Source organism: Ambystoma mexicanum, chromosome 8 (genome assembly GCF_040938575.1).
Source record: "Ambystoma mexicanum isolate Mex_15411 chromosome 8, UKY_AmexF1_1, whole genome shotgun sequence".
NCBI classification, from domain to species: Eukaryota; Metazoa; Chordata; class Amphibia; order Caudata; family Ambystomatidae; genus Ambystoma; species Ambystoma mexicanum.
Genome location: NC_090929.1, coordinates 834,556,805 through 835,710,237, shown reverse-complemented (window position 1 = coordinate 835,710,237; position 1,153,433 = coordinate 834,556,805). Strand labels below are relative to the sequence as shown.

Here is a 1,153,433-nt window from a genome sequence, read left to right as displayed (position 1 = left end):
GGCCTGTATGTGAAGGAGGAAGGAAAGAGAGGAGTCGGCGATGACTCCAAGGTTTCTGGCTTCAGATGAAGCAGAAGGGGGAGAGTCCATAGAGGTGGCCAGAGTGAAGGGAATAAAGAGGGAGGAGCAGGAGTACCAATGGAAAGATCTCAGTCTTGCTTGTGTTGAGGCAGAGATCATTGGAGGCACACCAGGGCTGTGTGGCAGATAGGCAGTCAGGAAGGATGGAGGAAGTAGTGAGAGGATCAGCGGGACATTGAAGAAGAGTTTTTTGTCATATGCATAACAATGGAAGTAAGGGGAGAAGGTGGAAATGGGGTGTACAGGCGAAGCAAGCCAGATGATAAAGAGTCAGTGAGACAGGTTGGAGCCCTGCGGAATGCCACAGGTGGAGATAAAAGTGGGAGAGGAGAAAGAGCCCAGGATAACGTGGGAGGGACAGTCAGTAAGGAAGGAGGTCAGCCAGTCCAGTGTCTGCTCTGAGATACTAAGGGTATCGTGCAGCCATTGTATGAGGATGAAGTGGTTGATCGTCTCAAATGCATAGGAGAGAGAACAGCTGGAGAGTTAGAGTCAAGAGATGTGAGCATCTCTTCACAGCTTTTCAGGAGAGCAGCTCCTGTGCTTCTGTATGCTCGGAATCCAGATTGATGGTTGTGTAAGCAACCAACAAGCTCAGTATGCTGTGACAGTTGGGGGAAGACAAGCTTTGCCAAGAGCATCCCAAGGAAAGGGATAATAGAGATGCGGCGGTAGTTATCCAGGCACAAAGGGTCAGTAGAAGGTTTTTTCAGGAGGGGTGCACAAGAGAGTGCTTGAGGGAAGAGGGGAAATAGCCAGTAGCAAGAGAGTGATTGCAGAAATCAGCAAGTGCAGGGGAACCAATATTGCCCTTAATAGTTCTGGAAGAACAGGGGGAGACCTGTTTGTAGGAGACCTGCATAGAGCAGACAACCCTAGTGACCTCATTGGATGTGATAGGAGAGAATGAGGAGAAACAGGCAGAGGGAGGATAGCAGGTCATAGGTGGCAGGAGTATAGGAGGAAGGCAGGTTGAAAAGGATGAGAGTGCTCAGGCTGTCCTGAGTCTTTGCAGTGACATGTGTGCCCAATGCCTTGCAGAGGGCCAGAGAGCCAGTTCAGCTTGAATGATGGAAGAAAAACAGAGAGAATGGAGGAGGTGAGACTGAGAAGTTGTTGATAAACGGAGGTGGTAGGGTAGTGGGGATGTCACATACTTTAGTAGATATTTTATTAGAAAAGGGATGAAGTTGGTGTAGTAACATGACCTGGCAGTGTCCAAGGCAGAGGAGAGTATGTGGAGGGCTTGCCTAAAGGAAGAAAGGATAGAAGGGGATTGAGTGAGATCAAAAGTTGAATATGAGTGTGAGAGAGAATGAAAGAGTGATGTGGGTAGCAGTGCTTAAGGGAGCTTCAGGTTATAGGCTGAAGTCTTGAAAAGTCTTTTTCAATGGAGTCAGCTAGAGGTGGGGAGACCAAGTGAATGGGGGACCTGGCATAAAATCCCTTGTGTGATTCGAAAATAGGATACCATGGAATTAGGCAATATAGACTCTTTGATCAAGAAAGGGGGTGGGCAGCAGTGTGAAATATCAGATAGTGGATTGTAGTAATTTCAGGGAATTTGAGGTCTTCCATTATTATGGCTTGGACATCAGAGGGTGAGATTCAAGTGTGAGGTCTAAGTCTTCAAAAACTAATTTGGGAGTGCCAGGGGTGCCAGGAGGGTGATGGATGAGAATTATTGTAAGAGATGTAGAAACAAGAGGTTGAACACCAATGTAGAAGGGAGGGTGTCAAGGGGGAATATAGGGAGGCTGGGGTATCTTTAGTTATCAAGAGACCAACTCCGCTGCCCCTCCTTTTTGGATAAGTGAGGGGAGTGGGAAAAGGTAGCAACATCACAGGATGTTATATTAGCTTTGTCTTTGGGGTGATCCAGGTTTTGCTAATGGCCATCCCTGCGAGGTGGGGAAATGAGATTTGAAGTGTTTGATTATGACTACGGTGGTATTGCAAAAGCATTCAGCATTCCAGAGCCCTAAAAGGGCGTATGGGAGCAGGGAAGGGTGCCTCTGACAGTGACAAAAGGGATAGATGAGGTTAGAGTAGGTATGAGCAGAGTGACTGTGATTAATCAGAGGTGATCATCCCAAAGTGCCTTGCCTGGAACCCTTCTCATGTGGCCAGGGAAAGGCAGACACTTCCTGATCCTGACCCTGACCCTGGGGGGATTGTGTTCTGCTGAAAGATCACATTGGAGGGGACTCAGGTCAGCAAAATTGGAAGAACCCTCTAAACAACATCCCTACAGTCTTAATGGCCTATTGCAAAGTCAAAATATTGGATAAAATGAAGAAAAAGAACGTTTGAGACTTCAAGTCCCATAACGCTGGGGAGTGAGATGAGGAAGAGGGGCTCAGAGGCACAGAACTGCAGTATGCAGTCTAGTGTTCCTAACAATCTACACCTGAGTGGGAATTTTGACTATTTAAATCCCCCTCAGGTGCAGATGCAAGAGAGCAGCAGTGGTTGTAGCAGAGGAGATTTTCGGTGGCCGTATGTATGCAGCAGGGGCAGAAAAAAGACGCCGGGATCACAGCTGTGTCTGGGGCAGTTAGTGGTCCTGATAGAGTCGTGAGCAGGAGAAGCATGAACTGCAGAGGCCACACAGCATAAAGTGCTGCTGTTGCAGGTTGCCCCATAGGAGAGAGGTGCTCCCCGCACTTTGTTCCTTTCTCGGGTGGCTGGCGAGCACCGAGAATTAACGGAACAATGTGAGCTCCTGTCTGGAAAGATGCAAGTGACAGGACCGCAACCGGAGCTGTCTGAAGCTCCGATTCTGGGCAAGAAAGAAGAAGTAGCAGCAGCAGCATGATACACGGACACGCAGGGAAAGACCAGTGATTTGGCCTTGGACAGGTGACCCTGGGGCACTCCGTAGTAATCTGCTAGCTGCAAATAGATATTTTGAATACTGAATTAATGAAAGAGAATGTTTTAGGCCAATACACATGCAAAGAGAGAACAAAAGAAGGATGTTTATAATTATCACTATCCAAGTAAAAAAGAACAATATTTAAAGAAGACTGTTAATGTTAATGCTAATGCCCATGGAAATAGCGGGTTGTATTGAACACACAGAATGACCACCATTGGCAAAGTAAAGAGGGGGCAGTAATAAATTAAGACTGTAATCAGTATTGCCATAGCAAAGAGGAGGCAATATATAAGCTAGATAACAACCAACAATGCCTAAGCCAAGGAAAGGTCATTGGAAATAAAAGGGAAAATAGCTTGGATAAGAGACATTACCAAGAGTTACCTGGTGTGAAAGTGGAAACTCAGAGGTGGCAGGAAAGTTGCCCTCTTTGGGAAGAGTGTCAAGGGGGGGGAGTAACATAACCTGTATTTCATTTGGCCAATCAATGATTGGAACAAACAGCATCAATGAGTGTTGTATCCTTATGGATGAAGTTGTGAATTGTACTGTTATTGACAGTCAAAAAACGTTACTGATGTTTGAAGTAAACCAAATTGCAGAGTACTTGTAGTAGTGGTAGAAGATTTATCCTGGCAGGTGAGTACACCAGGAAAGGGATTGTTAGTGGTAGTCCTGGCAGGTTAGAAAACCAGGAAGAAGACACTGAAGTACTGCATTGTGGTGAAAGGTTGTGGTGGAGAGAAAGTGGCAAGGCTACTAATGTGTTGTAATGAACTGTGGAAAAACCATCCTGACAGAGATATTGGTGAGTATAAAGAAGGAGTGTGTAGTTGTCTCTCTCAAGAGAGAAGTCATACACACTGGATGATTAAAAAGAAAGACTTTTTGCTTGACAAACAAAAGCCTGTGGAATGTTATGCTGAAGAGTGTTGAACTTAGTGTAATTATAGGAAACCCCCAACGCCAAGTGAAACCCTCCAGGAGTGAAGGAACTTTGAGTGGCAAACAAAACTTGGCTATTTTAACAAATCTTTATGTGCTTTCTTAGTTGTATCTGATTATTGGTACAAACTTTATTGATTGGAACTTTTATTTGAAAACTCTACTTTAATCCTGGGGTGGCGGCTCTGACCCTAGTTACAAGCGTATTTGATTCTTATAATTATTTTGTTGAATTTGAACAGCCATCGAAATACCTGTATGATTTTGTTGTATGTATACATGTGAGGGACAGATACCTTTTGATGTTAGAGTGCTTTCCTCTAACCTTAGTTTCTTATGTAGGGAAATCCATATTAGGTAAGGGAAAGTGAGGTTTTGTGACACCCTTTTAAGTTAATAATATGGCTTCCTTTGAAAACCCTATCTCAAGCTATCTGCCTCGCATTTCTGACCCCTGGCCTGACCCATTGGTCATTGAGAGAGAGAGTGGCAAGTATAAGGATAGGTAAGGATTTTAGAGAGACAAGAGAAGGTCAAAGAGCTTTTTAGGTGGAGCACCCGGGTAAGAAGTGGCAATAGAGTCAGAAGGAGGTGGAGGTGGATGGGCAGGATCATGGTGGTGGGTAGTTTCTAGTATCAGGAGTGAGGGTTAGGTGCAAGTTTGCAACCAGTGATAAAGGTGTTAGACAAAGCCCTAGTGACCTAAATGCAGTGCAACAGGCCAATAGCAACCAAAAGGCAACTTCACAAGCCACTATCAACCAAAATCCTACTATGTTTGACAGTTCAAGTCCTTATCTGGGGCCTTAAGGTGCCTGTATAGGGATGTCAATTGACCATTTGGACTTTCCCCATCGTCTGGCCACACATCAGGCATCATGGTCCAACTTTACCTTCTTATCACAAGCGCTCCCACTAAAATTGGTGAGTTACTTGCAATAAGTAAACATCACATTTCTCAGCCCAATGCCCAGCCAATGTCATAAGGCACAGCTTCAAGGTCCTTGGCCCAATATGGCTAATTGTCATAAATGCCAAATTATTGCTACCTTCCACCACTGCTTTCACATGCAAACAATTCACAAAGCTCGTCAAGTTCCTATCCTAATCAGAGAATAAATCAACACTTACCATCCTGAGGTGACTCCTAGAGGCAGAATCCTCCAAGAGTGAAAGCTGGACTTCAATGCGCAGGAGTCAAGTCAACTTCTAGTATTCACCCCATTTTAGAACCATGCACATTTACAATCCAGGCACATCAGGACAAAGGTAGTCATTGTAGGTCAACCACTTTGATTTTCTAGAAATTACTGCACAAAAAACAAAAAATAGGACCACACCATATGCCTTCTCTTCGCTAGAAAATCCACCTCACCCATGTTCTGATCTGCAGAGGAGAGGGAAATCAGACTGAGTTTAGTGGGCTCCAGGGCATTCCTGCAGAAAAGTCAGGTATACATTACACCTCCTCCTAACTCATGTGTAATGTTAAAATAGGTGCAATGTAAACAGTTTAAAACCCCTTCTGGCCCCTTCTTAAATTATATTAACATTTTACCTATCTCAGGAGCAATGAAGCGCTGTACAGTTCATAGAGAAAACATTGGTAATGAGAATTTAACAAGTCATCAAATAAACAGTAGTAATGTAAAGTAGTACAATACAATGGATGGCATGTGCACAAAACAGCTGGAATCTAGGTTGCACCTAGGTGTTGTCGGAAGTGTCAGGTCTTCAATTCTTTTCAAAACGGAAGGGGAGAGGATTCCAAGATGGCCGCCTGATCAGGAGGACGCACCGCCTGGCGCTCCCGTCCTGCACACATTGTCATAGCCCCCCTGCCTACGTAGCTGCCCTCCCCGGCGCTTCAAACGGACTGGTGTAGGCCCCCAGTCGGGACTCTCATGGCTGCTGTGGGCACGATCTGGGGTGAGCGGGCCTGCGAGCTGTGGAGGCAGCCCTCTGTGCAGCGGACGCCTGAGGACCCGGGCCTGCAGTGGCGCTCACCAAGCGGCGCCGGAGCAGAGAGAGGTGAGAGCTTGGGCACCGAGGGACGGTCTGGAGTGCCCCTGCCGGTGCCCCAACGGAGTCCACATTCTTTCTTCTCGTGCCCCCCGCCCGGGTGAAACTTGAGCCTCCGAGTCACGGGGTGGAGAGCGAGTGGCATTAGGACCCGATTCCCCACAGGAGACGCGGCAGGAGCTGAGGCAGCGGTGGCTTGTGATCCCCGCGAAGCGCCCTGGACCTGGCAGGTGCAGCGCCCCCCCCCTCTGGAGCTACAGGAGAGGAGCCGAGGATACAGCGGTTTAAGGGCCAGGTACCAAGTGGGCATATGGCGGCACCCGACGCGCGCTTTGGTAATTGAGCGGCGACTACCTGGTGCTCCGGCGTGATACTGGTTCTGCGCCAAGCCCGCCCATTGGGGCCGAGTGGAGAGGGCGCGAGCCTGGAGGCTTGGCGCTGGGAGCCCTGGGGGTGGGTGACGGTCCCTTCCCGGACTGGGCCCACCGAACTTGAGGGGCTGCTGGAGCCTGCCGGAAGATCCCCCAGCTGATTTCCCCCGTGTGCAGGTGAAGAATCATCAGAATCTTCGGGAGGAGATCTTGCACAGTAGAAGGGTGTAAGTGCCTTTACGGCACATTGAAGATCAGGCGACACCCCGAGCTGCTGTAGCAATTTAAGAGGGCCCCCAACGCCACAGGGAAAGAGCTGGCCCCACTGTTGCTCCGTTGACACAGAGAGTTATAGCTGAGGACGAGTCTCCCCTGGCTGGGGTGGGCCGGGGAGGAGCTGGTGGTCCCTGAATCAATCCCCCCCGGCGGAACATGCAGGTCTTGTGTGGCCCTCCTGCCTGCCTCCACGCCCCCCTCCTTGAGGGGACACTTGTGGACGTACGATCGTTGGAACGCCTCCCAGTCCCGCGCCAGTGGCCCTGGCCATGTCCAGAAGCAAGGCAAAAGACAACTCTGCCCAGGGAAAATCGTTCAGAAAGACTACAGAGGGCCCCCTCTTGAAGCTCTGGCCCAATGACATGGGGATCACGGAGGCCCGAGACTCGGTCCAGGGGTCGGCTGGATCCATCCCCGGGCCTTCCCAAGGAGGTCAGGACCAACCCATAACTCAAGAGACACTCTCGCGTTTCATGGGCGAATTGGTAGAGAAGATCACGGCGGCAGGGCAACAACAAATGGACAAGCTGCGGGAGGATCTAGCTGAAAGCCTAAGAGACCTCAGAAGGGACGTGAATAAGGCAGAGGAAATACTGGACACCAACGCGCGGGCCATTCAGAAACTGACAGAGGACGCGAGAAAAGTGGATACCCTCCTGGAGACCCTAGCGGTGGCAACACAGAATCTGGAGTTGCAAGCAGAGGACCTGTAGAACAGGTCCAGAAAGGCCAACATTCGAGTTAAATTGTTGTCGGAGGACATACAGGATCGGGAGCTACCGTCAGTGTTGAAAGGAATATTTACTAGCCTGTTGGATGATACCTCAGAAATTGACATGCAATTTGACAGGGTCCACAGGGTGGGCCCGAGATGACTGGAACTGGGATCTAGACCGCGTGATGTGTTGGTTGCCTTCCATAGCTGCGCGGCAAAGGAGAGAGTTATGGACAGAGCAAGAAAGGTGCCCCGGATCACTCACAATGGTCAGGAAATTGCTCTCTATCACGACCTGGTGAGGATTACGCTCATCAAAAGGCGACAAATGGGCCCTGTTTTGTCCTTCCTCAGATCACATCAGATCAGCTATAGATGGGCCCACCCGTTTGGCTTGTCCTTCACCTGGCAGGGCTCTCACCACAAGATTACAATTTGCGACCAGGGCTTGGCCTTGCTGGGCTTGGAGGACCAGGCCCCTTTACCCAAGCGGGGAGAAAGCGAGCAACACCTTTCACGCAAGCCCTGGGTGTGGTCCACGACTAAGCGAAGGAGGCGACGGAGGAGGAGGTCTCCGGGCCCGGTTCCCGGCCGTCCGGCTGGCGAAGATTTTCAAGGAGAACTGTCGGGACGGAGTAGCCCCTGGGCAGCGCCATAACAGGGCCAAGGTTATGTCACACTTGCGTAGAAGCCGGGGAGGGCTCTAATGAGAACTGCTCAAGAGCTTGGGTGGGACTGTTTGTCTATGTTGCACTGAGCTGCAGGTTGGGGAAGGGCGGGGTTGACTATCTTGGAATGGGATTGGGATTTCCCGCGTGGGTTTGTTCTGGGTCTGGTATTGGGGTCGGCTCTTGTTTTCATTGTACGAGGGGGGCCGAGAGCCAGCCGATCCCACCTAGAAGGGAGGGGGGGACTGGGAGGGGTTCATGATTCACGGTTCGATTTTGACTGTTCACATTTGGGACTCATGGCGGGGACACTTGAACCATCTAAAGTCGGGATTAGGGCTTGGAAGGGCCACGGGTGAATGGCTAACCCTAACGCCTTGAAGTTTCTCTCACTAAACGTGAATGGGCTTAATTCCCCTACTAAGAGGAGAAAAGTTGAGCGCTTTCTTAGGCGGGAACAGCCCCATGTAGTGGCTCTGCAGGAGACCCACGTGCAGACAAAAGATTCATACAGGATTACATTTTGGGGCTACTCCCTAATGGTTCAAGCTACACAGTCAAGCCAGAAGGCGGGGTACTGCTAGTTATATTAAAGCCATCCAGAAGGATAATCAGGGCCGATGAATTGCAGCGTTGATAGAGGGTAAGGACGAGTCCTTTACGGTAGCGAGCCTGTACGCTCCCAATCAAGGTCAAGATCCCTTCATACAGAAATCCCTTATTAGTTTGGTGAAATTTGCTGGTGGGAACATCCCCCTACTGGGTGATTTTAATTTAGCTTGGGATCCTGCCAAGGACAGGAGCTCCTGGACGTGGGATAAACAGGGGGGGGGGCCCTCTGGGGATTTGTTGAGGAAGATGAGCGATCTGGCCCTTGTTGACACATGGCGCGAACTATATGGTTCGGCCGAGGGGTACACCTTTTATTCACATGCGCACAGGTCACACTCGCAAATAGATTATGTTTGGATTTTGAAACCTCTGCTAGGAAGGGCCTTGGCTCTAGAGGTGGGCACGATCGTCTTGGAAATCCATGCCCCGCTCACCCTGAGGTTGCAGGTGCCCAGGGGACCTCCGACCATTTGGAAGTGGAGATACCCGGTTTCCTTGTTTCGAGACCCTCTCCTGGTTAGCGAGTTAGAGCATGTGGTGGGGGAGTTTTCTTCTCACAATAAATGGGAGGATTCCACTCCTCAAGTTTGGTGGGACGCCTTTAAGGCTACAATTAGGGGCAGGATCATCGCTATCAAAGCCAGAAGAGAAAGGGAGCTATGGCTCGAGGAACATCAGCTGGAAGCTTGGCTCAAGGAGGTTATGGCTCGTATGGGCCTTAGCATGTCAGCGGCCACCAAAAAAGAGTATAGGGCGCTCCGGGGCCAGCTGAACCTCCCACAGACCAGAGTCGTCGAAAGAAACCTTTACCGCCAGCGACAGAGGTTCTATGTTAAAGGCAACAAAGCGGACCACTTGCTAGCTAGAAAGCTCCGAAAGGAGGCCGGGGATAAGACTGTACTGAAAATAAAGGCCGAGGGGGGAGATTCCTCACGTCGCATTCAGACATTGAAGGTGCATTCATTAAATTTTACGCTGCCCTTTATAGTTCAAGCAACCCTCTGCTTGCAGAGCAGGAGGCTTATCTCCGAGATATAGATGTCAGACAGCTATCGCCAGACGATAGAGATGCACTTGAAGTCGAGATCACGCCAGACGAGGTGAGGCGGGTCATCAGCAACCTTCCACTGGGCAAAGCTCCAGGCCCGGATGGTTATCTCTCAGAATTTTATAAGACCGACAAAGAGTTGTTGATTCCCATTCTCACTAAACTATTCAATAGCAGGATCCTTGGGGCGACTTCCCGGAACCATGAACAAGGCCAAAGTGATCTTAATACACAAATGGGGTAAGGATCCCACTGACTGTGCGTCCTATCTCCCTATAGCATTGATGAATGTCGATGCCAAAATTCACGCTAAAATCTTGGCCAATCGTCTAGAATCCCTCCTCCCCAAGCTGATTCAAGGTGACCCGTCGGGGATTATAAAGGGTAGACAAACCTCTGATAATGTTAGGCGTCTGACGCACCTGATCGAAAAAAGGCCCAGAAGAAGAATATTCCGGCCCTTCTTTTGGCTATCGACACCGAGAAGGCCTTCGATCGCGTGGAGTGGGGTTTTTTGTTTTCGGTCTTGGATTGAATGGGATTCGGATCAGGCTTTATAATGAAGGTGAACGCAAGTTATCAAAATCCGGTTATACGGCTAGCGCTAAACGGTCGGGTTTCTGCTCCGATTAATGTGTGTAGGGGCACCAAGCAGGTTTGCCCGATGTCACAGCTCCTTTACGCCCTCCACTTGGAGCCATTCTTAGAAGCGGTCCGAGCGGCCGACGACATCAAAGGAATCCCATTCGGGAGTGAGACCCACAAGATTGCGGCATTCGCGGATGATATGATTTTCTCCTTAACCTCCCCGATCATATCCCTGCAGGCGGTGTCAAGAGAGATATACAGATTTGGTCAAGTGGCAGGCTTAAGGGTCAATGCCCACAAATCTGAGGCTCTCCCCCTGACCCTAACGCCCTCCGAAATTCAGGACCTCAGGAAGGTGTACAAATATAGATGGGTGGAATCCTCGCTGAAGTACTTGGGGGTATACCTGACCAAGAACGTGGACCGTTTGTACATAGCAAACTACCCGCCGCTCCTTCAGAAGGTAAAATCCAAGCTAGTGGACTGGGGCCCCCTTGAGATCTCGTGGCTGGGTAGGGTTAACGCACTAAAGATGTCCATTCCGCCCCTGCTCTGATATCATTTTGTAGCTCTCCCGATACATGTTCCTCCATCCTTTTTCAGAGCTCTCCAAAAAATAACCAACAGATTTGTTTGGAATGGAAGGCGCCCAAGGGTGGCGGCTTCCATAATGAAAGCTTTGCCTGAGAGGGGGGGTGTGGGGCACCCTGATTTCCAAGACACATAAAAAACACATATAATGCTTGCTCAATGCAGAAACGCAACAGTGAAAAGCAGACATTTTGGATAAAATGGACGCGCTGCCATGCTCAAATGAATGGGAGAGCTTGAAGGAGCATCAAAGCTGCAGGAAAAACAAACATTCTGAATTAGCCAGATGAACGAATTGGACAGTAGCTGCACAGCGCGCCAAGGTTATTGAAGAAAAGGGAGTTTTGGGCTGGCACCAAGGAGTTCATGAGAAAAACAGTTCCCAAGCGCAAGACAAATTTACCTTAGATTAAATAAAGAAACAACAACCTCCAAGGACTAGATGCTCATTAAGACTAATACTGAGCTAGAAGTAGCCTGAACAAGTCTCAGTGGACAGAGATTGTAAAGGCACCTAGGGTAAAATAGGTAAAAATCCTGTTAAACATAATAATTCAAAACGTGGTCTCCTCACACGTGAACTAGAGTTGGAGAATAAGAGCTTTTCATTAGCTCCAGACATAGAGAAACCAAGGCTTTCACTCCCTCCGAATTGTCAAAATAAAAGATACAAGATAGAACCGAGTTCACAGCAGAAGCCCTGGCTCATAGCCTAGGAAATCAGAGATGGTGGGGTATAATTGGGAAAGGCAGCGCCTGGATGTCACCCCCTTGCCATAAAATATTGCTCATGTGCTGATGACCTGCCAAGGAATCAAGGTTGACAAAGTCCATGGCAACCAATCATTGCTCTAAAATGGTGCTGTTTTGCAACAGTTGCACTAACCAATCAATTAGTGTAGAGATGACATGTATTCACCATTATCAATTTAGAGGTGGTCCCGGGGGAGCCATCAGATAGATTCCAACCAATTAAAATATAAACTCCAATAGATTATATACTTATATGATACCACTAACCCAATCCCACTTCATGTAGGTTATACTAACCCAGATAACATTGTGACATCGAAAGTGACGTATTTTAGCCTTTTAAACCATTGTTCTGCACTATGAAACTAGAGAGCTTTGAGACATATGCGCTTAACTGCTTCCTCTGCTTTACAATTGTTGCATAAAAAAGGCCTTTGTCATTTACTCTGACTCTTCTGTTATTGGGCTTGGTATTTCCTGGCCTACCTGGTCTGCGTGGGGCTGGGAATCCCAGCCGCTCCATTACAAAGGTATTGACTATCCTAAGAGGAGCAGTAAGGGCAGGACTGATGTCTTTTAATGATGGTGGCTGAGAGGATGTCATCAGTTCAAAATATTGGTTTTAAGGGTGCAAGTCTGTCCAGGGCTAAATGATCTGTGGGCTGGGATATAGGCAGACTATCTGACTCAGATAATCCCACACTGCCAGTGTGGCATGAGTTTTGCGTTTAAAAAAAAAAAAAGAGTGGACTAACCACATTTTCCCCAGCTCTTTTATGTTGTGATTGGTTGAAACATTCGCACTCCAGACATTTGATTGTGTGTGCAAGTGTGACAGGCACATGATGGGGGCTGGAATTTCCTGTGCAGTTTTGAAAGCATATCTTTGGAAAAAAACATTGTATAGTTTCAAAAACAAATACTTTTACAAAGCAAGGGAAAATAAAGCAAAGAATCGTCCATTACAAATTCATGCAGGGTAAAAGTGAAGAGGGGCTGAATGGATCAATTAAACAAACATTGGTATAGCCACATTTTTGGGCTTTTGTGTAGGCATTTGAAGGGACTATTCCAGGTACTGCCATAAAGGCACTTCCTAGTCCTAAAATGATTACAGCTAGCAAATGGTATTAGTACCTTAGCATATTATGGCAGTGCCTACCTAATGCCTATTCAAGAACCAAGACTGTTGGATTTGCCAAGATTTTTAACAGGAATTTGGTGCAACACACAGATTCAAGGACATACATATTTCTTATAATTCAAGTGGCTGAAGGCACACAAGTAACAAATGTATTACACCAGGAACTGGTTTACAGCTGCAGTTAAGGTATTACTTTTCAGATGATTAATAGAAATAACACTGGGATCCTATAAAAGCACAGAGCTAGCTCAAAGGTATCCTGCTGGCATGTTGTATGTGGGGATGGGCAGGTATGATATGATAGGTTATTTATAACGCGCTTAATACCCCGAGGTTTCTAAGCGCGGACCCGAGGATCGAACCTGTGTTGCTTGGTGTCGTCTTGCTTCCAAGGCGAGCACGTTGCTGCTAAACTATCCTCCCGAGACTGGTAATGGTAATTACAGCAAGCATGGCTATGGGCTATCAACAGGTGAGAAAAAAGCCATAACAACATGTTACGCTCACCAGGTCTCTGCGGGGGCGTTGGGGCACGGTTGTAGCCCTCCCGGGGGTGAGGTCGCTCGGGTCAGACTTTGCCCTCTGTGCTTATGTGGTGACTGGTGTTAATAGGTGATGCTGCACGGGACTGCTCCTGCATGGAGAACAGGGGGCGTGAGTATGCCAGCTTGTGCGCCTGATCCCCTGCCAGACCCCTTCTCCCAAACAGTGGTACCCATGGGATTCGCTGTCCCTGGAAAGCTCACCTGTTGATTAATTTTGGCGAGCACTCCGTCCTGCTGCTTCTGGCAGGGGCGCTTGTATGATCTGGACCGAGTTCCTCCACTGGTCCCTTGCACGTGGTAGTCCAGACCTGCTGTGACTAAGCCACTATACTTCAGGTATATATTCCTGTTTGCCTTTGTCTTTCCTCATCTGTTTTTATTGTATTGTAAAGTTTGTTGTCTTGTATTGCTGTCCCTTCCATATTTGTGATGTCATCTTTGATGTCCTGTGTGTTAGTCTTAGCAGTGCACGGTGGTAGCGCGAGTTATGGTTGCTTAGCTTACCATAACTGGTGAATTTCAGGGATTTTTCGATTTTACTTGTAACCATAACGTCCTTTTAACAACGTTTTTTTACTGAATTTCATAGGTTTTTATGGTTTATAGTGATAATGTCGAAAAACATTTTGGCGAAAGTCAAAATGTCGAAAACATAATGTCGAAGAAAAAAAATTCGAATTTCTTTTCTCTTTATTTTTTGTTCGAAATGAGGGGGTTCCCCCCCCAACCCTCCCTTTTTTCTGTTTTAACTTTTTTTTACTTGCGGAACCCAAAAAAAAACATGTAAATAAAAAAATAAAGCATTCGAAAAAAAAAATTTCGACATTATTTTTTCCACATTTTTGTAATTCGACTAAATGTTTTTGACATTATAACTGCACACCGTTTTTTATTAGTGCAACTTAACCATAACGTCCCTTTAACAAAGTTTATACATTGAATTTCATAGGTTTTTATGAGTCCAACTTAACCATTCCGGACAGTGCCACATGACCATACGCTGGCGCACGGCATGATGACGTGTCCGAGAACCCGTCCGCACTTCACGATAAGATCCGTGCTTCGCGGACAGCTCGGAACTGCATTTTCTACTGATCTAGAAACTTTCAACTTCAAAATTTCTATTGCAGAGCTCCAGCACCTATTCCTACTCATTATCCATTAACAATCTAGTACACAGTACATACTTTTAGCAAAACTGCTATTTATCTTAAAATGGCATCAGCTATTGCCATCCCTCCTCCCCAAGAACCACCACCACTGCTGTAATCAAGGAGCATAAGAAACACTGCCCCTACCTTAGAAATAACACACGCGCAATGTTTTCCCCTGTTCACCTGCCCCTCCATATTAGTGTTTGGTGCCTCTTCCCTCATTTCCCTCCCCACCTTTTGTTCTTAGCTTTCCTGCCAAAAAAAAATACATTGAAAAACAACAAAAGAAATGTTCCTTTAGGAACCACTGTTCACAGTTAAAAAATAGAACTAAAAGAAACATATAGATTCTATCTACTTTACATTTTTCAGTAAAGTACATAGGGCCTCATTACGACCCAGGCGGTAAGTTACCGCCTGGGCCGTGACTTTACCACCATGGCGTAAACTACGTTTACGCCATGGTGGTTGGCGGACTTACCGCCCCATTCCGACCTTGGCGGGGCGGTAAGTCCCCAATCCCCATTTACCCTTCCCCATTCCCATTTTTGCCCCATAGGGCATAATGGGAGTGGGGAAGGCGTTAATTACGCCACCGTAAATTACGGTGGCGTAATTAACTCCATAATCCCTTAGCGCCATGGATTTTAACACCTGCTAAAAGCAGGTGTTAAAAGCGCCATGGCGCTAAGGGACCTCGTACTCAGGCGGTAAGGGTCGGCGCTGTTAACGCTGCCGTAAACCCCTTACCGCCTGGGTCGTAATGAGGCCCATAGACTCAATAAGATTTTCCAACATTTCCATTTGCATTTTGTCTTATGGTAATGGGAATATTGTGGCGTTCATCCCCTGTTCCTGGGACTGGAACGGTGGATACCGGCCCAGCAGCCCAAGTTATCAGCCCAAGCGAAGCGAGGGTGGATAACGAAGTCTCCGGACCATTATCCCTCCATTACAGCTCCTGTAATGAGGGATGAAGGCCGTTAGCACCCTAGGTTCCCAAAGGAGGAACCCGGGGTGCCAAAAAAGGATTTTCCAAGATGCCCACCATGGAAAGGTAAGGTGGGGTTCCATACAGGGCCCCTCTTCGCTTTCCATGGCAGCCTGCAGAAGGTGAAGAGAAAACCCTATGACCATATTAGTACCAGCACATTTTTCTTCCCTTTCAAACCTATCCCAATTTCGGGCAACTTTTCCCAGGTGAACATGGCCACTTTAACCCCATGTGTTGTCCCTCGTGGTCATGGCCAGTCGCCAGATTGTCTGGATCATGACCTTATTCCATGACCCGGACAATCCGCCACTGCCCATGGCTACCGGCTATACCTCAGTCACCAAAAAGTTATATCACATAATTATACATTATGACACTTGTTCAAAAATAAAACACGGGCACATTTGCAAAACCATGCTTTCTGATCCTTGCCAATGCTCCTTCCAAAAGTTTGCTGGAAATCCACACATGTTTTATTTTTCTAAAGTGTCAAATGTATGCACATACAATAGTCATATAACCTAGCCCCCACTTGAGAAAATCCATATAGACTTTATGAAAACATTTATATCTAGATCTAAAATCTTTTTGCAAACTTTTGTGTAGATATGTCAAATTGCAACACATTTATAAGCCTTTACAATATTTTGGGACACCCCCTCTAATTTTTCCCCCTCCTGACAAAATCCCACCAAACTTTGCAAAAACATTTAAATCTAGATCTGTAATATATTTACAAACCTTTGTGTAGATTCGTCAAATGGCACCCCATTTATAAGCCTTTACAATAATTTGGGACCCCCCTCTAATTTTGCCCCCTCTTGACAGAATCCCACCAAACCTTTCAAAAACATTTAAATCTAGATCAATAATCTATTTACAAACCTTTGTGTAGATTCGTCAAATGGCACCACATTTATAAGCCTTTAAATTAATTTGTGAACCCCCCTCTAATTTTGCCCCCTCTTTACAAAATCCCACTAAACTTTGCAAAAGCATCTACTATTATCAGATCCCCAACTTAAGTTTAGATTCGTCAAATGGCACCTCATTTATAAGCCTTTATATTATTTTGGGACCCCCTCTCTAATTTCACCCCCTCTTGACAGAATCCCACCAATCTTTGCAGACTCATTCGGAATCAGGTCAAGAATATAAGTGCAACATTTCATGCAGTTTAATTAAGTGGCGCCAAAGTTTTAAGCCATCCAAGAACTGCTTTCACCAACCCTGTAATGCAGAGGTGTCCGCGAACCTCACAGGACTGTTCGCGAACATCTGAACTGTTCGCGGACTTTCGCGCCAAAAAAAACACCCGTTTTTTTTTTTGCCTCTTGCAGCCATATCCTATCCCATCCTCATCACCCCTCACCTCCCCAGAGATTATTTGATAAGTTTGACAAGTGCAAAGTTTTTTTTTAATATGTTTTTACCGTGATGTCTGCAAATCCAAGATGGCGGGCGCATCAAGAAAATGTGACGTACCTCATGCGTCACTCCAACCAATCAGCGAGCATGTCGCATGTCCGCGGACATGACATAAGCCAATTGGCCAATCGGTGTCCTGTCCGCGGAGCGAACAGGAAAGTGTGTCCACAGAGCGGACATAGATATCACTAATTTTTGTAGACCTACTTTTTGGTCGTTTAAAAAAAAACGACTGGACGGTTTTTCACCAAATTTACAAAAGCATGCTTTCGGGACCAATCCGCTGCTCCTACTGCAAATTTGGTGAAAATCCATCCAGCGATTTGGGCTGTAGGTGCGACAGACATTTTTTCTCCATTCAGTCTAGGGCAAAAAAAGAAATTTTGGGACCCCCCTATAACTTTGCCCCCCCCCGGACCAAACCTCACCAAACCTTGCAAAAAAAATTCTGAGTGGGCCATATAGTTTTTTTTGCAAAGTCTGCTGAGGATTCATCCAGGGGGAGCAAAGTTATAAGCCGCTCAAAAAGTGCTCTTCCTATGGGTTTAGCAACTTAACCATAACTACATGGCTGCTACCGCAGGCCATATAATTATGGAATGTATTGGTAAATTACAACATTTTGCCATGTAGGGACTTTTTGAGTGAAAAGCTGACATTTAAAAAAATATATAAATGACAGAAGGTGTACCTTTTTACATCACTTTCATCATAGAACTCCAAGGGGCAATCGGCATAGAGCGGTTGGCTCTTGGAAGGAGGAAAAGAGAATAATCCTCCAATGAAAATGTTACCGCCAATAAACTGGCACCTCCGAATTGTAATGATTGGAGGTGTGGCTTATACATTACAGACAACGAGACAGAAACATCCTGCCTAAAAAACATCTTGGAGGGGGAGTTGCCCCAAACATCTTACAGGGAAAGGGCTCCCAAAACATCTGGAGACTTGCCATAACCTTTCTGTGTGAATCCAGATACAACTGCCTGAATGTACCTGTGTGGAGAGGTCCCAAGTTGATGGATCCTTAACCTTGCATGGGAGAGAGAAACTGGGAAAGCCAAAAGCTGTCTGGGCCCTGTTATTAAGGGCAAGTCATATGAGGGATGAAAGCGGGTGACGATCTATGACTGAAGTGGTCAGACCCTGTGCTGTCCCAAAGAGGAGCCTTGCGGTCTTTCCCGAGTGCCTGAGAAACTGAGATTTTCAATGTAAGTAGATTGATCCAAATGACAACAAATGTGTGGGGGGCCTGCCTGCCTTAATATCTTCCCTTAATCGTGGGTGGGGCAAATGGTGTAGACACTTAGTACATTTGACTGAATATTAATTTAATTGACTCCCAAACAGATTGATGCAGGGGGAGCTCAGAGGAGTTCAAAACATCTGCCCTCTTTCCCAGCAGAAAGTTAAGTTATTGTTATTAAAGTAATTTGGTGCATTTATTTTTCCTGTCAACCCTAGACTTCCCAAACCTTGCCTTTAAACAAAAGTAGTTTAGTCCTAAATCGAAATTCCCAACTGTCCCTGCTCCATAGACCTGGCCTTTAAACAGATAGGTGCTGCATATAACTGATGCCTGGGTTTTTGGGTTCGGGGGAGAAGTGCTTTGCAAAGTGAAACCCAGTGTACTTCTCCATTCAAAAATATAAACTCTTTCCTGGGAGTAAGTGACACTGATAGCAGAACGATTTTATATTGCTTTCAGGGTGAAGAAAGAAAGATAGTATCCATCAAAAGGTATCATCAAAAGTATGTGTGTTTTCAAAACTGCTAGCATTTTCAAGTATGCAGGAAATGGACACATATAAAGGCTTGCATGTTTAATGTGTAACTTGCTTTAAAAACAAAACTGTGCTTTGTTTCAAATCTAAACCTTATCATGTGATATTAACTTGCTTATTACAAAAAGGAAAAAATGTGAGCTTTACATTGAAGCTTTGTTTTGTGCCACAGAGAAGGTGGCGTGGGGAACCAATAAAGAAAATGAATTGAACATATTCTTTAAATAAATATATATTCTCTCTCAATACCCCGGCCTGGTTCTTGGCTCATTGTTGGCACGGGGCGGGGGGGATCTATGTGGCACTGTATGATTCTTAGATAGGGCTTGCTGAATCCAAAAAATCAATGGTATATTGTTGGCCCTCTTAACTTAGGGGGAGGAACTCCCTATTTTGGGCATGGTCTCCCAATGTATCGTTACAGGTGCATCTGTTCAGAAGCACAGAAATAGTTTTAATCAATGTATCTGATGAAGGACATTCATGTATGCTGATGCTACTTAACCTGTCTGCAACATTCAACACCTTGGATCATGCCATTTTACTGAGATGATTATAGGAGAATGTTCTATAGTAGTACCTGTCATCACTGAAATTGAAATTGAAATTGACTGCCTCCCTCATCACAATACTCACATATAAGGCTTCTGCTGATCTGCAGAAAGTTTTTTTCCAGGTATATTTCTTTTACCTACCCTTGCGGAGCACCCTAGACCTTGACGTTCCCCAGGTCCAATACTCTGGTCACACAACACCCCTCTGGGAGGTTGGGAGGTTTGTGAGTATTGTGATGATGGAGGAAGTCCAGCTTAATTGGAATTACCAAATCTATCTAGACATTTTCCTTACATTTGGATTTACATACAACAAGTGACCAGTTCAAGGAAAGGCCTACACAGGGTACACATGCAAAACCTGTTACAAAAGCTTTCTCTTTTTGCAACCTTCCCTCCATAGTTCCCCATTCTGTTTGCTCTATTTTTTAAACTGTTCTAACTTTTTGAATAGAAGTAAAGCCTTCAGATTCACTTCCCTTTCATTTTGCTCATTGTTATAGGGAAATGAATCAGTCCTTTGAAATCTTGTACTTTTTAACATTTCACACAGCACCTTACATTGTATCACCTTAGCTTTTTAAACTTGGAATTTTCTGGTTGCTTATATATGTGTCTAAAGACAAGCTGGTGACCACAGATCCAATGTTACCATGTTTGCATTATTTTTACTGTGCAAAATCGTGTTTACTGCATTTTGCTACTAAACATGGCTAGTGCCCTAAAATGAATGTGTTACATTTTTAACTTTTTTTCCTTTAGCCATATTGTTGTTTGGCTTTTCTTGCTATGTTGGTCAGGAAATCTCTTATACAGTCATGCACTTGCCCGGGAAAGCTGCTGCTTTCTTGGTGCCAGAATGTCTAGGGGTGGGGTAAATCTGAAACCAGTAGTTGCCCTGATTGAAGAACTACTGGCTGTTTGAATGGTGCAGATCCTTACCATTGGTGGACTTTGGATTAGAGGAGGATCTCTGCAGCCATTTCTTCAGATCATTATTGGAGCCACAAATCCCTCGAAGAGGACCAGCGTGCTGAAGATCCGAAGGCAACTCCTAGAGTGGCTCAGCATCCCTTCCTGTGTCTGGCCCAGTGATGCCCTGTGTAACAACCTGATCTCTGAAGACCCTGAGCAGTGCTTCAGCACTTGGACTGGTCGACCAACTAGTCTCCACACCTTCTTGTGGATCCTGCCCTTTGGAGCCTTCGGAAATGTCTCTGGACTGACCGGTGGACTTACCAGCTCTCTCATGGGCTACCTCGACAGAAGCATTTCCGTTCTGCATTTAAGGCTGAAACTTTGGTGGTTGCCAGCTTGTGCTACTAGTCACTTTTTTTTCTCCAAATTTCAACTTACCACCATCAAGGGATCTGTCCTGGAGCAGCTTCTGTGACCACGACTGGAAGGACACCTGTCGTCGCCTGTGTGCAGAGACCGTCACTGGAACTCACCTTTCTCCAACCTGAAGTGTTGTGAGGAGGTCTGCATTGTTATTTCATGCATTTCTTCATCGCCAGAGGTTGCATCTTGCAGCTGCACCCAACCAGAAGTTTCCTCTAACCCGCAACTCCTGGGCATCACTCACTGGAACAGTACGAGCCCCCATTCACCCCTAGATGATCCACAATGATATCAGGGAAAAATGCAGTCATGGGATAAGTAAACACAGTATATCTGTCCACCCCTGTCCTCTATAGGATAACATTGGGAACAAGTCCCTTTGTGTCCTGCATTCCATTCCACTCACCTTTTCATCGTCGAACCTGGATAGAATAAAATGAAATTTAAGAAAGGATTTACTTACCTTTAGTAAAATTGTTGAAGAACCTTTTGAACTATCACAAACACAAGTGAACTGTAAATGACCTGCAGAGACTCCCTTCAGGGGAAATATTGTGACTACTGTGACTTTTGGGCACAAGGTCCCATTTGTCTCAGGGTTTGGACTGAATAAGAAAGGGAATTAACTGTTAAGACATGTCTCCATCATGTATTGCTTTTAAACAACTTACCTACTAGCTGAATAAGTGTTCCTTAACATTTATGAACCTAGGGTGCACGTATATATTTATATCATAGGATAATATGCGAAAATATTACCTGTTAGATTGATTTTTAAGTATTTTCAGAAGGCCTATAATAAATTACTGTGTTTTTTACACTTACTGTCTAAATTGAATTATTGTTTGGCATACTATATGACTCATTAACAGACCCTACCCCACTCACACTCTCCTGGGAATAAGCCTTGATTGCTCATCCACGTACCTTGATTGCGCTTTGGAAAATCTCCCAGAGTTCACTATTCACTAGAACTACGGTGGCCTCCTAAAATGTGTCCACCAGGCCACATTCTAGAAATCCATCTAAACAAAATCCATGACCTTTATTACAAACCAGCTATTCTCAGCTGCTCTTCAAGCTTTTGCAGATTGCAACACTGAGGTACCACTTGCAACTTCCCTATGGGCATCTACTCCAACCTGACAATGCCCCAGGAATGTGTGCTGAGAGCTCCAAGTCACAGCTCTGCAAATTTCCATCTGGGGCACATCAAGTGCCTCCACCCGATCAGCGGACACCCACCTCGTTAAACCACCATGAATAATGGTAGGCAGCACAAACCCTGCTAGCCATAAGCCATCACAATCACAGTTCTCACCCATCTACTAAAACCATCCTGACAGTTATGGGAGGAGCGATCTGGACACTGAACAGGAAGGTATATCTCCTGCCCCCAAATTAAAAGAAGAACAGATTTTTGGCAAGTGACCCAAGCCTGTACTCAAGACCATGTGTTCTGGAAGACACCTCTGATAAGGAGGTATTTGCCCCATTGCCACAGTATCTCTTAACTTAGAATGGAAGGAAGGGACACCGAAAACACAGTTTTAATCAACCACAGGTGCAAAGAACTCTCTGACATAGGTTGAAACAGAGGGCCTTCAAAAACCTTAAAACCAGAGGAAAGCTTGCATGGAGGATACAACAGCAGGAAATACACAAGTAACCTGATACCCAATTTGACCAATACTGCAGAACCTCCTAAATAAGCCTCCTATCATGTCTCTGATGCTAGGAGAAGCCTTCCTTGCTTACCGATAGAAATAAGAATAGAATTTCATCTTTTAACCATTACATTTAAGTGTCTAGCTAGACAATACTCTACCTATATGTCTGATGGACTGACCAAAAAGAGAATTACTAGGACTCTGAGATCTAATGACCACACATTCTTAGAAGTTCCTAGATCCAACTTAGCTATTGTCCAAAGAAGTGCATTTTGGGTAGCTGCACCTCAGAGGTGGAATGCTCTGATCTTGGACCTTAGAAGTTGTGAGTCACTCGAAAGCTTCAAGAAAAAAATGAAAAACTCACTTATTCAGGTTTGAGCGCCACTTAGCCCAGGGAGATACTTGTAGATCTGTTTGTCTTGTCCATTACCATCTTCTTTGGGACTCTACTTCCAGGTGCCCGTATGCCTCCAGGCCTTTTTGGTTGTGCTTGAACAAATTAATTAAAGTAAAGTAAAGTAAAACCTGAAAGACTTAATAGATGCCCAGTGGACCTTAAGGTTGCTACTGCCATGTTTTTCTGGAGCCTACCTGGTAAAAAACACTAAAACCAAAGGAGGGTGACAGGTAGCAACAATGATATACATGGCTATACATTCTTTCTCAAATGATCCACAATTGGATTTCTCCAGCTGCCCTCTCTCATAGACCAAACACTACTGTTTTTTCCACAGGTAGACTGAGTTGAGCTTTTGTCTGCAGTGACAGCAAAGGAAACATCATGTGAGAAAACACCTCCTCTCTCCAGGTTGCTCCCAAATCCATGTTACTGGCGGCTGTTGGATAAAAAGGTTAACATAAATATACTTTGCCCATACTTAAATCTAATACATTACTAATAGAGCCATCTTAGTGTGGGAAATATATCTGTATATTAACAAGAGAAAGAGCTAACTCTGTATTGCAGTGATCATATTTAATCATATTGATGTTTGATATCATTAAAGATGAATAAGTCAATAAAGTGTAAGTGCACAACAACATTACATTGATTCAAAAATGAAGATTTAAAACATACAAAGATACAGCAAGAACCAAGGGCTATATCATAGCAAATTCAAACATTAAAAAAGTGGTCGAAGTGGGTGGGAGTGATGGTCCTCTACTTTTTTTAACTTAAGTTCTACTGTTCCTATACTTTTATTTTCAAAAGAAAATGTTCAGAAATTGTTTCGTTTAAAATAAAAGTGTAGGAAGAAGTTGAAACTTACATTTTCAGTGCACCGAACGTCCCCTTAAAGATCAGGTGCATGTGTTGGGGGTTTGTAATGTGCTTCAAGGGGGAGTGGCAATGGGGTTTGAGGGCGGTGGGGGCAGGCCCCTAGGGAACATAGTTCCACTAATTCTTTTTGTACACTTCGACCACTGAAAAACACAGACAACTCATGTAAAAACCAAAGTGCTTTAACAGTGTCAATTAGCATACAATTATATTGCTTTTTCATATAATTAACACTCATAATATATGGAAACCAGAGTGTAGAGGAGGTCCCAAATATGACCTGCACTCCAGCCACCCATTTTGAAATACCAGGAACGTACACGCCAAGATATGTGATGTATGATGAACAAATGAACCAGCAGAGAGCCACATAGGGCTCTGCCCAGTGCCAATCAGGAGAGCAATAGCCTATTGAAGTGCCAATAAGCAGACATCCATGGGCAGTAAGATATCCATTTAGACAACCTTACCAGCAAATGACACGAAAAGAAGACTGCTTAAGCACGGTCCCAGAAGAAATGCAAAAAGCCCTAATTGAAGGTGAATGGTGATGACACGAGGACCTGAACAGACGTACAGATGAACGAAACGACAACCAAAAGCTGACACACAAAGACGAAATGTTATGAATAAGGATGTAATTAACTTAGAAGAAGAGACAATGGTGAAATATAAAGAAACGTGAACCATAAAGCAAGATAAAGTTATGCAACCAGCTAATGCCTGTACATATGCTTGTAACGCAAGAAGCTAAAGAAAAACAGTGTGGCTTGCTATGCTTAGTAGAAGAACAGAGTGGCATGCGCCATTATAATCTACCTCAAAATGAAGCACATTATACAAGTGCGAGTCCACTTTATACAAACGCATAGCAAACCCAGGTTGCTAAGGGCCAGGATTCGTGTTGTAGCAAAAGGCAAAAGGAGAGCCCTGAACCGAAACTCAGCAAAAAGTAGCTCATGCCTGGGAATTCGAGGTCAACCCAAGAAAGGCAGGCGGGCAGTGACTTTGGAGAATCGAAACTTAAGAACAGAACAGCCTGCCCCGTGAAGGTCGAGATAAGGAGGCCCACGGTGTACAAACACGTGACCAGCCAGGCACGAAGAGGTGCCAATGTCTGATGTCACCCAAAACCAGAAGATGCCATAACTTTTCCTGATAAGAAGCTACAGTTTTGAAGCCGAACACAGCCAACTAATTGACACATATCAATAAAACACTGATTGATGGAAGGGAGGCAGAGTGAATCTTGGAGCATACTGCATCTGGGTGAACATTCGGCATGCTGCTAATTAAAGTGGAGATTTATGCTTAGGAATGTAGCCAACCCAATCACAATGGACCAAATAATCTAAGGTCCTATAGCTAGTAGAACCAATGAGACGTTGTACTTTTAGTGACGTCTTGCATGAGTAAAGTAGAGGGAAGGGCATGGACGCCCACCCGATAAGAGTTATCCAATCCTTACACTCCGTTACCATATACAGATATAGCACCCATACTTAAGTTACCTTTTCCAACCAATAGAATTGTATGACAAACTTTTGAGTGTTACACGTCAATGATGACTAATTTTTACTATAACTATTGCTGTTTGAATGAAGATTGTGGAAGTTGAAGAGAGACGGGCGATCGCATCACTGTTGATTTCCATGTTTCCCCATTTCTTGTACTTGTCATTAAACGGACCTCCCTTTGCCAAACCATTGAGTTGTCCTTATTGATTGGTGTTGGAGTAAGAGAATCCCGCACCCCATCCTCCTCAAGGTGCAGCTATCTCGTCTTAAAGTACTAGAGGGTGAGCTCTGATCCTATGGGCCCATCAGAGGTCACTCCCCCTCTTCAGTACACTTGATAGCAGAGGATTGTTAAAACCATTGATTATTGATATTGATGATTGATTATTGATAAGACACCTATTGACGGTCGACACGAAGTAACTCTAGGTCTTCGGCAATATCACTGAGTACTTCGCCATTCGGCCGAGTAGACTATGAAGCTTCCTGTGGACAATGATAGTATAAATTGATCCAAAACTGCAGTGGGCCTGAAGGGACCCGTTTTAAAAACATAACCCTTCCATTCCTACAGGCAGCGGATCAGGCGAAAAACTGAAGGAGGCGGTAACAGAGGCAGTGACCCCGAGGGTCCAGAGAGGAACGATGCAAACGGTGAGTGAAACAAAATATTGAATGCTTTGGCAAATGTCATACACATTAGAACAAGTAAGGGAAAAGGTAACGGAGGGAGGTGGGAAAATAAAATAATCAGAAGTAGAGAAGACTGTATATATATATATATATATATATATATATATATATATATATATATAAGGGGATAATGACTAGAGAATAATTGAATAGTTAGAGGTTACCGGGGTAGAAACCCGAGAAGAGATAGGATACCAGGGCGGGCAGGCACCTGATAAGAGAGAGGATACCAGAGCAGACACCTGAAGAAGTGAGAGGATTCGCCTTATTCTTGCGCTTTAATATAGCGGTCAGAAGTAACGTGAACTCAGAGCCCGACATAATAAGGGACGACTAAGCTACCACCACGTTTAAAGATGTCGTGAACGGGGTTCGTTTAAACTCCATGTCGGGGTATGAAATTAGAGGCAGAGATATTCGTGTCCAGCTGGTGTCTGTACTCTGTTTATTATCTGTCGTACATGTTCTGCTGTGAGTCACATGTAAGGAATTTTGATATTTGTCGATTATAACTGTTTTGGATTTTACGCGATTAGATAGTTGAGACGGAATCGCATATAAAGTGATGTTTTTGAGTAAACTGGTGAGATAAAAGATTTTGGCGGGAAAACATTGGATTAGAGCTTGCGATATTTGGTGCTCGCTCATATTGTTGGAAGTGCTGAAGTTGCATGAAAGTATTGAAAAGTATTGTATAAAAGGAACAGAAACAGATTTAAGCATGGAAGACATTACTCCATTAGCACACTTATGTAAACAGTTGCCGAAACACGCACCTAAGCTAAAGAAATATATAGCACTGAGTGGGTTAAGGGTACCTCCCACAAGATGTTTATGCCGTGGCCACAAAATGAGTCCTTATCTAAATCTGTCTTACAGCACATGACGACTTATTTGCATGCCACATACACAGGCAAGAAGCTAGAGAAACGCCTTGCTGTTCTAGAACTTTGGAAAATGTTCGAACAGTCAAAGGAGGAAGAGCCACCTGCAGACTGGATATTAAATGTATGCACGGTGGGGGGTGAGACGCCTACCACGCCACCTGCCCCGCCTGAAACAGAAACCGAGGGAAGTAAGCCCAAGGGACTCTACCCTTTAAGAGAGCTTAAAGCAGCAACACGGTATAGCAACCCGCATATGAGTCACCTACACACAGTGGTGACGAAAATCAAGGGAAGGATCAGGACAAGAATCTTACCTCCGCAGTCCCGAGGGACAAGGGGAGACGCGATGATGAAAGAAAGGATCATGCACAGACAAGTGCATCTCTCTATAAGGAGAGAGAGGGAAAGAAGTGGAAAGGAAGTGAAGGCAGAACTGATGAGATAGCATTCGCAAAAGACGAATGGATGGGAGGACAGATATTATTGAAACTCAATGGAAAAGGAAGTGATGATGTGAGACCTAAAGAGAGGTTAGATGAGGCACAGAGAAGGGAGAAAGAGAAAGAGTTAAGGGACGAAAGGATAAGTAGAAAAGATAGGCTGAGGCGAGAACAGCTATATCGCGAAGAGCAAGAAAAGCAGCTCGATCGCAAACAGAGAGCAGCCTATGAACAAGACAGACAGAAACAGCAAAGGTTGGAAGAAGGGCAAAGGGAACGTGAGAAAAGGATAAGGAGACGAAGAGATGAGGAAGTTTGAAGGGCAGATGAACGTAGAAATGAAAAGAGGAGGGAAGAAGATAAGGTCAGAGAAGAGGCGAGGCGTATCATCCAGAAGGTAATGGCATGCTCTTCAGAACCAACCAGGCTCCGACCATCATCTTATGCCACATGAGTCACAGGAAGGAGAATGAACACTCCCCTAACCCCTCGAGATGGAGCTAGATGTGATACCCAGTCATCCCAAGAGGTCCTAGGGTCCGAAATGCAAAAGTATTTGAACTGCATGACATCCAGCCTTACTGTAATTCAGACCAACTGCAAAGACGACGAAAGGGGTGCAGCGCAGCACAAAACACAGCAGGAGACACTGCAGCAGACTCATCTCAAGGTCTACGTGTTCCACCCGTCTTATCTGGAGATGCTGTGTTTGTGAAGAACCACATGAGGAAAAGGTGGGGCGAGCCAAGATTCATTGGTCCTTTCATCGTGGAGGACTGCACGCTATCAGCTGTGAAGCTGCAGGGCAGGAGAGCATGGATTTTTCTCAATGACATTAAGCCATATATCGGAGAAAGCCCCCTAGCTGCACCCCACCACGAAGAAATCACAGACAACGGGGAAGAACCGCAGCACGTGCAGACGAGATCCATGACGAGGAAGAAGGACGCATGAGCAGCAAAACTAAGAAAAAAAGAACCCTTTTGCAAGTGTGGCTTAACTTGGACATTTCCTCTAAGAAAGAAGAGGATAAGGACATAAAAAACTGACACTCTGTGCATCCTAGTTGCAGGGTGAAGAAGATAATTGCGCATATAAACCACAACATGTTTTGTTGACACAAACCTTTGAACCAAGTCACACTTAAGCCTGGTTGAGGAAAAGACTATAACGAACCGTGATCAAGAACTCTTTCATCAAAAGCAAACACAGTATCCTGAGTCATCCAGTACCAAGACTTTGTTTGGCAGCACTTATGGTGTCCCCCAGTAGAGACATCACAAGGGACGTGCTCACTTACTTTCACTTAGTGTTAGTCTGATATCCGTCACTGGTAAGGAGGGTCACCAGTGTCACAGACTTTATTCAAGATCCTGCCAACAAGAAAGTAATTTGGCACCTGCTTACTGTCATAGCGGAAGCCTTCATTGTACTACCAGAGTACAGTGATAAGGAGACAAATGCTTCCACCACAGACGATACTAGATGAACTCATCAATACACTTTTCTTTCGCATAATCGAAGGCTGTCCATCTATTGTCGGGAGTACAACAGACACTCTGACGTACATTCGAGATCCAGCAAACGCTGAACATTTTAGCAAGCTTTTGAACAAAATGAGTTTCTTGGTCGCACTCCACGCGTCCGGACAGTGCAAGCATTGTTCAAGTCAAGAGAAGAGCCTATAACCCTGAAACAAGCCAGATTGAAAAAAATGTCCCTATCACCAGAAGACAGTACATTTGCATACCATCTCTTCTTTCACCTCATTGAGAACTTTCCAGAGCTAGTGGGAAGACCAACCAACGTCTACGTACTTAAATTCCTCGGAGATCCGGTGAAGAATGCTCAGCTAAACATGCTCTTGCGTGCCATCGTAGCTCAAATTAAAAACACTAATGTACATCGACTTCTTAGAAGATCCTGAAGAAACTTTCCCCTGAGGGACAGATCGAGGAAGCAGAGTCAAAACCTTTGTTGTGTATTTATTGACCTTTTTCCATTCCTTCCCATTGACCAGTGTCCAACATGTACTCTCAGGACTGAAGCAGGTTCGGGGGTGGACTGGAAACTCACCTACTTTGAACATGCACAGTAAAAGTGACTCACCGAAGTGTTAGTCTAATCTATTTTTCCATAGTCTAGCTAGGGAACTGTATCCTGTATCAAGAGATAATTGCCTTCTGCAAGAGGGGGGACACTTGTGAAGCACTTGACACTTTATGACACAAAACTGTTCAAGAACAATATTGAGTGGGGGAGAACGATAACATTGACATTTGGTAAATGATCGAGATGGGGACCCAGAACAGTAACCTGGTCCTCCCACAAGCAAAGGGGCATCCTCGCTCCTCTGGAAGAAAATGCTGACGCCTTACTTACTGAACTATAATGTACGTATGCATTGTGTTTATTACTATTTTGCTGTCATTGACGCATTTTTTATTGGTGCACAAAGCGTTCCAATTTCAGTGCACCCACCTGATGATGTACTCATAAAACCCACAAAAGCACCCAGACCTTATTCCAGTCCCAAGAAAATCTGATGATAAGGTAAATTAACTGAAAATGAATGTAATTAGCAGTGAAACATACACATTTGAGGTAACGAACCAGCAGGAAGGCCGGACACAGGGTCGGCACGAAATGCATGAAGTAGAATCACTGACACCCACACGTGGCAACACACTGAATGCACATGAACCAGGCAAAGTGTCAGTGGCCACAGAAATGCAAACGAAAGCAGCAGAGAGTACAAGACTGCCTACCATAACAACCTTCATAGAGGATAGTGAGAGAAAACAAGAAGAATCAAGGGAAAGACCAAAAGAAGCAGTCATATCAGAAACCCTTAAGAAAACAGAAGCAGCTGCAGAAAAACTCTCCGGAAGGACACAAATGTTAGTGGACTTATTATTCCTGTACATAGCTAGAGCAAGGAAACTGCATGAGGAACTGAAAAATAGAAACACAGAGACTGTATTGACAAGCACACATGTTCCAAAATGAGGGACAAGTACCAGGCCCACGATACACCGTACACTGAGCAAGCGACAGGCTGGTGGTTGATAAAGGCACTTATAGATGGCAGGAAAAGAATGCAAGAAGAGAAAGAGAGAACTGCAAAACCTTCATCTACCCCATCGATGCAGATAGAGACCTGCACCGTGGACAAGAATACCCGAGAGTCATCCAGCGAGAAAGAGCCATATAGACGCATTTAGGGATGTAGTTATAGCAAACTACAGGAAGACCCTGAGAATCAAGAGAAGCCTACATGAATATAATAATGAACTGAATGACTACCTGGACAGCACAGCACATCTAGGGAAAAACATTTGGTACCTACACATGAAAGAAGTTGGAAGGCTAACTTCAGAAGGAGAATGCTTCATGTGTGCACTTCTACCGTACATCATGGGGAAATCCAAGATCTTTGTGGCTGTCGAAATAGATGTCCCGACAGCACACTGTCTGTCACACGTAGCAATGTGCAACACCAGTGGCCAGTTCATGGGAAGGGATGCCTCATTGTTATGGGCAACTGCAACAGATTACCCCGATGAAGACGATTATGTTCAGGACATCAAGACGAGAAATAGAGCCCATAGTAGGAATCACGTGATCAGGTATGAGAAGCCTGAAGTTAAAGGAGCAGGAATAAGATGGGAAATAAACCCGAAACTGAACGTCCAAGGAAAAACTCTAGAATAGGCACAAATTTGGAAGAACAGAGGCCAAATGCAGATTTGGGGAACAGTGCTTTCACCAGACGGATGGGAAGAAGAAGTGGTGATCTGCCGAGCATGGATGGTCCTTGGAGCCTGCAAGGAAGCAATAGAAAACTCACAAAGGTTGTGCAAACCTCTATAGCCAAAACTCACAAAATAACTGACATGGGTCGAAGACATAGGAGGACCCCTGCAGATAGTGCCACTGGAAAGCCCAAAATTGTGCTTCAGGAACAATGGCATGAGGAAGATGGGAGAGAATCAGAACTATGGAAGAATTTTTGAAGCTCCAGGAATGACCCACAGGACTTCAGTAATTATGGATCATTATTGGACTTGTGGATCCAAAGCATACATAAGAATGCCGAAAAACTGGGGAGGCATATGCACAATAGTGAACGTCCATGTTCCAGCACTAGTGATCCCGAAAAGTTACCTGAATATTGACAGTTTCCCGAAAGCAGATGCTCATATGAGGAAAAGGAGATCTGTAGAATTGGTATGCCGAATGAATAGAGAGAATTACGTCTCTGCCAAATCAGAAGAAGCATTCCACGCAATCCCATATGAACACAGGCTGTTTAGCCACGCCTCATCAGTGTTCACAACAATCATCATGCCAAGATTCCAGGTTGGAGCAAATATCAAATGGTTGCAAATAACCAGATGGGAATTGTTGCAGACCATCAACTCAACAATAAAGGGATTCAACGCAATCAAGGAAGAGTTAAGTGCAATCCGACTGATGACTCTCCAGAACAGATATGTACTTGACATGATCACAGCGATGGATGGAGGTGTTTGTGCAAAAATCAGAGAATCATGTTGCACATTTATACCTTCGCATGACGACGAAAATGGAACTTTAACAGAAGCCATAGGTATGCTGACAAAGCTGCAGAACCAGATGATCGATGAAACTGACGAAGTAGATGATGACAGCTGGTTTGGAACACTATTCTCATGGGTCCTGCAATGGATGGCAGATATATTCAAGTTTCTGGGAGCCCTGCTATTTATGATACTACTAGGGTTTTGTGTTATAAAGATAATAATCTCACAATGCCAAAAAACTGCAAAGAAAGCCATAGGGATGAAGGTCATGATCAATGTCGAACAGGATGGAAGCCCAGAGACCTAACTGATGATGAAATAAGAGACTTTATGAAGGCCATCGAATATGCACCAGAAGGTACAAAGTTCCTGTATCCCAGGAAACGCAGAAATTATGACGGAAAATGGATCTATTGCAGCCCAATATGGACAATGTCAACCGATGACATGGAACAAAGATGAAAATGTGAAAACATCAGGAAACTTGAAAGGAGTGATAAAAATATGTGCTCCAAAGAGATATTCCCTCAAGCCATCATGCACAAACCAAGAAGATGAAGAAGGAATGGATACCAAAGAACTAAGCAAGACGAATCTAAAGAAGGAAGCAGAAGTGGTCGATAAACCGTCTGGGCTATCCCTCTGGGTCAGCACTGCGCCAATTACTAGGTCACTAGCATCCACCGTTATAATTGATTTCCTCTTGGTATCAAAGTGACCCAATGCTTGAGCCAATCTATCTGCTCATTGATTGCTTTGAACTTACCATCACAAACACTGTTCCACACAAATTCTTCTCCTTTTTTAGTAACCTCCTCATTCCCCCCACCTTGTTGGCAACATTTTTGATACATTTGTGATAGATCTCTAGCATTCCAAGAAACAATTTTAGTTCCCCATTTGTTTGGGGTACCTTCACACTATTTATACTGTTATGTTATGTTATGTTATTTTCCATTCATATAGCGCTCTATATATCATTGGTATGACCTCAAATCGCTGTCGGTTGAACGCCCTCAGGGAGCGCAGTCCAGGTCAGTAGAGACGGTAGAGAGGGTTAGTGTTGTAGGGTGCGTGGATGCACCAGTTATGTGTGCAGCTGATGTAAGAGCATTATGGTAGCTGCATCCTAGCCTTAGGTGTAGTGGTGGAGATGTCAGTTGAATGTGTGCAGTCTGGTGGGTGGACACCCAGACTGGGTTCTGGCTGTGTTAGTCCTGTAGGATGCTTATGTGAGCAGCTCGGCTGGTTTGTCATGGGATATAGCTGCGTATTACTAGAGTGATCAGCTGTTTATGGGGTAGTGTTCGTATGTGAGCAGCTAGGCAGAACTTATCGAGGGGTATGGCTGTACTCTGATTGAGTGGCGGTGGAGTAGAGAGTAAGCATAGTGATATGATATGGTGTGATATGATAGTTCATCCACAAAGCTCATATGCTTTGTGGATGGGCACAAAGGGGGACAGAGAGACAGAGGGTTGGGCTTACAGTCCCAGGATGGGGGTAGAGGGATACATAGCGACATCATGGGAAACAGGAAGGCAGGGTTACACAGTGACACATGGGCACAAGGGACACAGGGAGACAGAGGACTGGGTTTACAGTTACAGGACAGGTTAGAGGGATACATAGCGACATCATGTGGAACAGGGAGGCAGGGTACACAGCGAGACACAAGCACAGTGGGGCATACAGCGACATCACGGGGACTAGAGGGGATGGCAATACAGAGGGATACATAGCGACAATACGGGACCAGGGTACACAGCGACACACGAGGGGCACAGTGACATCACAGGACGTGACGAGTTGTTGAACAGGGAATTGGGGGGAGTTTTGATCCAAGGAGGTCATTATTCTGGATTCAGGGATACAGTGGTCAATAGCTGAATTGACGGTCGTATTCACTGGTGACATGGTCGGGAGTGCCAATGTGTGTTTAGTCATTGGTTGTTGGAAATTCAATCACTTCTAAGGATGTTGGTGTTATGGAAACAGACATGTTTTTAGTACTTTGCGGAATGTCATATATTCTTGGGTGTGTCGAATATGTGGGGGAAGCAAGTTCCACAGAGTCGGGGCCAAGATTGAGAAAGCGGATCTTCCGATCCTGACAGTGTTGGTGGGAGCGATCAATAAAAGGACGGCAGTGCTTGATCTTAGGGTGCGGGTTGGGAGGTAAGGGTTTAATTTTTCTTGCAGGTATAGTTGGCTGGTCTTGTGCACTGCACGCTGAGTGATGCAGAGGGTCTTGAAGGAGGCCCTTTGTCCGACTGTGAGCCAGTGGAGGGTTCGGAGAGCCAGAGAGGTGTGGTCTCTTGGACCCAGGGCGAGGAGCAATTTAGCAGCAGTGTTTTGCGCTCTTTGGAGTTTATTAAGGTGGTATGCCGGTGCTCCTAGATATAGGGAGTTGGCATAGTCCAGTCTCGACATTACAATGGACATAACAGTGGCAAGTCTGTTCGTGAAGGAGAGGTAGGAAAGATGCATCTGAGAAGTTTGAGATGGTAGTGACAACATTTAGACACATTGTTGATCTGTCGGGAGAGGGTTAGGCCAGAGTCCATAGTGAAGCCTAAGTTTTTTACTGTGTTGGAGGGGGGGGGACTGTTCAAGGGAAGGGGGCCAATGAAGAGGATGAGGTAGGAGAGATGTGTTGCCGCACACCATGATTTAGGTTTTAGTGGGGTTCAAGAGGAGGTGGTTTATTGTCATCCATCTGTCAATATCAAGGAGACAGGCTTTGAGGTCGGGCTGGTGGTTGGTGTCTGAGTTGTGGAATGCCTTAATAAGGGCATGGCTGCCTCCAAAATCGTGTCCGGGTCCGGGTTCCCTGAATGGGGAAATACCGGGCCATTCCGAGTATGGAGGGCCCGGTATTTTCTCCTTCAGGGAACATGGGCCCGGTCCTTCCCCATTCCCATTCGAGCCCCCATAGAGCTCAATGGGAATGGGGAGGGAGCTAACAACGGCCCATTACAAACAGGCCCGTTGTTAGTTCCCTGGTCCCCTCGTGGGACCCACTATGGATGTCTGGATGAACCAGATGTCCAGAGCAGGTCCCGCGGGAGGACCTTTTAATAGTGCGGAGTGGGTTTAATGACACTGGCACAATTACTGGCGCCGTTAAACCCATTCCGCACTTGTTGTAATGAGGCCCTAGGTCAGGTTTGTCAGAGGAGAGGAGGTCGAAGATGCTGTGTCTGTTTTTCGCTACAGAACGGGCATTCAAAAGGATGCATTTGACTTTGGTGTGGGATGTGGTAATGGGGGGGTCATCTGGAAGTGGAGAGGAGGAGTTTGGGGGGGTTGGAGGTGGCAGGGAGGTTCCAGGTCATTGAGACTGGGAGAGGAGGGTGGGTAGTGATGGGGGAGGGTGCCATCGGGTTCTGAGTGGTGGGGGATGGGGTTACATCGGTGGAGGATGGGAAGAGTAGGCGGGTGGAGGTAGATATCAGGAGGGTGTGAGTAGGGTCGGGGATGGTCGGTACGAGTTCACAGATGGTCAGTGGGTGAGAGGGGGTTAGAGATTGGAGTGGGTCTCAAAAGGATCAGGGGTTCTGGTGTGCAGGCTGAGAAGTCGAGAGAGTGGGGCTAGAAGCAGCGGGAGGGTAGGGAGGATTCTGATGGGGTGGCAGAGGGAAAAATTGTGAGGAAGGTTGAGGTAGAAGTGAGGAGGAATGGGCAGGCATGGAGGGGGGGCAGGCTTGTTTTCTACTTTTTATGGGTTTTGGTGCAATGGGGGTGTGAGAGAGGGTAGGGGGTCGGAAGGTGATGAAGATTAAGCTACTGTTCTTGCGAGGGTGAGATCTGCAGTTTTTAGGGAGGGGAATGGATATGAAGGGGGGGTTCAGGGGTCTTGGGGGGATAGGGAAGGGAGGTAGGGTGGTAGTGAGAAGGTGGGCGGTTCTGAGGTTGGTTAGGAGAGAGGGGCTTGAGGGTGAGGGGGGACAAAGTGACGGGGGATGTTGGAAGGGGGGAGCAAGGAAGGGGTGGAAGAAGATGTGTGTTTGAGCTGTTTGGAGCACCAAAGGGCTCCTCTGGCTTGGGTGTTTGATAGGGGGCGAGGTGTCATGGCGTGTGTATTAGGGAGTTCTCAATAGCTGTCAGAGGGAGGATGGAGGGCGGAGGGTTAGGATGGGATTGGTGGTCGGGAATAGGCTTCTGTGGGGGGAGGTGGTTGGCGCGCTAGAGTGCACATCTGATATTAGAGTTGGAAGTAGGGTGATGGTAGGAGAGTGGGCGAGTGGCGTTAGGCTGCAGTGAAGTGCGGGGGTGGGTTTCAATGGTTGTGTTCAGGGGGAATAGTGGGTGGGTTGAGAAGGTGGGTGCTAGAGAGTGGGACATGTGCTGTGGGTGATGATGAGGAGCAGAGGGCGGGAGCAAGGGATTCTCGGAAACGGGGCGGATTCGAGGGGAGGATTCTTTTGAGCTGGTGTCTCCATCTGGTGATTTGAAGCTGGGAATGGAGGGCAAGTGGTGGTAAGTGCACCCTAGATCTACAAATCAGATCAGGGGGTAGGCTAATTTGATCAATTTTAAGCGTTTTAGACTGGCGGAATACAGTACATTAATCTCATGGGCACACTGACTAGGTGTAAGAGATGGTAACAGCGAAGTAATCTCGAGGGCACACTAACAAGATGCAAGAGATGCTCACAGGAACAGTTGCTAAGCATTTTGGTTTGGCAGGATATAGTACTGTGGTGTCTAAGGCGCAATAGGCAGAATACAACACAGTAGTAACTAAGATGCAACAAACGTAGGTGAGTGAGACAGGCAGAACCAATCACAGTAACCCTTTGAACGCACTAGATGCGAGACAGTCATAAGAGGCCAGAATACAACACAGTAGTGGCTAAGGTGCAATAAGCAGAAATATTACACAGAATACAATACAGCAATCTTTGAGTGCACCATCTAGATTTGAGGCAGGATAAGAGGGTGGAATACAACACAATGGGCCTCATTTCGAGTCCGGCGGCAACCAGCCGGTTTTTCCGCTCGGTTACCACCGTACTCGTATTACCATTCCGCCTCCGTGACTCCCGGAATTGCCAGGGCATTACGACCCTGGTGTCCCGGGAATTCCGGAGGCGGAATTCGGTAAATCCCCATTCCCATTGAGTCCCATAGGACCCAATGGGAATTGGGAAGTGGAAACACCGGCACCATCTTGTGATGGTGCCGGTGTTTCCACGTCCGGCTGCAGGTGGGCGTTGTTAAACCCGCCAGGTCAGACCTGGCGGGAATGCCACCTCCTGCCTGCAGGACTCGAGATCGGGCGGTCCGGAATTAACAGTGGCGGTGGGTTTACCACCACTGTTATTTCCGGACCGCCCGACCCGTAATGAGGCCCAATATCTCTTGGGCACAATATCTAGATGCGAGACAGTAGTAATTTAGAAGCAACAGTCTAAAGTGAGTGAGGCAGGCAGAACCAATCTCAGTAGTTTCTTGGGCACACTATCAAGATGTGGGATAGCAACGCAGTAATTAAAGCAGTCTTAAGAAGGCAAAATACAACACAGTAATCTTTTGAGCGCACTATCTAGAAGCGAGGCAGTCTTAAGAGGGAAGAATACAACACAGTAATGTTTTGAGTGTGCTATCTAGATGCGAGACAGTCTTAAGAGGGCAGAATACAACACAGTAGTGACTAAGGTGCAATAGGCAGAATATTAGACAGAATACAACACAGTAATCTTTTGTGCGCACTATCTAGATGCGAGACAGTCTTAAGAGGGCAGAATACAACACAATAGTGACTATGTGCAATAGGCAGAATATTACACAGAATACAATACAGTAATCTTTGAGCACACTATCTAGATACGAGATAGGATAAGAGGGTGGAATAACACCCAATATCTCTTGGGCACACTAACTAGATGCGAGAGGTCCACAATCTCCTTCTTTGGGCTAATTCCCTTTGCACTAATTCCATGTCCTATATATTGAACAGACTCCTAAAAACACATTTCTCCTTTCTCACAGTCATTCTTTTCTTCAATATATCCAAATCTTTCTTAAGAATGTTCTCATTCTCATTTAATAACTCCCCACAAATTAGTACATCATCCTGAAATCACAGTACTCCTTTCATTCCCTCAAAGAGCCTATCCATCACTTTTTGAAACACTGACGATGTGTAAACTAAGCCAAATGGCATTCGCCGGAATAGAAATATTCCTTCATGGTTACCATCTCTACCATATTAGAGAGAAGATGCCTCTCTCTTGCAATACATGTATTAAATTCCGTAAAATCAATGCATAAACAAAGAGCTCCACTTGGTTTTTTAACCACAACTAACGCAGATACGCATTCTCCTGTACGTGTCCTCTCAATGATTCCTAAGGAGCACAATATATCGAGGTCCTATTTGACCTCTTCTTACAAAATACGGGGCACTTGTCACAACTTTGAAACAACAGGAGTGCTCCCCTCATTCAACACAATTTGGTGTCTCATGCCTTTGATTTTCCCAACACCATCTACAAACACTGGGAGGTACTTATTCACATCACCCTCACCTCCTTCTAATTCAACATGCAAAGCCTGGCCAGTAGTATAGGGATCTAACCTTATACACAGTTTTTTTTTTATCACACCACTCCAAAATAGTAGCTCCCTTCTTATCAACTAACACTTTTCCTTCTGCACAACTCCCTTTGAATTCTAATTTGGCAACAAAATAACCCATTCTGTCCAGATTTTATCCACCCTGTCTTATGTCCGAAGTTTTGCACCTTTCCCTGCACAACCTCTTGTTATGTTATGTTATTTTGCATTTATATAGCGCCTTATATACCATTGGTATGGTCTGAAGGCGCTGGTAGGTTAAACGCCCTTGGGAACCGAAGTTCAGATCAGTAGAGAGAGTAGAGAGAGTCAAAAGGTGCGTGTGAGCACTGGGTATGTGTGCAGCTCGTGAAGTATTTGTGTAACAGCTGCTTCTTAGCAGTAGGTGTGGTGGTTGAGAGATCAGGAGTATGTGTTCGTTCTGGCAGGATTTATCCAGACCGGATGTGGCTGCGTTGGGCCTGAGGAGAATGCCTGGCTGGGGGGTGTGTAACCAGCAGTGTTTACTTAGAATGATGTGGAGTGAGCGGCGGATGTTAGTATGAGAACAGTTATACCGAATGGTGTCATAGTATTGCAGTGTTCTAGTTGAGTGGTGATGTAAAGGAGAGAGTAAGCGTGGTGGTGTGATATGATGGGTTATATGTTCTTTCAAACGTTCTCTGTTTTCCAAAACATACTATTTACGTCACGCAATTCTATGCGCTCCAGTCTGTTCCATGCACTCCTATCCACTCCATGCACCCCAGTCTGCTCAATACACTCCGGTCCGCTCCACGCACTCATGCATTCGAGTCCCCCCCGCGTGCTCGAGTCTGCCCCGCGCACTCAAGTCTTCCCAACGCAAGCACTCTTGTCTGCTCCACGCATGCACTCTTGTCTGCCCCATGCATGCACTCTTGTCTGCCCCACGCATGCACTCTTGTCTGCCCCACGCATGCCCTCCTGTCTGCCCCACGCATGCACTCCTGTCTGCCCATGCTATACGCATTCAGCAGCTCTACGTACTCCTCCATTCTACGCACTCATCAGTACTGGAAGCAATCTGTGCTTGTTTGTTCTACGTACTTGTCCGTTCTACCCAACACATCCGTTCACTCTGGGCACTGGTTCGCTCCAGGCACTCGTTCGCTGCAAGCACTCATCCGCTTTATGCGCTCACACGTACTATGCATTCACCAGTTTTATGCACTCAACACCTCTACGCACTCACCCCCTCTATGCATTCACCCTCTCTACACACTCATCTCTTCTACGTACTCATCCCTTCTACGCACTCATCCCCTCTACGCACTCATCCCCGCTACGCACTCATCCCTCTACGCACTCGTCACCTCTATGCACTCGTCCCCTCTACGCACTCGGCCCCTCTAGGCACTCGTCCCCTCTACGCACTCGTCCCCTCTACGCACTCGTCTCCTCTACGCACTGAGCCATGCAAGTGCTGGGGTGTTTTGCTTCGCCCGCATTGCATAGCTCATTGGAAATGCTGGCTGGGGCACTGCATGTCTGTATCTCCGAGGGAGAGGTCCTGCGCCTCCTCGCACATACGGACAGAGCAGCCTGGAGCAGGGCATTTCAGAACCCACACACAGGCCAATGCAGAAGGTACGTTTATGTTAATTGTTTTTATTTAAACATGTGTATGGATGCGTGTATGCTTATGTTATGAGTGAGTGTATGGTGATGGATGCTCCTGTGAATGTTAGAGTGATTGCTGTATGAATGTGCAGCGCCTTGCATACACACATAATCATGTTGATTGTGTTAGGCCCAGTGGGGCCCAGGAGACAGGGATGGTATCTTTTTACTGGACATCTATCATAGATGTCCAGTAAAAAATGTCATGCCTGCCCCCTGGGCCCCCCAGCACCAATTGCAAACTGTTTGGCTATTTACCCATTATTTTGTTAAAAGTATGCTCTACAATGCAACATTTTAACCCATTATTTAACAAAAATTCACAGGGGGAAACCCCCCTGAACCACCCTTTATTGGTTCGGGCTCCCTCACTATGCTTGGTCGCTATGGCATTTTTGGGGGAAATAGTTATGCCCCTCCACTTAAAAAAATCACCAGCCGCCACTGGCCCTCAGACTGTGTTGGGAAAAGGATGAGGGAACCCAGGGACTATGGTGGGAGCACAATGGGCAGGAACCATAGGATAGTGGCGGGAGCAGAGTGGGGAGAGCCCAGGATGTGTGATGGGGTGGGGAGAGACCAGGGACTGGGTAGGAGTGGGATGAGGGAGCCCAGCGACTGTGATGGGAGCAGGTGACGGTGCGCAATACATACTGTCCATTTGGCATTTCTGGGGGGTCCCGACCTGCCCAAAATTTGCTCAGGGGGGCCCCAGCCAAAAAAGTTTGAAGACCACTGCTGTAGACACTCGTCCTCTCTAGGCACTCGTTGTCTCTATGTGCTGATTTCCTCTACGCGCTCATCCCCTCTACACACTCATCCCCTCTACGCGCTCATCCCCTCTACGCGCTCATCCCCTCTACACGCTGATCCCCTCTACGCGCTCATCCCCTCCACGCGTTCATCGCCTCCACGCGCTCATCCCCTCCATGCGCTCATCCCCTCCACGCGCTCATCCCCTCCACGCACTCATCCCCTCCACGCACTCATCCCCTCTACGCACTCATTGCCTCTATGCACTCATCTCCTCAAATGCACTCATCCCCTCTACGCACTCATCCCCTCTGCGCACTCATCCGCTCCCCGCACTCATACGCTTTAAGCACTCGTGCTCTTCACGCATTCAACTGCAACATCCTGTTCTATATATTCTTTTCTCTAATAGAATGAAACTTCTAGCAATTCAAGCGAAAGCTCTACAAAGAAAGTATGGTGGTTCTCTTTAATACCTGCTTGTATGTTTTATTTACAGAAAGCAGTACCCATAATAACATATGGAAGTCATACCAAAATTATGAACAAACAAGTAAATTGGCACTATGTTGAAAGTTTATACTGGAAAGCAATATTGCCGGTCCCTCCAAGTTACCCAATAGCCATAATTCGATATGAACTTGGGCTGTCTTCCCTAGCTGTGGTAGTTTCTTGGGCAATGTTAGCATTATATCGAAAAGCTCTTCTCACTCCAGATAATGCTAAAAATGTATTTCCGGCGGTAAGAGACATGATGAAATCCTCAGGTAATAACTCAACCTCCTCTTGGGCTGATGAGTGTAAAAAGACTCTCGCGAGAGCTGACATTTCTTTCAACGACCTTGCTATCTTTCCAGACAAAGCGAAAATTAAGCTACTTAGATACGATTGGATTCTCACAAGGGAAAAATGTCTTCAATATTCAGCCTTCAAAGCAGGTCCCTTTATTGTAAAAGCATTGAACGACATCCCGAAATAAATCTCAGCATTTCCAGATAGATCATGGGCAGATATTTCTTTAGGATTTAGACAATCTACTTCCAACCAAGATCAAATTGGCTCAATACTCCAAAGACCCAATGTTAAGCACTCTCTGTAGATTCTGCAAAAACTCTATGAATGAAGAATCTATCTTTCACCTAATCTCGGAATGTGCCTTTTTACTTGACTTAAGGATAAAACATTTTTTTAAGTTTTTTAAACATAAAGTATTACTTACCAAAGAAGAATTATGGTATGAGATATTCAACACATCAAATGTCTCGCTTATTATAGCAAAGGTACAATATCTGAATGAGTTGAATCTATCGGAAAACTAATGCAACTATTACTATATTTTAACTAAATGTGATAATTTTGTACAATATTATATTATATTATATGAAATTTTAACTCTTCTGTATCAAAATAGTAATGATTTGTGTGGTTTTAAAACGTAAATTGTATTATAACAGAAATGTACGATCTAATGCATATGACTATGTAAAAAAAGGAAAAAAAAGAAATGTAACCTTGATATGAAATGTTGAAAAAGTTGATTTTTCAACTAAACCAATTTCGAAAAAAAAAAATTATTCTTTTCTACACTCATCTGTTCTATACCTTCATCTGCTCTGTACACTCATCCACTCCATATACTCATCCCCTCTATACACGCATTCGCTCTATACACTCATCCGCTCTATACGCTCATCCGCTCTATATACTCATACGCTCTATCCATTCATCCGCTCTATCTCCTCATCCGCTCTATATACTCATCCGCTCTAGACACTCATCTGCTCTATACACTCATCCGCTCTATACACTCATCCGCTCTATACACTTGTCTGCTCTAACCACTCATCCGCTCTATACACTCATCCACTCTATAAACTCATCCGTTCTATACACTCATCCGCTGTATACATTCGCCAAGTCTGTACATTCATCTGCTCCAGCGATCTACACATTCCCCGCACTTCCATATTCATCCGCTATCCACACTCATGCGCTCTACATACTCATCTGCTCCACATACTCATCTGTTCTACACACTCGTCTGGTTTACGCTAATCCGTTCTGCACATTCATCTATTTTACGCACTCCTGCATTGTACTCGCTTCTCTTTATTTACCCACTCATCCGCGCTACACGCTTGTCCGCTCCACACACCCAGCCGCTCTACACACTCATCTCCTCAACATGTTCATCCATTCTATACATTAATTAGATCTACATATTCATTCGATTTCCACACTCATTCGAACTATATAGTTATCCGTTCTTCCACTCATGCATTCTTCCACTTAGCGCATTCATCTGTTCCACCTGCTTCATCCATTCTAACTATTTCATCCACGCCATTCGCTTCGTTCACTTCTTATGCATTCTGTCCATTTCAGGAGTTTAAATCTCTTTACTGTTTCCGTTTGACTTACTCTTATTCACCATTTCACTGTTTTAATCTCTTTTATTCGTGTAATTCTGTTTATCCTTCTATTTTATATTAGGGGTTATTAGCTGTCAATTTCTCACATCAGGTAGTTTGTTGGATTGGTGTCATTGAGTTGCAGTTAGTCTGTTTGGGTTAGTTTGGTACGGGTTGGTTTTAGGAGAAGAGCCAGGTTTTCAGCAGTTTGCGGAAAGACGTTAAATCCTCAGTTAGGCGGATGTGGGGTGGGAGTGAGTTCCATAGCGTGGAGGCCAAGGCTGAGAATGATGATCCGCCTAACCTGACTGAGTTTGTCTCCGGTATGACTAGGAAGCCGGCTGAGCTTGATCTTAGGGTGCGTGGGGGGTGATAGGGTTTTAGCTTGTCTTGAAGATATTGAGGTCCGGTTTTATGCAGTGCTCGATGGGAGATGCATAAGGTTTTGAAAGTCACCCTTCGGGCTACTGGAAGCCAGTGCAGCATCTTAAGGGCTGGGGAGATGTGGTCTTTTGGGCCAAGGGCAAGTAGCAATTTGGCTGCCGCGTTTTGTGCCCTTTGGAGTTTGTTCAGTTGGTACGCGTGGACTCTGAGGTATAGGGGGTTTGCATAGTCCAATCTTGATATAACGATTGATTGGACGGCGGAGAGTCTGTTTGGAAAGGAGAGCTATGGAAAGATGCGCCTAAGGGTTTTAAGGTGGTAGGGGCAGGACTTTGAGACATTGTTGACTTGGCGCGAGAGTGTTAGGTCAGGGTCAAGGGTGCATCCAAGATTTTTCACTGAGTTGGAGGGGGTCAGTGAGTTGCCCATGGCGGATGGCCAGGGTAGTGGGTGCGGAAGAAGTTCAGAGTTGCCACATACCATGATTTCTGTTTTGGAGGGGTTTAACAAGAGGTGGCTTTGGGTCATCCAGAGGTCTATGTCAAGGAGGCAGGAGGCCAGGCCAGGTCGGGTGTTGGGTTTTCTTCATAAACCTTTCGTGGCATAAGGGACACCTTCACCCCAGAATCCACCATCATCTTCACTTTCTTCACATTTAACTTTATCTCTGCTTCCGGGCTCTCACACTTGTCTTCATTGTTTCCATTGTTGATAACATTTACGATTATCCCATCAACATGCTCATCACCATTGTCCCCAATGATTCATACCCCTCACCACTCACACACATAGCACTCTTCTTCACATAAGTCCCTTCACATTGTCGCAAGAATTTGCAAAAAGTCCCCATCTTTTACATTTGGTACAGTTCCCTTTTCATCCCGGACATATGGACGTACCAGCCAAATGACTCTTTCTTCCACAATGGAAGCATAACCCCTACTCACTCATTTCCCCTTTGCCTCCCTTCTGCACATGTTTTGTTTCTCCTTTGGCCTTTCCTTTATTTTGTCCACTTTTATGCCTCTTCTTATTCCTATCCTCTACTCCTACTTTGAGTATTTCAGATTTCTCCTCCACCTTCTTGTCTTTTTTATTGATCTTCACTACACATACCATGTAGTGTTTAACTCTTTTTGGATTGTCTTTTAGCCACAATTCCTTCCAACAATAGATCATAAACTGGTCCCTGATGTGTTCATCTAGGGACTTACCGAAATGGTATGTTAAAGCCAGATGACGTAAAGATAACATACTCTTCCACGGTTTCACCAGATTCTTAATAGCATACCCCAAAGTTTTATCTTTCTGGAATTGGTAGTTTTAGGATTGAAGTGAGCATCCAACTTCAATAACGCTATATCAAACTCATTTAAACCATCTGTTATCATAGGGTTTGTCAATTCAGATAGGGTTTCAAATAGTCTTTGCCTCTCAGAACCTAAAAAGTGTATTAGGAGTGATATTTTCCAGTCAATGGCAAACCCATTCCCACACACTGCCCTCACTCACGTAGTGTAGGAATCCCTTTTTCCATTGTGACCATTTTATATTGGTGGGTCCAGGTGACGCCTGAGAAATGAGCGGTCTGGGTATACCCTGCATAGCCATTTTGCACTTTCCTAGTCGCTGCTTACAACTGTGTCTCTATTCCTCTGCGTTGAGGCAGATATGTAGTTTCCTTATTGCCTAGCTTCACATAGCTTTAAAACCATTTGTGTGTATATGCCACGCAAAGTCTTTTTAATGAATCTCATTTCGCGCACAGTACACTTCTCCTATGCCCACTCTTTATGTGCTAATGTCTTGTCTTTACGCTGCATAACATTATAAACTTTACTTGGGTGCTTTGGAGTGCTCTGTTCCTCACGCTTTGCCCCATAGCATGGTGCTCTTCTCCTCTATGCGATGTGTGACTTCCCTTGCCCCACAGAGCCGTGGCAGTGGTGGAGTTTATATTCCGTATGTACAGTGTCGATGTTGACATGTTGCTAACCGCATTCCCAGCAACTAGCTCCAGGCTGACTTGTATGGAGAGAGCAACCTTAGTAACATCTATATGGAGGCAACATCCTTAGCAACAGTGGCAACTAGGTAAAGGACCTTCTCTATGTGCGCAAGCCGTTCCCCACACACCACCATCTGTGGGTTTTGGCCAATTACCTGTAACTATTGGCAATGTTGCAATCTTGAATACCCTTGACCTGATGGAGTAATCCTTCTCACATCCAATATGGGCAACTTGGACAATAAGGGCTGCTCCAGACAATCTTGATCAATAGTCGTGCATTTGCTGGGAGTGGTCTGATCACTTATAGCTCATCACCAATGAAATAAAGTCACCAGGACACAGAGAGGCTTTTTGAATCAACCTGATTTATTAAGTTTAAGACAGGTTGTCAGAGCCCCCAGCACATCAGCCCTCCACCGCCTTTCTCAGCCAACTGTTATCTTCTGGTACCTCCTGCATCATCAGCATAATTCTTTCTCACTCTACATTCCACTTCCAAATATATATCTCCTCTGAGATATAACTACTAAATTGATTTAATCGCATGTAGTTGTGTGGTATAAATATATACTTTTCCCATTATGTGGATGATTCATAGAATTACCCCTAATTATGTTACCACAATGTTGACAATTACCGCAAGGTACTGTTCCCAAATGTACATTAGATTTCAACTACTGGGGTATGACAACCAATCTCACTAGATAATTCTTCAATGCATGGCTCTTCCGATAGGGAAAGGTAGGAAGATCTGGAAACAAGCGACTCGATCTCTGGTCCAATTTCAGAATGTCCCAATGCTGTTTAATGATGTTTTTAGTCTTAGGGCTCTGTGAGGAAAATGTAGTTACATACACTAACTCCAGCTCAGCACTTTTAGTTTTAGTTACCAACATTAACTCACGAAAAATTTGGTGTACTTTGCCCAGCTTTGTCAATAACCTGAACCTCATATTTCCTGTCCAAACATTTCTGTTTCAATTCATTTGATTTCCTCTGATATTCAGAATCACAAGAAATATTCCTTTCGAATCTAAGGACTAAATGGAATACTTCCAAGGGCCCTTCGTGGATGAAAGCTTGCTGCTAACAACAGGCTGTTCCGGTCTGTAAGGTTAGAATCTACCACCATGTTGAGGATCCCCTCAATACAATATCTCTCCACATCCAGAAATTGAATTGTAGGATTTAGTCGTAGATTTAATTCACAGATATAAGTTGTTCATATATTCATAGATGTTTTGGAGGTCTACCATTTTACCACCCCAAATTCCAAAAATATCATTAATGAAGCAAAATAATACTTCAAGTACTGCATCCAACTCATATAGTTCAAGACATTCTCTATTTCCAAATACAAAATAAATGCATTGTCATAGCTAGGAGCTATCAATGATCGCATTGATGTTCCTAATGTCTGGACAAAATACATTTTCTCAAGTTAAAATAAATGATTCTTTAAAATAACCTTAAAAAGAAACAGTACAAACATTGTATCTGCTAGCCAATTTTCAGTGTTCAGGAGTAACCATTCTACTGCCTCAAGGCCAGCTTCATGAGGTATATTTGTGTAAAGGCTGGTTGCATTAATTGTAAAAAAAATAACTAAGTATTCCATACAGGAACAGCAACCTTCCTTGAAAGATGTATTCTTTTTCTCTCTTCTCGTTTTTTTAAGTCTAAAAAATACACCTGCCAGTTTCCTGTAGATGTACTCTCCTCAACAGGGCTAATTTCTTCGCTCCCTTCAACTTACTTGACTGGGGAATCCTTATCATCTATCTCTACACTTGGAACATTTGATGACGTCTTGTCAGATATAGTGGGCCTCATTACGAGTCCGGCGGTAACCTGGTGGTTTTTCCGGCTCGGTTACCGCTGGACTCGTATTACCATTCCGCCTCCGTGATTCCCGGAATTACGGGGGCAATACGACCCCAGTGTCCCGGGAATTCCGGAGGCGGAATTCGGTAAATCCCCATTCCCATTGAGTCTTATAGAGTCTTATAGACTCAATGGGAATGGGGACCATGGAAAAACCGGCACCATCTCGTGATGGTGCCGGTGTTTCCACGTCCGCCTGCAGGCGGGCGGTGTTAAACCCGTCAGGTCAGACCTGGCGGGAATGACACCTCCGCCTGCAGGACTCCAGATCACCCGGTATGGAAACAACAGTGGCGGCGGGAAACAACGGTGGCAGCGGGTTTACCGCCACTGTTGTTTCCATACCGGGTGACTCATAATGAGGCCCATTGCCTCTTTTTTGCTTAGGCAGAAATGTATGAAACCCTTGGTTACACCCGACTAATAATATTCTTGCCAGTTATGTACAATGTCCAGATTGTTATCCAAAGTATCCCTACAAAATGTTCTTAATTTTTTAGATTCAAGTTCCTTTCGATAAGAGTCTAATTTTCCATTAGGCATGAAACAAACTCTGATAAACAAGACTGGAGGTGGTTGGCTCTCCTTAAGGGAATTGATTAACACTTTGAAACAGCTAGGGAAACCTGACTAGCACTCAGGAATAAACTGAGTTTAGTAAGTTGGAATTCAAGGAGTTGTTATCACTTACGGAATAATGAAAGACTTATGGAGGAGCTCTCTTCATTTGATTTTGTTTAAATACAGGAAACATGGGCTTGAGAAAAGCTTTGTTGGGACGGTTATTCAATGGATGAAATTTGTGCAACAGGAGGGGCAAAGGGCTGGTGAAAGGAGGCCTCATTCTTGCTTTTAAGGACTCTATGCACATTACTAAAACAAGGGGCTGGTGTCATCAGCAGTCGATTCTAGTGGTAACATTTGTAGTTGGGATTGGAAGAGGTAGTTTCCCTTTACTAATTGCTAATATCTATTGGAACTGAAATGTGCTTACCGATTTACAGCTGGAGACTGAGCTAACCGTATTGGGGAAAAGATTGATCTTTGGCTCTATGACAATTTAGGGGGTCAAATTATAGTAGCGGGAGATCTGAATACTGACTGTTTGGTTTATATGGTTCTTGAGGACATCTTATACACCAATAAGGACTTATCCTCCCCAATGGGTAGGAACCCTAAACTTAGAGGTATCCTCTGGCTATATTTTGTGCATCCATGTGGATTGGAATTGGTTTATAATGAACACTATAAATGGAAGGCAAGGGGCTACTCATCAATAATTGACTATATTTTTCTTTAGGTGGTACTGAATAATAGTTTTTCCAAGTTTGAGGTTAAAGAAGCTCCTATTAGTGATAGCTGTATGTTAACTCTGGCAATTGCGATCATGATCCTTCAAGAAAGTTCCAGTTTCCACACCAAAGGTGTTTCAGTATCACCCTACAGGCAACAGAATTAAATGGTCATTTAACAAAACACAGAGGTTTACATCCACTATGATCAAGGAATACGACTCGTCCCCTTTGAGTCAATCATTACGACCCTGGCGGAAATCGTGGCGCCAAATGCACCATGGAGCACGGCGGAAAGCTGCCGATAGCGCCATGGGGGTTGGCGGATTTACCGCCCCATTCCGACCTTGGCGGGGCGGTAAATCCCCATTCCCCATTTTACCCTTCCCCATTCCCATTTTTGCCCCATAGGGTATAATGGGAGTGGGGAAGGCGTTAATTACGCCACCGTTAAATACGGTGGCGTAATTAACAACAAGGTCCCGTAGCGCCATGGATTTCTCCGCCCGGAAAAACCAGGCGGAAAACGCTCCATGGCGCTACGGGAACTCGTAGTAGGGCGGACGGGTCCGCCGCGAATAACGCTGGCGTAAACCCACTCCGCCAGGGTCGTAATGAGGCCCAATGTATTTGCAGATTTTCAGGAAATAACTTCTTATCATACATCAGTACAATCATCCATGCCATGGCGGAGCACACAAATGTTAGGTGCTTGTCAAATAAAACTAATAGACACTGCATGGACATTGAGGTACACGAACAGAAAACAAGTTTGCAAAAAGAGATACAGAGATTACAAAAACAGGGGAGGTATGAACAGGAGACTCTAAATAAGATCAAAAAATGTAAACAACATTACAAAAATTGGTTGATTAATCATCAGGGAAGAAGAGCCCAATTAGATGGAGAAGCGATGTTGAAATCGTTGAAGGGCGTTGATTCAGCCAATTTTTGGTCTATTACTAACAGTACTGAGCATACACAGAAAGATATGTGTTGAATCCGATCTCTGAGGAAGTATGGTTGGGCCATTTTTCTAGCATATATAAAGGTGGGAAGGTAATTGATAAGTTAGCTTTGAATGTCAACTCGCAACTCGCAATGGTCAATCAGTAACTCTGTAGATAAAGTGAGGAGACTCATTGTGAAATCAAAAAACTCAGGAGCACCTGGCCCTAACAACCTCTCTAACCAGATTTTGAAATCCAATCCTATATATTGGGCCAGAATTTTGTGTATTCTGTTTGAAGATGTACTGTTGACAAAGACCATTCCACAATCATGGAGGGTTTCTATTTTTCTACCAATCTTTAAAAAAGGATCACGTATGTGCCCCACAAGCTATAGACCTATAGCCATCGCTGACCCGGAATCTAATAATGTTGACTCCATGGTATTGGCTGATATTCAGGAGTGGATTCATGTAAATCATATTTTGGATGTTAAACTATAGGTTTTTAAAAAAACTGTTGGACGGATTGTGGGGGTCTTTTGTTGCGATGCTTACTAAGTCAATCAATGATAATGGGAGCAATGGCAACTTTCATTGCATCAATGGACCTTAGTATGGCTTTCGACCTGGTGGACAGGCCAAAACTATGGAGAAAGTTGACAGCACTGGGTATGCCGAAATATTTGTTAGAAATTGTGATAGTCCTACATACAGACACAAGGCTAATGGTACGTTTAAACTCTGATGGGTTGTTATCTTCTGAGATGGTGAATACCAACGGCCTATGTCAAGGCTGCATGCTAGCCCCTACAATCTTTTGTATGTTAGTGGTAAAGAAGATGCACTGGCTAATAAAGGTCTAGTATCTCCCAAATTGGGAAATGTCTCCATACCTTGGCTTGCATATGCGGATGATTTTTTGCTGTTGGATAACATAAAGGTTGAGTTACAACGTTTGATTAGGGAATTTGAAAAATGAATCTCACAATTACATCTAAAGATGAATGCAACTAAGACCAGTCACCCGTATGGGTAAAGCTAACAAGGTTCAAGGTTCCTGTACGTGGATCTGTGAGGGCAAACACATAAAATGCCAGAGTGCACTTAAATACCTTGGCTACTGTTTTTCTGGCACAGGCTCGACCTCTTCAATTAAAAACCAGTTGAAGGTAAAAATTGAAGTAGCCCTACGGCAAATGCGCTTAATTGAAAAAAAAATTGGAAAGTTCTCAATGAAACCATTGAAGGAATATTACATTATGAAAGTGCTGCCTAGGCTTACATACGGTTTGGAATGTTTTGCCTCTGATTTTTTGGATTATTTGAAGGTTCTGGACGGAAGATTATGGAGAGGTATTCTGTTTTTCCTTCCCAAATGTTTACCCATTGAACTAATAAGATACAAATTTGGTTTACAATCAGTACATTCACTTGTACTGTGGAAAAGACTGCTACTTTGGAGAACATGCCCATTGTCGAGGAAGAATGATCTGTATGTAAGTGTTGGAAGAGAGTCAACATGTGTGTTCTTGTCCAAATTGAAAACAGAGGCTGAAACCACATTAAGATCCCTGGGGATGGCTGTTTGCACACTAATCCATAAACCAAATAAGATCAAACAAATTATAAGGGGGAATGATTGGTTTAATACATTGAGTACAGTCTCGAACTCAAAATTGTACAATCAGGCCTACTCCTTTTGGAAAACATTTTGAAATACCCAAGTAGGAGCATTCACAACGAATTCATGCGTTTTAGGATGAATGTCATGGAGACTAACCAAATAATTAACATCAGAAACAAAACAGCTGAAAGCTGGAAATGGTGCAGATTCTGTAAAACCGAGGGTTTAGAAGAAACACTCCAACATATTTTGGTCATTTGTCCTGTGCTCCTGTGCCACCAAATTAACTACTTTGCTCAGTTTGTTGTCTCAACTGCCTCTGTTGATAGAGATTTAATTTGGTATAGAATGATGCATGAAAGCTCTTCAATTTTTATTATAAGAGTAACATCCTTTCTGAAAAATATCTGTGAACTCTCTTAAAGAGTTGGGTGAGTTCGGGCTAGTTATGTGTCTGTATTTTATATACATATGGAAATCAAATGTCTCATTGATGTCAATGGGCCTCATTACGAGTTTGGAGGTAGCCATGCCCTTATTAAGGGCATGGCTACCCCCACACCCGGGTCCTTGTCCGGGTCCAGGTCCGAGTCCCGTAAAAGGGGACTTACCGGGCCATTCCGACCTTGGAGGGCCCAGTAAATCCCTTTCGCGGGACCCGGACCCAGTACGTCCCCATTCCTATTTGAGCCCCCATAGGGCTCAATGGGAATGGGGAGGATGCTAACAATGGGCCCGTTAATGATGGGCCCGTTGTTAGCATCCTGGTCTGCTAGCGGGTCCCGCTAAGGACACCTGGTCCTTAGCGGGACCCGCTAGCAGGCCTCGTAACGAGGCGGTAGAGTGTTAACGGCGCCGGCAGCTCTACCGGTACCGTTATCACTCTACCGCCCGGGTCGTGATGAGGCCCAATGTCTTGGTATGTACGAAAGTCTAACAAATCTAATCATATGAGCAACATCTCTCTTGAAATCTTCTGTGATTCTTTCTTTTAAATTTAGGTGGATAGTAGTAAGTGTATAGGCTAGTTATGTTCTTGTATTTCTATCAATATGTAAATTGACTGTTAATGACTATACTGTCGATATGAATTTCGTAAATTTTGTATATTATGGCTAAACATGGTAATTAGATGCTGATACACCTTAAGGAAATGGTTAATGTGTTGTTTTGTATTTTAGTGAGAATTGTGTAAAGGTTTATAACAAACCAAAAAAAAATAACCAAACAATAATTTTCCATTAATGTCATTCAAAATCCCTTGTATTTCATCTTGAGTCATCAAAGAGGTAATGTGTGATTTCATCTTTAATCACCTCATCTAAAGTGTATAAGGATTGTGCTAACTCTTCAATGGTAAGGATAATTAAGTACAAAGAACACTTATTCAGAATCTATTACCACCTTTTCACTGGATTATCCTTACACAACATTCGTTCAAGGGAAGCACGTAGGCCCCTCGGAATATGGTGTAGGATCTGCAAAACTTTTCTGCCTCCAACAGACTCCTACAGCCAGCTGACCCAAGTAGTGGTTTTAAGAACTAAGCCTGGATTTTGCCAGAGACAGGACAGATAAACAAAACGTTTTGGAATCTTTCTATCATTACAGAACAGGCAACACCAATTCCTTCTTGGATCGCAGCTGTTCAGGACACTGCCTATGGGCCGGATCCCAAATCTAAATTTCATATATGTCGCTCATATGGGTTCTATCATCAGGGTACCTGTAATACCACAATACCACAGGTACTCCAGGTAAGTAGTACATAATATCACACAATGGACCTTGGTAGATGAGATTGGAGAAACAACTTACATAACAACGTGACTTCAATGATTTAAAAAAAAATGTATTCAAAAGAAATTATATATTAGTAGTTATTAACACTGTTTGCTCATAGAGCACATAAAGTCCATAGAATACTTGAATTCGTTATAAATTGCACATCTTCCTATTCATACCACAATGCATTCAAACTTTCATTCATACACATCCAATGCACACTTCTATATACAACATGGGTTATTCAAAACCCTAAAGGAACTATCAATAAATCATTGCCTAACACATATGTCAACTGTAAGTATGTGTTTGAGTGAAATAGCACTAAGCTTGTTTGAAAAACATCTACATATGTATCGGTCATAATACAGTTGCTGTTTTATTTATACCAATCTTTTTCGACCTTCTCCAGGATGGGGATATAGCTTGAATATAGCCTAGCCCGAAGGTATCGTCAGGTGGAAGATGTCTTCCAATGCAAACCGATGAGAAAAATTGTGGGCGGAACCCTCTTTTTTGTGAGGGGGCCTGATGCTAGAGGGTTAAAACAGGATAATAGAGGAGAGGTAGAGTCAAAGGCTACCCTATTCATGGACGTCAATTGGGGAGGTCACCTATGTCATAGTAGTGGAGCTAAATGTTTACTAGGAGGAGCTCAGGAGCAAAAAGAATATAATTCAATTTGTCAAAAAGTAAAGAGTTTAATTCAACATAACACGAGAAACATAATTACATAAAAATAGGTGTGAGCCTTAGGTAGCACATTCGGTATGCATAGGACAAGACTTTGTGGTATGCATTAAAGTGGGTTAGTAGCATAAGTGACAATTATTTACTCTATTCCTATAAGCAAATCAGGCTAACATTGTCACTATGGAGGTAGTTTCAACAGTGGGTAAAGTCCTCAATGCTCCTGGGATACGCTTTACAGGAAGCCTTATGCTTAGTAGAGTCACTTGCTGTTCCGGAACGGTGGGTGTCACAAGTCACCTCCTGGCATGGTTATCAATTGGGCGTCCAAAGTAGAATCACGTGGTGCCACTTGTCCTCATCAAAACTGGTGGGGACCGGTGGTGTATCAAGCTGGGTAGCTGTCCCGAAAGGAAAACCTCTGTGTTGTGAGTATATAATGGTTTCCGTGGCAGTTAATGAGACTCTGCAGGATAAGTCTGTGCTACCACGGGGCACCTTGTCATTTGCCCTTCCTCAGTTGTGAAAGCCAGAGAGTTTTCTGGTAGCGCAGACCTATCCTGCAGGGCTGAATTATCTGCCACGGAAACCATTATATACTCACACCACAGAGGTTTTCCCTTCAGGATAGCTACCCAGCTTGATACAAATACGAATAACATTTTTTTTATTAAATCATTGAAGTTACTTTGTTATGTAAATTGTTTCTCCAATCTCATCTACCAAGGTCTATTGTGTGATTTTATATATGTCGCTCATACTTCAGCTGAGTAGACCCAGTTTTACAGCAACTGTTTTAACTTGTTTGGCCCAACAGAATTTGGCTATGTTCCATTTTCCTAGTACATCTTAAAGCTCCTCTTAAAATGCCTGTAATGCCGGAGTGATCCATAGCCATATCCAATATATTAGGGGACTAGCGCTGATCATTTTACCTATGTCTGTGTGACCTAATTCTAGGTACACAAGAACAGTGGATGTGTTGCTGGTGATATGTAGAAGTCTTTTGAGAAATCCGTACTAATTTCTTATCAGTTTTCCATTGAATCATCCCTCCAGAGCTTAGACCCATGCATAGTACCTTTAGCTTAGCTGACTGCTTGTTGTACACCTCCCAAATTCCTGTAATAGACCTTATAGCCCATACTTACCCCAAACGTAGACACCATGTTGGTAGGTCTTGCCAATAAAGTGTTGCTTTTATTCTTTTGAGCCCTCGAACACACATAACAATCTAACCTAAGTCCCAGATAGTCAAATGCTGACACTACACTGATGTTGACACCACCTAGTACAAGACTCAGAGGTTTTATTTTCTTTCTCTTGGCCCAGCAGATCATCACTTCCGTTTTTACTACATTTACAACTAACCCTTGCTAACAGTTTTTTTAAGTCTGACCGCGTTTTTGAAATTAAAAGGGCGTGATTTCCATATAGTAGTATTCCTATCTTTATCCCAACTAAGCAGGGGCATCCATCTCAATTTTGTTTAATTCTATTACTATATCCTCTGTGTACAGGCAGAAAGGTGTAGGCACAAGGATGCAACCTTGACGAACACCCTTCTCATGGGTAAGGACTCTGAAACTGCACCCCTTGCTGCAAATCTCACATGGGCTTTGCCATTACCATACAGCTCTCTGATGTTACTTAAGAGATCTACTGGGAGTCCAAGTGCTTCCAGGCATTTCCAGAGCTCATACCTTTTAACATATTTATGGAAGACCAACATGATTTTGAAAATATGGTCCATTATCATTATCATTATTATTTTACCCATTGAGTCTGACAAAGAAATGGCATGATAATTGTCTGATTGTGACTTCCTATCCTTCTTGTATAATGGAATTATTTCTGCATTACTCCAGGACTCTGGAGCATGTCTAGAGCTGCTCACCGCATTAAAAAAGAGTGGTATTATATAGAGCGCAGAGGTGATGATGTTCTTTATAGAATTCAACTGCAATTCTATTTGGGCCTGCAGTCCATCCACTATTTTGAAGTTCAATTGCTGTAGCTATTTCTTCGACTCTGAATGGCTCAATAGTGATAGATGTATTGTAGTCAGGTTCTGTCATTTCAGCAGCTGTCACCCTGATCTTCTATGAGTCCTACACTCTCTCTGTTGTCCCTGAAAACCGGAGTTGTACATCTAGGTTGGAGTTCCACATGCCCACTCCCCCGTTATCAACATGGTACCATCCACTTTCTAAAAAAGACTTGGTGTTACTACTGTCACTATAGGTATTAAAGTTAAATTATTTTGTTCTACATCTGAGTTTGGTGAGGATGTGTGTGGAAATGGCAGTCTCTACATGTGGACCCCTCACAGCCTTCACTTGTGTTTCACATATATGCCACTTGTTTACTGTGGGCTTTCTGAATTTTTCATTTTACCAATGTATTGCGTGACTGCATTTTCCCAAATGTATTTTTTAACTTGCACTGTATGTGACTGCATTGTATGTGACTGTATATTGTGTGGGTTGTGGAACTTCAGCCATGCTCCTGCCCAGACAGAGGGACTCCATTCTCTCCTAAACCCAGCCAACCCCCCACCATCTTAACCTGTCCCTCGCCCAGGCAACAGCTTCTAGTTTTACAACCAGGGCAATCTGCAGTCCAGGGCAGGCCCTTTCATCTGTTCCTGATAACTCCCCTCCCACCCCCCAGTAACAACAATCTAACAATCCCTGCCTGTGTTTGCCCACTTGCCCTATACCGTGTAATGTCCCCGCCCCTTCCCTTCCTGCACCAATCCTCCTTGGACCCTGGGAACAGCTGTCTTCATCCTGGGGTGGGGTGGGCAGGCTCTGGAGGGGGAAGTGACAGCTGTGGAGAGAGGCCCTGTCCCTGCCTATGTGTCCCTCCCCTTCCTATCACCACACTCTGGAGCAGAGGAGATAGGATCTGTGCCTCTTTTCTGGATTACCTGCAGTGGTGTGCTGAACGTGTGGGTGGGGGCAGAGAAGCTGAGTAGTAGGTACCCTTTTTCCCTGTCTGCCCTCACTCTCTCCCCCTTGTCCTCCTCTTGCTCCTCTTTCTCCCCCTTCCTGCTACATTTTCCACCAGTCGCACTCCGGACGTTTCTTCCCCTGCTCTTTTCTCTCTTCTCTCCCTCTCTCTCTCACTCTCTCTTGCTCTCTCTTTCTTTTTCTCCCTTCCCCGCTCTCTTGCTGTCTTTCGCTTACTTTCCCTTTCTCCCTCTCTCTCTCTCTCTCTCTCTCTGTCTCTCTCTTTCTCCCTTTCTCTCTCTTTCTCTCTTCCTTACTTTTTCTGTCTCCCCTTTCTCTCTCTCCTTCACACCCGCTCTTTGCTCTCTCTGTCTCTCTCTTTCCCTCTTCCGCTCTCTCTCACTCTCTCTCTTTCTCTTCCCCCTTCCTCTCTTTCTTCCTCTTGTTCCCTTTCTTTCTCTCCCTCTCCCTCTCTTTCTCTCTCTCTCTCTCTTGTGCCCTCTTTCTCTCTCTTTTTCTCTCCCTTTCCCTCTGTCGCCCTGGCTCTTCCCTCTGTTTCTTTCGCTATCTCTTTCCCTCTTCCCCCTCTCTCTCCCCCTCATCCTCTCTCTCTCGCTCTCTCTTTCCCCTTCCTCTCTTGTTCCCTCTTCCCCTCTCTCTTTCCCACTTCCTCTCTCTTTCCCCTTCCTCTCTTGTTCCCTCTTCCCCTCTCTCTCACTCTCTCTTTCCCCTTTCTCTCTCTCTTCCACCTCTATCTCTCTCCCTTTCCCCTTTCTCTCTCTCTTTTCCTCTCTCCCTTTGTCTTTCTCTCTCCCTTTCTAGCTCTCCCTCCTTCACTCCTCTAATCTCTCGCTCTTTCTCTTGGTCTCTCTTTCTCTCTCCCTTTCTTTTTCTCTCACTTGTCACTCTCCCTTTGTCTCTCTATTCCTCTCTTTCTTCCCCCTTTTCTCATCCCTCACACCCTCTACCAGCCCCTTGTCTCCCTTTTCCCACTACCTCCCCTCCAGCAATTTTTTCTCCTTGCTCCCCACTCTCTCTCATCACTCCCCAGCTGCCCATTCTTTCTTCGACCTCTCCTCTCTTGACTCTCTATCTCGCCCTCGCTCTTCCTTCCCGAATGCCTCTGCACTATGCTTTTCCCTCTCCAACCCTTCCCTTCTTCCCTTTGTGCTCCACCCGCATCCAAGGGTACTCCACAGGCCCCGGGTCCCATGAACATGGGTGTGCCTAACTTGTATGTCTGCTGTTGATTCCCCCGCCTCGTGCCTTCGGCATTGTGCCTAATATACTCTGCTGGCAATAAGTTTGTTTCTCTGCCAGTAATAAATCTGTTCCTGATTTCTGACCTGAACAAAACTTTGGTGCAGTCATTTGGTGTTTGCACTCTTCGATGCAGCCTGTCTGTTATTGCCAGAGGGGGGACCCGGTGTGTCTGCATACACAACGCACCCTCACTGGTCTGTTAATTCCTGGCCCAAAACTATGGCTCTGCCTAAGGTCTCCAACACGACCGTCCCCATTTTGGCCTTCCTCCCAAGTCCACATATGTCAGAGAAGAAAACCCACTTCTTATTCAATTGTGGTCCTCGATTTGGGACAAAGTCTTCAGCCAAATATGGATATACTATTTCTTTTCTTAGCTTTTCTATCTTTTTTGCATTAGTAAAAGACTTACATTCTTCAAATCGTTTATTAACCGTGTCTAATGTATCTTTAAGATATGTGTCATTCTTGAAAGCTTGTTCTGACTATTCTATTTTAAGTTATACAAATTGTACTTTCTTTTTGGCAGTGGTAATTGTTAGGACTAAAAGATCCTGACTGCATTTTGTTGCAATTTTATTCAATGATACCGAATATTCTGCACTGTCCACAAATAGACATGGCACATTTTTAATTGTGTAGGCCTAACGCAAAAATATTACCGTGTAGGTAGTCTTTCAGTAAGTGTCCATGCATTTCTATGCAAAAATAAATCTTTTTAAGGGGTAATAAACAGTCACTTCCCACCTTGCTTTGAACTTCCCCATCATTTTGTAAGTTCTGGAAATATGACGGATCACCCACTGTTTCTGCTATTGGCTCTTCTGTTCTGTATAAGATAAACCTTCATTACTTATATTATACCACACAAAATGTCTCATTTATTAAGGAAAACACACTTAACCAGCTTACAAGCTGTGCCAATGCATGAACAACTCATCAGGAATCGTGTGTTCTCAAAAAGAGCAGGGACATGTCACATGATTCGCTCCATGCAAAAAGGTTTACATACACATACTTCATCCGAGGGACATCATTTCACCAAAATGCCAGGGGTAGCGGAAGTGACATCACATGACCCTTGACCTCTGATGACATCACAGCAAGTGATGTCATTCAATCCCACCTCCCAGGTAACATCACAGGAAGTGATGGACCGCGACCTTTCACCCCTTGACAAAACAGGAAGTAGCATCACATAGCATCATTTCAAAGTACACTACGAAAAATATGGTTATGATATCACAGTAAAGTGATATACATTTCATACATGAATGGATCAACATATGTATCGTTAATATCAGTGCGTATAGGACCATATTACCAAATTACTGTGAATGCAAACAGAAGTCCAAGGCTAAACGATAAAGATGTGTTATTATATAGCACTTATGCTTAAACGCTTCATATAAAACAAATATACATATAATAACACCCAACCTGTGTTGGTACTCATTTATCAACCTTAGCAGGAAGAAAGGCTGAGTTGACCTTGCCAGGAGTCGAACCTGCAACCTGCAGATCACACACACATTGCAGCAGCGAGAGCTCAACCCACTGAGCTATCTTGCCGACTATAGCTATCATAAAACCAGTCACTCCAGAAACATGGCCACAGCCCAGGAGCCTCAATTTAAAATAAAAAAGATTTTGCAAAAAAAAAAAGGAAAATACAATTTTAGGGGTAGCAAGGGAGACCACAAGGGTAGTGAGGGAGACCTCAAGGGTTGTAGATGCGATCCCTGGTCACCCTTAAATGGCGTCCCTGATTCATCCATACTTAAATCTAATACATTCTTTAAATAGCCTTCTTGGTCCTGGAAATTGTAAGTGATTTCAATCCAGCACTCCAACTAAGTCAATGCCTAGTATGGGATGCCCAATGGAAACCCTTATTTATATATTTTATGTCAAAGTTTGTTTAATTCTGGATGATGTACCCTATATAATGCCCCTCTCTTTGAATTCCCCCGGTCTCACTGAACCAAGAAATAGGTTTGTTTTGCAAATAAAAAGATTTATTTGAAGAATTGAACAATATATATATATCACACTTTTATGAATATTAACAATATCTGAATATCACACTTATGAATATGAACAATGATCAGCAATGGGTAATATTACAATATCAACAATATCTTTAATCAATTAGGAGTAGGAATAGGAAGAATAATTTAGCAGAGAATATGTTGTATGGGTTCAAGAGATTGCAATGGTACGAAGAAATGAAACACAGAAATAAAACTTGATATTACTTCAATCAAAAGACAATATGATCACTCTTTCCCCTGTTACTACTCACTCCCGCCAGTATGCAATATGAAGAGGTGGAATGAGGGCACACAGGTTTCAGGAATTCAATCAATAATGCAGTTCAATCCCAATTCCCCCAGCAAGCTTAGAGAGAACAGGTATGATTTTAAAACAGCTCAATCGCCTTTAAATGTGGTTTGAATTGAATGGGAAAAATACTAAAAATGACTTTAATTCGCTAAAGGAGATTCAGCACTAGTGAGAGTGGCTTTGGCTTGGTTCAGGTCAACACTAGCAATGTTAATAGAATGATTAGCAGATTGAAAACGAAATTCAGAAGTTGAAATCAAGAAATAGCTATTTTACATGTGGTGAAATTGAGCCAAATGTGAAATCGCTGCAACATTTCCGCGTGCGGGAAACGCGATTATAGAAAAACTACAAGGAATTGGAATGTCGTTTCTAGGACGTAGGGTTCAAAAGCTACAGAGGTTTTAATCAAGATAGATTTTTCTCAAAAAGTCAAGATTTCAAATTGAAAGATGCCCTGTTGACGATTTGGAACAAGATTTCTTAACACTAAAGAGTCTATGGAGCTGCAAACTACACAACAGCCAAGCCACCAATCCAGACGTGCTGCCGGATGGTTTCTGTCTGCATGAGACAATTGCCTTTCTCCAGAATTTCTCCAAACTACAATTATCAAGGATTATGTGGCGGAGAAAAGAATTTAGGATAGACAAAAGAGATTCAATAATGCAGTTCTGGATAGGTTGAAATGGATTGAATAGGATTACTTTAAACTGAGAGATGACTATGGACAGTTCTAGACTAAATACTCACTCCTATGGCTTTGAAATGGAATGGACCCATCAAAGATCTGGTCAAGGGTTTGGCTGGGATTCTCTCGCCACCGGACAGGATTCAGGGCACCTGGACTCTGCTCTCAGCAAGGCACTCTGGTCTGTGCGGCCTCTTGGACTGGATCTGACAGGTTCTGGGTTACAGCTCTGCTCTACGAGTCTGGATCTTAGTTCTAGCACTGGGTTCTCAGCTAGAACAGCAAAACAGCTCATCCAGGCTGTTGGATTTTGTGGTGTCCCTTGGAAGTTTAGGGGTTGGATCAGGTTTGCAAGATTTTTAAAGGCCTGATAAAAAAGGGTTCAGCTTTTTGGATTAGGCCTCTGCTTCAGGGTTCTAGAGTCTGGTTCTAGAGTCTGGAGTCTGGATCTATGTCTGGAGCCTGGATCTTCCCCCAGGGTGCTTCGCCAAGGAATCAGTTGATGAGTGGAAAGTGTGTGTCTTGCTGGGTCCTCAACAGTCCCTAGTTATCAATTTTCAAAGTGGGTGGGGAGGCTGAGTGTCTATGCCCAATCCTCTAAGGATCTGATAGGTCAGAGAATTTCCCCTCTCCTGATTTGAGACAGGAGCAGGGTGTCATATGTGTCAGAGTGACACTGTGTTTATGGTCCAAAGGAAATCCCTCCCCTTTGCTTTTACTTAGGAAATCTATTTTCCCCAAAAAACATATGTCCAAGATGCACAACTTGTTAATAATGCATAATTACATGACAGATTGCTTAAGGTACATTTTTGTTCAACTCTCAATTTCCTGCGAGCTTTAGTTCATAAATGACAACTTTTTCGCACTTTTGGTGGGTTTCTCAATGTTAGTTCTGCACCAATTTTTATACATGCATACACATCCCATCTGGGTATATTCCTGTAATGTTTCATGTTCCTAACATAAACACAATAGGGGTCATTACGACCCTGGCACTAAGGGGTTAACGATGCCGTAAAAGGCTGAGGTGCCGTTAACCCCTTAGCGCCTAATTACGAGGTCCCTTTGCTGCTCCTGACCTTAACGGCTGGTCTGGACCAGCCGTTAAAGTAGGGACCCGCAAAGGGACCTTGAAGGTAATTACGGTACCACAATTTGCAGTACCGTAATTACCACCTTCCTCATTCCCATTGGGCCCAATGGGGCAAAAATGGAAATGGGGAAGGGCCAATGGTGCAATGGGGAATTACAGTCCCGCCAACCTTGGAATGGGGTGGTAATTCCCCATTGCACCATGGCGGACTCGTCACAATACCGGCAGCAACCATGGTGCTAATAGCGCCATTGGTTACCGCCGGTGTTGTAATGAGGGCCAATGGCTGGAATATGAATAATTTCCGGGGTTCAGTCTCAGAACATCACACAGATTCCAGATTAGTTTTAAACTGTGGGCGATTTTTTCATTTTAACAACCTATAAGTTTCATATTTATGTCAGTTCAGTACAATTTGCTATAAGCATTTTTCTAAAACATACATTTACTTCCACTTCAATCCACATTTCCAGTCTGGCCCGCCTCCAAAGCTGGGCTGAGTCAGACTGTCACATGGCTTGTCTTCCTGCCAGAATAGTTGTTGTCAGTCACACCCGAATTAGCATTCCTATTCAGTTCAAGGAACCCATTGTTTCTTGCTCAGGGCAGCAGAGGAAATCTCCTCCCCTTCTGACTAGCATACCAATGCAAAATCCTCTCCTTCTGGTGGGAATGAACAAGGTGGGAGGTTCTCAGGGGAAGAAAGCCTCTTGGAAGTTTTAGCTGAATTAGGTTGCCTTATGGTGCTTTGTAACATAGTTCCTTGTGAAAACATTACATTTATACATTTAAAATAATCAAACGTATCTTTAATTCCAGTCTTTTTCAACATGAAATCAATGTGTGGCTCTCTATATGGCATTTTGATGGAAATCCCTTCTTTGGCATATTTAGCTTCTGAAGACACAAATTTTCCTGTCAGAAATGGAGATGGCCAGCGCCTGTCGGAGGCAAGTAACGGTACTGCACCCATTTTTGACAGATTTCTTTCCATCAAGTATCTTTAAAAGTGGATTTTGTTCTGATGACATATGATTCTTGCTGACATTGTATTTATGTGGATTCTTGCAGTAGAATAATGTGGAACACCCAACAAGGAGGTTGGATCTTTTTGTGTGGTTTGTGAGGCATGATTTTTCCAATTTTGACAGCCAGGGAAAAAACAGATTTTTAAAACAGCTCTGTTTTTCTTTTGCAATGATTTTGCTCTGTTGGCAGCCAAATGATGGGTTTTGGCAGTGGTCTCCGGTGTTACCACTGACATAGGCAAAAGTGGATGGCGGCCTATTTTTCAGATTTTTACTGCGCACTTTCTGGTGATTTTTAGCGAGCAGCATGCTTTCCGGCGGCTATTCTGATGTTTCTGCTGCAAGCAATGCACAGTAATGTTGCAGGGCTTGGACTAGTGGGTTGAAACATCCCACAAAATAAATCTGTACGTTAACAACAGAAAGGGCTAAGTCTATAACGCAGTGATCAGATTTAATCTTATTGGCCTTTGATCACATTAAAGGCCTTGATTTATGGAAAAAGACACATATATCCTGCAAAGCTTGCACGCAGAGAATGACTCTGTGTGGCCTGATGCACAGAATAAATCTGCGTGCTACATGTATTCATGGAATTGTTCCTGCAAAATAACCCTATGCGCAAGTCGCGGCCGATACGCCCATGACACACCCAAACGCAGAGCCTTATCAGCCATGGTTACAGTCCTTTGGGCACACCTTGCATGCATTGCAATGGACCCTGCCAAACCTGCCTGTGAACCCCCACAACCAGACCAGCACCTCCGCAAGGGTGTGTGGGGACCTCCATAACTATTCCCAGCACCAGTGTTCCCTCTAAGCGGTGCGCATGTGCGCTTGCCCAGCTTCCTTCTGGGTACTGCTCAGAAGATTTTTAGCAGCACACACAGACAATTCTCACCTATTCAAAAATATTTAATAAGGCACAAGCCACAGCAATTAATTGAAATTTGCTTTCTCTTAAAATAAGCAACTAGTCTTGATATTCTGCTAATTTGCATTAAACTACTATGCAAGGGTGACCGTAAACACCTAAAATCCCTAACAGCAAAATACACACATAAGAGGTTAAAAACTAATATGAAAAACTGGCTCCATGAACAGAAGAATCTAACCAAGATATGCCTGCACACATTAACCAAATATTGTTCCCTCACCACCCATGACTCCTAAGCTTGATTCTACCACACTTTTACCTTATGACTAACTTCTGCCCCAGAACACATTAAGATAGTACCGGACAACGATGACTCTTCCTCTCTTGGCTCTGCGTAAGGTTAGAAGACGTGTACCCACATCCACTTGTTTTATGTTTGTTGTAATATGAATAATATGAATAACATTAACGTACCAGAATTTCTGTTACTCATTGCGCCGTACCGAAAGCGTCACCCACACAGTACAATCGAACTACCTGCTAAAATATTGGATACGGACTGTAAGTAATCAGGCTGCATGGATGTGTAACCTTATCCCATACTTCCTCTTCTTTGTACATATGTCACACAAGTGCATTGAAGCTGCCCCCTTGCAAGTTAACGCATTATAAAACTCAAATATTAATTTGCTGTGTAAGGATTTTAAGACAAATGTGATGTTCAGTATCTCCTACTTTAGCATTACTAACATTACCCTATGAGTGGAGACCAACATTGCAATATCATTTACTTTGAATACAAGGGATAATGGGTATGGTCTATGTCTGGGATTACTCGTCCATAGTATCAGGACACCGGATATTAAGACAGGAGAATGCTTTTCACACAATTTGCCTCGTTTCCAAGTGTTCAGAGTTCCTTTGGGCATGGACTTTCACACATTATATGTTAACTCGCTGCAATGCAAAAACGGTTTCACTGAGCACTGTGTAATCCTACACAATGATATAATGGTGGGGTATGTTGCAAACAATCTTGTATGCACTGCAAAAGAATTGCGTACATGCAGAGTCATGAAATTCTTAAAATGCACACATGTTGAGGCATTAAATATGCCTTGCTTGCAAAGTATTGTGGATCTGCAAATATCCCAGTGAATGTTTACTGCTTCAATCCCTCACTTTTTAACAGTGCTGTATCTACTAGTATTGGAGGCTAGCACAGTGGCTGGGGAAGGGTATGGGTGAAAGTGCACAGGTCACTCCTTGCGGGTGATGAACAAAGCAGCACATTTCAAAAACCAAGTCAGACGTTTCGGCAGTACACTGAAGCAAATGTGTTGCTTGTTTGCTAAAGGATAGGAAATTCTAGTACCCGTCTAGACAACAGCACCTTCTTTTTCTTTCTATGCTCAGCTGCTGGGGGCTTTTCAATATAACCATGTTTTCTGTATGTATTGTCTCTTGCATCCCCCTGCATCTTATTGAATTGATAACAAAGAATTATAGAAGAGGAATTCATAGTTACAGAGGAAGGCACTCAATCAGTTGTATCTCTGATGAATTGAGGATATTAACTTAAAAGGCATATATATATATATGGTATGGCCGCTCATAGCAAGATGAAAAATAAATCCAAATTCAATCCCTCGAATATTTGTTGCCCCACAATCGATTTGTTTGAAGATCTCGTCGTGGATTACCTCAAAAAATGGGTGGCCGGTCCCGGAACAGTTAAACCTAAATTCAATTTAACCAGACTACAATATACAGCCATGGAAAATGTACAAGCAGATAGATCCATCACAATAAGATCTTCAGATAAAGGTGGTAATGTTGTAGTCCTAAATACTAAGGATTACCAAAGGGAGGCAGAAAGACAACTGAGAGATACCAGTAGCTATGTCAAATTACCTGGCAATCCACATCCTGAATATAAAGTGGAGTATGATATCATGCTAAACAAATAGCATAATTTGGGTCTTATTAACACCAAAGAGAAGCAATTTTTGACCAAAGATCATCCTAGGATTCCAATTATACACTTATACCTAAAATTCACAAGTCAATGTCCCGACCCCCAGGAAGATCGATAGTAGCATCGATTGATTCCTTATTAGAAAACACTTCGAAATATGCAGATACTTTTCTGTTCCCCTTTGTAGAAACTTTGCCTTCATATACCAAAGACACAACAGCCTTTCTGAACCAGATAGCGCATATTCCCTGGCAACCGGAATTTCTATTGGTTACACTGGATGTCATCTCCTCATATACCTATATTTCACATTCAAAGGGTATAGATGCGGTAAAAAGATTTTTGTCCACAAGATCTCTTAGTTATCAAGAACACTCAAGTTTGCTTTTGGATATGTTGTCTTTTGTTTTGACCCACAACTCTTTTATGTTCAACCAAATACACTATAATCAAATTTGTGGAACAGCAATGGGCACAGCAGTAGCCCCAACCTTTGCGAATTTATATATGGGTGCGTGTGAGGAAGTACTTTTCTCTAATGACAACCAGAAGCGATACACAGACAAAGTAATTATGTGGCAAAGGTACATAGATGACCTATTCATTATCTGGAATGGAACGGCAAATAAATGGATGAGTTTCTTTCATGATTTAAATCAAAATCAACAAAATCTGAAATTCACAGAGCAACATCATCAATTAGAAATAGTTTATTCAGACATCAAGGTGAAAGTTATTGGGAATACCATAACTACAGAACTGCATAAAAAAGACAAATACACTTTTACATGCAACCAGTGCTCATCCTCAATGCCTTAAAAACAGTATCCCTTATGGTGAGTTTCTATGGATCAAAAGGAACTGCAGTGTGAATGAAATATGGGAGACCAATGCCAAAAAGACTGAAGTGAGATTTTTAACGAGAGGATACAAGAAAGGAATTATAGGTAAAGCATATGATTGCAGCTGCATTAAAACTTGTGAAATGATTCTGGCTAAAGAAAGCTCTTGTAAAGAACAGATACAAGAAAAAGAGAATGAAGATCAGACAATCAGATTCATTACTACCTTCAACTCTGGAGCCAAGGAAACAAAACAGATTTTGAATAAGTACTGGCACCTGCTTAGACGAGATCATGACATCAGTCTCAGTCCACACCTATCATCTCATGCTACAATAACTTACAGGAAGCCTTCATCAATACAAACAAAACTGTCGCTGAGTATGTTTTGGTCGTTCAAGACACATACCACTAGCAATTGGCTAACAAAAAGCCCATCAGGTTTTTTCACATGCGGCAAGTGCAAAGCATGTCGCTATGGGATCAATACCAAAACATTTCTACATCCACGAACTAAAAAGGAAGTCGTGATTAAACAAGAGCTCAGATGTTTCACACAATTTGTTATTTATGTAATCACATGTGCATGTAATCTGTGGTATATTGGCAGCACGAAACTGGAAGCCAGGTTACGAATTTTACAGCACTTACGTGCAATTAAAAATCGCGACATGTCGTATCCCCTTGCAAAACATTTCGAGGATATCCATCAAAGTGACATTGGATCATTTAAATATCTTATTATTGATTCAGTGGAAGTACATACAATGGGTGGGGACAGATTATGAAAACTGAGATGACTGGAATCACGATACATAGTAAATTTTAATACCAAGTTCCCTGGTGGTCACAACCGTGATGAAGAGTTATATGCATTTTTGGGAACCCAAAATACAAATATTTGCATAATAGTTTAAACATGTTCCCAAAACAGATTCTTAGGATAAGTAGAATAACTTGGAAATAAGTGTTAAGCAATAAGCGAAGTACGAGAATATGGTGCTCTGAAAGAAAAAAATTATGCTTCATCCTTTTCTTTCTTTCTTTCTTTCTTTCTTTCTTTCTTTCTTTCTTTCTTTCTTTCTTTCTTTCTTTCTTTCTTTCTTTCTTTCTTTTTCATTCTTTCTTTCTTTCTTTTCCTTTATCTCCTGTTTCCCTTTCAGTATATATTTTGATTTTCTCTTTTTCAGTTTTTGTTAATTTTCTGTTCACCTTCTGTTGTTCATCCTTCGTGCACTTTCCTAATCTCTCTTTTTTAGTATATATTTCTGTTAGATTTTGGACAGTGGGTTTTTTATACATTTCCTTGTAGTTTTTCACATATGTCTTTGTAGTTTGTTAAGGTTTCATGTGTACATATACACTTTGTATAACACAAGCAATTCTGCATTATTTTACACCATTTCTTTTTGAACTTATTGTTTATCATTTGTAAAAAAAATGTTTAACTTGAAAGAATAACATGCATCAATAGACAAATCAGGTTGCATCTGCAGGGTGACAATGTGCCATAATTTATCAATCATGAGGTTTATACAAACACCTAGCAATGTGAATAGATTTCATGTAATTTTAAAGCTGTGATTAGTTTACAAACCACCATGCACTTTAAAAGTGTGGCAATCCTAACTTTGGCCCTTTAAGGATCTTCATATTAATATGTATAACCTTTTTAAATGTGTGATTAGTTTACAAAGCACCATGCACTTTAAAAGTGTGGCAATTCCAATTTTGGCACTTTAAGGATCTCCATGTTAGTATGTATAACCTCTTTAAATGTGTGACAATTCTAACTATGGCACTCTATAGATTTTTATCTCGGTATGTATAACTTCTTTCATATCACAGGGTAACTTTTATCAATACCATGAAGCAAATAATTTACATTGTAGTATATATAAAATATTACAGTGCTTGGAATTTGTTGACGTGCGCAAGGGTAATTATTAGGAAAATGTCGGTCAACTAGTATATAGAGGCGCCCGCAAGGATGACACACAGTCTCTGACATTATTGGCCACATGTTCAATATTCCATAATTGACCAAGTACCGGCAACCCAATCCAGTGTGGTAGATTTTATCATTCATTTTAAGCATTCTGATTGAAAGCACATAGCACTTTTCTATTAAGTAAGAACCCACTTGGGAAAATAATGCACTGCGCACTTTATATGAGTCATGTATATATATATATTGCTCTTTGCACATATTGGTAATGAATCCATTTAGATTCAATTAATTATTTCAATAAGTCCTCAATGAGATGAACGTAGCACCTTATTAACAACATAGGCAGCTATATAATTATATGTATGATATGTCAATATTCAGTTTTACCCACTTAGGATAATTCAGCACAACGCACTTTATACAATTTATACATAATATTTAAAACAACAACAAGAAGGTACCTGGAAAATGAAATTAGATTTCAGGAATTGCCATATCAAATAACAGGGTAACCATTTAACGATTTGGATTATAAACATTTGGTTAAAGCAATGCATGGATTGTCAACAACTTACAAAATGGCTGCATATTTCCACCTGGGAGTATTCAAGCTTTATATTGGCAAGCAGGAGTCCTAGACAGTGAAGATGGACTTGTAAACAAGTAATCTGTCTATAAAAATGCAGTCCTCTCTCTATCACGTATACCAGACGAAGACCGTGTATGGTGAAACGCGTCGTTCTTTTCTTTGTATGTAACGTTGCTGCTGCCTTCCATGTCTAATACTTTAAAATAATAAAGGACTTCCTATTTGCAGACCAACAATGCCTCATGTGTGGAGTTGATAAGGATTGATGACGTTTTTCCATACAACCAATGCCGGAGTGCCGCTACGCCACAGACTGTGATACAGTCCTTTTTGTTTCTAATATTTATATATATATATGTTGTTGTGAACAAGTGGTGAGGTAACTGCGAAACGCGTCAATTGGGGCCGTACACTGCGGAGCACCACGATTTATGTGGTTTTTATTGACAGTCATGTGTTGTGCATGGTCTGCTAAATAAAGAGGACTTTTTTCTACAGATACTGGTTTCCTGGTGATTCTTCAGAGAACGGGGGAGTGCCTCTCACCTTGACTGTAAGGAAAACAGTCTCAACATATATATAGTTAATTTTATCTAGGCTGTTGTGCGGAAGAGTGGGCAAAACTATAGACTTTATTATGTGCCGTAATTTAACTGCCTCTGTCAGGGGTATAAGCAGGGCGCTAATCAGATTTTGCTCCCTACTTGGAGTCAAATGATTTTTCAGGGAGTAAAAAAGTAATTAGCTTTGCCAATAGGGATACCTTCTGCTTATTAAAAGATGTTCTTCCCCGTAAAATTACCGTTGAGATCAGGCATTAATATTATTAGAGTTCCTTCCTATGCCACTGCTCTACTGGTCACCAATTATATTATATCATATCAGTGGAGCTGTTTTTCGTTTTTGTTCGGCACATTTTCATTTTTTAGAGAGTAAAAATGGATGGTGCATATGTCTCTTAGCTGTAAGGATGGTGTTATTACTACCCAAAGGACAATGTAACGTGGATAGTAAGCAGAGGCACATGAATATTTGATCACATTCTGAGGTGCAGTTTTTCTGATGCAATTATCATCCTTACACAAATTATTAGATGCATGGGGCCTCATTACGACCCTGGCGCTAAGGGATTACCGGTACTGGTAAGGGTACCCGTACCGGTAATCCCTTAGCGCCTGATTACAAGGTCCCTTTGTGTGTTCCCACCTTAACGGCTGGTTTTACCAGCCGTTAAGGAATGGACCCGCAAAGGGACCTTGGTGCTAATTACGGTACCGCAATTTGCGGTACCGTAATTACTGTCTTCCCCATTCCCATTATGCCCTATGGGGCATAAATGGGAATGGGGAAGGGCTATGGAGGAAGGGGGAATTACCGCCCCGCCAACCTTGTAATGGGGTGGTAATTCCCCCTTTCTCCATGGCGGAGTCGGTAAGTTACCGGCATGGACCATGGTGCTAATAGCACCATGGTCCTCCGCCTGGGTCGTAATGAGGCCCATGGTCTCCTGGCACTTGAACGACTTCATTAATGTGGCACTTGAACTCCTATCAGCATGTTTTTTGACACATTGCTTTTTAATCCATCGGCAAATGTTATATTCTGTATGAATTTCTTGACAGCCACATCAGTTTATGACAAGCAATATTTGTGTTTTGTTTTACACATGAGTAATTTTCCAATGGCATAAAATGTTTTCAAGGTATTGCGGCAGATGCTGAAGTCTTGGACTGGTTGATGAGTTTTCTGTTTAATCACATATGACATATTCTATTTTAGCCTATGTGTTTGGAAAAAAAGTGTTGCAAGATTTGTCAAGAATTGATGTGGCTGGGAAGAGGAAATTCCTTTCCAAACTCTTCTGCGACGGTAGTTCACTAAATACGCATGCTCACAAAGTGGCTTACCTCATTAGTCAGTTGTGCACATGGAAAATAATGTGCGCACAACAGCAAACCAGTTCCGCACATAGAGAAAAATAATTAGAGGGAACATTGCCCAGCACCCCCTCAACATGCGTACCACATATTGTAAAGTCGTCATATCCCGGTACACATGCGTTTGAACCTCCGTAAACCGTTCCTGCACCAGGCTACACTGCTTACACGCACCCCAAGTCCGATCGGAATCCTGACAGCGTGCATGCACCCCTGATCCAACATCTGATGATTTTATCTCTGTGCAGTGATTCCTATGTGCAAGTGTCGTAAGCCTGCCTTTGGGTGTCGGATAGATCGAGTGCTTTGTGTGGCCGTTTCCTTGATGGGAGGTTACGTGGACAGATCCATGAATACGCTTGGTTATGCGCATTTGTGGGCATGTGATGGACTGCCAGCGGCCTGGCCCTCACACCGCCCACATTTCCCTTGTTCTTCCCTATTTTTTGAGAGTTACGCCCCTACTCCAGTCTCGCAACGTGTCACCCTCCTTGGGCCCTCTTCCTGCACCTTCCTGTGAGGCAAAACACTTGGTGCCATCTTCGACTCCACTCTCTCCTTTTCTGCTCACATCATGGATCTCGCTAAGAAGTCCCACTACCAGCTGCACCTCCTCAGAGGTATTCTTCCTTTTCTGACTTTCCCACAGAAGCTCACTGTCTCCATAGCCCTGGTTCTCTATAGGCTGGTCCACTGCAATAGCCTCTTTCTCAATCTGCCTTCCTCTACTCTCCGCCCTATGCAACTAATCCAGAACAATACTGCAAGACTTGTCCTTGGCCTCAAGCCCAGGGATCGTATCTCTCCAGCCCTGAAATCTCTCCACTGGCTCTGGGTGGCTGCAAGGATCAAGGTCAAGACCCTCTGCATTGTCCACAAGGCCTTCTGGGGCTGGGGCCCACCCTACATCCAACTCTCTCTTCTTAAACACCTTCCTTTTTAAGCCCTTCGTTCTGCCACCTCCAACTCTCTGAGGGTCAGACGCTTCTCCAGAAAGAGAGAGGAGGTAGATCTCTCTCCTCTGCAGGTGCCTCCCTCTGGAATGGCCTCCCTGCCTCTCTCAAACTTGATCCAGAGCACCTGAGGTTCCGGAAGCAGCTCAAGACCTTCTTTTTCGCCTCTGCTTTCTCTCTCTCTCTCCCCTGCTGACCTACCTGCCTGCTGTGCTGACCAGTTGCCTGGCTACCCTCAGAATCTCAATGGACACCAGGCTCCTCCACAACCAGAAGCCCCTGCCCGGCGTCCAGGCCTACCACGCACTTGGGGCTGTATCTGTAGCCCTGCAGTACCCTGCCTCCTTGCACTTACCCAGAGCCGCGCTGCCCGTACTGCACTTACTTAGAGCATTGCTGCCCTGATTGCACTTCCCCCTTCCCTCCCCCTGGCACTTCTCCTTTCCCTCTTCCCCCTGCACTTGCACCATCTGAATGACCCAAGGCCCAGTAAGATTGTGTGTTTGTCCTCCCTCTGTCTTCCCTACCTTCTCTTCTTGTGCCTAGAAACACTTGTGTATATGCACAGTATAAATGACTCATTTTATCATATCATATCATATGATAAGATGAGTCATTTCTAAATCCCAATCTCATGTGTCTCTCAAGAGCACCCGCACACAGTGGCCCATCAGAAGCTGCATGCCCCGTAAATGCTGCTTAGCACTTTCTTTCTTCAAGGAGAGTTTTGAAATTAGGAGCGGTTTATGTGGGTGGACAGCGTCACTTTTGTTCAGAGGGCGGACGCAATCCATTTTTTTTTTTTTGAGGTTGGCAAGCTTGCTCAAGTACTTGGCTACCAGGATTTTACCCAGATTGTCATGTTGCCTGTGCAGACACATACACACAAGAAAAAAAGCACTTGTCTCGTATTGGAATTTTGTTTTCCAGGGAACATTTCACTGCAGATTGTTAGGTTTAAAAGGTAAGCACCTTTTATACTTTGCCAGCTTATTTATTGGAACATTTCCTCTCTCAGGTTGTTTTTCTGGTCTTCATTACTATTTTTTAACATCCAATGCTCTTTTGTCTTGCCCATTTTCTTCTAAGTGGAAGGTCAATTGAACTATATTTGCATAATTCACTTTAAGATATGTTCACTTACTGTGCGTATATTCATGGGTGCCAGCTTTTTATTTTCGCTATGGGGACAAAGGTACCTACAAAGAGTGAAGCAAGAGAGCCATGCTCATCCCGAGTCAAAACAACACATTTTACAGCACATGTTCAACAGGAACAGGAAAATGGCCATGTGAATTACAGGAAGTTATAAACACATAACATTTTAGCAACAATCATCTAACCTGATGAGTTTCCTTTGCAACATTCTGCTATAGGATCTCCTGATATTTCCACACCGGGCAAACATTTTAGACCTGCTCACCCCCTCCTCAGGGGTTACATTAATGAGACTCCCTTCTCATTTTGTATTGAGGAGCACTTGATAAACAGTTATTATCTGCTTGGAGTTTATTTCGTTGACAGTCAAAATTAGCTCTATCCCCACAAAAGTGAGTGATCTTGGCCAAATCCCTTTATCAACTATGCATTATCTACTCAAATTAGAAGTTGCTACAATGCCAAGAGGTTATTTTCACAAATCAAAGACTTCATGGGATGAAAAGAAAGTGCAAATATGGGCAAAGAGTCCCTGAAAATGAATTGTATGATTTACTACAATAATTTTGGCTTGTAGAAATGTTAGATATTACTGGACTAACCCATTCATCTTTATTCTCCTGAAAGTGTTCATAATATCGTGCTCTGAGAGACATTACCCTACTCATGCACACAATGAAACAATAAAAGAATATTTGTATGTTTACACTGGAAAAAACAGCTATCAGTAATTTTTTGAAGGGGGCAAACGGGAAAACACTGATAAACACAGGCTCTGAAAGTGTTTGAAAACACTGGAAAAACACCACCGGACGTCAAATAAAATAAACCCCTAAAACAGGAAACCCTAACATACAATTGTTTCAAACATGAACATTTTAAAACATATACAGATCACATCAGATACCAAGTGCAACATCATATAAAATTCAAACATAGACAACTCCTGTAAAAAAGCAAAGTACTTAAACAGTGCCAACTAACATACACTTCTCTCCTCCATTCTAGTTATAGATGTTCTTTACCTCACTATCAGATCTGCCATTTGGTGTGCTTCTTCTACTTAGCGCTACACTTTTTTGCCACATGGATCTTTATCCTTGCAGCTCCCTGCTTTGTTAACCACTGCTGTCACCTCTCCAGAGTGTTGGATACAGGTTTCCTGACCCTCCCATCACCGCATCTTTGCCTTGTTTCTTTTTCTTAGCGGTCACCCAATCTTTGGATGCATTTTTGCACCACAGATGGTCCTCCTGACCAGGTTCATGATCCCTGTTAGCACACTCATCAACCTGCAATGGTAGGTGGATTCAAACTGGCAGCCTCCTTTAGAGTTGGGCAGTGCTATAAAAAAAAGGGGTGCCAATGAAACTACTGCATCTTTTACTAAACCGCCAAATTCATATGAGCCCCACGTTCATTGATTTTACTCAATTTGCAGAGCTGAGTGCAAAAGGGAAGGCAACAGGTGGTGTACACGCTTGTATGCCGCCTTTTGCCCTCACCTTTTATTCTCCAATGTACATATGATGAAAATTCGGCGGTGGGGACCCGCCTACGTGTAAGCCTAGATGCAACGCGTCCGTGCTGCCGAATTACAGGCTCATATAAAATTGGCTCTTTAGTGTCAAAATTGAAGCTCCCCAAAAGCTCCTGGTGTTTGTGTGGAGGACATTTTCTCAACACAAAACCCTCATAGCATGCAATAGTATTGCATGCTTTAAAAAAAACATCTGAAAACATACCAGAACACTTCAGGTAATTCTTCAAGTTCTGCTATGGTTTGACTCCTGTATGACTGGCCTTTTCCTTTCTCGTGTCGCATTCATGGTGAAGTTTTATATGTGAAAGCTCTTTGACGGCAGTGGGTTTAAGTACTCTGGGAAGAAATAAATAAATAACATGGCAATCCCAAAAGGAATTTAATGGTACTCCAAAATGGTGACTATTCTAAGGGGCCGCATGACTCTAAATGATGCATACTGTTCAGATCACCACGTGCCTACCACATACATTACTGATATTTGAGTTTGGCCGTATTTCCACGGCCAATCTCTTAATGAGGCCCAGAGTCTTTATTTCATTATGTCTAATAGGGTGTTTTTTAAAAGATGTACAGCCTTGAAGGCCCATAATATGGATGATTGTCCCCTCATGCACGAGCCTACTCTTGTGTAATGTGTTTAATGGGCTGGTATGTGATTATCCTCAGCACTCTTTTGTCTAGTCCCTCTTTGAGATAGATTTTTAGACTGTGATGCTTAGGGATTCTGAGCATTTCTGTGTTTATGTTGTGGCTTTGCTACATATCTTCGTTGTTGTATTCTCCCTGCTCGTGGTTTACCTTTAATTCTGATGTGATATACGGTGCATACCACATTTCTCTTAATTGATGCCTATTTAGTATTCCAATTCAGCTTCTCGCTGTTGATAATTTTGGTTATTAGTTGGAACATACCTTGTGGGTGTTGTCTCGTTATTTAGCCCCCTCGTGACTGCCCATGGCCATACTAACCTCTATGGCCATTCCCACCCACTACTTCCCCCTCCCTGCACAAAATACATTCTCCAGGGATCTCATTGAACTATCAAGCAGTAACATCCAACTTTGGCTTGCCAGTGTTATTTCTAAGCAGTCTTTCTGGAAGTTAGTGGTGCTATAGTAGTTGCAAATGCTGCTACTGGTGTAGTAAAATGTATTAACCAAACGTGCCTTCTGCCTCTTGAGTTATATATGTTCCTTGCACAGAAGACCTGTGAAAACAAGCCCTGACAAAGCCAACAATGTTGGTTTGTGTATAGATATTACACTGCTATCTTATGCCCATGTAATACCACCATTGTCCAGCTGATTCTATCTAGTGGCCAGGTAATAACCTTATGGCAGTGCCGGACAACTGCCTATGCCATGCCTACCCAAAAGCCAAAACCGTTGGCTTTGTCAATGAAATTCTTTTTCTTTTCTCCTTTTCATTTGATCTGGCTCTGGTGCGGCTGCTGATTTGAGCATGAGCCCCGGCTCTCATTCCCTTGTGCTCCTGATATTTCCATTGCTCTTTGTGTCCACCGCCACCTCCCCCATTGGCCTATTGCCTATTGCTATCTCCCTTCTATTCTAGGCACGTTCTCCTGCCAGAGCCTCTCGCCTGAAATCACAGGGTTGCCACTCATATCTCCACAGACCGTCAGGTGCTGCCTCGCACGAGAGCCACCTCACTGCTACGTCAACTCTGGGCGGCCTCCCTCAACCCTGACCCAGCGATCAGACCCCACTGCAGTTGCTGGGTTGATCCATGACACTGCCACACCAGCAGGGGAGTTGCTAGGTCTGGAAAAGACCCGGGGCTACGCTGATGTCGGAACTGTTGGGACTGGGGGCTAGCTAGTCTTTTGGCTGTAGCTCCTGAGATTCTATCCGGGGCTACAACCAAAAGATCAGGGGCTATAGCCCTCTTAGCCCCCCCCCCCCTAGCAACGCCCCTGCACACCAGAATGGCACTCCTCTACCACTCTCCGTCTCTGATGGTAATCGGGACTGCCAGGAGTACATATTCCCCAGCAGCCTGCAGAGGTCGCTGGGTAATTTGAGTTGAGGATGAGAGTGGACTTCTTTACAGGAATGTTGAGGGCTTTAAACCAGCATCATTTATGTTGACTTCTTTGTTCCCATGCAGGAGTTCTCTTGCTTCATTCCAGGAAATTAGTTGACAAGAAATCGGAAGGTGAAAGAAATGTTTCGTAAATCAAGAACAGCATATCCATTGGTTGTCTCGTATGCCATGCAGACATGTGTAACTTCTGAAGCTGGTGCACACAGCACCTCCTCAATATGAGCCAGTCCTTGCTCTGGCATCACCATACGCTGAAGAAACATATAAAAACGCAAATAGAATGTTGCAGACACTTTTATTTGCATGAAAATATTTTCTCATATATTCTGACGATATATTGATACCAACTATTATATTGAAAAGTTGTGAAATGCACATTCACTTCCCCCTTAGCGATAAAGGGATAACTGAACTGCTGTTGCAATGTCTTGCAATGGGTTGTGCTTTATTTCATGGAAAGATGCACGCCGCCAAGCGTTTCGGATAAAGAAAGCAGATGGCCAGGCCAGTTTGCTGCCAACAACAGAGGTTATTAGCACTAATACACACGGCAGTGGGCTGTGGAGGATTGTAGCTGAGACGCCAACCTCCCAGATGAGCAGCATTTCACTCTGGCCTGTAACTGGAACTGGCGGGCCATTATCATCTGTTGCAGCCCATAGCCAAAGGTATTATTGCTAAATTGTACAACAACCTACTGAATCGCGCTTAGATCATGAATTCGTCCATACATGTCATTGTAAACTATATTATTTATGCCAAGACAATTTATAATTTCACTGCTCACCCCTTCCCTCCCTTTCCTTAACCTCCTCCTCCCATAACCTTCTTTCGGACCACCCAACATTTCTTCGCTTAGAGTCAAACATTTTGTTATGTCTGAGAACTATGCATTTTTTTTCACGCAAAAATCAACTGAATCGAATCTATATCAAATCCACGCCAGGTGCTGTAACCCACTGAGATGTTTTATGGCTTGTGAGTTTAGATTTGTTTTAAGTATTTGTTTTGAGTTCGGGTGTGTTGGTGCTATTCCGATTCATACTTAGGCTTTAGTTAAGGGAAGAGCGAGCCTAACCATCCAGTGGGGAGGATTTTATTAACTTGGACAACATCTATTGGACGCCCTCCAGTGGCGATGCTCCATGGCGTTGGATCCACTGTGATGAGGAATAAGGCGAGCCGGCATCTGTGGGTCAGCTGTCAGGGCGCGTCTGGCCGGATGATCCTAACCAGATGACATTTACAGAAATACAATCTGATATAGGAGTAATCACAGATTAGATCATCAGTCATTGCTCTGGAGCGCACATTTTGAGGCATGTGTAAGCTAGCATGCCCTTGGGTCACATAAATGACTGTTCTGACTCAGCGCTCACTTCTTCCCCCTTGATGTTATTTCTTACAATGTTACTGCGCTTATCCCATGCACCCCCTCCCCCCAACCCCAAGCGCGATCCTTCCAGGACTATTATAAGTAAACGACATTTCTTTGCAAGCTACCATACATGCTACATTAAAACAGTATGTTCCACTTTGAGTCGTGTACTATTTCATCGTGCACGCTCTTTTCGCTGTGAAGCCTTGCCTCGTGCTCGACTGCAAACACGTGTACGAGAAGTTACAAAATGTAAACTTTTCCAATGATTGTTTTGCGTGTTTACAAAGTGAAACTTTACTTCTTAAAGCACACCGAGTAAGCTGCCAGCACTTTCATGAGAAATAAACAGAAAACAAGTGTACTAACACCGAACTGTTTTACCGCTTAAGTGTGCAGGAATCTTGATAATGTTTATGCTGCGCGCTCCCAAAGGGCCCTCAATTCCCTTCTCTTGATTATTTACATACACACAATAAAAAAAATGTGAAAGGTCGAAAGTTGGAAGGTAATGCGTTTCACTTCATAATTATCCAAATATGGAAATAACATGCCAGTTTCACGAAAACAAAAACTGGAACATTGTGTAGGCTTGCACCCAATTGAAACAGTGCCACTTCGTGTAGCATTCAAGGTATGCTATCCCAGCAGTATGACAATATTGAGAAGATCCCACCCACAAGACTCTACAAAACGCGCAAGTCTATGGGCTTCTTTGCATTGGGTAAACGTCAGATATTTCTGAATACCAAAGAAACTCTTGAAAATTTCCTGCTTTGTGTATTTCAAATTACGGCCACATAAATGTTTTACCACATGTGGTGGTGTCCCTGCGTTATTGCCGCATGCATGAATAATGGAAGGGTTTCCGTGACTAAATCATGCATACCCGTTACCCAACCTGTAATGAGGCACTGTCTTTTATGATAATCGTGTAAGAACAAATTCAGGGCCTAATTCACTGAAGCATTTAATAATGGAAAAATGCCATAGGAAAACCATCTGTGAATTAGGCCCTCAATTGTGAATGACTGGAGCTGCTTTGATGACATTTAATTCTTGGCAACATTTACTTTTGAGTACTACTTAACATAGTATTGTAGAACATTTTATGGCTAGTAAAAATGAGGCCTAGAATAAATAAAATGAGTATGTCATTCTTGGTAGAGCTAGGGGAATGATATGTACTGACTTTGGCATTTATTGGGGATGTCTGCCTCCTGCTAACGGGTACGTTTGAAAGGAAGCCAAACTTCATAATACAAATGTACAGTCACAGATATCCCTTCACCCATTGTAAGAAATGCAAAGGATGAAGCTGGGAGTTCAGCAAGATCGTTATCACATTTTATTTAGAGTACATTCATTTCCCATGGAATACAATTATCCACAGAAAGTGTATCAGGAATGTATTTCCATCAATGCCATCTTTAATATGTGTTGTGGAGTACACAGATCAATGTTGGCAAAGCACATCCCTCTCATGTGTGAATTTCCGAGCCCAAACTATCTAGCACAGGATATTATATATTATCTGTATCTTTATTTGAGTAAAACACAAGTTTATAAGAATACGAAAGACCTATTATTGTTTAATTACACCAAACAAAGTTATATAGATTTAATTATAACATTGAGGGCCTGAAATGAAAGAACAGAAAGCTTCAATTCTCACTGAAAGGCATGTTGAGGAACCCACATAGACCCCAGTTGTAATTGCAACCTGTTAAAAAATTATTACATGCAATGATCCGGTCAGGCCAGATCACCTTTAGACCACACCAAAATGCTCTTCCATTGTTTGCAATCAGATGTTTAAACAAGATAAACACAATACATTCACTTCAAGCACTCACCAATGCACGCAAGGCTTCAATTTCAAAAGGGACTTTGTAACCCAGTTCATCATCCATTAATGTCAAAGATGCATTAGCTATGAAAGGTTAACAGAAGAGGGGAATGACATTCAGACTCACTGCAAAATGCTCTGCTTTGGATGAATACAGTTGAAAGGTAAATTGGAATATGCATACCAGGTCAATTAATCTGCTTCGGATAGTTGTGACATGAAAGGGAATAGGTAGGTAATGTGTTGTCACTGCCCTGCAGTGGAGAACAGTTTCAATTGCATGACAGAAGAAAACAAACGAGAAAATCCAAAATTAAAACATATAATCCTGAAATTGATTGGTGCATCACCTTCTAACTTCCAAATGATTTGAAATTTAGACAGTTTGTACGTGAGAGTAGTACCTATCAGATTATGTAAAATAAAGTGGGGCTCCTCCTTTTTGAAACTGTCAAAAATTGTGAAATTGTGTAGTCATCCAAAATTGTCAGAAGTAAGCCAACATCTTTGCCTGGAATCGCGGAATCTAAAGATATACATTTTATCAAGGAAGCACAGATGAATCAGGAATTAATGTATAAAAACAAAATTAATATTTCTCCAGAACTAGTACACCATCCCTCCCACATTTTAGCTCGGTTGTTGGAAACCCACACCTCTGACGAACAGGGGTGGGATTAGAGGGGAATACGCCTTTTTGTTTGCACCAAGTGTGACTGCAGCATACATCCTGGCAAGCCTTGTGGTCTGGAGGCACCCCCATTGAAGAATGCAGCAACGCTGCACAGCAAGTAAGCCCAGATAGGCTTGGGGTGAATTGCAGAGGCTGTTTCAGCTACCGTCAGGTTTGTCTGTTTTTGTGCTTTGAAAATTCCACAGTGGGGCCTATGGGCTCTGCGTGCTGGGCAGTGCACCCATAGTCAATTTGTGACACTGCGATCTGAAATTCCAACACAGTAGCCCTGCTGGGATGCTGAATATCTTGTGAGGCCTGCAATCCCATCATTGCTGACACAATCTTTGGTGTACTAGTGCCTCGCCAGCCCGCCCTGCATGCCCTGTGATTTGCCAGCCTGAGCCTCAAGAGACCAATCAGGGAGCCAGGAGGGTGAATCAGCCCCCTGACAAAGGCCTACCACTAAGGCCCCTGTCTGGCCATGTCCATGCTGGAGGAAGCCCCTCCATGCCGCCGGCCTGCAACCCTTCCAGCCCTCGTTGCTCACAGAACAATCAACTGCATCCCTACATTCAAAACCACGGACAATGTGCCACCACTCTGCACCGGTAAGCACACCGGATCACCTGCCTTGGGCCAAATCTCGCCACCTTGGTATCCTGCTGACTCTTGCCACCTTTGTCTCACAGCCTTACTTATGGTTACTTACTCTACTTACTGTACATGTTATTCTTAGCCTGTTTCTGCTGCCTAACCCTTAGTTTAGATGTGCTTTTTAAAATTGTTGCTTCCTCCATTTTGTGCTATTTTAGTGCTCTTTGGCAAAGTCAAATCTAGGTGTGGTTTTTTTAAATTGTTGCATCCTCCATTTTGTGCTATTTTAGTGCTGTTTGGCAAAGTTAAATCTAGATGTGCCTTTAAATTATCCACTACTTCCGACTGCTAGGCTGCCTGGTGAGTTGTCTTGTGCCTGTTAGTATCTACTTGTATCTCTTTACTACACTCTCTCTACCTTCATCTATGGCTCTCTTCAACTCTCCTATCTACTCTATTCTATCACCTATTCTCCCCCTCTCACTAAGTCTGGAAGGAAAATGTTAAAAAAGATCAGCTTTTGTGTAATCTTGGCTTACCTGTCACAGACACCTATGTCAGTGCCACTTCCAGACAGATTGTCACTGATATTCTGTTTTCTGCCCCTTCTCCAGACCTATGGACTCTGCATCTGGTCTCCACTCTCTCCCCTTCCTCTTCCTCACCCATTAATGGTGGCACTAGATGGGACGTTCTCTTGGATGGCTGTATCATTAATGTCTGTCACAATGGCACTATCATGGCCCAGGGTCCTCAACCCAATCTCCTCCTCTTTGACTGGCACCTGCCATCTCTCATTAACTTTCTTCCTGCTATCTCTCCTTCCTCTCTCTCAGTACCTTCTTCACCACACCCGATGGGTGTACCACCTCCCTGTACCCCACCTCGGAAAACCTTCAAGGGTGGTGACCGGCTTCACTTAGCCACACTTAATGCTTGTTCAGATATCAAACATTCTTCTGACATCTGCCTCTTCCTTGACGACGATTATCTCAATGTCGTTGCTCTAACTGAGAGGTGGTGCTATGCCAGCTCAGTCACTGCTTTTGACTCCTTTCTCCCTGATGGCTACAAGATCATCTCAAAGCCTCGTCCCAACCGTGCTTCCGGTGGAGTAGCCTTGATCTTCCCTGAGTGGGTCCCTTCCTCCCTCAAACCCACCTAGCTCTACTTCTCCTTTGAAAGCCTGGTCTGCAAGCTTGGTATCTCTCATACTTCCTCTTTGACCATTGCCACTATTTACAGACCCCCAGGACCTATGTCCTCTTTCCTTTCATAATGGGCCAATTTCTACTCCTCTCTCCTGTCCTTCTCCTCTAAACTCCTTATTCTGGGTGACTTCAACATCCACCTGGATTCATCAATCATGGCCTCCACTGTCGTCCGTGACCCTTGCACCCCTGTCTCCCTCTCCATTCTCCCCTATGGTCCTACCGACTCGGCTGGACACACTCTTGCTGCCTTCATCCATACTGATCTATTGCTCTCTGCCCCTCTCTCCACCCTGATCTCCTGGTCTGACCACTCCCTCCTCTCCTCCCACCTGGGACCTCTCGACCCTCTGACCAAACCTCTCCCTTCCCTGCCAGGCTCATTTGCAGACATCCATCAGATGAAATGAGTGCCAGCTGATACATTTGCTTCCACCTTCATCCCCCTCCTCCCACTGCTGACTCAACTATTGACTCTGCTCGCAACAATCTCCATCTCGCAATCACTAACACTCTCAATATCCTTGACCCTGTCATAATGCTCTGCCTGAAACCTGCCACCAAACGTAACACTTGGTACGATTCTGATCTGGCAGCCCTGAAACGCAAGTGCAGAGCTGCTGAACGGAAGTGGCAGACCTCGAGCGCATCCTCTATAAACTGGCCTGTGACCTTCTCTAATGGCAATATCGTTTCTGCATTCTCTCCAAGAAGAGGGCTCACATCCAGGCCTGTGTCTCTGGATCTTCTAACAACATGGCTGAACTCTTTAAAATCTGCCAGGAACTAGCCAATCCATCTGCAGTATCTACCTTGCCTCTTTCCTCCCAGGCCCTCTGAACTGCACTGGCCACCCACTTCACTGCTAAAACTCAGGACATCCTCAAGACTTTCTTCTTCTCCTCCTCATTCCCTCTCTCCCCCATGCTAAACCCCACAGTCGCTGTGTTTGGTGGCCTGGGCCCTTGTATGTCCTTCTGGGTCCTGGCCTTCTGTCCAATCGCCCTCAGCATCCATCCTCCCCCTGCACTTGCCTTCCGGCACCACTGGCCTGTGATGGCTCACAGGCCTGCACTTATTTTATTGGCTGATGACCCCTCTTCCACCAACTGGTCACTGCCTGGCACTTACCGGTTACCTATGCAACTGGCTCTCTGGTATTTACCTATTGCCTTTGCAACTAGCTCTCTGGCTCTTTGGCACTTCCCCCCCTCTGTGGAACCGCTAGCACTTCCCCACTTCCCCTGTCCCTTCACTCTCTCTGCACTTGCACGCTCTGAATTTTCACAATGCCTAGTAGGACGGTTTTGTATTTTGCTCATCATTGTTATCATATACCATTGTCCTGCTGTTCCATGGTTCCCTTCACTTTGCCCTGTGGGTGCTTTTAAACACAATTTCTTGATGTATAAGCGCCTTACAAATGCACAATAAAATAAAATAAATAAATAACGGAATGCCCATAGATGGAAGAGCAGGCAATGATGGAATATGGATTTGGGTGGTGTATACTAAGGAGGGGAACAAACTGGAGATTGAAGAACAAAGGACAGATTTACCCAGAGGGAAGACTTGTCCATGGACACATACAGAGGAGTACATTTCATAGAAGGATGACCAGTCTGTGCAGGGTAATTGACTTCCAAGCAAGGCACCTGAATTAAGGGGTTGCTTACCAAATGACGCCAGCCTGACCCTTGCTGGTCCTCCCAAAATCAGAAGGTGCATTTTAAGAGGTAAATTAAAAGAAACCTCTACCAATTTCCTAAATTGTCCAACTTGATCATGGGACTGTGAGATGCAATTTGAAAATAGGTCACAGTGGGGGCGTGGCCAACAGCCAAACGATGGAGACGTAAACTTCCATCGCTCCCGAGCCGCCGGCCAGATCCTGCATCCATCCTGCGTAATTAGCAACTGTGTACTGTCCAAAAACACCTCGTGGACGCATGAATATATGCCACATCGATCTGTGCAGTAGCGGAGCAAAATCGGAGTGAGACCCCGAGGTAACGGCGCTCGAAAGGCACGGACTCCAGGCTGCGTACCACTTCCAAGATGGCCGCCATGTGCCTGCTGTAGGCGGAGAGCGGAGTGCGCGACGCATCTCCAAAGGGCCGGCCGAGAAGAGAGCGAGGTCGGATGACATCTATTGGATCGAGGTTCCCCCGTTGATCGCAGGACCCTTGATCGACTGCCAGCAGAGACTCCGCATGACCGCCTGGGATACTCACCACCCACTCTCCCGCCTAGTCCCAGACCGGGCGCACATCGCAGTGACAGCGTTCCTCCCCTGTTGTTGTCATCTGGCGGAGAGGTGCGAGACGAGCCCGCGAGGAAGCGTTGCGGAGCCGAGTCCCTGGAGTTGGGAAGGCACGGATGGCTCCCGCTGACACGCTCCCAATGGCGCCGCATACAAAGTGAGAGACACCGTGACCTGCTCTACGTGGCCCTGAGGCAACGTGCCGCTGGGGCCAATACAGACCACCAAGACCACCAGCGAGATCGCAGGCGCTCCGCACTGCGTAGAGCGCCTGCGAAAATCCATGCGACCTGGAGTCACGGATCCTGCCTTATTGCACTGAAGCCCAGACACAGCGGTAAGGAGTGGGGTGTTGCTGAGTTCCGGGGCCAATGACATGAGATGCCACCTGCCCCCCCTGCCAGATCCGCACACTGAAGTGAACCTGATAATCCTACACTGGCCTCTGACACAAGTGGGCGGACACACCATTGCAGATCCGGGAGCCTTTCAAATTGAGCAGGCCACTGGTGGTGGGCCGCAGGAAGTGAACACTCCCCGAGCCCTCATCCACACGGCTCCGTCCACCAAGGCCGATCAATACCGGAGGCAACCCAACTCATGTGCCCTGCAACCAGATTGGGTAACTACACCTTTGAACAAACTACCTAACTGCGATGGTCAGGACAGTTGTGACTGCACACACACTCACGCTGTCGCAATCCTGAGCAGAGCCCCATGACTGGTGGTCACCCTACACACCTGACGGATACAGAGTATAGGTGTTTTGCATAATCTTGATCCACAAGACTAATAGCTACACTGCAACAAGACCCTGGGGTAACTACCCTCATCGCCACGGAAGCGGCTGCTTATCCGAGCTATCACTACCTCTCCCCTCCCCCAGACAAAGTTTCCAACTCCAGCATCACCTTGCCAAACGAGCAAAATGGGGAAGGATAAACCGAGAAAAACCTCGACACAAAGCAGGATCGAGCAATATGCAATGACACCCTTGTCTCACTCCCCGGAAAGGCTGTCATCAACGGAAGTGGATTGTGTGGAAGATGATATCTCCCTCAGAGACATAATGAGTGCCATTGCCAGCTCCAGAACATCGATGGAAAAGAAGATAGACAGTATTGATGCGGACGTGTCCCTGCTAAGGCACGATCTACAAAAACTAACTTCACGCACAGGTGAAGCAGAGGCACAGATCTCGGAGACTGAGGACAACATGCGAGGGGTAAACCGTCAAATGTCCAGCATGTTAGCCCGGATCAAAACCCTGGAAGCAAGAGCAGATGACAGTGAGGGCAGATCCCAGCGAAACAACATTCGCATTCTCAGTCTTCCTGAGAAAGCAGAAGGGGCCTGCATGGAACTGTTTCTTGAAGAATGGCTTACGAGCACATATGACGCAGAATCCTTCTCTAGGTTTTTTTCCATCGAACGGGCACACCGCATACCAACCGGCAAAGTCACACCTGGCACACCACCGCGCACAGTTATTGCAAGATTCCTAAACTACAGGGATAGAGACACTGTGCTACAGCTAGCAAGATCGAAGGGGACAATCATGTACAACAGATCAAAAATCGCTTTCTTCCCTGACTTAACCAGAGAGGTGCAGAAAGCGTGCCAGTCCTTTGACCCGCTCAAAAGACACCTACACTCAATGGGAGTCAAATATGGGCTAGTCTTCCCGGCCCAGCTTAAAATCTTTCATAAAGGCACGACAGTGCACTTCACTGACCCGAAGGAAGCGTGGAGCAGGCCTGAGCCACACATAGTTGGTGATTGGAGTGCCGAGGGGAGGAAGAGGAGAGAACACAACAGACCATACCCTGAGCGACCACCAGACCTGGAACCCCAGCAGCACCCACAGGCTGAGATCCCGCAACAAGGAAACGAATAATGAGACCCGATACCACCCAAGACAATGTTAATGCTGTAAATGTAAACCAAAAGTGCCCACGCTCCACACTGTAATCCAATCACGAAGCACACGAAGGCTGGCGGCCACCCAGCAGACACCAGCCACCCCCCTAGATGAAGTAACAAACTCATAGCACCGACCAGAGGCGCTATACTGCCCAGTTCCAAGCTGTTCCCAGACTGGAAATCCCAGCCAAGGCAGAGCGGGCACATGCAAGCTAAAGTTTAACTGTTTATGAGTTTATGTTGGACCGACAGATGCTTCAGTTGTGGGCGAAGTATGGGGAGGGGGGGAGTTGGAAGTAATATTTTTATTCAATGTTTAGCATACGATGACACCATGAGCACATTAAATGAGGCAAATGCTGCGACAAAACTTGCCTTGTTAACTCTGACGCAAATAAACCTACAGAATGCACCCGAGAACCTAACAACCAAACACCTGATGGCACCTACGACAACTACAAATAACAAACGCCTGACGCTCCTGACATGGAATGTGAATGGGCTGGGCTCCAGCATCAAAAGAAGACTCGTTCTACAACACATAAGTAGGCACTCCCCAGATATAGCCCTCCTAACAGAAACGCACCTGGCGGGAACCACATGTAAATTATTCCACAGATCCAATTACCGCACAGCGATACATGCAGGTTTCTCCATGGGAGCGAGCGGAGTACTAATACTGATCCATAAAAGACTACCACTTGAGATCAAACATGTAAAGCAAGACAGTGGTGGGCGATATGTACAAATTCAGGCTACGCTATGGAACCAAACTCTGGCGATTATGGCAATATATTCTCCACAAGCCCTCCTCAATACTCTGCTAGCTGACATCACCCCCATCCTGGCGACAAGCACGGCAGACACATGCATGATAGGAGGGCTCTTTAATGAAGTAATGAACAATGCCTTGGATCGCACGCATCTGAGGGCCAGGAACCCCACCCCTGTCACCAAACTTGACGCCTTTGCGTCCGCATTGGGGCTCCGAGACATGTGGCAAGACCTACATGGGGAGAAACGTGAATATTCCTTCCACTCAGGAGCGCATGCCTCAATGTCCAGAATAGACTATTTCTTCCTTGCATCTCAGAATATCCACAAAGCCTGCAACGCATCCTTCCTCCCACAAGGCGTATCTGATCACTCTCCACTATTAGTAGAGCTGGAAATGGAAAGGCCACGCCCCCCGCCTACCTGGCGACTTAACTCCTACTACCTAGGGTTCCCAGACCTACAAGAGAAAATAGAGGCGGCCACCTCCAACTATTTCAAGCTAAATACAGGCTCGGTAGATAACCCCACTATTCTATGGGAAGCATACGAGCCAGTCCTGAGAGGCGAGATCATATCGTGGACTTCCGCCAAGAAAAAGACGCAACGTGAACTGATCATTGAAGCCGAAAAAGAAGTTGTGATCAAAGAAACAGAGCACATCACCAGCGACACCCCCCAGACAAATGGAGCCTTAATGCTAGCACAGAAAAAGTTACGTAATCTGTCATTAGACTGTGCCAAGAAAGCGCACAGCGCCATGAAAGCACGCCTATATGAAACAGTGGAAAAAGCGGGCAAGATGCTCGCATGGTTGGAAAAACGTGATGAAGGACAGTATAAAGTAAAGAACATCAGGACAAGAAATGCAGGAATAGTCTCCACCGATGCAGAAATAGCAGAACACTTTGCTGACTTCTACGAAGAACTCTATGCGCCTCCCAATGGCACAGCAGACAGCTCCATGCTGGATAACACCGATCTCCCAACACTCACTACGGAGCAAGCCAATGTGCTAGATAGCAAAATAACAGAAGAAGAGATCTCAACAGCCATTGCACAGCTTCAAGCAGGCAAGACCCCAGGACCCAATGTTTTCCCAATCGACATTTGGAAAAAATTAAACCATCTAGACATATCCACCCACCTACTCAACCTGTTCAAAGACTCCCTAATAGAGGGCGAGCTCCCGCCAGACCTCCGCAAAGCCACAATAATAGTGATTCCCAAAAAAGGCAAACCCCCAGATGAGTGCAGCTCCTATAGGCCCATATCACTAATTAGCAGTGAATGAAAATACTGGCCAAATTATTAGCAAACGGTCATCACAGCACTGATCTATCCGGACCAATGCGGCTTTATGCCTCAAAGATCAACAAGAATGAATATCCGCAGGCTGCACCTGGCACTGGAGAGAGCGCCCGCCCTACAGCAATCAGTGGCGCTGTTAGCCATAGATTTCGAAAAAGCCTTTGATTCGGTGTATTGGGAGGCTCTATGGGCAATCATGAGATGAATTTCGGTGAACCATTCATAAAATGGGTCCAGCTTCTATACAACAACCCGCTGGCAGAGGTGAGAGTGAACGGGTGGCCCTCGCGCATCTTTCAACTGGGAAAAGGCACCAGGCAAGGTTGTCCCCTTTCGGCAATGCTGTTTGCATTAATAATTGAGCCACTGGCAGTCATTCTGTGAGACGCAACCACAAGGACAGGTTTCCATTGGAACTCAGACTGGGAAGACAGGATATCCCTATACGCAGATGATCCCCTGATATACCTAGGTGACCCGGCGATCTTAGGCCTCATAGTCACTGAAATATTAATAAAATACGGAGCCTTTAGCGGCCTCAGGGTGAACTGGCCCAAATCCATGCTCTTCCCAGTGAAGGGAGTAGACTGTATACCACCACACGGCCCCCCATACCAAATCGAACTCACACAGTTCCGTTATCTAGGCATCATAATCGCCAATACACTGGATACATACATTTCCCAAAATCTACACCCACTAGTCAAGAAATTTGCCCCAAATGTGGTCCACTGGGTAGCATTACCGTTAACACTATTAGGCAGAGCAGCGCTCTTCAAGATGCTGGTTCTACCCCGGTTCTTGTACATCCTCCAAAACGCCCCAAAACGCCCCTCTCCACATCCCCACAGAGGAATTCCGCAAAATAGATAAAATGACACGTAAACTGTTATGGGGAGAGAAACACCCCGGAATAGCTCTCAAAACCCTCCAACGCTCAGTCTGGGAGGGGGGAATAGGACTCCCCAACATCCAAGTTTACCACTGGGCGATCCAAATGACGACGGTAAATGATATACTTCATGGCAATCTGAAACTTCCCCATATACAAGCGGAAATAGCGGCACGTCACGACATGTCCCCGATCGAAAGCCTTTACGGCAAGAAGTACCACCCTCCCGAGTGCTCGATAATGGCGCAGACAGCCCAAATATGGAAAGAAACACACAAACATATCGGCTGAGCTAACAGAATCACTCCAGTCCAGGCCATAAGGAACAACGTCCACCTCACAGGACTCAGTAAACTCCCCAAATGGCCTAACTAGGCAGCAGCCGTTATACAAACCCTACAGCAAATATATGTGAACAACCAACTCATGCCGTTTGCCGAGATTTCCGTCACATACGGTCTTCCAGCCACTGAGTGCTACCACTATGGACAGCTGCAACATGCACTCTCTGAACAAAGGGACCAACTGACAGACATGCCGGAATACACACCAATAGAAAGAAACATAGTCGTCGACAGTGTGAAAAACAAAGTCACATCCACCATGTATAACGCCATCTCCTCATTTGCCACAACAGAATTATCGGGTCTGAAATTGAAATGGGAAAGAGATGTAGGCCCAATAATACCCGAAGAATGGATTTCGACCCTAATGTACCCCTGTAGAGGAGGTCCCAGATATGACCCACACCCCTGCCCCCCATTGCGAGTTGCCAGTAAGGTACTCGCCGTGGTACGTGACGTATGAGGTGCAAATGAACCAACGGAGAGCCGCACTGGGACTCTGCCCCTTGTAAGTAAGGAGATCAATACCGGTTGAAGCAGCCATAACGCGACAACCCTGGGCAGCACGATACCCTATCAGACAGCCATACCAGCCACTGATACGAAATGAGGAATACCTGCACACAGTCCACGAGGAGACCCCTGAAGCCTTAATGGAAGGCCAATGAAAATAAACCAAGGGCCCGAGCAGCCCCAAGAACAAACAGACTTGGCTTCTGAAAGCACAAATGCCAGTACTAGTAACTGAAACGATAATGATAATGGATGCAGGGGAGAGACACTGTTAAAACGTAATATAATGGTGCCATAAAACAAGATGGAAGCAACCGCCCTGCTGAATGTGTGTAAATAAGCTTGAAATGCAAGAGGCTAAGAAATCGATACTGCTTGCAATGCCTAGTAGAAGAGTAAAGCGGCAAGCGCCAACCATATATCTACCTCAATACTGCACAATGTACACGTGCGACTCCATTTTGTGAAAGCAGAAATGTACCCAGGTGGCCAAAGGCCTGACAGGCCGTGTTTAGAAACCCAGCAAAGACCAGAGAAGGAGCGAAATCGAAACTCAACAAAGAGAGGCTTATGCCGGGGAGATTGAGGTCAACCAGAGAAGGGGAGGTGAGCATGAGCTCACGAGACTCCAACTACAGAGATACCAGCCCGCCCATAAAGGTCAAGATAAGAGAGGCCCATGCAGGTGGCCGAGCGCACAAAGAATGAAATGCACAAAAGGTTGGAAACTGAAGCAGATTCACGGTGAACCAACACGTGACCAGACAGGCGCGAATATGTACCACCGCCTGATGTCATCCAGAACCAGGGGGTGCCATAACTTTTCCTGATAAGAGACTGCAGATCCGAGGCCATACCCAGCCAACTAATTGACGCACAGCCCTAAAACACTGATTGATGGAAGGGAGGAAGGGTGAATCTTGGGACACTAGACACTTGGGGGTCTACTCTAACGCTGCTAATTAAAATGGAGATTTATGTTTAGGGGTGTAACTTGCCCAATCACAAGGGACCATGTAATCTAGGGTCATATAGACACTGTAACCAATGAGACGTCGTACTTGTAGTGACGTCAATCACGTGTGGTGTAGAGGAAAGGGCGTAGACGCCCACCCGATAAGAGTTATCCAATCCACTTGCATTATTTCCATATACAGATATAGCACCTATACTTAAGTTACCTTTCCCAACCAATTGCATTGCATGAAGATTTTTTGTAGAATTAGACGTCAATGATGACGGATTTGCCCATAAAAGAGGCTGTTTGACTAATGTTCGAGGAAGTCGGGGTGAGGCAGGTGTTCGTGATGCTGCTGATTTCCATAAGCTGATGTATGTATCATTAAACGGACTTCCCTTTGCCAATTCACTGAGTCCTGATTATTGAACCTTGCCGGAGTATGTGAATCCTGCACTCTGTCCTCGCATGGTGCATCTATCTTGTATTACTAGTTTTCGAGGGTGAGTACTGACCAATGGTACCGTCAGTAATTTCCTCTCCTTGTCAACACTTGGTAGCGTGAGGATGGTTTCGGCCATCGATTAGTGATAATCGATTAATATAGTTATAAGACACCGTTAAACCAACGGCACGAAGTAACTCTGGGCCTTCGTTTACATCACAAGTCCTTTCGCCATTCCGGCTGAGTAAGCTGAGAAGCTCCCCGTGGACAATGATAGTGTAAAACTCAAAAAAATCTGCAGTGGGTCTGAAGGAACCCGCCTTTCCAAGCACAACCCTTCTCATTCCCACGGGCAGCGGATCTGATGAAAACCCTAAAAGCAGGAAGAGAAAGGGGCTGTGATCCTGAAGCTCCAGAGAGGAAAAGAGGCGATCGGTGAGTGAAACAACGAAAACTCGTTATCCTGGCAAAGGTCTTATAGGCCTTAGAGTAAGAAGGGGAAAGGTAACGGAGGGTAGTGGAGAAAAAATAAAGCAGCTAGAAGCAGAGAAAAACTGTAAACCAGGGGGGCACCTGAAAGTAAAACGTAAAGGATACCGGGGGGCACCCGAGAGAAAAACTGTAAATCAGGGGGGCACCTGAGATTAAAACTGTAAGGGATACCGGGGGGGGCACCGAGAGAAAAACTGTAAATCAGGGAGGCACCTGAGATTAAAACTGTAAGGAATACCGGGGGGGCACCCGAGAGAAAACTGTAAAAGTTGCCTTGTTCCTGCGCTTTAATGAGTGGTCAGAAGGAACTTGAACCCAGAGACCACAGAGGGGGGACTTTAGGCTACGATGATGTTTAAAGACGTCATAAAGGGGTTAGTTCAAATCCCATGACGGGGTAACAATTAGAAGGCAGGTATACATATGACCAGCTGGTGTCTGTCTAGTCTGTCAAGCGTCTGTCCTATATGTCCTGTGTATGCTGAATGTGGAATTATTGTGTTATTAATTGATGGCAATGTATTTTTGCTTTACGCGATTCTGTAAATGAGAGGGAATCGCCACTGAATGTATGTGTTTTGAGTAAAACTGTTGGTATACAATTTTGCGGGAAAATTGGATTGGAGCTCGCGTATGTGGTGCTTGCTCATAATAGCGTAAAGTTGAAAAACTGTATGAACATTGTTGATGAAAAAATGAAGGATGGAGGAAGTTACCCCGCTTGCACACTTATGCAAGCCGTTGCCAAAGCACGCAACACAATTGAAGAAATATAGCCAGGACTGGGTTAAGGGCACTGCAAATAAAATGTTTATGCCGTGGCTCCAAAATGGGTCATTGTCAAAGGCTGTTTTACAGCACATGACCACCTTCCTACATGCCACATATAGCGGGAAGAAGCTCGAAAAACGCCTTGCTGTTCTCGAGCTTTGCAAAATGTTTGAACAAACAAAAGAAGAACCCCCCGCAGACTGGATATTAGATGTATGTACGGAGGGGGGTGAGACGCCTACCGCGCCACCTGCCCCGCTGGAACCAGTTGTTGAGGGAAGTAAGTCGGAGGGTCTTTACCCACTAAGAGAGCTTAAGGCAGCCACTGGTTATAGCAACCCTGCATATGAGTCACCTGCGTGTAGCAGTGACGAGACGAAAGAGAAGGAACAGGAAATTGACTCGGCCTCCACAGTCCCATGGGGAAAATAGAGGCGAGGTGAGGAAAGGAAGGACCAGGCACAAACGAGTGCACCTCTAGATAGGGAAAGAGAGGGAAAGAAGCTGAAAGGAACCGATGAGTTAACATGTACAAAGGACGAATGGATGGGAGGGCAGATACTGTTGAAGTTAGATGGAAAAGGAAGTGATGGTGCAAGGCCGAGTGAATGGTCTGATGAGGCGCAAAGAAAGGAAAGGGAAAAAGAAGTGGACATAAGAAACGAAAGGGCAAGAAAGAAGAATAAGTTGCGGCAAGAACAACTATATTGCGAAGAGCAAGGTATACCGCTCAGTCGCCCGCAATATGCAGCCTATGAAAAGTACAGGCAGAACATGCTTAGGTTAGAGGAAGAGAAGAGAGTGCACGAAAGAAAGGTAAAAAAGCGAGAAGACGAGGAAAATAGAAGGACAAAGGAACATAGAGATGAATGGATGAAGGAAGTTGATAAGGCTAGAAAGGAAGCAAAGAAGCAAAGAGAAATGGATGAGGAAGCAGAACCTAAATGCAGGCAAGGGGCGCAAGATTTAGAATATTTGCAACAGGAAGTGATAAAACCCAATCCTGTTGTAGACTGGGAAGACATAGAAGAGTTCTTCCCTGCAAGCGATGCGGTAACAGGTACAAGCGGGACAATTATTGATGATGACTTTGACACCAGAAGCATCGGGGAAGCGATTGATAAAATATATGATGAGATGTGACTAGAACGAATCTCCCAAGAGCGAAGGGAAGATGAGCGCTTAGAGAGCACTCAGCTATATGACACTGAGGATGTCACCCAAAGTAGTGGGAGTAGGGGACGTTCCCTAGATAGACTAGAAGTTGGGCAGAATGAAGTTGATGCAAGAAGATGTGTAAAATGGGAGTATTCAGAATCAGACTCCGATGGAGAAGCGGAGGAAGTGGTGTATGACGAAGGGAGGCGGTGCGAAAAGCAGCACCCAGGGAACCGAGAGATACGATGGTCAGATGCAAGCGGGTCCATAGATAGGACACCGAAGTCCGCTGGACAGTCCAGCCGACATGAAGAGACACCCCACGGTCGGAGGGGGGCGTCGTTACCTGCCTATACAGATAGAATAAGGGCATTGCCAGGAAGAAGGCAAGGCGGGAACGCCGCCCAGGCAAGAGACCAAGGAGGGATAGGGAAGGAAAAGGAGAATTGCGCATTCCAATTCCCACTGTTAGAAAAGGGGAGAGCAAGACCGCAGTATATTCCATGGCCACACATGGACCAAGAGAATCTTAAAAATAAGCTTCCAATGCTGACCTCGGGAGCTGGAAAGTGGATACATGAGCTAGAGAAAATGACGGGAGGCGTCACTCTAGCCATAGGGGACATTAAGGGTCTTCTAATTGATATACTTGGTGAAAGAGCAGACGACGTGTGGAAAAGGGCAGGATACCCCAGGGTAACCATAACTAACACCTCCCATGACGGAGCGCCATTTAACAACTGTAGAGCAGCAGTGTGTAAAGCGCTGCGTACGCTATATACAGACACATCTGATATGGGAGCTATAATGACTCGAAAAATGAAGGAGTCAGAGGATCCTTTGCTTTATATCCAGAATTTTCAAGACGCGTGGGTGCTCGAAACGCATGAGTCTTGGACAAAATCTATCCCTGTATTCTACCATATATTGTGCCAAGGGTTGCCTGAACCAGTGCAGAAACAGCTAAAAAAATTGGTAGGAGTAGAAGCTAAACCATGGGCCGAAATCCAGTTGACAATTGCACATTATTGTAGATTGTTGCAAGAAAAGAATCAGAAGAAAGAGGCAACACGTAAGGGAGAGGAGGCAAAACTAGTGCAAAGGAAGCTCTCAAGGTATGCTCTCGAGGGAGCCATGCTAACAAGCCCAGCCGAATCAAGTGCACAACGTGCAACTAACCTGCTGCAGACCAATCAGGGTAACGCGGGATATTACCCGAGAGGAAGGGGATTTGGAGGAAGAGGATTGCAGAGCAATCAGGGAGGCTTTAGAGGTAACCAAGGAGGTTTTCAAAATGTTCAAGGTGGTATCCAGAACGCACCAATGGGCAGTCCAACTATATCAGATGGACAGATGGCCTGACCGCCGCCAGTGTGCTGGCTATGTGGAGTGGCAGGACATGTGGCGCACATGTGCAGAAGCCAAGGCATGTGGCAAAACAACCAAGGGATGGGGACAGGCATGGTGAATCAACCTGCTACCCCACAACAGGGCAATGCACAAAACTATACCGTGCAGCAGCAGGCAGCTGGCTTGCAGCAAGGTGCACAGCAAGTGGTCCAACCACTGAACATGGGGAATGTACCACAAGGGCAACCCCAGCAGACCCCTCCACAAGTGTCTCAGGGCACTAATTCAGGTGGGGGAAACCCACAGGTATACAATGGACCGAACCTGTATATGAAATAGGACGGCTCACAGGGAACTCTGATGTGTTCTATCCTATCAGTGACACCAGACCCTAACAGGGAAGCTAGGGTAAATGTCACCATAGGGGGGAAAGAATATTCCTTCTTAGTTGACACGGGTGCAACGCGCTTGTGCATACGAGAAGGCAGGTTCTCCTTGTCCAGCAAGGCAATAGATACCCAGAGTTTTACTGGAGCTCATAGCAGAGTTCACCTTTATTGATGCACTCCCAGTCCCGTGGGAGAGTGCGACATGAATGTACCTTTATTGTATTCTCCTCAGTCCCCAGTAAATATCATGGTTCGAGACTTGATGACAAAGTTGAATATGACCATCTCATTCACTGAGGATGGCATGGTGTGCTCCACGCCAGGAATGCATTATTCAAATGTGTGCGAAATGATTAGAGCATACTCCGGACGTGCAGCCATGAGAGCCATACAACTGGAACCAGAAGTGTTCTCATATGGCGTACGAGTGCTTATGGCAGGGTTGCCAAGCCTCGCAGACAAAACTATGAGAACTCCAGATGAGTTTCTATTCAGGCCAAGAATACCCATGCACGAAGAGGAGGGACAAGTGTTTCCCTTAATGATACACTCTGCCGCTTTGCGAGGAAAAGTGGTATTAGTTGAGGGATGTGACGATGAGGGCAGACCTTGGTGTGCGATTGTCGCCATCGAAGAAGGGTAGCGAGTGACTGACATCACCGATGCCGATCTGTTCGAAGAACACCACGACCTAGAAGAGACGCGGTAGAAGTGAGTATAATATTTTGGGTCAAAATGATCAGGCGGGAGGTACCGCAGAGGATGATGTTAGCTTTAGTACGTCCAGAATACTTTAATAACTACATGGCCCTGGTGCCGGCCAAAGTATGAACTACAGGGCCCTATGATGTAGGTCTCCTGAAGGGGGTCGGCGAAGTAAAAATTAAATTGAAACCAGGAGCAATTCTGCCAGGGGCACCACAGTATCCCATGTCCAGAGAAGCGGATTAAGGGATCGCAAAGACAATCTCTGCCATGATCGACCGGGGCATCCTTGTGACGTCAGAATCGCCGTGCAACACAGTGATTTATCCTGTCAAGAAATCAAAGGGAGGGTCTTGGCATTTAATCCAGGATTTACGAGCATTGAACGACATAATCGAAGCCGAATTCCCTCTAGTCCCTAATCCATCCACAATTTTGTGCAACATACCCATTGAGTCAAAATACTTCACGGTGATCGATTTGAAAAAAGCATTTTTCTCGATTCCATTGCACCGTGACTCACAAGACCTGACGTCATTTACTTTCAGACAAATGCGCCTGAAAAGTACGAGGCTGCCACAGGGGTATTGCGAATCTCCATCCATTTTCAGCAGAGTCCTGCAAATGGACCTAAGCAATATTGCGGTGGACAGTGTTGTTTTGCAGTATGTAGATGACATTCTAATCTGCAGCATCACTGAAGAGCAATGCCGACAGGACTCTGTCCAGCTATTGACTATACTGGCTGAGAAAGGATACAAAGTAGACAAGGACAAGCTGCAGTACTGCCAACAGGAGGTGTTGTACATAGGGCAACTAATCTCACATGAGGGGAAAAAGGTAACCCCAGAAAGGGCCGAGGCTATCATGCACACAGCCAAGCTGCACACAATAAGGCAAATGCAAAGCTTCTTAGGCTTGTGCAATTATGTCAGAGCATGGGTCTTTGACTACAGCTCATATACCAAGCCCTTGTTACAGGCCCTTAAAAAGGCCCAGGCAACAAGAGAAGAAATTGAATGGAATGAAGAAATGGAGAAGGGGTTTACAGAACTCAAGGGGGCAATTTGTAAGGCCCCAGTTCTCGGGATTCCTAATGATGCAGAGGAATTCTATCTGTTCTCTCATACCGATGGCAGTTTTATGACAGCAGTGCTCGCGCAGCGAACCTCATTGGGATGTAAACCCCTAGCATATTACAGCGGGAGTCTGGACCAGGTCATGAAGGGCCACTTCCCATGCGAGCAATCCCAGCTGCTGCTGCGTTCGCCATTGAGAAGGCGTCATCCATATGTTGAGCACTCGTTATTCGCCATACTAGAAAAGCCAAAGGGCACGCTGACTTCGCAAAGAGCATCCACCTACGAGGTGATTATTTCTAATCAATCGATCAAAATAGTGCAATGCAAAACTGTGAACCCTGCTATGTTTATAGCCGAGCCAGTCACAGAGGGAGAACCTGTGCATGTCTGTGCAAATTATGAGGAATTCTATGACGAGATCCCCCGGGTAAAGGAAAATGCCCTGGTAGGTGGAGAGATCGTCTTTATTGATGGGTCTTCTAGAATCGACCAAGAAGACGGGCAAAGGTATACAGGCGTGGCCGTGATCAAACACATGGCGAATGGAGAGTTCCGAGTACTTGTCAGTGCGCGAATACCATCTCACTATTCGGCACAGGCTGCAGAACTAGTGGCACTGATACTCGCCATTGAGAACCATGCAGACCAGGAAGTAACAGTGTACAGCGACTCCACCTATGTGACGTCAACAGTGCACGCAGGATTAGCGCGCTGGAAGAGGAGGGGTACCTCCGAGCAGACAGCACGCCAGTGCAACATGCAGCCTTGTTGGACAGGCTGATAAAAGCACTACAGCTCCCAGTGGGCATAGCGGTCGTAAAATGCGCCGCTCATACCAAAGGGACAGATTTTGTGTCACGTAGAAATCATGAAGCGGACACAGAAGCCAAACGTATGGCATCCAAAACTGAAACAATCATTAACGTGGAGGTGGCATGTACCCATGAACGAATGATGGTAGCACGAGCCACTCCAGAAGCCTATAGCAATATGGGGCAGTCTCAATTGATGTAGCTCCAGGGGGAGGCACCTCAGGAGGAGAAAAGTGTATGGAAGCATCGAGGGTGTTCTTTAAACCCCTCTGACGGATTGTGGAGGCAAGACAGTACTGGTAAGCCAGTGATGCCTGTCGCCCGTCTAAAAGTAGCGCTAGAACAGCTTCACTACCCCATTCCTATGTCAAAAGAAAATCTTGCTGCAACGCTCGTGGAAGAGTGGTTTATACCGAATTTAGCCGAGCATGTTGCATTCTTTATAGTAAACTGCATTGTCTGCCAGCAATTCACTTCTGGGCACACATTAAAAGTAGTGAGAGGAGTCATCCCCAGACCAAATGGACCTTTCCAGCACCTACATATTGATTATGTCGATATGATTCAGGTGTGTAATGGGTACAGGTATCTACTTGTGATGGTGTGTCCCTTCTCCAGATGGGTAGAAGCAGGCCCATGTACACACCATGATGCTGCCTGTGCTGCTAAATTGCAGGTGAGGGAGGTTTTCCCTAGATGGGGGGTGTGCGAGGTAATGAGATCTGATAATGGGGCACATTTTGTAATTGCTATAAAGCACAGCGTATCACCCAGAGGGAAACGGGATATGTGAACGGATCAACGGCTTGCTTAAGGAAAGGATAGCCAAGTTGAAGCTCACATTAAGAAAGGAATGGATGCACTGCCTACCACTGGCATTGTATGCTCTTCGGAACCAGCCAGGCTCCGACCATCATCTAACGCCGCACCAAATAGTCACAGGGAGAAGGATGGGGACCCTTCTTACCCCCCGAGACAGAGCTAGATGTGATGCCCAGTCAACTAGGGAGGTTCTGGGAGAGGAGATGAAGGCCTATCTGGATTGTCTCACATCCAGTTCCACTGTCATTTCTGGCCAGCTGCAGCGATGGCAGAAAAGAAACGACACAGCACAAACCACAACAGAGAGTGCTGATGCCGATGCAGCTCATAGCCTATGCACGCCTCTTGTCTTCCCTGGAGATCGCGTCCTCGTGAAGAATTTCACAAGAAAAATATGGGACGAGCCGAGGTTTAATGGCCCGTTCATCATAGAGGACTGCACCCCGTCAGCTGTCAAGCTCAAAGGCAGAAGAGCCTGGATCTTCATGAACGATATAAAACTCTTTATAGGAGAGGACTCCTACCACATCTACTGCCGAGGAATCCACAGACAACGGGGAAGGACCGCAGCACGTGAAGACAAGATCTAGGGCAAGGAAGAAGGTCGCATGAGCAGACAAGTTACAAGAACGAGGAAAAAAAAAATATATAAGTGAGACTTTCAAAACAAGACAGTTCTTCAAACCAAGTGAAAGGTGACAAAAGGACAACATTCAATGTAGCCAACAAAAGAACTTCTGTGAAAATCTCGTCCACGCTGAACCTTTATATTAGGCATAAAAAAAAAAAGACAATAAGAAGCACGCAAACACCCTGTGCAGCCAAAGGTGCAGGGTAAAAGAAGAAAATTGCGTACTCATATCAACAGAAGCGCTAATCTCATGAACATTGAAAGCCACACAAAGCATTTAAAACCTAAGACTCTGAAAAGAAGTAAAAGTTAGATCAAGACTTTGTTCATGGACATATGGTTCATCCCAGCAGAAGTCTCAAGTGGGATGTGCTCACATATTTTCAGCTGGTAGTACTGTCCTATCCTTCACTTATGGGCAGAGAAGCCAGCGTTACTGAATTCATTCAAGACCCTGCAAACAAGAAAATAATCCGACAACTACTGACTGTCATAACAGAAACTTTCATTACACTACCCGAACACAGCGGAAAAGACACAGATGCTTCCACCACAAGTAATCATTGATGAGATCACATATACTTTGTTCTTCCGCATCATCGAATAAAGTCCAGGACTTATCGGGAGAACTACAGATAAATTGACATTCATTAGAGATCCAAAAAAAAATTACTTTCTCAACCAAGTGTGATACAAGCTGAACCACGTGGTTGCAACTCATGCAGCAGGAAAGTGCAAAACTTGTTTGCATCAAAAGAAGGGACTGTGATTAGGACCCAGCAAGCGAGGCAAATGTCCCTATCACCTGAGGATACACGGCTGGCACACAACGTTTTATTTCGATTAGTCACAGACTATCCGGAAATGGTGGGGAGACCTGCAGATGTTGACGTCATCACCTTTCTTAGGAATCCGGCCAACACCCCACACATGGGCGCACTCCTCCAAGGCATCATGCTCCAGGTGGAGCTGTCCAATTTCCAGCGAGAATTCCTGAGGAGATTTCAGTGAGACTAGTCGACGAGGGACAGATCGAAAAAAAAAAACAAAAAAAAACAACTGATCACACTGCAAGAAAAGGCCTGTGACTTTAGAGCCAAAGAACCAGAACAAATGTCATTAACACCTGAAGACAGTCGTTATGCTTTTCGTGTTTTCTTTCACCTCATTGAAAACTTTCCAGAACTAGTGGGCAGACCCCGCAACATTGATGTGCCTGCCTTTCTTAATGATCCAGCAAAGAATGCCCAATTGAACAGGCTCCTAAGAGCCATTGCATCACAACTCAGAAGCAACTATGGACATCCACATCTAAGAAGAGCCTTAGAAGGGGGCGTTCCAAAATAAACTTTTTCATCATCCCCAGCCAGGGACAAGGCAAGAAAACAAAAGACACAGTTCTTCATGCTTCCAACATAGGACAGATCGAAAAGAGCAGAAACAAGGATAACTACATCCGTTCTTATTTTTCTTGTTTTGTGTTTTCTATTTGTTCATCATTATCGCGCAGGAGAATAAATGGGTGAGAGAGAGACTGTTCATCAACTCGACCCCGAACGACCAAGTGAAAGGAACAGAGACATGAACTTCACTGCCGTGTTTACCTTTTTTAACCTTTTTCCTTTTTTCCCTACCTTTTCATATGTTCACGTTTATTTTTATTTTTATTTTTTCAATATTTTATTTTTGCGTGATTGGTAGCGAATCCATCTTTTCATGGTGTCACTGCAAACATTTCCTCAGGGCCATGACGAGTTGAAAGAGTGCCCTGGAAATGCGGTTCCCACAACAAATGCAGGATGAATGTGATGTGCTGAAAACGGTAGGCTAACCTTTTCCATAGTCTAGCAAAGGAACTGTACTCCATACTCAGAGACGATCATCATCACTCGCAAGAGGGGGGACATTGGACAGCACATGTCACTTTAGTATTTGCTGAACTTTGAACAACGAGATCAGAACGAAGAAAGAAATAAATAGTGGACTATGGACTTGATTGAAATGGGGGCCCAAAACAGTAACCTAGTCGTGCCACCAGCGGAAGGGCACCCCCGGTTTCCCAGAAGGAGATGCTGTAAACTGTCCTTCAAGGCCATTATATGTATATGCATAATGATTATTGTAGTATTTTTGTCTCTAACTATCAGAACTGCATTTTTTATTGGTGCACGAAGCGTCCCAATGTCTGTGCATCCACCAGGTAATGAACATCTGGGGCCCACAAAAGCACCCAGACCTTATATTGTCATCCCTGTTCCAAGAAAAACTGATGATAAAGCAAACGATTTACTGTTGAATGTAATTAGCAGTAACACGCATACACTTGAAGTAATGAATGGTGAGAAAGGCTGGAGACAGGGTCATCACGGAATGAATGATAGCATAGCACTGTCCACGGCACGCACCCGTACACTGCGTGCACACGAACAAGGGCAAGTGTCAATGGCTACGAAACCGCAGGCCAAACCAACTGAAAGAGAGAAATCACCTGTGGAACAAGCAGCTCCAGAAAGCAGGGAGCAACATGAGAAACCGAATCGAAGTGAAATAGCAAAATCACTCAATAGAACAGAGGAAGCAACGAAAGAACTCACTGAGAAAACACATGCGGTAGTTGAGTATGTGTTTCCACTCGTACTTAGAGCGAAGTAGCTACAGGAGGAGCTGAGCAATACAGCCACCACAACTGTGATAGTGAGCACGCCAGCTCCAACGCCAGAAGTAAATACCGAGCCTACGACACAGCCACGTGTTGGAAGGATGATAAATCACATGCGGTGGGAGGAGGTCTACAAATGAATGCAGGAGGGAAGGAAAAGAAGTGCAAAACCTACCCCTACTAATGCAGGGCAGGAAATGAAACCTGCCCCTCCAAGGATAACGCCCGAGAGTCTGCCTGAACGAAAGAGCAGTACAGACGTATTCAGAGACATAGTGATAGCCAACCACAGAAAAACGCTAAGGATCAAGAGAAGTCCATATGAAACCGATAACGAGTTAAACGATTACTTGGACAGCACGGCCCATCTTGGAAACAACATATGGTACCAGCACATGAAGGAAGTTGGACGAAGGCAATCAGAAGGAGAATGTTTCGTTTGTGCACTCCTGCCGTACAGCATGGGCAAGTCCAAAATCTTTGTGGCTGTAGAAATAGAGGTCCCCATAGCACACTGCATGTCACATGTGGCAATGTGTAACACCAGAGGACAATTCATGGGGAGAGACGCCTCGTTGATATGGGCCAATGAAAAGGACTACCCTGATGAAGACGGATATGTCCAGGACATCAAAACAAGAAACAGGGCGCACACCAAGAATCATGTGATTAGATATGAAAACCCTGACGTCAAGGGATCAGGAATAAGGTGGGAAATAAACTCAAGACTGAACGTCCAAGGGAAAAAGGCAGAAGAAGCTCAAATATGGAAGAACCGAGGACAAATGCAGATCTGGGGATCAGTAGTCTCCCCAGACGGATGGGAAGAAGGAGTAGTAATCTGCCGAGCTTGGATGGTCCTTAGAGCCTGCAAAGAAGCAATAGAGAACTCATAGAGACTATGCAGACCATTGTGGCCAAAATTGGTAAAGCTGTTGACATGGGTCGAAGACAGAGGAGGACCCTTGCATATAGTACCACTTGAAAACCCGAAACTATGCTTTAGAAGCAATGACACAAGGAAAATGGATAAAAATCAGAACTGTGAACGAATATATGAAGCCCCAGGGAACCACAGTCTTAATGGACCATTACTGGGCATGTGGATCCAAGGCATACATAAGGCTACCGAGGAACTGGGGAGGCATATGCACACTGGTGAACGTTCACGTTCCAGCACTAGTGATTCCAAAAAATGAACTGAATTTGGTCAGTTTCCCAAAAGCAGACGCTCACCTGAGGAAAAGGAGGTCTGTGGAACTAGTGTCAAGGATGAAGAGAGAGAATTACTTCTCCGCCAAATCAGAAGCCGCATTTTATGCCATTCCCTACAAACACGGGCTGTTCAGCCTAACTTCATCAGTATTTACAACAATACTCTTGCCGCATATCCAAGTTGGTGCAAACACCAAGTGGTTGCAGATAACGAGATGGGAGTTACTGCAGACCATCAATACCACAATAAAAGGATTCAATGCAATCAAAGAAGAGCTGAAAGCAGTCAGACTAATGACCCTCCAGAACAGATATGTGCTTGACATGATCACCGCAATGGATGGAGGTGTTTGTGCAAAAATTGGAGAATCATGTTGCACATTTATACCATCACAAGACAAAGAAAATGGAACCCTCACAGAGGCCATAGACATGTTAACAACCCTGAAAAACCAGATGACCGATGAGACAGATGAAGTGGATGATGATAGCTGGTTTGGGAACCTATTCTCATGGGTCCCGCAATGGATGGCAGATATATTCAAGTTCCTGGGAGCTTTGCTAGCATTGGTGCTGCTAGGAGTCTGTGTTATCAAGATAATCATCACACAGTGCCAGAAAACCGCAAAGAAGGCCATTGGGATGAAAATTATGGTCGTTGTCGAGCCAGGCTGGAAGCACAGAGACCTGACAGATGAGGAAATAAAGGACTTTGTGAAGGCCAGTGAATTTGCACCAGAAAGAACAAAATTCACTTATCCCAAGAAACGAAGAAGGTACGAAGGTAAATGGATTTACTGCAGTTCAAATGGACAATGCCAGTTGATGACCTGGAGCAAAGATGAGCATGTGAGAACAGCAGGAAGCTTGAAGGGGGTGATAAAGATATGGACACCAAAATTGCATACTTTCATGCCTTCTTGTGTAAACCCAGGAAACGATGAGCAAGAAGCTGAGGAATCAAAGAAACTGAATATAAAGGAGGAAGCTGGAGTGGTCGATGAACCGGCCAGAGGGGGGAGTGTAGAGGAGGTCCCAGATATGATCCGCACCCCTGCCCCCCATTGCGATTTGCCAGTTAGGTACTCGGCGTGGTACGTGACGTATGAGGAGCAAATGAACCAACGGAGAGCTGCACTGGGACTCTGCCCCTTGTACATAAGGAGATCAATACCGCGCAGCCATAACGCGACAACCCTGGGTAGCACGATACCCTTTCAGACAGCCATACCAGCCACTGATACCAAATGAGGAATACCTGCACACGGTCCACGAGGAGACCCCTGAAGCCTTAATGGAAGGCCAATGAAAATAAACCAAGGGCCCGAGCAGCCCCGAGAACAAACAGACTTGGCTTCTGAAAGCACAAATGCCAGTACTAGTAACTGAAACGATAATGATAATGGATGCAGGGGAGAGACACTGTTAAAACGTAATATAATGGTGCCATAAGACAAGATGGAAGCAACCGCCCTGCTGAATGTGTGTAAATAAGCTTGAAATGCAAGAGGCGAAGAAATCGATACTGCTTGAAATGTCTAGTAGAAGAGTAGAGCGGCAAGCGCCAACCATATATCTACCTCAATACTGCACAATGTACACGTGCAACTCCATTTTGTGAAAGCAGAAATGTACCCAGGCGACCAAAGGCCTGACAGGCCGAGTTTAGAAACCCAGCAAAGACCAGAGAAGGAACGGAATCGAAACTCAACAAAGAGAGACATATGCCGGGGAGATCGAGGTCAACCAGAGAAGGGGAGGTGAGCATGAGCTCACAAGACTCCAACTACAGAGAATACCAGTCCGCCCGTGAAGGTCAAGATAAGAGAGGCCCATGCAGGTGGCCGAGCGCACAGAGAATTAAATGCACAAAAGGTTGGAAACTGAAGCAGATTCACGGTGAACCAACACGTGACCAGACAGGCGCGAAGATGTACCACCGTCTGATGTCATCCAGAACCAGGGGGTGCCATAACTTTTCCTGATAAGAGACTACAGATGCGAGGCCATACCCAGCCAACTAATTGACACACAGCCCTAAAACACTGATTGATGGAAGGGAGGAAGGGTGAATCTTGGGACACTAGACACCTGGGTGTCTACTCTAAAGCTGCTAATTAAACTGGAGATTTATGTTTAGGGGTGTAACTTGCCCAATCACAAGGGACCATGTAATCTAGGGTCCTATAGACACTGTAAACAATGAGACGTCTAACTTCTAGTGACGTCAATCACGTGTGGTGTAGAGGGAAGGGCGTAGACGCCCACCCGATAAGAGTTATCCAATCCACTTGCATTATTTCCATATACAGAAATAGCACCTATACTTAAGTTACCTTTCCCAACCAATTGCATTGCATGATGATTTTTTTGTAGAACTAGACGTCAATGATGACGGATTTTGCCCATAAAAGAGGCTGTTTGACTAATGTTCGAGGAAGTCGGGGTGAGGCAGGTGTTTGTGATGCTGCTGATTTCCATAAGCTGATGTATGTATCATTAAACGGACTTCCCTTTGCCAATTTACTGAGTCTTTGATTATTTAACCTTGCCGGAGTATGGGAATCCTGCACTCTGTCCTTGCATGGTGCAGCTATCTTGTATTACTAGTTTTCGAGGGTGAGTACTGACCAATGGGCCCGTCAGTAATTTCCTCTCCTCGTCAACACCCCAGAGACACTGCAATCTCGGCCAGAATTAGGCTCATTCAACTGAAGATACTTCACAGAATATACTACCCGCGACTAGCTCTGTACAGTTGGGGAAAAGCGACCGACCCCAAATGCTTACGCTGTAAACGAGAAGAAGGAACCTTCTACCACATCCTATGACAATGCACGCGAATACAGCACTTTTGGCGACACTGCAGTGAAAGGCTCTCGAGAGTCATGGGCCACCCAATATCAACCGACCCCAAACTCCTCCTCCTGGGGATTGTGGAGGAAGGGGAATTGTCTCGCTTCGAAAAGCTGCTACTCTCAACATCCACAGGAATTGCCAAAAGAAACATCGCACAACTGTGGGGATCAGAAACAACCCCACACTATGACCAATGGACCACAGATGTAGATGCTATCGTACTAATGGAACGCCGAATATACCAAGCACGTGGCTGTCCAGGCAAGGTGGATAAAATATGGGGAAAATGGGAACAAACGTCATAAGAATGCAGAGTACGAACTAACGAGCTCCAGCGTTCAACTTTGTCATCACTCCAAAATGCAACACAACTACCTGTTAACACCCGGTTGTGATGACCAAGAATGTGCCAAAGTTGACTTTGTATATGTATAATCCTTCTTTATATATATATATTTGTATGTGTGGCTCATAAACGTTATTTTATAATTAAGAATCATTTAAAAGATATTATATGGCCATACGCATGATCATTGTATCTCAAAGGAGAGAAGGTATATTGCCACTTTTACCAATTGTTAAACATGGGTTTAAATATGTTTCTGATAGTTGTCCTTTCGTGATAACTCAATTGAATCACAGCTACATCGTCTATTTCTATTTCCAATTTATGTCCTTATTTTAAAAATGTTTTTTTAATGTTTTTTTAAATTATGAAGTTTGAACTTTGACAATAGCAGAAAAATTATGTAAAAATGCATGTTTTTTACGCAGTCTCGAATTATATATTTAAAGTGTGTCTCAAAAGAACATAACTATTAAATGGATTAACAATATAAATAACCAGCAAAATTAACAAATAATGATTCACAAATATTCATTTGAAAAGAAAGGGTCAATAATGATAGACTTCGGTTGTTTTTAGTGTGTTTCAATGAACTGTTTAGAAATAATGATTCAGGTATGTAATGGATACAATGGACAGCATGTTTTTATAATGTGTATGTATATATTATTGCTGTGTAATGTATATTATATCACTGCTCTTGTGCCTTTCTTATAGATTTTATGGCTTTGAATCGAGAAATAAATTATTGTGATGAAGATGATGATTAAAAGGCAGTCAAATCAAAAGTAAACCAAAATAAAGAGTTTTACTTAAACTTAAAGAATTCAACTATAAAATGCAGTAAGGTTTTTTTTTAACTAGATGGGGGTTTGATTAAGGATGGCTTCGGAATGAAGGACACAGGGGGCCTCATTATACGGATGGCGGTAAGGATTTACCGGTACCGGTAAAATACCGGTACCGGTAAATCCTTACCGCCTTACTACGAGGTCCCTTTGCGGGTTGGGGGATTTAACGACTACTTTTTGCAGGCGTTAAAAACCAACCCGCAAAGGGACCCAGGGAGCTAATTACGGTACCGCAATTTGCGGTACCATAATTAGCGCCTTCCCCATTCCCATTATGCCCTATGGGGCAACAATGGGAATGGGGAAGGGCAATGGTGGAAGGGGGAATTACCGCCCCGCCAACCTTGGAATGGGGCGGTAATTCCCCTTTCCGCCAAGGCGGTGCCGGTATTTTACCGGCATGAACCATGGCGCTAATAGCGCCATGGTTCTCCGCCATCCGTGTAATGAGGCCCAGGGTCTGGAGGTGTGTCTATTTTCTCGTCCTGCAACAGAATGGCACGGGGTAAGAAATATTGTCCCTAATGCATAATTTCTTAAGTTATTAATATCCCAGAATTCAGTATTCCCATACAGTTTAATTCAGACTGAGTCGAGCCATCAAATACTCTTATATATGCAATCAGCTTCAATGTCGGTTCAAAGGTTACAAGCCATTTCGAGATTCAGATCTCAATTGTTAGAATCTACTGTGAGGTACTCATGGAATCAAAAGTAAGAACCCAACACAAAGAGCAAGATCAGAGGTGTTTATTGAACAGTTTTCAAGGGGTTTGGGGAAACTCCTAACTTGCCCTAATGCTAGAGTGTGAGTAATCTCGACTATTGAATAAAAGAAAAGAAACAGTCCTAGTCATTCTACTCCAAACTATAACAATTAAACTAATACACGTATTACCCCCCTAAGCTTATACAATAAATGTGAAGAGGGATGATCAATTAAACAATATAAAGGGTGCATCAAACTTGAAGTCAGGATGGAAAAATTGCTTCTTTATCTTGATTCAGCAAGCTCCCCCTGGGTTTCCTTCACCCAAGTCCGGGTTTCCTTTCAAGGTATGGTTTGCTTGGTCTTAGCAAGGGGTAGGCTCTCAGGTGTTGCATATCAGCCCCTCTCAGCTCTTCAGTTCCTAATCAATAATATAATACCACAATAGTTCATTGTAGGTGTCCCAGCTCTCTCTTACCCAAGTTATAGTGTTCACAAAGTTCCGAAAACAAAATAGTTCTCTTTGATAAGTCTTTAGACTGTACGGGGTTCCCTTCCCCAAAGTCAGATTTATGTCCAAATAAATTCAAAAGAAATATCTAAACCGCAATTTCAAATTACTTAGGGGTTCCCTTCCCCAAGTCTTCAACTTCTCTGAATCCAATTCATTTAGGGTCTCTGTAGCCCTCCTGGGTCTGACTGCCAACTGGAGACCACCCCTGTGCAACCCTTAACTCTCCTTGCTGCTCTGGAGCTATAATTCATAGTTCACCAGCCTACCTTATAGTTCACATCACACAAATCACAGTTCACTGTAGGCTCCCATCAGTCGGGCTCAAGTCTTCTTCCTTGCTCTGGTTTCACTGTCAAAGACTTTTGAATGTGCAAGAATGTATAGGTACCTCAGCATCACTTCGACGTATTTTTAACCATCATGTTTTGTCTCCTACTCCAAAGCCTCTTGGCACAAGTAGTTTTGAGCACAAAAAAAGTTTAAAGAAATCCTTTCACATAGGTCTCCCTGTCGGGGTCGGACCTCTCAAGGTATCAACATTCAATGCATGTCTCCCTTAGTCGATCTTGGATCTCTCACTCACAGTACTTGCAAGGTTTTAAGATTTTGCTAAAAAAACAGCTACCAGTCCCATAATGAACTTGGACTCAGTTAATTAATTTACGTTATGCTTCAGCCACACATATGCCCCTTGGATCCTATCTCTCTTTGGCTCACCCAGGTGGCACAGCGCTGACAGCCACAGTCAGGTGCTTTCTTGGGCTGAGGTCAGGGTCTCACCAAATGCCTCTCCTTCTTTCTAGTTCTTTCCTCCCCAACTCTGTCGTTCACCCGGGAGGCAGTGCACTTCTTTTTCCAGAATGCTCTTCTGCCTCTGTTTGTCAATGCCCCAGAGGAATGGGCACTGGCCTGGACATGTCCTGCTATGAGCAGCTCTCTCTGTCCTCTCTCCTTTGGTTTCCAGGATCCGTCCATCATCGCCAGCTTGCTCTCTGAGTGCTTGGTACTTAGGTAGGGATCCTCTGCTGGACTCAGCCTGGCAGCCTCCCTCCTGGCTTCCCAAGAGCAACTCCCTTCTTTTCCCCTGCAGGCTCCTTTTTATGCACCTTTGAGATATTAATTGTCTGCAGGTGTTTGGTCAGGGTTGGGATTGCCTGAACTTTCCTGTCCTCATTAACAGGACACCCTGCTGTCAGAATGGAAGAGTCTGTCCTCTGTTTCTTAGCATGTTTTCCTTTTGTAATCTTCATACTCTTAGTCCCTCTCTTCCTCGTCTCAGTCTTTTGGTATTCTATTAGAGGAATGGGATTATGCAAGTTGTAGTGTCCTTCGAAAGGGAAAGAAAAATAGGTTAGATTTTTGTCAGAAAAGGGGGTTTGGATGTAAGTTTGGTGAGAAATGGATTTCATAAATAGAGAGGTAAAATTCACATTGGGGTTTAGGGATGGTCTTGGTTTCACCTGATGGTGTCACCTTCTTTTCCGTCAGGAAAAGGGTCGGGGTAGGACGGGACTCTGATGGCAATATCCCAAATAGACAGAGGGGATGTCGGGTAGTGGTGTATTTGAAAAAAAGAGGATACCACTTCTTGCACAAGGGGGCCCCTCCCGCAATCCCCAAGGACCCCCTTCCCAGGTGATCCACCCTCGCTTGTCCACCCCCAGGTTTGGGATCAAGAGTGATCTGCCTCCCCTGGCCACCTGAGTCACGAATCCCCGGGAACAGCTTGGGAGAAATGCCTCAGGTTTCTGACACTGCCAAGCCGTTTCAAACTCCATTAAATCTTATTTGAGCTGGAATTTCCATTCCTAATTTGCAGTTCAGGGAGCAGAGCACAATTAAAATAGTATTGTGTGGAGGAATGCTTGGCTGCCAACAAGATGGATGACTAACCTTCGAGATCTACGCAAGGAGACTGTCACATTACGAAATAACTACCAATATGCATCCCTGAGTTTGCAGAAAACTCAGGTTTAGAAGGGAAACAAGATCATGATTGATCCTTCCAGGACAAAACTTTGAATATGGGTGCTGTCAGAATACTTGACAACATGAGAAAGAATACATGAACATGATGGCGACATAAATATTCTCTGCACTACAGATTGAGGCAAAGATGAAAGCAAGAATGAGATCAAAGTTAGAACTTACACCACCATCAGACATGCTTACCAGTGATGGAGATTTTTTTTTTGTCTGCGTTTGATCAAACGCCGCCGGGAAGCTCTCGTGGGCAGAGTGCATGCACCTGCCGAAGAGGACACCTCCGAGTGTGGGGAGTCGAGCAGAGAGCAGCGAGAGCAACGCTTCCCTACTGTTGTTGTGCACCCCCCATAATATTTCTTTAGCAATTTTAATCTTGATGTAAATTTACTGTGAGGCAAATAGACACTCGATAAATCATAGCTTAGCTGACTACCGGCAAGTAGACTGCTCACACAGAACATAGCTGGAAATCTGTTGAATTACCACATAGCTATGATATGCATTGGTGTTGTTATTGGGCATTGTAGGAAATACATAGCTATATGAAATATTATTCATGAGCACCACATAATTGAAATACCTTAGTGTATTTCCCATATATGGCTTGTTATGGTCCAACTACTCGACCAAACCTGAAGAGGTGATCATACCTAGAATACTAACAGCATCCCAGAGTAACCGAAGTGCGTTGAAGTGTGGTGTTGTGTTGGAGCTCCTGCACACTCGTTACCCAGTTGATGTTCCTTTTAGACTTCTATCAACTTGTCAAGGCTGTAAGGTCCAGCACTCCAATTTTTATATTTATATTTTTAATGTTTTCAAACATTCCGTGGAAAGAATACACACGTGAAAAAGTCTTGTCTCTCAACTTATCACCTCACAGCCGAGATACATTTTTAACAAGTTGCAATCCATGAATCTGAAGTGAAATGGATGGAGACATGCATCCCAGAGTTACTACAACTCACATTTACACCATCGCTTGAACTTCCGCGAATCAGTAGAATTAAATCCAGAGAAGATATCAAGCATACAAGTCTGAGACCAATGAAAATATGTACCCTCAGGCATCCGCATTGCAAGACTTATCTAAGCAAAAGCAAAGAAGAAGTCTACTCTCTCATACCAAGGCCTCTATGTATACGTATCGGCTGACTTTTCAAAGATACACTGTCGAAGAAGAAGCACTTCCTAGAGCACATGCCTGATTTTTAGAAGAGGAAACACCAATGCGGGTTACTAGATCCTGCTAAAATGATCATAACAGGTCCCGACAGAGCCCAGTGAATATGCCGATCTAGAAGATTTAGGGGGTCATTACGAGGTAGGAGGTAACCATGCCGCCGGGTACCGGGTCCGGGTTCCTTGAATAAGGAATTACTGGGCCCTTCCGACCTTGGAGGGCCCGGTAATTCCTCATTCAAGGATCCCATCCCCATTCCCATTGAGCCCCTAAAGGGGAGGGTGCTAACAACAGGCCCGTTAATAACAGGCCCGTTGTTAGCACCCTGGTCTGCTCGCGGGACCCGCTAAGGACGCCTGGTTTTACCAGGTTTTTTACCAGGTTTTACCTGGTTTTACCAGGCGTCCTTAGCGGGTCCCGCGAGCAGGACTCGCAATGAGGCAGTAAGGGGTTGACGGCTCCGGCACCTTTACCGGCACCATTAACCCCTTACCGCCAGAGTCAGAATGACCCCCATAATCTGATACTTAACTAATTTACAAGCAAAAGAGATGGACACTACAGAAGAAGCTAATACAAATAAAATGGCTGTGTGAAGGAAATATATTTCACATCTGAAAAAGGCAGATGGAGTAGGTTTCGGTATCACAAAACAGCTTTAAATAAATCAAGGAATATGGATTTGCCAACACATTTGCAAAAGACCCCCAAGTCATCCAAGAATGCTGATACATTATTCCGACATCAAATCAAACCCTCACTTGGATACCATTATTTCAAAAATGATATGCTCACTGATACTGCAACAATAGATATTCTTATGGTAACAGTTAAAACAGCCCCCTGAACAATGCATAACTGAACAAATTATAAATTGAGCCTTCTCCAAGATCCACAGTTATCTATAACGACTAGCAATAATGAAGTGTAATGACAAAAGAATTAAGGTTGATATTAAAATGAACTGTTAGTTAATCTCAGAGGACAATTGCTCGGCCACAGAGGTAATGTGAATGATGTAAGATGTTACTATACAATAAATGTAAGACTACAGAAGGTCTCACAGGAAGTATACACAGGTTAAATTGTGTACCGTTGGTAAATACCTGCCTTGGTTGAGCAATTATGTTATAGTGTATTTTTTACCATTCTACAATTTTGTATTGGAGGCATTGATATGGGTTTACTTCAAATATACCCCTTCCGAAATATACTATGCTTCGGGTGGGAGATTTGCATGGTACATATTAAATTTGAGACATCTCTTCTCAGACAGTGATAAAGGACCGTTGCTTTTTAAGATAATCATACAACTGTTAAATAATATTGGTTGCTTTAAAAACTCTCATTAAATGTTAATGGTCTTAATCAGTTCCTGAAAATAGTGGAAGGTCCTACAATATTTTCAGATGCAGTGTCTAGATGTGGCCCTTTTTCAGGAAATGCATCCCCCTACCTGAAGCAGAGAAACTCATCCTAAAATGGGTTGGATCGTTAAATCATAGTTCCCTACTGAATATTAGAAATGCAGGGTAGCTATCTTGCTTTCATAAGCATTTGCACTATAGAATTTTGTAGAAATTGACATATGGGAATGTGAGAAGAATTATGGTAAGACTTCATATAGGGAAACACACAATCCTCATTATTTCCGCTTATGCTCCTAATGTTGATCAATTTGCATTCTGCTCTTATGCGAATAGAAAATCATCAGAAACTTCCAACTGAGGAACAGTAATTGGAGGAGGCTGAAATCTGATGATGGATCCTGTTAAGAATAGTTGTGGTGACCAGATCACTCTGAAAATTGGAAAAGACAAGTATCTCAAGAAGTTGTCAGAGACAAATGGCTGATAGAACTGTGGCATATTTTGCATCGAACAAACCAAAAATATACTGATCAATCTTGTGTACATAATATTCTTCCCAGAAAAGACTATTGTGTAACATCACAATCAGTCCTTCCTGGGATAAAAACACATGTGAAATAGTACCGCCCGGAATTTCTGATCACTCACCCATTTTGATCATTATTGACTTACTAATGCAAACCCCCTCGCTAATTAGCAAATGAACATTGGATTGTATCAAGAACCTGAAGAAAATGTGAACCTTCAAGAAACTTTTCAAAAGTACTAAATGACAGGCAGTACTTCAAATTGACATTTTGTGGGCTGCTGGCAAAACATATGTCGGAGGACTCATGATGGTTGAAGCATCCACACATTTGATATAACACCATCAATTAGAACAAGAGATTAAAATACTAAAGAAAGAATATACCAAACCATTTGCTAAAGTACGTCTGGAAAAGCTTACTAAAGCTAAATGTGAATTGAATTAACTTTATACTAAAAAAGCAGAAAGGATGCTTTTTAAATAAAACAAGTTATGTCAATACAAACAGGGAGAAAAGGCTGGCCAGTTACAAGCCTCACTACGAAGGCAAAATGAATGCATAATGGCATTCCGGTAATTACATTTAAAAAATGAACGCACAGAGAGTTCTGGTATTTTTATAAACTGATATACATGTCAGAAGACACTCATGACTCTCCTAACAAACAAGCCTTATTTTAGAACATACAGTAATCAATGAAACACGGAGGGATAAACGGGGAGGATCGATTACCTATGAAGAAATCAAAGAGGCCAACAAAACTCTACCAACAAATAAATCACCAGGTGTTGCAGCTCATCCAAGTGAATTTTATGAAATCTGGATTGTAATAATTTACTCCAGTATTGAAACACTTTTACCAGGATGGAGAAGTGCACGGAGACCTTAGATCAGATTTTAATCAATACTGTTAAAAGTCTTAGCTGTGTTAGACAAAGTTAGGTTTGGCAATGAGTTCACCTTAAAAGTTAAACTATTATCCAACAACCCCTCAAATAGTTTTACAAGTGGAGGATATATATTACCCCCATTTCAAATAAAACGACATCATAGATGCCATTTTCCCATTTGTTATTTCTATTGGCATTATATTCATACAGCTGGCACCATTACTGCCATCTTTTTGGAGGTAATAGCGCCATTCACATGTAGATTGATTTTTAGGTGGATCCATAAAACAAGTGATAACAGTTTTAATGCCTCTTTTCACGATTAACCACAGACGTGGAGCGGATGCCGTAGATGGAGCAGATGCCGTGGGTGGTGCGGATACTGTGGATGGTGCGGATGCTGTGGATGACGCCGATGCTGTGGTTGGCGCTGATGCTGTGGATGGCACGGATGTTACGGATGGTGCGGATGTTAGGGATGGTGCGGATGGTGCAGAGGCTACGGTCCGGGGTGGAGCTCCAGTGTTGGATTTTGCAGCTATGGATCAATGGGATCACGTATATATCCTATGCACCTGTATCCCCATATATATATATGTATCCCTTTCATACCTCTATCCATCCTGTCGCTTTATATTTGTATGTCGCCTTGTACGTCCCCACTGTCCTGCTCACGTGCATGGCCTCAGGCGCTTATACTGATGACCACCATATCTCACCACCACGCTTACTCTCTTCTATACACCATCCTTCAACTAGAACACAGCTATACCCCTGATAATTCGGCCTAGCTGTTCACATACGAACACGACCCACGAACACCTCACCACCCTAATAAAACACAGCTAGCTGAAGCACATTCCGGCTAGCATAGGTGTTTCTCAGGCCTAACGCAGCCAGAACTCAGTCTGGGCGTCAACCCACCAGACTGAACACATCCAACTGACTTCCTCAGCATCACAGCTATCGCTAAGAAGCAGCTATCATCCAACAACTACACCAGCTGCACACATATCCAGTGCACCCACGCACCATAACCTGAACTACGGTGCCCGAGGGCATTCAACCTACCAGCGCTTTGAGGTCATACCAATGATACATAAGGCACTATATAAATGCCAAGTAGCATAACATAACTTATTTAAATACACGTGCTTTCGCGTATCTAGAAGCTGCATTTTTTAACATGATTCAGATGGTGGCTTTACGTGTCCATGACCCATTTGCGAGGAACTGAAATGAATGATTGTTGTGCACTGCTCAGTTTCACGAGGAATTGTTTTGTCGAGAATAGTTTAAATGGATGATTGTGTTTCCTCCAGCATTTGAAGAGCAGGAAGCGCTTCTGTATACAAACGCAGCGGCAATGGAGCATGAAGTCATGCTTATTATAATTGGAAACATTTTTGGAACTAGTGTCCTAAAACTATATAGGATTGGGCACATGGTATGCACTGAGTCATGTATAGTCCAGATGTTAGGATTTACAGACACCATAGCAATGTGTAAAACTAGACGCGTTGATAGTGCTCTGTGTTATCTCGGTTAAACCATTTGAGACATTGTTGAACACGCGTGGGGTTCTGATTTGGGCCTACAGTACATTCAGTGCTCTGCTTTAGATATATAATCCGCAATAACGCTTAGAATCCTCTCATGCCCTTAATTGTGGCACATGTAGTACTATATGGGCAACCAATCATCGTGTGTAGGGTTTGGATGATCCTGGAGATTACCGAACACATGCAGCATATCTCAGCCACTTGCTTTACTCTCGCAGTTCATTGGTTATGTTGTCATTATGATATCATTCGAACAATTTCCCATCCCACAAATGCCAATGGTTCTACATTACAATCGCTGATGCTTTCATAATGAATGCCCCATTTGGGATGGCTCTGCTAAGAATTCAGCAAACAGCTATAAAGGATTCATCTAAGAATTGAGGTACAAGGTTTCCTTACTAGTGGGTTGCACGCACTCCGGGTGGAGATGCTTTTTCCAAAATGAGAATTTGTTTTAATGTTATAACTTTGACAGTTTTTGTATTCCTTCATCAGGTAACCACAGAGCATTCCTATAGCTGACGGCCCAGTATACACAGTGGTCAACAAATACATTTTGCAGCGTCTTAACAGAAGACTCAACCTATTTTTGGAGATGCTACCCCTTTGAAGAATTTCGGAGGATACCATTAGATACACATTAATATATGAGTCCTGCTACGATCTACGCGCGCCTCCTTGAAAAAGTGCCGGTTGTTGAAAGGTGTCCGCTCATTTGGTCGAAAAAGAAAGATCGTATGACCATTTGGTCGAAACCAAATGGTCAAAAAAAAATGGTCGAAATTTTTTTTTTATTTATTTATATATATTTTTTTGTTTTGTTTGGTTAAAAAAAAAAATAATTTTTCAAAAGGGGGTTGTGGTGGGGGAACCCCCCCCCAAAAAGAAAATGTAAAAAAAAAAAAAATTCGACCATTTGGATTTCGACCATTTGGTGTCGATGGTCATTCGACCATTTGGTTGTCGACCAAATGACTGGTAGCCTGTGTGAAAACGTTCTCTGTGGTTTTATCAACCACAGTTACCTTGTTACCATTTACTTCGACTGCTGTTAGTCTTGCGACCAATATATGAAAGTGTGTGTGTGTGTGTGTATGCGTGTCCGTGTGGGTGGCGTGTGGTGTGTGCCTGTGTGGATAGGGTGTGGTGTGTGTGCCTGTGTGGATGGGGTGTGGTGACTGTGTGTGTGTGTATGCGTGCGTGCACGTGTGCGCGCAGGGGCGGTAGTGTGTGTGTCAGTCATACCACCAACAAGAGTCCAAGTAAAGGTCAGAGAGGTAAGTGTGGTCGATGATACCACATATGATATGATTGAGTGACATGCGTCAGCATGGCTTGCTTACTATTAGTGAAATACAAAATAGGAAACGTTAAAACACCAGAGCTAATTCAATCTCAATTTTGAAAGAACACCTTTACATGGACGATGTGGGGACCACTAGTAAGTGGTACCTCCGAGCGTTACCTCTAAATACAGCTGAAGTGTCAAATCCTTATGGGATACACGCTACACCCAAATACAATATTGCACAATTAAGAACATCGAAGAAAGCCATCTCCCGCCACTCTCTACAGAGACATATTTCGCTATTTAATATTGACTTATGTTTTACAATGTTAAACATATTTCAATATATACGCAGATGTAAGCCTCACACACCACAAACACCACTGCCCCCTTTCTCAGTATCATTTCCCTTGATGTTTGTCTGTCCCACATTTCATAATGATTACCTGTTATCAGTGGCGTCCCTTTCCCTCAAGCGGATATCATTCTTTGAAGAAGAACCCTTAGCCTCATGGGTGATTGCTCATTCACCTACTGCATAGGCTCCTAATTTGGGTCAAACGGGTGAAGACCCCTTAAACTTGAGGTATCTGCTTCCTTGCTCAAGGAATGCCACTCTGTGCTTCAGTATCTTGGTTGTTATTTAGCCCATCTCTTAACCTCAGTTCCCAGTTAATAATTCTAAAAGGGCAAATTGTACAGACCATGACTAATTATACCTTATTTACTGTATTATCCTACTTTAAATAGCTTTTTGCATTTCTAAATGCTATATGTTCCCTCTTAAATATGGGATTTTCTTTCTTCTGCCTCATCAAAATCAGTTATTGTTGTGTTTTACTGATACACCTTCATTTGTAAAAGACTGTGGGCTTAATTACAAGTTTGGCAGTAAATTGGCAGTAAATCTGCTGCTTTACCACCAAGATCATTTACCATTACCACAGGAGTATAATTTTGGGATTCTTAGCAATCAAAAGAGGTGTAGGGTGGCTTTACCATGAGCCGTAATTATGTGCGGTGAATCTGACAATTAATGGAGGATTTAAATCCAGCGCAGAATTCTGTGGTGTGGTAAATGGGTAGTAATTTGGTTACTGCCAAAAAACGTTGGTAATGGAATTACTGCCAATTTTCTACCACACTAATGAACTCATAATGAGGCTCAAAATAGCAGTTCTTCTGGTATTATACAGTTCACCTGGAAGCAAATTTGAGTGGGCACCACAGGAGTATCGAATCCTTCTGGCGTTATCAAAAGTTTCTAGTGTGATAAGTCTTTGTTAGGAAGTTAGATCCTCTATGCAGGAGCTGGCTGAAAAAGGCCTGGAGACACCCAAACCCAAAAAATACAGCAAGAAACAAAGATTAGGTGAAAACCCAATCATACAGCCGCTCTCTGGAATCCCATACTGGGTTTTATATTAGTTGTAATTTCACTATGTATAGTTCCTTCGATCCAATTCTTGAAAAAATACAAAAGTCAAATATATAGTGATTTTTCAATGTTGAAAATTATTTTATAGAAAGAAGTGACTAGTAGCCACCAAAATTGTTCTTCGTGAGGAAGAGATTGACATAAATCACTCTATCTGAAGACTTATTTTTGTGCCAATGCATTTCGGAATATAACAAATTCCTTCATCAGGGCAAGTCTGATGTAGGTGAGTAATGGCGAAATCTATGTTTCAGAGGTCAGGCTGCTCCACCGTGTACGGCGAGTAGGTGATTTCTGAGCCCTTTTCAATTTTGGAGACATTGTTCATTGATCAACAGGGCTCTTGGCCGCGTTACTTTGTTGCTACTGGGACTTCAGATTTGAACTTTTTCTTCACGAAGAGGCGTGTTTACAGGCGTGTTTCAACCTCTTTGCCATGCACGCGTTAACACGCCTCTTCGTGAAGAAAAAGTTCAAATCTGAAGTCCCAGTAGCAACAAAGTAACGCGGCCAAGAGCCCTGTTGATCAATGAACAATGTCTCCAAAATTTAAAAGGGCTCAGAAATCACCTACTCGCCGTACACGGTGGAGCAGCCTGACCTCTGAAACATAGATTTCGCCATTACTCACCTACATCAGACTTGCCCTGATGAAGGAATTTGTTATATTCCGAAATGCATTGGCACAAAAATAAGTCTTCAGATAGAGTGATTTATGGCAATCTCTTCCTCACGAAGAACAATTTTGGTGGCTACTAGTCACTTCTTTCTATAAAATAATTTTCAACATTGAAAAATCACTATATATTTGACTTTTGTATTTTTTCAAGAATTGGATCGAAGGAACTATACATAGTGAAATTACAACTAATATAAAACCCAGTATGGGATTCCAGAGAGCGGCTGTATGATTGGGTTTTCACCTAATCTTTGTTTCTTGCTGCATTATACAGTTCATCTATCTAATTAATGGTTTTCTCAGTGTCAAATTTCGAATATCCCGAAGCCTTTAGTTCGTAGGAGAAAATCCATCTGCACATAATTTTCTCTAGAAGATCTCAAATGACAGGCGCAAATGACACCATCCAGACTTAGGGCCTGATCACAGAGCGTTTTCCAATGGAATTGCGCCATTATAAAACACTTCTGTGAATCTGGCTCAAAGTGTGTTTCTTTCCAGATAAAGTCTTACAAAATGCACTTAACTGACGTCCCGCAGTCTTGACAGCATATGCATAATAACAGATTGAAGTAATCATTTACTGGGGAGAGCTAATGACAGATTTCTATAATTTTTCGGACAACTGTATTTGTATTCCGTTTTTTTTGGTGTAGTGTATTTCTGCCACAACAGATACCTCACACATCTGTTTGAGGCATCCAGAGAGATGTTTATTTTTGATCTTAGGTGTGTCTGGTAAGATTAACAGACTTCCTAGGTAAATAACATTGTTTGGGACTTGTCCACCATTTTATGGGAAAAAAAATAGAATTCAGCATTTTAAACGGGGCTCACCTCGGTGGTTGTGAGTTTAAACATCACAATTTTATAATGATGTTTTCACTTCATTTTGTAAATCAAATAGGTAGATGGGGGGTGGGTTAAGGCATATATAAAGGGGTGTATGGTAGGTGAGGTGGAGTGCAGGGGGTCTTCTATCACATTTTGCAGTAAAACTAATTGGTAATAAAACATTTGATGTTTGTACCTTAGATCAAACTACCATAGAGCCCCAAGGCTTAAAACATTCGCATGTTAACCTTGTTCAGGGCATTTCCGTTGGAAAGCACCTTATGCATTCACCATGTAAATGTATATAATAAACAATACTCATCAAACTACCTTTTTTCATTTTTGTGGATGTTTAATAGTAAACCTACAGTCTGCGATTTTATTTTCCAGGTCTTTCTTTCCTTTTAGCACTGGTTTACTTTTCAGTGCAACACTGTAATCCTGATACGCTTTTAATGTTCACTTGTATTTATATAAAAGATCACAACCACATTACACCCCAGTACTTACGTTCTCAGAGATGAAAACTAAAGGAACAAGGGAATTCCCTGCGATCCCAGTTTGTGTAACATCCCCATTAGGTCTCGGTTCTTGTGCAGGGCTCCAGTTTTTCAGAAGCTATGTTTTAGTTCATGTCTCACCGTGCCCTAAAACTTTCCACATCAAGACCTAAAAAACAGAAGTTTCTTCTGCCAGGCTGTAGATAACGTCTTAATCTCACTCAGCTTCGCCATGGCTTACAGTGTCACAAGAAAAAGGAAGCAGTGTCGTCCTTTTGCATCGTCTTATATTCTACATTGTTCCTCTTCCGTGTTGGCAAATCGTGGATCCTCCTTTGTTGATTGGCTCCATTTGCCTGGTAATCTCTGGGATGGATGTCGTCAAGTGGTCCAAATGTATACGAAGCAGGTTAATTTATGATTTAGAGAACAATAAAAAAGGCTGATTTAGTATGCATAAGTAAAACAGAGGTTTGGTTCAACAACCACTATGTTCTACCCATTTTACAGTGCAATTCAAACACTAATCCTTTCATGTGAGTATTCTCACTAGTTTTCTGAAAATATTTCTCATACAGTATTTCCATCCTGACTTTATTCAGAGCTCATCTCAACATTAGGATCAGATGGCACCTTAATCTGTCCTAGGTTTGATATGGGATGACAGATTTTCATCTGGTTTATTTGGACCCAGCTTTCCTCTGTATCCATTTTCAGGGTTCAAATACTAAAGGCTACCAAAGAAATGGTATATATAACTTCAAAGGGGATTACCCAAGAAAGTAAACACATCCTCTCCTTAGGTTGGTACCTATTGAAGCTATAGAGGTAGACCCCATCACAAAGCTCATACTCCATTGTTGCCATCCTTGGTTCATAGTAAATCTTCATATTTACTGCAGACTTCACAAGATTTCTCTAGGAAGATGCGATTCACAACACTCATGGGTAGTCAACACATTGATTTACATTTGTTCTCAGTTAAGTATAGCAGATTATGTAGCAACACCATTTTTATTCCATTCATTAATTCAAATGGATACATCCAGGAAGCTGAAAAAGACGGGTAGGATTTGACAGTCATGGGACCCAAGGGTCATTGAAAAACCCAATTGGGCCAGAGAAACCACAAACCGCTTAGAGAGTGTCACAACTGTCTACACGCATCTCCTCCCCTCTGCTAAAGGGTGATATACAAAGTGGAGTTTCCTTTTCACGCCTAAGATTTTCCACATCCTAATCATTCCCTCGCTGACAAAATGACAACCATGGTCTGACTCAATTTCTTTAGTAAAACTGAAACAAGTAACAAAGTGGTTCATCACCAAAATGTCAGCTGTCTCCTACTTCAGAGCAAGGTCACATTCAATCCATTTTGTAAATAGGCAGGTATGAGTCATATTGTAAAAACATCCTCTTGCAAAATGAATTACCAGTCTAATTAAACTAATCTATAGATCAGACCAGGGTAATATCACCCATCATTTGTGTTAGGGAGCCCAGTGTGTGGCATAACTCAATTGGAATTGTGCACACACCAAATGCCCTTTAATTTAGTATGAACATCTTGATCCATGTCTGGGCATTAAGCTACCTCATGTAATATCTCCATCATCCTTTGGAATCTCCTATGACAACATGTTGCTGCATCATGGGCATGGTTCAGCATAAGACTTATGAAAGATACTACCTGCTGGTTTTAAGCAAAAAGGGGGTGCCTAGCCAATAATCTTAAATTTGACTGACTCACCACTCTGACTTTGATCTCTCCTAGGAGGTACTCAATGTCAATGAACAGCAGCACAGCAAACAGTAAACTGGTCTGCTGTATTGTTTCCACTTTTTTCAGGACCCACTCTCTTGGAGTGATATTATTTTTATTGCCGCTATATTGTCAAATTGTTTGATGTAACTGAATCATCAATGGTTTGGATCAGTTTCCCATGTTTTAAGATTTTCTTGTTGGCATAAGGTATGCCTCTGGTGTTCCAATTAACCAAATGTTATTCAAATCCATTTTTGGTTATAATCAAAGTTGGCAATAATAAGTTCCTGAAGCTGGTCATTTACAGTAGTAAGGGTGGCACCTGATAATGATAAATGGCCATCAGCTCTGCCACCCGACTACTCCAGGATCCAGTTTTGGAGATGATATAAGGTTCAGGGGTGTCATACACCCAAGCATTTCCAATGCCAGCTACTATTACATGGTAAAACACACATATCCACATAAGTTGCAGGTATTCCTTGGCATCTGTTTTCTTCATACAGCTTATGTGGGGAAGCTTCATATATATGCCCTATAATATCAGTTGTTCTTCCATTCTACTCTTGTAGACAGTGATCGTCAGCACAAGTCTTTCAGCACATGGCAGAGGCGTAGCCAGGAATGTCTAACGCGTGGGGCCTGTAGATGGGCCCACCGTAGTGACATTGACATCTGTAAATGCCCACACAACACTGCTGGGAGGGCATTTACAGATTTTTGGTGGGTCTTGCCCATCAGGCTCTACCCTATCTACGCCTCTGGCACATGGGGATAGCATTGAAATCCCTGCCGACTATATATAGTGGGGCCATGTCCTCCCCATACCGCAGATCATTGTTACTACCTTGTGTAATGAGATTATAGAAATCGTGCTCAGTTCCTTGGAGGAATGAAATACACAATCCATCTGCAGTGATGTTTGCTTCCCTAACAAGGTGCTTCCCAGGCTTTGCCTGCAAAGAAAGGCAACTCATATTGTTGTTGTAGTCAAACTAGAGTGTACGGATATGTCTTTCCACATATATGTTATGTTACGTTGACATTTACCGTGCACCGCTATCACCCAGGGGCAGTCTCCAGGTGCTCTTATGTCTCATAGAGCCCTGCCATTTCCCTGAGTCAGGTTTTTAAAAAATATATATTAATTCAGTTGCTAGCTGTTAGAATTATGACATAATCATATCAGACGTCTTCCAATTGCTTAGCCAATTTACAATTAGTGAGAACATTTTAGGCATTTCCTTTTAAATCTAGGGAAAGGAAGGGTAAGGACCGCGATGAAAAAATGTCAATGCAAAACCGGCAGCAGATACGACAAGCACGTGATGCCCGAGCAAGGATAGAACTAGAAACGAGAGACAAGGGGAACATAGGAAAGGCATAAAAAAGAACTAGAAGTGAAGATACCACAGATCGAAGCAAAATAAGATGAAATGATAAATGTAATGCATAAGAAACGCAGGCAGAGTGTGAAAATATTGAGCAAAAGGGAGATAGGTCTACATATCGAAAAAGGAGGCAAAACTGCTGACATGGATGAAAGGAATAAGAGGTTTGTTGAAAGAGATGGATAAAACAAGATAAAGTGGCAAAAATAGTACTGTGTTAGAAAATGGCACCTAGAGAATGAGAAAAAACACAAATGAAATAAGTGGTGGCATAAATAAAATTATAATAGGTGGCTTATATCAAAGGGATTACAATACTGCCAACCTTACGAAAATTGATTCTGCTGTGATTTTGTAGTTTGATAACGTTTGCGGCCTTGTCTCCAAATAATATAAAAGGAATTATCGCTGCCTTGCGATATTCCTAAAACGTGCACTTTTGGCGATACTTTAACGTTCATATAACACATACCTCTCTATATGCATAGGACCATTTATACACAGATGCAGAGAGGTTTCCATTCGTTCTCAAAGCACAGGGTACCAAGATGATCACGTGAACTGACCCCTGCACCGCCTCCCCCAACTCCCTCCCTGTCCCACCTCTGCGCCATACAAAAACACTGCAGCAAAGCGCACGTGCTGCCGCTGCTGCTCCGAAGGGGCGTTTCCTGAAAGGGGACTCTGTGCAGGCCTGTCAGCAGCACGCGGAAGTCCCGGGCTCCGGCTGCAGGGAACAGAGGCCTTATGTTCTGAAGCAACGTTGCACCTTCTTGCTTTCTCCTCTTCCCCAAGAGGGAGAAGAGCAAGAGGGCCCTGCTTGTCCTTTGTGAAAACTATGCACGGACAAGAAACAGATCATAAAAATGCTCCGAAAAATGAATATTAAAAGAGCGTAGTGTTCTGTACACAGACGCGGTGTGGCAGCAGCAGGTCTGCACATCAGCCGATGCTTGAACACGGCCTTCTTTCAAAAGCCGTCCCATGGCAGAGAGCTGAATGGGCTGTACTGTAGCCCTCACTTTGCACCTCTGACTGCTATGAATTCCCATCACATCTTTATAGATGTGAAAATCTCCTCATATGCCAAGACTCTGACATACTTGTCAGCAAAAGGTGGAGATTTCGACATTAAAAGAGGAAGCTGCGTGGATCGCCCACAGAGCGTGGGGCTCGGCCATTTTAATCTGGAGAAAGCGTACACAAGTAAAGATGTGTGACAAAAAAGGCTCAGTACAGAATGCATGGAATAGTAAGACAATAAACAAGAATTGATATTGATATTTGTTGGTACTCTCCGGCCCCTGCCAGAGATCCCGTGAGCCCCTCCCGTCCACAGACACACACGCACAGAGCTGCTTCAGGTTCCGGCTCCCTGGTCGCACTGACGCGGCCGGGAACACTCCGTTTAAACCGCACGTGGCAGAGTGGAACGTCACTCTGCAGCATGCGCGCCCCCTTAAAGGGTGAGCGCCTCAGTCCTTTTTCATAACAACTAAACACAGGAACAAAACAATTACTAACTACCACACATCCCGGCACACTGCACCAACATGTCCCCGGAGACCCCTTTAATGGCATCCACCCTGGTTCCCCGGTGAACGTCAGCCCCCGGGCATCCATAACACAACAACAGTTTACTTAGTCCATCACATAGTCAGTGAGACCGCAGGTTTCTCTCGCCCTGTCCTCAGGGGGAACCTCCTGCTAGTCTCTCGGATCGGAGTTCCTTCACCGAGCCTTTCCTGGGTCGGAGACCCCGACAGGAGAGCGGGGCCGCCGCCCTCATCCGGCACCTCTGCCATGTCCACTCCTGCTGTCGGCCCTACACCCTGGACTCGCCCAGTTTTTTAAAGAAGCTGGCTTTGCGGGTGACAGATGCCATTCCATCTGAGGCAGTGACCATCGACCCCTTCACTGCCACCACATCCAAAGGCGCCGGCTCATACGTAAGAGTTTTCCCTGCGGGTACCGGTTCCTCACCAGCACCTCATCCCTTGGCCCAGTCTCTGGGGCCTCAGACCCCTTTGGGTGTTCTCCAGTTCTGTCCGTACTCTTCGCTCCCCTTCCACCTGCTCATTATCAATGACGGTGGGCTCACACTCCCCCACCTCCGGCAGAACGTCCCTCAGGCACTGCTGGAACATTGCAACCCCTGTGGATGCGTGTGGGGTGGTCCGGTATCCCCACAGAAAGAAATACAGCACCCTCTGTAGACATTCACCTTGGCCTTGGGCAATGCTGAACACCATGTTTAAGGTTCTGATCATACACTCTGCCTCGCCATTTGCTCTGGGTCACAGCGGGGTGACCTCGCGGTGGTGTATCCCGTACCCTGTTATCAGGTCTGCAAAGCTCTCACCCTGGAAGGGTGCACCATTGTCCATGCACATCACCTTGGGCAGTCCGTGGGTAGCAAAGACTTTCTCCAGTGCCACCACTACCTTCTCAAACGCCACGGACTCTACGAATTCCACCTCAGGGTACCAGGACCATTCCTCCACCACTACCAGGTAATGCGTGTCCCTGGTCGTGGATCCGAAGTCTGCATGAACCACCTCCCACGGTCTTGTCCCTCGGGGCATGGTTTCTATTACTGCCTCCTTCACTGCTGGCAATGCCACCTGGCACTATATGCATGATGCCACAAATACACCACCCGCCTTTCCAGCGCTGGAAACCAGACTTTCTGATGGAGGCAGGCCTTTATCTTCAGTGCGCCCTGATGTCCTTGATGTGCTAGCTCAATAATCTGCTGCAATTTTGCCTGTGGCACCACTATGCGTTCCCCTCTGAGTAGTAGGCCAGCCTTGGAGAACGCCAGCTCTTTGCGCACCCTCCACAGCTGTTGCAGGGTGACTTTGACCTCTAGCGTTCTCCAGGCCAGTGAGTCCATCACTACTCTCCATGCTCCATGGCAGTCTTTAGAATGATGAAGCACTAGTCTGCCGCTGATGCCTGTTCTAGTACCTCCAACGGCACAGAGTTGGGCGTCGCTGCCTCCACCACCAGCCGGATATGTTTGTCTGCTTCATCCGCACACCTGGACTGCAGGTCTTCCCCTCCATCTCTGTGATACCTAGAGAGGTAGTCTGCAGCATTGTTGCTGCCCGGCCGGTACACCAGCGACACGCCGTACTCAAGGAGGGTCAGCATCCAGCGTTCTATCCTCATGGGTGATTTAGAGGACGCACCTGCCAGGATGGGCAGCAGGGGCATGTAGTCCGTGACCACCGTCACCGACCGCCCCAATACGTACAGTCTGAAATGTCGGCAGCCCCATATGACCGTCAGCGCCTCCCGCTCAATCTCTGAGTACCGTTGTTCAGTGTTTGATAGTGCTTTGCTGGCATAGGCTGTCAGCCGGATCTCCAGATTAGCGTCCACCTGGGTAAGCACCACGCCCAGACCATAAGGGATTGCATCAACCACAATCTCCGTCTGTGGGGCCGGATCAAAGAAGGCCATGGTGTCCTCGGCGGGGAGAGCCCCCTTGATGTCATCAAATGCTGCTTGTTCCAACGGCCCCCACTGCCAGGTGAAGTCTTTTTTTGTGAGGGCCCGCAGCGGCTCAGACCAAGAGGCCAAATCCCGGATGAAGCGGCCACAATACGTGACCATACCCAGAAAACTCTGCACCTCAGACACATTTTCTGGCGGCCGGGCTTCCTGGTTATCCCTCACCTTCTAGGGATTGGGTGACACCCGCCTTCCTTAAAGACGAACACGAAGAACTTAATAGCAGTCTTAAGGAACTCGCACTTGTCACGATGCAGGTTGAGATCCAGGGATCAAAGGCGCTCAAATGTTTTTGCCAGCCTGGACAGATGCTCTGCTTCGGTTTTCGCAAACACCAAAATATCGTCATTGATGTTGAGCACAAGGGCTCATCAGATGATATTTTGGAAAACCTCTGCAGCAGTTGACACCCCGAAGCTGAGCCTCTTGTACCAGTACATATCACGGTGGGTGGTAAAGATGGTAATGTATCTGGACTCAGGATGGAGCACCACCTAGTGGTATCCAGCTCGCAGCTCAGGTTTTGAGAAGAAGCGTGCATCCTGTAGCTCAGTGATGATGTCATCAATAGTGGGCGTCAAGTGCCTTTCCCGCTTGATCGTTTTATTGGGGAGACGCATGTCCACACATATCCTGACCAAGTCAGGCTGCTTTGACTTTCGTGCAATTCCAATAGGGGAGACCCACGGAGTAGGGCCCTCCACCTTCTCAATGATGTCAAGTCCCTCAGGTGGAATGCCACCCACCGATGTTTCAATGCCACAGCTTGGATGGAGTCATCTATGTGCAATCTGACGGGATCGCCAGTCATCCACCCAATTTCTTTGAACAGACCTGAGTGTTTGTCCAGCAACATCTGGATGTCCTCCACATACACAGAGTATGCAAAGGTGACGATACCCAGGAACTCCACCGCCGCTCAGCTGAGTAGAGTGTTGCTGCTGATGGGTGTGACATAGAATCTTGCTCGAATCTTTGATCCCTGATGCTTCACACATGCGACGAAGGCACCATCGTGCTAGATTGGTTGTGCCCCACCAAAGGTAAATATGAGAGCCTTGGGCGTAGAGAGGCGGGGCGGAGACTCAATGGCATCATAATTTCTCTGGCAATGACATTGACAGAAGTGCCAGTGTCCACAAGCACCTGAACTGATGCTTCATTGACCTGCATGTGGCATCTGGGTTGTCGCCTGGACTTCGAGTGCAAAACACCCACGCTAGATACAAAGAACACTTTTTCTTCTTCTTCCTCCTCATCTTCACCTTACAGACCTGCGCCTTCGTCCCCTTGGTCGACCTGTGGCACGTTCGGTGGGCGTTGCTGTTGGAAGAGCCCAGCACGAACAGGACCCCTTGGGACAACCAGCGGACTTGGGGCCTTACACATGCAGGCATAGTTGCACCTCTGACTGCTATGAATTCCCAACACATCTTTATAGATGTGAAAATCTCCTCATATGACAAGACCCTGACATACTTGTCAGCAAAAGGTGGAGATTTCGACAGTAAAAGAGGAAGCTGCGCGGATCGCCCACAGAGGTGCGTGGCACTCAGGAGATCCCACTACCAGAGATCCCGTGAGCCCCTCCCATCCACAGACACACACGCACACAGCAGCTTCGGGTTCGGGCTCCCGGTTGCACTGACGCAGCCGGGAACACCCCGTTTATTTATACCGCACGCGGTGGAGTGGAACGTCACTCCGCCGCGTGCGCACGCCCTTAAAGGGGCAGCGCCACAATATTGATGTTTTATTTATATCGCGCTCGTACACAAGTCACGCTTGTACACAAGTGTTTCAGAGCACGACCAGACAAGGGAGGGGAAACGGGAGAAACAAAAACAGCGATCTTACTAGGCCCAGTGACATTGAAAATGCGCAAGTGCAAGAGAGAGGGAGAGGGGGAAAGTGCATGGGAGTGGGAGTGTAAAGTGCAGAGCAAAGGAGAAAACAGGTAAGTAATGATAAATAAATAAATAAATAAATAAATAAAGACAAAAGACAGTGGTAGTGCAGCCAGCAAGTGCCAAATGCTGGGTCTAAGGCAGCAGACAGGTTATGTCTGATAAGTGCAGGAAGGAAAAGGGGGTGGGCTGTATGGGTACAGATACAGACCCCAGTGCATGGGGTGGCCCAGAGGCAGTGCGGGAGGGTGGCAGCGTGAGCAGGTACCAGGGCCCGGAAGACAAAGGGTAGGCCTGGGGCTGAGAAAGAACAGATCAGCAGAGGGGAGGGGGCGAAGGCAGAAGCAAAGAGGAAGGTCTTGAGGTGCTTCCGGAACCGGAGATGGTTTTCCTCAAGTTTCAGAGTGGCAGGGAGGCTGTTCCAGAGGGAGGCCCCAGCCAAAGAAAGAGATCTACCCCCAGCTCGTTTCTTTGAGAAACGACTGACCCTGAGGGACTTAGAGGTAGAGGAGTGAAGAGCTCGAGAGGAGAGTTATTTGGAGAGGGATAGCTGAAGGTATTTTGGACCCAGGCCCCAGAAAGTCTTGTGGACAATGCAGAGGGTTTTGAATTTAATCCTAAACTGGGAGCCAATGGAGAGATTTCAGAGCTGGAGACATATGATCCCAGGGCTTGAGGCCAAGGACAAGTCTCGCAGTCCTGTTCTGGATCAGTTGCAGAGGGCAGAGAGTAGAGGCAGGTAGATTTAGAAAGAGGCTGTTACAATAGTTCAACCTAGAGAGAACCAGAGCTTGAGAGACAGTGAGCTTCTGGCGGAAGGAGAGTAAAGGCAGACTCCCTCTGAGGAGGTGCAGAAGGAAGTTTGATTTTTTTTTAGACAACAGAGATGTGGGCATAGAAGGAAAGTGTGGAGTCAAAGATAACCCCAAGGTTCTTAGCCTCGCAGGTGACATACTTATACAAGAATTACATACTTATAATCAAATCAGTTGTTATAGTGCTTTATGGTGCTGTTCGCCTTCTTCTAAGCACTCCAATAATAACTGGTATTGTTACCCTGCTTAATGCTACTCAATTGATGAACCTTGGAGGGAAGAAATGCTGATGCAAACTAGCTGGCTGTACAAATATACAGAACAAACGTCTGGCCTAAAACGCAAAATGCAACCTAAGGTTAAAAGTCTCAATATGAGGAACTATGGAGGGTTATAGAAAATTCAGTTTGTGCCAGTAACGCATTTTAGAATGGGATTCTGATGTTCCTGCTGACAGGATCTGTATCTCTGTAATAGTTACCCTTTCATCCTTTTGCTGCGGGAGGTCTAATGCCCACCTAATGTTGACCAGCTTCTACGCGTTTATCCTATTTGTGGGCTCAAGTGTTTACCTCTTTTATATCAAGCAAGTTCAAAGTTGGCATATATTCCAAATATATAGAAGGGTGCAATTATTATAGTTGTATGCAATCTTGCCCCAAATTGCGCACTATTCCAAATGTATAGAAGGGTGCAATTATTATAGTTGTATGCAATCTCGCCCCAAATTGCACACTGTTGTGTATAGATTGTTCTTTCTCCTCAACTCTCTGCAAGTCCACTTTTGATTAAATGGATCAAACTCATCTATCGGAGAAACTAAACGTTTGATTGCTCCTAGTATTTATGACAGAGTCAGGAGTCTACTAATGGCACAGAGGCGAGTATTATGCATCATTCCTTTCCTTGCATTTTTAATAGCAGTAAGAAAAAACCTTTGACAAGAAACAAAACTACCACTCGCAAAAAACCATCCGGTGAGTTCATACCTCCAGTGTCCTGTCCCCTTTCAGTAAGTCCTTTATCAGTGTATTCTACCGGTCGGTGTCTCCTCTTTTCTTGCTGAGATACCACCTTCCTGCACCAGTGCAGTTTCAGAAAGGAGAGGAAAGTCAGCAATGATCATCTGGGCCGCAAGGCGAAGTCTGCAGAACAACAGAGAAATAATGTAAACCGTGGGTAGAGAAATGGGGGTGATAATACTCAATTCCCTGCTGCTGATATGATACTGACTTTACATAATAAATACCAGGGCCATCAAAATTCTATGGTGTGGCATGGAAGCTTCCTATTATACTTGCTCAAAGCCCATCAGTCACAAATGAACAGCGTGCACAGCAGGCTTACAATGAAACACAGGGACGTCATTTAGGGGTTCCCAGGGGTTGCTACTACGACCCCCTAGGTCTCCCCTGCTACCCTTAAAAGAAATTACAAAAATAGAAATAAAATAATATATATTTTTCTTTTTTTTAATGGAAGCTCCTGGGCTGTGGCCAGCGCTCTTTGTTTCTGGAGTGGCTGGATTTCTTGTTCAGGCCTCTGAAAACAACGGGCTCCACAAGTGTAGCAATTTGAACAGTGACCCTAAATAAGAAAGAATAGGAAAAACAAATCATTTTTCTTTCTGGAATTCTATACCATAACTGTTATACTCTTTAAAGGTTTAGTCTGTTCTTAAAAACCTCAATTTCACAATGCAGACAAAAAAGTCCAAAAAGCATTTAGAGTAGGATAAGCATCCATTTTGACATATGTATTTTGCTTTTCACAAGTTGCAGCTTTACCATATTATTTTTCTGCAGTTGTCTCTGTTACGATCATCACAGTATATTCCATTGCGTTATCCTCAGTAGCTTGACAAATTCCTTGTGCCTAAAAGCGTGTGTACAGTGTAGAAATGTTTGACCATAGCACATAAAATGGCCCTTGATTTCATTGTGCCCCAGCTAATGCTTTGTTGTAATGTGTATATCTTTCCTATCTCCCTGGCATGCTGTTCAGGATGTTTGTTTGCATGTATGAGGTAACAAGTGCCCAGAGTATGAGATGATGTGTTAGTGCGCTGCTTGCCCTGTGCTACTCTAAATTCTTTAATAAACAGTTATGAACCCTCCCAATGGTATGTATTTTGCCTTCCTCTGAAGCCTGAAAAGTAGATCCATGCAGGCTTGACATGTAGCAAACTTTGCACCAGACCTGCAGATGAACATGTCTGCTGTTACCAGTTTAATGGTATCAACTACAGGGTGTAATTTGCTTTCTGAATTTGAGAACATTCAGGCATGCAATTGCTCATTTTACTAAACCTGGTAAGATAGCTACAGCTGGTAAGCTAGCTCAGTCGGTTGAGTGCTTGCTGCTGCCATGTATGTGTGATCTGCAGGTTGCAGGATCGAATCCCGGCAACGCCAACTCAGCCTTTCATCCTTCTGTGGTCGATAAATGAGTATCAAACACAGGTTGGGTGATATTGTATGTACATTTGTTCTATATAAAGCACGTAAGTGCTATATAATACTACATCATTATCATTTGCCCATGGACATCTGCTTGCATTCACAGTAATTTGGTAATATGAGTCTGTACACACTGATATTATAGATATCAGTGTCTCGGGAGGATAGCTCGGTAGGTTCAATCCCCGGGTTGGCGCTTAGAAACCTCTGGGTATTAAGCGCATTAATAATAACCTATCATATCATACATATGGTGATCCATTCTTGTATGAAATGTATATCACATTACAGTGATATCGTAACAATATTTTTCTTAGTGTACTTAAGAACAATGCTGTGTGATGCCACTAGGGGTGAAACGTAGTGTTCCATCGCTTCCTATGATATCACTTTGGGTGGGGTCAAATTACATCAATTCCTGGGATGTCATCAAAGGTCAAGGGTCACGTGATGTCACTTCCGCTACCCCTGGCATTTTGGTGAAATGACATCCCTGATGAAAAGTATACATAGTCTGCTCATTAGACAAGCCAGATGCCCTGAGAATGTCCTCCAGACGAGCCCACACCTAAAATGCATATCCACCCTTGCATAGTGAGCCCCAATTAAGGATAGATCAGTACAGATCTGATTCATCACCCACCTGACCCACCTAGCCAAGGTTGGGGTGGATGCTGGCCTAAACAGTTTGCAAAAGGCGATAAACAGCTGATCTGAAAGTGTGTGCATTGAAGATGTGTGAGCCTCAAATCCCCAAATCAAAAACCTCACACACTATTAAGGGGCAGAATGGAAATAAGGAAAAGCAATGAGGTGGGAAACTGACTTATTCACGCAAGACACTCTAAATGACAGCCTATTTTGTGGGAAAGACCTAATGTCCTAGTCCTCCTGAAACACACCAGGCACATGAGAATGCCCAGCAAGGCCACTGTTATCCAGCCAATCCCTGAAAAGTGTAAAAACTCAATTTTTATCCCACAATATAGAATATCTAGGCCTGGATGGGTACCAATCTTAACAACCCTAATTATTCTGCACACAAAAGGACGTTCCCGAACAAAGACCATTGGCCTCATTCCGAGATTGGTGGTAGTCATGGTGCTATTTGCGCCATGACTGCCACCAATAACGGGACCGAGTCCGGTGTGGTGCAATGGGGACTTACCGGTCTAGTCCGACCCTGGCGGGACCGGTAAATCCCCATTGCACCAACCATTCCCCATTCCCATTTGAGTCCCCATAGGGCTCAATGGGAATGGAAGGCGCTATTTAGCGGCCTCGTCCCCTAACGGGACCCGTAAGGGACATGTGGTCCGACCACACGTCCCTAGCGGTTCCTGTTAGAGGACCTCGGAATTGGGCAGTAGGGGATTACCACACCGGTCTCCTTACCGGTGTCCGGTATCCCCTACCGCCTGACTCGCAATGAGGCCCATTGTCAGTCCTGGTGCAGAGAGAGGCCTATGTGAAATTGATGTATGAATTAAGCAAAAATGTGAGTGCAAAAATGAACGTACACAATAATTACAACACCCAAGTACACATTGGCAGTGCTAACAAATTATACTATTGTATTGATTTGGAGATAATTTGTATATAACTAGATTTGCAAAATCTATCAAATGCAATCAAGTACAAATAGCAAAAATTATTATTTGCTTTTTGACAAGAATCTTAAGAGAGCATTCATCACCAGCTGAATTCAGAAGTATACAGTGTATGTAACAATTCCTAAGATCACTAAATGCTAATATATATATTCTCTGAAGGTAAGTGGCAAGAAGACCACACATTTAACAATCAATATTACAAATAATACAACTTGTTTAAAAGGAACGAGACAATGTGATGTGTACGTATTAACTGTAATTTATGAAATAATCATGCATTACATGTTTCAATCCTTCGGGTTGCTGTAAGATCTTCCTCAGGGGCTAAATAACTGATTAGTGGTGTATAATAGCCAATTACCAACAGCATGGAAAATTAGGGGTGTACACAAACCAGTGACCTGTGTTGTAACAAATAATGAGAGGAAAGTATATACTATGTGAAGTATGATATGATATGATATGGCATTTGTAATGCGCCTATACACAAGTGTTTCAAGGCGCGACGAGGCAAGGAAGGGGAACAGAGGGAGGACAGAGACAACGATCTTACTAGGCCAAGTGACAATGAGATTGTGCAAGTGCAGGGGAGGGGAGGGGAAAAGTGCCAAGGAAAAGGGGAGGGGGATGTGGTGTACATTGGATCAAAACAATAACCAGAAGTGCGGCCAGCAGGTGGCAGTTGCAAGGGTAAGTGCAGACAGCAGGTGTCCAAAAGTGCAGGTAGGGGGACTGTAGGGTTACAGATACACACCCAACTGCAAGGCATGAACCTGGGCCCGAAATCTGAGAGTAGCCAGATGACCAGTGCAGTATCAGACATGAAAACAGTAGGAGAGAGGAAGAGAGAAGGCAGAAGCAAAGAGGAAGGTCTTGAGGTGTTTCCGGAACTGGAGATGGTTCTCCTCAAGTTTCAGAGAGGCAGGGAGGCTGTTCCAGAGGGAGGCCTCAGCCGAAGAAAGAGATCTACCACCAATTCGTTGCTTGGAGAAGCGACTGACCCTGAGCGAGTTTGAGGTGGAGAGCAAAGAGCTCAAATAGGAAGGTATTTGCAAAGAGAGAGTTGGAGGTATTGAGGCCCCAGAAGGCCTTGTGGACAATGCATAGGGTCTTGAACTTAATCCATGCAGCCACTTGGAGCCAATCTAGAGATTTCAGTGCTGGAGCGATACCATCTCTGGGCTTGAGACCAAGGACAAATCTCACAGTCCTGTTCTGGATGAGTTGCAGAGGGGGCGGAGAGTAGAAGCAGGCAGACTTAGAAAGAGGCTGTTGCAGAAGTCCAGTCTAGAAAGAACCAAAACTCTAGAGACAGTAGGCTTTTAAGGGAAGAAGAGGAAAGGAAGAATACCTCTGAGGAGGTGCAGTTGGTAGCTTGACTTCTTAGAGACGTCTGAGATGTGAGGATAAAAGGAGAGTGTGGAGTCAAATATGAAACCAGAGTTTCTTAGCCTCACAGGTTGGAGCAGGAAGAGGGCCAAGGGAGGCCGACCAGAGAGTGACAGGAAAGGAAGGTGCAGGTGTGTGATGAGGAGAATCTCCGTTTTACTGGCATTAAGGAAGAGATCGTTGGAGGCACACCACTCCTGGATAGCAGACAGACAGTCAGAGATGGGAGAAGGAGAGGAGGTGGCAGAGGGGAGCCAGAAAATGAGCTGAATGTCATTTGCATAGCACTGAAAGTTGGAGCAGAGAGCGGCAATGCAGTGGGTGAGAGGTGTCAGGTATTGGTTGAACAGCCAGGGAGAGAAGTTAGACCCCTGGGGAACACAACAGGTAGAGAGTGGGATAGAGGAAAAGAAGGGCCCAAGTTGGACGTAGGAGAGTCGATCAGAGAGGAAAGAGGTCAGCCAGGCCAGGGCCTGATCGGTGATACCCAGGATATCACAGAGACGATTGAGCAGGATAGCCTGGTTAACCATGTCAAAGGCAGAAGAGAGATTGTGTAAGATGAGGACAGAGGGAAGATTAGAATCAAGGTTAGAGAGCAGGTCTACACAGAGGTTCAGAAGATGAGTTTCGGGGCTTCAGGCTGCTCTGAAGACAGACTGATGGTCATGGAGACAACCAACAGATTCAGGAGATGGCCAGCTTTTCCAGGAGTTTGCCCAGGAAAGGAGTGATGGATATCGGGGGATAGTTAGCCGGGCAGGAGGGGTCGGCTGAGGGTTTCTTGAGAAGAGGGTGCACAAGAGAGTGCTTCAAGGGGGGAAGGGGAGGCTCCAGTGGCAAAGGAGTGGTTGCAGAAGTCAGCCAGGGCAGGAGCAAGGGTGTCAATGTGGTCATTGATGATTTTGGAAGAACAGGGAAGAACCTGTTTTGATGAGACTTTCATAGATCGGACTTGTCTAGAAACCTCGTCAGAGGAGAACAGAGGAAAGGAAGAGAAGGATGGAGGAGAGGTGGCCACAGGGTGGCCAGATGTAGAGGAGAGAGCAGAAGGAGAAGGAGGAGAGGACGAGAGGGTGGACAGGATGTCCTGGATTTATGAGATGAAATGAGAAGTCAGGGCCGTACAGAGGGCCTGGGAGGGGACAGGAGAGGTAGAGACTGCAGCATGATTGGCCAGCTCCTTGAACATTTTAAAGAGTTTAGCCAAGTTGTTAGATGCCGCAGAGATGCGGGCTTGGATGTGAGCTCTCTTCTTAGTGTGGACAGAGAGCTGGTATTGCCTTTGGAGAGGCAGCAGGGCAGTTTGTCAGAGGATGCACAAGGAGCTTGCCATTTCCTCTCAACCACCCTGCACTTGCGTTTAAGGCTGACAAGGTCAGAGTCATACCATACTTTGGGCTTCAAGCGGATCCTCATGACAGGGACAAGAACATCAAGAGTATCAGAGATAGAAGAGTGGGGCATGAAAGGGATTTGTCAGGATGTAAGTCAGTCTGAGGAGGAGGAGGGGGGAGAGAAAGTGGTGGCAAAAGCCTCAACTGACACATGCTTCATGGGTCAGATGAACGAGAAGGTAGGTGACATTGCTGGAGTTGGCTTGGACTGAGGGGTAGAGAGGGAGAGATGGGAGGAAAGGAGAAAGTGATCACTCCATGAGAGAGGTGCGGTGAGGGGGATAGAGAGGGGAAGGTCTGAGGAGATCAGAGGAGATTAGAACATCCAGTGTGCCCTGCAAAGTTAGTTGGGCCAGAGGGGAGAATAGAAAGAGAGAGAGGGTCGCAGAGGTCACGAAAGAGTCGAGAGGACAGACCGGAAGCATCCAGGTGGATGTTGTAAGAGGATTCAATTCAACACTAGAGCTAAGTCAACGCCTAGTCTATAATACTGAATGAAAACCCTTATTGATATATCTTTATGTCCAGTTCATGCGTTCTGGATGACTACCCCTATATAACACCCCTCTCTCAGAATCCCCCTGACCCCACTGAGCCAAGAAGTAGTTCTGTTTTGCAAGTTAAAAGGTTTATTTGAGAAGTAAAGCAATATATATCTATCACACTTTTTAATAATTAATAATTGAATATCACACTTAATCTGATTAGATAAAGATTAACAACGGAGAATCTGGCACTAGCACACTTCTTTATAATCACTAAGGAGTTGACATGAAATGGATAAAGTAGCAACAATACTTTTATGGTTTCAAATGGATGCAATGTGGAATGAAATGCAGTACAGAAAATAACTTGATAGGATTTCAGCAAAAGACAATGTAATCACTTTCTTGGACAATTCACCCCCCCCTTTTATGCAATGCAAGGAAAGGGAAGGAAGGCACAAAATTCTCAGAAATGCAATTCAAACGTAATTCAGTTCACCCAGCAACTTAGACTACAGAAGTTGAAAACACAGGCCCAAATGCTTTTAAATGTGCTGGCAATGAAGAAAAACATATGCTAAAATGCTTTTAATTCCCTCTAGAGGTTCAGGGTGAGTGGTATCAAGTTAATATTAGCTCAGGCTCACTCTAGCAGTGATGCAGGGACAGTTTTTATGAGGCAAACGATTTTTTTCAGAGGAAAGCAAAAGCAGCTATCTTTTTGCAAGTGGAGAAATTTTCAAATCGCGGCAAAATTCGCGAATGCGTCTGGCGCGAGTACAGAGGAACTACAAGGACTAGTAAATGAAAGTTACTGCAAGTCTCTAGCACAAACGGTCGCGGAGATATGAGCGATTGAATAAAGGTCATTTTTCAGATTGAAATTTTAAAGTTCACAAAGACAAGTGCAGTTTGCAACTAGCAAATCACAGGTGACAGCTTTACAAATGACAGGTGACAGTTAGGAGGCAGTTCTACTTAGATTAAAATAGAATTGAATTATATTATTTTAACTAAGAGATTGGTTCTGCACAGTTTTCTAGGTACTCACACTATATTCTTGAGTTAATTGGGCCTCGCCACGGATCTGGTCAGGTTTTGGACTGGACTCTGGTTCAGCTCTTTGGTTCTGCTAACATTGGCCTGGGTCAGCTCTTTCTCTGGATTCTGAAGATTGAGGGATTTAAAGTCTGGATCTTTCTGCACAGCTTTCTCTAGAGATTGATGGAGGTAAAGTATGGATTTTCCAGCAGAGCGTCCCGCAGCAAATGGATTTGAAGGTCCCTATCTGTCCTGTCTGTCTGCTTTTATGTGTTTTCAAAATGGGTGTGTGTGCAGCATCACTAGACCCTACCCCTCTCCACTTATCATTGGCCAAGCTTTCATTTCTCCCCTGATTGGGGGAGCTAAGTTGTGTCAGAGTGATGTCATTTTACAGCCTGCAGAAAGTCCACTCCTCCTGTCAACTTACACACAAATCTAGATTTGAACCAAATACATATTTGCAGAGGTACATATTGTTTTAAAATCATATGCACCCCTCACATATCACAGGAGGTATCCCCTGTTCAAACTCTGCTCTTCCTGGGAGCTTGCATTCAGAAATGGCAATATTTTGCACTTTTTAACTGGTTTGCAATACCGGACATTACCCCAAATTTACACACGCAAGGAGTATGGACATTAGTTGATGAAGTGTCAGATTTTCCACATGCACACATTTTGAGTAATATCCTCTTTTCCGCTAAAACTCCCCTGAACATGCCACCGGTTCTAAAAACCTCTTAAAATGTGGGCAGAAAAATCACAAGAATTATGGTGTCATTTAAATAATTTTCACAAGTCCGTACTATGAGTTATTCATCTTTTTAGAGTTATGTTCTGGCCCCAAAGGGGTGTGGTTTTCCTCCAGCACAAGGTTGAATTTCTGGTTTTTCCAGTTCTGCCAAGCCAGCTTGCTCTCACAGGCAGTGCCCCTCCCCTTTGCTTCAGGAGGAAGCTACTTTTACGACATCTGCAATAAACCATCTGCCTGGGTCAGGACAGGGCTTTGTTCAGAGCTCCTGTATTCTGTGGGGGCTCCCCTTAATTCAATTATCAGAGAGATGGCATATCCTTAGTGTGGCCAGCAAAAGGCAGATAGGCCTGGGAACACAGCTGTGACTCAAGTTTCACTCCTGATGGGAGTAGTTGTCAGGCAGAATTCAGTTTCTCAAGCCAGGTTTCAGATAAAATGTCACTTTTTGTTCCCCAGTTTAAGTCAATACAATTTTCTTACATATGCAGCTAGAATGCTGATTCTAAGTTCAAAACTATGACATTTAAACAATTGAAACCTATGTGACACTCAAAGTAGGTCACTCATTTCTTTTAAACATTTAGATTTTTAGTGTCTTTCCGTCCAAATTTACTTAAACTGCTGAAATCCACAGCTCAACCAGTCTTGTTATAAACCTTCAAGTCACTTCAGAATATAACTTTACATTGGATCCACCTCTCAGTAAGTCTTTCTTTGGCATGTTTTGGGTTCATTTATTCAGTTTTACACAAAATCTGGTGGTTTTAAAACGCCGGCTTTTGGATAGTGGTGAGTACTGGTACTGCACCCCTTTTTGGGATTTAAGAAAATGAATTCCCAACAGTTATGGGTTTGCTTTTGGCAATCAGCATTGCCATTCCCAATGGTTTCAGACTACTGTGTGGGTAGTCCAATGGTGGTTTTAGGCAGTGTCCTTCTGTGCCCATAACATTGGCAAAAATGAGTGGCAGCCTATTCTTCATGCATTTCCCTGTGCATTTTCTGGGAAGCTCTGGCCATCATGATGTTTTCATGTCAGTACTGCACAGTTTTGAGGTAGGGCTCGGATACATGGGTAAATACATCCCACAAGCCCCCCTTCTTGCGGTGGCCATCTGATCCTTCACTGGTGGGACCCGCAAGATCTGGGATGTTTCCTCATCTTCTTCCAATAGATGGCACAGTTCAGCCTCTTTTCCTCCATCCGGTCGGATCGATCGGTTCTCCTCGCCGGTCCTGATGGGAATATTGGGCGGTACACTGGGCCCCCTGCGTCTCTGCTCCCGGTCTCCGGACCGTCCTCCTTGTCCCGTCTCCAGGTTTTCTTTCTCCTAGGACGACAAAGGAAGAGCGGCAATACCTATTCATGGACATTTTTCCACCACTGTTGAGATAGTGGGGCAGCATATGCATTTCATCATAACGAAACATTACATTCTTATTTTGAAAAAAAAAACAGTATAACTAAGAGACAGTTTCATGCAAATCACAATATTTTAGAGACTAGATGTGGTATGTTTTATGGTTGGAACTGAATTAGTCTGAGACAGTACCCGCTAGGATTCCAGAGGATTCCTCCAGTTGTTGCAGAGTGTGCCTGGGATGGCAACATTTCAACTGGTTTATGTGGACCCACTTGTCTTCCCCCGCTGCCAAAGGACCTTTGGGGATGTGGATTTTGTAGGCCACAGGGGAGATTTTGTCTATGATCTCAAAGGGTCCCTTCCATGTAGGCAAAAATTTGCGCTGCTTGGCCTGGTTCCTTTGGAAGTTGTATAGATAGACCCGTTCTCCCACCTGATATTCCTTCCTGGAAGTTTTCAGGTCATAATGGGTCTTCATGCTATCAGCCGATCTTTCTAGATTCCGCTGAGCGTAAGCAAAAGCATGTTGGAGGTGTTTCCTTAAATTCTCCACATACTCATGAGTAGTGGAGGCATTTATCAGTGTCTGCTCTTGGGTCCTGTAGAGCAAATGCTGCGGAAGCACCATCTTGCGTCCAGTCATCAACTCAAATGGTGACATTTTGGTTGCAGATGAAGGGGTAGATCTGATGGCCATTAGGACCAGAGGTAATCGGATATCCCAACTTGGCCCAGAATCTGCCACAAACTTTTTTAAGATGCTCACAATTGTCCGGTTATATCTCTCTACTGCCCCAGAAGAAGCTGGCCTGTAAGCAATATGCAACTTCCTTTTGACCCCCAGTATCTCCCACATCTTTGTCATTACTTCACTGGTGAAGTGGCTACCTCTGTCTGACTCAATCCTTTGAGGTAGACCAAAAAAACGGGAAAAGATGTGGTTAATCATCAGGGCAGCTGCGGTTTCTGCCTTGCAATTTGGGGCTGGGAGACATTCCACCCACTTGGTAAACAAGCATGTCACAGTCAACATGTACTTATTCCCCCTAGCAGAGCGAATCACGGGGCCTACAAAGTCGATTTGTAAATCTGACCATGGCAGTGTTATCCCCCGCTTTTGGAGAGGCGCGCGGTGCGTGAGGGATGATGGCTGAAATTGTGCACACACAAGACACCCCTTCAAGTATTGGTCGAGGTCCTGCCCCATGTGTGGCCAGTATGCAACCTCTCTTAAGATTTCCAATGTTGTGTGAAACCCCCTATGACCGGCGGTGGCCGCATCATGGGCGTGACTTAACATCAGGCTTCGGAATGAGGTAGGAACCACCCACTGATCGTGGCCAGCTTTGGATTTCCTTACCAGCAAACCGTCTTGGATTCGGAACATTTTTGGACATTTCATCAACACTCTTAGGTCCTCTTTCCCAATGTAATCGGTATCCGTCAGGGGAAAGTTCTCAGGGTCCTCAAGGTGCTGGTAAAATTTACCAATAATTGGATCCCCCTTCTGAGCGATAATCAAATCAGCATCAGGGGTCTCCTTACTCCATTGTGCAATTGAAAGGTCGTTGTGAGCATTTGTCTGGGACCTAGTGATAGCAGTGACCTGGATTTCCCCCAACAGGGACTCAATCTCAATTAGATCCCCTTGGATTGCCCCGGTTTTGGCCAGCTGATCAGCTAAGTCGTTTCCAGTTTTGTCTGGTCCCTCTACTTTGGAATGACCCTTGATCTTTTTCCAATAGATGGTCATCTCATTCGAGGTGACCAGATCATCAATGTTTTGGATCAACTTCCCATGTTTCAAGGGTTTGTTGTTAGCACATAACATGCCTCTGGTTTTCCAATTAACCAGGTGCTCCACGAACCCGTTCCGTACATAATCCGAATCTGTGATTATGACCAGTTCGTGGAGTTGATGCTGGACAGCAGTGAGGATGGCCTGATGCACAGCCATCAATTCTGCCACCTGACTACTTCGGGGACCAATTTTGTAACCAGCGGAGGGTTCTGGGAACTCATTCACCCATGCATTCCCTACGCCGGCCACCAGTTCTTTCTCCCCGTTGTTGTCAACATGGTAAGAGCATCCATCCACATAGACAGTGGGCATTCCCTCACACTTGTCCTCTTCAAAGACTTTGTGTGGGGAATTAAGGTATGCCTCCATGTTGTCCTTGATTTTTAGACTTTCGTCCTCGAGACAGTTTTCTCTGGCACAATCATGCAAGTCAGCCAGACCTTGCGCGAAGGGACTCTTCTTGTTTTGGCCATATCTGACCTCCACAGGAAAGCCTTGCATTGACAGAATCCAGGAAGTAATTCGGGAATTACTCACATTTCCGGCCCGGATTCTATCACTTTGGAGATATTGCAGAGGCTGGTGTGGAGTCTCCACTATGATGTGTTCCCCCTGGATAAACGGGCGGTAATTCTTCAATGCCCACACCGTTGCCAGGAGTGCCTTCTCACAATCGTTGAATTTTTCCTCCACAGAGGATAAAGTTTTGCTCGCATAGGATATTACTTTATTGACCTTGTCATGCTTTTGGTATAATACTGCCGTCAAGCACGTATTAGAGAACCCCGTCTCCAGGAAAAACTCCTTGTTTCTGACAGGGTAAGCTAGGCAAGGCGCTTGTGAGAGGCTTCTTTTGAGTTGTCTTACTGCCTCGGATTGTTCTGGACCCCATTCCCACTTGACCCCCCCCTTCAGGAGATGAATCAGGGGTCTGGTGATCTCTGCGTAGCCCTCAATGAACTTTCTGCTGTAATTAGTCAGTCCAAGGAGGCTCCTTAGTTCCCGCAGAGTTGTGGGGTCTTTCAGTTTCTGAAGTGCTTCCACTTTCTTTTCCTGGGGACAGAGGCCCTGAGCAGTAATCTCATGCCCCAAGAAATTAACACAGGTTCTACACCACTGTGCTTTCTGAAAGGAAAGTTTTACTCCGGCGGCCCTCAACTGGGTCAGAACATAACGGATCTCCGCTATGTGTTCCTCCACAGATGAACTTTTGATGAGGACATCATCTACATAAGCCAGGTTACCCCTCGCACCCAGGTCGGGCATGGCCTTATGTAGGAAAATATTGAACTCATTACCGGAGTTAAGGTATCCGAAGGGAGTCCGGGTCCATGTGTACTGCTGGCCCCCAAAGGTAAAAGCCAGCTTGTATTGGTCCTCCCTACTGACAGGCACGGTCCAGTATCCATTGGTCAGGTCTATTGCAGTGAATACCTGTGACCCCTGAATCTGGGCCAGCCCTTGGTCAATGTAGGGCAGAGGCCATCGGGAAGTATGGACCCGTTTGTTGAGCTCCCTGAGGTCGGCGCAGAGTCTCCACTGGCCATTTGGCTTTAATATTCCCAGCACCGGGTTATTGAAGGTGCTGTGGACTGGACGGATTATTCCCCTGGACTCAAGGTTCTTAATTATTTCAGTAAGGGACTCCATTGATGCGAGAGGCAAGCGATATTGCTTCACAAACACAGGAGTCATGCCAGGGTCCGTGGGGATTGTGGTTGTGTGGATGTCGGTGCGACCACAGTCATATGAGTCTACCGCAAAGAGATCTTGGAAATCCAAGAAAACTTGTTTCAACTTTTGCTTTTGTTCCAGAGTCACACAGGCATCAGCTAGGTTGACTCTCTCTTCCACCATCTGCCTGAAGCCTGGAGAGACTTCTGGTTTGGCTATCTCAGCGGCCTCCTCCAGCTGGGTGGAGAAGTCCCTGGTAAGAGTGCTGATTTGGACTGGAGGCTTCAGGTGGGAAAGGCAGCCCTCATGGACCTGGAAAATCACCTCATCCCTCCTGAAGTCACAAGTCACATCTTCCTTACCATAAGGGCAAGAAGTGTACACCAGGAAGTTCTCCCCATGCCGGGTAAAAATCCTGTCTGGTGTTGTATTGTCATCACTGTCACTGTCAAAACAGTCCTTGGGGATTAGTCCTAACAGTTCATTTACTAAGTCGATGGAAAAATGTCGGTCATCAACCGCCATTCCAATAATGGTGCCTGCGGCTAGAGTAATACTCTTTAAGTCGCTGTTATCCACCTCTATTGGAATGGTGCCATGTTCTATGTTGACTAATGGAGTTGGGTTTACCCCCAACCCTTGCTGTTGGAGAGAAGCATTTAGGTGTATGTAAGCATCAGGGTTTTTCAACTCTTGTCCCCTTTTAACTTTCACTTCCAGGGAGAATTGTCGGGTCCTTTCTGGGATGGTGACTTCCTCTTTAACCTGAATTTCAACCGCATAAGGTAGCAATTGAGCTGACCTAAATGCTTTTTCTGGATCATCAAAGCCCATGGGATTATCCGCTAATCGGGACCAAGCTTTGAAGTTTATTAGGTCCAAACTAATGGCAAAGCGATTGAGAATGTCACTGCCTAAGTAAAAGGCGGCAGTGACGTCTCGCACGACCCAACAATTATGGACTATGCTCTTGTTGCCAATGGAGATTTTGAGCATACACCTGCTTGGCAGGAGATGTTTGGAATTAGGTGCTTCCAGGTCCATTTCCCATTTGTCTATCAGTTTGAAGGTGGGAATGGCTGGGTCTTTTGGGAGTTGGCGGAACATGGCTTCGCTGATGAAGCTCTTACCGTTGTTCACACACACTCGAGCGAGAACAGAGTCCTTCCCATCATTTAATTGGACAGGGATGAACAACTGCTCTCCAATTTGCTGTATATCAGCCAGGCTCTGAGCTGATTTCACATCTTTCTGGACTATAGGAGTGGGAGTTTCTGATTGTGGATTAGTATAGAATCTCAGAGTGTTTCCTTCCAGCGTGGAGTACCACTTTAGACTGGAAGGAAGGTTGATTTTCAGAAATAGAGAAAACCCCCCATCACCAGCCTGTTGTCCTACCGCTATTACTGTCACGTCTGGAATTTGGCTATTCTGGAAGTGAAATTCTACTTGGTCAGGTTTTTGTTCAACCATGTGGCAGGTGCCGTTTAAACTAACATGGTTGACACTCTGTTTTAATTTTATTGGTCGGCTAGTCTGGGTCCAGAGGACCTTGTTTACGCAATCTATTAGGGGTGACAACCTTCTCAGGAGGTCATTCCCTAGTAAACAAGGGGTGCCCTCTGGAGTCACAACTATGACTGGGTGTTTCAACTTGTGTCGCCCAATTTTAATGTCCAAGTCTGCCGTCCCCTCGACGGGAATTTCCTTCCCGTCAAAGTTCTGGAGTTGTCCAGGAAGTGAGGTGAGAGGAATTTGGTAATTCTCTCCCCTTCCTGCATTCAGTTCATCAAAGGCCCTTCTGGACAGAAGGGTAGCTTGAGATCCCGTGTCCACCAGTGCCAAAATTGTACCCTGCCCCTGTACTTGTACCGGGGCATAGTATCTTCCCTCCTTCTCCTAAAGGGGGCACAGATAATGCACATTTTTGGACAACTGGTGGGCTATCTTTCTGGTTTTGGACATTGCAAGAGAAGAAATTTGGGCAGAATTCTGTGGAGAGCCTTGGGAATCTGAATGAAAAAATTGGCAACTGGAGATCAGAGCCATTGTGGGTTCCCCTGGCTCCGGTTCCGGGCCGCCCCCCCTTTTTGGAGGCAGTCACCAGGATGGGTTTGAACCAGGGGATTTTCTTGCTGTTGGTTCTGGGATGAGATGGTGGGCGGCGGTAGCTCAGTCTCCACATCTCCCCAGTCTGGATTTGCATCCCTAGGGACCCATTTTTCTTTGGGAGGAGTTCCCCCCTCTCTGAAGGAGAAGATCCTTTTCCCAGGATCCTCTGAGGATCCCTCTCCCTCAAATTGGAAGATCTGTACCTCCTCCTCAAACTGTGTCTGTTTGGGTCTTTTGTTTCTCCTACCACCCCTCTGCTCCTTAGGAGGCAGACTTTCAGGGGCAGGAGATTTTGTTTCTGGTTCCTGGGTTTCCAGGGGCTGTTTACAAGTGAGGAAGGAAGCTTCCTCCAAGGCTTTACACCCCCCTTCCCCTTGTGCCTCCTCCCTGGGAACCGGTGAGTTATCGGGGTGCTGCCCCCGTCATTGTTCTGGGGCACCAGGTCCAGAGTTGGGTGCGTGCTGCGCCGGCATGCCGATCTGAGGGTTCTGCTGAGCCCTCAGTATGTGACCCAGATCCCGCGCCATGTTTTGAACCTGGCGCTCTAACTGGGAAACCCGCTCAGGCTGATACGGGGCCCTGTTTTCTCCCCTGGGCTGATCCCGGGAAGGGTAGCTGTCCCTCCTCTGGTAATACCCCGGGTTGGGAAGATTTGGGTACCCCTCCACCCTTGGCCTCCCCTCTCCCGGATTAGGTTGTCTGGGCTCAGGGAATTGGGGAAAGAAGGATGGATGATTTTGGGGTTGGAAATTGGGTGGATACCTGGGGAAAAGGTTCTGCCCAGGATTTGGAGAATTTCTGCCCTCCTGTGGGAAGTTGGGAGGGAAGTTCCCTGGGTTAGGTGCTTGGCTGGATCCCCCCCCTTGGGCTGGAGGAGTCCACACATAACCCAGGATGGGTCGATTTCCCTTGTAACAGGGACTTACATAATCAGGAGAGCGAGGGACCCCATTTGTGGGGCTGCCTCCCTGGCTCCCTGTCTGTGACTGACCCGAGGACCTCCTGGGCCTAGCATTATTAGGTGCAGGTAGGTTTTTAGGCCCCCCCATCTCCAAATCCAAAACGGGGGTGACCTTTACCTCTGCCACCTGGCAGCAGCAGGGGTGCTGTTGGCTTTGGGGTTTTTCTGGGCATTACTTTTGCTATCTACCGGTTTCTGCACCTCATAGATCCGGGTAGCCTGTTCAATGACCCAGTCTAAAGATCTTTTCTCGTGAAAATCCCTCACGAGCTGGGTCATTATGTATTTGGGCAAGGCATGAAAAAATGTATTAATGAATTCTCTACTGTCTGTGCGCACCCTTCTGGTGGTCTGCGCAAAAGCACATTTCAGTTCTTGCACAAATTCCTGTGGGGCCTGATCCTCCCCACATTGCAAATTGTAGGCTGCCTTGCGAGCCTCTTGAGGATTTCTATGAATGGAAAAATGTTTCAAGATGGCCGCCTTATAGGTGAACCATCTTAAATGATTTTGGTCCTCCAGCCCCGCAAAGAAACTGGAGTATTCCGGGGAGAAGGTCCACTTTACATATTGAATACAGCTTTGGCTGTCCTTCAAATGGAAAGTCTCCATCATTTGCTCAAACAACTCTAAGTGCTCCCAAACAGAATACTTAGCGTTCTTATGGTAAGGCGTGATGATGCTCCTGATCGCCTTAATCTGCTTTAAGGGGTCCTTAAGCAAGGCCCTTTTTACCTTATTGGCCTTTTTGGTTCGGGTAACCCTTGTCCATTCATCCTCTGACTCAGAGGCACTGCTCCCAGAGGTTCCCGTCAGATCCTCCAGGTTTTCCCGGATTCTGCGAGCCTGGGAATGGCTGGCAGAATGTGGGGACCTGGTCTCCTGTTTCCTGTGGTGCTCAGAGGAGTCCTCAGATCCCTCCTTGCTGCCAGGATTTGCTGGGTACCCCCCCCCCACTGACCTAACTGGGCAGAGGTTTTCAGGATGCCCTTAAGGGGCCTACTCTCCTGGGGTTCCCCACTGAACTGTACTGTACTTGGGTGCCCATACCCGGATGCCCACCCCTCCATTCCTGAGTGGTACTGGCCTATGAGCCCCATACTATTATCTGGATAGTAATCTGCCATCCCTGTGGCCCGGTGCTCATGTGCGCCAGGGGACATGGAGGTGGCAGAGTCCAGGGACTGAGAGAAATAAAGGCCTCTGGTACTAGGGCTCCTGGGGTTATGCCCAGGAGTTTCTCTTTCCCAGCGAACCTCATCTCTATCCGCCCCTGCTCCCTGTTGCAATGCAAGAGCCTGCGCCTTCAGTTCCTCAGTTAAGGCCTTACTAGACTCTATCAGTCTCTCCTGCATCGCTACCTGTTGTTGGAGCCTATCATTGTGCTGGCAGAGAGCCTCATTCTCTCTCTGCGTTTCCTGATTGGTCCTGGAGAACTGGGCCAGTCTTTGCTGCAGGAGGTTTACCTCCTGAGTCCCATCCCTACTGGCCTGCTCCTTTCTTGCCAGAGCATCTTCCACCCTTCTGGTGTGCTCTACCAAGTTCTGGTTTTCTTTTTGGAGGTCACCCAGCCCCTGGAGGGCCAGGTGATTTTCTTCCATTTCCTTTTTTAAGTGGCAGACTTCCTGGCCTAAAGTGTCTCTTTCCTGACTGAGAGCCTGCATCTGTGCTGCCAGGTCGTCCCTCTGTCGTTGAAAGGCACCAGCTTTTTGGCGCTCCTCATCAAACTCTGCCTGGGTATCCAGGTCTTTCAGAATCAGTTTATTGCTCTCCTCTTTCTCTCTATCTAGCTGGCTTTGCAGGGTGACTACCTGCTCCGCGCATGCCCTGTTGAAATTGATCTGTTGCTCCAACTTTTTCTGGTTCTGCAGTAAGGAGTCCAAACTGTCTTGGTGCTCCTTCTGCAGGGCCAGAAATCTGGTATCCTGGTCTGTCTTTTCCTGTTGTAGGATGCCCATGTCCTCTTTTATTTTAATGATATACTGCCTACTGTCATTTTCTGACTCCTGGCTCCTGGGCAGCCTCTGCTCAGAAGAGTCCAGCTCAGATTGGGCCTTCTGTAATGCCAGCAGTTGCCTACTCGCCAGATCTTGGCCTTCAGCACATTTGTCCTGCATGGCTCCCATATGTAAATATAAATATGCCGCTACCCTGGCAATCTTGTTGTGCTCATCCTTGGCCTTAGAGGACATATATAGTTCACTCAGGGCCACATGTAAGGGACCCTGGTCTCTCCATATATCTGACCCTGTTTCCGTGATTTGGGGTGTGATGGCCTGCAACCAGACTGTTTGGTCCTGGTGAGTCCACTCACCTCTCACAAATAACTTATGTAAGAAGTGCTCTCTGGCTATTTTCATTTCTACTAAGGTCGTCATTCTAGAGATTGGTCTCTGTCCTGACTTACAGAAGTTTGTATTTTATTTTTGCAAAACAGACCTTTTTCTTAGAGCGTTCCTTTGAGAAGTGCTTTACAGCGTAACACAGCGTGTGCTCCGACCGGATATGTGTATCTGGTCAGCTGGCACGCTGTATTAATCTGCACAAGTGATAGATCTAATCCAAACGTCCGGCACGAGCCCCCAATTTGTAAGAGGATTCAATTCAACACTACAGCTAAGTCAACGCCTAGTCTATAATACTGAATGAAAACCCTTATTGATATATCTTTATGTCCAGTTCATGCGTTCTGGATGACTACCCCTATATAACACCCCTCTCTCAGAATCCCCCTGACCCCACTGAGCCAAGAAGTAGTTCTGTTTTGCAAGTTAAAAGGTTTATTTGAGAAGTAAAGCAATATATATCTATCACACTTTTTAATAATTAATAATTGAATATCACACTTAATCTGATTAGATAAAGATTAACAACGGAGAATCTGGCACTAGCACACTTCTTTATAATCACTAAGGAGTTGACATGAAATGGATAAGGTAGCAACAATACTTTTATGGTTTCAAATGGATAATTCCCTCTAGAGGTTCAGGGTGAGTGGTATCAAGTTAATATTAGCTCAGGCTCACTCTAGCAGTGATGCAGGGACAGTTTTTATGAGGCAAACAATTTTTTTCAGAGGAAAGCAAAAGCAGCTATCTTTTTGCAAGTGGAGAAATTTTCAAATCGCGGCAAAATTCGCGAATGCGTCTGGCGCGATTACAGAGGAAATACAAGGACTATCACTATCGTTTTGGGGTCCTAGGAAAGCCTAGGATCTCAGCTTCCAGATGAAAGTTACTGCAAGTCTCTAGCACAAACGGTCGCGGAGATATGAGCGATTGAATAAAGGTCGTTTTTCAGATTGAAATTTTAAAGTTCACAAAGACAAGTGCAGCTTGCAACTAGCAAATCACAGGTGACAGCTTTACAAATGACAGGTGACAGTTAGGAGGCAGTTCTACTTAGATTAAAATAGAATAGAATTATATTATTTTAACAGTTTTCTAGGTACTCACACTATATTCTTGAGTTAATTGGGCCTCACCACGGATCTGGTCAGGTTTTGGACTGGACTCCGGTTCAGCTCTTTGGTTCTGCTAACATTGGCCTGGGTCAGCTCTCTCTCTGGATTCTGAAGATTGAGGGATTTAAAGTCTGGATCTTTCTGCACAGCTTTCTCTAGAGATTGATGGAGGTAAAGTATGGATTTTCCAGCAGAGCGTCCCGCAGCAAATGGATTTGAAGGTCCCTATCTGTCCTGTCTGTCTGCTTTTATGTGTTTTCAAAATGGGTGTGTGTGCAGCATCACTAGACCCTACCCCTCTCCACTTATCATTGGCCAAGCTTTCATTTCTCCCCTGATTGAGGGAGCTAAGTTGTGTCAGAGTGATGTCATTTTACAGCCTGCAGAAAGTCCACTCCTCCTGTCAATTTACACACAAATCTAGATTTGAACCAAATACTTATTTGCAGAGGTACATATTGTTTTAAAATCATATGCACCCCTCACATATCACAGGAGGTATCCCCTGTTCAAACTCTGCTCTTCCTGGGAGCTTGCATTCAGAAATGGCAATATTTTGCACTTTTTAACTGGTTTGCAATACCGGACATTACCCCAAATTTACACACATGTGCGCAAGGAGTATGGACATTAGTTGATGAAGTGTCAGATTTTTCACATGCACACATTTTGAGTAATATCCTCTTTTCCGCTAAAACTCCCCTGAACATGCCACCGGTTCTAAAAACCTCTTAAAATGTGGGCAGAAAAATCACAAGAATTATGGTGTCATTTAAATAATTTTCACAAGTCCGTACTATGAGTTATTCATCTTTTTAGAGTTATGTTCTGGCCCCAAAGGGGTGTGGATTTCCTCCAGCACAAGGTTGAATTTCTGGTTTTTCCAGTTCTGCCAAGCCAGCTTGCTCTCACAGGCAGTGCCCCTCCCCTTTGCTTCAGGAGGAAGCTACTTTTACGACATCTGCAATAAACCATCTGCCTGGGTCAGGACAGGGCTTTGTTCAGAGCTCCTGTATTCTGTGGGGGCTCCCCTTAATTCAATTATCAGAGAGATGGCATATCCTTAGTGTGGCCAGCAAAAGGCAGATAGGCCTGGGAACACAGCTGTGACTCAAGTTTCACTCCTGATGGGGGTAGTTGTCAGGCAGAATTCAGTTTCTCAAGCCAGGTTTCAGATAAAATGTCACTTTTTGTTCCCCAGTTTAAGTCAATACAATTTTCTTACATATGCAGCTAGAATGCTGATTCTAAGTTCAAAACTATGACATTTAAACAATTGAAACCTATGTGACACTCAAAGTAGGTCACTCATTTCTTTTAAACATTTAGATTTTTAGTGTCTTTCCGTCCAAATTTACTTAAACTGCTGAAATCCACAACTCAACCAGTCTTGTTATAAACCTTCAAGTCACTTCAGAATATAACTTTACATTGGATCCACCTCTCAGTAAGTCTTTCTTTGGCATGTTTTGGGTTCATTTATTCAGTTTTACACAAAATCTGGTGGTTTTAAAACGCCGGCTTTTGGATAGTGGTGAGTACTGGTACTGCACCCCTTTTTGGGATTTAAGAAAATGAATTCCCAACAGTTATGGGTTTGCTTTTGGCAATCAGCATTGCCATTCCCAATGGTTTCAGACTACTGTGTGGGTAGTCCAATGGTGGTTTTAGGCAGTGTCCTTCTGTGCCCATAACATCGGCAAAAATGAGTGGCAGCCTATTCTTCATGCATTTCCCTGTGCATTTTCTGGGAATCTCTGGCCATCATGATGTTTTCATGTCAGTACTGCACAGTTTTGAGGTAGGGCTCGGATGCATGGATAAATACATCCCATAATGTTAAAGTCTCCAAGAAGGAGGAGTTGAGTGGTCGAGGCCAGGAGGGAGGAGGAGAGGTCCGCCCACTCAGAGAGGAAGGAGGTGATCTGACCAGGTGGCCAATAGATAGTAGCCATGCTAAGAGAGTGGCCAGAAGAGAGAGAGCCTGCAGACAAGGCATTCGAAAGAGGAGTAGGCCTACATAGGAATGACAGAGGCAGGAATCCACTCTGGGAAGATTAAGGATACACCCCCTGTGGAACGGTTGGATCGGGGCATGGAGAGGATCTTGCAGCCATCAGGGGGGAGAGTGTCAAAGCTTGTGACAGAGCTAGCCGTGAAACATATTTCGGTGAGACCAAGGACATGGAGATTAAGTTCTTCCAGGAGATGACAGATGTCAGAGGAGTGTTTGACAGCTGAGCGAGAGAGTGGCAAGATGGAGAAGGTTGCCAACCTTGAAAGACTTTCGGGAGGAGTACAAATCAGAGGTACTCCCTATGGAGGTGTAGAAGGTGCCTCGGGGGGCAGAAGAGGAAAGAGGAGAGGGCAATGTAGCCAAGGAGGAGGCGGAGGGGGGAGACAATGAAGCCGAAGAAGGGACAGCAGGAGAAGAAAGGAAATCGATGAGGCACAGGAAGCGTCTATCAAAGAGGAAAAGGATGGCCTTGGACCAAGACAGTGCCATTTTGGTATACATTAATGATGACCTTAGAGGAGTGGAAGGGTGGCAGGGGGTCTTCCCACCAGGTGCCACCAATAATGGGAGTAGAAGAGAAAGGAGAGAGCACAGAGACCATATGAAGAGTCCATAGGACTGGCGAGGGAACGACAAAGAGGATGTCGGTGAGGGTCTGTCTGGAGGAAGAACTGGTATAGGTGTCAGCGATAGGGAGGCCTGGGTTGGAGACCAGGATATCCTTTTGGAACGTCTTCCTACCAGTCTTAATGAGGAGAGCAGGATAGTTGATAGGGAAGCAGCTTGAAAATATTGGAGAAACAGAGAGCACCATAGAGTAGGTGGGGGAAGAGGAGAGAGGAAGAGGATTAGAGGGGAAAGGTGGGGGAGACACTAGTGGAGGACACAATGAGGGGTGCAAGCAAACGAGACAGAAAGGTACAAGACAATAATGGATGATTGACTAAGTAGACAAGAGCTCAAATGGAAAGGCAGGCAGATAAAAAGGTAGTCCGGTAAGCAAATCAGGTTACCAGGGCATCAGGAACAGAGCAGTCATTAAAAAGAGAACCAAGGGGAGGGTGAGGCACAGGAGAACACAGAACAATATACAAAAGAACAAAGCAGTCAACAATGTAATCCTAGAAGAAGGTAGAATGCTGCAGAACACAAAGCAATATAATGCAAAACAGGGCAGTCAATGAGGAAGAGCAAAGGGGGGTGTGGGTGATGGAGGCTGGAGAAAGGGGGTGCGAGGCACACACAATAGGTAGTTGCGAGGGACCACATGGTCATGGACGCGTGATGTGATGAACCAATGATGGAAAATGTGAGGAACGCGTGGTCGGGAGTTGCAAGGAATAGGCGGTCAGGGATTGCGAGGGACCACTCAGGCAAAGGCCCTGAGGCACGAGCGTGGTCGAGAATGGAGAGTGCACTAGAGCACAGGTGATGGCATGATTGCGAGGGACCACGCAAGTCAGGAGATGCGGAGTGCACGCGGAGGCAACGCAATGGAAGATTTCAGGGGCCACGCAGGCAAGGAAGGCGAAGTGGTGAGGGTGCATGCGTACCAAGCAGGGATAGAGGGGCGTGGATGGGTACGAGATTAAGGAATGCAAGGGGCAACACAGGGAAAGGAAAGCCTCTGGTACTTAGCCGAGCAGGCTATCAGGGCAGGGGGGGGACTTGATTGGCTGATTTAAAGGGTCTTCCAACCAATAGGAGCACAGTGGGATGGAGGGAGGGGGGAGCGGGCACACACACATGCTGCGGCGCGGGAATAAACCTTTTAGAAATGCACAACTTACTGTGCCACAAAGCACCTGTCCTCACCCCAGCACTGGAGAAGTTGGCGTTGCCTGATGATGGTGGGGATGGCCTGTGGGGACAGAGGGAGTAAACACATGTTAGTGCATGATTACCTGCTGTCTGGGAAGGGGTTGGGATCCTGGGTCCTCCTGGTCTGAACAGGTCCAAACAGGAATTACCCTTTTATTCATTCGCTGTTCACTTCGGACACCCGGGTGATAGACACCCTTGATCTAAGAGTTAAGAGCAAGAAGGAAGAGGCAGGGCTAAGAAGGTGGGTGGTGCTTAGGCCAGGTGACAAAGATCTACTTGCACCTGCTCCCAGCTGCTAAGCAAAAGAGGCTGGAGGGCTGCTTAAGTAGGGAAAAAGAGCGGCAACCAAGAAGGCACCATGTGGGAGGGGCTTATACCAGGTGACCTAGATCCACTTGCACCTGCTCCCCATCTGCAAAGGAAAAGAGGATGGAGGGCTGCTTAAGTAGGGAAAAAGAGCAGCAACCAGGAGGGCCCCAGGTGGGCAGGGCTTAGGCCAGGTGACCTAGATCCGCTTGCACCTGCTCCCCATCTGCAATGGAAGAGTGACTGGAGGGCTGCTTAAGTAGGGAAAAAGAGCGTCAACCAGGAAGGCAAAAGGTGTGCGGGGCTTTGGCCAGGTGACCTAGATCCACTTGCACTTCCTCCCCATCTGAAAAGGAAAAGAGGCTGGAGGGCTGCTTAAGTAGGGAAAAAGAGCGGCAACCAGGAAGGCACCGGGTGGGCGGGGCTTAGGCCAGGTAACATCGATCCACTTGCACCTGCTCCCCATCTGCAAAAGAAAATAGGCTGGACGGCTGCTTAAGTAGGGAAAAAGAGCGGCAACCAGGAAGGCACCACATGGGCGGGGCTTAGCCCAGGTGACCTAGTCTACTTGCACCTGCTCCCCATCTGCAAAAGAAAAGAGGCTGGATGGCTGCTTAAGTAGGTAAAAAGAGCAGCAAACAGGAAGGCACCACATGGGCGGGGCTTAGCCCAGGTGACCTAGTCTACTTGCACCTGCTCCCCATCTGCTACATTTGTGCCTTTCAATACAATTTTCATTGTTTAAAAAGTAAAAGAAAAATCATTGATTTTTCATTAAGCTCTCATCTACGAACAAGAGTGATTAAATAATAGAGAAAGATATTGTTAAGTGAGTTATGTCCTCTGTTATTTTATAGTGAAGACAAGGACCTAGAGGGGGAAAGAGAAGATATACAAATGTATGCCTTGTTTCTAATTGTACCTATCGTAATTCCATGTGTCACGGAGGTGCTGAGGATCCAACAATCAATCAGGAAAAATACTCAATGATGGAGAACTCAGGTGCATATCAAACCCCAGCTTTATTCAACCAACAAATCTAAGCCAGGACAACATACAAGCATTTCCTCTTGTAGCTCTTGTATTCCGAACGATTACACACTGGTTTTGATACAAAACAACATCAGAAATGATGTCACGTTATATTACCAATTTACATCCATCATATCATATTTTATCACTATGTTTGCTAGGATGCAGCTACCATTGGGCAATTACATCAGCTGCACACTTAACGGGTGCACCCAAGCACCCTTTGACACCCTACTCTTTCAACCGACCTGGACTATGGTCCCTGAGGGCGTTCAACCTACCAGCGCTTTGAGGTCATACCAATGATATATAGAGTGCTATATAAATGCCAAATAACATAACATAACCTATGGCAAATTGGGATTGGTTAGTAGGTCAAGCTACATATAGAATGTTTAGGGGTTAGTCACTTAATTGGTGGATGCCTATCTGATGGCTCCACCTGGGCCCAAGCTACCTGCACATATTATTTCTAATACATCACTAACGGCTGATTGATTGGTTGGCCCTATCCATCATGGGTTGTGTGGTAAGAATATTTCTTATTGGTTGGCATCTAGCTTACCAACATTGGACACTTGACAGGCCGTCAAGCGATGAGCCAGGCGTGGAGTAGGGGCAAAAGGTCCATGGACTGCTCTTTTTCCAATTAAAAGTTAACATCCCTCATCCACAGGCCATGAGACCATGCAATCCCTTGTATTTGGCCTTTTTTGGCAATTAGTGTCTATGTGTAATTGTAAGGAGTATTCGCAGGTACCCTATCTGTGTTTGCTTCTAATGAATGTCCAGTGTTTTTCATATCCGAGTCACATGTTGGGATATCGTGTTTGAGAGTGGATTTCCTTCTATTTATTAAGGTTGTAGCTAATATTAATATGGGTATTGTGTTTTCCCTTGCCACTGGGGACACTCTTGGGTCATTCTTCATGGAGTCGTTTGGCTTACTGTTCTACTGCACCTGACTATAAAAGGCTGTTTGTGCCTTTCTGAAACCTTAATTAATCTGAGAGTATGCGGCTTGCATCTTGGGAAGCGCTATCTCGTGCCTTGCTTCTGCTGTTGCAATCCTCACTTATTTCTCTCTAACCTTGGCACTTGTTTTCAGCTACTGTCTGAGCTCTGCATGAATATGTGTGTCTGTATATTCAGCTTTTTGTGTTTTCCAGGCACTTTGGGGCCTCTGGTTATTCTGAGACATGCTGCAGTTTCCATCTTTGAAATGATGGCTGCCAAATTGCACTCACTTTCATGCAAGCGAGCTATATTGGCGTGTCATTCACATCTGCAACGTGACTTGCATACAGTTCACTTAAGTGGTGTTTATTTCATGTCACCACCTTGCTTTCACACTGTGCAATAGAGCTTATCATTTGCTTTTCACTTGCTTCTTATCATTTGCTTTTCACTTTCTTCACAAGCCCTCATTACTGGATTTTCACTGTGTTCATATATGCACGTTACTTTTTCAATTGTGCAGTATTTTTCATGTATTTTGCATATCTTTTCCTTAGTTCAGTATTCAATAACCCACAGTACTCTGCAGCTTGTTCGGTATTCAATAATCTTCTATTTGGTCTCCAGACCCATTCATTACATGTTTTCACTCAAGCAGCATCTTCCTCTGCCGAAATGCAGCCGCTGAAGCACCCCAGCATAAGTGTGCCCTCTCTGTCACTCACTGGTCTGCGGCCGCTCCGACGGGTGCCTTCAGTTCTTCGCAGGCTTTCTCTCAGTCCCCCTTCACTGGTCGGGAGCTCTTGACGAGCAGCGCTCACCTCTTTCAAAACCTGTTGCTGCGGTCTGTGACGTCCTGGAGTTTTCTGTGTCCCACAGCTCCGGCTGTGGACACAAGGTGCAGAAATCTGCAGGGTTCTCGACACTCTCGTGGCCTCTTCTGGCCGGGGCACCCTGTTTTCTTTTCTGCAGTGCTCAGCGTCCTTTTCACTGGCCCCTCTCAAGCCTGCTCCACGTCGGCTTGCTGCGTTCTCGTTCTCAGGCCGGTTTTTCCTTTTCTCTTGCCTCCCTCTCCTTTTATACACCTATAGCCTATCAATTGGCTGCAGGTACAATCCTTTGCCTGCCCATAGTTAGCCCCATTGTTCTCCTTCTTGCCCTATATACTGATGGCGTGCAAGAGGACCTTATTTTGGAACTGTGTTGAGCTCAGGGAAAGGAACCCTGAGGCCTTATTTTAGAAATTTGTTGAACTTGGGGAAAGGAACCATGATGCCTTATTTTGGAACTGTGTTGAACTTGGGGAAGGGAACCTGAAGGTCTTTTTGTGTAACTGTTTCGAACTTGGGGAAGGAGAGCTGAGATGCAATCCAAGAGCTGGCAGAAGCTCAGAACTTCATTTTGAACACTGCTTCTTTGATTGCTGATATCCCTACACATTGCATATATTTAGTTGTGAGGGCAAGTATAGGTTTTGGGCACAGAGAGACATTTGAGTTGAACTTAATGACACATACTATCCTTAGTTTCTTTAGGTAGGAAAATCCTACCTTAGCATAGGACAAGCTAGGCCTTACTCCATCCTGACATTTAAGAAATAAATAATTTTATTTTAGAAAAGTGAATCTGTTGTCTGTGTCTTCCTTATGATGACTCCACAAATGGTGTCAGGGTGGGATGCACTCAATTGATACAAATTGAGGGACCCCTATGTGGCTGGCAGTTCAGCAAACCTCAGGGAAGGACACAATTGTAAAGGTTCAAGACCACAACCGAGTTTTGGAACTCAAAAAGTCAATTTCCAGTCATTTGCAAATCCCTGCTAGTCGTCAAGATCTGTTCTATAGGTCAGAGCACCTCCTTGATCCCCTTCCCTTGACCATCTATTATTTGAAACACAGAGACAACATTTTTCTAACTGTTACAAAACCCCAGACTTTCATTTGACCCAGAGAAATACTGTACGTCAGGAACAAGGGTCCTCCTCTAGCCCATTCTATTCTACTTCCCCATAGTTAGTGAAAGAAAAGAACCCAAATCCCAGTACAGACATTGAAATTGAGGTAAATTCTGACACCACCGAAGACCTGGAATTTATTTCTATGACCTACTCTGAAGGGAGTTCAGGTGAGACCATATCTTCTCTAGGATCAATGGCGTCTCTAGACGTAGTGCTAACCCAGCTGGCTGTGCATCAAATACACACAGAAGAAAGATTCCAAACATGTTTGAAATGGCTGATTGCCGCTCAAGAAAAAACAAACATCCCACAGGGAATTCTTCAATCCTACAAAGAGGGGGACGATCTGGGGAATTTATTCCTGAATTTTGAAAGATTAGAAGCCCAGTTCCGATGGGTGGATGAGTTACAATTGTGTTACCTGGGACCCTTGTTGAAAGGAGAATTACAAACATTGTGCCAATTATTAAATCTCCCAGGAACAGCCTCCTTTGCTGACATTAAGGAAGGGCTCTTACAAAGGGTAGGTCAAACCAGCAACTTTTACAGACAGAAATGTAGGAGCCTTAAGTTAGGTCCCAGAGAAACACCAATTGAATTAGGCAAACGGGTTACGAATGCTCTGTCATTATGATTAGGAAAGAGACCCTTGCCTGAAGTTTTAGAAGCTTTAATCCTGGAACAATTTGTTAATCCCTTGCTTCCCTCACTTAAACTAGCAGTTTTGCAATTGAATACGTCCACCCTCTCCCTAGCAATTGAAACAGCCCCACTTTCTTTGGATTCAAGTAAACACTTCCATTTGCTACATCGACCCGAAGAAAGAAAAGAGCACACAGGACCTTTTCAACCACATTTTTCCCCAAAAGAAAGTCAATTTCTCCAAAGGAATTAGGGATCCTAATAGTGGGAAAAGGGAAAGAGAGAGATAGGACCAAAACCCAAGCCTAGGGAGGAAATGAAGAGGGAAGAGAGTAGAGCAATGAAACCCATAATTCCACATAGTTTTTGTTTAAAGAACCTAGACGCTGGCTAGGAATTTCCCGCAAAATAAAAGAGAGGACCCATGGAAATTGGGTGTCTGGTAGGGGAGGAGTTGGACATCCTGAGTCTTAGGAAAAGGTGCAAACTCAGAGTATTTGTTTTGTTCAACATCTTCTAAGTCATCTTATGAATCAATCCTAGTAAACAGGATCCCAGTTCAGGCACTAGTAGAATCTGGTAGTAAGCAAACAGCAAAAAGAGCTGACCTTATACCAACCAACAAATTAAGAGGGGCTTCCTTAGTCAATATAATATGTGTCCATGGAGACTCCACGCTGGCTATACCCATCCGAGTGAAAGGGACAACTACCAATTTTCCTTCGGCCATCATCCCAGAGGAAACCATATTTGGGACAGACTTTCCCAACTTTCCATCATTACTAGCAGAGATCCACAACCCCACACCACAATTCTTACCATTCAAAACTTGGCAAGAAGAACCTTTTTTGAACCCTGCTTCTGCTTGGAATTGGTCATCAACTCCAGCAGAAGCATCGGCTGGATCCCCCCGAGAAGCTGTCAGCACCTGTCCCTTGTGCGGCAGGCCTTATTAATAGGGGAAGGGTATGTGAGAAACCTGAGGGTGTCCTCACCTCCTTATCCCCAACATCTTCTGCTCAGGTGACCAGGGAAAGGTCATCGCTTTTGGATCCCGACCCTCGGGGTCGATATGCGAGCGAGAATTGCCTTGTTGGAGGAAACTTGGGGATTGGAGAGAGGGTGTCCCTAGGGTAGGCATGGTATTCCCCATTCCCTTTTCACAACAAACCTTCTGTCCCAGATGTCTTTGTAGGGTAATGTCAAACCCCATCCCTTTCATCCGTTAGAAATGACGCTCGGACATGCCATCAGCATAGAGGGGCAAGAAGAATATCAATGGGCCAACTATGGGCAGGCAAACAACTTGCAACTGTAGCTAATTGATGGGCTACAGGTGCATAAAAGGAGAGGGAGGTGAGAGGAACTGAAAAATCTGCCTAGGAATGAGGACGTGGCAAGCCGACGTGGAGCAGGCTGGAGAGGGGCCAGTGAAAAGGACGCTGAGGACTCCAGAAGACCAAGAAGGGCGCTGAGGTCAGAACGTCCCATAAGAGGGTAGAGAGCCCTGCAGATCCCTGCGACTTGTGTCCACAGCCAGAGCTTTGGGACACAGAAAACTCCAGGATGTCGCAAACCACAGCAGCAGGTTTCAGAAGAGGCAAGTGCTGCTTGACGGAGCTCCCGACCAGTGAAGAGGGAGTGAGAGAAAGACAGCAGAGAAACTGGAGGCACTTGGGGGAGCGGCTGCAGACCGGTGAGTGACAGAGAGGGCACACTCATGCCAGGGTGCTCCAGGGGCTACATTTTGGCAGAGGAAGATGCTGCTCAAGTGAAAACATGTAATGAATGGGTCTGGAGACCAAATAGAAGATTATGGTATACCAAACAAGCTGCAAAGTTCTGTATGAGTTATACAATACCAAACTAAGGGAAAGATATGCAAAGTACATGTAAAATACTGCACGATTGAAAAGAAAGGAACATGCATGTATGAACAAAGTGAAAATTCTTAATACGCATTGATGACCAATATGAAAGTATTGGCCAAGTGAAAGCCAGTAATGAGGGCTTGTGAAGCAAGCAAAAGGCAAATGATAAGCACTATTGCACAGTGTGTGTTAGGCAGAAACCTGTGCAGTTCCCTCTGGGACCACTGCAAAAGATTTAAGTCTACAGGTGTTGGCAGTAAACCCACTTGGTAGCAGTCCGCACCACACAGATTCACTGTGGTAGCTGTGGCTGAGCAGTCAGACTCCCCTCAAGAAGAGTTAGGCAGTATACAGAGGATACATAATAGGTACAGAGGTACAGTAGCACAAGCAAACACTGACCAGAGCTAGGTGTAAAAGTATAGACTTATTTATTAAAGGTACACTCATAAATTACACTAGCACAATAGAAAAGATAAGAAAGTCAAACACAGTTACTATTACTCATATGTACATCCCTAATCATTTGTTGGACAATTCTAAGTTAACCCCACTTATTTCCAAACAGAGGTGAGCGCTTAACGTTAGATGACACTCCAACAAATATTACCAAAAGGGAGGGAAAAGGCAGAAATAAAGAGAGCAGTAAGGTAAAACACTTTTCCCATAAGGTTAGCAAAGAGAGTCAATGGTGGAACAAGGAGAATTAGTTCGGGGCCCGCTTTAGAGGGAGCCAGGCGAAAAAGGTGCCCAAGATCACACAATGTCATCAGTCTTTGCAGGTGAGAGAAAAAGGTTTTACTACGGTTCTGAAAAGTTTAGTTAGGGTGTCCCAGACCTACCCAGGTTCGAGAGCCGAGGGCTAAATCTACCCCGTACAATCGGTGGCAAGGGAGGCCGGGCGGAACACAGTACCTTAAAAAGTGGAAAGGATCCTCCAGCGGTGGTAGTCGTTCCTGGTAGTGGGTGCAAGTCGCGGCGTCGCCCAGAGGAAGAGGTGATCTCGACGTTGAGGAAAGCTGAAGGTCGTTGCACTACCAGGGATGAGGCCAGCCGTGGAGTTTTCCGCACACTAAGGATTTTACCCCTCTTTCGCGGTGGAGGTAAAAAGTGGTATCCCGGTTGCCAGGGTGCTTGGCACAGGCAAGGCGGCCACGAGATGCTTCGGGACGGCGAAAAGAAGGCAGCAACTGGTTGTCCCCACCAGTTAAGGGAAGAAGACTCTCCGGCGGGAGATCTCCTCTGTCGTCGAGAAAAGTGGTGAGACGGTTCCGCAGGGCTCCACCGGTGGTGACGTCTTGGCAGGTCAGCTCGGCTTCTCTCTCTTCGGCTTCTTAGGTCCTGTGGCGACTTCTGAAGTTCCAGTCCCCAAAGCCCTGCTTTTATGCAGCAAACCCCCGTTCACCCAGCCTAGCTGTCACTCAAACATGCTAAGTGGTGAGCCGGCCGGCTCACCACTTGGGCCAATCAGGACGGAGTGCGACGTGAGTTACCAAGGTAACTCAGTCCAGGGTGCCTAAATCCCCCTCCGCCCCTCCTAAGTACCCCAGACAGAGTGGCACCACTTTGGAGGGCTTCTGTGGAGAAGCCCGCCAAAAGTGGAACAAAGGGCTCCACTTTGGGTCAGAGTTACAGAGGTGAACACCAACGCCATTTTAGAATCAAGTTTTGGCAAAAAATACCAACCGGAGTTATAATAATAAAGAAATAACCTGGCGGTATGTTCAAGGCTACCGTAAATAAATAAATAAAGGTATTAGCCTAAAACAATGGGAAATCCCATAGGAAAATATTCGCGGTTGAATATAAAAAGTAGTTTCCACTGCCACCAGCCACAACTCGATGAGGGGGGACGGAGACGTGCCCCCTCGACTAACAGACCCCGGGGCAATGGAATTGCCCCGGCCAGTACGTCCACAATATGATGGTTTGTACTGGTTCTGTTCAGGATTTGAGACTAGTAAAGTCAATGGTGACTTTACAGACCCTGGGAGACAGTAGTCAGTCCCAGGGTATGGAGTCTATGATGGGGGATCCCTAGGATACCCCTGGGTTACGGCACTGAGAGTGCTGTGTAACCCATCTCACAAAAACACAAGAGGCCCTATGGAGTAAAAGACCCCATAGCCCATTCAACACAAGGCAAACCAAAGAAACACACTCCAAACATGTCCAAGAGTGAGGGTAAAAGAGTCTCACTCTTGGCAGGAGAAAAAAAAATAAACCCAGAAAATCCAGCAAAGCTGCTGGGGGACTCAATAGGTTAGGAAATTCAGCCTAAACAGAGAATTCTCCCTAACACTCGCCCCCCCCAGACTAAGGGACAGGAGGATTTAATCCACTCCTGGATGAACCTCATACCTCTAGTCGATGACATACATCCTAGAGAGTCCATCAGCATTTTGATGGTGACACCCTGACCTGTGCTCAATGGTGAAATCAAACCCTTGGAGGCAGATTGACCATCTCAATAGTTTTGGATTTTCCCCTTTCATTTGCATTAACCATCTCAAGGGTTGGTGGTCAGTCTGAATGACAAAAGTAGAACCATACAAGTATGGCCTAAACTTCTTCAGTGCCCACACAATAGCAAAGCATTCTCTTTCGATTGTTGCCCACCTTGTTTCAGGTTCCTTCAGTTTTCTACTGATGAAGCAAATGGGGTGTTCCCTACCCTTCTCATCCAGTTGGCTAAGAACTGCACCTATACCTACATTGGAAGCATCAGTTTGTACAATGAAAGTTTGGTGGTAGTCAGGAGCTCTGAGTACTGGAGCTTGGCAGAGAGCTTTCTTCAGGTTTTCAAAGGCCTGATTGCATTCCTCATTCCATTTGACCTTCTTAGGGAATTTTGGAGAGGAGATCACATTCAGGGGCGAAGCTATGGTCCCATAGTTCTCAATGAAATTCCTGTAGTACCCAGTGAGGCCAAAGAAGGCTCTCACTTGGGTCTGAGTAGTAGGTGTTGTCCAATTTTGCACAGCTTCAATCTTGCTGAGCAAAGGCCTTATTTCTCCACCTCCTACCTCATGTCCAAGGTAGACCACTTTACTCTGACCAATTTGGCACTTGCTTGCCTTTATGGTCAGATTGGCCTGCTCAAGAGCCTGCAAAACATGTCCTAGGTGGGTCACATGTTCCTCCCAGGAGTGGCTGAAGACTGCAATGTCATCCAAGTATGCCATGCAGAAGTCCTCCATCCCAGCTAGAACCTGGTTCACCATCCTCTGGAATGTTGCAGGTGCATTTTTCAGTCCAAAAGGCATAACCTTGAATTGGTATAGGCCAACTGGGGTAGAAAATGCAGTTTTCTCCTTGGCATGGTCTGTCAGGGCTATTTGCCAGTAGCCTGACGTAAGGTCCAGTGTGCTGAGGTACTTGGCTGCACCAAGTTTATCCACCAACTCATCTGTCCTTGGCAAAGGGTGGGCATCAGTCTTGGTGACTGCCTTAAGAGCTCTATAGTCCACACAGAATCTCAACTCTTTGGATCCTGCCTTTGGTACTAACACTACTGGGCTAGACCATGGACTAGTAGAGGGCTCTATTACCCCGAGATCAAGCATCTTCTTGACCTCCCCTTTGATGTGGGTTCTGACATGTTCTGACATTCTATATCCCCTGCTTTTGACTGGCAGGCAGTCACCAGTGAGTATCTCATGCTGTCCCCAAGGGGTCAAGCCTGGTGAAAGTGAGAACAGGGAGCAAACTGGTTTAACATAGCTTTGCACTCTTCCTGTTGCTCAGGGGTCAGATCTGAAGAGAGATTAACTCCTTCAACCTTTTCATCCAAAGGTAAGCCTCTCAGGAGGTCAGGTAGAGCTTCACTCTCCTCCTCCTCTTCTGATGACGCTAGAAGCAATGCTCCTACTTCTGGTCTAGAAACATAGGCTTTGAGGCGGTTGGTGTGGAAGACTCTGGGAGCTTCCCTGGGTTTGCCCAGATCCACCAGATAGTTGACCTCCCCAAGTTTTCCCACAACCTTGAAGGGTCCCATCCATTTGTCTTGCAAGGCCCTCTGCCTTGTTGGAAGCATAACTAGAACTAGCTGGTCTTGAGTAAACTCAACCATGTTAGCCTTCTGATCATGCCAATGTTTGATCAGAGCTTGGCCAGCTTTCAAGTTGTCACTTGCTTCTGCCATCATGTGTGACATTCTCCTTCGGAGACCTATCACATAGTCAGTCACTCTGACTGGCTTGGGGGAAGGAGCACTCTCCAACCCCTCCTTAATCAGGGCCAAGGGGCCTCTGACGGGATGGCCATAGAGAAGTTCAAAGGGAGAATAACCCACTCCCTCCTGAGGGACTTCCCTATAAGCAAATAGAAGGCATGGCAGTAGAAGGTCCCACTTCTTCTTAAGGGGTTTTTCTAAGGCACCTATCATGCTCTTCATGGTTCTGTTAAATCTTTCTACCAACCCGTTTGTCTGAGGGTGGTAGGCGGTTGAGAACTTGTAGGTGACTCCGCAGGTTTTCCACATGGCCTTCATGTAGTTGGACATAAAATTTGTCCCCCTGTCATAGATCACCTCCTTAGGAAACCCAACCCTGGTAAAGATACCAAGGAGGGCCTTAGCCACAGCCTGAGCTGTAACAGTCCTCATAGGAATTGCCTCAGGGTACCTAGTAGCATGGTCTACTACAACAAGGATAAACCTGTTGCCTGAGGAGGTTGGGGGATCAAGGGGACCAACAATGTCAATCCCTACCCTCTCAAATGGGACTCCCACAACTGGGAGAGGCACCAATGGTGCCACATTCATGGAACCAACCTTACCAGAAGTCTGGCAGGTATGGCAGCTCCTGCAATATCTATCTACTTCAGCCCCCATCGTTGGCCAATAAAAGTAGAGAGAGAGCCTTTCCTTGGTCTTCTTGAAACTCAAGTGACCAGCCAAAGGAATCTCATGGGCTAGTTGCAAGAACTGTTGTCTGTTCTCTTGGGGCACTACCAGGCGTTGGTAGGCTCCAGATTCAGATTCAGTTGGTTCACTGTAGAAGAGGCCATCTTCCCAGTGTAACCTATACTTCCCAGGCTCTTGCCCATCAGCCTGAGAAGCTGCCTGTTGGCGAAGGCCCTCCAGAGTTGGACATTCTCTTTGTCCCTTACGAAAAGCTGTCCTGCTGGGTCCACCTTCTGCCAGTAAAGACTGCAGCTCAGGATGGTCAGCCGGGTCCAGGTCTCCAATAAGTTCTGGGCCTCCTACTAGCTCTTCTTCAGAGTCTAGTTCAACCAAACAGGGTTGTACCTCCCTCTCAGCCTCAGCTGGAGGTGGAGTTACAGGTGTAACTTTGGACAACCTCGGGGAAGTCCTTGTTGGAAGCACTGCAGTGCTTGCTGTAGGCTTTTTCCTAGGAGTCTTGGGTGGCCCCTTTGCTCCTGATCTGGTAGTTACTGCAGTAAGTTGTTCCAGTGGGAGAGGAATGATTTCTGTCATCATCTCCTGAGATAAACCTCGCAGGGTTTTCTCTCTTGCAGATTTGGTGAGCTCCTGTAACCTTTTACTAGGAGGTCTGGGGGTATGTGACACAACTCCCAGAGCTTTCAGGTCATTTCCTAGCAGAACTCTTCCTGGCACTTCACATTGTATACTGACAGGTATCTTCACAGCCATATCATTACACTGGATGAGAACTGGTAACTGGGGACACATCTGCACAGGCCCTCCAGCTAACTTGGTGAGGCATTTGGGTGCTTTAGCAACATCGTTTGCCTTGAAAAATGATTCATCCACCACAGTTATGCTGGCCCCAGTGTCCCTGATGGCAGGGGTCTCCTGACCATTCACGTGGACACTGTCCTTATAATACTCTTTAGTATTATCTGGGATAGAATTATACACATCTAAATTTTGTTGTTCCCACAACCCCAGAGAGACTAAAGAAACACTGGCTGAGACTCCAGTGGGTTCATCAGCCAGTAGTAGAAAGTTTCCACTTGCCATAGTGACTTCCTCCTCTGGAGCGAAGGCTAAGGAGACATGTTGGACCCCTGAAGGTTTACCCTTACATCTGGGATCTCCTTTCACATGGTCAGTAGCCTTACAAACATAACAGGCCCCAAAGGTCCTTTGGAATGGAGGCTTGTTCTGACCTCCTTCTGGTTTAGCACCAGAAGGTATACTACTCTGCTGTGGTTTCCCAGGTGGCTTACCCTTAGGGTTTTGTTTGGGGCCTTCTTTGGAATTAGGATTATTAGAATTCTCTTTGGAGTCTTTCTTAGGCTGTCTTCCCTCATCCTTCTTCTGAGTTACCCCAGAATCCTTGTGAGTAGCCCTGTTGGCAACCCACAAGTCAGCAGCCTTAGCTAGTTTCCTAGGGTCTAATTCCCGTGAATCAGCTAAGTGCTGTCTGAGCTCAGGAGAGCAGGCATCATAAATTGACTCCATCATTACAAGATTTCTCATTCCTTCATAAGTGGTCACCTTGTAACCCTTAATCCATCCCTCTAAGTTTTTCAGCCCTTCACACACCCAGGTAGCCCAAGGGGTACCATCATGCTTTTTGAGGCTCCTAAACCTCTTAAGATACTGGGAAGGGGTCTTCCCAAACCTAGCTATCAAAGCTAGTTTCACACATTCATACTCTTTCCTATCCTCCTCCCCCAACTCCATTACCACATCAGTTGCAACAGGGGGAAGCCTAGAGAACAACCAGGTGAGTAACTCATTACCTGTGATGTTCTGGAGCCCATGATTATACTCAAACATAGACAACCAATCCAACACATCCAACTTAGGCTCATACATACCAATCAATTCCTTAGGCATCCGGGGTCTTTTAGGACTGGAACTTCTAGAGGAGCCAGAGAGAGAAGCATTCTCAACAGACAATTTCTTCATTTCTAGCTCATACTTGAGCTCCATTTCCCTTAGCCTTAGTTCCTTGTCAGTTTGAGCATTAAGTTTCTTGTACTCTAATTCAAGTTTCATTCTCTCTAGTTCAAAGTATTGAGGGCTAAATGTGGGACCTGGCAAAGGTCCAGTAGGTACAGCTGGTAGAGCAGACAGAGGCCTAGAGGGACTATCTACAACAGTTTCATCCTCCTCTTCTGGTTCTGACCCAAGATCATCAATACTTTGTGCCATATCAAGATCATTGCTGCTTTCTACATTTGCTGGAGTGATAGGTTCCTCTGGACCATCCTCCAGACTTTGGTTTTCTAACAACCTTTCTATTAGCTCTATTTTCTTTCCTTTAGTCATGAGATTCTTATGCTTACAGAGAAGTCTTAGACAATCAGCAGTTTTTGTAGCAAGGGACTCTTGACTATAACTTTCCATAGTAGACAGGTTAAAAATGACTTTTTCTTTCTTGTGCTTAAGCTTTGTGGTTAGTTGCACTAAGGTATCTCAAAAGTACTCTAAAGTGTATACTCAATACAGATCCCACCGCTGTACACCAGTGTTAGGCAGAAACCTGTGCAGTTCCCTCTGGGACCACTGCAAAAGATTTAAGTCTACAGGTGTTGGCAGTAAACCCACTTGGTAGCAGTCCGCACCACACAGATTCACTGTGGTAGCTGTGGCTGAGCAGTCAGACTCCCCTCAAGAAGAGTTAGGCAGTATACAGAGGATACATAATAGGTACAGAGGTACAGTAGCACAAGCAAACACTGACCAGAGCTAGGTGTAAAAGTATAGACTTATTTATTAAAGGTACACTCATAAATTACACTAGCACAATAGAAAAGATAAGAAAGTCAAACACAGTTACTATTACTCATATGTACATCCCTAATCATTTGTTGGACAATTCTAAGTTAACCCCACTTATTTCCAAACAGAGGTGAGCGCTTAACGTTAGATGACACTCCAACAAATATTACCAAAAGGGAGGGAAAAGGCAGAAATAAAGAGAGCAGTAAGGTAAAACACTTTTCCCATAAGGTTAGCAAAGAGAGTCAATGGTGGAACAAGGAGAATTAGTTCGGGGCCCACTTTAGAGGGAGCCAGGCGAAAAAGGTGCCCAAGATCACACAATGTCATCAGTCTTTGCAGGTGAGAGAAAAAGGTTTTACTACGGTTCTGAAAAGTTTAGTTAGGGTGTCCCAGACCTACCCAGGTTCGAGAGCCGAGGGCTAAATCTACCCCGTACAATCGGTGGCAAGGGAGGCCGGGCGGAACACAGTACCTTAAAAAGTGGAAAGGATCCTCCAGCGGTGGTAGTCGTTCCTGGTAGTGGGTGCAAGTCACGGCGTCGTCCAGAGGAAGAGGTGATCTCGACGTGGAGGAAAGCTGAAGGTCGTTGCACTACCAGGGATGAGGCCAGCCGTGGAGTATTCCGCACAATAAGGATTTTACCCCTCTTTCGCGGTGGAGGTAAAAAGTGGTATCCCGGTTGCCAGGGTGCTTGGCACAGGCAAGGCGGCCACGAGATGCTTCGGGACGGCGAAAAGAAGGCAGCAACTGGTTGTCCCCACCAGTTAAGGGAAGAAGACTCTCCGGCGGGAGATCTCCTCTGTCGTCGTGAAAAGTGGTGAGACGGTTCCGCAGGGCTCCACCGGTGGTGACGTCTTGGCAGGTCGGCTCGGCTTCTCTCTCTTCGGCTTCTTAGGTCCTGTGGCGACTTCTGAAGTTCCAGTCCCCAAAGCCCTGCTTTTATGCAGCAAACCCCCATTCACCCAGCCTAGCTGTCACTGAAACATGCTAAGTGGTGAGCCGGCCGGTTCACCACTTGGGCCAATCAGGACGGAGTGCGACGTGAGTTACCAAGGTAACTCAGTCCAGGGTGCCTAAATCCCCCTCCACCCCTCCTAAGTACCCCAGACAGAGTGGCACCACTTTGGAGGGCTTCTGTGGAGAAGCCCGCCAAAAGTGGAACAAAGGGCTCCACTTTGGGTCAGAGTTACAGAGGTGAACACCAACGCCATTTTAGAATCAAGTTTTGGCAAAAAATACCAACCAGAGTTATAATAATAAAGAAATAACCCGGCAGTATGTTCAAGGCTACCGTAAATAAATAAATAAAGGTATTAGCCTAAAACAATGGGAAATCCCATAGGAAAATATTCGCGGTTGAATATAAAAAGTAGTTTCCACTGCCACCAGCCAAATCTCGATGAGGGGGGACGGAGACGTGCCCCCTCGACTAACAGACCCCGGGGCAATGGAATTGCCCCGGCCAGTACGTCCACAATATGATGGTTTGTACTGGTTCTGTTCAGGATTTGAGACTAGTAAAGTCAATGGTGACTTTACAGACCCTGGGAGACAGTAGTCAGTCCCAGGGTATGGAATCTATGATGGGGGGTCCCTAGGACACCCCTGGGTTACGGCACTGAGGGTGCTGTGTAACCCATCTCACAAAAACACAAGAGGCCCTATGGAGTAAAAGACCCCATAGCCCATTCAACACAAGGCAAACCAAAGAAACACACTCCAAACATGTCCAAGAGTGAGGGTAAAAGAGTCTCACTCTTGGCAGGAGAAAAAAAATAAACCCAGAAAATCCAGCAAAGCTGCTGGGGGACTCAATAGGTTAGGAAATTCAGCCTAAACAGAGAATTCTCCCTAACAGTGTGAAAGCAAGGTTCTGGCATGGAATAAACACCATGAAAGTGAAGTGTGCATGTCACATTGTGGCAGAGTCAAGAGACTGCCAAGGAGAGCTATAAGCTAAAAGTGGACTAATGACACAGGTTCAGAGAGGAAGCCTGTGTTGGCAAGGAATCCCGCTGAGAAACGCTGAACATAAAAAAGTGCCAAGGGTTATCGATTGCGTGACCTGTAATGGGTGGACCGTGTGGTCAGACAACTGCACCTAAACCGAGTGTCCCTTACTTGGAAAAAACTAAGGAAAGTCAAGATACTAAAGCTTTTGTGCCTAACACGTGTTAAAGTGATTACAGAAAGGTACAAGTTGTGTAAACTGTTGGAAAGCATAAAAGGTTACAACGTTGTTTTTGGAATACTTATGGGAAGTCAAGAGAATTAAACGGACTCGGTTTTTGAAGCTAGAAGAGCTGCCTTCCTATGGAAGGGAACCCTGATACTTTGTGATTTGGGTTTAACTTGGGGAAAGGAATCCTGAGGCCTTATTTTGGAACTGTTTTGAACTTGGGGAAAGGAATCCTGCGGCCTTATTTTGGAACTGTGTTGAACTTGGGGAAAGGAACCCTGAGGCCTTATTTTGGAACTGTGTTAAACTTGGGTAAGGGAACCCCAAGGTCTTTTTGTGCAACTGTATAAAAATTGGGGAAGGGGAGAAAACATGAAAGTGAAGCGCTGTAACAAGCTCTGAACTTTATTTGAACACTGCTTCTATGGTTGCTAACATCCCTACACATTGTATATCTTTAGTTGTAAGGGCAAATATAGGTTTTGGACACAGGCAGACTTTTGAGTTGAACTTAATGAAACATACTATCCTTAGTTTCTTCAGGTAGGGATATCATACCATAGCATAGGGAAAGTTAGGCCTTACTCCACCCTGACATTTTAAGAAATAAATCATTTTATTTTAGAAAAGTTAATCTGTTGTCAGTGTCTTACTCCAAGATGCCTTTACAATGTGTATTTGTAAATAAACCTTCTGCTACTCTAAATGTATCAGTACAGCATCTTCATGTTTACCATTTCACAGCAATGACGTATATTATACAGACCTAAAAAGAGTATTTAAAATATTTATGTTCATTGAGTTTCTGCTACTTTTAATGTGGTTTATTTACAGCAGCAAATGTACATACGTGTGTGTATTTTATGAAGAACATTAAAGGGGAATTTCGCACAGAAACTTTATCGGCCCAATCGATCGGGCATGTATTTTTGAGCATACATCGATCGATCATAAATAAAATTCCAATGCATCTTACCTTAGTTTTTTTCACATTTACAAATGCGAAAATGACGGATCGGGTACTGCCAACTTGTTCTAATCCTATCTGTTGATCAATCGCCCTAAGTTCAAGTGCGCTCGCAGAAGTAATTCAGATCACCCGCCCCTAAAGCTGACATCACCAGATGCTTACGCCCCTTTTCACAATGCCAATTCACACCTCATGTCAGCGTCCTCTGTGTGCAATCGATTGATGTGTGTCCATAGAAATGCCAAGACGCCTCTTGCCTCATCAAGCATAAACAAACCCTTCCTGATCACACAATATTGGAGTTTCTTTATCCTTCGTGACAGTGTATTTAATTTCAAACCTCCCTGACTTGTTTCTGCTCTGTTCAGCTATCTTCCAAGTGCTGCGCACTGAGAATAGGTACATACACTGCTGTGAGAAACCAGAAGGTGTCTCACCCGGTAGTCCCTGCAGATATCTCTCAGGTGGCCAGGGCACGGCCATCACCTTTGGATCTGGACCCTGGGGGTGGACAAGTGCGGGAGGATCACCTGCGTGAGGGATCTTCGGGGAGTGGGAGTGGGATGCCGGATGGCGAGATGCAGTATCCCTCCCCCTGCAACACCTCTATCCCATCCTACCAGGTAGGATATGTGGAAACCTCCCCCCTTTCCCTTTTTCAGCACTTTCACACAGACAGCCCGCTCAGGGAGTAAACAGACTCACACCCAAGCAGTTTATCTGACATGTCCCGCTACTGTGGTCAGGCGGGTCAGGCAATTACTGACAATCAGTCTCACCTAACTCCTATTAAACTTCCACACATGGATTAAAGGTGAAGCACAAAAGCACACTCTGAACAAGGCAAAGCACACAAAGGTACAGCAGTTTCGAATCGGCAGCTGAATGAGGGGTGATATACAGCAAACCAAGAAGGGTTTGTAAGAAGAGAATTACCCATGACCTTTTCGGCAAGACACCGTTACTTCCAAGAAACCTTTGAGGCAGAAAGCGTAAGACATGGAAACTAGGCTAAAGAATCCTGCAAAGTGTTTCAGAGATACGGAAGGCGCTCCTGTGTAGCTGACCAAGGCGGGGAAGAGCAGCAATAGCCGCTGTGGTATCATCCTTTACTCCAAGAACAAAGAAGCCCGGAAAGATCAACAAAGCCGGTGAGTTGGGGAGACCGATTCAAGATCGGTCTATGTTGAATTCAAGGTTGCAAGTGGCAACATTGTATAACGAGCACTGGAACGAACATTGTTAAACACGTGTGATGAAACTGCTGATGAATGTTTGAACTTGAGAAGGAAAGATATGATACAGTTAACAGAGTGGTCCAGCATCGTGAATGTGCTCAATCTGAGGTCTGTGTGAGCTATCCCGCCAAGAGAAACAAAAGTAGAAGATTGATGAGTACAATTGTGTGAAGTGAATTGAAGTGGTCCTGCTACGGTTTAAGCAAAACCAATTGCATATTCGAAAGTCTTTGATTTAATATCAAGGGGATCCGAGCCCGAGCCCGAAAGAGGGAGATTCATATCAAGAGGATCTGAGTCAAAAGGAGGGGGATCTGTGGTCTGAGTCCGAATGAGGGAGACCAATCATGAACATTTTGTTAAAGGGATCTGAGTCCGAAGGAGTGGGTCCGCCGTCCGAGCCCGAACGAGGGAGGGTATCAGGTAATAATGTCCCCAAACATAATTTCCCCATTTATAATGTCACGGGGAAAAACAATTGGTGACATTATATATATATATACTCTACTATGCGAGGGCTGCACTTTTTGGGAGAGCCACGATGTTAGTGGATTTTTAAATAGCCATGCATTGTGCGCATATATATTGAATAAAGGACTTTTGTGATATCGGTTTCCTGAGGACATTTTCATTGAATGGGTAAGTGCTTTTCAAAAGACTGGGGAAGCAACAGTCCTATGAACATATTGTCACGACTGGTTTGAGGGCTAACCTGTTTAGGCTTGGTAGGCTTCTTTCTTGTTGGATCTGGCTGCCCGCGTTTCCTTGAGGTGCTGGTCTTGTGGAGGTAAGGACGGGCTTCTTCAGACGCCACACTGTCTATGGCAGGTAACCAAGAGTTCAGCGTTTTACTATGGCGGTCCGAAGGCAACTGAAGAAGTCCTGGATGGAGATCCGTGGATGGCGGTGAGTAGCAGCCGCAGTTGAGGTCCGGAAGCTCTGGGAATTCCTGATAGAGGCAAGGCGGTGCCAGGGGAACCGCGAAGCAGTCCTGGATGGAGAGCCGCAGAACATGGTGAGTCGAATGCAGTCCAAGGGCAACCGCGAAGCAGTCCTGGATGGAGAGCTGCAGACGCAGACGCTGACAACCTGGAAGGCACAATGGGATGAAGGAATTTCCTAAGATCGAGCGCGAGGAACTACATTCGAGCAAGGAATTGTGAGCGCACTGGCACGCGCAGAACCGCAGAGGTGTGGCGCTTATCTAGGTGCACGTGAAACTATACCGCTCATCAAGGAGCTGCACCCGCCATGTTGAGAGGGTGTTGGGAACATATGGGCACGTTGTCGAAGGGACCAGGAGGTCCAAAGGGTGCGGTAGTGAGAATTCATGACAGTATGCCCCCTCTGAATCCTCGTACCCCCTTGTTTGCCAGGATGTAATCAATGGAATCGTTGCACCAGTCTGGGGGCATTGAGGTTGGAGACTGGTTCCCAGGTACGATCACTGGGTGGATAACCCTTCCATTCCACCAAGTATAGTAATCTTCCCCTTCTGTACCTGGATTTGCAAATTCGGGAGACTTCATACTCAATCTGACCCTGGACTAGTAGGGGAGGAGGACGGGGAGCATTCCTGGTAGAGTGGCGTTAAGGATTTAGCAGGGAAGACGGAAAACAGGATGGATTCTGTTCCAAGTTGTGGGCAATCGTAATTGGTAGGCCACTGGATTGATTTTCTTAGACACAACGAATGGGCCGAAGTAGCGGGGTTCCAGCTTGTTTGGTCTTAAGTGTCTGGGTAAATACTGGGAAGATAACCAGACATTGTCCCCAACATTATATTCTGGAGCAGGGCGTCTCTTGGAGTCTGTGAATCTTCCTATGTTTTCCCTAGCCTATGATAGATGGTTCAATGCTTCTTGATGGACTGAAACCAATTGAGTGGTCCAGGAATCAACAGAAGGAACCGGACTAGGAGAAGGCACTACTGAAGGAAGCACGGAAGGATGAAAACCTAGGTTGCAAAAGAATGGACTGGTCTTTATCGAAGAGTGTTCAGAATTATTGTAAGCGAATTCTGCAACTGGTATAAGCACAGACCAGTCGCCCTGAACCTTGGTGGAAAAACAGCGTAGGTACTGTTCAAGAGAGTGGTTTACTCTTTCAGTAATGCAGTTTGTCTGGGGATGGTATCCGGATGAAAGTGCTCTTTGAATTCCTAACACCTTGCAGAGGTTTTTCCAAAATGTGGAGATGTACTTTGGTCCACGATCAGAGATGATTTTGGATGGTATTCCATGAAGACGAAATATGTGTTTTACAAAGAGTCCGGCCATTTCTGGAGACAAAGGCAATTTTGATAATGGGGTAAAATGAGCCATGTGAGAAAAGAGATCAATGGTTACCATTATAACTGTATGTCCCCTGGAGGGGGGAAGGTCTACGATGAAATCTGTAGCTATGGTTTCCCAGGGTCGGGAAGGAGGAACTGGCTGGAGAAGTAGTCCTGCAGGTTTTTTGTTATCGGTCTTGTTCTGATTGCAGACAGCACATGCCCGGACATACATCTGAACGTCTTTCAGCATCTTGGGCCACCAGAAGTGCCATTGAATGGAAAGAAGGGTACCGCTGACCCCACGATGTCCAGAGTAATAGGTGTCATGGCATAAGTGCAAAATGCGCTTTTGTAGCGATTGGGTAGGTATAACTAGTTGGGTTTTCCGAAAAAGGAATCCATTCTTGAACTTAAGACCCCAGGGGTTGTGTCTGTGGAAGTCCTTCCAAAGGTCCAAACCTGTGGTCTTGTTTTTTTAATGGACTCCAAGATGTCGGATGCTTGAGCGATGAACACAGTGCTGGGAAACATTTTAGGCAGGGTGGGCCTTTCCTGAAGAGGGCAGTGAGGACGTCTGTACAAGGAATCCGCAACAATATTCGAGCTCCCTGGGATGTGAGATATCTGGAACTGGTATTGAGCAAAGAAAAAGACCCATCGTGCTTGTCGGCTGTACCGGCACTCCATGGATTGAAGGACTTGTAGGTTCCTGTGATCTGTTCGCACTTGTACAGGATGGGCAGCGCCCAGGAGGAGATGACGCCAGTCTTTAAAGGCTTGGCGAATGACAAGCAGTTCTTTTTCTAGAACTGAATAGTGGGTTTTGCATGGAAGTAAGATCCGAGATAGGTAAGCCACAGGATGTTCCAACCTGTCTTGGGCTTGTTGTTTCAAGACTGCGGCGATTGCGAATTCAGAGGCGCCTGTCTCCACTAGAAAGGGTCTTGTAATGTCAGGCTGTATCAAGATGGGTTCATGGGTGAACATTTCCTTCAATTTAACAAAGGCGGCTTCTTGAGAAGAGGTCCATAGAAAGGGGGTATTCTTCTTAAGTAGACTCACGATTGGTTGAACGATGGCTGAAAAGGAAGGTATGAACTTCCTGTAAAAGTTTGCAAGGCTTAAGAAGGATTGGACTTGTTTTAAGGAGCAGGGGACTGGCCAGGATGTGATGGCTTCGATTTTGGCAGGACCCATAGCCACCCCTTGGGCGTTCAAAACAAATCCAAGATAACGCACCGTAGGAACATGGAAGTTTCATTTTTCTGGTTTGGCTAGTAAATGATGTTCTCTGAGTCGTTGCAGCATGGCAGAAACATGTTCTTGATGTTGTGTGGGGTTCTTGGAATACACCAAAATGTCATCCAAGTACACAATAACAGAGAAGAAAAGCATATCTGAAAAAAACCTGATCCATAAATCGTTGGAAGACGGCCGGGGCATTGGCAAGTCCAAAAGGCATGACCAGATACTCAAAATGTCCGAATGGTGTTCTAAAGGCGGTTTTCCATTCATCGCCTTCCCTTATTCGAACCAGATGGTAGGCTCCTCCCAAGTCTAACTTGGTAACAATTACAGCGCCCCTGAGTGCTTCCAAGATGTCAGATATCAGTGGTAAGGGGTATCTGTCCTTCCGGGTACATCGGTTTAGACACCTATAATCGAGACAGGGTCGTAGCTCCTTTGTGTCTTTCTTGGGTACAAAAAATAAGGATGCCCTGTGGGAGACTTGGAAGGACGGATGGTGCCGTTAGCAAGATTGGTATCCAAAAATTCTCTTAGGGCCTTCTTCTCAGGTTCAGATAGGATAAACATCCTACCAAAAGGAATTACTGCATTTTCCTTGGTATTGATGGCGCAGTCTTCTGGCCGATGTGGAGGCAGGGTTTGAACAATGGCAGAGGAAAAGACGTCAGAGAATTGCTGATAGATCTCAGGTACATGATTGACATTTGAGATGGAGAGAGAAGAATTGGTAGGCCTTTGGTCAACCTTGGGAGCATCTGGATAGGTGACTGAAGACAAACAGTGTGATAGGCAGTACTCAGAGCCCAAAAATAAAGAGACAGCAGACCAGTTGATATACAGGTTATGCTTCTTTAACCAGGGCATGCCTAGGACCACCGGATAGTGTGCTGCTCTGATTATGTCGAATTGTATGTTTTCTTGGTGGTTGTGGATTGAAAGCATGATCTTCTTGGTTTGTTGGGTGATAGGTCCAGATGACAGAGGGGAGCCGTCAATTCCCTCTATTGTCTGAATGATATACTTTTGTTCTCTGGGAATAACATGCCTGGAAGCCCATTGGTCATCCATAAATATACCCATAGCGCCACAGTCAACCAAGGCCAGAACAGTCTGTAGTGTTCCGTTGGAAAGGACTAGAGTGTCTTCAAGGACTACCAAGTTGAATCTTGATGAAGGATCCAGGATCGGAGGGAAGGAGCGGTCCTTGGTCTCCTGAAGCTGGGCTCCATTCAGGATTGGGAGCTGGCATTTCTCGAATGCCTGGGTGGTGCTATGGGACAATTCCTAACCAGATGTTTGTCTGAGGCACAGTACCTGCACAAACCACTGTCAAATCTGCGGCTTCTTTCCAGGCTTGAGATAGGGCCTCTCATTGCTTCCAATTGCATGGGTTCAGGATCAGCAGGAGGGTGTTCCTTTGTTGTAGGAGCAAAGGGGGAGATCTTGGGAGGAGAATTTCATGTTCTCTTTCTTTCTGCCTTTCTTTCTTGAATTCTGAAGTCAATTTGTAGGGATAAATCCATAAGGGCCTGGAAGGAACTTGGACGGACAATCCTGGCCAGCTCGTCCTTTACCTCATCATTGAGGCCACGACAAAACAGGGTAAAGCAAGCCTCGTAAGACCACTCAGTTTCCTTGGCAAGTTGTTTAAACCTGGTAATATAGGACAGAATATCCTGAGATCTTTGGCGGAACTCCAGTAGCTTTTCCTGTGCAGTATACACCTGGTCAGGACGATCAAACATCTCCTTAAAGGCCTTGTAATCCAAGTAACAAGTAAGTTTACTCGATATATGTTCTATGGTTGACAACCGAGATGGCTACCATTGTATGTTATTCTCCTACATCATTATAACTTTGATGGATCACTGACGAAAGATTTTTTCAGTAAATTCAATACATTTCTCTTTCTACTCTCTAACCAAAGTATAGATCATTAGATTTAACATCCTAACAATTACTTTTCTTTCACTTGTAAGTTAAAAACAATATATCCCTATGTCCTAAACTGTTTTTGCTGGAATGCGTGTTCACATTTGTAATTTATCCCCATTTGAAATCACACTGTCAATACTTTTTTCATAAAGGTCCTTTTAAAGCATAACAATGCTTTACATTTTAGAAGGTAGTGCAAACAAAATAAATGCAAATATTAGGTTTATTCATGTGAACTATTTATGTATCGCTTACAAAGATGGTACAGGCTTGTGGCCTATCATGCATTTACGTGGTGGATTCATGGAAGACTGGGATTCCACGTTCGGCGAGTAATACCTTGCTATGCAGTTCGAGACATTTGTGAGAAATTCCCTGGAGACTATGGACAATACCAGGGATTTTTACAGACAGTACCTCAAACGCAGCAGTACAATTTGTAGTTTGTCATTGTCAACCAGCTTAACAAAATAAATAAAATGTAAAAAAAAAGAGAACTGAGTTCATCTTGAAAGTTGTTAGAAATATTTTGTAAGTCCACAACACGTCCAAACATCTAATAGGATCATGAAAGATCGGTGTGCTTTAACAAGTTTACTTGCACTACCCTAATCCACATCCATCCCCCTCTGGTATCAATGGCAGTTCGCACCTATGGATGTGCGCTCATGAGGGGGCTAGGTGGACAGAAACGCTGAAGGTGCTGAATAAAATGTAGACCTCAAAGGGTTCTTACGCACAGGGACCATGGGCCGCATGGCCGCATGGACACCCCAGACTCAGTGTCTCCAGACTCCTCTTTGAGGACCCCTTCCCTGCAATCAACATCAGGGAAGGGGTTCACTGTCCAAGAATATTTTTCCAGGCCCATTGCGCTCGCCTCATCCACATCCACATCCATCCCCCCTCCTGTATCGATGACTGTCTCCACCTGTGACCGTCTGCTCGCGAAGAGGCTGAGAAGATGGGAACAAGCATGTCAAACAGTCAGATAGAGGCTGGGTGGGTGGGCATGAACATGTCAGACATTCATATACACACCCACTTTCCTAAGCCTTTATAAACACCTTGCTTATTCGGCTCATGTGTTCTTCCAAGTAGCTGTTAGTCAGCTATTGGTTTCTGTGGTCCCATCGTTTTCAGCTCAGCAACTTTCTATTGCTTTATACTCATAGTTCACTGCATTCTCATTTAAATTTATCTTACAGACTCCACCATTATGAACCTTTCTTTTTTGTGTAAATCTCTTTATTAACATTTTCAATGTGAAACAAACAAATACAATAAAATACAGAGCAAGCAAGCAATTAAACTAATATTAACAATGACATAATTTCAATGTTCTTTTTGGCCGATATCTATAAGTAGAAGCATTGCAGAAAGGAAAAAAAGAATCAATAGAGAGGGAGAAATGAGAGGAAGAAGAAGGGGGAAAAGAGAAAAAAAGGTGAGAGGGAGCTCCTCATGTTTATAAATAATTGAAAACAACCCATATTGCAAAATATGTATTTACTTTTCTCAATCTCTGATAGGTAACCTTCTCCCTACTTGAAAGAATTGAAAGGTCATGCAACAAGTCATCAATGGAAGGTCTAGCTTCACTTTTCCAACATTTTAAATTCTGCTTCTTTGCTCCCATCAACGCTCTGCATGTCCAAAAGAGTAAATCAACGGACACCCGGAGGTCCATAGGAAACAAACCCAGCACGCATATTAATTGAGTACGAGGGAGCCAATAATCCAGCACAAGGTCTATGCACTGAACGATAGCCTCCCAATAACAGGTAATTTTCCAACACGACCAAAAAATATGGTTCCATGTGTTAAAATCGCTGCAAAAATGGCAGTGAACACAAAATATTGCGGCAAAAATGCTGTGGTTTTGACGCCGCAATCCATGTAAAGGATGCAGGGAACACCCCCGCAACCCCTGGACCCAGTATACCATTTAAGGGGAGCGGGGGACACCCCCGCAACACCCGCACCCCTTAAATGGTGTAATGGGGTACACATTTAACGGGTCAAACCACAGCATTTTTGCCGTGATTTTTTTTACAGGCGATATTTTTGCTGTGATTTTATCACTGCATACCAAACATATGCAATCCCGTACCAACATCTGACTTACAATTCAAGCAAATATCATCTTGCATACGTTTACAACATTTAATCTTTGAAGGGGACCAATAAATATAATACACGACTCGCTGTTCAGTAAACATTAAATCTAGATCAATTTTGTATCTAAAAGGGCCTGCACATATGCGATTCCACTCACCATCCGAAAGAGCAAAACCTAAATCTGAACACCATATCTCCCTACCATGTCCAGAAGCAGCATTCACATCCACTGGTGCAAGAATCTTATACAGTGTAGAAGCTGAAAGAGGCTCACTCCTAGACAAATGTAGTATAGAGGGGGCACTATGCATAGAAGTGTTCAATGGCACAAATAATAATTCAATAGCCTTGCAAAGCACACGGTAACGGCAGACTTCTGATCGGCGCAGCTTATATTTGAACTTTAAGAAATAGAAACTGAGCATTGGCGTTCCAACAAAAATCTGCCAAATGTTCTAGACACCTAAAGACTGACAAGAAGGCCATGATAGGGAGTGATTATGAAATTGAATCGCTGAGTTCCCCCAGATGGAAGATTCCAAGCTCAGAAGGTATTTTATCCCTGAGCTCTCACAGCACTTCCAGTCTTTTGAGACAGGCCTAACAAATGGAGGGGTCTTATTGACAGTCAATTTTTTAAGAAGGTAATCTAGAGGGATTAGATGAATAGAGGATTTCTCTATATGAACCCAATTTGGGCAACTAGCAGCATCTTCTCTCAGCTAAAAGTGAAGTGTGTGCAGGGTGAACGCTCTGTGTTGTGAGGCAATATTCGGAAATCCAAATCCACTCAAGTGCACCGGCTTCATAAGTACATCGGTAGGGATCCTGGATCTACCCCCCTCTCCCTATAGAAAGTTCCAAAAAAACTAATGAATAACGCAAAGTCATTTCCCGTTAAAGGAAGAGAGAGCAAACTGAAGACATAAAGCAGTTTAGGAAGCAGAGTCATCTTAATTACATTAATTTTGCCCCATAATATCAGATTCAGTCTACTCCACTTCAAACATAATACAGCTATTTATGCAAGTTTAATTCAGATATTATAAGCCAACAGGGTACTTACTTGTCTAGAAATATGTATACCTGGGTATTAAAATCCATTTTCCACCCAAACATCCCACTCAACACCAAGGAGTCCTCTGTGACGTGCAGATGAGATTGGGAAGATCATGACTTAGAAACATTTATTTTGTAATTGGACACACGGCCAAATGCCCGCAGAGTTGACACCAACTCCCTAAACATACTTTCGGGATCTGAAAGTAAAACTAAAAGCTCATCCGCATACAGCAGAACCTTGGAAACGCAGTTGCCCATCGAGATACGTTTAATATCATAATTTCCTCTGATGGTGATAGCTAAGTGTTCAATAAAACGATCCAAAGAAAAGAGGGGATAAAGGACAACCCTATTGAGTACCACAATGTACATGAAAACACTCAGATAAGCAACCATTCTCAAAGACCCTAGCTTCAGCATATTTATATAATGCATTAAAGAGTTCCAAAATACAAGGTCCACAATTCACTCTTGTCAGTACTTGTCGGAGAAAAGCCCAACTGAGCCTAGAAAATGCTTTTTCTGCATCGATACAAACTGCAGCATAAGGGTCCGGAGAGTTACCCATTAAATGCACAAAAGTTCTCTTAAATTATCAAAACTATTTCCTGCAAAGACAAATCCCGTCTGGTGTTGGTAAATCAGCTTCGGCAATAGTGGGTTAAGTCGTACTGCATAAATCCTTGCCAAGAGCTTGACGTCCATGTCCAACAGAGATATGGGTCTATAGTTGCCACAGATTGAGTGATCTTTCCCTGGCTTTAGGGATCATAGAGATCACTGCAGTTTTCATGGAGTTAGCTACCTGTTTAGAATTAATGATCTCCGTAACCTGTTCAACCATGAAGGGTGCCAGAGAGGAGCTAAATGCAGCACAGAATTCAATCGGAAAACCATCAGGTCCTGGGCACTTACCAGGTGACATCAACCCCATGGAATCTATAATTTCCTGCATCTATATTTTTCTGTCTAAACAAACTCTGTTACTATCACTTAACTTCAGTACAACAATACAGTCAACTTCATTTACAAGTCCATCCTCACAATACAATGACACATACAACTTTCTAAAGGCCTCACAAATGCAATTGTTCTCAAAAGTGTGCCATTATCTTCCGAAATAAAAAGTACCTGCCCCCCCTCTTCCTTCCCCTCAATCGCAATGTTCCTGATCTTTCCCCATGCTCCCAATACGCTTGCTTTGTTTAAAACCAATCTCTCTCAGCTTTAGAGTGTATAATTTTATCTAATGAACATTTTGCACTCAGCATAGCCGATAGGGACTTAATCAAAGTGTTGGTTGTATGTTCATCTCTACATTGTTTATTAATGCTTCCAAGTGCTTATAATCCACCTCGCCCACTTTCTTTTTGTATGAGGCGTAGCTAATTATCTTACCATGTAGGATAGCCTTCAATGCTTCCCAAGTAATAGTCAAAGGGCTTCATTACAACCCAGGCGGTAAGTTCCCTACTTTACCACCATGGTGTAAACCCTGTTTACACCATGGTGGATGGCGGATTTACCGCCCCATTCCAAGGTGAGTGGGGCGGTAAATCGCCATTCCCCATTTACCCTTCCCCATTCCCATTTTTGCCCCATAGGGCATAATGGGAGTGGGGAAGGCGCTAATTATGGCACCGTAAATTACGGTGCCGTAATTAGCACCAAGGCGGGTTAGCGCCTTGCATTTTAACGCCTGCTAAAAGCAGGCGTTAAAATGGTAATCAGGCGTTAAGGGTTAACGGCGCCGACGGCGCCGTTAAACCCTTAACGCCTGGGTTGTAATGAGGCCCAATATATCAACAGACTCAGCATTATCCATAAGGAAAAATGAGATCTCAGTTTCAATTTGTTGAATGAAATCCTGATCCAACAGTAAGCGAGTATTGAATCTCCATTGCTTACCACTTTTTTCACCTTGCAGTGAATGATCTACACACATGCATGGTCATAAATCACAATATCACCCATATCTGACACATTCACATCACCAAAGAGGTCCCTGATGACCAAAAATAAATCAATCCGAGAAGAAGTATCATGCGATACTGAGCAATAACTATATTGCTTTTTCTCTGGAATTAGTCAGTGCCAAATATCAGATAAATCCAATGATTGCATAAGTGTGAAAGACCTTTCCTGGCCACCTCATCCGCGTAAGAATATGATACTTCAGATGTATCTAAAACCTTATCTACGATAGTGTTGAAGTGCCCAACTGTTAATAGTGACCCATTACCCATATCCTCTAGGACATCATCTAGTTTCCCAAAAAATTAAAATTGGGCTACAATAGGGGCATATACATTCAAAATTATAAGACGTCTTTTTTACACTATAAGCATAACCGCCACAAATGTCCCCTCTGTGTCAATATTTACTTTCTCCACTGAGAATCGCAAGTCTTTCTTAAATAAGATAGCCACCCAATTACTTGCAAAGGAACTGGAGTATTCTTTCACATACTCATTTAAAATATATTCTATCTTTTCACGTTGTGGATGGGTTTCTTGGAGTAGAACGATGTTGGCTTTCTTTTTGTTCAGAAAAGCAAGCACCTTCTTTCTCTTAACCGGGTTGTTTACCCCGTTTCCATTCCAACTGAAGACATGTAGTGAGTCTGCCACCCTATAGTTAATCAACACAAAATATTCATGGTCACACCCTAAATAGAGTTTGAATCGCCTAACGCAGATCCACACCATTCAGGATACACACTTCAAACATATGAGATGATGCCACAGAAGACTAAACTCCCGGTAAAACAAACATTCAGTAAAGCACAGAGAACTTACACTGTAGGGTCCAAATGACAAACTAAATGATAAAGAATAAAAGAAAACATAAAAACAATAAACAAAATGAGCAGAAACAAAATGAGGCCAGAACATGATGAAAGACTGGCTAATAGAGAAGTAACAGCTGCCCAATACTATATCACAATACGTTCAATTGAAGATGGAGAAAGTTCAAACAGCAGAAGATTTGACACGGAATCTGACAAAGAATTCAGGAATATAAAATACCTACATATTTTTCATGAAGAGCCAATGGAAAAAGTTTATATTAGAGTGTCTAACATTTCAGCAGCTAAGAAATCCATGCGCAAAATGTATCCACAAAAAAATCACGCTTCTCATACCTCCTATTGTCATAGTCTCTCTACAATAGAGTAGGATACAATACACCTCATTGCTGAAGTACTGAATATTAACACAAAACCAGATTTAGCAACTTTGTAAAGACATAACACATCCTATCTGCAATAAACAAAAACGAATAATATTTAAAAAAAATATATATAAAAAAGAAGAAGTGGTATACTCATCCCACTTCACTTCACCCAGAACAAGGCAGTGCATTGAACATTAAACTAAACCGACCTCTACGGTCACCCAATCCCAACCTAGACCTGCATATCCACTAATGAATCCTAAACATGCGATCTAACAGTCATCTGTGTACATCAGATACCAACGGTTTTGGCATTTGCAAAGTTGACTGGGGCATGCCACTACCCTCATGTATGTTTTATTAAATTAGGCCCGTCAGCATTAGTTATTTCGAACCAAAATCCGTTTACCTCAAAATCGAGGATCTCTAAACCTTTTGTCTGATTCAATGGACATACACCCCACAATATTTAAAACAAATTAAGGCCTTAACTAATAATTGCATGAAATGACATGGCAATCATCTATCATAATCTTGCAGCATCGTCTCCATGTTGCAAATGACAGCGTGCCATTGAACCTGGAGAACAATACAATGCCAAAATGTCATTCACCCTTCTTATATTTCTAACAATTACAATAATATAAGTATTCTACCATATGAAATGGATAAAATTAGTGAGGCGGACGAATATATGTATAGCAAGCCCCATTGATCTAGCAATTGATTCAATACATGAGAGTCATGGGCATAACACCCTCGCATCAAGCCTTTCAACAAAGGCATATCTCACACCATCACACTTTAAAGGTTGTTGATGAACATAACCATTTATCAACAGGTCTTCACATTAAGGCGCAGCGTTATTAATTCACCAGCAAGTCACATCTGTAGTATCATGCTGGAACAGGCCGGCGCTTGTTTGATTTTAAAAGCGCAAATAGAGAAACCCTCAGGACTTTGCTGAATTAAGGTGATATCATATATAATATCAACCAGTTTGCAAATCATGGCAAATGAATCATTTTGCTGGTTGTAAGCACAGCAATAAACACTATAACACCTTTTAAATAGTACCCAATACAAACCTGTGATTGAGGCCATGACTATTTAGGATTTATAGGTGTATTAATCCATTAGATACAAAATCTCAGTATGGTTCATTGCCGGAATACAAGCCTAACTGTATTCCAATACGTATTAAAAAGTAGATGCATTTACTGAGTCTGTCTCATTGCATCATACAAATTGAGTCTCATATTTCACCATAGTAGATCCAAGACACACACGCTATGTATTCTTTGCACCGCATCATTTACCTCCATGTTTAATTTTTTTTCCAGCGCGTTGTATCCACACCTTTCGTGATCCACACCAGGAAATGAAATACATTTGCAAATGCTCTAGCGCTTCATACGCGCACGGATAGTACTTCAACTCTGAGGTGTATGCGTCTCGAATCAGCACGGAAAGGTTTCCGCTGAGGCAATGGCAGACATGACAATATCAGAAACTACATCCAGGTATTATGGATGACAACGAAACATTAGAGAAAGGGACCTAGGGGATTACATGAGATATTTCAGCATAGGCCGCAAAACTTTGAATTAACCGAAATTTTCCAACAATCATGAAGGATCAAATAAAATACTTTTTTAACATTACTTAAGGTTGGAAAAACATTATTAACAAGTTTAAGTAAAACACATCAATGTTTAGGTTTTCTATGAGTTGGTCTTCCATCTCTCCCCGGGTGAAAGGCATTTATAAAATCCATGGTCTTATTGTGATCAGAGAAGGTATGAGTAGTGCCATTCACAGCAACCTTGAAGATCGCAGGATAAACCATATAATAAGAAAGGTGTTTTTCTCGTGCCAGTCACTTTGGCTCCATAAAAAGTTTCCTTTGAATTGTTATTTCCATACTGTAATCATTGAAGAGCAGATTTCTGTGTTTTTCACTCCATCTCAGATCTCCAAGCTCTCTAGCTTTCTTTAAAAGCATCTCCTTAACAGGAAATCTTAGTAGTTTCACCAGGAAGGCTCTGGGAGGTTGACCAAGAGCTGGTTTAGTTAAAGAGCAGTGTGCTCTCTCAATCTCCAATAGATCTCCTGGGGGGACTTTCAATAGCTTTGGTAAGGTTTTTTGTAGAAAATCCACAGGGCGACCATTCTCAACACCTTCAGGAAAGCTAGTTATTCTTATGTTAGAGCGTCTTGAGCAATTTTCTTGCTCAGAAATCCTCTTCTGAGCATCATCCAAATGCAAAGACAGGGGTGAAATCTTGTCCTCCAACGCACAGAGATGATCTTCAGAATCAGAGACCCTGGAGTCCAGGATCTCAGTACACTTCAAAACTAAAGCTTGGCCATTTTTCATTTCTAGAATCATCTGTTTGATTTTTCCAATACACAGAACAACACTATAGAGGTGTAGCTGCATGCTGCTGCAGGAAATCCTGCCCACTACCTCCCATATGTAGGAAGCCTGAGATCGTGCCGTCTTTGACACCAGCAGTTGTGCCAATACCGCAATGTATGTTAGAAAGAAGATACCCATTGAGACAACCCTTTCGAATGTATCCCCGAAGGGATGACAATTTGAGAGAGGCACTTCCTGTACAAATATGAGAAGGAGCAAAGAAAAGATGCCTGTGACATCAAAAAAGAGTATGCACGATGTCTCAGGATACTGGCTGAAAATGATGTATTGATCCTGAAAGAGACTAATGACGAAGAATCAAGTGAATTTTTAAAAACAAAAAAGAAGGTTACACATGCACAAAGCGCTGCAGAGAATCAACAGTTCAATAATTGTACAGACGCTGAAACGCAAGTAGACTAAATCATCATAGAGGCTGGCTATATGTAGTGAATAGAATGCAGGCAAAGCCGCCATTGTATAGAAGCAGGACACCGGTATCATGATTTAGTAAGCCAGGACCCATGAAGAGGGAAGGGAAAACTATGTTGCAGCAAGAATAAGCTGAATTGTGGAGCTGCATGGCTAGGCTGTCTGGCCTGGAGTCAAGACTGAAGGAGCCAAGGTCAGCTATCTATTCTGAAAAGGAGCAAAAGTACAAAGGATAAATCATCCATTGTTAAGGTGCAAAGAAGGTACAACAAGAGTGCCAAGTTTAATTCATATAAGACATATTTAAGCTGCAAAATGGACCAAATCACGGTCTCTTGTAACATGAGACAAGGATGAAAATACAGTCCAAACTTGGAGTCCTAGAACATGATAGCGAGTGCCTTCACTCCTGTGTATTCTCAAGAGACAGGGATACTTTGCAAGGCCAAGTTCAAAGGCAATCTTCATGGTAGAAGGCATGGGTGATGAGAGATGTTGGGCTAATTGGGTGGGGAGGTAAAGTCAGGCCCCATCTGTTTGCACCTGGGTCTGGGCGTACGTGTTGCTAAACCTACAGAATGTTCCAGACATCGCACAATCATGCCAACCAATTTTAGTGGTCCATATAGTGAAGGACCTTATAGTTTGAGAACCAATGAGAAACTGTGTATCTAATGTTTTTTGAAGATTACATGTTTTAGAGACAGCCATATTCAGTCCACCTGACAGTGGGCTGCCAATTACAATCATAGTTCCTATAGATAATGTACTTAGTTGTTCCCCTTAAGCCTATCCCGATCAGCAGTATGTTTTTCATTATTTGCCATGTAGTATGACGTCACCTCTGGCATATTTTGGATATATAACCTTTGTTTTGGGAACAATTCGCTGATAGAAATCGAGCGTCTGTCCGTTGATGTTTGTTGTAACTCCCTGTGTTAGATAATTGTTAATAAAACAGTACTTTGCCATCTTCCTAGGTTGGTTTGGTTATTTGGTGTCAGAGTTTGTCTGTGTGATACCATCCATTAAATGCACGTTCCTAAAGGGCCCTAATGTCAACACTGTCCGTGATCTGGGTCAGGTAGTCCTCAGCAGATTGACCTTCAGGTCGGCAGGCAATCCGTCCATTCTCTTTGACTCTTTAAGAAGGTTGAATGTCACTTTCACAAAAATCATATGATTCACATCCTTGCCTGGACCTTCCGGAGGAGGGGGATCTATCATTTCAATCGAGGGTAGATCAGCCATCTTCAATATAGGACAGGATCTCAGAGCAGGAGCAGAGCAGCCATCTCCTTCAGCTGTCAGTTTCTATGTATTTTTATATCTGGAATTAGCACATCATATTTCAGTGTATTGTTTCCAAATGTAATGTTGCGCAATCCATGTTTTCAATGTATTTTTTGTTTAGGTGGCTTATAGTTTGTTAAATGTACGATTAATATGTTTCTGCTTATTGTAGACCAATGCTTTTTGACTAACTTGATCACTGTGATGGTTAGACCTGGTTACCGTTTTTTTTTTTTTTTTGTTATATCTAACAAAAGGTTTACGATCAAAACTATGTGACGGTTGATTTAGTCACTGTGATACTTTATTAACTGTAATATTTATTTTTATTTATTTTACAGATGTTAATGTTAATGTTAAAGGACATTTGTACAGCACGCTATCACCACCGAAGTGGTCCCCTGGCGCTCTGGCGGCTCTGAAAAAGGGGAGGAGAGGGGGTTTGTTAGTGGGAATAAGCTGAAAAAGTGCAAGAGAGCACTGATGTGCTGTTGACAGCCTCAGCCCGGTGGGTCCGTTGGCTGGGCTTGGGGTGTTTTATGGTCCGTAGTAGTCGTGTGCTGTTGTGCAAGTCTATGTGTGGTTTGTTTTGTTGTTGCATTGTTATGAAGTTTGTGCGGATTGCTGCATTTTAGGCTTGTGGTTGTGTTTGGTTATAGTTTGAGAGGTGTATGCAGAGGGATGGAATTGTTATTTGGTTGGTTAGTTGGCATTGCTGTCCTTGCAATTGTGGGATTCCATCTAGGTGCGGTACATGCTAACACTCACATTTCTATCTAGATGCCGTGCAAGCTAAAGTTCAGAATTCCATACTAGTGTGGCACATGCTAACATTCACATTTCTGTCTAGATGCGACGCAAGCTAGGGTTCAGAATCCTGAGTGTGGTGCATGCTAACAGTCACATTTCTATCTAGATTCGACGCAAGCTAGGTTCATAATTCTAAGTGTGGTGCATGTTTCAAAAAAGGTAGCAGGCGCGCCTCTCCAGAAAGAACATGGCATGATAATCTGTTCTGAGATGAGAGTTTGCAGCACACGCTTTTTGCTCACTGTACCTTTCACAGATGGGAAATATCCATTTGCATATCAGTATTTGTCCTGCCCACATGGGCAGTCCAGCACCGAAATGCTATGGCAATTCCTCTCTGAACTAGAGTACCAACAGCAACCCCATACACGTGTTTCAGCCTTGTTGGGCCTCATCAGTGAGGTGAAGCTGTGTCTCTCTGAGCACAGTGAGCAGGGAGTCCACGTCCGGTTGCCCCCAGGTAACTCAGGGTGACCAATCCCAAGTTCCTTGCAAATATTTCAAAAAAGGTAGCAGGCGCTCCTCTCCAGAAAGAACATGGCATGATAACCTGTTCTGAGATGAGAGTTTGCAGTACATGCTTTTTGCTCACTGTACCTTTCACAGATGGGAAATATCCATTTGCATATCAGTCTTTGTTCCGCCCACATGGGCAGTCCAGCACTGAAATGCTATGGCAATTCCTCTCTGAACAAGAGTACCAACAGCAACCCCATACACGTGTTTCAGCCTTGGTGGGCCTCATCAGTGAGGTGAAGCTGTGTCTCTCTGAGCACAGTGAGCAGGGAGTCCAGGTCTTGTTGCCCCCAGGTAACTCAGGGTGACCAACCCCAAGTTGCTTGCAAATATTAAAAAAAAGGTAGTGGGCGCTCCTCTCCAGAAAGAACATGGCATGATAACCCGTTCTGAGATGAGAGTTTGCAGCACACGCTTTTTGCTCACTGTACCTTTCACAGATGGACAATAGCCATTTGCATATCAGTCTTTGTCCCGCCCACATGGGCAGTCCAGCACCGAAATGCTATGGCAAAGCGTGGTGCATGCTAAGAATCACATTTCTATCTAGATGTGACGCCAGCTAAAGTTCAGAATTCCATACTAGTGTGGCATATGCTAACAGTCACATTTCTATCTAGATGCAACGTGAGATCTTCTGTACAATCAGACAATGCCTTCATGTATCATTTTTGGTTGCCCGAATATCAGCCCTGTCAAAACTCATGGCACGGTTATGCGTGTCTTTCCAAAGGGTTTGAATTTTATGAAAAGATGGCTGTTGAACTACGGATTTTCAGCGTACGAGATTTAAAGCAGAGCCAAGGATATCTTGGATGACGGGAGGTGCAATCGATTCCGGGTCTGCAGCATTTACTTCTCAGAAGATATGTACTAACCATCAAAGTACACTAAAAAGCATTGCCCCAGACTCCTTCGCAAATTACTTCCTGATGCAGTTCCAACTGAATTTCAGCGCACTCTGACTATGGTGAGTAGTGGACGTATAAATATTTATGTCTGTTCCTATGCAATTGGTCTGTAAACATATGTCTTATAAATAATCAAACAATCAATTGAAACAGTATGTCAAAAGGTAACAGGTTTTTGGGAATATTTCCATCGATATTTTATTACACAAGTTTCATTCGCGACACAATGTACATTAGTTTATACATTGTTCACTTTAGACTATTTTGTGTAGCCCTACTTATGGATTCACGATAAATTGAGCGCAATGAGGCCTTCTAAAAACTTAAATAGAGTACTCTAAAAAATAGGTTATTTTGGTAAATGTGTTAATTACCATGCATCTTTTTACATAGACCACACTAATGGAAGTACCGACCGTTACCACGGAGGAAACCACAGACACATCAAATCTCCAAATGGTGCGGCCATGCCACATGCATGCAAACTTAATTTTGAGCGTTTAATGTGGTATAAGTTATAACACCAATGTACATTTTATATTGAACACTGCTTGGAAATATACATCGAATAAAGGACTGAGATTTTACATCGACCACTATTCAGGAGTCAACATCATCCTCAATCAACTTTCAAGTAATTTTTGTTTAAATACTCCTTCAGATGCAATTACATAATATATTTATATGTTTAACTTCAACTTTAAACATGTTGATCATTGTTATGTATTGCATTAATTATTGATGCAAAGTGGCATGGAGGATTTTATGTCAAAATTGACCATCTTATGCATGTAATAGTATTTTTATTTTGCTTTTACATCTTTATTATAACAATTACTTTGTTATGGGTATGCTGGAACCTCTACCACATATCATGTGTCTATTGCTACAGGTATGCAGGATGTAGTGTGAGAATTGAGAATGTGTATTAATAGTTGTTGAGCAACCATATTTTGTTTAAAATTAAGATAAGTTATACATGTTTTAAATTGTAAAATTCTGTCAGCAAATTGCTAAACATTAGATAAATAACCTTGTATTTATTGTCCAAACATATGCAATACCAAAATAAACCATTACAAAAACGTACCATGAAACTTAATAACATGGAACCTTTCACTACATAAATGGTTTATGTTTTTGTTCATAAACTTTAGCTGCCTACCCAAATCTGAGTAGGTTAAAAAAAGGCATTACAATGCACCATTGCTTATGCGGCAGCAATGAACTCACTATGTTTTGCAGGATGATCTCACACCAACTCTCTGTGACATTTCGGAAGGTTATCAGGTACAATTTCAAATTTGTCTTTTTAAAATGTTACACGTATACAATTTCTGACTTTATCTTAATAAGAATGTAAAAATTGTATTACAACGATGTATTTACTGTAGCCTTTCTAAATGTTTACCTGATATTGTAAGGTTGACAATCATTAAATCAGCTTTCTCAAGATGTACTTTGTTAGATGCAAGATTCTAAATTTAAATTGTGTAACAATTGTGCTTTTTTTGTTGAATTTGTTATGTACAAGGTATCTACTACTGAAGCAGTAGAAATTGAAGAGACACATGGACCAGAGGTATACATAAGATATTGTAAAATATCAGTTAACACCCAATTTTTCCTTGTGTGTAATTGTTAATCTGTTTGAATGGTTTCCAGTTATTGTATTGATATTACATTTTGAGATTGTAATTCAAATGTTCTGTATGTGTGCTATAAATTAAACATGTTTAATAAAAATCAATTGGAGGCATAGGATGAAGAGGAGCATAAAGATTCAGACAACAACACAAACTAATGATGTTGCTTGCCAAACCGATATCACTTTGGAGCAACTACCTTTTCGAGTCTCAGCATGGACCTCTCAAGATTCAAAGTCTTGATGCAGATGTGCAGTGCCCGGAATTTGAATGGAATGTCACCAGTATCCCATGGAAAGTAAACATGGATCATTGTTACAGCATACAACATCGCCCTGAAGAGACAGACAACGCAGAAGATGTTTCTGAATGGCTTGCAAACCCATTCACACAATTCACACCCTCTAAAAAATGTAATTTGATGAAAGAGACAATATTCCCTGTTTCCCCAATACATGTGGAAAATCTGGAAATATCACACCCTGAAATAATTGAAGAAACTTCACAATTGATAGAAGATTGTGCTTAAGATCTGGACTTCACTTGGCCCAGTGGAGGACTTGTTCACCACCATCGAACTCCAAAGCTCTATACTGCAGGATGATTGGCTATTAAGGCAGCCAAAACACATTGTATTCGACTGCAGCCTGGAAGAGATTATGAAAATGATTAAATGTGATCACGTACAGAGATTTGTGGGGAGCCATTGGTGAGGTTTACTCATGTAGTCAAAGCCACATACCTGAAGATCAAGGGTAGCTGTGTCCACAATAATAAAACATGTTCATGCCTGCTGGAAATTTACTTTGTTCATCTGCTTTGTTGTTTAGTAAAATGTCAAGTTTCTGTAAATTTGTGGTACTTCAGTTCCTTGCTAAAACACAATAATGCAAATATCAGACAAATATCTTGTTCCCAGCTTTTAACCAGGCCTGGAATCTAGAACAGATATGAATGGGCAATGCACTCATGGGCAAAAGGCTCAGCCTTGCTGGTGATAGACAATGTTTCAGGCCTGGGTTTTCTGCTAAATACTGCACTTACCACTTCCAAGACATGGAAAGCAATTAAATAGTGAGTTCAGTCATTGTGCAAGTGTCTGAATGTACATCTTCTGTTGCCATGGAGAAATATGGTTTCATTAAAGCCTTTGAACGTCTGCAATCCAGAGGAATGCAAATAGAACTGATAGCCACTGACAGGCACGTTGGAATAGGAAAGGCCATGCAAGAGCAGTTTCCACACATACAGCATCAATATGATATATGGCACCTAGCAAAATCAATTTCTAAATATATTACAGCCAGTGGTAAAAGAAAAGGGTACAGGAAACATTTTAAATTGGTCACAATATATCAGTTCCAAAACTTGTGATGGTTCTGTAGATATTCTGCTTAAATAATGGCATTCAATGCTGCACCAATGAGCAAACATACATTCTTGGGAAGAAAACAAAAATGTCCACAAATGTGTACATGGACCTTTGAGTAAGGAGCAGGAGCATAAGAAAAAATGGTTGGTGACAGGCTTCCCATCTCAAGCAGCACTCGAGAAGATTGTGTGTGACAAAATGCTTTCAAGAAACATGAAGGGACTCAATGAATTCTGCCACACTGGAGATTTGGAGGTGTTTCACAATATGTGCCTAAAGTACAGGCTAAAAAGGTTGCAATTCAACATAGACAGTATGGAGGCCAGAACAAGACTGGCTGTACTTGCACACAATGAGAACGTTGATAGGGAACAAGCAAAAACTGCAGGTACTTTCAGGATTTGTTGCTAGATATGCATTAATTGTTCTATTTTTCTTGGCCTTTCTTATTATTTATTTCCCTCAATATAATTGATTTATATTAAAACAATAAAAGTGAATGTGTTTTTTTAAAGTGATTTCCTTTATTTCCAAATCATCAAAAAGTTTTTTTTAATTACATTTCTAAATACATATGCTTTTTTATTCCTGAACAATTTGTAAAAAGTCTCAGTAAAAGTACGAGTTATAGAATATCAACTGAAGGTACTGGAATCACATATTCGAATATTTAAAATACAATAAATGCAAGATGTACTATTACAATTGGTAGACTGTATCTTGCACACAGTGCATGGATTAAAGGAACATTAACTATTAATTGTGTGACTGATAGTAATCAAGCATTATGACAGGGCTGAAGTCAAAGGGACACGAGTTTGGACGGAATAGTCTCAATTTTTCCACTAGTCCACCAACTTTTATCAAAGTTTACCACCTTATGCTAATGTCATGCAAAACAATGTTCCATTGATTTGTCATTAAGTTGACGCCATTTTTTTGGCACTTGAACACTGTTTTAAGGTCTCACTGTGCACAACGCTGCACAAGTAGGCTGACAATGTATGGATTTTAGCATCCAACAAAGATGCATTTCATTTTAAACTCTGCCGAACATTACCTCTCTGTCGCATAGCACTAATATTAGTGATTATTAGTACTCGTAATTTAAACATTTGTTCTGAATGCAACTATGCATCACCTTATTAGAACAAATAAGGAGTAAAGCCAGTTCCACAAGTAGTTGCTTTGGCTTGCAAGTCAAGGATAACTATTTTGTAACAGCCACTCAATCTAATGACCCAGTTATACCTCTGTCTAATTTACTTGTATTTTACATGCACCACACCATATGTCGTTCTTCCCTTGAACGATATCATTGATGCACCTTCATTCTACATTTACTTATAATAAAATGTCAAACCTCATTTACCATTTTGCGCCATCCCTTCATTCTTTACTGACTTCTCTTTCCCCTACCTAACACGCCACCCCTTTCATTTAGCCATATTGCCAATCATGTAATTGTTTGTAAATCACCCCTTCCCACTGCCCTGGTTCACATGTACATGTCAGATCACATTTATTTGCAATTTGTGTTTTGGTGGGGCATTTGATGGTAATTGTAGCTATGGCGACTGTCCATGGTCAACACAGTGAAAAACACTGCATGGACATGACATTTATTTTTCAGACATATTGTACTTTCTTGTAATATTCGCTGCATATTTAAATTCAGGGAAGCAGGGGTGTCATCTGTGGATATGAGTGGAACGCACTGCCACCTCACATAAGAATGATTGAATCCCACCAAGCCTTCCGCAAAGCTGTTAAAACCAAGCTCTTTGTATGAAACATACCTGACTGCATTCTGTTACTGTATTACGAATATCATGCCTCACCTGCAACTATGCTTGTAATTGTGTATCCATAAGACCTCGGGTCTCATGCATATTTGCTGAATTAAGAATCCAACACTTACTTGTAACAGCGCCTCGATGTCCATGGGCTGCTTCATCCCGATGTGGTTGTTAGGATAGTGAACAGGGCCAGAGGCCCTAATAGACATGCTTCCACCTTGGTCTACTCATCCGGCTCCTTTTCCATTAACGGTGCATAGTATCTGGCCATAAATGCCAGATTATATGCATAAAATTGTGGAACCCCTAATCCACCTCTCTCCTGAGGCAATTGCAATTTCCATAATTTAAACCTTGGAGGCTTGTAGTGCCCCAAAATATTCTGTATAAGAGCATCCAATTATTTCCAAAATGTCCTCCCAACATCCAACGGTAGCTTGCTCAGTACATAAATTATCCTTGGAGTCGAGATCATTTTAAGTGTGTTGACTTTACCCCATAAAGATAGATTCAGCTGTTTCCACCTCTCCAAATCCTGCTTAAGTCCTGCACTCAGAACCTACATGTTCTCCTGTACCATTCCTTCCCATTTATTGGTCATCCAGATGCCCAAGTATTTAAGTTTCTCCGGGCACCATTTGAATCCTAGAGAAGTGATCACTAGCTTATTATAACTCCTTGTTAGTCGCATTGCCTCTGACTTAGCCCAGTTGATCTTGTAGCCTGAGCATACATTAAAATCTGATATAAGCCCCATAAGAGTTGGCAGGGAATTTCTCAGGTTACTCAACACCAGTAATAGGTCGTCCACATAGAGCCACAATTTCTGAACCACTCCTCCGTAACCTATTCCCTGTATCCTTTCTTCTTGTCAAATTGCAGCTGCTCGAGGTTTAATTGCAATTACAAATAGAAGCGGGGGCAAAGAACACCCCTGTCTAAGTACCCAGTTCTAGTTCACAGCATTCAGATCTCATGCCATTGGTTCCAACGTCTGCTGTCAGGCCAGAGTATAATAGCTTTACCCAATTTATAAAGCATTCATCAGGACCCATTTCCTCTAGCACATCATACAAGTAATTCTAATTCACCGGGTCAAAGGCATTCTCAGCATCCAATGAGAAGACTGTTGTGTTGTCACACTTGTCTGTTGTCTGTAATATGGTTTGTAAGAGTCTTCTCATATTATTAGCAGCATATCTACCTTTAACAAATCCTGATTGCTTTTCATGAATCAGCTTCAGGAGCAAAACTTCTAATATTCTTGTCAAAGATTTCGACAATATTTTATTGTCTGTATTTAATAGGTTGATTGGGCGATAATTCAAAGGCAATGTCAGGTCCTTCTCTGTCTTTTTGATCAGAGAAATAGTTGCATGGTGGGTTGTTTGGGGTAACATCCCATCAGAAAGAGAAGTCACACACATGTCACATAAGAGTTTAAGCACGGAATCTGGCATAATCTTATAGAAATTAACAATGGGGGTACTGGGAGTCCCTCTGCCAGACATTAGTCCTGGTTACGAGATCCTTACCCAGATTCTTTAGCTCACTATCTTTCATAGAGGAGAAATATCCAAAACATACCAGTCTTTGGGCCTCATTACACGGAAGGCGGTAATGGTTAACGGCCACCGTTAATGGTAACGGTGACCGTTAACCATTACCGCCTTACTACGAGGTCCCTTAGCGGGTTGGTGCTTTAACGCCTGCTTTTTAGGGGCCTAAAATCCAGGATGTGTGAGTAGAGCATGATAACAATACAAAAATATGAAAAGGGATGTTGGGTAAGCACTTAGAAGCTCCTTCTGATTACAAAGAAAGTCAGCAAGCTCCTTACCAACAATTGCTGTGACAGGTACAGACAGCGCTAAGCCCGCATACAGGGCAAGCAACAACAGGATCTGTAAGATAATACCCTTGTTGATATTGTATAAGGTAACTTAAAGACAATACTCACAAGGATGAGAATTACCACCTGAAATGTCAGCGAAGCCTACTAACCCTGTTGATTAAACAGGGTCCCAGAAAGGCTATAACAGCAATGGGAGGATAATGTAATAAATAGGACTCATGACAAGCGGAAAGTGGCACTAGTGATTACAGAATAGTGAGGAAAACATAGAAATTCAACTAGGAGCTAGCTACAGCAGCACACCACACCTAATAATCAATAGGAAACAATTGAAGAAGTGCAAGGGAAAACCTGGAATGGATTCCAAGAGAAAGTAAAGGAACAGGAGCAGGAAAAATGAAATTACAAAGGCAAAACCTCCCCCTCCCCATCCACGGAAAAAAGGCAAAATGCTGAATCTATGAACGAGGAGAGACTAAATGATTAAGTTTTCGCAGCAAAAAAGGGCAAAGTAAAAGACATATAGAAACAAGGCAAACTGGGCTGCACAGAAAAAGGAAAGCATTGAGTAGTGATGCCTGCAAAACAGAGGAAGACAGGTAAGGAAACCAGGAAGCAGAAATCACTGATGAGCACATTAAATTCGAAATCCAGGGGAAAATATCAAGAAAATAGAAACTAGGAACAAGACATTAAGCTAAGAACCAGGAACAAGGCACTAGTCACAAACAGAAACACTGCATCAATGACCAGTGCTGGACTGAAGCAAACTGAGGATTTTAAAGCTGCTCAACGAGCACACACCTCAGGTGTGCTGCTTGCTGCACCTGCCAGCCACAGGTGTTGCTTATCCTCCACCCAACCTTGTCCTGCAAGGGTGGAGTGGGCCAGGCATTCTGGGAAGCATAGTCTTTTGATTAAAGCAGCATGCTGGCTGCCAAAAACCTGAAATGGATCCAGAAGGGAAGTAGCACAGAAAAGAAGGATTTAGCGTTCCCAATTCACCACAGCACTGTAGCATAATGTTCAGAAGGAACGTCCAGTAGGGAATAAACCGCAAATCATGCCCCCAAGTGGTGGGAACAGGAGCAAAGGGAGGGAATCATGACATATACCGTGCAGACATAGATGTACGTTCGGAGGTCCATTATTCAATCACGGAAGAGCATTCAGCGTTGTAGAAATGAATCCTCGAGGATGCTGGTAATGTCTCCAGTCAATATTCCATTAAATGTCTTGTTGAACAGCCGCCATTTTGTTAATATTAAAGTCAATGTGAATTGATCACTTGTAATTAAGCATATGCTTGGTGAAGGCAGCCATAATAAGGAGAGCACCAAAAGGGGTGGGAAGGAGCACATACCGTAGTGTGTAGTATTGTCATTGTATGACTGTCACACCTCTGGGAACCTGGTGGCTTTGGGCTAGATGGAAACTGCGCCCTCCATTGCTGGTTCCATCACGTACGGCAAAGCGGAGAGTACGGGTCTAGCCTTTTGTGTAACGTGTTCCGACGCCGGTAGTTAATCCCTCTCACTTCCGATGTCGGACGCGTTGCAACGACCAGTATCCCTGTTCGCCTGCGCTGCCCGTACTCTTCGTGAATCTTTCCTTTAGGCTTTTGGCTGTTATCCACTCCCTGATTTCTATTTCTTTTCCTTTTCGTTTCTGCTGCCTGCCCTCGCTGCAGCTTGCCTTCTTCCCTCCTCCCTTGGCTGTACCGTTCCCTGCTTGACTTCCTACCTTCCCTCCCGCCTTGTGTTTGTTTCTTTCTACTCTTGTGCCTTTCCTCTTCCTACTCTGCCTCGCATTGCTGCCCTTGTCTACCTGTGTATCGACCTCGGCCCGTTCAGTGGATTTGCTCCGCCTCATCCTTTGTCTAGTTTATTGTTCAACTGGTATTCGACCCTGCCTATCCTGGTACTGCCTGCTTCTCCTTGGTGCCCGAGTCCCAGCTTACCCTGGTACTTACTCTTCCATATTGAGCACGTATTGTTCTCTTCCTGGACTCTGTTGTTACCAGCCACCCCTCCATTGCTGCTGCCCCTGGAGTTTACTGAATTCTACAGAAGAAGACCACGCTTCAGCAGAGAAGAACTATCCTGGGGTTTTTTGTGCCACAGGCTTTTTCCCCACTGTCTGGCGGCCGCGGAGGATAGCCACAGTTCACCCATTGGGTGTCACTGTGGCGTCCTTCCACAGTGGCCCTTATCTTCACAAAAAAAAAGAGAAGACTCGAACCAAAGACAACCAGAAGCTGACGCAACGCCGGAAACTCAGAGGTGAGGTGGAAAGGGAGGCAAGGGGAACAGACTCTTCCCAGGAGGAAGAGGACATAACAGATCTTTCTGACAGTTTGCAATGCCAACAATCCAACATGGCCACTTCGCAACAGGTTCAGGAGTTAGTAGCAGCTGTCCAAAACCTGAACCTAGAAGTCCAGAACCTTAAGAGCGCTAATGCCGCGTTACAGCAGAGAATGTCTGAGCGGGACTCACCGACGACGGATTTACCTCCGCTCCCACTGGTCTCAGGAAAGTTTGATGGGACGCCCAAGAGACTAAAGGAGTTTTTGGATGCCTGTAACCTACATTTTCCTTTCATACCCAAGCATTCTCTTCGGGACAGGCCAAGGTTGGTTTCATGATCACTCACATGTCAGGCAATGCCCTGGCTTGGGCTACCCCGTTGGTCAACAGATCTGATCCAGTGCTCCAGGATTATGACGCATTCAAGACATTGATGAAACAGACGTTCCTACGTACCGAGAGCACCTATTTGGCTTCCGAGGATCTGTTGGACATCAAACAAGGGAACTCGGACTTAATGTCCTATATCACATTATTCAAAGAGATTGCAGTTGAGGCAGGTTGGCAAGAACAGGCCCAGTATGCCATTTTTCGCAGGGGACTACGAGAGGATTTGAAGGATGAACTTGCACGTATAGAACGACCTCTCACTTTCGCTGACCTGATCACGGCCACACTTCGGATCGACTTCCGGCTAACCCAACGGCGAGCTGAGCGTCGAAAGACAAAGAGTGGTATTCCTGTACCTCCAGATCCTGTTCCTCTTGCTCCACCTCCCCCCACACGTTCCGCTCGAGAAGATCCCATGCAAATTGGTTCCACCCGCGCTCCCCTCACAGCTGAAGAACGCAGAAGGAGGTGGGAAGGAAGCTTGTGTATGAACTGTGGATCTTCCACCCACTTACTTTGAGACTGTCCAGATGTACCTCCTAGGCGCTCGGGAAACGGGCAACCTCGTTAAGTTTGGGGACTCACTACCGAGGGAGTAATTCCAGTCCCTATGTTACCCTCTCAATTACATCCTTGGAAGGTTCAGAAGATGCCCGTCTCATGGTGGTGGCTGTTATCCTCGTGGTTGGCAAGACCTCGATCCAGACTCAGGCTCTCCTGGATTGTGGGGCCGCAGGAAACTTCATTGATACCCAATGGGCAGAATGCAAAGGACTGACTCGTGTAGCCAAGACAGAGGATCAGAAGGTGGAGGGGGTAGACGGCGAGCCATCGAGCTCTGGCCTTATCACTCATTCTACGGAAGAACTCACCATGCGTATCATGCAACATTCAGAAAGTCTTCCCTTTGATATCATCAGGGCAGCTCACTTCCCTCTGATTCTGGGCATCGGTTGGCTTCGCAGGCATAACCCCACCATAGACTGGTCCAGAAATCTATTAAGCTTTCACTCCACCTACTGCAAAACAAACTGTTTGCCTAAACCGACTTTTGCAGCGGTGCGGACCTCCTGCGGAGTTGAATCCAGGACCATACATTGTTTACCATCCTATCTTAACAAATACACAGAAGTAGTGACGGAGAAGATCCCTCTAGAACTTCCACCACACAGACCCGAAGATTGTAGTATCGATCTACTTCCCGGTGCCTTGGTCCCCTTTTGCCGGATGTATCCTTTAACTCTACGAGAAAGGCAGTATTTGAGGATTATCTAGACAAGTATCTTGCCAATGAATTAATTAGACCTTCTAAATCTCCGGCTGGGGCCTCTTTGTTTTTCATTCCAAAGAAAGACACTCAGGAGTTACCCCCTTGCATAGATTACAGAGGACTAAACAAGGTAACCATAAAAGACAGATATCCCATGCCACTGATATCCGAAATCATTCACGCCGTTCAGTGTGCCACGGTGTTTACTAAACTGGATTTACGTAACGCTTACCATCTGCTTCGTATACAATCTGGGGATGAGTGGAAGACAGCGTTCAGGAACCCCTTTGGGCTTTATGAGTATCAAGTGATGCCCTTTGGCCTAGTCAATGCACCGTCCATATTCCAACGCTTCATGGACAGGCTCTTTTCTGATCTCTTAGGACACTTTATCATCATCTATCTTGATGATATTCTAGTCTTCTCACACACCCAAGAAGAGCATAACACTCATGTCAAGGAAGTTTTTCACAGACTAAAAGACAATCATCTCTCGGTCAAACTGGAGAAGTGTGTATTTTCGGTTGCATCCATATCCTATTTAGGCTACATCCTTTCTCCAGAGGGCATTGCCATGGACCCACAAAAGGTCAATTCCATACTAGAATGGCCTTCCCCTAAATCTGTTAAGGACGTTCAGAGATTTCTTGGCTTATAGAATTTCTACCGGAAATGTATCCCTAATTTCTCTCAACTGGTACTCCTGATGACTTCTCTTCTCAAGAAGTCTTCCTCCCCATTCCAATGGTCTCCCCAGGCAGAAGAGAGTTTTCAACAACTTAAACGAACATTCTGTTCGGCTCCCATTCTAAGACAGCCAGACCAACATCGTCCTTTTATAGTGGAAGCACATGCCTCTTTAGCCGCCGTAGGAGCTGTCTTATTGCAAGAGTATCATGGTAAAGAACACCCTGGGCCTCATTACGACCCTGGCGGAGTGGGTTTACGCCAGCGTTATTCGCGGCGGACCCGTCCGCCCTACTACGAGATTCCGTAGCGCCATGGAGCGTTTTCCGCCTGGTTTTTCCGGGCGGAGAAATCCATGGCGCTACGGGACCTTGTCGTTAATTACGCCACCGTATTTTGAGGTGGCGTAATTAACGCCTTCCCCACTCCCATTATACCCTATGGGGCAAAAATGGGAATGGGGAAGGGTAAAATGGGGGATGGGGATTTACCGCCCCGCCAAGGTCGGAATGGGGCGGAAAATCCGCCAACCCCCATGGTGCTATCGGCAGCTTTCCGCCGTGCTCCAAGGTGCATTTTGCACCGCGATTTCCGCCAGGGTCGTAATGAGGGCCCCTGTGTCTTATTATTCCAAGACTCTGAACACCAGTCAAAGAAATTACTCAGTGATTGAGCGGCAGTTACTGGCCATGAAATTAGCTTGTACAGAATGGCGTCACCTTCTCCAGGGTGGTGAACACCCTTTTACTTTTCAGACTGATCATAAAAATGTGCAGGTGTTACGTCAATTTGACTGCTACAACACTAGACAGGCAAGGTGGGCTCATTTTTTCGCCCAGTTTGACTTTAATATTACATACACCCCGGGCGAACAGAACTTAGTAGCAGATGCTCTGTCCCGACGTAGCGACTATTTGTCTGAACCTGAACCCACTACAGAATTGATGTTTCCAAGGTCTCAGAGAATAGGGGTTATATCTACTTTTCTGCAACAAGTCAAGGACAGTTCAGGAGGAAGATTTGAAGTTGAAAAGCATGACAATAAGGCAGATTATGTCATCAAAGACGGTCTGTATCTGGTGAACGACAAGTTGTATCTGCCTACTCCATCATTAAGGAAGACCGCACTTTCCTGGTGTCATGATTCCAAGGTTGCTGGCCATCGTGGCATTCGTTGCACACAAGAATACCTGCTACGATACTTTTATTGGCCCAACATGAGGGAAGATTCCAGACAATACGTCCAGTCCTGTGCTACCTGTCTTCGTAGTAAATCCACCACTCAAAGACCTCTGGGACTATTGGAACCCTGTGCCATTCCTACAGGCCCATGGACCACAGTATCGACCGACTTTATCGTGGAGCTGCCAGAGTCTCAAGGCTGTACCTGCATAATGGTGGTAATAGATTCTTTCACCAAGTTGGCAAATTTTTCACCTTTACCCGGAGTACCTTCAACCTCCCAAATGGCGGAGATCTTCTTGAGAGATATCTTCAAGCTACACGGTCTACCGACCAAAATAATCTCAGACTGTGGTAGCCAGTACACCTCCCATTTCTGGTCTGCATTCTGTAAAAGGTTGGGCATAGAAAGAGCTCTGACCTCTGGGTTCCATCCTCAATCCAATGCACAAACAGAGCGTCTAAATGCCACCTTAGAGCAATATCTCCGGTGTTTTGTAAACCAACCACAAGACGATTGGGTCCGGTTACTCCCAACAGCAGATTTTTCATACAACAACTCTTGCCACTCTGCCCTAGGTACAAGCCCCTTTTATTGCACATACGATTATCATCCCCGCACCCTTCTTCCCTTGACCAGCATTGAGTCCTCCGTACCCTCTGTGGATGCTTCATTGGCGATGATCCGGGAGGCTCATAACAAGGCCAAGCTAGGACTGTTAGAGGCCCAAGAGAGGAATAAATCCCAAGCTAATAAACACTGAAGACCAGTTCCCGATTGGGGTGGTGGTTCTAAAGTACTCCTGTCCACAAAATTCCTACCACGGTGATTACATCCATCCAAGCTGTCTCCTAAATACATTGGGCCATAGAAGATAACACAAGTCATCATCCCAGTAGCCTTTCGCCTACAGCTACCTGCGTGCTTACGTCGAGTACATCCGGTGTTTCACACCTCTCAATTGAAGACCTTTGTGGCAGATAGATGGACCCGGGGAACGGGCAACACTTCAATCCCTATAGATCCCTCTAAAGACATCTATGAGGTAGCCCAAATATGTGACTTCCGATATCGCAGAGGGCGCTTGGAGTACCTAGTCCACTGGAAAGGATACCCCTGGTCTGAAAACACCTGGGAACCTAGGTGCCATTTGAATGCTCCCCTACTATTGCGTAGGTTCCACCGAAAACACCCGGAAAAACCAGGAGGGGTGGATCTTAGGAGGGGGCATACTGTCACACCTTGGGGAACCTGGCGGCTTTGGGCTAGATGGAAACTGCGCCCTCCATTGCTGGTTCCATCAGGTACGGCGAAGCACAGAGTACGGGTCTAGCCTTTTGTGTAACACGTTCCGACGCCGATAGTTAATCCCTCTTAACTTCCGATGTCGGACGCATTGCAACGACCAGTATCCCTGTTCGCCTGCGCTGCCAGTACTCTTTGTGAATCTTTCCTTTAGCCTTTTGGCTGTTATCCACTCCCGGATTTCTATTTCTTTTCCTTTTCGTTTCCGCTGCCTGCCCTCGCTGCAGCTTCCCTTCTTTCCTCCTCCCTTGGCTGTACCATTCCCTGCTTGACTTCCTACCTTCCCTCCTGCCTTGTGTTTGTTTCTTTCTACTCTTGTGCCTTTCCTCTTCCTACTCTGCCTCGCATTGCTGCCCTTGTCTACCTGTGTATCGACCTCGGCCCATCCAGTGGATTTGCTGCGCCTCATCCTTTGTCTAGTTTATTGTTTAACTGGTATTCAACCCTGCCTGTGCAGGTACTGCCTGCTTCTCCTTGGTGCCCGAGTCGCTGCTTACTCTGGTACTTACTCTTCCATATTGAGCACGTATTGTCCTCTTCCTGGACTCTGTTGTTACCAGCCACTCCTCCATTGCAGCTGCCCCTGGAGTTTACTGAATTCTACAGAAGAAGACCACGCTTCAGCAGAGAAGAACTATTCTGGGTTTTTTTGTGCCACAGGCTCTTTCCCCACTTTCCGGCAGCCGCGGAGGATAGCCACAGCTCACCCATTGGGTGTCACTGTGGCGTCCTTCCACGGTCGCCCCTATCTTTACAAAAAAAAAGAGAAGACTCGAACCAAAAACAACCCAAAGCTGACGCAACGCCGGAAACTCAGAGGTGAGGTGAAAGCGGATGCAACGGGAACAGACTCTTCCCAGGAGGAAGAGGACATAACGGATCTTTCTGACAGTGACCAGGAGGTGGTTTTGAAACCCACATTTTCAAGCCATAGAAGAGCCTCAGTCGCTTCAGAGGTGGATTTTTCTCCATCAGGAAGAGATAATGTCATGGTATGGTATGGTATGGTATTGTTTATTTATATAGCACCTACACACAGGCAAGGGTTTCAAAGCGCTCCAGGAGGGTGGGAAAATGTGAAAAAACAATCAGTCGCTCAGAGCCCTGGAATTTCTGAGACGATAATAGTCTGCACAGGCAGAGTAAGTGCGTAACAAATACATTTAACAGGTTGGGAGACAGCAAATAGGCCTGACAGGAATTCTGCAGTTTTAACAGTGCAATTTAGGGGTGAAGATAAGGGAGACAGACGATCTTTGGGCGTGGTGCATACAGATCATGCAAGTACACAGAGGGTCACGGGGGGATCAAGTGCACCTGGTCAGTTGAAAGTGGGGTAAGTGCAGAGTGAGACACTCTCTTGGATTAGTTTGTCAAGTGTATTGAGTGTGGGTGGGTGTAGGGCCCTAGGGCAAGTGCGATAAAGGACTGGCAGGGGTGCCGGGGATCAGTGAGACTCTGAGGCACATCCAGCGGCCAGTCAGCATGCTGTAAGGAAGAGGAGGGAGAGAGGGAAAAAACTGAGAACTGGGTTAGCAGGGTAGAGGTAGAGAGAAGGAAGAGGAGAAAAGGAAAGTCTTGAGGCGTTTTTTCGGAATTTAAGGAGATCTGGCTCACGGTGGAGGGCGGTAGGAATGCTACTCCAGAGGTAGGCACCTGCTGAGGATAAGGATCTTCCTCCTCCAAATCTCTGCTTGGAGAACCGGCTCACTCACAGAAGGTTGGAGGTAGATGAGCAGAGGGCTCGTGAGGGACAGTATTTAGGTAGACAGTGTTGCAAGTAGGTAGGTCCCAGGCCCCAGAAAGCCTTGGAAACAATGCAAAGGGTCTTGAATTTGATCCTTGCCGTCACAGGGAGCCGGTGAAGGGATTTCAGCGCCAGAGAGATGCAGTCCCAGGGCATGAGGCCAAGGATAAGTCTTGCGATTATGTTCTGGATGAGTTGCAGAGGGCGCAGGGCAGAAGAAGGGAGGTTGAAGAAGAGGATGTTGCAATAGTCCAGCCTGGAGAGAACCAGGGCTCTGCAGACAGTGAGCCTCTGGGGGAAAGTTAGAAAAGGTAGAGTACCTCTTAGGAGGTGAAAGTGAAATGTGAGAGGAGAAGGAGACAGGGACGTCATTTAGGGGTCGCCAGGGGTCGCCATTGCGAATCCTGACGTCTCCCTTGTTACCCTTGTAGTCTCTCTTTCTAACCCTAAAAAAAGGTTTTTCATTTTTTTACAAATTGAAGATCCTGATGTGTGGCCAATGCAATGTAGCTCTTTGTTTCTAGAGTGGCTGGCTTTCTTGTTCCGGCTTCTTAAAAAAACAGGGGGTTCCACACGTGTAACACTTTGAACAGTGAGCCTAAATAAGATAGAATAGGAATAACAAATAATTTGTCTTTCTGGAATTCTATACAATAATTGCTAGACTCATTAAAGGTTCATTTCTGGTACACTTCAGGGGGTGAGTCACTGATTTAGTCTGTTCTCAAACACCTCAAATTCACAATGCAGACAAAATACTGCAAAAAAGTATTTAGAGCAGAATACTCATCAATTTTGGACTATGTTTGAATAAGCATTCATTTCGGATTATGTATTTTGTTTTTCCAAGTTGCAGTTAAAGCATGTTTTTTTATGCCGATACATATGGTGATTCATTCTTTTATGAAATGTTTATCACGTTACAGCGATATTGTAACCATATTTTTCATAGTGTACTTAGGAACAATACTATGTGATGCCACTTCCTGTTTTGACAAGGGGTAAAAGGTTGTGTTCCATTGCTTCCCTGATGTCACTTTGAAGTGGGTTTAAATATCATCACTTCCTGTGATGTCATCAAAGTTCAAAGGTCATGCAATGTCACTTCTGCTACCACTGGCATTTCGATGAAATGACGTCCCTGACGGAGCTATCCCTCAAATTATGGCATTCTTTGACTGAATTCATGATTCACAGTTATTTGCCTTGATTATGGGATTGCAAACACAAACCTTTAAAGCACTGCGTTATAGTAAGGGGATTAAGCCACTTTATGCAATGCAGTGAACCATAAAGCGCAAGATCCATGCTTGCAAAAGATGTAGAGTACCTCTGATTGTCGTAAACACACCATTGTTGACCAGATCAGTACATACCCTCACAAGAAAAGCCTGCCAACCCGTTAAAGAAATGTATCAAATAGCCCCATACTTCCGGCTAGCATACTATTGTAACTTGTGAGCATATTCATCAGAATCTGAACTTTCAGTCGTGTACTGCCAGAACCTGGATCGCCAGCGTCAAAGGTACAACCAGTGGTCAATGTGTTAAAAAAAAAAGTTGTGGAACTATGTTCCTTCTGTCCCACTACTGCACCCCCCTCATTCAAACCCCATACCTGGGCCCTTCCTTTCCTCCACCCCACTCCACCCTGCAACATTGTGTTTTACAATAGTTCTAGTAAGATTGAAGAAAACACGAAAGAAAGGGCATTTAAATCACCCCATTATTGTGTCCTTGTCACACTCAGCATGCACCTTTACCAGCATCCCCTTCACTAGCCACCATTCGTACCTCTTAAAGGAATGGTTCGCCCAAAAAATGTTATTGGCCAAAAAGATGGCCAATAATAAAAAATATATACTGCCATTTTTTTTTAAGTCCCTATGTAAAATTTTGAGCAATTGAAGCTCAAAATTTACAAAAGCAAGCACATGGGGGCATCCATTTTGTGAAATGGATGCCCGCCTGTGCTCGCTTTTGCTTTTGCAGCACTAATGAAGGAAAAGCCAGCCAGCTATAGTAAACAAAAGCTACCACTGGGTAGCTTTTCCTTCATTGGTGCTGGGACTCACAGGACGGAGACCGGAGACTACAGGCAGAAAAGCTGCAGCTGCATCTCGGTAAGTGCTATTTTTTAAATAAAAAAAGAACTAGCTGTGTTTTTTTTCCTAAGCCCGGAAAACTTAGAAATAAAACCTCAGCTTTAAAAACATTGTATTTATGTTTGCGGTACCTTTTGAAGCTACCGCAAACATAAAAACAACGTGATTGTGTTTGAAAATGCTGCAGTTTTTCTTTCTAAGTTTCTCAGGCTCCTCCGAGCCGGAGGAGCCTGAGAAACTTAGAAAGAAAAACAGCAGCGTTATTGAAACACAACCACGTTGTGTTTCTGCCTGCCGTGGCTATCACTTTGGGTCTCCGGTGCTCCCCCAGGGGAGCACCGGAGACCCAAAGTGAAAGCCAAGGCAGGCAGAAACACAACGCTGTCGTGTTTCCATGCCGCAAAGTTTCTGCTTACAGCAGCTTTGCCATTTGGGGATCTCTGGCTCCCCGTGGGGAGCCCGAGAGCCCCAAATGGGAAAGCGGCTGCAGGCAGAAACACAGCGCGGTTGTTTTCAGAAATGCTGCAGTGTTTCTGCCTGCCTTGGCTTTCCCATTTGACTCCCCACCCGAGAGCCCCAAATGGGAAAGCCAAGGCAGGCAGAAACACAACGTGGTCGTGTTTCCATGCCGCAATGTTTCTGCTTACAGCAGCTTTCCCATTTGGGGCTATCGGGCTCCCAGTGGGGAGCCCGAGAGCCCCAAATGGGAAAGCGGCTGCAGACAGAAACACAGAGCTGCTGTTTTCAGAAATGATCCAGTGTTTCTGCCTGCCTTGGGGGGGAGCCCGAGAGCCCCAAATGGGAAAGCCAAGGCAGGCAGAAACACAACACGGTCATGTTTCCATGCCACAGTGTTTCTGCTTACAGCAGCTTTCCCATTTAGGGCTTTCGGGCTCCCCACTGAGAGCCCGAGAGCCCCAAATCGGAAAGCAGCTGCGGGCAGAAACACAACGCGGTTGTGTTTCGAAAACACTGCAGTTTTTCTTTCTAAGTTTCTCAGGCTCCTCTGGCTCGGAGGAGCCTGAGAAACGTAGAAAGAAAAAACAATGAAGGAAAAGCAACCCAGTGGTAGCTTTTTTTACTACAGCTGGCTGGCTTTACCTTCATTAGTGCCGCAAAAGCAAAAGCGAGCACAGGCGGGCATCCATTTCACAAAATGGATGCCCCCATGTGCTTGCTTTTGTAAATTTTGAGCTTCAATTATATATATATCAGTATATTTATTTTATTATTGACCATCTTTTTGGCCAATAACATTTTTTGGGCGAACCATTCCTTTAATGAACATGCCAATCTACACACACACACCACTCTCATTGCCTGCAAACAAGGCTGAGCCTACAGCCATTCATACACAGATTGCTGTAATTGCTGTAACGCTGTGCTTTTTGGCTGCCTGGAAATGGGCTCTATATCTCAAGCAGTCTATTTGCATAAATAACGCCATCCTCAACACCTGGAGATAGCTCAGTGCAATGTTATAGTGGCTTTATATCCACAGCGGTCTGGTTTGAAACCCCTGTAGGGGAAAATTTTAAAACAAAAAGTATTTTTATTAAAGTTGCCGTCCAGGAACGGTATTCTCGGTCACATAAAGTAAGGGAACGTCGTACCCTTTAGTTCAATAAATAATGCGTGTTGTGAACTCTTGTTGAATACTGTGTTGTGCAGCCTGAGCAGACTGCTTTGAGGTGACCCAGCGCACAACCTTGGGCCTTCTGATAATGGTCTCCTCGATGAAGCACAGGATCTGCGCTCCAGCAAGGCCTTTCTTTGCCTGAGCGCCCTTCTGGCCCATTCCTTGCATGGTGATGGCTAAGAAACAAAAGAAGAGTTGGGCAGCACTGGTGCTCAACCCATTATGCAAGAGCGTTCACAACACAGTACTGGAGCCTGCAGACAGAAACTGCTGAAGCCTCACACACAGTTGTGAAGTGGTTTAAACTGGTATGTATGTCCTGCATTTTACAGACATCTCTTTATTAGGGTAAATATTGTGACCATTCAAAACAGAAGAGTGCTTTATTCACTTAAAATGTTTTCTTAATGAATCACTATAAGACATGTTTAACATTTAAAATTGTGTGTCTAGCTGAGTGGAAATTAATCTGACTGTATAGAGAGATTTTAAACCCTAGTCCAAATTCACTGTATGAGGATATCAAAATGCATCTCATTGACTCGAAATCCAGAATTTTGGGGGGGTTAGAAGAGAAAGTTAAAACTATTCTAGCCAAAACGGCATCAGATCTAGAGACCTTAATTAGCAATCCCCTAAAGGTAAAGTGAGAACTAGAACTGTTGGATTGGATTGAAACAATAGCGGAAGTGCAGAACTCTATTCCATGTGACACACTGCTGGCAGCGTAAAAAAAATTAGGTCATCTCCCTCGTTATTTGGTCAAATATCCTGACCATAGGATCAGGAATAGTTTCCTAAGGATAAGATTGAACCTATTGAACTTATTGCCCATGGGCGAGATCTTATAGCCACGTCACCAAGGCGAGAAAGCAGTTAAGCTCTATAATATCTGTGCTACTCCGTCGAACCACTCCCTCTGTCATCTACTAATGGAGTGCGAAGGGACTTGGACTCTGAGAGGGGACGAATTAAGAAGATTCGTCTCAAGGGAGGAAAGAATTGCATCGGATCACATCTGGCACAGAATGATATCAGGGCATGAAACGCTCCTTACATCACCAGTGGTAGAAATACTAGGGGCCCTGAATTTTCTTAATTAGATCAACGGAGCAGGGGCCATCGGTTTGGCTGAGAGCAGAACGAATAAGTAAGAAAAAGGTAACATATTTAACGCCGAGAGAATCCGGTAGTTTGTTGGACGTTAGTGGTGGAAAAGGGATAAGAATAAAAGTATATAGGAATGAACTAGAACTAATATTGATTTTGATAATTGTTTATGAATTTGTTTTAAGCTTTTCTTTCGTTTTTAAAGAACTGAATTGTGAAATTTTAAAGGTTTTGTAAAGGTTTAAATTCTTGCTTGATTAAACCAAATACATTTTTTTTTAAAGTTAAAATTGTGGACATTATGTTGTTCCCATAATGCTCTTTGCTTTTATGCAAATCCCCAGGATCTGGTTCTATATGTGTTGAGCGACCTGGCCTGGTGACGTGTACCTTGGCCCCACCCCCTCCTTAGCAAAGCCCTGCCCCTCCTAAGAAGTGATGCTTCCCCCAATAAATGTTTTCCATTTCCAGCACTTGTCATCACCCAGCATGAAGCAAAGCGGCTCCATGCTGGGTGATGACTATTTACTCGGAAACAAAAGGAGAGGAGGCCAGTCCAGCCCTCCTCCTGTTTGAGTAGGTAGACATCAGGCTGCCTGCACTGCACGGTTACACCTGCTACTTGCAGGTGTCAGTACTTCAGTTACACCTAGTCAGGGGTGGGCCCAGGTAAGGCCCCGCATCAGGAGCCCTTTCTTGAGACTGCCGGGGCTCAGCCCCAGGTAGCCTGGGCCCACTTAAAGCCCTGGTCTTGAGCCACGACTTTAAACTACCGCTTTAATCCCAAACTCTGTGTCCCGAAACAGCATAATATTTGTTTCTGACAATCAGCTCAAAGTACAGAAATCTGCCACTTTACAGCAAAGAAAAACTAAATTTCAGGAAACATTATTTGCTTCCCCACAACCTCAGAACAGAGCCACAGGAAGCCTCTACTGCTGGCCATGCAGGTTACCTCGCATCGCTTGTTGGAAACGGCACCCCAGAAAAGCCTTGCCCTGATTCCAAAATCGCAAAGAAACAACTCCGAACATCATAGGCTGATGGGCAGGCCTGTAGAACTTTACACCTCCCTAGTAGTACACAGCTGCTTTACTGCGGGACCACACAAAATGGAAGCCCTGATAAATTTAAAAATAAAATAAAACACACACACACACACACACACACCGCCCCCCCCCAACCCGTGAGTTCCCACCTACTTCGACCTCTGTGTTTAACCCAATCTAATTAGGTTTAGCTTTAAATCGCATTACACAATTCACCCAACATTGTCGAATTAACTCCAACAAATTAATGCGTTTCTCTCGATGCTAGCAACTTTTTACAAAATGTTATTTCTCCTGTCCTTAGAAAGCATTAAAAAAATACCCCGATTTCCTTTGTACAAGCTCTTGCTTCGTATTTGGTTTTAGGCGTTTGTAAATCCTCCAGACCGGCAAACACGCTTTCAGAAAAGTAGAAAATGCTCTTTCGTTCTTAAATGGAATTTATTGTGAGATCCAAACAAAACCTGGGCGTAACACTTCCATTTTCTAAAATTGCGCTGTTTCTAAAATCTCGCTCAGTTCCCACGATCGCCAATGCAGGCAGGTCCCCGGTGCGCTGGTGCTTTTGCTTGAGCTCTGCCTTTGGGTAGAAGTGGGGTATGCCAAGCATGAAGAATGCGCTCAGGCTGAGGGTGAGATTCTTTGAAGGATGGGGAGTGGGGTACAGGATGGTTAAAAAGATGAGCTACAGAGCGGTTTCACCAGCCATTCAGTATTTCAATAAGGTATCTAAATTGGCAAATACAGCAATTCATACCCCTGAAATGGGCTATGAAAGCAGAATTACAAGTACCAAAGTGCATTGTGTTCAGTAAAATTAGCAAGCAAAGTTCTATTCTTCGTATACAATACTTCGCAAATGTCTTTGGGCTACTGCTTACATTATAGCGCATCTTAGTCATGCTTCTTTATACTCCCTGGATGGGACACAACCGAAAACAAATGGGGCATTCCTGCCCCCTAGCGGCTGATACGTTTTCTGCAACTTCTGTTTATGGAAATCATTTTCCGATCCCAAATGAACACTTACTTTTTCATTGAGGTGTTGCAGGGTTTGACTAGGGCAAAAATATGCTACGGTACACAAATAAAAATAGGGCCGCATTGGCGTATGACAATTCTCAACTTTTAATGGCAAACCCCTGAAGTAGTAGTTTGAGGACACTTTGAGGGTGATTGTGGGGAATAGTGCATTTTAAATGACATTGGCCAATAACATTGTTCAGAGCTAGCTGCTGCGCAATCCACTAAGTCATCAGACTGGCCCACAGGGCCCCACAAACAATGGCCCATTCTAGGATCTTCGGCCACCAATTCGGCATTTCTCGCTTGTCTACAGGTCAGTATGGGCCTTGATGTTAATGCTGATTATTGTGAACTTTTGTTTGTTATGTTATGTTACTGTGATTTATACGCTACGACGTCGTTTCATCGCGGGATGGTTTTTCGTAGCGTTTTTTACTGCAAATTTTTTTTTCGAAAAAACCATTGCATTTTTTAGAAAATGGGGGCTTTGTGGGGAGAACCCCCCCCAAAAATAATTGAAACAAAATTTGATGGGTTTTTTCATTAAAAAAAATAGCGGTAAAAAACCCTGCGAAAAAACATTCTGCGATGAAATGACATGGAACCATTTATACTCCACACCTCTACCATTGGCATGTTTTGCAGGCACACTCGTGGATCTAAAAGAGTTGATTAGGTTAGTGTGGAGAGAGGGAAAATGCAAGATGGCTTTGCTGCTGTGTTAGTGCATGCAGACCGGAAGTAACCTCAGCTCTGCATATAGGTTTGTTTCTAGGTGGTCTGTGTCAAGGACATACAGGCATTTGTGTCCAGATGGGAGCCATGTTGCCCAGAAGCATTGGCCGGGTGGTCCCGAATATTAAGAACTGACATTGTGCATGAGAAAGCATCTGTTCTACTTTTTTGTTGTTTTGTGTTGTTTTCTGTTTATATTGCACAATGTTTTTGTTATCAACTAATCTTAATTTGTATAACAATAGGGTGCACCACAAATGAATTCATACATTTGAACTATAACTGCTCGATGTTCGCAGCGGCCATCATGTATTCACCATGGTAGAATGTGGCGTTCATCCCCCGTTCCACGGCTGGAACGGGGGATAATGGCCTGGCAGCGCAAGTTATCGGCCCAAGCGAAGTGAGGGCCTATAACCAAGGATCCGGGTTCTGGAACGGGGGATGGAGGCACTAGCACCCCTGGTTGCCAAAGCGTCCCATTGTAGGAAGGAACATCTTTTTCCAAGATGGCACCATGCAAAGGGAAGCCAAGGCTCTGCACGCAGCCCTCTTCCTTTTCAATGGCAGCCAGCGGGAAGCAAGGGGAAGGAGTGGATGTGGTGGCACCCGCCGCCACTGAAAAAAGGTAAGTAGGAGAGTGGAGGGGGAGAAAACAAAATAGAGTGATGGAGGGTACGGGGAAGATGATGTGGGGGGGGGGGCGCCAGCCGTCAGGCAGCTTTGAGCGCAGGCTTGTACCGTCGGTTCAAGCCTGGGTTCCTAGCCATCTGATTGGCTGGCTCCCTTTACGGGTGCTAATGAAATGGTCAGCCTGCCCTTCTAGAGTTTGATTCTGTGAGATGCTGGCACCTGCAAGGTTCTTAACTACAGAGCAATCTCACTCACATATGTTCTTGTAGCTAGATTGACAGAAGTTCATCCATTTAGTTGAATGGGATTTGCATGAAGACCATTCCCACATGGCTCTCAGCTTGATGGACCAATGTTTATTAAAACATAGAGAAACAACCTCTTAAATGAGCGACACTCTGAAGGGCTGCAGGCAGCGGTCGAAATGTGCGGAGAGGATGGAACAGGGGCGCCGCTACTTGAAAAATAAAAGTTTTACCATTCCTATACTTTTATTTTAAAATGAAACCGTTCCCGAAGGGTTTGTTTTGACATAAAAGTGTAGGAAGAAGTTAAAACTTGCACTTGAGTGCACTGCACTGAACATTCCCTTAAACAGCAGGTGTGTTCCTTTGGGGGTTTGGATTGCGCATGGGAGGGGGCGTGGTGATAGGGTTTGTGGAGTGCGGGGCCAGGCCCACAGGGAACATAGTTCCACTATTTCTTTTCGTCCACTTCAACCACTGGTTGAAGGACCCACACAACAAGGCAGAGGATCATTATAAAGGAATTGCAAAGATCCCTTGCCTGTAGTCATCATGACTCCTAGTCGTACTCTTCTTGATATCAGTCCTTACATTTCTGTAGATCCCATCTCTAAGATAGGCAACCCATAGAATTATGTTTGTTTCTGAGGTCACAGCCATCTCCTCCTGAGAGCTTAATAAAGAGGTCTGCATTTCAAGAATCATTTTCACAAAACACAGGCACTGGACGAAGCTCAAATAGAAGTTAGAGCGTGGACGAGATGTATCAACTCTGAGTAGAAAGGATAGGTCTAGGATTAATGATGATTGCCAGTAAGTATTACATAGACATCCTCCTCATCGTATTGCTGAATATTGAAGCGCATACAAGCAGTTCCCTGTTTTGTCCTTATCCTCAATAAAGAGGATGACTCACATCTAGCTGAAGATGACAGTGAAAAGTAAAGGTAGGAGATTAAGTCAATGTTTCTACCCTGGACATTTCTGTCCCAGCAACCCGCTGAACATCTGCTGATGGAGCTGACTTACCTCTCTTCGATTGCCCCTGAACACACTTTGGCAGAGGAATCTGCACCATGGACAGAATCCGGAGCAAGAGATGATCTAATCTGCATGTATATCGAGAAGAGAACATGTTGAATTGAGGAAACCGAGTAATAGGCTTCATTCTATTCTAGCCAAGCCTAACTCAATGGAAAGTTATCGAACCTGGGTTGACTTACCATATTATTATTATTGATTTGTAAAGCGATTCATGCTGGACTCATCCAGTGTACAAGATGAAATCAAAACAAATTTTGCAAAGCATCATCCTGTTCCCATGTCAATTGCACTATACCTGAGCTATCCTCCCAGCTAAACTATACCAACAGAGGATACTAGTGCCCTTCATACTTAATTTGTTACCACGTTTTCCTTCTGACATATCAAGAGAGCCGATATCCCTCCCGCCCAGATCAGCAGGAAACAAGTCATCATTCTGTCTAATTTTTCCTTTCCTGGTTGGAACACCACAAGGAAAAACATATCATTCACGATATTTAAAAAAGGGTTTTATTTAGATCTAAGACTGTATTCCTGTATTTACAGTTCATGCAAGACCGCGCTTCATCTTTGGCAGTTACTGTTCGCTCACCGAGAGACTTAGCCCTGGAATTTTTGGCAGGCCTAAATAATGCCCAGGTGCCTAGGGCTGATGCATGGTTTTGACATGAATAAGTCTCATGTAATAGGGTCTGGACGTTGTGTATGTTACTAAGCTCTTCAGTCTATTTTAAGAGTTTCTGATATGTCGTAGGGTACAGGACATTGTGTGGTACTTACCATCATATCTGTCAGGCATTGAAATGCATGCATTTGAAGGTACTCCACTTAAATATTTGTAGAACGTTTTATATATGCTTATCATAATGTAGGTTTGTTCCTGAATGGGCGTCATAGATCTGCACATATGTGTATGCAAGTTGCGATATGGATGTGGAAAGATTTTGTAGCAGCATTGAGTGTATTAGTTTTGTATGTCACTCAGGTTTTTATGCTAGTTTAGTAATAATGTAACATATGGTCCAATTGGTGCCCACTGCAGCTGTGCTTTGGGAGTGACCTGTACGGGCATCACAGATATGTGTATCACAGCTGTGGAGTTAATAAACAGCACAGGCGAAGGGTGAAAGCCTTGACATCCCTGATTGTACTTGGAATTAGGCTTTTCATGGCCATCTTCCACTTTATTATATCTGCAAGTCATATAGTGTACACACATATCGGCATCATTACAAATATAAAATTGCACACATATACATCATTTACGGGATAAAGTACCCTCTACTGTATGTTATAGGATATTTCAAGTCACCGAGGAGTTCTGTGTTCAAATTTAGGAGGAGATCAAAGGTCGAGTTCCTTTATAGGGTCAAGGAACTACAAGGTCACTTGCAATATCCGTTTTACGCATGATAGGATATATTTTATTCCGTATAACGCAGGGCCACACATTGTCATCCCTTTTAATACATATCCTCATGCTTAATCTAGGAGAGCTTCCATTTGTTGATACAAATCCTCAATGTAGAATGTGGATTAAAAAAACAACTAGCAGCTTCTGATATGTTGCAGAAAAAAAGTGTAAGCAGTGTAATAGCATGCATTTAAAAACTTTGAATGTGTGCTTTAAAAAAAATAACAACATTCTGATTCTTGGTCTCACGTGTTAAACTCCACAAGTATACAAAATAAGCACACTAGCATAAGCAGATCTTTATCAGTTAATGACTGTAAAATGTCACTGAAAAGCTATTTTTCACAAAAGGAATTTGCAAAGCTAGTCATGGCATTAATTAGCTGCTCCAGGGACAGCTGGAATGTGGCTCTGTTCTGGCTCAATAATTGTTTCCAGTGCAGTAGTGATGTGGTTTTCTTTTTACAGATCAGTAGCAATGTCATAACTAGCCTGTAATAAGAACATTATTTGCAGGCTTTTATAAAGGTATTGCCATGCATTATAACCAAATCAAATGTAAAAGTTACCACACATCGAAGTGACTCTGAATAAAACCCCATGTTGCATATACAATCTATCACAAAATACACCATTTTAAAAATAAGTTGGCATACGATGGCATCACCTCAATGAGTAATAGCAACCAAATTAGAATTGACACAGTGTCTTTCTTTTGTACCAGGCCTCTTTATCAAAGAATTAGAGGTTGCGTAGACGGCAAAAGGACAACCAGCAGCAGCAACAAAAAAACAGCGCTTGGGGCATATGGTGTAACTCATGATCCCTGAGGAGAGTTTTCACCCAACATGACCGTGCTCTGACGTTAAGTGGAAAGAAGAATACTGCTCAAAGCTCTCAGTCACAGAAAAATGATAAGAGTATTAATCCGTTTATTGAGCTTGAATGGAAGATGCAAAAGAAGCCAAGAGAAAAATGGCCAAACAAAAATATAGAACTTGTGCAGGAAAGTGCGTTATACAATCAAGGTCATTCTCTACTTTGGGGTACAGCTTGCCATTGAAATAAGATGAAGCATGTTTCTTTGAATAGGGAGAAATAACCTAAATGCCTGGGCCACAGTGCCTACCCTAGTTTTAAACCCGGTCTGAAAATCAGATTAGGTTTTTAAAATACATTACTTTGACAAATGAATGGATTGTGTGACATTTTAATGCAGCTTGAGGAAATGTATTAACTTCAGCATAATATTGGCATTAACATGTACATGTTAATTTGCTCGAACATTACCCACATCTATAATTAATTTTGTTTAAGGAGACACCCGAATTTTAGACTCTGTAAGCAGTACATTTAAGATCATGTGTGGGATGTTAAGCAATGCAATATTGAGCATGACATGAGTTGTAAAAAAGACTTTTATGGATTTCATATTTATCCAAGATAACGTTATTCTGACCTACTGAGGTCCCCATCAGCATTTTGATATAATACTGAGCTACAGAGTCTCTCACAGATCTGGCTATGAGAATTTAAAGGACTGCTGGACATTTCTTAAATTCGAAGATATGGGAAAAAAGGCCCCACGGACATCAATTCCCAATCAATTCTACTTACATCCATTTAGAAAACAATGGTGAGAAGAACTCAAAGAAACTCTTTTCAACAGATTTATCACCTAAACCATTGTCTCAGTTTACTGAGATCCTGACACACAGAAGGTGCAAAGGCGGGAAAACCTGAGGACACAGTCCTGACGCAGTCTTGCCCAATGAACTACAAAGATACAAGCCACCACAAATGCCTGCACCTTGAAGGAATATTCGCCTGGAGCCTCCTGGAGCAAAGGGAATACAAAGAAGTGCTACTTGAGCTGATCTTACCAATCCTCTAAAAAAGCACTCATTCTTAACTGGTGCAGAATCCTGCCCTAGTGTAGATCAGGATATGATACGGTGGGCCTGATTCACGGAACATTTAACACTCTGATTCACACAGTGGTGCAAAGTGTATTTATGCTGTGCAAAGTCACAGAGCGGTGCAAAGTGTATTTTTGCAGTTCAAAGTCATTTTGTACTGCAACAATACACTTTGCACCACTCTGTGAATCAGGGTGGGTGTTGGCAGTGCAAAGTCACTTTGCACCACACTAAAAGTTTGATGAATCTGGCCCTATGTGGCAAAGAACGTGTTGCATTATTATTATGAATCAGTTTCTTGCAGGACACTTTTCACTTCTCCTCCCAGAGACTCACCCCTCATGCACCTCACTCTCTGCAGATGCATCCTATAGCTAGTCTTCCAGAGAGGGGCGCAGTAATGCCCCTTCTCATGTAGATGTGCCACCAGTGGTGTAGCCAAGAATCTTGCTAAAGGGTGGGCCGCCACCTTATCCATGTGGGCCTAAGGCAGCGTCAGACATTGTTCGGTTAACTATCAGTTGATATGCTAACTAAATACCTTCTATATGAAATATACACTTAACACATGCATTCTGGAAAAAGTAAGAATTAATGTGAGTGGTCAGGTTAATGCACCTGCGCAGCCTTCACAAATGACACACATTGATATTATTGACTATTTTTTGTGTAACTGATATCGTAGGCATTTCGTCTTAGGGAAGATATTGATGTGCATGTATTAAAATATACAAAAGAGCATTAAGAATTATTGTCTGGGGGTGTGGCTTAGCGCCCACTGGAATAGCCACATCATTTTCAGGGCCCCGCTCCCGTAGCTTTCTTTTATCATTATACACCCTAATGGTTCCGAAATAACTCTCAAGGTATTTCTTTTACTCACCGCTGGTCTCCCTGCTGTCTGTGGCGCATCTCAGGGGGGCTGTGCCTGCCCTTATAACACGTCTATAGGGTTACATGTGCCGGGCCTACGACCGCAAGGTCCCATGACTTCTGCACCTAGCGTCTCCTGTCAGTTGTCTGGAAAACGCAGCACAGTAAGTGCGCTTTACACCGGTAACTAGTTTTCCTCATGACACGAGCCAAAAAGATAAACCAACTCTGGCAATCAATGTTTGCGGGCTTTAAAAGAGCATATAAAGACATTTACTTCCCAATTAAGAGATTTAAATGTTCAGACTTTTCTCTGAAGGCTACTTTTCTTATGAATACTGCCTATAACTAAGCCACATTCGTTTTTAAAAGCAATTTCCACCAAATAGTACTTCATACTTCTTAATTTAGAACTTCAAAGTACTATTCTAAGCACATTTAACAGAGTTGCATTATTTGGAGCACTAACACACGGCTGTTTCTGTGGATAAACAACATATTCAATAATAACATGCATCAAAGATCTCTTGCTGGTTTTAAGAGAATAGTGCCATAATAGTACCACAACCTTATATTCCCACAGCTTGCCTCGTATATCATCCGTGAAGCCATTCATGGAAGACACAAATGCTAAATTGCAGCAGCTTGATAGTACATGGTCTATTTTTGAGTCCAGAATGATTGAGGTAGAGAGGCGTGTTAGCAATGATGAAGATATTACTAGCAGAGTAGTAACACTGGAAACCACTGTTAAATCCCTACAAAAACAAATGGAGAATCTTGAAAACAGAAATAGAAGAAATAATTTGCGCATTGTTGACCCTCCGGAAGGAATAGAAAAAGACAATCCTATTTTGTTTCAACATGCTTTATTACCTCACCTCCTCGACTTGCCAGTGTCAACACATCTTTAATATCCAAAGGGTCCATCGAGTTGGGCCAACCAATTCAGTCTGAAACTGTACAGGCTTACCCAGAACTCTCATCTTTGCCCTTTTGGACTACACTCATGTAACTCTCATAATGAAGAAAGTCAAGCAAATAAAACAGCTGTCTTGGGAGGGCAAGAAAATATTTATATCCCAGGATGTCTTTAATGCAACGGCGGCCAGAAGAAAAGAAGTACTCACACTAAGTCCCGCCCTGATATAGTTAAATTCAAGATATGGCATCATTCATCCAGCTATCCTCAAAGCCACCCTTAATGGGCATACCTCCAGCTTCCAGAATGCAATGTCTCTTTACACTTTATTAAATCTCACAAAAGGGATGATATGGACACTTTCAGACCACCTACTTTAAAAGCACTACAACAGCTAATTGTTATTGCATTGAATCTCTTTTGACCAGCTCCTACCTCTCGGGGTGGGGGTGCACCTTGTTTCAATCAGCTCTCTGTTAGGGAAGATTGTATGCAGTAACCCAGTGGGAGACTACACCAGTCATGTCCTCTTGGTATTAGATAACCCACCTATTGGTATAGGTCTGTACTACACAAGTTGGTAGAGTGACTGAGCAGCCAGACTTATCTCAAGAGGGGTAAATGTGAGCTGTAGACCTGTAGCATTGAAATGCACACACCCAAGTATCCAAATAACACTTATAGGTTTTCTAGTAAAATAATTATTTATTTATTGAACTGTCAGTTTTACATAAGCCTTCTTTAAAAAGGGTAATATGCAACAATAAAAATACACTTCATAACACTTTCTCAGATTTAGAATAAGCAAGTAGATACTTTGTAGAGATGATATATACCCACTTCCTACACCCTGAGGTCACTTCAATTACTAGGACAATATTGCCATTTATATATCACTTCTTGTAGTTGATAACATTCTGAGGTTGGGTAAAAGGAAAAGGTTAGGGAACGAAAAAGGTTAAGAGGTTCTCAGAGCATGTGAGCACTTTTCAATCTCTTAATGAAGTCTAGATTAGAACTTTCCCAGCAATACAAGTTAAACATATTCACCACCTACAAGGGACAGTTAGAATCAAAGTAAATGGGTCAGAAGAGTTTGCAAGGAGCCAGGACAGCCAAAGTAAATTTGAGCAATGTCCACAGAGCTGAGGCACTTCTTTAGATAGCACTTTTGGGCCACAAGCTGTTAGGCTTGTGAAAGTCTGAGCTGAGATCAACTGTGGAAAAAGCAGCTACTGCAAGTCTAAAATGAGATAGTGCAAGCTACAGACAAAAGAAGTAAGTGCCCCTTAGTCAGGACAGTACCTCAGGTTTCAAGAAGAGGATCAAGCTGGCTTCTGTTCTGCTTGCAGTGTTTTAGATCCTGGGTTCCTGGGCCTCAGTCGTGGGTACAAGAGGGAGGACATCTGGAGGACTCCTGCACTGCAGTTCGAAGGTCGTCGGCGGCTACGGGCTCTTTTCAGTTCAGCGGCACTTTGTGGTTTCAGCTACCGGCAAATAGCACCACCGCAGATCTTGGACACTTGATGGGCTTCCCTTGCTTATGGAGTCCAGCACTCTGGTGAAGTGACTCTGGCTTGGGTCATCCTACTTCAGGAGAGTCCTCAGGGTCTTCCTGGAGCTTTGGTCTGGCTTAAAGACGATGCACTCGACTATGGATTTCTCGGCCCCTGGCACTCGTTTCCAGCTGCAGCCAAGAAGTACAGCCAGAATGAGAATTCTCCCTAACACTCTCCACCCCATTCATCTCATTGTATATCTAACAGGGATTGGTGTGGCTGTTTCCTGGTAGCCACATTCCTAGCGACAGTTCTTAGACATGTTTTGTTGCTACAAAAATAATTTTTTACGTTGTTTGTCTATCCACTTCCCGTATGTTTCGCTCCTTTAATGTTAACACCCTTTATGCAGAATTTTATATATTTTCTTTATGGGTGTAGTTTCCAACTACTTTTTCAAATATGCTATTATGTTACTTATTATGATAACAAATTGTATTTACTCTTCAAGCTCCCCAATGTTTAAGTAAACCTTATCTTGATTTATGACCCTTAATGTAACTTCTTGGAACGTTAAAGGATTGCATAATCCTGTCAAAAGACAAAAAGTATTATCTCACCTTAACAGAAAAAAAACATCAATTGCGTGCATACAAGAAACACATCTCTCACATGAGGAAGCAGCCACACTAGACGTCGTTGGGTGGGCAGATTTTTTCAAGTGCAGCAAATGGTAAAAAGAATGGTATCCTCACACTTATTAACAAGGTGTTTAAATCCAAAGTGATAGCAAATTAATCTGATGATTTAGGTAGATGGGTACTACTTAGGATCTTAGTGGAATCCATTGAGTACACAGTTCTGAATATGTATGGTCCCTCATTTTCAGACCCTTCTTTCTGACGACAACTGAGAAACCACATCATTCAATGTAACCCTCATAATTTATTTGTTTGCATAGATTGTAATGAGATTATGGATCCTTTCCTAGACAGAAAGTCCAGTGTACGCTTCAAGAACACCAGATTTCATGCACAATTTCTTAATTTCGTATCAGAATTAGGTCTTAGTGATGCATGGCGTATAACTCATCCTACTGATTTAGAGTTTACTTTCTTCTCCAATCCTCATACCTCTTTCTCGAAATTAGACTATATATTAATTTCCAAATCTATGGTCAATCTCATTCTTGCTGCCCAAATAGAATGCATAACAATGTTGGATCCTGCCCCAGTATACATCCAACTTGCAACCCCACAGAACAACCACAATTCCAATAGATGGAGATTTAATGCTACCCTTTTGAGTGATGAATCATTTGCACACTTCATTACACAGCAACACAACAACTTCTTCTTGGAAAATAAAAGTCAGGATACATCTATTGTTAACAATTGGGACTTTTATAAAGCTGTTCTTAGAGGCCAAATGATAACCTTTGTCGCTAGTAAAAAGAAAGAAATGAAACAATAATCAGATACTATTCTTAAACAACTCAAATCCCTTGAATCTCAATATGCACATACCAACTCGCCTTCCACTCTTAAGGGTATTCTCAAGCTAAGATTGCAATACAATAAAATTGTCTCACAGTACTCATGTGCTAATCTTCTGAAATATAAAGCAAAATATACACCTTTTCTAACAAGCCTAGTAAATCTCATGCATCATATCTTCAACTTAAAAAAGAAAAAGCTAAGGTTGCAGTCCTAAAAGATCACAGAGGCAACAGAACATTTTCATACTAAGAAATGATCCAAGTCTTCTCTCAATTTTATTCTAATTTATGTACCTCTGAAGCTCCTCTGAATAATATTTATATTCAAGAATGTCTTTGTCACTTCCCTCATACTACATATCCCAAAGCAGATCTTCAATCATTGAATGTGCCTATCTCTCCTGCTGAAATACACAAGGCTATAAAAAGACCTTAAATAAGGTAAAGCACCTGGCCCAGTTGGCTTCCCTATTAACTTTTTTGCCCACTTTTTGGTAACCTATTAGCATCTAAACTTAATTAACTCTTTTCCCATTTCATTATGGATAAAAAGTAACAGGGATCCTTCTTGGAGACCATGTTAATTGTTTTTCCCAAGCCTAGAAAAGATGCTGATTTACCCCAAACATATCGTCCAATTTCCCTTATCAATACAGACTAATGAACTTTTGCCAAGACTTTAGCAAATAGACTTCTTCCTTTCCTACGTAGCTTATTAAACATGATCAGGTTGGATATGTTAAAGTCAGGCTATCTTCATCCAATATTAGACTATTCCTCAATTTCTTAGATATAATACACAACTCCAAAGATCCCCATGCAGCGGTTGCCCTGGATGTGGAAAACGCATTTGACAGAGTAGAACGGGACTATATGTTCAAAGCCCTTAGGTGATATGGTATAGGTACCCCATTTCTCTCTATTATTAGAGTTTTATGTTCCAACCCTAAGACAGCTGTCTTTGTTAATTTATAAATGTTCCCCCACTTCCCCTTATTTAGAGGTACATGTCAGGGGGTGCCACTTTTCCCCAATTCTTTTAATTTCTAGCTTACAAACCTTTCCTAGAAGTAATAAGACAGAATGACAATATTTTAGGAATTCAATGTGTGCATACACATATCAAAACTACTGTGTATACAGATGATGTATTACTGCTCCTAACAAATCCTGATATTAGTGTTCAACACCCATTAGATATTATCTCAAAATTCTCACTAGCTTCTAGCTACACATGATACACTGATAAATCAGAAATTCTAATCTCTCAATATACATTGCACTAAAGATCACACTCAAACTTTAGGTATGAAATCGTGTCCCAAAGGCTTTAAATGTTTGTGCACTCATGTAGTTGCATCCAGTAAAGATATTTTCAAACAAAATACTGAAGCTCTACTGACAAGAATCAAAGAATTAACAAACTCTTGGCCCCCCCTATATCTTTCCTGGTGGGCCATTTGGAATCTAATAAAATTATGATTTCCCCCCCATTGTTCTCCATCTTCTTTAAATGTTGCTGACTCCTATTTCCCCTTCCTTTTTCAAATCCATAGATTCCTTCTTGGCTAAATTCTAATGGGGAAAAAGATACATAGATTCTCTCTCAGCAAATAAAAGACCACATGGCTTTTGTTCTGAGGCGGACGCAGCTATGGTTTACCCATGAAGAACCAAGCAACATACCTAATTGGGTACTCCTAGAGAGAGCTATGGTTTCGCCTATAACCCTTGCTTGCTGATCTTTACCTTATCAAGGGAAAAACAGATTCACAAAATACACTTATATACGCTAATCTGCCTATTTTCTTAGATTGTATATGTTCCTCTCTATCTTAAAATCCTCCCTGTTCATCTCTCCCTATATTTGGTTTAATCCTTTAATAAAAGTGAATGTAAAATATATTTGTTGGAAACCATGGCTCTCTAAGGGCATTAAGTTTATCAAGCTGTTTTTTACAAGGTGCTCCAATCACTTTTAATGAATTTGCCACTAATTTACACATTCCTGTCTTTTTTATACAGCAATATTTTAATATTACCTATGCAATTGTGGAAAACTATGAGGTTTTAATGGGCAATTGCAACATTCCTAATGCGCAGAGATTGCAACACCCTGACTCCATGTTTTACAAAATCCTGTCGTAAAGAACCACTTCTCAAATTGCAGAAGATCGCCATATTGATTGGCAGCAAGACGGTATGCTACTAGATAACCAACTACATTGGCCTCTACAATGGAAGAATATCTCCAAGGTTACCACATCAGCCAGCTTGCTCTTTCAAACATATGTTTGTGAAATGTAACATGTTAAACCATTTTGGAATTGCATGTGGAATACTGTAAAAAGTATTTTTAACCCACAAGATTTCTGTTTTAAATGTCTCATTTTTGGCAGCTCATCATTACAAGATAAAATGAATAAGAATACTTGTTACCTGTTTGACCTTTTCATTTTGGCTGCAATCCAAACTGTCACCACTAACTGGAAAAATGTGGATCGTATTAATTATAAACTGTGGTGGAACTCCATTTGTAACATCTATAGGTTGGAAAGATGTGATGCTTCCTCTCGTTTTATACTACTTAAGAATCAGTTAAAATAGCTGTCTTTTCTAAGTTTTCTATCTAACATGGACCCCCATTAATATTTTTTGCATGGTTTTACCATGTATGATTCTGCATCTCCCTCCGCCCTCTTGTATATGTTCTGTCTCCTCTTTTCATGTTCTCCTCTGTATGTCTTTTTGTTCTGTTATACTTATCTGCTTATTTAAAAATTTTGAATGCCCTTATACAATATCATGATGTGTATACTTGGCTCGCGTTTACCTTAATTTTACACTACTATACATTGTTCACAATTTCTGTACCTTAAACCATTTGCTGTATGATATGCCTTGTATTTGTTGTGTTTCAAATAAAAAACTTTCAAACACAAAAATGAATTATTGTCTTTTGCATATAGAATGTAATATGTTTCATGAAGTTGGATTGCAAATGAGAACGTACGCAAATGTGTTTGCTGAACCCCAACTGATTATTTATTGAGTGGCAACCTTTTTCTGGGGTGTTGTGGATGGAATTCGATAAGTCAGTCCTAGTCTTCAGGGAAAGAGACACATATGAGTGTGGGTGTAATCAAAGGCCACAAACCAACAGAACTGAAGGGCCCATTGGAAAACAGACCTGCCAGGATTCAGAAACGTGCACACAGAAAAATTGGGCCTATTTAGGCAGACTATGCAGGTGTCTTTATGTCTTTATGCAAGGGAAAACCAGAGAAGGCTAAAACAAAAATGTAATCTGAGTACAGATTGTAAAAGCACATCACATTGTGGGCTGAGATATAAATGCAGCAATTATTTCACTGAAACTGTCACCCATCTAAAGGGGGTGCACTGTGATAATTCAGACCCACTTTTCAGAAGAACAATGAACAGGAAGTAATTAAAACTTTATTTTGTTGATGACTGAAAGAAACAGCCCTGTCATTAAAGTGCAAAAGCAAAGTGAACTCTGATCAGTAAAACACAGAGTGTGTCAAATAATAAAGGCTGATGTTAGAAAATGCAGTATGTGAGTTCATTACACAATGCGCAACATCCACAAGTGGCTTTCCCCACTGCCAGCCTGGTCTGTGCATCACAACTGTTTACAACTGCAATAAAATGTGTCCTACCTGAAGGGTGTTGGAAAACAAACTCTCTCTAGACTTGCTATTTCTGCAGGACGATTGGCCCTGGCTGGTGCATGACCGGAATGTAGGGGGAGGTGCAAAAAACAGGGGCTATAACCAAGGGAAGCTAAAACTTTGAAAGAAATAGAAGGCTTTCAGATCTGACTGATCGTGCCCTTTAGATAAGAGAACATGGCCTCATGGTATGCAGTGATGTTATTGAATAGAAAACAAAGAATGCATTTTTATACTAACCCAAAATATCTACATGAAAATAATGAATTTTAGAAAACTATATATGTGGGGTTGGTAATGGGAATAGTAGTTTTAGGGGTTGGGAAAAGCATTAAACAAATCAGGTGCTTAGTGGGAACACTGAAGGCAAGCGTCCCCAAACAGCACGATCCTCCCCGCAATGAGAGACAATGAAGGACTCTCCCAAAATGGGAATAAGGCCAAGACAGAGTGCGGGTGAGCGTAAACGGGAGTTTATCAATCAGAATAGGGCATGCAAAGAACTCTGCAAACTCCGAGAGCGCTCTGTCCGACAATAGCAAAGACAGGCGTATATATTTACAAAAAACGTCATAAGAACCTACATACTATAGGGGGCACAAGTTCAAGGGGATTGGGTGGCGACGACTAACTATAGGTGCTGCTGTGATGTGGTTGGCTTTGGCTGGAAGACGTCACTGGTCAGCCTTGTGGGTTGGGCTTGGCCTGGCAGGGTGGCGGAGTTCATCCGGCTGGTGTTGTCGTGCCATCGCGGCCAATGTCAGAGATGAATGTCCTTTCCTGACTTATTTGCCCTAGGCCATGCACACCGCAGTCATTCACTCGTTTCAGTATTATCTTCTTTAGTAAATCTTCCAATAGGTTATACTACAGGTTAATGCAACACAGGAGGAATGCACCTTGTGAGGGGACTGGAGGCAATACGTCAGGGCATGGTTACCAGTGTCCTGTTGACCGGGGTCATAGGTCGAGGGGCTAAGCTTCAGGGCCTGGCACGGGCGGTACATGTCTTTCTGCCTTGTTAGAAGTTGTTATGGATGTTCCGCTGTGTGTTGTCAAAGTGTTGGGTGTCCTGGTTGCACAGGGCCATAAGTCTGAGATGGTCCGGTGGGTTGTAAGGTTTACGAGGGGGCGCGTGCGTTCAGGCAGAGGTTTACTGCTGTGCTGTAAATAATGCAGGTGGCGGGTGGTGGCCTTGGGTGCTACAGAGGGGGTTACAAATCTTTGAAGCGGCTCCAGTCTGGTTTGGGGGAGGTAAAGCAGCGCAGCGCGGTCTCTGCTCTCATGCCTTTGGCAGCCTTCACAGGGTGGGAGGGGGAATGGCCTTGCAAGTATTTCACAAAGGTATCTCCCTCGTGCGTTGCTGAATACAAGTAAAAGACATCGCAAATATTTGAACACTTTCTATAATACTTATTTAACATCACGTCAAAACATGCTTTTAACCTTTGCTGGGTGCGCTTTGATTATACCCAGATCGAGCATCATATTTGTACATTACACTCTAGCAGCTACAGCGTTTCAGTTACATGCATATACATTCGCGGTAAATGAGGTAGTGGTTAGATCAGTGGAGTACATAGAGAACGACCCGCCACCGTTCGTGACGGTGGTGGTATATGAGAGGCTCAGACATTCACACATGATACGTGCACTCTCGCGCATTCTTTAATAAGTTCATAGTATAGTTGCATCCGCTTTCTCGTGTACTCTAGCAGCATTAGCTTTAGTTATGGTGCGAGCCCATGGGGTGTAAGTATCTCAGTAATACGTGTAACAAATAGATTCTTGGTGCGTTCCTTTATTATTAGCATCCAACTGCAATGGTGTATGTTCATTGTTGCTTATATCATGGGGGCATTATACATCTTACAGGCTTTTATAAGATAAGGGATTTTATGAGAGGAAAGCATCCTTTGCAAGTAGTTTAAACATAAATATATGAGGATTGACAGGCCTGTGACGACCATTTTACTGTTCATTTTATCTTGCCTAAGCCTGCTGGCCGGGTCATGCTGGGAGCGATGATACGATACACTACGGAAAGTGACTGTTACAATGTTAGAGCATTACACTGGCTCATGTCCTTCTGGTTCGTGGGAACGGGCTCGCAGCGGATCTACCAGGGTGCTGCGGCAGCAGGGATGTTCTCCAAGGGTGGGGGCCGCGCTACAGTGCGCTGAGCTCACACCATCTTTACTGGGCAGAGAATGGTTTTTGGGCCTAACTAAATTTGTGTTGTGATCAATAGATGTGGGCATTCGATATGTGCGGGCAATTAATACGTGCGGGCAATGTCTCCAGTGGGCGTGCCCTCCACCACCTGGGCCCGGGTGGCACGAGGAGACGCCCAAGAGAGCCACAGTCCTCACCTGGGGAGAAAGTGCAGGCGAGGGGGGTCGTTTTGGACCAGTCCTCCCCTACATTTCCCCCCTTTCGTTACTTAAGTAACAAATTCTTTAAATCTTCTATCCTCCTACATTCTGCCTCGTCCATCACTACCTCATCCCATGCCGGAGTTCCTTTGATGGGCATCCACGCCCTGCACACTGCTCTTAAGCTCTCACCTCTCCGGGCATATTCATCTGGAGTACATGTTAGATATATGCACCCACCATCTGCTTCTAAATCTACCCAAACTTCCTCATACCATTCTAGTATACGGGGCTCTTTGATGGTGGTGTGCCACAACTTATCTACAATATCTTTATCGTGGTATATGGGCACCAGTTGGTACCTGGGCGAATTATCTATCCCTGTTTGTACTTGTGCTTCTTGCATTGTTTTTATTGTACCGTGTGAGTTGCCCATTGTCACCATCATCATTGCACCGTTTGGTACTGCGTTGGCACAGACTCGAAGACCCACCTGGCACAGGCAAAAAAGTAGAAGGAGGAACACAACAGCTGGTATTAAAAATTTCACAGTTGTTCCAAGCCATGAGGGAACCCAGGAGAAGATGTTGTCAAACCAGGTGCTCGCTTCTGCTCCACCTTCCATTTTCATTTTTTCTCCCAGGTTATGGACTGCTTCGATTACATGGGACAGGGAGCCATTCTCTGCGTCTTCAGAAGGTACGAAAGTGCAGCAGGCACTTCCTATTTTTCGGCAAACACCACCGTCCATCGCTGTCAACAGGTCTAGAACATACCTGTTTTGCATGGTCATTAGTCGTAAGGCTCTTAGTTCAACTCTGATGATGTTGAATCCTTCTTCAGTGTCGTTCGCCAGCTGAATCAATTCCCAGCGTGTTATCTGGAGCCATTTTGCGTTTGCCCGTGCTTGGACACTTGAGACGAGTGAGGCAAAAAATGTTTCTGCTGAGCTGAATAATCGATATTTGTCTGGGATCTGAGCCAATAGTTCTGATGATGCCTTTGATATGTAATTTGATGCTCGCCTGTTACGGGTCAGCACTTCTTCCTTGTTTCCAGAAGACAGGACATATATTTGTGTCTCTGCAGTTGGTTGAGCCACACTCTGCATGCGTTCCCGTGTCCCATCGACGTGGCTTTCTGGTATCACCATCAGGGCTGAGTGCAGAGTGGCCATTGAGCATCTGCCACTCCATGACTGGGGGAGGTGTAGGTATGCCTGTTTGCCGCACACCCAGTACGTGTCCATCAGGGCCGCTGTCCCTTTCCTTAGGTCTGGGATGGTGAGGGTCTTGTTGCAGTTCTTGTTTATTCCCATGGGGGTTCTCCCTTCTCCTTTAAAGCACAGTTTATAGTCCATCTCGCTCTGTAGTTTGAACGGCTTTTCAATGGCAGTTACCCAAGTTAGCTTTGAAATGTGTTCTCTCCATACTGGTGTACATGTTTCCACTATCCACTGTAATTTATCCGGCGCCACACCTCTTAGTGCTTCCGCTTTGCACAGTACTTCTTCATCCTTCTGCTTGTTGTCAGAAAAAAGTGTCCCTTTTATCACAAAAAATGGTTCTTTCAAACATACCACTCCTGCCGTTTTTGGGTAACACGTTTTCTCGTTCTGCAGCATTTGAAAAGTTACTTCGTGTGCCTGGAAGGTGTTCTTAATCCTGCACAGCGTGAGATGAAGGAGACATTGGGCATCCACAATAGGCAACTCTTTGGGTAACAATACTTTGGGTGTACCTGATGCATGGGGGATGAGGGAACAGACATAACAGCTTTCGTTTGTAGTCTGTTTAGCTGTGGCACTCATGTCTGCATACCACTTATTTGTTTGATGGGGGTGTCGTAGGTCTTCCATCTTATCTAGACCTAGCCCATAATACTCATCATACTTCTTCCTCCCTGTTTCTCTCTTTCGTCTGATGTTCTTGTTACTCATGTATTTCCCACCCCCCTGAGCAGTGGGCAAACTAGACCCCCCTTTCTCATTCCCGCCCCCCTGGGCCCATTCATCATATAGTATTTCGTGCATTTCTAGTAGCTTATCGTTTTCTTTCCTGACATTATCTGGCAGATTGTTTTCTGGGGTGGGGGCAAGCTGGCTGGTGGGGGTGTTATATAACCATGATATGGCAGACGGGTTTCGGTCATTGAGACTGTGGGCATTGTAAGTGGATACCCCTGGTGGAGATGCTGTGTTGCTCTGCATTCCACCCTGTGGCTTTTCTCTTTGTGAGGTCACAACACTGGATGGTGTGGTATGATACCCCCACACAAGTTTAGTTCCGTCCCATATCAAAAAATCACCTTCCTTGGTATTGACCCCTGCAGTTGCATTGGGCCCGGTGGTACTGTTAATTGGTCCAGTAGTGTTATTACTCCCTCCCCCCTCGTACATCTCGATAGAGATGAACGCTATAAACCAATATGTAACCAAGCCAAACATCATCATAAAAAACAATGTAATGCATATTGATAATCCACACTCATACGAATATCTACATCTCTCATATACTAATTCTCTCATTCCACTAATTCTATCCGTTGCAGGCTGCCCGTTAGATGCCATGGAAGCTCCTGTTTGAGATATAAAAGTGCATTAAGTGCATGCATGTAAACGTTTTGTTGGCACCATCTGTGCCAATACATTTGACGGGGAATGGAAGCGGGTAGGGGTGCGGGGGAGGGGTATTCACAGACAAGGGTATATACAAGTTATAATATTATTATTTCACTAGTTATACATCATTCACCTAGATAAAAAAAAAAGAAATCCCACACATTTTTTTTTTTTTTTTTTTTTTTTGATATCCTTGTCAGGCATTATTTCATTCAATTCCAGTGCTGACAGTATTCCATTTAGGTCCAGTGTTGACACACACACACACACACTCACGCAAGCCGATATTTAGACATCCTACTCATTTTCATCGTTTGCTGTTGTCTGTGCCTCCTCGTCTATCTCCTCGTGTACATTGCTGTATGCTTTTCGTACGTCGGTCAAGTGCACCCAGTACCTCAAGCCCTTCACCTTTACTGCCGTGGGCGTGCAAAATATTACTTCGTATGGGCCATGGAATCGTGGTGCATTCCACCGACGCACGAAGCTTCTGACATAAATTGAGTCGCCTGGCATTAGCTGTAGCTGTTGCTCTGGCTCCGTGACAGATCCCGTTACATTTCCCTCTTCTCTAGTGAAGGGTGGGGATAGTTGCTTCGATATTGCGCGCGCTGCCCTTGTTAATTTTCTTAGGTAGTCTGTGAACTCATCTCCCAATATTGCGGCGCTTCTGTGAGCATCTGAGTGTTCACGCAGTGGAGAGTGTGCTGTGTTCATTCGTCTCCCAGTCACGATCTCGTGTGGGGACAAATGGTGGTCTTTACTTGGTTGATTTCTCAACTCAAATAGTGCCAGGGGTAGACAGTAAATCCAATTTTTCTTTAATGAGAAGCATAGTTTTGATAACCTGCCCTTTAACAGGCCGTTCATCTTTTCCACTACGCCATTACTTTGAGGATGATAAATCGAACATAATTTATGTTTTATACCCAATAACGTGGTAACTTCCTTGAAGAGTTCATTCACAAAGTGAGAGCCGTTATCTGAGCGAATCACGTCACAAATTCCCCAGCGCGGGAACACTTCCCTTACTAGGAACTTGGCGGCGCTTTTGGCATCAGGTCACGCACAGGGTCCTGCTTCCACCCATCTTGAAAACGGGCACACAACCACGATCATGTACCGTGCGCCATTACACCTTTCCCCCATGTCTGCATAATCTATATGTAGTTCTCTGAAGGGGCCAAGGGGTTTGGGAATTGTTCCCCGGAGTGTGCGTAGGGTCATTCCTGAGTTGTATATTTGGCATGTTGTACATTCCATTGCCAATCGAGACACATGCTCCTGGAGACACGGCACAAACCATTCTTCCTGTATTTCTGCTGCGATGTGCTGTTTAGTGTTGTGTGCGGGGAAGTGTAGCTGTTGAAATGCTACTTTTAGTAACTGTAGTGGCATTACCACTTTCCCTGAGTTATTTTGCCGCCATAATAGGTCTGTTCCTGATTGGCTGCATCCCCGTTTTGTCCACGTTAGTTTTTCTTCTGCACTAGTTCCTTCCTGCAATTCTAGAATTTGTGATAAGGACATCATGTTGTACCCTTCTGACAGTTCTTCGGTTGTTGTGTTCTTCATCATGAACTCACCTGTGTCGTATTTTTGAAAATAGGAAGCCTCTTTGGCGGCAGCGTCCGCTGCCGCGTTCCCTAAAGACACAACGTCTGTATTGGATGTATGGGCCTGGCACTTCACTATTGCTACAGCAGTAGGGTTTTGTAGGGCCTCTATTAATTCTTTTAACAATTCTGCATGCTGCACTGGCGTTCCGTCTGCCCTTCTGAATCCCCTACGGCCCCATCTTGCTAGACCTCCATGTACTGTCGTCGTCATGTAAGCTGAGTCTGTGTATATTGTAACTGCACAGCCCTTTGCTGCGTGTAGTGCTTCTATGAGCGCAACCAGTTCTGCTGCTTGTGCAGAGTAATGCGACGGGAGGCGGTACTGTACTAATGTTTCAAACTGACCTTCCTCTAATCTCACTACCGCCATGCCAACGTGTTTTTCTCCCGTGTCTATATCAATTGATGCGGACCCATCCACAAAGTACACTTCCCCCTCGCTGAGAGCGTTTTCACACACCACTGTGCCCTCCCCTCCTTCTCCTGTGTAGGTTGCGCAGTCGTGATTTTGCATATCTTCTACTGTGCATGCTTCTGTAATGAAGGTGGCGGGGTTCACTGTTTTACATCTCACTATGTGAATGTTGGCGCTGGACAATATAATCTCGTATGCTGTTGCCCGCTGTGTGGTCAGCGTGCTTTTTGATCTTTCAAGTATTGCAAATAATGAGTGTTCCACAAACAATGTTACAGAGCATCCCATTACTATTGTGGCACTTTTTTCAATCGCAAATGCGGCTGCTGCGAGCGATTGTTCGCACGCGAAATGACCCTGCATTACAGCATCTAAAGTACCACTATAGTAAGCCAGGGGCTTGTGTCCCAAGGATGTCTTTTGTGTTAGCACCGCTGTCATAAGTGTTCCTTTGCAATGGGAAAATAGGTAAAATTCGTGTCCATAATCAGGGTTTGCTAGTACTGGAGCGCTTGAAATTAGTTCTTTCAGTGTTTTGAACGATGTGCGCATTTCTTCTGACCACTTTATTTTTACATTCTCCTGTTGTGCTTCTTTGAGTGCTTGTAGGAGGGGCCTGGTGTATGCTGCATAATCTAATATCCATGCTCGGCAATAATTGCACATCCCCAAAAATTTCTGCATATCTTTCACCGTCGTGGGCTCTCCTACTGACCTTATTGCCTCCACCCTGTCGGGAATTATTCTTTTTCCATCTTTTGATATGAGCTGTCCCAGGTATAGGACCTCAGTCAGGCAATACTGTAGCTTCTCCCTGTCTACCTTGTAACCCTTGTTGGCTAGTAAAGTCAGGAGCATTGTTGAATCTTTTCTACATGTTGCTTCGTCTTGTGCACACACCAATAAATCATCCACGTACTGAATAATTGTACTCTCTACTGATAGGTTTCCCAAGTCTTCATGCAATATGCGGTTGAATATGCTCGGGCTCTCACAGTATCCCTGTGGCAGTCTGCAATGTTCATATCTTTTTCCCCCCAGTGTGAACGCTGTAAGATATCTACTCTCTTCAGCCAGGGGACTTGAGAAAAATGCGTTTTTCAAGTCCACTACTGTAAAATGTGATGCTGCTTTTGGGATGCTGCATAGTATTGACGCAGGGTTCGGGACTAGAGGGAACTCTTTCTGTATTACATCATTGAGGGGGCGTAAGTCCTGTATCATCCTCCAAGACCCCCCTTTCGCTTTTTTGATTGGATAAATACATGTGTTACATGGTGAGTTTGAAGGCACTATTATCCCTTGTACTAGTAGTGCATTTATCGTTTCTTTTATCCCTTCTTCAGCCTCATGGGACAATGGATACTGTTTGACTCGGGGTAAGATAGCTCCTTGTTTTAGGTTTATTCTCACAGGTTGTACTCCATGCAACAGTCCCACATCATGTGGGCCTGTTGTCCATAAATTGTTTGGTACTAGCCTCATGTCATCATCAAAAAACGACGGTGGTGTTCCTACCACTGCCATCAATTGGACGGGGATCTCTCTGGCTTGGATCAAAATGTCACAGGGCATCGCTATTTCCATTACTATCTCACCATCTACTTCTGTGTCTGAAAAGAGATCCTCATCTGTTACCTCGCGTAGGGCAAGGTTGGTGTTTGTACACAGTACGGTGCGCCACTCACATCCTTCTCTGTCCATTCCAATCACAGCGATCCGTTTCGTTGATACCTGCACAGCGTGCAAATCCAACGACACCACTGATCCTGGTGCTGCATTTGGACACACTATGGGGCGGAAGAGGAATTCTGCTGGAATCCTCCAATCCATGTTTTTTAGCTCTGGGACTATAAAGGCCAGAGTCTTTAGCCCTGCAATGAACATCTCTTCCTTTTGTGGCAACCCTCGTATTTCTTGTGTGGTTGTGTAGGCTTGTACTACCAACATTGCACGCAAGGGGCATATCCCGGGTGTAGAACACACTATTCCTCCTTCCGTAAATGATATGGTCATGTTGAGTTTACTCATAAGGTCCCTCCCCAGTAAATTTATCGGGGACTGTTCATAATACAGTAAGGGTGCTTTTACAGTCTTGCCCCCTATAGTTACATCCAAAACTTCTGTGTAAGGAACTTCAATTACAGCCCCAGAGAACCCCTGCGTCTCTAACTTCCTGTTAGATAACGGGAACCGGCCCTCCCTGACACATGATTTCTCCGCTCCCGAATCAACCATGAATATAAATTGCCTGTCTCCTATCTGCGCCCCTACCAATGGTTCCTCTGCTGCACTGTGGGAGGTAGATAGAACTGGACACGCAAGTGTTCTCTGTGGGCTGTCCTATGCGGGGTGTCTCATGGCCCCCCCTTCATTAAATACGTTACCTGAGACCACTGACATGCCGTTATAGGGTGCTGGTGCGGGGGCCCCGTTAGCTGCTGTCGCGAAAGGGTTGCCTGGTGTATATTGCATGCTGTCGTTGTTAGGCATGTTTTGCGGGTGGTTCTGTGTTCTGTATTGGGGTCCCTGTTGCTGGCTCGTGTTACCCTGGCTTGGGTCTCTCAGTTGCTGCTGTCCCATCGGAAGGCCATATGGGCTTCCCGGATGGGGATGGCCATACTGTTCCACCTCCTGGAACCCGTTGTTTTGTCTACTTCTGCACTCCCTGGAGTAATGTCCCCATCGCCCACAGTTCCAGCAACTCCCCTGGGGGCCCCGGGGACCCTGCCATCCACTTCCTCCCATTCCTCCGTACCCCTGTGGTCCACCTCCTCTTCTGCTCCTGTACCCACCTCGTCCCCCTCGAGGGGTCCTCTCTTGCCACTGCAGACCTCCACCCTGCTCCTGCTCGTCCCACTGCTGCTGTCCTGTTCCCGCCCAATTAGTTGCCATCCTTCCTTGTATTGCTATCAGCCCCTCCTCTTCCTCATCTCCCTCCCTACTGTGTGGGAGTGTGGCTACTGCTGCTGCAACCTTCACTAACTTTGACTGTACTAACTTCGCCTCGTCTGCCAATCTTTTCTGCGCCACCTCCTTCTCCCTCTCCTTTATTCTTTTACAATGGTGTACTATTATGCTTTGAATTTCTGGCCATCCCTTTGCTTCAATACCTGCTATCTTGTCAAGCGCCTTCTGTACTTCCTTTGGGAGCCCTCTTTTTATAATGAAGTAAAATAAAGATGTCGATTGATACCAGGGCATGCCCGTTTCCGCTCTCCACATCTCTTGGACCCGAAATATGTAATCCATAGCCTCCTCCCCGTCATTCATTGCACACTGCATCACGGACTGTAAGTCAGGTGTGTCTGGAAATGTTTCGCGTAAGGCGTCCCACACCCTAGCCCGCACTGTGTTAAAGGAGGCCCCATCATGGCGGTCACAGTCTAAGGTTACTCCCGGGAAACCGGCTTTAACCCATACTCTTTCAGCCTGGTCGCCCACCGCTGATACGAGCAGACTTTTCACATCTCCTACAGCTAGGGGTACCCCAGCTGTATGTTTTTCGAAGGCATATATCCACTTACTTGCCCCGCCTGATAACGGGGGCAATAGCTTTAATAAATTAGCTTTATCCATCTGTGCCCATGGGATATAGTTAGGCCTCCCTCCTCCCCTATGTATCAACAGGAGCTGTAGCTTTCCTCTCGTTGTTGCATCCGGACCCGTTTTGGCTGCTGATGTTCCCAGTGATGCCATCTTCCCCACTCTGTTCCTCAGTCGCCCCGCCCACTCATCATCTAGGGTTCGCATAGAACATGCACCTTCCTCCCCCTCGCTTCCCCCTCCTATTGCCATACTCAACCTGTCGCTTTCATCTAGCTCCTCTCTAACATCACATAGTAATTCCTCTCTGAATCCCCCAAGCCTTTCTTCGTTACCACCATCTTCCTCTCGGGTTCCTACTTCTATTATTCGCGTTGGTTCTTCCTCAATCCTAAACAAGATCTCGCCCTTTTTCCACCCCTCTTCGGGCCTTTTGCTTTCATCCGAGGCTCTAGACGTACGTCCAGCTCTGGTTGTATCTAGTGCTGTTCGTTCGCATATGTTTTTTATCCTCGAGAGCTCATCTTTTGCTATCGACAGTCTTGATTCTAGATCATCTGTGAGTTTCTCTATGTCCACCCTTTGTGTGCTCGCCTGGCCTCGCTCCCTTGTACTTTCATATGGTGGGGGTGCAGTGGGCCGGTGGGGTGTGGTAGTTGTCGGGGGAGGTACATACGTTGGGTCACTGTATCCTTCTGCGGGTACAGGTTTCTTTAATATCGGGTATAAACTTATTACCTCCACTGGTGGTGTGACACCTGGCAATTCTTTGATATCTTTCTGTAATACCAGTGGATTGTCTGTAGTAGATGGGAGATCAGGATTTGGTGCCGGCGCTTTAGGCGGTGGCACCTCTTCGAATAACCGCCAAAGATCTAATATTTCCCTCCTATTCTGCAGCTGTTTCCCTCGGTACTTCAAGAAAATGCATGTCATCACCATATCTAGAACGCTTTTGTCAAATGACCCTCCCTCTGGCCATATCTGGGGTAGCCCCTCTCCTTTCAGCTCGGTTACCCATTGGTCGTGGTATTTCTTGATCCGCTCCGCGTGCCCTGGAAGGCTTTTACAAATATGTGATAATGGTGTTTCAGGCCCCATCTTTGTGTGCTCCCCTGGTGCTAATGTGTCTCTGTATCTCAACACCTCCAATGGTACTATAGTATAGATATTACTTTTCGTATTCTACTCCACTTCCAGTGTTATGCTCGCTTGGGCTCTCCCTCCCTTAATTGTTCAATACAAAACTGTCTGTACACAATTTCTACTTTGTTCTCTTCGGGGGACACATACAAGAACAATCCATCATTTATTTTGACACTATCAACCCGGAAATCAAAGGGTACCCACTCACGTCACTTTCTCAGCGTTGCTTCAAAAAGAATTTTTATCCGGTCACACTTACCATGACCATTTAACAATTACACGTTCATAGCCGTTTTACACATTCTTAAATGACAAAGTTATCCCTTAACACATACGAGGTGCACACACCTCTTGGTAACACTCCGTACACCAGTCACGCTGCCCTCCCTTTCCTCCCTAGCCGGCTGTCCCTGTCTATCTTGCTCAGCACATGTGCATATATTTATAGGTTTTAACCTTCTCTCCCCCCCTAGTAGGACCCTTGTTCTCTTATTTTTCTCCCAAGTTTGTGCTAATTCCGTTGTTATTCTCCCCCTACCCCTAAAGAAAAAGAAAAAGAAGTAGTAGCAATCACTAATATATTCTCAGTGCCCCCTTTTGCTGAACACTTTTATCTTGTATTTCACTTCGTCATATATTCCCAGCACTAGTCAATATAGCACTATGCGGCGCCGCCTTCCACCCCCTTTCGGAGCTAGGTTCCCGTCACTTCTATCTCTTTATTCACCTCGTAATCCTAATGGCCATATGCAAAGAAAAAGAAAGGAAATTTTAGAATGATCTTTAGTATATCTTCGTACCCCCTTTTCGTTCCCTGTCCTACGCTTCTCTCCCCGCTCCCTTTACAATCGCTCACACTCAGTACTCACGTGCCCGTCTTGAACCGATAGTCTCCGAAACTGGGTCCGTCCAGGCAGTGTCACCGGTAACTCATCGGTCAGCCCCTGGCTCCGGCGAGCGGCACTCAAAGGGGATTTTTTTCCAATCGGGATCCCGTACCCTTTCTCATTGAGTGTGCACTTCTTAGTGTGCCGGTCGCCGTTGGCGGGCAGCCTCCCGGAGCCGGCTCACCGTGCGTATCCCTTCTCGACCGGAGATTCTCGTGCCAAACGGGGACGGTTATAAGGAGTTTAGGAAGAAAAAATCACGCTATCGGGGTCACCACTGAAGGCAAGCGTCCCCAAACAGCACGATCCTCCCCGCAATGAGAGACAATGAAGGACTCTCCCAAAATGGGAATAAGGCCAAGACAGAGTGCGGGTGAGCGTAAACGGGAGTTTATCAATCAGAATAGGGCATGCAAAGAACTCTGCAAACTCCGAGAGCGCTCTGTCCGACAATAGCAAAGACAGGCGTATATATTTACAAAAAACGTCATAAGAACCTACATACTATAGGGGGCACAAGTTCAAGGGGATTGGGTGGCGACGACTAACTATAGGTGCTGCTGTGTTGTGGTTGGCTTTGGCTGGAAGACGTCACTGGTCAGCCTTGTGGGTTGGGCTTGGCCTGGCAGGGTGGCGGAGTTCATCCGGCTGGTGTTGTCGTGCCATCGCGGCCAATGTCAGAGATGAATGTCCTTTCCTGACTTATTTGCCCTAGGCCATGCACACCGCAGTCATTCACTCGTTTCAGTATTATCTTCTTTAGTAAATCTTCCAATAGGTTATACTACAGGTTAATGCAACACAGGAGGAATGCACCTTGTGAGGGGACTGGAGGCAATACGTCAGGGCATGGTTACCAGTGTCCTGTTGACCGGGGTCATAGGTCGAGGGGCTAAGCTTCAGGGCCTGGCACGGGCGGTACATGTCTTTCTGCCTTGTTAGAAGTTGTTATGGATGTTCCGCTGTGTGTTGTCAAAGTGTTGGGTGTCCTGGTTGCACAGGGCCATAAGTCTGAGATGGTCCGGTGGGTTGTAAGGTTTACGAGGGGGCGCGTGCGTTCAGGCAGAGGTTTACTGCTGTGCTGTAAATAATGCAGGTGGCGGGTGGTGGCCTTGGGTGCTACAGAGGGGGTTACAAATCTTTGAAGCGGCTCCAGTCTGGTTTGGGGGAGGTAAAGCAGCGCGGCGCGGTCTCTGCTCTCATGCCTTTGGCAGCCTTCACAGGGTGGGAGGGGGAATGGCCTTGCAAGTATTTCACAAAGGTATCTCCCTCGTGCGTTGCTGAATACAAGTAAAAGACATCGCAAATATTTGAACACTTTCTATAATACTTATTTAACATCACGTCAAAACATGCTTTTAACCTTTGCTGGGTGCGCTTTGATTATACCCAGATCGAGCATCATATTTGTACATTACACTCTAGCAGCTACAGCGTTTCAGTTACATGCATATACATTCGCGGTAAATGAGGTAGTGGTTAGATCAGTGGAGTACATAGAGAACGACCCGCCACCGTTCGTGACGGTGGTGGTATATGAGAGGCTCAGACATTCACACATGATACGTGCACTCTCGCGCATTCTTTAATAAGTTCATAGTATAGTTGCATCCGCTTTCTCGTGTACTCTAGCAGCATTAGCTTTAGTTATGGTGCGAGCCCATGGGGTGTAAGTATCTCAGTAATACGTGTAACAAATAGATTCTTGGTGCGTTCCTTTATTATTAGCATCCAACTGCAATGGTGTATGTTCATTGTTGCTTATATCATGGGGGCATTATACATCTTACAGGCTTTTATAAGATAAGGGATTTTATGAGAGGAAAGCATCCTTTGCAAGTAGTTTAAACATAAATATATGAGGATTGACAGGCCTGTGACGACCATTTTACTGTTCATTTTATCTTGCCTAAGCCTGCTGGCCGGGTCATGCTGGGAGCGATGATACGATACACTACGGAAAGTGACTGTTACAATGTTAGAGCATTACACTGGCTCATGTCCTTCTGGTTCGTGGGAACGGGCTCGCAGCGGATCTACCAGGGTGCTGCGGCAGCAGGGATGTTCTCCAAGGGTGGGGGCCGCGCTACAGTGCGCTGAGCTCACACCATCTTTACTGGGCAGAGAATGGTTTTTGGGCCTAACTAAATTTGTGTTGTGATCAATAGATGTGGGCATTCGATATGTGCGGGCAATTAATACGTGCGGGCAATGTCTCCAGTGGGCGTGCCCTCCACCACCTGGGCCCGGGTGGCACGAGGAGACGCCCAAGAGAGCCACAGTCCTCACCTGGGGAGAAAGTGCAGGCGAGGGGGGTCGTTTTGGACCAGTCCTCCCCTACATTTCCCCCCTTTCGTTACTTAAGTAACGAATTCTTTAAATCTTCTATCCTCCTACATTCTGCCTCGTCCATCACTACCTCATCCCATGCCGGAGTTCCTTTGATGGGCATCCATGCCCTGCACACTGCTCTTAAGCTCTCACCTCTCCGGGCATATTCATCTGGAGTACATGTTAGATATATGCACCCACCATCTGCTTCTAAATCTACCCAAACTTCCTCATACCATTCTAGTATACGGGGCTCTTTGATGGTGGTGTGCCACAACTTATCTACAATATCTTTATCGTGGTATATGGGCACCAGTTGGTACCTGGGCGAATTATCTATCCCTGTTTGTACTTGTGCTTCTTGCATTGTTTTTATTGTACCGTGTGAGTTGCCCATTGTCACCATCATCATTGCACCGTTTGGTACTGCGTTGGCACAGACTCGAAGACCCACCTGGCACAGGCAAAAAAGTAGAAGGAGGAACACAACAGCTGGTATTAAAAATTTCACAGTTGTTCCAAGCCATGAGGGAACCCAGGAGAAGATGTTGTCAAACCAGGTGCTCGCTTCTGCTCCACCTTCCATTTTCATTTTTTCTCCCAGGTTATGGACTGCTTCGATTACATGGGACAGGGAGCCATTCTCTGCGTCTTCAGAAGGTACGAAAGTGCAGCAGGCACTTCCTATTTTTCGGCAAACACCACCGTCCATCGCTGTCAACAGGTCTAGAACATACCTGTTTTGCATGGTCATTAGTCGTAAGGCTCTTAGTTCAACTCTGATGATGTTGAATCCTTCTTCAGTGTCGTTCGCCAGCTGAATCAATTCCCAGCGTGTTATCTGGAGCCATTTTGCGTTTGCCCGTGCTTGGACACTTGAGACGAGTGAGGCAAAAAATGTTTCTGCTGAGCTGAATAATCGATATTTGTCTGGGATCTGAGCCAATAGTTCTGATGATGCCTTTGATATGTAATTTGATGCTCGCCTGTTACGGGTCAGCACTTCTTCCTTGTTTCCAGAAGACAGGACATATATTTGTGTCTCTGCAGTTGGTTGAGCCACACTCTGCATGCGTTCCCGTGTCCCATCGACGTGGCTTTCTGGTATCACCATCAGGGCTGAGTGCAGAGTGGCCATTGAGCATCTGCCACTCCATGACTGGGGGAGGTGTAGGTATGCCTGTTTGCCGCACACCCAGTACGTGTCCATCAGGGCCGCTGTCCCTTTCCTTAGGTCTGGGATGGTGAGGGTCTTGTTGCAGTTCTTGTTTATTCCCATGGGGGTTCTCCCTTCTCCTTTAAAGCACAGTTTATAGTCCATCTCGCTCTGTAGTTTGAACGGCTTTTCAATGGCAATTACCCAAGTTAGCTTTGAAATGTGTTCTCTCCATACTGGTGTACATGTTTCCACTATCCACTGTAATTTATCCGGTGCCACACCTCTTAGTGCTTCCGCTTTGCACAGTACTTCTTCATCCTTCTGCTTGTTGTCAGAAAAAAGTGTCCCTTTTATCACAAAAAATGGTTCTTTCAAACATACCACTCCTGCCGTTTTTGGGTAACACGTTTTCTCGTTCTGCAGCATTTGAAAAGTTACTTTGTGTGCCTGGAAGGTGTTCTTAATCCTGCACAGCGTGAGATGAAGGAGACATTGGGCATCCACAATAGGCAACTCTTTGGGTAACAATACTTTGGGTGTACCTGATGCATGGGGGATGAGGGAACAGACATAACAGCTTTCGTTTGTAGTCTGTTTAGCTGTGGCACTCATGTCTGCATACCACTTATTTGTTTGATGGGGGTGTCGTGGGTCTTCCATCTTATCTAGACCTAGCCCATAATACTCATCATACTTCTTCCTCCCTGTTTCTCTCTTTCGTCTGATGTTCTTGTTACTCATGTATTTCCCACCCCCCTGAGCAGTGGGCAAACTAGACCCCCCTTTCTCATTCCCGCCCCCCTGGGCCCATTCATCATATAGTATTTCGTGCATTTCTAGTAGCTTATCGTTTTCTTTCCTGACATTATCTGGCAGATTGTTTTCTGGGGTGGGGGCAAGCTGGCTGGTGGGGGTGTTATATAACCATGATATGGCAGACGGGTTTCGGTCATTGAGACTGTGGGCATTGTAAGTGGATACCCCTGGTGGAGATGCTGTGTTGCTCTGCATTCCACCCTGTGGCTTTTCTCTTTGTGAGGTCACAACACTGGATGGTGTGGTATGATACCCCCACACAAGTTTAGTTCCGTCCCATATCAAAAAATCACCTTCCTTGGTATTGACCCCTGCAGTTGCATTGGGCCCGGTGGTACTGTTAATTGGTCCAGTAGTGTTATTACTCCCTCCCCCCTCGTACATCTCGATAGAGATGAACGCTATAAACCAATATGTAACCAAGCCAAACATCATCATAAAAAACAATGTAATGCATATTGATAATCCACACTCATACGAATATCTACATCTCTCATATACTAATTCTCTCATTCCACTAATTCTATCCGTTGCAGGCTGCCCGTTAGATGCCATGGAAGCTCCTGTTTGAGATATAAAAGTGCATTAAGTGCATGCATGTAAACGTTTTGTTGGCACCATCTGTGCCAATACATTTGACGGGGAATGGAAGCGGGTGGGGGTGCGGGGGAGGGGTATTCACAGACAAGGGTATATACAAGTTATAATATTATTATTTCACTAGTTATACATCATTCACCTAGATAAAAAAAAAAGAAATCCCACACATTTTTTTTTTTTTTTTTTTTATATCCTTGTCAGGCATTATTTCATTCAATTCCAGTGCTGACAGTATTCCATTTAGGTCCAGTGTTGACACACACACACACACACTCACGCAAGCCGATATTTAGACATCCTACTCATTTTCATCGTTTGCTGTTGTCTGTGCCTCCTCGTCTATCTCCTCGTGTACATTGATGTATGCTTTTCGTACGTCGGTCAAGTGCACCCAGTACCTCAAGCCCTTCACCTTTACTGCCGTGGGCGTGCAAAATATTACTTCGTATGGGCCATGGAATCGTGGTGCATTCCACCGACGCACGAAGCTTCTGACATAAATTGAGTCGCCTGGCATTAGCTGTAGCTGTTGCTCTGGCTCCGTGACAGATCCCGTTACATTTCCCTCTTCTCTAGTGAAGGGTGGGGATAGTTGCTTCGATATTGCGCGCGCTGCCCTTGTTAATTTTCTTAGGTAGTCTGTGAACTCATCTCCCAATATTGCGGCGCTTCTGTGAGCATCTGAGTGTTCACGCAGTGGAGAGTGTGCTGTGTTCATTCGTCTCCCAGTCACGATCTCGTGTGGGGACAAATGGTGGTCTTTACTTGGTTGATTTCTCAACTCAAATAGTGCCAGGGGTAGACAGTAAATCCAATTTTTCTTTAATGAGAAGCATAGTTTTGATAACCTGCCCTTTAACAGGCCGTTCATCTTTTCCACTACGCCATTACTTTGAGGATGATAAATCGAACATAATTTATGTTTTATACCCAATAACGTGGTAACTTCCTTGAAGAGTTCATTCACAAAGTGAGAGCCGTTATCTGAGCGAATCACGTCACAAATTCCCCAGCGCGGGAACACTTCCCTTACTAGGAACTTGGCGGCGCTTTTGGCATCAGGTCGCGCACAGGGTCCTGCTTCCACCCATCTTGAAAACGGGCACACAACCACGATCATGTACCGTGCGCCATTAAACCTTTCCCCCATGTCTGCATAATCTATATGTAGTTCTCTGAAGGGGCCAAGGGGTTTGGGAATTGTTCCCCGGAGTGTGCGTAGGGTCATTCCTGAGTTGTATATTTGGCATGTTGTACATTCCATTGCCAATCGAGACACATGCTCCTGGAGACACGGCACAAACCATTCTTCCTGTATTTCTGCTGCGATGTGCTGTTTAGTGTTGTGTGCGGGGAAGTGTAGCTGTTGAAATGCTACTTTTAGTAACTGTAGTGGCATTACCACTTTCCCTGAGTTATTTTGCCGCCATAATAGGTCTGTTCCTGATTGGCTGCATCCCCGTTTTGTCCACGTTAGTTTTTCTTCTGCACTAGCTCCTTCCTGCAATTCTAGAATTTGTGATAAGGACATCATGTTGTACCCTTCTGACAGTTCTTCGGTTGTTGTGTTCTTCATCATGAACTCACCTGTGTCGTATTTTTGAAAATAGGAAGCCTCTTTGGCGGCAGCGTCCGCTGCCGCGTTCCCTAAAGACACAACGTCTGTATTGGATGTATGGGCCTGGCACTTCACTATTGCTACAGCAGTAGGGTTTTGTAGGGCCTCTATTAATTCTTTTAACAATTCTGCATGCTGCACTGGCGTTCCGTCTGCCCTTCTGAATCCCCTACGGCCCCATCTTGCTAGACCTCCATGTACTGTCGTCGTCATGTAAGCTGAGTCTGTGTATATTGTAACTGCACAGCCCTTTGCTGCGTGTAGTGCTTCTATGAGCGCAACCAGTTCTGCTGCTTGTGCAGAGTAATGCGACGGGAGGCGGTACTGTACTAATGTTTCAAACTCACCTTCCTCTAATCTCACTACCGCCATGCCAACGTGTTTTTCTCCCGTGTCTATATCAATTGATGCGGACCCATCCACAAAGTACACTTCCCCCTCGCTGAGAGCGTTTTCACACACCACTGTGCCCTCCCCTCCTTCTCCTGTGTAGGTTGCGCAGTCGTGATTTTGCATATCTTCTACTGTGCATGCTTCTGTAATGAAGGTGGCGGGGTTCACTGTTTTACATCTCACTATGTGAATGTTGGCGCTGGACAATATAATCTCGTATGCTGTTGCCCGCTGTGTGGTCAGCGTGCTTTTTGATCTTTCAAGTATTGCAAATAATGAGTGTTCCACAAACAATGTTACAGAGCATCCCATTACTATTGTGGCACTTTTTTCAATACAAATGCGGCTGCTGCGAGCGATTGTTCGCACGCGAAATGACCCTGCATTACAGCATCTAAAGTACCACTATAGTAAGCCAGGGGCTTGTGTCCCAAGGATGTCTTTTGTGTTAGCACCGCTGTCATAAGTGTTCCTTTGCAATGGGAAAATAGGTAAAATTCGTGTCCATAATCAGGGTTTGCTAGTACTGGAGCGCTTGAAATTAGTTCTTTCAGTGTTTTGAACGATGTGCGCATTTCTTCTGACCACTTTATTTTTACATTCTCCTGTTGTGCTTCTTTGAGTGCTTGTAGGAGGGGCCTGGTGTATGCTGCATAATCTAATATCCATGCTCGGCAATAATTGCACATCCCCAAAAATTTCTGCATATCTTTCACCGTCGTGGGCTCTCCTACTGACCTTATTGCCTCCACCCTGTCGGGAATTATTCTTTTTCCATCTTTTGATATGAGCTGTCCCAGGTATAGGACCTCAGTCAGGCAATACTGTAGCTTCTCCCTGTCTACCTTGTAACCCTTGTTGGCTAGTAAAGTCAGGAGCATTGTTGAATCTTTTCTACATGTTGCTTCGTCTTGTGCACACACCAATAAATCATCCACGTACTGAATAATTGTACTCTCTACTGATAGGTTTCCCAAGTCTTCATGCATTATGCGGTTGAATATGCTCGGGCTCTCACAGTATCCCTGTGGCAGTCTGCAATGTTCATATCTTTTTCCCCCCAGTGTGAACGCTGTAAGATATCTACTCTCTTCAGCCAGGGGACTTGAGAAAAATGCGTTTTTCAAGTCCACTACTGTAAAATGTGATGCTGCTTTTGGGATGCTGCATAGTATTGACGCAGGGTTCGGGACTAGAGGGAACTCTTTCTGTATTACATCATTGAGGGGGCGTAAGTCCTGTATCATCCTCCAAGACCCCCCTTTCGCTTTTTTGATTGGATAAATACATGTGTTCCATGGTGAGTTTGAAGGCACTATTATCCCTTGTACTAGTAGTGCATTTATCGTTTCTTTTATCCCTTCTTCAGCCTCATGGGACAATGGATACTGTTTGACTCGGGGTAAGATAGCTCCTTGTTTTAGGTTTATTCTCACAGGTTGTACTCCATGCAACAGTCCCACATCATGTGGGCCTGTTGTCCATAAATTGTTTGGTACTAGCCTCATGTCATCATCAAAAAACGACGGTGGTGTTCCTACCACTGCCATCAATTGGACGGGGATCTCTCTGGCTTGGATCAAAATGTCACAGGGCATCGCTATTTCCATTACTATCTCACCATCTACTTCTGTGTCTGAAAAGAGATCCTCATCTGTTACCTCGCGTAGGGCAAGGTTGGCGTTTGTACACAGTACGGTGCGCCACTCACATCCTTCTCTGTCCATTCCAATCACAGCGATCCGTTTCGTTGATACCTGCACAGCGTGCAAATCCAACGACACCACTGATCCTGGTGCTGCATTTGGACACACTATGGGGCGGAAGAGGAATTCTGCTGGAATCCTCCAATCCATGTTTTTTAGCTCTGGGACTATAAAGGCCAGAGTCTTTAGCCCTGCAATGAACATCTCTTCCTTTTGTGGCAACCCTCGTATTTCCTGTGTGGTTGTGTAGGCTTGTACTACCAACATTGCACGCAAGGGGCATATCCCGGGTGTAGAACACACTATTCCTCCTTCCGTAAATGATATGGTCATGTTGAGTTTACTCATAAGGTCCCTCCCCAGTAAATTTATCGGGGACTGTTCATAATACAGTAAGGGTGCTTTTACAGTCTTGCCCCCTATAGTTACATCCAAAACTTCTGTGTAAGGAACTTCAATTACAGCCCCAGAGAACCCCTGCGTCTCTAACTTCCTGTTAGATAACGGGAACCGGCCCTCCCTGACACATGATTTCTCCGCTCCCGAATCAACCATGAATATAAATTGCCTGTCTCCTATCTGCGCCCCTACCAATGGTTCCTCTGCTGCACTGTGGGAGGTAGATAGAACTGGACACGCAAGTGTTCTCTGTGGGCTGTCCTATGCGGGGTGTCTCATGGCCCCCCCTTCATTAAATACGTTACCTGAGACCACTGACATGCCGTTATAGGGTGCTGGTGCGGGGGCCCCGTTAGCTGCTGTCGCGAAAGGGTTGCCTGGTGTATATTGCATGCTGTCGTTGTTAGGCATGTTTTGCGGGTGGTTCTGTGTTCTGTATTGGGGTCCCTGTTGCTGGCTCGTGTTACCCTGGCTTGGGTCTCTCAGTTGCTGCTGTCCCATCGGAAGGCCATATGGGCTTCCCGGATGGGGATGGCCATACTGTTCCACCTCCTGGAACCCGTTGTTTTGTCTACTTCTGCACTCCCTGGAGTAATGTCCCCATCGCCCACAGTTCCAGCAACTCCCCTGGGGGCCCCGGGGACCCTGCCATCCACTTCCTCCCATTCCTCCGTACCCCTGTGGTCCACCTCCTCTTCTGCTCCTGTACCCACCTCGTCCCCCTCGAGGGGTCCTCTCTTGCCACTGCAGACCTCCACCCTGCTCCTGCTCGTCCCACTGCCGCTGTCCTGTTCCCGCCCAATTAGTTGCCATCCTTCCTTGTATTGCTATCAGCCCCTCCTCTTCCTCATCTCCCTCCCTACTGTGTGGGAGTGCGGCTACTGCTGCTGCAACCTTCACTAACTTTGACTGTACTAACTTCGCCTCGTCTGCCAATCTTTTCTGCGCCACCTCCTTCTCCCTCTCCTTTATTCTTTTACAATGGTGTACTATTATGCTTTGAATTTCTGGCCATCCCTTTGCTTCAATACCTGCTATCTTGTCAAGCGCCTTCTGTACTTCCTTTGGGAGCCCTCTTTTTATAATGAAGTAAAATAAAGATGTCGATTGATACCAGGGCGTGCCCGTTTCCGCTCTCCACATCTCTTGGACCCGAAATATGTAATCCATAGCCTCCTCCCCGTCATTCATTGCACACTGCATCACGGACTGTAAGTCAGGTGTGTCTGGAAATGTTTCGCGTAAGGCGTCCCACACCCTAGCCCGCACTGTGTTAAAGGAGGCCCCATCATGGCGGTCACAGTCTAAGGTTACTCCCGGGAAACCGGCTTTAACCCATACTCTTTCAGCCTGGTCGCCCACCGCTGATACGAGCAGACTTTTCACATCTCCTACAGCTAGGGGTACCCCAGCTGTATGTTTTTCGAAGGCATATATCCACTTACTTGCCCCGCCTGATAACGGGGGCAATAGCTTTAATAAATTAGCTTTATCCATCTGTGCCCATGGGATATAGTTAGGCCTCCCTCCTCCCCTATGTATCAACGGGAGCTGTAGCTTTCCTCTCGTTGTTGCATCCGGACCCGTTTTGGCTGCTGATGTTCCCAGTGATGCCATCTTCCCCACTCTGTTCCTCAGTCGCCCCGCCCACTCATCATCTAGGGTTCGCATAGAACATGCACCTTCCTCCCCCTCGCTTCCCCCTCCTATTGCCATACTCAACCTGTCGCTTTCATCTAGCTCCTCTCTAACATCACATAGTAATTCCTCTCTGAATCCCCCAAGCCTTTCTTCGTTACCACCATCTTCCTCTCGGGTTCCTACTTCTATTATTCGCGTTGGTTCTTCCTCAATCCTAAACAAGATCTCGCCCTTTTTCCACCCCTCTTCGGGCCTTTTGCTTTCATCCGAGGCTCTAGACGTACGTCCAGCTCTGGTTGTATCTAGTGCTGTTCGTTCGCATATGTTTTTTATCCTCGAGAGCTCATCTTTTGCTATCGACAGTCTTGATTCTAGATCATCTGTGAGTTTCTCTATGTCCACCCTTTGTGTGCTCGCCTGGCCTCGCTCCCTTGTACTTTCATATGGTGGGGGTGCAGTGGGCCGGTGGGGTGTGGTAGTTGTCGGGGGAGGTACATACGTTGGGTCACTGTATCCTTCTGCGGGTACAGGTTTCTTTAATATCGGGTATAAACTTATTACCTCCACTGGTGGTGTGACACCTGGCAATTCTTTGATATCTTTCTGTAATACCAGTGGATTGTCTGTAGTAGATGGGAGATCAGGATTTGGTGCCGGCGCTTTAGGCGGTGGCACCTCTTCGAATAACCGCCAAAGATCTAATATTTCCCTCCTATTCTGCAGCTGTTTCCCTCGGTACTTCAAGAAAATGCATGTCATCACCATATCTAGAACGCTTTTGTCAAATGACCCTCCCTCTGGCCATATCTGGGGTAGCCCCTCTCCTTTCAGCTCGGTTACCCATTGGTCGTGGTATTTCTTGATCCGCTCCGCGTGCCCTGGAAGGCTTTTACAAATATGTGATAATGGTGTTTCAGGCCCCATCTTTGTGTGCTCCCCTGGTGCTTATGTGTCTCTGTATCTCTACACCTCCAATGGTACTATAGTATAGATATTACTTTTCGTATTCTACTCCACTTCCAGTGTTATGCTCGCTTGGGCTCTCCCTCCCTTAATTGTTCAATACAAAACTGTCTGTACACAATTTCTACTTTGTTCTCTTCGGGGGACACATACAAGAGCAATCCATCATTTATTTTGACACTATCAACCCGGAAATCAAAGGGTACCCACTCACGTCACTTTCTCAGCGTTGCTTCAAAAAGAATTTTTATCCGGTCACACTTACCATGACCATTTAACAATTACACGTTCATAGCCGTTTTACACATTCTTAAATGACAAAGTTATCCCTTAACACATACGAGGTGCACACACCTCTTGGTAACACTCCGTACACCAGTCACGCTGCCCTCCCTTTCCTCCCTAGCCGGCTGTCCCTGTCTATCTTGCTCAGCACATGTGCATATATTTATAGGTTTTAACCTTCTCTCCCCCCCTAGTAGGACCCTTGTTCTCTTATTTTTCTCCCAAGTTTGTGCTAATTCCGTTGTTATTCTCCCCCTACCCCTAAAGAAAAAGAAAAAGAAGTAGTAGCAATCACTAATATATTCTCAGTGCCCCCTTTTGCTGAACACTTTTATCTTGTATTTCACTTCGTCATATATTCCCAGCACTAGTCAATATAGCACTATGCGGCGCCGCCTTCCACCCCCTTTCGGAGCTAGGTTCCCGTCACTTCTATCTCTTTATTCACCTCGTAATCCTAATGGCCATATGCAAAGAAAAAGAAAGGAAATTTTAGAATGATCTTTAGTATATCTTCGTACCCCCTTTTCGTTCCCTGTCCTACGCTTCTCTCCCGGCTCCCTTTACAATCGCTCACACTCAGTACTCACGTGCCCGTCTTGAACCGATAGTCTCCGAAACTGGGTCCGTCCAGGCAGTGTCACCGGTAACTCAACGGTCAGCCCCTGGCTCCGGCGAGCGGCACTCAAAGGGGATTTTTTTCCAATCGGGATCCCGTACCCTTTCTCATTGAGTGCGCACTTCTTAGTGTGCCGGTCGCCGTTGGCGGGCAGCCTCCCGGAGCCGGCTCACCGTGCGTATCCCTTCTCGACCGGAGATTCTCGTGCCAAACGGGGACGGTTATAAGGAGTTTAGGAAGAAAAAATCACGCTATCGGGGTCACCACTGAAGGCAAGCGTCCCCAAACAGCACGATCCTCCCCGCAATGAGAGACAATGAAGGACTCTCCCAAAATGGGAATAAGGCCAAGACAGAGTGCGGGTGAGCGTAAACGGGAGTTTATCAATCAGAATAGGGCATGCAAAGAACTCTGCAAACTCCGAGAGCGCTCTGTCCGACAATAGCAAAGACAGGCGTATATATTTACAAAAAACGTCATAAGAACCTACATACTATAGGGGGCACAAGTTCAAGGGGATTGGGTGGCGACGACTAACTATAGGTGCTGCTGTGATGTGGTTGGCTTTGGCTGGAAGACGTCACTGGTCAGCCTTGTGGGTTGGGCTTGGCCTGGCAGGGTGGCGGAGTTCATCCGGCTGGTGTTGTCGTGCCATCGCGGCCAATGTCAGAGATGAATGTCCTTTCCTGACTTATTTGCCCTAGGCCATGCACACCGCAGTCATTCACTCGTTTCAGTATTATCTTCTTTAGTAAATCTTCCAATAGGTTATACTACAGGTTAATGCAACACAGGAGGAATGCACCTTGTGAGGGGACTGGAGGCAATACGTCAGGGCATGGTTACCACTGTCCTGTTGACCGGGGTCATAGGTCGAGGGGCTAAGCTTCAGGGCCTGGCACGGGCGGTACATGTCTTTCTGCCTTGTTAGAAGTTGTTATGGATGTTCCGCTGTGTGTTGTCAAAGTGTTGGGTGTCCTGGTTGCACAGGGCCATAAGTCTGAGATGGTCCGGTGGGTTGTAAGGTTTACGAGGGGGCGCGTGCGTTCAGGCAGAGGTTTACTGCTGTGCTGTAAATAATGCAGGTGGCGGGTGGTGGCCTTGGGTGCTACAGAGGGGGTTACAAATCTTTGAAGCGGCTCCAGTCTGGTTTGGGGGAGGTAAAGCAGCGCGGCGCGGTCTCTGCTCTCATGCCTTTGGCAGCCTTCACAGGGTGGGAGGGGGAATGGCCTTGCAAGTATTTCACAAAGGTATCTCCCTCGTGCGTTGCTGAATACAAGTAAAAGACATCGCAAATATTTGAACACTTTCTATAATACTTATTTAACATCACGTCAAAACATGCTTTTAACCTTTGCTGGGTGCGCTTTGATTATACCCAGATCGAGCATCATATTTGTACATTACACTCTAGCAGCTACAGCGTTTCAGTTACATGCATATACATTCGCGGTAAATGAGGTAGTGGTTAGATCAGTGGAGTACATAGAGAACGACCCGCCACCGTTCGTGACGGTGGTGGTATATGAGAGGCTCAGACATTCACACATGATACGTGCACTCTCGCGCATTCTTTAATAAGTTCATAGTATAGTTGCATCCGCTTTCTCGTGTACTCTAGCAGCATTAGCTTTAGTTATGGTGCGAGCCCATGGGGTGTAAGTATCTCAGTAATACGTGTAACAAATAGATTCTTGGTGCGTTCCTTTATTATTAGCATCCAACTGCAATGGTGTATGTTCATTGTTGCTTATATCATGGGGGCATTATACATCTTACAGGCTTTTATAAGATAAGGGATTTTATGAGAGGAAAGCATCCTTTGCAAGTAGTTTAAACATAAATATATGAGGATTGACAGGCCTGTGACGACCATTTTACTGTTCATTTTATCTTGCCTAAGCCTGCTGGCCGGGTCATGCTGGGAGCGATGATACGATACACTACGGAAAGTGACTGTTACAATGTTAGAGCATTACACTGGCTCATGTCCTTCTGGTTCGTGGGAACGGGCTTGCAGCGGATCTACCAGGGTGCTGCGGCAGCAGGGATGTTCTCCAAGGGTGGGGGCCGCGCTACAGTGCGCTGAGCTCACACCATCTTTACTGGGCAGAGAATGGTTTTTGGGCCTAACTAAATTTGTGTTGTGATCAATAGATGTGGGCATTCGATATGTGCGGGCAATTAATACGTGCGGGCAATGTCTCCAGTGGGCGTGCCCTCCACCACCTGGGCCCGGGTGGCACGAGGAGACGCCCAAGAGAGCCACAGTCCTCACCTGGGGAGAAAGTGCAGGCGAGGGGGGTCGTTTTGGACCAGTCCTCCCCTACAACACCCCAAAAACATTGAAAACAAGATGTTTTTTTTCATTCAAAATTCATTCTTTGTTTTATGATTCCATAAAATCACATGTAACTAGGCCTTGTGACACCAGCTCGTTAACTGCAGTATGAGATCTCTGTGCAGCAAATGCATCCCCCATTTATGATCTACAGCCACCAACTTCAAACAACAAAGAGATAAAGATTTACTGTAATATAAAAAGGACTATTATAACTTGGGCCTTTTTGCCAGCAACCACAAGTCGGACTGCATTGATTTGTGTGTCATTTTTTAGATGATTTTAGTAGCCATCCTTGAGAGTGGGGTGACCAGACCCCTGCCCTATCTTTCCAGAGGGTCCTGAAATGCAGCTGACTTTCCTAATCTTTAAACAGAGGTTTTCAATGTAAGTAGACTTGAGCCCTTTGTAACTAAAACATGGTGGAATCTGCTTGCCTTAAATTATTTCCCTTTATGGTGGGCGAGGGGGAGGGGGGGGATCTGTGTAGATCCTTATCCTATGTAACTAGAAATATTAATGTAATTGATTCCCCTTGGTGGAACACCACAGGGTGATTTTTGTTAAAATTAGAAATTAACAAAGCTCATTACCAGTGTACGCTGAAAACTATAGAGTGTAATGTAATTGGGTAATGCTATTTTGCCTGTTAACCCCAACTTCTTTTAGGAAGATGGGTGCTTTTGGCCCTGAACTAAAACTCCAAGAAATCCTTAAACTGCGAGCTTACCCAACACAGGCCTTTAAGTGGAGGTGGGTCTGAAATCCAAAATTCTTCCATCATCCCAATTTCTATGTCCGACTTCCCCAACACAGACCAAAGTAGGGCAGGGGGGTCTGAAAACCCCAATGCTAAATCACCCTGTGTTTATTTTGAGTAAAGATGTGAGTGAAATAGTAATTGCAATATGCACTTATCCAAATCTGTACACCAAACTGCTAGCATTTTAAGCGCGCAGGAAAATCGAAATAGCACAGCAGTACATCTGTAAATTGTTGGTGTTCACTGACCAGCACTAAATATTTCTTGAAGTGAAAATTGTAAAAAGAAAAGTATTGTAATTGTTGCGTTCCCAACCCCTTAGTGTGATTTATATTACTTCTAATTCAAATAAGTACAAATAGATTTCCTGTACACCGACCTGATTTTTGGCTCATTGGTAGCTCAGGGGGAGGGATTCAAATGGCATGATATGAGGCTTAGATAGGGCTGAATAAAGAACTCACATTAAACCGTTTATTGTGTGACACTTTGCTTAGGGAGGGAAGGAACTCCCTGTGTTGAGGGTGGCCTCTCAATTAACTGTTACAAATTGGGGGCTCGTGGCCAGGATTTAGCTGCCTATTTCTGACTCATGATAAGTGCATTGTGACAGACCATTCATTTTGATGTAAGTGCATTAAGGTGGAGGGAAAATCATCTTTGTTTTGTTAAAGTGTTGGGAGGACTTGAACACAGAGTTTCAGAGTGGTGTATAGGTGAAGAATTAAGACTGAGTAAGAATTTATTGGGATTTGGCATTTTGAGTGGAAACTAAGCGGGAACAGGATGTTTATTGCCCGTGCACAAAGGAAATTCTACAAAAATTGCAAAAAGGCATTTAAAAAATGAATACAATTGAATTAGATGGTGCCAGGAGGCATTTCCTTACTAAGCTGTGCATTCGTGTTGAGTGGACAGAGGCGAATGAAGGGAGTTAGCAAGCTCAAATGATGCAAGATGTTACAACAGAAGGAATTGACTTTTGGTGTCAAGGTGGGATATGGCACAAAACATTAAAGGCCTTTTATATAACCTGAAATGCTTAAGAAGAACTGAGTCAAATGGCTCATGTCACAGTTTATCTATACTTCCACTTGCAGTTAGTGGAAAAGTGGGTGCAGAAGAGTGAGGCCTGTGTGTAGAGTCAGACTTAGATTCTAAATGGGGCACAGAAAAAACTTAAAAAGTTAGAAGATCAAGCACAGCAGAACCATAATTTCGAGTTAAAGCAAGAAAGTCTCATTCAACAACTCAAAAGTGAGTTAAAAACCCAGCAGCAAGAGAGTGCAGAGCATGAAACATAGTTTTCTGCATTGCAATATGTACATAAGGAGTGTGTGGAAAATTTGAACATACTGCAACATAAAGTCATTGATCAGACTATTCATAATCAAGGGCTGTTAGATGACCTTACGGCCCTTCAATTACAGATAAAGGAGTTAAAAAATGAAAATAGTCAGTTAATTATAAATGGTGTTGATTTCCAAAATGATTTCGATCAGATATATCAATAGGTAGATACTGTAAAACAACAGAAAATTCAACTGGTAAAGGAAAAAGACCTTTTGAACCAGTAGAATAGTGTTCTTGCATGTGAGGACCACAAGTTGAAAATGGATGTAGAAAAGAGTCAGTCAGGTACTCAGGAACTGACTAGAAATAGGCAAGAACATGTAGAACTCATGGAGTGAGTGAGGCAAGCAGAAGCTGACCTCTTACAGGCAGCGCATTGTAGAAACGCGCAAGAGAAAGAAATTGGTACTTTGAAAGGAAACTGCTTTGAATATGTGTGCACAATGCAGGCACCACAAAACAAAAATGAGTTAAGTCAATTACTGGCCCAGAGTAAAATGCTCATGGCCAATCAGGGTCTGGTTTCAGAGTTAAAAAGACAGCTCTCTGAACACCATTGAGAAAGTAGGACAGAGAGAAGCAGGTGTGAGAGTTTTGTAAATGAAATTGAAAAACACAAACAGGCATTGAGGTACCATCCTGACCAATCAGGATATGCTAAATGGCCCTCTGATCCAAGGGTGATACCTTCCCCATCAGGAACCTCATGCCAGTTAACCACAACTTCCTATGAGCTGACTGCGACTACCTCATGCTTTCCACCTACCAAGTCCAAGGAAACATGAGGCACCTAGACTTACCCAGGCTTTGACAAACTGATCCAGAAGGCCAGTCCGTTTTTTAGATTGAGGAGTACTCACCTCTACCACGCAGAAGGGAAAGTGGATGGACCAGTGTGTCCTGGGAAGTAAGGAATAATCCAGTGAGTACTTCAGACCATGCAAACTCTCTTGATAAGAAAATGAGGGAGTTGGACTTACATAAAATGAGATTGCAGAGAGACCACCTAGCTCGCAGGGGAATGGGGGAATTCCCCAGACTCACTAAGAGGAGGCATGAGGAAACTGGGTTCTATCATGGGACTAAAAGTAACTACAAGGAGAGTGACCCTTAGAGTTCACTTTTGCCCAGGAGAGAGTAGTCCAGACCCCATTGTTCTGGGAGATTTTCCCAGTCTCATAGAGATAGGGAGCACCTAGAAGACAGGGAAGTGTGTACCAGTGGCAGTTCTGAGTCAGAAGGTGAATGGACTCTGGTGCAGAAGAAGAAAAAGACAGGGAAACAGAGCAAGGGTTTTGTGAAAGACCCAATAAGACAAATCAAGGCCATAAAGAGATTCCTGACCCCATACCACAAGAATGGCAAGTATTTGGTATGAGATCACCTGGAACATTATGAGCAGACGATGGTTCCAGATCAGAAATTATTTGAATTGTATAGCATTTGCTATATGGGCTTTTTCACCTGAGTACTCCAGTTTCTCTGCAGGACTGGAGGACCAGGATCATTATGCATGGTCCACCTATAAGGCGGCCAATTAAAAAAAAAAATTCCTCACACAAAAACCCACAGGAGGCCCGTAAGGCTCATACAATTTGCAATGTGGGGAGGATCAGTCACCTAGGTAGTTTGTGCAGGCGCTAAAGTGTGCATTTGCTCTGCCTTCCCGGTGAGTGAACACACATAGTAGGGAGTTCATGACCACCTATTACCATGCACTCTCCAAATACATAATTGCTCAGCTGGTGTGTGACCTTCACAAGCACAGGACCCTGGATTGGGTGATTGAACAGTCCACCAGGATCTATGAGGTCCAAAAGCCTGCAGAGAGTAAAAACACTCCCAAAACCCCAAACCATCTAACACCCATGCTGCTGCGAAGGTGGCAGATGTACAAACAACCTCTCCTTTGGGTCTGGAGACAGGGGGGCCTAAAAGTAGCCCTGCTGCCAACAAACAAAATGGAAGGCAGAAGGGACACCCAACCCGTCGCAATTTAATGGTAGTCGTGCAAGGGCCCAGAACAATGATCCCTCAGACCCTGCCACCTATGTAAGCCCTAGATACAAGGGTACCAAACCAATCCTGGGGTATGTATACACTCCCTTGGCCTATGGGGGGGAACCATTCAGGTAAGTATACTTCCCCAGGAAACTTCCCTCAAAACTTTGCTCAGGAGAGAAGTATCACTCCACCCCCCCCAATTTGAACTTCTTCCCCAGATATCCCCCGAATCAGAACTTCCAAAATAATCCTCCTCTCTCTCCCCAGTACCAGGACAATAGATTCCTGAACCCAGGAGAAGGGAGTTTCAGGATGGACAATTATGGGGGAAATTTCCAGTACGTGAGCTACTTTGAGAGAGGGTACATTTACCCTTTTCAGGAACAGGAGGGGTATGACTCAAGACCTCCCTGCCACCTAGAAAAGATCTTGCAGCTGGAGCGGCAAGTCCAGCAACTGAGCAACAACCTGGGGAGCATGCTGAGGATTCAGTCCGACCCTCAACCTAATGCTGCTTCCGAGAATTCCCCAACACCCAGTGGTGATGTCCCAGGGGGGAAATCATGGGAAGAAATGTCCAATAAACCACAAGTTCGAGAGGCAATGCCAGCCCTTAGGGGAAGTTTCCTTTCTCAGCCTGACAGAACCCCTAAAAACCTCTCAGCCTGAAAGTGACTCTTCTATCCACAGAGAACTAGAGCTTAAAGAGCAAAGGGTAAGTATGAGAGGCCAAAGAAGAACCCACTTTGTGGAGGAACTCCAGATCATCCCCTTTAAAAGAGAAGAATCCCAGGAGGATACAGGTAAGCAGACCTTCTCTTTCAAATGAAAAATGGGTCCCAAAAGACCCTGAGGTGGGCAGGGTAAGTGTGGAGACCGACCAAGAACAAGAAACTACTCAACCCCCACAATCTGGTCCAGCTAGAATAGAAACTGAGTTGTCATTCCCCCAAACAGGTTCTGAGAACTACCCCCAGGAAAAGGGGGACAGCAAAGAATCAGAGGAGAAAGAGGATTCCCCAAATCTGCCCTTTGCCAGTTGTAACATTTTCTTTACCGATTCCCGATATCTGAAACTGAAAATTGTCCAAGATCACATGGCGCCGTAGTTCAATGTTTAGAAAATTACCACCAGGGTGGCAAATAACTCACACTTTCTATGCACCCTTAAGGAGAAAGAAGGCACATTTTACACACTGGTAAGGGTGCAGGGTCAGTGTGAATTATCAGCTCTGGTATATACTAGATACCAAGCCACCCTCCTGTCCAAAAAGGACCAACTAAACTCAGGACGAGGGAGGGCCACCAAATTTTCATCACACCACTTCCCGGACAACTCCAAAATTTCGACGAGAATGACATTTCTGTCAAAGGGACTGCGGATATGGAAATACAAATTGGGTAACATTGACTGAAGCGTCTGTTGATAGTCGTGACTCCAGAGGTATTCACCTTGTTCACTGGGGAACAATATCCTGAGAAGGGTATCACCTCGGATTGACTGTGTAAATAAGGTCCTCTGGACCCAGACTAACCAACCCATAAAATGTACCAATTTTGTAAGCTTCAGTGGTACCTCTTATTAATTGGTCGACTTCCCTAGAAAGTACAATTCTATTTCAAGAACAACCAAGTCCCAGACATTACTGTCATCTCGGTTGGAGAGCAAACTGGTAATAAGAACCCTTCTTCATTCTTGAAAATTAACCTTCACCACAGTTTTAAGTGGCAATCCACACTGAAAGGGAACGCCCTAAAATTTTACACAAGTCCAAACTCAGAAGAAAACATTGAGTCCTGTGAAACCAGAAGAGGAAGAACTTGTTCAAAGTCTGATGGACAGTCAGAAAAAGGGCAAACAGTTGTTTTTCCCCATCAAGTTAAATGAGGGGAAGGAGCCGGTTCTCGCCAGAGTTTGCTTGAATAACAAAAGGAGCTTCATCAGCAAAGAATTATTCAGGAAACTACCAAAAGATCAGACCATTCCAACATTTAAATTCATTGACAAATGGGAAGTAGCTCCGGAAACCCCAAATACCAAATATTTCCTGCCTAGCAGGTGCATGCCAAAAGTTTACATTGGCGACAAAAGCATAGAACATAATTGTTGGGTAATGAGAGATGTCCCTTTCACTTTTTATCTGGGAAGGGACATTTTCAACCGATTCGTGATCAATTTCGATCTAATTAATGATAAAGTTTGGTCCCAAAAAGGGGGTAACACCAGGGGCTTTGATAACAATAAAAAAAGCATTTTGGTCAGCTCAATGGCTGCCTTATGCCATTGAAGTTTAAGTGTGAGAATAGGTTACCATCCCAGGACAGGTGCAACATTTCACTGTTCCCCTCAAAATGAAGCAAGGACAGAAACTCAAACATCAGGACACCTATATAAATTTAAATTGCCATCTCCAACAACAAGTTTTGTATTTAAATCTGACACCTCTAGTAAACCGAGAACACAACAACATTCAAATATTGGTGGATAAAATTGACAAAGTATCACTTTGGGCGCAGAGACCTTTATTGGAATGGTGGTTGATGCCCAACATTATTCTATTGATTTAGGTAATGATATTATGGGACCAATCTCAAACAACTTTTTCAACATCACTGAAGGTATTCCTACAGAAAAGATTTTTACTAGCCATGGGGGGAATTTCATGGTGTACTCTTCCTGCCCCTACAGGGTGGAAGAGGTGAACTGTGACATTAGGAGGGAGGAGGTAGTGTTCAGAGTCAAGGACCACTACCTCAAATCCCTGTAACCTACTGTCCAGGTCAACACCATCAAAATAGATCTCTTCACCCAACAGGAGGATACCGTTGAAATTGACAAGCCTGAGGTCTTTCCAGGTTTCAAGCAGATGGTCAAGAAAAGAATCAATCTTGCTGATGCCTGTGAGACCTTGGAGCAAAGAGAAAAGCTGAAACAGGTCTTCCTGGAATTCCAAGATATATTTACAGTGGACTCATATGACTGTGGATGCACATCCATTCATTCAACCACCATTCCCACAGACCCCGAGATGGCTCCAGTATTTGTCAAACAATAATGGTTACCTCTCACGTTCATGGAGTCACTACACCGCCCTTGACCTGACCAACAGTTACTGGACAGTACCCGTGCATAGGGAAGACCCGTATAAGGTTGCCTTTACCTTTGGGCGGCAGTACACAAGCACCCGAACCCCCTTTGGATGCATAAACTCCAGCAATGAGTTCAACATCTTTGTACATAAACCCATGCCCAACTTGGGTGAAAGGGGAAACCTGGCCTATGTGGATGATGTTCTGATCAATAGCTCAACTGTGGAGGAACATAAAGCAGAAATCTGATATGCTCTAACACAGTTGCAGAAAGCCAGAGCAAAACTTTCCTTTCAGAAGGCCCAGTGGTGTAAGACTCAAGTGAACTTCTTATGGTACGAGATCACCCATGAAGGTCTTAATTCCCAGGCAAAAAAAGGTTGCAGCCTTAATGAAATTAAAACACCCTACTACTCTGCAAGAATTAAGAAGCCTTCTTGGACTCACTAATTATAGTCAGACGTTCAATGAAGACTATGCAGAGGTCAATTGACCCTTGGCCCATTTATTAAGGACCAGAGTCAAGTGGAAGTGGGTTCCGGAACAAGCCGAGGAAGTTAAACAACTGAAACTAAGCCTTTCCCAGGCTCCTTGTTTGGCTTACCCCATAAAGAACAAGAAGTTCTTCCTGGAGACGGATTCTCAGATACCTGCCTAACAGGGGTGTTGTATCAAAGACATGACAAGGTCAACAAATTCATTTCATACACGAGGAAGACTTTGTCCACTGTGGAGGAAAAATTCAATGACTGTGAGAAGGTACTCCTGGAAACGGTATGGGCATTGAAAAATTACTGCCCATTCATCCAGGGGGAGCATATCATTGTCGAGACTCCTCACCAACCCTTGCAATATCTCCAAAGTGACAGAATCGGGGCGGGGACCATTACTAATTCCAGAATTACGTCCTGTATTCTATCCAGGAAAGGTTTTCCTGTGGAGGTCAGACATGGCTAAAACAAGAAGAGTCCCCTAGTGCAAGGGTTGGCGGACTTGCATGATTGCGTTCAAGAAAATTGTCTTGAGGACGAAAGTCTAATGAACAACAACAACCTGGAGGAATACTTAACTTCCCCAAACAAGGTCTATGAAGAAGATGTGTGTCCGGGGGTACCCACATTTCATGTGAATGGGTGTTCCTACCATGTCAATAACAACGGGGATAAGAACTGGTGGTTGGCATTGGGAATGCCTGGGCAAATGATACCCAAGAACCCTCTGCTGGTTACAAAATAGGACCCCGAATTAGACAGGTTGCAGAGTTGATGGCCGTTCATCAAGCCATCCTCACTGCAGTGCACCACCAACTCAATGAACTGGTCATCATCACTGACTCTGATTATATCAGGAATGGGTTTGTGGAGCACTTGATCAACTGGCAGAATCGAGGCATGTCTTGTGCCAACAATAAACCCTTAAAGCATGCCAAAATGATCCAGTCAATGGACAATCTGGTGAACTCCAATGAGATGACCATCTATTAGAAGAAGATAAGAGGTCATTCAAAAATAGAGGGGCCAGATAAGACTGGGAATTACCTGGATGACCAGATGGCGAAAACCGTAGCCCTGCAGTGGGATTTCATAGAAACAGAATCCCTACTGGGGGAAATCCAAGTTGCTGCTGTCACCAGGTCACAAACATGTGCGAATAGTGAACTCTCAACTGTCCAGTAGAGTAAATATACCCCAGAGGCAGATTTGATCCCTGCATAGAAATAGGACCTGATCATTGTAAAATGCTATCAACACATTGTAGACCCCGTGAGTTTTCCTCTAACAGCGTCGTATTATACCGGTAACGAGGATCTCCAGGTGTTGATGAAGTTTTCCAAGATGCTCTGGATGTAAGACGGTTTGTTGGTAAGGAGAGCCATATCTGGCTGTGACCAGTGGGGGGTACCTAACTCATTCTGAAGCCTGATGTTGAACCACGCCTTTGACACGGCCAATGCCGGTTATAGAGGGTTTCACCTGACATTAAAAATCTGGTGCATGTTTGCCTACTGGCCACACATGGGCCAGGTCCTTGACAGTTGCCTAAAGGGGTGTCTTGTGTGTGTTCAATTTCAACCCAGTTCACTCACACACAGAGCTCCCTTACAAAAAAAGGGGAATGACACTGCCTTGGTGAGATTTACAAGTCGAATTTATTGGGCCAATGATTCGCTCCTCTAGAGGAAACAAGTACATGTAGACTGTAACATGCTTGTTCACAAAGTTGGTAGAATGTCTTCCAACCCTGAACTGTAAGGCGGAAACAGGTGCTGCACTAATGATCAATCACATCTTCTCTCATTTAGGCCTCCCGCAAAGGATTAAGTCAGATCGAGGAAGTCATTTTACCAGTGAGGTGGTGGCAAAGATGCAGGAGATTCTAGGGGTAAAAAGAAAATAACACATTGCCTACCGTAGGCCTCAAGCGAGGGTTCAGAGAGATACAACAAAACAATTGTGAGTATCTTAAAGAAGTTTGTGGCAGACTCTGGACCCAACTGGGATATCCAATTACTGCTTGTCCTGATGGCTATTAGGTCTACACCATCTTCCACAACAAAGATGTCTCCATTTCAGCTCATGAATGGAGAGAAAATTGTGTTACCTCAGCATCTGCTCTACAGAACTCAGGTGCAAATCCTGATAAATGTGTACACTACTCATGAGTATATTGAAAATTTCAGGAAGCACCTCCAGCACTTTTTTGCTTATGCTGAGAGCATTTTAGAAAATTTGGCTGAAGGAATGAAGACTGATTATGATGTAAAGACCACCAAGAAAGAATATGAATTAGGTGGCAAGGTTTACCTGTACAATTTTCAAAGGAATCAGGTCAAGGAGCGAAAATTCCTTCCATCTCGCCGTGATGCCTTTGAAATTGTATCACATGTTGCCTACAAGATATGTAACCCAAAAGGAGAACAGACAGAAGAAAAATGGGTCCACATCAATCAATTGAAAAGCTGTCATCCCAGACACGCTTTACGACAGATTGAGGAGCCAAATGAAATCGAGCAGAGGAACCATCGAGGGAGTGAAAACCATGGATGGAGGTGTCCACAGGTGATTATTTTAATTAATATTAATTGGAAATGTAAAAAAAAAAGAAAATAATAAAATGTGCAAAATTGATGACCTAAAATATTGTGTATAGTTGTATGTAATGTTTTCCTATTTTTTTAATTTATTTAAAGTGCGTTTTCGATGACTAGCAACCTTTTCGCACTAACATATACAAAAATACAGTTGAACTTATACTCCTATGAACATTTTAAAATTATTCATATAAAAGCAATTCAGGTGATTAATATCATATAGAAACACAGTATAAAATCTGCCTTATAGACTATCACATTAATAATCGTGTTTTATTTTACATGATGTAAAATGTTTTCCTCTTTCGAAATGGAAGTCTCACATTGATGTCTATTTCTATGTAAATATTTTCTCTCAAATGACATGTCCATTTTATGGGGAAATGTAGTATTTAAAAAGTACTGAACCTATTTTTCTTTCTATTGTTAGATAACTAACTTCCTTAACTTCCAGCCTGGAGGCAAGAGGGGAGTTTGGAGAGAACCCTAGAGACCCTGGAAGGAAAGAATAAAGGTGGTGCCATGCTACACCCCAACCGAAAGATGGAAAGGGAGGCTGAAGTGCCCATTGCCTAATGAAGTAAGAAAGCAGGGTGCCGTTCTACATACCCCAACCCAGAGATGGAAGGAGAGGCTGGAGTGCCCACTCCTTAATGAAGTAAATTTAGACAGACAGGCCCCAACAAAAACAAAAATATAAGAAAAAGAAAAGGGGACTTCGGTTGAAACCCCACTCTGCCCTGCTCTTCCCCACCAAAGAATGCTGGAAGAACAGGTGGTGGGGGCATGTGGGTGTAATCAAAGGCCCCAAAGCAACAGAACTGAAGGGCCCACTAGGAAACTGACCTGCCAGCATTCAGAAACCTGCACACAGAAAAATTGGGCCTATTTAGGCAGACAAGGTGGTTGTCTTTCTGCAAGGGAAATCCAGAGAAAGCTAAAACAAAAATGTAATCTGAGTGCAGATGGCAAAAGCACATCATATTGCAGGCTGAGAAATAAACAGGGCAATTTTTCCACTGAATCGGTCACCCACCAAAAGGGGATGCGCTGTGACAGTTCAGATGTACTTTTCAGCAGAAAAATGAACAGAAAGTAATTAAAAGTGTATTTTGTTGATGACAGAAGGAAACAGCCCTGCACTTTCAGCGCAAAAGGAACGTGAACTCTGATCAGTAAAACACACTTGTGTCAAAGAATAAAAGCAGATGTTAGAACATGCAGTATGTGAGTTTAATTCAGTCAAGGACAATGGGTAAAATTCACTAGTGGCTTCCCTGACTCCCAGCCTGGTTTGTGTATCCCAACTGTTTAGAACTGCAATAAAATGTCTCCTGCCTGAATGGTGTTGGAAAATAAACTTTCTCTAGTCTTGCTGTCTCTGCAGGACAATTGGCCCTGGCTGGTGCATGACTGGAATGTAGGGGGAGGTGTGAAAACAGGGGCTATAATAAGGGAAGCTGAAACTTTGAAAGAAATACAAGAAAAAGAAGCCTTTCAGATCAGAATGATGGTCTCCCTCAGATAAGAGGACATGCCTCGTGACATCACAGGGCCATCCCAGCTCATTAGCTGCAGTGGGAGATCTCTGTGTAGCAAATGCATCCCCCATTTACAATCTGCAGCCACAAACCTCAAACAACCAACTTCAAACAACAAAGAGACTAATAAAAACTCTGGTCACAGGCTGGCTGAGGGAGGCAAATGGCTTGGAGAAAGCAGAGTTCCTATATGCATTAACATAAAGATTTACTTTTAATTTAAAAGGACTATTATGACTAAGGCCAATTTTCCAGCAACCACAAGTCATATTGCTTTGATTTCTGTGTCATTTCTTAGATAATTTCTGCACGATTTTGTGGAAATAACATTCCTCCACCTGTCACTTATGGAACTGTAATGGCCATCTAAAATGGGTTTCTGGCTGACCTGAAAATTTCCCGAATTTAAGAGTTGGTGAACTGGTGGAGGTTAAAATTAGGAATGTGGAAAGTAAATTGTGTATTCATAATTGTTATGCCTTTTGTGTAAATGACAGAAAATTGTCACACAGCTGTGCAACATGATGCGGAAATGGCTGTCGTTTTATTAAATTCCCCATGAGTAGCTGAAGCGGAATATTTGTACATTATGACAGTTACTAGTAAAATTATGAAGTTCTGCTACAAAACTATGTTTTGCCCAAATAGCAGACATAGAAACAAAAGGGGATTTCAAACGGAAGTTGCCATATGTCTGTTCCAGACTCTTAAACCAATCCTTAGAGAGGGGCTGGCTTTGGGAGGAGATAGAGGGGTAACAGTCCAATCCTGGGTGTGAGAACTCTTGCAGGGAGCTGCCCCAGATTGTAAACTTGATGGTGGCATCACTGCCATATAAAGTGGATGCACTGTGAAAGAAAGAGCTCCTAGAATGACCATTGTTAATAGAGATGCTAAAACATACCATCTGACAGCCACAAGGAAACACCAAAAGGAGATTTAGCAGAGATTGCCACTGGGTGGGGTTGCCTATTGCTGGCAAGGCCTAAAAGCGGACAGTGTCCCATGGTGGAGAGCTGGGGGCCATCCTTGAGAGTGGAGTGACCAGACCACTGCCCTATCTTTCCAGAGGGTCATAAAATGCAGCTGGATTTCCTAAACTTTAAACAGAGGTTTTCAATGTAAGTAGACTTGAGCCCTTTGTTACCAAAAGGTGGGGGAATCTGCTAGCCTTAAATCTTTTCCCTTTATAATGAGTGTGGGGGGGGGGTAAGAACTGTATATATCCTTAGCCTATTTAATTTAATGTAATTTAATTAATTCCCCTTGGTGGAACATCACAGGGTGATTTTTGTTAAGATTCAAAAATTAACAAAAGCTCATTAGTCTATAGTTTCCAGTGTGCGCTGGAAACTATAGACTGTAATGTAATTGGGTAATCCTATTTGCCTGTTAACCCTGACTTCTTTTAGGAATAGGGGTGTTTTGTCCCTAAACTAAAACTTCAAGAAATTCTTAAACTGTCAGCTTCCCCAACACAGACCTTTAAGCCGAAGGGTGTCCAAAATCAAACATTCTCAAATCATCCCAATTTTTGGTGACCATCTTCCCCAACACAGGCCTTTAAGTGGGGGTGGGCACTCTGAAATCCAAAATTCTCAAATCATCCAAATGATTACTGTCCAGCTTCCCCAACACAGGCTAAAGTGTGGGTTGGGGGGGGGGTCTGAAAACCCCACTGCTAAATCACCCCGTGTTTATTTTGAGCAAAAGTGTGGGTGAAATAGTAATTGCCATATGCATTTGTCCAAATATGTACACCAAACTGCTAGGCAGACTTGAAGGCATACAAGCTCCAGTTCCATTGTGAAACAGTCAAGGTTCATCAACTCGCTGATTTGTTCCAAATGTTCACCAACATCAACTTCCATGAAAAGGTTTGACGTAAACATCACACAGGATTCCAGCTTCTCAAAATCTGTGAATTGTTCACTGAACGCTTCCTTATGACTGGGTATGATATGGCTGTATTACTCAATGTTCAGGAGTCCATCACCAGCTATAAAGAGCATCACATTTCTAAGTGCTGCATACTATGCTGACTGTAGTCTCATATATGGACACTGCTGTCAGTTATTGCCTCAAATACCAGGTGTTTTCTTGATGTGCCTCATATGTCCGTCCAGGTAATACCCTAATATTCCAAGTTCAGTGTTAAATATCCAATGGCTTCCATTTTATGTTAGAAAATGCCTCATATGGTAAGTGCGGTCAGTCTGCAGCATAGGTAAGGTACAGTAGCTCATGTCGAAGTGCAGCCATCACAGATAAAGTGCAACGTCAGTTTTTGAAGTAATCCCATCCTATGCCAGATAAAGCTACAATAATAGACATAAGAAGTCACGGCTACACCAAACATTCCCTAGTATTACAATATAAACTAGGTAGTGCCTCATAGATCGGTCAGAGTCCCTATATGTAAGGTACAGTCTTATATGTCATTGTGCTGCCATAATATACCAAGAGTAGCATGAAATGCTCCAGTAATTACATTTAATGACAGTCAATGGCTCATATGAATGATATTCTAATATTATGTAAAATACAGCCTTGCATGTTCAGGTTCTGCTATCTTAACCTATATTCCCATGCCATTATTCTGACTTCAATGTGCTTCTTAAACCCCAATGTTGGTACCACCATGTAAATCACAGAGCAAAAGGTGAGATTTGTTCACCACTTATAGAATTGAAGAAAACAACACTGCAATTAATTTCAAAATACCGAAACTGCAAACTTCAGCTTCACTCCACTGTTGCCCATTGTTATGGGGAAACTGAGCAGTCCTTAAGGCTGTCAGTACTGAGAAACTATGTTTGCCTTTTCTTTTGACAGGTTATCTATTTTTTGGGTAACCTTTTATCTTTGCACAATGCATTTTACAATGCAGTGCAATGGGGTTTCTTTAGTTTGACCGTAGACTACACTCAAATGGATTTGTTTTGTTACCTCAGATGGGCCCAAAGACATGCCGGTGGCAGACGTTGCATTTTTACTATTTTTACAATACTTTTCATTAGCCATATCACATTTGACAACTAACTATGATGACATTCTGATGACCTGCCAAGTCTGAAGAGAAACCAGAATACGGGGGGTGAGTTATAGCAATACCTACCCGCTCCCTATCTCCACCTGTAAACGTGTTGTTACACTTTTAGTATTGCATTTGTTTGGCTTTGGCAAAACCTGTTGCCGAAAGCCCTCCAAAAGCTTGCGACAGTTTTATTTACTAGAATACATCCTTACCTGACGTTTGGAACTTTCTTCCCATTCTCTAGACCCTCCTCCTAACTTTTTCTCAGCTCCCAAAACTTCTTGGAAGTTTGTGAACTTTTAGGGCACAGGTCCCAGGTCAACTTAGGGTTGGACTTCTAAAGTTAGGGTTGTATTCTTGTGGACTTCCAATGCACATCTAACCATTACCTTTCCTTTCAGTATTGTGGGTTGGGTGTATTGTGGTTTTATTGCACTTGCTATAGGACTGTATATATGTACTTTATAATGAGTGTTGGGTGATAGTACTACTTGCTTATAGTCATTTGTATGGTGTTTGCTTGGCCATGAATAAATATAGTATTGTTATAACTACTTGTCCCAGTGTACTCATTGATTGCTTACCTTGTGGACTCATTGTGGGCCCTTTATCCAGTCTCACCCCTTCCTGAGACTAAGCCCAGACCACTCTCTATGCTACCTTGATTGGTTTAGCTATAGCTCCCACAATTGTCCCTGTTCACTAACTAGGTTGGCCTCTTGTACATCTGTCCACCAGGCCAGAGTTAGAATTACAGTCTAACAAAATGGTGTACAGTGGTGTGGATAGGGTTTTCGGTACCCCAGTTTTGTCCACTAGTGTAGTATCTGGATAATACTTACACAAAACATTGTAATTTGACTTATCTTGTAGTATATCAGACACTTATTGTAATATATATCATGGAAACAGTCACTGACCACTCTGAGTCGTTACAAAGTTGATTAGTTGAAAACGTTATGTGTCAACAGAGGCTTGGCAGTCCCTGGCAACAAGGCTGAACTCATGCATATATTTCTTGATCATGAAAAGAATAGGAGTGTTCCTCTTCCAGTGAATCGTGACAATAGTGATGCTGGGGCCAAGCACAGCAGCACCAATGCATTGACCACCTCTGCCACTGTAGAAAGGGGAGAGGAGGAGGATGGTTCCACTTATTTGTCTCTTACAAATTCTGAGGCTGAGTTATTGTGGGAGCTGAAGATGGAGAAGCTCAAACTCAGGCAGAATGAGTTTGAGTACAATATGGGCAGATTAGAATTTGATAGGGTTGAAAGGCAGAACGAGAGGGATAAACAGCTGGAGCTTGCCAGGCTGCAGGCATCAACAGGTAACTCTGGAGGATCTGGTAATGTTTCTAAGTCCTCTTCTCATCCTAGATTCCCAAAATATCTGCTCAGTCTGTATGATGAGAATCATGTTATCATGGATTGGCTTGTAACCTTTGAGTATGCCTGTGAGGTGCAAGAGGTGGGTGATGCTGATAAGATTGCATAGTTGCCCATCAGGCTACCCCACTGTGGCTGCAGTGCCAGTATGGAAATATCAAAGCTGACAGAAAAGACTTTGCAAAATTGAAGTAAGCTCTGATCTTAACGTTTGGAAAGACTCCTGTCCAATCCTTGAATATATTCAGAGAACATAAAGAAAAGGAGAATGTTACTTGGCTGTCTTACATGACAAACTTGAGTGGCTGCGTTGAGGATTACAAGGTAACCACCTTTGAGGGCATGGTCCATTTGGTCATGCTTGAACACATTTTTGCTTCATGTTTTCCTCAATTTAAGCAGCATTTGGCACATTCTAAGGAGTTAGATCCAAAGTGAGTGGCCATTGAAGCTGATTTCTGGGTGTCCCATAGAGTGTTCCATAAGGACACACATGCTTCAGGTAAGCAGGAGGAGGGGAAGAAGCAGAAGGAGAAAAGGGATAAGGGATCTGATAGAATGTCATCCCATCAGACCCACAGAAAGTTTAAGGGGAAGTCACAAGACTCAAGAAATGTTAGTGGGACTAACAATCCCAAGCATGAGAGTGGTTACTCTAAGCCTCCCTATGTGTCAAGGTCCAGTGAATCTTGTTACACTTATAGATCCAGTGACCATGTAAAGGGGACACACAATGTAAGGGTAAACCCTTTGGGGTCCACTCACTCTATGAGTCTGTCCTTTTCTCAGGATGAAGAAGAGATTCTTACAGGGGTGTCCTTCTCTTTGGATTCCTTCCCCACATGTGAAGAGTTGAAGTAGTGTTAGTTTCCCTTGACCCTAGCGATGCTGGAACTTTTGCTTCCATACCTGTTCTTCCCCAACGTACATTTTCCTCTGAGGATAGTGTTCAGGTAGCAGGTGTCGTGCCTCTACTTTTAGGAAGACTGGACCCAGTCCTAACATAGTAGCTTCCCTTGGGGTAAATCCACAGGCTCAAGCTAGAGATCCTGTAGGGTCTACTCAGTTGGCTGAGAGGCACTCTCTTGACTTCCCAGAATTGCCTCTCATTAGGGCTGTGAATAGTGAGATGGTTTTGGTATCTGTCAATGTTAGGAGAGTGGTTCCTAGAAGAGTTCTGGGTGAGATCAGTCTTCAAGACTTAGTTCATGATAGACACTCCCAGGCCCTTCAAGCACAAGGTCTCAAGATTGGGCTGCCTTAGCCATATCTAGGGGGAAGCCTAAGCCGAAGGAGGAACCCAAATCTGGAGAAGTCAGGAAAAGAGGCAGAGGGAAGGGAAATAATCCCCCTCCCCGACCTTCAACTTCTGTTGTGGTAGTTGGCTAAGTCTCTGAATCAATCTTGGAAGAGGGACTGCTAGAACATCTTGGATCTTATGGGACTCCTGAGCTATCAAGTTTGCTTGTAGTGAAGGAGATCCCTAGGGGGTAGATTAGTATGGGCCAAGAAAGGAAATCATCTTTACTAGGCCTGTAGAGAAAGATCTGCTTCCCGTGGTAAGGTGAACCTCCAGTGAGGCAAAGGATACATAAGGAACGTGGGTTACTGGTGGGTAAGCCAACAGAGCCCAACAGAGGAAACCATGAGAGTTTGGTGGTTGCTCAGGTTGTGAGGTCCTTTCTCTTACAGTTGGTGCATGACATTCCCCTTGTGGTTCATGCTGTCAGGATAACTCAAGAGTGGTTTCACATGCATTCTTGCTGGCCCATGATGGGGGTCACAGGAGAAATCAATTGTAGGGGTTTCACTTCCTTCAGCAGTCTGAGAGAAGTGAGGCAGGTATTCATACACTCTGTCATTGTAAAATCACGGTCAAGACCTAATTGATAGTTTTTTTACTGTAAGTCATGCTTGTATGAAAGAAGGTTAGATAGGGAGAGTTTCTCTGCTATCTCTGTTAGATAGGTGGTACACCATTCGCAGCCTAGGGAGAGACCTTGTGTGTAGACAGGGACAGGGTGTTCTTCTACATAGGGACAGCCCGTATGTGTGTGTGTGAGGTCTATGAGACAAAGATGGAATGGGAGATCTCTTGTAAAGATCAATTCTGGTCACTGTTGTATAGTGTCATCAGGTTTATTTGTAATGGTTGGAAAGCTTTCTGGACCGCGAGTCCACCCACAAATGAGCCCTAGGTGTTTTTGTGAGAATGACTATGTCACTGGAGTTTTTGGGCCTACAACAAATTGGTGTTGTGATGGTTCAGAGCCAAGTGGATCTGACATTCAGTTGGAGATCAGTGAACTGTACGACCATGGGGTGATTGAGCCTGTGTGCACTGCAGGTACCTCTAGCTTCCGATTCTGCATGCACTTTATTTTATTTTTTTATTTATTTTTGCATTTATTGCAGCGCACCAAAGCCCTCAGGCATCTAGGCAGTAGTTATAGAAAGTGCATGGTACATTGGTGAAGAGCACGAATAAGCATATGTTACAGATATAAAAAGGTGTGTGTACACATACTGGAAAAGCCTCACCTCATGCTACGGGGGGCTACATCAGGCAGCATATGAGTCAAATAGGTACGATTACACAAAATGGCAAAGCCTCACCTCATGTTACGGGGGCTACACAGGGCAGCATATGAGTCAAATAGGTACGATTACACAAACTGGCAAAGCGTCACCTCATGTTAGTGGGGGCTACCTCAGGCAGCATATGAGTTAAATAGGTACGATTACACAGACTGGCAGAGCCTCACCTCATGTTACGGGGGGCTACATCATGCAGCATATGAGTTAAATAGGTGCAATTACACAGACTGGCAAAGCCTCACCTCATGTTTTGAGGGGCTATATCAGGAGGAATATGAGTTAAATAGGTATGATTACACAGACTTGCAAAGCTACACCTCATGGAGAGAGGGGCAACATCAAAAAGGCTGCCACATAGTAAGGACTCTGTAAGTAAGTGAAAAATAAGCAGTGAGCATAGGAGGAAGGTCTCACCCAATGAATGCCACTCTAAAGGCACCCTAGGCACAAAAACTAAAAAGGGTGCACACATATAAGAACACCTAAATTCGATTTTTCACACAAGGCACTCTAAGCAGAAAAACAAAAATGGGTGCACACATGTAAGAGCACCTAAATTCGATTTTTCACACAAGGCTCCCTAAGTACAAAAACGAAAATGGGTGCACACATGTAAGAACACCTAAATTCGATTTTTCACACAAACCACCCTAAGCACAAAAACTATTTGATTTTTCAAAAATGGTTGCGAAATATGTTGCACACATGTAGGGACACCTAAAATCGAATTTCTTTAGATAGGGCACTCTAAGGCATGTATAAAATGGTGATGTTATTGGTAGTGGTTGTATGTATGTGTGTATTTATACATTTATATGGTGTATACCCCGAGAAGGGACCGGGCAGAACAATAATGCATCTGAGAACAGATGGAAAAAAAAGCAGACAAGATAGAGGCCAGCTATTAACAAAGGCTTTTTTAGATGAAAAGGTGGGTTTTTAGTCTTTTCCTCAATTCGAGCAGAGTCTTTATATTAGGCAGTTCATTTGGTAGGGCATTCCAAGCTTTTGGTCCTGCTTAAGAAAAGCATTGATCACCCCATGTAACTGAATTTGAGTGTGGAACAACCAGGAACGGTTGGTTAGAGGAACGCAAGCAACGTTCAGGTTAGTAGGTCAACATTTTTTAAATCAAATATCTCGGGCCTTGCCTTGTATACACCTGAAAACCAAACAGAGGGTCTTGAACAAAATCCTGTGTTGCACAGGGAGCCAGTGGAGGTCTCTCCCAGGTTGCGTGATATGTGAACGGCATGACAGAGAAAAAATCAGCCTAATAGCTGAGTTCTGTGCAACCTGTAAGCACTGAAACTGCTTTTTTGGGACCCCCATAAGCAATTCATTACAGTATTCGAGCCTTGAATTAACCAAGGCCCCAGACACCAATAGGTGATCTTTGGGTAGAATCGGTGGTAGTAGAGGCTTTAAAAGTCTAAGTTGGTAATATACTGATTTCACTGTTTCGTTAACCTGCAGATTTCAACTTAGATTTCCCTGCCAAGTACAAGCTACATTTTTAACTTTTGAGGCAAAAGATATAGAGGCCTCAAAGAGTTCAGGGCAAGGCACAAGTGGTAAGGTTGTAGCCAATTTCTTCTTAGGGCCAAACAGGCTAATCTCAGTTTTCTTTGGATTTAACTGGAGCTTGTTGGCAGCCATTGAGCTCTTGATTTTGCAAGCACATGCAAGTACTTTCTGCATGGCTGCCAAGGGTTCATTTAGCTGCACATAAATCTGCATATCGTCATCATATGAAGAATAGAAGAGACCAAATTAGGTGAAGATTTCCAACAGAGGGCGAATGTAGATATTAAAAAGCAGTGGTGATAATGAAGAGCCTTGAAGGACTCCATATTTGACTTTCAAAAATCAGAGATTAATCTGTTGGAATCGATCGTATAAAAAAGAGTGAACCATTTCAATGCAGCTTCGGAGGCTTGGGCCGTGGCAGAAAGTCTTGAGATGAGTAATTCAAAATCATCAAAATCATCAAAGGCAGCCGAGAGGTCTAGCATGACCAACATACTAATGTCACCCTCATCGGCTACCTTTAGAATGTCATCCCAGACTATTAATAGTGCCATCTCGGTCCCATGACCTGGCCTAAAGCCAGATTGGTACTGGTCCAGGATGCCCTTGTCCTCCAAAAAATCCTGCAGTTGAATTGTAACAATCTTTTCCAAAATGTTAGCCAACCATGGTAAGCCTGCAATTGGATGATAGTTTGAGTGCACCTTGGGGTCTAATGTATTTTTCTTTAATAGGGGTGTTATAAATGACTTATTTGGTTCCCTTGGAATAAAGCCCTGTGTTAAAGAGGCTTTTACAATGGCCAGCACAGGTGCACTTAAAATGTCCACATGTCTCCTGGCTAAAAAAAAGCAGGAATTAAATCATAGTTGTGATCAGTAGGTTTTAATTTGGACATGAGGTTACTAATCAGGTCCAATTCCACAGGTTTGAATTCAAACTTTAGGCAAGTCGAATCTGACCCAGCCCTCTGGTTAGGATTCAGATAGTCATTGGATTCAGATAATGTTTCCAATTCTATATTGGCTTGAATCTGGTCAATCTTTTCTGTAAAGAAAATATTGAAATCATTGACCAAAGATAAGGAAGTATTGAGGCGTAGAGTGGTATAAGGCGGATAGCTAGCTTTTGACCATTTCAAATAGAGCCTTTGGTCTATTTAAAGTTTTTGCAAACAGCCTGCTTTGGCCCTACTTTTACCTCCGATAAGTCAACCGAGGATCTAGAATTTAGCCATAATTTCTCCCTGCGACGATAATCATTTTTCATCATCCTCAATGATTCATCGAACCTTTGATTATTCCTGCAATTGGATTTTTGTGTGCAGCTAATAGGGGCTAGTTTGTCACAATTTGACTGTAAGCAGGTAGAAAAGCTAGTGTAAAGTTCTTCACACCTTAGGTTGGCCGAGCCAACCAAGAAGCCTTGCATTAAATTTAAACTGCTGATAGTGTCCATTTTCTTATTTTAGCGAGTAAGTTGGATACTATAATTAGTGATATTTTTTTCCACTTTGTATTCATTCTTTTGGTATGGCAAATTTGACCAAAATGTGGTCTGACCATGATACTGGTAAGTTTTCCTGATGATGTATTGTCTTACCTCTGGACAAAATTACGTCCAAACAATACCCTCCTACATGAGATATGACTTTAGTCAGTAAGGAGAGGCCGTGGGAGAGCAAGATATCTTTGAGTTGCAGGTATTCGAGATTGTCCGAAACATTACACGATATATCAAAATCACCCAAATTGATTACATTTTGATAGTGCAAAGCTTCCACTCCCAAATAGCTATCCAGCCCTTGTAAGAAACAGCCCATGTGGCCTGGGGGTCTATAACACAGCACCAGGTGAAAATAAAAGTTTTGGGATGTATGTAACATGAAACCTAAGAGCTGAGACTGTGTATACCAGTTTGGCATTTGGAAATGTGATATTTCTAATGACGTTTGGGCAATGACGGCCACCCCTCCTCCTCTTGCCCCCTTTCTATTTGCCCAGAGACGTCTTTATGGGAGGGCAAAAGGGGCACTTGCCCAGGGCCTCCACCTTGGAGGGGGGCCCCAAAAGGGCTGCCTGCTCTGAAGAAGTAAGATTACATTGTTAACCAGTCTTATCTTAAATAGCACACATCAGGATATTTTATGGGGTGCTGCTGAGTCCTTAAACCCATTGCCTTTCTGTTTTGACAAGTACATTCTGCCTTTATCAATTCATCATGTATTGCTTTCTGTGTTAACTATGGTATACATAGTTTGTGTGTTCCTTACGGCACAACTCTATAGCATTCTTTCCTTCCTGTGGGAATTATGTTGATCATGTGCAATAGGCAACAGTGAAATGCATATTGATAAATTGAGTGCGACAATGGTTCAGAAGTTAGCTCAATGTGTGAAGCACCCATTGCAGAGTTATGTGTTCATATGCAAAATTAGAATATCATATTCCAGCAAGGCTGGCGGAGCCTTTCCTATGTCTGAAGTGTATAAAACTGGATGCATATGTACTTGGTTTTGCAGAACAAAATCTGCTGGTATCAGCAATGTACCTGTACCAGTTAGGGAATGCTATAAAAACTAATATGTCATCCGTATGGTGAAGGTCTAGAAATTAGTTTGTTCAGATGAGGTGTTGTAAAACCTAGGCAATCGCCTCCAACAATGGCATCAACTGTTAGTCCAAGAGGTGAATAAGTATCCAAATTCAAGACTATGGAACAAAAGCATTCATGCTTGTATCCTGGCTTTGTTAGCAGATGATACAGGGATCCTGGTCAAATCATCTCATATATCTTACATTTCTTTGCTGTCTTCTGTGAGGTTTGCCTTCTTACATGCTTCTGGCATCGTTTAGCCCATTACTTGATCTTTCTTCTTATGTAGACCATTTGAGTGGAAGGGGTGGTAGACAGAAGAGAGCGGACCAGATGTTGCAGACCTTAGGCAAGCATATTTCAAGGTCTGCTTTTTTGACACAAAAAACGGTTAACTTTTTGGTAAAAGTCAAAGGTTTGTATGCACGTTTATAAATGAAAATGTCACAAGCCATTGTTTTGGAAGTATTTAAAGCTTTAACATACAAAAGACAAACCCAGATTACATTTGTTAAATCACATCGATTGGTATGCTGGTACTTTTATACTTCCCTTGATGATGGAGAGAATGAAGCTAGAAGCATTCCCATTTTGCATCAAACCCTTCTATAATATTTTGTTAAAAATGGTCATGTTTGGTAATGTGATTTGTGTGCATTCCAAGTCCATTTTTATAAAATGAGATTGTTTTAGTTAATGGTAAGAACTGGAAAAGAAAGTGTTCGAATGCAGAAATTGCAGTGTTGGCACAAACCCCAGCTTCACCCCTTCAGCCCTTAACCAATGTGTGATCCTGGGCATCTCATTTAGTTTTATATTGCCAGTCCCTAAACCTTTCAAAATTGTCAGCCCTTCAGAGTGATTTTCTTCTCATGGTATGATCTTCATAAAAGACTTATTCATGGTTTCACTGGCTATAGGGTTGCTTCCACTTTAATAGTGAGCATATTTATGTCGCACACCACAGGCATTTTTTCCTTTGATATCTAATGGCAACACTATTTGAAAACCATATCCCACTTCTAATGTCAATCTGTCTGGATAAAGACACCTTTCTGGTAGCTTCTATTTTGCATCCACTATCCATGCTACAGTATGTTTCGCATTCTTCTTTCTTCCAATTGGTCTCCTCTGTCCATGCATGAGCACTTTTGCATTCTGTGGGGTAGCTAATGTGAGTTCTCTGTCTATTATGGGTGACATGTACCTTTTACATATGGTCCTGCATTAATACTACAGGCTGCACACCTTCCTGGATGTTATTGATAACAATTATCCTGTATGTACTAGAGCAGTAACCTATTTGTAGACTGCTAATGTTGGTCTTCAAATGCTACTTGATTTTCATTCTGGTTAGAGCAAGAATGAAGAAGGTAAGGGGGCTTAATTGGAGTAAACGTGCTTATTATGCTGCGAGACAGCATAACAACCTATAGGTTGTGAGCGCAACGGGTGGGGGTTGGGGGTGCAACCATTATTCTTGATCCCTTCATTCGTTTGGTTTGGTGGAGGGGGGGGCCAAAATTGTCCATGCCCAGGGCCCCAAAAGTGCTTAAGATGGCCCTGTATTTGCACACTTGATTAGGAAGTTGCAAGGACTAAATTGTGAAAGTGTGCGGCAGCAACTTCATTGCACCAGGATTCTGTAATAAACAGGATGGTTGATAGGAAGGTATTGATGGGCAGAGGGGAAAAGGCATGCATCAGTAAAAGAAGCAGGGTTTGGGTCCAGGCAAGAAGGATGGAACATTGTGCCTCATGGCAGCTTACCAAGATGAGTGGGAGTTCTTATGAAACCAAAGGTTTTGAAAGTTCGGAAAAGGTTTATAAGGAGAGGTGCTCCTTCACACCCCGACAGGCTCAGACAGGGGCATTGGTTGTGAGCCTTTGCAGGGGGCCGTCTCCAGTCGCCTTCCGGCTCCCATGATTGTTCCAAAGAGGTGAAGACTGGCCAATGGATGCAGTGGCAGTGTAGGGAAGGGCAGGCACTCTGAGGTGTCTGCAGAAGGCAGCCATCATGGAAAATCACACAAAGGACTGCAATCCGTGTAGCCGGACTGGCCATGTGAGTTAAAAGTGAAAAATAAAGTATAGAACTGGTGGAAAGCAAAGATGCCAAGAAGAGTGGAAAACCCAGTCCGGTGCTAGCCTAGAAAACGCTAGCCTCACTTAATACACAGAAAACATAGATTTCTCATCAGAGAACCCATCTGGGCTTACCTTCAGTGGAGGGTGTGAGTGCTGCTCCTGTAGCCTCATGGGAGAGCCAGGGGGTGCAGGTGAAGGTCCCAATGCTGCCGAAGAAGAAATAAAGGAGTAGTTGCTGGGATCGGGGCCTGGTTGTGGGCCTTTGCAGGGGACCCTCTCCAGTCACCTTCCGGCTCCCATGATTGGCCAAAGAGGGGGAGACTGGCCGATGGGTACTGTGGCAGTGTAGAAAACCACTGAACAGGTTATCATGCCATGTTCTTTCTGGAGAGGGGCACCTGCTATCATTTATGAACATTTTTTGCAAGGAACTTGGGGCTGGTCATCCTGAGTTACCTGGGGGAACCCAGACGTGGACTCCCTGCTCACTGTGCTCAGAGAGGCACAGCTCCACCTCACTGATGAGGCCCAACAAGACTGAAAAACGTGTATGGGGTTGTTGTTGGTACTCTTGGTCAGAAAGGAATTGCCATATCATTTCCATGCTGGACTGCCCCTGTGGGTGGGACAAAGACTGATATGCAAATGGATATTTACCATCTGTGAAAGGTACAGTGAGCAAAAAGCAGATGGCTGTGAACTCTCATAGTGGGAAAAAAACCACTGAAGAGGTTATCATGCCATGTTCTTTCTGGAGAGGGGCACCTGCTACCATTAATGAAAAACAGTGAAGGGAAGGACTTGTGTATAGGCGCGTTACAAATGCCATATCATATCATATCATATCATGCACTCCAAGGTGTTTGCAGAAGTCGTCCATCATGGAAAAGCACACAAAGGACTGCAATCAGTGCATCCCGACTGGCACATGTGAAGTAGAAGTGCAAAATAAAGAATAGAGCTGGTGGAAGGCAATGTTGCCAGGAAGAGTGGAAATACCAAGGCGGGTGCTAGCCTAGAAAATGCTGGCCTCTCAAAATACACAAAAAACGTGGCTTTCTCATCACAGAGCCCATCTGGCTTTGCCTTCAGTGCAGGATGTGAGCGCTGCTCCTGCAGCCTCATGGGAGAGCCAGGGGGGCGCTGACAGCTCTGGATGCTGTCACCATGACAGATGTTCACCATCTGCCAAATATAACCCAATTGGCAGACTAGCTAAGTACTTCCAAGTACTTTTGCCTTTTTGATCTCACTGCATGGCAAGGCAAGGTATCCCTGTCAGCAAATGCCAACGAAGAGACTGCAGGTTCGACAACTACAGAACTTTACCAGAAGGTAATGCTTTCTGAGTTGGAGACTGCACCTGCCACTTTCCACATGATGATCAAATATGTTCTGAATGAGACACATGATGTCTGCAGCATATCTCTCGATGAGAAAGCAGTCTTCAGCCCCACCTGGGAGGAACAAATATGACATCTGCAGATTGTGTTGCAGGGCCTTCATCAGGCCTACCTTTCTATGAAGGCAACCAAGTGCCAGATTGGATTGGACTCAATGGCTGACCTTGAGCATGAAGTTGGTACAGAACTCGGTTACCCCCACTACTCAAACCAAAGTGAAGACTTTCATGGGCCTCTGTGGGAAATACAGGAACTGTGTATCAGACTATTGCCATATAGATGATCCTCTGACTGCCCTCATTTCTTCCAGAAGGCCTGAACTAGTTTCATGGTCTATGGAGTATGGGAAGGCCTTTAAAGTGATTGATGGACATTATGGGAGAAAATCCAAAGGTGCTCAGGTGGTCCGTGAGGTTTCAGGATTTTGACTTCACCATTGAGCCTAGGACCGGTCCCAAACATTGCAATGCTTATCGCCTGTCCAACTGGGTAACCGACTGGAACAGGAGACCCATTCAGGGGTGTATTAGTTCCCCCTCTCCCTCGTCTGAGGGGGCGAGTGTTAGGAAGGATTTATCTTTTTAGCAACTTTCCCTCCATTTCTATGGACCCCCAAATATTTTGCTTTTGTTTTTGAACATTTTCCAGTGAAGTGAAGCCTTCAGCTTCACCCCACTGCACTTATGCTCATTGTTATGGGGAAACTGACCAGTCTTTAAGGCTGTCAGTACTGGGAAACTATGTTTCCCTTTTCTTTTTACATGTTATCTATTTTTCTATTTTTGGGAAACATTTTATCATTGCACAATGCATCTTACACTGCAGTGTAATGGGGGTTCTTTTGTATGACCCTAAACTAGAATAAAAGGGATTTATTTGGTTACTTTAGATGTGCCTAAAGACAAGCTGGTGGCAGCAGTTGCATTTTTACTATTTGTGCAATACTTTTTTTTAGCCTTACAGTGTTTGCCGTGTTTCCCCCTCCACGGGCGTGCCACAAGATTTTTGCTTGTTATTTTGGCCATTTCGTCCTGTGACCTTCTTCCTTCCCTGCCAGGTCAGGAAAATCCTTATATGGTCATGCATTGCCCAGGAAAGCCTTTGTTTTTGCAGGCTAGTGTAGGGTCATGTGTGTGTGTGTTCCCAGGATGTGGGGCGCTGAGAGTGCCTGGTCCCAATCCACAAACTGGATTCTGTATGTCTAGAGTGTATGCACGAGTTCCACAATCAGTGGTCCTGCTTGGACCACTGCTGGTGTGTGTGTGGGTCAGATCTTCTATTGGGTGAGCTGAATATATATCTCACCTGAGTTTCTAGATAACAAAAGGGGTCCTGCAGCCATGTCTCAGAGATCCTGGATAAATCCTGCAAGGCGCCAAGTATCCTGCCCAGCTGTGAAGAAGTCAGAAGACCCATGGACCCGTCCTATGAAGGCCTGGCGACCAACTCTTGCTGCAGTCCCAGTGGAGCCCTTTCTGGCTGGTGATCTTTAGAAGGCTTTCAGTAGTTCTTTTTCCCTTGGAATGGTGGGACCACCCACCCCTGATGTATGCTCAGTGCTCAGCCTTCTGGAGCCTTCAGAAACGATCCTGGAAGCATGCTATAAAGAGTCCCACATGCAAAATGGTGGCAATGAAGCTTCAACAGGACCCAAGTCGAGGAGGCTGACTGACCGTGACAGATGTGTCCCTTTGTGACGGAGTGCATTGGTAACTCTCATCGAAGCAGTTGTTCTTGTGACTGGTCTAGTGCCTAGAGGAGTGCTGCATCAGTGTGAGTTGCATTTATATTCTATCATATTCTATTTAACTCTTATAAAGCGCTAGAATGCTCACAGGCCTCAGAGCGCTGACAGAAAACATAGAACAGATAGGACAACAATCATGAAATTACAGATACATCAAAATGCCAATGGATCAGTAGTTCCAGTAAGATGGTTGGAGCAGTACAATCTAACTCCTCCGCCATCAAATAGACTGGTTTTCAGGGCTTTTCTAAATTGAACATATGAAGGCAATTGCCTGAAGGTACTTGTAAGGTCTTTCCAAACCTTGGCCCCCCATGCATTAAAACTATGGTCCCCATGCATTTTATCAGCCAGAACAGGTTGCATCAGCATTTGGATCCAACTGGGACATCTCTTGCATCCGCATTTCCTGGGCAAGGGCGCCCGGAACCGACAATGGGAAAATCAACCTCTGATGACTAGCAGAAGACCTGCCAAGTCTTAAGAAAATTCAGAGTAGGGGGCTGGGAGGGTGAGATATAGCAATACTTACCTGCCCCCCCCCCCACTTCCACCTGTAAAAGAGGTGTAACTTTTAAGTACTACATTTGTTTGGCCCTGGCAAAACATGTTGCTGAAAGCCCCCCCACCCGCGCCTCCCCGAAATCTGGGCACAGTTTTATTTATTGAAATGCACCCTTACCTGACATTTGGAACTGTTTTCCCATCCTCAAGTCACTCCTAAATTTTTCCCAGCACCCAAATCTTCTTGGAACTTTGTGAACGTTTAAGCACAAGGTCCCAGTCAACTTTAGGTTGGACTAAAGTCAGGGTTGTATTCTTGTCGACTGCCATTGCAAATCTAACCATTACCCTTCCTTTCAGTATTGCGGGGTGCGGGTATTGTGGTTTATTTGCACCGGCTACAGAGGCAGTATATATGTATTTTATTATGAGTGGTGTGTGATAGTATTTCTTGCTTATGGCCATTTGTACAGTGTTTGCATGGCCATATAGGTGTACTCTTGTATTACTTACCTTGTGGACTCATTGTGGACCCTTTACCAGGCTCACCCCTTCCCGAGACTTAGCCTTGACCCCTCTCCATTCTACCTTGATTGGTTTGGCTACAGCTCCCAGAGTTGTCCGTGTTCACTAACAAGGTTGGCCTCCTATAAATCTGTTCACCAGGCCAGAGTATATAAATCCAGTCTAATTGCACTTTTGTGTACTCAAACAAGCAAATATGCAACCCCGTCCCCTTTGCTCACACAATGACTTCATCCATGACGATGTGCTGATACGGAGCTCTCAAATCATGTTCTGTGAGTAGCAGCGTTGTTAACACATATCATTTTTCATGAATGTGTAATTTTTAAATAAGGGACTATAAAAATGTGAGCCTAAAGTCAAAATTACTTAATTATTTCATACCTGGAATGAGACTTGAAACTCACACAATGTTGTGTACTCCAGAAGTGCCTGTGTGGCAAAGTCACATGCTGGTAGCCATCGTTAGCACAATCATGCAGCTTGTTGTTATAGTTTGTTGTTATACATAAGCGAATACAATTTGAAGTTCCACAAAACTAATAGCACTTTTTCTGTCCTCAAACAAGCAAATATGCAGCCTTGTCAGCTATTAGGAACAGGTGTGAACAAATTAGCTGTGTCCAGAATGACAGAATGGGCCCTGGAGAGATAAGTGCGTGCCTTGCAGCTCATACCATGCACGCCCGTTCATGCCATTGTGTGGAACCAATGGAGCCAACACCCTAAAGAACATGCATAGAGCTGCATTGAAGCTACATGGGAGAGCTGAGAACTCTCAATGATCTAGCTTGACTGTAAATCTTAGAATGTACTGAGGAGGCCTCACCCTTTTGGTCAGGTCTTTTCTGAAACGTTGTTGTAGAGTCTATCTTCATTCAATTAATGTCCATAGCAATTTCTTGTCTTATATGTAATATTTCTCACATCAGTCTGATGCGCCCTGCCTTTCATAGAACCCGCAAATTCTACCTGCCACCTTTCTGTCTGTACCTGGGTGCAGCGGCTGGTCCTCCGCTGATTTTCCTGTGTGGTGCCCGGGTAAGTGAGTGTGACTCTAAACCTGGGCATTTGTGTGGTGGTGTGAAGGAGGGCGGGTTTGCATCTGTCCCTTTGGGGTGTGGGCATGTGTGTGTCAATGTGAATAATGAAAAATATGATAGAGTTTACATCTCAGAGGACAAACCTCATACTTACCCGAGCCAAAGAGGTTCTATTCACTGAGAAACCTGTCAAGGAAAGGATCGAGGAGGGGTGCTACTTTAATTTTCCTTTTCCTTTGCTTCCTCTGCTGCAGTAAGTAATCATGTTTTTCTTGTTGCTTCCTCAAGCTGTCAGTGCTATGCTGGCGCCTCTTGCGCCCAGAGGCCACTGTGTACATATGTGGAATATTTCTAGCCCATATTTGCTTGCTGGAACAGTTCCACGCTTTCTGTATACAGTACACGAGATCCCCTGTACTTTCAGGCCCAAGATTGATGTTGGCTATTTCCTTAGCTGTGTATAAACCCCCCAGGGTTCCCCCGAGAGTTCTCTTCCTTAGCAACAGGAGCACTAAAACCCCATTTTATGAAAGCTGGCGAAGAAAAGTCATGCAGAGTGTGCGGTCATATGCCTCCGAAGAGACACATCTCAGAGACCACAGCAATTCCAAGCAGGGAAAAACGCTCTACTATTGGCAGACAGCGAGGGACTTTATATTAAATTTGTAGCCCGAGAGAGGACCAATCACTAGTGTGTTTTTATGTGGAACGGAGCGATAATTCGTCCGGGGATACACAGATTGAGGCATACCTATTCTGTGGTAGCATCACAATGGAAAAAGCATACTCTTGGGCTCTGGTGTGTCATGTCGGGCAGTGCAGGGTTGGAGGTAAAGAGGCAGTAGGCTATTTGTTTTATATGTGGCAAATGACATTGGGCCTCATTCCAAGGTGGACAGTAAGGGATACCGTGCACCGTTAAGGAGACCGGTGCCAGTAATCCCTTACCGCCCAATTCCGAGGTCCCTTAGCAGGACCCGTAAAGGACTAGGGCGCTAATTACGGGCCTGCTATTCGCGGGCCCGTTATTGCCGCCTTCCCCATTCCCATTGAGCTCTATCGGGGCTCAATGGGAATGGGGAATGGTTTGGTGAATGGGGACTTACCGGGTCCTCCAGGGTCGGACTGACCCGGTAAGTCCCCATTCAACCAGACCGGTGGCGGATTCGGTATTGGAGGCAGCCATGGCGCAAATAGCGCCATGGCTACCCCAAATCTCGGAATGACCCCCTTTGTCTTGCACAGGGCTCGAAATATGTATGTGCTACTGTGAATATAATACTCCTGATTGGTTAGTGTCAGTGAAGGAATAGAAAACTCTTTAGAACAGAGATCCAACAAAAACTGTTTTGCTTGATCACTGTTCAGTGAAGCGCAAATCCATGCATGGATGCAAGACAGACAATTGGGGTTTCAAAGCCACTTAGTCTCTGTCCATAGTGGAGTGGAGCCGTCAGAAAATGCTGTGCTCAGCAAACATGACATTCTTTGAAAAAAGTATTGCAGCTTTTGCCAGTGTACATTTTCAACGTTGGTCTATGTCACTGATGGTTGTTGGGTGGAAAGACCACATATGGCTCTGGAGCTGTCTCCTGCCAGACTGGCTGCAGCCTTCCCAGGGGCTACTTGTGGTGGGTACACCGTTGGGGTGGAGCCTACTGAATGGAGTGAGTAGTCAGTATGCATTCCGAGTTGTGAGTGTCTGGTTTTGGGTGTATGACACAATGCCTGGGTCAGCCCTGACTGAAACTGGAATTAATGCAGTGTAGTGTACTGAAAGGCTGGGGAGTAGCCCCAAATCCACATTCTGTGTTGTGGGTGTCTGTTTACTGGTGAATAGCCTGAATGCCAGTGAGCCTGATTGGATGCTGCCTGTATGAATGCACTTGTGTGTGATTGGCTGGCTGAGCCAGAGTGAATGGGGAGTGTTTTGTATAACACAGGACCTCACACTCACCTCCTTGTCAGAAGCTGTGACAAGAAACCTGAAGCTGAAGTCACCTTGAAGCTTGCATCCTGGAGTCCACTTAGAGGAAGAAGTCTGCTGTTGCATATCTTCACCGAATCCGGCAACTGCTGAGCTGACTCAAGGACTGAACCAGGGAGGACCTGTACAGGCGATCTCTTCCTGAGTTATGAGGGTACATCGTGCACCTGCTGCTCTTCTTTCGAAGTGCTCTGGAAGCCAGTCCTGTGTTCCTGCCATCCTGAGATGGGGTCTTCTTGAGTTTAGAAGAGGAGTGCTTGGACATCTTGATCCAGAGAAGTCCAGTCGTGTCACCCAGGGTCTGGAGGAGTTTTTGTGACCCTTTGGAAGGTTGGGCTGCAGGCTACGTAGGGTGTATCCTGGCATAGTGCTGCTTGACACCCGGACGCGAAAGTTCCATCTGAGCAAAAAAGTATTTCAAGGGACATCCTTGACATCACATCTGACTACTTCTTCCCACTGAAGAAGATCCAATGTTGCTGTGTGCAGAGGACAGTCTGCCGGTGGGTTTCCAACCACCAGAATCCAAAGAAGACATCCTGAGGGTCCAGACTTGGTGAGGGTCCTCAGTCAGTCCAGTGGTCGAGTCCAGGTGACCAGAAGCCATCCAGACATCTGCGCTGTGGCTGCAGCACCGAAGAACCAAAAGTCGGTAAACTTCAAAATCCTGAAACCCAACACCTATTTCTGCCACTGTACCCATTGCCGCTGAAGGTAATTTAGGGTTGCCAAGGGTCTTATCTTCTTCAGCCAGGACTTGGTGGGGTCCACAATAAGTTTTACATTTGTGGGACACCCACTACCAGAGTAACAACCCGCCAACGGAGACCACTGCTAAGACCGCAACTGCTGCCTTTCCGACACTACACTGTTCTTTCTTTTCTTCCAACCCAACATCCCAGCGACTCCTTCTTCCAAAGGGAGGGCCATCCTCAAGTGGTCCCGTCGAGTAAAGTCAAGAGTCTCCACTGTATTGCCTATCAAGGCACCAAAAGTACTGTGACGAGGAAGAGCATCGTCCAGCCTCAGGAGTCATTCAGACGTCCCACATTCGTCGTGGATCCTGTTCTCCTGCGGCACCTCAGGTACTTTCGGGTGAGGAAACCTGTAGAAGAAAGAAGAACATTATTGAACTTATTTGGTCTGGGGTGTAATAGACAAGATAAAGTGCACCTTTACTTTTCCTTTACGTGTTGACCAGGTGGGGGATCCTCAATTTAATTTGAAAAAAGGTATACTGCCAATGTTCTTAACTAACCTGCCTTCGTACACTGATCTATGAAGTTACACCTTGCTTAGCAATTTTCATGCTTTTTAAACACTGTCAGCAGTTGGTGCATTCTTAATGAATCTAAGTATTGTGGGGTACCACATAGAAAATGTATATTGTTCCCATTATTAAGATAGTATTACCAGAGTACAATGTGTGTTAAGTATTGATGTGTATATTTGCTTGAAATTATTTATTGAAAGCTTCATGAAAGTAAAAAACTGTGCTATCACATAACATAGTTTGTGGACATTCCTTTGTCAAATGGTTTGGGGGCTCACTGTACTTAAGAACCAGTCTGCATCACCTCCTGAGAGTCTAAACCTTGGTTGCTTGTCCAAGCTACCATATAGAGAACCTCGGTGGGGGTGCTCTGTGCCTCTGTCCCAACCAGAAGAGGGCAGAAGTACAGATACCCACTCCAGTCTTTACAGTCCCTGATTCAAAATGTGATGAAACATGGTGATGTTTTTTCCCATGATTCCCTAGCCTCTAGTCTCCATTTCTCTTGAATGTCCGGTATCTATGCAGCGGGATCGTCGTCCAGACCCAATTACTGTGTCATTATTGCACCAATATCGAATGTGTCAGGATATTGTATTCTAAAGGCCCTCCAAACGTCTGACCTACAATTATCAAAAGGTGCCCGTCATGTTTTGTGTTGTGGGATGTCACCCCAGAATATCTTGCCAACTTCCAAATGTCCTATGCCTGTTCACTCAATATAGCAGCAAACAGGCTTTTTATGTCCTCTAAAACCAACGTCCCTCCCGCTGTCATTCTCTCCAACTCTTAAATCCATTACCTGCTCCTGTTGTTAGCGATGGTAATTTGTTAATCAAGTTGCAAGGCTTATCCTCAAGCCCTGGGACCATATCTGTACAGCCCTAAAATCTCTCCACTGGCTCCCGGTTGCTGCAAGGATCAAATTCAAAACCCTCTGCATCATCCATAAGGCTGTCTGGGGACTGGGACCACACTACCTGCAATTCTCTCTTACTAAATACTCTCCTTCAGATCCCTTCGATTTTCTGGCTCCAACTCTCTGCTGATCAAACCCTTCTCCAAGCAGAGAGCTGCGGGCAGATCTCTTTCCTCAGCTGGCTCTCTCCTATGGAGCAGTCTCCCTCTTTCTCTTCATCTTGAACTGGACCAACTCAAGTTCCGCGAACAACTCAAGACCTTTCTCTTCTCCTCCTCCTTCCCTCTCCCCTTCCCATGCTAACCATCCCCTCTGTCACTGAGCTTGGCGGCCTGGTCCCTCAAGAGTCCAATAGGGTCATGGCCTTCAGGCCAATTGCCTCCAACACCCCTGCTGTTTCTTTCTATTTAATCATATTTATTTCCAATGTCTATTTTACTCTCTTGTTCTTTTCCCTTGTGCCTTGTGGTGCTTTTAAACACTGTCTTGTTGTATAAGCGCCTTATAAATGTCCAATAAATAAATAAATAACGTTATTTTTATCTGTCTTTGGCCATGGTATTCATTGTGTCAGTCCTCCCCCTTTCTCTAACAAGGGAGATTGTGCTAGCCATGTGTCCCACCCAACCGCGACTGCACCCCTTATCTTTGTCACCCCGTAGGTCATGCTACCTTTCTTCTGCCCTCGTAAACATCTCAGTCTACTCACATATGACGTCCTACCTTCAAAACTGTTTGAGCGCACCTTTGAGCTTTTTGGATATTCCATAGGCTCTGTACTCTTTACCGGTTCCTCTACGTCCATCCATACGTCCATCCATGCTATCTCTGAGTGTACGTAGATGGGGCTTGCTCTGCCTCCTCCTCACTCTCATCACTTTCATCTCTATCTAACATTTCATCCTCCTCTTCATTCTCAAATCCTAACCTTTTAAGGGGCAGCCTCTTTTATGTCTCATCCATTACCTCTTCCAATACGTCCCTACCTTCATCTGACGGGGACCTTTTCCTACTTTCTGTTGTATTGATGCCAACTATCCTACTCCTGTAGAGATTACCAATATTCTTTTGTATAGCTTCTTCCTCTTCTCTGTTTGTAAGTGTATACCATTTAAGAATGTCCTTTCTGGGGGCGTGGCTTGGAGCCGACGCGATGCAGTCACTCCTCTAAAGCCGCCCGTGGACTGCCCGCTGCTATAGCTAAAATTGTGCGGTTCCTGTGGCCTACACGATCCACCGACGCCAGCTATGTGGATCGGAACCGATGGGGCACTAGCAGCTCAAAGATGAAAGCCGGGAGAAGGAGCACTATGTCCGTACTCGCCGCTTGAATCCCAGTCCCCCCCTCTGCCGTTCGGGGAATCCAAGATGGCGGGCGCACCTATGATGGCATGCGAATTCGGGAGTTGGAGGCAAGCCTCCCTGTAACACACAAGCCAGAGGGGACGGACGAGCATCTGGACATCCAGACAAGAAGCAGGGACTGTTTCCATCGGCCTGTAGAGGGCGGCCGGGGCCCCCCCTAGAACCGGCAGGGCGCACCCCATGCACCGAGGACTGGCGGGAGTTTTCCCTGCGGAGTGATCCACTTCCCTGGCCCCATTTTGTGCTCCCTCTCCCTCTTCCTCCTGGGGCGCCCCGGCCCACCCCGCTTTACAGCTACACGCCCGGCGGACGGAGACCTACACGGGCTGCACTGGTGGCTCCTCTGGGTGCCCAGTGGGGCCTACCTTCCGGCCTATAGACATATGCAACGGTCCTTGAAGAGACTCGATTTCCTGGAGTGGGGATGGGAGACCCTCCCCCCAACGGTTGGCAGTGGGAGCCCTCAGCAGGAGCCCCTTGAGAGATTTAAGGTAGGCTTAGCCCGCATGCTCTTCTCCCTGAGCCCTTCCTGGGGAGCCCCGGCCCACGGCCCTGCTGCCTGCGGATAAGGCCTATGACCCGCATGGGTAGCGCTTCCTAGCCTCTGGGGGCCCCTGAGCAGCTCCCGTAGCATCTCTCCTTCACCGCTACAGTGCTCCCGGCGGCCATTGTCCCGCCGCTGACAACCAGCGTGATGACTAAGCAACAAAAGACCACCAAGTCTTTGGACATAGCAACTCTGCTGATCGCATCCGACAAAGCTAAGAAACAGGACTCCTGCCCCTCTATTTCACGGGAATCCCTAGACAACAAGGGACCCTTGGCGACCAAAGAAGATATACGTGAATTCATGGCGGATATCAAATCAGAATTCCGCTCTTGTATGGTGGAACTTACTACTAAGCTGGAAAGTACGGATAAAAAAGTCTCGGAGGTTGAACAAAGAGTGGGAATTGTTGAGGACCATATCCAAGATCATGCCTCCGCTCTAACTGAGGTCCAACACTCAATCAGACTATTGCAGGAGAGGTACGACATCCTGTAATACAAGCAGGAAGACCTGGAAAAGAGGGCCCGGCTGTAACGCTCACCTGATTCCCACAGAGACGCTGACCCGAACTGGACTGCTACCGTTTCTTCTATCGTGAGGCGCAGGGCCCGGAAGATGCTCTGGACGGGGCCTCCGAATTTGGATTGCCTGGCTTGTAGAGTAAGTTTTCTGCAGGTGGAAGAAAAGGGATTGATTACCAGCTGGGGTGGATATGTGTTCCCACCAATCTCCCGTTTCTCACTCTTCTTGACCCCCAACTTGGTTTCTGCGAGCTCTCACCTTAGGTATTGTAAAGATGAGCTCTCCATCCTGCTTCAGGTGCAGGGGTGCGTAGGATCCAGTTACGTCACTGGATGGGAAATAGTTGCGGACACTATGTCCTTTCGTCTCTCCTGCGGTAGTCGTAAGTATGAGTGTCTTTTCTCCACAGGAGCCGGGCCCAGAAACCTAAAGCAGGTAAGTCTCTTGGTGAGTATTTGTTCTCCGTGCTTAGTTAGTGCTCACCATGTATTCCTCTTATGCAGGTGCTGGGATGTAGCTGGCGTCGTGGCCGCGGTGGAGGAAGGTAAGTGAAAGAAAAGCGACTGCTTACTTCTAATGATTGTCTTTTTCTGCTTACAGATGCTGAGATGCTGCCGGCGACACAGCCGCTGTCGCGCGTGATGAAGCACGTAAGTAAGTGGAAGAAATGTGGCCGCTTTATAGCGGGCACCTCTAATGACTGTCTTTTTCTGTCTTTCAGGTGCCAAGATGCTGCCGGCGTCGTGGCCGCGGTGGAGTTCGGCGAGGCCACGGATGGGTAAGGCAAGGCGGCGCGGCTGTGAGCGTTTGAGAGCGCTGCTAATCTTGTACCTTTCCTTTGCAGGATCGTCGGAGGTAGGATTGCTGAGGCCGGATTCCGGTAAGTATAATTTCTAATGCTCGCCTTCTCTTTTCTTGTCTGTTTGCAGGTGTTCCGGGTGCTGGCGGGCGTGTCAGGAGCCAGGATGCAGGAGCCGACTCGGTGAGCGTCCTGCTGCTGATGCAGAATAACGCGAAGCACGTGTATTCCATCGGGCGTGGTTTAAATAGCAGAGAAGTGCTTCAGGTGTGTGTTCTTCCACCGGCCCCACCCAGGTAAGAAAAGAGTTCCTGAATAGAGGAAATAGTTCCTCCCAGCCCTGATGGCTGGGGACTTCAGCCAGACTGGATTGTTCTGGGTAAGTATGCAGTATGGTCTGCCTCAGGTAAGTCCACCCAAGCATTATTACACAGTTTATCAATATGAGCCCGGCGCCTATGGGGCCGGGACTGAAGTCCTTTATGAGCCTGGCGCCAAAGGTGCCAGGACACGGTCCAAAGGGCCCCTGTAGGGGTCTGCTGGGTCCGGAGATGTGGAAGAAGGGTCTGCTTCCGGGGGCGCTGGGCCAGTCCTGGCTCCTCGGGAGTAGTGCTCGTGACAGCACCCCCCCTCAAGGCCCCTCCCAAAATTGTCTTCCCCGGGGGTTTTGGTTTATCCGGAAAGGTTTGGTGAAATTTCTTGATTAGACGAGGAGCATGGACGTGGTCATAGGGTTCCCATGATCTCTCTTGAGGCCCGTAACCCTTCCAGTCAATCAGGTAGAACAGCTTTGATCTAATGATCTTAGAGTCCAAAATGTTTTTAATCTCGAATTCAGGTTCTCCATTCACTTGAATTGGTTCTGGAGGTTTGGTTAGTCTGGTTCCAGATTGCATGGGTTTCAAAAGCGATACGTGAAAAACAGGATGTATTTGCATATGAGCTGGCAATCCTAGTTTAACGGCCACTGGGTTTATTATGGCCGTAACTGGATATGGCCCCAGATATTTGGGATTTAAAGTGCGAGGTCCTTTGAGTGATAAGTGTTTGGTGGACAACCAGACCTGGTCCCAAATCTGGTATTGAGGGGCCTCGCTTCGGTGTTGATCTACTCCTCTCTTGTACCTTTCTTTAGCTTGTTGTAAATGTGCAGCAGCTTCTTTGAAGGCTTTGGTAATAGCAGTGTGTAACTGATCCACGGCGGGTGTTCCAAGATCTTGAGGTGGATCGAGGTTGGAAGTTCGAGGATGAATTCCATACAAAGTGTAGAAGGGGCTTTGCCCGGTTCCAGAGTGAACGGAATTATTGTATGCATACTCAGCTATCCAAAGGATGTCCTTCCAGTTGCTCTCTGACTGTTGTAGCATGCATGGTAAATATTTTTTGAGAGTCTGGTTAGTTCTTTCAGTTTGACCATCGGTCTGGGGGTGATGGCTGGTTGAGAGTCTTACATCGATTTGAGCCAATTGACAGCAACTATGCCAAAAATGGGAAATAAACTGGCTTCCTCTATCTGAGATTAGTACCGATGGGAATCCGTGTAACCGGACAATGTTTTCAAGGAATTCTCTGGCTAGTACCGAAGCTGAGGGTAAGCCTTTTAATGGAATGAAGTGGGCCATCTTGGAAAACAAATCCACAATAACGAGAATAGTGTTGTACCCGGAGCAGGAGGGTAAGTCTGTGATAAAATCCATAGAAAGGGTGTGCCAGGGAGACGGTGGAATGTCTAATGGTTGGAGAAGACAGCCGGTCTTTTCTTTTGACCCTTGTTTTGAGCGCACACACCACAGGACATCACGAATTCTTTTATGTCTTTTCTCCACGAAGGCCACCAGAATTGTCTTCTCACTTTCTCTTCTGTTTTGGCAATGCCAGGGTGGCCCTCTATCAATGAATCGTGATAACAGGAGATTACTTGCCTTTGCAAATCGGTGTGTGGTAGGAATAATAGTCCTCGGAAATAAGGCAAGTCATTGTTTAAAGTGAAATCCATTCCTTTTTGTCGCAAGTTCTGCAAGTCTGTTGGGTTCAGAAATTGTTTAACTTTTGCCTCAATGGCCTCGATGGATTGTGAAGAAATCAGGCCCAAGATCCTTTGTTCAGGAATTATTGGTACAGGCTCTGGGTTGACAATGGTGTCTCTCATTCCAATCCGGGAAAGAGCATCTGCTTTGCCATTTTTGCTGCCGGGGCGGTAAGTGATCACAAAGTCAAATTCGGTAAAGAACAGGGCACAGCGGAGCTGTCGAGAGGATTGAGCCTTGGCGGTTTTCAGATACTGTAAATTCCGATGATCAGTGATCACTGTGATGGTGTGTCTGGCCCCAAGGAAATAATGACGCCAGGCCTTAAAGGCGGATTTAATAGCTAACAGTTCCTTGTCTGTGATGGCATAGTTAACCTCAGGCACCAAGAATTTTCGAGACCAGAACGCCACGGGATGTAATTGGTTAGTCTCTGGGTCTCTTTGTGAGAGGACCGCTCCCATTGCTAAACTGGATGCGTCGGTTTCGACGATATAAGGAAGATCTGGGCGTGGGTGCTTCAGTATTGGCGCAGAAGTAAACCTGGCTTTTAGCTCTTGGAAGGCTTGTTCAGCTTCTTCAGACCACTCAAAACGTTTATTCTTTCTTAAGAGAGCCGTGATGGGTTGTACCACTCTTGAAAAGTCCGGAATGAATCTGCGATAAAAATTGGCAAAGCCTAAAATGCTCTGAACGCCTTTTACAGAAGTAGGTGATGGCCATTTGAGAATAGCGTCCACCTTTCGCGAGTCCATGTGGACTCCTTTGGGTGTCAGGATAAAACCCAGAAATTCGACTTCAGTGGCATGGAAAACACATTTTTCAAGTTTGGCAAATAGTTTGTGTTGGCGAAGTTTTTCAAGTACTGTTCTAACATGATTTCGGTGATCTGCTTCCGAAGAGGAGTAAACAAGAATGTCATCTATGTAGACGACAACACAGACGTCAATGAGCTCCCTGAGGACATCATTCATAAAATATTGGAAGGCGGCCGGTGCATTACATAGTCTGAAAGGCATCACTTGGTACTCAAATAACCCATATTTAGTGCGAAATACCGTCTTCCATTCATCGCCTTCCTTGATCCGTACCAAGTGATAAGCCCCCCGTAGGTCTAGTTTTGTATATATGCAAGCATCCTTCACCTGGTCAAGGAGTTCCGGGATCAGAGGTAAAGGGTATCTGTATTTTACCGTTATCTGATTCAGAGCGCGGTAGTCTATACAGGTTCTGAGGTCACCTTCTTTTTTTGGCACGAAGAACAGAGCCGAGGATGCAGGGGACTTCGATGGACGAATAAAACCATTGGCCAAGTACTGGTCCAGGTACTGTCGCAGGTGAAGGTTCTCGGGCTCGGTAAGGGCGTAGATCATGCTGCAAGGAGGAGTTGCACCTGGTAGTAGATCTATCTGGCAATCGTATGACTTGTGGGGCGGTAAGGTGTTAGCCTGTTCCTTTTGGAAAACATCTTGAAACTCTTGATACTCTAGCGGTAATTGCAAACTGTCGGCCGTTACTGACGCTAGGCCAATGTCTGATCGTAGATAGCAGGTTTGTGCACACTCTGGGAACGTTATCGTCTTTGCTCGCCAATCAATCTGAGGATTGTGTTTTTCCATCCAAGGGATTCCCAGAATTATTTGAAATTGCGGAGCCTTGATCACGTCGAACACTATTACCTCCCGATGCCCGTCTTGGCCTAGTAATGTCACTTCAGTAGTGGTATGGGTTACCGGCCCGGAGGCGATCTCAGTCCCATCCACAGTGGTGATGACATCTTTAACAGCTTTTGGGCAAAGAGGTAGGTTCATCCTGGAAGCCAACTCGCGGTCCGCGTAATTTCCTATAGCTCCATTGTCCACGTATGCCTTAATTGCATGCAATCTTTCAGGCTGCTTCGGATTTACGAGGACCATTGGCATAATGAAGTGCGAGGTCAAAAAACTGTTTTTTAAGCTCGGCAAGCGGACCTCTACGCTTGTCGGGCAAGGTCGTTTCCCGGCTCAGACTTTTCGGAATTCTTTTCGGAAGCTCCTACAGTCTTCTTAGGTGGTTTTACAGGGCAGTCTCGAAGGAAATGTCCCGAGTTCCCACAATAGAGACACAGTTGCATTTGCCTTCTTCTGTCACGCTCTTTCTGGGCTAAGGGGCCCTTTACAACCCCAATCTGCATAGGTTCGGTGCCATCAACACTTTTGGAGTTGCTCTGAGTCTTAGTGAAGATTCGGGTTTCAAACCTGGATCGATCCGCCTTCCTGTTTTGAAGCCTGTGATCTAATTGGACCACCAAATCAATATAATCCGAACAGTCCTGAGGTGGATTTACGACCTGGGCCAGGACGTCTTTGAGTTTGCCGCGTAGACCTCGGTGAAATAGCGGGATTCTTTTCTGCTCGGGCCATCCAGTTTCCACAACTAACCTATTGAAGGATGCAATGTAGACTAAGAGATACTGGTTGCCCTGTCGTAGGGAAAGGAGTTCATTGTCCAGGGCCTGCCCCTGGGAATGCCTTGCAAAAAGTATTTCCACACTCATCTGGAAGGCTTGGAAATTCCGAAGGATTGGATCATCTTGTGTAACCAGTGGAATTGACCAATCGGCGGCACTGCCGCTAAAATATGAAAGTACAAATGCTACCTTGGTCTGGTCATTCGGGAAGGCCGCGGGCCTGCGGAGAAAGTGCAATCGGCATTGATTTATGAACACTGCACATCTTTTAGGGTCTCCAGCAAAATGTTCAGGTGGTGCCAGTGGCACATTTCCAGGTAGGTTGATTTGAACGGGATTTGTTGAAGTAACTGGGGTAAAATTCCACCCTGGATTGGGCAGAGGGGTTTGCCCCGCTTGGCTCTGTAATAACTGTCTAGCAAGATCGTCAGTTCGTTCCTTTGACACTATTAACTCTCTCCTGAGGGCGTTCGTCTCCTGGCGAGCAGCATGAACTTCAGCCCTTAATTCCCACAGTAGCTGGGCCAGTTGATCTGTATCAGAAGTTTCCATAGCGCCTGGGTAGGAGATTATTGGTAGGCTTCGCGTTCTGTAACGCTCACCTTATTCCCACAGAGACGCTGACCCGAACTGGACTGCTACCGTTTCTTCTATCGTGAGGCGCAGGGCCCGGAAGATGCTCTGGACGGGGCCTCCGAATTTGGATTGCCTTGAATCCTGAACTTGTAGAGTAAGTTTTCTGCAGGTGGAAGAAAAGGGATTGATTACCAGCTGGGGTGGATATGTGTTCCCACCAATCTCCCGTTTCACACTCTTCTTGACTCCCAACTTGGTTTCTGCGAGCTCTCACCTTAGGTATTGTAAAGATGAGCTCTCCATCCTGCTTCAGGTGCAGGGGTGCGTAGGATCCAGTTACGTCACTGGATGGGAAATAGTTGCGGACACTGTGTCCTTTCGTCTCTCCTGCGGTAGCCGTAAGTATGAGTGTCTTTTCTCCACAGGAGCCAGGGCCCAGAAACCTAAAGCAGGTAAGTCTCTTGGTGAGTATTTGTTCTCCGTGCTTAGTTAGTGCTCACCATGTATTCCTCTTATTCAGGTGCTGGGATGTAGCTGGCGTCGTGGCCGCGGTGGAGGAAGGTAAGTGAAAGAAAAGCGACTGCTTACTTCTAATGATTGTCTTTTTCTGCTTACAGGTGCTGAGATGCTGCCGGCGACACAGCCGCTGTCGCGCGTGATGAAGCACGTAAGTAAGTGGAAGAAATGTGGCCGCTTTAGAGCGGGCACCTCTAATGACTGTCTTTTTCTGTCTTTCAGGTGCCGAGATGCTGCCGGCGTCGTGGCCGCGGTGGAGTTCGGCGAGGCCACGGATGGGTAAGGCAAGGCGGCGCGGCTGCGAGCGTTTGAGAACGCTGCTAATCTTGTACCTTTCCTTTGCAGGATCGTCGGAGGTAGGATTGCTGAGGCCGGATTCCGGTAAGTATAATTTCTAATGCTCGCCTTCTCTTTTCTTGTCTGTTTGCAGGTGTTCCGGGTGCTGGCGGGCGTGTCAGGAGCCAGGATGCAGGAGCCGACTCGGTGAGCGTCCTGCTGCTGATGCAGAATAACGCAAAGCACGTGTATTCCATCGGGCGTGGTTTATATAGCAGAGAAGTGCTTCAGGTGTGTGTTCTTCCACCGGCCCCACCCAGGTAAGAAAAGAGTTCCTGAATAGAGGAAATAGTTCCTCCCAGCCCTGATGGCTGGGGACTTCAGCCAGACTGGATTGTTCTGGGTAAGTATGCAGCATGGTCTGCCTCAGGTAAGTCCACCCAAGCATTATTACACAGTTTATCAATATGAGCCCGGCGGCTATGGCGCCGGGACTGAAGTCCTTTATGAGCCTGGCGCCAAACGCGCCAGGACACGGTCCAAAGGGCCCCTGTAGGGGTCTGCTGGGTCCGGAGATGTGGAAGAAGGGTCTGCTTCCAGGGGCGCTGGGCCAGTCCTGGCTCCTCGGGAGTAGTGCTCATGACACCGGCGCAACAACCTCCGTATTCGGAGGGTTCCCACTTCGATCCCAGACAAGGGGTTGGCTGAATACGTGGGCCTCTTTTTCCAATCTCTCCTCCCTGACCTTGAAGATTCACAGCTTCTCCTAGATCGCACCCACAGGCTGAACCCCCGACGCGGAGTGGAATCGGATGGCCCCCCTGACGTCATCACTAGGGTGCACTTCTTTACGACGAAGGAAGCCATCTCGGCGATAAGCCGCTTCAAAGATGAAATTACATTCCAGGGGACCTCCCTCCAGATCTTTCAGGACCTTTCTCCTCTTTCTCTTCAAAAGAGGCGAGCCCTCCGCCCTCTAACCACCCTTCTTGAAGCTCCGAAAATCCGCTGCAGATGGCTCTTTCCCACAGCTTTGCAATTTTCCTACAAGGGCTCACTCAGGAAAATTAGCCACCTGGAAGATGCTGACAACATTCTGCGCCCAGATGCTTCCAAGCCTTCGTCCTCCCTGCCCTCCGAAGCAACGGCTGACTCAGAGCTGGTGGCCTCCCCTAACCCCACACAAAATTCTTGGTCGAGGGTTCCCAGATTCCGGAAGAGGAAATAGCCAGATGCGACCCCGTGATGGAGCCACCACCTCTATCCCGGCTCGTTAGCCCTGCACCATGATCCAATCAGCACCGTCAGGAACACAGATGAGCTCCATCCCTAAAAGCAGCGGGCATTATTCCACGGTCCATGCCCGGTTCCAAGTCACAGTCCACCTATGAGTCCTTGGAACAAACCACTAAGACTAGCTGTAAGGTTAGCCATGTTGGCTACACACTGTTCTATGGCCCCGTTGGCCAAGGGAGGCACTAGACCCACAAAAGGTCCGCCACCCTCAGTTAAAACTCGGCCCTTCCGTTGGCGGCCTGAGAAAAAAACCCATAGGGAGGTTGGGGAATGGCCACACACTCCGCGACATGATGGCTGATCCCTCTACATCTCCCCCTCTCCCCCAGGACTCGTCAACGGCCCCGGAATTGGTCCCAGAACATCAAACTCTGAGGTTCGTCTCCCTGAATGTCAAGGGGCTAAATTCACCCGCCAAACGCAAGTCCATCCTACAGAAGCTTCAGAATGACAATGCAGCAGTAGCTATGCTACAAGAAACCCATCTGCTGCCGGCAGACCATAGCCGCCTACGCTCCCGAAACTTTCCGAAGCAACTTTTTGCATCTGGGAACTCCAAGATGGGTGGCACAGCTATCCTATTTGGGAGGGGACTGAACCCTCAAATTCTAGACTCTATAAGCTGCCCGGAGGGGCGGTACATGGCGGTGAAAGGCCTGCTACTAGGACAACTCTACTCTATAATTTCCGTATACGCACCCAACTCAGGCCAGACGCTGTTCTATGAATCTCTGAGTACAACTCTGTCTCCGTTCCTGGAAGGCCAGATAGTGATTGGAGGGGACTTCAATGGGGTCCTGGACCCCACGAAAGACAAGACGCACCTGCCCAGCGCCGGAGACCTCACCATAGCCCTGGCTCTCCTACAACTATTCAGAACTCGGGGGGTTGTGGACTCATGGAGAGTACTCCACCGATCCGAAAGAGACTTTTCCTTTTATTCTTATGTCCACAGAACCTTCTCCAGGATAGATCTTCTCCTAGTGTCCCCACAAATCTTCACGTTCACCAACAATGTGACAATTGGCTCCAGAATCTTGTCTGATCACGCCCCGGTGACCCTTGAAATTCGAGTGCAGGAACCAGCTAACCCCCAACAGCGCAGATGGACACTATATGATCCGATTCTTAATGAGATGCCACTCAGAGACGCGATCGCAACCACGACCACCAACTTCTTTAAAGAAAACCCCAGTGAAGACACCTCTACCGCCAATACTTGGGACACAATGAAAGCAGAAGTGCGGTGAACTGATTGCGCAAGGAGCGGCCTATCACAGACACAAACATCAAACTCGCCAGGGCCTTGAGAAAGAACTTAAAAATGCAGAAAGGACCCATAAGGAGAAGGGCTGGACCCCTAAAACTCAGCGGGCCATCCAGATAGCGCAACAAAAAGATCGAGGCCCACTAGGCCGAACACGCTGCCCACCAAATGGCAAAAGCTAAACAGTTTTATTATGCTAAAAACAACAAAGCGAATAAGTTACTAGTGGCCAAACTTGCCAAGGCGAAGAGGAACAACACAATTGTGGGCCTGCGGGACCAACAAGGCAAGATCCATTACGCTGACCAGGACAAACTGCAGCTCGCTACGGCCCACCTGACTCAGGTGATGTCCGCTCCGTTGTGAGACATGGAGGAACAGAAGGAATACCTACGGATTGCAGCACTTCCCCGGCTAAAAAGAACAGCCCGTGACTCTCTGGAGGCGCCGATTACTGACGAGGAAGTGGATGAGGCAATAAAAGCCCTTAAATCCCGGGCCCCTGGCCCTGATGGGTATACAACCAGGTTTTACAAGATTTTCAAACCTCAACTATTAGCACATTTGGTACAATTATTTAACTCGTTCAGGACCATGGGCACTGTAACCCCGTCCATGCAGGAGTCAATTACGGTCTTACTACCTAAACCTGGAGGCGATCCGAAGAACCCTGCATCATATAGGCCCATTGCCCTGCTCAACATAGATGCTAATATATACTCTAAAATCCTAGCATCACGACTATCTCAGTTATTGCCGGAGATAATCAGTGCAGATCAGAGTGGCTTCCTCAGACACCGCTCCACGGCCGACAACATTCGAAGAGCCTTGGATGTGGTGGAACTTGTCTCCCGAGACTCCCAGGATCTGGTGCTTCTGGCCCTGGACGCGACCAAGGCATTCGACAAAGTAGATTGGACTTTCATGAGGCTCACCCTTGAGGCTTTTGGATTTGGCCCGGATTTCTGCACTATGACGCTGGCAAATTACAACGCTCCCAAAACTCTTCTCAGAGTTAATGGCACCCTTTCCTCCCCCATCAACCTAACTTGTGGAACCCGACAGGGATGCCTGCTGTCGCCACTCCTCTTCGCTCTAATTATGGAACCGTTTGCCCAGCGGATCAGGTTGATCCCTGCAGTCGAAGGCTTTCAATCAGGCCCGGCACACCACAAGCTTGCCCTCTATGCAGACGATGACCTCCTGACTATCACGAAACCCCGTTCCTCCCTCCCTCAAGCCCTGGCTGAGATAGCGAGCTATGGCAAGCTCACAGGCCTCGCCATCAACTTCCAGAAATCAGCCGCCATGGGAGTGGGTTTGACCCGGGAAGACTGAGAAGCCCCAATTCCGCTGTGCCCAATACAATGGACGACCAAGAGAATTAGCTACTTAGGAGTCCAGATCCCGGCCAACTCAAGCGAGGCCTATTGGGATAATTTTCCCCCATTATTTACAAACTTGGAGGCAGATTTGAGGCGCTGGGCGGCACAAGAGATATCGCTGATGGGCCGTATTACAGCCTGTAAGATGAACTTACTACCAAGACTTCTGTACGCGTGCTCCTCACTCCCGGTACCGGTTCCGGCGCCAGCCCTTCAACGCCTACAGAAGAAAATGCTGCAGTTTATTTGGAGGGGGAAAAAACCCAGATCCCTAAATCCACAATACTGGGCAACGTGAAACTCGCTGGCCTTGGGGTCCCTGACTTGCAGAAATACCAAATGGCGGCTCAACTGTCCTGCATCCAATCATGGCAAGTCCTTACCAACCACCCTAGATGGGTGGACCTTGAACAGGCGCAATTACCCCTCCCGCTGCGCTTTCTCCCACATAACCCCCTCCGGAACGGCGACAGTGGCGGAATCTTCTGGCGAGCACCAAACACACCATTTCGGTATGGGACAAGGCGTTCAAACAGAAGAGGATCCCGACGGGGCTCAGCCCTCTCTCCCCGGTGTTTATGAACCCGACCTTCTCACCTGGTCTGTCTCCCCGGAATTTTAAGTCCTGGATTGCAGGAGGCCTAGAGACCCTGGGACAACTTTTTGAAGGGGGCCAACCCTGCACCTTTGAGCAATGCAAAGAACTCTTTAGGATCCAGGAACAAGATAGATTCACATATACCCAGCTGCGCCACTGGTGCACCCACCCACAGACTCGCCAAGCAGCTACTCGTCCCCCCACAGCCATCGAATTGACCCTTAATGAGCTCCCGCCCCGAGGGAGAATCTCCTCTCTATATAAACACCTCCAAGCGTATTTCTTAACCTCCAAGACCCGGTACATGGCCCTATGGGAGGCGGTCCTGGGCCATCCGATTGAAGACCAACAGTGGGTTGACATCTGGTCCCGGGCCCACACCTCCTCATCATGCATCACAAACAGAGAGTGCGCCTACAAGATCCTCCTCCGGTGGTACTACCCTCCTCAAAGACTTTATCACATGAACTCCACACTCAACCCACAATGCTGGAGACAATGCGGCCAAATAGGCTCCTTCTTCCACATGTGGTGGTCCTGCCCCAAGGCTCAAGCCTTTTGGAAACAATGCCTAGCGACAATAGCGGACATCACTCAGGTGCGACTGCCCTTGTCCCCCGAACCTATTCTCCTTGGAGCACCGATCCCCGGGATCTACCCAAGGTCTGGTCCCAAAGCCAAACTATTATCGCAATGCCTACTTGCGGGCAGGAACGTGATAGCCTGCACCTGGAAAATGATGGAAGGCCCTCTCATGCCTTTCTGGTGGATGAAAGTCTGGGACATCCTGATCGCCGAGAAGGTGACGGCTGCCGGGGCAGGCACTCTACATCGCTTTCGCAACATCTGGGGTCCGGTATTGGATTTTGACCAAAGGTTCCCGGCCCTGACAATCAAGCCCCAACTGGCCAGGAGAACCATTCAGGATGGAGATCCCCAGCAGGGACGTGAAGACGGAACTTGAGTCCGGAGGGTGGGGTGGGAGGAGCGTCAAATGGTATTACTGTATGCTTCATGTCGCAAGTGATTAAGCTTTGTATTGACATAACCTGCCTGTTTAAAATAAACACGTTTAAAAAAAAAGAATGTCCTTTCTATCCCTCTGCCTACTTCTTTCTTCATCTCACTATCTCTCTTCCTCTCTTCCGCCTTTCTTCTTTCTCTTTTCCTTTCTTCTTCTCATCTCTTCTTCCTCTCTCTATCCACCTCTCTTTCTCTGTCCACTTCTCCTTCCTTGTCCTTCCCTTCTCTTCCTGTTTCCTTTGTCTTTCTCTATCTTTTCTCCTGTTCTCCCTTTCTCTATTTTCTCTTCGCTTGCATTCTCTTTCTTCCTTCACTCGTTTCTCTTCTTCTTGCTTCAGTCTTTCTCTAACTTCCTTTGCCTTCTCTTGAAAATCATTGATGCCCTTTCCATCTAGTTTGTCCTCCTATCCATTTGTTTGGTCCTATTACTGTCTCGTCCCTGTAGCCTTGCCTCTTTCTCTCTTTCTCTCTTTCTGAACCCTTTCCTCGGCTTCTGTTAACTTTGCTTGCAAAACGCGATGCTCGCCATATTCCACATGTGTGGACACGGGTCGTTGTTTGCTTATTTTCTCTTCACTTATAATGTCTTCACTGCTATACGTGGGTGGCACATACCTGGGATTAGTATACCCTGCCACTGCTTTTAATACATATAATGGATATAATTCTTGTGCCGTCGAAGATGGATCACTGCTCTGGGGAGGAGGAGGAGGAGCCATTGGCGGCATATACCATTTGTCATGCTGGTTAGTCACCCATTCCTTCTTTTCATGCTCTGCCACTTCCTCTCTGAAAATGTTCCATAGTTCAAGTATAGCTAATCCATCCTGTAACAGTTTTAACTTATATTCAGAATTTAAATAGAACATATGTTGCAGTACTGGCCTCGAATTAGTGCCTTTTTGTGGCCAGGGAGTAAACATCTTGCCTGCCATGTCTTTAACCCATTCAGTATGATACTTAATAATTCTATATTGAGGCAGTGACTTACATAAGTGAATAATTGGAGTATCCCCCATGATAAGGGTTCGCTACACAACTTTCCAATACCTACCAAACTCTATTTCAATTCTCGCTCACCTCTTTCCCTTCGTTGCACCCCTTTCCTAACAATACTTCTCCACAACTTAAAAATAGTTTTCTGCGGGTTTTCAACCTCTGCCTTTTTCTATATAGCAGGCGCTTCTTGGGTTCTTTCTACTGTCCACTTCCCCTGCCATTTGCCATTTTGCTCCCCTTCCCACTCCCTTCCCCAATGGCTGCCGACCTCGCTACTGCAAGCCAAATCATCCGGAAACCATCTTTGCTCTCCACTTTAGCTTGGAGTAAGCAGGTGAGTGTGCTTCCCTCCCTGTGAGTCCCCCTTTTTCTTAAAAACAGTTTTCTGTGGGTTTTCAACCTCTGCCTTTTCTATATACCTGGTGCTTCTTGTGCTCTTTGTGCTATCCCGTACCCCAGCCATTGGCCATTTCGTTCCCCTTCCCACCTCCCCCCCATTGGCTGCCGACCTCACCTATATACTGGGAGCCTGTTCATCTGGCAACCAACCGTGCTCTACACTTTAGCTCGGAGTAAACAGGTCAGTGTGCTTTCTGCCCCCCGAACCCTGTGGCTAAGTACTGTTTTATGAACAATTATCTAAAACCAGGAGTTTACAACGAACATCAACAGAATAACTCTCAGTCTCTCAGCAATCATTACACAAAACATAGTTTTTACACCACAAATACGTCAGATGTCATACTACGTGGCTATAATGAAAAACCTATCAAGGGTCGGTATTGGCTAAGGGAAACATCTAAGTATACTTTTCTATAGGAGCTAAGATTGTGATTGGCTGTCCACTATCAGATGGACAACATACAACACACCCGACCTCTAAAACATGTCATCTTCAGAAACATTAGATACACGGTTTTTCATTGGTCTTCAAAATATGAGGTCCTTTGTTATATGGACAAATATAATTGGTTAGCATGCTTATGCCATGCCTGGAACATTCGGTTAATTTAGAAGCACGTAAGCCCAGACCCAGTTGCAAGGCGATGGGGCCTGACACTGCCCCACCACCTAATTAACGCATCATCTCTCATCGCCCATGTTGTCTGTCATGAAGATTGTCTTTGTACTTGACCTTGCAAAGTATCCTTGTCTTTGAGAATGCCAGGAGTGAAAGCACTCACTATCGTGTCTGGGACTCCAAGTTCGAACTCTATTTCCATCCTTGGCTCACGTGACAGGAGACCACAATTTGGTCCATTTTGCAGGTTTTAAATGCTCTAAGTGAATTAAACTTGGCACTCTTGGTGTTCTTTCTTTGCACCTTAACGTGGAAAGATTCATCCTCCACATGTTCGCTCATTTCCAGAATAGTTAGCTGGCCTTGGCTGCTTCAGTCTTGACTCCAGGCCAGACAACCTCGGCATGCAGCTCCACGATTCTGCCTATTCTTGCTGCGTCACAGTTCCCCCTTCCCGCTTCATGGTCCTGGCTTACTAAATTCATGATACCGATGTCCAGCTTCTATATAATGGCGGCTTTGCCTGGGTTCTATTCACTACGTATAGCCAGCTTCTATGATGACTTGGTCTACCTTGCGTTTCAGGATCTGTACATTTATTGAACGGTTGATTCTCCTGCAGCACTTTGTGCATGTGTAATCTTTTTTGTATTTTAAAAGTTCACTTCATTCTTTACTTCATCATTAGTTTCTTTAGGATCTATATATCCTCTTGAGACAGTATCTCAGGACGTTGTGCATACTTTTTATGATGCCACTAGCTTCTTTCCTTTGCTCTTTCTCATATTCCTTCAGAGAGTTCCTCCCTTAGATTATCATCACTTCAGGGATACATTCAGTAAGGTTGTCTCAATTGGTATCTACTTTCGAACACACGCTGTGGTATTGGTACAACGGCTGGTGTCAAAAACAGAACAGTCTCATGCCTCCTACATATAGGAGGAAGGGGGGTGCTGTCTCCTGCAGAGGTATAAAGTTGCTCCTCTATATTTCCCCCTCTGGTCGAGTCCTCGACCACCTCCTCAAGTATTTGAACATCCTGGTGTTTTCTCTTGAAGAAGTGTTTCTTAGGTGTCCATATTTTCATCACTCCCCTCAGGGTGCCAGCTGATTTGACATGTTCATCTACACTCCAGGTCATGTAAATACATTGTCCATTTAGGGACAATAGACCCATCCTCCCACGTACTTCTTATGATTCTTTGTATACAGAAACTTAGTTACCTCAGGTGCTATGATACTAGCCTTTATATATTTTCTGACAGCATCACAGGTAGTGTCACAACCCCAAACCCAGACTATGGGTCTTGGGCACCTTGGCCCCCGCCTCAGTACTGTCCCAAGGCCAGAAAGACCCACACTAGCCCGTTGCGGGTGCCTTGCACGCAATCCTGGCACCGTTGGCACCAGGGTCACTTGGCAAGTATGGTTTCCAATGGACAATGGGTGAACATGGCTGCCCCCACAAGGATTATCGGGGAACTGCAACAAGCAGGCTAGCTTCAGGGCAGGGTCCGCCCCAAAGGCACCTGGGATACCTGCCGGGTATTTAAATCACACCCGACCCGAGGCACGCGCTTTGCGTTATTCTGCTTAGCAGCGTGACGTTCACCAGGTCCTGCCCTGTATTCTGGCCTGCTTGGGCGAACAACTTGGAAGAATATCGCTATCCTTACCTGCTCAGCTCCAGCTCTTCCATCCAGTAGGAGCCTTTGAGGACTCTTCCATCGATCCCCAGCTACATCTTCAGGACGAAAGAGGCAAGAATTAGAAGCTAATTACCATCTCACCTGGAAGGCCTCTGCCATTCCGGACATCACCTTGGGCGTTCTGTCCCAATACATTGTCGCTTCCAGGGAATTCTCAGAGACCTGCAATGAAACAAAGCACAGGTCAGTCAACTTGCAAGGACACTTTCAGCGCCGCATCTAGCACATCCTTACCTTCTCGAACCCAGTTGTCGACCTCAGCAATCTCCATCAGCCTCTGCAAGACAAGAGAAAAAGGTTACTTGGACATTCATCAATATAGACTTTATTCAAAAAACACTAAAAAGACTTACCTGAAAGGTGGAGTCGCAGCCGGTCTGGACTCCAGGCAAACGCCAGTGAAGTACCTCTGAGGATCAAGCCAACAACAACACGCTCCTGCCTAATTCGGCAGGACGGAGAGTACGGCATTACAAAAATCAAGGTGAGCAAAGCCCCGAAGGGGAAACCGCAAGGGAAAACTGGGAGGTGGGCCGCAGGAGAGAAGGAGAAGTCGCTAAACCCCCCCTCCTATCTTCTACAACTGATTCCTGGCAGAATGAAGTCCGGGGAAGGTGCAGAGAGGCCAGAGGTGTCCCAGACCAGTCCAGAGGAATCCCTGTTGATACAAGGTGAGCGTTGCAGTCAGCTCCTTGGCATTTGGTTCATCTTTGGCATCAATCATGATCTTCATTCAAACTAACTTTTTTGCTGTTTTCTTGCATTGGGCAATCACCATCCTGACTATACAGAATCCAAACATTACTAGCACCAGTATTACACCAAGAACCTTGAATAGATTCGCCAACCAATGAGGAATCCATGAAAACAAGGAGGTAAACCAAATGTCATCTTCAATGTCATCTGTCTCTTCTTCCGTCTCGGTATGCAGGTCTGTCAACATCGATATGGCCTTTGCCAAGGTTCCATTCTGCCCATCATGATATAAATGTGCAACATGATGGCCCAATTTCGGCGCAAACTCCTCCTTCCATCGCTGTGATCATATCAAGGACATATCTATTCTGGAGGGTCTTCAATCATATGGCTCTCACCTCTTCTTTAATGGTGTTGAATCCCTTTATGGTAGCATTGATTGTCTACAGAAGTTCCCATCTGGTGATTTGGAACCATTTGGCTTTCGCCACTGTTTGAGTTCCAGGCAAACATATAGCTGTCATTATCATAGCAGTCTTGCTGAACAACTTATGCTCACCAGGAATGGTTTCATACGATTTTTTTGATTTGGCTGAGAAGTAATGTTCAGTTTTCGTCTGTCGGAGTTCAAGCAATCTTCTTTTTCCCAAATGGTCATCTACTTTTGGGAATTTGTTAATGTATAGATCGGTCTGTGGAATCACTAATGCTGAAACATGGATGAATGCCAGGGAACACACTGCACCCCAATTCCTGGGCAACTTCATATCATCTCCAGATCCACAAGCCCAATATCGATCCAGCCATAAGGACAGCTGTCCCTTTTCTCATTCCCGGGAATGACAATTGTCGTTTTGCATCCTTTGTTATGTCCCAAGTGGTTCTTTTTATAGTTTCAGAAACATATTGTCGTATTAACCAATGGAATTACAACTATTTGGCCTGATTTGTATTCTACCCATGTCAGTAACTTGGAGTGCTTGGCCCATGATTTTAAGCATCCATCATTCATTCTCTGCACTTCTTGTACATATTTCGTTTTCAGCAAATGAGCTGTACAGGACATCATTACATCTTCCCATCCCTTCTTGGTATGCACTCGTCCATAGATCAACAGTTGTGATCATTCCCAACATCCAGGCCTTCCTGCCCTTTCTCTCATATCAGAACAGTTCATTCTCTTCATTTCTTCAATGAGTACCTCATCCTGTCCTGCAGCAGTATACACAAGCATTTTGTCTATCCATCCAGGCTTCTTCTCCATTCGTATGGTCTTGATATAGTCATCCTGATATGGAAATAACAGTCTTGATCTCCATCGCAAGGTTGCCCAGCTTCCTTGAAACTGTCCCAAGTAGTACATGCTGCAAGATGGCTGAGGCATTTCGTATCATATGCTGATACCTCCTTCGAATGAAAGCCTTCACTGTATTCATGGCATAGGGGATGAGAGAGCAGACATAGCAATTCTCATCAGATGCTCTTTCCCCCACGTTTTTCATCTGCTGATGCCGTATGTTATTCCCCATGTGAGCTGAATTATCTAGATGGGTATTTATCCCTTCATTATCTTCCTCTGCATCTCTTTTATGTCTCCTAACATACCCATATAGATCAAAGAAATTGTCATAATTCGTACTCATAGTGGGGAAAATCATGAGAGCTCTTTCTTCGGTAGACCCATTCAGATAATAGAGACTGTGAAAATTAAGGAACAAAAAGATAAAGAGAACAATCATGCAAATATATATTATGCATAGGAATGTGGACAACCATTTTTTCTGCCACCCCACTGCTTGCTGAACTCGTGCTCTCACTATAATCATGTTGTCTTCTTCATTATTAATTTATAATACAATCGTTGTGTTTCTTTTACATTTGTAACAGTACAATTTGTTCAATTATGGCAACGAGGAGACTTCTTATCACTGGACCGTTTTTAGGATCCTGTAAAAAAGTGTGAATGTTAACATCTCTTCTAACAAGAGCAGGGTAAGATTGAAGTATGGACACGAAGACAGCAACCACAAGCCAATGAACATCACTATTGGCAGGTATCATGTATTTGTATCACTTAAAACAAATATTCTCCATGAAATTAATCTGGATATTCCAATTTCTGATCAAGAACTGACGTTTAGGCATAATTCTGATGAATTATTCACTGATTCAATATATTTCTAAAAGTTAATTTCAACCTCTGGAATTTCTCTGCAACTCCTTGCACTTCCTGCTAAAATATATAAGGAGTGTCTATTGAATTTGAGTCCAAACCAAGTACGTGTTAGTCACTGTTAAGACGGATTTCTGAACTCTGTCCTGGTGGCGCAGAAGTTCAGAAGGCCAACCTAATTACTTGGAACAGGGTAACCTCTGGACGAGCCAGACCAATCAAGGTAGCGATCGCGGCGGTCAAGACTAGGTCTCACGAGGGGTGAGGGTGACTGAAAGCCCGCAATGAGCACACAAAGCAAGATCACTTACAATCTACTCCAAATAGTTGTTATATTAAAAATATATACACATTTATTCCAAGGCCTTTAAAACAATGACCGTAGGGAGAAAATCACAATATAACGATAGTAAACCAACACATACCATATCAACACAATATATATACAAATACAACAGTCTCAAGCGTTAGATGCACGAAATGGGTAGTCCACCTAAAAGGGAAGGAAGACAGGCAGTGCGAAATAATGCTTAGACCCAGTTCGCCTTGAGAGGCACCTAACTAGAAGGAGGTCCGAGCCCTGCGAAGAGTGGAGCCTTGTGCTCAAAAGTACCTGCACGCGCTGCTGCCAATGGGCAAAAGGAGAAGCTCTTCGAGGGAAATCAGGCAGTTCAGTTTAGGGCACAAAAGAAGAAGAACACATTCCGCGACTCAAGCGCAGCCTCCACAGTGGGCAGAAGCAGAGCGCGAGTACGGAAAAGGGTGCTGTTTGACACAGCGGGGAAAAGCAATGGGCTCCTGCAGGAGGGCGACCAGATCCTAGCTATGCTACTCACCGGTCCCCGATGCAAGCAGACCCAGGCTTCTCCGCGTCAGTTTCAGCAGCTGGCAGGTTCAGAAGAGCAGGGAACGCCTCGTCGTCGTGTTGAGTAAAAAGACGTCCCAATCGAAGAAACCCGCACAGTTTGTTACCACAGCAGGGCAACAGAGCGGCCGTGTGTTTCTGAGCCAAATGTACACTACTCACTTCAGAACTGGGAACGCTAAGTGTACGAAGCGTGTGAGAGTGACAAGGACTCGAAATACTACACAACCTGGCGGCGGTTACAGAGCAAGACTCCCGTGTAAGCTGGTCAGTCAGCTGGATGGCCCAGAGACGCTTCCGAAGGCTTACTGGCAGGAGATGGTGAAGATGCCGAGAATAGCTGTTCCCGCTATTCCAATTGTCGAAGTACCAGTAAGGCCTTCTGGTTCGATCAAAGGTGAAAAGGGTTTCACAAGGCGACAGCAGTGCAGAGGAGAAGTCCTTCAGCGGGTCACCAGCGATTCCTCGGTCCAGCCTCTTGGTTGCAGGATACCTGGCTCCGGTATTCCTTCGTTCGTGAGAACTCAGGAGATCGACATGGTAGTGGTGTTTCCAGCCCCCTCTTATCCACGGTTCCCTTCGTGCCAAAACGGAGGGGACCCAATGGGAGATCCGCTCATCAACACTCACACAATTCGTGGACCAATCACGGACCACGGTGGTCCCAGGCATTCACACCACCCTAGACTCTCTGGCACCCAGGATGTGTATTGGGACCAGACATCCCAGCCCACATCCTGGAGGCACACACAAGACATGTAGAAGCCAGCGAAAGCATCCGTGTTTCGCGGGAAAGTACATGCCCAAATAAGGAAGGCCCCGGGTCGGCTCGACCTGGGGAAGGTGAAGGGAGCAAGACGGTCAGCGGACAGGACAAAGGAGCCTCGTGGTCTGGCCATTTTGGGAGCCAGGCCACCATTTTGGGTTAAGCGCGAGAAACGCGCTTAGAACGCCAAAAGGAGCTCAAAACACAAGAAACGATCGCTGCCACCATTCCCGTCCATGAATCACTTGCACCGATCAGATACAATCCTAAATGAGTATCTAGGGCCTGTAGAAGGCTAGAGACCCAAGAGAGCTGTAACTTAGCTTACAGTGCCCTCTTGTGTCATGTTGCACGAAAGCCGCAACATGATAAAAGAAACTACGGGAAACAGCGTTCCCTGGTACTGACAGTCTTAAGGGCATGTCAGTTTCCCCGTAAGAAAGGAGCGAAAGCCCAGAGGAGTGCGGCAGAAGGCTGCACTTCTCTGGCAAAGTCAAGAACAAGGAGAAAAACAACAGCAAAAAGTTTAGGGGTTGCCACATGGAAGGAAAATTACCTACAATTACAAAATCTTTCCTAACAGTCACTTGTTGCTTTATCATCCTTTTTCTTAGTCATCGATCGAGTCTGGACACACGGAAATTCTTCTTCTTGTCTTGCTTCTAGATCAACAATGGAGGGAGGGAGGGTCTCACCTTTATAAATCTTCACGTCGTTCAGATGCAGCCAAACTCATCTTCACGAAACCTTAACAGCAGAAGGGGAAACTTCCTCAACAAGGAATGGGCCATTAAATCAAGGCTCATGCCACTTCCGGGTGAAGTTTTTAATTGAAATCAGGTCCTCAACATATCACTTAGGTGGTGGTAATAGTTCACTTGGATTGATCACCAAACTATCTTCTTCCATGTTCCTAAACCTTCCCTGATGCTTGACTTGACATGAAATGAAAGAAATACTGGTAGTCATACATGTCAAATAATCATGCATATCATCACCTAGAGTTTTGGCTATACTCTGAGCATCCCTCCTGATCCTAGACGGAGGTGTAAGGGGCGTGCTCATTCAACACCCTGTTACTAGCTTGTGCGGAGTGAGGTCGTGGTCTGACCTTGGCTGATTCCAACGGGCATATAATGTCAGGGGTAGGCAATACAGCCATCCCTTTTTCAAAGTCAATTTAATCTTGGTGATCCTCTCTTTGAGGAGGCTCTTGAGTCTCTCACATATCCCGTTCGCTTGTTTGTGGTACGCAGAATAGAACTTGTACTTGATACTTAATAAAAGCCCTATTTGTTCGAATAGCTCATTGACAAAAGGGGGCCCATTATCGGATCTTATTACTTTGCACACATCCCACCTCTGGAAAACTTTGCATACTAAAAACCTAACTTTACAAGTGGCATTAGGGTGTGCACATGGACCTGCTTCGATCCAACTAGAGAAGGGGCAAATCACCACTAATAGTTACCTATATCCATTATATGTCTGCAGCATATCGACATAGTCAATATGAAAATGCTGAAATTGACCATTTGGTCGAGGTACTACTCCTCTAATCGTTCTCAGCGTATGCCCAGCAGTAAACTTTTGACACACGATGCAAATCACCATAAACAGTGTAACATGTTCCAGCAAAGTGGGAATGAACCAGTCTTCTGCAATATTGACAGCAATACTTTCTCTAGTAACATGCACGGGGTAATGCAGCAGTTCAAGCATGACCTTTAACAAAGTTATTGGCATTACTAGTTTTCCGCTGCTTCCTGTAGCCACAAAGCTTCCGTGGGGGATAAATAACACCCCCTTCGTTGCCACAGTTCTTGCTCTTCCCTAAATCTCTATCAATTGGGTTTTCGACAGCATATTAAACCCCTCCTGTACTAACATAGTTGTAATCGAATTTTCTTTAATATCCTCATTAGCAAAACTAAAAATTTCTGGAGAACATGCAACACTTTTGGCTTCTATGTCTGCGGCTTCATTCCCGCAAGAGAAGTCTGTTTGTTTAGTATGCGCTGCACATTTTATGACTGCTAAAGCCACTGAGAGTTGTAGTGCCTTAATGAGCCTATCCAATAAGGACGCATGTTGTACTGGAGAGCCGTCCGTGCAGATAGCACCTCCATTTCCAACATGGCAACCCTGCACGTACAGTTGACGTCACATAGGCAGAGTCACTGTACACTGTCACTTCCTGCCCTTCATGTTTTTCAAGCGCAACAATGAGCACTACTAATTCTGCTGCTTGTGCTAAAAATCGAGACGTAGCCGTGCACTCGCCACTACCTCGAATTTTACATTTAGTCTGTGCCTTACTACTGCAGCGTCTGAATGCCTCTCCCCGCTTGTTTGATACATTTTTGAAGAACCGTCAATAAAAAGAATTTCCCCTCCCGCCAAAGCATTCTGGTTCACCTGGAGTATATCATCATACAATTCAACATAATTTGCACAGTCATGCACATGATCATCTTCTTCTACGGGTTCAGATATGAACGTGGCAGGGTTCACTATTTTGCATCTTACAATTAGAATTGTTGGATTAGAAATCATTACCTCATAAACTGAGGCTCTTTGGGATGTCAATGTGCCCTTGGGTTTCTCTAAAATTACAAACAAGGCATGATCCATGTAAGGGTCGTAGAGCAGCCCATAACAACACTTGTAGACTTCTCTATTGCAAATGCGGCAGCTGGCAAATATTTTTAACAAGGAAAGTTTCCTCTCATAACTAGGTCTAAAATTCCACTGTAATATGGCAAAGGTTTATACCCCAATGTGGTTGTTTGTGTAAGTACTGCTGTCATGACTGTCCCATTTGTGTGTGAAAACAAACAAAATTCTATGCATAGTTTGGAATCCCTAAAACTGGGGCTGTACAAATTGTTCTTTACAACTCCTCAAATCCTTCCTCCATTTCTTCGGTCCATTCTCTTTTTGACTTACCAACTTGTGCTTTCTTTACTGCTTGCAAAAGTAGCTTGGTATATGTGCTATAATCAAATACCCAGGCTCTGCAATAATTGCATGAAGCCACAAACTGCTGCATCTGTCTCACTGTGTTCAGTTTTGGTGTTTGCCTCAGCCCTCTCAGGTGTCACTTTCTTCCCTTCATGCAAGATCAACTAACCTATGTACAACACCTCTTTTTGACAATACTGTAATTTCTCCTTATTTACCTTTTATCCCTTGCCTGCTAAAATAGTCATTAGTTGGACAGAATCCTGTCTACACTCATCCTCTGTGGTGCTGCAAATCAATATGTCATCTATGTAATGTATCACCGTGCTTTTAAGATCGATATTACCTAGACCCATCTGTAAGACTCTGTTAAAGATCAATGGGGACTCACAGTGCCCTTGAGGTAGCCGAGTATGTTTTAGTCTTTTTTGGAAAAACGTAAAGGAAGTCAAGTCTTGTGAGTCCTTGTGCAACGGGATCGAGAAAAATGCATTTTTCAAATCGATCACCGTAAAGTATTGAGCTTCTACTGGGATACTGCACAATATTGTCACAGGATTAGGAACTAAAGGAAACTCAGCGTCTACAATCTGGTTAAGAGGTCTCAAATCCTGGATAATTCTTCACGACTCCCCTTGCGATTTTTTAATCGGTTACACCGCAGTATTGCACAATGACTCTAATGGCACCAGAATCCCCTGATTCATCAGTGCTGAAATAGTCTGAAATATACCTTCATCATCTTCTCGAGACATGGAATACTGTTTTGCTCGGGGTAAAATTGCTCCTGGCTTAAGCTTTATTCTCACCTCCCCTATCCCCTTAAGAAAAAACTACATCATAGAGCCCTGTGGTCCATAGGGCACTCAGCACCTTTTCAAGATCCTCCTGAAAAAATGCTGGCTGTTGCAGCATTATCGCCATTCTCTGTCGGACTTCTCTTTTTTCTATCCTTATCCAGTAGGTAATGCTCATGAAGAACACCACGTCATCAACTTTTTCTGAACTAGCTTCCTCAATTTTCCTATTTTCATCTTTCTTTTTGTTCTTCTCTTGTAACAACCGACAATGGTTGCTATTGCCAACTGTATCTCAGCCCATGGCTTCGCTTCCATCCCCACTTATTTTTTCATCTCCATCTTTACTGGCTCAGGCAACCCCTGATATAAATGTGGTAAAATAATGCCACTGTCTTTTCCCGCGGCACGCGAGTTTCAAGCTGCCATTTCTCCTGAATATCTTGAATATAAGCAATACGGTCTTCATTGTCTTTCATTTTACATTACATAATTGCACCAATATCCTATGTGTCAGGATATTGTACCCTGATAGCCCTCCAAACATCTACCCTACAATTATTAAATGGTGCTCCATCATACGCTGCATTTTGTGCAGTCACACTTGAATATCCCGCTCTCCTCCATATGTCATCAGCCCTCTCTCCAGGAACGGCCACCAGGAGGCCTTTTATGTCCACTATGGCCGGCGTATTTCCTCCTGTCATTTTCTCTAATTCATATATCCATTTCTCAGCTCTCGAAGTCCAACTAGGGAGCTTACATTTTTAAGTTATCCTTGTCCATCTGTGGCCATGGAATGTATTGCGGAATTGCTCCCCCCCTTCTGTAACAAGGGGAACTGCATGAACCCCATCCCATCGTTGAATCCCACTATTAATCTATCCATGACAGGGATAATCGTCCCTTTCTGTCTCCTTTGCCGGCAATTACCTTAACCTGCATACATATGATGGGGACTCTCCCTTCTCACTACACAATCGTCTTCAGGAAGCTCAGGACATGCTACGAGATCATCTGGCATTCTGTCTTTAGAATGCCCCAGATCTGACCATCTAACTTCCTTATATATTTTCTGGCTTCCTAGAGGGGCGCACACGCTCCCTCCTTCTATCCCAAGACCGAACTTGCTATCCTTATCCGACATGTCTAGGCCCCAACTAGTATGACTAGCATCCCCCTCACATGTGTCGAGGATCAATCTGCTCAAAGACAATGCTTGACGTTCATCACTAAACAGGTTTCCCTCCTCACTTTGTGATTGAGGTACTGGGGATCAATCATCATTCCCTCAAGTTCCATACTCGCTATGTCGTCTTAATTGCTCATAGGCCTTATCGATCCTTTATCCAATGCCTGCCATATCATATCTTTCTTCGTCTAGTGTTGCTATATGTGTTTATAGCGTCGTCTCCTTTATTGGGAGAATATCTCCCTCCCTCCCATCATATCTCTGGGCTCAACCTCATTTGTTCTTTACAAATAAGAATGTATCCGAACCTCGCTGCCTTCTGTTTTGTTCTATTTCTTCATCTACTTCCCTTCGATTTCTCGCATCCCTTCTAACTCTTTCTTCCTACTGCCTTTGTTCTTCCCTCTTTACTCCTTCCCTTCTTTCCACTTCTTCCCTTCATCTCTGTATCCCTCACTCTTTGTGCTTCTTCTTCTTCTCTCTATCTTTCCTTTCTGTCCCTCTCTTCTATCGCTCTTTGTCTATTGTTGTACTTTCTTTGTTCCTCTGCCTCTTTTTCATCTTTCTCTTGTTCCTCCATATATATCTGTTCTCGTCAATCCCTACTTTTCCTTCTTTGCTCATCTTCATTTAATCTCCTCTCTCATTCCTTATCCTTCCTCTCTTGTTCGTCCTTATCTTCTCTTTGCCTAACTTCCTCGATACTTTTCCCATCTATCTTGAGTAATATCTGTCCTCCCATCCATTTGTTTTGTACGAGTGCTGCCTCGTCAGCCTTGTCCTTTTCTCCTTTCCATATCTTGATTTCTCTGTCTATATCTGTCAACAAATTTGACCGTTAATTTCTTTCTTCCCTGTCTTGTATATATTTACAAATATCTTTTATTCTCTTCCGTACTATCATCACTACTGTAAGTGGGGGGGGTTCATATATCGGCTTACTATACTTCGTTGCTGCTTTCAATTCCTTTAAAGGACACACTTTTATCTCTTCCGTAATAACACTCTTTATTTCAGACATGGTAAGGGGAGCTGAGGGCTCGACGCCTTCACCCTTATGCTGATTAAGCATCCACTCCTCAGGTGGCAGATCTTCTTTTTCCTCTTGGTACATCTTCCAAAGTTCTAAAATTGCTTATCTTTTCTCTAATTTCTTCCCTGTGTACGCGGCGTGCAAGTATTTGGTCATGTGTTGCATGACTGCTTTTGACAATGATCCCCCTTGTGGCCATGGCATGAACATTTGATCTGCTGTGCCCTTTAAACATCCTGCACTGTACTGTAGAAGATTGGGCACATGTTTTGTCTGTGTCTTGAATAGCTGCATGAGAGGAGTGTCCTCCATAATGACTAGTCTCAATTGACTGTCAATACTTACCAGATCATTAAATAAACCTTTCATTTTAACATAAATCACCACTTCTAACATTTTAAAACAACAAATATGAGCAAGCACCATCAATCGCTGCTCAATTCTCTTATTTCAATGACCTATCTATTTTTTGATTGGCGGCAATCATTTTGCTACACTTCATCTTTAATCACTGTTACTTTTCAACTCTTCACAATTCTGTTGCTCATTGATACTTTAGTCAACAAACAACATTCAGATTAGTCACACATTACATATTATAAAAGACTGTGATCACCTTCCCTCTACCATTTCTCATTTATAGTAAGGGCTACTCTTCGCTTGCTTTACTTTACCCTATACAGGGTTTGAGACATCACATTACGCGGTTCAGACCTGTGCGTTTTTTCTATTTCTACTCCTGTTGGAGTTTGAAATGTCTCCTTCTAATTTGGTTGAATTAGGACTCCTAGGCGCTATCTCTTATCTTCACAATATTTCCCATTACTCAAATTGATCACAATCCCACCCCTTTATATTGCCATTCACCTTAGTCTACTTACCATTCGTTAATCGACTTGAGGCCTTCGGTATCGACTCCTCCTTCAATCCGACCACTTTGCCTTTTGTCCGCAGAGCGCCTGTGTAAACCGAGCAGGGATTTCTTCAAAGGGGGACCTGCTCACCATCTCTGTTCTTCTTACAAGTTTATATCTATTTCGGCCTCTCACCACAGCAAACTCAGTGATCTTCCAGCTAATGGCGGAGGAAGCCTGATCGTCTGAAACTCTGGAGCAGAACTAGTTTGGCTCTTTAAACCATCCACACCGTTACCATGTGAGTTTAGGGACCTTTAGGAACGTGCATATGTAATGGATGAGATCATACAGAATAACTCTGAGTCCAAATAACCAAAACAACTCAGGAAGATGGCAAAGTACTGTTTTATTAACAATTATCTAAAACAGGGAGTTTACAACAAACATCAACAGATGTACGCTCAGTCTCTCAGCGATCTTTACACAAAACATAGTTTGTATACCATTAATACATCAGAGGCATACTACATGGCAATAATGAAAAACCTATCAAGGGTCTGGATTGGCTAAGGGAAACATCTAAGTATACTTTTCTATAGGAGCTAGGATTGTGATTGGCTGTCCACTATCATGTAGACAACATATGCCTACCTCTGAAACATGTCATCTTCAGAAACATTATATACACAGTTTCTCATTTTGTCTTCAAACTATAAGTTCCTTCGTTATATGGACTAATATAATTGGTGGGCACGCTTGTGCCATGCCTGGAACATTCGGTTAATTTAGCAGCACATCAGCCCAGACCCAGGTGCAAGGAGATGGGCCTTACACTCCCCCACCACCTAATTAGCCCAGCATCTCTCATCGCCCATGCCTTCTGCGATGAAGATTGTCTTTGTACGTGGCCTTGCAAAGCATCTTTGTCTATAGGAATGCAAAGGAGTAAGAGCATTCACTATTGTATCTAGGACTCCAAGTTTGAACTCTATTTCCATCCTTGGCTCACATGACAGGAGACCACGATTTGGTCCATTTTGTAGGTTTTAAATGCTCTAAATGAATTAAACTTGGCACGCTTGGTGTTTTTTCTTTGCACCTTAACAAGGGAAGATTCATCCTCCGCACGTTCTCTCATTTCCAGGATTGATAGCTGACCTTGGCTGTTGCAGTGTTGACTCCAGGCCAGACAACCTCGCCATGCAGCTCAACTATTCTGCTTATTCTTGCTGCAACACAGTTTTCCCTTCCCTCTTCACGGGTCCTGGCTTACTAAATTCATGATACCGATGTCTAGCTTCTATATAATGGCAGCTTCGCCACATGTTCTATTCACTACATATAGCCAGCTTCAATGATGATTTAGTCTACCTTGCGTTTCAGCGTCAGTACAATTATTGAACGAGTGGTTCTCCTGCAGCACTTTGTGCACGTGTAATCTTCTTTTTTAATTTAAAAGTTCACTTGATTCCTTACTTCGTCATTAGTTTCTTTAGCATATATGCATCCTCTTCAGTCAATATCTTGGGACTTCGTGCATACTTTTTATGACGTCACTAGCTTCTTTTCTTTGCTCTTTCTCATATTCCTTCAGGGAGTTCCTCCCTTAGATTGTCATCACTTCGGGGATACATTCAGTAAGGTTGTCTCATTGGGTATATTTTTGCGAACACACGCTGCAGTATTGGCGCAACGGCTGGTGTCAAACACGCAACAGTCACATGCCTCCAACATATTGAAGGAAGGGGGCGGGGTCTCCTGCAGAGGTATACAGTTGCTGCTCTACGATATATCTGGCGCTTCTTGTGCACTTTCTGCTATCCCCTTTCTCCCACTGTTTGCCATTTTGTTCAGCCTAATCATCGAGCAACCATCCCTGCTCTCCACTTTAGCTTGTAGTAAGTAGGTGACTGTGCTTTAATCCCTGTGAGTTCCCCTTTTTCTTAAAAACAGTTTCCTGTGGGTTTTCAACCTCTGCCTTTTCTACATACCTATTGCATCTTGTGCTCTTTCTGCTATCCCCTTCCCCAGCCTTTTGCCATTTCGTTGACCTTCCTACCTCCTGCCCCCCATTGCCTGCCGTCCTCGCTACTGCGAACCTAATATTCCAGCAACCATCCCTACTCTCCAGTTTAGCTTGGAGTAGGCAGGTGACTGTGCTTCCTTTCCCCGTGGGTCCCCCTTTTTTATAAAATAGTTTTCTGTGGGTTTTCAACCTCTGCCTTTTTCTATATACCTCCTCCCTCCCTTTACCCCCTTCCCCTGCCTGTGATTGGCTTTACCAGGTGGGGAAGCCAAAGCACTTCTCCCGACCAAGGCCAGGACGCTCTTTCACATCCCGCCCTGTTCCACTTGTGACCCAGTAGTGAGTGCTTTCCATGCTGCGGTGTCCCAGACTGCATCTACTAGTCCTTTATTACCCCACTCCCCAGGGTAGCCCCCTGCCCATTGCAGCCCGATCAGAGAAGGGCCCAGAGGAAAAGGTGAGCCCTGTAGAAGCAGCTCCAGACCTTGTTGGCCCGTGTTAGCCTGTGAGACCTGCATCCATCAACCAGTAGCTACTGACAAGGTAAGTGCAGTTCGGGCAGTGGGTGCAGCCATTACTGCTCCCCACTAAACTGCCCAACCCAATCTAATCCTATCTTATTCTCTATTAGCAGGTTTTCTGATGCGTCCAAACCACAGTTTGATTTGTAAACTTATCTCGCATTTAGCCTGATTGTTAGTCAACCATATCAGCCATTACTGTACTCCATTACCTACTCCACCCGTCTCATTACCCAATATCCTATTCCGCTGGCACTCAGCCTACTTGTTGCTTATCAGCCATAGTCAGCATTTACCCAACTTGTATAAGATAGCCTTTCTGATTCTAGCCTTAATGTGTAAGGTTAACAAATATTGCATCAAGCCAATTGGTTTAGTCAGCCCCAGTTTACATTTTGGGCAGTTATGGATGGGGTAGAATTGTGAATATTAGCTTTTGTCCCATCTAGACAGAACTGTGATGATTAGCCTGTGTCACATCTAGACAGATTTGTGAATATTAGCTTGCATCACATCTAAACAGAACTATAAAGATTAGCCTGTGTCACATCTAGACAGAATTGTGAATATTAGCTTGCGTCACATTCAGACAGAATTGCGAATATTAGCTTGCGTCACATCTAGACATATTTATGAATATTAGCTTGTGTCACATCTACACAGAACTGTGAAGATTAGCCTGCATCACATCTAGACATATTTGTGAATATTAGCTTTCGTCACATCTAGATGGAATTGTGAATATTATGATGCGTCCCATCTAGATAGTGATGCCACTAACCAACCCTACTAATACTAAAACTCACCCTTCTGTGTACACCTCTCAAACGCTGAACTAAACACAACCACACCTCTAAAGCACAACAAACAGTACGCACTTCACTACACTGCAACAAAACAAACCACACATAGCCTCGTACAACAGCACATGAAAACTACCAACCCGAAAAACACACTTAAGCTCAGCAAACGGTGTAAACTGAACTGAAGCTGCCAACAACACATGACACAGTTCTCTTGTTCTTTCTCCCACTCATTCCTACTAACCTACCCTTCCCTGTTGCTTTTCAGATCCGCCAGAGCGCCTGGGGGCCACTCCGGTGGTGACAGTGCGCGGTACAAATGTATTTCTTTTCTTTATTTATCTTTTTATAATGCGCTGGAGCCCGCAGGCATCAGGGCGCAAAAGATTTGCCAAGTAGACAGATCACAGAAAGGGAAAGAAGAAAAGTTGCCTTTATTTAAACAAAATTGTCTTCAGGCGTTTCCTAAAAGTATGCAGATCTGGAATCTTCCTTAATTGTAGTGGCAGTGTATTCCATATAACCGCTGCTAGTATTGGAAAAGAGCGACCGCTGCCCCTCACTCTTTTAGTATGGGAACATTGGAGGAGCATGGTGTCACTTGGCCTAGCAGTCCAAATAGATTGTTTTAATTGGATACTATCCCGAAGATATATTGGGACTGGACCCTATAGACATTTCTGAGTGATAACACCAAATTTAAAAGTGATACCCTCATCAACGTGCCAGCCAATGAAGATCTCTTCTGTGTTCATTTACACGAGCCCCTCTTGGGATACTTCTAACAATACAGACTGCGTCATTTTGCAGTACCTGCATCCTATGGATGCACCTCTTGTTTGCCCCTCCCAGAATAGCATTGCAATAGTCCAGCCTTGGCATAAGCACTGCCCTCGCTAATGTGATGCAGTTAGCTTGAGAAAGAAAAGGCTTGAGTAACATAAGTAGCCTGAGCTGGTATTGCGCTTTCTTTACAATGCCACTAGTGTGGGCTTCTGCACTCAGCGAAGATTCAATTATAATACCCAATGTTTTGACTTCAGTGGATGTACAAATCATGTGGTTTTCAATACAGAAACCTGCATATTCCTTATTCAACTTCACTCGTGATTGAGTGGACCCAAAAATAAGAAACTCTGTCTTGCATCCAGTTATGCATAGTCCATTTTCCATCATCCAGACCGTAATGGATTCATAAACACGAGACACTTGCTCTGAGTCCTTGCTATAGTCTCCACTTAATTCCATGACAAGCTGGGTATCATCCGCATAGTTAGTAAAGCGGATACCCAGCTCGTCTAGTAAATCACACAATGGTTAGAAAAACACGTTCAACAATGCCGGAGACAAACATGCTCCTAGTGGAACTGGGCAATCTATATATTCTAACTCAGAGCTTTCCTCTCTCCAATGGATTTTAGACATCCTAGTACTAAGGAATGAGTCCTTCCATGTGGTTACTGTTTCTGAACAATGACCCACCTCCTTAAGCCTTCTTATTAATAAATCGTGGTTCACCAAATATCCTTTAACATAACATAACATAGGTTTAGTACAATGTGCATCTATCTCGAATGGCATGGGTCCCAGCAGTGGGCCCGGATAGACAACAACACTGCCTGCAAGCGCACCACAGCAAAATCATACCTCTGGAGTGCTCACCCATGCCCTTGAACTTCTGTTTTAGTTTTGACTATTACGTGGCACATTTTAGCACCACCTACAAGCCAAAACTATTACATTAGAGTACAGCTAGGGAGAAATGGCATATGAGGAGGGCCACAGAGCAGGAGTTGTTTGGTTATTTATCCACCCATTGACTGTCCATGGCTATGCTAATCCCCATGGCCATTCCCACCCACTTCCTGCCCCAACCCGAACAAAACACATCTTCCTCGGATCTCTTTGCTCTATCTTCATCAAGACTTACTATCAAACTGTGTGCCCAAAGTGCCTGTCAGTGTTTATTCAAAGAGGTCTTCTGAAGTTTATGACTTCATTGAATATGTGAACGAGCTACTAGTGTAATAAAAATGTCTTAACTAGGTCTGCCTTCATCCACTCGATGTATAAGCACTATGTGTGTCCTTCACTGGTGTCCTATTAAAAACAAATATTGGTCTCAATAACAAATTCTACCACACAAAATGTTATGCCTCTTCTTGGCTGAGGAAACGAGGGGTTGCCATTCTGGTGCGCAAGGGTACCCCCTTGAAAGTGCTGAAAGAACTGCGAGACAGGGATGGGAGATATATTCTGTTAGTAGCAATGCTTTTAGGATGGAAGGTGACCCTGGTCTCGCTATATGCCTCCAACGTCCATCAGGAACTATTCTTTGCCTCATTATCCGAGACACTGGGGGAACACATAGAAGGGGACCTTATTCTGGGGGCGGGGTGATTTTAACGTGGTGGTTAACCCCTTGGTAGATAAATCTCTACCCCCAACCATCAACGACAAAATAAATGTTATAGCACTCACCACATTGCTGCATGAAAACACACTCATAGAGACGTGGCACTTCTTCCACCAGGAGGAACGCGACTACACCTTCTTCTCTGCTGTGCACAAGGGGTTCTCCAGATTAGACATGTTTCTCATATCTGACACTCTCATCCCACAGACAATCGCCATCGAGATTCTCCCGAAAGCCCTGTCAGACGATGCTCCAGTAATTCTCACGATAGCCCCCCGCCCCTGTGCCACTACACTGCCCAAACCGGCCTAGCGACTGAATAAGCTTTTGTCGGCAGACCCCCTGTTCTTGTCCCACATCACAGAGGCCATAAAACTTTACAGAGAACGACACCGGGGAGGTGGGATACGACACAGTGTGGGACACCGGGAAGGCAGTAATTCGGGGCCACATTATAGACCAAACAACAGCGAGAGGGAAGGTCAGGAAACACCTACAGACCTGACTAGAGATAGAGCTCCAAAGAAAATAGGGAATACAGAGGAAAAAGGGATCCCAGCGCTCACTTTGGGACATGCGTATAGCATGGAAAGCTCTAGAGGCGCATCATATGGGACGAGCAGCGTACTTTCTAATGCGCACAAAGCAATATTTATACACTAAAGCGAACAAGGCTAATTGACTCCTGGCAGCAAAATTGACAAAACAAGCAAGGTGTAATCGCTTAGAAATTCTAAGAGACGTTAATGGGAAATGTGTCTCCTCAGAGGAGGGTAAACTCCATATAGTGGAAGATTTCTTCAGGGAACACTCCTTCCCCCACCACGCCGACCCCCAAACGGCCCAGGAGTTCATACTCAATGCACACTTACCTCAGATCGCTCAGGGGCCCCGTGATCCTCTTGAGAAGCCCATATCTGCTCAGGAAATTGAACTAGCAATCCGATCCCTCCCCCTCGGAAAGGCCCGGGCCCTGACTGCTTCACAAATAAATTCTACAAAATCTTTAGTGCAGACCTCACCCCCCCCCCATCTGACAAAACTCTTTAACGTCATTTGGACCACTGAGTCCATAACCAAATCCATGCCAGAATCCGCCACCACACTGATCCTAAAACCAGGGAAAGACCACACGGAATGTATATACTATTTCCCCATTGCACTGCTCAACCGAAGTAAACAGCATCCGCCATTGAGAACCACAAGGTTTCCCCATTCAAAGATGGCTGCCCCGAAAATCGGTCATCTGCATCCTGAAGCCCTGTGCATTGCATCATTTGGATTGGCTGCTGCCCATTCATCAGGCCAATCACACCTCGCCAGCAGGCGAGCGCCGGCCCTCAGAATAAGGCACTCGGAAAAAGGCTCCTGACTGAGCTGACCGAACGTAACCAGCGTTTGATGACGTCCCCCTGTCCTTTTCTCTGCTGCCCACCCACAGTCTGCTATGGTTCCAACCTAAACTGTGCAACGCCGTCACACAGCGAACAAAAATGTTAATACCCCCATTTTAGGAGGAGTCCCGCTCCCAGAACTTCTACTACGACCCTTCAACAGCACGTCACGAATGCCACTTGGACACCATCCTTGCTACGGTAACTTGTATCCCATTATACCTCCCACCTCACCCAATCGTCTTAAGGTATTGCCCCAATCTGCCCGCTGATCCACGTGGTGCTCTTTCCGTTACACCAGCACGGCTTGACTAATGGTCATGCCGCATTGTACCCTAATTGCGTTGACCTGCCTACCTACGTGCATTATTTTTGTCATAAAAACCTGCCCCGGCTGCTTCACCTGGCACGTCTGCCCATTTTGCTTGACGTACTTGCACTAAACAGCCCGATCGGCCCATTTTCTCATATAGCTGTGCCCCATCCCATCTGTTGAAACACCCGTTCCGCCCTGAATTGCCGTTCTCCTCGCTGCACCCAATTGTTAAACCTTCTGCTCCACTTGCACTGCCTACATGAATGTGCCTGCCGACGCTTTATATCCCCATGCCCTGACTTGCAACCTTATCTCTGCCACTTTATCTGAACCACTTGCACTGCCCGATTGGCGGTTTTATCTGCATTGCCTGCTGTAATTAGCCTGATCTTCACCCCATTGCTTTGATCTGCCAATGTATTTGCTCTGCATTGTCTGAACCACCCGCACTGCCCGATTGGTGGTTTTCTCTGCATTGCCTGCTGTAACTAGCCTGATCTTCACCCTATCACTTTGATCTACCAATGTATTTGCTCTGTATTGTCTGAACCACCTGCACAACTTATCTTGTTGCAGACAGCAACCTTCCTTTAAACATACGTACTCTGACGCTACAACATTGTGCCCTTCGTGTTTCATCTTCCGGAACTGACTACTGTTATTGCTCTCATGCGGTCTATGTCTAATACAATCACTGCCAGTATCAGTCACATGACAAGCAAATCAGATATCCTCTGAAGGGTTCTTCCCATCCTACTGCAGTCTGGAGCGCTGCCCACCTCCAGCCGCCACTAGCCGTCCTATTCTCCTGACTTTACCCTGTGCCTATTGAATCTCCCTACTGCTTATTTGTGCCCATTGAAGTAGCTTATCATCCAACTGACGCTGTTTGAATCAGCCTATTGTTTATTTGTGCCTATTGAATCTGCCTACTGCTTATTTGTGCCCATTGAAGTATCTTACCACCCAACTGGTGCTGTTTGAATCAGCCGACTGCTTATTTGTGCCCATTGAACTAGCCTACTGCTTATTTTTCCCTATTGAAGTAGCTTGCCACCCAACTGAAGCTATTTGAATCAGCCTACTGCTTTTTTGTGCCCATTGAATCAGCCTACTGCTTATTTGTGCCCATTGAACCAGCCTACCACCCAATTGGTGCTGTTAGAATTAGCCCTCATCTTATCTGTGCCCATTGAATCAGCCTACCACCCAATTGGTACTGTTTGAATTAGCCTACGGCTTATCTGTGCCCACTGAATTAGCCTACTGCTCACGGTGTGCTACTCGTAGTGCTCCAACCATCACCCTATCCCCCACCAAAACATGTACACCATTACCTACAGTTTGCACGCTGTCACTACTCTACTTATAACTAGTTTCCTAGTGTACTGTGACTGGCTCCCTCCCTTTGGTGCACAAGCCCCATTTAACTTGACCACAATGTCGTTATATAGCCCTATCATTTCTGGCCAAACCACCTACTCAACTTTATCGAGTTTACCCGCAAGCATCCCTTGCACTTTAAATCACAGGAACTCTAGACTCCGCTCCAGACTAACCAAACTACATGAACCCCCTACGAGATCTCTGCCCCAACAAATAAGAAAATGAACCTTCTCACCGGTGAGAAGCGCAACAATGCCAAACTCGCCAACCACACCACGATCCTGCCTATCCCGTATGCCACTACTTGCATAAACCAACCACTTCTATTCCTGCCATAACTACCACCGAGGACTACCCACTGAAAGGAGCCCTTATAAATGCTAGGTCCTTGGTTGCCCATGCAACGGTCATCTCTGACCTGATACTGGCAGACAACTTGGACTTCCTTGCCATCTCTGAATCATGGTTAAAGGATGCAGCAGAACCATTGCTCTCGCTAGCTGTCCTAGACGGCTATACACATTTTCAGACAGGACAGAGATAAAACACGAGGCGGAGGAATTGCTATTATATCTAAAACAAGTCTCGCTCTGAGAGCTGCTCCCCCAAAAACTACGCAATCCTGCGAAGTCCTCACCATTAAACTCCCTCTAATCATCTCTCAGTCGGTCACCATCCACTTAATCTATAGACCTCCTGGCCCACTGGGAACGTTTGAGAAAGATATCTCCACTCTATTATCCAATAACCGTAAAACTACTACCCAACGACTACTACTAGGCGATTTCAATTTAGGATTTAATGACCCACTAGATAAGCACGCCTTAAGCATAGCTAATATTCTGTCCGAATTCGGACAATCCCAAAAAATTAACAAACCTACCCATAACAAAGGGCAAACCTTAGATTGGGTGGCTGACTACAATTGTATGGCAACCTCACCTCTATCTCCCATCAACTCTGGACAGAACACTTCCTCATGTCTTTCAGACTCTCCACCATTAGACCACTCCCGTTGATCACACCAATTGCCCCACCTTGCTTAACAAGGAATAAAAAGAATATCACAGTGGACTAAGTGATCCCGGCCATTCTTCCAATCTTAACTCGCTGGAAGACAACTTGTATCCAGGCACATTGATCAATGAGTATAACAAAGTTATGCTCTCTGCACTTGACAAAATTGCTCCACTCAAACTCAGACCTAGTAAACCCAAATCTCACTTAAACAAGTGGTTCACCCGCAGCTAAGGAACTTATGACTCCTAAAGAGGAATTGCAAAACCACCTGGAGACTACTCCCGTCAGAAGACAATAAGTCAAAACTAACCAAAATCTCATCCCAATACAAAAAGGAAATATACCTGGCTAAACGTAATTCCTACAATGAACGTATGTCTAACGCCAATTCCAGCATGAAGGAATTATTCACCATAATAAAAGAATTAGAGTCACCCATTCCCACACCTGATATCTGCATCAAAAACAAAACATGGTGTTCAGAAATTCAACAGGCACTCTCCAACAAACTACCCTCCAGAATAAAATAGACAAAAAAACGCCTCTCTTAACTCGATATCAGGAACAAATGACTTAGTCCTCCCCCCTGGTGATAAATCATCTAACCGTCCCGCTAGATTCCACTTCACTAAAACATCCACACTTGAGGTAGAAAAAGTTATTCTCTCACTTAAGCCCTCCAATTGCCAGGGTGACCTATACCCAGCACAGATTAGATTATAAGAGATGCCGCAAGAGATCTTGCCCCTTTTATCTCCAAACTTGTCAATGCCTCCTTCTCGTTTGGTATCATTCCGACTAACATGAAGCAATCCTGGGTGCTCCCACTGCTAAAGAAGCAAACATTAGATCCATTAATTCCTACCAACTACCGTCCCATCACGATGGTACCTTTCTTGCTCAAAATACTTAATAAGGTTGCCTATACGCAGATCCAAAAATTCTTTGGAACTCCACAAACTTCTGGGAGCAAGACAATCAGGCTTCCAGGAAACTGCCCTCATCGATTTGAAAACTCAGGTTGATGAGTTAAGAGATAAAAAGGCAAAACAGCTCTCCTCCTATTACTAGATCTTTCAGCCACATTTGACCTTGTGGACCACAAGGATTTATGCAGTCACCTGGACTCGGCGGCTCACTTTTCTACAGAGGCCATCAGATGGATAGAATCATTCCTGAGCGACAGAACCATGAGGGTCTTCTCCCCGTCAGCAGCGGCAGACCCTATTCCCATCAGGTATGGTGTCCCCCAGGGCTCTTGCGTCTCCCCTACACTATACAATATATCAAGCCCCTGTTTGATGATCTGGACCATCTGGGTATCACCTACACCAACTATGCAGATGATACTCAGATTCTCCTCCCACGTTCCAGGGATTACGTCACGGACCTGGGGATGGTGAATAAAGTGCATCTCATCATCCAGGCATGGATGGCTACTCACGGTCTATGCTTGAATGATGACAAGACCGAGCTCCTCATCCTGGGCACCCACACTAACCTCAAGAAATTAGGCCAGGATTATTCATCCTTTACCATTGATGGGAACCTCATCAAGGTGGCCAAGGAGGTAAATACCCTTATCTTCTACCTTGACTCTACCCTCTCCTTCGACAAACAAGTGAAATCAATGGCCTCTGCCACTGTCTACACTGTAAGCTTATTAGGACCGGCAAACCCTTTTTGTCGAATGACAATTGCATGATCCTAGCCAGAGCCTTAATACTTTCCAGGCTAGATTATTGTAATGCCCTCTACATCGGCGTCAATAAAGCAATTATTCAGAGGATGCAAATCCTCAAAAACAACACTTTAAGAGCTGCTCTTTGTGTGACCAGAAGATCACATATCTCAGTGACTAGGCGCCAAAACAACTGGGTCTCGACCAACAATAAAATCCTCCTAAAATCTGCATCCCTCACGCATAAAGCACTCAACAATGCTGCCCCTAGCTATCTCATGGATAGATTCCACAGGAGAACATTCACCAGACCTTTGAAACTCACCATTCCCATATTCAGACTCACTAAGGTAGGTGGCAGTATTTTTCCTGTGAAAGCAGCCAAACTCTGGAACTCTCTGCCACATCCACTTAGAGAAGATCAACCTTACTTGAATTTCAGAGGCAACTACATCAACCTGCTCAAATCTACTGACCTGCAGGCCCGAATGTTGGGCTATTTACTCCTGGTATTATGCTTGTATATTCGCTCAAAGTATCTCTTGATATAAACCTGCTGTATATATGAATCTCTCTTGTGTATAACTTGCATATATTTTGTATTCCTGCCTATAATTTGTAACCTTGTATAACTTGTACATATTTTGTATTCTTGCCTATATCCTGTAGCCTTGTAATTTAAGCCGGGCATCTGTCATGACTGTTGCGCCTTCATACCCCCAGGTCTGGTGCACATTATAAATGAATAAACAAACAAACAAACACAAACGCGAAACTCTTCAGCAAAATAATAGCAAGCCGCCTGGGTGATGTCCTCCCGGCGCTAAGATGGCAGATGGGGAGCAGGTGCAAGTGGTTCTAGGTCACCTGGCCTAAGCCCCACCCACCTGGTGCCTTCCTGCCTGCCGCTCTTTTTCACCACTTAGCAAGCCCCGCCCAACTGGTGCCTTCCTGCTTGCTGCTCTTTTTCACCACTTAGCAAGCCCCGCCCACCTGGTGCCTTCCTGCTCTTTTTCACCACTTAGCAAGCCACGCCCACCTGGTGCCTTCCTGCTTGCCGCTCTTTTTCACCACTTAGCAAGCCCCGCCCACCTGGTGCCTTCCTGCTTCCCGCTCTGTTTCCCTACTTAGCAATCCCCGCCGACCTGGTGCCTTCCTGCTTGCCGCTGTTTCCCTACTTAAGGAGCCCTCCAGCTTCTTTTCCTTTCCAGATGGGGAGCAGGTGCAAGTGGATCTAGGTCACCTGGCCTAAGCCCTGCCCACCTGGTGCCTTCCTGCCTGCCGCTCTTTTTCACCACTTAGCAAGCCCCGCCCACCTGGTGCCTTCCTGCTTGCCTCTCTGTTTCACCACTTAGCAATCCCCGCCGACCTGGTGCCTTCCTGCTTGCCGCTGTTTCCCTACTTAAGGAGCCCTCCAGCTTCTTTTCCTTTCCAGATGGGGAGCAGGTGCAAGTGGATCTAGGTCACCTGGCCTAAGCCCCGCCCACCTGGTGCCTTCCTGCCTGCTGCTCTTTTTCACCACTTAGCAAGCCCCGCTCACCTGGTGCCTTCCTGCTTGCCGCTCTTTTTCACCACTTAGCAAGCCCCGCCCACCTGGTGCCTTCCTGCTTGCCGCTCTGTTTCCCTACTTAAGGAGCCCTCCAGCTTCTTTTCCTTTACAGATGGGGAGCAGGTGCAAGTGGATCTAGGTCACCTGGCCTAAGTGCCGCCCACCTGGTGCCTTCCTGCTTCCCGCTCTTTTTCACCACTTAGGAAGCCCTGCCCACCTGGTGCCTTCCTGCCGGCCGCTCTTTTTCACCACTTAGCAAGCCCCGCCCACCTGGTGCCTTCCTGCTTGCTGCTCTTTTTCACCACTTAGCAAGCCCCGCCTACCTGGTGCCTACCTGCTTCCTGCTCTTTTTTACCACTTAGCAAGCCACGCCCACCTGGTGCCTTCATGCTTGCCGCTCTGTTTCCCTACTTAAGGAGCCCTCCAGCGTCTTTTCCTTTGCAGATGGGGAGCAGGTGCAAGTGGATCTAGGTCACATGGCCTAAGCCCCGCCCACCTGGTGCCTTCCTGCCTGCCGCTCTTTTTCACCACTTAGCAAGCCCCGCCCAACTGGTGCCTTCCTGCTTGCCGCTCTTTTTCACCACTTAGCAAGCCCCGCCCACCTGGTGCCTTCCTGCTTCCCGCTCTTTTTCACCCCTTAGCAAGCCAGGCCCACCTGGCGCCTTTCTGCTTGCCGCTCTGTTTCCCTACTTAAGGAGCCCTCCAGCTTCTTTTCCTTTGCAGACGGGGAGCATGTGCAAGTGGATCTAGGTCACCTGGCCTAAACCCCGCCCACCTGGTGCCTCCCTGCTTCCCGCTCTGTTTCCCTACTTAAGGAGCCCTCCAGCTTCTTTTCCTTTGTAGATGGGGAGCAGGTGCAAGTGGATCTAGGTCACCTGGCCTAAGCCCTGCCCACCTGGTGCCTTCCTGCCTGCCGCTCTTTTTCATCACTTAGCAAGCCCCGCCCACCTGGTGCCATCCTGCTTGCCTCTCTGTTTCACCACTTAGCAATCCCCGCCGACCTGGTGCCTTCCTGCTTGCCGCTGTTTCCCTACATAAGGAGCCCTCTAGCTACTTTTCCTTTCCAGATGGAGAGCAGGTGCAAGTGGATCTAGGTCACCTGGCCTTATCCCCGCCCACCTGGTGCCTTCCTGCTTGCCACTCTTTTTCACCACTTAGCAAGCCCCGCCCAACTGGTGCCTTCCTGCTTGCCGCTCTGTTTCCCTACTTAAGGAGCCCTCCAGCTTCTTTTCCTTCACAGATGGGGAGCAGGTGCAAGTGGATCTAGGTCACCTGGCCTAAGCGCCGCCCACCTGGTGCCTTCCTGCCTGCTGCTCTTTTTCACCACTTAGCAAGCCCCGCCCACCTGGTGCCTTCCTGCTTACCGCTCTTTTTCACCACTTAGAAAGCCCCGCCCACCTGGTGCCAACCTGCCGGCCGCTCTTTTTCACCCCTTAGCAAGCCCTGCCCACCTGGTGCCTTCCTGCTTGCTGCTCTTTTTCACCACTTAGCAAGCCCCGCCTACCTGGTGCCTTCCTGCTTCCCGCTCTTTTTTACCACTTAGCAAGCCACGCCCACCTGGTGCCTTCCTGCTTGTCGCTATGTTTCCCTACTTAAGGAGCCCTCCAGCGTCTTTTCCTTTGCAGATGGGGAGCAGGTGCAAGTGGATCTAGGTCACCGGCCTAAGCCCCGCCCACCTGGTGCCTTCCTGCCTGCCGCTCTTTTTCACCACTTAGCAAGCCCTGCCCAACTGGTGCCTTCCTGCTTGCCGCTCTTTTTCACCACTTAGCAAGCCCCGCCCACCTGGTGCCTTCCTGCTTCCCGCTCTTTTTCACCACTTAGCAAGCCAGGCCCACCTGGTGCCTTCCTGCTTGCCGCTCTGTTTCCCTACTTAAGGAGCCCTCCAGCTTCTTTTCCTTTGCAGATGGGGAGCAGGTGCAAGTGGATCTAGGTCACCTGGCCCAGGCCCCGCCCACCTGGTACCTTCCTGCCTGCTGCTCTTTTTCACCACTTAGCAAGCCCCACCCACCTGGTGCCTACCTTCACCATCACTGTCTTGTGGCCAATGCTGGATTTGACTTTTATGGACTTCATTCATTCACGGTGCGTCACTCTTTCTCAACTCTCATGCTGGACTTCCTTTGCATCTTGTACTCATAGTGGCCCTGAATCATGCTGTTCCCATCTTCATCATATTCGCTCTCCACTCTTGCTTCTCCACTCTTTTTGACTGCTTACTCTCTTTTCTCTCCTCCTTTCCCTTCTCCCTTTTCCTATCTCCTCCCCTTACTTTCTTCTATGCACTTACTCTATCAGAATTGTCCCTGACCTAGTATGATAGCAACCTCGTCTGTTTCCTCCACCCTCCCATTACTGTTTTTTTTCCTCCCCACCACTCCTCCAGCACTATCTGAAATGTCATCAAGCCTAGTATGATAGTCGCTTGTTCTGTTCCTCCCCTCCCTTTCTGCACCCCTCTCCCTCACCTTTTTTTTTTCTCCGGCTCTACCAGAAATGTCGTCAGGCCTAGTACGGTAGTCGCCTGTCTGTTTCCATTTCCTTCCCACTCTCCCCCTGCCTTCCTTATCTGTGTCTTAGCTCTTGCACTATCTGAAATGTCGTCAGGCTGAGTATGATAGTTAATTTCACATCCTTACTGTTCATGGCCTGTAAGAATGTGGTTGTATTTTCCCTTTTTCCCTCCCTTGCCTTGAAGCGCTTTGAAACACATTGTGCTTGTGCGCTATATAAATAAACAATCATATCATATCATATCAAGAGATAAGGACCAGACAGGCTTTATTCGCAACCGCTCAACACACAACAACATCTGCTGCGTGATCGACCTAATCACCCTAGCACCCAGAATCCCTGGCAAGCTATCGCTACTACCCTTAGACGCTCACAAAGCCTTTGATAGCATGTCCAGGGAATACTTGAAAGTAGTTCTAAAGGGATTCGGTTTTGGCCTGAGATTTTCCAAACTGATCCTTTCAAATTTCCAAATCGCCTCGACCTGTGTCAAGGTCAACTCGCAATGGACCCCCCTGATAACCCTGGGCAAAGGTACTAGACAGGGCTGCCCTCTGTCCCCCCTGGTATTCGCCTTGGCAATGAAGCCTGTGGCCCAGCGGATACGCCTACATCCAAAGATTCAAGGCTTTGAATGTGGGGGACAATGCCATAAAGTGGCCCTATATGCAGATGATGTGCTTTGCTTCCTAAATAATGCTCTCAGGTCTCTTGTGACCCCTAATTGATCTTTTAGCCCAATATGCAGTGGTCTCAGGATTCGCGGTGAACCCATCGAAATCGTTGGCAATGGCCTTAATGGAAACCCCCTCTGGATTGACATCCCTCCAAGAAGCATTCTGAGATTGCGAGACCTATATGTAGATCGAGAACCCATAACTTTCATAGAATGCAAGGAGAAATTCAAACTGTCTGAATCCGAGCGTTGCAGATATATACAGCTCTGCCACTGGTTGACCAATACGGTTACTCAACAAGCAGCTTTCAGAACCCCAAAGGGAATAGACCTCAAAGTCTTGGAAGGGCACTAGACTCATAAATTGGCCACTTGCTATAGGCTCCTAGAAAATGCCTTGGTGGAGGAGAAGCTCTCCTACATGATAGCATGGGAAAGGGAATTGGTCTTGGAGATTGTTAAGATGGATTTCTGAACTCAGACCTGGAGGAGCAGAGGTTCAGAAGGCCAGCCTAGTTTCTTGGAACAGGGTAAACTCTGGACAAGCCAGACCAATTAGGGTAGCGATGGCGGCAGTCAAGACTAAGTGCCAAGAGGGGTGAGGGTGACTCAAAGTCCTCAATGAGCACACAAAGCAAGGACACTTACAAATTACTCCAGACAGGTGTTATATTAAAAATATAGACACATTTATTACAAGGCCTTTGTAACATCGATCATAGCAAAGAATCACAATAATACTAAAGTAAACCAACACATCACAATCAATACAATATATATACAAGACCGAAGGTCCTAAGGAGTTATGAGCACGTAATATGTAGACCATCTAGATGGGGAGGAAAACAGGCAGCGCAAATAATCATTAGTCCGAGTTCGACATCAGAATTTCACCTAACTAGGAGGAAGTCCGAGCCCTACGAAGAGAGGAGCCTTATGCTCAATAGTACATGCACGCGCTTGGGCCAATGGACAAAAAATAGGGTCTCTTCAAGGGTTTCTGACTGTTCAGGAAGGTGGATGAAGCGATGAAGAACAGTTCCCCCACTAGTCGAGCAAGACCTCCACTTGCGGGTGGAGGCAGGGTGAGAGTGCGGGACAGATCCGCTATTTCGCAACAGCGGTGGAAGAGAAGTGGGTTCCTGCGCTAGGGGCCACCGGTTGGGGTATGGACTACTCACCGGTCCCCGACGCAGGCAGACCCAGACTTCGCCAGTTCAGTTCACGTTGCTGGCAGGTTCAGATGCGATGATCAGGACGTCTCGACACCGTGTAGATTCCGCGGTAGCAGGATGCAGGGGCGAGGGTGTCCCAAATGCAGCGAACGTGCACAGGTTGTTACCACAGCAGGGCAACACGGCAACCGTGTTTACTCTGGTCTGGGAGCACTCATCTCACTTCAGACCTGGGAATGCCAAGTGTACGATATTCGGTGTGAGAGTGCCGTGGACACAGAGCTAGCAATAAGCCAAGTTTCGAGGGCTTCCCCGAAACGGCGGCAGTGACAGAGCAAACGTCCTGTGTAAGCTGGTCAGCCCACTGGTTGGCCCAGGCACACTTCCGAAGAGGCTTACTTGCAGGGTTTGATGAAGGTGCCGGGAATAGTTGATCCCGCTATTCCAATGGGTCGAAGCGCCTTCGCAGACCTTCTACGACGATCAGATGCAGAGGGGTCTTGCAGGACAACAGTGGTTCAGGGTGCCAAACCTTCAGCGGGTCACCAGCGGTTCCTCGACTCAGCTTCTTGTTGCAGGATACTTGGCTCCTCGTTCGGTGTGAACTCAGGAGATTGACATGGTAGTGGTGTTTTCAGCCTCCTCTTATCCAAAGTTCCCTTCGCGCCAAAACGGAGAGGACCCAATGGGAGATCTGCTCACAAACACTCACACCATACGTGGACCTATCACAGACCACGGTGGTCCCAGGCATTCAGGACACTCCAGACTCTCTGGCACCCAGGATGTGTATTAGGAACAGACATCCCAGCCCACATCCTGGAGGCATACACAAAAGGCATGCAGAAACCCGCGAAAGCTTTGGGTTTCGCGGGGAAAGTGCATGATCAAATAAGGACTGAACCGGGCCGGCTCGACCTGGGGCAGTTGAAGGGGCAAGATGGCCAAAGGCCAGGACAAAGAACCTCGTGGCATGGCCATTTTGGAGCCAGGCCATTTATTTGTGCCAAACGCGGTAAGCGCGGATAACATGGCGAAAAAGGGTTCAAAACACAAGAGAAACGATAGCTGGCACCAGTGTTGTCTGTGACACATTTGCACAGTTCATAGTAAGTCCAGCGAGAGTTTCTAGGGCCTTTGGAATGACTAGAGACCCGAGAGCACGGTAAAGTAAGTTACAGTGCACTCTTGTTTCATGTTGCACAAATGCTGCGACATGAGGAAAGGACTAAGGGAAACAAAGTCTCCCAGTACTGACTGTCTGAAGGGCATGTCAGTTTCCCCATAAGAATTGAGCGAAAGCCCAGAGGAGTGCGGCGGAAGGCTGCGCTTCTCTGGCAAAGTCTAGATCAGGGTGTAAAACAGCAGCAAAAGGTTTGAGGGTTGACACATGGAGGGAAAATTACATATAATCATGAAATCTTTCCTAACAGAGATACCCAGGGAGTCCTGGCAGAGGATATGGGGCAGGGCCCAGAAAAGCTCCCAATGCACCACAGTAAAGAAATTAGCCCTTACACTTTGCTTCCGGTGGTACCTACCCCCAAGCCGAATGCACGCGATGAACACTGCCTACCCTGTTACATGCTGGCACGGGTTCGGCGAGCGAGGCGACCTAGCCCATATGTGGTGGCAAATCGTTCTGGTTGGAAATACGATCAAAAATCAAAGAAATTACTGGCGCCTTGCTCCCATGGACCCATGAGTCCTGTTACTGGGGGATGTCTCGGAAGAAGGGTCGTTCCCGATGACGGGTAGACGGGTACTAGATCAGACCTGATCTCCCAATTACTCACAGCAGCCCAAATCACACAAGCTTGCTTTTGGAAAGCATTAGAGGGGCCCCACACATCTTCTGGTGGGTGAAGTTTTGGAAGCTGCTGGGGATGGAGAAGCTCACAGCTATGGTAGAGGGGAAGCTGCCTAAGTTCACACGGACATGGGGCCATTCTTAGACTTGTGTCAGATAGAGAGCAGGTGTTCACTCAGCTGCTACTGTTGAAACACCTCATGAAACCATGATGTTTGGCATTGTGTTAACCTTTTCTTTCTCTTCTTCTCTCTTTCTCTCTCTCCTGCTCTTCACCATCGCTAAATCCCCTCGCCCCCTTTAATTCACAACCTGCACCTATTGATTAAGCAGTTATGTTAAGCAGAACAGTTATAGTTGCATGTTATAAAAAATGAATTTCCGATGTAATGCTATCTTTCAATGAATGGTCACCTGAGGTCATCTGAACTGCATGTTATTCGAAACTTCAATAAAAATATACGTTCTTTTTAAAAACAAACAAGTATTGGCAAAGCCAACAGTTTTGGCTTGTCTATAAGTATTGCACATTTGCCAGGCACTGCTATTATATGCCCAGGTACTCACAACATTTTGCAGCTTCTACCATAGATGGGCAGTTAATACCACTATGTCAGGGCCTGGCAAATGCCTTTCCCATGCATACACAAACTGCTGCCATTGCCAATGCTTGTTTTCTGTACAGCTCATCAGTCGTTATATGGAGGGTGCTTATTGCATTTTGCCACATCGTACATGCATTCACTTTAGAACATAACATACCTTTCCAAACAACTGACAAACATCCCAACAATTAATGTGGCTCCATTTTAGTTGTGCCATGTCCCATAATGCATATTGTTAGAGCCTCAAGGCCAGAGTCTCAAAAAAGTGATCAAATGAAACGTGCGCAGAAAATGTGCTTGTTTCATTTGCACTATTTTCAGAAATGCTCTGGTCACCTATCCACCAAGGTGACATGAGAATTTCTGGAAGAGCTGGACAATAGTGCAATGATGTTGTTTCCAATCCTCCTGCATACATTATTGTGGTGTGTGCGCTCCCGAAACTAATGTATGACAGGTTCCGAGCAACTAAGTGGTTGCTGGGTGTTCATTTCAGTGAGATGGGCTGTTAAAGGGCCCATCTAAGTGAAATGACAAAAAAAAGAACCATTTCCATCCCGGGAATGGACGTGCTAGTGTGACAGCCGCAGTTTAACCCAAGGCTGTCACACTTCAAAAGAAAATCATGAGTGTCAGAAAAGACTGTGTAATGATTTGCACATCCCCTGCGCCTGGTTCAAAAGGTACAGGGTGATGACCCTCGTTTTCATCCGTTCATGAATTTGGGATGTGCTTCAAAATGTTCAGAAGCGCCCGCTTATTTGCGCAAAGGGCCAAGTGGGTGTGGGGGGGGCATCTGAATGAGAGCATTTAAGATGCGCCCATTCAGATGCCCTTTCTGAAATGGCCTGCCACTTTTTTTGGCTCAAGTGCGGAGATGCTCTAACGCACCTCCTACTTGCACCAAAATATATTTTTTTAAATATGGCCCGCAGAGTTCTGCCGACTGACTTTCTTGTTAACTATCCACAGTGCCACCACATGCAGCAACAAAACTAGTGGGTCAGATTTGCAAAAATAATAAAGTGTGCAAATTTGAGATCTGCCTGTATATGTTCAAACTGTGGACAAAAGATGCAGAGTGTAAAAGATGCACAGAGTGGGTGGAAAGCATGCAAATACAGCAAATTATGCAGGCAAAGAGGGAGTGACCACAGAAAGTGAACAAAGATGCACCACCATCCTAACTCACAAAACCAGACCACAGAATTTGCTTCAAAGACTGCCCCTTAACATTTGGTCCATTTGAAAGTGGAGCAGATGGCCCAGAAAAGAGTGCAAGTCACCTGTCCAACCAAAGCAGCACACAGTGCATCCCAATCACAACCAACAATAAGCGGAGCACAGAGAGACAGCTACACATTCCCATAATGGCTTGTCCAGTAGGCACCATGCTGTTACACCCACCGACTGATGCGGAGGCAAATGTTATATAGGAGTATCACCATATTCCTACTGGCTGACGAAGAGGTACCAATTCCTACCCAATATCATATTGGAGATGGTTAGTCAGTGAGAGGGGACCCTTACCACACCAATGGCAGCCCATGCCATACCACTATGAGTGAATGTACTGTCAGCCAGGAAAGAGTCCAATCCAAGGGGTATGCTGTGGTTCTTGGACTGTCAACCCTATTGCTTCTCAGTGGAACATCGAAAGGGCAAAGAACAAGGACATGTAGATTTCCTTTCGAGGTTCCTCTGTGAAGCAATTGAGTCCAAACCACGTAGGGGAATGCTGTGTGAGAAACCTGATGGTATTCTCCCACCTACTCTCTCAGGATCTTCCATTAGGGTGGCCAGGGAAGAGTCACCACTATTGGATCCCGACCCTGGGGGTGGACAAGCGAGGGAGGATCACCTGAGTGGAAGGTCACAAGGGTCTGGGAGGTGGATACCCAAGATCGAGACATGGTATTTCTCCAGTCCAAGTAATACCCCAACCCACTCTCCCCCAACCTTAATGGTGTTTTCTCAATCTCACCCTATCTCCCCCTCCCCATTACCAACAAATACTCAGACAAGGAGGAGGCAACTAAGAGCAGTAAAGATTACCCATAGAAACAACATGGGGAATGTAAGGGAAACCTACTCTAGACAGAACTCAAGTTGTCCCACTAATAGAGTCAAGCAGGGTCAGGCATAATAATAATGATCACTCACACCTGACTCCACTTGACTGTTTTTTCAACTATAAAACGTGTGGTTTTTCACAAGGAAGAGAGCGAGCTGAGGATGCTGTAGGACCCGAGAAGCCAAGGAGCAGAGAGCAGCAGGAGTACAGGCCTGGTGGAGAATGGCGTGTCGAGGCGCTTAACCAGTCTTTGTGAAGGGCTGCAGCGTGACTAGGGAGCTGTACCTCCAAGGAGCTGGAGTACGGCAGCCTGTATCCTGCTGGTGGTTTTTTGAAAATGCTTGTTCCCTTGGGACGTGGGACGTGTGCCGGTCCATAGCGTGTCTGATGGGCAGGTGGTGAGACCCTGACTTCGACCCTGTGCATCCAGAGGAACCGCTTGTCAACACGATGCTACCCAGTAAGAGAGAGAGACACGGGAGTGTGCATTTGACTGAAGCAGAGCTGGAGAAAGACACTGTTTTAAAGTGGAACAGCGGGGAAAGGTTTGAAAGTGCGCGAAGGACTAAAAGCATAATAAATAAACAGACAAAGAGAAAAAGAAGTAAGAAAAGGGGTGCTAGTGCCGCGGAAGAAAAGAAAAAGTGAAAGAAAGGCATGTGAAGAGTTTAAAGAGGGCAAAGCGTGTACAATGAAGAGAAGTGCAAAGTGTGAACAGTAAAGAGAGGACAGTGTGTTGAGCATGCAGGAAGCATGAGAAAGAAACAGAAAAACAGTAAAACAAAAGGATGTGAGGTGCACAAAAGGTACGATAAGAAAGTAAAGGAGAGTGCAAGTGTGCACTGTGGAACAAAAGGAATAGCAAAGGGAAGGTGCAAGTGTGCATGAGCAAGAAGCCAAGGAAAACAAGAAGGGGTGCAGGAAGCACCTGAAGGTAAAAGGTGTAAAAAGGAGAGCAAGGAATAAAGAGAGGGGTCACAGATCAGCATGGTCACACCTAAGAGGAGTGAAGAACCAGGCGGTTTCGAAAGTCTCTGATTGTGCCCCACAAGTGAAGTGTGTATCAAAGAACTGTGTTTAAAAAGAAAGTTACATCCTGACAAGTTGAACTTGTATTCAAAACCAAAAAGGGGCCTAAACTTGGGGAAGGAAACCCTGAGAAGCCTAACGAAGAAAGCAAAGTACACCCTGACAAAACTGAATTTGTATTGGAAAATGAAAGGGGCATGAGCTTGGGGAAGGGAACCCTGAGAGGTCTAATCAAGTTGGAGACTTATTATTGTGTAGTGTTGAAAGGATTGAAGCTTGACGAAGGGAACCCTGAGGAGCTTCAAAAATAACTGTTTTATATTTCTTTTATGGTGTTTAGAAATTGCACAAGTTGAAGCTTGGGGAAGGGAACCTCAAGGAATCCAAAGACACTGAAAATATTTGAGAATATTGCAAGGGCTCTGTGGAGAAGGTCTTATGAACAGCCCTTTTTGATTGAACTCATTTTTGTGATATTGACTGAAATACACCTGGTGAAAAGACCACCTGAAACCAACTTTGGTTTCCTATTTTCTGTTGAACCACTACTTTACCTTTTTAAATACTCCTATCACATTTTTATAAAGAGTGAGGGCAAGCATAGGTTTATACACAGACTTTTATTTTGGAAAAATAGACATCAACGCCCTTTAGAAGCATCAGTTAAGGGAACTACCCCTTTAGAGTTAGGGCCAGTCAGGCATTTCACCAACCCAGGAACCTCAGGAAATAAAGGTTTTGAAACAAGCACTTTTGAGTCTGTGTCTCTCTTGATACCATGGCTGTCTCACACACTCCAGATGGAACAACAAAGATAGTAAAAGGATAGAACCAACAGAGACTGAGCCACAGAGGAAGGCTATTTACACAAGGTTGTGGGCACATTGGTTTCTGCATTGTGTCTTCAATCGTATAAAGGCTTTTGTGAGATGCAATGCAGATTTGGACATGGTGGGACTCCTAAACAATTGTTACTGGTGATGCGCAGGCTTACTGGAGCTGAGACATCACCACTCGTGGGGCTCCCCTCCGCCATGAGGCTGATAGGTGTAGTTTGATACTTTGTATATATCCTTCAGGTTTAGTCGTTTTTTATTATAGTTTCACCAGTTTGTTATAATTACTCCCGGTAATATGCCAGTAGTTTATTTTTAAACTGCTGCATCAGTATGACAAAGAAGGAGGAGTACACTCACTTAAACACTACATATTGTAAAGGTATGGGTTAACAAGAGGAGGTGGCTAGGGATGCTTGTGGGAGGTTAAATACATTGTTCTACACTTTTATATGGTAATAGGGATGAGAGTTGCACAAGCGTTGGCCACGCCCCAACAGGCCCACGTGTTCCCCATCTGGATCACAAACTAAAGTATAAGCTGAAAAAGGTACAGTAAGCCATTAGCCCTTAGTAAAATAGTAAGAGCCATGAAGTTATTGCTAAAAATAGGATAGATGGCAAGATACACACAAAACTCCTAAACTTTTCAGTGGCTCATTTTATTGCTAGAGCTTCCTTCTCAATAGTGGCATAGTTCTTTTCCGCTCCCTTTAGGAGTCTGGACGCGAAAGCTATTACCAATTCCTGGACATCATAGTATTGTGATAGAGATGCACCGAGTCCCACTTCACTCGCATCTGTCGTAATCACAGTTCTCCTTCCTCTCACAAAGCTTTGGAGAGCTGGGGCCCTGGCTAGAGCTTCTTTAATGAAACAGAATTCCTCTCCACATTCCTTGTTCCATTCAAATTTCTTATTCATTCTTAACAATTTCCGCAGTTCCATCGTGTGGTCAGAATAGTTCTCTATGAACTTAGCATAATATTCTGCCATGCCAAGAAATGTTCTGAGTTGTTCCTTGTTATTTGGTACTATCATCGTTTGATGGAGTCGGTTAAATCTTTCTTTGGTTTGTTTCCTTCCCCAGAAATTACATGTCCTAAGTATTCGATTTCTCTTCTGTCTATCTTAGACTTGGCTTTACTCAGCACCATTCCCGCCTGGTGTAGCTTCTGGAGTACCCTATTCAATCTCACATTGTGCTCATTCTGATCATTGCCATATACTAATAAATCATCTTGAAAAAATACGACTCCTTCTTCCTCCCCTAGTATTCTCTGTATTACTCTCTGAAAAGCCGACGCAGCGAAGATTAACCCAAAAGGCATCCTCTGAAATTGGTAAAGGCCTTCCAGAGTAATAAATGCCGTCAGATGCTTGGAGTCTTTTTTTGATTAACAGATGGGGTCTGTTCTGACGTGTAACATTTAGGGGGGGCTACTTATTGATTGTAGTAGGCCTAGGTAATTTCTATTGTGTCCAAGAAAATACAAAAACACTTTAAATGTGAAGATGTACAATGAGGAGTTCAGACAAAAATAGATATCATTCAGACAGCTTTTAAATTTATGTTGCTGCTGGATGCATTTGGTAGTCATGCATCAATGGTATTCAAAAAGAGGTATTTGTAAAGATAACAAACAAAAATGCAAACAAATTCTTCACAAATACTGGGTGTGCAGGGAGGTTAATTCTCAGTCTTAACCTTGCCCTTACACAATTATTATAACAAGGTAAATTGCAAAAATGCAATGATAAAACAAGGTAATGCTATAAAGAGCACTGTGTAACCACCACCTCTTGTGACAAGTGATTAATGTGTATTCAATACCAGACAATCCAAACAGAAGCAAAAAATGCGGAAACTCTTTGTTGTCTATAGCCAGGCTGGAGGGTGACCTAATACATGGTCGACGTCTAGAAGTGGATCAAAAAGATGTTGGGACCAGAAGAGATATATAAATGTTGGTCCTTAAGACGTTTCGGCAGAGTGGCTTCATCTTGGGCCTGGGGTAGGTCTCCCTAGGGTAGAGATATAAGGACACTATTAGTGTCTGAGTTGAGAATTAAAAGCTGTTTAAAAACACAATACAGAGTCTGTTCCAAGACTTTGGTACACCACAATCAAATCAGGCGGCAAGGGAGATAAAAGGACTGACCTTGGGGGCTGCAATGCTGCATGTATTTGGAGATTGCTTGTAGCACCAAAGTAGCGTGAGGTGCAGGAAAAAATGGGGCTTTTAAACAATAACTTCAGGCTGTGCAGGGCTACAGGAGTCGGAAACACATACAATTTTGGGTAAGTTAACAGTTATAGATGTTTAAAACTGAACCATGGTGGCTTGGGTGCGTTAAAGAAGGCAAACGCTCACCTTTCTTGGATGCTTCTGTGTGAAAATTCACATGAGAGGCATGGGGTGCCGGTTAGTCGGCTGGTGTCCGCATGATTACGGACCCGTGTGGAATGGTGACTTTGTTGTTTCCAATTCGTTATTAAATCTTGGACTGTTAAAGAAGAAAAGAGCGAGATATAAGTGCCCGTGTCCTTGCATAATGCAAATAAGATCTGGAATTTGGTGCAGGGATAGGGGGTCTAGTTACCTGGAATCCGAGTCACGAGCTAAATGCAGATTTGCAAGCGAAGTCGTGTGTGTAGCTTGCGAGTAGAGCGCCACGTACACACGAGAAAAAACCAAGGAATAGCCGAACTGTGTACGACTGTACTGGATTGCGCATGCGCGCCGCGGGTAGTGTTTACTGTACTGCCTTACGTGTGCGCATATCTGTGTTCGCGCTCCTGTAGCGTTTCTGGGTTAGCCTGCTAGAGTGGAATGCTAGTCACTTACTCATGCGCGTAAGGCAACAGAGAGTCCATTACCTTGCGAACATGAAGTGGAAGGGTAAAGTATTACCCCGTGTCTTGTGTAGACTGTTAGGAAATCTGGAGTACAAATGTGTTCACTCTGGAGGAAGTCTGGGGACCAAATGTGTTGGGCAGCTCATATTAGACGGGGTAATGTAAGAAACAAAGTAATGCTGTAGGCAAATATGTTTAGAAAAGGAGTAATTGGTTGCTCTTATTCGGATGGGAATATAGTTGTAGGTGCCGTGTAGGGGAGCAAGCGGCTCCTACAAGGTAACAAAAAAGAAGAAGCATAAAGTTATAATATTCTGAGAGCTGGTGAGGATGAAGAATAGAAATGGATATAGTTCTATGCCATCTATGATGGTATCTTCACAAGGCAGGAGAGGTAAAAGGAGTACTTATGAGATATGACCCCTAGATGTATGATTATCTGCAGAAGCGAGTGGGGTCCATCTCATTAAGGCCGTTGGTAATTCTTTTAAGTTTAAAAATCCACCACGCTTCTTTATGGTTGAGAGAGTTAGTGGCGTTGCTTGTGTTAGGTACTGAGTCTGCTATCCACCACAGGATATCATCTGGGCCATGATGATTTTCAATGAAGTGTTGTACCAATGGGGCATTGGCAGATTTGCAGCGGGTGCGAGATCTGTCTTCACCTATCCTTTTGTAGATTTGGCGAGTTGTTTGACCCACGTAACGGAGACCACAAGGGCATTCAATAATGTAAATCACGTTAGCTGTTTTGCAATTGGAGAACTGTCTGAGTTCCCAATCTTTTTCAGCAATTTTGAATGAAGACATTTTTCTGGTGAAGCGGCATACTGTACAGGTACCACAGGGGTGGTGCCCCCTTATTTCCTGCATGTTCCAGAGCGTGGATCTTTGTGACTTCTTCTCTAGTCTGGCATGTGATAAGATGTCCTTAAGATTCTTGGATCTTTTGAGCGCCATTCTTGGTGTCTTTTCTTCTGGCAGGCTTAATTGTACCAGGGGCCAAAACATTTTCAATATCCCTTTAACTTTGGTTGTGTCAGGGCCAAAAGTGGAGACAAATGTGAGAGTGTTCTCTTGATCCAGATTGTTCAATCTTGGTGTTAGCAGGCTTTCTCTGGGCGTATATTTTGCTCTTTTTATAGTACGCCTGACGAGCTTTCTTGGGTACCCTCTTTCTTGTAGCTTACTTTGTAGTTTTATGGCATGTACTTGGAATGTATCCATCTCTGTACAATTGCGCCTAAGTCTCAAAAATTGACCATATGGGAGATTATCCCTTAGGTTTCTTGGGTGATGGCTATTGTAGTGAAGAAGGGTATTTCTCTCAGTTTCTTTTGTGAAAAGATCACATTGTAGTTTGCCATTCTTGACTAAGATGGTGAGGTCCAGAAAATTGATGGCAGCATTGCTCTTTTGCATGGGGAATTTTATCTCTTGGGTCTGGGCATTGATCCACTCAAAAAATGAGGTAAGGCTGTTTTCATTCCCATTCCATATCAAAATGACATCGTCGATATATCTATACCACAAGAAGATTTTATCTAGTAAAGGGTTGGATGTGTCAATGACATGTTGCTTTTCAAATTCTGCCATAAAAATGATGGCTAAAATAGGGGCAAATGCTGCTCCCATAGCGGTTCCACTTGTTTGAAGATAATATTCGTCATCAAAGGTGAAAAAGTTATTGGTTAACACAATTTCAAGCAGTTCCACTACAAAGTTGGTGGGAACTCTTTTCTGGGTCATAAAGTGGGTTAAGTGATGTCGAATACACTCTACCGCTGCTTCTTGTGGGATGTTGGTGTAGAGGCTGACTACGTCCATGGTGACTAGGATTTCCTGTTCGCTGTTGAACAGTTATAGATGTTTAAATTGTATGTGTTTCCGACTCCTGTAGCCCTGCACAGCCTGAAGTTATCGTTTAAAAGCCCCATTTTTTCCTGCACCTCACGCTACTTTGGTGCTACAAGCAATCTCCAAATACATGCAGCATTGCAGCCCCCAAGGTCAGTCCTTTTATCTCCCTTGCCGCCTGATTTGATTGTGGTGTACCAAAGTCTTGGAACAGACTCTGTATTGTGTTTTAAAACAGATTTTAATTCTCAACTCAGACACTAATAGTGTCCTTATATCTCTACCCTAGGGAGACCTACCCCAGGCCCAAGATGAAGGCACTCTGCCGAAACGTCTTAAGAACCAACATTTATATATCTCTTCTGGTCCCAACATCTTTTTGATCCACTTCTAGACGTCGACCATGTATTAGGTCACCCTCCAGCCTGGCTATAGACAACAAAGAGTTTCTGCATTTTTTGCTTCTGTTTGGATTGTCTGGTATTGAATACACATTAATCACTTGTCACAAGAGGTGGTGGTTACACAGTGCTCTTTATAGCATTACCTTGTTTTATCATTGCATTTTTGCAATTTACCTTGTTATAATAATTGTGTAAGGGCAAGGTTAAGACTGAGAATTAACCTCCTTGCACACCCAGTATTTGTGAAGAATTTGTTTGCATTTTTGTTTGTTATCTTTACAAATACCTCTTTTTGAATACCATTGATGCATGACTACCAAATGCATCCAGCAGCAACATAAATTTAAAAGCTGTCTGAATGATATCTATTTTTGTCTGAACTCCTCATTGTACATCTTCACATTTAAAGTGTTTTTGTATTTTCTTGGACACAATAGAAATTACCTAGGCCTACTACAATCAATAAGTAGCCCCCCCTAAATGTTACACGTCAGAACAGACCCCATCTGTTAACCAAGTACCTCTAGCCCGTTGTTCTGCCGTAGTTGGGCTATCCCTCCAGTTACCAAGATGCTTGGAGTCATCATGTAGTCTGACTTGGTGGTAAGCTGCCGTGAGGTCCAAAGTAGAGAACATTTTTGCAGTTCCAAGTGTTGATATTAGCTCCTGTATGTTGGGTAATGGGTGCCTGTCCGGAATTACGCATTTGTTCAATTCTCTCATATCAACACAAAATCTTACTTTTCCTGTTGGCTTCCTCACTATGACCATCGCGAAACCCACTCTGCAGCGTCAACCCTCTCAATTATGCCATTATGCCCTGTTTCTCCAATTTCTGCAACTCTTCCTTGACTTCACTCCTGAGTGCCTAACGTACATTCCTGAGTTTTTGGGCTACAGGTCTCGAGCCTGATTTAAGTAATATGCAATGTGAAAATCCTTTTAAACAACCTATCACATCGTCTTTGAATACTTAATTCTTAATATTCAATGGCCCTCATTACAACTCAGGCGTTAAGGGTTAACGCCACTGTTAACCCTTAACGCCTGATTCCCACCTTAACGCCTGCTTTTTGCAGGCGTTAAGTTCCATGGTGCTAAGGCACCTTGGTGCTAATTACGGCACCGTAATTTACGGTGCCGTAATTAGCGCCTTCCCCACTCCCATTATGCCCTATGGGGCAAAAATGGGAATGGGGAAGGGAAAATGGGAAATGGGGATTTACCGCCCCACTCACCTTGTAATGGGGCGGTAAATCCGCCATCCGCCATGGTGTAAACGTAGTTTACACCATGGTGGTAAAGTTGGTGCACTTAGCACCTCAGTTGTAATGAGGGCCAATGAATTATCAATGCTTGTCCCATCAACTTGATATACCTTGTCACTGGCATTAGGATCCAAACGTACTTTCAGTAATTTCTGATGGGTCCAACTAAGTAAAGCGGTTTCCCCTTTCTTTGAAACATATATGCGACACATGCCTGTCTGTACTTAAATTCTATTTTAGCCATAAACCATCCAATTAGCTCTATCCTGGCTCCACCATAAGCTTTAGGCTTCACGTCAACTTCACGAAGATATTCTGGTCCTCATGTCTTCCACAACTGTTCTGGAATAAGAGTGTATTTGGCCCAGGAATCCACCATCATCACTACTGGAACACCGTTCACCAAAATCTTTGCTCTGGGACTTTCAACTTGCATGTTTTCATCGGAGACCATGAATACACATTCCTCTTCTCCTTCGTCGTCACCAATCCAGTTTGATGTATGATCTTCACTTTGACCAGTCCTACAACACCTAGCAAGGTGTCCTTTACCGCCACACTTCCTGCATATAACCTTAAGAGCAGGACACAGTTTATTATTTGCCCAGTGAGACGGCTGCTGCACCTGTAACAGCCTCTTTGTCTTGTTCTCCCTCTCCTATTCTGGGAGGGCTGTCTTCTATCTTGATGCTCACTACTCACCATGGACATTCTGCTTGGGTCGAACCTGTCAATTCTTCTGACTTCAGGTCTATCAGGTCTCTTCACCATAATATGACCTCTGTACATCTCAGAATTTCCAGGACTCCTGCGCTGCAGATTGTTGAAATCCGACTTCATCCCACTGCGATATTGTGATGATGTCTTCTTTCTTCCATCTCTTACCACCCCAATTTCTTCATCTTGATCAGATTGGACAGAACTGATTGATGGTTTGACAGAAATGTCTTTCACTCTATTCTCCAAAGTCAATAAACACGTCTCTGTGTGCTCCACTTCTTTTGCCAGTCTCAAAACTATATCGAGTGAGGGATCATCTTCGGACCACAGTCTCTCTCTGACTTTACTACTCCTACATTCAAGCATAAATTGATCCCTGATCCGTTCATCCAGTTGTTGATCGAACTTGCAATTACAGGCCAATTTTCTCAAGGCAGTAACATATTGTTCTACAGTTTCATCCTGTTCTTGGACTCGTTTGCCGAATTTTTACCTTTCAAGTATGGTACTCATTTTCTTATCATAATGTCTATTGAGTTTAGCGATAGCAATTTCGTATTCATTCATGTCCTCCTCGTCCACCAAGTCTGGAAGATCTTCAAATTTCTCCTGTCCAGCTGCACCTAGACAGTATAATAGTAAAGATTTCTTCCTGCTGTAAGTTGCTCCACATACTACGTGAGCATAATTTTCAAATGCCTTAAGCCAACACTTCCATGAAAGAATTGGCTCCCCTATTTCTGTTAGAAACATCTGAGGAGGTTGTACTCCCTGCATTGTCATGTTCTTCGATGAACGTATGTGGTTGGTGAAGGTAGAGGATTATATAGACTTGTAACTGTGAAGAGGATGAGCAGTCAGAGTTATGAGGATTACTAGTTTCGGAGTTCACGGAATGGTAGTGGTGTCCTTATTTATTATTATTGGAGATAATTGAAGGTATAGACTGAGAAGCGCTATATGTATGGATTGATACAGTCATAATAGTGAATGGAAGATTGAAAACGCATTTGAAACACAAAATATGAATATTTTCCAGTTGTTCGTCTCTGTTTATTCACACAGGATCCGACACTGTATTGCTGGTTAGCACAATCCTATTTCTTTTGTGTTCGCCTTTAATATCTGATGTGAAAATCAGGAACCGTTCGTTTCATACTGGGACTTTACAGGCGGCTACGCCCTTTTGCATGTGAGGAAGATTAGATCTTCGACAGAGTGCGCAGGTGATTGTATGAACTTTAATGTTAGGTTGTGTTCACTATGACGGGTCCAATTAGCGTTCAGCGTAGGGCACACCTCTCTTTTGATTCCAATCAGTTCAATCTCGGCAGCTTGACACGCCCCCTTCAGTGTACGATTCTCAATGGGGGCCAATGGAGAAGTAGCAAACTGCCTGCCTGGACATCAGGTTGCGCCGCTGCTAAGAGTGACTCGGGGAGATGAACGATGAAACCCACAGATGACAGACCCGGTGAGGTTTAAATGGTATCACGGCGAGAGGATGTATGAAATTGCAGTAATCTTCAACGATTTCACGGAGCGGAGCAGCTTGCGCCCCTACTTCGTACGCGGCCGGAGATCCCTCTCAACGGCCACAGTGAGTCCAGAGTCCACGTCGCCTCTGAAGTAGCCATGACAAGTAAAGGGAGAAATATAATATATATTTATTGTATGGTATGTAACATTAATATTAACTGTTTTTTTTATAAGTATGGCATATATATAAGGAAAGAAAAAGTGTGTCGGGAACCGGCACTGAGAATTACTTACCCCTCACTACTGAGATCCTAGAAAGAGGTTGAAGCACCTGTGGTCAGACACACAAATGTCTACATGACAACATTTACACACAAGTCAGCAGGTACAAATGGTCAGACGCAAACGTGTACATGAGAACAAATTTTAATTGTATGTAAAAAAAGTTTAAAAAGAAGCAATTTTATACATCAACAAGTAAAAAGACACAAAGGCAAATAAATCCTCTTTGTATCAACACATAAACAAGCAAGGCGGTAGGGGAAAAAGGGAAAAGAGAAGGCTAGATGGGTAAATACACCCTATAATCCTATATACTAATTTTAGCAACGCCTAACTTTAGACGTTTACTGAGATATGGAGTGTCAACATGTTTCGGCCAAAAGTTGGATTGGACATTTTCTCAGGTGTCCACACAAAGGTGAATATTGTGGCCATCTTCAGGACGGATCATTTCTTCACAGTAGGCCTTATGGGTGGTATGATACTGACATCATAGATCTAGAAAGATGCATATACATATATATAGTTACCACATGCAATTCAAAAATATCACTGCAACTTTAGGTATACATTCAATTTATATAAGCAACTAGCTAAACATATAGATGTTCTCATATTAACAGACTGTTTTGATATTTAACAAGCCTGTTTCACTATGGGAGACAATTGTGACATATGTTTATTGTCTACACCAAGATGTTGAAAAAAGATGTATAAAGGAGACACATGGACAAATGACATAACACAGTGTGATACATAAATTAGTTCAAACTCTTACTTATCATCATAGGATCAGGTGTGAAAAGGACACACAGGGTCATTGAATGACTTGTGGCGATTAAAACTGGAAGTCCCTGGGCAACGAGACTGTGGCCGAGTTCATCTAGATGTATTCATCCAGGTGAGCGCAGGGGGTCACTCTAAAACTAAATATAAAGTGGCCATACCATTAATACTGTGCATTATTATGGTTAAACTGGGTATGTTACATAATTCCTGTAACAAGCTCATGTTGAACTCTGAACTGAGTGCTATTGAAGTGGGTTATATTGAGAGATCTAGGGGAACACACAGGGGGAGAAAGATTAATTCAAAACCCTAAGATATCACTTACATGTTCATTAGTTTCGTTGTTGGAAAAGAGAGGATGGTATTTCGTGGCTGCAGATACTGCTGTGCCAAGTATAAATGTAGAGATGGGCAGTCCCGCAGTCTCGGGGCGCTGCACTGCTTGAGCCCTCCCTAGATTAGAGAGAGCATCGTGTTAGAGACACTTCTATTTAAAGTGAGTACTGATTGTTAGCGCAGAAAGTGCTAAAAATGCATTATTAGAAAGAACAGTATTGTATATACCTCAAAACACTAGAAGTGTGAAGCAACATAGAAAACACTCGTGGCACGAATTCTAAAATGCCAGTAGAGAAACTTAGTAGCGTCGCTGTTCAATCAATGGAGCAGCAAATTCTGCAGGTAAACGGCGTGTCAATGGCTCTACAGTCAAGGGCGAAAAAATAATAATTGGAGGACAGACCTTGGTAAGCAGCTAGAGGCTGTACAACCAACTCGAGCCACACGACCCAGCGTAAACGTGGGCGTGAGAAATCATGAAAGTCATTAAAAAGGCTTACCGGTGCTGTCAAAGTGCTGCACACAGCGTCCCCGATTATACTCCGACTGAAGGAGAAATCAGACGGGAAGTGCATTTAAATGCATCGTGACGTGAGATGCTTATTGAGATCCCCTGAAAAGGTGAGACAGCCTTGTTCTTAAAGAGATAGCACACTCGTTATAACAATGGTGCTAAACGGATGAAATGGAAAGCAATGTATAAGGAAACAAAAGGACACAAAGTGCAAAGTTGGTAAATGCACGGATGAATGTAGTGATCCGTCGGAGTAACAAAGATAATTTATAGGAAAGGGGGCCCACATGAGCAAAGGGTGCCCTGGGTGAATAACACCCTGAATGCAAACGTGTGTAATTGTAAGTCTGACCTCTCCCAGTGCATATGTGCAAAACATATAGTTGGAAAACAGAGCAATTGGAAAAGAGAAAGGAACAATCATATCTCTAGAAAATAGAAAGCCCCGTGGCAGAAATGAAATCTCGGGGTACCGTGAGAGAAAGGTGGGGACTGTTCTTACTGAATTAAGAAACCAGGCTGTTCCACTCAACGGAGGAATTCAGACCCTGTTTTAATGTGTTAAGGTTGTAAATTAACCTTTGTTCTGTCATGCTGACAGATAATTCTCTATTCCCCCCTCTAGGGGGTGATGGAACTTTCTGAATGACAAACCAGTGTAAATCAGTGTATTTATGGTTTGCAGAGAGATAGTGGGCTACAAGAGGGTTGTTCTCAGTTTTATTTTTCAAACAGGACCTATTTTCGCATATTCTTAAATGTACCGTTTGGCTGGTTTTGCCTATGTAAAGTAAATTACATGGGCATTTGATGCCATAGATGAGCCAGTCAGATGCGCAGTTGGAAAAAGTACGAAGGTTCCATGTTTTACCGTTAAGCTCTATAGTTTTACAGTGAGTGGTCAAAGAGCAAACTGAACAGTGGCCACATTTAAAGTGGCCAACCACCGGTGGCAGGTTCCAGAGCGTGGTTTGTGTCATGGGGTTAGGTGTTCTGGGATAAGTATGGACCAGGATATCCCTAACATTTTTTCTGACGTTTGAAAGCAAACCTAGGTTGAGCCGGGCGGAAGCCGTCAGAGGATAAAATATGCCACTGTTGTTTGATAGTTCTCCGTAAGGCATTACTGATAGGGCTAAAAGTGCTTACGCACGTGATCCTCTCTTCTATAGTTTTGGGCTCAGGGTGAAGGCATCTAGACCTATTAGCATGTTTGGCTCTCCTGAAGGCTCTGTTGATGCACTTCTTTGGGTAGCCACGGGTGGTAAGACGTTGTTTCAAGTCTTCACCTTCTTGCAAAAAATCGCCAAGATCTGAGCAGTTCCTTCGCAACCGTAGAAATTGCCCAATAGGTAAATCTTCCCGTAGGCTGAGAGGATGAAAACTGTTGTATCTGAGCAAAGTGTTTTTATCCGTAGATTTGCGGTAAAGCCTAGTTTTCAAAAGGCCTTCTTCAGTTTTACAGATGGACAGATCAAGAAAAGGGATGGTTACTAGGTCATATGTCATAGTGAATTTGATATTCTGGTTAAGATTATTCAACCACTCTAGGAAAGAGTGGAGGAGAGTAGGGCTCCCTTGCCACACCATAAAGACATCGTCTATATAGCAAAGCAATTTTGAGATGTTATATTTAAAAGGGTTGGTCAGGTCATAGACAGAGGTACATTCGAAGTGATCCATAAACAAATTCGCCAAGTCGGGGGCAAAAGTAGCCCCCATACTTGTACCGTGTATCTGTTTGTAGTAGGTGCCGTCAAAAACAAAGACATTTTCAGTGACTGCAAGTCTCATATACTCCATTATGAATGATGTAGGTACTTTAAGAAGAGTATCGGTGCGCTGTGGAATGCTTGTATAAAGTGACGTAACATCTAAAGTTAAACGGGAAAAGTGGCAGAAAAGGGCCAGCAGGGTACAGCGCATAGATGGCAACTTTTGTGGCTGTGGACGGGCTGCGGCTGAGAGCAAGAGTGGGAACCTGCCAATTGCCCACAGGAAATGGGAATTGAGAGAAGAATGGGTTTGCTCTCAAACTGCGCTCACACATGAAGTAACAAACATATTGCAGATTAATTAAGTAGTTTTAATCAGTGCAGTTGCAGCCTGACACGTGTTTCGAGCTTCCAGCTCTTCTACTGAGGCTGCTTATACAAAATTATAAGACATGTTTGAAAGGCAAAAACATATATCGAGCGTGGTTCAATGATAAAACAGACAAAAGCCCAGACCCAGGGCAAACAAGGCAGTTAGGGTATACCAAACAGAAGTATAAGTTATGATAATAGACAAATACACCGAATGCACAATACAATTCAACCCAGTTCAGACAAGAGAGAAAAAATTAACATAAGATGTGCATTTCGGTGGGAGAAAACATAATACATTAGAGAAACAGGGGGGGGGGGAGAAAAGAAACACAATTATTAAGTAAAAGAAGAGATGTTCATGGTGATCAGACAGAGATACATGTGTAGAGCCACAGACTAGTATAATTTTACCTTCATCTTGGCTTATGTTAAATCTAGTTACTAGAGAAAAGACAAAAGTAGAATGGTTGTACAAGTACAAGGTCTGTAATTTTACTACACAAGGGAAAAGATTGAACCCCACTTACCAGTAGTTGAGGCTAAATGTTTAGGTTAATTAAACGTGGGCTCCCTAAAAAACAGAGAAGGGATGCCTATGTTAAAAAGAGGCTGGCTAGCTAAATTGACACATAAAAGTCATATGAAGTTGAAAATTGACATACCATTACTTTGCAGTTGCACGAAAAATGTATCTGTAAATTATTGTATTGCTGTAGCACGGGCGATGTTCCAGGAGTAAAATTGCATGAAGAAAAACAACAAAGGGTCAATTAGCCAATTGAGTGGGCTATCTCTGCGATCATCCGAAGTGGCAAGGAATGATCTAAAAAGTGATGCTCACGGATAGGGCTCGTGTGCAAATTGTCATCATTGACTCACCAGCGCGTTCACTGCTATGCGAGGGACTGGAGCCAAACGACTACCCTCTGTGTCCTGGGTTAACTAGGACCAGGGAGGGAAGCAACAGCGAAAACGCCCGTGCACGGGCAAAACACAGCAAAAGTAAGGGGAAAACCGTGCGCCATGATGGACTAGTCTAGGTAACGTGTGATTAAACAGGACGGCAAACAGAATACAAGGGCAAGGAAACCTGTATTCTGATAAGAATGCCCGATCCATGGAATTAAGACTCTTAAGAATTGCTCACAGTAGGCAATAGTGTATTAAAGGTACACGTATACCAAAATTAAAAGGCGCATGATAGGTACACGTGCACAGAGTGTGTGCATGCCAGAAAGCTAGAAAGCTAGAAAGACATGCAAGAGGGCGCCTAGGCTCAGTTGAAAGAGAAAAACATACAACCAGAATGCAAAGACAGAGAGACATGCATTCTGAGGGAAGAAACTGCTCTAGTGAAATTTGAAATCAAAAAAGGCTGCGCACAGATGGCAGTGGTAAATTAGAGATAACATGTGCTGTATTAAATTGCGCATAGTAAGTGTCGCTCGTGCTAGCAAGGACCGTAAATGAGGAGGGCGCCTGTTAGTAAATTAAATTGGATATTATATAAAGAAAGAGCTCATGAAAAGTCTCAGAGAAATGCATGTAAACATCGGCTGATCACCACTCGCATCAGTATAAATGAACAATACCAGTTGGACATGCCATGTGAAAGAACCCTGAATTGCACATGTGAAATGACTTATTGAACAGCTAAAATTACAAGAAAACAGATAGTTCATGGTCTGTGTTCAGGCCAAACTCTACAGTCCGATATTGGCAAATCAACCGGGCTTCTAATTGCCTGAGTTTCAGTATCTGGTTGCCCCCACGTTGTGGGAGGGACACCTTCATGATCCCAGCAAATTGAATCATTGCCTTGTTGTCCATTTGGTGAGCTGTTTGCCAGTGCAAGGCTAAGGGATATTTAGAATCAGATTGAGCAATTGAATACAAATGTTCCCTGATGCGAATTTTCAACGGGCGTATGGTACTACCAATGTAGTAAAGGCCACAAACACATTTAATACATTAAATGCAAAACTTTGAGTTGCAATTAATAAAAGACACAATCTTGTGTGTACCTAAATGTCCGAAGTCAATAAAGGTGGTCTCAAGTGCACGTGAACACATAGAACAACCCCCACATTTGTGAAAACCAGGACGTGGAGGTTGGTGTAACCAAGTATGTTGTTTGGGTGTGATTGACATAAATGAGGGAGAAAGTATATTCTTAAGGTTGTTTGCCTTAGTATAAATGAAACTTGGTAAATTGTCCACCCAGGGGGTAATATCGCGATCAAGTTGTAGGATGTGCCAATGTCGTTTGATAATATTGTAAAGCACTGAAACATCTGAGTTAAATCTGGTAATAAATTTGAGTTTCTGTGAGTGAACATTCTCATTCCGTACTTTCCGTGTGAGTAGATCGCATCTCTTCATGTCACGTACAACATGTTCTGCTTGTGCCACTGAGCGTAAATCATACCCTCTGGCTAAAAACCTTTGGCGTATCAATGAACATTCCTGGTCAAAGTCATTCGTCAGCAAACAATTCCTACGTGCCCGAATGAATTCGCCCTTGGGTATGTTGGAAACTACAGTTTTCCAATGGCAACTAGTGGCATGCAGAACTGCATTCACAGATGTGGATTTTCTAAAAGTTTTAGTTACAAACTGATTATCTGAGATACTGATGGTAAGGTCTAAAAAATGTATGCATGTGAAGCTATGCGTGTGTGTGAATTGGATGCCCCAGTTGTTGGAATTGAGGTAAGCAACAAATTCATTCAAATATTCAATGGAACCATTCCAAACCAAAAGCACATCATCAATGTAACGTTTCCACATATGGATATGTGGTGTGAATAGTTGGTTAGAAAAAACAACTTGTTGTTCATAGTTATGCATACAAATGTTGGCTAAATCAGGGGCATAACTTGTCCCCATTGCCACTCCAATAAGTTGTCTATAGTAGGTGTTATTAAAAAGAAATACATTATTGGAAAGAGCAACAGTTAGTAAGTCTTTGATCATTTCAATATGTTCGAAGAACGAAGCTGAATGATCACGAAAAATAAAGTCAATGCTATTAATTGCTAGCTGGTGGTTGATAGATGTATAAAGGGCTTTTACATCGAGTGTAACCAAGACAAGATTGGGCAACATAGGTAATCGATCAAGTATCTGGAGAATATGCATAGTGTCACGGATAAAAGTAGGTATGTTGTTGACTAAAGGTGAAATGCATTCATTGATCTACAGGGAGGTGGGCTCCAGAATACCATCCCCTCCATTCAGAATAGGTCTCCCTTCAGGTATTCTGACAAACGGTTTGTGAATTTTTGGTAGAAAATAGGCAGTTGGCATAGTTGGCCCATCAACAACTAAGAATTGTCTTTCAACATCAGTTATCAGACCAGCTGTATGCCATTTGTCAACTACTGATTTGATTGTTGCACGGAGTGAAGTCGTGGGGTTACCGGTAAAATTTCATAGCATCCAGGAGAATTAAGATGGGCAAGACCCATCGTAATATAGTCCGCTTTGTCCAGAATAACAACATTGCCTCCCTTATCTGCCTCCTTTATGATAATCGTATCAATTGAGGCCAGATTGTGTAATGCTTTTTGTTCTTTACTGGAAAGGTTGAATCTCGTGTTCTTATGTTTGGAAGAGTCTTGTAGTTTGTGAATATCATTGATTACAACTTGGTGAAAAGTATCAATCAAATTATCTTTGGGGAAAACAGGAGTAAACTTAGATTTATTTGATAATTCTTTAATTTTCAAACTTTGTTGTTGGATGTTAAGGTCATGCATCAGATCCATTAAATTCGTATTGGGATCTAGTCCACATTCATCGATAGACATTAAAACATGGGTGCTCAACATAGTTTGTAGTGTGATGTCAGATGGCTGTGGTTCTTGGGGCTTACTTTTGTAATGCTTGACTTGTGCCGCAAAGAAGTTTTTAAATTTTAATTTGCGAACAAATTTAAATAGATCAATCTGAATTTGGACATATTCGTTGAAACCAGTTGGAGCAAAAGAGAGCCCTCGGTTGAGGACTGCACGTACGTCAGAGGAGAGCAAATAGCTACTCAGGTTGTGAATTAAATCTATCTGATTTGATTCCTGAGAGTCTGTTGGTCTGATGCCCGAGTGACTCTGTGTTGGGCGATTGGGGCATTTGCGCCTGGTAGGTTGGCCACCCCTTGTGCCCCGAGGCTTGGGTCTGGGGTTGTAATATTGCTGGAAGGGGGTCATTGGAATCGAACCTTTTTGGCCGCTGCTAATGCGGCTTGACGGTTTCCTTTCTTGTACCTGCGTATTTGTTCTAAAAAAGGCATAGGCTGAATAATGGGGATTTGTTCTCCTTCTATGGACTCAATGTCATCAGAGGGATTAGACACGGAAGCAGCTATAACTACTTCGGAATTAATTACAGAAATTGATTTGTCACTGTCGCTATCGACTTCAGAGCTAACAGGGGATGAAGCTAGACTGCTCGTACGAGAGCGGGACACTTGATCATATTTGGATTGATAAGTATATACCCTATTATCACGGTAATCTCTGTCATCTCGTGAAAACTTCCGTGACTTGCGTAGTTTGACTTCATCCTGATGCTTGCGTAGGCGGGTGTATAGAGTTTTGTAATTCTTATCAATCGATGTGCTAGGTGCATCAAAAAGAGCAATTTCTTCTTTCAAACTATCGATCTGAACAACAATTCTATCATGTTCTCTTTTGGCGTGTTCAATGAGTAGCTTGAGCATATTGTTTGAACTGGTAGTTAAGTTATTTTCCCAGTCCGTGGCAAGGTCATTATCTAAGGGGTCTTCAAAATCAGGTAGAATTAATATGCGTAAACCTCTTGGTATTTTATTTTCATGTAAATAATGGGTAAGAGTAGTCTTCTCCCAAAATGTATTGATCTCTCTGATGCTTAGGCGTTCAAGCTTGATAAATTTCGAGCATAGGTCCTCCACTTCAGGTGTCATCCTTTTGAAAGGATTCAATGTCGAGCCCCTCGGGGCAAATAAAGCCTTAATATCATCATCTCTAGTTAAGATGTATTCTGCTGTTACAGCCATATTAGTTATAAGAAAAGTTGTGCCGGATCAGCTGCTGTGCCACTAAGGCCTAATAGGTTAAACGGGAAAAGTGGCAGAAAAGGTCCAGCAGGGTACAGCGCATAGATGGCAACTTTTGTGGCTGTGGACGGGCTGCGGCTGAGAGCAAGAGTGGGAACCTGCCAATTGCCCACAGGAAATGGGAATTGAGAGAAGAATGGGTTTGCTCTCAAACTGCGCTCACACATGAAGTAACAAACATATTGCAGATTAATTAAGTAGTTTTAATCAGTGCCGTTGCAGCCTGACACGTGTTTCGAGCTTCCAGCTCTTCTACTGAGGCTGCTTATACAAAATTATAAGACATGTTTGAAAGGCAAAAACATATATCGAGCGTGGTTCCATAATAAAACAGACAAAAGCCCAGACCCAGGGCAAGCAAGGCAGTTAGGGTATACCAAACAGAAGTATAAGTTATGATAATAGACAAATACACCGAATGCACAATACAATTCAACCCAGTTCAGACAAGAGAGAAAAAATTAACATAAGATGCGCATTTCGGTGGGAGAAAACATAATACATTAGAGAAACAGGGGGGGGGGAGAAAAGAAACACAATTATTAAGTAAAAGAAGAGATGTTCATGATGATCAGACAGAGATACATGTGTAGAGCCACAGACTAGTATAATTTTACCTTCATCTTGGCTTATGTTAAATCTAGTTACTAGAGAAAAGACAAAAGTAGAATGGTTGTACAAGTACAAGGTCTGTAATTTTACTACACAAGGGAAAAGATTGAACCCCACTTACCAGTAGTTGAGGCTAAATGTTTAGGTTAATTAAACGTGGGCTCCCTAAAAAACAGAGAAGGGATGCCTATGTTAAAAAGAGGCTGGCTAGCTAAATTGACACATAAAAGTCATATGAAGTTGAAAATTGACATACCATTACTTTGCAGTTGCACGAAAAATGTATCTGTAAATTATTGTATTGCTGTAGCACGGGCGATGTTCCAGGAGTAAAATTGCGTGAAGTAAAACAAGAAAAACAACAAAGGGTCAATTAGCCAATTGAGTGGGCTATCTCTGCGATCATCCGAAGTGGCAAGGAATGATCGAAAAAGTGATGCTCACGGATAGGGCTTGTGTGCAAATTGTCATCATTGACTCACCAGCGCGTTCACTGCTATGCGAGGGACTGGAGCCAAACGACGACCCTCTGTGTCCTGGGTTAACTAGGACCAGGGAGGGAAGCAACAGCGAAAACGCCCGTGCACGGGCAAAACACAGCAAAAGTAAGTGGAAAACCGTGCGCCATGATGGACTAGTCTAGGTAACGTGTGATTAAACAGGACGGCGAACAGAATACAAGGGCAAGGAAACCTATATTCTGATAAGAATGCCCGATCCATGGAATTAAGACTCTTAAGAATTGCTCACAGTAGGTAATAGTGTATTAAAGGTACACGTATACCAAAATTAAAAGGCGCATGATAGGTACACGTGCACAGAGTGTGTGCATGCTAGTGACAGACATGCAAGAGGGGGCCTAGGCTCAGTTGAAAGAGAAAAACATACAACCAGAATGCAAAGACAGAGAGACATGCATTCTGAGGGAAGAAACTGCTCTAGTGAAATTTGAAATCAAAAAAGGCTGCGCACAGATGGCAGTGGTAAATTAGAGATACACATGTGCTGTATTAAATTGCGCATAGTAAGTGTCGCTCATGCTAGCAAGGACCGTAAATGAGGCGGGCGCCTGTTAGTAAATTAAATTGGATATTATATAAAGAAAGAGCTCATGAAAAGTCTCAGAGAAATGCATGTAAACATCGGCTGATCACCACTCGCATCAGTATAAATGAACAATACCAGTTGGACATGCCATGTGAAAGAACCCTGAATTGCACATGTGAAATGACTTATTGAACAGCTAAAATTACAAGAAAACAGATAGTTCATGGTCTGTGTTCAGGCCAAACTCTACAGTCCGATATTGGCAAATCAACCGGGCTTCTAATTGCCTGAGTTTCAGTATCTGGTTGCCCCCACGTTGTGGGAGGGACACCTTCATGATCCCAGCAAATTGAATCATTGCCTTGTTGCCCATTTGGTGAGCTGTTTGCCAGTGCAAGGCTAAGGGATATTTAGAATCAGATTGAGCAATTGAATACAAATGTTCCCTGATGCGAATTTTCAACGGGCGTATGGTACTACCAATGTAGTAAAGGCCACAAACACATTTAATACAGTAAATGCAAAACTTTGAGTTGCAATTAATAAAAGACACAATCTTGTGTGTACCTAAATGTCCGAAGTCAATAAAGGTGGTCTCAAGTGCATGTGAACACATAGAACAACCCCCACATTTGTGAAAACCAGGACGTGGAGGTTGGTGTAACCAAGTATGTTGTTTGGGTAGGATTGACATAAATGAGGGAGAAAGTATATTCTTAAGGTTGTTTGCCTTAGTATAAATGAAACTTGGTAAATTGTCCACCCAGGGGGTAATATCGCGATCAAGTTGTAGGATGTGCCAATGTCGTTTGATAATATTGTAAAGCACTGAAACATCTTAGTTAAATCTGGTAATAAATTTGAGTTTCTGTGAGTGAACATTCTCATTCCGTACTTTCGGTGTGAGTAGATCGCATCTCTTCATGTCACGTACAACATGTTCTGCTTGTGCCACTGAGCGTAAATCATACCCTCTGGCTAAAAACCTTTGGCGTATCAATGAACATTCCTGGTCAAAGTCATTCGTCAGCAAACAATTCCTACGTGCCCGAATGAATTCGCCCTTGGGTATGTTGGAAACTACAGTTTTCCAATGGCAACTAGTGGCATGCAGAACTGCATTCACAGATGTGGATTTTCTAAAAGTTTTAGTTACAAACTGATTATCTGAGATACTGATGGTACGGTCTAAAAAATGTATGCATGTGAAGCTATGCGTGTGTGTGAATTGGATGCCCCAGTTGTTGGAATTGAGGTAAGCAACAAATTCATTCAAATATTCAATGGAACCATTCCAAACCAAAAGCACATCATCAATGTAACATTTCCACATATGGATATGTGGTGTGAATAGTTGGTTAGAAAAAACAACTTGTTGTTCATAGTTATGCATAAAAATGTTGGCTAAATCAGGGGCATAACTTGCCCCCATTGCCACTCCAATAAGTTGTCTATAGTAGGTGTTATTAAAAAGAAATACATTATTGGAAAGAGCAACAGTTAGTAAGTCTTTGATCATTTCAATATGTTCGAAGAACGAAGCTGAATGATCACGAAAAATAAAGTCAATGCTATTAATTGCTAGCTGGTGGTTGATAGATGTATAAAGGGCTTTTACATCGAGTGTAACCAAGACAAGATTGGGCAACATAGGTAATCGATCAAGTATCTGGAGAATATGCATAGTGTCACGGATAAAAGTAGGTATGTTGTTGACTAAAGGTGAAATGCATTCATTGATGTACAGGGAGGTGGGCTCCAGAATACCACCCCCTCCATTCAGAATAGGTCTCCCTTCAGGTATTCTGACAAACGGTTTGTGAATTTTTGGTAGAAAATAGGCAGTTGGCATAGTTGGCCCATCAACAATTAAGAATTGTCTTTCAACATCAGTTATCAGACCAGCTGTATGCCATTTGTCAACTACTGATTTGATTGTTGCACGGAGTGAAGTCGTGGGGTTACCCGGTAAAATTTCGTAGCATCCAGGAGAATTAAGATGGGCAAGACCCATCGTAATATAGTCCGCTTTGTCCAGAATAACAACATTGCCTCCCTTATCTGCCTCCTTTATGATAATCGTATCAATTGAGGCCAGATTGTGTAATGCTTTTTGTTCTTTACTGGAAAGGTTGAATCTCGTGTTCTTATGTTTGGAAGAGTCTTGTAGTTTGTGAATATCATTGATTACAACTTGGTGAAAAGTATCAATCAAATTATCTTTGGGGAAAACAGGAGTAAACTTAGATTTATTTGATAATTCTTTTATTTTCAAACTTTGTTGTTGGATGTTAAGGTCATGCATCAGATCCATTAAATTCGTATTGGGATCTAGTCCACATTCATCGATAGACATTAAAACATGGGTGCTCAACATAGTTTGTAGTGTGATGTCAGATGGTTGTGGTTCTTGGGGCTTACTTTTGTAATGCTTGACTTGTGTCGCAAAGAATTTTTTAAATTTTAATTTGCGAACAAATTTAAATAGATCAATCTGAATTTGGACATATTCGTTGAAACCAGTTGGAGCAAAAGAGAGCCCTCGGTTGAGGACTGCACGTTTGTCAGAGGAGAGCGAATAGCTACTCAGGTTGTGAATTAAATCTATCTGATTTGATTCCTGAGAGTCTGTTGGTATGATGCCCGAGTGACTCTGTGTTGGGCGATTGGGGCATTTGCGCCTGGTAGGTTGGCCACCCCTTGTGCCCCGAGGCTTGGGTCTGGGGTTGTAATATTGCTGGAAGGGGGTAATTGGAATCGAACCTTTTTGGCCGCTGCTAATGCGGCTTGACGGTTTCCTTTCTTGTACCTGCGTATTTGTTCTAAAAAAGGCATAGGCTGAATAATGGGGATTTGTTCTCCTTCTATGGACTCAATGTCATCAGAGGGATTAGACACGGAAGCAGCTATAACTACTTCGGAATTAATTACAGAAATTGATTTGTCACTGTCGCTATCGACTTCAGAGCTAACAGGGGATGAAGCTAGACTGCTCGTACGAGAGCGGGACACTTGATCATATTTGGGTTGATAAGTATATACCCTATTATCACGGTAATCTCTGTCATCTCGTGAAAACTTCCGTGACTTGCGTAGTTTGACTTCATCCTGATGCTTGTGTAGGCGGGTGTATAGAGTTTTGTAATTCTTATCAATCGTAGTGCTAGGTGCATCAAAAAGAGCAATTTCTTCTTTCAAACTATCGATCTGAACAACAATTCTATCATGTTCTCTTTTGGCGTGTTCAATGAGTAGCTTGAGCATATTGTTTGAACTGGTAGTTAAGTTATTTTCCCAGTCCGTGGCAAGGTCATTATCTAAGGGGTCTTCAAAATCAGGTAGAATTAATATGCGTAAACCTCTTGGTATTTTATTTTCATGTAAATAATGGGTAAGAGTAGTCTTCTCCCAAAATGTATTGATCTCTCTGATGCTTAGGCGTTCAAGCTTGACAAATTTCGAGCGTAGGTCCTCCACTTCAGGTGTCATCCTTTTGAAAGGATTCAATGTCGAGCCCCTCGGGGCAAATAAAGCCTTAATATCATCATCTCTAGTTAAGATGTATTCTGCTGTTACAGCCATATTAGTTATAAGAAAAGTTGTGCCGGATCAGCTGCTGTGCCACTAAGGCCTAATAGGTTAAACGGGAAAAGTGGCAGAAAAGGTCCAGCAGGGTACAGCGCATAGATGGCAACTTTTGTGGCTGTGGACGGGCTGCGGCTGAGAGCAAGAGTGGGAACCTGCCAATTGCCCACAGGAAATGGGAATTGAGAGAAGAATGGGTTTGCTCTCAAACTGCGCTCACACATGAAGTAACAAACATATTGCAGATTAATTAAGTAGTTTTAATCAGTGCCGTTGCAGCCTGACACGTGTTTCGAGCTTCCAGCTCTTCTACTGAGGCTGCTTATACAAAATTATAAGACATGTTTGAAAGGCAAAAACATATATCGAGCGTGGTTCCATAATAAAACAGACAATAGCCCAGACCCAGGGCAAGCAAGGCAGTTAGGGTATACCAAACAGAAGTATAAGTTATGATAATAGACAAATACACCGAATGCACAATACTATTCAACCCAGTTCAGACAAGAGAGAAAAAAATAACATAAGATGCGCATTTCGGTGGGAGAAAACATAATACATTAGAGAAACAGGGGGGGGAGAAAAGAAACACAATTATTAAGTAAAAGAAGAGATGTTCATGATGATCAGACAGAGATACATGTGTAGAGCCACAGACTAGTATAATTTTACCTTCATCTTGGCTTATGTTAAATCTAGTTACTAGAGAAAAGACAAAAGTAGAATGGTTGTACAAGTAAAAGGTGTGTAATTTTACTACACAAGGGAAAAGATTGAACCCCACTTACCAGTAGTTGAGGCTAAATGTTTAGGTTAATTAAACGTGGGCTCCCTAAAAAACAGAGAAGGGATGCCTATGTTAAAAAGAGGCTGGCTAGCTAAATTGACACATAAAAGTCATATGAAGTTGAAAATTTACATACCATTACTTTGCAGTTGCACGAAAAATGTATCTGTAAATTATTGTATTGCTGTAGCACGGGCGATGTTCCAGGAGTAAAATTGCGTGAAGAAAAACAAGAAAAACAACAAAGGGTCAATTAGCCAATTGAGTGGGCTATCTCTGCGATCATCCGAAGTGGCAAGGAATGATCGAAAAAGCGATGCTCACGGATAGGGCTTGTGTGCAAATTGTCATCATTGACTCACCAGCGCGTTCACTGCTATGCGAGGGACTGGAGCCAAACGACGACCCTCTGTGTCCTGGGTTAACTAGGACCAGGGAGGGAAGCAACAGCGAAAAACGCCCGTGCACGGGCAAAACACAGCAAAAGTAAGTGGAAAACCGTGCGCCATGATGGACTAGTCTAGGTAACGTGTGATTAAACAGGACGGCGAACAGAATACAAGGGCAAGGAAACCTATATTCTGATAAGAATGCCCGATCCATGGAATTAAGACTCTTAAGAATTGCTCACAGTAGGTAATAGTGTATTAAAGGTACACGTATACCAAAATTAAAAGGCGCATGATAGGTACACGTGCACAGAGTGTGTGCATGCTAGTGACAGACATGCAAGAGGGGGCCTAGGCTCAGTTGAAAGAGAAAAACATACAACCAGAATGCAAAGACAGAGAGACATGCATTCTGAGGGAAGAAACTGCTCTAGTGAAAGTTGAAATCAAAAAAGGCTGCGCACAGATGGCAGTGGTAAATTAGAGATACACATGTGCTGTATTAAATTGCACATAGTAAGTGTCGCTCGTGCTAGCAAGGACCGTAAATGAGGCGGGCGCCTGTTAGTAAATTAAATTGGATATTATATAAACAAAGAAAATGGGACTGATAGAGCTTGCAAGGGCATAGCCAATTAAATGGGTAATAACCCAAAAGAAGAGAGCAAGAGCTCATGAAAAGTCTCAGAGAAATGCATGTAAACATCGGCTGATCACCACTCGCATCAGTATAAATGAACAATACCAGTTGGGCATGCAATGTGAAAGAAGCCTGAATTGCACATGTGAAATGACTTATTGAACAGCATACAATTACAAGAAAACAGATAGTTCATGGTCTGTGTTCAGGCCAAACTCTACAGTCCGATATTGGCAAATCAACTGGGCTTCTAATTGCCCGAGTTTCAGTATCTGGTTGCCCCCACGTTGTGGGAGGGACACCTTCATGATCCCAGCAAATTGAATCATTGCCTTGTTGTCCATTTGGTGAGCTGTTTGCCAGTGCAAGGCTAAGGGATATTTAGAATCAGATTGAGCAATTGAATACAAATGTTCCCTGATGGGAATTTTCAACGGGCGTATGGTACTACCAATGTAGTAAAGGCCACAAACACATTTAATACAGTAAATGCAAAACTTTGAGTTGCAATTAATAAAAGACACAATCTTGTGTGTACCTAAATGTCCGAAGTCAATAAAGGTGGTCTCAAGTGCATGTGAACACATAGAACAACCCCCACATTTGTGAAAACCAGGACGTGGAGGTTGGTGTAACCAAGTATGTTGTTTTGGGTAGGATTGACATAAATGAGGGAGAAAGTATATTCTTAAGGTTGTTTGCCTTAGTATAAATGAAACTTGGTAAATTGTCCACCCAGGGGGTAATATCGCGATCAAGTTGTAGGATGTGCCAATGTCGTTTGATAATATTGTAAAGCACTGAAACATCTGGGTTAAATCTGGTAATAAATTTGAGTTTCTGTGAGTGAACATTCTCATTCCGTACTTTCGGTGTGAGTAGATCGCATCTCTTCATGTCACGTACAACATGTTCTGCTTGTGCCACTGAGCGTAAATCATACCCTCTGGCTAAAAACCTTTGGCGTATCAATGAACATTCCTGGTCAAAGTCATTCGTCAGCAAACAATTCCTACGTGCCCGAATGAATTCGCCCTTGGGTATGTTGGAAACTACAGTTTTCCTATGGCAACTAGTGGCATGCAGAACTGCATTCACAGATGTGGATTTTCTAAAAGTTTTAGTTACAAACTGATCATCTGAGATACTCATGGTAAGGTCTAAAAAATGTATACATGTGAAGCTATGCGTGTGTGTGAATTGGATGCCCCAGTTGTTGGAATTGAGGTAAGCAACAAATCATTCAAATATTCAATGGAACCATTCCAAACCAAAAGCACATCATCAATGTAACGTTTCCACATATGGATATGTGGTGTGAATAGTTGGTTAGAAAAAACAACTTGTTCATAGTTATGCATAAAAATGCATACAAATGTTGGCTAAAAATGTTGGCTAAAGCAGGGGCATAACTTGCCCCCATTGCCGTTGTTTCAAGTCTTTACCTTCTTGCAAAAAATCGCCAAGATCTGAGCAGTTCCTTCGCAACCGTAGAAATTGCCCAATAGGTAAATCTTCCCGTAGGCTGAGAGGATGAAAACTGTTGTATCTGAGCAAAGTGTTTTTATCCGTAGATTTGCGGTAAAGCCTAGTTTTCAAAAGGCCTTCTTCAGTTTTACAGATGGACAGATCAAGGAAAGGGATGGTTACTAGGTCATATATCATAGTGAATTTGATATTCTGGTTAAGATTATTCAACCACTCTAGGAAAGAGTGGAGGAGAGTAGGGCTCCCTTGCCACACCATAAAGACATTGTCTATATAGCAAAGCAATTTTGAGATGTTATATTTAAAAGGGTTGGTCGGGTCATAGACAGAGGTACATTCGAAGTGATCCATAAACAAATTCGCCAAGTCGGGGGCAAAAGTAGCCCCCATACTTGTACCGTGTATCTGTTTGTAGTAGGTGCCATCAAAAACAAAGACATTTTCAGTGACGGCAAGTCTCATACACTCCATAATGAATGATGTAGGTACTTTAAGAAGAGTATCGGTGCGCTGTGGAATGCTTGTATAGAGTGACGTAACATCTAAAGTTACAAACAGGTCTGTCGAATTGAGATGGAAAGACTCTACTAGATTTATCATGCTTCTAGTATCCTTTACATAAGAATTCATATTTGTCACAAAAGGTCTAAGAAACCAATCAACGTAGATGGAAAGGGGCTCAAGTATGGAATTGATAGCCGACACGATTGGTCTGCCTGGGGGATGCGTCACATTTTTGTGAACCTTCGGGAGAAGGTAAAAAGCAGGAGTACTAGGCGAAGTTTTGATCAGAAAGTGATGTTCGTCTTGATCAATCCATTCCGGTCTTAAGGCATGGTCCATCAGGCTTTTGATCTCTTCTTGAATCGAGTCAGTGGGATCATGATTCAGTTTACGATAAAACTTAGGATTGTCTAGTTGGAGCGACGCCTCTGCTTTATAAAGTGTGGTGTCCCAAAGGACAATTCCTCCACCCTTATCGGCAGGTTTTATAAGAAAAGCCGGATTGTTTTGTAAAGTAGTGAGGGCAGTGCGTTCGGTTTTACTTAGATTGTCTTTGTGATGGTTTTTATCTTTAAGTAAATGTTTTGTTTTTTCTAGGATCTTATTTTCAAAAGCTAGGATAGCTGGACTAACCATGGAATTTGATGGAATGAAATTCGAAGGCGTTTTGAGCCCTGCTGTCGTACTCGATTCTTTACTCGAGATATGCCCCTCTCTGTAGAAGTATTTGAGGCGAATGAGGCGGAAACATTTTGTAATTCCACCTGGGTATCAAAATCTTTGGCTTTAGTGATGGAGACAAAGCTGAGGCCATTTTTCAGGAATTTTATTTCAGAGTCAGTCACGAGGTGAGTTGACAAGTTAAAAATTGGTATTACCAGTTCTGAGGGGGGCCCCTCCAATTGCGGGTTACCATTCGCGGTGGCCCTTGTTGCCCCTTGTTGCCACTGACGCGGTTTCCTCCCTCATCCTCGAAAAAAGGTTGGTTGCTAGTGCTCGGCCCATTGGAAGATGAGGCGTTGTAGTTCTGTTTCTGCTTTGTGATTGCTTATTTTGATCGTCATAGAAGGTGGCTACAAGGTAGGGGTAGTATAATTTAAAAAGTTTACTCTAGATAAGAAAATCTGGAAGTATAAAAAAAGATACAGAAAACCATAAGGAAACTATCACCTACCCGTACCTTGTAGCCACCTTCTATGACGATCAAAATAATCAATCACAAAGCAGAAACAGAACTACAGGTCGCCAGAGAAATAAATATGTCAGCTTCTCAAACACGTCACATACTACGACCAGTAGCGATTCCAACAACGCCTCATCTTCCAATGGGCCGAGCACTAGCAACCAACCTCCTTTTTTTCGAGGAGAAGGGAAGAAACCGCGTCAGTGGCAACAAGGGCCACCGTGAATGGTAACCCGCAATTGGAGTGGCCCCCCTCCAAACAGGCACAGCTGGCCGCGGACAGTGTGGTGGGGAATAAGTCTGGAAAACACATGTTGGGTCATTTGGTGGTGGAAGGAGGTGCTGGGAAGGGTAGGTGAGTGGAAAAAAGATATGAGGCAGTTTTTGTAGGTTGAGAAAGGCCAGGCAAGTGCCGTAGTTGTTTGCAGACAGTGCCGTGGACGGACGGCTTGGAAAAGACATTTAGGGTCATTTGATGACTGAAAGAGGGCATAAAAATGCTAGGGAAGTGGAATGAAGGCAATGTGGAGCTGTTTTATAGGTGAAAAAAGGGTTTGGAAATTTCACCGAGTTTGCAGACTATTTTGGTGTCTGTGGACATCCCTTAGATTGCAGGAGGGTCAAGATGAGTTTTATTAGTTGACGATGTATGGTACGTACTTGTTAAATAGTTAATTGTGCAGTGGTTGTGGCCAGATTCTGGGGGCCATGGCCCCCACAATAGGTGCACTGGGCACAACCACCAAAGTAGTAATATGTGTATAGTAATTGTATGTGATGTAGTGGGAGTACAAAGTGTTTGTAATAAGAAGGAATTATGTAATTGAACTGAATGTAATTGGACACGCGGGAAAGTAGGTGCAATGGTAAGTGGCTGCAGATTGCAATACACCAAAGGTTTATATGCCACAAGTGTTAGTCAACATTGAAATAATGGGCAAAGGAATTTGTATTGCCAATGTGCATTATGAACATGTTCCTGTGGCCTTTGCATATTTACATTTTACTGTGGAGGGCAACGAGGAGGGCGTGCATTAATGCAGAAATGGATATGACTGTGGGAATAGATGTACACAGAAGCTAGTAAGCGTGTACTCCACTGTTTGTGTGTCTATACTTTTACGTTATCAGTGTACTTGTATTTACGTTACTATTATTCATTCAGGCTCCAGCAATTATGGCAGGCAAAGTGTGATGCTTTGAGGTTCTTTTAAGGATGAAAGTGAATACCCTTGATTTATCCATAAGGCTGTCTAAGGCATGGGAACACACTATCTGCAGATCTTTTTGACAAACTTCTTTTCTTCACGATACCTTAGATCTTTTTGCTGCAAGTCTCTGCTGGGGAAACACTTCTCATAGTAGAAAGCAGGGGGCAGATTATTATTGACATGTAGGGAAATCCGTGCCTGTTTGGACTGCGCCTGAGGTTATTTTTTTAAAGAAAATGTAAATGTATTGGGAACAGGTGCCTTGATAGCGGTAAAACTGAAGTAAATATTGTGCTATGTGGTTTACTTGAAATATTCTGTTGTTTTTCAGTTCACTTATTGCCAGTAATATTGTTCATTTTTGTGGCATGTGTTTCTAAAAACAAAACTGACTCAGGCACGCTGTGAACGGTACATGAATGGTCCCATTTTTATGTGTCCTTGAATACAATGCACTAAAAATTTGAAGGAGTAAATGTATCAAAAATCAACAAAGAAATTATAACATTCACTACATTGAAAGCTGATATCGGAAAGTAAAGTTTCTATTTCTGAAAACTGTACTTTGAAGTGGTTGGTCCTCTGCTACATCGAAAGAATGGATGCGCAAAGCGCAATGTAAGCAAGATTTTAAATAATATTTATTAAACTGTGGATTGAAAGTGTACTGTGTGCCATATGATCGTCCTTATGGATGAATGTTCAATTTGACGCAAAGAATAGGCTTTGCATGTGTGAATTGTAACTTAAATGTATCGCCAAAATAAGAATGATCTGTGTATATTTAACTGTGAAATGGTTACTGAAATATGTTTTTGCCTTCTTGATTTTATATAGTTATATAATTCTGATGTGCGCATGTCATGGGTACAGCCTACCGGACAATGTTTTTTTCAACAGTATCCAACAGACAACAATTTGTCCTTTTGCAGTTGCAGTAACAAGGAGCAACATGGGATCCAGTCTTCTGCTGAATCTGGCGCCTAGGAATACAGTATTCCCTGCTGGTCTGGTTTGGCCCCCCCTTACTACCAGACTGGCTCTGGTTGAGGTTTGTCCAGTATTAAGGGTTACATTAGTGAACTCACAGTCGCTGATAGCGCATTTTAATCATATTCATGATTTACTTTCTACTGGAGAGCTTGATTTACTCTGTATAACGGAAACGTGGCTGACCGACTCCTCGGCTCCCATGTTCCCACAGTTTCTACCTGATGGCTTCAACATCCTGCTCCTGGACAGAGCTGTGGTTCACCCTGGAGGTGGGGTGGCCATTATTTTTCAATCAGTACTAAAAGTTAGTTTGGTGCCTTTTGTCCATGCTCCATGTCTATGGAGTCATTATTGGTAAATGTGACAGTATCTCCCTCACAGTTGATTCATTTCTTTTTGGTTTACTGTCCTACTGTGTCATGCTCTCTTTTTCTACATCCTTTCTTGGAACTAGTTGCTTCGTTACAGTTAAAATACTCTAACCTAAGTGTTCTAGGTGATTTTAACATTAGAGTCAATTTGCCGCTAGCTCCTATTCTTGAGCAGTTTTTAGACAGCTTTTTGGATTTAGGGATGCAACAATACATGGTTGAACCCACTCATCAGTTAGGTGGCATCTGGACCTTGTTTTTTCAGCTATTCCAGGATTAGTGGTTCTCTCTGTTACCCCGCTTATCTGGACAGACCACTCTCTGGTCTCTTTTACAGTGCCTCTTATGACACGTCTGTTGTCTCCCGCCAAGTGTATTATTTTCAGGAGGAATTGGCGCAATGTGGACTTATCTCTTTTTGCATCTGCCATCATGGCTAGCTACCCCTACTGACAGCCCTGTTGATCTCTCTAACTTGTCTTCATCTTTGTTGAAAGTCACTGATCAACTTGCACCTCTTCAGGTCGCAAGAGTTTCTTCTCGTCCCTCTCAGTCGTGATTTTCAGCTGAACTTAAAACAGCTAAACTTGCGGTTCGCCAAGCTGAGCGCAAGTGGAGCTTGTCTTATAGTTTGACTGACAAGGCTATCTATTCTTCTTCGTCTAGGAAGTACCATTCATCAATTAAAATTGCTAAACAATTGTTCTTCACTAACAGTATTGAAGCTGCCCTTAATCAGTCTAGGGAGCTCTTTTCTGTTGTTAAATATTTATCTACTGCACGCTTTCTTCCGACAGCTTTTCCATCCCAGTCTCAATGCGAAGTGTTAGCAGATTTGTTTCATTCCAGAATCACCATTATTTTTGCTGGTTGGGAGACCTTTCCGGTGTTCACGGATGAGACTGTTCTTGCTGCCATTTCTTGTACCAAGTCGGCAGCACCATCAGACCCAGTTCCTCTATCCATTTTACAGGATCTCACTTTGGATTATTCCTCTGGTGACCCAGGCTGTGAATATTTCTTGCAGCCAGGATTTCATCCCTGCTGAGCTTAAACAAGCCACTGTGGTTTCTTTACTTAAGAAACCATCATTGAATGCCTCTGTGTTGTCTAATTTCCGCCCTATCTCGCTGCTTCCTTTTTTATGAAGCTTCTTGAAGCTCTGATTTATCCTCTTCTTTCCTGTTTCTTGGAGTCTTCTGCAGGGCTCGACCCCTTTCAGTGGGGGGATTGCATGAGCACCAGTTGGCTTAAACCCAATGGGGACAAGACAGAGGTCCTGATGGTGGGTTCTTTGGCCTAATCAGACTCTTGGTCTCCTTCTTTCTGGCCTGCTTCACTGGGTGTTTTTCTCCTATTCCTGTGACTGTGGTGAAGAACTTGGGGGGGTCTAATTATCTGCTTCACTGTCTATGGAAGCACAGGTGAGTGCAGTATGGCAGTCTGGTAATTTTCTGTTGCAATTCTTCGTAAGATCTTGCCTTTTCTCCCTGCTCCACTCTGCCCGCCTGTGGTGGCGGCATTGGTTTCTAGCAGGATTGATTACTGTGACGCTCTATAGTTGGCATAGCCGATTGGTCTTATTCATCGACTGCAACTGTTCCAGAACTTAGCCGCTCAGGTTGCTACTGCAACTCCGTATGGCTCACACATCAGCTTGGTATTACACCACCTGAACTGGCTTCCAGTGCAACAACGGATTGCTTTTATATCCTTGTGTACTGTTCATCGGGCGGTCTATCAGGTTGGACCCGAATTTCTTCGGGATAAATTCCAGCCTTCTGTTCTTAATCAGACTCTCCATTCAGGCAGTGACTGTTTGGTCCTGGTTCCAAGGTTTCGCCTTTAGAGAGTGGGCAGCAAGGCCTTCTCCGTCGCAGCTGGCAAGCCGTGGAACAGTCTTGCTCTCAAACTCAAATCTACTGAGAATCACTTAACCTCACGTCGTCGACTTAAGACCACCCATTTTTGCTGACTACCTTCTTTTCGGTCGTAGTTTGTTGTGTTGGTCCTCGCGCCAATGTGCCCTCAGGTATATGTGCGTGCTTCAAATAAAATAACTTAACATAACATGGCAGCATATAGGTTGTACGGACTTAAGGATGTGAAAGTGTTGTTTTTATTTCAATTTTAAAGCACTAATGTCTCCTCTGTAATGGAGCGCCATGAGCGTACATTCCTCGTTGGTCATGGAAGATAATTTTTGGTGAAGAACACAAAGACTTGCATTAATGGATCGTTGATTGGATTTGGAATTAGAAGATCACCGTTGCCAGTTTCACTGAAAATGAGAATGATACCAAGTTTGGTGCTATGAACTGTATTCGAAAAACTTAACCAAGTTTTTGTGGACTTAAGTGAATTTTTTTTGGTTGTGTCAAAATGAAAAGTACTTGGTGCGGTCCCGACTATTGTTGTTTTCTTCCAAATAAATTGTTTCTATAATTTTTGTAAAAAGAAAGAAAGGTTTTGCATTTGTTGTAGGTGTGTGTGTGCTTAAATTCTTCGTTTTGCGTTAGATAACCTTATAACGTTGGCGATGGGGGCATGGCCTGGGCCCATGTGGTGTGGCAGTGAACTAATGGAGCTCCTGTTGTGATCCTGAAATGATCCTGCTGTTTCAGCAGTATTGTGAAGCTATCCGCACACAAGGACATTAACTTGCAGGGGAGGTTAGCGCCCTGCTGGGGAGTGTTAACCTGATTTGAATCGGACCAAATTTGCATGAGAACGAGGGACTGAAACACTAACCCTGTACAGAGGAAAATGGTGGCCGAAGCTGCTTTACGGTAGAAGGTGGAGGAGGGGAGGAGGCGCGGCAGAGCTGCGTAGCACACCCTGTGTATCCTGGGTGCTGGGTCACGCACGGACTTGGTTACTGCTGGGGGAAGCCTGGATCGCCGACTGACCGGCTCCTAGAGAGCGTATACCAGGCAGAGGCATAGGCGGCGCTGTCATCTGAGCGCTGCACGGCCTGCAGTGCTGGAGGGCTGGTGCCTGCAATTGCCTGTCTGGAGCCGCAGCGGACGAGCTTAAAGGGAGCGACCAACTGGGCACCTCTCCTCCGACGTGGATGGGACCGTGGCGAAGAGGGCACAGAGTCACGGCAACAGGCGCATGGCAGTGGAGGAGCAGCACGGGTAAGAGTGAGCGAGGGACCGCACAACACACTTGAGAGACCCGGCATGTTGAAGTAGACACGTCAGGGGTCTTCAACGGACCGCTCCGCTGCTGATTTACCTACTTGAAGCCTGGTTATTTCCTTTCCCCGTGTGTACCTGCATCACTTAATCTGGCCTCCTAGAGACACAGGTTGGTGGCTGCTTGACTGAAGCCCCCGCTGTGACCCTCATTGGGCAGACACTGCACCTGCCCCCGGCTGAGATCGTGGGGGCTGTGAATGAGCACCTAACAGCAGCGGGATACCTACAGTGCTGTTGGTTAGGGCACTGACCCTTGGTGCCTGTCCTGCATGGAGGAAGAGCACGGTAGGATTGGAACAGAGGGGTGCTTGTGGGGACATCACGTGATCGCGGGAGCGCGGTCTCGCGAGATCTCGGCCCAATGTGATCTCGCGGACCCGCGCTCCGCGAGCGGGAACTCTTGGCGCCAGTAGGAGGCTGGTGGAGCGCCAGACAAGTCGGTCTGGACAGCGCTGCTCCTTATGAGGAGCCAATGTGACTGAAGGCCCAAGTCAGTACCAGCTCACTTCCAGGGCATAAGTCCAATGCCAAAGGAGGCCTCCTGGGGGCCCTGGAAGTACACAGCGTGCAGTCAACTGCAAACCCCGCTTTCAGTACGGTTAACTGGAAAGCCCAGCCAAGACTTTGAGTACCCGCCCTGTCCCATCTCCTGGACTATTGCTACCCCGCGTACTGTTGTTGAATAAAAGCAGTTGCAACTACCTTGGGCGTTGTGTCGTCCTTTGAGGCCACAACATAACTGGCGACGAGGATACCTGAATACCCACGGCCCGCCATGCAAGGCGCCACGCCGCCCCCGGCGTTTCTCCCCTCACCCGGGACCCTGGCAATTCCATGGATGCAGTGGGAGCCACTCTTCTCCACGTACCTGGAGGCTGTAGGCGGTACAGGATACGCCCCCGCCAGGAAGAAGGCGATGCTGCTGAACGCAATGGGAGTCGAAGGGCAGCGCATTTTTGCAAGTTTGGCAGCCATACCAGTGGATGATGACGACGACAACGTCTACAAAGAGGAAATCCGTCGCATATTAAAGCAGTTCACCAACAAGAAGAACATAGTCTTACACAGACTGAGGTTCTACACCCGCAAACAAGAAGGGAACGAACCTGTGGACGACTACATCACCCGGATGAGGGAGCTGGCGTCCTTATGCGCTTTCGGTGAAAACACGGAACAGGTAATCTGCGACATGCTGGTCGTCCACACCAACTCTAGAAAAGTACAAGACAAGCTCATACAAGAAAAGGAGGTAACCCTCGACAACGCTATCCAAATCGCCAGGGCGGAAGAAGAAACCTCCAGCAGGCACAAGGAGGCGGGAAGTCATTCACCCGCACCCGAGTTAACGGTGCTGCAATGGAGAGGGCGCAGAGACAAGCAGTCCCACGACAGCCCAGGGAAAAGGGCACCAAGCAAAGGGATTTTCCCAAATGCTACAGGTGTGCCAGCACCAAACACAGGGCTAATGATCGCGACTGCCCCGCCAGAAACAAGGAATGCTCGAAGTGTAGGCGCATTGGTCACGTGGCTCCTGCATGCACATGGCGGGAAAAGACAGTTTCCCGCGTCGATGGTGACCGTGCTTCAAGCGATGAGGACGAGCCACAGGACAGACCGATGGTCGTCATGGTCAACGCTCTTCACACCAGGAGGGAAAAGCTCCACTGCACCATTAAAGTCAATGGGATGGAAACACGCATCATGGCGGACTCCGGTTCAGACCTCACCATCCTTTCAATAGACACATACAAGGAGATGATGGGGAAGGACAAAGTGGAGATCAGATCGACCTGACAAAAACCGACGGTGTTCGGTGGTGCAACCGTCGACCTACTGGGCTACATCAGGGCCCAAATTGAATTCAAAGGGAGGTCTACCAACTCCAAAGTGTACTTCTCAAACAGAGAGCCGGCCGTGCTCGGATGGGACGATCAACAAAGACTCAGCATCAAACTAGACCCCAGCACTCTGGAACAGGTACTCATGGTCTCCTCAGGAGCAGCGCTAAACTTCAAGGAGATGTTCCCAAGCCTGTTTTCCGAGAAACCGGGGAAAGTGAAAGACTTTGTTCACAAGATTCAGTTGAAACCAAATGCTGTGCCTGTGAAACACAAGGTTAGACCGGTGCCCGACACAGCAAGTCCGGCGTTAGAGGCCCATCTCTGAAAGATGGTCAAAGAAGGGACCATTGAGACTCTGGAATCCTCAGAGTGGCTGAGTCCGGTGGTCCTAGTCAAGAAGAAATCCAGCAGCGACCTCAGAATATGCATCGACTTGCGGCGTCTAAACCTAGAGGTCGTTACCGATAGCTTCCCTCTCCCCAGCAGCAGCTAAATTGTCTTGATGATGAAGGAAGCAACAATATTTTCAAAGCTTGACATGCGTGACGCATATCACCAGATTCCGTTGCACAAGTCTTCGCGCCCCCTAATGGCTTTCATCACCCCTTTCGGCACCTTTCAATACACCCGCATGCTGTTTGGGCTGTCCTCGGCAGCGTCAACATTCCAAAGGATGATGAATGCCCTCCTCAAGGACCTCACAAATGTCTCATTCTTTCAGGACGACATCCTCGTATATGCCAGAGACAACGAGACTCATGACCAGGCCCTCAAGGCAGTCCTAAGCAGGCTTCAGGAAGCAGGAGTTCATCTTCGCCAAGAGAAATGTGTCTTCCGACTCAGGAAAGTAGAATACCTAGGGTACTGCATCTCGAGCGAAGGAGTGAGCTCCAAGAAAAACCTGATGGAGGCCATAACGGATGCCCCAGCTCCGAAGTCCAGAGAGGAACTCCGCTCATTCCTGGGCCTAGCGGAGTACTACGAGAAATTTGTCCCTAGGTTCTCCGAAACCACGTCCCCCATGAGGGATCTCTTGAAGAAAGGGGCAACCTACTCTTGAGGCCCAGAGCAAGGCGGGGCCTTCTCTGAAATCAAACGTAGAATTCTGCACGCATCGTGCCTAAAGCCCTTCAACCCCGAATGGGACACCTGCATCACCACGGATGCCAGCGCATACGTACTGCGGCCACCCCATTTTGATCGTCATAGAAGGTGGCTACAAGGTAGGGGTAGTATAATTTAAAAAGTTTACTCTAGATAAGAAAATCTGGAAGTATAAAAAAAGATACAGAAAACCATAAGGAAACTATCACCTACCCGTACCTTGTAGCCACCTTCTATGACGATCAAAATAATCAATCACAAAGCAGAAACAGAACTACAGGTCGCCAGAGAAATAAATATGTCAGCTTCTCAAACACGTCACATACTACGACCAGTAGCGATTCCAACAACGCCTCATCTTCCAATGGGCCGAGCACTAGCAACCAACCTCCTTTTTTTCGAGGAGAAGGGAAGAAACCGCGTCAGTGGCAACAAGGGCCACCGTGAATGGTAACCCGCAATTGGAGTGGCCCCCCTCCAAACAGGCACAGCTGGCCGCGGACAGTGTGGTGGGGAATAAGTCTGGAAAACACATGTTGGGTCATTTGGTGGTGGAAGGAGGTGCTGGGAAGGGTAGGTGAGTGGAAAAAAGATATGAGGCAGTTTTTGTAGGTTGAGAAAGGCCAGGCAAGTGCCGTAGTTGTTTGCAGACAGTGCCGTGGACGGACGGCTTGGAAAAGACATTTAGGGTCATTTGATGACTGAAAGAGGGCATAAAAATGCTAGGGAAGTGGAATGAAGGCAATGTGGAGCTGTTTTATAGGTGAAAAAAGGGTTTGGAAATTTCACCGAGTTTGCAGACTATTTTGGTGTCTGTGGACATCCCTTAGATTGCAGGAGGGTCAAGATGAGTTTTATTAGTTGACGATGTATGGTACGTACTTGTTAAATAGTTAATTGTGCAGTGGTTGTGGCCAGATTCTGGGGGCCATGGCCCCCACAATAGGTGCACTGGGCACAACCACCAAAGTAGTAATATGTGTATAGTAATTGTATGTGATGTAGTGGGAGTACAAAGTGTTTGTAATAAGAAGGAATTATGTAATTGAACTGAATGTAATTGGACACGCGGGAAAGTAGGTGCAATGGTAAGTGGCTGCAGATTGCAATACACCAAAGGTTTATATGCCACAAGTGTTAGTCAACATTGAAATAATGGGCAAAGGAATTTGTATTGCCAATGTGCATTATGAACATGTTCCTGTGGCCTTTGCATATTTACATTTTACTGTGGAGGGCAACGAGGAGGGCGTGCATTAATGCAGAAATGGATATGACTGTGGGAATAGATGTACACAGAAGCTAGTAAGCGTGTACTCCACTGTTTGTGTGTCTATACTTTTACGTTATCAGTGTACTTGTATTTACGTTACTATTATTCATTCAGGCTCCAGCAATTATGGCAGGCAAAGTGTGATGCTTTGAGGTTCTTTTAAGGATGAAAGTGAATACCCTTGATTTATCCATAAGGCTGTCTAAGGCATGGGAACACACTATCTGCAGATCTTTTTGACAAACTTCTTTTCTTCACGATACCTTAGATCTTTTTGCTGCAAGTCTCTGCTGGGGAAACACTTCTCATAGTAGAAAGCAGGGGGCAGATTATTATTGACATGTAGGGAAATCCGTGCCTGTTTGGACTGCGCCTGAGGTTATTTTTTTAAAGAAAATGTAAATGTATTGGGAACAGGTGCCTTGATAGCGGTAAAACTGAAGTAAATATTGTGCTATGTGGTTTACTTGAAATATTCTGTTGTTTTTCAGTTCACTTATTGCCAGTAATATTGTTCATTTTTGTGGCATGTGTTTCTAAAAACAAAACTGACTCAGGCACGCTGTGAACGGTACATGAATGGTCCCATTTTTATGTGTCCTTGAATACAATGCACTAAAAATTTGAAGGAGTAAATGTATCAAAAATCAACAAAGAAATTATAACATTCACTACATTGAAAGCTGATATCGGAAAGTAAAGTTTCTATTTCTGAAAACTGTACTTTGAAGTGGTTGGTCCTCTGCTACATCGAAAGAATGGATGCGCAAAGCGCAATGTAAGCAAGATTTTAAATAATATTTATTAAACTGTGGATTGAAAGTGTACTGTGTGCCATATGATCGTCCTTATGGATGAATGTTCAATTTGACGCAAAGAATAGGCTTTGCATGTGTGAATTGTAACTTAAATGTATCGCCAAAATAAGAATGATCTGTGTATATTTAACTGTGAAATGGTTACTGAAATATGTTTTTGCCTTCTTGATTTTATATAGTTATATAATTCTGATGTGCGCATGTCATGGGTACAGCCTACCGGACAATGTTTTTTTCAACAGTATTTGGACAATAATTATCAACAACGGATATGTAATAACAATTATCTGGGACGACCAACAGACAACAATTTGTCCTTTTGCAGTTGCAGTAACAAGGAGCAACATGGGATCCAGTCTTCTGCTGAATCTGGCGCCTAGGAATACAGTATTCCCTGCTGGTCTGGTTTGGCCCCCCCTTACTACCAGACTGGCTCTGGTTGAGGTTTGTCCAGTATTAAGGGTTACATTAGTGAACTCACAGTCGCTGATAGCGCATTTTAATCATATTCATGATTTACTTTCTACTGGAGAGCTTGATTTACTCTGTATAACGGAAACGTGGCTGACCGACTCCTCGGCTCCCATGTTCCCACAGTTTCTACCTGATGGCTTCAACATCCTGCTCCTGGACAGAGCTGTGGTTCACCCTGGAGGTGGGGTGGCCATTATTTTTCAATCAGTACTAAAAGTTAGTTTGGTGCCTTTTGTCCATGCTCCATGTCTATGGAGTCATTATTGGTAAATGTGACAGTATCTCCCTCACAGTTGATTCATTTCTTTTTGGTTTACTGTCCTACTGTGTCATGCTCTCTTTTTCTACATCCTTTCTTGGAACTAGTTGCTTCGTTACAGTTAAAATACTCTAACCTAAGTGTTCTAGGTGATTTTAACATTAGAGTCAATTTGCCGCTAGCTCCTATTCTTGAGCAATTTTTAGACAGCTTTTTGGATTTAGGGATGCAACAATACATGGTTGAACCCACTCATCAGTTAGGTGGCATCTGGACCTTGTTTTTTCAGCTATTCCAGGATTAGTGGTTCTCTCTGTTACCCCGCTTATCTGGACAGACCACTCTCTGGTCTCTTTTACAGTGCCTCTTATGACACGTCTGTTGTCTCCCGCCAAGTGTATTATTTTCAGGAGGAATTGGCGCAATGTGGACTTATCTCTTTTTGCATCTGCCATCATGGCTAGCTACCCCTACTGACAGCCCTGTTGATCTCTCTAACTTGTCTTCATCTTTGTTGAAAGTCACTGATCAACTTGCACCTCTTCAGGTCGCAAGAGTTTCTTCTCGTCCCTCTCAGTCGTGATTTTCAGCTGAACTTAAAACAGCTAAACTTGCGGTTCGCCAAGCTGAGCGCAAGTGGAGCTTGTCTTATAGTTTGACTGACAAGGCTATCTATTCTTCTTCGTCTAGGAAGTACCATTCATCAATTAAAATTGCTAAACAATTGTTCTTCACTAACAGTATTGAAGCTGCCCTTAATCAGTCTAGGGAGCTCTTTTCTGTTGTTAAATATTTATCTACTGCACGCTTTCTTCCGACAGCTTTTCCATCCCAGTCTCAATGCGAAGTGTTAGCAGATTTGTTTCATTCCAGAATCACCATTATTTTTGCTGGTTGGGAGACCTTTCCGGTGTTCACGGATGAGACTGTTCTTGCTGCCATTTCTTGTACCAAGTCGGCAGCACCATCAGACCCAGTTCCTCTATCCATTTTACAGGATCTCACTTTGGATTATTCCTCTGGTGACCCAGGCTGTGAATATTTCTTGCAGCCAGGATTTCATCCCTGCTGAGCTTAAACAAGCCACTGTGGTTTCTTTACTTAAGAAACCATCATTGAATGCCTCTGTGTTGTCTAATTTCCGCCCTATCTCGCTGCTTCCTTTTTTATGAAGCTTCTTGAAGCTCTGATTTATCCTCTTCTTTCCTGTTTCTTGGAGTCTTCTGCAGGGCTCGACCCCTTTCAGTGGGGGGATTGCATGAGCACCAGTTGGCTTAAACCCAATGGGGACAAGACAGAGGTCCTGATGGTGGGTTCTTTGGCCTAATCAGACTCTTGGTCTCCTTCTTTCTGGCCTGCTTCACTGGGTGTTTTTCTCCTATTCCTGTGACTGTGGTGAAGAACTTGGGGGGGTCTAATTATCTGCTTCACTGTCTATGGAAGCACAGGTGAGTGCAGTATGGCAGTCTGGTAATTTTCTGTTGCAATTCTTCGTAAGATCTTGCCTTTTCTCCCTGCTCCACTCTGCCCGCCTGTGGTGGCGGCATTGGTTTCTAGCAGGATTGATTACTGTGACGCTCTATAGTTGGCATAGCCGATTGGTCTTATTCATCGACTGCAACTGTTCCAGAACTTAGCCGCTCAGGTTGCTACTGCAACTCCGTATGGCTCACACATCAGCTTGGTATTACACCACCTGAACTGGCTTCCAGTGCAACAACGGATTGCTTTTATATCCTTGTGTACTGTTCATCGGGCGGTCTATCAGGTTGGACCCGAATTTCTTCGGGATAAATTCCAGCCTTCTGTTCTTAATCAGACTCTCCATTCAGGCAGTGACCGTTTGGTCCTGGTTCCAAGGTTTCGCCTTTAGAGAGTGGGCAGCAAGGCCTTCTCCGTCGCAGCTGGCAAGCCGTGGAACAGTCTTGCTCTCAAACTCAAATCTACTGAGAATCACTTAACCTCACGTCGTCGACTTAAGACCACCCATTTTTGCTGACTACCTTCTTTTCGGTCGTAGTTTGTTGTGTTGGTCCTCGCGCCAATGTGCCCTCAGGTATATGTGCGTGCTTCAAATAAAATAACTTAACATAACATGGCAGCATATAGGTTGTACGGACTTAAGGATGTGAAAGTGTTGTTTTTATTTCAATTTTAAAGCACTAATGTCTCCTCTGTAATGGAGCGCCATGAGCGTACATTCCTCGTTGGTCATGGAAGATAATTTTTGGTGAAGAACACAAAGACTTGCATTAATGGATCGTTGATTGGATTTGGAATTAGAAGATCACCGTTGCCAGTTTCACTGAAAATGAGAATGATACCAAGTTTGGTGCTATGAACTGTATTCGAAAAACTTAACCAAGTTTTTGTGGACTTAAGTGAATTTTTTTTGGTTGTGTCAAAATGAAAAGTACTTGGTGCGGTCCCGACTATTGTTGTTTTCTTCCAAATAAATTGTTTCTATAATTTTTGTAAAAAGAAAGAAAGGTTTTGCATTTGTTGTAGGTGTGTGTGTGCTTAAATTCTTCGTTTTGCGTTAGATAACCTTATAACGTTGGCGATGGGGGCATGGCCTGGGCCCATGTGGTGTGGCAGTGAACTAATGGAGCTCCTGTTGTGATCCTGAAATGATCCTGCTGTTTCAGCAGTATTGTGAAGCTATCCGCACACAAGGACATTAACTTGCAGGGGAGGTTAGCGCCCTGCTGGGGAGTGTTAACCTGATTTGAATCGGACCAAATTTGCATGAGAACGAGGGACTGAAACACTAACCCTGTACAGAGGAAAATGGTGGCCGAAGCTGCTTTACGGTAGAAGGTGGAGGAGGGGAGGAGGCGCGGCAGAGCTGCGTGGCACACCCTGTGTATCCTGGGTGCTGGGTCACGCACGGACTTGGTTACTGCTGGGGGAAGCCTGGATCGCCGACTGACCGGCTCCTAGAGAGCGTATACCAGGCAGAGGCATAGGCGGCGCTGTCATCTGAGCGCTGCACGGCCTGCAGTGCTGGAGGGCTGGTGCCTGCAATTGCCTGTCTGGAGCCGCAGCGGACGAGCTTAAAGGGAGCGACCAACTGGGCACCTCTCCTCCGACGTGGATGGGACCGTGGCGAAGAGGGCACAGAGTCACGGCAACAGGCGCATGGCAGTGGAGGAGCAGCACGGGTAAGAGTGAGCGAGGGACCGCACAACACACTTGAGAGACCCGGCATGTTGAAGTAGACACGTCAGGGGTCTTCAACGGACCGCTCCGCTGCTGATTTACCTACTTGAAGCCTGGTTATTTCCTTTCCCCGTGTGTACCTGCATCACTTAATCTGGCCTCCTAGAGACACAGGTTGGTGGCTGCTTGACTGAAGCCCCCGCTGTGACCCTCATTGGGCAGACACTGCACCTGCCCCCGGCTGAGATCGTGGGGGCTGTGAATGAGCACCTAACAGCAGCGGGATACCTACAGTGCTGTTGGTTAGGGCACTGACCCTTGGTGCCTGTCCTGCATGGAGGAAGAGCACGGTAGGATTGGAACAGAGGGGTGCTTGTGGGGACATCACGTGATCGCGGGAGCGCGGTCTCGCGAGATCTCGGCCCAATGTGATCTCGCGGACCCGCGCTCCGCGAGCGGGAACTCTTGGCGCCAGTAGGAGGCTGGTGGAGCGCCAGACAAGTCGGTCTGGACAGCGCTGCTCCTTATGAGGAGCCAATGTGACTGAAGGCCCAAGTCAGTACCAGCTCACTTCCAGGGCGTAAGTCCAATGCCAAAGGAGGCCTCCTGGGGGCCCTGGAAGTACACAGCGTGCAGTCAACTGCAAACCCCGCTTTCAGTACGGTTAACTGGAAAGCCCAGCCAAGACTTTGAGTACCCGCCCTGTCCCATCTCCTGGACTATTGCTACCCCGCGTACTGTTGTTGAATAAAAGCAGTTGCAACTACCTTGGGCGTTGTGTCGTCCTTTGAGGCCACAACATAACTGGCGACGAGGATACCTGAATACCCACGGCCCGCCATGCAAGGCGCCACGCCGCCCCCGGCGTTTCTCCCCTCACCCGGGACCCTGGCAATTCCATGGATGCAGTGGGAGCCACTCTTCTCCACGTACCTGGAGGCTGTAGGCGGTACAGGATACGCCCCCGCCAGGAAGAAGGCGATGCTGCTGAACGCAATGGGAGTCGAAGGGCAGCGCATTTTTGCAAGTTTGGCAGCGATACCAGTGGATGATGACGACGACAACGTCTACAAAGAGGAAATCCGTCGCATATTAAAGCAGTTCACCAACAAGAAGAACATAGTCTTACACAGACTGAGGTTCTACACCCGCAAACAAGAAGGGAACGAACCTGTGGACGACTACATCACCCGGATGAGGGAGCTGGCGTCCTTATGCGCTTTCGGTGAAAACACGGAACAGGTAATCTGCGACATGCTGGTCGTCCACACCAACTCTAGAAAAGTACAAGACAAGCTCATACAAGAAAAGGAGGTAACCCTCGACAACGCTATCCAAATCGCCAGGGCGGAAGAAGAAACCTCCAGCAGGCACAAGGAGGCGGGAAGTCATTCACCCGCACCCGAGTTAACGGTGCTGCAATGGAGAGGGCGCAGAGACAAGCAGTCCCACGACAGCCCAGGGAAAAGGGCACCAAGCAAAGGGATTTTCCCAAATGCTACAGGTGTGCCAGCACCAAACACAGGGCTAATGATCGCGACTGCCCCGCCAGAAACAAGGAATGCTCGAAGTGTAGGCGCATTGGTCACGTGGCTCCTGCATGCACATGGCGGGAAAAGACAGTTTCCCGCGTCGATGGTGACCGTGCTTCAAGCGATGAGGACGAGCCACAGGACAGACCGATGGTCGTCATGGTCAACGCTCTTCACACCAGGAGGGAAAAGCTCCACTGCACCATTAAAGTCAATGGGATGGAAACACGCATCATGGCGGACTCCGGTTCAGACCTCACCATCCTTTCAATAGACACATACAAGGAGATGATGGGGAAGGACAAAGTGGAGATCAGATCGACCTGACAAAAACCGACGGTGTTCGGTGGTGCAACCGTCGACCTACTGGGCTACATCAGGGCCCAAATTGAATTCAAAGGGAGGTCTACCAACTCCAAAGTGTACTTCTCAAACAGAGAGCCGGCCGTGCTCGGATGGGACGATCAACAAAGACTCAGCATCAAACTAGACCCCAGCACTCTGGAACAGGTACTCATGGTCTCCTCAGGAGCAGCGCTAAACTTCAAGGAGATGTTCCCAAGCCTGTTTTCCGAGAAACCGGGGAAAGTGAAAGACTTTGTTCACAAGATTCAGTTGAAACCAAATGCTGTGCCTGTGAAACACAAGGTTAGACCGGTGCCCGACACAGCAAGTCCGGCGTTAGAGGCCCATCTCTGAAAGATGGTCAAAGAAGGGACCATTGAGACTCTGGAATCCTCAGAGTGGCTGAGTCCGGTGGTCCTAGTCAAGAAGAAATCCAGCAGCGACCTCAGAATATGCATCGACTTGCGGCGTCTAAACCTAGAGGTCGTTACCGATAGCTTCCCTCTCCCCAGCAGCAGCTAAATTGTCTTGATGATGAAGGAAGCAACAATATTTTCAAAGCTTGACATGCGTGACGCATATCACCAGATTCCGTTGCACAAGTCTTCGCGCCCCCTAATGGCTTTCATCACCCCTTTCGGCACCTTTCAATACACCCGCATGCTGTTTGGGCTGTCCTCGGCAGCGTCAACATTCCAAAGGATGATGAATGCCCTCCTCAAGGACCTCACAAATGTCTCATTCTTTCAGGACGACATCCTCGTATATGCCAGAGACAACGAGACTCATGACCAGGCCCTCAAGGCAGTCCTAAGCAGGCTTCAGGAAGCAGGAGTTCATCTTCGCCAAGAGAAATGTGTCTTCCGACTCAGGAAAGTAGAATACCTAGGGTACTGCATCTCGAGCGAAGGAGTGAGCTCCAAGAAAAACCTGATGGAGGCCATAACGGATGCCCCAGCTCCGAAGTCCAGAGAGGAACTCCGCTCATTCCTGGGCCTAGCGGAGTACTACGAGAAATTCGTCCCTAGGTTCTCCGAAACCACGTCCCCCATGAGGGATCTCTTGAAGAAAGGGGCAACCTACTCTTGAGGCCCAGAGCAAGGCGGGGCCTTCTCTGAAATCAAACGTAGAATTCTGCACGCATCGTGCCTAAAGCCCTTCAACCCCGAATGGGACACCTGCATCACCACGGATGCCAGCGCATACGTACTGCGGCCACCCTGACCCAGAGAAAGGGCGACACTGAAAACATTGTGGCTTTTGCATCCAAGGCTCTGTCACCAGCGGAGAAGAATTACTCCACTGTGTAGAAAGAAATGTTGGCGTGTGCCTGGGGCGTCGACTACTTCAAGTCTTACGTTTGGGGCACGAAGTTTAGGCTGGTCACCGACCACAAGCCCCTCATCCACATGTTGAGCCCAGGTGGCACCAAGACTGCCACCCCGAGACTGGCCAGAATTGCCGCAAAACTCCAAGAATACACGTACGAAATAGCCCACATTGCGGGCTGGAAAAACGCACAAGCGGACTGCATGTCCAGGCTCTTGAACCAAGACGCCCCAGGGACCACATTCCTAAAAGACGAATGAGTCGTAGCCTCAATAAGCGACCTAAGGAACAGCGAGTATATGGACATGAGTGAGCGCCACTGGGAGGAAGAGAGTGATCAGAACGATGCCCTAACGTGCGTAACAGCCTGGGTCTGCGGAGGATGGCCTGACGAGAGGGCGATTCCCAAAGGCCTACGATCAGGACATACGAAAAATGGTTGAGAGGTGCCACGAGTGCACCAACAGCGACAAGCGCTTATCCGTAAGGCAAGCCCCCATGCTGCCCACCAAGGGCCCCAAAGGTGTGTGGCGAAAACTGGGATTGGACTTCATCGGACCACTGGACAGCATGCCCCCAGAGCACAGATACGGGATAGTCATGGTTGACTACTTCTCAAAGTGGGTCGAAGTCGATTTCACCTCGGACATCACCACCAAAACTGTCATTGAAGCATTCACCGCCATATTCCAGCGCGAGGGCCTACCTGAAGAGATTGTGACGGACAATGCGGTCCAGCTTACCTCTCGTGAAATGGAAACATTTCTCAAACACAACAACATCCAACAGCGAAGAGCAAGTCTCTACCATCCTCAGGCCAACTGCCTGGTCAAGCGGGCGAACCGCTTCATCAAAGGGGCACTGCAACTTGCGAATGCCTCGGGCTTGGACCCATACAAGACCGTCAAAGAGGCCGTCGCAGCCCACCGCATTACTCCAAACGCTGTCACCGGCGTGTCACCTTTCCAGCTGCTGAGGGGGAGAAGGGCAGCATCCACACTGGTACCACAGTGGATCCAGCAAGTGAGAGCTGACGAAGAAGTGGACATGGAAGACGTAGTCTTCCGCATGCAGCGGAGCAAGGAAGCCATGAAGACGCAAGGAGACATGCGGCGGGCTGCCCATCGCACATCAGTCAACAAAGGCGACCTGATCAAGATACGGCTTCCACACAAGGACACGGTGACAGGCTCCAGGTACAGCAGTCCCATAGAAGTCGCAGCCAAAGGGCCAAACCACATCTGCACCAGCGACGGAAGAAAATGGAACCTAGAGAGGGTGGCCATGTACCGCCGCAAAGAACCTTGCGTACAGCCACCTTGGCAAACCGGAGAAGACCAAGACCCTCCAGAGCCACCTGAAAGTCCCTGCCAGCCAGAAAGGGATGTCCCGGGGCCACCCTACAGCAGTGAGTCCCCAAGCAGCAGCTCCCCCGCTCCACTCAGAGAGTTGCAGTGGAAAGCAAGACAAGGAGGATCCGAATCACCTGCACCTCCCCAGGAGTACCCCCACAACCCTGCTCCACGCCTAGACCAAGGCAGACTGCCAAGGGAGAAAAGAAAACCCAGCAGGTTTGCAGACTTCGTCATGGGATGACTCTCTGTCCTTTTTCCCAGCAAAGGAGGTGTGTGGGGACATCACGTGATCGCGGAGCGCAGTCTCGCGAGATCTCGGCCCAACGTGATCTCGCGGACCCGCGCTCCGTGAGCGGGAACTCTTGGCGCCAGTAGGAGGCTGGTGGAGCGCCAGACAAGTCGGTCTGGACAGCGCTACTCCTTATGAGGAGCCAATGTGACTGAAGGCCCAGGTCAATACCAGCTCACTTCCAGGGCGTACGTCCAATGCCACAGGAGGCCTCCTGGGGGCCCTGGAAGTACACAGCGTGCAGTCAACTGCACACCCCGCTTCCAGTGCGGTTAACTGGAAAGCCAAGACTGTGAGTACCTGCCCTGTCCCATCACCTGGACTATTGCTACCCCGCGTTCTGTTGTTGAATAAAAGCAGTTGCAACTACCTTAGGCGTCCTGTTGTCCTTTGAGGCCACAACAGTGCTGCTGCCCATCCAATGTGACAACTGAGCCATGAGGGAGCATATGCACTGAGCTGTTATGCGAGTCTGATGGCCTTGATGTGTGCGCACTTGGGAGCCTAGACCACGCACGTCAGAAGACACCTACTGTCGCTGACGGAGGGGCAAGCAGGCACAGGTGGAGGGGCGCTTTCGGTGGGATTACCTTGGACCTTTCCAGCAGCCTTTTTTGAAGTTGTGGATAAATAACGTGAGAAATTGAACTGCACGACTTGCACTGTAATCTTGTAGCTGGTATACTCTAGTGCTCTGGAGGATAGGATCTGGTGCCCGCAGCGGACGGTGCCTGAGGTACCAAGAGGTGTGGACCCACAATTGTGTGTGCGGGGCAGCTAATCTGATGTCTGGCATTGTTTGCCTGATCACTGCCCATCTGCTGCTGCGCTGACAGTATTGGGCCAGGGAGAGTACACATAATTGTCCTTGAGGGGGCCGGAGCCTGTACTGGGTGCCCCCCTATTTGGGGGTTCCCGTGATACCTGCTGCTGCTGGCTGCTGCTGGCTGTGCGCCCATCGCACATCAGTCAACAAAGGCGACCTGGTCAAGATACGGCTTCCCCACAAGGACACGGTGACAGGCTCCAGGTACAGCAGTCCGATAGAAGTCGCAGCCAAAGGGCCAAACCACATCTGCACCAGCGACGGAAGAAAATGGAACCTAGAGAGGGTGGCCATGTACCGCCGCAAAGAACCTTGCGTACAGCCACCTTGGCAAACCGGAGAAGACCAAGACCCTCCAGAGCCACCTGAAAGTCCCTGCCAACCAGAAACGGATGTCCCGGAGCCACCCTACAGCAGTGAGTCCTCAAGCAGCAGCTCCCCCGCTCCACTCAGAGAGTTGCAGCGGAAAGCAAGACAAGGAGGATCCGAATCACCTGCACCTCCCCAGGAGTACCCCCACAACCCTGCTCCACGCCTAGACCAAGGCAGACCGCCAAGGGAGAAAAGAAAACCCAGCAGGTTTGCAGACTTCATCATGGGATGACCCTCTGTCCTTTTTCCCAGCAAAGGAGGTGTGTGGGGACATCACGTGATCGCGGAGCGCAGTCTCGCAAGATCTCGGCCCAACGTGATCTCGCAGACCCGCGCTCCGTGAGCGGGAACTCTTGGCGCCAGTAGGAGGCTGGTGGAGCGCCAGACAAGTCGGTCTGGACAGCGCTACTCCTTATGAGGAGCCAATGTGACTGAAGGCCCAAGTCAATACCAGCTCACTTCCAGGGCGTACGTCCAATGCCACAGGAGGCCTCCTGGGGGCCCTGGAAGTACACAGCGTGCAGTCAACTGCACACCCCGCTTCCAGTGCGGTTAACTGGAAAGCCCAGCCAAGACTGTGAGTACCTGCCCTGTCCCATCTCCTGGACTATTGCTACCCCGCGTTCTGTTTTTGAATAAAAGCAGTTGCAACTACCTTGGGCGTCCTGTCGTCCTTTTAGGCCACAACAGTGCTGCTGCCCATCCAATGTGACAACTGAGCCATGAGGGAACATATGCACTGAGCTGTTATGCGAGTCTGATGGCCTTGATGTGTGCGCGCTTGGGAGCCTAGACTACGCATGTCAGAAGACACCTACTGTCGCTGACGGAGGGGCAAGCAGGCACAGGTGGAGGGGCGCTTTCGGTGGGATTACCTTGGACCTTTCCAGCAGCCTTTTTTGAAGTTGTGAATAAATAACGTGAGAAGTTGAACTGTACGACTTGCACTGTAATCTTGTAGCTGGTATACTCTAGTGCTCTGGAGGCTAGGATCTGGTGCCCGCAGCGGACGGTGCCTGAGGTACCAAGAGGTGTGGACCCACAATTGTGTGTGCGGGGCAGCTAATATGATGTCTGGCATTGTTTGCCTGATCACTGCCCATCTGCTGCTGCGCTGACAGTGTTGGGCCAGGGAGAGTACACATAATTGTCCTTGAGGGGGCCGGAGCCTGTACCGGGTGCCCCCCTATTTGGGGGTTCCCGTGATACCTGCTGCTGCTGGCTGTGCGCCTGGATTCCCGCTGAAGCCTGAATCCATGCTGGCTTTGGTCCACCTTGAAATAATGTTGTGAGCGCGCTCGACTGCAGAGACAAATCACAGAAGACGTTGGCAGAGTTCCTATAATGTGGGCAGTGTGAAGGAGTGAGGTATTGTATTGAAAACCCTGAAAGTTGTGGTCAGGGGAGACGTAATTGCTAGTGATGGGAGTATCAGAAGAACGCTGAGGGCTGAACTGGAAACCCCAGAAGACCAGATCCGTGATCTGGAGGCCCAGAACCTGCGTCTGCAGCAGTGTGAAGAGAGGCTGGTTAAAGCATGGTATCAATGCCTTGACGTGTGGGAAAGGTTGTCCAGGTTTGATTATGTCACAAAAACCACCAGAGCTCATGCAGAAGGGGATAGGCCGGGGAGGCTTTTGTTGTGGCTGTGTAGGCGGGAACACCCCAGACACCTGAACACCGCGTTACAGGAAGAAGATGGGAGTATATGCATGATACAATCGGGAATCAATAGTATCTTTTCCAGGTTTTACCTCTGACTGTAGAGTCATGGGGAACAGGTTCCCCAAGAGGATCTCAAGGAAGCCCTCTTGCTGATGGCTCTTCGGAAACTAAAGAGCGCGCAGCAGGCCACATTAGATCAGCCCATCACTGTAGAGGAAGTGTGTGATGCGATTGTCTCACTTGCTAAGAGTAAAGCTCCCGGACGAAGCCCTGCCCCAAATTTGCGCCGACGGCAGCACATTATTGCACAGACCAATGAATGCCCTGAACAGTGTGTGGTGGTATCGCTAGATGTGATCAAAGCATTTGATTTGCTTTATTGGGAATGGCTGTTTGCAACATTGCAGGGATTTTGGGTTGGTGAACAGTATCTGAGATGGGTAAAGATGTTATATGCGTGGCCGACGGCTGGTGACCGGTGTCCCGACTGTATGGTGTCTTAGCGGATGGACCTAATCCCCGGGGTTCCACACAAAAAGCATGCTGGGAATCAGACCTGGGAGTGGAGATTGGGGAGCAGGATTGGGAACGTATTCTCGGGTTTCGCAAAGGTGTGTCCAGGAACGCCCGCTTTAAACTGATACAATTAAAGATGCTATTCCGCACCTATATGACACCTAGTAAAGTGGCCAAATTTGATAAAAGTAAACTGTCAACATGTCCTTTGTGTTGGGGTGACAGAGCTGATCTGGTGCACATGTTTTGGCATTGCACTAAAGTGTGTGATCTCTGGTCCCGGGTGGAACAAGCTTGTAGGAGGGCTGGGGTCACAAGCTACTCCTGAAAACCAGTGGAATGCCTGCTGGGCGCTTACCCGAGAAATAGTAAACACAATCACATCATCAGGTTCATGGATCTGGCGTGTATATTTGTTAAGCAATGCATTGCCATGTCCTGGAAATCGGTTGGGGGACCTCACTATGCACGCTGGTTAAGGGACTTTGAGGCTTGGGCTGAGGCTGAGACAAGAGTGTGAGCCAGGTTGGCCCATTGCTTAGATGTGGCAGCAGGGGGAACTTATGAATCATGCAAGCAACTGGTTAGGGATATGTTTCACCCCTCAGATGACATGCCACCGTGAACACCCCGTCATGAGTTAAGGTATCATGAATAGCGAGATGTGATAGGGATTCCACTCTGCCGCCAGCTCCAATAGTCCCTGACTGTGGGGAACTCTGCTGTTGGGGCCCAACTATGGGCCCAATTCATAGAATCCAGCGCTGAAATAGCGCAATCGCCGCACGCCGAGAAGGCGCGTGCGCCACGCGTGCGCAAGCCGTGGCGCAAACCAGCAATTGCACGTGTATTCATTGATTTTCCGAGGCATCTGTAGTTGCGTGGAAAGGCCTGCGCATACCCCGTCCGCACCCCAGCGTAATCGCGTACACCGGTCGCACAAGGCAAATCATATGGAAAGGCCCGCGCGTACCCCATCAACACACCAGCGTAATAGCATACCCCGGTCACACCAGCCAAATCGTGTGGAAAGGCCTGCACGTACCCAGTCCGCACTCCAGCGTAATTGCATACCCCGGTCGCACCAGGCAAATCACGTGGAAAGGCCTGAGCGTACCCCATCCGCACCCCAGCGTAATCGCGTACCCCGGTCGCAGCAGCTGAATCACGTGGAAAGGCCTGCTCATACCCCGCAATACACGCACAGGTTCCCTGGAAGCAGACGCCCCCTGACAGGACACCCACACCCCAACAGCCATCTGCTGTGACCACACCACGCAGGCAGCCTACACCACACAGCCCCCCATCACCCGTGACCATACCCCGCAGGTAGCCAACACCACGTGGACCCCCATCACACGTGACCATACTCCGCAGGCAGCCCACACCACATGGGATCCCCCATCACCCGTGACCACACCCCGCAGGCAGCCCACACCACAACACACAGCCCCCATCACCCGTGACCATACCACGCAGGCAGCCCACACCACAAGGCCCCCATCACCTGTGACCGTACTCTGCAGGCAGCCCACACCACATGGCCCCCCATCACCCGTGACCACACCCCGCAGGCAGCACACACCACACGGCCCTGCCATCACCTGTGACCACACCCCGCAGGCAGCCCACACCACATGGTCCCCCCATCACCCGTGACTGTACCACACAGGCAGCCCACACCACATGGGATCCCCCGATCACCTGTGACTGTACCCCACAGACAGCCCACACCACATGGCCCCCCATCACCCGTGACCACACCCCGCAGGCAGCACACACCACACGGCCCGGCCATCACCCATGACCATAATCCGCAGGCAGCCGACACCACATGGTCCCCCCATCACCCGTGACTGTACTACACAGGCAGCCCACACCATATGGGATCCCCCCATCAGCTGTGACCGTACCCCAAAGACAGCTCACACCACATGGCCCCCATCACCCGTGACCACAACTCGCAGGCAGCCCACACCACACAGCCCCCCATCACCTGTGACCACACCCCGCAGGCAGCCCACACCACACGGCCCTGCCATCACCTGTGACCACACCCCGCAGGCAGCCCACACCACATTGTCCCCCCATCACCCGTGACTGTACCACACAGGCAGCCCACACCACATGGGATCCCCCCCATCACCTGTGACTGTACCCCACAGACAGCCCACACCACATGGCCCCCCATCACCCGTGACCACACCCCGCAGGCAGCACACACCACACGGCCCTGCCATCACCCATGACCATAAACCGCAGGCAGCCCACACCACATGGTCCCCCCATCATCCGTGACTGTACTACACAGGCAGCCCACACCATATGGGATCCCCCCATCACCTGTGACCGTACCCCAAAGACAGCTCACACCACATGACCCCCATCACCCGTGACCACACCTCGCAGGCAGCCCACACCACACAGCCCCCCATCACCTGTGACCACACCCCGCAGGCAGCCCACACCACATGGCCCCCATCACCTCTGACCATACTCCGCAGGCAACCCCCACCACATGGTCCCCCATCACCCATGACCGCACTACGCAGGCAGACCACACCACATGGGATCCCCCAATCACCCGTGACCGTACCCCGCAGGCAGCCCACACCACATGGTCTCCCCATCACCTGTGACCACACCCCACAGGCAACCAACACCACATGGCCCCCATCACACGTGACCACACCCCGCAGGCAGTGCACACCACATGGCCCCAATTCACCCGTGACCACCCCCCGCAGGCAGCCCACACCACACAGCCCCCCTTCACCTGTGACCATACCCCGCGGGCAGCCCACACCACATAGCCCCCCATCACCTGTGACCGTACTCCGCAGGCAGCCCACACCACATGGGACCCCTCATCACCTGTGACCACACCCCGCAGGCAGCCCACACCACACAGCCCCCATCACCCGTGACCAGTGGCGGCTGCTATCATAGGGCGGCCAGGCGCCACACCCCCCAGAAAAGAAAGAGAGAAGCTAAAAGAGATTCAATCAGATAAGTTCTCTGATTTAATCTCTTTTAGGTTCTAGAAGGTGCATTTCCTTTGCCAACAGTGCGGAGGCGCTGCGGCAAGGCTATGTGTATGTGTAGGGCCGGGCCCGGCTTTCACAGCGGAGCGCGTCCCAATTTACTCTTCTTTTTTTAATAGTAGAGTGCGTACAGCTCATAGCTCCACGCACTCTACGTAGCCCCTTTAATTAGCAGGCTGGCGGGGCACTTCAGGGGTGGCCCCGCCAGCATAAAATGTGCACAAACAGCGCACTGAAGATTCCTTCCCCCTTAGCTACAGTAATGTCATTGGCTGTTTTCCAGCCAATGACGAACCTTGCATTGGCTGGCAAACAGCCAATGACATTACTGTATCTATGCAGGTGGCGCAGAGTGTGTACGTGCACCTGCTCCACCTTCACACTTCTCTTCACGACGAGAGCGACGAGTGGACAAGACGACCGGACCTGCTGAGACCAGAGAGAGACAGCCTGGGCCCTTGCCTGCGGTAAGTTAGTACCCACTGTTTCGGGTGTGTAACACGGCCCCTATACAGTGGACAGGACAGGGCCTACACGATTTTCAGTGCTGACTTTAGGGGCCGTGTAGGCAGCTTGAGGCCTTGTGTCACTAAGGCTGCCTGCATTAGAAGCAGGCTTCTTTCTGAGTTGGGCAGGGCCCTTCTCTCGTCTTTGACAAGAGAGGTGCCCAGCCCGACTCAGAAAGAAGCATGTTGTGCATGGTGTGACCGTGCCAGAGAGGTGCCCGACTGCTTGCGGACCCCAAGGTGTCTCCAAGCCTGTGGGGCAATTGGTAGCCCTGGGCCCTGATTCAGGGATAGGCCTGACTGGACCTGTCCTGCTGCATCAGACCCTGACAGGCCTGGCCGGCCTGCCCTGCTGCATCTGCGCTTGCACAGAATAAAAAAAGATTTTTTATTCAGTTACTTAACTGAATAAAAAGAATCTATTTGTGTGTGCGTGTCGCGTGCACTGCAGCGGCATGTACACAGCCAGGCCAGGCAGCAGGCCAGCTTTCCCCATAAGTAGAAGCTAGGTGGAGGGGTGTCGAGTGGGGATGAATGTAGGAAGGAGATCCCGTTGCAATAGCAAAGGACCTTCATGGACATATGCATGGCAGGGCACCCAGCCCGATTACACTATAATGTTGGACATTGGACTTTATCGTTGGAACTTGCAGTACCATTTTGGTACTGCAAGTTCCAGAGAAAACATTTGTGTTGGTTGGTGGAGTTTAAATCATGCATACCTTTTAACGTATTCAAAAACACTATAAGAAGCAAATATCCTCTCTTGGTTTTGTGTGTGTGTTGATTTTATGAAAGACAAATGCCATTCCTCATGTGCAATTTAGGTAGTTATACAATTACAAAGCTAATTTAATGAACTGAGCATATTTCACCTAAATATGCTAATTTCTGGCGACAGCACAACCCATTGCATTTGCTGATGTGCCCCCCCACTTCTATTTTTAGGACTTGACCCCTTCTATCACTTCTTGTACACGGGGATCAAAAGCCACAGCACTCTGCCGAGAGGTGGGTCACTGCCAGCGCCCAATGACTGGGAGGCATGCATTGCAGAGGAATTTGCTGAGACTCTCTCATCCATCTTGTTACAGTACACGGGAAACCCCTACAGGTAAGAGACCTCCTTTATGCAGAAAATAATTCAGCCATAGGTAGAAAATGACTGAGTGATGTCACGTCTCCATGGCATTTGCGGCATAATCCGCATTGAATGAACTGGTGGCCTTATTAGTTTGGGCTATTTGCGCCACCTATTAGGCAAAACGTGTGCATTAGCGTACAGATAGGGAGAAATGGCACATGTGGAGGGACACACAGCTGGTGCTGTTTGGTTATTTGCCCACCCATTGACTTCCCATGGCCATGCTAATCTCTATGGCCATTTCCTCGTAGTACCTTCCCTTCCCCGCCGATAACTCCTCTTCATGGGAACTCTATGAGCTCGAGTGGATTAATTCAAGCCTTACCATTAAACTTCGTACTTTAGGACCTGCCAGTGTTTTTAAAGCAGTCTTCTAAGAGTTAATGACTTGATGGAGCTGTAGACCTACTTCTGATGTAATAAAAATGTCTTAACCAGGTTTGCCTTCCACCACTCGATTTGTAAGCGCTATACCTGTCTTTCACTAAAGGACTGTTAAAAACAAGCATTGGCAAAGCCAACAGCTTTGGCCTGTGTATAATTATTAGGCATTTGCCAGGCACTGCTATTATATGCCCAGGCACTTGCACCATTTTGCAACTGCTACCATTAATGATGAATTTCTTTATGTATACACCATAGGACCAGCTATTCTCAAATGTACAAGCTACTGTAAAATACACCACCACACTTGCACACGTAAGAATAATGTACCACCATTAGTATGTAAAACCTAATGCTTTTTATGCCATATTTTGGTGGGTTTTGGATAGCTCAGCCTCTCTACAAACTAATAGATGCTGAAATCAAAGAAGGAAGATGCAAGATGATAGCTAACTGGGCTACTCAGAAAAGAGTCCAATTGGAGCACATCGCTTGCACGGAAGAGGACTTGATCCAGAACCCGACCAACATTTTAAAAAAACTGGCGGAGGCTGACTGGATCGCTACCCTGGAAAAAGCGAGTGCAAACAAGATCCTGCCTCATCTGCCTTCTGCACCAAAGAAACTGAATGACACAATGCAGCTGCTGCGAAGATTCCCAAACAAATTGATGCGACAAATTTTCTTAAGAGCGCGTTTGAACTTGCTCCTCACAAACAAGATCTTATTTGTAAGAGTCCAATCGACCACTAAATCATGCCGGTTATGCCAAAGAACCGACCAGACGGAGACAGTGAGACACTTGCTACTCTCCTGCCCGGCGATCCAACAGACTCGACTAGCATATTTACAGCCGATACTGGAAACCTACATCGCGAGCGAAGAAGAAGCATGGTGGCAACAACTAATGAGCGGCCAAAAACATCTTGGTCAATTGCCACAGTAAAGATCTTACAAGCCGCTTTATTTCAATGCAGCAAGGCAAACTTGGACAGCACCAACACATCAGAATAATGTGCAACTTACAACTGCAAAAAGAGAAAAAGAAAAAGGAGAACGTAGAACAGATTAAATACAGAAAGAAATAAACTTTTTGTTAAATCAAGTAAACTTGATAAACACAAATGAAAAATAAAAAATAAATAAAAAATAGCATATTTTGGAGGCCAGTTTCAAAAAATGTGCGGGGGGAGAACCACACCACTTGGGTGGTGTGGGCTCGCACACTGTGCGCGCTCGCTCCACGCGCTCGCTCCGAAAATTCGCCCGGGGATCTTTACGCCCCACCAGCTTTCAAACTCACCAGCCGCCACTGCCTGTGACCATACCCCGCAGGCAGCCCACACCACATGCCCCCCATCACCGGTGACCACACCCCACAAGCAAAACACACCACATGGCCCCCCATCTCCGTGACCACACCCCACAGGCAGCACACACCACATGGTTCCCCCATCACCCGTGACCACACCCCACAGGCAGCTCACACCACACAGTCCCCCCATCACCCATGACCACACCCCGTAGGCAGCCCACATCACACAGCCCCCATCACCTGTGACCATACCCCACAGGCAGCCTACCCCACACGGCCCCCCATCACCTGTGACCGTACTCTGCAGGCAGCCCACACCACATGGGACCCCCCCCATCACCCGTGACCACAACCCGCAGGCAGCCCACACCACAACACACAGCCCCCCATCACCCGTGACCATACCCTGCAGGCAGCCCACACCACACGGCCCCCCATCACCCAGGACCACACCCTGCAGGCAGCCCACACCACATGGGACCCCCCCCATCACCCATGACCGTACCCCGCAGGCAGCCCACATCACATGGCCCCCATCACCCATGACCACACCCCGAAGGCAAACCACACCAAATGGCCCCCAATCACCTGTGAGCACACCCAGCAGGCAGGCCCTGCCTCATGTCCCCCCCACACTTGTGACGGCAACCTGCAGGCAGGGCCCACCTCATGATCCCCTCCACCTGTGGTGGCAACCTACAGGCAGGCCCTGCGTCATGACCCCCCACCTGATGGCAACCTGCAGGCAGGCCCGCTTCATGACCCTCCCCCACCTGTGACGGCAACCTGCAAGCAGGCCCCGCCTAATGCCCCCCCCCACCTGTGATGGCAACCTGCAGCCAGGCCCCACCTCATGACCCCCCCCACCTGTGACTGCAATCTGCAGGCAGGCCCCGCCTCATGGGACACCCCGAACCCACAACACACTGTGGACCGATAGACATAAATGCAGCAGATGTGAAATGAAATGCCACCACACGTTGCACACTCCAAGTGCACCTTAACACACATCCATTGTTCATGTACACCACAACATGCCACATGCCATTCGAAGTCAAACATTAGACATGCATGCATGTGTGCATACACATTAACAACATAGGCCAGCATCATGGACATAGAACACAATAAGCAAGAGTGAAACTTGCGCTAAACCATCGAGACCAGACACCACTTTGAATTTTCACTGGAAAAAAATATATATTAAAAACAGTATCTAAGTCATTCTCAGTGAATTTAAAAATGTAAAACAGCATGAAATGATTCAATAAATAAAAGATTGTCAAAAAGAAAAAACATTGCATGTTAACAAAATTAAACTAAAATTAAAGATGTGGTCCATGTCCATAAATGTAGGTCCAAATGAAAAGAAAACCATTCCTTCATGATGAACAGAAAATAAACTGTGAAAAAGATAACTATTTACAAACAACCAGGGTCCATTGTCCCAAACCATGTCCAAAAACATGAAGAATAAAATGAACAAAGAACTATGTACAGAAAGTGGAGCAAAGTCCAATAACTCCAAATAAAAGACAAAAATAAATGCAACCCACACCTAAAGAACTATATACAATGGCAGCGGGATAGTCCTTCGACTCACCATGCCCCCTCAAAGTATTGGCCAGGGCTTTATCGAACACTGCATCTACTTCCCCTAGGCGGGCCTCGGCTCTCCCCTCCAGGGCTTGCAGGGACTCCAACATGCTACTCCAAAACTCCCTGCAATTCTCCTCGAGGACCTCGACTCGCCTCTCTGCCCGACGCAGTGTATTCTCCGCCCTGGCCATGGTGAGTCTAGCACCCCTGTGCCCGCTGCTGCTCTGCTCCGATCTGCTGGCCAAAAACGCTCCAACACAGAAGACATCCTTGTTGTAAGGTCCACGTTTTCCTGCTGCCCGATGGCCGATACCTGCCTTAATTCCATTGGAAGCCTCGAGTCCTGTCGCCTCCTACACTGAGCCTGCTGCTGCCGAAGAACCTGGTGCTTGTGCCTCACTGACAACCTCCGGGATGATGATATGTGCCCTGCTGCTTGGTGCCTGCTCTTCCTCCATTGCCACATGTCCTGTCGCCAGCAGGATCTCTGTGGTGACCATCTCTGCTGATCCTCCTTCTATTCCCGACTGTGGCAGGGATGTGATCTCCACCAGACTGGCCGCTGGGGTTGGAACAGGTACACAGGGGGCCCTGGTGGTATCTGGGCCGGAAGACGGCCTGGAGGATGACTGGTGCACAGAGGAGGAAGACGAGGAGGGGGTTGCAGCAGTGGCCAGCACACGTACCAAATTCATGACCAGGAACTGAGGTAGCCAGTTAATGAGGCAACAGACCTCAATGTGATTATGTGCAAGCCCCCGATTGGAAGCCAGCACATCATCACGAATGGTGCCTGTACGCCTTGTGATACCGGCTAGCAGTGGTTCCACCCTGTCACAAATTGCTTCATCAGCATGTATTGGTGTATCCATTTGCGTGGATACATCTGCCACCTGCAGATGGGTCTGGCCTGAGCGGGGGAGTTGCCTCTGCGCACACGCGCATGTGTTTTTTTCATTTGTTGTTCCATGAGGCAAACGGTGAGTCGCGTATTTGCATTTTTCATACTGTGGTTGCCCCTGAGTATCGCGCACCCCTATTTTTGAGGTCATAGTACCCTACGTGTTCCTTGTGTACGCTGGGTGCCACAGAATACTGCGTAACATGTTTATTTCACACGTGGGCTACCGAGTGGTTATTTTTTCCCAACGGGTTACATTGAGCCTTGCTGGAGCACAGTGGTACGTTTTATATCACGTACCCTGCCCGCTCACCCAAATTGCCCAGGACAATTGATAGCTGCACCTCACATTGCACTTATCCATCAGTGCCAAGGGTGGGAGGGCAACAAGTGGGAAGGGAGGCAAAGGTGGGCGACCTGGCGGAGGTGGCAGAGGTGTCCGAGGTGGCGAAGGTGGGCGAGGTCAGCGAGGTGTCCAAGGTGTCCGAGGTGTCCAGGCCTGTGCAGGGAGAGTTATGCCCCCACCCAACAGGGTCAGGGAGATGCAGCTGATGCTGACGTCCCCAGCAACTGGGGTGCCGGACCAGCAGTGTCATCTGCTGTCCGGAGCAGCCAGGGTGTGGAAGATGCAGGGGCAGCTGTGGCTACCAACACTCAGGCTCAGGGTCACCCAGCCAGGACTGTAGTGGTCCCAGCCCAGGCCCAGTGTGACTCAGGGATGGATTTCCATCTCCCTAAGGGCAAGGGACGTGTGGTGCAGGCTACTAGCACCAGCACCTAGGGTCACAGAACAGCAGAGTCATCTGCTGTCCGGAGCAGCCAGGGTGTGGAAGCTGCAGGGGCAGCTGTGGCTACCAACACCCAGGCTCAGGGTCACCCAGCCAGGACTGTAGTGGTCCCAGCCCAGGCCCAGAGTGACTCAGGGGCAGATTTCCATCTCCATTGGGGCATGAAACGTGCAGTGCAGGCTACTGGCACCAGCAGCCATGAACGGATACTTGCAAGGCAGTCTACTGTCGCACCATCATTGCCTAATGCCACAGCCCAGTCCACCAATACTCCAGCCCGTACTGACCCAAGTGGTCCCAGCCACTCCGGGTCTGCACAACCTTGCAAGAAGCAAAAGCGTGCAGTAGCAGGACAGGCTCAGACCCCAGGCACGGCACAGATTCCCCACCCATCGAAGAAGAAGAGCTTCTGTAGACAGGAACTTGACATGCTTGTGGACTATGTGTTGGAGTACGAACGTGACATGCTTGTATGGGCAGGGAGCACACATACGCCAGCTCAGCGTATGGCACACTTGCAGTGCGTCACGGATCGAATAAATGCCATGGTCCTCCTTAGGAGGTAGTCAAGCGTTTGAATGACCTCTGACGCCGAGCCAAGGATAAGTTGGGTGCCACCTACGCCGCTACTCTGTTGACTGGAGGTGGGACACAGCCAGAGGATGACAAACTCGCTCCTCATGAGGAGATTGTCAGTGATCTCATTGATGCAGAGCAGATCCAATGCGTGGGAGACCTGCCAATTTATGATGAAATGTCAGGTAAGTGGTGATGCGTTGTTACGCTCACCTGGTATCCACGGGGACGCCCTTATGCCCTGGTTGCCGGATTCACCCTGGACCCTTCCTGATTCCGGATTGTGCCTTCTATGGAGGTCGGGCCTGAAAACACAGGAGGACTGGACTTAGGATCAGATTTCATTTTCTTCACCCCCGCTCCCAGGATTCGATCTGATGGCCCACTCCTCACCTTGTTGTGATGTCTGGCGTGCCCTCCGTCCTGCCTTCTGTGCAGGGGCACGTAGATTTCTGCGGGTTTGAGCAACCGAGTTAACTTCACTGGTGCTAACCCATTCAAGTGTATTTAAGGAGGTAAGTCTGGTTAAAGCAATCTTAAAATGTCCTTGCTTTCCTTTCTTGCTATTAATGTCTTTTCCTTATTTATTCCCCGTTAGGTGCACAGAGGTTCGGTGGATGCGCAGCTTGGATCGGGCTCCTACCCGGATGATGGACGCAGGAGCGTGTGATGGATGGTAGGTTAAGCGCGAAGTGCGGCGCGGTAATGTCTTCTTTTACTAACCTGTGTTCTTTATTGCTTTTCAGGTTGCAATGGTCTTTCTGGCCGTGTGAAGATTTCCGGAGCGGAGCCGGCCAAGAAATGCCCAGCCAGGTGAGGTTCTTGTGATTACTGCCGTAAATGCCGTGAGTAACCTGTTTTAACGTTGTCCTTCTTTCTCTCTCCCTCCAGGTGCTTCGTTCTGGTGCGTGCGTGATGTCCTGGTGATGCTGCCGACTGGATGAAAGACCGCGTGCTGCAGGAAGACGGATACTCGACGGATTGGAAGCTGCAGGTAAGCAAAGACTGCTAATGATGTTCTTTTGTCTCCTCTGCAGGTCCGCTGTTCAAGGATCGCCAGATTCTGGTCTCTGGACACGATGAGCGTCACGCTGCTGGCTGCAGAATAATGCGAAAGACGTTCTGTAACTTGGGTGTGGTTTATATAGCCCTCTAGTAAAGTAATCCAGGTAAAGTAGTCCAGGCTCCCAAAACACTGCACCGCACAGTCTGGTTCTAGGAACTGGGCTGTGTGGGTGCCTCCATGTTGGCTGCAGGCCTCCAATGAAAAGTAGTCCCTTCAAGACTGTGTCCCAATCTGAACATGGGCCTGGCGCCAAAAGCGCCAGGACTGACTCCAGGAGAGTCCATGGGGATAGTGCAAGGCCCTTGGGGCCCTAAGTGAACCCTGAGTCTTAACCCTACCTGGCATGTGACCATGCCAGTGGGGTTTGGGGTCACGGGTCGTGACATGCGTGTGTGTTCGGGACATGTGTATGATGCTTGGATGAAGTGTCATGATTGTTTTGCAGTTATGCCTACATTTACATGACTGCCATCGGTTGACCATGTTATGGTGGACTGGTATGTGCTTGTTGCCATGCAGACTGCATACGGATGATGTGCTGCACACCCGAGACAACCCGCATCACCACGCCTGCTCACTCATTCCATGTCACTCTCTGTCCAGCCTCTCTTGGCCCTCTTCCAGCTACAACCTGTTATGGTGTATTGCCTGTGATGATCTTCCTATGTACACTCACATTCTCTCATTACATTTCTTAACGTCTCTGAGAGGTCACCCTGCCAGCTGTACCTCCTCAGAGGTATTCTTCCTTTCAGCTCCTTCCACCAGGAGCTCACTGTCTACAGGGGACTGGTCATTCATATGCTGGCCTCCTGAGACAGACTATAAAAAACATTCTGTGCTTCTACTCTCTTCCCTCTGCAACTCAGCCAGGACTGAACTGTGTGAATGGTCCTTTTGTTTTGGGGCCAGGTGTCTCCCTAGTACTGTGATGAAGGCACTGGCTCCCAGGCACCACCCGCACTTTTGGGGTATTACCTATATCCCTCCAACCCACTGACAACACTTGACACCTGATTCATGCACTTACCCTTACACTGCCCTCAACCTGCAACTTTGCATTTCCAGGTTATGTAGTTCTATTCTACGTTGAGCACGTTCCCATGTACTGCAATGCCCCCTCACACTTCCAACTACAGGTCTCCCCAACTGCATGCCTATTCACTTGTGTTATGTCAATGAGACCTGGACTCATGGAATTGGTGTGCCTGCCTTCACTCTGTTCCACCACCCTAGCATCGTAGCACCGTGTGACACTTGTGTTTTTGGTAATTGTCATTTCCACGTCATGTCATGTCACAAGCCCTGTACATGGATCAGGGACAGTAGGCATCAACTTACATATCATGCTGTTTGACAATTCAGGCATGACCATGCTAGTGGCATCTGTGTATTTTCATCATCAGTGATGCTGGTGGCTCAACTATGCCAGTCTGGTGCTTGTGTGTGAAACAGCTGCTATGCACCATGCACTATATGTGGTGTTGTGGTCTTTGACACACAATCATGTCTGCTTTCATAATACCCTTGCCTTCCATTCACACTGCGTATGTGCCAGAGTTTGTGACCTCAGTGACATGGCAGGTTGATGTGTTGCATGACTACGTTGTGATACCTATGTGTGTGGGCTATGCTATTTACAAGTGTCTTCCATTATTTTTCTGTCCATGTGCAGGTGATGAGGTGCTGGATGAAGAGGAGGAGGTGGAGGAGGTGCAGGAGAGTGAGCCGCAACCAGGCACCAGTGAAGGACGTGGGGCCTCATTACGACCCGGGCGGTAAGTACCAGTCATTACCGGCATGGCGGAAGTACCTTGTCCGTGCTGGCAATAGACCGCTAAAAGCGCCCTATTACGAGTATGCGGGCACGAGCTTTGCACCATGTCGGTAATGACCCCACCGCCATGCCGTAAAAGGGCGAAAAATCCCCCTTTCCGGCATCGTCTGTAGTGCAAATATCTCCTCCGGCATCCAAGCCATTGGCATTAGCGGCGACCGCTAATAGCGGTCACCTCTAATAGCGGTAACCGTTATTAGCGGTGACCGCAAATAAGCGGAACCGCAAGTAGCATCATCGCACAGGAACGGGAAAGAGCACAGCGGCCATCTTTAAAAACACAATCCATTGCCATCCACCACAACCAGGAGCCATCTGACCCCCAGAACTCTGCCACACCTCCAACACCACCTACTGCATCTCACCATGCCGAAAGCTGTCAAGAAAACAACTGATCGCCTGCGCAAGGAGCACTTCTCCCGAGAGGAGTTAACCATGCTGGCAGAGACGCTGCAGGAACGTGCAGATGTGGTGTTTTCCACAGACATGACCCGTACTGCAGTGCAGCGCAAAAAAACAAATATGGGTGGAGGTCACCCAGAAAGTCAGTGCCGTTGGCACCACACCCCTCAATCCCAAAAGACTGCCGTAAGCGCTGGGATGATCTGCACAGTGGGTGAGACAGCTGCCACAGCAGCAGTCTCTGACGATGAGGAAGATCATCAACTGCATGTTGCAACTCACGCCACAGGCCCCTGCATACCCCACAACTATCCCCATGCAGCATGCACGACAGCAGCATGCACGGGCTGTCTCCGGTTCATTCATGGCCTGCAACTCCCAGCACCACGCCAACTGTGCCCGAGGAACATAGCATGTCGGGAACCCCTCCAACATCCACCGCAGCCCCAACCAGCCAAGAGGGGATCCGGGATATTCAGAGGCGCCAGGAGGAGCTCACAGGCCTGTTGACGCAGCATATAACGGAATGTGGGAGGGCAAGGGATGACATTCAGGAATGTGCTACATCCTTGAAAACAGCAATCGAGTCATCCTCGAAGGACATTTGTGCTGAATTGGCAGCAGTGCGGCACGTCCTCTCTGAAATGGTGGCAGCAATGCAGGCCATGCGTCCACCACAGTTGCCCGAACAACCTGGAACATCTTCGACTGCTAGTTCAACCAGGACCAGCCCCATGCGTAGGTCTGGCAGGAACCTGCGCAGATCGGACAGGGGGGCACCTGGTGCTGGAAGAGGGGGAGGGTAGCAGGTACAGCCATGCATACTGGTGCCATGTGGACTGTAGGGTATTTTGTGTAGATTTGGGGCCTAGCGGTATTTTCTTACCGCCAAAAATAAAGTAATTCAGCAATAATCACTCCTTGCATTCAGATTGGGTTTGGTATTATAGTAATATAGTGGATATGCATTCTTTCAGTACACAGATACATTTAGTTCGTATGCATTTCGTTGTGGTATAGTGATGAGCATAATTTCTTTGTTTTATTTGTGGCCCCAACATACAAAACCCCTTTCTTTTGTTTAGACTGTTCTTGTGATCTCTAGAGGCCTCAGGCTTCTACATTATGCAAGAACACCACATTTTCATATGGAATGCCACTTATGGCTGTTATCACTGATTTATCTACACCAGTGAGCTATGCTTCCATAAAGTATTCACAATAACATGTGGTATAATCACTAATTTATTTACATTAGTGAAACTATTTCCAGAGGCCTCTCTTTCTGCTGACTCATATACGTCCAGCAAACTATTTCATTATGTTCCACTCAGAAATCACACACACATATATACACTGAGTGGAACCACGCACACAGCTATTTATAATTGCTCATAACATTACTTTATCTGCATAGAAACTTGGCGCTTTAAACATCATTCCCTCTATGGCATAATATTTTTTTAGACACCAAATGAAACAGAAACAAAAATACTCTTAGGCAGACTGTGTTATCACAATTTCATTTTACAATGATACATTACCATTCGTGAGACAATCCTCTTCTGAAATAAAAACATGAGAAAGACAAAATGCAAGAACACTACGAATTTCATTTCATATTTGCACAAGAGAGAGAAAAAAGGACCTTGTTTGTTTTGCCTTCAGGAGGCAACATTAAAATATGTCATTTGAACACAGTGAAAAGCTACCGCTACGCTGCCTGTCTAAAATAGGTCTCGTGCACATACAGCACCCTCACTTTCATACAAGATAATTACCAGCAAGTTGTAGCTGTTTAGCACGCGAACTCCACGGACTGGTCGCTTTCTTTAAATGGCTCAATGCTTTCCTTCAAAGCACCCCAGCGAGGACATGCAGTTCTGATCTGCGGTCTCTCAAGCCGGTGCTTATCGACTGGAATCTTCAGTCTGGGAAAGTCAGCAATGGACTGGGACGGCACCTCTCAATCAGGAAAACCCCATAGAAACTCCAGCCAGGTCTTCCCCGGAGCTGTGTAAAATGTCCTCTGCCTTTCTTCCTCCCTGAAATGTACCAAGAGACCTCTGTTACATCCCTTAAGGTGACGTGTCACCAATGAAAATGCACAATAATCTATCCTCCTCTTTTAACAATGGCTTGGCTTATACGGTTTAGAAACTGTATCTACTCATTTCCTGGCATGCAGATTTCGCATCCAGCTAACACAGTGAACAGAGAAAAAAATGAATCCAAGTGCACGTTTAAAATGACTTTCAGAGCCTGTTTTTTTCCACCTCATTTTGCACCGGAGAACACATTATGATGTTAATAAATTAAGATCATGTTAGTACTGTTAATTATATTAGTTCAGTAATCCTCTAATGTGTCTCCTGCAACAGAGGCATTTCGGGAGAAAAAATGGTGCAATTGCTTGTACCGCATTATAGCAATACATTGATCTCATGCAGTGGTGCTGCACTCCAAAAACACGCTAAATAATCCTACATATCCCCTCCTTTTTCTGAGAAATTTGGTAATGGTCCAAGCCACAATTGGAAGAAATTCAACTTGCTCCCTTTCTTCTTTTTTTAAATGTAACAATCCAATACAATTAATATTTATGTGTGAAAAATGAAAATTGAAAAATCACTGTTCAATCATCACAATATTAAAATTCATTTTTTAGTCCATCAGTTCTTATAAAATGTTCTATATTTTTCTTCCCAATCGAAATGTCCATAGTCCAGTGTCTTACATTTGTACTTGAGTTCAATCACAAAATAATAAAATAAAACAAATAACTAAAACAAAGAATTAACATAACAGACTAAAATAATGAATTAAAATAATAAATACGTGGAACTCCATACTCCAGGACACTTGTCTGCCTCTGATATGTCCCGACCAGTGCTGTCACATCATTTGGTTCATTCGGGTACTCTTCCATCTGGGCACTCTTGGTTCCTTTCCCCATAGAAGTCATCACTTTTTGGCATTCTGGTTACTTTGTCTTCACCTCCACCCGGAGGCAGGCATCATTCGATCTTCATCCAGGGGACTCCAGGACTCCATCGTCTCCCGTGACCTCTGGTACAAATATGTTAATATTCTAAACCAAATAGAAAAGAAACAAATTAAGTACATAGCACAATACTAACTTCACCCTTTTGCAAAAAATAAAACATGCTTTACTATTTTGCCCTTTTTCCTCTTGCTTTCTGAAATTAAACATAGGTTAAAGAGAAAACAGCATACATAAAACAGCATTTAATATTTAGTAGATTTTCTCACCAATTCCATACATTTTAGCTTCCATTTTTGAATATATATTTACATATATTACAGTGTTTATGTGCCATTATCATAATCAACCATCTTTATTTAACTTCTCTGCCACTTCTATTGACTAGACCCATTCACTTTACATTTTTATGTTCAAGGGACTTTATCTGCTTCTACACGCTCAAGTTGTTTAATCTCATGTTTAGGGTGACATGGTTTTATTTGATTTACGTGAACAAACTGCTCTGTTGCTGTTTCATCTTCAGTCTTCAAAATGTTATAGACCACAGGAGAGACCTTGGCCCTCATTACGACCCTGGCGGAAAGCAACCGACCGGACCGCCATAGCGTAAATAGCGTTTCCGCCATTGCACGACGGAGCAAAGTGCGGCTCATTCCGACCCATCGGGCACGAGCACCACGCCATGGCGGAAGTGCAAAGTCCGCGATGGCGGAAATGACCCCAAAACGGCCCACACCGCCGCCGGACGGCACCCTAGGTGCAATTCCGCCACCCATCTTAGCGGTCACCGCAATGAGCGGCAATCGGAAAGTACGGTGACCGGAAATATACGGAAACGGAGTAAAAACATGGTCCCGGAACGGGAAACATCACGCCGTACACCTATAAAAACACAATTTCCACACAACCATTAAAAATACTACCCTGAGACTCATCCCAACCCGTCATCCACCCTAGTGAAACCAAGAAAAATGGGAAAAGTAGCGAAGAAAGCGTGCGACCGCAAGCGGCAGGTCCACTTCTCCCGTGAGGAACTCACCGTGCTCACAGAGACCCTCCAGGAGAATGCTGCCGTCGTCTTCTCCACGCAAATGACCAGGACGGCACTTGCGAACAAGAAGGCCATATGGGCCCTGGTGGCACAGCGGGTAAGTGCTGTGGGGACCGCACCCCGCAACCCACAGCAATGCAGAAAGCGATGGGACGACTTGCGGATACGCGTCCGGAGCATACTTTCTGCCAACCGAAACATTGCCACAGCTACCGGGGGAGGATCGGAATCACCCATCAAGTTGACCCCCTGGGAAGAAATCTGTGCCTCCACCATTGGAATGGAGAGTATAGAGGGAGTCGGAGGGATGGAGAAAGGAGTGCAGACATCCGAAGAATCAGGTAGGTGTCCCAAATAAAACAATGCTAAAACCACAATGTCCAATCATGTGAAGTACCACGTGTCCACATAGTGCAACAGTAACACATGTCCAGGAGAACGTCCACATACATAGGCCTGATGGCACACTCTAAAAGTCACATCAAATACATAAATAATTAAAAATCCTAAAAACACCCTCTACACGTGCAGCAGGCACACCCTAACTGCAGGCTGCAAAACAACTGCACCCTCACTCCACACAAAAATGAAACCACCTCCAAGGCCCCAACCCAAATCACCCTCAGGTACCACCCCAATGCATGTGATACATTGCCATTCCAAATTCCACAGACCCATTTATAACGCTCACCCTCCTTTACTCCACCACAGGGTCCGATTCAAACGACGAGCTCCAGGACACCCCTACCAGCACACCTGCAAAGAGGGCCAAGACCAACGGCCAAAGACCCTCCACCTCAGCTGCACGCATCAAGACACGGCAGCAGCACAAATCAAGTGGCAGCACACAGGAGGGAACTCCAACAGGCACCCCAGCAGCCAGCATGCCCACAACAGCACCACCACAGGTCCCCCCAATGGATGCCACAGTAGGCACTGCTTCTGGTGGCAGCAGCACCATAGGTGACACTGCATTAATGGCAGCATGCTCCGACACAGAAAACGGGGATGTCGAAGTTAGATACATCCATGACCTGTCTCAATCCCCCTGTCTGTTCCATCCCGTACACCATGAGGATACCACGCAGGGGCACCCACAAGACGACGACTGGCCATCCCCCACAAGCCCTGTGGCAAGGCAACATGAGGTGACCAGCCCCTCTGTGACACCACCGCAAATGGCCATGGCCCACCAGAGGCAACAGTCCCTCGACCAGGTAATCGTGCAACAGCAGCAACTGGCCACGCTCCTCAAGGACCATGCCGATGAATGTGGGGGCACTAAGGCAGACATAGAAACATCAACTGAGACACTTAGGGCAGAAATGGAGAGAAGTACAGAGACACTAAGGGCACAAATGGAGAGTAGCACCGAGAGCCTGAGAGTACAAATGGAGAGAAGCACCGAGAGCCTGAGAGTACAAATGGAGAGAAGCACCGAGAGCCTGAGGGGGGAACTGCATGCGACGTCCAAAGACGTATGTGCGGAACTTGCCGCTGTGCGCCGTGTGCTCACTGAGCTCTCACAAACCCTCAGGGACATGCATGGACGTGAGCAGGCAGAGACATCATCCGTTGCAAGTTCCGTCCAGGGCAGCCCCCAACGTAGATCTGGGAGGAACCTGCGCTCCACAGGCAGGGGTGCCCCTGATACCCGGAGAGGGGGCTTGCAATAGCGACTGCCCACTGACAATGAGCATCTTTGGACACTGGTGTTCGGGGGGGAGGTAGGAGGGTGGAGGGGGTGTGTTGGGCTCACTTGGGTGGCGGGTCGATAGGGTGTGTAACATGATATCACATATGCCATAAACAATGCACGATCATCCAATGAGATGTGTGGACATTGATCTTTGTGTACGAGGCCTTTATAGGCGTACAGTCCATATTGTGCATGTACCAGACACACACAGTGCCACAAGTCCCGTGTCCATGTATCAGCCACCAGGCGTGAGTGCTAGAAGCATGCATCTATGATATGCTGACGAATGTCACGGCCCTCCTGTGCCTCGCAGACTCCTTGAGGTGCTGCCACATCCCCACCCTCATCGTGACCATCTTCAGGTGCATGCAGTTCTGCGTCAGGGGGCATGGGCACATTTCTACGTACGCACATGTTGTGTAGCATGACACATGCCATGACCATTTTTGCAACCTTCTCATGGCGGTACAGGAGTGCCCCGCCAGACCTGCTGAGGCAGCGGAAACAAGTCTTCAGTAGGCCGAATGCCTGTTCTATGACTACACAGGTACGTGAGTGGGCATGGTTGTAGTCCTCCTCATGCTGGTCCCGTGGGTTCCGGAGTGGTGTAAGGAGCCATCTCTTCAGTGGATACCCGGCATCACCTGTATGTGGACAATAAAGGATGTTTGTGGAATGACATTGCTACGTACGCACCCCCCCCCTTCCTGCCAGGTCATTGCCGCATCACATACCCCACATTATCATGCTTGAAATGAGACTCACCGAGTAGCCAGGATCTGTTCCCTGCGTGTCGCTCCATGTAGCGTGGTATTGTAGAGTTCCTCAAGACCATGGAATCATGGGTTGATCCAGGGAATCGGGCACAACAATGTGTAATGATCCTGTTGGAGTCACACACCATTTGTACATTCAGAGAATGAAATTGTTTTCGGTTGCGGTACTGGGCCTCCATGGCATGTGGGACGACCAATTCCACATGGGTGCAGTCGATGGCACCAATGCAACCCGGTATGCCGCCAAGTGCATGGAATCCCACTTTTGTGTTCGTAATTTCCTGCTCCGAGCGTGGTAGAGAGATGTAGTCGTCTGCGTGCCTCAGGAGGGCATCGAGCACTTGAAATAGTGTCCGTGAGAACAGTGGCTGTGAAATGCCATGCAACTGTCCGACTGTGTGCTGGTAGGTGCCCGTGGCCAGGAAGTGGAGTACAGACACCACCTTCAGTAGGGGTGGGATGGCGGTTGGGCTATCTATCATTCTGACAAGGTCAGCCTGTGTCATGTCCACAATGGCGGTTATGGTGTCCCGGTCCAAACGGTAGAGGGTGTGGATCTGCTCATCAGTGAGGTCGAACGGATGTGCTCGGAGGCGTGGGATTGCGGGCTGCCTGCGTGGTGGTAGTGGCTGTGCTGGCGGCCCTTGCTGGCCCTGCCTTGCCCTCCTCCTCCTCCTGCGTCTCCTCTGTGCGGCCGGTTGTTGTAGTAGTTGGTGTTCGTCTTCTTCTTGAAGTTGGAGTACTTGCAGTGCTATCAGGTCCCCCAGGGCCAACATCGCTAGTCCTGCCGGTAGCATTTCTGAGTGGGTGTGGTTGTGGGAGAGGGTTGGGTGTGCAATTTATGTGTTTTCAGGCTGTATAGCCTCCACCTGTGGTGATTCATTCCACCTGTGCAAGCTGCAATCCCCTTTGGGCGAGCACGTCCCGCACACAACGCTGCAATTCGACGAATGGCATCTTGCTATTACAATCATGTATTTGTACCCGATGGCAGTGTAATATTGGTTGATATGTTCATTCTGCTATGGTCCCATTGTTTCACATACTATCTTTGCAGTCGCGAACAGACTTGTGAAGGGTCAGTGGAACGTAGTACTCGAGTAACGGTGGACCCTCATGCAACACTGTACCGAGGTTCACCGACGGGCGGGGCGTCCCATTTGTGAGTGAAGCCAGTTGCCATTTTCACACACAGCCGCACTAGATGGATTAATTTGTGTTTTCAAGCGGCCACAGATGCCTTTTTGACGTGATGTTGCAAATGAGGAATTCGAAGGACGGCGCTTTCGGTTTCCAGCTAGCGGCGAGGAGATGCCCACAGGTCTGACTGCAAATATAACGTTCTATTGTTCAATGTCCTTGGGACAGGGGCCATGGCGAGAATGCAATGATTGATATGAATAGTATGGGATGCGCAATAGCGAAGTGGGCGATAAGGCCGGACGTTCCCAAATACATGTTACTTCACAACAATGGAATTACGGGCTGGAGCACAGTGGATTTTGCAGGCTGCATCACGCACAGACTCAATGGAAATTCCACATGTTATGTGAGTATGAAAACAGGCGTTTTCATTACGGGATGAGGGAATGATGTATGGATGCATGGACAGATGATTTAATACAGAGTTTGCCATGTACAGGGCTTCTTGGAATCTATCCACCTCCCCTGCGCTATGTGATGCAGGGCTGCCATAGTGGGACCATCGTCTATCTGGCCTTGTTGAACCCTCCCTGTCTCGACGCGCCTTCAGACACTTGTGTTTATGCACGTTACTGATCCCATCTGATGGATTCTGTTTTAACAGACGCATGCACAAAAACACTCGTTTGTAGTAGTGTTTTCACCTCGATATGGATAGTTATGATTCGCAAGTGGTTTTTGGGTGGTGATGATCCTTTGGAGTGGGCTAGCATGCATATGGCTGTGGATTTGGTGTGATCATTGAAGTGAGTAATTCAAATGAAGTTCTGATGGCCATACTATTCTTTTTCATTTCATTTGGGTGACAGGTATCTCCTCCCCTTTTGCCACTGCCATCTGTATGCCACTCCTGCAGATGGATTTTACTCCCGACACCTGCTGCTTCGAGTTAATCAGTGGAGCACCATTACGATCTTATGGGACGATCGCCAATGGGCCACATGCCCTTACGCAGTACTAGTGGCTAGGAGCAACATTTCGGCCTTTCAGCTGGACTAGTGCCTCCCTAATGGGACGGCCCTGCGGTTCTAGGCGCTTCCATGTTGCCTTTTCGTACGAGAATGTAGCCCCTGTGTACCATGAGGGAACAGGGCGTCACACAAGAAGTAGCTGGTCATTTATTGCGGATGCAGCCCACAATGATGAAATATATTTTGGAGTTCCTGGCCTCATGGCTGTATGGGCTTGGTGATTTTGTTGTGCATTGAATTTCTATTCTGATATGAACCGTGTAGCGTTCTTCTTTGCAAGTGATGTGGCATATTCCTATTTGTGGAGCGATGTATTGTGAGGAGATCTGCATTGGGTTCCAGCTTCGGAGTATAGTTGCGTGGTACTGTGCTGGGCGCGTTTGCCTACGAAGCCCAGTGAGGTCAGGGATGAGGGCTGCCAATATGACTGTTTTAATGATGTCATGCTCAGGGGCGGGGGATTGGCTTTTGTGTAACAGATGCCGGTCAGCCAGGTGGATTGGTGGAATGATGTGATTATCAGAATATGGCTGGTCACAGGTGCCTGTGTTTGCGTGCGTTTCTTGGAGGGAGACTGGGGTCATGTCCATTTGTATGGCATCTGTATTCGTGCCATCTGTGCCCTGCAGCTCCCATTGGCCCCTCTTGAGATTCATTTGTTCGTTGGCAGGCATGGATGACTTGTACATTTCACTGGTTGCATTGTGTGACTTCATTGCACCTACGGGGAGTTGTACAATGTGGCCAGGGAGCGGTGTACAGGCACTCAGTAGGGCCGTTTACGGTTGGTTCGCGATGCCGTACTTCTCACCATGGTGGAATGGTACTTTCCGCCGTGCTTGATGGCGTTGGGTGCATGTCCGCTAGGGTCAGAATTTGCGTACCGTTGCGCCATGGTGGTAATTGCGGTTTGGCATGGCGCGCGTGTGCGTACTTGGTGCAGTTAGCGTTGGCGTTCACTACGGTGTCGCTGATGGCATCGTACTTTACGGTGACGGGTCATGATCGCACCTAGCGCTATTCGATGGCGATGTTGCATTTCCGCCATCGTTTTTCGATTTCCGCCAGGGTCGTAATGAGGGCCCTTATCTATAATTTCGATATGGCCCCTGCCAGGCTGCTAGATGTAATTTTTCTGTTTACCTTTTCCAAAATGAAATTTATACACCTGATCGCCCACACAATATTCCTTTACTGACGTCTTTTTATCATAATATGACTTTGCACTGTCAGCAGCTCTTTCTATATTTTTCTGTACAAAAGCAAATGCATGTTGTAAATGCTTCCTCAGTTCATCAATGTATTCATGAACTGTGGATGCGCTCACAAGTGTTTGCTCATTTGTCCTGTATAGCAGGTGTTGTGGTAACACCGTTTTCCTACCTGTCAAAACTTCATGAGGGCTAATACCTGTTGTTTTGGCAGGAGTTGATCTGATTGCCATCAGAACCAAAGGTAAGCGTAAATCCCAGCTGGAACCTGTTTCTGCCAAGAATTTCTTTAAAATGTCCACAACAGACCTATTGCTGCGTTCAATTCCACCTGAAGACGCCGCCCGATATGCGATATGTAGCTTTCTCTTCACACCCAGTATTTGCCATACCTTACTCATTAGAGCACTTATAAAATGACTTCCTCTGTCTGATTCTATTCTTTGTGGCAACCCAAACCTTGAAAACACATGGTTCACCAGTAATGTGGCTGCTGTTTGCGCACTACAATCTGGTGCAGGAATACACTCAATCCACTTCGACATCAAACATACCACACTTAAAATATACCGGTTCCCCCTGCTAGACCTCTTTACAGGCCCTACATAGTCTATTTGCAAATCTGACCATGGGAGAGTTAGGCCTCTTTTCATTAATGGAACTCTATGCATTGGTGAAGCAGGTTTAAATTGGGCACATACTAGACATCCTATAGTATATAATTCTACATCTTGGGACATATGTGGCCAATAAGCATAATCTTTTAGTATTTCCATTGCTTTATGTGAGCCTCTGTGGCCTGCAGTTATAGCATCATGAAAGGGGTACCACCCACTGCATTTGTCCTGTTATGGACTCTCTAATCATGAGTCCATCTTGTAGTCTTATTTGTTTTTTATTCTTTAATAGCACCCTCAACTCTTCTTTTCCCATACAATCATTTTCTGTTAAAGGGTTTTGTTCAGGATCTATCAAATGATTATAATAGATTCCCAAAATTCGATCATTCTTTTGTGTCTCAATCAGATCTTGGCCTGGTGTATCATAACACCACTGTACCACTGGTTGATCTGTCTCCTTTGGTGCTTTAGAACGTGTTACTGCATCAATTTGTATTTCACCCAGTAAATGTTCAATAGGTAGCAATTCTCCCATCACAGCCCCAATTTTAGCCAGGTGATCTGCCTTATCATTTCCCTCCTTATCCTCTCCTGGAGTTTTCAAATGGCCACGAATTCTCCTCCAGTATATTGTTAAATCATTTTCTGACACCAATTTGTCTATGGCTTGTATCATTTTTCCATGTTTAAGTGGCTTTTTATTGTATGTAATCATGCCTCTCGCTTTCCAGCCAGGTAAATATTCCACAAAGCTATTTCGTGCGTAATCAGAATCAGTCACCAGGACAATTTCATTGAATTTATTATCAACTGCAGTAGCAATTGCTTTATAAATGGCTGCCAATTCCGCTACCTGACTGCTCCTAGCACCAATTCTCATCCCTATACTCGGGATACCTTCACACTTCAACCAGACATTCCCTATTCCTGACACTAATTGTTTATCACTGTCATTTTCAATGTGAAAGGCACAACCATCAACATATACAGTTGGCAGGTCTTTGCACGTTTTTTCATCAAAAACTTTATGTGGTGATTGTTCAAATTCCTGCCAATTAGGTTCCACTTCTATTTCATTTGATACTGGTTCAGCTGCACAGTCATGTAAATCTGCTAAACCTTGAGCAATTGGGCTTTTTTATTTTGGCCATATCTCACTTCTAGAGGAAAACCCTGTAATGCTAGCGTCCATGAAGTGATTCTGTCTCAATAATCACCTTTTCTCCCTGAACAATGGGGCGGAAATGTTGTAGCGCCCACACAGTGGTTACTAGGGCCTTTTCACATTCATTGAATTTAATTTCAACTTGGGAAAATGCCTTACTTGCATATGCAATGGTTTTGTGATTCAAATCATGTTTTTGTGATAACACTGCTGACATACAAAGTTCAGAGAAACCTATTTCTATAAAGAAATCCCTGTCCTTTATGTAATATGGTAAACATGGTGCCTTTACAAGACATTCCTTTAATTTAGCCACTGACTCAGACTGCTCTTTTTCCCATTTCCAGGGTGTATTCAGTTTAAGCAGTTTAGTCAATGGTTGAGTGATTTCAGCATAATTTTCAATGAACTTTCTGTTATAGCCTGTCATTCCTAATAAACTTTTTATCCCTTTCACATTTTTAGGATCTTTTAGTTTCTGTATGGCCTCTATTTTCTTCTTTTGTGGATTTAGTCCATGTTCAGTCACTTCATGGCCTAGAAAATTCACCTTTTTCTTGCACCATTGTGCTTTTTGTAAAGATACTTTGGCGCCTGCTTTCTGCAATTGGCCAAGAACATGTCTTATTTCATCAAAATGGCTTTTCAAGCTATCATTTTTTATCAGGACATCATCCACATAAATTATGGTTCCTCTTTCTGCTGCATCAGGCATAGCCTTTCTCAAAAATATGCCAAATTCACTCCCACTATTGACATACCCGAATGGAGTTCTAACCCATGCGTATTGAGTCTTATCAAATGAAAAGGAAAATAAATTCTGTATCTCCTCTGCCAATGGCACACACCAATATCCAGAGGTGAGATCTAATGTGGTGAACACTTTTGAACCATGTACCTGATCTAATGAATCCCTGATCAATGAATGGCAGTGGCCATCTGGATACTGGCACTCTTTTATTTAACTCTCTCAAATCTGCACACAGTCGCCATTGACCGTTTGGTTTTAACACACCTAATATAGGTGTATTGGATGTGCTATGAATGGGCCTGATGATTCCTGCGACTCCAAATTTTTAATAATCTCTGCCAATGATTCTAAACATACCAGCGGTAGTCTATACTGGCGTACAAATACTGGGCTTCTGCTACACCCTTCCGGAAGTGTGGCCACATGTAAATTAGTTAGCCCACAATCATAAGCATCTTTTGCAAATACATCTTTAAACTCCATAAATATCTTCCTCAATTCATTCCTATCCTCCTCGTTGTCACATGCATCCGCTAACAAAATCTGCTCCTCTACCATTTTGGGGAATTCTGGAAAATGTTCTGGTATGGGAATCTCGGCGCTTTCCTCTAATTGTGTGGCTGTGTCTCTTCGTAAAGTTGCCACATTGAAATGTTTTGGCATATCAGCTTCCACTTCAATGGGCTGATTTTCTATTTAATTTTCATTTAAGTTAAATTTTATGCAATCCTCTTGATGACAGCACACTGTCTCGCTTGAATCATAAGGGTACACAGAATTAATTCTAAATATCCCTTTGGGCTGAGAGTCCAGGTATTCTGGCAATTCACCCTTGGCATCTACATACCTTTCAGGTATATTTCCAATCACTATGTTATTTAGATCTGCTGTGTAATGTGATTTTTGTATGGCCATTCCTACTGGGGGGTTTTCCTCTAAATGAATATTCTAATAACCTTTATTATTCACCATAATTTTTACAGACCCTTCACCCACATCTACCAATGGAATGTATTCATAATCCAGGCCCTGCTGTTTTATGGATTCATTCAGACACACAAATGCATCAGAATCTTTCATCTGCTGTCCATTTTTGCACTTCAGTGTTATTGCAAACTGCTTTGTGAATGCAGGGACAACAGTATCTTTCCTCATTTGTAATTCAATTGCATAAGGGACCAGCTGTGCGCAGTGATAAGCCCTTCTTTTGTCTTCAAATTCAGGTGCCGGCCCACCTATGCGTGACCATATCTTTTGATTAAGGAAATCTAGCACCATACACATTCTGTGCATGATGTCATTGCCCATGTAAAAGTCATTTTGTGTTCCACACACTATCCAAACATTATGGTAAATTGTTTTTTGTCCAATGCTAATTTTCAGCATGCATCTACCTGCAATTCGGTTTTCAAAGTCCGGACCGTCCAAACCAGAGACATACTGGTTTTTAATCCTAAATTTCGGGATCTCCTCCCTTTCCATTATTTTTTGCAACAATTTCTCGTTAATGAAGCTCCTTTCCTGTTCAAGCGCTAAAGTGGCTTTTATTGTTTTAGAATAGTCATTTATCCCAACATGAACCCATGGTTGTTCATCTTCCATGTGTATTTTAACAAGAGTGGTAATGTGTTTTTCTGAACCTGCTAAAGGAGCAGTATTCTGTTTGCATATCTTCTCTTTTAAATAAAAAGGTAAGGTGTGCTCATCTATGGCAGTTTGCCATTCTTTCCTTGGGTCTAAGTATATTTGTACAGGTAATTTTTAATTTTCACTCTGCATCTTGTCTTGACACATTAATATAACAGTGACGCTAGGTATGCAACTATTCTGGAGATACACCTCCACTGCATCATTTGTTTTTGCAACAGTGTGACATTCATTTATATTGCTGTTTTGTGATTTTAGTTTCTTATGTCTCAATGGTTTTTTGGTTAAGGACCACAGTACTCCATTCACCCCATCTATGAGCGGAGATAATCTTTTCAGGCAATCTGTTCCCATTAGAAATGGAATATCACAAATGGATGTGACCAATACCTCCTGTTTCATTCTGTGTTTACCTATCTTTATGTCAACCTCGGTGGCGCCTATAATAGGCACCTCCTCCCCGTTAAAATTATGCACTGGACCTTGATTCTCCTTTACTGTGATCTGATTCTGCGGGGATCTCCCTTCATTGATACACTTTACTAATTCTTTAGACATAATTGTGGCCTGTGCGCCAGTGTCAATCATTGCAAATGTATGGCATTTTTCTTCCACAATGATGGGAGCTTAATACCTGTCTTCAACTTCCTCTAATACACATAGGAAATGCAAATTCTTACTGATTTCAGGGCTCACATTTCTCACGCCTTTTTCACTTTTGGCTAAGCACATCTTTAAATGGAAAGACATTTTTCCCTCCTTTTTGCTCATTCCTGTGTGAGAGACTTTATTCATTTCCCCATGTTCAGAGGTTTTCTGGAATGTGACCACCGTTCGCCCATCCATCCAGGTATCATCAGAGGTCACACTACAACCCTCCAACTGAACATGTGTAACAACATCACTTGGCAATTTGTCATTGTCTAATTCTGTGCATTTGTGATTATTCAGTATGATACCAGCATTTTTAACCTCTTCAAAAATATGTGGTTCAAAGAATTCTTCAGCTGATTGACCTGTACCCTCCTTTTGAGTATTTCTTTTTCCTGCCTGTGTTTGGTCATTGTTTGGATTGCCCAGGGAAGGAGCCATAGCATTGCCACTTACCCCCGGTTCACTGGTATTCCCCATGCATGGGTCATTTTTCTTAAACCTGTCTCTTTGTTCTTTTGGGTTTTCAGGTTTTCCTATTTCATTTGTACATATCACCAATGTTTGATTTAGTTCTAGGTTAAACTGTACCTCTCTTTTAGAAGTATTTGCATTTTCTGTTACATGTTCATGTACTGGTATTTTCACTTTTAAATCATTAGGCATCTCAGAGTCATTATGCAAAATTACATCAGAGAAAACTGTCTTTTTGGCGCTGCAGGTATCATAAGTACTTAGTCACTTTTCAGAAGCCCCCCGATCATTGCTATGGCCATCTGCCCCCTCCTTTGATGACTGTTTTTGTGTTGTGCAGAGCTTTCCTATTTGCTCAACCAACATTTTCACTTGGGCCTCGAGGCACTGGAATCTTTCCATCCCTCTAGAATCCTCTCTCTGTGGCGTAGATCGATATTGGTTGTTTTCTCCCTGATTGGATCTATTCTGATACCTCTCAGGAGAATGATTTCTATTGGGATGGTTCCTGAACTCTTGATTCATTTGCGGAGGGGAGCGGGGTGCACCCATCCTTTGGTTGTAGTCCCCTGGTGGGGAATCATTGTACTGACGTGAAGTGTAATTCATGTTCTGTCTCATGTCTTGTCTCTCAGGTTGTGGGTACTGACCCCTATGTTCATTCCAATTATCAGCAAATCGATCCACATATCGGGGTCTATCCTGATTACCATATATCATGGTATTGGGATCAAATCTGCTTTGTGTCCCCAATGTCTGATAAGGACCATCATTTCTTTGATCCTGATTTTGTCTCTGGTTATTATTCATACCTGACATATCAGGTCGATAGCCTGCCCGGGGCCTATCTCCTAAGTACCTGGGGCTGATGTAACTCTCCCTATTACTAGGATCATGTGATTGGAACATTGGTGCAGTGTGTGATGACCTTTGTTGATTACCCCTCTGTTCAGGTGCCAAATTATTTTTACTTGGACTTTGAGCAGACTCAAGGGACCTTTTGGCTGACCTGATTTCCATCACTGTTGCTGAGGGTTCTTTAGATTTAGGTCTAGTATCTCTTATTTTATCACTTTCTCTACCCTGACAATATAGTACCTCATATAGTTTTGTGCTTTGGTGTACAATCCATTCCAGGGACTTGTCACGGTCACATTCACAGACCAATTGGGATATGATGTCTTTCTGCAGCCCATAGAAGTAGGCAGTTTTAAACTCATTGGAATTGGGGTCAAAAGACACATCAAAGCGAGAAAATGCTCTTTTTAAGTCTTGTAAAAACTGGCAAGGGGATGTATTAGGCCCAGCAGCGATTGTGTAAGCGACTTTCTTTGCCACCTGCAATGACTGGAAAGGAGAGAAATGACGCCTGATCTCTTTTTCGAACTCCGCCCATGTCATATTCTGCTGTTCATTCAATCCTCTTATAATACTGGCCGTCGGGGCATCTAAAGTTAAATGAAAATATTGCCTGTACTGTTCCTTAGATATCTGGAGTGCTTTAAAAATGTCATGAACCGCTTCTAAGTGATCCTCAATGCAGCATTCCCCTCCTTTTTTAAATGGTTTGATCAGGGCTTTAATGGATTCCATTATCTTTATGGGGCTACTTGTTGCAATGCATGGAATTGCACTACTTGGTAACTCAATCCTGGTTCCAGGTGTATGGGATTGGTGGCGGCCCCCAATGGGAATATCAAATCCCCCAAGGGCGCTGCAATCAAGTTCAGTCACCGGCCCAGTCACCGGGGCACTAGCCCTTTCGGTAGAAATAGAATTCAACTCAACTCCATTTAATGTGGTACCCTGCCGCCTCTCCTGGGACATGGGAATGCACATTTTCTGTTCTAAGTCCTTACACTTTTTAAGGAGCCTGTTTGCTTCGTTTTGCAAATAGTTGTTTTCATCACTCATTTTATTAATTACCTCCTACATGGCGCACATTTGCATTTGGCACTCATTAAATTCTTTATTCCTCTTGTATCTTTCTTGGAGCATTTTAACCATTTCTTGTTCCGCATTTTGGAGGTCACTTTCTTTCTCATAATGTTCTTTTTGTAAAATCTGCATCTCTGACACAACCGCATCTTTATCTTGTCTAATGTGGTCCACCAATGCTTTTAAGTGTACCAATTCTTGTTCACTGTCCTCAAATTGTTTCTTGCTTTTGGACAATTGAACATCAAAATCTCTGCATTTTAACTGTATGTCTTTTTTGGCATACATCCAATTCTGCTCTTAACATTTCCTGATTTTTACTTGCCCCATCTAAGTCAGTCTTTAACCTGTTAATTAGCTGGGTGTCATTTTCTTGCATTCGCAGGGACCTATTCAAAATAAACCAGATTTTGGCGCATAGCCGTATCAAACAGTCTTTCTCTGCATTTTTATCGGCTGCATTTAATAACCTTAGAAGGCAGACCTGAATTATGCTGCCTTCTGCAAAAATATTGTCTAGTTTTTCTTTCTGCACCTCACCCTGAATGCGGTCATGTCATTCTGAGGTACTGTTTGATGACCACGTCCCATGTGCGAATAACTTTGCCTCTAAATATTGCACTAGGTCTGAGAATGTGGTTTCCCTTTGAGACATTCTGAAATTCGTTTTTAGTGACACACTGCTATTATGAAATGGGTTCCCTTTAATGTACAGATGGTGGTGTGAGACACACTTGCCACACCCAGTAGGTGCTCTATGATCACTTTCCCGGCCTGCAACGCACCATAAATATGCAGGGTATTTTGTGTAGATTTGGGGCTTAGCAGTATTTACTTACCGCCAAAAATAAAGTAATACAGCAATAATCACTCCTTGCATTCAGATTGGGTTTGGTATTATAGTAATATAGTGGATATGCATTATTTCAGTACACAGATACATTTACTGGTCGATTCATGGAATGTATGTGCAGTAAAAGTGCAAAAATCGCAGTGCAACTGCAAAAATCGCAGGGAAACCAGCACACATCGATTCATGGAAGTCCGTGCGCGAGAAAAACATTGGATGTGCGCTGAAAAAGTGCGCGGCGCGTTCCGCGCACTTGCCTCCTGTACTTCCCCCGTGATGCCCATATTTTCACGCGTTGTTCCCCATTCTGAGTGTTACGCCCCGTGTTCCGCCTACTTTTGTGATGTGTGCCGCGCTATGTGCGATTTCGCCGTGGCCATGCTCCCCAGCCAACCCACATGTCACCTTGCACTACTGCCGACCAACGCAGGTCTCCCAGCACCCCCACCAGTCAGGGGCACCCTCCACCAGGCCCCCACTCATGTCCCCCTGTACCCCCACCCCCCAGCATCCAGGGGTACCCTCCACCAGGCCCCCACTCATGTCCCCCTGCACCCCCACCCCCCAGCATCCAGGGGCACCCTCCACCAGGCCCCCACTCATGTCCCCCTGCACCCCCACCCCCCTGCATCCAGGGGCACCCTCCACCAGGCCCCCATTCATGTCTCCCAGCACCCCCACCCCCCTGCATCCAGGGGCACCCTCCACCAGGCCCCCACTCATGTCTCCCTGCACCCCCACCCCCCAGCACTGTGGTGCACCCTCCACCAGGCCCCCACTCATGTCCAACTCATGTCTCCCAGCAACCCCACCCCCCTGCTCCAGGGGCACCCTCCACCAAGCCCCCACTCATGTCTCCCAGCCCCCCCACCCCCCTGCATCCAGGGGCACCCTCCACCAGGCCCCCACTCATGTCTCCCAGCACCCCCACCCCCCTGCATCCAGGGGCACCCTCCACCAGGCCCCCACTCATGTCTCCCAGCACCCCCACCCCCCAGCACTGTGGGGCACCCTCCACCAGGCCCCCACTCATGTCCCCCTGCACCCCCACCCCCCAGCATCCAGGGGCACCCTCCACCAGGCCCCCACTCATGTCTCCCAGCACCCCCACCCCCCAGCATCCAGGGGTACCCTCCACCAGGCCCCCACTCATGTCTCCCAGCAACCCCACCCCCCAGCACTGTGGGGCACCCTCCACCAGGCCTCCACTCATGTCCCCCTGCACCCCCACCCCCAGCATCCAGGGGCACCCTCCACCAGGCCCCCACTCATGTCTCCCAGCACCCCCACCCCCCAGCATCCAGGGGCACCCTCCACCAGACCCCCACTCATGTCTCCCAGCACCCCCACCCCCCAGCACTGTGGGGCACCCTCCACCAGGCCCCACTCATGTCCCCTGCACCCCCACCCCCCAGCACTGTGGGGCACCCTCCACCAGGGCCCCACTCATGTCTCCCTGCATCCCCACCCCCCACCAGTCAGGGGCACCCTCCACCAGGCCCCCACTCATGTCTCCCAGCACCCCCACCGCCCAGCCATGCGATTTGCCTGGGTACGTGTACTCCAGGGGTGCGCGGGTAGTCTCACACGCGATTCCATCAGGGTACGTGTATCATGGGTCCGTGTGAACTTCCACACACGATACCAGCAGGGTAGGTGTATTTCGGGGTGCGCGGGAAGTTTCACAGGCGAATTAGCGGGGTACGTGTATTTCGGTGTGTGCGCGTGAAGTTCTACACGCAATTTCAGAAGGATACATGTACTCCGGGTGCGCGGCAAATTCCACATGCGAATCCAGCAGCCTACGTGTATTTCGGGGGTGCTGGGGAGTCCCACACGTGAATTGGCCGTGTGGGTCCTCCCAGCTGTTCCCTCTACACCCTCCACGGCCCCTGCAGGCGGCCCACACCACAGGGGACTACCCTGCACCCCTGCACATGTCCCGCAGGCAGCCCATCCACCATGGCCGTGCCCCCCAGCCAACCCACATGTCACCTTGCACTACTGCCCACAAACGCATGTCTCCTAGCACCCCCACCCCCCACCAGTCAGGGGCACCCTCCACCAGGCCCCCACTCATGTCTCCCTGCATCCCCACCCCCCAGCACTGTGGGGCACCCTCCACCAGGCCCCCACTCATGTCCCCCTGCACCCCCACCCCCCAGCATCCAGGGGCACCCTCCACCAGGCCCCCACTCATGTCCCCCTGCACCCCCACCCCCCAGCATCCAGGGGCATCCTCCACCAGGCCCCCACTCATGTATCCCAGCACCCCCACCCCCCTGCATCCAGGGGCACCCTCCACCAGGCCCCCACTCATGTCTCCCTGCACCCCCACCCCCCAGCACTGTGGTACAACCTCCACCAGGCCCCCACTCATGTCCAACTCATGTCTCCCAGCACCCCCACCCCCCTGCATCCAGGGGCACCCTCCACCAAGCCCCCACTCATGTCTCTCAGCACCCCCACCCCCTGCATCCAGGGGCACCCTCTACCAGGCCCCCACTCATGTCTCCCTGCACCCCCATCCCCCTGCATCCAGGGGCACCCTCCACCAGGCCCCAACTCATGTCTCCCAGCACCCCCACCCCCCAGCATCCAGGGGCACCCTCCACCAGGCCCCCACTCATGTCTCCCAGCACCCCCACCCCCCTGCATCCAGGGGCACCCTCCACCAGGCCCCCACTCATGTCTCCCAGCACCCCCACCCCCCAGCATCCAGGGGCACCCTCCACCAGGCCCCCACTCATGTCTCCCAGCACCCCCACCCCCCTGCATCCAGGGGCACCCTCCACCAGGCCCCCACTCATGTCTCCCTGCACCCCCACCCCCCTGCATCCACGGGCACCCTCCACCAGGCCCCACACATGTCTCCCAGCACCCCCATCCCCCAGCACTGTGGGGCACCCTCCACCAGGCCCCCACTCATGTCCCCCTGCACCCCCACCCCCCAGCACTGTGGGGCACCCTCCACCAGGCCCCCACTCATGTCTCCCTGCATTTCCACCCCCCATCAGTCAGGGGCACCTCCACCAGGCCCCCACTCATGTCTCCCAGCACCCCCACCCCCCTGCATCCAGGGGCACTCTCCACCAGGCCCCCACTCATGTCTCCCAGCACCCCCACCCCCCTGCATCCAGGGGCACCCTCCACCAGGCCCCCACTCATGTCCCCCTGCACCCCCACCCCCTGCATCCAGGGGCACCCTCCACCAGGCCCCCACTCATATCCCCCTGCACCCCCACCCCCAGCATCCAGGGGCACCCTCCACCAGGCCCCCACTCATGTCTCCCAGCACCGCCACCCCCCAGCACTGTGGGGCACCCTCCACCAGGCCCCCACTTATGTCCCCCTGCACCCCCAGCATCCAGGGGCACCCTCTACCAGGCCCCCACGCATGTCTCCCTGCACCCCCACCCCCTGCATCCAGGGGCACCCTCCACCAGGCCCCCACCCATGTCTCCCAGCACCCCCACCCCCTGCACTGTGGGGCACCCTCCACCAGGCCCCCACTCATGTCCCCCTGCACCCCCAAACCGCCAGCACTGTGGGGCACCCTCCACCAGGCCCCCACTCATGTCTCCCTGCACCCCCACCCCCCTGCATCCAGGGGCACCCTCCACCAGGCCCCCACTCATGTCTCCCAGCACCCCCACCCCCTGCATCCAGGGGCACCCTCCACCAGGCCCCCACTCATGTCTCCCAGCACCCCCACCGCCCTGCATCCAGGGGCACCCTCCTCCAGGCCCCCACTCATGTCTCCCTGCATCCCCACCCCCCACCAGTCAGGGGCACCCTCCACCAGGCCCCCACTCATGTCTCCCAGCACCCCCACCCCCCAGCACTGTGGGGCACCCTCCACCAGGCCCCCACTCATGTCTCCCTGCATCCCCACCCCCCACCAGTCAGGGGCACCCTCCACCAGGCCCCCACTCATGTCTCCCAGCACCCCCACCCCCCAGCACTGTGGGGCACCCTCCACCAGGCCCCCACTCATGTCTCCCAGCACCCCCACCCCCCAGCACTGTGGGGCACCCTCCACCAGGCCCCACTCATTTCCCCCTGCACCCCCACCCCCCAGCACTGTGGGGCACCCTCCACAAGGCCCCCACTCATGTCTCCCTGCACCCCCACCCCCTGCATCCAGGGGCACCCTCCACCAGGCCCCCACTCATGTCTCCCTGCATCCCCACCCCCCATCAGTCAGGGGCACCCTCCACCAGGCCCCCACTCATGTCTCCCAGCACCCCCACCCCCCCTGCATCCAGGGGCACTCTCCACCAGGCCCCCACTCATGTCTCCCAGCACCCCCACCCCCCTGCATCCAGGGGCACCCTCCACCAGGCCCCCACTCATGTCCCCCTGCACCCCCACCCCCTGCATCCAGGGGCACCCTCCACCAGGCCCCCACTCATATCCCCCTGCACCCCCACCCCCAGCATCCAGGGGCACCCTCCACCAGGCCCCCACTCATGTCTCCCAGCACCGCCACCCCCCAGCACTGTGGGGCACCCTCCACCAGGCCCCCACTTATGTCCCCCTGCACCCCCAGCATCCAGGGGCACCCTCTACCAGGCCCCCACTCATGTCTCCCTGCACCCCCACCCCCTGCATCCAGGGGCACCCTCCACCAGGCCCCCACCCATGTCTCCCAGCACCTCCACCCCCCAGCACTGTGGGGCACCCTCCACCAGGCCCCCACTCATGTCCCCTTGCACCCCCAAACCGCCAGCACTGTGGGGCACCCTCCACCAGGCCCCCACTCATGTCTCCCTGCACCCCCACCCCCCTGCATCCAGGGGCACCCTCCACCAGGCCCCCACTCATGTCTCCCAGCACCCCCACCCCCCTGCATCCAGGGGCACCCTCCACCAGGCCCCCACTCATGTCTCCCAGCACCCCCACCCCCTGCATCCAGGGGCACCCTCCCCCAGGCCCCCACTCATGTCTCCCTGCATCCCCACCCCCCACCAGTCAGGGGCACCCTCCACCAGGCCCCCACTCATGTCTCCCAGCACCCCCACCCCCCAGCGCTGTGGGGCACCCTCCACCAGGCCCCCACTCATGTCTCCCAGCACCCCCATCCCCCAGCACTGTGGGGCACCCTCCACCAGGCCCCACTCATTTCCCCCTGCACCCCCACCCCCCAGCACTGTGGGGCACCCTCCACCAGGCCCCCACTCATGTCTCCCTGCACCCCCACCCCCCTGCATCCAGGGGCACCCTCCACCAGGCCCCCACTCATGTCTCCCTGCATCCCCACCCCCCATCAGTCAGGGGCACCCTCCACCAGGCCCCCACTCATGTTTCCCAGCACCCCCACCCCCCCTGCACCAGGGGCACTCTCCACCAGGCCCCCACTCATATCCCCCTGCACCCCCACCCCCAGCATCCAGGGGCACCCTCCACCAGGCCCCCACTCATGTCTCCCAGCACCGCCACCCCCCAGCACTGTGGGGCCCCCTCCACCAGGCCCCCACTTATGTCCCCCTGCACCCCCAGCATCCAGGGGCACCCTCTACCAGGCCCCCACTCATGTCTCCCTGCACCCCCACCCCCTGCATCCAGGGGCACCCTCCACCAGGCCCCCACCCATGTCTCCCAGCACCCCCACCCCCCAGCACTGTGGGGCACCCTCCACCAGGCCCCCACTCATGTCCCCCTGCACCCCCAAACCGCCAGCACTGTGGGGCACCCTCCACCAGGCCCCCACTCATGTCTCCCTGTACCCCCACCCCCCTGCATCCAGGGGCACCCTCCACCAGGCCCCCACTCATGTCTCCCAGCACCCCCACCCCCCTGCATCCAGGGGCACCCTCCACCAGGCCCCCACTCATGTCTCCCAGCACCCCCACCCCCCTGCATCCAGGGGCACCCTCCCCCAGGCCCCCACTCATGTCTCCCTGCATCCCCACCCCCACCAGTCAGGGACACCCTCCACCAGGCCCCCACTCATGTCTCCCAGCACCCCCACCCCCCAGCACTGTGGGGCACCCTCCACCAGGCCCCCACTCATGTCTCCCTGCATCCCCACCCCCCACCAGTCAGGGGCACCCTCCACCAGGCCCCCACTCATGTCTCCCAGCACCCCCACCCCCCAGCACTGTGGGGCACCCTCCACCAGGCCCCCACTCATGTCTCCCAGCACCCCCACCCCCCAGCACTGTGGGGCACCCTCCACCAGGCCCCACTCATTTCCCCCTGAACCCACACCCCCCAGCACTGTGGGGCACCCTCCACCAGGCCCCCACTCATGTCTCCCTGCACCCCCACCCCCCTGCATCCAGGGGCACCCTCCACCAGGCCCCCACTCATGTCTCCCTGCATCCCCACCCCCCATCAATCAGGGGCACCCTCCACCAGGCCCCCACTCATGTCTCCCAGCACCCCCACCCCCCTGCATCCAGGGGCACTCTCCACCAGGCCCCCACTCATGTCTCCCAGCACCCCCACCCCCCTGCATCCAGGGGCACCCTCCACCAGGCCCCCACTCATGTCCCCCTGCACCCCCACCCCCTGCATCCAGGGGCACCCTCCACCAGGCCCCCACTCATATCCCCCTGCACCCCCACCCCCAGCATCCAGGGGCACCCTCCACCAGGCCCCCACTCATGTCTCCCAGCACCGCCACCCCCCAGCACTGTGGGGCACCCTCCACCAGGCCCCCACTTATGTCCCCCTGCACCCCCAGCATCCAGGGGCACCCTCTACCAGGCCCCCACTCATGTCTCCCTGCACCCCCACCCCCTGCATCCAGGGGCACCCTCCACCAGGCCCCCACCCATGTCTCCCAGCACCCCCACCCCCCAGCACTGTGGGGCACCCTCCACCAGGCCCCCACTCATGTCCCCCTGCACCCCCAAACCGCCAGCACTGTGGGGCACCCTCTACCAGGCCCCCACTCATGTCTCCCAGCACCCCCACCCCCCTGCATCCAGGGGCACCCTCCACCAGGCCCCCACTCATGTCTCCCTGCATCCCCACCCCCCACCAGTCAGGGGCACCCTCCACCAGGCCCCCACTCATGTCTCCCAGCACCCCCACCCCCCAGCACTGTGGGGCACCCTCCACCAGGCCCCCACTCATGTCTCCCTGCATCCCCACCCCCCACCAGTCAGGGGCACCCTCCACCAGGCCCCCACTCATGTCTCCCAGCACCCCCACCCCCCAGCACTGTGGGGCACCCTCCACCAGGCCCCCGCTCATGTCTCCCAGCACCCCCACCCCCCAGCATTGTGGGGCACCCTCCACCAGGCCCCCACTCATTTCCCCCTGCACCCCCACCCCCCAGCACTGTGGGGCACCCTCCACCAGGCCCCCACTCATGTCTCCCTGCATCCCCACCCCCCACCAGTCAAGGGCACCCTCCACCAGGCCCCCACTCATGTCTCCCTGCATCCCCACCCCCCACCAGTCAGGGGCACCCTCCACCAGGCCCCCACTCATGTCCCCCTGCACCCCCCCCCAGCACTGTGGGGCAACCTCCACCAGGCCCCCACTCATGTCCCCCTGCACCCCCACCCCCCAGCATCCAGGGGCACCCTCCACCAGGCCCCCACTCATGTCTCCCAGCACCCCCACCACCCAGCAGTCAGGGGCACCCTCCACCAGGCCCCCACTCATGTCTCCCTGCATCCCCACCCCCCAGCACTGTGGGGCACCCTCCACCAGGCCCCCACTCATGTCCCCCTGCACCCCCACCCCCCAGCATCCAGGGGCACCCTCCACCAGGCCCCCACTCATGTCCCCCTGCACCCCCACCCCCCAGCATCCAGGGGCACCCTCCACCAGGCCCCCACTCATGTCCCCCTGCACCCCCAACCCCCCCGCATCCAGGGGCACCCTCCACCAGGCCCCCACTCATGTATCTCAGCACCCCCACCCCCCTGCATCCAGGGGCACCCTCCACCAGGCCCCCACTCATATCTCCCTGCACCCCCACCCACCAGCACTGTGGTGCAACCTCCACCAGGCACCCACTCATGTCCAACTCATGTCTCCCAGCACCCCCACCCCCCTGCATCCAGGGGCACCCTCCACCAAGCCCTCACTCATGTCTCCCAGCACCCCCACCCCCTGCATCCAGGGGCACCCTCTACCAGGCCCCCACTCATGTCTCCCTGCACCCCCACCCCCTGCATCCAGGGGCACCCTCCACCAGGCCCCCACCCATGTCTCCCAGCACCCCCACCCCCAGCACTGTGGGGCACCTTCCACCAGGCCCCCACTCATGTCCCCCTGCACCCCCACCCGCCAGCACTGTGGGGCACCCTCCACCAGGCCCCCACTCATGTCTCCCAGCACCCCCACCCCCCTGCATCCAGGGGCACCCTCCACCAGGCCCCCACTCATGTCTCCCAGCACCCCCACCCCCCTGCATCCAGGGGCATCCTCCACCAGGCCCCCACTCATGTCCCCCTGCACCCCCACCGCCCTGCATCCAGGGGCACCCTCCACCAGGCCCCCACTCATGTCTCCCAGCACCCCCACACCCCTGCATCCAGGGGCACCCTCCACCAGGCCCCCCCTCATGTCTCCCAGCACCCCCACCCCCCAGCATCCAGGGGCACCCTCCACCAGGCCCCCACTCATGCCTCCCAGCACCCCCACCCCCCTGCATCCACGGGCACCCTCCACCAGGCCCCACACATGTCTCCCAGCACCCCCACCCCCCAGCACTGTGGGGCACCCTCCACCAGGCCCCCACTCATGTCCCCCTGCACCCCACCCCCCAGCACTGTGGGGCACCCTCCACCAGGCCCCCACTCATGTCTCCCTGCACCCCCACCCCCCTGCATCCAGGGGCACCCTCCACCAGGCCCCCACTCATGCCTCCCTGCATCCCCACCCCCCATCAGTCAGGGGCACCTCCACCAGGCCCCCACTCATGTCTCCGAGCACCCCCACCCCCCCTGCATCCAGGGGCACCCTCCACCAGGCCCCCACTCATGTCTCCCAGCACCCCCACCCCCCTGCATCCAGGGGCACCCTCCACCAGGCCCCCACTCATGTCCCCCTGCACCCCCACCCCCTGCATCCAGGGGCACCCTCCACCAGGCCCCCACTCATATCCCCCTGCACCCCCACCCCCAGCATCCAGGGGCACCCTCCACCAGGCCCCCACTCATGTCTCCCAGCACCGCCACCCCCCAGCACTGTGGGGCACCCTCCACCAGGCCCCCACTTATGTCCCCCTGCACCCCCAGCATCCAGGGGCACCCTCTACCAGGCCCCCACTCATGTCTCCCTGCACCCCCACCCCCTGCATCCAGGGGCACCCTCCACCAGGCCCCCACCCATGTCTCCCAGCACCCCCACCCCCCAGCACTGTGGGGCACCCTCCACCAGGCCCCCACTCATGTCCCCCTGCACCCCCACCCGCCAGCACTGTGGGGCACCCTCCACCAGGCCCCCACTCATGTCTCCCTGCACCCCCACTCCCCTGCATCCAGGGGCACCCTCCACCAGGCCCCGACTCATGTCTCCCAGCACCCCCACCCCCTGCATCCAGGAGCACCCTCCACCAGGCCCCCACTCATGTCTCCCAGCACCCCCACCCCCCAGCATCCAGGGGCACCCTCCACCAGGCCCCCACTCATGTCTCCCAGCACCCCCACCCCCCTGCATCCAGGGGCACCCTCCACCAGGACCCCACTCATGTCTCCCAGCACCCCCACCCCCAGCATCCAGGGACACCCTCCACCAGGCCTCCACTCATGTCTCCCTGCACCCCCACCCCCCTGCATCCAGGGGCACCCTCCACCAGGCCCCCACTCATGTCTCCCTGCACCCCCACCCCCCTGCATCCACGGGCACCCTCCACCAGGCCCCACACATGTCTCCCAGCACCCCCACCCCCCAGCACTGTGGGGCACCCTCCACCAGGCCCCCACTCATGTCCCCCTGCACCCCCACCCCCCAGCACTGTGGGGCACCCTCCACCAGGCCCCCACTCATGTCTCCCTGCACCCCCACCCCCCTGCATCCAGGGGCACCCTCCACCAGGCCCCCACTCATGTCTCCCTGCATCCCCAACCCCCATCAGTCAGGGGCACCTCCACCAGGCCCCCACTCATGTCTCCCAGCACCCCCCACCCCCCCTGCATCCAGGGGCACCCTCCACCAGGCCCCTACTCATGTCTCCCAGCACCCCCACCCCCCTGCATCCAGGGGCACCCTCCACCAGGCCCCCACTCATGTCCCCCTGCACCCCCACCCCCTGCATCCAGGGTCACCCTCCACCAGGCCCCCACTTATATCCCCCTGCACCCCCACCCCCAGCATCCAGGGGCACCCTCCACCAGGCCCCCACTCATGTCTCCCAGCACCGCCACCCCCCAGCACTGTGGGGCACCCTCCACCAGGCCCCCACTTATGTCCCCCTGCACCCCCAGCATCCAGGGGCACCCTCTACCAGGCCCCCACTCATGTCTCCCTGCACCCCCACCCCCTGCATCCAGGGGCACCCTCCACCAGGCCCCCACCCATGTCTCCCAGCACCCCCACCCCCCAGCACTGTGGGGCACCCTCCACCAGGCCCCCACTCATGTCCCCCTGCACCCCCACCCGCCAGCACTGTGGGGCACCCTCCACCAGGCCCCCACTCATGTCTCCCAGCCCCGCCACCCCCCAGCACTGTGGGGCACCCTCCACCAGGCCCCCACTTATGTCCCCCTGCACCCCCAGCATCCAGGGGCACCCTCTACCAGGCCCCCACTCATGTCTCCCTGCACCCCCACCCCCTGCATCCAGGGGCACCCTCCACCAGGCCCCCACCCATGTCTCCCAGCACCCCCACCCCCCAGCACTGTGGGGCACCCTCCACCAGGCCCCCACTCATGTCCCCCTGCACCCCCACCCGCCAGCACTGTGGGGCACCCTCCACCAGGCCCCCACTCATGTCTCCCTGCACCCCCACTCCCCTGCATCCAGGGGCACCCTCCACCAGGCCCCGACTCATGTCTCCCAGCACCCCCACCCCCTGCATCCAGGGGCACCCTCCACCAGGCCCCCACTCATGTCTCCCAGCACCCCCACCCCCCAGCATCCAGGGGCACCCTCCACCAGGCCCCCACTCATGTCTCCCAGCACCCCCACCCCCCTGCATCCAGGGGCACCCTCCACCAGGACCCCACTCATGTCTCCCAGCACCCCCACCCCCCAGCATCCAGGGACACCCTCCACCAGGCCCCCACTCATGTCTCCCTGCACCCCCACCTCCCTGCATCCAGGGGCACCCTCCACCAGGCCCCCACTCATGTCTCCCTGCACCCCCACCCCCCTGCATCCACGGGCACCCTCCACCAGGCCCCACACATGTCTCCCAGCACCCCCACCCCCCAGCACTGTGGGGCACCCTCCACCAGGCCCCCACTCATGTCCCCCTGCACCCCCACCCCCCAGCACTGTGGGGCACCCTCCACCAGGCCCCCACTCATGTCTCCCTGCACCCCCACCCCCCTGCATCCAGGGGCACCCTCCACCAGGCCCCCACTCATGTCTCCCTGCATCCCCAACCCCCATCAGTCAGGGGCACCTCCACCAGGCCCCCACTCATGTCTCCCAGCACCCCCACCCCCCCTGCATCCAGGGGCACCCTCCACCAGGCCCCCACTCATGTCTCCCAGCACCCCCACCCCCCTGCATCCAGGGGCACCCTCCACCAGGCCCCCACTCATGTCCCCCTGCACCCCCACCCCCTGCATCCAGGGTCACCCTCCACCAGGCCCCCACTTATATCCCCCTGCACCCCCACCCCCAGCATCCAGGGGCACCCTCCACCAGGCCCCCACTCATGTCTCCCAGCACCGCCACCCCCCAGCACTGTGGGGCACCCTCCACCAGGCCCCCACTTATGTCCCCCTGCACCCCCAGCATCCAGGGGCACCCTCTACCAGGCCCCCACTCATGTCTCCCTGCACCCCCACCCCCTGCATCCAGGGGCACCCTCCACCAGGCCCCCACCCATGTCTCCCAGCACCCCCACCCCCCAGCACTGTGGAGCACCCTCCACCAGGCCCCCACTCATGTCCCCCTGCACCCCCACCCGCCAGCACTGTGGGGCACCCTCCACCAGGCCCCCACTCATGTCTCCCTGCACCCCCACCCCCCTGCATCCAGGGGCACCCTCCACCAGGCCCCCACTCATGTCTCCCAGCACCCCCACCCCCCTGCATCAGGTGCACCCTCCACCAGGCCCCCACTCATGTCTCCCAGCACCCCCACCCCCCTGCATCCAGGGGCACCCTCCACCAGGCCCCCACTCATGTCTCCCTGCATCCCCACCCCCCACCAGTCAGGGGCACCCTCCACCACGCCCCCACTCATGTCTCCCAGCACCCCCACCCCCCAGGACTGTGGGGCACCCTCCACCAGGCCCCCACTCATTTCCCCCTGCACCCCCACCCCCCAGCACTGTGGGGCACCCTCCACCAGGCCCCCACTCATGTCTCCCAGCACCCCCACCCCCCAGCACTGTGGGGCACCCTCCACCAGGCCCCCACTCATGACCCCCTGCACCCCCACCCGCCAGCACTGTGGGGCACCCTCCACCAGGCCCCCATTCATGTCTCACTGCACCCCCACCCCCCTGCATCCAGGGGCACCCTCCACCAGGCCCCCACTCATGTCTCCCAGCACCCCCACCCCCTGCATCCAGGGGCACCCTCCACCAGGCCCCCACTCATGTCTCCCAGCACCCCCACCCCCCAGCATCCAGGGGCACCCTCCACCAAGCCCCCACTCATGTCTCCCAGCACCCCCACCCCCCTGCATCCAGGGGCACCCTCCACCAGGCCCCCACTCATGTCTCCCAGCACCCCCACCCCCCAGCATCCAGGGGCACCCTCCACCAGGCCCCCACTCATGTCTCCCAGCACCCCCACCCCCCTGCATCCAGGGGCACCCTCCACCAGGCCCCCACTCATGTCTCCCTGCACCCCCACCCCCCTGCATCCACGGGCACCCTCCACCAGGCCCCACACATGTCTCCCAGCACCCCCACCCCCCAGCACTGTGGGGCACCCTCCACCAGGCCCCCACTCATGTCCCCCTGCACCCCCACCCCCCAGCACTGTGGGGCACCCTCCACCAGGCCCCCACTCATGTCTCCCTGCACCCCCACCCCCCAGCATCCAGGGGCACCCTCCACCAGGCCCCCACTCATGTCTCCCTGCATCCCCACCCCCCATCAGTCAGGGGCACCTCCACCAGGCCCCCACTCATGTCTCCCAGCACCCCCACCCCCCCTGCATCCAGGGGCACCCTCCACCAGGCCCCCACTCATGTCTCCCAGCACCCCCACCCCCCTGCATCCAGGGGCACCCTCCACCATGCCCCCACTCATGTCCCCCTGCACCCCCACCCCCTGCATCCAGGGGCACCCTCCACCAGGCCCCCACTCATATCCCCCTGCACCCCCACCCCCAGCATCCAGGGGCACCCTCCACCAGGTCCCCACTCATGTCTCCCAGCACCGCCACCCCCCAGTACTGTGGGGCACCCTCCACCAGGCCCCCACTTATGTCCCCCTGCACCCCCAGCATCCAGGGGCACCCTCTACCAGGCCCCCACTCATGTCTCCCTGCACCCCCACCCCCTGCATCCAGGGGCACCCTCCACCAGGCCCCCACCCATGTCTCCCAGCACCCCCACCCCCCAGCACTGTGGGGCACCCTCCACCAGGCCCCCACTCATGTCCCCCTGCACCCCCACCCGCCAGCACTGTGGGGCACCATCCACCAGGTTCCCACTCATGTCTCCCTGCACCCCCACCCCCCTGCATCCAGGGGCACCCTCCACCAGGCCCCCACTCATGTCTCCCAGCACCCCCACCCCCCTGCATCCAGGGGCACCCTCCACCAGGCCCCCACTCATGTCTCCCTGCATCCACACCCCCCACTAGTCAGGGGCACCCTCCACCAGGCCCCCACTCATGTCTCCCAGCACCCCCACCCCCCAGCACTGTGGGGCACCCTCCACCAGGCCCCCACTCATGTCTCCCTGCATCCCCACCCCCCACCAGTCAGGGGCACCCTCCACCAGGCCCCCACTCATGTCTCCCAGCACCCCCACCCCCCAGCACTGTGGGGCACCCTCCACCAGGCCCCCACTCATGTCTCCCAGCACCACCACCCCCCAGCACTGTGGGGCACCCTCCACCAGGCCCCCACTCATTTCCCCCTGCACCCCCACCCCCCAGCACTGTGGGGCACCCTCCACCAGGCCCCCACTCATGTCTCCCTGCATCCCTACCCCCCACCAGTCAGGGGCACCCTCCACCAGGCCCCCACTCATGTCTCCCTTCATCCCCACCCCCCACAAGTCAGGGGCACCCTCCACCAGGCCCCCACTCGTATCCCCCTGCACCCTCCCCAGCACTGTGGGGCAACCCCCACCAGGCCCCCACTCGTGTCTCCCAGCACCCCCACCCCCCAGCCGTGCGATTTGCCTGGGTACGTGTACTCCAGGGGTGCGCGGGTAGTCTCACACGCGATTCCATCAGGGTACGTGTATCATGGGTCCGCGTGAAGTTTCACATGCGAATTTGCAGGGTACGTGTGTTTCGGTGTGTGCGCATGAAGTTCCACACGCGACTGTGCCTGTGAGAGTGGTGTACGTGTATTCCAGGGGTGGGCGGGATTATTTACTCACGACTGGGCCTGGGAGAGCGTGCTACGTGTATTCCTGGGGTGGGCGGGAAGATTTACACGCTCGCCTACAACGTGCAAAAAAATAAAAGGACCAATCCTGAAACACGTACGCCAGCATGAAGCAGGCGCACGTCCCGCGCAGCATAAAAGAGTGTGCAAACAACAAACAAGCTCAGACGCCAGGATGAATATACCGTTCCTAGCAGCAGTGGCCGTGGGGCAGGAGGAGGAGAAGGATAGTCAGGGCCAGAATCTTCACACCCAGATCCAGCCTATTTGGTATGCCAGATGACCAGGTGTATGGGAGGTACAGGTTTCCACCACACATAATACTTGACCTGGTCAGTGAGTGGGAGGATGACCTCACATCACACACCCTGTGCTCCCAAGCACTCAGCCCCCTGGAGAAGGTCCTCAATGTACTGCACTTCTAGGCTACGGGATCATTTCAGCAGACAAGTGCCATAGTGGGGGGGTGTCACAGGCCACGCAGTCACGGTGCCTACACCAGGTTTTGGCCATCATCACTGCACGCCCATCAGTCCGCAGGCACATATACCTGCCCAGAACACCTGCAGAAAGGCAGGCTGTCAGCCAGGATTTCTACAAAGTGGCACAATTCCCCAAAGTGCTAGGTGCCATTGATTGCACCCATGTGGCTCTACGTCCCCCCAAGGCATCTGAGCACATCTATAGAAACCGCAAGCACTGGCATTCCATCAACGTCCAGGTAGTATGTGATGCCAAGGGAATCATCACCTCAGTATATGCCAACTATCCAGGGTCCACCCACAACAGCTTCATTTACAGGATTTCAACCGGGACATGGAAGCTGGGCGGCATGGCGATGCATGGCTGCTTGGTGAGTAGAAATGCCACAGCACACGCATGCATGACAGATACAGAGTAATGCCAATACCCCACTAATGATCCCCATCACCACCTCCCCAGGGGACAGTGCCTACCCTCTGAGCACACACATGATGACGTCAATTCGGAACCCCATCACGCCTTCCGAGGTAAGATACAACACAGCCCATATTGCAACATGGGGCATAGTGGAGTGCACATTCGGAGTGCTCAAGTCACGCTTTTTCTCCCTTGACCGTTCTGGCGGGCAGCTGTTATACGCTCCCCCAGTAGTGTGCAGGATCATAGTGGTAGCATGTGTCCTGCACAATGTTGCAACACGCCGGGTCCTGGCTGTGGACATGGTGGTGCCCCCACATCCCCAACCACATGCACGCCCGCTACGCATGGGAAGGGAAAGGGCACGGGGTGAGGCAGCCCGTACGCAGCTGGTGGCTAATTACTTCACATAGAAAGCACACCCCTGTGGAGTGCACACAGCCCTGGCACATACCATCTTTCAATCAATGATGACTCAATCTGACAATTATGATGAACAAAGGGACATAGCAGCCTGAGATTGTTCATCTGGAAGTGTCACAATGTGTGCATCCCTACCTACACAAACACCACCAATGCAGTGTCATCAAAAGACACACTTCCATGCAGCAAAAATGAATACCCACTTGCAAAATACAACATGAGAACAGTGGCATGTCACCCAACCCCTCCCCGGCACGGCCACACAACACACCATGGCATGTCATGCAATGTGAGAGCAAACAAATGAATCCCCACAACATGCCCAAAGTGTCACCAACTACAGTGTCCCTAATGGAAACTGGCCACACATGAAATGCTCACAGTAATGCAGGACCAACAACACACATTACCAAATACTTACCAAGAATACCAATCACCTACACAACCTCCAACCTGCCATAAACATGACAGTACGGACTTAAAAAATTGGTAGCCTCACTACCTGATAATGGCAGCACTTCGAACACTTCCAAGTATACAGTGTTAGCGCCACGCAAGAGTGTAGGTGCACTGCTTACAACATGGACTCCAGTCCCAAAGTAGACCGCCTTGTGAAGACATGAGAAATGGACCTGCAAATTAGGAGGATGAGATGGATGCAAAGGCACATATCAATACACCATGCAGTGTACAATACAACAACAAAATGCACTAGGAATGTATACACAGTATTGACTACAGACTGCCCACACATCAAATGCGAGTTCAACGTCACCGTGTAAGCCAATGTCACTTGGGCACACCCTTTGCAAGCCCATGGAAACGGGAAGCAGGAGCGGTGTGTGTCACACAAACCCAAGCATCTGACCCAAATTCAGGACAAGCCTGCATGTGCCCAGCCACAATACAGCGTATGCCCACGGGAGCCACACAAGGCAACACACTGTCCAAACAATCAAAAATAAAAAATAAAAAAAGAAAAGAAAAATGGCCATTAATGGGCCCGGGGGTGGGGGAGGCCACCCAGGAGGTCCGAGGACAGGGTGCACACCAAAACCCACCTGTGTGGATCTTGCGAGAAAAAAAACACCTCCATGGGCTCATGGCCTGCACGGCTACCCTAATGTGGGAGAATCGCTCTGTCGCTCTCCTCACCCTCTGCAGCTGCATCAGGAGGTGGTGGCACTATGGGAGGCAGCCCACGCAAAGCCCTAGTCTGGTCCTCCATGGCAGCAAGCATGCAGTTGTGGAAGGTCTGGTTCTGGAGGATAATTGTGCGGAGGTCCCCATGCAACAACTCACGGGATGCCCGGACCTCCGCCCTAGTTGCCTGCATCTCAGCTGAGAGCGTACGTGTGAGCCGCTCCAGCTGCTGTTCTGTCCTTGTGTTAGCTGAAGCCTCAAGCTCAACCAGAGTTGCCCTGAGCTGACGGAGTTCCACCCTCAGGGCTTCCCTGTGGCCCTGGGACTCAATGGAAATGTCTTCCCGCAGAGTCTCCAGTGCCGCCCGCCTGTCCCTATTGGACGCCAACATGTCCTCCCTGTGTGACTGGCTCATGGACTCTGTTGCCTGCTGTAGTTGTTAAATTAGCCTTTCTTGGGGGACAATGGAAGTGGCCACCCTATCCATGGCCTGAGCCATCATCTCAGTTGATGCTGCCTGTTGGTTTGCCATACCGTATATGGATTGCTCCCATGAGGTATTGCCAGGTGGTGTACGGCCACCGCGTCGGCCGGCACCACACCTGTCTGGGGCAAGGCGAACTGCGCCTTGCTGTGCCGGCACTGCCTGAGGCTACAGGACTTCATTCCCCCTCTGATCTGCTGGCCCAGGAACAGGATCAGATGTAGCGGAGTGTGACCATGCATCCGTAACCACCAAAGGCTGACCTACCAACACTGACATCCCCATTGAGGGTTCTACCCCTGGTGCAGGTGGGTTGGACAGTACAGAATCCCTCCCAGAGACACTTACCTGCAACGCAACATAGGTCTCATCATCCGAATCGACACCTGAATAGAGCTCGGGGGAGGTGCACCCAGAGACACCCCTTGAGATGACAGCCTGCAGCAAGTGTGGGTTCTCACCCACCACCACACCACGTCCCTCACTGGTGCCCAGTCAGGCCTGAGACCCCTCCTGGGTCTGCACCATCTCCACAACCCCAGCAGTATCAAGTGCGTCATCCCCTGCAAAGACATGAAAGAAAAGAAATGGGAACAGGCATTAGCAACATGGAACACAATTAGGGCTGAGAAGCAACAGAAACAGTACTTCATTGACACATGTACCACATGACTATAACCCTCCCATGCATGCACTGTCACTGCATATGAAGGGGAGGCAAATGGCACACATTGATGACACCAAGATGGAAGACCAACAAATTTGCTGCATGCTGCCTAGCAGTGCCATCACACATTGGCCTGTGATTGGCATGTCCAATACACATACATGACACATGCCAACACACAGATGGCATGTACCCTAGCCATGTCACACATGTGACAATAGGACTGAGAAATGCCTAGTGAAAGTGGTGGAATGCAGAAATCAGCCTGAATGAACACAGAATAACATGCAACTATGTTGTGGCAAGATGACAATTCAAGGGCAACTGGCGTGAGGTTTGGCTGAATGTCTACTGTTGCCAGAAGGGATACTGCAACACCCAAATCCTGGTGCGCAGAATGTATTGGATGAAGCACATGGGTGACCCAAACCACTCAGGCACACACCCCCTCACCTGGCACTCAATCAGAAGCACTCACACACACACCATGCACATGGATGACACACACATGCATGTGCACTCACCGGACAATGCCTCGTAATCTGGCAGGTCTCCCACGCCTTGGATCTGTTCCTCCGTGACGTAGGTCCCAGCAACATACTCATGTGGAGTGAGTTCTATGTCCTCTGCCGGAGACCCACCTCCAGTCACTAGAGTTGCGGCATGACTTGAGGCCAGCTTTTTTTTTGCCCTGCGCTTAAGGTCATTCCAGCGCTTGTAGCAATCATTAGCTGTGCGCCTCATGAATCCAAGGGCACTTATGAGTTCCGCAATGGTCTGCCAGTGTGCCTGACGTTGTGAAGGTGTGGTCTTGCATCCTGCAGTAATCACCATTTCGCTGTCATGTGGAGACACATACTCCACAAGTGCATCAAGTTCGACCCGATTGAAGCAGGGCTTCCTTGGTGGGCCGGACTGTGTAGCCGTGTCTGGGGCATCAGCCTGTACTGGACGAGCACTCTTCCTCTTCCGCTTGGAAGGTGGTGGTGATACTGAGTGTCCTACGCCGCTCTGGACACTAGGGGCAGGAGCCCCGGTGGACTGTGGACTAGGAGTGTGGGAATGAACACTCACCATGGGACTTGGTGCAGGCATTAGCTGAAGTGTGATGTAGTCAGGGGGAACGTCAGCAGGATGGACTAGGACCGACACTGTCCTGGCTGGGACACTCAGAGCTGGGGTGGATGGAGCCGCAGCTGACCCTGCAGCCTCCCCACCCAGCCTACTCGGGGCAGCAGATGACATAGCTGCCCCTGATCCACGTGGGCTGGTGACACCAACGTGCACCGCTACACGTGGCCTAGACCTGCTGACCTGGAAGTCAGCCATGGAGTCACCCAGTGCTAGGTCTAGTGCCACAATGGGCTGGTCCAACAAGGGCTGAGCAGGGATGGTGTCAGCCACGTTACCCTCAACTACCGGGGGGGCATGGGTGTCCCTGACTGGTCACCCACACATGGGGGGCTAGGGGCACCCTGCAAGTCCTGGCCACGTCCCCTACCGTGTCCACCACGGCCACCTCTTGTGGCTTGCCCACCTTTGCCACCCTTACCGCGTGCTCGCCTCCCAACCATGGCACTGATGTAGTTGTGCTTATGGGAGTTGCAGTAAACTATTGTCCTGGGCAATTGGGGGTCAAAGGGGTAGGGTACTAGATGGAATTCATACCCTAGTGCTCTAGCAAGGCTGTATGTGACCCCTGGGGGAAGATGACGGGTCACGCAACGCACAGGCACCCCGAAAAAGGGAGGTAATGTGCACGCAACCCCTCCTAGACCACGTGCGTGGAAAAAAAAAACCTGCACTACGCTGTGGCACCCAGAAACACAAAAATGAACTTATGCGTGTCACACGCAGCCTAGATTGACCTCTGAAGGGGTAGGCAACACACGGGGTAAGCACTGATGTCAAATACGTGCGCCACTCACCGTCTGCCAGGAAAAATCACGTGTAAAATACGCACATGTGCGCGTTGGCAACACCCCCGCCAAAAGAAGAATTGTACGCTGTCTGAGGAGACAGGACAACAGGAGAAGTGAACGCTGTTTGAGGAAACAGGCCCAGGAAAAAGACAAGAAGACAAAAAGCTGTTAGAGGTAACAGGGAGTACGAACTTGGGAACGCCGTGAAGTAAATCGCGTGTGAACCGACAAGAAGTACAGATTTCACCCACTCGCTCTCCACTAAAAGCATGTACAAGGAAATGGTGTTCTACACGTACCTTTTAAACATGCCCACACGTCCAGCGTCACTTCTGTGTGTACGTGCTAAGGCCCCATCCTCCAATTACACGCGCTGACACTCTGACGTGCAGTCATTGGACGTGTAACATGCACCCGTGTACAGGGAAACGCCCGTGCACGCACGTCACAGACGCGCATACGTGCTGTTGGCCTTTGGGCCAATGAATTTGCGTACGTGTGCTGACGCGCTTACGCGCTAAGGCCCTTTCCACGAATTACATGCAGACGTGCTGGATTTTCACGTGCCAAATCACTCCGTATCAAGCTGGCCACGCGTAAGCACATGGAAGACCACACTCCTGCCCAGAAGGCTGAATTACTGCCCCCCAGAGCCCCGAGCACGCTCCCACCTGCCATCTGCTGCTGCCTGATTGCCTGCTGCCCACGTGCCCTGCCATTTGCTGCCTGCACATCAGCCAGGGGTGCTGTTGCTGTGACCACCCCTGCTGGAACCGAAGACTCCCGACTGGGATTCCATCGCACCACAGCCCAGCCCCAGGACCCAGTTGCCCACCCACTCCTGCCTCTGGGGTTGTCATGTCGGGCACTGCAACATCTGGCACCACTGACAACCCCCGGCCAGAGAGGCAGAGGGGCACCAGCTTCAGTGCCACCGAAGTTGGTGTCCTGGTGGAGCAAGTCCTGGGGCAGTATGATGCCCTCTTCGGAAGTTTGCGCGCTGACAAGGAAGGACGGACTCGGATCTGGACGGACATCGTGACTGCCATCAATGCGGAGGGGGTGGCAGTCCGCGACTTCCAACATGTCAAGAAGCGCTGGGAGGACTTCAGGTCTAGGACCCTCAACAAGGCCCGGCACCTCTTGAAGGCAGCGGAGGCTAAGGGGCGCCGGGGCCACTTGTCGGACGATCAGATGAGGGTCCTGGAACGCATATCCCCATCGCTCCACGTCCAGGTCCTTGAGAGGCAGATCCGTCTGGAGTCGAGCGGTAAGTGTACATGCATCTTGATTGTAAGCTGTGCGTGTGGTGATGTGCCAGTAGTGTGCAGGTTGCACATCTGTTTGTATGGGGCCGAGTATGGGTGGGGGTGTACAGGGCCGTGAGGCTAACACATGCGAGGGCTGTCATGTGTGAGACATGGATGGTGCTTGTGCGTGTAGGCTTGCATGCCAAATGCAGTTGTGTGGGCACACATGTTTGGATGAATTTGTATGTAAGTAGGCATGTTCGTGATGTCACACATGGATGTTGTTTTCAGCTGCATGTATCAGCACTGTGTACATGTACATGTGCGTGTATTTGACAAGGGTGCAACAGTAATGCAACATGGATGCATGTGACAGCGGGATGTGGAAGCCTGATTGGCAGATGTGACATGGATGCCCATCTGAACACTGCGACAGTTGGCAGAGGTGTACACATGCATGCAAGTGTGGTGGTGTGTGTGCATGTGTAGTGCACTCCCTGTGTTGCATGTGATGTCTGGCTCACCTTTGCCTGCTCATGCTGTTGTATGTGTATGGATGGTGCTGGCAGTTGCGATATGGCTGTGGTATGGCTCATGTGTGCAAGTTGAAATAACAAGTGTGTTGGCGATTGTGATGCCATGTCTGAAGTTTGCCAATGCCACTCATGTACAACTGTCATGTGTGTATGTGTCCATTGTACAGTGCCCTGATGCCTGTGTTTTATTTCTCCCTGTCTGCAGCGTCAACTGATGAACAGGGCGGAGAAAGTGCTGTGGAGCACAGCGGCGGGGATCGCACCGCCAGCCGGAGACACAAGGCCCGGCTCCCTTTCCAGGTTGTGATCTCGGCAGGGAGTGAGGAGTCTGGTGCCGCGTCCCAGGCCGCAGCTGCCGGGGGGAAGTCCAAGAGGCGGAGGTCGGAGTTGGACTCCTCGGCAGCAGAAGGGGCAGCTGGAACCCCACAGGGCCCAACGGGGGAAGATGGAACAGAGTCATCCAGGTTGGTGGGGGGTTTGGTGGAGGAGGAGGCCGTGCAAGCAACAGAGACGGGGTCTGGAGGTGGGGATTCCACTGGTGCTAGTGGTGCAGTGCAGGACCAGGGACAGGAGGCAGCACAGGCCGCCGCGGAGGTGCCTGTGTGCAATCCTGTCCCTGATCCTGTCACTGCATCATCTTGCACCAGCAGGGATGCCTACGTCCAGACCCGTTTTCAGGCAGGGGATGAGCTCACAACAACTGGCCTTCCTCTGCAGACTATCCGGGTCCGGGTTGAGCCTGTCCTGATTGGTGTGGCGTTGCGTCAACGGGCCATGCGAGGTGACCTGCAGTCTTTTCATGAGGAGACTGCACGTCATCTCGAATGGCTCGTTGACCGCGTCGGTCTACTGGGACAGGTCACCCAGGCCGGATTCCTCCGTTTGATGGGGCTTGCTCAGACACCCTCCTCAACTGAACCCCGTATGCGCCAGTCGTCCTGCGTGCCATCTTCCCACCCATTAGTCACCTGGGTGCCCTGTGGAGCTGCCTCTGACGGTGCGGCCAGGCTGGTGGAGGAGGCATCCCTGCCACAGTCGGGAGTCGGACGTCCAGCAGGTGTGGCCACATCAACGACTGCACCCCAGCCAGTGGAGGATGTGCAGGCAGCAGGAGGCAGGGCACGGGCAGATGCACAGCAGCAGCAACAACGAGGTGGGAGCCATGATGGCTCGTGGCCTTCGACATCGGAGGGGCAGGCATCGGCCGGAGGGCAGGAGGACCCAGGACGGTAAGTGTCTTCCGTGTGGCAGCGGTTGGGCCACACCATAGATGCGGAGCGGCAGCTGGCGGAAGAGGCACGGCTCACGATGGTCAGGGCGGAGAACTACATGCGGAGGGCCCTGAGGCGGGCCGAGTGCCTCGAGGCAATCTGCAGGGAGTTGGAGGTGAACATGTCGACGGCCCTGCAGACCCTCGGGGCCATGGAGGAGGACCGCCTCCGGGACATTGAGCAGGAGTTCGATGATGCCCTAGCCCGGAACATCCCAAAGTGAGCCGTCACTTGTAAATAGTTCTGTAGTTAGTGTTAGGTTTCCTTTGGTTTAGCATTTTTTTTGGACCTTTTGGACAATGGGCCACATTTTTGTATATAGTTTTTTTATTAGGTAGTGTTATTAGATAGGTTTCATTTCATCTGTTGGGATCATGGACCCTGGATTGTTTATCTGTATATAGTTGACTGTTGGATTTTCATTTTTTTTTTATGATTTACCCATGGAGCAATGGTTTTCGATTTTCATTTTCCATTGGATTTACTTTTGTGGACGGTGACTTTGGGCACCTTTCCTTTGGATTATGATTTGTGGTTTTACATCATTTCACGGACATGCTGCTTTTTTTTTTTTTATTCCCATTTTCGTTTATTTTTTATTCAATTTATGTTGCTTTTAATACATATTTTTTCTTCAAACTTCAATGTGTAGTATCATCTCTTTGGTTTCATGCATATCATGATATGGGTTTTGACATTCACTGACACCCATTGTGTGTATGTGAGGGACATGTGTTCATTTACAAACTTGCAATTGGGGTTCTATCATGTAATTGCCATTTCTAAGTGGGTGGATGCAATACTCGGGTGGGTGTTTGGCATTTGGAGGCTGACCATAAGGGCCAGGGATCTAGATTGTGATGACGTGTTGGCTGGGGAACATGAGTGGGGGCCTGGTGGAGGGTGCCCCTGGATGCAGGGGGGTGGGGGTGCTGGGAGACATGAGTTGGACATGAGTGGGGGCCTGGTGGAGGGTGCACCACAGTGCTGGGGGCTGGGGGTGCAGGGAGACATGAGTTGGACATGAGTGGGGGCCTGGTGGAGGGTGGCCCTGACTGGTGGGGGGTGGGGGTGCAGGGGGACATGAGTGGGGGCCTGGTGGAGGGTGCCTCTGGATGCTGGGGAGTGGGGGTGCAGGGAGACATGAGTTGGACATGAGTGGGGGCCTGGTGGAGGGTGCCCCTGGATGCAGGGGGGTGCGGGTGCGGGGGGACATGGTTGGGGGCCTGGTGGAGGGTGCCCCAAGTGCTGGGGGGTGGGGGTGCAGGGGGACATGAGTGAGGGCCTGGTGGAGGGTGCCCCACAGTGCTGGGGGATGGGGGTGCAGGGGGACATGAGTGGGGGCCTGGTGGAGGGTGCCCCACAGTGCTGGGGGTGGGGGTGCAGGGAGACATGAGTGGGGGCCTGGTGGAGGGTGTCTCTGGATGCTGGGGGGTGGGGGTGCAGGGAGACATGAGTTGGACATGAGTGGGGGCCTGGTGGAGGGTGCCCCTGGATGCAGGGGTGTGGGGGTGCAGGGGGACATGAGTGGGGGCCTGGTGGAGGGTGCCCCAAGTGCTGGGGGTTGGGGGTGCAGGGGGACATGAGTGAGGGCCTGGTGGAGGGTGCCCCACAGTGCTGGGGGATGGGGGTGCAGGGAGACATGAGTGGGGGCCTGGTGGAGGGTGCCCCTGGATGCAGGGGCGTGGGGGTGCAGGGGGACATGAGTGGGGGCCTGGTGGAGGGTGCCCCACAGTGCTGGGGGTGGGGGTGCAGGGAGACATGAGTGGGGGCCTGGTGGAGGGTGCCCCTGGATGCAGGGGGGTGGAGGCGCAGGAGGACATGAGTGGGGGCCTGGTGGAGGGTGCCCCACAGTGCTGGGGGGTGGGGGTGTAGGGAGACATGAGTGGGGGCCTGGTGGAGGGTGCCCCTGGATGCAGGGGGGTGGGGTGGAGGGGGACATGAGTGGGGGCCTGGTGGAGGGTGCCCCACAGTGCTGGGTGGTGGGGGTGCAGGGAGACATGAGTGGGGGCCTGGTGGAGGGTGCTCCACAGTGCTGGGGGGTGGGGGTGCAGGGAGACATGAGTTGGACATGAGTGGGGGCCTGGTGGAGGCTGCACCACAGTGCTGGGGGTGGGGGTGCAGGGAGACATGAGTTGGACATGAGTGGGGGCCTGGTGGAGGGTGGCCCTGACTGGTGGGGGGTGGGGGTGCAGGGAGACATGAGTGGGGGCCTGGTGGAGGGTGCACCACAGTGCTGGGTGGTGGGGGTGCAGGGAGACATGAGTGGGGGCCTGGTGGAGGGTGCCCCTGGATGCAGGGGGGTGGGGTGCTGGGAGACATGAGTGGGGGCCTGGTGGAGGGTGCCCCTGACTGGTGGGGGGTGGGGGTGCAGGGAGACATGAGTGGGGGCCTGGTGGAGGGTGCCCCTGGATGCTGGGGGGTGGGGGTGCAGGGAGACATGAGTTGGACATGAGTGGGGGCCTGGTGGAGGGTGCCCCTGGATGCAGGGGGGTGGGGTTGCAGGGGGACATGAGTGGGGGCCTGGTGGAGGGTGCCCCACAATGCTGGGGGTGGGGATGCAGGGGGACATGAGTGGGGGCCTGGTGGAGGGTTCCCCACAGTACTGGGGGGTGGGGTGCAGGGAGACATGAGTGGGGGCCTGGTGGAGGGTGCCCCTGGATGCAGGGGGGTGGGGGTGCAGGGGGACATGAGTGGGGGCCTGGTGGAGGGTGCCCCACAGTGCTGGGGGGTGGTGGTGCAGGGGGACATGAGTGGGGGCCTGGTGGAGGGTGCCCCTGGATGCAGGGGGTGGGGGTGCTGGGAGACATGAGTGGGGGCCTGGTGGAGGGTGCCCCTGACTGGTGGGGGTGGGGGTGCAGGGAGACATGAGTGGGGGCCTGGTGGAGGGTGCCCCTGGATGCTGGGGGGTGAGGGTGCAGGGAGACATGAGTTGGACATGAATGGGGGCCTGGTGGAGGGTGCCCCTGGATGCAGGGGGGTGGGGTTGCAGGGGGACATGAGTGGGGGCCTGGTGGAGGGTGCCCCACAGTGCTGGGGGTGGGGATGCAGGGGGACATGAGTGGGGGCCTGGTGGAGGGTTCCCCACAGTGCTGGGGGGTGGGGGTGCAGGGAGACATGAGTTGGGGCCTGGTGGAGGGTGCCCCTGGATGCAGGGGGGTGGGGGTGCAGGGGGACATGAGTGGGGGCCTGGTGGAGGGTTCCCCAGAGTGCTGGGGGGTGGGGGTGCGGGTGCAGTGAGACATGAGTGGGGGCCTGGTGGAGGGTGCCCCTGGATGCAGTGGGGTGGGGGTGCAGGGGGACATGAGTGGGGGCCTGGTGGAGGGTGCCCCTGGATGCAGGGGGTGGGGGTGCTGGGAGACATGAGTGGGGGCCTGGTGGAGGGTGCCCCACAATGCTGGGGGATGGGGGTGCAGGGAGACATGAGTGTGGGCCTGGTGGAGGGTGTCCCACAGTGCTGGGGGGTGGAGGTGCAGGGGGACATGAGTTGGACATGTGTGGGGGCCTGCTGGGGGGTGAGGGTGCTGGGAGACATGCATTTTTTGATCAGTAGTGCAAAGTGACATGTGGCTTGGCTGGGGGGCATGGTCATGGTGGATGGGCTGCCTGCGGGACATGGGCAGGTGTGCAGGGTGGTCCCCTGTGGTGTGGGCTGTCTGCAGGGGCCGTGGAGGGTGTAGAGGGAACACCTGGGAGGACCCACATGGCCAATTTACGTGTAGTGCTCCCCGCGCACCCCTGAAATACACGTGCCCTGATGGAATCGCGTGTGATACTTCCCGCGCACCCCTGGAATACACGTACCCTGATGGAATCGCGTGTGATACTTCCCGCGCACCCCTGAAATACACGTACCCTGCTGATTTTGCGTGTGATACTTCCGGCACACCCCTGGAATACACGTGCCCTGATGGAATCGCGTGTGATACTTCCCGCGCACCCCTGGAATACACGTACCCAGGACAATCGCGTGTGATACTTCCCGCGAACCACTGAAATACACGTTCCCCGCTTGGCGTTTGCTGTTTGGCAGCCCTGTGAACTGGTCCAGGGTTAGCGCAGCCCTTTGCGATGAATTGGGAATTTTGAAGGCTTTCCCTTGCGCGAGGGCGTTCTTGGGGGTGTAACTGGCGCTGCTGAAGGGTCGCTGCGCCACTCTGCGCCACGGCTGGTTTTGGAGGCTGGAATCCATGAATACGCTGTGCGATGAAATGGATTTTATCGCACGCGGCTGGCGCAGTGTATCACATGGGGACACTGTGCGCCAGCCACGTGCGCCACTTTTGTGTGAAATTCTATGAATTACCCTGTTGGTTGGTATGCATTTCGTTTGGTATAGTGATGAGCATAATTTCTTTGTTTTATTTGTGGCCCCAACATACAAAACCCCTTTCTTTTTTTTAGACTGTTCTTGTGATCTCTAGAGGCCTCAGGCTTGTACATTATTCAAGAACACCACATTTTCATATGGAATGCCACTTATGGCTGTTATCACTGATGTATCTACACCAGTGAGCTATGCTTCCATAAAGTATTCACAATAACATGTGGTATAATCACTAATTTATTTACATTAGTGAAACTATTTCCAGAGGCCTCTCTTTCTGCTGACTCATATACGTCCAGCAAACTATTTCATTATGTTCCACTCAGAAATCACACACACATATATACACTGAGTGGAACCACGCACACAGCTATTTATAATTGCTCATAACATTACTTTATCTGCATAGAAACTTGGCGCTTTAAGCATCATTCCCTCTATGGCATAATATTTCATTTAGGCACCAAATGAAACAGAAGCAAAAATACACTTAGGCAGACTGTGTTATCACAATTTCATTTTACAATGATACATTACCATTCATGAGACAATCCTCTTCTGAAATAAAAACATGAGAAAGACAAAATGCAAAAACACTACATATTTCATTTCATATTTGCACAAGAGAGAGAAAAAATTACATCGTTTGTTTTGCCTTCAGCTGGCAACATTAAAATGTGTCATTTGAACACAGTGAAAAGCTATCGCTACGCTGCCTGTCTAAAATAGGTCTCATGCACATACCGCACCCTCACTTTCATACAAGATAATTACCAGCAAGTTGTAGCTGTTTAGCACGCGAACTCCCCGGACTGGTCGCTTTCTTTAAATGGCTCAAGGCTTTCCTTCAAAGCACCCCAGCAAGGACATGCAGTTCTGATCTGCGGTCTCTCAAGCCGGTGATTATCGACTGGAATCTTCAGTCTGGGAAAGTCAGAAATGGACTGGGACGGCACCTCTCAATCAGGAAAACCCCATAGAAACTCCAGCCAGGTCTTCCCCGGAGCTGTGTAAAATGTCCTCTGCCTTTCTTCCTCCCTGAAATGTACCAAGAGACCTCTGTTACATCCTTTAAGGTGACGTGTCACCAATGAAAATGCACAATAATCTATCCTCCTCTTTTAACAATGGCTTGGCTTATACGGTTTAGAAACTGTATCTACTCATTTCCTGGCATGCAGATTTGGCATCCAGCTAACACAGTGAACAGAGAAAAAAATGAATCCAAGTGCACATTTAAAATGACTTTCAGAGCCTGTTTTTTTCCACCTCATTTTGCACTGGAGAACACATTATGATGTTAATAAATTAAGATCATGTTAGTACTGTTAATTATATTAGTTCATTAATCCTCTAATGTGTCTCCTGCAACAGAGGCATTTCGGGAGAAAAAATGGTGCAATTGCTTGTACCGCATTATAGCAATACATTGATCTCATGCAGTGGTGCTGCACTCCAAAAACACGCTAAATAATCCTACAGGACTAATGGTGCATGCTACTGCACACCATGTGTGGGGAAGTCAAGGGAGGAGGGGGAGAGGGTGTGTGGGGGAGTTGAGGGGAGAGGGGGGAGTTGAGGTGGGAGAGGGGAGAGTGTGTGTGGGGTGGATGGCTTGTTCACTTTGTTATAATTCTTTAATACACATTTTGGTAACTCATGATTCACATGTGTGGACATTGCTTATTGCGTACGTGTGCTTTATTGGTGAACAGTCTACAGTGTCCATGTCCCTGACACACCTAGTGCCCCGAGTGCCACCTCCATGTCACACTCCCCGTCCATGTGTGCTAGAAACATTGGTTGATCAGAGTCTGACGTATGGCACGTCCCTCCTTTGCATCGCTACCTCCCTGAGGTGCTGCCCCATCCCCACCCTCCTCATCCTCATCGTCAGGTGGTTGCCGTTCAGTGTCAGGGGGCAGGGGCACATTCCGTCTGATGCACATATCGTGTAGCATGACACATGCCATGACGATCTTGGCCACCTTCTCATGCCGGTACAGGAATGCCCCACCAGACCTGCTGAGGCAGCGAAACCGTGCCTTCAAGAGGCCAAATGGCTGCTCAATTACCACACGGGCACGTGTATGTGCTCGATTGTAGTCCTCCTCGTGCCTGTCCCGTGGGTTCCGGACTGGGGTAAGGAGCCAACTCTTCAAGGGAAAGCCTGCATCACCTGCATGTGGGCAACAATGTATATGTGTAAGTCATCACATCATATGGGACCTCTATCATTGACACCATAGCATGCATTGATTTCCTGATTGCAACCACATTCCCAAGCATGAATGGAGACACACAATGTGACTGCAATGTGTGTATTCCTCTTATGGACTGGTGTGCGTGCCATCAACTAGTGGGCGCAGGGGGGTCCAGTTCCTTGTGAGTGCTCATGCACTGTGTTAGTCCATGCCGGTTGTTTCCATGATCTGGCTGATGTCCAGTAATTTTTATGCTTTCATCCTGGCACCGTTGATGTCAGCCTCATGATGATCTCACTATGCACAACAAATGGTGACATGCACTTTTGTTGGACCTCTGTGTCAGTGTAGTGGTGTATTAATGTATTTTGCCCTCATGTGACTCCTTTGTACACAGTAATGTGGGACTGTCCTTTCAGTTGATGGTATTTGGAGCTGTGTATTGGCCATAGTAATTGCTTGTAGCTGCATTGTGTTGAGGGGGATACAGTCTGATTAAGTACAGTGCACATGTAGATGGCTATGGAATGGTTGTGACACTGCATCATTTACATGGTAGGGCAGCTTTCATCTTGCATTATGTGGTCAGGTGTCAGGTCCAGTCTGGCCTGCTTTGGGGTATGAACATGGTCCATTCTCTCAGGCACTTGCAGCAAGGCGAAGTATGCATCTCTCCCCCCCATCTCTGCCAGTTGAAGTATGCATCTCTCCACCCCCCCATTTCATCCAGGTGAAGTATGCATCTCTCCCCCCCATCTCAGCCAGGTGAAGTATGCATCTCTCCCCCCATCTCAGCCAGGTGAAGTATGCATCTCTCCCCCCATCTCAGCCAGGTGAAGTATGCATCTCTCCCCCCCATCTCAGCCAGGTGAAGTATGCATCGCTCCCCCCCATCTCAGCCAGGTGAAGTATGCATCTCTTCTCCCCCCATCTCAGCCAGGTGAAGTATGCATCTTCCCCCCCATCTCAGCCAGGTGAAGTATGCATCTCTCCCCCCCATCTCAGCCAGGTGAAGTATGCATCTCTCCCCCCCATCTCAGCCAGGTGAAGTATGCATCTCTTCCCCCCCATCTCAGCTAGGTGAAGTATGCATCCCCCCCCATCTCTGCCAGGTGAAGTATGCATCTCTCCCCCCCCATCTCAGCCAGATGAAGTATGCATCTCTCCCCCTCCCCATCTCAGCCAGGTGAAGTATGCATCTCTACCTCAATCACCTACCCACATTGCATTTCCATGAGCCTAACATGCGACTCACCAAGAAGCCAGGATCTCTGCCCTGCATGTCGCTCCATGTAGCGTGGTATTGTGGAGTTCCGCAGGACCATTGAATCATGGGTTGATCCGGGGTATTGGGCACAGCAATGTGTGATGATCTTGTTTGAATCACATACCATTTGCACGTTGATTGAGTGGTATAGCTTACGTTTGCGGTACGCTACCTCTATGGCATGTGGGACCACCAATTCCACATGGATGCAGTCGATGGTGCCAATGCAACCAGGGATGCCGGCCAGTGAATGGAAACCAACTTTGGTGTTTGAGAACTTCTGGGCAGACCGTGGTAAGGTAATGTGGTCGCATGTGTGCTTCAGGAGGGCATCAAGAACTTGGTTCAGCGTACGTGAGAATAATGGTTGTGATATGCCATGCATGTGCCACACTGTGTGCTGGTAGGTGCCTGTGGCCAGGAAGAGGAGCACAGACACTACCTTCAGTAGGGGTGGGATGGCGGTGCATGATTCAATCAGGCTGACAATGTCGTCATGTATCATACATATCCACAATGGTGGTGATGGTGTCCCGGTCCAGACGGTACAGGGTGTGGATCTGCTCAGGGGTTAGGTTGAATGGACTGGCTCTGATGCAAGGGATTGGGGGCTGCCTGCATGGTGCCACTGGCTGCACTGGTGGGGCATGCTGGCCCTGCCTCACCTTCCTTCTCCTCCTGCGTGTCCTCTGTGCTGCCTGTTGTTGTTGTTGTTGTTTTTGTTGTTGTTGTAGCAGTTCCACTGCAATCATGTCCTACAGCCCCAGCATTACTAGTAGTGTTGGAATCATTGTGGAGTGTGACTGGGTGTAGGAAGGGGTGGGGTGTGCTCCTTTTGTGCTGGCCCAGTCTGTATTGCCTCCACCTGTGCTGATTGTGTGCACCTGTGGCAGTTGGGAACACTGCACATGGCCGTTTACGGGTGGTCTGCGATGCCGTAATTAGCTCCATGCCGGTAAGGTACTTTTCGGCTTCAGTAGGGCGTTATTTGCATGTCCGTTTGACTTGTGATGATCCCCTGTTTGCGCCATGCCGGTATTGGCGGCATGGATGGTCGCGTGCCTGTGCTCCTGGCGCTATTAGCGGCATTGTTAATTACGGTGCCGCTAATAGCGGGTTGGCGTGTCCTAATCGGCCGGAGTGGTAAGCGATGCCGGTAATCCTTTACTGACATCGTTATTCACTTACTGCCCGGGTCGTAATGAGGCCCGTGGTGTGGTAGCCCATGAAGATCCACTGGTGCTAAAGTCTGTCCTGGCCATGACTCACTCTGATTCCACCTCTGAGGAAGCCTATGCCTTTGGTGGTGAATCAGACATGGATTCCTTGGCTTGGTACTGTCAAAGGTGAGTGAATCAATTGTGGATGCTGACCTATTGTCATGTCCACTGCTTCCAAGGAGTCAGGAGAAGCCCAACGCCCTTGGAAGCAGGCTCATAACATTCATTGCAGACGCCAGCAAGTCCCTTTAGGGACCTTTTGGGCCTTGTCCTGGCACCGGTGGTGCCAGGCTCATTGTGGAGACTGGTCCCGGCACAAGAAGCGCCGGGCTCATAGCAAATTCAGAAGTGCTTGGGTGGACCTACCTGCAGCAGACCATGCTGCTTCCTTACCAACAGAATGAAGTCTTCATCCTCCTCTGGCAGGAACTACTTTTCTTCTGGGTGGGGCTGGAACCACTCCCTAGGACTGGAACTCTTCTGGAAACTGGAACTCTTTTTCTTACCTGGGCGAGGCTGTGGAAGAAGACGCCTAAGCACTCCTGTGCACTATTTAAACCACACCCGATTGGTGCCACGTGCTTCGCGTTATTCTGCATCAGCAGCAGGACGCTCACCGTGTCAGCTCCAGGGAATCTTCCATTCCAGCTCCTGTGAACGCGAAATCTCCGGATTTACCTGATGAGGATCCCTTCTTCAGTCTTCAGCAGCACCTGCACAACAACAAAGACACAGATTAGAAGAGTCAAGGTCAGCGCTTCAACTTACCCGATCCACCGGAGCGTTTAAGGTATTCGCTGCACCCTTTCTCCGCCATCGAGCCCTGCAAAGACAAAAGAACATTGGTTAGTAACGTTTTGTTTCTGAACGGCTTACCTTTGCGTCGTACGCTCCAAAGTCAGCTCGCACCGCACTCCGCTACCTGCAAGGCAAAGAGAGACATTAAGGTGCGTTTAAAGGCCTTGAACAGACTTTATACTTACGTGCCTTCATATTCTCCATCATCTTGTTCGCGCCTCGGTACGAACCTGGGCATCATCACCGGCGCCTTCATCATTCTCCATCTGAAAGCAAGAGAGAGACATTAAGGTGCGTTGAAAGGCCCTGCACAGACTTTCTACTTACGTGCCTCCACGAACTTTGGCATTCTTTCGCCATCATTTCTTCTCAGCCAACCCTGCATGAAAGGGACGTTAAAAGAGGACATTAAGGACTTGATATATGCAAAATCCGCTCGTGCAATTAACGGCGGCATCGCTCTCTACCTACCCTCTGCAATCAAGAGGCTGATCCCAAAACCAGTGAAGTAACTGGACCCAGAGCACCTGCACAAGACACAGGATGGAGAGCCCGGCATTCACCTGTTTAAGGTGAGCACAGTTAACAACCGAGTACCACGGGAGGAGAGAATGTGGGGGTAGAGACTTCATCTAACCTTCCAGCTACTAACATCCCCTGATCTTTTCCACTTGTAGACATCTCACCCTCCAAGTCAAGCTTTCGGTGAGAAGGGGACCAAACCAGGGAGCCAAACGGACCCTACGCCTAACTTGAAGACGGTTTCACCGCCCAGCCAAGACCCGCGCCTCCGAGGGAACCAGGTGAGCGTTACAGAACGCGAAGCCTTACCGCATATTTCCCGCCCAGGCGCAATGGAAACCTCAGTCACAGACCAATTGGCCCAATTGCTTGGGGAGTTGAGGGCAGAAGTACACGCAGCACGCCAGGAAACGAATGCCTTAAGGAGAGAGTTAGTTGTTTCTAAGGAGCGAACTGATGATCTTGCCAGACAGTTGTTACAAGCTCAAGCGGGACAAACTCCGCTGCCCGCCTCGGGAGGGAGCCATGCTCCAACGATTTCCACTAATCCGGTGCAGATTAATCTACCAGGAAATGTACCTTTGGCCCCGCCCGAGCATTTTTCTGGTGATCCAAGGAGATTCGCTGTCTTCTTCAATCAATGTCGCTTGCACTTTTTGTGTAGACCCGCCGCATTTCCAACGGACCAGGCCAAGGTGGCCTTCGTGCTCTCATATCTTAGTGGCAGTGCCGCAGATTGGTCTATACCTTTAGTGACTCAGGAGGACCCTGTTCTTCATAACTTCCAAAACTTTCAAGCTAGTATGGAGAGATTGTTCGCACGACACTCCCAGGGTCAGGCCTTGGATAATGAACTTCTTTCACTACGACAGGGTAATCAAGACCTCTTGACTTACATTGCGTCATTTAACAGACTAGTGGTGGAAACCGGATGGCCGGAAGACAAGAGAATCACGCTTTTCTACAGAGGCCTGCGAGGGGAACTTAAAGACGTTCTGGCCCAGGTGGTAAATCCGCCACAAGACTGTTCTGAATATATCGATCTGGTGGTTCAATTAGATCACAGGCTGCAGAATCGGAAGGTCGATCGTTCCAGATTTGAATCCCGTGTTTTTTCAAGACCACAGAGCTCCGCTAAAAGAAATGATTCCGTGGAACCCATGCAGATTGGGGTCGTGAAAGGACCCCTAACCCAAAAGGAACGAGAAAGGAGAAGACAATTGCAATTATGCCTCTATTGCGGAAATTCTGGACACTTTCTTCGAGATTGCCCTGTGAAACCAAAGAAAAAGATGGTAGGAGCATCCGATAAAGGTGCCGAAAGTTCTGAGTCGGAAAACGACCTCGCCCGACAAGTGTAGAGGTCTGCTTGACGAGCGTTAAAACCAGTTCTTTGACCTCGCATTTCGTCATGCCTATGGTTCTCGTGAGTCCAGAGCAGCCCAATCGTATGCATGCCATAAAAGCATACATAGATAGTGGCGCGATCGGCAATTACGTGGACTGTGAAATGGCCGCCAGGATGAATCTATCTCTTTGTCCTAAGGCGGTGAGAGACATCATTACCACAGTGGACGGTACGGAAATAGCTTCCGGACCAGTAACTCACACCACCTTGGAAGTGACGTTGGTAGGCCAAGACGGACATCAAGAGAAGATCGTTTTTGACGTGATCAAGGCTCCGCGGTTTCAAGTTATTTTGGGAATCCCTTGGTTGGAGAAGCACAATCCTCAAATCGACTGGCGAGCAAGGACAATTCGGTTTCCAGAATGCGCTCCCACCTGTTATCCTCAGCCTCCCACCAAGCTGGCAGCAATCTCCTCTGAGACTCCACAACTGCCTTCTGAATACCGGGATTATCATGATGTCTTTCGGAAAGATCAAGCTAATACCCTGCCTCCTCACAGGTCATACGACTGTCAGATAGACCTGATTCCGGGATCCAGTCCTCCGTGCAGTCGAATTTATGCCCTTACCGAACCAGAAAATCTTCACCTAAGACAATATTTGGACCAATATCTGGCTAATGGATTTATCCGTCCTTCGAAGTCCCCAGCCTTCTCAGCTCTGTTCTTCGTTCCGAAAAAAGAGGGAGACCTGAGAACATGTATAGATTAACGTGCCCTGAATCAGATAACAATCAAGAACAGATATCCGTTACCATTGATCCCAGAACTACTTGACCAAGTTAAAAGTGCCTGTATTTATACTAAGTTGGACCTCAGAGGAGCTTACCATTTGGTACGAATAAAAGAGGGCGATGAATGGAAAACGGCCTTTCGTACTAAGTATGGATTATTCGAGTATCAAGTAATGCCCTTTGGATTATGTAATGCACCGGCCGCTTTTCAGTACTTTATGAATGACGTCCTCAGAGAATTCATTGATGTGTGTGTAGTTGTCTATATTGACGATATTCTGGTTTACTCGGCCTCAGAGGCTGATCATCGAAAACACGTCACAGCAGTACTGGAGAGGCTCCGTCAACACCGACTTTTTGCTAAGCTGGAGAAATGCGTTTTTAACGTTACTGAGGTCGAATTTTTGGGATTCATTTTGTCATCTAACGGAGTTCACATGGACTCAAGAAAAGTGGACGCTATTCTTAAGTGGCCCTCACCAACCTCAGTAAAAGGAGTCCAAAGCATGTTGGGCTTCGCCAACTTTTATCGTAGGTTTATTCCAGACTTCTCTCGAATAGTTCAACCTATTACAGCCCTTCTCAGAAAAAACAAACGTTTCGAATGGTCTACAGAAGCCGAACAAGCCTTTCAAGAACTGAAAACTAAATTCATCTCAGCTCCGGTTTTAAAACATCCTCGCCCGGAACTTCCCTATATTGTTGAGACCGATGCCTCCAGTCTCGCGATGGGAGCAGTGCTTCCGCAGAGGGACCCAGAAACAAACCAGTTGCACCCTGTGGCCTTTTGGTCACGCAAATTTTCGGCTCCTGAAATCAACTATACCATTACCGATAAAGAACTTTTAGCTATTAAGTCCGCCTTTAAGGCCTGGCGGCACTATCTCCTGGGAGCCCGACACACAGTCACCGTCATTACGGATCATCGCAATTTACAATACTTAAAATCAGTCAAAGCTCAATCCTCTAGACAACTCCGTTGGGCACTATTTTTCGCCGAGTTCGACTTTGTAATTACTTACCGACCAGGCAACAAGAATGGAAAAGCGGATGCCCTCTCCCGAGTGGGAGTAGATGAACTCACGACTAGTCCTGAACCCGTACCAATAATTCCGGAACAAAGAATCCTGGGTTTAATTAACACACAATCTCTTGAAGATATTGAAGCGAAAGTTAAAAAACTTATGACTCCAGCAGAAATAAAAGACTGGAAACTCAAGGGGAAAGACTTTACAATGGAAAAAGACTTGCCATACTTTCAAGGTAGATTATATCTGCCATGTACGGATTTACAATCACAGGTCATTTCATGTTACCATGACTCCTTAATGGAAGGGCATCCCGGCATTGCTAAAACGTCTGAAAAAGTAAAAAGACATTTCTGGTGGCCCTCTTGGAGGAAGGACATTAAAGATTTTGTAATCTCCTGTGGGGTGTGGCTCAGAACAAAAGCCAGAAGGAGAAACCATCAGGCCTCTTACATCCAATAGACATTCCTCCTCACCCGTGGCATACTCTCTCCATGGATTTCATCACGGATTTACCACCATGCTCCAGATATAATACGATCTTAGTAGTTGTGGACCTATTTTCTAAAATGGCTCATTTTATTCCATTAAAGGGGTTACCCACAGCTTCAGTTCTAGCCCGGGAATTCCTCGAGAACATCGTTCGGTTGCACGGCTTTCCTTCAGTTCTAATCTCGGATAGAGGAAGTCAGTTTATTTCCCACTTCTGGCGGAGTTGCTGTTGTTTAGCCCAAATTGACGTAAGGCTTTCAACCAGCCATCATCCCCAGACCGACGGGCAGACCGAGATGACCAACCAAACTCTGGAACAATATCTACGCTGCATGTTGCAGCAAGCAGAAGGCACTTGGAAAGAAATCCTCTGGATTGCGGAGTACGCTTATAATAATTCAGTCCATTCTGGAACTGGAAAAACCCCTTTTTTCCTCTTGTATGGAATCCATCCCCGCACCTCAAATCTTGATCCACCTCAGACTCTTGGAACACCTGCTGTAGATCACCTGCACTCTACAATCACTCAAGCCTTTAAGGAAGCCACTTCTCACCTTCAGCAAGCCAAGGAACATTACAAGAAGGGTGCAGACCAACATCGAAAGGAAGCTCCCCAATATCAAGTGGGAGATCAAGTCTGGCATTTACCCTTAAAAGGACCAAGTACTTTCAATCCACGATACCTGGGACCCTACCCGATCACCGCCATAATAAATCCAGTGGCAGTAAAATTGGGCTTACCTACTCATATGAAAGTTCATCCCGTCTTCCACGTCTCCTTGCTAAAACCCATGCAACCTGGAACCCGTTTGACAAAATCTCCAGACCCTATCCTAGTGGATGGAGAACTGGAGTTCGAAATTCAAAACATCCTAGACTCCAAGATTTCCAAATCAAAACTATACTATCTGATTGACTGGAAAGGTTATGGACCCCAGGAACGATCTTGGGAACCATCGGAACATGTGCATGCACCCCGTCTGGTCAAGAAGTTTCACCGAACTTTTCCCGACAAACCAAGACCCCCGGAGAAAACGAACTTGGGAGGGGCCTTGAGGGGGGGTGCTGTCATGACCACTGCTTCCAAGGAGTCAGGAGAAGCCCAACGCCCTTGGAAGCAGGCTCATAACATTCATTGCAGACGCCAGCAAGTCCTTTTAGGGACCTTTTGGGCCTTGTCCTGGCACCGGTGGTGCCAGGCTCATTGTGGAGACTGGTCCCGGCACAAGAAGCGCCGGGCTCATAGCAAATTCAGAAGTGCTTGGGTGGACCTACCTGCAGCAGACCATGCTGCTTCCTTACCAACCGAATGAAGTCTTCATCCTCCTTTGGCAGGAACTACTTTTCTTCTGGGTGGGGCTGGAACCACTCCCTAGGACTGGAACTCTTCTGGAAACTGGAACTCTTTTTCTTACCTGGGCGAGGCTGTGGAAGAAGACGCCTAAGCACTCCTGTGCACTATTTAAACCACACCTGATTGGTGCCACGTGCTTCGCGTTATTCTGCATCAGCAGCAGGACGCTCACTGTGTCAGCTCCAGGGAATCTTCCATTCCAGCTCCTGTGAACGTGAAATCTCCAGATTTACCTGATGAGGATCCCTTCTTCAGTCTTCAGCAGCACCTGCACAACAACAAAGACACAGATTAGAAGAGTCAAGGTCAGCGCTTCAACTTACCCGATCCACCGGAGCGTTTAAGGTATTCGCCGCACCCTTTCTCCGCCATCGAGCCCTGCAAAGACAAAAGAACATTGGTTAGTAACGTTTTGTTTCTGAACGGCTTACCTTTGCGTCGTACGCTCCAAAGTCAGCTCGCACCGTACTCCGCTACCTGCAAGGCAAAGAGAGACATTAAGGTGCGTTTAAAGGCCTTGAAAAGACTTTCTACTTACGTGCCTTCATATTCTCCATCATCTTGTTCGCGCCTCGGTACGAACCTGGGCATCATCACCGGCGCCTTCATCATTCACCATCTGAAAGCAAGAGAGAGACATTAAGGTGCTTTGAAAGGCCCTGCACAGACTTTCTACTTAAGTGCCTCCACGAACTTTGGCATTCTTTCGCCATCATTTCTTCTCAGCCAACCCTGCATGAAAGGGACGTTAAAAGAGGACATTAAGGACTTGATATATGCAAAATCCGCTCGTGCAATTAACAGCGGTATCGCTCTCTACCTACCCTCTGCAATCAAGAGGCTGATCCCAAAACCAGTGAAGTAACTGGACCCAGAGCCCCTGCACAAGACGCAGGATGGAGAGCCCGGCATTCACCTGTTTAAGGTGAGCACAGTTAGCAACCGAGTACCATGGGAGGAGAGAATGTGGGGGTAGAGACTTCATCTAACCTTCCAGCTACTAACACCCCCTGATCTTTTCCACTTGTAGACATCTCACCCTCCAAGTCAAGCTTTCCGTGAGAAGGGGACCAAACCAGGGAGCCAAACGGACCCTACGCCTAACTTTGAAGACGGTTTCACCGCCCAGCCAAGACCCGCGCCTCCGGGGAACCAGGTGAGCGTTACACCTATCTCAAACATCTGTAGGGGGGAAGACCCCTTACAGGGCCAGTCAGTGTTGGAACATCGGTCTTTGGTGGTTATGGGTGCAAGGCCACGCTCCACAGTATTGGCTCCTGTTCCTGGGACAGCTTTTCAAGGGCGGGATGCAGTCCTGCAGCCACAGACAGCTACAGCACATCAAGGCCCAGGTTTCCTTGGGCCCAACAGGCGTGGGGCCTGTCAACGCAGTGGCCATGTGCCAACATGCGATAATGTGTGAGAGAAATCCATGTATTCAGTTGCACAGCAACAGGGGGTTTCATATGAAATACTGGCTGAGGGAATGGATAAAGTGGTCAATTCCATTCTCCTCCCAGAAAGACAGTTTGAGCTCCAGCAACAAGCATTGCACTCCACATTCCACTCACACATGCTCCACATGGAGGACAGAAACAGGTGCCGACGGGGAGAAATGTGGTATCTGTGCAATGTCATGGCTACAGAGGGTCGGCCCACAGTGCTGCCCTGACGGCAGAGGCTAAGTCACTGCGAGTTGCACTGGCTGCACTCGAGGCAGCACACAGTAGACGCTCAGAAGAGCAGATGCAGCAGTTAACACACACCATCTCTGTGGAACAGCGAGCCACCCATGAGGTGTTGCAAGCGGAACTGCTTGCATCCCATGGGGTGTTGCATGCAGACATCCGTGCCATCATGTTGCAGATGCGAATATCTCAGTCCTACATGGCCGCTGCCATGGAGAACCAGGCCAGGGCTATACGTGATGAGCCTCCCTTACCACTGACACCTTCTATTGGTACAGCAGAGGGTGGCGACAGCCGCGACAGCTTTCCCAATACCTGATAGCCGACCTGATAGCCGTGCAGACCACGAACCGATTGAGGGGTTTTTCTTTTTTTTGTCAACATCAACACATGTGGGTGTTGAGGTGCACCCTGTCCCACCACCCTCCTGGGTGCCCCCCCAATTCCCCTTGTCTACCATAGGCATTTTTCATTTTTTTTAATCTTTTTTTTTCTATTGTGCATTTATGTGACAGTGTGTTGCTTTGTGTGGCATCTGAGAACATCCACTGTAGGTTCCAGCTGGGCCCATATAGGCTTGTCTCGTGTTGGTACACTCCTTGTTTGTACCTTAGGGTCCAGACACAAATGCGACTCCTGCTTCCCCTTTCCATGGGCTTGCAAGGAGTGCAGCGTGTGACAGTAACTTACACAGAGGCATTGAGGATTTATTTAATCTGTGGGCAGTCTCAAGTTCAACCTGTGTATACACCGCTAGTGTAATAATTAAAAATACAATTGTTTTGACAAGGCTCAAACACTGAGTAGAATTCACCCACCTGAGTCTTCTTTTGATCAGCTCTTTTCTGAACAAGATGATAATGGGGAAATACCTAAAAGCCCCTCTGCCGCCTGCAAATAAAGATTCAGCCGGTGGTGAGACCTCCAGGGAAAACCCCCCGTAGGGGGAAAAACCCTGTGCGGGGAAGAGCTGCTAGAGTTCGAGGTGTCCTGTGAACAGCTCCCCTTGTCTAGTCAGAATGGTTCTTCTTTCAAAGGGTACAGGTAGTTCACCAGGTTTGAATGTGCTAATTAGGATTGAAGAACAATATCAGAGGTAAATTAGGATCCCTTGGAAAAGAAGTTATTCTAGCAAGGAAGAAATTAAAGACCTCAAGCTGGGCGATGTGGCTTACCCTGAGGTATGAATCAAAAGAAACTGAGCTAGGAAATGAATAGAATACAAAAACAGATGATGACCAACACGGGAAGTCCCTTATCCTAGTAAAGAAAAGGTCCTATAGGCTTTAGTAAGAGAGGAGACGAACTTACGCAGCATGAACGATCTCGCTGGAGAGTAGCAATGCACTGGATTGCCATCCGCGTATCCTGATATGCTTTGCGTGCGTCGGGGGTGGAGCTCCCGGGTCATCGGCGGCTGTCTGGAACACTAGCCCACTGCCGGCACACTGAACCACCTCCATGTTGTAAGAAGGAAGAGGATACTGTGCGGTGGCATCCCCGTGTCTAATCGATAGCATTTATCACAGCTAGCTGGATTCATGATTGTTTGTCCAGTGCATGATTGCCATCCCTTTTTGTGTTGACATTGGGATCCATCATGTTTTCATGTTCCATGTTCATGTATTTGCTTGCCGGTCTCCATTGTTGTTGGCCTTCCTGCTGTATGCGCTTACCATTCCCCTTTAGTTAGCAAGGCCACACTACCAATAGAAGGATGCCATGTGGTTGTTTGGGCACATTGAGGCACTTCTGGTGTTCTGATTAGTGACTATCAGACATATTCACTTTTGGGTCCTGTATGTTATACTGGCCAATTGATTTTCCTGTGTACATAATTGTTTTGATGTGTGAGAGTAAGTTATTTCAGTACTAGTTTCGTTTATTGTTGAGTGCTTTCTGACAGTACTTTTATGTGTTGGACATTTATGTGTCACTTTTGACGTTGCTTAGCATGGCATGGTGTGGCAACCGGTTGACATGAATGTTTGGGAGGGTTTAGGTGACATACCGGCATTTGGATGTGTATTTTTCCATGGGGTTGGTGGGATACTGCATCTTCCATGTGTGCCTTTTGTGCACACCAGATTGTGTTTGCTTTAGTTGTAAGGGATGCACACAATGTAGCACTTCCAAGGACAGATTCTCAGGATGGTAAGGTTGGGACAGATGATTGTAACTTTGTCATCATCGATTGTCACCTGGAATGTGCCAGGCCTGTGTGCACTGCGCAGGGGTTGGAGTTTAGGTGAAAAATTTTACCACAAGATGGATATGGGCAGCCTCGCCACTTGCCCTTTCCCCTCGCAAGTGCAGCGGCCATGTATGTGGTTGGGGATGTGGGGGCACCACCATGTCCACCAGTACGCCACGCCGTGTTGCAACGTTGTGCAGGACACATGCTGCCACAATGATCCTGCACACTACTGGTGGTGCATATAGGAGCAAAAGCGTTAATTTAGCACTCCGAATGTACTCTCCACTATGCCCCTAGTTGCAATATGTGCTGCATTGTATCTTACCTGGGGTGGTGTGGTGGGGTTCCAAATTGGCGTCATCATGTAGGTGCTCAGTGGGTAGGCACTGTCCACTGAGGAGGTGAGATGGTTTGTCAGTAGTGTGGTTTAGTCTGTGTGAGGCATGCAAGCATTTGCACGACCATTTGTACATTGTAGGGGTGACATTCTGTATATAAAACTATCATGGATGGACCCTGGATAGTTAGCATATACAGAGGTAATGATTCCCTTGGCATCACATACAACTTGCACTTTGATGGAATGCCAGTGCTTGCAATTCCGGTATATGTGCTCAGTGGCCCTAGGTGGACGTAGGGCCACATGTGTGCAATCAATGGCACCAAGCACTTTAGGGAAGTGCGCCACCCTGTAAAAGTCCTGGACCACGGCCTGCCTTTCTGCGGGTGTTCTGGGCATGCATATGTGCCTGCAGACTGAGGGGCGTGTATGATGATTGCCAACATCTGGTGTAGGCATCGTGACTGCGTGGCCTATGAAATGCCCCCAACAATGGCAGTTGTCTGCTGAAATGACCCTGTGGCCATAAAATGCACTTTTGCAAGGGGCTCAGTTCTTGGGAGCACAGGGTGGGTGATGTGAGGTCATCTTCCCACTCCGTGACCAGGTCTAGGATGATATGAGGTGGGAACCTATACCTCCCATAGACCTGGTCATCAGGCATCCCAAAAAGGCTGGTCCTGGGTAAAAAAATGTGTGCCCTGGCTATCCTCCTCCTCCATCGGTTTCCCATGATTACTGCTGCGATAAATGGCACATTCATCATAGCTGTATACGCGCGTGAATCCGAGTGATTTGCCCGCGGCTGAAATTACCGCGGGCAAATCGTTCGCATGAGAAAGGTGCGAACTACCAAAGGTTTGCACCTTTCTCATGCGAACACACATACAAACTCACATCCACAACACACCCATAACACTCCCCCCCACATCCTCAGCACACTCCCACCCACACCCCTAACATAAACAAACCACACTTACCTTGTCTTCACGCAGGGTTCCTGCAGCGCCAGTTCCCTTTCACTTCCGTGATCGGGAACTGGCACTGCAGGGTCCTTTTCTTCTCTTTTTTTAAACGGAAGGCTGCAGGGGTGTCTCCCGCAGCCCCCGCTCACTATATATAGTATAGTGAGCGGGGTGATGCGGGCGACACCACCGCAGCCCCCGTTTTTTTTTTATAATGCTACCACCAAAGGTTCGAACTTTTGGTGTTCGAACCTTTGGTGGTAGCATTTTTAGATCAAAAGGTTCACAACGAACATTTTGATGCGAGAAAATTGTCCTAAACCTACGCGCGTTTGTGTTTTGCGTGTCTATTTATGCATTGTACTTGTGCGCTGTGACGCTTATGCCAGCTTTCGCTTGGCGGACGTGTTTCAGGATTATTGTGTCTTTTTATGCGCACCACTGAGCCCTGTTTGGTTCCATGAATGCATGTTGTTGCGTGCGTATGGGCGTTGCGAGTATTTTACTGTGGTACTTCCCACGTAATGCCCACATTTACGCTTGTTGTTCCCCATTCCACGTGTTCTGCCCCCCTTTTTAGGTGACTTTGCACACGGTACACCCCTTCGCTGGGAGTCTCGCGCAAGGCGTTCGCAGTGTGACAGTGACATGTTGGACATGCGCTGATTCCTCGCAAAACTCCGGCAAGCTACACGCATTGTGTTCCATGAATCGGCAAACAGCGCTTGCGTGTGTAAGTCCCCCTTTTTACATGCAATTAATTCCATGAATCAGGCAGTATATATGATTGATGCTGTTGATTTTTACACGAGACCTGACCAAAAAGGGTGCAACAATGAAATCTAGTTGACATGCGTGTAACATGTTGTTATGTTGTTTGACATGGTTGTTTTGTTTTCTTATTGTGGCAAGATGTGCCCAGTAGGCAAGATGCATACTTGCACCCACTGTAATGTGATTATTGTAACATTGCTTGCTTATAAATGCCAATAAACACATTTAAAAATAAATGACGTTGGTGATGACAGGATACATTTGGCTATGTCAGTGAAATAGGTGGAGCTTATTTTGAATGTTTAGTGATGTTAGCGTTATGGGCGGGCTAACATAATCAGTGCTGCAAAGGCTTTTGAAGTTAGGGTGATAGAATCTTATTGAGTCTATGTAGATTATTGAGAAATGTAAAGTAGATGGAGTGTATAAGATTATTTTTTAGTGCTATTTTTTAACTGTGAAAGGTGGTTCATAAAGGAACCTTTTTGTGTTGTTTTTTTCATTCTTTTTCTGTTGACAGGAGAGGTTAGAAAATAAGGAACATGAGAGAAGAGGAACTGACCACAAATGTGGAGTAGCAGGTGGACAGGGGAAGATGTTGAGCGTGTGTAACATCTAAGGTAGGGGGCATTATTTTCTCATGTTCCTTGATTACAGCTTCAAAAGCACCTCGAAACAGCCCCCCAACCCTGCAGAGTTGTGTGTTGCAATATATACAGAGGACTGTTATCTTCGAAAGATCTGGATCAACGCATCGTTTATTGCTTGCATGGGTGCTGGTAGGAATTTGTGTCCCCCAGAAGTAGGCTGTGTGGTTACAGTACTAGTTGAGGAAGATAAGGAAGATGAGGTGGAAGAAGACAGCCTACTACTTGCTAAGAAAGGAACAGCCTTTCGGAGAGCATTGCGGTGGATTGGATTGGGTGTAGCAGTGCATGGAGGTAGTCCCGCAGGAGTACGGTCCAGGTAGTCTGCGACTGAGTGCAACGTTACACTCAGTACATTTCACTTTGGTAGCTTTAGCCTTTGGTTCATTCCCAACAGTGGTAAAGAGCTGCCACACCCATGATTCTCTCTGGGAGCTAGAGGTAGGTACTTTCTCATCTCATCTTCTTGGTCCTTTTAATTGTCTTTGGAAGTACTGCACTTTTTTTGTTGTGTAGGTCCTCCAGCTGGTGGTGGCGGTGGCTCTTGGCAAGGAGGGATGGCAATAGCTGATGACATTTGTAAGATAGCAGTTTCACTAATATTCTTCAAAGTATGTGCTCTGTACTAGATTGTTAATGGATAATGAGTAAGAATAGGTGTTGCAGCTGTGCAAGGGGAACATTTTGAGCTTGAAAGTTCCTAGATCAACAGAAAGTGCAGAACCAACTGTCTGCGAAACATGGACCCGATCGCAAAGTGCAGACGTGGTCACGTGACACTGACCCTCATTCTGAGTAGGGCGGTAAGGGATACCGGGCACCGGTAAGGAGACCAGTGCCGGTATCCCTTACCGCCCTACTACGAGGTCCCTTAGCGGGTCCCTTCCTTAACGCCTGGTCTGACCAGGTGTTAAGGACGGGTCCTGTTAAGGGACATGGGCGTAAATAATGGGTTTGGCATACGCCGGCCTGTTATTTGCGCCCTCCCCATTCCCATTGAGCCCTATGGGGGCTCAAATGAGAATGGGGAATGGTTTGGTAAATGGGGACTTACCGGTCCCTCCAAGGTCGGAATGGACCAGTAAGTCCCCATTGAATCAAACCGGAGTCAGTACCGGCATGGAAGGCAGTCATGGCGCAAATAGCGCCATGACTACCACCATACTCGGAATGAGGGCCACTGTCTGGAACATATGCGCTCACGTTAGACATTCGCAGAAATCGCTAAAACAGTGGAAAAAGTTTAAAAAAGTGTATAGAAGTGGTCAAAATGATGCTAGAAGGTGGGAAATTGCAGTTTTAAGGTGAAACTTTGTAAATTGGAGTAAAATGTTGCTATATTGGGATAAGTATGATATTAGTAAATTGTAGGAAATTAGCATTCACTGGTAAAAACCCATGAAATTCATGAAAAAACTTTGTTAAAGGGACATTATGGTTAAGTTGCACTAATAAAAACCTATGAAATTCACTGCAATAACTTTGTTAAAGGAACGTTATGGTTAAGTTGCACTAATAAAAACCTATGAAATTCACTGAAAAAAAGTTTTTTAAAGGAACGTTATGGCTAAGTTGCACTAATAAAAACCTATGAAATTCAATGAAAAAAACGATGTTAAAGGGACGTTATGGTTATAAGTAAAACCGAAAATCCCCTGAAATTCGCCAGTTATGGTAAGCTAAGCACTCGCGCCACCACCGTGCACTGCTAAGACTAACACTGAGGACATCAAAGATGGCATCACAAATGTCAATGTCAATGTCAATGTCATTTAGCGGGTCTCCAGAGGCCAAGACCTCATCCGTATTCACATCCTAGTGTTATGGACTGATGGCACATTTAATGTGCGCACGCTGAAACTGAAGTGTCACCCCCTCCGGGCCAGCACCAATGCTGACGTCCCCATGGGGTTCTCGTGCCGAAATGGGGCCTACATCTTGGACAAGCAATTCGTTGGCGGGAGCCTTGTCCCGACCTCGGAGTCCATCATGAGGTAGGAGGCCCCCTCGACCCCCTTGCTGGTGCTGCGACCATTCAACTGCACCAATCCACATGCTTTTTTACTCCACAACACGGATCCCAGACCTGTGGTGATGGGTGGCCCCCAAGGAAGACAAACAGCTGTGCAACCCTTTCCCCACTGAATGCGGGGCCTGCTCCCTTCCCCCTGCACTTCGGCATCCCCCTTGCTCTCTTGAACTGTTTCTATACCCAAAGATACCATCAGGGGCTAGGAAGCCTGGGTCCTCAAGAACATTGAACCTAGTGGGGATGGTGTCCGGACCTCTCCGGCTGCAGCAGGTCCCAGAAAGACACTGGGCCTCATCACGAGTTAGGAGGTATCCCCAGCTGTATCCCTGGTGGTATGCCTGGCCGGAGCTATTAGCATTACCGCCAAACTCCCAGCGCTATTAGCGCCGGATCACGGGTTTGGCGTAATGGTATATCCCCATTCCCCATTGGGCCCATTCAGGAATTCCCCATTCCCCATTGGGCCCAATGGGGAATTTTCTGCGCTACTAACACCGGCGGTATTAGCGCACGGTAATAGCACCAAAAATGGACAAAATCGTGGCGGATTTGCCCCCAGCTCAGAGCTGGGGTAAATCCTGCCAAACCGGTGATTTGGCGGACCCTTAAACGCAGCAGTAATAGCATTACCACCGCATTTAAGGGTTACTGCCAAACTTGTGATGAACCCCACAGTCACAGAGCACACCCTATATATCGAAAGGAGTAGAGGACCACTTTGTGAGCTGAGCGGTGGTATTGTAAAGGCTGTGCTGTATGGCAAAGGGCCATAAGCGGCAATCCCGCTTACCCTTCTCCCAGAAGGAGGGGATAAGTGGAGTTGGAGAAATGATGTTGGTGCCCGTTAGGAAAGATTCCCATTTATGTGTAATTTTCCCTCCAGTTGTGAACCCTCCAACTTTTGCTGATGTTTAACACCATAGTCTGACTTTACAAGAGGAGCCCAGCCTTCTGCTGCACTCCTCTGGGCTTTTCGCTCACTTCTTATGGGGAAACTGACATGCCCTTAAGACAGTCAGTACTGGAAAACTTTGTTGCCCTTAGTCCTTTCCAATGTTGCAACTTTTCTGCAACATGTAACTAGTGTACAATGTACCTTCCAGTACAGTACACTTGGGTCTATTAGTCATTTCAAAAGGCCTTAGATACTCTCGAAGAATTTTTTAGAAGTGCAGATGTGCCTTGGACAGGGCTGGTGGCAGCTCATCATTTCGTATATTTTTAACCCTTTCCTACCAAGTAAACTGCGATGACCACATTTGGCACAAATAGGTGGCCTAGCTCCAAAATGGCCATGCCACAAGGTTCTTTATCCTGTCATCTGGCCATTTTGCCCCTTCACCTTCACCAGGTCGAGCCGACCCGGGTCAGTCCTTATTTGGCCATGCATTCTCCCGCGAAACGCCAAGCTTTCGCAGTCTTCTGCATGCCTTGTGTGTATACCTCCAGGATATGGGCTGGGATGTCTGTTCCCAATACACATCCTGGGTGCCAGAGAGTCTGGAGTGCTGTGAATGCCTGTGGCCACTGTGGTCCGTGATTGGTCCACATATGGTATGCCTGTATGTGAGCAGATCTCCCATTGGGTCCTCTTCGTTGTGGCGCAAAGGAGATTCTGGATAAGAGAAGGCCCCAAACATCCATACCATGTCGATCTCTGGAATTCTCACTGAACGAAGGATAGGATCCAAGTATCCTGAAACTAAGAAGCCGAGTCGGGGAACCGCTGGTGATCCACTGGAAGGTTTGGCACCCTGAGGCCGCTGTCGTTCCGTGGGACCCCTCGACATCTGGTCATCCTAGAAGGTCTGCAAAGACGCATTGCGACCCATTGGAATAGTGGGACCAACTATTCTCGGCACCTTCAACAAACCCTGCAAGTAAGCCTTCTCGGAAGTGTCCCTTGGCCACCAGTTGGCTGACCAGCTTACGCAGACTCTTTGCCCTGATACCACCGCCGTTTCGAGGAGGCCCTTGAAACTTGGTATGGCGCTAGCTTTCTGTTCACGGCACTCTCACACCAAATTTCGTACACTTGGTGTTCCCAGGTCTGGAGTAATGTGAGTGCGCCCGAACCCGAGTATACATGGTTACCGTGTCGCCCAGCCATGGTGACGACATTTGCAGGTGCACTGCATTTGTGCACCTCTCACCCCTGAAGACTGCTGCAATAAAACTGGCCTGATCCATCCACCAGGAGCGGAGAAATCGCCACTGTCCAGTTTGGGAATCATCTCTGTATCTTCGCCGCTGAAAGCCGCGAACCTATTCTTCATCGCCTCACCCACCTTCCTGAGTTGCTACAGACCCTTGAATAGACCCCGTTTTGCCTAGTTGAACTATCGCGTGCGCTAGCATTGCATGTACATTTGAGCATTAGGCTCCACTCTTCTTAGGGATTGGACTGCCTCTTAGTTAGGAGTGTGTTGGATGTAGAAGGGGCTAAAGACTATTTGTACTGCCTGTTTCCTCCCCCTTTTAGGTTGTGGACGCATTTCATGCATTAACACTTTAGACCCCATTGGTCTTGTATATATGTATTTAGATACGATTGTAATGGCTTAATAGTAGTACGGTGGTTTGGTTTGTGTGTTGAAACTCAAAGGCCTTGAAATAAATGTATATGTATTTTTAATATATCTACACCTGGCTGTGAGTGATTTGTAAGTGTCCTTTCCTCTGTGTGCCCATTGAGGTCTTTCAGTCACCCTCACCCCTCCTGAGACCTAGGAGGTCATTACGACCTTGGTGGTAAGGGGTTAATGGCGCTGGTAAAGGTGCTGGTGCCGTTAACCTCTTACCCCTGCATTGCAAGGTCCTTTAGCGGGTCCCACTAAGGGCGGCTGCTTTTACCAGGCGCCCTTAGTGGAAGCCGCTAAAGGACCAGCATGCTAATAAAGAGCCTGTTAATAACAGGCCCGTTATTAGCATGGTCCCCATTCCCATTGAGCCCTATAGGGGCTCGAATGGGAATGGGGAAGTACTGGGTAGGGATTCCCCGAATGGGGAAATACCGGGTCCTCCAAGGTTGGAATGGCCTGGTAATTCCCCATTCAGGGAACCCAGACCCAGTATGCGGTATGGGTGTAGCCATGGTGCTAATACCACCATGGCTACCTCCAACCTTGTAATTACCCCCCTAGTCTTGACTGCCGCCAAGCTACCTTGATTGGTCTGGCTTGTCCAGAAGGTTACCCTGTTCCAAGAAACTAGGCTAGCCTTCTGAACTTCTGCCCACCAGGTCAGAGTTCAGAAATCCATCTTAACAATGCCCCATGCTAACTCTGGCAGGGTGGGCCTACCTGGCCCAGAGGAGGTCCCCTCGACATCTGCTGGGGGCGCCCAGTCATAGGAATTTAATCTTGTGCTGGAAGATATGCAGTCTGGCTTTGCGTTCATTTACACAAAGCTTGATGGAATGGCATACAATGTGGACCGCATGTTGGAACACATCAAGAAGGAGAGTGGGCGAATATCTGACACAGAGCACCGAGTGGGGGCTTTGGAGAATAGAGGAATTCTACGGAGGAATAATATCCGGGAGGTGGGGGTCCCAGAGTCTATCCCTCAGAAAAAAAGGAGGTCTTCATGGAAAAATGTATAAAGGACGTGCTACAGGTGCCAACATTGTCATCACAATTCCTGATTAAGAGCAATCTCTGTGACTGACCACACCTTTTATAGCTGAACACACAGTCAAGTGGAGTCAGGTTTGAATTGTTACCTACCTATGCCCGTCTCTGCCTGACTCTATTAATGGAACAGTGGTTTTCTCTAAAGTAGGTTGCTCTTACTTTCCCCATGTTATTCATATGGGTAATCTGCATTGATCTTATTGGCCTCTTCCTCGTCTCAGTAGTTCTTGGAAATGGGGATGGGGAGAGGAGGGGAGATTGTAAACACCCCACAAAGGCTGAGGGAGAGTAGGGTAAGTTGTTTTCAGGATTTGGAAAATACCATATATCGCCCTCGGGTATCCTCCTCCAAATGCCCCATGAACCTCCACTCAGGTGATCCTCCCTCGCTTGTCCACCCCTAGGGCTGGGATCCAAAAGCAATGGCCCTTCTCTGGCCACCTGAATGGAAGATCCTGAGGGAGTGGGTGGGAGAATACCGTCAGGTTACTCACAAAGCACAATTGCTGAGTATCACCCAGAAGAGCAGCCCCCCTGAGATAGTTCTGCCCGAAATCCATAGCTGCTAAATTTCCAACCAAAGAAATCTTCAAGGGGCATCTCTGCCACGACATCTATCCACTTTTTCATGCTGGAAAAGATCCAGGGTCATTGTCTGCAGAGGAGTGCGCGCGGGTGGGTTTCCTGCAACCAAAATACGTAGATGATGTCCAGAAGGTCCAGACTTGGTGAGGGTCTTGTTAAGCTTTGTTGATTCAAGACAATTAAACAAAATGAACACCAGAGAATAACGCAAGGTTTGTAAAGGATACAGGCTGGTAGTAACAAAAGGATACACTCGAAGACTTCTTCCAACAGGAACGTCGGAGGTAGGACGTAGCGTATCAAAAGAGAACCTTCTAACTAATGTCACTCTCTGACTAGTACGATCTACAGTCAGATAGAGCTATTAGTGGGAAGGGCATGAGTGGACCAAGATTCACCAAGCTGTAGAAAAAGAGGAGCTATTTAGAATTCTATTTGCATAGTAGGATAATATGAACCTATGTTGTAAGCACTGACCTGGAGATGCAGCCAAGGAAGTCCTAGGAAGTCCAAAGAATCCAAGGAAACAACGGCAAGGGAAGGGTAGTGAGGGTTCTGACCCGAGTGAAACGAGGGCCGCACTAGAGACGGGTTGGTGCACACGCAGGAGAGCGTCCACAGTCCCGTGCACATGTAGAAGATGTGAGGAAAGTCTTGATCCTGGAGGGTATGCCCAAGCAGTAGAGTAAGGTAGAGCTGAGTCTTGGTAGACTGGAGCGGAGTAGAATGCAGAGTTGGCCTCTGCAAGGTCTAAAGTGGAGCAGTCTGCAGGGCGGGAATCTGCAGGGTCTGAAATCGGTAGAAGCAGAGCGGGTTGAAGGTGTATCCTGGAAATAGGGCTGTGCGGCGACTCCGTCGGGGAAGAGCAGAGGAGTGCCGTCTAGAGCACGGATGAGACCGAGCTTGAGGAGGAACTGGAGTAGCGGGAAAACTGCGTCGGAACGCAGGAAGGCAACCGTGCCTAGATGAGTATGGCAACTGCAAGGAAACAGTAGCAGAAATCTCCGATATAAATGCCTTGGAAGGCAGGTGTCTGCGAGAAACAGCAGACAAGCTCCGGAACGCGAGGATCATAAACAACGATCAGAAGCGCATGTGTGAAGCTTCCGCTTCCTTAAATGGGGTCAGCTGACATGCGTACGCATGTAGACGTCACTGCGCTGGTCATGTGATGAGTATTTTAGCAATAGCGTTTCCCGGACAGCTTCCACTGAGTATAGAACGGTCTAGCCGTTCTCAAAGCTGATGATACCGGGAAACCGGAACGTGTAGGTGTAGCAATGGAGCCGGATGGGGAGGCAGGTATGACAGTGCCATCCCCCAAAGAATGCCTCACCCCTCTCGCCGCATGGAAGCGACGCAACAACACGGGGGCATGGATATTTGACAAAGGCTCCCAGGACCGATCTTCCGGACCGTAGCCTTTCCAATCGATGAGATAGTGAGGACTTCCGGATCGCATTCTCATACCTAGAATAGCACGAACCTCATATTCATTGGTGCCTTTCACAGAAACCGCCAAAGGTCGGACAGGCAACCGGGTTCTTGATGCACACGGTTTGACCAATGACACATGAAACACCGGGTGTACCCGCCAGCGTGCGGGCAGATCCAACCGAACAGCAACAGGGTTGATAATCTGTGTGATCCTGTATGGCCCGATAAAACGAGGCAGCAGTTTTCTTTTCCCTGGGATCCTTAGATTTCTGGTAGACAACCAGACAGACATACCAGCTGCGTATCGTGGGGCAGCCGTGCGGTGCCGGTCAGCATAGTATTTTGCCCTGGTTTGGGCCTTCAATAGATGTCCCCTCAGACTGATATGAAGGGAGGCCAGGGTTTTCAATTTGTCAGTCGCCTCAGGCACTGTGTCGGTCAGTTCCAAATCCATCGGAATGGATCGCGGGTGTTGTCCGTAGAGAGCATAAAATGGGGACATACCCGTGGAGGAATGGCAAGAGTTATTGTAGGCGAACTCAGCTGCTGGCAACATTAAAAACCAAGAAGACTGGTATTGAAGACAAAGACAGCGTAAGTATTGTTCCATGGTACCGTTAGCCCGTTCTGTCTGCCCATCAGTTTGAGGATGATAGGAACTGGACATGCGATCCTCCATGAGCAGGGCAGACGTTAGTGCTTTCCAGAATCGGGATGCAAATTGCGAGCCCCTGTCTGTGATAATAACCGAGGGCAAACCAAAAAACCGGAAGACGTGCTTCAGGAACATATCGGCCAGATCTTTAGCAGTAGGAATACCTTGAGTAGGTACGAACAAGGCCATTTTAGTGAAGTAATCGACTACTACCCAGACCGTGTCGTAACCTTGGACAGAAGGCAGTTCGACTACAAAGTCCATGGAAACCATGAACCAGGGTCTGTGAGGAACCGGTAACGGTCGTAGTAATCCCATAGGTTTACTCGGTGTTTTTTTACATTGTGCACATAGGGCACACGAGGAGACGTAATCCACAACATCTCTAGTCATCTTGGGCCACCAGCACCATCTTTGTAGAAGTTCCAACGTTTTCCTTTGACCCGGATGAGCTGCGACCAGAGAATCGTGATCCCAATGCAAAGCCTTGGTACGCGTTTCCTCTGTCGGTAAGTACAGGAGTCCGTTCATGAATGGAAGACCTCTTTTGACATCGAGATGAAGGTCATGTATCTCCCGGGGATGAAGATTAACCCACTCTAGTATGTCCTTCTTTAATGTAGGTTGAACAGAACAACCACAGACTACATGGTCTGCCAAGAGAAGCGGTTTAGTGCTGTCTAAGTCGTCCTCCCCAGAGTGCAGACGGGATAAAGCGTCGGCCTTGGTATGGTCTCTTGCGGGTCTGTAGGAGATGCGGAAGTCAAACTGGGCAAAAAACGAGTGCCAGCGGGCCTGGCGGGCAGTAAGGCATTTCATGGTTTTGATGGCCTGTAGATTGCGGTGATCGGAGTAGACAGTCACCGGGTGTTTTGCACCAAGAAGATGGTGACGCCATGCGAGCAACGCGTCTTTGATGGCCAGCAATTCTTTCTCGGTCACCGTGTAGTTCTTCTCGTATGAGGCTAGTTTGCGGGAAAAAAACGCCACTGGGTGTTCCACCCCAGAATCTTTGCATACCTGAGAAAGGATTGCACCTACGGCCAAATTAGAAGCATCTGCCTCGATGATGTATGGCAGATCAGGATCCGGGTGCTGCAGGATCGGAGCTGTGGTAAAAGCCTCTTTGAGCAAATCGAATGCCCTCTGAGCCTCTGTTGTCCAGTGAAATGGAGCCTTAGGACTGGTTAGCGCGGTAAGCGGTGCCACCACTCTTGAGAAGGAGTGGATAAAGCGTCTATAAAAGTTTGCAAATCCAAGAAAAGACTGCAAGGATTTGTTGGAAGCAGGTACCGGCCAGTCCAAGATGGCTTTTACCTTGGATTGACTCATTCTGACGCCATGATTGGTAATATCATACCCCAGGAATTCCACGTCCTGAGTGGAAGACACATTTCTCTGCTTTGACAAAGAGATGGTTCTCTCTCAGTCTTTGAAGTACCTTGGATACATGCTGTAGGTGTTCCTGTAAGGATGTTGAGTATATCAGAATGTCATCCAGGTAAATAACCACAAACTGATCCATGTAGTCACTGAATATATCGTTCATAAAGAACTGAAAAGTTGCGGGGGCGTTGCACAGGCCGAAGGGCATGACAAGGTATTCATATAAACCATGTCGGGTTTTGAAGGCGGTCTTCCACTCATCTCCTGCCCTAATCCTTACAAGATTGTAAGCACCCCTCAAGTCTAGTTTAGAAAAAACCACTGAAGAGCCCAACTGATCCAACAGGACGTCAATCAAAGGTAGGGGATACTGGTTTTTAACCGTTATGGCATTAAGAGCCCTGTAGTCAATGCAGGGTCTTAAGTCCCCTTCTTTTTTAGGGACGAAAAACAAAGGAGAAGCAGCCGGGGACTGAGACGGGCGAATAAACCCAGTCTGAAGTGCTTTGTTGATGTAGTCCCTCAGGACAGCGTCTTCCTGTTTGGTAAGGGAATATACCCGACCGGTAGGTGTTTTGGCTCCAGGAATCAATTCGATAGGACAATCGTACTGACGATGCGGCGGCAACACCTCAGCCTTGCCTTTGTCGAACACATCGGCAAACTGTCGATATTCCGGAGGTATCAATGGTTTAGGTGATGCCAAGGCATTTATTCTGGACAACCCTTCGAGAAAAGCCAAGACAGGGGTATTATGAACCCCACCGGAATCCAGAAAGCAGTGTTCATTACAATGGTCCGAAGGGTACTGGATATGACCGGTAACCCAATCGATCACAGGGTTGTGTAGCTTCAGCCAAGATAGACCCAGAATCACTGAATATTGGGGTGCCGTAATTATGTCAAATACCATCTTTTCAGTATGACCATCAGGTAAGGTGACCGTTATAGGCATTGTTTCCTCCGTTACCAGACCAGAAGATAGTGCAGGACCATCGACCGTTTTAACTGACTCGGGTACCGGTTTAGTGGACATAGGAATAGATGATAGTCTGGCGAAAGGAATATCCATGTAGCTTTTCGTTGCACCGGAATCTATCATGGCTTGGGTCTGAACAGTGATGTCGTTGAAGCATAAAGACATTACTACGGAAATGGAAGCAGTAAGTGACAAAGCGGAGTCCGTCTTGGTACCCGGCATAGGGACTCCCACTATTGCCGAGCTCTGGCGTTTCCCGGCTTTTTTGTTGGCCTTTTAGGGCAAGCAACCAGTAAATGCTCCGCTGAACCGCAGTACATGCATAGGTTATTCTTGCGACGGTTTTCTCGCTCAGCGGTGGATAAACGACCCCGAATAGCGCCTATTTGCATGGGTTCAGGTTCGCCAGAAGAGGGCTGAGAAACTCCTGGAAGATTTGGTGAGGACAGGAAGGGTTTCTTTTCGCCTTTTCTGGCAGTTCTCCGAGCATCGATTTGTAGAACAAGATCGATCAACTCCATGTATGCTGAGGGTACAACAGGGACTGTTGACAAGGCGTCTTTCAATTCCTCAGACAGTCCTTTATAGAAGAGTGCAGTCCTCTTATCGTCTGGCCATTGTGTTTCTGCTGTCAACTGGTTGAATCGTGCCAGATAGGCCACTAAAGTTTGGCTACCCTGTTGTAGATTCAACAGTTCTAAATCGGTGGCCTGAGTAGAATACCTCATGTCGAAAACCCTGCTCATAGCTGACAACAGCTCATCGCAGTCATATAGCAGAGGGCTATTGGTCTCCAACAATGGATTCGCCCATGCAGCAGCAGTGCCCCCCAAATGCGACAATACGAAAGCCGCTTTGGTTGTCAAATCCGGAAACGAATTGGGTCTACACAAGAATTGGAGACGACACTGATTAACGAACGTGCGATAGTTCTTTGGGTCTCCAGTAAACCTTTCAGGTGGAGCCAGAGGAAATTGGGTTGGCATCAACACCTGGACAGTTTCCCTTTGCGGTACAGACGCGCCTGAGGTAGAGGCAACGGGAACTGGGGCAGCCCTTCCTAGTGAGGAGGTATGTATGGCGTCTTGCATTACGTCCATACGATGGTGCATGGTGTCCTGAGCAGTGATCATTTCTTGCCTTAAATCAGACACCAATTGGGTGAGAACAGACAGAGGATCAGGCTCCTCCAACATGGCTTCTGATTCTGTTAAGCTTTGTTGATTCAAGACAATTAAACAAAATGAACACCAGAGAATAACGCAAGGTTTGTAAAGGATACAGGCTGGTAGTAACAAAAGGATACACTCGAAGACTTCTTCCAACAGGAACGTCGGAGGTAGGACGTAGCGTATCAAAAGAGAACCTTCTAACTAATGTCACTCTCTGACTAGTACGATCTACAGTCAGATAGAGCTATTAGTGGGAAGGGCATGAGTGGACCAAGATTCACCAAGCTGTAGAAAAAGAGGAGCTATTTAGAATTCTATTTGCAAAGTAGGATAATATGAACCTATGTTGTAAGCACTGACCTGGAGATGCAGCCAAGGAAGTCCTAGGAAGTCCAAAGAATCCAAGGAAACAACGGCAAGGGAAGGGTAGTGAGGGTTCTGACCCGAGCGAAACGAGGGCCGCACTAGAGACGGGTTGGTGCACACGCAGGAGAGCGTCCACAGTCCCGTGCACATGTAGAAGATGTGAGGAAAGTCTTGATCCTGGAGGGTATGCCCAAGCAGTAGAGTAAGGTAGAGCTGAGTCTTGGTAGACTGGAGCGGAGTAGAATGCAGAGTTGGCCTCTGCAAGGTCTAAAGTGGAGCAGTCTGCAGGGCGGGAATCTGCAGGGTCTGAAATCGGTAGAAGCAGAGCGGGTTGAAGGTGTATCCTGGAAATAGGGCTGTGCGGCGACTCCGTCGGGGAAGAGCAGAGGAGTGCCGTCTAGAGCACGGATGAGACCGAGCTTGAGGAGGAACTGGAGTAGCGGGAAAACTGCGTCGGAACGCAGGAAGGCAACCGTGCCTAGATGAGTATGGCAACTGCAAGGAAACAGTAGCAGAAATCTCCGATATAAATGCCTTGGAAGGCAGGTGTCTGCGAGAAACAGCAGACAAGCTCCGGAACGCGAGGATCATAAACAACGATCAGAAGCGCATGTGTGAAGCTTCCGCTTCCTTAAATGGGGTCAGCTGACATGCGTACGCATGTAGACGTCACTGCGCTGGTCATGTGATGAGTATTTTAGCAATAGCGTTTCCCGGACAGCTTCCACTGAGTATAGAACGGTCTAGCCGTTCTCAAAGCTGATGATACCGGGAAACCGGAACGTGTAGGTGTAGCAATGGAGCCGGATGGGGAGGCAGGTATGACAGGTCTGCAGTCCAGTCCAGTAGTCGTATCCAGGTCACTAGAAGCCATCCTGAGATCCTGTTGAGGCTGCAGCACCAAATAACCGAAAGGCGCTGAGCCCCTCAATCATGAAACCCGACACCCACCTGCCACTTGTGAGAAACCTAAGGGTGTTCTCACGGATAGACACTGAGGATCTTTTGTTCAGGTGGCCTGGGCACAGTCATCGACTTTGGAACCAGACCCTGGGGTGGACCAGTGCGGGAGGATCACCTTTACAAGGGGCCCTTGGGGACAGCATGAGGAATGCCCTTGGGAGAGAAGCAGTATTCCCCCATTTCTGACACACCCCTACCTGACACCCCCTCAGTCTACAATGGATATGTTATACCATATCCCATCCTACCCCCATTACCTTTCCCTAAAGGAAAGAAGGTGAGAGCCTCATGGGAAACCAGAACCCAGGTGCCCACAACCATTCATCTACTTTCCCCGATCTGACAATACCCTACCCAATTTACCCATAATTACCAGAAAACAGTACGACTTCCCAACCCCCCCCTTTTTTATACAAACACTGAGACGAAGAAGAGAGGGAGTGAGAGGATGAAGATCACTGAGAAGAAGCACACTCGGACACAGAAGACAGACTCTTCATTTTTAACAACAGACTGGGCCTCATTACGAGAATGGCGGTAGCCATGCCGCTTTTAGCAGCCTGGCTACCCCGATACCGGGTACCGGGTCCGGGTTCCTGGAATGGGGAAATACCAGGCCATTCCGACATTGGAGGGCCCGATATTTCCCCGTTCCAGGAACCTGGACCCGGTAAATCCCCATTTGAGCCCCCATAGGGCTCAAAGGGAATGGGGAGGATGCTAACAACGGGCCTGTTAATGACGGGCCCGTTGTTAGCATCCTGTTCTGCTAGCGGGTCCCACTAAGGATGCCTGGTTTTACCATACGTCCTTAGCGGCACCCACCAGCAGACCTCGTAATGGGGGGGGGTAGAGAGATAACGGGGCTGGCAGCTCTAGCGCAACGTTATCCCTCTACCGCATTCATCGTAATGAGGCCCACTCTCCTCTTAACAAGGATAGGCAAGGTCAGGCCTCCCTCTACAACCACTCACACCTGATTGTGGTTCACTCTCCCAGGGAGTATAAAAGGTGGAAGCAGGGAAGTCAGGGAAGCAGAGTCTTTGGAGCTTCCACGACTCATTCAGAAACTGTGCACTGTGAGAGGCGGGCAGTCCTCTTTTGCTGTTCTTTACTATAAAACAACAGACAGATCGCGGAGCGGGCCGCGGAGTCAGGGAAGCAGAGTCTTTGGAACTTCCACGACTCATTCAGAAACTGTGCACTGTGAGAGGCGGGCAGTCCTCTTTTGCTGTTCTTTACTATAAAACAACAGCCAGACCGTGGAGTGGGCCACGGAGTCAGGGAAGCAGAGTCTTTGGGTCTTCGGGCTCTCCGGGCTCTGTGGCTTGCTGGTCTGTGACAGATTTTTTTATTTTTCAAAAACCTTTTTTTTGTACCCTTCATCTGGACTTGGACCGGCACCGCAGGTCGGGTGGACACCCCTCCCCTATCCTGACTGTGGAGTTAATAAGGAGTTTCAGAGTGAAGGAGGCCGAAAACTAGACTGAGAAGGAAAGCAGCCAGAACTTCGTGCCATGCCGACAGACAGCATCGAGCAGACGCCTAGCTCTACACAATCAAGTAAGACCTCTGGGACAAGGACCTAAAGGGAAGCGTTTACATCACAAGCGGGAGACTGGAGGGGTCACCCTTTGATCCAGCTTGCTGGTTCAGGGGCTGTATGTCATATGCTCCATAGCCTTGGGCCATAAGTCTGAGGGGCGGCGAGGGCAGGGGAAGCGGGAATCCTACAACTCATCTCCGACCCGAGGGAGCAAAATGGCAGCCGTGGCTGGGGGCACCAGCCAATGAAAGAAGAGCAAGGCGCCTTTATCTCTAAATAAAGAACGGTTCTGGCACAGGACAGCTGACGTTGCAGACTTTTAACATGCTACTAATTGAGTGGGGCATGTTGGGGATAGTACTGGTGGGCGCATTCCCAAGTAGTCTGTCCCAAGTTCAAAAACAGGCAGATACAGACCCCACAACCCCAACAAAATGAAGCTGCGAAGTACAGTGGCACTGGAACTCACAAATGGGCCAGAATGGAACGGCTCCTATATAGCACCAATGGTAAGTTCGACGGCACTGGAGACCCCAGTCATGGAAGGCTCAAGATCCGAACAAACTGCCCTGTCAAGGGTAACAATAGCCCAGGTGCACGGCTCTTCGGCTCAGATGACCGAAGAAAAAGAAGCCCAATGCGGCCACACGGAAATAGTTAATCAATGGAGACGTGGTTTGGAATACACAGTCACAACAAAAAATATCCAAAGGAAGATCAAGGAGGATTTTGGTAAAAAGAGACACAAGAGTCTGAATGATGCCATAGAGACAAGAGAGGACAGCTGGGGAACCCCAATACCGAGATCAGAGGTTGAGTGCCTTCGGGCTGCAAACACAAGTCAAGCGCAAGTGATCCCGCGCAGAGGAAGAGCGGTCCCAGCAATAGAGGAGGAGGAGATAGAGGCCCAAGGAGGGACCTCTAGTCCAAGAAGGGAATCAGAGAAAGAGACCCCAGCACTAGAAAGGGAGAAGGAGACCCAGAAAGGCCACCAGTCAGACGATTCTACCTTAAAAGCCCCTACATTTTGTGTTGAACTCCCTGGTATCAGTGTTCGAACTATTGAAGGGGGAGGTCCAGAATCAAGCAGGGATCCTCCTCGAATTAACAGAAGAAGTAGCTAAATGTGACTCCTCTATGGTGGGCCTCAAGAATGCAATCACCTCTTCTATAATTCCCACAATAAATGACATCAGAATTGAAGTAGCCAAGCAGGGTCTTGACATCGCTTCCATTCAGAGACTTTCTCTAGCGAATAGAAAGGAAGAAGCAACATCAAGATCCCAAATTAGAGAATTACTGCAAGCTATGCACTCCCATCTCGGGCCACAAGAGAAAGGGATGGTCAACGCAGTAGAAAGCTCAAGGATTTACGATGACACCACACTACCAGAATCCACTCTGGAAGAATTCATGAGATTGGCCCAGGTGATTGAAGACCAAGTGGAGGAGTCAACCGAAAACAGGAGCGCAACAAGGGAAATCCAAGACGTCGAGGGAAACGGGGCCACCGGAGACCAAGATTGGATGCCGCAAGTAATCAAAATTATAAGAGACAAAGAAGATTGAAAAGAAAAGAAGGTGGAAAAAAGGGGCAGAAGTTTGCCCCGAACAACCCAAAGAAGAACAGGGGAAAAAAAATAAAAAATTGAAAAACTAAAAACTAAAAATGCAGGGATACACAACTTTGTGTGCAACATCACATTGCCAGCGCTCGATGGGCTCACAGCCACCCATAACTATGGAGTATCAAAGCCCTCGATGGAATCCAGTTCACAGGCCAGCATGCCCCCAAGGACGAGACAAGCCCAGGCCTTTGAGAAACAACAGCACCAGACTTTATCTAAAGACTCCCTGAGATTTGTGTGTGAGCATAAACCTGCAGATGGATGAACAACTAAACCCAAGTCAAAATGCCAGCAATACTACTTGTAATCAAAAACCAGGGGTGAGGGGCATCCCCCCTCAGCATCAGGGGGTGACAGCTCAAGTAGCCCGGCCAGATGAGGGGGAACAAAAAGGGAAGAATGGGAAACTAGCCCCAATCTTTCAGCAAAATAAGCTACAAAAGAGAGGCACTGTGACTCAAAAGGAGTGAAATCGAAACTAGCGCCAATTTTCTTATCAGCACCCAAGAAAGCAGCAAGTTCATCGGCTAATGCCGTACCAATTACTCCCAATGTGGTGACATCTGAAAAGGGAGAAGGCAAGTTTCAGAAAATCCAGGGGACATAGAATGGGTCTGGAAAATCGAAGGAGATCACGCAAATGCGAAGGGTGAATGCCCAGCTGCGGTATAATAAAACCATGCAAGAGGAGGAAAGGGAGGAAACTACAACAGGCTTTGAAGTGCCAAGACTCTGGCTACAATCCACATGAAAGAATAATCAATACAAGTCTCTCAGTAGAGGCACGATCTTATCAGTGTTCAAGAAAATCAAGAGCCTGTATTTATTTGCATCTGTGGACATAGAATATGTCAGATTCCCAGAACGCAAAAACTTATTTAAGGGGGATCTAGGGTTGAGCTCCATAAAGGCATATGAAGCAATTCTAAAAGCTGCCAGGGCTTTTGAAGATCAAGGCCTAAAAGTGGACAAAGAACTTATTGAAACAATCCTGGAAGGAACCAATCAACAGCAAGAGCCCACAAGTACAAGTACACAGAGTCAAGAAAGAGATCCCTTGGGACGCGGAACTGAAGGATCAGCGATTTCGGGAGGAACCTCAAAAGAAGAAAAGATGTTAGCCGCCCTTCCCGAAATCCTAACCCAAGTCTTAATGAGTATAGGCTTGGGTTCGAGATAACTTTAGTCAAACAGGCCTCCATGTGGTGAGTTGGAATACGCGGGGCTCCAGCACTTTTAGATCGAAAAAAGTTAAAGACAGTCTTTAAGATGAACATTTTGTTTTTCAAGAAACCTGGGTGGTCAATGCAATAGAGATAGAGGGCTTTACCACACACTGGCTGCCAGCCAGTCAAAAATCGCTGGGCAGACCAGCAGGTGGGCTTTTACTAGCATTTAAAAACAGCTCAGTGAAGGCCGCCACCCTGATATTTAAGAATGAAGTTGGCATTCTAGCCAGTATGATACATCTTAACTTAGAGATACCAAACCTGATGGTAGTGGTGATAGACGTGTACTGGAACCCCACCTCTTCCTCACTTGAAGCATTTTTGGCCACCCTAGGTGCCCTAATGACAACAATCAAGGCAGAAATGGGTAGGGCCAATATAACAGTGGCAGGGGACTTCAACTTCGTATGTGTACAGCAGTCATGTGGGTAGGACAGAGTTGCGAGAAAAAAAGTCTCAAGGAGAGGGCTACAATGGTTGGCTTTCATGAGTTTGTGGGACCTCAAATGCTAAATGGGAGTTCGGAGGGGGATAAAGGCATTCCTATGACATGGATGCGGGGTGACTCCTCGTCTATACTAGACTACATCTTTGTCAGCCCAAGTCTCTTCTCCTTAACATCTACATTAGGAAATAAAACTGGAGGGTGGCAGTGAGCACTCCAGGTTAGAGTTGTCTACTAGGACATCCTCAGATGGTACACAAACACGAACTAGAGGGGAGTAAAGGAAGAGTGAGGCTAGTTAAATACAGGCTAGCGGGAGAAAAACTAAACAGAGAATTAAATAGAATACCAAACTCCACTTTAATAGATCACTGCCGGCCAGATAATTACATTAACTTTATCTGGTCAATTGTGCCCCCAAAAATGCCAGCCACAGGGGTCAAACAACACCACTTACACGGGTTCGATGAAGAGTCAAGAGCCAAAAAAAGAGAAACAAGGAAAGAGCTACACAGCCTGAGAAAGCTGAACTTAGGCCCAGAGGTTTATAAAAAGGAAGCAAACGGCATCAGGAGCAATTATATACATTGGTCTAAAAACCACAGAATGGCGTGTCTGCAAAACAACGGGGAACAAATGTTAAAGCTCCTGGCAGAGACGAACACCAGAGGATTTTGGTTGGTCATGGGCCAATTGGATTCTCAATCAAACAGCACTCTGTGCAACTTGATCACGGAAAGCAAAAGGATAGAACATCTCTCAAGAATCTTTAAGAAGCCCAGAGAGGAAGAGAAGATAGATCCGCTGGACATCGATTGGGCTTTGAATTTGGACGTCGGCGAAATCTTGGAGATAATCAGAGGCTCCTCAACGTTCAAAGCAGCCGGTCCTAGTGGCCTGACATACCAGGTCCTAAAAACGAACCAGAACTCTGGGCTGGGTTTCTTAGGAATCTCCTTAAGGAGATTCTGATTGCTAAACAGTTTTCCCCGTCATGGAAAACAGCCTTGGTCATTCCATTCTTCAAGGGGGCGACAGGACTGATCCTGTTAACTATCGCCCAATCACCCTCTTAGATATAGAAAGTAAGATTTTTATGAGACTGGTAGTCAAGGAGCTCACACACTGGGTGGACAATGTGGGGGCGCTGTCTCGATTTCAAACAGGGTTCAAACGGGGTTGTCTACAGCACTAAATGGGGTGACCCTGAGTCTGGTTAGTGAGACCACCACAGGGAAGAGGTAGTTGCCACTATGTGGGGCTTGGATCGACCTTTCCAAAGCCTTTGATAAGATCAGTAGAGGCAAGTTGTGGGCACAATTTAGACAAAAGGGCGTCCCAGAGGGCCTGTTGGCCATTTTGATGGAGCTGCATCGAGACACAACTGTGAGGGTTCGTCTAGACGAGAAGGGAAATCTGTCAGACTCAGTGGTTGTTGGGAGAGGAGTAAGGCAGGGGTGTTTGGGAGCGCCTTTATTCTTCAACCTCTTCCTGTCAGATATCGGACAAGAACTTGAACAGGCTGCATTGGCCAGCCAAATCCTTAATGGGAAGAAGATCTTTTGGTTGGCCCATGCGGACAACATCGTTCTGTTGGATAGAACAGCCATGGGCCTCCAAAGACTTTTGACCAAACTGGGAGAATACACTGAGAGAAAACGGCCTGGTTATAAACCCACTAAAATTGAAGATCCTAGTCTTCAAACATCCAAAGAAGAAAATTAGCTTTGATAGATGGTCCCTGAATGGGCAGTTAATACCGCGAGTATACCTTGGGTATAAGATCTATGCCAGCCCAACTAACCAGGAGTTGGACACCCTCTCCAAAGCACAGGACATGATACCCCAAATGAAAAAGATCAAGGGGAAGTATTGTAAATTCACCATACTGCCGATGATAAAATATTATATAGCCAAAATAGCACCGGCCATCCTGTACGGTTTAGAAGCCAAAGTATCACTCTGGAATCTAAACTGGGCCAGAATAGAAGGCAGAATTTGGAAGTAATACCTTAGTCTTCCCCTAAATACCCCGGGTTAGAGCATACAGTTTGAGCTAGGTCTCATCTCATTAAAGTGCCGAGTGGAGTGGAAATTAGTTAAACTCTACAGAGAGATAATAAACCCCAGCCCAGGCTCATTGTAGCAAGACATCAGAGTACATCTAAAAAGCTCCAAATCACGTATATTAATGGGTTTGGAAAGCAGGGTAAAATCTATCCTCGATAGGATAGTGTTGGGTCCAGAGACCCTGATTAACAACCCGCTCAAGGTAAAACGAGATTTAGAACGCATGAATTGGATCGAAACCATAGCCATGGTCAGAAACTCCACTCCATGCAATGCGTTCTTGAAGGCAGAAAAAAATGTAGGCTCTCTCGCCCGCGATTTACAAAAGTACCCTGATCCAAGAGTAAGGTCTAACTTTTTGCAGCCAAGACTGAATCTTCTCCCTACTGGTGAAATCCTGGCCATACGAAGACAGGATTTCACCAGTCAAATTATGTAAAGTCTGTGCCAACCCAAGACTACAATCGCTCTGCCACATTTTAATGGAGTGCGTAGGGACTTGGACCTTGAGGCTGGCTAAGCTAAGAAGATTCACGGACAGGGCGGTTGGAATCTTGTCAGAACACTTCTAGGAGAGAATGATCTCAGGTCAAGAAGTACAGCTAACTGCAATGGTGGTAGAAATCCTGAAGAGTCTGAACCTTCTTAGTTAGAGTGGAAGGGAAGTGGTCCCCAGTGGGTAAGCCTGTGTAGAAAACATGAAGCCAAGTCACCTCTTCAGGAAAACAGGGAGTGTGGGGCACCCCCCGTATGAAGAAACTAAAGGGGACAAATGGTATTATAATACCATAGTAACAAGGGAAGTCTGTAAAGCAGTATGATCCTAGGCCGGTGGTGTGGTCAAGACCTCCCCACAGCGATTTCATGATCTAGAAACATAGCGCCTCATTACAAGTGAGGCAGTAAGGGGTTAACGGCGCCGGTAAAGGTGCCAGCGCCATTAACCCCGTACCGCCTCATTAAGAGGTTCCCTCGCGGGACCCACTCTGGACGTCTGGTCACACCAGACGTCCTTTACGGGTCCGGCGAGGGGACCAGCATGCTAACACAGGCATGTCATTAACGGGCCCATTGTTAGCATGCTCCCCATTCCCATTGGGCTCAATGGGAATGGGGATGGTCCAGGTCCGGGTTCCCTGAATGGGAAATACTGGGCCCTCCAAAGTCGGAATGGCCCGGTATTTCCCCATTCAGGGACCACGGACCCGGACCCGAGTTTGGAGGCAGCCACGCCCTTATTAAGGGCATGGCTGCCTCCAAACTCGTAATGAGGCCCATTGTTTTTATTGAATGTTTTACGTGGAAAGACGTTATCAATCTATGTTTACTTTTTCTTTTGTGTTCCTTTTTTACATACTTATTGTTCTGTGAGAGTAAGAATTGTAAAGGTTCTAATGATATGTTTTGTTTTGAACCATATACAATAAAAAATAAAAATAAATAAAAGGTGGAACATACAGGCACACTCTGAGCGAGCTAGGGATGCTGGATGGTGCACGGAAGCCAGAGGGAGAGAATCCAAGCTAGAGAGACCCTGGAAGGCCTGGAGTAAGATGGACTGCCTGATTGCTGGGCCTGTGAGTAAAGGGGAGGCTGCAGTGTTGACAGGGAACTGTACCTCCAGGGAGCCAATCCAGGGCCAGCTGGGTTTACCTGGTGGTGCCCACACCAGAGCTCCTCCCCTGGACAAAGCAGGAAATCCCAGGTATTTGAGGGGCCGGTGGCAAGACCCTTACCTCAACAAGCATCCCCTTAAACTCCTGCAGCTCCCAAAATGCCAGAATGGCATTTTTGGGGAGCTAGCAAAGTGGGAGCAAAACAGGGAAAAGTGCATTCTGGGACTTGAAGTCCAAAGACTTTGAATTTGGCAAATCATCAGGGTTCCGAGCACAGCTGAGGGAGACCCGTGTGGGAACTGTAAAAAGGGGGTCCGAACTCGACTGATGGAGACCCCTGTGCGGAAAAGATACCAGCAGTCCTCCTGAGTGAACAACAGGGTTGGGGAGTAGAGGTCATGTCTGTGGTATTAACCCTGACTCATGAATTTAAACAGCAAAGACAGGAAAGGAATACACACAGCCGGTGGGTTGGTTAGCGAAATGAATGTGTGTAAAGGAAAGATTGATGTTGCAATAGTATATCTCACACTTGAAGGCTGCACGTGTGTGAATGCAACGAGAAGGAGGGCAGACCTGGGGTGAACTTTGAATTACTGATAACTGTGAAGCCAGTGATACTGAGTAGCGGAGTGGTCTGGCAAAAGGAAGTGGCCCACTCTAAAGTCTCTGCAAATGGTGAGGTGTTTTGTTCTAAAGCGACAAGATGAATGAACTTTAAAATGCGTAAATTGAAGGGAAAGTTGAAGTGGTCCTTCGGAGGTCTATAGCAAAAGCCTCACAGATCCAAAAGTATTCGACATCAGGAAAGGGTCCGAGCCCGACTGATGGAAACCGGAAGTGTGGTAAGTTAGGGGAAGACAAACCCTAAAGAATGTGAATTAAGCTTGGGGAAGGGAACACGTGCAAGTGCTTTGACTGAAAGGTCTGAGCCCGACCGAGGGAGACCTAAGTGAACTTTTTGCTTCAAACATTTGCTTTGAGAGGTCCATGCCTGACTGAGGGAGACCTGCGTGAACTGTTTGTTGAACTGTGAAAGAACTTTTGAAAGCTGGAATTAGTGACTTTAATGTGGAAGGCCAAGTGGGCCTCGACCCACTTTTTGAACTGCTTTTGTTTTGAGAGCCAGAGTGTGCCATCCTATCTACGGGGGCCACCTTACGATGTGCTGTCCAACATGGGGAGGAGAACTGACTCAGCCATCTTGATCCTGACATGTTATATTGTGAACACTATTCCTTTTGCATATTGATTTTCCCCACACATATTTGTTACATTAGAGTAAGGGCTGGTAATAGGTTTTGTTAGCATAGGCCATTTTGTTTTGACAGACTCCACTAGGACTAGAGACGTTTTTATGGGAGGGCAAACGGTGCCCTTGCACAGGGCCCCCACCTTGTGGGGGGGGGCCCACAAGGGGGCCTGATCTAAAGAAGTAAAATTCCATAGTTTTAAATAGCACGTGTCAGGATATTTTATGGCATGGCTACTGAGGTTCTTAGCCCATTGCCTGTCTGTTTTGACAAGTACATTCTGCCTTGATCAAGTCATCATGTAATGCCTTCTGTGTTCACTGTGGTATACATAGTATGTGTGTTCCTAACGGCACAACTCTGTGGCATTCTTTCCTTCCTGTGGGAATTAAGTTTCTCATGTGCAGTATCTAAAGTTGAAATGCATATTGATAAATTAAATGCCACACTCGTTTAGAAGTTAACTCAGTGTATCAAGCACTAATTGCAGAGATATATGTTAGTATGCAAGAGAAGAATAGCACATTCCAGCAAAGCTGGCTGACCCTTTCCTATGCTTAAATGTTATAAACCTGCCTGATATGTACTTGATTTTTATAGCACAACAGGTGCTATTATCAGCAATGTACCTGCACCAGATAGGGGTGGCTATAAAAGCGAACATATCATCTGTATGGTGAAGGTCTAGAAATTGGTTTGTTCAGATGGGATGTTGTAAAACCTAGGCAATCACCTCCAACCATGAGCATAAACTGTAAGTCCAAGAGGTGAATAAGTATTCAAATTCAAGACTGTGGAACAAAAGCTTTCATTCTCGTATCCTGGCTTTGTCAGCAGACGATACAGTGATCCAGGTAGATCATCTAATATCTTTTACATTACTGTGCTGGCTTATGTGAATTTTGCCTTCTTGCATGCAAAGGTATTGTTTACCCCATTACTTGATTTATCTTCTTATGTAGGCCTTAGACAGAAGAGAGCAGACCAGATGTTGCAGGCCTCGGACAAGCATATTTTAAGGTCTGCTCGTTTGACAGAAAACACAGTTTGCTTTTTTGTAAAAGTCAAAGTTTTTTATGCACGTTTATGAATGACAATGTCACAAGCTATTGTTTTGGAAGTATTTAAAGCTTTAAAATACAAAAGAAAAACCCAGGTTAAATGTGTTAAATCACATCGATTGGTATGCCGGTACTTCTATACTTCCCTTTATGATGGAGAGAATGAAGCTAGAATCATTCCCATTTTGCGTAACACCCTTCTATAATATTTTGTTTTTACAAATGGTCATGTTTGGAAATGTTATTTGTGTACTTTCAAAGACAGATTTATAAAATGAGATTGTTTTAGTTCATGATAAGAACTGGAACAGAAAGTGTTCAAATGCAGAAATTGCGGAGTTGGCACACATTCACTCCTTAACCAATGTGGGATCCTTGGCATCTCATTTAATCTTGTATTGCCTAAGCTCTCAAAATTGCCAGTCCCTAAACCTTTCAAAATTGTCAGCCCTTCAGAGTGATTTCCTTCGCACGGTATGATCGTCATAAAAGTCTCACAGGCTATAGTGTTCCTTCCACTATAATAGTGAGCAATGATATATTGCACACCACAAAACTTGTTCCTTTGATCTCCAATAACAACACTATTTGAAAACCATATCCTACTTCTTATCTCAGTCTGTCTGGATACAGACACCTTCCTGGTAGCTTCTAATCTGCATATAATATCCATGCCATGGTATGTGTAGATTTCGCTTTCCGTCCAATTGGTCTCCTCTATACATGCTTGAGCACTTTTGCATTCTGCGATGCAGCTAATGTGAGTTCTCTGTTATGTTATGTGTTTTGGAATTTATATAGCGCTCTATATAGTGATCTGTCTATTCTGGGTCACATGTACCATTTACATAGGTCCTGCATTAATACTAAAGGCTGCATACCTTCCTGGATGCTATTGATAAAAAGTATCCTGTATCTTTACTAGAACCGAAGTAACCTCTTTGTAGACTGCTAATGTTGGCCTTCAGATGCTAGTTGTTTATTATTCTGATTAGAGCAAGAATGAAGAGGGTAAGGGGACTTAAAGGGAGAAAACATGCTTATTTCGACAGCGGCATATCAACCTATAGGGTGTGATCAGGACGAGGGGGTGCGACCAGATATTTTTGATCACTTAATTCCTTTGGTTTGGTGGAGGGGGCCCCAAAGATGTCCGTGCCCAGCGCCCCAAAAGTGGTTAAGATGGCACTGTGTAGGACTGTGTTATTTATCATGTGATGGTCGAGCGTGCTAGCATCTTAAACGTAGGGCAAGATAGGCATTCTTCAAACCCCTTTACGAGAACAATAAAGATTTTCCAAACATATCTTTTGTGTTTATCTTGATTTTGATACCATGGGTTCCTCATATGTGGTGTCAGAATGTGATTGGACTCAATTGAAACATTTGGAGATCCCGCCAGATTAGAGACCAGAATCCATTGTGGTCCAATAGCTCACACCCAGGATCAAGACAAAAAGCAAACAACTGCAGTTTTCTGCACGGTAATTCCAACTCCCTTTACATGGAGGAAAAACGATCTACTCCGGCCACTTTTTCCACCAATGGGGGAAAATCTATGGAAAACTCATTTACCAACCACCCAAGAGACTCCCTTTATAAATAGCAGTTAGCTTTCATCCACTAACCCCTCAGGCAATTCCTCCTGAAAGAAAGGTGGTAGAGGGTAATATACACCATCTTCTATCCCCCCAAGGTTATTTGATACCAGCGAGAGATACAATCCTGATCCCTCTGGGTTTACAGGTAAAGGTTGCCGCTAGCCCAGTCATCTATGTACTGTCACCCAGGAAAAGAGACCTGAGAATACTACTCCTTCTTTCTTGTGGAGATGAGCTGAGGTTTGTGTTGTTCAACATTTCTTCAACTTCTACAAATATACATAGGGGTGAGATACTAGGAAACCTTGTGCACGAGAGTGTGTGGAAACCCCTCCCTAAAGAACCACTGAAAGCCCAGATATTCTGAATTGGCCCCAGAATGAACATCCGGATGGGTTCATAGAAACAGGTGAGAAGGTTTCTCCACCTGTCATGATGCCTACCCCCGGGGACCCAGACAAGTCCAGCAACCCCGGAAGCAGGCATCAAGTTACCCCAAGCAATCCCAACAACCCCCGCTAGGGGCTATTTGGGTGCAGTCCTGGCGCCCTTGGCGCTAGGCTCATATGGAGAGTCAGTCCTGGCGCCATAGGCGCCAGGCTCATAGATTAAAACTTACCTGATGCAGACCATGCTGCAAACACACCTGATGCAGACCATGCTGCAGAGCTCCAAGCCAAACGAGGCTTGGAAGGGACTATTTTACCTAGGGACTATTTTTTTACTCGGGTGGGGATGGGGAGGAATACTTACCTGGGACTACTTTGGAGGCTATTTAAACCACGCCCGAAGAGCAGCACAGGCTTTGCGTTATTCTGCATCCAGCAGTGTAACGCTCACCGTGCCTGCAAGTCTGCATCCAGTCTTCTGCCACGCCCCCCTCAAGTTTGGAGCTCCTAGAAAAAGGGAGAAAGAAGGAGAAAAGGTTAGAACAAGAGCAATACCTTTGATCCTTACCTGAATTCCTGATCCATCGCGCTTTCGAGCTGGAAGAAAGAAGTTATTTTATGCACACCGCCTCGCCTGCTGCAGCGCCGCGCTGAATTCACCGGCCTTCGCCGCATCTTCGCATTTCACTGCATCCTCCTGCACGTCCCCGCCGCGCTCCGGCTCCTAAGGAGAAGACAAGAACAGCAAGGTGAGCCAAGGGAATACACAGAGGAATACCCCCTATAGACTTACCTGATTTTACCACCGGGGGTATTATTCTTCTTCACGGGTCGGCGCAGCTTCCACTACATCCTAGCCGAACCCCGGCCCCTAAGGGGAAACACCGGAACAGCAAGGTGAAACAAGGGACTAACAAGGGGAGCCCACCTCACCACAAAAGACTTACCTGATTTTACCGCTGGAAGCATTATTCCCCGAGACTTCATACTTTCTCTCAGTGCCTGAATAAGGGAGAAAGCAACAGGTTACATATGGATATTATTTTTTTGAACTGTGTTGGATAATACAAATCCGTACCAGAACTTTACCGGTTGCCACGAGGAACTCTTCAGTAGGGTCAAGCTGCAACCTGCAAGGAATCGGACAAGAGTGAAAGTCAGGCATTTGAACTCTTACGAACTACATACTTACGGCGTCTTGCCGGGAATATCAGAGTCAATATTGTCCTGGAACTCACCAATTCCTTCGAGCCAGTGAAGTAACTGGTTATCTACGCGCCCCTGCGCTCAATGCAGGATGGATAGCTCATCTTTTCAAATCATCAGGTGAGACTATAAGAGGGGACATCCAAGGTGATCAGTGGGGAGAACAGCGGGGTGGGGGGATTTACGCTCAACTCCACAGGTGGTTAATTCCCTTTCTCCATTTGCAGAAGAATATTCCTATGGGCCAAGCAAACGAAGCTAGGTGGACCAGTCCAGTCCGTCATCTCGGCCCTACGCATCACATTGGTGGAGGTCGCAGCAGTCCAGTCCAGATCGACGCCTCTGTGGGAGCCAGGTGAGCGTAACAGAACGCGAAGCCTACCTACAAATTCCCACCCGGGTGTTATGGATACCTCAGAGACTGACCAATTGGCCCAATTACTAGGGGAACTGAGGGCCGAAGTGCATTCCGCCCGTCAAGAAACCAATGCCCTTAGGAGGGAACTGATTTTGTCAAAGGAGCGTACTGATGACCTTGCTAGGCAACTATTGAAAGCCAGGCTGGACAAGCACCCCTACCTGGTTCCGGGGGAAATCCAGCTCCTGTGTTATCGAGTAACCCTGTGCAAATAAACCTACCTGGAAATATTCCATTAGCTCCACCCGAACGCTTTGCTGGAGATCCCAAAAGGTTTGCTGTGTTTATGAACCAATGCCGCTTGCACTTTTTATGCAGACCTGGAGCCTTCCCAAACGATCAAGCCAAGGTAGCCTTTGTATTGTCATATCACAGCGGCAGTGCAGCTGATTGGCCAATTCCACTAGTTACTCAGGATGACCCAATTCTTCGGGATTTTCAGGGCTTTCAAACGAGCATGGAAAAACTATTTCCCGGCACTCCCAAGGACAGACCCTGGATAACAAACTTTTGTCCCTACGACAGGGTAACCAGGACCTTCTATCTTACATCGCGACCTTTAATAGGTTGATAGTGGAAACTGGATGGCCTGAGGTACAACGAATCACGTTATTTCATCGAGGGCTTCGAGGAGAACTCAAGGATGTCTTGGCTCAAGTCGTGAACCCACCTCAAGACTGTGCTGAATATATAGACATAGTGGTCCAGTTAGATCACAGAGTTCAGAACTGAAAGGCTGATCGAGCCAAGTTTGAGAACAGGGTGTTGGTCAAAACCCACGCTAACCCCAAAGGAGCAGAGGCTTCAGAACCCATGCAAATTGGAGGGGTTAAAGGACCCTTAACCCAGAAGGAAAGAGAAAGGAGACGGCAAATGCAATTGTGTCTATATTGTGGAACCTCTGGGCATTTTCTATAGGGTTGCCCTGTAAAACCACCCAAGAAGGTGGTAGGAGCTGTTGATAAAAGCCATATGGAGTCAGACTCGGGAAACGACTACGCCCGACAAGCGTAGAGGTCCTCTTGCCGAGCTTGAAGAAGGATACTCAGACCTTGCATTTCATCATACCAATGGTCCTCGTAGATCCAGGGCAGCCATCGCGTATGCACGCATTAAGGGCATACATAGGTAGCGGGGCCATAGGAAACTATGTGGACTACGAATTGGCTTCCAGGATGAATCTGCCTCTCTGCCGAAAAACCACCTCAGATGTCATCACCACAGTTGATGGAACTGAAATTGCCTCTGGGCCTGTAACTCATTCCACCGCAGAGATTACATTATTGGGTCTGGATGGGCATCGAGAGGCTATTGTGTTTGACCTAATCAAGGCCCCACAGTTCCAAATAATGCTGGGGATACCTTGGTTGGAAACACATAATCCTTGTATTGATTGGCGAGAGAAGAGAATAACCTTCCCGGATTGTGCACAAACCTGTTACCCAAAGAAAAATCTGAGCGCAGGCCTGGCCACAATAACCACAGCAGTCATGCAACTCCCTCCTGAATACCAAGAATTCCAGGATGTCTTCCAAAAAGAACAGGCAAACACCTTACCTCCTCACAGATCGTTCGATTGCCAAATCGATCTCATACCCGGTGCACAACCCCCTTGTAGCAGGATCTATGCCCTTACGGAACCTGAGAACCTTCAACTACGACAATACTTAGACCAGTACCTTGCCAATGGCTTTATTCGCCCATCTAAGTCCCCTGCATCTTCAGCTTTGTTCTTCATGCCCAAAAAGGAAGGTGACCTCAGAACATGCATAGACTACCGCGCATTGAACCAGATAACTGTTAAGAACCGATACCCATTGCCTCTGATCCCTGAACTACTAGACCAAGTGAAGGACGCTTGCATATACACTAAATTAGATCTCCGGGGGGCATACCATCTGGTATGTGTAAAAGAGGGCGACAAATGGAAGACTGCTTTCCGCACTAAGTATGGGTTATTCGAATACCAGGTGATGCCTTTCGGGTTGTGCAATGCACCTGCAGCCTTCCAATACTTCATGAACGATGTCCTTCGTGAACTCATTGACGTTTGTGTTGTCATACATATCGATGATATTCTAGTATACTCCTCTTCAGAATCTGACCATGTGAAGCACGTCCGAGCAGTCCTTGAGAAATTGCGCCAGCACAAACTATATGCAAAACTGGAAAAATGCGTTTTTCATGCCACAGAAGTTGAATTCCTTGGGTTTATCTTGACCCCAAAGGGAGTCCGAATGGACTCACGAAAGGTGGACGCAATCCTTAAGTGGCCATCACCAAGTTCCGTTAAAGGAGTGCAAAGTATGCTCGGCTTTGCCAATTTCTACCGCAGATTCATCCCGGAATTTTCACATGTTGTACATCCCATCACAGCACTCTTGCGAAAAAATAAACGCTTTATGTGGACTGAAGAAGCTGAAAATGCCTTCCAAGAGCTGAAAGCGAAATTCACGTCTGCACCTGTATTAAAGCACCCGCGCCCTGAAATTCCATACATAGTGGAAACTGATGCATTCAATCTAGCCATGGGAGCTGTCCTGTCTCAAAAGGACCCTGAAACTGGCCAGCTTCACTGAGTAGCGTTTTGGTCCAGAAAGTTCTCGGCACCTGAGTTAAACTATGCGGTTACAGATAAGGAGTTATTAGCCATTAAATCCACCTTCAAGGCTTGGCGGCACTATCTTCTCGGGGCCATGCATACCATTACTGTGATCACCGATCACCAGAACTTACAGTATTTAAAGACAGCCAAGGCCCAATCGTCACGTCAACTCCGATGGCCATTGTTCTTTCCCGAGTTCGATTTCGTGATAACCTATCGACCAGGTTGTAAGAATGGTAAAGCAGACACCTTATCCCGAATAGGGATGGGAGAGGCAGAAGTGAACTCTGAACCAGTAACTATAATTCCTGAACAAAGGATTCTTGGCATGACTACTCTACAGAGTCTAGAGGACATTCAGGTAAAGATCCAACAACTCTTCGATCCAACAGCCCTGCAGGACTGGGTGAAGAAAGGCCTGGACTACTCAGTCATCAATGACCTACCTTATTATCAAAGGCGACTATTTCTACCACACAAGGAACTACAAGAACTAGTCACCTCCAATTATCATGACACCCTGATGGAAGGACACCCAGGTATCGCAAAAACTGAAGCTAAAATTAAGAGACAATTCTGGTGGCACCTGGCGAAAAGACGTGAAGTAATTTGTAATGTCTTGTGGCATTTGCGCCCAAAACAAAAGTCAGAAGAAAAAACCAGCTGGCCTCTTACAACCTTTAGACATTCCGCCTACACCATGGCACACCTTATCATTAGACTTTATTACTGATCTACCCCCATGCAATGGATTTAACACCATTCTAGTTATTGTGGATCTTTTTTTCAAGATGGCCCACTTTATTCCTTTAAAGGGATTACCTTCTGCCTCAATCCTGGCCAAGGAGTTCCTCGAAAACATTGTTCGCATACATGGATTTCCGTCCGTATTGGTCTCTGACCGGGGCAGTCAATTCATTTCACATTTTTGGAAAAAATGCTGTCAATTGGCGCAAATCAATGTGAGGTTATCAACCAGTCATCACCCCCAGACCGATGGTCAAACGGAGAGGACCAACCAGACTCTCGAACAATACCTGCATTGTATGTTACATCAGACGGAGAGTAATTGGAAAGACATTCTTTGGATCGCCGAATATGTATACAATAATTCAGTACACTCTGGAACTGGACAAAGCCCCTTTTATACCTTATATGGGCACCATCCTTGAACCTCAGGCCTTGACTCACCCCAACACTTAGAAATGCCCGCAGTGGACCATCTGCACGCTATGATTATAAAAGCCTTTAAAGAAGCAACAACACATTTAAAACAGGCGAAAGAAAAATATAAGAAAGATGCTGATCGACATAGAAGTGATTCTCCACAATACCAAATAGGGGACCAAGTATGGTTAGCCACAAAACATATACCTCTAAAGGGAACTCGGACCTTTAACCCCAGATATTTGGGACCTTACTCTATTAAGGCCGTTATCAACCCGGTGGCTGTCAATTTGGACTTACCTGCTAATATGCAAATTCATCCCGTCTTTCATGTGTCACTTTTGAAGCCAGTACAACCAGGGACAAGACTAACCAAGCCAACAGACCCCATCCTTGTAGACGGAGAACCCGAATGTGAAGTTAAGAACATCCTGGACTCCAAGATGATAAAGTCAAAACGTTTTTATTTAATCAACTGGAAAGGTTACGGACCACAGGAAAGGTCATGGGAACCTAGTGACCATGTTCATGCACCCCGATTGGTGAAAAAATTCCACCGAAATTTCCCAGACAAACCGAAACCACAGGGAAGAACGACTTTAGGAGGGGCCTTGGGGGGGAGTGCTGTCATGATGCCTACCCCCGGGACCCAGACCAAGTCCAGCAACCCCGGAAGCAGGCATCAAGTTACCCCAAGGAAGCCCAACAAACCCCGCTAGGGGCTATTTGGGTGGAGTCCTGGCGCCTTTGGCGCCAGGCTCATATGGAGAGTCAGTCCTGGCGCCATAGGCGCCAGGCTCATAGATTAAAACTTACCTGATGCAGACCATGCTGCAAACTTACCTGATGCAGACCATGCTGCAGAGCTCCAAGCCAAACAAGGCTTGGAAGGGACTATTTTACAGTGGGACTATTTTTTTACTCAGGTGGGGCTGGGGAGGAATACTTACCTGGGACTACCTTGGAGGCTATTTAAACCATTCCCGAAGAGCAGCACACGCTCCGCGTTATTCTGCATCCAGCAGCGTAACGCTCACCATGCCTGCAAGTCTGCATCCAGTCTTCTGCCACGCCCCCCTCGAGTTTGGAGCTCCTAGAAAAAGGGAGAAAGAAGGAGAAAAGGTTAGAACAGGAGCAATACCTTTGATCCTTACCTGAATTCCCGATCCATCGCGCCTTCGAGCTGGAAGAAAGAAGTTATTTTATGCACGCCGCCTCGCCTGCTGCAGCGCCACGCTGACCTCACCGGCCTTCGCTGCATCTTCGCATTTCACCGCATCCTCCTGCATGTTCCCACCGCGCTCCGGCACCTAAGGAGAAGACAAGAACAGCAAGGTGAGCCAAGGGAATACACAGAGGAATACCCCCTATAGACTTACCTGATTTTACCACCGAGAGTATTATTCTTCTTCACGGGTCGGCGCAGCTTCCACTGCATCCTAGCCGAACCCCGGCCCCTAAGGGGAAACAAAGGAACAGCAAGGTGAAACAAGGGACTAACAAGGGGAACCCTCCTCACCACAAAAGACTTACCTGATTTTACCGCCGGAAGCATTATTCCCCGAGACTTCATACTTTCTCTCAGCGCCTGAATAAGGGAGAAAGCAACAGGTTACATATGGACATTATTTTTTTGAACTGTGTTGGATAATGCAAATCCTTACCAGAACTTTACCGGTTGCCACGAGGAACTCTTCAGTAGGGTCAAGCTGCAACCTGCAAGGAATCGGACAAGAGTGAAAGTCAAGTAATTGAACTCTTTCGAACTACATACTTACGGCGTCTTGCCGGGAATATCGGAGTCAATATTGTCCTGGAACTCACCAATTCCTTTGAGCCAGTGAAGTAACTGGTTATCTACGCGCCCCTGCGCTCAATGCAGGATGGAGAGCTCATCTTTTCAAATCATCAGGTGAGACTATAAGAGGGGACATCCAAGGTGATCAGTGGGGAGAACAGCGGGGTGGGGGGATTTACGCTCAACTCCACGGGTGTTTAATTCCCTTTCTCCATTTGCAGAAGAATATTCCTACAGGCCAAGCAAACGAAGCTAGGTGGGCCAGTCCAGTCCGTCATCTCGGCCCTACGCGTCACATTGGTGGAGGTCGCAGCAGTCCAGTCCAGATCGACGCCTCTGTGGGGGCCAGGTGAGCGTAACACTACCTGAGAGGGATACAACTCTTAAATCCACACTTTTGTCAGATAAAGAGGTACCACCTGACCACCCACTCCTATCTTCCGAAGACCTAGAAACTTTATGGAAGGAGTTGGAAGGTCTTATGGATACCCGTCCTCTCAAACATAGAGAATACAAACCCCGTCCCTTAGAAATATCTCCAAGCGGTTTGCAGAAACATTCGGTAGAAATAGAGTATAACCACATGCCACATTCTTTTTTAACCACCTGAACAAAAAAAGGAAAATGGCCCTTTCTGTCTTGTCCTCCGCCTCAATAGAATCTGAATCCTCCCATGTAGAACAGTGCTATATCTGTGAGGATTGGGACTATAAGGTGAGCTTTTGTCCCAAAAACCAAGAAGCAGAAGAGATAGAGGCATATATAGGAGAGGAGATAGACCCCTTTGAGACATCACCTCCAGAAGAGCCTTTAGCTAAGGTTCCTTGGTCGGAAGTCCAGACTTTTAGCGGAAGGGTATATGAAAAACCCAAGGTTTTTCTCACGGATAGACCCAGAGGATCTTTTGTTAAGGTGGCCAGGGCACGGCCTTCGCCTTTGGAACCAGACCCTGAGGATAGACTAGTGCGGGAGAATCACTGGGACAAGGGGTCCTTGGGGAATGCGGGAGGAATGCCCTCAGGAGAGATGCAGTATTCCCCCCTTTCTGACACACCCCTACCCGACACCCCTCAGTCTAAATGGGATATGTTCAACCAAGTCCCATCCTACCCCAGTACCTTTCTCGAAAGTAAATAACACGAGAGCCTCATGGAAAAGGAGAACCCATGTACCCACAGCCATACAACTACCTTCCCTGATCTGACAATACCCTACCCAATTTTCCCATAATAACCAGAAAACACTACGACATCCCAACCCCCTACCCCCTCTTTTTTATACAAACACTCAGACGAAGAAGAGAGGGACTGAGAGGATGAAGATCACTGGGAAGAAACACATAAGGTCAGGCCTCCCTCTACAACCACTCACACCTGATTCTGGTTGACTCTCCCAGGGAGGTGGAACATACAGGCACACTGAGCGAGCTAGGGATGCTGGATGGTGCACGGAAGCTAGAGGGGGAGAATTCGAGCTGGAGAGACCCTGCAAGGCCTGGGGGAAGTAGGGCTGCCTGTCACGATTGGCAGGACTGGGATTCACAAGCTCAACTGCCACAGTACAATTGTGGGGGCACTAAGGCATGTTTGGGACTCTGCCTGGACCAGACCTCCAAACTGGCAGCAGAGGCCCCCCTGGACCCTGTCCTGGCGCCTCTGGCACCAGGCTCATATAACTGAAGAAAAGAACTACTTAGATGGGCATCCCCGGGAACTGTAACATGGCGGAACACGGGGCCTTTGGAATCTTATCTCACGCTGCAGGCCAGACATTGGGGTGTGGCAGGGTGGGGTTGGCTATATAAGCCCCACCCATGCTTTGAGGCATGCTTCGCGTTTCTCTGCAGTTTGCAGCGTAATGCTCTCCGAGGCATTCCAATCCGCGGCCGTGCCTTACCTGCAATAAACTCTGAAGACATCCATTGATACTAACCCGAGTCCTCTGCGATTTCCACAGCACCCGCTACGCCAGCAGCAGCAACCTCTCAACAGAATCTCCAGCTGGCAACCGGCTTGACTCACACGGCACCTGCGAAAAAGATGAAAGAACATACAAACAAGGTTAGACCGGCACAAAGGATCTACTCACCAAGGTTTAACACTGCCATGTGGACTCTGCAACCTCCGCTCTCAGCATAACACCACCACCGTAGGATCCGCTCACCAGCACCTGTCAAGGGAAAAAATGGACAGGTCAGACTTCTCACAACACTTTGGTCTTATATGCGCTGTGCAAACATGCGTGCTCCAGGAGGGTTTAAAGTCGCAGACAACAGGACAAGGACAGAACGTATTCTACAAGAGAACATAGAACAAGAATAGAACAAAAGTCTATGACAGAGCCGGTGTTTCCATGTCCGCCTGCAGGCAGGTGGTGTTATTTCCGCTAGGTCAGACCTGGCGGGAGTGACACCTCCTGCCTGCAGGACTCAGAATCAGCCAGTCCGGAAACAATGGTGGCGGCGGATTTACCGCCACTGTTGTTTCCGTACCGGCTGACTTGTAAGGAGGCCCATTGACTTGGCGGTACAACTGGATCACAGGCTACAGGACCGGAAGAATGACCAAGCCCAAACGGAATGTGCGACCCAAAGAAAACCAATCTCGGCAACCCGAGAACCATCCCGAGCCAATGCAGATTGGGGGGCTGCAGAGCCCTCTTACCAAGGCAGAAAGAGAGAAGAGGAGGCAACAACAGTTGTGCCTGTATTGCGGCAAACCAGGACGCTTCCTCCTTGAGTGCCAAGTGAAACCATCCAGGAAGACAGTGGGAGCCACTGACAAAGAAGATCCAGAGCTCGGTTCGGGAAACTCCAATGCATGGCAAGTGTAGGTGCCCGCTTGTCGAGCAGGGAGAAGGAACCATCACAGGCCTCGCACCTAGTCGTACCGGTCATCTTGATCAGCAACAACCAGCCATCTAAAATGCACACATTGGAGGCGTATGTGGACAGTGGCGCAGTTGGCAATTATTTGGACCAGGATTTAGCAAAGAAGATCGGTCTACCCCTCTGACAGAACCTGGCCTCAGAAAATGTTACAGCAGGCGACGGTACCCAATAATCTTCAGGTCCGGTAACGCACTGTACAGAAGAGGTAACTCTCCTTTGCCAGGATGGACACCCGGAGAACATCTTTTTCGACCTCATCAGCGCTTCCCAATTCCAAATGATCTCGGGGATACCCTAGCTGGAGGCCCACAATCCTCAAATTGACGGGCACGCAAGAGTACTGACCTTCTCCAGCGACTGCGCAGGCACCTGTTCCAGAGTGGGCGCCTTTCTGGGAGAACGGGTGCTGACCACCTTGAAGGAAGGATCAACACTGGGCCTAATTGTGACCTTTCCACCTGAGTACATGGCCTATCAGGATGTTTTTCAGAAAGACCAGGCGAACCCGCTCCCCCCACATCAGCCTTATGACTGCCAAATTGACCTTATAACGGGAGCCCAGATCCCATGTAGGAGGATTTATGTGCTAACGGAGCAAGAGAATCTCCATCTAAAGACCTACCTGGACCAGTATCTAGCAAACGGTTTTATCCATCCGTCCAAGTTACCCGCAGCCTCACCCCTCTTCTTTGTGCCCAAGAAGGAAGGGGATCTGAGGAACTGCATAGATTAAAGGGTGCTGAATCAAATCACAGTGAAGAATCGATATCTCTTGCCGCTCATCCCAGAACTCTTGGACCAGGCCAAGGACACCCTGATCTACACCAAGCTCGACCTTAAAGGGGCCTACCATCTGGTAAGAGTCAAAAAAGGAGACGAGTGGAAGACCTCCTTCCGTACGAAATATGGCTTGTACGAGTACCAGGTCATGCCGTTTGGACTCTGCAACGCCCCAGCGGCATTCCAATACTTGATGAACGATGTGCTCCGGGAGCTGCTAGATGTCTGTGCAATGGTGTACATTGATGAAATCCTGATTTACATGAGACAAGACCATGTTGTACATGTGCAAGCTGTCCTCCAGAAGCTCCGGCACCATTGTGTGTACGCCAAACTAGAGAAATGCTCCTTCCATGTCACCAAACACTAATTTCTGAGTTTTATCCTCACCCCACACGGCGTCTGGATGGATACACGCAAGGTAGATGTCATTCTCAATTGGCCATCGCCGACATCTGTAAAAGGGGTTCAGTGTGGCCTTGGTTTTGCAAATTTTTACCACCGGTTCACACCCAGGTTTTCCCAGATCATTCATCCGATTACCTCCCTGCTACAAAAAAATAAACAATTCAACCGGTCCACAGAGGCAGAAGAAGCCTTCAGGGAGATGAAACAGAAGTTCACCTCAGCGCCAGTCTTACGACACCCTCGGCCAAATCTTCCATATGTGGTGGAAATCGACGCTTCCAGTGTCACCATGGGGGCCATCCTCTCTCAGAGAGACCCAGATACTGGCCAACTGCATCCGGTGCCATTCTGGTTGCGCAAGTTCTCGGCACCAGAGCTGAACTATGCGATTACCAACAAAGAACTCCTGGCCATCAAGGCAGCGTTTAAGGCATGGCGTCACTATCTTCTAGGAGCTAAACACACGATCACGGTAATCACAGACCATCGCAACCTGCAATACCTGAGATCAGCCAAAGCCCAGTTATTCCGTCAACTCTGTTGGGCCCTTTTCTTAGCCGAATATGATTACGTGATCACGTATCGGCCCGGAGTACGCACCGGCAAAGCAGACGCCCTGTCCCATATGGGCAAGGGAGAGAGTGCTTATGCCACACCAGACCCCATAGCGATCATCTCAGAAGAAAGGATCCTAGGCACACTCACTACTCCTTCACCCCTGGAGGATCTACAAGCCAAAGTCCTCTGTTTTATGGATAAAGAAGCACAGCAAGTTTGGGTGGCAAAAGGACAACATAACACAATCACGGAGGGGCTTCCATATTACCAAGGACACCTCTATATAACGAACAAAAGATTGCAAGACCAAGTCATTGCCAACTATCATGACTCACTGATAGAGGGCCATCCAGGAGTCGCCAAAACCCTAGCCAAAATCAAGAGGAACTACTGGTGGCTGACCTGGCGAAGGGACGTAGTTCAATACGTGTCAACCTGTGGGATTTGTGCGCAGAACAAACCCACAAGTCTACTCCACCCTCTGGCGCTACCTCCAACACCCTGGCATACGCTGTCGCTCGACTTCATCACGGACTAGCCGCCCCACAAGGGCTACAACACCATCTTGGTAGTGGTGGACTTGTTCTCAAAAATGGCCCACTTCATCCCTCTGAAGGGCCTCCAAACTGCACCCACCATGGCAAAGGCATTTCTGGAACAAGTTGTCCGTCTGCACGGATTCTCGTCGGTCCTGATATCGTACCGCGGCAGCCAATTCGTTTCACGATTCTGGAAAGAAAGTTGCAAGCTCGCAAAGATTGATGTCCGGTTGTCCACGAGCCATCATCCCCAGACCGATGGCCAAACCGAGTGAACGAAACAGACACTGGAGCAGTACCTGAGGAACAGAAAACACCTGGAAGGATATACTGTGTAAAGCGGAATACGCATACAACAATTCGATTCATACCAGCAGTGGACAAACCCCTTTCTATACCACATACGGGCTACACTCACGAACATCCATTTACGACCCACCTAAAACACTAGAGATGCCCGCATTAACAACCCTGCGCTCCACAATCACTCAGGTGTTCAAGGAAGCAACCAAGCACCTTATCAAGACCAAGGAGAGACAAAAGAAAGTTTCAGATCAGCTTATCAGGTCTGGGATGCGGCATGGCTGGCATCCAGGCACATTTCCCAGAAGGCGTCCAAGACCTTCCGCCATAGATACCTAGGCCCATATACCATTGAGGCAATCGTCAATCCGATTGCAATGAAACTAGCCCTACCACCCAATATGCAAATTCACCCGGTGTTCCACGTTTCTCTCCTAAAACCAGTATCGTCCGGGACAAGAGTGACAACCCCTCCTACTCCGGTGATTGTAGAAGGCAAGCCAGAATTTGAGGTTAAGGCCATCTTGGACTCCAAGATAGCAAGGACCAGGTTATATTATCTCGTGGACTGGAAAGGGTATGATCTCAGGACAGAACATGGGAACCCAGCGACCATGTCCATGCTCCATGGCAAGTCAGACGCTTCCACCTCAACCACCCATCCAAACCGTGACCAGGGAGGAAACCACCCTTGAGATGAGAGGGGCCTTGGGGGGGAGTGCTGTCACGATTGGCAGGACTGGGATTCACAAGCTCAACTGCCCCAGTAAAATTGTGGGGGGCACTAAGGCATGTTTGGGACTCTGCCCGGACCAGACCTCCAAACTGGCAGCAGAGGCCCTCCTGGACCCTGTCCTGGTGCCTCTGGGACCAGGCTCATATAACTGAAGAAAAGAACTACATAGATGGGCATTCCCGGGAACTGTAACATGGAGGACCATGGGGCCTTTGGAACCTTATCTCACGCTGCAGGCCAGACATTGGGGTGTGTCAGGGTGGGGTTAGCTGTATAATCCCCACCCATGCCTTGAGGCATGCTTCGCGTTTCTCTGCAGTTCGCAGCGTAACGCTCTCCGAGGCATTCTAATCCACGGCCGTGCATTACCTGCAATAAACTCCAAAGACATCCATTGATACTTACCCGAGTCCTCCGCGAATTTCCACAGCATCTGCTACGCCAGCAGCAGCAACCTCTCAACAGAATCTCTAGCTGGCAACCGGCTTGACTCACACGGCACCTGCGAGAAAGATGAATGAACATACAAACAAGGTTAGAACGGCATGAAGGATCTACTCACCAAGGTTTAACACCGCCATGTGGACTCTGCAACCTCGGCTCTCAGAGTAACACCACCACCGTAGGATCCGCTCACCAGCACCTGTCAAGGGAAAAAGTGGACAGGTCAGACTTCTCACAACACTTTGGTCTTATATGCGCTGCGCAAACACGCACGCTCCAGGATGGGCTAAAGTCGCAGACAACAGGACAAGGACAGAATTAACTCTACAAGAGAAAATAGAACAAGAATAGAATGAATGTTTGTTACCTACAGAGAATGAAAATAAACACACAAAGGACAAGACAACAAGAAGAGGAGACAATCCCTACCCTAACTACAAATAGAACAGTACTACAAATCATCAGAACAGAACCCAACAAATACGAGCATAGCCTCAGCAGGACTGGGCAACCACTTGAGAAACACAAGAGTCAGTGAAGTAACTGTAGCCCTGCAGAAAGTGCACCCCTGCAGCGACTGAGCAGGAAGGAGAGCCCGCCTACCAAGAATACAAGGTGAGGGCGCCCTAGGGGAAAAACCTGTTTGTGGTGATACAGGGAAAGAACTCTGGGGGGAGTTACTGGCAGTGTAATTCACTGCCCCTTTCTTCACCAAAGGAATTGAACCAAAGACCAGACCTAGGAATACCACGCAGTGCTCCAGAGTCAACCAGGCAAGCACAGACCCACGCCCCAGCGTTCGACACCCCGCAGAGACAAGATGAGAGTAACACTCTCTGATTGCTGGCCTTTAAGTACAGGGGAGGGTGCAGTGTGGAGAGGGAACTGTACATCCAGGCAGCCAAACCATGGGCAGCCGGGGTTACCTGGCGGTGCCCACACCAGAGCTCCTCCGTGGACAATGCAGAAAAGTCCAGGTCTTTGAGGGGCAGGTGGTCCTGGCCTCAACAAGCATCCCCTTGAACTCCTGCAGCTTCCATTTGGGGGAGCTAGCGAAGTGGGTGCAATACAGGGGAAAGTGTATTCTGGGACTTGAAGTCCAAAGACTTTGAATTTGGCAAATCACAAGGGGTCAGAGCCCGGCTGAGTGAGATCCATGTGGGAACTATAAAAAAGGGGGTCCGAACCCGACTGAGGGAGACACCCGAGAGGAAAAGATACCAGTGGCCCTCCCGGGTGAACAACATAGTTGGGTAGGCGAGGCCAAGCCTGTGGTATTAACCTTGACTCATGAATTTAAACAGCAAAGACAGGAAATGAAACAAATGCATACAGCCAGTGAGTTGGCGAGTCTGAGTCAGAGTTCCACTTAAAAGTCTGTCTTTGTCCAAAACCTATGCTTACCCTCACAACTAAACAAAGTGTAGGGATGTCAATAATCAAAGAAATGGTGACCAACAAAAAGTTCTGAGGTTTGTCCAGCTCTTAGCTTCCTTCTAAGCTCCCTTTTCCCAAGTTCAAGAAAGTTCCACAAAAGTCTCAAGATGACCTTTCCAAGTTCAAGGCAGATCCACAAATCCTTGGGGTCCCTTCCACAAGGTCCAAACAACACAGCTAAAAAAAGAAAAGGGACCATGGGGCTCCGTCCTCAAGACACCAGTTGTAGTTCATTAAGTCTCAGGATTCCATTCCCCAAGACTTCAACGTAGCAACTAATATTTGTTTCAGGCTTTCAAAGTTCAACACAACTCCAGGCCAACTTGACCCTCCTTCTGGTTTACATCACCAGCTCACTTACAGTGCTCCTTCTTGCTATATTTCACAATGTCTTTGGCTTTCACAATGCAGGGCTCCCTGGTCTAAGCGCAGTTGTCAGACCACACGGTCTACCCATCAGAGGTCACGCAACCAGGAACCCTAGGCTCTTCAGCCGACACAGGTTCTTATGTATTTGTCCCTGTGTCCAAGTTCACCTTCACTTTGCTTCTCTTTGTCAGCCTCTTGGATTTATGTGAAGGTTCACACTCTCATGTCATCTCTTGGTAAGTCTCTTGCCTCTGCATAATGTGTCAGTCTCCTCTTGTCAGTCTTTGGCCTTGACGCACTGTATCTATTCATAGAAGTCCCTTTGAGGTGGTTTCATGTATGCTCCACCTTTCTGTTGCACGCTTTCACACGGGTGCTCTTTTCCGTGGGTTGCTTTCAAAAAGGGCACTTTCCCCTTTAGCTTTCATCATCTATTAGTTTTTCCCGTGAAATTTCATTCAATTCAATATCCAACTTATGTTTGACTTTGTTTCAAGATTTCATTCAGTTCAGTATTAAATATGGATAATTTAACTCTTCGGGATTCAATATTGGTCATATAATTTATAATTTATATAATCGTTTCTAATTGGTTATTTATAACAGGCTTATTACCCAGAGGTTTCGAAGCGCGGACCAGGGCATCGAATCTGTGTTGCTCTGCGTCGTCTTGCCCCTGAGCTATCCTCCCGAGACAGGTTGTATGGAAGTGACCAGCAGAGATCCTGTGTCATGACGAAACAGCAGTGGTGGGACCTGAGAGGAAATCAGGATGCCGGCCGATGCCCCAGACAACCTGTGGAGCCCAAAGCAAGTCAAGCCGTTAAGTTGCCACAGGTGTGGGAGCGTCCATTGCCCAGAGAAAGCAGCTGGAGCACACACATAACCAATTACAATTACAGGCCTCTCTGCTGCTCCCTGTGCTGTTTCACTGGTCTCCCTTTATACCCCTGCAACTGACTTTCAAAAGCACTCTGTAGGCATCTTCTTCGTACCAGTACCAAAGTGCTGAACTGAGGTTTTAGTGTTACTCTCAGTCACCTCTTCCTCGTTCCAATACTTTCATAGGAAAATATGTGGAAATGATGGGAGCTGTATGGTAAAATACATATGTATATATTTCTTGCAGTATGAATCGTAAGGATTCACCAGTTTGGCATCTTCTCTACTTAAGATGACTCCCAGACCACTTCTGATCAACAAGGATCACATCAGTTATCCTAACAATCACAAGGTTAGCTTTAATCTTCTCTTATTTTTCTTTAGGATACTATTTTAAGAGTACAAGCTTTCACGTCACTAACTTGTAAGGGTGAGGATGATCATCACATGGATTGTGATGACACATTAGCCTCACGTTCAACACTCCAACAACCTGCTCTAAATACTAGAGGGGAAAGACTGGTACAGATTTAGATATGGCACACACAACTACATAAATAACTTTTTGATTAATTATGAACTTTTTATAGTGTTCTTTTTCTTTTTGAATCTGAGGATATGGATAAGAAATGTTGTATGGTTTGAAATGTCAAAAATGTACATCAATGTATCACAGAAACTATGTGAAAAATACCCTAAATGCGTTTCTTTGTATTTTTTTCCAGAATGTATTAATGAAATGATTATGCCCCAGAAGAAGAGTCTTTACTCGAAATGTGTTGGGCCTACAAAATAATACATTTTCTTGTGATTTTCTTATAAAAAGTGTCATATGTAATTTTTGATGCATCAACCCCTTGTATTGATATATTAGAACTACTGACAGAAACTGTTAAAATTTCATTAAAAATATTGTGGACTAGGGTAATGTTAGTTGCCTTCTCAATAGGGGGACCAACCGTACCTTGGAAATCCCACACATAAATGATTGGTCTGTTGATATCAGACATTTGATAGTGTGCAGGGGACGGGAGTTCCCAACGTGGGAACACTTTTTGCTGTTCTAGTTGTTTTGCAGTACCCCATAAAGGCTGGGGGAAGGATAGGTTGGTCTTCAATAGGAAAAGGGGGATACCATGTCTCGCCTGTGGGCACCCTACTCCCAATCCCCAAGTTTCTACCCAGGTGATTCTCCCTCGCTTCTCCACCACCCATAATTGGAATCCAAGAGCAATGGCCTTTCCCTGGCCACATGAGTAGAGGATCCAGGAGGAGTTGTTACACTCACCTGATATCCCCTGGGGCGCCTGGAAGGCTCTGAGGTCTGGAACCCCGGATGAGTAGTTGCCCAGTGCTGGATAATGAATCTGCAATTACAGAAGGAGGATTTGTGATAACTGTCTCAAATGGGTGAATCTCCCTCCTCCCTCTGACCGATCCCCTTCCCACAGGGTCTTCTCACCTTAGTTATTTGTAGGGTGAGCTATCCGTCCTGCGTTTCTTGTGCAGGGACGCTTGACGTTTGTTGGCGGGCTGCCTGAGCTGCTTCACTGGTGCAGTGCGCCTTCCTTGGGCCCAGGCCTGCTGTGACCCCGAATCTGCTGATTGGTAGGTAGGTTTGTTAATTGTAAGTCTTTGTTCTGTTTGTGGTGGGATTCGTTAATGTCTTTAGCATCTTCTATTCAGGTGCAAAGGTTTTTCTGCTGGCATGCCGGATGGAGATGCACGGTTTTAGGTAAGAGAAAGCGCGAAGCGCTGTGCCTTTATTGGGACTCATTCCGAGATTGGATGCAGCCATGGTGCTATTAGCACCATGGTTGCCTCCAATACCGACTCCGACCTGGTTCAATGGGGACTTACCGGAGTAGTCCGACCTTTGCGGGACCGGTAAATCCCCATTGAAAAAGGCAATCCCCATTCCCATTTGAGCCCCCACAGGGCTCAATGGGAATGGGGAGGGAGCTAATAACGGTACCGCAATTTGCGGTACCGTTATTTGCTCCCTGGTTCCTTTGCGGCTCCCGCTAAGGGCGCCTGGTAAAAGCAGGCACCCCTAGCGGGATCCGCTAAGGGACCTCGTAGTAGGGAGTAAAGGGATTACCAGCACCGATGTCCTTAACGGTGCCCGGTATCCCTTTGCACCCTACTCGGAATGAGGCCCCTTGTCTTTTAAAGCTAACCTGTGTTTCCTTCTTCTTCTCCTTACAGGCCACTTTGGTGCTGCGAGTGGATGAGAGCGCGATGAAAAACTGGCCCCTGGAATCCGTTAAGGTAATTAAAGTGCTGTGCGGTTGTTGTATATTGAAAGCAAACCTGAATATGTCTCCTTTTCCTTTGCAGGATGTCGCTGTGGTGCTCCGGATGGAAGCAAAGCGTAGCGCGATGGAATTCTTGTGAGACTGATGGAATTCAATGTTTTGGAAGCGCGCGCGCTCTAATAATGTTTTTCCTTTTCTCGTTATTGCAGGTCACAATGTTCGAGCAGCAGCTGTGGTAGTGGTTCGCCGGAAGTCTTTAAGCTAATACTCACAGATGAATAATGTTTCTTCTTCTCTCAGTTCCACCGATTGCAGCCCGGTTGAGATGCTGAGTGCTGGATGGTGTATTCGCAGGCAGAATAAACTTGTTCTTGTTCTTGCAGGACTACAGGAAGATGCTGAAGACCAGGAGCTGGACACAGTGAGTGTCACGCTGCTAGTTGCAGAATAACGCGAAGCGTGTTCTGCAGCCTGGGTGTGGTTTATATAGCCCCTGTAAAATAGTACCAGGTAAAGTAGTTCCAAGGCCGAGCAACACCCAAGACACTAGACCGCATGGTTTGGTTCACAGGAACTGAATCATGCGGTTGCTTCCATGTTGGATTTAAAGGCCCATGTACATAAATGGGACCTAACTTGAACAGTTCTTCCTTACCACAAATGACCCTGTTGCCAAAGGCGCACAGACTGGCTCCAGGAGCCCTTTTGCAGTGGTTTTAAGGCCCTCAGGGTGCTCGTGGGAGCCTGCTTGTGGCACAACTTGTGCCCCTAACTGTGGTCATGACAGCACTCCCCCCCCCCCAAGGCCCCTCTCAGGGTATTCTTCCTGTCCGGTCCGGGTTTGGTGGAATTATTCAGGTGAAACCTCTTAATCAGACATGGTGAATAAATATGCTCACTTGGTTCCCTTGTTCTTTCTTGAGGCCCGTATCCTTTCCAGTCCACTAAGTAGTATAGTTTAGATCTGATACGTTTTGAATCCAAGATATCTTTAACTTCAAATTCAGGCTCTCCATCAGCCAGCACAGGTTTTGGTTGTTTTAAGACTCAGGTTCCTGGTTGTACAGGTTTTATAAGATATACATGGAACACCGGATGAATTTGCATACTTGATGGTAAGCCTAATTTGACGGCCACAGGATTTATCACCAATTTGATGCTATAGGTTCCTAGATATCTTGGGCGAAAGGTCCGGGTACCTTTTATGGGCACATGTTTTGATACTAACCAGACCTCGTCTCCGACTTGGTAATCGGGAGCTTTCTTTCGATGCTGGTCCGAGAATTTTTTTTGTCTGTCTTTGGCTTACAGTAAGTGTTCATTTGCCTTTTTGAAGGCTTGGGTTATACTTGAGTGCAGAGTCTTTACTGCTGGCATTTTCAGGGTCGTGGGAGTGTCTAGTTCAGAGGTACGTGGATGTCTCCCGTAGATTGTGTAGAACAGACTTTGTCCTGTGCTGGTGTGTACAGAGTTGTTATATGCGTATTCCGCTATCCATAATAAGTCCTTCCAGCTCTCTTCTATTTCATGCAGCATGCAATGAAGATATTGCTCTAATGTCTGGTTTGTTCTCTCAGTTTGTCCATCCTTTTGAGGGTGATGGCTAGTGGATAGTCAGACATCGATTTGTGCCATAGTACAGCATTTCTTCCAGAAATTGAATACAAATGGACTTCCATGATCTGATATCAGGACTGACGGGAAACCATGCAATTTTACAACCTGTTCAAGAAATACCGTGGCCAAACCAGTAGCGTTAGGAAGTCTTATGAACGAAATAAAATGTGCCATTTTAGAGAACAGGTCTACAACCACTAAAATGGTATTAAATCCTTGACTGGGAGGTAGGTCTGTAATAAAATCAAGAGACAGAGTATGCCAGGGAGCCGGTGGGATGTCCGGTGGTTGTAGAAGACCAGCTGGTTTCTGTTTTTGTGATTTATTTTGTGCACATACCCCACTGGATAGAACGAATCGAGCAATGTCCTTATGGCAGGTTGGCCACCAATAATTCCGCTTAACCTTGGCTCGAATCTTAGCAATTCCAGGATGGCCTTCGGTCAGGGAATCGTGATAACCAGACATGACCAACTCTTGCAGATCTTTATCTGGTAGATATAGTTGGTCCCTGAAGTACGGTAATCCGTCCAGAACCGTGTGATGTTCATTTTGGGAATTCCATTTTTGCAGGATCTCGAGGTTCATTAAGGATCGAATCTTATCCTGAAGTTCACTTAGAGTCAATGTGGTAGTGAGTCGCAGTCGTTTTTCACTTGGGATGATGGCAACAAGGTCCAGGGTACTGTTCGTTTTTTCTTCAACACCCATACGAGATAAGGCACCAGCCTTCCCATTCCGAACTCCTGGTTGGTACATTATCACGTAATCGTATTCTGCGAAGAATAAAGCCCATCGTAATTGTTGTGATGATTGAGCTTTTGCTGACTTTAGGTATTGAAGGTTTCGGTGATCTGTGATTACTGTGATGGTATGTCTGGCACCTAATAGGTATTGCCGCCAGGCTTTGAAGGCCTATTTTATTGCTAACAGTTCTTTGTCTGTAATTGCATAATTAAGTTCTGGTGGTGAGAATTTACGTGACCAAAAGGCCACGGGGTGTAATTGGCCTGTTTCTGGATCTCTTTGAGAGAGAACTGCTCCCATAGCTAGGCTGGAAGCATCAGTTCCACTACGTAAGGGAGGTCTGGGCGAGGATGTCATAGTATTGGCACGGAGGTGAATCTTTTCTTGAGTTCTTGAAAGGCTTGTTCCGCTTCTTCAGTCCGTTGGAATTTTTTGTTTTTTCTCAATAACAATGTGATTGGGTGTACTATCTATGAGAAATCATTATTAAATTGGCGGTAAAAATGTGCAAAGCCGAGCATGTTTTGGATTCCTTTAAGTGAAGTAGGCGATGGCCAATTAAGGATGGCATCAACTTTGTGTATATCCATCTTGACCCCCTTTGGCGAGAGAACAAAACCGGGAAACCAAACTTCGGTGACATGGAAGGAGCATTTCTTGAGTTTAGCATACAGTTTGTGCTGGCGAAGTTTTGCAAGGACTGAGCGAACATATTCAACATGATCTTTTTCAGAGGGGGAATACACCAGGATGTCGTCAATATAGACCAGGGCACAGACATTGATTAACTCCCGTAATACATCATTCATAAAGTATTGGAATGCTGCGGGAGCGTTGCATAGCCCAAAAGGCATTACCTATATTCGTACAGGCCATACTTGGTGTGAAATGCGGTTTTCCATTCATCCCCTTTCCTTACACGTACAAGGTGGTATGCTCCGCTGAGGTCTAGTTTGGTGTAGATTTGGGCATCCTTGACTTGGTCCAAAAGTTCCGGGATAAGGGGCAAAAGGTACTGTTTTTTTACTGTGATTTGGTTAAGTGCACAGTAATCAATACAAGTCCTCAAATCTCCTTCCTTCTTTGGAACGAAGAATAAGGGGGAGGCTGCCGGTGACTTTAACGGGCGGATAAACCCATTAGACAGGTATTGATCCAGATAGGACTTCAAGTGGATATTTTCGGTTTCCGTAAGTGCATAAATTCGACCACAGGGAACCTGTGCGCCAGGTATCAGGTCGATCTGACAGTCATAGGGCCTATGTGGTGGTAATGTGTTAGCCTGTTCCTTCTGAAAGACATCTTGATAATCTTGATACTCTCTTGGTAAGGTGTCCATTGGTTCCGCAATCCCCGCCGCTATTTCTTGAACGGATTTCAGGTTTGGCTGTGGTATAGCTTTCGGGTAGCAAGTGTGGGCGCATTCGTTAGAAAAGGTCAGTCACTTTGCACGCCAGTCTATGTGGGGATTGTGAGTTACTAACTATGGCATCCCTAAGATCATCCGAAACTGAGGAGCTTTGATGAGGTCAAACGTGATTGCTTCTTGATGTCCATCCTGACACAGAAGGGTTAATTCTGTTGTGCATTGAGTTACTGGACCCGAAGCAATTTCTGTACCGTCACAAGTAGTTACCTTTTCAGTTGTTGGTTTTGTGCATAAGGGAAGTCCCATTTCAGCTGCCAGATCTCGATCTATGTAATTACCAACTGCTCTGCTGTCTATATACGCCTCTATGGCATGCATCCGCGACGGTCGTTGGTGATTGATCAAGGTTACAGGTAGGGCAAAATGTGAGGTCTGTGACTCATCCTTCTCGCTCGACAAGCGGACCTCTACGCTTGCCGGGACTGATAATTTTCCGATTCCTTTCCATCATCTTCTTTCTCTGTAGCGCATACTACCTTCCTTGGAGGTTTCACTGGGCATTCTCTGAGGTAGTGACCCAATTTACCGCAGTATAGGCATAACTGTAGCTGTCTCCTCTTGTCTCTTTCAACCTCGGTTAAAGGGGGTCATACTCCTCCAATCTGCATGGGTTTTGTGGTATTTTCTGGTGGACGTTGAACAATATCTTTTGAATGTACGTACATGGCACGGTTTTCGAGTCTACTTCGGTCTGTTCTTCGATCCTGTAATCTGTGGTCCAACTGAAATAACAGGCTGATAAACTCTGCACAGTCTTTAGGTGGGTCTACCACTTGAACAAGGACATCCTTCAGGTCTCCTCGTAGGCCCCGATGAAACAACGTGGTTCTTATATCTTCTGGCCACCCCGTTTCTCAACCCGTCTATTAAAGGTGGCAATGTAAGTCAGCAAATGTTGATTTCCTTGGCGGAGGGACAGGAGTTCGTTATCAAGGGCTTGTGCGTGCAAGTGTCAAGCAAATAACTTTTCCATCTCCTGTTGAAAACCCCTGAGGTTCTGCAGTAATGGGTCATTCCGGCTCACTAAAGGTACCGACCAGTCTGCAGCACTTCCACTCAAATATGATAACACTAAGGCCACCCTCGCCTGGTCGTTTGGGAAAGCCCCAGGCCTACAACGAAAATGGAGGCGGCACTGGTTCATGAATGTTGCATACCTTCTGGGGTCTCCATTAAACCGTTCTGGTGGTGCCAGGGATACTGCTCCCGGCAACGTTATCTGTACTGGATTGATTGATGATGGTGTAGCGACGGATGGGGCGAATCTGGGCAGTGGAGCCTGTCCTGCCTGTGTTTGTAGTAGCTGTTTGCTTAGTTCATCAGTACGGTCTTGTGTGACTATTAACTCTCATTTTAAGGCATTGGTTTCCTGCCAGGCTGCGTGTACCTCGGCGCGTAATTGTCACAAAAGATGGTCTAACTGATCAGTTTTAGATGTCTCCATGACGCGCAGGTGGATTAGGTTTAAAGGCTTTGTATTCTATTACGCTCACCTGATATCCCCAGGGGCATCTGGAATGTTCTGAGATCTGGAACCCCAGATGCGTAGTTTCCCAGTGCTGGATAATGAATCTGCAATTACAGAAGGGAGGATTTGTGATAACTGTCTCTAATGGGTGAATCTCCCTCCTCCCTCTGGGTCTTCTCACTTTAGTTATTTGTAGGATGAGCTATCCGTCCTGCGTTTCTTGTGCAGGGACGCTTGATGTTTGTTGGCAGGCTGCCCGAGTTGCTTCACTGGTGCAGTGTGCCTTCCCTGCGCCAAGGCCTGCTGTGACCCTGAATCTGGTGATTGGCAGGTAGGTTTGTTAATTGTAAGTCTTTGTTCTGTTTGTGGTGGGATTCCGTTAATGTCTTTATCACCTTCTTTTCAAGTGCGAAGGTTTTGCTGCTGGCGTGCCGGACGGTTTTAGGTAAGAGAAAGAGCGAAGCGCGGCGCCTTTATTGTCTTTTAAAGCTAACCTGTGTTTTCTTCTTCTTCTTCTTACAGGCCGCTGTGGTGCTGCGAGTGGATGAGAGCACGATGAAAAACTGGCCCCCGGAATCCGTTCAGGTAAGTAAAGCGCTGTGTGGTTGTTGTATATTGAAAGCAAACATGAATATGTCTCCTTTTCCTTTGCAGGATGTCGCTTTGGTGCTCCGGATGGAAGCGCTGCGTAGCGCGATAGAATTCAGGTGAGACTGATGGAATTCGATGTTTTAGAAGCGCGCGCACTCTAATATTGTTTTTCCGTTTCTCGTTATTGCAGGTCGCGATGTTCGAGCAGCAGCTGTGGTAGCGGTTTGCCGGAAGTCTTTAAGCTAGTACTCACAGATGAATAATGTTTCTTCTTCTCTCGGTTCCACCAATTGCAGCCCGGTTGAGATGCTGAGTGCTGGATGGTGTATTCGCAGGTAAGACAGAATAATCGTGTTCTTGCAGGACTACAGGAAGAAGCTGAAGACCAGGAGGTGGACATGGTGAGCATCACCCTGCTAGTTGCAGAATAACGCGAAGCGTGTTCTGCAGCCTGGGTGTGGTTTATATAGCCCCTATAAAATAGTACCAGGTAAAGTAGTTCCAAGTCCCAGCCACACCCAAGACATTAGACCGCATGGTTTGGTTCACAGGAACTGAATCATGCGGTTGCTTCCATGTTGGATTTAAAGGCCCATGTACATAAATGGGACCTAATTTGAACAGTCCCTTCTTACCACATATGAGCCTCGTTCCAAAGGTGCCAGGACTGGCTCCAGGAGCCCTTTTGCAGTGGTTTTAAGGCCCTCAGGGTGCTGGTGGGAGCCTGCTTGTGGCACAACGTATGCCTCCTAACTGTGGTCATGACAGGAGTAGGAGTGAGGATACCCTCTGGTTTCTCACAATTTCTAGTACAAAATTATTCTTATTTATTTTTGTATATCTACCTAACTTGTATCCTTTAATAGAAGGACTGTGGGCATTTCATTGTGGGGAGCTTGGGACTCACTGTACCTAGGAACCAGCCTACATCACCTTCCTTGAGTCCCAGCCTTGCTTGCTCATCCATAGCTACCATTCGAGAACCTTGGCTGTGGTGCTCTGTGCCTCTATCCCAACTATATAGTGGCCAGAGGTACACATACCCCCATCCAGTCTTTACACTGGTGGCATAGCGGCGGGATCACTGTTTTAGGACCCAGTGTTTAGCCTTGCTACTTACAAAATGTCTACACTTAAAATATTTAGTAGTATATACTAAAGACATCACTACAAACAACGGAACCGATTGCTAATGGTAAATTGACAAGAATGAGCCTAGAGGCTCTACATAGTGCATTTGAAGAGAGGGAATGAGACTTCGAGGTTTAGTCTAGGGCAGAGCTTATAGCTGTCCTTGTGGATTACCAGAATGATTGTGATTCTCTTGATGAAGAGGGGGAGGATTCCAATGGGGACTTTTCCCCTTGGGTTATTACAGAATCTACTACTGCGATTGCCACCTCTCATGCCACTTCTATTCCCAAACCAAGCATTGTTCTTCAGGGGGATGCCTTGAGACTTGAACATATGAAATTAGAGCTACAAAGAGAAATGTTACATAAAGTTGGAAACAGCAGCTGGGTTGAAAATGAAGGAGATGGAACAACAAGTAATACTCAAAGACAGAGACACTGAACATCAAAGACTCCGGCTGGAGAAAGCTAAGGTGGAGCCTTCAGTTAGACCAGTTGAGAGTGGAAGGTCGTCTGCGGCCAAGTTTATGAAAGATTTGGTTGGTGTGTATGTGGAGGGTTCTGACATTCTCCAATTGAAAGCAGAATTTGAGATGGCTTGTGATATCTATGATGTTGACCATAAGGATTGGGCTAAGTGTTTATTGAGTAGAGTACCTCGGACTGGTTATGATTGTATTCTGAAGCTGAGTGTGAAAGAAAGAGGCCAGTATGAGTGTATGAAAGATGCTTTGATTGCCAAGTTTGGCAAGACACCTAATAGGTCCAGGGAACATAAGAAGAGAGAGAATGTGTCTTGGGTTGGCTGGATGAGTGCTGCCAATATGAACATGATGGGGTGGATTGATGGATACAAGGTGAACATTTTTGTTGAATTAGCTCACCTCTTGTTTTTTTTAGCATTTTTCTGAAGCTTGTTCACCAGAGGTGTGGCAGTACATTTTTGACCAAAACATTTAGATCCCTTTAAGTTGCCCATGCTGGCTGACAAGTGGGTCTCGCACAGGGTGTCCTATAAGGATCCCAGTGGGAAGGACAAGGACAAAGAAAAGGCAACCTCTCAGAAACCCAAGGAGTCCAACAAGCATTCACAATCAAATAAACCAAAATCTCCCTCTCCCAAGTTCAAGAAATCTAATGGGGATAGGTCAAATGGCGGTCGGAGTTAGTGTAGTGGTTCTTCTTCTAAAGCAGACTTCCAGTGATCCTAATTCAGTTCCTCGCAGGCATGGTACTTGTTGGGGATGTGGGGCCAAGGATCACAAGAAGGGTGACCCCAAGTGTAAAGGTAAGGCACTTGGAGTCCAGTCTGTCAGCCTGACCGACCCTTAGCATGTGCCTGGGGTTTGAGACCATTTTCCTCACCTCATCTCCAGGAATCACTTGTTGTGCTCCTGTAGAGATTTCCCTAGTTTCCCTGGGGGCCTGAGATCAGTTCTCAGGAGTGCTGAATACTATCCCACTGAATAACCAGAGATGCATGAGAAGTGTCCACATTAAAGGCCAGACTTCCACTGGTTTGAGAGATACTGGGGCTACCATGACAGTGGTGGGCAGGACCTTGGTCAGGCCAGAGGACTATGTAAGTTCTCCTCTGACAATCACCAAGTTAGCTAGTGGGCCTCCCAAACCTGCCCCTGTCCATCCAAACTGAGGACAAAACAGCCAAACTGCCTGTAATTGTACAAGACAATGTGCCTACCCAGGTGTTGTTGGGAAATGACCTAGCAGAGCTGGGGTTGGTCTCTGATGAGCTACCCCTGGCTGCTGCTGTAGTCACTAGGTCACAGGCCAAACAGGGTGTGACTGAGAGTCCGTTACCCAAGCCAAAGAGGAAACCCAAGGCAAGAAGGAAGAGCAGCAAGAAGGCCACCTTTGTGAATGGGGTCCATTCTCTACCTGCTGCTTCAGCTGTGCCTATGGTGGACCAAGATCCTACGGGACTGGGCCCAGTGGTGACCCTAGACTCAACTCTTGAGGGAGAAGAGCCTGATGAGCCTCCACAGGGAGAGGGACTCGACTCAGAGGATCGCCCTGACCTCAAATGCCTGCTGACTGAACGTTGGCCCTCTAGGAGCATTTTTGTAAGGGTCAGAGAGAGTATCACTCTCTTGAAGGTCTGAGAAGTGCCTAGGTCTTTTAAGATTTATTAGGAGGGTGGGCTCCTTAATAGTAAGCCTACTGAGCCAGTACCTGGTTCAGTTAAAAGGTTGGTTGTACCTCTAATCTACAGGCCCTTCCTTTTGCAGTTGGCACATGCGGTGCCCCTGGCATGTCATCTTGGCACTAAGAAGACCAAGCAAAGGTTATCAGCCCACTTTTACTGGCGCGGTATGGGAGTAGAAGTGGAAGCCCACTGCAAGACTTGCCCACTTGTCTGTTGACTGGCAAGACTGGAGGCAGTGTCATTGCCCCACTGCAGTCTTTGCCCGTTGGCACACAATTTGCGAGGGTAGGCATCAACATTGTCAGTCCCTTAGGCCCTCCTACATCAGGTGAACACAGGTTCATCCCGGTACTGGTTCAGCATGCCACCAGGTACCCTTAGGCTATACCCCTTCAGACCATAACTGCCAAGGTGGTTGCCAGGGCACTCCTGGGCATTTTCACCAGAGTGGGTTTCCCTAAAGAGGTACTCTGACAGGGGATCCAACTTCATGTCTAGTTACATGTAAGCCATGTGAAAGGAGTGTGGTGTAACTTACAAGTTCTCTACATCCTTTCACCCCAGACCAATGGTCTAGTTGAGAAACTTAAAAAACTCTCAAAGATGTGTTGGGTGCTTTGGAAGAGCCCTTGAGAAGGAAATTGTGCGTTCTATGACCATGCCTGCTGTTTGCCTATAGAGAGGTGCCACAGGAGGGTGTTGCTTTCAACCCCTTTGAGCTCCTCTTTGGACATCCAGTGAGGGTGCCCCTTGTTTTAGTTAGAGAAGGTTTGTAAGCCACCCTCCAGGTTCTGCCAAGCAAGTGGGGGACTATATGTTAGGCCTCAGAGGGAGGATAGCACAGATGATGGGCCAGGCATCAGCAAACCTTAAGGCAAGTCAAGAACTGGCATGACCTTAAAGCTTCACAAGTGGACTGGACTCATGGCCAAGAGATCCTTGTGATGGAGCTCACCAAGCCTCAAGCTTTGGAAGATATGTGTATTACACCATTCAGTATAATCTCCAAGATGGGTGAAGTCAACTATCTGGTTGACATGGCTATCCCCGGGGTAGTCCCTCAGGTCTTCCTTGTTAACATGCTCAAGCCATACTACAGAAGAGAGGAAGTTTCATGCCTTCTACTAGCATCAGGGCAAGAGGAGGCTGGGAGTGAGCCCCTTCCTGACTTGCTGCATAGCAACCCTGAGGATGGATCAATGGAGGGAGATCTGACATCAGAGCAGCAGAGGGCTTGCATGGCTTTGGTCCAGCAGCATGCCCCTCTGTTTTCACTGACACCAGGTCTCACCCCATTGTGCAGGCATGCAATTGACACTGGTGACAGTGTGCCTGTCAAAATCTGATGCTACAGGATGTTAAACAATGTAAAGAACCACATCCAGACAGAAGTCACAAAGATGTTGGATTTGGGTTTATTTGAACCCTCAACCAGTCCTTGGTCCAGCCCTGTGCTTCTCGTTCCAAGGTCAGTTCCCAGGCAGGTACCAAAGATTGGAAGTTCTGTGTGGACTACAGAGAAGTCAATGCAGTCACTAAGACTGCTGCTCACCCATTGCTCAGGGCTGATAAGCTCATGGACACCATAGGTGCTGCCAAGTTTGTAAGCACCTTTGACCTCACATCAGGCTGTTGGCAAATAGCTATGACTGACCAGGCAAAGGAGAAAACGTCTTTCTGAACCCCTGAGGGGCTCTACCAGTTGAGAGTCATACCTTTTGGGTTGAAGAATGCCCCTGCCCCTTTCCAATGGTTAGTGAATCATGCGTTCAGTAGGCTAGAGGTCTTCTGTGTGGCTAGTCAAGACGACATTGCTGTCTACAGTTCTACTTGGAAAGAGCATTTTACTCATTTGGATAAGGTGTTGTCGCTCATGAAAAGGCTCAACCGGACTATCAAGACCACTAAGTTCCAGATAGCCATGGGAAAGTTTACTTACCTTGGTCATAGGGTAGGAGGGGGTCCAATTCAACCTCTCACTCTATAGTAAGGTACACGATTGTATTTATTTATTTTTGTATTTGTGAAGCGCCTACAGCCCAGAGGCATCGAAGCGCTGTTTCAAGTAGGTGTCTTAGTTACATGAACAGAAAGGCAATGCATCGGTTACATGTAGCAGGTGCCTTACAAGATACAGGTGTAATCATGGGATAATACAAGAAATTCGTAGATTATTGCAGTGCACGGTAATACGTTGGACATATACTGTACAGATGATGTGCTGGTAGGTTGGCCCCATAGAATCTACACAAACAGCATTGTTTTGATTGCTTTCCTGAAGGCTGCATGAGACTCAATTCTCCTGAGTGTGGGGGGGAGCATGTTCCAGTTGGTGACTACGATGACTGGGAAGCATGATCCCCCTGCACGAACCCTGGAGCTTTTGGGAATGGCTAAGCGGTTAGTGTAGATTGATCTGGTTGGTCGGTTGCAGGGAGGTACAGTGAATCTCTGGGAGAGGTAGCGGGGTGCCGAGTCATGGAGAATTTGTGGGTTAGTGCCAGCGACTTGAAAAGGATACACTCCTTGATGGGTAGCCAGTGGACAGATTTCCTTGTGGCCAAAATGTGGCTTCTCCTAGAGGTGCCAGAGCCTGCTCTGAGGGCATTGTTTTGTACCGTCTGGAGCTTCCTGATATTTCTCACGGAAGTGCCTAGCAGAAGTGCCTTACAATAGTCGAGGCAAGACCCAATAATTGCTCTGGAGATAGTGAGGCAGTTTTGTTGTGTTAAGAATGGTCTGGCTGCTGTGATGAGTTTCAAAATGTATATGACTGGGAGATTCCCACTATTCAAACACAGATAAGAACTTTTTTGGGCCTCACTGGGTACTACAGAAACCTAATGGCAGACACTGGCACCCTAGCTGCCCCTCTGACATCACCCAAGCAACCTAGGAAGGATCATTGGACTGAAGACCGCCAGAGGGCCTTTGAGGGCTTGAAGAACAGTCTGTGCAGGGAACCTATGTTGCATGATCCTGACTACAGCAAACCCTCTATTCTAAGTTTGTAAGCACCTTTGACCTCACATCAGGCTATTGGCAAATAGCTATGACTGACCAGGCCCAGGAGAAAACGTCTTTCTTAACCCCTGAGGGGCCCTACCAGTTGAGGGTCATGCCTTTTGGGTTGAATAATGTCCATGCCACCTTCCAAATGTTAGTGACTCATGCCCTCAGTAGACTATGGGCCTCATTGGCCTGGTTTTGCCAGGCGTCCTTACCGGGTTCCGCGAGGGGACCTCGTAATTGTGCGGAATGCTGTTAACGGGTCTGCATCCATTAGCGGAACCCGTTAACCTATTCCGCATGTGTCGTAATGAGGCCCTATATGTCTTCTGTGTGGCCAATCAAGACGACATTGCTGTCTACAGTTCTACTTGGAAATCGCATTTTACTCCTTTGGATAAGGTGTTGTTGCCCATGAAAAGGCGCAACCGCACTATCAAGGCCACTAAGTTCCAGATAGCCATGGGAAAGGTTACTCACCTTGGTCATGAGGTAGGAGGGTGTCCAATTCAACCTCTCTTTCTATAGTAAGGTGCACGATGTATATGACTGGGAGATTCCCACTATTCAAACACAGATAAGAACTTTTTTGGGCCTCACTGGGTACTACAGAAACCTAATGGCAGACTAGTGCACCATAGCTGCCCCTTTGACATCACCCAAGCAACTTAGGAAGGAGCATTGAACTGAAGACTGTCAGAGGGCCTTCGAGGGCTTGAAGGAGAGTCTGTGCAGGGAACCTATGTTGCATGCTCGTGACTACAGCAAACCCTCTATTGTACAAACTGATGCCAGTGACACAGGAATTGGAGCTGTCTTGTCCCTGTTGGATGACAAAGGGAGAGAGCATGCTGCCCTTATCTTCTTCAGTAGGCAACTGAAAGGTAGAGAACTTATGTGGGCCAATGTTGAAAAGGAATGCTTTAGTATATATTTGGAGCCTTAGACGTTTTATACCTTCCCTTACTGGGTCTACCTTCAAGGTCCAAACTGACCATAAGACCTGAAAGTGGCTTATGCAGATGGAGGGTAAACACCCCAAACTGCTCAGGTGGTCCATTAGCCTGCACGGGCTAAATTTCACTATTGAGCCTAGACCAGGGAAGAGTTGTGATTATGCAGATGCCCTTTCCAGAAGGCGTGTTGACCATCTGAATGCGGGTGACAATCTTGTGGCAGATTAGTTCACCCTAACCTCAGTCTGGGGGGGTGCAACTGTGATACGGAAAATGATTTTGGAGGGACAAGGCCTCCTTGTCCTTGTCCCACCACTTCTCTGTTGGTGTTTTCTGTGTGTTTGTCTGCACAGGAGTCCAGTTTGGATCCCCGGCAGTGCAGCTCTTCTTTGTTACCTTTTGGTGAACAGTACCCATGAGATACCCTTAGGGCCCCCATTGGTAAGGATACACCCTTTGTACGCCTAGTGTATGTTTGGTTACATGTGTGCTGCCCAAAGAGCAGGGAATGGGCTGGTGGCAGCTACATGCTGACTTGACAGTGGCTCTGGGCATCCTTCATTTTTGTGATACCCAGGCTCTGCCATAGGAATCAATGGTGGCCTCTTGGTTTCCTTTGCCTTCCCCCCTTGTTTCTCAAAGTTCTGAGAAGCCCTGGCTCTGTTCCTTTCCCCTGAATGATTGTTGGGTGCAAGGACCATATATGGCTCTGGGGCTGCCTCCTGACAGACTGCCTAGAGCTTTCCCAGGGACAGCTTGTTGTGGGTACACCCTTGGGGTGGAGCCTGCATGAATGGAGTGAGTAGTCAATATGCATTCTGTGTTGTGGGTGTCTGGTTTTGGTTGGGTGACACAATGCCTGAGCCCACCCTGACTGAAACTGAAATTAATGCAGTGTAGTGCTCTGAAAGGCTGGGAGTAGCCTCCAATCCACATCCTGTGTTGTGGGTGTCTGATTTCTGGTGAATAGCCTGAATGCCCATGAGCCTGATTGGGTGCTCTCTGCATGAATGCACTTGTGTCTGATTGGCTGGCTGAGCCTGGCTGAGCCTGAGTGAATGGGGAGTGTTTCGTATAACAGGGGACCGCACACTTACCTCCTCGTCAAAAGCTGAAACAAGAAACCTGAAGCTGAAGTCATCTTAAGCTTGCATACTGGAGTCCAGCTGGAAGAAGAAGTCTGTGGCTGCACATCTTCAAGTAATCCAAAAGCTGCTGTGCTGACTCAAGGACTGAACCAGAGAGAACCTGGATAGGTGACCTTTTTCCATAGCTACGAGGGAACACTTTACCCGAAGTGTCCTGGAAGCCAGTCCTGTGTGCCAGCTGTCTGGAGAAGGGATCTTCGTGGGTCCAGAAGAGGACTGCCTGGACATCTTGATGCCAAGAAGTACATCTGTGTCACCCAGGATCCGGAGGAGTGTTTGTGACCGCTGGAAGCTAAGTTGCAGAGTATCGCCCTGGCATAGTGCTACCCGACACCCAGAGCTGCCAAAGTTCCCATCATCTGAAGAAATCTTGAAGGGGCATCTCTGCCACAACATCTATCCACTTTTCCATGCTGGAGAAGATCCAGGGTTACTCTCTGTAGAGGAGTGTCTGCCGGCGGGTTTCCCACCAGAAAAATCCAAAAAAGGACACCCTGAGGGTCCAGACTTGGTGAGAGTATGCAGTCCAGTCCAGTGGTTGTGACAAGGTCACCAGAAGCCATAGTGATGTCCGTGCTGTGACTGCAGCACCAAAGAACCATAAGGCAGTGAATTGCAGAATCCCAAAACCTGATACCTACTTCTGCCACTGCACCCGTCACCACCAAAAGTTGTCCATGACCACCAAGGGTCTTATCGTCTTTAGCCTGGCTTTGTCTTCGTGGGACATCCACAGCCAGCGTAGCAACCCAACATCAGAGACCACCGCGAAAGACCTGCATTGCTTGGTTCCCTCCTTCTCTTCGACACCGACATCCCAGTGATTCCTTCTTTCAAGGGGGTCCACCCTTGAGGGGTCTCTTCGAGTAATGCCAAGAAACTCCACCACTTCGCCTGCCAAGACACCAAAGGTACTGTGAAGAGGAAGAACATTTTCCATCCTCATGATTCATCCAGGGGTCCCAGATTCATCTTGGATCCTGTTTTCCTGTGGTTTCTCAGGTACTTTAGAGTAGTGGGATCTGTAGAAAAGAAGCAGATTATTAATGAACATGTTTGGATTGGACTGTAATATACAACTTAAAGTATACCTTAAGTGTTCTAATTATTATCTGCCTAACTACAGTAATGTTTAATGAAGTTAACCCTTGCCTAATAATTTTAATGTGTTTTAATAACTGTCAGCAGTTGGTGTATTACAATTGAATTTAAAGGTAATAGTGGTGGCACATAGAACTGTATACATATATTAAGTTACCTGTTTAGATTTCTGCACAAAATGAGTCTTATTTATTTGTGCACATCTACCAAACTTTTATCCTTTAATAAAAGGATTGTTTTATAAACACACATACGTGTTCGGACATTCCATTGTGGGGAGCTTGGGGATTCACTGTACCTAAGACCTGTATCACCTCCCTTGAGTCTCAGCCTTGGGTGCTCATCCGTAGCTACCATTAGAGAACCTTGACTGGGGTGCTCTGTGCCTCTACCCCAATTATATAGTTGGCAGAAATACAGATACCCCCTCCAGTTTTTATAGTGAGGTTCGGCACTGTGGGTGATGTCACCTGGACGGGACACTCAAGATATAGTTGGAGGTAAGTTGTACAGCCTTCTACATCTCAATGGTCATTAGCAGCTCCGGAGGACTCCTGTTGGTGGTCCAGCTCTGCTCCAAACTCCCCCTCACCCCCAACTCCTCCATTCATGACCAGTGAGGCGAGTAAAAAACATGGCCTGATGAATACATATACAAATATGACAAGAACCCATCCTGGCCCATCCATCGTGACAACGGCAGGGATGGGGGCTGCTGGCGGCACAGCACAGCGCAGTCCCGTCCAGACCTTATGATGGAGGCTTTGCAGCAGGTATTTGCATTGTTCAACTCCAAGCTTTACGATTGGTCTGCAAATATTTGTTCCACTAACACAAAGCTGGAGAAAGAAAGTGGCCGTATTTGACCTGAGGATTCTGAAGAAGGAATGAACCTCATTCAACATGAAATGCGAAGACTGCAAATCCCATTCAGGGTAAAATAATGTGTGAATCGTTGGAGTGCCCGAGCCATCCCTCAAAGGTCCAATGGAATCATTTGTGAAGGCCTTTTGATCACCATTCCAGCAAACCTAATTTCTCCTCTCAGTTTCTTGTCGAAAGGGCACAAGGGCACATAGAGTCCCACAACTGCAGCCTCTCCCCGGCCCATAATTGCAGGAACCGGGACCTCATCTTGAAATTGTCCAGAGAGTGGAGTGAGCTTCATTTTGAATCCAGCCGGGTCTTCATTTATCCAGACTTTTCCCCTGCTGTGCAGCCGGCACGAAGATCATTCGATTTGGTTTAGCGCCTCCTGAGAGATCATCAGATACCACATGCCATGCTGTTCCCATAGAGGCTGCGTATTCAATTTGGGAGGAAAGCACCTTTTTTTACATCGCCCTTGGAAGCCAGATCCTAGTCACGTCCATGTTACCTCCTATGACTCCATAACCTGGGAACATCTGGCACACTGCAGACAGGGGTTAGGGGACATCTCTGGTGATTGGGGAGGGTTGAGTGGTTCAGTTGGAACATCCATACTGAGTGATGTGATGTGGTGCCGAACTGGATGTTGGTTTTGACGGATTGTTTATGTTGAACAGCTAACTCTATAAATGGGGAGTCCATGGTACTGATCATTTACACTATTATTATTGCTCTATACCTGTCCTATCCGTATATTGTCTGCGTATGTTGGGATCCAGTGTTGAGCTGCCATGCAGATCGGACCGCCCCCAATAACTTTTCAACTAGTACCACATTTGTTGGGTTTTACTGTCATTTTGTGGTGGACAGTGTGGGTGGTGGGGGTTGGGTTCCTGGGGTTATTAAACAAAAGTTAATTGAAACATCAGTGGCATCAAATGTTTATCAGTGCGCAACACCAAGGTATATGGGAGGAATATTGGGGGAGTTGGTCCAAGATTATCTAATATCATGACATTCCCGCATTCACAAGCCCCAGTAACACTCTCCTCTGGAATGTCAGGGGTATTAATAATTTGGCTAAGACTATGAAGCTGGTTGTATATGTTGAGCGGCATGCCCCACAGATACGTATGCTACAAGAGACCCATACTATGATATGATATGTCATTTTTAACATACCTGTACACAGTGTTTCTAGGCGTGACAAGACAAGGGGGGACAAGACAAACGATCTTTGAGAAACCCGCTACTCCCCAGGATCTATCATCCAGGTGGCCAGGAAACAGCCAGCGCTTTTGGATCCAGTTCCTGGGGGTGGACCACTGTGGGAGGATCACCTGGATGGGGTTCTTCGGGGAGTGGAAGTGGACCACCATATGGCGAGACGTGATATCCCCTTCCCTGTAACACCTTTACCCCATCTTACCGCGTAGGATACATAGGGACTCAGCCCTCCCTCTTTTTCCAGCACAAAAACTTTCCCATGGACAACTCACCCGAGCATTGTACCTGACATGTTCTGATATAATGGTGAGGCAGGGTCGGGCAATTACTGATCATTACACACCTGACTTCCATCACACTTCCCCACACGGATAAAAGATGGAGTATGAAAGCACACTCTGAGCGAGGCAAAGCACACGAGGAAGCAGCAGTTCCAAGATGGCAATTTAATACAAGGCGGAAGACGGCAAGACCGAAGAGGAATGCAAAGTGGGAAGTGCCCTTGACCTTTTCACCGAAAGACTGCATCTTTCATGAGCCTTCCAGAATAGGAAACCTACGAATTAAAGCTGAAGAATCCTGCATTGTGTGTTGGATGTACCCGGGGCTCTCCCGTGTCGATAGTCAAGGCAGGGAGAAGCGTTTGCCGTTGTGGTACTGTCCTTCGCTCCTACAACAAAGCAGCACCAGTGAAGTCAGCACAGCCGGTGAGTTGGACAGACTGATACCAGATTGGTCTGTGTGGAAACCAAGGTTGCAACAAGCGGCAACATTGTACAAAGAAGATTAATAAAACAGCAGATGAGTAAATGAACTTTGAAGCTAAGATACTATACCGCAGACAGAGTGATCCGGCATCACTTGGGTGCTCATTTGAAGGCTCTGGCTTGGCTGACCTCCTTCCTTTCCGTTCGACCCTCCCAGGTCCAACTTGGGTCCTTCCTCTCCACCATCTCTATCTCTACCTGTGGTGTTCCCCAGGGGTCTAACCTCTCTCCCTGGCTGTTCAACCAATACCTGGCACTTCTTGCCCACCGCATTGCCGCTCTCTGCCCCAACTTTCAGTGCTTTGCGGATGACACTCAACTCATTTTCAGGCTCCCTTCTGCCACCTCCTCTTCTTCTCTCATCTCTGTCTGTCCGCCATCCAGGAGTGGTGTGCCGCCAATGATCTCTGCCTTAATGCCAGTAAGGCCGAGATTCTCCTCATCGGCACACATGCTCCTTCCTTTCCTGTCACTCTCTGGCCAGCCTCTCTTGGCCCTCCTCCTGATCCCACCTGTGAGGCTAAAAACTTCAGGGTCATCTTCGACTCCACACTTTTCTTCTCTCCTCACATCTCTGACGTCTGTAAGAAGTCACACTACCAGCTGCACCTCCTCAGAGGTTTTCTTCCCTTACTCTCCATCCCCCAGAAGCTTACTGTCTCCAGAGTTCGGGTTCTCTCTAGGCTGGACTACTGCAACAGCCTCTTTCTAAATCTGCCTGCTTCTACTCTCCGCCCTCTGCAACTCATCCAAAACAGGACTCCAAGACTTGTCTGTGGCCTCAATCCCAGGGATCATATCTCTTCAGGACTGAAATCTCTGCACTGGCTCCCAGTGGCAGCGATGATTAAGGTCAAAACCCACCGCATTGTCCACAAGGCCTTCAGGGGCCTGGGACCCCAATACCTTCAACTTTCTCTTCCTAAATATCTTCCTTCTCGAGCTCTTTGCTCATCCGCCTCCAACTCCCTCAGGGTTAGTCGCTTCTCCAAGCAGCGAGTTGGTGGTAGATCTCTTTCTTCTGCTGGGGCCTCCATCTGGACCAGCATCCCTGACACACTGGATCCTTCGGAGAACCATCTCGGGTTTCGGAAGCACCTCAAGACCTTCCTCTTTGCCTCTGCTTTCTCTCCCCCTCCCCCTTGCTGATCGCCTGGCTGAATCTGAAATTGCACTGGTTACTTGACTACCCTGTGATCTCAGGCCCAGGTCCCCTTCCCGCCAGTTGCACACCTGCACTGCCCTCCTGGCAACCCTTGCACTTGGGGACTGTTTCTGTATCCATACAGTCCCTACTAGCACTTGACACCTGATGTCTGCACTTACCCTTGCACTTGCTACCAGCTGGCCGTACTTTTATGTATTGTGTTATTACTTTACTGTTATCCTATGTACTGCACCACCACCTACCCTTCCCCCCAGCACTTTTCCCCTTCCCCCATTGCCTGCACTTGCGCGCTCTCAATTTCACTTGGCCTAGTAGGATCGTTGTCTCTGTCTTCCCTCTGTTTCCCCTCCCTTGCCATGCCTTGAAACACTTGTGTATAGGCGCGTTATAAATGCCATATCATATCATATCATATAAAGGTCTCTGTTAGGTATCCAGCCGAGAATTGTGAAATCTAAGTGGTCCTCCAACGGGTCAAGCCAAACCCTATGCATATTCAAAAGTCTTTGATACTTGATGTAAAATTGACATTGGTCCGAGCCCGGCCAAGGGAGACCAATTGTGTTGAAGGGATCTGAGCCCGGCTGAGTGGGATCTGGAGTGAACCGTGAGTCACCCAAAAAGAATAACCTACGAACATTGGGTGATAAAGTGAAAGGTGAAAGACAGGCTCGAGCCTGGGAGAGGGAAGCCTGGGCAGACCTTTATGCTAAAAGGACCTGAACCCTGCTGAGGGGGATCCGGGGTGGAGAGTGACTCACCCGATGTGATTACTTGTAAAAATCTGAAGAGGAAAAGAACTGTTTATTTGGTTGCATCAGGCCCTTTGAGTGAAGAGACTTTGAGAAGCAAGGAGACCTACGCTCCCAAGGCCCTGGTGTTGATGATTGAACTGTAACCTTGTGCTAAAGAAGCCAGAGACTGTGCTATGCTCCAGTGAACTTCCTTATCCCATGCTGAAAAGGTAAGGAAGAGAGGTCAACGGCCTGAAAACCTGAAATATCCTCTTAGAACACTTCTTTCTTTTTCATAACCTTATTCCCCACACTATTTGTATTTACAGGTAAGGATTGGCAATAGGTTTTTTTAGTATAGGCCCTTTTATTTTGACAAGACACCACTAGGACTGCGTTATTATTATTTGATGTTCGTAGCTTGCTCCCATTTGTAGATTTAGGTTTATATTGGTGTTTATCAGACCCTTTTTGAAGTTCAATAATCACCCTTGAACTGTGGTCACTTGTGTCTGCCTTATTGTTGATGCCATGCCTTCCTTAGAGATCTTACTAGGCCTTGTGTTAGTAAGATCGTGCAAGTGTGACAGGGCAAAAGCGCAGGGGGAAGGCAGAGGGGGAAGTGCCAGGGAGAGGGAAGGGGAAGTGCAATGAGGGCAGCAATGCTCTGAGTGAGTGCAGCCAGGGCAGTGCGGCTCTGGGTAACTATAAGGAGGCAGGGGACTGTATGTCATGATGCCTACCTCTAAGGAGCCAGGCCGGGCCCAGCAACCCCAGAGGCAGACATCATTTTCCCTAGGGAAGTCTCAGCGGGCCCAAGTCGGGGCCCTTTGGACTCAGTCCTGGCGCCTTAGGCGCCAGGCTCATAGCGGACCCCAGTCCTGGCGCCTTAGGCGCCAGGCTCATAGAAGAGATTTATGTGTTTAGTGCTTGGGTGCACACTTACCTGATGCAGACCTTGCTGCTTCATCCAGGCCCTCTTGAGGCCTGAATGGGACTGCTTTACCTGTAGGACTACTTCACCACCCGGGTGTGGTCGGGGAAGGATACATACCTGATTGGTGGAAGGATACATACCAGGAACTTCTTCCAAGGCTATTTAAACCCCACCCGAACAGCCACACGTGCTTCGCGTTGTTCTGCACCTAGCAGCTGGACGCTCACCGTGTCAGCTCCTGCATCCTGACTTCAGCCACGCCTGCCAGCACCCTGGGACACCTGCAAGGGGAGAAAGGAAGAGAATAGGAGAAGAAAAGCCCTTACCTGCTAAATCTGCATCCCGGAGTCATTTCTCCAACCGCCCTGAAAAGGAAGACATCATTTTAAAGGCATTTCGTTTCGATCGCTGCAGCGCTGCATTTTACTCACCTTGGCAAGGCGCTTCCATCTTCAGCAGCGATCTTCCGGATTCAGCTACGCCTCGGCGCCTAGAGGAAAAAAGACAAGAACAAAGGTGAGAGGGAGAAAAGGAATAAGGAAAGCTCAGTTTCCTTTTAAGTCTTACCTGTTGGATTATTCCCACTGCATTTCGGGTCCTGCCGCTTCCTGGCATCTCCGGACCCCGGCCCCTATGGGGAAAAAAGACAAAGGCCCTCATTACGACCCTGGCGGAAAGTGACTGACCGGACCGCAACAGCGTAAATAGCGTTTCCGCCATTGCACGAAGGAGCAAAGTGCGGCCAATCACGACCCATCGGGCACGAGCATTACGCCATGGCGGAATCCGAAAGGCTGCGATGGCGTAAATGACCCCAAAACGGCCCTTACCGCCGCCGTACGCTGCACCAGGTGCAATACCGCCACCCATCTTAGCGGTCACCGTAATGAGCGGTCACCGTAACGAGCGTGCACCGCAAATTACGGCCACCGTAAATATACGGAAACGGAAGTAAAAGCATGTGGCCGGAACGGGAAACAGCACGCCGCACAACTATAAAATCCGAATCCCAACACAACCATAAAAAATCCGACCCTGACACACATCCCAACCCGTTAGCAACCCCAGTTAAAAAAATAAATATGGGAAAGGTAGCCAAGAAAGCGTGTGACCGCAAGCGGCAGGTACACTTCTCCCGAGAGGAACTGACCGTGCTCACCGAGACCCTACAGGAAAATTCCGCCGTCGTCTTCTCCAGTCAAATGACCAGGACGGCCCTTGCCAACAAGAAGGCCATATGGGTCCTGGTGGCACAGCGCGTAAGTGCGGTGGGGACAACACCCCGCACGCCACAGCAATGTCGCAAGCGGTGGGACGACCTGCGGATCCGCGTACGCAGCATACTTTCTGCGAACAGGAACATCGCCACAGCTACCGGTGGGGGTTCAGAGTCGCCCATCAAGTTGACCCCCTGGGAGGAAATCTGCGCCTCCACCATAGGAATGGAGAGCATAGAGGGAGTCGGAGGGATGGAGAAAGGAGTGCCGACATCCGGAGAATCAGGTAGGTTGGCCAAGAGAAACAATGCGAAATCCACAACCCACGAACATGTGCAGTACCATGTGACCCCATAGTGCAATACATACTTAGCCCTGACAGCGCCCTCTAAAAGTCAGAATGAACAAACAAATCAATCAAGAAGCCATAAACAACCCCTACATGTGCAGCATGCACCCCCTAACTGCAGGCAGCCAAATGAATGCATCCTCAATCCACACGAAAATGAGACCACCTCCAAGGCCCAGTCCCAAATCAGCCTCATGTACCACCCCAATGCATTTGATACGTTGCCATTCCAAATCCGACAGACCCATAACTAACGCTCGCCCCTCTTTACTCCACCACAGGGTCCGATACCAACGACGAGCTGCAGGACACCCCTACCAGCACGCCTGCAAAGAGGGCCAGGACCAACGTCCCAAGAGCCTCCACCTCAGGTGCAAGGATCAAGACACGGCAGCAGCAGGAATCAAGTGGCAGCACACTGGAGGGGACTGCAACAGGCACCCCAGCAGCCAGCAAGTCCACAACCCCAGCACCACAGGTCCCCCCAAAGAACGTATCTGATGGCACTGCCTCTGGTGGTAGCAGCACCATAGGTGACACAGCTGTCATGCCAGTATGCTCCGACACGGAAAACAGTGCTGGCGACGTAGGTACCATCCATGACCTTTCCCAATCCCCCTGCATGTTCCATCCCCTACACCATGACGAAACCACGCAGGGGCACCCTGAAGACGACGACTGGCCAACCCCCACAAGTCCTGTGCCAAGGCAACATGTGTTGAGCAGCCCCCCTGTCACACCACCGCAAATGTCCATGGCCCAGCAGAGGCAACAGTCCCTCGACCTGCTGATCGAGCAACAGCAGGAAGCGTCCACGCTACTCAAGGACCATGCAAATGAATGCGGGGGTTCCAGGGCAGCCATGGAAACATCCACCGAGACACTCAGGGCACAAATAGAGAAAAGTAGTGAGAGCCTCAGGGGAGAAATGGAGAGAAGCACCGAGAGCCTGAGAGCACAAATGGAGAAAAGCACCGAGAGCCTGAGGGGGGAACTGCATGCGACGTCCAAAGACGTTTGTGCTGAACTTGCTGCTGTGCGCCGTGTGCTCTCGGAGCTCTCACAAACCCTCAGAGACATGCATGGACGCGAGCAGGCAGAGACCTCATCCGTGGCAAGTTCCGTCCAGGGCAGCCCCCAACGCAGATCTGGCAGGAACCTGCGCTCCACGGGCAGGGGTGCCCCTGATACCCGTAGAGGGGGCCTGCAATAGCGTCTACCCACGGACAGCATGCATATTTGGACACTGGTGTTGGGGGGGGAGGTAGTAGGGTGGAGGGGGTGTGTTGGGCTTCACTGGGTGGCGGGTCCATAGGGTGTATAAATCAAATCACATTAACAATACAGCACCTCATTATCATCCAATGACATGTGTGGACATTGATATTTGCGTACGAGGCCTTCATAGGCGTACAGTCCACAATGTGCCTGTACTACACACACACAGTGCCACAGGTCCCCTTTCCGTGTAATAGGCACCATGCGTGGTTGCTAGAAGCATGCATCTATGATGCTCTGTCGGATTGCACGTGCATCCTGTGCCTCATGGACTCCTTGAGGTGCCTCCACATCCCCACCCTCATCATCATCATCATCTTCAGGTGCATGCAGTACAGCGTCAGGGGGCATGGGCACATTCCTACGTATGCACATGTTGTGCAGCATGACACATGCCATGACCATCTTAGAAACCTTCTCATGGCTGTATATGAGTGCCCCGCCAGACCTGCTGAGGCTGCGGAAACGAGCCTTCAGTAGGCCGAATGCCTGTTCAATGACCACACGGGTACGTGAGTGGGCATGGTTGTAGTCCTCCTCATGCTCGTTCTGTGGGTTCCGGATTGGTGTAAGGAGCCATCTCTTCAGTGGATACCCGGCATCACCTGTATGAGACGAATAAAGGGTGTCAGTGGAATGATAGTGCTAAGTAGCCCCCCCCCCCCCTGCAAGGTCATTGACGCATCAAATGGGCCACGATGTCATGCATGGAATGAGACTCACCGAGTAGCCAGGATCTGTGCCCTGCGTGTCGCTCCATGTAGCGTGGTATTCTTGTGTTCCTCAGGACCATAGAATCATGGGTAGATCCTGGAAATCTGGCACAACAATGCGTAAATATCTTGTTGGAGTCACACACCATTTGCACATTGATTGAATGAAATTGTTTCCGGTTGCGGTACTGGACCTCCATGGCATGTGGGACAACCAATTCAACATGGGTGCAGTCGATGGCACCAATGCAACCCGGGATGCCGCCAAGTGCATGGAATCCCACTTTAGCGTTGGTAATCTCCTGGTACGTGCGTGGTAGTGTGATGTGGTCGTCGGCGTGCTTCAGGAGGGCATCGTGCACTTGGAAGAGTGTCCGTGAGAACAGTGGCTGTGAAATGCCATGCAACTGTCCCACTGTGTGCTGGTAGGTGCCTGTGGCCAGGAAGTGGAGTGCAGACACCACCTTCAGTAGGGGTGGGATGGCGGTTGGGCTATCTATCATGCTCACGAGGTCAGCATGTGTCATGTCCACAATGGCGATTATGGTGTCCCGGTCCAAACGGTAGAGGGTGTGGATCTGCTCAGCAGTGAGGTTGAACGGATCGGCTCGGAGGCGTGGGATTGCGGGCCGCCTGCGTGGTGGTAGTGGCAGTGCTTGTGGGCCTTGCTGACCCTGCCTTGCCCTCCTCCTCCTCCTTCTCCTCCGTCTCCCCTGTGCGCCCGGTTGTTGTACCTGTTGTTGTTCGTCGTCTTCTTGTAGTTGTAGCACTTGCAGTGCTATCTGGTACCCCAGGCCCAACATCGCTAGTCCTGCCGGTAGCATTTTGGAGTGGGAGTGGTTGTGGGAGGGGTTTGGGTCTGCAATATATGTGCTGTCGGCCTGTATGGCCTCCACCTGTGCTGATTGAATGAATCTGTGGCAGATGCAATCCCTTCTGGTCGAGCACGGCCCGCACGTAAGGCTGCATTTGGCCGCATGGCATCTTGGGATTTGAATCATGTATCTAATCCCGATGGCAGTGTGATGTACTTTGACTGATCTTCATGCTATGCTCCCATTGTTACACATGCTATGATTGCAGCCGCTTACATACCTGTGAAGAGTCAGTGGTATGTAGGGCTCGATCGATGGGCGACCCTCATGCAGCACAGTAACGTACTTCACCGACGGGCGTGGCGTACCATTTGTGATTGCAGCCAGTTAGCATCATGACACACAGCCGCACTACATTGATGTAATTGTGAATGCAAGCGTTCACAGAAGCCTTTTCGACGTAATGTTGCAAGTGAGGAATTCGAAGGCCAGCATTCTGGGTTTTGAAGTAGCGGCGAGGATACGCCCACAGGTCTGGCTGGAAATGTAACGTTCTATTGTAGAATGTCCTTGGGACATGGCCCATAACGAGCAGGCAATGAATGATATGAATTGAATGGGATGCGCAATAGCGTAGTGGACGATGAGGCAGGACGTTCCCAAATCCATCTTGCTTCACAACACTACAGATCCGGCCAGGGGCACAGTGGTTTTTGCGGACTGCATTACGCACAGACGCGATGGAAGTTTCACATATTATGTGAGTGAATATTCATGCGTTTTCATTGCGGGATGAGGGAATGATGTGTGGATGCATGGACTGATGAATCCGTTTAGGGTCTGCCATGTACATGGGTTTTTTGGTTCACTCCCCTTCCCCTGCGTTATGTGATGCAAGGCTGCCATAGTGGGACATACGTCTATCTGCCCTTGTCGGATCCTCCCTGTCTCGACGCGCCTTCATACACTTGTGTCTAGGCACGTTACTAATCCCATGTCATGGGTTCTATCTTGACGGACGCATGCACAGTAACCGACGTTGCCAATGGTGTATTTAGCTCGATTGGTTTCGTTGTGATTCGATACTGAATTAGGGGTGTGTATATTCCTTTGGAGTGGGCTAGCATGCATATGGGTGTGGATTTGGTGTGTTGAATGAAGATTGTAATGCATCATGAGTCCCGTAATGCAATCGGTTGATTTGTGTTTCTTTTGGGTGACAGGTATCTCCTGCCCTATTGCAGATGCCATCTCTACGCCACTCCTCCAGATGGTTTTTACTCTCGACTCCTGCAGCTTCGGGTGAATCAGTGGAGCACCATTTCGATCATATGGGACGATCGCCAATGGGCCACATGCCCTTACGCTGTACTGGTGGCTAGGTGCAACATTTCGGCCTTTCAGCTCGACTAGTGCCTGCCTCATGGGACGGACCTGCGGTTCTTGCCGCTTCCATGTTGCCTTTTGGAACGTTGATGTAAGCCCTGTGTGCCATGATGGTACAGGGCGTCACACAAGTGGAAGCCGGTCAATTATTGCAGATGCAGCCCTCGGTGATGATGGTTGTTTTGGTGGTATTTTGCAAATTGCTGTGGGGCCTTTGTCATTTGGATGTGCATTTAAATTGTATTCCGATATTTGTCGTGTTGCGTTGTTCTTTGCAGGTGATGTGGCGATTTTCGCTTTGTGGCGGTATGTATTGCGTGATGATCTGCTTTGTGTTCCGCCTTCTGAGTTGAGTTGTGTGGTACAGTACTGGCCGCGTTTGCCTACGTAGCACAGTATGGTCACGGATAGAGGCTGCCATTGTGACTGTTTACATGATGTGCTGTTCAGGGGCGGGGGATTGGCTTTTGGCCGACTGGTGCCTGTCAGCCAGGTCGATTGGTGGAATGATGGGTTGTTCAGAATGTGGCTGGTCACAGGTGGCTGTGTTTGCGTGCGTTTGTTGGAGGGGGACTGGGGTCATGTCCATTGGAATAGCTTCTGTATTGATGCCATCTGTGCCCTGCAGCTCCCATCGGCCCCTCTTGGGATGAGCCTGGCTGCTCAGTCACTCTCCCGACTTGTGTGGTACATGCTTCTGCTGATGGTTGGTTTGTTTACTGGCATGAGTACAGGGCTGGTGCAATCCCCCTCAGGATGCTGTTGTGGATGTTGCCTTGCGCTGGTGGCAAGCGATGGGGGACTACTGTTGTTTTGTGTCATGTGTTCTTGATTTTCATTTTGATGTGTTGTACCTTCACATGCCTGTGCTGCGTCAGTACGGCTATGGTGACATGCCGTACATGGATGCCCACTCACGGGGCGCTTTGAGCCACTGCATGCTTTTCTACGTTGGCATGCATGGGTGAATTGTGGATTTCACTGGTTGCATAGTGTGAGTACATTGCGCCTGCCAGGAGTTGTGCAATGAGGCCAGGGAGTGGAGTACAGGCACTCAGTGGGCCATTTACGGTTGGTTCGCGTTGCCGTATTTCTCGCCATGGCGGAATGGTACTTTACGACGTGCTTGATGGCGTTCAGTACATGTCCGCTAGGGTCAGAATTCGCGTACCGTTGCGCCATGGCGGTGATTCCGGTTTTGCAAGGCGCGCGTGCGCGTACTTGGTGCAGTTAGCGTTGCCGTTCACTGCGGTGTCGCTAATGGCATCGTACTTTACGGTGACGGGTCATGATCGCAACGAGCGGTGTTCGATGGCGGTATTGCATTTCCGCCATCATTTTTCCATTTCCGCAAGGGTCGTAATGAGGCCCAAAGACATTGAATGAGCGAATGCAAAGACATTACCTGAGCGCTCATCCAGAACTGTTTCACTTCGGGTCGGCGCCATATCTCCGGCACTCTGAACCCCGGCCCCTAAGGGGAAAAAGACATAAGCATTAGCGCTTGCTGCAATTAGACAACGAACATTATTATTAAGCTTGAACTTTTGAACAGAACTTTTACAGCGCCTTACCTGAACAGTCAAGCTTACCTGAACTCCCATCAATCCTCAATCCAGTGAAGTAACTGGGTTTCAACGCGCCCCTGCATCAGAAGCAGGATGGAGAGCTCATCCTTCCAAACCCTAAGGTGAGGCTTCACGGGGAATCGTGGAGGAGGTATCGTGGAGGGTTGGAAGGGAGTGGGAGGCTTGAGCATTGTTCCACAGTTGGTAATACTCCCTTTTCACGCACAGGAGGGTATCCAACGAGCCAGGGAAGCCAGAATAGAGGGGCCCTTCCTGTCCATCTTCAGAGTTCTGCGCCTTCGACGCCGCGCCTAAGTGGGAACCAGGTGAGCGTTACACTGTAGAGGTTACAGTTACAGCCCCTAAGTGCACGGTAGGCTCAGACACTGTGCAGGGGAGACTAATCATTAAGGAGCCTGGTACCCAGTGAAATTCTGGGGGTAGCCAAGCAACCAGTCGGCGCAGCCGTTAGGTAGGTCAGCAGGGAAGAAAGAAAAGTAGAGTAGAAAAGGAAGGTCTTGAGCAGCTTTCAGAACCTTAGGTGGTCTGGCTGACGTTTGAGTGGGGCAGGGAGGCCATTCCAGAAGGAGGCACCTGCAGAGGATGTTAGGGAGAATTCTCATTTATGGCTAATTTCCCTCACCTAGTGAGTCCCCCAGCAGCTTTGCTGGACTTCTGGAGTTTATTTTTTTCCACCTCGTAAGAGTGAGAGCTTTTCCCCCACTCTTACCTGTGTTTTGCTATGTGTTTCCACCTGTTTTTGTGATTGTGGACTCTGAAGTACACCACTTCAGTAGCCCCCTTCTTTGTGTGTGTCACACAGCACCTTCAGTGCCGTGGCACAGGGTTGTCTTTGAGACTTCCCTCGACTCCATTTCTGAGGCGACTACTGTCCCCCAGAAAAGGGTAAAGTTACCATTAACTTTACTTAGTCAATCTACCACAAATCCAGCATACCCCATCTTCCATGGAGTACTGGAAAGGGTTAACTCGTATCCCTTTTTATCTGTACCTCCTAGAGTATTGTTTCGCTCTTTTAACATTTAGACTTGGCTGGTGGCAGTGGTATCTACCCTAACTTTTCTACCGCGATTATATTAGATAAACGTGGTACTGTTCTTGGCTATTATATTAGCCTCGAACATAAACCCGCTTGACCAAATCATCTTTCTTTTGGCTCCGGTTGGGTTTATTCACCATTTCTTTTTGTTAAAGTCCTTCTTGTGTTTTACTTTGTGCTACAAACTAGGTTTGCCCTCTTTGTTCACTGTCTTTTGGCAGGCTTCTGCCCAGAAGCCCTCCTCAAGGCGCCTTTGTGTCTAGGTGGGCTGAATGTGAGGGAGGGGTGTAGTCACCCCCTGCACAGGGTATCCTAGGAAACCCAAGTCGCACTTTGTCATGATTGGCCAGGGTAGTTGTCCGGGCTGGACAACCCCCCTGCTGGGTGATTGACAGCCAGGCTGCGTGAATTGTTCTTTTTCACATAAAAGGCAGGTCTCTTGGGCTAGAAGTCAGAGAGTCGCCACTGGAACTACAAGGAACCGAAGAGAAGCGGGGAGAACGACGGCTACTGCAACTTCCCCGTCCCTGCTGCAGTCCTAAGCTAACTGCCCTTCAACGACTCAGAGAAGATCCAGTCCGGAGTCTTCTTCCCGTGAGCTTGGTGGGGATAACCAGCTCATCTTCTACAGCCAGAGGATCCTCTTCCGTGGTCGAAATCGCTGCACACTGCTGTAGTGGTCCGGATAGCCACCTGAAGAGCCTCTCCTGTTTTTAAGGAGCGCACCTTTTATTCCGTGTCGCTGCTGCCGGCCTCATCCCTGTGTGGTGCAGACCCCCTTCAGACGTCCTCCTTCTCTACAAAGCTCCAGGACTCGTGGGTCTGTGGGAAACCAACAGGGACAACTGCCAGGGCACCAGCTGCACCATTGGAACAAGGTACTGTGTTCTGTTGAGGAAAATTGGTGAATCCCTTTTTTTCATTTCCAAGGCTTGACCTTGTCGTCCCTCCTTCTTATAACTTTTGCTTCTGAACATTGACAATATCGAAGTACTTTTGGCTCTGCTGAATCATGAACTGTTAGACCGCGTGATCTTCGGCAACTGGCCCCGGTGTCTTTGACCCTGGCTACAGCCCTTTGACTTTTGAACTCCTCTCTCTGAGTGTTTCTTGATTCTGCCCGCCTAACCAAAATATTGCCTGTGATTTTTGCCTCCAACTCCCTCTGGGTATCTCAGGTGCTAAGTGTATTTTTGCCCCGGTAGCATTTCATGTCACGGATACGCGTTTGTTTAGTAGCCCGAACTGTGAAAAAGTGATCGCATTCATATCTGCGGTAACATGTTTTTCTGCCGAACACCGGTTCATTCCAACACAGGGTACTTACCTTGAGATTTACTGTACAAAGTGAATTGGTTAGTTGTATATTTAACATGTGGTTTTTAATGAAGTTTAATAGAAGTGTTGTGTTTATAACGAATGGTTTAAAAATAAATGTTCTTATATATTTCTACCTGAAACCTTGAGTCAGTGTTTGCTTGAGTCACAGTAATTGTGGTCCCTTTGTGTAATCTCTGCTACTGCTCATATACTCTTGAGATAAGCCTGGCTGCTCCGCCACTGCTACCACTATGACATAGTAGTACAGGCTTGTACCAAAGGTAACATTTGTATCACCACCTGTAGTCTTAATTGTGTGTAGTCGTCCCTAAGGGCACTGCACAGGATTCTGCCTAACAGAGGAGTGAGCGATCTACCCCCACTCTCTGCCCGGAGAAGCGTCTGAGTTGGAGGTAGATAAGCAAAGGGCTTGAGAAGGAAGGTATTTTGGAAGAGAGAGTTGGATGTAGTGCGTGCCCCAGCCCCAGAAAACCTTGTGGACGATGCAGAGTGTCTTAAACTTGATCCTTGCAGCCACCGGGAGCCCATAGAGAGATTTCAGGGCTGAAGAGATACAGTCCCTGGGCTTAAGGAGAAGGATAAGTCTTGCAGTCATGTTCTGAATTAGTTGCAGAGGGCAGAGAGGAAGACAGATTGAGAAAGAGGCTGTTGCAGTAGTTCAGCCTAGAGAGAACCAGGGCTCTGGAGACAGTGAGCTTCGGGGGGAAAGTAAGAAAAGGAAGAATACCTCTGCGGAGATGCAACTGGTAGTGGGCCTTCTTGGCAAGGTCAGTAATGTGAGGAGAGAAGAAGAGAGTGGAATCGAAGATGACCCCAAGGTTTTTTGCCTCACAGGAAGGCGAAGGAAGAGGGCCTAAGGAGGGCGGCCAGAGTGAGGGAGGGAAAGCGGGAGCATGGGTCCCATTGAGAAGGATATCTGTTGTACTGGTATTAAGGCACCGATCATTGGAGGTGTACCAATCCTGAATCGCGGATAGACAGTCAGGAATGACCAAGAGGGGGTGTGGCTTGGTGGCCATGTGGTAGGCAGCAGGGCTTCAGAGCTCAGAGATGATCCTGTAAGCAAATCCATCAAACTGGCGAGATTTGCTAAATGAACATGGCCAAAACGCAACGACAAGGTGGCTAAGGGTCCTGGGAACAGCTGGAAAGATTCTTGTTGAGAATCGGAGTGTGAAATGAGCAGCAAAAAGGAAATAATGGAGAAGATCCATATTGCTGAATCCAAAATGGTGGGTGCGTGCAGCGTGGCCCACTAAGAGCAACCAGTGCAGCGAGGGAGCTCATGACGACTCACCTAGGCACAAGAGGCGTGGTGGCACGACCAGTGGGAGCAGCGGCACCATAAGCGGTGTCCGGATAGCACGTTGGGAGCAGAGAAACAACGACGGGTCTGCAGTGGGCTGAAGAGGACCCGCTCCGCGCAGAGAGTGCAGGTGGCACGGAACACTGAGGGAAAGCTGACCGGAGCGGAGAGCATCGGCCTAAGGGGCACTGGGCGAGCGTGAGCTAGAACTGAGGAAGTGGCCCCAACAAAGACCCTGAGCGAGCCAGAGAAGCGGGCAACCCCTCATCAGTGCGACAGCATCTTGGGCGGTCCCGAGACCCGAGGCACGACGAGAAGATGCAGGTTCCCGCAGTCCCCTCTCCCCACTCGGGGAGCAACAGCAACCCAAAGGTGCCCCGAGCGACAAGTGACGGCAGCCCCTCTGGGGGTGGAAGAGGAGCACCGCCGCCTGAGCCACAATACGTGGGGACACACAACATCCATTCCATCTATCCTCCATAAGACGCAGCAGGAGAAGACGGGCCGGGCGGCCCACCAAGAGCAGCGGCGAGACCACAAAGGTACCTGGGCCCGCCCACCAGCACAAGCCCGGTAATACTTGCGACCCAGCGCGAAGGAGCAGGGCGAGCTGCGCTCGTGGGCCATAACAGCATCTGCAAGGTAGAGGGGAGAACCGGCGGGACTGGCACGGATCCAGCAGGCCAATCCGAAGGTGAGCAGCAAAACATTAAAAGGCGCCGGGTGGCGAAATAAATTCCAGGCACACCAAGGGGAGGTATGGTACTCGGATGCTTCTAAATACACCCAGCAACGTGGGAGGCAACAATGCACTGCCATTTTGCGTTGGTGCAGATGTGGACTGAGACAAGGGTCTGGGTCCACTAGGCTGAACCTAGGGCGCACGGTTAAGGCCACACAGCGCTTTTGGCCCATTCAGTAAGGACTGAACACACTATAAAAGGGCCCCTGACACATCCAGCAGCCTGCATGTGTGATCATTACGCAGAGCACCCTGAGGCGTACACGAGCACTACAGAGATAGTGCGGACCCCTCTCCCGTGACACCAAAGGAAAGTGAAAGGAGATAACCCAGTAGAGTGGGGGAGCAACAACATGGCCCATTGTACGGGAGAAGCACATGTTACAAGGCCATAAGAGGACCCAGCAAACAACTATGGGAAGACAATCCCGAAACAAGGGCAAATACAATAAACTAATCCGTGGGAGGGCACAAACCATGGTGTACCCTCAAGCCAACTGAATTACGCCCTCACCCCCTGGCCCGGAGGATACAGGACAAGGGCACCCTACGAGCAAGCACCCTCCAGGAGGAGGTGACAAGTAAGCCTACAATAACTACGAAAGTGGGAGGAAAAGCCTGACAGCACGGAGACCCATCTGGGACGAATGAAAGCCAGATAAATATAGCAAGTAGGACACTGAATGAATCCCCAGGAGGCCTAAGTGAAGGGCAGGAAAATAGAAAGCGTGCAGGATAACTAGACCTGCCTATCCAGCAAGAAAGTGAAGGGGTGAGAGGAGACCCAAGTCTAGCCCACCAGCAGGGTCAGCAGGAAAACCCATACCACGTAACCTCGCAAGGGACTCCTTAACAGTGAAAAGACACCTCTAGACATCTATGAAGTTATCACCACTGGGGGAAGTAGGCCCTGCTTCAGACGCTAAGGAGGTAGCCGAGCCTGGAAGCATACCGGGGGGAACAGAATGCCAGATAAATCAAAAGGCGGTAAAGGCAAGCAAACCAGTATGGAGGCGTTTGCAAGAAAGATCGACAAAATTCAACCCACCACGTCAGACACAAGCACGACTGCGTCCAACTCAGAACAGCTGGAAGGTGGTCAAGGTACGGGTCCCATATTAGAAGCAATAGCGGCCCTAAAGGTGTCCCTGGAAAATAAACTAGAGCAGTCATGGTGGATATGCGCCTCCTGCGGTAGGATGTGCAGACCCTGGCTGACCGAGTGAGTACCGCTGAACAGCAAGTACAGAACAACACTAGTGACATTGTCACTACCCAAATGTCAGATGTATTAACACGGATAAAGACCCTCGATCGATCATAGGGCTGAAGATGCAGAGGAGAGGGCTTGAAGTAATAATGTCTGAATTGTCAGACTGCTGGAGGCGGAGGAAGGCAGACACCCCACGGACTATGTCGAAAACCTGTTGTTGCAAGAGATTGGGGGAGGGGTGCTGTCCCAGCGCTTCGCAGTGGAGAGACCTCACAGGGCCCTGATCAGGAAACCTCAGCTGGGAGCCCCCCCCACCCAAGACCGATGATCGCCAAGATCATGAACTTAAAAGACCTGGAGAAAATACTGACATTTTCAAGAGAAGTGGGGGGATGATAACCAGGAACTCCTCTAGGGTGGCAATCTACCCGGACTATACGGCTTTGGTCTAGAAGCAATAGGCGTGCTTTGGACCAACCAATGAATGCCTCAGTTTGGCAAACATATGATATATGCTACTGTACGCCGCCAAATTAAAAGTGATACGAGACGGCAGATCGTACTTTTTTCGAAACGACAGAGGAGGCCCATGCATGGATGGACCAACAGGGCATCCCCCAACAGAGAGTCAGAAATGAGAACAACAATGGGAATCAACCCCAGTGACAATATGTGCAGAATTAACACCGAAAATGGACTCCAAAAACACCATAGATATGACGCAAGCCAGATGAAGTATAAATGAAGGAGCAACAAAGCTTGGTTCTGCCGGGGAAGACGACAGGACACAAAACCCCACACATTTCTACAAGTTCAGATGTCATTTCTAAGGCATCAAGCTGCAGTGGGCCTGCCCCAATCAGGGAGGACAGTGCAAGAGAAGCAGCAGGGCCTGAGCAGGGTGAGGGAGGCTGGGCGTTTGTTCACAGTTAATGTTTGTTGTTTGGAAGAAGGCACAGGAAGGGAAGCGTACTTTACATGAATGAAACGTATGGAGGCATAAGAAAACAAATGAGTAAAAAAGGGAAAAGAGGAAGGTTGTGCATTACACCACCCAGCTGTAGGAACTTTGCAGGAGCCACACGGCAAGAGGCGAGCACAAAAACTCTGGGATTGACCACGACAGCAAGAATCATGCCCAACAACGGGAAGACAAGAGAACAGGAGACAACCAAGAAAACTGAAATAGGCCCGTGGGGATGGAAGGGCCAAGACAAGTAAAAATAGCCACAAACAGTCCAAGATAGCGACCAAGTGGGGTGGACAAATGTTCAGCTCGACCTATTCTACCTATGCCAGAGGGGTGCTGACGTGGATAACCTTTGGGGTCCCCTTTTAGGTGTTAACGCAAGAACAAGACAGAGAGGGCAGATGGGTGTTGGTGCACGGAATGCGGAAAAACAAGGAACTGTGCTTGGTTAATACATACGCCCCAAACCAGGATGCAATGACATTCTTCCAGAAACTTGCACCACGGCTAGCTCCAAACAGGGAGGCAGCATTCATTTGGGCTGGAGATTTAACTGTACATTGAACCCGCTCCTGGATCGTTCAGATGACAAATATAAGAAGCCGGACACACCGGCAAAAGCGCTGCAAAAAATCCTGGAACAGCTAAAATTGCAGGACGTATGGAGGAGGCTGCACGCAGATAAAAGGGCATACTCCTACTATAGCACGCCACACGGTACGTTCACACGTATGGATTACCTTTTTACCGGCAGCGAGACACTAGGGGAATTCACCAGTGCGCACCTCAGAGCAAGGACACTCTCAGACCATACCCGGGTGACAGCAATATGGGCATACTCACACAGAAAGGCCCCCATCCCGACCTGGAGATTGAGAGCAGAAACACTGATGGGGCATTTGCAGGATATGATAGACAAATACTTCCAACTCAACACAGGTAGCATAGATAGGTCAGGAATGGTGTGGGATGCTTTTAAGGTAGTAGTCAGAAGAGCAGCGATTGGGAAGACTGCAGGACTTAAAGGGAGGGCCCTAACAGAGCTGGGGGAGATCGAACGAGAAATAGAGAGGATGGAATCACAGGCGGGCGTAGTGGGGGAGGAGCCACTTGAACTTGTGTCCCTTAGGATACAGTGCAACACTGTTTGGGAGAAACTGGGGGATTTGAACTATGGGAAATACACACAAAGACTGCATGCCGAAGGGGATAACCAAACAGGAGGCTAGGAAAGCCCCAATCAACACAACTAAAGATAATACAGGAGAGGTGGTGAGGACCCAGAAGGAGATTAATCAAGTTTCTCGCAGTTCTATGAGGGTCTATACTCGAGAACTTGCGAAGCAGATGACTTAGATATTAGACGCCCTAGACCATATTGAACTCACAAAATTAGATGCAGTACAGGCGCAGATGCTCAAGGCTCCCATACCGGTGGAGGAACTGGAAGCTGTAATAGACAGCCTCCCGACATCCAAGACCCCAGGACGAGACAGGCTACCCAGAGAGTTTTATAAAACATACAAGACCACTTTACCTGCTAAATTATTAGAAGTGTACCAAGAGGTGTTTGAAAGGGGCCAGTTACCAGACAGCATGTGGGAAACCGTAAATATACCTATCCTGAATCCGGGAAAACGGCCACTAGACTCTGGCTCTTACAGGCCTATTTCATTGATAAATCAGGACTGCAAATCCTAATGGCAGCCCTCGCTAATCAGCTCAAAGGAGCTATAAACACGCTGGTGCACCCGGACCAAACATGCTATGTCCCAGCGCGTAACACTACATGGAACTTACGGAGGCTACACCATGTGGTGGATCAAGGATAGTCGGGGTGAATGTGCAAAAGCGTCTTTAGTTAAGGCCTTCGACTCTGTGAATCGGAATTGGTTGTTCAGGGTGCTGGCCCATTTCCGTATGGGGGAGGGTTTTCTTAGATGGATCAGATTACTGTATAAAGACCCTAAGGCCAGAGTCAAAATGGGGAGGCATATCTCGGAAGCATGGAGGATACATAGGGGCACAAAACAGGGATGCCCGCTATCTACAATGCTTTATATATTGGCTTTGGAACCCTTAGCGGTCTTCCTGTGTGCAACTTATGCAGATACACGGATAGATACGAATAGACAGCGTCACACATCTAGTGTCACTGTACGCTGACGACATGCTTTTGTTTGTCACAAACCCTCGGGAGATCCTCCCTCACCTGCTGATGGTAATAGATGCATATGTCAGACTATCGGGCATCTCTATAAATAAAGAAAAATCCATCCTCTACCCCCTGGCAGACCTCAGACAGGTCCCCATAGAACAGTTGCCACACCTGGTCTCACGTGGGCGCCACGTGCCTTCCGTTATTTGGCTATAGAGATAAACCATGATCCTATAGTCACACACACTGCCAACACGCAAGCGGCCCTGCACAAAACGGTGAAGTCCATGGAGTTCTGCCTCATTCCGGGTTTGGAGCTAACCATGGAGTAATTAGCTCCATGGTTGCCTCCGAAACCGTCCCAAATCCGGCATGGTGAATGGAGTAATTACCTGTCCATTCCAGGGTTGGAGGGACCGGTAATTCCCCATTCACCTTTTGCCCTTCCCCATTCCCATTTCTGCCCCATAGGGCTCAATGGGAATGGGGAAGGAGGTAATTACGGCACCGTAAATTACGGTACCATAATTACCTCCGAAGTACCTTTGCGGGTCCCGTACTTAACTCTTGCTAAAAGCAGGAGGTAAGGAAGGACCCGCAAAGGGACCTCGGAATACGGAGGTAAGGGATTACCGGCATCGGCACCCTTACCGGTGCCGGTAATTCCTTACCTTCAACCTCGGAATGACTTGACATTGGGGATGATGGGGAGGGCAGCCCTATTGAAAATGACGGTCCTGCCTCGGCTGTTATATTACTTTACGAACATACCCCACAACATACCTGGGACATTTTTTGAGAAATTAAAAACGATAGTGCAGGAATTCCTGTGGGGAGGCAGGCAGAATAGACTAGCTCTACACGCTCTACAAAGAGACTACCCAGTCCAGAGGAATCAAAGTGCCGGATTATGAGAGATACTATCTAGCCGGGCAGCGGCGCATGAAGAATCCATAGACTCACTACTATTCCAAATGGCACTACACAATTGCTATTTACAAGAACTTATCTGGATGGAGAAGCCCTGGACCAAGGTCCTGCCTACCCTGCTCAGATTGGGCCTAACTTTATGGAAGAGGGCGTGGAAGATCCAAGCAACCCAAGACCCATGCTCCTTGCAGATCCCACTGGCGGGACTCATACAAGTCCACTGGGAGACGGAAATTCAAAGGCCCTTCACGGACCAGTAATGGACAAGGGTCCTACGATATACAAAGACTGTCTTGAGAAATGCAAGATTTAAGCAGACCCAGCTCTATGTCGCCCACAGAGCGTACCTCACCCCCAAAAGACTATCCAAGATGGGGAGTAAAGACACTCAAACTTGCCCCAGATGTACCCAGAAAATGCAGACATGCTCCACATGTTCTGGGAGTGCCCAGTAATACAAACCTTTTGGGAAGGCATCAAGGCAAGGGCGACGGCGGGCGGAATACAATTGCAACATTGGACGCCTGAAAGCTACTTGTTAGGACTGTTCCAGAGGGGAAGCAAACAAAAGACACATATAGCCAAGATGAAGGACTTAATGTGCATTCTGGCAAAACGCTTGATCGCAATGGCCTGGAAGGCCGACACAGGGCCCAGCATAGAAGCATGGTGGGCCAACCTAAATCAATGGGCACTGGCAGAGACAACAGTATGGACCAGCGCAGTACAGAGAGGGTCAAGAGAAAGTAGTGGCAAGATATTGGCCTGGAACACACTATTACAGGACATGCTGGGATCCAGAGAACACAGCGATACTGAGGACCCTGACAGGCCGGAGAGCGTGGTCAAGAACCCAATGAACTAAGACGAAAGCCCCAATGCAAGGAACTAACCAGCAGCGGGAGCTATTCATGCATAAGTACACTGGCTTGGACGAATAGATAATGCCGCTGGAAAACAGAAACATGAAAATTGTGTATTTAGGTTCGAGAAAGCACCACAATGATCGCAAATGTGAGAGGCTCCCCGCAAGCAGTGCCATTCTGTATGTTATGGAGTTTGTTGTGTTGTTGTTTAGTGCTGAATGTTGTAAAAACACAATAAAGAGGTTTTTTTTTAAAAGGAATGAGCAAGATAGGAGAGGAGAAAGAGGGGAGAGAGCAGGTAGGCCAAAGGGGCCAGGTAGACATTGAAGAGCCAGGGTGAGAGGATAGAGCCATGGGGAACACCACAAGTGGAGAGAGATTTGGTGAAGAAGAGAAAGGACCCAAGTTGGACCTGGGAGGGTCAGTCCAGGGTGAAGGAGGTCAAACACTCCAGGGCCTGATCCATGATGCCCAGGTTCTCACAGAGTCGATTGATCAGGATGGCGTGATTGACTTTGTCAAAAGCGGAGGAAAGGTCAAGGAGGATGAGGACAGAAGGAAGGCTGAAATCAAGATTAGAGAGCAGATCTTCACAGGTGTTCAGGAGAGCAGTTTCTGTGCCTCTGGCTTCTCTGAAGCCAGACTGATGGTCATGGAGACAACCATCAGATTCAGTCTGGAAAGTAAGCAGGGAAATGGCCAGATTTTCCAGGAGTTTGCCAAAGAAAGGAGTGATAGAGATCAGGTGATAGTTTGCCGCAGAGAAAGGGACGGCAGAAGGCTTTTAAAGGATGGGATGCACAAGGGAGTGATTGAGGAGGGAGGGGAAGTATGCAGTGGCGAAAGAGTGACTGCAGAAATCCCCCAAGGCTGGAGCGAGAGAGTCAATGTGGTCCTTGATGGTTCTGAAGGAGCAGGGGAGCACCTGTTTGGATGACATTGGGCCTCATTACACGGTAGGCGGTAACCATGGCGCTATTAGCGCCATGGTTGCCGCCGGTACCGTACCGAGTCCGCCTTGGTGAGCGGGGCAGTAATTCCCCATTCACCAAGGCCCTTCCCCATTCCCATTTTTGCCCCCATAGGGCATAATGGGAATGGGGAAGGTGCTAATTACGGTACCGCAAATTAGCTCCGAGGTCCCTATGCGGGTCCCGTCCTTAACGCCTGGAAAAACCAGGCGTTAAGAGAAGACCCGCAAAGGGACCTCATAGTAAGGCGGTAAGGGTTTACCGGTACCGGTGCCCTTACCGGTACCGGTAAACCCTTACCGCCTACCGTGTAATGAGGCCCATTGTCATAGATCGGATTTGTCTAGAAACATTGTCAGGTGTTGTCAGAGAGAAAGAGGAGAAAAGAGGAGGTGAGGAGGAAGTGGCCAGATGTAGAGGAGAGGCGAGTGAAGATAGGATGTCCTGGGTTTTAGAGGTAAAGTGGGAATCCCAAGCCAGAGGGCCTGGGAGGCAACAGGAGAATTAGAGACTGCATAATGATTGGCCAGCTCCTTGCAGATTTTAAAGAGTTTGGCTGTGTAAATAGAGGCCTCAGAGACCAGTCTTGTATGTGGACTCTCTTTTTGGACAAGAGAGAGAGTCTGTATTGCCTTTGTAGCAGGCAGAAGGCCAGTTTGTCAGAGGATGCGCCTGAAGTTCTCCACTTCCTCTCAGCCACCCTGCACTTGAGTTTCAGGGCGTCGAGGTAAGAGTCATACCAAGAGTTTCACTTGGAGGTAGGCTTCAGACGGATTCTCATGACAGCGGCAAGGATGTCTAGAGCATTGGAAATAGAAAGATGCAGGTTAGAGAGGGCTGTGTCAGAGTATGAGTCAGCCACAGTGTTAAGACTTGAGAGTCGCGTGGATTAGGTAAACCTCCGTCCCTATGTACCAAACAGGGAGATACTAGCAACTCGCTTTTCAATCTTTAGGGCCACAGGTGGCAGGAACAGGAACACTGGAACCCCCAGCAACTGCGAGGAAAACAAGCAATTAGGCACTTGATACAATCGGAACAGAAATAGCAATACTACTATTTGAATAGAAGTATCAAAGTGGACGTTTTACCCAATTGATGCAGGGGGAGAGCACTAAAGGGAACCCAGAAAGATGGTAGCTAGAAGGTTTCCCGGAACCGTGTATCCCGTACCCTCAGTGAATGAAAGAGCAGCAGCAGCAAAGACAATCTGTGGCAACAGCTACAGGCAAACGGAACATTCACTGGTTGCCCCTGTCAAGATGGAAGGTTGTACAACTGATCGAGGAGTCCAAGATCTGATAAGCAGGGTCATAGAGCCAGGTAGTCAACAAAAAGAAGCGTAGCAAAAATTGGAATCCAAAAGCAGTCCGTGAAACAAAGGCCAAAGTTGAGGTAATCCAGAAAAGTTAGCTGAGTCCAAACACCAAAACAGGTGTAAGGCAGTAAGCAGTTCAGTATACGCATCCGTGGTCAAGAATTCTCTGAGGCAAGATGAGGTTCAAAACAAGACGCCAAACGCTGAGTGAAACAACAGCTGTGAAGCACAAAATGGCACGCGATTCAGCTGTTTATGGGATTGCCATGGGAACCACACCACGTGACCGCACCTTCCATGTCACGTGAGGTGTAGTGATCCGTGTATCCATGGCAACGCAATGTCTTGGCATATGCGCCGACAGGTGCCAGGGTAGCTGTCAATGCAAAAACAGGCGGAGTCGCCATAGACAATGTGGACCTTGTTGAGCCTTTTGGGAGAGTAAGCCTGCTCGTAGAGAAGCCGGCAGAAGTTCCCTCTGCTGCTGCAATGGAAAGAGGTGAGATCTGCATGTGTGCGTGTTCTGATGTTGCGAGAGCAGGACAGGTGCATTCTGGGACATTGAGTGCATGAGAGAGCCCCGCCAAGGGCCCACGACCCAGTGGGCTGGACGTGTTGTCCCTGTGGAAACGGGAGATGAGGAGTGGGGCATTGACCTCGCTAGCGGGTTCCCAGGATCTATCCTCCGTACTACACCCCAACCAATCCACCAAATAGTACAGACGACCCCTGCTAATACGGGAACCCAGGATTGCACTAACTTAGAATACATCAGGGGCACCCTGAGAAAGAGGAGTGGGGGGCAGGACAAGGTGTGTAGAGGCAAGACAAGGCTTGTGTAAAGGAGGCATGGATAACAGGGTGGATACGCCAAGCAGACGGCACTGAGAGACGGAAAGCCACTGGGTTCAGGACCTTGGTGAGCTTTAGGGCCCAATGAACCGAGGAAGCAGTTTGTGGCAGCCAGGTAGATGGAGGTGACAGGTAGACAGCCACACCTTGTCCCCAAGAGCGTAAGGAGGGGCAGGAGCACTTTTTCTGTCAGCGGCGCATTTCATCGCTAACTGGGCCTCTTGGAGATGAATCAGTGTTTGGGCATGAACGTGTGAAAGGTCCCTAACACATGCAGAGGCAGCTGGTGTATGAGAAACAGAGAAATCAGGAAATGGCAGCGTGCAGGGGTGCTGGTCATAGAGAGAAAAGAAAGGAGAAACACCAGTGGAAGAATGCAGGGCGTTGTTTTACGTGAATTCTGCAAGGTGTAGGATGTGATACCAAGACTGCTGAGGCTGCAGGGACAGGCAACGCAGATACTGCTCCATTGCTTGATTGACTCGATCGGTCTGCCCACCCGTCCCCGGTAAGCGGACGAGAAGCAGGTATCAAAGCCGAGCAAATTGGTGAGAGCCTGCCAAAATCTGGATGTAAATTGGGAACCCCAGTCGGAGATGAAAATCGAGGGTAGCCCAAAAAGACAGAAGATGGACTTGAAGAACAAACTGGCTAATGTGGGAGCTGAGGGTATTCCTGAACATGGAATGAAACGGGCCATTTTTGTGAACAAATCCACTACTACCCATATCGTATTAAAGTCCGGTACCTTGGGCAGGTCTGTGATGAAATCCATAGTAACTGTATGCCAAGGCCTATGGGGAATGGGTAAAGGTTGTAGCAGTCCTAACGGGCGTCCCTTTCTGGTTTTGCATTGTGCACATATCGAGAAGGTGTTAACGTATGTGTTGACGTCCCTATGCATGGAGGGCCACCAACACCAGCGCTTCAACAATGGCAAAGTGCGCTTTTGGCCTGGGTGTCTGTTAATGGGTGCGTCATAAAACCACTCTAAGGCTTGTCTTACGCGTGTCCGGTTTGGGTAGGACCAGCTTGTTCTGTACAAAAGGTAAGCCGTCGTGATAAACTGGTTCCCAATCAGACAACTGGTCCGGATGCTGGGTCACCCAGAGGCGAACAGAAGACAGTAAGGATAGAGGAGGGGCGCAAAGGCTAATTACATGATTCTTGTCAAGCAATGATTCAGGAAAGACGGGTAGTGACACCCCTCCAGGAGATCGAGAGAGGGCATCGGCTTTCCCAAGCACGACTCCAGGTCTGTGTTTGATTATGAAGTCATAAGCGAAAAAGAACAGATGCCAGCATACCTGACGGCTGTTGGTGCACTTAGGGGAAGCAAGATCCTGCAGATTATGATGATCAGTGTGAACAGTGGTTTGGTGTTTGGCCCCCAGGAGATGATGTCGCCACACTTAGAAGGCGTCCTTTACGGCCAGTAGTTCCTTCTCTGTGACTGTGTAATGTGTCTCTGCAGCCGTGAACTTACGTGAATGGAAGGCGATACGGTGTAGACGGACAGAAGAAAGACATGTCTGTGACAATACAGCCCCCAAAGCATAAGAGGAGGCATCTGCTTCTACCACAAACGGAAGGTCTGGGTTGGGATGCTGGAGGACCGGGGCTGTGGTAAAAACAGATTTAAGTGTCTCAAAGGCTTGTTGTTGTTCAGTAGACCAGATGAATGGGTTTTGGGGGCTGGTCAGGGTGGTGAGTGGGGGAGCGATAGAGGAGAAACCAGAAATTAAACGTCTGTAGAAATTGATGAAACCGAGAAAAGACTGGAGGGATTTAACTGTCGGCAGGACTGGCCAGTCTAGGACTGCACAAACTTTAGAGAGATTCATGGACAAACCCCCTGGTGAAATATGGAATCCCATGAAGTCAACTTCACTAACATGAAATAGGCACTTCTCGGGTTTTTCAAAGAGAGCATGTTTTTTAAGTCAGGAAAGTAAGTCCCGAACATGTGCCACGTGTTCCTCTAGTGACGGGGAAAACACCAAGATGTCGTGTAAATAAACTATGACAAAGGTGTCCAAGATGTCACCAAAAACCTCATTCATAAATTGTTGGAATGTGGCGGGCGCGTTGCACAGACCGAACGGCATTACTTTGTACTCATAGAGTCCGCATCGGGTGGAAAACACGGTCTTCCATTCATCGCCCTCATGAACCCAGATCAAGTTGTAAGACCCTCTTAGATCCAATTTAGTGTATATGGAAGCATGTGTTAACCGGTGAAGCAGAGGGCCAATGAGGGGGATAGGATAGCGGTTCTTTATCGTGATAGAATTCAAGCGCCTGTAATCGATGCAGGGACGGAGGTCACCTTCTTTTTTAGGGCCTAAAATATCGGACTGGCGGCTGGTGATTTAGATGGTTGTATGTGACCTAGACAGAGCGACTTCTGTATGTACGCCTTCAAGGCCTGGTCTTCTGATGAAGACAAGGAATAGACTTGCCCACTGGGTACGGTGGAACCTGGGACAAGATCTATGGGACAATCGTAAGATCTATGAGGAGGAAGCAGCTCAGCACAGCCTTTATCAATAACTTCTAGGAAATGGTGATAGACCTCGGGAATGCCAGCTGTGATAGCGCCAACAACATGCGGTGACAGTTCTTGGTCTTCGGCTAGTGGGTCATTCAATGTGAGTTGTGCGATAGAACCTAATGCCTGTGAAGGTGTTTCTGCACTACCAGAGAGTCTGAGGCATTCGTTTTGACAGAAGACAGACTTGAAATGGATAATGTCTAATGACCAGTCTATGACGGGATTGTGAACTCTCAGCCATGTAATCCCCAATATAAGGCCGAACTGGGGTGTAGAAATCAAGTCAAAGGAGACAGTTTCCTTATGGGTATACTGAATAATCAAAGTGAGAGGTGCAGTTTGCTGTCTGATCGGCCCTGAATCTAAAGTACCATCTACAGCGTGTACCGGTTCTGGACGTCTCTTGTTTTGTAATGTCAGGTTAAGTGAAGCAGCTGGGGATATGACAATGTAGTTACCAGTGGCCCCTGAATCAATGACTATATGGACTGAATGCGTGACATCAGTTGTGGGTAACAAGACTGCTTGCACGATCATAGGTCTCATGCTCCCAAATGGGGGTGACAACCCTAAGAGGGTTAAGTATTGGCTCGTCCGTCCCCCCATGTCTAGGGACGAACCTTCTGAAAACCTGCGGTCTTGAGCTTGGGGCGACGTGGACACTCCTTAACAAAATGCCTGTTTAGGCCACAATAAAAACATGCATTAGCCATCCTCTGTCGTTCCCTTTCAGCTGAGGTGATAGGGCTACGAACCCCTCCAACCTGCATAGGTTCCCCAGGTGTTTCTGTGGACGAGGAAAAGGACCGGGAAGTGTGAAAACCAGATTCTGACTTCCGCTCTGCCCGTTGGGCGTCGACCTGTAAAGCCAGATCCACTAGTTCATGGTACTGTGAGGGTAAAGACGGAACTACTGCCAAGGTGTCTTTCATACTGTCATTCAAACCCTTGTAAAACACCACTGCTTTTTTTTTATTTCGGGCGAAGAGGTCTTGACCGATAACTGATTATAGCGCTTGATGTATTCTAGCAGTGAGGTTTTTCCCTGAACTAAGCCAAGTAATTCCAGGTCCCGGGACTGAGCCTTGTGACGTTTATCGAATACCCGAGTAATTTCGGCCATGAGTAAGTCGAAGTCGTATAAAATCGGGCTATCGTTCTCCAATAGCTGGTTAGCCCAGGTGGCGGCTATGCCGCTCAAGTGAGATAATGTGAAGGTGGCTTTAGTGGTGGAATCTACATAAGAAATTATTCAAGAAAGTCCAGAACTTTCTGGGATCACCCTGGAACTTCTCAGGAGCCGCCAAGGGGAATGGAGTGGGAACCAAGACTGGGGTTGGGGGTGTATTGCTGGATGCACTGGGTTGTGGAGGAAGGTCCCCGAATTCAGGGTCAGCGGGCAAAGCATGACGCTCGCTTTGTATGGTATCAAGACATTGATGTATGACCGTGGTGGCAGCCGCCATATCAGTCCGCAGTACTGTAATTGCTTGCACCAGTTCAGCCACCTGGTCCCCGGCGGAGGCCTCCATAATCCAGGCGACAGAGGCTTCACAGTCTGTCAAGACTTGAGAGTCACGTGGATTAGGTAAACCTCCGTCCCTAAGTACCGAACATGGAGATACTAGCAACTCGTTGTTCAATCTTTAGGGCCTCAGGTGGCAGGAACAGGAACACCGGAACCACCAGCAACTGCGAGGAAAACAAGCAATTAGGCACTTGATACAATCGGAACAACAATAGCAATACTACTATTTAAATGGAAGTATCAAAGTGGACGTCTTACCCAATTGATGCAGGGGGAGAACACTAAAGGGAACCCAGAAAGATGGTAGCTAGAATGTTTCCTGGAACCGTGTATCCCGTACCCTGAGTGAGTGAAAGAGCAGCAGCAGCAAGGACAATCTGTGGCAACAGCTCCAGGCAAACGGAACACTCACTGGATGCCTCTGTCAAGGTGGAAGGTTGTGCAACTGATCGAGGAGTCCAAGATCTGAGAAGAAGGGTCGAAGAGCCAGGTAGTCAACAAAAAGAAGCGTAGCAAAAATTGGAATCCAAAAGCAGTCCGTGAAACAAAGGCCAAAGTCGAGGTAATCCAGAAATGTTCGCCGAGTACAAACACCAAAACAAGGGTAAGGCAGTAAGCAGTCCAGTAAACGTATCCGTGGTCAAGAATTCCCTGAGGCAAGACGAGGTTCAAAACAAGACACCAAACGCTGAGTGAAGCAACAGCTGTGAAGCACAGAATGGCGCGAGATTCAGCTGTTTATGGGATTGCCATGGGAACCGCACCACATGACCGCACCTTCTGTGTCACGTGAGGTGTAGTGATCCGTGTATCCATGGCAACGCAATCTTTCGGCATGCGCACCGACAGGCACCAGTGTAGCTGCCAATGCAAAAACAGGTGTTGTCGCCATAGACAATGTGGACCTTGTTGAGCCTTTCGGGAGTGTAAGCCTGCTTGTAGAGAAGCCGGCAGAAGTTCCCTCTGCTGTTGCAATGGAAAGAGGTGAGAGCTGCATGTGTGTGTGTTCTGGTGTTGCAGGAGCACGACAGGTGCATTCTGGGACATTGAGTGCATGACACACAGGAGTGGGAGGGGCAGGGAAAGTAGAGTCAAAGGCATCCACTGACACACGCTTCATGGGCCGAATGACCAAGAAGGTAGGTGGCAGTGCTGGGGTGAGCTTTGCCTGAGGGACAGAGAATTTCAGGTGAGAGGAAAGTAGAATGTGTTCAGTCCACGAGGGATGAGTGATGAGAGGGCTAGAGAGGGGATGTCTGAGGAGATGAGAACATACAAGTTGTGTGCTGCAGAGTGTGTCGGACCAGAGGGTAGAATGGAAAGAGAGAGAGTTTTGCAGAGGTTGCAGAAGAGCCCAGAGGAGAGATTAGAAGCATCCAGGTGGATGTTGAGGTCTCAGAGGAGGAGAAGTTGAGAGGTAGAGGCAAGGAGAGAGGAGGAGAGGTCAGCTCACTCTGAGAGAAAGAGGGCAACCTGGCCAGGAGGCCTGTAGAAGCTCGCCACAGTTAGAGAGAGGCCAGGAGAGATAGAGAGCCTGCGGACCAGGCATTCAAAAGAGGAGTAAGCCTGCGTAGGAATGACAGAAGCAGGGACCCACTCTGGAAAGATCAGAGCTACTCCACCTCCAGGTTGGTTGGTGCTGGTCTCGGAGAGGATCTTGTAGCCATCAGGGAGGAGAGTGTCAAACTTTGTGACAGAGCTGGCCGTGAATCATGTCTCAGTGAGAGCGAGGACATCCAAGTTAGGTTCTTTGAGGAGTTGGCAGATGTTCGAACAGTGTTTGACAGCAGAATATGAGTTGAGAGTAGTGATGTGAAGCAGGTTGCCACATTTGAAATTCTTCTTGGGTGGGATACAAGCTTCAGGTACGCCCAGCGGAAGTGGTAGAGGGGCCCGAGAGTGAGCAGAGGTGGTAGCAGGAAGTGGGATAGTAGCCAGACAGGAGGAGGGAGGGGCCATAGAGGTGACAGAGGCAGGAGGTGGCAGAGGAGCCAGGGAGGTGCTACTGGGAGTAGCAAGAGAAGGAAGGAAGTTGATAAGATGGAGGAGACACCTAACGAAAAATAGGAGATTGGGCTGAGGGCCCTGGACCAGGACGATGCCATTCATATAGACATTAATGATGGTCTTGGAGGAGTGGAAGGAGGCCAAGAGGACCTCCCACTGAGGGCCACCATTAATGTGAGAGGAAGCGATAGGAGAGAACCGAGACTGTAGGCCTGGTGAGGGAATGACAAAGAGGATGTCGGTGAGAGTCTGTCTGGAGGAAGCACTGATGTAAGTATCAGCGATAAGGAGGCCTGGGTTGGAGACCAGGATGTCCCCCTTGAACTTCTTCCTTCCAGACCTAGTGAGAGGGATAGGAAAGGAGATAGAGTAGCAGTTAGAGAAGATGAGAGAAAGGGTAAGCACCATAGAGGGTGTGCAGAGGAAAGTGGAGTCGGAGGGAGAGAAGGAGAGATACAGTCCAGCGCTGCACAACGCAGGAAGTGCAGAGGGGGGTGGGGGTCACACGGTAGGGAACACAAAGAAGGAGCAGACAGGAGACAAAAAATACAACGGTACTCTCAGCAGGGGCGGGGACCTAGAGAGTGGGAGAGAGCCTAATGGGACACAGTTCACAGTACAACAGTAACCACAATGCAAAGGATTCAACTTTCCTAAAAAGAGGGGAAACGGCCTAGTTTTAACACAGCAGCAATGAAAAAAACACCCAGATTCGAATTTCCTAACAAGAGGGGAAAAGGGCCTAGTTATAACACAGGAGCAATGCAAAAACCACCCAGATTCGAATTTCCTTACAAGAGGGAAAAAGGCCTAGTTATAAGAACAGGAAAGAGGACCCAAGATTGGAGTCCTCCCGTCCCCTGCACACTCTAGAAATACGCTACAGAAGCGTAATCATTTAGAATTAATGTTTTAGTGTCCTGTTGGAGTATTTGTAAAATAAAGCAATACATTCTAGTATCACTTATTGATAACAAAGAGATATTAATTTAAAAGTAAAAGAAGGAACATCTCCCATTTTTTCATAAGCAATAGTTGAAGCAGAAGCAATAAAAATAGCAATACATCATATGCATCATCATAGTTAACAGGAATTCCACTGTAGTAGGCTGACGCGTTTCGAGGTCAATCCTCTTCTTCAAAAGCCTTTGTGGAACTGTTGTTTAACATAGTATATACACAAACAAAGTGGAGAAACCAACAAAGGATAATATTAGATATAGCAACAGCAAGCCAGTAAGTCATTCACTATAAGGTATTCATCCATTCAAGACTTGTATACCGACAATGTATTTTTAAATTCTCACATGTCCTAACAAATGACCAGTAGTAGGAGACATAGTACAAAATAAAACAAACAGTGGATATAAAATCGTCAAAATAATATATGAGAAAGAAACACTAATAATCCTGAAAACCAAGAAGAATCCTGGTCTATAGAACCACTAATGGTTAATGACAAGAGAGAACAAATTCCTGAAATACCTTAATGATTAGAAAGATCGGTATGCTGCTATATTAGATCCGTCTCCACGGGAATCGATAATCTCAGTCCACATGGACTATCTTGATTTGCAATAAAGCACTAAAGAAAAGGAGTGGACAAAGCAACACGTGTAACAAGTATAAAGGAATAGCTAGATAGTCAAGTGAACAAAGTAGAACTATAGTTCATTCAATTGATAGGTAAGTTGGTCCAAAAGGGCAGATTGCCCACAAAGTCTGGAGGGGTGACGTAAGGAACGTCGCCCGACTAGTCAGTCATGGTATTGATTGAATTCAGAATGACGTGAGGTTCATTAAAGGGAAATGACAATGAGAGACACCACGGTATTAGTAGCTAAACTGAAATGCTGTTGAATATCAACATTGTTAAGCGTTAAGGTCGATTGGTTCAATTACTCACATTCAGTATAAATTTGGTTTCCAACAGAGAAGAGACGCGCGCACACACTGTCTCTGGGATGCCCAACGTCTTAATGTATTCACTGCCTTGGTGCAAGAGATTGAAGGGCACGAACTCTCTGTAAAGAATTAATTGAGGGTCATTTAAGGTGGTGTAACTACCACTCGCTGAGAACAACATTTATTAGACACACAGTAAAAGGTATTTGATGGATATAAAGGACACTATAACACTAACCTTTCATCAACGATTAGCGAAGCTAAGTACGTCCTATGGCATGTATCGTTTCCAAGGAAACTGCAGAACAATAACATGGATATATATGGTTCTCGCTCGGGAAGCCGAGCGAGTAATGGCGATCGGCGTCTAAGGCGGGAGATTGGAAATCATACATGATCTGTGAAGGAAAGCAATTCCGTATAATTTATGGTTTCTTATGAATAACCCGAATAAAAGTAATCAGGAGGAAACCCATAGAGGGGTAAATAAATGACTAGTTTTGGCGCATTAGTGCGTACCGTCCTTCTGCAAGAGACGAAGCAGAACATGTCCCGTTGCGCAGTCCATGTCCATGGAGACAAGGGATCGTGAAGAAACTAGCAGCCCTCTAGTGGGCGTCAATATGTTGACTCGCTAGAGTAGAGCGGGAAAGAAAATAGTCAACGGACTATCAACGATTCAGAAAGAGCTAATCTGGCGGCCATCTTAGTCGTGAGTATGTGTATGGAACAGGTCAAGCCAACTAATGGTGGTGTATATAGATTCTGCATTCTTAAAGAAAAAGCAGAGTGAAAAGAAGTGAAAACAATAATAATAAAGGATAGTCCAATGTATCGAAGATACTGATTCTAACAGCAAAAATAAATATAGAAATAGAATCAACTAAAACAATCATACATACAATTCTAATTGTAATGGTCAAGTTAGACAGGATTCTACATGTTACATGGTAAATCTTCATTCAAGTCATGTTCCATCCTAATATCTATTGACCCTGTGTGAAATTGATTAAGCAAATATTTACATTTTGTATTTTGTAAAAAGGTCTAGTTATAACACGGCAGCAGTGCAAATGCGACATTCCAGAGGAAATGAGGGCTGGCTAAACAATATAATTAACTGAGGTGCTAAAGGGTGGTATGGTAGCGAAAGAGGAATAATTTGAGGGGCTGGTCAGTTTATTGGAGTGCAGGATTTGCTACCCCCCTAACCGCACCACACCTACCTGGTTGGTAGCAGCAGGTTGAAGGCTGTATGCTTCCTGCTACCCTGGCTGACACTGGCAACACGATCTGGAGCTGCTTCTGTAGGAGCTGCCCTTTGCCTTGGGGCCCTTCGCCGAAGGGGCTGCAACGGGCAGTGGGCTGCCCTGGTGAGATTTGTGAGAAGGGCATGATCAGCCAATAGGGGGGAGGGCAAGGAGGCAGGATCAGGAAGCAAAAACACAGTAGCGCAGAGCACCAAAGGCAGCAAAATCCAGAAATTAAGCCCAAAAACAAATACCCAAATGAGGGCAAGATGGATTCTAGGAGTCACAGGCGAGAGAGAGAGAGAGAAAAGGGGGGACAATGGCCAAAATGGATGGGGGTGCACTCAGGGCCCAAGGACGGAGCAGCAGGACACTCTTTCACAGGCCTGCTGTGATGATCTGAGTATCCAGAAGCAGGAAGTGGTGCTGTAAATGCAGCTAGACCAATCCAGCTAGACCAATCACGGGCAGGGGGGTGAGAGGGGCAGTGGGGAGAGAGGTTTGGGCCGCAAAATGCATCGGGTGAGGGAAGGGGGGACAAGAATCAACCAAAAGGAGGGAAAAGAGAAACAAAACAGTGCGAATAAATGAGAAAGAGAGAGAGAGAGAGAGGGAGAGAGAGAGAGAGAGAGGAGAAAGGGGGGACAAAGGGTGACATGGATGGGGGAGTACTCACCTGAGGCAGGTCCAAGGACGGGAAGCAGGAGCCGATTTCATGAGCCTGCTGCAGTGATCTGAGCATCCAAGTAGTGGGGCTGCAAATGCAGCTAGACCAATCAGAGGCCGGGGGTGAGAGGGGCAGTGGGGAGAGGGGTTTTGGGTGGCAAAGTGAATTGGGTGGGGATGAGGGGGGACAGGAAACGACCAAAAGGAGGGCAACGAGAAACACAAGAGGGGGAATGAATGAGAAAGAGAGAGAGAGAAAGAGAGAGAGAGAGAGAGAGAGAGAGAGAGGAGGGGATCTGGGTGGCCAAAGTGCATTGGGTGGGGGAATAACTATCAAACACGGGGAAAAGGAGGGCAAAGGAAAAGCAACAAGCAGAAAGGAATGAGAGAGAGAGAGAGAGAGAGAGAGAGAGAGAGAGAGAGAAAAGGGGGGCCAAGGCTGAAATGATGGGGAGCACTCAACTTAGGCAGGCCAAGGACAGAGCAGCAGGACCCGCTCTCACAGACCTGCGGCAGTGATCTGAGCATCCTGTACCCTGCAGAAGCAGGTAGTGGGGCTGCAAATGCAGCTAGACCAATCACAGGCCCAAGACTCTCTCCCTCTCTACCAGCCCCTACTCTCCCTTCTCCCACTATCTCCCCAATGGCTATTTTCTTGATCGTTCTCCCTTCTTTCTTTTCTCTCCCCTTCCTCAGGCTCCCTCAGCCCCTTTTTCTCCTTCCCACCAGCCCCCCTTCCCTTCTTCCCTTCTTCCCTTCTTCCCTTGGTGTGTCCCCCCCTGCATCCAAGGATTCTCATAGGCCCCCGGAAAGTGGGTGTGCCTAGCCTGTATGCCTGCCCTTGATGCCCCACCTTGTGCCCGCAGACTGGTGCAGACAAACCCCTGTGTCCAGTGTGCCTAACGTAATCTGTCAGTAATAAGTTTACTTCTCTGCCAGTAATAAATCTGTTCCTGATTTCTGACTTGAACAAAGACTTTGTTGCATTCAATGGTGCTCGCACTCTTTGGTGTAACTGGCCCGTTATTGCCAGAGGGGGGACCCAGTCCACCTGCATACACAACGCACCCTCACCAAGTCTGTTCATCCCTGGCCCAAAACTGTGACTCTGCCTGGGGTCTCCCACATGGCCTTCCCCATGTTGGCCTGCCTCCCACATCCACATGGCTACAATCAGCGGATGGCTCAATAGTACTATTTGCTGCACATACAGCCTATGTGGAGTTCAGTGTCCTTTTGGAGTATGGGGGCGGTCTACGAGGGAGGATAGCGGCCTCCTAGGCAAAGGCCAGATAATCCTCCATTATTGACATACGTACCTGGGTCTCCCGCCTCATGTTTGTGAGGAATTATTGGCTTCTCCCCCGAGGTCAGGAGGATCAGGGGTTTGGACAGATGGTGTATCAGGGTAATGTGCGACATTCATTAAATTCACATGGTGTGCTGTCATGACCCAATGTGTCTGTGGTTTTCGTTGCACCTTGGCTTCTCGGTCTTTGGTAGACTTCATGAGTAAGTACTGGGATAAGGAAGGGAAGAGGGATGTGAATGTGATCTTGGGTTTACTTACTGGTAATCTTCATTACTCCTAGTCCTGCTCTTCCTCATCCCAGTACTGGTCCCAGTACCCTGCCGGTGCAGTGCATTACTGTGTTATGAATATCCAGGAAGAAGAGAGATAAGCCACACTCCTTTATAGGGGAGGGGGAGGGTACCTACTGGTAGCTTAATTTGGGTTTTGTTTTTGAATGACTGCTGGGAAATGCATACCTCTCAACTCAGTGTCACTCGGCAAGCCCCTTACAAGCCTATGTATGTCAATGGGCTTTCACCCACCCAAGCAAACATTGTGTGTATCACCCACCCTGTGGAGACAGAAGGTTGAGATCTATGGAAGGGCAGGACCCTTCATGCATAGATCATACATGCCAACTCTCCCCATTTAGGCAGGTGACTCACGATTTTGGTAACAAAAACTTTGCTATTTTTTACTGTCTGCCTCCTAAAATAATTCTAACCTCAATGCAATTGAAGGGGGAAATTCAGTTCTCCTGATACTTTTACTTCTTTTCTGCAAATGTTAAATTATAAGTCAGAGAAATAATAGAGGGGACATTTTTCATAGAGCTGTTTAAAGAGCAAAGTGAAGTGCTTCTGGGCTGTTAACTTACCTTCTTTCACCTAGAATGAGCTTGCAAGGTGCCAGGGCAGTGGGGTAATCCTTAGCTTAGCACGCGACTGTCGGGCGTTTAAAATAACATTATTTTATTAAGCGCTTCAATTTGCTCTTTAAAGAGCTTTATGAAACATGTTCCCTCTATTATTTCTCTGACTGAGAATTTAAGGTTCCATGTGATAATGTCCCTGCAAAAAATGTCGCCATGCAAGAATGGCGGCATTTTTTGCAGAGACATTATCATAAGGAACATGCAGGGGAGACCCCTGCAACCCCGCTCATTTTATTTTTTTAAAGGGAGTGGTTGACAACTCTGCAACCGCCGCTCCCATTTACCCCATATATTGTCCCCATATTTAATGTCGCCTATGGCGTTTCCATGCGACTTTATGTATGGCAACAGCATATACAGAGTCAATATTACCTGATACCAAATTTAAAGGGGTAGTTAGCTCAGATATGTTATTGTCCCAATCAATGGGGCATGTATTTTGATCATACATCGATCCATCTTTTAAAAAAAATGCACCTTACCTTAGTTTTTCTCACTTTTATACATGCAAAAACGCCTGCCGGCCAGCTCCATCTTATGGAAATCTTATCTGTTGATCCATCATCCTAAGTTCAAGTACCCTTGCGGCCCTAATTCATATCACTCGCCCCCTCAAGCTGACATCACTAGACGCTTACGCCCTTGCTCACAACGCAAATGCACGTATCATGTGAATGTTCTCTGTGCGCAATCTATTGAGATGTCTCCATGGAAATGCTAAGATGCCTTTTTCCTCCATAAATGAAAACAAACCCTTTCTGATCAAAGAAGTTGGAGATTCTTTCTCCTTCCTGTCAGTTTATTTCTTTTCGAGTCTACAAGACTTGTTTGTGCTGTGTTCAGCTATCTGCCAAGTACTCCACAAATTTACAACTAGTATTTATGCTGCCGAAAAATAATGAACTCAGTAGTCACATTTTATTAATCATTTCTTATATTATGTACAAATGTCTTTTCCAAACCATTTAAATTATACTTTAACATGGCATGTTCTTTACATGTGTCATTGCGAACTTTTCAATTTCGTCCCGATAAATCGTCTCTTTGCCCAATTGGTTTTTCTAACATGGCTGTTTTATTGCTTGTTTTTAGTTGACATTGAATTTTAACATGAAACCTAATTTCATTAATGTATATAAACAAAAACATTTCTATTGCTTTCACTTTTAATTCTGTACTTTTACAATATTCAGCCACTATGGCCAATATTCAGCCCTACATGTACGAGCCTGAATATTCAGAAGAGGAAATCAGTGAAAGAGAAAAAAGTCAAGACCATGGGGAATCCGATGCGAGTCTGGACCCAGTTGCATGGAAGACGTTTCCACCTGGTGTACCTGCTATCGATGTGAGGTTATGCCAAATGCGTTGGAGAACTGCTGTTGCCAAGAAAACTCTGGCTGCTTGGCCTACATTGCCGAAGAAGACGCACCATCGCTATGTGTTTCCGAGCTGCATGACTTAAGGGCAGCCTGCCTTACAAGATCTGTGTTGCGAATGATCATGGTCCTTATGCACGAACTTTGATCTGCATTTCATCCGCGTAATTCAAGTAACCAGTACGTTCACTGAATATATGTTGTGTGTTTGACAACCGAGACAGCTAACATTTCAACATCCAAACAATTAACTTTCTTTCACCCGGATGTAAAAAAACTTTTTGTAACCGTCTCCCAAACTGTTTTTGATCGAACAAGCGTTCATATTTTCAATTGATCCCCACTTGATATGCCAAGCACTGTTAGTACTTTCCACCTAAATGTACTTCTTAAAGCATCACAGTATATTACATTTAAAAAGGTATTTCAAGCATAATGCATGCAAATACATGCAAATATTGGGTTCATTTAAATAAGTAAACTATTTCTGTATCTCTTTCACAGGTAGTACAGGCTTGCGGCCTTTCGTGTGTTTACATGATGGATTCACGGAAGACTCGGATTCATACGGGAATCCGACATACGGGAGCATTTCCCACACATAGAGCATCAGTATGATGTATGGCACGTTGCAAAATCAATTTCTAAAAAGGTTACAGCAGCTGGAGAAAAATAAAAAGGCCACAGAAAACATTTTAAGTTGGTCACACTCTATCAGCAACCATCTTTGGTGGAGCTCCAAAACTTGTGATGGATATGGAGACATGCTGCTCGAAAAATGGCGTTCATTGATGCACCATTGTTCAAACAAACACTCTTGAGCGAGGAGCATGAGCGTAAGAAATGGTGGTTGGTGCAAGGCTCCCCTCCTCACACAGCACTCGAGAAGATTGTGTATAACAAAACGCTTTCAGGATACATGAGAAGACTCACCGAATTCTGCTAAACTGGAGATTTGGAGGCGTTCCATAATATGTGCTTAAAGTGCAGTGCTAAAAGGTTGCATTTTTCAGCAGACGGTATGGAGGCCACAACCAGACTGGCTGTACTTGCACATAACGAGATGGCATGGTGTGCTGATGTGGATTTTACTATTTGCAGGTCCGGGTATCTCGAGTACTCGTCGACTGCCACCGGTATGTGTTCCCCCCTTTCCAGTGGTCCAAAGTAGTCTACCGCTATTTCTTCCCACGTCCCTTCCGGAAGTGCAGTCATGCACAGTGGTTCTGGTGCGGTGTGAGGGTTTATGCCTGCGCAGGTGGGGCAGTTCTTGAGTAGCTCCTCCACTAGTGAGTCGAGGTGTGGAAACCATAGCTTTTGTCTCAACATTCTTTTTGTGGACACTATGTCCCTGTTTCCTTCATGTGCCAGCTCAAGGACCTTTTGTCGCAGGTTGCGTGGTATCACTAGTTTGGTGCCATTCAGTAGCAGCCCCTCGTCTGATTTCGCAAGTTCCTCCTTGACAGCCAGGAAGCACGTGATGTCTTGCCTTGCTTCTTCACTGACGGTTTCCTTGATTTTCTTTGCTTGCTTCCAGTTGCCTGTCTCCAGGCATCTTAGTACGATCTGCAAACCTTGGTCCGCGTTGGATTCTCGAATTATTTGGTCCGTGTCAATGCCTTGGGGAGTGTTTCCTTGGATGACATATCTGATGTACTGGTCTGCAATGGAAAATTCAGGTATGCATTAATTCCATGGGTGTCGTGAGAGAAGGTCTGCTGGGTTTTGTTCTTTTCCTGGCCTATGTATTATGTTGAATTGGTAGTCCTGTAGGCGCAGGGCCCACCTCGCTATTCTGTGTGCCATTTTGGCTTGTGGGTTGCCGTAGATGAAGATTAGTGCTTGGTGGTCAGTGACAACAGTGAATGGCTTTCCGTAGAGAAATAAGTGGAAATGTTCACAGGCCCAAACTACTGCTAGGCCTTCCTTTTCCACTTGGGAGTATGCCTGCTCTGTCTTTGATAAGCTTCTGCTCGCATATGACACTATGTGTTTGTCATGACCTTCTTTTTCATCTAGTTGGGTTAGTATGGCCCTGAGGCCTACGGGACTCGCATCTACAATGAGTTATGTGGTCTTTCTGTGATCAAAGTAGGCCATGTTTTTGACGTCTGCGATTCGGTCTTTTATGGTCTGAAATGCTTCCTGACACCTGGTGGACCAAATTAATTCAGCGTTGAGTTTGGTGAGGGCCCTGAGGGGCTCACTGACGGACGCGAAGTCCTAGATGTAGCGCGTGCAATAGCTTGCTAATCCCAGGAATTACCTGAGGTTGGTTGTGTAGTTGAGTGGTTCTGCGCCTGTGAGTGTGTCGACTTTCTCTGGGTCCGGTGTCATACCCCTCTCAGAGAAGATGCGGCCGAAGAAACGTAGTGTTCTTTTTCGGAACTCACATTTCTCTCTGTTCAGTGAGAGTTGGGCTTCCTCTAAGGCCATGCACACTCGCATGAGAGTGTTGTTGTGCTGTTCTTGTGTTTGACCAAATACCAGTATGTCATCACTGTAATTAATACAGTTTGGCACATGTTTGATTACGTTGTGGATCTCTGCCTGGAAAATTTCTGCCACAGATGACATGCCAAAACTCAGTCGTTTGTATCTGTATAATCCAAGATGAGTGACAAAAGTTGTTATGTATCTGGACTTTTTGCTGAGTTCTAGTTGGTGATAGCCTTTGTTAAGGTCTAATTTTGAAAAGACTGTGGCCCCATTTAAAAGATGCACCATGTCGGTGATGTGAGGGACCTGGGCGTGTTCTCTCATGATGGCTTTGTTAGGTCTTCTCATGTCCACACATATGTGGATGTCAGATGAGTCTCTTTTGGGCACAGGCACTATGGGACCTTCTGCTGGTTCGATAATGTCTGCCTCCATTAGCTTCATTAGTTCATTTTCTACTTGCCTCTGGATATTGATCGGGATTCCTCTGTAGTGTTGAGCTACTGGTGGGATACTGGTGTCGACGTGTAATTCAAATTGCCGTCCTTCAATTTTCCTAAGCCCTTGAACAGCGCAGGGAAAACTTGCTCGATGCTTGTGGTGGGGTCCAGGTATTTATGCACCATGAGTCGATATAATATGTGGACTAGTCCCATCTCAATGGATGCTTGGTAGCTAAGAATGCATCTGCTGTCTGTGGCAGCTCCTAGGACGTGCATGGGAATGTCTTTTGCATGATCTTTGCATCTGCAAGAGGCCATGAAGAATCCTTTGCAGGCTAAGGGTGTCTTTGAGCCATAGGGGAATATGAGTGCTCGGGCTGGTTGTAGGCGCGGAGCATGGGGCATTGGTTGACTTGGATTACCAGTAGCGAGCTGTGTTCTTTTGCAACAGTGTTTCCTAGTGCATAAGGTAACCCTTTTTCCGTGTTTCCTCCTTGTGCTTCTCGCTTCTTCGGGCATTGTCCTCCGAGGATGCGCTTGATGCACTGTCGGACTGAAACTGTTCCACGAGGTACCTGACGTACCGTCGGGGTCTCCTCCTCTAATTGGATGTTGGTGTCTTATTGTCCCTCCATTCACTTCTGTCTTGCCCTCTCTCTGGCTGCTCCTCATAATGACGATGACGTCCTGGGTCGTGGAAGTGCTGTGTTGCTCGACTTAGGGTTGCCCTTGCTCCTGTTCCGGTGTTGGCTGTCCGTTTCTTCTTGCTCCCCGCATTTTGCTGCGAAATATGAGGCAGACCGCTTTGTAGTGATTCTCCCCTCCGCAGGTGGAGCATGTTTGGCCCATGGCACGGCATGGGCCTTCATGCGGGTATTCGTGACCGCACCTGTAGCAAAATGGGTCGCCGTTGTTTCTTGCAGTCCCTTCTAACTTGTTAACGTTTTCATGTTTTCCGTGTGTGATTTTTATGTCAACCAGCCCTTCTACCTATGCCGCCAGTGCAGCGTCTGATCGAGCCAGGTGCAGTATTTCCTCTAAGTGTTGTGGTTTCTGTAGGAGTCGTTTCCTGAAGTCTGCTCTTTCACACCCAGCTATGTTCGTGAGCGAAGCGCTTATTCGCTGGAGTATCTGTTGAATTCACAGTGTTTCATTCTTAGTCTTAGCCTCATTACAAAAGCGTCCATGGTCTCGCCTTTGTTCTGTTTTGTGGTGTGGAAGATATGCCTTTCATAGTCCACGTTTGTGTGGGGCATGAAATAGTCAGTGAGGGTTAATTTTAGGTTGGTGTAGGTGTCTATGTCGCTTTCTGGTATTTCATTCAGTATGTCTCGCACGTTTGAGCCCCTGGCATGGTTGAGCAGGCTGTGCTTCTGTTCATCTTCTATGGGTCCAACTGCCTTGAGGCACACTTCGAAATCCCTCAGCCACCTCTTCCACCGTGATCCTGGCATGCTGGTGTTGGTGAGATCAAAGTTTGACAGAAGTTGGGACAGTATGCTGTCTGACATTTCTTTTGGAAGTGTTCTTGCAGGTGTCACTGGAACAGTTAGTGAGTCTTCCTCTATCATGCTCTCTTGGAGTGCTGGGTGTGCTGGTAACCTCCAGGCTGGGATTTGCCTCTCAGGCCTTGAGAGCAACTTCAATTCGGCTTGGTTCCTTCTTAAACCCCCTTTTCATGTGGCCCTGGTATGCTTTGTATGCTTTTACGGTGACAGGGGGAGCCCTGCTATCGTTGTTGTGTTTCTTGGTTGCTGTGCAGGCCCAGGTGGGGGCGCTGTGTTGGGCGGGCGTTTTCTCGCTCTGCTTTTTCAAGTAATATGTGGGCCCAGGTGGGGGCGCTCTGCTGGCACTGTTGGGCGGATGATTTCCTGCCGTTTGTGAAAGTATGTGACTTTCCTTCCCCTTCGCCAGCAGGGAGCGTTTTGATCCCACCCGCTGGTGTGCTCCCACCCTCTGGGTGAACGGGCGCCTTCTGCTTTCACGGCCGACCTCCAACGATCGCCTCTACCTGCTGTGGGCGGGAGATGACCTCTTCCACCGCCCAGGTGCAGGTAACGGGGAGCGTGAGCGCTCACTTACCCGTTCTCTGGTGATGAAGAGCTGAGCAGGAGGTCAGCGCCTCCACCGCTCGAAGCATGTGATATTCTGTGGGGCATCCTGCCCTCGCTGCGGTCTCCCACGTGATGGTGTGCTGGGGCCTGCGACGCGGATGCGAGCGCGGCCTCTCCAGCTGAGCACTGCAGGCAGCGTGGGGTCCGCTTACCGCCTTGTCCGCCAATGTAAAGCCCTTTGTGGACCGCCTCACGCTCTGGCCATGCAGCCGCTCTTCACTCAAGCAAGAATGGGCGGACACCGGAGCTGGGGTGCAACACGTCTTTATTCTACACATACAATACGGAAACTGACCTCCCTTCCTCTCCTTGCTCCTCCCCTTCCCACTGCCCCATGGCCCTCCCCACATGACAAGAGACTGTGACGACACCACAGCTCCAGAGCAATTTTCCATTTTTTTTCTTTCTTCTGAACCATGAGGCCGCATCCATGTAGCGGACAACAGGCAGGGGTCAACCTGATATCTCCAGATCACCGAAGTACGACACGTGGGCTGGGGGCACCCAGCTCACTGCAGCCCCGGCTCTGGGGGCACCCAGGCCAGTGTTGCACAGACAGCCATAGTGTAGAGATATCGCAGGACCCCATGTCTCGTGAGATCTCGCACAAAGCGGAAATGAAAGCTCCTGCGAGCACGAAGCACCAGTATCCGGAGCAGAGGGCACGGAGCAGGTTTAACTCCCGATCCTCCTCTTAAGACTGACAATCATTCATGTCATGGACCTTATTCTTTGTTATGCAGCAAGCTTGTGTGCAGGGCATGTTGCCCACAGTTTATATACAGAGTTATATTTGCATTAAGGAAGCTGATGCTGGAGCCACAATAAAGCAGTTCCACCAGAATCCCTCAAGTCTACTGCGCATCATTTTACTACATAATTGCTGACAAGGATCAAGACTTGAACTCACGCGGCGCCACGCAAGGAGCAACCCCACCACCGCCATTTCTTCAAACGCCAGGTAGGCCTGCCATCCCATGGCCACAATGGCAACTTTTATTCACCATGTACCTAGAGGCTTTGGTGGCTCAGGCTACTCAGCAGCGAGACGCAGAGCCATGCTACTGAATGCTCTAGGCGTTGAAGGCCAAAGGGTTTTCGAAAGCCTCACGCCTGAACCAGTGGCCGGCGACAATGACGATGTATTTAAGGAGGCGTTTAGAATAATAGTCAAACGATTTGCCAGTAAGGAGACTACCGTCCTGCACAGGATAAGGTTTTACAGCCGCAAACAGGAAGCGTCCGAACCAGTGGACGACTATGTGACCAAACTATGCGAATTTGCTGCACTGTGCAACTTTGGTAACAACGCGGAAGGACTGATCTGTGACATGCTAATTGTACATTCCAACAGCAGCAAAGTGCAAGACAAATTCATTCTGGAAAAAGAATTACAGCTGGAAAAAGCCATCAAGATCGCAAGGGCAGTGGAAGAGACCGCTGGAAGGAGGAAAGAATATACAGGCGGACACAAACCTGCGGAAGTAGCCTTCCGACCCAAGAAGGTGGAAGCAGTCGTCAACACGAGAGACGGGAAGTGGGGAAGGAAAGAACCGCTGAAATGTCATAGATGCACCAGCATCAAACACTTAACCTTTGACAAAGAATGCCCAGCAAGGGATAAAAAATGCTCAGTGTGCAAGAACATAGGACATTTTTCAATTGTGTGCAGATGGCGGAACAAAAAAGTCACCAACGTCAATGCCGAGTACAATGCAGAGAGGGAATCCTCCTCCGAAGAAGAAAGGAGGGCTACCGTAATAATGGTAAACAACCCATGTGCCAGGAGAGAAAAACCTCACTGTCATGGCGAGCTCAGGCTCGGACTTAACTATCTTGCCCCTGTGCACATACAAAGAGATGATGGGCACAGAAACAGTCAAAATATTCAGCACCCGGCACAGGCCCACGGTGTTCGGAGGTGCATTCATCGACCTACTAGGCTACATCAAAGGGAAAGTGGAGTTTAAATGGAGAGAGACCACCACAAGAATATACTTCAGTCAAGAAGGCCCAGCAGTTTTAGGTTTGGACAATCAGGCAAACCTCAAAATCAAACTTGACCCCAGCACAGAGGGCCAGGTGTTGTCAGTCAGTTCAAGAGGAGCGCCAGTTGTCAGAGAAGATTATCCAAAACTGTTCTCGGAAGGGCCTGGACATATCAAAGGCTTTGTTCATAAAATACTACTCAAGGCTAACGCAGTCCCCGTCAAACACAGTGCAAGGCCAGTACCTGCGACCGCTAGAGACATGCTCAGAAACCAACTAGACAGAATGGTGAAGGAAGACACAATTGAAGAAATCGAAGCATCAGAGTGGTTGAGCCCGGTCGTGCTCCTAAAAAAACTAGATTTACAAGCTCTAAGAGTATGCATTGATCTCCGCAGTCTGAACCTGGAAGTAATTACAGACAGCTACCCCTGCCAAGCATCAACAAGCTAATTCTCATGATGAAAGAAGCCACAGTGTTCTCCAGGTTAGACATGAGGGATATGTATCATCAAATACAGTTACACAAAGACTCCAAGCCATTGACTGCATTCATCACCCCATTTGGCACCTACCAGTTCACGAAGATGCCTTTCGGCCTATCATCGGCAGCCTCAGCTTTTCAATGCATGATGGATGTGTTACTGTGAGACGTAAAGAATGTGTCCTATTTCCAGGATGATATCCTGGTGTATGCTGCAGATGAACAAACACATGATGCCACCTTGAAGAAGGTTCTTACCAAGCTGCAAGAAGCTGGAGTGAAATTAAGATGTGAGAAATGTGTATTGAAAGCACATGAAGTCGAATATTTGGGGTACAAAATGTCGGCACAAGGCATAAGCCCCAAACAGAACCTGCTGCGAGCAATAATCAAAGCTCCCGAGCCTACGAATAAGTGTGAAGTGAGGTCATTCCTAGGACTAGCTGAATATTATGCTAAATTCATCCCCAAGTTTTCTGAAACTTCAAAGCCGCTTCGAGATCTACTCAAAAAAAGGTCTGAATTCAAATGGCAAGAAGCCCAGAAGAAAGTGGTAGAAAGCATCAAACGACATATAGTGGAAGCACCGTGCCTCCAACCGTTCAATCCAGACTGGTGTACAGTCATCACCGCGGATGCCAGCGTGTATGGTTTAGGAGCCGTTCTCACCCAAAAGAAAGGGGACACAGAACACGTAGTGGCATTCACCTCCAAAGCCCTATCCAAGGTTGAACAAAATTACTCCACAGTGGAGAAAGAAATGTTGGCCTGTGCATGGGCAGTGGAACACTTCAGGACGTACGTATGGGGCACGACATTTTAATTAGTCACCGAACAGAAGCCCCTCATTCACATGCTCAGTCCGGGAGGCACTAAAGTGTCGACACCCAGGTTGGCACGCATAGCAGCCAAGCTGCAGGAATACACCTTCGAGATACAGCACATATCTGGGTGGAAGAATTTGCAGGCAGACTGCATGTCAAGATTGCATGAAGAAAAAGACAAAGCCACCAACTTCCTGCCAGAGGAATGCATAGTAGCATCTATCTTAGACATCAAGGCCCCGGACTACCTGGAGATGAGCGAAAGACATTGGATTGAAGAAGATGGGAAAGACCCCACCATGTTGAGAATCAGGGAATGGATCAGGAATGGATGGCCAGATGAAAGGGCAGTGCCAGAAGGAATGAGACCGTACTGGAAAGCGGCAGAGGAAATTTCAGAGATTGACGGTATAATCATGAAAAACGATCAAGTGATACCACCCACGGGGATGTGGAAAATGATTCTGTGCAGAGCCTATGCAGGGCATCTAGGGAACACCATGACGCGACGAAGAGTGAGAGAAGCATACTGGGGGCCTTCCATGGATCAGGAGATTTGCACAATGATCGAGAGATGCCATGTTTCAACAGTGATAAACGCTTGAAGATCAGACAAGCTCCCATGAGTCCCATCGAGATCCCCGACACAGTGTGGTCAAAAGTAGGACTGGACTTTAACGGACCACTGGAGGCAATGACGCCCAAACATCGGTACGGCATAGTGATGGTGGACTACCTGTCGAAGTGGGTGGAAGCTGAGTTTGTCCCCAATATCACGACCGCCACCGTGATAGAAGTCCTCACAGCTATCTTTCAGAGGGAAGGCTCCCCAGTGAGTTAGTAACAGACAATGGGGTACAGTTAGTTTCGAGGGACATGGAGTTGTTCCTGCAGAAACACAACATTTGCTAGAGGAAAGCAGCGCTGTATCATCCCCAAGCCAATGGACTTGTGGAGAGAGCCAAGAGGTTCATTAAAGGAGCCATCCAGTTTGCGACCGCTTCAGGGATGGATCCCCTCAAGATGGCCAAAGAGGCCATTGCAGCTCACAGGCTAACACCCAACGGCATTAACCAAATCTCCCCATTTCGCATGTTGAGAGGAAGGAGAGCAGCGTCCACACTAGTGCCACCATGGTGGGCCAGAGTAAGAGAGGACGACGAAGCAGACATGTCGGAAGTAGTATGGAGAATAGAGAACAGCAAAGCATGCATAAAAAAGTAGAGTGACAGAAGAAGAAGTACTACTCAAGGGTGTGAAGGAAAAGAAGGAGATTGGATTAAAGTATGTCTACCAACAAAGGAACAAATGACTGGCTCAAAGTTCAGCAAACCCATAAGAGTGATTCATAGAAGAACCAACCATGTCTGCACCAAGGATGGCCGCACATGGAACATGGAGAGAGTAGCCATGTTCGAAAAGAATCGCGAGAGAGAAAAGCCACAAGAGGGACCCAAATCCTATGAGGGACCTGCAAGAGAGACTGTGAGAGAACAAGAGCCGGAAGTTCGAGGAGGAAGAAGTTGAAGAAGACGCACCAGAGGTCATTCAGGAAACCGATCGAAAGCTGGACACCAGCAGCGAGAGGGACGACCGGCCGAGAAGAGAGCACAGAAGACCGGTGAGATACAATGACTATGGGCCTCATTACGACCCAGGCGGTAGAGGGTTAACGGCGCCGGAAGAGCTGCCGGCGCCATTAACCCTCTACCGCCTTATTACGAGGTCTGTTCACGGGTCCCGCTAAGGACGTCTGGTAAAACCAGGCGTTCTTAGCGGGACCTGCTAGCAGACCAGGATGCTAATGGGCCCGTTGTTAGCATCCTCCCCATTCCCATTGAGCCCTATGTGGGCTCAAATGGGAGTGGGGATGTACCGGGTCCGGGGAAAGGGAATTACCGGGCCCTCCAAGATCGGAATGGCCCGGTAATTCTCCATTCCAGGAACCTGGACCCGGTATGGGGGTAGCCATGCAGCTAAAAGTGGCATGGCTACCTCCATTCTCGTAATGAGGCCCTATGTTATGCAATAATATGTTCTGCATTATCAAGGGGAGGTGTGTAGAGATATCGCGGGACCCCATGTCTCGCGAGATCTCGCACAAAGCAGAAATGAAAGCTCCCGCGAGCGCAAAGTGCCAGAATCCGGAGCAGAGGTCACAGAGCAGGTTTAGCTCCTTCTGCTCCTCTTAAGACTGACAATCATTCATGGACCTTATTCTTTGTTATGCAGCAAGCTTGTGTGCAGGGCCTGTTGCCCACAGTTTATATACAGAGTTATATTTGCATTAAGGAAGCTGATGCGGGAGCCACAATAAAGCAGTTCCGTCAGAATCCCTCAAGTCTACTGTGCATTATTTTACTACACGTGGCCACACGGCCAATATCTTAAGGTGGGACGGTGTTGCCCAGCAGAGGCACTGTCCTCGTGCGGGGCAGCCATTGGGCCTCCTGCGGTGTAGCACAAGCATGGTGTCCAACCAAAACAACACCGGAGATAGCTCTTTGTTAGACTGGCGAGCCGAAGTGTCCCATTTATTAGATGGCTCATGGTTAAAACCATGTCATCCAAGCACAAGTCCTGGGAGCTACCATGCTCCCAGGAGGGGTGACATGCAACAGTAAGCACGGGGACGAAGAAGAGTAGGACTGTGTGTAATGAAGATTACTGGTAAGTAATCCCAGCACTCCATGTGCTGTGATCTTCCGTTTTTTTCTTTTTTCTGTGGTCAATACACATGCACGTTAGGGAGCCTTGAAAGCCATGTGTTGCTTTAGACATTGCAGTTCTTAGAAATGGCACTTAACGGTTTCGCTACGAACCATAAACCTTCTGGTGAAGAATGTCCTCAGTAGGTTATGGTGTCTACGTGACGGTAATGTCTCTCAAGCTTTGGCTAGTACTTACAAATGTCCACATGGTGGGAGTAGTACCGGGAAGTAGTAAAGGGGCTAGCTCGCACGCTTTCTTTATGCACCGCTGTCGTAACAGCCTTGGCGCTCGCTGCTGAGTCATGATTACTGGGCTCTGTGGCGCTGGTTAAGTCTCCGGGGAGTTAGCCCTCCGGCACTGCAGCCACTCCTGCTAAGCAGAGCTCACTTTTCAACAAGAAGGACGTGTTCATCTCTAGTGCTCCCTTTTTTCGAGGTAGGTCGACTTTGCCTCGGTTCAAAATAACGATTTAATTCAGGGAATAGATTACAATGCATGTTCACCCCCTCCCAAAAGGCTTCTCTCAGATTTATATAAAAGTGGCGGAATTAACTTGCAAGATTAAGCCTTACAAATCCTTTGCTTGGTAAGAGTTGTAAGAAGTCGTGCATAATGTAAATAAGATTCCCTCGGAATATGCTATTGTGATTATTCTTAGTTACAAACCTGTTGCAAAATAATAATGAATCTGGGAAATGTAATTGTTGTGACGGAGACCTCGGGACCTCCGAGGGACTCCGACACCAACCAACCCCCCCCGCCCCCCCCATCCACCCGCTGCTTGGGCAGAGGCGCTCGGGGAAATGTAACTTCAAGTCTAGCAGTCTTCCTAACGACCAAGTGGAATGGTACTCAGATTATACACCTGCCAAAATTCACATCTGCAAGTGAAGTTTGCACACAGAGGACAGAGATTAATTAGTCAAGAATCATTCACCCAGATGTTTATTTATTTATTGTTTGCTTGTTAACGCGATTATTTATACAAGAAGTAAACACTGTTTCAAAGTGCCCACGGGGCAACAGGGAGAGGACTGTGAAACAATTGAAATGCAAAAATATATTAAATCAAGTTGGGGGGGGCGGAGGGGGGCACAAACCTACTATGCTTTGTGAGTGTTCAGAACGTGCAAGTGCAGAAGGGAGCGGGAATGGGGTAAGTGCTGTGGTGCTCATGGGTGAGCAACAAGTGAAGTGTAAGGTAAGTGCGAGTCGCCAGGGTGGAGGTTGGGCCGAGGCAAGTGCTGAGGATAGACAGAAGCAGGGGGCGATTTGGTGTGTGAGGTCAGTGCCCGAGGATGCATAAGGGCCCTGAACAAGCAACTGTGATATTAGCAGAGGAGAGTGGGGGGAGGGGAGAGGGGAAGGAGGAGGAGTAGTAAAGAGGAAATTCTTGAGCAGCTTCTGTAATTTAAGAAAGTCCTGCTTAAGACGAAGAGGGAGAGGGAGGCTGTTCTAAAGAAGGGAGCCAGATGAGGAAAGCGATCAACCTCCTGCTCTCTGTTTAGCAAACGCTCTACACACAAAGAGTTGGTGCCAGAGGAGCGCAGGGGTCATATCTTTGATTGGAAAAAATCAACCCACACTACTCCTCCTCTGCAGTGCCTATACTGGCTGCAGATGGAGAAAGGGATCACCTTTCAAACGTTGTGCCAAGATGGATAGGGTGTTTTCACCACAGCAGAATTGGTCGACGAAGAATTAGTTGAATGTTTTTGGACGAATTAAAATTAAAAATGTATGTGGGGCAGGTGGGTTTGGGTAATGAAAAAGATGGGGTGCGGAGAAGGGTTTGGGCTGGGTCTCCCCCACTTACATTTGCGTTGAAATGTCCCAAACAAAAAAGAATTTTGCGAAATCAACCAATTGTATTTGAGGAAATCACATAGAACCGACTAAAATACACAAGTTACTGGGCTCATGGGCCCAAATATTGTTGAAATCTACAAGCTCCCCACAATTTGGGATCTACCTTGGACAGAAAAACAACTGTGGCATCATTCAAGCAAACACCTTTCAGAGACATTGGGCCTCATTACGAGCATGGCGGTCTGGGAACTACGGTACCGGTAAGCATGCCAGTACCGTAGTTCCCGGACCGCCATACTACGAGCTCTGCCGCTGGTTTTTCCTGGCGGGTGTAACGGCACCCGCAAGCAGAGCCCGTCAGATGCACCGGCACAACTCTGAATGTGCTGGTGCGTCCGACGTCCCCATCCCCATTCAGCTCTATGGGGAAGAATGGGGATTGGGAGGCACTTGATTCCGGCACCCGCAAATGGGCAATTACCGGGTCTACCCAGCTCAGCATTACCCCGTTCTTGCCCATTCGTGGGGTGCCGGAAAAAATGCAACTCCGGCAGCTGAGCCGTTTTTAACGGTATGGCTACCGCCAGAGTTGTAATGAGGCCCATAGCCTTTCCATACAGGTGATCTAGCTGCATGGACAAAAACGTTCCCAACACTGAGATTACAACGGGGGATGTTGGAATCCAGGGTATGGAACCACTCAATGAATCCAACTATATAGAAGTGTGTAATTATGCATTAATTTCAATAATGAAAAGCCCCCCGACATCACCCGTACTGAGGGCAGACCAACATAAAAGATCGTTGGTGTGTGCGCAATGACATTCTAAATTGGAATGTTGAATGTCATTGCCTGATTGACATAATAAGACATCACATTTACAGTATGCATTACTGAATATGACAGGTGAGTTACAGTGCATACCTCTTAACCCTTTGAATCACCAGGGCAGGTGAAAAAAGGATTCTATAATTGTCTGTTGATAGGCCATTCTATTCAAGACCGGAGGCTTCATATTATGCAATCCAATCTTTTTTTATATTCACATCTTTATTAGTTTTACTATAATTCAACAATACAGTATAGTCTAATATAATACAATGTATACAATATCAATATAATAAAACAAGGCATGGGTAGTATAGGTCAGTGGCAACACACTCCTCTTGGAAGCAAGACGACGCAGAGCAACACGGTTTGAAACCCGGGTCCGCGCTTAGAAACCTCTTCAGTATTAAGCACGTTATCAAAAACACTATTATAAAAAGGTGTACATAAATACAGGGCGAGCTGGCCAAACAAGTTCATAAATCAAATAATTTACAAGAACCTCACCCATATTCCTTCATACAAGTTCGTTTTCTTTCGTTTGCCCAGAATAACCCTCTCCATCAGAGCCCTTTTACTTAAATCCTCAATCCAGGAAGACCTGCAAGGAACAGTGACACTTTTCCAGTCCCTCAGAATGATTTATTTTGCAGAGAGTGCGGCCCTAAAAAAACCAGCACCTCTGCGGTTGGCTCAAATCCTCCAAGAGGATGTCAGCCCCCAAAATTACAGTTTGGAAGTCAAAATCAATATCTTTTATCAAAGCTCTATTCATCGTTCCAGTCACCTCCAACCAAAAGAACCTCACCTTTTTTGAACATTTCCAGATCATGTGCTCGAATGATACCTCCCGATGGCCATACCCACAACAAACATCTGCATCACTCAAGCCTCTTGCAAGCATCATGACTGGAGTCCAATATACATTATTCAGTATTTTGACCTGACAGACTCTCTCTCCAGGATTCAGGGAAGTTAATGCAACATTCCCACACAATTTTTCCCATTACCCAGTCGTCATCTCCGTACCCAAGCAATCGGGTCCAAGCTGCTCGTTCGGGGGCCTAAAACTCATCAAAAATGTGTACATACCAGAAGCACAATGTCCTTTCACCTTCAGTGTCATTATGTCTTCTAAGAACATCATCCTCCGACACTTTCAGCTCACTAAATGCCATTCTTTGCGATATTCACCATAAGTGCAACCTCTGAGGTTTTTTGTGGTAGTCAAAAGGGAATCCATTTATTGTCCTTGATTAGATCTCTGATCAATTGTACTCCACCTAAGAACCAGTCTGGCCAGAACAGTGGTTTTCCATTGACTCGTACATTTGTGTTTATCCAAATAGTTGACCTTGCTTTGACTGTACCTTCCTACCCAGTCAATTCCTCCATCTTCCGCCACTTTTTCCTTCGAAATTCTGTTACTGGTGTATGACCTTTTAGATGACACAAGTGCCTCAAGCGACAGCGGCGTGCTCAGACTAGACTCTGCCCTTGCCCACTTATTTGGGGATTCCTCCAGGAACGACAACAAGTGTACTGCAGAGGGCAAAAGATGGTATAATGCAAAATCAGGAATCCCTAGACCACCTTTTTATCAAGGGAGCTGTAATTTTCACAGTTTAAGCCGTGGCTGTTTGTTTTCCCACAAGAAGTTTTGAAGCAAGCCATCAATCCCTTTTAAAGTTTTTCGTTTTTACATGTAGTGGTAACATGCTCATCACATAATTGATGCGTGGCGCAGATGGCATTTTGATGGCATTAACCTTCCCCAATAGTGATAGCTTCAATTCTGTCCATCTTGCCAATTCGCTATTCATGTTAGTATCCAACATTTGAAATACCTCATTTATTAACCAGACCCCCAGATATTTCATTTTCTCTGGACACCCAACAACGCCAACAAAATCCAAACCTCATGACACATGCACTGGAGCAGGCAGATGAAGCCGGCATCGCCTCCGATTTTGCCCAATTGATCATATATCCAGAAAATGATTGAATTTGTTGCATCATCACCACCAGTGAGGAGTCCAGGGACTGTAGCACTAACAGCATGTCATCTGCATATAACCACATTTTCTGTAACATATCTCCATACTGAACTCCTTCGATCTCCTTATCACTTCTGATCTTCACTGCAAGCGGCTCCATCTCCAGCACAAACACAAGAGGCGATAGCGGGCATCCCTGCCCTGTCCCACGGCCCAGTTCGAACCATTCGGATGACCATCTGTTTGTATTTACAGCAGCCGTTGGCTTCCAATAAAGCAACAAAATCCATTCAATGATATCCCCACCAAATCCAAAGTGCCTTGGTAGAGCAAACGGAAAAGAAAACTCCACTCAATTCGGTCAAATGCCTTCTCGGAATCCAATGAAAAAACAGCTGCGTTGCGGTTCAACTTATTGCAACCCTGCAGTGTCAATATCAGTTTCGAGATGAAGTGCTCCTTCCTCTCACAAAGCCGGACTGATTAGGGTCAGTTAGATGTTCTAAGGTATTCTCAATCCACAATTAAATCGCTTTGGCTAGGATCTTATTATCAGTATTTATCAGACTGATTGGCCTATAACTCCCTATAGAAGTTGGCGGCTTCCCATTCTTTGACAGTACTGAGATTGAAGCATGTCTTGTTGTTGTTGGTAGCACACATTTCCGCCTTGACTCAATACCTCCAATAGGACCTCGAAGACTACACTAGGCATGATTCTGTGACAGTCTGTAGTGAGCCCGTCCGGACCAGTACATTTCCTGCTGTTTAATTGGGATGCTACCCCCATCATTTCTTCCACTGAAAGTTCTGAGTCTAATGAAGTATTGTGTCCGGTAGCTTCTTCAAGGCACAACCATCCAGGTAACTTGATAGTCTTTTGCCAGCTGGGAGACCTTCAGAGGCATATAACAGGCTTGGAGCCGGCCCACCACGAAGGCACACACAAAGGCACTGTGCCTGTCTCCAGCCTGTCTACACCGTCGAGCCTAGCGCCACGACCCCTTGCCCTCCAGCTTACAGGGTAAGCATACTGCCCCCCTTCCACAACCTACTCCTCTAGCCAGAGACCTTGAACTGTTATGCACATGCATAAGTACCCAACCCACTCTTGCCCCATATTAGCAACATTTTTTTTCACCTGTTTGCTGCCCTGGCCCTGCTTTGCTGTATGCTGCCACTTGATAACTGCATCTGCCTTATGGTCGCCCAGAGACCACTGTGATATTGTGTAGTGCCTTATGGTCGCCCAGAGACCACTGTGATATTGTGTAGTGCCTTATGGTCGCGCAGAGACCACTGTGATATTGTGTAGTGCCTTATGGTCGCCCAGAGACCACTGTGATATTGTGTAGTGCCTTATGGTCGCCTAGAGACCACTGTGATATTGTGTAGTGCCTTATGGTTGCCCAGAGACCACTGTGATATTGTGTAGTGCCTTATGGTCGCCCAGAGACCACTGTGATATTGTGTTGCGCCTTATGGTCGCCCAGAGACCACTGTGATATTGTGTTGCGCCTTATGGTCGCTTAGAGACCTTTACCCACCAGCTCTCGCTAACTTATCTCAACATGTACACCTGCCACACATTGTACCTCCTCACAGGTCTAGTCTACACCTTACTGACTAGCACTATTGTCTACTCTGTGCCCACAGGGCAACCCAACAGCCATATCATGGAACTCAGATACACCACCACACACGCTACTCCTCCCGAGATCATACTCAGACAGCACAGACTCAGAACACGCACACTCCCTCTAGCTTTCCTCTCCACACCCATGCAGGTAACACCGAGGAACTCACGCCTAGGCTCTTGCACTCACGCTAAAACCTGTTGCCCACCATACACTATTACCCGCAAGCACCTTAACAGGTCTCCGACGCTCGCTCCAACCTCACATGACCAATGTAAAGTCAGACATCACTTGACTAATAAGCCTACTCACGCTACCAAAAAGCTTATCCCTATCTCCAACATCAAGCCACCTCAACCAAAAAAGCTCCAACACCTCAAATGTGCTCTATTAAATGTTCGCTCACTCAACGCCCACGCTTTAGAAGTCAATGACATTATTACCAACCAAGACCTAGACATGTTAGCCATAACAGAAACATGGTTGCACCCTGCCTCTGGCCCGACTATCAGCTTAGCTGTACCATCAGGTTACTCGATCTTAAGACAGGACAGACTAACTAAAATGGGAGGTGGAGTCGCACTAATCTTTAAAGACACCCTAGCCTTAAGACAGACTTCCACCACAGGGGAAGACTCCATTGACATCCTCTCAGCCAAACCTACCCTCTCCCCCAAAGACACAGTAAACATTCATGTCATATATAGACCCACAGGTCCCGCCAATAATTTCAAAGGCATAGTCAACCATCTTCTTGGAAAAAAACATCAAGCCTAAATGACCACTTAAGAAAAGCTATTCAGTTTGGTTTGCCAGTTGCTTCAGTTATTGAATAATTTCCCTCACGTTCATTGAGTTTCTGGGAGTGATACACAATCAGGTGCCATATCCCATCAGTGTCTTTTTTGGGAGTGAATTGCCTTCAAGCATCGATGGAAGCATCTATTGCTACCCGAAATAGATTTGTGATATCTGTGTGTGGAAGGATTTGGGCCATAGTGTAGACATCCTTATGAGTATGGAATGCTTTTTCCACGTAGTCAGTCCATTAATTTGATAAATTGGGGAGACCGTATCAGAAAAGTTCTGAATAAGTGTTGCAAACTCCAGAAAGGATTGAATGCCTTCTATCTTTTTTAATATTACATTTTTATTCATTTCAAACTCATTAGTGCAAACATGTATATACACCAATGCAACCCCGCATATCCAAAAAGAACATAACACTCTGTCAGCAATGAAAAAACAAGTGTTTTAATTCTGCTATAGATACGGATTGTTTGCCAAAACTACAAAACCTATGCCCAAGCCAATATTTGCCAACTGCACAATGTTCCAGTTCATCTGGAAATAATATATTATTACAAATAGATTTGTGCACGATTACATTATTCATTACAAGTTCGTCATATCCTGTATTTTCTCTATAATTCTTGCACTTTTCACCTTTCTGTATTCTCCCCCAGTTCGATTTCATGTTAACGTGACCTTGTTTAACTCCTACACTTGTCCCTGAGGTTCCGTTATATCTTTGATGCCCCAATTTTACAACGAATTTCAGCCTACATGTTACAGTACCGGTCATTCTTAACCCTACTGGTTTCGTATCCCTTGTCGTACCCCAAAGCTCCCCGTTTTAGATTGCTGTGTCTCTGCCGGCCCCACCGATGCTGTGGGTCCTCCTAATGTGTTTTGGCCTTCTAAACCTCCATTCATCTTTCTTCATCTTCCTCCTCTCTGTTTCCTCTCCTCTCCATTTCCTGCAGCTTCTTCGGGCGCCCTCTTGTCTAAATACCTTCTTAATGGGTCCCAGATATCTTTCGGCCCGCTTCTGGCCAGCAGCGTTGCCCAATATTGACTCTCATTTGCTTTAGTTCCACGGTATAGAACAACATGTCCACCTGTTGCATCCACAGGGATTGAATGACCCACAGCATGGCAAGAGATCCAATACAGATTGGGAAAACAGTCTGGAACATCAAAATCCTCATGATCCCAAATCTCCCTCTGGATCTGTTATTGGGGAGGAGACTTCTACTGCAAAGATCAATGCTTCAATATACAAGCAACACCCTCTTGAGTGAACCGGGCGTCATGGATGGCACATGAATCATTCTGAGTCTCAAGGACAGTTCAAGGGTTTCTATTTTTTAATGTTTGTGGGGCCAAAGGCCGTCCCTCTCTCCATTGTCTTCCCACGACTCTCCTTGGTAACCCAAGTGTCCGTAATCCTGGTAAATTCTATAAAATGCTGACCCCTTACTTTCTGAATCTGACCTGGACTAGAGATGTTTGGGAGGGAGGATAGCTCAGGGGCAACGTGTTTGTCTTGGAAGCAAGAAAACGCAGCGCAACACAGGTTTGAATCCCAATCCCGTGCTTAGAAACCACTCGTTGGTATTAAGCACGTAATAAATGAACAATTATAATTGTAATGTTGAGGTAAAAACTGTCTATCTAGACTCCCTAAGGGACTTCTAAACTATGCCTACTTTAGCAACAGGTTAATGGTCTAATCAGAGTTTGGATAGTGCTTTCCACATACGCTGATGGAACCAGTCTAATTCTGTCACGCCCGCTCTTGCCCCTTTCCTTACTCTTCCCCTATTTCTCCTTCCTCCTCCGACCATGCTGTTATCCCTCAGATGTTTCACTTGTCCCACAACTCGCTTCCACCTTTTTGTTGTTACTCCTACTACTCCTACTCTTCCTCCCACGCCTACTCTCACTGCAGTACCCTGGCACTCAGTAAGCAAATATCTCACCTTCGCCATTAAACGCCTCTACACTCTACCACTCCTTCCTTCCTCCTGCTGCTCTCTTGGTCGTCCTCCAGTGCTGACCTCACCCAAATGACCTACACTTCCGACTTCCTTTTCCCTGCTTAAAACATCCCTCTGCTGGGATTGGATGACTCTCCCTGGCCGATCTGGCTCTGGCTTTCCCACCCAGGGCATGTATATAAAGTGCAAAACTCTTAAATAGGGGCTAAGATGTCCACTTTCTCTGTGCAGGCTTGCTGTGGTGAATGACTGGTGGCCTGGGAAGTCTCCTCTCCTTGTGTTATGGGGCTCATGACTGGGCACACCTATGGTAAGTAAAGTTCTCATTAAGGTTAGGACCCAGCCGTTTGGTCCCTGGCAGTGTAGATTGCACATTGCTGGCTGCTGATTGTTGCCTGTGTGTATGAGTCTTTCTGCAGCTTGTTTTGCCGCTGCACAGCTGTTGGTTGGCCAAGTATCTTTCTTTTTGCCGCTCTACAGCTCGGGTGACATTACTAGGGTAGTGTTTTCTGTAGGAGGGGCTTCCCTGGACTTTTGGGTCCAAGCCTCCCTTGAGCTGTTGCGGTCTGCATGTGACACTGCAGGGTTGTTGTCTTTTCCGTCTTTGCGGCTCTGGCTCCTCTCCTGCTGGTTGGCTGCACAATTGAGAGAAACACACTGGCATGAATCTTTTTGAAGAGGCATGGCATGGTGCATTGGTGTACTGCACAGATACATTTCAGCACACAGGGAGGGGAAAACATGGAGTCTCTCTTCACTGCCCTTGTCCTCACTCCAAAGTTTAGCTTGAAGAGGAGATTCTGAAAAACGATCAGGGAAAAGTTAGAGTTGGCCAAATATCATTTGGACAGGGGCAGGTATAAACCAAGAGGAGGACTCGTTAGAAACAGTCGAGTATGCAATAGGGTCATATCCATGACCCTGTCGGGGGAGCACAGTAACTCCTCTCAACCTGGATAGAGGGCCTATTGGTATAGCCAGAGCCTAACCCAGAGGTGGTGTGGGGGAGTTGAGCAGTGTAAGGGTGGCAAAGTTCGAGTCTGGCACAGTGGTTGCATGCTTGTTGGCAAATACTTTTTTATTATAAAAATAAAGAAAAGGAAATAATCTATGAGGGGTTGTCCTACCTCAACAAAACTCTAAGGACTCTGTCGGGATGTCTTGTAAAATAATGTGTCCACCATTCAGTCTCCAAACCTATTTCTGTCGTTTACACTAAACTAAGGAAAAACTGGGCATCTTCTTAATCCAGAAGGAAGCTTCTCTCGTTCCAGATACAGAGCTTTAAAGTTCCGTTTGTGGTGTACAAACACATTGAGTGACTCATTAAAACAAGATTCCCAAGTATCAATTCACAAATGTAGTGTTAAGCCTGGTTCACTCTCCTGCCAGACTTGACTTTAGAGCTTTTCGTCACAAAACATATTTTCCTTGTATCAAAAAGGTGGGGAGAAAAGTCTCTTCCTCATGTTTCTTCTTCAACTCAAAGCTGTAGCGCCAAGTCTGGTGTACTATCCTGCCAGACTTGACTATAGAAAATTGTCTTTCTCATTCACATGGGTCCGTTCCGGGATCTCTCCGACTTGCAACTCAAAACTTTATGGCAGAGTCTGGTGCACTATCCTGCCAGACTTGATTATGGAACTCCGACTTCCAGATAATGTCTCTTTCTCATTCGCATGGGTCCCAGATCCCGCTGGGTTGTTTCGGGATCTCCCCGACTTGTTTTGCAACTCCTGTCTCATCTTTGTGTGTCCTAGACCTCTTAATATTCTCTCAGGTTTTCTTCGACTTGCTCTGGGCCTCTGCCCTTGACTGTTTGCTTCTTCACTCTTTTATGAGTCCCTGACCCTTGTGCTTTGCTTTTATGGGCCTCGCCCAACTTCGGATGGGTCCGAGTGTCTACTGATGCAGCATATGTTTCTGTCTTTGTATTTCTCTTAGGGTCCTTGACCCATGTGTTATCAGCTTTAGTTTGTATCTGGCCCGACCCCCCCCCTTAGGTTCCCCTTGTTCTGTCCCAAGCCCCTCTCGTGGACCCAGGCAGCACCTGGACCTTGTTTTCGAGTTCCGGCTGTGCTGCATCCTGTTGGAGCTTCTCTGACTCTCTGGGCAGGCTTCCGATGCTTCTCTCTCTGCTCCCACTGTGTTCCGCACACCAGCTTCAGCAGTCAGGCTGCACGGCTTCCCTCCAGGAGGCATCCCAAGTCTTCTGCGTGCTTTGTTTCACTTCGGTTTCTTGTGGCCTGCCGGTTTTTGGCAGCACCCTTAAAGATGGATGCTTTTCTCCACCGTCGTCCCGATCTTCAGATTCTTCCTGTGCCTCTGTCTGCAGCATTCAAACTTTGCTCTAAGTTCCTCTGGGACAGGCTTGGACAGTGGCATAGTCCTTCTTCTAATTTGTACTTCGGAAGACCAATAGGCAATCTCCAACAACTAGACCACATAGGCTGGTTTCCATAGGTATTCCTCGTTGCTCCAACCTTCCTCCTCCTCACAGTGCTGAACTGATGATCAACAAAGAGTTCAGTGGCACTCTTCTTCGTCTTAGTATTCTCCTGCGACTTTGTTTCCTCAACTCTACATAGATAAGTAGGAGTGTGGGGGACCACAGGGTACGGAGTGGTGTGAAAGGAAGGAGGGCACAGAAATGAGGAGGGGAATACTGCATTCTCCCAAGGTGATCGTCACTTGTCCCATGGAGGGGTTCCCTCCCCATGAGATCTACCCGCTGAGTACCACCCCAGGGGGGACTATCATGTAGCGGCCTGATTCGTCACATACCCTTGCCCTCATGAAGCTGGCTTCTCCATCTGGTAAAGGAAATCGGGATAAGAAATCAATATTACCCTGTTCTTTACTAGGGGTGTCACGGTATTCGTTTTATGACGGTACCATAACCTTCTTGCCAAATGACGGTATATCATGGTTATCGCGGTATAGCAGGTGGAGTTAACTAATCTTAACACATATTTTCTAAAAGGTCATAAATTGACAGATGTATCATCACAAACAAAACCAGGCACCCAGGGCCAGAATTGGGCTTTTCAACATGCTTTCCACTGAAATGCCTTGCTTCCACCAAACACAAACACACGTGTGGAGAGGAGTGGGTGGGGTGGAGGCCTGCTGCAACTGGCAAACCAAACTGAATAGCTTTTCTTAAGTGGTCATTTAGGCTTTTTGCTCCCCCACTGGCTACTGGTGAAGATGAACATGTTGCCATCTTGATAACCTGCATGCCACAGATCAATGGAGGGTGATGGTAGTATACGCTTGTACACACACACGCACGCACACGCACACACTCTCACACTCTCTTTACGTTACAGGCTTTAGTTTACTTGCAGGCCAAAAGGTGTTCAGTAATCACTGACATGTTACCCTTTGGTATGGCAGCAGGGAATACCCACAGAGATGAGTGAATTTCGCAGTGTGACTTATTATATGTAAATTCAATGATAGAACCAGCGAAATCCCCCATTGCCATATGTTTAGAGAACATTATCCATTATAAATATATAAACCCTAAAGCTGCCACCCCAAAGTAAACCCTTTTCGTTCTTGGCACTGTATCTATTCTTCCTTTTGCTAACATATTGATTTTGTGTAAGGCACGTGTGGTTTATGGAATGGCATTAAAAACTGCTCCAACTGAAACTACTTGGCAGACGGCACATCCAACAGTGCAAAATCAAGACTGCGCAGCAATTGCTTACTGCAGCCTTTCCAAATCGGGTTGAAAAGCACACTTAACGGTATGAACGGTATAACGGTATAAACAATGTGACGGTTATTATTGTTCAATTAAGTGGTTCACGGTATCTTTAACGGTATACCGTTATACCGTTACATCCCTATTCTTTAACTTTGTGATGTTCCATGCTAAAACAAAAGGGTTGCAGATTGAGAAAACACATGATGAAGGGATTAGTCTCTTTTTTTTTTTTTTTAACTAAACCTGGTAAGTGGCATTTAAGGAAGGCATGGTATCAACAGTAAGACAGCCACAAATGACAACAGTTCAAGGGTGTTTATTGAACTTCAAAAAAGGGTTTGAAAAATGCCCATCTAATCCTAAATGTAAAGATGGGAGCAAGCTACGACCTTCAAATAATAACTCTGTCCTAGTAGTGTCTTGTCAAAACAAAAGGGCCTATACTAAAAAAACCTATGCCAATCCTTCCCTCTCAATACAAATTGTGTGTGAAAAAATGTTATTTAAAAGAAGGCAGTGTTCAAGAAAGGATATTCAGGTCGTTCGCCTCCCGTCTCCACATTTTCACCATGGGAAAAGGCGGCACAATCAAGCTTAGCACGGTCTCTGGCTTCTCTAGCACGATGGTGCAGTTCTAACATTAGCATCAGGGCCTTCCGTGCGCAAGTCTCTTTCAAAGTCTCTTATTTCAGAGGGCCTGATGCAACAAACAAACAATAAGGTCCTTTTCTCTCAGGATTTCACACATACTCAATTTCTCAGCGGATTCATCATTGACGTTGGATCCCCCTTAACCGGGCTCAGATCCATTTTAACACAATGTTCAGTCCGTCTCCCTCTGCCGGGCTTGGACCAATTCAATTCACTCTAACACAAACTAACTTTAACCCAAAGCTTTCAATTGATCTCCCTCGTTCGGGCTCGGACCAACTTGATCTACTTTGTTATCATCTTTCTTGGCAATATCAACATCAAAGTCTTTCAATTGTGCACAGGAATTTGCTTGACCTGTTGCAGGATCACTTGGATGAACAGTTCTTTGCCATTTTTTTCACCTTTGTCAACTCTCATTTGGGTACCTTACAGAGACCTTTGAATTAACAGGCATGCGGTGCCGGACCACTCTTGTCAAAGGTATCGTATCTTGGTTTCAAAGTTCAATCACTAATTTCTTGTTCCATTTTACTCACGTTGGTTATCACATGCGTTTCATATGCTGTTCGCTTCAACACTCACCATACAATGTTGCTGCTTGCAACCTTGGCTTCAACACAGACCATTCTGGTATCTGTCTCCCCAACTCACCGGCTGTGTTGATTTCACCCTGGGTACCTTTGATACCAATGCAGGATTCTTCAGCTTGGTTTCCTGGTCTTACGCTTTCTATTCGCGAAGCTTCCTGAAAGTAACGGTTCGTCGTCGAAAAGGTCAAGGGCACTCCGCTCCTTGCGATCCCCTTTTGTTTCACCGTCTTTCTCTTCGTGTTAAACTGCCATCTTAGAACCTCTGTTTCCTTGTGTGTTTTGCCTCGCTCAGAGTGTGCTCCGTGCTTCGCCTTTTATCTGTGTGGGGAAGTGTAATAGGAGTCAAGTATGCGTGATGGTCAGTAATTGCCTGACCCTGCCTGACCATTGTATTGGGACATGCCGGGTATACGACTGGGGTGTTAGTCAATTTTCCCTCTTAGGGAGCTGTCCGTGAAAGTGTCTGTGTTGTCAAAGGTGTGGGGGGGGGTTCAGTTCCTAAGTATCCTAGTGTTCTGGCCACCTGGATGACATATCCCCGGGGACTAGTGGGTGAGACACCTTCAGGTTTCCATCAGGCAAGTGGTCTGTACTTAAAGTGAACTTTATTCCAGTGAGTTCATATTTTGGATGTCCCACTGCCCACTTTATCGCCAGGCCCTCAAGTTCTATGGTTGAATAGTTTTGTTCCCTAGGAAACAATTTTCTTCTAATGTACATCACTATTCCCTCATAGGTCTGTGAGAGTACTGCTTCTAGGCCCACCATGGATAGTTAGGAGTGCAAACTGCTTATTAAAGTTAGAGACCTTAAGAATTGATACATTACATAGTATGTCTTTAAGGATATCAAAACAACTTTGTTCTTCCTTACCCCACTTTATGTATCTTCTGAGGTTCAGCATTTCTCAATTTATCTGTCAAACATGCAGTGATGGATGAACGTTGGTGGTATCCTACCAGTCCCAAGAAGGCTCTTAGATCTCGTTTGGTTTTTGGTACAGGGGTTTTCTTTATTAACCTTTCTACCTGGGGTTGGGACAGCACTTTGCCCACGAAGAAGCCCAGATACTTCAAGTTGGATTGGGCTAAATTACATTTCTTTGGGTTGGCGGTTAGTCTGGGCTATTGCAAGGCTTTGGTGATTGTATACAGGTCTGTCTTCCTGACAGGTTTTTCTGTGGATAATGATATAATCTAAATAGGCCCCACCGAAACCAGAATAAGGCATTTAGCTCACTTTCACAGAAGAGAAATATTAATTTCCATATCAGTCTGGTCCCACCCACTTGGGCAGTCCAGCACAGAAATGCTTAACAATTCTCCTCTGAACGGTTGTAGGTCAAAGGATCGAAAACAAAAGGCTTGAATGCCTTTTTTTCTACTCCAAAAGGATGGAAAAAAAGCTTTGAATTCATTTTTTTTCCTCACCCCCTGTTTGCTTTTTTTTAAAAAAAATTTTTTTTATGCATACTACACTTAAAAAAAAAAAAAGAAAAAAAAAAAAGAATTCAACCTTTTGTATTCGAACAAAAGGGCATTCGATCCTTTATTTTCGATCCTTTGGCTGGACACCCCTCTGAACAAGAGTACCAATAACAACCCCAGACACATGTTTTAGCCTTATTGGGCCTCATAACTGAAGTGAAGCTGTGCCTCTCTAAGCACAGTGAGCAAGGGGTCCATGTCTAAATAATCCGAAAAAAACAGAGAAGGTACAGTGAGCTAAAATGTGGGTGTGACCAGACTGGTAGGCAAATGGCTATTTCTCCTCTGTGAAAGGTACAGTGAGCAAAGATGTGGTTGTGGACCCTCCCAAGTGGGCAACTTCCAAGAGAACAGGTTATTAGGCTGTGTTTGTTCTTGGTAGAAGGTCTCCCAGACATTTATTTTTATTTTAAATTGAAAGATTCTTGTAGCTGTAGAGAATGCAGTCTTTTGCTCATCTTCAGGATTTAGAGAGACCTGCCAATAGCCTTTGGTGGGATCAATCGTGAAAATATAAATGTCTGCACCCAGTGTTGGGCAGAATCATAAGCAGTACCCTTTGGGAACACCACATACAATTAAGACTACAAGTGTAAGTACAAATTCATCTTTGGTACAAGCCTGTACTACACAGTAAAGTGGTAGCGATGGCTGAGCAGTTAGACTTATCTCAAGAGTAAAGTGAGCAATATCAGAAGTTACACAAAGGACAGTAATTACTATGGTTCAAAGAAACACTGACTCAAGGTTTCTGAGTAAAAGAATATACATTTACACCATCATTTGTAAAACAGTTCACTAATATAAAGCAGAAGAAAATCACAATCCTAATACACTATTAAGTGTGCCACCCAATGAATGCTGGACAAGTTAAGCTCAAAATGAAGTGTGAGCAAAATGGCACTCCAGCAATTTAAAAAGGGAGGGAAAGAGAAGGTTATTCAAAATCAAGCAGCACCAACAAGTAGGTAGGCAGGGCAATCTAGAAAAGGCTTCCTACAACTGGGATTCAAATCAATAGGCCTGGGCCAATTTTAAGTTTGCGGTTAAGCCTTTGCCAAGAGTTCGAAATGAAGTTGGTCGAACAAAAAGTTATTTAAAAGAGTAGAGAAGGACAAGCCCTCATATTGGCGAAAGACTTAAAACACTTTCTCCGTGGTCGGACGGAACGAATGACCGGATTTGAACAGTACCTTATTAGAAGTAGGATGCTGTGGCAAAGGCAGAAGTTCCTGGCAGGTCCTGCAGGCTCACGGTTCCTGAACCGACTGTCGGACTGACAAGAAGGAGGAAGACTGGAGGGTCCTGCAATGCCCAGGGAAGAAACCAACAGCAAAGCAACGAATAAAAGGTGCACTCCTTAAAACCCAAACCGGGTCTGGTCCTCCTGGCTATCTCGTTTACTGCAGCGGTGCACAGCAAATTCGACCAGGGGAGGGAAGCCTTGCTTGGTGTTTGGCGAAATGGTTGGTCCCACCAGCTCAAGGGAAGAAGATTCCTTGCAGATCTTCTCTGTTGTAGAAGTGTAGGGGATTCGGACCCGCTGCAGGGCCTCACCAGGAGGTTCAGTCGTGGTATTAGTGCTCTTCCTTCAACTTCTCTTCAGTTCTCTCGATCCAGTGGCGACTCTGCCTTCCAAGTCCCAGAGACCTTCTTTTTATGCAGTTTCCCCCATTCACACAGCCTGGCTGTCAATCACACAGCAGGGTGGCTGTCCTGGCAGGACAGTCACCTATCCAATAAAATAAGAGTGTGATTTGGGTCTCCAAGGAGACCCTGTGCAGGGGGCCTAAAACCCCTCCCTCACATCCTGTCCACCCCAGACACTCTGGCGCCTAAGGAGGGCTTCTGTGCAGAAACCCATCAAAGGACGATGAACAAAGGAACCAAACCTGGTTTGGCGCAGAGTAAAGCATGAGAAAGACCTTTACAAAAAGAATAAAACCCATCCAGAACCAAATACAAGTAAATGGGGTCCAGCAGATTAAGGTTTGAGGCTACTAACATAGCCTAAAACAGTACTAAGGCTATTTTCATAGACCACGGTAGTAAAAATATGGTAGATACCACTGCCACCAGCCAAATCTTAAAGAAAGGGGAACGAAATAATGTTCCATGAGAGACGGACACAAAGGGATAACTATTAACCCTTTCCAGTACTCTATGGAAGATAGTTTGTACTGGGTCTGTGAATTTAAAAGGACTAATAAAGTCAATGGCAACTTTACATGTTTCTGGGAGACAGTAGTCAGTCCCTGAAAATGGAGTTTAACATGGGAAGCCTGAAAAAGACAACCCTGTGTCACTGCACTAAAGGTGCTGTGTGACACACAGTAAAAATATGATGCCTATGGAGTAGGTGAGGCTCCACAGTCTGTGAACTCAAGAAATGTAAAACGCACAGCAAAACACATGTAAGAGTGGGGGGAAAAAGGCTCACACTCTTACCAGGTGAAAAAAAAAATCCTAGAAATCCAGCAAAGCTGCTGAGGGACTCAGTAGGTAAGGGAAATTAAACATTCTGGAGAATTCTCCCTAACACTCACCCACCCTACCCCCAGACTAAGGGACAGAAGGATTTAATCCACTCCTGGATGAATCTCTTCACTCTAGTCAGTTATAAACATCCTAGAGAGACCATCAGCATTTTGGTGGTGACATCCTGACCTGTGCTCAATGGTGAAATCATACCCTTGCAGGCAGATTGACCATTTTAGTAGTTTTGGGTTCTTCTCTTTCATTTGAATTAACCATTGCAAGGGTTGGTGGTCTGTCTGAATCACAAACGTAGATCCATACAAGTATGGTCTAAACCTCTTCAGAGACCACACAATGGCAAAACACTCATGCTCTATGGTTGCCCACCTTGTTTCTGGTTCCTTCTTTTTCCTACTGATGAAGCAAATGGGGTGCTCCCTACCTTTCTCATCCAGTTGACTGAGGACGGCACCTATACCTGTATTGGATGCATCTGTCTGCACAATTAAGGGTTGGTGATAATCAGGAGCTCTTAGGACTGGAGCTTGACAAAGGGCTTTCTTCAGGTTTTCAAAGGCTTGAGTGCACTCCTCATTCCATCTAAACTTTTTAGGGAATTTTGGAGAGGAGACTACATTCAAAGGAGAAGCTATTTTCCCATAGTTCTCTATGAAATTCCTGTTGTACCCAGTGAGACCTAGGAAGGCTCTCACTTGGGTTTGAGTAGTAGGGGTGGGCCAGTTTTGTACATCTTGTACTTTGCTAGGCAATGGCTTTATTTCACCTCCTCCTACCTCATGACCAAGGTAGACAACTTTGTTCTGACCAATTTGACAGTTTCTTGCGTTTATGGTCTGATGGGCCTGCTCAAGAGCCTGCAAAACAAATCCTAAGTGATCAACATGTTCTTTCCAAGTAGGGCTGAACACTGCAATGTCATCCAAGTATGCCATGCAGAAGTCCTCCATCCCGTTCAGAACTTGATTGACCATCCTTTGGAATGTAGCCGGTGCATTCTTTAATCCAAAAGGCATAACCTTAAACTGGTAGAGGCCTGCTGGGCTTAAAAATTCAGTTTTCTCCTTGACATGGTCTGTCAGGGTTATTTGCCAGTAGCCTGACATAGGATCAAATGTACCGAGGTACTTGGCTGCACCAAGTTTATCCACCAGTTCATCTGTCCTTGGTAAAGGATGGACATCAGTGACTGCATTTAGAGCTCTATAGTCCACACTCCTTGGATCCTGCCTTTGGTACTAGAACAACTGGAGTAGACCATGGACTTGTAGATGGCTCTATAACCCCGAGATCAAGCATCTTGTTGACCTCTTCCTTTATGTGGATTCTCACATGTTCTGACATTCTGTAACCTCTGCTTTTCATAGGTAAACAGTCACCAGTTAGAATTTCATGCTGGCCCCAAGGGGTCAAGCCTGGTGAAAGTGAAAACAGGGAGGCAAACCGGTTTAACAGAAACTTGCACTCATCCTGTTGTTCAGATGTCAGATTAGAAGAGAGATTAACTCCTTCTATCTTCTCATCTAAAGGTTGGCCTCTGAGAAGGTCGGGTAGAGGCACACTCTCCTCCTCCTCTTGAGCTGAAGCTAGAAGCAAAGCTCCCACTTCTGGTCTCAAGACATATGCCTTCAAACGGTTGGTGTGAAGGACTCTGGGAGCCTCCTTAGGTCTGCCGAAGTCTACCAGATAGTTCACCTCTCCAAGTTTCAAAACAACCTTGAAGGGTCCTATCCATTTGTCCTGCAAGGCCCTCTGCCTTGTCGGCACCATAACTAGTACAAGCTGGTCCTGAGTAAACTCACCATGTTGGCCTTCTGGTCATGCCAATGTTTGACCAGAGCCTGACCTGCTTTCAAATGATCACTTGCTTCTGCCATCATGTGTGACATTCTCCTCCGGAGACCTATCACATAGTCAGTCACTCTGACTTGCTTGGGGGAAGGAACACTCTCCAATCCCTCCTTAATCAGGGCCAATGGACCTCTGACTGGATGGCCATAGAGAAGTTGAAAGGGACTGTATCCAACTCCCTCCTGAGGGACTTCTCTATAAGCAAAGAGAAGGCATGGCAGTAGAAGGTCCCACTTTCTTTTAAGGGGTTCCTCTAAAGTACCTATCATGCTCTTCATAGTACGATTAAACCTCTCTACCAGTCCATTTGTCTGTGGATGGTAGGCTGTAGAGAACCTGTAGTGACACCACAGTTTTTCCACATGGCTTGCGTGTAGTGGGACATAAAATTGGATCCCCTTTCGGATATCACTTCCTTAGGAAACCCTACTCTGGTAAAAATACCAAGTAGAGCCTTAGCCACATCCTGACCATAACAGTCCTCAGAGGTATTGCTTCAGGATACCTAGTAGCATGGTCTACTACAACCAGGATAAACCTATTTCCTGAAGACATGGGAGGGTCAAGGGGACCAACAATGTCGATGCCCACCCTCTCAAAATGAACTCCCACCACTGGGAGAGGCACCAAGGGTGCCACATTCTTGGCTCCGCTCTTGCCAGAGGTTTGGCAAGTGTGACAGCTCCTACAGAATGTCAACGTCTGAACCCATCTTAGGCCAGTAGAAGTATAGAGAGAGCCTTTCCTTAGTCTTTTTGAAACTCAAATGACCAACAAATGTATCTCATGGGCCAACTGTAGGAACTGGAGTCTGGTTTCTAGAGGCCAAATCTTAAAGAAAGGGGAACAAAATAATTTTTCGTGAGACGGACAAAAAGGGATAACTATTAACCCTTTCTAGTACTCTATGGAAGATAGTTTATACTGGGTCTGTGAATTTAAAAAGACTAATAAAGTCAATGGCAACTTTACATGTTTCTGGGAGACCGTAGTCAGTCCCAGAAAATGAGTTTAACATGGGAAGCCTGAAAAAGACAACCCTGTGTCACTGCACTAAAGGTGCTGTGTGACACACAGTAAAAAGATGATGCCTATGGAGTAGGTGAGGCTCCACAGTCTATGAACACAAAAATGTAAAACGCTCAGCAAAACACATGTTAGAGTGGGGAAAAAAAGGCCCACTCTTACCAGGTGAAAAAAAAAATCCTAGAAATCCAGCAAAGCTGCTGAGGGACTCGGTAGGTAAGGGAAATTAGCCATTCTAGAGAATTCTCTCTAACGCCCAGCCGATCAATCAGCTCCTCTATCCTGGGACACACCGTTCAGTTTTCAAAAATCTATGCAGAATCTCCACGATTGATCAGGCTTAGCTACCAAGACAATTGACGAGGGTTATGGACTCTCAGAATGCTCTATAATGTTGGCTTCTAGCATCTTCTCCACTTCCTGGAGGATTATTTATTTTCTGGCTTCTGGGATCCTGTATGGTTTTCGATTCACTGCTTTTCCAAGGCGGGTACGGATGTAGTGAAAAATGCCCTTTACCCTTCCCGGTTTCCTCTTTGAAAACATCCGGCAACTGGTTTAAGAGGTCTTGAATGTTATGCTTTTGGGCTAGAGGAAGGTCGGATGGTATTCATTTTTTTTTCTCCTTCCTCAGTTAATAGACTGCCCATCTTTACTGAAGAAGACTCTACCATATCTTCCTACCTTCTTTTAAGATGTTGATATGGTAGATCTGGGACTTGGGTCGCCTATTCGACTTGGACACTATATAATTACATGGGCAAGTCTGTTTTAAGACCTCGTATGGACCATGCCAGCGGGACAAAATCTTGTTCTCAGATGTAGGGAGCAACACTAATACTTTCTCTACAATGGAAAAAGAGCGAGTAGCCGCTTTTTGGTCGAACAAGCCCTTTCGATATTCTTGGCTCTTGGTTAAGTGGGAATGGACTAGATGTCGAACAATCCTCATATGTTCCTTTATTTTCTGTGCTGTCTGGGATGAGGGCGGGGATTACTGTGTTCTCGCAAGGTGATTGTCACTGGTTCCATGGAGGGGTACCCTCCCCATGAGATAACCTGCTGAGTACCACCCCCAGGGGGACAATCGGGTAGCGGCCTCACCTCCCTGGCCTCATGGGAAGCTGCTTCACACATGGAACCAGTGACAATATCCTGGGGTTCGTCACAGAGGGAACCCAGTCCTTGGCTCTGTGGAGTGCATGAATACATGCAGGGCTATTGGTGCCACTGTTCCTGTCTCTGTACCTAGAAATCTTTGCCCTGGCCAGGTCTTTGTATATCATTTCAAAACATTCCAAGAAGCCATCGAGATCATAGAAGCACAATAATCCAGTACTAGACCCAGGAGGAACCACAGCCAGCAGTCCTTGCACCATTCCGAAGAAATACCAACCAAAGCAAAACTACATTCGCCAGAAAGCACCTGGGTGCAACAGCCTGAACTCCGCTCAGACCAGTAGCGCTTTTCACACTTTTTGCTGTTGTGAAACCTCCTAGCTTATAAAATAACGTGGACAGCAGCCCCAGCCCCACAACAATCCACAAATGTGACAATGGAGCCCCAAACACAGTAGAAGCGACTGCCATTAAGTAGCTCAGTGTAGTCCAAGGCAACGGCCACAATCAAGAGAGCGAAAAACTGGCAGAGTCAGATGACAACGCTCTAACAGTGGGAGAGATTGTTACAGGGAGAGCAACATGATGCACAGCACAGTGAGATAGTGGGACTCTTTCCCCAGGATCTTTAAATACCACTTACTTGAAAGGACCGGAAGAAACGGAGAAGGACACTCACTGGAACAAACATGGCCAGGAGCATAAGGCCCATGTGAACTCTTATTGGATAAACAGTAGCTAAAACCAGCTCCTGGTTGTCGGGCATCACCCAGTAGACAAGAGTTACAGCTGGAGAACCTGGAGTACAAAGCGCACTGTAGACCCGACTTCTTCATGAGATGCACACTTTAACTTTTTGCCCCTTATTATTGACCCAATATGTGTAGATGTGTCCTAATTCTTCTTTATTAACATTCACAAATGCTGACACAGATGCATACTTGTAAGGCACCAGTGGGCCTCGGCAGCCAAAAGTAGCTGTTGATTTCAAGCTAACCATTCCCTCCTAGGTCAGAAGCAGAAGCTAAATAGCGCCCAGGTTCCTGCAATTTTGAACCCTGCAAACTACAATTGGATCCGGAAAAGTGTTGGGGCTTAAGGCCCTTTTGAACACTTCCTTGGTTAGACAGTCGGAGGTTGGCCCAAAGAGTCAGCTGACCCTAATGTCCAATGGAAACACTGGGGAGGGTTTAGCCAGGGAGAATAAGGCTATGTAAACACAGTAGAGCCAGTGTTTGCTGACAGGTGCTCAAATGAGGTAGGAGGAGGGCAGGTGGACCAAGGGATGAGAGTGGAGTGCAGAGTTGTTGGAGAGGAGGCTTTTTGCTTTCTGCCCGTTTGGAGAAATTAGGTAAAGTGTTAGTGAAGAGAGTGGTACCAATTGTTGTGGTTAGGAGGTTAAGTGTGAATAGGAGATGATTGTAGTAGTAGGGAGAGAACATCGGAGGGGCGAGAGCAGGTGTTTTAGGAGGAAGAAGAGAACATCAGAATTGTGAGAATGGGTGTAGTAGGAGGTGTGTGTGTGTAGTAGGAGGTGCGAAAGAGTGACAGAAGAAAACAGAGAGCAAGAAGAAGGGAGACGCCAACGGATGAAAAGGAATAGAATTAGGAGAGGGTAGTAGAGAGGGAATAAGATTATAATAGCAAGTAGAGTAGTGAGGGAAGGTGGAGATGAGATATCATGGGAGAAGGACAGAGAGGGTGGTGGTAGGCTCTATATCCCAAAATCGGGAGACCAAGAGTGGAGGGGTCTATATCCCAGCACCTAGAAATAGGGAGAGAGGGAATAAGAGCAGAGAAGTGGGAGTAGAGGGATGGAGTGAGAGACTGAGAGAATACACCTGATATTGCAGCCATTTATGTCTAGGTCACTAAAAGTAGGGGGAAACCCTAACCTGTCTGTAGGTCTTCACTAGCCTCAAGGCCTAACCTAGACAGTAGAGCATCCCAGGCAGTAGTTCCGATACTGCACAGCTCCCTCCAGGGTGCCTGGTAAACCTGGCCAAGGGAGGCAGGAGCCCACTTTAGGATGAGAAGGTTTGGGAGAGCACCTGTGGTTTGAAGCGACAAAGAGCCCCACAAAACAAACAATAAAAGGCTGTAAATGGTAGAGTGTTGGCATGTTTTTTTCGGGAGGTGAGCTCAGGGGCAACATGCTCGCCTTGGAAGCAAGACGACACAGAGCAAAACAGGTTCGATGCACTGGTCTGCGCTTATAAACCTCTGGTTATTAAGCGCGTTATAAATAACCTATTATATCATATCATATAGCATGTCACACTCCCTAATCTGGCTGCAGACCCAGATGCAGCAAGGAGACTGCTACCACCAAGTGGAAGACAATGCTCGCTCTTTTCTTGATGATGGTCACCTCTACACCCTGGTACTCCTAGATCTTCCTGCTGCCTTCGACATAGTGGATCATCAAGTCCCCATTGACCTACTACACAGCTGCATGGAAATCAGTGAGACTGTGTTGCAGTGGTTCATCTCATACCTAGAAGACTACCATCAGTTGGTAAAGATGGATACCTCCAGATCATCCTGCCTACCTGTCACCTGAAGGGTGCCACAAGGATCCATCCTCTCGCCCATGATCTTCAATCTCTACATGGAGCAACTCAGATCACTCTTTGTCAGCCACAGCTACCAGATCCACCAACACACTAATTATGTTCAACTCTAACTCAAAGTTCTCCATTCTATCAAGGCCTACCTCTTCTTATACAAACCTGGATGTCCAGTGTATACCACAAACAACCCTACTAAAAACCAAATTCCTCCTCTCCAATACCTCTGTACACCCCCACATCCTAAATGTTGTGCTTCACCCCGCTACAAACCGCATGCGTCAGGTTTTTGGGATTGCAGTTTGACAGCCATCTCTCCTTCAAAACGCAGATAGCAAAGCAAACATACTTGCTACCAACTAAGTACTTCCTTACAAAGGGATCCACCGTACAGGCCCTCGTCCCTTCCCACCAGGACTATGGAGATATACAACTCACTGGCCTAGCCATCTCCACCCTGATACCATTGAGTAGTGTCCTGCACACCACAGCCTTCCTTATCAGAGGATGTTCAAGTTGCCCCTTCAAGCACACATCGCCTTAGTGACTAGCTGCAACATTTAGAAACTCATTAATGTGCATGCTCTCTCTTACTGAGCCAACAAGGAGGTCACCATCTCTAATGACCAACACTCCACTAGAAGCCAGGATCTGTTCAGAATAGAGCTGTAAAAATGCAAAGAAAGGAAAAAACAGGGAAGTGGCATTCTCAATTTATGCCCCAGGCTGTGGAACCCCATAGAGGTCAATATTAGGCTCACTCATACATTTCAGAAAGGAGCTCAAGAGGCCTTCCCACCCCTCTTCAGGAGCACCTTCTTTGTGCACAATAGACACTCCCAATCCCACCCGGATGCCAACGCAATCCCACCCCTAATTGCTGCTGCTGTTGCATAATTGTACTGTGTTACTGCCCTGTTGTAAGTCATGACCCCTTACCTTTAGTCGTAGTAGCCCATTTTTGTAAGCGCTCGTTTGTTTCTCGAAGCAAGGACGTGCCCAATAACCATCCAAAATAAAATGTAACTGTAAGTGACATTGCTGTATCAACCTAAACAGTTCTATTCTGTACAGTTTTCTGACTTGTTCATACAGATGCTGTATTACCAATGCCTATCCAATCCAAGATAAGTTAAAAGGCCCAATCCTTGCTTTAAAGATCCAGTTATCAGGAGCAAAATAAATGGTACATGCATGCGATGTATGATGCAGAAGATGAGTGTGCAGTGTCATGATTCTGTTCTTATTCCGATTACCATTTTTTATTTCTAAGCAGGTCCCCTTCAATCCTCCCAAAACAGTACAAATGGCCATGTGGCGAGTGATGTTCATGGTGCCATTTATTAATTATGTATTGTGCTCATGCACCACTTTACAAAATGGGTGTGGCTTCGACCGTGATTAATCAGTTTGGATGTCATGCTTTTCCTACAAATGTGTGTTGAAATTATTGATGGTAATTGTATTTCATTTTGTTTTCTTTAAGATATTTGTAATAGAAATGGGATCAACACTTTCAGTAGATGATTCGGTACGTGTGGTCATTGTTGGTGGAGGCTTTGCCGGGATCGCGGCTGCTAATCAGCTGAAGTCATGGGGCGTACCCTTCTTGCTTGTGGATATGAGGGACGCTTTTCATCATAATGTGGCTGCCCTCCGGGCCACTGTGCAAACAGGTAACTTAAATTCTACTTTTTTGCAATATCCCTGATTTTGTTTCTACTTCCCCAACGTTATTTCTATAAATTGCCCTCAACTAATTGTCACTTTTGAGCTGGTTGGTTGTTTACAATAAGGTTGGCATGCGACTGAGCACCTGTATTGTGTGTCAATTTTTACTCTTTGATATTAGGGCAGAATTCTGTTTTTTATCTACTTTGTGAGTAACAAAAACGGTTGCTATTGTTGTCCTGGCTTCCTCTTTAGGTTACCATGCCAAGGGTGCTTTATAAGCACCCAATTTTGGTTCCAGGGTGATTGGATCATCTGAAAAGTGTGTTGGGAAATCGACTGGTGCCAGCTTTAATTTAGTTTTGGCTTCACCAGGGTAGGGGAACATTAATTATCACATGTGTAGCCTAATGTAGCGGAGTATGGTAGCCATTTGGCTACTAATATGTTATTTTAAGTACTACCCACACCCATTTCGTTTTGGGCTGACCCTTTTTCTATGTGGACCACGATGCAGGCCTAAAATGTCAATTTAACTGACTATGGTTCACTGAGCTCTAAAGTGATTTAAACTGGTTAGCAGAGGCGTTGCTAGGCGGAGTCTAAGGGGGCTATATCCCTGAGTCTTTTGGTTGTAGCCTCGGATAGAAGCTCAGGGACTACAACCAAACGTCTAGCTAGCCCCGAGTCTCGTCAGTCCAGACATTAGCGTAGCCCCTGATCTTTTGCAGACCTAGCAACGCTCCTGTTGGTTAGTCTAGTTTTCTGCTCCAGACATCTCTAATATACCCCATGTATTCGTGAATCTGTGTGTTTGGTGGATTTTAGGAGTAGCCTGATTGGCTGGCTTCCCAAACATGTCAGTATGTGTGTGTCTAACTTAGGCCAGTCCCATAGTGAGTGTGCTTAACTAGAGGGAACCCTGCATATTCCTCAGATCAGTAGATCCTTACCTGAATTGCTTTGGGACCGCTGTGAAAAAAGGCTGCTGCATTTGGAGACCTCCGTTGGCCATATTGGCAGATACTGGTTCCTTTATCCTTACCGCAGTTTCTTCTTACTGCTGCTGGAAATCCCTCTTGGTCTTTCTCTTGTCCTCCTTGCTGGCCGGACTGAGAGTAATGTGCAGAGACCATTTCCAGGTCGTTTCTGTGCTGTGCTGCCCCCATGCTAATCCTCCTGAACCTGGAATACTGGTGGGTCACCACTACTCCTCTTCGGCTCCTTCTTGGGCCATCTAGGGTTGCCTCTATTCGTTGCTCATGTCTTGGGACCATTGTTTAACTGGCTGCCCAGTCTTTCCCTTTGGAACACCTGGATCCCCTTATTCAGGTTCCTCCATCTTCCTATTGCCATCAGTGTTTCTGATTCTGGTTGGTGGGTCGCTATCCTGGGTACACAGATTCTTCCTCTCTTTATCCGAGTTCCTTGGATTCATCTTCAGGTGTCTCCATGGTACAGGAATAGTCTACAGCTAATGCCATTGACTTGAATCCTGCTGGATTTACATTCTTCCCTGGCTGGCTGGGTCTCGACCATGAGGCTGGAGCATTTCAAGGGTTCTCCGCTCCTCTTGAGCTGCACATGTGAGATGGAATAAGTTATTACCTGGCTTTGACCCCTTTCCCTAGCTATAGACTGCTAGTATTTCCTATGGGGAAAGTTTTAAACTCCTCATGAAGTCACTTAAAGGGGTACTTAACTGAACGTGGACGTTCTTTTGAAGTCCCTCTTCGGTCCCTAGAGTTGTATACCAAACACTGGATTTTTAACCAGAACTCGTGATTTATTATGAACTTTAAAGTACCAATTCGCTGCACTGCACTACTGTCAATTGAAAGAGGTTTGGCTACTGTATCTAACTTCGGTTATATTGTATCCAGCCATTTCTAAGAGAGTGAGAGACAATGAAAAGTCTCAAAGTAGACATATAATTTGGAACTGACTTTTCATGACCCACTGCGCATTGTTTAAATTGTTTAACCCCTTAATTCCGTATGTAGATGGTTTATCTCTGGTTACCTGTTCTACTATGCATAAGAGGCTGTGTTGAAATACCGTAACTGCTCATGTAAAGGCTTTTGTGGGCCCTGATATTGTCTGAGTAATGTGTCCTGTCTGTTCAGAGGATCCTTTCCTGCCCTTTCATCATAATGTACTGAATTTGCCACCAGGTACCGGTCATACACTTCGCTTTAGCAGTTGGAACTGTGCGCTCTGAGATCCTTTAGTGTTTTTTTTTTTATATGTACTGTTCTTGTGTATACAAATGAAGTACTTTGGATGAGCAATGTGCAACCCTATAATACAGAGTATTCGTTTTTCATTATAGCTTTGTAATGTCCTCTTTTGTGTAATCTATTAATACTAACTGTACCTGTCCAAAGCCCTCTCGCCTCCATTGAATGAAGCCTGACTGTTCTGCCATAGACCAAACATTCTGTCTTTTGTTTGAAACTCTTTTTTGCTGTTAGGATAGATGGCATCACACCCTGCACCAGCGGGCTGTGGAAACATTTCCTATCATTGCAAATGCCCCAACAACCAACCCTTAATATGATGAAGGAAGTCTTTCTTATTTAAAAGTAATTGAATTGTCCTCTGACCAAACTCTGCAATAGCATCTCTTCTCTTGAAATACAGTTTATTAATGAGAATAGTGATACTGGGCCAAATTGTTTAATTTGACACAGAATTATTGTATACTGTGAACAATAAAGATCACACTTGGACGTTTGTGTAAAAGTACTATTGATAATGTACAGATGTAATGAATACAATCTTTCATTTGAAACAGGATTTGCCCGGAAAACCTTTATTCCCTATGCTGCTACCTTCCAAGAAAACTTCAAACAAGGCAAGTTGATCGGAATTGATCTGGAAAAGCAGCAAGTGCTTCTAGAGGGGGGTGAGGTAAGCATATTGGAGCACAGCAGTTGTGGTGTAATGTTATATTATTGTCATTTTGTTCAGTGCTCAACTACTGTTCTTGGACTCTTTCTGCTGAAGCATTAAATGTGTGGCTGTATTAGGGAATCATTATAGCTTGAGGAAGTGGCAAGTACTGTTGAGTAAAATCCCAGGTTTAATGGAACCTTTTGAATGAAGTGTGGATGTTAGCTGCACTGAGTTACTGCAGGTGGTGTTCTGGACCACAACGTGCATGCCACTGTTCCCATCTGCCTAAATCTTGTAATTTGGAGAAATTAGGCTGATGAGTTGACAGGCAATCAGAATTGGTAGAGAGCTGTAATTTAGAGATATGAAATAGATGTTTAATCTGTTGATATGATGTATATACAATCCATAAAGATATGCATTTGATTCTCTCAAGTCATTCCATCCAGAGGGCAGAAGCCAAGGCTGAGGATTTGTGATCTGTTTTTTGAAGATGGCAGTATCTTAAAATGAGTTACAGATGCCATATCGGATGTCTAGGCATGACAAGAACCCGTGTATTTCCAAAATCCAGTCCAGAGGGTGCAGTGGCATTTGTTGTCAAAGCATGTCAAGATTTAAGATATTTTTTCGGATTAGTTTCATTTGGAATTAGCAAGACTTTGCTGCTGCATTTACCTGAAGATTCAGGTTTAAATATTTGCCAAAAATCAGGTCAAGATTGTAAACAACCTTCACTGCACCTGGGCGGTTGGGAGGTCAGAAACCCATAGTCCATCTCTGCCTGTGAAGGTGATGACCTTGGTCTTTTTTTCCATGTTGCATCATCGATTTGGTCATATCTGACCTCGAATCCAGAAAGGTGGAGTCTATGGACTCCAGATCTCTATGAAGTATGTTGCGGTGAGAAATCGGAAGCAAAGAGGTCTAACGGTGGCCAACAAATTATTTTCTATGGCCTAGGCATAGCCTAATTCATTGCACACAATTGGGTTAAGAGAATTATATATTTTGCTTTCATATAATCTTACATTAATGTGTCTGTTTTAATTGGATAGTCATTGACAAATGAATGGGATGGCAGCTCTTTTTTTTCAATGGTGGAAACCAAGGAGATTCTTCCTTTCAAAAGTACTGCTCATCTCTTTTTCCTTTGTCTGTACTCTTGGCAATATCTGGGCCCTTACACACAGAACAATTCCTACACCTTTATTTGTCCACTGCTGTGTAACTAACAATGTTTGCACTGCACAGCTGCATGATCACCTTGCTGATGCATGCACTCTGCCCTTCCTTCCACCTATCTAACTTATGAATAGGGTTACCTTTTTTTTAATGGGATTTTTTATTGGCTATTTATGGAGTGCAGGCTTTTCATCCAGATAGAGCGCCATGCCGTTGGGCAAATGAACAACTCTTATAAGTGGTTGAGGAGATTTAAAAAGGCAACAAGCACCTTGTTAGGCATTTTATGAAAGTTGGAATGCTTTTCAATATCTAGATGTTTTAGGCAGATGAAATGCCAGATGCTAGATAGTTTGGCTGAGAAACACCAAATGCGCTATTTTTAAATCAAGCTTTATGAATCTTAAAACGTATGCATTTTCCACGGGCTGCCAGTATAGCTGTTTTGGGCGGAAGAATTATGAGCATGTCTTAGAATCTTAAGTAAAATCCTAGAATGCTGTCTGGAACATGTTAACGTATTTTTGTCATGTATCTCTATAGCTCTAGATAGAGGGAATTACAAAAGTCTAAGCTTGACGAAATATATGTGTTGGCTAGTGAGAAAAGAAAAGTAATGAAGTCATTTTCTTTAGCTGTCTCAGTTTGGCAAAACGCAAACCTACCTCTTGTTTACTCGAGTGTTTAGTTTTCCATCTTTTGTCACACAGAGATTTGCATACCTTATCCACTATGTTTGTGTAGGTCCAAAGATTCAAACCACATATTGTTATACCAAATGTCCAAGTTAGGGACCAGATCATAGTTTTTGTTTTGACAGCATTAGACTTCGAGCGGTTTTTATCCATCTGATTGTGGGCAAATTAACATGTCCAAAACCGGTTGAGGTAGAAGAACAATTGTGAAGCAAGATTTGTGTGTTGTCTGCCCATGTGTAATATAGGGTTCCATGGGAATTAAGCAGTTCGCCCAATGGTTGCAAATACAGAAAAAAGAGTGATGCGGTTGGAGGGTGCTCGAGAGCCGACCAACATGGCCGCCATCTAGTTGAGCTCTGAGACTGAGATGCAAATGTACTGCTTTTAAGATATTAGGGCCGTTAACTAACTGTTGGTCGAGGGTTGACATGCACCCGAAAGTCTAGGTAATGATATGACCAGTGCTGGGGTTGAATGAAGGCATGGAGAGGCATGAATAGCAGAGCTGCAGTTGTGTGGGCCACCCGGCCAAACGGCTGGTCTGCGCCCAGAGAAGAGAAGAAGGGTCGGGTGGTGACATGGCGCACCCGAAAGCAAACCCTATCGTGTAAAGGACTTCTACCACAAGGCCACCAGTGTGACAGTGAATTGTCGGCTCAACCCGCAATGAGGGATGCCTCCTAGTGAGGATCGGAGCACAGAGTTACAGACTGGGCCCACAGCACCATACACAGAAAAGAGATTGAGCAGCAGTGGCGGTTCTGCATAACGGCGCAACATGTACCCTGTGGCCTCTGGCAAGTGGAGGACACCATTGCATGGTGACGGGCACCAGCAGCACCATCACCCTAAGGGAGCTGGATAGACCAAAGGAGAAGTCAGGAACAGGACACAGAGCCTGGCCGTTGACACCTACGGGAAGATCGGCCCAGCATGGTAGACCCACCCCGCACTGGTGGTATTGCACCATATACAAGAAGGCAGATGACACTGTCCATGCTGCAGAGCAACACATGAAAATATACACAGCCGTGTCATCAAGCTCTACTTACGTGGCCCTAGTCCAAGCCATATACGGCTCATGAGGGGGACAGGACAACAGCTTATCCTTATGTTATTGGGCTGAATCCAGCAGCAGGGATAGTGCATTCACATAAATGGGATCTAGGTGAACTGCCCGCTGACAAGAGTAAGGGAAACTACAATGCTGTATTTGCCCAAATGACATAATAACGGGCCAATACGTGCTCATGAACTAACGTGGGCCAGCCTCTATGGAGTACACTGCATACAGAGGGAGACCGAGGGCCATCAACATGCACTGATGGAGCATCAGAGGCCCAGACATATGGTATGTTGAAACCATCATCCGGTGAACGCGAGTGGAACAGATAATTCGGCAAAGGCGGAGCGCGCACAAGGTGATTATACATGCAGCCCGACACATGAACATGTACGCTCAGCCCTCCGACTCAGATACTGCCCACAACAATGGGAATAATGCCAGAGCCGCGAATCCATGCAGATCTTCTTGACGCCCGCCCAAGATGGATATTGTGGTACAACTCCAAGCAATACTCACTGAGCTGGAGACCATAAACCAGTGTACACAGGAAACTAACAGCACAATCCAGGTAACTATAAAGGAGATGAAGGATGTCAGTCGGATGAAGATGACCACAAAGCTCTTTCCAGTGAACTGGACTCCACAATTAAAGAAACACAGCGACTAGGCGTGAAAATTGGGGACCAATAAAATCGCTCGAGGCGCAACAACCTACACCTGGTGGGCGTCCCAGAAAAATCTGGAAGCTGCGATATGGAGGGTTTCCTGTGCACGCTGTTGCAAGTGAACTTCAATATTCCCAATGCGAACAAATTGAACACATTATTGTAATTGCAAGAGCACATAGGATGCCAATACCCAATCTCAACAAAGGTGAGCAGCCAAAAATAATCACAATATCATTTTTGAAGGCCCAGCATTAATTGGCAGTATTGAAGGCTCACAGAGCAAAAAGAGGAATCCAAGAGGAGGGATCTATCATATGTGTGTTCAACAATTTCTCAATGGAGGTCTCCAGGCAACGCAAATGATTTAATACGCTGTTTGAGGCCCTCCGAGGGACTGACTGGCAATACTTTCTCAAGTTCCCCACGTTAGGGTGTCTCCAATTAAAAAAAACAGTGGCTCACATTGGATACTTTGGAAGGGGTGTAGCGATTTGTGCGGTCGCGTGACATGATGCCTGCAGATCAGATGCCTGACCCAGAGACTTGTTCAGCAAATACAGATACTGAACCAAAGTTACAAAGCTCCCTCAATCCCCATAACCGCTGGAAAACGGTTTGGCACAGGCAAAGTGACCTGGCGCGTAATAAAGAAAAGAGATTCAGAAAAGAAACTGCAACATGACGGACACAGAGCAGTGAGGTCTTTGGACTGCGGATGCCTGGGTTTCAGGACCCCAGAACATACAGCGTGAATTAATGGGTTGCGTCGCGCAGGAGACTGCTGCCCTCGGAATGGCCTATCTGGAGAGACCTAACAGCGAACTGTTATCGGCAAACTGCAACCTGGGACCATGACTGCCGATGGATGTAAAATACGACATAAATGGCCATACGCAATCTGCCTTCGATGGGGACAGATTCTGTTCTGCCCATGTGTGAGGCGGCTTTTCTACTGTCCCCCAGCGAGACTTGTGACACTTTGTTTTGCTGGAAAAGATATGCTTCGTGTCAGGAGTGGGGGGGGGGAGCGAATTAGGCCTTGTTCTTGGCTCTGCATTGTTTTTTTTATTTCTTATTGGAATCCTAATATAGGATCCCAATGTTCAGAGGGCTGTTCGTTGGTTGTTATATTTATTTTCGTTTTCATAATGTAATCAAAATTTTGCTTTATTTCGGCACTGAGCCATAAAAGCATTCATTTCGATACAATTCCATAAAACATTACAAAATATTAAACCTACATTTATATAAAAAATATACAGCTGATAAAACAATTTAAGATCATTTCAAACATCACATATCATTTCAAAAATCACATAGCTACCGGTTGTTAAAGTGCATTTTAATACAGTGCAATTGTTCTAATGTTATTCTGGTTTCAAATTTACCAAAAAAGCATGCTATCGATATTACATAATTTTCGAAGTAAAGGTTGCTAACAGATTGTTAAGCTCCTTGTACAAAAACGTGATATAAATGAGTAGAAAAATGAGGTATCCTTTTTTCCCCCGATACTATTACTCCTTGCATGAGGGAAACATTCATGAGGTAGCGCACTACATTGTTATAGTAAGACGTTCCCCTCAACATTGGCAAATAACGCAGTGATTTCCAAAACACATTTAGAATCAGTGACCCATTAACAAGGTAGAATTGGCTGCTCGTGAAGTTGTTTTTCCTGTAAAAGGCACTAATTAAAATGAGGAAACCACAAAGAACACTGCGAAGGAAGAGCAAGATTTCATTAACTTAAAAGCATCACTGGATCTAAGGCCATGCAGATTCAACATTGGCTTGAGCCCCTTGCGCCTCGCAGCATCATATAAGGGACACATAAATAAGAAATAAGTGCATCTTCATCACATAGATTACATAGAGGGCCTTTTGTCACCGTGTCCCTTCCCCTATGGGTAGGAAACGTGGCAAGATGCCAAAGCAGACTTTTGTATATAAACCTTTCGCCTGTCTTTGGGCTGGGTAGTCAAGGTACAGTTCTATCGACAGATTAGATTTGGTTTTATAATCCAATGTCTAGATCTAGAAATCAATCTAAATGCGTGGACCAAAGCTCTTACCACACGATAATAGAAGGGGATCACTACCCTGGATGTACCCGATTTGTGTCATGAAGGGGATCACTGCTTCACCCGCACATCGCTATCCAGATTTTATCGCCACCTTGCCTACTCCAAGGTGAGGTGACCTGATCAAGTGGGAACAGGCGGCCACAACACTGTTTTCTTTCTGACACGAGATGACTATCCTTAAGTGCATAACACTAAACCTATAGCGACTGGGAGACCCGATGACGCAAATTATTAAATAAAATCGGGGACAATTAAGGGGGTGTAATATTTCTACAGGAGACGCACCTGTATGCTCCAGAAGCGGTTGACTTCTGTAAAGGTTGGGTGGGACAAGCATTCTACGCGCTACACTGCAGAAAAAGAGAGGTATCTATATTGCTGCACAGGAAGATCCCGTTTAGGGCACTGCATACACTACTTGACAGTAAGGGAGGTATCTGATGGTAGTGTGGACATTACTACAGTACAGACTCGCTCTGCTAAATATATATGGACCAGCGGAGGATAACGCTGGCTTTATTGCACATGTTCGTACTATGTGTGCAGTACATCAGACAAATAACGCTCATAGGTGGGGACTTTAACATTGCGCTCTCACCCACTTTAGATAGACAGACTATGTTGTCTATACCACAGCAATGTCCTTAGAAGAACAGGAGGCTAACCACTCTTAATTGATGAATTTAGAATGATGTATGGTGTACTTTGCACACATTACAAAGAGACCACATTTTGTACTTGCACCACCCCGGAACTACACACGATTGGACTATTGGCTGCTTTAACCAGCAGTGTAAATTTAATCAATCAATGTTACATACTTCCTGTGACATTTTCAGACCATGCTCTGGTACAGATGACAATCACTCTCCCAAGCAGGCCTAGACAAACTCAGCTTGGAGGCTCAACTTTGCAATATCCAGATTCTGTTGAGAACCTAACGAACGATTCAGAACTATATTGGTAAGAAAATCTTAGCAGTGAATTTAACCCAGTCAGATGCCGGGATGCATACAAGGCCTTCCTAAGAGGGCAATGCATCTCCCGTTGGACATATAAACTTAAGCAGTGGAAAGGCCAAGAACTGAACATGACGAATGAACTACATAAAGCAGAACATGCACACAGAAGATCAAAAGACCCTTCTCTTCTCCACCCTCAAAAAAACTCAGAACCTACATCAAGCATGTCACATTTGCACGAGCCAAATCTAAATGGACCCAATCATTCTACGAGGAGGGTGATTAACACTGAGATTTATGACCCTGTCCCTTAAATCCCAAAGGGTGCCCAAATAATCGACGCAATCCGTAACAAATCAGGTAATGTGCTGAATGGGGACATCACTTTGCTGAGTACTACTGGGAACTCTATGCTCCCCCACACAAGCAGATTCAGATCTGATATGTCATTTTATGCAGCAAACACAGACGCCCGGTGTTACAACAGAAGAAGTGACATTGCTTAATGTTCCAATCACAGAAACTGAGGTGACTGGTGCTATTGCAGGCCTGGCCAGGGGAAATGCAACAGTGACATGGGCCAGGAACTCGTAACAACTTAAAACAGCCTTCATAGCCAAGACACCCTATGCACTATTAGGATGGGGCAAACACTTTAAAGGCGCATACTTGCGCCATGTCTTCTTAGCGTTATAACCCAAGCACTATAACCCAGCATGTGTGAAGACAGGGATCCCAACTTGCACAGCATTTGTACGTTCTCTAGCTTAGCTAATAACAAGGAAATGGTGCATTTCTTGCCTCAAGCAGACTGGCTAGCCACACTAGGTGAGTTGGAAGCTTTTAGCATTGCCCAGTTAATTTTTGTCTAATAGACACAAGAACAGGAAATCGCCAGTTGACGCGAATAAGTTTGAAGTGTGCACTTTCCACGTTTTACAAACTCGGGTCCCATAGTTTGCATTGAGAAGTGCTGGGTAAAAGTTGAGAAGATGTCGCTGTTGATAACAGAAAGTCTTCTCACATAGCTCGCAGAAGAATGTGATTCTGTAATGTTACAGATATTCACTTCGGATAAAGAAAGTGACACGACTGTTGAAAAAGCAGCTTTGACGAACACACATGTGCAGGGCATCCATTTTTCTGTTCATAAATATATGGCCTAGGTCAACAGGCGAGCACACGAGAGGCCAGCAGCCTTGCCTTTGCAGCGAAGCGAGAGGGGCTAAGGAGAGGAGAGCCACATCGCCAGCTCCAGAAAAGCAGATGTCTGTTGATTATATTTCCTCTTTAGAAAGTGAGTACAAATGGATTGTCCCGCTGCCATAAAGCATGAGGTGTGTAGCGTAGAGTAGCGAAGGAGGAGGTATGTGTTGCCCTTGTTTTAAACTAAACATCACTTGTTTCATCATTTGAATATTCAACATGCTCTTTGCTTACATGATAATCTTGTTCATAGGTTTGATCATATGTTCTAATCTGCTTTTGCTCTAGCTTGTTTAATGAGGATGAGAATTCTCAGAAGATAGGGGGATCATATTAAAATGATAACTCTTTTGTCAAGTGTATATTTAAGTACAATTGGTCAGAACGTTCTCTCGAAGTGAGTCAAGAACCTTAATTCTCCGAGTATGTATGTTTAATTGTGTTCAGAACACCAGAGACTAGGCCAGCCTGTCTTTAATCACTGGGGTATGGCCTAGGGTGTTTTAAACATGAATGACTGATGACTAGGGGTCAATTGTCACAACCTTGCAAGAGGTGGGGATAAGTGGCTTGTGGCCGCGCCTGGAAAACAGGCAATCGTATCAGGTGCCTCCCAACAAAGGTGAGGATTCTTAGAGATAACGGTAGCTAATAATAACCTCATGCCCCAGTCACGATAAACAGACCAGCACAAATATTTTATCTAAAAAAGTTTTTTAATAACAAAGAGATTCGGTGGGCACAGAAGATGGTGCATCAGGAAATCAATATTCCTATCCATTACAGAACTGCAGTTCATGATTGTCTGAGGCAATCACACTGTGAGGTGCCAAATATAAACTTTACAGTAGCGACTGGGCAATTGGGAGGTCTGCCTGCCGAAAACACTATTAACTCATTTGAAGACCCCAGTCAACAGGGTAAATAATGTATATGCCACTCTCCTGAGTGACTTACATGCCATCCAATATCGCCTATACCAGTTTCCTGAATTGGCTTTAACAAATATGTCTGTTAACTGGTTTGGAGGTAATCTATTTTACCCACAAACAACTTGCTAGGTACGGCCCGTTAGCCATACCCAACTTGTCACCAGAATTCCTAGCTCGTTTCCATCCAAATCGCACAGTCCCCTTTTTGCATGCAGACTATGAACTCCTGACTGCACACTTTGACCCTGTACATAACCTTGCATTACATTATGCTGCGCAGTATGGCATAATGCATGCCCAGCAACCACAAGGACAGACACAGGAGGAGTGCAGCTACAGACATTGAGAATTATATTAGTGTCGTTACCTTCCAAAAATGAGGACATACCCAAGTGGTATTCAGAAAAGTTAGGACAGCTGAAAGCCGCCTATCCACAGGTTACACCACAGCACAGGCACAGGGACCTAGCCATGTTTCTTCCCTCTGGCTGCACACTGCCTTAGCAAGCTGCGACATCTGGATTTCAATTTATATCTGGCTTTATTTACAGCTGTTAGGCTCCATCTATCACGTCTTTAGCATCAATATTGGCAGACATTATGGGAACACAGGGTGCGGCTGCAGCCACGAACTTAGGCTTGTCCATAGCATCCAATAATTATCAATTAATTGAGAGCATTATTCTACCTTTATTGAAAGGAGAGCCTGCCAGTTAGAAGTTCATAGAAAATTGACCCAATTGAATGAGCAAGAAAAAAGGGAGCAATTTGGGGACATACCGGCATCCACTCATCAATTACTAGGCAGAGATCACCTAGGCAGGAGACCTGCAGATGCACAGAAAAAAGCTAACAAGGATAGTAAACCAGACAAAGAGACACATCACCAAGGGAGACCCCAGAGAAGCAGGGGATCTTTCCAAGGGAGAAGGGGTGGCAAAACTCGCTGCCAGCGGCTTCCACCGAGAGAGAAAGAAAAATACCCAGAGCATGATCCAAAGAATGAAAAAAACTACAGGAGATAGGGATGTGCTGCAGTGGCAAGGCACTCACAGCGGTAGACGACCTTGGGGTAAACCAAGATGGCGGCCACATTTTAGATTAACAAACTATGACTTCAGAGACAGAAAACAAATGAGAAGTCCACACAAACTTGATACTGATGAAGGCTCATCTCATTCCTCAAAGGCAAAGATGTCAGACTGTTCTAAAAATGAGGGGACGAACGTGAAAGTTGAGAAAAAAAGACACACTGCAGCCCTTCAATTTCTAAAGAATGCAGAATCCATGCACTCATCGAATGCTGCTCACGCCACAAAACTGATTAATGCATCCAGCTCTTTCCTTCCACATGATAGCTGTCTCACAATTTTTCGGGCAACCATAGGATCAAGGCTGCACTACTGTAATGCACTCTTTGCTGGCACCTCGACCTCCAAAATCCAAAATATGCACATGATCCAAAATCACGGCATACGAGTAGCACTCTACATACTCAAAAGAGAATACATGTCAGCCACAAGAAAGAATGATCATTGGCTCCCGATTTGTTAACGGATCACTTTCAAAATGTTGTCAATAACGCACAGATGCTGCTCCCCCGTACCGCCCAGAAAAAATCCAGAACGTGCAATCCTCTAGACCAACCAGATTGGCCTATGCACACACTCATCGAGCTGAAATTTAAGAGGGGCCAAAGCCGGTGGCTCAAGTTTCCCCGACAATGGCAGCTAAATAATTGAATGCTCTACCGCCAGCTGTGCGAGCGGAACAATCATATTGGGCCTTTAGAAGAACATTCCAAAGTGAATTGCCAAGTGACTGGCTGTTGGGCTTCATGCTGCTGTGCTGTGCTGCTCTGGACCTCGGATTCCGGACTCTGTATTGTGCGAGTGACTTGCCGTTTCACTAGTCGCCAAGGAGAAGTGGCGCACATTTGAAACTTGGACTCTTATGCTGAGAGGAACCACCCAACTGATCCGCCCACTGCCACGCCCCCCCAACTGTGACCAACTCATTCAAATATTGCGTGCGCGCGCATTGCAAATTGAATTGCCAGGTGACAGGCTGTTGGGCTGTTTGGCGGTGAGGAGGTGAGGTGGGGGGCCTTATAAGAAGAAAGGAGGGGGGAAAAAAGGAAAATTCTCCCTGTACAGTTTTGGCCTCTGTACTTGCTCTTAAGGAACCCTTTACTGATTTTGACTCACACAGTTAATGTGTGTGTGTGTGAGAACTAAGGTCATTACCTTTTGTGAAATCTAGACATTAGAGCAATATTGTATTTTTTAGGCCTTTGGGTCTTTTCGGCATTTTGGGCATTTTGATCTTTTTCAAGTGTATTCACTCAATATGGCCACAGTATTAAGAAATGGGAAAATATGTCTACCAACCCTGATTCGGAAGAACCCTAATGCTGACCCAAATGAGGGCCAGCAGTCCCCCGTACCAAACAATGGAAACGACATGGTTGAACTCAAGGTTAACTTGGAGGACTTAGGGCTAGGCGGAGAAACAAATGAGCAATAAGAGATCTTGGAGGATATAAATCTGGAGGTGGAGGGTGATAATGACTGTCTGAATATGGCTGTAAATAAAAAAAAAATCACAAAAGAACAGATATTATACAGGAAGTGGAGCTATCACACATGTTTGCCCAGGTACATGCAAGGGGTAGTGGCAATATATCAGAGGATGAGGATGTCTTATTCATTCCAGTGGACTTATCGTTTGACTCTCCAGTTCCCATCCAGACAAGTTTCCTAAGTATTCGAGAGATTCAACAAGTTTCCTAAGTATTGGAGAGATTCCGACTGCAAAACAGTCTGTGGAACAATCTGAGGAGTCATACAAAACTGGATGTATCGATGATGTCACAAGCTGTGAAATTAGAAATGAGTAATCGTGGGGGGCACTGTTGCGCACGACGAAGATGGCCGCCTGAATCCTGAGCTCCTGCTCCAGTACAAGATCCGTCCAGAAAACATCCGTTTTGGAGCCACCTAAGCACCCACAAATGGCTGTGTAGACGAGCCGAGGTCTGGTCCCCAACATCTCCAAATCCTGGTGGAAATCGGTCTCTGGCGCCGAAGTTACGTCGCTCTGAATTTGGCCCGACTGGTGTTGGGAGCGCGATCCGGCTCGGAGTTCCAGGCAGATGCAACGCGGAGCCGTGGACTCTGGCGAGGAGGAGGCCGAGTGGGGGCGGGGCCATTGTCAGCAGCCCGCGCCTGACTCGCGCCCACGCTGAGCAGCTGCGGACTGAGAGCTGTTCGGCCGTGAAGACGAGGAGACGTTGTGCCCTCCTCAGATACGATACCCGCTACTCTTCTGTGGCCCCACACCCCGGAAATTGCGGCGGAGACGCCACTAGACACGGCGGTGACATCCTGTTACGCGGCTGCCCGTGGCAGGGAGCCGGCACGTGGGGCGCGGAGGAATTGGCCCGAGTGATCCGACACTCCCAGTGGACGGGAAGCCGGTCTCTGTGTTACGTGCGGGCCCACGCCCGCTAAGACATTACATACATTTACGGAGGCCAAAGCCCACGGCTTCGTGAAGCAGCGGGAGGTGAGGGGCCCCTGTGCCTGTGAGGGGGGACTGACGGAAACGCCCTACTAGTGGGCAACATTGCTCCTGATATTACATTGCACGCCCTACATCCCTGTAGTCTGCTGCGCAGTCCTTGCCTCCCGGTCCCCATCCAGAACTATCTGTTTGTCGTGGGTGCACATACGCAGGAGATTACACTACCTTTGGCGACTTCAGACACGGTCGCCCTAGCGCATGAAGCCCTGTGCTGGTGGCCTGGCCGACCCCACGCGCTGGTGGACACCCAGTCATCTATAAAGGCCCTCTTTGGCGTAAACTGTGGCGCGCCCTGAATTTTGACACCTAACTACGTGGGAGAAAATATCCATCTCTGGTGCCTAACATTGGGCCTTGGTGCCCTGGTGCTGGGGTCCCTGCCGGAAAATCTACAGAAGTCTTGGGAGCAAGGGGGGTGAGGCAGAGGACCCCTGTTGCTCCAGCGGCAAACTCTGTTGTCCTGATCCAGGTGGCTTTGCTGAATATCCATAAACAACGGGCCGGGGCTGGCACCATGGGTGAGCCGCACAGGGCTGGGAAGGGTGGCAAGACGCCCAGTAGCAAGAGGAAGGGTCCTATGGATGCATTTACCGGCAGCCAGGCGCCGGACGCCATAACTGAGTTGCACGCTGACGCTAATGAAACCCCACCTGCAGACATTGAAGGACGGGAGGACAAGCTGACCATGCTTGTGGAAAATGGATTCCGAGCAGCGAACATGAAACTGGGCGATATAGTGTCTACCATTGGCTCCCTGAAGGCAAGAGTTGAAAAAGAGAGCATACGTGTCACTGATGCAGAAAATAGAATTAGTAGTAACAAAGACGCTATCTCACAACATGTTCGTGACATCGCTCAGCTTAAGGAAGCCATGACTAAAATGCAACATAAATGCGAGGATCTTGAATCTAGATCATGACGTAATAACATCCGTGTGGTCGGCGTGGCAGAGTCATTTGGGAAAGGCCAAATGGAGAAACAACTTGAACAACTGCTTAAAACACTATTCGGTCCTGAGTCATTCTCCGAACATTTCTTGGTGGAGAGAGCCCACCGTACTCTTGCCCCGGCCCCCAAACCAGGTGCTCCCCCTTGCACAATAATTGCACGGCTGCTTAACTATAGAGATAGGGACACAATCCTGCGGCTGGCCAGGGAGGCTGGTACGCTTCAACAAGAGGAATACCGAATACATATATATCCAGACTTTTCTGCCGGGGTCCAGGCGAGCAGGCGATCATATGAACCAGTCAAGAGACTCCTTAGAGACCGCCAGATTCCATATGCTCTGATGTTCCTGGCAAAGATGAGGATCCAACATGCGGGTAAGGTGCATTTTTTCGAATCCCCGCCTGAGGCCACACAGTATATAGAGACTTCCATACCTCTCCCCCCCGAGGGGGGGTAGGCCGGCACAGAACAATAGACCAAGACCCGAGGACTAGGGATCTCCGGCGACCGGATTGGTCTGTATCCTTATGTAGTATCCACTGCAGCCTTATGGGTCCTACAAGCAGGGCGGCTCCATTCCATGTGACTATTGGAGATTGGAGCCAATCAGGCGGCCATGTGAGGGAACATGGCTACCCCGGGAATATTCCACGATTGTTTTTGGGTACATCGTCAAGTTGGGGGTGATGATGAGGGTGGGGGGGAGGTAAGAGGGGTTGGAAATGGGTGTTCTTGGTGTGGAAATTTGGACCACCTGAAGGGGTTTCATTCAAATACAAGGTTGGCTTCGGCCGGAAGTTTGGTCAATGCCAAAACAAGCTCGACCACGGTTATTGAGTGGGTCAATATTCCGCAGTTGATGTGGGCGGTGGGTGGGACAAAGTTGGGGCAGATGTTGTGGGTTCCTGGTGTCAGATCGGGATGGTTTGGGGAGTTTCTGTTTAAAGGTGTTCGATTGTTAAAATCAGAGAGCGGTTGCATGGGATAATGGCCGCATCACTTGCGACAGGGGTGAGGCTACGGACAGATGATTTTTACAACATGCGGATATGGCACAGGCTGATAGGGGGTTAGAAGTCAAGCTACTCTCCTGGAATATTCGCGGGCTTAACAACCCGGTGAAGGCGAGGAAGGTGGCAGCATATGTTACACGCCACGATCCTCCTATTCTTTTCATTCAAGAGACGCACGCACTGGGTAATGTCAATTCTGCATTCCTGCCAAGATGGGGCCCCCAGAGATACTACACGGAATACTCAACACAGTCTAGGGGAGTGTTAACCCTCATACACACCAAGCTGTGCTTTAAATACCACTCCAGTAAAATAGATCCGCTTGGCAGATATGCACTAGTCTGGGGGGAGTTGGCGGGATACCAATTAATACTTGTTAATACATATGGGCCAAATGTGGACGATCCACAGTTCTATTGTACGATACTTGATATGCTGACTACGTCAGGGGAGGCACCGATAATCTGGGGCGGCGATCTCAATACTATTTTGGACCAGTCCCTTGATCGGTCCTCTACTGCCCCCAGGGCCCCCTCCAGAGCCGCATTGGTTGTGCGGCAGTTGATGGAACAGATGGATGTGGTAGACGCTTGGCGCACACTGCACCCTACTGAGAGGAAATTCACCTTTTACTCTTCTGTCCATGATTCCCATTCACGTATCGATTACTGGTTCATTAGCTCACCCCTGGCCGGCATGGTCACCAGTTGTGAAATACTCCCCCGCACCCTCTCTGACCACTCACCAGTAACACTTGGCATTCAGCTGGGTGATGCCCCTCCTCCAGTTAGACGGTGGAGAATGCCCCCCGCCATACTCAGGGACACTAATATTTGCAAAGCCCTCCATACTGAGATCACAGAATTTATTGAAATAAATGAGGGATCGGTAACCACTTATGCTACTCTCTGGGAGGCATTCAAGGTCTGGATCCGGGGTACTATCCTGGGCAAGTCCACGGGTATGCTTAAAGCTGTAAGACGGGAGCTGGGCGCAGTCGAAACTAAAATAGGCCTGTTACAAACTGAATATAGCGCCACACAGGACAAAGCAACACTATCGCAAATGCATGTCGCGTTGAAGGAATTCAACGCGGTAGCCAGCAGGGAAGTCTTATACATGGCTGCGCCTGCCAAGGCCTGTAGATATGGGGAGAGTAATAAGGCCGGGAAATTCTTAGCCACCATGCTTAAAACAGATAGACATCGGAGCCCAATCCCTGGTATTTTGACACCCACTGGGGCTTTGGTTAATAAGGAGCAAGGCATTAATTCCTCCTTCGCTGAGTTTTATTCCTCCCTTTATTTCAATCATGACATCAAAAGTAAAGAAGACACGTTCCGGTATTTGGATAGCCTAGACCTCCCTACACTGACCACTGAGACCCGTAACATACTGGATCAGCCCATCACTATTGAAGAAATCGTAGAGGCTATTAAATCTCTGTCAGGGAGCCGCGCCCCCGGCTCGGATGGACTTAGCGCGGAACTATATAAGGAATTTAGGACTGAACTAGCCCCCTACTGTTAAAGGTGTGGGAGGAGGCGATGGATCAAGGGAACCTTCCAGAATCGATGCGCGAAGCTATTATTACTGTCCTCCTGAAACCCCGTAGACCTGCACATAACATGGGTTCGTATAGACCGCTCTCCTTGATTAATACCGATGCGAAAATTTTCGCCAAGGTGTTAGCCACCAGGCTCCTGCCGTACATGTCGATCCTTGTTCACCCAGACCAGGCGGGCTTTATACCAACTAGATCTACAGCTCTCAACCTGAGGCGCTTGTTTAATGTTATGGCACACATTGATCTCACAACAAAGGCTGCCGTGATGCCGAGAAGGCCTTCGATTCCGTGTCCTGGTCTTATCTCTTCCCGGTGCTTGAACGATTTGGCTTTGGCCGATACTTCATCAAATGCGTACAGTTACTATATACTCACCCGACTGCTAAGGTTCTGACCAACGCCACTTTGTCCCCCTTGTTTAGGCTCTACAGAGGTACCAGGCAGGGCTGTCCTTTTTCACCTATACTTTTCGCACTTACTATCGAGCTGATGGCGGAACATATACGCCAGAACCACTCACATAGAGGGCTTAGGATGACCAGCCCCCCCCAGATCATTTCACTATATGCTGACGATACCCTGCTATATGTCCGCGACCCAGTAGAGAACGTACAGCACATAATGTCGGACATACATGAGTTCTCGGAATATTCAGGTTACAGAATCAATGTTCCCAAGTTCGAAATATTTCCCCTTACGGATTGTACGGGCAACATCGCTGCAATTGCTGGGCTTAGGCCCACCCCGACTCAAGTACGTTACTTGGGTATTATGGTGGCCAGGGACAAACAATTGTTATATACACAGAACCATGGTGAACTGTTACTGAGTTTGACGACCAAGTTCCAAACATGGGCTAGCCTTCCCTTGTCCTTGTATGGTAGAGTGGCTATTCTCAAAATGGTGGTCTTACCCAAACTCTTATATTATTTTAACAACATTCCGATATGGCCCGGCAAGTCCTTTTTCATGAAACTCAAGTCGCTCGCCTCTAATTTCGTTTGGAATGGGAAGACGGCCAGATTGGGGTGGGATAAGATGGTGGAACCATTCTAACGGGGTGGCATTGCTGCGCCAGATTTTGAACTATATTATCTGGCTGCACAAATTTGTTAAACACTGGTTTGACCCTGATGACGCATCTCCCCACATCCCCATGGAGAAACATGCTGATCGCCCCAATGACATCAGATCACTTCTTCTTAACCCTGTCTATGGAGACACATGCCCGTTTGACCCGGTATATACAACGATACGCGCATGGGCCAAGATATATAACAGGTTAGGCCTTGAGACCCCCTATGACCCGCAGGTCCCCCTGTGGAACTTCTCGAGTATATCCCCAACATTTGATAAAGCCATTCAACAATCCTGGGATCCTAACAAGTTATTCACACTAAGGGACATGTTCCCAAATGGCACATTCTGTGAACTCACTGACTTCATCGGGATGGTGGGAGGAGGCCCACTTAAACGCTTTCAATATCATCGTATGAAAACTGCTTTTGCGGCTAGATGGCCATCTTTCCCGTTGGAACCCCAGGTACATGAATGTATTAGGGCAATAGTATCCCCTAATAGTCACAATAAAGGGGTCTTGTTGGTATACTCACTAGTACAAACCCACTCCCCGTCACATAATACGATAAGAGAGACCTGGGAGCGGGATACGGGCACTCAGATTGATGAAATACGGTGGTCACGCTTCTGTCAACTCACCAGATCCGTCTCTATGAACGCGGGGCTACGGCTGATCCAGTTTAAAGTCCTGAATCCGCTCCACTATGCCCCCGCCAGACTGGCTAAATTTGTTGAGAGTTGCACGGGAGCCTGCCCCAAGTGCAATGCACCAAACGCTAGCCCCTACCACATGAAATGGTCATGCCCTTTGATTATGGAATTCTGGCGGGAGGTGTCAGAACTCCTCGAAGACATAACGTCGATTCCGGCGACCTTGTCCCCCTTAAAGTACTTGCTTGGTGACATTGGTAAGGTGAAAGAAACTACGAGGCGTTTATTTAATATTTCATGTGTTGTCGCCAAGCGCTGTATCCTTAAATCATGGAAGTCTACAACTGCACCATCCAGAGCCAATTTCTTAAAAGACTTATGTTTGGTAAACGACGATGAAGAACTTTTTGTTTTATCGGTCCCGACACAGTGTCGGCCCAAAGACATTTGGTCGCTGTTGCGTATTTATTTGTGTTTCCATATACCGGACGAGGATGCTATGCCTCTCCCTTCGCCATGATGTGGGATGTTTGATGTGTTTTTCTTGCTACTCTGTATATATGTGCCAATACTGTACATGCCTCAATACCTTGTCAAATTCTTTCTTTTGTGGACTGTCTGAATGCTAACCTGCTCTCTTAATAAAATGTTTAAAAAAAAAAGAAATGAGTAATCGTATAAGGCTCTCAAGAGGACCCTCAACCCCTATTAATACGGCATGTAATGGTGTTGACAATGTTCACCTCTTTAATACTCTTCCTCGAATGCAGACCTTAACACCACATAGAATATTCTCTGCCAGTGTGAAGTTTCCTCTTCCTTCAGCCTCAATATTTTGAGGCCAGGGGTCAAAAGTGGGCAATGGAGGAAAATACTGATTTGCCTTTGCATGAGGGGTTGATGAGTCCAAATGAGCAAAATAAAATATTGTCATTGGTGCCTGAAATTCACTCACCGCCGCCTAGGGCCTCCCTGACTAGTTCCCCAATTCCTGAGAATGACGAGCATTTTGAGGAATCATTGCCAGTAATTTCCAGGATATTAAATCTCCTGGACAAGAGGCATGAGCTGACTCATTGGGAAATCGGAGACCTTAAACGGATTGTATTAGATACACAAACCAAACTTCACAGGGTGGAAGGATTTCTAATGGGTAAAACTGGTGTTGATATTCTAGGAGCAAGGAAGGCGACCTTGCCCCTTTCTCTGACAGCCAAATCCCACGGTTCTCAGACTAGTGAACATCTAATCAACCGTCCCAGCTTTAGCGCTGTTGTAACCACCGTTAGTAAGTCGACAATGACTGACTTAGCCCTTATAAATAATACGCCGAAAATATGTGATGGAGGCGATAAACAAATTCTTAATTTAATGAAAGAACTATATCAAAAACTGACTAAAGTAGAACAGGGAGTGTCAACTTTGCTTCTGTCTTCTACTCTTAAAACAACTGAAGGGGAGGGGGAAAAGATCAGTGACATTAAAATCCCCCCCAGATCCGCTTTGATAGTCAGTTCTGATTGACTTTTTGGAAAAGTCCAACAACGTAAACGACTCAGTAGCGGGCTCTCAAAACACAGAAGATGTATCAATGCAAGAATGTGAGGGTTATTCTCTCTCAAGACGCCAAAAACGTCTGGCGTTGAAAGCAATAAAAAGGCAGTTAAAGAAAAATCTGCACCTTGATAAAGTACAAACAAATACTAAAGAATGTAAAGTTCTGACAAATGAAGCTGAATGAAGAAAGTTGAGTAGCTCTGCAGCTTCACAATGTCATTTCTGATGTAAATCCCTCCTGTCCAGTTTTGGACGATAAAAAAAAAAAATATATATAAAGATACAACAAGGGGGGGTGAAGACCGTCGAGGGCGGAAACATAATTTCAGGGCCCGAGCACAGATCTCTCTCCGTTAGTCTGAAGGGGGAGGACATTAAAGAAGTAAAACAGCTCCAATTATCCAACTTTTATAAAGTATTGGAAAAATCAAACTCAAGCCATATCCTACCGCAAGAGATCTTGAATCAGATGGAGGAGGCCCCGATGACATCAATGGAGTCTAACAGATTGGGCTTCATCTCACAAACATTGGTTGGTAATCGGGATTCCTTGCCCACAAGGGAAGTGGTCTCCTGGCTCTTGCCGGATAAGGCGCCTACAGTAAAAATGTAATTGGCTGATACCAACGAAAGGATTGATATGGACCAGGCACTACATGGGTTAAAAAATGTTTCTCAACGATCAATAGAGGAAACCGGGAAACATAATAGTGACCTTCCAATGAACATTAAGAAAATTATATTGGATCTACTACCAGATCTAGGCTTAAAAATCAGGACCAATAGGAAAGTCTAAAGGAAGGAAACGGAAATCTCCATCAGGTCCATGTGGAGGCCCCTCTAATACCAACATGCAAGGCAAGCCGATTTTGAAACATCATATTCGGTTAACCACGCCAAGCACGGGGGAAAACTCCCAAAGGGACCAAGGTAACTTGTCTGAGCATCTTTCTAACACCAGAATTACTCAAACAAAACATCAACAGGACGGTGAAGCTAGGTCTTGCCAACAGTCAATAATGCCAACTCACATTAAAGATAGTGACTTGCACAATATGACTTGGCGACAACCGGCCCTTAGCATGTTGTTATATAACCTATGTGATATTGGTGGTCCGCCTTCTCTAAATAAATCATGTGTTCTCTCACTGTTTAATGAGATCCTTAAATTGAGATTGATTTCCTCGGCAGACATTAGTTTGGTGGACTTTATTCACCCTTCACGGCTCGACCACGTGAGAATAGTCCCGAGGTCTCAAAACATTTTTGAACTCATAATACAGGAGACGGAACACTTTAATAAGATGGGGTACGACATCCTTATTTTCAGCAATGGTTGGGATAGCGGTAGGGGTTCTAAAGACCAGAAAGCCAATCCGCTGCCACCGCGGGAAGAGGGCTGTTTGAATAAGGATGTCAATACTCCTGCAAGGGGAGGTGACGATCAAGAATGGAGATGGTTAGCGCTATTCTGAGAGAATCTATATCTCAAATCCAAACTGTGAAACAGAAACTTTAGTTCCACTGATTCCACCCAATTTTGGCAAATCCTCTCATGGAACTCTAGGGGCCATTCACCCTTGATGGCCTCTAATGCGGTATGTACTAAACTTAAGTCCATGGAGGTGATTTGTATCCAAGAAACATGGTTGAGAGTTCCTCTTCATTTAGATGGATTTGAATGTAGATACCAATTTGCTATGATGGGGCCTCGTGGTAGACCATCTGGGGGCCTCTTAACAGCAGTGAAAATAGCAAATGGTACACAAATAATGTAATCTCTCACTATCACAAGCAGTGTTCTGGTAATTGTATTGGAGTATAGGAATTCATACTGTTTGACTTTTATGCTGGTAATGAATATTTATTATAACCCACTAAAAAATGCAATGGATAACATCGTTCCGTCCATCAATGCTTGCCTCTCGAACATGTTGCTCAAATACAGAGGTCTTGATATTATTGTATTGGGTGACTTTAATTCGGAAATAAGATATGGTGTGGGGTTTCATAAGAGGATGGGTTCCAGCTCTTTTAGATCTATGGGTAACTCGGGGCCGATAGATGGGGCACCTTATTCCACCTCTCGCTAAACCATGCAGGGCCACCTCTGGTTTAAACTTTTCCATTCTTGGGGACTTATGAATCCTGTCTTTGAAACCTCTGCTAATGAGTACACATGGTCAAACGGCATACAAAAATCGGTTATTGATCACATGTTTCTCTCAGACAGGCTCGCAGCCTGCTGTGTTGATTTCTGTGTGGGTGAATCCTACACGAGCGATCATAGAACTTTAGAGGCTAAACTGAATCGGTATTGTGCTAAACCAATTCAGGATTCCCTTTCAACGACTATGATAGCATTGTGTAGGGGGAATCGAAATTTGATGGCATGATGACAACATGGATGCATTAAACGCCACCTTTCTCTATGAGCACCATTGCACACCATTGTCTGCAAGACTAACATTATTTTCGGTCCCCTTTTTTTGTGAATATGTCAAATGCCTAATTGTTCTGTAAAAGCTAAAAAAAATTGGAAACTTAAGGCAGCAACATGTGCATATTTACGATCCTATGGTAAGGGCAAAAAAAATGACACAACCCGTCATATTGGAGCAATCCTAAAATCAAACCAAGATCGTAATTCAAAGATTAAGGCAATCCATTCTGTCAGACAGCAAAAAAGAATTGGCTGAAAACCCATAGGATGTATATGCTGGAGAAAGATAATACTGCCATGTTAACGGCACTAAGAGATTCATCTGCCCGACAATTTTGGACGTTAATAAACACATTGGAAAAAACACAAGTAATACTACAAACTGTATGTGTACAAGAGGACGACTGGGCTACTTATTTCTCTACTTTATATGAAGGAAAGTTTGCCATGACAAATAGTCTAAAATCAATTAAAATGGGAAACTGGACATGTAATTTTGATGTTGAGGACATAGAAAAACAGATTAAGTCTGCTAATACATCTCGAGCTGCCGGCCGAAATGGGCTTACCAACAGTACAATGAAGAGAAACCCCGAATTATGGGCTAAGGCCCTCTATATATTATTTTCAGACATTATATTGACCCGTTCAATCCCTTCCTCCTGGAGGATCTCTTATATTGTTCCCATATATAAAAAAAGGGGACAGAAGGTGCCCATATAATTACCGTCCAATATCTATCATGGACACAGACTCTAAAATATTTGCAGGAATAGTCCTTCGGAAAATTGAGGAATGGGCTGAAATAAATCGGATACTCCGCATGCAACAATTTGGCTTTCGAAAAAGGGATGGGCGCTGAAATAGGGGTTTAATTTTCACTCTCCTTCTGGAGAAGGCATGTAAGAAAGCCGCCTCCCCTATATATCTATCCTCGATCGATCTTTCCCTCGCGTTCGACAAGGTAGACCAGGTAAGATTGTGGTTTACACTGGCTTTAATGGGGATCCCGTTGTGACTCTTGACCATCCTAATAAATCTACATGAAGATTCTGCCATTCAAATTCGATTAAATTTATCAGGGGATCTGTCATGGCTTATACAAACAGGTAATGGTTTGAGACAGGGGTGCTTGTTTGGACCCACCCTTTTTAACCTATATATACTGGATGTTGATGGGCCTTTAACAGCAGCATCCCTTGTCTCACCAAGGATCGAGGGTGGGAAAATATCTTGGAGAGCTTATGCCGACGATCTTCTTCTGATTGATACCAAGCGGAAATTGGCGACCCTTTCGAAATATGTGGATAACAATGGCTTGGTTATCAACAGGAAGAAATCTGTTGTAATTACCCTAACAAATAGGGGAAAACTCCCCAATTTCAAATGGAGGATAGAGGGTTGTGTATTGCTTAAGGTTAGATCTCTTTGCTACTTGGGTTTCCCGATTTTCAGTGGTTCTATGATACATATGTACTGGAATTATTACCTTGACAAAGTAGACAAATTGATCTACCAAATGCAAAAGGTAGCTACAAAATACTGTAAATACTCAGTGATCCCGGTAATCAGGTTTTACAATCTCAAAGTAATACCTAAACTGTTATATGGTTTTGAAATTCTACCTTTTCCAACTCGCCGATTGGCTGCCAAATTGGAATCTAAAATTTGGCGGAAAATACTTTACTGTCTACTGAGGGGTGTTCCAATGTCAGCTATTCGTTTCGAGTTGGGCCTTCTCTCATTAGACAATAACCTAAGGTGGAGAAGAATAACCCTATATCAGAATCTTATTATCGCTAAAGATAATACCCTATATGCACCTATGGGTTGCAGACTGAGAACCGGTTCCTCGACATCGAAGTGGCTGCTGAACCTTCAAATAGATTGCTTGAATTGTCTTGATTCCATCTGTCTTACATTGGAAACTCTGATACTTAATCCTATGAGAGTTAAGGAAAAACTTCAATGCCTGGATTGGCTGCAATCCAAGGAAAGGGTTGAGGCCTCCAGGATTTATAATCAGATCATTTATGATGGAAAGAAAATTACAACTCCAGAGTCATATTTAATTAAATTCCCTGACCCTAGAAGGAGGGCTGCGTACATGAGATTTCGCTTCAACGTTTTGCTGACAGGGGAAATTTTAGAAACTCGCTCTGGTACTACACAGAGTATCCCCAGTCGTTTTTGCCACTGTATTGAAACACTTGAAACACTGAAGCATTTATTACTGAAGTGTCGGGCATTAATCCCCCAACATCTGGCAATTTTTTGTAAATTTGTTCATGACTCTTCAAGAGTTGATATTGAAGATATATGGTGGAATATGCTTTATGGCAAATTGAATGCACTGAAATTGGCTGTAGTGAAATTTTTGTATGAAGTTTGCAATCTGCCTGTAGCCACACAATCTCAATAATCGGAATGCCTTGGGGAATTGAATCAACGAAGGATTTCAGGATTTATCTGCTACCTGTAAAAAGGCAGAATATGCTCGAAGTGACAACTGCTATACATCACTGCTAATGTATGTATGTTCTCATTTGGAAAGCCACTTAGGCGATAATTTAACACCTCTGTTAATAGGACTAAGGGCTTAATATCAGATGTGATGTTGTATATACTGAATGTAAAATAGGTTTTAATTGTTTTGTTTTTCAATCAAACTTGAATATTCTTCTTTTTGTATAAAAACTGTATTTTGTGTTTCTTTTGTAAAGGTTTATATTCTGTCAACCAAACGCAAAATAAAAATTTAGCTCTTTGTGTAATATTGACCGAGCTTCTTCCAGCTGGTGCTTGGCCTTTCTTGACTACTTATATGTGTAACAGGTTGTAACAGCGCATTGATGCCCACGGGCTAAGTGCATTTTGTAAATGTGAAAAATAAATAAATAAATCCCAAAACTAAGCAGCACACTGACCGGATAGAGGTCCTTTTAGATTCTGGGTCTGATATTTCTATATTTGAATGCAGCTACAAGGCACTGTTGGAGCATACAAAGGCATATAGAAATGCACAAATAACTACGCCCACGGGCAGACATTAGCAAATAATTAAGTGTAATTTGTAACCATTCAGCTGGATGGTGAACATCCCTAATAGATTGAAGCACTGTTTTGGTCACAATTGCATATCCAATATAAAGGACTTTTAGCATTTCAAAATTTGCCACCATTGTATGTGATAATACTAGATTGCAGTACGTCAATGTACAATGTACGTCACTTTACGCAAATACATGTTCCTATATAAAAACTAAAAATCACCATACCCAGGTACAACATTGAAAGTGTTTTCTTTATTTACGGTGACTGAACAAAAGGGGAGTGCATTAATGAACCACCGACCCATTCATTTGTATCCTTGTTTCTTAAGAAGCCCTCCTGGGCAGAATAGGGTCTTTTCCAGGAGCCCTGATTTCTAAATCTGCTTAATCATAGGTCCTTGTATGACATTGACAATGCTGCCATGCATGAAACAGTATAGTACCAACTTTTAAAAGTCTCAACTGTGTCTTAGCCTCACATTCTGCATGTACCAATTTGCTTCTCAAAGAAGTACTGTTCTTGTAGGCAAAAATAGGAGGTTTTGGGAAGAGATCTGCTGTGATAGTATCTTACTGCAGAATTTGCCAATGTTTAGCAATAGCTTGTTTCACCCGACTGCTTTGGCGTGAATATGTATACACATACACTAGATTATTCTGTTCACCTTTAGTTCGCTCTTGCAATAAATTGCCCCTTTCAAGACTAGCTGCTTTATTTTTCGTGGAGTCTAAGGTAGATATGTCAAGGAAATGAATCTCATTCTGGTCAGTACCAAATGAATTTATTTTGGTCATGAAGCTCAATCAAATTCTACAAGAATCGTATTAGTCCAGCATGTGGACCTGACCACTGTAAGGAAGGCATGGTATCAAACAGTAAGACGGACACAAGTGACCACAGTTCAAGGGTGTTTACAACTTCAATTGGGTTTGAAAAACGCTTACTAATCCTATATCTAAAGATGGGAGCAAGCTACGACCATCAAATAATAACGCAGTCCTAGTGGTGTCTTGTCAAAATAAAGGGGCCTATACTAACAAACCTATTGCCAATCCTTTCTTCTAAATACAAATAGTGTGGGAAACAATGTTATGCAAAAGAAAAGTGTTTAAGAAATGATATGTCAGGATATTCAAGCTGTTGGCTTCCCATCCCACGTTTTTCAGCACGGGACAAGACGGCACACTAAAGCTTAGCACAGTCTCTGGCTTCTCTAGCACAAGGATGCAGTTCAAGTTGCAGTATCAGGATCTTCTGTACCAAAGTCTCTTAATTTCAGTGGGCTTGATAGGGCAAAAAACATTCAAAAGTTCCTTTCTCCTCAGGATTCTCATGTACAACTTCTTGGGTTTCACCCCGGGTCCCCCTCTGCCGGGCTCAGACCCACTTTAACACAAAATCTTCAATTGGCCTCTCTCTGCCTGGCTCGGACCAGATTTGTGTATTTTCCCAAACTTTCTCTATTTCATCAAAATAGAAGACTTTCGACTGCATGGGATTTTGCTTGACCCATTGCAGAACCACTTTGATTCACATTTATTTGTTTACTTTCAAATGGTCCCCCTCCGCCGGGCTCATATCAAATGTATCTACTTTTGTTACTCCTCCGCTGGATACCTTACAGAGACCTTCGATTGAGCTCTCATGCAGTGCCAGATCACTCTGTCAAAGGTATTGTAGCTTGCTTTAAAGTTTAATCACTCATCAGCAGTTTAACTTTACTCAGGTCTTTTATCACACGCATTTTAACAATGTTTGTTCCAGCGCTCGCCATATAATTTTGCTGCTTGCAACCTTGGCTTCAACACAGACCAGTCTCGTATCGGTCTCCCCAACTCACCGGCTGTGTTATTTTCACTGAAGCAGCTTTGTTGTTGGAGCCAAGGGCAGAACCATAGTGGCTGGTAATTCTCCTTGCCTTGATTTGACGCGGGAGGGCCCCAGGTATCTCAGACACACAATGCAGGATTCTTCAGCCTGTTTTCCTGGTCTTATCTTTTCCAATCTCGAGAACTCAAAAGCAACGGTTTCTGGTCGAAAAGGTCAAGGGTACTTGTCTTCTCGTGATCGGTTTCACCGTCTTTCTCTTGCCATCTTGGAACTGCTGTTTCCTCATGTGCTTTGCCTCGCTCAGAGTGTGCTCTCGTGCTCTGCCTTTTATCCATGTGGGAAGCTTTATGGAAGTCAGTTGTGTGTGTTATGGTCAGTAATTGCCTGACCATTGTATTTGGACATGTCAGGTATACGGCTTGGGTGTTGGTCTGTTTTCTCTCATAGTGGGCTTTTTCTGTGAGAAAGTTTTATGTTGTAAAGAGTGGTGTGGGGGTTGGAGTTCCTAAATATCCGACAGGGTAGGATGGGGTGAAGGTGTTATAAGGAAGGGGATACCGGGTCTCACCAACCAGTGTCCCACTTCTACTCCCCAAAGACCCCTCAGCCAGGTGATCCTCCCACACTGGTCCACCCCGAGGAACTGGATCCAAAGGCGATGGCCACTTGGATGACAGATCCTGGGTACTAGAGGGTGGGACACCTTCTGGTTTCTCAAACCACTGTCATCTATGTATCGCTTATAAGAAAAATCTGATCTCTCTGCGCATCTTCAGTTGTCAAGATCAATAGTTTTTCAAAGTGATACATAAATACATTAGCATAACAGGGGGCCATACTGGTACCCATAGATGTGCCTGTTATTTGTAGGTAGAAATCATCTCTAAACTTAAACTGTTCTTCAAAACTAGCTTCGGTAATATCAACAGAAAGACTTTGTTGGCACCAATCTCATCTTGTTGTAGTAGGAACCTTCATTAGGTGGCATAGATGTATATACATTGGTCACATCAAAGTGAAATCTAACAAATCAGGGTCATTCACTGATAAGCAGTTTAATTGTCTCAAAGTCTCCTGTATCTTTCCACAAAGTCGGAGTGGCCCTTATTAGCAGTTTAATAATTCTGTCAATGGTTCTAGTATGCTCTCTGTTGCTGCTACTATGGGCCTCCCTGGTGGATTAATGAGAGACTTCTGTATATTAGGTAAGATCTAAATAATGTGTGTCAATGGATACAGATTGGTCAGAAACATCTTTGTTTTGTTAGAAATCATGTCCTCCTGCTCTGCTTTGTCAAGAACTTCTTTAATTAGTTTCTGTACTGCTGGAATTGGATCAAACTCTAATTTCATATATGTGTTCGTCAGTAAGTTGTCTCTCGCATTCTCTAATGAAGTCATAGGTGTTCAGTATCACCAAAGCACCCCCTTTATCAGTTTGTTTAAATGTAATGTCTGTTAGTTGCTAACTGTTTAAGCACATTCTTATGATTCAAGCACAAGTTGCCTTTCTTACTAGCTCTGTTGTTAATTCTCCACGTCTTCAAGAACTGACTGTTGAAAACTTCCATTGCTTTATTGAAAATGGAAGGGTGAAAATAACTTATAGGTTTAAATTTTAAGAATTCCAAATTCTCTTCCTCTGTATTAGAATATAGTTCAGTGGTGGCCAACAATATGTTCAATCTCATTTTTCTAAGAAATATATGCAAATCAATTTGTTCTTGTAATAAAGATGACTCGTACGTTGGTACAAATGATAGCCCCAGCGTTAAAGTCTCTTTTTGAAAATTGGTCAATATGAGATTAGATAGATTTACTATCAAGTCTTGCATGGCGGTTGTTTATGTACAGGTCATTTTCTTCCTGCCTCGCCTAATAGGGGACGTCTTTCTAAAAAAGATGTTGATGGAGTCTGTGATCCTGTCACTACAGTAGCTGTGGTTGATATTCTCCCTATGTCTCCTCCCGCTGCCCCTGTGTTAGTGGTACTCGACTCAAATCATTATCTCTTGACAAAACCTCCTCTGATGATGTACCACTCTTGGATCGATTTAATTGAGGTTTATGCTGATATACATCTTGCCATGTATACACTACATCATATTTGCAATCTAGAGTATCCTTCCAAAAGTTACGCAATTTCCTAGCTTCCAAATCCTTTTGATATCCCTCACGTTTACTATTAACACTTTCTAACACAGAGTTAATTTCTTCTGCACTCGTTAATGATGCAAGCAAAGTTTGTATTGCTCTTGTCTCTTTGTCTAAGCAAACCAAGTAGTGGGCCAATTCCTCAAACGTTAACAATATCAAATCTAGTGAATTTAGGCTTGTCCACAGCATCCAATACTTATCAATTGGTTGAGAGCATAATTCTACCTTTATTGAAAGGAGAGCCTCCCAGATTAGAAGTTTATAGAAAATTGACACAATTGAATTAGCAAGAAAAAATGGAGCTATTTGGGGACATGGTGACATCCACTTATTAATGACGCAAGCAAAGTTTGTATTGCTCATCACTTCGTCTAAGCTAACCAAGCTGTGAGCCAATTCCTCAATCGTTAACAATATCAAATGTAGTGAATTAGGCTTGTCATAATATCCAATAATTATCAGTTGGTTGAGAGCATAATTCTACCTTTATTGAAAGGAGAGTGTGCCAGATTAGAAGTTAATAGAAAATTGACCCAATTGAATGAGCAAGAAAAAAGGGAGCAAATTGGGGACATAGTGACATCCACTTATTAATCAACAGGCAGAGATCACCTAGGAAGGAGACCTGCAGAGGCACAGAAAAAGGCTAACCAGGATAGTAAACCAGACACAGAGACACATCACCGAAGGAGACCCCAGAGAGACAGGGGATCTTTCCAAGGAAGAAGGGGTGGCAAAACTCACCGCCAGCAGCTTCCACTGACCGAGGAAGAAAAATACCCAGAGCATAAACCAAAGAATGAGAAAACTACAGGATATGGGGATGTCCTGCAGTGGCAACGCACTCACAGGGGTAGATGACATTGTGGTAAACCAAGAGGGCAGCCCCTTTTCATAACCGGTTGTAACAGCACCTTTTAGCATTTCAAGATTGGCCACAATTGTATATGAGATACTCACCAACACCAAGAGGTGAAGAAGTAGTGATACCTGCATTTTCAAAGGATGGTAGTGGGGAACCAGTACAAATATATGCACAAGAATGGGAAGCACTGGGAGCAGTGCAACTAAAACCATGTAGGACATGATCTGGAATGTCCAGCACATGTGATTCCAGTGCTAAAACCACCACCATTGCAGAGGCAGTATGCAGTCAAGCCACATGTAAACCATAGTGGACCAGTTAATGGACCAAGGGATAATCATAAAGCAAGCAAGCAAGCCTGCATAATAGTCTGGTGTTGCCCACTTTGAGACCAGATGGTACTTTCCGTTTTATAGTTATTATAGAATTTTGAATTCACATTGTAAGAAAGAGGCAGTGCAAAATGACCACAGCTCAGGACTTCTAGCCAACTTACACAGATGCAAATACAAAACAAACCTTGGTCTAGGTAATGGATATTTTACACAACCTTTAAGTATAGAAAACCAAAAATATACTGCATCTACTTTGAATGGAATGCATTTTCAATTCATTAGAATAGTGCAGGGGGATACAAATTCGCCCAGCACATTCTCAAGTATAATACAGAGTTTGCTGGCACACATTTGTAACTGTTTCCAATATGTAGGCGATAATTACATCACCCATGAGAATCTCAAAGAACACTTGCGACAAGTAGATTTAGTCATTCACACATTGGCTGTAAAAGAGTACCTGAACAACTTCAAGAAATCAAGTAAAGCTCATGGTGAGGTTGCCTTCTTAGGTTGTAGGGCAGATTCTTGTCAGCAGATTGCCTCAGGAAGTGTGCCAGGATTCAACCTCCTAACACACTTAGACAATTGCAGGCCATTTTGGGTCTTTTAAATTTTGGCAGACCTTACACGTCAAATTTTGCGAGCTAGTGAAACCATTGTATGCTTTGATAAAAACACATTTCAAAGCAGCTCAGAGCACACTGCACTATGTGCACTCATTGATGACTCAAACTGGTCCTCTGCAAGACAGGAACACAGAAAAAGATATAGAGATAAATCTTTTAGTGAGAGATTTTGCTTTCACATATTTTATTTTTATTTTTTAAAAATTTGTATGGTTTATTAAAACCTTTACAAAACTTTTACACACGTTTTCATTACATATTCTGCTTAAAGAAAAAAATGATAGATTTCAATTCAAACTTTTTCCAGATTGAATTATAATACAAATGTTGCTGTCGCTATCTGTATTGTCTCAGAGTTAGACATGGTCTCAGAGTAAGACCATGACCATAATGAGTTTTCTGTTAAAATACTACAGTTCTCAAATAAATGTTTAAAGTAATAGCATCGTCTATTATTAAGATTGTGGCATTTAGAGACCCAATGTTATAAAGTTTCTGTTTGAGTAGACTCACACTCACACCTACACATGCTCTCTTCTTTTTTTCTTTTTTTAATCTGCTTCCTTCTGAGTTGAATTTCTCTTCTAAAATGTAGGTTTAACCGTAAATGCATAATTGTTTGTCTAAGTTGAGGACACAGGAATTTGATTAAATAGCTTTCCGTTGTCTTCATCTTTTTTCCAACTGGTAGGCCGACATGACTCGATTTATAGGATTTTGGGCTTTCCATAGTTGTTATCCAGATATGCTGGTACATTTTTCTTTTTGCACGTAAGGGATTCTGCAGTTATAGATCCTCCGTTATGTCTGCCTCATAAAGAATATAATTTATACATTTTTTTTCCATGCCTGCGAGAAAGGTTGGTTTGCTTTCTTCATATAAGCGGCTAATACTGACAGCAGTTTCCTCTGGTTCTTCCTCAAGAAATTTCCTATGCAAATTGCAGAGTTTACATTTGTACATTCCGTATGACGGGATGCCCAATTCATAGCGAATTTTCACCAGAGCACGGATTTTGGCAGTTTTAAAGTAGATTTCCAAAATTGACCTTCAATTTTGTTCTAGTAATCTTTCTTGGCAATAGGTTTCATATCTGAGCCATATTGGGACTGTTTTTTTAAGGTAAAAAGTCATCACAGGTTTGATAGAAAATGTCCTGTATTTACTTACAATAATTTTGGTTTGGGAGATTTCTGTATTTAGTTTAGCTCTGATCTAGTAAGGTTTGTCCTTGCTACAGTTGCTGATATTAACTCCCAAGTACTTGTATACATCGAAATGCAGCTAGAACCTTGCCGTCCAGCTGCCAAATCATGTTTTTCTTCTTCATTGGGGCTTTCGCTGGATGAATGCTTAGAATCTTTGTTTTTCGAATGTTTATTTCTAGATTGTTTCGTTCAGCATATTGTCCCAATGATGCAAGAAGATTTTGCAAGCCAATGGGGGTTTTAGACATCAGGACCAAGTCGTCCACATAAAATAATGACATTATCTTTGCTGATCCTAACTGCGGTGCATCAGATATTGTGGTTTTTAGGTCTTGTGTCATGTCTGATATATAATAATTGAAGAGGGTAGCTGCCATAAGGCATCCTTGCTTCAATCCTCGATTTTTGCTGATTGGCTCTGACAGCAGTGCTTCTTGTGTCAGTCTTATTTGTATGGTTGTATTGTGGTGTAACTGATGAATGAAATATATCAGATGTTCAGGACAGCCAGCTTTCACTAGTTTATTCAGCATCTTATTTCGAGAAACAGAATCAAACGCAGCTCTAAAGTCCACATACGCCATATACATGGACTGCTTGGTGGTAATCATGCGCGATCGTATTGCTGTTATGATCATGAGGTTGACTGAGGTACCTAATCCTTTTCTGAAGCCTGTCTGGCATGGGTCTTGTAGATCTTTGTCTCTCGGCCACTGATGAAAATCTCTCATAATCAGACTTGCAAAGAGTTTGCCCGGGGCGTCCAACATGGCTATCAGTCTATCATTTTGAGGGTCTTGTCTGTTACCTTTTTAAAAATAAAGGTATAATTATTGACATTTGCCAAGAGGCTAGAATTCTTCGGGTATTAAATGCTTTCTTAAAGACTTTGCAGATGACGCCAGCCCATTGTTCTGGTTTTTGTTTTATTGTATGGTTAGTAAGACTGTCAGGCCCTGGAGCTCTTTATTTACTTAGCCAGAATATAAGATGTTTTATATCTCCTATATGGCTGGTTTGTCTGTTTTGTATTTATATTGATCTTGTTCTACAGAAGCATACAGTTTCATATAATGGTCTCTCCATTGACCTTCTGAAACTGAATTCAGTTGTGCTTCCTGTCCTGCGTCAGTGCTTCGATTTAATAATTCCCAGATTCCTTTAGAGTTCTTTTTTGCTAATGCTGCCAGCATACATTGCCTGTCTTTTTAGTATATCATTTCTTATCTCTCTCTTAAGACATCTCTTTTTCAGCTGGATTTCTATATCTGCTCTTGAATCTGGGTTTATTACCTTCTTGTTTAAATACTTGAAGTGCACTGACATATTCGTAATGATTTTTGTTACTGGATTTCAGTTGAGTCTTTATATTTTGTAAAAGGCAATTCAGCTCTTCGCGGGACCAGTGTAGTCGATTTCGTCCTCCAGAAACATTAACTTTGTTATTTATATTTTTCCTGGATTTGATTTGCATCCCAGCCTTGCCAACACCAGTTTAGCACTAATTGATTGTGATCACTGGAATCATGAGAAATGACCACAAATGATTCTGCACAATTAAACAGCTGGCGATCCGTGTATATATAGTCAACAATACCCCTTTGGTGGTTCCTTTTCCAAGTGGCAGCTGCCGGAACGTCTGTTTTTGTTGTTCCATTTAATATAATGAAACCTCCGTTTTCCATCAAGGCCATCCATCTTCACGTCTCTAGTGTATGATTTTTTTTTTATTCCTGTTCAAACAATATCTATTTAAATCCCCAGCAATATTGGCTGTATGTATTGTATGTTCTAAGGCAATCCTATCAAGTAATTTCTCTATTGTATTGAAAAAACATTTAGTCCGAATAGCTTGATGATTCCAATATATATTCATCGCCGCAATTATTTTATTCTGGATGTAAACCTTCACTAACTGAATGAAATCGGCCGTCCTTTTTTTTTTTGCCTTGTAGCTGGGACAATTAGTACAACAAAAACATTCCAGACTGGAGTTTCATCAAGCCATGTCTCCTGCAGGAGTACAAGATCGCTTTGAGCTAATTCATTGTTTAAGGAATTCAGCAGATGTTTGTGGCCTCGAGTGGAACAGCTAGTGAGGGTAAAATTCTGTTTAGTTAATTGTTATATTTGATTGGGCGGTCAATTCTGAGTGTATTTTTGCTCTCTTTTTTGATCGCCCATTGGTTTAAGATTTTCACTCAGGGACACATTATATGTTGTTATACTGAAGTTGGGTCTTGTGTTTGGTTCTTGTTTTCCATAGCTGGACATGGATACTTTCTTTCATCTGTTTATAGAGATTTGGATTCACCGGAAGGATTTCAAAACCCAATTTAAAGAAGTCCCCTTTTGCAAGCTAGATAGTATTAAGTACTATACCTGATCTAATGTGTAGTTTAACTGCTGTAGAGTTGTTCTGTATAGATTCCAAGCGATTGATGTCTGAAGATGTTGGGTCCTCTAATTCTTGTACATCTCCAAATATATTCAGTATGGATGACTTATTTAGGTGATATGTAGGAAAGCCATCCTCTCTGCATTGCATTATGATTTGGTGGCATTGCTGATCCATTTTGTTTTGTTTTTCTGTAATCCGTTTTGTCGAAAGAACTCTTGAATTTTGATATTGATTGTTAGTCGTTTGCTGAAAGGTCAGTGTATTCACAAGGGGGTCCATCTCTTTAAATTTAGTTTTTCTGTCGATTTGTGTTTGCGTTCCTTTGTGAATTATGTACATTGTGCATGTTTTGGTGCACAGAATTTTCTATTTCGAGCCTCTTTTGCTCTAATGTGACTACACGGTCACTACTCCTTTCCTGTGATTACTTTCCAGATTCCTGTACTCCTACTAACTTGTTTTTATTATTTGGCAGTTTCAATATTCGATTTTTCTCATGTTTCTGTTCTTCAATCTCTTCTAAGAGATCATCTAGGGGTTCTTTCCGATTTGCTGTTGGTTGGCCTTTTTCATGTGCACTTATTTTTTTTTTATTCTGTCCGTTTTTAAATATTTTTCCGTTATTGCTATAACGGATACAGATTTAGTTGATTTTGGAGTTGTCAGTGGTTTAATGAATTGTCTAGTATTCGTGACTTGTTGTGTAGAGTTGGTTTTCATATTTTTTGGTTTCTTTTGAGATTTGGCAATATTTTTTGTTTTGTCTTTTGCTTTTTTACAGATTGCAAAATTAATTTTTCGTTCTGCTTCTTCCTTAGTCTAACGTCTATTTCTATTAATGACATTTCAGAGGTTGAAGCTTAACATGTATTGTATTGCAATATTGGAAATAACCTTGTGTCAGTGTTTAAAGTAATTGGTAATTGCACTTGCTTAATTGTGTGTTTTGGTATTTGAGGAATGTTTTCCTTTATACTGCCACTCAATTGAATTGCTTGTTCACTTATCATTTTTTGTAACAAGATGTTTTGGTCATTCAACATTCTGTCAATTGATTCGTACAATTTTGTCAATGTTGTAATTGCTGTATTCATGGCGACCAGAGTGATTTCAACTAAATTAGATTGTGTGAAATTAGGTTGATTTAAGCAGTGTGGTTATTTCTTCTCTTTCTGCCTCTCTCGAGTTTGGTTAGTGAAAGATATTGACAGTACTGATGAGCTCTGTATTGAGCGATCATACATTAGGGGTGATTCAGATAAATGAGAATGGATTTTTTCCTTAATGATTTCTGTTATCTGTGGAGGTATTTTTGTATTTCGTTTCCTTTCTTTAGTACAGCTGTGCTGTGGAATCTCTTCTCGCTACCTGTATTAGTTTGTTTAATTGGCACTTCCTGTGCTTGTGAAGCATTTTTTTTTATTTTTTCTGTTTTTGGTTCATCTTGTAGAGTCATAGATGATGTTTTACATTTCGCTTTAAATCCTTTATTTGCACTATTTTGATTTTGTTTTGGATACGTGTACAGACTCATTATTTTGATTTTGGTGATTAGAAATCTTGCTCGGCTCTATAGCCTCTAGTGCTGAATCACTCACTAGGACTATCTGGCAAAGTCGGGAGAAGCAAGAGCTATTAAATAATCAGAGAGTGATATGAGCACTAGGAACTAGCGGTTGCCGCGCCTTACTCAATATATTTAGTCAGGTCTCATTGCACTTGCAGCCGGTTGGTAGAAACTATAGGGCCTGCGCTCTTGGTGCCCAAAGTGTAGATCAATGTAGTTTGGTTGGTGTTTCTACTCATGTGGCGCTAGTGCATTTGATTATATATATTCATTTAATTCACTCTGTTGAGCTTAGTAGATATAGTCCACACGTTTTTGCTTTACATTTAGTTGGTGATTTATTGAAATTGTTTATCTTCAGAGAGTGCCAACACGTGTTTCGACCATAAACGGGTCTTTATCAAGGCTACCATAGTTAATAGTTTCATTAGTTATCATATTTTTAGAGTAAACACCATTGTTGTTACGTGTGCAGTGTGATCAGTGGTTGAGTGCATTAAGTGAATTTACATTATCAGTCATTTTGTTTTACAGATACATGTAGGGGGGTTTAGCCCAGTTGGCATATTCACAATATAGGTATCCACATGATATAATAAAACCATTTGTCATTGACATTATGATTAGTTAGGGGATGTAAAGCACATTCATCAAAATTGTATAAAGTAACAGAAGAACATAGATTCACACATTGTCAATTACGTCCATGAGAGGAGAGAGTGAAGTACAAGGGAAGAAAAAGGTAGAAGAGAATGGGTTAGTTGGGTTAAGAGCAAGACGGCTTTAGGTAAAGGGTCATGCGTGATTATTACAGCAGGTTAGTAATCTCACCTGGGTTCGGGTTTCTCGGTAAGAGAAATTAGAAGGAGGCTTGTGGCCTTAAGCTGTGATCCATTGTATTGTGGGAGATTTAGCAGGGCGTGTAGCCAGGGCTTATGTTGTCCTTTCTGGTTTCGTGCATCTGCGTGGAAGAAGGATAATAATTCAATACATGCGGTCTAAAACAACGCCTCTCGTGATTAACACGGGTGGAGAGGGTTGGTATTCTGTCTTGCTGCTAGAATAATACTCTTATTGGCTATGACGTTCTGCCCGCGGGGTGCCAGGGGATGTGTGTAGCCATAAGGATATGATGAGAGTGGGGTGAAGCGCTAATCGGATAGTGATTCTGGGTGCCTGGTGGCATTATGTCATCATTTGTTGGTTGGGGTGAAGGTGGGCAACATTATAGTACAGGTGCTTGATGTAGAGCATTCCGGTGCGAGTGTGCTGGTGCCTGTTGTGCCTAGGCTTAAACCCACAGTTTTGTGAAGCTGTAGGCTGTGAGAAATTTAGGCAACTAGCGGATGGTCACAGCCTAGATGGAGTTGGCAGAGTCATTATTCCCAAGTTGGCGATACGGGCTGCAGATGGGCATTTGAGAGAACTAACTATGCAGGGCACGGATACCTGGGGACCCCTCCGTCAGTAAAGCTAAGTCTACTGACACCTGAGGGGTCAGTGCGTGTGAGTATCCAAGTTACAACCTTGTTCTGTGGGTTGCACAAGGATAGACGTTACGAATGGGGGAGTAGCTTACCTGTTTGCATTGCTGTTCGTCCTCTTGCTGATTGCTGTAGTCTTCCGTCCGTGTGGTCAGAGAGCTATTGCCGATCAGCCCTATAAAAGGAGCCACATGATTGGCTAAACCTCGTCGTCATGGTTTGGCATAAGTGTCCTGGGTGTGGATTGGCTGGCCGTGCCACGTGATCACGATTAAGTGAACGACTGTGGCGCTTGGAAACTAAATCTAGATCTGAGTGGTCATTTATCCGGCTGGATAATCTATTTTCAAAAGAACACAATTATAAAATGAAATATATCTATAAGTGGCATGTTTTTAATAATTTCATTGGCACACATAAGGCCAGGTGAAGGTAGTTGTGTCCATGGTAAGTAATATGGTAACGTCTGTGAGAGTATTAGGCTAATACCTCGTGAGGGTCGTAGTAATGGGGCCATGTGGACAAGGTACCGGATAAACCTGATGTCAAGACCTCCGGCTAGAAGATTTGATCAGATGAAAATGTGGTCTGTTGGTCTAAGTGTTGGATTGACACACATTCAACCTGGTATTGGATGTCAGGAGTAAATGCCAGTAAGACTCACGGTTGGGGTGCCATGGTAGTGGGTCAGCGGAAGGGGTGCTAGTGTAAGCACCTGTAGAAATCTGTGAATCTGGGGGGCGCTGTTGAGCAGCCAAGGAAAATGGCTGCTTAGCTCGAGAGCTCCGTCGCAGTCCACCGGAATCCTCCTCGCATCGGCGCTAATCCGCACTCGCAACTGCAGCAATTGCTGCGATTTGAAAGCAGGAGCCGTCCTCGACACCCACCCGAAATCCCGGGCTGAATCGGACCCTGGGAGCCGCGCGGGCCCTGCCGGAGTGGGATCTCCCCCACGGCCTTGCCGCGGCTGTTGCGACCTCCGGCTCGCGTGGCGTCCCGGCGCCTGTCACCTGTGCGCCGCCTTCCGCGCCCATCCGAGGCCTCCCCTGCCGCGGGGACTGATTGCCGAGGCTCCCGTGGACCGTTCCCTGGCTGGGGCTGGCGCGACTGGTCTGCCTGTGCGCAGCGCTCGGGGGCCCCCTGCCCCCCCCCCCCCCCACACGGACACCGCCTCCCGGCCTGATCCCTTGGACCCTGCGGGCTTCGCCGCTGCCGGCTGCGGCCTTGTGTGCTCCGCGGCGGGAGCCGCTGGCGACACCGTCCGGGGGGCGCCTTGAGGGACGCTGCCCGCCTCCCCCCGGAATCATCGAGACCACGCCACTAGATGACCGCTGATCCGGACCTGATCCCCTGACGTCTCCTGGGAGGCGGCGGTCTCGCCCACCTACGGGCAGGAAGGTGGGTGCTTGGCGCTACGCGGGGGGCCCCCCCCTCTCCGCTCCCTCGGGTGCGGACCCCGCACCATCGGCCTAAGTCGCCCGGGGGGCTGTCCACACCCGGGCTGGGACCTCTGCGGCCCCCCCCTACCTCACCTTGCTGCTAGAACTGGGCCCACTCCTTTGCCCTAGCCACACACTTCACTACGAGCCACCGCTCCCGGGATCCGACAGCCGGCTGGCTAACCTCACGGCGGCACCGGAGTGCACGGGATCCCACTCATTTGTTGCCGCCGCTCAAGACCACGCCACCTTCCCACCACCATATCCCGCTTTCTCTGCCCAGTCTCCGACTCTACGACTCCTACACCCTGCTACCCCTGACCAGCTGCCACCCCCCACGTGTCGCCCCATCCTTGACTCGACCTTGGCCATGTCCAGCAGAGCACGGGGTGCTAATAAAGTGGGCGCTATGGACAAGTTTGCCAAAGCGGCGCCCAGGGCAGACCTGGCGTCCTCCTCTGCGGCACAGGAAGATAGCGCGCCCCCCCTGGACCCCCCACACCCGGATCTGACCACCTTGATGGAGTCCATGGCGAAAAACTTCGCATCCTTCCACGAAAAGCTGGACGACATCAATGCTAGTGTGGCCTCCCTACGGACTAAGGTGGACCAACATGGGACCAGGATAACTGAAACGGAGCAGAGGATAGGGGCCAGCGAGGACCATATTCATACTCTCCAAAACACGGTCACTGAGCTCGTCCACGATATGAAACAGGTCAAAGCCAAGAATGATGACTTAGAATCTAGATCCCGGCGGAACAACATACGCATTGTGGGGGTTCCCGAGTCTGCACTTAAAGGGCGCATGGAGGTGGCGGTCGAGCAGCTAATTAGAGATCTCCTTGGCGATCCTGAGTTTTCACCATTCTTTACAGTCGAGAGAGCGCACCGCTCTCTGGCGCCCCGGCCTAAGCCAGGCGACTTCCCCAGACCGATCATCGCAAAGCTACTGAGCTACAAAGACAGGGACCATATACTCCGTCTGGCCAGAGAGAAGGGGGAGCTAAGATTTGAATCACAAATTGTCAGGATCTTTCCGGACTTTTCGGTAGGAGTACAAATGGAGAGGCGCCGATTTGGCGGGGTGAAGAGGATGCTCAGAGACAGGAAAATTGAATACTCTATGCTTTTCCCTGCCCGCATGAAATTCATCCACCGCAACAAGAGCTACTTCTTCACGGTCCCTGATGAAGCGGTTAAGTTTATAGAAGCACAGATTCCAATGCCACAACCCCCGGAGGAACCAATTGGTGAGGACTGAGACTATCATCCCTGTGCTCATAGGTGAACCTCTTGTGCCCCGGGCTACTGAGGTCTGCCCATCTGTGAACTGGTGCTGGCCCTCTCCTGACTTCCTTCTGGCCGGCCTGCCCCGGCCCGCCCCGGCCCATGGCCCTGGGTCTAACATTGCATCTCCTCCGGGGGATGCCTGCTCACATCTTGGATCCCCGGCCCCCACAATCCGTGCCTGTGGGCCAGGAGCTGGACCATATTGCTATACACTGTCCTTATTGGCCAAATATTTTTTTTTTTATTTATTTTTTTTTTTTTCTCTTTGTCCTTGCAATCTCGAACAACATGGTTTATCCTCCTGCTTGTAACCCCCGCCGCACTGGTGGGGAAAAACTGTAAACTGTAACGATGCTTTATCATGCAATGATCGCACAAAGGTGGTCTAGACGGCAGCAGCAGCCCCCACTGCAGCTGCAATGCCGCTTAAGGCGAGGGTTATGTTATCGAGCCCCTGTTGGGCTATGTTTTTGGTGCTGCCGAGTTGGGGATGGCACGCAGGTTGCTTTGTGGGCGGGTGTCGAAGCACTGCTAGTTGTTACTGGGCGGTGAGGGTGGGGGGTGGGACAGTTGGGGATTACTTTATTCAAAATGGCAGGGTGGTGGGTCTACTTCACTCTGGCGCCCCTGGTGGGTGTGGCAGTCAGATCCCGCATTTGGGATGTCCCGTAACTCCCTGCTATGGCCATCAGAGTGCTGACCTGGAATGTACGGGGTCTGACCAACTTTACTAAGTCTCGTAGGATAACGGCGTACGCACAGAGACACGGGATCAAAGTGCTCCTATTGCAGGAAACTCACGCTCAGAAACTCCTGTCATCGAACCTCGCACAGACCTGGGGTCCAAAAAGATTCTACACTCAGTATTCCACCCAGTCCAGGGGGGTACTCACTCTTATACACAAGGCTGTTGCGTTCACACTTCACACATCCCACATTGACCCAGAAGGTAGATATGTAATTCTGCACTGCACCTTGGCCGGGGACGAATGCCTGCTCGTGAACTCGTATGCCCCCAATATTGACTCCCCTGAGTTTATAGACACCATATCTGCCATTCTCATGAAATATATCGATATCTCTATCATATGGGGCGGAGACATGAACCTCATACTTGATGCGACCTTGGACAGGACGGCCACTGCCCGTAGACCCATGTCTCGTGCGGCTAAGCGGCTTCAAACTCATATGGGCTCCCTCAACTTGATCGATGCCTGGAGGACACTCCACCCCCGAGAGAGGGACTACACCTTTTACTCTACGGTACACGACAGTTCCTCCAGGATAGATCTATTCCTCCTGTCGGGTGACCGCATGGGCAGGGTTTCGGATGTCAGGATCCTTCCGCACATGCTCTCCGATCACTCCCCAGTGCTCCTACAGATCCAACTTGGTAGAGCCCCTGAAGCCCGCCCTGCATGGCGCTTCAAACCCGACGCCCTGTCAGATATAGTATTTAAGGCTGAGATTCTGGCGGACATAGCCTTGTTTTTCGAAAACAACAACGCCTGCGACACGCCCGAGGGGACCAGGTGGGAGGCATTCAAAGTTTATATCAGAGGTATGTGCATTTCCAGGGAGGCGGGGGTCCTCAAGGCCATAAGGCAGGCGCTGAGTGACTCTGAAACTAAGCTTAAAAACCTAGAAAGAGATTACGCCTCTACTCCAGCGCCTGCAACCCTAGCGAAGATTAGAACGGAGCTGGAACGGTTTGAGACGCACGCCCTGAGTGAGGTGAGATACCATGCCCGCCCCATTGCGGCCCGAAAGTATGGAGAGGGGGACAGGCCGGGCAGGACCCTTGCTAAACTGGTGCGATCAGAGGGAGGTAGGACCCGGATTGATAGTGTTATCGACGAAAGGGGCGTGAGACACTGGTCGGACCAAGCTATCCTCGACACTTTTACTGGCTTTTACGCCAACCTATACGGACCCCAACCGACACACTCATCCCAGGACTTAGATGACCTACTGGAATCTATTCCTATGACCCTGATCTCCCAAAACACCAAAGAACTCCTCGACGCCCCGTTCTCCCTAGAGGAGATAGTTCGGGCAATCTCAGATCTTCCGAAGGGCAAGGCCCCGGGTCCCGATGGGCTCACAGCTGAGTTCTACCAAGAGCACGTTGCCATACTAGCGCCCATACTCCACGGGGTCTGGACGGAAGCACTACGTACACTCATCCTTCCTCCCTCCCTAAGAGAGGCATTGATCACCGTCCTCCCCAAGCCCGGGAAACCCCCAGACGAATGTAGCTCCTATAGGCCCCTGTCGCTTATTAACACCGACACGAAGATTTTTGCCAAAATAATTGCCAACAGGTTTCTCCCGTCCATGCCCTACTTGGTCCATGCCGACCAAAGCGGATTTGTCCCTGGTCGCTCCACGGCACTCAACATCCGGCGCCTCTTTAATGTCCTGTCCAGAATTGATCCAAATGCCGACGCAGTGGCAGTCACACTAGATGCCCAAAAGGCATTCGACATGGTCTCATGGCAATACCTATGGGCTGTGCTGGAGAAAATGGGGATAGGCCCGAACATGATCTCCTACATAAAGTTGCTATACACAAGGCCATCGGCGAGGGTCCTCATCAACTCCGTCCCCTCCTCCCCCTTCGAACTACACAGAGGCACACGCCAGGGCTGCCCGTTCTCCCCCATCCTCTTTGCGCTGTCCATCGAACCCATGGCTGATCACGTTAGGAACCGCCACACCCGGAAGGGCGTACGCTTGCAGGACTCACCAGAAATCATCTCACTATATGCGGACGACGTACTCCTTTATGTCAGACAGCCCTCCATACACCTTGACCCTATCATTCGCGACATAACCAAAATAGGAACGTACTCGGGCTTTACTATAAATTACTCCAAATCTGAAATCTTCCCCCTAACTAAAACAACTCAGCAACCGTCCTGTGAGTTCCCCCTGCGCTGGTCCCCGGGCGGAATTAAATATCTAGGAGTGCAAGTGTCATTAGCTAAAACATCCCTGTTGGCAGACAACTACGCAGCCACGGCTCAGCTCATCGAATCCAAGCTGCTTAAGTGGCGCAACCTGCCGCTATCCCTGGCAGGCAGACTTTCCCTAATCAAAATGATCGCGGTACCCAAGCTCCTCTACATATTCGCCAACGTGCCGGTATGGCCAGGCAAGCAGTACTTCAAGAACCTCCACACAGCGTTTGCCCAATTTTTATGGCACTCCGGAGCAGTCCGTAAGAAGTGGCTACACATGGCCCTCCCTTACGAAAGAGGGGGCTTCACTGCCCCCGATTTGACTCTATACTGGAATGCTGCACAGGCCCAACATGCCACCCACTGGTACACACACCCAAATCCGCCCCCACACGTCAAATTAGAGAAAATGGCTGGCGATGGCACCCACGCCATGACCTTACTATTACACTATACATACCGTACTGATGCCCCATCGGACCCAGTGGCCACTACGATTAGGGCTTGGAACGATATCCTCCCTTCCACTCGGGAGCAGCGTCCGTATTACAAGTGGCTCCCCCTATGGCGGTTCCCTGGCCTTCCTCCGACACATGATCGACTTCTCTCTCGGCGGTGGGAGGACCTGGGATATCGGGCCCTAACAGATCTTTACCACGATGGCGCATTTATCACTCCCCAAACATGGCGCTCGGGACACCCCAGCTCAGCACTGGACCTGTTGCAGTACTACAGGTTGAGAGCAGCGGTACGGGAGATGTGGCCCTCCTTCCCTGATGAGCCTCCTGACTCCCCTGAACTCCAATATATAGCTAACTCCTCAGGCTGTAGGGGTATAATCTCCTCCCTGTACAAAATGCAGCTGGACAAACTGGGTAACACGACCCCAGACTCACGTCGAGCATGGGCGGAGGAACTGAACACAGAGATCACCGACGCAGTCTGGAGCAAAATGTGTGCACATACGCGCAAAGTCTCACTCAATGCCAGGTTCCGCTGCATGCAATACAAACTTCTCAATAGACTCTACTACACGCCACATAGAGTGGCAAAATTCGCATCCAACTCCACACACACATGCCCGAGATGCAGAGCTCCCGAGGCAGACCACGGTCATATGTTCTGGTCCTGCGCTGCGCTCGACACATTTTGGGGTGAGATCACAGAAGCGCTATCGGAGATAATTGGCTCCCCAGTTGAGTTGACCCCACTAGCCTTGCTGTTCGGTATTTGGACTGGGGAGGACGAGAGGAAAAAGTCGAAATTCTTAAATGTGGGTGCTATTGTTGCCAAAAAATGTATACTGCAATGCTGGAAGCGCCATAACCCCCCATCCTTCAACATGTGGCTGAGGGCCCTCACGTGGGTACAAACGTGTGAAGAGGAGTACATTGGATCCCTGCCCACCCCCTCCCGCCCCAGGAATGTTTTGTCAGAATTTTGCAGTTATTTAAATAATAAGGATGGGGTTGAATGGACCTCCACCCCCTCACCTGCCCAACCGGACTAAAAATGAGGCATGCCCCGCCCGAGCTATTCCACAATATCCCCCCTGCTCTTATGTACTGTTGATTCTATCTGTTTTGCAATGCATTTATGTGCTGTCATGATGCTCGCTTACCTGCATGCTATCCATGCTGTACCTGTTTTGACTTCCTGCCAATAAACAAAAGTTCAAAAAAAAGAAATCTGTGAATCTCATGTGGATTGTTGACTGGAGTTGGTACTCAGTGGGGATAGGTTTGCCTGTTGTGCACATGGTTGCGCACTGAGCCATTATTCAACTAGTTGTGTCCTAATAACAAATGGTTTGGTGGTAGGACTAATTGTACTATAAAGGCTATAGTAAGGGAGGCATCTGTCCCATCGTGGTAAACCTGTGGCTAGGCTGATTTGGTGAATGTGTGGTTGATCGGCAATGTGCCTAGTGGTCACCGGGGGCTGGGTTATATTCGCTCCCAGTGGATGTGATGCATAAAGGTTCTGGTGAGTTGGCTTAGGGCAGTGCGGTAAGGAGAAGATCTGCCTTTGTAACCAGCTGGTGTGGGGTTGGATGATCCCCCAATATGCATAGTTTGTCAGGGATAGAGTCATGAGGGGATGTACCAATCCCTTGTTGTGGGAGTTTAGGTTGGAAGGGGAGACAGAGCTCAAACAAGAGTCAGTTAATCATAAAAATACATTAAACTCATGTTCTGTTTTCAGGCCGAGTTCTGTATTACGTGTCCTGCAGATTAGTCTTGTTGCATTCTGACGTAGTCTCAAGGCTCTGTTTCCTCCTCTTGTGTCTGTTTTGATCACTTCCAAACCTACGAATTGGATCCCCTTCTGGTTGCCCATTTGTCGTTCTTGCCAGTGTATCGATAATGGGTATCTTAACTTAAGTAATAATTTCATGTAGATATAGAGATCTGAGTCTCATCAAGTTCTTGAGCTTCCTGTATTTCATTTATCACTGTTACCGATTTTTATTTTTAAAAATATCTTTTTTTCCTCTGGTCGCTCAAAACGTCAATTCGGTAAAACATTCTAATATCTACTGACAGTGAAGCTGTTCGGTCATGACCTCGAGCTGTTGCTTGTTTATAGCTATTAGTGCTGAATGTGTTTTTAATAGGCATGCATTTCAGCTTTTCTGTTAGTTTTAGCATCTCCACTTTAATAGGGATCCCAGATCTCAGAGTATAAATAGGTGCCGGGATGTGGCCGTCTCAAAGCCAAGTGGTCTGCACAGAAACCAACAATTGTTGAGGGAAAGTTTGATAAAGCAGAGTTTAAAATCGCACATCCGCCGCAATGACTATTTGTCACAATGTTGTTGCTCTCAAAGGGCTAAAAATGGACTAGCGATTGCCAATTTCCAAGTGAATGAATGCAAGCTGTCTGTTAAATTTGGACTGAGATTTACGGTTCTCATCGCCTTGAACTCGGCACAGTGAGCTCATCTCAATAAGCTCTTGTTTCACAAATGCCAAGTTTATAATGGGTGCTTCTAAGCCGATTGGGTGCAAAGGGGCAAGTTGTTTTAGCAGCTCAGTCGTGCCTGAGTTGTCACAGCATTTATTGCCAGCAGATACTCGCATCCGATTTTGTAGCTTAGCAATTTTGCAAATTATTTGCGACCTCGTATTTCCTTTGCTAAGTTCTTAATCCTGCCTGGGGCTCAAAGGTACATTCACCAACAGTCACCCCGGCAGGATATATTTGCAGGAAGTCAATCGGTATTGTTAATAATTGGTGTTTTCAATGATTGAGGAACATATATTTTTTTTTCCCTAAACACTTAGGGAACTCTGATGGTATATCAAAGTGTTTCAGCAGCATAAAAGATGGAAACACTCAGGCCCATAGACTCCTTATAGTCTGATCATGTAAGCTGGAGCGTTCCGTGGAAAGGGACTCCTGGCATTCCACGACTCCCTAAGACTCCACAAGACTCTTCTTGTCTATGCGGAGATAGAGTTCTTGAACTGCTCGCTCCTCCCTCCTGGGTCAAGCTGGTAAAAAGACTTGCAGCAATGGAAAAACAGGGTCAATGAATGCCACACAAAGTCTGCACTCCTTCCGCTCCACAAGACTCTGCTTGACTGTGCCATATACAGTTTGTGATTTAGGGGAGACTAAACCAATTGCTTATAAGTCACATGTGTCTTCCACACCTGAATTAAGATTGACACCTGAGGAAAAGATTATCTCTTCAGTTCAGATTATTATTCAGAAAGAAAGGCCCCTAGCAGCAAAGAGAACAATACACATAAATATACCTTTAGTTCAACTTGAGGCTGCCACAAGAACTAGCGTACGGAAAACAAAAGCATTAGACACTAGATGGATTCAATGGTCAGCATCTCAACATGCTTTAGATATAAAATATCAGCAGAACTGCAAAGAATGAGTGGTTTGACCTGGACAGTAGCTACAGAGCCAGACACCTCATCTCCTGAAATCCCATTGTTTGATTATTCCAAAGTAATTTATTGTGATGCCTATGCAATGCCAGCTGTTGGAATACGTTTCAAGTATGCAGCTGCATGCGCAGCCATCGTATGACATTTTACACATGAAGACAAATGCATACATACTGATATTGCAACAAAGCACCTGGGAGACATGTCTGCCCAGACTGCTGAATTGCATGGATTGTTGCTTGCATTACGCCAAGCAGACTCGGAGAACCCCAAACTAGTGGTCTCAAATTCAGATTATATTGTCAGGTCTTATAACACAGATTTGTATTGTTGGATTCAAAATTACTTTAGAGACATTAGGTATAAAACTATGGCTTCCAGACAGCTCTGGAAACAAGTTTGGGACCGTTAACCGACTCACGCTTTGCTATGGGTGGTGCACACAAGAGCACATACCAAAGGTCACATTCATAGCACTGGTAATGCATTGGCAGGCAAATGTGTCAAAAACCACAGTGTGAGAAAAACAGTAGCAGCAATAACCCGCCATAATGGTCCAGCTTTCGCAGGGCGGGTCCTGAGAAAGGCACTAAGGGCTTGGGGATCAGAGCTGCACTTTTCGAATACGTTTCACTGCAGTCAACTGGGGTAATAGAAAGGGAAAACCATTCAATAAAGCTCTGCCTGACTAAATACATCCTTTCAATGGGGGGCAAATGGGTAGGCCATGTGCCGCTAGTGATCAGAAGTTTGAACAATTTACCAAACCAATCCTTATGCAGTGTGGTAAACTCCTGTTTAGAAGGAAAATGTTTATGCCTGATCTGCACACACCCCCAGCCATCTCTCTATAAACGAATAACTGCTGGCAACAACGCTGCTGAGGCAATCCCTCCAGGTGGAAACTGTTGAGGCCAGTCCTGAGACCACTCTCCAAGCAGGATACAGAGTCCTGGAAAAGAGCCTTGACAAAACTCTTTTTTTGGCCCTTCCTATAGACCAGCAGTGCAAGTAATCAGACTGAAATGTTCCAGAACTGCTGACTTGCCCTCAATATCACCCAAGAGAGGCACCAGACAAGTTTCTGTTGATCACCTAAAACCTGGTCCAGATAGTTATCGCTATGTTTCCATGCCATCATCCTCTTACACTTGAGGAGCCTGAAGAAGAAGATATAGAGATCTGACAGATGATTGGCGTCCAATATGATGCAGAATATGCCACATTTGACTACAATTCCACAATTCACGGAAGTACTGCAGGTCTGTTAATTTGGAAACAGAAAGCCTTTTTGGTTGCTAAAGTGATTAAATAATTATTTTGGACAGACTTTCTGAAACCGTGTTACACAATACTGGCAGTATCCTTCCTTCTGCTGTGGCTGAGCCTCTCTGTGTTTCTCATCTCACTGACTTTGGGGCATTGTTTGAGCAAGGTTTTCACTCTACCTGTAAGCAAGGAAGTTGTTCTAAAGCCTTTGAGTTCCTCACACATGTTAGAGAAAGGAGAGCTGCAGGAGCCATGAACTCCGGCTTCAATACAAATATTTTCTCTAACCATGGGTCCCATGTGGATGCTATTGTTTAAAACATTCAATGGTCATCCAATCAGCTGCAAGTTCACACCCAGTATTCCTGTTTCCAGAGCATATAGAGAACTGTTAAGGACTAGGCTCCAGACATTTGTGCAAACTGCTTTGTTTGATGCTTTTGATGATGTTGAGGATCTCCATGAGATTGGGTCCCATGTGTGTTATGTGAGATATTACAATGCCTTTTTGTTGGTCAAACGTGAGCCCATCCTGTGGTCCAAATACTTTCTGGGAACAGTGTGCCGTGCCTTTCCAAACAGATAGTCCTGAATTCCAAGCACAGTTCCCATATATTTCACTGAAGCTGTACCAAGCAAGCAGGGGATTACAAGTTTGAAAATCAGTATAGGTTACACCCAGAGCCAAATAATGCAGAGCACATGTATGTTGCAGATTCAGTCATTGTTGACAGAGTATACTTTTCAAACATGATTGAACAAACCTTGCGGGAAACTGTCCATCTTTGGCCCACATGGGGTCAGCAAATATGCCAAATCAAAGGTGTTCCCGTGTTAGACATGGCATGTAGATTCCCACATTTGATGTATTTTTTAAATTGTAAGCAGTCCCAGACCACTTGCTGTAATAATAACTTGAGCTTCTACCCTGAGGGAAGAAAGTGAGTTCTGGAGTGCATCATGAAAAGGATCCCAATGGCACGAGTATATCACCTTTGCATTAGGGCGTCTTGTGTTGTGGGCTGTTCAAGAAAATGAATGCAATAAAAGAAAAGCCGGAGCCAGCGTAGGCCCATATACGGCTTTGAATTCCCATAACACTCCCCTGACACAAGGCTTATCAATAGGTATGCTGTGCCAGGGAATGCTTTCACAATCTCAATTGAATGAGGTGTTACAATCCTTAGATGATTTTAGAAAAGAAAAGAATTGGACAGCTATCATGCAGCCAGTTGCTGTTCTGAGGCACACATCGAGTGGGCCTGTCAGGAGTTCAGTTACCTGTACCACCTCTGTCCCTAGAATACCTCGTGAGATGGGACAAGCATCAGTAACAGAACGTACACTTGGTCACATGCAATAATGCAAATCCTGCAGACTGAAAGCGAGCCGTGCGACAAGGATTCCATGAATGGGATTCTAACGATCACGCGCTAGAGCCGGGCTTCTATGCCCTAAGGGATGTCATTACAGATGTAGTAGGATTGGTTTGAAATTACCTGTCTTCAATAGACACAACCAAGAAGCAGCAGTAAGTCTTTCTGTAGTAACAGACTTTCTGGACACTCTTAGCATAGGAGTCCCGAATTGGAATGTGATTTCGTGGCTAGAACAGAAAATGCACTTAACTTATCCAGGGTTGCAAAACGCCATTCAATGTCAGGCTCTACCTTCTTGTTGCTTAGTGTACTTACAAGAAGTTTAGTGGCCTCATCTGCATGGGTACCGGTATTGACTAACTGGATTTTGCATGGTGTTTTAAATAGTCCCCTTCAAACTACACCTTCCATGGTTTGTCAGGAGCTGCATTCCTGGGGTAACATACTCTATTTTTTTTTTTAATAACATATTTTATTGTATTTTCTGCAAAACAACAACATACAATATTCAAACAAAACTTCCATTCATACATCAAAGGCATTGCAACTGGTTCCTATAATTAGTTAAGTTATAACAGTCCGTACAGGACAATAATTGGAAGATCTCCACGCTGTATAGTTATTGCATAGTCTTTGCGCAGCAGGATCGCACAGTTTTCACTTGTTCATCACACAGTTTGTTCCCATTTCAGCTATATTTTACCAGCTTTCCCAGGGCAGCCTCTGGCTGTGTAGACGCGGCGCTCCATCGCTAATCAAGCGTCCACATCTGTCACCCATTGATCATACTGGGGGGTGATCTCTGAACCTCATAGTTGTGTGATATTTCTCGTGGCCAGCCCTTTGGTCGTTGAAAGCAAGAGTTTTTCAAAGCGGGTCATTTCTCCCTCCTCTTCGATCCCCAGTAGCAAGAGTTTTGGTTCCTTTGGGATCGGCTGGTTCATTACCCGTGACAACCTGTCACAACATTTTTGCCAAAAGTATTGTATGCGTGTGCATTGCCACAAAATATGAAAGAAAGTGCCCTCTTCCTGTTTACAGCGTAGGCAATTGGCATCTGTGATCTTTCCCCAGCGGTATAGCGTTATTCGTGGATTATATATTCTGTGTAACACTTTCAGTTGGATTAGACAAATTCTAGCCGATATTGCCGTCTCCCTAGGGTACATTAACGTCCTGGTCCATTCCTCGGGCAACAGCGGGCTCCTAAGCCTCTCCCATTTTGCTTTCAGACTGCACAATTCCTTCGTGGCAAAAGAAGAAATAATATTGTACATGTTTGATGTTGTCTTAGCATTCACACAATCCAACACAATGTTTCTCTATCGGTGTGCATTCTGGGAGATCAACAAGATTTGACATGTTTGGTAAATGCATGAGACAGTTGTGTGTGATGGTGGTATTCAGTGGGTGGAAGACCATACGTGGTTGATAGTTCAGCAAATGGTATGTTTCTACCTTCTTTAATTACCTGCTGGATCGTCTGTATCCCTGCTGCCTCCCAATTTGGCCATTTGGGTAGTTTGTGGAGTTCCGGGAGGAAGGCATTATTCTAGAGGGGTTGTATCGGGGTGCTTTTGTTTCCCCATTCTATATGTCTACGTGTTTGATCCAAATCTGGGTCATGTGGGCAGTTATTGTGCGAGAGAGAGGGCGGCTCATCACCTTGTTACAGGCTTTCAATTGGAGGTTCGCCATGCCTTGCTGCTTTCTCTGCTCATATGTGCAGCAATTCTGGGTCACCATGTAGTATGTTGTTTACAGCCACCATCTGGCTCGCCCAGTAGTATGTTTGAGTGTGTGGGAGCCCAATCCCTCCCTCCCACACAGAACGTTGGAGGGCGTTCAGTGCTATCCTAGGGTGTTTTCCCCCCATAGTAGTTCTCGTAGTGTCTTGTCTACTTTGCGAAATTCAGTTGTGGTGATGCGTAGAGGAGCATTTTGTAGGATCTACAAGAAGCGGGGTAGGGCTATCATTTTCAAGAGTGCCGCTCTTCCTAGTAGAGTTAATGGCAGCGTCACCCAATGATTGACGTCTTGTGTGAAGCGTTTCATAATTGGGTGTAAATTATGGGTCACGTAGTCCTCCAGTCTGTTCGAGATTAGGATGCCCAGGTAGCGGAATTGTTCCATCTCGACTTTGTAAAGGGAGCCCTAAAGAGGTATGGAGTCTATTCCTTTAACCGGGAACAATATTGATTTACTCCAGTTCACTCTCAGGCTGCTGAATCTACCGTATTGTTTCAGTATTTGTGACTTTGGGGCAGGAGACCGCTAGGTTACCCAGGTAAAACAGCAGATCATCAGGGTATAGAGAGACCGTGTCCCTCCAGGCTGGGCCCCATCGGAAACCTGATCACGTCAGTGTATTCCTCAGAATTGCGGCTAGGGGCTCTACGATCAAGGCAAATAGCATCGCTGATAGTGGGCATCACTGCCTGGTGCCTTTCCCCAATCGGAAGCTACGTGAGGGCTAGCCATTCACTCTCACTTCCGCTATGGGGGCGTTATACAAGAGTTGGACCCATTGTATAAAGTGTTCCCCAAAGGCCAGTTTCCTCATGATTGCCCACGTCGCCTCCCAGTGGACTGAAACAAAGGCTTTCTCGAAATCAATGGCCAATAGCGCCAGTGATTGTTGTAGGTTAGGTGCTCTTTCAAGCGCTAGGTGTAAACTTCGGATATTCATCTTTGTGGAACGCTGCAGCATAAACCCACATTGATCCGGGTGGCTCAGGGAAGAGATTAACTTTTGGAGTCTATTGGCAAGTACTTTCGCTAGTATCTTGGCTTCACTATTTATCAGGGATATGGGCCTATAGGAGCTACATTCGTCCTGGGGCTTACCATCTTTTGGTATTACAATTATGGTGGCTTTGCGTAGGTTTGCTGGGAGTATCCCTTCCTTTCTCGAGGATTCAAACATGTTGAGCAAGTGTGGTACAATGCTATCCCCGTTTTAGCTTCTTCCAAATGTCTATCGGAAAGCCGTTCGGGCCTGGGGTTTTGCCTTATTGGAGTTGGGAGATGGCTGCAGATATCTCTTTTTCTGAAATACTGCTCTCCAGTGTGCCGACTTGTTCAGCATTGAGTGAGGGGAGAGTGACTTTATCTAGTGGCATGTTCTCGCTTGGAGTATTCAGGGAGCTACACAGCTCTTCATAGTAGGTCGCAAAGCATTCAGCTGTTTTGCTATCAGTTGAGGCTAGATCTGCATTTACAGTTTTAATGTGTCTGATTTGATGGTGTCCCTCATCCTGTTTTTCCAACCAGGCTAACAATTTACCTGCTGTCTCCCCTGTTAGTACAGCCGTGCTCTCATGGCTCTGTGTGCCTTTTTTGCACAGTTTAATGATAGATTGTGCAGTTTTTTCTGTGCCAGTATCAGTGCTCTATTTGTCTTCGGTGTGTTATTGACTATGTGCTGTGTTCCCCTGCGTATCACCTCTTTTTCTGCTTCTACTAATGCTTCCCGGTATGTCTTTTTTTATGCTGCTGTCCATGCGAGGATTCCCCCTCTGAGTACTGGTTTATAGGCTTCACATAGTGTCCCAGGATTGTCCACGGTACCCGTGTTCAACTCAAAATAGGTGGAGGTGGTACTGCTTATTTTTTCCAATAGGTCTGGGAATCCTAGGTAATAGTTGTTAAGTCGCCAGGTGGACGGGGGACGTGGTCTTTTTGTTTCGAGTTCTACCAATAGTGGGGAATGGTCAGAAATGCCACGCAGGAGTAGGGACGCGCTGTGTGCTTTGTGGATATTTTGGGCTGGCAGAAAGAAGCAATCTATTCTAGATAGTGAGGCGTGCACGCCTGAAAGGAAGGAGCATTTGCGTGTATCTCTATGCAGGTTGCGCCATACGTCTCTCAAACCCAGTGCGGAGGCAACGGTTGCTAGTTTGGTATTGGCTGTGGGACTTCTCCCCCGTATGTGTGTACGATCTAGTGCGTTATCCATGACCTGGTTGAAGTCTCCACCCAATACCTAGATGTCTGCTTATTTGCAACCAGGATGGGCTTAATTTCTGCCAGTAGTGTAGATAAGATGGGGAGCAGGTGCAAGTGGATCTAGGTCACCTGGCCTAAGCCCCGCCCACCTGGGCCTTCCTGTTTGCTGCACTTTTCACCACTTAGCAAGCCTCACCCACCTGGTGCCTTCCTGTTTGCCGCTCTTTTTCACCACTTAGCAAGCACCACCCACCTTCATAGCCCTGCCTCTTCCTTCCTGCTCCTAACTATTAGATCAAGGGCGTCTCTCGCCCGGGCGTCCTAAGCGAATGGAAAACGAAGACGAAGAAAAGGGGAATTCCTGTTTGGACGTGTTCGGACCAGGAGGACCAGGGCCCGACCACCTGCTCAGACAGCAGGTAGGCATGCACCAACATGTGGTACTCCCTCTAGTCCCCCCGTGATGTTCCCTTGTGCACCCCCATTCTCGCACACAGGTGTTGCCTGTTTTGCTTGATTCTTCTACCCTGCTCCCTCCTCACCCCACTCAAGCCTACTTCTGCAGGAGTCTGTCCTGATACATTCTGGTTTCACCATCACCGTCTTGTGGACAATGCTGGATTTGACTTTTATGGACTTCATTCATTCATGGTGCGTCACCCTTTCTCAACTCTAATGCTGAACTTCTTTTGCATCTTGTACTCATGGTGGCCCTGAATCATGCTGTTCCCATCTTCATCTTGTATCCTGGCTTGCAACATTATGTGTTACTACTGACTTCTGCAATTGTATTCACTCTCCCCTCTTGCTTCTCCACTCTTTTGACTGCTAACTCTGTTCTCTCCTCCTTTCCCTTCTCCCTTTTCCTATCTCCTCCCCTTACTTTCTTCTATACACTTTCTCTATCAGAATTGTCCCTGGACCGAGTATGATAGCAACCTCGTCTGTCTCCTCCTCCCTCCCCTTACTGTTTTTTTCCTCCCCAACCACCATCCAGCACTATCTGAAATGTCGTCAAGCCTAATATGATAGTCGCTTGTTTTGTTCCTCCCCTACCTTTCTGCACCCATCTCCCTCACCTTGTTTTTTTTCCGGCTCTACCAGTAATGTCGTCAGGCCTAGTACGGTAGTCGCCTGTCTGTTTCCATTTCCTTCCACTCTCCCCCTCCCTTCCTTATCTATGTTTTAGCTCTTGCACTATCTGAAATGTCGCCAGGCCGAGTACGATAGTTAATTTCACATCCTTACTGTTCATGGCCTGTAAGAATGTCATTGTTTTTTCCCTTGTTCCCTCCCTTGCCTTGAAGCGCTTTGAAACACATGGTGTATAGGCTCTATATAAATAAACTATCAAATCATATCATATCATATCAAAAGTGCTGGTGGGGAATACACCACCATAATCACAAGGGTTTGGTTCCATAATGTAGCTTGTATGTGTACGTATCTTCCCCCAGTGTCATGAGTCACCTTAGATATCATTAGCGGGAGCCTTTTGTGGATTAGGATCAACACCCCTCTGGCTCCCATGGAGAAGCCTGCGTGCACCGTGGTGCGGTAATTGGTTCTTTTAAAGCGATTGCTTACCATCCCAGAAAGGTGTGTTTCTGTTAGAAGTACTATGTCTGGTGTGGGCCCGTTTATATATTGTGCACCAGGTGTCTTTTGATGCCAGACCCTAGCCTGTTAACATTCCATGTCAGAAGTGTCAAGCGCTTGTTAGTTATCGCAGTTGGCAGCGCCATTGGATATATTGGCTTTGTGGTTCATTAGTGTGCTTTGCTAGAAATATCTGTTTTGCAAGTGTTATCACTTGCGCTGTCGCTGTTATGTTCATGTACGGTGTAGTCACATTACCTATGGAAAACAAAGAACTCACTCCCAACACCCCCCTCCCTATACTTCGACCCCAACTGAAGCATCTGTCGCCCGGTTATAAGCTTAAGAACTACTAAAACTTCTCATTTATACCTTTGATCCCATAAGTATTGTTATATGACTACAAAAAGGTAACGACAATAGGGGTCTACGCAGTCCGGGCCGCCAGTTATGCAGGTATCAAGTTCACAGTTTGTCTGCAGCTTATGTGTTATAAGGACGTGATGTCGGCATTCAGTGTGCTGCTTTGTGGGTCGGTGTTATATCCTCCGTCTTAGTCATTATCTCTGTTTGGCAGTGCTTCTGGCTCCTGTTGTGGACGCTCAGGGGGCGCTCTCTCTGGTCTCGGCCGGTTCCTGCTGTTACCTTGTCGCCTGTTCGTTTGCCAGTCGCCCTCCAGGTGGCTCTCTGCCCAGCTCCATGCTTCTCTGGGGTCTGTGAAGTGCAAGGTCGTTCCGTTAAAGTATATTTTTAGTTGTGCGGGGAATAGGAGTCCATATTTTATATTGAGGGTCTGAAGGTGTTTTTTCAGTGGGCCAAAGGACTGCCTTGCTTTCTGTACCTCTGGTAAAATCCGGAAAAAAGGCGATATTGGAGCCGTTGAATGTTATTGAGCGCATGATTCTAGCCATTTGAAGTATTGGGTCCCGGTCCCTATAATTTAGGAGCTTTACCACTGCACGGGGGGGAGAATCCGGGAACTTGCCTGCCAGTTGGCATCTGATGGGCCCATTCGATTGAAAAGAATTTCGAGAGGGTCTTTCGAGCGAAGAGATCCGCGAGCCACTGCTCAAGGAACAGCTCCATGTTTGCGCCTTCTGCTTTTTCAGGCAGTCCGAGGATACGGATGTTGTTCCGTCTTGCTCTGCCCTCTCCCTCTTCCACCCGTTCTTCCAGCTCCTTGAGGCGAGCTAGCGCTCCTGTCATTTGCTGGTTCACGGTCCTCGGGCTGTCTTCAGTTTCCGATATTCGACCTTTGACTTCCTCCGTGCGGGCTGTGAGTTTTTGCAGGTTGTGGTATAGCAGTGACACTTGCGTGCTGATGCCATCCATTTCTTTTCCACAGAGGTTTTTGAATTGGCGATGGCGTTCATGACGTCTTTCAGCGATATGTCCCCTTCTGTTTCTGGTGTGTTGCAAGTTTTGGCCTGCTCTTGTGGGGGGGTTTGGGCGAGGGTTGTATACTGTTCTATTTTGCTCTACATTGTCGCAGCTTTTGCTCTGTCTTTCCCCGTAGTAGACAGTGGATGGCGGTCCGTAGGAGTGTGGTCCCACACAGCTGTTGTTTATAGAGTAATTTATAACCGTGGAGCGTATACTCTGGGTGTACCTGCTTGGTGAGGCGTTTCCTAGCTTCCACAGTTGCTCCTAGGTCTTGGTGGGGGTCAGATGGGCAGAAGACCCTGATCTGGAGATGGTAGAAGATGTTGTCATCCACCGATAGTTGGTTATAATATGCCGTATGCGGAAGAGTTACCACCTCTTTGGTAGGCCTGGTATTGTCTACTATGAGCTCCTCTAGTTTCCGGTGTTGCAGTCAATCGTCACATGTAATATTTTCCAGCTTGTATCGGGCCCACTTCACCTGCCTTTGGTATCACTGCTCCCCGAGCCCCCAACCAGTGCACCATGTCAACCGCTTCAGCGATGTGCGACTGGATATCCTTGTCTTTGTTTCGGGCTTTGATGTTATCTACAGGCTGTCCTGAGGTGCATTCACAGAGTACCTATCTCCAGCTGTGTTCAGCGTGACTTTAGTTTTGCAGACCCGTTGGACAGCTGAGCCGCAGCTCTCGTATTGTATCCGCTTGTGTCTGTTGGCAGGTACTCCTCGCCCCGAGTTTTGCAGCCCTCGTGTTGTGGATCATCATTGCTGTGCCATCATCGGTGCAATGCTGCAGTCGTTACGAACAGGAGTACCCATTGTGCAGGATTGGGGAAGCCTCTGTCTCAAAGCGTGGATTTTGGCTGAGACAATGCACAGAGCGCCTGTTTCCCCGGAGGAGATGTAGTTTCAGGGCCGTTCTGCGTGGATCTCCCCCCCCACCCCCGGGAGCATTCATACCCCAGCTGGCCCTGATCCGCTCCTTCTGTTGTGTCACGCAGGATCAGGGAATGTTGCACCACGGCCCCCGGAGTCCTCCGCATGGTTGCAGCAGTGCACATGTGCGCTCCTCATAGGCTTTTGGGCCATCCGGTCAAAGTGAGAGTGCAAAAGGTCAATTGGCTGGGATATGCCGATGACCTGCTTTTATTAGATCACACTCCGAAGGGTCGCAAACCATGCTAGAGGCTCTGTGTTTATGCCGAACTAAACGGAGTACGTGTCAACGTTTCTAAAACCAAGATCATGGCACTCACTGGTAAGGATAAACGCAATGACGGCAGATACAAGTGGAAGATTAACAAGTCCGAAATGAATGCGTCAGCACCTACAAATATCTAGGAGTCATTGAGGATGTGATTTTTATCCGTATGTGGCTCTGAGATACGAGAAGATGCTGCATTTAGAAAATGGTACGATTGTAGCTGATTACATCCACAATTACATGAAGCTTGATCGGTTTGATCAAATGGGTTGCCTGGGCTTGATGTACTCTACATAAAACATGGTTTGGAATGTTAAATGAACAAGTGAATGGTCTATCCATGAGCTCATGTAAACACTGGGTAAAATGTAAGCTACAGGACTATAGCTATGAGACTAATATGGTGAGATTATCAACAAATGTAAACAGTTTCGCATATATAGAGCATCGAATGATGCGCAAATCAATCCCTCACTATGTGTCTGCATATCCTGATGGTTCTATCATTAGAGAATATCTGTTACTGAAGTTCAATGTTAGCCAGGTCCTTGAAACAAAGGGCCCAGAGATTGGACTGGCTAGATCTGAGCGATGTATCTATTATGCAGTGTTGATGTGACTGAATCTGTGGAGCATATCCTGATATACTGTGAGAGTCTTATTTTGATTAGATACAGATATGTTAAATCTTTTAACAATGCTATCCATGAGGCAGATATATGTACTATGTGGGAAACGTAGATGGAAGGTCATGACATGAATTTTATTTATTTTGTGGTGACATTTTATGCCAAAATCATGAAGAATTTAGAAGAATTTTCTTAGAATATACGAACTGCTTGTTTTTAAGATATATTCTTAACTAGTAGTTTTCCTACCTGCAATTGTATTTTATCCTTGTAAATTGAATCAGAGTACTTGATTTTAGATACAAGCACTAGATGAATTGTTTAATGTATTTTTGTGATGCGTTGCATAAACAAAACCAGTGTGGCTATATGTATACTAAATAAATAAAAATAAAAAATATGTAATTATAATACTGTGGGTATAGAATACTGTTCCCGGACTCCTCCCATGTCATGGTTTATTCACCTATTATAATCGTATACATCCAATAGCCTTTATGGCAAAATTTTTCAATACATATCCGATTCCTCCTCCCTCGGGGGCCATCAGAGTTAAAGAGTGAACGTGATATTGACATTGGAGATAATGTACCTGTCAAAAGCAGGCACTATAGTATTTTGGATAAAGTAAAAGACTGTATCAAGTTTCAGGTCAATAAGCTGTTGATTCATGGGAGGATAGAGCTTTCCAGTAGTCCCTGGTACAATTCAGTGCTTCTGGCACTAAAAGCGAAACCTAAGGATTTAAGATTGTGTTTTGACTAGCTCTAAATGGTGCCATCAAGGCAGATGCTTATCCCTTGCATTAACAGATGAGTTTGTGGGCATGTTAGGTGCTTCAAAATGCCTCCACACGTTAGATATCACCCCTTGTTAATGGCAGATTGCCCTAAGTGACCATCCCAAGAAGAGGACTGCACTTTCAACTCCAGAAAAGCTCAGGGATATGTCTTCTGGGTTGAGGAGTGCCCCTGACACATTTCAGAGATTGGTGAATTCTATTTTGAATAGGCTTGATGATTTTTGTATGCCATACTTGGATGATATTGTTGTATTTAGCTGCATATAGGATGAACATGTTTCCCAACTAAGGAGCATGATGTAGGCTATTCAACATGCCAATCTGACCATAAAGGCATCAATATGGTAGGGCTCAGTGGTTTACCTTGGATATGAAGAAAGACCTGCTAAAATACAGCCGCTCTCCATAAAAGTGCAGGCTGTAGAAGACTATGGACCCGTCTCCGCTACTCAAACTCAAGTGAGCATCTTTTTGGACCACACTGGGTATAATGGGAAATTCAAGCCCGACTACAGAACCATAATACACCTCCTTACTACCATTACTTCATTAAATCAATATAAAAAGTTGATTTAGTCTGAAGAATGTGAGAAGGCCTTTCGGGTATTAAAGGATACCGTGTGCTAAGCCCCTGTTCTCCGGGATACCAACTACAAGAGAAGTTTCATAGTCCAGACAGATGCTTCAGAAGCAGGTATAGGTGCAGTCTTGTATCAGGAGATTAATAAAATAGGGAACGCCCAGTGCCTCCTTCAGGAGGCAGCTCAGTGGTAGAGCACCGAAGTGGGTAACTGTGGAAAAAACGTTTTGTATGGTAATTGAGGAGGGTTCGACCTTACTTGTTAGGCTCTACCTTTAAATTCCAAGCTGACCACATGCCCGTCAAATGGCAGATTAACATAACAGAAGAGAATCCAAAACTGCTCAGTTGGTCTATTCATTTCTAAGGCTTTATCTTCACAATAGAGCATTTTCCACGCATTCTAATGCTGATATTCTGTCCAGAAACCATGAAACCCTTGCAGGAGTGGGTGTTTTCCACGCATTCTAATGCTGATATTCTGTCCAGAAAGTATAACTGACATGACCATGAAACCCTTGCAGGAGTGGGTGTGATTTCCCCTAACCTTTGTCTACGAGCAGATTTGCGGGTGTTAGGAACGATTTTATTTATTTATTTATTTTTTTACAGCTTTCCCATCTCTTTAATTGAACCCCAGCATAGCTGATCATTGTGTGTTATCCTGACCTGATTTTTCCGTGAGATTTTTAACCTTCCTTGTTCACCTGTTTGGTTTTTGTTCTACTGGTGAGTCCTTTAAGTTTTCCTTTAAGTTTACCAATGCAAGGGGACCTTGTCACCACCTAAGTCAGTGGTTTAGCACTACCCTTTGGGGTAGGAAATGTGTTACACTTAGATGGATTTTGGGGGTAGGAAATGTGTCTCACTTGGATAGAGTTTGGGGAGTAGGAAATGTATTGCACCTAACTAACCATACTAAAAACTCAGTATTCTTCATACTCACCCTCAAACTCTAAACTAAACATAACCCTACCTCTACCGCACACAACACCCAACGTGAAACCAAACACAAGCGCACACAAAACACCTATGCACAATTATACCCAACACAACATAATGGTTAGGAACCAAAAAAGCACCAACACAAACTGACTGGTTTTTCCGAACTAAAGCTGCCAACAGCACGCCAAAGCGCTCTTGCTCTTCTCCCTCTCAATCCCACTAACACCCCTTCCATTGCAGATCCTCCAGAGCGCCAAGCGACCACGCAAGTGGCAACAGTGCGCGGTACAAGACCACATAACATAACATGTATTCTACTGTAGCAGAACCATTTTTCTAATGGATTGTGTCCTCCCATGTATTCCTCATATTTGATGTATACTGATACCCTGCTTGCAGTTGGGAAATGTTTTGACAGCAGCGAGTGCCGTGCGGCATCAGGTCGATGTCCCTCGGCGGCTTCCATCCCCACGCTCTGATGTGACATCGATGTTGGTCTAAATAGCGCACACTGGCCCTGTTCCCTCAGTTCTGTTTTTCCTCATGCACTGCACGCTGACTCGCCTCAGCGATGATTTTTTACTGCATAGTACTTTTTCTTCTAGTATGTCTACTCCGAAGATGGGTTTCAAGAGGTGTGCAGACTGACTCGAAGATGTTGATCACAGATCTGCACAGGATATGCCTCTGGTGTCTCGGTAAAGAGCACAAATTCGACAACTGTGGTTCCTGTCAGTCCACGACCATCAAAGCCTTGAAGGAGAAGGACTATCAAAGCATTGAAGGAAAGGAAGTCTAAACTCGCCCTAGGTCGGTTGGTATCAAAATACCCATCCTCTAATCCCTCAAAAAGGAAATCCTGCAAACATAGGAGTTTAAGGGATAAGTCACCTCAAAGGCCTAAAAAACACACTAGACATGCTAAGCAGTCAAGGATCAATTTGCGTCATTCTTCATCTTCGTCTTCTCGAAGAGAATCTGAGAAGAGACGCAATTGTTCTTTTTCATCCGACTCCTCGCCTGACAAGGGACGGGTGTTTCCAAGACAAGTCTGCCTCAGCAGCAGATTGGGAAAAGCTCTGTCAAAAGATGATGGGAGTTTTTTTTTAGGTGGATCCTAAGAAGGCTAACGATCACACTGCGCCTTTTGAAGCCAGCAGGGAATCGTCAAAGGCTCTGACTCGTGCACCCAAGAGCCTGGGTCAGAAGCTCTCTGAGATTCCTACTCTAGTGCCATCTAATAGTGTCGACCACAAGAGAATCCTCAAAGCCAAAGGCTTCCACATATTCACTGTCGAAGGATTCGACATCAAAGTCATCAAAACCATCCTCCGATCCATCTTTGAGTTTTAAACCATTGTCGAAGAAAGACTTTGTCCTTTGGATCCACTTTTGAGGAGGAAGAAGAGGATGAAGGCATACCCTTTGTGTACTAACATTTTGGCATATCCAATGTCCCAGTGGAACTCATTTCTGATGAATCTTGTTTAGAGGACTTCACTTCTTGCCTTAAGGAAGCTAGTGGCGGTTTGGACACTTCTCCAGAAGTGGAATTTGCTTCATCAGACTCAGCTGCTCATCCAAGTGCTGCATACAGGACAGTGATGAACAGAGTCACTGAGTGTTTGGATTGGGGACGTCCTGTGACGAATATTGAACAGGACGACCTTACAGATATTCTGGACAAAGGTCTCCCCCAAAAGAACCTGTACTGCCTTTCCATTCTGCACTTAGAAACACTCTCTTGGAAAATTGGCAAAAGCCTGATACCACTCTTGCTGTCAACAAGGAGTTGGTAAGGAAATTTAAACCCTCTACTATTGATCCTGTTTTTTCTCTCCAGACACCCTATTCCTGAGAGCTCGGTGGTACAAGCGGCTACTTGTACATCTAAAGCAGCTGCTTATCTGTCCATCCCACTTGATAGGGATGAAAAGAAGTATGACATGCTAGGAAAAAAGTGTGTTTTCTGTGGGGAGTATGACGCTTAAGGCCATTAATGCGCCTTGTGGTTTAGCCAAGTATGCACTCACTTGGTGGAATGTAGTCTCTCATGCGGCTCCAAATATTCCTGGGGGGGATTGAGGGATGGCTTAATCAACATCATCAATGATGGTAAGGAAGCTGCATGCCAACCTCTCGAATCAGGATTGGATGCATCAACTGTGTTGGTCGCTCTATGGGAGCAAGTGCATTTATAAGGAGATTTGCATGACTGTGCAGATCTAGATTTTCTCCTGATGTCTAGTGGAGACCTTTGGGCATGACCTTCATTGGGTCAAACCTTTTGGGACAATGGCTGACAAAAACTTAGAGATGCTTCAAGCTTCTAAGGCGGCTGCAAAATCCTTGGGTGCAGCCATCTGTTAACCTCAACCACAACACCTGCCTTCCCAGGGTTGGAGATGGTGTTCTTTTTGCTTCTACTCTTCCTTTTGACAGAGAGGTAGAGGACAGCCTGTCCAAGAGGACAAAGGAGACTTCCACGTGGCGCTAGAGGCCATGGAGGAAGAAAGCTCAGGCCGTCCTCTGCTCACTAGCCTTTGCCACAACCGCAACCCCAAAAACACACAAAGAGCTTCACTCACAGGACTCTGATGGGAGGCAGATTAACTCAACATCTCGAAGCTTGGCGGTACATTACTTTTCCAGCATGGGGTCTGGCATGGATTCACATGCTCATGAACATTCCCCGTCGTCAGGCTGGGAATCCTCGGTAAAGAAAAAATCAGTATCAGTTTCGTTTCTGATCTATCTTTCTTGGTAGTAACCAATCACTGATCTCTGGGTCATTCTGCCCCCAGCCAATGACTGCCCTCTCCCTAAGCCCCGCCTCTGGCAGCCATCCTCAGATTTTTACCGCACGCTCAAGTGTTGGGAGTCCTTGTGTTTAGCTCTCGAGTTTTTTTGCTGCGTTTTCATGCTTTTTCAGGAGATTTTCTAATTTTTTCAGTTTATTCGAGCCTCAAGCTCCACCGTTTCTACTTCCGACAACTGGTATCCGTTTCGGAATTCTTCTACGCCCCTCAAGGGTGAAGTTTTCATTGAGTTTACACTACTTGGAGGATTCCGGAAGATCTGCGGCCTACCTCAACGGACATGACCCAGGACAAGGGAAGCTCGACGTCCGGATCCAAGCTGTTCAGGTGCTGCCCTGGATGTGGATTGCAGAATGTTTTCAAGGAGGACGAGCACTCGCGTTGTCTCTACTGTCTTCATGAGGACAAGACGCACGTGGAGAAGGACTGTGCGTTCTGCAAGAACCTTTCGGAACGGACCAAACAAGATCGTCGTTCCTGCCTCGCCACCTGGCTGGAGAAGGGCACGGCAGGTGAGAAGGCGAAGAAAAAGTCTGAGCGGGCTTCTAAGTCCTGTGAGGGCACCCCGGCGACGGGGGCCCAACAGAAGGCCAAGCACCGTGAGTCCGCGGGCACCAGGAGCTACTTCCCCGGCACGTTCGACCACGAGCCAGCGTTCTGGTTCGGGGAAGAGGAAATCCGATAACCCGGGTAAGCCGCTGGAGCGGACCAGTTCGATCTCGAAGGGGGAGCGAGGCGCTGACCCTCCACCCAAGGCAAAGGCCCAGGACGCACCTAAGGTGGTGAGGGCTTTGATCATCCGGCAAAAGCCTCTGTCGAAGTGGTCGCTGCGACCCTGGCGAAGCCGGCTGAGACTACGCCAGTGGAAACGGCCTCTGGGCCCAGAGTATCCCTGCCGCCGCGGGGGGAATCCTCTTTCCAGCCCATCATTAAGACCCCTGTGAAGCCCCCGGCGGAAAAAGAGGGGGGGGGGCAGTGGCCATTACAGACTTGGAATCGGCCTCTGAGGAGGAGCTGGTGGAAACCGAGAAGGGCCTCAACGAGAGGTCCATACGCCTCAACGAGATGTTCATAGGCCTCAACGAGAGGTTCGAGAGGGTTCGATCCCAGGGGGCGGTCCCTGCTGACGTGATCGAAGAGGGCCCAGTGGAACGGCCGTCCCATCAGTCGCAGCCATTTCCCGAGCCCCAGGATAGCTCTGCGGCCAATTTGTTGGCAATCCAATCCTTAAGTACCGAGATAAGAACAAGATTACCACGGACCCCCGACGGAGGATCCAGAACAGCTCTGCCCTGAAGAACAAAAAAAGGAAGGGTTTCTGTACCAACGACGAGAGGCCAAGAGGGAGGCGGTCCTCGCGGTACCTTTGCTCGACGACATCTGCAACGAGGAACTTGCGGTCCTCAAGAACCCTTCCAAGAGGGACAGGTACGAGAAGAAGTACTGAGTCCCTGATGCCGCCCCACTGTGCCTCAGGGCCCAGCCCACGCCGGACTCTGTCGCCTCGGCAGCGGCTAAAAAGAAGGCGGCGGGTGCGGCGGCTTGAACTTCCACTTCCCCGCCGGACAGCGAGGGCAAGAAGTTGGACTCCATGGGAGGACGAGTCATCTCGTCGGCGGCGGCGACGACGATTAAGGTGGCCAATGCCTTAGCGATCGTGGCCCGCTACGACAGGGAGCTCTGGTTCAAGATAGCTCCCCTGCTAGACTTACTACCTGACGACAAGAGGGCGGAGGCCCTAGAAATTCAGCAGGAAGGCGAGGTGGCGTCGGATCACGCCATAACGGTGGCAACTGACATTGCCGATACCGGATTTCGCCAACTGGGCAACAGAGTTTGCCTCCGACAACGAGGATGGCTCAAGGCGACAGACTTTCGCGAAGACGTCCAGTCCAGAGTGTTGGACATGCCGTTCGATGGCAACAACCTCTTTGGTAAGGTGGTGGACGAGTCGCTACAGGCCATCAAGACCGACTCGGAGACGGCCCGGGCCCTACGGGTGCTTCAGCAGCGACGGCCCTTTCGGAGCTCCGGAGGCAGACAGGGTTCCTCCAAAGGTTCCAGCGGTGGCTCCTCCACTTACCGCCAGGCGGCCCACTCCTCTTCCCAGGAGGCCTACAGAGGTTGCGGCAAGCAAGGGGGATCACGCTGTCGTTGCCAAGGAGGCAAGGCCGCCTCCAAGCAAGACTGACCCGGCCGTGTTGTCGGGCCCCCACCGAAGCACCCCGGTGGGAGGCCGGCTGATGAAGTTCGTCAGCGTGTGGGAGTCCATCTCCACCGACCGTTGGGTGTTGGGCACCCTGGCTAACGGGCACTCGCTGGAATTCCAGAAAAAGTGCCTTCGCATTCCTCCCGTGGCCAGGAAGGAAAATCACGTCCCTCAACTGCTGTTGGAGGTAAGGGCGATGCTCAAGAAAGGTGCCATCGAGCTCGTCCCCAGAAGGCTCCGGGGCTCCGGAGTGTACTCAAGGTACTTCCTCATCAGGAAGAAGCCTGGCGGTTGGCGCCCCATCCTGGACCTGCGTCGCTTAAACAAGTACATCAAGGCGCAGAAATTCAGGATGGTCACCCTCCAGCACGTGCTGGGACAGCTGGAGGAAGGCGACTTCCTATCGTCCTTGGACCTGGAGGATGCTTACTTCCACATCCCTATTCTAAAAAGGCACAGGAAGTTCCTCAGGTTCGTGGTTCAGGGGCGCCACTACCAATTCAGAGCCCTACCGTTCGGATTAAAGTCGGCATCCAGGGTTTTCACCAAGTGCCTGGCACCAGTGGCGGCACGGCGGCGCCTGCAGGGGATCCACGTTTACCCCTACATGGACGACTGGCTAATCCGGGCAAGGACAAGGGAACTCGCCGTCAAACACACGGCGAGGACCGTCCGGTTACTCACGGAGCTGGGGTTCGCCATCAATTACCCCAAATCCCACCTGGTTCCATCGCAAATAGCACTGTTTCTTGGAGCGAAGCACGGTACAGTGGGGCAGTTGGCCTTCCCTTCAGAGGAGAGGACCAAGACCATCCTGGGCAAGGTGCGGCGCCTGCTAGCCACGGCCGTGGCCAGGGTGAGGTCCATCAAGTCCCTCCTCGGGATGATGTCCTCTTGCATCTATCTTGTACCCCTTTGCAGACTTCGGATGCGTCCACTAAAGGAGTTCCTCGACGCCCGCTGGCTTCAGGCGAGGGGCTGTTTCGAGGACAGGATCCCTCTCAACGAGGAGTTCCGTCGGGCGGTCCTATGGTGGGGCATCCGTGCTCACCTCACGACAGGCACAGACTTTCAAACCCCGGCGTTTCAGGAGACGGTGACGACGGACGCCTCTCTGGAGGGCTGGGGGGCCCACACCGGAGACCTCCACGCAAGAGGCCTTTGGCTCCCGGAGGAGAGGGCTCTCCACATCAACATTCTGGAGCTCCGAGGAGTGTTCTGGGCTCTCAAGTCGTTCCTTCTGTCCCTCAAGGGCAAAGTGGTGAGGATCTTCACCGACAACACCACCACAATGTTCTATATATGGAAGCAAGGGGGCACCAGATCCCCAGCCCTATCCAAGGAGGCCCAGGATCTGTGGCACTGGGCCGTCTCCCAGGGGATGTTTATGGTTCCCTTCCACCTGGCAGGAATAAAAAACACCATCGCCGACTCACTCAGCGGGGAGCTGCGCTCGTGCCACGAGTGGGAACTGCGCCAGAATCGAGTGCATCGACCTGTTTGCGACGAACTCCAAGTGCCAGAGGTTCGCCAGCAGGTTCCCACAGCCGAGGAGCATGGGCGATGCTTTCTCGTTCCCTTGGGATGGCCTGTTTCTATACGCGTTCCCTCCGTTGCCGTTGCTGCTCCGCCTCATCAACCAGCTGAAGAAGTCCAGGTGCAGGATGATCCTCGTCGCAACGGCGTGGCTGAGGCAGATCTGGTTCCCGGACTTTCTGGACTTGTCAACGTCCCCACCAGTCAAGCTGCCGGCGGACGCGGATCTTCTCTCCAGAGAAGGAGGCGCCATTCTCCATCACGACCCACAGTCGCTGAACTTGCAGGCCTGGCTCCTGCAGCACCAGAGTTTGGAGGGTACGATATCCCAGCTGATTGCAGAGAGGTTCTTGCAAAGGCCAGGGCGACCTCAACTCTCAAGTGTTACGGTCATAAATGGAAGAGGTTCTCTGTCTGGTGCCGTGCACAGTAGATTAACCCTCTGCGGATTACGGCCCCTCAAGTGCTGCCATACCTACTATCGCTGGCCAAAGCTGGATTGGCTCACGCCTCCATAAAAATACATCTGGCTGCCATCTCCCGATATACCAGGACTACGGGACGAGCGTCCTTGTGGTCTCATCGCCTGGTGAAGGAATTTATGAAGGGACTATTCCGATCATTCCGGCTGGTGAAGGCTCCTGCCCCGACGTAGGAGCTTAATGTGGTGCTGACCAGGCTCATGGGAGTCCCATTCGAGCCTATGCATTCGGCGCCTTTGAATTTCCTGTCATGGAAGACAGCGTTCCTTGTGGCCATCACCTCTGCACGACGAGTGGGAGAGATCCAGGCCCTATCTTGCAAGCCTCCATACTTGACTTTTCATGACACGAGGGTGGTGCTGAGGACGCACCCCTCCTTCATGCCCAAGGTGCCGTCGGACTTCCACATCAACGAGCCCTTGGTGTTACCAGTTTTCTTCCCGTCGCCTTCGACACCGGCCGAGAGGACTTTGCACTCGCTGGATGTGGCTAGAGCGCTGAAGTTCTACGTGGACCGCAGGAAGAGTTTTCGGAAGACGTCACAACTGTTTGTGAACTTTGGATATGTGAATCAAGGGAAGGCTCTCTCGAAGACTTCCATTTCCAGATGGCTCTCCGGCTGCATCATGCACTGTCACCGGTTGGCAAACCGACCGCTGCCCAGCCGTCCAAGAGCCCATTTGACCAGAGCGATCGCTGCTACCACGGCGTTCCTGTCTGGTGTGCCCCTGCTGGACATCTGCAGGGCTGCTACGTGGAGGTCGATGCACACCTTCACAAGATTCTACTGCGTCGATCGGGACTCAGGGAGGAGTCCAGGGTCGGCCAAGCAGTGCTGCGCAACCTGTTCGCTTAAGGTGAGCCTGGTGAGGAGGTAAGAGATGCTTAAAGGCATTGTCTAGTAAAAAATGTTATTGTCCCTACGGGTCGGCCATGTTTTTTTAAGCCTAAGTGGCTCGATTTTAGAAAACTTTCCTATGGACCTTACCCGAGTTTTCGTCCATTGAACGCACGCGAAAACAAGCACCAGGGAGCCGCAATTTTTTGATAATCCTATCTTTTGCCCGATCGCCCTGGCTGACCTGCTTTTGCGGCACTAAATCAATTCCCCCGCCCTGAGCCTGTCATCAGCAGACTCGTACCGCCCATTTCCCAACGCCAAAGCACGTCTCGTGTCAACATTCGCTGCGCTTCAGCTAATGACGTGTCGCCATGGAAATGGCAGGACGCCTCTCTCCTCAATAAGTATAAACGGACCGTTTCACAACACACAGCAGCCGATTTTCGATTCCATTCCTCTCTCTGTGTTACTTTGAGTATTCTGTGACTGGTTTCAGTGCTCTGGTCAGCTACCTTCGCCGCTTGTAGCCCGTGCGAACAGATACCAGTACCACCGCTATAAATTATTTTAGTTTGTTTAAACACACAATGGCTACAATAATGCCCTACATGTACGAGCCCGAGTATACCGAGGAGGAACTACTGGAAAGGGAAGCACGCGAAAACGATGGGGATTCGGACGGCAGTTGGCAGGACGAACCAACAGATGAAGAGCCTGGGCCTAGTCGATAGGACGGCGTCTCCACCTGGTGCACATGCAATCGGTGCAAGCTAATGCCAACTGAGGACGAGAACTGCTGCTGCCGAGAAAACTCGGGATGCCTGGCCTACATTTCGGAAGGCGAGCCACGACCGCAATGCATCACCGAGCTGCCAGACTTCAGGGCAGCCTGCCTCACACGGGCCGTGTTGAGAATAATGATGGTGCTTATGCACGAACTTCGAGCAACTGTTTGTCCTCGTAATCCGAGTAACGAGTAAGTATACTCTGCTTGTCATGCCACTCCTATTTCATGGTCTTCTACTATATCCAAAATTACATCTACATATCATTGTAACGCATGGAAGTCGTTGAATAGTGTGCATTGTCTAGATAGCATTTGTCCGTGTAAAATGCCATTAGTTACAAGAATTGTCATTGACAACAAACGTTTATTAAACTTATCTTGGTAATTTAAAAACAGTTTGTTTCATTCCTTTTCACAGGTGGTACAGGCTGGTGGCCTATCGTTCCTTTACATGGTGGCTTCACGGGAGGCTTGGACACCGCGTTCGAAGAGTGATAACCGCCTGTGCCGTTCGTGCCATTAGAGAAATTCCCGAGTGACAGCGGTCAGTACAGGGGATTTTCTCTCGCTGTGCTGCAACCTGATCTGTATAATCTTTAAAGTCTTGTATTTTTGTGTCATGAAAATAAGATACAAAATAAAACACCACATATATTTTAACAACGGTTGTCTCGATTTTTTTAAATGAATCAAGTGTGTCTCCATTCAAGGATGGACGTCAGACATCTGTGCTCCGAATGGGTGAAGGTCTGGTTGCTGTGAAGCAGGGTGGTCACTATCTATCTAAGCTAACATAACATACTCTCGATAATGCAGGCACTAAAACACACTTGTTCAAAGTCTTTCAGTAGGTTATGTCTCTATAAAAGTCACACATATATCTATACTAACATTTACCATTGGATTATACAGTCTTGACCACTATAATACACCGGTTGAAGTGTGCGTCTGTGCTCACAAGAATCTCCGGTATGTGGCATTTGTTATTGATAAGCAACGTTATACTATCATTGATATAAAGGTGATATACTGTATATTGATATAAAGGCGGTTCGCGCCGGTGGATGCGCGCTGGCATGGGGGGCTGTCAGGGGCGCGAAAGGCCAAGGTGCCAAACTACATGTACACTTCAAAAGGTGTCCCACGCCAAGGGGCCATTGTTCACATGGTCTCCTCAGACCCCGTGTCTCCAGGCAGGCCTCCCCTGAGGCAGGCCACCCCCCTGCAATCCACATAAGTGTGTCTCCATTCAGCAGTCTTCCTGTGCCTTATCTGCACGCCCCAGGGCCATCCATCCCACCCCCCTGTATCAAAGGCGGTTTGCGCCGGTGGATGCGTGCTGGCATGGGGGGCTGTGACGGGTGCAAACGGCCAAGGTGCCAAACTACATGTACACTTCAAAAGGTGTCCCACGCCAAGGGGCCATTGTTCACATGGTCTCCTCAGACCCCGTGTCTCCAGGCAGGCCTCCGCTGAGGCAGGCCGCCCCCCTGCAATACACATAAGTGTGTCTCCATTCAGCAGTCTTCCTGTGCCTTATCTGCACGCCCCAGGCCCATCCATCCCACCCCCCTCTATCAAAGGCGGTTCATACCCGGGGATGAGCGCTGGCATGGGGGGCTGTCAGGGGCGCGAAAGGCCAAGGTGCCAAACTGCATGTACACTTCAAAAGGTGTCCCACGCCAAGGGGCCATCGGTCACATGGCCTCCTCAGACCCCGTGTCTCCAGGCAGGCCTCCCCTTCAAGCAGGCCGCCCCCCTAATACCACGACATACATACGTCATTTATTCACAAACACACCCCAGTTTCTAATACTTTAAAAACCACTCGATATGTCTCATGAGAACATCTTTGTGCTTTGCAAGTCCACTCCTGAACGTGCTACCTGGGAACCACTGAGATCTATGCTAATCTGCTCGTCGTCGTGCTATCCGTGAACTTCTGTGACCGCTTCGAGCATACCCATCAGTGCTCTACCTGTGGCCATCCACCTATTCTCCCGCAACATACTGCTCTGCTTGCTGAATCCAACTGTTTGTTGGTCAAGGTAAGGCCATGTATCCTGGTCATATTTTGCAGATTTTTAAATTTCTATCTATTTTCGAGTAGAGTACACAATAGTGCTATGTTCATTGGTCTCATTGCTATTGACTTGAGTTTCCATTGCTATGCTATCAATAGATCTATTTATTTTCATCTGTGTCTATTGTCATTGAATTGCATCCTTCGGGGGTCCAGTCTATGATGTAAGCATGTTTCCTTCTCGTGCAAGACAGAACATCCAAGGGACGAGTCACATGTTCAGATTTCAGTCACATCAATTATACATTTCTGCAACTTATGCAAATACTAAGCAGCACATAATGAACTGGTATAGTTCCTGCGACCAAAACAAACCTTGCATTGATCATTGTATGATTCATTTACTTTTGTATCAAATCTTTACTCTTGAAGATTGTATAATAATGTCGATATTTACTTTTCAGATTTATCAACAATGCCTGCTTGTTCGATTAGCGGTTGAAATCTGAAGGAACTACAATGCATGTATTCCCGAAAACTGTTGATCGAATAAGAGAATGGGTCAGACATTGCGGATATCCACTGGATGAGCTGGAAAGTAGAGTCCAACAAGTCTTAGAGGACAAGAGGGGTGATCGATACCGCATCTGCAGCTGGCACTTTTCCTTGGACATGTACACAACTTCTTGGGTAACAAAGAAGAATAAACGGCGAACGACACGAAAATTGCGCGAAAACGCTATTCACACTCTATTCGTCCACATTCCGTCACCGGTGAGTCAAGTGTCCGGATTTAGCTTTCGGCCTTGCGGTAGTGTGTAGCCGAATGGATTAATTGATATTGTAGGTGTTCTATCCCTTGTAATAATTTCGATATTGATATGAGTGTATAGTTTTTTGAATAATGACATTTATCAGTATTTTCTTTTTCGATTTCATAACCCACAAACGCAATGTGTATATATATGGGGACAGGGAACTGTGCTGTATTGAGCATTTTTCAAGTATTCTGTCGGCTTACATGGCTATTTTTAATATTGGCATTTCATTATCAATCATTAATTGACCTTTACAACTTCTTGACTATCCCTTGAATCTGAAGCAAGAACATTCTACATCCTTGACGTGGTCGCAGTTATCAACCACTTCTAGCGCGTATCAGGTAATCTTACTAGGCTAATCCGCTACATACTTGTTTTATGCATGTCAAGTAATAGTTTTATTCTATCGTGTAATTATTTTACTGAATGTTTGGTTACTGCTTTCCAGTTGATATACACCTTAGTTATCGTCCACTGGTGTTTGTTTTCAGTTATAATTAGTGTTATCCATACTAATGCAAGTACTGTCTTTCAGGGAGATGCTGAAGCGTCCGCCACATCTACAACATTTCTAGATGTTTTTCAACATCAGGAGGTATGGATACTGACAACTCCATCGAGCATCATCATCAGAGCTGGAATTCTTGTCGTTTGATTGTTCTACACAATGTTTCATTTGTGGCTAGCCGTTGATATGTACCTGTGCTGTCGACCCCAGGTGTGTGTTATGTTTTCACAATTGTAATCCTCACTAATTTTTATTTTTAAGTTTTCGACAAAACTCTATCAAGAGATTTGAGAGGACTGACAGAATTCTGTCACACAGGAGATTTGGAGGTGTTCCACAATATGTGCCTAAAGTACAGGCCAAAGTGCTTGCATTTTAGCTTTCGGGGCATGAAACATCGCACTCTACTAGCGGTCTTGGCCCATAACAGCAATGTCGGACGTGAACAATCTAGCACTACGGGTAAAGTAAGGATGCCTCGCTACACTAAGGTGTTTTCAAAACGAAGTAAGCAATGGGTGATCAAAACAGTCGATGATGAAATGCAGTTCGACTTTGTGAAAGGCCTTATTGTTGCTGTGTTAGAGAAGCACAGATATGGAATTTTGGACGTTTCTGTGCAGAGCAGTGATCCATTGCCACCGAACTTTGCGACTGTGCCATGCCCACCCGAAGCACAGCTGATTGTGAAGTACAAATCCCGGTTTAAATAATTGCAATACGATTGTCTTTTTGTAAATAAATGTTATTGTACAGTGTACCTGTAAACCTAACCCCTACCTTCACCATCATGGGTGGCGAACAAGCTGGGTGTCATCTCTCTATTCACCTCACATATGTGTATGTATATATTTTTCTCATGTCTCATCTCATGTAAATGTAAATGCTGCACACTGTTAACGGAGGGGAGGCTTGCGTATTGCAAATAATAAAACAAACAAACAAACAAACAATCTCACTTTTAACTCAACTCCTGTGGTACTTTATACTTTCCCTGACCTTCCGCCAAAAATTAAATGTGTCAATTTGGGCTGCAAAGCTCGCAGACAACGGGGACAAAATTGGGGCACTTAGAACGCGCCAGCCAAGCGGGCCGTGGAATTTGGGAGAGAAGCCAGTTCGCATTTGCACATTGAGGCGCACTACATAGACGGATTCTAAACTTCAAGTTCGCACAGATGCCTATACTACGTGATGTTGCAAATAAAGAATGCGAAGGACATCGCCCAGATGAGGCCCACAAGTCGCACTGGAAGTATAAGTGTCTATTGTGTTTTGACCTTGAGACAGGGACCATGCTGAAAGAACTACATTTGAAGGGAGTGCGCAATAACGTAAGAGACGATAAGGCAGAAAATTCAGAAACTAGACCGAGTTTCAGTTTTAGGTCAGTATACGAAAAATCGAAATTGTCAAGAGCACGGTCCGTTTTACAGACTGCATTACGAAGAGACACAATGGAAATTTCAAATATAATGTAAGTAAATCTTTACACGCTTTTATACCGGAATGAAGATTTAATGAATGGATGCATGAATAAATGAATGAATGAAGAGCTAGGAAAAGCAAGTAAAACTGTTCGTAGTGGGCACATGGGCATGCAGGTCCACTGGTCTCACCGATCTTGGTCCTTGGCCCAGCCACTTTTCCCTGCACTACGGGACTGTCTCTGTATCCTTAAGCCCCTTCTCCCGGCATTTACCTTGCACTTGCCACCAGCTGGCCCTATTATTTAATTTGTATTCAACTAACCATGTACAGCCCTTCCCCATGCGCGATCAGAAAGACACCTGGCCTAGTAGGATTGTTGTCTGTCTGCCCTTGTTCCCCACCTGCCTCGTCACGCCTAGAAACACTTGAGTATAGGCGCGTTACAAATGCCATATCATATATCATATCATTCCTCACGCATGTAGACTGTCGTTTATCATTGTGTGTTGGCCTCGATTTATCTCGTTACTTTTCGCATTGATTTTAGAGACGAACATACTCCATTGAACTATCCTTGCAAGCAAATAGCTTCTGATCGGCCGTAATAAATAAAATGAGTAATATTAATGAAGTTCGGCTAGCGAGACTAATTATCATTTTTTTGTTTTCATAACAGGTATTTGATCCCTTTCTGCCACTGCCATCTGTTTGAGACACCGGCGGATGGATTCTTCAGCAGACACCTGCAGCTTCGTGTCAACAACTGGAGCACGATCACGATATTATGGGACGATCGCCAAGGGCCCACATGCCCTTACGCTGTACTAGTGGCTAGAAGCAACATATCAACCTTTAGGCTGGACTAGTGCCTAGTTGATGGAACAGCCTTGCGGTTCACCGTGCTTCCAAAGTGATTCTTTTTACGAAAATGAACACCCTGTGTACCATAAAGGAACAGCGCGTGACTCAAGATGAAACGGAACAGTTATTGCGGATGCAGATAAAAGAAAATAAATGGCTTCCGGAGTTCATATGTCAATTGCTGAATATTCTCTAAACATTTAATGTCAAATAAATGTACTTTACCAAATGTACCGTGTTGCTGTTTCATTTTAAAGTACAGTTTCATATTCTGAATTGTGGCGCGCTGTGTTGTGAGTTGATCTGTGTTGGTTTCCGGGTTCTGTGTGGAGTCGCGCAGAAGACGACTGGGCGCGTTTGCCTACGCAGCACAGTAACGTCACAGGGAGAGGCGGGGAATATGAATGTTTTGATAATGTCAGGCTCAGGGGCGGGGGAATTGATTTAGTGCCGCAAAAGCAGGTCAGCCAGGGCGATCGGGGAAAAGATAGATTTATCAGAAAATGGCGGCTCCCTGGTGCTTGTTTTCGCGTGCGTTCAATGGACGAAAACTCGGGTAAGGTCCGTAGGAAAGTTTTCTAAAATCGAGCCACTTAGGCTTAAAAAACATGGCCGACCCGTAGGGACAATAACATTTTTTACTAGACCATGCCTTTAATGTTGAGTTGTTGTATTGCTTAATGTTGAGCCTTTTGCCACCTCCCGTGGTTTTGCATGTGTATACTGCTATGTATTCTTTTATTCATGAGCATGTGAATCCATGCCAGACCCCATGCTGGAGAAGGAACAAGTTACTTACCTGTAACTGTTGTTCTCCAGCATGGGTCTGGCATGGATTCACATGCGAACCTTCCCACCTACCCCTCTGCGGCTCTTCACTTGGTCATACTGCCGCTTGGCGTGCTACCAAATCTGAGGATGGCTGCCACAGGCGGGGCTTAGGGAGAGGGCAGTCATTGGCTGGGGGCAGTATGACCCAGAGATCAGTGATTGGTTACTACTAAGAAAGACAGATCAGAAACGAAACTGATACTGATTTTTTCTTTACCGAGGATTCCCAGCCTGACGACGGGGAATGTTCATGAGCATGTGAATCCATGCCAGACCCATGCTGGAGAACAACAGTTACAGGTAAGTAACTTGTTCCTTCTTATGCTTAGGCACTACAGACAGTAGCTCAAGGCTACTGTCTCCTATTTTGAAAAGGCCCCCATATTGTCCCCTTAGTGAGCAATACATTTGGGAACTGGAACTTCTCCTTAGGCAGGAGATTCTCTCCCTTATGGAGAAGGGTGCCATAGAAAAGGGTACCTGTGACGGAGCAATACCAGGGTTGGTACTCCACTTATTTTGTGGGTCCCAAGAAAGATGGAGTACCTGAGACTCTTCAGCAAGTTTCTCGGCAAGACAGATTTAAGATGGTCACTCTTTTGCAGATCGTTCAGGCCCTTCAGCTCCAGGACTGGATGGTGTCACTCAATCTTCAGGATGCTTACTTCCATGTGCCTATACATCCCAAGTACAGGAAGTACCTGAGGTTTGCCATGGGCAGTTCTCACTTTCAGTTTCGAGTCCTGCCTTTGAGACTGACCTCCGCCCGAGGCACTTCACAATTTGATGGCAGGAGTGGCAGCGAATCTAAGGAGAGGAGGAATTCACATCTTTCCTTGCCTAGACGACTGGCTGATCAGAGCTTGTTCTCCTAAACAGGCTCTGGATCATCTAAACAGCACCCGCCACTCTCTCCACAAACTGGGCTACTCCCTTAATTTCAAGAAGTCCCAGGTGACACCTTCCCAAAAGCTGCAATTCATTGGAGCGGTCCTGGACTCTTTACTTGGGAAATGCTTTGCCACCTGAGTTGAGAGCTCAAGCTATCTCACGAATGGTTACAAGATTTCAGAATGCCCAACATCTTCTGGCTTTCGATTTTCTGAGGTTGCTGGGCCTCATGGCATCTGGCTTTTTCCTGGTGCCAGAAGCCAACCTAAGGATGAGGTCCATCCAATGGTCACAGTTCCCAATGGTCACAGTTCTCAGGCAGGATGATCGACCTTCTTCATGTCCTGAGCAAGGTCGCACAGGATCTCCTGTGGTGTGCCTGAAAGGAGAATGCGATAGGGGAATGTGAAAAAACAGAGTGCTTCACTGCCTAGACCCCGGGGATCCCTTACTTAGGTGGCCAGGGCATAACCATCGCCTTTGGATCCAGACCAGTGGGGGTGGATAAGTGCGGGAGGCTCACCTGGGTGAGGGGGAGTCGGGGAGGAACGCCCGATGGCGAGCCATGGTATCCCCCCTTTTCCAAATACCTCTGTTGCATCCTATTTTAAAGGATATTCCAACTTCCCAGAACCCCTCCCCCTTTCCTACACAAACACTGAGCCGAGGAAGAGGAGGTCCGAGGCTGAAAGGGAGTACCACCCATGCAATACATTGGACATGTCCCACTGATCAGAGCAGACAGGGTCAGGCACTTGATCTTAATTATATACACCTGGTATCCATTAGCTCTCCCCACATGGTTTAAAGGTGGAGCACTGAGACACACTCTGAGCAAGGTGATGCATGAGAAGGAGCAGTTCTCCCAGGGCAACAGTGAACCAGGCGGAGCAGAGCATCAGGCTGAGTGATGGAACTGAGGAACAGAGAAACCTCGGACACCCCGGCAAGAGATCGTTAACTCCGAAGGGCCTTGAAGGTTGTGCAGGGAAGCCCAGCCAGAGAGAAGAGACAAATCTCTTTTGTGTTTCAAATATACCAGCCACTCTCCTGGGTGAACGGCAGAGTTGTGGAGGTGCAGCGGCAGTTGTGGTATCAGCCTTGACTTCAGGATCAAAGCCGCGAAAAACGAAAATGAATTAACACAGCCGGCGAGTTGATGGAAGCAATGAAGACTGGTCTGTGTTAAATGAAACTGGACGGCAACAGTATCCGACGAATGAAGGTTGCGCGTGTGCCGACAAGACGCAAGAGAAAGCAAACCATGTAAAGAACTGTACATTAACAATACAAAGTAACAGAGAGATCAGGCGAAAGAAGGTTGTCTAATCGAGTCTCTGTGAAATTTCTGATGCCGTAGAATCGGCGAGAAGAGAAAGAAACTGAGATCGAAGATTTGAACCGTTGTTAGGTTTGATCCTGACAGAGGGAAACCTGGATGTGAGAGATGTCTTTGAACTTTGAAATAAGTACTGTGCTCGAAACTACATTTACAAAGAGGCCTTGGTGTAGGAGAGAAAAAGTGTGATGTTTGAGGAAAGAAGGTCGAAGTGGTCATGTCGAGGTAAGCGCAAAAGCATTGCAGTTTCGAAAGTCTTCGACAGCAGAAGGAAAGTGAAAGGAGGTTTAAGCCCGACTGAGGGAAGCCTATGAAGGGGCGATTGAAGCTTGGGGAAGGGAACCCCACAAATTATGATTGAAAGGTTTGAGCCTGGCGGTGTGAAACCTGTACTGAATTGTGGTAACCAGAAAGATTTTTTTTTTTTTGATGAACTGTATTGCAAGCCAAAAGGTTACTTAGGCTGGAGTGAGAGATAGCCGTGAGGTCCAGCGGATAAACTAGGGACTTTTCGTGGAAGGCCAAGTGGGCCCTGGTCCACAAAACTAACTGTATCCGAAGCCAGAGTGTGTCGCAAGGTCCAGGTATGCCACCTTACCCCATGCTACAAAACGCAGGGAAGGGAGTTTAATCGGCCATACTGAAATTTCTTTTGAACACTGATTTTCCTGTTTGCATTGCACATTCCCATATGAGAAAGAAGGCAGGCATTAGGTCTATTGGTATAGGCCATTTTATTTTGACTAGGACTATATTTTCTTTTTGTTTGATGGTCAAGAATACTCCCATCTTAGTCATAGGGCAAGATAGGAGTTTTCCAATCCTTTTTAAACCATCAATACATGTTTTGAAACTTGCAGCTCGTGTCAGTGTCTACTTGTGATACCATGCCTTCCTCACAGGACCCTTTTTGGCAACCCTGGACGGAGATGACCATAGTCATGGATTCTTCCCTCACGGTATGGGGAGCTCACATGAGCGATCTCTCTTTCAGCGGTCTCTGGTCCCCATCAGAATCGAAACTACACAAAACCCTTTTAGAGCTGAAGGAACTCAGATTGGTGCTGTTGGCCTTTTTGCCTTGCATAGAGGGGAAGAACATCCTGTAAATGATGGACAACACAGGGGCCATGCATTACCTCAACAAGAGGGGAGGCGTAGGGTCACTACCACTGTGCAGGGAGGCAATGAAATGCTGATTTTGGGCACTTTAAAATGGAATCTCTCTATCGGCTGTTCACCTAGAAGAGAACACGATGGCGGATTCTCTCAAGTCCTTCTAGAAATCTTTGCCCTTTGGGGAACCCCTGAAGTGGATCTGTTCACATGCAGTATCAACAGGAAATGCGTCCTGTTCTGCTCCAAGGAGCTCTGGGGGACATGTTTGTGGTCGACTGGAAATGTCCACTCCTGTACGCTTTCCCACCAGTCCCTGTCATTCCTCATGTCATCAGGAGGTTGAGGAAGTTAGGGAAGTCCATGATCCTGATTGCTCCAGACTGGGCCAGGAGGACGTGGCACCCAGAACTCCTAGACATGTCCATCTGTCCCCATTTCGTTTTCCTCAGAGAGTGGACCTACTCTCACAAGAGGACAGCTGTCTGCTTCATGCAGAAATCAGAACTCTGATACGTCACGCCTGGTTTCTGAGAGCCATAAGATATAAAGACTGGGACTTACGGGAAGAGGTCATGAAGGGGTTGCTTTCGTCCAGAATACCAGCAACAAAGGCACTGTACCACTGCCGTTGGAACACGTTTTGCAGCTGGTTTACAGCTAAAGATATTGATCCTTTCACTTCCGATACACCTGCACTGCTTTCTTTTTTTGTTGCACCTAGTCCATAAGGGGCTGCAGGTGACTAAGGCCAAGGGCTACCTGGCAGCGTTACCCATTTTCAAATGTACGCCAGAACAAGGCTTTTATTTTAAAATACCCATTTGACATAAAGTTCCTCAAGGGACAGACACATATTTTCCCACCCGTCCCTTTCATAGTCCCGGCTTGGGATCTGAACTAGGTATTATCATTTTTGATGGAAGCCCCATTTGAACCTCTCCATTCTGGTCTGCACAGGTTATTAACCTTCACAACAATCTTCCTAGTGGTCATCACTTCTGCTCGCAGAGTGAGTACAAGCTCTACCATGTAAACCTCCTTTCACTACATTTTCCAAGGAGAAGGTAGTCCTGAGGGTCCGCCCCTCCTTCTTTCCCAAGGTAGTGTCCAAATGTCATCTGACGCAGAACATTCGCTTGGCAGCATTTGATCCAACTCCCCATCCTTCCAAGGAGGAAGAGAGGTTGCACAGACTTTAGGCAAGAAGGGCTCTAAGTTTTTATATTGCCAGATTGGCAAATTTCAAGCAAGACAATCAACTTTTTGTTGGTTACATTGGACACAGACTGGGCCAAGCCGTGAGTAAACAGACCTCGTCACGCTGGATCAGTCTTTGTATTTCAGAATGTTATTGTTTCGGCTGGGAAAGATGTCCCTGAAAATCTAAGTGCACATTCCACCAGAGGAATGGCAACCACTTCGGCTTTGCAAACAGTTGTACCAATGCAGGACATTTGTAATGCTGCACCTTGGTCTATGATTCACACCTTATTAAAACATTACTGTCTGGACACCTAGTCTGATCAGGATGCTAGGTTTGGGAAAGCCGATTTGCACAAAATAACAGTAACAAAAATCCAGTTGTCCCACCTCCTTCTATCTGTCTGCTATGGGAGTCTATCAATGATGAGGAATCAGTGGGAGGGCACAGACAATACAAACAAATTACGTACCCCTGGTAATGTTCTTTCTCCAGCATTGGATCTTTCATGGATTCACATGCTTAGAATATTCCCCGTCGTCAGACTGGGACCCTCGGTACATATATATAGCCTTTTCCTATAGGAAAACTTCTGACACTTTTGTGTCCTATCTACGTCCTTTTAGGACCCGCCTACGCATGCTCCGTAGGCCATCCCAGTATAAGAGGCCCACCCCCGCGGCTCCCCTTCAGATTTCAACCGTCTCCAAAGTAGTGGGATCTCCTCGCGTCGTCTTACTATTTTGCACAAGGTTGTGTACCTGGAGTTGGAGTTCGAGGAAATTTTTCCTCCATGGCAGGAAAAGCGCTGTTCCGTCCATGCGCGACGTGCGGCTTGAAAAAAGTTTACGAGGGGGACGGACATATGGATTGTATATACTGCCTCCACCCTCATCATTCGGCTGATAACTGCGACATATGCAAAGGGTTTTCTCAAAAGACCCTCAAAGACCGAAATCGTCGGCTGGTGGCATGGCTGAATGATGGAGCGGGGGCATACCCCCCTTCGGAGGTAGGCTCCACACAATCAGCGAAAACATCACACCGCGCTGCCTCGTCGGAACCACCGGCGAAGAAATCTCGACCCGACGGAAAAAGAGTCATCTCGGAGTCATTCAGCTAGAGAGTCCTCGTCGAAAAAATCGTCATCTTCATCAAAAAAGTATGACAAGGAAAGGCCGAAATCCTCCTCGGGCGATCACCATAGATCGACTTCGAGTCGAGTAAAGGCAGGCCAAGTCTGGAAAAGGCGGGACCGCCTAAACCACAAGCTAAGTCGGTGGCCTCGTCAACGGGGGTTCTACAGGAAGCCTGGAGGCCTGACGTTTTTGATCCGATCCCCCCGGATACTTTACTGCAAGAACAGGCTGTGTCGCTGTCCTCAGGGGAGGACGAGAGCGGGAGAATAGCTGGCCCGGCAGACCTAGGGCTGCGAGTGGTTGACAAGTCGTCGACGAGGGGATCCGGTATACCGGTATCTGCCCCTCTTCTCAATCCTCAATCTGTTTTGTCGTTGGAAATTCTGTCCACGCTTCAGTCTTTGGTACAGTCGTTGGACCAGAGACTACCTCAGGCAAACCTGCCACAGTCACCCGTCGACGAGCCGGGCCCGTCCCGTCCGACGCACTTACGCACGCCAATCTCAGCACTGGCACCCCAAGAGGAAGGTGAGCTGCCAGATTCGGAGTCTGACAGGGGAGCCATGTCGGATATCTCATCATCCCCCTCCAGAGATCCAACCTGGAAGTCAGAGGTGGAGTTAGAAACCCCAAGAAGCCCAGCTCACCCGTCCCCTCCGGACGACATTGCATCATTCCATTCTATGATGGAGAAGGCGTGTAAGGAATTTGGTTTGTCCCAGGAAGAACAGAAAAAGGACTGTTTTTTGTTCGACCACATGGGTAAGAGAAGGATGTCTGTGTTCTCAATACCAATACTAGACCACGTGTGGAAGGAGGGGTTGCAGACAATGCGTCACCCCTTTTCGGAGCCGGCAGTGAAAGGACGCCTCGAAAAAGTTTAAGGCTCCAGAGTCTACCCCCAAGTGTTTATGCGCCCAACCAACGCCGGAATCGGTGGTGTCGGCGGCAGCGGCGAGGAAGGCGAAGGCCTAGCACAAGTGCACGACTCCGCCTGAAAACAAAGCAAGACGCCAGGATGCCTTTGGCAAAAAAGTGCTCTCCGTGGGAGCAACCACAGTAAAGGCCGCAAACTCTCTGGCTATTGTAGCCAGATACGACAGAGAGATGTGGCACAGGCTAGCGCCGTTGCTGGATCATCTTCCGGAAGAGCATAGGAAAGCAGCGATGTTACTTGTCCGAGAGGGTGAGGAAGCCTCCAATCACGCAATAAACATCGCAGTGGACCTCGCTGAGTCAGGCTTCAAGCAAGTCAATAATGGGGTCGTATTACGACGACAGTCATGGCTTAAGTGTACCTACTTCAGACCAGAGGTACAATACAAAATCTTAGATATGCCTTTTGAGGGAGACCTTCTATTCGGAGAGAAGGTAGACGAGGCCCTAAAGGGAATGAAAGAGGACTCGGACACGGCACGTTCATTGGGTGCCCTCCAGAGTAGCCGAAGCTACAAGTCTTTTCGTCCCTTTAGAGGGGCTTCAGGTAATTCCAGATTCTCTGCGACTGGAGACAGATCCTTTGGCAGGTCGGCTTACCCCTCCCAGGGATACAGGCGTGCTTCCCAAACGGCAAACCGACGCCGGAACTTCCAGACGTCCAGGAAGAGACCATCCTATCCGTCGTCGTCGAGAGACAAGCAAAATAAAGATCAGCAGTGACAGACAACACACCGTTCTGGGGGGAAGAGTGTCAGCATATGTCGACGAATGGGAACGAATAATGACGGATCAATGGGTGCTGGACACTATAAGGAACGGGCACTCTCTACAATTCAAGCACAGCCCTCCGCACATTCCACCTGCGTTCACCGCTCATTCCCATCTGAGGATACTGCAACAAGAGGTAACTCTCATGTTGGCAAAGGGCGTGATAGAATTAGTTCCAACATCACAGAGAGGTCAAGGAGTCTACTCAAGATACTTCATTGTAAAAAAGCCGAACGGCAAATGGCGTCCCATTTTAGAATTACGCAATCTCAACAAGTCTTTAAAGAGCCTAAAATTCAAAATGCTCACGCTGCAGGAAGTGATCCGCGCCGTTCAAGAAGGGGATTTTCTAGCGTCCCTGGATTTACAGGACGCGTACTTCCATATTCCAATGTGTCGGAAACACAGGAAGTTCCTGAGATTTGTAATAGGGCGGACTCACTACCAGTTCACGGTTCTTCCCTTTGGGCTCAAGACCTCCCCCAGAACGTTCACAAAATGCCTGGCCCCAGTAGCGGCCTGGCTAAGGAAGCAAGGCCACCACGTATACCCATACCTCGACGACTGGCTGGTAAGGGGATCCTCCCCAGCGTCGACCAACACAAGTTTGCAAGCCACCATGCAGCTTCTACAACAGCTGGGATTTGCCATAAACTTCGAAAAATCCTCTCTGCGGCCATCGAGAACGTTGGTGTTCCTGGGGGCACAGTTCGAGACCCAGTTAGGGCTAGTAAAGCCTTCTCTCGACAGAACCTCAAAACTCAATCAGCTGGCGAGCCGATTACGACAAACCAACAGGCTCTCAGTGAGGAAATACGTTTCGGTCCTAGGGGCCATGGCATCCTGCATCCATCTAGTGGAAAACTGTCGCCTATTCATGAGGCCAGTCCAGGAATTCCTCGCGGACCGATGGACGCAGGCCCAAGGATCGTGGTCAGACAAGATAACCATCGACGACGACAAGCTGCTTCGGACCCTTCAGTGGTGGCAGAGTTTCCACAATCTGAACAGCGGTGTACCCCTACAGGAACCGGAGTTTCAGCGAACCATAGTCACGGATGCATCCCTGATCGGATGGGGAGCTCACATGGGTACTCTTCAAACGCAAGGTCGCTGGTCTCCAACGGAGTCACTCCTACACATAAACGTGTTAGAGCTCAGAGCAGTACGATGGGCCTTGAAGGCATTCCTACCACACATCAAGGGATCGCGAGTACGAGTACTGACCGACAATACGACGGCCATGTTTTATTTGAGAAAACAAAGAGGGACGCGATCAAGAACTCTTTCCATGGAGGCCCAGAAAACATGGCATTGGGCATTAAAGCACGAGATTTCCATCGTGGCTCACCATCTCCCGGGAGTGAGGAATTTGCAAGTAGATTCCCTCAGCAGAAGCATGGCCTAGATACATGAATGGGAAATGGACACAGTTCAGCTGATGACAGTGTTCGAGAAATGGGGTCACCCCCCTCTGGACGCTTTCGCAACCAAGGACAACAAGAAATGCGAGCAATTCACAAGCAGATGGCCTCAGGAGGGTTCCATGGGGGAGGCATTCTCCTTCCCATGGACGGACATGTTCCTTTATGCTTTTCCTCCGTTCCCCCTCATACAGAGGACAGTACAGTGGATACGCAGATCCAGTTGCCGGGTAATTCTAGTGGCACCGTACTGGCCGCGGCAACCGTGGTTCTCCGACCTGCTTCACCTGTCGCTGGAACATCCAATAGTGTTTCCGAGAGTCCCGAACCTACTATCCCGGGACAAAGGCACAGTGTGGCATCACGACCCGGACAGTCTCAACCTTGCAGCCTGGCTCCTGACTTTTCGGAGTTCGGTGCGTTAGACGTTTCGGAGGATTGTCAAAAAATTCTGCAGGCGGCTCGAGCCCCTTCTACCAACAAATCTTACACCTATAAGTGGCGGAGGTTCTGTGAATGGTGTCGAGGACAGCGAGGCCTACAACCGTTGACAGTGACGCCGGAACAAGTTCTACCTTACCTGCTTCTCTTGGCAGAGAGGGGTTTATCCTTCACATCGATAAAGGTGCACCTGGCGGCCATCTCGAGGTTCACGAGGAAGAGACAGTCGTCTCCTCTATTCAGCGACAGACTTGAGAAACACTTCATGAGGGGTTTATTTCGAACTTTTCCCCCAGTAAAACGTTTCCCTCCAACTTGGAGTCTCAACACAGTGTTGGCAGGCTTAATGAAACCGCCCTTTGAGCCTATGGCCACGTCGGACATGAAATTCATATTGTGGAAGTTGGCATTCTTAATTGCTATCACATCGGCTAGGAGAATCTCGGAACTGCAAGCGCTGGTCGTAGACCCGCCATACTTAAGATTCTTTAAGGACAAGGTGGTTCTGGCAACTAATCCTACGTTCGTCCCAAAAGTTCCGACAGTGTATCACAAACACTCGTCCATCGTTCTACCTACTTTCTTCGCGACCCCATCATCGGCAGCAGAAAAAGCTCTTCATACCTTGGACGTTAAGAGGGCTCTGAAATTTTACCTACATCGTACACAGGAACTCAGGTCTACTCGACAACTGTTCATCGCATATGGTCCATCGACGAGGGGAAAAGCGATCTCTAAACAAGGATTGGCTTGATGGGTCTCATCGACGATTGCGTGTTGCCACTCCAAGGCCGGAAGACCGCTGCAAGGGCATCCTAGAGCCCATTCTACAAGATCAACGTCCTCCTCAGCAGCATTATAGGCAGGAATTCCGCTAACGGATATATGCCAGGCTGCGGCATGGTCCGTGCCCCACACGTTTACCCGCCACTATTGCCTTGCCAGGCAGCATGCGGACGAGGTGCAGATGGGAAGAGCTGTCCTGCGCCATCTGTTTCAGTAAGGTAAGCTCCACGCTGTGGAGAATCTGTTTTCTACCTTTTGATGACAGTATACTTTATGTGGGTAAGGTTATATGAGTAAACTTATTCCTGCTGTACATATGCATTGTGTATTATGGTCAGGGTATATTACATTACATTCTCACCGCCGTTTCAGGTGTTACTGCTATACAATCTATTCTAAGCATGTGAATCCATGAAAGATCCAATGCTGGAGAAAGGAATAGTTTCTTACCTGTAACTCCATTTCTCCAGCATTGGTATCTTTCATGGATTCACATGCGCCCGCCAACCTCCCCGGAATGCAATGTATTTGCGTGATAAGTTTAACCTTTCCTACTTTGGAGGGCCGAAATCTGAAGGGGAGCCGCGAGGGCGGGCCTCTTATACTGGGACGGCCTACGGAGCATGCGTAGGCGGGTCCTAAAAGGACGTACATAGGACACAAACGTGTCGGAAGTTTTCCTATAGGAAAAGGCTATATATGTACCGAGGGTCCCAGTCTGACGACGGGGTATATTCTAAGCATGTGAATCCATGAAGGATACCAATGCTGGAGAAATGGAGTTACAGGTAAGAAACTATTCCCTTCTACTAGATGTTCCTCTCATGGTTTCCTCATCACTCTCGCAGCCTACCCCTCTGACGTTCGGTGAATTTTCTAATATACTTCTCACTCTTTCAACGCCCATGCGGGCTATGGAGCCGCAAGTCTGCTGTGCGAAACAGGGAAAAATTGAGCCAACGGGCACAGTGTGTGCTATTTAAACAAACATCAATGCCCCATCTGAACGCAGGGATGGAAGTCGCTGAGGGACATCAACCTAATGACACACATCACCCTCTGCTGTTGAAAAGTTTCTGAACTGCAAGCAGGATATCGGTATATATCAAAGATGAGGAATCCGTGGGAAGAACATCCAGTAGGAAATACCATTACCTGGGGTAAGTAATTTGTTCTTCTTTTTCTTTACTTCAAGAGCCTTTTTATCCATGTTTCGTGGTGGCTAGTACCTTATTTTTCTACTGTTTTGGTGCACTGCTGTGAATCTTTGTCTTTTACTGCATCGCAGCCTTTTGGTCACAAGAGGCTTGGGCTGGTCAAGGTGCTGCAGCGTAATAACCCTAGTACACATTCTAAATTTGAGTGATGTCATGACTGTACCTTAGCTGGCTGTCCATGATAACACAGACTCCCAGAGTTTGAATATTTTAGGTCAGCTGATATGGGGCTGGGCTTCCCCAGTTTCCGTATATCAGCAGAGTCTCTGGAGCCATTCTGTTAGTTGACCATTGGAGCCGAGTATCCAAAGCAGAGGTGGATCCTATAATACTGTTTTAGGGGCAACGATTAACAATCTATCGCAAAGAAAGCTATGCTCTTTCTTCAACGGGGAAGATGTTCGATGATGCCCTCCCTTCCTTGAACAGGTGGGTCTAACCAGTTTTGAGTCCTTCATCGATGTGATCGTCCAACTGGAGCTCATGAGTCATGGGCCTGTAGCTGGCACAAATTATCTGGAGTGGGGACTCGTCCTGGAACCTGCATAGTTTGGGGCTGTGATTCATGAAGTGCATGCTCATCATTGACTCTGGACTTTGTTGCTCTGCTTGTTTCTGCAAGCAGAAGAGACGTGCTAGAGCCCTAGTCCTTGGTTCTTCATCTTTGTGCCTGCAGTCCATGTGCTGGCTCACATCAACTGCTCATCTCAACCCATGGCATCTTATTGATCATCCGTAATCATGGGATTGGAAGCAGAGGTACTTCTTCATCTTCAACCCAGCCCAGCCTGTTTGTCATCAGTATTGTGAGGTTGCTGATGGAGACCGGGCCTGCCAAACCGAGCTGTCAAAGTTGTCAAAAGACACTTCTGTACCTATGAACCCTGAACCTCCAACACTGCGACTAATAGTAAGATCAGTTGTCCCTATTGACCTAGACTTACCTAGGGTCATTGTCCATCCCGATTATGGTTTGCGGCCGGTTGTGCATACATGTTTGTCTGTAATGGCCCCATTCACTTTTTTGGGGCGTAAAATTCCTCCTCAGCAGCTACACTTGCTTTCTCTTTCTTCGTAGACCCTGGGTATTGGAATCCTGTCTGGGATCCTGTTAGAGAGATGTATGCTTCATCCCGTCTCCTAGTGAGACCCCTAGCACATTTTGTGGGACTTCTGGACCTTTTTCCTAGTATGTTATGTTATGTTATGTTAAAGGATATTTATACCATGCACTGTCACCACCGGAGTGGTCCGCTGGCGCACTGGCAGATCTGAAAAGCAAGAAGGTATGGTAGATTAGTAGGACTAAGCGGTAAAAAGCGCGAGAGCCGTGATGTGCTGTTGGCGGCTTCAGTTCGGTTTACACTGTTTGCTGAGCACAGCTGTGATTTTTTTCAGTCAGTAGTTGTCCTGTTCTGTTGTGCAAGGCTATGGGCATTATTACGAGGTTGGCGGTAACCCGCTGGTGCTACCGGCGGGTTGCCGCAGTCCTCATAACACTGAATCTGCTGCCTGATATCCCGGTGCCACCGGGACATTACAAGTCCTAGCGGCCCGGGATATCAGGCGGCAGATTTGCTAAGTCCCCATTCCCGTGGAGTCCCATAGGATTCCATGGAAATCTGTTCACGTAAGCACCAGCACCATTGTTATCTGTGCTGGTGCTTCTGCGACAACTCTGCTTTCTGGGGCCGTTGCGTCTGGCAGGAAAGACCTGCCAGGCGCTATGGCCCCAGAAGGCAGACTTGTAGTGTGGCGGTCTGGAAAGGGTGCCGGTATGGTGCGACCAGCACCCTTATTTCTGGCCCGCCACACTTGTAATGAGGCCCCATGTGTGGTTTGTTTTCGTCGTTGCAGTGTAGTGAAGTTGCATGCATTTTGTTGTGCAATATAGGTCTGTTTGTGTTTTTAGTTTAGAGTTTGAGAGGTGTGAACAGAGGAATTCGTTTTTTAGTGCCTAATCTTCACATTTCACTTTTTAAGTGTGATGCAAGTGTATCCTGAATGAGTGGAGCCTTTTTTTTAAATAACTTTTGTTATTTTTTTTAAACAAGTTTGACAATATACATGTTGGCTTCACAGTATAGGTCAACAGCACATTGGGACTACAGCTTCTGTGCGAATTTCGAGAAGAAAAAACAAAACTTGTTTTATGAAACCCACCCACCTCCCCCCACCCTCACTCATCGTGATAACATTTACAGATAAAGAACATTGGACGGAACTTCACACAGCACCACTCATTGTGCATATTGCACAGCTTATAGACTGCATCACATGTTTTTGACACTGGATTGAAAGTCAGCGAGAGAATTGGGGCCCTTATGGAGATTTTACTTGTTGCTCTCTTTGTCGGGTCTAGTCAATTGGTTTTACGGAATCCCAATATGCTTTGTAGAATTCCAGAAAAGGCAGCCATATCATGTCCATGTTCTTGTGAGATTCCTGGACTGCCGCTGTTAGGCTCTCCATTTCATAAATGGCATGTGCTTTGGTCAGCCATTCTCTTTGTGGGGAGGTAGGCCGACTTCCATTTGACGGTGAGAAACACCCTTGTCGCTAAGAGCAGGTTACGTGGCATGTGTATAAGCGATACATGAGATTCTTCCTCGTCCGCCTCGACCCCAAATAGGACTAATACCAAGTGTTAGTACTCTAGGCATCCCGTCTATGGCCTCAATCCACCCCAGAACCTCCTTCCCGGACGTTTGCACCTCTCGGCATTGCCACCATTGGTGGCAATAATCCCACCTCTCGCCGCACCCTCTCCAACAGTTTGGGGACAACCCCGGAAACATTTTTGGCATTCTCAAAGGCGTGTAGTGCCATCTGACCAGTAGGCGAGCGTTGTGCATTTTGTATTGTACGGAAATTGACGAAGTCCAAACCTCTCTATGTATAGCTTTCCAGACCTCTGGTTTGTCTTCCAGTCCTAGTTCTATTTCCCACCTGATTTCAGATCATGGGCGTACAAGGTGACTTCTAGTGAGCAAAGACTTGTACATCTGTGCAATAAGACCCTTTGTTGACTGGGGAGCGCTAAGTATTTGTTCAAATGGGGTGAGAGGGCACTTTAATAAGTTGCCCCAGCGGGCATCATTCCGGACACTCCTTAATTGGAGGAATTGCATGGGGGGGACATCGATGCCTTGCAGAGCTTCCTTCAAATCCCCTAGGGGGATAAAACCACCCTTCTTCCACATCTGTCCCGCTCTTACAATCCCCGCCTCATACCAGGGTTGAAAAGTGTGAATATCACTTATCAGCTCTCGAATAGGGGGGACCAGATACAGTTGAGGGGGGAGGGCCACGTCGTGATACCCCACATGACTCAAGATGGGTGCCACAGAGACCACAGCACTTTTAAGATGGGGTGCTCTCTAATTTGTCGCGTCATTACGGGTAAGGTGACCCACAGCCGTTCCCCCAGTGTAACTGGTGAAAACATGTCATTTTCTATTGCTACCCACGGTTTCTCTGGATTTTCCCACAGGTGGTCTGGTAGTACTCAGAGCTGGGATGCCATATAGTATTCCTCTAAATCGTGGTATCCCATACCCCCCCAGCTCCTTAGGTTGAATCAAAGTGGAGTATGGGATTCTAGGCTTTTTACCTGCCCATAGATACCCTAACAAGGTACGTTTTACTTCTGCCAAGAACGAATCGGGGATGGCTATTGGGAGAGATTGCAACAGAAACCAGAAGCGTGGCAGTACATTCATGTTTATAGAGGTGAAGCGCGCTGCCCAAGATAGAGGTAGTTTAGACCATCCGTTAACATCATCTTGGATGATGTTCCATAGGGGGTGTCCTTTGCCTCAAAGAGGTCTGAGAGGCAGACCGTGATGTTTACCCCTAGGTACCTGACTGAGCGGGATTCTATCCGAAAACCTCAAATTGCCTGTAGCTTGCTTAGTGGTTCTTCATTTGGCTTTAGAGGGACAGCAATGGCTTTTTGAAGATTTGCCCAGAAGCTTGAGAGGGCGCTGTAGCGCAGTATTTCCTGAAACAGGGCTGGGATGGATTCTAGTGGCTGGGTGAGGTAGAGCAAAATGTCATCAGCGAACATAGCTAATTTATATTCCCTGCCTTCCCGGGGAATGAAGAAAGCAAAGGCTTTTTCTTCCAGGTGAGCTGTGCGCCATGTGTCTATTAAGTGATGTTCCCTAAACTGACTTAGGAATCTGTTCCCCTGTAGGGCATTCAGTGGATGGGTGTCTTCGCCTTACCGAATACCACTCCCAACCTCGTTCCGCTACCACATTGTGGAGCCTTTTTCCACTCATTCATTCTTATGGGTTTTACCTTTTGGAACTCTGTTCTGTGTTTAACTTTTTCTATGGAGTCTACTTTCCTCCATATCTCTTTTAAGGCATCTGTATTTTACTTTTGCAGCACACAGCTCGTCATGGGCAGTGTTGCTGGGAACCCTTTGGGTTCTTCTTTGAGATTCTTACCTTGTCCTTCATTTTTACAGTTCTTAAGGATAGAGAGATACTTTGTATCTCTCTTAAAACTTGATATTCTGAGATTGTCGCAAACCACTCTATGTGGAATGCCAAGGGGATACTTGGTATCCCCCCCTTCTCTCTGCTCCTGTGACTTTAGTCACATAGAGAACTGTCTAGTTTTGGCTGGTGGCAGTGGAGGTGTTCTGCCATATGTTACAACAGACAGTATTTACAGTCCAGTTGCGCACAATGGCGGCACCTAAGTACTAGCTTGGGGATTTATTTCTTTTTTTGCCATTTCTAGCATGGTTGTTCTTTGTTAGCCCTTCTTCTACCATTCAGGAAGTGTGTGTCTGTGTGTGTCTGTGTCTGCGTGTGTGTCTGCGTGTGTCTGCCTTTCGCGGGAATCCCTGGGTAGGTAGGAAGTGGGGGCAGAGCTATTCACTCCCATGCCCTTTGTCTGCCTGAGTGCTTGAATGGAACCAACTGCCACTGTGGGTCTGGCTGTCCTGATAGGACAGCCACCCACCCCTTTCTGTAAACTGCTGAGAGAGATTGCAGAGGAGTGTGTGCTGAAACTGAATAAAAGATGAGGTTCCTGAGGAGCAAGGCAAGTCGACCAGTAGAAGCTGAAGTAACAGAAAAAGAAGATGATCAGTGACGCCTGCAGACCCTTTGCAACAACGTGAATCGACCACTGCTGTTCTGACCCCGTTTTCCATACGAAAGAGGAACTTCGAAGAGGACTACTCCTTTCCTTTGACGGGAGGGAACAACTAGTGCCTAGACAACGTCCAATCTGGACCATCTCCAGAGGTGTTGTGCCTCTCCAGAGCTGCGGGACCCCAACAACAGGAGACCTCCGACCCAATTGAAGTGCATCGTCTCGAAAGCCTGAATCCGTCCAAGTCTTTGCTGAGCTCCAGGTGAACCTCCAGAGACACAATCCGACTCACTTAAGTCCCCTCAGCAGAGTGCTGGACTGCAGGAATCGAAGAAGGTTGACCGAGCGAATCGTGTCCTTTGTTGGTGCTGAAGGAAAGGCGCCAAAACCGCAGACTGACCCGAAGAGCTGAAGAAATCCATACCAGAGGTCCTCCCTCGAGATTGCTCCAGTGAGATCCCGTCCATTGTCCTGCCTTTTCTCACCAGACCAAGGAATCCAGAGGTCAGGTCCAGCGCTGCCACATCAAGGTGAATCCAGCCACAAACATGTCTTTAAACCTAAGGTACAGTGGGGAGAAAGGTATTGCTTACCTTAATCTGAAAAGTCACTCCAGAGCGTTGGAGTGCACGTTGAGGTGTACAGATGCCCCACTCTTACTTCCGACCCAAGCTGCTGCTTGTGTCCCTTTCGCAAGTCCTTTAACAGGGTTTCTAACGTTGGTTTAATCTTCCTGCGTCTGAAAGACTGGAGACTAGAAAGTATCCAGAGGAACATTTGTATTCTGCTGCTTCACAAGACTTTGAGCCTCTCCGAACTGGCTTTTAGCTAGGGTTGCGTTTTAGATTTTTAAAGCCTTGCTGTGCGAATAAAATGCTTCTATAACCTTAAGCCCTGCTTGTGTTACACTAACCAACTGTTTCCATCCTAAAAGTCATTATCTTATGTGGTTTTGCTAACTAAATAGTGTGTGTGTGTGTCTGTGTCTGTGTCTGTCATTACCAATAGTATGGTAGAACTGTCATTAGTGCCAAAAGCTGTAACAATTGCAAGCAACTATAAACTAAGCAGTGGCCTTTGAAAAGTATCTACAAGTATTTCTATGTGCTTTGGTTCAATGTACTAAGTATTAAGACATATCTTGTATAAATATGATACATTTATAGTTTAATATACATTTATGTGTGTTTCTTTGAGTTGCATTATTAACTAGGTTCAGTGTACTTACCTACAGCTCACATCTTCCTCTTACGATAAGCCTGACTGCTTTGCCACTCTACCAGGGTTCCATGAGTAGTACGGACTGATACTAAGTGTTGGGGATCTAAACACCATTGGGATTGTTTTATAAAGTCTTATCTCACAGTGGACTTTAGGAAAACTCCCCCAACAGAGCCCCATAGACATTTGGAATTGGTAGCAGACCCTTTCCTCTACAGGAATCTTAATTTTTCTATATTACAAAAAAGTGTCCCTCTACTCTAAAGTACTGATTACTGCAATGAACCAATCGCTTCCTTAGAATGAACTTTGACGACATTTTCAAACTCCCTCAAAGTATCCAAAACGTGGTTACTGACCTGAGCCCTGTGAAACCATTGTTTGTTAGGGTTATTCTATTTAAATTTATTTATAGTGTGATGTGCTGCTTTAAAATTGTATTGGGCCTATTATAACTAGCTTAACACTCTTTTTCCCCCCACTTGTGCACTTGCAACAGTTGTGTATTGAACTCTATTCACACTGTGTGGCCGGTGTCCCAATCCACCACTTGAATTTTGATTGCATGTATGTATGGTTTTTACTTGTAGCTCTAGCTCTAGCTCTAGCTCAATGTATGTCTCGGTTAAATAATAAGTTTACTTCACACTAAGCTCCTGGTCATCTTAGTTTAAACCTTGGGGCTCAGTCATTCCACCGAGTTTGGTTACTCTTCTGTGTTAAACATTGCAGGTCCCAAAGGTTGGCTTTTCAGAACCCTACACTAGTGGTTCTTAAAAACTCTTCTAACATCAGCGATTAAGGCAATGAAACATATATATGGAACGACTGCATCCATCCTTTAAGTACCTTTATCCCCCCAATGACCCTCATAATACTGTGCACATGTGACTCTGTTCGGCCATGTCATTCTCAGAGGCACAGCTAACTGCAGCCGGGTCCAATGAGTCAATTAAATTAGTGGACTAATGATCCACTGCTTTCCATGGCCTAAGCATTTCATTGTCCACTGAAGGAATCTCGGCCTGTCCGACTTTGCTTAAACAAACCTCTGCAGCAGAGGGGGCTAGAGAGGGTCAGAGGGAATGGGCAGTATCTTCTATGATACAGACCAGGCAATGGATGCACCTTGTTTGCCCCATTTGAAAACCAGACTGCCTCAAGCTGCTTTGCAACTCCTGCCTCATGAAAATTGCTCTTTTGAACACTAATAAAGAAAAAACGTTAAATGATTCTTTCTGAAGCGGGTGGGTATCCCCCATGCACCTGCCTCACGGGAGAAATTACTAAAAGGAGTTAGAATGGTACATCTCCACTTGTACCGTTTTACATAGGCAATGGATTTTTAAAAAAGGAGGACAAATTCCTGAGAATTTAGAGGCTATGTGCTTGGATCAGGAGGGTAACGCGACTAAATCATTAAGACTGTTACGAGGAAGAGGGAAGAAGCAGTGTAAGATATACTCTGTTTGCATAGCACATTTTCCCCTTAAAACAGAAAAGGATGCTTTACAATAGATTTCTCACTCGTACATTTTTGTATTTGTATTGAAATGTTACTATATGTTTTATCGCTTTAATAGCGAACAGAGGATTACCAATTTTCTTTGGCCCAAGATCCCTTCTAGCCTTTATTTCACCTGACAACAGCGTTGTTTTACCCTTTTTTTATTTTTATTTTTATTTTATTTTTTAAATTCAATTTTTATTGATTTTTGAAAATGACAGCATATGTACTCAAATCTCAACATTTGGGCAATCACCCACAACAAATACAACTATAGGCCATTATTCCCTGTGTTTATCCCACCCACCCCACCCAGTATCTCAGGCGATTCAGACTGCTTATAGAAGTCATGCGGCATAGGGCAGCGTCGATCCGGGTTTTCTCCGCCAGTGGTTAACCGGCTTTCCAAGTTCCAGGTCCATTCGTTCAATGTCAGGGCTTGTGTGAGGGTCTCAGGACGTGACTTCTGTTTTGCCAAACACCTCTTGAAATTGCAGCCAGTCTATCTCTATTTGGGTGCTTGAACCATGTAGAGCCGCTGTAAGTCTTTCCATAAGGAATATGTCTTTGGCTATCATCACCCATTCTCTCACTGTGGCGAGGGCGGGCCTCTTCCATGTTCTAGCAGGGGCCGCTCTGGCTGCCAACAGTAGGGAGTGTGAGAGGTCTGGTAATTTTTCCCAGTGGTCATCCTTACGCAGCAGGCCGAACAATATCAAAATCGGGTCCAGTGGGAGTACCCCTTCTCCCGCCTCTTTCAGCCAGCTGAGCACTTCGGCCCAGTAAGCTTGGACCTTCCTGCATGACCACCACATGTGCCAATAGTTTGCCCTTTCCCCACACCCGTGCCAGCAAAGCGGGATTACATCTGGGAACATCCTAGAGGGGGTGATCGGGTCATACTGCCATCTGTGCAAGAGTTTAACAGCATGGGTTTTGTATTGGCAGGAGATCGAAGTCTTGAATGATCTACTACAGAGTCGCCCCCAGAGACCGTCTCCGATCCTACAACCCAAATCTCTTTCCCATTTCCCTGTGAGGCTTTTGGTGGTTCCCTCCCGGGGGGTTAGAAAGGCACAGTAAAGGAGTGAGATGAGGCCTTTCATTACTACATGGGCGTCTAAGGTTTTCTCAACTGGGGTGAGTTTTCTTTGTAATTTGGGCTTTAGTTTTGGTTTTATTAGGTTTCCCTTGAGTCTCAGGTAGAGGAGTGGGGAGAGCCTGCCTATTGCCAGGGACTCTTCAAGCTCCTGGATACTTATAAAGGACTCCTCCCTGACCAACTGACCAACTCTGCATAGGCCCGCGTCGAACCATGGCTGATAGTGTTCGTGGCATGGAATTTCCTCTAAAACTGGTGTGGACCAGATGTGGCTCATGGGGGAGGGCCAAGTGGTCACCTTCTCTCCGTGTCCCTTACCTTCCAGCGCCTTCCACATTATTACTAGTATTGGGTGTTCCCTAATTCTCCTTGGGAGCTTTTTCATCGGGACCCATTACCACTCACCTACTGTGACAGGAAAGACCCATTGCTTGTTGGGGTCCTCTCTGAGGTGGGGGGCCAGGGTTCTGAGCTGGGCTGCTCTGTGGTAGATTCGTAGGTCTGGGAGGCCGACCCCCCCCTCTATCTTTGGGGAGGGTGAGTGTTTCATAACCTATTCTGGGTCTCTGGCCTTGCCATATGAATTTCGTTATGCGTTTTTTGGCTTCTTTAAGGAGTGCTTCTGGGGCCTCTAAAGGGAGCATCTGAAAAACATACAGGACCCTGGGGAGGAGGATCATCTTTATGGCGTTTATTCTTCCCATCCATGAGATTTGCCCCCTACCCCTTGTCTCCATCTCTTTGAATAATTTGTCAAACAGCGGGGGGTAGTTTGCCTGGCTTAAATCTTTGTGGGGCCGGACGATATTGATCCCCAGGTATTTGATCTCTTCAGTACAAATTTGAAAACCCAGGGGGGACAGCTCCGTCAGGTCCTTGTCTGTATCTGGGGCAAAGGGGAAGATCATTGATTTCCCAATGTTTATCCTGAAGCCTGAGAATTGGCCAAACCGTTCGATAACACGCACGGCAGCCGGGACAGAATTAGTAGGTTCCCTCAGGTGGAGCAGAATGTCATCTGCATAGAGGCCGAGCTTAAAGGTCCGACCTCCAGCGTCAATACCTCGGACCATCGGGGCACATCTGATGTACTCCGCGAGTATTTCCATGGTCATGGCGAACAGGATTGGGGAGAGGGGCAGCCCTGCCTCGTCCCCCTTTGAAGGCTGAATGTTCGCGACAGGCGACCATTTACCATGACTCTAGCTGAGGGGTCTGTATATAGGGCCCTAATGGCTCGTCTGATTCCCTCACCAAAGCCCAGGTTGACAAGGACACCATGTAGAAACTCCCAGTCCACCCTGTCGAATGCTTTTTCGGCGTCGATGGCCACCAAGACAGGGTTGTCTCCCTTCGGGGCTGCTTCCCTCATGAGGTGCAGGGTTTTACGGAGGGTGTCCGCCCCCTGTCTCCCCTGTATGAAGCCCACCTGGTTGGAATGGATGAGTACCGGCATATGTCTGTCTAGTCTCGTGGCTATGATCCTGGTGAACAGTTTAGCGTCCACGTTCAGGAGGGAAATTGGTCTATAAAACCGGCAGTCTGATGGATCTTTGCCCTCCTTCGGAATCACTGTTATCAGTGTTTTGCCAAAAGACGGGGGTGCACTGCCGGTCCTCATGATATTTGTGAATAGGTCCACCAAGAACCCCGCTAGTAGGCCTCCAAAGGCCTTATAAAAGCCTGTGGTGAATCCGTCCTCCCCAGGGGCCCTGCCCAGCTTAAGTCCCGATATTGCCTTGAGTACCTCCTCGTTCGTTATTGGGGTGTTTAAGGCTGATACCTCTGAGGGGTCCATCACAGGCAATGTCACTCCTCCGAGGTATGCTCCCAGTGCCTCCGCCTCCACTTCTCCTTCCCTGCCATAGAGAGTCTCGTAGAACTCTGCAAATTCTTCCACTATACCCTCGGGATCCGTTTTTGCCCCCTCCTCCCTGCTTGAGATCCTTGTCACCCATCTATCTCTCCGTTGGCCGCGGAGTTTGGCCGCCAGCATAGCGTCAGCCTTATCTCCTTTTTCATAATACTTTTGACGCAGGTGTTGGATGCCCGCTACAATTTTCCCCATCTCCAATGCTCTCAGCTCTTGCCTTTTCTCTCTGCATTCCCCAAGTCCATTTCACTCTCTTTGTCACCCTTCCCTTCTGATCCCTCCAGTGCTATTATCTCCGCCCGTAGCCTATGGGCCAGGAGGGTCCTGGTCCTTTTTTGGGAAGCCCTCTCTCTAATCAGGACACCCCTCCAGGTCACCTTTGCTGCCTCCCACACCGTCTCTGTTAACTTCGCTCGTGTTGTTCAGTTCGAAATATTCGTTGATCGCCTTCTCCATCTCCTCCTTAAAAGCCACGTCCCTAAGTAGGAGGTCATTGCATTTCCACAGGGATTCTCTGGGCTTCAGACCCGATACACTAATATCTGCCCAGACCATATCATGGTCCGACCAGCTAACCGGGCGGATGGTGCAGGACTCCACTCGGCTCATGTTCTGGTGCCCCATGAAAAGGTAATCTATTCTCGTTCTGGTACCATGGACCGCTGAGTAGAAAGTGTATCCCTTTCCCTCCGGATGTAATTCCCTCCATGTGTCCACAAGCCCATAGCCCCACATCAGCTCCCGGAATTTTCCCTGGGGTCTACCCCCTCTGCTGCCTAGCGGGATGGCCTCTCCACTATGGTCTAGTTCCCGATTTGCCCACATGTTAAAGTCTCAACCCAGTATAAGGAGCCCCTCTGCCTTGGCCATTATCTCTCTCATTGCCTCTTTGAGAAATTCAGCCTGGCCCACCTTAGGACAATAGATAACTGCTAGGGAGACTCTGGAGTTATGCAGGTTACCCGATATAATCATGGCTCTACCGTCTTCCTTCCCCCACCTGGTTACCTCTGTGAGTCTCTGGTTTCTCTGCAGGATGATCCCGACTCCGCTCCGCTTCGTGGGAGCGGATGCCCAGAAGGTCTGGCTCACCTGCGCTCCTGGGATGGCCCTCTCCTCTCCCATGACCGTTCTAGTTTCCTGGACGAAAAGGACATCTATTTTAGCATTCTTCATTTCCCTCCCCAAGAGGGAGCGCTTTGCTGTGGAGTTCAGACCCTTTACATTGAGTGAACCTATTCTCAGTGACTCAGCCCGGCCCCTATTCTCATTGTCTGCCATTGGATCCTTGCCTTGTGTATAACGTCTTCCCGGATCTATGCATGCTGCCGCCTTCCCATGGGGTTTTGAGACTGTGTGGGTCCCCAAGATCCCCAACCCCAACTCCCTCCTTTCCCTCGTCCCCCCGCCCCCTCTTTATCGCGACGCCTGCCAAAGGGCAAGCCACCAAGGTGAATGCAAGTCCATCCACCGCAGTCCCCTTGTTAAACTTGGCGTCCCCTGCCGAGGTTTGTTTGATTCGATCCCTCGATTTCTCTAAAGGCGAGCCTGTAACCACTTAGTCCCCTTCGGCTTCCGTTGTGGAGGTGTTTAGTTTCTTGAATTTCCTTCTGTCCTTTATCATCTTCTTTGTGGACCAGGGGCCCTCCGGCTCCCTCCTGGCGCTCCGAGGCTCCTGCACCTCCATCTCATTTCCGTCCTCTGGGGTATCCCCTTTGAGTACCTGCAGCACTTGAGATGCCTCCTTGCCGCTGGTCACTCTATAGTCCACTCCTGCACGCTCGAAAGACAAGGCGAATGGGAAGGACCACCTGTATCTTATGTCCTGACTGGCGAGCCACTCGGTGAGTGGCTGGCATTCTCTTCTGCGGGTAAGCGTAAAAGCCGAGAGGTCCTGGTAAATTCTAACTGTCTCCTTCGAACTCGAAGCTCTCCAGCCTTCTCGCTTTCTCGAAGACCTCCATTTTCTCTCTCTAGCGGAGAAAGCGCACAACGATGGACCTTAGGCCGCCCCTCGCTCCACCTCCCCCTCGGTGTGCTCTTTCCAGCTGGACTTCCTTGCCCCCCTCGAGTGTGAAGAGTGGGCTAATGAGGCCTTGAACCTTTCTCCCCACGTCTGTGGCCATCTCACCTCTCTGTTGAGTCACACCCGTGATGCGCAGGTTGTTTCGGCGTTCTCTGTTCTCTAGGTCGTCCATTTTCAGGACTATGTCCTCCTCTCTGATTTCTAGGTCTGTTAGCCTCGCTTCGTATTTCATGTCTAACAGGTCCGTTTGGAGGTGGTTGTTTTCCATTCCCTCCATTTTTACTTCGAGCGTCTCCACTCTCCCCTTGAGATCAACTATCGAGGCTTGTATGTCCATTCGGATCGCCTTTATCTCCTGGTGGATGTCCTTGAGGTCATCCTTCGTTAGCACTGCGGGGGGGGGGAGGGTCGGCACTCGAAGGCATGGTGACTGTGTGGTTCTCCGAGGGGTGCGTTGGACCGGCGGAAGCGTTGGAGGGAGTGGATTGCGCACGTGGGCTGGGTCGGTTCCAGGGCTCTGATCTCTGGGTGCACTTTGGAGTATGGGGGAGGGCGGGGGTGCCCCTCACCCTGCCTTAATGCATTAATGTTCCCTCTGGTCGTCTTGGGCTCTCCCCGCTTCCGTGGTGGCAAGCTCGCATGTGAGGGGGACCCCGGAGATGGCTCAGGTCCTCTCAAGTAGAGCTGAGTTTGTAATTTGTAATTGGGGCCTACTTCCCCAGATGCGTTACGGCATAAATGTTCCAGGGGGCCCCCTGTCCTCCAGGGGGGAAGGTCGGGCCAGCTTTTGTGGAGTGGATTGTACTGGTCCATTCTCGGTGGGCGCTGGAGGGGAGGCGGGGGGGCCAAACACAGTCCGCCGAGTCTCAAGTATCGATTCTCCCCCCGCACTCCTCACCTTCTTTGGGCCGCTGGGGGCCGCCACACGTCCATTGTGGGCTTGGGCCCCGTCACTGGAGACCCCTTTTCGTGTAGGCCTCCGTGCGCAGGGGATGGGTCGGGATGCTCTGGGAGTCCTGATTTGCTGCCGGTGGTGACCTCCCGAGGGGCCGGCACTGGAGCGGTTCTTGGTGGTGGGGGTCCCCCACCAGGACGCCCCACTCGCCCCCGCGCGATGTCCACACACCACCGGGGCAGAGCTCCAGGGCCCGCGCTGCGTCTGCGCACAGTGGGGGGCGTGCTCTGGAGTCCCCCTCTCGGTGTTATGGGCGGGGGGGAGGGGAAGAGCCCCCAAAGCTCCGGTCCCGGACTGCGGGGGCGGAAACCGGCGGCTCCGGGATCCGCGGCGGGTCTGGCTGAAGCCTGGGGCACCGCGAGGCGCCCCGCCCCCAGGGGATCTGCTGCACGGCGTCCGAAAAGGTGTCCTCTGTTGCTCAGCGAACGGGGCCTCAAATCGTGACCAGGCTCTATCAGCTTGCGGAGGAGCGCTCGATTCGTTGGGCCACTGCCGTGGGGGTGCACGTTCACGTCGGGGTTACTCCAAACTCCCGGCCGGGGATTGGCTCAGAGTGCTAGGCCCTGCAATGGTGGAGGAGCGCTGGTCTCGCACATCCAGCATGCTCCGCGCCCCCTGGTGGTCGTTGTTTTACCCTTTGAAAGTAATCAAGGCATGGGTTTTTAGCGCTTGCTGCATTAGCATTCTTCAAGCTAGTTGTGACATGGCAACAAATCTCTAATAAATTGACATCAACATCAGAATAGCCCTTCTACAGTTTGACTTTTATGCTTGCCATATCAGACTTCTGGCAGCAAGCCAGAGTAGGTGCAGGCCATGAGGCCCGAGAACACACCCACTACCAGCCAATCTGAACCACATCTACCATTGCCGCCACCTAACACCTTGAAAGATCCAGTGAACTCCAGGTAGCAAGTGGAGTCAGTTGAGTCTTGGAGTCTATTCTATTGTGCAGTGCTCACAAGAACGTTCTATTGCTTTTGCCTGGAGGTGGAGCAAATCTTTGCTGGTGACCCATAAGACTCGCGGAGCGAACGAGGAGTCAGCGAGACTTGGAGTCTCAGAGGTTGCGGGAGGAATGGAGGAAGCGGTCTCCTTGCAAAGAACGGAAACACGTAATACTTCTCAGACAGCCACGCGTCCCAAGGGGAGACTGCTACAACAACCACAAACACGTTTGCAAGTACGGAGAGGCAAGTTGGGCTCAGCCGCTGTCGGCGAAGCGCATTGGCGGCGTACAACAACTTCAAGTAAGTCCTTGCTTTGCCGCTCATGAAAACAACATTGCTGCCAATGTCCCCATATCGCCCAGCGAGATCACACCATCTGGGCCCGAGATAGGCAGACGCTCCCCTGACTCTTTTGCTCACTTTGACCAGTTTACAAAAGCTCCCCAAAAACACATGTCTTTGGCGAGTCGTGGCGCACCCTCCCACATCGACAGAGCCTGCTTTGATTTGACGCGTATGGAGGGTTGCGCCTGCGACCAGGAAGTCGAGCCCTCTGTGCTTGTTCTGCCTGCTCGACTTCTGGCTGCAGATCCGGCGAGGAAGGCCGCCCCTGCGTTTGAATGTCAGAGCATTCCCCCCGCTGTGCATGCTCACGTGGTGGGCTCTTGAGGTATCGCAGCGTGCCAGATTGTTAAAAAATTACTGTAAAATAAGGGCACCTTCACTACCCCTTTTTTTTTGGTGTCGGAAACACAGGCGCAAATTTGGGAAAACTCGCCGCACCCCCACAAGTTGGGCTGTGAGCCAAACCGACCAACATGAATTAACACCAAAGAGAACTGGTAACGGCCTGTCAAAATGTATGTATCCCCCACAAAATGAGGAGTCTCTGCGGGAGGCTCCCATGGAACGTTCACCAAGTAGGCTGAGTTGCACCGCCGACCCGATGCTAAATCAAGAACGGGGGCAGGATGACGTATTTGTATACATGAGTGAGCCCAAAATCTCGATGAGATGAGTGCAACCATAGCGAAAAGCCCACTCACGATACATGATCTGTGCCCTGATGAATGGCAGAATGCTCAGACCACATGCCAGGAAAGAACCAAGGCTGAGAACCACACATCTATGCATGTTCTAGATTCTGCTCCTCACGGCTCCAGTCTGAACGAAGCTGAAGAGCTGGAATTCCGATCCTCTGCAAAAAAAACAACAAGGAAAAACTTGCTGGAAGTGGTCAATAAACTATTGCAAGACCTAACGAAACTTAACCAATCAAATACTAGCAAAAAACCTGCACATCTAACAGAATCCAACTTGACAGGCTCTGAAATGCATGCTGCGGACAAAACTGCTAAAAACCTTTTGAGCAATAAACGCCAAAGTGGGCCCATCAAACGCTCGACGGCTTGATGATAGTGATTCTACTGGGATTAACTGCTCACAACAAAGAGCTCACAATAAACAGAGCCTACAAACGCAGCATCTCGACATTAACACCTTTGCTTATTGAAAGAAGCGGTGGAAAGGCAGCTACTGTGGTCACGCTGCCACGATCTCGCCATTCCAGTGAATCCTCAACTGATGCCTCGTCCAGTGAATCATCCCTTATGGAAAGAGATTTCCCAAAAATATGGCGCCTACAACACAAGGCTTACCATCGTAGGGCTGGGGCCCATGGTATCTTAGACTCCTAAAAAAAAAAAAAAAAAATCATCCACGACCTGCAACCGATCTTGAAATCGTCCATGTCTATGACGATCTGCCCATTCATTAAAATGTATGAGCAAATGAAAGATAGTGTAAATGATCTAAGCACCCTGGTTGCTCTAATGAACTCAAAGATGGTGAACTTGGAATGTGACAACAATCTTTTTAAACGGATGATTCACAAATCAACAAACAAAATTGACTCCTCACTTGCGGCTTTTGCAGAACAAAAACAGAACAACACTGCCAACAAAAAAAACTGTTGGCAGAGGTAGCCAAGGAAGCACTTGGCTTCCTAAGACCTCACAATTGGAACGCACTGTCCTCTGCCTGTCACTTCAACGCATCTACTGCAAACCCTTCTAGAAAAGCAGACAAGTGTACTTCGACCCAGGAAGTAAATACCGACCAGGATAAATGCGAAGTTATCACTTCTGTACCATACAGACATATGACCAAATTTTCAAAAGTACTGCGGTCTATGCAAGAAATAAACATAAACAAGGATAAACAAGAACTTGGGTGCTTCGCTGAAGCCTTAACAAGCGCACAATCGGTAGACAACAGAGCAAATGTAGATATGCAAACATCTGCTACCTCCGAAGAATGCATATGCTTAAACGATGGCCCCCCGGAGTTGGACCCTGATGCTGGCACAAGGGATGCCGAAAACGTGGAAGTTTTTCCGATATTCAATCGCAACCCCAAAGATGGGGAGAAGCCGCGTGGTGTGAAAGCTGGCCAAGCAAAAAAACAAAAAATGTTAAAGCAAAAAAAGGACGAATAACTCACAGCTCAAGAAAATTCCTTCAAAACATTAAAACAGTTTGCTTTACCTTACAGGAGGAGTTGCCCTCAAGTGAATCCAAAGTTGTTGATCATAAGCCAACTGAAAGTGCTGTCATACCTCCATCTAACAATGAAAATTCGATTAATTTGCTTGACTTTTCAACCTATGAGGATGATGATGTAATCGAGATAATACCAGCTCAAGACACTGCCTGTGCCGCCTGAAGTTACTCCACAGTCAACCTTGAAACACTCATTGGTTCCTGGAGTCGCCAGGCCCCCTCGAGTGTGTTCTTTAGTCATAGTTGCTCCTCCTATGATTGCAAGCATCAAGAATCCTCGAAGACCCTTGTTTACAACAATGAGCCAAAAATGGGAAAGGCTAGCTGAAAAACGTACAGTGGCGAGTGTACCGGAATTGCCGCAGGGACGGAGGCACTCCTCATCCGTCGGGAAACCAAACACTTTCTTACAACAATAACTCGAATTCGAGTCTATGGCAAAGCCTAACACAAAACAAAACTGCTGCGCATCCAGTGCAGCACCTGGTGAGCGATCAAGCTGTGAGAAATCGCGGCAGGCATATCATCACATTGTGCCATTGTAGTGGCCACTAAAAGACTGCTCGCAAAATACTGTTTAGTATTAGAATGTCTTGAACACAGTAGCAACGACTTGGCCCTAAATCGAAAGAATGTGTTGCGCCTGCTCCACTACGTCCTGACTTTGCGGATGATCGAGTCGAATGACATAAAAGTTGTGCATTTCTTCAAAGAAAAAAAAACGACATTGTCAGACTGAATATTGATACAAGAATCGTATGCAGCATCTTATTAGAGGCAGTTCCGGCACTTATCTCCATGGGTTTCAATATACCTGAAACACACTTGCAGAAAGCACCGGAAATGGAAAGTATGGAAAGTTGCAGGAAAGAAGAAATCACGAAGAAGCACAACTCACCAGAAAACACTGAAAAGGACGATTTTCTTAGATTTGAAAATATTTTACGTCATGCGGGCTCTAGAAAGATCAGTGCAGGGGAAGAGGACTGCACGAACGCCACACAATCCAGAGTATCAGTGCCCCACTCAATTGAACAAATCAAAATCACCTTTGCTCAGGATATCACACCTCCTGCGAACGATCTGAATTTGGCAGTCGCTGGTCCTCTTAGTGGGGGTGTCAACGACTGGAATTGGCTTTCGAAAGCCTTAGCAGACCAGAACCAAAGTTAATGCCATGATACAATATCTAAAGCCTACATTACTATTGCCTGCTGGAACACCCGAGGCTTTACACACATGTTGCAGTCAAACTGGCTGGAAGGCATAGGCATAATGTGCGCACAAGAAACCTGGCTGTCTATTTGTCCAACTATAGATGCCTTTGAAGTTGCCTTCAACCCTGCCATTAAAAAAATCTAAGGGCAGACCTATGGATGGTCTCATGACTTTAGTGCGCAAAAGCTCAGGATACAAAATCACAGAAGTTTACAACCCCACGTCTTACATTCAAACAACACAGTTGCAATCTGAAAGTGGCAAAAATCTGAAAAAGGAACATCTCTACATTATTTATTAATATCTACTGGCAACACAAGACCACTGGAGTCGCTCTATTCATTGATCAAATAACGACCATCATAGATCTCATTTATGAAAGGGAAGTGGTCCCAGAAATCTTGCTATGTGGGGACTTAAAAAATAAATTGCCTGGAAGTGAACACAAAAAACCAACACAACATCCTAGCCTATTCTATGGCAGCCTATCAGTGGTCCACAGAGATGGAAAGTCGAAATATTTATTTGCTAAACGGGAACACCATAGGCGACATACCGGCAAGAGTTACTTGGAAGAGACTGGCCCAAGAATCCACGTTAGACTACTATTTCGTCTGAGGCTGCGCACATATATGTTAAGAAGTAACGTGAGGCATATGGTTGAACGTGATCACAACTTGGTAATATTATCCATGGCCGCTACAACGCCTAGCGAGAAGGAGAAATGGACCCATGACCTAGCTGTTGAATCAAGCCGCGTCCGCCTAAGACTTACTGAAGCAGAGACAAAAATGATGAACAACGCCTACCAGAATGCGAACTGTTAACTCTAATATCATCAAATATTGGAGAATTTTAAGGGAAAAAGCCACGTGTTTGATCTTGAGGTCCTTAAAAAAAAAAAAATACGCAAAATGAGAGGCGACATTAGCGCATGTAGCAAAATGTACAACAGTGAAAAGACCATCAGAATCAAAGCCACAAAACAAGGATATAAAAACTGGCTTAAAGTGCATAAAGCCACGATGGTGCAGCGGGATGCAGAAGTAATGTTTTTTAAAATGAAAAATAACACAAGTGAGTTCTGGAGCCTCATTAACGACCTATCTGGCTCCCAAGCAGCCCTGCAATCCAACGTAACCGAAAACGACTGGCTACTGCACTATAAGCAGCTATACACGAAAAAAGGTACTGCTCAAGATCATTTATGTCCCCTACTGGATCACTGGGATTTGACCATTGAAAAAGAGGACATTCTTGACACAATCAACAGAATAAGTAACTCGCGGGCCCCCTGCCCGGATGGTCTCACAAACTTTGCACTTAAAGAAAACCCTCAAGTATGGTCTGATTTTTGCTACACCTTGTTTAAGAAAATCACAAACGAACAGGCAACACTAGCATCATGGAAATGTGCAATCATTGTCCCTATATTTAAAAAGGTCAATAGGTCAAATCCAAAAGACTATCGACCGATTTTCGTTTTTAGATGTCTTGAACAAAATATATGCAACATTACTGAAAATCAAGTTGACAACATGGAGTGAGACTACTAACTGTATTGACCTGAGACAAACTGGCTTTGTTAAGGGAGTAGGCTGCAGTTTGAACCTCCTCATCGTTAACATCTTAAAGATAGAGGCGATAAGAACTGGGAGTAAAATCTATCTTGCAATAATCGATCTGTCACACACGTTTGATTGCATTGATCGTGAACTGCTATGGGCAAAATTGGAAAAGTGGAAGTGTCCTCCGAGTCTCCTGGCAGCCATAAAAGAGCTGCACACTAAGACTGAAATCAGGATCAGACTCGATAGATCTGGTAAACGTTCTGCCCCAATTCAAACGCAGTGTGGCATCGAGCAAGGCTGCCCTCTTGCAGCCATTCTCTTCAGCTTATTCCTTTCCGACATTGACCAAACCACTGACAGCGCAGTATCATTCTCACCCAAAATCAATGGCTCACATATAAGTCACCTGCTCTATGCCGATGACTTAATCTTGCTAGATTTAACACCTGTGGGCCTACAGAGAAAACGAAACGCTTTGGCTCTATATGTCAATGCGAATGGCTTGAGCATTAACACAGCAAAGTCCGAAATATTAGTTCTCAAAGATATGCAAGGACTTAAATGAGTTAAGCGGTCCTCTTTCCACTGGCATATAGACAAAACCCAGCTAAAAACTACAATGCACACGCGGTACCTGGGGATGCAGATCAGTTGCAGCCTAAATGACGGACCCTGGGTCGAAAACATCAAACTGAAATGTCGACAGTTAGCCATTCAGGCTGCAGTGCTAAACAAAAAATATGGGAAATACTCGCTACTCCCTGTCTTGGCCTTCTTCAAACAAAAAGCAACTTCAGCTTTAATTTATGGAGCTGAATGTGCTCTAGGACGCTCCTTCGACGTATGGAATATGCTGGAAAACAACGTCTGGTCCAGAGTGCTGGGTCTATCCAGGGGTACCTCGACAGTGTGTATTCTCTATGAACTCAGCCTGATTTCCATTAATGCGAGAGTATGTTGGAATAGACTTGCTGTCAACCGGAAAATGGCCATGAAGGATATTTGACCACAGTACAAGATCCTTGAAAATCCGGGGCTTGAACAACAAGAACTCTGTACTGGCTCTGTGGGTAGAGCGCTACAAAGCCCTACTTATGGAACTAGACATTAACATTGACACATTGCACAACAATCCTAATCATGTCAAAAAGATGCTATGGAGAAGAGACTGATGTGAGACTAGCGACCGAAGGACGCACACCATCATGGAAAATGTTCCTAGTGAAAAAAAGGCCTAAATAAGATTCATAGTGCCTGGAAACTATTCCCCGATTTGCTTCCAAGGTGACTCTATATGAAGTTCTGGTTAAACGTGTTTAAAACGAAAGAAAGGAAAAACTTGTGGTCTGATGCCAAAACATCCTCCGAGTTATGGAGACTGTGGAATTGCTCTTAAACATTACAGCACCTCACACTATTCTGTGTAGCACTTAGACACGAAAGAATCTCACTTTGGAAAATGTATGATGGAAAGAACAACTACAAGTGCTGAAGAATGGTGGCAGATGATGTTCGATGAGTCTGATCGAAAATTGACCATAGCCTTGGCATTTTTCTTACAAGCGATGGTCACTCGTCTTGAAAGCCACGAGGAAGTCCCTGGTAATCCACAAACAGAGCTGATTAATTCAGACTCTCATGGCCCAGATCTAAGGTGGTTGTTTCTCTAGTGCTATAAAAGGCCTCATAACCCCATAGAAGAGTCGTTTGTGATGCAATGTGGTGGTGATCTCTGAACATGTGTATTCTGAATATGTTGTCTTTCCTCACTTTTTAAAGGCTTGTAATAAACCAATAAAAATAAAATAAAAAAAAATAATAATTCAGTGCAGGTCACTTGGTTTAAGAGGCCGCCAGCCAATCAAGGTCATAACACTTCCCGCTACCAGAAAAAGCCCTTTGCACTCTTGGCAGCAAGGAAGGGTCCATATATATTTTAATTAAACACGTCTTCTGCAATAGAACACATAGAAAATACTGTACAAAAAAAACACCCCGAAGGAGCAACAGAGATGGTGCGACAGATTGAGAAAGGTAGCACTCTGGGCATGGTTCCAGGGCTGGTAGGTAAGTTTCTAGCCACGAAAATAATACGTCATTGTTGAAAACAGGTGTGATCGTGTGCTAACCAGTCTCTAGGTTCCAAGTGGACCGATGGGGCAGTACAGTGTCAACAGTTCCTAGATTAACGTCTTGGTGGGCTGACGGAGTCCGACCCGGTGTCGAACGTTGATTTGAGTGGTTCAAGCTCAGTTCAGGCATGTAAGGTTGTGTAGGCCTAAGCAGCAAGCAGTGTTAAGTAGGGGAAAATGCAGCCCCTCTGTGGGGTAGAAGAAGGGCTCTCACCAATGTAGGTCGGGCGATCACAGGATCGGTTCCCTGTCGGGCCAGGCTGAGTCAGGCTTAAGTCGCTGGGAGGGGTCAATGAGTTATGCTCCAGCGGTTCGAGTTGGCAGGCAATGGTCGTCGAATTGGTGTCCTTGTGGTGTTGACGTGCAAGTCCATGAGGCAGCTGTTCAATGGCTAGCTGGGTTGGGCCACAGTTGTAACCCCTGGTCAGAGTTGGCATGTGAATCGCCAGTGACTCGGCTCGGGTCCCGGCATTGAGCAGTCGATTCGGGCCTAACGAGTGACAGCCTTAGCCAGTGGTTAAGATTAATTCAAAACCTTTCAGCCATCACTTTTGTGGTGACAGGCTTAGCCAGGGCACGATGCAGCATCGAGCTAGTTCGAAGTGTAAGCAAGTACGAATTGGTGGAAGAGCACAAAATCCGGCGCAGCTGCCTTTCAAGGTGCAGTGAACACAGTGCTTTAATACAGGGAGCTTCTGCTGGTTTGGCACCGACTGCTGTGAGGCCACTCGGAGGGACTCGAGGACAGGAGGGTTCAATTGTTTTTTACCATGCCATATTCAGATAGTTTCACGCTATTTCGGAATGGCTTTGGCACCTGTTAGAAGATGACCACACCTCCTGCGGTGTAAGGCGGGCGGTAGCACTCTTGAGATGCGCCAACATGTTACTAATTCAAGCCGAAGGGCTCTGTTCACTCATGTCTGTCATGTTGCCAGGTAAAAATGAAACAGGCAAGCAAATGGGCACAAAGAAACAAGGCGATTTCTTAAATAAACAGTGTCGAACGTAATTCCTTCTAATGACAGCTCATCAAGATGTAGCAAATATGTGATTTTAACATGCACTTCTGGTTACTAAGTCAAACTGAAGTCACAGTTGCATACAATATCCGTGCGCCAGCACACTGTAAAGTAATCATAACCACGCTAAGCATAGTCATGCCCAGCATGCAGATCAACCTTCAGATCCAACAACAGCACCCCTCCAATCCTTCCAACCTCCTCAGAATGGTGGTGCTGGAAACTGGAGGGGAAAATGTCGGCTTTCCACACTACTTTTCTCCCAAGCTCAGAATTAGCTGTTGCAGCCCCAGCAAGTCATCGGGCTAGTGACTGCGTAGCTGCAAGTGAGGGAAGACTCTTGATGAAAGTTCATCTGTTCTGCAGACGGCAACACTAAGCCTCATTACCAAAGATAGTTTGTGCAAATGTGCTGATCTGAAATCACTAAGGGGTCCCTAAATACGTACATAATGGTTTGTACATTGTGTGTTCTTCCAACACTAATTACAGCAGCATAATTCACACACACACCCATTGCCTTGCTTTCCACCCATAACAAATTCTTATAGAAAAATGGTGGTAGTCCCGCAAGATGAGGCTGTGCAGTTTACACTTGCCAGCAGCCAAGGGTAACGCTAAAGAGTGCGTGATTATACTAACCATTAACTTCATGGATCATTAGTAGAGACGCCTTCAACTCCCTGTTTACTCTAGTCGCTCTGCACTTTACCACCAGGAGAGATTAGGCTATTATTGCAAAGTAAGATTATGCGGATGTCACGCAGATTGTTCAGCTTACATTGGTACCATGCAAAAGTTCCAACGTGCCACCTGAGGGTGAAGGAGGGAGGACCAACTCATGTAAGTTAAGATATACCTTCTTATGAGAGCTTCTCTTTTGGAATGCCAACAGGAACTCGCTTTCCTTGAAAGGCTAAATTGTCTGCTACCATTTTTTTAAAATATTCCTCCAGTATCAAGGGAATAGGTGAAAGGTCAGTTGGTGGATTGAAACATCTCGTACAGAATTGGAGCCATGACCATATCCAACTGTCCTTTTTTGTCTCTACTGTCAACATAGTGAATGTCCACTACAGGTGGTAGATATGTTGGTGACATGCCCCTTTGGTTTACTCTATGATGGAAAGTGCTGGATAATGTAAATACACATAGCATATGCCCACTATAACACTATCTGAATGCAGTATGACTTTGTTGTAGTCCCATTTACATCATCAGAAAGGCTTGGTTTCCAATCTGTGGTCCCGGTGGTAGAGCTAAGAGGAAGAAGGCTTTTTTGCTCAGTTGTTGGGGCCTTCAACTCTACCTCCAGGATAGTAGAACCAATTCCAAAGTCAGGCAGAACACCTGCTCTTCATTTTTTTACTTAATTTGCGAAGATGCTGCTTCTGCCGTTGTGTCCAAAACCTCAAGTATGTGGGAATGCTAACCTCTTTATCTTATATTGGGTTTCTTCCGGTTCGCCCTCATACATGATGTGGGTATATACTGGGGAAGACCTCTTCTGGTCACTTCAACTTCAGGGCAGTGCTGAACTGTTTTATATACCGCTGGTCTTCAGAATCCTTGCAATTCATCAAGCTCAGATACAGGAAACCGCTTCCTGGAATCACAGGACTACCAACATACAAATATAAAATATGAGCTCACCACATACTCCTGAGTATTTTTTCATGTTACATTTATTCCATTGGTGTTACTTCTCTCACTCCAGAGGTCACTGTTCCTATTCTTGGCAATTCACGGGTTCTCATAGCTGTTTGACTAGCTCTGGCCTCTTCTTGATGACACTGCACCTCCACATTTGATAATGTTACAGGATATTTATACTCCGCACTATCAACACCGGAGTGGTCCCCCTCACGCTTTGGCGGATCTGAAAAAAGGGGGGGGAAAAAGGGGTACGTTAGTAGGAATAAGTTTAGAGGAAGAGCAAGGGAGCTGTGATGTGCTGTTGGCAGCTTCAGTTCAGTTTACACCGTTCGATGAGCTTTTTGGTGTGGTATCCGGTCGGTATCTGTTGTGTGTTGTTGTGTAAGGCTATGTGTGGTTTGTTTGTTGTTCTAATGGAGTGTGTGGTGGTTGCTGTGGTTTTAGAGGTATGATTGTGTTTAGCTAGAGTTTGAGAGGTGTATGCAGAGGGGTGAGGTTTTAGTAGGGTTGGTTATTAGCATTGTTGTCTGAAGGGACGCACACTCATTTTGTGTGTCTTTCAAGGTTTAGATGAATGTCTTCCTTATAGTGATGTTGTTTCAGCATCACACAAGGCTGTCCCTCACCTCTGTCAATATGCCACGCTAGTCAGTCTCTACAATTCTAGATTTGTTGTTACTCAGGCCAGCCTCTCCATCCAAGTCTGTGTGTGTTAGGGGGAGATGTAGTTTCAAACAGTATTAGTGAGTATTGATAAAGGAATGTAATATCTTCCTCCTTGTCAGGAGTCACAATTATGCATCAGACCCTGACAAGGCATCATCGGTATGGGCAGTGATTCTTTCGCTCAGTCGGCAGCTGGTGGGGTTTGAGCACATGTGCATGCTGTGCAAGTCCTCTGTCCTTAGTCCCAGAATGGGCTTTTTCCCCTTCATGCAAGTTGTGGTCCAGAGTAGGCCTAACATCATCATCATCAATAACTTTATTTGGCCTTCAGGCCATCAAAGTTCATCATAACACAGTAGTCAAGAGCAATAACTAACCTCTCCACAGTATAAGTACATCATATGCGCATCCTAATGCCCTTCTTATGTCTGCAGAAGGTTCACTTCCATAGTGAAACCTGAATCAGCAGGTTGCAAGTTATTAGTCCAATGAAGGTGTCCTGGTCACTGTTACCCAGTGGGACAATGTTAGCACCATAAAAACACAAGGCCGCAGTGACAAGCTTGGGGGTGTACTTCAAAATATCCCCCATGATGCCCTATTATTTCAGTTTCTCTGTTTTAACTGAATTTTGACACCTATCAAAACCCAATATACGGTTTCTCTAGCTTGAGTCTCGAAATTCTATTTGCACACAATCATAAGCACTTTCCCGCTATTGGGTCAACCTGATGCACTTCAAGACCTTTTCCCGTGTTACAAACAGGCTGCCCTGCTCTGCCTGCAACCAGTAGGTACACCTGTTCATAAGGGCCTCCATGGATTCTCTAGAATGACGAGGCAATTGTGGTACCCTATGTAAGTCAACTGTCCTTCACCTGCCAAGTTCTTGTTTGCTGCCATCCCTGACAGTGCGATTCAGTGACCGAGTCCGTTCCACTAGGGAATTTGTCCATGGTGGGATTTGGTCTTGGACCGATGCTACAATTATTGTTTGATATGGATTGTGGTGGGATAACATTCTGAGTGCTTAGTGGGGAAACCCGCTCTCTTTGGGTCTGGAAAGCCAAGTGTACGTTGTCAGTCTGGGCACTTTTTACCTTTTTGGCTTTCACTACAATCTCTGATAGGACCCAAGCTAGCAGGGCTGAAATGTATTTCTTTGGGGGGAGGTAACATGAAGGACAAGTGGTTAAGTCTCAAATTGCTTTGTGTCCCCAATTATGCCCTCCTTCAAGCTGTATATCTTCCACAGAGTCTCTCCCCTCCAACTCTCTTCCACCAACAGTTGGATAAGATTTTTAATTGAGCCAATTTAAGCACAACAAGATTACACTTGCATATATGGCCCCCCGAAACCTTAGTGCAATCACTTCCTGGGTTAATTGAAAGTACAGGCCCGGGGGAGGGTGGAGGGACTGGGCAGATGGTACAATGAGAGGGAGCCAGTGATGAGGTTAGACTCTAATTGATCCACTTGCAAGGGAACATGCCCAGAGTTATTAGATGGCTTGCACAGACCCTTCTCCTTGCCCTCCCTTACCTTGGGCTCACAGAACTGGATAGTGCCCTGCCTGGATTTGGTTTTAGAGTCCATAGACAATAAAATGTGCTCCCCTCCTCACCATTTACAGCGGTCCCTGTGGCATCAAAAATGATAGTGTCAGGATTAGTGAGTGAGTGCTGGTTAAAGGTCAGTCCAATAGATGCACGGATGTCCTCGGAGTGGGCTGTAGCAAATGAGCTGGTCGAGGTGAATAGTGGGGGGGCCATTTGCCTGGGTTGGATTTCCATGGCCGCTGACGACTAGCATCCCTCCATAGCCCGGAGAATACGGTCACTATCACATTGGCCCCCAAGCACTATAAGCTTTACAGAAGCCTCAGGGGCCTCAACGACCTCATTATCCCAGGCAGCTAACCACAGACTTCCATTTCCTTGTTGCTAGAGTCTCTATCATGAATCAGGTTCTGGCCCTCAACGGAATATACTCCGTGACTTTGCTCCCCCCCCACCCCCCCCCCAGGGTACCATGCTTACTGGAATGTTCATGTTCCCAAAAATTGGTGGATTTCACTGATCAGTACATGGGCCACACCCGCAGCTCCTTGGGAGACGTTGGGCATATTCCCCCACATCTGATAATGGGCGAGGCAATTTTCTCTCCACAGTCAGTAATTTCCATTTTGGCGAGGGCAAGAGGCATTGTGGGCAATCTTGGCATTATAAAAATTGGAAGTAGAATTACAAGTACGGCAGCAGGCAAAGCTATTAGACTTCAAGTAAGCATTTGGGCATTATCTCTATCATTATAGTCTCACTGTTTTGGAGGTCCTTCAAGTCATGTTATGTTAAGTTGCCAAGGGCAGTGTGCAGGCGTCTGAACGTGCTTGCATGTAAGTTGTCAGAAAACGAGCAAAGATAAACCTCTCCCTGCCGCGCACCGCTCGCCACTTCTCGCGGACGCCTTTGTCCAAAAAGGGAATGCTGAATATTCTGCACTTTGCACCCCTTGGTTTGTGATGTAAGATGATTTGTTTGACCTTATAAACTCTAAAGTTTTATTGATTGATCCAGGTGCGGGGGAGAAGACACTGCCCTGGCAAATGGACAGGAAATATACATGTGATTTGGTGAGTTCCCAAGATGGGGAACTCCCATCCCTTTCATGTAGAATAAACCCTTTGCTCCTGGAATCACCTAGAAGTTATACCCCTTCACTCCTGTAAATTGGATAGAGTCCATTTGGTGTTTCCCAATGAGCACTGAGCACCTTGAAGTTCAATAAAGTACTTTTTATTATTAAACCATCGGTATTCAGGTCAAATGTGAAATTATTCACATTGATTTATAACTTAATTGTTCACAATGATTCCAAATTATATCAAAAGGTGTCCCTTGGTTTTCACGTGTTTTCGGCCCCTGGCCATTTTCAAAACCTGGACATTAAATAATACATTCCCATTGGTTTCTTAATACACTTCATTTTAGGCAAAGTTCAGATCACAGGTTATTCCCTGGTTGGTCGGTTTCCTGGAGATAGTCTCCCTCTCGAACACCAGGGAACCTGTCATCGGAACTTTGCCTAAAATGAAGTGTATTAAGAAACCAATGGGAATGTATTATTTAATATCTAGGTTTTGAAAATGGCCAGGGGCCGAAACACAAGTAAACCAAGGGACACCTTTTGATTTAATTTGGAATCATTGTGAATAATCGTTTAATAATTATATATATAATTTGTCAATTTCTTCATAATGGTATAGTACAGAATAGCTGTTAAGTGTTTTATGTAGACACTCTTAATGATACATTCACCAATATTGTTTTGTACAAAAAGATATTTAAAATGTTCAAAATATATCCAGCCCAAAGTGTTTCGAGAGAAATTCTCTTCATCAGGGGAATTGTTCTTAAAATCTGTCCAGAAATAATCCAGAGAGATGATTTTGTAAATACTTATGCATCTCTTGACTAGTATACGGTGTAGCAACGTATTATTTATTACATGTAAAGCAAGTCATTTTTTCACCTTTTGGTTTCCGTTTTCTTCTGAGTTACACAGTCGTGTAGATTAATCATATATTCTTTTATACAACTGTCCTTCCTACTGTAAATATGATGACCAAAAATCAGAGTAGTAAACACACTAATGGTGACGCTGATATGTGTGACCTATAATAGTTTCTTATATCCTTCTATCTCACCTGCCTCTTGAATGTATTGGTGTTCTAGCTTTTCGTATAATGTTTGCAGGCGCCTCTTATAAAAACAGATTCTATTCCAAGTAATCTATACAATATTTGAGACTTGGTCTAAGATTCTGTGACCAATCGTAACATGGACTCACCTCACTGTGAGTATTCCACAACAGATGATCCACTTCATGGTTCCTTTATGGATCCTTGCATAATGTCATTCTTCAGTTATATAAATGAGCAGACCTTAGTCTTTTTAATCACTTTGCCATATCATATTTATATTCTTTCTACAGTATTCACAATAGGTTGAACTCCCAAAATCTATAAACGTGAATTGTTGAAAAAAGAGCTGTCCACTCACCTCGCGATGAGGTTGATCTGTGGCTATCTAATGATATCTAAAAGGAGATACACTCTGTATTAGAAGAAGGTATCATTCAGTATTTCATTTCCCCTTTTTGTGAGAGACCAGATGCCCAGCCAGGTTTGAGGCTGGTTGCAGATATTTCTGCAATCCCATTAATGGCATCTTGGTCTTAAACATGTTCATGATGTAACCATCCCTTGGCTAGGGAAGTATCATTGTTTGATTGTCTCCTCCGCTCTCTCCCTTGTTGGTCCACCTCACTCTTCATCCTGCATCTAGATGGGTGGACGCAGTTGCATTTTTAATTTTGTTTTTATTGTCTGAAAAAAGACATGGGTAAGCTGGATGGAAAGGTCTACTATGTAGGATGGGATGTTCCCTTCTGCCGTCGTTAGTTTATTGGAGTTCATTTTGCTGCAACCTCTGGCACTTAGGATACCCTAGTCTTCACTTGCTCAGGTTACAAATCTTAGAGATTGAGACCTTAAATTGTAGGATGGGGTCCCTCTTTACTGGACTAGGCAGGATGGCTGCTATGGCATCTGTCGTGTCCTTCATCCCAATGTATAGTTGGTTGGCAGGGTGTTATGTGGATTAGTTATAGTTAATTTGGGATAATCTATTAACCCCTATGTGGCCTCTGCATGCAGTTTCGATTTACGCTTCCTTTGGATACTGCTTGGTACATCCTCACGTAAATAAGGACTTTAACATGGAAGACGCACGAGGAGATATTGTCCCAATTATTTAACGTAATCTTCATTACTCCTATTCCAGGTATTTCTCGTCGTAGTCATCATTACCTCCCACCCAGCTCCAACAAACGTAGCTTGTCTACAAACTTAAGTTACATGTGGAGGGATGGAGGATTATAGCTCGGAAGGGGATAAGGGCCAACATTTTAAATAATAATAATTCTTTTTTTTTGTACAGCATTTTAATCTAAAGGGCTTTACATAGGACATGTTTACATACATTCCAATTATTACCCAATCGAAATTGGTACCCATTTATCGACCTCGGAAGGATGAAAGGCTAAATTGGCCTTGCTGGGATTTGAACCTGCCACCTGCAGATCAAACACAGATCACAGCAACGAGTGTTTAACGAGCGTTTAAAGATGGAAGAGAGACTGGACTCCAGTTTCTTTAGTCTGTCTTCTGTCATAGGTTGGAATCGGTAGTAGGTAGAGTCTCTGTGGAGGCGAATTCCCCTTGTAAGTACTGTGAAGAGGAAGATCTGGACTCGCAGTAATGAAGATTACCTGTAAGTAATCGGACATTATTAGCGTCACAAACAAAAGTACGGGTCCCTTTACAAATCAAGATCCTACACGTCAGGGCAACATGCTCTGCAAGACAAGTCTTTTAAAGGTAGGGCCAGTGATGTATTTTGGATTGGAAAACAGGGCACGTTTAAATTGGGGAATAATTATCAGCAACCCAGCACACAACTAAGTTATGACACAGCCACATTCCTCTGTGCAGTCTTGGGACATTTGTGCGGCATAGCTCACTTGTAGTATTTTTATTAAGGGAGGTTGGAATGCTTTGTACCAGAATGTATTTTCAGCTGTTTTTTGGTTACATGGTTTATACAGGAAAGGGGCATATTTTGAGTTTTTCACGTTTAGCAGTTTTTCTAAATTATTATTTTCTTTTTTAAATAAAGGCTATATTTTCCAAATACACTCTTGTGCATAAGGTATACATAGACTCCGACCTAAGGCGCTAGTACTGAGGAGCGGCTCTGAAATATAGAGGAATCATTTCTGTATAAAGTAAAGGGAAGTGAATGGTGAGGGAGAAATGTTTAGTTTGGATAGGCATTTAATTCTGCCTCCTCTCACATAACTTGTAGTAAGTACCTGAGCTAATCACGTTTACTCAGACTAGCCAAGCTTGACGCCAGTTCATCCCTGAAAAGGAAAACACATCCAAATGCAAGCCATGGTAGGGGAACTGAGATGGGACAGATTAGCTACTGTTCGGTTACCCAGCCTTAGTTATCACCCTTGTCCCCTCTTCTCATAGATTTTGCCCAGGGCTGGCTTAAGGCATGGGCCACATGGGCAGTTGCACAGGGCGCTAAACTAATCGTACAGTGCCATAGCCTCTGCTACATCAGCATAGTGGGGCCTTTAAAAAAGCTCCTTTGTGCTGGCGGGGCAGTGGCTGTGGGGCACTGTGTAAAATAAAAGGCTGGCCCATACTGGCACGGCAGCGGTGCCCTATGTAAGTGAAAAGCTCCCCCCTCGTAGGGCTTCGCTGCTGCCCCAGAATAGAGGGGCAGTTTTTCTGTTACAAAGGGTGCCACTTCCACGCCAGCTCGGAGGAGCCTTGAAAGGGCTCCCCCGAGCTGGCGTGGTGGCCGCGCCCCGCTCCTGTGTTGGAAAGGGGAAGCTTTCACTGAATTAGGGTGGATTGTCTAACAAGTGAGGCCTAAAGCTAATCTAGTTGGGCCCACCGCAGTGAAATTAGTATCTGTAAATGCCCAGACAGTGCTGCTGAGTGGGAATTTACAGATTTTGGGTGGGCCTTGCCCGCTCAGCCCCTACCCTGTCTACGCCTCTGGCCACTGCCCTAAAACAAAATACTCTGGGCTCCCCCTCCTTATTGGTGGAGGAAGAGGGTGGCCAAACATGATATTTTGCATAAAAGCAAAGGGCACACAAAATTCTCTTTGCTTTTAGGCAAAATGCATTTATAAAATTTAAAACTGTGGGCATTCTTGTTAAGAATGCCCACAATTTTACATTTGAAACACGTCTATGATAGTGATTCTGCACGAAATCCATTTGAGCGAGTAATGGAAGTTGGACTCTGCTGCTGTTTTCATTGGTCACAGGACTCACCTTAACAAAAAAAAGCCTGTAAATTGCAAGACATGTATACCAAGTTGGACATCTTTTGAACAGAATGTGAGGCTGGCTGTTTCTACATTCACTCTCCGGCCAAGTCTTTTGAAGCAGATCTGAGTGTCCTGGGTCAGCCCTAGTCTTTAGGACAGAAAAGGTCCCAGTATTGCCGGCAGCTTTTCTTTTACATTGGGAGCTGGCCTGCCCTGTGGAGCCGTGAAGAGCTTACCCGACCTGCCGGGCGGTGGAGCCAGACCCAAATTATTTTGGGGTGTGAGGGGTGGCTGGATGCTCATTCAACATCACTGGGTAAATTGATATCACCCTGGGCTGGCTTTTGTCCTATGCTACTGTATGTTTGCTGCTGCTATGCTAATTAATGTTTAAATGCAAATAGGTCTGCTCTCCCAAGTGAAAAATCTGAGCCCACCTTGTTCATCAGAGCCCAGGACTTGACACTCGGACTTCAAGGCGGAGTGCTGCCATCTTTCTGCAACCTCCTCAAAGTGGAAGGTTTAAGCCCTTCCAAGCCAGGGGCGGTCACCACCCTATTTAAGTAAAAAGCTGCCAGAGCTAAGACCCACCCTGATTTTTCGCCTTCTCTGGACAGACAGATATTGCACTTGTATTTCAGCACCACGCCTGCCAAGCCCTTTAGTGTTATAGAGAACCGAAGCCAATCCTTTACCACTAAGAATTAAACAAACGCGCGGTGGAGAGTTTCACCTTTTTGCAAGCTGCAGTAGTCGGCTGTGCTGAGAAAAAGAGAATGCATCAAAGCACCCTTACCAGCAAGGCGGACACGCTGTGGTGCACCTCACAGACTTACAGGAAAAGCCAGTTCCTAATAACTATTTTGTAAACTGACCGTTTTTTTAAAGCGAGCTTCACGGAGCAACGCAGTAGTTGCCATTCCTTGAGCAACACATTATTTTTCTGTTTTACATGTACATGTTTGCAGTAATCATCTGACTCTTGTCACGTAGCCGACTTATTCCTTTTTCTAATGAACTTTGCGTTGCTGGCCTGTAGGGCAAATAATGAGATGACCAGGCGATCGTGTTCTCGTTAAGTTTTGGGTTAATTGCGTGCCCTCCTAACACTGGGGCTTTTTCTTCTCCTTAGGAACTTCATTTCTCGCACCTTATCTTGGCTACTGGGAGTGACGGGCCCTTCCCGGGCAAGTTTAACAAGCAGGTTACCATGGAATCCGCCATCCAGACCTACGAGGACCTCGTGAAAGAGGTGAGTCAGCTGAAGTTGAGAGGGCCGTTACCAAAATGCTACTGCAACTGGGTGGCTGCCTGCCTTCTATTGCATTATCCGTTGTTTTTGCCCATTCAGTGAGAAAGAGCTGTTCAACATTTAAACTGTAGTTGTGTATATGAAAGAAAAACATAGCGGTAATAGCCACGGGTGCCGACTTTTGATTTTCAGTACGGTGGTGAGTTTTGCATATACTAAATCCTTAACCGCAATACCATATAAAAGTATCAAGATTTACACCAACACGTTGTAAACACCTTAAAGTTGTTGGTTAAAACCTCTGATTCTATTGTAAGGTGTCTAAAGGAACATAACATAGAAACATTTCATTCTTCCTGTGTAAATTGGACGAAACTACCTCTGCACCAGAGGCATTTTAACAATTGGACAAGTGACAAAGCCTCCTCCTCTGCTGCTCTTCCTCCCACCTCAAAGACAAACAGCCAGGTAAGCACATGCCCTCCCAGTGAAGTCTTATCTTTTTAAAATATCACCATTTACAAAAATAACCAGGCTTCCTGACACTACCTCTTCTTCGTATGCCTCAAACCCGAGGTGCCCAGGACCCTTGGCCTGATTAGTGTAACAGCAGAAAACTTGCTTGACCCCAGCTTACACACAGGCATACCGGAATGCACCTGGCGCCTAAGGGAATGGGGACTGTGAGGTATTATCCCCCAACGCAAACTCACTGCAGCACTGGGAGGGAATAGAACCCGTAAGCGATACGTAGATGAAGTATGACAGGCTCCCAGCCCAAAAAGATTTCTCTTATCCTACCTCAATAGTGAACACCAAATGGAGGCGAAACTCACACCAGCTCTGGTGCACTTTCTCCTGACGAGCGTTATGTCGGGCGGATGGTTAGCAGGCGAGAGCCGGCAGTGGTGGTGGTGGTGAGGGGAACAAATAAACCCAACCACTTTGCCCTATTTCTTTGCCATAGGAATCCCTATCCCCAGCTACAGAGGGAGGTTGGGTTGACCCAGAATGGGGAGGGCCTGCGCAACACGCGAGACTGGAGAACAGCCGGTCAAGGTGCCCGCCTCTCAGCTCCCTCATACGCGCGCTATCTCTGGCTTGGAGCAGTTCCCTCTTATCATTGCATGGACACACCCACCTGCCTCGCCCACTGCAAGGGGACTTCATGGTCCAAAGAGGTAAAAGTACCTCAGAACAAACTTCTGCGCCCCACGCTGGTGGGAGATTCCACTGCCCACCATTTCACAACAACGGGGTGAAAGAACCATACAGGAGGGGGAAAATGACAAATGGCATATAAACCTATGTATATAATGTAGGTACACACATGGACAGAAATTAAACACACTCTTTCACGAAATACACATTAAATTTGACCTGGTAATAACGAAGAAATTATTCACCCACACAATTTTTAGTTTTTTTTTCCTTTCTTTCTGCTACTACCATGTATGTTACACAGCAGACAACTGACAAGGACAGCACAGGTTTTATTTGCATGTTGAGGTCTCTTATATCAGATTAAACATCCCAATCTTTTTTATTTTTGTTTAAAACCCATTAATTTATATCCAGGGTTACACTTGGATATTAAAATTGAAAATATTGAGAAGGGACAAGGAGGGGCCGAGGGGTGGGGTGGTCAACCAGACAACTCACTGAAAGTTGGTTGAGATGCTGTTTTATCTCTATGTAACTATGAGACTGCGTGCTTGCTCTCCTCTTGATATGAATTGTTGATGAGTTGGCCTATTTTAACTTGTTTTATCGGTTTAGGTATTTTATGGATGAATTTGCGGAAAAGGATTAATGTACTAGTTTTTTAACATTTGTCATTGTAAATGGATTTTATGTGTTCGTTTTAATATGTACACTTTTTTTTACTTTATGGTTTTACACCAAATAAAGTCTCAAAAGCAGACGGTGAGGGTTGCACTCCCTTTGTCTAGCATGAAAAGCTAGAAGACATTCATAAAATATTTACAGCCCAAAGTCAAGCAGCAAAACAAGAACAGCCAGTCTGGCAACAGTGAACCATGAAAATTGAGATCATAGCGCAGAAAACGTTAAAATGGTGTGGCATGACATGAGGTTTTTTTGTAAATGCGAGTAGCGAAGTCATCAGCATGTGGCAGAGTATTCATATTGTGTAATGTTTCAAGACTCTAAATGCAGAGCCCACCGGTCCCAGCGCTGTGCTAATAAAACCGTGTAAGACTCAGCGAGGCCAACCCTTCTGTTAGTGCTGCATGTCCACTGTAGCAAACCCACTGATCTTCTAAATCATTCAGATCCTACAACCGTTATGGTGAAGATATCACTAAACAACCTTTAGGATCATAACACAATAAATACCAGACCAAACTGTCTAATCAGCCAAAAGAAGGTAAAAAAAGCCAACCTGACCATGTACTGGGGTGAACACAACAATCACTATCTAATATCAATACACTGTCACTGGCATCTTTCTGCACTAGGCACTAGAAAGAACACATACAAATTAGACCATTCTTAAAATAAGTGGAAAATCCAGAAATTACCACTTAATCCCATACCTGCTACAGTAAAGCTTGAGGTGAGACCGCTCTCTGTGTCTACAGCAAGTAAAACACAGTCGCCCAGTGCATGGGCCGACATTTTAAACTATATAAAAGAAAGGAAAACACTGGGTCACTGAATATACTGGTGACCAGATCTAGTCTCAACTTGCTCACACTGTTGCTACTCCATTTACCTGAAAACACATGCTGTAGGCGCCGCGCTCATTCAATCTATTGAATAAACCTGAGCGGGTTCTTGTCTGTATCCTTATTCGCATCCGTGTGTCATTTGACTATCCATTTGATTTGGGCATCATCTGCGCCCCTCCTGCAGAACACTGTGTGCAGGAGGAGGCAGATGCTGAATTTCGGCACCACTACCCACGGAACTCTTGCTCCTGTTAAGATGGCCGCTCCGCTTTAGCTGTACCATCAAGGAGACTGGTTGCCGGCTTGCAACAACGCTCTACCACGCCTGGAGGCTCTGTGTCACCAGACACCTCTCATTGGGCAGACCGTGCTTGAAAACACCTCCCAGTTCCAAGCCAGAAGGCTTGCCGGTGTCCCCTTTTCACAGCCCTCCTCATAAGGCTTGAATCCTGTCTGGGCATGTCTGGGCCTGTACGGGTCTCTCCGGTAGCCCGGCGCATATCCTTGCTGCATAGATCTTCAATGACTGATCTGCTTCTTATCTTGTTTGTGTCGCTGCTGGGTCACATTGCTGTGGGCGCTTAAGGTAAGATGGCTTGATTCCCCCCCTCCCTCCTACTCACTACCCATCACAGCTTTTTTCATGTCAGACTCTACGTACTGCTTCATATCACTGACATTGTATCTTGGCATAGCAAACGCCCTGCACTCCGACTACTACCAAGCTTCAGTCTCTTCCTCAACTCTTTTATCTTATGAGTGCCATGATCACCTGGTTTAGTCTATTCTTATTGTAAGCGATGTATTCCCTTCCCTGGAGTGTGACTGCTCTCCATTTCCCTGATAGCCCCTTGGTTTACTTCACCCTTCCTGCTGCTCTTCTCCCTCCTTCCCCTCCCATACCTTTGTCTAGGCGTTCCCATGTTGCAGCCCCAACACTATTGGGGCGGCTATGCTAGTCTGGCAGCAACCTAATCTTCCCCTACCACCTGCACATGCTTTCAGGCTCTACACCATGAGATCTGGCTATTCTAGCTGGCGCCTGCCATACATTAACACACTTTGCAACTTGCCTGTTCTCCATGCATTTGTTGTAACTAGCGCCCTGATGTCTGAGGGTATGCAGCTGTACTTGCATTTAACCCACTTGTAACTACCGAATTTGACTCTTAGCAGCCTGCGCTGCTCTTGCTTTTAACCTACTTACACTACCAGATTTGATTCCATGCAGCCTGCGCTGCTTTTTGCCTTTAACCTATGTGTAACTACCTGATGTGACACATGCATTTAACCTACTTGCAATGACCAGTTTTGACACTGTGCACCCTGCGCTGCTCCTGCCTTTAACCTACTTGCAACCACCAAATGTAACGCTTTGCAGTCTGCACTGCTTTTAACCTATGTGTAACTACCTGATCTGACACTTGCATTTAATCCACTTGCAACTACCAGTTCTGACACTCTGCAGCCTGTACTGCTCTTGCCTTCAGCCTACATGCAACCACTGGACTTTACTTACACTGTACTATAACCGTAACCTAAGAACTAAGAGTAACATGTATGTAACAGCGCCCTGATGCCTAAGGGTTTGGTGCGCTTTATTAATATAAAAATAAATAAATGTGACCGCTGTAGCGTGCACAGTGTGGATTCCTCGTGATCACGAGGGTGCCGTAATTCATACCACTGCTGCAACCTCTGTGGTATCAACACCGTAACTTATAATAATTCCCAACTAATGCATTATTGTTGCAGCAGCTTGATTGAGACAAAATACCATGCCATTAGTTGCAATGCCACTGCTGACATTAAACCAAAACCATCCTAACCTCGTCCATCATGTGCGTAACCCAAACTTGTGGCTAATTGTATCAAGAGACAACCGGACAAGTGTCCCTCAACATTGTCACAGAGTAAACTGCCTGCAGTTTGTCCAATTCAGTTCCTAAAAAAACCTTGCTGTCCAACCTTTGCAAGTCTCATCTTGTGCTCAAAATTAAAGCAACCAATCTTGAACGTTGGAAAAACATAGCCATATCAAAAAGTTGTATTGCATTAATGTGTACTGTAACGAAGATCTATGCCATTGCCAAGAATAGAGAGTTACAATGCATAGGCATGTGTACTCCGCAAATCCGTTTAAAAATGTTGGAAATAAGGAATGAACAGTGGAGTTGAGTATAGAAAAGGTCAAGGCAGAATCGTGACATTGCTACTTAAAAACATCTCTGTGTAATTGTCCTACCATTCATGAATGTACACACATCAACAGAGTCTTGCAGTGATTCATTCATAGAAAACAATGCAGGTTCAGTTCTTGTTCATGCCATTGGGAACCATATAGTCTAGGCTGTCCACCCAGAACGCCTCCCTCTGTGCTCTTCTCTGTCCGATGTTACCTCAGAATTCCTTCGCATTAAGGACCTCTAGTACTTGGAATTTCATCTGGGCAATTGATTGTCCCTGCTCATTGAAACGTCTTGCTACCAATGAGTTAGTTTCCTGTGCATATGCATGATTTGTGCTCATTACACCGGATCCTTACTTTTCTTGACATTTCTCCCACATAGTACATTTCACAAGGGTATCTGATATGATATATTTTATTTGTATTGCGCTCGTACACAAGTGTTTCAGAGCGAGACTAGGCAAGGGATGGGAACAGGGGAGAACACAACACAACAACGATCTTACTAGCCTCAGTGACATTGAGAACGCGCAAGAGCATGGGAAAGGGAAAAGGGAAAAAGTGCATGGAAGGGGGAGAGTGGAAAGTGCGGAGACGGAGAGCAGATAAATAATAATAAAAATAAATAGAAAATGAAGGCAATAAACAGTGGTAGTGCAGCCAGCAAGTGGCAAGTGCTGTGTTTAAGGCAGCAGACTGGTTAAGTCTGATAAGTGCAGAAAAAGAAAAAAAATGGGAGGGGGCTGTATGGGTACAGATACCGTCCCCAGTGCAATGGGTGGCCAGGAGGCAGTTTAGGAGGGTGGCAGGGTGAGCAGGTACCTGGGTCCAGGGGACAGAGGGTGTAACTATCTTAATGCATGAGTCTTTGACAACAAACTCATCATATTCTACTCCTAGCTTGGCTCTCGCTTGTCGGGAGCCTGATATCAACTCATTTTTTTTGCTATATAGGCACATCCAATTTTCTTCCATCCACTTATCAATTATACCATACAATGCCATGACCTTAGCCTTATCTGTTTGGTAATGACCCTCTAACTCCAACACCATCTGTGTCTCATCGGCGTAAATGGTAAAATATACACCAATAGATTCTAAAAGTAGACCTAAACATTTCATAAAGAGATTGAAGAGAAGAGGGGGGATGTACTGGCTCCCTGAGGAACCCCTGCACTTATATGGGCAGGCGTCGAGAACTTCTCTTCCCAGTGTACTCTTGCTACTCGACCTGCCAGGAAACATGGCAGCCATGCCATTGCCTCCTTGGAGCATCCTGCCATTTTCTCCAAGACCTGCTGTAGTAGTTGATGATCCACAAGATCGAAGGCCGCGCTTAGATCCAGTAGATTTAACATCCCTGTCTTGCCCTTATCCATTATGGATAGCATACATTATTGTAAGTTGAGCATCGCGGTTTCCGTGCTATGTGCAGCACAGAAGCCCGACTGCTGCTCATGCAATATGTTGTTGGCTTCAAAATGAGATTGCAGTTGTTCCGTTTCTATTTTATCCATCATTTTCAGGATAAAATTGGTGTTGGTTATCGGACACAGGTTACCAGGGTCCTTGGGAACCAAGCCCGGTTTCTTGACTAGGGGTGTAATGGTCACCTTCTTAATATCTTGGAAGACAATGCATCATGGAAGGAGGCATTAATTATTTTTGTCAGGACTGGGGCAAACAGTTCCTTGTTCTCTACAATTATTTTGGGAGGAATTCAATTTTCTGCGCAGGAAGATGGTTTATTCTTTGACAACACTTTAACCATCTCTTCTTCAGAGATGGGTTGAAAGTTGAAGTTCTCTAATTCATAATACTGCAGTTCTACGGCATTAGGTAAGTGGATCTCCATTGAGGCTTCTATGGCCAGGATAATGGACTCTCTGGCTTTGTGAATTTTATCTGCAAATGCCTTTTTCACCAGCTCGCAATCGTCCTCCGTTGGAATATGTGGGGGGGACAGAGTTTTGGGTTTTTCAAACGAGTTGAGAATGTCAAAAAGTTTGCTTGTCGAGTTAGGAGCAGATTCAATCAACTCATTATAATGATTGGCTTTGGCCTCTCTAATACCCCTTCTGTATTTAGAGTTGGGGCAATTCCAACGTTCTTCGTTATCTAACAACGTATCTTTTTGCCAGATACTTTCCAATCTTCTTTTTTTCAATCTTGAGCTCGCATAGTGTGCTATTAAACCAGCTCTGGTGATTGTTTTTCTTCCTAACCATTTTTGATTTGAGGGGAGCATACTGCTCCACCATGTCAAGTATTTGGTTGGTGTAATACTTCAACATTAGGTCACATGAGTCCCCAATTTGAAAGCTATCGGCTATTTTACGTAGGCATGGTTCGAGCTGATCTGGGCTTAGGCCTTTGAAATTTCTGCTCTGTATCCTAATATGGGGACTGTGACTTGGTTTTGGTGTGTCCCGCAGAAGAATTTCTAAGATGACTTTTAAAAAGATCCGACCAGATACACGGCTGGGTTGTTATGTTCTGGATATTAAGATTCTGCGTAGCAATCCAATTCAACTGGTTTCCTTTCATTGTGGTGGGTTCACTATTCTGGACTATATAATCTATGTTTTTCATTGTTTTCTTGAGAAGGATTGCGTCTTTGTCCAAAGGATTTCCAAGCCACCTGTTAAGATCCCCCACCAGAATTGAGGCAGAGTTAGTGGATTTCAGCGAACTTAGCTGTTGAGTGATTTCACAGCTAAAATCTGAAACAAGGGAAGGAGGCCTGTATAGCACAATAAAATTGATACATTCTTTTGGAGTGGGAGAGTCTTTAAGGTGGAGAGCTTCTCAGCCAGTGCAGATCAATGATGCTTTAAATAGACAAATTGACTCCCTTGCTATTATAGCTACCCCACCGCAAGCCTCACTCTCTGTTCTGATGATATATAATGTATCCTTCCGGCACGGCTTTGTTGCAAACCGGACCTGTTGGATCCTTGAGCCATGTCTCTGTTAAGAATAACATATCCAGATCTTCCTCCAGGATCAGATCCTTAGTTCTCTCATCGTTCGTCAATATATCCCAGTGCTTAGTTGTACTTTTAACATTTTATAGACTGTAGCGAAAATGTAGCTATACAGACTAGTGGTACCACACCTTTTATACTTAGCCAGCAATGTTATAGGAAAACCTGTTCTCTTGGCCAATAGTTATTTGGACACTTACGCTGTTCCCTGTGGCTGTCTCACTAATCTACTTCTCCCTAGGTGTCGCTCCCTAAAAATGACTTTAAACTTTACGTTTTCACTTTACATTTCACTTGCCACTGTATTTATATTGTGTCACTTTTCACTTTTATTTTGTACAGTTCTTGCATATAAGGATGTTTTTATGGGAAATTTGTTGAGAACTGAGCTGACTTCTGTTGATGTCCGTTGTAACCTCCCTGTTTAGATAATTGTTAATAAAACAGCAACCTTTGCCATCTTCCTGAGTTGGTTCGATTTTTTTGCATGCACATTGCTAAAGAATCATAAGTTCACGTGGTAGCGGTGCGGATGGTTGAAAAAGATCCAACCCAGTTTGTCCTCAGTCTTATCGGACGATCGAGTATCCTCTGCCATTAGCCAGAAGATCACGGGGATTCCTATGGCGCGCGGCCGATAGAAATAAACTTGCCAGAAGAACCGAGACGATGGGCAGGTCCCCCTTTGACGAAATCCCTGCCCGGTTTCCACAGGTGCTCTGCGGTCGGAAGCCGAAGTGGTCGGATTGGAGGAGGACTCGATACCGAAGGCCTCAAGTCGATTAACGAATGAATGGCGAGTAGACTAAAGGGAATGGCGAATGAGGGGGATGGGCTTGTGATCATTTTTAAGTAACAGGAAATATTGTGTGAAGAAAAGGTAGTGCCTAGGAGTCCTGACTCCAGGGAGTTTCAGAAGGAGACATTTCAAATCCTAACGGGGGTAGAGCAAAAACATAAAATGTGTAATTAGTATTACATAAGGTAATGTCTCAAACCAAGGTAATGTCTCAAACCCTGTATAGGGTATAAAGTAAAGGCGAGAGAGAAAAAGGTGATCACAATGTTTATTAATATGTAATGTTGACTAGCCTGTATGTTGTTTTTTGAGTAAAAATATTGAAGAGTGATAGAAGTTGTGAAGAAATTGAAAAGGTTGAGGAGCAACAGTGATTGAGCATAGCAAAGTGATTGGCACCAATGAAGAGAACAGATAGCCAATCAAGAGAACAGATAGCCAATCAAGAGAACAGATAGCCAATTAAAAGGGTAGAGCTAGCTAATCAAGAAATTAGAGGCTTGAGCAGCGATTGATGGTGCGTGCTCATATTTGTTGTTTTAAGGACGTTAAGTGGTGATTTAAGCGGAAGTATAAAGGTTATTTCATAAATCTGGTAAGTATTGACAGTCAATTGAGACTTGTCATTATGGGAGCTACGCCTCTGATGCTCTTATGTAAAACATTACCAAAGAACATGCCCAAGCTCAAACAGTACAGTGCGGAATGGTTGAAAGGCACGGCAGATAAAATGTTCATGCCATGGCCACAAGGGGGATCATCGTCAAAAGCGGTATTGCAACACATGACCACATACTTGCACGTTGCATACACTGGGAAGAAATTAGAGAAAAGATTCGCGATCTTAGAGCTCTGGAAAATATACCAGGGAGAAAGGAAAGACCCTCGACCTGAGGCGTGGATGTTTAGGCAGCAAAAGGAGGAAGGTGTTGAGCCTTCAGCTCCCCTTGCGTCACCCAAAGTAAAAGGCGCTTGCACAGAAGAAATAGGGTTGTACCCTTTAAAGAAGTTGAATGTGACAATGGGGTATAGTAATCCGAGATACAAACCCCCAGATTACAAAAGTGACGATAATCCAGAGGCGAATAGGAGAAAAGAAGAGATCTATAAGATCATACAAGACAAAGAAGGAAGGAGTGAGCGGTCAAAATTGTCGACTGAAATAGATGGGGAAATTAAGAGTTGGGAAGGAGAGAAGGATAAAGCTGATTGAGAGTGCTCGTGCAGAGTGAATGGATGATTGATGGGAGGACAGATCTTAAAATGGATGGGGAAAAGTATCGAGGAAGTTGGGCAAAGAGAAGACAAGGATGAGTAAGAAAGAAAGGATAAAGAACTAGAGAAGAGATTGAGGGAAGCTGAACAGAAAAGGAAGAGCAGAGAGGCGAGAACAGATATATCAGGAAAGGCAAAAAGAAAAGAACATGCAGAAGAACGAAGAAAGTATGACAATAGACAGACTGATATACGAAAGAGATAGACAGGAAAGGAAGAAAGAAGAGGAGGAAGCGCAAACACTAAGGGACAAAAGATTACAGAGACTTGGGGAAGAAGAGGAAAGAAGGCAAGGAATAAGGAGAGGGGAAGAACGAAGGCAAGAGGAAGAAAGAATTAGAAAGCATGCAAGAAAGCGAAGAGATGCGAGAAAGCGAAGAGAGAGAGGCTAAGAAATGGAACTAAAAAGGAGGCAACGAGGTCTTGATACCAGTCTCACTCGTAAAGAACCAGTAGGGCCAAGCACAGAAATACGATGGGATAGAATAGAAGAGTTCCTTCCGATAAAGGAAGCAACGCCAGAGGCATCTAGAGTTGCGTTAGACGAAGAAAGATTTGATGCAGAAAGCATCACAGAAAGGATTGATGAGGTCCATCAACAGTTGAGGCGAAATAGCGAGTATGAAATTCGAGGGAACGATGATCGAGGCATTGGGGATCGATCACGAAGAGAGGAGGGAAGCCTGTTCAATGATGAATGTCAAGCGTTGTCTTTAAGCAGATTGAATCTGGATAAGGGTGAAGGGGATAATGGTTACACTAGTTGGGGACAAGACATGTCAGATGAGGAAAAAGAGTCTACGCTTGAGGTAGGAGGAGGGAGTGTGTGCGCCCCTGAAGGAAACCTGCAAATGGACAAAGGTGAGATGGTCTGATCTGATACAACCTATTGATAGGACTCCAGATCCCAAAGCATATCCTGAGCGTCCTCGAGGACGACTGTACAATGAGAAGGGAGAGTCACCACCTTATGTGAGCAGGTTACGGTTGTTACCCACAAGGAGACAGACCGGGACAATCGTCCCTGCCAGGGATAGACTAATAGTAGGTTCCGACTGTGGGGCAGAGTTTACGTAGTATCCCTTATTGGAAAAAGGGTGATTAAGGCCACAGTATATTGCGTGGCCGCAGATGGACAAGGATAATTTAAGGTGTATACTGCCGAGTTTGACTTCGGGCGCTGGGAAATGGATATACGAATTAGAAAGAATGACAGGAGGAAACAAGTTGGCCAGAGGGGACATAAAAGGTCTCCTGACAACTACTCTTGCGGAGAGAGCCGATACATATGGAAAAGAGCAGGGTATTCAAGTGTCACCGCACAGAATACATTGCATGATGGAGCACTGTTTAATAATTGTAGAGCAGATGTTTGGAGAGCACTCTGTACAGTATCCTGATACATCAGCTATGGGTGCAATTATGACATGTAAGATGAAGGAAGATAAATACCCTATTGCTTACATTCAGGATATTCAGTAGAAATGCCAGCTTGAAACTCACAAGCTGTGGGAAAAGACAGTGACATTATTCTACCTCATTTTATGTCAGGGGTTGCCTCAGCCAGTACACAGACAGATGAAGAAACAAGTGGGGATGGAAGCAAAGCCTTGGGCTGAGATGCAATTGACAATAGTACATCATTGTCGGTTATTAGAGGAGAAAAATAAGAAGAAAGATGAGAATAGGAAATTTGAGGAAGCCAAGTTAGTTCAGAAAAGAAATTCAAAATTTGCCATAGGAGGGCCGGTATTGACAAGCAGAGAAGGATTGGGAATGCAGGAAGCAGTGGGTAAATCAGAGTTGAGTAATCTGCGATAGGCTATAGAGGAAGAGAGGTGGAGGAGGAGGATTTCAAAATAATCAAGGTGGTTTTCAAGGTACACAGAATGAGAACCAGAGTATTCAAAGAGGGCTTGTCAGACGGGCACCTCCAGTATGTTGGGCTTGTGGGATGACAGGGCACATTGCACATGTATGTGGGAGCCAAGGAAATTTACAAAATGGGCAATTTTTAATAGGGGGGACATCTTATCCTCTACCATATAGCACACAAACTAGAGAAGGGTTCGCCCATGATCATACATTGTATCAGACACAAGCGCTGCAAGTGCAGCAGGTGCAACAGCAAGAACGAGTGCAAATGAATCCACTGCAATGGCAATTGCAACAAGCCCCCATGCAGACACAGCAGTATGCGAATACAGGACAAGTACTGACACCCAGGATAGGAGGTGTCACTGTGGCAGGAGGGAATCCTATCACAGGGACGGGTATGAGCCTGCACCCATAATAGGACACCTCACAGAGTGACTTGATGTTTCAGTACTATCTGTGACCCCAGACCCCCAAGAGGAACGAAGGGTCGATGCGACAATAGGAGGCAAATCTTTTTCTTTTCTAGTAGACACTGGAGCTACTCGTTCATGTATACAAGAGGGAAAATATCCAATGTCGGGAATTACCATGAATGCTCAAGGGTTCTCTAGAGCTACGAGTCTAGTTCCTTTTACTAATGAATTACCAGTCTCTATAGGAGAGTGTGACATGTATGTTCCTTTGTTATATTGACGACAGACACCGGTTAACATTTTGGAAAAAGATTTAATGACAGAACTTAATATGATGATTTCATTCACTGACCGAGGAATAGTGTGTTCCACTCTTGGAATACACTATTTAAAGTGGGAGAATGTATACTGGCATTCACAGGGAAAGTGGCTCTGCGAGGCGTTCCACTAGATGCCGAGATTGTTTTGTATGGAGTGAGCATTCTACTGACATGGCTACCTGGCTTAATGGGAAAAATTGTGAGCATACCTGACCAGTTTTTGTTTAGACCATGAATACCTATGGATGAAGAGGGGGGACAGACTACCCCTATAGAATCGGAAGCAGCCATAATACGAAAGGAAATTGCAATACCTGAGGGAGTAGATGATGAGGGTAGACCATGGAGAAGAGTAATAGCTCTTGAAGAAGGTATAGATTGACTGACATAACTGATGACGACATGTTCCGGGAAGAACTTCATGAGCATTACATACTGGATAAGAATAGAGAAAAGGGAAGTTCCACAGTGATTGGCGATAATGCAGCAACGTCCAGCATTTTTCAGTAAGGTTTGGAAAAGATGCCAAGCGTACTTTGGACCACAGGGCCTTATGACATAGGTTTATTTAAGGGAATAGGGGAAGTCAAAATAAAGCTTAAGCCAGGAGCGATTTTTGCCTCGAGCAAAGCAGAACCCCATGTCTCAAGAAGTTGATGAGGGTATATTTCAGACTATCTCAGCACTGATGAAACAAGGAATTCTGGTGTATCCGATTAAGAAATCTATTAACCAGATTGTAGATGCAGGGTTTCCTTTGGTTCCTAATCCGGCAACGATACTATGTAGTATCCCTGTAGAAGCACGATATTATACGGTGATCGTTTTCAAAAATGCATTTTTCTTGATCATGTTGCACAAGGACTCACAAGGCTTGACTTCATTATGTTCCGCCAGACCCGACTGAAGCATACTAGTTTGCCCCAAGGGTACTGGGAGTGCCCATCGATCTTGGGTCCTACAGATGGATTTGTCACTATTGATCTTAAGAGTGCACTCATACAGTACGTAGATGACATTTTTAATTTGTAGCAGCAAAGAAGAGTGTGGACAAGATTCTGTTCAGACTATTTTAGCAGACAAGGGATATAAGGTAGGCAAGGAGAAGTTGCAATATTGTGAAGAAGAGGTGTTAAACATTGGTCAATTGATTTCACATGAAGGAAAGAAACTGACACCTGAAAGAGCCGAGGCGATTATGAAAACATTAAAACCAAACACAGTGAAACAGATGCAAATGTTCTTGGGATTATGCAACTATGTCAGAGCCTGGGTGTTTGATTACAGTACGTACAAAAGACCACTTCTGCAAGCTTTAAAGAAAGCACAGGTGGAAAAGGTAAAAATAGAACAGACTGAAGAAATGGAGGAGGGGTTTGAGGAACTGAAAAAAGCAATTTGTACAGCCCCTGTTTTGGGAATTCCCAATTATGCGGAGGAATCTTATTTGTTTTCGCACACAAATGGGACAGTTATGACAGCAGTGCTTATGCAGAGTACCACATTGGGGTACAAACCTTAAGCATATTCTAGTGGGATTTTAGACCCAGTTATGAGAGGACACTTTCCACGCAAACAGTCATTGGCTGCTGCCGCGTTCGTGATTGATTTGCCAGAGAGCACTAAAAAGCATTACAAAATGGAGGATGCACAACTGGAAAAGCTCACCTAAATTTGAATTTGCTAGAGAGCACTAAATAGCAGTACAAAATGTGGAGGATGCACAGTTGGAAAAGCACACCTGAGAATCAAAATTTAATTTTCTCTGATTTTTGAAGCAGGGCATTAAGATAACAGTACCAAAGAAGCAGAGAGCATTAGTAGGTGGCATAACGTGATGTGTATTACAAACGATGCAGTGAATGGAGGTTATATAGCACCAGGGGTTCAATGAGCTCTAAACCAAGTTTGGTGTTACCTGTGATTTTAAATAGAATTTTTAAGTTTGCTTATGCATTTCTTTCAGGGAACTCTAAGTGTAAAATTGTGACTATGGGCCTCATCACGAGTTGGGCTGTAGCCCTTAAATGCGGCGGTAAAGCTATTACTGCCGCAGTTAAGGGACCGCCCAATCACTAGTCTGGCAGCATTTACCCTCCGCTCTAAGCTGGGTGTAAATGCGCCAACTTAACGTCTATTTTTGGGTGCAATTAGCGTGTCGCTATTAGTGCCGAAAATGCCCCATTAATGGACCCAATGGGAAATGGGGACTACCCATTACTGCCCAATCCTTGATCTGACGCTAATAGTGCCGGACCGGTTGGCGGTAACACTATTAGCCCGGGCAGGTTCCCAGTGGTAATACTGCCGGGATACTGCCCAACTCGTGATGAGGCCCCATGTCTAGAAACTCTAATTATGTTTCCCTTCTGAATCAGGTAACTGTTGCTAAAATGTTTTACTAATTCTTGGAAGCCTTTGGCTAGGATCTACAATGGTTTGCCTATAATATATTATCGGGGTAATTCATAGAATTCAGTGCAGAATTAGCGCACGCGGCCAGTGCAGAGAGGGAGCATGCGCCAGCGTACGCCAGCCGCGTGCGCTAAAAAGCATTCAGGCGCACCGCGTATTCATGGATTTCCCAAGCCATTTGCAGCCATGGCGCAGCGAACATCCAGCAGCGCAGGTTACGCCCACAAGAACGCCCTTCGTGGCAGAAAAAGCCATAGAAATCCCCAATACAGTGCAAAGGGCCGCGCTAAGCCTGGACCAGCTTACAGGCTCCCTACACTGTAATCGTGTGAAAAACTATGCGTACCCCGCTCACGGCAGCCAAAACGCGTGAAAATGTACTTGTGCACCCCCTTGAATATGCGTACCCTGCTCACGCCTACAAAATCGCCTGGAAAAGGCCTACCGTAACCCCATGAATACGCGTACCGTGCACCGGGAGCCAAAACGCGTGAAAAATTACCTTACGCACCCACTGCAATACGCGTGCCCCGCCTGCGCCAGGCAAATTGCGTGGAAAAAGTCCCCCCTGTGGTGTGGGCTGCCTGCAGGGCATGACAGGGATGTAGGGTGGTCCCCTGTGGTGTGGGCTGCCTGCAGGGCATGGTCAGGGGTGTCCCCTGTGGTGTGGGCTGCCTGCCGGGCATGGTCAGGGGTGTAGGGTGGTCCCCTGTGGTGTGTGCTGCCTGCAGGGCATGGTCAGGGTTGTAGGGGTGTCCCCTGTGGTGTGGGCTGCCTGCGGGGTGTGGATAAGGGTGGTCCCCTGTGGTGTGGGCTGCCTGCGGGGCATGGTCAGGGTTGTAGGCGTGTCCCCTGTGGTGTGGGCTGCTTACAGGGCATGGACATTGGTATAGGGTGGTCCCCTGTGGTGTTGGCTGCCTGCGGGGCATGGTCAGAAGTGTAGGGGGGTCCCCTGTTGTGTGGGCTGCCTGTGGGGTGTGGATAAGGGTGGTCCCCTGTGGTGTGGGCTGCCTGCGGGGCATGGTCAGGGTTGTAGGCGTGTCCCCTGTGGTGTGGGTTGCTTACAGGGCATGGATATTGGTATAGGGTGGTCCCCTGTGGTGTGGGCTGCCTGCGGGGCATGGTCACAGGTGTAGGGGGGGTCCCCTGTGGTGTGGGTTGCCTGCGGGGCATGGACAGGGGTGGTGGGCTGCCTGCGGGGCATGGTCAGGGTTGTAGGGGTGTCCCCTGTGGTGCGGGCTGCCTGCAGGGGGTGCATGTGACTCCTCACCACACTGGTGCGCGAATCTGGGGGTACGTGAGTGAGCTGTACATGTGATTTTGCTGGCGGGAGCAGGGTATGTGTATTCTGGAGGACGCGAGTGATTTGTCCATGCGATTTCGCTGGCGCGTTTGGGGTACATGTATTCCCGGGTATGCAAGTGTGCATTCCACACGATTTGGCAGTGTGGGCCCTCCCGAGTGTGCCCTTCTCCCCCCTCCATGCCCCGCAGGCAGCCCACACCACAGGGGACCACCCTACACCCCTGGGCATGCCCCGCAGGATGCCCACACCACAGGCCCCCCTACACTCCTGACCATGCCCTGCAAGCAGCCCACAGGGCCACTTGTGAGCCCCAACTCAAGTCCGCCCCCACCAGTAACGGGTACCTGCCAGCAGACCCCGACTCATGTCCCCCCACCCCACCCCCATTGACGGTAACCTGCCAACAGGCCCCGACTCATGTCCCCCCACCCAACGTGCTGTCAGAATCGAGTCCCATGCCAGAAATGCCAACCCAAATCCCACCCCACGCCGTAGTACCCCAGTCCAAACACACACCCACATATTGTACCCACTTCCCAGTAAAAGCACCACGCCTTTACCTTCAAAAACGCACACGCATGCCCCCAAATACCTGGCCAACAGAGCCACATAGTGGTGACACATGACAGAAGCAATGGACAGTGACACATGCACAAAATTGAGTAGACCACACCAATAATGAAGATTTGTGAAATGTATTAAAAAGATAACAAAATGACAAAATCTAAATCGCACATGCAAATGAACAAATTATCAATGTAATACCAAAAAGAAAAGAGAATCCAAGGAAAAAGAAAAATCCAAGAAATGAACTGTAAAGTGGTCCATCGCCAAAGTCCATTAAAATAAATTCAAAATTGAAAACCAGAATGGGATGAAAATAATAAGAAAGTATGTACAAGTCCAGAACTATTCACAAAGTAAGTCAGAAGGGTCCATGATCCCAAAAATAAACCTATCTAAAATCCTATCAAAAACAGAACTATATACAAAAAGGAGGAGCAAAGTGTGTGGACTCCAAATCATAAATAAAAAGAAAGGAAACCTATGCCTAAATAACTATGTACAAAGGCGGCGGGCTAGTCTGACGGCTCACTTATTGATGTTCCGGCCCAGGGCATCATCGAACTCCACGTCGATGTTCCGGAGGCGGGCCTGTTCCCTGGCCTCGAGGTCTCGCAGGGATGCAGCCATGGCATCCACGACTCCCTGCAAGTTGCCTCGAGGCACTCAGCCCGCCTCAAAGCCCGGTGCATGGAGTTCTCCGCCCTGACCATCGTGAGCTGTGCCCTCTCCGCCCGCCGCCGCTCTGCATTGATTTGCTGGCCCAACCAATGCCACACGGAAGACCCTTCCAGTCCTGGGTCCTGCTGCCCGTCGGCCGATGCCTGCCCCCGGGATGTTGTTGGCCCGGTGTGATGATGCCTCCCACGCCGAGCCTGCTGCTGCCTCAGAGCCGCCTCTGCCACCACGACGGCTCCGGGCTGATGGAATCCCCCCGGCGCCGTCGTGCACGTGCTCTACTTGATGATGCCTGCACATCCTCCATTTGCTGGGGTCCAGTTGGTGGCATGACCACCCCTGCTGGACCTCCGACTCCCGACTGTGGCAGGGATGTGCTCTCCACCAGCCTGGCCGCGGCCTCAGGGGCAGCTTCACAGGGGGCCCAGGTGAAACATGGGCGGGAAGACAGCACGGAGGACGACTGGCGCATAGGGGGTGCAGTTGAGGAGGGGGTCACAAGAGCGTCCAGCACACGGAGGAACCCTGCGCCAGTGACCTGTCGTAGCAAGTCGAGGCGGCCACACAGGTATTTGAAATGACGTGCACTGTCCTGCCTAGAACCATGCAGGTCATCCCGAATACCACACGTGCGCAACGCCACACTGACTAAGATAAGCTGCACATGGTCATGGATTGCCACGTCCGCAGGGAGAGGACGGCCAGTTGTTGTAGACGCATCCCCTACCTGCGAACGGGCCTGGACAGAGGCATCCATGCTGGTGCAGGATGATGCAGTCACAGGGACAGGATTACACACAGGCGCCTCCGCGGCGACCTGTGCTGGCTCCTGCCCCTGCCCCTGGACTGCAGCACTCGCACCAGTGGGACCACCCCCTCCAGGTCCTATGCGTGGAGCTGATACGGCCTCCTCCTCAACCACACCCCCCACCAACCTGGATGACTCTGTGCCATCTTCCTCAGTAAGCACCTGTGGGGGCTCAGCTCCCCCTTCTGCTGCTGAGGAGTCCACCTCCAACCTTGGCCTCTTGGACCTCCCCTCGGCAGCTGCGACCATGGACGCAGCACCAGACTCCTCACTCCCGGAAGATATTGTAACCTGGGAGGGGAGCTGGGCCCTGCGTCTCCGGCTGGCGGTAGCATCCCTGCCGCTGGGTTCCACAGCACCGTCTCCGCCCTCTTCATCAGTCGACGCTGCAGACAGGGAGAGACAGAACACAGGCATCAGGACACCGTACAATGGCTTGCTACACACAACAATTGCTCATGAGTGTCAGTGTCAAACATCACAGAGGGCATCACACTCCCCAACACTCATGTCATTTGAACCCACACAAATGCAGAAATAAACTGGGATCGTGCAACAGGCCTCTTCATCCATTCACATGAATGTGCATGTACATCCCAAGGGTGACAGGAAGTTGCAAGCATCATGCGGCATGACAATCACATGCACACATGCCACCACACAGACATGCCTATCGCCATCTCAGCCTCCTGTCACAGTGCATTCGTCACCAACTGTCTCACATCAGCCAATCGGGCTCCCTGATGTGCGTTTCACATGCATCCATGGCGTCTCACAGTCACACACATACTAAACAGACAGACGCACATCATGCAAGTTGATAAAGGTGGTAAGGGCATCCATGTGTCACAAAACAAACATGGCATAGTACACACCCAGACATGCAAACATGCATGCATCAACGCATGCAATTGTGCATCATGCATCGGAATACATAGACCACTGATGTGCACCACACATGTCTTGGCACACATGTCGCTCGATCATGTCCCTGCACACACACATCTATGAATGGGCCATGTCACACACATGTCCAAGCTGCACACCTCTTCCACACCTCAACATGCACTGCTTGGAATGAGAATGCATGGACACTTACCGCTCGACTCCAGACGGGTCTGCATCTCGACCTGGTGGTGAAGCACTGGCCGAATACGTCCCAGGACCCTCATGTGGTCGAAGGTAAGCTGGACCTGACGCCCCACTGCGTCCAAGAGGCGCCGGGCCTTTCTGAGGGTCCTGGACTCAAAGTCCTCCCAGCGCTTCTGGACGTGTTTCAAGTCGTGGGTTGCCACCCCCTCCGCGTTGATGGCAACCACGGTGTCCGACCAGATCCTCCTCCATCCTTCCTTGTCGGTGCATGGTCGTCTGAAGAGGGCATCATAATTCCCCAGGACTTGCTCCACCAGGATGCCAACCTCTCTGGCTGAGAAGCTGACAGCCCTCTGCCTCTCTGGCTGGGAGTTGCCAGTGGTCTCAGATGGTGTGTGCCCCGACATGGCAACCCCCGAGGCAGGTGTGGGTGGGCAACTGGGTCCTGGGGCTGAGCTGTGGAGCGATGGAACACCAGTTGGGAGTCTTCTGTTCCAGCAGGGGGTGGTCACAGCAACGGGACCCCTGCAGATGACTGATGTGCAGACACCAAATAGCAGGGCACGTGGGCAGCAGGCAGGCAGGCAGCAGCAGATGGCTTGTCGGAGGTTGCTCAGGGCACTGGGGGGCAGGAAAATTGCCTTCTGGGCAAGAGCATGGTCTTCCGTGTGTTGTAACGTGACCAGCTTAATGCATAGTGACTCGGCACGTGAAAAATCAGCACGTGTGCGTGAAAATCGAGGAAAGGCCCCAAGAGCGTAAGTGACGTGGCACGGGTAGGGGTTGCTATGCGCACAGGTTAAATGTCCGTGTAGGATGCCATTTTCCTGTACATGCTTTTTATGGAGACCGAACGTGTGCTTCTTGTACTTCTTGCGTGTTGACACGTGATTACTTCACAACGGTTGCAGTGCGTACTCCTTGTTTACTGCGGCAGAGCTCACTTCTTCTTTTGGCGGGGGCCAGGGGTGTTGCCAACGCGCACACGTGCATGTTTTTCTCATTCATTTTCCAGGCAGAAAGTGAGTTTCCTTTGTATTTTTCCACTGTGGTTGCCCCCGTGTGTTGCGTACCCATTCAGAGGTCATTGTAGCCTGCGTGTACCACGCTTAAGCATTTTTTGTTTCTGGGTGCCACAGCATACTGCGGGTCCTTAATTCCACACATGTGGGCTACCCAGGGGTCACGTGCATGTTTATTTTGTTTTTGGGGTGCCTGAGCGTTACGTGACCCGTCATTTTTCCCCAGAGGTCACAGACCGCCTTGCAGGAGCACAGGGGTACCTATTCCATCTAGTACCCTGCCCCCTTCACCCCAATTGGCCAGGATAATTGTTTTCTGCACCTCGCATTTGCACAAGTACATCAGTGCCATGGTTGGGAGGCGACCAAGTGGTAAGGGGGGCAAAGGTGGCCGACCTCCAAGAGGTGTCTGCGGTAGGGGACGTGGCCAGGATGAGCAGGGTGGGCAAGGTGGCAGCGGTGGGCAACATGGGCAGGGTGGCCCAAGAGGGCAGTGTGTCCAGGACCATTCAGGGACACCTATGCCCCCCCCCCCAAGTGGGTCAGGGAGATGCAGCTGACAAAATCCCAGCTCAGGCCCTTCTAGCCCAGCCCGGATTGGTCACCGAACAGGCACAGGATGACTCGCAGGCCGACTTCCATGTCAGGTCACGAAGTCCAAGCCATGTGTGGCGGTGAACGTTGCTGTCACCAGGCCACGTGGATCTGGGGCAGCAATATCATCTGCTGCCCCGAGTAGCCAGGGTGAGGAGGCTGCAAGGGCAGCTGCAGCTCACTCTACCCTGGCTCTGAGTCACCCAGCTGGGACAATGTTGGTCCCGGCCCCTCACACCAAGGCAGTTGTGCCACTTGGTCCTGGCAACAGCAGCCAATGCCTGCAGTGAGACCTTTGGTCATTGTGCCATTGCCTGCTTCCAGTGGCCAGTCCACCTGCACTTCAGCCCCTACAGACCAGAGCTGCATAAGCCACTCAAGGTCCGCACCACCTTTCAAGAGGAAGAAGCGTGCTCTTGCGGAACAGGCTGGGACCCCAGACACGGCTCGCCCCTCCGGCACATCAAGGAAACGAGTTTCGATAATGTGGAACTAGACGCACTTGTGGGCTATGTGTCGGAACATGGCTGCGACATGTTGGTGATGGCAGGGTGCAAGACTATGCCTGCTCAGCGTAGGGCCCACTGTCAGTGCATCGCGGATCACATTAGTTCCTTGGGATTTGTGAAGCGCACAGCTAATGATTTCTCAAAGCGTTGGAATGAACTCAAACACTGAGCAAAAAACAAGCTGGCTTCTAATTGCGCCTCTACTCTGGTGACTGAGAGGAGGATGAACTCGCAGAACATGAGGCAATCGCTGGAGGGTTCATCGCAGAGGATCAGATCCATGTGTGGGAGACCTACCAGATCTTGAGACAATGTCCGGTGAGTGCCCATGTGTGTGTCCAGACAATGTGTATGTTGCTTAGGTGATGTGTTCTGATCGAGTGCCAGGTCAGGCTGTGTAGTCATAACTGCCATATGTGACCCATGGAGTGCCTCCAAGCCATCCCCCGCCCATGGGTTGGGGTTCACTGTATTCCTACTGACCACTGCAAACACTTTGCACATGACTGCACTTGCCCTTAAACTGCCATCTTGCCACGACATTGTTATTATTACGTTTTTTTCCTCTTTTTTTCTGCCTAATTCATGGAATCATTTGCATGATTAATGCAGATTTGTGTGGGTTTCTGCCCAAAAATCACCATACTTCAGACAGAGATTTTGGGCCAGAAAGGCACACAGATGTGCACTTTTCACTCAAATGATTCCATCAATCAGGCTGATTGTCTGCTGCGCACCTACACATGTACTGCACCCGGTCACTTCTGAGCCCTGTTTGAACCTTCAACATGACCATTCACTTGTATCATCCATGTGCCTGCCATCACTGTATTTGAACACACAGGCGTTGTTGCAGCGTGTGACACGTGTGTTTTGTCCTACTTTTTTGCATGTTCTCTTTGATGATATGCGTTTTACATGGATCGGGGACAGTAGTGATTAACTCCCATCTGGGTGTCCTTGTCAACTGTGCCATGGCTATGCTATGTGCCATCTGTGTGCTGGCATTTGTCATGTTTGTGGATGGTCCATGCCACTCTCAGGCTTGTGTGATGCAGGTGCTATGCACCATGCAGCACATGTTTCTTTTCCATGTTGGAGTCATCAGTGTCTGCTTTCAGGGTCCCCTTCCACTTCATTGCCACTGCATGCATGGCTGAGTTTGTCTCATGTGTGTCATGTCTGATTTATGTATTGGATGTGTACATTTTGATGCCTATGTGTGTCGGCTTTGCTGTTCATGCGTGTCTTCATGACTTATCCTTACATTTTGTGCAGGTGATGAGGCACTAGCTGCTGTGGAGGAGGAGGACATGGCGCAGGAGCACGAGTACTGAGAGCCCCATCCAAGCACCAGTGGAGGATGTGGGGTGGTGCTGCATGAGAATCCATTGCTCCTACAGACCATCCTGTCCACGGGTGTCTCTGGGTACACCTCTGAGGATCTCTATGGGTCAGGTGCTAAATCAGACATTGACACAAATGTCCTGTCGGAGGTGAGTGTTTCTGGTTGGGATTCTGTTCTGTCCAACGCACTTGCACTGGGGGTAGACCCCTCAATGGCCCATTCAGTCTTGGAATGTCCGCCTGTGGCGGTTACGGATGCAGGGTCACACTCCCCACTATTTGCTCTTGTTCCTGGGGCAGCAGATCAAAGGAAGAATGCAGTCCTGCAGCCTCAGGCAGCACCAGAACAGCAAGGTGCACATCACCTTGGGGCCGACAGGAGCCACCGGGCAATACTGTGTGGGAGAACTCCATGTATGCAATTGCACAACAACAGGAGGCATCATGTGAGATGATGACTCAGGCCGTGGATAGGGTGGCCAGTTCCATTCTCCACCTCCGCCCCCCAAGGCAAGTGGAGCTCAAACAGCAGGCAATGTGGTCCACGTGCCGCTCACACAGGCAGGACATGTTGGCCGCCAACAGGGACCAACGGGCTGAACTGGGGGCTATGCGCACAGCCATATCTGCAGAGGCACGGGCCCACAGGGATGCCCTGAGGGAAGATAACACCTCCCTCTACTCTGGGTGCACTTGAGGTGTCCCAGAGTAGATGGTCAGAACAGCAGCTGGAGCAGCTAACGCGCACAATCTCAGCTGAGCTCCAGGCAACCCGTGAGGAGATCTGTGCATCACGTTAGGCCTTGCAGGCAGAACTCCGTGCTACCCGTGACTTGCTGCATGGGGATCGCCGGACCATCATCTTGCAGAACCAAACCTTTCAAACCCACATGCTTGCTGCCATGGAGGAGCATGCCAGGGCTTTGCGTAGTCTGGCTCCCATTCCACGCACATCTTCTCATGTAGCACCAGAGGGTGATGACAGCGATGGCAGTTCTCCTACTATCGGGTAGCCGTGCAGGCCGTGAGCCCATGGAGGGGTTTTTTTACTCAACATCCACGCTTGTGGGGGTTGGGGTACACCCTGCACCTCCTCCCTCCTGGGTGCTGGGTGGTCCCCCCCAACCCCTGGTCGCCCATGGCCATTTTTGATTTTTGTTCTTTTTTAATTTGAATTTTTCATCTTTTTTCTGTCTATTGTGCATTCATGTTACAGTGTGTTGCTTTGTGTGGCACCCGTAGACATCCACTGTGTGTTCAGCTGGGCCCATAAAGGCTTGTCTTGTGTTTGTGTTTGAGGCTTGGGGTCCAGACACGTATGCCACTCGTGCTTCCCCTTTCCATGGGCTCGCAAGGGTGGCACCATGTGACAGTAACTTACACAGGCATTGGGCATCCATCAGTTGTGTGGCTAGTCTGTAGTCCAAACTGTGTATACACCCCTAGTGGGGATTAGTGATGGTTTCTCCACTGCATGGTTAATTTGTATATTGTATTCAGTATTGCTCATTATGCATATTTACATGTAGCTTCTTCATGTGTTAGCTTGCCTGTCTCCATGCAGATGCATTTCATGCTGTATGCAGTACCCTGCCACATTTACCTACCAGCAACACACTGAAGATGGGAGGGGTGGATGTGCTGCCTTTGTCAGATTGTCACACTTGGACTATTGTGATTGACTGTCAGACTTTGCCACTGTTGGGTCCTGTATTCATGTTTTGTAATGCTGGTAAGTATATGTTCATGTGTGCAGTTCCTATTTCATATGTGAGAGGGAATTGTCTGTGGCCTGTTTCCATTTGTGACGGTGCACTTTGTCACAGTTCTGTCATGTGTTGTGCATTTATTTGGTTGCTTTCACATTGCATGCCATGTCATGGTGTCTCGGGCGGGTGACATGAGGTTTTGGGAGGGTTTGCGTGACATACCAGTATTTGGGTGTGCTGTTTTGCAAGGGGGTAGCCTTTTATGCAGCACTGACACGGCATTGGCTCTCTTTAAGTAGCTAGGGATGCACACAATGTCGCAATTCCAGGGAAACAATCTCAGGGCGGTAGGGTTGTGACAGTTGACTGTCCCTTTGTCATCATCGATTGTCACCTGGTATGTGCCAGGCCTATGTGCACTCCGCAGGGGTGGGATTTTAGGTGAAAAATGTTGCCACAAGCCGGGTACGGGCTGCCTCACCACGTGCCCTTCCCCTCCCATGCGCAGCGGGCATGCATGTGGTTGGGGATGTGGGGGCACGCCCCGCCGGGTTGCAACGTTGTGCAGGACACATGTTGCGACAATGATCCTGCACACTACTGGGGGGAGCAAATAACAGCTGGCCACCAGAGCGGTCAAGGGAGCGGAAACGTGACTTGAGCACTCTGAATGTGCACTCCATTATGCCCCGGGTTGCAATTAGGGCTGCGGTGTATCTTACCTGGGGTGGTGTGGTGGGGTTCTGTATTGGCGTCATCATGTAGGGGCTCAGAGGGTAGGCACTGTCCCCTGGGGAGGTGATAATGGTTGTGATTAGTTAGGTTTTGCCATTTCTCTGTGTGTGACATGCATGCATGTGCACAGGCATTTTGTACGTGACTTCAATCCAGCAATCCAACTAAGTGAATGCTTAGGATGGGATGCCCAATGGAAGCCCTTATTTATATATTTTTATGTCAAAGTTCGTTAAATCGGGATGATGAACCCTTATATAACGCCCCTCTCTTTGAATCCCCCTGACCTCACTGAGCCAAGAAGTAAGTTTGTTTTGCAAATTAAAAGATTTATTTGAAGAATTAAACAATATATATATCACACTTTATGAACCAAATAATATCTGAATAGCACACTTATGAATATGGACGGTAATCAACAATGGGTAATATTACAAAATTGCCACTCTCTTTAATCACTTAGGAGTATGAATATGGAGGATAATGTAGCAGATAATACTTTATGTAATTCGAGAAAATGCAATAATGGGAAAGAATGCAACACAGAAATAAACCTTTTATATGATTTCAATCAAAAGATAATATGATCACTTTTTCCCCTGTGACTACTCACTCCCCACCCATGCACTATGAAGAGATGGAAATGAGGGCCCACGGGTTCCAGGAATACAATCAAGAATGCAGTTCAATCCCAGTTCCCCCAGCAAGCTTAGAGAAACTGGTGTGATTTTAAAACGGGCAAAAATACTTTTAAATGTGATTGCAGTGAAAGTGAAAATATGCTAAATTGATTTTAATTCACTAAAAGAGATTCAGGATGAGTGATAGTTACTCGAGATTGGTTCAGGTCATTCATGAATGATTATCAAATTGAAACGAAATTCAGCAGTTGCAAACAAGAAACAGTATTTTTACAAGTGGTGAAATGGAGTTTGGGTTTGTTGGAAAGCTTAGGATCTTAGCTTTAAAATAGCAGTTACATTTCGCTTCTAGGATGTGTGGTTCAAAGTTTACGGATGTTTTTGTGAAGGTAGATGTTCAGAAATAAAGTCAAGATTTCAGAATGACAGATGGCGCTTTACAGATTTGGAATCAAAAGGATGAACACAGGATTCTATAATGCAGTTTTGGATAGGTTGAAATGAATGGAAGAGGATTACTTTAAACTAAGAGATTGGTTATGGACAGTTCTAGACTAGATACTCATTCCTAGCTTTGGAATGGGATGCGCCGCGTCAAAGATCTGGTCAAGGGTTTAGCTTCACTCTCGCCACCGGACAGGTCTCGGGCCCTCTGGGTTCTGCTCTCAGCACTGCACGGCTGTCTGGGTCTCTTGAACTGGATCTGACGGGTCTGGTTACAGCACTGCTCTCTCTGGGTCTGGATCTGGGTTCTAGCATAGGGTTCTTAGCTAGAAGCAACACAGCTTAGCAAGGCTGTTGAATGGTTTGGTTTAGGCCCTGTGGAAGTTTAGGGGTTAGAATCAGGTTGCAAAAGATTCTAAAGGCCTGCTGAGAAGGATTCAGCTTGTGAGGTAGGCCTCTGATTCAGGTTCTAGAGTTTGGTTCTAGAGTCTGGTCTCTGGATCTATCTGGAGTCTCTGGATATTATCTGGATCTGGAGTCTTCCGGCAGGGTGCTGCGCCAAGAAATCGGATGAAGAGTGGAAAGAATGTGTCCCCTATCTGTCCTAAAAAGTCTCTTTTTATGTGTTTTCAAAGTGGGTGTGGAGGCTGATTCTACATGCCCAACACCCTAAGGATTTGATAGGTCAGAGAATCTCCTGTCCCCTGACTGGAGAAAAGAGTAGAGTGTCATCCTGTGTCATCAGGTGTCCTGTTTATGGCTTAAGGAAAGAACACTCCCCTTTGCTTTTACTTAGAAAATCAATTTTTCATAACCAACATATTTCCCAGATACACAAGTTGTTCATAATACATATACACATCACATATTACTTAAGGTACATTCTGTTCAAGTCCCATGTTCCTACTAGCTTGGGTTCAGAAATGACAACTTATTTGCGCTTTTGGTGGGTTTCGCAATATTGCTTCTGCACCAAATTTGATACATGCATGCAGATCCTCCCTGGGCATATCACTGTAAGTTCTTATGTTCATAGCAAAAACACTACAGCTGCAATATTAAAAAATCCCAGAGTTTGGTCTCAGAACAACGCACAACGTCCAGTTTAGTCTTAAATTGTGAGTGAATTTTTCATATTAACCGTCTCAAAGTTTGATATTTTTGTCAGCCTGTTAAAATATTTTAGAACCATTTTCCTTAAACATATATTTGGTGCAATGTTAACTCCACATCCCAGTCTGGTCCGACCCTAGAGCTGGCTTGACTCAAAGGTCACATGTCCTGTCTCTCCAGAGCAGTTGTTGACAAGTCACACCCAGATTTAGCATATTCTATTCAGTCAAGGAATCTATTGTCTCTTTCCTCCTGCCAGCAGGGGAAATCTCCTCCTCTCACAACAGTTCTAATTAACATGTCCATGCGATATCCTCTCCTGTTGGTAGGAATGGCAGGTGTGAAGGGTTCCCATGGACAGAAGGCCTCTTGAAGTTTTAATTAAATCAGACTACCTTCTGATCAATTTTTCAGAATGAAATCACTGTGTGGCACTCTATATGGCATTTCAATGGAATTCTCTTCTTTGGCATAGCTTGGGTTCAGTTTTTCAAAGAATATGGTTTTAAAACGCCGGCTGCTGGTAGTGGTGAGTACCGGTATTGCACCCATTTTTGACAGCTGTATCTTTAAAATGGGATTTAGCTCGATAGCATATGATTCTTGCTGACATTGTGTTGATGTGGATTCTTGCAGTAGAATAATGTGGAACACCCAACAAGAAGGTTGGATCTTTTTGGTGATTTTGTGAGCCATGATTTTAGCACATTTTGACAATCAAGAAAATGAATTCCCAAACAGCTCTGTGTTGCTTTTGGCAATCAGCATTGCTTTTTCCAAGTGGTTTCAGGCTGCTTTGTGGATGGCCCAATGGTGGTTTTAGGCAGTGATCTCCAGTGCTCCCTAAAATAGGCAAAAGTGGATGGCAGCCTATCTTTCAGATTTTTACTGTGCATTTTTGGCTGGTTTTGAGCGAGCAGCATGCTTTCCAGTGGCCATTCTGATGTTTCTGCTGCCAGCAATGCACAGTACTGTTGCAGTGCTTGGATGAGTGGGTTGATGCATCCCACAATTTGTACTCACCAATGAGCCATGTGTCGCCATGCCTCCCAGCTTCTAGCTCCCGGTTTAGGGGTGACATTCTGAATATGAAGCTATCATGGGTGGCCCCTGGATAGTTTGCGTAGACAGAAGTGATTATTCCCTTGGCATCGTATACCACCTGCACGTTGATGGAATGCCATTGCTTGCGGTTGTGATAGATCTGCTCACTCAGTGGCCCTAGGAGGACGTAGAGCCACATGGGTGCAATCAATGGCACCGAGCACTTTGGATAAGTATGCCACCACGTAAAAATCCTGGACCACGGCCTGCCTTTCTGTGGGTGTTCTGGGCATGTATATGTGCCTGCGGACTGAGGGGCATGCAGTCATGGTCGCCAACACCTGGTGTTGGCAGCGTGACTGTGTGGGCTGTGAGACGCCCCCAACTATGGCACTTGTCCACTGAAATGACCCAACGGCCAAGAAATGCAGTACCTTGAGCACCTTTTCCAAGGGGCTCAGTGCTTGGGAGCACAGAGTGGGTGATGTGAGGTCATCCTCCCACTCAGCGACCAGGTCTAGGATGATATGGGGTGGAAACCTGTACCTTCCGTAGACCTGGTCATCATGCATCCCAACAAGGCTGGTCTTGGGTAAAAAAATGTGGGGCTTGGCTATCCTCCTCCTCCTGCAGTGTCCCACGACCACTGCTGCGAGGAACGGTACATTCAACGGAGCGGTATGAGCTTGTTTGTTGTTTGCGCGCACTTTTATGCTGCGCAGGGGCGCTTATGCCAGCTTTCGCCTGGTGTACGTGTTTCCAGCTTAGCGTGTCATTTGTGGCGCACGGTTTTACCCTGTTCGATTCCACGAATACGTGTTGTTAGCGCGCATGTGGGCGTTGCGAGGATTTGGCAGCGGTACTTCCCCCATCACGCCCACATTTTCATGTGGTGTTCCCAATTCCGCATGTTCCGCCCCCTTTTTAGGTATATGCGCTGGGCGGTGTGCGCCTTCACTGGCCGTCTCGCGCATAGCCTTCGGGATGTCGCAATGACGTATGCGCCACACGCGGATTCGGCGCAGATCACAGGTAAGCCACACACAGCGACTTCCATGAATCGACAAACGGGCGCTTGCGTGGCTTTCGCACGTGTGCGCTGTGATTTTCATGCTTGCGCCCCCATTTTCAGCGCACATTAATTCCATGAATTACCCTGACAATGTGCTTATGCATGAATAGTATAATGCCCAGGGAGTTCACATGAATGTGGAGTACTGTTTTTAGGCTTTAGGTATTTATGATATATTTTTCCTGTTTGGTAAAATAGTGTTTCCCTTATTTTCCCATCCCCTACCTATATGTGTTCGCTGCTGACCACAAACTCTAGTGCTTCCAACATACACACTACTGTATGTTAAAGGCCCATACTTAACTGCTTGTTAGGCTTGATGGTTCTGTCGTACTCCCCACCCCCTTTTATTTTACATTGGGTGCTAATTTCTGGCACAGGACACACATAGTCATTGGGGTTTGAGTAGTCCTTGTATTACCAGTACCGTTTTTATAATATGCTGCTATCTTTTTAATACTGTGTATTAATACCCAAAGAACGTATTTGAACTGATAGTTGTATATGTGTTACTTTAATACAGAATATGTTTTTCAGTATATCAGAGTAGTGTATATTCTGGAGTTGTGTGTGGACTAATTATACCTCTGTGTTGACCTACTGCCCCTCCCAGAGAGTTGAGCCTTGCCGCTCTGAGCACGCTACCTACACTTGGAGAGGTTTGGCTTCCCTTTCTGATCCGGTGTAAGCCTTCCCCATATGGTTAGTGGTTGTAGTATCCTCAACAGATGGTGGTACAAAAACGTCCTTGTCACTCCCCAAACGGCAACAAATACCCTCCTTGCCACAACCACATAGCATTGGGATCTATCGCAAAACACATAACCAATTATTCTCCACTGCGCCCCCCAGCTGCTGAATCTAGACCTCACATGTACAGTGCCGAAACTACCAACAACTCAGTTTCCACTTGTGGGCAAAGACAAACTCTGCTACATTTTAATTCACCAATGAAGCCCATGTGTAAAGTAGCCCAAAACTACACAGCTTGCCACAACAAGTGCACAGGCCCTGGTCTCATCTTCTGTCTGCGTTCCTAGTCTGTCATTGCCAGGCTGCAACAGCACCACAGGGTCAAGAACAGCGTGAGGACAGACTGCAGACGGTTGCACATTCATTCAATCTCACTATGAGAATGACACCCAACTCAAGAAACTAGGAAGAATGATGTCAACCATCCCAGGATGAAATATGAAGAACCAGAAGTTGACGGATGCCACAATCTTGAGAGTCAACGCCCTCGAGCAAGATGACCTTGGCAGCAGCAACAACAGAATTCCAGTTTAGCCAGGCCTCTTAATCTTCAGGATCTGGCCAACCAGCTCTCTGGGTCAGTGTGCCCCATATATCAGGTAGCCCTTTGAGGAATGGTTCTGCAGCTCATCACACATCAGCTGTGAACCCCTGGTTCTACGTTATTTTGCTGCAGAATTTTTGGGGGGGGGGGTTCCCCAGCAAGCCCCTTTTTATTTTAATTTTTTTATTCCCTTACACCCAAAAAGGGCGTCGACACAGGGCGTGCCAGTAATACTATCCCTAGTGTGACGTCCACTGTACCCATGATCCCTCACGCGTCTAGGATCCCCAGATTGTTTTTTTCCGCCATTCTGGTCGGAAGCACTTCATCGGAGTTCCCTGGCTTTGCCATATTTACACTTAAAACTAATTCTAATTTGCCCCATTTTGTCACCCTTACGTCGAACAGCATCTCGACGCCGAACCGGGGAGGAGATTAACGTCGAAACCCGACGGATTGGGCCTTGAGGCTTCCGCCTCGGCTCGGGCTTGGGCCGCTGGCCTCGGCCCTACAAGTAGGGAGAGTGGGGGGTGGTACACTTCCACACTCGGTTATAGACACCTTCTTACCTACACACACTTGCCCGCTGCCCACAGGCGCGTATGGAGGGTACGCCCTTTCAGTTTTGCCCCAAGTGTAATAAGAAATACCCTTGGGTAGATAAGCACGCTACGTGCAACCTTTGCCTGCCCAGAGACCACCCCGAGGCGGGTTGCAGGGCCTGTAGCAGGTTTAAGACAAAGACTCTTAAGGACCGCTCCACCAAGCGTTGGGCCCACCACGCCAAGCTAGCAGCTATGGAGGCGGAGGGTACCTTCAGCGACGGCAGCGACGCCGGACTTTCGGACGGCGAGGGCACCAAGGCGTCGAAAGACAGCCTAACGCACGTCCCCGGCCTCGGAAGGTCGTCCGTCCCGGCGACTAGGGGGAAGTCCCCCGGCGACAAGAGCGTTACACATACACACGCTAAACACAAAAAACCCACCCGAGATTCGACGTCGTCGAAACCTCGGAAAGAGGCACAGAAGGAGCGGTCCGAAAGGACGTCCTCTGGGCGGTCCCGGTCGAGGTCGCCGCACGACGTCAGGCAAGCCTCCACACTTGCACATAGTGCCTCGCCCATTAACATCACGGAAGATCACTCGTCCGGAGACGAACACGGCTTCCATCCCCAGCCTGCACCCCAGGGAAAGGGTACATCACTTGGGAGTGAGGAGGGCCCAGTTTCGAAGCCTAGGTCGAAACACAGGGATTCCACCTCCGATCCTCGACGCCAGGCATCGAAAGATAAGGGAAAGGGTAAACACACTTCCACCCACGGGGAAGGGGGTAAGCAACAAAGGAAACAACCCTTGCAATCCCCCACAACAATAGAACTGACTTCCCCGTCCAAGTCTTCTCAGGGACAGTCCATAGAGAGTTCCAGCAAGGTCACCCCAAGCTCAAAACTCTGGTCATGCGAGGACATTGACAGAGTAATGTCAAGGATGTCCTCCTTAGCAAATTTCTTCGAAAGACACCCTGACCAACTACTAGCTTTAAACCCTCAGGAATCTTCTCCCTCAGGTTCAAGGGACCCTATCCCTTCAAATAAAAGGCCCCAGGTCGAGACACCAGTAAAGGCTTCAGACCCCTTCGAGGTCCAACCCTATTCTTGCCTTTTCCCTACAGGCCAAGGAGACTCTTCCCTTATAGAGGGCCATGATTTTGAGACACCAGAAGATCTCGCAGTGCCAGATTATTACGGGGAGGACGAAGACGAGGATGAGCCAGAAAATAGCCCAGATATTTTCAGAATGGACTCACCAGTCGAAAGGGAAGCCCCAGTGTCTGATTCCCCAATAGATAATCAGCCCCTCCTGAATGAACTGCTCTCTCGGGCAGCTAACCACTTCCACATAGACACACAAGGTGTCCAAGAAGAGAGGGACTTCGCGGAGGAACTAATAGGGGAAAGGAAGACAGTAGCCCAGACCATTCCCATCCTGAAATCTATTCAACGCAGAATAGCACCATCCCTTGTCAACCCAAACCTGACAATACCTGTAAACCCGAGAGTAGAGAAGCTGTTTAAAGCAGCCCAGTCGGACCCTCTATATATTAGAGGCCAATTTAAGCCAGACTCTCTAGTCGTAACTAACACCCGCAAGAGAGCTGGAACCCCATTATCTTCCTCGGAGGCTCCCCCCGACAAGGAAAGTAAGAAACTCTATGGTTTTGGTAGAAAAGTAGCTTCCACGGCAGCCTACCAAACCAGAATCGCGAATTCCACCACACTGTTGGCCAGCTACAACTGCCATCAGTGGGAAGAAGTGGCAGCACTAATAGATTCCGCTCCCGAACCCCTTAAGAGCCAGCTATCTCGCATTTGTGCAGAGGGAAGAAACGTCTCAGGCTGCATTTTAAAAGCAACTTTAGACGCCGCAGACAATGCGGGTAGAATTATAGCAGAGGGGACTGTCATCAAAAGACATGCTTGGTTGAGGCAGTCCGGATTCAGAGCAGAAACACAAGCTGCACTCTTAGACAAACCAGTGGAAAGTGATCTCCTGTTTGGAAAGGCAGTCGAGGACGCACTAAAAAACGCTAAGGAGGAATTCGACACCCTCAAATCCCTTGGCCAGTTAACTACAAAACCACCTAACCAAAGAGGGAACGGCAATTTTCGTCGCCCCCGCGGCCAAAATTCCAATAGAGGAAATAGCTATTCCCACACCCAGGGTACACAGTGGAACACCAACTCACAACAGTCTACCCAGGGGTATGGTAGGGCTAGTAGAAGAGGACGTGGTAGAGGCAGAGGCAGCCCCAGTAAAGGAGGCGGCACGCCTCCACCAAAGCAGTGACGCTCATTTCAGGGTCCCTTCCCATGCAACCTCAGTAGGGGGACGAATATCCAGCTTCACCCAGGCATGGGAAGGGATAACATCCGACAGATGGGTGCTGTCGACGGTATCCAAGGGGTACTGTATAGAACTACTGCAACGTCCCCGAAACCACCCTCCAAGACAAAAAGTCCACTCTTTAGAACATCAAAAGATCCTCCTCGAGGAAATCTACAATCTGCTCCTAAAGGACGCGATAGAACTCGTCCCAGGACACCAGGTAAACAAGGGTATCTATTCAACTTACTTCCTTGTGCCAAAGAAAGATTTAACAATGCGCCCAGTATTGGACTTACGGCCTGCCAACAAGTATGTCAAGCCCCAAAAATTCCGTATGACCACGCTACAAGAGGTAATCCCACTCCTAAAAAAGGGGGATTACATGGCAACCTTGGATATGAAAGATGCCTATTTTCATATTTCTATGCTCCCGGCGCACAGAAAATACTTGCGCTTCAAGGTGGACAGTCGCCACTACCAATTCAAGGTACTGCCCTTCGGGATAGCTTCAGCACCAAGGGTATTCACCAAGGTACTGGCGGTGGCAGCTGCACACCTACGCAGGGAGGCAATCCCAGTGTACCCTTATCTAGACGACTGGCTCATAACGGGGGAAACCCCAGGAATCTGCAGATCAAACATTCAGAGGACTATCGACCTCCTCCACGAATTAGGCTTCTCTATCAACGAGAAGAAGTCAAGTCTGGTGCCAAGCACCTCAAAACAGTTTCTAGGAGCTATCCTAGATACTCAGAGAGAATTGACCTTCCCTTCGGAAGAAAGAATTCGGAATATACTTCTGCAAATTCCGCATTATCAGTCAGGTCAACAGATAACAGTACGCAAAGCTATGCGGTTACTGGGCATGATGGCGTCATGCATTTACCTGGTCCCCCACGCGCGTCTGCGCATGCGTCCCATGCAGGAATGGTTGGCGAAACATTGGTCTCAGGCAAGTGGTCAGTGGGACGATCTAGTGGTCGTTTCGCCAACACTCGTACAGAGCCTACACTGGTGGACAAGAGAGAATATCGCAAAGGGGAAACCCTTTTACGATCCCGAAGTACAGGCAGTGGTTACTACAGATGCATGCCTGACTGGGTGGGGAGCTCACCATCTCCACCACACAGCTCAGGGTCTCTGGTCTCACTCAGTAGCCAAGAACCACATCAATCTGCTAGAGCTTCTGGCAGTATTCCGAGCGCTGCAGGCGTTCGAGCCCCATCTACTGAACTTGTCGGTGCAGATCAGGACGGACAGCACGACAGCCATGTTCTACCTGAACAAGCAAGGAGGGACTCGTTCGCCAAATCTGTCCAAGCTTGCCCATAAAATATGGATATGGGCACTCAGACGGAACATCTTCCTGTCATCGCAACATGTTCCAGGGGAGCTCAATTCCCTAGCGGATGCTCTAAGCAGAGACCCCCTCCCAGAAGAACACGAATGGGTCCTTCACAGAGACGTAGTAGAAGATCTCTTCTCTCAGTGGGGTTTCCCCACTATAGACCTATTCGCCACAAGCGAAAACAAACAATGCCCAGGATTTGCATCCAGGTTCCCCCAAACGGACTCCCAGGGGAATGCCCTGTGGATGAACTGGTCAGGGATGTTTGCGTACCCTTTTCCACCAACTCCTCTCATCAGGAAGGTGGTGTACAAGATGAACAAGGAATCAATGACGCTCATCCTAGTTGCTCCCATGTGGGCGAGACAACCATGGTTTCCACACCTACGCAGGATGGCGGTGTGCGAGCCCATCAGACTCCCAGCCTGGTACAACCTTCTGTCCCAGCAACAAGGTCAAACACTGCACCAGGAACCCAACTCTATGAACCTAGCAGCATGGCTCCTGAAGTCATAGAGTTTGGACATCTCAAATTACCACAGAGGTGTATGGACATTCAAAAAGAGTCCAGGAAACCAAATACAAGACACTGTTACTTTGACAAGTGGAAAAGATTCGTTATCTGGTGCCAGAATAAACAAATCAACCCGGTTGATTGCACTCCTTCCAACGTTGTAACATACATGCTCCACCTGCTGGATGCAGGGTTGGTTTTTAACTCTCTGAAAGTACACCTGGCAGCCCTCTCGGCTTACACCACATCCCATAACAGGGTCTCGTGGTGGAAAGTACCAGTGGTTAAAGCCTTCATGGAAGGAGTAAAGAGACTTCACCCTCCTATTTCGAACCCACCGCCAGGATGGGACCTCAACGTGGTGCTAGCTAAGCTCATGGGGCCCCCCTTCGAACCCATGCATAAAAGTAGTCTCAAACACCTGACTTATAAAACGGCCTTCTTAGTAGCCATTACCTCCATAAGAAGGGTCAGTGAAATTCAGGCTCTGTCAGTGCAAGATCCTTTCTTTACTATCCACAAGGACAAACTGGTTTTACGCACACACCCTAGGTTCTCACCAAAATTCATATCCAAGTTCCATGTAAACCAGTCCATCGAGCTTCCGGCTTTCTTCCAAAACCCACAAAGCTCGGCTGAGGTGAAACTACACACCCTAGATGTGCGTAGGGCGGTCTTATACTATGTAAATAAAACCAGACCGCTAAGGAAAACAGATCAACTGTTTGTCTCCGTAGCTACAGGCAGAGAGGGGGATCGCGTCTCTAAGGGCGCTATCTCTAAGTGGATTATCAACTGTATACAGCTGTGTTACTCTCTTTCTATAAAGACTCTGCCGTTTACACCAAGGGCCCACTCTACTAGAGGCATTGGGGCCACTCTGGCTTTCATTGCAAATGTTCCCCTCAACACCATTTGCAAAGCAGCTACTTGGAGCTCTATTCACACTTTTACTCAGCATTACTGCATTGACACTCATTCCAAGACAGATACACAAGTGGGACAAGCGGTTCTAAGACACCTGTTTGCTCATGACCCTTCTCACATCCCACCTCCTTCTTCTGGTACTGCTCGCTAATCTATGCACAGCATGTGATCTAAGCAGATTCCACAAGCCTCAGAAGGGATACATTACTCACCGTAATCGTATTTCTGATGCTTGTATCTGCTTAGATTCACATGCGACCCACCCTTCCTCCCCTCCGAGAGAAGGCGCATGGTTGCTTGTAGTCTTACCTTTCTGTCTATCTGCTTGGACTATCTGTACTCGCGCTACTCCTCATGCTACCTCATGTCAGGAAAAACACAATCTGGGGATCCTAGACGCGTGAGGGATCATGGGTACAGTGGACGTCACACTAGGGATAGTATTACTGGCACGCCCTGTGTTGACGCCCTTTTTCGATTTTCGAAAAACAAACTGTAATACTCCGCAGCTTCCACTAGATGTCGGCCTATGCACAGCATGTGAATCTAAGCAGATACAAGCATCAGAAATACGATTACGGTGAGTAATGTATCCCATATATATTTCTGAGGCTTGTGGAATCTGCTTAGATCACATGCTGTGCATAGGCCGACATCTAGTGGAAGCTGCGGAGTATTACAGTTTGTTTTTCGAAACTCGAAAATCGGCGTCGACACAGGGCGTGCCAGTAATACTATCCCTAGTGTGACGTCCACTGTACCCAAGATCCCTCACGCGTCTAGGATCCTCAGATTGTTTTTTTCCGCCATACTGGTCGGAAGCATCTTGCGGAGTCCCCTGGCCTTAGCCATACTTTTGCTAAAATTTTAAAATATTAATCTATTGACATCCTTCCCCACCCCAACGTCGAACTTCGACACTCGACGCCGGCTGGAGAAGAAATCGACCGTCGGCTGCTGAATGACGGATTTGGGCCTCGGAAGGCCGCTGGCCTCGGCCCGGGCCTGGTAGGCCACTGGCCTCGGCCCTGCAAGTAGGGAGAGTGGGGGGTGGTACATACTCTACACTCTTGGTATATAGGTACACCTTATACATTTCCTACACTTAACAGCCCGCTGCCTCAAGGTGCGTATGGAGGGTACCCCTTTTCAATTCTGCCCCAAGTGCAATCGCAAATACCCTTGGGTCGACAGGCACGCCACGTGCAATCTCTGCTTGCCGAGGGACCACCCCGAAGCGAACTGCAGAGCGTGTAGTAGGTTTAAACCTAAGACACTTAAGGACCGTTCGACGAAGCGTTGGGCCCACCACGCCAGGCAGGTGGCCATGGCAGCGGAGGGCGCCTTCAGCGATGGCAGCGACGCCGTACTTTCGGACGGCGAGGGCATTACGGCGTCGAAAGACAGCCGAGCGCAGGTCCCCGACCTCGGAAGGTCGTCCGGCAGGGCGGCTATGGGGAAGACCCCCGGCAACGCAAGCGCTTCACATACTACACACACTAAGTCCAACTGAGACTCGACGACGTCGAGTTCTCGGAAAGAGGCACAGACAGAACGGTCCGATTCGGTGTCCTCTGGGTGCTCTCGATCAAGATCGCCGCATGACTCCAGGCAATCATCCACTCTTGCCAAGAGTGCCTCGCTCCCTAGGCTAACAGAAGTTCGATCGTCGGAAGACGAAGACGACTTCCACCCCCAGGCCGCGCTCCAGGAGGCGGAGCCCGCATTTAAAGCCAGCGAGGCCCCACGCTCGAAGGACAGGGACACCTCTTCCGATCCTCGACGCCAGGCATCGAAAAACTCCGGAGCCACTAAGGGACAGGGAAAACAATTTTCTACGCACGGGGAGGGGGAAAACAGCAGAAGAAACTACCTGTACATTCTTCCACACCTGTGAAACACTCCACCCCCCCTAAACAGACAGACAACCCCAGGTCTACTGATAGGTCCACAACCAGCAAAGCTACTCAAGATAAATCCCATAGACTTTCTGAGAGAGTCATTCCCAGTTCCAAAAAATGGTCCAGTGAAGACATAGATAGGGTCATGTCAAGAATGTCTTCTTTGGCTGATTTTTGTGACATAAAAATCCAGAACATTCCTCTCGTATGATCCACAAGGGGCCACACCCTCAGGCTCTACTGATCCTATTCCCCCGAGTAAGAAGGCCCGGTTTGAAACCCCGATGAGGTCTGAACCCTTCGAGGTACAACCTTACGCAACACCATACTCACGGTATCAAGGAGAGGCTTCCTTTTGTGGAGACCAAGAATTTGGTATGATAGAAGAGCAAACTGGGACGGGCTACTATGGGGATGATGAGGAACAGGAAGAAGAAGAGGATGACCCGGAAACATACAGAGTAGATTCCCCGGTAGAGAACGAAGCCCCGGTTACCGACTCCCCAGTCGATAACCAGCCCCTCCTAAATGAGGTTCTCGCTCGCGCGGCAGAACATTTCCACATTGACACCCACGGTGTACAGGAGGAAAGGGACTTAGCAGAAGAGTTAGTGGGAAAAAGGAGGCCGGTTGCCCAGACCATCCCTATCCTTCAATCCATTCAGCGGAGAATAGATCCGTCCCTGGTGAACCCAAACCTCACCAGAGCAGTCAATCCCAGGGTTGAAAAACTTTTCAGGGCAGCTCAGTCTGACCCTCTCTATATAAGAGGACATCTGAAGCCAGACACCCTAGTTGTTACCAACACTCGTAAGAGGGCTGGAACACCCTTGTCTTCGTCAGAAGCTCCTCCCGACAAGGAGAGCAAAAAACTATACGGTTTCGGCAGGAAGGTAGCCTCAACGTCTGCCTATCAAGCAAGGATTGCTAACTCCACCACCCTGTTGGCCAGCTACAACTGCCATCAGTGGGAAGAAGTCGCGGCTCTCATAGCCTCTGCTCCTGAACCGTTAAAGGGCCAATTAGCTCAGATTTCCGCAGCGGGTAGAGCCCTGTCTGGTTGCATTTTGAAAGCAACCTTCGACGCCGCGGATAACGCAGGCAGATTGATAGCAGAAGGTACTGTTATCAAGAGACATGCATGGTTACGGCAGTCTGGTTTTAAGACAGAAACTCGGGCATCATTGTTAGACAAACCGGTGGAAGCCGATCTGTTTGGTAAGGCGGTCGAAGACGCACTGAAAAATGCCAAGGACGAATACGAGACACTCAAATCCCTTGGCCAGTTAACCAATAAACCCCCTAACCAGAGAGGGAATAGTAATTTTCGTCGCCCACGCGGCCAAAATTCCCAGAGAGGATCTAACTATTCCCAGGGGCAGGGTACACAGTGGAACAACAACCAACAGTCTACCCAGGGTTACGGCAGAGGTAATAGGAGAGGTTGTGGTAAAGGCAGAGGCAGCCCCAGCAAGGGAGGCAGCATGCCTCCACCAAAGCAGTGACGCTCAGTTCAGGGTCCCTTCTCACGCAACCCCAGTAGGGGGACGCATTTCAAACTTCACCCAGGCTTGGGAAGGGATCACATCAGACAGATGGGTGCTGTCAACAGTATCCATGGGATATTGTATAGAGCTACTGCAGCGTCCCCGGAACCATCCTCCACGACAAAGAGTACACTCCTTAGAACATCAGAAGATTCTCCTGGAGGAGATCGCCATTCTTCTACAAAAGGACGCGATAGAACTCGTCCCGGGACACCAGGTAAACAAGGGTATTTATTCAACTTACTTCCTTGTGCCAAAGAAAGACTTGACAATGCGCCCAGTATTGGACTTACGGCCTGCCAACAAGTATGTCAAGCCCCAAAAATTTCGTATGACCACGCTACAAGAGGTAATCTCCCTCCTAAAAAAGGGGGATTACATGGCAACCTTGGATATGAAAGATGCTTATTTTCATATTTCCATGTTCCCAGCGCACAGAAAGTACTTGCGCTTCAAGGTGGACAGTCGCAACTACCAATTCAAGGTACTGCCCTTCGGGATAGCTTCAGCACCAAGGGTATTCACCAAGGTACTGGCGGTGGCGGCTGCACACCTACGCAGGGAGGCAATCCCAGTGTACCCTTATCTGGACGACTGGCTCATAACTGGGGAAACCCCAGGAATTTGCAGGACAAACATTCAAAGGACTATCGACCTCCTCCACGAATTAGGCTTCTCAATCAACGAGAAGAAGTCAAGCCTGGTGCCAAGCACTTCAAAACAATTCCTAGGAGCAATCCTGGATACCCAGGAGGGGTTGACCTTTCCTTCAGAAGAAAGAATTCGGAATATACTACGGCAAATTCCGCATTATCAGTCCAGTCAACAAATAACGGTACGCAAAGCAATGCGTTTACTGGGCATGATGGCGTCATGCATTTACCTGGTCTACCACGCGCGCCTGCGTCCCATGCAGGAATGGTTGGCGAAACAGTGGTCTCAGGCAAGTGGTCAGTGGGACGATCTAGTGGTCGTTTCGCCAACACTGGTACAAAGCCTTCACTGGTGGACAAGAGAGAATCTCGCAAAGGGGAAACCCTTTTACGATCCCGAAGTACAGGCAGTAGTCACTACAGATGCATGTCTGACGGGGTGGGGAGCTCACCATCTCCACCACACAGCTCAGGGTCTCTGGTCTCACTCAGTAGCCAAGAACCACATCAACCTGCTAGAGCTTCTGGCAGTATTCAGAGCGCTTCAGGCGTTCGAGCCCCATCTACTAAACCTGTCAGTGCAAATCCGGACGGACAGCACACTACAGCCATGTTCTACCTGAACAAGCAAGGAGGGACTTGCTCGCCAAATCTGTCCAAGCTTGCCCAGAAAATCTGGATATGGGCACTCAGACGGAACATCTTCCTGTCCTCACAACATGTTCCAGGGGAGCTCAATTCCCTAGCGGATGCTCTGAGCAGAGACTCCCTCCCAGAGGAACACAAATCGGTTCTTCACAGAGAGGTCGTAGAAGATCTCTTCTCTCAGTGGGGTTTCCCCACTATAGAGTTATTCGCCACAAGCGAAAACAAACAATGCCCAGGATTTGCATCCAGGTTCCCCCAACCAGACTCCCAGGGGAACGCCCTGTGGATGAACTGGTCAGGGATGTTTGCGTACGCTTTTCCACCAACTCCTCATCAGGAAAGTGGTGAAGAAGATGAACAGGGAATCGATGACGCTCGTCCTAGTTGCTCCCATGTGGGCAAGACAACCGTGGTTCCCACACCTACGCAGGATGGCGGTGTGTGAGCCCATCAAACTTCCAGCCTGGTACAACCTACTGTCCCAGCACCAAGGTCAAACAGTGCACCAGCAACCCAACTCAATGAACCTGGCAGCATGGCTCCTGAGGTCATAGTTTGGACACCTCAATTTGCCACAGAGGTGTATGGACATCCTAAAGGAATCTAGGAAGCCAAACACAAGGCACTGTTACTTTGACAAGTGGAAGAGGTTCGTTATCTGGTGCCAGAGTAGACAAATCAACCCAGTTGATTGCACTCCTTCCACTATTGTTACATATATGCTCCACCTGCTAGATGCAGGATTGGTTTTTAACTCGCTGAAAGTACACCTGGCAGCCCTCTCGGCTTACACCACTTCCCATAGCAAGGTGTCGTGGTGGAATGTACCAGTAGTTAAAGCCTTCATGGAAGGAGTAAAGAGACTTCACCCTCCTATTTCGAACCCACCGCCAGGGTGGGACCTTAATGTGGTGCTAGCCAAGCTCATGGGCCCCCCTTTCGAACCCATGCATAAAAGCAGTCTCAAACACCTGACTTATAAAACGGCCTTCTTAGTAGCTATTACTTCTATAAGAAGGGTCAGTGAAATTCAGGCTCTGTCAGTGCAGGATCCCTTCTTTACTATCCATAAAGACAAACTGGTTTTACGCACACACCCTAGGTTCTCACCTAAATTTATATCAAAATTCCATGTAAACCAGTCCATCGAGCTTCCGGCTTTCTTCCAGAACCCGCAAAGCTCGGCAGAGGTGAAACTACACACCCTAGATGTGCGTAGGGCGGTCCTCTACTATGTAAATAAAACAAGACCGCTAAGGAAAACAGATCAACTGTTTGTCTCCGTAGCTACAGGCAGAGAGGGGGATCGCGTCTCTAAAGGTGCCATCTCGAAGTGGATTATTAACTGTATCCAGCTGTGTTACTCACTCTCTGAAAAGACTCTGCCTTTTACGCCAAGGGCCCACTCTACTAGAGGCATTGGGGCCACTCTGGCTTTCATTGCAAATGTTCCCCTTGACACCATTTGCAAAGCAGCTACTTGGAGCTCTATTCACACTTTTACTCAGCATTACTGCATTGACACCCATTCCAAGACAGATACACAAGTGGGACAAGCGGTTCTAAGACACTTATTTGCTCATGACCCTTCTCACATCCCACCTCCTTCTTCTGGTACTGCTCGCTAATCTATGCACAGCATGTGATCTAAGCAGATTCCACAAGCCTCAGAAGGGATACATTACTCACCGTAATCGTATTTCTGATGCTTGTATCTGCTTAGATTCACATGCGACCCACCCTTCCTCCCCTCCGAGAGAAGGCGCATGATTGCTTGTAGTCTTACCTTTCTGTCTATCTGCTTGGATTATCTGTACTCGCGCTACTCCTCATGCTACCTCATGTCAGAAAAAATACAATCTGAGGATCCTAGACGCGTGAGGGATCTTGGGTACAGTGGACGTCACACTAGGGATAGTATTACTGGCACGCCCTGTGTCGACGCCCATTTTCGAGTTTCGAAAAACAAACTGTAATACTCCGCAGCTTCCACTAGATGTCGGCCTATGCACAGCATGTGAATCTAAGCAGATACAAGCATCAGAAATACGATTACGGTGAGTAATTATCCCATATATATATATATATATATATATATATATATATATATATATATATATATATATATATATATATATATATATATATATATATATTCAGTAAAACACTTTGTTAAAGGGACGTTATGGTTAAGTTGCGCTAATAAAAACCTATGAAATTCAATGAAAAAACTTTGTTAAAGGGACGTTATGGTTCAAAGTAAAACCGAAAAACCCCTGAAATTCGGCAGTTATGGTAAGATAAGCAACCATAACTCTCGCCACCGTGCACTGCTAACACTAACACCCAGGACATCAAAGATGACATCACAAATGTCATTGATGACATCACTGATGACATCGCATGGCTGGCTCTCCCTTTTTTTCCTTTACTGACATATCTAAGCCACATAGTTTTCTTCAGTAGCAGTCAGGAAGTAAAAATTGAAAAGGTACTATATTTGTAGACTTAGGGTCAAGTCATATCATATGAAACCTATATATAGCGGAAGACACAGGGTTGAAAGAGAGCAATCCTTTCTGTGCATGAAGATAATCATTAGAGTTATCAGCACTTTCTCATAGTTTTATTTTTATTACTATACCTTCACTGTATATGCCCATATTTGTATACAATGTACTCACACTCCTTTCCTTAGGGTTCAGTGACATCATTTGATACACATACATACAGTAAGAAGCAGCTTTGAAACAGAGCAATCATTTCTCTGCATAAAGATAATCAGTTAGGTTATAAACTCTTTCTGCTACTACTTCTGCTTTTTTGCTTCTCTGTCCCTGTATATACTCATATTTGTATGTGTTGTCTCTTTGTGTTTTGTCTGTAATAATGTAATTAAGTATTAAGTGGGTTTTATTAGCTACTATTTACATGTTTCACAGTACGCAAAACTCTAATAAGAAAGCAGTTATCATTTCATTATTCTACATGGCAAGATTATGAATATTGCACCTTCATCATGTATACTGCACACACTGCCTAGGTTTCTGCATGAGTTGCTTAGTATACTGGATAGAACTTCATAATAGAATGCTGTTTATATCAATGCATTGCTTAATGCACTAATTAGCTCATGATATTTATTCAAATGATCCTTGACACTTTTTGGTCAACATTATAAGAATCCCTCCTACAGAGTTTTCATGAAAAGTAAATGCACATGTGATGTCATCAATGACATTTGTGATGTCATCTTTGATGTCCTGGGTGTTAGTGTTAGCAGTGCACGGTGGCGCGAGTTATGGTTGCTTATCTTACCATAACTGCCGAATTTCAGGGGTTTTTTGGTTTTACTTTGAACCATAACGTTCCTTTAACAAAGTTTTTTTACTGAATTTCATAGGTTTTTTGTAGCGCAACTTAACCATAACGTCCCGTTAACAACTTTTTTTACTGAATTTCATAGGTTTATAGTAGCGCAACTTAACCATAACGTCCCGTTAACAACTTTTTTTACTGAATTTCATAGGTTTTTAGTAGCGCAAGTTAACCATGAACTCCCTTTAACAAACTTTTTTCATTAGCTAGCAGGCAGACAATATACAAAGATGGAGTGTAAAAAGCAATTTCTCAGGGATGGCTTTACACAGAATGTTGCAAAGTAAGAATTTATCCTCGTTCACAGTGAAGGTCAGCTGCTTCAATTTTTTGCTCGCGGGTCGGACAGGCCCACGACTCGCACTATAAGGTTCTATTGTTTTTTGACCCTGACAGACAGGGATCGTGCCAAAAGACCTCTTTTGAAGGAGGGGTGCAAAAACGTAAGAGACGATAAGGATGACATTTCTGAAACGAAACCGCTTTTATATATTATATCACTATGAGAAAGATTGTTGGCAGAGACCGAGTCGTATTTAGGGACTGCATTACGCGTAGACAATGGAAAATGGCAATATAATGTAAGTAACCCTTTAAATTATTTTATACCGGAATATAATAACAATAGCGTGGCGTTAAAGCCCGGTTAAGTTGTCCTTGTTCGTTCAGTGCGGCATATTGTTTTGTACCGCGCACCATCACCGCCGAAGTGGTCTGCTGGCACTCAGACGGCTCTGAAAAAGGCAGAGGAGAAAGGGTGGGTTAGTGGGAATAAGTTAACATACTCCGTTGCACTATCCTCGCTAGCAAATAGTTTCACGCCGTAATAAATAAAATGAATATTTTTAATGAAGATCGGCTCGTGAGACTAATTTATGTTTTTAAAACAGGTACATCCTTCCCTACTGTCAATGCCACGATTTTCAGACCCTGGCTGACGAATTTTTTTAACTGCCAGGTGCAGCTCCTAGTAAACAACTTCATGACCCTCACCATTTTATGGGACAATCGCCAAGGACCAATATGCCCTTACGCGGTACTAGCGGCTAGAAGCAACATACCAACCGCTATGGTGGTCTAATGCCTCATTGTTGGAACAGCCTTCCGATTATCAGTGCGACCACAGTCCTTCTTTTATCATAAACCAACGCCGTGTGTAACGCAAAGGAACAGCACGTGACTCAAGATGAACTTTTGCAGATCGACAGCAAAGACAAATGCAAATCGCTGAATATTCTCTAAACATTTGATGTCAAATAAATGTACTTTACGAAATGTACAATCTTGCTGTTTGCTTTTAAATCACAGTTTCATATTCCGAATTGTTGCGCACTGTGTTGTGAGATGATCTGTGCTGTTTTCCGGATTCTGTATGAAGTCGCGTAGGAGCAGTGTTGGCAACTCCTTAGTAAGAAAAGTAGCTATTGGCCGTCATAAAAGTAGCTAGAAGTAGCTAAATGACGTCATAACCTAATTTGCATAATTCACCAGGTGCATGATGGGTGATTGCCGAGGGCATGGTTGTTCTAGACTCTCATTGAGCTCACCCCTTTTTTGTAATATAAGTCACGAATGCACAGATGCAAACTCATTACATCCATATGCATACATTCACATGCAAATGCACTAGTATTTAAATAAACCCCACAATGATTAGGTTGTTGTCGCTTCTTAAACGTGTACTGCCATTTTTAATATGCTAGTATTTTATAATCCATAATGCCTCGTCGTTGGAAGAGCCTTCCGATTATCAGTGCGACCATAGTGCTTCTTTTATCATAAACCAACACCCTTTGTAGCGCAAAGGAACAGCTCGTGAGTCAAGATGAACTTTTGCGGATCAACAGCAAAGACAAATGCAAATCGCTGAATATAACATTTGATGTCAAATAAATGTACTTTACGAAATGTACAATCTTGCTGTTTGCTTTTAAATCACAGTTTCATATTCCGAATTGTGGCGTGCTGTGTTGTGAGATGATGTGTGTTGTTTTCCGGGTTCTGTGTAAAGTCGCGTAGGACAGGAGGCGTTTGGCTACGCACCCTGTAACGTCACGGAGAGAGACGGGGAATATGAATCCTTTGATAATGTCAGGCTTCGGGGCGGGAGATATGATTTAGTGTCGCAAAAACAGGTCAGCCAGGTCGATGGGGCAAGTGATAGGATTATCACATAATGTCGGCGCACAGCAGCCTGATTTATCGTTTGTTTAGTGGACAAAAAGTCGGATAAGGCCCATAGGAAATTGTAATGTCTGCGGACATAAGGAGGGTTTTTAGAACACTTTCAACCTGACAACGAACAATACGAACAGCATTCTCAGAACACCCCCATTTTGTTTAATTGCAAACATTTCAGCACGCGAGTGTTCTTAGAACACATTCAACTTGCCAGAGTACAATACGGACAGCGTCCTCAGGACAGCCCCATTTTGTTTATGTACCAACATTTAAGGACACCGCGAGTGTTCTTAGCTCAATTTTAGCTTGCTTACGAACAAAACGGACACATACTCCGTCCTCGGAACACCCCACCATTTAGTCTATATAGAAAATTTCAGAACAGCCGTGTTGTCTGCAGACAAATCGAACACAACAAAAGCGTCTAGCACATTAAAAAAAACAGAACATTGAACCTATCTCATACTCCCTCACCCTCCCCAAACACTCTTATACACCAACACACTCCACTAAATACAATTTTTAATCCAAGTACCACCGCGCTGTCCGCGGTCGTCGGCGAATGCAAGATGGCGGGTGCCACAAAAAATCTGACGCACTTCACGCACCATGCCGTCCAATCAATGAACACGTTGCATGTCCGCGGACATCACGCAAGCCGCTTGGCCAATCTAGGCGCTGTCCGCGGAGCGAACGGAGATATCACTAAGTTTTTTGCCTTACATTTTGGTAATTTAAAAAAAACTACTGGACGGATTTACACCAAATTTGCAAAAGCACGCTTTCGGGACCAAGCCCCCGCTCCTGCCGCAAATTTGGTGTAAATCCGTCCAGCGGTTTGGGCTGTAGGCGTGCGCAAAGTTTTTTCCCATTATGTCTATGGGAAAAAACAAAAGTTTTGGGACCCCCCTATAACTTTGCCCACCCTGGACTAAACCTCTCCAAACTTTGCAAAAAAATTCAGATCGGGCCATATACTTTTTTTTGCAAAGTTTGGTGAGGATTCGTCCATTATAAGCCACCCAAAAAATGCTCTTCCTATGGAAACACCATCTTAACCATAACTACATGGAATATATATATGTATATATATATATCTTTTTCTCTTTCTCTCTCGAGCAAAGCATCTGGGTTTGATGTCAGAAGGGCAAAGTCCAATTCTTTCAAGAACAGTGATTAGAACACAAAGGCAGGCTAGCTTTACTGCAGTCTCCTTCAGGCTTTTGATTGAAAAAGAAGGGGTCTACCACCACTACTTAGATCCTCTCAAGGCACTAAAGATTTGCCCTGAAGCAACCAAGAAGAACTAACTGGACTTCCTTTGGGAAAGTAGCCCTCTGCCTGATGTGAAGAACGAGCCGTGCAAGGCAGAAGAAAGATCTGTTCCCTATCCAGTCCCAGGGTGCCATGGGGGTGAACCTTTGCTGTGGACTAGGACCTGCCACGCTGCACTGTAATCTCCTAAAGCTGGCAGAGCAGACGCTGAATGGAACCCTCCTGTACTTGAGTCCCTCTGAGTGGGCCTCACAGCAGCTGGAGGTCCAGACCAGCTGAAGCTCCCTGTTCTGCCAAGCCAAACTGGTTGTTTCGTGCTCACCGCACCTTGGACAAGAGGGAAGACGCCAGCACTGGCTTTCGCGCTTCTACACCAATCTAAACATTTGCTTGTGCTTCAACCAGCTGGATGATAAATCGTGCCGTAGCTGCACCCATCACTTGCAAGGCCTGAAGCTACTGCTCAACACTTGGACCCGACCCGAACCACTAGTGAGTCACAAGCTGACTCTAACCAGACGTTACAACCATGGCTCTGCCCAGGTAGCCCTTGAACGACTGCCTCACGATCTGCACATCGACGCACCCAAGATTGCCACTGTTGACGACCATCGTTGGCTGCCCACTGTAACAGCTGGAGCATCACGCATCGCCCCTCCCCCACCCCAGCAGCTAAAAGCCTGACTCAGCCTGGCCCAACTGCAAAGAGATCTTGGCACTGCCCGACCTGCATCAGTGAGAGCACTCTTTTGACCGCAGAGAGCCACTGCATTTACACCTACTCAACGCCCACTTGTTGCGTGGGCCCAAATGATCAAGACGTGCCCGAACTTAGCCTGATCTACTCGCATCTATGTTCCGTCAACCCACCAAGACCCGAAACCAAGTACTGTTGACCACGAACTGCCACCCTCGGTCTACTGGGACCCTAGAGACTGGTTAGGTCACCTCAGCACCTTCTTTCACCCAAAGACATATGCTTTGTTGTGGTTGGTAATTTGCCTATTACCCCTGTATTCACGCTCAAAGGTGCTACTTTCTTTAGTTTGTTTGCATTTTCTCTGTATTTCCACAGGGGGTGGTCTTTGTCCAGTGTTTTCTATTTACATACCTTGCATATGGTTTGCTTTAACACAATATATTTACTTTCATAGAACCTTAATTGAACATTCCCTTTTTTTTTGTTTACTGTTCTGCTTTGATGTTTGGTCTGCTACTGAATCACATTCAGACCCTTCTAAAGAGCATAGCTTTCCATCGGCCCGCGTTACCACAAAAGGCAAAGTAGGTAAATCACTTAACTGTGCCTGTTTTACCTTCATGATTTTGTTGGGTCTTAGTTTGTAGAAGTGTGAGGGCTGAGTGGGCATTTTTATCCCTACTCATCCTTGTACTCCTGAACAGCAGAATCCAATATGTCAAATAACTAGTAATCAGTGTGCCAACAAGAGGGCTGAATAAGTTTGCATGCCATTTTTTAACCAAGGATCCCAACACCCCTATTCCAGAGGTCTTCAAACTTTGGCACTTCTGATGTTTCAGACAAGGCTCCCATGATCCCTCAGCATTGGCTTTGTTGGCAAAGGCTGATGGGAATTGAGATCTAAAGTATCTGGAAAGCCAAAGTTTGCAGACCTCTGCCCTACCCTTACACCACTAATGGTAACCCTCCGGTTATGTCAATTTCGTCAGCAATCAACTCCAATCCTTCTATTAAGAGAAAGGGCCTGCCTCGGGCCCCCGGGCAATGGGTGTCGTGGCTAGGAGCGTGTACACTGAGGCCTCCAGCTGGCCAGTGTGGCCACCAGCTTTTCATTTCGATGTGATCTAAACATGATTGCATTTGAACTCCCTGCTATGTGGTGTTTATCTCTCATTAGTACTCGGCGGAGGAGGGTGGCAGTCTCTCAGCCAATGAGGAGGCTTGGAACGGTGGCCATCTTCCGCTGGGGAACGAGGTAAGTGTGGTCTTACACCTCTCCCCCTTTTTTTTCTGTTCCGAAATGCCAGAGCGTTTGAATACAGAAAGAAAATTCGGTCTTACGGGCCGGGGTACTAATAGCAATAAGCCCCTCGCAGGGTCTGTAACTATGGGCACTGGGGCATTACCTGAAGTGGTAATGCCCCTCTGCTCTGGGCCTATTGCTTAAGTATAACCTTCATCCTCCCCCCTGTAGGTGAGGGTTCTCCAACCAATCACAAAGAATGTTTGTTTGTTTATTTGTATAGCGCACAAAACCCAAAAGTATCTAGACGCTTAAACTTAAGAAATTGGTCACAGTGCTTTGGTTACAGAAAGTGCAAGGACATGCATCGTGATCAGAGTGCGAGAGTTACAAGGCAGCAACGACACAGACGCAAGGGTCAGTTCAGGGAGCATAAAACATGGTGCTTACCCCATGTTGCAGAGTAGCAGCACATGTAGTGATTTATTTGCTGCCAAGAGCAAATGCCAACAAAATAAGAGGAATATGAACATGAAGTCACCTTGTAATACATGTTTTGCAGATTTGCACAGGAAAAAAGTATTGTCCTAAAATTGATGTTATAGGTGTATCACATAAACAACGGGGGAGCAAATAAATGTGTCTGCTGTACAATGTAGAAAATTACGCTATTACTGTAATGATTTATGTTAGTACAGGCGACAACAGATGTGCAATTCTCAACAAAAGTAACATTTAATTTTATCTCCCAACATGTAAAGGTCCAAAAAGCTAACCACATCGTCGTGATAGGTGGTGGTGGTGCTGGAGTCGAGATGGCTGCCGAATTGAAAACAGATTATCCCAAAAAAGAGGTAGGGGCCAATTCTTTCACAGTCACTTTCTGGAGAACACCTTTTAATACTTTGTTATTGTTTTTTTTATTTTTGGTTTGTTTATTTTGGTTATTTTGTATGTCATTACATGCCCCCTAAGGCATTTTTGGAGCGTGTTCCAGCATGTGTCATAGTATGCTTAAGGTTAATTGAGGCATTTATTAGTGGACTTTGGTGCACATAAGTAGGGGGAGGGCGGTGAAATTCATACAGACAGAGCAAAACTGGCCAAATGTGCCCCATGTTTCACTGCCTTATTTACGGCAAAATGGGATTGTGGGCGTCAAAACTGCCTACAGAAACAGAAATATCTGTGCATGCTTCATGCGCCCCTTTGAATATTTAGAGTTTAACTGTGGGAATCTTTTGGAATTTTTGCCCATACGGTGAGGATCTAGACAAATAAAACAAGCATTGGCAAAGACAACAGTTTTGGCTTTTCTCTCGGCATGGGATAGGAATTCGCCCGGAATCGCCATAATGGGCTTACCTGGGCCTGGGACAGTAACACCTGGAAAAAGGGTGTATCAGGGCATATGATGGCAGTGTATGGCAAATGACTTATACTTACTGTGGAACAAGATGCTTGGCTTTTCCCGTGCTTGTTATTAAAAGGAATTGTATTCTAGCACCCTAGCCAAAAACAGCCCATAATTGTAATACCGGCTGTTATAATGTAGTCTTGTCTTATGTCACTGGCCTGGAGTGCTTGATGTTAGAATGTTGATGCATGAATGCAGCTAAGGGGAATGTTGTGTGTATCTGTGAGTGAATGTTCTGTGAGTGTCAGTTGGGGGCCTGAGCTGGAGTGTGAAGGATGGCCGGTGGGTTTTCTCTGCTCTACAGTTATGTCTTGTCTCCTGTCTACTGTAAATACTTTCAAGAGAAACTGGATTATGTACATTTGTAATTATGTAAATAAAGCTGCATGGATCAAACACCATGACTCCACAGCAGGTCTGTGTCTCGAGTCTCAGCTTTACTACATCCAGTACACTTTATTACACCGGCGCACATTGTTTTCCTCAGAGAGTGCCATTTTATGTTGACGATTTATGTATGTGTCCCTATTGTTCAAGCCAATCAAAAGTGGTTCCTACGAATGCACCCAAATCTCTGAAATTGGTGCGTACATCCTCTGTAGGCATACATTATTTATAATGAGGACAACCAAACTACAAGTCACACAACGCAAAGAGCTGTGACTGAAAAACGAACTGGCTCAAGGTTAACCAGTGTGAAGCTCTGATGGCCACTTGCCAAGTATTTCCTATACAAAAGTAGGTGATTTGGTGTTGTGGCAAAATAAACATATCTACTTATTTAGTGTCCTGGAAAATGTAAAAATGCAGCAATATAGCGGTACCCCGTCTCGCCAATACAACGAGAGACGAATTGGAGGAGCCCATTACAGGGCAGGAGGTCGAGGAGGCCATTAAGTCGCTTAAAACACGAGCCCCAGGTCCAGACGGCTTTTCGACCAGGTTCTATAAACTATTCAGGCCACAACTGACCCCCCATCTGGTGACCCTGTTCAACTCCTTCAGAGAAACGGGATCAGTCACCCCATCGATGCAGGAATCAACCACCATCCTCCTGCCCAAACCAGGAAAGGACCCAAGGTGTCTAACCTCCTACAGACCGATTGCACTCTTTAACATCGATGCAAATATATACTCAAAAATTCTGGCAAACCGCCTGAACCGCGTCCTCCCGAAGATCATCCACCCCGATCAAGCAGGCTTCATCCTTCACCGGTCAGCTGGTGACAACATACGGAGAAGCTTGAACCTGGTGGACCTTGCCTCCCGGAACTCCCAAAAACTGGTCTTAGTGGATCTGGACGCAGCCAAGGCATTTGATCGAGTAGATTGGTCCTTTATGAAACTCACCCTAGAGGCCTTCGGCTTCGGGTCAACTTATCAGACAATGGTTCTAGCCAACTATAATAGCCCAAGTACGAGCCTAAGAATTAACGGACACAGCTCAGCTCCGATCCCCCTGTCATGCGGAACCCGGCAGGGCTGCCCGCTGTCGCCCTTACTCTTCGCACTCACCATGGAGCCTTTGGCCCAAAGGATTAGGGGAAACGACCAAATCAAAGGGCTGCAGAACGGCCCCATGCAACACAAAATCGCCTATATGCGGACGATGTCCTACTCAAGATCTCAGAAGCCCACTCATCATTGAAACAGGCGATACGAGAATTTACCACCTATGGTGAGGTCTGAGGCTTCACTATAAACTTTGACAAATCCTCGGCCTTGGGCATCGGCCTCACCCCAGCAGAACGAGAGCCATTGACTGCGATGTGCCCGGTGACATGGGTGAAGAAGGCCATCCCCTACCTAGGGGTCCACATCCCGGCTAACCCAAGAGACACATACAAAGCCAACTTCCCCCGGCTACTGAAAGAACTGGAAGGCGACTTGAAACGATGGGAGACCCAAGAGATCTCACTGCTGGGGCGCATCACAGCATGTAAGATGAACCTACTTCCGAGGTTCCTATACGCCTGCGCCTCCCTCCCAGTAGCGATTCCCACACCAACCCTCAGGGACATCCAAAGGAAAATGCTGAAATTCATCTGGAAAGGTAAGAGAGCGAGAATCCCTCTCAAAACGATGCTGGGGGGCTCCAAGCTAGGAGGTCTGGGGGTTCCGGACTTGCGGGCCTATAGTGTGGCAGCACAACTAGCACAGATTCAGGCATGGCAAACTATAACAAACCGCCCCAGATGGGTAGAGCTGGAACAATCACAAGTGCCGCTACCCTTGCGATTCCTGCCACACATCCCGCCCCCTCTTAGTACACACTGGGGAGACCTCCTCCTATCAACTAAACACACCCTTAGCTCCTGGGACTGGGCACTAAAGCAAAAGGGAGTGCCAAGAGGACTGAGCCCACGCTCCCCGGTCTTCCATAACCCATCCTTCTCACCCAGAGCTGACCCCCGCAATTTTCGGAACTGGATAAAGGGCGGGCTGGAGACCATAGACCAGCTATATATGGGAGGGACACCCCTCACTTTCGTCCAATGTAAGTAGAAGGTCCAACTCCAGGAAAGGGACAGATTCACTTCTATCCAGCTACGCCACTGGTGCTCACACTCCCAAACTCTGCAGGCACCAACACGCCCACCCACCGCCCTGGAACTTACACTGGGGGACCTTCCGACCCGGGCAGGGTATCCACCCTATATAGGCGCTTCTTAAGGGACTTCCTGTCCACAAAGACCCGCTTTATGGCCCAGTGGGAGGCGGACCTAGGTCATCGGGTGGAGGACCAAACCTGGGTGGACATATGGACCGGAACACACACCTCTTTCACCTGCACTACCAATAGGGAATGTGCATACAAGGTGCTGCTGCGGTGGTATTACCCGCCCCTTCGACTTCACCACATGAACCCACAAGTGGATCATGCCTGCTGGAGAGGATGTGGCCACCCAGGCTCCTTCTTCCATATGTGGTGGGCTTGCCCGAAGATTCGACAGTTCTGGAGGAGATGCCTGGAGACCATCACGCAAATCACGGGAACGGCGATTCCTCTGGAACCTGAACCAGTTTTGCTGGGGGCCCCGATTCCCGCGATCTACCCGCGCTCTGGGACCAGATCAAAACTATTGACACACTGCCTACTGGCAGGGAAAACGGTGTTGGCCAGGGCCTGGAAATCCCCAGAAGGCCCTCACATAGCCCAATGGTGGTCTAAACTCTGGGACATCCTGATTGCGGAGAAGGTGACGGCAGCACAGGCGGGAACGCTCCATCGCTTCCAGAATATTTGGGGCCCAGTGCTTGAATACGACCAGCGCTTCCCCGCCCGGACCTATAAACCGATCAGGGCCCGATGGATCCTGAAACACCAAGAGAACCCTGAGGAAGACACATAGACGCTAAGGCGCGAACTGGGTAACCCAGGAGGAAAAATTCCGCCTACAAACCTGAGGGGTGGAGAGGCCAGAGGGAGGTGGGAGGGAGGGAGCCTGGTGGGGGGAATGAGGACTGGGGATCAACAAGCCTGAAAATGCATTGCTTGTAATATGTTGTAATAGTATTTACCATCCTGCCTTGATTTAAAATAAACAAAGTTAAAAAAAAAAGAAAATGCAGCAATACATAATGTTTTATCTTCAGTTTTTAAGTACATCTTTTCAATGGAAGAGGCAAGATCTCTATATGAATATAGAAAATTGCACACAATCAGTTAAACGATTTTGAATGTCTGTGATTAAACATTTGCTAGGGACATGTACTGGACAAATGACAATAGTCTGAAACAGTTAGGACTGCTGTGTGCTGGGACATAACATCAACATGGTTTCTACAGCTGCCCAAGCACGATCAGTACTGTCAATCAGTGGATGCCATTAATGAGCATTAGTGATTCGTGACGTTTAAAGTAGTTGCAGGAAAGTACTGCTTACAAACCAAGTGGTTGAAGGTGCACTTAGTTCAGACGCTTTTATTACACCGGGAGAACATTTATAGCAACAATTTGGCTATTACTTTTCCAAACACTTTTATAAGTAACAATGGAAAGGTTCTCTAAATGGGTACATAACGTTCTTTCAGCATGTACATCCTTGTGGGCTCCCCAAGGACCTGCTCTTGATCCACTTGCCTTCATGCTTAACACCCCTTGTGTCTGCAAATATATCCCCTCCTTTGAGTTCTCCTACAATCTTTTTGATGGGGATACCCTTTAACCTTTGAACTGGCCTCTGATGTGTCCAATTCGCTCTCTGCCACTCCTCGCCGAAAGGCACTTTGATGGCTTGTGCTCAACTCATCCAAAACTGAAGTAATCTACACCTGAGTTCCTAATGCCCTCTACTGCCATCTCTGCTATTCTTCCCCCCTGATCTCCACACTCCATCGCCCTGATGCTCCCATTCCTGGGGTACTCTTTGACAGAACATTTTTAAGCATGAACGTTTTATTCTACTGGTTTGCAGATTTCAATGTTTTGGACTTCACTATGCTAGATTTCTTCACATGCATATATTTATTTGTGGTGTTTTATAAGGTGACTCCTGAAAAAGGCATTTGCTTTGTGGCACCCAAAGGCGAATGTACAGTGGGGATTGAGATCAACAGGGAGTGATCGACTTATGGAGAGAAGGTGGGGAAGTTGTCCTATCATCCTCAGTTCCTGGGGCATTCCATGTCAGAACCTGATACTTTAAATCCTGCACATTTTTGGTCCACAATAAGCTTTTCAATTCTTGGTGAAGGCGATTTTGAACAAACGGCTACTTATAAATTCCTGTTGTCATGCGACTGACCTCAAAATCACAGTCACTTTGTTCATCTGGCCGGGGTGCGATAGGGCTAGCGTCAATGGTCACTCATCCCTGTGATTAAAAGATGTCACCAAGAGCCAAATAATACTACCAGAATTGTAGGCACTGAGGAACCTTGTAATACCATGGTCCAGCCTAGGCTGTGCTGGCCACTTCACTCTAAATATTAATGGTATAGCCCTGGCCATCAACGGGCAACAATGGTACCTCAAGGTACCTAACCATAAGAGAGCGGGAGGGTCCAGCTTCCCAGTTTGCGCCTCCGCTCTTTGGAACAAGCTCCCTACTCACCTGTGAGATGAACCATCGTTCATTTTCAGGAAAAAGCTTAAAACTCATCTTTTCAGCTGAGACTCCACTGCTTTACCCTAAGTCACACCTGTCACCCTCTCCCCCCCCCCCTTTCATGTTCCTATCTCGTTGCTAAACAGCACCCAGATGCCCAGGGGCTGGGTGCGCTTATATAAATGCCTAAATAAATAGAAATGGAGAAACCACAGATATCCGTTGTGTGTAAACGAGCAAAGCACACGAAATACAAGTCAAGCCTTCGTGTCATATCACAGTTCAACTCCTATAATGGTGTCACACCAAAGTGTAACTCATGATGTACAGCTGCTTCACAGTCGAATTTAGCTATGCTAGCCACCTCACTATAAATATCGGGGGTCGAGCCCTGGCTATATATAGCCAACCATGGAGAAACCACAGATAACTGTTGAGTGTGCACAAACAAAAAACAGGCAGAATTACTCATGATATGGTGTCACTCCACAGTCCAACAAGCACAATAGTGTCACAACACAGTACACCTCATACAATGGTGTCACGCAACAGTGCAACTCATGCAATAAGGTTCCATAACAGTCCAACACATACACTGGTGTTGCACCACTGTGCATGCAATTCATGGAATGGTGTCAGATAGGCCAACTCGTACAGTCTTGTCAAACCAGTGCAACTTATGTAATCGTGACCCATTACAGCACAGCTCGTTCTATTAGTTCACAGCACAGTCCAGCTCATGCAATTGTCAAACTTCACTGCAACTCGTTCTATGTGGTCACAGCACAGTCCATCTCGTGCATGTGTCACACTTTAGCACAACTTGTTGCATGTGGTCACAGCACAGTCCAGCTCGTAAAATCATGTCGCACTACAGCGCAACTCATTCTATGAGGCCACACCCCAGTCCAACTCGTACAATGGTGTTACTTCACAGTGCAAGTAATACAACAGAGTAACACCACAGTCTAACTCATGCAATTTGTGCCACACTACAGCTCAACTCATTCTATGAGGTCACACCACAGTCCAACTCACATGGAATTATATCACAATGCAAGTCGCAAGTCATACTATGGTGTCGCACTACAGACCAATAGATGTATATGTATGTATGTGTATATATATATATATTTTTTTTAATTGTTGTATTTTACATTTTATTTTATGTATTACATGCATGGTAAACCAACACACATGCACAACATTTAAAAACGAAATATGTTAATCATGGTACCCAAATTTCATTCAACAATATCTAAAAGTTTGTATCTAATACTCCATAAAATGTACAGAATTGTTTCTTATAAAAACTATTCCTGTGCCAGTCGCTTGTTTATTTTATAAAAGTAACCTGATTCTTCAATTTGAGATACCAATACAAATTCTATACACCCATGCTATCCTTTGGGCAATCAATCGTGTGGTTTTATAGTTGTTGGGTATGATCAAATTAGTGTTTCTGCCAGACGTACCTTTGACCCAAAAATGTTGTAATGCCTCCGGGAGATAGTTTGTGTAAGCAGAGTGAAAGCAGTTCTCTGCAGTGTCGGTGGTGACAGGCTTGGCGAGTCTGTAACTGGTGGGTTTTTTCCACTGGTGAGCAGGAGACTTTATGTTCACTCGCAGGAGCGAAAGCAGTTCTCTGTTCCAGAGAATGCCCCATCAGGAGTTGGTTTGTAAACCTGCAGTATTCAAAGAGGCCAGAGCAGAGACTTTCACTTGGGGCCTTTGAGGTTAGTGCATACATGGGGTGTGAGCTGGAAACGGACAACGGTCTAAGTGGAGGTGCTGACCACTCCAGCACGGGTACTTTATACACAATTTACACACCCCCAGTGCCGTTCATCCCTGAAATTCTGGTCACAGCCTCAAATGCCTCATATTTAGAAAAATATGGTGCCCCAAATCCCCCCGCCGCCCTCGTTTGTCTGTTTAAGGGCGAATGGAGATTCTCAAGATCAAGCAACATTAGAGTCTGCAGCCCGACCAGAGGGGGAGCGCGTCGAGGGATTATTCAGAGAAGTCTCGAAAGGGGCATTAATCCTAAACATTGAGAAATGTGTACAAGTTGTGACAAATCACACCGAGTTGAATGCATCACTGGAATACACATTGGAGTCACCCCAGGCAGCCCATTTATTGGATTTGGTTCCAAGTGACTGTTTAGTTGCCGTTACAGATTTGTTGCAGCCGAACGACCTGGAACCAGCCGCACATACACGTAATTGCCCAGTCAACAGATCAGGAACAGCAGGGACAACTCCCATCTTAAAGAAGATTGAAGCGGATATAAGAAACGTTATGCCTCTAAGGAACCCTTTACAAAGCAATTGGGTGACAGGAAAATGCGAATAAATTGATGTACAAAGAAGCCTATGGTATTTTTTCCTTTTAAGAGCTAGGAACAAATGATTTGCTTTGCTGAATTCCCCAATTTCTTGGCTTTCAAGAACAGGTTGAGTGGAAACGAAAAAAAAATATTTTGATGTGGTTATCAACCGTTTTGTGAGAGGCGATTTTGGCCATTTTTGGCAATTGGACATGCATGGATGGAATGGAAGACAAGGGTAGCAAAGCCGAATTGGAGGACAGAAAGCCATACATTTCTGAAAAGTAGACAAATTTCCAAGTTTAGGAAGGGGTGATTTGTGCAGGTCGGGCAACAACTAAGTAGGGGAAAATGCCATAGATTGGGGAAAAAGCGGGAAAATGACCGAAAAAAAGGTATGTGGTGGACATGGTTGGCTTGGTATGGCAATGGCTTCTATGAATTTTTAGAAAAGCAATGCTCTGCTACATTCCCCCGACTCTTGCAGTTAGGAAAGCACACCATTTTTGTAGTGTTTCACAAAACAAGCAATACCACAAGCCAAACACTGAGCCATGGTACACAGGAGTTTTATGTTTACGGCCTGAACAGACGTACTTTGCTTGTGTAAATCAGGAAAACCAATGTGGTGAGGAACGGCAAGCAAACATTTATTGAAAGAGCACAGGTAGACCTTTTCAAGGGTAGGTGACTTAAGCAGGTTACAAAAGTGTATGGTGCCTAAAACAGCGACTAAATGTAGGGCACATTTGGGAAATGAAAGGGTTATGTGGCAAATGGGCGAAATCGTTATGCAAACCAAAAAAACACAACAAATGTCATACCTTCCCGCCTTCTGACACGTGTCCCGATGAAAACGGTACCTCACATGTGTGGTTGCACCTACCTGGGCGCCAAGGGGAAAGCCGAACACACCCCTAACCCCAAGTCTTTTCCGACATCTGAATTTCACGATTTTTCCAGACGGGCACACCATACAGATATGGGCTTCGGGTGTCCAAGGCACCAAGGAAAACGGGAAACCCCATGCATTTCCGAAAAGGGGACACGCGTGGGAATCCGCAGAGGTCTGACTTGCGCAAATCTGCCCAGAATTTATTACCCAGACACCCCAGGAAAGTCCGAAATGTGGAGAAAAACAACCGCATATTCTGTATATTTCACTCTGCTCACCCACCGAAACACGCTGGCACCAACACATGGCCTACCGTCCTGCGTTCCCACAGGTGTCCCGATGAAAACGGTACCTCACATGTGTGGGTGCACCTACCTGGTTGCCAAGGGGAAAGCCTAAAAGACCCCTACCCCCAAGTCTGTTCTGACATCTGAATTTCACGATTTTTCCAGACGGGCACACCATACAGATATGGGCCTCGGGTGTCCAAGCCACCAAGGAAAACGTGGAACCCCATACATTTCCGAAAAGAGGACACCCGTGGGAATCCGCAAATCGGCCCAGAATATTTTACCCAGAAACCCCGGCAAAGTCCGAAATGTGGCAAGAAAAACTAATTTTCTGCACATTTCACTGTGCTCACCCACCGAAACACGCCCTAAGCACAGCAGCAGCTCCAGGGAGCCCCAACAGGTTCCCCGTTCCTCCCCAGAGGTGACATCTGTAACATAGCACAGCCAGAGGTGGAGCCTGGGCTTGCAGATGGACAACCCACATGGGAGGGATCCGCTCCCAGGGAAACACCAATGTTCTGCTGGCATGGGGGGCAATTTGTGGCCTGCTCCTGCAATTGTGTCCCAGCCCACCAACATATCTGCCCAGACGGCCCATTCCTACCCACACCACCAACAATCCAGCCCCAGTCTCACCCACCCACTGACAGTGGGCCCTAACCATAGAATAATAAAAAACAGTACTCGCATAACGTTGCAGCTGCTTGCGTAGAAAAAGCTGTAAACAAAACAAAAAACATGTTACCTACAGTCACACCAGCAAATACAAACAAATCATTTTCAAACATGCCCCCTCCCTTGCAAGCCATCCCTGGTGGTCTACTGAACCTCATTCCCCCCAGTGAAACCCCATTTGCCCCATTTGCCCCTTCCTACGGGCAGATATCTGCCTCCAGGCAGGCCTGCATGAGGTACCCCTGCCACCTATTTTGGGTGAGGGGGGGAGAGGGCCCCCAAGAATTGAGGGACAGGCCCCCCAGTGGGTGGGGCAGTAAGGTTTTGGCACCCCTACACCGCTGGGGAATTTTCTAATGTGAAGGGGGTGCGCCTCTGCACCCCCACCCCAATTGGAGGGGTGGCACATCACATGTAGCCCTCCCCGGGGGTAGGTAAGGGGGGGCTGTCCTGCACTCCTCCCTGGGTTTAGGCGTCCGTTCCTAGGAGCACAGATATCTGGTCCCAGGGAGGGCTGCATGACATGGCACCCACTCCGTTGCGGGTGGTGGGGGGGTCCATGCCCCATCCCATTAGAAAATTCCCCGTCCCTTTTGCCCCACAGCCCCCCCTAAAATTCATTTCCACCATTTTCCCTTTTTTCCTTTGGTTACCCAACTCCCCTTGGCGCAGAGGGGCACATTGGTGTTCCAATCTGGCCCCGGGGTGCCCAAACCTTACTGCCCCACTGGGGGGCCTGTCCCACCATTTTTGGGGGCCCCCTAACCCCGAATGTGTGGTGGGGGCACCTCATGCAGGACTCCATGGGCCTCCTACAAATGGCTGTGTGAGGTACACCCCCCCTCCGTTTGGAGTGGGGGGGAGAGGGAGAATCTCCCCTTTCCAACAATACCTCTACCAAAGAAATCCATGGGGTCTAGTGGTCCCCATCCCCCTTCCCCCTTCGCATCCTGCTTTTGCAAAGAAAATGTGTTATGCTTTTTTTTTGTCACCCATCCGCCCCCAGGGGTCTTCATAAATGTGGCCCCATGTGACCGCACCTAGTAAGCAGCCCCCCTCCCCCTGTGTTACAAACGGATCTCTATTGATCCAGTGACATTGCTGCCCACGGATCGCGCGTCCTGCGCCCGATCTGTGAGCAGCAATGCTACAAAAAGGGTGTCATTGGTAAGGGGACAATCGCCCCTTTCCAACGACACCTGCCTCAATCTCTGGCTTGAAAGATAGCCGGAGATCGAGGCAGAGGGAGAAGGGCACTCACCTTCTCTCCACCGCAGCAGCCGAAAATGGCTGCTGTGGTGAATTTACTTTCAGTATCACGCCGGCGTGCATTATTCACGCCGACGTGAAACTGAAGGTAATCCAGCCCCCTAGCAGTGAGGGGGGACCTCCCCCTCACATAGCTCGGAGGTTGGATTACAGTTTTGAGCGATCCCTGCTCTGCAGGGTTCGCTCAAAACAGGGTGCCAAAAAGGACGAGCTATCTCGTAATTCCAAGGACGAGATAGCTCATCCTTGGCACTAAAGGGATTAATTGATATAAAACACATACCAATCAATAAAATAATTTTCCTTATTTCAAGTTCATCTCTTTAAAACTGCTTACCATATATAAACAACTGTGTAATTCGGCCATGTAAATATAGGACCAGAACTGGTCTTGATTAAAGAATTGAACATTGTATCGTAATTTTGCATATCCCTTTGCATAGAATACAGAAAGGGCAGAGCATCTAGTCAATAAGTGGCGAGCAGTTCCTAACTCAGATTTACACAATCTGCACAATCGCTCTTGTTTAGGAATACCCTGCCATGCTCCTGTTCTAGACAGCATGGGCAATTGTCCAAATATCAAACACATAATAAAGTGCCTGGTTTTCGGATTTTGGATATTTTTTAAATATGTGCAGGGCCTGTCTATCGCAAAAGCTTGTGATGCGTAACTGACATAAGATGTTTTCCCTGCTAATTCTGCATTCCGATCACAGCGATCCCAGGCCATTGATTTTGCTTTTACCATTTTACACTTAACTGTGCAACTTTCCTCAGCACTGGGAGTGTAGTCGATTTCAGTTAGGAAGGTTCTTATATCCTTGACCCACTTTTTTATGGCTGGGCAGGGTGAGATCAGTTCAATCAAACCTTGAAAGTAAGCATAGATGAGTAATCCCTAACAGTCATCCAACATCTTAAAATATAAAATACAGGGGGAAATCTTTTTCTGGGTACTGAGTCTGGTCAACCCCAACTCATTACAGATTGCCTCGACTGACACCAAATTTGCAAGCCCCAGGGCCTTTATCCATAATTTACCTTCCAATGCATTCAGCCAGGTCACTTCCTTTGTAGTAAATAATTTGAGTCCATATAGGATACTTGGCACGATAAAGGTTTTGTATAGTAATTTTAGACCCTCTACGGAATGGTGCAAGCCTTTTTGAATAAAAGTCTTGATAGCAGAAAATCTAGCAAGGCCTTATTGGTTATGACACTGGATAGGCATTCCTCACGTCTGTTACATCAGATTGGGATACCTAAGTATGTATATGTATCAACCTCTTGCAGACGAATATTGCCAATCGTCCAACCATATCTTTTAATCCCACTGCTATTTTTCTTGAAAATCATAACCTTAGTTTTGTCTAGATTAATTAATAGACAATGACACGTTGCAAAATGGTTCAGAGCGGTGAGGCTGTGCTGCAGTCCGATCGCTGTTTCGTCCATAATTAAAATGTCATCTGCATATGACAGCCAGGAGAAAGGGTGCCAACCCAATCTTAGGTGGAATATTTTTGCACTTTAAAAGAGTTTTTCCCAGACCAAAGGCATCGATATTAAACCATGTCGACGCTAAAGCACAGCCCTGTATTAAACCATAATTGGTCCTCATCTCATCTCCCAAAGAGCCCTCTTGATTGATTCTCACACGCACCCTACTATCTATGTACACGTACCCTAGTATCTGTGTATATGGCTTTTACAAAATACAAAATGTGTGTCTTTATTCCATTTTCTCTCATGATCTCCCAAAGTGAATTTTGATTCATCATATTGAAAGCTTTAGAGAAATTGATGAAACATACTTTCAGTGTTTTTGTGTGACAAACTTGCATCCGTCTAGAAAAATTGTTTAGCGTCCACATATTTTATAAAAGTCTATACCCTTTTCTAAAACCTGCTTGCTGGCGATTTAATATACTCTTTGGTTATCCATGTATTAATGACTTAAGAGTAACTGTGCAAAAATCTTAGAACTGGAGTCCATCATGGTGAGTAGCCTGTAATTTGTCAGTAAGTCGCGAATATTTTTTTCTAAATTGTTATCAGTGTTGCATATTTCCAACTCGGTGTGATCAGACCCGCCCTTACTACATCTTCGAATATAATGAATAAGATACCAGCCCACAGTATCGGGTTCTTTTTAAAGATAACATTTGGGAGCCCATCTGGCCCTGGCGCTGTAGATGACTTCAGACCAATGATCAGTTCAATCTCCTTCTAAGTAAAAGTTAGCACGTACCTTTCCTGTATCTCCTCATCGTTAAGTATTTCATGGGGTGCATTATCAGTATGATACATATTCAAAATATGCTCTTTCCAGCTATTGTTGGAGATATGGTTTACATAATTTTTAAATTTGTTAATATTGCTATGCTTATTAAAGATGTACTAGAATTTTCTGCATATCTGGGACTCTTATTGCATTTCTAATCATTTGCCACCGCACTGAGGCCACTGATCGTCTGAGTTTTGGTCCAGTTTTTGAAGCACATCTTTAATCTATTAATGTTGCTAACTTTGAGCTGGTTATCAAGGTTTGATTTCTTAATTTGCTTGATTGTTAAGCACAGAGTTTTTTGCTTTGCAGTGATCAAACATAGTCAGTGTTTCTTTCTCTAACCGTCAGAGTTTTTCTTCTGCGTCTTACAAAGATGTTCATAAATAGTAAGCATTACATAATGGAGGTTTCCTGCACTGATAGTGTCCCATTTCTCTTCCTCTTCAAGATAGGCAACAATTTGATCATTGAAAGCCCGTACATTTCTCTCGGTTGAACGTATTCTGTTCCCTGAATTGTAGATCTCATGATTTCCAGGTGATACATGATCATCCCTTAGTATCTAATTTTCTAAAGAAAATTCCAGAATTATGTGGTCACTGCGGATGTTCAGTAGTAATTTGAAGCTATTAATTAAATCTTAGCTGCCTTCACCGGTATGGATGAAGTCTATACAAGAGCATCTAGATCGTTGGACCAAGTGAAAAGTGGGCTATCTATACTCACATCTGTTAAATGAATCATTTGAGCAGTGCAACTGAAATTCAGCCAGCTGTTCATGCGATTTTGATATTTATTTATTTTTATTGATTTTTTTTTCCTTCGGCTTCAAAGCCAATTGCTTGAATACCATGCCTTTTCAATCAAATAGGTCCCTCGTAACTCCTCAGGTCTAAGCGTTTGGTAAAACATGGTCGTTGATGGTTTAAGTCTCCTACAATGAAGAATAATTCCCCTGGATGTTCCTTTTCCCAATTCATAATTAGTAGTTCAGCATAAGAAATAACAGAGATGGTAGTTACATTTTCCGGGGGATTGTAAATGTTAATCAAAAGCATTTTACCATACACAGCCCCTCCCACAGGTAGTTGGGTCACTGTTGCTTGTACGTTAAAATCTTTTTGCTCAATTACAAATTATGTGGCCGCTAAAGACACGGCACCCCTGTGATCAAACCACCAAAAGGCCTGCCTTAAGCATTTTGTTTAGTTAGTGTTTGTACTATATAATGGCCGTCCAAGTAGAAAAGGCTTCATAAGCCATGTCTCTTGAAGCAAGAAAATCTGAGCGCTCAACAGATGTTTTAGTCCCTCTTGATTAAAAATAAAGGAGCCAAAGCCTCCAGTATTCCAGGAAATTAATTTCAGTTGCCTGAGATGTCGATTTTTAGGTCCTACCTCTGCCGCTCGAGATACTTTGCTTGTCTATTTTCTTAGCATTTTCGTCATATAAAGCCTCACATATCTTAGCCACAATATCTTTTATCACCTCTTTGGAAAATAATTCCGTACTATTTTCCTCCTTTTTTTCAATAGGCCATTTAACTTTTGTCAGTTCCATCAGCTTTTCGAACCTATCGCCCATGTTTAGGAAGGTTGGAGCTTGGGACATGATAAATTCGGTGACCATCAGGGAGACCAAATGGAGCACCAACCAGTTTTTTTCCCACTCATCATGGGGAATTTTCACCAGAGTAAGATCTTGTGAGGATATAGCTTTTTAACGCATGCACCTGCTGGATAAATTCCAGTGCATTCATTCTATTTAGATAAGGGCTATCTTTTGTGGCCGATAAGTCATGGATCCTTATCTTTCTAGAAGAGGGACAGTTGGGCATAATTAGATAGTCATTTGTATTCAGTAGGGCCTTTGAAGCATTTGGAGGCAGGATATCATCATCGTTCACATTGTCTCTATCTTCGTTATTCTGCATGGGAGCCATATGCATACCCTTTGCCCTTTTCTCTTGATTGGGGTAGCTATCACTTTCTGAGCACCTCTGCAGCAGTGAATTATTGGACCCCTGTGTTATTTTCCCTTCTAAGTTTACCTTACTTTCATTTTTCTGGTTATGGGCTTCTGCATTCTTTTCTGTAATCTTGTTAGGCATTAGATTTTTCTTATTAATTTCAAAATCCTTCTCAGTCCCCAAACACATGTTTGGTGACGAAGCGATTTCAAGGGACTGAGATGCCAAACAGACCTTCCTCTTCTGTTTTTTAATAGTTATTTCTTTGGGTCTTGTTCACTATATGCTTTCTTGTCTGAGTTATTTTCCTTTTTGGGGGAGTGAGTCTATAATTTATATACAAGGAGCCATCATTTTGGCTGATATTTATTATCACTTCAGCTTCCGGTTTCCTAAGGTTCATATTTTTATCTTTGCTTCCTTTTAGTGCATCAATTGACATTTGCTCTCATGGATCCACCCCCTCATTCCTGTTTTCGGGCTCACTCGCATCATTGAGGTTATTCAACATTTTATTATTATATTCCCCCCCACCAAGGAGTCAGGTGAAGCAAGAAACACATCTACCAAACTCGCCAGGCTCTGTATGATAATTTGTTGTTCAGTGTGTATGTGACTACAGATAGTAAACAAGGCTTTCAGAATCATAAGTGACTCGGGCTCCCTACACATTTCTAAGTCCAGATCATCCATATCAGTGTAGCTGGTCTGGTGTGAAGGGGAAGATGAATACGCATTAGCTGCAATTTGTGTTAAGTTTGGTGATTTAGAGAGGTTGGTCGCCGAGATTTGTTTGTGAAACTGAGTTAATTACTTGGGCATCTGCCATGGCCATAACCTTTCTGCTAGAAGCTGCCTGTAAATTCAGCACCATATTTAATAGTGAATTGTTATCAATGGGACTGGCCATCGATAAATCAAGGGGAGGGGGATTTCCACTTTGGGCAGCGCCTTCAGAGTTTGTTTCCTTGGCATTCTCGCAATCTTTAACATTTGGTGGATAAATATCTTTAGGTTTTAGGAATGCAGCGATTTGACCTCCGTCATCCTTTTCAATGTGTTTCCTCACACAGATGACATCTACTATGGCCGCCGCCGTGGCACCTACCAGGCTATTTACTTTCCTTGTTTTATTTTTTGCAATCACTTTGGCCGCAGAGAGTGTACAATCACACATCAGCCTCTCTTTGCTGCGCAGTTGATAGCAGCGATTTATCGCCGGCATGCTGACTGCGCAAAATTTTACTAAGTATTTATGTTTGCGCCAAAGCAGGAAATAACCTAGGATCCTAATAAAATGAATCGGGCGCCTCAGTTATCTGCAGGCTGCTAGCGGCACCGCTCTGGCATACAAGATACTCTTCACAGCACGCGCCGCCAGTCCGTTCTACTCCATGGTTGCAAGCGCGTATCCACAGCCTTAAAAAGTATATTATGGGCGGACAAACATATAACCTCTTATCAATCATCAGCTTATTTGCTTAAGAGCACCACAGGCGCTACTTTATAACTACAATATCTCCAAGATTAGCTTGTCACCTAACAGCTTTCGCCCCACACAAGCGTTTTCTATATGTAAGAACGCTTTTACCTGTAAAGTAGTTTGCCAGCCACATACAGCCCAAACAGTCAAAACAGTACTCTCCGGGTACTGCACGAGTGGGCGCGTGCATGTGCGCGCCAGGTACTGTTTTATGGCATCACAGGTAAAAAAAAGGGGCATGGCCAACGGCTGTGATAATAAAATATCTTTTAAATGATATGATATTTATAACGCGCCTATACACAAGTGTTTCAAGGCGCGACGAGGCAAGGGAGGGGGAACAAGAGTAAGACCGACAATGATCTTACTAGGCCAGGTGTCATTCAGATCACGCAAGTGCATGGGAAGGGGGAAAGGGAAAAGTCTGAGGGGGAAGGGAGAGGGGAAAGTGCAGTACATGGGATAGTAGAATACATAAGATAAATAAACGGCCAGCTAGGGGCAAGTGCAAGATAAGTGCAGACATAAGTGCTGGTAGGGGGACTGTAGGGATACAGAAACAGTCCGCAGGTGCAGGGGTTGCCAGGCAGGCAGTGCAGGTGTGCAACTGGTGTGGCCTGGGCCCGAGAACAGAAAGGGTGGCAGAGGAGAGGGGGAGAGAAAGCAGACACAAAGAGTAAGGTTTTGAGGTGCTTCTGGAACCGGAGATGGTTCTCCTCACTTTCAGGGAGACAGAAAGGCTGTTCCAGAGGTAGGCCCCTGCAGAAGAGAGAGATCTACCACCAACTCGTTGCTTGGAGAAGCGACTGACCCTGAGGGAGTTGGAGGCGGATGAGTGAAGAGCTCAAGAAGGAAGAGAGAGTTGAAGGTATTGCGGCCACAGGCCTCAGAAGTCCTTGTGGACAATGCAGAGGGTTTTGAACTTAATCCTTGCAGCCACTGGGAGCCAGTGCAGAGATTTAAGTCCTGGAGAGATACGATCCCTGGGCTTGAGGCCAAGGACAAGTCTAGCAGTCCTGTTCTGGATAAGTTGCAGAGGGCGGAGAGTAGAGGCAGGCAGATTTAGATAGAGCCTGTTACAATAGCCCAGCCTAGAGAGAACCAGGGCTCTGGAGACAGTGAGCTTCTGGGGGAAGGAGACGAAAGGAAGAATACCTCTGAGGGGGTGCAGCTGGTAGTGTGACTTCTTAGGTACGTCAGAGATGTGAGGAGAGAAGGAGAGTGTGGAGTCGAAGATGACCCTGAGGTTTTTAGCCTTGCAGGGGAGGAGCAGGAGGAGGGCCAAGAGAGGCTGGCCAGAGAGCTGCAGGGAAGGAGGGAGTGGGTTTTCCGATGAGTAGAATCTCAGTCTTACTGGCATTAAGGCAGAGGTAATTGGCGGCACACCACTCCTGGATAGCAGACAGTCGGAGATGAGGGAGGGAGAGGAGGAGGCTGTGGGTAGCCTGAAAATGAGATGGGTATCATATGCATAGCACTGAAAATTGGGGCAGAGAGTGGCGATGCAGTGGGCAAGGAATGCCATGTATTGGTTGAACAGCCAGGAAGAGAAGTTGGATCCCTGGGGGACACCACAGGTAGAGAAAAAGATATCGGCGAGGAAGGACCCAAGTTGGACCTGGGAGGGTCGATCGGAGAGGAAAGAAGACAGCCAAGCCAGAGCCTGACCAGTAATACCCAGGTTGTCCTTTTAATACCCTAAAAGCATTGGTTTTCAGGCTGAAAGTAATAAAGAAGCAATTTTTTGTCCAAGGACCAATGTGGCCACATCAGATGCAAGTATTTCATTTGTAGTGCATAAATACCTTGCTGCGTGTCACCAGTCTCTCCCACAGACTCCACAGCCAAAACAGTACTCTCCGGTTACTCCACGGGTGCGCGCATCTTAGCCATCCGAATAACGGACGACAACCTGGGGGGAAGAAGAGAGGAGCCTGATTATCCACACTGAGGTCGTCCCCCAGGCGCGGAAAAGGGAGGCACTATCTTCAGAGTTTAAAACATTCGAGCAAAAATGTTTGGCTTTAAAATCTAAGAACACCTGCATACCCCAATAACCAAGCAGGAGAGGGTTTCGACACCGTTCTTCTCCTTGGGGAACATGGATACAAACAGATTTGATAGAACATCAGTGAAACCAAGTGTCTTGGAAAAAGAATATCTATGGAGAAAGATGCAAGGAGAAGGTTGACTGGGACCGAAGTGTAACTCTGGAAAGGATCTTTGATATTGATGATGGCTTGATCCTGAACAGAGGAAATGTCTTAAGAATGCTGCAACGTATAACAAGACTAAGACTAATTACAACAAACGATATTCCAAGCGTGGAATTCCCATTTGAGGAGAGATTGGATAAAGTTGTGGTCCACTTGGAAGATGATCTAATCAAGAAAGCAATTTTGGACGAAGCCTTGCTTATTTCTCTATTGGGGTTTGTCTTGTCGAATAACTCCGAGGCCAGAGAGGCAAATGACATGGACCGCGATGTGAGGTACCCTAATAATGGGAGCGACCTTAAACGGCTCTCAAACAAGGTAAATCTTGAGAAACACAAACAGGAAAAGAGTGGTATGGGGTGACAGGGACAAGTCTCCTCTTCGTAGTACAGTGGGAAACTATTGTGTAAGAAAGGACATGAACTACTCATCAGGTTAAAGAATCTGACTCAGACCGGAAAGAATCTTGGCATTGGCTGGCTGAGGCTCTGGTTGTTAATAAGAAAGGAGCCTAACTACTCCTCAAGCAATCACTGAGCAAGTGGGTCATAGGCAGTTGGAACACCGGCTGCTTTGGTCACTTGTTTGGCAAAGAGGAGCTGATCTGAGACAACTTTGAGATCATCCGTCTACAGGAAACGTGGCTAAGAACTCAACCAGTCCTGGATGGTTTCACTGCCATTTTGAACCCAGCTCTAAAAGGCCCCAAGGGAAGACCAGCATCGAGGCTATTAACACTCATGAAAAACAGAGAAACGTTCTAACTCATTAAAAAAATGGGCATCAAAATCCATACACTCAAGTACTACAGATAAAGTGCTCTGGGTTGAGGATAAATCACCCTGAGTGGTTGATTGTATGCAACATCTACTGGAATTCTGTGGGGATTGCAGAGACTCGGTTTTTATTAAGGGGATAATGAAGCTGGTGGAAACGTTAGATGACCCAATAGTTATCATTTGCAGTGATTTTAATATGTCGCCTTTTAAGGACCATCAAATGTCCTGTCTTGAGGGAAGTGAAAACTGGACAGATGCAGAAAAAAAGGGCACACGATGGGCAGAGGAGACTGAGCAACAGTCTTTATTTGCTCAATGGTCAAACAAGGGGGGATATTCCAGCTCGCCCAACATGGAAGCGTGGTGGCTCGAACAAGCTTCTGCACTATTTCTAAGTGGCAGGAAATGTACAACCATGGGTGTCCACCTTGAGGTAATCCTGTCAACACTCAGTGACCATAATAAAGTCAAGTTCACTTTCAATAGAAGGACCCAACCTCCAATAGAAACCTATCCCTGCAAGGCCTCTATTATGCAAGGCCGAAATCGGCTAAAAATGGATGCAACAAGAATAATGAGGTTGACTGAGCAGTTTAAAGACCTCACAAAAAGTAAGAAGTGGAATGAATGGAACTTCCTTGAGTATCACAAACTTCTGATGGCTTTTTTAAGAAAAGCAAAGAGAAGGAGCAAATCCTGTTTATGTACATAAACATAGTTACAACTTGAAACTAGTAGTGGAAAGGAAATGACTGAGACGCGACCTAAAGAAGTAAAAAGCTGGAAAATGCCCTACTAGTGTTGACCGGGTGAAATCCAGGAAAAAACAAAAATTGGGTTAAGACTCATAAACAAAATGCTGCAGGAAGATGTAGAGAAAATGCTGAAGAAAATATCGAGTAAGTAAATGGGAGACCTATGGAAGTTATTACATTCAATAAATACCCCATTAGAGGCATAACAATGCAGCGCAGTGCCAGAAAAAGAGTGGACTGACCACTTTACGAATGTGTTGAATGAGAAAGAAGAGGAGGTCTGTCGAACAACAACGAGCTCAAGTTCCCCATGGTCATTTTCCACCGACAGAGAGGTCATAAAAAATGCCGGTAGCTCAAGGGCCCCAGGGCCAGATGGGCTGACAAATGCCCTTCTTAAGGAGGAACCTGAACGGTGGGCCTGGTTTCTGGTGCTACTCTTTGATCAGATCAAAATGCTGAAGCAGGTCCCGAACCCTTTGGAAGCGGTCCATAGTGATACCGATATTTAAGAAGGGTGACCGGACGGACCACTGTAACTATCAGCCGATCACCCTTTTGGACGTGGTTGGAAAGGTGCTTGCCGAACTGGTCCTAGGAGGCCTGGAAGCATGGACGATTAGGGCGGCCACTTTGATCTATGGCAGACAGTTTTTGTCACGTAATTGAATGTGTCCCTAATTAATTTCATGAAAAGGCAGTTCATCAAGACAAACTCTAAGACATACCTGGCCTTCATTGATCTCGCCCAGTCTTTTGACTCAATAAATAGATACCAACTCTTGGCTAAAATGGACAACTAGGAATCCCATGGGACATATTGGAAGCCATTAAAGACCTATATTTAGATACAAATCTTCAGATAAAGTTGAGCCAGAGGGGATCACTGTCACGCTCGATATCAACATCAAGAGGATTAAAACGGGGTTGGTCCTTGGCACCAGCGTTGTTTAACCTGATTTGCCGGCCACCTTTAGTAAAGTTAGCAGTTTTCCCCCCAACATTGATGGAGAGCAGATTGACCATTTATTATATGCAGATGACCTGGTCTTAATCAACCAAACACCTATAGGCCTACAACGTCAGCTGAGTGCACTAAACATCTGCGTAAAAGAGAATGGCTTAAAGGTGAACATAAAGACATCAAGGATTCTGATCATATAATCTGTAAAGGGGAGGAAACTGAGCAAAAAAGTGTGGTACCTAGACAATGAAAGGCTGATGGCAGTGAACTCTATTATCTATCTGGGGAGCTGCATAACCATAACCTTGAGGAGCATCCTTCAGGAAACCATGCTGAGGAACAAAACAAAAGCATTTTCTACCCAAGGAAGACTGATCCAAAAAGAAATATGGACAATTCTCTGTTGCTCCTGTGGTGATATTTTACAAAATTAAGGTAGTGCCAACTGTGATATTTGGGGCTGAAGCTTTTCTGGACCTTCCAATAACAATCTGGGACAAGCTAGAAAGCTTGTTCTGGAAAAAGATGCTCCCAAACTGTGTCCCTATTGCAGTGCTGAGACAAGAGTTGGGCCTAATCTCTGTTTATGCACAGGTTAGATGGAAATATTTTGCGCTGTTTCGTAAGATCATATCAGGGGCTTCTGTAAGAGGTTTTGGCATACTTAAAAGAGCACTTCAGGGTGGCAAAGATCAAGGTCTGCAGGAACATTTTGGAAAGTCTTGATATGACAGAAGAACAGATATTGACTAATCCTGACTCAGTAAAGGTCAAGCTCTGGAGACGAGATTGGATCTTGACACAAGAAAAGACCAGCCAGTACAAACTCCTGTTCACAAGGAGTGCCAGTATGCAGGCCTTATAACGTACTGCCGAGATACCTGTCAAGGTGCCCAAGTAGATTCATCAGAACGAAATATGAGATTCCGTTTGAACCTGTACCCAACATTAAAGGTTCTGTCATCAAGGGACAAAGGCAGCGAAAGGAGAACCAGTTGTAGACTGTGTAACTTTGAGTCTGAGAAAGAAACACTTAAACATCTGCTTCTATTCTGTAAGGCTGTAACATCGATCAGGATGCAGCTACTGGGGGTTTTAAGACGATCAGCTCAAACAATGATGGATCATCCTTATGCAAGGGAAAGGAATCCCTAATTATCGCTCTGGTTGGCTACTTGGAAAAAGTGTTCAACTGTATTGATGCAATTTAAGCAATGCCAGAGCGAAGTTGAAGGGTGTAGTGAAGAAAATAGAAATGTTGTTTACCACCGTAGCTTTTTCCTTTTCCCTTGTAAACCTGTTGTACATTTTGGAATTCTGTTTACAATTTTGTATGAAAATGTGGAAGGTGAAAGACTTATTGTAAGTTCTATCACTGTATAAATAAATACAACAAATAAAATGCTATAAAGAATCTTCCAAAGACTAGGTTTCCAGCCTGGCCTGTATATGCGCAACAAAGAAAGATGTTTTAGTGTTTGCTGAGTGCCCATCTGCTGGCATATAGGACAGAAACACTCTATAGGCATGTTTGCCCTCGGCCCCAAGATCTCCAGAGTTTCTAATCTGTTAAATCTAAATTTCATATAAAAAAGTGCATACAATGAGGTAGAGTTGGACATCTCGAGGGATGGTTAACAGTCACTGCACAATTTCAGGGCGTGAAAATGCTCTACATTTTTATTCCAGGCCCCAGGTCTAGCTTTTTTTTATCTGTGCAACTTTACGTTTAGGGGGGCCAACGTGTTTTGGGGCTTTTCTAGGAATTCACTATTCACTTATTGTAGCTTTGTTAGTTCTTTGTTATATGCCCTCTTTAAAGCGTCTTACTTATGGGATATTACAGCCCTCATCATTGAATGCTCTCATTATAAAAGCCCTGCTTCTTACCTTAATGATGTGAGTCCTAGTTGTATCTAATTTGTGCCACTGGTGTTGATTTTGACCCCACTAAACAACTTTTCCCGAAACTCGATTCTGGCAGGTTTAGAACTTTTTCAGAGTACTCACTCACACTTTCAAAACCATATAGAGTTGTTGGCAGGAAATTGTGTGTATTTAGTGGAACTTATGAGAGAAGCCTCTGTACTTTGTATCCACTTCCCTCAAAGCTGCCCCCCAAAAAAAAAACCTTCTTGCTCTCTTCTCCCACATGTCTTTGTAGGAGCGCCTGTTACTTCTTATCCCACATAGCAGTAATCTGGAACCAACTCCAACTTAATTGGGTGTCTTTTTGCTTTTGAAAATCATTACTTTTGTTAGCCAATGGAGTAACACCACAGTCCAACCCATATAATGGTATCCCAACACAGTCCAACTCATAGACTAGCTGAACTCGACCAACCAACAAATGGTGTGATGTCCCACCACAGCTCAGCTCGAGTGATGGTGTCACACAGCATTCCACCAAACCATGCGTTGTCCTTCTCCACAGTACCCGAAGAAAGCCAGTCAATAAGAAAAGAGAGAGAGGAGGTGGAGTAAGGAAAGTGTGGAAGATGTGAGGAGAAAGGTTCCTTGGAAAGAGAGAGACATCTCATCGAAGGAGAAGGGAAGAAAGAGATGCAAACGAGAGTGTAGGGTAAAGGAAGAAAGGAGAGAGGAATCGGAGAGCATGGAGGAGAATCGCTGTGGCAGAGGGCGGTGGAGGAGAATAGAGGGAGGAAGCAGAGGAACGGCAGTAAGGAGACTGAGTGGAGGGAGCAAGGAGGTGAAAAGATGGGGAGATGGAGGAAAGAGGACATGGGACGGCCACGCAGAATGGAGGGGAAAGTAGGATGATAGAGGAGAGCAATGTCAACTGGCAAAGAGAAAACTCACAAGAAGAAAATGAAGTGATGGGAAGGGAATGGGGGCAGAAGGGAGGGACTGATAAACGTCCAGCATCTGCAGGTACCACACGGTAAAGGGGAGAGGCATGGGGGGGGCTTGTGCAACATCCGTGCACATCCCCGAGGCCTGTGTCCACACTGCACCAACCAAGACCAACCTTTCGGACCTCGGCTCTGAAAACAAGAATCGGCCCCCTTCATGTCCTAGTAATTCGCACACAAAATCCACAAGGGCTTTAGTCAAGTGTGCAGGCTCTGCGCCTAAAACTCACACATTTTATAGGAAACCATGCCCTGCTACCTGTTGCCTCCAGGGTGCCGAGCAGGAGCAGCAGCGCAAGGTGCAGAGCGGACCCCATCTTCATCCCTGCCCTGGAGTCCCGATCGCAACCTCCACCGCCACGGGCACATTTATGGGCCGCTGACAGGGGAAGAAAGGTGCCAGCAGTCAGTAGCAGGAAGTGTGCACAGATATTGGGACACCAGCTCCAGGGCCTGTTTCATGCCTGGCTGAGCTTGTGAACACCCTCTTTATTGTAGCAACTTCGATTGTTGGGTGGGCAAGAATGCAGCACAGGGTGTCCTCGTCGCCAGAAAAGCATTTCGCTCCCTCCTCGCTGCATCACTCATGCCCAAATCTTGCCCTACACATCCGATGGAGATAACCGGGGACCTAAAACTGCACCAGGGTGTGCCAGTCTTGGGATAACCCATAGGTTTGGAAAATATTCAGCACCAAGAGACCCCTTGTCGTGAGCAAGCGCTCTAGAAAAACACATTACATAAAAGATACCCAACTACATTTAAATCAGTATGCACCACTATTTTATAAGTAAGTAAAGTACTTAGCCTTTATAAAACAGTTCACAAGTGTTAAGCTTGAAACGTGCACAAAGAGTAGAATTGGGGGCCCCTTCAGCCCTGCCTAAGGGAGGTGAGGCATCTGTCAGCTGCATGTGATGGGAAGTTTGCTCTATTGAGGGTAATGCATGGCAATGGTAGTGGTCTCCTGACTTTGACTGTTCTTTTCCGAATCGCCAAACAAAAGTAAAAGAAAATGCCTACCTTGAACATACACAAACAGACTACACAGCCAATGAAATCATAGTGACATCACAAACATACTGCACATCCAATCAGGTACTGGTTACATCTCAAACACAAGACCAACACTCACAAGTAAGTACATAGACCTTTTGAGAGCCATTTTAAAACCAAACGTATCTAAAACAGTAAGTGGTTTATTTTTAATACACAGTAAATCAGAATATATTGCATAACTTAAAAGTACTAGTATGCATTTCTTTTCAATGCAAAAAACAAGTAAAATAACTTTATAGAAAAATTAATATATGGAGGCCGCCATTTTGGAATTAAAAATGGCTGCCAAATATAGCACATAATACAAATGCAGGGTGAGAGTGTAAAAGGGGTGTGGTTTGGGAGGGGATGGATGGGAAGGGGTGGATAATCATCTAGATTTCACTTGGAGATGGGCCTTAAATGGGTGGATACAGAGCGAAACAACACACAAAGCCTATGTCATCTCCATTGAAAAGCATTACAGACCCTTGTTCAAAGCCCCTATTTGAAGCTCTTATTTTAATGACAATAGGTCTGGCTTAAAGTTGGGGCTTTCAGCACCACCTAATAGCCCATACTAAAAAACTGTGATAAACAAATTACCTTCCAATTTTGCTATCTGCTTCAGTTTTCTTGTTTGCTATTTCTCCCAGTCCTTCACATATGGCTACAAAAACACAATACAGAGAGTTGCTTGATTTTTATGGCTAAACACAAGTGTATCTTTGCATGCATTGAGCAGTCCCTGACAGCCTGATTTTTACAGATTCCTTTCCGCGCTTAAAGATGTATTTTTTTGTTTCAACCATCCTATCACAAGAGAGTATTTGTAACTGGCATTTGTTAATTAACATGCTGTGGATAATTTGTTCCTCTTTTTGCTGTGTAATTGATGAACAATTTGCAAAGGAAGTGGAAGCCAGATGCCCAATAAATAATGGCTGTTGTGTGTCATTTGCAGTAATGTGAAAGGGTTTCTCTGGTCAATGCAAAATCAGTTATTTTGGACGTTATAGTAACTGTCTAGTTATCGGCCTGCTGAGCAAAGGTCTTGCTGCCACTTCCAAGAGGAGACTATTTGGTTGGTTGGTCAGAGATTCCAATGGCATAATGGTAAGAAATATAGCTTTTTTTTGCTTGTGTCATGATTCCTGCCCCTCATGTCCCCAGCCCTCCAAGTTGTCGGGCTGGAGCCAGGCCACAATCACCTACATGGCCCTCAAGGGGCTCTCCATCCCTCCAAAGACCCACTTGGAGTCAGACTTGGCACCAGACTCACTCACTCCCATAGGATAACATTGGGGATTGGACTTGTAGTGCTTTGATGGGGACAAGATGGATGCCCCCACATATTTCGGTTCCCAGAACTGCATGTGCAGTCTAGTCTTTTGGGTGTGGTTCATCCCAGAGACACCTGGGATATCCAGAGACTATTTAAGCCACGCCCAGGCTGAGAAACATGCTTTGTGTTTTCTGCACCTGCAGCGTGACACTCACCGTGTTCGAATCGGTCTCCAGTAGGCCTGCATCTTTCTTCTGCACTCAGCTCCTGCAAGAACACCGTTAGGAACAGCCTTCCCTTGCGGCGCTTCTGCCCATCATTCATCACTTCTTCTGTTCTGCGGGCATCTTCGGCTGTGTCATTCCCATCCCGGCACGCCGCTTCCTAAGGAAAAGGGAAAAGATCAGAAAAAAGGCATTATTAAGCATTCAGCAAATCTTCGCTTACATTTAAAGACTGTACGAGCTTCAAACGCTTACCTGAATCCCAGACGCTCTGGCGGAACTCTGTCTCCTGAACTTCTCATCCATCTGCAAGAGGGAAAAGACACTCCAGGTTAGTGTGGAAACATCTAGAGGCGCCGCATACCGCGCTTACTCACCGCATTTCTTCTTCATAACTGGCATCCATGCTGAAAACGTTGCGGCACCTAAAAGACACAGAAAAAGAACTAAGTTCAATATAAATACGAAAGGGTCGCATCGCGCATCGCGCTCTCACTCACCTTCAGTGCTACTCATCTCAGCAGCACGTCGCCATCCCCGGACACCGGCCATCATCTAAGGAAGGAAAGGAACGAAGTTAGAGAAAACTGGGTGAGCTGTGGATCAAAGGGAAGGGTTGGACCCCGGGGAAGAAGGGGTTCAAGCATAGAGAGACAATCGGGAGTGAAAGTCTACCGATCCTGTGTTTAAGGCCCAGACTCCAGGGAAGGGTTTGAGGTTGTAAGAGGTCAGAACAGGCTGAGTGACGTCCCCGTGGATACCAGGTGAGCGTTACAGAACACAAAGCCTCACATCAAAATCCACCTAGGCGTCATGGAAACGTTAGAAACCGACCAGTTAGCCCACATGTTGGGGCAGCTACGTTCCGAAGTACATGCAGAAATGCAGGAGACCAACACCCTGAGGAGAGAGCTGATAGTAGCCAAAGAACGCACTGATGATTTAAGCCGGCAACTTCTCCAGTCACAAACAGGGCATGCACCATTGCCGGGAAGTGTGCCCTCGATGCCAGCACCATGAGCCAATCCCGTTCAGATAACCCTTCCCGGGGCAGTTCCCTTGGCCCGCCCGCCCGAACGATTTACGGGGGATCCCAAGAGGTTTGCAACGTTCATGAACCAGTGCCGCCTGCACTTCCTTTGTAGAGCAGGGGCCTTTCCGAATGACCAATCACGGGTCTCTTTTGTGCTATGCTACCTCAGTGGTAGCGCCGCGGACTGGTCTGTACTCTTTGTGGCCCAAGACGATCCTTTGCTGCATGACTTCAGGGGCTTTCAGCAGGAGATGGAAAAGCTGTTCACCCGTCATACTCATGGGCAGGCATTAGACAACGAACTTCTGTTGCTACGCCAAGGGAATCAAGACCTATTAACATACATAGCACGTTCAATAGACTTGTAGTTGAAGCAGAATGTTCAGTGGAGAAGAGAACCACGTTATTTCATCGGGGGTTGCAGGGGGAGCTCAAGGATGTTCTCGCACAAGTGACCCCCCGAAAGACTGCTCAGAATTCATTGACCTTGTTGTTCAACTGGATCATAGGTTGCAGGACCGAAGAGCAGATCGAACCAGATCAGACCCTCACCCTATGTATGTGCGTTCAAAGGACAATATTGCCCGTACAACGGAAGGTTCAGGAGAACCAATGCAAATCGGGGGGGGTCAGATCCCCCTTGACTAAAGCGGAAAGGGATAAAAGGAGACAGCAGTAGTTATGTCTGTACTGTGGAAGGTCAGGTCATTTCCTTAGAGTGCCCTGTGAAGCCACCGAGGAGGACGGTAGGGGCCACGGACAAGGAAGATACCATCAAGGAATCGGAAAACTCCCCAGCCCGGCAAGTGTAGGGGTCCACTTGTCGAGCGAAAAAAGTGAACTACAGACCTCCCATTTTGCACTATCTGTGGTCTTGATCAATCACCAACAACCATCTCGGATGCACGCAGTAAGAGCGTACATTGACAGTGGAGCCGTTGGAGTCCCTTGAAGTCTCCAGGTGCCAGTCCTCTATTCTTCGTACCGAAAAAGGAGGGGGACTTGAGAACGTGCATCGACTATCGCGCACTGAATCAGATTACCGTAAAAAAACACTACCCCCTGCCACTGATCCCTGAATTGCTTGATCAAGTCAAAGATGCCCAAACCTACACAAAACTAGACCAGAGGGGGACATATCACCTTGTACGCGTAAAACAGGGGGACGAATGGAAAACCGCTTTTCGCACCAAATACGGCTTGCACGAATATCAAGTAATGCCCTTTGGCCTTTGCAATGCGCCTGCAGCATTTCAATACTTCATGAACGATGTCCTACGGGAATTGATTGATGTCTGTGCTCTAGTGTACATCGACGATATTCTAGTATATTCCGCATCAAAGTAGGACCACGTTAAACACCTCCGATCCGTATTGGAGAGAAACTGTCAACACCAGCTCTATGCCAAGCTCAAAGTGCTCATTCCACGTCTCCGAGGTGGAATTCCTGGGCTTTATTCTCAGCCCGAATGGAATCCGAATGGATGTACACAAGGTAGATGCTATCCTGAACTGGCCATCCCCAAATGCATTCAAGGGTGTTCAAAGTATGCTGGGTTTTGCAAACATCTACCGCCGGTTCATCCCAGGATTTTCACAAATCATGTATCCCATCACGTCATTGCTAAGGAAAAGCAACAAAAAGTTCCAGTGGACAACAGAAGCCGAGGAAGCTTTCCAGGAACTCAAAGCAAGATTCACATCTGCCCCAATCTTACGCCACCCTCACCCTGATCTCCCATACCTGGTGGAAACGGACACCTCCAGCATGGCTATGGGAGCCGTCCTCTCACAAAAGGACCCCGAAACGGGCCAGTTACACCCTGTTGCCTTCTGGTTGCGTAAATTCACACCCCCTGAACTCAATTACGCTATCACAGACAAAGAACTCCTGGCCATTAAGTCAGCCTTTAAGGCATGGCGGCACTACCTCTTGGGCGCCAGACACACAATCACTGTAATAACTGACCTCTGGAACCTCCAGTACCTAAAAATGGCAAAGGCCCAATCCTCACGACAACTACGTTGGGCTATTTTATTTTTGCTGAATACGACTACGTGATTACACTTCGACCAGGGGTGAAAAACGGGAAGGCCGATGCCCTTTCAGTATGGGGGTGAAAGAGCAAGGGTATCAGACTCCTGACCCAATAGAAATCATCCCGAGTGACAAGCTCCTAGGAATCACAGCAACCATAACTCAGAAAGAATTACATGAAGAAATCCAAAACCTGATGAGTCCGGAGCAATTACAAGCGTGGAGTGCACAAGGAGAACATTACATGATAAAAGATCAGTTGCCCTACTTCAGGAATCATTTATTCTTACCAAACCAAGAACTACGAGAACAAGTCATGTTTGGTTATCATGATTCCTTGATCTAGGGCCACCCCGGAATCGCTAAAACCCTAGCCAAGGTAAAACGAAATTATTGGTGGCCCACGTGGCGTAAAGACATTATCCAATTCATCCTATCTTGTGGAGTGTGTGCTCAAAACAAGTCATCCAAGCAGAAACCGACTGGGCTATTTCAACCATTGGAAATACCACCAGCACCCTGGCACACGTTGTCCCTCGATTTTATTACTGACTTACCACCCAGTCAAGGGTTTAACACTATTCTTGTGGTCGTATACCTATTTTCAAAAATGGCACATTTCATTCCTCTTAAGGGGCTCCCAAATGCTTCCACTCTGGCAAAGGTATTTCTTGAAGGCATCGTACGGCTCCATGGGTTTCCTTCAGTTTTAGTCTCAGACCGAGGTACTCAATTCGTATCTAAATTCTGGAAAAAATGCTGCTCTATGGCCCAGATCGACATCCGGCTATCCACCAGTCACCATCCCCAAATGGATGGTCAAACTAAGAGGACAAATCAGACGCTCGAGCAGTATCTGCGTTGCATGTTACACCAAGCTGAAGGAAGCTGGTTCGACCTATTATGGATAGCTGAATATGCTTATAATAATTCCCTACACACGAGCACTGGGCAGACACCCTTTTATACCATGTATGGCAGGCACCCACGTACTTCTGAGTTAGACGTTCCTACAACCCTGGAAATGCCAGCAGGCAAAACCTTGCACAGAACCATTTCTCAAACCTTTAAAAGAGCAGCTGAACACCTACTTCAAGCTAAGAATCGCCAAAAGAAGTTTGCTGATCAACACCGAGCAAAGGCCCCCAACTACCAAGTGGGAGACAAAGTCTGGCTGGTGTCTAAACACGTGTCCATTAAAGGAACCCAAACTTTCCGTCCAAGATACCTGGGTCCATTCACCGTCACCTCCGTGATAAATCCTGTAGCGGTCAGACTAGCTTTGCCGTCAAACATGCAGATTCATCCTGTGTTCCACGTGTCTCTCCTTAAACCTGTTCAACCTGGGACCCGGGTAGCAACGCCACCGCAGCCAGTAGTAGTCGCCGGGGAGCTAGAATTCAAAGTCAAGGACATCCTGGATACAAAGTACGTCCGATCCAAATTATACTACTTTGTAGACTGGAAGGGGTATGGTCCACAAGACAGGACATGGGAGCCTTGTGAGTACATCCATGCACCTCGCTTGCTTAGACGATTTCATCAAAACCATCCAAACAAACCATGACCATGACCAGACAGAAGAGCCACCTTGACATGGGCCTTGGAGGGGGGGGAGTGCTGTCATGATTCCTGCCCCTCATGTCCCCAGCCCTCCAAGATGTCAAGGGCCTCTCCATCCCTCCAAAGACCCACTTGGAGTCAGACTTAGGCGCTTGTGGCACCAGACTCACTCACTCCCATAGGATACCATTGGGGATTGTACTTGTAGTGCTTTGATGGGGACAAGATGGATGCCCCCACATATTTCGGTTCCCAGAACTGCATGTGCAGTCTAGTCTTTTAGGTGTGGTTCAGCCCAGAGACACCTGGGATATCCAGAGACTTTAAGCCACGCCCAGGCTTAGAAACATGCTTTGTGTTTTCTGCACCTGCAGCGTGACACTCACCGTGTTCGGATCTGTCTCCAGTAGGCCTGCATCTTTCTTCTGCGCTCAGCTCCTGCAAGAACACTGTTAGGAACAGCCTTACCTTGCGGTGCTTCTGCCCATCATTCATCGCTTCATCTGTTCTGCAGGCATCATCGGCTGTGTCATTCCCATCCCGGCACGCCGCTTCCTAAGGAAAAGGGAAAAGAACAGAAAAAAAAGGCATTAGTAAGCATTCAGCAAATCTTTGCTTATTTTTAAAGACTGTACGAGCGTCAAACGCTTACCTGAATCCCAGACGCTCTGGGGGAACTCTGTCTCCGGAACTTCTCATCCATCTGCAAGAGGGAAAAGACACTCCAGGTTAGCGTGGAAACATCTAGAGGCGCCGCATACCGCGCTTACTCACCGCATTTCTTCATAACCGGCATCCATGCTGAAAACGTTGCGGCACCTAAAAGGCACAGAAAAAGAACTCAGTTCAATACAAATAAGAAAGGGTCGCATCGCTCTCTCACTCACCTTCAGCGCTACTCATCTCAGCAGCACGCCGCCAACCCCAGACACGGGCCATCATCTAAGGAAGGAAAGGAACGAAGTTAGAGAACTGTTCAAAAGACTCATTATACTTAACTGTCGGACTCTTGCCAGTGAAGTAACTAGGCAGCAACGAGCCTGCATCAATCAACGCGCCCCTGCCATGAAAGCAGGATGGAGAGCACACTTTTCAAGAAAACAAGGTGAGCTGTGGATCAAAGGGAAGGGTTGGATCCCGGGGAAGAAGGGGTTCAAGCATACAGACACAATAGGGAGTTAAACTCTACCAATCCTGTGTTTCAGGCCCAGTCTCCAGTCGAGTAGACTCCAGGGAAGGGTTTGAGGTCGTAAGGGGTCAGAACAGGCTGAGTGACGTTCCCGTGGATACCAGGTTAGCGTTACAGCTTGGTGTTCAAGTTGCATGTACTGTAAGGAAGTCATGGTGGCAACAGTACAGACACAAGTGATCACAGTTGAATGGTGTTTATTAAACTATACAGGGAGGTTGGAAAAACGCCTTTTCTAAACCTAAACCTAAGACGGGAGCAAGCTAGGACCATCGAATAATAAGACAGTCCTAATGGCGTCTTGTCAAATAAAAGGGGCCTATGCTAAAAAAAGTGATTGCCAGATTACAACTAAATACAAAAAGTGTGTGGGATAGTTTTCACAACGAAGAAAGAAGTGTTCACAAATGATAAATCAGGATGTGGTAGCCGGGGTTCTCCCTTGCCCACGTTTTGAGCATGGGACAAGGCGGGACTCCTGAGCATAGCACATGCTCAAACTTTCCCAGCACAGGACTACAGTTCCATTCTCAGGTATCAGGACCTGATGTGTTCAAAATAACAAACAAAAAGTTCCTTCCCGCTTGTATGTTGCGTGATGATCCTACCTCCTGTATCCCTCCTCTTCCGGGCTCAGACCCCTCTCGAATGTCAGCCTCCCTCTGTCGTGTTCACTATGGCTTGCACTCGAAAAGAGATTTAATCTGTTATATTCACGTGTCGTTGGGTGATGGCTTTTCACCCCTGGATACCCCTCTTCAGGGCTCAGACCCTTCTCGAATGTTATCCTCCCTCTTTCTGGTTCACTACGACTTTTCACAAGACCACTTTCACCTGTTGCTTTCACATGTCTTAATGTCTTTTTAAACAACGCACTGTGGACATCCCACCGTCGGGTTTACTCTTGTCATCACAATGTTCTTTAGGGCATCATGCTTCGCCCCTTCCTGTCGGTATCCCTCTGTCGGGTTCACTCTTGCCAACCACACAGTTGCTTCTCCTTTCTCACTAAGTGGGATTCATCTCCCTTAACTCTCCAATTGTGTGTCGGTCCAAGACTTTCGACTATATAGAGGATTTTGCTAGACCCCTGTATGACTACTTTGACCTTTTCCTTGCGGCTCTCCTATGGCCTTCTGGTATCGGTAGTTTCATCAAAAGGGATATTAACCAGAGTCTCTCGAGTAAGCAACCACGTGGTGCCGGACCCCTCTGCAGCTAGTTTTCCCCTAAGATTTTAATAGTGCTTTCAAAAGATTAACCAGATTCTCTCGAGTAAGCACCCACTTGGTGCCAGGCATTTTTACTGAAAGGGGGATGCACGGCAAAAGGGGAAATGGTGAGCATCACTTCATTATAATTTGAAGAAAATGAATTACGACAGGGCGGGAAAAATGTGAGCAGAGACAGAATGTGGGACTGAATAGGAGAATGTCAGGAAGGCAACCGAAGGAAAGGAACCTAAAGGAACCTTACATTACATTAGCAAATGAAATGCATCAAAGGTACATTTATGTCCTTTAATATTTTAGATTAAATTTTCAAAATTTGTTGTTTCAAATATTTGTTTTCAAATCAATCTATAATCAGATATTTAGCATCAGATTAATGATCAGACACAATTCAAGACAGAAGCTTAATTTTAATTGCATTTAGCGTGCCCCACATACCTAAGTACACAATCGAACATTTTAAACCTCTCCCTGTATATTTACTAATAGTATCTCAATATGCAGACTGATCATTGTGGACAAAGCTTTTGGAACCTTAGTTCAAAATTGACAATGAACCAACTAGCCCACTCAAACCCACACTGTGAATATGCTGCTTTGTGTAAATGTGTTGAGAGGCATATGTTTAGATTTTTCTCAGTTAATTTGAGTAAGGCAGAAAGACAACTTCTTATCACCTGTAGTTGCCCTCTGCACTTTTTGCTGCCTTTTTGGATTTTTTGCCTCCCAGTCAGGCGTAATCTCAAGACTGACAGTGTGTGGTTCTGTGTTTTTGCGCTCTGCCTAAATTATCTTAAATACCACAAAAGGTACCCCTCAAGCTCCCAGAGAGAGTACACTCACTTAATCATGGTGCTAGGCGGATAGTAGCTTTTTCACCTGTGTAGAATGGTTTCACTGAGTGGTCTCCATTGTACTTGGCTGGGTCTGTTTTGGCCCCCTCCTCCATTCATCAAAATGGAGGTCATAGTTGTTTGCCTCAAAGACCTGAAGAATGATATGACTATCACTTGTTACTCTTGGTGTGTGTGCAAGCAGGTGGCCATGTTTGACCACTCTGTGTATGTTTGCGTCCCAGGACTGTGGACTGTAGCCAGCCTGAAAGCAGTTATGGAAGGCATGTGCAGATTTCTGTCTCGGATTGTGGGAATTAATTCCTTTGGGTGAGAAACCCTTCCGGAATGCCTGGTGGGAGTGATGTTCTGCCATTGACTGACCACCCCTCTGTTTGAATTATGCTTGCTTGGTTGCATCTGATGTTCACTCACTGGTTTTCAAAGGGAATAAAAGAAGACCCCCTTACCCACTCAACTTGTCTACAGATGGATCTCGAATCCTGCACTCACTGCCTCTGCAAAGAAAACCACAAAGAACCCACAGTTGTGCTGCTTTCTCTTGACACAGTGGGTACAACTAGATCACAGCTCCTGCTCCGAGACCTTGATTCCATGAAGCTCGTGACCATGCCAAAAGGGGGTACCTCTTCGCTGACAGGACAAGGAAGACTCTCGGGGCCAAAGTAACCTAAGAATCTTATCCGCAGGAGCCAAGTCAAGCACTCTAGTTCTGTCTTCCCTTACCTGGAACGTTCCAGTGGACGTGCTGCCCTGAGCCCTGCAACTGCACCAGCAAATTCGCCTCCTCTGTCCATCTTCCGTGGCTATCTCACAAAGCTGATGTCCTCTTTTGAAGCTGGATCCTTTGCTCAAGGACAAAATGGGAACTCTACCTCAACAGCAACCGCTGGCCACAGCCACCTTTCCTATTTGCTCCTCTCTTGGCTCTGAGAGGCCTCTCTGCATCAGCCTGCCATTAAGGAGTTCTTGGTATTTGCTGAACAATGTGCATGACAGCTGCAGTTGGAAACCCGCAATGACATCCTTGAAATATTGCTTATCTGGCCTCAGTTTATTTCTTTCCTGGCCCCCTGACACTTCTGACAAAACGTTTCTTATTTTCTTCATTTCTCCCTGGGTCTCTCCTTAATCTCCCCTCCCCCCCAACCCCCCCCCCCCCACTTCCCTTGAGGGTCTCCATCCTACGAATCTCCAGGAACAGATCCTTGGGGGCACATTCACACTGAGGTAACTCTCTCCCACCAAATACTGCCGCTATTTGCAATACTGGTCCCTCTTTGTCTTTGAGAACTTGGCTATCTGAATCTAAAAGCATTTATTTGCCGGTTATTGCTATTGCTTTTTCAATAAAGACTATTCTATTTATGCTGAATAAAATCTTACTTTAAGGTGATACTTACTTGTCACGCTGTCTTCTTTTTGTTTAACAAAGTCTTGCTTACCTTTTTTTAATATGTCGAAAAGGAAGGCAATTACTTTAATTTCTCCTGAAGATATGAAGAAGAAATTGTGCAAAATCGTTCAACCTATTAAGGATGTTAATGTTCTAATTTCTGAGCTAAAAGGATTATTGCATGATATAGAAAGTCCGGAGGGTAAAATGGGTTTGGTGGGAAGCAAAAGTCAGTTTAGCAAAAGTGCAGGCTCTAATTGTGTAACTGAGGACTAGGATATTGAGCCCATTAGGACCCTCCCGATAATTCTGAGAATGCGTACTCTGCACGTAGGTCACCAAAGGATCCCCTGCAGACTTTTGGGGCAGAAAAAAAGGCTGCGGCAAGAGAAGGGGGTCGGGGGAATAACTATTTCTTGCCTGTTAATAAGATTGGGGGGAGACAACAGTGCTGTATTTGACATTGTTGAATTATATGCACAGTAAGGGGCAGACGATCCACCTCACCCAGCTCCAGATGACAGTATGAGCATTTTGGAGGATGGGATCCAAGAAGAAGAGGAGGTGGTTATGATTGATCCCTCCATCCCTGTATCTAATAGGTTTAGTCCATTAAGCAGCACTAAAACTACGACTGGTAGAACAGCTAAGAGGCATTTGAAAAAGAAGATAATTGCTCTTAGAAAAACAAAGGAGTCATCTGCCAGTCTGCAACCATTTTACACAACTTGTTAAGTGAAATCAGAGCCCTCGCCCCACAGATTGCCTGCGGACTGGCTTTCTCTGAGACTAGTGTTTTGTTATACAACCTCAAGTGCTGTCTCAGGGAGTTTGCTCTGCTATACTGCACCTGACTATAATTAACCTTGCCCCGTGGGCACGCTTGCAAGGCTAAGTGCTGTCTGCTGGCAGCGGCGGTCGACATCTCCCTAATTTGCTAAGCCCGATATCAATGTTATAATTTCAAGATATTGTAAATGACTCTTTTCGTTGCAATCTCAAATAAGGCTCCTCGATACCAAAAAAGAAGTAATATGCGGGGAAAGCCCAACCCTACAAGACATGGTGATCCACATAAAGTTGGATTGGGGAAAGGGAGTAGATCAAGGGGCCTGCAAGGTGTGGTGTTGACTACCAGGGAATGGTGCAGAAGTACTTAAGATGCAACATATTTTGCCACAATTTAGGGTACTGACCACTCGTGATGTTTCTCTAGTGGTGCTCCCTGACTCAGAGATTGATCAAAATTGGGCCTGTCTGTGTCTTAGAAATGTCCAAACAGTGGAGTTTATAATGTGTCATGCTCACTATTTTCTGAGACTGGTTATTCATTTGAAACTGGCTTCCCTATGAAGAATAAATGACAAACATAGCCTCTCTGCTAACTGTGCCTGTGTGGGAGAACACTCAGCTCCCATACAGCAATGGAAATGGCCTCATTCTTCCCTATAATGCAAAAGCTCAGGGAAGTTGGGCCTGAATCCCACATGTTCCTAGGAAAACACAGAACTGAAAATCAGGCTTGCATGCTAAACCTATTACTGTGATTAGTTGGAGTGCTCATGTGTTTAAACATTTTGCAGGCAGCGGATTAGGTCTTATGAAGATAAAGACTTACGTTTTTCTCCTCCAAGAAACATGGTTGGTCAATGAAATGTGTATGGATGGATATAAGATACTAAATAGAATGGCAGCAAAGGGCCTTAGGGTGGACCCCGTTGTGACCTTATTATTGGATCAGTGAATTCCAAGTTAAGAGATCTGACCCAAATGTACTTTGTGTACCTTGTTGGAACAGAGTAAACCGCACCATTTTCTCTTGATTAACATCTATGACCCTCTGGGTGGGGCCACTACCAAAAGAATGATGGATTATGTGTGTAAGATGATACTGGAGTGTGATTAGTCCCAACTGGGTGGGGAGGTGATGATATATTGTGATTTTAATGCCTATTCTGCAAGGGCAAAGGTTATATTGGATAATGGAATAGACTTGACTGATAACAACCTTCAGGTTGTACAATTTCTTAAATGGCATTGTCATCTGCAATATCTGGGTCTAGTTTTTCTAAATGTACCTTCTAACTTGGAATCGAAACACCTGCTGAAACGGGGTGGTTTCCAGTACGATTGATTATATCAATACGAGACGTAGTGGAGAATGGGATTCTGTGATTTTGGACATGAAAGCAACTGGCCTTAGTGACCATAAGATACTAGTTTTACGGATGCAGGTCAGTTTTAGTTCTTCCCATTGCCCTCTTGAGGATAATTATGACCCCTCCTTACAAATTAACAGGATATACTGGTCGGAGAGTCAAATTGACAGACTTAATGACATGCTCCCCACAGATTATGCGATTATGATGGCGCTGAATGATCTGGATGTGAATGCTGTAATTACAGCTGTATCGGCACATGCTCGGAACATTGGATCAAAGGTGTCCAGGGGGCATTCTGCCTTTAGGCATGCTAGAAATAATGCTTAAAATGTGCAAGTGGCCAAGAAGAAGTCGTCTTTGCATAAAACATTCAAATAGTTTGTAGATTGGTTATGAGGGGCTTTATGGACAAAGTCAATATAGTATCATACGGTAGCAGGTATAAGAGCTGGTTGCGGATCCACATACTCGGCCTTCACTGCCAAATGGATAACATTGTACAAATTCCTTCAGAAAAAGGACAGTACATCATTTTGGAATGTTAGTAGGCTATCCCAAAATGCGGGAGAGAATAAGGATATTAATTCAATTAGTGAAGAAGTGTGGGCAGCATATATTGAATCCGTCTTTGGCAAACCAGAGACTGTTGTAAACTTGGACCCCCGTCCTCCCTCTGCGGCTGGTAATTCTTTCACTGTATCTAGGGAAGAGCGTCTACGAGAAAATCTGTAGACTAAAATCTTTGCCTGTCCCGGGACTGGATTGTCTATCAAATTCAGTTTTAAAAAAGGGTCCTGAGTTTTGGGGTCTAATAATATCCCATTTATTTCAAAAGGTCCTACAGGAAGGCGAAATCCTGTTATCTTGGAAGAAATCCATCCTAATCCTGAGTCCATAAAAAGGGTGCTAGAGGTGACCCATCTAATTATAGTCTACCAGCAATGTTAGATAAGCTCTTGTCATGGGTTAAGGAGGTGCAGCTCCAACCGACTCAGCAAGTCGGTTTCAGGAAAGACATGAGTACCGTGTATAACATCTGGACGGTACAACAGCTGATGTCTAATTCACTTACTAGTAGAACCACACTCTATATGGCATTTGTTGACTATTTTAGTGCCTTTGGTAGGGTAAAGCGAGACAGGCTATGGACTAAATTAACTAAATGGTGTATTAGTCCTCTTCTTATTTATTTTGTCATTTGTATAGCGCACCTAACCCAGAGGCATCTGGGCACTGGTTTTCAGAAAGAATATGAAGCCTACATGCATGCGTAACCCTTCAGAAATAATGCATACGGTTAACAGTTCAGATTATAGTAGTTATTTCAGGGTGGACTATGAGAAAACAGCTACTTTTGAAGATCTTGTGTGAAGATCCAGGTTTTGAGGCTTTTGCAGAAGGACCAGAATGAGGCTTCTAAACTTGATGGTAGTGGAAGGGCGTTCCAGTGTTTGGCTGCTACCACAGGAAAGCTACGACCCCTGCTTTCTGCCATTTGAATCTAGGGATGGTGAGTAGGTGCGAATTGGCAGAGCGAGTGGGTCTACTAGATTGGGTTTTGGTGAATGTATTTGATAAGTACTTAGGGGCAGTGCTGGACAGAGATTTGTGGGTCAAGGAGAGGGTTTTGAATACAATATGTACGTGAACCATGAGCCAGTGGACATTCCGTCAGGCCGCGAAGATATGTTCTTTTTTTGGTATGTTATGAGCTGCTCTTAGAGCATTATTTTGAATAACCTGAAGTTATTTGATGATGCGATTGTTTGAACCTGCGTAGAGGGCATTGCAATAATCTATCCTGAATAGGATAAGAGCTCTGGCAAGCGTAATGCAGCTGCCTGTTGTCAGGAAAGGTATGTAAGCATTGATGAGTTTGGAGATGTATGCTGCTACAGATGCAGTGGCATTAACCTTTCTTGTTAAGGTTAGTGCTGAGTCCAGGTAGACACCCAGGGTTTTTAGTTCTTTGGAGATAATGAGGAAAAGCTCCTGGACCTGACAAGGTGCCTAAAGACTTCTATAAGGATGAATTATCTATCTGGGTCCCAGTTCTGTGAAGACTTTCTCAATACAGTTATTAAGCTTAATATTATTCCTAACACCTGGCAGCAAGCTGTGATAGCTCCCATCTATAAAAAAGGAGGCAGAGAGTTACCAGCTAATTACCACCCAATCTCATTTCAGGACAGTGCGGAAAAAACCTTTTCCAAGGGAAAATTATCCCATATACAATCTTGGGTTGATGAAAACGAGATCATTAGCGATTTACAGGCTGGGTTCCAGAAGCAAAAGCGTACAATTGATCAAAGCTTTGGCTTGTTCTTATTGGTCCAGAAGTACACTGTACTGAGGAACGTTAAACTACACTCTGTGTTTGTGGATCTCAAGATGGCGTTTGATGGGGTCTCTCGCGATATCCTTTGGGAGGTTCTAGGAGAAAGAAAAATGCCCTTGCATTTGATCTCTGTAGTGGAGGCTCTGTATTTGAACAATAAGGTGGTGGTCCGATATATACTAGCAGATAAGTTAACAGAGCCCATCAAGGTCACTAAAAGGCTTGAGACAAGGTTGCGCACTTTCCCCCCTTCTCTACAATTATTGATGCACTATTGCTTGAATGTCAAGACTGTCCCAAATTGGGCCTTGAAAAATATCCAGCATTATTTTATGCAGATAACGCCGTTCTGCTGTCTGCTTCTCCACAGGGGCTTAAGGCAACCCTGGCTGTGTTTGAGAAAATGTGAGGATCTAAACTTAAATCTAAACATCAGGAACACAAAGGTCATGGTTTTTAAACCTAAGTTTGCCAAGCAGTGCTATTTGTCAAGACCCAGTTCAAGGAGTCTCTCCTCCTCAACACTTAAGCCATCATGTTGCCCCTCACGCCACCCGCCTCTCTCCTCCCCCGCCACCCGGTATAGCTGTACCCCCTCCTCTGTGCCCCTCTGTATCCTACCCCCAGCTGTATATCTGTTCTGTTGTTACCTCTGAAAAGCACTCAGTTATGCATCTGTAATGTTGTATACATCTGTAAAGCACACGGTTGTTTCTCGAATCTAAGTCTGTGATCAATAAATACCATAATAATAGTAATGTGGTAGGCTGCAGGCTGGAACAAGTGGTATTCTACGACTATTTGGGAATCAGATTCGACAAGTCCGGCCTGTGGTTTGCTCAAATGGATGAAGCCAGTATTAGTCTAGAAAATACAGTGGAGCGGTCAGGTCAGTTTTCAACATACACGGGAGGGGAGCTGTTTCACCGGCCATTTGTTAAATCAAAAACAAGCCATCTCAGCTGCCCACTTTGTACAGAAGTATGGGGCTACAACAATGTTCAAAATCTGACCACAGTGAAAAATACAATTTTAAAGAATCTTATGCTTCCTCAGGGCTCTCCCAGTGGATTAGTACATTTAGAGACTGATGTAAGACCAAATTGGGGAAGTAGCCTCCATTTGTCCTGTATCTTACTGGATAAGGTTATGGTGCACTGAGGGCCTTGGTAAATATTGAGATGCTTTGATTAATCTTTTGGGCTTGGAAGGGGGCAAAGGGCTCACCTGGCCAACGCATGTGAAAACATTTTTATGAACTATGAAGAAGCCCAGTTTGTGGGAGGACCCAGTTCGAGTTAATAAAGCTGCACAAGGGAGAATTAAGAAAGCAGCAACTATCCTGGACAGGAAAAACATAGAGGATTCTGCTAATGGCCTGAGATTGTGCCCAGAGTATTTTATGATCAAATTAAAATTGGTTACGAAAAATACCTCAATATTATTAATCCGCTGTATGCCTGAATCCTGTTCATAGGCTTTAGGATGGGCCCACTTAGGATAGCCTCATTTATTAAATCATGGAGAAATAATCTTTCAGGAAATTGCCCATGTGTATATTTGGTAAGGAGACAGTCGTCCATTTTATGTTTATTTGTGATGAGTTTAGAGCTTTGAGATCATTACCGGAGACTGTTTCCCAGGGCAGCCGGTATACGCTTAACATCAGACGCCTTGAACTACTGTAAAAGGAGTGTGGATTTGAATATTGTATTCTTTGTGGCCCAATATATTTTGCAGGCGTGGTTTTGCAGGACACAATTGTTAGTCTGTTGGTGGCGAAGCACTAACTGTTATTGACAGTAGAGATAGTTAATAGGAGAGTGTATTTTTAGGAACTTATGTGATTAGTAGCTTCTATGTATTGTAGGGGCTGAAAGGTTTCTCTCCCCTTTTAGGAGTAGTGTTCTTAAGGTCTTTATAAACGTTTCGATGATTTATACATTATTTTGTATTATGAATTCTTGCTGTGGAAATGCCTCTATGTAGGTTTTTTGATGCCTTTTATTGATTATTTAAAGAAACATCTGTTTTTCTTTAATCACGTGCATTTTATCTGTGTAACTATTCTAAGAACTTTGCGGTTTTTATGCTGAATAAAGTTATTGACTCTGAAAATATGAAGATTATGTTTTTTATAAAAATGGAGTGTGGAAAACCGCAAGTTTGGAAGCAGTCTGGTTTGATGAAAAGTATACACTGTACCTGTGTAATTCCCCACCCCACCTCCCTTTGAGTTAGGTCTGGGCTGTTCTGCCCCGGCTATTGGAGAGTCTTTGAGCTTGAGGGAATCAATAGTAGTACCTGAGTCTGGAAGATATACCCGAGGATCCTGACCCTCATCAAGACCCCGCTTTTCGAAGCTAAAAAAGTGTACATTTTGCATTTACTGTGTGAATTTTATTGACCTTGTATTTCAAGCTTCATAGTCTATATTCTATCTCTATATTTTGTCTGTCATTTGCAAATTCATTTTACAATTTCTTCAGTGCACCCTCCATATTTAAATGGATCAGCTGGCTTCTTGAAAGAGTTGTTTCAGGAACAAAATGTACCCATTAAAAAGACTCTTTATTAAAGTCAATCACTGTTAACTTCTTCTGCATAGTGTCAATTCATCAACAAAAAAATGATCAATCTCTTTGGTAATTTCCTCTCTGGCTTTCACATTCTTCAGTATTGTTGTGTTGAGGCTCCAGTGTAGCTGTATAAGGCAAAGAGGACCACCCTGGGGAGAGGGTGTGTGAAAAGACAATGATATGGTTCCAATCATTGAGTGAATCAGTTTTAGATATTTGACCAGAAAGTGCCCCATCCTGAAGTAGGTATTCTGCACTTTAGGATACAAAATGTGATATCTTGTAATATGGTTAAGGAGTCTCTAGTTAACTATGTGGCAGCATAGTTTAGACATTAGTTTGCTTAGCACTGCTAAGTCTTTCACAAAACCAGTCTGGGTAGAACCTTTTCTATCCATGAGTAGATCCGGTGGAAAATTAATATCACCACCCACCAATATATTCCCATCGGGCCATATATGGTGCTTGTCAACTAATGTATACAAAATTCAGGATCTGGTATTAGGCATGGATACTTTTGTCATTACAACATCCATGTTCTTAATCTATACTCTTACCAGCTGGAAAATTCAATTTCTAGCCATTATTGTATTTATAGGCAGGATAATAATGATAGGTTTCTTTTTCACATCCGACTCAGGGCATAACATCAACATGCCACACCATGGGGGTTGGGTGGAGGGTGCGGGGGCGTGCTGTGGAGATTGGCAAGCAAGATGGCAGACCTCTCTTGAGCTCTGTGCGAGGGTGGACCTGAACAGTCATTATCTTTGACTGAACCCTCTATATTTGCAAATTGAAGACACCTTCCTGCTTCTAAGATTGCCGAGCACCTGTGGAGTTATTACCGGCTCGCGTCCTGCCAGCTAGCCTCAGATATCGCTGTGCATCTCCGAGGCTGTGTACCTGGCCACACTTGGCTAGTGAAGAGGAGCTGAAGCGTGTCAACCGCGCCATGAGAGGCTGTGCTGGGCGGGAGAGGCCGGAACTGTAAGGGTCTGCATGATGCCGGAGACCCATGAAAAGATTCACAGCTTGACCCGAATCTGTTAGTGAGAGGCGGCACTGCACTGCAGAACAAGGCAACATGTGGACGGCAATTTCTCCTTCTACAAAATATCTCAGCAAAGGGAATGAGCGGAGGGCCTGAATCATAGCGAGGTGAGCCCAGCTGAGACAGGAGTTGGAGGGGCTCGGGAAGGAGCCATCAGGTGCGGATTTACAGGTGCCTGTGGCCTAGATCCGCCCCCTTCGGACAGCACCAATTCGAGCCGAGGTAACTGCAGACACAACAGGGAGTCCTGACTAGAGGTTCTGTATATGCAAAGGGGTTTTACCCATAAATTGACAAGTGGCCAGACAAACATGTCCTGAGCACAGGGAACCAGCTGACCACCGGTTTCTGTGGGAGCTGTGAGTTATACACCATGTTGTTCCCTGCGCGCCTCAAGATTCAATTTAACAACAAAACTTACTTTTTCACTGTGCCGGAGGAAGCAACGTCATTTATCGAGTCCAAAATCCCGCTCCCAGGGGACTGTGCCGGAACTGGCAACTGAATGCCAGGAAAATCCCAGGAAATATTGTTATTTATGAATGATGGTTTGCAGGAAGATGGCATTAAATCTGTTCAGTGGATTCACATATTTATCTTGGACTTAGGTCAGTTTTATAGTTCATTGTACCACCCTGCACTGTAACAGCTGCTCCCCATGCAGGTGCTATTGGGTGGAAGTTTGTTGGGGAACGGGGTGGGGGGGTTGATGATATGACCAGAGCCTGGGTGGTCCTGAGGGGGGGTTCGGGCAGGGGAGGGGAAGGGTTGTTGTTAGTTGGGAAAGTAAACAGAAAAAGCGCTTGGTGATGGCTCATACGATACTTCTGAAACGAAACGTGCTCCAGTTAATAATAAAAAAAGTGCAAATGCAATATGGCATATGTGTCCGGATTGAATAATTTGATTACTTTGCTATCCTGGAATGTCCGAGGGGTGGGTAACCCCATTAAAACACGTAAGGTAATTACATATTCCAACAGCAAAGGGGCTAAGATTCTCTTCCTCCAGGAGATGCACCTGATGAAGCACCAGGCAGAAAGTGTTGCAAAGGGCTTGGGGGAGCTGCAAACACTATACCTCATACTCCACAGGGGCCAGGTGGGTGATGACACTGATACACCAAACCCTGTATTTCACCCTTATTGGACACGTAGTAGATGAAGGGGGGCACTGTGTCCTGGTACACGGCAAATTATGCGGGCCGGAGGTCCTACTGGTAAACCTCTCTGGCCCTAATGTAGACGACCCCGGGTTTTATGAAGGGATATTTGGCCTCTCCTCGAACTACCCAATGGCCCTTGTGATAATTGGCGAGCATCTGAACACCATACTAGATGTGGACCTGGATCGGACCTTGACTACTCCGATATCCTACCAATGCTGTCAAAATCATACATAGCTATATATCTGAGTTGGACTTATGCGTGGAGGACAACGCACACAAGTAAGCGAGGGTACACGTTCTACTTGACTGTGCACAATATGCACTCCAGGATAGACGTGTGGTTGGTGTTTGGGCCCTTGCTGATGGAAACAAAGGAGTGTCAGATCCTTCCTCGCATTATTTCAGACCACTCTCCCGTATTGCTGACATTACATCTGAAGACAGGAGGTCAGGTGCGGATGCCGTGGTGCTTCAAACCTGCAGAACGTAGAGATGCTGTATTTGGCGCCAACTTGCGGGACCAAATTGCATTATACTTTGAGACCAATGTGGGTACGGTAGATTCTATAGCAACAATATGGCAGGCGTTTAAAGCATATATACAGGGTGTAATCTGGTCTACTGAATTCAGGGTTCTAAGGGTGATTAGGGCAGAACTGAAGCACCATGAGGCCAAATTGTCTGGCCTCCAGCAGGAAAATGCCATGCATCCCACCCCTCAACTCAGGCATGACATGAAGGTAAGCCTAGATGCGTTTAGGGAGGCAGCTGACAGGGAGATGAAATACCTGGACAGAACTATGACGGCAATACGCTACGGGGAAAGCAGATGGGCCCGGCAGACTATTAGCTACCATGGCGAAAAAAGAGAGGGGGAATATACATATACCTTGTGTTGTATGCACAGACGACAGCCCAGCGCACTCACACAAGGACAGTTTTTTTACAAATTCTATACAGATTTGTACTCATCCAAAGGCATAATGACTGAGGCTGAAGTAAACAATTACCTGGGTAAGAGCCCCACAACCTTATCAGCAGAAACCAGGGAGTTACTTGAGATTCCATTGGCACTTAAGGAAATCAAAGCTGCCATTGGGGATTTGCTCAACGGGAAAGCACTGGGGTCGGATGGTTTCAGTGCTGAATTTTACAAAGAATTTAAGGATGTTCTGGCCCTTTACTTGCTAGACGTATGAAACAAAGCCCTTGTGGCTGGGATAATGCCTGAGACCATGCGAGAAGCAATGATTATACTCCTTTTGAAACTGGACAGGAGGCAGACTGATGCGAATCATACTATCTCCGATAAACCCTGATGCAAAAATGTATGCTAAAATAATTGCTAAGTGCCTCTCGCCCTTGATGCCGCATATGGTTCACAGGGACCAATCCGGCTTCAATCCGGGGTACCATACGGCGCTAAACACACGCAGATTCTATGAAGTTATGGCTCGTGTGCCGTGAGATAGCCAAGCAGTCGCCGTGGCTCTAAACATGTATAAGGCTTTTGACACGGTCTCCTGGCACTTTCTATTCCAGGTATTGCTCAGCTATGGCTTCGGCCCTAATTTTGTCGAATGGATCCACCTGTTGTACTCACAGCCGTATGTCAGGGTATGCACGAATGGCACTTACTCCCTAAATCTTATTCTGGCAAGTGGAACGAGACAAGGATGTCCCCTATCACCCTTTCTTTTTACCTTGGTGATTGAGCCACTTCCTGATCTAATCCGAGAGTGGTTTGGGAGGGTGGGCTTGCAACTGGGGGGAGGGCCCGAGATTATCTCCTTCTATGCCGATGACATACTGCTGTATGTTAGAAACCCTCAAATTCACTTCCCTAGAATATTGGAGGCAGTAATGGAGTTTGGGAGGCACTCGGGGTTATGACTTAACTCCATCAAATCAGAAATATTCCCACTAACGGAGAGCACGCTTCAGATGGACACAGTAACCAGACTTAACTGGGCACCACCCGACTTTCGGTATCTGGGAATCGGGGTGGCCCGCACAGGGACCTTGACGTATGACCTAAATTATGGTAGCTACTTAACCAGTCTCAGAATTAAACTGCAGAGGTGGGGTCGCATTCCGCTTTCTTTGGCTGGGAGACTAGCCCTGATCAAAATGGTTGTCTTGCCTAAGCTTTTGTACTACTTTCACAACATCCCTATATGGCCAGAGCGCTCATTCTTCACCGAGCTCTTGGGCATGTGCTCAACCTTTATATGGGCAGACGGATCGGTATGTATGAGGTGGGAACGATTAGCCCAACCAGTCGGGAGGGGACACTTGGGGGCACCAGATTTTGAGCTGTACTATTTGACGGCTCTGGCACATTAAGCTATGTATCGGGTTATGGAACATCTGGAGCTAACTTGTGCTCCATTAGAAAATCTTCAGGTGAGACCTATCCCATCTATCCCACCAATACTACTCCTGTCAGGAAGCACATACTGAAGTACACATATATTAGACCCGGTGGGGGCGACATGGAAGGCTTAGAATAGGCTGTACGCAAAGACAAATACACAGGCCCTTTATGACCAGAACTTGCCGTTATGGGGGATGTCAGTGGTGAAACCCACCATGGACAAATCACTTGAGGGCATTGAAAAGAGCTGGGATTCAAGCATTCAGGGACCTCTATGTTGGGGGCAAGTTCATAGACTGGGAGACTGAGTCTACATATTGGGGACATGCCTCTACAGAAACTCCAGTACCTTCAAATCAGAACAGCAATGGCAGTGCGCTGGACTGAGCTCCAATCTGAACTGGTCACACATGCTTTATTTAAGATATGTACTTGCATCTGAGGGGGGGCAAGATAACGATCTCAACCTTATATAAATTGGCACAGACAATGACACCTTGTAAGGGCCCTGACATCCGAACACATCCGAACTCAGTGGGCAACAGACCTTGGGGTTGTGATCCCTGGAGCACTATGGGAGCATAAATGCCAACTGACAACGAGAGTGTCTATGAACTCGAGGCACCGACTTATACGCTTTAAGATTATAAATAGATTACACTTCACTCCAGCCAAGGTGTCCAAGTTCAGCCCCTTAGGTACAGGGGAGTGCCTGTGTTGTATCAGCTCAGCATCTAACCTGATGCACATGATATGGGACTGCCCCAAGTTGAGGGACTACTGGGAGAAGGTTAAAGATACCTTGGACACAATATTGGGCCATAAATTACAACTTACACATGTATTTTGGGGTACTACTGGCAAAGAGATCTATATGTTTCTCCCCTCCATGCCCTTAAATGTCTGCACATTTATCTAGCAGTTTACTTGGAGTAGAATTGTAGACTGCATATAACTGGAATGAGGTTCTTGCTGTTCTTGGCAAGGACTAGATTGAGCCCCTACCTCAGGAAGAATTCCTCAAGTCTGGTTTTACAAGTGTGACGAATCGTCGGGTTTCATCACTTCTCCCCATAAGGTAGCCCTTCCTAGTGAGGCTAGGGAGGTGAGCCCACTATGTAACATTCCTCCTAGGGGTAGTGGTAAGCGGGGCCTCACAGGAGTGACTCCCCTCTTGGGGAGAAGGATGCCTGTTCCATCAAGGAACTCCCTAAGAACCTCTTATAGACCACCAATACCCTCCACAATTCAGAGAAACCCAATTGATAAAAGCTGTTCGTTACTCTGTTAACCCTAACCTCCAGCTTGAAGAGAAGCGTATCACACAGACTGAGACAAAGAAGAGAGGTGAGCAAGTAATAATGAGCACTCCATGTTTGACACACGTATACACACGCTGTGATGACGAAGAATGGTTGAGTAAGAAAGATTAAATGGAAAATAGGTGGGCACAACTCAATATTCTATACAGTACTTTAAAAAAATATTTAAAACATAATGGGAGCTCTACGGTAAAGGAACCCTACACACTAGACTACAAATATACATCACATAATAATCCAAGGTCACCCGTCCATGGAAAGCCACACACTCTACCAAGAAACGCTAGAATTAGCTAAAACCAACTTTAATCACTTTAGAAACACATTAAATCATTGTGCAAGAAATGAGAAAATATATACTCTCTGAAACATAGAGTAAAAAGCATGCAGTATTTTAATGTTCATCTTTAAGGAGAGCAGTCCATCCAATGCAGGGTGTGCCGATGCATTTCGGACACAGTCCGTCTTCAGGGCACCCTTCATAGTATAATTTAAATAACAATCGGATGTCCATCACCCAAAAGATACACAATTTTAAAATAACATCCATCAATAACATGAAAAAATCAGAAAACAAAAGGAGAAATGAGAGAGAGAAAGGAAAAGTGAAAAAAAAAAGATCTATATAATTTAAGTTGTTAAATACCGCCATAATCAGTCAGTCAATATGTTCGGATCAATTCATCCATCAAACACATAAAAATACAAATACAATACATATCAAAAATTGGCCATTTCATCTCACTTATTTAATGGCAGTGTCCATGTTCCAAATCCTCACCAGATTTCTTAAAATCTAAAAATGCACTACAACACCCGAAAAACATAAAACGGCCAATTTATAGTGTCCAGTGCATAATCTATGGATTAAAGTGCACAGTGCATGTTCCATGGATTATAACATTCAGTTTAATTCAATTGGGCCAAAATTCCCTTTCTTTGATACATGGCTCTTTTGAGGAAGGATAATAGTGCCCAAGCTGTCAATACAGAGTCCGCAGCCAATAGAAAAAATACTTCTGGCCTGTGGGAGCCAATATTAGATGACCTAAGGACCGGCAATAGAGTGGGCCGTCCAACAATGTTGTATGCTGGACAAAACAGTAAGCGGTGGTACTGCCATAATGCAACATTAAACACCTGAATCACGGGTAGGCTTGGTCGCTGTGACATCACTATGCACAACGCCACACGGGGGTGACTTAGTGCGTGTGACGTCACTTCGATCAAGAGTAAACTGTGACATTAATGTAATGGAACACACTGCCAAGTGAATGTCAAAAGTGGAGACACGTATGACATCTTTCCAACAGAAAAAGTAACTAGATTGTTTCCAAATAAATAATACCAGAACACTGTGCGTTTATAGGTGTGCAACAAGAGGTATATAATAGAAATCCTCAACACTTTTACATAATACTTGCATACTCATGGACAACATCCAAATAAATAGGACCAAAGCCCAAAATGTCATTGTTACATGTGTCTGAGTACATCAATTATACTTTATCAAATTTTACATTATATATGAGTCAATAAACCGTTCAAGCAAAGCAATCACAGATAACTCATTCCATTTCTCGTTCATTCTATGTGGGGTGACCGAATCTAATCCGTCAATCCAAAAGACTTCTCTCTGGTACAGTCTTAGTGCCAAGTTGTCACGTGACCCTTTTCTTTGAACTTTCTCCAGGACCTGGAACCGAATCTGTGAGATGTTGTGTTGTGATTCACTCCAGTGTCGTGCAACCGTTGAATTCATGATCTTAATACAAATATTGGAACAGTATTCATTCCATCGTAATCAACACAGGTGTTTAGAATGGCCCACATAATGCAATCCACAAGGACAATGTGTAGCATATATATGATTTTGTCTGTATCACAGGTAGCATACTGTTGAAGTAAAATCTTCTCCCCCGATCTCGGATGATAAAGAAATGTACCTTTTCTCACAAAATTGCAATTCGTCCAGTGCACCCAGGGAAAGGTATCGGTCACCTACGGAGATTTTCTATAATGTTTCAGTGTGCAATTACTACAATCCAGATTATCTCAGATATTTTGACTTTGCTTGTAGGCAAAAGTTGGTAAATTCTGAAATAGATGTTCTATTCTGGTGTCACTAGTAAGGATACTCCAATGTTTATTGATAATAGACTTAGGCCCTCATTATGAGTTTGCTGGTAATCCGCTGGTAGTACCGGCGGGTTACCGGCAGACTCAATTTATTGTTACCGGGATATTACGGATGCTGGCAACAGCGGCAAGTTCTCATTCCATGGAGTCCTGCAGGACTCCATGGGATGGGAACCGCTGAATCACCGGCACCAGTATTACCAGTGCCAGTAATTCAGTCATTTTCCTGCCAGTAGGGGCCTGATCTACCGGCAGTCTCAGAGCGAGCCAGTCCGGGAACAATGCAGGAGCTGGTGTTACCAGCATTTTTCCAGGCATTTGTACCAGACCGGCTCACTTGTAATGAACCCCTAATATTCTGGCTGTGAATAGAATATTTAGAGACAAAAACCAACTCTGGTTGGGTCTTCTGTCTTGGCGATCAATTAACAAGTTGTGCATGTGTAGTCAGGTCTAGCCTTTCCCTGGATGCACTGGTCTTTTCCTTCTTATAACCACGTTCACAGAATTTATCACACATAATGTCTGCTTGCCTTTGAAACTCATTATCTCTCACTATCCGCTTGACCCTGAGAAGTTTGGTATATTGTAGATTCTTTAGCAGGTTGCGGGGGTTAAAACTTAAGCGATGAAGGAGACGATTTCTATCAGTGGTTTTTCTATACACATTAGTGGTATATCCACCATTACCAGCTAGAATTTTGACATCTAGAAAGTGTATCTCTTTGTGATTGATCTCAGCAGTAAATTGTATTCTGTGGTCGATGTTATTAAGATATATGACAAAATCATTTAGGGTCTCTAAGATCCCCATCCGTAGTCCAATATATCGTCAATGTATCTCACCCAAAAGGCCAGATAGTTATGCCACATTGGGTGATTGAGTATATGATCATGCTCTAACGTATACATAACGCAATTAGCGTATAGGGGAGCCATAGTCACATCCATTGATGTTCTGGATATCTGCTAGTAAAATTATTGTTCATAATTGAAATAAGAATTTTCAGAGATAAATATCAGTAGCATCAAGATAAACTCTTTAGATGCTCCAATATGTCCTTCCTGTAGCAGAAACCACTCAACGGCTTCAATGCCTAAATTGTGTGGAATGGATGTGTGCAAAGATTTTACATCGACTGTAAACATGATGTTTGATGGAACATATTGTACACTCTAGCTGTTGTAAAACAAATGAGTGGTGTCTCTAACATAGGTTTGAGTTTTCTGTGGTAGAGGTTGTAGAAAGAAATAGATAAACTGCCGTAAAGGCTGTAAAAAGCCATTTGTTGAGGTTACTATGGGCATCCCTGGCAGGTTTATTGGATCTCTATAGGTCTTTGGAAGCACTAGTCTGCTTCCTTCTTCTGACCTACCACATATGGTGTCAGAAGTGGAATACTGCCCAACTGAGAAAAGCTAGGGGACCCTGATGTTTAGCAAGTTAAGTTCAGACGCCTCTGCCCCTACGGTAGCCACCCCTCAGTTTATCGGTTTTTATTTAAACAGTAGTACTGAAATAATAAAGTTGTAGGTGAATGCCAACTGGTTTCTATAGGGCTAGTTTTATCTACCCCACAACTCTGGTTTAGCCTGGAGGTATGGCTTAGATGTTTTGACTGATGTGATTGACCCTGATTATAGGGGAGACCTACAAGTTTTAATCCATAATCATGGGAAACATCCATACAAGGCCAAAATAGGCGAGAAAATAACACAGGGAATATTAGAAAATGACATCTTCCAAGTCTACCAAGAAATTAAGGGACGGAGTGAAACAGAGAGGGGCACTAAAGGATTCGGAGAGGCAGACAAACAGCCTAAATGGAAGAGTCTGAACTCATTCAGACTTTGCATTTGCACAACATAATGATACAATACTGGGCAAAGCTTTTTCTAAAGTCATTTTGGAGGTCAGGCTGAGAGTGGTCCCTTTTTTTTAAAGAAATGCTTTCTGTACCGGTAAGATTTAACACCTGATGGTACCCCCAGCACCCAACTGGTGATCCTGAGGCACCACCAAATAGTAGTTTTAGAACTTGCACTCTCTAATCTAATGTTTGGTCACCGGGGGTAACAAAACCCCAAAGCGCGGTCATTCCAAAATATTACTGGCCTGGGATTTATGCAGATGTCAAGAAGTTTGCGACCACCTGTTCCTTGTGGCAAAAGACCACTAACCAACTAGTTGCACCAGCCCCCCTCAAACCCATCCGATCATTGAAGTACCATTTACCTGCATTGATTTGGACATTGTGGGTTCCTTGAACCATCCAGGTTAGGAAACAAATGCATACTAGTCGGTGTAGACTACGTCACAAGATATCCTGAAGCTTTTTCCCTTCGGAACAACACTTCACAACAGATTTTGAAACATCTTATCCCCTTCCTGTCTTGAGTAGGCTTTCAGAGAGAGATCTTAACAGATCAGGGGTCCACTTTCATGTCCCGCATAATGTCAAAAGTAAAAGATATTGAAAATGAAAACCCTTAAAACTTCTATTTACCTCCCTCAAGCTGATGGACTTTTAAAACAAACAAAAAATCTTGAAGAAAACTGGTAGAAGCCAACAGCAAGAATTGGGACACAATGATTTCTTTGGCACTTTTCGCAGTACGGAAGATACCTCAGGCCGCCCTAGGATTTTCACCCTTCGAGCTCCTCTATGGCAGAGAACCAAGAGATATGCTTGACATGCGTGGGAAACCTGGGAAGAGAGGGAAGAAGTTGTAATGCCGATTTCATAAACAGCCCCACATCTCAAAAAATACATGTCTGTAGTATGTGAGATGGTAAACCAACATTAAGCCCAGGCTCAAGAAACACAAAAAGCCCACTACGACAAAAGGACGGTTCATTGCCATTTTTCAGTGGGCCAGAAAATGTTAGTTTTACTCCCCACTTCGATCAAAAATTGGTGTCAAAATGGTTTGGACCATATGAAGTAATCGACAAAAGAGGCCCATGTATTTATGCAATCTCACAACCAGACTGTAGCTAGAAAACACAAGTATATCACATCAGTTTATTGAAGGAGTGGAAGGGGGACCCCACAGAGAGTGCCTCGATAACCATGGTCACATTGTTGACCGAACCGGGTCAACAAAACAAACTAATTTCCTCTGACTTTAACCTTGACCAGCAAGAAGACATTAGGGAGCTTTTAAACAAAAATCCCTGATGTATTCAATAACCAACAGGGAAGGGTTAAGAACTTCATACACACCATATGAACTCCCCAAGGCAAGGTGGTGAATGAATCACGAAAAGAGATAATCCTCTGGGAAGTGGAAAGTATGCAAGAAGCTGATATCATCGAGCCATCCGAGAGCCCCTGGTTCTAGCCAATTGTCTTGGTGTCAAAACAATATCAGTTGTGGAGGTTTTGTATCGATTTTGGATAACTGAATTCCATCTCTCAGTTTGATAACTATCCCATGCTTAGAATTGATGACTTGATCGATAAATTAGAGCAAGCCCAATATATCTCTACGATTAATCTCACAAAAGGCTATTGGCAGGATTTAACGGAACCTGCGGACCCGGAGAAAATAGCTTTTTCCACTCCCTGGAGATTGTTTCAGTTCAAAGTATTAGCTTTTGGTGACACAGAGTACCCACCACCTTCTAACGCTTATTGGACCGTGTGCTATGACCGTTTCCCCATTTTTTGTGGTGTGTACCTCGATGACATCGTTATCTATAGCAACACTTTTAATTTATATGAAATTATTAGAGCCCTAAGGAAGGCAGGCCTGAATGCAAACTTCAAAAAATGTCATCTGGGCAGTCTGCTGTTAAATACTTAGGATTCTTTGTGGGTAACGGGTTAGTCCTACCTCAAATAGAAAAGTCAAAGCCGTACAACTCACAGCCCCACCGAAGACAAAAAGGCACTTTCCTAGGGCTTACTGGATATTACCGGAGGTTTATCCCTAACTATTCAGCAATCACCTCTTGCCTAACGGATGAACTTAAAAACGCAGAGCCTGATAAGCTCAAGTGGGACCAACAAGATCAAGCCGGGTTTGACATGCTAAAAACAATCATATGTAGTGAACCTGTGCTTAAAGTCCCACATTTTAACGGGGTGATTATCCCTCAGACTGATGCATCTACAGTAAGCATTGGGGCTGTTTTCTCTCAGAAATATGATGCCATAGAACATCCAATCCTCTCTAGAAGTCAAAAACGATTCCCAATAGAACAGAACTATGCTACCATCTAACTGGAGGCATTAGCCATTAAGTGGGCCATCACTTACCTAAAATATTACCCTATCGGGCGGAAATGTGCATTAGTGACAGATCATTTCCCTCTAACATGGTTAAGCCTCCAGAATGATGAGAACCCAGGAATAATGCACTGGTTCCTTGCACTCCAACCATTTTGTTTTGCTGTCGAGCAGAGGAAAGGAAAAGAGCAAGGGCATGTTGATTTCCTTCGCAGATTTCCTATCAGTGAGGATGGGGAAGGCAGACTCATAAGCGAAAGGGTGTGTGAGGAATCACAGGGTTATGTAACTTCAACATTCCTCCTATGGATGGCGGTAAGCAGGACCTCACAGGGAGAGACTCACCTTTTAGGGAGAAGGACTCCCGTTCCGACAGGGAACTCCCTAAGGATCTCTTATACAGCACCAATACCCTCCACGCTTCAGAGAAACCCAATTGATCAAGCTAATGTTTCCTAATGTAATGTTAACCCCATCATCCAGCTTGAAGAGAAGTGTATCACACAGACTTGGACAAAGAAGAGAGGTGAGCGAGTAATAATGCGCACTCCATGTTTGACACACACTCCGACTGTGACGAAGAATGGGCGAAATTGATATACAACAGAGAGAAAATACTTTACGTTTCCACTGAGGAGGACCCAGAGCTGGAATATAAAGATGGAAGGACTGAATAAAGTGAGTGAAGCCTTGGAAGTTCAAACCTGGAGAAGGCTGGAAGCTGCAGAGTACCGGGAGACCCTCAGTCAGGACGACCTGGCTAGCATCAGCAATCCAGAGGCACAGAAGAAGCAGACTTTCGTGCCGTGAAGGGGACTGGAACCCCAATGAAGCAGGTATCGAAGAGATGGTGGCGCAGCATAGAAAAGATGGACTAGTCAGTCAAATAACAAGGCCAATACCATTACTGCTGTGGCCGTGCAGGACAACGCAGAAGAAGCTGGAAGAAGCAATATGTATGCTGAATCCATTTCGACACAGTCGACCCGACCCTGGAGGAACACCCGGTGATGCTAGCCCGTGGATTCAAAGGTAACGGAAGAGGCGGGAGACCTGGGCAAGGGTACGGGGAAGAGGGACATGCTAATCATAATCATCCCAGTAAAGCTACAAATATTTTCCAGTGTAAGAATAAATATGCGGCACAGCCTGCTCGTCCCAGTGAGCTTATAAATATTTCCAAGTGTGAGAATACTTATGGGACACAGTCTACTCGTCCCAGTGAAACCATCACTAGCCACAAGAGTGAGAATAACTATGGGACTCTGTCTATTCATCCCATGGGAAAGAGCATGATTTACAAGAGTGAGAAGGAACACAGTACACAACCTACTGAATGGACAAAGACATTAATAGAGAGAATATCCCTGAGAGAAGGGAGACATTGGAGCTTGTCAAAGGTATATAGTAAGCCAGAACCTGTATGTAAAAGTGGTTGGGAATACCACATTAATCTTACAGTGGAAGTAAGAATAACAAATCGAGAAAAAGCGGAGATGCCATATTTGGTTTATGAAGGAATAAATAACCAGAACAACATACAGAGGTCAGGACAAGAAAAGGAGCAATTGAGTTTCACCAAAAAGTTGTTGAATTTGAACTTTAAAAGAACATTGCAAGAAACTATAGCCCAAAGGGTTGCCAATCCAAATATTGGGAGTAGTGGAAGATCACCATTAAAAGGAAAGGGGACGCCAAGAGACTGGAAAGGTCCTCAAGAAGAACTAAGCGAACGTGTCAAAGAAATAGCCAGGAGCTATTTGAAAATTGTTTGTTGGGGATGAAAAGCCTGTCCAGGAGAAGGGAGTCATTGGACCTCATTATGACATCGGCGGTAGCCGTGCCTTTGATACAGGCACGGCTGCCACCGGTGTCATTTTTTTTCCGGCGCACGCGAATGGGCAATTACCGGATCATTACGCCCCTGCCGGACCCGGTAATTGCCCATTTGCGGGCGCCGGAAAAAAAGATGTTCCCCATTCCCATTTGGCCCCATGGAGCTGAATGGGGAGGTCGGATGCCCCGCGAGCACAACTCGTAGTTTGCCGGTCCGGGAACTACGGTACCGGCAAGCTTACCTGTACCATAGTTCCCAGACTGGCAAACTTGTAATGAGGCCCAATCTCCTGTATCTATTATTTTGTTGTCTATCCTTAGTAGTAAGGCCAGCACAGGTTAGCTTTGAGACAGAGAATATACATTATTCTTTTTGGACTTCACTACCGATGACGAGCACACCCGTTAGTTTATTAGGTAGGGGAATCCATAGAATAGGCATAGATAGGCCTCCTTTTCTTATTGTTTAATAAAATGCCTGTTGAAAATGACTAAAATGTGTCTGCCTACAACTGACCTACCACACAAGCCTCTGCTGAACTTAAAAACTAGACCCCCAAGCCATTGATTTATTTCAATATGAACCTCTATAGCTAAGAGTATTAAGAAAATCTTGAATGCACTTTCCTGGCCCTGCTAACAGTTCCACTGACTGCCATCCTAATTCACACCCATGCAGAGGCCCTATGGGCAGGGGTGAGAGGCACATGAACTGTGATTTGGGGTTGAAAGTTGGCTAGAACTGTAGGAGGGATGCTGAGGTAGATCATTTCTGTTCTGACACATTGTGCTGGATAAAGCAGGGGCTGCTCCTCTTGATCCATGCGGCAGTGCAGGGAGAGGCGACCTGTGTGTGGATTATGGTAACCTACTTCTTGGAATGTTTCTAGATGTTTTCTAAAACCTTGATTTGTGTAGTCTCCGAACTAGGAACACTAAACAGTGTCGACAGTTGAAATGTGCTATGAATATGTATGCAGCACATAAACACCTCCTGTTACTAACCTCACTGATTTAGTACTGTACTTATATAATAACTGACTATGTCAGTCATATGCAGATGTCTATTTTTATTATGATATTTTAAAATAAACTTTGTTTTAACAGCTCCATTGATGTGATGGTGTGATAATACATAGCTAACGGAAACATCCCTTAGCAGACCGTAGTTTTCTGTCAACATTACCCTGGCGTCAAAGGGAGAGGTAGCCTTGACTCAATCCTTCCCATATGTACATTGATTTCACCCACGTGAGTCAGGCCCCCCGCCAACAAAAAAGAGAGTACATACCCATCTCTTTATGATTGGTGTTATTCCGTCCAGTAGTTTTTAAAATATTTGACAGAGAAGGGAGTGCCCACTTCTCCAAACTAGATAGCTATATATATCCGGATACAGTGAATATCCAGTTGTATACCTGTCTTTATAAATGAAAAAGCCGCCATCTTTTTTTTTGTTCTCGATGTGAGAGATAGCCGCGGTTAAACCAGAGGTTATACCCCAGGGTATTGGAAAATGAAACACAGAAAAAAGCCATTTGCAGGTCAAAAATCATGCAAATGCCATCAAGCTAGAGGAGGGGGGGGGGGTGCAATGTGGGAGTTGGAAGGGGCTAGAGACCAGGTTTGCAACACAAGGCTCAAACGTTTTTCCCATACCCTTGGGTATAACCTGGGGTATACCCGCAAATAGCCGGCATCTCAAAGCAATCTGCATCACAGAAACACCAAGTGTTGTGGGGGGGAAATGGGAGATGGAAGAGGAGGAGAGATGGCCATCAGGGGAGTGGGGGGAGCTGGCACATATGAGCAGGGCAATTGATGAGGGCCTCAGAGGGTACACATTCATTTTGTTTTGCCGTTTTCCCAGTAACCACAGGTATAAAACTACAGATAACCGCAGGCATCTGTAGTGCATACTACTAATACCGTTGGTTATCTGTACGTCACTATAGTTGGTTATACACACGGTTATGGAAAAATATTAAGTAGTGTTTTAACATAAAGAGTGGGCACGAACGAGTGGTCGTGATATACATTGGGCAGGGCCACAGGCCATGCCCAGTAGGCTGCTAGTGGTTTAAAATATGCAGAGGACACGACTGAAGGCTGTGGCCACTGGCCATGGCCAAAGGCCATGGTCAGTGGGTTGCATACATTGGGCACGGCCGAAGGCCATGGCTAGTGGCTTGCAAGTGTTTTAAAATATACAGTGGGCACTGTCAAAGGCCATGGTCGAATGCCATGTCTAGTGGACCGTTTGTGTTTAAAAAAAATAGTGTGCCCGGCCGAAGGCCACAGTGGGTTGCAAGTGTTTTAAAATATACAATGGGCAGTGCTGAATATATTCAGGACATCATCAAGAAGTCCCAATTTCAGCTCTTCCTTCTCAAAGGAACTCTACCCTTCCTCACCTTCCCCCAGAGACAGTGTTACCCGTGCTCTGGTCCTCTCCAGGCTAGACTATTGCAATAGCCTCTTCCTTAATCTTCCTTTGTCCACCCTGCAACCCCACCAGCTAATCCAGAATAGGGCAGCGAGACGTTCCTTTTGCCCTCAAGCCCAAGGACCGCATCTCTCCAGCCCTACAAAGCCTTCACTGGCTCCCGGTCTCAGCACATATTAAATTCAAATCCCTCTGTATCATCCACAAGGCTAGCTGAGGCCGGGGACCACTCTATCTTCAACGCTTCCTAACTAAATACTCCCCTTCTAGACCTCTGTGTTCCTCTGACACCAACTCCCTGCGTGTGAAGCGGTTTGCTAAACGGAGAGCTGGTGGTTGATCACTTTTCTCTGCGGGCTCCCTTCTGTGGAATAGCCTCCCTCTCCCTCTGAAATTGAGCAGGAGCTCATTAAGTTCCGAAAAAGCCTCAAGACCTTTCTCTTTACCTCTTCCTTCTCCTCCTCTCTTCCCTGCTAATCATACAGTAGCGTGACTGATGTCCAGGGCCCTTATGTATACTCAGGGCCCTGACCCCCCCCCCCCACATCTCTCAACCCAGCCGCTGTCTATTTTTACTGCACTTACTTAGGCTCCCACATGAGGTTGGACTTAAGTTCTTCTCTTCTTAAGCACTTCACCCCGAGCACTTCTCCGCGAGCACCACAGCACCTTTCCCTTACGCCCCCTCACCTCTGCACTTGCACGTTCTGAACACTCATAAGGCATAGTAGGTTTGTCTCCCCTCCGTGTTTATTCTCTTATTTCTTTGTACTATTAATTCAATTATTTATCTTTGTTGTAATTCATTGTCTACCTTCCCCTGTCCCCACCCTGTTGCCCTGTGGGCGCTTTGAAACAATTGTATGAGCGCCTAAAAAATTACCAATAAATAAATTAACTAAATAACAATTTAGGCTGTGGCTTTTGCCATGGCCAAGTCTATGGTAATGGACGAAGTCCAGGGCTAGTGGCTGATTAGTGTTGTACAATATAGAGAAGGCACGGCCGCGGCCACTGGCCATGGCTGAAGGCCATAGATAGTGACCCCTTAATATGTGAAAATATACAGTGGGCACGGCTGAAGGCTGTGACGAGTTGCTATGGCTGAAGTCCATGGCTAGTGGCCGGTTAATGTTTGAAAATATACAGTTGGCGGGGCATAAGGGTGTGGCCACTGGCCATGGCTGAAGGCCATGGTTACTGCCCTTTAATGTGTTCAAATATACAGGGGGGATGCCCAAACGGTGTTGCCACATCCATGGCTATTGGTTGGTGTTGTGAAATGTACAGTGGGCATGGCCAAAGGCTGTGGCCACTGGCCATGGCCGGTTAGTATTGTAATGTAATCAGTGATGTCATAGATGATGTAATTAGTGAGGTCTAAAACACAAATTAATATTGGATCAGTGTTAGACTGTGCAGAAATGGGGACCCCAAACATCAATTCAAAATATAAATCAATTTTATTCTTTATCAAAATATAAACATTACATTAAAAATGGGAACAAAGTTTCAAAATAGATAGTTCACCATTAGATCATTTGCAATAAATACACCTTGGGCCTCATTACGAGCTGGAGGTAGCCTTGACGGTTGTACCAGCCAGTAATACTATCCCTAGTGTGACGTCCACTGTACCCATGATCCCTCACGCGTCGAGGTCCCTCAGATTGTGTTTTTCCGCCATGCTAGACAGACGCTTATAGCGGAGTTCCTTCGGCGATAAGCCATTGACTTTTACATAATTACGATAGTATTTCTTTCTATCCTTTCTTCGACTGCTGAGACACCACGCCGGAGAAGAAAGAAAACTGCCCGTCGGAGACTACTGCGACTGACCGTTCGGCCTTGGAAGGCCGCCCGGACCTCGGCCCAGACAGTAGGGAGAGAGGGGGGAGGCCATTTTAAAATGCATATTCTCCCCTTCCTACACTTGGTTCGCTCAGCTGCCATTTCCAGAAGCCATAATTATGGAAAATACACCATTTAAATTCTTCCCTAAGTGTAACCGTGAATTCCCCTGTGTGGACAAACACTTAGTTTGTAATTTGTGTCTCCCAAGAGACCACGTTGAAACGTCTTGTCGAGCGTGCAGGCTCTTCAAGCCTAAGACGTTAAAGGACTGCTCCACGAAACACTGGGCCCACTACGCCAGGAAACTCGAGGCCATGGAGGTAGAGGGAACCTTGAGCGATGGCAGGGATGCTGTACTTTCAGACGGCAAGGGCAACGGAGTAGCTTCAGCTACTCGAGTGCAGACCCCCGACCCCGTAGGACAGGCCGGTGGCCATGTTGTGGGGACTACACTTGGCAGCGGCAGCGTTACAAAAGCGCACACCACCAGGCACATAAACCCCAGTCGACATTCGACAGACGAGTCGAATACTCAACAATGTTGGACACACCGAGAAAGGTCCACCAAGTCCTGGTCCTCTGGGCAGTCTCAATCAAGAGGTTCAACTGTCGAAAGACGGCAAGGTTGTCGCTCAATCGTCCCACACCCGAAGTTCAACGTTCATCGTCAGATAAAGCGGCAGGCCCCAAGAAGTCTGTGAAACACTCCTCTGGGCCGCAGGGTGGGGAAAAACATCATAAAAAGTCCTCTAAGACCTCTCATAGGGACAAGAGCCCTCCTAGGGAGAAGACACCACAAAAGGGAATATTATCCAAGCCCATAGAGGAACCTAAGGACTCTAGACCTAAAACCATACCTCCCTCTGATGAGGGCTTGTGTATTTCCCCTCAATCTATTGTGATCCCAAGTTCAAAGGAATGGTCTTCACAAGATATTGATAGGGTTATGCGAAGAATGACCTTCATGGCTAATTTTTATGAAAAAAAAACAGATTACTTTCAAAGATTCCACTCCTCCCACCTCAGCCCCTTCTGGCTCTCAAGCCTCTGCCTTACCCACTCAACCCCCTTCTAAGAGGTCTCGCTCTAATGTCCCCTTACAAAGTATGGTTATAGATCTATATGACCCAGAATTAGAACCAGAAGACCAGGAGGATCTCTCTTTTGTGGAAACATCTGACCCTCAACTTAATGAAGAGGATACAGATGAACTTTATTATGGGGATGATGAGAACCCAGAGGTAGACGAGGAGGCTAACATGTACTCCATAGATTCCCCTCTTAATCAGGACACTCCAGTGGTCGATTCCCCTGTCGATAATCAACCCCTCCTCAATCAAGTCTTAGCCAAAGCGGCGGAAAACTTCCAAATTGACACACAGGAGGTACAGGAGAATAGAGGCTTCGCTGAACAAATACTGGCGGAAAAAAACAGTAGGTCAGTTTATCCCACTACTAAAATCGGTCCAACGCAGGATACAGCCTTCCTTAGAAGCACCCAATCTCACACGGGCCGTTAACCCGCTTGTGGAAAAACTATTCCGGCCTGCACCATCAGACCCTTTATATATAAGAGGCCAATTGAAACCAGACTCATTGGTTGTTACCACAAAAAGAAAGAGAGCAGGCACACCCCTTGCTTCCTCCGAGGCCCCACCGGATAAGGAAAGCAAAAAGATATATGCCATGGGCAGAAAGGTTGCTTCAACTGCGGCCTATCAAACTAGAATAGCCAACAACGCAACACTTTTGGCAAGTTGTAATTGCCATAAGTGGGAGGAAATTTCTGCGTTACTTTCGTCCGGCCCGGAGCCACTTAAATCACAACTATCTCAAGTGGCAGCAGACGGAAGGGCCGTATCTACCTGTCTCCTCAAATCAAATTTCGATGCAGCTGACAATGCCGGAAGAGTCATTGCAGACGGGCCTATTATAAAAAGGCATGCATGGCTTTGCCAGTCAGGCTTTAGGCCAGAAACACAAGCCACTCTAAACATGCCATTGGAACCTAACGTGCTCTTCGGCAAGGCTGTGGAAGATGCACTTTAGACAGCAAAGGACGAGTATGACACACTACATTTTTTAGGCCAGCTCACAAACAAGCCTACTGGTCAAAGGGGTAACAGTAACTTTCGCCGTTTTCGGGGCCAAAATTCACAAAGGGGATCTGGCTACAATCAAGTCCAAGGTTCCTATGGAAATAATCAAGGACAAGCCTTCCAAGGCTATCCCAGATGCCAACGCAGGGGTCATGGTCAGGCCAGAGGCCCTTCTCGAGGTGGCACCCCACCTCAGAGCAAGTAACATTCCGCTCCAGGTACCCTCCTATGCATCTCCAGTAGGAGGACGCATTTCCAACTTCACCCACGCATGGGAGGGTATCACCTCGGACAGATGGGTGCTGTGCACAGTAGCAGGGGGCTAGTGCATAGAAATACTTCAACGTCCTCACGACCACCCCCCACGACAGAAAATCCACTCAGAGGAACATCAGCGGATCCTTCTAGAAGAAATAACAGCGCTTCTATTAAAGGACGACATATAAGGGGTCCCAACCAATCAGGTAAACAAGGGTAATTATTCAACTTCCTTCCATGGGCCAAAGAAAGATCTAACAATGCACCCTGTATTAGATTTACGCCCTGCAAACAAGTATGTCAAGCCACAAAAGTTCTGCATGACTACGCTACAAGAGGTAATCCCGCTACTCAAAAGGGGGATTTCATGTCAACACTGAATATGAAAGATTCCTATTTTCATATTTCAATGTTCCCAGCGCACAGAAGATTCATGCGTTTCAAGATAGCGAACAAGCACTACCATTTCAAAGTGTTGCCCTTTGGAATAGCGTTGGCTCCAAGGGTATTCACGAAGGTACTGGCGGTAGTGGCAGCACACCTGCACAGGCGAGCAATCCCAGTGTACCCTTACCTGGACGACTGGCTCATAACAGGGGAATCGCCTCTGATTTGCAGACAAAACATCCAAACAACGATCAACCTCCTCTTTTTCAATTGGGCTTCTCAATCAACAACAAAAAAATCAAGCCCAGTGCCAACCATTTCCAAACAATTCCTAGGAGCTATCCTAAACACAAAGGAAGGATTGGTCTTTCATTCAAAGGAAAGAATAAAAAAATGTATTACTGCAAATACCACATTATCAGGCCGGCTGCCAGATAAGGGTGCGCAAAGCAATGTGTTTAATAGGCATGATGGCATCTTACATATACCTGGTTCTTCAAGCGCGCCTGCACATGTGTCCCATACAGGAGGGGTTGGCGAAACAGTGGTCTCAGGCAAGCAGTCAGTGGGACGATATAGTGGTCGTTTTGCCAACAAAAAATCTTCGCTGGTGGACGAGAGAAAACCTAACGAAAGGGAAACCCTTCTACGACCCATAGATACAGGCAGTGGTCACAACAGACATCTCACTGATAGGGTGGGGGGCTCACTACCTTCACCACACAGCTCAGGGTCTGTGGTCTCACACTGCAGCTCAGAACCACATCAATGTGCTGGAACTTCTGGCATATTCAAAACCCTTCAGGCATTCAAACCCCATTTAACAAACCTGTTGGTGCAGATCCTAACAGACAGCACCACAGCAATGTTTTATATCAACAAACAGGGGGGTACACTTTCTCCAAATCTATCCAGACCTGCACAGAAAATCTGGAAATAGGCACTCAGACGGAAAATGTTCCTGTCATCACAACATGTTCCATGGGAACTCAACGCTCTAGCAGACTCATTGAGCAGCGATCCCCTACCAGAGGAACACGAGTGGCGTCTACACGAGGAAGTCATAAAACACCTCTTCTCTCAATGGGGTTTCCCAACAATAGACTTATTTGCCACAAGCAAAATCGTCAATGCCCAGACTTCACGTCCAGTTTCCTCCAGCCAGGCTCCAAGGGGAACGCCCTATGGATAACTGGTCAGGGAAATTTGCTTACGCTTTTCCCCGTACTCCTCTCATGAAGATGGTGGTGAACAAGTTGCACAAGGAACCGATGACGCTTATCCTAGTCGCTCCTATGTGGGCAAGACAACCGTGGTATCCACATCTGCACAAACTGGTGATGTGCAATCTCATCAAGCTCCTGTTCCAGTACAACCTACTCACCCAGCACGAGGAGCTAACAGTGCACCCACAACCACACTCAATCAACTTGGCAGCATGGCTCCTGAAGTCATAGAGTTTGGGCATCTTAATCTACTGCAAAGATGCATGGATATCTTGAAAGAATCAAGAAAACCAAACACTTGGCACTGCTATTTTGCCAAATGGAGACGATTCGTAATTTGGTGCCAGACTAAGCAGATCAACCCCATAGATTGTACTCCATCTAGTATTCTAACCTATATGCTCTACTTGCTTGATGCAGGGTTAGTGTTCAACTCCCTAAAAGTCCACCTGGCGGCCTTGTCAGCCTACACCACTTCCCATAATAAGGTCTCATGGTGGAAGGTACCAGTCATCAAAGCATTTATGGAAGGGCTAAAGAGACTCCACCCTCCAATTTCTAACCTACCGCCAGGTTGGACCTCAATGTAGTACTCGCTAAACTCATGGGACCCCAATTCCAGCCTATTCACAAATCTAGTCTCAAACACCTTTTTTTTATAAAATTGCCTTCGAGGGGATTGGGTCCTCCGACGTATTCCATATCTATGACATGTAATCACCACAGCTGTGCTGCTTCGGAAACTTTTTTCGGCGTCTGCGTCCTGCGTCGATGCGCCGTCGTCGAGGACCTCCTCCGACGTCCGACGTCATCCGATGTGATAAGTAGGACGCACGACGCCCGTAGCCTCAGTTCCGTTTTTTCCGCGAACGTGTTGCTTCGTGATTCTCGGTTCACGCCTCGACTCTTTAGAGTTCTGTTCTTCTCGGTTCTTCGAACCTGTTCGTTTTGTGAAAATCCTTCGTGTGAAGATGTCTTCTACTTCGTCTTCGACCCCGCGTCCGGGTTTCAAGAAGTGCGGGGAGTGTGGGTCCAAGATGTCGGTGACGGACTCGCACGACGCCTGCCTCTGGTGCCTCGGGGAGGCCCACGACACGGATGACTGTATCGACTGCCAGTCGCTCACGTCCAAAGCCTTACGCGAACGTAAGAAGAAGTTGTCAGCAGGTCGGGTGTCCAAGCCCAGGAAGTCGAAGTCTGCGGGGCTTTCGACGGATGATTCGAGGGGTGACTCTCCGCGTCATCGTCGGAAGTCTCGTGGGTCTCCTTCTAGGAGTCTGTCTCGCCACTCCTCAGCCTCTTCGAGGCATTCTCGGAAGCGCCGACACCGGTCGTCTTCCAGGTCCTCTTCGGAGGACTCTGCCCGGCACGTCGCTTACCCCACCAGCCGTGCGACGCCGGAGGAATGGGCTTCCTTCGGGAAGAAAATGCTGGCGATTCTTGAGTCGCAGGGTACTAAGCCGTCCGCGCCCCCGAGTGGGGTCGGTCGTGAGAGGTCGAGAGACACCGCTCGCAAGAGTGGTCGGCACGAGTCAGGGGAGAGGTCCCGTTCGGACAAGGAGACTCGTTCTCGACATACCCGTTCCAGGTCCCGGTCCTCGACGCGTTCGAGACCGTGTGCACCTGTGAGGTCTTCGAGGAAGACATTGACGTCTGAGGCGTCAAGGGCGTCGACAGGCTTTCTGGAGGCTCCGGCTCCGAGGAAGTCGTCGAAGCCGTCGACGCTCAGGTCGTCGAGGGACACGCTCGGGGCTCCGGCTTCGAGGGCTGTGTCGACGCCGCCGATGCTGGAGGCGCTGCATCTGACGTCGACGCCGATTTCCTCGACGCCGATGCCGGTTCTCTCGACGCCATCGACGCCTTTCGTGTCGGAGGTACCCCGTGGCACGGGAGAACCCCCTAGGAAGGCTCTGGTTAAGAGCAAGCACTCTCGGGTGCCTTCTTTTCGCCACCTGGACTATATTTCAGAGGCGGATGAGGATTCTGATGGCCTGGTTCCTAGTCAGGTTCCAGATGAAATTGTCTCGGGCCATAGTCAGTTTGACGATTTGAGACAGTCACTGCATGATGCCAGTGGACTGGACACCTCTCCGGAGGTGGAGTTTTGTAGGCCTGAGCCTGGCTCTCATGCCGATTCCTCGTACCGGCGCCTTATGGCTAGGGTTTCTGAGTACTTGGGATGGTCTGCTCCCCCAGGGGAGTTTGTGCAGGATGATCTGACAGACATCCTTGATGTTGGTCCCCCAACTGATCCGGTACTGCCGTTCCATATGGCTTTACAGAGAAGGGTGGCGGCGGCTTGGACTTCTCCGGAGAGTCTCCCGGCGGTGGGCAGATCCTTGTCGCGAAAATACCATCCAGCCAGTAGCGACCCCTGCTACTTGACCAGGCACCCCACTCCGGAGAGTTTGGTGGTGCAGGCGGCCACGGCCCCGGCAAAGCAGGCGTCGTACCCTACCATCCCTCCTGATAGGGACGACAAACGTTTTGATGGCTGGGCGAAGAAAGTGTTTTCTTCTGGTGGTATGGCGCTTAAGGCGGCCAACTCCATTTGTGCCTTGTCTCGTTTCACACACACTCTGTGGAACTGTGTTGCGTTAGCGGCTGAACATATTCCCGAAGGGGACGAACGGGATGGTTTCCTTGCTATGGTCCAGGATGGTAAGGATGCCATGTGCGAGTCCGTTCAGTCGGGTTTGGACTTGGCTGAATGCGTCAGTAGGTCCATGGCGGCGAGCACCGTGATGCGCAGGTTTGCGTGGTTGCGGAAGTCGGGGTTTGCTCCTGATGTGCAGTCTCGGCTCCTCAACATGCCCTTTGACGGTGAACACCTTTTTGGCAGCAAGGCTGACGAGAGCCTTGAGAGGTTGCAGACCTCGAAAGATGCAGCGAAGTCGTTGGGCGCTGCAGTTCGCCAACCTCCGCCTTTTCGTCCTAGGGGACAGCAGTGGAGGGGTGGTTCCTTTCTTTATTACTCGTCCTTCAGTAAAGCGAGAGGAGCTGGCAGTCAAAGAGGCCAACGCAGGGGTACCAGAGGTGGACGACAGGGTACCCGTGGTGCCAAGGCCGCTCGGGCAGTTGCCTCTTTGCCCTCAGGTAACGCCGCGGCTGCTCCCACTCAGTCATGAGGCCATGTCCCATGGTTCGCCGGTTGGGGGAAGGCTGGCTCAGCATCTTGTAGAGTGGCAAGCCATTACTTCAGATGTGTGGGTTCTGGAGATCATAACCCACGGCTACTGTCTTCCCTTTCGGCACAGGCCTCGCGACAATCCACCGGGGAACCTCTTTGCAGAGTCCGGATCCGCTCCTTGCGCAGGAAATTCAAGCCCTGCTGGAGAAAGGCGCCATAGAACTGGTGCCTGTAGCGGAGAGGAACAAGGGATGGTATTCCCCTTATTTTTTTATTTCGAAGAAAGACGGGGGATTGAGACCCATCATGGACTTGCGCGGTTTGAACAAACTCCTCAGGAAGGACAAGTTCAAGATGGTTACTCTCTCTCAAGTCCTCCAGGCCCTTCAGCTTCAGGACTGGTTGGCGTCACTCGACCTCAAGGATGCTTACTTCCATGTGCCGATCCATCCCAAGCACAAGAAGTACCTGAGGTTCGCGGTTGGCGACTCGCACTTTCAGTTTCGGGTCCTGCCGTTCGGATTGACCTCCGCCCCGAGGGTTTTCACCAAGCTCATGGTGGTGGTGGCAGCGCATCTCAGGCAAGGGGGGATTCACGTCTACCCCTACCTGGACGATTGGTTGATCAGGGGGTGCTCTCCCGAGCAAGTCCTGGATCATCTATCTGTCACCTGCCACTCCCTTCACAGGCTGGGCTTCCCCCTCAATTTAAAGAAGTCCCATTTGACGCCAACACAGCAGCTCCAGTACATCGGAGCAGTGCTCGACACTTCCCTGGGGCAGTGTTTTCCTCCCCAGGTGAGGGCTCTTCACATTCAGCAGATGGTGCACAAGTTTCAGCATGCCCAGACGCTCGCAGCGTTCGAGTTCTTGAGGTTGCTCGGCCTCATGGCATCCTGCATTCTTCTGGTGCCAGAGGCTCGCCTGCGGATGAGATCTTTGCAGTGGGCGCTCAAGACGCAATGGTGGCAGTCCTCCGGCAGGATGTCGGACCCGGTTCAGGTGCCGCCCTCGGTCGCCCGGGACCTTCTGTGGTGGGCCGTTGAAGGCAACTTGATGAAGGGGGCTCCATTTTGGCTTCCCTGGCCGGAGGTGACGATCGTGACGGATGCATCCCTCACGGGTTGGGGAGCTCATGCCAACGGGCTGACAGTCAGCGGTCATTGGTCTCCGTCGGAGTCCAGACTCCATATCAATCTGTTGGAGCTGAGGGCCGTCAGGCTAGCCCTGAAGGCTTTTCTGCCGACTTTGCGAGGAAAGAGTGTCCTGATCCTGACGGACAACACAGTGGCCATGCACTACCTCAACAAAAAGGGGGGGGCAGGGTCACTTCCTCTGTGCAGGGAGGCGATGCAGCTCGTGTTCTGGGCCATCCAGCAGGAAGTCTCGATCTCGGCAGTTCATCTGGCCGGAGACGAAAACGTGACGGCGGACGCTCTGAGCAGGCAGAGCACGATCTCTCACGAGTGGGAGTTGGCTCAGGAGATTCTCCTGGAGATCTTCGCCCTTTGGGGGACCCCTCAAGTGGATCTCTTCGCCTCCAGTGTCAACCGGAAGTGCGAAAGGTTTTGCTCGCTGGAATTTCCTCCAAAAGGAGCCTTAGGAGACGCGTTCGTGGTGGAGTGGTCGTTCCCTCTGCTGTATGCGTTTCCTCCAGTCCCCCGTCATCCCGCAAGTGCTGCGGAGGTTACGGAAGTTCGGTTCCCGGATGATCCTCATTGCTCCGGCGTGGGCTCGGAGGACGTGGTACCCGGACCTTCTCGACTTGTCCATCTGCCCTCCGCGTCGTCTTCCCTACCAAGACGATCTGCTCTCACGGGAGGGGGGTCAGGTTCTCCATCCAGAGGTCAGATCCCTCAACTTTCACGCTTGGCTTCTGAAAGGTTGAGGTATAAGGATTGGGACCTCCCTGAAGACATGATGGAGGTGTTGCTTTCGGCCCGAAGGCCAGCAACAAAGTCTCTGTACCGTTGCCGTAAGTTCTGCGACTGGTGCCGAGTTCAGAATGTGGATCCTTTTGCATGTGACATCCCCATGGTTCTGTCCTTTTTACTTTCTTTGGCCCACAGGGGCTTGCAAGTGGGTACCATTAAAGGTTACCTGGCGGCGCTGTCCATCTTTAAGCGCTCGTCTGAAGAGTGTTCTTATTTTAAAATCCCTTTAATTTCAGAGTTTCTGAAAGGGCTCACTAATGTGTTCCCTCCGTCACCTTTCCTGGTGCCCGGTTGGGATTTAAACCTTGTTCTTAAGTTTCTTATGGGTGCTCCGTTTGAGCCTTTACATTCTTGCCCTTTGAGGCTGTTAACTCTGAAAACTGTGTTTTTAGTTGCGGTTACTTCCGCTCGCAGAGTGAGTGAGTTACAGGCACTTTCAGTTAAGCCACCCTTCACTGTATTTCACAAGGACAGGGTTGTCCTTGGAGTTCGTCCTTCTTTTCTTCCGAAGGTAGTGACGGAATTTCATTTGGCCCAGAAGGTTGTTCTTCCGGCATTCTATCCTCCTCCGCATCCTGGTAAGGAAGAGGAGAGGCTCCATAGGCTTGATCCTAGGAGAGCTTTAAGCTTTTATGTTTCACGCATGTCCCGGGTCAGAGTGGACGATCAACTCTTTATTGGTTACGCTGGAAAGCGTTTAGGGCAAGCTGTGACGAAACAGACTTTGTCTTGCTGGATTATTTTGGCCATCTCAGAGTGCCACCCCTTGGCGGGTAAGGACCCACCGGCTGGCTTGCGGGCCCATTCTACCAGGGGTATGGCTGCATCTACTGCCCTGCAGAGGGGTGTTCCTATTCGCAACATCTGTGATGCAGCCACCTGGGCTTCAGTACATACATTTGTACGTCACTATTCCCTCGATTCCATCCGAGCACAGGATCTGGCCTTTGGCAAGGCGGTCCTTTGCTCTGCTATTTGATTGGCTATTCTAAATTTTGATTCTAAATTCTTTCCCTCCTCCTTGCTCTGGTACTGCTTTGGGAGTCTGTCATAGATATGGAATACGTCGGAGGACCCAATCCCCTCGAAGAACAAGTTACTTTCTTACCTGGTAACGTTCTTTCGATGGGATGGTCCGACGACGTATTCCATATTGCTCCCGCCCTGCCTTCCCCGCTGCAGAATTTCTTTGCGATTGCAGCTTACGTTCCGCAAGGCTTTGTGTCTGACTGGCAGTTGGCTAGTGTCACACGTTCTGGGGGAAAAAACTACAACTGAGGCTACGGGTGTCGTACGTCCTACTTATCACATCGGATGACGTCGGACGTGAGAGGAGGTCCTCGACGACGGCGCATCGACGCAGGACGCAGACGCCGAAAAAAGTTTCCGAAGCAGCACAGCTGTGGTGATTACATGTCATAGATATGGAATACGTCGTCGGACCATCCCATCGAAAGAACGTTACCAGGTAAGAAAGTAACTTGTTCTTCTTAGTAGTAGAGTTAGTGAAATCCAAGCATTGCCAGTGCAGGATCCTTTCTTTACTATACATAAGGATAAGCTGGTTTTACGTACTCGCCCTAGGTTCTCACCTAAATTCATCTCCAAATTTAATGTAAACCAGTCTGTTGAGCTACCGGCTTTCTTCCAGGAGCCCAAAAGCTCTGCTGAGGTAAAACTCCACTCACTAGATGTGAGGAGAGCGGTCCTCTACTACGTAGACAAAACCAGACCGCTAATAAAGACAGATCAACTGTTTTTCTCTCTAGCACCAGGCAGAGAAGGTGACTGCATCTCTAAGAATGCCATATCTAGGTGAATAGTCAGATGTATCCAACTGTGCTATTCCCTATCAGAGAAAACACTGCCTTTTATGCCAAGGGCCCACTCCGCAAGAGGTACTGGAGCCACTCTGGCTTTCATTGCAAATGTCCCCTTAGACAGTATTTGTAAAGCAGCTACATGGAGCTCAATACATACTTTCACTCAGCAATACTCATTCCAAGACAGATACACAAGTGGGACAAGTGGTTCTAAGACATTTATTCGCTCATGAACCTTCTTACATCATACCTCCTCCTCCTTCTTCTTCCACTGCTCGCTAATCTATGCACAGCATGTGATCTAAGCAGATTCCAAAAGCCTCAGAAGGGATACATTACTCACTGTAATCGTATTTCTGATGCTTGTATCTGCTTAGATTCACATGCGACCCACCCTTCCTCCCCTCGGAGAGAAGGCGCATGGATGCTTATGAGCTTGTCTGATACGTTTCTACTGGGATACAACTGTGCTCAGGCTACACCTCATGCTACCTCATGTCAGAAAATAACAATCTGAGGGACCTTGATGCATGAGGGATCATGGGTACAGTAGACGTCAAACTAGGGATAGTATTACTGGCACGCCCTGTCGATGTCCCCTTTGCGAGTTTCGAAAACAACAACTGTAATACTCTGCAGCTTCCACTAGATGTCGGCCTATGCACAGCATGTGAATCTAAGCAGATACGGTGAGTAATGTATTATATATATATATATTTCTGAGGCTTGTGGAATCTGCTTAGATCACATGCTGTGCATAGGCCGACATCTAGTGGAAGCTGCGGAGTATTACAGTTTGTTTTTCGAAACTCGAAAATGGGCGTCGACACAGGCGTGCCAGTAATACTATCCCTAGTGTGACGTCCACTGTACCCAAGATCCCTCACGCGTCTGGGATCCTCAGATTGTTTTTTTCCGCCATACTGGTCGGAAGCATCTTGCGGAGTCCCCTGGCCTTAGCCATACTTTTGCTATTATTGCAATTTAAAGTTATTTATTGACATCCTTCCCCACCCCAACGTCGACCATCGACACTCGACGACGGCTGGAGAAGACATCGACCGTCGGCTGCTGCACGACAGATCTGGGCCTCGGAAGGCCGCTGGCCTCGGCCCGGGCCTAGTAGGCCGCTGGCCTCGGCCCTGCAAGTAGGGAGAGTGGGGGGTGGTACATACTCTTCACTCTTGGTATATAGGTACACCTTATATATTTCCTACACTTACCAGCCCGCTGCCTCAAGGTGCGTATGGAGGGTACCCCTTTCCAATTGTGCCCCAAGTGCAACCGCAAATACCCTTGGGTCGACAGGCACGCCACGTGCAATCTCTGCTTGCCGAGGGACCACCCCGAAGCGAACTGCAGAGCGTGTAGTAGGTTTAAACCTAAAACACTTAAGGACCGTTCGACAAAGCGTTGGGCCCACCACGCCAGGCAGGCAGCCATGGCAGCGGAGGGCGCCTTCAGCGATGGCAGCGACGCCGTACTTTCGGACGGCGAGGGCATTACGGCGTCGAAAGACTGCCGAGCGCTGGTCCCCGACCTCGGAAGGTTGTCCGGCAGGGCGGCTATGGGGAAGACCCCCGGCGATGCAAGCGCTACACCTACACACACTAAGCACACTAAGTCCAACCGAACCTCGACGACGTCGACTTCTCGGAAAGAGGCACGGATAGAACGGTCCGACTCGGTGTCCTCTGGGCGCTCTCGATCGAGATCGCCTCATGACGCAAGGCAATCATCCACTCTTGCCAAGAGTGCCTCGCTCCCTATATTAACGGAAGTTCGGTCGTCGGAAGACGAAGACGACTTCCACCCCCAGGCCGCGCTCCAAGAGACCGAGAGCGCAGTTAACACCAGCGAGGCCCCACGCTCGAAACAAGATACCTCTCCCGACCCTCGGCGCCAGGCGTCGAAAGTCTCTGGGGCCTCCAAAGGGCAGGGAAAACATTTTTCCACGCACGGGGAGGGAGGGAAACAGCGGAAAGCTCAGCCTTCCACTCCTGTAAAACCATCCTTCCACCCCAAGCAGACAGATAAACATAAATCTACTGGGACATCAACATCCAGCAAGGGTACCCTTGATAAGTCCTCTAAGTTGCCTACTAAAGCCATACCCTGTTCCAAAGAATGGTCCAGTGAGGACATAGACAGGGTCATGTCAAGGATGTCTTCCTTAGCGGATTTTTATGACAAAAACCCAGAACATTTCCTTTCGTATGACCCTCAAGGGGCCACACCCTCAGGCTCCTCTGATCCTATCCCCCTAAGTAAAAAGGCCCGGGTCGAAAGACCTGACCCCTTCGAGGTGCAGCCTTACTCTACTCCATACTCTACTCCACACCCCAGATACCAACGACAACCTTTCCCTGAAGGGGACCAGGAGTTTTCAATTATGGAGGAACGAACCGGGTCTGAATACTATGCGGAGGATGAGGACCTGGAGGAGGTAGAAGATGAGCAGGAAATTTACAGAGTAGATTCCCCGGTAGAGAGCGAAGCCCCAGTTACCGACTCGCCAGTAGATAACCAACCCCTCCTTAATGAAGTTCTTGCTCGCGCAGCAGAACATTTTCACATCGACACCCACGGTGTACAGGAGGAAAGGGACTTCGCAGAAGAGTTGGTGGGAGAGAGGAGGCCGGTCGCTCAGACCATCCCTATCCTTAAATCCATCCAACGTAGAATAGATCCATCCCTGGTGAATCCTAACCTCACCAGAGCCGTCAACCCCAGAGTCAAAAAACTTTTTCGGGCAGCCCAGTCTGACCCTCTTTATATAAGAGGTCATCTTAAACCAGACTCCCTAGTGGTTACCAACACTCGGAAGAGGGCTGGGACACCCTTATCGTCGTCAGAAGCTCCTCCCGACAAGGAGAGCAAAAGACTGTACGGGTTTGGCAGGAAGGTAGCCTCAACGTCCGCCTACCAAGCAAGGATTGCAAACTCCACCACCCTGTTGGCAAGTTACAACTGCCATCAATGGGAAGAGGTCGCGGCGCTCATAGCCTCTGCTCCTGAACCGTTAAAGGGCCAGTTGGCTCGGATCTCGGCAGAAGGGAGAGCCGTGTCTGGTTGCATATTAAAAGCAACTTTCGACGCTGCAGACAACGCAGGAAGATTGATAGCAGAAGGTACTGTTATCAAGAGACATGCGTGGTTACGGCAGTCGGGGTTCAAAACAGAAACACAGGCTTCATTAATAGACAAGCCGGTGGAACCAGATCTATTGTTTGGGAAAGCGGTCGAAGACTCACTTAAGAATGCCAAGGACGAGTACGAGACTCTCAAATCCCTTGGCCAGCTTACCAACAAACCCCCGAACCAGAGGGGGAACAGTAATTTTCGTCGCCCACGCGGCCAAAATTCACAAAGAGGCAACTATGCCCAAGGACAGGGTACACAATGGAACAACAACCAGCAGTCTACCCAAAGTTACAGCAAGGGTAACAAGAGAGGTCGTGGAAGAGGCAGAGGCAGCCCCAACAAAGGAGGTGGCACGCCTCCGCCAAAGCAGTGACGCTCAGTTCAGGGTCCCTTCTCACGCAACCCCAGTAGGGGGACGCATTTCCAACTTCACCCAGGCTTGGGAAGGGATCACCTCAGACAGATGGGTGCTGTCAACAGTGTCCACAGGATATTGTATAGAATTACTGCAGCGTCCCCGGAACCACCCTCCACGACAGAGAATACACTCCTTAGAACATCAGAAGATCCTTCTCGAGTAGATCGCCATTCTGCTAGAAAAGGACGCGATAGAACTCGTCCCAGGACACCAGGTAAACAAGGGTATCTATTCAACTTACTTCCTTGTGCCAAAGAAAGATTTGACAATGCGCCCAGTATTGGACCTACGGCCTGCCAACAAGTATGTCAAGCCCCAAAAATTCCGTATGACCACGCTACAAGAGGTAATCCCCCTCCTAAAAAGAGGGGACTACATGGCAACCTTGGATATGAAAGATGCTTATTTTCATATTTCCATGCTCCCGGCGCACAAAAAATACTTGCGCTTCAAAGTGGACAGTCGCCACTACCAATTCAAGGTACTGCCCTTCCGGATAGCTTCAGCACCAAGGGTATTCACCAAGGTACTGGCGGTGGCAGCTGCACACCTACGCAGGGAGGCAATCCCAGTGTACCCTTATCTGGACGACTGGCTCATAACGGGGGAAACCCCAAGAATTTGCAGGTCAAACATTCAGAGGACTATCGACCTCCTTCACGAGTTAGGCTTCTCTATCAACGAGAAGAAGTCAAGTCTGGTGCCAAGCACCTCAAAACAGTTCCTAGGAGCAATCCTAGATACTCAGAAAGGGTTGACCTTCCCCTCGGAAGAGAGAATTCGGAATATACTACTGCAAATTCCACATTATCAGTCAGGTCAACAAATAACGGTACGCAAAGCAATGCGGTTACTGGGCATGATGGTGTCATGCATTTACCTGGTCCCCCACGCGCGTCTGCGCATGCGTCCCATGCAGGAATGGTTGGCGAAACAGTGGTCTCAGGCAAGTGGTCAGTGGGTCGATCTAGTGGTCGTTTCGCCAACACTCGTACAGAGCTTACACTGGTGGACAAAATAGAATCTCGCAAGGGGAAAACCCTTTTACGATCCCGAAGTACAAGCAGTGGTAACTACAGATGCTTGCCTGACTGGGTGGGGAGCTCACCATCTCCACCACACAGCTCAGGGTCTCTGGTCTCACTCAGTAGCCAAGAACCACATCAACATGCTAGAGCTTCTGGCAGTATTCCGAGCGCTTCGGGCGTTCGAGCCCCATCTACTAAACTTGTCGGTGCAGATCCGGACGGACAGCACGACAGCCATGTTCTATCTGAACAAACAAGGAGGGACTCGTTCGCCAAATCTGTCCAAGCTTGCCCAGAAAATCTGGATATGGGCACTCAGACGGAACATCTTCCTATCAGCACAACATGTTCCAGGGGTGCTCAATTCCCTAGCGGATGCCCTAAGCAGAGACTCCCTTCCAGAAGAACACGAATGGGTCCTTCACAGAGAGATCGTAGAAGATCTCTTCTCTCAGTGGGGTTTCCCCACTATAGACCTATTCGCCACAAGCGAAAACAAACAATGCCCAGGATTTGCATCCAGGTTCCCCCAGCCAGACTCCCAAGGGAACGCCCTGTGGATGAACTGGTCAGGGATGTTTGCGTACGCTTTTCCACCAACTCCTCTCATCAGAAAGGTGGTGTACAAGATGAACAAGGAATCGATGACGCTCATCCTAGTTGCTCCCATGTGGGCGAGACAACCATGGTTTCCACACCTACGCAGGATGGCGCTGGGCGAGCCCATCAAACTCCCAGCCTGGTACAACCTACTGTCCCAGCAACAAGGTCTAACAGTGCACCAGGAACCCAACTCAATGAACCTGGCAGCATGGCTCCTGAGGTCATAGAGTTTGGGCATCTCAATTTACCACAGAGGTGTATGGACATCCTAAAAGAATCCAGGAAACCAAACACAAGGCACTGTTACTTTGACAAGTGGAAGAGATTCGTTATTTGGTGCCAGAATAAACAAATCAACCCAGTTGATTGCACTCCTTCCAACGTGGTAACATACATGCTCCACCTGCTGGACGCAAATTTGGTTTTTAACTCTCTGAAAGTACACCTGGCAGCCCTCTCGGCTTACACCACATCCCATAACAAAGTATTGTGGTGGAAAGTACCAGTAGTTAAAGCCTTCATGGAAGGAGTAAAGAGACTTCACGCTCCTATTTCGAACCCACCGCCAGGATGGGACCTCAATGTGGTGCTAGCTAAGCTCATGGGCCCCCCCTTTCGAACCCATGCATAAAAGTAGTCTCAAACACCTGACTTATAAAACGGCCTTCTTAGTAGCCATTACCTCCATAAGAAGGGTCAGTGAAATTCAGGCTCTGTCAGTGCAGGATCCTTTCTTTATTATCCACAAAGACAAACTGGTTTTACGCACACACCCTAGGTTCTCACCTAAATTCATATCTAAATTCCATGTAAACCAGTCCATCGAGCTTCCGGCTTTCTTCCAGAACCCGCAAAGCTCGGCTGAGGTGAAACTACACACCCTTGATGTGCGTAGGGCGGTCCTCTACTATGTAAATAAGACCAGACCGCTAAGAAAAACAGATCAACTGTTTGTCTCCGTAGCTACAGGCAGAGAGGGGGATCGCGTCTCTAAAGGCGCGATCTCGAAGTGGATTATCAACTGTATACAGCTGTGTTACTCTCTTTCTGGAAAAACTCTGCCTTTTACGCCAAGGGCCCATTCTACTAGAGGCATTGGTGCCACTCTGGCTTTCATTGCAAATGTTCCCCTCGACACCATTTGCAAAGCAGCTACTTGGAGCTCTATTCACACTTTTACTCAGCATTACTGCATTGACACTCATTCCAAGACAGATACACAAGTGGGACAAGCGGTTCTAAGACACCTGTTTGCTCATGACCCTTCTCACATCCCACCTCCTTCTTCGGGTACTGCTCGCTAATCTATGCACAGCATGTGATCTAAGCAGATTCCACAAGCCTCAGAAGGGATACATTACTCACCGTAATCGTATTTCTGATGCTTGTATCTGCTTAGATTCACATGCGACCCACCCTTCCTCCCCTCCGAGAGAAGGCGCATGATTGCTTGTAGTCTTACCTTTCTGTCTATCTGCTTGGATTATCTGTACTCACGCTACTCCTCATGCTTCCTCATGTCAGAAAAAATACAATCTGAGGATCCCAGACGCGTGAGGGATCTTGGGTACAGTGGACGTCACACTAGGGATAGTATTACTGGCACGCCTGTGTCGACGCCCATTTTCGAGTTTCGAAAAACAAACTGTAATACTCCGCAGCTTCCACTAGATGTCGGCCTATGCACAGCATGTGAATCTAAGCAGATACAAGCATCAGAAATATGATTACGGTGAGTAATGTATCCCATATAATATTAATTACACGGCCCGCGGTACCGGGCGTGTAGTTATGGTTAATTTGCTAAACTCGTAGGAAGAGCACTTTTTCGGGCATCTTATAATTTAGCTCCCCATGGACAAATGCTTTGCAAAAAAAGTATATGGGCGGCTTCTCCAACTTTGGCGAGGTTTAGTGGGGGGGGTCAAAGTTATAGGGAGCGGTCCCAAAAAATGTTTGCCCACAGCTACAGACTGAACAGCTTGACAGAATTTCGACAAATTTGCGGCAGGAGCGGGGAGCGTGATTTTGTGTGTTTGGTGGAAATCCTACCACTATGTTTTTTTGGAAAGTACTGGAATGCACGTCCCAAAAAATTAGTGATATATGGGTTCGCGGACCCATTTCCCTGTATGCTTCGCGGAACCGCAGTGTCATTGGCCTGCGGTACGCCGTGATGCCGGCAAACATTGGACGCTGCCGGTGGTTGGCTGGAGGGAAGTGTGCTCTGCATGAAAGTTTTTGGGAAACTCTACCATGGTGTATCGGAGGACAGTGCAGCGGGAAGGGTGTGGAAAATGGACAGTACGGAAGGGGGGGTAGTGAAAAGTGGGTAATGTGAAATGTGTGTATGTGGAAGAAGATGGAGTGCCTGTAGTGTTTGCGCGTGCTGTCTGAACTGGCGGGTACCTACACAGGCGAGTACTTTGTGTGGTGATTGGAGGCAGGTGCCGCAACGGCCCCATACATTGTGCCGTCACTTGTTTGCAGACACCTATCTCGGTGGAGAGTGGTGGCAGGTAAATTTTAGAAGGGGAACATTTTGTAAATGACATAGGTTGAGAGGTAGCGCAGGTGGGTGTGCTATGCAGATGGAATTCAGTAGTGGCCCACATGGTGCTATGCATGGGTTAAGGAACTTGCATTGGGTTGGTGGAAGGATTACAATATTGGATGCATGGAGTTAGGACGTAGACAGTAGGGCATGGAGTGAAGAGCATAGGTTTTTACCATACCGACCGCACTAACACAAGTGTGGGTGTACATCCGGTGCAGGGTGGTGCTTGCATTGTGCGGTGTATGCAAATTGATTGCAGTAGGCTACTGTTGTGAACCAAATGTGGGTACTTTGGCAGTGGTACTATAGTTTGGGAATGGAAGTGGGGACGGCTATAGTATGTGAATGAAAGTGAACAGGGGTGCAGGATAGAGTGTTTTCTTTCTACATTAGGGTAAGTGATGCTATTTGCTGCTGTATAGGTTCATGGCAGTGAGCAGGTTGGGTAGTAGTGCTGGCGGTAGTGCTGTGTATGTGGATAGTTGGCCACATGATCAAATGGATGGTGCAATTATCTAGTAGCGATCATGTTGAAGGTGCACACTGTTGGGTGCATGGTTGTAGGCCATGCACTGAAGAGGGAAGGACTGTAGAACACACACGGCACTAATGCATTTAGAAATGTGCAGCAGTTAGACTGGTGGATGGATGGTGCCATTATGTAGAAGTGAGACTTTTGAAGGCCTAGACTGTTGGGTACATGGCCGAAGGCCATGCACTCAAGAGGCTAGAACTTTACGACAGATACAGTACTAATGCATTTTGCAATGTGAAGTATGTAGCGGTTGGTGACCTGTAAAAAATAAAGGGTGTGCAGCACATTTGAAACGCAATAAAGCAGAGCAAGTGAGCTGCCATGGCTGCATGTTTGGTTTTGTTGCTGAGGATCCTGTTACAAAATGGAAAAGTATTTGATGTGTAGTTGGAGATGGTGATGTGAAAAGTGATGCAGTGTGGGAAGTGGGTGTTGGGTTTGCAAACTGTTATTATGGCAGAGGATATGGTACAAGTGTTCTTTAATTGTGATTGGTAACTATGCTGTGTGATGCTTTATGGCACTAGGGCCAATGTTGTGCAACAGTGGTGGGTAGGTTGGCAGTGATACCATACTTTGTGAATGGGTCTGGGTAGGGTTGGTGGAGGCTGTGGTATGTGTGTGTAATTTGCTTATAGCAAACTCTTGTAGTGAATGGGTGCATTGTAGAGGTTCTGTATGTGATTGCTGGATGCTTGTGCAGGTCAACTGTTTGGGGCCACCTCTTTCTGTGGTAAGTGGTGGCGGGTACAGTGTAGAAGGGGAATGATTTGCACATGACATAGATTGGCTGGGAGTACGGGTGGTTGTGTTATGCGGGTGGAACGCAATACTTGGGCACATGGTGGCATGCATGGGTTAAGGAAGCTGCGTTGGGTTTGTGGAAGAATTATAATATTGGCTGCATGGACAAAGGCCGTAGGGCATGCAGTGAAGAGCATAGGCCTTTACCATATCTAGTGCAGTAAAGCAAGTGTGGGTGTATATCTGGTGCATTATGTTGCTTGCATGGTGCGGTGTGTGCAAATTAATTGCAGTATGCTGGTTTTGCAAACTGAATGTGGCTACGTTGGCAGTGGCACTATGGTTTAGGAATAGAAATGGGGACGCCCATAGTATGTGAATGAAAGTTCACAGGGGTGTAGGATAGAGTGTTTTCTTTCTACATTATGGTAAGTGGTGCAAATTGTACCTGTATAGGTTCATGGCGGTGCGCAGGTTGGTAGTGCTGGTGATACTGCTGTGTATGTGGATAGGCGAAGTTGATGAAATGGATGATGGTATTACGTAGCAGTGACAGTCTTGAAGGTGTTGACTGTTGGGTGCCTGGCTGAAGGGCATAGGCAATGCACTGAAGAGGCTAGGACTTTAGGACACACACGGTAGTAAGGCATTTTAGAGTCTGCAGCAGGCAGAGGGTTGTGACCTGTAAAGAATGGGTGTGCAGCACATTTCACACGCAATAGAGCAGGACAACTCAGCTGCCATGACTGCTTGTGTGGTTTGGCTGTTGAGGACACTTGTTACAACATGGTAAACCTTTTGATGTGTACTTGGAGATGGTGCTGTGAAAAGTGATGCAGTGTGTGCACTGGGTGCTGGGTTTGCATACTGTCACTATGGAGTTGCGGTGCCTGTGTTGAAGGGGTAGCCTATTGGACGTATGGCCGAAGGTGATAATGATGATAATGATAGGTTATTTATAACGCGCTTAATACCCAGAGGCTTCTAAGCGCAGACCTGGGATTCAAACCTGTGTTGCTCCATGTCTTTCTTCTAAGGAGAGAATGTTGCCGCTGAGCTATCCTCCTGGGACAAGGTGGTAGGCTGTAGGCCATGGATTGAAGAGCGTTGGACTTTGGGAAATCCATGCCACTAATGCAATGTTGACTGTATCTGTTAGACGGTGATGACCTGTAAAGAATGGTTGTGCAGTACGTTGCAGATGACATAGAGCAGTAGAAATAAGCTGGCAGGTGTGTGTTTGGTTCCACAGGTGAGGCGGATGGTAGAATATGGTAAAGTTTTCAATGTGTGATTGGAGATGGTGCAATGAAAAGTCAGTGTGCCCACTTGGTGCAGTGTGTGCATACTGGCATATGGCACAGGGTATGGTTGAAGTGCAGCTTATTTGGGCTGTTTACTATGATGTGTGCAGAATTGGTGAGGTAGGGCCAATGTTGTGACAATGCTGCGGTTAGGTTGCTAGTGAAACACTACTTTGTGAATGGTACTGGGTAGGGGTGATGGATGCTATGGTATGTTTGTGGATCGCGTTAATTGCCACCTGTTTTAGTCAATGGGTGCTTTATGGATTGAGGGAGTTGGGTTGAAGTGCTGCTATGTATGTTACGCTTGTGTACTATGTTGGCTCCCTACATGGTCGTATGCATGCATTCATAGTGTTGTTGTGGGTGTGTGCAAGGGTGGAGTGTTGTGTGCATGGGGAAAGAGGCTTCAATACTGATTTTCAGTAGGAGTGCAGGCTTTTTGGGCCACAGTTGGAATGGGGTTTCGGCTGCATGGATCTTCTTTGCAAATATGTGGCCTCTGTTGGTACTGTGGATGTGGTGGTCGTGCATTTTGGAGGACTACATTTGGGGCAAATGTCTTTATTTTTGCTTGTTTATTTAAACAGGTTGATGACAGCTGTGATGCAGATATTTCCTACTGCAAATGTGGTTTTTTCATTGATAACACCAAGACGAAAATGGGAGCATGCCAATGTCAGTTGTCCACAGCTAGAGGTTAAGAGAAGTTGGATAAATAGAAGCATGTGCAACGTTATGTCCATTGTTGGGATGTTCTGCACAGACTATGACAGCATTAATAATCGGCAAGCGTTCCAGTGGTTCCAGGGAAAAGGCTTTTTTTTTTTTACTTCCATTGGCAATGCTGCTGTTTGCCACTGTGCAGGAAGCTTTGCAGAGAATCCTGTAGAAATATTAGATATCGGGTCGTCTTCAGTGGATAAAATGTCAGCAGGAGAAGCAACCAGAAACTGAGCAAAAGAAAGAAAAAGAAGACATATTTTTTTATGAATGCATGTATATAATGAAAATACGACAAAAAGGAAAAAACAATATAAGTGTTTTTACACACCATCCTAAAGACACAACCCCGCCCATTTATTTCACCCCCCACCACCCTTAACACCTTCTCAACCCCCCCCCCCCCCCCACCTCTAGTGTCTAGCACAGTAATGCTGCGCAATGCGCGGTACCGTGAGGATTCGACGTGGCACATCCGGTTGTTTTTAGGATGGCAGCTACAGCTTTGGCACTGAGGAGGCAAAGCAATTGGCCAATCTGCTTACTGGTTGTGGTGTGTACACAAACCGTGTGAGAGAAGGTTTGGTTGTACAAATAAATGTAGGATGCTATGGTGAAAGTGTGCAAGGTAAGGGGCATGCATCATGTTTGTATGCATGGACTGCACTCACTTGCGTAACGTAGCTACTATATATTCCCTGCTGCTTTTGTGGGATCACTTTTCTGACATTTGTAGTACATGCATTACAATGGGAAGACCATATTGTGAAGTGTATAACCTACGTGGCAGCAATGATGTTATTATGCATGCAGCGTGTGCATCATATCATATGATGTACTATGGTACTTTCTGCTGTTTGTATTGCGCCTACATACAAGTATGTGAAAGAGTGCCGACGAAAGGGATGCAGATAAGGGCGTGGTGGGAAGAGTATAGTGGAAAGGGAAGAAGGACTGTTTATGAATTGTTCGTGTGCGGCTCTAACGGTACTTTGCGAGGCGCACATGCTATATTCTGTGCTTTTGAACATGCTGGCTAATGGAAATGCGATTGTTGGAATTCTCCAATGAGGGGGTTAGAGTGTGCGTCACAGGAAAAGGTGGCCATATTTTCTTTCATTCCTGTGTGTAGTGAGGCGGGTAGACATGGCAAAATGCAAACTTTTATAGTGTGTGATCGCTTTGTGCTCGATCTGCTCCAGTATGCAGTGAAAAGAGGCCTTAATGGCAATTTCAATTTGGACGAAGTGGAGACTTTGTGGTGCGGTGTCCCTGTCCGTAGTTTCCACCTTTTGGTTGAAGAATGTCGACGAGTGCCCACTTTATGTACTGTGGATGTAGTGATAGTGCATTATGGAGCGTTGCTTTTGGGTTCAATAGCTTGTGAAAGTGTGTACCGTCAACAGAAAAAGATGATGAAAGAAGTGAAGCGCTTTTTTTGCCACTGCGATGGAGCCAATAGAGTATTCGTCCAGTATATAACTATTCCAATGAATGTTGTCGGCAGCCAGAGGAGGGAAAGCGTCTTATCAACAGCAGTATGTGCAAATGTTTGCGTGCTGCTGGGATGTACTCTTGTAAGACTGAGAATATTGGTAATCGATATGTGCACTTTCTCAATCGAAGTGGCATTTCATTGTCGCAGAGTGGCAATGACATTTGGTTTTCGGATCTACAGGTTGCACTGAAGATGCTATTGTAAAAGATGTGAGGCACAGAGCAACAAATGAAAACCATTATGAAAGCCTGCAAAAGGAGTTGTTACTGTGTAAGTTATTTAAAAAAAAAAAAAGATTTTTTTAAAAGCCACCAGTACAAAGGACATACTCTACCTTGGTTGACATTTATTCCCCTACTCCCGCGCGTGCACACTTGCAAATAAATTGCAGACATTGCCACAGTTGCAGGGTCGTAAGTGTAACATATGCCGATTTTGCAAATGTACATATTCTGTTTGGGATTGTGGAGGACACGGGATTGCACAATAAGCTTTCTGGGTGTACAATGCACGCCCAGAATGTGCTATACCATATATTTGTTAACCTTACTGCAGAGGATGAGATTATGGCTGTGTGTTGTACGAGCGACAGTGTATGCTTTGTGGGTGAATGGCACATGCATTACTTGACAGTCAATCAAAAAGTGTGTCTGATGGGAGTTGTGTGCAGTGTATCATGTAGGTTTGTATGTGTATGGAGCACCTACACTGAAGTGATTGCTTTTGGTTTCTTTGTGTGAGACTTTGGCGACGGCCGATCTATACAACATTATTGTTGATTGTGTAGGGAGAAAGGCACACATCACTTAGTGTACATATCTCACTAAACTAAAAAAGGGTGTGCTCGATTTGTGATGTCATCAGTGATGTCATCAATGACATTTGTGATGTCATCTTTGATGTCATGGGTGTTAGTCCTTGCAGTGGTACCGCAAGTTATGGTTATGTAGCGTACCATAACTTGCTAATTTCTGGGGGTTTTAGGTTTTACCTGTAACTATAATGTCCCTGTAGCAACGTTTTTCCATTGAATTTTATAGGTATTATAGTGGTGCAACTTAACCATAACGTCCCTTTAACGTTTTTTGTGGGTGTGTGTGTATATATATATATATATATATATATATATATATATATATATATATATATATATATATATATATAGAGAGATTTAGAAGTCTATGCACACAAGCTTAAAGAAGACACATTTACAAATGTTGGATCGTATTTCTAAAGAAAATATACCAATATACCAGCACAGTGTCCATACATCTAACAATATGCCCATCCCTGTGTATTACATAACCTGTAATTTAGCAATCCTAATGTGAATATATTATAATCTCACTGTGTATGTTTACAGAATGATAGGACCTCATTCTGGAAGGCATTTCTCATTTGACTATCACACAGTTCCTTCCATCCTCCATACATCTAGACCAATATCCTGCAGCTCAGGACTCTTCTATGTAGGACTGTGAGTTGGGGCGTTAGAATGCCATGTCAAAAAAACCTGTCAAGGTCAATCCAAGGTTACGCATGGCATGTTGTCTTCCAATTGTTTCAGTGGCTTAAATTGTAATAACACAGGCGTACTTGCTCTGATGATTTCACAGGTGAAGTTTATTTAGCTCTGGTTAAGAACTGATCACCCAGTCAATTCTGATGACATCTACATTTGTGTTCCTCAGGTCACTCTTATTCATTCCAAAGTTGCTTTAGCTGATGTGGAACTGGAGCCTGGGGTCCGTCAAGCTGTGAAGGAAGTGCTGCTAAACAAGGGCGTAAAGTTAGTATTGGGTATGTTCATCTATTAATAACATATTTTGATTATTTGTAATTATTGCATTGATGTTTTCATATTTTATTTATAACAGGACTAATGCTTCAAGCAGAAATACATTAGAAAGGTTAGAACAGACGTCATAGCAGCACCATAAATGGGTGCTTCACATGAGAGCAGTTGTAATAGTTGTGGACCAGCAGGTGACAGGGAGTCGCAGTTAAACATATAACAGGGATAGTATAGTTAGTCATTAGGATCATGCACGTTGTGTGCATTATTCACCTGACAGAAACAGTCATACACTGGGCGAGGGGGTGAAGACGGTGGGGGGGGAGCTGTGCAACAGGTTAGTGCAGGGGTCCCATCAATAGATAGATGATCTGTTGGTTGATGCCTGATTTCCAAGGTAGAATTTGCATGGTTTTCTTGATGACCAGGGGTATTGTGTTGCAGTGATAAGTGGTGCAGAGTGAATATGAGCAGAGGGGTCTGGCAGTATCTGATGGGCAGCGGAAAAAAGCTAGTTAGAATTGGTAGGCCCATGGTACATTTGAAGACTGATGGGAGAAACTTGAGCCGGAATCTGAGATGCATAGAGAGCTAGCTGGCATGTAGATGGGAGGAAGAGAAGTTGTAAAAAGTTCAAGATGAAAATTGATCATTTCATTTAGGGAGCAAAGGATAAGAGATAGGCGTCCAAGAGAAAGCTAGCACACTTATGAGCTTCCAGAGTACAAGAGCAGAGTTAAAGGTTTTAGTGGAATGGAGGGTGAGGTGATGATGAATTTTCCAAATATCCATTAGGTTTTGGTTAGCAGATATGGCCATGAAGGCTATAAAGTTGTAAAGCTTAACACAATAGAGGACACATAGTTTGGGAGCCTTTGGGGAAGGTATTTGGAGGTAAGGTAGAGCGTATAAAGGGGAGGGGAGGAGGTGTGGAGCATTAGAGACAAGGAGTGGAATTAAATTAGCCTTGGAAGAATTGAGCATAAGACATTGAGGTCTGCTACAGTAGAAGACGTCAGAGAGACAGTATGTGACTAGTGCAGGGAAGAGATGGGAAGAAGACGATCTGCATGTCATTGATGAAAGGGTGGTGAGAGCAGACAAAGGTGGACATAGGCTTACCAAGAGATGAGGCATAGAGGTTAAAGAGCAATTGGTTTAAAATAGAGCCTTTTGGAACTGCCACGGGGAGAGGGGCAAGATTAGAGGGGCTCATGTGCCATAACATGAAGGGGGACCTGCGACAAGTAGGAGGCAGTTCAGGACAGGGCCAAGTCCTTGATGCCAATGTTGGAGAACATATTCAGGATGTAGGGGTGGTCGACGGTGTCAGAGGTTGCAGAGGGATCGAGGAGCATGCGAATAGAGGAGAGTCTCAAGTGGTGTGCATTAGTGAAAAAGTTGGTGGCATGGTTCAATGCTGTTTCTGTGATGTTCGTTAGTTAGAAAGTTAGAGATGTGGGTCAAGGACCTCTAGGCAATTGGTGATATGGTTCAACATCACATATTTCAGAACTTGAGAGTAGTGTGGAAGAAGGGAAGCAGCAAAGTAAATGGCAGCGTTATTGGGGCCAACAAGATGTGCAAGACGGTAGATAGTTTGTAGCAGGTGTTGACGATCCCAGTGACATGAGAGCAGATAAAGAAGGTGAAAAGATGGGTACAAGTAATGTGTGCTAGGGTCTTGATGGTCTGTGTTGAAAACTGACCTATAGATGGTTTCCATTTCAGTGGGGGTGGGTTCAGTGATCGAGCCAAGAGAGTATTAGTTAAGGATGAGAGGTGGTGAGAAAGAGGGTGTGTAATCGTAGTGTTTTGTCAATGCAGCATACTGGGGTTTCGGGAAAGAATAATTAGAGGGACATGAGAGAGAATGATGGGGGCATTTGGATAGGGAACAGGAAAGCAAGGATTCTGAGAAAGATTGTTTCTGAATACAACAGGGTGTGTAATAGATTCAGCAAAGTTGGAGGGGATGGTGGTTTCGCAAATGGGATGTTTATCGGGTGGAAGGGAGGTCGATTTACTATAGCCCATAAAAGCCTCAGGGACCTCGTCATCCTCATTACTTTCTCTGGTATAATACTGCGTCTCACCTGGGGCCTTTCCCAGAGTACAATCCCGGGATCCTCTACCCAGGTGATCCTCCCCCACTGGTCCACCCCCAGGAACTGGATTCAACAGCGATGGCCTTGTCCTGGCCACTTGAATAAGGGATTCCTGGGGTCTTACTCGGTGAATACCCTCAAGTTTCTCACACCTCCAACCAGAACCTACATAGAGCTGGGCATTTCTATAAGATATAGGAGTATGATCCCTTTTCTACCCACTGTCTCCGGCAGATGTTTAATATGCATGGATATTGTTTGTACAGAAGCATAGGTGAACGGTACCACTTGTATATAGTGTGACAAACCCAGAGGTTATATCCCCTGTGACCCACAAATAAACATCGGTCCCATTCCAAAAACTCACAAGACACCTCTGTTAAGCTGTTTAAATAAAAAAACACCAGTACTAAACATTGTAAATGCTGCGAGGAGGAGGCCCTACAGAGAGGTGCTGAGAAAGGATCAACAATGCTCTAGTTGTTGGCCAATTGCAGGAGACACTATTGCCATAAAAAGAGGAGTAGTGCACAAAGAGAGTTGTTGTGGTAGCAGTAATAGCAGCAGGAGTTTTGGCGACAGAGGTAGAAGCAATTGCAGAAGTTGGACGAGACGTGGAAGTAATCCGAAGGAATTAAGTAGTAGTGATGGTGGCGCTACTCGGACCAGATGAAACCGTGGTGGCAAAAAAACAGAATTAAAGAACAGACACGGAAAGCGTAAAGGTGGAGTGCAGAACAAAAGAGGAAGACGAAAGAAAAACTGCTTTACAAGGGAGACTGACAGAGGTGGACTGCTGCAGGAGTCTGAGAGCTGGCAGAAACCAGCACTTTCATCAGTGGTGCCATTTCTGTCTTCTCAGGACACACGTGCGGCATGGGTTGAGCGAGGCTGCAGAAGCTGATTCGCTGCTCCAATTCGTAACTTGCAAGTCCCATGTAGAATCAAAGGTGTTCGCTGCAAGGCTTTGCGACACCGAGTTCCTGACCTCACAACAAGGGAAATGCACAGTGCTGTCGCACCGCTCCAAAGGAGAAGAGTAGAGGAGATCGAAGCGATCCTGAAAAGGAAACGTGCAACCCTAACAGAGCAGTGGTCCTGAACGTTTCTTTGCAGCAAACAATGCAACAAACAATAAAAGCCTGTTAGTTCCCTGGAAAATACAAGATTTGTGGGACTCTGTCGGGATCATTTGCCGAGAGCTAAAATAGCAATCAGCCCATGGGCAATCTGCAGTCCATTGGCTACTTAGCTGCTAGATCTCGAGCTGAATGAAAGTGTGTCAGTCAGCTAAGAAGGACCTTAACACATCTTTTCCCTCATTCTTCTTTGAGAAGAGAGGAGGATGGTTGTGATCCCTGTGCTCATAAGAACAAACGTTTGCTGAGGAATCCAGAAGGATGAGTAGGCAGGCGCTCCTCTTGGCCAGTATTTGGAGGGAGTCTGTGACCACCTGAATGCTGACAATTTCCCTGATGCAGCAGCACCATAAGACTTATTGATAGGTCAGCAGCATGTGTTGTTGATCTTTTAGGGCTTAGATTTGGGGAACTGCATCCCCTGAATTATTTTACCAAGACAGGATAGTTTATGATGGGATTGTTCACTTGAGTCTAGAAGTGTTTTTATCAGAGGGTTTAGGAATTGTCCAAATTTTAGAGAGAATGGAAAGGAGCAGGGAAAATAAAGATCATGTTAAGGATGAGAGTACTCACACCGATCGTCAAGTTTGTTAACATTTGTCTTTCCTCTTTTTCCACCCAATTCTCCCTGAAGGTCACCACTGTTAAAAAATGAATCCTGGAATGTTTTGTCATAAAATAATTTTGGACTCTCAAACTAATCATGTTAGTGCTGTTAGATTTCTGCTAGCTTTTTGGTTTACAGACTTCTTTCCTGGCATGGAGATTTCTATTTGTTGAGAATGTTCTTTATATAAGTACGAACATTGGCTCATACAGACGTGACCTGCCAATCTAACGCCCTCCCCTCACTTATACAACTCCACCCCGCAATTCTGAGCTAAGACCAGAAAGTGAGGTATTCAAAAATCTAAATGTATTGAAAAGAATTAAATACATTTTAGTCAACTGGTTCTCCAACTTTACCCTAGACCCCACTACAATATGGTATGTATAGAACTCGACAAATTTAAATTCTACATGCTGTGATGAATCTGATGTCATCAACACTCATTTCCTGCAGGTAGCTTCTTCCCATGTGGCCAGGGGATGGCAGCCACTACCTGATCCTGACCCTGGGGGTGGCTATAAGAGGGAGGACCACATGGGGGATGACTTCACGTCATTAGGGTAAGTCACAAATCCTCCATTCCCTTCAAGGGATGTTCCCGCTCTTCCTAATGACCTACTATAACCCACTCCCTCATACCCTTGCCAGATCTACTTCAAATATTTCCCAACATCACACAGGGAGTGGTATGTCAACAACTGAGATGAGGAAGATGCAGGGAGCAGTAATGATCACTCCCAGTGAGATCCGATATCAGCTTCCTCAATGTTAGTCTAGAAATACCATGACAACTGAGATGAGAGAGAGGAACGGAGCAATGAAGATAACTAAGCCCCGGTAAGCCAATGCATCGGTCTAGTCTGTGGAAGTTGCTCAATCCTGGCGGGAAGTTTTAAATCCCCCCGCAGCTGACAGACGAGGAGAGGGAGAAGTGCAGAAGCTGGGTGATGCCACGAGGTGGGCAGACTCTGATCAAAACGTTAAAGAGACCGCAAGCCAGGGAAAGCAATGCAGAGGCGAGTCCCGACGGTGTGAGGAGAAACCGAGTGCCAGATGGTCTGTCGCCTGGGAGTAAGAGGCAGCGGGAGCCATGCACAGTGGAACTGGATTCAGCGAAGGCACAGCCGCTAACGGGATGCATGCTGAGCCAGCAAACTGAACGGATAAGAAGCGGAGTGGTGCAAGGGACATTTAAAGCACCTGGTAAGCCCAGGGAAGACTAACCGGTTACTGGGTTGCCTAAAAAATATATGCCCCTCCATGATGATAATAGGTAAAGATGCAAAGTGAAGCCTGTAAAGGGTTTAAAGTGGTTGTGAACCATATCACAAAGGGTCGCTGGACCCATGTTTAAGAAGAGAAAGTAAAGTAAATACAACAGCAAATATTGAAACAAACTTTGTTAAACAAGAGCTGATAAGCCAACATTGGGTAATTATCACTGTGTGGGCCAAAGGAAAGATAGCTGCATACAAGTCCTGGCAGGAGAGTATACCAGGCAAAGTCAAGTGTTTAAGAAAGACTCTGGACTTCATTATGAGTCAGCCGGTCCGGAAACAACAGTGGCGGTAAATCCGCTGCCAACGTTGTTTCCGGACCGGCTGATTCTGAGTTCTGCAGGTGGGAGGTGCCATTCCCGCCAGGTCTGACCTGTCGAGAGTAACGCCACCCACCTACAGGCGGAAATGGAAACACCAGTTCCGTCATAGAAGGAACCCGCGTTTCCATTGTCCCCATCCCCATGGAGTCCTATGGGATTCCATGGGAATGGGGATTTATGGAATTCCGCCTCCGGAATTACCGGGTCACTGGGGTTGTAATGCCCCGGTGATTCCTGCAATCACAGAGGCGGAATGGGATTTCGGGTCCGGCGGCAGACTGCTGGTTTTTCCAGCACAGCTACCACCAGACTTGTAATGAGGCCCTGTATGCCAAGTGTTTGAAAGACTGCATCAGAGTCCTGTTGGCAGAGTATACCAGGCAGAGATACATGTTTGAAGGGAAGTGAAAGAGAATCTTAAGGAAGACCCATGCCCTTGAGATTGTGAGTTGTTGTTAAGGTGAAAGAGTATACCAGGTGGCCTGCAAGTCTGGGACCCGCACCAGTAATTACAATCCAGTGGAAAGAGAAACCCAGGGAGAACATATGCCCTTGGGATTGTGAACTGGCTTGAATATAAAGAGGGGCCTGGGGAAGAGAGCCATTCCCTGGAATTGTGAACACACCAACAAGAGGAAGTTACAAGGAACTTCGTTATTCTTTGTTTGAACTTTTGCATATTGGTAAAAAGGAGTCTGAGGAAGGGAGCCATTCCCTGGAACTGTGAACATTGTCTTTTTGGAACTTTTTGGTTGGATCTATGCTGTTGTGTTGGATTTAAACATTTGAGCACTTTGAGAAACAGACAATGGGCCTCATCACGAGTTGGGCGGTATCCCCGGCGGTATCACCGCCGGGGCTATTAGCGTTACTGGCAAATCCCCCAGTGCTATTAGCAGCAGATCACGGGTTTGGCAGAATGGTAAATCCACATTCCCCATTGGGCCCAATGGGTAATTTTCAGCGTTAATACCACTGGCGGGATTAGCACGCGGTAATAGCACCGAAAATCAGCACAATCATGGCAGATTTGCCCTCCGCTCAGAGCTGGAGGTAAATCCTGCCAAACCCGTGATTTGGCGGACCCTTAAATGCGGCAGTAATAGTGGTACCGCCGCATTTAAGGGTTACCGCCAAACTCATAATGACCCCCAATGTCCTTTACACCAGAGTACGTTTTAGAGTGTGAGGGCCAGAATAGGATTTCGAGCACAGGATATATTTTGCTTTGGACATCTTGACAAAGGACAGAATCCTTAATTGTTGGTTGAGGTAGGAAAATACCTCCTAGATTAGGAATAGTGAGGCATTTTCCAACCCTTTTTGATTTAAATACAAGTTTATGACCAAAAACCATAAGTCCTCTGTGTCCGTGTCTCATTCCTGGCTCCTCACACTGCCTGTATGAATCTCACTATGGTAAACCCACAAACGCATCCACTTTCAATCGTTGCAATCTCCATATAAATATGCTATATTCTAACAGACATTATAACTACTGACATTTCTGCTTAGCATTGACCTCTTTTGTGAACATCACTAAGGTCTCACTAAAATGGTATACACAATGCAAAAATAGTTAAACATTTGATTTTCTCCAGCATCAAGACGAGTATGGCACTGGAGAAAATTACACCAATAAACAAAATATAGATCAGTACCAATTCCAGGGTGTGAGATGGTGAATATATTAACCATGTAGATTCCATTTGAAATATAGGCAAGGATCGGCTAACATAGGGTTGTGTGTTAAGCCACAGTTTTAAAAGGGTCATACATGTAAGCCTTTCAGTCTCCTTATATTTCTGGGCTGGAGATGCACAATTCTCCAGTAACAAATATTTAGTTGACAATTCTCTTCCCTCTCTACAACACATGACACTTCGTAGGGATAGACAGACAGAAGAATGCAGTCGATTTGCACTTCGCACAGTTCTTAATGTATAGAATTGATTCTTTCAGCATATATTTTGTGATGCATATATCCAGACTATAAAATGGTCGCTGCTGATGGCATTAACTGCATGATATCATCCCAGGTGATAGTACTTGCATGGCACTATGAATGACCGTGATAACACACCAGTTTATACCACTGCCTATATTCTCAACTAATATTTGACTTTACCAACGCAGTCCCACTTTAAAGCGTCAGCCAAAATGTTTTCCGTTTTGAATTTCGTTTCTGCAAAGTGGAATGGACCTAGAAGAACAATCTCTCACTTTGCATTCAATATATAAATGAGGAAACTCTGAGCATGCATTTACCAACACAGGTGTTCCATTTTTCAGTTTCCAATATGTGATAATTGCCCAATTGCACACCCTGTCGACGTTCCTTTTCGAATTTCGAAACTGTAATAATCCGCTGCTTCCACTAGATGTCCGCCTATGCACAGCATGTGATCTAAGCAGATTCCACAAGCCTCAGAAATTATATAAATATGTATATATAATTTATATATATTCCACTTTGCAGAAACGAAATTCAAAACGGAAAACATTTTGGCTGACGCTTTAAAGTGGGACTGCCTTGGTAAAGTTAAATATTAGTTGAGAATATAGGCAGTGGTATAAACTGGTGTGTTATCAGGGTCAGTCATAGTGCCATGCAAGTACTATCACCTGGGATGATGATATGCAGTTAATGCCATCAGCGGCGAGCATTTTATAGTCTGGACATTTGCACCACAACATGTATGCTGAAAGAATCAATTCTATACATTAAGAACTGTGCGAAGTGCAAATCGACTGCATTCTTCTGTCTGTCCATCCTTATGAAGAGGCAGAAATTATATAAATATATATATATATATATATATAATTTATATATATATATTTATATAATTTCTGAGGCTTGTGGAATCTGCTTAGATCACATGCTGTGCATAGGCCGACAGCTAGTGGAAGCAGCGGATTATTACAGTTGTTTTCGAAATTCGAAAAGGGACGTCGACGGGGTGTGCCAGTAATACTATCCCTAGTGTGACGTCTACTGTACCAATGGTCCTTCACGCGTCTAGGTCCCTCAGATTTTTTTTCTGCCATCGTAGATGGGTGCTATTTCGCCGAGTTCTCCTTTCAGCTCATCGCCATTGATTATTACCAATTACAGATAGCTTTTCTTACTATCCTTTATATTCACTGATATCGAGACCATCCGACAGCGGTGAAGAAACAACCGTTGAAGACTCCCGTTGATGGCTCCTTTCGGCTTGGTAGACTGCTTCGGGCTACGGCCCACACAGTAGGGAGAGGGGGGGGACATTTAAGAATGTATATACCCCTTTTCATACACTACTCGCCTAGCTGCCGTGTCATTCCGTTATGTATAGGGCTACTTTTAAATTGTGCCCTAAGTGCAACAAAAATTCCCTGTGGGTCGTTAAACACCTTGTGTGTAACCTTTGTCTCCCTCGGGACCATGTCGAAGGTACCTGTCGAGCTTGTAAGCTATTCAAACCAAAGACATTGAAGGATCGCTTAACTAAACGCTGGGCCCACCACGCCATGCAGGTCGAGGCCACCATGGATGTGGAGGGGACTTTCAGCGACGGCAGCAACGCTGCGGTATGCAAAGGCGACAGGGATACTTCGCTTTCCCAAGCGCAGGCCCCCGACCCCATCAGACAGGCCCCGGACCCCATCAGACAGGCCTGCGGCCTTGTTACAGGGACCACACCCCGCGGCAAAAGCGCTCTCACCACCGCCCACTAAGCACACTATACACGGCTGAGACCCGACGTGTGTGTCGGACAAGGGTCATCGCACGACGTCTAGGGAAAGGTCTGTGGATTCACTGTCCTCTGAGATCACCACATGGCAGATCCCGACTATCGAAAGACAGAACAGAAGTCGTGAGCTAAACCATTCCCGAGAGACGATGGTCAGTTTTTCGTTGAAATTGGTAAAAACCCTATACAGGCGGGACTAGACCATTTGGTAAAAAGGCACGTCTTTGGGGGCCTAGCTAAAGGTAGTTAAAGGTAGGGAGTCTAAGAAGAAGGCTTCTAAGACCCCTCATAGGGATAGGTCCCAGGAGGATAGGCGCCGCCAGGAGGATAGGCCCCCTCACAAGAGTAAGGACCTACAGGCACAAGAATCTTTATCTTCAGCCCAAAAACAGAAGGCTCAGCCTTCATCTCAAGTCCCATCCACTCCACAAGTTCAGATTCCTAGCTCTGCCCAATGGTCATGTGAGGATATTGATAGGGTAATGAGGAGAATGACCACCATGGCAAACATTTATGAAAAGGAACCTTCATATTTTACAAGTTTCCAGTACACCTCTGTCACAACAGTGGCTTCTGGTTCTCAGATCCCGGAACCCCATTCTTATAAGGTCTCGCCATAATACCATGATGCAAGACCCTCCAGTCATTGACCTATATGACCCAGACACTGACAATGAGGACCTCCTATTTAGATCAAGAGACAGCAGATCCTTACTATGGGGTTGATGAGGTTGATCCAGATATGTATGCCATGGATTCTCCCCTCAATCAGGATCCTCCTGTAACGGACTCACCCATTGATAACCAGCCGCTACTAAACGACGTGCTTGTCATAGCGGCTGCACATTTCCAAATAACAATGCAGGAAATTCAGCAAGACAAAGATTTTGTTGATGATATTTTGGGGGAAAAGACGGCTCTCACTCAGTTTTTCCCCCTCCTGCGGTCTGTCCAGCGAAGAATGCATGGACAAGATTGCCACCTCACAACTACCGGCCTACGTAGAGGCAAATGAAATCTTGCATCCGCAGCAGTCAGGCCTCCGTGCTTCCCATAGCACAGAGACTGCCATTTACAGACTAAAATGATAGGGATTATGGGCAGAGGAAAGGCAGGTCTCTTGGTCCTTCTCGACCTTAGCGCAGCTTTTGACTTGCTCGACCATCAGCTATTGCCACAGGCATTGGAGAAAGTTGCGAATTATTCTGAGGAGGCAATTGGTTGGCTGACATCATTCCTCGCGGATAAAATATCGAGAGTACACTGGGGTGACACATTTTCACATGAATTCAACATCTTCTGTGGTGTCCCCCAGGGTGCTAGTATCTCCCCGCTTCTTTTCAATCAGTATATACGCTTCCTGTGTGAGATACTAGAGAACATCCAGTCCTTTTTCACCAACTATGCTGATGATACTCAGATGGTGGTTGAACTTACCTGGGATTACATCAAGGACAGCACACTAGTGAACGACCTTTATAACAACATAGAAACGTGGATGGATCAAAATTGGATGTGCCTAAATGGCACCGAGCTCATGATTTTCAGCTCTAATCAGGCTAGAGTGAAATGAACAGCAGACTACGAGTCTTTTAAGATCAAAGACACACCTATTAAAGTAGTCTGCAAGGTCAAAACCCTGGGTATGACACTAGAAGTCTCCGTGAATTCTGACGCTCAAGCTACATATGTGAGTAAAAAACTGCTCATATTACTTTAGACTGTTGAGAGTAATTAAACCTTTACTCAATGAAGCAAACTGAACCGCTGTCGCCGGAGCAAGTATCCTTTCCCGCCTGGACTATGGAAATGTTCTTTTGCTTGGTGCTAGTAAGCAATGTAACAGTTAGAATAATTAAGCAAAAAGCAAGATCAGACCACATCACCGACTCTAGGCGAGACCTCCACTGGCTGAAGATTGAAGACTGCATCCTATTCAAGTCCTTGACACTGACGCACAAATGCCTGTATGGCAAAGCCCCAGTCTATCTGAAATCCAAAATTGTCAACTACATACCTGCCCGAGCGCTGAGATCAGAAGCTCAAGGACTTGTTGTAGTCAACGCTTAGAAGAAAGCACATGGTCTGGGAAGAGCCTTTCCCAGCCCCGCAGCAGCTAGCTGGAACAAACTCCCACTGAACTTAAGAACAGAATCCAACCATCTAATTTTCAGAAAAAAGTTGAAATCGTTCCTTTTCAACTAAAGACAGTTTAGTCCATTAGTCACAAAACAGCCCCATTTGCCTTGGCTTGCCAATGGTCCTGTCCTCTCTGTCCCATTTTATGTTCTTGTTTCTTGTGTTAGTGTGGTGCGCCGATGCCTGCGGGCTTTGTCGCCCTACAAATAAATAAATAAATACCAGAAACAGAGCTGGTACACCCCTAGCCTTCTCTGAGGCACTTCCGGACAAGGAGAGTAAGAGGCTGTATACGATGGGGAGGAAGATGGCCTCTTCCGCTGCCTTTCAAGCCAGAATAGCTAATAACTCCACACTTTTAGCTAGTTATAACTGTCATAAATGGGATGAGGTCTCAGCTTTGCTATCATCAGCCCCTGACCAAAAACAATTGGCCCTGGTGGCTTCAGAAGGCAGGGCAGTTTCAAGTTGCCTGTTAAAAAGTAATCTTGATGCTGCAGACAATGCCGGCAGAATCATAGCAGAGGAAACTATTATTAAGCGTCACGCTTGGTTACGCCAATCCGGCTTCAAGCATGAGACGCAAGCCACTCTGCTGAATATACCCATTGAGCCCAACGTACTCTTCGGTAAGGTCATTGAGGACGCCTTGAAGACTGCAAAAGAAGAGTATGTGTCATGCACTCACCCGTGGGGCGGAACCATACGCTTTTAGAACAGCAGCCAAACCCTTTTATAATAAATGGAGACTGTTCTCCAAACTTCCGGCCAAACGATAATTGATTCTGTGTTGATCACAGGACCAGTCACGTGTCGGTGACACATATTTAGGTCCTTTCCTCAGAACGCTCAGTGCTTCTGATTGAAGTTTACTTTGCGGGCAGTTTGGTTGCACTCAAACTGCTGCCCTTCTGTTTCAGCCATTCCGGACGCCTCGTTTCACTCTTGGATCTTCCTGAGGCTTTCCATCCGACAGCTTTCATCTACTAAGTACGCTGTTCCATGTTACGGCTTCCCTGCCGGCCACGTAGCTTGCAGGTTACTTCATAAGCGTTTTCACGTCTGCGACATTCTTTCGCGAGACGGCTTCAGCTTCACTGACTCCCACGTTGACCTCCCAGCTGCAGGTCGTTCTATACGGCGGCTCCCATAGCCAGGGGCAGTTAATATTCGGCTTCCCAGGGACAGTTTCTAATGCGGCTCTCCAGGGGCTGTGTCTTTGCTGCTACGGACAAACACTGAAGACAAGGTACAAGACTAATGCCATGTAAAGTATTTGAATCCCCTATACTTCTGGAAGGATGAAAGTGCTATTAGTTGCTGTTTGTTTTCCAATTCAATTTTTTGATGTAACACTTCATCCCAGGCGGGGTGAGTTTTCCTTGATGGTGAATTCCTCATCAGAGAATATTTAGTTTTGGACTTGCTTAAGACTTTCAGGGTGAATAACGTACTGCATTTCAGTGAAAACCTTAAAAGCTCATCATATTGGAGAATTCAGGATTATGTTTTGTGCATTGAACTAAAGACGCTATCCAGAGTGCACCAACCCAACACTAGTACGGCCCTCATTCTGTTCGGGTTTAGCTTCTTACTAACCTTCCCTGCCGTTGTTTTCCTTTGTGGTTGGATTCATCTGGAACTTCACGGTTCTTCACATCACCAAGTCATCTAATCATTCAAGGTTAGTGCAAAACATAGTGGAGATTAAATGTAACCAAATGGGAAGTCCTGGTATTTACAATTTGTTTTCTTGTAACAGATTGCAGGCTGTGCATAGTTATTCATCCTTTCAATTGATTCTTCACTCTGGCTGTATATTACTTCAGGCAGTGAGTAGAATCAAGGGAAAGGATTCTTCCTTGAGGATTCTTCATTGAAGGATAGAAGGAAGACCCGGATCCTTTGTGTATCCTTTAAGTATTCTACTTGTATCCTTTTTTGGTAAAAATTATCACAGACATTGAGGCTGGCATGTCAGTATGATACACTAAAGTCATTGGGCCAGCTGACCAACAAACAGTGGAGAAACTTTGCTGAAAAATTTGGGGGGACATGACATCTGAAGAAAAGGTGCCCCAGCCAAGTGAATGGGGACAAAATGGTGTGCCATGAAAGTTGGGGGGACAAACACCCCTGTCTCCCCGCCCCCCCCTAAAATTACGCCCATGCCAACAAACCCACTGGCCAAAGGGGTAACAGTAATTTTCGTCGCTCACATGGACAGAATTCCCAGAGGGGTTCCAGCTATAGACAAAATCAGGGAACATCCTGTGGGAATAATCAAGACCAGGCCTCTCAGAATTACCAGAGAGGTCCACGCAGATGAGGCTCCTCCTCCATAGTTGGTACCCCACCTCCAAAACGGTGAATGCATGCTTTAGGTGCCCTCCCATGCCTCTCCAGTAGGTGGGCGCATTTCCAACTTCACCCAGGCATGGGAGGGAATCACCTCAGACAGATGGGTATGTTTAGAGCTCCTCGAGCCACCCCGGAGCCATCCCCCATGGTAGAAGACCCACTCCAAAGAAGACCAACGCATCCTCCTTAAGGAAATCGCCACCTGCTACAAAAGGACACCATAGAAATCGTCCCGGCCAACCAGGTAAACAACGGTATTTATTCAACTTACTTCCTTGTGTAAAAGAAAGATCTAACAATGCGCCCAGTATTAGATTTACGATCCTGCAAACAAATATGTCAAGCCACAAAAGTTCTGCATGACTACGCTAAAAGAGGTAATCCCTCTTCTAAAAAAAGGGGGATTACATGGCAACACTGGATATGAAAGATGCCTATTTTCATATTTCAATATTCCCAGCACACAGAAGATTCTTGCGTTTCAAGATCGCAAACCAGCACTGCAAATTCAAAGTGCTTTCCTTTGGAATAGCATCTGCCCCAAGGGTATTCACAAAGGTACTGGCGGTGGGGGCAGCACACCTGCGCAGGGAGGCAATCCCAGTGTACCCTTATCTGGACGACTCGTTGATTACAGGGGAGTCTCCCCTAATTTGCAGGCAAAACATTCAAAGAACTATCAACCTTCTCTTTCAATTGGGCTTCTCCGTCAACGAGAAAAACTCAAGCCTAGTGTCGAGCACAACCAAACAGTTCCTAGGAGCTGTTATAAACACAGAAGAGGGGTTGGTCTTTCCGTCAGAGGAAAGAGTCCAAAACATGTTACTGCAAATACTGCATTATCAAGCCGGCCGCCAGATAAGTGTATGCAAAGCTATGCGTTTGCTAGGCATGATGGCATCTCTCATGTACCTGGTAACTCGCGCGCACCTGGCATGCGACCCATGCAGGAGTGGTTGGCGAAACAGTGCTCTCAGGTAAGTGGTCAGTGGAACATCTAGTGGTCGTTTTACTCACACTAGTACAAAATCTTCACTGGTGGACAAGAGAAAATCTGTTGAAAGGGAAACCCTTCTGCGATCCAGAAGTACAAGCGATTGTCACGACAGACGCCTCACTCACCGGGTGGGGGGCTCATTACCTTCATCACAGAGCTCAGGGTCTGTGGTCTCGTGCAACGGCACGAAACCACATCAATCTGCTGGAACTACTGGCGGTATTCAAGGCCCTTCAGGCATTCCAGTTCCCCCTAGCGAACCAATTGGTGCAAGTCCTGACAGACAGCACTACGGCAATGTTTTACATCAACAAACAGTAGGGCATACGTTCTCCAATCTGTCCAGGCTTGCGCAACAAATTTGGAAATGGGCACTCAAACGGAAAATATTCCTATCGTCACAGCACGTTCCAGGGGAACTCGAGACTCTGGCAGATTCACTGAGCAGAGATCCCCTACCAGCGGAGCATGAATGGTGACTACATGTAGGGGTAGTAGAGCACCTCTTCTCTCAGTGGGGTTCCCTGACAATAGACTTGTTTGCTACAAGTGAAAACAGTCAATTTATTATTTTATTTCATTTATTTTTTACATTTGTATAGCGCGCAAAGCAGCCCTTAGGCATAGTGGCGCTGTTACTTGTGGGGAGTTTAGTTACAGGGATGGCAAACGGGATCATCATATATGGCATTGGGCATTAGTAAATTCACACTTAACATAGTTGCAGTACATGGAAATCAAAGCAAAAGGTACATTTATGCATAGATGTCGTGGTTAGGGGTGCACCATGAGGTTATCATGAATTGAGTAGGAGGAGTGTAGGATTCATTACGTGAATAATGAGGTCTTCATGGCTTTTCGGAATGCTAGGAGTAATTATTCTGCACAAAGAGTTGGCGGAAGTACGTTCCAGAGAAGGGGCGCTAGGTAGGGGAAGCTGACGCCCCCTGCTCTCGTTCTTTTTACCAGGGGCACTGTTAGCATATTTGAATACAGTGTTCTAGTTGGCCTGGTTGAGGTAGATGGTTGAATCCTTTGTGATAAATAGGCAGATGCTGAGTAGTGTATGCGTTTATGGGTGATAGCGAGCGCTTTGAACATCACCCGTTCTTTTATTGGGAGCCAAAGCGCTTGCTTTCTGGCAGTGGATATGTGCTCTCTTTTGGAGATGCCTTGGGCTGCGCGAAGGTCCCTATTCTGGATAACTTGCAATTTTTCCTGGTTCTTGGTGGATGTTCCTAGGAAGAGTATATTGCAATAGTCCAGCCTTGAGCCAGTGATGGCCCTGGCTATGTTAGTGCAGATTTCTTTGGACAAGAACGGCCTTACTGCATTTAGCAGTTTGGCATGGTATGCTGCTGCAGAGGCTATAGCATTCACTTGTCTGGTCATGGATAGGTTGGAGTCAAGAAAGACGCCAAGGGTTTTCACAGCATCAGCTACTGGGATATTAATGGAGTCAATAGTGAACTGGCTGAACTGAGTGTCAAGGTTTTTGAGTGCGGCAGGGGATCCTACTAGGAGGAGTTCTGTTTTGTCTGAATTGAGGCACAGTCCGTTAGCTGCCATCCAGGCTTGGATGGTGTTGTAGATATTATTAAGGGGTGTGGCATCGGTGTCATAGTTACCTGTGAGAGTGATGAGGATTTGGGTATCGTCCGCGTAGTTGGTGTAGGAGATACCCAGAGCGTCAAGGATGAGGAAAAGGAGGCGGGTAAAGATGTTGTAGAGAGTTGGAGAGAGGTAGGAGCCTTGAGGCACTCCACATAGCATGATGGAGGGAGAGGCGGCGGCTATGTCCGAGAACACTTGCATGGTCCTTCCCTGAAGGAAGGAGGTGATCCAGGCTGTAGCACCTGTGGAGAATTTGGCAGTGGTAGTGAAGTGGTGGCATAGTACGCTGTGGTCAACCAAGTCAAAGGCTGCCGAAAGGTCTAGGACGAGAAGTAGGGCTGGTTTCGCCATGTCTCTGGCGTCATCCATCTGTTTTTTTAGGTCTAGAAGGGCAGTTTCAGTTCCGTGCTTAGGGCGGAAGCCGGATTGTCGCAATCATAAGAGATTGTTCTCCTCAATGAATTGTTGTACCTGGAGGTAGGCTGCTTTGTCCAGTATTTTGAGTAGGAAAGGGACCGTAGAGATGGGCCTGTAGTTGTAAGGGGATGTAGGGTCTAGGGTGTTTTTTTTTAACAAGGGGCGTACCCAAGCTTCCTTGAGGCAGGAGGGGACTATCCCTGTGGCAAAGGAGGCGTTGACGAAGGCTGCCCAGACTTCGCATCCAGGTTCCCCCAGCCAGGCTCCAAGAGGAACACCCTATGGATGAACTGTTCAGGGAAATTTTCTTACGCTTTTCCCCCAACACCTCTCATGAAGAAGGTGGTGAACAAGATCCACAAGGAACATATGACGCTCATCCTAGTTGCTCCTATGTGGGCAAGACAACCATGGCATCCACATCTGCGCAAGCTGGTGGTGTGCGATCACATCAAGCTCCCGTGCCTGACTGATCTGCTCACTCAGCACGAGGGATTAACTGTGTGCCCTCAACCTCACTCAATGAACTTGGCAGCAAGTGGAGAAGATTTGTAATTTGGTGCCAGTCTAAACAAATTAACCCCATAGAATGTTTTCCATCCCACATTCTAAATGATTTGCTCCACTTGCTAGACTCTGGTTTAGGATTCAACTCTTTAAAAGTCCACCTGGCGGCATTGTCCGCATACACCACCTCCCACAATCAGGTCTCATGGTGAAAGGTGCCGTCATCAACGCTTTTTTATGGAGGGAGTAAAGAGACTCCACCCTCCCATTTCAAACCCCCTGCCAGGATGGGATCTCAATGTTGTACTCACTAAGCTCGCTAAGCTCATGAGACTCGCTAAGCTCGCTAAGCTCTTGAGACTCCCTTCGAGCCAATGCATAAGTCAACTCTTAAACACCTGACTTACAAGACTGCCTTCTTAATGGCAATTACTTCCATAAGAAGAGTTAGTGAAATACAAGTATTGTCAGTGCAGGATCCTTTCTTTATCATACATCAGCTGGTTTTACATACTAACCCTAGGTTCTTCCCTAAATTAATCTCTAAATTTCACGTAAACCAGTCTATTGAGCTACAGGCTTTCTTTCAGAACTCCACCAGCTCAGCTGAGGTAAAGCTCCACACACTAGATGTGAGGAGGGCGGTCCTTAACTATGTAAACAAGACCAGACTGCTAAGAAAAACAGACCAACTGTTTGTCTACATAGCATCAGGCAGAGAAGAGCCCACATTTCCAAGAATGCTATCTCCAGATGGATCGTCAGATGTATACAATTGTGCTATTCATAATCAAACAAAACACTGCCTTTCACGCCTAGAGCTCACTCCTCAAGGAGCACAGGAGCCACTCTGGCTTTCATTGCAAATGTCCCTCTAGACAGCATTTGCAAAGCAGCTGTCATGGCCACAGACCCCAGAACACCAAAACCACACCATCTAGTGATGGGGGTAATGGGTCACTTGACTCACTTATCTCCCTCTGGGACCCATAAACACAGGGCCCTGGCTGGACTCAGTCCCGGCATCTTTGGCGCCAGGCTCCGATGTGAGCAGGAACACTTTATTTCAGTACAGGAGTGCTTTTACTTTATTTCAGTGCAGAAGTGCTTTTATTTTACAAGAACTTTCCAGGAGCTGAAAGCCTTTATTCCAGAGAACATCCTCATGTGCTGACTCATCGGGTGTGGCTCCCTAGGCCTGGTCTTCATGTGCTGACTCATCGGGTGTGGCAGGCAGGCTGAACCTGGTGGGCGTGGCTGTGCACTCATGTGCATCGTGACGCTCACCGCCTCTTGGACCAGTTTACTTACCTTTAAAACCAGGCGTTCTCCTGCATACTCACCTTCGGGAAACCAATGCTTCATCGCTTCATCTGCAGACTCCTCTCCTGACATCCAGTGATCTTGATCCAGACGCTGCAGCACCGCACTCCGCATCCACCAACTCGGACCCTTTGAAGAAGAAGAAAGACAAGGTTAGAACATCCGTCCTAGAGCCGTGCCACATTTGAACCCTGCGTGCCCCCTAGTTAACATCTTACCAGCTACTCTACCGTTGCAGCTTCGTTCCTCATCCTCCGGCTGCCGCCTCGAGCTCCGCAGCTTCTGCCGGGCTGGAAACGTCACCTGCAAAGGAAGAAAGAAAAAGAGCAAAAATCAAAAGTGGAACAGACAGCAATACAAGACAACAAACTTTACAATGCAACAAAAACAGACGAGGAAAGACGAAGGCAAACGGGAACACTTACCTGAATTATAGTAGCTTAGTCGCAGCAGGACTAGACTACCACGTGCAAGGGACCAGTGAAGGAATGCGGTCCAGATCATACAACTGCCCCTGCCAGAAGCAGCAGGACAGAGTGCTCGCCAAAACTAATCAACAGGTGAGCTTTCCAGGGACAGCACATCCCACGGTTACCAGGGTTTGGGAGAAGGGATCTGGAAGGGGATTAGGCGCACAAGCTGGCATACTCACGCCCCCTATTCTCCACGCAGGAGCAGTCCCGAGCAGCATCACCAGTCACCACATAAGCGCAGAGGGCGTAGTCAGACCCGAGTGACCTCACCCCCGGGAGGGCTGCAACCGTGTCCCAACACCTCCGCAGAGACCAGGTGAGCGTAACAGAACGCAAAGCCTCTTTGAATCTCTGCCTAGGCATTATGGAAACTTTTGAAACAGGCTAGTTGGCCTGATTACTGGGAGAGTTACGGGCTGAAGTTCATGCCTCAAGACAGGAAACCAATGCCCTACGGATGGATCTAATTGTGAACCGGGAGCGGACAGATGAACTAGCAAGGCAAATGCTCCAGGCACAGGCAGGCTAGGTCCCACTTGCGGGGTACGCCCCTCCTGCCACGCCTCCACAGCCCACGCCAGTACAGGTGGTTCTTCCAGGGGGGGTTTCCCTGGCCCCACCAGATCGCTTCATAGGCGATCCAAATACGTATGCCATCTTTATGAATCAGTTTCACCTACATTTCTTGTGCAGACCTGGGGCATTCCCCAACGATCAAGCGAGAGTAGCATTTGTACTCTCATATTTGGGAGGTAGTGCAGCGGACTGGTCAGTACCCTTGGTAAACCAGGATGATCCTTTGCTTCGAGACTTCACAGGTTTCCAGCTTGAAATGGAGAAACTATTTGCACGGCATTCTCAAGGGCAGGCTCTGGACAATGAACTGTTATCACTACGGCAGGGTAATCAAGACTTACTAATATATATCACTTCCTTCAATCGTCTGATAGCGCAAACTAACTGGCCAGAGGAGAAAAGAACTATGCTCTTTTACCGAGGCTTGCGAGGGGAACTTAAGGACGTATTAGCCCAAGTAGTAAATCCCACTGAAAGATGTGCTGAATACATCGACCTGACAGTGCATCTCGATCACAGATTGCAGGATCGGAAGATGGATCGGACCAAGGCTTCCCCGTGAGAATCAAACCAAATCAAACCAGATCACATGGTCAGTCTGAGCCAATGCAAATCAGAGGCTTGCGGAGCCCACTCACCAACGCAGAAAGGGAGAAAAGAAGACAGCAGCAGCAGCTTTGTTTGTACTGTGGTAAGGCAGGTCACTATCTACAAGAATGCCAGGTGAAACCACACAGAAAAGCAGTTGGAGCAACTGAAAAGGGTGAAGAAGAAGAACAGGGCTCTGGGAAACTCCAACGCCCGGCAAGCGTAGGGGTCCACTTGTCGAGCAGTGAAAAGGAACGTATACAGACCTCACATCTAGTCATCCCTGTGCTCCTGGTAAACCACAAGCACCGGAAAATGCCTGCCTTGGAGGCATACATTGACAGTGGGGCTGTGGGAAATTACATGGACCAAGATCTGGCTACCTGGATAGGCCTTCCTCTCTGACAGAAGCAGGTTTCGGAAAACGTCACAGCCGTTGATGGATCTCAGCTATCATCCGGCCCAGTGATGCATTACACAGAGAAGGTCACGCTTCTGTGTCAGGATGGTCACCAAGAGGGCATCACCTTCTCGCTCTCATCGGTGCTCCTCAGCTCCAGATGATATTGGGAATGCCCTGGCTGGAGACCCACAATCCCAGGATTGACTGGCGTAAACGAGTTCTGACCTTTCTCCAAGACTGTGCCGACACCTGTTATAGCAAGGGATTCTCTTTAAAAGGTCTTACCAACCCATGTTCGTCGAAAAAAGAAACCATACTGGGCCTCACCAGTTCACTACCACCTGAATACCTGGATTACCAAGATGTCTTTCAAAAAGGGCAAGCAAACACCCTACCTCCGCACAGACCGTATGACTGCCAAATTGATCTGGTACCTGGAGCTCAAGTTCCCTGCTGCTGGATTTACGCACTAACAGAACAGGAAAACCAGCATCTAAAAACCTACCTCGATCAGTATCTGGCAAATGGCTTCATTCGTCTGTCCAAGTCCCCTGCATCCTCGCCCCTCTTTTTTTTTTGTGCCTAAAAAGGAGGGAGACCTCAGAACTTGCATTGACTACAGAGCACTTAATCAGATCACAGTAAAAAAACGGTACCCGTTACCGCTTATACTCGAGCTCTTGGATCAAGTCAAAAACGCTCAAATATATACAAAACTAGACTTCAGAGGGGCCTACCATCTAGTAAGAGTCAAAAAAGGAGACGAGTGGAAGACGGCCTTTTGCACGAAATATGGCCTTTATGAATATCAGGTTATGCCCTTTGGACTATGTATTGTATGTAGGTTATGCCCTTAGGACTGTGTAGTGCCCAGTGGCGTTCCAAGTTTTCATGATTTATGTGCTCCGCGAACTGTTGGACCTCTGCGCTCATGTCTATATTGATGACATTCTTATCTATTTGACCACCAAGGAGGACCACGTCAACCATGTCCGGCCAGTTTTGTAGAAACTGCGGCAACACCGGCTGTATGCCAAATTGGAGAAATGCTTCTTTCATGTGACAGAGGTAGAATTCCTCGGCTTTATTCTCACCCCAGGGGGCGTACGCAAGGACACGTGCAAGGTAGACGCTATCCTTAACTGGCCCTCACCGACATCCATAAAGGGAGTACAGAGTGTACTCTGGTTCGCCAACTTTTATCGCTGGTTCATTCCCAGGTTCTCCCAGATAGTCCACCCAATCACCTCTTTACTATGGAAAAATAAACAATTTAATTGGTTTGCAGAGGCAGAGAAAGCCTTCCAGGAGCTAAAACAAGCATTTACCACAGCACCAATTCTACGGCATCCTCGACCAGAACTACCATACGTGGTCAAACTGATGCTTCCAACATAGCAATGGGAGCAGTCCTGTCACGAGTCCTTGAAACAGGTCAGTTGCATCCCATGGCATTCTGGTCTCTTAGATTTTCAGCCCCTGAATTGAATTATGCAATCACTGATAATGAACTGGCAGCAATTAAGGCAGCGTTCAAAGCCTGGAGACATTATCTTCTTGGAGCTAGACATACAGTCATCGTTGTCACGGATCATCGCAATCTACAATATCTGAAGACCACTAAAGCGCAATCATCACGCCAACTCCGCTGGGCTCTCTTCTTTGTGGAATACGACTTTGTCATCACCTATAGGCCGGTACTACGCAATGGAAAAGCCACAGCCAAAGAGAAACAGAAGCAGTTTGCGGATCAACACCGAAGGGAATCTCCCAACTACCAAGTCGGAGACAAGGTTTGGTTAGCATCCCAAAAAATCCCCCTGAAAGGACCACAGGCGTTCCGTCCCAGATATCTGGGAGCCTACACTATCACGGCTGCAGGGTTGATCACAGCCTTGAAATTAGAATTACCGGCCCACATGCGGATCCACCTGGTGTTTCATGTCTCCCTCCTAAAACCATTGAGACCTGGTACGTGGATTGATACTCCACCGGATCCCGAAATAGTTGAAGTCGAACCAGAAAATGAGGTTAAAAGGATCCTGGACTCTAAGATGGTCCGGTCCAAGTTATACTACCTTATAGACTGGAAAGGTTATGGACCCCAAGATCAGACCTGGGAACCCAGCGAGCATGTCCACGCTGCATGATTAATCGGGCAGTTCCACTGCAATAACCCCACTAATCCAGGGCCAGGGGGGAAACCACCCATGAGAGGGGCCTTGCGGGGGGGAGTGCTGTCATGGCCACAGGCCCCAGAACACAAAAACCACACCATCTAGAAATGGGGGCAATAGGTCACTTGACTCACTTGTGTTCCTTTGGGACCCATAAACATAGGGGCCCTGGCTAGACTCAGTCCTGGAGCCTTTGGCACCAGGCTCATATAGAGATGTGAGCAGGAACACTTTATTTAAGTAGAGCAGTGCTTTTACTTTATTTCAGTGCAGGAGTGTTTTTATTTTGCAAGAACTTTCCAGGAGCTGAAAGCCTTTATTCCAGAGAACATCCTCATGTGCTGACTCATCGGGTGTGGCTCCCTAGGCCTGGTCTTCATGTGCTGACTCATCGGGTGTGGCAGGCAGGCTGAACCTGGTGGGCGTGGCTGTGCACTCTTGTGCAACGTGACGCTCACCGTCTCTTGGACCAGTTTACTTACCTTTGAAACCAGGCGTTCTCCTGCATACTCACCTTCGGGAAACCAATGCTTCATCGCTTCATCTGCAGACTCCTCTCCTGACATCCAGTGATCTTGATCCAGACGCCGCAGCACCACACTCCGCATCCACCAACTCGGACCCTTTGAAGAAGAAGAAAGACAACGTTAGAACATCCGTCCTAGAGCCGCACCAGGTCTGGTCTTCATGTGCTGACTCATCGGGTGTGGCAGGCTGGCTGAACCTGGTGGGCGTGGTTTCAGAAGCTCAGCTATATAAGCTGCTCCATCCTTAAGGCCGGTGCTTCGCGTTACTGTGCACTCGCGTGCAACGTGACGCTCACCGGCGCTTGGACCAGTTTACTTACCTTTTGAGACCAGGCGTTCTCCTGCATACTCATCTCCAGGAAACTGGTGCTTCATCGCTTCATCTGCAGACTCATATCCTGACATCCAGTGATCTTGATCCTGACACTGCAGCACTGCACTCCACATCCATGAACTCGGACCCTGTGAAGAAGAAAGACAAGGTTAGAACATCTGTTTTAGGGCCGTGCCGAATTTGAACCCTGCGCGCCCCATAGTTAACAACTTAACAGCTACTCTACCGCTGCAGTTTTGTTCCTCATTTCCTCCGGCTGCCGCCTCGAGTTCCGCAGCTTCTGACAGGCCGACAACATCACCTGCAAAGGAAGAAAGAAAATGAGCAAACATTAAAAGTGGAACAGACAGCAATACAAGACAACAAACTTTACAATGCAACAACTAAAAACCGATGAGGCAAGACAAAGGCAAACGGGAACACTTATCTGAAGTATAGTGGCTTAGTCGCAGCAGGACTGGACTAACACGTGCAAGAGACCAGTGAAGGAACTTGGTCCAGATCATACCAGCGCCCCTGCCAGAAGCAGCAGGACTGAGTGCTCGCCAAAACTAATCAACAGGTGAGCTTTCCAGGGACATTGCATCCCACGGGTACCACGGTTTGGGAGAAGGGGGTCTGGAAGGGGATCAGGCGCACAAGCTGGCATACTCGTGCCCCCTATTCTCCACGCAGGAGCAGTCCCGAGCAGCATCCCCTATTACCACCAGTCACCACATAAGCGCAGAGGGTGAAGTCGGAACCGTTCGCCCTCACCCCCGGGAGGGCTGGAACCGTGCCCCAATGCCTCTGCAGAGACCAGGTGAGCGTAACACAGCTACATGGAGCTCAATATACACTTTCACTCAGCATTACTGCATTGGCACTCATTCCAAGACAGATACACAGGTGGGGCAAACGATTTTAAGACATCTGTTTGCCCATGAACCGTCTGACATCCCACCACCTTCTCCTAACAATGCTCGCTAATCTATGCACAGCATGTGATCTAAGCAGATTCCACAAGCCTCAGAAGGGAACACCTAGTTGCTTGGTCACATGATTTTGCCCACATTTGTCCACCAGATTTATACATACGCATGTTTTCAACAATAGACATAGAAAAGGGTCTAACATTTATATCCAAAGAGACAGTCCTCTGTTTTTGTTTCTTTTCAAAACTTTATCCATGGGCTACGATATCTACGTGTCCCTGACAATGTTATCCAATCTATACCAGATATTTTCTCCATATTAAACTATGCAAATAAATTGTGCAATTAAACAACACAACTTTGTAAAAATTAGAACGTTTGGTACAATTCCACACCGGACATCATTCTTAGGCATTTTTGGTTGCAGGTGAAGTAATATTCGTGCTTCGTCGCGTTAGGGACATAATAACTGTTACACGCATGTTATCACTCCTTATGGACTACCTATCTTTTTTTATTTATTGTTGTTCTGCCATAAGGTTTAGTGTACGCTATGCCAAATCGAACATTTTAATATATTGAATGATGTAATTCTGATCATTTTTGATGATTTTCTGCATTTTTAGCAAATCGGAGACATTTGCAATAATAACATCATAGAATTCTGTTTCAGTATTCTGATAGAGCTCACTTAAATTGGAGCTTGCATGACGATGCAAGACTTAACATAATTTTTGCACATTTAATATATTATTTTGTTCATGTGAATGCATTGAGTTTTATTTTGTGTCCACGTGCAGCAGATCCCCAAGAGAGGCAAGAGGTGAAACACTGCCTAACTGTTCCCATTCTGTGTCACCACTTATTCAAAGTAAAATTGGTTGTGCATACCTTCAATGACCTTTAGGCTTAGTTAATCCATGTCAGATGCCTGTTCTCTGTTTATCTGAATGCTATTGACCTTCTCTGCTGACCTATGCTTACTAATGGAACGGTCCATGAGTTTATGTGAAGTAAAGCATGTGACATATCTTTGAAAGCAAGGCCTGGTGCCATGAGTGCATGCCTGAAGACAATGTACAGTGTTTGCATACTCTGAAAGCCCGCAATGAATACAATGGAGCAGCATCTCTAACCTAACTATAACTTGTAATTATTGTCTATCCATTTCCAATTGGACTGCAGGTCCTGAACTCTTCATGTATGCCTGCACATGAGGATAGAACCTTGAAATTCAATTCTGTTACTTCACGGCAGCTCTTTTGGGTTTGATTTCTTAATATATAAATGCAGACCTATGTTTTCAATGTACTTCTCACAGCCAAACGAAATTCAGTCTCATTTCCATTCCTATCTCCATTCCTATCCTTGGGTGATAATATAGTTTGAATTAATTACTAACACGGTAGAATAAAGGAACACGTATATTCTCACATTGACTGGAATACAGCTTCTTCTGTAATGAGATCATATTTACATATGCTATTCACATTGGAAAGACATATGAAGAAATCCAATAATAAACGTTTGATTAAATGGCTGGCAGTATAACATGGAAAATGACTACTTTAATTCTGAGCCTGCCTTTCACATGTTTTCATGGTTCATTCTTCGAACACTTAAAACCATATTGTTCTCAGCTCTGAGCTGCATCCCCAAATGAATAACATCCTGTGCTTGATATTGTGTGCTCAAGATTTCCACATGGAAGAGGTATGCTTTGTCAAGAAGGCCTGTGTACTGCACAACACATATACAAGGTGGCCTTGATGGAAATACACTTGATATATTTTCTGTGAGTTTCACAGTGGCTGAAAGAAAATATGTCAATATAAATTGGTTCTCTGAAGTTTGGCTTTGAAATAAATTACTTCCACAATCATTTCCCAACATTTTGGCATGCACCCCAATCTGATGACAGTTGCCCCTTTTTCACGTGACTGCAAGCAAAGGGCGGAAATCCTGAATAAACCCCAAAGTTGGTGCATCTTATTTCTCTTGCTGTTGTCAGGAAGGCCTTTTTGATTTCGTTAATTTTAGGTCTCATCTTTGTCTGCAAATAAGCTACATATTGAGCCCCCGCCCCGAAAAAAGATGCTGTTGGTGTTCTGTTGTGTGTAGCCCATATCCAGGACAAGAGTACTACAAAAGCACCCGGTTACTCTGAAAATCTGTAAGAAGGACAAGAGGTCTTGCAAGTTTAAATGGCATTTAAACAACACCACTATGAACATGCTAGAACACATAGTTTATCTGGGCTTCCTGCTCTACTAAAAACCTAAAACCAAGTTAATCTTGGCCAGACTGCGAAATAAGCTTGTCCAATTGGTAGCCCAGAGGAGTAAGATTTACATTAAACTTTGTGCATTTACACAATGTCTCCAGATGTGGTATTATAAGGGAAACATTATTCCAACCTTGTTATGTGGCCTGGCGATCTTAAACCTTCCAGAGAAATTCTCTTTAGCTATTCTAGAGGGACTCTTATGGAAGAGATGCCTTTGGCTCACCTTAAGGTTACCAATCTCACTAGTCGGAATAGAATAAGGACTCTGATCCTTGGACTCTATAGTCCAATGTAAGTTTGTGAACCCTCTGGCAACTTGAGAGGAGTGAAAGGAAAGATTGTGAATTTTACTTTATGAACTGTACTTAAACAATGAACTGCCTCAACTGAAAACAACTCCTAGCAAAACCAAGAGAGCACAACGAGTGTTCCAAGGGAACACAAGAAAGTGTAACCAGTGCATGGTGGCCAAACAAACCACCAAATTAACAAGGGTGGTCCTCGGAGTCCCTCTGCCAGACATTAGTCCTCTGTGAAAGATAGTGAGCTAAAGACTCTGGCTAAGTCTCTCGTAAACAGGACTAATGTCTGGCAGAGGGACTCCCAGGACCCCCCTTGTTAATTTGCATATTTAAGTAACTTTGGATCTCACCCTAAGTTACTAGGGGAATCCAGACGAGGTCCCCTTGCTCACTGTTCTTAGAGATGCACAGCTCCAGCCTACAGATGAGGTCCAACCAGACCAAAACACGTGTCTGGAGTTGCTGGTGGTACTCTTGTTCAGAGGAGAATTGTCTAGCATTTCGGTGCTGGACTGCCCCAGGGCAGGACGAAGACTGATATGTTTGGGATATTTCTTCTCTGTGAAAGATAGTGAGCTAAAGACTCTGGGTAAGTCTCTCGTAACCAGGACTAATGTCTGGCAGAGGGACTCCCAGGACCCCCCCTTGTTAGTTTGCAATCAAACCACCATACAGTGTCAGGAGGTGTCAGGAAAGTGAGACACATGTGAATGAAGCAAGCCTTACTGTTAAAGAGAAGGTATCACACCAAAATAATGTAAATAAAATGCTGAATGCGCTTGATAGAAAATTACAAAATCGAAAATACCGAACTAGGTGACTGGGGGTGTCCCCCACTCACCTACTTTGGCATTATGGGCTTAGAGGGTTGCAGGGGTGTCCCCCGCATACATTAAATGGGAAGCGGGGGACAAAACAACAGAAGACCGCCTTCCTCCCAGGACTTAAGCTCTGCACAGGCCTCCCATTTTTCCTCCAAAACTCTTGACATCCTATCCTCTCTGTCACCTGCTACCTACCCCTCCTCCCACCTTCTCTCTCCTCTTTTGGCACCTTTCCCCCCCCCCACATACTCTCCTCCCTCTCTCCCATTGCACCAGATGAGATCTCTAGAGTTGTCCGCTCTTTGGAAGTCTCTCCGAAACAGGTGCTAACGTGCTCCTCTAGAACCATCAAGAAAATCGAAACTCTCGCCCCTGCCTTGGTTGACCTCTGCAACCACTCTTTTGCCACAGGCTCTTTCCCTCAAACCCTCAAGCAAACTCTTGTGCACCCTCTTGCCCGATTTAACTATCAACCTATCTCTATCACCCCTTTCTTGGGCAAACTCATGGAGACGCTGGTCATCCCCCAACTGAACCTCCATGCTGAATTGGCCAGCTGCCTCCATGACCACTAGTCCGGTTTCAGGGCAGCCAGAGGCACTGAAACTGCTCTCCTGAATACCTGAAAAGACATACTCTCTAATCTGGACTCTAACATTACTTCTGTTCTGATTCTCCTGGTTCTTTCCTCTGCTTTTGACACTGTGAACCACTCCATACCCTAGGCATCACAGACAGGGGCACTGGCATCACTTACCTCCTTTCCTCTCTAACAGACGCTCCCCCGCCCCTACCTCCCCAAGTTCAAATGGATCCTTTTCTCTCATCCACATCACTCTCTACCTGTGGCGTTCCTCAGGGCTCTATCCTATCGCCATGGCTCTTCAACATCTACCTGGCCCCTCCGGCCCACCTGATCTCCACCTACTTCACTCATTTCCAGTGTTATGCAGACAACACACAACTCTCTTTCTGGCTTCCTTGCCTTACCGCCTCCTCCTTCCTAATCCTCCCTCATACCTGACTGCTATTCAGGCATGTTCCTCTGCCAATGATCTCTGCCTCAATGGCAGCAAAACAGATATCCTCCTCATTGGGATGCCTGCTCCTATTTTCCCCCTCACTCTCTGGCCAAACTCCGTGGGTCCCCTCCCCTCACCCACTTGAGAGGCAAAAAACCTTGGGATCATCTTTGACTCCTCTCTCTCCTTCTCTCCACACATCATGCCAAGAAGTCCAACTTTCAGCTGCATCTGCTCAGGGGCATTTTACCTTTCCTCACCTTCCCCCAGAAGCTCAATGTCTCCAGAGCCCTTGTTCTCTCTAGGCTTGACTACTGCAATAGCCTCTTCCTAAACCTGCCTATTTCCTCCCTTTTCCCCCTCCAACTAATCCAGAATAGGACTGCAAGACATATCCTTGGCCTCAAGCCCAGGGACCACATCTCTCCAGCTCTAAAATCTCTCCATTGGCACCGGGTGACTGCAAGGATTAAGTTCAAGACCCTCTGCATCGCCCATAAGGCTGTCTGGGGCCTGGGACCTCTCTACATCCAGCTTTACCTCCTGATATACCTCCCAGCCAGAGCCTTTTTGGTCTTCTGGTGCCATCTCTCTGCAGGTCAAACGTTTCTCCAAGCAGAGAGTGGGAGGGAGATCCCTCTCCTCGGCTTTTGCCTTCCTCTGGAACAGCCCCCTTCCACCCTCCAGACTTGAACTGGATCTTCTTTAGTTCCGGAAACTTCTCAAACCCTTCCTTTTCTCCTCTTCCTTCCTTCTCTCCCTCCCCTGCAAAACTCCATCTTTTTCGCAGGGGAGGGGGCCAATAAAAACCAGCGTTGTGAGGACGCGTGCGCGTTCTCCCCAGCACGGCAGTACGAGCATGAAGGTAAGCTGAAGCCTCGCACTTTTGTGATTCTGGCGATCTTTGAGAAAGTATTTAACTAATGTCACGACCCTTGTAATCACAATCGTACATTTCAACCTTTGTTTAAAGGCACGGACTGACTCTACGTTACTATCACGTTATTACGTGTTAATGGGACGCACCTACGTGCAAGTAAGATATTATTTTCTAGTTACTATTCAATTTCACTGGCACTAGATGATAACGTGATTGATTATATGTATATCCGATCTTAGGGAGGATCTGGTTTCTGAACCGAGCTTGGTTCATTGTATTCGGCAAGAGAGATACAATTGAGGTATTTACTTTTGAGCCCAGATGTATAACCTGCACGTTATAAATTGAAATATCAGTGAAATGGTATTTTTTGATGTATTTTCTGATGCTTTTTGTATATTTTGCTTATTTTTATTCTGCTTATTTTCTGTTATTGTTTCTGAAACATCCTGAAAACCACGATTGGAACGTTGGTATGTAATATCTAAAATACATCTATGCACATGTATTCTTTATTTGATAATATTATGGTTTGCGTATAGGGGGCACAGCCCTGATGAAGGAGAGTGATATTCTCCGAAATGCATTGGCTACATTAAAATGCTTTCCCTCTGTTTTACATGAGTCCAATGTGGTGGTCTATTATCTTCCATACAAGAGTTAAGTTTGAATACAAACAAACTGCATGCCCAACCTCATGAAAAGAAAAAACACCAAATTATGGATATACAATTATTTTTTATAAGCAGCAAATATTGAGTTATAAAAGGATATGCAATTTTTTCTAATCAAATGTATTAACCTCTTTTAGAGGTACAAAAGAGAGAGCGACCGTCTAGCAGAGTGTGATACACTCCGCTTTCTTGTGTTTATAGGATTGTCACAAGACCAATATAACTGTTTCTTTGTTGTTGTATTCTTATGATTTCCCATTTAACCCCATTTTTCTGTCTTGTGGCACCTGGAAACACTTGTGTATAGGCACCATGCAAATGTCCAATAAAGATCAAAATGAAAAGCATGAGGTTCAAAATGCAAGCAAGTTGGCTTCGCAATCTTGATCCTTCAGCTTTTCGGAATTCACTATTTTAACATAGATCCAAGAAGAAGCAGTGGACTGGTGTCAATGGAAAAGCAGTCAAGAAGGGGTACTGGTTGCGTAACCTGTAATAGGTGGACCGTGTGATCCGACAATTGCACCTAGACCGGGTGCCCCCTGAATGGAAAAGCCACAGAAGACGCCTATAAAGAAGCTTGTGCTGTGTAATTAATTTTTGTGAGATTTTGGCATCAAGTGTCATGTTGAATAGCTGGAAGATATGAGCTCTTGGTGAAGGGAACCTCTGTACTTTATGAACTACTTTGAACTTGGGGAAGGGGAGCTGATTGCCAGCCAAGAGCTAGAAGAAGCTCTGAACTTTATTTTAAACACGATTCATTTTGATGCTGACATCCCTACACATTGTATGCAGTTAGTTGTGAGGGCAAGTATAGGTTTGGACACAGACAGATTTTTACTTTGGATTTCCTGACAGAGATTATTCTTAGTTTTCTTTTAGGTAGGAAATCACACCTTATAATAAGGCAAATTAGGCATTTGAGAGGACTGTCCATTCCTTGGTCCTAAATCAACATTTTCCTTGGATAGTTGGTTAATCTCAGTATTTGAAAAGACAAGTCAAATTTCCTTTGTTGACCAACCTCCATCTTAATGGTGTGTTTTGCTTTCCAAGAAAGGAAGAGTTTCACAATTCAGCCTAAACATGCATTACCTTCCGATTTAGCAGTTGCTTGCCCTTCATTGCATGCCATAGCAGTTGCTTACCATGCTCTTTTGACTTGCGCTGTCTATAAAGAATCTTCTCATTTGGGCAGCCTTCCATAGTCGTTCATACCAAAACCACACCTGTGCTGTTGTAAAAAAAAAAACCTGCCTACCAAAAAATATACTGCATATATTTTTAGTACAGTACCTGAGAGCGATGTTTCTACATCTTGGGGCACATTACGAGTTGTCCTGTGCGGTAATAACGTGGAAGTATTAACATATACAGCCACATTACCGCACCGGCCAACTCCGAGTTTGCCGGTAAGGTGGCGGATTGACTTTCAGTGAAGAGCCGGAGGTCATTCCACCACCTTACTGGCAATAATCTCTGGTATTACTGGTACTGTTGATAGCGGCGGCGGTAATACTGGCAAAATCCCCAATGAAGTCCAATGGGACTACATGAAATGGGGATTTACACTGTCTACCACCACTTGGTCTTGTGGTATTTCCACTGGATTACAAGTGGCGGTATCGGTAAGTCCATTTGCTGGCACCAGGCCCTCATCGTCCACTCTACCCTTGCACTTGGTCTCCCCTGACCCCTCCCCCCCATATAACCCCCAACTTGCACTTGCCTGTCCGGGCCCCCTCCCATGCACTTGTCTGGTTGTGCCTGCACCACCTAAGCCCTTGTAGTCCCCCACCGTGCACTTAGCACGTGGACCTTCCCTTCCCTCTCCTTCCCTCCCTGCATTCACCTGGCTCTGCCCACCTGGCCTCCACTAGCACTCGCCTTGTGCATTAGCCCTTCTGCCCTGACCCGCACTCCCCCCCGCACCCTTCTCCCCCACACTTCTTGCTACTGCACTTGCACAACCCAAATGTAACAAGGCCTAGTAGGACAGTTTTTTGTTTTTATCATCCCTGCCCCCCCCTTTTGTCGTGTTGCATCTCAAGACACTTGTGTATGGACGTATCGTGTATGTACTACACCCAAAACAATCTACAGTACCCTTCTTGTTAACCCCACCAAATCCATAACCTTATTCAAAAGCATTGTTCAGCTCAAACTCAACCTGACTACCCCTTGCTCCCCTCCCAAGTAGTTGTCAATTGACAGCGAAAGTATCCTGTGTGAAAAGGCACAGGGTGCCGAGATCTTGCAAGTGACCAGATGCAGTATCAGGCACTCTGCAGGATATTAACATCTCACTCCAGAGCCACCAACATTTTTTTTTATTGTTAGGGTATTTATTGAGTGCTGGCCTAGCATTGGGAAGCAAATGCGCACTTTACATATCATGTAACCAAAATTGGGGGGACATTTTCGACGCCACTCTCCTCTCACATCTCAGGCATCTCTAAAAAGTCCCTCTACCTGCTGCACCTCTTCAGAGGTATTCTACCTTATCACACTTCCCCCAGAGGCTCAGTTTCCAGAGCCCTGGTGCTCTCTAGACTGGACTACTGCAACAGTATCTTTCTCAATCTTCCTACTTCTACTCTCCGACCTCTCCAACTTATTCAGAACAGCAAGACTTATCCTTTGCCTCAAGCCCAGGGACTGCATCTCTCTGGTGCTGAAATCCCTCCATTGGCTCCCACTGGCTGCAAGGATCAGGTTCCAAGCCCCTGTGCACAGTCCACAAGGCTTCCTGAGGCCGGGCCTCCCTCTACCTTGTTGCGCTCTGAAACACTTGTGTCTGAGCGCGATATAAATGAAATATATCATATCATACCTACAAGGCTCTCTTCCAAAATACTCTGCTTCTAGAGTCTCTCGCTCTGCCTCCTCCAACTCTTTGTGGGTGAGCCGTTTCTCCAAACAGAGATTTGGTGGTAGAACTTTATCCTCTGCAGGTGCCTCCATCTGGAATAGCTTCCCTGCCTCTATCCGTCTTGAGCAGGACCTCTGCAAGTTCCGGAAACTCCTCAAGAACTTTCTCTTCTCTTCCTCTTTCTATCTCCCTCTCCCCTGCTAACCTCCTTCCTCCTCCTCCTCCTCCTCCTTCTTCCCTCATCCCTCATCCTTATCCTCCCCAACTCTGCTCAGTTTCGCTGACTGGTCACCTGGTGCACCTCAAGAACCTCATGGGTCTCAGGCTTCCCTGCCAGTCCCACACTTGCCTCCTGGCCTCTGGACTCTGCCTTACACTTCTGCACTTGGAATACGTTAAATCTGTGGGGCAACCTCTCTGCACTTAACCCAGGCCCAATGGACTGCATGCACTTTTTCCCCCTCACCTCGCTCGCACTTACTGTCTGCGCACTTACAAAACCTTGAATACACTAGGCCTAGCAAGAACGTTGTACCGTCCTGTCCTCCTTTGTCTCCTCTCCCTAGTTTGGTGTGCTTGAAACACTTGTGCACAGGCACATTACGGTTGATCACCTATCATCAATCAATCTGAATGGCGCCAGACCTAGTACTTTCCCCTTCCCCCCTCCTTCTCTCCACACTCTTTCTCATGCACTTGTACTATCGGACAAGTTATTAGGCATAGCACAGCAGCCTATTGATTGTATGCTCCTTCCTTCTCCCCTCCTTCCCTCCTGTCATGGACTTTCACTAATAGAAATGCCTCTGGCCTAGTATACTGGTTCATTTTGTCAGATCAGTCGGAAACTTCAAGGCCTAAGAATGACTACTGTATTCCCTTGTTTGTTTGATTGTTTATTTATATAGCGCCTATACACAATGTGTTTCAAAGCGCTTCAAGGAGGGAGGGAACATAGGAAAATACAATTACATTCAGTTAAAGTCCTTGAAACAATACAGAATGTGAAAAATAACTATCATACTAGGCCTGTCGACATTTCTGATAGTGCAAGTGCATAGGAACAAGTAAGGTAAGAGGTAATGGAAAAGAGGGAGAAACAAAGCAAGCAGTAACATTACTATGTCTGACGACAATTGATGTAGTGCAGGAGGTATACAAGAGGAGGGTTGGGAGCGGGGGACGGTGGGATATGAGGGGGCGAAGGTGAAGAACCAGGCACGCTACTGACCAAATTTGTTAGTGACAAATTTAAAAAGCAGGGGTGGGGGGAGGGAGAAAAACAAGGGGGGAGGAGGGGAGACAGACAAGCTGCTATCAAAAGTCAGGGAACAGATGATAGGAGTAAGTGCTAGGAGGGGCAAGGCTGAGAGGAGGGAGAAAATAGGTAGGAAGGGGAGTAGGAAGGTAGTCGAAGAGGAGGGAATTAAAACCTTATGGATCACAGGAAAACACACGGGGCGTGAGCAGGGTGTGGGTGGAAGACAGGAGACCGCATGGGGCCATGGGGCACGAGCAGGGGGTGGGGGGAAGACGGGAGAAACACACGGGGCATATGCAGGGGGCTGGGGGGAGACAGGAGACCACAAGGGGCGGGGGGAGGGGGACGACAGGAGACCGCACGGGGCATGAGAGGGGGTGCTCTTTCTTTGCTCTAACTATTAATATCCTGTTTATTATTTTTATTGTTTATTGTCCTTGTTGTTTTGTATTTTAGTAGTTCAGATATCAAAAGCATCAAAATAAATTAAGAATATCATTCAAGGGTCTGGTATTGAAGCAAGGGATGCTTCAAGTGTTGGACGATAGTACAAATAATGATGACATTACCTGTATTCTGGGTTTTTCCAGTGCTCTGTTACTCTACAGTACCGTGCATGCTGCCTATGTCCCCTTGCCAGCAGCACATCCAGCAATGTTCTTGTGCATTATTACTTCAGTATGGCTGAGGGGGTGGCACACACTTTTTGACTTTTGTTATCCTGCCCGCTTCACCTGTGTACCCTGTACTCGAATTAGCTTGCCTTTCTGCCTCTGACTACTCTCATAGCAAACGCGGCGCAATAATACCTTGCTTTAAGCTACTCCCCTGGCACCCACTTAAATTATGGGCATTCAACAAGACTTTTATTAGTGGGCAATTGTGGCCCAGTCACCATAGAATGTGGCCCTCTACCCTAGCGTGAACGGCTATCAGACCAGCACCTTCACGTTGATGCCCAAAGAAAGTAACCATTATTGTTGATACCACTGTCCCATAGACATTGAATGTGCTGTGATGACCAATCAGCTCCATAGTAGGTATTTGGCAGTTACTCCCAGCCAGCACCTCTGGTTGAAGTTTGTGGTGGCAAGGCCAAGCCATTTCTCTTACTGTGCTTACAATGCAGATTTAGACTATAGTGCTTTTATTTCTGAAAAAGGGTTTATTCCTACTTAGTGTATGTACCATGCAGCATTAAAAGTTTAAAACCACTGAGTCTGTGATTATAACGTGCTATGCTCTGGGGAACACAGTTCTTCCACTTGCAGATTTATCAATGAGGCCTAGTGGAATATGCAGCTGATTGATGTTATCAAGCCACAACTTTTACTGAATGTAAAAACATATCTGAACTAATCACATAAATACATAATTATTAGGCAGCAATCTTCTTGTCACTACACTAATTAGGGAACAACATCCTTTGGCTCTGCAGATGTTATTGACCACAGCTACCATAAGCTTTAAACAGCACGGTCAATTGGAAGGAATCATATCAGTTGCAGTCCAAAACATCATTATAGCTGCAAGCTGTAGATCCGAACTTCAAGAATATGAGGTGTGCTTACTATGTCGTCTGTACATCATGCTTGCATCTCTTGTCAGTCCCATTGGATCTATTTTAGGTATACTGTGCTGAGATGGACAAAATACTAAACGTATGTACACAGTGTTTCTATTGCAGCACTCAAAGTTGAAACCCATTGCGTCAGTGATTGAGGCACATGCCGGAGAAGGGCCTATGATATTCAGCAATCTTTGCTACATATGTGAATATATGTAGAAAGGATTGCTGAAAGTCATGGGTCCAATCCTGTGCCAAACTCCTATCATAACGAAGGCTCCTGGTTTTATGGTATTTATTTTTCCTGTTGTTTCCATCTGTATTTAACCATATTTGTTGATTTCGACATTTCATCTGTATGTATCCACATTTATTATTTGTCATATAAAGAGATCATTTGCAAACAGTTTTCTTCTGCATTGATTCAAAGAAAATAATGTATCCAAGCACAGGCACAGCCATATAGGACCCAAAAGTTAACTCATATATTCCACATCAATATTAGCTCCATTTTTCTCACCTAAGATGTATGTTGTCAGCAATTATAAGAATTTCAAAGCTATTTTTGACTCAACTTTCTTACTCTCCTCGCTGACATTGTAAAATGCCATTTGGCCTGCCGGGCTTGATTGGCTGCAAGGGAAACCAAGCAGAAAAACCTGCTTTTCCATTCTTACATATACATACAGACGGAAAGCAGATTGAGTTCCATCTGTATTTATGTGTATAAATAATTAAAAAGTGAAAACAGGGAGCCTTAATCATAACAGATACATTATGTAGGCCAGAGGCGACCCATCAGGTGAGAGAGACTACTGCAGTGCAATGCCTCCCCTTTTTTTGCATTAGACAACAACGGATGTCACAGATAGCCTTAATAACAGACCAATTCTTTGTCTGTTCAAGGGTTTTTATTCAAATCGTGGAGAAGGGCAGCACTAAAGGCCATCATTTTCTCTCTCATCTCCCGTGGGCCTTTCCTTCCCTATCCCAGTGGTATCTAAATGCGAAGGTGGTCACTAGAAATTGGTAGCCCAAATCATTTAGTCGTCCGGCCAGTCATGATGGCCTAAAGGCAAATGCCTTATCTAGCTGTCCCCTCTGGGAATTTCTAATGGGATCCTATCCAGGGGTATACAATGATCTAGATCCCTGAGCCCTTATGTGCCGCTTGTTCCTTTGCAGCAATTCTGCTGCATAACCTCATCTAACAAGCTATTTGGTCTTTTTATGGCAATCGATATAACTATATTCTGATGGTATAAAATGTAAAATCAAAATGTAATCAAGAGACAAAATGTAGAAATGTCCAATGCATTTCGGACAGGGCGTCCTTCAGGAACTACAGCTATACATAGCATTTAATTTCACACACATTTACATCCACACGGATAAACAACTGAAATTGATTCAGCACAACGGGGAGAAAAAAGAAAAGAACGAAACTGAAAAATCAAGCACAATTTTGTATAGTCCTCTAAAATCCCCAAATTAAGTGAATGTAGATGTATACATTTATCCATCTAGGTTCGAGGTATGCAAAGAGGAAGAACCCAACTCTCCATAAAAATATGCATCTGTCCTGGCGTCCTTAGTGCTCAAAAGTATTTAAATCAATATTTAGTAATCGGCAAACCCCCTTACGTGTCCTAAGTATCAGTACACCTCATATGAACATTCAAGGTTATATCCCAAACTCAAAATAGGTCAATCCAATGCCGATCCTGTGGCCTTAATAGAACTCCAGCACCAGTCTAGAGAAAGCTGTCTAATATAGACGGGTGTTTGTGTAGTAACCATAACCTTTGCAACCAAATCGCCTAGAAAATCCACTTCCGTGATGGTACACGGACCTTTTAACCTTGGTTATTCAAAGACATAAGTAACTCCGTAAGTGGAGCTGAAATGGTACTCATACCCGCGTCATCACATTATTACAAAGAACAGTCTTCTACAATCTACGTGCGTGTGTAGACATTTTCATCTGGCGTCCTCTGCGAGGATCGGAATAAAAGCGTGTGTGTGGCATACAATTACCCAGAGGGCTGTTACGTTCATGCTCCACTGCACTGTCCTTCCTCCACTTGGTCTATTGGTCTGTTGTCTCCTCCCTTACCCATATCTGAACTACACACACCCCCATGACTTCTCTGTCCTTTCATCCAACCACTTCCCCCTCGATTCGTCCACCTAATCAGCTGGTTTTCCGGGCCAATGGATGCCTCTCCTTTCCTCAAAGGTTGTGTCACAGGCATCATAAAGCATGTCTTAAGCCCTGCCCCCTTTTCATTGGCGGGTCCATCAGCTTTCCAAAAACTAGACTAAACATCCATTTCAGTGTTCCTCTCCAGTTTGACCCAAGCAGAGGATTGTAAGTTTAATTTGCTCAGTCTTCTGGTGCCACTTGCTCGTCGCTGCCTCTGTCACGCCGAGCTGCAGGATCAGGTCTGCGCCACAAGGAACGCTGGTGTTCATATTGCTATGAGATCAAAGAAAGAAAACTGACCAGCAAGTTGCGCAGCATTTATGGAGCAAAAACAAGTTGTTTTGCATGCATTCAGCCAGAAAATCCAAGATGGCCGAAAAAGCCCACATTGTGCCAGAATCCAGGAAAACCGCGCAGTTTTGGCGCACACCAAAATGTTCCCCTGACCTGCCACCCACCAGTGCGGGCGTGATGGGCCTGGAGTGCCATGAGTGAAATGTGTGCCAAACGAAAAACAGCAGTGACGGTTGGCTCAAAAAAGTGCTTTGAAATCACCTTTGTTTCTCTGAAATGCATGCTAAAAATGCCTATTTTAAACATTGCAAGATATTCAAAAATCTCAATGAACACCAGCAGACATTTGGCAGAAGGTAGACTTGTGTGCATGCAAAATCTGGAAAGAGAAAGAGCCTAAAATAATGTTCATAATTAAACTGGCTGAGCTGTGGATGTCAGCAGCCGAAGTTAAATTGGACTGAAAGACACTAAAATCTAAATGTTTAAAATAAATGAGTGACCTACTGTTGAGTGTCACATAGTTTGCAACTGTTAAATGTCATAGTTTTGAACTTAGAATCAGTGTTCTAGCTGCATGTGTAAAAATTGTAAGTTTGATTTGGATATAGAAAAACTGGGAACAAAAGTGACATTTAGCTGAAGCCTGGCTTAAAGAGATTGAATTCTGCCTGACAACTACCCCCGACGGGAGTTGAAACTTGCTCAACAAATGTTCCCAGGCCTGGCCTGCATTCTCCGGCCCTCACTAAAGGGACATGACACCACTCTGATTGGATTAGGGGAGGAGCAGCTGGGGACTGCAGGAAACTGAACAATGAGCCTTCCTTGGCTCAGGCAAATCTTAAATTAGGGGGGGTCCTAAATGGCTTCCTCTTGAGAGAAACTGGGAGGGGCAGTGTCTCTGTGAGCAACTTGAGTTGGAGGAAGTGGACAAACCAGAAATTCCACCATGTGCTTTGGGAAACCACACCCCCCTGGGCCAGAGCATAATTTTAAAAAAGATGGATAATTCATAGTACGGACTTGTCAAAATTATATAATTAATATCATTATTCTCGTGATTTTTCTATGCACATTTTAAGAGGTGTTAGGACTCCGTGGTATGTTCTTGGGGGTAGAAGTGGAAAATAAGGTATTACTCCGAATGTCTGTATGTTAAAAATCTGACACTTTATCATCTGATGCCCATATTCCTTGTGCATGTTTGTGTAAATTCTGGAAAAGTTTAGAGGTTGTGTTCTTGGTGAAAAGGGCAGAATTCTGTCATAAGTGGACACAACATCTTACAAAGACAGGAATCGGATGGTTTGGTGCTACAGAAAATATGTTAACTGGACATATAATATTAGAAAAATTGTACACAGATAAATGTGTATTTGGATCAAATATAGATTTGTGTGCAAAGTGACCAGGGGTGGACCCTCTGACTCATAAACTACCTCCTCACGATGACACTCCATTTCCTTCCCCCCAATCAAGGGGGAGAGGAAAACCTGGCCAATGATAAGTTGTGAGGGGCAGGCTTAGTTATGCCCACGCACACACCCATTTTCAAAAGACATAAAAAGGAACACTGAAACCCAGGAGGGACATTCATTTTCCAACCTTCAACTGAATTCCTGCGCAGCACGCTGAAGGAGAACTCCAGAGATCCAGATTAACTCCAGAACAAAAACTCCAAAGAGCTGAACTCTTCAGCAGGCCTCAAAATCTTTTGCAAACTATTCAACCGCTGGGCTGTGCGGTTTGCTGCTTGCTAAGAGTCCTGTGTATCCAGAACAGAACCAGTACCTAGAAAGCAGTGCGGTATCCAGAATCTACTTGATCCAGACCAGCAGAACCACAGACCCAGACCAGACTGCTGTGAACAGAACCGGCGCCTGATTGACCCGCCGAGCAGAGAGAACCGCAGCTAAACTTGTTGACCAGATCCGTGACGAGGCCATTCCTTTCAAATTTATAGTGTGAGTACCCAGCTAGAACTGTGCAGAACCCATCTCTTAGCTTAAAATAATCTGATTCAAAACATTTGAACCTGTTTAGAACGGCATCATAAGAAATTGTGTGTTCTTCCTGTTGATTCAAACCTTTCAAAGTGCATCTGTCATTCCGAAACTGTAATTTCATTTCGAGGGGATTGGGTCCTCCAACGTATTCCATATCTATGACAGGTAATGTCCAAAGCTGTGCTGCTTCGGAAAATCTTTGGCGTCTGCGTCCTGCGTCGATGACGTCGATGCGCCGTCCCCGAGGACCTCCTCCGACGGCCGACGTCACCCGATGTGATAAGTAGGACTCACGACGCCCATAGCCTAAGTTCCGTTTTTTCCACGAACGTGTTCGCTTCGTGAATCTCGGTACGCCTCGACTCGGAGTTTGCTGTTTTCAATTCTCGGTTAGTTGAACCTGTTCGGTTTTTTCTCATCGTCGGAAGTCCAGTGGGTCTCCTTCCAGGAGTCAGTCTCGCCACTCCTCCGCCTCTTCGAGGCATTCCCGGAAGCGCCGGCATAGGTCGCCTTCCCTGTCCTCTTCCGAGGACTCCGCCCGTCGGCGGGTCGCTTATCCCTCCATGCAAGTGACACCGGGGGAATGGGCTTCCTCCGGGAAGCAGATGCTAGCGATTCTTGAATCGCAGGGCACCTGTCCGTCCGCGCCTCCGAGTGGGGTCGGTCGGCACCGGTCGAGAGACACCGCCCGTACGCCTTCGGGCTCGGGTGGTCGGCAAGGCTCGCGGGAGAGGTGCCGCTCGGACAAGGGTACCCGTTCTCGCCATGCCCGTTCCAGGTCCCGGTCCTCGACGCGCTCGAGACCGCGTGATCCTGTGCCGTCTTCGAAGAAGATGTCGACGCCTGTGGCGCCGAGGTTGTCGGCGATTTCTCTCGAGGTTCCGCCTACGAGGGGGTCGTCGACGCCGTTGGCGCCTAGGTCGTCAAGAGACACGCTCAGCGCTCCGGCTTCTAGGCCTGTGTCGACGCCGCCGATGCTGGCGACGCTGCAGCTGATGTGGACGCCGATTCGCTCGATGTTGACGCCTTGTCTGTCGGCGCCGACTCGTTCGGCGCCCTCGACGCCTTGCGAGGCGGTGGTGTCGGAAGGGCCCCGTGGCACGGGGTTTGCCCCTAGAAAGGCTCTGGCTAACGTCAGGCACTGCTTTGGTCCACAGAGGTCTTCCTCTCCCCGCCTGGAGTACATTTCAGAGGGTGATGAAGGCTCTGATGGCGGCTTGGTTCCGGTTACGGTTCCAGATGACCTTATCTCGGGCCATAGTCAGTTTGATGATCTGCGGCAGTCGCTGCATGATGCCAGTGGACTGGACACCTCTCCGGAGGTGGAGTTTTGTAGGCCGGAGCCTGGCACTCATGCCGATTCTTCATATCGGCGCCTTATGTCTCGGGTCACCGAGTACTTGGGTTAGTCAGCTCCCCCAGGGGAGTTCGTTCAGGATGATCTCACGGACATCCTTGAACTCAGTCCCCCCACTGACCCGGTTTTGCCTTTTCATATGGCTCTGCAGAGAAGGGTGGCGGCGGCTTGGACTGCTCCGGAGAGTCTCCCGGCAGTGGGCAAGTCTTTGTCGCGAAAATACCATCCAGCCAGTAGCGACCCCTACTACTTGTCTAGGCACCCCACCCCGGAGAGTTTGGTGGTGCAGGCGGCTACGGCCCCGGCAAAGCAGACGTCATATCCTACCATCCCTCCGGATAGGGACGACAAACGTTTTGACGGCTGGGCGAAGAAAGTGTTTTCTTCGGGGGGTATGGCGCTTCAGGCGGCCAACTCCATATGTGCCTTGTCTCGTTTCACACGCTCTGTGGAACTGTGTTGCATTAGCGGCTGAACATATTCCCGAAGGGGACGAACGGGATGGTTTCCTTGCTATGGTTCAGGATGGCAAGGATGCCATGTGTGAGGCCGTTCAGTCGGGTTTGGTCTTGGCGGATTGTGTCAGCCGGTCCATGGCGGCGAGCACCGTAATGCGTGGTTGCGGAAGTCTGGGTTCGCTCCTGATGTGCAGTCCCGGCTCCTCAACATGCCCTTTGACGGTGAACACCTTTTTGGCAGCAAGGCTGACGAGAGCCTTGAGAGGTTGCAGACCTCCAAAGCTGCAGCAAAGTCGTTGGGCGCTGCAGTTCGCCAACCTCTGCCTTTTCCTCCTAGGGGACAGCAATGGAGGGGAGGTTCCTTTCGCTATTACTCGTCCTTCAGTAAAGTGAGGGGAGCTAGCAGTCAAAGAGGCCATCATAAGAGTGCCAGAGGTGGAAACTAAGGTACTCGAGGTGCCAAGGCCGCTCGGGCAGTTGCCTCTTTGCGACCAGGCAACGCCGCAGCCGCTACCACTCAGTCATGAGGCCAGGTCCCATGGTTCGCCGGTTGGGGGAAGGCTGGCACAGCATCTTGTAGAGTGGCAAGCGATTACTTCGGATGTGTGGGTTCTGGAGATCATAACCCACGGCTACTGTCTTCCTTTTCGGCAGAGGCCTCACGACAATCCACGAGGGAACCTCTCTTTGAAGTGTCCGGATCCGCTCCTTGCGCAGGAAATTCAAGCCCTGCTGGAGAAAGGCGCCATAGAACTGGTGCCTGTAGCAGAGAGGAACAAGGGATGGTACTCCCCTTATTTTTTGATTTTCGAAGAAAGACGGGAGATTGAGACCCATCATGGACTTGCGCGGTTTGAACAAACTCATCAGGAAGGACAAGTTCAAGATGGTGATTCTTTCTCAAGTCCTCCAGGCCCTTCAATTTCAGGACTGGTTGGTGTCTCTCGACCTCAAGGATGCTTACTTCCATGTGCCTATCCATCCCAAGCACAAGAAGTACCTGAGGTTTGTGGTTGGCGACTCGCACTTTCAGTTTCGGGTCCTGCCGTTCGGATTGACCTCCGCCCCAAGGGTTTTCACCAAGCTCATGGTGGTGGTGGCAGCGCATCTCAGGAAAAGGGGGATTCACGTCTACCCCTACCTGGACGATTGGTTGATCAGGGGGAGCTCTCCCGAGCAAGTCCTGGATCATCTGTCCGTCACCTGCCACTCCCTTCACAGGCTGGGCTTCTCCCTCAATTTAAAGAAGTCCCATTTGACACCAACGCAGCGGCTCCAGTACATCGGAGCAGTGCTCAAAACGTCCCTGGGGCAGTGTTTTCCTCCTCAGGTGAGGGCTCTTTACATTCAGCAGATGGTGCACAAGTTTCAATTCGCCCAGGATCTCCCAGCGTCCGAGTTCTTGAGACAGCTCGGCCTCATGGCATCCTGCATTCTTCTGGTGCCGGAGGCTCGTCTGCGGATGAGATCTTTGCAGTGGGCACTCAAGCTCCAGTGGTCTCAGTCCTCCGGCAGGCTGTCGGACCCTGTTCAGGTGCCGCCCTCGGTAGCCCGGGACCTTCTGTGGTGGGCCGTCGAGGGCAATCTGATGAAGGTGGCCCCATTTTGGCTGCCCTGGCCGGAGGTGACGATCGTGACGGACGCATCCCTCACGGGATGGGGAGCTCATGCCAACGAGTTGACAGTCAGCGGTCGTTGGTCTCCGTTGGAGTCCAGACTCCATATCAATCTGTTGGAGCTGAGGGCCGTCAGGCTAGCCCTGAAGGCTTTTCTGCCGACTTTGCGCGGAAAGAGTGTCCTGATTCTAACAGACAATATTGGTGGCCATGCACTACCTCAACAAAAAGGGGGGGGCAGGGTCACTTCCGCTGTGCAGGGAGGCGATGCAGCTCGAATTCTGGTCCATCTAGCAAGAAGTTTCGATCTCGGCTGTTCATCTGGCCGGAGACGACAACAAGACGGCAGACGCTCTGAACAGGCAGAGCTCGATCTCTCACAAGTGGGAGCTGGCTCAGGAAATTCTCCTGGAGATCTACGCCCTTTGGGGGACCCCTCAAGTGGATCTCTTCGCCTCCAGTGTCAACCGGAAGTGCGAAAGGTTTTGCTCGCGGGAATTTCCTCCAAAAGGAGCCTTCGGAGATGCGTTCGTGGTGGAGTGGTCATTCCCACTGCTGTACGCGTTTCCTCCAGTCCCCGTCATCCTGCAAGAGCTGCGGAAGTTACGGAGGTTCGGTTCCCGGATGATCCTCATTGCTCCGGCGTGGGCCCGGAGGACATGGTACCCGGACCTTCTCGACTTGTCCATCTGCCCTCCACGTCGTCTTCCCTACCGAGACGATCTGCTCTCACGGGAGGGGGGGGTCAGGTTCTCCATCCAGAGGTCAGATCCCTCAACCTTCACGCTTGGCTTCTGAAAGGTTGAGGTATAAGGATTGGGACTTCCCTGAAGACGTGATGGAGGTGTTGCTCTCGGCCAGGCGGCCGGCAACGAAGTCTCTGTACCGTTGCCATTGGAGAAAGTTCTGTGACTGGTGCAGAGTTAAGAATGTGGATCCTTTTGATTGTGACATTCCAATGGTTCTGTCATTTTTGCTTTCTTTGGCCCACAGGGGCTTGCAAGTGGGGACCATTAAAGGTTACCTGGCGGCGCTGTACATATTTAAGCGCTCGTCTGAAGAGTGTTCCTATTTTAAGATTCCTTTAATTTCGCAGTTTTTGAAAGGGCTCACTAATGTGTTCCCTCCGTCACCTTTTCTGGTGCCAGGTTGGGATTTGAACCTTGTTCTTAAATTTCTTATGGGTGCTCCGTTTGAGCCTTCACATTCTTGCCCTTTGAGGCTGTTAACTCTGAAAACTGTGTTTTTGGTTGCGGTTACTTCCGCTCGCAGAGTGAGTGAGTTACAGGCACTTTCAGTTAAGCCACCCTTCACTGTGTTTCATAAGGACAGGGTTGTCCTTAGAGTTCGTCCTTCTTTTCTTCCGAAGGTGGTTTCGGAATTTCATTTGAGACAGAAGGTTGTTCTTCTGGCGTTCTATCCTCCTCCACATCCTGGTAAGAAAGAGGAGAGGCTCCATAGGCTTGATCCTCGGAGAGCGTTGAGCTTTTATATTTTGCGCATGTACCGGGTCAGTGTGGACGATCAACTTTTCATTGGTTACGCTGGAAAGCGTTTGGGACAAGCTTTGACGAAACAGACTTTGGCCCTCATTCCAACCCAGGCGTTAAGGGTTTAACGGCGCCGTTGGTGCCGTTAACCCTTAACGCCTGATTTCCACCTTAACGTCTGCTTTTAGCAGGCGTTAAGTACCAAGGCGCTAAGCGTCCTTGGCGCTAATTACGGCACTGTAATTTACGGTGCCGTAATTAGCGCCTTCCCCACTCCCATTATGCCCTATGGGGCAAAAATGGGAATGGGGAAGGGTAAATGGGGATTAGGGATTTACCGCTCCACTCACCTTGGAATGGGGCGGTAAATCCGCAATCCACCATGGTGTAAACTGAGTTTACACCATGGTGGTAAAGTAGGGAACTTACCACCTGGGTTGGAATGAGGGCCTTTGTCTCGTTGGATTATTTTAGCTATCTCCGAGTGTTACCGCTTGGCGGGTAAGGACCCTCCGGCTGGCTTGCGGGCTCATTCTACCAGGGGAGTGGCTGCGTCTACTGCCCTGCAGAGGGGAGTTCCTATTTGTCACATCTGTGATGCAGCCACCTGGGCTTCAGTACATACTTTTGTACGTCACTACTCCCTCGATTCCATCAGAGGGCAAGATCTGACCTTTGGGAAGGCAGTTCTCTATTCTGCAATTTGATTGGGCATGCTAAATTTGTATTCTAAATTCTTTCCCTCCTTGCTTGGTACTACTTTGGGAGTCTGTCATAGATATGGAATACGTCGGAGGACCCAATCCCCTCGAAGAACAAGTTACTTTCTTAACTGGTAACGTTCTTTCGATGGGATGGTCCGGCGACGTATTCCATATTGCTCCCTCCCTGCCTTCCCCACTGCAGAATTTCTTTTGCGATTGCAGCTTGCGTTCCGCAAGGCCTTGTGTGTCTGACTGGCAGAAAACTGGTGGCAGACGTTCTGGGAAAAAACTATAACTGAGGCTATGGGCGTCGTGCGTCCTACTTATCACATCGGGTGACGTCGGCCGTCGCAGGAGGTCCTCGGGGACTGCGCATCGACGTCATCGACGCAGGACGCAGACGCCAAAGATTTTCCGAAGCAGCACAGCTGTGGACATTACCTGTCATAGATATGGAATACGTCGTTGGACCATCCCATCGAAAGAACGTTACCAGGTAAGAAAGTAACTTGTTCTTCTGAAAAACTACCTTTACAAAATCGTCTATCTTTGGATCCGTGCATCCTAGGAACGTACTTTTATGGTAAAGCTAAGGTTCCCAGCTTTCCAACAAGCTCTGGATCGACTTGCTACTCCTTATAGCGACTCCGTAATTGCGCTCGACGCACTCGAAAAAAAGTGTTGCAATTTGACATTTTGCTTCATTTCAACCACGTGTAGAAAGATCTGTCCTTTGCTTCCATTACTGAAATCCGTTTTCAACCTGATAATTCCTCATTAATCATTGTTAGTGTGGACCTGAACTGATTTAAAGTATCTCTCACTCACCCTGAACCTCTAGAGGGAATTAAAATCAACTTTAGCATATTTCACTCCCTTGCAAATCACCTGAAAGTCTTTCGCCTGTGTTTCAAAATCATCCCTGGTGCTATAAGCTTGCTAGGAGGGAACTGAATTCGTATTGTACTGTGATTGTATTCCTGAAGACTATGGGCCTCATTACACGGTAGGCGGTAAAAAATGTGATTTACCGTCATGGCGCTATTAGCGTGTCCGCCATCGTAGGAGACCGCTAATAGCGTTCCATCACGAGTTAGCGGACACGCGCATAGGGCCATGCCGGTAAATGACCCTACCGCCATGGCGCAAAAGCACCTTACCGGCTCCGACCAAAGTGCTGATAGCACCTCCGCCCTCATGCTGCACGCTAATAGCGGTCACCGCTGTTAGCGGTCACTGCTATTAGCGGTCACCGTAAAACACCGGAACCGGAAATAGCGTCATCGCACCGGAACGGGAAAGAGCCCGGCGGCCATCTTTAAAAACACAATCCATTGCCATCCCCTGCACTCAGGACCTGCAGCAACACCACGACTGGCAAAACCACATCCCACAAGAACAAACAATGCCCAAGGCCCTAAAGAAAGCCGATGCGCGCCAGCGCAAAGAACGCTTCTCAAACGAGGAATTGAAAATGCTGGCAGACACCCTGGCTGCAAATGCAGACGTAGTGTTCGCTAGCGACATGCGGCGCCCGGCACTCCTGAGAAAAAAGGAAATCTGGGCTGAGGTGGCGCAGAAAGTCAGTGCGGTGGGCTCCACCCCCCGCACCGTAAAGGACGTGCGCAAGCGGTGGGATGATCTGCGCCTCCGTGTACGCAGCATTTTATCGGCCAACAGGAATCTGGCCATGGGCACAGGAGGCGGAGGTGGATCCCCGATGAAGATGCAGGAGTGGGAGGAGACATGTGCCAGCACCATTGGCATAGAATCCATCGAGGGAGTGGGCCGAATGGAGTGTGGTGTGGCAACAACGTCAGACGGAGGTGAGTGACCACGCAAAACACAGCAATGCTAAGCATGAGTCCCTCCCCCAAATGTGAAATGGGAATTAGCTAATGGATGGGGTCATCACACACACATGTACACAACCCTGCATATATGCCCTGCACATCCCCACACAACCACATGCATGCAGCACCTCACACACGTGTCACCCTGACACATGTCCGGATGACCCACCCATCTGGCCAACAACCTGCAGGCCCAAACTAGATGTCCAAATCCAAAGAACTGCAGCAACAACAACATATGCATGATGCACGTTGACCCATCACTGATGTTATCCCTGTCTTGCTCCCCCACAGGGTCACAATCTGACAGTGAGGAGCTGGACTCTGCAACGCAGGCCCCACCACCCAAAAAGCAGGCCAAGGGAAAGGATGCAGGCACCAGGCCCAGTACATTGAGGGGCACTGGGATATCTGGAGTGGCCCAGCGTTCAAAAGCCACACACGCAACGACCACACCAAGGGTCGAAATGCCATCCGACACTGTGGCAGCACCCCCACCACCCACCCCCACCACTCAGGAGCCAGTGCCAGAAGGCACGCCGTCCGCAGCCAATAGCTCAGTCGGGGAAGCAGCAGCCACGGCACCTATGAGTGATGTGGACGACCCATGTCCGACACCGGAAGGGCAGCGTACACCCAGCACCCAGCTGTCCCCACTCCACAGCCCATGCAACACATCCAATGGCAGCATCCATGAGGTGCATGCCGGTGATGCAATGGATGGGTCATTCAGTCCCGTGGCGAGCTCACCTGATGTCGGCCACATGCAGCAAGCTGCGCCGAGGAGTAACAGGGGCAGGGCCGCAGACGACACCATGAGCCTGATACGCCAGCGCCAGGAGGAGCTCAATGCCCTGGTTGCCCGGCAAGTGAGCGAGGCTGCCTCGACCAGGGAGGTGATCCGGGTGTTGTCAAGGGACATGAAAGCTGCCATGGACAGCAACACGACGCGCCTATGTGACGAGATGGCCGCTGTGAGGCAGGTCCTAACGCGCATTGCTGAGGCGATGGAGAGCATGCGTCACTCGCAGGGAGCAGATCAACCAGCCACCCCCTCGTCTACTAGCTCCGACCAGACAACCATCCTGCGCAGGTCCAGCCGGTCCTTGCGGCGGTCAGACTCACAACCCCCCAATGGTGGTAGTGGAGGAGGGAAGTAGGGCCAGCCTGTCCCTGTTGACACTTGGGAACTAATGCAGCACTGATGTGCACACCATGTTCGGTGGAGTTGTGGGGGGAGGGGGGTGAGGGTGTTTGGTGGAGTTGTGGGGGGAGGGGGGTGAGGGTGTTTGGGGGAGTTGTGGGGGGAGGGGGGTGAGGGTTGTTGGGGTGGAGGGTACATGCACATTTGAATGTCATAATGCTCAATACACACGTAATGGCATGGATAATCACATGACTGGACATTGATCATTGTGTATGTGTGCTTTATTGTTGAAGGGTGCTCTGTGTTTATGTCCTCCATACACCCCGTGCCCTGAGCTGAACACCAATTGCACCCTCCTAATCCATGTGCATCAGAAACAATGGTCTATCAGGTGCTGCCGCACAGCACGTCCCTCATGACCTGCAGCCCCCTCTCCTCCATCCTCATCCCCGTCATCATCCTCAGACGGTGGTCGCAGTTCTATGTCAGGGGGCATTGGCACATTCCGTCTGATACACATATTGTGAAGCATGACACATGCCATGGTGATCTTGGCCACCTTCTCATGCCCGTACAGGAGTGCCCCGCCCGACCTGCTGAGGCACCGGAAGCGTTCCTTCAATAGGCCGAATGTCTGCTCGATCACCACGCGGGTACGGGTGTGTGCATGATTGTGTAGTCCTTTTCGTGCCTGTTCTGTGGGTTCCGCACAGGGGTAAGGAGCCACCTCTTCAGGGGATAACCTGCATCACCTGCATGGGTGCAACAATGGGTATGTGTAAGTGTCTACATAATGTGGAGCGTGCACATATCACACAAACAAACATTGCATATTCAACGACATCCACAGATCCAAGCACGCATGGCAATCAGGGTAACTGCAATGTGGGAAGGTGAGGTGGTCCTTGCAAGTGGACATGCACCATGCATGCATACGGCAGGGATTGCCATGTCCCGCCTGAGTTTAAGTGATTTGTGTTTCCTGGCCCTGGCAACGTTAGTGCCACACTGCTAGTACACTGCCATTCCTTAGTTGATGTCCCCATGCTGTTTGATGGCAATTCTGTGGTGGGGTACGGGTGTGCCTCACCACAATGGCTACAGGGGATCCATTTGTATGCACTCATGTGCGCGGACCATTTCTGTTGTTGTTCAGCGTACATTTCAGTTGTGATTTTGATATGCATGTTGCTGATTTGTGTAATGGGGGGAATGGTGTGTTGTGCGGTGTGCATGTTGTTTGGAATGGCCTGTTTGGCGTAATGGATTGATATGTTTGTCGTGGCACTCACTTCCAGCATGTGGTTTTGTCTCTGGTCCATTGTGGGCTGCCTCACTGTACAGTGATGCAAATATGTATGTCCATTCTTCTCATGACACCAGTTCACGCCCAGTTGGAGTATGCATCTCCCCCCCCCCCATTCACGCCCAGTTGGAGTATGCATCTCCCCCCCCACTCACAATCCACATCACACTGACATGTGGTTGGCCTGCTACTCACCAAGTAGCCACGAACGTTGTCCAGCATGTCGCTCCATGTATCGTGGTATTGTCGAGTTCCGCAGGACCATTGCATCATGGGTTGAACCGGGGTATCGGGCACAGCAATGTGTGATGATCTTGTTGGAGTCACATACCATTTGGACGTTGATGGAGTGGTATAGCTTTCTGTTACGGTACACTGCCTCATTGGCATGTGGGACCACCAGTTCTACATGGGTACAGTCGATGGCCCCGATGCAACTTGGGATGCCTGCCAGTGAATGGAAGCCAACTTTGGTGTTGGAGATCTCCTGGGCAGTCCGTGGCATGTATATGTGTTGACTTGTGTGCTGCAGGAGGGCATCGAGCACCTGGTTCAGTGTGCGTGAGAATACTGGTTGTGATATGCCATGCATCTGACCTACCGTATGCTGGTAGGTGCCTGTGGCCAAGAAGTGGAGCACTGTTACCACCTTCAGTAGAGGGGGGATGGCAGTACGGATGTCAATGAGACTCACAATGTCGTTGTATATCATGTCTACTATGGTGGTGATGGTATCCCAGTCCAGACGGTACAGGGTGTGTATCTGCTCAGGGGTTAGGTTGACTGGACTGGCTCTGATCCTGGGAATTGGTGGCTGCCTCTGTGGTATCACTAGGTGCACTGGTGGTGCTTTCTGCGCCTGTCTTGCCCTCCTCCTCCTCCTCCTCCTCCTGCGTCTCCTCTGTGCTGCCTGTTGTTGTAGCTGCTGCACTGCAATCATGTCCTCTAGCCCATGTAATGCTGCTAGTATTGCATCCATCTTGGTGTGGGAATGGGTGTGGGGAGGGGTGTGGTGTGCTCTTTTGTGCCGCCAGTCTTCATTGCCTCCACCTGTGCTGATTTTGTCCACCTGTGGCAGGTGGGAACTCTGCTGTGCTCTTTTAACGTGTGGTTCGCGATGCCGGTATTAGCGCCTTGCCGGTAAGGGTTCTTTGGGTCTACTACATGCCGGTATTGCCATGTACGCATGGCTCGTGATGCCGTGATATTAGCGCTATGCCGCTATTTCCGGTCTGAGGGGGCGCGCGCTCACGGACTTGCCGCTAATAGTGCCACCGTACTTGGCGGTGCCGCTAATAGCGGTATGTCCGTGTCGTGATTGGGGAGGGGATTTACCGATACCGGTAATCCCTTACCGGTAACGGTATGTCCCTACCGCCTACCGTGTAATGAGGCCCTATGTGTGTTACTTCCATCTCCTTACATTGCATAGGGGGGGAGTGAATTGTCAGAGAAAAAGTGATCATATTATCTTTTGCTGAAATCATATCAAGTTTATTTCTGTACTGCCTTTTATTCATCTTTGCATCTCCTTGAAACCATAAAGCATTCTCGGCTACCTTATCCTCTATACTACTCCTAAGTAATTAAACCAATGTGCTAGTATAACATCATCCATTGTTGATCACTGTCATATGTCTAAGTGTGATATCAAATATTAATTTATTATAAAAGTGTGATATATATCTATTGTTTAATTTTTCAAATAAACCTTTTTAATTTGCAAAACAAACCTATTTCTTGGCTCAGTGGGGTTAGGGGGATTCTAAGAGAGGGGCGTTATACAAGGGTTCATCATCCAGATTATAACTTGTCATAAAAATATATAAATAAGGGCTTCCCCTTAGCAATCCCAGACAAGGCACTGACTTAGTGGGAATGCTTGATTGGAGTCATTAACAATTCCTAACCGTTAATTACTAGAAACGTGACCATAAATCAGTATTTAAAGCCAGTGGTTTCCATATTGGTATGCATGGGGGTGGTGGACACACACACACACCCACACACCTCCCCCTCCCCCCACCTGATGGACATGGATACTAACTAAAATGAAATGTACAAATCGTCACACAAGCATTTGCCCTGTCTTTTATTGCCAGCAAAACAACCTGGAAATAGGCACCCCATATATGGATAATTGCAAGTGGACAGATAACATGACCGGCTGATAGTACTGCAGGGCAGGTTGCGCTTGGATAAATAATTGACAAATCCACCTCGATGCCTACCAATGGCACATGATCAATGCGCTTATTGAGAAGATGGAGGCATCTAAATACATCTCCACTCTTGACATAACTGAAGGTTACTTGCAAGTTCATTCAGCGTCCTGCAACAAGGTAAAAACTGCTTTTTCAACCCCTTATGCGCTTTTTCACTTCACGGTCCTCCCCTGGAGGACCTAATACTCAGAAACACCTGGGCCAACCACTTATATCATCTTTATGTCATCACAAGGACCCTTAGTAAAGGCGGTTTAAACGCCAATGCGTCAGATGTCATCTAGCCCAGAATGTGTTTATGTCCCTAGGGTTTACTTGAGCAATGGCCATATTCAGCCCCAGCAAAAGAAAGTGAAGGCTGTGTGAAATACCGCTACCTTAAAAAGGACCTTAAAGCCTTCTTGGGCCTGATTGAATATTGTAGAGAATTCTCCACTATAAACCCTCACGCTCCAAGAAGAGAAACTGAAGAACCACCCACCAGCCAAGATTGTATGGGGAATTGAAGAACAGCAAGCATTTGGAAAACTAAAGTGCCTTTGCAACAAGCCTCTTTTAAGGATGCCGGATTTTACAAAAACGTTTATTCTCCAAACTGATGCTTCTGAAGTAGGGCTGGGTGCAGTGTTATCGCAGATGTATGCCGGGCATGACTGTCTGATTCTCTACACTAGCTGAAAGCTATTCCTAAGAGAGCAAAACTATGCTACAAACACGTTAGACACAAGTGAGACACAATTTTTATTAACAGGGATGTTAGGACTCTGTTAGTACCTAAAAGGTCGACAATGTACTCTATTACTATCCACTGACTTTGCTAGAGCACAAGAAGGACACTAGCGCTTAGGTACTATGTTGGTTCCTAACCATACAACCCTTCAAATTTGATGTACAATCCAATGATGATCCATGGAGAAAGCGAAGGGGTATCTGGTGAGTTGTACCCACTCTGTCCTGATCCTGTTTCCTGAGAAAGATACGAGCAGAAAATAACCAATCTGGAAGCCTCAAAGATTCACAGACCAAAACACGTTAATACTAACAAACCCTGCTCTCACTGCCAAACTGCGAATGCAGACTGTTCATGAACCTGCTGCACATAGGTCAACTATGCAGCAGGCAAGCAGGTTGTGTTCCCAGATGCTGTGGGAAACCGAAGAGGAGCATGAAAAAGGAATAAAGTGCAAGCGTGCCTACCTTCGGGAATTTTCACCACGGGACACTGCAGAACACTTCACAGCCGCATAAAATATCCGGCAGATGTCCAAGATGTAGCTGGGTGCCGTGGTCACTTATAACACCTTGCAGTTCCTATTAAAACCATAGCAAGTTCAGAAGTCATGCCTCAGGCACTCACCCCTTTTTATCTTTTTCGGACAAGCAGCCTGACCTCTTGGGGGTGCGGGGGTTAGACTTTCTGCAGACACATCAGTTTCCAGGGATTCTGAGAATGACTGAGGAACTAGGATTTACCTTCGAGTTAGTATGGCCACCCACTTGAGATCTACCCACAAGGGGCGTATTCCCTTTTAGAGACAAAATTGTACCCACTAGACAGTAGCTTCTTGAGAGGCAGACAATGCCACTCAAAAGCCATGAGATTAGTTGCTCACCACATTGCCTATAACACCTTCTGCTTATTTTAATTATTTGATCAACAAAATAAATACAAGGCCAATTCCAAAAAGACCTTGGCAGAGGTGGTATTCAAGCCAAATTGTTGAGAATGCTCCTCATTCAGAGGGCCATTTCATACACAGTTGTCAGTCCAATGGTGGGTGAGTGAAGCCAGCCGATGCGCAGGTGAGCCTTAACACATACCCATGCATCACCATGCACTTATTTCTTCCAAAAGCTCGTACTTGGGAAGCACAGTTTCTGTCTAGCTCCACTCAATGGAGAGAGTGGAGACAGGCAAACAATGTCTTTTAGGCATATAAGGGGGGTAAAACAAATCAAGCAGAGGTTACCCAATGAGACAACAGTTGTTAGATCAGTGCAAAAGGTGAATAGTGTGTCGGCCAATATTACAACTGTTGGGCAACTACTGTAGCTAGTTAACATGTATTTTACAAGGAACAGAGGATTAAAGGGTCAAAACTTCATGCCTCATGGAAACTAAGTTTCTCGGTGGTTTCCACTGTGTTGTTAAAACAGGCTTCTATTGAGTGGCCATCAATATGGCTTGTTCTTAAATACCAAGCTAACATTTTTTCAAAGACACAAGGTAGCAGTTACAATCCAACTATATTGGAGAGCTGAGACCATGATGATCCAGCCACAAGATAGAGGAGGTAATAAAGATCAGGACAAATGAGAAATAGACTGTAATACTACTCTAACGACACGGGAGAGAGGAGGTAAAAGGATTTCATAATTGGGTGGATAGGAGATAAACATCTCATCTTGGGAGTGAGTAGGTGATCACAATTTCGAGATGGAAGCAAGAGAAGACAATAGCAATGCATCCACAAGAGAATGCAGAATGGATTCGCAACAAGAGATGGAGGAGGCATGTGGGAAGAGGAGACAATGGTCTGGCCATAAGAGAAAGAGAGGTGACTGCCATTCTTGTCATGAGGGTGAGACAGAGGTTTTGGGGGAAAGGGGAGAGAGCGAGAGTGAGACAAATCCTTTATTTGTGCTTCAAATTAGTATTTAAAGCACAGAGTCGGCGGTTTTTCATTGGAAACGATCTGAGCAGTACGGAATCACTGCTTGTATGAAAACATTGTTTGTTTGAGTGGTTTCACTTTCACAGAGGTTGGTGAGGGGAGGATCTGTGGGGGTAAGAGCACTGAGGGCTACTCAGCATCAAAGCAGCAGCGGCTGTCCTAAGGAATGGCAGAAAGCACTTGGCACCCTTGCCTTTTCAGTACTGCACCTATAGATAGACACATACTGTACATGCCTTTGTGGGGAGAAATTCTTTCCCAGCCTCACACGGGTAAATACAGGACTCTCTTTGAACTCACTCACACCTACTTCCTCGTACCATCACCAGGCTGGATGCCTGATGATGCAAAACGGAGCCAGATTTAAACTTCTACTCCTGGTTCACAAATCTATATTATAATGCACCAATGTATCCATCCAACTCTAGAAGTCTTCTTGTAATCTCTGTTCTGCCTCCTCGACTACCCTTGTGGCACCTCACCCTCCCTATTTACTCTCTCGCTTACACTCTTTCACTTCTTGCTCCACTTGCATGAAATTCTTTCCCCCGGACATCTGAGAAACAGTCCACACGGATTTGTTCAAAACAAAAATAAAAAGCCTACCTCCTTGTATCTGTTAGCCCCTTAATTTACCTGTCATCTGCCTTCTAGCTTACCTGTTCCCTTGCCTCTAACTTGCCTCTGTCCCTCACTTTCTCTGCTACCCCTCTAGCACTTCATCCATCATGATCACACCCTTAACACAGGTGGCCGTACCACCTACCTGCACTTAAAAATGTCTAATGTTGATTGTCCATAATTTTTGTACGCCACCCATGTATTTTCCCCAGTGATAGTTCAATTTACTTCCCTCCACAACTTGGTCAGAATGTAACTCCACAACTTGCTCAGAAGGTCACTCGAAGTCACCCGATTGTTAGGAGCTCACTTGTTCCTGATTGCTTATCTGTTGTACATTCTTTTGGGATCAAAAGGGCATTGTTCCTTCTTGTATATAAATAAATAACAGAGGATGTTTGTAGCCATTATCACAGCCTTCACCTTGCCCGTCTGCCATCATGGGTCCCACTTGTCCTTTCCTACCCCTCTCAAAAGCTGCCTGTGCAAGTCCTTGCTCTCCTGTTCCCTCAGCATATGAATTGCAAGCTTGAAAAACATGTGGTAAGTTTTCTGAATCCTCAGCATGTGCAGATCTTAGTTTGTGGGGAAGATGCATCATTGTTTCTCTGGCAAGGTAACGCTCTGTTTGGAGATAATGAATCGGTAAATGTATATCAACATGTGTTAACCCTTGGTCATGAACCTTTAATCTTGCGACAGTGTATTATGCATGGGTCAGTGGAGCTGACACAGTATCTCGTCAGGGCTTTGAAATGACTTCCCTGATTCTGATGATTAAATTTAAAGTATCGGGGCAAATGCTACTAATGACGCAAGAGTGAAAAAAATAAGAGGTTAGTTTTTCCTCACTAGGACTTTGGGTCTCACATTTGGGGAGGTTGCCCAGACTGGGGATCTCTGTGACTGTCCTGCCACTGTCTGATATCAAGGGAAGGTGACCAGGGGATCCTCCCCATTCTTCCTTGAGTCACCCCCTTGGTGGTCCAAAGACACATGTAGGGTTCCTGGATACAGATCCCTTTTGTAGAGATAAATAGGTTCAAAATGTTCATGGTGCCATTAATTGTAATATCTATATGATGTACGGTATACTATTCCTTTCTAGTCTTCAATTCTCAAAACATGGCATGATTACATTATTAAGAGAATTCCATGCAGGTAATTTCAAATGTTGATTAACAGAGATGTGCCCTTTCGGTTCATGAAGGCCAGGTGGCAGATGCAAACGACCAGAAAATTAAGTTGTAGTGTAAGTCTTTTATTGGAAGACACAATGATGAGGCAAATAATACACTGGGTCTTCCTGGACCAATGAAAGCACAACTCAATGTCTGGCAAATCAGGAAAGTCCAGTTCATTGCCTTTCTCCTCTATATGCTTAGTCCTCTGGATGAGATACTTAGCGGCAGGTTTCCTGGGTTCTTGCATACCCTTGGTACCTACTGTTATGTTATTGTGCATTTGTATAGCGCCTTTTACCATTGGTATGATTCCAAATTGCTGTGGGTTGGATACCCTCTTGGACCGTAGTCCAGGTCAGTGAGAGAGTAATGTTGTAAAATGTGCTTGGGTGCACTCAGTATGTGTACAGCCAGGGCAGATTAAGTGGTGTGTAGCTGCATTCTGGTGCTAGGCACGGTGCGGTGGTTGTGTGAGATCAGTAGAATGGTGGTCTCTTCCAGGTCCAGAGCAGGCTTGCTGCTGTGCTCCTTTGTGAGGATACTCTAGTTAGTTCTATCAGGCACAAGTAGCATTGGAACTTGCGTAGATTGGAGAGGTGGAGCCTGGAGTTCTGTCTTGCCGCAGCGTCCCAGAGCCCTCTCCTTCTCTGGGTGTGTCTGAGAGCCCACTGGCTTCCAAAGTCTCCACTACTTTGACATTTCTGTCCGGGACTGGTGGCTCCTCGCACCTCTTTCACATGCATTGAGCCGAGCTGGCCGCCTCGTTCCTACTTAGTCTTGCTTGGGGGTTTGTTCCTTCAGTCTCTAAACTCTACCGACAAGCCACTACCTCTACTCCTTCCTTCAAACTTCCAGTCTACAGCATCCTCACGCTCTTGTCTAATTTTTGCTTCTTCCTCCCTCTTCAGTGTCTTTCTTCAATCTCCTGTTACCACCTCACCCAGATGTAACCTCCACTGTCACCCTTTATCCACTTCCTCCTACTGCCACCTACTCTTCCAGGCCCTGACCTCCTTCTCCATATATAACCTCTGCTCTCACCACCACCACCACCACCTCCTCCTCCACTCCTGGCTTGTTCTCCTCTTCTCTCCTCCACAGTTTTTGCCATGCTTTTAAACTTCTCTGAACACAGACCGCAACTTCCTCCAGCCCACAAGCTGGCTCTGGCCTAACAGGCTTTTATACCACTCCCTCCCATTGGGCAGGCCTCAGTGAGGGGCTGGCCCTGTGGAATTTAGGTCTTTGAGGGCTAGAATTAAATAAATGTCCTCCATCCTTGTGGGCCAGAATGAGGATGTTGGAGCAGGCACAAGGCTGTATTAGCTGTGGTAATTATTTTGTTTTTTTCTCTGGTTATTAAAGGGGTAGTCCAGCTAAAAATTGTATTTAAAAAATAGATGGGCATCATTAAAAACAAAAAATACTAGCACTTTTTTTTTTAAACTTCCTATGTAACATTTTTAGCTATTCAAGCTCATTCTTCGCAAAAGCAAACACATGGGTGCATCCATTTTGTGAAATGGATGCCCGCCTGTGCTGGCTTTTGCTTTTGCGGCACTAATGAAGGAAAAGCCAGCCAGCTGTAGTAAACAAAAGCTACCGCTGGGTGGCTTTTCCTTCATTGGTGCTGTACGTGGAGGACGGGGACCGGAGACCAGAGCAGGAAAGCTGCAGCTGAATCTCGGTAAGTGCTATTTAAAAAAAAAAAAATAAATAAGCACTAGCTGCGTTTTTTTCCCTAAGTTTTCCGGGCTGGAGGAGACCAGAAAACTTAGAAATAAAACCGCAGCTTTAAAAACGTATTTATGTTTGCGGTCGCTTTTGAAGCTACCGCACACATAAATACAACGTTATTGTGTTTGAAAACGCTGCGGTTTTTCTTTCCAAGTTTCTCAGGCTCCTCCGGCTCGGAAGGAGCCTGAGAAACTCGGAAAGAAAAACCGCAGCGTTTTCAAACACAACCGCGTTGTGTTTCTGCCTGCTGTGGCTATCACTTTGGGTCTCCGGTGCTCCCACAGGGGAGCACCGGAGACCCAAAGTGAAAGCCAAGGCAGGCAGATACACAACACGGTTGTGTTTACATGCCACAGTGTTTCTGCCTACAGCTGATTTCCCATTTGGGGCTCTCGGGCTCCCCACGGGGGGCCCGAGAGCCCCAAATGGGAAATGCTAAATGCTGCAGTGTTTCTGCCTAAATCTGCTTTCCCATTTGGAGCTCTCAGGCTCCCCGTGGGGAGCCCGAGAGCCCCAAATGGGAAATCAGATTTAGGCAGAAACACAACCGCGTTGGTTTTCTGCCTGCCTTGGCTTTCACTTTGAGTCTCCGGTGCTCCCCTTAGGGAGCACCGGAGAGCCAAAGTGATAGCCACAGCAGGCAGAAACACAACGCGGTTGTGTTTGAAAACGCTGCAGTTTTTCTTTCCGAGTTTCTCAGGCTCCTCCGAGCCGTAGGAGCCTGAGAAACTTGGAAAGAAAAACCGCAGCATTTTCAAACACAATAACGTTGTATTTATGTGTGCGTTAGCTTCAAAAGCGACCGCAAACATAAATACAACTTTTTTAAAGCTGCGGTTTCATTTCTAAGTTTTCCGGGCTCCTCCAGCCCGGAAAACTTAGAAATAAAACGCAGCTAGTGCTTATTTTTTAAAAAAAAATAAATGGCACTTACCGAGATTCAGCTGCAGCTTTCCTGCTCTGGTCTCCGGTCCCCGTCCTCCGCGTACAGCACCAATGAAGGAAAATCCACCCAGCGGTAGCTTTTGTTTACTACAGCTGGCTGGCTTTTCCTTCATTAGTGCCGCAAAAGCCAGCACAGGCGGGCATCCATTTCACAAAATGGATGCACCCATGTGCTTGCTTTTGCGAATTTTGAGCTTGAATAGCTCAAAATTTTACATAGGAAGTTTAAAAAAAAGTGCTAGTATTTTTTTTTTTAATGTTGCTTATCTATTTTTTAAATACATTTTTTAGCTGGACTACCCCTTTAACTAGTATAGTGGGAAGGTGTAATCAGGACGTTTTAGTGTGGACTGTAAATACTTGGATTCCTGAGCACTCTGGGTTTGTCCCTTAATATGTTTTTGATTATTTCTCAGAGGTTCCATGTATCTCTCCATTTTTTTGCAGGCCAGCAGCCTAAGTGGGTGGGTCTGGAGTAGACGTGGGTAGGTTTGCAAACTGGGACATGGTGAGCGGTTTCCTGAACACGTGGTTCCATGTGGGCCACGGGCAGACGAGTGACCCTGTGGAAGGCTGCAATTCTCACAAATGTTTTCAGGCCTGTCTGGGACTTTTGTGGTGTTGACTGGTAGGAGGGCTCTTCTAGTATTCACCATCCTTAGGGGAGAGGTTTATTTGGTATCACAGAGACTGTCTCCTGTGGTCGGACAGTTGGATAGTGCCTCGGGGATCCTCCCCATTCCGCCCCCACGTCCTTTAGCCGCTGGCTTATGCACATACTCGGCCCCCAATGTCACTGTGCCATCTCTATGCATAGCCAAGCAGGGGACTACGTTGACATAAATGCAGAAATTGTTCATCTAGATCATTTCAAATGTTTTTTTTTCTTTCTTCCGGTTTCAAATATATTTTAGAAGGTTGATCCTGAGCATCCTGCAGGCATTAATTACTTTTATTCATGTAATTGCTGTAGAAATAGAGGTAGGACGGTGTGTTTCTTAGTTATCAAAAATGACTGCACTTCTCATTTGAGAATATCCTATTAGTTGAGTTTACTATGCTGTTCCATCCACCTTACTTAATTTCTTAATTTATTATTAGCTATCACGACTCGAGGCCGACTTGCCAGGTTTGTAACGGTGGGGCAATTGATGATGGCTTACGGATCTGTTTTCTTACAGGTCAAAGAGTCAGTAACCTGAATGAATTGAGCATGAACAAAGCCGAGGAGAAAATTGAAGTGAAGCTAGACAAGAGTCCAGATGTTGTCATCGCAGAGTTAGTGATCAGTTGCACTGGGATCAAGATCAACTCTGTTGGATATAGTGGTGCCTTCAGTAAGTAGTCCGCATGTACAGCAGAAACAGATCCAATTTTAATCACCTTTAATCCAAATTGAGGGAAATTGTGCACATGTCTAGAATGTTGTGGAGGTATTCTCTTGATGACTCAGAATTATTGTATGTTAATGGGTATGAATGCTTGTTTAATCAGGAGATTTTGAAGTACCAGTGTACTAGCATTGGCTTGGTGACTAGACAATGTGGCAAAAAGTACACGTCCAGTAACATACCTCACATTCTTTCATTCCTAACCATTAATTTCTAGAAACATATACACACACATACACCATTAAGTGCACGCTGTCAGGTGGAAATGGATACTAACACACATTACTTACATAGACTGTCTCTTGGGTTGGCGCTCAGGAAAGACATCAGCATTTCTGGACCCTCCCTTTGGGAAAACAGGGATCTGGTCAGGCACATCAGTCATGTATAGCCACTAGCATTAATCCCTCGATTTGGCTCTCCTTGCAATGATCCCAGCATCTGTCTCTGGTTCCCTGGTTTCCTTCAGCACTCATCAGCAGTTCCACCCCAGGTAGTTTCAGTTAGTCTTCCATGCACGATTACATTCTACAACCCTCTTTCAGTATACACTGTAAGGAACTCATGGTGGCAACAGTAAAGACAAATACAAGTGATCACGATTCAAGGGTGTTTATTTAAACCGTATTCAGGTTGGAAAACGCCTAATCTAAATCTAAATCTAAGATGGGAGCAAGCTTCGACCATCAAATGAAAAATAAGGCAGTCCTTGTGGCGTCTTGTCAAAATTAAGGGCCTATACTAAGAAAAACCTTTTGCCAATCCTTACAAATAATAAGTCAGGATGTGATTGCCAGGGGTCTCCCTTCCCTAAGTTTTGAGCACGGGACAAGGCGGGTCTCCTGAGCACAACACACACTCGAGCTCTCCCAGCACGAGCCGACAGGTTTGTACCAGCTTTCAGGTTCTTCGATGGTTATCTCTTTTCAATAAAAGTCTCTTGCCTTTGAAGACCTGATGACTTTCAATTAACAAAATAAGTTTGTTTCCTTGTAGCACTTAGGTTGATGATCTCTCACCCCTGGGTCCCCCTCTTCCGGACCCCGACCCCTCTATAATCTCAGCCTCCCTTTGCTGGGTTCACTATGGGTTTCCTAGCATTCACAAATCTTAATGTCTTTTTAAACAGTTCTCTCTGGACATCCCTCTACCGAGTTCACTTTTGTCAACACACTGTTTCTTGTGACTTTATTAGCATCCATCCGTCGGGTTCACTCTTGCCACTTTACAATTCCTTTTCCTTTATCTTGATGTGGGATTCACTTCCCTTGCGTTTCAATGGTTTGTCGAACAAAGACTTTCGACTGTACAGGGATTTGGCTCCACCCCTGTATGACCACTTTGACCTGTCTTGGCAGCTCTCCTACGGCCTTCTGGTATTTGCAGTTTCAATCAACACAGGATCAACCAGAGTCTCTGGAGTGAGCACCCATGTGGTGCCTCTCCCCTTTGCAGCTGGTCTTCCCTCAACAATTCACAGTTCTTTGAACTTTGCCAGTTGGCGACTTTCATTCAACACAGCTCGGTTTCTTTATCGGTTCTCCCCTCGACTCACCGGCTGTGATGAACCGCTTGGCCTTCTTTGTATCTGGGGTCAAGGCTGGTAAACGGTAGCAGGAGTCTCCCTCGGTCCTGCATATCAGCATAGGCATGCTCTGTGTACCGTTAACATCTGCTGCAACACACTTGAGCTATGGTTCGCTGTCTTACGATTCCTCCTACAGAGGTCTCGCGTCACTGGCTTGGACAGGGCAAGGTCGCCTCTCTTCTTGTCACCCGCTCGGTTTGTGCAGTCTTTCTCCTCCTCTTGAAATGCTGTGCCTCATAGCTGTCTCGTCGTGCAGTCTGCCTTGCTCGTACTTTGCTCTTGTGTTCCACCTTTTATCTCAGTGGGGAAGGGAAAGGGACATCAGGTGTGTGTGGTTCTGGTGAATTGCCTGGCCCTTGCATTGGGACATGTCGGGTAAACTGCTCTGGTGTTAGTCCGTTGTCTTTCGTGTTGTGCAAAAAGTGTTCGTGTAGGAAAATGGGAGGGGGGCAGTTATTTTGAATGTCCTACATGGTAGGATGGGGAAAAGGTGTTGAAAGAAGGGAGATACCACGTCTCACCCGTCAGTGTTCCACTCCCACTCCCCGAGGACTCCCCATCCAGGTGATCCTCCCTCACTGGTCCACCCCCCCAGGAACTGGATCCAATAGTGATGACAGTGTCCTGGCCACCTGGATGACAGATCCCGGGGGACTAGCTAGGGGGAACCCTTCAGGTTTCTCACATCACCCAGATGATTTTTAGGCCGTTCTCCCATTTCTCCCATTGTGACATCTCAAAACTACTCTTCTAAAATATTAAAATTAGGAGGTGCTAGCTTATTGACCCTGAATTTTGATTGGACCCTTACGGTCCTCTCCAGCCCTGTTTGGAAGCGGGGACGATTGTCCCAGGCCCCCAAGAGGTTTAGAATGCATCAGAGGCCTAAGAGAGTGTTATAGATGCCAGGGAAGCTAATAGGGCCCAGGGGGGTGTTGTAAGAAGCAGCATTATGGGTATGTTAGAATGTACGTGAGTGTAGATTGCACTAGGCAAACGACAGCTTAGCAAATAGCAGCCATCTTGAAATTGAGGCCTGGGGCTGCGCTGCAGCCTGGACTCTAGGCCTGGGCCCAGAACATAGAGATGCGTGTGCAAACGCAGGGTCGGGTTGCAGCCTGGGCAGCAATGAGAAAGACCAAATCCGCTGAGACTCCTTAATCCCTAATTGTCTCATAATATTAGCATTTGTATCTCGGAAGGAATGCGCCCTGCAAGGCCATGAGGGGGCTGAGAGCTCCCTGTGTAACGCTATCCCACGAGAAGGAGGGCACAAGCCTCCGACCTTCACCAGTCAGTTTTAGTGCCCAGATGCCCCTGTCTCAAGACCCCAGCATTCCAGTGTACCGGTCAATCCCAGACCACTGACCATAAAACTGTTAGTGAGCCACTTCATCAGAAAGATCATAGCCGAAAGAGTTCACCCCACCTGGGGTCCCTGTGATTTGTGCTGCAAGGTGCCTTGCAGGCAAAGTAACACATTTAAGCCTGGGAGTCGGAAGAACTGGAACGGCGCCGACGCCTCTGGGATCGAGCAGGTGTTTAGAGCTAGTATGACCTTGAAAGCAGCCTCTGCGCCCATGTCTGCATTACCAGGTGCACATTAGGGCAGAGATAGGGGATGTGCTGAATTGTTTCATAATTGGGAATTAGGAGCCCTGATCTTCATGACGTACGAAGACTGGTCCCACGTCGAAGAAGGATAGGCGAAGCTCTGACCAATAGCTTGGCATCCCCTATGGAGCAGGCCGCCTATGTATAGGGTTGCACCAACCAACAATGTGGATTTGTAACCTATGTGATGTACGTCAGCTGTGACACTTTTTACCTTTAAACCCTAATAGTTGTACTGATTTCTCCAGAGCGCTCTGTGGCAGCAGAGTTCTTTGCTATCACATACTTTTTTAAATGAGACTAAACCTTGTTCTGCTTGCGAGAGGTGTGCTGGGCCTTTTTCCCTAGTGGGTTGTATGTTTTCTGGTGTGAGCGTTGAGGGGCTTCTCTACATTTTTTGTGATGCCAGATTTTCTGCAAAGATGGGAGGGGAGGCTTCTAGGCTGCACATCAGGAGGGGCTGCGCCCACCGACAGCGACCATCCTAAGCACGCAACTCATTGTGGTGTACAGGAGCCTTTTTCACAGAATTCCTGTCTGCTCTTTTGAGCGGGGCGCAGCTCTGAGGAAGGTGCAGGCAGTTATTGGGACCCTTTGACGGAGGAGCATGGGTAAACGCGCAGATTTAAATACACCTCTTACAAGCAACAACAAAGAGGGTTGACGCGAAGTGAGCAGTGGGGTAAGAGGGATGGCGGTATGTGGATTTTGTGTGAAGAAGAGGGAGTGAGACTGTGTGATAGATTGGTGTATATTGGAATTGGATAGTGTGTGAAGGCCATGTTTTTTGTTGTAAGTATATGAGAAGAGAAACTGAGAAGTGGGAACCTTTCCGAGCGAGGGAAGAAGATGGCGCCACATATTCAATTGTGGTAAACATAGGGGCTCTGTATAATTAGTGAGCTCGGATTCCAGTGCCCAATATATCCTGGGTGGGGGATTAAGAAATGATGGTTCATATTTTGGTTTGTTATTTTAGTTTGTAGTTTTAGTGCTTTAAGATTTTTAGTGTGTAGCAAACGGGGGCCAAGGGTGGGCCCGGTGGAAGAAGTGAGGTGTATAGTGGATGTGAGGATTGGAAGCGTGCGTGCAAGCGTGTGAGTGTGTTGGGAGTGCTGGTAAGGGGCGACAGGAGAACATGAAGTGTATAAGGGTTTGAAATGTTTTTAATTTAAAAGCTGTCAACATGGGGGGGAATGACTTGGAGTACATGTGTAGTGCATTGCCATTGTATAAGGGTAAGATGGAGAAATATAGTGTTTAGGGGCTTCTCTACACCCCCAAGGCCCAGCCTCTCTTTGGGGATTTGCTCCCTGAGTTATAAAACAGACTATGAGAGTGATGAATCCACCCCGTGGATTTTTTATTTTACCCATGTCAATTGTTGCACTAGAAAAATCCTACATGGCAAAAAGCTTTATTGTACACCTGCAACTAACAATATATCTATACATATGTATATATTTCTGGGGTCCTCTCATCATGCTGCATTTGATGCATGGCCAATTTCAGCACAAGGCTGCACGTCCAAAGGACACTTTTTTGAACTTTACTCAAAAATTATAACCGTTATCAACCTGTACTTTTCTAGGCTGATATCTAAATTAATAAGCTACCACCTCCCCGACTTCTGGAGATTTTTCAGGGAGCTAGGAACACATTTTAGGTTGTAACTTGGGTTCTAAAGGTCGAATTTTGATGGAAGGTGTGGCAACAGAACAGCCTTGGGATAAGCCTTAAAATTATAGTTACGTTATTTTTCTGTAAAGTCATCAGCCTTTCTTCTGCCACAGCTAATGGGTGAACTGTTGCTTATCTTAGATGGCAGTCCCTCACAAATTCCTTCTTGGTCTCTGCTTGAGTGTTCTGAATAGAAACTGAGCCCTTCTCAGGAAATACACTTTTTGAACTGACATGATGCTTTCCGTTTACTTTTAATATAATTGCGTCTTGCCACCACTGTTCATTTTCCCATCATGATATGTTCGCATTTCTTGGGCAAGGGAAACTTTGACTTGATGTATTCTTTTCAAGCTGCAAAATGCACCCATTTCCATAATCGCAGTTTCTGTGTTTGCAAATGCCATGCTTTCCATGTAAAGTAAGCCTCAGTTCTTAAGCTTGGACAATTTCACGCAAGGGCCACTTAAGTAGTGTATTTCTCCTTCTTTAAAGACAGCATTCTGATATGTGTCAAATGCGAGTGAAACACTGCCTTTTTATCTGTCAGTTCACATCATGTCCTAGGTTCTGCGCTTTTTAGGCCCCGGTCAGCCAGCAGTGGGTTTTGCAAGTTCAGCATGTTTTAGGCCGAACATAACCAAATGCAGTTTCCTTTTTCTTGGGCAGAATATATCCCACAACACTCACTGGTAGTGTGGCAGTGCAGTTGAGCGTAGACTCAGGAGAAGGTAGGATTGGTGTGAAGTAAGGTAAACAAGAGAAAGGTCTGTTAAAAAAACATCCACACAGATGAGCAGAAAAATGTTATTTATTAATCACAGGCCATCATTTAAATCAACACACTTCTGGTAAATTAAGTCACCATTAAACACATATACACCACTGTTTGGATATATAAACTTTGATTAAATACCACTTTAGATTATAACACAGTTTAGTGAATAGCTAAATTGGGGGTGGGGGGAGGTTTAAGAACCGGTTTTTCATTCATTGTGAAATAGTTTATTCGGATCAAATCCATGAACCAATACAACTCCACAAAAATGCAGTCAAATAAAAAGAAATGACAATTTACATGCACAGTATAAAAAGCATGGTCCAGACTAATAACATAAAATTCATACAAATATATTAAAATCAATCAACAATATAAAACCTTGGATTAACATTTGATGAAAGACTAATTTATGTTAAGACGTCCACAGTGCATTTTCTTCTATTCCTCAAATATTCTGGCAGACCCCAAGCAACAATCGGAGGTTCAGCTCGCAATAAAAACATACAATATCCTTTAACATTAACATGTGCTCGACGGCACTGTGTAAAATTGGCTTCTCTTATGAGTGGAAGAATGGTTTGTTTCCTAATATCATGATAGCATGGGCAAAATAAGACAAAATGTACAAGGTCTTCCTTCACAGCCCCACAGCCCGGGCAAACTGAGTTCTGCTCATGCCCCTGCCATTTCTTCGTAATGTCTCTCAGCAGCAGTAATTTAAAGTGTGCCCTGGTCCGTGCCCAACGATCAGCCCATTTATTGCTATATGTCCAATAGGGCAGAATAATGTCCAGTTTCATGAGGGGCAAATATCGCCTATTGGACTCAAGGGAAAGACCAAAGGATTCTTGTTTTGTAACAAGATCGCAGAAAGCCCTCTTGTACATTCTACACCCTGCTATTGCAAGAATATGAACCGGACAATGTAAAGTCGGTGCATTCACCTGTCTCACGGAATCTGAAATACATTTTAACCATGGTATTTTTTGCCCAGAAGAGCATTGCAACAGTGATCTGATAATTTCGTGTGTCATTGAAGCGCTTAAATTTGACCAGATTTCCAGCCAGTGCACAAATGGAGCTTAATAACCGTCAACGCCAATGTGGGTAATGCCCAATTCTACATGCACTCTGTAATTAGGGGCAGAACTAAGAAGAACCAACAATTTTTAAAAAATAAAAATTAAAAAAAATAGTTGTTCTCAATAACTTCAATGGCCGATGTGTTTTCAATCCCCCACTGTGCCGCCCCATAATTGATGACAGCTTTAGTTTGTGCACGATACACTTTCATAATTGGACCCACTGGTTGACCTTGACACATTTTCATAAATCTTCAGACTCTACCCCCCCCCACCAGAGCCTGCTTCATTTTAGTACTTTGTCTGCGGACATGGGCCATTCCCCTCCAGTTTTCCGTGAAGCAAATGCCTAGATAATCAGACTTGGTCACCCTGGGAACAATTGACGCCTTACTCATATTGATACACATTTTATTTTTCCCTCTCGCAGGGCTGCATGCCATCACTGCTGACATATGGTGTTTATTGACCCCTTAACTGCAAGTCTATGCAAAAAGGACGAGCATACTAATCCTTGGCACAAGGGGTTTTAACTCTGCCATAAAATCAGTGTATGCATTGATAAGCTTTTGGAGAGCTATCAGTGTCTGAGCAATGAGGACTGTCATCAGCATATGCAAGCAGAGGGAATGCTTTGGCGCACACCCAGGGATAGTCTGCTTTTGTCTTCAGCAGAGCTTTAAACAGGACGTTTATATAGAGGGTAAATAGGACTGGAGCTAGGACACAACCATGACGTACTCCAGTATCAACCTCAAAATGACCAGTACATTGGGCCTGTTCCCCAAAGCGGACACAAGCCCTACTGTCCTAATGAAGCAGTTGTAGGGCCTTTAATATCTCCGGGGGGGGGGGGCAGCCCATGGACCTTAGCACCCGCCATAGGGACGATCTGTCCACCTTGTCAAATGCGGTGTTCAGGTCCATAAAGGCTAAGTAAGTCAACTCCCTTTTGCCATAGACAGAAGAAGCCCCCACCAAATACAAATTAAGGGCCTGGTCCTGAGTCCCCAGACCAGGGCTAAAACCATATTGGAACTCATAGAGAACTTGGCTAGTTTGGATCCAATCCACAACATGTTGCAATATGACCCGACCAAAAACCTTGAAGGAGGTGTCCAGCAATGAAATTGGCCTATAAGCCCAAAGGGCTTCCGTGATCGGCCTTTTTAAAAAATGGGTGAATAATTGCAGTTTTCCAGTTCCCAAATAAGAATTAAAACAAGCTATCAACAGGGGGACCCACAAGTCCACTTCTCTTTTAAATAAATCTGCGGGGACCGCATCAGGTCCCGGGGCTCGATTATGTGACTGTTTAACTGTCATTTCCACCTCCTTCAAGGTGAGCCGTATCGTGGAGCAGCGGTCTTCATCCACATAGCTGCAGGCCTATCACCTATATAAAGATGCGAAGTGATCCAGCCAGGCTTTGGCTGCAACGTGATTCTCACTGTGTGTCTTGACTAGTTAATATTGCGTACCTCCCGCAACAAACTCGCAGAGTTTCTCAGAGACCCTTACGGAGACGGGCAGCAAAAGATATTCCCATGCTTTATTGTCCAACTAAACTTGTCTTTGTACCGCAGTCGCTTTATAATCAGCCCTTGCCTTAACCACGTCTCCCCTGGAGCTTTCCATGTTTCTCAAGGTTCTCAGTAGATTATTTTGCGCTGTCCTACATGACTCATTGAACCAGCTAACCAGCCTACTATTCTTTCGCTTGAACTCATACTGGATGGAATCAGTCAGAACCCTCCATAGGTCCTTAGACCAGGAAACAATCTGGTCAGGGGGCGGGGCTCTTGGCTTAGAATTGACAGAATTTGCTGCAAGTTAGATGTTACCACTTTCCATTGTACTGCTATAGGATCACACGTTGCCGATTTGATTCTACATTTGCAGTGTGGGTTCACTTCACATAGATCCAATTGCTGGAAGACAGGCCCGGTGACCCTGATAGAAACCTGTTTGAGGACCAGTTTAAGTGGGAAGTGATCACTTGACATTTCCTGTACAATGCTGAAATCTAATATTAAATTCCAGTGTTGTATGTGCATGCAGTCAATGGTCGATGAGCCATTTATGTTGATGAATGTTAATTTACCTGGCACATCAGACTGTATGCGTCCATTAAGAGAACGCATTCCTCGTTCCATTAACCACATGCCCACTTGTAGACCCCTTGAGCATACCCAAACATCAGTCATCTGCGGGTACAAGACCATGTAGGCATTATCCTCCCCAGGGTCAACAAGATCAGGTGGAATCCCATTCCCCATCTTGACATTATTGTCCCCTCCCAGGACCAGCACCGTGCAGTCATCCAGCTGATCAAAAATCGAATCATCCAGGAAGTCTTTAAAGACCCCAACAGAACTGTCTTCCAAAACATGCGGGCTATTATAAAAAATTACCAATAATAATGTACTCCCTGAATCAGACATTGCAGTGACATGTTGTATGCAGGTGGTGTGAGAGTCACTTGCCCTAATGTGATAGTTCAGAGATAATTTCAAAGGAGTCGTTAAGCCCCCATAACAAAACAACATCCTATTTTAGTCTTGCGTGCCAGGACGGAAAAAGAGACAAATCCATCTAACAGCACGGTTCCAAGACCCAAGTTTCCTGTAGAAGGATGATGCCATACAACTTCATGTGGGCCACGACATCCAATCTCTCCAATTTGGCTGTGGCCCCTGCTATATTCCAACTAAATAATTTTACAACATTCCCTTCAGGTATAATAGTGCATTCAGTGACCTGAGAGGAGAGTGCAGCAGTCCCCTGGAAGTCTGAGGATCTTTCGCTAGAGGCTTCTAGTCAGTCAAGTTCTTAGATTTCTGACAGGGACTCAAAGCAATTTGATGTAATCACAGCGCCACTCTTCATCCAAGCCCTCGTCCCCCTCATGCTCCCACCAGACTAACATCTGCCCATTGCCTGCCTCTCAACCACCTCCCAGTTCTCCCCCTGCAAACCAAGCCGGCAATGGTCCAAGTCTGCAGGAGCACCAATTTGCGGATATAATGCAGCCAATGGGACAACTTTGCTCCCCCTACTTGAATTAGGCCCACTATACCCATTGTAATCCAGGGCAGACACCAAGTAATTCAATGTTGCCGATGTTGCTGCTGTAACAAACGCACAGTCTCCTCCCAAGACTTGGCCATCTTACCAACCCACAACACTCTTCTGGCAATCAAAATGCCTTGAGGATTGATTTTCATACCTAATAAGTGTGTGTTAATACAGCGGGTAGTTGTATTCATTAGTGAGACAGTTGACTCCTCCACACCTTCCACTAGGGCTGGAATCCCAATGATGACCCCCAGAAGTGGAGCAGCCTCAGGTGGGAGATGAGTAATTACCTGGTTCGCCCAAGGTCTAGCCGGGCCTAAGTCTGGTAATGGTCTAATTGGGTTAGTAAGGGGGTGTGGTTCTGAAACCTTTATTTGCGACATTCCAGGGCAATGGGTGGAGATGGATGCCAGGTTTGTTGGCCTTAAGGACATTGCACTTCCCTGTGATTTAATCTGGCCCTCAATGACCGAGCCAGTGACCACACCCATATGAGTAACAACTTTGCTTCCCAATGTTAACTGCTTGACTGCCACAAGCTTGTTCTTAATCCCTCTAAGGTCATCTAAAATTGAGAGTGAGGTAATTAGGAATGCTTAAGTTGGGGAATGCTAACCAATACAGGGGCACATTTCCTGTGCAGGACACCCTCTAAAATGTTAGTCGCTGTCTTTGTGTCTTCAACACGGTCTTCTCCTTGCGAGTGCAGTGAACTACTGCTCTCATTCACCAACTGCATAGAATCCACTCTACTATAAGCCATAGCAGGCATTGGTGGATTATGCAACGGGTCTTCACAGACCCTAGATATGAGTCCCCTTTGGGCTGTATCAATAGCTCCCCCTTGATTACCCGAGTTATGTCTTAATGGGACTATTAGCGTGCCCTCCAAATCAGCTGTATGACTGGATGCTTCCTCAATAGCCCTTTCGGTATTTAGTATTGCGTTCCTCAATTTTCCCTGCCATCTGTTTTAAGGATTCATTCAGGGTGGGTTTCTGGAGGATAGTGGGACCACATGCTTTACCAGCATTCACACCCTTCTGGCCTTGCTTAGTTTTTTTTCGTGCTGCTTTCTACAGGCAGCTGGTCTCTTACTTTACATTTGGCCATAATAGCTGGAAATATAGAAACAAACCCGCTAGATTTTAGCAAGCAAGGTTATATCCGATTGTGCAAAAAGTGAAAACGTGTGCAATTATGCAGTGTGCTATGTATGCAGTGTGTGCAGAAAATGTGCAAGACAGCCATCCCTTTGGCCAAAAAGCTGCGACTGGAGACTGTGGACTTTGAACCTGAATAAAAATGCAGTTAACTGCAGCCAAATACAAAACCGTAACAATAACAATACAGATCTGAACTAAGAATTCAAGCTAGAAATTCATGCATTACACAAAGTTCCATAAATCCCATGGAAGCTCACAATTAAGAAGATACTAAATATATTGGACGTATGTTAAAAAAGATAAAAAAAAAATTAAAAAATCATCAATCCAATTTTACACAAAAAAAGAAAATGAAACCGTTATGAGCGCCAAGGGCACACCTGACTGGCTGAAAGATCTGCCTTATTCCGTCTCCCTCCCCCATGGCCACTCAAGGCTGAAAAGACGGCTGCCTGTGACCTTCCCAGTATCAGGATTATCCAGAAAGTAGAATATCGATCAACAAAGTCACAAAGCGGAATCACAAAGGATAAGCAGATGGAGTCCCCTTAGTCGAAAAAATACTGCCAAAGTCTTAAGCCCAAATTCTTCTCAACCGCTGGGCCACAGGACCGAGCCTGGCCAAGCCCAACAGCTCAAGGATACCTTTACTTGCCTCCAGTCAGAAGTGCCTTGCAGTTGATACAAGAAAGAGAGGGCAAAACGAATCCTCAGGAGAGCAACACTCGCAGCCCGGGTCTAGACAATTAGAATTTGTGTCTGGCACAAAAGGGAAGCAGGTATTGGGAGGTAGCAGTGAGTAATAGGGAAAAGCAGCAGCAGTGGTGGGAGTGGCAACAATAGTGACTTAAAGTGACTTAGAGCACACAAACACGGCGCACCAAAAGCGAGATAAAATAGTTGATATTGTTGTAAAATGTAAGATGTTACCTCTCACGTTTTTATGGGGCGCTCTCCACCTCACAACCTTGTACAGACTACAGAGACTGCCCTTCGCCCTTCAAGCACTTTAAAAATAATCCCTAGTTTTGTTAGTTTGTTGTGCTTGTCAAGTAAGTTATTGCAAACAATCACTGCAACAATGTTCAAAATGATCATTCAGCTAGGAAAGGGTAGATTACCAGTCACCAGGCCTTAGATGATCAAAGAAAGGACTCCTGACCCAGACCCCATTGTCTTTGGCAACTTTTAACTAACAGCTTTGCATCCAATGCAAGTTAATGTAGAGAAGGTCACGAAAAGAGTAATAAAGTATCTCAAAACCCAGGCTCTGACTTCCACCATAAAAACATCACAGGAAAGGGAATCGGGGCGCACAATGAGGCCTAGCACATGCGTATCTGCAGGACAACAAGAAACGAGGCAGGAAGGGGCCCATGCAAAACTTTAGTCAGTTCCCGTCGGGTTGATGCCAAATGCAGAACCAGCAATGACTCTGACCGTGGAAGAGCAATGGATGCCCCACCAGTCCAGATGAGAAAAGGAACTGTTTTAGGTCTTCCCATTCAGGTTGAAGGCAGAGATCCAATATGGCCTGATTAGCTTGTCCAATGCTGGCCACAGCTGAAATCTTGCAGCAGATCTCTGTTGATTCTTTGGCTAGCGATATTTGGGTCTTGCAATGGACAATCTGAAACGGCTCCAGGTCCTCTCACTTTAACCAGAATTCAGACTTGCGGCTGCCCCAGCCCATCAATGGAATGCACCTGCAAAATTCAAACAGGTGGAGGCTGCTCAATTATGGACAGACTGCTACCTCACAATCCTTCCTGCAGCAGAACATACTCTGACCGAAGTGGGGATTGTGACCTGACAGTCCAAATAACCAGTTTCAAACTGTTCACTCAAACCAAGCACTGCCCGGGAGCCAACAGTTGTTCTCCCATGGAAGTGCACAGCTTTTGTTAAGATGGTCTGGAAAACCCCAGATTATGCATAGGATGAGATGCCGGGAAATCCCAATCACAATAACGGAAATAGTCAAGGTGAAAGGCAAAACCCAGCTTTATTAACATCCAAAATAAATCGGCGACACCATACAAGCAATTAGGTTAGAGCTCTGAGCTATTCATGCACAGCATAATATTTTAAACCAAAAATATGCCATAATAACATCATACTACAAAACCTACGGGAGAGGTGATTTGTTAATAGAGGCATTTATGTATATTTTCTATACTGGTTATACTTCTCATTGCTTAACTCTTAAACTGATGGCTTCTCCTGAGACCACCTCTAAACTGAAAATACTAAAAATACATCATCAATAGACAATACGTTGGCTGCTTTATACGTAATGGGAGGTAATTCATCAAGAGGTCTGCATGGTTGGCTTTACACTGACCAATCTTAAGCAACTGATAGGTCATCAAACCATGAGCCAAAATGGGAGTAGAGACAGAGAGGTCTGTGAACGCTTTCCTTTAAATCAGGAAAATGCCATCCCTCTTCTCCTAGGCCATCAGCCAGTGTGATTTGATTTTGTAGTTAACCTTGTAAGGTGCCTTGTGTCTGAGAATCTGAGTGAGGGGCAAAGCAGGCGTCTTATCTGTGCCTGTACTAATGAATAGACAGTGTTCTTGAATTATGGGTCACAAATAAGAGGACCGTGTTTAGAATGAATTCGGCCTGCATTTACCAGTATTTTAGCTAATATTTAGGTGACTGTTATGGTCTTTTCTACCACTGGAGACTACATTGAGCTTATTCTTCATAGACTCTTCTGACTTATAATTGGCCTACATCTGGCTCACAATGGACGTTTGTGCTTTTCCAGACTTTAATTTGGGAGTATACTTCTTGCGTCCTGGGAATCCTTATCTTGTGTCTTTCTCTGCAACACTGAGACCCTCCTTAAGTTCTCAGTAACCTTGGCTCGGCCTTCGTGCCATGGTCTCAGCTCGGCACAGATCTGTATTTCTGTAATTTCTGCATCTTATTCTATAGCAGCCTGGAGGCGTTCTGTTTTAATGCGGCTTGCTGTGACTTCGATTTTGGGATAGACGGCTGCCCGTTACTCTTGCGCTTCTATGTTAGTGACATTTGTATGGTGCCTATACACAAGTGTTTCCAGGCACCACAAGACAAGATAGGGGGTTTGGGGGGAGGGGTCAGGGGAATAACAACAAAACAAAAAGCAGTTATATTGGTCTTGTGACATTCCTACTGTGCAAGTGCTTGGGAAGGTGGTAAGTGCAGTGACGGTTAGGGGATAGAGGGTGCAGTGCAAGAGTGGGGAGCCCCCAGGGAGGGGGGCAGGGAAGTGCTGGGGTGGCCAAGAAGGCAGGTGCCAGGGGAAAAAAGGGGGAAAGGGAGGATGAGTGTGGTGGGCAGGGTAGACTAAGTTGGGTTAGTGTGGGAAAGGGAGTCTGAGGGCAAATGCTGGAAAAGGATGCAGGAGGGACTGGTGGGGGATGGTCTGGCCCCTGTATGACTCTGAGTGAATCACTCTCCAGTCGTAGCTGCAGAGGGAGTGTTAGCACAGGAGGGGGCGATGGAAGGAAGAGGAGAAAAGTCTTGAGGAGTTTCTGAAACTTTAGAAGATTCGGCTAAAGACGGAGGGGGGCAGGAAGGCCATTCCAGAGGGAGGAGCCGGTCGCAGAAAGGGATCTACGTCCCACTCTCTGCTTTGAGAAACATTTGACATGCAGAGAGTTGGAGCCAGAGGACCGAAGGACTCTGGTCGGGAGGCATTTAGGGAGGGAAAGCTGGATGTAAAGAGGTCCCAGGCTGCCTTGTGGATGATGCAGAGAGCCTTGAATTTGATCCTTGTGGTCACCGGGAGCCAGTGTAGAGATTTTAGGGCAGGAGAGATGCGGTCCCTGGGCTTGAGGCCAAGGGACCGCATTGCATTCAGCTTATAGATTGCTTATGTTATGTTTTTCATATCTATATTGCAATATTAATATTCTTCATGCCTAAATGCATATTTGACCTTCCTGCATTTTCTTTGTGTTGAGTGTACATGTGCTTTATGTTTAGTGGATGCATATGTATGGGTCTATCATTAGCCATTCTCGACACCTTTTAGCTCACATCATATTCGTCCTTTGCTGTACCTGCTTGGGATACAGGCGCAATGGTTGCCTTAGTGAGTAATGATATTGTGCCGGGGAGGGGCAGTAACTATAGGTGACATATTTATCTGTCCCTCAACATTCCCCCTCTGGTCGAGTCCTCGACACACTCTCCTTTATAGCCTCCCCACATGAGGTACGTTTGGTATCCATACTTTAGTCACCCTCCTCAAGTTACCAGCTCGTCTTGTGTTTTAATCCACTCTCCAGGGCATATATCTGCACTCCCCATTTGAATTACAATATACCCATCATCCATTGTAGGAAAAAGCACATTTTGTACCTGAAGGGATAATAGGGCTTTCCTTTAAGTGGACGTGAGGTAGATTATCGGTTTGAGTATACTCATGTACTTGAACAGCAAGGTTTATTACTATTTTCATTCCAACTGCCCCTTTAGCAGCTTTCTTACAGTCATTTATTTCAATTCTCACAACGCAAAGTGCAACTAGCACTAGTACCAGAATGGCTATTAGTATTTTGAATGCATTAGCCAACCACGTGGTGGTGTGGGGGATGGGGAAGGAGGAATCCATGAGCACAAATAAGAAATCCATACATCATTTTCAATATCTTCCAGCTCCTCCACCATTTGTGTGTGTAATTCTGGTAAAATATGTATGGCTTCTGTGAGGGTTCCATTTGCCTCATCGTGAGCGGGGGTGTATGTGCAGCAAGACGGCCCAATTTGTGCACACACAACATCCTCTATGGCCATTATTAAATCCAGAACATACCTGTGTTCTGGAGGGCCATAAGGCCCTCAGCTCCTCTTTTATAGCATTAAAGCCCTTCGCTGTTGAACTGATTGTTTGCAACAACTCTCATCTTATCATTTGCAGCCATTTTGCACGCACAGCTGCCTACAGTCCAGGAACAAGAATGAACGTGAAAATAATTTCTGTCTTACTGAACATCTTGTGCTCATCTGGCATATCCTCGTATGCCTTTGACGCCTTCAAAAAGTAATGATCTCTTTTACTCCATTTGAGGTTGCAGGACCTTTTTGTTTCTCAAATGTGTATCCTCCGTGGAAAATCATCCATTTGTATTTCGCTCTGGGGTACTACCAGTGATGGTGTACTTAATACCACCAGGGACCACAATCCTCCCTAATTTGGAGAGAGCTGTATATATGCTTTTGAACCACAGGCCCAATAGTGGTCCACTAATACATCTCTTCCTACTTTCATGCCTGGTGCCTCGAAAATGCGTTTACACCCTTTATTTGCTCAAACCTTGACTGGACCCTTAGTCTTAAGCCATAGGGTTGCATTCTTTATAGGTGTTATGGACACAGGGGCCTGCTTCATTTTCCATCCTTGTGAGTAATTTAGAATATTCAGTCCAGTCTTTAAGGCATACATCATTTGCATTCTGTACCAGCCCTACTGGTACTGGCAGGAGTACTTGTGCTTTACATCCCATCATTCCGTCAACCCATCCTTCTGAAGTAAATACCTTTCCATATACCAGTAACTGGGGTCTTTCTCAACATCCTGGTCTTCCAGGGAACTCAATTCTTCTGGTACTCGCACATTGTAAATAACGTATTATCTACTAGTTTTGCTTCTCCTTTATTTGGGCCTTCTAACGTATACTGTATTATCTTATTCTTCATTGTTGGATCATACATCATAGCATTTGTTTGTATGTAGCTATCTTCCCAAAGGAAGATTTTCTTTGACATCCACTGTAACGTGTCCATCTTCCTTGAATTTGCCTCTTCTGGTCGTGAAAAGTGCTAAGTGCATTAGACAGTGTGCGTTATGTTCTTTTACCTCTGTAGCTACACATGTTCTGGAGGTGCACATGGCATAGAATATGAGGGAGCACACATAGCAGCTCTCTTCAGATGCCACTATGCTCATATGCTGCTACAATAAGTTATTGGTAATATGAGCGAAATAAGAAATATAATTATTCAGGTGTCTGGAGTCCTTTATGGCACTTTTTTTTAACCTCTTAATCTGTGCGACTTCCATGTGGAGTTTCTCTGTTTCCACTTCACTTTCCTGGGTAGCAGTGGTCACATTTTGATACACTGGTTTGGCTACATTATAAAATACCAGCTCTCTCATTGCCATCAAAATAATAAAATATAGACTGGGAAATGTAGAAAATATTGCAATAAGCATTATAGCTAGTGTGTCTACCTTTAACAAATATCTAGGAGTATTATTTCTTCTAAGCGCTAAAAGCGCATATATAACAATATTGAAAAATCTCATCGGTTTTTCACCAGAGGAAGTCTTTTCAGTGTAAGGGAGTAAATATTAACTGAAAAAATTGTTAGTATTGCAAGAAAACCTATTTCAAAAATAAAATATGCTTCCACGCTAAAAAGCATGGAAGTTCCAAACTCCTAGAAAAGGATAAGTGTTCATCAAATCGGACAAAACCAAGAAAAATATAATTGTTAAAGGAAGCATTTGTTGCGTGTTTTGTTTCAATACTGCTAGAGTGCTACTTTTTGTTTCTTGTAGGTCTAGTAAAAATGGGCACAAAATCTCCTCTGCTGCTATATTACAGGGCCTGTCCCAAAATGTGTTTTTTTTTCCCCATAGACGCAGTGGAAAAACAAATTTGCTCACGCCTACAGCCCAAACCACTGGATGGATGATTTTCACCAAATTTGATTTGCGGCAGGAGCTGCGGCTTGGTCCTGAAAGCATGCTTTTGTAAACTTGGTGTAAATCCACCCAGTAGTTTTTTTTTAAAACTACCAAAAAGTAGGTATAAAATGTGCGATGATCTGGGTTCGGTCTGCAGACTCCTTTCCATGTTCGGTCCACGGACAGGCATCTAATTGGTCCAGAAGGCGATGTGATGTCTGCAGACATCGGACGTGCCGGCTGATTGGATGGTGATAAGCGGGAGGTGTGTCATATTTCTTTTGAAAGCCCTCCATGTTGGATTTGCGGACCTCCGCCGGTGTCCGCGATCATCGCAGTAAGAACATATTAAAAAACACAAAATTCCACTTGCCAAACTAATGAAACAATCTCTGGAGAGGTGAGGAGTGATGAGGATGGGAAGGGATATGGCCTTAAAAAGCCAAAACTCGGACAGTTCTGTGATGTTCGCGAACATCTGAGATGTTCAGGGACATCTATGCTTACTTGTGCATTACAGGGTTGCTGAAAATCAGTTTTTGGATGGCTTATAACTTTGGCGCCACTCAATGAAACTGCATGTAATTTTGGATGGAATTGAATGGTTCTGCGAAGTGTGGTGCTGTTTTGTCAAGAGAGAACAAAGGGACGGGGGGGTGCCAAAATTTTTTCGGAGTGGACGAATGAGACCACCAGAGTAACTAAAAAGACAAACGTGGGTGTATCGGAATCATCTGCACATTTAAATGTGAACCCGGTCTAAAATCCAAAACACGTGACTATCAAAAACTGATAAAACAAGAAAAAAGAAAAAAATGCTAATGTGTCAAGCAATGATGTTTGATTCGAGGAAGGCACAAAAGTCTAGCAATGGCTGCATATGTAATGAAGAGAACTTAATTGATTTGACTTATGGGGAAGTAGGTGCGCTGCATCGGATGGGTGAATGCTGGATTGCATGAGGATGGCAGTCTAAGTGATATGGCTAAAACAAGGAGGAACAATACAAAAAAGGTGACAGACATTCGACAATACTTAAATGATGCCACGGCTAAGAGAACACTGATGAACGTAGGGCCAAATAGTGCCAAAAAAGGGAATAAGAAAAAGGTCAAACAGGGGGCAAGGGGTTAGAGACTGTGTTTTGGAGGCTTTACAGTGTCTATTTCAGGATACTAGAGATAATTAATGTGCTGAACACTGCGGAATAGAAAGGCAGAAACTGAAAAACAGTAAGAGCATTAATAGTGTGCCGCATGATAAAACACACTGTGTCTCAGAGTAGTATGCTAACAAAAAAAGAAGCAGAGGCAGGCAAACAAAACATACAATCTTTAGAAAATGAACACATTCCCCAAGATGAATCAATTAGTGTGTGGCCCAGTGGTCGTGGCTCTCTTACTGAAGTCTACTCATGGAATTGACCACCATCCTTCATTAAATCTGAGTATAATTCTTACTATCCTTCATAAATGAGTCCCGCTTCGTGGCATTACCTCAGATGATATATTAGTGGTTGATCAACTTGAAGACTATAATAATGTCACGTCAAAAATATGGTTTGACACTGACTGCACCATTGATTACATCCTACGGCATGAAGATGAACTCTTCAAGCTCGGATATTGCTGTCAGGACACCAAAATGTCCACGCCTAAACAGTTTTCCAATCGACCTACTTCTCATAACATAAAGAATACAAGTGCGATGACTGTGGCATATAGTAAGACTTTAGCCGTTAATGACGAGAATAAAAAGGTCACCAGTATTTGGAAAGTATGCAAAGCCACAGACCAAACTAGGCCACTAACCACAGAAGAAGATGGTTATTGGCGATGACTCCCGAAGGCTTTTAAGTCCCATTTTGTTAATCAAAGTCGGTAGCCATAGCATCATGTGTTCATGGAACACCAAAGGGCACAACCATCTGTCAGATGATGAAGGTTTGCTGGCACATATTAATCACATATTAATCTCTTCTGCATTGCAGCCCTAAGAGAGACCTGGCTCACTTATCAATGTGATATAGATGGTCGGAGCACTCAACAAGTACTGGCAACTAAAGGCCCAAAAGGACGCCAAAAGGAGGCCTCATGATAACTGTTCAGCATCCGTGGGCTATAGTGGAAACTATGTTCCACACTTGTGGTGAAAACTAATTGTACACTGCTTGAAGACACCGAGTTGGTTCTTGTCAACGTCTATGATCCTCCCAATCTGGTAGCTCACTCACAAAATACAGAGGTTGTAAGTAATCTTCTGAGGCAGATCCCACCGGAAACCTCTATCGTGGTAGTTGGAGATTTCTATGCCCCTCATATGTTAGTGGAGATCAATAAACGGGGACAAAGTTGGCCTTGGGTATTATACCCGTTCTCAATGACCATGTTGAATGGATATTGTGAGGGTGATGCTCACAAAGCACATACCAGGGTTAGTGGCAAAAGTGCCTCCAACCTGGATTATATTTTTGCCAACGGGGCTGCACTTAATTTAGAGATGGATATGAATGTGCTGATATGAGATGAAAGCGATCACCTTCCCATCTGTGTACTACTCGACACACCTAAAAGAGAAAGCACACATGAGTTTAAAGGGGACAATTTTGTAAATAATTCTTCCAACAGAATAAGATGGAATCCCAGCAACCTAGAAAAGGCAAATGCTTCCTGCAAACTAGCCTTACCCCCTTTCACTGAGAAATGGGTGAACAATCAGACTCTGCTGAAACAACAAATTATCTCGGAGTTCACCGAGGTGATGGATTGTATCAAGATCGTGACGCTTAAGAAACGCAAATACATTAGTACATGTGAAAGGTGGAACGGCAAACGAGGATCCAAAAAAACTTTTATTAGCAGATCCAGGATACTAAAAAACAATTGCGAAAGGATATTAGAGCATTTATCAAAACTGGATAAACACAAGAACGGACTCAGACTTAGCAAAGAAAATGAAAGAACTTAAAATGAAATTTCGAATATGGCTGAGACGCCCCTTTGCAAATGCTAAACAAGAATTGTGGATGAAGCTTGCTCACCACGCCAGATCCAATAGGTTTATGGTCGGTATTCAGAGGGACAGCTAAAAGACAACTTCCTATCAATAGTGTCCCTGATAATGGATGGGCCTGCCACATAAAAAATATGTTGGGGGCCATGAGATACCCATTGACGATGAACATTTAGCGGTTGAGGAAAAATGGATATGTATGTCTACCATCAATGACATACCCTACATGATCACCAAATTGCCTACATCACAAGCCTCTGGGCCCGATCTCACCTGCAATGGCTTGGTCAAGATGTCTGCTACGGTGTGGGCCCATGCGCTTCACACCTTGTTTCTCAACATTGGTGAGCTAGGCATTGTTCCACCCACATGGAGAGTACCATCCTACCTATACATAAAGGATCATGGAAGACACCCTCAAATGACTGTTTGCTAGCTATGCTAGGCATCCCGGCAAGGATTTTTGCCAGGGTACTCCTAAATTAGCTAAATGGGTGGATTCTTGGTAGCCAGTACTATTCTTTATATGCTAACATTAGTGACGACGATTGAATATGCATGGCAGAAGCGGCAGCTGCCGGTATATGGAGCCTTTATAGATTTCAGCGCCGCTTTTGACACAGTCACGACGAACAAACTAGTTTCATGAAATATTCCTCATGGCCTGTTAACCATGACCAGGATTCTTCATTTAGACACATGCATGAGGGTGAGGCTATATGGTGAAGGTAGAGTAACTGGTCTGTTTGCTATATTGCGCGGTGTGAAGCAGGGTTGCATATTCGCTTCCACTTTGTTCAACCTTTATTTTGAGGATTTGCCAGAAGTGCTGCAGCCACTAACGGCATGTCCCGTGAGGTTTGGCCCATTAAAGTTTGGATGGCTAGCATATGCAGATGAACTGCTTCCCTTGCATCATCCCCTTAGCGGTCTCCAAACCATGCTTGATGCCCTAAATGAATATGCCACAGTAAATGTGGTAAGAGTTAGTCTAACAAAAACCAAAATAATGGAATTTCGGGGGAAAAACAGTAAATGTGGAGGCTCAAAACATGTATGGAAGCTTGATGCCACAGCGGTGGAAGTGCTACAATGTTCTCAGTACCTGGGTGAACTAATCGATAACAGGTTGAAGTGGCTATCACATTGGGAAAACACTAAGGTTAAATGTATGCAAATGCAGACAAGGAGGTTGCTCTTTTAAGACAATCTTGTTACTATATACAGCCAAAATTGTTCCTTGTATGCTGTATGGAGTTGAGATATGGGGACATACTTTGCTAGATAACATAGCGAAATCTGAAAGCAAAATATTGCAGATTTTGTTTCGGATGCCAAAGTCTCTACCCATTGGATGCATCTTGTTTGAATGTAACATTAGACAGATAAGGGCTGTTACGTCCAGCAAAATGACTATGGCATTTCGTAAACTGCAACTACTTGATAATGGGGCAACTATGGTGGAAGTCTATCATGCCTATCAAGATCTTGATAGGTTTGAGCAATTCGGAACAATAAGCAAACTACGCTCCGAATATCTCTATTGGTCACCTAGGTGTGTGACTGTGAGTAGGTCTTTACCATGGAAGTATCTCAAAACCAGTGTTAAGGAGCAAACACATGCATTCTGGACTGAGACTGAGATGATGGGTCTAGCAATATTGGTTGGAGAGACACTCTTACCCAAAATATTTAGAGGCCTTCCCTAATAGTAATGTAATATGTAATTATTTGCTTTTGAAGTTTAACAGCACTTGGGTATTGGAAACAATGGGGGCGCAAAAAGGAATACCTCGCCACAGCAAATGTGTCGTCTATGTGATCAGATGACCCTTGAATCGACTGAACACATATTATGCCATTGTACTTCCCCAGAGATTGCGAGGTATAAACATATGAAATTCTACTGTAATGAGTACAAGTGCAGTGATAGGTTTGTTATGTGGGAACGCCTATTTCCAGGAAATTATGTAAACCTGATTCACCATATGATGAAAGTTTATCAATGCGCTATGAACATTTTAAGTGATTTGTAACTAGATTTAATGTTATTAACTGTGTGAGATACCTTAAAATGATGAGATATATCTATATTTTGGTTTTTAAATTGTTGTATTGTAATATTTCAATATGTATATATACAAAGCCTTAAGTGGCTACATGTATATTAAATAAAATAAAAAAAATAATATTTTGAAGGGTTATAAATGTGGTGCCATTTCACACATCATTTTGCAAAGGAATTGTAGACCTAGATATTAATGTTTTTGCAAAGTTTGGTGGGATTTTGTCAAGAGGGGGCAAAATTAGAGGGGTCTCAACATTTTAGATGGCTTATAACTTTGTTGCCTTTGATGAATTTGGACAAAGATATTTAGAACGTTTATAGACCCAACCTTGAATGTTTGTGCAAAGTCTTAATGGATTTTGTCAAGTGGGGGCTAAGTTATATGAATATTGTATGTACATACATTTTGACACTTGTGTCATAATGTAGTTACAAGAAATAGTGATATAGCTTTGGCGACTGAGGTATAGCATGTGGCCATGGGCAGTGGGCAGATTGTCTGGGGCATGCAATAAGGCGATGACCCGGACAATCTGGCTTCTGACCATGACCACAAGGGACCAGCAATGGAGTTAAAGTGCGCATGGCCACCAGGGACCGGCAATGTGAGTTTTTTAAAATTGGGATTGGTTTGAATGGGAAAAAGAAATCTGCTCATGGGTACAGGTTGAAGTGTTGGATGGGATTGCAGCAATATGCACCAGGAGGGTCCGAAAGAACTTGAAAGCATGGTTTTGCAAATATGTCCAGTTTTATTTTTTTCAAAATTGTAAAATGTAATTCTCCAGCATGGGGTCTTCAAGGGATTCACATGCTCATGAATATTCCTGTCGTCTGGGAATCCTCTGTAAAAGAAAAAACAGTTTCACTTATTGTATTTCTCCTCTGAACCAATCACTGAGCTATGGGTCATACTGCCCCCAGCCAATGGCTGCCCTCTCCTTAAGCCCCTCGACTGGCAGCCATCTTCAGATTTTTACTGCACGTTCAAGTGTAGGGAGTCTTCATGTTTTGCACTGTTATCTGATCTATGTTTTTCACGCTTTTTCAGTAAAAAGTTTGATTTTTTTTTTTGTCAAGTAGAGCCTGTGTGCTCTTTCTCTACATCGACCGACAAGCTGGGACCTGTTTGTTGGTGAATTTCAACGACCCTCAAGGGCAGAATCGTCAAAGTTTCACTCAAGATTCCAGAAGGCCATCAGGCCTTCTCCGCACTCCGGGCCATGTTGGAGGAGAAGGAGGGAAACTCCCTTTTCAGGCTCTGCTCCAGCTGCGGACTGCGGTACGGGTATGTGGAGGACAAGCACCTTCAATGCCTCTACTGTCTCCATCCAGATCACAAGGAAGCGGATTGCGAAATCTGCCTCGGGTTCTCCAAGCGAACCGTGAAGGATCGTCATAGCAGGCTGGCGGCATGGCTCGGCGCCGAGGCCTCTACCCAGTGTAGGAAGCAGGGGCATGCCTCACCCAGGACCGGACCTGCAAGTCGGTTTGCGTCGGGGGTGCCGACCAAGTGAATCCCGAGACGGGCAGGGCGCGCTCCTCTTCACCATCTGCCTGCATCTCCAGCCATTGCTCCAGCTCCTCCTCAAAGTGGAAATCGGCTAACCTGTCGAAGTTGTAGGAAAAGCCAGAGAAGACAAAGGTGCAGGAAAAGACGACCGAACTGCCCCAGAAGGCCCAGGTGAAGTAGTCAATGATCGAGTTGGTGGCGGCCGCCCTCTCGAAGGCCAAGGGGGCTGATCCATACAGGGTAGCCCCAGCAGTCCCCAGAGTATCCCTGCCCCCGAGGACACCGGAGAAGAGGAAATATTCTGCTTGCCGTTACAGCCTGAAGTGGTGGACTAGATTACAACAAAAGTTTGTGACGAGCATTAGCATAGACCTGAAAGTATGTTTTTGGAAGTATGTCTTGTGTTTTATTTGTTTAAAGTGTAAGAATGTAAGTAGAAAAACTAGTGATATACATTTGGTGTGTGGGTAGTGGGCCTGACCCTCGGCAAACACAAATGTGTATTCTGATTTACTTATTGGGGAATGCGGCATAGCCGAAGCCTATGCCCTGTGGATTTGGAGATTGGCCATGGGTACAAGCCATGAGCACTGACCATTGTTTACATTATTAGAGTATAGTGGATACTGAGCTAGGATGCAGGGTAGGCGTAGTGAATAATAGGGGAGGTTTGGTTTGTCAGGGGCCATGGTGGAGCCTTATGCTGTAGGCAATTGAGCGATGATTTCCATCCCCAGCATGCGCTGATAATCCCAGATATAAGTTTGTGTTGCAAAAAAATGTTTTTTAAAGGTTTATAGTTCTTTCATATATATGAAAAGAGGAATTATTAATAACTTAAATACATTGATGTAACACCATGAAATATTTTGACTCGTAAAAACCTGTTAAATTGACAGGAAAAACATTGTTAAAGGGATGTTACGGTTAAGATGCATCCCACCCTTGGGACTCCTCTGCTCCAGTAGTTAGCCATAGGCGTCCCACCTTGGCATCCCTTGGCATTTCCCTCCTGGGTTCTCATGAGCACTTGCCCATTCGTACTACCCCTTCCATTTATGCACTTCTCACACTGCACAATGCATATGTGCATTTATAAGAGCATTGTGTACAATATTTTTGTATAAGTAAGGGAAATGCAGATGCAAAAGGTTTATAGAAGATTAAGTGGCAGTTGGTGTGTGGAAGCTTAGTATGGTCATAGGGTTATATGTACAGTTTTTGGAAGTGATTGGTCGATGGATGTGTGACTGTTTGAAAGCAGACATTGAGGGAGTGTTACAAATATAAAATTACAAAGGGTAGCAGGGCTGCCCTGAGCGATGGTGTGCACCTGCCATCCGTGTCTTTTAATGATCCATGACCTGGAAAAGGGACTGTGGATAGTTATAAAGGTTCATCGAATATGGTCCTTATTATATGCTAGAGAAAAGTTTTTGGGACAGAAAATTGTTTGTCCTTTTATTTTTTCTCTAGTATACAATTGTCCATTAGCACCCTGGGCGGGGAGCCAGCCAATTGGGTGGCTAGGAACGTAGGCTTGATTTGCTGGTACAAGTCTGTGTTCCAAGCCTCCTGTTGGCCGGCTCACCCCGCTGCCATCTTCCCCCACACCCTCTGTCCGATATTTTTCTTTTTCATCACCCAAACCCCTACCACCTACCTTGTTTCGGCGGCGGCTGGTGCTGCTGCCGCATTCGCTCCTTCTCTTCGCCTTCTGCAGGAAGCCATGGAAAGGGAAGAGCGGCTCCGTACGGAGCCCTGCCTTCCCTTTCCATGGTGGCCATCTTGGAAAAGGAATTTCCTTCCCATGGCGGGACGTGGCACGCGTCCCGCTGTAGAAAGGAAAATTATTTTTTTTTAGCACCCCGGGTTACCGTTTTGGCAACCCAGGATGCTGTTGGGGAGAATTCGCAGAAATTTGCTAATTCCCTCCACTTAGAGACCCCACGCAGCTTTGCTGCATTTTGAGGACTTGATTTTTTAATCTGGAGAGAGTGAGACCCTTTTTCCTGCTCTCATTTATTTAAATGTGATTTTGAACTCTGTTTCTTTTGGTTGTGGAGTCTGACAAACTCCATAGGCATCATCTTTTACATTGTGTCACACAGCACCTTCAGTGCAGTGACAAAAGATAGTCTTTCAGATTTACCCAAGGTTTAAATACCTTCTCTTGGATGAACTACTGTTTCCAAGAGCAGTAAAGTGAAATTGACTTTACTTACATTTGTAACTTTCTCTACCCAGCACACACTATCTTACAATAGGGTGCTGGAGGGGTTACTTAGTATCCCCTTTGCCCAGCTTCTCATTTAACAATTTTATGTTACCCTTTCCTCGCTGTATAGCTGGTGGCAATGTTTTACTTTAAACTACCGTGGTGTGCCCTGGTCTTCTTTTTTCGCCATTTCTTTGTGGAAAGGTCCTTCTTCAGATTTACTCTGCGCGTGTCATGGCCACAGGCCCCAGAACACAGAAACAACACCATCTAGTGATGGGGTCAATGGGTCACTTGGCTCACTTATGTCCCTTTGGGGCTCATAAACACAGGGGCCCTGGCTGGACTGAGTCCTGGTGCCTTTGGTGCCAGGCTCATATAGAGATGTGAGCAGGAACACTTTATTTCAGTGCAGGAGTGCTTTTATTTTACTTTAGTGCACACTTTATTTCAGTGCAGGAATGCTTTTATTTTACAAGAACTTTCCAGCCATCCTTAAGGCCGGTGTTTCGTGTCACTGTGCACCTGCGTGCAACGTGACGCTCACCGCTGCTTGGACCAGTTTACTTACCGCTGAAACCAGGCGTTCTCCTGCATACTCACCTCCAGGAAAACGGTGCTTCATCGCACCATCTGCAGACTCCTCTCCTGACATCCTGTGATCTTGATCCCGACACCGCAGCATCGCGCTCTGCATTCACGAACTCAGACCTTGTGAAGAAGGAGGAGGACAAGGTTCGAACATCCGTCCTAGGGCCGCGCCGCATTTGAACCTGCGCACCCCCTAGTTAACAATTTACCAGCTACTGTACCGCTGCAGCTGCGTTCCTCGTTCCCTCCGGCTGCCGCCTCAAGCTCCGCAGTTCTGCCGGGTCGGCAACATCACCTGCAAGGGAAGAAAGCAAAAGAGCAAACATCAAAAGTGGAACTGACAGCAATACAAGACAACAAACTTTACAATTTAACAAAAACAGACAAGGAAAGACAAAAGCAAACAGGAACACTTATCTGAAGTATAGTGGCAGCTGGACTGGACTACCACGTGCAAGGGACCAGTGAAGGAACTCTGTCCAGATCATACAAGCGCCCCTGCCAGAAGCAGCAGGACGGAGTGCTCGCAAAAAAGCTAATCAACAGGTGAGCTTTCCAGGGGCTGTGCATCCCAAGGGTACCACGGTTTGGGAGAATGGGTCTGGAAGGGGATCAGGCTCACAAGCTGGCATACTCATGCCCCCTATTCTCCATGCACGAGCAGTCCTGAGCAGCATCACCTATTACCACCAATCACCACATAAGCACAGAAGGCGAAGTTGGACCCGAGCAACCTCACCCCCGGGAGGGATGCAACCATGCCCCAACGCCTCTGCAGAGACCAGGTGAGCGTAACAGTGCGCCAACCCAGGTTTGGCCCCTTTGTTCGCTTTGCCTTTGGCGCGATTCACGAGTGAAGTCCGCGTCCTGGCTCCAGGGTGTCGGGGGTGGGCAGGAAGTGAGGGAGGTGCCCGTAACTAGGAGACCCAAATGCACTCTGTGATGATTGGCCAGCTGACTGCCGGCAAGGACAACCGCCCTGCTGGGTGACTGACAGCTAGGCTGGAATGAATGGGAGATAACTGAATAAAAGTCGAGGCTTTTGGCTTGGAATGACCACTGGACGAAGCAACCGTAGAAGAACTTGCTTGAAGAACTTCTGGACTGTTAGTTTGCCCGGTGAAGCCCTGCTGCTGTGCTGAAACTCCAAATTTGTATCAACAGAGAAGCCCCTGCAAGGACGACTTCTCCCCTTGAGTTGGTGGGACCAGTCAACTCCAAAGTAAGCCACCTGGATGTTCTCTCGGACCTGGTTGCATTTCCACAGAGTTGCTGCTGGAAACCGAAACGCCAGGGAGAGGAACACCAGATATTTAAGTTGGCCAATAGCTCCCGGAAGATCCTCCGGACTCCCAGGAAGCAGGACTGACCGAGCCTGAGCCCCCTCAACAGAGTGCGGGACCCCAGAAGCAAGGAAAGTCCATCAACAGCCAGAAATGGCGGAGTTGCTATTTGTGGTAGTCGCAAGGAGCTGAAACACTGAAGTGCCACTTGTTTGAAAGATTGTCGGTTGCGAGCTGTGACAGTCCCATTACAGTGCAGGAGTCCCCAGAAGTCCTTCCTCTTGTCCCCACAACTGCGTCCCAGGTACAGTGAGATCTGCAGAGCTGCACAGGAACAGAAGTCATCTGCTGCACTTTTTCTTCAATACAAAGGTACTGTAAAGTCTGAGAGAACTTAACTCTTATTGTAGAGTTGCTTGCATCTTCTACTACTCACAAGTCTAAACAGCTTGAGGCCCTACATTGATTCTTCTTTTCTTCAAAGACTTCTAAAACATTGTGCAAAGACTTTTTCTACTTACCTACCAGAAGTGCTTCAGCCCATATAAGACTTTTGCCCATTGACTTTGGCTTAACCTGTTATACTGAATGACTGCTTAGGGGATCCAAAAGTATTTGCCTGCTTAAGAATATTTGTGGTCTCTTGTTTGTTCTAATTACCTTTTCCTTTGACCAAGTTCTAAGAGTATTCCTAATGCAACAGTAAGATATTAATGTCCCCAGCACCCTAGCTATTGAAGCCACCTGAGGGTGTAGGTTGTGACTGTGGGCCATCCCAAAAGGTTCTTTACTGATTTAAGAATATTAGAGTGTGTGTTTTGAGGTGTATGTGAGTGTTACTGTTATATTGCTCCCTTCTGAAGAAGGCTTATTTTAACTGACTGATGCATAAATCAATAATTGTTTATTCAATAAACCTTGTGTTTGTTTGAATACTTGTCACTGTGAATCTCTGTGTAACTCTCCTACAGCTCACATTGACCCCTCTTGAGATAAGCCGGGCTGCTCAACACGCTACCAACCTGTGTAGTACAAAGGTTGGGTTGCTATTGCCAGGAGGTCAAGGTTGTTGTAGTGCACCCAAAGGGTACTGCATACCATCTATCCCTAACATATGCTAATGGCCTTCATCCCCCGTTGCAGGGGCTGGAATGCGGGCTAATGACCCAGAGCCCTTGTTGTCTGCTCTTGCTTCGCTTGGGCAGATAACTTGGGCTGCCGGGCCGTTATCCCCTGTTCCAGCCCCAGGAATGAGGGATGAACGCCACATTATTCCCATTAGCTTAACACAAAATGCTAATGGAAATGTTGGAGAATCTTATTGAGTCTACTTAATTGAGAAATGTAAAGTAGATGGAGTCTATAACATTATTTTGTATCTATTTTTTTAAATATTAAAGGTGGTTCCTAAAGGAAACTTTTTTTTTTTTGCAGGAGAAGTCATAAAGGTAAGGTGGGGGGGAAATGAGGGAAGAGGCACCAACTACTAATATGGAGGGGCAGGTGGACAGGCAAAGATGTTGCTTTTGTGTGTGAGAAACCAGAGGTTGTCCTCCCAGGTAGACCTTGGGAAACCCTTATTTAGGTCGCCAGGGGAGAGTAGACACTCTCAGATCCCAACCCTGGGGGTGGACGAGCGAGGGGGGGGGGGATCACCTGGATGGGGGTACCTTTGTGGGCTGTGCCACATCTGCCCCCCTTCTTCCCATTGAATCCTTCTTACCCAAATCCCATTGAATCCCTCTTACCCAAATCCCTCAACCCCTCTGTATCTAACCTGTTTCCTAGGATATCAAACCCCGTCCCATTCAGAAACCGTCTCTCCTAAAACCCTGTAGTCCCCTGCCATACCCACCTACACCTGCTCATTCTTTTCCACGCCCCTCTGGTCACTATTCCCTGCAATCAATCCCCTTCTGTTCAGACAAACCATTCCCACAATTCCCACTGTTCATGTCATACTAATAATCCCAGTCATTCCCGTTTGCCACACAAATCCTTCCAATCCCGTCCCTCTGAGTCATCTTCCAAAAACCCAATCTACTATGACAGAATACTACAGTTGCCACAATCCCCTATGTTCTGTTCTTCATCCCCGTCATTCTCGTTCATTACACAAACCTTCCCTATCCTGTCCCATAGGATATTCTGACACTCCAACGACACAAACACTTTTTCACACCTAAGACAGTGGACTAATGTAAAATCTGTTTACCTGACATGTCCCGACAAAAGGGTCAGGCAAAGTCAGGTAGTGCAATTAACTTAGATCACACACACCCGACGGCCCTTCCTTTTCCCCACAGGGATAAAAGGTGGAGCCAGAGAGCACAGTACGAGGAAGGCGAGTACAGCAGACAGCATGATGAGGCGGCTACCATGCGGCAGTTCAAAAGTAGGAGAAAGGAGCAGGAAGCGAGAGGGTGGGAAGGAGAGAAGTGACTGTGCCCTTTTAGTTCAGGCCCGCTAAGCCTTCATGAAAGAGAGCCAAAGACCGTGAACAATAGCACAAGTGTCCTGAAACAGATAACTGTACACGGGGCAAACCTATGCCGATAAGCAGGAGCGAGGGAAGCTCCTGCGCCCCCTGGTACCGGCCTTGGCTCCAGAAAGGCAACAGCAAAGCGGTTCGACACCACCGGTGAGTCGAGGGGAAAACCTTTAAGAATCGGTCTCTGATGAGTGAGAATCGCAAAGTGGCAAGTTTTGAACTAAAGCTGAGGAACTTTGCATGAACTGTTAAAAGTGTGAAGGGGAGACCAGCTGCAGAGGGAAAGTGGCACCATGTGGGTGCTAACTTGAGAGGCTCTGGTCGAGCCCCATATGAGAGAAACTACAAGTACCAGAAGGCCGTAGGAGGGTCGGTGAAATAGGTCAAGGTGGTCATACAGAAGGTAAAGCAAAATCCCTGTACAATCGAAAGACTTTGATCTACAAGCAGTGTGAGAAAAAGGGACGTGAATCCCACAGCGTGCACACTGAGAAGCCAAGGGAATTGAATTCCGTTAGTCAAGAGGGGTCCAAGCCCAAGCGAGGGAGATCCAAGGGTGAACCCATCACCCAGCGAACATTGGTAAAGAACTTTGATTTGTTAAAGGAACTTTTGTTTTGTTGTTAGAACATGTCGGGTCCTCGAAGGCAAGCAACATTTAAGTGAAACGAGACTTGGCCATCGACGGCCCTGATAACTGAAAGCTTGAGGGATAAAAGCTGAACTATCATCTTGTGCCAGAAAAGCCAGAGGGTGTGTCCTGAGAGCTGCCATTGGAACTGTTGTCTTGTGCTGGAGAAGCCCGATACTGTACTGTGCTTCAAGCTCCCATCTTGCTCCATGCAGAAGGGAGACCCAGGCTACTGTATCTTGACATATTATTTAAGAACACTTCTTTCTTTTCTTGAGAACTATCCCACACCCCTTTTTGTATTAGTTGTGAGGTTTGGCAAGAGGTTTCTTGGTATAGGCCCTTTTTGTTTTGACACGACGCCAATAGGACTGCCTTATTTTTCATTTGATGGTTGACGCTTGCTCCCATCTTGGACTTAGGTTTAGATGAGGCGTTTTTTCAACCTGCATACCTAATTCATTGTTCAATAAACATCCTTGAACTGTGATCACTTGTTTCTGTCTTACTTGTTGTCACCATGAGTTTCTCACATGTGTTACATCTAAGGTAGGCGGCAGGGAGTTATTTTTTGTCAAAAGTGCATAAAAAGTACAACACAATACCGAAAGGGAGACCCATAGTGAGTGGGATGGGTTGGATAATGGAGAAATTGTCCAAATATATTGATTCCATTCTATGCTTTGAAGTATTGAAAGTCCCTTTCTACTTAAGGGATACCATGCACCTGTTACAGAAATTGGAATATTTGAATGAACACAGGAACTACGATTTGTGACCCTAGACGTCAAGGTTTTGTATACGTCGATTTGAGCATGCATTTTGCTATCAAAGCCATTGATTTCACTTATAGACACAGGTCTTCATCTTATGCATCTGATCATGTTGAAGGAGCGAGATGTTGAATTTATTTTGAAGAATGATGTATTTTTATTCAACAGCTCTTTTTATAGACAAACCAGGGGAATGGCCATTGGGGCGAATTACATGCTTTCCCTGGCCAATTTCTTTATGGGATACTATGAAGAACAATATATATATACAATGAGACATCTTTCTCGGCCCATATTACATTTTGGGCAAATTATATAGACAACGTGCTAATGATTTTGCAAGGTGATGTTAAAACCGTCGAACAATTTGTAGCTTATCTGAATGACAATGAGTTCGGAATTCAATTCCCATGTACAAATGATTCTAAAGAAATCGATTTCCTAGACTTACATTTGTTTGTCAAAGAATCTAGAATCAGCACAAAGACATAGATCAAACCAACAGGAGAATTTTTGAAAGCCAGAAGAAGCTATAGTGAAACGGTTGACTAGCAACATGAATGTGAATTGTTGACCAGGAGGTTCCTTCACAGACAATACAATGAACAAAATGTGATAAGTGCAAAGAAGAAAGGTATGGGAATCAATTGTAAAGATTTGTTGCAACCCAAAATTAAGAACAAGACAATGGACAAATCAGGCAGTCGGGATGATTACGAGGAATTCGAAGGATAGCCACGTGCTCTTCAGAATTTTTAAGAAACATTGGCATATTCTGGAATTGGATCCAGATCTGGAGCAGTATATCAGAGAGGGGCTCACGTTTGTACATACACTTGCACCCTACCTGAGATCCATATTGAGTCCCTCAAATCTTAGTGCAGCAAAAACACATAAGACTTGGTTACATAGTAATTTGTTTGGTTTTTACAAATCCGGAACATGTATCATGTGCAAGCATGCCCGAGAAACTAAGGAGATTGTCATTAATACAAGAGAACCATTTAAAATTAATGACATTTTGAATTGCAGGTCCAAGTACATGGTATACGCAATAATATGTATTTGTGGACTTTTTTACATTGGTAGTACCATTAGGGAGGTACGAGTGCGAATAAGAGAGCATTTGAGCGCACTAGGAACTGAAGACCCTAGATTATCACTATTTGTACATTGGCTGAAAACCATCAACTAGATGACAAGAAGAACATCTGATTTGTTGGACTTAAACAGATTTGCAAACACACAGGGGGGAATAGATAGAGATAAACAACTGTGTTAGCCAGAAGCAATAATTATCTGTCCGCATCGTACAATCCTGAAGGGTCTCAATACAGAGGAGGTTTACAGTGATTATGTGATGTGATAATGGGGCTTGTTATCCATAAATTGAAAATGTTAGTATAAAGGATCCAAACAGGGACTATCTTTTGAGTCTGCAACTGTGCAGGGAAGTCGTGAAAGGGATGGAATGGTGCTGAATGTGTGGAAAGGTTACAGGGAAGGTTCTTTAACAACTATTAGATTACATGAGAACATGGTGTCTGATTTAGAACTAAAGGATGTGGATAACACGTGGATAAACTATTAGTCAGTAGAGGACATTTGATTGTATGGACCGTTGTTATTTAAGAGCTAGGCCGTTCGCAGTTCATAACTCAGCCTAAATATGTGCCTGGGGTAATTTGGATGGCTATGTTGCAATCATAGGATATCCATCAAGGAACACAGATGTGTAACTAGTAGGTACATTAGATCCCATTTAAGGGTTTAATGCCAACACTTAGTGATTATTATTGCACTTTTTAGCATAAGAATCATTGTTAAAACATCAGGTCTTAGGCACCATCAACAATGTATCATCAGTGCATTCATAATGAAGATGAGAGTGAACGCGCATCTTCAATAAACTTGGAGCAGAATTTAACCAGAATTGGAGTATCACTGTATACTCCAGGATATTATTAGAATGAATGGAGCCATTCTATTGCCAGCAATCAAATAGATAAAAGGCTTGTGCATCATCACTAAACTCACAGCGGATATTAACCTCAACTGGTGCTTTTTTGCACACTTTTAGTTGTTGCCAGTGCAAACAAAGTAATATCCTATTGCCAAGAATTTAAAAAGAAAAAAGCTACTCCGCATAAAAGTGGAGCGGGTGCAGGCTTTTTCTTTTATCACATGTATGACTAAGCCCTTTGCTTTGGTAGAAGGGTACCACATTAGTAGGGATGGCCTAACATTCACACACACAAATTGGTCCATGAGAAGCAATGCCTTCTCATGAACCAATCGTTCTCATCGCAAACAACGCAAAATGACGTAAACATTGTAGAAATGGATGTTGACATATGGTAATGTTCTATGACGTTGGGCGTTTTGCGTCCAACATCTTAGCATATACAAAATGTAAAAACATGGCGCTCGCTTTGTCACACACGCAGATTTCCACCAGTTACCCAAAAGGGAGCTGGGAACTAGCAAACCTTTGCACAAGTAAGTATGAATCACCTATAATATGGGGATAGAAATTTTCAGTGCTTTTTTTGACATACGTTGGAGAACAAGCAAGATTTTAATTACTAGTTTGCCTGTTTCTTGTTAAAGGCGTTATCTTCCATTGCGGCATCTGTTGAGGCTAGTGCAGCAAATATCAAATTTGAAAATCACTTGGAAACGCAAGTGCACACGGGTATGTCTTACAAGACATTTATTTTGAATCAATGACAAACATTATCAGTGTGCTATGCACATTTGAATATTTTTGACCCTTTGTATTTTTGTCGCTGTTCTTGTATAGTGACAACATCAGGAAAAGGGTGCCTGTGTATACGGGTAATCAAAATAGAGTGTGAGAAAAATTGCATACCTTTGAGTGAAGGGACCAATAAAAATATTAAAGGTTGGTTTCTGAATCACTTAACTTTTGAGAATAGTGCGTGAGTGTCAGGGTAAATGTGGTTGGTGTAACTCTATGAACATAAATGCAATGACACGGTAGCATGTATAACAGACCAATAGTGGCTAATTTATAGGAGCACTTTTCACTCTTGATCTGCACCCTGGACAGTTGCAAGAATCTATAGGTTGTCAATCCCAGTGGGACACTCAACTTATAGAGATCACACCAGGGTGACTTGTTTTAATAATTTTTCATTCAGAAATTGTGAAGTACAGATCAATCTCAATTTTCTTTGTGTTCTGAGTGTTGTCTGTTTTTTCTTCTTTCTCCCCCTGCCCATACTTTTGTTTCTTTCATTGTCTTTTTTTTTTAGATATCCTTTTGGACAATCTATAGGGTTATCGCACTATGCCTATGTACATATCAAGTGATTTGAATGGGAAAATCATGTAATTTAAATATGTTGCTTTACAAATTGGATTACAATTATGGAAATTGTTATATGTTTGTGATACCTGCAACATTGAACATTATGGATACTTGTCGACGTGGCAATAACTTTTTTTTTTATATAATGTATTATGACAATTTGGGTGTCAAACCTCATGTTGGTTTGTTTCATTGAATATTACAATCAATATATCACATGTATATGTGTTTGATACAGCCATGAGAAAGGCCTAGAAGTGGCTGAAACGAGTGTTGCTGTGGCGGAATATATTTAAAAAAATTATTGTTAAGCAATTAGGGTCAGATTGGCCATCAATTCATTTTTCAGTATTGTTTGTTTGTTTGTTTGTTTGTTTATTTATTTATAGCGCGCGCCAGACCGGGGGGTATCCGGGCGCGTGTTCAAGAATACTTTAAGCTTACATGTTACAGTTACACATTTCAGGAAGGTTACAGGGTGCATTGAAAGTAAATGATGACAATATACATGGTTACGTACACAGGTGAATGTACACAGGGGTGTGTACTCAGTATACATTGAATGTCGAGGAGCAAGGTAGGTTCAGCTGCAGATTAAAAGGTGGGTCAGATGTGAGAAGTCCTAGTCTAGTCAGTTATAGGTCGTTTTCTTTGAGCCATTTAGTGCAGTTAAGTCTGAAGTGTGGGTAAGATTGGTCAGACCTTAGGGATGATGGGAGGGAGTTCCATATTGATTTCAATATTGTAGGAAAGTTTGGGTGCAGACGGCTTAGGTCCATCATTACCCGTCAATCAAGTGCACTGGTATGAACTTGGAATCTCCATGTTTCTCCCACGGGCAGTATATGTTGCATGTGGGTTCCCCAAATCAGTTGTATATCTTGGCTCCAACTAGCAAAACCAAAATGTGTCTTTATAAACCAGCCTTTCAATGAACATGTACTTTGGTAATATTAAACTTTAGGTCCATAGTTGTTGGCATCATGTCACCCGTCATGCTGCTCAGGAACCTACATGTTGTTCTCACATATATAAGTTTCAGAATGAGTTTTTAAGAACACAAAATTGTGTTTTGTAGTTTTTATAAGAAAAAATCTTTACAATATCACATAATCAAAAAATTAGAACTTTTCTTTTCACCTTTTTGAAAAGCGTAAAGCCGCCTTTTAGGGATTTCTAACAAATGGTACCTATGAGGAAATGAAATCCCGGGCAATGCTGTGTATATCTGCTAGCCCTTTCAAAAAAGACTAGTGTAGAAGCCTGTGTACACGGGCCAAAGTGCAGGTTTTTGTTAACACCGTAGCATCACTATATTTCCGCAGGCAACATCTCCCTCTAGCGGTGACAACAGGTAAAGCTATGACTGCATCGGACAAACATGCATCTGGCCCTTTGTTATATTGTTAGATTTGACAATCTGATATTTTCATAAAATGTTCTGTTTCGTACCTTCTACTTTCGTTCCCAACACTCCCACCTGTTTCATTAAACCTCATGATCGATCAGTTTAACGGTAAGCAAAAATTGATAAAGTGCATTGCGTAATTGGAATGAATCTGAGTCATACAGTTGCTTCCATAAAGATTCCCATGGTTGAATTCTCAGATCTTCAATAAAGTGCCCAAAATACAATGATCGTGGCGTCTCTAATGCTTCACATTTCAACATCAAATGTTTGATGGTTTCCGCATCCTTCCTGCAAAAACTGCATACCAAAGTATCACATCCCGCTATTTTCCAGATCTAGCAAATCTCTCAGCTCTTTATCAGGTTCAATCTAAATCTTAAAATTATGCTTCCAAATTTCCATGATGGGAAGCACACTAAATATGCTGCACACACCCCAAATGTTAAGTTATGTTGATTTGTACCGCGCAACGCTACCACCCATGGGAAGTCTCCATGCGCTCGTGAAGCTCTGCAAGAGAAGGCGGTGTGGGTTAGTGGGGATAGGGTGAGAGGATAGATTCAGAACCAGGAGGAACTGGCATATGTGAGTGTTGTTTTGCTTGTGGTAGTATTGTGAGAGGCCTCGTGCATTGTAACCGTATGGGTATTGTTTGGTGCCTCGGGTGTGTGGTAGTGTTGTGTGTTGTGTGGGTTATGAAGGGATGGTTGTGTGCACTGGTTAGATAATGTCCATAAAGGGTCCATAGTCACAGGTGCTCATAGCTGTAAAATAATCCAGCATCATGGTGTGTAGTTGCATTGTTGATGGGTTTTGGACTATGTGGGTGGTTCACTCTAGGTGTGGACATATTAATGGTTCTCTGTATGTTTATGTGGAAGGGTGGCTAGTCCAGGTCTGGTGTAGTGGAGTCAGTTATGTAAGAAGAACATGCAGGGAAAATGGGTTTATAAGATCGTTCTGTTTGTTTTTAGCCTCTGGCGCTGCCCTTTGGATGCTGTTTGATGGTATCTAGCCAGGATCTTATCTGTGGTTATTTTCGCTCATCCCGTCTCCTCTCTAATTGTTTCTGTGGTGGTGTTGTTGCCGGTGTCCCTTTGAGGTTGTCATTGTCTGCTGAATAGCCAGGTTTTGAGCAGTTTCCAAATCTCTTATGAACATTCTTCAGTTTTGTCAGAAGTTTGTATTCACCTATCATACAACAGGTAGTACACCAATCCAGATTCCATAATTTGGTTTAAATATAGCTGGATTTTGGAACACCTTATTGGGAGCCAAACCCTGAAAAGAAAGTTGGTCGGCACAACTAGACATGTGACTATTACTACAGCTCTTTTGACCCATTGTAAAAGGCTTAAACAGGGAAGCCCCTAGGTGGTACTATAAATGTGTTGGATCATAAAATCCTCCTCTATAGGACTTGCATGTTCAGCAAAACTAAGCCCAACTCAAAACGTACTGCAGCCATAGGCGTAGTCTTTGGGAGGTGTAAGATTGCTTTCCAGAAGAAATCCTCCAAATAAGTCTAATCCATATCAAGCAACATTTGGTGTATTTCAGGCACATAGGTGATGGCAGGCACCACCTTGGCATTCTAAAATCTTTAAATTGGAAGCACTGAAAATGTGCCATCTCTCTTATTAACATGTTTTATTTGGGAGATCAGGTGTTTAGCCTTCTCGTACAAATTGTTTAAAAGAACCATTTTAAAAGGAGTAGCAAAGAGGTTAACACCCAAGTACCTACACTTGTTTGCTAGTTCTAATTTCCTGTGCCCCCAGCCCCAGTTCTGCCTCACCTTTCTACGCCCTGCTGTAAAAGATAGGACTTTTGTCTTATACACATTAATCAGCAACTTATTCTTGAGGAAATTATTCATGGAAGGAGTTTAAAAACCGTTGAAGCCCAACTTGAGTACAATCCATCAGAATGATGTCATCGGTGTACGTCAACTAATGCATCTTGACCCCACTAATAGTTGGAGAGATAAAAGAAGCCTTAATAAAAAATTGTCATCTCAGTCTGGCACCTCGGATTGGCGCAAGTCTGCACGATACTGAATAGTAAGTTAGATGTTTGGTAAGTCCAATAGTTAAGATCAATACAAGTCGTTAGTTTGCTGAGCCAAACTTTTCTCTTTTATGTTTTATTTTCCCCAATTTGCTAATACGTGTTTCGGCTGCACCACAGTCTTTCTCAAGGCCTGGGTATTTGTGTACAGTTAGTGTGACACATTTTCTTAGCAATAAATCATTTACATGTAACAAATAATATTTGATGCATAATGTTTAAAGTTTGTCACACAATGCAATTGCAATCAGTAACTTAAAAAGAAAACAGTTTTTCAAAACAAAATTACCGATGTATAGTAAAGAAAAGAAGGACATAAAGGGTTGCTATGGGGAGCAATAGTAACGGGATGGAGACAGAACAAAGAGAAAACAATAAAGAATTATTTGTTTCTCAATAGTGTATCATGTATCATTAGTATTTTATTGGTCACCTAGAGGGTTCCAAATCTAATAGTCTTATTATTAGTTTACAATCTACTCCAAGATTGCCCTTGACTAAGTCAATGGGTACATATCCCTGTCACAGTCAAAATGACCAAAATGTGTGGGTGTCCTTCTACAAGCCTCATTAATAAGTTAAAATAACAGTAGCGCAAAATAGGTGATGTGCCATGCGTGTGTCAGTCTCACAAAGTCAACATTGATTAATCTATGAACCGAACCTTAAATATGATAATGGCTTACCATTGTGACTTTCCGTGCAACTACCACCATTGGACATCTGATTGTCTGTGCCCTTACTTTGTCCAATTTTATTATATTCATCTGCTTTTTGCCTTATTCTCGAGTCAGAGTTCAATGGAGTGTTTCCCTTCTTGAATTTATTAGGGTGCTTATACCCTTTACCTGTAAGGACAAGTGTATGGTAGTCCTGATTAGAGTTGTTTTACAGTCTTGTATGTTATACCGGCATCCTATTGAGGTATTAAAACTAATATTGTACATTCTCAAACAAGAACAATTTGGTTCATGTTCAGTATATTCCGTGGTATAAGTTAAGGTATTGTACAAAAAGACTGTATCTAAACGGTCGCATGAACAAAAAGTTCTAAAAATGCTACAACCAAAGGTTCGAACACCAAAAGTTCGAACCTTTGGTGGTAGCATTGCAGGTAAGTACACTGTGTGGTATAGTGAACGGGGTGTTGCGGGGAGAAAAAAACCGGGGGCTGCAGGGTTGTCCCCCGCAACACCCGCTCACTATACTTTGCAGTATAGTCAGCGGGGGTTGCGGGGGAAACCCCTGCAGCCCCTGTAAAAAAAAAAAAAGAAAAGGACCCTGTGATGCCGGTTCCCGATCACGGAAGTGAAAGGGAACAGGCGTCGCAGGAACACAGCCTGAAGAAAAGGCAATTGGGGTTTGTTTATGTTGGGGGTGTGGGTGTGTTGAGGGTGTGGGTGAGGGGTGTGTCATGGGTGTGGGTGGTGGTGTGGGTATGTACGTGTGTTCGCATGAGAAAGGTGCAAGCTTTTGGTGATTCGCACCTTTCTCATGCGAACTTTGGGGCCACAGCAAAATCAGCCGCGGTCGGATCACGTAGATCCTAAGTTAACACTGTAATTCCGTACTGTATATTTATCATTGGTGATATTGGTGATTTTAGGTAAGCCACATAGAACATACCTGATGCACAGATATAAAGCCTCTCCTTAATTAAACATTGACCTTAGTCGGCTAAATCTAAATTAAATAGAAAAGGTGCCAGGACACATCCCTGGTGGGGGCCTCTGTGTCATGAATCCGCATAATGGCTGCAACAAAGGTATTGCTAATGACATTGCAAAAACTAAGAATACTCATCCATGTACCTTAATTCTGCATCAAGGCTTCTTGAAAAACTCCAGACTGCTCTTTCCAGGCATCTCTCATCGAATCTATGTCGCAGGGAAAATCCAAATGCTGGAGCATTGGCGGTTGCCGTGGAGACGGGAGTCTGCTTCACGCGCCACGTCACGTGGCGTATGTGAATAACATCAAGTGACTCAGTTCTTTAAAACCCTCATCATTCATGGCCACAGCGCTTCTTATTATACTTCTTAGCCCTGTTATTGTGTTGTCCTCGGATTGAAATTGTTGCTGACCTTGTTTCTTGTCCACGAATTTCCAATTGCCTAATCCCTGCAACTTTTACCTTGACGTTGCCGACACATTTTGTTTCCCGGATTCCTTACGCCTTTCAACTTCAACTCTCGCCTGTCCATTTGGTTTCTGACACTGTGCTTGCCTCAACGTTTCTGTTTGGATTGTTGCCACCCTGTTACCGGACCTATTTTGTTTTCTGGACTTCTTTTGCTTAATGGAAAAAGCATGCATGAACTAGAGACTGCCTATTGTGCGTTCCACTTCTGCAACAACTAGGCGTCCGCGTGCCGTTGGGTCTGGTGGCCATTGGAGACCTGCGACAATTTAGAATCAGGCGTCCTCATTTCGGCAGTGTAGGTAATTTTCTTACCATTGGAACATTCGGATTCCTGAAAGACACCCCAATTTCTTCGGAACACTCAATCATCTTTTGCAGTTACAGCTATCCCTCCAGGGGTGACGGTAAGACTTACTCAGGGAAATTTAGATTATCGTTGTCTTTCTGATGTTAATGCACCCTGAACTTAGCTTATATGTTTATTTTTAGAACTGAAATCCAATTACCATTCCGGAAGCTCCACAGTCTATGGTCTAGAATTCCCCAAACCTTTCGTCAAGTTATCCTCGCTCTTTCTTCAGGTCAGTTTAATCACTGTTGAATACACTGTATTGTTTTTATCCTCTACGCCTCTTACGGGTGTCCTGTTCTTTTACAGTCACGTCATACTATTAAGGATTTTAATCAGACAATACATCCGGGTCTCAGACTAGCATGCAATGCACACATGAAATACTTATTTATTGTGTCTATAGGTTCAATATTCTGAGTGATATACCACTCATATCACACCGCTTCTCAAAATACCCCCAGGTCACAATGGACCAGGAATCGGGCTGGTTGGTAAAGGTAATATTTATTTATTTAAAATTCAAATCAAACATGTTTTAATATATATGGGGCAGCAATCACCAATGTGGTGACAACACAAATCAGAAAGTAAGTAAGACAGTTGAATTCACTTACAGCAACACCGAATATAAAACCCAGAGAAAAGAACAGTTATGGCTTGTGAAAAAGAGGGCTTAAGTTTAAGATTTCCCCCTGCAAATTTCTAAACTCACAAATAAGCAATTCTACACAGATGTAAGTAAGCGGCAGGCATTTAGGAATAAGGAACAGTGTATAGGATTTAAATGCAATCTTCCCTCCCCAAACAAGAGAGAAACGTTTTGGAAATTTTACACTTTTTAAAATGACACTTGAAAATGGCTTAGAAAAACAATGAAAAGTGTGCAAAACTCCTTAAATTGATATGAATTCCTATGGGAGCAACACTGAAAAGATCCTAACAAACGTAAGCTATAATATGAGCAACAGTACACACTTTGAATCTTTATGGAAGTTTGCAAATACTTTGAATTAGAAATCACATGTGTAAAACTTTTGCAAAATTGCGAATTCCCGCCTAAAATACACTGGTTTAGGATGTGTTTTTTGGGTGTGGATGTAGCTTCAGAGTTGAAATTAAGTCTCTAGTTATAAAATTGAGGCAGTTGTACAAGTTTGAATGAGAGGCGTTTTTAGAATAATAGAACAGAGAAAAGCAGAAAATCACTTTAAAAAAATTACTTAAACTAGATTAAATGGCTAAGAAAAAGAGAATGCCACCCATGAATCTCCACAGTTACACACGGCCGCGTGTAACCCTTCACGTGGCGGATACTACATTTTCTTTATGGGAATTACTTTATTTAACCCAAATCACTAATGACTTATGTTCAAGAAAAACAAAATGAGAAAATATCACTAACACTCGGAATCACAGACAGGGTTGCAAGAATGGTTCTGACAATATTATAGGTTCTTAAATTAAAGATGGGCTAGGTTATAGATTGGGATAGGACAAGGCAATATATGCTATGGTTCACTATGATTCCTATTGCTACTTACAGTCCACTTTATTTTGCGATTTTGACCGTCAGGATCTGGTCATCATGGATCGGGTCTACAGACAGCAGGGCACCTCTGGCGGGATAGGTCAGCTGGGCGGTTCTGGTCAATTGGACTGGCACCTCAGACTGGACTGGATTGGCCCGTCTGGTTACTGGGCATTGTAGATCAGCGGGATGGCGAGTTTCAGCAGGCAATCCTTAATCGTAGCAAGCCAAACTGGATCAATTATTTCCATTAAGTTTTGGGATGGTTTTAGGATTTGGACCTAGCTAAGATAGAGTTCAGCAATGCTGAGGCCTTGGCATTGCAAAGAAATCTGGAATCAGGAACAAGATGAAGAATTCAGGAACAAAGTGTCACGCGGAAATCAGGATGGAGTCAGGAATCAGTGTGTGTCTGTGTTGTGAGGTTCCCTTATTTATCCTGCCAAATGACATCAATCAGTTTACGGTAGGGGCAGACTTGCAACCCACACCCCCGAGGCCATGATTGGTCGAAGGCACAGTTTCCGCCTTTCTCTTTGCTGGTTGGATGACAGAAAGGGCTGTAATATGACCTGGAAACCTTCCATATTTATTGGGTCCAAAATGTAACTTTCCCACAAAGTACACATATTTATATACTTATGCCCTCTAATATAATGTGACACATACATCCCATATTTTGTGGGTTACATTTACATCCAACTCCCAAGTCGGTGGGACCTGGCTTTGTCTTTCTGTGGAATTTTGTCAATTTTAATCATAAATATGTGGCCTAACAATTCCTAATTCGGTACGTATATGTGCAATCACACCTAGAACATGGGCACACGATATTAGATTTGCAGCATTAATAGTTTTCGCGCAATTAGTCCTTTCATAACTTCAGTTCCTTACGCAGTAAGAACTCCTACCAAGTCTTCAAATGTCTATCATAAATTCAGATTTCAATGTATGTACTTTTCATTCGTTTACTTATTTTTGCTGCCAAGTTAAATGTCATGAAGTTCTGTGCCAAAATAAGCAATTTAAACCCAAAATCACAGGTCAGTTTTTTTTTTCTTCCCAAGTGTGAGCAAATGGCCAGTCCTTTGAAGTTCAATGAGAAGCTTCTCCCAGCATCCTGCCCCTCCTCTGGAAGGATGAGTGTCCAAGCCTTCTATTGTCTTTGCCTGGGGGAAAGACGAATGTCTAATGCAGTCCTTTGTTTTGAGTATGCAAGGCCTCCCAGCAGCAATTAGGCCTTCCTGCCAGCAGTGAAGTGTCAAACTTTCCCATGCTGAGGACTGTCAAGGCAGAATTGTTATTTATAAATAGTTAATTAACTCCAAGCTGATTTACTTTAAGTTTCACCTACATCTTTCATTAAAACATACAAAATGAACACAGTTTATAGGTGGATTCTTACATAAGCAATACTTTGACATTTCTTAAAGAATTAGGCCTTTCAACAAAAACATGCTTTCAAAGCAGGCGATTTTGCACTGTCTTCATGGAAAAACACATTAAACTGAGTTCTTTTAAATTTTCCTATGCAGCACATACACATATGATTCAGCATTAGGTCTTCCCTTGAGTGCTGGGATTGTTTGCAGTCTGGATACATGTATCCTACCTTTGTTTAAAGTTTCTGTCTGCACAGCTGATTCTGTTACATGTTGCAATTTTAGCCGTGTTTTTCCTGTGGAACTGCCAACAAATGTTCCTGGCGTGCTTTTTCCTTAGATACATTTCATAAAGCTGTCAGTCAATGAGGCCCGGTTCCTCTGAGCATTTCAGTACCCTTTTAATCTCAATGATTCAATGGAAATAAATGGATCTAGTGCCAAACACAGTACTTTTTCAGGTTGCAAAGCTTACATTTTAAAAGGCATTTCGGTTTTCAGCACAATTCTGCTGCTTTGCTCCATGTTGAATGTGGCAGAGCCCACTGGCATGCTCCTGCAGTGAGAACTATGTTTTTCACACCCCCCGACTGTGTGTGGCAGGGTGTGCAGCTTTTTCTTGGTTGTGACCCAAACACAGTTTTGAAGAGTTTGGTGCTCACCGGAGTCAGCGCATCCATTTTGGGCTGTTTCTTTCTCCATTTGTAACGTGATGCAGTGGGACACATTGGAATGGGTCAAAATATCCCACAATATGCCTGGTCCTAAGTTGTGCTGCAATCTTCTTCTGATGTCCCATTCATCCCACTAATAGACTCCTTTGGGTGTATTATATATTACTCAAAGGGGTACATTATACAGAAGAATTTGTCGGCTACTCTGCATGCTCAAGCTTCGAGAGTCGACAGATTCTAACAAACTGGCAATTGGAATTGCTCATGCACGACTTCCCTCTAAGTTAAGACAAACCCTCAGAGCCGATTTGGCATGCAGATGTTTAACTACATTTAATAGTCCCCTTGGCAGACCCCAGCCATCTAATTTAGAGCACAAGATATCTTTATTTATTTTATTTATGTATTTATTTGCATTTTTAAAGCGCTCACACTGCCCGCGGGCATCCAGGCGCTGAATTACACAATCAAAGGCAAGGGATAAATCAAGCGTAACAACAAAAGTCAGCCTTTGGATTGAGTCCATTACCCAGCCTGCGAGTGACCTGCCCACCCCCGCCTTGAAACCCGCCGGATTAGGCTTCAGAATACCCTTATCACTTGCACACTGTTGCAATTCCTTATGCACTGAAAACGAGAAAATCTTTGATTCTATCATCCAGGAGGGAAATTGGCCCGTAATTTACTGGATCATTCCGACTGCCTTTTTTGAAAATGGTAACAACGTGGGCTAAGTTCCAGGAAGCGGATGTTTGTTTATAATGAATAATCGAATATGTTTGACAGTTTAAAAGCATATATTTCAGGATTGTTTTTCAAAGCCAAATTACAAAATCTATTAGGTCCTGGCACTCTTGAACTACTGCTGTTCTTAATTAGATGCTCAATATCACTCAAATAATAAGGAAGATATCATGCAGCATTTTTTTAAAACAATTTTTATTGATTTTTACAACAGTCAACAAAAAACAAACACCCCCAGCAGTGCTTGTCATAACATTTTAGCATTATGAAAATATCTTAAATACCTACTGCTTGCCCTTATCCGGCCCTCCAACCTGAGCCTACTCCACTTCACCCACTGTCTCCTTGTCTTCCGGAGGTATCTACTTGTCTGTATTTTCAGGGGGAATCATTGCTTGGGTCACCCTGGGTGGGCCCCAATAGTGTGACCACTAGTTGTTTCCAGGCTGGCAGGGTTTCCGCTTCTCTCCCCTCACCCCTGTTGTCCGCTTCACTCCATACTATTTGTGCTTCTGTCCATTTACGGAGAACATTCCACCAGACCTCTATCTTGGGTCTATTACATGCTTACCACCCCATAGCAATTCTGCGCTTGGCAGGTATGTACACCAGATCTTTAAGTTTACTGACATGTTTCAGTTGTCGCGGTCTAGGAAACCACCCTACCATGCATGCCCACACTGATTCCACGTTTAAATTGATCCCTCTTTCGTTCGATCGGTGGGCTACTTCTCCCCAGAACTTCCCAATTTCCGGGCATGCCCAAAACATGTGTATCAGCCCTGCGTTTTCTTTTCTGCACTTGGGGCATGTCTGTCATTCTGCGCCTTTGAATCAGGAAATTCTGTGGGGGGGTCATATATGCTCTGTGGGTTATATATAGCTGTATTTGGTTTAGCCTCACATTCTGAGACACTTTTTTATGATACCCTTGAACCCGCTCCCACAACCCATCCGTCATAAATTCTCCTGCTTCATCCTCCCAATCTTGCCTCAGCTGAGTCACTTCCCTTCCCACCCTGGACATCAGTAATTCATAAATTCAGGAAACTTCGTGCCCTCCATCTGCGACATCATATAATGTTTTGATGGCCGCGTCTGGTTGTTCATCTAGTAATTTTTCCGACCATGTCTCCCTTACCCCCCATACCAGTCTGGTATAGGTAATATACTGCCCCAAGTGTAAACCAGTTTCTTCCACCAGCATATTCAATTCCTTCATTTCTCCCCCTTGCCATATGTCTCCCATTGTTGCAATTCCCACCGGTTCCCAATGCCTACGAATAGTCTTCCTCAATTGTGCATCTCCTTTAGTCAATGCCACCAGTGGCACTTGCGTGGAACACTGGGTCGGGTTCTCCAAGGTCTGGCAAGTCTTACGCCATATTTTCCAACCCAATTCCAGCATCCCCAGGTGCCCTTTTATCTCTTGTTTAGGCAGCTATATCCATTAATTTAAAAATAACGGGGCACATTCAGAACTCAACAGTCTAGATTCTTGAGTTGAGTATTCCGCTAGCCACTTAGTTACGTATTGTAGTTGACTGGCCAAATAATAGATCTCAAAATTAGGCAGCTTAATACCCCCTTTGTCATATGTGTTCTGTAGTTTCCATAGGGCTATCCTATTCCTGGTTCTAGCCCAGAGGAAGCCCTTGCATATGCCTTGAAGTTTGACGAAGAATCGCTTAGGTATCATGTATGGTATGTTCCCAAAAAAGTGTAGTAGCCTGGGTAATATGACCATCTTCAGCAGCGCCCCCTTCCCCATTATCGCCAGGGGGATCCTAGTCCAGAACTTCATACTATTCTCAATGTTTGTCATGCCTTTCTCAGTATTATGTGTATATTCTGCTTCCACCGTGTGATGTATGTCAATCCCCAGGTATCTAAAGGAACTGGTCTCCCAAGGAATTGGTAGTACGAGTAGTTCATCTCGTGGGACCCCTATATATCTTTCCAGGGGGAATATGCATGACTTTTTGGGGATGACTGCAATGCTGGAGAGCAATGCAAATTGCTCCATCACTTCTAGGATATATTGCAGATTTTCTTCAGGGTACCTCAAGTATAACAACATGTCATCTCCATACAGCGATATTAAGTGTGGTCCCCCTTTTGTATAGATCCCCACTTCCTCATATTGCTGTCTCCGGTATATCGCTAGGGGTTCCAATGCGAGAATGTACAGCATCAGGGACCAAGGGCACCCCTGTCTAGTGCCCCTGCTAAGTTGCCACCTTTCCGAGACGGTCGCTTCCGTCTTATCTCTGGCTAATGGGGAGCTGTACATTCATTTCACCCACTTCAAGTACCTGGGTCCCAAACCAATATTCTTTTAGGCTGCCAGCAGCCAAGGCCACCTGACCAAGTCAAAGGCCTTCACTGCGTCTAACGATACAATAGCCAACTCGCCCGAAGCTCCCTCTCTTTGCTCTATGACATGGTGGAGCCGTCTGAGGTTGTCGGATATGTTCCTATGTGGAACATATCCTGTCTGATCAGGATGTATTAGTCTGCCTATGGCATGTTTAATTCTATTTGCTAACACAGCCGTAAGTATATTGCTGTCCTGGTTCAGCATAGATAGCGGTCTATACGACCCACAGTCCATGCTTGGCTTATTGGGTTTGAGGAGTGGAATAATGATCGCTTCTCTAAGGGATTCTGGCAATGTCCCTATTTCAAACGCTTCGTTTAACATTGCCGATAGTGGGGGGAGCACTTCCTTCTTATACATTTTGTAGAATTTGCTGGGGAGTCCATCTGCTCCTGGGGTCTTACTGGTAGGTAGTTGCTCAACCACCGCCTCTAGCTCCTCCAGTGTGATTGGGGCTTCTAGGTTCTCTCGCTCTTCAGCACTTATTTTTGGTAAGCCGTTATCCTATAGGGTTTCCTCTATCTCGCTCCTTCCATCATCTCCTGCGTCCTCATACAATAGTTTATAGTATTCAAGGAACCTTTCATTCGCACCCTCTTGGGTATCTAGTATTTGTCCACTCTTCCCCCCCGCCCCCGTACCACTCTGATCGTTGGTCTGGGTGTCTCGCTTTTATACAGCCATGCTAGCAGTCTCCCCGGCTTGTTTCCCCGAGCGTGCTACCTTTCTGTATATTTCTTATAGTTTAAATTACATAATCTCTCCCAGTGTCCCACACATTCCTGCTGCAATTGGTTGATGGTTTCAGCATCCTCCCGGGAGTTTCCTCCTCTACCTAGGATTGTCTCTAGTTTTGCTGTGTTCTGTAGTCTCAATAGTATGCCTCCCTGCAGCCCTTTGGATTTGGCTATAGCTGCTAATCTCACTACCACCTTAAATGCCTCCCATAGGGTTCCAGCCGACTCGACACTTCCTGTGTTATTTCCTAAGTATTGTATGATTTCTCCTCTGAGGTCTTCTCTGGTGTCATGCAGCGTTCTTGAATTTTAAAGAGCTCCCTTTAGTTAAGACGGATTTCTGAACTCTGTCCTGGTGGCGCAGAAGTTCAGAAGGCCAACCTAATTACTTGGAACAGGGTAACCTCTGGACGAGCCAGACCAATCAAGGTAGCGATTGCGGCGGTCAAGACTAGGTCTCAAGAGGGGTGAGGGTGACTGAAAGCCCGCAATGAGCACACAAAGCAAGATCACTTACAAACTACTCCAAACAGTTGTTATATTAAAAATATATACACATTTATTTCAAGGCCTTTAAAACAATGACCGTAGCGAGAAAATCACAATATAACGATAGTAAACCAATACATACCATATCAACACAATATATATACAAATACAACAGTCTCAAGCGTTAGATGCACAAAATGGGTAGTCCACCTAAAAGGGAAGGAAGACAGGCAGTGCGAAATAATGCTTAGACCCAGTTCGCCTTCAGAGGCACCTAACTAGATGGAAGTCCGAGCCCTGCGAAGAGTGGAGCCTTGTGCTCAAAAGTACCTGCACGTGCTGGTGCCAACGGGCAAAAGGAGAAGCTCTTCGAGGGAAATCAGGCAGTTCAGTTTAGTGCACAAAAGAAGAAAAAGTTCTGCGACTCAAGCGCAGCCTCCACAGTGGGCAGAAGCAGAGCGCGAGTACGGAAAAGGGTGCTGTTTGACACAGCGGGGAAAAGCAATGGGCTCCTGCAGGAGGGCGACCAGATCCTAGCTATGCTACTCACCGGTCCCCGATGCAAGCAGACCCAGGCTTCTCCGCGTCAGTTTCAGCAGCATGCAGGTTCAGAAGAGCAGGGAACGCCTCGTCGTCGTGTTGAGTAAAAAGACGTCCCAATCGAAGAAACCCGCACAGTTTGTTACCACAGCAGGGCAACAGAGCGGCCGTGTGTATCTGAGCCAAATGTACACTACTCACTTCCGACCTGGGAACGCCAAGTGTACGAAGCGTGTGAGAGTGATAAGGACTCGAAATACTGCACAACCTGGCGGCGGTTACAGAGCAAGACTCCCGTGTAAGCTGGTCAGTCAGCTGGATGGCCCAGAGACGCTTCCGAAGGCTTACTGGCAGGAGATGGTGAAGATGCCGAGAATAGCTGTTCCCGCTATTCCAAGGGTCGAAGTACCAGTACAGGCCTTCTGGTTCGATCAAAAGTGAAAAGGGTTTCACAAGGCGACAGCAGTGCAGAGGAGAAGTCCTTCAGCGGGTCACCAGCGATTCCTCGGTCCAGCCTCTTGGTTGCAGGATACTTGGCTCCTGTATTCCTTCGTTCGTGAGAACTCAGGAGATCGACATGGTAGTGGCGTTTCCAGCCCCCTCTTATCCACGGTTCTCTTCGCGCCAAAACGGAGGGGACCCAATGGGAGATCCGCTCATCAACACTCACACCATTCGTGGACCAATCACGGACCACGGTGGTCCCAAGCATTCACACCACCCTAGACTCTCTGGCACCCAGGATGTGTATTGGGACCAGACATCCCAGCCCACATCCTGGAGGCACACAAAAGACATGTAGAAGCCCGCGAAAGCATCCGTGTTTCGCGGGAAAGTACATGCCCTAATAAGGAAGGCCCCGGGTCGGCTCGACCTGGGGAAGGTGAAGGGAGCAAGACGGTCAGCGGACAGGACAAAGGAGCCTCGTGGTCTGGCCATTTTGGGAGCCAGGCCACCATTTTGGGTTAAGCGCGGAAAACGCACTTAGAACGCCAAAAGGAGCTCAAAACACAAGAAACGATCGCTGCCACCATTCCCGTCCCTGAATCACTTGCACCGATCAGATACAATCCTAAATGAGTATCTGGGGCCTGTAGAAGGCTAGAGACCCAAGAGAGCTGTAACTTAGCTTACAGTGCCCTCTTGTGTCATGTTGCACGAAAGCCGCAACATGATAAAAGAAACTACGGGAAACAGCGTTCCCCGGTACTGACTGTCTTAAGGGCATATCAGTTTCCCCGTAAGAAAGGAGCAAAAGCCCAGAGGAGTGCGGCAGAAGGCTGCACTTCTCTGGCAAAGTCAAGAACAAGGTGAAAAACAGCAAAAAGTTTAGGGGTTGCCACATGGAAGAAAAATTACCTACAATTACGAAATCTTTCCTAACACTCGCCCCTCCCAGACTATGGACAGGGGGAACTAATCCACCCCTGGATGAGTCTCTTGTTCAGGTCGGTTAAACATTCTGGACAACCCATCAGCATTGCTATGTTGGACACCTGGCCTATGCTCAATAGTGAAGTCGAAGCCTTGTAGACTTATGGACCACCTAAGCAACTTTGGATTCTCCCCCTTCATGTTCATTAGCCACTTTAAGGGCTTATGGTCAGTTTGCACAGTGAAGTGGGTCCCATAGAGGTAGGGCCTCAGCTTCCTTAGGGCCCACACAACAGAGAAACATTCTTTCTCTACCGTGGACCATCTGAGCTCTCTGTCCTTAAGCTGGCGGCTAATAAAACCAATAGGGTGTTCCTTACCCTTCTCATCTACTTGTGATAGTACAGCTCCTATCCCAGTGTCAGAGGCGTCCGTCTGCACGATAAAAGGTCTTGTATAATCAGGGGCCCTGAGGACAGGGGCCTGGCACAAGGAGTCTTTTAAGCCATTGAAGGCCTTCTCACACTCGTCGGTCCAAGTTACCTTCTTGGGTTTCTTCGGAGTTGTGAGGGCAGTCAGAGGGGCAGCTATGGTGCCATAGTCTGCCACAAAATTGCGGTAATACCCCGTGAGTCCTAAGAAGGCTCTCACTTGGGTTTGCGTAGTGGGGGTAGGCCAGTCTTGTACTGCTTGTACTTTACTGGGAAGAGGCTGTATCCTCCCTCCACCTACTTCATGTCCAAGGTAAACCACTGAGCCTTGTCCAATCTGGCATTTACTAGCCTTTATGGTCAGGTGTGCTTTCTGAAGAGCCTGGAGCACAATCCCGAGGTGTTTCACATGGTCTTCCCAGGTGGCACTGAAAACTGCTATATCGTCCAGATATGCAAGACAGAATTCGTCCAACCCATTCAACACATGATTCACAAGCCTCTGGAAAGTGGCAGGTGCATTCTTCAACCCGAACAGCATTACCCGGAATTGGTAAAGGCCGTCTGGAGTAGAAAATGCTGTCTTCTCCTTGGCATGTTCTGCTAAAGCTATTTGCCAATAGCCAGCAGTGAGGTCAAACGTGCTGAGGTACTTGGAGGCACCCAAAGTATCCACCAGCTCATCTGTTCGAGGCAAGGGGTGTGCATCTGTCTTGGTGACAGCATTCAGAGCCCTGTAATCCACGCAGAACCTCAATTCAGAAGTGCCTGCCTTTGAAACCAAAACCACAGGGCTGGACCAAGGACTACTAGAGGGTTCAATCACCCCAAGGTCTAACATCTTGTTGACCTCTGTCTTAATATAAGACCGTACTTTGTCTGACATCCTGTATCCCCTACTTTTGGTAGGTACACTGTCTCCTGTGTCAATGTTATGTTTGCACCAAGGTGTCAAACCAGGCGACTGTGAAAACAGGGGGGAAATCTGCCAAAGCAAACTTTTCACCTCAGCCTGCTGATCAGAAGTCAGGGGAGGGGCCACTCGGACACCCTCAAAGGAGCTATCTGAAGGACCGCTTTGGAACAGGTCGGGGAGAGGTTCAGACTCCTCTTCCTCAACATCTGAAGCCAGTAGCAGTGCTGCGATTTCGACTCTTGGGACGAAAGCCTTCAGCCTATTCACGTGAAACACTTTTGGAGCCTGTCCAGGCCTTCCAAGGTCCACTAAATAGTTAACCTCACCCAGGGGCTCCACCACTGTGTAAGGGCCTGACCATTTGTCCTGTAAAGCTTGAGGCCTTATGGGATTCATGATCAGGACTTGCTGACCAGGTGTAAAGTTGATGAGGGAAGCTTTCTGGTCGTACCAATGTTTCACCAGCGCTTGTCCTGCCTTCAATTTATCACTAGCCAAGCCCATCAGAAGTACCATCTGTTTTCTGAGCCCAAGCACATAATCAACTACGTTGGTAGTAACAGGGGGAGTGGGCATCTCCCATCCCTCTTTGACGATGGCTAAGGGTCCCCGTACGGGATGACCGAACAGAAGTTCGAAGGGGCTGAAGCCAATACCCTCCTGTGGTACCTCTCGGTAGGCAAACAGTAAGCATGGTAAAAGAAGATCCCATTTTCTTCTCTGAGGTTCCTCCAGAGCCCCAATCATGCTCTTTAACGTTAGTTTGAAACGTTCCACCAGACCATTGGTCTGGGGGTGCTAAGGCAGAAGAGAACTTGTAGGTGACCCCACATTCTTTCCACATAGCCTGCATATACTTTGACATAAAGTTGCTGCCACGATCCGACACAACTTCTTTAGGGAAGCCAACCCTAGTAAATATGCCAAGTAAAGCTTTTGCAACTGACTTGGCAGTTACAGTTTTCAATGGGATGGCCTCAGGATATCTGGTTGCATGGTCGACCAGCACCAGGATAAACCTATTGCCCGAGGATGTTTGCGGGTCAAGGGGACCAACGATGTCGATCCCTACCCTTTCAAATGGTACCCCCACAACTGGGAGCGGTACCAACGGAGCTTGGATTGTCGCGCCAACCTTACCAGACAACTGGCAGGAGGCACAACTCCTGCAGTGACTTTCTACTTGCACCCCCATCTTGGGCCAGTAGAAGTGCATGGATAACCTTTGCTTGGTCCTCTTCATACCAAGGTGACCAGCAAGGGGAACTTCATGCGCCAACTGCAGGAGGAAGGGCCTAACAGCAAGGGGAACCACCAACCTCCTATGGTCTCCTTCTGTAGACTCTGTGGGCTCACTATACAGGAGTCCACCTTCCCAATAAATCCTATGCGTCCCAGGAGGTTCACCCTCAAGCTGGGAGCAGGCCTGTCTCCTTAGGCCTTCCAGAGATGGGCACTCACGTTGGCCTTTACTGAATTCGTCCCTATCAGGACCTCCTTCAACTAACAAGTCTTTTAGTTCAGGATGATCGTTGGGGTCAAATACTTCAGGCATCGCCACCTCCTCGTCAGGCCCGGGCGATTGACCAACTTCCTCCACCGCAGTGGTAGGCGAGCTCGGGGGAATATTCCCTTTCCCTCGTCTTGACTTGTCGACTCCTTTCGCCTTGGGTTTCCCCTTCGGCTGGGGCAGCGTATTGGTCTTGGCCAATGCTGCCCGTGCTTGAGACAGTGTGTAGGGTCTTTCGGCAGTGTCTCCTACGAGCCCTAAAGCTCTGAGATCATTACCCAACAAGACCTTTCCTGGGACGTTTCTCTGAATGCTCACTGGAATCCTGACTGCTGTACCATTTAAAGTAAGATTTACAGGTATTACTGGGAACATACGGCGTGGGCCGTCAGCCAACTTAGTGGGCATCAGAGTAGCTCTGGCAACTTCCTCTGAGTCTACAAAGGTAGAATCCACTACAGTTTGACTGCACCCACTATCCCTAAGAGCTGGAGTATCTACTCCATTGATCAGCACACTGTCTTTAAAGTAGTGCTTGGTATTATCCGGAATCCTAGCATAAGCCTCTGCGACTTTAGGCTCCCAGGAACCCAGGGACACTAAAACTACCTCAGCCTCTATCCCGCTGGGAAATGAGTCTGAGGAGAAGGAGGCTCCTGTAATCTCTTCTTCCTCGTAGGAGGAGAAGGCCAGATTAGCGGAGTGGACCCCCAAAGGTCTAACCTTACACCGGGGATCCCCCTTCACGTGGTCAGTTGCTCCACAAGCAAAACAAGATCCATTGGGTCTGTTTACATAGGGAGGCTTATTGTAACCAGAGTTCTGTTTCGGAGGCTGACCTCCACTACCCTGTGAGTTCTCTTGTGTCTTACCCTTATTTTTCTTTTTGTGGCCCTTATGAGAAGAAGATTTATCAGATTCTCCACCCTCCATATCTTTGGACTTTTTCCCTTCCTCCTGCTTACCAGGATGAGTTTTGTCCTTATGGGACACTCAATGTGACACCCATAAGTTTGCTGCAATGGCCAGCTTCTTAGGATCTATCTCCTTCGAATCGGCCAAATGCTGCTTAAGCTCCGGGGAAGAAGATGCAAAAATGTGTTCCAGCATGACAAGATTTATCATGCCTTCGAAGGTAGAAACCTTATAACCTTCGACCCAGCCAGTTAAGTTTTTCAAGGATTCAGTGACATAAGATACCCAAGTACCACCTTGCTTTTTCTTATACTCTCTGAAACGTTTCAAATATTGGGCCGGAGTCTTCCCAAACTTTAAAATGAGAGTTTGCTTTAACATTGCGAAATCAGCTCGCTCAGCCTTCGACATTTCCATAATGGCACTACAGCCAGAATGGGGCAGTCTGCTGAGTAACCAGGCAATCTTATCAGCATTGTCAACTTGTTGAACTTCGCATGCATACTCAAACGCATTCAGCCAGTCCATAATGTTATTCCTTTCCTCATACACACTGAGCAGATCTTTCGGAAACCGTGGATGAGAGGAGGCCCCAGACCCATGTCCAGGACCCTTGGACCCATTTGCAACCTGAAGCTTGGCCAGTTCCAACTGGTGATCCCTGTCTTTTTGTTTTTCTGCCTGTTCGATTTTTAGTTTGGCTATGTTGAATTCAAGCTCCTGCTGCCTAAACCGCAGCTCTTGCTTCTTGAATTCAAGCATAGCCTCCCCATCAGCACTGGCAGAGGAAACATTAGACATCTCGTCCTCCCTGTCCTCGTGGTCGCAAAGGATCAGTGCAGCGGCAGAACCGTCGGTTCTACCAGTGAGAGCAGCCCCACCTCCTTCCGCACTGTCCTCAGAAGTTATAGCGTAAAGCTGTGCTTCTAGCCACGCCACGATTCTTTGCATCATTTCCAATTTCGTGCCTTGAGAGGAAACACCTCTCTCCGCACACATCTTTTTCAATGTTTCTGATTTGGAAGCATTTAAAGTTAACAAGGTATTTGTTTCCATACTGTTAGATAGGACTATGGCCTTTTTAAAGTTATACTACAACATTTCACTACGTGTCCTGGTTGGAATAACCTGAAATGCCTTAGTTCGTGCGCAACACTGGATACCTTCAGTCGTATCCCACCGCTGTACACCAATTTGTTAAGACGGATTTCTGAACTCTGTCCTGGTGGCGCAGAAGTTCAGAAGGCCAACCTAATTACTTGGAACAGGGTAACCTCTGGACGAGCCAGACCAATCAAGGTAGCGATCGCAGCGGTCAAGACTAGGTCTCAAGAGGGGTGAGGGTGACTGAAAGCCCTCAATGAGCACACAAAGCAAGATCACTTACAAACTACTCCAAACAGTTGTTATATTAAAAATATATACACATTTATTTCAAGGCCTTTAAAACAATGACCGTAGCGAGAAAATCACAATATAACGATAGTAAACCAACACATACCATATCAACACAATATATATACAAATACAACAGTCTCAAGCGTTAGATGCACGAAATGGGTAGTCCACCTAAAAGGGAAGGAAGACAGGCAGTGCGAAATAATGCTTAGACCCAGTTTGCCTTCAGAGGCACCTAACTAGATGGAAGTCCGAGCCCTGCGAAGAGTGGAGCCTTGTGCTCAAAAGTACCTGCACGCGCTGGTGCCAACAGGCAAAAGGAGAAGCTCTTCGAGGGAAATCGGGCAGTTCAGTTTAGTGCACAAAAGAAGAAGAAAAAGTTCCGCGACTCAAGCGCAGCCTCCACAGTGGGCAGAAGCGGAGCGCGAGTACGGAAAAGGGTGCTGTTTGACACAGCGGGGAAAAGCATTGGGCTCCTGCAGGAGGGCGACCAGATCCTAGCTATGCTACTCACCGGTCCCCGATGCAAGCAGACCCAGGCTTCTCCGCGTCAGTTTCAGCAGCTGGCAGGTTCAGAAGAGCAGGGAACGCCTCGTCGTCGTGTTGAGTAAAAAGACGTCCCAATCGAAGAAACCCGCACAGTTTGTTACCACAGCAGGGCAACGGAGCGGCCGTGTGTATCTGAGCCAAATGTACACTACTCACTTCCGACCTGGGAACGCCAAGTGTACGAAGCGTGTGAGAGTGAGAAGGACTCGAAATACTACACAACCTGGCGGCGGTTACAGAGCAAGACTCCCGTGTAAGCTGGTCAGTCAGCTGGATGGCCCAGAGACGCTTCCGAAGGCTTACTGGCAGGAGATGGTGAAGATGCCGAGAATAGCTGTTCGCGCTATTCCAAGGGTCGAAGTACCAGTACAGGCCTTCTGGTTCGATCAAAGGTGAAAAGGGTTTCACAAGGCGACAGCAGTGCAGAGGAGAAGTCCTTCAGCGGGTCACCAGCGATTCCTCGGTCCAGCCTCTTGGTTGCAGGATACTTGGCTCCTGTATTCCTTCGTTCGTGAGAACTCAGGAGATCGACATGGTAGTGGTGTTTCCAGCCCCCTCTTATCCACGGTTCCCTTCGCGCCAAAACGGAGGGGACCCAATGGGAGATCCGCTCATCAACACTCACACCATTCGTGGACCAATCACGGACCACGGTGGTCCCAAGCATTCACACCACCCTAGACTCTCTGGCACCCAGGATGTCTTTTGGGACCAGACATCCCAGCCCACATCCTGGAGGCACACAAAAGACATGTAGAAGCCCGCGAAAGCATCCGTGTTTCGCGGGAAAGTACATGCCCTAATAAGGAAGGCCCCGGGTCGGCTCGACCTGGGGAAGGTGAAGGGAGCAAGACGGTCAGCGGACAGGACAAAGGAGTCTCGTGGTCTGGCCATTTTGGGAGCCAGGCCATCATTTTGGGTTAAGCGCGGAAAACGCGCTTAGAACGCCAAAAGGAGCTCAAAACACAAGAAACGATTGCTGCCACCATTCCCGTCCCTGAATCACTTGCACCGATCAGATACAATCCTAAACGAGTATCTAGGGCCTGTAGAAGGCTAGAGACCCAAGAGAGCTGTAACTTAGCTTACAGTGCCCTCTTGTGTCATGTTGCACGAAAGCCGCAACATGATAAAAGAAACTACGGGAAACAGCGTTCCCCGGTACTGACTGTCTTAAGGGCATGTCAGTTTCCCCGTAAGAAAGGAGCAAAAGCCCAGAGGAGTGCGGCAGAAGGCTGCACTTCTCTGGCAAAGTCAAGAACAAGGTAAAAAACAACAGCAAAAACTTTAGGGGTTGCCACATGGAAGGAAAATTACCTACAATTACGAAATCTTTCCTAACACCTTTATATAGGTCTGCAAAGTATTTTACCTAATCTGTTGCATAGATTGGGTTGGATTGTTAGAGGGCTTGGAAATTGTCCATGCTGTTCAACAATTTCCAGTAGTTGTCAGTTTTCCTTGTAAGGTCAGTACGATTATTTCACGCTCTCTTTGATACATTATTGAATCAGGGGATTTTACCTTGCTTTTATGTTTGTTTTTCCTTAAAGCAGTTCCTTTTTGCCATTCCCTCAGGATAACTCCTCTTAATAGATCCGGCTTGCTGTAATATAGCCTTTAAGGAAGGAAAACTTGGAACTAAGGGGAAATAGTATTACAGCTTGTTCATTGGCCTTTACATGCATTTATTCACATCATTTTACCAACATAATCAAGGCAGGATTTGGGGTCCGAATCTCTGTTTGGAAATTATGCATGTCTATAACCGGTTTTTTTTTTTTTTTTAGTAAGCTGCGTAATACGGCTCTAGAAACTGGAAGATGTCTCCTCTAAAGTTGATGATGAGTTCGCGTATAGTTCGCTAGTCGCCAACAATGCTAAGTCTGACTTTCCAAATTTTACAAATGAGTTCTGCATTCATGAGGATTCGTTTGACACCTGCTTCGTCTAATTCTCGTGAACACTCTTGATGCAATTCTTGGATCGGGCCAATCCGATTGTCATTATTACCTTCTAACATTAAAACATTGTCTGGCATTGTACTGCCATTATTAGGTCGGAATTATCCTTCTCTTCCTTGACTGATTTCTTGCGCTCCAGTAACCAGCAGTTCCTCTTGCGAACGATTTAAGTGACTCTCTACAATTTACCTGCTTTGGAAAAAACGCTGCAATTTTATGGGTATAAACAGTCATCAAAGCAGATCTCCCCGTAGCTGGGGAAGACAGTTGGAGTGATACATCTGTTATGGTTTAGGCCGACCACCCTTCAGAGTGAGCTTGTGCAGAAGAATTTCCACTATAGGCGATGTAGGTGCCGGAATACTGTGGAAGTTAGTTTGCAGGATTCCCTCCTGCATAACCGGAGCGTCAATAATTGTGGCAGTATTAGTGGCTATTATGTTGGTGTTCGTGGCTGACATTTTAATTTGCAGGGCGTACGCATATGACACAATGCCCTGTGCCCAACTTGTTCGATTTCAAATGTTCCACTGGTTTGTCAAATTAAAATTAAAATCAGTGTCCGAATATCCAACAACCGGAACTTAACCGGGCCGCCTTTAATGATGTCGGATGACTGCCACGGACTGCACTTGCCGTGTCAATTCGCGCCTGGCGGGATATATGTAGCATTTGCTCCACCCACTGCTTAAAGGCTCAGTGTGAAAGAAATTATTGGGGAAACTCCAAAATTATGTATGCTTGATCCGTGACTGCCGCATACAGCTACTTGCTCTGTCAATTTGCACCAGCGCTTCAGACCCTGCGGGGGATATATGTAGCCGTTGCTCCATCCATTGCTTAAAGGCTCCATGTGAAAGCAATTACGTGAGAAAATTCCAAATGCTGTAGGCTTGATCAGTGACTGCCGCAGCAGACTGCCATTTGCTGCGTCACTTTGATATTTAAAATACGTAGGTTGCACTGCCAACCGCTTCAAACAGATACTTCATTCATTATAAGTGTGGCATGGATTGGAATTTTAAACTGCTTAATGGTTTGCTAGAAAGCCATATGGACCTGGTAGTTGGTCCGCATATATAAATCACTAATTAAACAGTTCAGGTGAGCTTAGGTTTCTGACATTCATGATGGAACATGGCATCATATTGTTAAATGATATAACACACATTTATGAATTATAGCAGCAATACACAATTGATTATTTTATGCTCTTCAATTGTGATTGGGAGACAATTATAGACATGTTGTCGTCTGGAGTTGAATCAATAATTTCCCTCTAGAAATGATCACCTATCCAACTGGAGAGAAACTCATGGCTAAAATAGGAAGAGCGCTCAAGGGAGGTGATCCAGAAAAGAGCAGGCAGGGAAACGGAGGAGGATAACCTATCGTTTGCCCGAATGCATTGCTTTGAGTCTAAATTAAAAAAGACTAGTGAATCATTTAAATAGATTTCAAAATAGGCAATTGAGCTTACAATGCTCAGTGTAAAAACAAACATCTTGGGCTGCAGGCGGCAAGAGGTAATGTGTTCATTGCTTCAAATTAGGGGCTTAGTGGCACAGCCAGGTCGCACAACTGGGAGTGTATATAACAATATTTCCTAGTAATTCCATCTGTCTCGGTAGAGTATTTCTTTGCTGCCTACCGGTATCTCATACTTTAATGAATGCAATAATCGATCTATATAGTGATAATCTATCATTATTTATACTATTCTAGTGTGGAAGCCTGTGTACCCTGGCCAAATTGCAGTTTTTCATTAACAGAGTAGGGCCACTATATATCCTATGTCCACAGCTCCCTCTAGCCGTGGCAACAGGCAAAGCTATGCGAATTGCCATTGTCTCTACATAGCCTAAGGCAACAGCTCCCTCTATCGGTGACAACAGGCGAAGCTATGACTGCATCAAACAAACATATACATCTGGCCTTTTTTATAGTGTTAGATTAGATTATTACTGAACATTCGCAATCACGAGAGGAGTGAGGCAAGGCCTTTCTCTTGCACCTATTCTATTGAATGTTTGTTAATTCAGTGGGGAATTGTATCACAGCAGCCAACTTTAATACTCTGAAAGTAAGTAAATACATTTTATCTTTCCATTTTATCAATTGCAGACGGCACAGTATTACCAAAAATCCCAATTGCACTTCTTTGTCTAGACATATTACTCATACATGGAGGAACAAGATTTTTCAGCAAATGAGGACAAATCACATATGAGGATGAGACGCACAAAGCAATACTTGTCTTTTTTAACTGCAGGGCCAGAAAGCGCATGAAGACAAAATTCTATTTTGGGGAGGATTCGCAAATAACTTGGAATGGCTATTTTAAAATGTGCTAAACCTTTTGAAGGAGATACTTTTGACAGAGGAAAGTTTTCTGCGGAAGCCACAGTCACGGACAGACTATTGGGTTATGCATACAGAAGTAAACTACAGACAATTACAAATTAATTTTTACATCAAATACAGGGTCAACCTAAGGCAGCACTGATATGCACCTTACATGAGGAAACTAGTTGGTTTCTTAAGCTACAATCGTGTTCAATCCCTTTAAGCGGTGGATTTATATGTGCTAGTAAGGCCCATTCACTCTCAAAAGGTGATTAAGAGCAACAGGGTCCACGTAATAAACTGAATGGAGTCACATCCAAAAAGTGTTGTATTGATAAGCTTAAATTGTTGGTATGAGTAATCAGAACTGCTCATGAAAAAACTATTAAACACAACCTGAAAGGGCTCTAAAGAAACTATTTTATTAATTTATGTATTGGGTATATATAATGCACCTATACACCATGTATTTGAAGGCTCAACAAGTCAAGGGGGGGGGGCGGAACGGCAAAAACTAAAATGGTCCTACTATGCCATCTGACAATTGGATTGTGCAAGTGCGGCAACAAGAAGTGCGGGGGGAGGGAGGGGGAAGTGCAGGGTCATGGCGGAAGGGATTGTGAGAAAGCGAGTGCCAGCGGGAGGCCAGGTGGACAGAGCCAGGGGAATGCAGAGAGTGTGGGGCAGGAAGGTGCATGAGCTAAGTGCGAGGTAAGGGGCTGGAAGGGCTTAAGGGGTGTAGGCTCAGCCAGACTAGTGCAGGAGGAGGCAGCCCGGAAGGGCAAGTGCAGGTTGAGGGGGGTGTCAGGGGAGACCAAGTGACGGGGTCGACTGGGCGAGGACGGCCTGGTGCCCTGTAGGACTTTGAAGGAACCAGGTAGCCAGTCAAGAGGCAGACGGGTCATTAGCGGGGGAAGGGGAGAGGAAAGGAGGAAGAGAAAAGGAAGGCCTTGAGAAGCTTCAGAAATTTAAGGAGATCCATCTCAAATCTGAGCGGGGCATGGATGCCATTCCAGAAGGGGGCACCTGCAAAGGAGGGATCTACCCCCTACTCTCTGCTTGGAAAAGCATCTGATCTGCAAAGTTGGAGCTAGAAGACCGAAGGGCTCTAGCAGGACGGTATTTAGGGAGGGAGAGTTGGATGTAGCGGGGGTCCCAGGCCCCAGAAGACCTTGTGGGTGATGCAGAGGGTCTTGAACTTGATTCTCGCAGCAACCGGGAGCCAGTGGAGAGATTTTAGGGCTGGGGGGTGCGGTACCTGGGCTTGAGGCCAAGGGATAAGTCTTGCAGTCCTATTCTGGATTAGTTGAAGCGGGCAAAGGGACGAGTTAGGCAGATTGAGGAAGAGGCTGCTGCAGTAGTCCGCCTGGTGAGGACCAGAGTTCTGGGGACATTGAGTTTCTGGGGGAAGGTGAAGAAAGGGAGAATTTCTCTGAGGAGGTGCAGCTGAAAGTGGGCCTTCTTGGCAAGGGCCATGATGTGAGGAGAGAAGGGGAGAGAAGAGTCGAAGATGATGCACCCATGGAGGGCGGCCAGAGTGTGGGAGGGAAGGAGGGAGCAGGGGTCCCAATGAGAAGGATCTCTGTTTTACTGGCATTAAGGCAGAGGATGCTAGCAGTGCACCATACCTGAATGGCAGACAGGCAGTCGGGTATGAGAGAGGAAGAGGAGGGAAGCTTGTAGGAGTGCTGCGTGGCATCCGCATAACACTGGAAGTTAGGAGAGATGGTGGAGATCATATGGGCTAGGTAAATGTATGGAGGGGCCAGGTAAATGTTGAAAAGCCAAGGCGCAAGGATAGAGCCTTGAGAGACGCTGCAGGTGGAGAGTGAGATGGAGGAGAGTAAAGGGTCCAGTTGAATCTGGGAAGGTCGGACAGAGAGGAAGGAGGTCAACCAGTCCAAAGCCAGGTCTGTGATGCCAAGGGAATCATGGAGCCGATTTATAAGGGTGGCATGATTTGACCGTATCACAGGTAGGGGAATGGCCAAGAAGGATGAGAATGGAAGGAGAGTTGGAATCAATATGAGAGAGTCTTCATGGGTGTTCAATGTTAGGCAGAAACCTGTGCAGTTCCCTCTGGGACTACTGCAAAAGATTTAAGACTACAGGTGTTTGGCAGTAAACCCACTTGGTAGCAGTCTGTACCACACAGATTCACTTGGTAGCTGTGGCTGAGCAGTCAGACTTCCCTGAAGAAGAGTTAGGCAGTATACAGAGTATTCACAATAGGTCAAAAGAACATAGTAGAACAAGTAAACACTGACCAGAACTTGGTGTAAAAGAGAGATAATTATTTATTTAAAACCACATCTAGAAAAACACACAGGCACTAATAGTAAGCAATTCAAAAACACGGTCACTAAAAGATATACACTCCCTTAGAAGAATATTAAACAAGTCTTAAGTAAAGCCCCACTTATTTTCAGACAGCGGTGAGCGCTTAACGTTTAAAAGGGAGAGAAAAGCAGAGAATAATATGAAACAGATCCCAACACTTTTGTAAAATCAAAGCAAGAGAGGAAGGCAAGTAAAACCGTGAAGTTAGAGTTCAGTAGGCCGGATCCACTTTAAGAGGATCAGAACGAAATGTGTCCAAGGTCACACGGTTGAAGTGCACAAGAGTCTTGCAAAGGTTCAAAAAGTGTTGGACCACAAGAAAGGGACCAGTTAGAGGGTCAAGGCAGCCAGCCCAGTCCAGAAGGTCAAGGGGTTATTATTACCTTGTAGCAATATTTAGAAAGGGAGGCCTGGCGGACACAGTACCTTAAAGTGGTGAGAATACTCCAGCGGTGGCAGCTGTTCCTGGCAGCGGATACAAGTCGGTGCTTCGTCCGGGGGAAGAGAGGATCTTGTCGGGGAGGAAGACAGGAGTCCGTTGCACTGCCAGGGAAGAAACCAGCCGCGGAGTTCTCAGGTAAAAGGAGCGGTCCTTTTATTCGCGGTCCAGTGGTAAGTGGCTATTCGGTTGCCGGGGTGCTTGGCACGGGCAATTCGACCACAAGACGTCCTGGGATGCGAAGCGAAGAAGGTAAACTGGTTGTGCCCACCAGTCAGGGGAAGAAGCCTCTCCAGCCGGGAGATCTTCTCTGTCGTTGGGAAGTGGTGAGTCGGTTCCGCAGGGCTCCACCGGTGGTGTCGTCATGGTAGGTCGGCTCTGCTTCTCCCTCATCGGATTCTCAGGTCATGTGGCGACTTCTGAAGTTCCAGTCCCCAAAGCCCTGCTTTTATGCAGCACATCCCCATTCACTCAGCCTAGCTGTCAATCAAACATGCTAAGTGGTGAGCCGGCCGGCTCACCACTTGGGCCAATCACACAAGAGTGCGACTTGAGTTACCAAGGTAACTCAGTCCAGGGTGCCTAAACCCCCTCCCACACCTCCTGTGGTACCCAGACAGAGTGGCACCACTTTTGGAGGCTTCTGTGGAGAAGCCCGCCAAAAAGTGGAACAAAGGGCTCAACTTGGGTTGGAGTCACAGAAGAGAACACAAACGCCATTTTAGAATCGAGTCCTGGCAAAAAATACCAACCGGCGAATTAATATTAAATAAATAAACCGGCGGTATGTTCGAGGCTATGAGAATTAAATAATGAAAGTTGGTTTCCACTGCCACCAGCCAAAACTCAATCACGGGGGACGGAGACGTGCCCCCTCGACTAACAGACCCCGGGGCAATCAAATTGCCCCGACCAGTACGTCCACAATATGATGGTTTGCCAATATGAGGCTATGAGAATTAAATAATTAAAGTTGGTAGCCTCGAACAATGGGAAAATCCCATAGGGATATATTTGCGGTCGAATATAAAAAGTAGTTTCCACTGCCACCAGCCAAAACTCGATCGGGGGGACGGAGACGTGCCCCCTCGACTAACAGACCCCGGGGCAATCAAATTGCCCCGACCAGTACGTCCACAATATGATGGTTTGTACTGGTTTCTGTTCATAATTTGGGACTAGTAAAGCCAATGGTGACTTTACCTGCCCTGGGAGACAGTAGTCAGTCCCAGGGTACGGAGTCTATGGTGGGGTGTCACTATGACACCCCTGTGTTACTGCACGGAGGGTGCTGTGTAACACACATGGTAAAACACATGAGACCCTATGGAGTAAAGGACCCCATAGCCCATAAAACACATCAACAGTCAAGGAACACCATAAATCATGTCCAAGAGTGGGAGAAAAAAGAGTCTCACTCTTGGCAGGAGAAAAAAAACAAACTCCAGAAATCCAGCAAAGCTTCTGGGGGACTCACTAGGTTAGGAAATTCAACCTAAAGAGAGAATTCTCCCTAACATTCAAGAGTGCAGTTTCCATGCCTCTGCCAGCTCTGAAGCCAGACTGGTGGTCATGGAGACAACCAACGGATTCAGTGTGGTGGATAAACTGGGAGATGGCCAGCTTCTCCAAGAGTTTGCCTAGGAAGGGGGTAATGGAGATAGGGCGGTAGATAGCCAGACAAGAAGGGTCGGCAGAAGGCGTTTTCAGCAGAGGGTGCACAAGGAAGTTCTCGAGGAGTGAGGGGGAAGGATCCAATGGCAAAGGAGTGATTGCAGAAATCAGCCAAGGTTGGAGCAATGGAGACAATGTTGTCCTTGATAGTTCTAGAGAAGCAGGGGAGCACCTCTTTGGATGAGCCTTTCATAGAGCGGACTTGTCTAGGAACCTGATCAGGTGATAAGGGGAGAAAGAGGAGAGTAGGAGGGAAGGGGTAGAGGGGCCAAGGGAGGCCTGAGATCGCATGAGGCAGAGGAGAGTGTGGTAGAGGAGAGTGAGGACAGGATGCACTGCGTTTTAGTGATGCAGTGCAGAGGGCCAGTGCAGGCAGAGGAGAAATTGAGACTGTAGGATTGGCAAGTTCCTTGCATATTTTGAAACGTTCAGCCGTGTTGTTAGTGGCCCTAGAGATGCAGGCTTGGATATAGGCCCTCTTCTTTGTGCAGATGGAGAGTCTCTATTGCCTTTGGAGCAGGTGGCATAACAGTTTGTCAGAGGATGTGCTCAAAGCCTGCCACTTCCGCTCAGCAACTCTGCACTTGCATTTCAGAGAGGCCAGGTCGGAGTCATACTAGAAGTTGCGCTTGGAGACAAGCTTCATGCAGATCCTCATGACAGGGGCCAAGGATGTCGAGAGTGTTGGAGATGGAGAGTTGAAGGTTGGTAAGGGCTGTGTCAGAGTGATAGTCAAAGGAAGGAGTTGGGGGAATGAAGGTGGCGGCAAAAGCAGCAACTGACACTCACTTCATAGGTCAAACGACGGAGAAGAAGACTGGCAGTGCAGGAGGGGTCTTAGCCGGGGGACACAGGAGATCTAGGTGATGGGACAGGAGAGTATGATCAGACCAGGAGAGAGTAGTAGTGAGAGGTTTGTAGATGGGGATGCCAGGAGAGATGAGAGCACCCAAGGTGCGTCAGACTGGAGGGAAGAATGGAGAGGAATGAAAGAGTGTCACAGAGGCTGCATAAGAGTCCAGAGGCTGCATCAGGAGAGTCAAGGTGAATATTGAAGTCTCGGAGGAGGAGAAGCTTGGAGGTGGAGGCCAGGAGAGAAGAGGTGAGCTCAGACCACTGAGAAGAAGAGGGAGACTGGGCCAGGTGGCCTGTAGATGGTGGCAAGAGTCAGTGAGAGGATAAACACACCAAGCCTGCAGATGAGGCATTTGAAGGAGGAGTAGTGGCAAGAGGGATCAGATAGGAGACAGGAGGAGGAGTGGCAAGAGAAGGGAGAAAGTTGATGAGAAACGGAAGACGCCTATCAAGAATGAGATGTTTGAGATGAGAGCCCTGGACCATGACAGTGCCATTTAGGTAGACATTAATGATGACACTAGATGAAAGGAAGTATGCCAAGAGTACCACCATTGATGATGGAGGATGAGAAATGAGAGAGCACTGAGACGATATGGGGAATCCAAAGGTTCGGAGAGGGAACGACAAAGAGGATGTCAGTGACAGTCTGCCCGGAAGAAGCATTGACATAGGTGTCAGCGATGGGCAGGCCTGGACAGGAGACCAGCTTCTTGAACTTTTTCCTTCCACATTTTGAGAGAAAGGTAGGATAGGTGATAGACTAACAGTTAGAGAAGAAAGGTGAGATTGAAAGCACCGTGGAGGTTGGGCGCCGAGAGAAGGGTGGAGAGGGAGACACGGCAGTGCACGAGACCGAACTACAACACAAGCAGAACAACAATCTAGAATCAAGTGTCCAGGAAACGGGAAAAGCCGAGGTTACGGCAACAACAGAAGAAGCAAGACACCTAGAAGCGAGTGTTCTAAGTAGATTGAATAGATCTTTAATAGCGAGATAGAGGGGGAAAAAGCCTAATTTTCAAACACAAAAGCAAATGCAAATCCATCATGTTTGAAGCTGGGGAAAGTGTCAAATCAAGTCTTAAAACGTGTAACTTTCTAGCTCCTGGACATGCCCCAACAGAATATTTATCACGGCTACAAAGATTAATTCATAGCAAATTAATTGTCATTCTACTTTTAACATGCTATTCATGCCACCTACCCTTGGGAGAGGGGCTGGGTACCCATTTTATGAACGTTTTTGTTGTCCTTTTTCCCCTGCAACAATTTAAACTTCAACACACTTTGCACTTTTTTGTCCAGTTTATAGCATGTCACCTAAGGAAACATATAATTACACTATTGAAAACATAAGGATTTAAAGTGTTGCATTGACTTCCTGCATAGAGCAATGGTTTTAGATAAGGTGCACGTGTGGTACTTCCTTTATTTTATGCCAGAGCTTTAGCACTAAGATTGCACGTTACAGAGCAATGCAATGAAATGACATTTCTCAAATGACTAGATCTAGCTTTGTTACTGCATGCAGGAACTTGTGTATTTTAGGTAAACCTGTTTTTTGTGAATAGGTCTGTATGTTTTTTATTTTTTTATAAATTTCTAACTGGGATACTGGATTATATTATCTAATTATTTAGACAATGTACTTTTGTATTTTAATCGGATTCATTTTTTAATAATCTATGTAGTATAGTTGTAATTTAAGAGTTCAGATCCCAAAATGTTCATATTATTTATTTAAACTGAGCATACCCCCTAGTAAAGAAATTAAATGCATCTCACATCATCATGAACTATACTTAGCAATTAGCTGTCAAATAAAGACGCCTCACATTTTATTTTAAGCTGCAAGACTAGATCTGCTTGTTGATGATTGTTTTGTTACAACAGGTAGCAAAATGGCAAGCGATGGGGCCTTAAAGGTTAACCAGCATCTCCAAGTTGAAGGATATTCCAATGTTTATGCTGTCGGTGACTGTGCAGATCTGAATGAACCCAAGATGGCGTATCATGCTGGACTCCATGCCAAGTTGGCAGTGTCTAATATTATCAACAGTCTGAGGCAGAAGCCTCTCACATCCTATAAAAAAGGTAATATTGATTTTGTGACTCCTAAAAGGTTATATGTCTTGTGATTGTGGGAAAACAGGGCTTACTTGCATTGTATTATAAGTAATGTTTTGCTAGAAATTAGATATGTGGAAAATGTGGGTCCCAATACTGCCTGATGTGTCGCTAACTTTGGGATGAGAGGGGACTCTGGCCTTCTCTTTCGTCCTGAGTATACAACCTTCTTTGTTGACATTGGTTGGGTGTCGGGGTTCCCAAATGCTTCTTCTTTCTCTGTGTGCAACTTCTGGGTTCTGGAACCCTTGTCACTCACATTCTTAGCCTCAGGTTTGAGGGTTTCATGTACCCTTCTCTTTCTTCTCACTCTCACTGGCTCTAGGAGTTTCAGCCACTATTTTTTTCTGTATCTGTCAGTCTTTCTGGTCTGAGGGTTTCCTGCACCCTCTTTTCTCTCTACCAATCTCTCTGGCTTTAGCTCAGAGTTCGGCCTTGAGAAACCAAATGCTCTTGTAGGCAGTCGGATGTTGTCATCCATTTCTGGGAAATATTAGTTTCTGTGAAGCGATAGGTCGAGTTAAGGGGGCTGGATCAATCTTAGCTTTCTCAGAGACCCAAGAAGGCTGTCTAGTTTCCTAGAGCATGAAAGTCACCTGTCACACACTCATCCCTCCACACAATGTGAGTCTGCCCCTTTTTTAATTAGGGTCTTTTCTCTGCCCCTTTTCCTGGGCACAACCAACCTCCTCCAGCCTTTCTGTTGTCTCTCTCTACTTGTTCCTGCTGATCTTCTCTAACCTCCTGCTGATCTAAAATGGTCTTCTGTTTATTTCCTCTCACCACCTCCGTCTGATGTTCTACAACTGCCATCTCGTCTTTCTCCTTCACCTCTTCCTGACATTCACCGATCTCCTCTTTGCTTCCTTCAGCCACCTCCTCCCATGCTTTTCTTTACTACACCCTCCTTATTTCTACCAACTTCCTCTTTATTCATTTCAGCCATCACCTCTGGAGATTTATATAGTCCAGTGCCTCCTTGCCCCTCCTTCGATTGATGCCTCTCCTTCACTCCACCTTCTTCTGGTGTTGATATGTCTCCCCATTACTTCCTCTTTCCAACTCCTTCTAATGTTGATACTTTCTCCTTCTGATGTTTCTACTTCTCCTCACGCTCTCTGTACACCACATTCTGATGTGGATATTTTTCCTCCTTAATTCCTCCTTCATCTCCTATCAGATGTTGATACGTTCTCCTTACTTCCTCCTTCTAATGTTGATATCTCTCCTCTTTTATCCTTGCTCCCACGATCTTCTAGTGTTGTTAACGCTTTTCCTTAATTGCTCCTTCAAACTCCTTCCTGTCGAGGCTTAAACCGAGGCTTAAACCTGAATACACTCTCAAGCCGCTCTCTTTCCAGGCCACTTCCTCTCTCCAATTGTCTCCAAAATAGCTCCAGTAGCTCCCTCTCTTACTAGCCACAGTGCCTGAGACCCTGGGCTCATATAGCCCTGTAAGCTTTCCCTCTATATTGGGCTCTCTGTGAGGGTCTGCACCTGGGATAGCAAACGGGTGAGGTACTGGCATTGGCTGTGGGTAATGAGCTCACCTATTCTAACTAAGTGTATGGGAAGGCAGACCAAGCATTTGTCATTGGTCCACCATCTTGGATTTCATACAGGCCATTGCCAGAGTCTGCAGGGGGCCATGAAGGCTGTGTGTTTCAGTGTGCCCAGTATTTGAGAATGCAAATAAGCATGGGGTACTTATGATATGATACTTGTTTTTAAATGTTCCTACCCTCTGAGTACTTGATCATTTGGCAGCGAGAAATTATTCATGCAGACTGTGGTCTCCCACAGGCTGCGCAGGGGTTTTGCACAAACTGCTGGGATCTGCGATACCTTGCAATCAAGGTCATGCAGGAGTTTGTGGAGAACTCTCGATGTCTGTGTGGACTCCAGTGTGTGCTAGTGATCCTTTGTGTTGGGTGCTCTATTTTGTCTGGAACTAGTCTGAGTCCCCAATCCTTGAAGGAATAGTGTTGCAGAAATGTTCCTTCATATACAAGTGCTTTTGATTGGTGCTAGGGACACAAGTCTGCTGGAACCAGAGTGTTTCTTGGAGGTGGCTTTAAGGGACGTAGCCATCCAGGCCTTACCTGTGACTGTCCCCGTCCATCGGCAGGGGGCTTGGTGAGGGTGACAAGGGAACTCGCCACAAACCAATCCCGGCCCCCATCCTCTAGTTTGTAAAGGTACCGTGACACCTTGATCGCCCTCATAATCAGGCAGCGAACTTAGTCACAGTGCCTATGCCCAGTGTGCTATACTATTATCAAGGTAGTTCTTGGCCACCAGCCCAGAAACGTTTTGAAAGCAGAATCTGGTGGCTATAAGTCTAAACAGGTAGCACTACATTTCATTCTATTTCAAAAGCAGAAAAAGACAAGTCAGTTATACCAGCTTAAAGGCCTAGGACCCGCAGGTTATGTATGTATTTTATTGTATTTATTTATTTGTTTGTAAAGCGCCTTAGGTCCGTCAGCCAACTTGCACTTTAGGATCCTAAAAAATAACAACATATAAGACAAAGCCTAAAACCAAATTAAAACAAGCAATAAAACACCCCCAAAAATGCACACGCAGTAAACCTGAACAGGATAATAAAACAGATAATAATTTAGGGCAAGCCTAAAACGGAATTATAACAAGAAAAAAATACCACATAAGAGCATAAACCAGATTGATCATTTTATCTTCTGTGCCCGTTTTATTCAATCAATAGAAGAAGCAGCAAGCACATTATGTAAAATAGAATGTTTTAAACATTTTCTTAAATTTGACAAGCGATGGTTCCGAACGCAAGTAATGAGGCAGACTATTCCAGAAATAAAGAAAATTGAAAGTGCATTTGCCAGCTTCCTCGAGCTTAAACCACAGAACAGATAGCAGATTGCTTTGACCGGATCAGAACACCTGTACATTTTGTTTCAGGCTAAGTCTCTTCCTAAAATAGACTGGGCTCTTTCCAAACATGGATTTGTGACGAACAGTGAGCAGCCCAAGCTGTAGATGCTCCCTCATGGGAAGCCAATACAATGCCCTTCTGGCAGCCATAACATGAGCTCAGCGCCTTTAGCAAGCCAGTATCCTAATGGCATTGTTCTGCACTATTTGAAGTTTAGACAGGTTACTCTGGGAGGTGCCCGCAGGTAGGCTGCCACAATAATCTATTCTGGCTCCAAGAATAGCACAAGCCAGAGTGGCAAAGTTCCTTTCTGAGATAAATGGCTGAATCTGTCTCAGCGGCCTCAGGTAATAGGCCGATGAGGAAGACACAAAGTTCACATGGTCTTTCATGGACAGGGTCAAATCTAGATACACACCAAGAATTTTAACCTTCGGGAGCACATCTATTAAGCATCCTTCAATGGAGAAGCTTTTGTATAATGGGGGCTAGTTTATCAAGCTATTGCTGTTTCCCAATGAGGAGTAGCTCAGTTTTAGCCTCCTCAAGCACAAGCCATCCATCCCTGAATAAGATTAAAAATCGTATTAATCCTTTCGGAATCTGCCACATGGTCAACCGTCAACTGAGTATCGTCAGGATATTTGATGTTTAAAATATCTTTATCATCCAACATCTCAAATAAAGGTTTCATAAAAATATTAAACAGAGTGGGTGATAGGCAGGAGCCCTGTGTAACGCCATACAGGAGTTCTCATGGCGTGGCTGTCACATCATTGCTAAAAACTCGGACCGCTCTATCAGCTAAAAACGATAATATCCAATCAGCCACTGAGTTAGATAAATATGCCTCTGATTCAACTCTATTAGATAAGATAGTAAAATTGACAAGATCAAATGCAGCAGAAAGATTGAGTAGCAACAGCAATGAAACATGTCCACTGTCCATAATTAGAGATCAGCTTTTATGTCTAGCAGAGCAAATTCTGTGCTATGATAAGACCTGAACCTAGATTGTACCGGGCCAAGACGGTTATGCTCTTCCAGGTGTGCCTCAATTTGTAAATGCACAAATCGGTCTTGGAGTTCCAATAAAAAAGGCTTGTTGGTAATGGGACAATAATTTGTTGCTATACTAGGATCTAGGGAAGCTTTTTTAAGCAAGGAGATTATCCAAGCTTGCTTAATGGAGACCGGAACATGTGCAGCTTGAAACGAGGCATTGAGAAGTTCCATAATTGCCGGGGTAAGACTTGATGCACATTTTTTTAATACCTTGGCTGGACAAGGGTCCCCAGGACACCTTGTGGAATTGCGAGTCTGAAGGACTTCCAAAACATCTTATTCAGTAACCTTCCTGAACTCAATAAGACGTGTACTGTCGATCTCACAGGAGAATGCAAATTAACTTGTGCAGACATACAGGATTGCTTGACAGCAATGTCCTCCTTTAGGTTTGACACCTTGTTACCTTGTTAAAAAAGGCCTGCTGTACCGTAGTACACAAGTCTTGGTCCTTTGTGATCTGTACCTCTGGCATAATGTTAGGTTTTTCTAGTTCATTCAGTATTTTGAAGAGCTCTTTGGAACTGGCCTCCAATACAATCATCAAAATGCTATTTTTTAGCCTGCACAATGCCTTTTTTATAACGAGACTCTACCAAATTGTAAACGTCTTTATCAGACATAAGTGTGGATTTTTGCCATCCTCTATAGGCATTATTCTCTAAGCGCATGTAATTATTGTGTATACCAGGACTGAGCTGTAGCCTCGACAATAGTTGACTTTCTACTTCTAGCTGGAGCAATATTGTTGAGGGCTGAGGAGAGACACTGGTGATAGCATATTGCTATGTCACGTGAGGTATGTGAAGATATATTGTTTAATGGTTCCACGTAAGGCTCCTGAGTAGAAGTTGTAATCTTTCTTAAACTGCGTTTAACCACAGGCACTCTAGATGGAAAGGATTGAGGTTGAAGATCAAACAGAGGGAGTGCAAAGTAGGTAAGGATATTATCAGACCAAAGGCAATCCCTAAATTCTGGCTGATCAACTGGAATACCAACAGTGGAGAGACAGTCAAGTATATGGCCGTCCTTGTGCATGGAATCCCTGATAACCTGCACAAAAACTAGGTTATCCAGTTGTCTGATGGCTAAGGCTAAATGATCACGCGAATCCTTGAACCAAAGATTAGAATCCTGACAATAATAGTCTTAGAGGAAGGTTTGATGAAAGCATTGAAGAAAACTGCTCCTTGAAACAAGGCAGGTTATGGGGGGGGGGGGAATATGTATAGCAAAATGAAACTAAGAGGTACACAGATTGGTCAACAACGTAACCAGCAGCAATTCGACCCTGTCAGGCTCCTCTAGCTCCACTTGATGAAAATTCAAAGAACAACGAAAAATAACTGCAACCCAACGCCCTGTAGTACTAAGCCTGTTCTTCTATGTAGTGTGGTACCCTGCTGGAACAGCCAACGCTAGATCTGGACCTGAGTTCTCAGAACCAGGTTTCTGATAAGAATGTGGCGTCAATATTTTTATCGCAAATAAGATCGAACACGTCAACCGCATGCCTAGGGAGAAATCAGGTGTTGAGATAAACACAGTTAAGTTTCTGCTGTGATACTTTGGAGCGGATAGCCACCTGGGGACATTTAGTAGAATTATCCCTAGTCATATTTTCTGCTATCTGATAGGAATTATTTGTCCTAGTAAAAGACATTTCTCTCTGTTTTCGTATCATCATTAAATTAACCCACATGGGAGATATCAGACGACAATGATCAAGCATCAGTGAATGTGCAGCAGGACAGGATTGCTGACTAGGGAGCAGAGCACCCAGAATTATTGTCCGCACCAAAAACAGCCCAACTGTATCATTTTTGCCAGTAATGACACAGGGGTCACAGCATAAAATCTGGACCTCCAGCGTTCATAACATTACAGTAATTAGAAATAGACTCCCTGACAGGCACCTCACTGACTGGCAACAGCACCATGTCCAGATGTTTTGAAAGAATAGATTTCCGCCATGCACGAAGGCCTCAGCCATATTATCCATGATCTGTGACGACTTAAAAAGCAGATTCAAATGTAATGAACAAAAAATGAAATGCAACAAACCTGGCCACACTCACCATTCACAGCCATGAACTAGCACAGACCAGTGGCGCCAAGAGATATATACATCTTTGGAATGAGTGCACTAAAGCACTGAGCATTTACCAGTACATAAACTTATTAATTGCGAGATACTGACAGGTCATTGAAATGAGCACTCAAACCAAAGATGAATCTTACAGGATTGAAGCCAGTACCCTTAACATCACAAACATGCTCTTACATCCAATCCCCTTTCATGTATACCTATGGGTTATGCAGAACAGCATTTTAATTAAATTTAAAGAAGCCTTTTCGGGCACATGCACAACGGTTAAGGGGCTCTGTGTGGCTTTTTGCTCTTTTTTCAGTATCCTGCCTGGGAGGAAAGGGTTGAACACTGCTTTTTGTGGGAGGCCTTTTTTGGCTTCTGACTGGCATTTTCTGTGCTTAGTTTCATTGGGCCGGTGTTTTAAATCCACATCCTCCATCGGAATATTTTGGCTGCAGTGACAAAAACATGTAAATTCCTTTGTTTTGCAGGCTTGCTGGTTAGGTGACTCATTCTTATGATTCACCAAATCAGGAGGAGTCCCTCAGACCTTCTCTCATGTCACATGACAACAGTTCTTTGCGCTTGCACGGAGGGTACAATGAAGCCGAACTCTAAGTTCCTACCCAAGTTGTCGCTTTGGCACCTTTCTCCCTCCACCCATACTGCGTTGCCTGATGAGCCTAGTAGGATTACTCTGTCTCGTTCTGGCTTCACCTGCCCGTGGGACCTAAATAGGACTGTAATTGCTTAGCAGGCTAGAGGTTTTAAATTACCTCTACCCCTTCTTGGAGCTTGGGCCACCCCTTAGTGGACACTCCTGTGCAGTGGGCTGCACACAACTAGCAAGACTCCTGGTGACACTCAATCTCCTGGTGGATCTCTCCACATCAGTCTCAGAATGTTTTAGCATTCAGAGAAATCATTCAATTCAGATAGCAGGAGAAATGCAGAGCCCTCGGCTTCATTGGTAAATCTTCTTCCAGAGAGGTGCATGCACCTTCAGCTTTGTCATCACGAGACAAATATGTGCACGGTACAAGGAAGAGAGGCCCAAAACAGATACCGCCCCTTTCTCCGAGGGTCCATTCACCATGGGGGGACATTTGCCTAGGGCCTCACTGACCGCAGAGGGCAACCCCCTCTGCAACATCTTGGACAGATTTCTTCCCAATGGTAGACTGGTTGGCGCCACAAGCAACAGGCATTGGTTTTCCATCGACCTTGTACTCATTCATATACAGACTCCCAGAGACCACCTCAACCAGGTATACAAACCAATCTCCTCACAAGGATCTGGTCAACTTAACAGATTAATGTTTGCTGTACAAATTTAAGCAGGACCTCCCTGCACCTGCTATCGGAGCCTTCTTCAAGGAAATTATACCAGAAGTAATATCCTTAGCACTCATGTTTTCTACTTCAGTCCCATGTAACTCTGGTGAAAGAGCTCTACCTGCTTCGGTTGCTCCTCCTTCCATCCTTCCATACCTATATCTACAACATCTGCTGCTCAACATTTCTTACCACCTTCTCTTCCCCTGCAAGATCCAGCACACATCTACTCCCTGTCCGTCACAAGCACTGCCACCTCCTGCTTCCTGCACTCGTGGATGTGTTCCCTGATACAACCTCTCCAATGGAGATGGGACTCCCTGAATTTGCTTTAAATTCTGCAAGGAACTGGCCAATCCTGGTGCAGTCTCTACCTCTCCTGTTCCCTCCCAGACCCTCTGTATGGCTCTGGCTTCTCACTTCTCAGCTAAAACTCAGGACATCCTGTCCTCTAACTCCTCTTCCTCTCCCCTTTGGCCATCTCTCCCTCTCCTCCCCCTTTCTTCTCTTTCTCTTTGACAACACCTGACAAGTCTGATCTATGAAAGTGTCGTCCAAACAGGTGCTCACCTACTCCTCCAGAACCATCAAGGGCCATATTGACACCCTTGCTCCAGCCTTGGCCGATTTCTGTAATTACTCTTTCACCAGTGAAACTTTTCCTTCTCCCCTTAAGCACTTCCTGGAGCACTTCTGGCCCTGTATGTCAACTCCTTTGAGCTTAAGTGCATATACCCACCAACCAATCCTTTCCGAGACAATTTGCTCATTTGGTATCGCTATATTGACGACATTTTTGTCATTTTTAGAGGTTCTGATGAAGAACTCAAGTATTTCCACGAATGGATCAATGCACAGAATATCCATTTGAAATTCACCATGGACAAAGATAAAAAACAGACACACTTCCTCGACCTTGCAATCATGGCGTCTGAAGGAGGGCTCATCTCCAAAGTCTATCGGAAAGACACTGACAAGAACTCTCTTCTCACATACTCTGCTATCATCCACAATCCCTCAAGCACAACTTACCCTTCGGACCATTTTTGAGTTATCGCTGCCTATGCAGCAGGACAGAAGACTACACTGCCCAGGCCAATATTCTCAAAAACCAATTTATACAGCATGGCTACCCACAGAGGATTGTTCATAACACATGCAAAAGGGCTAGATACATACCACGCCCGAGCACTCTGGGACAACACGAAAAAAAGAAAGAGGACGAACCAATCACAGCAGTACTCAGTTACTCCCCACTGCTCAACAAAATCAAAAAGGAGATCAAGTCCCTATGGCCCATCCTCAACACTGGCACGTCGACCATACAGCCACCACGTTTTGCACTCAAGAGAAAACGCAATTTGAGAGACGCACTGGTCAACACAGTACATCCTGAAGCAGGCAACACACCAGATGCGCAGGGCACCTTATGGAACCTGAATCATCCAGTGGGACACAGCCCCTGTGGGCTTTGCTCCATGTGTAAACAAACTTCACGGAGCAGCTCTGTGGACATAGGCTGGATGACCCCATGGGTCCAAAAACATTTCATGAACTGTAACACCAAAGGAGTGGTATACATGATCACCTGTCCGTGCAATCTGTGTTATATCGGGATGACAGCCCGCAAAGTCAAGAAACGGATGATTGAACACAGATCATGCATTCGGACTAAGAAACTATCAGCACCCATGGTCCCACAATTCCTGGCAGAAGGACATGCAGCCGAGACTTTCCATTGGACCATCTTGGAGAAGATCAAGCGCCAAAAACGAGGAGGGAATTACCATGCTTTGCTCTTCACTCAAGAACAAAAGTTGATTTTCCATCTGGACACATGCAAAAAAGGCCTCAACTAGGACATTCAGTGGCAGGAGCTTGCAGTCCTTCAACAATGAAGATCCGCCACCTCCCAGTTGCCAGTTCCAGATTAACCATCTGGCTTTTTGATGCAATTCTACACATAGTTACAGCACACCTCTCTGTCCTCTTACTTTTCCCTTTCCCCTTTCCTGTCCGCTCCACTTTCTTGCAATCCAGTTCTACAACCTTTCGCAATCAAGTTTAATCAGTTTCATTATTTTATCTGCTTCACTCCTCATCTTTTGAGCACCCCCTTTCCTCTCTCACACAGCGTGTGATATTGGGTGTTGGGTTTGTTCTACTTTTTTCTCTAATTGCGTTCCTTTCACCTGACCATTTCACCACCCTTGGCACTCTTTAATACGCTTGGCGAGTGCATACCGCTTGCTCTTTCTTTCTTTCTTTGCCTGCAAACATCTTTTTGCCTGCAGCTGTCCTGCTGTCTCCAACCTTTGAAAATGTCTATTGTTGCACTACTGCCCGGGCTCCACACTGTCCACCCAGTGTGTTCCCCGCTTCTGTTGGATTTCAGCCAACAGACCACTGATCAGCTTCACCAGCCTTCCACTCGAGCCCCTGGCTCCCTGCCGCCTCGCAGGCAAGCCACGCCCTCTCCAACCCAGCACACACACACCCACGTTTGTGTGTGCCTGGATTGGAGCAGCGTCAGCTCCACCCACCACTCGGCGCCCCCAGCCTGGCCACCCACCCAAGGAAGGGCCAGCCACGCCCCCTTCTGCGCATCATACCCGGAACACACACAACGCTGCAGTGGCTCACATACGCCACTGGCATTTGTCCCCAGCCTCCGTGGATTTTTCAGCTAGCAAGCTGTTGGGCTCCCCCAAGCCACGCCAGCGTTTCACTCACCTTCCGTAAGCCTTCGGCAAGCCTGCCGCCTCGCAGGTAGGCCATGCCCCCTCCAAACCGGCACACACATCCCTGCATGCTTGTGCCTGATTGGAGCAGCGCCAGCCTCACCTACCACCTGGCGCCCCCTGATTGACCGTCCCCCCCAGGGAGGGCCCAGCCACGCCCCCTCCCGCGCATCACACGTGGAACACATATACCACTGCAGCGGGTCACAGACGCGACCAGCGTTCTTCTGTGAGCAGGCTGCACGCACTTGTCCGCACCAGCCAACAAGGTAGGCGGATTCCCATACCTCTCTCTCCAGGGCATTTGTCCGGATTTATGTCCTGCTTTCCCAGTAGCAGCCCTCCCTTTACATGCTGCGCTTTACCCTGACAGGTCTGGACCTGCAGAGCTTCTTTGCCTTTACCTCGAACCACCCCACAGGATACCTGGAGCACTAGGAAGCACTCAGGTAGGCGTTTTTCTCTGTCCTCCGTCCCCCCCACACCATTATGTGGCCACACACCCAGCCCTCTTGCTTTGCCCAACATGGGTCTTTTGTTTCTCCTCCCCCTCCCTTTCCCTAGGGACTTTGTTGTCTGTTAAGTTTTTTGCCACACAATAAGTGGCCAGGCTCACCCCATAGCCATTTTTTTCTATCTAGCATGTAACTAGCATCACAACGTCACGATGAGCTGTTTTTGGATGTACCACTCTGCAACATTGCACCCTGAGGTTTACTTATGGCCCCCCTTGCAATGTTTCTTTGTGTTCCCCATACAGGATCCCATGCAGTCTGTTTTTGCTGCCCCATTCGAAGGACAACTGGAAGATGTAATTCTGTAACTTAAGTTTTTTCTTGTCCTGAAGAAGATGGTCTACAACCGCTAGCAGAACCATCGACACCGGTCAACCAGACCTGTTGTGGATCCTCCACAACACCACACGATATCCCCAATACCAAAAGTGGGATATCATAAAACCAACCAGTAACCCAAAGAGCACGGGTTTCGCAGCACACCCCAAACCTTGGGGACTGTGTGACTTTTAAGAATCATTCGACAATTTCCACCCACGTTGTTCCATAATTCACAGGTGAGCTTTATGGGCCGGCGTATGCTCACAGAAACCGTACTTTGGGGTGAAGGGTTTGAGAGGTACAACAATCACAGATTGGCACACTCAAACACTGTTCTCTCCACACAGGAGCAGTATCACTACATACCACCGCTCACAGCTTTTCTACTGAGGGAGAGGCCTGAAGGGGGGTGATTCAAGTTCAGGGAGGGCTGCAACCGTGCCCCAACGCCTCCGCAGAGACCAGGTTAGCGTAACATGCGAATGGCACTCAACTTTCCTTCACGCTCCCCTCAGCCTCCTCCCCTCTCTCGCTCATTCCTGACAGTTTGTCTGTGATTCAGGATTGGTGCACCTCCAATGATCGCTGCCTTAATGCCAGTAAGACGGAGATCTCACTGGGACCCCTGGCCCTGCTTTCCCTCTCTCTCTGGCCGCCCGCCTTGGGCCCACTTCCTTCACTTTCCGGTGTGGCAAAACACCTTGGTGTCCTTTGACTCCACTCTCGCTTTCTCTTCTCACATCTGGGATGTCGCCAAGAACTCCCACTACCAGCTGCACCTCCTCAAAGGGACTCTGCCCTTTCTCCCTTCCCCCAGAAGCTCACTGTCTCCAAAGCCCAGGTTCTCTCTAGGCTGGACTACTGCAACAGCCTCTTTATCAATTTGCCTTCCTCTACTCTCCGCCCTCTGCAAATAATCCAGATCAGGACTGCAAGATTTATAGAACAGGAAGACATTGGAAAACTGTCAGAGGCGGCTACTCGCTTAACGCGCAGTGCGGCTTGATGGTGTGTGACATGTCTATTGGGCCTTTCCTCTAGTCTGGAGGAGCGTTGCACTGAGCTCGAGAGGAGTTGTGACTGGAGCGGGGGAACAGGAGCCCCGGTATGCAGTAGCGCATGAGGAATACACAGTTTCACTTAAGAGCGAATTGGACTGAGGTATGGCACTCAGTCCATGTTGCTTTCAGTGCCACAGCATGTCAAGGATGAAATTGGAGGTGGAAGCAGGATCTCATAGGCGGGGCTCTTTCATTAGAAGTGCTTGGCACTCGCCATATAGACCGATTCCTCTTTGTATGGGTAGGAAGCGACAGTGCGGTCACTTCAAATCCACAATCTTTGGTGCCCTCTGGACCAGGACACAAATATCAACCTCCTCGAGCTGCTGATCATCTTCCCGGCAATGAAGGCTTTCCTACCATCTATCGGAGACTCTGATACTCACTTAGAGTAATAACAACATGGCTATGTTTTATCTGAACAAGCAGTTGGGCAAAAGATCCCCTCCTTGCCGATTGGCACAAATACTACGGAGGTGGTGTATTCCAGAATGTAATTTGTTTGATTGCTACGCACTTGACAGTAACAAAGGACTAGGAGTACAGCAGTCTCCCCGCACTGAGTAACATTTACTGTTCACTGCAGCAGGCCTTCAGTCCACTTGACTATTTTTCAAGATTGCAACCCTATTTACTGCATGGTACACATTGCACAGTAGGTAATGTGTGTGCTGCAGAGAGCTGCTGATCTTCCAGTTTGCGGTTTAAATGCTAGTAAGGTAGCTCTGTGTGTTGCAAGTTTAACCTTCAAGTAAACCTTAAGCAGCCTGCATGCACAAATAGTCAATATCATGACAAAGGTGAGGGACTTGCCGAAATCAGTCTACGGTTTGCGTTTTTTAATTTAGTTTGTGCCTCATTCCAGGTCCGGAAATTTGGTAGGTGGGATAATTTGGTGGTGTCGAAATAGGAGAGATTGCCAGTCTCTTTGAATGCATTAAAAACAAGACATTTGTGAAGTGTAAAGCTTGACAATACAAAACAGTTAAACATTCAAATTCGATTACTTCTGATTCGTTGAAGTGCAGAACATTTGCGTGATATCTTTCTATTGTGGTGTAGTTTGTGAAAGGGCGTCATGTACACTGATGTCTTTGCTTGCCCTTTGGTCTCTTTTACCTTCTCATTAATACTATTGTCATCAATTATGGAGAAAGTGCATGCTCTTAGTGGGTTAATATGACACTACCCAAGGAAGAACTGAAAGCAAGCTGACTATTGGATAGTTATTTTTAGTTTGCAATTTACAAATGCAGTGCCAAATACATATTGATTGGTTGCACCGTAGAGCACTGCAGTGTCAAGCCATATTGTCGTATCTGCTTGATCTCTGAATCAATCCAGCCGAACGTAGGAAAATCTATGAAATAATGTATCCACCATCACCCCCTTACCCAAGGTCACTAAAACTGACCTTTACAACTGGCACTTATTTGGGCTCTTCTGGGAAGTACACAGAATCACTGGGGTTCATAGACAAGACCATTCCTTTTCCCACTAAATTACAATAGTTCTGTATATCAGATCTACTCTTTCATGGGGGGAGTATTTTTATCTACAATGTTCATTTTACAAAAGGTCTGCATGCAAACTGAGTTTTACTTTCCTTTTTGTTGTACCTGTCAATGTTAGGTACTTCCTCAGGAGAGGTATGTGTCCACACCCCACCTTACTGTAGAAGTGATTCTGCTTTTTCTTCCTTGTAGACTTAAGTTTCTAACTAGATGTCCTAGAACTAGAAATGCCAGTACTGCCACTCCCCGAGAGCATTCTTTAAGTTTATAGCATGTTACGATCTAAAAAAAAAAGATGCACCTTAGTGGCTAGTTTGAACTAGTCTTTGCGTTAAGGCAACAAGAATACACAGGTACCTTCATTGTGCTTGAGTAAACAGACTTCTCCAGCATTGGATCTTTCATAGATTCACATGCAGTGAATATTCCCTGTCGAATCAATCCTCTGTAACATAGAGCAGTTTAATTTTTAAACTGAAACTTCAGTCACTCCCTTAACTCCACCCCTGGTGGCCATCTTCAGATTTGTTATGGCATGTTTGGGAGTCATCAATATTCTCTCACACGTTATTCAAATTTAATATATTCTAAAAATAAAAATGAACGTGTTTCAGTGGCGATTTTAGTATCCCCTTCTCGAAGGGTGCCTTACTCATTGTTCTGGCACATTTCGCAGTCTCTCCAGCCCACGGGAAGACCGTCTTTGCAAAACTACGACTTTGGGCCTACTACAATGTCAGCGGTCAGGAAGAAAAGTATTTTCAAGGCCTGCACCCGGTGCAGCCTGAAGGTCTTTGTAGAAGACCTACATGAAAGGTGTCTCTGTCTTCATCCCCACCACATCATTGAGGAGTGTGAGATTTGTCAATCCTTCTCCAACAAAACCCTAACGGACCGTCATCAGAGACTTTGTGGCTTGGCTCGACTAGGCCAGTGGGGCCTCTGACTCTGCTTCCATATGGAGTCACGCTTCACTAAGGCAGGGTAGGTCTACCCAGCAAACCACCTCTAAACTAGTAAGAGGTCAAGACCCACCCAACCTCCCAGCGAAAGGCTATTTTTGTGAATGTCCCTATACTTATAATGGGATTCTATTTATTTATTTTTAAGCCGTCGCCCCCCACCCAGCTACCCCTGGGAAAACCAAAGGTCTACGGCCCTGCGCATTAGACCCCATCTAATAGCAGAAAAATGGCACACGGAGCACCCCCTGCAAATTCCCAGTCGGAGAGGGTAAATACCCCATCCAAGGCATTGGCGACACCTCCTGTTCATCCAGGCCGCATGGATAGGCTAAGCCAGTTTCTGGACTTCAACAGGAAAAATCCATATGCCTGCATCCATGACAACAGGCTCAGTCTGGCCTTTAGGTTAATAGGGCAATGCCCAAACCAAAAATGTAAAATGCTGGTGTGGTCCCGTTGTTATGGCCAATGTGGGCCAGTTTTATGTTACATGATATGATAAGTCATTTATTACGTGCCTGTACACAATTGTTTAGAGGCGTGACAAGACAAGGGGGGGAAGACAGGGGGAGGACAAGACAAACTATCTTACTAGGCCTTGTGTCATTCAGTTCATGCGATTGCGAGAACGAGAAGTGCAAGGGGAAAGGGAGGAGTAGGGGAGTGCAAGGGAGAGAGGAGGGGAATACAGGGCAGTAATGCTCTGAGTAAGTGCAGCCAGGGCAGCGCAGCTCTGGGTAGTGCCACAGGAACAAGTTACAGTTACAGCCCCTAACTGCGTGGTAGGCCCTGAGGCAGTGCAAGGGTTACTGATCAAGAAAGAGCCTGGTACCCAGTGAGACTCTGAGGGTAGCCTAGCAACCAGTCGGTACAGCAGACAGATATGTCAGCAGGGGAGGGAGAGGGAGAGAGAGAAAGCAGAGGAGAAGAGGAAAGGTTTGAGCTGCTTCCGGGACTTCATGTGGTTCGGCTCTAGTTTGGAAGGGGCAGGGAGGCCATTCCAGAGGGAGGCACCTGCAGAGGAGAAAGCTCTACCCCCACTCTCTGCCTAGAGAAGCGTCTAACCCTTAGAGAGTTGGAGGTAGCTGAGCGAAGGGCTCGAGAAAGAAGGTATTTTGGAAGAGAGCGTTGGATGTAGTGCACACCCTGGCCCCAGAAAGCCTTGAGGACTATGCAAAGGGTATTGAACTTGATCCTTGCAGCCACCGGGAGCCAGTGGAGAGATTTCAGTGCTTGAGAGATACGGTCCCTGGGCTTGAGGCCAAGTATAAGTCACGCAGTCCTGTTCTGGATTAGTTGGAGGGTGGAGAGAGGAGAAAGGCAGTTTGAGAAAGAGGCTGTTGCAGTAGTCCAGCCTAGAGAGAACCAGGGCTCTAGGGACATTGAGCTTCTGGGGGAAAGTAAGAAAGGGCAGAGTCCATTTGAGGAGGTGCAGCTAGTAGTCGGACTTCTTGGCGAGGTCCGAGATGTGAGGAGAGAAAGAGGAGTGGAGTCGAAGATGACACAAAGGTTTTTTGCCTCAGGGGAAGGTGAACAGAGAGAGAGAGACACTTCACTACGTGGCTAGTAGTTTTGACCTGTGTTACTGAATACATATCTTTAAAATGCACAATTTGCATCACATTTTATCAAAAAACTCCCTCTTTGGTACTATTCAAACAGTCCATCGCAAAAGGAATGAATTGCCATTTGCAATTGTGGGCCACTTTTTCATTGGTCCCCGAGAAAATGTTATGCCCCAGTCTGACCCTGCATGGCACCTAGATTGTCGACACCATCGTCAGCGACAATCACCACGCCATCCACATCCATGAATGCCTTGTAATCATCTCCAGCACGGTCGACATCCAAGGCCTTGTTGTTCAATCACATTCTTTACGACCACAAAACCTTTGTCGGCATAATCTTCGACCATATAGTCGATGACAAAAATGACACTGTCGCCGTCCATAGTAAAATCCTCATCCACAACTAAAACCTTGTCAATGACCGTATCTCTACCAGCGGTGGAATCAAGTGCCATTGCTTCAACATCCTCGTCGACGACAGCTTCATCTATGACTAGAACCGTGTCTATTACATGGCTGCCGCTGAAATTATCAGCAATGCTGGCGCTACCATGCGAGGCCCACCCTCTAGTTCTGGGTGCCAATATGGAACCTCTTTTCCAACCCATAGACACATTAGACGTCCCTGAAGATCCATTGTCTGCATCTTCAGAAGGAGAGTTCAGCCTGTCCAGCCCAATACCAGACATTCCCCCTCCAGCTATGGTGCCAGTGCAAGTGCTGCCATACCAGGAGGCCCTGATGCCAAGGAGTAGTCTAGCACCACTTAGAGACGTCTTTATGGATATTCTGGACACACTGAAAGCTGTGGTGTCAGAGTTTCAGCAGAGGTTGCCTTCTGCTCCTACAATCCAACCTCACCAGGTCATCATGATCCCTCAACCAGGGCCCGATAGGGTTCCAGCTAGCCCTTGGCTCTCAAGAGAGGAAGAGCATCTATGTAGACAACTACAGTTGACCGATACTGAGCCTGAGCATGAACCCAGCGGCCAACAACAGTCCGTCCATACCACTGACAGTCGGACGAGTTTGACGATGTAACCCCAGCAGATGGCGAACTGGAGGAAGTCTCCAACAGGGACTCTCCCCTGGACGAGATTGGGTCGTTCCGCGCCCTGATGAGTAGGGCCACCAAGATGTTTGTGTTAATAACAGAGGAGCAGAAAAAAGAGAGCCTTCTTGACCAATGGTGTGAACAGAACAGGAAGTCTGTCCTGGCAACCCTCCTAGACGACACGGATGGTCTTCTCACCATGACCAACCCATCAACAGGGCCTCCCAAAAAGGAAAGGTTTGAAAAAAGTACAGAGTCCCGGTCTAGGCACCTACAATGTTGCTGCTTGCAATCTTGGCTTCAACACAGACCGGTCTGGTATCGGCTGCCCCAACTCACCGGCTGTGTTGATTTCACTGGCGCTGCTTTGCTGTGGGAGCAAAGGATGGTACCACGGCAGCAGGCGATCGCCCCGCCTTGATTATCGAAGTGGCAGGGCCCCGGGCACCTCCGACACACAATACATGATTCTTCAGCCTGGTTTTGTGGTCTTATGCTTTCCATTCTCGAGGTTTCATGGAAGTAACTGTTCCTTGTCGGAAAGGTCAAGAGCACTTCCCTCCTCACAATCCCCTTCTGTTTTGCTGTCTTTCTGTTATATGACCATCTTGGAACTGCTGTTTCCTTGTGTGCTTTGCCTCGCTCAGAGTGTGCACTCGTGCTCCGCCTTTTATCCGCGTGTGGAAGTGTAATGGAAGTTAGGTGTGCGTGATGGTCAGAAATTGCCTGACCCTGCCTGACCATTGTATTAGTACATGTTGGGTGTACAGCTTGGGTGTTAGTCCGTTTTCTGTCAGTGCGAGCTGTCTGTGAGAAAGTGTTCATGTTGTGAAAGGGGGCGGTTGCGATCCTAAGTATGGGGTAAAGGTGTTACAGGGAAGGGTATACCGTGTCTCACCATCTGGTGTCCCACTCCCCGAAGACCCCTCACCCAGGTGATCTTTCAGGTTTCTCACAATGGCAAGCGCTGGAATGAACATTGTTAAAACGCGTGTGATAAAAAGATGCAAGTAAAGTTGAACTGGTGATGAGTGTTTGAACTTCAAAAAGACAAATACGATACCTTTGACAGAGTGGTCATGCACCGAAAGGGTGCTCAATCGCAGGTCTTTGTAAGTTATCCAGCTGAGAAGTGGCAGAAGTGAAAGTTAAAGAATTGTGAATCGAAGTGGTCCTGCAACGGGTCAACCAAAATCCTGCACACAGTCGAAATTCTTCGATTTTGATAAAGTAAAGAAAGTTTGGAGAATGAGAAATTTGTTCCGAGCCCGGCATAAGGAGACCAATTCAAGGTTTTGTGTTAAAGTGGGTCTGAACCCGGCTGAGGCGGACCCGGGTGAACAGTGAATTACCAGAGAAGTTGTACATATGAGAATCCCGAGGAGAAAGGAACTTTGAATGTTTGTTTGTCGCATCAGACTCTCTGAAATAGGAGACTTTGAATGGCAAAGAGACTGTGGTCCAGAAACTGAGATTTTGAACCGCATCCTCGTGCTAGAAAAGCCAGAGTATGTGCAAAGCTCGAGTGTGCCGCCTTGTACCGTGCTGAAAATGTCAAAGGGAAGCTAGCAGCTCAACAATTCTGACCTATCATTTATTGAACACTTCTATTGTATAACATTGTTTCCCACACCATTTGTATTTAGAAGTAAGGATTGGCAATAGTGTTACTAGTGTAGGCCCTTTTATTTTGAGAAGATACCACTAGGACTGTGTTATTATTTGATGGTCATAGCTTGCTCCCATCTTTAGATTTAGGATTAGATAGGCGTATTTCAAACCCAATTGAAGTTCAACAAACACCCTTGTTAATTTTATTTATTTATTTCATTTATAGAGCGCACGTGCAACCCGTAGGCATTGAGGTGCTGTTGTAGGTACCAAAGTACTAGTCAAGCTAGTAAGTTATAGGCAAGGTTACATACAAGTGCAATATGACAAAAGGTGATCAAGCAGTGGTTATCCCAGAAAGCACACAGTCATACGTAGGTAAGACTAGTAAGTTGCAGGCAGGTTACATACAAGTACAATGTGACAAAGGGTGACCAAGCGGCTGTAATCCCAGAAAACACACAGTCATTGGTAAGTAAAACAGCTGGCACTAGGCAGGTGGTAGTTGTCCTACTGAATAGGCAGAAGTATGGTGGGACAGATAGTTACTTGTAGGTTTTAAGTAAAGAGCTGTGTTTTTAAAGCTTCACAGAATATCCAGTAGGATTTCTCTGCCCTCAGGGAGAGGGGAGGTTGTTCCAGAGCTTGGCAGCAAGATATGCAAAGCTGGATACTCCGGCTTTGCTTTTTTTCACTTTGGGAACAATCAGTCTATCTGTGTAGGGGGTCCTACTGGGTCTGGAAGAGTGGACTTCGGCAATTCTTTTGGACAGGTAAGGTGGTGCTGTGTTAGAAAGGCACTTGTGGGTGATGGATAGAGTTTTGAAAATTATCCGCTCCTGGATGGGTAGCCAGTGTGCGTCTCTTCTGGCTCTAGAGATGTGCTCTCTTTTTGGTATGTTCAGGGCTGCTCTAAGGGCCTTATTCTGGATTACTTGAAGTTTGAATTTGTTCCTGGAAGAGGTACCATTGAATAGGACGTTGCAATAATCAATCTTTGAGCCAATGATTGCACATGCAATGGTGAGGCAGTTGTTTTTGGAGAGTGTTAGAGAGAATTCTCAAGAATGTGCTAATTTCCCTTACCTTTCGAGACCCCCAGCAACTTTGCTGGATTTCTAGGATTTTATTTTTTTACCTGGGAAGAGTGTGAGCCTTTTTTCCCCCACTCTTCCATGCATTTTGATGTGTGTTTTACTTTTGTGTTCTTTGGTTATGGAGTTTTAAGACAACTCCATGGGCATCTTTTTCTGTGTGTCACACAGCACCTTCAGTGGTGCAGTAGCACATGGATGTCTTTCAGACTTCCCAAGGTTTAAATACCTTCTCTGGGACTGACTACTGTCTCCCAGAGCATGTAAAGTTAAATTGACTATACTACTCTGTTTATATTTACAGACCCAGCCCACATTATCTTCCTATAGAGTACTGGAGGGGTTGTCTAGCATCCCCTGAGTCAAAACTCTCATGTAACAGTCAAATGTCACCCTTTCCTACTTTAAATGGCTGGTGGCAGTAGTTTAGATCAAACTACCATGATTTTTCCTGACCGCGAACAACAGTAGCTAAAAATCGGGTCAGCCATATTTTTCAATATGGCGCCCAAGACCCATCTGTAAAAACAGACTCTGGTGAACTTTTTTCGCCATTTCTTTTAGGAAAGGTCCTGCTTGTGTTTGTCTCTGCGCGCCAAACCAGGTTTGGTCCCTTTGTTCGGTCCCTTTGTTCGTTGGCCTTTGGCAGGCTTCAGTGCCGAAGCCCTTCTCGGGCGCCAGGGTGTCTGGGGTGGACAGGATGTGAGGGAGGTGCCCGAAACTCCCTCTGCTTAGTCTCCTAGGAGACCTGAATGCACTCTGGTGTGATTGGCCGGCTGGCTGTCCGGCAAGGATAGCCACCCTGCTGTGTGAGTGACAGCCAGGCTGGAATGAATGGGGGAAAACTGTTTAAAAGCAGGTCTCTGGGACTTGGAAAGTAGAGTCGACCACTGGAACGAAAGAACCGAAGGCGAGCTGAAGGAAGAGGACTACTGCAACTCCTGGACGACCGGTGAAGCCCTGCTGCAGGTCCGAATTGGCAGAAACTCCATCGACAGAGAAGCCCTTCAAGGTTAACTTCTTCCCTTGAGTTTTGTAACCAACTCTCAAGCCACCTGGACACCGTCCCCATCCTGGTCGTATTTTCTTCAGAGTGCTGTTGAAAACCGGATAGCCAGGGGGAAGGAAACCAGCTTGTGGACTTTAAGGCACTCACATCTTAAACCAAGGTTTTGCCAAGCTTGTGGCCTCCTCCCTGGGCAGTTCAGGAACCTCCCGACGTCATCCTTCTTGTCCCCACTGAAGCTCAGGAACAGCGAGATCTGCTCGAACTGCCAGGAACAACGGCCTCAGCTACAGCTCTTCTTCACTTTACAGGTACTGTGCAAGCACGGTCCGGAAATCTTTTCGTCCACGGTGAAAGTTTGTGAAACTTTCCCGACTTCGAAGGCTTGTCCTTCCCTAAACATTAGTCTAACTTTTCACCTGACCAAATTCTTCTGAGATCTGTGGCAAAGATTTAACCGTTAACTACCAGAACTGTGCTATCCTATACAAAGAATCTGAACCATTGACTTTGGCCCAGGCGTATGAACTGAATTGCTGGTTGTAGTTAACTGAAAGCAATTGCCCTGCCTATGAAAGTATTTGTGCTCTTGATTCTTATAAGCTTGTCTTTTTACCCCTTTTTACAGTATCTGAAGTGCCATTTTGCTGCCACTACAGGGGAGCTGAACTTGTTCAGTAACTTATTGGTTGTGTTTTTGTAGTATATGAAATTGAGCTGCTCTTGCTAGTGTAATATTTTCAAACTTACTGTGTAAATAAATGTATATTCTTTTACCAAGAAATCTTGAGTAAGTGTTTGTGTGAATCACTGTATGTGTTGGCCCCATGTGTAACCTGTTCTACTGCTCACTCAACTCTTAAGATAAATCTGGCTGCTCATCCACTGCTACCACATAACTGTGTGGTACAGGCTTGTACCAAAGGTGAAATTGTGCTGACACTTGTAGTCTTAATTGCATGTAGTGTTTTCCAAGGGTACTGCATGTGATTCTGCCTAACAGAGAGGAATGGTCTGGCTGCGTTAAGTACCTTTGTCGCATAGGCTGCCAAGGAGGCAGTGGCTCTAACTTGTTTGTTCATGGTGAGTGAGGCGTCTAAATAGACCCCTAGGGTGTTTACGGTGTTCGAGATGGGGATGGTGCAGTTGTCGATTGTGAATGCAGAGTATTGATTATTGAATGAGGAGGTAGGAGAAGGAGAGGCGTTGGAGGTCTTTGAGAATACTATCATTACTCTTCCGTTGAGGAAAGAGATTCAGGCGGTGGCTGAGGGTGAGAAATGAGCGTGAGTGGTGAGGTGGTGGAAGAGGATCTGGTGATTTACCAGGTCGAAAGCTGTGGACAAGTCTAGGAGGAGGAGGAGTAGTGCTGACTTGCCTTTGTCCCTGATTTCATCTCATTGATTTTTTAGATCAAGCAGGGCAGATTCTGTGCTGTGCCTTGAGCGGAATCCAGATTGACGCATTCCTAGGATATGATTGTTCCCCAGGAACTGCTGAACTTGTAGGTATGCAGCTCGGTCGAGCATTTTTAGGAGAAAGGGGACAGTGGTGATTGGCCGGTAGTTTGTGGGGATGGCTGGGTCAGGGGATGTTTTTTCAGGAGAGGAGTACCCAGGCTTCTTTGAGGCTGGCTGAGACAGTGCTTTGAGCGAAGGAGTTATTTATGATGGCTGTGATGATGGGGGTAAGTATGTCGGCACAGTCTTTGACGAGGGGTGCGGGGCAAATGTCACCTTTACATTTTGATGGTTTCAGGCTGTTAATCAGTTTGGTGACATCAGTTTCGGAGAGTTCCCTGAAGAAGAACTGGGTGGTGGAGGGAGAAGGGGTAGGAGGTGTGCGGTTGTTGGAGGGCATGGGCGCTATGTTGAAGGTTGCTTGTTGAGAGAGGATCTTTCTATTCAAGGTGTCAATTTTGCCTCTAAGTGCCTCTTATATGCTAGAGCACCAAATCGTGTCTTTAATGATGGTTGCGGGTGGAGCATCAGGGGAATAGAGTTCTCTGTAGATGGTGAATATTTCTTTTGCATCTGATTTGACATTGCTGATTTTGTGTGTTGAAGGAGTTGGACTTAGCTGTGATTATGGCTGATTTATACTGTTTGAATGCTTCGGTGAAGTCGTGTTTAGCAGTGATGGTGGGATCTTTTAACCAGGTTAACTGGGCTTGTCTTTTCAAAGTGTGATGCTCTAAGAGGCCTGGAGTAAACCATGAGTTGGAATGTCTGAAATGTTGTCCCTTGTGTCTGTCCTACTGTTTGATACCATGCCTTCCTTACATCACCCTACAAAAGGTACTGTCACGGCTGCAACAGAGACATTTCTTAGCGTCTCTAGATCTAGAGGACGCCTACTTCCACATTCCTAAACACCACACATACCACCGCTACCTGCGTTTTGTAGTAGCAAGTCAACATTACCAGTTCAACACCCTAGTGTCGGGCTACAGTCAGTCTGCACTGTAAGTATTCACCAAATGCCTCGCACCAGTGGTGACTCACCTCCATCAGGAGGCCACTAACCTGTACCTGTATCCAATGAAAATGCTGGTGAGAGCGCTGTCATGCACCAAAGCAACTCAAAGCACTGCGCTAACCATCTGCTGTCTGCAGTCTCTGGGGTTTTCCATAAACTACTCAAAGTGCTGCCTCGTCCTCTCTCAGCGGGTGTTAGGCCGAAACCTGTGCAGTTCCCTTAGGGGGACCACTGCAAAAAGTTTAAGACTACAGGTGTTAGCAGTAAACCCAATTGATAGCAGTCTGTACCACCCAGATTTACCTGGTAGCTGTGCTGAGCAGTCAGACTTCTCTCAAGAAGAGTTAGACAGTATATAGAGTATACACAATAGGGCTAAAAATACAGTAGCACAAGCAAACCCTGACCAGAGCTTTGGTATAAAAGTATATAATTATTTATTTAAAAACACACTTGTAAAAATACTCTGGCACTAATATGTCAAGCAAGTTCAAACACAGTCACTAGAAATATATACACCCCCTAATGAATTATTTGACAAGTCTAGGTTAGTACACCACTTATTTAGCAAAACAGAGGTAAGAGCGTAACCATAGATGGCACTCCAATAATTATTTAAAAAAGGGAGAGAAAAGGCAGAAATAGGAAAACACACAATACCAACACTTTTAAAGAACCACAGCAAGTCAAGAAAGGCAGGGTCTACTGTAGAGCAAAAAGGTCATATACCAGGCCCACTCTTGGAGAGAGCAAGGCGGAATGTGCCCAAGATCACACAGTGGAAATGCACTAAAAGTCTTTGCAGGAAATCAAAAAGAGGTCGGATCAAGATAGAAAGGTAATGTTAACAGGTCCGAGGTCACCCCAGGATAGAGAGTCAAGGATTTACGGGACACCTTGGACGGTCTGTTGCAAGGGAGACGAGGTGGGACACAGTACCTGAAATGGTGAGAAAGCTCCAGCGGAGGCAGTTGTTCCTGGCAGCGGGTGCAAGTTGGTGTTTCGTCCAGGGGAAGAGAAGATCTCGACGTGGAGGAAAGCTGGAGGTCGTTGCACTGCCAGGGAAGAAACCAGCCGCAGAGTTTCCCGGTTAAAAGGCACTACCCTTTTATTCGCGGTAGTGGTGAAGCGTGGCTATCAGGCCGCTGGGGTGCTTGGCATGGGCGATTCGACCACGAGACGATCCAGGAAGGCGAAAAAGGCAAACTGGTTGGTCCCACCAGCTCAAAGGGAAGAAGGCTCTCCTGGAAGAAGATCTTCTCTGTCGTCGGGAAAGTGGCGAGTTTCGTACTGCAGGGCTCCACCGGTGGTGGTGTCGTCGTAGATGGCTCAGCTTCTCCCCTCTTCGGATTCTTGAGGTCCTGTGGCGACTTCTGAAGTTCCAGTCCCCAAAGCCCTGCTTTTATGCAGGAAAACCCCCATTCACCAGCCTAGCTGTCAATCAACCATGCTAAGTGGTGAGCCGGGCGGCTCACCACTGGGCCAATCACACAAGAGTGCGACTTGAGTTGCCAAGGCAACTCAGTCCAGGGTGCCTATTCCCCCCCTCCCACACATCCTGTAGACCCAGACAGAGTGGCACCACTTTTGGAGGCTTCTGTGCAGAAGCCCGCCAAAAGTGGAACAAAGGGCTCGATTAGGGTTAGAGTTACAGAGGCGAACACAAACGCCATTTTAAAACCGAGTCTTGGCAAAAAGACCCAACCGGGGAATAAATATTAAATAATTAACCTGGCGGTATCTTTAACATTGCACCAAAAAAGTGGTGCGTTTAAAATGAATGGGAAAATCCCATAGGAAATATTCTGGTGGAATATTTCGCATGGTAACCACTGCCACCAGCCAGAAACTCGACAAGGGGGGGACTGGACAGTGCCCCCTTGAAAAACAGACCCAGGGACAATCGAATTACCCCTACCAGTACTTCCACAATATGATGGTTTGTACTGGTTCTGTTCACAATTTAAGACTAGTGAAGTCAATGGTGACTTTACATGCCCTGGGAGACAGTAGTCAGTCCCAGGGTATGGAGTCTATGTTTGGGGGTCACTATGACACCCCTGGTTACTGCACTGAGGGTGCTGTGTAACACACTTACCAAAAACACATGAAGGCCTATGGAGTAAAAGACCCCATAGCCCATAAAACACATTACAAAGTCAAAGGACATTCTCAAATCATGCCTAAGAGTGGGATAAAAAAGAGTCTCACTCTTAGCAGGAGAAAAAAATAAACCCCAAAAATCCAGCAAAGCTTCTGGGGGACTCACTAGGTTTGGGAAATTAGCCTTTACAGGGAATTCTCCCTAACAGCGGGTACTATATCTGGATGTGCATCTACCCATAATTTTTCGCAAGGCTACCCCATCAGACGAAAGGGTAAACATCCTCCCCGCAAAAGTGCAACACCTCTCTCTGTTATTAACAATGTCTGTCTGCAGCTATAAGTCCTTATTGAGTATGATGTCATCTTGCATCCCTCTGATACTTCTTTGCAGGCTCCACATGCAGCCCCTGCAAGAGTTCCTAGACGCTTGCTGGATGCAGGTCTCGGGATCTTGACTGGAACCGATCAAGCTAACCCACCGCTTCATGGGGCCCTTAAGTTGGGGGTCTGACCAAGCTCATCTTGTCCAAGGCATCCCCTTTCAGCGACCCCTTCACCAAGTCATCATCACCACGGACGCTTCCCTGGAAGGGTGGAGTGCACATTAGGAAAACCTACATGCCAGGGGCCTTTGGACAGAGGAGGAGAAGGTTCTACATATCAACCTCCTCAAGCTACACTCCATCTTCTGTGTGCTCAAGTCGTTCCTCCCAAGAGTCAATGTGAAGGTGGTGTGAATCTTCACAGACAACACCACTACGATGTTCTACATCCGTAGGCAGGGGGGGGGAACAAAATCTCCCTCCCTGTCACTGGAGGAACAGTCACTATGGCATTGGGCGTTGCAACATCACAGGTTCCTCCCACTTCACTTCACCTACCAGTACTGCAAAATACCATGGTGGTTTCCATCAGCAGGGAACTTCGCTCTTGCCACAAGTGGGAGTTGCAGGAGAATTGGTTTAAAAAAGATTTCCATTGTTGGGGTACTCCAGACATAGACCTGTTCACCACCTACTGCAACTGATGGTGCAGAGCGATTGCCAGCAGGTTTCCACACCCTGAGAGCCTGGGGGATGCTTTCTTATTCCCCTAGAGGGGGAAATTCCATGTATGCTTTTCCTCCAATTCCTCTGGTAGCCTGGGTCCTAAGTTTCTTCAGACAACATCAGTGCAGACCGGCATGAGCCAGTCTGGCTCACTCCTCCATTAAAGTGCATTTGGCATTTATTTCACAGTATTCCTGTTCACCTGCATTGCCTTCACTTTGGTCCCAAAGATTGATCAAAGAGTTTCTCAAGGACCTCTTCTGTTATTTCCCACCAATCAAGCGACCAGCGCCAGAGTGGGAGCGCAATGTGATCCTGTCTATGCTAATGAAACCACTGTTTGAGTCGATGCACAAGTTCCAGTTAAAGTTCCAATGCTGGAAAGCCGCTTTCCTGGTGGCCATCACCTCTGCTGGGTGGGTAGGTATGATACACGCACATTCCTTTAAGGTGCCTTATTTGTCGTTCCACAAATTCAATGTGGTTCTACACACAAATCCTGGTTCTACACACAAATCCTTCATTTGTACTCAAGGTGGCATCCACATTTCATATCAACAAACCTGTGGTAATGCCAATGTTCATATCTCCAGTTACCCCAGCGGTACACTCTGTAAACACTTAAGACGTTGTGCGAGCGTTGAAGAACTGTGTCTCCCGCACCAAGCCCTTATGACATACTTCACAGCTTTTTGTGACATTTGGCCCATCTGGAAGCGGAAGGGCACTATCTAAGCCTTCATTTGCCAGATGGATTTCATCCTGCTTCTCCTTCTGCCATCAGCAGGCAGGCTGATTCCTGGCAGGACCAGGGCTCATTCCAACAGTTCGGTTGTCGCTGCTCCAGCTCTCCTTTCTGACGTCTCTCTTTTGGACCTCTGCAGAGCAGCGACGTGGAGTTCTACTGTGTCGACAGAGATTCAACTGCAGAGTCTAGAGTCGGCCAGGCGTTACTGTGTAACCTGTTCGCTTGACGTTAGTGTCTCTTGTGGTAAGTGTTACTATAAGGAACTTGCCTCTGCCTGTTATGGCTATATGGTATTGCTTTGTAATCTATTCACAGCATGTGCATCTATGAAAGATCCAATGCTGGAGAAGGAACTAGTTACTTACCTGTAACTCCTGTTCTCCAGCATTGGTATCTTTCATAGATTCACAGGTGATTTTCCTGCGTACCATGCTTGGCTCTTCTTGCCACGTTGCGTGCTGTAAGGGTGCAGAAGGAGGAGACTGACACACAGGTGGATGGTCTTAGCTATAGACTTGTATTAATTTCAAAAATAAAGAAAAGACTATATTTGTCCCTAACTTCTAAAAGGGGTTTCCCTGCCTCAGCTAAATACAAGGATTCTGTCAGGATGTCCCAGAAAATAAAGTCCATGGCCATGTGTTCAAAAAATGATTTCCGTACCTTACATTTATAACTAAACTAAAGAACTAAAATGTCTTCTTGGTCCAGAAGAATGACTTGTTTCTTCTGTACAGTGGAATATAGTTCCAACGGTTAGGTGGAACTGTTTCCTGAGGGAGTGACTCCCTTTCTCAGGGTGCAATCCCTTTCCAAAAGCACAAGTTCCAGGTTGGAAGCTCCAAAGTAGTAACGTTCTCAACAGGTACAGTCCCAGTTTAAAACATCACCATTCCTTATTCCAGATAGTTTCTTCTCTATTTGTTTCCTGGAAAGTACCCTCTCTCTCTGGGTATCTCGTTTCTTGATTGATTACTACCAGGGAGAATGGTTCCCTTCCCCTGGTCTAGGTGCCCCAGGAGAATGACTCCCTTATTCTGGTATTCTAGTAGCACTGCCTCACCACACCAGGGGGATATTGTCCTTGCCCTGACTCTTTTCAGGCTTCTGAAGGCAGTTGACAATGCCAGGTGGAATGACTTTGTTCCTCTGGCCTTTCTCAGATTCCACAGTTTACTTCGCAATTTACAGGGCCCACAGGAATCTCTCCCTTCCTTCCTCTGGCCTTTCTTTATATCTCTGGGTCTTGGGGTATTCTTCCTCTCCCAAGTTTTACCAAATCGGTTTACTCGCTTTCCAAGTATGGTTATCCCTGAATGAGTATTTTACTTCATGTATCATAATTCACACTATAAGGGCTTTTTCTTACATGACACAGTTCATATGACTCGAGGGAATCTCTTTCTTCTGGCTTCCCTTTTCCTCTCACAATCAGTATTCACCCTTCTCCAAGTTCCACTAACTTGGTTTACTCTTCTGCCAAGTATGGTTGATTGTTCTCAGTAGCTTTTCACAGGGATGACCTCTCACCCTGTATCTTTCGTTCTCCAATGTTTCCCCACTGGGACGAGGAAGATCTCTTCCCCTCTTCCTCCCTCAGTTGACCACAACCCTCGGGGCTCCCCAGCGCCTTCCCGGGCACCCTCTGTGTACATTTTTGCTCAGCTCGCTGGGTTTTGTAATGGTTTGAGAAGCCATCCTCAACATGAGGAGTTCCTTCCCTCCCCACTCACATGGTTATGCAACAAACTGCTTGACAGATTCTTTTTTTAGCCCTATCTCAGAGACATGCCCCTTGGATCCCTCTCCCCTGAGCTACCAATGAGCCAAGAACCAGGCCGGTGTACGGGAACTATATTGCTATTTATTTAAATTAAATGTAATAAGTAGTATTAGTAATTAGCACAAAAATGAAAAAAACACTTTATCTGAGGCACAACACAATCAACTTCTCTCAGCATGAGGGGTTCCACAAAAGGGTATAGCTTCGGTACAATCTTCCCAAGCAAGGATTCTAACAAACAAGGTATTTCTGGCCAACTCTGATAAACGAGGGATAATAACCAGCACTCCTTTTTAAAACAAATTACATTCCCAAATAATAAAACCAGTACTCTTATGGAGAATCACACACTCTAGTGCTGGGTTTTGCAAGAATTTAAATATATTATTGTCAAAACCGATAATTGTATTGCTGAATCCCCTCTGATATTCCCTGTAAATAAAGTCATAAGCAACCGAGACAGCTATTCAGAAATTCAACTAAATAATTCTGGAATGATCCTTCTATTCGGTATGATGCTTCCAAAAGCCCTACTCATTTCATCTTATGGTTCACTTATCAAATGGACTATTATTGAATCTTTGAATTGGGCCATCCATTAGGGAGTGATCATATGCTACAATAAAGGGGGTCATTTAATACTAACAGAAAATTGCTTTCAAGGGATCACCAATGCGTGCATTTACATGCTGTTGGATCCCCTACATTCAATTCTAAACATTGACAATGCGTAAGGTAAAAGGAAAGAGTAAAACTAGGCAACATGGAGTCTTTCCTTTTACTGTCTGTCTTGTTAAAATAGAAATGCTGCCTGCAAATTACACTTTGAAGGCATCATTTATTGATGGATTCCTACGGAATCAGCCTGCTGTTGGTGCTGAACCCAGGCATATTTCATAAGAATCCATTTGTTTTACGCCTGCATTAAAATCTCATGCAAGTGTAAAATGAAGTGCACACACAAGATGGAGCCAGTCAGCATAACAGAGCTCTTATCTCTACTTAATGCGCATCTCCCGCCTTGCTAATGCTGAACTATGGGACAGTGTGGGACATGGCGGTGTAAAGGCATTGCGCCTTGCTTTTACGTGTCCATTTCCTGCTCCGCCCATATTTAAATGACGCTAAAATCTTTATAGTCAGCAGGAGACTGCTGCTCTAACACAAGCAAACAATAGGCAACTTTTTTCCCCACCAATAAACCTACTTAAAACATATACCCTTTAGTGAGTGTGCATTGCAGGGATTTCATTATCAAATACACAAGTTAACAATAAAGGTCATGAATTTAAATATCTCTGGTGCAAGGACATGAGCTTAGAAAGAGGTACATTAAATCATCTGTGAAATCTTAGTTTAATTCTACACGCATGACGCAAAGATGGAAAATTATCAATACGTTGCAGAAAGCATGTGGCTACTGGGCACCACTAAAAAGAGTGGCAATGACCCAGGTGGCTCTCAAAGGCTAATAACTAGTGTGATGGAGGGGAAAAACAAAGGTATCATGTTAATTGGCTGAAACTGGATGCTATAACTGGAAGAAAAGGTGTTTAAAGGTTGGTGGCAGATGGCACAAACGAGAAGCAAAAGTCCTCTGCAGTTTTTAAATCCGCATTACACCCCTAATGATTCAGAAGATGTTATTTAAAAATGTAGGTAACCTCAATTCAAAGTTAATCATGCATAGATTGAATTAATTATCACTCATTTGAGAATAAACAGAACTGCAGGGCCTGATGGTTACCAAATTTTATATTAAAGAAACACCAAAACATGTGGTCAACTGCCACATGCCCCTTTTTTAATACTATCGACAGGCAGGTGTATTAGGAACCTCACACTTAGGCTGTTTAATCTGGTAGACAGCACTTTTACTGTAGGACATAGTTAATATGGATTACTCACTGGGGGAGTATGCACGCACAATAACACTGGTTCCGAAACCGGATTGTACAGTTATTTGTTTGAAACAAAAAGTAGAGGCAGTCGGTCTGGCTGTCAAGAAAAATAGAGAATTTCTTGTGAAATATGAAAAATCCAAAATAACAGGTAGATAGAGGGACTTTCATACTTGTTTTACAATATTAAACTATCTGTCCAGTACTAATAGGGGCAACTTCTAAAGGGTAGGTAGGTAGGATAGGGGTAGCTTCTAAAAAATATAAACCCCAAATTTATGACACATATAATGGTCGTGTGGCAGTGCAACAGTGCAAAAAATAGTTTTGAATGGGCAGAAATTGAATGAACCACTAAGGGTAATCTCAGAGGGTGTCTGAAACTTAAAATCAGTCAATTTGAGAATAGCAATAATATGGAAAAATATCTGGCATTTCTTTATTAAAAAAAACAACTGGGTCTAAAAATGTAATCTTGTGTTGACGACAATTGGAGATTCCTTAAATAAAGAACAAGGGTACATTGCAGAAGTTTTTGAGAAACATAAAGGCCCAGATAATCAGCAATTCATTATAGAGGGTTGGTAATTAGTTCCAAGAGATTACATTAAACAAAATAACCAATGCATAGCTAGAAAAGGTAGATTGAAACATCACTTCACAACCAAAACTCAGGACATCCTGTTCTCCCTCTCCTCTACCCCACTTTCGTCTCCGCCTGCACTTAGGCCTCCCTTGGCACCTCTCTCTCTATACCTACTATTCTCCGCCTTCTCACCGATAGCACCGGATTAGGTCACCAAGACTGTTTGCTGTATGAAAGTCTCCTCCAAACAGATGTTTCCCTGCTCCTCTAGAACTATCAAGGACACTATTGCTGCCCTCTCTCCCTCTTTGGCTGAGTTCTGCAATCACTCTTTTGCCACTGGCTCCTTCCCATTACCCCTCATGCACTCCCTTGTGCACCTCCTCATAAGTCATCTGCAGACCCTTCCTGCCCGGCTAACTACTGCCCTATCTCCACTACCCCCTTCTTCGGCAAACATTTGGAGAGGTTGCTCATCTCCCAACTAATCCATCACATTGAATCTGTTGGTTGTCTCCACGATCGCCAGTCTAGCTTCAGAGGCATGGAAACTGCTCTCCTGAACACCTGCGAAGACCCGCTCTCAAACCTAGACTCCAACTCTCCTTCTGTTCTCATCCTCCTTGATCTGTCCTCTGCCTTCGACACAATCAATCATGCCACCATCTTAAATCGAATCTGTGACACACATGGCATCACGTACAGGGCACTGGCCTGGTTGACCTTTCATTTCAAATCGGCCCGTCCAGGTTCAAATGGGCCCTCTTCTCTCCTCTACCTCACTCTCCACTTGCAGTGTGCCTCAGGGCTCTATCCTCTCGCTGTGGCTTTTGAATATTTACCTTGCCCACTTTCTCTCCACCTTCTCTCCTCACTTCGAGTGTTATGCAGATGACACTAAGCTCTCCTTTTAAGCTTCCTTCCTCTACCGCCTCTCCTTCCTCTCTCATTTTCGATTGACTACTATTCAGGCATGGTGTGCTGCCAACGACCTCTGTCTTAACGCCATTAATACCAGGATCCTTCTCATTGGAACTCACCCTCCTGTGAGGCAAAAAACCTAGGTGTTCTCTTCGACTCCTCTCTCGCCTTCTCACTTAATATCACTGACCTTTCCAGGAAGGCTTACTTTCAGCTTCACCCCCTCAGAGGCATTCTCCCTTTCCTCACCTTCTCTGTCTCTCGAGCTCTGATTCTCTCCACGCTGGACTACTGCAACAGCCTCTTCCTCAATCTGCCTCTTTCCTCCCTCTGCCTCTTTCCTCCCCCCGCCTCTTCAACTAATCCAGAATAGGACTGCAAGACTTGTTCTTGGCCTCAATCCCAGGGACCACATCTCTCCAGCCCTAAAATCTCTCCACTGGCTCCCTTGGGCTGCAAGGATCAAATTCAAGACCCTCTACATCATCCACAAGGCCTTCTGGGGCCTGGGACTGTTACATCCAACTTTCTCTCCCTAAATACCTCCCTGCTAGATCCTTCGGTCCTTTTGCTCTAACTCTCTGCAGGTCCGACGTTTCTCCAAGCAGAGTGTAGCGGGTAGATCTTTCTTTGGCAGGAGCATCTGGAATGGCTTGCCACCAGTCTCAGACTTGAGCTGGATCTCCTTAAGTCCCAGAAGCTTCTCAAGACTTTCCTTCTCCCTCCCCCTTCCTTGCTAATGCCCCCCTTGCTGCTGTGACTGGTTACCTGGTCCCCTCTCGGTCTCACAGGGGCCAGGCCCTCCCTCGACCCGTGTGCCTCAGCACCTCCTTATTAGCACTTGTCTTTGGCATCTTTCCCTGACTAGACTACTGAGTCTGGTCCACCCCTCTCCTCGCATTATCTTACTCTTATCCCATCCCTCAGCGCACTTGCCCTCCGGGCTACCCTTTACCCAGCCTTAGGGTCCCCCCACCACTCCTGCATCCCCCTCCTTTACCTTTCCCTCCCTGCACTTCCTGTGTGCCACATTTACACGATTTGAATGTCACAAGGCCGAGTAGGACCGTTTATTGTTCTTAACCTCCTCTGTCCCGTCCCCGCCCCCTTTAGTCTTGTGGCACCTGGAAACGCTTTCTGTTGTATAGGCTTTATGCAAGTGTTCAATAAACAAATAAAATAAATACATTACACTCCAAGAGATCTACAGCACAAACAAAAATAAAAAGTATCTGTTGGTCCAGCTTGCCTGATGGCAGAGTTCTATAAGACATTCTTCACACCGATTTGAGAACTAATCTAGACACGTTTATCTTCCTACAAACAATGAATCTGATTGGAAACTGGTCCATATAACTGTATTCTGTAAAGAAGGCAAGGACTTAACTGTGTAAATCGGTTAACCTCATATCATAAACACATTTTGAATCAAAAGTATTTGTGAACTTCTCCAGCATGGGGTCTGGCATGGATTCACATGCTCATGAATATTCCTCGTCGTCAGGCTGGGAATCCTCGGTAAAGAAAAAATCAGTATCAGTTTCGTTTCTGATCTATCTTTCTTAGTAGTAACCAATCACTGATCTCTGGGTCATATTGCCCCCAGCCAACGACTGCCCTCTCCTTAAGCCCCGCCTCTGGCAGCCATCCTCAGATTTTTACCGCACGCTCAAGTGTTGGGAGTCCTCGTGTTTAGCTCTCAAGTTTTTTACTGTGTTTTCACGCTTTTTCAGGAGAATTTCTCATTTTTTTTGGTTTAGTCGAGCCTCAAGCGCCACCGTTTCTGCTTCCGATAACAGGGACCCGTTTCAGAATTCTTCTACGCCCCTCAAGGGTGAAGTTTTCGTCGCGTTTACACTTCTTGGAGGATTCCAGAAGATCTGCGGCCTACCTCAACGGACATGGCCCAGGACAAGGGGAGCTCGACGCCCGGATCCAAGCTGTTCAGGAACTGCCCTGGATGCGGATTATATAACGTTTTCAAGGAGGACGAGCATTTGCGATGTCTCTACTGCCTCCATGGGGACAAGACGCACGTGGAGAAGGACTGTGCGTTCTGCAAGAACCTTTCAGAACGGACCAAACAAGATCATCGTTCCCGCCTTGCCAAATGGCTGGAGAAGGGCACAGCAAGTGAGAAGGCGAAGAAGAAGTCTGAGAAGTCTTCTAAGCCCTTTGAGGGCGTCCCGGCGACGGGGGCCCAACAGAAGGCCAAGCACCGCAAGTCTGCGGGCTCCGGGAGCGCCGAAAGGTCGGGCTCTTCGGTTGCTAAGCAGGGCGTTACTTCCCCGGCACGTTCGACCACGAGCCAGCACTCTGGTTCGGGGAAGAGGAAGTCCGAGAACCCGGGTAAGCCGCTGGAGCGGACCCGGTCGATCTCGAAGGGGGAGCGTGGCACTGACCCTCCCCCCAAGGCGAAGGCCCAAGACTCACCTAAGGTGGTGAGGGCTTTGATCCACCCGGCTAAGGCCTCTACCAAAGTGGTCGCTACGACCCTGGCGGAGCCGGCTGAGACTACGCCAATGGAAACGGCCTCTGGGCCCAGAGTATCCCTGCCGCTGCGGAGGGAATCCTCTTTCCAACCTCTAAGACCCCCGTGAAGCCCCCGGCTGAAAAAGAGGGGGGGGCTGGCGGCCATTACAGACTCGGAATCAGCCTCTGAGGAGGCACTGGTGGAGACCGAGAAGGGCCTCAACGAAAGGTCCATAGGCCTCAACGAGAGGTTCATAAACCTCAACGAGAGGTTCGAGAAGGTTCGATCCCAGGGGACGGTCCCTGCAGACGTGATCGAAGATGGCAACGACGACGACGACGAACAGGGCCCAGTGGAGCGGCCATCCCGTCCGTCGCAGCCATTGCCCGAGCCCCAGGATAGCTCGGCGGGCATTTTGTTGGCAATCCAATCCTTATGTACCGAGATAAGGACGAGATTACCACGCACCCCAACGGAGGAGCCAGAACCAGGCCCGTCGGGAAGCCCTCCGAACAAGCAGAGGAGAGTTCACCCCGCTCCGCCATTCGTGCCTGCGAGACCGGTGGACTCCTCATCCCCCTCGCCGGGAGAGGATACGGCGACGGATACGGCGACGGACGATGACGGCGGCCATGACACAGCTTACATCCCATCGTCAACCCTCCCACCCTGTCCCCAGCCGACGAGGTTGGATCTTTCCACGCCATGATAACCAGGGCATCCGAGCTCTTCCAGCTCTGCCCTGAAGAACAGAAAAAGGAGGGGTTTCTGTACCAACGACGAGAGGCTAAGAGGAAGACAGTCCTCGCGGTGCCTTTACTCGACGACATCTGGGACGAAGGACTTGCTGTCCTCAAGAACCCTGCCACGACACCCGCCAAGAGGGACAGGTACGAGAAGAAGTACCGAGTCCCCGATGCCACCCCCTTGTGCCTCAGGGCCCAGCCCACGCCGGACTCGGCCGTCTCGGCAGCGGCTAAGAAGAAGGCAGCGGGCGTGGCGGCTTCAACTTCCACTTCTCCGCCGGACAGCGAGGGCAAGAATTTGGACTCTATGGGACGACGAGTCATCTCGTCGGCGGCGACGACGATTAAGGCGGCCAATGCCTTAGCGATCATGGCCCGCTACGACAGGGAGCTCTGGTTCAAGATAGCTCCCCTGCTAGATTTCCTGCCTGATGACAAAAGGGTGGAGGCCCTAGAAATTCTGCAGGAGGGCGAGGTGGCGTCGGATCACGCCATAACGGTGGCGACGGACATTGCCGATACCGTATTTCGTCAACTGGGCAACGGAGTTTGCCTCCGATGACGAGGATGGCTCAAGGCGACAGACTTTCGCCAGGACGTCCAGACCAGAGTGTTGGACATGCCGTTCGACGGCAACAACCTCTTTGGTAAGGCTGTGCATGAGTCTCTACAGGCCATTAAGACCGACTCGGAGACGGCCCGGGCCCTTGGGGTGCTTCAGCAGCGACGGCCCTTTCGGAGCCCCGGAGGCAGACAGGGTGCCTCCAAAGGATCCAGCAGTGGCTCCTCCACTTACCGCCAGGCGGCCCGCTCCTCTTCCCAGGAGGCCTATAGAGGTCGCAGTAAGCAAGGGGGTTCCCGCTGTCGTCGCCAAGGTGGCAAGGCCGCTTCCAAGCAAGACTGACCTGGCTGGGTTGTCGGGCCCCCACCGAAGCACCCCGGTGGGAGGCCGGCTGACAAAGTTCATCAGAGTGTGGGAGTCCATCTCCACCGATCGTTGGGTGTTGGACACCCTGGCCAATCGGGCACTCACTGGAATTCCTAAAGAAGTGCCCTCGCATTCCTCCCGTGGCCAGGAAGGAGAATCATGTCCCTCAACTGCTGTTGGAAGTAAGGGCGATGCTCAAGAAAGGTGCCATCGAGCTCGTCCCCAGGAGGCTCCGGGGCTCCGGAGTGTACTCACGGTACTTCCTCGTCAGAAAGAAGACAGGCCGTTGGCCCCCATCCTGGACCTGCGTCGGTTAAACAAATACATCAAGGCGCAGAAATTCAGGATGGTCACCCTCTAGTACGTGCTGGGACAGCTGGAGGAAGTAGACTTCCCATCGTCGTTGGACCTGGAGGGTGCTTACTTCCACATCCTCATTCTAAAAAGGCACAGGAAGTTCCTCAGGTTCCTGGTTCAGGGACGCCACTACCAATTCAGAGCCCTACGTTCGGATTAAAGTCGGCACCCAGGGTTTTCACCAAGTGCCTGGCACCAGTGGCGGCGCGGCTGCGCCTGCAGAGAATCCACGTCTACCCCTACCTGGACGACTGGCTAATCCGGGCAAGGTCAAGGGAACTCGCCGTCGATCATACGGCGAGGACCGTCCGGTTGCTCACAGAGCTGGGGTTTGGCATCAACTACCCCAAATCCCACCTGGTTCCATCGCAAGTAGCACTGTTTTTGGGGGTGAAACTCGATACAGTGGAGCAATTGGCCTCCCCTTCAGAGGAGAGGACCAAGACCATCCTGGGCAAGGTGCAGCGCCTGTTAGCCACGGACGTGGCCAGGGTGAGGTCCATCAAGTCCCTTCTCGGGATGATGTCCTCATGCATCTACCTTGTGCCCCTTTGCAGACTTCGGATGCGTCCGCTACAGGAGTTCCTCGGCGCCCGCTGGTTTCAGGCGAGGGGCTGCTTCGAGGACAGGATCCCCCTCGACGAGGAGTTCTGTCGGGCAATCCTATGGTGGGGCACCCGGGCTCACCTCACAACGGGCACAGACTTTCAAACCCCGGCGTTTCAGGAGACGGTGACTACGGACGCCTCTCTGGAGGGTTGGGGGGCCCACACCCGAGATCTCCACGCAAGAGGCCTTTGGCTCCTGGAGGAGAGGTCTCTTCACATCAACATCTTGGAGCTCCGAGCAGTGTTCTGGGCACTCAAGTCGTTCCTCCCGTCCCTCAAGGACAAAGTGGTGAGGATCTTCACCGACAACACCACCACGATGTTCTACATACGGAAGCAGGGGGGCACCAGATCCCCAGCCCTATCAAAGGAGGCCCAGGATCTGTGGCAATGGGCTGTCGCCCAGGGGATGTTTCTGGTTCCTTTCCACCTGGCAGGAATAAAAAACACCATCGCCGACTCACTCAGCAGGGAGCTGCGCTCGTGCCACAAGTGGGAACTGCACCAGGATCAAGTGGATCGACTCTTCCAACGATGGGGCAAACCCCAGATCGACCTGTTCGCGACGGCGACGAACTCCAAGTGCCAGAGGTTCGCCAGCAGGATCCCACAGCCGAGGAGCATGGGCGATGCTTTCTCGTTCCCTTGGGACAGCCTGTTTCTATACGCGTTCCCTCCATTGCCGTTGCTGCTCCGCCTCATCAACCAGCTCAAGAAGTCCAGGTGCAGGATGATCCTCGTCGCACCGGCGTGGCCGAGGCAGGTCTGGTTCCTGGACCTTCTGGACTTGTCAACGTCCCTGTCAGTCAGGCTGCTGGCGGACGCGGATCTTCTCTCCAGAGAAGGAGGCGCCATTCTCCACCACGACCCACAGTCGCTGAACTTGCAGGCCTGGCTCCTGCAGCACTAGAGTTTGGAGGGTACGATATCCCGGCTGATTGCAGAGAGGTTCTTGCAAAGGCCAGGGCGTCCTCAACTCTCAAGTGTTACGGTCATAAATGGAAGAGGTTCTCTGTCTGGTGCCGTGCACAGAAGATCAACCCTCTGCGAATTACGGCCCCTCAAGTGCTGCCGTACCTGCTGTTGCTTGCCAAGGCTGGACTGGCTCACGCCTCCATAAAAATACATCTGGCTGCCATCTCCCGATATACCAGGACGACGGGACGGGCATCCTTGTGGTCCCATCGCCTGGTGAAGGAATTTATGAAGGGAATATTCCGATCATTCCCGCCGGTGAAGGCTTCTGCCCCGGCGTGGGAGCTTAATGTGGTCCTGACCAGGCTCATGGGGGCCCCATTCGAGCCTATGCATTCGGCGCCTTTGAAGTTCCTGTCATGGAAGACAGCGTTTCTCGTGGCCATCACCTCTGCACGACGAGTGGGAGAGATTCAGGCCCCATCTTGCAAGCCTCCATACTTGACTTTTCATGACACGAGGGTGGTGCTGAGGACGCACCCCTCCTTCATGCCCAAGGTGCCATCGGACTTCCACCTCAACGAGCCCTTGGTGTTACCAGTTTTCTTTCCGTCGCCTTCGACGCCGGCCGAGAGGACTTTGCACTCGCTGGATGTAGCTAGAGCGCTGAACGTGGACCGCGCAAAGAGTTTTCGGAAGACGTCACAACTGTTTGTGAACTTTGGGTCTGTGAATCAAGGGAAGGCTCGCTCTCCGGCTGCATCATGCATTGTCACCGGTTGGCAAACCGACCGCTGCCCGGTCGTCCGAGAGCCCATTCGACCAGAGCGATCGCTGCTACCACGGCGTTCCTGTCTGGTGTGCCCCTGCTGGGCATCTGCAGGGCTGCTACGTGGAAGTCGACGCGCACCTTCACAAGATTCTACTGCGTCGATCGGGACTCCAGGGAGGAGTCCAGGGTCGGCCAAGCAGTGCTGCGCAACCTGTTCGCTTAAGGTAAGCCTGGTGAGGAGGTAAGAGATGCTTAATGTTCAGTTGTTGTATTGCTTAATGTTGAGCCTGTTGCCACCTCCCGTGGTTGTGCATGTGTATACTGCTATGTATTCTTTTATTCATGAGCATGTGAATCCATTCCAGACCCCATGCTGGAGAAGGAACAAGTTACTTACCTGTAACTGTTGTTCTCCAGCATGGGTCTGGCATGGATTCACATGCGTCCCCTCCGACCTACCCCTCTGCACATCTTCACTTGGTCATACTGCCAATTGGCGTGCTACCAAATCTGAGGATGGCTGCCAGAGGCGGGGCTTAGGGAGGGGGCAGTCATTGGCTGGGGGCAGTATGACCCAGAGATCAGTGATTGGTTACTACTAAGAAAGACAGATCAGAAACGAAACTGATACTGATTTTTTCTTTGCCGAGGATTCCCAGCCTGACGACGGGGAATATTCATGAGCATGTGAATCCATGCCAGACCCATGCTGGAGAACAACAGCTACAGGTAAGTAACTTGTTCCATTCTACCAAATCACCTTTTGAGGCCAGTACTGATAGGATAAGATCAACAAAGGTGTATTCCAGGCAGTAGAAATGTGACCAGCTGAATCAAGATTTGGGTGGCAGAAAGTATTAGAATTTTGATTTTTGAAAAAATGTATAAGCAATATTTAAACTATTTATGCACGGTTAATGCACGGGTAATGCACGGTTAATGCATTAGTTAAATGGCTATAAATGGCCATTTAACTAATAATAGTAAGGCACACATTGGTGATACCCTTTTTGCTCTTTAAATTGAATCCTATGCAAAACATGTTCTTGTCATGGGATGGTAGGTATGCGGGTCCACAATGATTGCCCCACAAACCTTTATGCCCACTTCTCCGCATGAGACCGTTATGCCTACTTCTCCACAAGAGATGGGGACACATATCTCCGTAAAGGAGTATGCCCAAAGGGCGGAAGGATATGCCGCTTGCATAAACCTGCCTGCAAAAGAAGAAAGGATACAGTGAGTGTTAGGCATCTGGGTTATGGAAAAGCAATGAAAGAAATAAAAGAAAAGAAAGGAAATACCTGAGCAGGCTCCGCGGGGCACAATTTTATTGAAGCAAATGAAAATGGACTTCTTAGACGTCCATAGTCGAGAGGCGGACTGCATGGTGACCGGAAGTAAAAAACAATAACGAAAATCCAAAAGGGACCTGACCCACGTGTGCACAATACTACAATTAAGGCTCACGGGTCCTACTACAGGTGAGGTCCAGAAGGCTGAGAGGTCACACTAGGTCAATTAGGAGATGGATCAGACTTAAGCACCCAGGTCTGTGGAGAGGAGTAACTGGTCAGTGGGGAGCTGAACTGGAGATTGAGCAGAAGGAGAATAGAAAAGGCAGCATATGGGGATGCTCAGGAGAGGAGCTCAGAAAGAAGTGGAGAGGAGAGGCAAAACACATAGAGAGAGAGCTCACTCGAAACAGGTCAAAATGCAGACAGCAGGTTGTCAACAGTGATGACGTCTTGACCAGAATAAGTGATAAACATGATTCTAATTGCAATTATGATGCTTTCTGTTTTTATGGTGCCTCCCTGATATCTCCACTCAAATGAGCCTGAGTGTTCTTTTATTTTTATTTAAATCTTAGCACACTTTGGTTGAGGGAATTCCTTGGACTATTGGCTGTTGACAATGCTTACCCTGCAAATCTGCTGATTGAGCATGCACTATAAGGAGTTCTGGCCTCAGCACTTTTGGGACATTTATGGGCACTGGTTGAAGGACACTCAGCTGCCATCTTTGAACTTAGTCAGTTACATTCAGTTCTAACAATGGAGCCTTCTTTTTGAGTGGCTATACCCCATGGGGCAATGGACATACGCCCGTCGCCTGAGGAGGATGAGACAGGAAGCCGACATTGGGATCGAGGCTAACTGGATGGGTATTATCACATGATGTCGGGGAGTACTAAAGTTCAACGATGAACTAAAACAAAATATGAAAAAAAGAGTTCCTTATTTATGTGGGTGGGAATAACTGACCGGAAGCCGCATAGGGATGCTTACGGTCACGCCATTGGGAAGGTTTATGGGGTGGTGAGCTGGGGGGCTAGGCGGGTTGGCTTGTGTTGCGGAGACGTGCAAATAAAGGCCTTGATTGTTCATCCTTCCAAACTAATCTGGATATTTTCTGTCATGCTCAGAATGTAGTGCCAAATGACGGGCCAAGGAGTGAATCGGTACCAACCAAGTTAAGTGCAGGGATGGAGGAAGAAGTTCTGAAACCATAGGCCATTTGGGCAAGATACATGGGCACACTGACAAAGGCAGTATTACACGTTATTGATCAAAACAAAAGAGATGATGGCAGGTTTTGAATTAATCTTAACCTCTGGCATTGCTCTGGGCAACTCTCCAGACCATCTTTCTTCTCCTGCTAAGCCATTATAAAAGGGGAAAGACCATATGCAAATCAGGCTTTGTCCCACCCCAAAAGGGGCATTCCAGCCCAAACTGCTTGGTCACATCCCTTCTTAACGAGACAACAAGCATCCCTAGACATGTTTCAGCCTTGTTGTGCCTCATCAGTGAGGAGAAGCCTGGGTCTCTAGGCCCAGTATGCACAGGACTGACGTCTGGGCATACTTGTCCCACTAAGAGTGTCTATAGCAAAACAAAAGAGGTGATGGCTGGAAGGTTTAGAATTCATCTTAACCTCTTGCATTGCTCTGGACAACGCTCCAGACTATCGTTCTTCGTCTGCCAAGCCATTACCTCTTTTGTTTTTCCATGTTGTTGAGCAGCAAAGGTCTCCTGAGCTGGGAATTTCATTCAGCTGTCCACAAGCATGCCAAAAGTGCGATGGGGAGATCACACCCCGGTGACAAGGACACACACCATACCTCTACACAGAAAACACACAACCCCCAAGCTTCCCTCGTCTAATCCGTCAAGGAAGCCATCGATGCTCGCAGGACCGTCTAAAGGTTTGGCGGGGCCTACTGAACCTTGTGGTCGCACCCGCCATTGCAGCCTGCACAAGGCATTAAGACTTCATCTTCAGCGGGCACTCCCCTTAAATCTTCAGCCCTCGGTGCATAGCGTCAAAAGACATGCTGAAATGGGTCTGCCCATCCAAAATGCTCACATAGCTTCAGGAGAAGCTTTCTAAGGCCTGCTGAAATGATTCTGACCCTACAAAGGCCTCCCCTTTACGTGAGTGGTATTCTTCAGCCTCTCCCCCTGTATCTCAGGCCCTGCAGCAGGATCCTACTACAGCTGCCCAGCCCTTCCTTCCCCCTGATGGGTCCAATTCCCCTGGGTGGACTAGTGAAAATGTGAAGCATGTGTGGAGAAAATGTCCAAGTTTATCAACTTTCCCCAGGTGCTACAATGTCTATCCCCGTCTGAACAACACCCACAGGAACCTCCTGTGGATGTGTTCCTTGATGACCAGGATGACCCTGACCAGGACATTTACTATGTCCCTGACCCAGGTCCGGCATCTCAAGACACTGTCTCTCAAGACCCAGACTGGGTTCCTGCTGATGATCAGGGCACTTGGCACACTACCTGACCCATGGCCCTGACACTATCATCTTCTTGGACACTCCTCCCATTGTTCAACCCAGGGATTCATCACCCATTGACGAACATATGCTTTTCAACAACCTCCTCAAGAGGGCAGCTGACCACTTTAAAATCGTCATCCTGGAAGCCCTACCTGATTCAGATTTCGTGGAGGATATCCTTAAGGAGAAGGTCCCGGTCAGTCAGGCTATTCCCCTCCTCTACTCAGTGAAGAAACGCCTGGCTCCCTCCTTGCTTACACCCTCATTCACTTGGGCTGTCAACCCTTGAGCGGAGAAGATGTTCCGTCCCAGCGCCCTCGGACCCTTTGTATATCACAGGCAACGCTTTCCTGGACTCCCTGGTTGTTACATCCACCAAGAAAAGAGCAGGAGTTCTGCTATCCTCGTCAGAGTCTCCTCCAGACAAGGATTGTAAGAAGCTGTATGCTCTTGGCAAAGGTGTCATCACCTCTGCTGCTTTCTGTACTAGAATCACCAGTAACGCTACGTTTCTTGTGAGCTATAGCGATGCTCAATGGGGGCTTGTGCAGCAAGGTCTTTAGAACGTCCCGCAAGTTACTTGCACCCAACTCTTAACAGTGGTTGCGAAGGGTGCCAGGTGGCGCAAAACATCCTGAACAACCCTCTGGATTCGACTGAGAAAGCGGGACGCGTCCTCACACAAGGAACTCTACTGAAGCACCATGCATGGTCGTAAATTCAGGATTCAAGTCAGAGTCTCAGGCTTCCCTCATCAACAAGCTGGTGGAATACTCTGCTCTCTTCGGTAAGCCGGTCAATGAGGCCCTGGAAACCACTAAAAAAGATCACGAGACTCTAAAATCATTAAACCAGATCTCAGCAAAACCCTTTGTCTAACAAGGTTAATTTAATATCTGCTGGTCCTTTCGCGGGAAATCCTTCTCCCGTTCCTCACAGGGGCACTACGATACAGGAGGAGCCCCTTGGTGTTCCGGTCAAGGTATCTCCAGAGGCTTCCTGTCCCCACAGCAGCAGGGATTTGGATGCGAAAGGGTAGAGGGAGAAACTCTGCAGGTAGAGGCTCCCCAACCCTGGCCAGCAAATGATTTGGTAGTACGGGTCCCCACTCATGTATGTCTCCCCAGTCGGGGGAGGTTTAACATCTTTTACCCACGCATGGGAGGGCATCACTTCAGACCTGTGGGTACTCAAGATGGTCGTCCATGGGTACTGCATAGAATTCCTACAGCCACCCTGCTACCATCCACCCAAGAGCAGACGACTGTCGGCAGAGCATCTACAGATCCTGATGGAAGAAGAGGTCCAGCTCCTTCTAGGAAACTGAGCGATCAAGGTTGTCCCTCTTGTTCAGGTAAATAAGGATATTTATTCAATATACTTCCTTGTACCCAAAAATGATCTAACCATGCACCCTGTTTTAGATCTGCGTCCTGCAAACAAATATGTTAAGCCTCAAAAGTTCAGGATGACAACTCTTCAGGAGGTAATGCCAATGCTGCAACAAGGGGATTACATAACCACATTGGATATGAAAGCTGCATACTGTGAGAAACCGGATCACATTTGCTTCCCTTGGATTCTCTACCCAGGTGACCAGGGAAGGGCCATCACTTTTGGATCCTGATCCTGGGGATTGGGGACGAGGGCGCCCGAGAGCAAGACATGGTATCCCCCTTCCTAACACCGACAGACCCTACCCTCAGTCAGCCTTTATTAGGTATTGCCAATCCTATCCTATTTTTTCTCATAAATTCCCAAGTACAGAGAAGAGGAAGAAGCGGCTAGCAGTAGTGAACACTTCCTATTACAAACACCACTCTAGTACTGGGACGAAGAAGAGGTGTATGGAGGAATACAGTACTGAAGGTCAGGCATGTCCCATTGATTGGGCTAATCATGGTCAGGCAGGAAAGGGAAAGGCCTAACACCTAAAACCATTAACAGGGCTCAGGTGTATAAAGCCAGGAAGAGAGAAGGTCGCACGAGGAGAGAGAAGGAGAAACTGCAGATCAGTTTGTTGAAGGAAGCAGCAGAGGCTGTAGGGGAGCAAGGGAGTAGTAGCAGCTGTGGGGGCTGTGGCAGACCGTGGACTACTGAGCGTGGCTCTGAAGTACACCCTAAGAAGTGGAGACTGGGTGCTGACGGTGGCACTGGAGCGAGAGCTCCGTTTAGCAGAGGCTGCCTATTGGGACGCGGCGTGGCATCGTGCCGGTTACTGAAACCCTGTGATAGTTTTTCATTAACTCCGTAGGCGGGAGGGGCTTTGGAGCGTCAGAGGGGCAGAGAACCGTGTGTTACCTGCTCGTTAACCCCAGAGGCGAGAGGAGCTCTGGAGTGTCATAGGGGCAGAGTGAAGGCCTTGTGAGAGACCCAAGCAAGCAGGAGGGGTAGAAACACCGTGGTGGAACGAGACCAGGAGATCTGAACACCAGCAGCGATCGCGGAGGACCTGCAGGACCCGGAGCGAGCGGGTGGCATGGTGGTTGTAGAACCGGGAGCAAGCGGAGCACAGACGGTTGTGTGCCGGCTACAGAGAAGGTGAGCAGGAGCAGCAGGAGCCACCACTGTAGAGACACAAACAGCCGGTGAATGTCAGAAGACACATGAAGACCAGAGTGCTCCGAGGGGACTGCAGGCAAGTAACGGCCCACAAACCTAAACAAATATTAACTATATTGAATACCAAACTAAATGGAAATTGCGGTTTGAATGAAACCATGTTACTTTGAATACCGAACTGAATGGAAAGTGCTTTTTGAATAAGACCGTGGCATATGGAATACTGAACGAACATTTGAAGTTAAATCGACATATTGAATGTCAGACTGTATGTAAGCAGCACTGTGAGCAGAACAAAAGCATATTGAAAATCGAACAATCACTTGAGTATGCTAACAACCAATGTGAGAAAGAAACCTAAGTCTGTGGGTGTTCTCAACTATAAAGAGCTGAGGAGCTATAGCTGCATTTCGAAGAATGCTCAGTATAAAAATATTCATCTTCCCAGATTCTGCGCCCTCTTTTAAACCAATAGTCTAACTATGTGCACCATGTTCTCCTCTCTAAGTCTTCTGCTTTTTCCTATAGTATCTTGATGTCATGTTCCATCTTCTTCATTGTTTTGGCCATACCCATAATTTAATCTTTTGCTGCCACCACTCGTTTTTTCATCTCCTATGTTGGTCTTCCTAGCTTGCTGAGCCTCATTTGGATGCTGTCTACTCAAACCACTATAAAATCTATCTTTGATGCAAGCTCAGCATAGCTTACCTTTACGTTCAACATTTTTGCCATGGCAATGCGTGCCTCACATCCTGTGTTTGGATCTGCCATGTTGTTGGTGGGTGCCATCCTGCTCCCATCATCAAACTGTTCACTTTGTTTTTTCTCTCATGTCTTTTTAGCTGGCCTATGCTATTTAGGCATGCCGCAAATCAGAGAGATATATTATGATCAGGCTGGCACACCTTTAGTCTAGATGGTCTGCAAGCCCGACTGATGTGCTTCTAGTCGCTATCTCTCAATGTATTCAGGAGCAGGTATGGGGGTATCAGTTATATTTTGAAGCCTGCTGTATCTCCAGGGGCAGTTACTATATGCAACGTGTTCTCCTTGACCCTGTGTTACCTAGCCCAGGCGCTCACTGTCTAAAAGTAATATTCCTACACTCTGTTATAAGTGCTATTTGTTTCCTTTGTTTGCTGTTCACTTTCATCTCACTGTCAGTATCTGGTGCTGACCTCTCCTCCCAGTCTACCTCATCCATAAATTACAGATTACAGAGCAATCCGGTTTCTGTTTAGTACTGCTTTTATGCTAACAAGGCAGACCTTCAAGTATTAGACCCTTACTGGTTATGACCTGGTCTCTGCTCATCTGTGCAGCATTCCGTTCTCTGTGTTAGGGTTGCCTACTTAGGCCCTCGTACCTGGCCCCATTTCTCACCCTGAGGCCAGTATTCCGAGTGTCTTTAGCAGATGGCACACATCAGTCCAGCCTCCCCAGTTCCGCTGTGCAGCCTATTACTCCATATTGGGTTCAGCCTCTGGGATCTCTGCATGGGGGCCCACCATCTAGGTATGCTGCATCTTGGTCCTGGTTTCCTCAGGTGAGTGGCCGTGCTGATGCATGACGTCTAAAGCAAGTGATCGGAGATGCACTCCCTCCCTATAGGATGTTTTACAAAATGCATAGGTAATATTAAAAAGTATGTGAAACCACCTTAAATAGCTTTTCCCGTCTCCATTCTGGATATAACCTTTTTTCTAGAAGAATGGTTTGAACCATTTTTACACATTGATTCCTGTAGAGTTGGGACTGCATCACATTTTCAATGGTCCTAGCTTTTAGCTTGGGACTAAAACAGACTTTCATTATTTTCATACCTTTTTTTGTGTTTTTTAAATAGTTTTTATTAGGTTTTGTATGTCATAACAATAACAACCACGCATAGCAACAAGCTCTAATGTAATACACAACATTTTAAAACACAGCATATATATCCCTATCCCTTCTAACTACTACTACTACATAGCAGCATCACGCGCAGCCTTCATGTTGGTTAGTTAATCAATTTCAATTACTGCATCTTCTTCCTCTGCATGTTGTACTCTCTCCTTCTCCCCCACATTTGCAAACAGTGTTACCTTAAGCGCTATCCATCTTTGCATGTCTATTCCAGTCTCTGTATTTTGTCTCTTGAGTGCCTTCTCCCACAACCGAGTTTCTGCTGTGCACCACTTTTCCAATTCTTTGCACCATCTGTCCACACTTGGTTCTCTCGTATCTTTCCACCCCATGGCTATGCTACGCTTAGTCCATATATACATCTGGTCTTTGTGTTTATTTAGAGAATTATCTTTCATTTTTTTCTTATATCGCCCCAACATGCAGGCTTCCGGTGTCTTAACATCTAGTTCAATGCCTCCTTCGGCCACCTTAACTGCTATCTTCTCCCAGAACCCTTGAACAACCGGACATCCCCAGAACATGTGTGTGAGCCCATCCTCCTCCTCCCTGCATTTGGGGCACAATTGCTTCCCAGCCCCTTTAAATGTGGAGATAACAGCAGGTGTGAGGTATGCCCTTTGCACTATATCCATTTGTATTAACTGTAATCTAGTGTTTCGGGATACCTTCTTGTGATATTGCTTTATTTCTCCCCACTCTTTCTCCTCGAAACGTCTTCCCCAGTTCCCACTCCCATTTACTCTTACACTTCAGTTCAATCCTTGAGGTGCAGCTTAACAAGATCTCCTAGATTCTGGGCACAGCGTGTCCACCTTCCGCCACAGAGCGGCATCTCAATATCCTCATTTTCAATATCCCCCCGTGACATTTGGCCATCTTCTGCGTAGCACCTTCAGAACCGTGTTATGCATCAAGAACTGTCCCGCTTGTAACCCAGCATCCTCTCGCAATTCCCCAAGCATTTTCCACCTTCCCTCATTCCACAGGTCCCTCACCGTGGCCACTCTGCACGTTTCCCACCTTGATTCTATCATGATCTACACCCCTCCCTGCCCCCCAGAACCACCACTATCGGTGTCTACGGGGAGAGCAGGTCCACTATCCCCAATACCCTACAGGCCCTGCGCCAGATTCGAAAGCCCAGTTTCATCAGGTAGTGGCTCTCACACTACTCCTTGGCAGGAACCCAGAGGAGGTCTCTCAGGTGTCCTGACCGCAATGTGGGCTGCAGCAGTGCCGTCTCTATCGTGGGTTCATTAGCCATCATTTCACCACGTGCTATAGTTGGCATGCTAAGAAATACAGCTCGAGGTTCGGTACCCTTAGCCCACCCTGGTCATACGGCCTTTGTAGTGTATTCAGGGCTACCCTGTTCTGCCCGTCCTGCCACAGGAACCCCCTAAACAACTTCTCCAGTTGACGAAAGAAACAGCCCCGGAATGTCATATTGGACATTTCCAAAGCAGTGCATAAATCGCGGTAGTGCCACCATTTTCAACAGTGCCGCCCTCTCCATCATTGACAATGACAGTTTACCCCAGCAATTAATCCAGCCCTGACCCGCACTGTGTTAACTTCATGCTCTCGGAAGCGGTCCCGATGTATGTTAATACCCAGGTATCTAAAGGAGGTCCTGCTCCAGGGCAAAGGGAGGTCTGGCAGATTACCTTCCTCTCTCCTTACGGTGGCCGCCAACGGGAACAAAGATTATTTCTTCTTGTTTATTCTAATGCCTGTAAACTTGCTGGAATTGTACAGCACCTCCAATATGTATGGTACCTCGGGATCTCTGACATATAGCAGCATATTGTCTGCATACATAGCTATCACTTGTCCTGTTCCATCTATGTCTATGCCCACATCCCCGTATTCCTGCCTCAGGTATGCTGCCGTGGGCTCTGCTGCTAAAATGTATAACATCATGGACAGTGGGCACCCTGTCTAGTGCCTCTGTATAGCAGCTATGCCACTGAGTACATCCTTCCCGTCTTGACCCTGGCCATTGGTTCCGTATATATCAAGCGCACCCATCTCTTCAACAGCGGGCCAGTCCCCATCTTCATCATCGTGGCATACAACCAGTCCCAGTGCACTGAATCAAATGCTTTTGTAGTGTCCAGAGAGGCACCCTGTGAGGACTTATCCGCCGTGCTGTGAATCACATGGTGTAGCCGTCTCAAGTTTTCTGAGATGCTTCTCCCTGGCACGTACCCTGTCTGGTTGGGGTGGATCAGCGTATGTATTTCCTGCCGGAGTCTTCTCGCCAAGATAGCTGTGAGGATCTTGCCATCCTGATTTAGTAGGGACAGAGGCCTATAAGATCTGCAGTCCGTGCTTACTTGGTCTGGTTTGAGCAATGGCACTATCGTGGCCTCTCTCATGCTTGCGGGCAGGCTGCTGTCTACAAACGACTCGTCGTATACGTTGGCCAACAGTGGCGCTAGTATATCAACATATGCCTTATAAAATTCAACAGGGCGTCTGTCCGTCCCTGGTGCCTTCCCCGTTGGCAGGGATCTAACAGTGACCACCACCTCTTCCGGTGGTACGGGTGCCTCCAGAGACTCTGCTTGGGCACCATCTAATTTGGGTACTTTTATCGGAGCGAGAAAATCTTGTATGTCCTCCTCGGTGCTGCCCTGGGGGGGCCGCATATAATGCCTTGTAATATTCAGAGAACACCTAATTTATCCGCTCTTGCCTGCGCACTTCCTCCATCTCTACATTCCTGATTGAGCAAATGGGAGCCCTGACTTTCTTTCTAACGTTTGCACAGCCACGCTAGCGTCCTCCCCGGGTTATCACCTTGCTTAAACTTCACAAGCCTGTCACATTGTGCTAGGCTTGTTTGCTTTAGTGCAATCATCTCCTCCAGATGTTCCTTACTTGTCAAGGCCTCCCCATCCCGCCTCTTCAATTCCCTCTCCGTCTTCTCCAATTCGCTCATCAGGACCTTCTGTACCCCTCCTGATTCCGCTATCATCACTCCCCTAATAACCACTTTGTATGCTTCCCAGACTATGCCCACTTTTTGTTTGCTCCCCTCATTTACTTTAATCTATTCGACAGTGCTTTTCCTGATGTGCTCATCAAATGCAGTGTCCAGCAGCGCTTCGCTCCTCAGTTTCCACGTGGGAATTGGCGGTCTTGGAGAAGACACTCTCCATCTCGCCACCAGTGGTGAATGATCTGACAGTATTCTGTCTAGGTAATCGGACTCCGAAATTTCAGATTCACTTTCCCCTCCAGTAAACATATAGTCTATTCTAGTGTACACTCTATGCAGCGCTGAGTAATGGGAATATCCCCTCGTTTCTCCATGCTCGGCCCTCCACAGGTCAGGAAATTTGAAATGGTCCACTAATGAATTCAATACCTTGGCCGGGGGGGGCCGTGGGGCACTTATGCTTGTTGTCGGACCTATCCAAGGCCGGGTCATTGTGCAATTGAAGTCCCCTCCCCATATGAAGGTACCGCCTCTATATGGACCCAATCTCGCATACAGTGATCTGAAGAACATTGTGGCATCTTGATTAGGAGCGTAGGTGTTCACCACACAAACCTCGCGGTTTTCTAATAGCTCATGCACTATGGCCATCCTACCCTCGTTGTCAGTTTTCACTGCCAATACCTTGAATGGTTATCGGGGGCTATCCAAATAAGGACCCCCCTTGCATATATTGAATATGCAGAGCCCACCATCACACCCCACACCCTTTGCAGGTTCTTTTGCTTCTGCCCATCTAAGTGTTTCCTGTATTAGCGCTAACCCAACCTTGTTTTTCCGGATATACGTACTCACTCTCTTAAGTTTCACATAGTTATCATCCCCCTCACATTCCAAGTCATTATTCTGACCATGTTAGCGATCATATCGCTTGTGGAGGAGTCAGCGAGGCCACCAGCCTGTGGCCAGCCTAAGTAGGAGTTTGATGCAGTCCACTATTACCTGCAACAGGCTCCCTGCTATTGCCCGACCCCCCCCCCTCGCACCACTTACACACATACCCCACTTCAAACATAACCTGTCCAGCTATGCGTAGCATGCTGGGATAACCATGTTTCCGCTCCATTCCACTTGGTCGTAAGACTAGTTTCCTGGTGCCCTACGGGCAGGCCCTAAACACGGCCCTCAACTAACTAAGAGGGGGTTTAGGGTCTGCTTTCGCGTTCCCTCTACCAGTAGTCTTTGATCACCGCTCTGCTCCTGCACTTTAATCTTATTATTTCTAGCCATTACATTCAGTTGTTCCTTTATGCGGCATCTTGAAGCTCCATCTCCTGCTTAACGGCTTAGTTTCTTGTATCGACCCGCACCCTTGCTATCCATCTTGTCCAGATCCTTGGCTGGTCTCCGGTTCGTCTGGCAACTGCATTCTGTCCATCCATTCGAGTGTTTCCTCAGGCGATTCGAAGAAGAGGGATTTGCCATTATGAATAACTTTTAATCTCGCTGGGTATATAAGCATATACCTAAGTCCCACTTTACATAGTCTGGCCTTTGTGGTGATGAACTGTGCTCTCCGCTTCTGAACTAGGAATGTATAGTAAGGGTACACAGCTACTTTAGCAGAGTCTCTTTGTATCATGCCCCCAGCTCTGGAGAGGGCCAGTATCTTTTCTGTCGCTACAATTGAGCACTTTGGCTATCATTGGACTGGGCGGAGTGCACGTGGGAGGTCTTCTGATGAGAGAGCGATGCCCTCTTTTTATTGTAAACCCTTGAGAGAGTACTCCAAATCCAATTTCCTGTAGCAGTAGGTTTTCCACGTAATTGGTGGGGTCTGCTCCCTCGATACCGTCTGGCAGGCCAACAATACGTATGTTGAGGGGGCGTGGCCACCGACCACGGGATGAGGACGTGATTCCCCTTCGCTCCCAGGCCGCCAACAAGAACCTGCAATTATCCTGACACCATTTGTTCACAACCTCCCCAAAACGACACCATCCGATGGCAGAACCTTTGTAGAACAAAACGCTGCATCGTGAATGAGAATTGGTGCGGCGCTCGAAGATACAAGCGAAGAAAGTAAATGCAACTCACTGCGCACCACAAAGCTGCGCGCTGACCGACGCGCTGACTGAAGAACACGGTGCACGGCGTCGGCTCCACTGCCTAGGACACACCGCAGAAGAGGCTTCCATCGCTGCACTGTGCCATGAGGCAGAGGGTGCCTGCGCCGACTCCGGCTTCCTAGGGGAGGGTGCATGTGCCCTGACTGCAGATGCCGAAGCAGACGATCCCCTGACTGTTCTGGGTGTTCAAACGCGGCTGACCACCGGAGTGACGGAGAGCGGGAGAGCTGGTCTACTGGCGTACCCCCGCAGAGGCTCGGGGAAACCAGGGGTGACGAGGGGGTGAGGAGCCCCTCGCGGACGCTGCAACGTGTGCGGTGCCCACGGTCAGAGGCGGCCCCCCAGGGGACGATTGATCGCACCAGGCTACCCGACACCAAAAGACAGAGCAAAATAAACTGTGGGCTGTGTTCCGCGAGCGGCGGGGACCACTCATACCAGGTACACAACTGCTCTGGGGCAGACCCGGATCACACGCTGTTACCGGGACATCACCCCATTACTGCAGTGGTGGTGTGGCAGGCCCAAAAAACACACCCAGTGCCCCAATCTGCAGGCTGAAGGAAACGGCCTGTGACTAGGAGGGGAGCCTGCTAAAATCGCATTAGCTGATCAGGCGATGGCACGCGCATCACGCTGAGAACTCCACTAGTAAAAAGAAAAAGCGGGAACGTTACCTGACTCGGCCCGAGACTTATGTTGTCTGAACTGGAGACATCCGCCTGAACAGAAAGTACTGAGAACAAGTTCCTTTTAAGACATTTGGGAACCAACTGTATTACACCCCGGAACAACCAACATGAGGCTATGAGAGCGCTGCAGCTCCCTCGGACATAGACAGGGTGTAAAGCACGCAAAGCAACGGAAAGGAGAGTGGGGGACGGCTCCCAACTAAGCGATAGCGTCCCCCAGGTGGGACAGCCCTTGAAACCCGTGTCTCCACCGTCTCTGAGACAAGGAAGATCATTACATACGGGTAAAACCGACCGGCAGTGAGTGGCGGGTAATGCACTTGATGAGCCGCATTGAGAACTCCTGCTGAGCCACCTGACCACCCCCTCCCCCCGGCAGACTCTGGGAGCAAGCTGTTAGAGTCTGGGGGTGCCCCCACCGCCTCGTCGCATCCAAAACAGAACACACCCACTGACCTCACAGATTGGGGGAAGAAAGGTTACTAGACTTGAAGGCTGCTGTACTCTGACGTACACTTGCTCAAAATGGGGAAAGACAGGACAAAAAATACAACACAGAACAAAATGGAACAGTACACCACCACTGCCCAGGCCCCCGCGCAGGAGCAGGCCACATCTAGTGACACAACTGGAACGGAAGAAGACCGCATATCTCTTAAAGATGTGATGAACGCTATCGCTTGCTCAAGAACCTCCATGGAAAAGAAAATGGACGGCATAAGCACAGAGGTGTCCCTATTGCGCCACGACCTGCAAAGGCTGACGGCACGAACAGGTGAGGCCGAGGGCCGTATATCGGAAACAGAGGATGGTTGTTGAGAATAGCAGTGCTTTAGAGCGCGTGCCATCACGCGAGCTTCTGTCACCTTGTTTGATTCCAAGGAGAGAGGTTCGCTTGACGGCAGTAACGGTTTGTGTAGACAGCTGGAGGAACAGTTGTTTCGGCGGGCTCGCCGTATAATAAACTCATGGAAATCACTTACTTGCACCGCCTCGTATCCTCATTACAATGGTCTAAGAACGGTAGGCCACCAAATCACGGGAGTGATCACACGACTTAAAGCTCTAGAAGAGAGAGTCGAAGAGGGAGAAGGCAGAGCAAGGCAGAATAACATCTGCGTCCTTGGTATACCAGAGAAAGTTGAAGGCCCAAACATGGAACAGTTCCTGGAGCAGTGGCTTGCAGACCTTTTCGCTCCCAAGACACTATCAAATTTCTTTTCCATCGAGCGTGCTCACCGCATACCGGCGGGCAGGCGGATCCCAGGAAGCCCTTCACATACGGTGATAGCAAAGCTCCTGAACTATAGGGATCGGGATGCCATTTTGCAAATGGCCAGAAATAAGGGCACAATAACGTATAATGGTTCCAAAATTGCCTTTTTCCCGGATTTCACCAGGGAGGTACAGAAGGCGAGACTGTCTTCCGACCCACTTAAAAAATGCCTACAAGTCCTCAATGTTAAATGCAGGCTTATGTTCCCCGCACAATTGAAAATCTACCACAATGGTGCAACCGTGCACTTTTCGGATCCTAAGGATGCATGGAACTGGGCTGAAACAACCCTGGAAGGCGACTGGAGATCGTATCGGAGACAAGACATTGGTAGAAACAGACAGAGACCAGAGAGAGCGCCGCCGGAGCGCCCACAACGAGAGATAGATGCACCACCGAATGAAGGCAAAGATTGATAAGTAACTCAGACTTGCTCAAGCAAACGATACTCGCAAGAATCCGGAACCAAAAGGTCGCCATTCGACCGACCTGACAATGAGGAGGAGGGTTGTGCTTACAGTAGAGCTGGCCACCCCGGTAAGCACAGACCCCCATGATAGTTATCGCCACTTGTTGTGGACCTGTATTTGTAAGTTAGGTTGCAACTATGTTCGGGCGACAGGTACTTCGTGTTGGGGTGGAGTATAGGGTGGGGGAAAGAGATAGTTTATATTGTTTTTGTATTAACCTAAAGTTATTATGCATTCATGAGGTGAATGAATCATACGAATCAGCACATACCGTCAGAGGCTACCCCCAGATGGCAGCACACCCCCTCCGGGACCAACCCCCTGCATAATGCCCCCATAAGACGACTCCACAAAACCTGTGAATCCAACCCTACAAACTACATATGGCACCCACACTGACCCATTCACCACCTTCTGAGCGACCCAAGTCTCTCAAACTGATCACATGGAACGTGAACGGACTAGGCTCCGGAATCTTGTGTTGCAATTCCTGAACAGACACTCCCCAGACATTGCCCTACTTAACGCAACACACTTAGCCGGGACTAACTGCACCCTCTTTTGGAGAACCAACTACCGAGTGGCATTACATGCGGGATATTCTATGGGATCCAGAGGGACGCTCATACTGATACACAAGCGCCTTCCATTGACAGTTGAGCGAGATCCCAGGGGTTGCTATGTGGTGGCCATTGGAAAGCTAGGGGAATAAACTTTAGCCATTGCATCAGTGTACTCTCCGCCAGGCTGGGGGAAGAATTATTAAAAAGTCCTGGTTATCCTCATGGCAAAACATCAACCCGACAGATGGGTCTTGGGGAGCAACTTTAATGACGTCATGTGTAACAGTAAAGATTGCACTCCCATCAGGGACCGCAATCTGAATATCTCCACTAATTTAGCCAAATTTGCATCAGCCCTGGGCCTCCGAGATGTGTGGCGACATCTTCACTCTGACATCGAGGCTTACTCGTTCCACTCTGGGGCGCATGGCTCCTTGTCCTGGCTGGATTACTTCCTCCTTCCAAGTACCAACATACACAGAGCGACTGCTGCGGATCTACTTTCCCGTGGCATCTCAGACCACTTACCCCTGACGATAGTGTTGGGCATGCGGGGTGTGGCTCCCCCCAAGTCATGGAGATTGAATAACTATTATTTGGGCTTCCCTGAGCTTGTCGACAAACTCACGGAAGCAACTAATGACTACTTTGAAAACAGCACCACTACGGTAGATAACCCTGTTATTATTTGGGAAGCGTACAAAGCAGTGCTGAGGGTGGAGATAATCTCCTGGACGGCAAACAAAAGGAAGGAACAGCTTCGGGAGCTAGCGAAGGCAGAAGCCAAAATGAGTGACTGGGAGGCCAAATACGTTCTTGACCCGAGCTCTGAGACCCTCACATCCTTTAAGGGCGCTAGAGAGAGGCTTCGGAACATCGAATTAGATAACGCTAAACACGCCCGTCGGGAGTCCAGAGCAAGGGTCTATGAGCAAAGGGACAAATCTGGGAAAATGCTGGCCTGGCTTGAGAGGAGAGACAAGGGTCAACGCCATGTCAGAGAAATTATAACCCCGCAAGACGGAGGATGCCACTCACTGAAATAGCAAAGGCTTTTGCGGACTTCTATGCCACTCTATACAGCACCCCGGTATCCCCACTGAGCCCCTCCCTGTTAGATGATATCATTCTGCCCCAGCTGTCGGAACAACAAAAAACACAACTGGACGCACCCCTTACCGAGACAGAGATAGCGGAGGCTATAGCCCAATTACAGTCTGGGAAAACACCGGGCCCCAACGGATTCCCGGTTGAGATCTGGAAAAAACTGGGCAGGGAAAAGTTAGCACCGTACCTCCACAAAATGTTCCACGGGGCTCGAGACCAGGGTGCTCTCCCGCCGGACTTGCGCAAAGCTACGATTGTTGTCATTCCCAAGCCGGGTAAACCACCTGAACAATGAGCTTCCTATAGGCCCATCTCATTGCTTAATACTGAAACCAAAGTCCTTGCCAAACTCCTGGCTAACCGGCTACAATCGGTCATTACCTCCTTGGTCCACCCAGACCAATGTGGATTTATGCCATATAAATCAACACGCATGAACATACGACGTCTCCACCTATTATTAGAAAGGGCCCCAATTATAGACAAACCGCTTGCATTACTAGCTATAAATTTTGAGAAGGCGTTCGATTCGGTTAGCTGGGACAGCCTCTGGGAAACTGTGGAGAATGGGCTTTGGTGACAATGTTCTGGGATGGATACAACTCCTCTATACAGAACCACAGGCAGAAGTGATGGTAAGGGCACACGACAGGGATGCCTCCTGTCCCCCCTTCTTTTCGCTCTTGCAATAGAGACACTTGCCTTATGGCTCCGTCGGAGCCAGGACTGGATGGGATTCAGATGGCCGGAGGGTCACGAGGACAGGGCGTCCTTGTACGCTGACGACCTCTTGATCTACCTGGCCGATCCGATACAAACCTGCCCCATAGTAACGCAGATGCTCATCCGCTTTGGTGAATTCAGTGGGCTGAGAATCAACTAGAGCAAGTCTATCCTTTTTCTGGTGAAGGGTGGTACACAAGCCATCCCCCAGGAATGCCCATACAAAGTGGAACCAAGCGGATTCCGATATCTGGGGATCTGGGTATCTGAGGACCTGACACGCTACTCAACCCACAACCTCCAACCAATCATGGACTGTTTTAGAGATGATGTCCACCACTGGAAACTCCTCCCCCTGACCCTTATGGGCAGAGCCGGCCTGTTCAAGATGATTACACTGCCCAGATTTCTCTATGTATTACAAAATGCCCCGCTTGAGATCCAGGACCCCGAATTCGACCGCCTCGATAATCTCCTTAGAGAACTCATTTGGTGGGGGGGGTCAGCCCCGCATTGCACTGGCCACACTTCAGAGCTCGATTTGGGAAGGAGGAATCAGCGTGCCCCGCCTCCGTGCATACTACTGGACCTCCCAGCTAGCGGTTGTCAACGACTTACTACATGGGGACCGGGAGTTACCACACATAAGGGCCGAAATTGCAACCATGCACGGTATAGATCCAGTACACCTGCTCTATCAGCCCCTCCGCAGACCCCCTCCACAAACAATGGCAGCTCATGTTACTATGGTCTGGAAACGGGCACACGCCTTTGTGGGCTGGAAAGATAAGATCACCACCGCACAACCCTTGTGGCACAATGGTAATCTGACGGAGCTTGGGAAACTTAAACCATGGTCCAAGTGGGAGGACGCCGGTATCACCAAGATCGGGGACCTCCTGGCGGGTGGGGAGCTCGCCTCATTCGAACCACTGCGACTAAAATTCCAGCTTCCAACAACCAAACAATATCACCATACCCAACTGGCTCACACCTTACGAACACATATACAGACAGGCTCTGCCATTCCAGAGTATACACCCATAGAACGTAACATATTTCCGGCATACATTCCTGCCAAATGCACCTCTATATTCTTTAACACCATGTCTTCCTTTGCCACTCCGGAGCTCCCTCACCTGAAATCTAAATGGGAAGAGAATGTGGGTGTCTTAGATCCGGAGGACTGGATCCAGATCCTAATGCACCCCAGGGAAATCGCCATCTCTTCCAGGCTCCGTCTGGTGCAACTGAAAATCCTACATAAAATATACTATCCTGTGTAACTATGATCCACAAATGGAAGCGTGCCCCAAACCCGTAATGCCTCCGATGTGGGAGAGAAACTGGAACATTTATACATATCCTATGGGAATGCCCTCGTATTCAGGCCCTCTGGGGTGAATGCTGTACGGAACGGTCTGGAATACTAGGTCGCAATATAGTACTAGATCCGAAAATACTGCTATTGGGTAAACCTGACGAAAGCACTGCAAACAAATGGGAAGGGTTGCTCCTCGCAATGGCCGCAGGACTAATGAAGCGAAACATTGAACAGAAATGGGGCGCTCCGGAACCCCCAACACTGGATCAGTGGGCAGATGATATGGACACATGTGCAATGCTTGAACACCGTCTACAAAGCAAGGGGCTGCCCTACTAAAGCTTCCAAAATTTGGGGGAAATGGGAGGAACGCGACTACCAGTAATCTTTGACATTTCAAAGGAACACGCTTTTGAACATAGGGAGGTGGCTATAGACGGAATTTGTTAGACTTCAACTATGCTTTATTATTGATTCACTCTTTTTGAATGCATATGTTTTGATTTTGTTTCGTTGTTTTCTTGCTGATTGTGTTTGTTGTTAAATCAATAAAATATATTATTAATAAAAAACCAATACGTATGTCGTTCCTGCAAGCTCGCCCTTCCGCCTCCTCCACCCTGTCTTCCAGGAGCTTCACTTTCTGCATGTGGACATCCACATCTTCTGTCGTCTTGCTCCCTGACTTCAGTGTTTTCCTTCACTTGTTCCGCCAGCTTGCTTGTGTGCTCCGCAATTGCGTGGACATCTTGGCGCAGCAGTGCCACATCGATGGCCACCGCGTCTATCTGGACCTCCAACGTGATTTGCAGTACACCAATCGCTTCCAGGATCTGCCGATTACCTGGCTCTGAGTCCTCGGGGGTCGGCAGTTGCTCCTTCATGTTGTCCTCTTCTTTGTCTCGCGAGGGTGTTTGGCTTGATGCAAACGTTTCGAGCATGGTTTGCTTGTTCTTTGTTTTGCCACCATTAGTCGACTTTTTCCTTCTGACCTCTGTCCCTCTACGGCGTGGCTGTGTGGTGGCCCGGCCCCCGTGCTTCTTGCGTTGCATTGCGCTCCTCTGTTACTGCTGTATCATCTGAGTCCGCCGTGTATCTAGTCCTTGGCTGTGCCCTGGCCTGGGGTGTTCCAATCAGGTGCGCCCTCACTTTCACGGTCACACTCCCTTGTTTCTAGTGGCGGCAGCCAGTGCCAGGCCCAAGGTCCAAAACTAAGCACCCCGGCCCTTTCCGCCCTTTCTGTAATGGTGCCCCCACTGTCTGCACCCAGTTATCTGCTTCAGCCTCCGTGTCCGAGGCCTTACTGTTTGTGTGTGATCCCAGTCACACAGCCGGGCCTCTGATTGGCTCTGTGCAGGGGGGAGGAGTAGGAGTCTCTGTGCAGTCCCAGGGAGTGGCGGGGGGGGGGGAAGCCCACTCTCTGTGAGGGCGCTTTGTGTGTCTAATCAGGGCCCCCTCACCCCCACCAATCCCTTACCTCCTTTACTGCCACTGCGACTTGTCTCCTCTCTGTGTGGAGGCCACATGCGGCATCCAACAGTCTGTTGTCCATAATGCTGTCTGCAACTGTAAGTGACCTCCACCTGTCGGCCCCTCGCACAGGCCGCATGCCTTATGTTTCGGCCCAGCCACTGCGCCGGGCCTGGGCTTGATTGTACGTGGGGGGACCGAGGCCCCCACACAGTCTTAAGGAGTGGCTGGGGGAGGGGGATGCTCTCTGTTCAAATGTGCGCTCGTGTGGATTACTGTGGTCATTCTGCAGCTGCTCCTTCAGGCACTATTCTGTATGTGCTCCTTGCTGGGCCGTCTTCTGGTGCACAGTGTACAGCCCTTGGGCTCTGTGCAAGGTTCCAATCTCACTTCACTTCTGGATAGCCTACTTTTTTTGGGGGGGGGGGCTGACCAGCCCATATTATAGATGTTCAGCGCTTTTCAATGTCCCTCACGCTACATCTTAACATTACGCATCTGTTAGGCTAGCTTCCACCAGCTCAGTTCCCTCTCCGGCTACTTTGTAACAATGTTGCATCAATTTCACTTGCTTCCCCCAGCTCGTCCGACTCTCTGGCGTTCCGCACTCGCCACTGTATCCCGCGTACTCGGATGTGGCAACTCTGCGCCTTTTGCAATCCTCTGAAGGGTTGGTGCCGCAAGCCATTTCTCTTCCCATCGCTGCCATGGAGATTATTTTGGATTAACTCCTTCCCGTCCAGATTCCGTAGCTGTGCACTTGGGATCGGGTTGTTGGGAGGGGTTTTGTGCCCTTTGCTCGGATGCTACCGCGGGGCTGGGGGACCGGTCCTCACTGCTGCTGCTTCTTGCCGCACTGATGGCGTCCTCTCCAGTCCTCCTTACCCCGATTGTGGCCACCCTGACTCTTGCATGCGCCGGCGCTCTGCGATCTCCAGCTGGCACTCTCTTGCTTACGGCGGACTGTTAGGGAGAATTCTCAAAATGTGCTAATTTCCCTTACCTTTTGAGACCCCCAGCAACTTTGCTGGATTTCTAGGATTTGATTTTGTTTACCTGGGAAGAGTGCAAGCCTTTTTTTTACCACTCTTCCATGTATTTTGATGTGTGCTTTACTTTTGTGTTCTTTGGTTATGGAGTTTTAAAACGGGCATCATCTTTTTCTGTGTGTCACACAGCACCTTCAGTGCAGTGGCACAGGGATGTATTTCAGACTTCCCAAGGTTTAAATACCTTCTCTGGGACTGACTACTGTCTCCCAGAGCATGTAAAGTTAAATTGACTTTACTAGTCCCTTTTAGATTTACTGACCCAGCACACACTATCTTCCTATAGAGTGCTGGAGGGGTTGCCTAGCTTCCCCTGAGTCAAAACACTCCTGTAACGGTCGAATGTTACCCGTTGCTACTTGAAATGGCTGGTGGCAGTGGTTTAGATCAAACTACCATGATTTTTCCCGACCGCGAACAATGGTAGCTAAAAATCGGGTCAGCCATGTTTTTCAATATGGCGCCCAAGACCTATCTGTAAAAACAGACTCTGGTCGACTTTTTTCAGCATTTCTTTTAGGAAAGGTCCTTCTTGTGTTTGTCTCTGTGCGACAAACCAGGTTTGGTCCCTTTGTTCGTTGGCCTTTGGTGGGCTTCGGTGCTGAAGCCCTCCTCTGGCGCCAGGGTGTCTGGGGTGGACAGGATGTGAGGGAGGTGCCCGAAACGCCATGTGCTTGGCCTCCTAGGAGACCTCAATCCACTCTGGCGTGATTGGCCGGCAGGCTGTCCGGCAAGGATAGCCACCCTGCTGTGTGAGTGACAGCCAGGCTGTAATCAATGGGGGAAAATTGTTTAAAAGCAGGTCTCTGGGACTTGCAAAGCAAAGTCGACCACTGGAACGAAAGAACCAAAGACGAGCTGAAGGAGGAGGACTGCTGCAACTCCTGGACGACCGGTGAAGCCCTGCTGCAGTTCCGAATTGACTGAAACTCCATTGACAGAGAAGCCCTTCAAGGTTAACTTCTTCCCTTGAGTTTGGTGGTAACAACCAACTCGCAAGTCACCTGGACACCGTCCCCATTTGGTCGAATTTTCATCAGCGTGCTGTTGAAAACCAGGTAGCCAAAGGGAAGCAAAACAGCTTGTGGACTTTAAGGCACTCACACCTTAAACCGACATTTTGCTAAGCTTTTGGCCTCTTCCCTGGGCAGTGCAGGAACCTCCCTATGTCCTCCTTCTTGTCCCCACGACTGAAGCTCAGGAACAGCGAAATGTGCTCGAACTGCCAGGAACAACTGCCTCAGATACAGCTCTTCTTCACTAACAAGGTACTGTGCAAACGCGGTCTGGAAATCTTTTCGGCCATCGAGAAGGTTCGTGGAACTTTTCACTTCTTTGAAGGCTTGTCCTTCCCTAAACATTCGTCAGACTTTTCGCCTAGCCAAATTCTTTAAAAATCTGTGGCGAAGGCTTAACCGTTATCTACCAGAACTGTGCTATCCTAGGCAAAGACTCTGAACCATTGACTTTGGCCCAGGCCTATGAGAAGAATTACTTGTTGTAGTTAACTGAAACCCCTTGCCCTGCCTATGAATGTATTTGGACTGCCTTTCTTATAACCCTGTCTTTTTACCCCTTTATTGAGTATATCAAGTGCCATTTTGCTCCCACTTCAGGGGAGCTGAACTTGTTCATTTACTTACCGGTTGTGTATTTGTGATTTATTAGTGTGTGATATTGAGCTGCTCTTGCTAGTGAAAGGTAAACAAGTGAAATGTTTTCTTACTGACTGTAAATAAATGTATATTCTTTTACCAAGAAACCTTGAGTAAGTGTTTGTTTGAATCACTGTATTTGTTGGTCCTTTGTCTAACTTGTTCTACTGCTCACTCAACTCTTGAGATAAGTCTGGCTGCTCAGCCTCTGCTACCACATAACGGTGTAGTACAGGCTTGTACCAAAGGTGACATTGTACTGACACTTGTAGTCTTAATTGCATGTAGTGTTCCCAAAGGGTACTGCATGTGATTCTGTCTAACACAGACTTCCACTCAGCAACAGCTGTTCTCGCTGCCACGTGTAATCCGAGCCCTTCCAATCCTGCATAGACACACAAGTTTGCCTTTTGTTTCTCTTCACGCTGCTTCTCTGACTGCAGCGTAATGGTCTCTCAGCACGGCCCTTTGTTCCCATCATCCACCATTTTGTTATACAGCGCAGGTCGGGCTCTTCGGAACTTCAGTTCCTCGATGCTCACTCCTCGAACTGCGGATCACTCCTCCTTTATGCTTATTATATGCCTGTGATATTCATGCCCCCATGGATGTTATTTGGACGTTCATGGCAGGTTTACAGCACCATTTCTTCTCTTGATCAACGAAGAATCAGCAGGAGCTCTCAGGAAACGCATCCTATCCCGCAGCCATCTAGCCACCCCCCCCCCCATTATTTTCATACGTTGTGATTAATACCCCATAAAGTCAAAGAATGACATACATTACTCACCGTAATCGTATTTTTGATGATTGTATCTGCTTAGATTCACATGCTGTGCATATAGTCCGACAACTAGTGGTAATCGCAGAGTATTGCATCTTTCTATCGAAGATCGAAAAAAGAGACGTCAACTTGGGCGTGATATCCCTAACGTGACGTGTAGTGTACCTATAATCCTTTATGCGTTGAGGTCCCACCAATTGTTTTTATTCTGTCGTGAGGCAGCCTTTCAAAATGCATGAGTGTCCTGGTCATCAGCCTCTTCTTCTTGCACCAAACTGCTTTCTCCTTCTCGGTTCCTCCAGGGAGGGATAGCTCTGTTGTTTGATTTTCCCTCTTCTATTTTAATTTTATCTTGGCCAATGGGAATTCGGTAAACACTAGACCACTCAGTGTTTCCAGGAGTGCTCTTCATGCCTACGCACTTCCTCCTCGTCCCAGTATATACCAATGGGAGTTCAATGGAGTCAGCCCTACTCTTCCTCGTCACAGTAATAGGGTTATTACTGACCCTACAAACATACAGAGGAAAGGGTATGTGGTTGTAAGAATGTAGGGAAAGGTGTGGAAAAGGTGGGTGGGTGTTGGAAATACTGCGTCGGCCCATGATATCCTCCTTGTATTTTAGAGGTGTAAACCCTCCTCATGAGAACCACCCCCTGAGTACTACCCCCAAGGGGGACTATCTGGTAGCAGCCTCACCTTCCTGACCTAATGAGAAAGGTCAGCCCACCCTCAGGGAGCACGGATGTGATCACAGGATTTGTCAAAATACTTAATGATCTTATGATTAGACTGACCAAGCTACAGTGGAAATACAGTTTACATGAAAGTTAAGATACAACAAATGAGCAGGAATGTGGACCAAAATAGCAGATACTCTAGACCACTATAATGAAGTTGCAGAGATGCAAACTAAATACTTTGAACGGGTTGTGGCAGCATGCAAGTATGAGAATTAGAATGTACCAGTAGGTCCCTAGCATTGGTGGTGAATAGAGAGTGGGGCAGGTTTGAAATAGCTGGAATAGCTCTGGAAGATGAAATGTGTGAAACGCACCAAGCCAAAATTAATATTTGGGAAGTACTATCAACCCCTGTACCCTCTACAGTACAAGAAGGTCCTACTCTGAAGCAGACTTGAATACTTTTTTGGATTCAATAGTTATCCCACAATTACCATGTGAAGCACAAGAGTCGCTTGATGCCTCCATTGTAATTGGGGAAATAAAAAAGGCAATCACTGACATGGCTTGTGGTAAATCACAGACCAAATGGGTTCTTTGTGGAATTCTTTAAGGAGTACGTAGACATATTAGACCAGTGCTTTGCTCGATGTACAGTGAAGCAACAGAAGTAGGGGATCTATTGCCCACCCTAGGAGAAAGCCTGGCAAAGGTAGCAAGAATGGGGTTTATGTAGGCCGCTGTCAATGCTGAATATAGATGAAACAATATTAGCAAATGTGGTTGCAAGCCGTATCCTCAAATATCTGTCCTCCTTAGGACGCCCAGACCATTTGGGGTTTATTCCAGGTCGATACACGCAAATGAACCTCCAAAGGCTATTTGACATAATCTCTGTGGTATCACCAGAAGACATTGCGGATGCAGCATTTCTAAATGCTGAAAAAGCTTTTGATTCAATGAAATGGCTATACGTGTGGAATGTCGGCTTTGGTTTGCTTTGGAACAATAGCAGGCTTTTAGTTATTGACTTTATGGGGTTAGGGAAGTAAACAAGGAGGACAAGCACCTATCAAATCATTCTTTAATCTCACTAGAGTTGAAATTGGGAAAAGGAATTGACCCTAAGCACAGAAACTGAATGTTAGACCGAAGCCCTGGGCCAGATGAGGGCTTGAAGCAAGGAATAAATAAAGGTAATACACTATTTGTTTATAAAAGCGGCACCTTCACCCTAAGTAATCAGAGATGCGTAAAAAGCACCTGATTCGGAGTTGGGGTGTCAATGTTAAAAAGGCACTGGAAACAGGATAAAGCCCGGAGATGAGATCACATCCCTGTTTCAATTGTGACATGATATATGGCACCCTCTCTTGACGAAACTGTTTTTGATCTGAGAGGATAGCCAAGGCAACACGTTTGTCTTGGTAGCAAGAAAACGTAGAACACAGGTTCTAATCCCAGTGTCCTGCTTAGAGAGACTGGTCTCTGGTATTAAGCACGTTATAAAAGAATTAATTCATGGTATGAACACCACTCTTACATTTCCGAACACCTCAATGGAACTGCAATGATTCCCAAGTAAAATAAGGGAGAGAAAGGTGGCCCCTCAAACAAGCAGCCAGTATCCTTCTAGATGCTCTTTCTAATGTCTACACGAAAATCCTCATTGTAATGTTGGCGATGTTACGCATTGAGTTTAACTTCTTGACAGGCTTATGCAGAGAGTCTGCACTATTGACCAAGATTGAACTTGCTACTACAGAAATATGTTGTGTTGTAACATCAGATGTTATCTCTAGCATTTGTTGACTTAGTCATCATTTGATACAGTGACTCGAGAGATACTGTTGAAAGTGCTGATTGACCCCTAGAGATGATTAGAGTTGATAAATGTGATTCAATCTCCATGTTGGAGTAATTCTATAGATGTTCATTGGGGCACAGAGGGGGTTGCACCCTAAATATTTCCCAGTGTCAGTAGGTTTTAAACAAGGCTGCATCGTGGCTCCTCTATTCTCCGTTTCCGTCAACAATCTAGCTATTTCTCTCACTGGGCTGAAAGCAGATGCACCAACCTTGGATGGGGTGAAAGTAGGGTTGCTTTTGATGTCTTGATTGATTATTCTATTAACGCAACATACTAATCCACCATTTCCTGAACATTGAGTCTGAGCTAACTTCTAACTCAAAACTTGTAGTTATGTGTGGGTTTTGTGTTGGTTTCTCTTCTAAACCTAGACAATACTACCAGACGATCAATTACATGAGGCTAAGCTTAGACTATCCTTCACACTTTTTTTCTCAGACAAGGCTAAATTGGAATACCCCTTTTTTTGGCTGAATAATAAGGCAGACATTATCAAAGTAGTTCTCAAGCCACAGTGAAGGGGCTATTCTGCTAGACAGAACAGAATTATGAGGACAAACACATTTCAAGAAGACAAGCCTGAAATACCTGCTAGGTTCGGCTCCAGTAGATTGCACGCTTTTTCTTATGCCCAGCCTTCCTCAGGCCAGAAACATGTGTTTAATGTTGGTGACCATTTCGGCACCAGGTAAGTGTAAATTGTATCTATGCCCGAAAAAAGGTGATCAAAGCGCCCTTTATTTAAGTTTTAATAACAATTAATCTTTCATATATTTTAAAATATACTTAGATCCTTGGAATACAGATAATATCCTTATTAGCATATGGAAATCATTTTTGACCTCTCAGCCAATCAAATTGTGCAGAATGCAGTCAATAATTATTGTTATTGACTACATTCTTGACATTCTGGTATTCAACGGACAGCAGGTCTATGCATTCCTAAAATGACAATGCAATTTCTGAGCAATATTTCTTTGAACATGACAATCCAACCAAACTTGAAGACACCAAACATGGAACGATGTGTGACTGTTTTAAAGAAAACCCGTTCATTTTAACATTGCACCTAATGAAAGCTCCTTCTTAAACTATTACAGTTTAACCAAGTTTAACCAAGTTTGCAAATAAAATGCTTACCTTATAAAGACATTTAATAAAGCTTTTTGTGTGTTTTACACAAAATTAAACGGACATTTACTTCACCACCATGTCTCCAAAACCTTTTTTTGCCATTACCACCATATGCTATAAACCATAGACCTTGTGAGGCGTCGTTATTGCTTGGGATAATGACCCTTCATCAGCTTATGGCCCCCGGCGACTCCCTCTGATGGTCTATGAAGCTATATCATTAAACATAAACCATGAACCCCGGAACCTCCACAGAAATCTTGCCTTTTCCTCTCATCCTGTTGAATCAAACTTCACCCACTGCCTTTCAGAGCCGCCGGAGTGCCTGGAAAGCATGCAAATAGCATTATTACACGGTATAAATCATAATAACATAACTTAATTGTGTATACAATATTGTTGGATGCACATGCAAATCTTACTTTATATTGTATGGTTCATGATTATATCATTTCAGCAGCCATGGTAGCAGGTTTAACACTTTTGGTTTATCACAGTTCCATTTTAAGTAGTATGTGCAGGTAGCCGATTCTTACTGTAATTTCTTTGAGACTGGTTATGTTGTTGTAAAGCAAGGGGAGCATTTCAGGGAAGACATCGTGGGCATGGAGTCGTTCATCTTACCACAGAATACATTGCAATTTTACTAAGGGGTATAATTCCTTATTTTATCTGATGACAAGCAGGACCCAGTTTTGCCTCTTTTGCTCTGTATTGCAGGAGATTTCTCGTTGGTGTCCTGACTGCCTAGTGGATCTTAATGTCCACAATGTTGTGGTTGTACCGATAGTTTATGAAGTCTGATTGCAAAGCCAACTTGCTTTCATGCTGTTTCCTTGTGTCGGACCTTATCCATGTGTACCCTATAGCTTGACTGAATATTGTGGCATTCATTATGTGTATGCTTTGCGTTAGCTGGCACTATGCCTTGCAGACTCCTTCCACACCATTAAAGGCAAAATGAAAAGCCAGTGGATTCACCTTAACTGCACCATATAAGTAACCAGTTAGCTAAGGTCTCATCAAAATCTGCTACCATTCAAAAGAGGAAGATCCAATGGATTCACCAACATCTGTCCTCACATGTTAGAGCCATCTTCCTAATTTCTTCCTCCTGCTACCTACAAATGTTTTTCTTGTTTTGGGGTGTGAATGCTTGCAAAAGTATATTACCTGAAGCTTTGCTCTCAATCCTAAAACCCATTCTATAGCTATTATTTCGCCTGGGCATTTGTACCTGGAAAGCGTTAATTGCGATTGAGCCAATGGGAAGAAATGTAAATAGTTTTTCTCACAATGTGTGAGAAGCTGCAGTTATATATATGTTAAAGAAGATTGAAATGAATTAAACAGTTCTCATGCACACTGTAATGTACTGATATTTTTTTCCTTTCTCTCTCTCTGACTTTCAGGATCACTGACCATGCTGTTGTCAATGGGAAGGGATGATGGTGTCGGGCAGATCAATGGTTGTAAAGTGGCACGACAGATTGTTGTCTTTGCCAAGAGCAAGGACTTGTTTGTTGGGAAAAGCTGGAAGGAAATGGGCCAGACCATGCCAAAATAGTATAGCTGTGACAAAAAGAAACATACAAACATGACTGTCAACATTTAACTGGGATTTGACTTGAATATATGGTATTTATATTTCTTTCATGGAAGGGACCATTGAAGCAGGCATGGGTCTGCTGGATAGGTGAATTCACATCCGAAGAAGAGTATGATCTGGATTGAGCTAATCGCTCATGTCTTGCATCCTTTTTTTAATTGTACATTAATGTTTTATAATGTTTATTGCATTTATACGGTTACAAATACTGGCAAACAGCATTTAGGGCACCTAAGAAGAAAATCAATTACACACGAAGCCCAGGAACCACATTTAGCTTAATCTCTTATATTAGTGTTAACAATAACCTTGCTTTACAATTACTGTAAACATATGAGAAGCGGGCCATTGAGACGGTTAGATCAATATAAAGACGTGCTTCCATTATGAGATCCAAAATAAGACCATGCTTGATGGGCAATCCTTAGTGTTGGTACAAGTGATAAGGCAACAGTAAAGGGAAACGGAATACCCCTTGCATATATAAGATGTTTGCAATGGGGACAGTGGTGGTGCTCTTAGTTTTCCAGTGCCCAACCTAAGTTGTCCATAAACATTTGTAATACGGACTCTGGTACAGTAGGAGCTTTACTTATACAAACGGTTGGCTTCCTTCAAGAGGACCCAAACAAAGAACAAAAACCCTGAAGTTTAGCTAGAGATGTAGCGTTGTATGTGGTACCCTTTTTCATGGAATAGGGATAGTTTTAGCATGTTCTTAAAGTGGATTCTTCGAACAAAGAACAATAATTGTTACATAAACCACTTACCTCTTTCGAAACAGCCTTGCACTCTGTTTTCCCTGGTTTCCATTTTGGATGTTGGGATGCCTTTGAATATTTCTACACTACTGTTTGATATTCTGTATTAAATTGATCATGTACTCATTTGTGTCCAGTTTCATGGACATCAATGTTCATCTTTTTGATATCATCACTAATAAACTACGTGATGCCTCTATTTGAGATGTAGGGCAAGCTCTGTTTTTTGTATCTCTAAACGTTTGTTTTGCCAGCATCGTCGGTCAGATCATGATGCAGGGTTGGGATGTCAGATTTTATCTTTGATTTGCATATCAACGCTTTTTCAGTTGTAATGTGGTGTTCTTGTTAGTGCGTGTCCAAGCGCTATGAATATTATATTCTAAATAAAGATTGCAGCTGCAGTAAAAGTATAATCTGCAGCCAGTATATTCAAATTGGATCCATGACAACTTACTATGGTGGATATTTTACTGTCATATTTATGGGAGCCCAGCACCCATAACCCCATTCTACTGCCCATTACTCCACACGGCCCATTCTCTTTCTTTTTTCGACCCCGACCCTTTACCTCTTTTCAAATACCACAGTAAAATGGCCTCTTAATTGTTTCTGATTAAACACTGCAGTGATTTGGGGGAGGTACCGTTCAAATTCTAAAACTTGACTAAACAGTGTTTCTACCTTCCCTTTGCTCTTTGTTGCTTGCACTGTGCACTTTCCAGCCTCTCTGAGTTCCGTTAAGTAAATTAAGCATTTCCTTTCCTACTCACATGGCAAACCTGACCTATACCATAATGAATGTGTAGATTATGGTTATGAGATGTACATTTAAGCACTGTCACAAATGACAAAGATAAGACATAACAGAAAGCAATCCTGAGGTGACATTTATAAACGAACACTTTATTCAAATGGTATGCAATATATGAACATAATCATATTCTCGTTTTTAAACAACCGTCATTAAAAGACCTGACTCTATTGTTCTCTAATTGTTCTCAAATTAAACATCCATAGTTGCTCTTCATACATTAGTTGTGTTGCGGTTCCTTCAGAATTTCTACCACTGATCCTGTCCACACAGCAGACCTGAGTTTCAGTAAAGCAATCTGGACCATAACATTCAATTTTATTCATACGCTATAACTGGTTGGGTCATTTTTATTCTGGAACACGGGTGGAAGATGGATGCAAGAAGAACAAATTAATGTACATCTCTGTGTACACCCGAAGACAAATCTTCTGTTATCCAAATCTATTGTGTTTCTGGATGTATGTTTGTAGTTTTATTGTTTGAGATGTGTATTGAGAAATGATGAAAATGTTGAGTTATTGAAAAGTGAATGAGGTGAGTTTGTGATTCTGACAGAGTGATTGCTATTGACCGTATGTGGGTGTGTATATATATATATATATATATCAGTCTTTGCTCTGTTTTTTAATGAGGGTTGACTAAAAAACAGTATATTATTATGTTCATGTATTGCATATAATGTGAATGAAGTGTTTGTCGATAGATGTCACCCCAGGATTGCTTTCTGTCGCTGTTGCTTTTGTTCCCTTGATTCTTGTATGGAGGGACACCTGCTTTTCCATTTCCAATGATCCGACATAAGCCAGGCTGTATGTGTAATAGGTTTCCGAATGGGACTTTATTTGGGTTTTTAGAAGGACAAACTAAAGCAGTTCTCATGGGGCAAAGAATGAGCGTAAAAGGAACTCGTTCATGGTCAGGTTAGTCATGCTCAAAGTATACACCAGTATCTCTCGGAAAGGTTGAAGAAAATTCAAAAGCAAATAAAAACGCAGCTTTCATTAGGGCTGGGTCTTGGTCTTTTCTGACAACCTTTACATCAAAACCAAATATGGAGCTAGGGGCTCAGTATTCAAGTAAAGCATAAGGAATTCCAAGAAAATAAATGCCTCCCCCCATGTTGTAATTTCGGTCCATAAGCAAGGCCGCTGGTTTTCTTGGTCTCCTTGCTGATGTTCTGGTGAGGCCAGGGGAGGGCGTAGAGGCTTCTTCCTCCCTGATTCTGGTTCTGTTGTTGTCCCGTTCGAACTGGCCTTAATCCTAGGAAGAGAGAAGATCAGCCTAGTCTGTCTGTCGGCTTTCCTCTGGGCCTTTATCTGCCTCCACCTGTGCTCTTTGCTGCTGTAAGAGGCCTTGATCCAAGCTAACTTTTATGTCCACCCTAGTGAACAGGAAAATATGAAGGGATCAAAGCTGAATAGTGAGGTCTGCCGGGTGTGACCAGGTCATGGGCTTGACCTGGTTAGGAGGGAAACAGGGACCCCCTCCTAGTTTGGGGCAGGTGGCCTATCATGGTTTTTACCAGAACCAACCCTGCCCCAGTGGTTGGGTTGGGTTGGGGTGAGGGAGCTGGAGTGCCCCAGTCTCTGCCCCCTGTATGTTCCGTATTGAATGAATATGGTGCCACTGTCAATCATGCCATACCTTGCTACTCTAATGATGGCCCGAGTTCTTCATCTCTTTTCAGAAATATAAATACCAGCATGCCCAGCCACCACTATAGATGGCTGTGACCTGAAGAAAGAAACCAGCTGTCCTCATGAAGTCTCTGAAGCACCCACATTAACAGAGACACATGCCATGCCAACACAGCTATACTTCCTGCAGCATTTGAAGAAGGCAAAGCAGGACGAGCACAGCAGTATCCTGAGCTCCAAAACTGAATTCAGATGTCGAATGAGGATGAGTGGCGGGCCTAAGGGACTTATCAAGATTCTGTATGTGAAAGTTTACCCCACGGGGAAAAATCAGCTAAAGATTATTCCATACGATCAGGTGGAATGCCAGGCCAACGTAGAGGGGCTGGGGTGAGGGGGGTTTCGAACAGGAAGGCACGAGTACACAAATCCAGCCTGAGAAAACCAAGTGAGGGGTATTTGGGTGAGGTCAGGAGGAGAGGAGGTTGACCGAGAGGCATGGTGGAGAAAGGAGGGGTGGGTGGAGTGGTGCGTTGAGATTGTGGCAGAGGTTATTGCAGGTATGGGGTTGTTGGTGAGAGAGTGGTACCAGATTATAAGAGTGAGGTGTTGAGTGTTGGGTTCAGTGACAGGGACAAGGTGGAGAGACAGGTGAGTGAAACAGAGAGATGAAGAGCTGGGGAGAGAGGAGAAGGGAGAGTAATGGTAGAGAAGGAAGAAGAGAGGAAAGTGTGTGAACATCAGAGGGAAAGACTAGGAGTGTGGGTGGAGATAGGAAAAAGAGGCGAAGAGGGAGGGAGAAGAGCAAGAGTAGAAGCATATTGGGAGATCAGAAACCCATACATATGGGAAAAGAACTGCAGAGCGCCTGTGAAAAGAGAGAGAGAGAGAGAGCGAGAGGAACAGGGTAGCTGTTAAAGCATAATATTGAAAAACCAGCTTCCCACAATCTGGGGTGGAGGAATGTTAGAATAGGGAATCCCTAAGAACCCTGGCAGGAGCCAGATATATAAGGTTACAGCATTTATGCCCTCACATCTGATCGTTTTTAGATAGTAGGTGTAACCTATGGATGGTCTTCACTCTGGGACTTATTGACGCCTGGGTTAGGGAGGTGGGAAGCCCAGGGAAGGTGAGCGACACCCAGTAGTGTTCCTAAATGCCGGTTCCAGTAACCATAAACCTGAACACCTTATTTTGTTTTCAATGAAGACTCCTAAACCACAAATAAAAGTCTGTGTGTGTAAGGCCATCTGTGATTTCAGGACATTTGCAACAGCTTATTTTGAAGCACAACTTAATTGTTGTATAAGCGCCTTACAAGTGCACAATTAATAAAATAAATACATTTCAATGGTGTCACAAGCTAATTTCTAGCGATGCAAGCTGGCCATATTGCCTCCATTCTCCACTCCTGTATTATGGTGGTAAGCAAGCCCCATAGCAAACGCTGGAGCTCAAGAGAAGGGACAAGGCCAACTGATGGAACAGTTGCCACAGGGCAGTGCTTTGCTCTAGCTGAGACGATGGTTGTGGCCTCCATGTTGCTTAAGTCTGAACAGCTTCAACTCTATAGCAGTGTCCCTCTTTAGCGACTCCTGCCAAGCCTTGAGCTGCAACAGGTCTGCTGAGCTATAATGTTGTTGAAGGAATATCAGATGACCTGCCATTTGGGATTTTGGTCACTATCACACTTTTGTTTAGACTGGTAACCTATTTCTGCTCAGATAAATGGCATACTCTTAACAGAGCATATATGCTTATACAACAAGGTCTCCAATGATACTCCATGTTCTGCTGACTTCAGTTGCATTAGTTCAGAATCGGACAGTGTCTCCAAATAAAATATGATATGATAGGTTATTTATAACGCGCTTAATACCCAGAGGTTTCTAAGCGCGGACCCGGGGATCGAACCTGTGGTGCTCCGTGTCGTCTTGCTTCCAAGGCGAGCATGTTGCTGCTGAGCTATCCTCCCTAGATGGTCTCACTTGACTGCAAAGAGGAGAAAAGAATAGGGCACAGCTAAACATTGAGACCCACGAGGAGGGGTAATTATCAAAATGGTGCCTTTCGCATTTGTTTTAGTTTACCGTTGCTAAGCAACGTTTGCACCAGCAGATTGGCTGCTGCTTTCCGTTTCCATGCACACACGAGACCGGAAGGCGAAAGCCGGGCCTCCCACACGAAGGGCCTACACCAAGAGCAACGCCTGTCCGAGCTCATTCTCCAGTTCCTTCATCAAGAAGCAGGAGCCTCTCTCAGCCATTCGGCTCACCCGAGGACCACGAGCTCAGCTATTTGCACACGCTGCTTTCTGCAGCATAACACCATTGAGCGCCTGACCATGCGGGTGAGCCATAATCTACTTCAGCTGCTCTTTACCGTTTCCCGGAGCTGCCCGAGCTCGATGCCATATCTGATCCATCAACGCTTGCTGATCAGGAACCCATGAGGAGCGTAATTATCAAAATGGTGCCTTACGCATTTGTTTTTGTTTACCGTTGCTAAGCCATGTTCGCACCAGCGGATTGGCTGCTGCTTGCCATTTCCGTACACACGCGAGACCGGGAGGCAAAAGCCGGGCCTCCCACACCAAGGGCAACGCCTGTCCGAGTCTGTCAGCATGGGGCCTAGGGACGATGCCCGTTAACCATGTGTAGAATCAAGGTAAGCGTCTGCCCATTGAACTTATGGCACCAATGCCTATATATCTCTTACGTCCCTCCCATTACCGGCTACTGAGTCCTTCAGCCCGTTCCCCTTTTTACCTACTGCGACAACACAGCTGCATATCTTTAACACTGGCATTGCATTGACAATAGCACTGCACCCTATGCACTCATGAATGTATATTCCTGAACAGGATGCATACTCTGTTTTAGTCTATTTTTCTCATCGTCATGCATTGTTTGAATTAGCCCACTGCTACAAAGTGCTGCATAGTCTGAATTTAGACTATTTTTTCAACGTGATGCACAACTTGAACCTGCCTATTTTTATAGATCGACGTTCAATCTGATTTGAACTAGCCTTCTCTCTTCAGACCATTGTATAGCCTTAACTAGCATCCACTACTAGCCCTCCATCACCAAATACCTGCTGTATATGCATTATGTCCTCTAATTCACTAGCACATCACCATGGCATCACTAAGGAGAGTGACACATAACATGGCCTCCTTCCTCCCTCTATTCCACAACATAGCTCCCTCAAACCTAGCACCTGGGATAAAACTCTCTCTCCTATAACGTACAGAGACAAGCACCACCCTCAGCCTATTCTGTCACCTACAGAATGGATAGCCAAATTTGCCACTCCTCCCACACCCCTCATCCCATGCCCCACTTACTTGAGAAATACCAAACTAGGATCCCGCCTGAACACACATGACACCAAAGGTCTTGACCTTGCATGTCCTATGCTGCTAAGAAATACGAGACTAAGTTCCCACATCAGTCTCAAGCACACACCCAGGGGACCTCAAGCCTCCACTTTATGCTCCACTAGTAGCCCTCACTGGCAACCCGAACGACCTCAGCACCCCTTATCATGTGAGCACCCGCTAGGGAACTCAGGGGCCCATGCCACCACCACTATCATAGGTGCCCTTATTAACGCACGCTTTCTAGTAGCCCATGCTCTTGATATTGCAGACGTGATTACCTCCAATGACTTGGACCTCTTCGCAGTAACTGAAACGTGGTTACACGCCGCTGCCGGACCATATCTCTCTATTGCCGTCCCAGAGAACTACTCTATTATCAGAGCAGACAGAACACCAGGGATAGGTGGTGGGGTAGCTCTCATCGCAAAATCTAATCTGAATATCTGAGAAGTTACCCAACCAGACATATCTTCTCCTGAACTCCTTGGCTTTAAACTCCCATTGTCCAACTCCAGAACTGTACTTGCTCACCTTGTATACAGACCCCCAGGTGCAATCGCCTCTTTTGAGGAGGACATCTCCCACCTATTGTCCTCTAATACAAAACCTAACTTCCAAATTATATTATTGGGCGACTTCAACCACGGCCTTCAGGACCCTAATAACTCAAATGCTTCCTCGATCAATGACGCCATCACACAATCAGGCCTGACACAACGTATCAACAAGCCCACACGTGTCATGATTCCTGCCCCTCATGTCCCCAGCCCTCCAGATGTCAGGCTGGAGCCAGGCCACAATCACCTACATGGCCCTCAAGGGCCTCTGCATCCTTCCAAAGACCCACTTGGAGTCAGACTTGGCGCTTGTGGCACCTGCCTCACTCACTCCCGTAGGATAACATTGGGGATTGGACTTGTAGTACATTGATGGATGCCCCCACATATTTCGGTTCCCAGAACTGCATGTGCAGTCTAGTCTTTTGGGTGTGGTTCAGCCCAGAGACACCTGGGATACCCAGAGACTATTTAAGCCACGCCCAGGCTGAGAAACATGCTTTGCGTTTTCTGCACCTGCAGCATGAAACTCACCGTGTTCGGATCGGTCTCCAGTAGGCCTGCATCTTTCTTCTGCGCCCAGCTCCTGCAAGAACAAGAACACCGTTAGGAACAGCCTTACCTTGCAGAACACCGTTAGGAACAGCCTTACCTTGCAGCGCTTCTGCCCATCATTCATCGCTCCTTCTGTTCTGCGGGCATCGGCGGGGTCATTCCCATCCCGGCACGCCGCTTCCTAAGGAAAAGGGAAAAGAACAGAAAAAAGGCATTAGTAAGCATTCAGCAAATCTTTGCTTATTTTTAAAGACTGTACGAGCTGCAAACGCTTACCTGAATCCCAGCTGCTCCAGGGGAACTCTGTCTCCGGAACTTCTCATCCATCTGCAAAAGGGAAAAAGACACTCTAGGTTAGCGTGGAAACCTCTAGAGGCACCGCATACCACGCTTACCGCATTTCTTCTTCATAACCGGCATCCACGCTGAAAACGTCGCAGCACCTAAAAGACACAGAAAAAGAACTCAGTTCAATACAAATACGAAAGGGTCGCATCGCGCATTGCGCTCTCACTCACCTTCAGCGCTGCTCATCTCAGCAGCACGTCGCCATCCCCGGACACCAGCCATCATCTAAGGAAGGAAAGGAACAAAGTTAGAGAACTGTTCAAAAGACTCATTATACTTACCTGTCGGACTCTTGCCAGTGAAGTAACTAGGCAGCAACGAGCCAGCATCAATAAAAGCGCCCCTGCGCTGAAAGCAGGACAGAGAGCACACTTTCCAAGAAAACAAGGTGAGCTGTGGATCAAAGGGAAGGGTTGGACCCCGGGGAAGAAGGGGTTCAAGCACACAGAGACAATAGGGAGTTCAATTCTAACAATCCTGTGTTTCAGGCCCACTCTCCAGTTGAGTAGACTCCAGGGACGGGTTCGAGCTCGTAAGAGGTCAGAACAGGCTGAGTGACGTCCCCGTGGATACCAGGTGAGCATTACAACATGTTAAAGGCAGAACTTTAGATTGGCTGGCCAATGTCAACTGTGACATCTCTGTGACTTGCATCACTCCTTGCACTTGGTCAGACCATCATCTAATCAGTTACACTATACCCATAACTACACAAAAAGGCCTACCCCACACCACCCCATTTCAATCTCTAGCTAGGAACAAACGCAACACCTCTATTGAGAATCTCAGACCCTTACTGCACCCAATCACCTATGCTGCTCCTACCACCCCAAACTCCAATCCCACATCCTTAGTCAAACTTTACAATGACACACTAGAACTAGCCTTGAACCAAATAGCTCCTCTAAAACTAAGAAAAATTAAACCAACGGCACACATGTACAAATGAGTCTCGGCAGAACTAAAAGCACTTTGTGACCTCAAGAGGATAGCTGAATCCAGCTGGAGGAAAGCCCTGTCTACCACCACGAAATAAACATTCACCTTGACAGCTGCTACATACAAAGCTGCTATTATGAATGCAAAAAAATAGATTTTTAATACTAGAATACACAACACCAAATCCGGTACAAAAGAGCTGTTCTCTATCCTACGAGAATTGAAGTCACCTGTGCCCCCTAGCGATGATTGCATCAAGGATAAAACTCTCCAACAAAATAGCTCTCCTACAAGCCAAGATTGATCTAAAAAAGCCAACCTTGTCTCCAAAGTCTACGTGAGCGACACTCCCAGCTCACCCTACCCCGACTGACCCCCTCTTCCATTTCTCACCAGTAACAGAAGACAAAGTAATCAATATAATTGCCATCTTAAAAACTTCCAATTGTCTAGGCGACATATGCCCTGCATCAGTGATCAAGGACGGGGCCAAAGATCTAGCCCCCTTTATCACCTCCCTGATCAATTAATCGTTTAAAAATTATGTAGTCCCACACAACCTCAGAGGCCTGGGTCTTGCCTCTACTCAAAAAAAACAATCTTGACCCTAACACACCTACAAACTTACCAGCCCATCACGACTGTCCCCTTTCTCCTTAAAATAATAGACAGAGTAGCATACCTCCAAATTCAACAACATTTGGAAGACAACAACCTTCTGGGCCTGCGACAATCTGGCTTTAGACCCAGGCATGGGACCGAAACAGCGCTCCTGGATCTAAAAATCGAAATGGATGAAGCCAAAGACAAGGGCAATCTGGCCATCCTGCTCTTGTTAGACTTGTCAGCAGCCTTCGACCTAGTCGACCACCAAATTCTCACCAAACACCTCTCTTCAACTGCTGCATTCTCCCAAGATGCCACCAATTGGATCCGGTCCTTCCTTTCGGACAGAACAACCAGGGTCTTCGCCCCTTTAGGCGGCTCCGCGGCTGACCCTGTCCTGATCCAATGTGGAGTCCCCCAAGGTTCGTGCATCTCTCCCATGCTTTACAATATCTTCACCAAGCTCCTCTTCGACTGCCTTGATAACTTGTGAGTTAGATATACTAACTATGCCGACGACACCCAGGTCCTCATTGCGCTCACGGGGAGATATGAGGAGGATGTTGCTAAACTAAATGAGATCTACCTTGAAATCCAAGCATGGATGGCCACTCATAGCCTCTGCTTAAACGACAACAAGACAGAACTTCTTATAGTTGGATCACAGGCCCGTCTAAATAAACTTGACCCCAGATACCAATCCTTCGTCATCGATGGCAACATTATAAAGGTTTCTAAAGAAGTCAACACACTGGGTGTGTATCGTGATTCAACTCTCTCTCTCAAAAAACAAATCAACGCCACCATCTCATCCACAGCCTACACCAATAAACTCATCAATGCCTGCAAACCTTTTTATCCACCAACAGCCGCCTCACTCTGGCCAGGGCCCTCATTTTATCCAAACTAGATTATTGTAACACTCTTTAAGGCTCCTCGAACCACAACCTAAATAGTCTACAGATATTCCAAAACAACGCACTTAGATGCGCCCTTAATCTCCCTTGCAAGGCCCACATCTTTTCGACTAGGAAGGAATTCCACTGGCTGCCTATCCGCGACAGAATTAAACTATGAGCACTTATTACCCACAAATGCCTCTACCTGGCAGCCCCTCGATACCTATGTGCCAAATTCACGAGACAGAACTCTTCCAGACCAATCAGATCCCCATATCAACACCAACTCAACGTCCTAAGGTTCAACCTGAAAACAGCGGGGGGGATCCAGCTTTCCCTTGCTAGCAGCCAAATCCTAGAATGCCTTACCTAGGACAATTACAGCTGACACATCATTCTGGTCATTCCGAGCGAAGGTAAAGGATCTACTCACAACCCAGCAATAGATTGTTAACTGCACTTAGCCAAATCTGGCCCCTTGTGCTCTCTATATTTAAAGCTCCCATGATCTAAGAGGTATCACCAGTTAGGCTACATGTACCCTTGTAGCTAATATGTACTTTTGCACGGACCACTCTGTAACCTGATCCCACACTAACTATTGTTCTGTACCATCCTATGTTTTACCTGGTATGTATGTGCAATTTATGTAACACTGCTGTTCCTAAGACAATGAGCCCAGTTAACCGAGGGTTCGGCCGTGCTTTACAAATAAACAAACCAAAGCACTGCACTACATGCATCTTTTTTTTTTTTAAACTTCTTTTTATTGACTTGACAGCACAACAAAGAAAAAACAGAGGGGGCCATGTGGCACCAGTGCCGAAAGCACGCAATGAAACATTTTTTAGGCAATACAATTTGTATCCAAAAAATGACCTTTTAGGAGGACAGAGAATACAGGTTATTAACATATACATTTTAGGATAACATCCACTATGGGGGACCGCCTGGGGAGGCAGTGGCGGAAGTTGATGGCGAGGCCAGGGTAGCAATATAGTCTCGAAATTTCGGCCATACATCCCTCGGCCTGGAGCGGGAGCACTGCATCGCACTCCAGGTCTGCTCGGTGTCATGAGCCCATGTGACCGAACCCAGCCATTGTGTATAGGTAGGGGCTCTAGGGTGGAGCCAACATAATAATATACAGCGAACTGCCAGCAGCATACAGAGACCTGCCAATTTCCTAGAGTCACGAGACAGCTGAGGGAAATCATGGAAAAAACAATGCAGTGGGGTAGGGGTTATCGGGTGTTCCAGAATGTCAGACAATGCAGAGCAAATATCTAGCCAAAATCGGGCTAACCGGGGACAGAGCCACAGCATGTGCATGTAAGACGCTTGGTCTGCGCCACACCTGGGACAGGAGGGGGAGTTAGTATCAGAAATATGATGAAGTCTCATAGGTGTATAATGATACCTGTGCAGGATTTTGAATTGGATGAGTTTGAATTTAGTGTTGTAGGAAACCTCGTGGGTGCGGGCGCACATACGAGCCCACCTCATCGGTGATCTCCGAGCCGAGATCCCTCTCCCATTTGCGACGAAGCTCGGTGAAGTGGGGGGCCGCTCTGGCCTGAAGTAGGGTGTAGAGCCTCGACACTTTGCCTTTGAAGGAAAGGTAGGAGCAGAGCTCCTCTACTATCGGTTCATCGGGAGGCAAGGCGGGGAACTCTGAGTATCTGGCTTTAAGGTGTCCACGGAGTGACGAGTACTGTAGCCACACCGAGGGTCGGCGCCTGAGTGAGGGGGGAAGGTCAGACCATTCTATGAAGTTCCCCTGCTCGAAGGCATCGCGCAGAGTCAGGAAGCCTGCAGTAGCCCAGCGGTTGACCACTGAGAGTGGAACGTGCGGGACACCGGGCAGGAAGTTCCACAGTGGGAGGTCCCCGTGGAATGGGCAGGGAGTGTCAACCATGGTCCAGAGTTTGGAAAGGGCCAGGGATGTGCTGGTCACTGGATTCGCAGAGTTCGGGTCAGGAAGGATTGGTCGGAGGATCAGGGAACCTATCACCCGGTCACAGACAGACAGCCTCTCAAGGCGAACATGTGGGGGGGGGGTCGACAGTGTTGAACCAAAATGCCGCAAACTGCGACTGGGCCACCACCCAGTATCTGACAAAATCAGGAGCGCCGAAACCACCTAACGCCTTAGGGGCGGATAGCGTGGAGAATTTGAGGCGTACAGCTCCGGAGTGCCACAGGAAGGTGTTACATATGCTGCGAAGCATTTGAAAGAAGTTATCCCCTGGCCAAAGAGGTAGGTTAGTAAATCGGTACAGTAATTGGGGCAATACAATCATTTTGAGTATACCAATCCTGCCCGCAAGCGAGAGAGGAAGTTTAGTCCAGCTGGTGGCCTTAGCCTGAAGGGTAGTTAGATAGGTGTGGAAGTTGTCATCGCGCAGCTGGGGTGTGTGCCGGGAGACCACCACCCCTAGGTAGGTGAAACTATTGGGACACCAGTTGAACCCATGCAACTCGGGGGGAGCCTGTGTGGAGTCTGTGACCGGAAACGATACAGATTTAGAACCGTTAATCCTCAGACCGGATATGTCACCGAAACGGGCCACATCCCTCAGTATGGGCAGAAGGTTGGTTACAGGGGATCGGACATACAGGAGGGTGTCGTCTGCGTAGAGGGAGATTATGTCGGTCTGGCCAGACGTGCGCAACCCTCTGTGCGAGTGCAACTGTCTAATCATGTCAGCAAAGGGCTCCATGGCAATTGCAAAGATAAGCGGGGAAAAGGGGCATCCCTGGCGTGTTCCTCTAAAAATCTGGAGGGGGGAGGAGCGGAGCACCTATCTTCTGTGTGGACTTTGGCGGACGGGGTGGTGTAAAGGAGCTTAATCCAGGTGCAAAAGTTAGGGCCGAAGTTACATTTCTCTAGGACACACCATAGGTATCTCCATGAGACTGAATCAAAGGCTTTTTGCATGTCCAATGCAGCCGCCACAGCCTGGGTGGCAGGGTCGATCCTAGTGATCACATTGAAAAGTCTCCTCAAATTTAGGGAGGTGGATCTACCGGGGACAAAACCGGCCTGATCTGGATGGATAATGTGGGACATGTATGGGGCTAAGCGATTAGCAAGTAACTTGGCAAATATCTTAATGTCACTATTAATCAGAGATAGGGGGCGGTACGAGCCGCACTGCGTAGGGTCTTTTCCTGATTTGAGAAGCACTGTAATCAATGCCTCCCGAAGGGACGGTGGGAGAATGCCCCTGTCGCACGATTCCTCCCAGAGCATTAGTAGGTGTGGCGCCAATTGGGTCTTGAATAGCTTATAGAAGTCCATCGGGGCCAGGGGCTTTACCGGATGCCAGTGACTCAATGGCCTCCACAATTTCCTCTAAGGTGAAAGGCCTCTCGAGGGAGGCGCTAGCGTCGTCCGACAAAACTGACAGAGGAAGACTCTCTAAAAAGGAGTTAATGTCGGAGACCTGGGGACTGTCTACCTCCGAGTACAGGGAGGTGTAGAATGCGAGGAACTCGGAATTGATGTCCTGAGGGGAGGTGGCAAGTGTGCCATCTGGTCTGGAAATGGCCGGGATATGGGGGGCCCCGAGCTCGCGGCGCAATAGTCTAGCCAGCATTCTGCCGGGTCGTTCACCCTCGCCATATTTTCTTGCTGATTGGGGGGAATCTAGGAACCTGACCTCGCGCTCAGCAAGGCCACGAAACCTGTCCAACTCAGAGCCCAGGAGTGCAAGCGTGGCCGGGGAGTGGTCATCGGCGTATAGGGATTCATAGACAGAGAGGGCCGATTCGCAAACAGCGATATCGGCCCGAATGTCCCTAAGTATGCCACTGCACTTGGAGATGGCAACCCCTCTAGTATGTGCTTTAAAGGCCTCCCAGAGCACCGCGTGTGTTGGAACAGAATGTAAGTTAAACTCAAAATATTCCTCGATAGAGGTCTCAAGCTCAGACACGAAAACTTGGTCAAGAAGCGAGTGGGGGCTCAGCCTCCACTGTCTAGTTTTGTTGGGGTCTAATCCCCAGTTCAAAGAGATTAGTACAGGTGAATGATCCGATAGCGTCCTGTGGAGTATGGCTAAGTGGGTGATGCATCTAACGAGTATATCTGTGACGAGCCACCTATCTATCCTAGAGTGGGAGTCATGCACTGAGGAGTATGTAGGGTCATCGGGGTACATCAGGCGCCAGGCGTCCACCAACGCCAGGCGGGGGTGCAAGGTAAGGATAGAATATGCTGCTCTTGAGAGTTGGCGGGGGCGAGAACCCGATCTATCCAGGTTGACATCCAGTATCGTGTTGAAGTCACCGCCCCATAGAATGGGAATTAGAGGGTAGCTCTCGAGCAGAGTGGCCAGGTGGAGGTAGAAGTCAGGGTCGTCGATGTTGGGACCATATATGTTCAGAATGGCAATTTCCTGTCGCTGTAATATACCGGTGACGAGCACAAACCTACCGAGCGGGTCTATGTGAGAGTGCTGACATGTAAACTTCAGGCTTTTATGTATTAGGGTGAGGGTGCCCCGGCTTTGGGTGGAGTAATTAGTATAATACCTCTGGGGGCCCCATTGCTTGGCAAAACGCTCAGTGTTCGGAGCAAGCGTGAGTTTCCTGCAGGCACAGGATCTTCACTCTGTGGCGCTCAGCGTGAAGCTGAATCTGTCGCATCTTTTTATGGTTGCCGAGACCCCTGACGTTCCAACTCATAAAGGTCAGAGTTGTATCAGCCATACTTGAAGGGGTGATGGTGGAATATATAAGAGTGGATTCCAGTAAGGTGAACGGTGTGTACCCATGGAGTATGCGGTCCTCCGACCAAATGTGTGAATTGATAGCACGTGGTGCCCGTGGTGCCTCTGAAAGCTGTCAAGAGTTTTACAAACCATAACCTTCCCAAATTACCACCCACCCACATCCCTCCCCAACCGGAAGGACGAGACCCAAACACAACCACAACAAACGTAAACTTTTAGGCATCAACGCCATGGGGTCTGCTTGCGGCCGGGCAATGGCGCGCCAGACCGGGAGAGCGTAAGGAGAGTTATGCTACGTAGTAGGATTAGGCAGGGCATTTAGAGTGTATGCGGGTTACCTCGGTTCTAAATCTGTGAAAAAATGGGCCCAGCAGAGGTTGGGGTGTCGCCGTGTGATAGGATACGGTAACCACATATTTAGGTGTGTATTTATCTAGAGGGGGCATGTGTCCCGCAGTCACAGCGAACGAAGTGAATGAAATGAAATGTCAGGTGACTCCGGGAAGGGACCCCAGAGAGATGGTAATTACAGTGAGCGGGACAGTAGCAGGGTGCGAGATACACCGAGACAAATAGGAGATGAAACGACATCGGCAATATGAACCACCATAAAGTACAATGAATAGGGGCCTTCGCGGGGGGGGGGGAGCGCCGCGGCGGCCCCACCCCGCGGGCCAATTACAACAGAATCATTGAGAAACAATACAACCCATATCAACACTGTCTACATCAACCCGGAAAGTGTTCATCTATAAATTTCGAGGCTTCTTCGGGGATGGTAAAAAAGTGTGTTTGACTAGAGTGTACAATCCTCAGTTTGGCGGGGAAGAGCATGGATTACTTGACCCCCAGGTCCCGGAGTCTCTTTTTCACTGCAAGGAAGGTCTTACGCTCCTGCTGCACAGCCACAGAATAATCCGGGTACAAGTGTATCCTTGCAGCACCAAGATGAAGCTCGCCCTTGGCCCTGGCCGCCCGGAGCAGGGCATCGCGGTCACGGAAATTGAGGATTCTGGCAATGATAGGGTGGGGCACCAGGCCTGGGCCTAGGGGCCAAAGAGCGGTGAGCTCGCTCCACTGCGAATTGTGACGAGAGGTTGGGGCTATCGAGGAGGGTCAAAAGGGTGCGTTCCACGTAGTCCTCCATGGGCTCCTCGATACCGTCCTCGGGAATGCCAACAATGCGGAGGTTATTCGGCCTGGAGCGGGATTCAAGGTCGTCGTTTTTCTTTTCGACCATAGAGACCCGGCTGGTCAGGGTGGTCAGGGCTGTGCGAAGGGAGACCAGGTCGTCTTCTGCGGTGCCGACCCTGGTCTCGATCTCAGAGACCCTGCTGTCTGTCCTTTCGATATGTGCCTTTATGGAAGAGATGGTCCCGTTCATATCGTCAAGCTTAGTGTGGAGCGCAGTAAAACCCTCTCGCATGTATTCCATCATTTTCTGCGAGTCGTCTGAGGTAGAGGGCGTTGCGATGATTGGCGCCTCTTCGGCTAGCGGCTTGGAGGGGGTTTTGGCAAACATATTTAGCGAGGCCTGCCTCTTGTTAGAACCGGCTCCTTTGGTCATGGCGATCGGACGCGTCTGGTGTCCAGGATCAGGTGCAGGTGTGGAAGAAGGGCTTCCAATAGGCGACCCGTTGGGTGGCCAGGTGGGGAGGAGGGAGGGTATGGAGAGCAGCTGACGTGTTTGGGGGAGAACCAAGAGTCACCAACAGAGAGCAGCGGGTGGGACCGCCGGGCCCGGGACCAGTGGGGTAGGTCGGAGGTGAGGCTGCCAGTGGTGTGCAGGTGAAGCTCAGTAATTGTAGGGGGTTAGGACCCCTCCTCCAGGGGCGCTCCAGGTTATTGGGTGGCGCCAGCAGAAGCCTGGGAATGCAGGAGAGCCCACGGAATTGGCTAGTAGTGGGTCGGCTGGTGAGTAGAGCCAACTGTACGTGGGCCAAAAGTAGCGCTGAGGGGGGGAATTACACGAGGGCCGCCCAGCGAGGTGATCAGATCCAGAGTTGGGGGGGGGGGGGGCAGGTTAGATGGAGGCCGGAGAGAGCCGTGGTGCCCCAAAATAGGTGTCCGCCGGGGCTCAGAGACCAAGGTCGGTGCAGGCCAAGACCACAGGAGCGGGCAGGGGGCAGCACCGTGGTAAGTGCGGCCCGTAGGTGCGGTCGCAGTCCAAGCCCGCAACAGATGGGAGCAACACCAAGCGGCACCCCCCCCCCCCCCGAATCCCCCTACCTTGTCGCGGATCAGAGAGGGCGCGCCCCGCCGGGGGGGGCGCCGCAGGTAAGCAGGAATCAGATGAGCAGGTGTCCGCGGTGGGGAGTCCGCTCCCCGTGGCTCGAGAGGGGGAGCAAGGCAGTGCGGCGTCCCGTGCGCCGCATGTAGGGGGGGCGCCGCAGGTAAGCGGAGCGGAGACGCGGGTGTCCGCGGTGAGGGGTCCGCTCCCCGCGGCCCGCGACAGGGAGCCAGGCAGTTCGGCGTCACGGGCGCCGCGGGAGCCGGATCACACAGGTTGCCGCAGGTCCAGACAGGGTGCGTGTGGTTCACAGGAGAAGCGATGAGGCCGAGGATGAAGCGCGGGAACCGGCCCGGCCGGCAAGGAAGGCTCCGGCGCCCCTCCCCCAGAGCGGCCCGCAGCGCCGCGTCCTGACGTGGATGGGGAAGCCGCAGCCGGTGGAGCCGCGGGCGGGCAGCCAGGCGTAGTAAGATCCCGGCAGAGTGGAGGGCAGCAGTACGGTCCACAGGAGGGGCAGCGGGGGCCAGAAATCCACAGGAGTGCAGCGGATGGGTTGAAGATGAAGCACCGCCCGCACACAGGAGGACAGCCAGAGTAGAAGAGTGCTTTCCAAGGGATCGTACGCTCTCCCAGCTCGGAGCTCTGTAGTTAGGCGGCCATCTTGCTTCGGCGCAACAGCGCCCCCCCACTACATGCATCTTAATACTGTGGAGACCAATGGATAAATGTTGCTGCTGAATAGATGCAGTGAAAGGCAATGATTTGAAACTAATAGAAAAAGTCGATACAAAGACCAGACAAAATACACCTCCCACGCTGCATAAAGCTTGGAGAGTGAACGATACACATACAGAAAACTACAACCAAGAGGCTGGGAAGAGGAATGCACTGAAACAGTTTACACAAAGACACCATTAAGATGCCGGTATGCTAAACAAATACTGCCAATACAATCCATGTGCTAGAGAAACCTGAAAAATCAAAATGGAAGAAGCAGGAGAAAATAGCCCAGTAGAAGTCCAACCCTCGCTAACAAACGCAGTAAGCTCGTAGAGTCACCCTGAAAAAGCTGGACGTGTCAAAGATAGAAAACCCTTTAAAGAAAGTTATAGGGACTAACCCAGAGGTGCTGTTTGCCGACTATACCCAAAATACAAGTTGAGGATAAAAACTGATTTTAGATTACACACGGAACGCAATAAGATTTGGTTCTGAACTATTTGTTCTTTCTTTACTAACTTTAAAAGGGCAGGAAATGGCAACAGCTACCTTGTACAAGAGTACACAGAAAAAGGTGCGTAGACATCGTCATATTGACCATTAACATATATCCAGCTGAGACGGTGGTAATCCGAGGAACAGATGAAAATGTAGGTAACATTCAAGAAATGTTATGTAGTCTCACATTTGAAGTACACAAATAGTGAACGTGGAAGAGGAAACAAATATTGAACTACCCCTCCCCCCCCCAGACTGCCTTCTGTTCCACCACTCTTTCTCTTCTAAAATAGCACCCCTTGACTCTCTTCCCAAGCCGGTACCCTTCTCGATCTGTTCCCAAATAGTTTCTTCCCCTCTTTCTAAACAGTTCAACATTCCTTTTAGTTTCACTTCCCCTCTTACTTGGTAGCCTTTGATTATTTCTCCAAGCTGGTACCCTTCTAATCCAGAACATCTATCTGTAAGAAAACAAATCTGTGGATGCCTTTCCATGCTTCTCCCAACATGCCACCTTCAAGGGCGTCCCCCCTGCAATACTTCACTATTGTGCTTCCTTCTCTTTGGGGACCCCCACCCTTCCCCCCTTGGTCCAGCTCCGACAGGGTCTGCTGCTTCCATTTGTCCAGCTCTCCTCAGGACTGCCTTCTTTAGGTATCCTCAGTTCGGGACTCCCAGAATCTGCTTTGCCGTTCATGCTCTCCCTCGGCTGTGCTAGTTGAGTTTAAAGGATTGCTACTCCTCCCCTTGGGTGGATTTCTAGGTGATAGCCTGTTCTTGTGTGGTGTACGTTGTGCTTCTCCCTGATTGGGCCATGTGTTCTGAGTCAGGTGGTCTGTTGGGGGATTGGACTAAAATGGCCTGAATGGTGGGATTGTTCTTATCCTCCTGTAAGGCTGCCCGCTCTTTTGTAAGGCCAGTGAGTGTTTGTAATATGTTTGTTTTCCTGGAAGGATAGGGAAGAAATGTATAGTTTGTATCTATTTGGCATTGATCGAGATTCAGAAATGGTAATATTTCTTCTCCCCCACACTTAATGGACCATACAAACAAGGCTGGATACTTTTCAGCTCTGCTCCAGGGACGTGTTCGTTTCTCCTGACTAAACCAACAATGGAGCTGATACAATATATTTCTATGAATCGCGCAACGCGTCTCTTTACTTTCCTCTGCAAAATCACTGTAGAAAGCAACCATGATTCAGGCTCTCTAAAGCCTATGTCAATGAACCAAATAAGTGTTTTTTGGCATATGGGGAATTGGAGTTCCATAATGGGAATATCTGGCGGCTAAATGTGGCAGTCGTCCAATCCTAGAAGGGATGACTCGCCCTTAAGCAAAGAATGGTCTTTTAAATAAAATTCACATAAAAAAGATGAAAAAATCTACATGGAACTACTCAACACCAAAGGTCGGATAATGAAGATGGAACAAGTTTCAAGTAAGAAATGCAGAGGAAATAAATCTCCACAGTAGACCACCACAACATTCACAACAAAACAACAAACACTGCCCAACAAAAGAGCTGCACACATCCTTAATTACAAAAAGAACATGAACCTCTAAAGGAAAATACACTGAAATTGCAAGAGATGCACATGAGGAGGTCAGAGGAGACCAGGTACCCCTACTAGAGTAAGCCAGAGCTGGGAGCTTCGGCATATCAGGTCGGTCAAGATCAGACTTTGAAGGTGGGCAGAAGTGCGAGACCTAGACAACTCATGAGTAGTCTGAGAGATTATGCTGCCAGACGTCAGGGTGGGAGTGTTCTCCGGACTAGTGCCCAGAACAGAGCGGTCACAAGAAGAGCCCAGAGAAACTGGAAATAGCCGCAGACCTTTGAGAAGTGGACCACTATTGGCAGAAACCTTTAGACCACTTCCTTTCCAGGAAATGGTGGCTTGGATGGCCTACATCCCAGATTCATCGGAAAAAGGGTTAGGGAACCCTGAAAACCTGTAGCCTAAAAAACAATACTATAGAACCAATCTCTGGTTTTCCAAGCCAAGGGTAATATACTGATATGTGGTGACCTGAATGCATGAACTGCCAGGGAAATGGACTTAATCTGGGGGTGATGAGCACATATTAGAAGATGGGACTATCCACTCAAAGCCAGATGCAAAACAAAGGCAGAGCTATCATTACAAAAAGGGTATTGTTGGGCACTGTAAGAGGAGGCCTGGACCGGAACCTGGGAGGCCCAGCGTGCCTGGATCACAGTGAAAGTCACCACCACAGTGTTCCCCATGCTGATTACAAAGGAGCTTCCTCCACACCCGTGGCGAAGCTCGCACAAAGGTTGCTGTTGTCCTCTGTAAGAGGACTGGGACCTGTGAGGTCCAGCGTACACCAATCATTTCAGCGCTTCAGCATTCCCAACAGAGATTATAAAGGGGCCGCCTTCAACCACAGTGAAGCACACACACAGGGTGCTGTTTGGCATGTTTTCGTTTGGGTTGCTCTTAATTGCTGCTACCAGAAATTAGTATTAATGGGTACCACCCGGGCTGGCTTTCTGGACCACTACTGGATTTAGTATCTTACATTGATTCGCTTGGGGAGTTGCCTAGAATAGTGCATACAGAACACTGAAAAACAAAAGGGCTGATTTGACACCCTGAGGAACAGGAGCAGAAAGGGGGATTAAGGTAGCAATTGGTCTAGCGTTTCAACTATTGTCAATAGTTTTTCTTATTAACTTTGATTGTTCTTGTCTGGTACTTGCTATCCTTGGCGATCGTAAGGCTCCGAATAAACCCTCCCTTCAGCCTCTGCCAAAACAATCGTCATTTTGCACAAGTTCTATTTTAGAAGCAGCACCTTAATCTCAGAAATCGAGGTTTTATTGGAAGATTTTAAAGCAGAGCAGTCTCCTAAATTGAAAGAATCTACCCTCCCTGTGAGATCCAGTGGTTGATGAACTTGGTAAATATGAAATTGCTTGTCCTGCCCATCAAGAAGGCGGTTGAACTTTTAACCTGCCAGCACAGATATACTCCAGCTATTCTGGAGTCGGGAGTTTATACAATGCCATGCCCCACACACTCTCCTCATTATATTATAGCAGGTAATTTTCCCGTTGCTATTCATTATGAAATATTGGACTCTATGATCAATTTATCAAAGGTCAAACAAGCTATCCTGTAGTTGCAGATTTAGACTCTGATAAACTATCAGAGATGGGCCCAGTATCAAAGGGGTGTATCAACTCGAAAAATATTCTTAATACTGAATCCAATCCCGCCAGGATTATTAAAGACCTTCTATGTATGATCCATTATTTAAGATCAGAAGTGGGGGCTATGAAGCTTGCAGTGGTTCAAGCTGGCCCGGTCAACGATAATGCTCGTTCAGGGACATGGTAAGGATGGTAATGAATATGCTAGCAATATGTAATATGTCTAAGGTAGAACTGACTAATAAGGCTCCTATAACTCCTCAGTTTATCCTTACAACTTCCAAATCATACAGTGTCTCCTCCAAATCAATTTCTGCTCAGTCTACCTTGGCATATACTGAAAAGAGTCTCTGAAAGATAGCTTGGGGAAAGAAATCAATTTAATTGTGACTTAAGCCCCAATTATAGCAGTAGAGGTGTTGTTGGCCCCTCTAATAGCCAGGTGAAGCCAACCGCTGATAAGGAATTAAGACCCTGTTTGACCAAAATAAATGTTTCTGGTCAATGTTCCTAAATTAAGCTCTGACTTAATTGAACCGAGGGACACTCTGACCAACAAGTCTCTCATTGGATTTGTCATTAAAAGGGTGTTCATGATGTTGGGGGGGGGGGGAATGCTGACTACTGGCACATGTGGTGGGGCTGCACCCAAATAAGGATGTTTTGGAACGAGGTACTTGGATGGATCAAAGACATGGATGGAATCACCAGAGTTACCAACCCCTAACTCATACTATTTGGTCTTGAAAAAGAGGAAGACGATTGGGACAGTGTCAGAGGGTTGGCACCCCAGCTTTTATTAGCTGCCTGAGCCACACTAGTAATGAACTGGAAATCCCCAGCAAAAGAGAATGGATCAATGTCGCCTCCAACATATGTGTGATGGGAAGAATAACGGCAACATTGCATGGAAAATCGGCTCAATATGAGGCATTATGGATGGACTTTATAAATAAATACCTCTCAAGCGAATCACATCCCCAGGAAGGTCAGTCACCTAAGCACGCATAATGCACTGACTGCCTTCATAAACGAGTCACCAGGACCAAACGTCGCTGACCCCAACGTGAATCCCTTACACCCCAAATTACCCAAAGCTGATGACTCTCTATGGTCACACACTGTAAAGACTCTGTAAATGCATGGTCGACGCATGTGGCCAGGGGGGAGGGGGAAGAAGGGAAGTCATGTTGTGACACAGTAGTGCGGGATCAGAACAAAGTAGAAGATGTCACCAATTGAAAACACTCGAATTTCTGACCCAACTCTGTATTTTGAAGTTTGAAATGTTTTTTTTAATGTAATGTGACTCATAATGAACAAAACTCAATAAAGTCAAATTTACAAAAAAAAGGGTGTTCATGGTCTATTGCCAATAATCTAAACATCAGACACTGTGAACGGAAGCCTAGGGAGCATCAAGACCGTGCCTTGTCCTGCATCTACGCCGCACACGAGTGCTCACAGAGGCTGACAGGCCCGGCCTTGAGGCATCCCAGAAGACGCCAGCAGCGAAGAGAAGCGAAGTGTTTCTGTATGCGCGTATGTGTGAAGAGAGGGGCGGGGCGCTAAAGGGGAGTTTATGGGGTTGAATCCCACAATTAAGTAAATCCACTGATGCGGGAGGGGATGCGTTTGGGTTCCCAGCCAATGGGAAAGAGTGATGGGTGGTAAACCTTCTAGAAGCAAGCATTCCGTAAGGATGTCACACCAGTTATAAGAAATACAATTTGATTTCCTCTAATCCATTCAGATTTCTCATGGCACCATTTAGCCAACTTTCCTAACTTGCATTCTCTTTTTTGCAACAGTCCCTAATATTCCTCATGACCTGAGGCTGCATGTTCCAAAAACTGTGCACAAGTGCCTCTCTCTGCTGCTACCGTTTTTCTGGTTACTCTCATGCAAGTTGAGATTCACATCAGCACTACACTGACACGTGCGGCAGAGTAACCAGGCTTCTCTCCTCATCGCTCATTGTATGCATGTGACAAGCGAGCTTAAAAGCTGCAAGCCTAGAGAGAACATCAGAACCAAACGCAGACATTACACTGAAATCTTGAGGGAGTTGGGGAAGAGAATGCAAGTCTGGACCATTAGCAGCCTGTTGTATATTTGGGCTTTTCGCCTTTGCAGCTTCCACCTCAAGCTTCTTTAGCTCTGACTAATTTACATGGTTATCAGCTCCTTTTCCTGTTTTTTCTTCTCAAGCTGAAGAGACTGTTTCTGTTGTACTTCTTTTCCACCAGCTTAGCTCTATTTATGTCAAACTCCAATGCCCTTTGGTCACAAGGCTTCTCTCGGCTATGGTAGCGATTGGGACGTGCTTTTCAGGGAGAAGTGTGTTGCAGCAAATGCATGCTTGAATTCTTCTTATTATGGCTATGTTGTAGTCCAATCTTGAAATTTTCGAATTGCAACACCAATTTACACCTTTGTTATGTCTTGTCTTGCTCTGCAGAGTTCTTGTAGGCCCTCTGCTTCTATAGCAGAGACTGAAGATGTTAAATATTAGCTCTCAAGAGGGCGGAATCGCCGGCCATTTGGTGCCCAGAAAGCCAGACTTAACAGCCTAGAGTAAAGCAAGGGTTGTTAAGGAGTGTTCTGGCACACCTAATGGACAGGCATTCCACCTTCCAAACGAGCTAAGGCTTTTAGCACACATGGGGGCAAAGGTGTACCTAGAAAATGAGTTGAAGGGCTTTTTAAGTAAAGAAATCACAGCTAAGGCATACGCTGTGTCACACTGCAGCCGTGATAGGAGGAGAGTTGGTGGACAAGATGGTGGTGTGGCTGTTGCCAGAAGACATAGCCTCAGGGAAGCTGGACAGCTGAGAGAATTCAGCAGGGGATTGCAACATAGGCCAGCAGCAGGAAGGGAAGGCGATAGGCTTGGGTGGCAGCTGGTGATGTGAGGCAGCCACTATGCAAGGGGGAGCCATTGCTAGTGCCAGAACGGCTGTGCCTATTGTCACTGAAGGCAAAGAGCACTAAGAGGCGTGGCAGAGAGAGGGTGCAAAGCGACGAGAGCAGGAGCTTCTCTCTGGTGCGCCCAGCGGATCAATAGAATTACTGCTATGGCTTTTTGCCATCTCATATAAAGATAGAAATAAAGCATTTATCTTGCTGTCAGCATACCTTTCTGTGAAGGATCTTTCGTGAGTGATTGCAGATAGTTGTCTCCGAAAGGCTACCACACTGGCCACGCAGGACGGGTTTTCCGACCCGCACACAAACTTGTTCAAAAAGAACAAATTACAAAACAAAATAAGCAGAAAGCAACACAAGAACAAATACCCAACAAAACAGAGCACTCAGATCTACACTCAAAAGAAAACAATGGTAAAAGCATGCAAAACCACAATCACCTCCAGCCTTCTTAAGCAACCCATGCTCTTCACCAATACCGAGGAGCAGATCGATGAAACTCTTTGACACTTGCATATAGACACTAGATGACGTGGGTTATCCATAGGCAAGAAAGAAAGCCCTGCTCATAAGGAACCTTGAAGTAGAACGGCATTGTATCTTTCAAGGCTCACCCACACATCCAGCATGTGTGCCAAACACCACACTAGATGTTTTTAGAGAGGTGAAACTGCATGCAAAAGTAGTTTGCAGATGTACAAGACACAATATTGCAGTTATACACCATGAAGCAACATTCGTCTGGCAGCGTCAATGGTTAAGTGGCGGTCCTTCGAGAACTAGCCATTCCGTGTGGTTTTTGTGCCACAAATTAAGAGTAAAAGACATGTAACCGCAGACATAATAGAAAAGATGATAAATGCAAAAACCCTTCACTGAAGCGTTTCTGGTAGCACAAACGGCTGAGGAGGCAGTGGTAAGGCGCAAGCAAATAAAGAAAAGCTAATAATGTGAAGTTAAAATAATAACTGCGCAGAAACCTTTAGAGCAAAATTGTGATTTAAAACGCAACAAGAGATGATCCACGGCATTCGCCAGGCCACGGGAATGCACCGAATGCTGCAGGTGCGTTGAGGTTTGGCTAATGAGCTGGCTTGTCCAGCAAAAGATGAGCAATGTTCTAACTACAAGACAGTGGGACTCTTTGCAAAAAACGGTATGTTCAACAAAAGTCGAAGTCAGTGTGGTGTCAGCCAGTAATCCAGATAGCATTTTGAAGTGGGGGTATTTTACTAACTGGTTTTGGAAGTTGGGAGTAAAATTAGTTTTTAAGGACTACAAAAGTAAGTCCCATTCTCAATGGGGGTATTTTAAAGCGAGTAAACCTGTTTGACTGTAAAACAAATTTGTTTGTAATATTTCTTTGTACCTAGTTATTCATGCAGATTAAAATATCAATGTTTACCTCTTTGGCTCAGACAGTGATAATAGTTTCTTCCTGTGGTGCGACATACACTACTGGTAGAAACATATTCATGGAACTGTGGGGAGAGCCGGGATACAAGCTCTGATGTCGGTTCCTTTTTTTGGTCGAAGTATTTTTACTCCCAATATTTAATTTGGGGGAGTATTTGCCTATTTTGTATGAGTAAAAGTGGCTGCTAGAGCCCTTATCTGTAGGGGTAGTGTCAGCCTCTTCCAGCGATCCAGATACCAACGAAGTAGAAGGACCCATAGTCCTGGGGCAATACCAATGAAGGGCAGGAGCCCCAAACCCAAGTGGTCCAACGATGTGCAAATCAAAGGCACCAAATGTTATACAATGTTAGATACCTCAGAGTCAGACCTCACCATATTACTCGGTGATACCATTAAAATTTGCTTGAGCAAGGATGACTTGTGTCCGAAACCCTCAGGCATGGGACTTGGGTTATATGCTGGAAATAAGATTACTTTTACCAGATACACTATATGTAATTTAAACTTCAAAGCCGGCTCGGACTAGCCTATAGGGCAATGCCCAAACCAAAAAACGCAAAATGCTACTGTAGGCCAGTTGTTTGGTTCAAAGTGGGAAACGTTTTGGGCCTATGTGGGCCAGTTTGAGTTACTTAACCATGCAGCTAGTAGTTTTGACCAGTGGTGCTGAATACATATTCTTTAAAATGCAAAATGTTCATCACATTTTATCAAAAAACTCCCCCGTGGGTACTATTCAAACAGTCCATCACAAAAGGAATGAATTGCCAGTTGCAACTGTGGGCCACTTTTTCATTGGTGCCCGAGACAATTTTCGGCGCCAGTCCGACCCTGCTTCAAAGGGGAGATGCACATATTGTAGCGTGTGCACCGACGTAAACACACCAATCCTAGTTCGGCATGAATGATAAAGCGCCAAATTTCACGTTTATCCCTTCGGGAAAGACCAAGTATAATACACAATTAACTGCAAATCTTTGGAAGACCTGCCTTTCGCTCATGCAGAAGTATTCAGCAAAAGGCTAGGTTGCGTGAAAGACTATTCTCATCAGATCATTTTTAAGAAGTACACACTCCCTGTCAAACTAAGAGCATGCCCAGTCCCTATTGCAGCCAGTAATTAATTAAATAAGGGCATGATCAAAGCTGTTGAAGCCACCTGCTGGTTAAACCCAGTAGTACTTACAAAAAAGCAGAGTTCAAACTGCGGATGTGCATCGATCTTCATGATCATCCTAACAAAAACATAGTGACTGATGAGTATCCTCTCCCAGACATATCTGAATTGATGCATCTGCCCAGCAAAGCTGCTATATACACTGAGCTAGACATGCACAATTCATACAAGGACTCCGAAAACCTTAGAATGTTCACCACACTTGTGGGTGTATATTGTTTCTCCAGAGTGCCTTTTATCCGGTCATCTACTGCCTCCATCTTCCAACGAATGATGGATCACTTACTCAGCAAAGTAAACAATGTGATTTACTTCCCAGATAATATACTTGTATTTTGTACCAATAACACAGAACATAATGAGGCACTAGAAGCAGTAAGACCAAAGCTGGTGAAGGCGGGCCAAAGGGCAGTTTTGGAGAACCATCTGTTCAATTCTTAGGGTTTGCAATTTCCAAAGATGGCATCAGACCAAAGGAGAATCTCGATCTACCAATTAAACAGGCACTGGCTCCTAGCGATAATGAACAACGCAAGTCGCTCAGGGGTCTAACCGAATATTATTCCAAATTCGTTGAGAACCTCTCCATTCAGACAGAACTTATGCAATGACTACTGAAAGGTGAGTCCTTCAACTGGACAGATGTCTGCCACAGCTCATTGGAATGCATCATGCATGAAATTGCCAATGCACCATATATCAAGCCATTTAGACTATGACATGGAAATACGCGTCACTGTAGATGCCAGCTCATATGCCATAGGGGCCATGCTTGCTTAACATAAGGGCCAGCGCCAGCAGATAGTGGCCTACGCATCCAAATCTCTGAGCCAGCATCCAACTACTCGGTTTTCAAGAAATAAATGTTGGCATTTGCATGGGCAGCACAGCACTTTAGATACTACCTATGGGGTTGGAAGTTCTGCCTTCTAACAGATCACAAACCACTACTCACATGTTATAAGTAGAGGGCTATAAACCTTCGACACGGTTATTGGCCAGACTAGCATAAAAAATGCAAGAATATGCTTTCAAAGTAGAGCACATTCCCAGTTGGAAGAATAAGCAAGCAGACTGAATTTCACAATTACCCAGCAAAACATCCAGGATGGAGGACTTTCTAAACTATGACTGTGTTGCATCCATCCACAACCTCAGGGAACATTGGGATATCACCATATGTGAGACCTCGTGGTTACAACACAATGCCGAAGATCCAGATATGGAGCAGATTCAACCATTTTCAATCTCAACATGGCTGGATGTAAAGAGACTACCTCACTCCCTCCAACGTATCCCGCCTGAAGGAAAATTTATCATGCGTGAAAGGAAATGTGTACCATCGAGGAGAATGAGATGGTGCATTTTAAATATATCTCACAGAGAACATCTGGCAGGGACAGATTATTACACATACAGCATTGTGGCTGTTGACTACATGTCAAAGCAGATAGACCTCAAATGTGTGCAGGTTATCACGACCAAGTACACAATTGAATTCATGGAATAATTTTTCAGGAACAAAGGTTATCCTTTAGAGGTTATCACTGTGAGGAATTCGACCCTCCGCATGGCGGTTGTGCACTCGCCTGGGCTTTTTTGATATTTTTTTTAAAGAAACTGAATGATGATCAACCTCAGAATGTGTTGGGCTAAAGTACACACATTTTCCTATGCTTGCTGCACAACAAACACATAGTCATGTGTACTCTGGGTGGACACAGCTTACAGGCGGAGTCTCCCTGTCGCATTTATTTGTAATGACATCAAAGCATTTCAGGAAGGGGGAAGGCAACACCTTCCTCCTGCCATGGAGAGCCTAATTAAATATCAAAGTCTCCATGGATCCGCCTGGTGGCAGCGCATACTGATGAGAGATAATTGAAACAGACTTGCAAGAGGCCTGATCGCAGAACTGACAAAAGGGGACAGGAAACCAAGACCTCTTTGATATGCAATGTGTCAACTTGAAGCTAGCTCCCACCCCTCTGTGTGAAGGGCTGTGAATGTCATGTCTGGGACAACTGTTTATAGTAGGCAAGCCCTACAGGGGGGACCCCCTTTCAGAGGAAAGAAGTATGTGATTTGATGGAGACAGACTGTTCTTGCCACAAACTTCAAGAGAGACCTGCGCTTTGATCAGGCGCCACAGAGAGCTCAATTAACCAGGGAGGCACTTTGATCCACAACAGACAGGAAGATGGGGGGAACTTAGTTGTACATGTTGTCACTCTTTACCTTTCCTGTTACAAAGCACTCTGGTTATAACAGAAGATGGTTGGTGGGGACCCGGGACTGGTTCATTAAGGTAGGCTTAGCCTGCACCAATCACTGGGGCTCATTTAGCTTTAAAAGAGGTCTGAGCCCCTCTCTTAGCCGATCATCCGACTACTTTGAAAGGAGTAAGAAGGAGGACTCATTCAGACCCTGGCTGAAGGTACAGTCTGCCTTACAGCTTGCGCAAGTGAAAGAAGGCCAGGATTTCCAAAGGGAAGCAAGATCCCTACCCTAAACATCTCCCAGGGAACAGAGGGAGATACTGACCTCAGAGGACCCGTCCAGCAGTTCCAGAACCGGTACCCAGCCAGCACACAGCATGCTGTGCTAGGTTCTGCCAGCAAGCTTCCCAGTTGAGAAGTACCAGAGAGTCTCTGACAAAAGGACAAGGCCGTTGCCTCCAAACACTCTCCTCAGCTTTGGGCTGTCCGCCTCAAAGGATAACACGTGCCCATCGAAGAAGCTAGGAGGAGTGCCACAACAAGCACCCAGCGTCCGACTTTTAAGGACATTACCGAGGCAGTCGAGCCCTCGAACCCCGACCGACTGCACCACTGACAGTTGTAATGCTGCATTCACTAAAGCCGTCCGAGATGCCTTCACCAGCATTCCAGATCCACCAACCAGCACATAGACTACGATTCTTGACCCTGAGCAGCCGTGTAGGCCAGCCTGCAGTTGTCCGTCCAACCTCGGTGGCCGGACTGCCTGCCACCTGATACCTGCAGCTGTCTCCCGTTTTGAACTCTGTCACAGAAGGTGCAAAGCATCCTGGATCCGACTCGACCCTGTTGAGCATAAAGATCATCTCGCACCAGGTACATTGTCGTTCTGTCCCCCTGGTCGAAGATGTCATTCTGTCCCCCTGGTTTGCGGTCTGAAACACTTGTGTACGAGTGCGATTATAAATAAAATATCATTTCATTTGGTCCTTCTCTGAAGTCCCCTTTTGACATTTTAGACCGCTCGCTGAAACCAAATAACCTTGAACAGTTAAGACTGATTGCTTTACTGACTATTCTCCTGTCGGTATCCAGAGTGCATCCCTTTACTTCGTGAAACTGTCTGCCCTCTATGTTCCTTTACTGGGTGGGTTGTATTTTGTAGTGTGCTAGAACTGTCTGTTGTAATAATACTAAAGTAGATATTTTTAGACAACCTTGACTGGGCATCCCTTTTATCATTGGGTAATTGTTTTTTCACTGAGTTGCAACTAACCAATGATCAACGACCTTGCAGAGATAAGCCTGTCGGCTGTCCACGTTACCAAAATTGGACAAGGAGGTTTATAATTTACTTGTGTTTCCAATCTGTTAGGATCCCTTCTGGTGTACTATAGGGGTGGGGTTGATTGATGGTTTAGAAACTGATATTCATCCCTGGACCACTGGTGCCCCGGAAGTTGATTCGTCACAATCATTAACAACAGAGCCCAGCTTACGTCACATGCGAGATGATAAACTACCTTATGAAAACCAACATCAAGCAGTGCAGCATTCTATCACCCTCATACTTATGGCAAAATGGAAAGGGACAATTGATTAATCAAAGAGTCTACAACTGTCTGCGGCATCAGGAATGGACAGCATACACACTGCATTTGAAATGGTAAATGTACACAGGGGCACACTGAATTCCATCATAGATATATCCCCTTCTGAAGTCATGCAGGTCCAAAAATGAACAACAGACTGTTTCCCAAACGGCCATCGGGCTTCAAAGACCAGCCTCATGGTCTATACCAAGAGATTCAATACAGAGTGAACAAAGGAAAGCGAGGTGTGACTCGAACGAAGCCGCAGCAGCTCCCAAGTTTTAGCAAGGGTATGGTGTGAAGATCAAACTGAACAACAAGAGCAAAATCGTCACGTCAAAAAACGGTAAACCAGTGCAAGCGGAGAAGCCATGAAATTGATTGTTGTCAGTGAGGGTGTGAAGAGCTGGAACTTTGAAACAGTAGCCACTTACAGAAAAAGGGAATGTAGAAAATGGCACATTCAAACCGGAAGGACGGCAGTGTGAGCACTATTCACCCTTACATGAACTAGAGACACTGCACATGCAAGAGAATGATGAGCCTCAAGACGACTCTGTACTCTTGGGAGAACAAGAAGCTAAGTGACCATGAACTGTATTTCTTTTCCTTGGTAGGGAGATGTGTGGTGCGTAGTCTTTCTTTCTTCTAGTAATGGGCGGAGCGCAAACGGGGCTTGGCAGAGAGAAGACACTAAGTGATGAGTGCAGGAGCTTCTCTACCATGCTCCCAGCAGATCAATGATCAAAACAAGAAAACCCAAAGGCTACCCTTAGATGTTGCATCAGCTAGGGACTTATAGTGAACAAAACAGAGTGAGAAATACCAATATCAAAGATGGTAAAAGGTCGGGTATGTAAGAAAATATATATGAAATGTATTTAAAAAATATGATATTCCAGAAGATCAATATACTTACCGCAACTGCCTTTTGCTGTCTCATGTAAAGCTAGAAATAGAGCATTCATCTTGTTATCAATATACTTTCGTTTAAAGGATATTGTTAGTGCTTGCAGATACGCGTGTCGCTATAGGGGAACGCTACAACAGCCATGGAAGAAGGGAAGGAGAATCCTGGGTGTGTCCATTTTTTTAGAGGCGGGCAAACCAGACGATGGCCGGGGCACAGTTGGGGGCAAGAGGCGCAGCAGGTACGGACTGTTAAATCTGTCAAATGGGAGAGTGACTTGAGCCTTTGCATTTTAACATAATTAACACTGTAATTTAACAGGCAGCGGCACTACACTCACAGAGGCAGGGGAGAAAAGCCTGCCCACATCAATGCACCCTCCCGCCCTCTTTGAGGCAGTCAACCCCATAATACTCTGCTCAGAGCTTTTTTAAGAAGGTGCCCACCTTCCAACTTAGATTCTCTTTGTGAAACTGAACATGCTTAATGATAATTTCTGCATAGAACCGGCATGCCAGAATAGTTGATTGGTGGTTTATTGTGGACGATGCTGGTTTTTATTGCTTAATCAAAAGGGCCTGAGACTGCCTGCAGAAGTAAGCATTTGTGAGGGCAGGAGTGAGAAGCCAAAGTAAATGGCCTAGGAAAAGCATAATAAGAGGATGGGAGGAAATGGTATTCATGTATGGTCTTGTAGCAGGTAAGTGGGCACATTTTCTTGTTAGTGGGATGTTTTAGTGCGACCAAATTAGTGATTCCATGTCATCTGAACACCATAAGGGGTTTCTTTTAAAAATCATTGTTTTCTGGTATGTTATTCAAGTAGGAACAAAAAGACAACTCCCCCAATGTATTAATTCATATGTTACATGAAATCCCAGAACTGGAGAATACGAGCCCGGGTGACATGGAGTCACCTTATCAAACTATGCTGTTTACTGAGAGGCAACAAAAGTAGGTAAGGGAAAGAAAATGTGTAACCATTACATTTTTTTCTGCCATTTAAATTTTAGAAACGGGGTCAGGGGATGGAAAAACTGAAGGTTTGAAAGGTAAGGGGGTTGTCCCTAAGGGAATTAGTTCCTTTGTTGTATGTGTCTAGGAGTGGGGGTGGGGGGGCTTGGAGTGGGGGCGGGGGGGCTTGGAGAGAGGGATTTACTGTGAAATAATGTATTTGCAAAGGTATGGTATGTTTATTTATATAGCGCCTATACACAGGAAAGTGTTTCAAAGTGCTCATGAAAACTAGAAAACTAGCATTAACAAAACAATTTATTTTGACATGTGTAGTGACTAGGGGTGTACCGAATAGTAGATTTAAGTATTCAGCTGAATACCGAATAGTTGGACAAGTATTCGACCGGAGCCGAATTGTAGCTTTTTTAATAAATTAAGTTATGTAGACAAGAAAAACACTTTGTAAATTGAGAACACACTTTAAAATATGCAAATCCATTTGTTATTGCCTTTCTCTTCTTTGTTGTCTGCATAAGATGTCACTTCGAAACAAAACCCGGCAGGTAAGGATGTTTGGCTAAAACTAAAAGCCGGTTGGGCCTATTGCTGACATAAGGGGAAGAAAAGGCATTGCGGTTATTGAAAAGTGTGTGGAATTGGCCAGCGAACACAAAGGACGGATCAAGGGCTTTTTTAAATACATCCATCAGGTCTTTAAAGGGGGCTGCAAAGTAAACCTTTCCTAAGAGCACAATCGCCCCCTCCATAGGAAGATGCTCAGCTCCTTTCACACAGGTTCCCATTAGGGCCAATAAGTGCCTGGGGTCCTCACCTAAATCCACATTTGCATTTTTGGTGGGGCCCGAGCTGGGCTGCCTTTTGAAATGCAGGGAGCAGGCTGATACACTCCCACTCCGCCTTGCCTGGACTCACCTTGCCTCTGCCACTCTTGGCTCGGCTTGGCTTTTGTGCCACTCTCGTCCCTTGCACTGGGGACTGCAAAGATCACAGATTGCTCAGACAGTAAGAGGAGGATCTCGGCTGCCCGGAGCTTGGTTCTCCCAATCCACAGTAGCCCTGGGCGAAAAGCCTGCTGACCCTGGGTTTTCCCCTGTAGCAGGGAGTGGGGTCCAAGCCCACCAGTACGCCGCAGGGAACACAGCCAGAGGACCGAGCCAGATGTGGAGTACAGGGGCTGATATCCTTCGCCTCCCACTGCACTTTATGGACACCCGGGACACCCCCTCCTGCAGTCCCCAAAGCGGCAGAGCATAAAACCACACTTCCTTGCACCACCAATCACCATGTTTTATGGGGACCATGTAGCAGAGATGCAGAGGAGGAATAGAAGGAGGAATAGAATAACGCCCCTTACCACAGAGCCCTCCTGTGCTGGCATTATGCCCAGACCAGCTCGGAGCAGAAGGACTGCTTCTTTCACAGTTGCCGGTCGTGTATGTGTGTGTATATATATATATATATATATATATATATATATATATATATATATACACAAAAAAGAAAGAAAATGGAAGCGGAATACCGCTTCCTGGACGGCACTCTTCCTCAATTATAAGAATCATCCAGATACGTCAAAAAAGAATCTCCATCAAACGTCCTTTATTTGTTAAGTACAGTGGACAAGTTGCTCAGGAGAGAACAAAAAACAACTACGCATTTCACCCGAAAGGGTTTCGCCTGGTTGTAAACATAAATGACAGGCTTCTCATTTAAACACTTGTGCATCGAGAAAAAAGTCCTTCTTTACTTTCCCTTAAGTTTCCCTCTCAGACCCAATGCATGTTTCTCTGAGTGACATCTTGGAATGGTAAAAGGTATATACATATATATCTTACATCCAATGTGTTACTTTTAAAGATGCTACAAAAATAGCCACCCAGATACTCATAGGCTAATGTATTATCCCCATATCAATAAAGTGCATTGTGCAATATGACAATGTGTGTTTCCACACTTTTGAAAACGTTCGTTCTGTCATAGGTCATGTATTACCAAGATCTCCAAAATATGACCAAACATTCTTTTGAGAGAAAATCACTTCCATTTAAGTTACCACAGCATAAAATCTTAAATGCCATTACCAAAGTGCAAAGTGCATTATAGCTGCCAATGTTTCCAATTTTTTCAAGTTTCTAATATCTTGAATAAAGTGCTTAGTGCATAATAGCATCGATTAAAATACTATTGGCAACAACATTGTCTCTCAGTATTACAGGGGGTAGAAAACAGTAATTTTCCATCCTTAAGAATAGAATACAATAGGCATCATAATAATCAATATTTCATCCCCTCCAATGTTGCTTAAATGCTGGCTAAAGTGCATTATGAATGATAGCAGCAAATATTCTATGTCATATAAGTGACTAATGGTACAAATAAAGTGCTAGGTGCCACATAACAATCTTGCCAAGGTTTACACTGATTATAAAAACAGTGTTCCTATTTAAGTAAAGTGCTTAGTGCATTCAGTATATAACTTAACTAGGATGTTTATAAATACATTATGCTTAATCACAGCAAATATTCTGTGTCATATAAATGACAAATGATACAAATAAAGTGCTTAGTGCAACATAACAATTTTGACACGGTTTTCACTGATTATAAGTCTTCTCATCAGAATAGAAAGCTTAGTATATGCAGTATATAACTTAACTATGATGTTTATAATTACCATGTATAATAAAACACAATATTCATGCCATAGTTTTCCCTGATTAAGAAAAATGCTTCTTTGGCCAAATTAAGGTACTTAATGCTTTCGCTATATATGGTCACTCATTAACCGGAGGAAAGAAAGAGGCGCCTAGGGGACAGAGGAGGGAGGAAACAACAAGAATGATGCATTTACCAAGTGTCATAAAGATGATCATTATGGATATTTGTATTGTTGTTGCACTTTTTATTTATAGTCTGTTAATAATGACGTGGGATAAAGTAATGTCATGAGAATGAAAATTATATTCCATGACATTATAAAACGAATATCTCTATCTGCGCACGTTTTATCAAAAATTCAATTAAACATGTTCATCAAGTGAGCGGTAAAAACGAATGCAGATCGGGGGCAAGGAAGGCGGGCGGGTAGAGGTGCGCAGTGCCCCTTTTGCTCTTGCTATCTTGACATATCCATTGTGGCACCAGCCACGCCCAACCTTTGTACGGCCACAGCCCCTAACCCTTAATGAGATGAAAGTGCTGTACTCACCTCCACATTACAATGATGGTACCAGTATGCAGCCGTCAGCAGCAGGCAAAGCACTAAGAGAGCCATTTGTTTTTCATAGACGTACTTGTTTTCACCAGTAAAGCCTGTCTTTTCGGCAGTCTGGGGCTTCCTCCCAGTATACTGGCAGTACTCATGTTAAATAGGGGTGTAACTTGACTTTGGCTTCAATTAGGGATTTGAGTAAGTATTCGTCTGAAGCCGAACACCTGGTTATCAGCCGAACATTTGATGAATACTTAGTAGAAACAGAAGTTCGGTACACCCCTAGTAGTGACAAGGTTTTCTTTTCTGTGTTGCTACTGTAGGTATTGAGGTCTGTGGAGGCAGGCCGCTTAATCACCTTAACCCAAGCGACCATCCACCTGAGGAACCAGTGCACGTTATGTACGTAAAGTAACTTTACTGTACAATTTTCCAGGGAGGAGTTAGATGGTGCTGTAGAACCAAACTAACCCAAATCTCTAAAGACCCCATCAGTTGACATCTTATATACAATTTTTTAAACAGTTAAAATGCTCCCAGATACTTTATTACAATCCACCTCTCACATGTGAGTGGGCAAAAACCGCTTCAAAGAAATCCCATCCTTCTTCAATTCCTACATTCTTATTGGCAGCTGTTATCTTAACTACAACCTTCAGCTCATGTGTAGAACACACCTCCTTTTAGGATGTGTCTGTGGTTTTTACTTTAATGATTTTATTGAGATTATAAAAGGGTAAGAACAGAATGATAATAACAATGCAGATAACTATATCGACAGAAATGGTTAAAGTGTAAATGAAAGCAAATGGTCAATAATACAAGGAAAAACAAGCAATTGATGCTATAAAGATGACTGGCACCAACCACATGCTACAGAATCTGCATAGAAAAGACAATTTCGGAAATACATTTATGGTGATAGCTTTATTGCACCACAGAAACGGAGAGAGAATTTGGGAAGGGGATCTGCTATGGAGGAAGAGAAACAATCTCAGGGCAGAGGTAGAAGCCTTAACGGGGCCTGAGAATGCCGCTGGGATGTCACTAAAGGCATAAAGTAGGTCAGTAATGTCATAAGGGAGCAAAGAGGGAATGTGAGAAGGAACAGACGTGGCAAAGCAGCAACAGGACTTTTTGGGTAGGAAGGCAGAGTGATACAGTTTGAAATCCAGATACCCGACTTCCCCCTCGCTCCCCCTTCATATGAGGCTCTTAATTTGCTAATGGCAATTCTTACACTTCCCTGAACCAGAAAGAAAAATGAGGAAGGTAGTGGGACGAACTATAATTTTCAATTGCACCTGGTTCGCATAAATATTTCAAGTGATATGAAGAAGGCTGAGTAAACGGGTTCTCTTTGAATTTGCAATAACTATCTCATTCCCCAGGTCACTTGTTCCATTGGAACATTCTAATCTAAATAACTGCCATTTTCATTGCACATAGCAGATCTGAAAACACAATTGAAACTCCTGGGTTTCAATTACTTTAGCCTTAGGCATTGACTCACTCCATATTTTACTGCTGGCCAAAAACAAATAACACAACCCCTCTGTCAAGCTCCTACATTCAGGAGTTTACATCTGTCATCTGCAATACTTATTAGACCATAAACCCCATGGCCGGCTCGTTAAGCTGAGCTGACCGCAAAGCTTGAGGTTACTTATTTATCCATCCTCTGGGCTCTGAAATCCTGCAGAATCAGTTTCTCAAAAGTCAAAGTTCACTTTTTTAACCCATTTGTAAAAAGCCCACTATATTTAGATTCACAAATTCCCTATTTATTTGTATCAGTGTAAATGCATTGTTAATAACTGCCATTTTTGTTCACAGTGGGTTCTCTATGACCAGCTCTCTTCCTTGCATGCACATTAAAAAACCTTCCTCATCTCAGTTTCCACGTACGTCATAGCACCCCATGTGTGAATTGTGTTTGTTTCATTTGGTGGTGGTTTTAACATGTTATCTTTCTGCGCGTGTGTAAGATAATATGTATCAGTTCTAAATAAAAAGTAACACTACTAACATATCCTATTCATAATTAACTGCACTGGATACATATGAAGTTACAACATCACAATCAGTTTGCTGCACCCCCAATCATCAATATGGCACGCGCGGCATACATCCCCCTTGCTCGTGGTGAACTTTCCTGACAACACCTTTGCATTTTGGCTAGTGTTGCAATCACTTGTCCAAGTTAGCATAATTTGCCTGAATATGTTAACATACAACATATTACAGGTATTGTCATAAAGTAAGGAACTTGCATCATTGCAAGGTATGCACACAAATTGCCAGCTTTTGCCATCAGACAACAGCAAGTAGTGAAATGTACTAGGCATTGCAATACATTGGCATTGTACTTGCAGCATATCAGTATAATTTGATATGATTTTTATAGAGATTAATGTAGATGGTCCACTTTTAAACTATGTATTAGTGCTATTATTACCCACTGATGGTACTTGATTCATAACCCTCGGAATGATAAACGCCCTAGTCAGTGCAACCAGGCATTGTCCCATTCCCAAAACAAGCATGTTACAAATGAGCTATCCATCCAACAGCTAGCTATTGCCATCCATTTTCCCGATGGTAGCATCATTTACTCAGGTCACCATATACCAGTTTTTACCATTATATACTCATGCACTCGCAGCATTTGTCAGGTACACTTGGTCTATGTGCTCAGATCATATGGTAACATGAGTGCTTCACCTCATAGCCTACCTACGTCTATGGTCTTCCCCTACAGTGCTTTGAAGTAGTTTCAAGGCACTGTTTGTACCCTATCCGTACTATAGTTGCAAACTGCCTCCTTTTTTACCACCACCTGTTTACATTTTCAATTGAGTGCGAAATTGTTGGAAAAATAGCAGCAGGAATATACGCTTTTGCCCATGAACATCTAGGAGAGTGGCCACAATGAACAGATAAGCACTGGAAAATAAAAATGAATTTCTTTTTCTAATGTTGTTGCATGTGTGTTCCTTTTCGTTTTTAGTACAAGTCAATCAAAAGGTATTTAAATGGTAATAACTTAATGGTTTGGATAGGGGTGCAATGGAGGGTAGCAGCAGAGGAGCAATGGTAGGGGCGTATTACGGTGTTTAGCCCTGGGCGCCATATTGTCCAGAAACTGTCTTGGATTAGTGCGCTTGTGTGGCTCACAGGCAGCTGGAGTGCGAACGGGTACAGGCACCCAGGGCCTTCTGCTTGTCTCAGCCAGGTAGGAACGAGAAATGCAAAAACGTGCGCGGAAACCTTGTTTCTGTTTGGCTGAGCCAATCGGAAGGTTCACAAATTAAAGCAATCCTGCTCTTCCAGTATAAACAGTGGAAAACAATAGTACTGTGAAAATTCCTTAATGGGAATTAAAATAAACTGCCCACGAAACAATGTCCCACTAACCTTATTGACATTAGAACACTATGCTTCAGGGAATGCGACATCCCCTGAGCGTTCCCCCCGCGCCCTGTTGCCTCCCAGGGTTTCCCTTTCATTATCAGTAGCTTTTTTGTCACTCCGCCCAAGATGTTCTTGTTCTGTGGAAGCAATCTCGCAGTGAGCGTCTGCCCCCTTGTGGTGAAATATTGCATGGTAAAATTGAACAGTATCTTAAAAAGGCTATGGGTACGTTCATTTAGAAGGGATGCAAAATAAACCAAGCATTGGCAATTCCAACAGTTTGTGCTTTTTTGTGTATGCGTTCATAGCTCCAATTAAGACATTAAGGGGGTCATTCCGAAGCCACTGGACTGGTAGTACCAGTGGCTTACCAGAAATCTTGGCTTACCGTTTCCCCCGCCCAATATCCCATTATTACCTGGATACTACAGGCGGCAGAGTAACGGTAAATTCCCATTCTCACGGAGTCTCATAAGACTCCATGGGATGGGAACAACTGGAGCACCTGTTAACAGTTAACAGTGCCGGTGCTCCAGTGAATTCTCTGCCGGTAGGGGCCGGAACTGCCGGCATGTCAGGCCTGCTGTTAGTTCACTGCCCCTACCGGCAGACTGAGTGAGCAGGTCCGGTAACAATGCCAGCATTGTTACTGGACCGGCTCACTTGTCATGAGGCCCTATCTCTCAGGAGACAACTTTGAAGAAAATAAAAACTGGCAGGCACTTGAAGTGCAAAGTTTGATGGTAATGCTTGGTTAATGCGAGCCCAAAGAGATCCGAGGAGGAGGTGTTTTGGGCAGGGGTGGGCAGACACTGGGTGGGACTAGCCATATGGATTAACATGGTCATGGCATGGGCAAGCAATGGGTGGGCAAATAACGAAATAACACCTACAAGCTTTGTGTCCCTCCTCATATGCCATTTCTCCCTTTCTGTACTCTAATGCAATCGTTTCGGATAATACCTAATAGCCCAAACTATACCTTGAGCTCCATTTCATGGACGTATTTAATTTGCAATGGGTACTTAGCAGTCAAGATGCTCTCCGGAGGTGCCATTGCTTCCAGTTACTTTGATATCTTTGTATTACTGTGTTATCAGCAGCAGGTATGTATAAACAATACATTAGTGAACGTGTATCTTGTATTGTGCTGTGCAGGAAAAAGGCTATGCAGATTTCGAGGTAACTTTGTAAATATAGTTAGTGCAATGTTTTTTGGGCGTGACTCTTGCAAAGGTACAGTCACTGGGAGAGTGCAAGGACAACCGGCACCAAGGCTGACCAATTTGGCGTTAGCACGATCTGAAAACAGACTTTATTCTAATGGGTATACAAGCCCCCCCTGACCCCCATAGTCTGCCGTTCTAGCAGTAAAGCCGGTAGGTCTGGCCTCCCTGCTATGGCAAATGAACCACAGGCTGTCAGACCCTGTGAACATATTCAGCAGTCAAGTGGCACCAGTGGCAGAGGCAGGTTCCCGTTTGGCATAACTATTAGGATGCCGAAAAAGACACCTTTCGTTCAGGAAAGTCATCTTTGAGGACTGTAGGGTATTTTGTGAAGATTTGGGGCCTGACGGTATTTTCTTACCGCCGAAAAATAACTTAGCAACAATCACTCCTTGTATTCAGATTGGGCCATGTACAACAATAATACAGTGGACATGCATTATTTCAGCAGACAGACATGCGTATTTGGTATGCGTGGTTGGTATGCGTGGTTGGTGGTATTTTGGTGAGCATAATTCCCTTGTTTTATTTGTGGCCCCAATATCCAGAACCCCTTATTTTTGTTTAGATTTATCGTGTAATCACTAGAGAGACCTCAGGCTTGCATTTCAGGAACACCACATTTTCATTTTTAGTGTGCCACCATGGGCAATTTCTCTGTCTCATCTACGGCAGCGAGCTATCATGTGGTATTTTCACTATCTTATATACGGTAGTGAACTATGTCCCGGGCCTCCCTTTTTGCCGACTCATAGACCTCTGACAAACTACAACACACACAATTAGTTATAATTGCTCATACTGAATTACATTGTGCACACGGCTGCAGCCAAATTTGATGTTTAGCTACCTTGAAAATGACAATTGCACTGTCTAAACATCTCCCCACATCATCAGCACTGTATTGGTAAATATAAAACACACCACCCGTCTGCTTTCAAATATTTTTGTGTATTATAAAAGTTGCATTTAAACACGATCTCACTCTTTACAGAAATAAATAAAATAGCACAGTAACAGCATTATCTGTGATACACTGAAAAGAGAGTGGCGGAGACAAGAACTCAATTTGCAACATTAAACACGTGAGTAAAGCACAGGAATCTCCTTTCCTACACTGACTGAATATTCTCGTACACGCTCAGCCCCCACACTTCTGTAATTACCTTATCTGTTCAGCATGAGTTTTCTCCGGCTGTTCTCGTTCTGAATTTGGCTCCCTTGAAGATTAACCCCAGTGAAAACAAGCGTCTTTCGTTCTCAAACCGGGGTTATTGCCTGGAATTCTCAGCTTTTGCAGCAGGAATGCTTCAGCCAGGAAACAGGTCCTTCTCCCAGCTCTGCCAAATCTCGATTGTCCTCCTCTCCTCAAGCTTCCCCAGCAAAACTCTAATCACTGCCTCTAGCATGATACTTGCTATGACGCTGCTCCAATCAGAATCAATCATGCCATCTCCTCCCTCACTACACGATGGCTCATTTCTACAGTAACCATTTGTAACCAACTGATTTCCTGTTCCTTCGAGCCCTTTGCTTCCTGTAGTTATGTGGACAGAGCAGCAGAGAAAAAGAAAAAAAAATGAATGTGCGTTTAAAAGTTCACTTTCAGAGTAGGCCTAATTCTGCAGTGGAGACACATTTTTATTAGTGGGTTATGTTAAATGCAGTTTTATTAGTCAGGTTAGTTATTAATAAGGTTAGTTATTAATTTTCAAATGTGTCTCTTGCACCATAGGCATTTCAGGTGAAAAATAGTGTGCATTTTTGAATGTGCACGTGTGCTTTTAACTGTAAAAATAGATTTGCATCTTATATGTAAAAATCGTTTTTGACTGAATAGCCTGTCTTTACTTATATGTCCATGTCACTCTGGCAACACATATAGCAATGCACCACACCCATGTGGTGGTGCTGCATCAAAAAGAAATTGCTACCTGTGCAGTAGTGCTGTACTCTGTGCTGTAACACGCCAAATATCCTTACATACCCTCCTTTTGTTTTTAGAACTTGGCTACGATCCAAGCCAATTCCTAAAAACAACTTGTTCTTTTTTTTCCTTTTAAAATGCATGTGTATTGGGATATCCTTCTCTTCCTGACGTAGCTAGTAAAATCAGTAACATTTTCATTTTTACTGATAGCACAATCAACCATCCACCCATGATTAGCACCAAGACAGCCAAACCCACTATTAAGCGTTCCCCCCCAGGTTCCCCAATTAAATCTTTCCACTTCTATTATCCCCAGATTACTAATTGTAATATTGTTTTTTCTCAAATTCATTTTTATAACATGTCTTTCTTTGTGATTCAATAAATATTCCACATCCGGATCTATTGGAAAAGTATCCCTTTGAAAAAAATCGATATTTTCCACTTGGCTTTCCCAAACATCATTTGTTACATGAAACAATGTTAACCCCCCAATTGACACAATTGTATCCTTTGGAACCTGTAAATAAAAAACATTATATTTCACCTGTTTAACCACGTATGTTCCATGGTTTAAATGTACTACCGTCATGTTCTTTAAACAGGTGCTGACCAACCATTTACCTCTGACCATCTTAGCCTGTGCCATTTCTTCACTCCCCATATTGCTAATAATGACTTCACATCCTTCTGATATACTTGGGTCAGATTTCAAACCACAAATAGCATCTGTGGCATCAGGAACAAACGGTTTACCTGGACACATATAATTTTGTTCTTTAAATTTTACACATGTTTCCAGGTTTGGTATTTAATAAACTTCAGGTTCCCATGACTGAAATGCCACAACTTCTGGAGTCTTAATCTTAATAAATGTGTCCTCTTGCCAAAATCCCACGTTGTGTACCCACTTCGTTTGATAAATAAGTTCAGGGGCTACATATGGGATGCATAGCAAAAATCCGATCTCTAGTCTTTCCAAGTCCACATATAACGGCATTGCATTACCCATTTCGAATGCAATTTTTACCTGTATTATATCAATTTCCCTCCTGGTCAATCTTTCTATCATTTGACGAATAATATCCTGCGAAACAAAATACAAGGGGATATGTCCTTGAATCAATTGTGAAACTGCAGTTTGAACTTCTCTCATATAATTCGTAAATAGTCTATCAACAGGACTCATTATGTTCAATATTTCATTTAAAGTTCTGTCATGCTTAAGTATTATTTTAGTCGCCCGTTGCATTACATCCGCTTGTTCATTTAGAATGATTGCAGTTTCATTTATGAATCTTACTTGTTCATCCAGTCCCCCTCTAATTCCATCTAATGATTTTTGTATTATTTCTAGGTCAATACTCAGTTGTTGCGCTTTAGTACTCAGTGTTCCTACCGAAATAGAATTGGCTGTTGATATTGTGGTACCTATTATGGCTCCAACTATAGACATTACCAATGATATCGCGAGCATCACCGCACCTCTTTCCTCTCCTCTTCTTAATGTCTGCTGAATTCACAAATGTTTTTTCCAATTGCATTAATATATCTCTTATTGACTGCTTAGCGTCCTCTTTTCTTATTTCCAGCCACTCTTTAGTCTGTTCAATCTTAATTCCGGTATTGTTCAAGTGTTTTCCAATCAAAATCTCAGGATTCAATGGTATGTATATATTTTGGAAAATCATCCTTCTATCACTCATGATGAATCCTGGTGCCTCTTCCACCGCGATACCAGATGCTGGTCCAGGTTCAATGACAACCTGTGCTTCTGAATTCTTGAAGATCCCTCCAAATATCATCATCATTAACCATATCATCGGTATCATCTTCAATGCTGATTGATTTGCAGCCTTGGTCTTCTCCCCTCTTTGGGGCTTTCCCGGAATCCGTCCACGTGGGCTCCAGGACTCCATCGTCTCCCGTGGGCTCTGATCCCGGAACCTCCGACCAAATAATGTTAATTTTCTAAATCAAATAGAAAATAAACAAATTAAGTACATAGCACAATACTAACTTCACCCTTTTGCCAAAAATAAAACATGCTTGGTAAAAATATTTCGTTTTTTTTTTCCCTGAAATTAAACACAAGTTAAAAAGAAAACAAGCGCATATAAAACAGCATTCAATATTTAATACATTTTCTCTCTGCACACCAACCATGAGCTTCCATTATATATATTTATTTATTTTATATTATATATTTTTACATATATTACAGTGTTTATGTGCCATTATAACAATCAACTTTTTATCTTCTTTGTCACTGCCTCCTGATTGTACCCATTTATTTTCTCTTTTTGTGTTCAAGGGACTTTATCTGTTTCTACATGCTCAAGCTGCCTGATCTCATGTCTGGGATGGCATGGTTTGATTTGATTTACATGGACAAACTGCTCTATTGCCGTTTCACCTTCATTTTTCAAAATTTTATAAACTACAGGAGAGACCTTATCTATAATTCGAAATGGCCCCTGCCAGGCTGCTAGAAATTTAGAATTTTTCTGTTTACTTTTTCCAAAATGAAACTTGTACACCTGATCCCCTACACTGTATTCCTTTACTGATGTCTTTTTGTCATAATAAGACTTTGCACTGTCAGCAGCTCTTTCCAGATTTCTCTGGACAAAAGCAAATGCATGTTGCAAATGCCTCCTCAGTTCATCAATATATTCATGAACTGTGGATGCACTCACAAGTGTCTGCTCATGTGTTCTGTATAGTAGGTGTTGTGGTAACACCATTTTCCTACCTGTCAAGACCTCATGGGGGCTGACACCTGTTGCTTTGGCAGGAGTTGATCTGATTGCCATCAAAAACCAACGGTAAACGTAAATCCCAGCTGGAACCTGCTTCTGCCACAAATTTCTTTAAAATATCCACAACAGACCTATTGCTTCTTTCAACTGTACCTGAAGACACTGCCCGATATGCGATATGTAGTTTCCTTTTCACACCTAGTATTTGCCATACCTTACTCATTAGAGTACTTGTGAAATGACTTCCTCTGTCTGACTCAATTCTTTGTGGCAACCCAAACCTTGAGAACACATGGTTCACCAGCAATGTGGCTGCTGTTTGCGCACTACAATCTGGTGCAGGAATGCATTCAATCCACTTCGACATCAAACATACCACAATCAAAATATAACGGTTTCCCCTGCTCGACCTTTTTAAAGGACCTACATAGTCTATTTGCAAATCTGACCATGGGAGAGTTAGGCCTCTTTTCATCAATGGTGCTCTATGCATTGGTGAAGCAGGTTTAAATTGGGCGCATACTAGACATCCTCTAGTATATAATTCCACATCTTGGGACATATGTGGCCAGTAAGCATAATATTTTAGTATTTCTAATGTTTTCTGTGAACCTCTATGGCCTGCAGTTATGGCATCATGTGCATGGTGTAGCATTAGCCCTCTGAATGAAAGGGGTACTACCCACTGTATTTGTCCTGTTATGGACTCTCTAATCATGAGTCCATCCTGTAATCTAATTCGTGTTTTGTTCTTTAATAGCACCCTCAACTCTTCTTTTCCCATACAATCATTTTCTGTTAAAGAATTTTATTCAGGAACTATCAAATGATTATAATAGATTCCCAAAATCCGATCATTCTTTTGTGCCTCAATCAAATCTTGGTCTGGCGTGTCATGACTCCACTGCACCACCGTACCTCCTTTGGTGCTTTAGAACGTGTCACTGCATCAATTTGTATTTCACCCATTAAATAATCAATAGGTAGCAATTCTCCCATCACAGCCCCAATCTTAGCCAGGTGGTCTGCCTTATCATTTCCCTCCTTATCCTCTCCTGGTGTTTTTAAATGCCCACAAATTTTTCTCCAGTATATTGTTAAATTATTCTCTGACACCAATTTGTCTATGGCTTGTATCATTTTTCCATGTTTAAGTGGCTTTTTGTTGTATGTAACCATGCCTCTTGCTTTCCAACCAGGCAAATACTCCACAAAGCTATTCCGTGCATAGTCAGAATCAGTCACCAGGACAATTTCACTGAACTTTTTATCAACTGCAGTAGCAATTGCTTTATAAATGGCTGCCAATTCCGCCACCTGACTGCTCCTATCTCCAATCCTCATCCCTATACTGGGGACACCTTCACATTTCAACCAGACATTTCCTATTCCTGCCACTAACTGTTTATTACTGTCATTTTCAATGTGAAAAGCACAACCATCCACATATACAGTTGGCAAATCCTTGCATGTTTTTTCATCAAAAGCTTTGTGTGGTGATTGTTCAAATTCCTGCAAACTAGTTTCCACTTCCATTTCATTTGGTATTTGTTCAGCTGCGCAGTCATGTAAGTCAGCTAACCCTTGAGCAATTGGGTTCTTTTTATTTTGTCCATATCTCACTTCTACGGGAAAACCTTGTAATGCCAGCGTCCATGAAGTGATTCTGGATTGCGCTAGATTACCTGATCTAATTCTTTTACTCTCTAAAAATTGCAAAGGTTGATGATTTGTTTCAATAATCACCTTTTCTCCCTGAACAATGGGGCGGAAATGTTGTAGCGCTCACACAGTGGTTAATAGGGCCTTTTCACATTCATTAAATTTCATTTCAACTTGGGAAAATGCCTTACTTGCATAGGCAATGGTTTTGTGATTCAAATCGTGTTTTTGTGATAACACTGCTGACATACAATGTTCAGAAAAACCTATTTCTATAAAGAAATCCCTGTCCTTTATGGGGTATGCTAAACATGGTGCCTTTACAAGACATTCCTTTAATTTAGCCACTGCATCAGACTGCTCTTTTTCCCATTTCCAGGGAGTATTCAGTTTAAGCAGTTTAGTCAATGGTTGAGTGATTTCTGCATAATTTTCAATGAACTTTCTGTTATAGCCTGTCATCCCTAATAAACTTTTTACTCCTTTCACATTTTTAGGATCTTTTAATCTTTGTATGGCCTCTATTTTCTTCTTTTGTGGATTTAGCCCATGTTCAGTCACTTCATGCCCTAGAAAGTTCACTTTTTTCTTGCACCATTGTGCTTTTTGCAAAGATACTTTGGCGCCTGCTTGCTGTAATTGGCCAAGTACATGTCTTATTTCATCAAAATGGCTTTTCAGGCTTTCATTTTTTATCAGGACATCGTCCACATAAACTATTGTTCCTCTTTCCGCTGCATCCGGCATGGCCTTTCTCAAAAATATGCCAAATTCACTCCCACTATTGATGTACCCGAACGGAGCTCTAAGCCAGGCATATTGAGTCCTGTCAAATGTAAAGGAAAATAAATGTTGTATCTCCTCTGCCAATGGCACACACCAATATCCAGAGGTGAGATCTAATGTGGTAAATACATTTGAACCATGTACCTGAGCTAGGCCCTGATCAATGAATGGCAGTGGCCATCTAGATACTGGTACTCTTTTATTTAACTCTCTCAAGTCTGCACATAGCCGCCATTGACCATTTGGCTTTAACACACCTAAAATAGGTGTATTGGATGTGCTATGAATGGGCCTGATGATTCCCCGTGATTCCAAATTTTTAATAATCTCTGCCAATGATTCTAAACATGCCAGCGGTAGTCTATACTGGCGTACAAACACTGGATTTCTGCTACACCCTTCTGGTAGTGTGGCCACATGTAAATCAGTTAAACCACAATCATAAGCATCTTTTGCAAATACATCCTTAAACTCCATAAATATCTCCCTCAGATTGTCCCTATCCTCATTGCTTTCACACGCATCCGCTAAGGAGATCTGCTCTTCTACCATTTTGGAAAATTCTGGAAAATCTTCTGGTAAGGGAATCTCGGCGCTTTCCTCTAACTGTGTGGCTGTGTCTTTTTGTAAAGCTGCCACTTTTAAATATTTTGGCATATCAGCTTCCACTTCAATGGGCTGATTTTCTGTTTCATTTTCATTTAAATTAAATATTATGCAATCCTCTTGATGGCAGCACACTGTCTCATTTGAATCATAAGGATACACAGAATGAATTTTAAATATTCCTTTGGGCTGAGAGTCCAGGTGTTCTGGCAACTCACCCTTGGCATCTACATACTTTTCAGGAATATTTCCAATCACCATGTTATTTAAATCTGCCGTATAATGTGATTTTTGTATGGCCATTCCTAATTGGGAGTTTTCCTCTAAATGAATATCCTGACAACCTTTATTATTTACCATAATTTTTACAGATCCTTCACCAATATCTACCAATGGAATGTATTCATAATCCAGGCCTTGCTGTTTTATGGATTCATTCAGGCATACAAATGCATCAGAGCCTTTCATCTGCTGTCCATTTTTGCATTTCAGTGTTAGTGCAAACTGTTTTGTAAATGCAGGAATAATAGTATCTTTCCTCATTTGTAATTCGATTGCATAAGGAACCAGTTGTGCACAATGATAAGCCCTTCTTTTGTCTTCAAATTCAGGTGCCGGACCACCTAGGCGTGACCATATTTTTTGATTAAGGAAATCTAACACCATACACATTCTGTGCATGATGTCATTGCCCATGTAAAATTCATTTTGTGCTCCACTCACTATCCATACATTATGGTAAATTGTTTTCTGCCCAATGCTAATTTTAAGCATGCATCTGCCTGCAATTCGGTTTTCAAAGTCTGGACTGTCCAACCCAGAAACATATTGGTTTTTAATCCTAAATCTCGGGATTTCTTCCCTCTCCATTATTTTTTGCAACAATTTCTCATTAATGAAACTCCTTTCATGTCCAAGCGCTAAAGTGGCTTTTATTGTTTTAAAATAGTCATTTATACCAACATGAACCCATGGTTGCTCATCTTCCATGTGTATTTCTGCCAGAGTGGTAATGTGTTTTTCTGAATCTGTTTTAGGAGCAATATTCTGTTTGCATGTTTTCTCTTTTAAATAAAAACGTAATGTGTGCTCATCTATGGCAGTCTGCCAATTTTTCCTTGGGTCCAAGTTTATTTGTACAGATAGTTTTTCATTGTCGCTCTGCATTTTGTCTTGACACATTAATATAACAGTGACACTAGGTATGCAGCTATTCTGGAGATATACCTCCACAGCATAATTTGTTTTGGCAACGGTGTGACATTCATTTATATTGCTGTTTTGTGATTTTAGTTTTTTAGGCCTCAATGGTTTTTTGGTTAAGGACCACAGCGCTCCATTCACCCCATCTATGAGAGGAGACAATCTTTTCAGGCAATCTGTCCCCATCAGAAATGGAATTTCACAAATAGATGTGATCAATACCTCTTGTTTCATTCTGTGCTTTCCTATTTTTATGTCAACCTCAGTTACACCTATGATGGGCACCTCCTCCCCATTAAAGTTATGCACTGGGCCTTGATTTTCCTTCACTGTGATCTGACTCTGTAGGGGTCTCCCTTCATTGATACTCTTTACCAGCTCCTTGGACATAATTGTGGCCTGTGCGCCAGTGTCAATCATAGCAAAGGTGTGGCATTTTTCTTCTACAGTGATGGGTGCATAATATCTGTCCTCAACTTCCTCTAATACACATAAGAAATGTGAATTCTTACTGATTTCAGGGCTCACCTTTCCCAGGTCTTTTTCACTTTTGGCTAAACACATTGGTAAATGGAAAGACATTTTTCCCTCCTTTTTATCCATTTCTGCGCGAGAGACTTTATTCATTTCTCCATGATCAGAGGTTTTTTGGAGTGTGGCCACTGTTCGCCCATCCATCTGGGTAACATCAGAGACCACATTACAACCTTCCAACTGAACATGTGTAACAACATCATTCAGCAATTTGTCATTTTTTAATTCTGTGCATTTGTGATCATTTAGTATGATACCAGCCCTTTCAGCCTCTTCAAAAATATGTGGCTCAAAGAATTCTTCAGGTGATTGACTTGTACCCTCCTTTTGAGTATTTCCTTTTTCTGTCTGTGTTTGGTCATTGTTTTGCTTGCCCAGGGAAGGAGCTATAGCATCCCCACTTACTCCCTGTTCACTGGTATTCCCCATGCATGAGTCATTTTTCTTAAATCTGTCCCTTTGTTCTTTTGGAATTCCTAATGTTTCTTTTTCATTTATACAAATATTTACTGTTTTATTTAGCTCTAGGTTAAACTGTACCTCTTTTTTAGAAGTATTTGCACTTTCTGTCACAAGTTCATTTACTGGCACTTTCATTTTTAATCCATTATGCATCTCAGAGTCGTTATGCAAAATTATATCAGAGCAATCTGTCAATTTTGGCACTGCAGTTATCATGAGTACTTAGTCACTTTTCGGAAGCCCCCCGGTCATTGCTATGGCCATCAGCCCCCTCTTTGGAAGGTTGTTTTTGCGCTGTACAGAGCTTTCCTATTTGCTCAGCTAACATTTTCACTTGGGCCTCAAGGCACTGGAACCTTTCCATCTCTCTAGGATCCTCTTTCTGTGGCCTAGGTCGATATTGGTTGTTTTCCCCCTGATTGGATCTATTCTGATACCTCTCGGGTGATTGATGTCGGTTGGGATGGTTTCTGATTCATTTGTGGAGGGGAGCGGGTTGCACCCATCCTTTGATTATAGTCCCCTGATGGGCAATCATTGTACTGACGTGGATTGTAGTTCACGTTTTGCCTCATGTCCTGTCTCTCAGATTGTGGGTACTGGCCCCTAGGTTGATTTCCATTATCAGTAAATCGATCCACATATCGGGGCCTATCCTGATTACCATATATCATGGTGTTGGGATCAAATCTGCTCTGTGTCCCCAATGACTGGTAGGGACCATAATTTCTTTGATCTTGATTTTGTCTCTGGTTATTGCTCATACCTGCCATATCAGGCCGATATCCTACCCGGGGTCTGTCCCCTAAATACCTAGGGCTGATGTAGCTCTCTCTATTACTAGGATCATGTGATTGGAACATTGGTACAGGAAATGGCGATCTTTGTTGATTATCCCTTTGTTCAGGTGTCACATTATTTTTACCTTGGCTTTGAGCAGACTCAAGGGACATTTTGGCTGACCTGATTTCCATTACTGTGGCTGAGGGTTCTTTAGATTTAGGTCTAGTATCTTTCATTTTATCACTTTCTCTACCCTGACAATAGAGTACCTCATATTTTGTGCTTTGATGTACAATCCATTCAAGGGACTTGTCACGGTCAAATTCACGGACCAATTGGGATATGATGTCTTTCTGTAGCCCATAGAATTATGCAGTTTTAAACTCATTGGAATTTGAGTCAAAAGATACATCAAAGCGAGAAAATGCTCTTTTTAAGTCTTGTAAAAATTGGCGAGGGGATGTATTAGGTCCAGCAGTAATTGTGTAAGCGACTTTCTTTGCCTCCTGCAATGACTGAAAAGGAGAAAAATGACGCCTAATTTCTTTTTCAAACTCCAACCAGGTCATATTCTGCTGTTCATTTAATCTCCTTATGATGCTGGCCGTCGGGGCATCTAAAGTTAAATGAAAATATTGTCTGTACTGTTCCTTAGGTATCTGGAGTGCTTTAAAAATGTCATGCACCGCTTCTAAGTGATCCTCAATGCAGCATTCACCTCCCTTTTTAAATGGTTTGATCAGGGCTTTAATGGATTTCATTATTTTTATGGGGCTACTTGTTGCAATGCATGGAATTGCACTATTTTGTGATTCAATCCTGTTTTCAGGTGTATGAGATTGGTGGCTGCCCCCAATGGGAGTATCAAATCCCCCAAGGGCGCTGCAACCAAGTTCAGTCACCGGCCCAGTCACTGGAGCACTAGCTCTTTGGGCAGAGCTAGAATTCACCTCCACTCCATTGAATGTGGTACCCTGCCGCCTCTCCTGGGACCTGGGAATGCACATTTGCTGTTCTAAGTCCTTACACTTTTTAAGGAGTCTGTTTGCTTCATTTTGCAAATAGTTGTTTTCATCACTCATCTTATTAATCACCTCCTGCATGTCGCACATTTGCATTTGGCATTCATTGAACTCTTTATTTCTCTTGTCTCTTTCTTGAATCATTTTAATCATTTCTTGTTCTGCACTCTGGAGATCACATTCTTTTTCACAATGTTCTTTTTGTAAAATCTGCATTTCTGAAACAACCTCATCTTTATCCTGTCTAATGTGGTCCACTAAGGCTTTTAAGTGTACCAATTCTTGCTCACTATCCTCAAATTGTGTCTTGCTTTTGGATAACTGAGCATCAAAGTCTCTGCATTTTAATTGCATGTCTTTTTGGCATACATCCAATTCTGCTCTTAACATTTCCTGATTTTTACTAGCCCCATCTAATTCAGTCTTTAACATGTTAATTAGCTGAGTATCATTCTCCTGCATTCGCAGGGACTTATTCAAAATAAACCATATTTTGCCGCATAGCCGTATTAAACAGTCTTTCTCTGCACTTTTATCGGCTGCATTCAATAATCTTGTAAGGCAGACCTGAATTATGCTGCCTTCTGCAAAAATATTGTCTAGTTTTTCTTTCTGCACCTCACCCTGAATGCGTTCACGCCATTCTAACGTGCTGTTCGACGACCAAGTCCCATGTGCAAACAACTTTGCCTCTAAATATTGCACTAGGTCTGAGAATGTGGTTTCCCTTTGTGACATTCTGAAATTTGTTTTTAGTGGCACACTGCTATTATAAAATGGGTTCCCTTTAATGTGCAAATGGCAGTGTTAGATACGCTTGCTACGCCCAGTAGGTACTCTATGATCACTTTCCCGGCCTGCAACGCACCATAAATATGTAGGGTATTTTGTGGAGATTTGGGGCCTGACGGTATTTTCTTACCGCCGAAAAATAACTTGGCAACAATCACTCCTTGTATTCAGATTGGGCCATGTACAACAATAATACAGTGGACCTGCATTATTTCAGCACACAGACATGCGTATTTGGTATGCGTGGTTGGTGGTATTTTGGTGAGCATAATTCCCTTGTTTTATTTGTGGCCCCAATATCCAGAACCCCTTATTTTTGTTTAGATTTATCGTGTAATCACTAGAGAGACCTCAGGATTGCATTTCAGGAACACCACATTTTCATTTTTAGTGTGCCACCATGGGCAATTTCTGTCTTATCTACGGCAGCGAGCTATCATGTGGTATTTTCACTATCTTATATACGTAGTGAACTATGTCCCGGGCCTCCCTTTTTGCCGACTCATAGACCTCCGACAAACTACAACACACACAATTAGTTATAATTGCTCATACTGAATTACATTGTGCACACGGCTGCAGCCAAATTTGATGTTTAGCTACCTTGAAAATGACAATTGCACTGTCTAAACATCTCCCCACATCATCAGCACTGTATTGGTAAATATAAAACACACCACCCGTCTGCTTTCAAATATTTTTGTGTATTATAAAAGTTGCATTTAAACACGATCTCACTCTTTACAGAAATAAATAAAATAGCACAGTAACAGCATTATCTGTGATACACTGAAAAGAGAGTGGCGGAGACAAGAACTCAATTTGCAACATTAAACACGTGAGTAAAGCACAGGAATCTCCTTTCCTACACTGACTGAATATTCTCGTACACACTCAGCCCCCACACTTCTGTAATTACCTTATCTGTTCAGCATGAGTTTTCTCCGGCTGTTCTCGTTCTGAATTTGGCTCCCTTGAAGATTAGCCCCAGTGAAAACAAGCGTCTTTCGTTCTCAAACCGGGGTTATTGCCTGGAATTCTCAGCTTTTGCAGCAGGAATGCTTCAGCCAGGAAACAGGTCCTTCTCCCAGCTCTGCCAAATCTCGATTGTCCTCCTCTCCTCAAGCTTCCCCAGCAAAACTCTAATCACTGCCTCTAGCATGATACTTGCTATGACGCTGCTCCAATCAGAATCAATCATGCCATCTCCTCCCTCACTACACAATGGCTCATTTCTACAGTAACCATTTGTAACCAACTGATTTCCTGTTCCTTCGAGCCCTTTGCTTCCTGTAGTTATGTGGACAGAGCAGCAGAGAAAAAGAAAAAAAAAATGAATGTGCGTATAAAAGTTCACTTTCAGAGTAGGCCTAATTCTGCAGTGGAGACACATTTTTATTAGTGGGTTATGTTAAATGCAGTTTTATTAGTCAGGTTAGTTATTAATAAGGTTAGTTATTAATTTTCAAATGTGTCTCTTGCACCATAGGCATTTCAGGTGAAAAATAGTGTGCATTTTTGAATGTGCACGTGTGCTTTTAACTGTAAAAATAGATTTGCATCTTATATGTAAAAATCATTTTTGACTGAATAGCCTGTCTTTACTTATATGTCCATGTCACTCTGGCAACACATATAGCAATGCACCACACCCATGTGGTGGTGTGGTGCTGCATCAAAAAAAATTGCTACCTGTGCAGTAGTGCTGTACTCTGTGCTGTAACACGCCAAATATCCTTACAGGACTCTGAAGGCAATCCTGGGCGGGAGATAAGGTTACAGGCTGCTGGGGTGTGGTGCAGCTGTCCAGTAGCAGGCAATTCGGGCCCAGTTGCTAGGAAGTGTAGACTGTGTACCAGCAGAGCAGATCAGACCATCCTGGCGATCCGTGATGAGCTATGGGCGTAACTGAGCCTGGTTACCTGCTCAGGAGAAACACAGGGTGCCCTTTGGGAACCCCACTGCGAGAGGGTTAGGCTCTCTCGGGGTCAGAACACATGAGTTGTATCCCTAGTTTGTTCCAAATCAACTCACTATAGAAAAATGTGCATCATACAAGAGCCACAGTTTCAAACTGTGTGCTTAAGAGCGCAAGTCCCTCCTTGGACCAAAGGTGTGCCGTAACATCATTGGGCCAGAGTGATAAAAAGCTGATTTTTGTCAACCAACCTTGTCCATTATGGCCTTAATGTGAAGAAAAGCCTGAGGCAGAACGGATGCTGCTTGGAATTATCGCCCAGCGATGGACACGGGCTGAGTGTTCTGGGTGAAATCGCATCGCACATGAAGCACAGCTCCCACCTGTGATCGGATCGAGGCACCCAAAACGCGGCATGGATTAGTAAGCGTAGCCTCGGAGAGGAAACAGAATTTGACATAAAAGAAAAACAAAGTAATGTAATTGCCACAAGCAAAGCAGAAAGCTTGAAGGTCCGCTAACGTGGGGAAAGAAAGACTGGCAGGGGAAGCCAGAAAGGGTGGGTGTAGTGGTGTGAGGATGACTGGACAGGGATAATGATGAAGGGTTTTATTAAAGGTTGTCATCGAGGGCAAAAGTAACACTGAGGATGATGGTATGGGTCCCTTCACATTACACAGCAGTTGGCTCATTGCTGTAACCAGAGTATGTAAATAAGGGTTATTGGTGTCTTGCCTGCAGACGTAAAGGCAAGCTGTGTTCCCTTACTCAGAAGGAGCGCCAAGGAAGCCTGCTTCTCTCCCGGTCTGCTCTGAGACTCTTCTTGGTCTTTTCACATGCTACGCCACCTGCACATGCGCACGCGCGTTTCGCAAAAGATCCAACGGTGCTGGGATCTCGCGAGGCTGCTCCTGACATACCTCCTTTTGTCGAGCAGCTTAGTCCTACTCCATCTCGAAGTCTCTATACCTGATCGTTCTATGCTTCTCTCACTGGGGACGATTCCCACTGAGTGACATTGTGGGAGGTGTGGTCTCGAGATCTCTTGCTCGCTCTCGTATCTGCAACGACTTGATTCTCTCCTCTTGTTGGTAATTTTCTCCTCTTGCAACACTTTCCTCGCTGCTTCCTTCTTGATTCTCCTCCAACCTGTTCTGTCTGTCTTGTCTCTGGTTCTTCACATGGTACTTGATATCCTGCCTTTGTCTCCTCTTTTGATGAATCTCTTCTCCATGGGACTTCTTTTGAGCACTGCAGCTCGCTCCAAATTCCACCTTTTCCCATCTCTGGTGTATATGTGATTGGTTCCCTTTTTTTAGACTTCCACTGGCTGACTGAACTTAGATCCTGTTACTTGATCCTTGTGGGGTCATTTTATTTTCATCATGTCTCCTTCGTTTACCTCTGATCTCCTAACTGCTATGCAGATTACACGTCGTTCTTTCATTTGCTCTTTGCTTTTCTGGATCTTCCAAACCACTTCATCCATCTCTAATGTGTCATCTGGCCCTACTCGGGATAACCTTGGAGGTACTAAGGTGGAAGCAGCCCTACTCCCCTCAGAATTTGAAAGGGCGACACACTGGTGATCGCGTTGGGAGCTAGGCAGTGAGAGGCTATAGTCTCCTTTACTGTCTTATCCATCCCTGCCGCATTACCTAGTTGAGGTGCTCCCTTAATGAACCTATTAGTCCTTTCTAAAATCCCTTTGGCTTGTGGATGATACAAACTTGCTCTGATCTGCCTAATGTTGTTTCTTCGTAGGAACTGTTCCATTTCTCTTGAAACAAGCTGGACGCCATTGCCCGTGGCCAATTGTCTTGGTAGGCCTTCACTCTGAAAAACGTCATATAATACCTCTATTACAGTGGCTTTGGTGATGTTGGGTACAAACTCTGCCTCTACTCATTTTGACAGGTAATCGACAAGGACCACCCCGTATCTGTGGTCAGGTTGCATGGTGTCCAGTGGACCTATAAGGTCAAGGACCAACTTGTCCCATACTCCTGACAGGATTTCAGTAGGGATCATAGGTGCTTGGTGCATGTTAAGTCTTTTGTTGCTGTTCATAAACTCATGGGATCTTTCATTCATGACTCTGATCTCCTGGTCCATGCACGGGCACCAACATGTTTCTCGCACGCTTCATCTGGTCATGTTGCCGCCCAGATGGCCTGCATGTGCCCTGCCCAAGATCTATTTTGCATTCCCACTGGCAGTATCATTTGATCCCCTCTCATCACCAACCCATCGGTTACAAACATTTCTTCATTCACCTTCCAGTAGGGCTGCAGTCCTTCTGGTATGGCTCTTTTATTTGGCCACCCATTTGGAGCCCAATTGGCCACTTTTCGCAAAAACTCAGTCTTGTCTGTCTCCTCTTTCCAGTGAGAAGCACTCCTTTCCAGAAACTCTTGACCTCTTAGATCACTATCTGATGCTACCATGCATTCGTCCTGGAGGTGTATGGTAGCAGAAGTTCTCCTTTTTAATAAACTCGACATGCAATCTGCCTGAGCATTCCTCGGCCCTGCTATGTGTAGTATCTTATAGGTATATTCTTGCAGCTTGGCCGCTGTCCACTCCAGTCTCGGAATCAAAGTCTTTCTGCCCCCTGGGTTCAGCATGTGAACTAGGGGTTTATGTTCGGTGACCAACTGGAACTTGGTGTCCCAAACATATGTCCGGAAGTACTCCACGGCCCAGGCACATGCAAGCATTTCTTTTTCGACGGTGGAGTAGTTATTTTCTGCATCGGAAAAGGCTTTTGAAGCAAACAACTATACGTTCTGCACTTCCTTTCTTCTGAGATAGCGCGGCACCCAGTCCGTATGCACTTACATCCGTGGTGATGTATATTTACAACATGGGTTTGATAGGCTTCAGACATGGGGCATTGATTATCCATTTTTTGACAACTTTGAACGCCGTCATTTGTTCTCGAACCCATTTGTACTTCGCTCCTTTCCTCAGCAATTCTCTTAACAGGGCCGTTGTCTCTGACAACCTGGGTACCAACTTTGCGCAGTACTCTGCTAGTCCCAGGAAAGAACACAATTCTTCTTTTCGACCCCCGGCTGGGAGCTTTCACTATGGCTTGCAAGAGTTCTTTCTTGGGGCTTACGCTATCCTTCGAATTCGTGCACCCCACCTACTTCTTGTTCTCCCAATACACCTTTTTCATATCGCAGCCTTACCCCCACTTCTTGATATTTTTCGAACACTGTCTGTAGTACTTTGTTGTGTATTTAGGCGTTATCTGCTTAGATGAGGATATCGTCCTGAAAGTACGACACATTACCATTATTGCCCAACAACGAGTCCACTATTCTTTGGAACGCCGAAGCAGCTGACAACAGACCAAATGGCATGCAAGTGTACTGGTATGTGCCGAAAAGTGTAATGAAAGTGGTGAGAGGTCGGGATTCCTTTGTGAAGGATTATCTGGTGATGAGCATTACGCATGTCTAGTTTGGAGAAATACTTCGCTCATCATAAGTATTAGTTCATTTATGCTGGGAAGGGGGTAGCTATCCATTATAACTTCCCTGTTTAAGCTGAGCAGATTGATGCACACCCTTATGTATGTTGCTTTTTGATTAGTGCCACCGGGCTCAGCCACTCGGACGACTCCACGGTTTCGATGGTACTTTCCCTGACCATCTTGTCTAATTGCTCCTGAAGCGCGCTTCTTGCTGCGGCTGGCACCGGCCTCACTTTGTGCTTAGCTGCAATCGCATTCGGCTTGAGCCAAATCTTGTGGACATCGTTTTTGATCGTTCTGTGTTCGTCCGAGAACAGGGCGGAAAATGTGTCTTTCAATCCTGACGCTCCTGTATTAACCATTAATACTTGATGATTGGTGCTGGGGTCCAGTTTTATGTTCAGCTTGTTGATCATCCCACCCCATCACTGCTGGACCTTCTTCAGAGAAGTAAACCTTGGTTGTGGTATGTCTGCCTTTGAACTGTATATTGGCATCAATGTATCCCAGAAGATTCACTGACGCTTCCCAAAAACAGTCAGTTTGTGCCTAGTTCTTCTGACTTCCACAGTTTAGCATCCCACCATACACTTGTATGTCTGGATGGGCAGGAATGTCAAGTCAGAGCCCAAATAGGCCATTACATGTGTCTCACTGCCATCCACCTTTATTACACAATGGGAGTTTTCCCTTCTTGCTTGTGAAAAATTCACCATGATGACCATCAGCCTGCCATCCTCCTCATCTGCACTTGAACATCTTTATCTTTCAATCAGTGTGACTTTATTTGATTTCCAATTGCATGCTATTGTGATGTGGCCGAACCTCCTGCAGTTTGAGCACTCCTTGCTCCTCGCAGCACAGTCTTTGTCATTGGCCATGTGTCTTGTGCTGGTGCACCTGTAACATTTCAGGGTCTCTCTCCTTTTCATCCTTTTGTCATCAGCGGCATCCTTCTTGGGCTTACCACACAGCCCTCTCCACTGCACAGCTGACACTTCGGTGGATGGCTCGGATCCCGCCATTTCTCTCCGCCTGCAAGAATTTTCCTCTTCAGCACGAGCAATCTGAACAGCTTTGTCAGAGTTTTACTCCTTCTTTAGTATGAATTTGTCTTGTACATTCCCGCAGTTGGTCTGAACAACCAGCATTTCACAGATCACATTCTCTACATTGTCGCCAAACCCACACTGTGCCAACAACTCCCTAGTGCGGGTGATGTAGTCGTCCACCGGTTCTCTTGCTTTCTGGTGTAAAATTTCAGTCTGTGTAGTACAACATTCCTTTGTTTAAGAACCCTCTCACATGTGACAAACAGCCTCCTTGACCAAGTTATCACCATCATCCTCTACAGGCTCCGGTTTGAGGCCTGCAAATATCCTCCTCCTTCTACACCCATTGCGTTGAGTAAGATGGCCTTCTTTCTTCATCTTTGGCCCATTGTCTCTGAGAACCTGGGTACCAACTTTGCTGGGTACTCCGCCAGTCCCAGGAAAGAAAGCAATTCTTCTTTCGACCCCACTGCTGCCATAGTATTCTGGGCCTACCTGGGGATGGTAGAAACGCTGGAGGTGGCGTAGCTCTCTGCATGATGTCTGCGTCGAGTTCCTTCCTGTGTCCTCGTCGCCAATTATGTAGTGGTGTAAGGATGACTGTATATGGATAATGATTGAAGGGTTTTGGTAAAGGTTGTCATTAAGAGGAAAAGTAACACTGAGGATGATGGTATGGGTCCCTGGACATTACACAGCAGTTGGCTCACTGCTGTAACTGGAGTATGTAAATAAGGGTTATTAGTGTCTTGCCTGCAGGTATAAGGACAGGCTGTGGTCCTTTCCTCAGGAGGAGCGTCGGGGAACCTTGCTTGCCTCCTGGTCTGCTCCGAGTCTCTCCTTGGTCTTTGCGCATGCGCAATGCCTCCTGTGCATGCGATCTCGCAAGGCTGCTCCCGACAGTGGGCTAGTCGGTTGGGAGGGGCGAAGCTGGGCACAGTCATTGCCACAAAGGCACTGCTCTATGTTCGCCTTTTTTATAACTATAATTTTTGCAAAATGGAAGAGTGTGATTGGAAGGCTGACCTGCCACAGAGTTGTAGGTAGAAAAACAGGATCCTGAAGTCAACTGTGCTGGCAGCTTCATTTGTTAGGTGTGCAATCCCTTATCTGGAGTCACTTGACATAGAGGCGATGCTCTCGCAGGGTAGTTATCTTCCTCGCATGCTGACTGATTTCAGCACATTCCCATTTGTATTTATTGGACAATAAGGGAGCCCTTCAAACAGAATTACTGGACATGAGGCCAAAAACAGTTTGCAGAGCAATCCCCATGTGGAGGGCTCCACAACACTGTCGGCGTGACAAATGGGCAGGTAGTGAACGAGGTAGAAGACGCCGTGAAGAGCATGAGCTAAGGGTAGCACAGACCAACAAATCAGACTGCAGCTCATGCATTTATATTATGTTACTCATTTTAATGCATTTGTATGGGAGGGACAAGCAAGAGCATACTAATTTCTCACCTCCCCATCCCCTCTGCCATACAAATGCAGCGGCTTTTACGCCTGCATGGCATTTTTAAGGTAGCGTAAACACTGTTGAATCTTATGAAATCCGCTTCTTACAGCTGTAAAAGTCAGGCTGATTCCAATGTAAACTGTGCCAGCCACGCATAAGGGCCGGTGGCGTTTACTCGATATGCACTGTGAAGTGCAAAAGGGAGTTGTACAGGTAATTTCGGCTGCTTTTTCACCTGCCTTTTGCACTTGGTAGAAAAGACAAAAATTGCATGGAGGAGTCATATTTGCCCATAAGTGAAAACGTAAGAAGTCCCCTTCATGCCATTTACAGTGACATCGAAAATGAGCCTCATCTTTGGTGCCGTTTGACAAATCCGCCCAAAATTTTGCTGAAAAGTATTTCGCAAAGGGGGGAATATATGTGGACAGAGGCCAAAAGTTTGAAATATAGATAGAAATTAACAGAAAAAGAAATTGCTTGTGGCTACAGTTGAAATTGCTGGATGGATATGCACTAAACTTGTCCATGGGAAGCCAGCGTGGTCACGAAAGCGTGCTTTTGCAAATGTGTTATTTTGTCCAGTAGATGGCCAAAAGTAAGTTGAAAATAAAATTTGTGAAATCTCCGTCCGGTCTGAGGAATCGGTTCCTGTTTCTGTGTCCTCTGGGCCAATCCGGGGGTTGCGTAACATTCGCAGACATCAAATGTGATTGCTGATTAATCCATTGAGAAATGTGCGGTGCATGAAAACCTTTGAGTCATTCGCCATGTTGGATCTGCAAACTCCGTCCATCGTCCGCAGACAGCCCGTTATAAAAATCTCTGGATTATACATTTGGGGTTATTGTGAGGAACAAAAGAGTGTCTGGGGAGGGAGGGGAAAGAAGAAATGGAAAAATGGAAGCATTGGGTCTTAAAAAATGGCTGTGGGGTTGTCGGCAAGTTCAGTCATTTTTAATACCCGCAGTCAATATGGACATGTCAATGAGTCAGCGAACATGTATTAAACATGATGGTGTTATGTGATATGTATCCAAAAAACAGGAGTTGAGCCCAGGCTACCCCGCCCTTCCACACAGACAAAGGAAGGGTGTAAACTACAGTGAAATTGTATGATATTATTCAACAATACATATTGTCAAGGAACCTGTATGATAGTTAAGTCATTTAACACATAAACAAAGTGTAATACAAATATATTGTAAAAAACTGGCCACTGCCAATTGCGCTATGCCGATACCTAATTCGGGAATATAGTCTAAAAAGGATGCAGATTCCCAGTAAAAGTGTGGGGGGGTTAGTATCAGTGTCAAAATACTCGCACTAAAACAGGTAAATGTCAAATAGTTTCCCTAAACAGGTCGACAGATTGGTGTTTCTAGCTCCAAAGGTGAGCTGCGTCTTGCATCAGTTCCCACTATGGATTTTCCCTCTGAGCTTTCCTCCGGACCACCAGCACAACGCGATGTGCAACGATCCGGTACCCCGGTTATGGGGAACCAGTCACAAAGGACACTAAAAACAAAAAGCAAATTGAGCTATTTTAAAAACTTGACCATCAATAGTACCAGTTTATGCACTATCTTTATGCTGTAGTTCAACGCCCACCTTTTCATTACTTCCTCGTGTGTTGGGCTGCTTATTTTTCACACCTTAGGATTCAGTGTAGCTTAGATTTTCCTATGAATGGAGACAAAAGAAGGGGGGGTAATTATCTACATTCCCCTTGGTATACTCGCGTATCATGTTTTTAAGTAATCAATTCACAACTGGAAGGAAATACAGCCGATAACCTACGTTTTTGTTGCTCAGGTAACAAAACATATTTTCTTGACTGTGGCTCTACAAGGGGACTCTTCTACAACTGGGCTTGGTCCGGGGAGTAAACCCGAGTGCCCAGGTTTATTCAGTGATTATCGATATATAGGGAAATCAAAGGGGAAAGTCCCTTAATTAACGTAGTGACACCGACATGTGTGCATTCTTTTTTTACACCTAGTCACTGTGTCGTGTAGAACACATTTTAAATACATCTGGGCCAACCATTTTCTAGACATTGTGCCAGCCGGCTTGTGTCTGCTACCCTACATTGCAATTTACTACGGTGCCGGGAATAGGTATCGCCATGCTCTGAAGAAATCGGCGTGCCATTTCGTGACAACAGATTGGAGGGATCTTACTTTGCTGATAGCGCGCAACCTGCTACGGTCAATATTCTTATTTTTACCAGTATGGCAAGGATCTCTTCGGCTGCCTTGACGGTGCTGCAGAATTGAGTGAAAGATTTCCGTATTAGTCTGTGCATGCGTACTGAGATGCTTAAATAGCTTTAGCTACCATCTTGGAAAGGGCAAACATCCTGCCTTCTGACTGCAGTACTGTGTAAAATCTGCTGATGATATTACGATGCCTGCTAAAAAAACAGCACAAAAACCCACATGTAATCACTAATAAATGTGCGACAAGGATCACACATTGTTTTCCCAACATGGATAGACACCCAGACATACTTCAAAACGGGGGGTTGTGCAGCGATATTTGGTGCACTCAACCTCACCCGTGGTGTGTACTTTCTGAGGATCCCATAGGGCACGCTTATGTTATCTAAAGAGCCCAATCTCGTTTAAAACGGCAGGCCTCTGGCACACAAGTTATTAAACAACACTTACACCTTCATCCTTGGTCATCGATCGCACCCCCTAGATAGTCACAAAGACCCAGGGTGCATGTTGCGAAAGTAATCTCTTAGTGGAGGAACAAACCCCACTCAATCAAGTTGTTAAACCTTTATTTACAGAGTCCAATCTGTAAATCCATTTTTGTTCTAATTTTCTCAAAGCCAGATCATGATCTCCCCCTCGGAATGGCATCTTACTGTCTGGATGACAAAACAAATCGGTGTGTTTGTGATTTGGTCGGCCAGATGTATTTAAAATGTGGCCAAATCACATAAGAGACCAGATGGCCTCACTGCAGAATTTTACCGAGAATATGTGGTGGTAATAGCCCTTTTCTTCTTAGTCTATGGGATGAATCTTTGAGGGATTCGCTGCTCGCAGAATCGCTGCTCCCAGAGTCACTACGGGAGGCTGTGATCACAGTACTCCTCAGACAAGACAAGCCTAGTAATCAGTGCAGTTCCTACAGGCCTCTAGCACTAATCAATTGCGATACGAAAATATTTACTAAGGTTCTTGCTAACCGCCTACTCCCCCTGATGCTACACTTGGTCCATCCCAACTAAGCTGGGTTCATCCCTGCAAAATCCTCATCGCTTAATATTAAGTGACTATTCAATGTCATGGTTAGAATGGACCCCTTGGCACGGGCAGTGGCGGTAACCATTGATGCTCAAAAAGCTTTTGATATGGTGTTGTGGGAATTCTTGTGGGTGGCACTGGAAAAGAGAGGTCCGAACATGATACGATATATCAAATTATTGTTTACACAACCATTAGCTAGAGTGTTCATTAACTCCTGTGTGTCCAAGCAATTTCAGGTGGGTAGAGGCTCCAGTCAGGACTGTCCCCTCTCCCCCATCTTTTCGCTCCGGCCATCAAGCCTGTGACTGACTATCAAAGAGCACCACAGACAACGTGGATCTGCTTGATTGGCCCACCAGAGATAATATCCCTATATGCGGATGACGTGTTGTTATACATCGGAGACCCACACATAAATCTTGATCCCATTCTACAAGGCATTAAACATATTAGTGAATTCTCCGGTTTTACAATTCATTTTTCCAAATCCTGAAATATTTCCACTTACGGAAAACACCCACGAATATTGTGGACTTCTTCCTTTGCGGTGGTCTCCTGACCACATCAAATATTTGGGGGTGATGACATCCAGGACATGTACCGCATTTCTGCAAGATAACTACGAAGCAGCCACAGCAATCATTGAAAACAAAATACAGAGGTGGCAATCTCTCCCACTCTCCACTGTCGCTAAGCTTTCCCTAATTAAAATTACGATATGTCCCAAATTAATTTACAGTTTCACTAATGTCCTGATATTGCCCAGGAAACCCTACTTTACAGAGATGCACTCTCTCCTCGCACAATTCTTGTGGCACTCCATTGCGGTTCAAAAGAAACGGGTGGAGCTGACATTCCCATATGAGAGGGGAGGGTTCTCAGCACCTCATCTGGAACTCTATTGCGCGGCTTCCCAAGCTCATTTCACCTCATTTTGGTATATTACGGAGCAACCTCCTCCACATGTCAAGTTACAATCACTAGCGGCAGGACACACGGATCTAAAAACACTAGTGCTTGACTGGCAATATAAAGATGACTCTGCAATGGACCCGGTCTCCTCTACGCTGGGAGCATGGCGCTTAATCTGTACCCTTATAGGGGCCGGCCACCCATACTACCAGTGGCTTGCACTGCAGAACTTCCCTGGGCTAAAACCACTGTGAGATAAGGCAATCCAAGTAAGATGGGAGGGGTTGGGATACAGTGCACTGGCAGACCTATTTCCGAATGGGAAATTCATCATGCCGGAGACCTGGAGGACCGGACATGTGGGTACAGCAGGAGAGAGATTCCAGTACTGTAGAATCCGCTGAGTGGTGTTGTCTAGATGGCCGAAATAACCCTGTGAACCCGCTGAGACACCCACACTGTTGTACATAGCAAACTCGGGTGATTGTAGACGCATACTATTTACTTTATACAAAATGATACTGGGAGAAATGACTCCCCCTGCCTCGCGAGCACGGGCTCGCTGGTCCGAAGAAATGGATATGGGCCTTATTGACGCCCAATGGTCACACATGTGCAGTCACACTAGGAGGGTGTCTCTTAATTCCAGGTTTAAATTCATGGAATATAAAATACTACACAGGCTATACTATACCCACGCTAGGCTTTCCAACATGTCCCCACCTACAGAGCAGTACTGCCCCAGATGCCCACTCTGCATCAGCAGATCACCTACACATGTTTTGGGGGTGTCCTCAATTGGAAGATTTCTGGAATAGAACTCTAGACATCATGTCTGATGTGGTGGGCACTCGGTGGAGAAGAACCCACTCGGAGCACTATTTGGGTTGTGGGCTAATATTCAGAGCAAAAGTCACAGAGCGTTCGTTAACATGGGTTGCATGATTGCCAAAAGAACCATACTTCTGAACTGGAAAAATAGGAATCCCCCAAGAGAGAAAGAATGGCTGCTTGCACTGACCTGGTCTCAAGAGAACAAGGAGCAATATGCTTACACCCTCCCCGTTACAGCCAGACCCTGTGACATCGGGGCGGACTACCGTTCTTACCTGGCTCGGAATGTATCTAGCGAGTGAGTTAAGAACTGCTGTACCTTATGACTGACTCGATAACAATGAAGTTTGTTAACTCCTATATGTGATATAAACATGTATAAGATGTAATTGCGATTATGTATAAATACTATCTGTGAGATGTCATATACTCTGTTGTACTCATTAAATTGCCAACTAAAAAAAAGGTTTTAAAAAAAGAAAAGAAAATGGGTGTGTTTTTACCAGAGCAACAAAAACGTAGGCTATCAGCTGTATTTCCTTCCAGTTGTGCATTGGTTACATTATATGTGAGTATACCAAGGGGAATGTAGATAATTGGGGACCCTGCCCCCTTCTTTTGTCTCCAGTCTTTTGAAAATCTAAGATACACTGAATACTAAGGTGTGAAAAAATAAGCGGCCCAACACACGAGGAAGTAATGAAAGGTGGGTGGTGAACTACAGCATAAAGATAGTGCATAAACTGGTACTATTAAGGGTCAGGTTTTTAGATTAGCTTATTTTGTTTTTTGTTTGTAGTGTCCTTTTATGACTGGTTCCCCATAACCGGGGTACCTGACTATTGCACATCGCATTGTGCTGGTAATCCGGAGGAAAGCTCAGAGGGAAAATTCATAGTGTGAACTGATGCAAGACACAGCACACCTTTGGCGCTAAAAACACCAATGTGTCAACCTGTTTTATGGAAACTATTTGATATTTACCTGGTGGCTGTTTTGACACTGATACTAACCCCCACACTTTTACTGGGAATCTGCATCCTTTTTGGACTATATTCCCGAATTAGGTACCGGGATACCGCGATGGGCAATGGCCAATTTGTTACAATATATTTGTATTATACTTTGTATATGTCTTTGTTGTACATGTGGATGAATTTTTATATATTTCTTTGATGGAAACGTTAATAATTGACTTTTAACTATCATACAGGTTCCTTGACCATAGGTATTGTTGAATAATATCATACAATTTCACTGTAGTTTACCCCCTTCCTTTCTCTGTGTGGAAGGGCGGGGTAGCCTGGGCTCAACTCCTGTTTTTTGATACATGTTATGAGACAGGCCCCCCATGAACAAAAAAGAGGGAATTCACCCCATTTATTTCTGATGTTATGTGATATGTTAAAGCAATGTGTACTTTGGATGTTATAGTTATGTAATGAAACAGGGTGTGACTAATATTTATATGTTGTAGTAATAACAATACATAGTTTTGAGGCTGTAGTGATACACAAAATTGCAAATTTGCCAATCAGGGCTTTAGATGACAGCATTAGCCGCTGAAAACCAATAGTTTATTCAAAGTATGTGCCAAAAATGCTGACAGTAGTCTGTTGTAGCACTTCCATTACGCAGTAGTGAGCTACAAGGAATATGCAGGCTTAGTAGGGGTGGTAGGTCACATTATGCATTGTAGATAGACAGGCAGGGCGAAGGCCCCAGCTCTGTAGCTAATAGACATTATTGGAGTGTTTGGAACATTATGGCACCTATATAGCGCTTAGATAGCCAATCTTAAGCGCTATGAACACTAAGCTATGAGTGCATGCCTTTTAGAGCTTGCTCACATGGGGTTAATTCATCTCGGCTTCTCTTAGAATATTCTGCCTTTCTAACGGTAGCCCTGCATGGCTTCGTAAACAAATCCTCTTTCTCTGAGAAGGCACTGATAAGACATTCCTGAGCTTTCGCGCAGATGGGCTCCAAGTAGGCAGGGGCACAGAAAAGGAGCACAGTGGAAATTCACAGATTTGGGTTTTTCCATGAGCAAGCCTATATTTTGCACAGGGAAAGTTCTGGAACTGTGCGTCATGGACTGACAGCACGAGATTATAAAAATGCATGCCCACATGACTCAGGTGGGAGATCGATCTGTGGACTTGGTTCGAGCAAGATCAAGTGTCCGGAACCTGTTGCTCTGTCGGTACCCTGTAGCGCTGTCCTCTGAGCGGGGCTTGTTACAGCTAGCTTTGAGGGCCAGGGTCTCCCAGTGCTGATTGAAGGGGCGTAAGACTGTGTTTCTCTATGTTTCTCTAAGTTCTATGTTTCTCTATATTTTGCATTTGTCTAAGTTTTGTGCTTTGTAATCTTCTCTAACTTGAATCCCAAAATGTTGCTGAAATTCACTGTTTAGAATAAATACTAAAACTTTTTGAAGGTGTCATTTGTCACTAGCATGAGTTCACTGCTCGGCACAATAGAACCTGTATTTTGGGCTGAATTGGGTAATTTTTACTCTAAGGGCTGGTCCCGAGGAAGATTTTCCCAATATCAAGACATTTGGTGGCAGCGGTGGGATTTGTGCAGAGCAGTGCCTTGCTGTGAAATGACAAATTGTGTGAGAGAACTCAGTGCAGAGTGATGAGCAGGCTGTCGCATTTCCTTGGTGGTCTCATTGCAGCTCTGAGACACAAAAGACAGCAACGTTGTGTCGGCTTGCCGTGGCCGATAGCTTGTGTGGTTAAGACTCCCTTCAGTAAATCAGTCGTGACTGACTTATTGCTTGGGAATGGAGCCAGGGAGCACAAGGCGATAAACAAGTGGGAAATGGCTATGTTTAAAGCACTCCAATGAATGGTCAAGAAAGATTTATGTTCAATTAGGAAAGAATTTTATCATGCGGTTTCCCCAAGTTTAAAGCTGTAATTTGAAATGCAAAGTTAGACCGAGTTCTCAACTCTATTCTGTCATGAGGGCAGGAAAATAGTTGCGAGGATTTGACATGCAAATTGTGAATAGATCTAAACATTGATTCAGCCCCAGTGTGCTAGCGAGTGGGGGGCTGTAATGTACGGAGGTGAAGGTTCGCTTTTTAAATGTATGCTTTTGAAGTGCTCACATTCCTGAAGATAACGTGGGAATGAGCCGTGTTTAGGAGAAAGAGTAACATCTGTGTTGAGAGCCTAAAGGGTTTGTTTTTCTTTTGGCAACTGTAAATTCCATGTGCTGGTGGTGCATTCTGTTTAAAGGAAACACACTAAAATGGTTACATTGCATTTTAGCTGTGCCATGCTTACAATGGGTGAGAGACTCACTTAAAAAAGAAAGTGAGTGAATGGTATTTGGATTTTCAATTTTTGTGTATTGATTTGGAATTGCAGAATCAGTTTGCAATGGTTGGGGGGAAAAAACTATTTATATTTTTCTAAATTGCCCCTAAATTGCCCCTGGAGTATTTTTGACTGTTCCCACGCTGTGCCATGGATTTGTACTGTTGTGTTATAAGTGATGTATGTTTTGGAAATAGTGACCTGTTGACTGTGGTACATGGTGAAAAATGTTGTTGACACATTAACAGCCCACAAGCAATATAGAGTGTGGGTTGCACTTGTAGGAAAAACGTGCAGGGAGCAGCACTACACATGGCATGTTTTAAATGCACTGAAATAATTGGTTTTAATTTGGCAATGGTACAACAGAATGAAAAATCTGTGTGTGATAAGACAGCACAAAGATTTAGTGGGTTGCGGGTTCTTTTTAAAGATCGCACATTGCATTGGAGTGAGTTTGTGAAGCCAAACTACAAGGTTACGAGGAAAAAGAAAAAAAATGTATGCCTTTAAATGGGACATTGATCAGTTCAAAACAGGCTAAAAGACGCTTTGACATTTTGTAAAAATTACATGGAGTAGAATCTGATGACAAGAAAAAGTGCCTCTTTTGAAAATAAGAGCCTTGCTGTGCAGAGCTTGTGCCTTGAAGATAACTTGCACTGTCTTGGGCGAGGTGCGTGAAAGAAAAAAACTGTTGGAGGAAAGCAGTGCAGGAAACAGTTAATCTGAATGAACTGTCTGAACCGAGTGCCTTCCATTGAAGCCGCCACAGCTTAAGAGTTATAGGCCTAAGAGCAAAGAGACAAGCTTGCTGCTTGGTATGGCGCTGCCATGTGCACAGGAGGAAAGATAAACAATGACATTCCTGCATTCCATCCCCTGTGAGAGACACCGTCAGTGTGAGCAAAAACTGAGGAGGGGGGTGCAAACACAGAATGCTGAAACAGAACTGAAGGCAATAATTGCTGTGAGTGAGAAATTGAAAAGAGTGCAATCTACCTTACATGCTTATGTACGTATGCTTTCTAACACCGGCATGCAATAACAGAGCTGATCAGAAGTAAAGAATTAGCCCAGTATCAACACTGGAAGGAAAACAAATGCTGCATGCAGAATGGGCACATCGCATCTGAACATTTGGGGAACCTGTGCATCTGTGAATGGGCTAAGAAAAAGACAGCTGCCCATTTCAAGAGACATTGTCGTGCAAGCTGCATCCCCATGCGCCATGTGATGTGATGTGAAGTAAAGCGACATTGCTGTGCAAGCTGCATCCCAGTGCTCCATGTAATGTGAACTGAAGTAAAGCGCTGTGCACTGGAGAAGAAACCTCTAGGTGCTTTGAGAAGTGAAAATACACAGCTGGCAAAAATGCAAGCTACATTGCCAGGGCTGGAGTAACTGACAAAGACATTATGGCGTTCCAGATGGAAGCAAAACTGACAAAGGTAGCCGTTTTGCAAGAGAAAACATGCAGAGCGGGGCTTTGGAGTATAACATGAACACTGCACATTAGCCATGATCCAGAAGCCTCACGGCTTAGTGCAAGAATGAATGATTTGTTGAAGCAACAAAAGGAACTGATTCAGGCTATCCCTCTCAAAGGGGTGGCCCAAGAAATCAGCAGACACCCTTTGGGGAAATGACAAGTGGAAAACCAGAGGCTTGAAAGACACTAGCTGTATGGAGAAAAATAAACAAAGCTGCTTGTGCAACTGCAGGCGGTATTGGACTGAAGGACTTTACCTTTGAAAAATGGAGTGATGCCAGCAGGGCAACCTAAATCAAGATCATGAGACACTGGAAGCAAGTTGGCGCCTGGCATTCGTGATCGCTCTGGTGACAAAGAAAAGCATTGATCCATTGAGAAGTGCGACCTGGGTACTTATTATATGGCTTTTGTAAAATCACAGATCAGTCTGAAGTACCATTGACCAACTAGGATCGCATTGCACAAATGAGTTTGTGATTAGGCAGTTACACCCCATATGGTTGAGTGCAAATAAGCCCCCAGAAACATGCAGAAGGGTGACAAATAATTGTGGTAGCAATGATAAAGTGTGTAGTTACCTGATGAGACTTCTGAAGGTGGGGGTGGTGTTAAGGGAAGGGGTGGATAACGCTGATATTGTAGTTCTGATGACATCCTAACATGAAGAATAATGACATTGTACTTTTGATGAAATCCTAACATTTCTGTTTGTATTTTGCCTAGGCAAAAAAACCAAGACAGTTGTGTGCCATGATTGGGGTAGATGTGTGCAATTTGCGGGTGACACTGATCAGTCAAGCAGACGCATTCTCAGAGAAAGCGAGTCACTGCGAGATGATATGTGAACTTTGAACCTGTCCTGCACCGCATTCAATGCTGCTAACATGCATGACGTATGAGGACATTTGTTCTGCAACCTGCGAGAGGTGTTCAACAGAGTAATAACTTTTGCTGAACTGGCACGGTGCAGATTTGGCTAGTTATCAAATATTTGATGCTGCACATTCAAATGATTCAGTTGCTGGACATAACTTGGTTGATATGTTTTGCCTTTCTTGTTTAAAGGACTGTGGACAATGAGTTGTGGACTGTGACATCATGCACCACAAACAGCTGTGTGACACAGCACTTGAATGCTAACACATTGAAAAATGGTCTTTAAATGCACTTTTTGAGATGAATCTGAAAAAACGAAATGTTTTGCTCTTCCAACTGAATTGCTTTAACCAGAGATGTTTTGCCTTTTCTAAAACTTCTACGTTGCACGTAGGCAGGAAAATGATTTATGAATTGTTGGGGCAGCAGGATTATGCAAGCAGGAGCGTGATATATTTTGAGATAAAATGAGTGCGCACACCAAAGTCAGCTGTGCGTAGGTTAAGGTTCTTAATTGGAAGTAATGCTGCCAAGTGTGTGAGCTCTAATTTGAGATGGTAACCTTTGAAACACTGGATACTTTTACAGCTAGCCTTAAGGCGGGTAAATGAAACCATGACTGACTTGATACTTGATTTTATGACACAGTGTGTGACACGGTTTTTGTTAAACCAACCAGTTTCATGTTTTTGTGGGGACAGCTATCTCCAGCACACTAATGCAAAGAGTCACCTTTTTGATTGTAGACATTTAGCATAATTCCTTGGAAAAGCGCTACAAATGAGTATCCACATGGAATTGCTAGCGTACTGGCCTGGCACATTGTCGGGCATCTTTTGTCACTGACTCATATGACTGGTGTTTATGAGATCCTAGGCCCAAATGTTTCAGTGAATGGATCCAACAATTTGTTTGTTTTATGTTTTTCTGACCAAGAACTGCAGCGAGTGTTCTCGCCAAGATTTTATGGACTATAATTTGACTAAATGCATTTCACACAATGGTGTGATGAAACAGCCACTGCCGGGTGGTAGTATGGTGTTTGTAGCTAAAACTAATATTGTATATGGTAGGCATCCCACTTGGAGAAGGGTATTCTCCAAGTCACACAAGGTAGAAACTGTGAACATGTTAGATTTTCCAGTAGTAAGGCAACATTTAAATTGTAGGCTGGTAATGCACACCTCTATTATTACAGTGATACACTTAGACATAGATTTATCACGAGGCAATGTTTCTTTAGTACTACCAAGCTGCTACAAATGGAGTCCATTTCTATGGCCCATCACCAGAGTGCCCGTAGCTAGGAAGCTAGATTCATTAATTGCGGGAGCAGCGGGGGGTAACCGGAGCTTTAAACGATTTTGACATAGAAACTGTGCACAATAAGCTAGCCACTATGGGTTCTGATGCCAGCTCTGCTATAAAACCTCTGGCCTAGTGGGGCCCATTGATACGCCCAACACTGCTACAAGTATTGGCAACCACTGCAGATGGCAAAACCTTAGGTATGAAGACATTTTTTCTGCCATAGGGCAGGTCAACAAGACTGCTAAATACACACGATGCATTTTATGGCAAACATTGTTTAATCAGCAGGTGTTGGCTTTTCACTCTGAGTGGGGGCGACCATCCTCAACCCACTGGCACACAGAGCTATAGTTACCAGCAAACATATGCATCAAATCGCTTGCTTTTGATTGCATGAATAACACATGCCATGCTTTAATGCAAATTAGTAGAATTGTTTTTATTTTGATAACCTGGTGCCCATGGGTTCACCTTGCTCATGAAAATTAGATGGTTTCTGGTTGGGTTCCACATACATGGGGGAAGTGTCTAATCACACAGTCCATAGTCACGTTTGAATGCCCTGGGAACAGGGGGAGGGTAGGCCCTTAGAGTGAAAGGCTGCCAGGGTTTAGAATTGGTAATCATACATAAATGCAATAGTGCATTGTAGATTAGACTACACCGGATTGCCTTGACATTCTAACTGCATGCTGCTTTTTAACTGACAATCAGTTATACAATAATTATTTAGGTATTTTTGTGTAGGCCAGGTTTTGGCTAGAGTAAATGTCCATGTTCACTTTGTGTAGGTATTTTTTGTGTAGGCCAGGTTTTGGCAAGGGTATATGTCACTGTTCACTTTGTGTACATTTTTGTTTAGGTAGTGTTTTTACTAACCTTGCATGCCACGCTGACTAACCGCTAGAAGATAGTTTGCTTAAACCTCTTGCAAAGCCCCAGGGTCTTTATCACTGCACTACATACTATGTTGATGGGTATTAGTCAGCATTGTCGCACACACTTTGAATAGGGGTGGAGTGTAGTGATAAACAAAATTGCAAATTTGCCAATCAGGGCTTTAGATGACAGCATTAGCCGCTGAAAGCCAATAGTTTATTCAAACTATGTGCCAAAAATGCTGACAGTAGTCTGTTGTAGCACTTCCATTACGCAGTAGTGAGCTACAAGGAATATGCAGGCCTAGTAGGGGTGGTAGGTCACATTATGCATTGTAGATAGACAGGCAGGGCGAAGGCCCCAGCTCTGTAGCTAATAGACATTATTGGAGTATTTGGAACATTATGGCACCTATATAGCGCTTAGATAGCCAATCTTAAGCGCTATGAATACTAAGCTATGAGTGCATGCCTTTTAGAGCTTGCTCACATGGGGTTAATTCATCTCGGCTTCTCTTAGAATATTCTGCCTTTCTAACGGTAGCCCTGCATGGCTTCGTAAACAAATCCTCTTTCTCTGAGAAGGCACTGATAAGACATTCCTGAGCTTTCGCGCAGATGGGCTCCAAGTAGGGAGGGGCACAGAAAAGGAGCACAGTGGAAATTCACAGAGTTGGGTTTTTCCATGAGCAAGCCTATATTTTGCACAGGGAAAGTTCTGGAACTGTGCGTCATGGACTGACAGCACGAGATTATAAAAATGCATGCCCACATGACTCAGGTGGGAGATCGATCTGTGGACTTGGTCCGAGCAAGATCAAGTGTCCGGAACCTGTTGCTCTGTCGGTACCCTGTAGCGCTGTCCTCTGAGCGAGGCTTGTTACAGCTAGCTTATGTGGGCCAGGGTCTCCCAGTGCTGACTTTAGGGGCGTGAAACTGTGTTTCTCTAAGTTCTATGTTTCTCTATATTTTGCATTTGTCTAAGTTTTGTGCTTTGTAATCTTCTCTAACTTGAATCCCAAAATGTTGCTGAAATTCACTGTTTAGAATAAATACTAAAACTTTTTGAAGGTGTCATTTGTCACTAGCATGAGTTCACTGCTCGGCACAATAGAACCTGTATTTTGGGCTGAATTGGGTAATTTTTGCTCTAAGGGCTGGTCCCGAGGAAGATTTTCCCAATATCAAGACAGAGGCTGCGGAAGTGGCTCGATTGTTTGACATGGCTGAAAGATATTGTTGTGGCCATTGGCCATGCCTCTAACAATCTGGACACTGCTCATGGCCGCAGCAATATGTTTACTTTGAACACTTTTGCTGTGGCCATTGTTACAATGCTATGTTTACTTTAGGTTGAATGTTTGGTACAACATTGGCCATGGCCAGAACAATATGTTTAATTTGAACAATATGGCTGTGGACATTGTGCAACCAATAATCTGGACACTGGGCATGGCCAAAGACTATATTTAGTTTGAAAAATATGGCTGTGGCCATTGTCACAACAATATGTATACTTTGGGTTGAATGTGTGGGACAACACTGGCTATGGCCACAGCAATATGTTTAGTTTGAACAATATGGAGGTGGACATTGTGAAAACAATGGCCTCATTATGAGTTGGGCGATATCCCGGCGGTAAATATGTGATTTCTTTAGTTTGTTCAAGTTTGTCAAAACTGATGATGACAAACTGGATATTGTTTTTGTTTGCATATGTTTGGAAGACAACAACTGTTCCAGTTGGGGCACAGAGTTAATAGTTTTTTCCAATCCAGTTGTGTCTGAGAGACAATTTTCAAGGATGACTTTGCGTCTTCAGTAAGCACACCAGTTCTAATGCTTTTTATAAAATGCGAGCATATGTTAGATCTGCAGACTGAAGCATGTTCTCTGTAGCAAAAATGATGCCACAGATTGACATTGCCTATGCTGCTGAGTGTATTATGGCATTCTTTGTAGCCTAATGTTTTGATTATGGGTTGCCCTTTCACTGGTGTTAACTGTTGTAGGTCTCCAAAAATGATAACATGTTTTCTTCCAAAGAGTTCTCGTTATACAGTTTTTAGGACTTCCTGCTCTTAGATGAATCAAAGCAAGCATTAGTTTGGAAATCATGTTTACTTCATCTACTAGGGGACTTTCATGTCTTGTAGAAATCTGCGTACTTCAGTCGCAGCTTCTACTGACAATTTGTAATATTCTAATTTGTTTTGGTGTTGTACTGGTAGGAGGAGTAGTCAGTGTAAACTTACACCTCCTATGTTGTAAGCAGCTAGACCTGTGGAGAGTCTCTACAACAGCTGAAAGGGTTTTTGTTTTGTCTTCTACAAATGTTCTGATTTTTTTTAATTAATAATGTTTTGCCAGAACCAGCTTCACTACTTACATACACAAGCAGAAGATTGTAATATTTACAACTGCAAGTATTATTTTCATGTTTTAGTTCATGCGCACTTTCTTCAGTTACTTCTAGGTAAATGGTGAGTTGTTAATCATTTAACTATGTTTTGAGTACTGACGAATCTTCTTTGGATTGTTTGGCTTGATAGATGGTGTTTTTATCTCGTTCATTGCTATTTCTGCTTAATTTTGAAAGAGTGGCTCTCCAAGTGGTTCTTGGTGTCCTTGAAGAGATGGTTGACACCCTTCAGGAGTGTCTTTATCTAGTATTGTTTCCATGTCTTCTTCTTGTTGGGATTAATTATCTAACATTTGTTTGTACTGTTGAACATTTTCATTTGTTATACTGCTTTCATTTGCCTTGAATACAGTTTCACATGTTTCATGATCACCTAACAATTTTTCCTCTTTTCTCCAAGGTTTGAATAGTTGCTGTAAGACCATGTAATAAAGTTCTTTATGGTCTGTAGATTTAAATAACAACTTTACATGGTTAATTAGACAGGGTTTTAAAAGTCTTACTAGTCTTCCTTCACAATTTAATACTGAGTATTTGCCAGTAGTCTCATTTGGCATTACACTATTTTTGTAGGTGTAGTTTTGGGATATATAAAAGATGCACATGTTTTCCAAAGCAGTACTTCTTTTTGTCTAATATGTGTCAAGCAGAGTATTTTTTAAGATGTCTATGAAGTTGGGATTGTCTGTGGCTATAGATTTGATTTCTTGGTATGATTTAAGTATTCTTTTTCCCGATGAAGCTGGACTAAGGTTGAGCCTGAGAATGTTTTCAGATTTCCCATACAAGGCTAAACTATCTGCAGCTTTGTAGGACCCGCATTCTCTATGTGATAGCATTTTGATACTACAATTGTTGTGAAAGGATTTTTTTCAGATCCTTCCAAAGGTCTTTAGCTCAGTTTTCTCAGCTTTGGTGAGATAGGCTGTGACTTATCTTACAACAGCAGTTGAATTGTCTGCAATGTATTGAATGTATGTCAGCATTCCACAAGAGGGCAATGATAGGATTGTAACCATTGATGTACTTGGATGTATCATCTCTTTTAATGTAGTATGTGTTTGGGAGAATTTCCTTTGACTCTGTGCCCAACTGAAAACATGACCAACATTTGGTGAAGTATTTACCTTGGTGTTTGTTTGCTTTGATAAGTACTGCCCGTGAGTTCCACTATTTTTTACTGATTTTATTGTTGGTTGCCACTGAATTTTAAATTGCCTTGATTTAATTCTTTTTACCTGTGTGGACCTCTTTTTTTGTAACTTGAACGCATCTGTGTTCTCACACTTACTCTGCTGGGCGATTTAAAACAGAATCCTTGTTGATTCTGCACGCATGCAGCTTTGGGACTTCAATTCCCATACTCCTTGTAGTTCTCCTTGTGTACTTCTTTGCAGCCGAGGCGCGGAAGATACGTCTTCTTCTCTAATAGCTTCTTAGACCTGTAGAAACCACCATATGGGTATTACAGAGGTCTTGGAAGCAATTAAAGCCACTAGGGCCAGTCTAGATAATAACAGCAATATATTTGCGGCAAGGGACAGGACTTCTATGAGTAGACGGCAAACAGAGCCCGCACCCCCACCTTGGTCTCATAACACTCTCATTAGCTGTGCTCCCGGCCTCTGACCATTCCTGTGAGGTTGCTTTTAAGGCCCTCAAGGATATAGGACCCGCATCTAACCTATTTTACAATAGGCGCTATAAGAATAGAAAGGAGAAGCACCAGAATGTAATGTTTAATCAAAATGATTGTCTACAGCACGAAGGATCCTGTATTAAGAAGGATGGTTTTCTAGGCGGCTCTAATGTTGCAAAAGGGACCGAAGGCAATGATACTAGTTTGAAATATGCAGCGGAGTGCCTCAAACTGCTATTACCGAATACTAGGTCATATATCCGTAGTCAAGATGTTGATATATGCGCATTCACTGAGACCTGGAGTCATGAAGCAGCTGGACCTACACCAACATTGGCTATTCCAGCAGGATATAGCATGATACAGCAATATAGAGCTACAGGAAAAGGAGGAGGGGTAGCATTCATTTTTAAATCCAGCCTTGATGTCTGGGAGGGAGAGCCACTAATTAGTGATGGAATTGAGATCAAACCTATTAAGATCCGGACAAATGCTGAAACTACCATAAATATGCTACTAGTCTATAGACCTCCTACACCTATGCCAGACTTTGCTAACCTGCTGAGCAGCATGCTATTGCCCTTACTGTAAAGTAATACCAGGGCAATGGTTCTTGGAGATTTAAATCTGTGGTTGGGCAGCGAGAATTACCTCATGGCCAAGAGGCTGGAGGATTCTCCTGCTTGGTTCGTGGAGACAAGGATGGTGCCACGGTGGCTGTTGATTCTCCCCACCTTGTTTGACGCCCGGGGCCCCCGGGTATCTGTGACACACAATACAGGATTCTTCGGCCTAGTTTTCTGGTCTTACACTTTCTCTCGAGGTTTCGGGAAAGTAACGGTTCCTTGTCAAAAAGGTAAAGGTAATTTACCTCCTTGTAATCCCCTTGTTTTTCCAGTGTCCTGTCTTCAATCTTCATGCTAAAGGAATTCAACAACCCGGTTTTCGGCTGCAGATCCTGAAGTCTTCTTGCTGCAACTCTTCTTCTGTGCTGAGGTACTGTGTTGGCTGGGGCTGTGTTGGCCTGTGTGATTTCTGTAAAGCTTTGGGGTGTTTTCTGTGATTGGGAGTCCTCTCATCCAATACACTCAGGCCCACTGCTGGAATCCTCCTAGGGTGTCTTCTCTGAAGTCCCTGGACCCGAACTAACTTTAAAGTGAACTACTTACTTGTTTGAACAGTCTTCCACGGGAAGCCTATCTCACCCTGCCTACAGCTGGTTCCGAGACCACTAGGGTCCCTCTTCTGACCCAAAGTGAACTCCTGCAGTAGATTAGGGAAGGACTGGATAAGTAAAGGAGTATTTCTTGAAAAGTATACCACCTGTTTAAAAGTACTTACTTGTGAAAGAGTCAGTTGGTAACTGTAACTCTGCGAGTGAGCAGTTACAAAGGTTCTTACTTACCTTAAATGTGTGTTGTGCCATTCTGAAAAGTATATGTAAGGTTATTTTACTCATCTGTGAATTGATTATGCCTCTTCCCTAAAAGCAATGCTGTTGGCTTCACTAACTATTTCTTTCAGAGAATATGTGTACAGGTTACTGAACTGGTTCTTGCTTCCCCTAACTTGCTATTGAATAAGTCTGCTTTAGGTTTTACCTACATAAAATAACATTGAGTCATTCATAATGTGTAACATTGGGTTTTGGTTTCCCTGGTCTGTTTTATATAGATGCTAAAACAGTCTTAGGTCTGTACAAATCTTTGAGTTGCTGATAGCTCCTTTAAAAAGTAAATGGGTCCCAGTGTTCTTGTTCTGTGGGGTACTACCTGCTCCCACTCTCGGGTTGCAAACCCCCCCCCCCCCTGTGTGCCTCCCTCCTGTCTCCCCCTGGTGTGTGAGCCCCTCTCTGTCCTATTTGGGGTCCCCCGCACCGTCTACTTCTGCACAGCACCCTCTATGGTGCTCTCTGTCTCCCCATCTTCTCCAATTGCTATTCTGTCGACTATCCTATCCCTCTCGCTAAGTCTGGTAGGAAGAAGCTCAAAAAGAACATCCTGGTCTCCAACCCAGGCCTCCCTATCGCTGATAACCTACATCATAGCTTCTTCCAGACAGACCCTTACCAACATCCTCTTTGTCGCTCCCTGTCAATGCCTGTGGACCACGCATATGGTCTCTGTTCTATCTTTTTTCAGTATTACCCAAATTGACCTTTTACAATTGACCTTTTGCACAATTGACCTAATTATAGTGGTTCTAATTGACCTTCTGCACAATTGACCTTTATATTATTTTAGTTATTTTATATATGTATTGGCTTGGTTTTGAATTATAAATAATATAAGGGGATTGGGTGGGGGGTTTCCCCCCGCATATATGTCCTAATTGACCTTCTAAATTAGGTTAATTCTCCCGAGGTCAATTGTGAAAAAGTCAATTAGTATACAACCCTTTTTTCCTCCTCTCCCATTAATGGTGGCACCCGGCAGGAGGCCTTCCTGGCCCTCTTGCACTCCTCTAAAACCATCATTAATATCTACTTAAATGGTACCGTCCTGGTCCAGAGCCCTCAGGCCAATCTCCTCTTTTTTGATAGACGCTCCCTGCGCCTTATCAACTTCCTTTTTCTCCTGCTACTCCTATCTACCCCTCTCTGGCTCCTCTGCTGCCTCCTTCCTCTGCCTCCTCTCTGGCACCCTCTGCTGCTTCTTTGGTCGCCCTGTTGCCACCTTCATCCGCTACCTCTCTGGCACCCACCGCTGCTTCTCTCGCTGCCCTGTTGCCACTTCCTTCCGCACCTCCCTGGCACTCTCTTCTTCCTCTCAGACTACGCTGTCATCTCTTCCTTGGTCCTCTGTCTATTCTCAGGCACCTCTAACACTTCCACAGGGCGTACCTCATGCCTGTACCCGTCCACGGAAGTCCTGCAAAGTTGGTAATCTATTCCACATCGCTACTCTTAACTCTTGCTCCGCTGTCAAATGCTCCTCTGACATCTGCCGTCTCCTGGAAGAGCTTGATTTGGATGTACTCACTCTCACCGAGGCTCGGTTCACGGCCAGCTGTTTTAAGAGTTTTGATACTATCCTTCCTGATGGCTACAAGATACTCTCCGAACCCAGAACCAACCATCCCCACGGGGGTGTAGTGCATGATTTTCAAGGAGTGGATTCCTGATTCTGTCATTCCAACTCAGGACTACTCCTCCTTTGATCTGCAGGCTCTCTATCTCTCCTGGTCTCTCTCATACTGTGGCCTCCCTCTACAGGCCTCCTGGCCCGATCGCCCTCTTCTCCTCTCAGTCGGCTGACCTCTCTTCCTCCCTCCTTGCCTCTACCTTTCAACTTCTCCTCCTTGGAGACCTTAACATCCACCTGGATGCTACTAGCCCCTCTTCGGGGCTATTTCGCAACCTCTGCGACACACTCTCTATTCTTCCCTCTGGCCTGAATCACTCTGCAGGGCATACCCTGGATGTTCCGATCTCTTCAGACCTCTCCCTCTCCAACCCTCTCACCATTCCTCTCTTGGAGTGACCACTTTCTTCTTTCCTTCCACCTTTCTCTCTCTGCCCTTCAGGTTAAGCCGACCCCAGCCCTACCACCCACCTTCTCAGTCATCCGGCCCATGAAGCGTGTGTTAGTGGATGGTTTTTACCGCTATTTTTTCTCCTTCTCCTACTCCTTTGGCTGACTCACACTCACACAGCCCTCTCCAACCTTCATCTCTCAATCTCTAACACTCTTGATGTCTTTGCCCCTGTCATGAGGATCCGTTTGAAGCTTGCAACCAAGTGCAACTCTTCCAATTCCAACCTCGCTACTCTTAAGAGCAAGTGTAGGGGAGCTGAGAGGAAATGGAGGGCATCAAGCGCACCCTCTGACAAACTGGCATACCGCCTGCTCCAAAGATATTACAGACTTTCTATCCTCTCTAAGAAGAGAACCTACATCCAAGCAGGCATCTCTGCAGCTTCTAACAACTCGGCT

At 46.4% G+C, this 1,153,433-nt stretch overlaps 1 protein-coding gene and 1 long non-coding RNA gene across 3 annotated transcripts; one reads left to right on the top strand and one right to left on the bottom strand.

Annotated features, from left to right (window-relative positions):
* Nucleotides 1-353,848: 353,848 nt before the first annotated feature.
* On the bottom strand, nt 353,849-355,403 carry LOC138473682 (uncharacterized). The gene is made up of 4 exons (XR_011268850.1): nt 355,349-355,403; nt 355,074-355,211; nt 354,835-354,962; nt 353,849-354,218 (listed from the first exon to the last, which is right to left on the bottom strand). It is a non-coding gene; the product is annotated as an uncharacterized lncRNA (long non-coding RNA).
* A 228,594-nt stretch (nt 355,404-583,997) lies between these two features.
* AIFM2 (AIF family member 2) lies at nt 583,998-1,072,084 on the top strand. 2 transcript variants are annotated; one of them, XM_069610712.1, is made up of 10 exons: nt 584,327-584,444; nt 593,296-593,374; nt 610,062-610,251; nt 613,044-613,159; nt 733,707-733,826; nt 784,734-784,826; nt 871,701-871,809; nt 933,049-933,204; nt 1,001,910-1,002,110; nt 1,070,928-1,072,084. In XM_069610712.1, the coding sequence occupies exons 2-10, from the start codon at nt 593,372-593,374 to the stop codon at nt 1,071,080-1,071,082; spliced, it is 1,143 nt and encodes a 380-aa protein (XP_069466813.1). In that variant the 5' UTR covers nt 584,327-584,444; nt 593,296-593,371; the 3' UTR covers nt 1,071,083-1,072,084. The 2 variants fall into 2 exon arrangements, with proteins under 2 accessions (XP_069466812.1, XP_069466813.1); XM_069610711.1 differs by lacking the exon at nt 593,296-593,374 and having other exon boundaries at nt 583,998-584,444.
* Nucleotides 1,072,085-1,153,433: the final 81,349 nt, after the last annotated feature.

Excerpts from the sequence above, each read along its gene's own strand:
- AIFM2 (XM_069610712.1), top strand. Across the intron at positions 933,205-1,001,909 it reads TGGATATAGTGGTGCCTTCA|GTAGCAAAATGGCAAGCGAT; the intron begins GTAAGTAGTCCG and ends TTGTTACAACAG. Across the intron at positions 1,002,111-1,070,927 it reads TCTCACATCCTATAAAAAAG|GATCACTGACCATGCTGTTG; the intron begins GTAATATTGATT and ends TCTGACTTTCAG.